General features: G+C 37.6%; 3 protein-coding genes, 1 long non-coding RNA gene and 1 other non-coding gene across 7 annotated transcripts; 2 read left to right on the top strand and 3 right to left on the bottom strand.

The window, feature by feature from the left end:
• Window positions 1-192,718: 192,718 nt before the first annotated feature.
• Window positions 192,719-313,075, bottom strand: LOC138987524 (uncharacterized). Its single transcript, XR_011463883.1, has 3 exons — window positions 312,899-313,075; window positions 301,684-301,762; window positions 192,719-192,821 (listed from the first exon to the last, which is right to left on the bottom strand). It is a non-coding gene; the product is annotated as an uncharacterized lncRNA (long non-coding RNA).
• On the bottom strand, window positions 291,385-291,457 carry TRNAC-ACA (transfer RNA cysteine (anticodon ACA)). Its single transcript has one exon. It is a non-coding gene; the product is annotated as a tRNA-Cys (tRNA).
• A 35,781-nt stretch (window positions 313,076-348,856) lies between the features above and the next one.
• Window positions 348,857-917,411, top strand: KCND2 (potassium voltage-gated channel subfamily D member 2). The gene is made up of 6 exons (XM_070369328.1): window positions 348,857-351,057; window positions 900,133-900,295; window positions 907,488-907,583; window positions 908,947-909,039; window positions 912,629-912,876; window positions 914,767-917,411. Exons 1-6 carry the CDS (start codon window positions 349,943-349,945, stop codon window positions 914,942-914,944), a joined length of 1,893 nt encoding a protein of 630 aa, XP_070225429.1. The 5' UTR covers window positions 348,857-349,942; the 3' UTR covers window positions 914,945-917,411.
• A 35,130-nt stretch (window positions 917,412-952,541) lies between these two features.
• Window positions 952,542-1,019,421, bottom strand: TSPAN12 (tetraspanin 12). 2 transcript variants are annotated; one of them, XM_070369327.1, is made up of 9 exons: window positions 1,019,274-1,019,421; window positions 1,018,857-1,019,031; window positions 1,017,777-1,017,912; window positions 1,002,967-1,003,049; window positions 1,001,729-1,001,864; window positions 979,348-979,422; window positions 974,909-975,016; window positions 970,710-970,853; window positions 952,542-954,172 (listed from the first exon to the last, which is right to left on the bottom strand). In XM_070369327.1, the coding sequence occupies exons 3-9, from the start codon at window positions 1,017,840-1,017,842 to the stop codon at window positions 953,867-953,869; spliced, it is 918 nt and encodes a 305-aa protein (XP_070225428.1). In that variant the 5' UTR covers window positions 1,017,843-1,017,912; window positions 1,018,857-1,019,031; window positions 1,019,274-1,019,421; the 3' UTR covers window positions 952,542-953,866. The 2 variants fall into 2 exon arrangements, with proteins under 2 accessions (XP_070225428.1, XP_005894472.2); XM_005894410.3 differs by lacking the exons at window positions 1,018,857-1,019,031; window positions 1,019,274-1,019,421 and adding an exon at window positions 1,018,389-1,018,526.
• Window positions 1,019,422-1,116,139: 96,718 nt separating this feature from the next.
• On the top strand, window positions 1,116,140-1,144,652 carry ING3 (inhibitor of growth family member 3). 2 transcript variants are annotated; one of them, XM_005894411.2, is made up of 12 exons: window positions 1,116,140-1,116,289; window positions 1,116,535-1,116,606; window positions 1,119,274-1,119,374; window positions 1,121,241-1,121,306; window positions 1,131,662-1,131,758; window positions 1,133,666-1,133,737; window positions 1,134,490-1,134,609; window positions 1,134,873-1,135,030; window positions 1,135,497-1,135,690; window positions 1,137,434-1,137,626; window positions 1,138,636-1,138,674; window positions 1,142,203-1,144,652. In XM_005894411.2, exons 1-12 carry the CDS (start codon window positions 1,116,262-1,116,264, stop codon window positions 1,142,317-1,142,319), a joined length of 1,257 nt encoding a protein of 418 aa, XP_005894473.1. In that variant the 5' UTR covers window positions 1,116,140-1,116,261; the 3' UTR covers window positions 1,142,320-1,144,652. The 2 variants fall into 2 exon arrangements, with proteins under 2 accessions (XP_005894473.1, XP_070225427.1); XM_070369326.1 differs by lacking the exons at window positions 1,131,662-1,131,758; window positions 1,133,666-1,133,737; window positions 1,134,490-1,134,609; ... (3 more) ...; window positions 1,138,636-1,138,674; window positions 1,142,203-1,144,652 and adding an exon at window positions 1,121,861-1,127,245.
• Window positions 1,144,653-1,153,433: the final 8,781 nt, after the last annotated feature.

Below are 1,153,433 nucleotides of genomic sequence, written 5' to 3'. Positions count from 1 at the left end.
CTTCTCCAGGGGATCTTCCCTACCCCGGGACTGAACCTGGGTCTCCTGCATTAAAGGCAGATTCTTTACAGTCTGACCCAGCAGGGAAGCCCACATTGATATACAAAGAACTCTATATGAATATGTACAATTAGAAGAGTATACATAAACACCCAGTGATACCATTACCATGATCAAGGTAAAAGACATATCTAATACGTCCCAAAGTTTCTTTGCCTCCTTTTTTTTTTAATTTTAATTTTTTTTTGTCAGATAAAACTTTCATTTTGAATTCACCCTGAGACTCTTACTGTGTTGAAGGCTCCCCAGAGTTCACAGTTGGCATCACAGAACACAGGGCTTCTCAGATCCTGTGGGTCTCATTATAGAATGGCTTTGCCTTCCTGTCAGTATCAGACTGTGGAATATTGACCCTAAAATCAAAGTGTCAGTCCCACTCAGTGCTTTTCAAGCATCCTAAAAACTCAGTGCTAATGAAAAGTGTTTTATTTTCTATTCCTTCTTTCATAATAGGATGCAAAATGAATGATCCTTAATTAATAACTGCAGGTTTTAAAAGCCAGTATAAATATTGTCCTTATAAGTGCTCTATGTTTAAGGGAAAGATATATAACTTTCCCTACTGGGGAAAAGCTAAAATTTATAGCACAGAGAAAGATAAAATTGAATTGGGTTGACACTTTACAAAGAGAGTATATGGGCATTGTTTGTCAGTTTCTAAATTATTTTTGTCTGGTGCATTCCTTCAAACATTGGACAATAGAAAATAGGTATAATTCATGACACACCCTACGGGACTGGCTATTTTCTACTAAATTAACCACAACAAATGGAAACAACAGACATTCTTCCTACACAGATTCTGGTATAGAATTAATAACACTGACACTCACTAAACATACAAAATAACATGAATAAGAATGAGAATTTTCTATGGAAAATTAGGCTACTACACTCATATTTGCTGAACCACTTAGAGTATTTTCCTAGTGTAATTAGAAACACATTTAATTCATATCATTGAACTGTGAATCCCACCAGCACTTTATATTTTTCCATTTGTTTCTTTATTTTAGACAATTATTCTTTCACATCTATGTTAGTGAACTTAGATTTTAAGTATATTACAAGAATAACAGAAACCACCATTTCAAATGAATCTATCCCATATTCCAATCCTATGTAAAGTAAAACTGTGCTCAGAATAAGGAGACATGCTAAACAGAAGCAATTTGAAAATGAGTATTATTAGGACAGTGCAATTGTCACTCCTTTATTATAGTAACTACCTTCGTTCATGACAGTCTGTCTCCCCTGGGTTTGTTTCTTACAACAATCTCAGTACATTAGTACCCTACATCCTGTCATAAGCAATGTAATAACATACTGAAATTTCTTTAGTCCCAGCCACATATGGTGCCCAGAAGCTTTGTATATATTCAGCAGCACAACTAGCTCTGTGTGTTCCTGAAATTTAATGAATCAAATGCTGCTTTCTCCAATGCCTTAGCATATCTTTGAGCTTTGAAAAAAAATCAGTATTTTTCTTCTCTGTGTATGTGAGGTAAGAGGGAAGGGGAAAGTATTTGAATAAATGAAAGCTATAAAATATTAATTATTTGGATAAAATAAAATTATTTTTCTTTTAATAACAATATAGATTAATTAAAGCTAAATAAGTTGAAATAGGGGCTTTCCTGGTGGCTCAGATGGCAAAGAATCTGCCATGTGAAATGTGAGAGACCTGGGTTCAATCTCTGGGTTGAGAACATTGGAGAAGGGAATGGCTACCTGCTCCTATATTCTTGGGGCTTCCCTGGTGGTTCAGAAGGTAAAAAAAATCTGCCAGCAATGCTGAAGATTGAGACCCAGTTTCAATCCCTAGTCAGGAAGTTCCCCTGGAGAAGGGAATGGCTTACCCACTCCAGTATTCTTGCCTAGGGAATTCCTGGGACAGAGGAGCCTGGCAAGCTACTGTCCGTGGGATCGCACGGTCAGACCTGACAGAATGACTAACACTAACACACTAAGTTTAAGTAAAGGTCCTGTTGGCTGTACATTAGTGGGAAGGATTACTTGTATTTAATATATTAATATGTGTGCATGCTCGGTTGCTTCAGTCATGTCCAACTCTGTGCGACCCTATGGACTGTAGCCTGCCAGACTCCTCTGTCCATGGGATTCTCCAAAGCCAAAATACTGGAATGAGTTGCCATGCCCTCCTCCAGGGGATCTTCCCGACCCAAGAATCAAACCCGTGGCATCTTCTGCATCACAGGTGGATTCTTTACCACTGAGCCACCAGTGAAGCTCCTATCACTATGTAGAGTTATATAAAGGAAAGGTCAAGCGTTTCAATAGTAATATTGTATTTTGTGTACTCTTTTTGCTGCTGCTGCTGTTAAGTCACTTCAGTCGTGTCCAACTCTGTGCGACCCCATAGACAGCAGCCCACCAGGCTCTGCCATCCCTGGGATTCTCCAGGCAAGAACACTGGAGTGGGTTGCCATTTCCTTCTCCTTTGCGTGAAAGTGAAAAGTGAAAGTGAAGGCGCTCAGTCGAGACCGACTCATGGAGACCCCATGGACTGTAGCCCACCAGGCTCCTCCATCCATGGGATTTTCTAGGCAAGAGTACTGGAGTGGCTTGTACTCTTTTTATGATTATATGAATATAGTTTAGTTTGCCCTTAGTAGAATATACACTTCTTCATGTGAAATGAAAATATCTCCTGTCATATTAAACAAGAAATGTCACAGCCGTCAGCAGTTTCTTGCCTCCAAATGTGAATGAGGGCTCCCAAAACTGATCCAGTGGATGCTTCCACTCCCCATGGTGACTGCTCCTGAGCGGGGGATGCAAGAAGCTGCCATCTGCCACTCCTTAAGGTGAACAAGAAAACAAGATTGGCCCCAGATAGCTGAGCTGCATATGAAAGGAATGAATTCAGTGGGCCCAGAGGCTTGCATCTTTCCATACATAGAATGCATATCCCATACATAAATTCCTTAACTTGATACCTGTTCTTTAATGTTCAGACTGCCTGCTCTCTTTGTTGCAAACTTGTATATAGCCTGACTTACTCCTGCCTCCTTGGAGCAGTTTTCTCAGAGCTCTTGAGATGCTGTCACTGGGGGCTCAGGGTCCTAAACATTCCCACCAAATAAAATAACCCTCAACTTTCAGGTTGTGACTATATTTTTTAGTCAACATTCATAACCATGGTTCAATTAATAACAGTTTAAAGACTCTGATCAGTACCTAGTCATTGGAGACAAAAGTTTTGACAAGCATCAGTAAGAAAATGTAGAACACCTACTAAATTAAGAATTAACTTCCTGTAATTTTAGTAAATCTGTAAAAGTTATAGCAGAATTAAACTTGATTCAAATTTTGGTTAAATTTTTAAGGAGTAATAGAATAATATTATTTCATGCCAGAAAACCCTTCCAATAAATTATGTGATAACTCTGAAGGTGACTTATGGAGAATATTAACAGCCTTCTATTTTCTCAGCCAAGTTCATGAGTGCAGAGCAATGTTATATCTGTTTGAATTGTTGAACTTCACCAGTTTAAAATGGCTGGGAAGAGATTTTTAAAATGTGATGACAGTTTAGTCAAGGCAGAGAAATCAGCATGCAGGAAGACATATAGAGAAAAAGAAAGTGAATCATTTACGATCTTTCTAGTCATTCAAGATGGTTATATTGTAGAAGGTGTCACACGAGTGTATGTTCCTCGGTTCTTTGTCTCGTCACAACAAAGATTTGGAGCGACAGACATTAAACCCCCTCAGCGTGTCACAGCTCTCGGGTCTTGGACAGACCTTATTATAGGTCTCAGGTCTCGAATGGACCATGTTATAGCTCTTAGACAAATCAGCGTTACAGTTCAGTGTTACAGCTCTATTTTATTTAGAAGATAGCAGGAAAATCCATCTTCAAGGAGTGAGGGCACGTCGATCCAAAGACGCGAGAAGAGCGCCCCAACGCGCGGGAGAGGGAGAGAGAGAGCTAGCTTTGGCTCCTCTTTTTATATGTTTATCTCTCCCTGGGCCTGTCCTATGTAAATTAGGCCAGCCAGGAGTGTTGTTTTTACCTGAGGTCCTCACTCCGGTCCTTGGACCTTCTTTTGTTCTATTTTTTGGGCTTTTCCCTTCCTTGTCTTTTAGCCACCGCCATTTTGGACTCCTTTTTCCTATTCTACCCACCTAACATAGGCATGGATCATGCTTATAAGAAATGAGCTAGGATTCCAAAAGATCTTAGATGCCTAAAAATCACCACTTTATCAAAGTGCCTTTATCAAAAGACTATGAAGAGACTCAAAGGAATTTAAGCAGAGAAGTAACAGAATTATATTTGCATTTTAGAAATGCTAGTAAGATACCTTGTAGAGAATAGATGCAAGGAGAGATTGCTGGTAGGAAGAGGTAGTTTGCAAGTTTCTATAGGGCAGGCCACTTTTTCTTGAATTCCTTTCCCTCCTTGAAAGAATCTGAACATGGAGTGTTATTGGCAACTGCTTTATACCTTTATCACAGTTGTTCATGGATTGAGTGAATTTTTTGGAGGCTATATTGTAACCCCAGAAGTCTAAAGAAGTACATGGCTCATCCCAGTGTTTGTAATGCATCCAGGAAATATGGTAAGAAGCAGGACTCTACTATTGTCTATGATCCAAACAATACACATATCATCATCAGTTTAATACATTCTAGGAAGAAGCATTCAGTCCAAATGTCTTGAAACAATAAACAAAGAGCATTTGAAGAGACCCACAATTTTGTGACTACCAAAACTCTAAGGGACCCATTGGTAGAGTTTCGGGGACCATTGTCTGTAACCCTCAGGCATGACATCTGTCCACGAGGGGTGCCAAATCAAAGCTTGTCGTGAAGGAGGAAACAGAACAGGCTCCATCTTGAAAGCAGGACTCCATCTTGGGCCGGTCGGTGGATTTAGCTATATGCCCAGTATCTATGGAAACGACAAACCAACAGGAAAACCAGGCCCCCAGAAGGAAGAGCCCCAGGGCTCCCCATCACCTAAAAGAATACCCTAATTTTCTGTGTGACCGAATAGAATCATACATTCTATTATGCTTATCGGGGTATGACCACAAGCCTATTGATAATTGTCCACTGTTAACTACCTAGGCTTAAGGCATATGAATCACTGGTTAACTTTGATTGTATCTTTCTTTTTCCTTTGTTCAGACTAGTTTCAGGGAATTTGGGAGAGGTGGGTTTGGGCACTTACGCTTCAGATTTATAAGGTTTTCACAAAAAACTGGTCGGGGTCCTTGGCTAAGAGGAGACTCTGCTTTGGGCCCACTGGTGTATTAAACTGCACTCCACTATCTGCATTGTTCTTCTGAGTGAGTTTGTTTTCCGGAACGCCTGGCTACAACAGTTGAACTCTGCCATCCTCTCATACCAACACATGCACACACATTTTTATAAATATTAGCTAGATTCTACTTTGGAGTGCAGAAAGAAAGGCTGTAAATTTAGGGTTAGGAAATAGCATTTACTCCAGAAAGAAATTATCTGAAGTCATAAATTCTCATCCAGGTAAGGAATAACAGGAGCAGAGAACAAAGGTGCTCTCTGAGAAACAGGTTATATGCTTTTATTCTACTGTGCTCTTCACATTTTCAATTTCCTAACTATCCTCTTATCTTTTTTTTTTCTTTTTAATCTTTAGTGTTTAAAGATTTTGATTATGAGAGGCTATGCCACAAGTAAATATGCTGGTATCAGGTCTTAGGATGTACACATCACAAATATGTGAAAACTTTTCTTGTAAATTAATAACAAAGAGTTAAAATCTAGTTCTGTAAGAGAGGAGCAAGCCACTTCCTGATCTGTCCATGAAAGAAAGCAGGATGTCAAGAGGCTAGGGTGCAAGATTCTTCTGTTACCCTTGCCTTTCCTCAAGGAGTTGTGTCATGCCACTGGCATGACATACAAAGAAGCTTGAAGCAGGACTAGGTTTAGGAATATATCAGCTTGCATGCAACAATAATGTGAGCAGCAACAGAACATGATTTGTATGTGCTGTGCTAAGGTGCTCAGTCGTGTCCAGCTCTTTGTGATGCCATGGACTGTAGCCCACCAGGCTCCTCTATCCATGGAGATTCTCCAGAAAGAATGCTGGAATAGGTTGCCATGCCCCCTCCAGGGGATCTTCTCAACCCAGGCATCAGACCCAGGTCTCCCACATTGCAGGCAGATTCTTTACCATTTGAGCCACCAGGGAAGTCTTGTAGATGAAATGTTATTTTTTTCTACTTATTTATTTTTTTCTTTCTTTCTTTAAATGAAAAAAGTATCATCTGCCATCATGCAGAACACCAGAGAATATGATCCTGAGCTCATAAGACTTCTCAAAACTACATCCAGTGAAGGCTCACTATGGGCTGAATTGTGACCCCTAAAAATTCATGTTGATACCCTAAATCCCAGTACATCAGAATATGACTTATTTGGATTCTTCAGATGTAATCAAGTTAAGATGAGGTTATTAGCATGAACCCTAATCCAATAACATTTTTGTCTTTGTGTGTGCATGCATGCTATGCTCCTGCAATGCAGGACACCCAGGTTTGATCCCTGAATCAAGAAGATCCCCTTTAGAAAAGAATGGCTACCTATTCCAGTATTCTTTCCTGGAGAATCCCATGGATAGAGCAGCCTTGCAGGCTACAGTCGATACGGTCACAAAACAGTCAGACATGACTAAGCAACTAACACTTTCAAGGTACCTGCTAAGGCGCTTCAGTCCTGTCTGACTCTTTGTGATCCTATAGACCATAGCCCTCAAGGCTGTTCTGTCCATGGGATTCTCCAAGCAAGAATATTGGAGTGAGTTGCCATGCCCTCCTCCAGGGGATCTTCCCAACCCAGGAATCGACCTGTATCTCTTACATCTCCAGCATTGCAAGTGAATTCTTTACCACTAGTGCCACCTGAGAAGTATAAAGAGGGAAAATTTGTGCACAGAGACATATATGAAAGGAAGACAATATGAAGAGATGTAGAGAGAAAATGACCACCAATAAGCAAAGGACAGAAGTGTGGAGCAGATCCTTCCCTCAAAGCCCTCAGAAGAAACCAACCCTGTCATCACCTTGATTTTGGATTTCCAGCCTACAGAAAGGTTAGGATTTTTATTTAAGACACACAGTTTTGTAGTACTTCATTAGAGCAGCACTAGAAAACAAATGTAGTGCCTTTTTTCCTTAGGTTTCATAAATAGACAGTATCTCCTTGCCTTCAAAGGACTCTACTTATCCTCTCCAATGGGTCATGACTTAACCCTTTCCAATGGATCAAATAAAGCTCTACTGTCCACATGCACTTATATATCCTTCTTCATGATCAATTTCTTGGCATGGGTATTAGTAAAGGTCTCAGTCAAAACAGACATGGAGACATAGTTTTAAACTTGAAATAACAGAATTGTCCCTTAGAACAAAGAGAACAGAAAGCTAATCTATTAGCCAGTAGGTTGTCCATGATTATCTACATTTCATGAAATCTTTTATGCTCTACATTCTTTTTGGTAATTATTTTGAATCTTTTTATTTTTATTCATTTACACTTATTTTACATGTTTTATATATTGTACTGAGCCAGGTAAAATTATGGAATTATGCAAATACCTTTGTAGTATACATCTGTATTTTCCAATATGAGATTTTTATTCCAACCAATTCAGCATGTATATTAGCAGCTCAGTGTGTATCAGAAAATATTGTTGGAGATTGGAATACAGCAAATGACAAAATGGATGAAGACCTGCTTCCAAAACAATAAATATAAAAAGAGTTATGCATTGTGTCAGAAACTGAATTGAAAAGAGAAACATGTATTTGTTCCTTTTCACTCTGGAGTTTTTAATATCTGTAGAAAACTTATGGATATTATGAATTCATAGAGTAAAATGCAAATCCATATGGCAACTGTGACCTGCGTGCTGGGATTGCAGACTACCAGGCTGTATTGGGAATTAAGGCCTGGCAGATGATGGATGGTGACAGTGCTGTTTCACTTAATGAAGCCGCTATTGAAGCTTAAAAGGGGAAAGATGACAAGAGGGAACTGAGTGCTTTAGTCTTTGTAAAAAGTAAAAGCTTTGCAAGATTATACCAAGAAGAACTGAACTCACTACTTTTTGAACTTCATTAATCTTTTCCATAAAAATCTATCTCACTGTCAAGTGGCTCAATAGCTACTTTGGGAAAATGCTTTGCTTCTTTGTAATGGAACCAGTGCCTTAATTGTCCTGAGGCCCCAAGGATGTTCCACCTCACAGAAATACTAAAGAGGTGTGCAATGCTCTGGAGAAGCCAGTGTGAAGATGCCAAAATGTTCCAGTCAGGACAGTCAAAACTTGTGACCCATGGGGCAACTTTTCTGTATTAATTTGTTTCTGAATACAATAACACATGGAAGAGGAGATAGTGTTACCAAGAATTTTCATGCAGAGATGTTTATTCTTGAGTTAAGGAAAGAGAAGCTTTTGAAATTGTTCTAGTGAATCTTTTTTGTAGTGTGAGCTTAAGGTTTAATGGAGAAGGCAATGGCAACCCACTCCAGTACTCTTGCCTGGAAAATCCCATGGACGGAGGAGCCTGGTAGGCTGCATTCCATGGGGTCATGAAGAATCGGACACTTACTAAGCAACTTCACTTTCACTTTTCACTTTCATGCATTGGAGAAGGAAATGGCAACCCACTCCAGTGTTCTTGCCTGGAGAATCCCAGGGACAGGGGAGCCTGGTAGGCTGCAGTCTATGGGGTCGCACAGAGTCGGACACGACTGAAGCAACTTAGCAGCAGCAGCAAGGTTTAATAGCACACACTTTAAGTGTAGTCAAAAGGCTAAACTAAATGTCACAACAAAATATATATCATGAAAACTCATACTCCTAAAAGCAGTCAAATCATTTTTCGGCCGCAATCCCCAAAGCTTTGCACCATCCCAATTAATATCTATTTTTATACAAAAGAAGCAGGAAAACAAGGCATGTGAATTACCCAAGTCTCCTTCCTATGGAAAGCATTCAAAATCCAGCACTATTTCCTTCTTTTAATATTAAAATATGGACATTGATTAATACAAGAACATTTTTCAAATAAGAATGTGTAAGCAGTAAAAATAATTTTGAATGAATACTTCGTTATTAACTATTGTTTTTCTTTTGAAAACCATGAGGCAGACAGTTTTCAGTTGTGATATGTGGCCAATTAAATCATCCTGGTATTCTAGCATAGCTCACTTGTATCATACTTTGCCTTCACAGTGCCTGATGTTTTGTCTTTAAGACAACTCTATTTCCTTTCAAATCATAGGTACTTATTTTCAGCTTCTTCTTCCCCCCATTGGTTCCTGCATCTGTGAGGTGGGTGGAACTGGCTCTGTATCAGTTCCAACCCTTTAATGATAGGGATCGCATACTAAAAAAACACAGTCTCGAATGCCAAAGGCAGTGTGGAGGAGGCAGAAAATGAGGACAAAGTCTGCTGCTGGCCTAATAATTCGACTTAAAAAATATAGCATGGTGTTCCTGGGGGTTATTATTCTTCTAGCATTCAAAAGAGAATTTAGAAAATCTGACTTACCAGTTGCCTTTTATCATTTTGATTTAAGCTCATATAAAGAATTGGCCAAAATAGAAACACTACTCACTTCTGATTATAAATGTGAACATACTGAATAAATAAACTAGTGAAATACAATGTTACAAATGAGAAAATAAAAGAGAAAATATGTGTTTTTAAAAAAATTTTAACTGTTAGTCATATTTTTCCCCAAATGTTCTTTCAAATTTAACTGGCAGCAAGATTAATCCAGGATTTAGTTCTTTGGCTATTCATACAAGGAGAACATAAATTATTAATTACAGAATTTCAATTACAAAGTCATTTGAATCTAATTTTTGTTCAGCTTTTCTGGTTTTATTAAATCAGCATGAAAATATAACTAACTATGCTGTTGATCCAAAGATTCAGGGACTTAAATTAAGCAGATCTAATATGGGAATTAGGCAAAAGTAATTCATAAATATTTCCTCTTTTATAACAGTTTTTCTAAGATTTTAATATTAAATTTATAATCTATTTGGGGTTTCAGTTTTCACCTTTCACATGTGAAAATCTTGGAAACTGTACTCCCCTCCTTAAAATTAGAAAAAAACTGGACAGACTAACATCAGTGACTCTTATTGGGCAAAGAACAAGTCTCCATAGATAAATCTAGAGTCACAACTGAGACTTCTTACCTGGAGCAAAATTTCTGGCTCTGGAATACAAACGTGTAGGTCCCTTAAATGGTGATCTTGATGAATTACTGGAGGTTGATTTACTAACATGAGAATGCACAGGTACCCCCAACACATTCCTGGGCTTCACCATCAAGAATCCTACCAGGTTCCCATGGTAAAAATATGAAAAATACCATCAGGTTGGTCTATTAGGAGAATAACTATTGTAAAATACTCAGAGAGTCATCCCTGTGAAGTGATGACTTATTTCTTAAGGAGAAAATCATTATCAGATCCTTGTCCTAGAGCAGTGGAAGTGAAAGTGTTAGTTGCTCAGTCATGTCCAACTCTTTGGGACCCCAGGGACTGTAGCCCAAGAGGCTCCTCTGTCCATGGAATTCTCCAGGCAAGAATACTGGAGCAAGTTGCCATTCCCTTCTCCAGGGGATCTTCCAAACCCAGGGATTAAACCTGGATCTCCTGCATTGCAGGCAGATTTCTTATCATCTGAGCCACCAGGGATGTAGCGGAGCTAAGACATTTTTCTCACTAGCGTTCCTGTTCATGTGACTGTCACAGGTCAGAGACAATAGTCAAGAAAAGAGATATTTAACTGGAAAACTACAGAATGCTTGTCTCAGGCACCTTACCCCTGCACAGACAGTGCTCCAGAATGATAATGAATTATGGAAGAATGAGCTGTAAGAGATAGACTCTTAGAAGTACTTAGGAAAGTCTCAAAACAAAAGAATTGATGAGACAAAAACAATAGAAAAATGTAAAGTCTGTGGAATATGTATAGCTACTGCAAACATTAAAGAGTGCCCAAAGTCCAGACAGATTAACATAAGGTCCTCACACTAATGGCTCATTTACTTCTATTAATACACTTAAAACATATGTGGCTTTCAATAAAACATTAAAAGGTATGCCTAAAGATAGGAAAAGACAAAGTTTGTAAAGTTATACGATAATCAAAACATCTCTATGACATAGATGTTGGAAGTATCAGAAGAGGAATTTAAAACAATGGTCAATATGTTAAGAGTTCTAATGGAAAAAGTAGACAGCATGCAAAAACAGATGAGAAACTGCATGTTAAAAAGCAGAGACATTACTTTGCTGACAAAGGTCTGTCTAGTCAAAGTTATTATTTTTTCCAGTAGTCATGTATGGATGTGGGAGTTGGACTAGAAAGAAAGCTGAGTGCTGAAGAATTGATGCATTTGAACTGTGGTGTTGAAGACTCTTGAGAGTCCTTGGACTGTCAAGGAGATCAACCCAGTCCATCCTAAAAGAAATCAGTCCTGAATATTCATTGGAAGGACTGATACTGAAGCTGAATTTGCCACCTGATTTGAAGAATTGACTCATTGGAAAAGACCCTGGTGCTGGCAAAGATTGAAGGCAGGAGGAGAAGGGGAAGACAGAGGATGAGATGTTTGAATGGTATCACCGACTCAATGGGCATGAATTTGAGTAAGCTCCAGGAGTTGGAGGTGGACAGGGAAGCCTGGCGTGCTGCAGTCCATGGGGTCGCAGGGTCGGACACAACTGAGCGACTGAACTGAACTGAATGTAAGCATAGACATAGAATTTCAAAAAGCAAATCAAAAAGAAATGAGAGAAATAAAAAACATTGTTAATAAAGAAAGGATCCCTTTTATAGGTTCACAAATAGACTTGACTTGACCAAGGAAAACAAAGGTTAAAGATATTGCCAAAGAAATTTCACAAATAGAAATGCAAAGGGGAAAAAAAAAGAACAGAATATACAATATATTTTCAAAAGATAATTTCAAAAGATGTAACTAACATGCATGCCAGTAGAATAATAGTAAGAGAAGAATGAAAGATTTGAGTAGAATAAGTATTTAAAATAATAATGGCTTAAACATTTAAAAAACAATTTATACCAATTTGTTAATCTCTTTCAAAAAATAGCAGAGGGAATACTTCCTAATTCATTCTGTGAGACCAGATTTACACTAATACCAAATCATACAAAGACACTACAAGAAAACTGCAAACCAATATCTCTCATGAATATAGATACAAAAATTTCCAACAAAATACTAGCAAATTTAATCCAACAATTTTTAAAAATATTTACGTGAGGGAATTTCAATGTGCAAGGTAGGATATGTCAAATGAATCTAGGTGTTTATGGTATAAGAAAGGAATCAGTCAGTTTTTTGTTCACCTGAAAATATTTGCTTTACCTTCCATCTTGATACTTTTGGCTAGTCTGAAATTTTAGATTTATTGAAATTTCACAACATTATTTTCTGGTTTTCAACCTAACGTTAGGGATTATATTATCAGCCTAATTTTTAGATGTGTGAACTCTCCTTATTACTGAACGTTAAAATATCTTTTTATTTGGCTTCTGAAATTTTGAGCAATTAGATATTAACATTAAAGTTAATTTCTATAACTAACAATTTGTACTTTGATTAGTTTTGGAAAGTTCTTAGCATTTTATTTTTAGTTATTTGCTCTTGTGCATAGCCTGCACTTTTTCCTCTGGGATCTCAAATAACCTGCATATTGATTTTTCCTCTTTCATCTTTCGGTCAATTGTTCACTTAACTTCTGTTTCATATTTTAAATCTTTGGTTTCCTGTGCTGCATTTGAGTAGGTATTGCAGTTGTGTCTAACTAGAGTGCCAACTATTTAGTAAATATTTAAATTTGGAACTATAAACACACATGTATGTGAAAAATGGAGTATTTCCTGCTATATCAGTAATCAAGGGTGTCACAATCATCAGTGACAAACATCTAGGGAACAGGAAGGAGAGAAATACCTGTGATCTAACAGCCATCAGATTGCAGCCACTCTCCTATGGTGAACCCAAGGCAGCTTAGGATATGAAAAAAAACATATCTAGATATGGCTCTAGATAGCTGACATGCATATGAAAGGAATTATTTCAGTGAACACGGAATCTTGCATCTTCCCATGTATCAGTTCAGTTCAGTTGTTCAGTATGTGTCCAACGCTTTGTGACCCCATTGACTGCAGCACACCAGGCTTCCCTGTCCATGACAAACTCCCAGAGCTTGGTCAGACTCATGTCCATCGAGTCGGTGATGTCATCCAACCATCTCATCCTCTGCCATCCCCTTCTCCTCCTGCCTGCAACCCTTCCCAGAATCAGGGTCTTTTCCAATGGGTCAGTTCTTCACATCAGGTGGTCAGACTGTTGGAGTTTCAGCTTCAGTATCAGTCCTTCCAATGAATATTCAGGACTGATTTCCTTTAGGATGGACTGGTTGGATTTCCTTGCAGTCCAAGGGACCCTCAAGTCTTCTCCAACACTACAGTTCAAAAGTATCAATTCTTTGGTGCTCAACTTTCTTTATGGTCCAACTCTCACATCCATACATGAGTACTGGAAAAACGATAGCTTTGACTAGATGGGCTTTTGTCAGCAAAGCAAAGTCTCTGCTTTTTAATATGCTGTCTAGGTGGGTCATAACTTTCCTTCCAAGGAGCAGGTGTCTTTTAATTTCATGGCTGCAGTCACCATCTTCTGTGATTTCGGAGCCTGAGAAAATAAAGTCTCTCACAGTTTCCATTGTTTCCCCATCTATTTGGCATGAAGTGATGAGACTGGGTGCCATAAACTTAGTTTTTTGAATATTGAGTTTTAAGCCAGCTTTTTCACTCTGTTTCGCTTAATCAAAGAGGCTCTTTAGTTCTTCTTCACTTTCTATCATAAGGGTGGTACCATCTGCATATCTCAGGTTATCGATGTTTCTCCCTGCAGTCTTGTTTCCAGCTTCTGCTTCATCCAGCGCAGCATTTCACACGATGTGATCTGCATGTAAATTAAATAAGCAAGTTGACAATATACAGATCTGACACTCCTTTCCCAATTTGGAGCCAGTCCATTGTTTCATGTCCGGTTCTAACCCTTGCTTCTTGACCTGCATACAGATTTCTCAGGAGGCAGGTAAGGTGGTCTGATATTCCCATCTCTTGAAGAATTTTCCAGTTTGTTGTGATCCACTCAGTCAAAGGTTTTAGTGTAGTCAATGAAGCATAAGTAGAGGTTTTTCTGGAATTCTCTTGCTTTCTCTACAACCCAACAGATGTTGGTAATTTGATCTCTGGTTCCTCTGCCTTTTTTTTTTTTTTTTTTTTTTTTTATGAGTTTGAAATGTTTCTAAATATATATAGCTTTACCTCTATTTTATTGCTAATGTCAAATTAAAACTTTATTGAATAGAGTACTACAGTACCATTAATGGGTCCTTTTATTAAGGAACATTTTGGTTGTTTCAAGAAGTGTGTTTTTTTTTTTTGCTTCTTTTTTACTTTTGCAAACATGTTGTATACATACAAAGATATGAATGTGTATATATAGTAAGCTAACTTATATTTACTAAAATTTTTTTCTATTTTAACTATGTAATCTATTAAAATTTTTGCTGCAGTTTTTAGGAATTTCTATATAAAATAGTTGTGTACATTTTCTTAGTTACAATGAAATAACTGCAGCAGTCTTTGGAAATGGTAAAGCTGATATTTTTATTTAGAGTTCATTACACACCATATATGATTTGACATTTGAAACCACATAGAAAAAGCAACTCAAATGTTTTCATTAGAGCAAGAATTCTACAGCTTCCTAAGCAAAATCTCCCCAAAATGGCACTGGTAATTTATTTATTTATTGAGTGTCTCAGATATATGATTTTCTTTAAAAATGTAAACTATAACAAATTATTTAGAATTTACTTGTTTCTCAGTCATAGTAGTGATTAATTCCTGGTTATCACTTTCCTGATTGTCAATGTGTACAAACTACTGGCCATAAACACTCTTTTTTTTTTTTTTAATTTTTCAGCACTTTATTTATTTTTTATTTGATAAATTTAATGCCTTTTATTGCCATACCTCATTTTACTGTGCTTTGCTTTAGTGAGCTTTATAGATACATGTTTTTTTTTTTTTTTCCTTGTTAATTTTCTGTTTAGTTGATCTATCCATAAGTGTGAGTGGGGTATTAAAGTCTCCCACTATTATTGTGTTATTGTTAATTTCTCCTTTCATACTTGTTAGGATTTGTCTTACATACATGTGGTGCTCCCATGTTGGGTGGATATATATTTATAATTGTTATATCTTCTTCTTGGATTGATCCTTTGATCATTATGTAGTGACCTTCTTTGTTTTTCACAGCCTTTGTTTTAAAGTCTAATTTATCTGATAATGAGTATTGTGACTCCTGCTTTCTTTTGGTCCCTATTTGCATGGAAAATCTTTTCCAGCCCTTCACTTTCAGTCTGTATGTGTCCCCTGTTTTGAGGTGGGTCTCTTGTAGACAACATATGTAAGGGTCTTGTTTTTGTATCTATTCAGCCAGTCTTTGTCTTTTGTTTGGGGCATTCAACCCATTTATGTTTAAGGTAATTACTAATAAGTATGATCCCGTTGCCATTTACTTTATTGTTTTGGGTCTGAGTTTATACACCATTTTTGTGTTTCCTGTCTAGAGAATATCCTTTAGTATTTGTTGAGAGCTGGTTTGGTGGTGCAGAATTCTCTCAGCTTTTGCTTGTCTGAAAAGCTTTTTGATTTCTCCTTCATACTTGAATGAGATCCTTGCTGGGTACAATAATCTGGGCTGTAGGTTATTTTCTTTCATCATTTTAAGTATGTCTTGCCATTCCTCCTGGCTGAAAGAGTTTCTATTGAAAGATCAGCTGTTATCCTTATGGGAATCCCCTTGTGTGTTATTTGTTGTTTTTCCCTTGCTGCTTTTAATATTTGTTCTTTGTGTTTGATCTTTGTTAATTTGATTAATATGTGTCTTGGGGTGTTTCTCCTTGGGTTTATCCTGTTTGGGACTCTCTGGGTTTCTTGGACTTGGGTGATTATTTCCTTCCCCATTTTAGGAAGTTTTCAACTATTATCTCCTCAAGTATTTTCTCATGGTCTTTCTTTTTGTCTTCTTCTTCTGGAACCCCTATGATTGAATGTTGTAGCGTTTAATATTGTCCTGGAGGTCTCTGAGACTGTCCTCATTTCTTTTAATCTGTTTTTCTTTTATCCTCTCTGATTCATTTATTTCTACCATTCTATCTTCTAATTCACTAATCCTATCTTCTGCCTCTGTTATTCTACTATTTGTTGGCTCCAGAGTGTTTTTAATTTCATTTATTGCATTATTCATTATATATTGACTCTTTTATTTCTTCTAGGTCCTTGTTAAACCTTTCTTGCATCTTCTCAATCCTTTTCTCCAGGCTATTTATCTGTGATTCCATTTTAATTTCAAGATTTTGGATCAATTTCACTATCATTATTCGGAATTCTTTATCAGGTAGATTCCCTATCTCCTCCTCTTTTGTTTGGTTTGGTGGGCATTTATCCTGTTCCTTTATCTGCTGGGTATTCCTCTGTCTCTTCATCTTGTTTAAATTGCTGAGTTTGGGAGTCCTTTCTGTATTCTGGCAGTTTGTGGAGTTTCTTTACTGTGGCGTTCCTCGCTGTGTGTGGGTATGTAGAGGTGGCTTGTCAAGGTTTCCTGGTTAGGGAAGCTTGTGTCGGTGTTCTGTGGGTGGAGCTGTATTTCTTCTCTTTGTTCAGTCGGCGCTATTGAGTGCCTCAGCCACACTGGGTCTGCCCCGCTCACGGGCGCGTGTAGCCTCCTGCCCACACTGCTCAGGCTCTAGGTTGTTCCTCCGGGAACAATCCGAGGCTGGCCCTGGGTTGCATGCACCTCCCAGGTCCGAGCCGCTCAGGTTCAGGCACTCAGGTAGTCCTCAGAGGCGCAGACTCAGTTGGGGCTGCGTTTTGTGCTCTTCCCAGGTCCGAGCAGCTCAGGTGATGAGGTGTTTGGCGAGCGCCAATGCTGCGACTTATCGCCTCCCTGCCACTTGGTTATCTGGGTGTAAAACCGGCGCACCTTCTCAGGCAGATGTTGACCGTCCAGACCCCCAATAAGTTTTAGTTAGCAAAGAAGCCAGTTTTATAGATAATGTCTCTCTGGGGCTGAGATTGCCCCCTTCTGGCTCTGGCTGCCTGTCACCGGAGGGGGAAGGTTTGCAGCCGGCTACCTCTGTTTAGTCCTTTGTTTCGGCGCTGGGCTGGCGGTGTCTTAGGTTAGGGCTGGCTTTTCGCATGGTAGATATCCCACAGTCTGGTTTGCTAGCCCAAATTATTTCGCTCAGATAGCGCTCAGGGTATTCAGGCCAGATTCTTACTCTCAGTGATGCAGCCCACGCCGCGCCTCCCTGCCCAGCCCCCGCTTGCTAATGGCGGATGCAGGCGTCTGCGCTGCTTCTCCGCTGGAGGAGTTTTCGTAGGGCTCGCAATCTGCGCAGTTTTAATTGTTTATTTATTTTTCTCCCTGTTATGTTGTCCTCTGTGCTTCCAAAGCTCGCACGGATTCAGCAGTGAGAAGGTTTCCTGGTGTTTGGAAACTTCTCTCTTTTAAGACTCCTTCCCGGACGGAACTCCATCCCTCCCCCTTTTTGTCTCTTTTATTGTCTTTAATATTTTTTCCTACCTCCTTTCGAGGAGTTGGGTTTTTTTCTGGGTGCCTGATGTCCTCTGCCGGCATTCAGAAGTTGTTTTGTGGAATTTACTCGACGTTTAAATGCTCTTTTGATGAATTTGTGGGGAGAAAGTGTTTCCCCGTCCTACTCCCTCCGCCATCTTGGCGCTTCCCCCTGCCTTTTCTAAATCCTGCTTGGAGTTCTTGGTTCAGGTACTGTTTAAGCCTTGCTTGGAGAATTTTGAGCATTACTTTGCTATCCTGTGAGATGAGTGCAATTCTATGGTAGTTTGGATTGCCATTCCTTCTCTAGGGGATCTTACCTATCCAGGAATCAAACCTGAGTCTCCTGCATTGTAGACAGATTCTTTGCCATCTCCTGCATTGCAGCCAGATTCTTTACAGAATGCTTTTACCCATAGAGAAATTTTATTTGCTTCTATTAAGAGCCACTTAATAGCTTCTTTCAAGCATCACTTCCCCAGCTCCCCTTGCATAAAGGCTTAGTGTCCTTTGATACAGGCTTTCATTGGGTTAACCTTGCTGTTTACCTTCCATCTTGCTTACTTTACCCCACTTCCTGCTTCTTGCATAGATGCCATCTCCTTAATTTAATGTTTCCTCCCATCCTTCCTTCCTTCCTTCATCCTTTTCTCCTTCCTTCCTTTCTTTCCTTTTCCTTCCTCTTTTTACTTTTTTGAGTCAGAGAATTCCATTGGTTACTAGTGAGTACAGGAATGCACTAAAATATATATGTATATATATTTTGTGTAATTTTATAGGAGGGCTCCCAGAATATGTAGTTCACCAATAGAATGGTAACCTTTTCTTGACTGATTTTTGTAAAGATTTTTAGGGTTAGTGATATGAGTCTATTTGTACATGGTTTATTTTCTATATATAATCAAGTTAAGTGCAGGAGAAATAGGGGAGGGGAATTTGGGGGAATATATATGGTGAAAAATTTATGATCCTCTCCTAATCCCCCTCTAAACATTTAATGATAGAGGATAAAGTATAATATACAAACAATTACTATTCCTGATGATTAGAAGGTGGTTCAGTTTTCTCCAAACTTTAATTTCTGTGACATCTCTGTAAGGTAAGCATTAATGATGTTTATTACTACTCTATTATGGTTTAAGAAACTGAGTGCAAGAGTAGTTATTTAATTTATTTATTTCCTATTACACAGCTAATGGTGGTGTCAGAATTCAAATCTAAGATAGTCTCTATCAATACTTCATGCTTTATATACCTTGCTGTGTTTAAAAACAAATTAAACATCTAGGTGAACATGCAGAAAGGAAAAGAAGAACAACATGGTGAAATAGGACTGTTGTCAAGGGCACTCTGGGTCAAACCTTGGAAGCAAAGTACGTTAATTAAGATTTTGAATTCTGAAGGATATTGGGGGCTTAAAGTTATTCAGACAGATAATAGACTAGTCAAGAAACTACCTTGGCTGTGTATGAAGGTCACAAATAGTCTGCCCTATTAAAGAGAAATGAATATACCCAATACTGGTATCATATTTCAATATGAAATAGAGCTAAATGGATAAAACCTACAAGTGGAAGCATTACACAGTGTACAAGATAAAGGAGGACCTCATTTATTGTACAGATGCATACTGCAACTGGGCATAGCTAGATAATATGCAGTATGAATTAGCCTCCATGCAAAAGTAATCCCATACCTATAATTCTCAACCAACTTCAAGGGAAGGGAGATAAAGATTCCTTGTGACAGTAACGACTGTTAGGGATTGGGGCTTCTAGAGCAAATGAATTCATATCAGTCTATTTTGAAAGGAGGGATACTGAGGCATACTTCCTTGTTAAGCTGCTGAGAAGGAAGAAGAAATCAGTCAAAGATATTCAGATTTTTCTGTCCTAAAAATAACATCTTGAGTTGAAAGCTTATCACAAGCAGAAAGCCAATGAAGCCAAATAGCATTAGTCTTACAGTTAGCATTCTAGGTAAACCGCTTTAAAACTAGATGTTAGGGACTTCATATATGGATAGGATTTAGAAGAATCCAGACAGGTTTTGCATCTATGGTAACACAAAAATATCCCAAGAGAAAAATTTTGTCAAAATGTTTTATGACCTAACAAAGATCAGGATGCAAAAAATCCATGACCAAGTAAGTTCTAAAGAGAAATAACAATATATATCTAGTGGCAGCCTCCATTCCTGAATAGATTTATCTGGCTTTTTATTTAATTCAGACAAAGGAGCAGCCTGAACAGGTTAGTGGAAATATTCAGTGAATACATTAATGGTAGTATGGTTTGACAGAATATGGAAAAGCATAAAAAGTAAACACGAGTGACCAGGCCTGAATAACCACCCATATAGGGAAGAAGAAAGTGAAAGTGAAACCCCATAGACCATACAGTCCATGGAATTCTCCAGGCCAGAATACTGGAGTGGGTAACCGTTCCCTTCTCTAGGGTATCATCCCAACCCAGGGATTGAACCCAGGTCTCCCTAATTGCAGGCAGATTCTTTACCAGCTGAGCCACAAGGGAGAAGAAAGCACAGAGAAATTGAGGATACTGTACATTTTTTCTGCCCTTGAATTCTTGAATCTTGCTGGAGTTGAATTCTTATGTGTATTAAAAATATCTCAATATTGCAGTTCAGATCTCTGTTGGAATATTAACAAGGTCAAAAGCTATTGAGGGTATAGGACATTGAAAATTGATCTAATCACAGGTGAACTCAATCTAATTATAGCTCTGGGCCATCACCAGCTTAACTCTGTTCTAGGAGGAATCTGAGTAATTAGATCTTCTTTTCAATCACAATAAAGAGTAATGGGCTTTCAATCTTAAGAAAATCAACACAACAAAACCATAGTAATTATAATTCCTTATATTTTATATCCAACATATGGAATAAAATTATGAAAGTGTATAAAATATGCAGAGAAGTATGGTAAAGGAAATCTTCATCAATAAAAGACACTAACAATAGGAATAGATGAACTTTTTTTATCAACTTAAGATTAGCAGACAAGGATTTTAATATACCCATTAAAATGTGTAAAATGAAAGGAGGGAATAATATATGAAGATATGGAAGTTTCAGGAAAGGAAAAGAAATTCTACATAAGAAATAATGGCAATTAAAATTTTAAAATTAAATTTAAACAATCAAAAGTTAATTGAATGGTTTAACAACATATTGAACACAACAAAAGAAAGACCAGCTTAACAAAATGTAACTTATTTCCAAAGGGAGAAGAGAGAGATGATGGGGTAGAGAAGTCATTGGAAATTTAATGACCTATATTTTAAAAATTTGATATTTAACATCAACCATATATCTAAGAACCTCTACCTATCCAAAGTTAAATTAACGCAAAGCAAAAGATGTCCAAGCACATCATATTCAAATAGCTAAAAACCAAAGTTGAACACAACTAGAGAAAAAAATTACATAAAGGTAAGTGATAAGGATGATGACTGAGTTTTCACAAGAAACCATAAAGGTAAACATATGAAAATTTTCAAATGCTATGAGAAGAATAAAAAGATCAAATAAAACTAATTGAAAAATGTCAGTGTTAAGGAAAATGTCTATCAAAAATGTTTTATTCATCAAAATGAGGAAAGTAAATAAAGAATTGGGAAACTGCAGACTAGGAACACTATATTATGAATATTGATAATATTCACATATTATGAGTTTTAATAAATAACAAATATATGGATATCACAAAGAAAATATATTTGAATGTACAAACAATTCTTATAAATTGATGACTAACGGTCAAACAGTTCCCACAGGAGCAAACAACTTGAACAGGCATTTCACAAAGGAAAGTATGAATATGGCCAATAAGCAGAGGAAGTTATGGCCAGTGTCGGTAGAAAAAAATAAAACTATAAGAAGATACCATTATATACTCCATCAGAATTAAAAATATCCCCAAAATGTTAAAAAGCCAAAATATTAAAAGTTTTCATACATAAAATTTTAGCAAGAGTGTAGCACCAAGGAACTCAAACTTTTATCAGTTCAGTTCAGTTCAGTCACTCAGTTGTGTCCAACTCTTTGCATCCCCATGAGCCACAGCACTCCAGGCCTCCCTGTCCATCACCAACTCCCGGAGGCCACTCAAACCCATGTCCATTGAGTCCGTGATGCCATCCAACAATTTCATCCTCTATCATCCCCTTCTCCTCCTGCCCTCAATCTTTCCCAGCATCAGGGTCTTTTCAAATGAGTCCGCTCTTCCCATCAGGTGGCCAAAGTATTGGAGTTTCAGCTTCAACATCAGTCCTTCCAAGGAATACCCAGGACTAATCTCCTTTAAGATGGACTGGTTGGATCTTCTTGCAGTCCAAGGGACTCTCAAGAGTCTTCTCCAACACCACAGTTCAAAAACATCAATTATTCAGTGCTCAGGTTTCTTTATAGTCCAACTCTCACATCCATACTTGACCACTGGAAAAACCATAGCCTTGACTAGACAGACCTTTGTTGGCAAAGTAATGTCTCTGCTTTTGAATATGCTGTCTAGGTTGGTCATAACTTTCCTTCTGAGAAGTAAGCCTCTTTTAATTTCATGGATGTAATCACCATCTGCAGTGATTTTGGAGCCCCCAAAAATAAAGTCTGACACTGTTTCCATTGTTTCCCCATCTATTTGCTTGAAGTGATGGGACTGGATGCCATGATCTTAGCTTTCTGAATGTTGAGCTTTAAGCCAACTTTTTCACTCTCCTCTTTCACTTGCATCAAGGGGCTTTTTAGTTCTTCACTTTCTGCCATAAGGGTGGTGTCATCTGCATATCTGAGGTTATTGATATTTCTCTCGGCAATCTTGATTCCAACTTGTGCTTCTTCCAGCCCAGTGTTTCTCATGATGTACTCTGCATATAAGTTAAATATGCAGGGTGACAATATACAGCCTTGACGTACTACTTTTTCTATTTGGAACCAGTCTGTTGTTCCATGTCCAGTTCTAACTGTTGCTTCCTGACCTGCATACAGGTTTCTCAAGAGGCAGGTCAGGTGGTCTGGTATTCCCATCTCTTCCAGAATTTTCCAGCTTATTGTGATCCCACAGTCAAAGGCTTTGGCATAGTCAATAAAGCAGAAATAGATGTTTTTTTCTGGAACTCTCTTGCTTTTTTGATACCCAGTGGATGTTGGCAATTTGATCTCTGGTTCTTCTGACTTTTCTAAAACCAGCTTGAACATCTGGAAGTTCACAGTTCACGTATTGCTGAAGCCTGGCGTGGAGAATTTTGAGCATTACTTTACTAGCATGTGAGATGAGTACAATTGTGAGGTAGTTTGAGCATTTTTTGGCATTGCCTTTCTTTGGGATTGGAATGAAAAGTGACTTTTTCCAGTCCTGTGGCCACTGCTGAGTTTTCCAAATTTGCTGGCATATTGAGTGCAGCACTTTCACAGCATCATCTTTCAGGATTTGAAATAGCTCCACTGGAATTCCATCACCTCCACTAGCTTTGTTCATAGTGATGCTTTCTAAGGCCCACTTGACTTCACATTACAGGATGTCTGGCTCTAGATGAGTGATCACACCATCATGATTATCTTGGTCGTGAAGATCTTTTTTGTACAGTTATTCTGTGTATTCTTGTCACCTCTTCTTAATATCTTCTGCTTCTGTTGCTGCTGCTGCTGCTAAGTCGCTTCAGTCATGTCCGACTCTGCTTCTGTTATGTCCCTACTATTTCTGTCCTTTATTGAGCCCATCTTTGCATGAAATGTTTCCTTGGTATCTCTAATTTTCTTGAAGAGATCTCTAGTCTTTTCCATTCTATTGCTTTCCTCTATTTCTTTGCATTGATCACTGAGGAAGACTTTATCTCTCCTTGCTATTCTTTGGAACTCTGCATTCAAATGGGTACATCTCTCCTTCACTCCTTTGCTTTTGCTTCTCTTCTTTTCAGAGCTATTTGTAAGGCCTCCTCAGACAGCCATTTTGCTTTTTTTGCATTTCTTTTTCTTAGGGATGCTCTTGATTCCTGTCTCCTGTACAATGTCACGAACCTCTGTCCATAGTTCATCAGGCACTCTGTGTGAATATAAAATAATGTTTGCAACCCATGGGACTGTAGCCCATCAGGCTCCTCTGTCCATGAGATTTTTCATGCAAGGATATTGGAGTGATTGCCATGTTCTTCTCCAGGGGATCTCCCCAACCAAGGGATTGAACCCACATTTCCTGTGTCTCCTGCATTCCTGGAGGATTCTTTACCTGCTGAACCATAGGGGAATATCTACCACTTTGTAAAACAGCAGTTTCTTTGTAAGAGAAAACTTTTTGTATAACATTAAAATAATTACCACTTTCTCACATTAATCTGAACTAATATTTTGTAACAGAATCTTCAAAACAGTTTTTCGCTGGAAAATGACAGTTTTATTTATATGGCACATGAAACAACAATTGCCAATGCCATTTCAAAAAAAAATATTACACACGCTATTACTCAAAGCAAGATATTATATAAAACTCTAATAATTAGGTAATTGTAGCATATTTCATCGGAGAAGGCAATGGCACTGCACTCCAGTACTTTTGCCCAGCAAATCCCATGGACAGAGGAGCCTGGTAGGCTGCAGTCCATGGGGTCGCTGAGGGTCCGACACGACTGAACTACTTCACTTTCACTTTTCACTTTCATGCATTGGAGAAGGAAATGGCAACCCACTCCAGTGTTCTTGCCTGGAGAATCCCAGGGACAAGGAAGCCTGGTAAGAGGCCGTTTATGGGGTCACACAGAGTCAGACATGACGAAGCGATGCAGCAGCAGCAGCAGCAGATTTCACAGGTCAACAAATATTGCTAACAAATACAATAGAAGGTCTAAAAAAACTACTGTGATGAGAAAATTTATACAACAGAGACTGGGGGAGAAACTATAAACTTTCCAATAAATTTTTCTGAGTTAACTGCTTTTTTTATAAGAAATGCATAAATTCTGATTTAGCATTATATACAGTAAGTATTTTCACTTGGCATGTAATTCTCAATTTCAAAAACAAAAATTTAACATTTTTGCAGAAAATCCTATAAATTACCCTTATGACCTAAGTGTTTAAAAACATTTAAAAATAGGACACAAAATATACAAACCACATAGAAAAAGATTAATATATTTAGCTACTGAATACATTAAATATAATAAATCATCATAAATAATAAGCAAACCAAGCAACATACATATGGAAGTTAATTTGCAGTGCATAGTTAACTAATTAAAAGTTATAGCCAGTATATGAATATCTCATACAAATAAATAATGAAAATATGTATGACCCAATTATAAATCAGCTATTCATAGAAGGAAAACAAAGTCAAAATCATTAGATTTTATGATGCTCTCAGTCTTCTTATAATCAGTGGAAAGCAAAACATTTTGAATTAAAAATATTTGCAAAAAATTTGAATATATAACATTAGCAAATGAGGCTTAGGTGTCAAACAGGGGATACTTCACATAGTCATGAAGGAGAGTAATTTGTACAGCCACTTTTGAGAGTGACCTCAACAATAACTAAAGTATGTATTACCCTAAAATTCCACCTGCAGGAATATCACACAAACAAGAAAATACTCTAAGAATGTTTATCACACTATCTTTTATAACAGTAGTCACTTGGAAACACTGAATTTCTGTCAGGAGAAATATGGACAAATGTCCTACTTTTTTTTTTACAGTGAAATGATAAATAGCAATGAATATGAATGAACTTGAACTTCATACACATACGAATATGGATAATCTAATCCAGAATCAAATGTTAATGAAGTAAGTTTTAGAAGGATGACAACGCCACAATACAATATATACATATATATGCTGCTGCTGCTGCGTCGCTTCAGTCGTGTCCGACTCTGTGTGACCCCATAGACTGCAGCTCACCAGGCTCCCCCGTCCCTGGGATTCTCCAGGCAAGAACACTGGAGTGGGTTGCCATTTCCTTCTCCAAATATATATATATATTTTATGGGTATGTACATATACCCATATATATATATATATATAAAGACCCTATTTATTTGCTCACCCCCTTATAAAAATATCAACTTTTCCAAATTTTAATTTTATTATTCCAAAATATTTTTTATATCAGACTATGTACATATACATATATATATATTTATTATATATTTTATACATATATATATATTTATTATATATTTTATGGGTATATGTACATAGTCTGATATAAAAAATATTTTGGAATAATAAAATTAAAATTTGGAAAAGTTGATATTTTTATAAGGGGTGAGCAAGGGTAAACAGGGCTCTTCATATATATCTGTAATACATTAAAAAACTGTCATATATAGGATTAAATTGTTAAAGTCAATAAATCTGGATTGTGGGTCTGAAGTAGTCTGTATTATTTTCTCCAGTAGCTCAATGGTTGATATTTTGGTAGTGAAAGGAAGAGAGACAGAGGGAAAGACAGGGAGAGTGACAGAGGGAAAGAGGGAGAGTGACAGAGGGAAAGAGGGAGAGTGGGAGGGAGGAGGAAAGAGAAATAGGGACAGAGGGGGAAAGAGAGAGAGAACAGAAGAATAAACAGAAGGCAAAACCCATTATGCCACTATACATTTTTAACTTGAATATGAAGTCTGTGACAAATACATTGAACGGCTGTTTTCAAGTGTGGTTTATCCAACCTTTGTTAAAGTTGATATATTGTATTACATATGGGAAATGCCTATTTTATGTCTAGGTAATCAATTCCAATAGAAACCCAGCCATATAGTGTATTGTTCAGGCTACTTAAACCTGAATTCTAGTAATCTTACTTTACTTTCATCTTGAGACTTGTTCCCATTCTGCTTAACACTTATTTTCTTACATTTAACCATAAATGATTTATATCCTTAAGGTTCCCTGAAGTTTGGGGATACAGTGTTCTGTATTTTTGTTAGAACTCAGTTAAATATTATTTAGTTCTCAGAAATTCCATCATTTGGAATTAAGGTCTACATGGCATTTACAATATGTTTGGCTTTTAGACATATGTCTATTTCTTGCGTTAGTGTATGAATTAATGGAGGACAAAAACTTCATGTTTTGATTTTCTGTCCTCTCTTTTTCTTTGCACTATCCTTTGTGGTGGTGTCCTTACTGGCTTAGTGACTAGAGATTAGGTGTCAGTCGTGTCTACCTCTTTGTGACCCCATGGACTGTAGCCTGCCAGGTTCTCCACCCATGGAATTCACCAGGCGAGAATAGTGGAGTGGGTTGCCATTCCCTTCTACAGGGGATCTTCCAGACCCAGGGATTGAACCCAGGTCTCCTTGCATTGCAGGCAGACTCTACTATCTGAGCCACCAGGGATGCCCCATGACAGTATTCTGTGCTACCATAAAGGTTTTTTTTTTTTTTACTTATAGAAAAAAGAAACATGAGAAAACTGCCATTCAGTTTTCACTTGTGCCAAAGTAAAGTGTATGTTTGTTCAAATCTAGAGGAGTAGTTTTCACGGACATTTTTTTTCCCCAGAAATTCTTTGCACTTTTATATCTTCCTTCATCATTCAGGAGGAATTGATAACTTTCTATATTCACTCTTTTATGAGGCAGGGCATATATACTTGAAGCTAAGTAACTGAAACATCTTAAAGGAAATAAAACTTAGAGATAATTGTCTTAAAGGCAAGAACTATTTTTCTCCATTGAGAGAAATTTCTAAGAAGTGTTTCTTAAATCTAGAATTCTCCTCAAAATGTTAAATGCTAAAAAAAAAAAAAAAAAGTTAAATGCTGCTGCTGCTGCTGCTAAGTCATTGCAGTCATGTCCGACTCTGTGCGACCCCATAAACAGCAGCCCACCAGGCTCCTGTCCCTGGGATTCTCCAAGCAAAAACACTGGAGCGGGTTGCCATTTTCTTCTCCAATGCATGAAAGTGAAAAGTGAAAGTGAAGTCACTCAGTCGTGTCCGACTCTTTGTGACCCCATGGACTACAGCCCACCAGGCTCCTAAGTCCATGGGATTTTCCAGGCAAGAGTACTGGAGTGGGGTGCCATTGCCTTCTCCTGTTAAATAGTTTAATAAAACAAAAATTATAGTTTTTTTAATTAAAAAAATAGAGTGGGTAATAGTAGAAAGTGATAGAAGAGCAAGTTTCTGACCACCAAAGGGATATAAATTACCTGTTAAAAGTGAAAACAAGAAACGGGAGATGAGAACCAGGAAGTACAAAAAGATGTGACCTATGTACAGGTGAAGATATTTCAGCAGATTCAGTTCAGATCAGTCGCTCAGTCGTGTCCAACTCTTTGCGACCCCATGAATCATAGCACACCAGGCCTCCCTGTCCATCACCAACTCCCAGAGTTCACTCAGACTCATGTCCATCAAGTAAGTGATGCCATTCAGCCATCTCATCCTCTGTCGTCCCTTTCTCTTCCTGCCCCCAATCCCTCCCAGCATCAGAGTCTTTTCCAATGAGTCAACTCTTCGCATGAGGTGGCCAAAGTACTGGAGTTTCAGCTTTAGCATCATTCCTTCCAAAGAAATCCCAGGGCTGATCTCCTTCAGAATGGACTGGTTGGATCTCCCTGAAGTCCCAGGGACTCTCAAGAGTCTTCTCCAACACCACAGTTCAAAAGCATCACTTCTTCAGTGCTCAGCCTTCTTCACAGTCCAACTCTTACATCCATACATGACCACAGGAAAAACCATAGCCTTGACTAGACGTATCTTTGTTGGCAAAGCAATGTCTCTGCTTTTGAATATGCTATCTAGGTTGGTCATAACTTTCCTTCCAAGGAGTAAGCGTCTTTGAATTTCATGGCTGCAGTCACCATCTGCAGTGATTTTGGAGCCCCCAAAAAATAAAGTCTGACACTGTTTCCACTGTTTCCCCATCTATTTCCCATGAAGTGATGGGACAAGATGCCATGATCTTCATTTTCTGAATGTTGAGCTTTAAGCCAACTTTTTCACTCTCCACTTTCACTTTCATCAAGAGGCTTTTGAGTTCCTCTTCACTTTCTGCCATAAGGGTGGTGACATCTGCATATCTGAGGTTATTGATATTTCTCCCAGCAATCTTGATTCCAGCTTGTTTCTTCCAGTCCAGCGTTTCTCATGATGTACTCTGCATATAAGTTATATAAGCAGGGTTAAAGGCCCCTAAACCTTAATTGGATTAAGGGATCTTAGGAAGGTGTAGAGACATACCCAAGTTCTGGAAGAAGTCATGCAGTGTGAAACACATTTTCATTTTGTTCTAACTTGTGAATTATCAAGATTCTTTCTGCATGTTGCTACCAAACTTCTTCCAGTTTTTGATAACTCACCATACCCACTTTCTCCCAACAAAGAATGCAAATTCAAGCCATTAAGAAAGCAGGGAAGGCTGTAAAATGAATTGAAAATGTGTTGGAAAACATAAACCCCAAACTATTTTTAGAGATTCATCGTGACTGCTTGGCACTTAAAATTTTAAATGCACAAAAATTTAATTCCCAGAAATACATTGAACACTTTGAACATTCTCATAAGACATTAAGAGAAACACATTTTTGATCAATTTGATGAATTTCTTATTTGAAAAATTCAGAAAAAAAGGCATGTTTGCTATATGATGGATTTATGTTTAGTGAAATAATCAGACTGACAATTTATTTTCAGCACATTGACCTGACTTTCCTTGATGGTATGTTTTTACAGTTTAAAAATTAACGTGGAACCTCTGATTGGTGTGAAGTTTAATATAAGCTTTAACATAAATTTCTTTTATTATTAGGTATGTTTGGTATCTTAACAATCTCTTTGCCGTTTGATACATTTAGTTCTTGATATGATAACTAATTTCCAAGTGAAAATATGGACATTTTGAGTATTATAGTAGGGAATGCTTGATGTTACTTAAATATCATTTTAGCTGGTTTGTTTTGACACCAGACTGGCAGAGAGTGGCTGTCAAAATGTACTGTTGAGTGGGGTAGAAATTCAGGTTCCCCATTGGGCCTCCATTGACACTGGACAGGGAAGAACTCGCTCTTACTCCCAACAGGGGAGAGGGCATTCCAGCTACCATTAGGGATCCACTGATACCGCTGGGAAGGAGGTTACCTTGTTACCGTGGGGTACTGGTGAAAGCCCTAGCTGTCCCCTAGGCTTCCTCTGGCACCTGCCCCAGTGTGAAGAAGAGAGGCTTCATTACAGACAGGTGAGGGGAGAGATGCACTCTTGCCTTGAAATCTGTGCTGACGCTTGGCTAAAATTCCTTGAGATGCTGACATCTAATTTGTGCACTTCTCTGTATCTATGTCATACTATAGTAAGATATGCACCTTCTTATCACTTGGTGGGATGAAATTCCTTACTCAGATGTTTAAAACCACCTCACAGGGGTGATTGGTACCCCTCCTGGTGAGAGTTGGAATCCAGGCATCTGTACTGGTTAATTTTATGTGTCAACGTGTCTGGACCATGAAACCCAGATATTTAGCTAAACATCCTGAATGTTTCTGTGAAAGAGTTTCGTTGTTTGTTGTTGTTTTTTGCTGAAGTTAACTTTTAAATGGGTGGACTTTAAATAGATCGCCCCCGCATGGTGTGGGAAAGCCTCCACCAATCTGGCGAGGCCTTACTAGAACCAACCCAATAAAAGCCAGTGTTGTGGCGGCAGCGCTCCTTTGGGTTGCACCTCTTCCTGGAGTCTGCGGTCTGTAGTCCTACTCCGTCAGATTGGGATTCACCAAGCCTCCACAATCATGTGAGTCAATTTCTTAAAATAAATCCTTTTCTTTGTATATGTGTGTATGGATATATACATGTGCAAATACATCCAGTTTGTTGTGTTTCTCTGGAGAACCGTAAGACAGGCCTGCCAGCCCTTGCTGGATTGGACACAAATGGGGCTATCAGGTTTTTTTCTGTGCTATTTGGGTGGAATACAGTGGTTATCTTTGAAAAGCTTTGTGTTGTGTTAGGTTGCTCCTTCAGTGGTCCTTGTAGAGACGGTAGAGCTAGGTGAAGGGAATGGCGTTTTTACCTCTATGGGTAATTAAAAAAAACACAACACACCTGTGTGGTTTCTGGGTTCCTGCTGCCTGGAAATCTGGGATACGGGCATAAAGAAGATAATCCATGGAATTTACCACCACGTGGCTCCTCAGTTCCTCACTATTCTATATTTTGGGTATTCATTGCCTGTAATAATTATGCTTTTCATGCTTATGTGTTCAGACACCTCTGACTCTTTGTAACCCCATGTACTATAGCCCGCCAGGCTCCTCTGTCCATGGAATTTTCTAGGCAAGAATGCTTGAATGGGTTGCCATTTCCTACTCCAAAGCATCTTCCCAACTCAAGGATCGAACCTGCATCTCTTGCGTCTCCTGGATTGGCAGGGGGATTCTTTACCACTGCGCTGTCTGAGCAGCCAAATGAGGCTTTTTACCTTTTTATTTTTTCTACTCCTTAGTCCCTGTTCCCCCTCCCCGCTCTGTTGCATCTTGAAATAGTTTTTAGTATTTGAGTTAAATTTAATCTCTCTTGCACATTTTGTCATTTAATGTTAACTACTGACATGAGTCTTTCTGGTGTTTTTCTCTTCACTTGTTTTAGTAACCCTTTTCATAATTATTTACCTGTTTAGAATCCATTTATATACTGAGCAGAATTTCTGTTTTGAGGTCTGAATATCACTAATGCTTGTTTAAGAATATTATGTTGAGGTTTTGTGCTTTATTAATGATTTGAGAAGATTTTTTCAGCACCTCTAATACTTTATCATATTCTAGTTGCATTTTATGATACTGTGGATTATTTTGAAATTGCTAGTAAGTTCCTAAAACGTCAGTAATAATTATTTCTCTGTAAGCAGTATTAAAGAATTTGAGCAGCTTCTCAGGTTTCTTAAATCAATATTGTAGTATTCCATTGGTACTAGTAAGTGCAATTTCTTTAATGGATGGCATATTTTGAGGGAGAGAGTATTAATTTCTAGGGACTCCTTTGTTTCTATAGAACTTTAAATGATCTCCTTGCTTCCTTTTTCACCTTACCACCTTCCTCTTCAAAAAAGTCTTTCTCTTCCATATAACTAATGTCTTGGACTCCATTTCTGGCCTTTGAGGTCTTCGGATTAAGGCCCTTTTTCTCTTACTAATAGCGCAATACTGCATTTAGTTCCTGGAGACCTGTTTTTGGTCACTGAACCTAGAATTCGCAGTAGTAGCAATCATGCAACAGATTCTTCTGAGGGTTGAATTTGTTGTCAGGGTTCTTCCTGAGTTCCCCGTGGATTTTCTCTTGCTTCCAGCTGGAGGCAGTTCTGTTTCTAAAGGTCAGGCATTATTTGTTCCACCTGGATCATCCAGGCCACTCTTCTTAAGGTCTGTAATGTTAACTATATTTTGTAAATTCTCCTTTGATTTGCAGTGTAATATTCATAAGTTCCAGGAGACATCTTTGGAGACCATCTGCCTACCACGTAATTAATTTCAGATAATACCCATTTAGATAAACATTCCCCAGTTTCACTATTGAAATACTTCAGTATCCTCTATTGGATGCTAATTGATTATACTAAAAATTGCCCAATAAATCATACACTATCTCCCAACAGGCAGTGGATAACTGTATATGGAAAATCCATTAGAAAAGTACTTTTCCCATAAAATCCTCATTTAGCTTGTCTCCCCTTTTTCTGAGCAGTGCATTTGAAAATGTAGCTTTAATAATTATTGAGCTAACTCCTTTATTTATGAAAAAATGTATTTGTGATTTTTAGACTACCATGTGATATTCTTCTGAGTCTTTTCACCTGCCATGTTTCACTTTACACCTAATCAGCTCCAATAACACTTTGTATAGTGCTTTATAGTTCACAGGTGCTTAAAATATACAACCTCATTCCATCCTTAAATAATTGTGCTATATTCAGGTAAAGAATATCAGAGATTCAGAGAACTTAATTTTGACCTGAAACCCTATGACTCTTAACTACAACTGAAACTTAAGCACATGTTTCATTATGCCAAGTTAATTTCTTTAAGTTAATATGTAGTTACCAGAAATATTTTGCTTCGCTGACCACTTAAGCCATATGTCTTTTTTGCAAAACTTTTTTGTGCATACATTTTAGAAAAACTCTGCTTTTACATATATATTTTACTTAAAATTTCAAACAATTTTTATAATTCATTATTTCTATTTTGAGAGTCCTTTTATCACAGCTTTTCTGAAATTAACTATAGGTGAAGCAGTTATTTACATTCTCAATATTATGCACTGTTTATCAACTAAATGAAGTCCAGGACATTTCCCTACTAAGAAGTTTCTCGAACACTTAAAATCTTCTATTAAGTCAGTTTGCTACTGATAAGTCGCTTCAGTCGTGTCCGACTCTGTGTGACCCCATAGACAGCAGCCCACCAGGCTCCCCCGTCCCTGGGATTCTCCAGGCAAGAACACTGGAGTGGGTTGCTGTTTCCTTCTCCAATGCATGAAAGTGAAAAGTGAAAGTGAAATCACTCAGTCGTGTCCGACTCTTAGCGACCCCATGGACCGCAGCCTACCAGGCTCCTCTGCCCATGGGATTTTCCAGGCAAGAGTACTGGAGTGGGGTGCCATTGCCTTCTCCGATTAAGTCAGTTTAAGAGCTATTTATTGACTACCTGTTAAGCTATTTATTGACTATTCTGTTAAGTCTCAGACTAAAAGTTGGAAGAATTAAATATGAGAAAGTCATGATCATTGCTTTCAAAAAATGACCTTTCAAGAAATAGGCAATCCTAATTCTACCTAAACTTTTTCAAATAATAAAGAAGCAATGGACTGGTTCCACAGTTTCTGGCAGTGTTACTGTTTTGTCCTATTAAGAAAGCCTAATTGGAAACAATTTATGACAAGTCAGTTTTCCTCATGAAATACTGATACAAAAGCCCTAAGCAAAATCATAGCATAACAAAACTATTAATACACTGAGTTTGATATATCATGGCTGTAAGATTGATAACAGGAATACAAGTTTGTTTTACATTATAAAATCAATAAGAAAAATATTTTTTAGTATGTAACAAGATTCTCTTCTACTTTCCAATAACATTTTCCTTGCTTCCTTCTGAACCCTAACCAGCAGTATCCTCCAAATTCATATTTCTACCAACTGCCTTTTCAAGGCAGTTTGTATCTGCTCTATCATGCTCCTCAATATCCACCAGCCTCCATCCTATGCATGGTTTAATGGTCACTTTCACATTTTAGGTATTTGTTAGAGTAGCAGCCCCACTTCCTAGTATCAAACTTTGCCTTAGCTTTCTATTGCTGCCTAACAAATTACTACCAGCATAATGGCTTAAAACTATACACCCAATTTATTTGGCCAGTCAGGTGTCCATGCCTAGCTTAGCTGAGATCTTCTGCTTGGGAGTCTCACAGGAATATATTTGAATTGTGTTCTTATTTGGAGGTTTTATTAAGTAAGGATCCATTTTGAAGCTTGCTCAGGTTTTTGGCACAATGAAATTTTTTTTTTTTTTTCTTTTGTGGTTGTAAGACGTAGGGCCACAGCTTCTTGCTGTCTATTCCTAAAGGCCACATGCATTTCCTTGCATGTGTTTACTTTCCTAACATGGTCTCCTAAGCCAGCAGTGAGAGTTTCTAGCCAGTTGGCTAGCAAAATAAAGTCCTATAAAAGGCCGTGTAGCCCTGGCAGGCTACCGTACATAGAGTAGGACATGACTGAAGTGACTGAGCATAGCACAGCCATGGGAATGACAGTCCATCACTATGACCTTATTCTTTTGGTTAGAAACAAGACATAGGTTCTACCTACACTCAAGATAAGGGGATTTCACAATACCTGAAACAGTGGCTGACTTTATTTTTCTGGGCTCCAAAATCACTGTAGATGGTGATTGCAGCCATGAAATCGATTCAGTAAATATACTAAAAGCCTTTGACAAAATTCAACACATCCATTCAAGTTAAAAGACGCTTACTCCTTGGAAGGAGAATTATGACCAGCCTAAACAGCATATTAAAAAGCAGAGACATTACTTTGTCAACAAAGGTCTGTCTAGTCAAGACTATGGTTTTTCCAGTAGTCAGTATGGATGTGAGAGTTGGACTAGAAAGAAAGCTGAGCACCAAAGAATTGATGCTTTTGAACTGTGTTGGTGTTGGAGAAGACTCTTGAGAGTCCCTTGGACTGCAAGGAGATCAAACCAGTCCATCCTAAAGGAGATCAGTCCTGGGTGTTCCTTGGAAGGACTGATGTTGAAGCTAAAACTCCAATACTTTGGCCACCTGATGCAAAGAGCTGACTCATTGGAAAAGACCCTGATGCTGGGAAAGATTGAGGGCAGGAAGAGAAGGGGACAATAGAGGATGAGATGGTTGGATGGCATCACTGACTCAGTGGACAGGGATATGGGTGGACTCCAGGAGTTGTTGATGGACAGGGAGGCCTGGCGTGCTGTGGTTCATGGAGTCACAAAGGGTCGGACACAACTAAGCGACTGAACTGAACTCAGGAATGTTTGGATCACCTTTTGGTCTGACTTCTGCACTCTAAAATGTGATTTTCTGAGAATTTTTAACTTGAATGGATGTGTTGAATTTTGTCAAAGGCTTTTAGTATATTTACTGAATCGATCTTATTTTTCTTACTGTTAAGATGGAAAACTTTACTGATAACATCAGGTTTCTCTTACATCCTAAGATAAACCTCACTTGATCAAGTTGTATTATATTTTTATATATTTTAAGGTCTGATTTGAAAATTTTATGAGGCCTTTTGCATATAAGCTTCTTTGAATTATTTTTTCCTTGTAATATCTCACATTTTAATATCACAGTTAACCCTAGCCTTATAAAATTAGAGTCAGGGTATGTTTCCTTTTTCTCTGTATTTTAAAAAAAACTTACAGGTTTGGCATTAATTCTTATTTTTATTAGTACTGTAATTGGCTACTGAAACAATCCAGCCCTAGAGTTTTCTTGCTGGGAGTTTCCTTAATTAAAAATTGTACACATATTTATTACTATGCAGATTTTTAAAATGCATTTAGTGTCAGTTTCAGAAACGTGCCTTTTAAGGAAAGTTTTCATTTCTTCTGTTGAAATTATTGAGAACGTTTCATAATATTCCCTTATTCTTTTGATATGTGTAAGAATTGGAGTTATAACCTTACTTTCCTTTCAAATACTGCTAATTTGTATCTTGTTTCTATTATGGACTGAATATGCCTTCAAAATTCATGTGTAAAGCCCTATCCCTCAGTGGTATTGGGAGGGGGCCTTTGGAAGGTAATTAGGTTTAGAGGCGGTCTTGAGGGTTGAGCCTCCTGTGGTAGGGTTAGTGCCTTTAAAAGAAAAGGAAGAAGCACCAGAGTTGTCACTTTTATTTATGTGAGGACACAGTGAGAGGCAAGGCAGTCACCTGCAAGCCAAAAGGAGGCTCTTACCAGAATCAAACCATGATAGCATCTGATCTCGGACTTCCAGCCTCAAGAACTGTGAAATACCTGGTATGTGGTATTTTGTTATGGCAGCCCAGGAAGACTATTTCAGTTTCTTCTTTTATGTATTATTTCTGGGTTTTTATCAGTGTTATTAATTGGTTGAGATAACCAATTTATTCTTTGTCTTTCTCTATTGGTTGTCAATTTTATTTTGAATTCTGCTCTCATAATTAATTTTTCTACAACTTTCTTTAGTGTTAGATTTCATTTTCTAGATTAATAGAGTATATAGATTTTTATCCTTTGCAACATTGATATTTAATTCTGTTTTCTTCTATTCACTGCTTTCAAATATTCTTTTGAAACTATTTTAAAGCATTTAAAAATTTCTCTTGTGATTCCTCCTTGACTCATGTTTCTTTGTTGTTCAATTGCTAAGTTGTGTCCAACTCTTTGCAACCCCATGGACTTCAGCATGCCAGACTTCCCTGTCCTTTTCTGTCTCCCAGAGTTTCCTCAGATTTGTTATTTCCCACATGTATTGGAGTCTCCATATGTGTAGGGAATTTTTTTGACATGACTGTTAACTGATTTTTGGTTTTTAAGTTTGATTGTGTCCATGTGAGAAAATAGTCAATCTAAGTGAGCATTCCGCATGTACTTTAAAATGTAGTCAATAGGCATTGAATATAGTAATCCATAAAAGTTAGTTCAAGAGATTGATAGCAGGTTTTTAGATTTTCTATATAGTTATTTTTTTGTTTACTGATCAATTGGCTATTAAGGAAAGCTTGTTAAATCTTCAATATTATTTTAAATTTGTCTTTATGCCTTAGTTCTTTCCATTTATGCTTCATGAATTTTGATACTTTAATATTTCATTTTCCTAGTAAATCGCACCTGATTTTTGTATAATGTTCAAACTTTATTTTGCATTGAGGTCTCATATGCCTGATATTAAAATAGCCAGGCCAGTTCTTTTATGCTTGATGGTGGTTAGGTATTTTATTTTCCATTCAGTTGTTTTCAACATGTCTGTGTTTTCATTTAAAGTTCATTGTATAAATACATCTAATTATATTTTTTAAATCTAGTTCACATCACAAACTCTCTAAAACAGGATGTTAAATCTACTTACTGTTTGGTATTTAGAGTTAACTGTACCATCTTGCTAATTGCTTAATTTTCATTCTATTTTTGGTTTGTCTGTTCGTGATTTCTTACCTTCTTTTGGGTTATTAAATTTTTAGTGTTCCCCCCCTTTTTTTTTATCATGTACAGTTGCCTTAGTTGTACTTTATTGTTTTTAGTTGCTCTAGACTTAATATGTATCCTCATCTTCCCACAGTCTACTTTTGATCAAGTCCTCCAACTTTTAACTCCTCATGTGACATTTCTTTTTTTTTTTTTTTTTTTTTAATTTTAATTTTATTTTATTTTTAAAAATTACATAATTGTATTAGTTTTGCCAAATATCAAAATGAATCCGCCACAGGTATACATGTGTTACCCATGCTGAACCCTCCTCCCTCCTCCCTCCCCATACCATCCCTCTGGGTCATCCCAGTGCACTAGCCCCAAGCATCCATTATCATGCATCGAACCTGGACTGGCAACTCGTTTCTTACATGATATTTTACATGTTTCAATGTCATTCTCCCAAATCGTCCCACCCTCTCTTTCTCCCACAGAGTCCATAAGACTGTTCTATACATCAGTGTCTCTTTTGCTGTCTCGTACACAGGGTTATTGTTACCATCTTTCTAAATTCCATATATATGCGTTAGTATACTGTATTTATGTTTTTACTTCTGGCTTACTTCACTCTGTATAATAGGCTCCAGTTTCATCCACCTCATTAGAACTGATTCAAATGTATTCTTTTTAATGGCTGAGTAATACTCCATTGTGTATATGTACCACAGCTTTCTTATCCATTCATCTGCTGATGGGCATCTAGGTTGCTTCCATGTCCTGGCTATTATAAACAGTGCGATGAACATTGGGGTACACGTGTCTCTTTCCCTTCTGGTTTCCTCAGTGTGTGTGTGCCCAGCAGTGGGATTGCTGGATCATAAGGCAGTTCTATTTCCAGTTTTTAAGGAATCTCCACACTGTTCTCCATAGTGGCTGTACTAGTTTGCATTCCCATCAACAGTGTAAGAGGGTTCCCTTTTCTCCACACCCTCTCCAGCATTTATTATTTGTAGACTTTTGGATCGCAGCCATTCTGACTGGCGTGAAATGGTACTTCATAGTGGTTTTGATTTGCATTTCTCTGATAATGAGTGATGTTGAGCATCTTTTCATGTGTTTGTTAGCCATCTGTATGTCTTCTTTGGAGAAATGTCTATTTAGTTCTTTGGCCCATTTTTTGATTGGGTCGTTTATTTTTCTGGAGTTGAGCTGTAGGAGTTGCTTGTATATTTTTGAGATTAGTTGTTTGTCAGTTGCTTCATTTGCTATTATTTTCTCCCATTCTGAAGGCTGTCTTTTCACTTTGCTAATAGTTTCCTTTGATGTGCAGAAGTTTTTAAGGTTAATTAGGTCCCATTTGTTTAAGGATCTTCTATGACCCACCTCATGTGACATTTCACACTTCTCAATTTTCACTAAACTCTTTGTATTTCCCACTTTTACCTTCCATTTTTTTTGCTTCTAATTTTCCATTTTACAAATGTAATAACCCTTTAAACTCTATAGTAATTCTGTTTACATGTCCTGCATCTTTGTGACTCATGTATTTTTAACTTCCACATATATTTTAATACCATTTTATTGGACTGTTACATTCAAGTAATTATGAGAAAGTATATTCTTATGTAATTGTCCACATATTTATCATGTTTTTCCTTCTTTTTCATGGATGAAATTTTTTTCTGTATCATGTCATTTATCTTCAACCTGAAAGGTACCCTGTAGTTTCCATTATAGTATGTTATCTGTGCTTGCAGGGAATATTATTATGTTATTTGGATATTTGTTTAGTCTCATTTAAAAAAATGTTTATTACTGATATACAATACTAGGATTATATTCTTTTCATTTTTGTTTTGGTCATTTTAAAGATTTTATTCTGTCCCTTTCCCAGGGAAGTCAGCTGTCACTATTATCCTTGTTTCCTAGTAGAGCATGTTTCTTTTATCTCTGACTGCTTTAACTTTTTTCTTTACATTTGGTATCCAGCTGTACGACTCTGATATGCCTAGATATCATTCTGTTTATAAATTTATCTTGTGAGTTAGTGATAGTCATACAGTTTTTCAAGTTATATGTCATTATATGTTATGTATGTTATATTATTAACAGTGTTGTGTTTCTCCTGTACAGAAAGGTGATTCAGTTATACATGTATCTACTCTTTTTCAAAGTTTTTTCCCATTTATGTTATTATAGAATGTTGAGCAGAGTTCCCTGTGCAATATAGTAGGCCCTTTTTGGTTATCTGTTTTAAATATAGCAGTGTGTACATGTGAATCTCAAACTCCCAGTCTATCCCTCCTTTCCCTCCTGCCCCATTGTTAACCATAAATTCATTCTCAAAGCCTGTGAGTCTGTTTCTGTTTTATAAATAAGTTCATTCCTATCATTTCATATCTTAAAGTTATTTTCTAATTTTGTGTTCAGACATTCTGACATCCCAATAGTATGCAGAACAATTTGCCCCACTGTTTACAAAAGTATTGTTAACTAATTGGTATGCCTTCTACTTCTTTGATTTGTCTGTTACTATGCCCAGTTGGATAAGTCCATTCAATACACTTTTGATTTCTGATATTGTACCTTTTGGATATAAAATGTGCTGTTGATTCTTTTTGACAATTTTTATTACTCTGAAGATATTTTATATTGTCTCACTAAGAATCTATTTTTGTTTATCATATTTTATATAGTACTTAAAATATTTAAAATCTTTATCTGCTAAATTCATTGTCATCTGGTTCATCTTAAATTCTGTTTCTATTGCCTATTTTCTTGATTATGATTCATAGTTTTAAATCTATTAATTTTGATGGAATGTTGGACATATGGATAATGTAGGAGCTCTTACTATTTTTCTCTGAAGAATCTTGATTCTTAAAATAGCAGGCAGTTGAAATAGTGGGTGATGAGTTTGGACTTGGATAGTTTTGTTCTTGTACTTTTTTCTTAAGCACCTCTTCCTTGGTTGGGCTCAACTGAGTTTTGTCAGGGCTTCACTGGGTCTTATGAGAGCAGGTCTGAGATACAGTTCTTATTCCGAAGGTGCCTCACAGGGAAGATAGAGATATTAAGAAGATGTAAAAGACACAGGTTTACTATGAGCTGCCCTGGTGGCTCAGACGATAAAGAGTGTGCCTACAATGCAGGATACCTGGATTTGGTCCCTGGGTCGGGAAGATCCCCTGGAGAAAGGAATGGCAACCCACTCCAGTATTCTTGCCTGGGAAATCCCATGGACAGAGGAACACCATCCATGAGATCACGTAGAGTCGGACACAGCTGAGTGACTAACATTTTCCCTTTCGCTTTGTTTACTATAATGCCAAATCCTGATTGCTGCTTCCTCAGTTCACTGGGACAGGGGTGCTGTACTTGGGTTTTGTTTACTTGTGGTCACAGTGGGAAGCTACCTCAAGCCATGAAACTGTGGTGGCGGGCCCACCTCATTGTGTCTCTTCTTTGAGACATCATTCTGATACTGCCTATTGTCCATTAAAAAAAAAAGTTTCATAAATTTTGAATAGTATTATGGCTGTTTATAGTGCATACTGGGCTTCCCAGGTGGCACTAGTTGGTAAAGAACCCACCTGCCAATGCAGGAGACTTAAGAGATGTGGGTTCAATCCCTGGGTTGGGAAGAACCCCTGGAGGAGGGCACAGCAACCTATTCCAGTACTCTTGCTTGGGGAATTCCATGAACAGAGGATCCTGGAGGGCTACAGTCCATAGAGTCACAGAGAGTCAGACATGACTAAGTGACTTAGGGCACACAATATTAGGGCTTCCCTTGTGGCTCAGACAATAAATAGTCTGCCCACAATGCAGAAGACTGCATTTGATCCCTGGGTTGGGAAGATACCCTGGAGAAGGGAATGGCCCACTCCAGTATTCTTGCCTGGAGGATTACATGGACAGAGAGGCCTGGTGGGCTACAGCCCATGCTGTCCAAAGTGTTGGACACAACTGAGCGACTAACATACAGTGCGTATTAACAGTTTTCCCTTTCTGGCTGAAAGCAGAGTTGTTGTTCATCTTTTTTTACTCATTTGCTGAATTTTCTTTTTTTAAAGTATTTTTTTAGCATTGACATAATATTTAAAATTAACCGATGGTAATAATTATTAATATAATTGTCATTTTGTGCCACAGCACATAGGGAATTGCAGTAAAATAGGAAAGATTTTTTAAAATTTTAGTAAGGGCATATTTTCTCTAAGAACTGAAAATTTGCTCCCATGACCTACTAAGGCTAACCCAAACCTTAATTCAGAGAGTAAATTGGTTAAAATGGCAATTAATTGGCAGTACCTGCTGGAGAGTTGTGTTGAGGTCACAGAAGAAATATCCACTGTTATGAGAGGAGTTTATCACTCATTGGCATGCAGCCCCAAAGAATAGTGTTAGTATATTATGTTATCATAATTTTTGCATTGCTCATCTACATAAAATATAGAGACAAATGTCTCAATCATGATAGGAATACTTAGGACATATTTCTTGTATGAAAATGTGCACTATTCTATTACAAGATACTGTGATCCAGTTGTAGAGTACATTATTCTCCTCAAATTACAGAAAATCAACCTTAAAAGACAGAAACTAATCCTTCTTAGATATAAAAAGGCATCTCAATCAGCATTAAATATATGCTAATTTCAGGACTTACAGATTCTGACAAGAGTTGTCACCTCCTCCCAACAAAACCCATTGTGAATTGCAGGAATCTTCTTTGCTTCTTTTGTTTACATCCTGTTAATATCAGTTCATGTTAGCAGTTACTCACTGGTTGGTATGCAGATTAGTTTTGAATGTGGTCAGCTATAAGGAGTTTGAAATGATACTAGGATTAGAAAATACTTCAGGAGTTTTGCAAGTTGCCTAAGATATTTGATTGACCAAGTTTGACAATAAATGTAGCAGTGAACAGAAGAATGCCTGATTTTGTTCAGCTGTCATTTAAAAAAATGTGTCGATACATACTAATATTTGACTTCACATTAAGGATAAGCTGATTAAGAATGATTATTTTCCTTTTGGAATTGAGAAGAGAGGTTAGGTAATTTTCATCAGGTCTCATGGGTGGTTGAATTCACAATCAAGATTTCTGAATCCAAATACAGTGCTTTTTCCTGTCTACTATACTGTCCCTTTATTCTAGCAAACATTTCCTTGCACGGAGAAAGGAAATAATTCCTTTCCTACTCAGGTTTATATGCTTTTTTAACCTTATTCTAGCTGCCAGGTCTTTTTCTATTTTTTTTTTTTCCCTCCAGATTTCTATTTGGATGGCATACTTATGGTCCTACCTTGGTATATTATAGAAAAGTATGCATGTTGCCATATATATCAGATGGTAATCTCTGAAAATTGCTCTTGGCTAAAAATTTCATTATAAATGTAAGATACCATTAGTACAATGTGGAAATATTCAATGGTTAATAACCATTTAAAGTATTCTCTCTCCTTCATGAAGCAGTTATTATTCATAACCTATAAGATATTATCTGGTGAATCAGATGATAAAGAATCCACCTACAGTGCCAGAGACCTGTATTTGATCCCTGGGTTGGGAAGATCCCCTGGAGGAGGTTATGGCAACCCACTCCTGTATTCTTGTCTGGAGAATCCCCATGGATAGAGGAGGCTGGCAGGCTATAGTCCACAGGGTTGCAAAGAGTTGGACACAACTGAACAACTAAGCACAGCACAGCACAACATAAGATATTCAAATAGTAGCTATTCCACTCGGTTTCACATTGCAGAGGAAAGCCCTTCTCATTCAAATATTTTGGTATGTTAGGAAATAAAGGGCTCTGGTTTAGGGAAAAGGCCAGAAAAATAGGATTAATTATTTTTCAATAGGTGGATCTCTGTTATGGGATCTGAGGGTTGATATAATACAGACCTTGTTCATGACTTTAAAAGTTTCAAATAGAATGGCAGTCATGTTTACTTGAAGTCACTTTTACACTTAAAAAGACAAACTTCCCCCAAATGTGTGTGCTTCAGAGTATTTGGAAACCACAATATGAAATTATTCATTATTAAATTACCAGGGCTTCAAATAGAAACTTATTACTGTATAAATTGAAAGTGATAAAATTGCATTTCCTTGAAAAATATATAGCAGATCCATTAATATAGGTCCTCTCATTAGTGTATTTCTATTAGACCTCCTTTAGCATTCACAGCATTGTTTAACTCTCAATAAGAATGTAGACTATTATTAGGGAGAGGGTAAGTAGAAAGTTTAGGGGACATAGATATCCTTGTAAAAATCTCAGCTTTGTATTTAAAATTAGTGTGAGGTGAGATAACTTATTGAATCTCTGAGCCACAATTTGATAATTTTTGTTAAAGAAAAATAAGGTTAATGTTTAAGGGTTTAAAACATGTATCAAAAATACAATATAAGCTAATTACCTCTGATAAAAAGGGCCTTCAATAAAGAGTGGACATTATTACATTTGTCAGTGCTGCCTAGTTGTATGAACTTTGAGAAACAAGGTTACTTTTTCTGTTCAATAGAGTTGAAACAACAACCGCCTCTTTCCTACCTTGAAAGAATGAAAATATCAGACAAAGTTGCTGGCTGGATGCCCAAACCCTTCACTTTAATTCTCTTGGGAATTAACAAACTTGATGTGAAAAGAAAAAAGATTTTTTTTTACTCAGAAAAGAGCACTAAAACACTGAATAGAACCTTATTTTCTTTACCTGCAATCTGCAAGTAGCTTTTTAGCTATAAAAAGTATGCTATGGAGAATTTGTAACACCTATACACAACACAATAAAGAATCTACCTGCAGTGCAGGAGATGAAGGTTTGACCCTGGGGTTAAGAAGATTCCCTAGAGAAAGGAATGCAACATACTCCAGTATTCTTGCCTGGAGAAATCCATGGAGGGAGGAACCTGATGGACTATAGTCCATGGGGTCACAAAGAGTCAGGCATGACTGAATGACTAACACTCCTTACAAAACGCAGACACACACAGACAAAATGACATATTCTGTATGTTGACTTTCCTTGAGTTTTCAAAGCAACTAGAAAGTTATTTTTATATTTTGTGCTAGTGATATATAGCTTTTATATCTTTCTGCTAGCTAAGTTCAGTTCACTTCAATAATTCAGTTGTGTCCGACTCTGTGCAACCCCATGGACTATAGCACGCAAGGCTTCCCTGTCCATCAACAATTCCAGAGCTTGCTCAAATTCATGTCCATCCAGTTGTGATGCCATCCAATCATCTCATCCTCTGTTGTCCCCTTCTTTTCCTGCTTTCAACCCTTCCCAGCATCAGGGTCTTTTCTAATGAGTCAATTCTTTGCATCAGGTTGCCAAAATATTGGAGTTTCAACTTCAGCATCAGTCCTTCCAATGAATATTCGGAACTGATTTCTTTAGGATGGACTGGTTGGATCTCCTTGCAGTCCAAGGGGATCTCAAGAGTCTTCTCCAAAACCACAGTTCAAAAGCATCGATTCTTTGGTGCTCACCTTTCTTTATAGTCCAACTCTCACATCCATACTTGACCACTGGAAAAACCATAGCTTTGACTAGATGGACCTTTGTTGACAAAGTAATGTCTCTGCTTTTGAATATGCCGTTTAGGTTGGTCATAGCTTTTCTCCCAAGGAGCAAGTGTCTTTTGATTTCATGGCTGCAGTCACCATCTGCAGTGATTTTGGAGCCCTCCAAAATAAAGTCTGACACTGTTTCCATTGTCTTCCCATCTATTTGCCATGAAGTGATGGAACCAGATGCCATGATCTTAGTTTTCTGAATGTTGAGCTGTAAGCCAACTTTTTCACTCTTTCACTTTCATCAAGAGGCTCTTTAGAGTTCTTCTCTGCTTACTGCCATAAGGGTGGTTTCATCTGCATATCTGAGGTTATTGATATTTCTCCCGGCAATCTTGATTCCAGCTTTTGCTTCATCCAGCCCGGCATTCACATGATGTACTCTGCATTAAGTTAAATAAGCAGGGTGACAATAAACAACCTTTACATATTCCTTTCCTAATTGGAACCAGTCTGTTGTTTCATGTCCAGTTGTAACTGTTGCTTCTTGACCTGCATATAGATTTCTCAAGAGGCAGGTCAGGTGGTCTGGTATTCCCATCTCTTGAAGAATTTTCCACCATTTGTTGTGATCCACACAGTCAAAGGCTTTGGTGTAGTCAATAAGACAGAAGTAGATGTTTTTCTGGAACTCTTTTGCTTTTTTGATGATCCCATGTATGATGACAATTTGATCTCTGGTTCCTCTGGTTTTCTAAATCCAGCTTGAAATTTTGAGCATTATTTTGCTAGCATGTGAGATGAGTGCAATTGTGTGGTAGTTTGTACATTCATTGGCATTGCCTTTCTTTGGGATTGGAATGAAAACTGACCTTTTCAAGTCCTGTGGCCAACACTGAGTTTTCCAAATTTGCTGGCATATTGAGTGCAGCACTTTAGCAGCAGCATCTTTTAGGATTTGAAATAGCTCCACTGGAATTCCATCACCTCCTTTAGCTTTGTTTGTAGTGATGCTTCTTAAGGCCCACTTGACTTCACATTCCAGGATGTCTGGCTCAAGGTGAGTGATCACACCATTGTGGTTATCTGGATCATAAAGATCTTTTTTGTATAGTTCTTCTGTGTATTCTGCCACCTCTTCTTAATATCTTCTGCTTCAGTTAGGTCCATACCATTTCTGTCCTTTACTGTGCCCATCTTTGTGTGATATGTTCCCTTGGTATCCAATTTGAGGAGATCTCTAATCTTTCCCATTCTATTGTTTCCCTCTATTTCTTTGCATTGATCACCAAGTAAGGCTTTCTTATCTCCTCTTGCTATTTTTTGGAACTCTGCATTCAAATGAGTATATCTTTCCTTTTCTCCTTGGCTTTTATTTCTCCTCTTTTCTCAGCTATTTGTATGGCCTCCTCAGACAACCATTTTTCCTTTTGGCATTTCTTTTTCTTGGGAATGGTCTTGATCACTGCCTCCTGTACAATGTCACGAACCTCCGTCCATAGTTCTTCAGGCACTCTGTCTATCAGATCTAATCCATTGAATCTTTGTCACTTCCACTGTATAATCATAAGGGATTTGATTTAGGTCATACTGAATGGCCTAGTAGTTTGCCCTTCTGATGCTGCTGATGTCACTTCAGTCGTGTCTGACTCTGTGTGACCCCATGGACTGCAGTCTACCAGGCTCCTCCATCCATGGGATTTTCCAGGCAAGAGTACTGGAGTGGGGTGCCATTGCCTTCTCAGGTGGTTTACCCTACTTTTTTCAATTTAAGTCTGAATTTGGTGATAAGGAGTTTGTTATCTGAGCCACAGTCAGCTCCCACTCTTGTTTTTACTGGCTGTATAGAGTTTCTCCATCTTTGGCTGCAAATATAATCAGTCTGATTTCAGTGTTGACCATCTGGTGATGTCCTTGTGCCGTGTCTTGTCTTGTGTTGTTGGAAGTGGGTGTTTGCTATGACCTGTGTGTTCTCTTGGCAAAACCCTGTTAGCCTTTGCCCTACTTCGTTTTGTACACCAAGGCCAAATTTGCCTTTTACTCCAGATATCTCTTGATTTTTGCATTCCAGTCCCTTGAAAAGGAAACCTTTTTTTGATGTTAAATGTAGAAGTTTTTGTAGGTCTTCATAGAACCATTCAACTTCCGCCTTTTCAGCATTACTGATTGGGGCATAGACTTGGATTACTGTGATATTGAATGGTTTGCCTTGGAAATGAACAGAGACCATTCTGTTTTTGAGATTGCATCAAGTACTTCATTTTGGACTCTTTTGTTGACTAGTGTTTCCTCTCTTAGCTAAAAGTTAGCTAACAAAAACCAAGATTCATTTACGAATTCACATGAAATGCCTGGTCAACTATATTTGTTGTCCCATGTTCCCAAGCACTGTTTTATCCAGAATAAAATGTTTCAAAATACCACCTAGTGTTATATATGGATATCTGTGTTTACTGTAGTCTATTCCTTATTAATCATTTATATGAATTGTTTTTAACATTCAACTCATTTTTCCCCTGGCTTTATTGAGACAGAAAAGACAAAAAAAATTGTGTATGTTTAGGGTGTGCAGATTTTTGCATAAGGAAGTAGCAAACCACTCCAGTACTCTTGCCTGGAAAATCCCATGGATGGATGAGCCTGGTAGGCTGTAGTCCATGGGGTCGCTAAGAGTCCGACTTGACTGAGCGACTTCACTTTCACTCTTTACTTTCATGCATTGGAGAAGGAAATGGCAACCCACTGCAGTGTTCTTGCCTGGAGAGTCCCAGGAAGAGGGGAACCTGGTGGGCTGCCATCTGTGGGGTCACACAGAATTGATCATAACTAAAGAGACTTAACAACAGCAGCAATCTTATTCCATTGATCTATGTGCTGGTTTTAATACTAGGGCCATATAGTTTTTATTACTATAGTCTTGTAATATAGTTTGAAATCAGGAAACATAGTGTCTCCAACTTTGTTACTCTTTTTTAAGTTTGCTTTGGCTATTTGGGGCCTTTTGTGGTTCTATACAAATTGTTCTATAGGATTGTTCTATTTTGGTGAAAAATAACATTGAAGTTTTGATGGGGATTGAACCTGTGTATTGCTTTGGGTAGTGTGAATATTTTAATAATATTGTTCCAATCTATGACCATGGAATCTTTCTATTTATTTATGTCTTTAATTTCTTTCATCAACATCTTAGTTTTCAGTGTGCAATTCCCCCCACCCCTTTGGTTATAAATGTTTCCCAGATATTTTATTCTTTTCAATGCAGTTGTGAATGGGATTGCTTTCTTAAGTTCTTTCAGATTATTCATAAGCAGTGGGTAGAAACACAATTTTGTATATTGAATTTTTGTAGCTTGAAACTTCACAGAATTTTAGTTCTAACAGTTTTTCATGGAATCTAATTATATATGTGATGTATATTTTATATATATATATACACATATATGTACATTTGTGTTTATATACATGCACACACCAATTATCTGGGCACTCTGTGGCCCATCACAGATGTTTTCATGATGTTAAAGAATTGGTGATCAAAACAGTTATACCACTTGGGGACCTAAAATGTGAAGTAGACAGCCCATGAGGTGTGTGTGTGTGTGTGTCTGTATGTTCATGTAGGACAAATATATAATAAACACAAAAACAAATATCCAAATAAACAAAATCAACCTTACTCTCACTCTCTTCTCCTTTCCTCTTTCCCCAACCATCCCTTTCTAATAAAGTAGAAAAAATATCAGCACAGATTTGCATAAATTTGAAGGGTTTTTCAAATTTATTACAAAAAAATTTACCTTTTGTTACAAAAAATTACCTTTTGTTACAGAGTTCCTGGTGTGTAAAACAGAAAGTTCTGCAAAAAAATTACCGTTTGTTACAGAGTTCCTGGTGTGTAAAACAAAGTTCAAATGCCTAATGTTTGGGATATGATAGTTGAAATAATCCATGGAGAAGCTAGTTTGGAGGAGGCAGATGAAAATAAGGCATTGTCAAAAATTAGTCACTGGATGAACAGGACCCAGAAATAACAATGAACCTGAAAACCTATGTGGCATAATTCATATCTGAATCCAGTGGAATTCAGACCAGTGGTAAAATATGAAGGATTTTCACAAAATGGTTTTTGTCCAAAAATTATTTTGGCTTCATGGAAAATGTGTAGATGGTACTTAAGGCCTTATGACATTGACCATCAAGGGACTCTTTTTTGGTTCAACTAAACATTAAGATTTACACTATGTTAGACCACATTTGGCACCAGTCTACTCAGAGATCGAGATTAGCTCCCACAGCATGGTCTTCCCCTTCAGTGAATATCCTTGAAGCAGTCCATATGGAACCAGAAGAAGAGTCCCACAGGCAGGAATTGCTTGTTTTGAAATCCTTGTATTATCTAAAAGCCAAAAACCTTGTTATACTTCCAGATGCATTGTTTCTGGGTGCTGTACAAGGGATATGATCGTTTACAAGAGTCACTGAATGTCATTGCATTTAGAGAATCTCAAATCAGATTGTCCAAAGATATTTTATTTCATATATGCTTCCTCCCATTCCTGAAAAAAATTACCAATCAGGCATCATTTTTATGTAAAGTAATATTGCCTAGTAATTTTGTTCATAATGTCATCCTTGTAATGTTAAAAACTAGAGTGGGACACTAAACTGAAAGTCAGGTAGGTTCTCATAAAAAGGAAAAAAGGGGCTTTGCTAAACCTTTGCTCATAGATTCCCTGTAGATCATAACATCTGGGGGAAAAGAGTTCCAATAGAGATAACTGCCAGTGCCAAGAATCTAATTCAGAAATACGTCTGCAATATTTGAACAACAGTCAGGAGCCAAGAAGTCAGACCCTTCATAAAAGGTGGGTAGAGTTAGATGATATTGACCTTTATAGACATTAGAACACTTTGATTTTGACTTAAGTTTAAGAAGATAGCAAGTAGTTTAGAGAATGAGCTTGACAAACTCCAAGTAAGAAGTTTGTCATGAAGGTAAATGTGCAAGAAAAATGTCTGTTTTATTTTGCTTTTACCTTAGTCATTATGTGTTAAAATGTTAGAATTTCTTCATATTCCTTCCTTGATATCTTATTAGTTTTCAAATTTTTTATTGATGTATAGTTGATTTTAAAATATTAGTTTTAAATATGTAACATAGTAATTATTTTTATAGATTATTCTTCTTTAAAGTCATTATAAACAAATGGCTGAATTTCCCTGTGCTGTTATCCTTCTTGCATATTTTATACATAGTTGTTTGTCTCTTAACTTTCATATACCGATCTCTCCCGACCCCACTTCCCTCTCCCTTGTGAGAACCACTCGAATGTACTCTATATCTCTGAATCTGTTTTCTTATAGACAATCATTTGTTTTATTTTTTAGGTTATACGTATGGTAGTAACAGTTTATCTTTTGTCTGACTTAATAGTACTCTATAGAAAGTCCATCCACGTTGTTGTAAATGGCAGAATTTCATTGTTTTTTTGTGGCTGAGTAATATTTCTTTATACAGATATATGCCACATTTTCTTTTTCCATTCATCTGTTCATGGGCGCTTGGGTTGTTTCCATATCTTGGCTGTTGTAAATAATGCTGCTATGAACATTAGGGTGCATTTTGTTCCAAACTAGTGTTTTAATTTTCTGAAGCTATATATCTGGCAGTAGAATTGCTGGATTGTATGGTAGCTCTATTTTTTTGTGTTTTGAAGAACGTCCATACTATTTTTCATATTGGCTGCTCCAATTTACAGTCCCACCAACAGTGTGCTAGAGTTCTCTTTTCCCTAAATCCTTGGAACATTTGTTATTTATAAACTTTTTGAGGATAAATAACTATTTTGACAGGTGTGAAGTAGTATCTCATTGTGGTTTTGCACTTCTCTGATTAGCGGTGTTGAGTATATTTTCATGTGCCTGTCGGATATCTCTGTATCTTCCTTGGGGAAAAAATACCTATTCTGGTCTTCTGGCCAATTTTTTATACTGAGTTGTATGAGCTGTTTATATATTTTGGATATTAACTGCTTATTGATCATAACATTTATATTTTTTTCCCATTCAGTAGGTTATCTTAGGTATCTAAGATAGCCTTTATGTCACTCTTAATGGTTGTTCATATTTGGACCTTGGGGACCCAAGATTGGTGTTTAAGGTACAAACATAAACTTTTAATTTTTGATAAGTAGTTTGGTAATGTAGTGGAACTTAGTAATAGAGTAAATGTGGTAAAAAAAAAAAAAAAAAAAAAAACTAAGTAGGCTCCTGATATATTTTTCTATGAAAATGCACGTAACAGCAACATTGTTCTCATACCTTACTTGTTTTCTCATACCCGTTTCTCCATTTCATTTTAAATATGCCTCTCTGTACAATCTAAGGAGTATAAGCTTGGTAGGAAAGCCATGTTAATATTTTGATCTTTGCTTTAGTTCAGAATAACTTCATCTAGTTGAATAGTCTCCACTGGTCTTATTTGCAGATATTTTCAGTCCTGTTTACACCTGTTTTGGGGCTAGAAGCAGTCAAATTATCCAGATTCATTGTATTATTTTTGCATATCTGCTTATAACCTTGGCAAATTTTTCTTGGTCTTTTTTAGTTGTAATTGCCAAACTCAATGGGGAAGCAATTAACACCCATTAGATTTTTAGATTTTCCCACTTTCACTAGAGATATATGTTCAGGAAGAACTTTAAAGTTATCACAGAAGATAATTTACCAAATATAAGGAAAAGATGAAAATAATAGGTGAACAGATAGGAAATCTAAAGCAAGTGAAGTGAAGTCGCTCAGTCATGTCCAACTCTTGGCGACCCCATGGACTGTAGCCTACCAGGTTCCTCCATCCATGGGATTTCCCAGGCAAGAATACTGGAGTGGGTTGCCATTTCCTTCTCCAGGAGATCTTCCCGACCCAGGGATTGAACCCGGGTCTCCCACATTGTAGGTAGATGCTTTACCGTCTGAGACATCAGGGAAGTTCAAAAAAGCAAGTAAATGAAAATTATTTTTGAATTATTTATGTAATCTTAAATGTTAAATTCAACAGATGGGCTATACTAAAGATTGGAGCAGGTTGAAGCCAACAGAGAAATGTAACAGTGGTAAATGGACATAGCATTCCCTCCAATCTGAGGGAAAGAAAGCAAGGGATGAAAAATAAAGAGAATCAGTGAACTGTGAAATATTATCACATAATCCAAAATATGTTTACTAGCAATTTCTGAAATAGAAAAAATATTTCAGTCTACAGTTTTGAGAAATCTGAAACACAAGCAGGATTGACGGATGGTATATCGAACAACCAAAAACACATATATATACAAAAATATCTTAAGCATTCACAGAAAAAAGATGAGTAGTGAAGAGTTGAGCGGAAGGCAGTACAAATAATGGGAGTATAGCAAAAGGGAGCTGGGAGGTAATGCAATGACAAGTTCAATTCAATTTGCTGAAAGGAACAAAAAAAGTCTTTCAATCCAGATACCTCTGTTGTTTGGTCTTTAAGTTGTGTCCAACTCTTTGTGACCTCAAGGACTGCAGTTTGTCTGGCTCCTCTGTCCATGGGATTTCCCAGGCAAGAATACTAGGGTGGGTTGCCATTTTCTTCTCCAAGGTCTCCTCTCCAGATACCTATAAACACCCAAAACAATTCTTCAAAGAAATGAGAGTAAAATAGATTTATATATAACCAAAAGCTATAAAAATTTAAATAGCAGTGTATCTTTGGTCTATTAAATCCTAAAGATAATACTTCATGCTGAAGGGAAACATCTGAACTATCAGGAAAGAATAAAGATGACACTTCATGCTGAAGGTAAATGATACCACCATAAGGAAACTGGGATCCAGAGTAGGGGAGTAGGGAGGAGTGCACCAGGAATGACAAATATATAATTAAGATAAATGGCTTCCTTTACTAATTTCTACTAAACTGGCCTGCATCTATGATTCATAAAAAACTGCCATCAATAGCACGTTGGATGCATGAAAAATTACATTGTTGAACTATTCTTATATTTTTCACAGTATGGTAAAATATATGACTGGTATCACTCAATATAAAGGTCAAATTCTTTAACCAGTATCAGCAATTTAAATCCAGCAATATATTAAAGTTATGATATAATCAAGGGAAGTATTCCAGATATCTAAGAACTTTTTAAACATTTTGTTTTATATATTTGAAAACAGTTCATCACATTAACAGGATAAATAATAAAATCATGAGTTAATTTCAATACATTAGTAACATTTGAAAAAAAATCTAATACATATCCATGATAACTCTCAAGTGTCTACTAATGGAAGGAAATTTCATCCGTTTAATAAAAACAATTACTAAAATGCTCAGATAGCAGCATACCTAATGGTGAAATACTCAATGCTTTCCCCCATAAATTGAGTTCAAAGCAAGGATGAACACTTGTCTTTCTGTTCAACATTTTATTCAATACTATTGAAATAGTGAAACTTTCCAATAGGATAGAGAATAAGTCAAGGATGTCAGATCTCACTTCTATTTAATTCTATACTTGATTTTTAGCCAGTGAAGTAATTGAAGATAAAATTAATAAGGGGCTATTAATTAGGGTATAAGTCAAATTGTCTTTATATGCTGATAATGATTTTTCCCCTTAGAAACACTAAATTATTTTATATGTATGTGTCTGTAATTTCTATGTATATATATAATTATAACTAAAAAATTTGGTTGCTTGATTCAAGGCCTATATCTATGTGTGTGTGTATATATGTGTGTGTGTATGTGTGTTCATATGGAAACAAACAACTGGCAAATAAAATTATAAATCAATTTCATTTATCAGTTCAGTCACTTAGTTGTGTCCAACTCTTTGTGGCCCCATGGACTGCAGCACACCAGGCTTCCCTGTCATCCACCACCTCTCAAAGCTTGCTCAAACTCATGTGATTGAGTCTGTGATGCCATCTGACCATCTCATCCTCTGTCATCGCCTTCTCTTCCTGCCTTCAATCTTTACCAGCATCAGGGTATTTTCCAATGAGTCAGCTCTTCCCATCAGGTGGCTAAATAGTGGCTAAAACAATTTTCCCTCTTGAACAGTCCAAACTTAAGCCTTGTAGGGATCCTGTGTTGGCTCTGCCTTGTCCAGAATCTAGTGATTCAAGTCTTTCCTTTTGTGATTTCTAGATTATGATGTTTATCCTCATGGTCTGAGATAGACAAATGTCAGCCATCATTTCCATGTTCTAAGAAACTGAAAGGAAGTGAATGAAAATGTTTAATTGAAACAGACTGCTAGATATTTCTCCAGCAAAGATGGATTTATTCAGGGTCTGCAACTATGGTGAGCCTCATAGTAGTCCCTAAATGGCAAGGGAAGAAGAATTCTTACAGAGAGGAAAAAGGAAGCTGTGAGGGTCATAGTAAAGAAAGAGTACTTGGTTTTTCATTGGCTGGGTCCTTGCTAAGAAAGAAGAGGAGTAAGTATGTCTTCTCCTTGTTGGTTTCTGATATGGTTTCAGGGTGTGAGAGCTCCCCTTTCTGGTCTCCCAAATCTATTCAAGCTTTCTGTTTATTAATTTTTTATGAGGTTAAGGGACATGATTTCTTCATTTTCTGTCATGAGATGTTGTAATATCACATTCCTGCACATTTTATTGACCACAGTTAGTTTAAAAAAAAAAAAAGTGTGAAATGTATATGCGAAAGTAAGAATTGGTTGGGCTTCCCTGGTGGCTCAGTGGTAAAGAATCTGCTTGACAATGCAGGAGGTGCAGGTTTGATCCTTGGATCAGGAAGAGCCCCTGGAGAAGGAAATAGCAACCCATTCTAGTATTCTTGCCTGCAGAATCCATGGATAGAGCAGCCTGGCAGGCTACAACCCATAGGGTCACAAAGAATTGGACATGACTTAGAGACTAGACAACAACAAATAATTGGTGAAAGGCTCTATTGCTATAGAATAGAACAAAAAATGTTCAGTTCAGTTCATTTCAGTCGCTCAGTAGTGTCCGACTCTTTGTGACCCCATGAATCGCAGCACGCCAGGCCTCCTTGTCCATCACCAACTCCCAGAGTTCACTCAAACTCACGTCCATTGAGTCAGTGATGCCATCCAGCCATCTCATCCTCTGTCGTCCCCTTCTCCTCCTGCCCCCAATCCCTCCCAGCATCAGGGTCTTTTCCAATGAATCAACTCTTCGCATGAGGTGGCCAAAGTACTGGAGTTTCAGCTTTAGCATCATTCCTTCCAAAGAAATCCCAGGGCTGATCTCCTTCAGAATGGACTGGTTGGATCTCCTTGCAGCCCAAGGAACTCTCAAGACTCTTCTTCAACACCACAGTTCAAAAGCATCAATTCTTTGGCATTCAGCTTTCTTCACAGTCCAACTCTTACATCCATACATGACCACAGGAAAAACCATAGCCTTGACTAGATGGACCTTTGTTGGCAAAGTAATGTCTCTGCTTTTCAATATGCTATCTAGGTTGGTCAAAACTTTTCTTCCAAGGAGTAAGAATCTTTTAATTTCATGGCTACAGTCACCATCTGTAGTGATTTGGGAGCCCAAAAAATAAAGTCTGACACTGTTTCCACTGTTTCCCCATCTATATCCCATGAAGTGGTGGGACCGGATGCCATGATCTTCGTTTTCTGAATGTTGAGCTTTAAGCCAACTTTTTCATTCTCCTCTTTCACTTTCATCAAGAGGCTTTTGAGTTCCTCTTCACTTTCTGCCATAAGGGTGGTGTCATCTGCATATCTGAGGTTATTGACATTTCTCCTGGAAATCTCGATTCCAGCTTGTGTTTCTTCCAGTCCAGCGTTTCTCATGATGTACTCTGCATATAAGTTAAATAAACAGGGTGACAATATACAGCCTTGACGAACTCCTTTTTCGATTTGGAACCAGTCTGTTGTTCCATGTCCAGTTCTAACTGTTGCTTCCTGACCTGCATACAAATTTCTCAAGAGGCAGGTCAGGTAGTCTGGTATTCCATCTCTTTCAGAATTTTCCACAGTTTATTGTGATCCACACAGACAAAGGCTTTGGCATAGTCAATAAAGCAGAAATAGATGTTTTTCTGGAACTCTTGCTTTTTTGATGATCCAGCGGATGTTGGCAATTTGGTCTCCTGTTCATCTGCCTTTTCTAAAACCAGCTTGAACATCTGGAATTTTGCAGTTCACGTATTGCTGAAGCCTGGCTTGGAGAATTTTGAGCATTACTTTACTAGAATGTGAGATGAGTGCAATTTGGGGGTAGTTTGAGCATTCTTTGGCATTGCCTTTCTTTGGGATTGGAATGAAAACTGACCTTTTCCAGTCCTGTGGCTACTGATGAGTTTCCCAAATTTGCTGGCATATTTAGTGCAGCACTTTCACAGCATCATCTTTCAGGATTTGAAATAGCTCAACTGGAATTCCATCACCTCCACTAGCTTTGTTCATAGTGATGCTTTCTAAGGCCCACTTGACTTCACATTCCAGGATGTCTGGCTCTAGGTGAGTGATCACACCATCGTGATTATCTGGGTTGTGAAGATCTTTTTTGTACAGTTCTTCTGTGTATTCTTGCCATGTCTTCTTAATATCTTCTGCTTCTGTTAGGTCCATACCATTTCTGTCCTTTATCGAGCCCATCTTTGCATGAAATGTTCCCTTGGTATCTCTAATTTTCTTGAAGAGATCTCTAGTCTTTCCCATTCTGTTGTTTTCCTCTATTTCTTTGCATTGATCACTGAGGAAGGCTTTCTTATATCTTCTTGCTATTCTTTGGAACTCTGCATTCAGATGTTTATATCTTTCCTTTTCTCCTTTGCTTTTTGCTTCTCTTCTTTTCACAGCTATTTGTAAGGCCTCCCCAGACAGCCATTTTGCTTTTATGCATTTCTTTTCCATGGGGATGGTCTTGATCCCTGTCTTCTGTACAATGTCATGAACCTCAGTCTATAATTTATCAGGCATTCTATCTATCAGATGTAGTCCCTTAAATCTATTTCTCACTTCCACTGTATAATCATAAGGTATATGATTTAGGTCATACCTGAATGGTCTAGTGGTTTTCCCTACTCTCTTCAATTTCAGTCTGAATTTGGTCATAAGGAATTCATGATCTGAGCCACAGTCAGCTCCTGGTCTTGTTTTTGTTGACTGTATCAAGCTTCTCCATTTTTGGCTGCAAAGAATATAATCAGTCTAATTTTGGTGTTGACCATCTGGTAATGTCCATATGTAGAGTCTTCTCTTGTGTTGTTGGAAGAGGGTGTTTGCTATGACCAGTGCATTTTCTTGGCAAAACTCTTTTAGTCTTTGCCCTGCTTCATTCCGTATTCCAAGGCCAAATTTGCCCGTTACTCCCGGTGTTTCTTGACTTCCTACTTTTGCATTCTAGTCCCCTATAATGAAAAGGACATCTTTTTGGGGTGTTAGTTCTAAAAGGTCTTGTAGGTCTTCATAGAGAAATGAAATCTTTAGTTTTTGTCACACAGTTAACTGAAATTAACTTAAATTAAATGAATTAAATTTAATTAAATGAATATAAAAAGTAGCATGTTTTAATCAACTCTATAAAAATTTTTAGAAATAATGGTGAAACTGAACTTCTGATCTTCAGCAAACACAGGTATACCTGTGGCAGATTCATTCGATATTTGGCAAAACTAATACAATATTGTAAAGTTTAAAAATAAAATAAAATAAAAAAAAAAAATAAAATACATAGTAGTCATATGTATTTTCTTGCCCTAGAAATGGAAATTTTGAAAGATAAAAAAGTGTAATAAAGAACACTTTCTATGAATTGGCTGTATTCATAAAGTCTGAACCAATTACAGACTCTCAGTTTGGGTCCACCAGAAGTCTGAATACTTGAGATGGAGTTTAGGTTACAGGATGTTAATTAAGGATCAAGATCTCTGAAGGGTAAGGGGAGGAAGAAGAGTTGAACAGAGGACAAAGTCAAGCTGTGATGCAAACTTGTCAGAGCTTTGACCAATATAATAGGAGATCTGGAACAAGTATTGCCTGGCAGAGTTGCCTGGTGTTGACTTGAAAAGTCAGAACTTCCTAGCTCACTTCTTTCTCTAGATGTTATCAGCCTTGAGTAAGGTATGATTTGGGCAAATCCACTTTTGTAGTTGAGATGTTACTCATCAAATGTGTTCTCCCTACTTCTTTCTCTAGCACCCTGCCGACTGTTTCCTGTGACTCTTCCCAATCAATCTTCTGTGAGCTGAGTTATTGTATGGCACTTCCAAGCTCCTGGAGCAGTGCATTCTTATGTCTGACCCTTCCAAGGTCTTTTTCTTCCCTGTAGCATAGTGGCATAGTGACAGTAATTTTTGAGATAGTGGTTGCTCAGTTCATCTGGGGATCTGAAAGACCATCATGAACAGAGCCCTCCTACAGGAAATGACTAAGTACATTACTCAGTTTAAGGGTTTATTACAACAACATAATTCAGTCCATTCTCACAGATATCCCCTCATGATTTCTTGGGGAGTAGAATTCTTGGGGAGAAAGAATTCATATACTTTCTCCTCAAAGCTTACTTCCAGACTGAAGTCATAGATACATAATACATTTTAAAACACACTTTAAAAATCTAGTCTGATAAACTTGTTCTTTTATGAATATTTTAAATTGAGGTATAATTCACATAATGTATTTTCATATGTACAACATAATTTTTAATATTTGTATATGTATTATGGCATAGTGGTAAAGAATCTGCCTTCCACTGCAGGAGATGCAAGAGACATGGGTTTGATCCCTGGGTCGGAAAGATCCCGTGGAGGAGGAAAGGGCCACCTGCTCCAGTATCCTTGCCTGGAAAATTCCATTGACAGATGAACCTAGTGGACTACAAGTCCATGGAGTCTCAAAGAGTCAGATACGACTGAACACACAGGCACACATTGCCAAATAACCATAATAGGTCTAGTTAACATCCATAACCATACAGAGTTACAAATTTTTTCTTCTGATGCGAACTTTTAGCAACTTTCAAATATGTAAAGCACTATTATGAACTGTAGTCACCACACTGTATGTTACATCCCCATGATTTATTTATTTTATAAGTAGAAGTTTGTACTTTTGACTCTCTTCACCTTTCTTCCTACCCCATCCCCCACTTCTGGCAACAACCTGTCTATTCTCTGTTTATAAATATGGTTTTGCTTTTGAGGGTTACTTTTAGATTCTGCATATAAGTGAGATTATATGGTATTTGACTTTCTTTGACATTTCATTTTGTGTGTGTATATGTGCGAGTGTGTGCACGCACACATGCTCTCAACTGTGTCTGACTTTTTGTGACCCCATGGACTTTAGCTCACCAGGCTCCTCTGTCCATGGAGTCTTCCTGGCAAGAGTACTGGAGTGGGTTGCCATTTCCTCCTCCAGGGTCATTTAGCATAATGACATTCCATTTAGCATATTGCCAAAATGGTAAGATTTCCTTTCTATGGCTGAATAATATTCTTCTGTATATAGATTAGATAGGTAGATAACCACAGTTTCTTTATCCATACATCTGCTGATGGACATTTTGGTGTTTCCATCTCTTGGCTGCTATAATAGTGCTCTAATGAAAATGAGGTACATATATATTTTTGAATTAGTGTTTATATTTCCTTTGGGTAAATGCTCAGAAGTGTTTTCCACTTGTGGTGGATACACTAACTTATATTCCTACCAACAGCGCACAGGGATTCTCTTTGCTTCACATCTTTGCCAATACCTGTTACCGAATATTTCTTGTCCTTTTGTTACTAGCCATTCTGACACATGTCAGGTGATACCTAATCGTGATTTTGATATGTATTTTCCTGATGATTGGTGATGCTTAGCCTCTTTTCATGTGCCTGTTAGCTTGAGTATATCTTCCATCAGAACTGTTTATGTCCTTTGCCCATGTTTAAGTTTGATAGTTTGCTTTTTGTTCTTGAGTTGAATTAGTTATTTATGTTTTGGATATTAACCTTTTATCATATATATCATTTCCAAATATTTTATCCCATTCTGTAGGTTTCCTTTTCATTTTGTAGGTTTCTTTGGCTGTACAGCTTTTCAGTTTGATATAGTTTCATTTGTTTTTGCTTATGTTGACTTTGCTTTTGAAGTCAGGTTAAAAAAATAACAAGACCAATGTCAAGAACCTTACCACCTATGTTTCCTTCTAGGCATTTCTTAGTTTCAGGTTTTATGGTGAAGTTTTTAATCCATTTTTAGTTGATTTTGTGTATGGTATAAGATAGCAGGTTCAGTTTCATTCTTTTGCATGTGACTCTAGTTTCCACAGTGCCATTTATTGAAGAAATTATCCTTCCCTTATTGTATATTCTTGGTGCTTTTGTTATAACTTAGTTGAACCTATTTGTTTAAGTTTATTACTAGGCTCTTTATTCAGTTTCATTGATCTGTGTCTCCTACCAATATCACAGTATCATCCTGTTTTGATTACTATAGCTTTATAATATTTGAAATCGGGGCATATGATGCCTCCAGATTCTTAAGATTGCTTTGTTGGTTTTGTTTTGTTTATTTTGGTATATATGTCTTTGATTTTCTATAAATGTAGAACTATTTGTTCTATTTCTATGAAAAATGCCATTGGAATTTTGACAGGGACTGCACTGAATCTGTAGATTGTTTTGGGTGGTTTGGAAATTTGAACACTATTAATTCTTCCAGTTCACAAGCATGGGACACCTTTCCATTTATTTGTGTGTTCGTTTTTTTTAATCGGTGTCCTATAGATTTCAGTGCATGAGTCTTTATCCTCCTGATTAAATTTATCTTAGGTATTTTATTCTTTTTGATGAGATTGTATATAAGGTCATTTTTGTTAATTCTCTTTGTGATTTTTTAATTAGTGTATCAGTCTGATAAAGCAGTTAAGCCAAATCAAATCCTATGTGATTCAAGTGTCAAAGGATGTTATGAAGCCAAGCAGTGTGATTCTGAATACACAAGATAGTGCACACAGTTCAGCCAATCAGTGACTACATTCATTGTCAAGGAATGTTTCTCAGAGGAAAGGGGGTGGACATTGACACAGGATATGTACAGAAAGAAAAAAAGTCCTGAACCCACTGCACAGTGCATAGTCAAAGTTGAAATCTAAACCAATTCATTTACCTTTCTTTTAGAATCACAGGAAAAGTTGTCAGAGAGGTAGAAGTTATAGCTTATATGAGAAATTAAACCTGGAGAGGGATCTGGAGTGAGTCTATCCAACCTGCCATTCCAATTGTTAGCTGACTTCTGAGAAGCAGGACAAACAGGTTTTTCCCTCATTTAAATTCCCACCATGTACATGGTCTATACCATTCATTTATCAACTGATCCCATGCTGTTTCGTGAGCTTTCATATTATCTTTACATGCCATTTGTAACATGTATTGCACATTTGTTTTTATTATGCTTATCTCTTTTTCCTAAATAGACAGCCATTTAGAAACATAATCTCCGTGGGTTATGTTGCCAAAATGTCCCATATTATATAACACAGAACTTAGTGATATATTAGAAACAAGATAATATTGATAAGTCAATATTTTTTATACATTCAAATATTGCTTGCACTATTTACTCTCTGTTATCAGAAGTTCTAGTCATGTTGACAAACTGCGTAGACAAAAATGGATAAAAGAATGCTTGTCCCAGATGCCTTAACAAATGGTGTAGATATTATCTTTCCATGCATCAGTCTCTGCTAAAAACATGTATTGTCTTTACAAATATAATCAGATGGCCATTATGTCTAAACACTCATCAATACAGGAAACTTGATTCTTAAATTACCACTGACTTGGGTATACTTGGAAAAATCACTTAAACCCTCTGTTTCTTCGATTTGCATTGTAAAATGAGAGGATACAGCGTTTTACATTTGTTTTTTTATCACATACTTCTCCATTGAGTCCTCAGCACAAAGCAAAGAGATAAATACACTTCTTTCATTACTATTTTTGTTTTTGATGAAAAACAAAGGTATTCTAGATTATGTAACTTCTGTAATAAGTGAGGAAAATGGAATTTGAATTTAAGTTAAATCTTAAATGTCTTCAGTCCCTAAGTTAAATTGTTGTAATGAATGGAATCATCTATAAGTATAAATATAAAATGGACTAGAAAATAGAGAAAAGACCAATAGTTAATAATATCAAAAATAGATCCATTATTTCTTTGAAGTTAGGTAAAATCTAAACTTCCTTTTTATAATACCACCAAGAAAACATTTATGTTGGGGTCTAGGGTTGGCTAGACCAAATGTGCCTCAATGGCATATTAATTATTTTGAATTAAAGTTACATAGGAAATGGCCAAGGAAAAGGGACTCTGACCTTCCTTTCTTTCTTCCTGAAAGCAGAGAAGATCTGTCTCATGTGAAAGATACCCTTCTCACAGTTAGAAGTAGAAAGACACCATTGTCATCAAAGATAATGGAATTTGCACCTCGAAGTCCAATTAAACAGACCTGTTACCTCTTTAACTTACCCAAGCCCAAATTCTGTTTAGATTCTTCACTAATTGGGCACCCAAAACCTAAGTTTCTTTGTCCTGTCATTTCTTCACAAGTTTATTGTTTCTTTGTTTAAAAATTATAAAACTGCCTACTCTGGCCACTTCTTAGGTCTTGTTTCTATGGGACTTCATGCATATGAATTAAAATGTTTCTCTCTCTTCTCTTTTTCTTATTAATATGTTTTTATCAATTTTTTATTATTAGTCCTGCCACAGAACTCAAGTGTACTCCTCTTAAGGAAATTTTCCTCCCCTTGACACTTACCATACAAAATAAATATATAACATTATCTGAGTTTTTAATATGAGCTATTTTAAATAAGGTAACATAATCTAGTATAATATTACATATACCAACCACAATTATTTGAAATGAGGTAAGTGATATGATAATCATAAAAATAAATGATTAGGAGTTAAAATAAGCACTAGTATGAATATTTCTAATACTATGTTCCAAAATCTTGAACTACTAGATAATTATAATTATCATCTAACTTGAATTTGTTTGGAGGATTGTTTGTAATTGAGGCTAGGGAATAAGAACAGAGCTCATGTCTTCCATTAGATCAATCAATATTTTAACATGTTCAGTTCAGTCGCTCAGTCGTGTCTGACTCTTTGCAACCCCATGGACTGCAGCACGCCAGGCCTCCCTGTCCATCACCAACTCCTGGAGTCTACCCAAACCCATGTCCATTGAGTCGGTGATGCCATCAAACCATCTCATCCTCTGTCGTCCCCTTCTCCTCCTGCCTTCAATCTTTCCCAGCATCAGGGTCTTTTCAAATGAGTCAGCTCTTTGAATTAGGTGGCCAAAGTATTGGAGTGTCAACTTCAACATAAGTCCTTCCAATGAACACTTATGACTAATCTCCTTTAGGATGGACTGGTTGGATCTTCTTGCAGTCCAAGGGACTCAAGAGTCTTCTCCAACACCATAGTTCAAAAGCATCAATTCTTCAGTGCTCAGCTTTCTTTATGTCCAACTCTCACATCCATACATGACTACTGGAAAAACCATAGCTTTGACTAGATGGACCTTTGTTGGCAAAGTAATGTCTCTGCTTTTTAATATGTTGTCTGGGTTGGTCATAGCTTTTCTTCCACGGAGCAAGCATCTTTTAATTTCATGGCTGCAGTCACCATCTACAGTGATTTTGGAGCCCCCCAAAATAAAGTCTGCCATGTGTTTCCCCATCTATTTGCCATTAAGTGATGGAACTGGATGCCATGATCTTAGTTTTCTGAATGTTGAGTTTTAAGCCAGCTTTTTCACTTTCCTCTTTCACCCGCATCAAGAGGCTCTTTAGTTCTTCTTCACTTTCTGCCAAAAGGGTGGTGTCATCTGCATGTCTGAGGTTATTGATATTTCTCCCAGCAATCTTGATTCTAGCTTGTGCTTCATCCAGCCCAGCGTTTCTCATGATGTACTCTACATATAAGTTAAATAAGCATGGTGACAGCCTTGACATACTCCTTTCCTATTTGGAGCCAGTCTGTTGTTCCATGTCCAGTTGCTTCCTGACCTGCATACAGGTTTCTTAAGAGGCAGGTCAGGTGGTCTGGTATTCCCACCTCTTTTGAATTTTCCACGGTTTATTGTGATCCACACAGTCAAAGGCTTTGGCATAGTCAGTAAAGCAGAAGTAGATGTTTTTCTGGAACTCTCTTGCTTTTTCAATGATCCAGTGGATGTTGGCAATTTGATCTCTGGTTCCTCTGCGTTTTCTAAAACCAGCTTGAACATCTGGAAGTTCATGGTTCACGTATTATTGGAGCATGGCTGGATTTTAAGATGTACTTTTGATTAAAAAAAAAAAAACTTCTCTTCTTTGAGGTAAAAAATCAAATATATTCCACTAACTTTAAAAATTAAATCTTTAGATTACTAATTTGGTGTAGCTAACATGTGTATATAGGTAGCATGCCTAATTTGCATGAAAGTGAGTAAAGGATGGTTCATCTCCTGTCCCATAAAATATGAACTTGTTTTGGTAGTTGTTGTTGTTCTTATGAAATGTGATAAACATGTTTATTTAAAACTTGTTTTTGAACATGTTGTTTTTGAGAAAAGTTAAAAAGTGGAAAACATGTTTTTACCTGAAAAGTGTGTAATATAAATAAGATGCTTGCCTGAGATACAAATTAGAGGGAAGCAGTAACAAGGAGCTATGGTGACCCCTGGCTCCTTTCACCCCTATGTCCCTTACTGAACATTTTAATATTATGGCCTACCCATTCATACTGCTGTTGAGCTTTGAGCACCAAACATTAAACCTCTTTGTCTCTCATGGAAAAATCAAATTTTCTGCAGATGATGACACACTAACTGTGAAGCAACTGCGTTGTCCTTTTAAGGACAAAACAATAAAATCTTGCTGGTACAGTTGTGATTCAGAGGTCACTGTGCCTCAAAGGCAATGAGAGGCTGACCATGTCTGATGATGTAGTGTGTCCCTAATGCCCTTCTTCCTCCTGTGTTCACCGCCTCAGCTGTAAATCTTACATTAAACAGGAGTGTGCTTGTTATCAGTGACATCTCTCCATATTGTCTGTCTTTTTGTTCCCTAAACTTAAGCCTAGTGACCCCATGCAGTGTTCAGTGACAGTTAGGTAGGGTAGAAAAATGTGGTGAAATATAAAAGCTTAACTGTCTACCACATGATAACCCATATGGTCCTAGTTCTACAGGTTGTCTGCCTGGTATAAAAGTTGATTATGATGACGTGTCTCTGATAGCCAGAGCAATGGCTCTGGCTAAAATGGAAGAAGTCGTAGGAACCAGCTCGTACATTAAGGCAGACCTACAAAAGGTAAGAAAAGGATTCTGCCATGAGTCAGAAACATCAAAAGCCCCATGGCTCCTACTTATTTAAAGGAAGAAGATATTGGTTTATGGCAGATCAAGAAGTAGACCCAAAGAGATGGCAGAAAAATTAAAAATCAAAAAAGCAATAGTCATGTGTAAAAATATTACCAAGTCTTTACTAAGGTGGATGTTCAAAGAATGGAAACGTTGATTGTTTGAACCTAATAAAGCCATCAAAACCCATAGTGGCAGCCATGGAATTAGTAACTGTAGTGGTAGAGTTAAATGGATATGTTAGGCACAACCAGAAAGGTATAGTGGACCGCCTTCTATAAGTTGAAGGAACAGAATAAATTAAAAAGATAGTAATGGGATCTGGACCACCAACAGAACAAAACTAAATTTTGTAGCATTAGAGTTGCTATAGGAAAAAAAAAAAAATTGAGGGATCAATAAATGCTTTGAGAATTACTGAGAATGCTCAGTATAAATCTTACTCTTTACAAATTAAATATAAAAAACTATATACACATACTCAAAAATGTGTGTGCACACATATCTAAGCATTTTTTATGAAGAAACAGAAAAATATCTTTAAATTCATAATTGATAGGAACATTGCTAAAGGCAAACATGTTTATTACCTGTAGGTAGCATGAAAGAGATAATGAAAATTATACTTTGGTGGCAAAAGGAAGAATGAAAACAAGAAAACACCCTTAACTGAAAACATTCCTTACCAATAATACATAAACAATGGTATAATCCAGATAATTAGAAAAATCTATGAAAGCCCTGGTAGAAAAACCAAATGTCTTATACTGGAAACAAGAGCTGACTCGTTGGAAAAGACCCTGATGCTGGGAAAGACTGAGGGAGGAGAAGAGGGCAACAGAGGATGAAATGGTTGGATGCTGTCATTGACTCAGTGGACATGAGTTTGAGCAAACTCCGTGAGATAGTGAAGGACAGGGAAGCCTGGTGTGCTGCAGTCTATGGGGTCGCAAAGAGTCAGACATGACTTAGTGTACAACAAATACTAGAACCAAGATTTGGATTAAAAAACAACACAAGAACACAGGGGGAAAAAATAATGTACTCTAGCCTGCAGCACTGTAAGTCCTCTAACCAGATGACAGGAAAGTGAACAATGGAGATGGCTGTTAAAAAAAAAAAAAAAAAAACTATTTCAAGATGGCCATTAAAAAAATACTAAACTGTAAAAGCACCAGCTTATGAATGTAATAGAGATGGGTATTGGGGAAAAAAACTAAGGAAATATGTGAACAAATAAAATTTAACATAGATAAAAATGCATGTAATCTTGTTATACATACTGTCAAACTTCAAATACCCATCTATATAATATCAGAGAAGTATGAAAGATATCATAAAATATCTTAGGAAAAAATTCTGATTAAACAACCAGTACATATACCTCTCCGTTTAGCTAGAAAAGAAAATCTATGGGAAATAGAGGATGGTTTTTTTGGACCATTTTTCTTTTAATTGTCCTCTAAATTTTTATCAAAAAACAAAAAACAATATTGGAAACACGTGATTCACATGTGGAGAAAGGAGATTCATGTTGATCTTAGTAATTAAATAGAAAATATCACTGAAATAGCAGGTTCACTGCACAGCAAAGGTTAATTATTAGACAAAATTTCAAACAGCCCCTAAAAACACATGTCAATTGTACCTTTGAGCAGTGTAGATGTCTCAGTACTCACAAGAAAATCATTCCCACTTTGCACTCACAAAGAAAATTGCCTTATACACAATGACGATTAGCATAATGAAGTAGAAATAGTCTGGCAGTTGCAATCTATATAGAGTTTTGGTTTTTTTTTTTAAAGTCAGATTTAAAAGGAAGGTTTTGGGAGGAAAAGTAATTTTTCCTTGACTCTTCTAGGTTCTTGACTGAGACCCTCTGTAATAAAAAGCTCAATTAATAGGATAAAAACAGAAGTGTGTGTATGTGTATGTATGTGTGGGTTTTGCAGGTGATACTAGTGGTAAAGAACTATGTATGTGTATATACATGTATGTTTATATGCATACATGTATGTTTATAGGTATACATGCATGTTTATAGGTATACATATATGTTTATATGTACGTGTGTGTGTGTACCTCCTCTCTTGCACAGGGAGGGAGACACCCTTCAAATGGAGATTTCACTTATAAATATTAAGTTTCTTTTATGCAAGGGTAACTTCTACTGGTTTTCAGAGCTTTTCCTATGTTTGATGTTTCTTAACAATCAGCCTAAAATCGTTCTTATGCCAAAGATGCCTATTTTAGGGTGGCATATTCTTCCCTTCAAAGGATTAACAGTGGAATGCTAATATATCAAGAGCAAGGGAACTAAGTAATAGGTAATCAAGAAATAATATAATAATTGTGTGGGTACAAAATAGAGAATAATATATACAAGTGTCAGTAGAATTAGCACAAAATATGATTAAATTCTTAAGATAAAGTCTTAGTTAATTTACAACTGGGTGGAGAGAGAATTTGGGAGATTTACTTACCTCTGAGATGTCCATCTTCCCATTTTAGGGAGAAATGACAGCAGAACTTGGACATTTTTAAGTCTTAAAGAGGGGACATGGCCAGGTTTATTTTGTTCTTGGGGAGATGCATTTATATTCTCAAAGCTTAGAGTGACAATCCAGGAGTCTGTCCATTCTGTCCCAGGGGCAAAGAATTTTCTGTCTCTCTACAGGAGGGAGTCAGTGGGAGGTACTTCCTCTTTCTCTTGTAAGCAGAGAAACCCGTTTTCCTCTGTTGCCTATGTTACAGACTTTGTATCAGTAAAATACATGACTTGGTTTTGTTACCCCAGGTATAAAAATAGAGCTATAGGAAAACAGTGTCATTATCTATTGAGTTTACATTACTGAGCACAGTGTAAGAGCTGTAAGTTTGTTTTACTCAGGTCTGGGAAACAGCCTCTCAGTAGCTCTGAGAAAATTACTTTGTGGAGATATGAGAGAAGCCAGTGTATATATGACTTTGGCTAAGGAATGTGTGCAGTCATCTCAGTAAAAGGTTACTGATAGTCCCAAGGAACAGATATCTCAGTTAATGATTATAGTGCTTTGTTTGTGAGTAGAAAGATGCATGAATCAGGGTTCATTACAATTTTTCCTGAGATAAACATCTAACTACCTTAAGAGGCCTGTTTTTCTAAAGTGCAGAGTACCTCATCTTGTTTTTCATTCTGAATTCCTCTCAGGGTGCATGGTTAGTCAACAACTGTGGTAGCTAATGACTTTATCCTTGTGGAACTGGACAGTAAGCTGTGTGCTTTGTTTTACATCATTCAGTTCAGTTCAGTTGCTTAGTCGTGTCCAACTCTCGATGATCTCACAGACCACAGCACACCAGGCTTCCCTGTCTACCACCAACTCAAACTCAAAGCTTGCTCAAACTCATGTCCATTGAGTCAGTGATGCCATCCAACCGTCTCATCCTCTGTCGTCTCCTACTCCTCCTGCCTTCAATCTTTCCCAGCATCAGGGTCATTTCCAGTGAGTCAGTTCTGCAAATCAGGCAGCCAAAATATTGGAGTTTCAGCTTCAGCATCAGTTCTTCCAATGAATATTCAGGATTGATTTTCTTTAGGATTGACTGGTTTAATCTCTTGTAGTCCAAGAGACCCTCGAGTCTTCTCCAACACCACAGTTCAAAACCATCAATTCTTTGATGCTCAGCTTTCTTTATAGTCCAACTCTCACATCCATACATGACTACTGGAAAATCCATAGGTTTGACTAGACGGTTGACAAGTTTGCATCATTACTTGCAGTTTAATTGAATAATGATAATTATTACCACTGATTACTCTTACTAAGATCTCAGTTCAGTTCATCACTCAGTCCTGTCCAACTCTTTGTGACCCCATGGACACTAGCACACCAGGCTTCCCTGTCAATCCCAACTCCTGGACCTTACTCAAACTCATGTCCATTGAGTTGGTGATGCCATCCAGCGATCTCATCCTCTGTCGTCCCCTTCTCCTCCTGCCATCAGTCTTTCCCAGCATCAGGGTCTTTTCCCAATGAGTCAGTTCTTCGCATGAGGTGGCCAAAGTATTGGAGTTTCAGCTTCAACATCAGTCCTTCCAATGAATACTCATGACTGATTTCCTTTAGGATGGACTGGTTGGATCTCCAAGATCTAGGAGAAAACAATATTAATTTTAGTGGATGTCTTCCCAGGACTAGAAATGCCATACTGAAATATCTCAGAATTATTAAATATCTACTTCAAAGTGATTAATTAATAACTTGTAAGTCATCTCTGGATGAAATTGTAGGTTGATAATCACTGAGATCCAGGGATTTATTTCACAGCTAGAGTAGTTCAGAATTGGACTAATAGAAAGGATATTATGTGAAACATGTACCTACTTTCTAACCCTAAAGCAAAAAATAGAGAAGTGGAATAAACTATTAAAAACAGATATAAAGGAAAAAATAGATTCAAAATAGACTAATTAAAAATTGATGTAAATACTGCTAGATTTCCATTAGATAACTAAAAACTATTAAAAGGATAAATTTGCCTTCTTCAATATAGATGGCAATTCCCCATACACTGCTGGAATAACTCTACCTTTGAAAAGTACGTATGTATAGGTATGTATGTATGTATGTATATATATATATATATATGTGCATATATGTGTGTGTGTGTGTGTATACACTTCATAATTGTGGAGTCAGTGACAAAAGTTAATGTGATTTCCATAAAGATGATAACCAAAATAGCCATAGCCACTGTGTATAAGTGGGGTAACAGTGGAAAATATAATTTTCAGAAAATAAAATTCTGAAATACTGCACCAGAATTCATATAGTATGTGAAAATATACTATATTGTTTCCTAGACAGGTATTTTCAGTATACCCATATTTTTTTTTACAGGCAATAATTTAGAGTTTTATGAGGTTAGTTACAATAAAAAAGTGTGCTAATCCCCAATTCTGAACAGTTTTGAGAAATATAAATGATATGTTTAATATGTAATCGCTAATTTCCACTTCTTGTTCTAAAACTGGTTATTAAGCAATCATGCAGAAATAAAATACAATAGATGTTTTATTAGAATGAGTTATTTTTTCAGACCATTTAAAAAATATGGTTATATTTACAGACCAATATGTAGGCAATTATGAAATTTATGAATCTACTGATAATCCTTTAGCATCAACTCATTTATATGTTGATGAAGCTTACTAATGTTTCGGAACAATCAAACTGACAGTTATATTACTTAAAGGAAACAACTTATTTATTACTAAACAGACATCCTAGTAACACTAATTTTTAATCACTTTAGTGATGACTTTAAATGGCTTTAGTCCATGAAAATGTAGTCAAAATACTACATTATTTTAGGTACTATATAGGAATGATTGTTCTCTCCAAGGATTAATTTCAGAAATACTGCCATCTTGTGGTGGTCTTCACAGAACCTCTAAGAATTAGAAGGACTTTAAGGGAAAACAAAATTGTCACCTAATGAGATAAATAGACCCAAGTGAATATCCTGGAAACTGAGGGAGTACAAATACCCTTTATCTTGTCAATGATGAAATATCTCTTTAGTATGCAGCTAGGTGTAAAATTTCAGTGCAGTATTTCAGAAGCAGAAGAAAGGTATTTTATTTGCCTATACTTTTCTTAATAGGAAATAATTCAAGGAGAAATCTAATCAAATACTAATATTTAAAGAGAGAACTTTCTGTTTGTCTCTCTTCAATTTATTTCAGTGTAACAACTCCTTACTGAGTATATGTTATATAAATGTTACGCACTATTTGGCAAGCAGGCATGGGACAGTGGCTACATTTTGATTTCCTTTTGGCTCTGGATGGTGTCCAGTTTCATTTGTACTGTTATTTGGGCTATCAGATTCAAGGGGATACATTCTTATTTTGATACAGTTGGATTGCTTTATGCTCCAAGTATTAAAATTTTCTCCACTCTGTCTAGCCACAGTGTATAGAAATACAACTAACATAGAAAAAACAAGTTTTAGCTTAGGCTACTTCATTTTACCACTGAAATATGATTATTTGAAATATGGAATATGATTATTTTCATTTAATTTTCTCTTATTTACTAGTTTGACTCCAAATTAAACTCAGCTGTTTCCCCAAAGTTACCTCTAACTAAAGGTGGGTAAAAAAATACTAAACATGATTCAAAGACCACTGCAAAACTTTTTCACAGGGGACTTCCCTGGCAACCCAGTGGTTAAGACTCCACACTTCCAATGCAACGGGCATGGATTTGATTCCTGGTGAAAAATAAATAAATAAAAAAAAATTAAACAATAAAATTTTTCATAAGATACTCACAAAATCACAATCTCCATTTCGTCTATAGACTCTAACTTGTTAATTCAGATGATTAATTATGTTAATTTATGGCTTACTTTGTAAAGCTACTTTGTTACATAAATATTAAATAAAAACAATGAGAATATTATGAAAATTTAGTTTGAAGATGGAGAATTTCTGTGGTCTTTTGTACCAAGGGAATGCCTCGACCTGTAATGAGGCACTGAGAGTATTTGATAGATTATGAACACAAGAACGAGGTCCATAAATACTTTCAAGACCAGATCAGATTCAGCTTCCTCTGGTAACTGAAGCAGAAGGAAGCATTTTCAAAGTGATGCCAGGGTAAAATGCCCTAAAGCTTTGAGTATTGAAGCAGTTTTCACACAATAAAAGGAAAACTCCTTATTCGGCAACTTTGCCCTTGCTCTCAAGACACTCTTTTATTTTCTGCCGCGGAAATTAATGTGAGCACTATCAATGAACTCAACCTTGTAATAAGCTCTGCTTATGTCTTTGCCAAATGTTTTGTGTATCTCTGCATCCAATTCCAAAAAATTCAAGTGCTTTTACTTTCCACTATGAAACATTAACGTACGGAGAAAGCTCGGTATTTTCCTTCAAGATTGAACCTTTGACCCTGAAACATAATCAAGAATATTACTGCCCTTACTTTTCATGTCTTCAAATGCTAAAAGTCAGTATTAATAAGAGGAGAAAATTTATTGGTTTTGAATAAGTACTGTTGCTGATAGGGCAAGACCAAAATAATATGTTTTCATGTGAATGACACAGCTTCCACTGATGCTCATTGTTGTTAATATTTTAATTCAAATTAATATTTGAATATAATCCATAATGTGAAAGAAAAGCAATTTTTACAGATAAAAATTCAAGCATGATTGGAAATGACAAAATGAATAAGAATCTTAGCAAAATGCTGCTTATAACAATTTTTCTTCCAGTTTTATTGAGATACAATTGACATACAACACTGTACATGTTTAACATGTACAGCATAATGATTTGACTTACATATATCATGAAATTATTATCCCAGTTTAGTGAACATTCATCATATGATATAGACACAAAATTAAAGAAATAGAAAAAATGCTTTCATTGTGATCAGAACCCATAGGGTTTACTCTTACTGACTTTCATATGTAACATACATCAGTGTTAATTCTGTTTGTCATGTCATAATATTACATTCTTAGTACATTATCCTGTAACTTGAAGTTTGTACTTTTTGACTGCCTTCATCAAATTCACCCTATCTCCATCCCCTGCTTCTGGTAATCATGTATCTTTTTCCTTGACTTTGCTTTGTTTGTGAAGTGTAATTGACCTTCAACACTGTGTTAGTTCCTGTTACACAATGTAGTGATTTGATATTCCTAAACATTTCAAAATTATCACCATGGTAGAGCTAGTAACGGTATGTGACCATTCAAAAACATCATTGTTACTGATTTTATTCCCCATACTGTACATTTCATACTCATGATTTATTTTGCAACTGAAAGTTTTTACCTCTTATTCTCCCTCACCTATTTCTTTTCTCCCCCCTAGCCTCATCCCTTCTGGTAGCTACCTGATTATTCTCTGTATCTATAACTCTGTTTGTTTGTTCATTTATTTTGTTTTTTATATTCCACCTATAAGTGGAACACAGCGTTTCTCTGACTTATTTCACTTAGCACAACTGAAATAGGTTCATCCATGTTGTTGCAGATGGCAATATTTCATTATATTCTGTGCCTGAGTAATATCCCATTGTGTGTGTGTGTGTGTGTGTGTGTATCTGTGTGTGTATACACACACAGGCCCCATCTTTATCCATTTATCTTTTGGTGGGCACTTTGGTTGCTTCCATATCTGGGAATTGTAAATAATGCTCTGAAAATTGTCATGCATATATATCTTTCCTAATTAGTGTTTTTGATATTCTTTGGATAAATACCCAGGAGTGATATTGCTGGATCATGTGTGCATGTGTATCAAGTTGCTTCAGTAGTGTCTGACTCTTGGCAATCCTATGGACTGTAGTCTGCCAGGCCCCTCTGTCCATGGGGATTCTCCAGGCAAGAATATTGGAGTAAGCTGCCATGCCTTCCTCCAGGGCATCCTCCCCACCCAGGGATCAAACCCATGTCTCTTACATCTCATGCATTGGCAGGCAGATTATTTACCACTGATGCCACCTGGGAAGCCCCTGCTGGATCATATGAGAGTTATATTTGTAGTTTTTTGAGCAATCTCCATACTGTTTTTTATAGTGGTGGCACCAACTTACATTCCCACCAATAGTGCACAAGAGTTCCTTTTTCTCCACATCCTCTTGAACATTTATTTATTGTCATTTTGTTAATAGTCATTCTGACATGTGTAGGTGATACCTCATTGTGATTTTGATTTACATTTCCCTGTTTAGCGATGTTGAGCATCTTTTCAAGTGTCTGTTGGTCATCTGTATGTTGTCTTTGGAAAAATGTTTATTCAGGTCCTCTGCCCATTTTTTTTTTTGATGTTGAATTCCATGAATCCTTTATATGTTTTGGATATTCAGTTCAGTTCAGTCACTCAGTCATGCCCAACTCTTTGCAACCCCATGAATTGCAGCACGCCAGGCTTCCCTGTCCATCACCAACCCCCGGAGTCTACCCAAACCCATGTCCATTGAGTCGGTGATGCCATCCAACCATCTCATCCTCTGTCGTCCCCTGCTCCTCCTGCCTTCAAACTTTCCCAGCATCAGGGTCTTTTCCAATGACTCAGTTCTTCCCATCAGGTGGCCATAGTATTGGAGTTTCAACATCAGTCCTTCCAATGAATATTCAGGACTGATTTCTTTTAGGATTGATTGGTTGGATCACCTTGCAGTCCAAGGGACTCTCAAGAGTCTTCTCCAACACCACAGTTCAAAAGCATCAATTTTTCTGCTCTCAGCTTTCTTTATAGTCCAGCTCTCACATCCATACATGACTACTGGAAAAACCATAGCCTTGCCTAGACAGACCTTTGTTGACAAAGTAATGTCTCTGCTTTTTAATATGCTGTCTAGGTTGGTCATAACTTTTCTTACAAGGAACAAGTGTCTTTTAATTTCATGGCTGCAGTCACCATCTGCAGTGATTTGGGAGCCCCCCAAAATGAAATCTATCACTGTTTCCCCATCTATTTGCTATGACGTGATGCGAAAAGCAAAGGAGAAAAGGAAAGATATAAACATCTGAATGCAGAGTTCCAAAGAATGGCAAAAAGAGATAAGAAAGCCTTGTTCAGCGATCAATGCAAAGAAATAGAGGAAAACAACAGAATGGGAAAGACTAGGGATCTCTTCAAGAAAATCAGAGATACCAAAGGAACATTGCATGCAAAGATGAGCTTGATAAAGGACAGAAATGGTATGGGCCTAACAGAAGCAGAAGATATTAAGAAGACATGGCAAGAATACACAGAAGAACTGTACAAAAAAGATCTTCACGACCCAGATAATCACGATGGTGTGATCACTGACCTAGAGCCAGACATCCTGGAATGTGAAGTCAAGTGGGCCTTAGAAAGCATCACTACGAACAAAGCTAGTGGAGGTGATGGAATTCCAGTTGAGCTATTCCAAATCCTGAAAGATGATGCTGTGAAAGTGCTGTACTCAATATGCCAGCAAATTTGGGAAACTCAGCAGTGGCCACAGGACTGGAAAAGGTCAGTTTTCATTTCAATCCCAAAGAAAGGCAATGCCAAAGAATGCTCAAACTACCGCACAATTGCACTCATCTCACATGCTAGTAAAGTAATGCTCAAAATTCTCCAAGCCAGGCTTCAGAAGTATGTGAACCGTGAACTTCCTGATGTTCAAGCTGGTTTTAGAAAAGGCAGAGGAACCAGAGATCAAATTGCCAACATCTGCTGGATCATCAAAAAAGCAAGAGAGTTCCAGAAAAACATCTATTTCTGCTTAATTGACTATGCCAAAGCCTTTGACAGTGTGGATCACAATAAACTGTGGAAAATTCTGAAAGAGATGGGAATACCAGACCACCTGACCTGCCTCTTGAGAAATTTGTATGCAGGTCAGGAAGCAACAGTTAGAACTGGACATGGAACAACAGACTGGTTCCAAATAGGAAAAGGAGTTCGTCAAGGCTGTATATTGTCACCCTGCTTATTTAACTTATATGCAGAGTACATCATGAGAAACACTGGAAGAAAAACAAGCTGGAATCAAGATTGCCGGGAGAAATATCAATAACCTCAGATATGCAGATGACACCACCCTTATGGCAGAAAATGAAGAGGAACTCAAAAGCCTCTTGATGAAGGTGAAAATGGAAAGTGAAAAAGTTGGCTTAAAGCTCAACATTCAGAAAACGAAGATCATGGCATCCGGTCCCACCACTTGATGGGAAATAGATGGGGAAACAGTGGAAACAGTGTCAGACTTTATTTTTCTGGGCTCCAAAATCACTACAGATGGTGACTGCAGCCATGAAATTAAAAGACACTTACTCCTTGGAAGGAAAGTTATGACCAACCTAGATAGCATATTCAAAAGCAGAGACATTACTTTGCCAACAAAGATTCGTCTAGTCAAGGCTATGGTTTTTCCTGTGGTCATGTATGGATATGAGAGTTGGACTATGAAGAAGGCTGAGCACTGAAGAATTGATGCTTTTGAACTGTGGTGTTGGAGAAGACTCTTGAGAGTCCCTTGGACTGCAAGGAGATCCAACCAGTCCATTCTGAAGGAGATCAGCCCTGGGATTTCTTTGGAAGGAATGATGCTAAAGCTGAAACTCCAGTACTTTGGCCACCTCATGGGAAGAGTTGACTCATTGGAAAAGACTCTGATGCTGGGAGGGATTGGGGGCAGGAGGAGAAGGGGATGACAGAGGATGAGATGGCTGGATGGCATCACCAACTCGATGGACGTGAGTCTGAGTGAACTCCGGGAGCTGGTGATGGACAGGGAGGCCTGGCGTGCTGCGATTCATGGGATCACAAAGAGTTGGACATGACTGAGCTACTGAAGTGAACTTGTGTAATATAAAATCACAGTATATGTGCAAATCTGTCTATATTAATTACATTAATATAAAAATATTACAGGTTAGGAGTTAATAATTCTAGAAAGCATGAAATTTTAAAAACTATATCTCTTCAGTGCAAGTTTTTTGGAATAATATATATATATTTCATATAGAGATATTTGGACATATGTTAGAACTTCTTTGAAAGATGCCAATGTATATTTTAAACAAGCATTTTAGAGTTCGTTCTGAATATAAAACCAGGAAAATGCAAAAAATCATATGTATTTAATTTCTAAGCAGAAACTCAAATGTACTCTGTTATAGGTAAACTGAGGCACTTTAACAGTTTTTTTTCAGGAGTTTATCTTTGCGTACGTATGGTGAAATCTCGTATCGTTGAACTAAAGGGGGTCACGGTAGCTCTACAGAAGCTTATCAGGTGGCACCATGGTAAAGAATCTGCCTGCCAATGCAGGAGATGTAAAAAATGCAGGTTCGATCCCTGGGTTGGGAAGATCCCTTGGAGTAGGAAATGTATTCTGCAGTATTCTTGCCTGGAAAATTCCACAGACAGAGGAACCTGACAGGCTGCAGTTCATGGGGTTGCAAAGAGTCAGACACAACTGAGCACACACACAGAAGCTTGGAGAGCAGTTTCTGTGGAGAAGATCAGGAAGCAAAGCAAGGAAATTAATAGGCTGTAGCTCAAACAGGTGGCTTATTTAGTAACGCCTAATTGGTTGGTTGTGATTGTTCTTAAATTTTATTATCTTGGATTCAAGTACATTAAGATTTTGTTTTGCTTATATAGGCTACCAAGGCATTAGAGCCACCTCAGTGTAATGGCCTCTCTGATTAAATACTTTAACAGATCTTAAATAATTAGATTTTGTGTTGTATTTTTTTCAAACAGAATGGAAAAGTTTTGCTGAAATATATCCTCATCACTTTTTGCTGTTTTTTTTCCTTTGTTTTTTTATGTCCCCGTCAACACAACAATGAGAAGGAAAATTCTAGGAATTGTCTTCCTTTGGAATACATAAATCTAAACATGACTTTAAATTGCCCTTTAAGTGTACATACAAAGACATGAAATAATAATTGTTTGCAAACAAGTACCTATAGAAAAATAGTTCATTCTTTCTAAATAACTAGGATTAATCAATCTAAAATACAATGATTTCCGATTATATAATTATGAAGAAAATATCCACAGTATAGACATAGATTGTTCATCTCTAGAGATGTATCTGTATAGATTTGTTCATCTGTATCATGTATTATCAGGGAAAGCATTTGAGACCTGAATGAGTTACTTTGAACCTGAAAACCATTCATTGAGATTCTCTGTTTATGGGAACTTTGTTGAAGTAATCAATTTGGAATTTTTTTAAATAAAAATGTACCTTTGTGAAAATTTCATAAAGATAAGAATTTTTGAAATTTAAGAAATTAGATAAGACTTAGTGAAACTGGCCAACTATTTTAACTTCTGCAGTGTTGTAGCCTCATTTCAAGTTTAAGGTTCAATTCTCTACAACCTCCTCTCTGGACCAGGACATGTGCAGGGACAACCACTTCAAACTGTCCTGGGCAGGGCGGCCCATGTTAAGTGGGCAACAGTGAATAAACAGGATTCTGGAAATGAAAATATAGAATTTTTCCTCTGCTTGGACATTTATTAAGCAAGGATTGAAGATAACGTCCATAAGAAGAGAGAAACAGTGGTGAACTTGGCATTGTTTTGTCCAGTCATTCAGCGTCTATGTGGTGCCCATTGTGTGACATGTGTTCAGCATTTAGAGAGCTGTGGGTCTGGAAGTTAAACTAAATAGCATTTAAATTCTAACTGAAGCTCTTGATTATATTTCCCCTTTGTCAAGAATACAAACACTACATTCAGATGGTCAATATCAACATAATCTTTAATAAGAACCACAAATGTGTCCCTGAAATAGAGCAATAACAACCCTGTTTCCTTATATCTGCTTCCAGTGTCTAACAGAATACAAAGATGGGTACAAATGAGACACTAAATTAATTGAAAAGCCAAACATTTTTCTAAAATTCCCTCTGTACTTCTCCTGGGTCTTTGATTTATGATGTTATTTGAATATTCAAATCCCTTTTGTAGAGTCTAAGAAGCATAAATTAAAAGTGAAGATGGAAGCAAGAGACTTAGTTTTTCATATGTACATATTTTCATTGTTACCTATGCTGATTTTTTTTAAAGAAAAATCAATATGCTTGGATAATTTTCGGCTTTACAGATCATTTTGCTTTATATAAGTTCTAATGTGTCTAATAATAGTGAAGGAGAAGGAATACAACCACTATTAATTTTAAAAATTGAGTACGTCATTTTTCTAAGACCTTTTGATATAACTATCATTTTGCTAAATATTCCATAGTATTTAATAATTGTTTTGTAAAGAAAGTTTTATTTTCAAATGCTCATTTAATCTTGTTAAACTATTCATTTTATTTCATTTAGTATAAAAGACATAGTTGTGGTGGTTTAATTGCTAAGTTGTGTCTGACTCTTGCAACTCTATGGACTATAGCACACCAGGCTTCTCTGTTCATGAGATTTCCTAGGAAAGAATACTAGAATGTGTTGCATTTCCTTCTCCAGGGATCTTCCCAACCCATGGATTGAACCCAGATCTCCTGCATTGCAGGTGGTCTCCTGCATTGCAGGTGGATTCTTCACTGAATGAGCCACCAGAAAAACCCATAAGAGACATACTTAGAACAATTTATTTAAATGTAGTAGTTATTTCCATCAGTTTATGTATTATTGATCCCATCTTGACATTTTTGTCTCCAAGTATTATCAGGAAATAGAGCAGGAATGCATGAGAGAAGGAAACTTTGGGGAAGGCCAGGGAAGACCTTTTGAGATATAATTTTTGATCAGTATATTGTGTTTGTTCCTGGCTTGGTAAATAGGGCTGTTTAAATTTTCTGTGTTATTTCAAGTGTTAGCTTCAATATCTTTTTGCTTTCCCCACCATCCTAATCTACCAAAAATAGTGTTTTTCAAATATTGCTTTGCTTTATAAATCTTTTTTGTACTGTTTATTGTTAGCATTTTGCTTTTTCAGCATAATACTTGTAATATTATTGAACTTGGAAGTATGTTATGTTGTTTCAAATCACAAATATTTTATCAAATGACTTTTTGGCATGTATTATCAGCATAGCATATATTTAACATCATTTATGATAAATTCTATGTTTTATACAGAGAGGGCAATGGCAATCCACTCCAGTACTCTTGCCTGGAAAATCCCATGGAAAGAGGAGCCTGGTAGGCCGCAGTCCATGGGGTCTCGAAGAGTCGGACATGACTGAGCGACTTCACTTTCGCTTTTCACTTTCATGCGTTGGAGAAGGAAATGGCAACCCATTCCAGTGTTCTTGCCTGCAGAGTCCCAGGGATGGGGGAGCCTGGTGGGCTGCCGTCTATGGGGTCGCACAGAGTCGGACACGACTAAAGTGACGTAGTAGTAGTAGTAGTAGTAGGTTTTATAATGACTTTCCATAAGTAAGGAAAAGAGTTTTTGCATGTTCTGATTATTTATGAGAAAACTGGCTAGTAATGCTGTTGATCTATTGATTCAAAATGTTAATCTAATTTTTTTATATAGCATAGATTATATTTCACAAAATAGAAATTCATTCACTCATGAACCTATAAAAATCGCCAGTGAGAATTCATCATTATATTGTCCATAATCCTTGGCTATGATTGGGCATCTAATAAAATTGTTTTTTCACCAATACATTTCATTGCATTTTATGACTTAACAGTAAATATAACAACCTTGCAAACTTAGTTGAATTTTTGAAGATTTAATCAATTTGAGCAAAATCAATTTTTGCCTATTTCTCGTAGTTCTGATTAATTTAAATTTCATTTCCACCCCTTGAGTTATTTTTTTTTATCATGGACAATGGCCTAGTATATGTTAACATTACAATAATTCTATGAATCAATGTGTATGACAAAATGTGGCATGTTTTTACTTTCATTTGCCCCAGCAAGAATGGCTTTTATGAACATGTGTATGTTTTTGTTTGTACTTTGTAGTTTTCTATTTATAAGGTCTCTGGATGAATTAGAATTGGCTGCCAGCATTATTCTTAAGAGTTTCATAAAAACCAAAGTATAGAAAACTTGGGAAGTTATAACAAAAGAATCTTAAGTGGACTTCAGTGTACCTAAAACTTAGACCATTCCTAAAATCATCAGAAGAAAATTAAAAGCTGTAAAACAATACATGACCTTTTTTAAAAAGCTGAGGGGTAATCAGAAGTAAAAAGGAAAATGCATGATAAATTTATGATCTGAAATTCCCTTTTTTTAAACAACAAATGACACATTTTGCATTTTTGAAAACAAAATCAGTATGTTGAATGCAAAACTGAGAATTTCCCAGAATGAAAAGGCAAAGCAAAATTAAAAAGGTGGTAATAGGAAATTTAATACATGAAGGTAATCGGTATGATGAATGATTTGAACTTTATAGAATAAACATCTTTATTTTTCACCTCTTCAAACAAGTTCCCCTAAATATCCATTTCCTGTCTCTTGTTGACACCATGGGCTTATTCTACAGCTGTGTATTCATGTTAATTAATAAGACACTATCCCTGTGGTAATTAAGACTCACTTTGTAATTAAATGAGTTTACTTCATTCTAAGCCATCACTATGGTTGTATACCCAGTGCAATGCTTTGTCCCTCACTTTATTGGAGACATGATTTATGACCAATATACAGCAATAAGAAGGAGAGTTTGTTTCTTCTCTCCATCGTTATTTTTCACTCCATTTTGCATACCCTCTACCTTCTGTTTTTTCATCCACCAAGGAAAAAACAAACTGAATGGACGTTAAAGAGGCTAATTCTTTTTTTCTGGTGGGCATTCCAGTATTGCTACCTCAGGGAACATAGATGTGTTTTAGTCTTGGAGGTTCTGCAGGAGTTTTCCCCACTGAAGAGTGTTCTGATATGAAAGCGCATCCTAGATGTGACAGCTCACTATGCACAGTCTCCAGGTGTCACTCTTCATAGTACGTAAAATAGGCCCTGGCTACATTGGACCTTTTGCCTAGTGACCAGCCTTTTGGGAGCTCAAGCTCAGCTCCGTTCTGTAGCATCCACACAGACCATGGTAAGGTCATACCCATTTGCCTTTCCAAACGGAGTAGTGACTCTGTCTTTGAACCCCCTCTCCACCCTCTGTATTACCCAGTCTTCCAGAGATTATATGTTAGATTCTTTCCAGAAATCTATTCCCACACTGAACTCCCATGGAAACTTCACAGTGGCCCTGTGGGCCTGAGCAAGACACTTGCAATTTTGTGGGCATCCTCAAGATCTATGAACAGTTTTTGTGGACTCCTCATGATGTGGCTTGAGATGGAAAGACTTATTTCTTCACTTCAGGGCAGGAGATGGGTGGCTCAGATAGGAAAGAATCTGTCTGCAGTGCAGAAGACTTGAGTTCAACCCCTGGGTTGGGAAATTCCCCTGGAGAAAGGAATGACAACCCACTCCAGTATTCTTGATTGGAGAATTCCATGGACATAGGAGCCTGGTGGGCTACAGTCCATGGGGTCTCAAAGGAGTTGGACAAAACTGAGCAACACTTTCCCTTTGAGCCCCGGTGGCTCAGCAGTAAAAGAATACATCTGCAATGCAGGAGACTCAGGTTTGATCCCTGGGTGGGGAAGATTCCCTGGAGAAGGAAATGGCAACCCACTCCAGTGTTCTTGCCTAGAAAATCCTATGAACAGAGGAGACTGGTGGAGTACAGTCCACAGGGTCTCAAAAGAGTAGGGCACAACTGAGAGACTAAACAAGGGAAGGGGATGAGAAGGAAAGTAAAAATACAAACAAAAGGGATAGAGGAATAATACTCCCAATTTGAATTACTATTCCTGTCTCAGTATTTGAAGCAGAATCTAAAGGATCAAAAACGTCTGAGAACTTGTGTGTGTTCAGTCACTTCAGATGTATCTAATACTTTGCAATCCTGTGGACTGTAGCCTGTGACGCTCCTCTGTCCATGGGGATTCTCCAGGCAAGAATGCTGAAGTGGGTTGCCATTTCCTCCTCCAGAGAGTCTTCCCAAACCAGAGACTGAACCTGCATCTCTTATGTCTCCTGCATTGGCAGGAAGGTTCTGTACACTAGCACCACCTGGGAATCCCCTCAGCTCAGTTCAGTTCCGTCACTCAGTTGTGTCCAACTCTTTGCAGTCCCATGGGCTGCAGAATGGCAGGCTTCCCTGCACTTCACCAGCTCCCAGAGCTTGCTCAAACTCATGCCCATCAAATCAGTGATGCCATTCAACCATTTCATCCTCTGTCATCCCCTTCTCCTCCTGCCTTCAATCTTTCCCAGCATGAGGGTCTTTCCAGTGAGTCAGGTCTTTGCATCAGGTGGCCAAAGTAGTGGAGCTTCAGCTTCAGCAACAGTCCTTCCAATGAATATTCAGAACTGATTTCCTTTAGGATTGTCTGGTTGGATCTCCTTCCTGTCCAAGGGACCGTCAAGAGTCTTCTCCAACACCACAGCTCAAAAGCATCAACTCGTTGGTGCTTAGTTTTCTTTATGGTCCAACTCTCATTCTCATACATGACTACTGGAAAAACCATAGCTTTGACTAGATGGACCTTTGTCAGCAAAGTGATGTATGTATGTATCTGCATGTGTGTATAGTTAATATTATATTGAAACTCATCTAAATGTGAAAAACTACATTTGAAAATTGTTATTTTATATTAATTTAAAAATAATGTCCTTATTTCAGACAATATTTCAAAAATATCTGTCATTTAAAATTGAAGCCCAGTCATCATAGTTGTACAAATCCCATTCCATTTAATTATATTTAGGGTATTCACAAATACATTTACCAAGTTAATGTTACAAAGAGAAATTCCTCTATATTTTTAAAATTCTCAGATAACTGATAAAATCTATTTAAAACAAAGCAGACATTCAGTTTTTTAAAATTTCTAATGATTATCATCTGGAATGTGTTTGGTGGTTTAGTTGCTAAGTCGTGTCAGACTCTTGAGACCCCATGGATTGTAGCCCACCAGGCTCCTCTGTCCATGGGATTTTCCAGGCAAAAATACTGGAGTGGATTGCCATTTCCTTCTCCAGGGGATCTTCCCAACCTAGGAATCGAACCCAGGTCTCCTGCATTGCAGGAAGATTCTTTACCAACTGAGCTATGAGGGAAGCCCTACGAATTTATCATGTCTTTGTAGATCTCAATGTGAAGTTTTATTTAACTGTCTGCACATAGAAAATTCTACCAGAAATATAAAATCCATTAGATATTGGTTAAGTAAATCTTAGGAAGAAATATTTACTTTGCACTAGAGAAAAAAAAAAGTGCTAAACACACTGTTTACTCTGGCAATCTTTTTTTTTTTTAATCTTTTAAAGTTAGAAGACAGCTGCAATCAAATAGCATATAAATATTTGTCCTTTCATTAAATAGGTCTGTATGCATTTCTCATGCTTCAAAACAAATGTCCTCAAATATTACATGTGTATGTATGTGTGTGTGCATGAACTCTCAGTCGTTTTTGACTCTTTGCAGCCCCAGGACTGTAGCCTGAGAAGCTCCTCTGCCATGGAAATTTCCAGGCAAGAATACTGGAGCAGGTTGCAGTTTCCTGCTCTAGGAGATCTTCCCAACTCAGGGATTGAACCCATGTCATCTTCAATCGCAAGCAGATTCTTCACCACTAGCACCACCTGGGAAGCCCCAAATATTACTTGATAATGCATAATTCTTGACCTCTTGCCTGATGAGTTTCTGAACTAGTTGCCAGAGTAGGACTCTTAGTTTCTCCATGCTGCTGCTGCTGCTGCTAAGTCGATTCAGTCATGTCCGACTCTGTGCGACCCCATAGACAGCAGCCCACCAGGCTCTGACATCCCTGGGATTCTCCAGGCAAGAACACTGGAGTGGGTTGCCATTGCCTTCTCCAATGCGTGAAAGTGAAGTCGCTCAGTTGTGTCCGACTCTTAGTGACCCCATGGACTGCAGCCTACCAGGCTCCTCCATCCATGGGATTTTCCAGGCAAAGTACTGGAGTGGGTTGCCATTGCCTTCTCCATACATATTACTTATTGCCTTGCCAGATTTTCCCGTCAACAGCAGCAACCCTGACCTTGACTTATAAACAGTGTGCTGAGTTTCAATCAAATAAAATAAGGTCCTCACAGTACATCATGAGGAGATGAGTTTTAGTGAAACTGGTAACCATTAAAGTGATAAATTCTTGTAAAACAGTTTGTGTGTGCATGAGTGTGTTAGCAAATGCAGTGGAAGTGCTCAAAAAGCAAAAATCAAATTTATATTCTTCTAGCTTTCCTAGAGAGAAGGTGTCTGAAACAAGCAAGTCATTTAAATTCTTGGATTTTCTCATCCTAGAATTCTATATTCTCTCAAACCATTTCTTATTTAACTAGAGTCCCAGGGACTAGAAGATTGCCAGAAAGTCTAGGATTTCTTGCTCATGGACCTACAATAATTCCTGAAATGTAGAATGTATTGCATGTTGTTTGTTGTAAACATAAAGATATTGAAATTCTGTTCACAGTAGAACAAATTGAAATCTAGTGAGTTTGAAGGTAAGCATTATAGTTTCAGGTGTAGCCATCAACTAGCTGCAGTAGACACAATTGTAATGAGCATGTATCTAAGATAGTTGATTTTGGCGCCTTTTTTTTTTTTTTTTTTTTGGCCTTCAACATTTACTCAACAGAGCCTTCTGTTCTAGTGTAAAACTTAATCATTTGAATACATTGAATACTCAGATAATCACATGATTCTCATAAGCCCTCTGTGAAAATTAAAAATATAAATATAAAAATATAAATCTGCCCTTGTAGATTATCTATTCTTGGTAATAGAATGAAACATCCTTTTTGGCTTTTACAATGTCATTGAGAATTAATACCTTAATTATATAATTTGGGGAACTTTGGTTTTTTTTTTTTTTTTTTACTACTGAAGTGATAGGTGAGACCACAGTTAAATGAGACTATTTTGTAGATTTCTGTAATATATATTGTCCTTTAGAGGTCTTAGTGACTACAGAGATAAATCACCAACAAAGCCAATTAACATACAAAAAAAATCATTTTTCCTGCTCTTTTATTTTTTTTAATAGTTATATCACTCTTGTAGCTAGCAGCAGGACAGCCAATTCACATCAGGTAGATCAATAACAGAATTCATTATCTTGGTTACCTAAGCAATCTAAATGTAATACTGGTTCAAGTAGTGCTGAGTCATTTGCTTAAACTACACTTTATAAGTATTCTTGATGCTTTTACATCTCTGTTCAACTGGATTTGCCCTCAGATTCTATAAGATAGCGTCCATTTCATATTTCTCAGTGCAACCGGTGAAAACAAAGGAAACCTTCAGTTCAGTTCAATTCAGTTCAGTTGCTCAGTCATGTCCCCCTCTTTGTGACCCCATGAATTGCAGCACACCAGGCCTCCCTGTCCATCACCAACTCCCGGAGTTCACCCAAACTCATGTCCATCGAGTCAGTGATGCCAACCAGCCATCTCGTCCTCTGTCGTCCCCTTCTTCTCCTGCCCCCAATCCCTCCCAGCATCAGAGTCTTTTCCAATGAGTCAACTCTTTGCATGAGGTGGCCAAAGTATTGAAGTTTCACCTTCAGCATCAGTCCTTCCAAAGAACATCCAGGACTGATCTCCTTTAAAATGGACTGGTTGGATCTCCTTGCAGTCCAAGGGACTCTCAAGAGTCTTCTCCAAGACCACAGTTCAAAAACATCAATTATTCCGTGCTGAGCTTTCTTCATGGTCCAACTCTCACATTCACACATGACCACTGGAAAAACCATAGCCTTGACTAGACGGACCTTTGTTGGCAAAGTAATGTCTCTGCTTTTGAATATGCTGTCTAGGTTGGTCATAACTTTTCTGCCAAGGATAAAGCATCTTTTAATTTCATGGTTGCAATCAACATCTGCAGTGATTTTGGAGCACAAAAATATAAAGTCTGACACTGTTTCCACTATTTCCCCATCTATTTGCCATGAAGTGAGGGGACCAGATGCCATGATCTTCGTTTTCTGAATGTTGAGCTTTAAGCCAGCTTTTTCACTCTCCACTTTCACTTTCATCAAGAGGCTCATTAGTTCTTCTTCACATTCTGCCATAAGAGTGGTGTCATCTGCATATCTGAGGTTATTGATATTTCTCCCAGCAATCTTGATTCCAGCTTGTTTTCTTTCAGCCCAGCATTTCTCATGATGTACTCTGCATATAAGTTAAATAGTGTGACAATATACAGCCTTGACGAACTCCTTTTCCTATTTGGAACCAGTCTGTTGTTCCATGTCCAGTTCTAACTGTTGCTTCCTGACCTGCATATAGGTTTCTCAAGAGGCAGGTCAGGGGGTCTGGTATTCCCATCTCTTTCAGAATTTTCCACAGTTTATTGTGATCCACACAGTCAAAGGCTTTGGCATAGTCAATTAAGCAGAAATAGATGTTTTTCTGGAACTCTCTTGCTTTTCGATGATCCAGCGTATGTTGGCAAATTGATCTCTGGTTCCTCTGCCTTTTCTAAAACCAGCTTGAACATCTGGAAGTTCACGGTTCACGTACTGCTGAAGCCTGGCTTGGAGAATTTTGAGCATTACTTTACTAGCGTGTGAGATGAGTGCAATTGTGCGGTAGTTTGAGCATTCTTTGGCATTGCCTTTCTTTGGGATTGGAATGAAAACTGACCTTTTCCAGTCCTGTGGCCAATGCTGAGTTTTTGAAATTTGCTGGCATATTGAGTACAGCACTTTCACAGCATCATCTTTCAGGATTTGAAATAGCTCAACTGGAATTCCATCACCTCCACTAGATTTGTTCATAGTGATGCTTTCCAAGGCCCACTTGACTTCACATTCCAGGATGTCTGGCTCTAGGTCAGTGATCACACCATCGTGATTATCTTGGTCATGAAGATCTTTTTTGTACAGTTCTCCTTTGTATTCTTGCCACCTCTTCTTAATATCTTCTGCTTCTGGTAGGTCCATAACATTTCTGTCCTTTATTGAGCCCATTTTTGCATGAAATATTCCCTTGGTATCTCTAATTTCTTGAAGAGATCTCTGGACTTTCCCATTCTCTTATTTTCCTCTATTTCTTTGCATTGATCACTGAAGAAGGCTTTCTTATTTCTTCTTGCTATTCTTTGGAACTCTGCATTCAAGTGAATATATCTTTCCTTTTCTCCTTTGCTTTTCACTTCTCTTCTTTTCACAGCTATTTGTAAGGCCTCCCCAAACAGCCATTTTGCTTTATTGCATTTCTTTTCCATAGGGATGGTCTGGATCCCTGTCTCCTGTACAGTGTCACAAACCTCCGTCCATAGTTCATCAGGCACTCTGTCTATCAGATCTAGTCCCTTAAATCTATTTCTCAGTTCCACTGTATAATCATAAGGCAAAAAGGTTGTAATTCCATTTCTAGAAAGAATGGCTAAATACCAAATTATAAAGCTAACACATAAAGTCTAAAAGATGGCTAAGAGTAGCCATTTATGTTTCTTATTTTTCTTATCAATGCTCCCTTTGATGTTCATCTTCCTCTCTATTCTTGCTGCCTTACAATGTGTTAGGTGTTCTAGCCCTTGATAAGGGAAGTTGAAAAATATGTGATGTATTTTTTTTGTTCTATCATATCACAAACTAAAGTATGTACTCTAAAAGGCAAACTTTTAATGTGATCGTAATAGCTGTCTCTTAAAGTTTATTCTGTATTCTATTATGTTTAAATCTTTATTTCCTTTGACTTAATGAAAGTCTCCTGTTGGTCAATTTGTATTTCAGGCTTTTTCAAGGTTATCGTGAAAATTTGTTATACATGATGGTTGCTTGTATTGGAGTAGTTGAGAGCACAGATGAAAAGGAATTGAAACATTTAAGACTTGGGGAACAGAATTGATAGGACTTTGTAATATAGAAGGTGTGTGAGAGGTGTAAAGAAATTATTTGTTTAAGCTAATTAAGGGAATGACAGTTTTTGTAATTTCCTCTGGTATAATCTTATTCATACACAAGCACAGGTGTGTTCCATTATTTCAATTTTGATTCTAATGTATTTAAGACCAATTAATATAGTTTTGAGTATTTTATATGCAATTATCATGTCCTCTGTTATCACAATGATTTATTAATATTTTTGAAATTTGAATATTTTATAGGTGTTTTTTATAATGGTATTATCCAGTTTGGTTTTTAAAAGTCTTAAGATAATTGGATAAAGACATTAAACCTATAAATTAATACTTGTAAGCAAGATACATGATTTGAGTCTCTAAATTGCTAAACGTGTTTTATATGTCTTAATACTACTTTTAGAGCTGTCTTTTCTCACCTTGAAGTATACTGATTTACAATGTTGTGTTAGTCTCAAGTGTACAGCAAAGTGATTCCATTTTACATATATCCATATATTCTTTTTCAGATTCTTTACTCTTAGGAGCACTATAAAATATCGAGTATAGTTCTCTGTACTATATAGTATGTACTTGTTATTTATTTTATACATAGTAGTGTTTATATATTAATCCCAGATTCCTAATTTATCCCTTGTTCCTTCTCCCCTTTGGTTAACCATACATTTATTTTCTATGTCTGTGAATCTGTTTCTTTTCTGTATTTATTATTTAGGTTCATTTATATCATCTTTTAGATTCCACATATAAGTAATATCATGGTATATACTATATCTGTTTTGGCTTACTTCTCTTAGCATAGTAATCTTTCAGTTCAATTCAGTCGCTCAGTCATGTCCGACTCTTTGTGACCCCATGACGCCAGGCTTCCCTGTCCATCACCAACTCCCGGAGTTTACCCAAACTCATGTCCATTGAGTCGGTGATGCCATCCAGCCATCTCATCCTCTGTCGTCCCCTTCTCCTCCTGCCCCCAATCCCTCCCAACATCGGGGTCTTTTCCAACGAGTCAACTCTTCACATGAGGTGGCCAAAGTATTGGAGTTTCAGCTTCAGTCTCAGTCCTTCCAACACCCAGCACTGATCTCCCTTAGGATGGACTGGTTGGATCTCCTTGCAGTCCAAGGAACTCTCAAGAGTCTTCTCCAACACCACAGTTCAAAAGTATCAATTCTTCGGTGCTCAGCTTTCTTCACAGTCCAACTCTCACATTCATACATGACCACTGGAAAAACCATAGCCTTGACTAGATGGAATCAATAAGAACAGTAGGAGAAACTGAAAAAAAAAGTATCAATTCTTCGGCACTCAGCTTTCTTCACAGTCCAACTGTCACATCCATACATGACCACTAGAAAAACCATAGCCTTGACAAGATGGACTTTTGTTGGCAAAGTAATGTCTTCCTTTTAATATGCTATCTAGGTTGGTCATAACTTTCCTTCCAAGGGGTAAGCGTCTCTTAATTTCATGGCTGCAGTCACCATCTGCAGTGATTTTGGAGCCCCAAAAAATAAAGTCTGACACTGTTTCCATTGTTTCTCAATCTACTTCTCATGAAGTGATGGGACCAGATGGCATGATTTTCGTTTTCTGAATGTTGAGCTTTAAGCCAACTTTTTCACTCTCCTCTTTCACTTTCATCAAGAGGCTTTTTAGTTCCTCTTCACTTTCTGCCATAAGGGTGGTGTCATCTGCATATCTGAGGTTATTGATATTTCTCCCGGCAATCTTAATTCCAGTTTGTGCTTCTTCCAGCCCAGCGTTTCTCATGATGTACTCGGCATATAAGTTAAATAAGCGGGCTAGGTTCATCCGTATTACTGCAAATGACATTATTTCAATCTCTTTTATGACTGAGTAATATTTCTTTATATATATATACACACATGTGTATATATTGATACATGTGTATATGAATACATATGTACCATATCATTTTTATCCATCCATATCCTCAATACTGTTTTAATATATATAAGCCACATACACTGTTGTTTCTCTAAAAACAGATTGGTTGCCAAATATTTTCTCTACTTTTATTATTGCTAGTGTAAGGAAATGTGCTAATTTTATTCATTTATATTTGTATAATTTATTGTGCCTTTATTTTTTCCTCTCCATATATATTTGGTTTTTATCAGAATCATCATTTAAATTTTCGTGGTTCTAGAAAAATTATTAAATTATAACAATATTAATAGTAGGCTTTGTTACCTTGATTTTTATTTGAATGAGAAGAAGTATTTCTCTTATTTTTAACATAATCTCTCCTCATTCATACATGCTCTATACAGTCAGCAAAAAATAGATCGGGAGCTGACTGTGGCTCAGATCATGAACTCCTTGTTGCAAAATTCAGACTTACATTGAGGAAAGTAGGGAAAGCTATTAGACCATCCAGGTATGACCTAAATCAAATCCTTGACAATTATATGGTGGAATTGACAAAAAGATTCAAGGGATTAGATCTGATAGACAGAGTGCCTGATGAACTATGGATGAAGGTTCATGACACTGTACGTGAAGCAGTGATCAACACCATCCCCAAGAGAAAGAAATGCAGAAAGGCAAAATGGTTGTCGATGAGGAGGCCTTAAAAATAGCTGAAAAAATAAGAGAAGTGAAAGGCAAAGGAGAAAAGGAAAGATATACACATTTGAATGCAGAGTTCCAGAGAACAGCAAGGAGAGATAAACAAGCTTTCCTCAGTGATCAATGCAAAGAAATAGAGGAAAACAATAGTATGGGAAAGACTAGAGATCTCTTCAAGAAATTAGAGATACCAAGGGAACATTTCATGCAAAGATGGGAACAATAAAGGACAGAAATGGTATGGACCTAACTGAAGGAGAAGATATTAAGAAGAGGTGGCAAGAATACACAGAAGAACTATACAAAAAAGATCTTTATGATCCAGATAACCATGATAGTGTGATCACTCACCTAGAGCCAGACACTGGAATGTGAAGTCAAGTGGGCCTTAGGAAGCATCACTGTGAACAAAGCTAGTGGAGGTGATAGAAGTCCAGTTGAGCTATTTCAAATCCTGAAAGATGATGCTGTGAAAGTGCTGCACTCAATATGCCAGCAGATTTGGAAAACTCAGCAGTAGCCATAAGACTATAAAAAGTGTTTTCATTCCAATCCCAAAGAAAGGCAATGCCAAAGAATGTACAAACTACTGCACAATTGTACTCATCTCACATGCTAGCAAAGGAATGCTCAAAATTCTCCAAGCCAGGCTTCAACAGTACATGAACTGTGAACTTTCAGATGTTCAAGCTGGATTTAGAAAAGGTAGAGGAACCAGAGCTCAAATTGCCAATATCCATTGGATCATCAAAAAAGCAAGAGAGTTCCAGAAAAACATCTACTTCTGCTTTATTGACTATCCCAAAGCCTTTGACTGTATGGATCACATCAAACTGTGGAAAATTCTTCAAGAGATAAGAATACCAGACCACCTTACCTGCCTCCTGAGAAATCTGTATGCAGGTCAAAAACAATAGTTAGAACTGGAAATAAAACAACAGACTGGTTCCAGATTGGGAAAGGAGTACATTAAGGCTGTATATTGTCTCCCTGCTTAATTAAGTTATATGCATGTGAAATGTACATGCTGGATGAAGGGTACATCATGCAAAATGCTGGGCTGGATGAAGCAAAAGCTGGAATCAAGATTGCTGGGAGAAATACCAATAACAGATACACAGATAACCCCAAGAAATGATAAAGGATGGCAGAAAATAAGAACTAAAGAGTCTCTTGATGAAAGTGAAAGAGGAGAGCAGAAAAGTTGACTTAAAATTCAACATTCAGAATACTAAGATCATGGCATCCAGTCCCATCACTTCATGGCAAATAGATGGGAAAACAATGGAAACAGTGAGAGGCTTTATATTTTGGGGCTCAAAAATCACTACAGGTGGTGACTGCAGCCATGAAATTAAAAAACGCTTACCCCTTGGAAGAAAAGTTATGATCAACCTAGACAGCATATTAAAAAGCAGAGACATTACTTTGCTAACAAAGGTCCATCTAGTCAAAGCTATGGTTTTTCCAGTAGTCATGTATGGATGTGAGAGTTGGAGCATAAGAAAGCTGAGCGCCAAAGAATTGATGCTTTTGAACTGTGGTGTTGGAGAAGACTCTTAAAGAGTCCCTTGGACTGCACAGAGGTCAAACCAGTCTATCCTAAAGGAAATCAATCCTGAATATTCATTGGAAGGACTGATGTTGAAGCTGAAACTCCAGTACTTTGGCCACCTGATGGGAAGAACTGACTCATTGTAAAAGACCCTGATTCTGGCAATGATTGAAGGCAGGAGGAGAAGGGGACAACAGAAGTTGAGATGGTTGGAAGGCATCACCGACTTGATGGACATGAGTTTGAGCAAGCTCGGAATTTAGGGGATTTTCAGGGAAGCCTGCTGTGCTGCAGTCCATGGGGTCGCAATGAGTTGTACACAACTGAGCAACTGAACAGACTCCTCATTCATGACTGCTCTTGAAGTAGCTTTGCAGAAATAATAGACTTCTCCAAAGCATGAACTATTATTTTGAGGAATATCATTCAAATGCAGGTATTTAAAAATGGTGAAAAGTGATAATTTTCAGAAATATTCCCGAGTTTTGCCCAATCTCATTGCAAAGAGTAGTTTGGCTGCTTCTGAAGTCTTTACCACACCAGATTCTATATCTGTTGGTTCCAGAATCATAGAGCAATTTATCTGGAAGCTGAAACCATTTCAGGACACACCAACTTTCAGATTATTGGCTAAGAATTAAAAAATAAAGAGGAGTGAAGTGGGGGATATAAACTAGCCAAGTGTGATAATTTGAGTGATGAAGAGGAGTCTGTTTACAGACTCACTGAGATATATTTTGAGATGTGTTGAAGGAACACAGTTTGGATGAGGGGGTTGAAAGGAGAGCAGTAGAGCAAAGGGAATTATTTATGAGATCCCTCAAAGCTAGTGGTTGTACATTTATAAAGCCCAACACCCTGAAGCAAGTAATACAGAATCTCAGCTATAATAGTACTGAAGCTTTTGAATAGAACAAGAGAAATTTCTGGTGACTGTGCACAGAAATATAAGCTGCAGCATTTATAAAAATCAGCAGGAGTCATTGAAATCAGTCATGAGTTACAATTAATTCTTATGGGATAGATTCTTCCTATATGTGAAGGGGACTAGATACAGAAAAGAGAATTAGTTTTCTGTTTAAGGGCATCATTTTTGTTGTTTAAAAATGATGTGATGAATAGATAAGTATGTTTCTGTATAAATTATGAAGAAATTTCAAGAAAGGACTGATAAAATTCTTGTATGCAATTTCATAAATTTGATAATTTTCATTTTCAAAAGTTTGTGTTAGGCTTATTTTTGTTAACCCTTTTTTATAATAAATATTATTTTTATTTCAAACAAGAGAGTAGTGAAAAGAGGTAATATGTTCACTGTGGAAGAGGACCAGTAACTTGTTCAAGGTCACAGTAAAAGACTTAGAAACAAAAGAAGACATTTTAAAATTTTCTTGAGATTTTTAAATAGAGTAGAAAGAAAGGAGTTAAGTGTGACAATTTTAATTGGGCTTTCCTTGTGGCTCAGGTGGTGAAGAATTTGCCTGCAATGTGGCAGACCTGGGTTCAATTCCTAGGTTGGGAAGATCCCCTGGAGAAGGGAAAGGTGCTCCAGTATTCTGGCCGGGAGAACTCCATGGACTGTATAGTCCAAGCAGTCGCAAAGAGTCAGACATGACTGAGCGACCTTCACTCACTCACTCACTCCGGAAGAGAGGAGTTAAGTGTGACAATTTTAATTGAGCCAAGATACGAAACACAGAAAGCCTTTAAATTGGAATGACTACACATACAAAATTTTCTTTCAGTGTTTGTTTCTATGTTCCAGACAGCGGCAGTGGTGAATCCCAGTTTTGTGAGAGCTTAAACTCAGACAGTCTGCAAGACATCTTTAGGTAAAAAGTAATACAAAATGATTTTCAAAAGTTATATTTGATAAAAGATACATATTTAATGAAAATAGATAATACTAAATTTTAAATAACTGACACATGACACAAACATAGTAAAATTAAGAGAAAAAAAAAACTTTAATTTTGTGACACACTATACTTATTTTGAGGCGGGCATAGCAACCCACTCCAATGTTCTTGCCTGGAGACTCCCCATGGATGAAGGAGCCTGGTAGGCTAATCTCCAATATTCTTAAAGACTTCTCTAGTTTTTCCAATTCTATTGTTTTCCTCTATTTCTTTGCCTTGTTCATTTACAATGGCCTTCTTTTTTCTCTCCTTCCTATTCTTTGGAACACTGCATTCATTCGGGTATTTATTTCCCTTTCTCCCTTGCCTTTCACTTCTTCTCTTTCCTCAGTTATTTGTAAGGCCCCCTAAGACAACAACTTTGCCTCTTTGAATTTCCTTTTCTTTGGAATGGTTTTAGATACTGCCTCGTGTATGATATTACAAACCTCGATCCATCATTTTTCAAGCACACTCTCTACCAGTTCTAATCCTCTGTCACCTCCACCATATAGTCATAAGGGATTATATTTAGATCAAAGCTGATCTAATGATTTTCCCTGCTTTCTTCAATTTAAGCCTGGATTTTACAATAAGGACCTCATGATCTGAGCCACAGTCAGCTGCAAGTCTCCTTAGGCCACAGCAAAAAAATGTGCTGAGTTGTGGAAATAGTTCAGAATTTAGGGAAGCTAAGGTGGCAAGAATTCACAAGAAAGAGTACTAAAGAAAAGAAATCTACACATAGAACTCTGGCTGAGTCTTTTGATTGGTATGAAGCAGTATATGCTTATGAAGAAATCACCTAAAGCCAAGACACACCAACAGCAGGACACAAATCCCAGATGTCATGAGGGTGCAGCGTAGGTAGAGTGGAGAAAACCTACCAAGATACTACAGATCATATAAAATACACAGAAGCATTATGCCTTATTAGTGGGGCCAAGTTTTACCTAGGAAAGGTTACACTAGTTTCTGGGAGATAAAACATGCAAAAAAAAATCACACATTGAAAGGATCAAATCATTTTTAAGTAATGTAACTAAGTCAAAGCTAAAACTATTTCAAAGGATATTACCATCCTTCCCAATATATCTTGCACCAAGTAAAGTTCAAATGTATGCCATTCAATTATTAAACATACCAAAAAACATAAAAATAACAATTATGCACATCAAGAAATAATTCTAGATTTGGAAATTAAAAAATTATTAGACAGTATAATTATCACAGCTATTTAAAAGATTTCAGTGGTGACGGTAGAAACAAAACATACACATGATAAAGATATATCTGAAAGTACCAAAAAGACACATATCAAACTTAGAAGAATAAATATGTAACTTTAGAGAATATCAGCTTATATATCAGCTTAGACATTGCATTCAAATAGAAGCTATCCACAATTTTAAAAAACCTGAGCAAACTAAACTGTGTTCCATCAATGATCTATAAGTCGGCATTAAGCATCTTAATAGTTGTGTAGGGTCCCAGAAAGAGAAGTTAAGTGTGTGAAGACAGCAGAAAAATAAACTAAATCATTGCTTACAATTTTCAAAAATTGACAAAACCCCTAAACAGGAATTTCAAAACCAAGAATTTCAAACACCAGCCACACTAAACGTGGAGAAAATCACACCAATACTCATTATCCTACAAGTGTTCAGTGCTAACAATGAAGAGGAATCATAAAAGTGGCTGAGAAGAAAGACACATTGTCCAGAAGAGAGAGACATGTCCAAAGGAGCAGAGGCTTACAGAACATTTTTTTAAATGAAGTAAGCCATTATGTTGTAAAGCAACATCCTTATGATTTTTAAAGAAACTTTCAAACTTACAACAAATAAAGGGAGAAAAGCCATTGGCTGCAGACCAGGATTTTAAGAAACATGAAGTTCTTCAGGTAGAAGGAAAATGATACCAGATGGAAATTCAGGCCTACAGAAAGGATAATTACTGAAAATGATAGATAATGTGGTAAATATAAAATATATTTTATTTGAAGAATCTTACAGAAATTTCAAAGTTTAAAGCAAAAAAAAAAACAATAATTTTAACAAGTATCGGAGTGTGTAGCATATATAGAAGTAAAACAGTAGGGCAATGATTGTGTGAGCACCAGATTATGCAAAATAGGATACTCTGATACTATTTTACCATAAATGAAATAATATTGAGTGTCGACTCTGATGACTAACACACTATAAGCCCTAATATAACCAATAAAAATTATAACAAAGATACAGCAGTAAGAAAAAGCCAGTGAAATAAAGTGGAATGATATAAAACTCAAGCAAAATAAAAAGAGAACAAAAGTAGATGATGAAAATAGAAAACAGTTACTAATATGGTAGGTTTAAATCCAAATATATTAATAATCACACCTTGTAAATTATTTAAACATCCAAATTAAAAGGCAGAGACTGTCAGTTTAGATTAAAATACTTAAAACAACTACTACAGCAAAAGGCACAACCATTTGAATAACCAACCAGTTTAAGAATGAAAGAAGATACTGTGCTTGTATTAGTGGAAATAAAACCAGCCTGGCTATATTATTATTAAAATAGTTATATATGATTGGTGGGAGCAGAAACTGATACAGTCCCTTTGGAAAATATTTCAACAGTTTCTTTTCAAGCTAAATACATAATTATCATTTGACCCAGAAATTGCACAACTTAGCTATTTACCCAATAGAACTGAAAATATTTTTGCCAAAAAAACTGTAGGTGTTTATACTATCTTTATACATAAACTCCCTCAACTGGAAACAACCAAAATGTCCTTTAAATGATGAATGGACAAGCAGTGTTACCCTCAGACATTAAAATACTGCTCCACAGTAAATACAAAGTCCAGATTCAATTTCAACATGAATTACATCACAAATGCATTATGCATAGTAACGGAAAATACACAGTGTTCAGATGATAATGTGTTACTTCACATGCAGTGTAATTATAAAACAGCATACTTCTACTTCCCCTTATTTTGTGCTTATGTCGTTGTTGAATATTTCACTTCTACATATGCTCACATATCTGTTGTATAAATATATGGGAATGTTATGGCTGAATAATAGCGTAGGTGCACGTCTCCCTTTTTAAGAAACTTCTGTTTTCCCAATGAACTATACCATTTTACATTGTCATCAGAAGTTTGAGAATTCCAATTACTCCAATTTCTACCAGTTTTTGGTATAGTCAGTATTTTTTTAATTTTAGCTTTCTAGTGTGTTAAATGGAATGCCATTATGGCAAAACTTTGAACAATAATAATATATTATTTTAGAAATTATTTGTATATTAATGCAAATGAATAATGATAATATTCATCTTTCCATGTGGCTATGGCCATTAAATATAAACTACTAGGTATAATAGTGAATTTAGCACAGTCACGGACCATATGATTGGTATTAAAAAGTATAATTGCATTTCTATGTATCAACAAAAACACATAGGAAAGAATACTGTATACAGTGCCATCAAAGAAACAAAAATGCAGTGTCAAATAGCTGTAGAATAAGTATAAGGAAATGTACGCAAGATCTCACTGAGAACTGCAAAAATTTGATGAGGGCCAAAATTAGCCAAGGCAATTTGAAGAAAAAGAACAAAGCTGGAAGGATTACATTATCAGATATCAAGCCTAAAGCTATACTTTTACAAGTGTTCAACAGAGCATAGAGAGGAAACAAACATTTAACAATAATCTGATTCTCGACAAAGGGAACACATCAGAGCAGTAGGTGTTTATAAAAATATTTCAGTAAAGTTGCTACATCAATTGGATATACCAGTGAGATAAAAATAAATCTTGGCTTCTACACTATTCACAGGTTTTGCTATTCACACATTGTAAAAAAAAGTTCTAGATAGATTTAATACTTAAATATTATAAGTGAGAAAAAATTAACAGAAAAAATAAGCCTTCATTACCTAAGATAGTAATGAATTTCTTAAGATAAAAACAGTTGGCTATAAAAAAATGTGTTGAAACAACTTAATCTGAAGAATTTCTGTTTATCAAATAATAACCTTGAGAGTGAAATAGAAGCAATAGTGTGAGAGAAGATATTTTAATAATGTGTCTAACATTAATTATATAGTATCTATAATATTACATTAAATTTTTCTACAAATAAATAAGTCAAAGAGAGAAAACCCAATATAAATATGGGCAAAGGATAAGATCTTTTAAAAGCTTTTCACAGGAAAGGATATTTAAGGGGCCAAATAACATGAAAAGATGTTCTACTTCAGAAAAGGAAGTGAAAACTTCATGGTGATACCTCTCCATACTCAAAAAGATGGCTAAATTTTAATTAGTGAAATCCAAATATTGCTGATAAGGAAGAACCAACCAAACTCTCATATACTGCTGGTGGGAGATACATACTCTGGTCAATACTGGTACAGTTGAACCACTTTATATGTATACTTTATAGCCTAGAAGTTCCACTATATGTTTATATACAGAGTACTAAAATAAAAATAGAATAATCCTGTAAATTTATCAAAATCTTCAGAGCAAGACTACCTGTAATAATAAAGGCTATTGACAGCAGACAGAAAATTAAATTCTAGTCATTCCACATAATAGAATGTTATATAGCAAATAGAATGAAAGATCCACTGTGTGTAGGAGTAAAGTTGAATCTCATAAACATAATGTTGAGTGAAAGAAGCCAGGCACAAGACAGTGTCTTATGATTTCATTTATAGGAAGGGCAAAAACAGGCAAAGCTAACCTGTGCTGTTAGAAGTCAGCAGAGTGCTTACCCTTTGAGTGGTAGGAGTGCCTCAGAAAGGAAACACTCAAGGTTTTTCTTGAGCATTAGACATATTCTTTGTGTATATTTTTACAATGCAAGGGATGATTTGCATGGGTATGTTCAGTTGTGAAAATGTGTCTCCTCTTTTCTTTCTCCTCCAACTTTTCTTCTGTTTGCTAAAACAGAACATCGTATGCAGTATAGAATAAAATGCAATTTGACCTCCTACAGAATATTTGGACATGAGGCATATTATCTGGCAGTTGATTAGTTGGGCTGTAGTGGACTATTGGCTGATCCCTTGGGATATCAGCTGTGATTGTCTTATGTAATTCAGTTCATTCTCAGAATCACTGATTAGTGGCTCCACGTTCAAAAATAGATATTAGAGGGAGAGAAGCCATTTTAAAGCTCTCAATTATTATCTGTGATGCCTAGCTCTCTGGGATTAAATTTCTTTGTCATATGCATTGCTTCCAGGTAGTTGGCTGCAAAGTAGCTGTATCATAAAACAATCAAAATTATGACTGAATATATGCAGATATTAAGTCCGAAGCATTCAGGCACTTACAGGCCGGTTATCTGGCACCATTATATTCTTAAATTACTAAGTTTTTAGGGTATATTTTAATTATCATAGGTAATTAAAAATTATGCTATCCAGATAAGATTAAAAAATTGTGGCCTGTATTACATGGAAAACTCCTTGATACTCTGTATTAGGTTTGCAATGATGCACACATTTCAGTATCATCCTTTATTATTCTTTGAAGTGCTCCTAGATATTGATTCGTTTGGGGTGTTCAGTAAATTTAATAAATAAAAAATATTGAGAGACATACTGCTGCGGTAAGGAAATTTCCTATTTATATACGCATTAACTTAAGTTATGGAGTAATGGATTCTAGTTCAGTTCAAAGGCAAATCAATGTCATACAGAATGGGGCAATAAAACCGTGCCCCATAAAACTTTTCCTGAATATCAGCCAAATCATGGAATATTTGGCAGAATTCCTAGAGTTTTCTTGCAGAATACAGCTTTAGAATTTCTTTAAATGCTCATAAGAACATTTAATGTACATGTTGCCAGTAAACTAGAAAGCTTCAATAACTTTTCATTACCCTGATATTCAGAAGCCAGTCATTATTTTCAGCAGCTCCAAACATTTGGATCAGAAAATAAGTTGTATTCTCTTAGAAAACTAGATTTTTTGTGTCATAAGAGTGCGCTACCATAGAGCTCCCATGGTCTGGTCTGAGTAGTCTGAATGAAATGTGGAGATTACTTAAAGCAGTGAGTGGCTGAAACTGAGAAGAGGTGACAAATGAGAATTGAATGGATATAGATTTAGAGCTTTAACCCTAATTTCCCAAATGTATGAGGCAAGGAAATGCAGATGAATAGAAGATTCTCAAACAACATGGAAATCCAGAACATTAAACAAAATACTTTAAAGAATTTTGAAGAGAACTAGGACAGTTGTTGTACCTGTTGGGCTTAGATGCTCTAGTATCCTCAGAGAAAATGATAGGTTTTAAAAATGGAGTCAGGCAGAGTAACCAAATTTCCATGATTGGAAGTGAGAAATTTTAAAACCCTAGACAGGTGTAAAGAGCTGACTCATTGGAAAAGACCCTGATGCTGGGAAAAATTGAGGGTAGGAAGAGAATGGGGCAACCGGAGGATGAGATAGTTGGATGGCATCATCAACTCAATGGACATGAATTTGAGCAAACTGTGGGAGAAAATGAAGAACTGAGAAGCCTGGTATGCTACAGTCCATGGGGCCTAAAGGGTCCGAAGAGACTTAGCAACAACAGACATCCAGAAATATTATCATGGTACCTCTAGATGTTGTGTCTTCATTTATTCATGCTACTATTTATCCAACCCTGATTTCTTTTTTCTTTTTACATTTTGCCAATTTATTTTCAGGAGTTCCTATCTGGAAAAAAATTGGAAATTCTGTATGTTCATTTCAATGCCCTACATTCCAGGGCCTTATCTTCCTTGCATCTATTGACTTTATACTACATGTTAGAAATGGTCTCTTGCCAAGTGGTAAGTAATTCATTCAAAATGCCTCAATCTAAAAAATAATTTTTGAACTCCTCTAAGTGGAAAGTTAAAAGTGAGTACAAAATGGACCTGATACAGTTTCAAAGTCCCAGAATCTGATTCTCAATGTCTCTTGTATCAGCTATAGCATTTTAGTATGTAGTTTTCCTTCTCAGAAAATATTTCTCCTTGTGATCTCAAGAGGGCAGCAGCAACAGCTGCTCCAGACCTCACAGGAGATGGAGGAATTGAGAGTGAAGGAGAGGTGGATTTTCACAAGGAAAAAAAAAAAAAAGATGTCATCATAAGATCTAGAGGGTATGGCTACTGATTAAAAAAAAAAAAAAAAAACACCCTAACAACAGTCATAGAGAGCAACAGTTCAGTTCAGTTCAGTTGCTCAGTCATGTCTGACTCTTTGCGACCCCATGAATTGCAGCACGCCAGGCCTCCCTGTCCATCACCAACTCCTGGAGTTCACTGTAATTCAAATGAATTATTGGACTCGCTAATTTTTCTGTTTTTCCAATTTTGTTAGTAAGCTCATATTCTATGTTAGATCGCACACAACAGTAACTCTTCTCTGGTTTAAGGACCTTCCTCATGCTCCTGGATTTCCTCTACCTCTCAGCCAACTCTTCCCTTGATCTCAAACTCATTGACCCTACTACCCTGCTCACCATCATTAACAAAACATAGATTTGCCTGGCAGATTCTACTCCAGCTCTCCAAAGTTGATCTAATCTTGACTCAGTGGTATCTTTTGCATTAGTCTGTTCCTGTTTGTTTGGAGTTGTGGTTTCCTTTTTTATTCAAATCCATATTTCTTTTCATAAAAATATACCTTTTTTTTTTTTAATGTCTTTCAGTTCATTCTTTGGTTTTAGGCCAAGAAGAAGAGGCTATAGTTCTATCTACTGCTCAGATTTTCACATTTTGATTCTTATCCATAGCCCTGAAAAAAAATACCACATTCCATGATCATCCATTCCTCCTGAATTGTGAATTGTGGATTCTTTCTTTCTTTCCAAAAATACTATGAGTTTTCTTTGTTGAGATGAAACCTCTGTTTTTACTTACTGGTAAGAGACAATGCTACTAATTGTGAAACTATCTTTTCATAACATTCAATTTATTGCTTTAGCATGTTTATTTACCCTTTTGCATATATGTGTTTTACTTTGAAATATGGCTTTCATTTATATTGTGGGCTAAAATTATATCTGTAGGACATTTTAAATTATAGTAAATGTCAAGAAATATTTTTTTTAAATTGAGATATAAGTTTTCAGGAAAGTAGCCATTTTTCAAGGAAAATGTGTTTAGTTATATAAATATAATTAAATTGTTATTATACTTTAGTTATTACCTAAAATATTTGTGTTTTAATTGTCACAGACGCCACTGAATAATGATGTTTAAGATTTTTGGAAAAAGGAGAGATGTGCTTCCATAAGTTCTTTTTTAGCTGGTGTTCTATATTCTTTCCATGTTTGTTCAACTCAGTTCCAGGACAGTTTTTATATCTAGTATTGTGTTCCCACAGCAGGTGGGAGTTCAGCCTACTCATATAGGTGACATTTGTATAGCATTTAAAGCTCAGCTGGTATAATTCACAATATTCTACAGTATAGTTTCTCTTCGTGCAAGTATAGTATAGAAGGTACTTGCCAGAGACACTTAATAATTACCTGAATTTTTAAAAGCACAAGCAGCTAACAATACCATTGCAGCAAGTATACAATTATCACACACTGACTAATCCACTTCTGGCAAATCTTCAAAGACCCCAAAATAAATGAGTAATAAATGGAGGGTCTATTGTACTATTTTCAGTGCAGATAGAAAATTTAGTAAGAATTATTATTAATGACACAGGATCACAACTAAAATGTACAATTATATAATCCTTTTACAGTGTTAAAATTGGATAAATTATTGACCATTTTATTTAATGAAATTTCTAGTTAACTTAGAATAAAAACATTTTGAAAAGTATTTCCTCTAAACATCATGTGGAAACGGAGATTTAGTAGACTCTTTCTGACTATAACTCTAATATCTCTAATAGATTTCAGAGCAGAATATGCCAGGAGTTCATCTGCATGGTTTATTTACTTATAACAACTATAAAATCATGTCAAGTTTTTTCTGCCATGAAGAAAGTAATTTCTATTTCCTGATTTTGTAGGAAGTATGTCCATAGCCCATAGTTCATCTATGGTGGAATGGATACATTGTTCTGCTATAAAAGACATGTGACAATTATAGGTGACTCTTTTAAAAAAAAAAATATTTATTTTTATTTTTGGTTGTGCTGGGTCTTCTCTGCTTTGTGCAGGCTTTCTCTAGTTGCAGCAAGCTGGGGCTATTCTTCATTGCCGTGCGTGGGCTTCTCATTGCTATGGCTTCTCTTGTTGCAGAGCATGGGCCCTGTAGTTGCAGCTTGTGGGCTCTAAAGCACGTTCTCAGTTGTTGTGGCAGCCAGGCTTGGTTGCCCCATGGCATATGGGATCCTCCTGGACCAGGGATTGAACCTATGTACCCTACATTGGCAGGTGGATTCTTACCTGTTACATCACCAAGGAAGTCCAATCATAAGTGTACCTTAATTGTCTTATAAAATTTTACTATTTAAGCTTTTGGGAAGTTGAATATTTGCTAATAAAAATAATTTTATAAGAGTGAGTTTTGAGAGCCTGTTGGCACAAAAACCCCATCTGCCCAGTTGGGACCACCAGACTTTTCTTTTATTCAGCAAGCTTGAATCAGCCCAGCACAGATGCTTACTTGAGGATGAGAATAGCACTCTTCTCCCTGCAGCCCTGTAAGAGGAGTGTCAAAACAAGCAAACTGGACTATGTTAAAATAAAGCACCCATTTAAATTGTGCCTCCCTCAGGTTTATTTTATATATATATATATATATATGGTCCATCAATGTAAAGTGTCAACAACTTAGTCACATCACTATTTTGATACATATCAGGAAATTGCTGGTTTGAATTGCTTAGGTTTTCTTATTCAATTGGTGATTTAGGAGAAGACAACTTAAAAGGAGCAACACATTGACCTGAAATATATTTATTTCTGAAAAGGAAAATGGAAGGCAAGGAAATAAGAAATTGAACAAAAATAAACTTGTGTGAACCCTAATGGGATTTAAAAAAATGAGCCATAGAAGGAAGTACTGGTAAAATATCATGTAAGTAAAAACAGTAATTCGTTCTGCTTGACAAACATCTTAGAGCAGCAGATGAAAATGTCTAAGTATCTAAGTCCGTATGTGTATTTACTCATTTTAGTGAAAGCATATTATTCCCATAGAAACCAGTAGCAGTAGAGTTACTGTTAAATATCATTCTGTGAATAAAGACCAAAGGAATGAAAGAACTATCTGTACCTTTCCAGGATACTTCCAGAACTTTATGGAAAAGAGATGAAAGACATGATAATCTAAAGCCAATTAGACCCTGTTAAAATGCATCTCTTTATTACCGGTTAATGAAAGATAGACAATTATAGCTGATTTGACTATGAAATGGAACCCCTTGCAGTCTTTTTGAAATGTTTGTCAACACTTCAGTGTGAACTCCTCCCAATAAACCATCTGCTTATAATTTACTTGAATCTCATTACCAGCAAGGTGTACCAAATCAGTGGAACAAGCAAGAGGATTTATGTGATCTGCCTACTGAGATACTGTACCTAATATTTCTTAACAAATCACCTCTTAATAGTCACATACCTTAGTTTTATTAATGATGTAGCTGTCTTTTTTATCTAGAAAATAAACAACATGGCACTATGAAATCATGATTTGCCGAATCATGTAGAAATGTACATTCTTTCACGTACATGGTTCCCAAGTACATTTGAGCTGTGTCAGCTGGCCCATTCTGAACTAAAATGTCAACACCCCTACCAATCCCCTTAAAAAAAATTCAATCTTCTGCAGCTAATTGCCATATCAAATGCAATATATCACTGTGTACTGACCTAATTCTCCGATGTTGATTTTTGAAAGCACAATGCTCTTTTGGTTGCAGCCATACTTTAGTTTGTGTCTTCAGTGGAAATCAGTTTCCTTTATCTCCATGAGCCCATTGTTTCTGTATGACTCATGTTACTCATATCATACAAGCTGAGGGCATGGAAAACGGATGATCTCTATATACAGTGATTTGAATTTGGTAGTGCTTGGATTATTAAGAATGGCATAGGCAAGATAGATGAGATGATGAAAGCATAATTGAAGCACAAGCTGGAATCAAGATTGCCGGGAGAAATATCAATAACCTCAGATATGCAGATGACACCACCATTATGGCAGAAAGTGAAGAGGAGCTAAAAAGCCTCTTGATGAAAGTGAAAGATGAGAGTGAAAAGGTTGGCTTAAAGCTCAACATTCAGAAAACAAAGATCAGGGCATCTGGTCCCATCACTTCATTGGAAGTAGATGGGGAAACAGTGGAAACAGTGTCAGACTTTATTTTTTTGGGCTCCAAAATCACTGCAGATGGTGATTGCAGCCATGAAATTAAAAGACGCTTACTCCTTAGAAGGAAAGTTATGACCAAACTAGACAGCATATTCAAAACCAGAGACATTACTTTGCCAACAAAGGTCCGTCTAGTCAAGGCTATGGTTTTTCCTGTGGTCATGTATAGATGTGAGAGTTGGACTGTGAAGAAAGCTGAGCGCCAAAGAATTGATGTTTTTGAACTGTGGTGTTGGAGAAGACTCTTGAGAGTCCCTTGGACTGCAAGGAGATCCAGCCAGTCCATCCTAAAGATCAGTCCTGGGTGTTCATTGGAAGGACTGATGCTGAAGCTGAAACTCCAGTACTTTGGCCACCTCATGCAAAAAGTTGACTCATTGGAAAAGACTCTGATGCTGGGAGGGATTGGGGGCAGGAAGGGAAGGGGAAAACAGAGGATGAGATGGCTGGATGGCATAACCAACTTGATGGACATGAGTTTGAGTAAACTCCGGGAGTTGCTGATGGACAGGGAGGCCTGGCGTGCTGCGATTCATGGGGTCGCAAAGAGTCAGACACGACTGAGCGACTGAACTGAACTGAACTTGGTAGGTAGTTCAGACACAGATTCACACTCCTATGTAAATCAGTGATATAAGTAAATATGAGCATTCTCAGAGATCTTTTAGCCAGAGGTTCTTACATGTATTTATAATTACAACATCTGAAGAGGGTTTTCTTTTTAAAATTTTTATTGTAGTATAATTGATTTACGGTGTTGTGTTAGTTTCAAGTGCACAACAAAGTTAATCAGTTATACAAATATCCACTCTGTTTAGATTCTTTTCCCATATAGGTCATTACAGAGTACTGAGTAGAGTTCCCTGTGCTATACAATAGGTTCTTATTAGAAGAGTCGGACACGACTGAGCGACTTCACTTTCCCTTTTCACTTTCATGCACTGGAGAAGGACATGGCAACCCACTCCAGCGTTCTTGCCTGGAGAATCCCAGGGACGGGGGAGCCTGGTGGGCTGCCGTCTCTGGGGTTGCACAGAGTCGGACACGACTGAAGCGACTTTTCAGCAGCAGCAGATTTCTATTTTATATATAGTAATGTGTATATGTCAATCTCAGTTTTTCAATTTCTCTCTCCTTCCTACTTTCCCTGCTGGTTATTAAAAGGTTTTTATTTATTTATTTATTTTAAGAGTTATTCTGGGGTTGTACCCTTAGAGATCTAGAGATTCTGGATCAATTAACTGTTATAAGGTCTGACTATCTTTATTTCTAAAGCTCCTCAAATGGTCCTTGTGACTGTTTACAATTGGAACCATATTGTAAAGCCAAGTTTTATCTAGTTAACCTAATCCTTTGGTTCATCTAGGATGTGTGTTTGATGTTCAGAATATGCCAGGTTTCTTTGCTCATTTGACAGAAGTTTTCCTACTACATGGGTTTATCATGTTAATTATTCTAACATGAGATGGGAAGATGACTTTAATTTTATACAAACACATGGAAATAAATGTATGTGTGTTTCCCTTCAGTCAATATCTACTTAAAAAATTAATTTCTCAAAAATTTGAAATTGTCACTGGAAGTGGACTTAGAGAAAAAATTTGACCATGTCTAATACAACATTGCCAGACTCTAACTCTTAGTTTTCTGATTAATTCATATTTAGTCAATTGATTTAACTAATAATGTATATAGCATTTACTATCTGCCAACATGTTTCCTAGCACTTTACAAATGCTGTCTAATTAAAGTGCTGTTTTAATTCCTGTTTGCAGATGAGGAAACTGAAGCACATAGAGAGGTTATTAAGTGGTTTTTACAAGTCACAACAGCTGATGAATATTAGAACCAGGGGATATTCTCAGCTCCTGAATTTAAACTCTGTTATATAGCTAAATTTAACTTCAAAACATAGATGGACAACTTTATAACATTGCAAAGATTAATACAGTTTTACTTTGGAATGTCTAAAACATTTGTCTTTAAAAATAAAAATTGTCAACTTGCATTTAATTTATAAATTAATAGAATTTAAATACATATGATGGCCCTAGCAAATGATCAAAGCTGTTTTCATAATTCAGGTGCAGGTATTCAAAATTATAACAAATACTACACAGGGAGTCAATGCAGAAGGATAAGATCCGACTTACAATTTTCATCTCTTTAGAAATTCTAAATGAAAGGTAGATTTTCATTCTCAGTGGTCAGTAATTGATGTCACTATGATCAAACTGCTGTAAGTTAATGGAGACTCAATGATCTTATTCCAGCATCAAAACAAAAGAGCTTTTTATCCTCCAAAATGATACTTCTACTTACTTTGTTATTACTGTTTAGTTGCTAAGTGGTGTCCAAGTCTTTGTAGCCTATCAGGCTGCTCTGTCCCTGGGATTTTCCAGGCAAGAATATTGGAGTGGGTTGCCATTTCCTTCTCCAGGGAATCTTCCTGACCCAGGGACTAAACCCAGGTCTCCTGCTTTGACAGACAGATTTTTTTTTTTTTAACCACTGAGCCACCAGGGAAGCCCACGTAAACTTACACTATGATTTAAATATTTCTCAGAAACCTCTGACATCTAGAATTCTTATTAGTTATTAAAACATATGAGTAAAGAGTATAGTTATTTGAGTAATTCAGGTTCATGATCAGTAGAGTCCAAGTCAAAAATAGATTTTCTTTTCCTTTTCCCAATTCAATTCTATACCCAAATGTATGTATTTTTAATTTAATATATATTTTTCCACAACTGGAATTTTTTCATATAATGATACTGGGCCATTTTCTTTGCCAAAGTGTATATATGTATCTTATTCCACATAACTGGATCTTATATTCCTTTGAAATGTGCCATAAGTTATTACCATGAAAAATAAGTTCTTGTTTTCTAACGTAGTGATGATGTATATAGGTGTTAATATTTTTCAAATGGCCCAGAAGAATATAGAATTCAAAATAAAAGCCTTCATCTATGTAACTGACAAAGACAACCAGTGCTAAAAGTTTCAGTATGCAGGTCAGGAAGCACCAGTTAGAACTGGATATGGAACAATAGACTGGTTCCAAATAGGAAAAGGAGTATGTCTAGGGTGTATATTGTCACCCTACTTATTTAACTTATATGCAGAGTACATCATGAGAAACACTGGGCTGGAGGAAGCACAAGCTGGAGTCAAGATTGCTGGGAGAAATATCAATAACCTCAGATATGCAGATGACACCACCCTTATGGCAGAAAGTGAAGAGGAACTAAAGAGCCGTGGATGAAAGTGAAAGAGGAGAGTGAAAAAGTTGGCTTAAAGCTCAACATTCAGAAAACTAAGATTATGGCATCCAGTCCCATCACTTCCTGGCAAATAGATGGGGAAACAGTGGAAACAGTGGCAGACTTTATTTTGTTAGGCTCCAAAATCATTGCAGATGGTGATTGCAGCCATGAAATTAAAAGACGCTTGCTCCTTGGAAGGAAAGTTATGACCAAACTAGACAGCATATTAAAAACCATAGACATTACTTTGTCAACAAAGGTCCATCTAATCAAGGCTGTGGTTTTTCCAGTAGTCATGTATGGATGTGAGAGTTGGACTATAAAGAAAGCTAAGCACAAAAGAATTGATGCTTTAGAACTGTGGTGTTGGAGAAGACTCTTGAGAGTCCCTTGGACTGCAAGGAGATCCAAGCAGTCCATCCTAAGGGAAATCAGTCCTGGGTGCATTGGAAGGACTGATGTTGAAGCTGAAACTCCAATATTTTGGCCACCTGATGCAAAGAGCTGACTCATTTGAAAAGACCCTGATGTTGGGAAAGATTGAAGACAGGAGGAGAAGGGGACAACAGAGGATGAGATGGTTAGTTGACATCACCGACTTGATGGACATGACTTTGGGTAAGCTCCGGGAGTTGGCGATGGACAGGGAGGCCTGATGTGTTGTGGATCAGCACGTTGCAAAGAGTTGGACACACTGAGTAACTGAATTAAACTGAATGTCCATTATTTTATATATATATGTGTGTGTGTGTGTGTATAGTTTATAGCTACCTTAAAACTGTTTGCTTATCTGTTTTTAAGAGCATTTGTTGATGTACCATCATGAATTAGAATACTTTCATTAATTCATATTTCCTACTCTTTTCACATGTACTATTAGGGGTATTTTTGTAATTACCTCAAGAGTCGGATACAACTGAGCGACTTCACTTTCACTTTTCACTTTCATACATTGGAGAAGGAAATGGCAACCCACCCCAGCATTCTTGCCTGGAGAATCCCAGGGACAGAGGAACCTGGTGGGCTTACCTGTCTATGGAGTCGCACAGAGTCGGACATGACTGATGCGACTTAGCAACAGCAGCAGCATGTTATTTTCATGATTGAACTTTTACATTAAAACATTTCTTGATTTGCAAATTCTAAGCAGGCCTTGATACCTACGTAAAATGTTGCTTTAGCAACTATTCACATTTATTCCTCCATCCTCAATTTTTTCAGTTTTTACTGCATCATTTCCATGAATACATACCTACTATTTATTCTAAAAAAAAAAAAAATAGGTACTGTTCATATCCTCACTATTCTGCTAACTACTGTTATACTTTTTTTCAGTTTTCAGCAAGATTCCTTCAAAATAGGTGATTATAATTTCTCTTTCCACTCAGTTTATTCATACTCATTTTAAAGCATTCAATCTGATTTATTTTTTAAATCAAAAGGAATCAATGCTAAGAGGTCAATATGTTTATATTTTTTAATGATTACTGATTTATTTGAAATTACTTGATAGATTTTTTTTCTTAATCCATAAAAGTCTATGGTTTTTAAGTGAGTGTTGCATCTATTCATATTCATTATGATTGTTGATTTATTTGGAATTATGTACACTGTATCTTTCTGTTTTGTATTTAACATTATTTTTTGTGCTTCCTTCATTAACCTTCCCTGACTTCCCTTAAACTGACTGGATTTCTTTGACTTTCATTTTTCTTGCTCTGTTGGTTTGGATGATATATACATCTACACATTCTTTTAGGTTTTTCCCTTTAAATCTTAACACAAAATACATATATATGCATATTTTCAGTAAATTACAAGGTTGCCTTAATTTTTCAACTTTCTCTTTGCTAATTTAGATATTTCTAATATCTAAACTTAATTTTAAACATATCAAATTGGATTATTCTAATTAAAGTTTTAAAATTATAGTTGTATGGATTAGTAATATACTTTAATGATTTACTTGCTTGTTCTCCTTGGAGGTCATTACTTTTTTTTTCTGTGGTGCTTTTAAATTTTCTTTCTGAAATATATTCATCCTCTGAGAGTTTCTGTACTCTCAGATAAATCAAAATATATTTATTTTCCTAATGAATAACAGGCTGTTATTCCCTTGTAGGGGCTTCCCTGGTGGCTCAGATAGTAAAGAATCTGCCTGAAAGGCAGGAGACCCTGGGTCGGGAATATCCTTTGAAGAAGGGAATGGCAACCCACTCCAGTATTTTTGCCTGGAGAATTCCATGGACAAAGCACCCTGTGCAGTTACAGTCCATGGGGTCACAAAGAGTTGGACATGACTGAGCAACTAATACACACATTCCCTTGTATGTAATGATCCTTAAAGGTTATCTATATTTTCTTTTCTCCCCCTGTGTTTTTGAGTATTTTTGCTCAGAGATCTTTTCTACTCCATGAAGATCTTCCTTCTTGTTTTCAAGATGCAGTCTGGCTTTTATTCAAATATTTAATCATAAGTATTTTTCTTTTTACAGAAATTGTCTTTGCATTTGAAGTCAGCTAAAGTTTTGAGAATATTTCAGTGAAGTATTCTTACATTCATGGTTAGGAAAATATTCAGAGAAGGTAATATTGCATCTTTTACCATGATACAATCTTACATCATCAAAGACACTCAACATACTGAATAAGTTTCCCTGATAATGTACAGCTTATTGAACTGTTTCTTTTTGTACAAAAAGTGCTAGAAAATTTATTTCTTCTGAAGGAGTTAAAGGGCCAGGAACATTTTTTTTTCAGATATCAGTGTCCTTTCTTGAAAGATAACTCTTTTGTCCTCTTCCTCTAAAAAAATAAGCTGAGGAAACTGAATTAAATCACCTCCTATTTCTAGTCTCATTGTCAACACCATTTCTCAGTTTCCTGAGTCTGCAAAAGTCAGTCCGTTAATCACTACCTCTTGTCTACCTAGTTGAACAAATGGAAGAAACTGACCTTGTTTCAATCACTTGAATCACCAATTTATCTTGTATCACCTGGAAATACCTGCAAGTACTCTGAGACTTTTCTTTGGTTTAGGATAAACATGTTACTCAGTTCTTTAACTTCCTTCTCTTATTTCATATGGTATCTTCTGGATTTTCTTCATACTGAGTCTCTATCTATAAGCAGGTATGGCAGAATGTATCAGTGTTCCATAGGATTATATATTTTAGATATATAAATATATACAGAAAATATTGTTTGTATCCTTAAAGTCCCAAACTGTTCCAACTCACAGATTTGCTTATTTATTATCCTTAAGTAGAAATCACCCCCTCTCAGAGAAAGCATGTCACTTGAATTATTAACTATACATTTTCAACTTTGAAATATTCTGATTCTTTAACTTTCCCACCCACTCCTCACTTTTCCCCTACCTCCTTCCTATTGTTTATTTTATTCAAATAATGCTTCTCTTTTTCCTTACATAATGTTTGTATAGGAGACCTGTATACTTACTAATATCTCAACTGCTTTTCCTTTCTTCTTCTGTGGCTAGATTTACCTTTACAGATAATTTTTCAGTATTAGAAAAGATAATAAAGCCATGTGATCCTCCACATCTGTGTTTAAACTATTCTATTTTTACTTAACATAATAAAACCATGTAAAACGTTGTCTAAAAATATTGTAGCAGTGTCTGGGGATGATGCAAAACTCTCCAAATGGGTTTTTTATTGCCATCTTTGTGATAAGGAAAAGATTAAAAATTGAAAAAGGCATCCTTTTAACTTTTGCAAGGAATTATTTAGGCAAAGAGAAATATGTTTATATGCCTGAAGTACAGTGCCCAAAAATAATTATTACAATAATAACTTCATTAAAAATAAAAATGAGCTCATTTAATTGAATTACTTGTAATTACAAATCAATTAGAAACACATCCAGAAAGGTTATGGCATTTTTGGGCTTCAGGTTAGATAACTCTCAGCGGAGAGAAAGCTCATTAACAGTTCCCTATTTAAAGATGAAATAAATTAAGACCTAGGCTTTTAAAGATTTAGATAATTTCTTAAAACATTAAAAAAAATATTTAAAGGAATGAATATGAAACAAATTTCTTCAGGATTCAAGGTTAGAATATAGTTCATATCCGAACAGTATACAGCTATGTAGTATAATTCCTAATAAAATTTATTTTTAAATTTTGCAGTTTTTCTTTTTTTTGGTCAAAATTACATCTTCTGTCAATAATCCCCAGTTGTCCTGCCATTCAGAATTTGCAACAAATTTAAGCCCTCTATGCCTGTTAACACCTCAAATACTGTTTTGCACTTGTGTGACTCTAGTGAACTGACACTGTATGTGTTTCCTGATCTGTAAAATGAGATTTGTAATAGCATTTGTTTCTTGGTTATTTTGAAAATTAAATATGTGCAAAGTTCAAATTGAAGAAAATTTAGTAATTTTAGTGGTTGCTGCTGCTGTTATTACAGTAATAGTTACTAGTTAATAGCAGTTACTAATAATTAGGCAACAGAGGGTGAGATGGTTGGGTGACATCGCCGATGCAATGGATATGAACTTGGGCAAACTCCAGAAGATGACGAGAGAGACAGGGAAGCCTGGCATGCTGAAGTCCCTGGGATCTCAAAGAGTTGGACACAACTTGGTGACTGAACAATAGTAATTACTATTATCTTTCTTAGCTTTCTACTTGTACATTTCCCTTTTTGGTTTGCATATAAAGGACAGTTTATCATCTAGAGCTCCAGTCACAATCCACAATTTCCCTCAGATTCTTCCCATGTATATCTCTCCTCTAATGAGGCTACATCCTCTTGTAACTATTTTATTATCTGCACCTCTGTCATACAATTTTTCCTCTCTTCTACTTCTTTATAGTCCTTTATTTGTGGAGACTGTACAGCTGAGAATTTAAAACTCATTGTTAACTCCTCCCCAACACACACACACACACTTCATTTATCTTCCATGATTTTTTTCTCTCTTCTGAGAATCGCTACCTTTGAATGCATGTGAAAAATGGTAGGTAACTGAAAGGTCAATACTTTGTCTAAAAGAAAAAGCATCAGCAAACGGCCAACGCAGGTTTGGTTTGCTCAGTTTTCATGTCATAAAGACTGATTTTTTAACTCATTGGATTGACTATAAGAAAAATTTAAAGCACCTTCTACCATTTCCCAAGGAGTCTTTTTATAATGAAAAAGAGGGAAAAGAGAAAAAAAAAAAAAAAAACCATGCTGGTTAATAAAGGGAAGCTCAGTAAATTCCTCATAATAAAATTCCTGGGCCTTAGATAGGGAAGCATACAACAATATTCTGACATTATATAGTTCTCTTTATTCTGATTATTTTTAAAATTGGGTTTTCATCATTACGTATGTACTTATTTTAGTGGAGTGGTAGAAGATAAAATATTGGAGGTTGCTTGTTGTCAAATACTGTTTAAATCCTCAAGACTCAGTAATTCTGTGTAATAATAATTCTAATTCTGAACTTTTGAGTCTAAGGAAATGTCTAAGCTTGAAGAGTGCATTCATGGGTGTGTGTTTGTGAGAGAGAGAGACTCTAAGTTTTAAGTTCTGCGTATTCATGTTTAAGAGAGGAATAGGAAATAAAGAATGAAAAATTTTAACAATTTTTGGTTTATTGACTGGATCTCTGTCAGCAGGCCTTTCCCTGCTGATGTATATGTTAATTTTCTCTATTATTTTTATACACTGTACCTCAGTTTAAGATATATATAGCTTGAATCAAATTGTTTTCTGTAAATGAAAGCAACTGTGACTTATTCCAAGCAGAATCTGTGATTTTTATGGATTAAAAAATACCTAAGGCAAGACAAATTTTAGCAGAAACATAATCTTGTTACTCAATTGATAGTACACAGTCCTGCTTTCATTAACATATTAAAATAGCAATGTTGGTGAAGGTATCCATTGTGCAGTGTTAGAAGTATCCCAAAGTGGAAAGGGCCTGGTCCTGTTCATACCATAAACATGCTTGGACAAAAGTAATGCCAACATATTTTAAAAAGCATCTGATAACATGTAGAGTTAAAGTAGTTGCCAATAATCATTAAGTGGATTTATAGGTTAAACAGCTGGATTATCTTAAAGATATTTGAAGAGAAAGTGTTAAAGTAGCTACATGCAACCCTAGGTTCTGAATTCTCAGAAAGCTGCATGTGTGTTTGTGTGTTGTGTGTGCATGCTAAATCACTTCAGAAGTGTCCCACTCTTTGACACCCAGTGGACTGTAGCCTGCCAGGTTCCTCTGCCCTTGGGATTTTCCAGGCAAGAACACTGGAGTGGGTTGCCATGCCCTCCTCCAGAGGAATCTTCCCAACCCGGGGATCAAACCCACATTTCTTACGTCTCCTGCATTGGCAGGCAGGTTCTTTACCACTAGCACCCCCTGGGAAGCCCACAGTACTCTAAGATGCAATTAAATGTTTTAGAAAATAAAATTTTAGCAACATAAACTCAGGAGAACAGCTGTCTACAATATCATGGAATTACTATTTCTAAAGTTGGTCTTTATTAAAAAATACATTTTTATGTAAGTTAAATTCTCTTTATAAAGCATTAATGGAGAAACATTTCTCCAAATATACCACCTAGCTATACCCATCATTAATATTCTTCTAAATAGACTTTATCACTTCATGGGAAATAGATGGGGAAACAGTGGAAACATGGCAGACTTTATTTTGTGGGGCTTCAAAATCAGTGTTGATCGTGATTGCAGCCATGAAATTAAAAGACACTTACTCCTTGGAAGGAAAGTTATGACCAACCTAGATAGCATATTCAAAAGCAGAGACATTACTTTGCCAACAAAGGTCCGTCTAGTCAAGGCTATGGTTTTTCCTGTGGTCAAGTATGGATATGAGAGTTGGACTGTGAAGAAAGCTGAGCACAGAAGAATTGATGCTTTTGAACTGTGGTGTTGAAGAAGACTCTTGAGAGTCCCTTGGACTGCAAGGAGATCAGTCCTGGGTGTTCTTTGGAAGGAATGATGCTAAAGCTGAAACTCCAGTACTTTGGCCACCTCATGCGAAGAGTTGACTCCTTGGAAAAGACTCTGATGCTGGGAGGGATTGAGGGCAGGAGGAGAAGGGGATGACAGAGGCTGAGATGGCTGGATGGCATCACCGACTAGATGGACATGAGTTTGAGTGAACTCCGGGAGTTGGTGATGGACAGGGAGGCCTGGTGTTTTGTGATTCATGGGGTCGCAAAGAGTTGGACATGACTGAGTAACTGAACTGAACTGAAATAGACTTAATTGCTTAGAAGAATTTTAGATTTACAGAAAGAACTGAGACAATATAAAGAGGTTTCTCATATACCCTATTCTTAGTTTCCCACATTATTGGTATGATACACTTATTAAATTTAATAAATTATTAGTAACTAGTCTATCTTACTCAGCTGTCCTTAATTGTTACCTAATGTCCCTTTCCTATTCCAGGATCCCATCTAGGATAACATAATTAGTTGCTATGTCTCCTTAGACTTCTCCTGACTCTGACAACTTCTGAGATTTTCTTTGCTTTTGATGATCTTGCCAGATTTAATGATTAATGATCATATATTTCATATAATATCCTTCTATTGAGATCTGTCTCATTTTACACTATGATTATGATTTTGGGGAGGAAGATCACAGAGGTAAAATGCCATTTTTATTATATCACCTTAAGGGTACATACTATTGATATTAATTATAACTGTTAACGTTGACCTCAGTCACCTTGTTGAGATGGTATATGTTAGTTTTCTCTACTGTTAAGTTATTCTTGAGGGCTTCCCAGGTGGTGCTAGTGGTAAAGAACCCACCTGCTAATTCTGAAGACATAAGAGATGCAGGTTCAATGCCTGGGTGAAGGAGGATCCCCCAGAGGAGGACACAGCAACCCACTCTAGTATTCTTGCCAGGAGAATCCCCATGGACAGAGGAGCCTGGCGGGCTACAGTCCATAGGGTCACAGAGTCAAGACATGACAAAAGTGACTTAGCACACAAGTAAGTTACTCCTGTTCCCTATTACATGCTACATTCTTGAAAAGAAACTCACTCTAGGATGCCCACACTTAAGCTGCAGACAATTATAACTCTTTGAAGATGTAGAGTGGACATAAATTACTTAGAATTCTGCAGGGGAAATTTTTCTCTTCACCATTTTTTACATTAAGTCATTTATGTACATCAGTATGTACTCATGCATATTTATTTTGGAAAACACTTTTCCTGCTTTAATTGATATGATCATATGGTTATTATTCTTTATCCTGTTAAAAAAGGTGGATGGATTACATTATTTCATTTTCAAATGTTGAACTAGTGTTGAGGACCTTCAATAAATCTGACTTGCTTGTAGTATATATGTTTTTGTATATTGATAGATTCAGTTTGCTAATGTTCCATTTTGTTGGGGGCCAGCGTGAGGCACTCCGCCAGTGGCAAAGGTCATGAGAAAGGAGGCTCAACGTACGCAAAGGCGGGATCGAGCCTCAGGAGTCCCCCTGGAAATCCTCGAGCATCTACCCCCATAACCAGAGCCTGCCTACTTTACTACTTTGTGCTCTCACCTACACCTCTGACTTTATGGGGGGCTGTCCCCCACCACCTCTTTCGGAGAAGGCGTTAACTTAGAGCTCCAGTTAATAAAAACTCCTGGGCGTGACAGGAGTGTTTCAACCTACAAACTCCTCTGAAGGTTCTCTAGCCTGCCTGACAGGCTTGTCCAGCCACATGTGATTGCTCACAGCCTCCCAACCGTGAGAGGCACGAGATGCTTTAAACCTTCTAAAAACAAGTTCTTTAGAGAAGTTAGAAAACTATTAGTATAAGTATAATGGGCTGATTAGAAATTGTATTGGTGAAGGGTTTTTCGTTTGTTGAGCCAATGTTTGTTGCTAAGTCTCCACATCCCCTGCCCTTACACACATTAATGAATATACAGAAGAAATAACTATTAACCTTTGATATTAATCACGTTAGACCTTAGGCTAAGTAAATTCTTTCTGGTACCTTCGGAAGGTGGAGTCTTTTTTAAGAATAATCACCCCTGGAGAAATAAGTGTCCTGGTTGACTGACCGCTGTCACAAGGAGAGGGTCATAAATTGTCAGCAGGCCCCCTGGCCAGAAGATGATGTAACACCCCTAAGACCTCTGTATACATTTGTATGAAGCACCTGACTTTGATAAAAGTCAGGACTGCTGACCCCACATGACTTTTGCATAACAACATCTCAGTGTATAAAAGTAGACCATGGAAAATAAAGAATTGGGATCAGTTTCTCGAAATACTGGTCTCCCCATGTCGCTCTCTCAAACTCTGGCTGAGTCTCCATCTGGAGCGCAGAACCCACCAAGCTTACTAATTTTGCCTGGGCTTCTAAGATCCGACCAGGGAGGCTTCAGTGTCTCCTCTCCTTCAGGAGAACGGAAGGACACCTGCGGCCTACGTAAGTGGTGCAAACTTCTTTTCTTGAAGTTTTACTGGTCTCCCACGTAAACCAAGCTACTCAGCCTCTCTTCTCCACTGAATTTTCCTACTGAGCTATCCTCATTCTATTGCTTTTTACATCTCTAATTAATATCTAATTGAAGCTATTGTATCCTGATCCTCGCCGACGCCGTCCCCGCTTCAAACTCCCTAGATCAGCTGGGGCTGGACCTCGGCACCATTTGTTGTTCAGTTGCTAAGTCATGCCCAGCTCCCCTGTTCTCCATCCTACCCACCCCTGCCAAGTTTGCTTAAATTCATATCCATTGAGTTGGTGATACTATCTAACCATTTCACGATCTGCCACCTCTTCTCCTTTTGCCTTCAATCTTACCCAGCATCAGGGTGTTTTCCAATGAGTTGGCTCTTCACATCAGGTGGCCAAGTATTGGAGCTTCAGCATCAATCTTTCCAATGGATGTTCATGGTTGATTTCCTTTAAGATTGACTGGTTTGACCTTCTTGCTGTCCAAGGGACTCTCAAGAGTCTTCTCCAGAACCAGAGTTGGAAAGCATCAATTCTTCAGCACTTAGCCTTCTTTATGGCCCAGCTCTCACATCTATTAATGACTACTGGGAAAACCATAATTCTGACTATATGGACCTTTGTTGGCAAAGTGATGTCTCTGCTTTTTAATATTCAATCTAGGTTTTTCATAGTTTTCCTTACAAGGAGCAAGCAAGCGTTTTTTAGTTTCATGATGGCAGTCATCATCCGCAGTGATTTTGGAGACCAAGAATATAAAATCTGTCACTGCTTCCACTTTTCCCCCTTCTGTTTGCCATGAAGTGATGGGGCAGAATGCCATGATCCTCATTTTTTGAATGTTGAATTTTAAGCCAGATTTTTCACTTGGCTCTTTCATCCTCCTGAAGAGGCTGTTTAGTTCCTCTTCATTTTCTGCCATGAGAGTGGTATCATCTGCATGTCTGAAGTTGTTGATATTTCTCCTGGCAATCTTGATTCCAGCTTGTGATTCATCCAGTAGAGCATTTCACACAATGAACTCTGCATAGAAGTTAAGTAAACAGGACAATATACAGCCTTTTTGTACTCCTTTCCCAATTATAAACCAGTCTGTAGTTTCATGTCCTGTTCTTACTGTTGCTTCTTGACTCACATGCTTCTCAGGAAACAAAGTGGTCTGGTATTCCCGTCTCTTTAAGAATTTTCCACAGTGTTCCATTATTTTTAAAAACATCAGGCCTGGTATACTTTATGCTAGATATTGATCAAAAGATTGATTTATATAAATTGATATTAAAATAGTTCAAGAATCCTATGCTATACTTAAAATCATGTATCTTTAATGTAACATCAGAAAATAAAGTAAAAATAAAAACATTATGGATGTTCTAATTAAAAACACGTTTTGTGGTGAATAAAAAGGTTATTCTATGGATACGAAAAGCAATTATGGAGCACATTAAGACTGGAATCCTTATGTAATGTTTAGCTGTTTATATTTTAAAATCAAGACTTTACTAAGTCCTTAGGAGTCTTACACAGCTTTAAAATTTTTTTCTTTTTAATCTTCAAATTCTTGTTAGTAATATTATTATTACAATGTAACATCTTATAACATCTGTAGTCTGTTAGGTAACCATTTATATTTGTTTATGTTATTGCTGCTGCTGCTGCATGGACTCATATTTGAAGCTTTTTTTCTTCTTGATTTCTTTAATTAGACTATTTCTTAATTGGTTAGAATTTTATCTTCGATATATCAAGGAAGGTTCATGTGTGTTGTCATTCCTGAGTTCTTCGATAGTTGACACTACCTGTTAGCTTATATCCTAAACTTGGTGGTTTAGTTGCTGAATTGTGTTCAACTCTTGCAACCCCATGGACTGTAGCCCACCAGGCTCCTCTGTCCATGGGATTCTCCAAGCAAGAATACTGGAGTGGGTTGCCATTTCCTTCTCCAATCCTAAACTTGGAAACATCTAAATTGCAGTATTCTTAGGGTGCACTTTCCATTATTCGGAGCTTTCCAGCTCTGTTTTTAAGTATTTTATTGTATGAGAAATGTTTAATTCTAGGCTAACTGGTTCTCCTTTATCCAAGATTTTTTCCCATTTGGTGGCTTTCCTCAAACTTGAAGTTCTGTAATGTTTTTCTGTATTATGAAGGATCATAAAGAATGTATGTGATTATGTCATTTTTACCTTGTACAAAAACCTGTTTCTTGCTGTTTTGAATTTTATTCTCCCAAATGCTATTTTTGTCCTTGATCTGACTTAAGTCTGCAAAGCTACATTTATATCCCATTTTTTCCCTTTACATTGTCTTAGAGATACTGTTTTTAATTAAAACATTATTACACTATTTAAGTATTTAAACTATCAGAATTTTTTTTCTATTTCAGCATCATACAAAGTAGTCTGCCTTGTGCATAATATGATCCATTTACATTAATTAATTTTCATTGCTACCATTCTGTTTCTTCTTTTTTTCTCGCTTGGGTAACATTGTCCACATCTTTTCTTTTCTCTTTGACATATCCTCACTGTAATCTCATCATATCTATATTGTTTGTTTCCCTGCTTTCTTACTGTTTAAAACTGTCATTTCCTGTTTTAACCACATATCTGTAGCCTGAGAACATGGCAGGTAAAGGAGAAAGCTCAAGTGAGCCACGTGCCCTCCTTGTTAGAAAATTCAAACTCTGTTTTGGAATCTGCAATGATGTTGAATGCTCATGCGATGTGTCCTCAGTGCCTGCCATGGAATCTGGCACATAGGTGCTCAATAAATGATTGTTGACTGAAAGAAGGAATAAATATCTTAAACCAAAACACCTGTCATGTAACTGAATGGTTATTACCCTTCTGCTACAGATTATTGCCCCATTCATTATATTTGAAATTCACACTTGAATTAGAATTAGGAGGCTCATGCAACGCTATGCAAAACTGGAATTGACACACTGTCACATTCACTCATAATTTATTAGCCCAAGCAAAGCACACGGTTGAGCCTGATACTGGGGAAGAAATATATTTGCCATCCTTAGGGAGGCATTAAAAACACCAGATGGAAGAGGGTGGATATTTCAAAGAAGCAAATAAATATTCAGGAACAAAAATACAATGGATCTTCAATTGTTCCACTCTTTTCATGCAGGCAGCCCTTTCTAGAGCTCACCAGCCTTAATAAATGTAAGGTAAGGACACAGTCTCAGATTTTTATTCTTCTTATTTGAAGCTGGTATTAAGAATTATCTGTCCTCTGATTGCCTGTCCTATGTCCCTCTAGATATTTTAGGCCTCAGTAATCTTGACTGCCAATACTCTTGGCACCTTTTCCAGTTTCTAAAACCATATGTTAGTTTGCTTAGCAGACACTTTTTAAGGGTTTTCTTTATAATGTTTAATTATTTTAATAATTAAAGAAAATGATAACGTGTTATAGTTCACTTCTGCCTTTTGTACATCCATTCAAACTCAAGTTTTGGCCACGGTCTCTAAAGCAATAATATGTAGTCTGGTGTTCTTTCATACTACCATCTCTCAAAATTATGACCTTCAGTGTAATATAGCTTTATCCATGCATAGTTTCAGATACTTAATATATGATACAACACATTATAGATGGTTAGTCTAGTGTTATGGCTCTGTTATTATTTTCTTTATTACCTATCAATATTATTCATATTGAAGATAAAGAATTTTTTAAGAATTTTATTTATACTGTTCTTTTTAATATTGAGAAACAAAGACACTTAATAAAATTTGCCAGTATTTTAAATTTTATATTAATTTCTTCACATTCTATTTTTTGAAAACCATTAAATCTTTTTAAAAAATGTACCCTTCAATTTAAACATATTTAGATATATGGTATTCTTCACATTTTTGCCATGTTCTGTTAAGATCTGTAAGAAAACTGCTAGGTGGTGAGTTATATTTATGCATCAGAGAGTAATCTCAGGACATGTACATAACCAGAGTCTGCACGTTCAGCATCAATTTTTGTCATTTGTCTTTTTGATGGTAGCCTTTCTAAGAGGAAATGTTAGGTTATATCTCATTGTGCTTTTGATTTGCATTTGCCTAGAAATTAAAGATGTTGACCACCTCGTATGTACTTTGTGGCCATTTGAATATCCTTTTTGAAACATTGCCTATTCAAGTCATTTGCCCAGTATTTAATTAGATTGTTTGGTTTTTTGTTATTGACTTGTATGAACTCCTTATATATTTTGGTTGTTAACGCCTAATCAGATATGTGGTTTGCAAATATTTTCTTTTGTTCCACTGATTGCCTTTTCATTTTATGAATGCTGATTGCTAAGTCACTTCAGTCGTGTCCAACTCTGTGAGACCCCATAGACGGCAGCCCACCAGGCTTCCCCATCCCTGGGATTCTCCAGGCAAGAACACTGGAGTGGGTTGCCATTTCCTTCTCCAATGCATGAAAGTGGAAAGTGAAAGGGAAGTCGCTCAGTCGTGTCCGACCCTCAGCGACCCCATGGACTGCAGCCTTCCAGGCTCCTCCATCCATGGAATTTTCCAGGCAAGAGTACTGGAGTGGGGTGCCATTGCCTTCTCCGATGAATGCTGATACTGCTGTGCAGAAGCTTTTAGATTGCTTGTGGCCCTTGTTTGCTTTTTCATGTCTTTCTTAGATGTCATATCAAAAAATAGACTGCCAAGATTCATGTCAAGAAACTTCTCCATTTTCTTCTAGGACCTTTGTAAGTTTCAGGTCTTATGTATTTGTCTTTAATTCATTTTGAGTTCATTTTTGTAAGTGGTATACAACCTTTTCATTCTTTTACATTTTTCTGTCTTTACTGTTACTCTATTTTCATTCTTTTGCATGTTAATATTCCATTTTTTACATTAAAGAGATCACCTTTTCTCCATTGAGTGTTCTCGGCTACTTTGTCAAATATTACTGAATTTTGCCACCTTGACCATTTTTATCTCTATCTCTTTTATGAATACATTACAGGATATGAATATATCCAGTTATTGTTCTTTCTTTCCAATTTAATATATATTTCTTCACCATAAAGTACTTGAATTTTATAATTTATGAAAATGTGGAGGTGTTTGGTAGGTAAAAGTATGTCAGCATTGTTAAAACTAATTGCCTAAAGATTTACAAGGGAAGACACATTTAAAGGCACAATCATTACAGTAATTGCTGCGTTGAATGCTGTGAACTTTCACTATATTATTAAGCAATGCCCTAGAGAGGTGTCATTTCTAACACATGGTTTCTAACATGGCATCTCTTAAACATCTGCCAGTGAATGCCAAATTTATTGAGTATATATTTCTATAATTATGTATTAAATCATTCATAATCAATGAAAACATTATCATTCCAAAATGCAGATCTCATCTACAATCTACTTAAAAGTGTAGAGAATTAGGTTTTAATATCTAGAGCTATAAAATAGCATAAAATAAAATCAAAGAATTTTACTTTGTTGGAAAACAATTTAAAGAGAAAAATAGGGTAAGATTATTAAAAGTACAACAGCCACCTGGTTTTTTAAAGTAAATATAAATGACAGAGATTGCATACTTTTAAAAACCAAATGCAATGCCTTTGTCAACTTAAAAATTAGTCACAATCTGAAAGGTGAGAGTTATTTTATTTGGTGGGAAATTAGGACTTCAAGCCAAGGAGGTAGCATCTCAAGTGGCTCTGAGAGACTGCTCCAAGAAGTCAGGAGAGGAGGGTTATATAGACGTTTCCAACAAAGGGGGCAGATGGCCTGAACATCAAAGATTATTGTTAATTAAGGAAAACCAGCTATCTCAAACTGAGGAATTCTGTTGTTATTGTTTAGTCGCTAAGTCATATCTGACTGTTTATAACCCCATGGACTGCCGCACACCAGGCTTCCCTGTCCTTCACTGTCGCCCAGAGTTTGCTCAAACTCACGTCCATTGAGTCAGTGATGCTATCTAACCATCTCATCCTCTGCTGCCCCCTTCTCCTCTTGCCCTCAATCTTTCCCAGCATCAGGATCTTTTTTTTAATATAAATTTATTTATTTTAATTGGAGGTTAATTACTTTACAATATTGTATTGGTTTTGCCATACATCAACATGAATCCACCACAGGTATTCATGTGTTCCCCATCCTGAACCCCCTCCCACCTCCCTCCCCGTACCATCCCTCTGGGTCATCCCAGTGCACCAGCCCCAAGCATCCAGTAATCATGCATCAAACCTGGACTGGCGACTCGTTTCATATATGATATTATACATGTTTCAATGCCATTCTCCCAAATCATCCCACCCTCACCCTCTCCCACAGAGTCCAAAAGACTGTTCTATACATCTGTGTCTCTTTTGCTGTCTCGCATACAGGGTTATCATTACCATCTTTCTAAATTCCATATATATGCATTGCCTGGAAAATCCCATGGACGGAGGAGCCTGGAAGGCTGCAGTCGATGGGGTCGCTAAGGGTCGGGCACTACTGAGCGACTTCACTTTCACTTTTCACTTTCATGCATTGGAGAAGGAAATGGCAACCCACTCCAGTGTTCTTGCCTGGAGAATCCCAGGGACGGGGGAGCCTGGTGGGCTGCCGTCTATGGGGTCGCACAGAGTCAGACACAACTGAAGTGACTTAGCAGTAGCAGTATACTGAATTGGTGTTTTTCTTTCTGGCTTACTTCTCTGTATAATAGGCTCCTGTTTCATCCACCTCATTAGAACTGATTCAAATGTATTCTTTTTAATGGCTGAGTAATACTCCATTGTGTATATGTACCATAGCTTTCTTATCCATTCATCTGCTGATGGACATCTAGGTTACTTCCATGTCCTGGCTATTACAAACAGTGCTGCGATGAACATTGGGGTACACGTGTCTCTTTCAATTCTGGTTTCCTCGGTATGTATGCCCAGCAGTGGGATTGCTGGATCATAAGGCAGTTCTATTTCCAGTTTTTTAAGGAGTCTCCACACTGTTTTCCATAGTGGCTGGACTAGCTTGCATTCCCACCAACAGTGTAAGAGGGTTCCCTTTTCTCCACACCCTCTCCAGCATTTATTGCTTATAGACTTTTGGATTGCACAGGATCTTTTCCAATGAGTTGGTTCCTCACATCAGGTAGTCAAAGTATTGGACCTCAGCTTTAGCATCAGTCCTTCTAATGAATATTCAGGGTTGATTTCCTTTAGGATTAACTGGTTTGATCTCCTTGCTGTCAAAGGGATTCTCAAGAGTCTTCTCTAGCACTACAGTTTGAAAGCATCAGTTCTTCAGCACTCAGCCGTCTTTATGGTCCAACTCTCACGTCTGTGCATGACTCCTGGAAAAACCACAGATTTGATTACATTGACCTTTGTCAGCAAAGTGATGTTGCTACTTTTTAATATGCTGTCTAGGTTTGTCGTAGCTTTTTTGTCCAAGGAGCAAGCATCTTCCAATTTCATGGCTGCAGTCACCATCTGCAGTGATTTTGGAGCCCAAGAAAATAAAATCTGTCGTTGTTTCCATTTTTTTCCCCATCTATTTGCCATGAAGTGATGGGGCCAGATACCATGATCTTAGTTTTTTGCATGTTGAGTTTTAAGCCAATATTTTCATTCTCCTCTTTCACCTTCCTCAAGACGCTCTTTAGTTCCTCTTTGCTTTCTGTCATTAGGGTGGTGTCATCTGCATATCTGAGGTTATTGATATTTCTCCTGGCAATCTTGATTTCAGCTTGTGAGTTACACAGCCCAGTATTTCACATGATGTCCTCTGCATATAAGTTAAATAAGCAGGGTGACAATATATAGCCTTGATGTACTCCTTTCCCAGTTTGGAACCATTTTGTTGCTCCATGTCCAGTTCTAACTGTTGCTTCTTGACCTGCATACAGGTTTCTCAGAAGGCAGGAAAGGTAGTCTGGTATTCCCATCTCTTTAAGAATTTTCCACAGTTTGCTGTAACCCACACAGTCAAAGGCTGCAGAAGTAGATGTTTTTCTGGAATTCTCTTTTTCTATGATTCAATGGATGTTGACAATTTGATCTCTGGTTCCTCTGCCTTTTCTAAATTCATTTTGTATATCTGAAAGTCCTCAGTTCACATACTTTTGAAGCCTACCTTGGAGGATTTTGAGCATTACCTTGCTGCAAGTGTCTGGGCTTACTGAAATCATTTCTTTTCTTTTTTTTTTAAAATGTCTCCCTTGCTTAGGGAATGTCTGTAGCCTGACAGCAAGTATTCTTCTTGAAATCCCTTAGAACTCACTGGTTCACACTGGAGGGCTGTAATCTTTAAGTTGCTAGTTCACTTTAGGGAGTGGCAGATGGCTGCTCTTTGCAGGCATTGTTCCTCCTGGACTTTAATTCACTTTTTGGAGGGCTGCAACCATGGATAGTTGTGACACACTTGTTTATTAATATGGTAGAAGATATTCTCTTTCATATGTTAATGAAGGATAAATATTTTTTACAGTTTAGTAAAGGATAAACATCATTTAGGATAAACATTAATTTAGGATAAATTATTTATCTTTAGAAGGATAAATTGTTTAGTTGAGAAGGATATATTATGTTTTTACTGTTTAGTATCACACTCTGTGTAAGATGAATTGTAGCAAAATAAATTCACTCAGTCCAAAACATCTATACTCTTCCAATTACTGAGATTCAATATGTGTATCTCTGAATATAGCTCAATCTTAAACATCACTCAGGGATTTGAGTCTCATGCTGAGGTTACAAGTAGCATTATTTGGAAGATCTGCTTTTAGTTTGAAATTTTCAGTTTGTATTGATCACAGTGGCCTTAATGCCCACCCCCCAACCTCCAGCTTCACTAAACTTTAGACAAGCTTCTTACTAACTATAGGCCTCTGACCTCCCTTTACTTATAGCACTTACTTTAGAAGACTTGTAACTGTAAATTCTTCCTCTGCCCTTTTGAGATGTAAAACTTCTTAAAAGCCTCTTGCAAGTTTTACAACCTAGGAATGTTTTTCTCAAGGAATTGAGAGCCATTTATTTGAAATATAATCATCAAAGGTGATAGTACAGGCATGCCTCCCTAGTTTTAGTGTGCTTCACTTTATTGTGCTTTGCAGATACTGTGTTTTTGTTGCTGTTGTTTAACAAATTGACAATTTGAGCAACCCTACATCCAGAAAGCTTATTAACACCATTTGTCCACCACTGTTTGCTCATTTTACTTCAGTGTCACATTTTGGTAATTCCTGCAGTATTTCAATTTTTTTTCATGGCTATTATATTTGTTATGGTGATCAGTGATCTTCGTTGTTACTATTGTAATTATTTTGGGGTGTCATGAACCATGCCTGTATAAGTTGGGAAACTTCAGAAATAAAAATTATGTGTCTTCTGACCTCTCCACCAACCAATAGTTCCTCCTCTCTCTTCCTCTCATTGGGCCTCCCTCTTCCCTGAGACACAGCAGTATTGAAATTAGGCCAGTTAGTAACCCTGCAATGGCCTTTTAGGCATTCAAATGAAAGAGTCCCAAGTCTCTAAATCAAAAGCTAGAAATGATTAAGCTTAGTAAGGCAGGCATATCAAAAGCATAGGCTGGAAAGTAGGCCTCTCGTGCCACTTGGCCAAGTTGTAAATGTAAAGGAAATGTTCTTGAAGGAAATTAAACTTGCCACTCCAGTGAACACAATTATGGCGAAAGGGCCTTATTGCTGTGATATTTAGAAAGTTTTAGTGGTCTGGATAGAAGTTCACACCAGCCAAAACACTCCGTTAAGCCAAAGCACAATCCAGAGCAAAACCCTAACTCTCTTCAATTCAGTGAAGGCTGAATAAGGTGTGAGAAAGTGGCGGAGGAAAAGTTTGGAGCTAGCAGAGGTTAGGTAATGAGACTGAAGGGAAGAAGCCATTTCCATAATATAACGGTGCAAAGGAAAGCAGCAGGTGCTAATGTAGAAGCTTAAACTTATCCCGAAAATCTAGTTAAGGTAATGACGGTGGCTACACTAAACAAGAGTTTTTCAGTGTAGACTCAACAGCCTTCTATTGGAAGAAGATGTCATCTAGGACTTTCACAGCTAGAGAAGCGAAGTCAGTGCCTGGCTTCAAAGAAGATTCTTGCTAGGGGCTAACAGAGCTGGTGACTTTAAGTCAAAGTCAGTGCTCATTTACCGTTCTGAAAATTCTTGAGCCTTTATAAATTATGCTAAATTTACTGTTGTCTGTAAATGGAACAACAAAGCCTTGAAGACAGCGCATCTGTTAATACCACGGTTTACTGAAATAGAAGCCCCTGTTCAGACCTACTTTTCTTTTCATTGGCAATGCACCTTATCACTTAAGAGCTCTGATGGAGAGGTACAATGAGATTAATGTTGGTTTCATGCCTGCTAACAGATCTATTCTGCATGAACCAAGGAGTCATTTCAGCTTTCAAGTCATGACCTAGAGCATCATCCAGTAAATTTCCACTAGCTGATTTCAGCCCAGAGAAAACCTGCCACCCTGTATTTCACTGGAGTTGACTTTAAACTCAGTTTCAGCCCCTGTCCTCTACCATAGTAGTCTAGAATGTCTTCATTGTGTGATTAATTTTGTCCAGTTCAGTGTAGAATCAACGTTCAAATATTTTAGTAACTTTTGAAGGGACCTTTAACTTAGCTTATTTAGTTGCACAGTGGGAAACAGAGCAAAATAAAATATCTGACCTTGAATAACATCATCCGGATTTGAGTCTGTTCCTCTCTTTGTAAATTATTAAAGGATGCAGTTCATTTTTTCCTGTAATCACCAAGTAAGCATTGCCGCCGCTGCTGCTAAGTCGCTTCAGTCGTGTCCGACTCTGTGCGACCCCATAGACAGCAGCCCACCAGACTCCCCCGTCCCTAGGATTCTCCAGGCAAGAACACTGGAGTGGGTTGCCATTTCCTTCTCCAATGCATGAAAGTGAAAAGTGAAAGTGAAGCCGCTCAGTCATGTCCGACTCTTAGTGACCCCATGGACTGGAGCCTACCAGACTCCTTCCTCCACGGGATTTTCCAGGCAAGAACACTGGAGTGGGTTGCCATTAGGACACATTAAAGTAAAGATGGGCTTTAACCTGGCCCAGAGGTTAAAGCGTCTGCCTGAATGCAGGAGACTTGGGTTTGATCCCTGGGTTGGGAAGATCCCCTGGAGAAGGAAATGGCAACCCACTGGAGAATCCCATGGAGGGAGGAGCCTGGTAGGCTCCAGTCCATGGGGTCGCAAAGAGTCAGACACGACTGAGCGACTTCAGGACATGATGACGATGAAAGTAAAGATGGAATACATATTGTTTTACTAGCATTGCTATGTACTTGATGTTTATATCTCCCACAACATCATAGATTGTAACCTAATCTTCGATGTGCTGCTATTTGGAGGGGGGACCTTTGGTGAGTGATTGGGTCATGAGGATGGAGTCTTTTTGTGACTTGGATTAGTGCCTTGGGAAAGAGACCCCATCACTACTAGCACAGCAATAAGAGAGTGTTTATGAACCAGGAAGTGGGCCCTCACTGGATACTGAAACTACTGGTGCCTTACTCTTGGACTTCCCCTCCACCAGAACTGTGAGAAATTAATTTTCATTGTTTGTAAGCCACCCACCCAGTTTTTGCTATTTTTATTTAGCAGCCCAAATGGACTAAACACCTTATACTTACTTACCTTTACCAGATTCATTTTTGTTTTTCTTCTAGTGAATAGACTTAGTGATGGGACAGTGTATGATTAACCAGGAATATGATTAAGTTTGGCCTGAACATTGCTTTTAAATGTTTCTTTAAATCAGTGTCTCTGAGAGTAGTATGATTTTCTTAATGTAGTTTGATGATATTTGGCAAAACTAATATAATTATGTAAAGTTTAAAAATAAAATAAAATTAATTAAAAAATTTTTTTAAATATATCAAAAAATAAATAAATAAAGATGAATCAATTTAAATAAACTGATTTATGTAAAAAGCATATGCTGATCATCATTCTAAATGGTAAAGCAGAGCTGTTATGAGACTTCATAGACATATCAAATGGCAGTGTATGATCAGCAGTGACAACACACCTTTAGTCTATACATCCTTCCAAATTGTCTGAGACGCCTTTGACATAATACTGATGTTACAATAATTATAATCACATTCATTCATTTACAATTGCTTTGTAAAAAATATTCTGAGTTGAACTATTTAATCCAGAGCTCCTGCCACTTGATTTTGGTTAGGAAAAGTGGTAAGATAAAATCAGATGATAGGAAAAAGCCCAGCAGTTTTGCCAACATAAAATGAAAATTTTCTATATTAAAATATCATAAATACTGTCAGTATACAAGCAATATTAAGGGAAATATTCTCAATATAGAAGGCAAAAGATTAATATATAAAGATTTTCTAAAATAAGCATCTTAACCTGCCTCCTGACAAACCTGTATGCAAGTCAAGAAGCAATAGTTAAAACCCTATATGGAACTACTGATTGGTTCAGGATTGGGAAAGGAGTATAACAGGGCTGTCTGTTGTTACCCTGTTTATTTAACTTACATGCTGAGCACATCATGAGAAATGCCAGGTTGGGTGAGTTACAAGCTGAAATCCAGATAGGTGAGAGAAACTTCAACAACCTCAGATACACAAATGATATCACTCCAATGGCAGAAAGCAAAGAGGAAATAAAGAACCTCTTGATGAGAGAGGAGGAGGAGAGTGAAAAAATGGCTTAAAACTAAATATTAAAAAAACTAAGATCATGGCATCTGGCCCCATTACTTCATGGCAAATAGAGGGGTAAAAAGGTGGAAGAAATAACAAACTTCCTCTTCTTGGACTCTAGATCATTGTGGATGGTGACTGCAGCCATGAAGTCAGAAGATGATTTCTTCTTGGTTGGAAGCTATGACAAAGCTAGACAGTGTTTTGAAAAGCAGACATCACTCTGCTGACAAAGGTCCATATAGTCAAGGCTATGGTCTCCCCAGTGATCACACATGTTTGTGAGAGCTGGACCATAAGAAAGGCAAAGCACCAAAGAATTGATGCCTTCAAACTGTGATGCTAAGGAAAATCAACCCTGAATACTCATTGGAAGGACTGATGCTGAAGCTCCAGTATTTTGGTCACCTCATGCAAACACCTACTCATTGGAAAAGTCCCTAATTCTGGGAAAGATGGAGGGCAGAAGGAGAAGAAGGCATCAGAGGATGAAACGGCTGGATGGCATCACCAGTGCAGTGGACATGAACTTGGGCAAACTCCTGGAGATGGTGAGGGACAGGGAGGCCTGATGTGCTGCAGTTCATGAGGTAGCAAAGTGTCAGACACAACTAGGCAACTGAACAACAACAACAAAATAAAGGAAAATGAAGTAATTTATTTTTTAAAAAATAAACTATATTTTTTCAGTAAAACAGAATAAGATATTCAAAGCCATCAGATTTTAATAAAAATCAAAAGGAACTGTCCATCTATCAGATTGAGTCAGACACAACTTAGCGACTGAACAACAAGGATTGTTAATATATAGTACTGTTGATATTAATAATATCATTTTATGTAAAATGTTGATCTCTAAGAAATAATCCAAATATCTTGCATATATATGAATGTTTACTGCAACGTTGTTATAATGACCACATATTACTATTAATATAAATGACTTTTGAGGGAATGATAAACTATGATTCACTCATAAAAAATAAAAACTGTGAAATCATTATATATAGTTACCAAGAGCAAAGAAATCTAAAATAATGTTCTAGGAAAAGAGATTTTAACAAAAGCAAAATAGTTGCAAAATTATGTATAAGAATGTTAAAAACAATTGTTACTGTCTACACACACATAAATGCACATAAATATTCTGTATATTCATATCAAATTTTTCCTGATTGTTACCTATGGGTGGTTAATTTATAAGATTTTAATTTCTATCATGTATGCTGCTTTAGTTCTTTGTTTTTTGTTCTTTTTCCATTGATATGCTGTTTTCTTACATTGTTTTAGTTCTGAAAGAGATAAAATGTAAATAGCTAGACATCAAAATTATTTCAAAATTTGTTTTAGGAAAGTTTTACATGGGATAAAAATTTCCATAAAGCTATGTTTTTAAAATTCACTGATGGTAAATAAAATAATTGAATTATTATTAATATTTAGATATGCCATTTCTCCATGAAATAATAGCTGATTCATGTCAATGTATGGCAAAACCCACTACAATATTGTAAAGTAATTAGTCTCCAATTAAAATAAATAAATTAATTTTAAAAATTTTGGATTCATTTTTATATTTGGCAAAACTAATACAATTATGTAAAGTTTAAAAATAAAATAAAATTTAAAAAAAAGTACAGAGAAAAAAAATAATGTTACACCCTTATAATTGTCATACTATGAATATGTAAATTTCTTAAAATTTATCCTGAATTCATCACTTTAGGTGAAATGATCAAAAGAGATATGAGAGTTTACTATGAATTCTTTTTTTGAAGTATAGTTCATGTACAATATTATGTAAATTATAGGTGTACAGTATAGTAATAATTTGTAAAGCTTCTACTCTATTTGCATTTATTATAAAATATTGGCAATATTCCCTGTGTTATACAGTAAATCTTTGTACTTTTTTTTTAAGATGGAATAGTTCACACCTCTTAACCCCTTACCACTATATTGCTGCTTCCCACTCCTCACTGGTAACCATTAGTCTGTTCTCTATATCTAAGTCTCCTTTTTTGCTATATTCCCTAGTTTGTTGTATTTTCTAGATTTCATATATAAGTTATATCATACAGTATTTCTCTTTCTCTGACTTATTTTACTTAGCATAATGCCCTCTAAGTCCATCCATCTCTGCAAACAGCAAAGCTTCAATTTTTTGTGTGTGTGTGACTGAGTAGTAGTCCATTATCTATATATGCCACATCTTCTTTATCCTCTCACCTGTTGATGAACTCTTAGGTTACTTCTGTATCTTCACAATTGTAAACAATGCTGTAGTGAACACTGAGGTGAATATATCTTTTCAAATTAGTGCTTTTTCTTTTTTTTTTAAATTTTATTTTTTAACTTTACAATATTGATTTTGCCATATATCAATATGAATCTGCCACAGGTATACACATGTTCCCCATCCTGAACCCCCCTCCCTCCTCCCTCCCCTTACCATCATTTTTCCAAATATTTACCTAGGAGTGTCATTGCTGGGTCATAATAGTTCTATTTTTAGTTTTCTTGAGAAACCGATACAGTTTTCCACATTGGCTGAATCAATTTCCCACCAATGGTGTCCAAAGAGTCCTTTGATTTCTATATCCTCACCAACAATTCTTCTTTGTTCTCTTTGGTGATAGCCATTCTAATAGGTGTGAGTTGATGCCTCATTGTGGTTTTGACCTGTATTTTCCTGATTAAGGATGTTGAGCATCTTTTAATGTGCCACTTGGCCATCTGCATTTCCTCTTTGGAAAAATGTCCATTTGAAAATCAGGTTGTTTACTTTTTTGATTTTTAGTTGTATGAGCTGTTTACATATTAGTTCCTATCAATGGTAGTTGATGATGACCCAATGGGATGCCATGATCATTCAGTAGCAAAAACTAAATAAAACTCATAGGTCATTTGTTTTATGAGCAATTATATCATTAACTCCTGGAACTTTAAATTTTCTTAAGTTTATTTTTTCATTGGAAGAGAATTGCTTTATAGTGTTGTGATGGTTTCTATCATACAACAAGGCAAATCAGCCAGTTATACATTTATCCCCTCCCTCGTGAGCCTCCCTCCCTTCCCTCATGCCACCCCTCTAGATCATTACACAGAACCTGTCTGAATTCCCTGGGTTATACAGCAACTTCTCACCAGCTGTTTTACATATATGTTGATGCTTCAATACTGAAATTTTTAAAAATGATCATTGTCAAAGAACTTTAAGGTTTGCTTTGGTTCAGAGAAAAATACTAGATCATTCAGGTATGACATAAATCAAATCCTTTACCATTATAGAGTGGACGTGAGAAATAGATTCAAGGGATTAGATCTGATAGACAGTGCCTGAACAACTATGGACAGAGATTCGTGACATTGTAAGGAGGCAGGGATCAAGAACATCCCCAAGAAAAAGAAATGCAAAAAGGCAAAATGGTTGTCTGAGGAGGTCTTACAAATATCTGTGAAAAGAATAGAAGTGAAAGGCAAAGGAGAAAAGGAAAGATATATTCATTTGAATGCAGAGTTCAAAAAAATATCAAGGAGAGATAAGAAAGCCTTCCTCAGTGATCAATGGAAAGAAATAGAGGAAAACAATAGAATGGGGAAGTCTAGAGATCTCTTCAAGAAAATTAGAGATACCAAGGAAACATTTCATGCAAAGATGGGCTCAATAACAAACAGAAATGGTATGGACCTAACAGAATTAGAAGATATTAAGAAGAAGTGGCAAGAACACACAGAAGAACTGTACAAAAAAGAGCTTCATGACCAAGATAACCACGATGGTGTGATCATTCACCTAGAGCCAGACATCCTGGAATGCAAAGTCAAGTGGGCCTTAGGAAGCATAACTATGAACAAAGCTAGTGGAGGTGATGGAATTCCAGTGGAGCTATTTCAAATCTTAAAAGATGATGCTGTGAAAGTGCTGTACTCAATATGCCAGCAAATTTTTAAAACTCAGCAGTGGCCACAGGACTGGAAAAGGTCAGTTTTCATTCCAATCTCAAAGACATTGGCAAAGAATGCTCAAACTACTGCACACATATCTCACATGCTAGAAAAGTAATTCTCAAAATTCTCCAAGCCAGGCTTCAACAGTAGGTGAACTGTGAACTTCCATATGTTAAAGCTGGATTTAGAAAACCAGAGGAACCAGAGATCAAATTGCCAACATCTGCGGGTTCATCAAAAAAGCAAGAGTGTTCCAGAAAAACATCTACTTCTGCTTTATTGACCATGCCAAAGCCTTTGACTGTGTGGATCACAACAAACTCTGGAAAGTTCTGAAAGAGATGGGAATACCAGACCACCTGACCTGCCTCTTGAGAAATCTGTATGCAGGTCAGGAAATAACAGTTAGAACTGGACATGGAACAACAGACTGGCTCCAAATAGGGAAAGGAGTCCGTCAAGGCTGCATATTGTCATCCTGCTTATTTAACTTATATGCAGAGTACATCATGAGAAATTCTAGGCTGGATGAAGCACAAGGTGGAATCAAGATTGCTGGGAGAAATAACAATAACCTCAGATAAGCAGATGAGGCAGAAAGTGAAAAAGAATTAAAGAGCCTCTTGATGTAAGTGAAAGAGGAGAGTGAAAAGTTGGCTTAAAGCTCAACTTTCAGAAATCTAATAATGTCATGGCATTCGGTCCCATCACTTCATGGCAAATAGATGGGGAAACAGTGGAAACAGTGACAGTGTTTTTTGGGGGTCTCCAAAAAGATGGTGGCTGTAGCCATGAAAATAAAAAATGCCTGCTCCTTGGAAGTAAAGTTATGATCAACCTGGAAAGCATATTAAAAAGCAGAGACATTACTTTGCCAACAAAGTTCCGTCTGATCAAAGCTTTGGTTTTGCCAGTGAGCAAAACTGTATCTCATGTCAAAACTACATGTCTGTATCTACATGTCAAAACTGTATCTACATGTCAAAACTATATCTCACATCACATGTATGGATGTGAGAGTTGGACTATAAAGAAAGTTGAGCGCCGAAGAATTGATGCTTTTGAACTGTGGTGTTGGATAAGACTCTTGAGAGTCCCTTGGACTGCAAGGAGATCCAACCAGTCCATCCTAAAGGAGATCAGTCCTGAATATTCATTGGAAGGACTGATGCTGAAGCTGAAATTCCAATACTTTGGCTCCCTGATGCAAAGAACTGATTCATTTGAAAAGACCCTAATGCTGGGAAAGATTGAAGATGGGAGGAGAAGGGGATGACAGAGGATGAGATGGTTGGATGGCATCACCAAGTCAATGGGCATGAGTTTGAGTAAACTCCAGGAGTAAGTGATGGACAGGGAGGCCTTCCATGCTGCAGTCCATGGTGTCGCAGAGATTTGCACATGACTGAGCAACTGAACTGACTGACTGACTTGGCTCAGACAGTAGAGTCTGCTTGAAATGTGGGAGACCTGGGTTGGATATCTGGGTGGGGAAAAATACTCTGGAGAAGGAAATGACAACCCACTCCAGTACTATAACCTCAAAAATCCTTTGGACAGAGGAGCCTGGCAGGGTATAGTCCATGCAGTCACAAAGAGTCAGACATGACTGAGTGACATCACTTTCTTTCCCTTTCATTCTCAAGTAGAAAGAAAGTATTTCTAGTGGAGGTTGCAGTCCATATTTTTTTTGCAAACCATATGCTAAACTCAAGAAACCCTCAATGAATTGCATCCCCTTCTGTCCCCTGGTTTCTGAACAGACTGAATGGCAATAATAGCTAACACTTTTAGAGTTCTTATAATAGATCAGATAAGAGTCCAAGTTACATTCATCTTTATTCCTCACAACTGCATGAAGTGACCGGAATTTTATTTTCACTTTATAGGTTAGGAAAGTGAGGAAGAAAGAAGTGGAATAAGTCATCCAGGATCATATTTCTGGTAAGTACTGGTGCTCTTACTTGAATCTGTTACTAGCCTTCAAAGTTTTCTTTCTTCCTTTTTATTTGTTGTATTGTGATTATGTCTGCCTTTAGGCTGTACTTCAGATATCAAATTTATAAATGAAGACAATGTTCACAGAGCTGAGATATGAAACCAGGCAGTTTGATTCAGAAGCCAGGTTCTGAACCATTGTTTTCACAGGATCTACATTTATGCTTACATATACCTGTCAATCTGTCTGTACTTACATAGAATGTATATGAATATAGGTGCTTAATTTGTATAGCATCCACAAACACATAAATTATTGTTTTCAGAGAAAATATGTATGTACCTTAAAATTTACATTTTCCCCAAAACTAACTCATTAAGTCAAATGGAGACTGATTCATGGAGTTCATCTTGTTTGTGATGCAGGGCCTATTGTAGGATTGGTTCCTTCACGTTGAACCAGACACTACTTACTATGGCCATCCGGGATCTAAAACCAACAGATCCCTTTTTCCCCAAACAGAAATGGAGAATCTTTTATGAAACAACAGAGTCATCTATACCCCACTTTTAGGGAGTCAAGCGAGAGTTTTGCCTCTAAGAATCTGTGGTACTGAACACAGCATACTTCTGTCTTATCACTCATGGACCTTGGTCATACATGGGTAGGGATTTGTGGTGACAAGAAAGGTGGTATGGACAGTCAACAGTTTTTCAATTTTGCTAAGCTTAAATTTCCCCTGTATAAATAAGGCATCAGGATTAAACACTCTACTGTTTGTAATAAGCTTCTGGTAAATAGTAGAATAGTGAGTCCCACTGAAAACACAGATTACCACAGATTAATAATTACCACCAACTCAATGGTCATGGGTTTGAATCGGTGTGATGGACAGGGAAGCCTGACATGCTGTAGTCCATGGTGTTGCAAAGAGTTGGACACAGCTGAGCAACTGAACTGTACTGATCACCAGTAACATGATCTTTCTTGAAAGGATGATGAATGTGCAAACCTGATAGGTTCAGGGAGAACAGGAGCATAATCTAAGGGCAATGCTGAGGAAGCATATGACTAGGGAGATAAAACTGAAGAACAAGAGCCCAGGGAATCAAAGGGGAACCAACGACCCAGTTCACCCTATCAGCTCAGTTCAGTTGCTCAGTTGTGTCTGACTCTTTGCAACCCCATGAACCACATCACGGCAGGCCTGCCTGTCCATCACCAACTCCTGGAGTCCATCCAAACCCATATCCATTGAGTCGGTGATGCCATCCAACCATCTCATCCTCTGTTGTCCCCTTCTCCTCCTGCCCTCAATCTTTCCAGCATCAAGGTCTTTTCAAATGAGTCAGCTATTTGCAACAGGTGGCCAAAGTGTTGGAGCTTCAGCTTCAACATCAGTCCTTCCAATGAACACCCAGGACTGATCTCCTTTAGGATGGATGGGTTGGATCTCCTTTCAGTCCAAGGGACTCTCAGGAGTATTCCCCAACACCACAGTTCAAAAGCATTAATTCTGAGCTCAGCTTTCTTTATAGTCCAAATCTCACATCCATACTCTCCACTGGAAAAACCACAGCCTTGAGTAGACAGACCTTTGTTGGCAAAGTGATGTCTATGCTTTTTAATATGCTATCTAGGTTGGTCCTAACTTTCCTTCCAAGGAGTAAGCGTCTTTTAATTTCATGGCTACAATCACCATCTGCAGTGATTTTGGAGCACAGAAAAATAAAGTCTGACACTGTTTCCACTGTTTCCCCATCTATTTGCCATGAAGTGATGGGACCAGATGCCATGATCTTAGTTTTCTGAATGTTGAATTTGAAGCCAACTTTTTCACTCTCCTCTTTCACTTTCATCAAGAGGCTCTTTAGTTCTTCTTCACTTTCTGCCATAAGGGTGGTGTCATCTACATATCTGAGGTTATTGATATTTCTCTCAGCAGTCTTGATTCCAGCTTGTGCTTCATCCAGCCCAGCGTTTCTCATGGTGTACTCTGCATATAAGTTAAATAAGTAGGGTGACAATATACACCCTAGACATACTCCTTTTCCTATTTGGAACCAGTCTGTTGTTCCATATCCAGTTCTGTTACCTCCTGACCTGCATACAGGTTTCTCAAGAGGCAGGTCAGGTGGTCTGGTATTCCCATCTCTTTCAGAATTTTCCACAGTTTATTGTGATCCACACAGTCAAAGGCTTTAGCATGGTCAATAAAGCAGAAATAGATGTTTTTCTGGAACTCTCTTGCTTTTCGATGATCCAGTGGATGTTGGCAATTTGATCTCTGGTTCCTCTGCCTTTTCTAAAACCAACTTGAACATCTGAAAGTTCATGGTTCACATATTGCTGAAGCCTAGCTTGGATAATTTTAAGCATCACTTTACTAGTGTGTGAGATGAGTGCAATTTGGGGGTAGTTTGAGCATTCTTTGGCATTGCCTTTTCTTGGGATTGGGATGAAAACTGACCTTTTCCAGGCCTGTGACCACTGTGAGTTTTCCAAATTTGCTGACATATTGAGTTCAGCACTTTCACAGCATTATTTTGCAGGATTTGAAACAGCTCAACTGGAATTCTATCACCTCCACAAGTTTTGTTCATAGTGATGCTTCCTAAGGCCCACTTGACTTCACATTTCAGGATGTCTGGCTCTATGTGAGCTATCACACCATCGTGATTATCTGAGTCATGAAGATCTTTTTTGTATAGTTCTTCTGTGTATTCTTGCCACCTCTTCTTAGTATCTTCTGCTTCTGTTAGGTCCCTAAGTTCACCCTATACTTACCGTTGAAAGAGTGGACACAGATGCTGAGATGTGAAGAACTATTTTCATTTTTAAATTCAGCACTTTTTGGAAAGATGCATGAGAGTTGAGTGACAATTCTCTACAACTATAAAAAACACTCTTAAAAATATTTTTAAAAATTTTGTATAAGAATGCTGCTGCTGCTGCTGCTAAGTCGCTTCAGTCGTGTCCAACTCTGTGCGACCCCAGAGACGTCAGCCCACCAGGCTCCCCCGTCCCTGGGATTCTCCAGGCAAGAACACTGGAGTGGGTTGCCATTTTCTTCTCCAATGCATGAAAGTGAAAAGTGAAAGTGAAGTCGCTCAGTCGTGTCTGACTCTTAGCGACCCATGGACTGTAGCCTACCAGGCTCCTCCATCCATGGGATTTTCCAGGCAAGAGTACTGGAGTGGGGTGCCATTGCCTTCTCCATTATATAAGAATATTTACGTTAAAATCTGGAAATTCTCAGGGCTGAAAGTTTATAATTGGGAAGAGATCATTATCAGCCCTTATGGTGAACTCTGTTATAACTGTTATAATATGTTATAACATAACACCATAACAAGTTATGGTGAACTCTGTTATAACATGGCTATAAAAATATCCATGATATAGACTGGCATTATTATCTAAAATCTCCTCTTGTTGCATTGGCAATAAAAAGTAGAGTGTCCACAGAGGGGTTAGTGTGAGTATTAATGCAAAGTTTAATGCCTTATCTTTTATAAATTGAAAGCAATCAAGACATGAGAAATATGACATATAAAAATAAGCTAAGGATTAGAAACATTGTATACGCAGGTTTTAATAAATTTATAAGTGAATTACTACAAAATCTGTCAAATTTTAAATTGACCAAAGGTTATTAGAAGATTTATATATATGCTTGTTATTGCCCTGTTTTTAATAGGAAAACTGCAATCAAAGTAAAATCAATAGACTTACTGCATTAAGTTGAAAAGATATCAGTTACTAATTGGAGAGGTTAAGGTAGATCTAGGTATATAGGCGTGGCAAAAAAGAGGTCTAAAGTAAAATAAGTAAAAAAGATAAATTACAGATTTGTGTATGTATGTAAGTTTGTTTGTGTATATTTATGTGTGCAACTCAGGCTTCCCCAGTGACTCAGTGGTAAAAGAATCCCACCTGCCAATGCAGGAGATGCAGAAGACATAGGTTTGATCCCTGGGTCAGGAAGGTCCCCTGGAGGAGGAAATGGCAACCCACTCCAGTATTCTTGTAGGAAAACTGCCCTGGACAGAGGAGCCTGGCAGGCTACAGTCCGTAGAGTTGCAAAGAGTAGGATACAACTGAGTGACTGAGCACACACGCATGTCTATAACCGAATATATGGGTTTGTGTGTAAGAATATATGTTAAACTGTATGAAAGGTGTGTATATGTAGATATATGATAACATGCACCTGTTTACATTTAGAATATTCCCGGAAATATACAAGAAAATTTAAAAATAAATGACATAGGGACTTGAATGGTGACAATGAAAAATCAGAAGATTTTAAATTTCATTATTCCTGAGTTTAATACCTTTTGAAGTTTTTGCCATGCATGTACATATTGTATCTTAAGGTTACTTTAAAACTTTGTTGCTGTTGTTTACTTCAAGAACTTTATATACTTGATTCCTCTCTGTCACATACAATAGTAGAATCCTCATTTCTGGTAGAGAAAAGGACTGGATATTAACCTCAGTTCTGTTCAGAGTAGGCTCAATAAACTAGTGAGAATGAAATGGAAAACGGTACACAATGGAAAAACCAGCAATTTAAGTTTAAAACTTCCCAATTCTGACTTCCTGAGGTATATTTGCCGAAACTTCAAAGGACTGCACAGGGGAAAGAGTGATAAGTGTATCTATAAAAGAAAATAATAGAAATGTAACTGGAAAAAAGAGGACAATTATATTGGGTACTAGAGAGAAAGGGATTTTTAAAAGAATAAACTTTTAAAAAAGAAAATAATTATATAAAAATGGCTATCATGGCCCTTAATAGCAGCCCTGGGGAAAGCAGATACCAGTGGCAAAGGCTGTTAAAGTTGATCTCATCAGGTTGATCAGAAAGTTCATGTTTCTAGGAAGAAATGCAACTCACAGCTGTAATTTCTGCTTCCATAACCACTCTACTTCAGACAGAATGGAAAAGTCACTGTTAGGCCTATTCAGGTCATTCCTTCTCTGCCTTAAGGGCCCTATATTGTGCAAAAGGAACATAAAAGAAATTTTGTCTATCTGTCCAGTAGACCATTAACCTTTCAATCAAAATGTTACATTTAAGAAGCAGGGCAAAAAAAATGAAACATATACAAAGCAAAACTACATAATTCTATGCATTCATGTGAATATGAACAAGAGAATACACAGAAAATGATCTAGAAGTTTAGACATTAAATTCCTCATTATTACCTGTTGAGTTGGGAAAATGAGATTGTGTATTAGATATGGAGAGATATTACTTTATCTGTTTTTTGAATTTTAATAAGATTTTATTATGATTTTAGATGGTATTTTTAAAACTGAATAAAAAGGATAGATGAATAAGGCAATGGCACCCCACTCCAGTACTTTTGCCTGGAAAATCCCATGGACGGAGGAGCCTGGTAGGCTGCAGTCTGTGGGGTCGCTAGAGTCAGACACGACTGAGCGACTTCACTTTCACTTTTCACTTTCATGCATTGGAGAAGGAAATGCCAACCACTCCAGTGTTCTTGCCTGGAGAATCCCATGGACGGGGAAGCCTGGTGGGCAGCCGTCTATGGGGTCACAAAGAGTTGGACACAACTGAAGCGACTTAGTAGCAGCAGCAGCAGACAGGCATACTGCAAGAAAGAAAAGTATGATCCACTAAATTTAAGATTTTATCTGGTATTTTTAATCTAGATTTTAAGTTTGAAGAACTCTTACTTTTGAGAAGCTAAATAAAATGTATTATGGTTTTATTTCCAATGCCAATATAGCCACTTTCTTTGATCCTTAAGCCTATAGAAGATAGGTGAGTTTATCTGCTCTGCAAATCACATTCCTTTGTGTTGGGCTACAGTTAATGCTGCAGAGAAAGAATTAGCAACTATCAATAAATCATTACATATATAGTAATTTATATATTTCAATCCAGCCTCTTGTTAATTAAGTTAGTACTTTTTCTCCATCTGTTTTCTGTCTTAGTTCTCAATCGGTTTAAAACTCAGGGAGGAAGAGAGGTGTGGATTAGTGATCCTCTTTCAAATATTTGACATTTAATAAAGTATAATAATGCATATTTTGTCTCCATGGAAAATAAATCACAATTAATAGTATTTTGAATAACAAATATAGCCTCAATGAATTCCCCTAAATAAAATATGTTATTCACATTCTCTAAAATGAAATAACTCTAGAAATTAAGATTGCATTTAAAATTAAAATATACCAAAGAAAATTTGAAAATAAGAATTTTCCTAAATAAGGAAAATATTTTTGAAAAATTAATGTTTGTCATAGCCAAACAAAATTTTGAGTCAGTGAATTAAAAAATCTTGAAACAGCAAACTTTATCATTTTCAGAAAAATTCATGCATCCTAAGTATTCAGAATTGATATTAATATGTTTTTCAGATAAATCACAGAACAATTTATCATAAATTCTGTATCCAAAAGAAGAGAGAGAAGATGGAGTCCTTATCTTAAAGTTATTACTTTTTTAAGGTCTCTTTTCCAAAGTTGTTTGGAATTAGCAAGGCAACAGAATATCAAAAAATTTTTTTAAAGTTAAACTGGCTAAGATTTGTCAAAGCACTTATCTCACCAAATAGTATTCTCATTTCTTTGTTCTTCATTGTACTTCTTTAAACCTAGTTTCTGTTATACAGTGTGAAACCATTTCTGCTTCGAAGTCAAGTCTGTACTCCTAGCGGAAAGCTATAATTGGAAGTGGTCTGTTAAAGTGGTTCTTTAAAGGCAGAGGACTTGTCTTTTGCTTATGTCCATGATTTCTTGAATGTTGGATATTGTATCAGTCAGATTTCCAACATGACCCTCAAACTGAGTAACTGCAGGAAAATTTAATACAGAGACTGTTTTACAGAGATGTGGGCAGGACAAGAAATGAGGAAAACACAGTAGTTGTGGAGTGTCCTAGAGCTAGCCACTGTGGACAAATAACATACTGAGGCTCAAGTGTTGAGCAGAGAATCCCACAGAATCACTCAAAGAGACCTGCCATGCGACATAACATGCCACAGAAGAGACCCAGGGTCCTCCTTATTGTCCTCCCTCTTGGAGCTTCTGCCAGTGCTCTTTACTCTCTAGTCTTAACTGAAGCACGAAGGATCTCCTTGGTGAAGTACGTAGAGGTCAGCCTCCCGGGGCATAAAGCTGAAGAGAGAAGATTGAACATGTATCTAGAGGGACAAATAAAATTAACCTGGCTCAGATCTCATGAAAGAGAGGGAACATGTCACAGGGCATTTGGCATCAACACTAAGCCTCAGAACCAACGGACCTATAATGTTTCATCTTTGGAAGAGCATACCAATTCCTTGGCAAGAAGATAAGGTCATGAGGACACTGATGATATTGAACCAGAGATAAAGTTCAAGGTTTTGCATTATATTTGGTTTTCTCAGTAAGCCATACTGAAAAAAATGTTAGCATCGTAATAAAATAGATTCACAACTGAGTCAGGCAATTTAAGCATGCCTTTCACCTTACCCAAGAGAAAACCTTAAAGAAGCACAATGTGAAAACAAAAATGTGACATCCAAACAAGATCTTACAACACACACCACCGGAGGAGGCAATTGTCTATTTCATGTGCCTCAGGCTAACCTCCTCCCCTGCAGTTCTAGGAATCCCTGTGTCTGTCAGAATGGTGGCACTATGCTTCCTTTTTAAAGGAGAAGTTCCTTATAGATGTCATCAGTTTTGAATTCAGTATGAGGTTGCTTAGATTATGCAATGAATTTCACATTGTATTGTATAAATTGATTTAAGGGATTAAGAAATATGTTCATTGGTAAGTATTAATAGGCTTATGAGTCTAAATAAGATAAGCATTATGACAATAATCATAAAATTCCCTGCTTGTTGGAGTATATCTGGGACCAGAATGAAGACCCATTTCTGATCCAATCAGAGATGTGATCCATTTGAGAGTTGTCCTGCTCTACTAGAGTTGACAGTTTCATCCAAACCAAGAATGACTACAGTCGTATGTTTTGGACAAAATTCAGGGGAAAGCTGTGGGGATAAGGTGAACTAGTGTGGTATACATTTTGTTTGATGAGATGATGTTTGAGATTCAACTGGAAATCCATTATTTTCTACATCATCTACAGTAAACACTGGGAAATGAATATAATTTAAGATGGGTTACCAAGACAGTCAAGTAATAATCCAAGAGAAGACATTAATAATAATATCATATAAAAATAAAAATTAAAAAAAGCTTTTTTTTCATTTTTTACTTAAAAGGATATCTGTTGTGTACTAGACACTGTGTTGCTGCTGCTACTGCTAAGTTGCTTCAGTCGTGTCCGACTCTGTGCAACCCCATAGACAGCAGCCCACCAGGCTCCCCCATCCCTGGGATTCTCCAGGCAAGAGTACTGGAGTGGGGTGCCATTGCCTTCTCCAATGCATGAAAGGAAAAGTGAAAGTGAAGTTGCTCAGTCATTTCCGACTCTTAGCGACCCCATGGTTTGCAGCCTACCAGGCTCCTCCGTCCATGGGATTCTCCAGGCAAGAGTACTGGAGTGAGGTGCCATTGCCTTCTCCAGACACTGTGTTAGGCTCTGAGAATACAAAATAAACAAGACAGACAAGAATCTGACCCCATAGAGTTTACACTCAAGTACCCAAAACAGGTAATGAGTAAATAAAACAGATGGACAATAGAATACAAATAATGACATGTAATATGAAGAAAACTAAAGTAGGATAAGGATATGAACCTTATATCAAAGCTATGGTTTTTCCAGTAGTTATGTATGAATGTGAGAGTTGGACTATAAAGAAAGCTGAGTGCTGAAGAATTGATCCTTTTAAACTGTGGTGTTGGAGAAGACTCTTGAGAGTCCCTTGGACTGCAAGGAGGTCAAACCAGTCAATCCTAAAAGAAATCAGTCCTGAATATTCATTGGAAGGACTGATGCTGAAGCTGAAGCTCCAATAATTTGGCCACCTGATGCGAAGAACTGACTCATTGGAAAAGACACTGATGCTGGGAAAGATTGAAGGTGGGAGGAGAAGGGGACGACAGAGGATGAGATGGTTGGATGGCATCACTGACTCAATGGACATGAGTTTGAATAAGCTCTGGGAGTTGGCAATAGACAGGGAAGCCTGGCGTGCTGCAGTCCATGGGGTGGCAAAGAATCAGACACGACTGAGCGACTGAACTGAACTGCAGGATATAAAGTCATGGGAAATTCTGTTTCAGATAACTTGTCAAGAACCTGACATTTGAACATGAACTTGAATTAAGTCTGAGAGCCAGTTATGCAAATATCTGGGGGAAGACCATCCCAGATAAAGGAAACATTAAGGACAAAGATCTTGAAATAGATTGATAATTGGCATGTTTGATGAACAGCAAGGGGTCCATTGTATCTAGGCATGGGAGAGAAACCAGGACTGATGGAGTAGTAGTCAGGAGCCAAAACATTTAGAACTGTTCAGGCAATAGGATAGGGTTTGAATTTGTTTTCTAAATGTGGAGTGATTTGGAATAAAACAAGGAGATGATCTGAGTGAAAAAAAAAAAAAAAAAAGCAGTAGTCACTCTGTATTGTTTTGAAAGGAAACGGGAGGAAGATTGATTCAGGGAGACCAGTTAGGACATGATTGATGTAGTTTAGATGAGAGATGATGATGATCTTGTATACCCTTAGAACTTGGAGCCTCTCCTATCAGTACCCCTTCCATGTATTAGTTTTATGTCTGTTTTGAAATCAAAAACTCTGTTCCCTTCTATAGTTCTCAAATAATCATACAGCTTTTTCACTTAGACATTAGACAGCCAGTTGAAACACTGGGTATAGAAAACATATATAACCTAAATGTGATTTGACATCTGCAATAAGTCTCTTATTACTTGCCAAAACATTCCCCAATTACTACTTTGCATTTTCTTCATAAGACTCAGCATCATCTTCTGTCATCTCTAGACCAGCTGTTCTGATTGTGAAACTTCAAATAGTTTCTCTAATCACCAACCTCCCATGACTGTGTTTTAAGTTCTGAAAACAACCTGGGATAAATTTAGAAATCAAGAACAAAGCACATATGAGTCTGTAGGTTTAACAGCTTGTGGCTTTTAATGGCATCTGTCCTCCTGTCTTTGAAAAGCTATTTATCACCACAATTCCCTACTGTACTGTTTTGAAATGGTGGCCTTTTTATCTTCTTCACCCAAACATTTCATGTAAGCAAAATCACTAGGATGAGAATAGGAATATCATATTTGTTAAATAACTGATTTCTGTGTGCTTTGGGAAAAAGTAAAGGTTTCTGGCATCAGATGTTCAGATAAAAGTAAACTCGAGATTTCTTCCAATACTTAAAAATATTTACATCCAACATTACCAGGTCACATACCACGTTAGACTTTTTTCAGCTTCACACAAGCATGAACAACACGTGATACATCAGAACAAAGTGGCTGGTGAGATTAAGAGGGTTCATATTAATGGTTTATTCTGTGCCATTGGGTATGAGCATCATCTATATGGGTTATAATTACGTCATTTGAGAAATTAGAAATTTCAGTTAAACATATTTAAGCTTCCTTTGGAGTATGAACACATACATGTTTTTGAGCAATAAGCAAATACACATTTTTGAGCAATAAAGTAGAGATCTATCTTATCAGTATTTCATTGGGTGCTTCCAGGTTTAGTTCCCCAACAAAATGATGGACTGAATCACTAAAGGAAAAGGATAGATTAGATCTTTAGTTCTAGTGATTCAGTACAATCCATTATCAAGACAGATTTTTACTTCTGAAGTGCTTATTAAATTAGTAACACACAATACCAAGTAATTTAGCTTGTAATTTTTAATATTTGCACAATGGGATTCTGTCCTATACTTTTAGAAAAATAAATCATCATTTTTACACATTTTAAGGACACAAGTCTGGCAAGATTTTCTTTATGTGATTTTTTTTCTTTCCCAAATGCATTAATAATACAAGTTTTTCTCTTTTTTTTTTTTCCTAGCATCACCACAGTATTGTTCTCTACAGAGTCAAAGTTAGTTTTGTAGCAGTAGATTATAAAACAAGCTAATGTCATCAACATGAGGTTGTTATTGGGCTCAAAATCTTGCCTGTCTGTGGACACATTTCTTTGTCAGGGTCCTGCCATCTCTTTCTCCACAAACTCTGAAATGAACAAGAGAATTCTGTGAAATGTAACGTCACTTACTACCCTTTCACTTTATATTCACTTTGTAGAAACTACTGGCCACATCAATTTACACTATGAATAAAGTCCATATAGTGAGTAATACAGCAGTAGAACAAGGTATTCTAGTCAACCCTTCAGGCACCTAAACTGGTGAAGGCAAGTATAGATGTGAACACTAGCAGAGAACTGAGTTATTTCTATAATTTTAGAAATAGTGAGCTCAGTTTCTTTTTTACCCAAGGAAAGAATAAATCATCTGTTAGTCATAGGCATAAATGTGTGCAGGTCAAAATTAACTTTCTAAAGCTTCACCCTACATACCCTGGGGGGAGAAAAGTAGAGGACCAATTGAGACAGTGTAAATGATACATGTATTACTATCCATTTCCAATGGCAAGATATATCAATAAGTTATTCAGATAGCAACCTCTCTTCACTTTCTTTTATCTGGTTAAATACAGCACTGGATGCTTTGTTTAAAAAGGTTTTGTTTGGTTTTTCCTTAATCAGGAAGACTTTCTTCTTTTCGTTACACTTGGACACTGTCATGCATTTCCACAAGAATGTGAAAAATACCCTTATTAAATTAGTTCACAGATAAGAGGTATAAAGTAAGAGCATAGAGGGGATATCACCTCTGTAAGTTGCCTTGATTTAGAGTTACCAGATTTTATGGTGATTTCTATGTTAACTTCAGGTTTCAGCTGTCAATTTTACATTGCCTCTCTTCCCTGTACATATTACACCTGTTAGAGCAGAGTGCCAATTATTTTGTACTATAGCTTGTTAGAATTTAGTAAACCTTAAGTATAGATGAAATAGGAGAAATGAGGATTTATGTGATTTATGAATAGGTTTCAAGAAAAACATACCTAGACATTTATTAAAGTAGGTTTATCTGCCTGCATATCTTACTTGAATTGCCATACTGTTTACAGAAACCACTGAAATTAGTTCATTTAGTCCTAAGGCTCATGAAATAATTTGATATAACTTGATTTAGTGAGAAAATGCATGTACTATTTGCTGTCTCTTACTTATTAATGTGTTTGCTTTTATTTGGCTGGGTTTTTTTTTTTTTTTTAACTGAAAACTGTTTGATGTGTATATGTGTTTTATTGATACTTGATGTGGTATTGTCATGTTTCTTTTAATATTTAACCAGAATCATATTTTAATTCTATCAGATAAATATATTTATGCCTTTATTTGTATGGATTATTGATGCATCTATGTGAAATTTTTAAAAAAATTTTCTGTAAGTTTCTTTTGTCTGCCAGCTACTGTACTGCTCCAAATTATTTTTTAGATGCTCATCTTTTTTCAAGGGTAAAATGAGCCTGAAATAAATATCTTAAATATTATGATATTCACTTAGCTCTTCTAATTGTCTAATTGGACAGTCTTAAAATGAAACTCAATCCATTTATCTTAGCAAATATTAATTTCAAAATCAATGATAATCGTTCGATGGCTCAAATCTCAGTGTCCACTACTAAACTGTTAGTTTTTCTAATTTATAAAATGTTTTGAATTTATCTGAATTAAAAGAAGCATTTTTAAAAGAGAAAGATATGTGTACATAAAATGTGTACATAAAATGAAATGTTCAGGGATACATTTTTGAAATGTTCTTTACCTTGGAGTGGCCTCAGGTGTGCCACTCCTATTTTATGCCCCTTGCTCTACATGTTGAACTGCTCACCTTTTCCTCTTTTTATTATACTCTTAGGTGGCCCAGCTCTCTGAAGTTTGCATGATTTATATTCTCCTCAACATTTATCTCTATGGGCGCTGCTATACATAAACCCCCTCATTCCTTAACCATGGTGCCAAACTGCAGATTTATGTTGGATTTAAGTGCAATACTAAAAGCACCTTTATGTATATCTTCATATGACCATAACTTTAGAACCAAACAGCAATATATGTGTTGTCACAAATATAAAGATTTTTTAATAAGTAAAAACATATTTAATATAAGGATTAGTTTGAATAGCCAAAAGAGAAAGGATTTGTGTACTAAACTGAATGTAAATCCCAGGGTCCAATCTGGGTAATATTTAGTTTCTTAATGTAGAAATACAAACTCAATTCTAATGATAATCTTTCATTACATTTTTATATCACTTGGACTCAAAGTGAATTATCAAACATTTAAAAGACTTTTCATTAGAGTAGATTTTTAACTTAATTTTGCTATAGTTTTTTAATGAATCATCAACTTATTTTTTACATCTCATGTTATAACTAGAATCTTTAGAAATAACAATATTCTAAAAATTGATTAGATGCCCTTTACCACCCATGGCCTAGCAGTTCAAGATGGCCATCATTAGATGAATAAGTTTCCCAGTGGCCATAAACCAGAGATAAATTAGAACTCAGAAACCATTTTATTTTTAACATAATTTGATCTCAAAAGGGTAATCTTAATGATAGTATTAAAATGATTCTTAAGACAATTCCAATTAATTTACCATGTGAGCTGAAGGCAAATGAACTATACTAACATGAAGCTAAAAAAAAAAAAATTAGAGTTAATATAGCAAAAATTGTCATACTAAAAGCAATTATTATATTTTCAACAGAAACATATTAGAAAACCTCAAGTGACTTGTTAGTGTGTATAACTATGGAACACATTTTTAATAATCAGAAATATGAGCCAGATTGCTTTTAAAATTAATATTTATTTGAAATAAATGTGTTATTAGATAAAACTGGTTAAAAGACCTATCCCTGAAATTACTATTCTTTAAAAAATTATTTCTTGACAATTTAAGACTTGTCCTATACCTCAAGAGCAAACACATTTAATATTTAGCTATTTTATTTGGTAATTATCTCCACAGGTCAACAGAATATGAATATACTGTTGTATCAGTTTAAACCTTAACTGTCAGCTTCTTTTGTAAGGTTTTATCATTTTGACTCAATTTTACTCTCTATTTTCCTATCAATATAATTATGCCTCAATTTTTATTTAAAAACATTTAGGTTTTCCATCATAACTTTTTAAATAGTGTTCATTGCTGAGTCTAGAAGATTATCTGATTACATTTCCTTCCTCTGCTTTTCTTGTATTTAAACTGGAGTTAAAAATTGCCCTCTTTTGATTTGGTTTACTTTCAACCTATGAATATCACCCCAGAAAAGCTCTATAAAATGCCTCAATAATTTTTTCATATGATCATGATTTTTTTATCTCATTTTCAAGCATATTTTATCTTCTGAACACCTGACTTGCTGAGACATCTGACCTTCTACTAAAACAGAGTCTTTGTGTTCTCTAGGCCTCTTATACAACTATCATATGGATACTTCCTTTTTTGCCATAGTCTTGGGAATTTTTTTCATCTGTCTGCTATATGAGATCTCCTATTTCCTTGGTCACAGTTCTATCTTTGTTCATTTCCTTGTTTTGACAGAAATTATCCTTAGGTAGCTTCCTGCAAAATAGACACCCTAGTCAAATATTCTATACTTTGAAAGTCTAAAAATGCTCTTATTCTTTTCTGCTATGGATTAGGTAGTCTGAAGGGATGAAGCATTTTAGATTGTAAGTAGTTTTTACTCATAATTTGGAAAACATTGTTCAAGACTCTTCTTTCTTCTGCCACATTCGAGAATTAGTGGGAAAGAATCCGCGTTCCAATACAGGAAACTCTGGAGATGCAGATTCCATCCCTGGGTCAAGAAGAACCCCTGGAGAAGGAAATGGCAACCCACTCCAGTATTCCTGCCTGGAAAATTCCATGGACTTAGAAGCGCCATGGTGTCGCAAAGAGTTGGACATGAGTGAGCTATTGAGCAAGTGCGCGCGCCTGCGCGCGCGCACGCACACACGCGCACACACACACACACACACACACACTGATTCACCATCCTTTGTATTGGACCTACCTTTTTCTGAAATAGTTTGGTGTTTGTCTCGTATCAACCCCCTTATTGAGGGATGGTGGCACACTCCAGGGCTACAGAGATGTTTGAATATATGACCCCTGACACTGAGAAGAGATTAACACAGTTCTATTAATTTCATTGCTTACAGTCCCTGAGAGGAAGCTGTTTCTGGGAGTTGCACTTGGGTAAGAAACCAGGGGCTGGGGGAAGCAGGCTTTGTTGTACCAAGAGGTTGGACTGCTCTTCGTTCCTGTGGAAGGATGTGATTGGCTTATTTAAATAATTGCCTGGGCTGACAGGAAACAGAACCTTGGGGATAGGTAGGAACTCTGTCTGATTTCTTATAATGAGGAGGGTTGTTTGGCTAGCGACCCTCATCTGCAGGAGCAGAGCAGGGTGCAGAGCAGCCATTGAGGCAGTCCAGATTTTACAAAATCAAGGCAGTGAATAATATTAAAGTGGGGACTTAAACCCCATTTAGAAACTTCCTCTTTTTATATTCTACAATTTCATGGTTAAAAAAATGTTTTAATAAGAGACTCTTTTTTCATTCCCTGTGCCAAGCATTTTTTGGACCTTGTCTTTCTGAAAATCCATGTACCTATTTCTGAGGTTATTTTAATTATTGCTTTCAGAAGTTTCCATTCCTTTAATTTTACTTTTCTCTGGTTGAAGTTCTTATAGTTAGATTTTGGATTGCTTCCATTTCTCTACTAATTTTCTAATCTATTTTCTCCTATTGAACGTCCTCTTATCTTTTTTGTTTGTTTTCCATGAGAGATAAGACTTTACTTTCCTTACACTTATTTTTCTATATTTGTAGCTATTATATTTAAAATACCAATACCTCTTTTTTCTGTTAATGATTTTTAAGTATATCCTATGGACAGAGGAGCCTGGTAGGGCTAGTCCACGGGGTCATGAAGAGTTGGACCCAACTGAGCGAATTCACTTTCACTTTTCACTTTCCTGCCCTGGAGAAGGAAATGGTAACCCACTCCAGTATTCTTGCCTGGAGAATCCCAGGGACGGGGGAGCCTGGTGGGCTGCCGTCTATGGGGTCGCACAGAGTCAGACACGACTGAAGCGACTTAGCAGCAGTAGCAGCAGCAATACTTCAACAGCTTTAAAGACATTACTACTAATACACATTTTTTCTTTCATTGTTGTCATCATTTCCTTTTTTCTGTTTGCTTGCTTTGTCTAAATCACTCATCCTTAAATGTTGGCAGCTCATTTATATTTACAAATTAGGTACTAAAAATTGATTGGAAGCTCAGTGTACATTGAATTTACTGTAGGGTAGTCAGGTGTCCTGCCTGTGTGCAATAAATCTGGCTGCTGTTTTTCTGGATCTGCTTAGGCAAAAGGGCAGCTAGTCAGATATGAACTTAATACAAAAAAAAAAAAAAACTGCATTCCACATTGTGCACCTACATTGGGTATGAAGCCCAGGGACAAATATAGACTTTTCAAGTGTTCAGTTCCTAAGTCACGTCTGACTCTCTGTGATCCCATGGACTGCACCATGCCAGACTTTCCTGTCCTTCACTGTCTCCAGGAGTTTGCTTAAACTCATGTCCAGTGAGTTGGTGATGATATCTAACTATCTCATCCTCTGCTGCCCTCTTCTCCTTTTGCCTTCAATCTTTCTGAGTATCAGGGTCTTTTACAATAAGTTGACTCTTCTCATCAGGTGGCCAAAGTATTGGAGCTTCAGTATCAGTCCTTGCAGTAAATATACAGGGTTGATTTTCTAGACTTCCCCCATCTATAATCAACTTCCCACCAAGCTCTCATTTTTTGCATCAGTACTCATGCTCACACAATATCAAGTATGTCAGATCCTGAAGCTTTCCAAACGTTATGCTGGGTTTTCCTTTAGCTCACCCATTCCTTCACCTCCACTCCAACTTTAAGGTAGTTAGGTATGACATCTTCCTCTTTGTGCAGTCTTTTATCATTTATTTCTTCTCTCGTGTATGCAAATACTGTGGGGAAGGTTTGGAGATTTATTGTACTTCCACTGAAAATGTGAGTGTACAGACTTGAATTTTTTTCTCCTGTTTTGATTTTCTTATTATTAAGGGAAATATTCTTAAGGTTAAGATCAAAGATCCTAAATTTCAAAAATAGTGAAAGTGAAGTCGCTCCATCGTGTCTGACTCTTTGTGACGCCGTGGACACCAGGCTCCTCTGTCCACGGGATTTTCTAGGCAAGAGTACTGGAGTGGGTTGCCTTTTCCTTCTCCAGGGAACTTCCCAACCCAGGGATCGAACCCAGGTCTGCCGCATTGTAGATAGATGCTTTACTGTCTGAGCCAAATTTCAAAAATAGCTTTCTTTAAAAAAACAACAACAACTTTGTTTTATATTGGAGTATAGCAGATGAACAATGTTGTGATAGTTTCAGGTGGACAGCAAAGGGACTAAACCATACACATATACATGTGTCCATTCTCCCCAAACGCCCCTTCTGTTGGGGCTACCACATAAAATGGCACAGAGTTCCCTATGCCATATGTCGTTGGTTATCCATTTTAAACACAGCAGTATGTACATGTCGATCTCAAACTCCCTAACCCTTCCCCTCATCCTCCCCCCGTGGTGACCAATAAGTTTGTTCTCTAAGTCTGTGAGTCCGTTTCTGTTTTATAAATAAGTTCATTTGTATCATTTCTTTTTGTGCTGTGCTTAGTCACTCTGTTGTGTCCAACTCTTTGCAACCCCATGAACTATAAGCCAGCCAGGCTCCTCTGGCCATTGGGATTCTCCAGGCAAGAATACTGGAGTGGGTTGCCATGCTCTCCTGTAGGGGATCTTCCCAACCGAGGGCTCAAACCTAGGTCTCCCACATTGCAGGCAGATTCTTTACCATCTGAGCCATCAGGGAAACCTTCATTTATTTTTAGATTCTGCATATAAGGAATGTCATACAATATTTCTCCTTCTCTGTCTGACTTACTTCACTCAGTATGACAGTCTCTGAATCCCGATGTCATCCTTTTCTTTAAACTCTCTGGGCATCACTTTCCATATATTTAAGCAACAAAAGGAAAAATTATAATGTAGACATCATATGACGTGTTCTGGGGGTTAAATCGGAAGATCATTGAAAATAACTGGCTGCGTGGTTAGCATATAGCAGAAGTAGAAGCTAAATGTCATACTGTTGTGTCCATTTTAAGCACCAACAACATCATCTGGAACATTTTCATCATCACTTCAAATATCTTTATTCTTCAGTCTTTCTTCCCCATTTACCTTGCTTACCATTTTTCGTAAATGTAGTCTTTCTATAGTAAATGGGAATGACTTTGAATTTCTCTTTATAGTTTCTATGCTTTGAGTGATACTTCCATTGTTTTAATCATTTCCATGTTGTTGATTATTAATACAACCTCACCTCTAGAAATTACCTTTCTAGAAATCCTGTCCTGTAATTGACTTTATTCTACCTAAATTTATCTGTCTTTCATTTGCAATTGAAATTTAAAATGATCCCAAACACCCATGAACCCACTATTTTTAAATAATTTGATTTTAACACTTGTAGCTTGATGACTTGTTCTCCATTCTTTAAAATCCTCAGATCAAAACCTTAGAATAAACCTTAATTTTCTGAAAACTACTTTTTTGTTTTCATTAGCACTGTCCTATCCTATTTCATTCTTAATTTCTACTTGATTAGAAAATAAGTCTTCAAACTAGTTTAGTCATCTCTATATATCTATATATCTCATTCTTGCAGTCATGCAGAAAACATTATTTCTTCTCTTTTCAGTGTCAAACACTATACCAGCCTCTCTAAATGAGTGCATTAATGGTGCTGTGTGAGGTGTATGGATAAAGTGATGAACTCAAATTTAGGAGTCAGGACTCTTTAATCTACATAAAAGCCTTTGAAAAAAAGATGAGTTGGAAAATGGTTCACACAAGTCATTCTATGGACAATTACTAAATTAAGCTGTCTTATTCATGTACATACTTCTTCAATAAGTTTCAGTTTCTTCATTTCCTGTCAAGTTAAATCTTCAGCTTGACATTTAGTCTGTTGACAAAATGAGCCAATCATACTTTCAGCCTTCCTATCCTGGTACATCTTTAGGTGCTTAGACTATTTTCTAATGTACCTGGAACATTAGAAATTTCTTCATACACTATCCCTCTCTCTCTCTTTTTTTTAGGGAGTCATACTGTCTTTTTTATATCCTAATTTTAAGTATCTTCCTCAAGTTTTCTCCTCTGACAATTCTGCTTGTGAAGCTCTATTTATTTCCTCATTGAAGCATTTTCTGATATTTTCTCCATATTATTCCTGCTTCCACAAACTTTCTTCACTGCATATTTTAATGCCTTTTGTAGTATTTATGGTATTCAGCTTTTTATTATGTCTATACTGGATTGTAAACTACTTGAGAGCATTCCCTTTCGTTTATTATGTGTCTCTCATAACAAACTGTGTTGTATTTAATGTGTTCCTATATCTGTTGATTTATGTTTGATTTTTAATGTCAAGTTAATAATACAATCTTTCTTCCCCCAAAACAAAAACTTTTCTGGAAGTTTTTATTTTCATAAATATTGTATCTTCAGCAGTTATGCTGAGTTTAACATCTAATTTTTTTTTTCCCAAGTGAAATGACAATGAAGCTTCTGTGCCAGTATCATTACCTAGTTTCTTCAGAGGTAGGAATTACGATAAGGTATTTGCTATATAAATTTCATCTTAAGCTAAACTGCCAGGAGTCAGAAAAAAAAATTGTCTTCAGAGCTAAGAAGAGTCTCACATTTTTAATACTTCTTAAAATTCATATCTCTAAAAATATATGCTTGGTTTTTGTACTAATTTTGTCCTATTAGACATGTTAAATAATTAATGCAATGCATGGTTTGGTGTATGAGTACATGTGTGTATAACTCATGCACACATTACTATTTTTAAATTACATATAATAACAATACAAAGTGAAAGTGAAAGTGTTAGTCACTCAGTCATGTCTGACTCTCTGTGACCCCATGGACAGTAACCTGTCAATGCTCCTCTGTCCATGGAGTTTTCCAGGCAAGAATACTGGAGTGGGTTGCCATTTCCTTCTCCAGGGGAACCTCCCTGATCCAGGGATCAAACCCAGGTCTCCTGCATTGCAGCCAGATTCTTTACCATCTGAGCCACCAGGGAATACAATACAAAGTCTGTATTAATACAAATCTTAATAAATAATATTCACATTTGTTTCTCTATAACACAATTATGTAGGTAATGGTTAGGAGGTATGTTTTAAAATAACATAATCCATTAAATTTGAAGCTGTTCATAGAGCATTTACATTTATGTACAATTCTCAAGTTCCTCTACTGCATAAATTTAACAAGATGCAAAATACGGTTCTGTTTTTGACATGTACACGCAGTAGTTGTGGTGCTTGGGCTTAATTCCTCCACAGCACGTGGAATCTTCCCGGACCAGGGATTGAACCCATGTCCTCCACACTGGCAGGCAGATTCTTATCCACTGAGCTACCAGGGAAGTCCAAAATGCAAAATGTACTACTTAACTGAACTTCTTAATAGTTATATTTATTATTTCTATATTTGTTACTTTTAAAATGTGTTATTTGCTTTTAATTTATGTCTTTTCCTGTTTCTAACAGAGATTAGTCACGCGTACACACATGTCAGTTCAAGGTCTTCTTTAGGAAACAAATACCTGAATACATATAGAATGGCTTGAGTGAAAAGTCAGGATGCTACAAAAGAAAGGAATGAATGTGTAGTATTTTCTCCCAGTCGGCACCTCTCCTGAGATTAGATTTATGCCATTCCATTTGCCACTTAAGAGGTATTTTAGTCATAAGAATGGACGAATATTGTGTCTTTTTCAGTCTCCATTACAATTTCTGTGATGAGACTATGGTATGGAAATGTTAATGTTTTATATATTTTTGACAGTAGTAATGTACAATTCTATTTTGACCTTTCTAGTGTGATACAGATCGATTAGCTGGGCACTTTATTTCTTCCTTTGTCTACTGCTGTAATAGTCTATTAAGAAAAAAGGGCAAAATGATCAATCAATCAAACTTTCTAATGTTTTAGATAATAGTCCTCCAGTTTTGCCTAGTTAAGATAGACATATATTCATTGTTTAAATATACCCATAAATATATTTATGTCAGCATAGTGTTCTATTATTTTTAATATATCATTAAAATTTTTTTCTTCTGAATTTTAGTTTTATTTAATATCTAATCTCATGGTCTCCACTGCCAGTTATAGAATTTTTTTTTTAAAGCAAGAAAATAGCTTTTAGCTTCTACTTCCTAGGAAGTTGGGTTGCTTTTTTTGACAAAAAGATTTTTCTAGGTATGTTGGACAATGTAGCGGAGTCACGGGTATTATTCAGGATAGTAAAAGATCTTGAGGTTTCTGCACATACAAGCAACATGACTGAACATCTGAATGCATACTTTCAAGTTATTTACTTATGATAATGCAGACAGAGGAAAGAACAATTCAAGTCTCTCCCTTTTGGAGGATCCACATATTACTGTATAGTTTAAACTGGTTCTTATTTGTTTTGTTCAAAGTTTTCTCTGTTGTGAACACCAAACATTCCTCTCTGAAAACTCTATATGCAATGTCAAAATCACTGCATTACAAGTGGGAGAGAGGTTTAATAAGTAGTGTCCTGCTGGGTCTGGCTCACTCTTAAGGAAATCAATTAATAGCAATACAGTGATTAACAGCACTGTAGGCTGGGTTCCCAGAGTCAATAATTTCCATTTTCACCACTGCAGGGATACATAAAAGAAATACAATCTGTTATCCTGAAGTTAAAACTAGTGTTTTTGCCACCTATTTGGCAGCTTTCAAAGCATTGCAAATTATTGAGGGTCACTGCTTATGTAGTCCAGGTGGCTATTATGCTTTTGATTTCAGTAGGAACATATTATTTGAATATTTGGAACTTAAGTATAGTGTCCACCTCTTTCCAAAGTGAATTTAAAAATGTAATACAGTCTCACTATTTTGGGAGGACCCAGCATGGTTTGAGATGCTATAAACAAAAAGAACTGGAATTTCTTATCTTTTCCCCTGATAACCTTTTGACTTTCCCTCGATTTTTCCAACACAAGGTAGATTACACTGTTTTGTTAAAGAAAGGAGAAGAAGAAAAGGAGTTATAAGCTGACATTTATTTGTGTTTATGTGGAAGCAATGAAACCATTAAACACGTTAAACTCATAAACCTGTAACCCTGGAGTGTTCCCTTCCTAAGTTATCTCAAGAGGAATCTAGGCATCAGCATGATAACTTTGTCTCACATACCATCTACACCCAATGGATAGTCAAGGCTGCACTTCCCCTCCTTACCTTCTCTGCTACCACTGCCTCCTCCTACATTCAACTCATATCTGTCCAGTTCTCAATTTGTGACAGGCACTCTGTCTTGAATTTCACCTGGATTTTTATACCTATTTATGGTTGCTCACCGGAGAAGGCAATGGCACCCCACTCCAGTACTCTTGCCTGGAAAATCCCATGGACAGAGGAGCCTGGTAGGCGGCAGGCAGTCCATGGGGTTGCACAGAGTTGGACACGACTGAGAGACTTCACTTTGACTTTTCACTTTATGCATTGGAGAAGGAAATGGCAACCCACTCCAGTATTCTTGCCTGGAGAATCCCAGGGACAGGGGAGCCTATGGGCTGCCGTCTATGGGGTCGCACAGAGTCGGACACGACTGAAGCGACTTAGCAGCAGTATGGTTGCTCATGCCTCTAGGTTAGCCTCATCCATGACCTTCACATCCCTGCTGTTAGATCATCTTAATGTCTCTAGATAGAAAATTTTAAAGGATTCACGTATCTTTTAAAGTTTGGATCCATAATCATATTCCTTAAAGAATTGGCTACTAACTCCCTCTCTGATAGAATCTTTTTTCTGTCACCTAGAGAATATTTAAAATTACCCAACAATACTAAGAAATCAGGTTCTAGACTACATTATTAGCATAAACTAATCTTTATGCTCAGGTTTCATTTAACTGACTTGCCAATCGCTTAATTTCGTTCTACTCAATCTCTTTAACCTACCAATCTCGATTATATATCCCTACTATGTGCCCCCATAACAACTTGTGCTTCCTTTTATTTTAGCACTTATCACTTTGCATTTCTGTTTTATGTTAAAAAATCCCAGGGATGGGGGAGACTAGTGGGAAACCATCTATGGGTTCGCACAGAGTCGGACACGACTGAGCGACTTTACTTTCACTTTCACTAAACCTTTAACTTTGAGATCACTGTAGGTTCATATGTGGTGGTAAGAAAAAATGCAGAGAGATCCATGAGCCCTTTATCCGATTTTCCCCTTTGGTAACATATGCAAAGCATATTACAGCCTGGCTATTGACACTGATATAATCCACTAATCTTACTCAGGTCTACTCAGGTGTATTGGACTGTGTGTGTGTGTGAGCATGCATATTTGTTTATATGCAATTTTAGCACAAGTGTAGGCTTATGTATCATCCCCATGGTCAAAATACAGAACAGCTTCAACACCACAAGGATTCCTCAGTTTCCCTTAATGTTATTCCCCTCTTTGATTTAACTTGTTCTGATTGCATAATAAACTCCATGAGATTGGGCCTATTGCTATTTAATAAATATTGGTTATTTTCTGGTTGGATGCTTTTGTGTGGTGCCTGTGTATGTGCGTGTGTGTGAGTGTTTGGATGGATAGATAAACATATGTATACAAACAAACAAATATAGTTCTTTGAATTTGCTTTTTATTAAGTTGATCTTGATGAAAGTTCTTGTCAATATCTTTGATTTCACATCCAAATGTTTTATTTCTTTTAATATGATAATTGCTATATAATGCTACAGCAGAGCACTTTGTTGGAAAGAGTGTGTGTGTGGTGTGATGCTAGAAATTTGACCCTAAAATGCTTAGTACAAATTGTGGCACACAGAATACAGTGTTTTTGGAAGCTTGGATATCAGGAAATGTGTGATTTAGCACTTCGCATGATTACTGTGATTCACACATATTTGAATTCATGCTAATGCTCTGTGCTAAATTCAGTTAGGTGCCAAGATTTTGAATTTGGGTGCATCCACAATATTTTCCCCTTTTCTGTTTATCTGCTTATTGTGATTGGCGATTACCAGCAGCTGTTGTGCACATTTGCTGATAATAAGAAATGTTTCGAGTTCTGTATCCAGTTTCTCTTGCTTCAAACCTTCTGTGAAAATCAGCTTATCTCCATTTGGCTTTGACTCGGTAAGATTATGTCTTCCCTGTGAGTTTAGTCCTTCCATCATGGGTATAAATCACTGTGGTTGGACACACAGAGATGTTGGCTAGAGAGAACAGGCAAGAACAGGGTTCATTCTGGCTCAGTAATTGGAATCAACCCTCATCTCTTACAATAAAGATTTAGAGTTGGTCATTACACATGTTTATCTGTATATCCTTGCATTGTTAACTGGTCCCTGGGTTAGAAGACTGTTTTTTAACAGTGCTTCTATGAAGAAGATCCAACCAGCAGACAAAATGCTGCAAATGGATGCTCAGAGATTCCTCATATTTGGATGTTAGTGCGAGTATGAGGTTACCAAAGGAAGATTTCAGAGATAGTCCGTAGGCATTCTTCAGTTCCATTTGAACAGTTCAGTCATGATATGTGATCTAGAATGGTATATCTTGAAGCAGAGTCTAAAAACCCACAGTCTCTTATCCACTTCATGTCTCTGTGAGTATATCTGTGCCAGAGTAGATAATACAAGAGTGGCTAATACAGAATGAAACAGATCCATTGATTGAGAGGAAGTGGTAATCTTAATTCATCTTAAGTAACTTCTTTAGCAAAGCTTAAGTTAACATGGAAATTACTTAAGCATTTACTTAGGTTAACATGGAAATATGGTTCCCCACACTCAAGTTTTAACAGATTGTATATTAAACAGTTTATCTGTGTCAGTAGCATCTACTCAGTAATCTGAAATACTTCAAATGCTTTTAAAGCCATTTTTGTTTAACTTTAGGTAAATGAGTTTCATTCTGTTAGCTTCAGCAGAAGAAAGGATATTCATTAGTAATTCCATAATTCTCAGTCTGAGACTTATTAAATAGTTGTAAAATTTTCTGCTTATTAATATTACCTGGGAGGCTTTTAAAACCCTGATATCAGGTAATACCCTAGACCAACTAAGCTGGGCTTATGGGAATGGGACTCAGGCAGCTGTAGTTCTTTCAAAGTTCACAGGAGATTCGAAGCAGCAACCAAGTTTGAAAACCAATGATTAATCAATCATTTTTAGGTAGTCATATCAAAATAGTCATTGCCTCTGCCTTATTGGGGTAGAAGTCTCTAATTTGTTTGCCCATCGCTGTCATATTGATATTTTTCATTTGCTCTGCTTTACCATCATAAGCACCCCCCTTAATGGTGAGGTCTAAATACTGACAAAATATTTTGTAAATAATTTTTTTTACAGAATATCTCAGAGTTCTTATTTCTGCGTCCTAACCCATTTAACAAAACTCATGATGGCTTCTCTGTTAGTTTTAAGTATGAGAGGCATATAGTTACATTTACTAAAATGTAGAGAGAACAGTTTGATCTTTGACAAGTGTATGCAATCATGTTCACCCTTCAGTCAAGATACGCATTTTCACTGTTCTTACTTCCATCTCCATGCAACGTAATTTTTAATGACTGGATAGTTTTGGTTTGTATGAGTACATGTATGTTTGTTGGTGTCATATTGATATACATTTGTGCCATTTCTATTTCCTCCGGTATAAAATTTAAAATCAGTATCTACTTACATATATATCTGTGCATATGTACAAAATTTCTTCAGGGTAGATAGCCAGAAGTAGAAATCTTTAGTCAAAGCACATGTATCTATTTACTTTTAATAATACTTCCAGTTTACGATACAATATATTGTTTTAGATGGCAGGCCAGTTTTCCTTCAGGTTGTGGAACTAAGGATCCAGATGATGACCACTCTGACCATGTAGAGCAGGGCTTTACACTGGACTGTGAATGCTGTAGTGTGTTTCAGCAGAGAAGCTGACTTTCCTTCTTACTTATTGCTCCTCCATATTTATTGTGAAAGTACAGATTTAATTTAAGCTTTGCTACTCTTTCCCCAACCCCAGTAACCATGGAAGAATTTCCCATCACTTTGAGTTTAGAAGTTTATTTAGAGGTAAACATAACAGTCCAGCTATTCTTATAGCCATGAGTGGTTAATCTATTTCTCAAGCAGCTCTTCAATTAAGTACTTATACTCAGCTGACTTTTAGTTGTTTCTGAACTTTGAGTTTCTTAGCAGCTTCTATGGCAAAGCCTGTTCTTACTTATGCAATAGTTCTGTTTTGTGCCTGTTTGGGCTTTTTTTTCTTTTCAAAATATGGTATCATTGGAGAAGGCAATGGCAACCCACTCCAGTACTCTTGCCTGGCAAATCCCATGGACAGAGGAGCCTGGTAGGCTGCCGTCTATCAGACATGACTAAAGCAACTTAGTAGCAGCAGCAGCATGGTATCATTTGTTTTCTATTAAGTTCTGTTACCTTTCCATTTCTTGCTTTATTGCTATTATATATTTAAAATATCCTTCCTGCTAATTCAAAGGGGTTGAATTGAAAGCAGGTAGAAGGAAATAATAAATGCATGTGTCCTGTCTGTCTCCTGCAAACAGAATCCTTATTTTGCCTCTAAGAATCACAACTCACATAATTTCAATAACTGTGATCAACTCATAATATAGCATACTGAATATCTCCTCAAAATTTTATTCTCTTCCTGAAGCTAATAATCACTATATTATGCTGTTCACTCTTCTTAATCTTTAACACACAAAAAAGGAGCCAAATGTAAATATATATATATATATATATATGTATATATATATATATATCATTTGATTTAAACTATTTGCTAATATTGGTATATTCTTGCTGAGCATTTTTGATTGTTTGTATGTGCATGCCTGTATGGATGGATATCTGTTGGAGTTCAGAGGGAACTTCAAACTAAGATAATCCTTGACTCAGAGTCATGGCTGAAGAATGGATAGTGCTTGATTCTATAAGAAGATTATGCAAACCTTTGCTGCCTTCTCTGCTTTTCTGAGATTCCTGTAACTACCTTTTCTGGATAAAAACATAAAATTAAAAAAAAAAAAAAGACTCCAGATTCTCAAAATCTTTAGGCACCAAGGCATTTCTGCTCCTAATCTCATTCAAGGTGTGAGAAGAAATGGGGTGGCATTAAAATTGGCTTAGATGAATTGTAACAAGTCACAGTAAAAACACAAGAAACCACTGACTTAAGAGAAAAGCAATAGAATTTAGTGTGTCGGAAGGCCCATTTCCAATTTTTAAATTGTATGTTAATCCAACTATTGCACAAACGTTTTGCAGGAAAGTGAGCATTAATAAAGGTCTTCTTTAATAGAAGATCCTTCTAGATATTTTAGTATTTTGATCATGGCTAACCAAAAAAGAATTTGGGGGTAGGTTTTTTGCTTTCTTTTGATTTGCTTTTGCTTATTTGTAACAAAAAGTAAGATAATGAAATGGGAAGAAATTTGCCTTGGCTTATTTAGTGGCAACCCACAGGACTCCTTCATATGCATAGCCCTTAGACCAAAGGAAGTCAGGGACTTTGACCTTGAATGTGAGTAGCATAATATATACAGCTTGATAAATCGGAGGTCTCCAGAACATCTTGGGAAATTTTAGTAACTTTAGAATCATGACCCTTATTAATAATTTTCCAGTTAGGTACAAAGATATAGAACTATGGCTTATTTATAGGTTTTACATTTTCTAAATGTTTAAAATTTTATGTAAAAATTTTGATAACTGTGCTTCAAAAGAACACACTAAATTCAGCATACATATATGTGTTGAAATAGAGAAAAGTTCAGGTCCAAATTAGGGTGTTATTATTTTGAACCATTATTGTAAGAGTTATAGAGAAGTATTATAAAAACTTGATTTTCATGTATTTGAAATACATGATTAAGAATATTAGGGCACTTCAACCAAAAAGTGGTACTTTAAAAGAACTCTCCATTAAAATAGAACATTTTTCCTGGGTTAATAATGGTGCTACTAGTACTTTTAGGTTGTTTGCAAAGTATAAAATATTATTAACTATAAAGCAAAAATAAATATACAGTTGGTTAATTTTTGACCTTATCAAATGAATTTATTTGATCAAAAAGTAAGTGAATCATATTAACACTTACAGGCTGTTTACCTGTAATATATACATTTCATAAAAATAGAATGAGAACTTGCAGATTCTGTGCAAGGTAGGGTAGGATAAGCTGCAGTAACAAATATATACAAAATGTTAAACACTTAAGCAAAAAACAATGTATCTAATAATCTAGGACTGATATTCCCAGTCAATGAGAAAAGATGTGTGCATGTGTAATAGTTGTCACGGTGAGATGATCATGGGGGTTCTTGCATTTGAATCCCAGACTATCCGTCTTCAACATGTGGCTTCTCTAAGCAACAGAAACAACAACAATAAAAAAAGAAGGGGAAAGTTTAGCACATCGAAGAGTGCTCATAGGAAATTTTATACGTCTGTCCTAGAGGTAGCACATAGTACTCCCTTCTCATTACTTTGTAATTTAGTTTTGTAGCCACATTTCGCTGCAGTAAAGGTCAGGATGGTAATCTCTGCAATGTGCCCAGGTGAAAAACAAGAGAAATAGTAAAACAAAAACAAGAAAAACAGTATGTATGATTAACTGATTTCTGAATTCAACTTTGCTTTCTTTATGTCCACGGATCTTGAACACTTGAAGAGACTATTTAGTTTCCTCATAAATATGATCTGTTACTTCTTTTTAGAATGCAATATGCCTTTTAGCTCTTACATGTTGCATACATGAATATATGCATGTGGACACACACACACGTACACAGATTGATTTTGTACTTGGAAGAAGCCAAATTTGAAAATTTGAAAGGTAAACTTTCTGACTCTAGGGTACTGGTTTGGTTTCCTCTTGAACAATCAGCTGTGCTGCATCCTGCCAAGGTAAGACATGGAGACAGGGAAGGTCTTAGAAATGGGAGAAGCTGCAGGATGTGGCCCCAGAAAGAAGCAGCCCATTATGTAATCACTTGTGCTCTAAGTACAGTCACAGCTCAGACAGACTTCCCCTTTTATGAAAAAGGGTGCTGCCAAACAGTAGAAACAAGGGACTTCTGAGAAATTAGGAGCCCAAGACAGCACTGCTGCTGCCAAGTCAGAAGCAGGTAAAAGAACCTTTGTCATCTTACACAGCTGTGGTTGCCTCCAGGCCTGTTTCTAAAGCTTCCCTATCCTTTGCAGAAGGAATTATGAAGCACAGAGATTTCTGACTGAGCACAGTTAGATTTCAAGGACTTAACCACCTACTCATGAATCATCTTGCAAGAATCTTCGTACACTTTGAAGACTCTCCCTTCCATTTTCTGTTTTGCAGTCCTTGAAAGTATCATGCCACAAGCTTGGAACATTCTCCTTTTTTCTACCTCTGCCACCCCCTCCAGTCTGTTTAGCTGAAAATTGTTTTCTTCAGATCCCAATAGTCTTGATTCTTTGAACATCCTAGGCTGAATGAGCTCTGCCAAGTCAGAGTTGCTCCTTTAGCATTCTATATTTCACCTTGGAGACAGATGCTGTACTGCCATTGTTCTGTTCAATGCTTACCTTCCCCTATTAAACTGGAAACTTCCTGAGGACAAGGACAATCCACATTACACCACCCAGAGCAGAGCACAGACACCCCTTGGCAATAGTAGGTGCAGTAAATAGGGCAAAAAAAAATGTTTTGTTATATATCTTCCATGCATGCATGCTAAGCCACTTCATTCCTGTCTGACTCTTTGTGCCCCTATGGACTGGAGCCTACCATGCAGCTCCTCTGTCCATTGGATTCTTTAGGCAAGAATACTGGAGTGGGTTGCCATGCCCTGCTCCAGGGGATCTTCCCGATCCAGGGATTGAAACTACGTCTCTTAGCTGCACTGACAGGCGGGTTCTTTACCACTAGCGCCACCTGGGATGTAGCACATATCAGTCAACACCTACCATAGACCATTCACATATCTGAAGCAGTTATTTTAACCTACAATTCCAGGAAATTGTGAGGGCTCAGAATTGGAGGTATCCTGCTTTGTTCTGAAATCAAGTGTTTCCTGTGTATATTTCAGTTGACCAAGTACATGAGTGGCCAAGACTGTAGCATACCTGTAGATTATCTTGCTTGTGTATGTTTATGCCTTAGAAGGTTATAAATATATGAGTGGACATTGCAGTTCCATCCGTATAGCCGAAAACAAAAGGTAATTTAAAACAAATATTCCTTCTATGGATCAGTAGATTCACATGTTAAAAAGAGGTCTGCTGCTGCTGCTGCTGCTAAGTTGCGTCAGTCGTGTCCGACTCTGTGCAACCCCATAGACGGCAGCCTACCAGGCCCCGCTGTCCCTGGGATTCTCCAGGCAAGAACACTGGAGTGGGTTGCCATTTCCTTCTCCAATGCAGGAAAGTGAAAAGTGAAAGTGAAGTCGCTCAGTCGTGTCCGACTCTTAGCGATCCCATGGACTACAGCCTACTAGGCTCCTCTGTCCATGGGATTCTCAAGGTAAGAGTACTGGAGTGGGGTGCCATCGCCTTCTCTGTAAAAAAAGGTCACAGAGCTATAAAGATAAGGTGTTAGGATGGCAGTATGTTCCAAAGTTATAGAAAGGTGACATATCTAAGTATTAATAATTAAGAACATAGATTGTGGAGCCAGATTGTGTGTGTGTGCTAAGTCGCTTCAGTTATGTCCGACTCTTTGCAACCCTGTGGACTGTAGCCCACCAGGCTCCTCTGTCCGTGGGATTCTCCAGGCAAGAATACTGGAGTGGGGTGCCATGTCCTTCTCCAGGGGATCTTCCTGACCTAGGGACTGAACCTGCGTCTCTTATGTCTCCTGCATTGGCAGGCAGGTTCTTTACCATTAGCGCCACTGGGATCTGGATCTCCCAGATCTGGAGTTCAGATCTCAGTCCCACTGCTTGTATAACTTTTAGGGAGTGATATAGCTTCTCTGTGCAACTAGTTCCCCATTGGTGGTAAAAACGAATGAAAATAGTATCTTTTATATAGATTAGATCATACAGATTTTGCTCCTTCCCCAACAACTCATCCTTTTTCATTTGCTTATTAATTTTCAGAAGCATTGTACATAAATATTATTATTTACTTTGGGAAGCATCAACAGAATATGATTTCTGAAATTGTGTAGTAAATCGGCCATTGAAATAAGAACTCTACTGACTTACAAATTCAATATTATTTTTGTTAGATTACAATTGAGTAATGGTTGTATATATTGCAAAACTTAAGCCAATACTATGATTGTATTTTTTTTTTAAGATACCCTATAAAAACTAAAATTTAGGCCTGAGATATTTCATCAAGACTGTGTTCTTACTTTCAGATGGAGAAATGTTGAACAGCACTAATAATATGCAGTAATAGCATTAGCATCTCAAACTAGGAAAACTCTATCACCAAGCAACATTTTGCTTTGTGCAGTTTAGTTTTTTCCTAATAAATGCTGATCCATTCTACTTGAATCAAACCTGTAGATAGTGCTTACAAAGTATAATATTTTTCAGTCTTTTAAAAATGAAAGGGAAAAAATGTAGACAGCACACAAGAAAAGCCATTCTTAGTGCTAGCCGGGAAACGTTAGGTGTTAGGTGTGAAATGATGTGTATAATAGTTAAAAGACTATGTTGCAATCAGAACGAACAAGCTGTGGGCATGGATCATAGCAGAGTGGCTCTGCTCTAATATGCTAAAACATAGACCAGTGACATAATTTGCTCTGATTGTGACAATATTGCCTCTTAGTTTAAAATTTTATGCAGCACTATTCTGTGGAAGCCTTTAATATTATTTTGAATGCTCTAGAGTTTTCCTATAAGCTTCACATGTATTGCTTAGAATTTGGTCATTGTAATTATAACCTGAAAGTCAATTGCAATATCCTTTAAATTAAGCTTGGCATCTGTAGCTTAGCTACACTGTGTAGAATATAATTCTATTTTTTTTAGTCTAGATGGTCAATTATAGTGTTCTACCACATGCAATCATTGTGATCAGTTTATTCAGGTCTGCTTATAAAAGAAATATGCGATCATCTATGGGGGGGGCAAATTTTATACCGTGAATCTGAAAAATGTTCCTTCCTTAGTACATAGGAAGGGAGAGATTTGTTTGGCTTAATAGTGTATAAATAACATTGGAAAATATAATTACTAAGATACAATCTCAGTATTTTGCCCAAGTTTAGCCCAGCCATTTTATAATGCAGACACTATCACCAATGTCTTACAGTCCAGGCCTAAGATTTCCTTATCAAATATTGAAAAACAAAGTCATATTTTCAGTTTCATATTCATTGACTGCAGGGGAGTGGAACTATCCATGGTCCTTAATCTATTCTCATGACTGAAATGCCTCATGGACTCTATTTACTTAGTAAGTACAATCCAGTACTGTGTTCACAATCCAGGTTTGCCACTTAATTGTCTTTTTGGGTAAATTACATTTTTACTTTATACCTATTTCCCAAATGCATACATATATAATGTTAACTATAGTATAATGTCTATACCACAGGATTCTGAGGATTAAATAAGCAGGTACTTAGAAAACATTTACCACATGCCTAATAACTTATTGCTTACTAAATATTAAATGTTAGTATTACTGTTTTAAACAAGAAAAAAATATATTAATTCCTCTTTACTAGTATTCTTTCCACAGAACTCCTCTGCTGGGTAGTAAGTAATATTTCTCAAAATAATCAATATGTGCAAATGTTTTAACTAAATTGATGATGAAATAAGAATGAATATAGGCAAGATAAAATTTCAGGTAAAAGCTTTCAAAAAGAGCAGTTATGTGATGTATCTTAAGTAATTTCACTTTTAAGCAATAATTTATTTTTTTTATTTTTAAGTACAACATGTAAAACATTAACAGTTCTCTTTTCAGAGGATTAGATTAACTCATAATAAGCATTTAGAATTCTCTATAAACTATTTAATTACTATTTAATATAATGATCTTAACTTTATTACATTATAACTAAGGAAACACACACATTTCCAAGAACTCTTAAATTAAGAGTGTGCATCTGTCAAGTATTTTTTGAAAAGGCAATCAAAATAACTGAGAAAGTTATTTTTTATGGATGATATAACCCAAATGCAGATGCAGTAGGACATTCTCTGAATATTCTGGAGTTTAATGACCAATCTCATCTTCATTCACCATTTTTCAACTACTTCTGCTTAAAAGGATAGAAGTAATTCTAAAATCATCTTTCATACAAACACATACACTGCTACAAAATAGAAGAGCTGTAGGAAATGCAAATGTAATACATTTCCTGAGCAAAACATTAGCCCCTTACCTCTGATGTGTCTTCACAGCTTTACCTTTGAAAGGCACTGCCAATTGGAAATCAGCAAACTGTGTGAAATCTTTTTATAGTGAAATTGCACAAAATCCAGCAATTATTAAAGTTAGATAAAATTAAATATAAAAAAACCCTGCATGATAAACAGAATGACACATGATTTTTATATTTATTGGTTGCAGATAACATATTGAAGTTACTTTTTGGCCCTTTCTGTTTGGGATAAAGACCATCATTGACTTTGGGATACTGAAGGATCAGATGTTACCATGCCAAATGGGAAATAGTGATCTTCTTATCCAGAAATTAATTGCCTTTTATAAAACAAATACATTTCACCATAATGAAAAATGTTATATTTCCTGAGCAAATATCTCATAAGTCATTGCAGAAGACCTAGATTTGAGTCATTTTTAGGAGCCATAATGACTGTATTTTTTTTTATTAATTGATCTGTATATGCCTAAATGGCAACCCACTCCAGTATCTTTGCCTGGAAAATCCCATGGACAGAGGAGTATGGTGGGTTCACAAGTCTATGGGTTCACAAGGCAGACACGACTTAGTGGCTAAACAATAACTTCCATCTAGCCATCTCAGTTACAACTATCTTTTTTTTTTTTTTTTAATGAACTAAGATTGAGTTAGGGGCTTTTTTTGTGATTTGAAATCTAGTGCTCTCAGGCAATGGTCAACCAGACAAATCGTTTTAAATTTATTATCACAGAGCATTCATATGTTAAACTAGGTGAAGAAGTGGGAATTTTTACTCCACTCTCAGGATTTAAGGTTTTTTCTGAGGAGTCCCAGCTCATCCCAACCCTTTCCTACTTCTTAGAGTAAGGTAATGAACTGGAAGTATTCAAGTTGGCAGCCTACGCCCTTCTGATTAGTTCAAAATAAATGGGCTCCTCATCATTATTTTTCCTGTTCAACAATCTATTCAATTCCAGGATTGTGATAATGATGTTTTCTCTTATAGAGCTATTGTGCTACTTAATTAATGTTTGTTACATACTTGGAGATCCTTGGATGGTAGATGATATTCTGGTGCCAAGTACATTATTATTTCATTAAAATTAATGCCAAGATGAAACATAATGTGGAAGGTGATGGCCTGGAAATTATTTCCTATTACCAAGTGGAAAGAATATATTTGTTTGGCAGCTTTCTAAGTACAGTATAAGCAGGTGCCCACCAGCAGAATGATACATAGAAGAGAAATATTTGATCCAGATAATTTAAATTTTAATTGAATATTTACAAAGTATACAAAGTCTGGGTTTCATTTGCGAAGTGGAGATTCAGACCAATTACTTTGTGAGAGGACAAATAGAAACCTGTAAAAAACAAAAACAAAGTTTCAAATTAAATCACTAAGAAACACTTACTGTAGTGAAAGAGTGTGAGCCTGTGGTCCAGAAGATGGGCTTGAATCCAGGGTTCATCAGTGTTGATGTTGCTTGACACCCAGAAAATCTGTCTGGTTCACTCTTGCATTTCAGTAGATACAACACTGGGCACATACCAGGAACCCACATCTATATGTAAATGAATAAATGTGTTCATGACTTTGGGCAAGACATGTTATAATGTAAATTTATACTACAAAGCATTACAAAAATCAACTTGGATAATAGATATAAATGCTTTAAAAGTATGAAAGTGAAAGTGTTAAAGTCGGTCAGTCACGTCCAACTCTTCTTGACTTCAAGGACTGTAGCCCACCAAGCTCCTCTGTCCATGGAATTCTCCAAGCCAGAATACTGGAGTAGGTTGCCATTTCCTTCTCCAGGGGATCTTCCTGACCCAAGGACTGAACCTGGGTCTCCTGCATTATAGTCAGATTCCTTACCGTCTATTTAAAACATTCTATTCTAAAACCTTATTATATAAAATCTCCATAAAATTAAAAATAAACTAATTTACTTAGATAAGGATGCTTTCTATTTAGCCTCTCTAGTTTAAATTTCCACTTTTTAGTTTTATGTCATGTACGTTCAGAACAAGCCATACTGTTTCTGACACCACAAAACATAACACAGATTAATTTATAAAATTTTGATTATAAAATTCTGAAATTCACTAACATTTATCTTACAAGACATGGAAAATATAGCCAAGGATAAATAATACATTTTAAATAAACTCTGTTACCACTACTTGGAGAAAATACAGGGGCATTTTCAATGTATTTCTTTCCTCTGCTGCACATATACACACATTCTCACACATATAAATACATAAATACATGCATGCTACATTTTAATTTCATATTCTGAATCAGTAAATATCCTCAAAATATTATTTTGAGTGGTTACTAAATATACTTTATAAAATCATTTATTTAAAAATTAATGGCTTATCTCTCCAGTGTTTAATTAAAATAAATAGTGTGATAAAATGCATATGTGTAAAACTTTCATAACCATTGCTTTTTATTTCCCAATCAATTGATGAGAAATTATTGTTTAAAAGATCATTAATAAAAATTTAATGTTCCTATACAAAATGTATAATAGCTCTCAAGACTGTAAGAATTATACTGCCATCACTAGTTCCTATACTTATGCTTATTGCTAATTTATATTTCATATTTCCTGACATATGTGTCCATATCCTTTGCCCATTTTAGTGTTTTGCTTGATGCCTTTCATTTTGTTCATAATGAATTATATGTAACATAGAGAATGCTTTTTGTGTAATAAAAACATTAATCGTCATATATTTTCACATTTGGAACAAAGTGTCTTAGGCAGGAACATGCCTGGAGTGTTAGAAGGAGAGGAAAGTGGTCACTTGAGTGGAAAGGAATGAAGCAGGTAATTTTAAAAAATGATGTCTGAAGTTGGGGATTGAGGGCATATAGGCCTAGCAGGATATGTAACATCATTAGCATTAACTTGAAGTAATGTTGGAAACTATCGCTGGGTTTTGAGGAGAGAAGTCACTTAGCTTTTTAAAGCATGATTCAACTTTGGCCACTGTCTTTTTACAATAAATTTTTATTGGAATATAGTTGATTTACAATGTTGTATTAGCTTCAGGTGTACAGCAAAGTGAATTAGGGATACATATACATACATCCACTCTTGTGTAGATTTTTTTTCCCATACATCCCATTACAGAGTATCGAGGAAAGTTCCTTGTGCTGTACAGTAGGTCCTCGTTAATTATCTGCTTGGCTACTGTCTTAAGAATAGTCTGTGAAGGAGGCAAAGTGAAAGCAGAAAGACAAGTTAGGAAATACTACAGAAATCAGGGGAGAAATGATGTAGCCTTTACATGATGTAGCCTTTTAAATAGAGAAGCAGTAAAGATGGTAAGAGAAAACCAGGTTCTGGAAATATTTTAAAGATATCGCTAAAAGGATAGTTAATTAGACATTTATTCTGCTGTGATATTGGTGATTATATATACAAGTCTAGATTTCAGGGGAAAAATCTGAATTGGAGATGTAAATCTTAGAATTGCTGGCACAGAAGTAATACTTAAAACTCTGGGAAGGAATGAGATCCCACAAGAAAAATAGGAGAAAAGGAACATGCAGTGAGCTCTGGGCCACTTTAATACTGAGAGGAAAGAAAGGAGGGAAGAGACAGCAAAGGAAGCAGGAAAAAGGGCAGAGGAAATGAGATATGAGGCAAGTCAGGAAAAGTGGAAGGGGAATGGAGAAGAGCATGGGCAGTTGTGACAAACGCTAATCCTCAGTCAAGTGTGCCGATAATTTAACATCTTAGAAGACAGGATCTCCATGTCTGTGGGGCACACACCTAATTGGATTGGGTTTCAGTGAGAATTTGGAGTGGAAGAGAGGAGGAGAGACAAGTCATTCAAGGACTTTTGCTGTAAAATGGGAATAGAACAATGATTAACCAGCAGGCTGGGTAAGTCGGTTCAAGACAAACTCTATATTCTATTTCATACTTATAGTGAGAGAAATACAGTCTACTTGCAAACTAATGAGAATTATCTAGTAAAGAGCTAGGATTTGAATGTGTAAACTAAACAGCAAGAATTACTGTAGCAAAGATCTCAACTAAAAACGACAGTAAGAAACCTAGTGCAGGAGTACAGAGTTTGGTTTTACAAAGAACAGGAACAACCGAGTTTTGAGTCATGAAGTTAGGTGCAAATGAGGAAGGTGTGTAGACATGGTAATGAGAGCCTGTGGAAACTGTTCACAGTGCCTGATCCTTATTCCTTGGTCATGTGTTTCCTTGAGTGAACATCCTTAGTTTTTTTTTTTTTTTTAATTTTATTTTATTTTTAAACTTTACAATATTGTATTAGTTTTGCCAAATATCGAAATGAATCCGCCATAGGTATACCTGTGTTCCCCATCCTGAAACCTCCTCCCCCTTCCCTCCCCATACCCTCCCTCTGGGTCGTCCCAGTGCACCAGCCCCAAGCATCCAGTATTGTGCATCGAACCTGGACTGGCGACTCGTTTCATACATGATATTACACATGTTTCAATGCCATTCTCCCAAATCTCCCCACCCTCTCCCTCTCCCACAGAGTCCATAAGACTGATCTATACATCCGTGTCTCTTTTGCTGTCTCGTACACAGGGTTATTGTTACCATCTTTCTAAATCCCATATATATGCGTTAGTATACTGTATTGGTGTTTTTCTTTCTGGCTTACTTCACTCTGTATAATAGGTTCCAGTTTCATCCATCTCATTAGAACTGATTCAAATGTATTCTTTTTAATGGGTGAGTAATACTCCATTGTGTATATGTACCACAGCTTTCTTATCCATTCATCTGCTGATGGGCATCTAGGTTGTTTCCATGTCCTGGCTATTATAAACAATGCTGCGATGAACATTGGGGTACACGTGTCTCTTTCCCTTCTGGTTTCCTCAGTGTGTATGCCCAGCAGTGGGATGTAGTCAATTTTATTAATCATTTCCTATAGGACTTGTAGTTTTCACATCTTTCATTAAAAGGTCTTCCTTTATTTGATGTGATTAAAATATATTCCTAAACAGTTCACCCTTGAACAACATGGGTTTGAACAGCATGCTGCTGTTGTTCAGTCATGTCTGACTCTTTGCAGTCCCATCGACTGCAGCACGCCAAGCTTCCCTGTCCATCACCACCTCCCGAAGCTTACTCAGACTCATGTCCATTGAGTCAGTGATGCCATCCAATCATCTCAACCTCTGTCGTCCCCTTCTTCTCCTGCCTTCAATCTTTCCCAGCATCAGGGTCTTTTCTAAAGAGTCAGCTCTTCACATCAGGTGGCCAAAGTATTGGAGCTTCAGCACCAGTCCTTCTGAGAGAGCCAATTCCTAGGCAGGTTGATAAGAAGTCTAGGGTCCCTGAGGAGGAGAAAGGGGTCTGGAATTCTCAAGGAAGAAGAAAGGACAAACATCTTTTTTTTCCTGTACATTTCTTAGTCACAGTCACATAAAATGACTTTTTCTTTAAGCCTGGAACTGATGATTACACAACAAACAATTCAGTTTAAACTCTGTACTAAGGATTATATAACACCAATGTATCCTGCTTGAGGACAGTTTCTCCTTCCTGAAAACCTTCTGGCTAATCTTGTTATCTTAAAATGTAAGTTATGGGAGTGGGTCTAGTAAGATCTTTACAACCTGGAGACGTTCTTTTGATTTATTGTAAAAACTAATTGAAAAGTATATAACTCCTTTGCTAACACTAGTGAGGGGGGCACTCTCTGTCCCCTTCTGATGTCTATGCCAGAAGCTTTCCCTGTCCCTTTTTCACTTTAATAAAACTCTGCTACTCAAAAGCTCTTGAGTAATCAAGCCTGGTCCCTGGTCTCGAAGTTAACTCTTCTTCTTCAGAGATCACTTCCAATGAATATTCAGGACTGATTTACTTTAGGATTGACTGGTTTGATCTTGCTGCCCAAGGGACTCTCCAGAGTTTTCTTTAACACCACAGTTTAAAAGCATCAAGTCTTTCATGCTCAGTTTATGGTCCCAGCTCTCACATCCATACATGATTACATCCATACAGCTTTGACTAGAAAGACTTTGTTGGCAAAGTAATGTCTCTACTTTTAATATGCTGTCTAGGTTAGTCATAGCTTTTCTTCCAAGGAGCAAGCATCTTTTAATTTCATGGCGGCAGTCACCATCTGCAGTGATTTTGCTGCTGAGTCGCTTCAGTCGTATCCGACTCTGCAACTCCAGAGATGGCAGCCCACCAGGCTCCCCCGTCCCTGGGATTCTCCAGGCAAGAACACTGGAGTGGGTTGCCATTTCCTTCTCCAATGCATGAAAGTGAAAAGTGAAAGTGAAGTCGCTCAGTCGTGTCCGACTCTTCGAGACCCCATGGACTGCAGCCTACCAGGCTCCTCCATCCATATGATTTTTCCAGGCAAGAGTACTGGAGTGGGTCTAGAGCCCCCCAAAATAAAGTCTGTCACTGTTTCCATTGTTTCCCTATCTATTTGCCAGGAAGTGATGGGACCAGATACCATCTTCACTCTTTGAATGTTGACTTTTAAGTCAGTTTTTTCACTTTCATCAAGAGGCTCTTCACTTTCCGTCATAAGGGTGGCATCATTCATCTGCATATCTGAAGTTATTGATATTTCTCCCAGCAATCTTGATTCCAGCTTGTGCTTCATCCAGCCTGGCATTTTGCATGATGTACTCTGCATATAAGTTAAATAAGCAGGTGGACAATATGCAGCCTTGACGTACTACTTTCCAGATTTGGAACCAGTCTGTTGTTCCATGTCCAGTTCTAACTGTCGCTTCTTGACCTGCATACAGATTTCCTAGGAGGCAGGTCAGGTGGTCTGGTATTCCCATCTCTTAAAGAATTTTCCACCTTTTGTTGTGAGTCACACAGTCAAAGGCTTTGGCATAGTCAATGAAGAAGTAGATGATTTTCTGGAATTCTCTCGCTTTTTCTATGATCCAACGATGTTGGCAATTTGATCTCTGGTTCCTCTTCCTTTTCTACATCCAGCTTGAACATCTGGAAGGTATCAGTTCAATAGCATGGATCTACTTATATGCTGATTTTTTTTTTCTTCTCAGTAAATAGATCCTACAGGACTACACATCTACAAAAAAGTAGGAGTAATCTAATTTACAATCTAATTAGTAATCTAATTTGAATTTTAAATATTAGAAATGTATTTGAGGGAAATTACTAGTACTGTCTCATATGTTTTCATTTATTGTGTTTTTTTCCTTCAGTAAATTCCTACACATACTTTGTTAGAGTTATTTTAGGTACTTAATTGTCTTTTAATACTGTAAGTGGTATGAAGTGAAGTGAAGTCGCTCAGTCGTGTCTGACTCTTTGCGACCCCGTGGACTGTAGCCTACCAGTTTCCTCCGTCCATGGGATTCTCCAGGCAAGAATACTGGAGTGGGTTGCCATTTCCTTCTCCAGGGGATCTTCCTGATCCAGGGATCGAACCCAGGTCTCCCGTATTGCAGGCAGATGCTTTAACCTCTGAGCCCACCAGGGAAGCCCCTTGTAAGTGGTATACTTTTTAAAATTTATTTAAATATCTGCTTAACTTGGAAGAATAATCAGGAAGTCTATATTTATCCAACACCTGCCCCTTGAATAGCTCCTAAGACAGAAGCTATTGCTTTCAAGTCATTGTTCAATATTAAAATGATGGTTCCAGTAGAGTGCAATTGAAAATTTCAATCTGACTCCCAGGTCATAGATTTTTCTCTTTCCCTACCTCTGGGCTGACACATACAATGAAGCCCTGGAGAAGATTCTTTTACTCTTCCTTCCTTGTTCATTACTTTCCCAACTTCTCTGCAACTTCTGGGTTTCCCTTCCTTCTTCAAAGTAAGTTTAGTGTCAAAGCAAAGAATTTTACTGGACAAAGTTAAACAGGTAAGGACAATTTACTCAAGACTATTGTAATAGAGGTGAGAGGCCATAGCTCAGTCTCAAATAAACGGTTGGAGAGTTTTTAAGAACTGGAGTGGGGAAGTGTTAGGCCACCTGTTTCCTATAATTGGCTCTACCCAAGGGATAAGTAGACTTCATAAGAGGAAGCAGGTTTAAAACTTGGAGCAAGGCTCCAATTGAAATCAGCCTCCTATCATCCCACAGAAACTAGAAGATAGATGCTCTATCCTCCGTGATGACTGCATTTTGAAGGTTGGCTCCCAGGTCCTTCAGAAAGAAATTTTAGGTAGTAAAACTGGCAAGAGGCTTTTAAAAAGATTTACATGTCAATGTGGCAGAGGAAGAATTTACAAGTACACTTTTTTCCTAAAGTAAATGTTCTAAGTAAAGGGAGGTCAGAGCCTTGAGTCAGGAAGAAGCTTGTCTAAAATTTAGTCAAAATGAGTGGAAGATTAAGGCCATCTTGATTAGTGAGTGCACGTTTCTTTTCCCTGTCTTGTGCCTTAGCCAAAATTTAGAGACTATAGGAAAATCCCCTTCTTTCATTTGTAACTTTTTCTAATTGTTTATACTGGTGTTTATAAATACAACTGATCTGTGTAAATTTGTGTATCAGTTCAAAAATTATTTTTTATAAATTTATCTTGCTAGCAAATTATGACAGTTTTCCTTTTTTGAGATCAATATTTTTCTTTTTTCCTTAGATGTTTTACTTCCTGTGTTTACCCAAACCTCCCTTATTCAGTATATGCAGGGATAGAAGGCATTCTTTTCTCCTGCCTGACTTTAAAGAGAGTACTACTAACATCTTTAAGAATGGGTAAATTCTGTTAATTAACTATGCCTGTATTATTTCATTCACTCAAATCAACATTATAATATATGATAGTATCTGGCATAATATGTACTCTCACATTATTTTTCTTTTAAAATATGTTCTTGGATGTTCTTATTTATCCTTCATCATTCTGTCAAATTTAAATCACCATTGGGATTTCACATGTATACATTTGAGTCTATCAGTACAATTTTGCGGATAAAAATCATAGATTTCTAGAACCAGATTATTGTTATTAAATATGTTTTGTGCTTTCTAAAGATTTACTTTTGCTCTTTCTCTCTTATATACCCATGTTTATATTACCTTAAATCAACTTTCCTTTTCATTTTCAAGGATGCATGTTATATTTTGTTTCATTTCATTCCGTTTTTCATGTTATTTATTGTCACATTAATACCCTACATTTAAATATATTAATTATATATTGAAGTGAAGTGAAGTCGCTCAGTCGTGTCAGACTCTTCGCGACCCCATGGACTGCAGCCTACCAGGCTCCTCCGTCCATGGGATTTTCCAGGCAAGACTACGGGAGTGGGTTGCCATTTCCTTCTCCAGGGGATCTTCCCAACCCAGGGATGGAACCCAGGTCTCCTGCATTGTAGGCAGACTTTTTACAGTCTGAGCCACCAGGGATGCCCTTCTTAATTATATATTAATATATCTTATATTCTAATTATTTGTCCTTATTCTCTAGATTATAAGAGAGAGTCCTACAGTTTTCATCTGTAATACTGATTCTAATTTACATAGGTTTCTTTCAAAATAGACCGCTTTAGAACTTTTTAGTTTTCCTTATAATATTTTCATATCCCTATGAGATTCCTTTTCTTCTCTGTTTATTTTTATCAAAAATTCTCATTATGTTATCATCTTATCTTTTATCTATTCTCTACGGTCAGCATTTTGAGTTGTGAGTACGCAGTTATATTTTTCATATTTGTCTTCATTGCTATTCACTTTTCATGTTGGCTTTTTATCAGTTTTATTACAAATTCAAGTGCTCTTTGTTTCCCAGTCTTAAATGGAGAGGGCTCCAGCTTGGCTGAGGTTTTGACATAAATAGAATGGGTAAATTATTTCTGCCCTCCTAATTCTCTGAGTCAGAAAGCAATCTGGATTGTAATATATGTGTACCCAACTGTCTGTTGTTTAAAGTTTATATCTGATATTCTACTGAAATTAAAGGGCTTTCATTTTTTCAATGACAAGAATTTATTAGTGGAGTATTTGAAGCAGGATGCAATTCTTTCCTTTTCAGAAACAGCACATGAGCCTCTGAAGCCCCTCACATACCAACACTCCAGCTTTTTCCATCTCTGTCTTGGCTTATGATGGACTTCACATCCTAGGGATAACAGATCACTGAATGTCTAACTCATTCCTGAGATGGAATGAGAACCAGAGCATTTAATGTAGTCACATTTGAGGGGACTAAGAACAGAATATTCCTGTAAGGTGTATTCATGTATATTTTGGGTGGATGAAGGATCAGATATTTCCCCAGTCTAGTCTGGAAAGATTCGTTTTCTTTGTGATTGCATGGAAATCTACCATCATCATCTTAAAGTTTTTCATTTTTTGCTGTAGGTCTTATGATAGCTCAGTTGGTAAAGAATCCAGCTGCAATGCAGGAGACCCCGCTTTGATTTCTGGGTAGGGAAGATCCGCTGGAGAATGGATAGGCTACCCAGTCCAGTATTCTTGGGCTTCCCTTGTGGCTCAGCTGGTAAAGAATCCTCCTGCAATGAGGGAGACCTGGGTTCGGTCCCTGGGTTGGGAAGATCCCCTGGAGAAGGGAAAGGCTACCCACTCCGGTATTCTGGCCTGGAGAATTCCATGAACTATATAGTCCACAGGGTCACAAAGAGTTGGACATGACTGAGTGAGTTTCACTTCCACTATCTCTGTTATGGTTCAGAACTGTTTCTTCAGGGACCTTGCAAATCCTTGTCTGGTGTTCACAGGTTTTATTTAGTATTATAACTTTGTGTCTCTTGCTGTGTTTTCATAGATATTTCAATTGGAGTTCAGTAGCCTCAGCTAGCAGGCATTATTTCAAATTGTACTCAAATTTGGCATTGTTTGTGCTATTTATTTCATCAAATCAATAGGTAGCAGAACATCGTGGAAGATTTTGGCAATAGATTGACTGCTGGCCTTTCCTTGTGAGGCTAAAATTTGGGTATTAGTTTATATTTTTACAGGTATTTGAAATATTTTATGAAAAGTAGGTAATGCAGTGTCTAGTAATAGCTTAAATTCTGAATTTCACAGTTTCATTTTTCTTAATCATATTTTCATTTTTATGATCATCAAATAAGCTAACTCACCTTTCCATATATTTTCAAAGTATTTGGTCACAAAAAAGATGTTTTTAAAATACTGCCACATTTAGTTATACTTTTCAGGAGAGAAGTACTTTATAATTATATTTCAGTAATAACCTGATGGGGCTTCCCAGGGGATGCTAGTGGTAAAGAACCCACCTGCCTATACAGGAGATGTAAGAGACACAGGCTCAATTCATGCCCTTGAGGAGGGCATGGCAACCTACTCCAGTATTGCCTGGAGAATCCCATGGACAGAGGAGACTGGTGGACTATAGTCCATAGGGTCGCAAAAAAGTCAGACCTGACTGAAGCGATTTAGCACACAAAAACCTGATGGATAATGATATGAATGTGCACTGGCTGTCTTATTTTGGTGATGTTTTCCCAGTACAGTGCAGCCACATAATAGAATTCCATACATCTGCAGACCAGGAGACTACATGTTATTAAACTCTTTTGTGAACAGTTGACATCAAGAAAGTCTCACACTTTTCACCTGTTTTAAGTAACTCACAAAGATATTTGTCACCCAGCTTCTCGGTTCCTAGTATTGTTTTTCTGTCTTATTCTTTTAAAAATAATTGACTCTCACGGATCCTTTCATCTTTTTAAAAGCAGAAGGAGGGGCTTTAAAAGCAGCAGACTGGGCCAAAAGAAAGACAGAATAATGCTTCAAAGGAACAGTGAAGTGCAATTTGAAACTGTGTTACAGCACTGGGAGCTGCTCAAACACAGAAAGTGTGCTCAGGCTTATGAGAGCTGCCTGCATGCACCACGACTCCTCCAGTCACTCCTATGGAAAGTTATAAGCAGCGATGCAATCACTAAATCACAGCTTTGAACCCCAAAGAAGTGTCTCTCTTTCAGGGCAGCGCTACTGATATTTGGCATCAACTTGGCTAGCTTTTGACCCTTTCCTCTCTGACAGACCTCTTATTTATATTATGCCCTCCTGTCTTAAGCGTGCTTCTCTCACTAAAATCACAAAGGAAGGGGAAAGAGAAATATATCAGGGGTTTTGATGCAAGAATCCGTTCAGTGCTCTCTCCTCTTTCCTCAACTCAGAGCCACAGGATAGAGATATGAAATGTTATTAACCACCTAGAAAATATACAGTAGCCACATAAATAAGCAGAAGACTACGTAGATTTTTTTTTTCTCATGTCCATAGAGAAAACATGATCTCTTTGTCTGCTGATAAGCAAGAGACACCTGAACACACAGGGCTTTAAATAACCACCACTTGAACATGTCTCACTGTTTTGTGAGGCATAAATATGCACACAGGGATGATTCTTCCATTCCATGCGGCATCAACTCCTTGGTAACTGTATTTTGCTGGCACCTAGACTGATTTCAATGGTCTGTGATTTTACTCATCTGTCTGACAATCTTGGGAAGGAGGAAAAGGCTGAAAGCTGAACTCAGCTAGATCCCCCTGCAATGTAATCTTAGGACTTCTCCAGCTCGTCTCTGCAAATAGCTGGCCATCTTTCATGGTGACTCAGACTTCCAAAGGCTAAGGGTAGCACTTGCTGCATGTTTTAGAGCTTAAACACAGAGTGTCACCAGAGCAGTCTTGAGCCAGGCCACAAGGAGAATAAGAATATACCCAACTCTCAAATGGAAGAACTAAAGGATTTTTGGCATTCTGTTATCCATTTCAGGACACCATGTATTTTTAGGGCTTAGTAATAATATATGGAATAATAAATGTCCTTCACGTTAGTTTCATGCATGCACTGAGCTCAGTAGTGTTTACTAATTCAACATTGCAGGTGGCAAACAGGAATTCACATGTTAATACAGTCATTATGTATTCCCTGTCTTGTGTGTGTGTGTGTTTGTGTATGCAAGCAAGCATGCAAGCCTCCCCTTCTCCACCACTCCCCAAATCATCTGTGTTACAGAATAAATTTGAGGCAGCTAGACTGGATTCCAAAGCATTTTAAAGTGGTCTGTGGTAAGAGTCAAAGAAGATAATTTATCTCTAGGAAACAACATGGCATAAGCACCATACAATCAGCAGTGGGTTAACCAAGTGTTATTTTAAATTATAAGTGAAAAACAAATTGCCAGTGGTTTATGAACCAAGACATAACCTCTCTGAGCTCATCCTCTCTTTTACCCTTAGCCAAAGACATCGGAGGGAAAGGCAGCAAAACAAGAGCTAGTAAAGCTGAAAGCAGCGATAAAAAGAGGGAAATAAGGTACCTGACAATGCTGCTGCTGCTAAGTCACTTCAGTCGTGTCCGAAGCTATGCGACCCCATAGACGGCAGCCCCCCAGGCTCCCCCGTCCCTGGGATTCTCCAGGCAAGAACACTGGAGGGGGTTGCCATTTCCTTCTCCAATGCATGAAAGTGAAGTCACCCAGTCATGTCCGACTCTTAGCGACCCCATGGGCTGCAGCCTACCAAGCTTCTCCGTCCATGGGATTTTCCAGGCAAGAGTACTGGAGTGGGGTGCCATTGCCTTCTCTGGCCTGACAATAATAGAATAGAATTATTCAAAGGAAAGGAAGTGGGAGTAAAACATGAAAGATAAAGATGAAAGCAAGGGGAGGAAAAGAAAAATATAAGGAAAATGGAAAAGAAAACGGAGAGAAAGGAAGCAATACTAGTTACTTTTTTCATCTCCAATACAGATAATTTGTATCCTACCAGGTATCCATCAACACAAAATGTGCTTTATTTCCATGATAGCTATCTTAAGGTAAATTATTAAGCAGTTATTAGCTAAATATTAAGACGGAAGAATTCTTTGTGGGTTTTTTTTGTGTGTGTGTGGCCTTTCAAGTACTTGATATAATGCTAGAAATTGTATCAGTTCAGTTCAGTCGCTCAATCGTGTCCAACTTTTTGTGACCCCATGGACTGCAGCACGCCAGGCTTCCCTGTTCATCATCAACTCCCATAGCTTACTCAAACTCATATCCATTGAGTCAGTGATGCCATCCAACCATCTTATCCTCTGTTGTCCCCTTCTCCTCCACCTTCAAAATTTTCTAGCATCAGGGTCTTTTCCAATGAGTCAGTTCTTCGCATCAGGTGGCCCAAAGTATTGGAGTTTCAGCTTCAGCATCAGTCCTTCCAATGAATATTCAGGACTTATTTCCTTTAGATAGGACTGGTTGGATCTCCTTGCAGTCCAAGGGACTCTCAAGAGTCTTTTCCAACACTGCAGTTCAAAAGCATCAATTCTTCAGCACTCAGCTTTCTTTATAGTCCAACTCTCATGTCCATACATGACTACTGGAAAAACCAAAGCTTCAACTAGATGGACCTTTGTTGGCAAAGTAATATCTCTGCTTTTTAATATGCTGTCTAGGTTGGTCATAATTTTCCTTCTAAGGAGTTAATGTCTTTTAATTTCATGGCTGCAGTCACCATCTACAGTGATTTTGGAGCCCCCAAAATAAAGTCTGTCACTGTTTCCCCTTCTATTTGTCATGAAGTGATGGGACCAGATGCCATGATGTTAGTTTTCTGAATGTTGAGTTTTAAGCCAACTTTTTCACTCTCCTCTTTCATTTTCATCAAGAGGCTCTTTAGTTCCTCTTCCCTTTCTGCCATAAGGATGGTGTCATCTGCATATCTAAGGTTTTGGATATTTCTCCCAGCAATCTTGATTCCAGATTTTGCTTCATCCAGCCCAGCATTTCTCATGATGTACTCTGCATATAAGTTAAATAAGCAGGGTAATAATATACAGCCTTGAGATACTCTTTCCCCGCTTTGGAACCAGTCTTCCATGTCCAGTTCTAACTGTTGCTTCTTGACCTGCATACAGATTTCTCAGGCAGGTCAGGTGGTCTGGTATTCCCATCTCTTTCAAAATTTTCTACAGTTTGTTATGATCCACACAGTCATACTGTATGCTTAACATTAAATCCAGGTTACATGAAAGGAAGATAATTCAATCTAAATATTTGTCCCGCTTAGAATATAATGAATGGATCATAGGTATTGGCTTTTTATATCACCTTTGTAGATATCATCTAAGTAAAGAAATGAAAAAATTAAAATAAGTAGATATTGGTCCTAATTATTAGATAAAAGCCCATAAGGTCATTTTCACTTCCTTGATAAAAACTTGCAACTTGGTTGAGGATATGTCTACAATGAAAAGGTAAGTATTAATATTAACATACATCTAATGAACATCATCCAAAACAAAACAAAAAATGTCTTTTTTTTTCATAATGCACATTTACCATATTCATCACAATGCTTATGACACACACAAAGCCATTATTGCCCTGTGGCATAACACTACCCATAACTGCAGTAACACTGTAACTTGTTTCCAGTCCTTTCTTTTAGGAATCTAAAGTGAGACTGCCATCTTAAGAAAGGCTTTTCTTAGAACCTCAGCTCATTAAAAAAAAAAAAAAGTCTACACAAATTTATTCTGGGATTCTAAGGGCACCTTCAGTTGAACATAAAGAACCTCTTATGAGTCTAGCTTAAGAAATACACCACCTCTAATTATACACTATTTCTCTTTTATAATGTAGTATATAAAGTTTAGGAACATATACATCCAAATTGTATGCAAATCCAAAAATGTAGCTTTACAGGCATTATTATGTATTTGTATGTCTAGTAGAAATGATTCCTGGAATGTAGTTATCTTGTTTATATGACCATGATTTTGTATTTGTTTTGTCAGTTTCTGGAATCAATTATAATGTGTATATAAATATTATAAATAGCTCTCATTTGAAATTATCAAATTATAATGGCTGTGTGTGCATGCTACGTCGCTTCAGTCATATCCAACTATTTGAGACCCCATGTACTGAAGCCCTCCCAGCTCCTCTATCCATGGGATTCTCCAGGCAAGCATACTGGAGTGGGTTGCCTTGCCCTCCTCCAGGGATAATGGCTGTATATAAACATTATAACTACTAGAGAATTTAACTAAAGCCTCTACTTCAAGTGTTTGAGTGTGTGTATACATGTATATGTAGTATATGTAGTAATTTTCTAGGGATGTTTGAAGGTGTATTAGTGCTATAATATTATGTACCTTAGTAGTAGTTTAAAAGTTTATCTAGAGTAATCTACATCAGATATTTCAGAGAAGAAGCAAAACTATAAGAAATACTATACTTATATAGAACAACAACTATATTGTTCTATTAAAGCTCTTCCAGGAAGGAAGGGTCTCCACTATGTATTCAGACATTTCTGATTTTTCATTGTTTCTGGTTCAAATAAAAACAATCAGAAGAAGACAGATACTTCTTTAACTTATTATATATATTTCTCACAAATTTATTTTCTCCAAAATTCCCTGATATTTGTATACAATATATTTTATATAGGACATTTCAGAAATTGTGTTTTGGGCATGCCTGCCCCCTACCAGGGAGAAGTCAATGGCACCCCACTCCAGTACTCTTGCCTAGAAAATCCCATGGACAGAGGAGCCTGGTAGGCTGCAGTCCATGGGGTCGCGAAGAGTCGGACACGACTGAGCGACTTCACTTTCACTTTTCACTTTCATGCATTGGAGAAGGAAATGGCAACCCACTCCAGTGTTCTTGCCTGGAGAATCCCAGGGACAGGAGAGCCTGCTGGGCTGCCGTCTATGGGATTACAGAGTTGGACACGACTGAAGCAACTTAGCAGTAGCAGCCCCCTACCAACCGTCAACTTCAGAAGAAATAGCATTGTATTCAAATCTTTATTACGTAATGACTTTCAATTGCAAAATATTCTCAATTAAATTTTAGAATCAAAATTCCTTTTTCTCGTCTTTAAACTCTGAACTTAATTTCAAAATTTAAATATATGTTGGAGAAAAAATGCATGCATAAATGGCTTGTTGACAAATATGAAAATTTAAATATTAATCTAATACTTTCAAGATATTTAAATTAATGTTTAAGTTCATACATATGTATTTTGGACAGATATTGTAGTGTGTATTGTATATCTGGTATTATTATAGGGGCTAGAAATTTAATAAATATATGCTGTTTACATAGTTTTAAGATATGTCCACCTTGAATCAGAGTATGTCCTTTGATGAGATGAAATATTTCAAATATTATTCTTTAATTCCAAAAGGGGCTAACAATTTTTGCAGCTTAAAGAACCAAAACAAATATTAAAATTAAATCAGTACTCCTCTTAAAGTCAGAAAAGATTTGAATTCTCATTTAATCTAACATCTTATTTAATCTACTAATCATTCTACATTATCCTTGATATATAAAAATTCAACTATTTAAGAGCAATCTGTTTCATCGTTTTCAGGTACCTGTAGGGCAAAACTCTTGCTTAAAATTAATAAAAACCTGCTGTTTGTCATTCCCAGATACATGGAGGTGGGGAAGGGGGATGTAGACAACTTATCTAAATTCTAAATATTTATATACTTAAGAGATATACATAATTAATCATTTACTTTTTATTTTAACATCTTTATTTTCCACTGGAATAGAATTTCCACAAGGATAAGGATTTTATTTTGTTGACTGCTGTCCGTCAAACATTTAGAACAGACCTTGCTCACTAAAAAGAAAGGAAAAAAAGAAAGAGAAGTCGCTCAGTCATGTCTGACTCTTTGCGACCCTATGGACTGTAGCCTACTAGGCTCCTACATCCATGGGATTTTCCAGGCAAGAGTACTGGAGTGAGTTGCCCTTTCCTTCTCCAGCCCACTAAAAGGTGTTCCATAAATAACAGATGAACAGATACAGTGTAATAAGTATAAAGGAGAGCCTGGCAGATGCTGTTGAGGAAGCAGAACATTGCCCTGGGCCACGTGACCCCACCTGTAGCTACAGTCTTTTTCCAACACAGACTGCATCTGTATCCCTTCTCTAACTGAGAGCTTTCTCCAGCACCAAGGACACTTAACTCCCCATGTCAAATACAGTTCTATAATTATGGGATTCATCACTCAAGAGCTGTGCTCCACCAATGCAGGACGAGTGTTAGTAGGTAAATGCTGGAGTCTGTTTTCCTCTGGCAAAACAGTCCTGGGGGTTTGTTCCACTGTATTTTTCAGACCTTCCCCACACCCAGAGAGGATTGAGCCTTAGTGGTCCTTATGAGCGACTCCCTTATTAATATAATTTTTATTAAATTTTCTCTGTCCTATTTCCCCCAGATATTCACCTGTGCCTGTAAGGACTACACTTGGGAGAACCCAAACTGTAGACACTTAAGTCATCAATGATATTTCCTCTTGGCAGTAGTTAGTATTACATCAAGTTGAGTTAATGAGCAAGCACATAGGAATAAATGGCTTGTTTGTCTGAATTAGGAAAAGAGCAAATTTGAGAGTCATCAAAATTATGCATTAAAATAACTTAGTCAATACTTAAAGTACAAATAGATTTCAAATATGTTTTGTACAGCAGTGTGCATTTATATTGTCTTTATGTCAGCGCCTGTCACCCTGCTACTTCTAAGTACCTTTCTAAGTTTAAATTGTAGAGAACTCATCTTATAAATAACAAATAGTTTATCATTTCATATTTAATAATTATCTTTCCTGAAGCTTAAATAATTACATTTCAACACATAGTTAAAAACAACAAAATCTTTAATCTTGTATATTTCTTGTCAACAGGGTTTTCAGACTTTGTGTATAAACATTCCAAATATCATTCTGAATATTATTTGTTTCCAGTAAGTTTTCAACTATGTTTGATTTTTGAAATACCTCTTTTTGAAAATATGAACTTTAAAAAAGTAATATGGAATAATTTATTTTAACCCTAAATGAGGAACAGCAAAACTGACATATGTTTTTACATATATATAACTTAGCAGTGGTACTTTTTGATATTGGGTATGTTTATTTTGTATGATTTTGTAAAGTGATGTAAAATGAGATGTCTTCTCTGTTACCCAAGACATTACCTAATTTATGTGATGAAAAGTGAACAAAAGGGGATTTTACATTTAGTGAGAGATTCTATCTTAACATCTCTCTGTGTATATGCTATTAATATATAAGAAGGTATTATTACAATGACTATGCCTTATTGCTAAGTCAAATGACTATAATGGGTTTGTTGGTGTTAATGTAAAGCACCATAATACAGTGTTTGAAAAAGACAGGCAAGTGTATTTCACTTTTCTGTACTAGTTCTAAATTAATAGTCAGTGTTTACAAGACAATTCTTATAATTCTCTACTTACATTCCACTGACAATCACTTGTGCATTTCACTGCAATGGAAGTGAGACATAGAATCTAATCATGTTACCAGAAAGGAAGACACATTTTGAAGTACGGCTCCCTCTTCCCTAAGGAAATGGTTAGGGCTTAGTCACTTACAGGTATAAAATCATTTCATATAAATTTAGAATTCTTGAGATTGGTATAAGTTTAAAAGACAATATATATTGTATTCATCCCCACTGAGTTTGCTTAGTAAGTTATGTTTGACCAGCTATTATGAACAAAAATAATTAGTAACAGGTTACTAATTAATTACTAATTAATTCTTCTAAAATTCAAAGAAGTTTAGAAGTAGAATGTCTCATGTAGGCATGTATAACTGCTTGAACATATATTTATTTCAGAATTATTACAGAATCACTCTCATTCATAACATTGTTAAATTTTTTTCAAAAGCTAAAATATAGAAATTGCAATTATTGCACATATTCCTCCCTGGTGATAAAATCAGTGGCATTGAGCCCATGCCCAGCAAAGACAGCTTCATTTTTCAGTGAGCTTATGTGTACATTAATAACATAACAAACAAATAAAAATCCCAAACCCTTGCCTACTGCTACTCCTTAGAGAGCTGAAGATATCTAGTAATTTCATCTTTCAACATAACATAATATGTTGAACAAATTGTTTAGCCAAAACATTATCGTTAGAAACATTTACCTGATCTTCATATTGTCATAAACTTTAAATATTCATCACCATGATTATTAATAATAATTGTCTCAGCCTTTAGTTTCAGAAACATCAGGCTTCTTTGCATTGTTCTAATATGTGGAGATAGAAGAATATATAAAATTGATGATTTACAAAAGAGAAAGCCAGAATGAGTCAACTTGATAATAGTTTCATCTAGCTTAGTGAAATATTTTTGAATAGTGCTTATTTTTGAAAGAAAGTAGGCTAGGCAAGGACATAAAAATGCAAGGTATTTATCTAGTTTACTAGGTTTATAAATTGTATTGTTTAACCATGGTTCTTCTTCCTCACTCTTGCAAAGGTTTCATATGGAAAAAAAAAAATATTTCCCACAGACTTTTTCCTTGGCCAGGTAATTTTTTTGACCAATAGAAGGTGGACAGAACAGAGTTTGCCACTATTTCCTTTCACCACCCCAGTTTTTCCATCTTCTACTTTGAGGGCACATCATATGTAAGATACACTCCTTCATACTGGTTCCCAAAGCAAGGAGACATGTGAAGCAATATTGCATCCTGCATCAAAATCTAGCAAAGATAAGCCCAGTAGAGCTCTGAAGAGTCACAACACATTGTTAAACATGAAAGCAAGATAGAAATGCAAGGCATTGTAAATGGCAGTGTTGTCGATTGAAGGTTATGCATGAGTATAATAAAACTTGCCAATACAGACATTGATATCAGATGTAAAATGCTGCCATAACAAAACATAAAGTATGTGGCATTGACATTAGAGATAAATGGTAGTTAGCCATTAGGCTGCTATTATAGACAGAAAAATTCAACCTGTGTATAACAGTGGAACTAAATTTGATAAAATTCTATCCTGAAATAACTTGGGGTAGAAATGTTCTTAATGGATTTCTGAATGAGGGCACAGAAGTCCCTTGAGCTAAAGTGATATGTGCTAGTTCTGAGCAGAAACCTTAAGATGCATGGCATGTTTCTATTTACCCTTCTTGCACTCTTCCTTCCTTCATGAAAACCCCAAGTCCCAGATGAGAGGTGTGTTTTCCTTTCCGCAGGGAGGAGGCATGTGGAACTGACTTACTCCTAATACTTACCCTGTAGCCAATCTCAGCAGAATCTAGCAGAGATAATCTCAAATCCCAGTGCACATATCTACATACTAACATGCCATCCCTGGTTTACTTGTCATTATTAGCTTTGTGAACTTAAAGAAAAATGAACAATGTAAGAGTTCAATTTTATTCAGGGTCATGACAATAGCCAAGGACATAGTCTCTCACTAACTCTGAGAGAACTGCTCTGAAAAGGCAGGGAGAGGACCATTTATGTACGGTTTTTGGCTGAGGAAGACACGCATCCAAGCATATATTCCTAGTAAAAGATTACTGCTAATCTCAAGTTAATGATTTTTAGTGATATTCTGTGTATAGGAAGATGTAGTTATCTGGGTTCATTAAAATTCCTCCTCAAATCCATATCAATCTATCTGTGGAACCTGTTTTTCCAAACTACAGAATGCTTTGTCCTGTTTTTCATCCTGAATTCCTTTAAGGGTGTTCTGTTGATTAGCAACCGCACAGGTTACAACTCAATTTTTGTCGAACTAGGAAGTAAAGTAACGCTCCTTGGTCTTTGCTTATCCCTTAGTCATCACTTTTACTTTATTTTGACCATTTTCTCTTAGAAAATACCTTATTTCCTAACAGTATTTACTCTTCCACAAAAATAACTGCACATACCTTTTATGGACAGTACCTTTCAACATAAGTTAGAAGTATTTGCAAACAGGATAGATTCTGCTTCATATGCATCCATTAAAATTCTTGTTTCTTGGTTTGATCTAAAATGTTAAAGTATAATCTTAAGTAATCTTCAGTGTGCATTAGGTATCCACAGGCGTTCTAACTGTATATTTAAATTTTTAAGTGATTTAATGGATAAATTTAAATACTCAGTCTTTCCAGTTAACTTCTCAAAAAAAAATCAGAAACTTGATTTGGTTTAAAAAGTCATCAAAATATAAAATAATAAGAAAAAGAAACATAGTGTAGAGTTTTTTTTTTCCTAAACTTAATTAGATATCCTAGAACATTAGATAACTTTAGTAAAATCCATGCAATTAGTAATTAACTTGAAATAATCTAAACGTAACCTAAATATAAAGGCTTCCCAGGTGGCACAGTGGTAAAGAACCCACCTACCAATGAAGGAGAGGTAAAAGGCACAGGTTTGATCCCTAGGTCAGAAAGATCCCCTGGAATAGGAAATGGCAACCCACTCCAGTATTCATGCCTGGGAAAATTTCATGGACAGAGGAACCTGGTGGGCTACAAGTCCATGGGGTCACAAAGAGTCAAACACAACTGAGGACACACTCACAACCTATACATTAGAAAACAGCTTGGCACTTTGTTTCTTTGGCAAGCAATTTAACCTTTATCATTCTTGGTTAAACTGAAATCTTTGAATGATCTCACGATCACTTTTGGCTACAAGGAATACAGTGAATTAGACACTGTATAAGAGAAGAGATCTACTACACAACTTTGTAAAGAATCCGAGCACTGTTTCACATACTATTGGGCCATACAGTACACACAAATTTAGGGGGAAAAAACTGAGGTTTTCATCATCTGAAAACTTACCACCATGATAGAAATTTTATTACACAGATATGGCATGACCAATGTAATCAAATAATTAAAATTCATTTTCACTGCCAAATATGTATTTTGTTATTAAAATATTTTGAAAACAAAGTTTTTTCCTTTTCTACAGTAATACTTTTAAATTTATGAAATGATTACACTTGTAATCCATTTAAATATTCATCCTATTATAATTTTGTCTTTATATTGCATGCGTGCTGAATCATGTCCAACTCTTTGCAACCCTATGGACTGTATGTAACCTGGCAGACTCCTCTGTCCATGGGATTTTCCAGGCAAGAATACTCAAGTGGATTGCCAATCCTCCTCCAAGGGATCTTCCAGACCCAGCAATCAAACCCACATCTCCCGCTTCTTTACCTTTACCTAAAGGCAGCTTCTTTACCTCGGAGCCACCTGGGAAGCCCCAGGTTGTCCTGATATTACTGCCCTAAAAAAAAAAAAAAAAATATATATATATATATATTAAAAAAAAAACCTCTGTATTTTAGAGAGCTTTGATATATAAATATTTTTAAGTACTGTTTCAACTAATAGATATATGTCTCTGGGAAATCACTTAAGATTCTTGTAATAAAGAAATTAGTTATTGGTTTCAGTTAGCACTTTCTGCTAAGTTAGCTGGTATTTGAATTGCATATAATATTCTCATTAAAAGCACACATTAATAATTTATCTAGAGATAATATTTTAGCAGGCAGTGTTTAAGAGAGTTTAATGAACTACAAAATGTTTCACAAATCAGTCATCTATAAATGACTCCTTGAATATTTTTCCTGATTTCAGATTTTAGATTAGTATAATAGTTACGGGGTTTTAAAAATCTCTACAATCAGCCATATGCCTCAGAATCTTTCCAAAGTACTGTATACTAAATCACACTTTTCATGATGCTTAAAAAGGTAAATGTTTTTAAAATGCATGTTATAAGTAGCTATTATGCAGTATTTTAATCTAAATTTCAGGCTACAGAAATACTGGTAATGAGATAAAAATATATAGTTGAAATAATAGTTTCAACTCTTTCTTATAAAATGATTCTTAAATAATTTCTGTATCCATTTTGAGTAACCTGATTTTTCTGAAGGTGGTTTTGTTCCTATATCATCTTTATATTGGATCGAATCAGTAACTCTTCCACTCAGAATATTTTAAATCTATTAGATAAATCTCAACCTATTATTATAGTGCAAAGTGAAAGGAATTCATTCTTGTTTCTATTGCCTTAAATGTTAGCAGTATTGTCACTCATTTAATTATTATAAATAAAATTAACACACAGCAGAGTATGTAATATAAGTATTATGTGAATATTTGTGCATTTCCATTTCACTGGGAAATCCTCATTTCATCCCCATTTGATCACCGGCATTGTTTCCAAAAGTCCTATTTATTAGTAAAAGTAATTTTATCTTCATACTTAGCAGTGCGGTAAAGAATCCGCCTGCAATGTAAGAGACCCCAGTTCAATTCCTGGGTTGGGAAGTTCCCCTGGAGAAGGAAGCAGTTACCCACTCCAGTATTCTTGGACTTGGTGGCTCAGATAGTAAAGAATCCACCTGCAATGTGGGCTACTTGGGTCCGATCCCTGAGTTGGGAAGATCCGCTAGAGGACGGCATGACAACCCACTCCAGTATCCTTGCCTGAAGAATCCCCATGGAGAGAGGAGCCTGGTGGGCTACAGTCCATGGGGTCACAAAGTGTCAGACACGACTGACTACACACACACATGAAAAGTAGGCAAAATATTCTGATGCTATGTTGTATAAAGGAGACCAACATATATACATATATATATATATATATATGTACACATATAGGTTACAACAATTCTCAACATGTGTGTGCAGCTGTATTCTTAGAGAAATGTACATGGATGTATGTTTATGTATCAGAATATTATGAAAAAGGGAAAGGACATGCATTTTATTTTTAAATATTAATTGGCTATCCTGGGTCTTAGTTGTAGCTCATGGAATTTTTGATCTTCGGCTGTGGCATACGAACTTTTGGTTGTGGCATGCGGGATCTAGTTCCCTGACTAAGGTAGTCCAGTGTATATGCTTTTTAATAAATAAGGCAGGGTCTATTAGAGTACAAATGATAAACAGCAATAATGTGTAGTTTTGATGTGTGTGTGTATGTTAATCACTCAGTCCTTTCCAACTCTATGACCCTATTCTCCAGGCAAGAAAACTGTAGTGGGATGCCATTTCCTTCTTCAGGGAATCTTTCCAACCCAGGGATCAAACCCAGGTCTCCCACAGATTCTGCAGGCAGATTCTTCACCATCTGAGCCACCGGGGTAGCCCTTGGCCATACCTCAAATGAATATTTCGAAGCATGCCATCTTCAGAATTGTACTACCTTTAAAACTTACTGCTCATGTAAGACTCAGAGTCTAAATGATTCCAAAAGTCAAAGGTGTTTTTAGTTTAGCCTTATAATTTCTTTACTAATAAGAGTCCTTTACACAATTACTGGGCTTCCCTTGTTGTTCAGCTTTTTAAGAATCCACCTGCAATGCAGGAGACCTGGGTTTGATCCCTTGGTTGGGAAGATCCCCTGGAGAAGGGAAAGGCTACCCACTCCAGTATTCTGGCCTGGAGAATTCCATGGACTGTATAGATCATGGGGTCGCAAAGAGTCAGACACGTATGAGCAATTTCGACATTCACACATTTACTCGGCATTGCATTCACCACTAAGCACACCCAAAGTTCTTTCTTAATCATAGATCTCAAATCTGCATTATTTTTCTATCACTTTGCTCCCATGTGTCCCACTTGAGCTCAGTCCTCAGAGTGTTCTCTGCTTCTCCCTCCCTCCACCCCCTTTCTTTCTCACTTTTTTTATCTGAGATATTTTATCAAAAGGTTGGTTCCCATGTCCCATTGTTTGGAGTTAGAACCAGTGGCTTTTCAACCCTGAACTTCTTACCCTTCATCTCTGACTGTAAACTGGCCCGTTTCTTCATGTGTTCACTTATCCCTTACAATGTGTTTTAAAATCTATCTCATAGAAGCCAGCACACCCTAACAAGTTATGTTCTAAGTCCTGCCTTTGAGACGCTTCTCCTCAAGTGGCTGACCCAGCAAATACATGTTTATTTCCTTATTATTTCAGGTGATGATTTATTAACTCTTGTAGCTTAAAACATGGATTGCCATTTTTTAAATCCCCAATATTAATCCCCCACGTGGCTAAGTCAATGCCACATTTTTGGTTTTTGCCAAGGCAAAACCCTGCTTCAGAAAGTCACTTTCTGTATCCGTTGTGTGTGTACACACTCAGTCATGTCTGACTTTGCAGCCCCAAAGACTGTAGCCCACCAGGCTCCTCTGTCCATGGAATTTTCCAGGCAAGAATACTGGAGCTGGTTGCCATTTCCTACTCCAGGGGATCTTCCCAATCCATGGATTGAACCCATGTCTCTTACCCCTCTTCACTGGCAGGCAGACACCACCTGGGAAACCCCTCTATGTTAGTTAGGCACTGTATTTAATAATGGGAAAGAAAAACTATTCATCAAATAGCCTTTTTCCTGGTATTTCAATGACATTAAAAAGAATGTTCAAGAACCAGTTATTTTAGGTAAACATGTAGAAAAAGAAAAATATGAAAGGCTGCTTGAGAAGTAATAAGAATGAAATACAATGACGGTGACATCCCCACCCCCCAAAAAAATACAAGATAAATCATCTCTTTAAAATACTTCCATTGCATTTTTTACAATTGCGAATTAGGGGTTATATTTCCCTAACTAAATCCTCCTCCAGATATCAAAGAAAGATGAAAAAAGATGAAAAAGGAAAGCCTTCAAATAGAACAAAGAAATTGTTTCTTTACTACTGAGCCAACATCTTCACACAATCCTGACTTTTTAGATGAATAATGAATCACAAAGAAGTTTACAAATGAATGATGCCTTTCCCTCTGAATCAAATAAAAATAGAAAACAACTGTAGAATCGAAGTTGTATAAATAACAAGGGGTTAATTAAAAACTAAAGACACCCACAGCATTTTATTCAAGGGTGGAGAGAGTGGCAAGTTTGAGTAAGGATTTCCTAAATGTAAACAGAGGGGGGAAAGGAAACTATTTTGTTGAAATGAGCTTCAAGAAATTGATTTTTACTAATGATAATAAATAGAAATGTTCTCAACGAGGCAAGTTCAAAAGGTAAATGAGTCCAGGAAATCACAGCCTCATTCAGAAATTATTCCAGCTGTTATTTTCTCCATGTATATAAAGAATAGAAAAAAGAACAATAAACCATCTCAACTCAGATCTACATCATAATGTGAAATTTAAATTCACTGACATGGAAATAGGAGAAAAACAATCAGGATAAAGGTATTTCAAAGATATACTTCTAGAATACAAAATAGAGTAACATCCTTTAAACTATACTTTGCATTTATGACCAACTAAAGCATCAACATTTGGCAGTAAATGAAACAGATTAGATACTAATGATAGCAGTTAACATGTACAATTATTTTTAATGTTTTATTTACACATTTATTTTTCCATTGGTAATAGTAATACAATACGTGCAATACAGAAAAACAAACCTGTATGTTACCCCTGCCCTGGGTTCTAACTATCTTTCCAGGGGCCACCACTGTTGTCAGTCCTTGTTCATGCTTTCAAAGATGGTCTCAAAGATATTTCAGGTATGTATAAGCATATATGCATATACAGTTATCCACATATGCATGTTTAGACGGGCAAAATGTAGCCCACTGTGCACAGCATTCTGCATATTTATATATATTTAATTTGCAATATATCTTGAAATTTTTACATATGTAAATATGCAGCTTCTGTATTCTCTTTAATAGCTACATATGTAAGCATATATATGTATACCTGTGTATGACTGTGCTATAGTTATTGTCAGCCTTATAATAATAAAGATCAGATAATACAACTGCCATGTCAGCCGACATGGGATATCTTGATTTCAATTAATATTTCTAACTGCTAAAACATAAAAGGACAACAGTGCCTATTGCCTCACTCTGTCAGAATATATTATCAAAATGTGATTGTGCCTAATGAAACTGTGAAAAATGGCATTTCCTGATTTTAGTTTTTTTTTTTTTTATGAATGAGATCAAATACTCATATGTTTGAAAGCTATTTATATTGACTTTTAGTTGAGTTAACTGTCCATGTTCTTTGTGTTTTCATTACATTAATGGATATATCATGTTGACATTTTGAGTATATTTAAAAATTGGAGAATTTAACCCTTTTTATGTGATATAAGTTGCAAATATATTCTCATTTTTCAACTTGTCATTTTTATGTATTTCTTCTTCATGCAGATATTTTACATGTATTTGAAATTATCAGTTTTCTTTTATGATACCTAGATATTGTATCAATTTGTTCACTCTAATATTATTATAAAATCTGATGTTTTTGAAAGTTAAGATTTAATTTCTCATGTTTAAGTTCCAGATTTATGTAGAAATATGAAATGTGTAAGGTAGTAGAAAAGAATAAAACTTTGATTTTTTAACTATAGTTGCTATACATTATTGTATATGTATACATTATTTTAATGTATATACATTAATGTATCTATTGTATGTATGTAATTACATTATTATTGTAATGTGTATATATACATTATTGTATTACTGTATATTTCTGCTGTACAGCAAAGTAAATCAACTATGCCTATACATATATCCTGTCTTTTTAGATAATTCCCTTCCATTTAGGTTACCACAGAGCACCTAGTAGAGTTCCCTGTGCCATACATGAAACTTCACTTTTTTTAAAAAATGTTTTGTTTTTACTGGGGTATATAACCAGTTCACAATGTTGTGACAGCTTCAGGTGAACAGGAAAGGGACTCAGTCATACATATACATGTATCTATTCTCCTCCCATCCAGGTTGCCACAATGAGTTGGGAACTTGGCTTTTTTATGACGACAATCTGTTGTCCCCGTTGTCTCTCTGGTGGCTCAGATGGTAAAGAATCTGCCTGAAATGTGGAAGACCTGCCTCCAATCCCTGGGTCAGGAAGACTCCCTGGAGAAAGGGAATGGCTACTCATGCCAGTATTCTTCCCTGGAGAATTCCATGGACAGAGGAGTCTGGCAGGCTACAGTCCATGGCATCACAAAGCGTTGGACATGACTGAGTGACTAACACTCAACATATATTGAATAATTTTTACCTACTGATACAGTACATTAAACTCAAATATGTTTTTCTAGATTTTCTATTCAGCAGTGTAACACTTAAACATATTGTACTTTGAGTATCAATTTTATTTCAAACTTTGATAAGCCAACATAATGTCTCTTAAGTTTATATACTGGCTTGACTTTTCATGTTTTTTTGTTTGTAAGTTTCTAAATTGAAAAAGTTGGTTTTGGTGTTAAATCCACAAAAATTTACAAACAAACTTAGGGAAAATTAAAATCAGGAGGTTTAAGAGTTCTATCAAAAAATATGGTATGTTTTTCTGTTAGTTTATATAATTTGTGTTCCAGGGTAGCATTTTCTCTTTCTGATGTTGTTTTTGTAGTTGAGCTCAGATTTATATGCAATTGTAAGAATGCTTCTTTTTTGCCAGTTGATATTATGTTTTTTGATCCTTATCCTATTGATGTGGTAGATTACATTAATTGATTTCTGAATGTTAAGCCTGCCTTCTACACCTAGAATTTTTATTTTAAGTCGCTCAGTCTTGTCCTACTCTCTGCAACCCCATGGACTGTAGCCTGCCAGGCTCTTCTGTCCATGGAATTCTCCAGCCCAGACTGCTGGAGTGGGTAGCTGTTCCATTCTCCAGGGGATCTTCTCAACCCAGGTCTCTTGTGGATTCACCACCCGAGCCATCAGGGAAGCCCAAGAATACTAGAGTGGGTAGCCTATTCCTTCACCAGGGGATCTTCCCAATCCAGGAATCGAACTGGGGTCTTCTTTTGCAGGCAGATTCTTTACCAGCTGAGCTACCAGGGAAGCCCCATACCTAGGAAAAATTCCAGTTAATTGAGTATAACATCTTAATACATTTTTGGATTTCGTTTACTAATATCTTGTTAAGTTTCTGCACGTATATTAAAGAAAAATAATAGTCTGTAGATTTCTTTTTTGTAGTGAATTTATTTGCATAGGTATTCATTATTGAATCAGATTACTTAGTAGATAGAGATAGTCATATCATTGATTTCTCCTTATGTAAGTTTTGGGAGTTTGTGTTTAATTTTGTTTCATCTAAGTTATTACATTTGTAGGCATGGAGCTGTCTGTATTATTCTGTGATAATCTTTTGTGGGATTATAGGTTCATGAGGTCAGAAGTGAGAACCCTCTCTCATTTCTGATACTAGAAGTTTGTCTCCTCTCTTCTGTTTACTTGGTTAGACCAGCTACAAGTTTTTCAATATTTTTCACCTTTTCAAAGAATCAGCTTTTAGTGGTGGTGATTTTCTCTCCAGTGTTTTATTGTTTTCAATATCATGTGTTCTGCAGTATTTATTATATCTTTCTGCTTGCTTTTGACTTAAAATTGCTCTTCCTGCTCTAATTTCCTAAGGTGGAAATGTAGACTATTGATTTTGGATCTTCTTTTGTCATATATGCATTCAATGATATAAATTCCCTCTAAGCACTGCTTTTGCTGCAACCCACAAGTGTTTGTAAGTTGTATTTATATTTCTATTATATTCAAAATATTTTTCTCTTGAGAATTTAAGTCAAATATTAAAATTGTCGCTTAATGTCTAACTGAGGATTTCCCAGCTGTCTTTATGTTATTGATTTCTAGGTTAAATCCATGTGTTCTGAGAAAATTCATTAAGCTGTTTTTTATGGTGCAGGTGGTGGTCTCTCGTGGCAAATGTTCCATATGAACTTGAGAATAATGTGTCCTTTGCTACTGTTGGATCTTGCTTTCCTTAAGTGTTATTTTCAGATAGCAGGAATTTTCTGTAGGAGAGAGTTCCTTTATTCTTTGCTTTCCTCAAACTAGCCAAGAGCAACAACTGTCTGGCTTCTCCCCTGCACTCTGTTTCATCACCCCTGCCTTTCTGCCTCACTGAGGGATTGATTTCCTTCACAATTCCTTGTCTGTGTAATTCCTCAGTAAACATCATCGCCTTTTCTGTAGAATCATCCCAGACCATGCACAGTTATAGCTATTGTTTTATATAACATGAGAATACTCCACTTTTCAGATATGGAAGATCCTGTTGGTTCTATAGGATTACCTAATCCACAATGGTAAGTAGATCAATATACTGTATCAGATACTTCAAAGAGTTTGTTCAGCAGGGCCACTAATTTACATGAGAATTGCTTGATATTACTCTAATAAGAGTAATTTTCTAAAAAGCATTCTAAAATAAAGTACTTGGAAATGGTATTTTTAATAAATAGCCTAACTAGGTGCTAAATATATAAAAGTTTGGGGAAATGTGTTGATAAACTGCAGGGTACAGAATAAGTAATCAGGAAAAGAATTTGTTCAAAATTAAACAAACACTTTGTAATAATATGCTAATTATAAAACCAACATTTGAAATCACCCATTGTATGTTTTGTATGAAATGCTTGTTATAATGAGTCTAATTTAAAAGAAATTGAGATGCTGATGAGGTAATGGAGCTGAAATGATCTCAGTATTCTTTCTCTTAAGGAAATGTGCTCAACAATCATTTATAAAATGCATATCAACCTCCGGTAAGCCAGGACTGTGGAAGAAAACTATAAATGTGGTAGAAATTAAAACAGCTGGTTCAAAAAGATACCTTTAATATTTACATAATTGTCTGGGACTGAAGTGTATATATTTCAAATGGGTGTTATTTACCTAATAATCTATAAAAAGTCATCTGATCTATCATAGATTTTTTCCTTATGCCTTATGCCAAAGCCTATTAGAGTCTTTCCAGCGAAATATTAAACCGTTAGGTTATAAAACTTACAAATGAGCCATTACTGTCTATTAGGTCAGTACAGGTGCTCTGTATGGGCCATCTCTAGGTTAAAATGGCTTATAATATTTCAGAGATAAAAATATCAAGTCTGTATTACAATGATTTACTATAAAAGATGCTATAAAAATGAAATACATTTTCCAAAAAAAATACTTGAGACATTTTTGAAAAATGTGTAATTTCTAAACTTTTTTAAAAACATATTTGAAAGAATTATTATACAGCTGTAAATTTTTTAGAAAAGTCTATATTTATAGATTATTCAGATGCTATTCTAATATATTCCCAGTTATGTGGGAATAAAGCTGGAAGAATTATCCTAAATTATATCTGAGACTGGAATTCAAGACCACAGATGAAGATGGAGAATTAGCCATGTCTGGAAGAGGAAAAAGCACAGAATTTCAGAGTTCAGAGATCTGTGTTACAATCTGAGCTCTGACACTAACTGTAGAGGCATTTTATTGTGTCCTCAGTCTTACTGTTTCTGAAATAGTCTTACTGTTTCTGAAATAAGGAAACAGTATAATTTCAAAGGACAAAATATGGGTTAGTTAAGTATCTTCAAAACTTTCCTAGAACTCTAATTTTTCTAGATGAAAAAAAAAATTCTTGTTTGCCTAGCTAGCTTATCTATTTCATTGAAATTTTCAAAGACCCAGCTTTAGGGTTTGTTAAGGTTTTCGTTTGTTTGTTTGTTTGTTTTACCTTTCATTGATTTCTTTAACCTCCCAAGGTGAAAGCTTATTGATTTTAGATCAACCTTATTTTCCAGTATATTAATTTCATCCTAAAACATTTAACCATTCCTCTGGCTTCATCCCAGATTTTTATACATTGTAATTTCTCAATTACATACTTCAAAATATTTTACATTATACCTTTGTCTCCTATTAGTAGTAGTATGTTGATTAATTCCCAATTATTTGGAGATTTTCCAGTTATCCTCCTGTTTTTTAGCTCTTGTTTAATTCCATTTTGTCCTGAGAACACAATTTGTATAATTTATGTTTAAAATTTGTCCAGGTATGTTTTATCACTTTGATGGTAGTAAATACTAATGAACACCTGGGAACTTAAGAATAATGTGAATACTGTAGATTCTGCTGCTGTTGGATGGAGCATTGTATAAATGTCACTTAGAACAAATACATTTATATTACTGTTTAGGTCAACTATATACTACTGATTTTCTTTTATATTTGACCAATCATTTCCTAAATGAAAGATGCTGAAGACTCCAGCTAAAATAGTAAATTTGCCTATTTTATTTCTATCATTTTTTTCCCTCATGTTTTACATTCTTTTTTGAGTGTATATACATTTCGGGTCATTTATTTTCTTGGCTTTTGAACTGTGGTGTTGGAGAAGACTCTTGAGAGGCCCTTGGACTGCAAGGAGATCCAACCAGTCCATTCTGAAGGAGATCAGCCCTGGGATTTCTTTGGAAGGAATGATGCTAAAGCTGAAACTCCAGTACTTTGGCCACCTCATGCGAAGAGTTGACTCATTGGAAAAGACTCTGATGCTGGGAGGGATTGAGGGCAGGAGGAGAAGGGGACGACAGAGGATGAGATGGCTGGATGGCATCACTGACTCTTGGACGTGAGTCTCAGTGAACTCTGGGAGCTGGTGATGGACAGGGAGGCCTGGCATGCTGTGGTTCATGGGGTCGCAAAGAGTCGGACACAACTGAAAGACTGATCTTCTTGGAGGAGTGAACCCTTATTATTTAACATGCCTCTTTAACTTAATAATCTTTCTTGTTCATAAGTAGGCTTTGTCTGACATTAGCTAATTTAGATTTCATTTTGATTACTGTTAGCATATTTTTCTCCAACCCCTTGCTATCCTTTTGTCTGTTTCTTTGTATTTAAAGTAAGTTACTTTTAGACAAGACACAGATCTCTTGGACCTTTGTATTTTATCAGTTCTAACAATCTGTTGGTGGTGGTGTTTTTAGACCATTCATATCTAAAGTAATTATCATTATGCTTGAATAAATATATGTCATGTGCACAGCTATTTTCTATATGTGACATTTGTTCTTTGTTTCATTTTCCTCTGCTTTTTCTGTTTAACTTATTTTATAAGATTGTCTCAAGTACACTGCTTTTTAAAAAAAATTGTGGTTGCTCTAGAATTTTCAATACAAATTTCTTACTGTTAAAAGTTCACCTTCAGTTAACATTATACTGTTTTATATATTACTTAAGACAGAATTCCCAATTCTTTCCTCTCATTCCTTATAACATCACTGTCATTTCACTTATCCATATGTTATAATCCTCCAAACACTGTCACTGATATTAAAGTAAGCAGGTACCTTTAAGATCAATTCATAATTTAAAAAAATTATCTTTATTTACTCCTTCTTTGTTTTCTTTATATTGATCCAAGTTTCTGATCTATATTCTTTTCTTTCTGCTTTGAGAACATCTAAAATTTGCAAGGTAAGTCTCTTGAGCAAATACCTCAGTTTTTGTTTGTAAGAGAAAAATCTCCATTTTTGAAGGATGGTTTCAATATATGTGGGCATTTTTCAAATCTTTGTCTATATATTTACTCCATTCTACTCTCTCTCAAAATTTCTGATGAGAAATGCACTGTAATGTTAAATTTGTTCATAAATATATAAGTTTTTTTTTCCTTTGGCTGAAGATTTTTGCAGTCTGAAAATAATATTTAGCTGTAGTGAGTTTGGGGGGATTGTTTGTGTTGTTTTCAGTATTACTCTGGTGTTATCTGAGCTTCTTAGTTCTGCGGCTCAGTGTCTGGAATCAGTTTTGAAAACTTCTCACCCATTATTACTTCAAATATTCTTCTGATCTTTTCTCTCCCCTCTACTCTGGCATTCATTAAAAATAGTTTACACATTTGAAATTGTCCCAGAGTTCTTGGATATCCTTTTCTATCTTTCCTTATTCTGTGTGTGTTTCACTTTGTTGTGTTATAAATTGTGAGGAGTAAGCATTCTCTAATATTCCAAATAAATCTTTTATTTTGGTGATGGACAGGGAGGCCTGGCATGCTGCGATTCATGGGGTCGCAAAGAGTCGGACACGACTGAGCGACCGGACTGAACTGGTAGGGAACTATGTTCTGCTAAAGTCCTTTCCCCTGGAAAGTATGCCTTTATTATGGTGAAGGTCTGGACATATTATGTACTGTTACTCCTGTCTTCTCCCTGCCAGCGCCATGAAACATCTTTCTTGGATCCTCAATGTGAGAAATTGGTACATTTTCTAGACATATTGGAGTCTCCCAAAACTGTGATAATGAGGACTTCCTCATTCTCACACTAGTCACATTCAACAATCCATCAAAATTATCTGGTGTTTCTACCACTTTAGGGCTCCAGTATCATGTGCACCAAGTAAGCAGATCCCAATCATTAGAGCTCTCTGGAAACATCTGTTTCTACCGATTGGGGGTATTGCAACCTCAGTTCTGTGATTTCTTAGAAATCACTGATCTTCTCTTTTCCCTATTTTTTTTTTTTTTGATATAAGGATGGGATAATGATTTCCAAGCTCTTTACATGTAAGAAATGAGATGTAAAGTATAACTAAGTGCTTTTAGCATAAAATTCTTAACTAGGGGGTCCCAGGTGGCTGGTCTATTTTTCTTTTATTGGTATGGCTCTCTAAGACCCATTCAGGAAAATTCTTAGAAAAACAGATCTCTAGAGATTTTATCAAGTTTGGGATCTGGACACCATAATATTAAAAACTACCCTTGGTGATTCTTTTGTACAACCAGGTTGTAGAAACTAATGTTCTCAAAAATGTTATTGTTGGCTAGAGCTATCAATTTATTATTCTATATTTTCTAACTTTTAAATGTCTAATATATTTTAAAGCAGTTATTATTATCTTAAATAGTCTATTTTCCATTTTTCTTCAAGAATCTGATCCCACGAATTACTATAATCAAACTGTTGGTTGTCATCAGTGTCGCAAACTTGACTGAAATTGAGGTATGGTATTGAGGTACGGTATAAAGGTATCCATTAAAATTCTAGAAAGCCCTTAAAAATGATACATGGAAGTATTAATCAGTTTCCTTAAATGATAGAGCAATCCATTCAAATCATTAGAAGGAAGGAAATACCCAATGACATATTTAAAATTCTGTAGTAGAAAGTGATTTAAATTAATTAGGAAGATATAATTGGGGGTCTAGAAAATTTGATATGTAAAATGAAGTTGGAGACCACGTTTAATATTAATAAAGGAATTCAGATCCCAGAACACCTTTGACCTGTCTCTAATAGTGCAAAACTGAGCAAATAGAACCTTGGAGTATTTGATAAATTTCTCCCAAAATTGAGGCTCATAATTTTGATACAACTTTTATTTATAGATATAAGCAGTATATGTACGTTTATATGTTGATAAATATATTCTCTCACAAGATTAAAGTTATAGAAGATTAGAGGAGGAGACTGAGTGAACTAGAAAGCATTATTATGTGAGAAGTCTAGATCTGTATTTTCTTCCAAATAAAGTTTCCTGGAAGAGATAAACCTGGAAGATGCTGTTCCTTTGAGCTCTGAAGCTTTCACTCCTGCAGAGCATGTTATCTTTCCCAAAACTTTGATATGAATAAGGGAAAATTTTTAAATCAAAGTTCGGTGCTACCAAAATATTAATATCCCAAAATTCAGAAGCCTGAGCAAGATATGTCGTCACTGGGCCACAAAGTATATTAAAGAACAAAAAAAAATCTTAGCCAATGACTTATTGTTCCAAATAAGAATATAATAGTATCCTTACCTAAAACACTTAAAGACTCATGCCTTATACAGAGTGCCTAAAATGTAAGCAAAGTGTACTGGTGCTAACACATTAAACCATTTCCTAGGCAATATTCCTCAAAATAGAGAGTTAGGCTGAAACATAGCTGAGTGTTTAAAATAGCTAGATAACAGTATTTTTTCCCCTTCCCCAAATTTCAGTTCATATTTTTCTCTCATTGATCTCTGATCCCCTCCACCCAAATTAAATACATTTTTCCACTGCAGGAGAAATGATATAGTAGGCTTTGTGTGGTTTGCTGCCTACCACTTACAGTATTAACCATGAAAGTATAAAATAAGCTGTGAATTCAGTGCATGTTTATGTGTAAACTATCTGCGTTGAGAAGATGCTTCACTTGGTCCCATAGGGTTAGTACAACCTCATTTAAAGTCAGCTTAGCTAGCAAGTAGTCTTCATGTATATAATAAGATTTCTGGTACCCTGGATAAGAATAAGGAGATAAAACTTAAATCATAGTACATGACACTTCAAAAGGTTTTTTATCTCACCTAATTTAAGATTCATAACTAAAGCCAGGCTATGATTTTATTCTGACATTTCATCTGCTTAGCATAAGGAAGAGTCATCATGACCTCAGAATCTGAGCCAGCCACAGCCATCCAGCAATCTAATTTTATACTCAGTAGGCTAGAATATTTTTCATCATTCTGGAAATGTTCTGGTTCATCTAGGAAACACTGGTCTTATATTTTACCTTCTTAAGTAGATAATGGAGTAGTAGTGATCCTCCAGATTAAGTTTATTTAATGGTTTTAAAATGTAGATTCAAAAAATCTTGTCAATGAGAATAATCCTCTTTAGGTGTTTTGCCAGATGCTTGGTAACAACTGTTCTGTAGTGCAATTTACCCTGAGATATTTGCTTCTTGAAGTTTTCCTGATTAAGTGAATCAGAAGTAAACAGAATGCATTTTATACTCCTCTAAGTTTCAGATTGATGTGCAACACAAATTAAATTACTGTTAACTGCTAAAAATGTTCATTTTCATGCTTTAATTTTCAAATTCTTGTGTACATAATACTTTCCCACTGTTAATTCAGCTTTAATCTGATGCAGTTCTATTTAACATATAAAAAACTGGTGACATAAAAACCTATAACTATTTTAAAGAATTATATTTCAAGATTCTGCCTTTTCTGCAGGTAGATGAGTAATACATTTTTGAATGGTGCTATTAATACTACTAAATTCTAAATAAAAATTGAGGCCCATGTATGATTAACGGAAGCATTAGGATACTTTGTGGGCTTTAGGCAGAAGGTGAAAATCAGCAAATTATGTGTTTGTGGGTAAGCTTTCTAAGGAAAAGAGAACTGAGAAAATATTTGATTAAATGAGCATGCTTCTAAGAATTACATAGATCTGAAATCCTATAGTCCTTTTTAAAAATATTTTTAAATTCCCCACCACAAATCTCCAAAAAAGTAGAATGTTACGACTGAAGCAGAAAATCAGGGAGGAATACCTTCCTAGCATTATCTGCTCATTTCCCCTTTAAGAAGCCCCATAAATATCTCCAGATCAACATAGATTCTGAAAAACTACATTTTTTTCACATTTCTATAAGCTTATCTGCAGTTTTCCCAAATTATTTTTTTTTAGTATTATGTCTCTCAGCAATGCTTTTAGAAGTGTCTCTTAAAGATGATGAGGTCAAAGAGAGTTAAGACACTTATTAATAATGTTTAAAAGGTCAAAATCATTGAGCATGTGAAGCATGAAATAAAAGAGCATTCTAGGGGTATATCTATTAATACCTTACAGTTAAGAGCTGAGTTGGCTTGAAGCATGACATCACTGAAAGTACAGGTATAAAAAGACATAGAAGCTAGCTAACAGACATGCCCTGAACAAGATTAATGGTTCTCCAGATGTGATTTACAGGAAACTGACTGTCCTCAAGGACATTGCTGGTTGTCTGCCAGCCCAGGTCTGTTGAATTAATGTTTAAATTATTGAGTTGGCCAAAAAATTGAACATCTTATGGAAAACTCTGAATGAACATTTTTGGCCAACAATATTTACCTACATCCTGCCTAATTCAAAGGTGACTTGGATTTGAACTTCATACTAGAATAAAATTGAGTAAACGAGTAAATTAGCTGAGATTCAAAGTATGATACATCCATAGAGATATCACTACTTAATACAGGAGGTCCAACATCATTGTCAAAATTGATATAAAAACTGAAATGAGTTCACAAATGTCTAACATAAGGAAAAATAATTGTTAACTATAGTGTCCATGACATAGAACCTGTCTTCTCAGTATTTACAGTCCAATCTGTGAAACAAATATGCAGTTTCAATCCACTGCCTTATGGAAGCCTATTAGGTCAAAATATGTGGCCTAGTTTAGTACAGTAAAGGAGGGCATGACACACAATGGGAGTGATGTTCTAGTATCCAGGCAACTAAGGCACTTGTAGTGGGACTAGAGAGATATAGAAGAAGTAGATATTTGCAATATTCAATGATTGCTTTTATATGGAACATGGAAAAATAAGAGAAACCAAGAAAGAATATCTTGGCTGATTGCATATCTTTGGCTGGTGCACTGTTGTCTAAGATTAAGAAACAAGAGGAGGAGTGTGTTCTGAGGAAGGAGAGATGAGTTTCATTTTGGACAAATGGGGTCTGAGGCTGCCCAGAAGAAACAAATCTCTGAAACTAAGGATAGTGAATTTTTCCCTCTGGGTCTTCAAAAGAAGACATATAACAGAGGAAGCAACTTCCTCAAAACAACATTTTTATATAAATAACATACCAAATTTCTTAGGTCATTTCTTATGTATTCCTCTACAATAGTCCAGAAGTAATATTTAAATATAGTTAACTGAGAGCAAATTTAAAGGTTTTTAAAGTATATATCATCCAATGGATGCATGTATATGTATGCCTGAGTCCCTTTACTGTTCACCTGAAACTATCATAATACTGGTAATCAGCTATACCCCAGTATGAAATAAAAATTAAAACAAAAGTATATATCATCCAGGTAGAGACCTTGAAGGGTTAGGCTGTGGATAATTTTCTTCTCAAATTCTTTTAGTTATTATAATGGGAACTTCATCTCTTCGGGGACTAATGGGAAAACTACTTTTGCCTCTGCCTTCATCCTTGTAACTATTTATTCTGATTTCTGATTAGTGGAATGACAAGAATCTCACAGCTACTAGTATTCCTTCCTCTTAGTAAGGATTGAAGTGTTAAAGATGACTGTTTCTATGTTATTTTCACTTTAGGCTAGAAAGAATAGCAAGAAGACATAAGAAAGCCTTCCTCAGCAATCAAAGCAAAGAAATAGAGGAAAACAACAGAATGGGAAAGAATAGAGATCTCTTCAAGAAAATTAGAGATACCAAAAGAACATTTCATGCAAAGATGGGCTCAATAAAGGACAGAAATGGTATGGACCCAACAGAAGCAAAAGATATTAAGAAGAGGTGGCAAGAATACACAGAAGACCTGTACAAAAAAGATCTTCACAACCCAGATAATCACGATGGTGTGATCACTCACCTAGAGCAAGACATCCTGGAATGTAAAGTCAAGTGGGCCTTAGAAAGCATCACTAAGAACAAAGGAGGTGATGGAATTCCAGTTGAGCTATTTCAAATCCTGAAAGATGCTGCTGTGAAGGCGCTACACTCAATATGCCAGCAAATTTGGAAAACTCAGCAGTGGCCACAGGACTGGAAAAAGTCACTTTTCATTCCAATCCCAAAGAAAGGCAATGCCAAAGAATGCTCAAACTGCCGCACAATTGCACTCATCTCACATGCTAGTAAAGTAATGCTCAAAATTCTCCAAGCCAGGCTTCAGCAATATGTGAACCGTGAACTTCCTGATGTTCAAGCTGGTTTTAGAAAAGGCAGAGGAACCAGAGATCAAATTGCCAACATCCACTGGATCATGGAAAAAGCAAGCGAGTTCCAGAAAAACATCTATTTCTTCTTTATTGACTATGCCAAAGCCTTTGACTGTATGGATCACAAACTGTGGAAAATTCTGAAAGAGATGAGAATACCAGACCACCTGACCTGCCTCTTGAGAAACCTATATGCAGGTCAGGAAGCAACAGTTAGAACTGGACATGGAACAACAGACTGGTTCCAAATAGGAAAAGGAGTACGTCCAGGCTGTATATTGTCACCCTGCTTATTTAACTTATATGCAGAGTACATCATGAGAAATGCTGGTCTGGAAGAAACACAAGCTGGAATCAAGATTGCCGGGAGAAATATCAATAACCTCAGATATGCAGATGACACCACCCTTATGGCAGAAAGTGAAGAGGAACTCAAAAGCCTCTTGATTAAAGTGAAAGTGGAGAGTGAAAAAGTTGGCTTAAAGCTCAACATTCAGAAAATGAAGATCATGGCATCCAGTCCCATCATTTCATGGGAATGTCAGACTTTATTTTTCTGGGCTCTAAAAAAGGCAGATGGTGACTGTAGCCATGAAATTAAAAGACACTTACTCCTTGGAAGGAAAGTTATGACCAACCTAGATAGCATATTCAAAAGCAGAGACATTATTTTGCCAACAAAGGTCCGTCTAGTCAAGGCTATGGTTTTTCCTGTGGTCATGTATGGATGTGAGAGTTGGACTGTGAAGAAGGCTGAGCGCTGAAGAATTGATGCTTTTGAACTGTGGTGTTGGAGAAGACTCTTGAGAGTCCCTTGGACTGCAAGGAGATCCAACCAGTCCACTCTGAAGGAGATCAGCCCTGGGATTTCTTTGGAAGGAATGATGCTAAAGCTGAAACTCCAGTACTTTGGCCACCTCATGCGAAGAGTTGACTCATTGGAAAAGACTCTGATGCTGGGAGGGATTGGGGGCAGGAGGAGAAGGGGACGATGGAGGATGAGATGGCTGGATGGCATCACTGACTCGATGGACGTGAGTCTGAGTGAACTCCGGGAGTTGGTGATGGACAGGGAGGCCTGGCGTGCTGTGGTTCATGGGGTCGCAAAGAGTCGGACACGACTGAGTGACTGAACTGAACTGATAACAACAAATCATTCCTCATGGAATTCAGGTTTCATAAAATAAGCACGTCTGGGTCTGCCTTTTAGATGCAGGTTTGAATGGGAGCCTAATTTATCCCAGTCTCAGGACAAGGTAAGTATGAAACTGTGACTTTTTCTTAGGCTGCCTAAGTAACTGTCCAATTGCAGTCCAAATCTCCTTTTGCATAGGTCTCAGATGGATTTTGGAAAAAGTGACAAATCTTTATTTTTGCAGCTTTTTATCTAATCTATTTTTCCCAGAAAGAAAAATTTATATTTTGATGCCAATTTAATGTTTGTGTGTTTTAAGTCTTCAAGAATCTGTAGCAGCTGGGGTACAATTTTACCCTCAAAAGAACACACACAGTCTCTCATTGGGATGATTTTTGGAGTATTCAAATACTGAAGAATGGATGGTATACATTTCACTTAAAGTATAGAACAGCATTTTGGTTAGTGTTTCTAAGTGTTTTGGTACTTAAGATTTACTGGAGAAATAATTAAAATGCATATTTTCCAACACAAACCACAGATTCCAGATAAAACAGATTTGGAGTAGAATCCAGCATGTATTCTGAATGGATCCAGTAGAATCCATTCTTTAACAAGAATGGTAGAATATTCTGATTGAAATGTTCATGAATCTTACTTGTAAGAAACAGTTATCAGTTTAGGAGCAAAACAGCAAATGTCTCAAGTTTTTGTTGAATGTTATCCATCTTGGAATCTAAAACTTTACAAAAGCTACATAAAAAAATAACTTTACTCATTGTTAGTTGAAACAGTGTTGCTTATCTGACAAACTGATGGTGATCCATATTGTAGACTGAATAAGAAAAAAATAAAACCATACTTCCCTTAATAATGAGAATTGGAAAACACAAAAAGAGTATGCTGCAATAGGATCAAAAGCCACAGAGTTGTAAATTATCATCTTTCGACTGAGTTTTGAGGAATCAAAAATCAGAAAACATGCATATACCATTATAAAACTGAGAAAAGATATCAGACCAGAAAATAAGCCAGTTGGTAACAGGATAGAAAGATCCCATGGAGTAATGGAATCATACCCATATTCAGTAATATTCAAAGCAATAGCCAATTTTCACCCTGCAGTTCCTGCTCTAAATCTTTGTCTTTTGTGTGTGTGGTTTGATGCCTATTAATTGTTACATTAAATTCCAAGTTGTTGTTGTTCAGTTGCTAAATCGTGTCTAACTCTTTGTAACCCCATGCACTACAGCACACCAGACTCCTCTGTCCTCCACTATTTTAGATAAATTGTGTTATATTTACTTTTTATAAAAAGAGTTAAAATAGATACCTCTCCTGGGCATTGTTTTATATGGTATCAGAGCGCCAAAGAAGGAAATGGCAACCCACTCCAGTGTTCTTGCTTGGAGAATCCCAGGGACGGGGAAGCCTGGTGGGCTACCATCCATGGGATCGCACAGAGTCAGACACGACTGAAGCAACTTAGCAGCAGAGCGCCGAAGAATTAATGCTTTTGAACTGTGGTGTTGGAGAAGACTCTTGAGAGTCCCTTGGACTGCAAGGACATCCAACCAGTCCATTCTAAAGGAGATCAGCCCTGGGATTTCTTTGGAAGGAATGATGCTAAAGCTGAAGCTCCAGTACTTTGGCCACCTCATGCGAAGAGTTGACTCCTTGGAAAAGACTCTGATGCTGGGAGGGATTGAGGGCAGGAGGAGAAGGGGATGACAAAGGATGAGATGGCTAGATGGCATCACCGACTCAATGGACATGAGTCTGAGTAAACTCCGGGAATTGGTGATGGACAGGGAGGCCTGGCGTTCTGCGATTCGTGGGGTTGCAAAGAGTCAGACATGACTGAGCAACTGAACTGAATCCAGAGACCATGCACTTTATTTTATTCACTTTCTGTTTACCTACAGTGTATATGATATATTAACATGAATACCTTAAAATCACTCAGAATACTTTATTAATATTGAATAAATAATACATAACTCAGTTTTCAAAATATTGCAAGAGAACTTCTGTTAACTGAACTACCACCTAGTCATTTGCTCTCGTGCATCTGCCTCAGGTGTCTGTCACCATCTTATTATACCTTCCACCTTAAATTGTGGCTTCTTTAATTTACCCTATCTGTGGGGTAATTCTGAACCTTTCTAGGCATGTTTTTATATTACTCTTGGTTTTCTTCCTTTAATAGAAATTGGATCAGTTGGGATCTATCTAGAAATTGGAAACCACTGTGGTGGTAAAGAATCTGCCTGCAAAGTAGGAGACCGGGGTTCAATCCCTGAGTGTCAGAAAGATCCCCTGGAGAAGGGAATGGCAACCCACTCCAGTTCTTGCCTGGAAAATCCCATGGGCAGAGGAATCTGGTGGGCTACACTCCACAGGTTGCAAAGAGTCTAACATGACTGAGCAACTGACAATTTCTCCACTTTCTTTACTTTCCTAGTCATTTCTAACAGGAAACTGGTTACGTGGTGGCTGGAAGAGCAAAAATAGGACTTTCTCAAAGAAAATGGAGAATTAATAATGACAAGCAGCAGCTACCACTTTTAAGTCTAAGGGAAAAGAAGAAGAGATAGAGTCGTTAAGAACCTAATAGTTCAGAAGGAGTTGGTCAGAGCGGCTGCTCGGACCTCTGTAAAGTTAACCTGCCTCAGTGCTTCTGCTACCTGGGGTCATACAGTCAGGTTGGCTCTGAAGATGGAAAAAAAAAAAATGGAGATTAAAGTTTGTCACTGCTTCTACAGCAACACTAGGGGAACAGAAGTAGTAAATACGTTCTTTACAACTCCCATATTCCAAGCTTTCTCTGGTTTCTACTGCCTGACCTAAATTAAAGTCAGCTCTCAGTGAAATGAATCCCAGTAACAGAATCAGAGTATAGAGGGTTTAATTTAGTGCTGAGAAACAATAACCTTCACTGAAAAAATTAATCTTTTATATGTGCTTTTTAATGTAACTTATTTTGTACTTCTCATTATAGTAATTAACTTCCCTGTGTGTAATAAACATGTTTTCATTTTAAGACTGTGACAACAAATGTATAAAAATTATAAATAAAATTATGATTCTTGCTCAGAGAATTACCATCCTATGCATTGAATGAGACTCTCAAACATAGAGTATTTTATGACTATTCAACTTGTAGCTCCTTGAAATGTTTCATTCTTTTTTGTCCTGCATATGCATTTAAAGCTGTAAATGTCTCTCTATATAGCTTTGCTTCAGCTGCATCTCCTGTTTTATAAGCCATGTTATTTTTCAGTGCAAAGTATTTTATAATTGTTATTCCAATTTTTTGACCCATTGGTTTTGAAGTTTATGTCTAATTTCCAAACATTTGAGGATTTTCTAATTATTATGTTGTTGCTTTCTAGTTTAATTCCTCTCGGATAAGAAAATATTCTTTGTATTATTTCAATACTTTGCAATTTGTTTATACTTAAGTGTTTAGCATATAGATTCATTTTGGAAAAGTGCCACATTGTTACTAAAAATGATGTACATTTTGCTTCTTTTGAGTGTAGAACTCTGTAAATATCAAACAGAACAGAATGGTTATATATATTCCTTACAGCTTTGTGTTAGCCTTTTCTAACAGTTACTAAGATTTGTGTTCATATAACCAAGTGTGACTGGTAATTTTTCTGTTTATTTCTTTAAATTTTGGCTTTTTGCATTTTTAAGTAAATTAGGATTGTTGTATCTCCATTTTTATAAAGACCATTTATCCACATAAAATGTCTTTCCTTTGCCTCTAATATTTCCTATATCAAAGTTTTTTTTATATTAGTATAGTTATATCAAATTAATTTGATTAGTATTTAAATATTTTTACAGTATACTTTTTTTTTTTGATTCCTAGATATAGAAAAGTGTAAGTATGTCTGTTCTGAACATATCAGATACTAACTACTAGAATGTAACACATCTTCCATTTTCCTGAAGTGCTTTAGGAATAACTTTTTTAAGAGAATACTGTAAGAATGAGCTTCATTTTAATTCAGCTGTATAGTTAAAGTTTCCCTGCTTGCCCATTGCTATATTTCTGAAACTAGTCCATACAAATACTGAAGGTCTTTCAATACTGTTCAAGAATTGGCGTTTGCAGTAAAGTCATTGTTTGGGCTATCATTAGTTTGGAGACATCAGCAGTAGTTCATTTTACTTTTATTTATTTTCAACTTAGTTATAAGGAAACCCGTTCATTGAGCCAGTTTGTCATGTATGCTTGATTCTCAAAATCAACCTAATTAATAAATTATATTCGTTCGTAAATTAGAATAAACCATAACTGTAATCTTCCTAACATCAAATGACTTGTTATTCTTCATTTTATTTTTATTATAGGCTAAGAAGGGTATACTTTACTCTTTTTTTTTTTTTTTAATTTTACTGTGCTTTGCTTTAGTGAACTTTATAGATACATTTTTTTTTTTTCCTTGTTAATTTTCTGTTTAGTTGATCTATCCATAGGTGTGAGTGGGGTATTAAAGTCTCCCACTATTATTGTGTTATTGTTAATTTCTCCTTTCATACTTGTTAGCATTTGTCTTACATATCGGTGCTCCCATGTTGGGTGGATATATATTTATAATTGTTATATCTTCTTCTTGGATTGATCCTTTGATCATTATGTAGTGACCTTCTTTGTCTCTTTTCACAGCCTTTGTTTTAAAGTCTAATTTATCTGATACTGAGTATTGTGACTCCTGCTTTCTTTTGGTCCCTATTTGCATGGAAAATCTTTTCCAGCCCTTCACTTTCAGTCTGTATGTGTCCCCTGTTTTGAGGTGGGTCTCTTGTAGACAACATATGTAGGGGTCTTGTTTTTGTATCCATTCAGCCAGTCTTTGTCTTTTGGTTGGGGCATTCAACCCATTTACGTTTAAGGTAATTACTGATAAGTATGATCCCATTGCCATTTACTTCATTGTTTTGGGTTCGAGTTTATGCACCATTTTTGTGTTTCCTGTCTAGAGAATATCCTTTAGTATTTGTTGGAGAGCTGGTTTGGTGGTGCAGAATTCTCTCATCTTTTGCTTGTCTGAAAAGCTTTTGATTTCTCCTTCATACTTGAATGAGATCCTTGCTGGGTACAATAATCTGGGCTGTAGGTTATTTTCTTTCATCATTTTAAGTATGTCTTGCCATTCCCTCCTGGCTTGAAGAGTTTCTATTGAAAGATCAGCTGTTATCCTTATAGGAATTCCCTTGTGTGTTATTTGTTGTTTTTCCCTTGCTGCTTTTAATATTTGTTCTTTGTGTTTGATCTTTGTTAATTTGATTAATATGTGTCTTGGGGTGTTTCTCCTTGGGTTTATCCTGTTTGGGACTCTCTGGGTTTCTTGGACTTGGGTGATTATTTCCTTCCCCATTTTAGGGAAGTTTTCAACTATTATCTCCTCAAGTATTTTCTCATGGTCTTTCTTTTTGTCTTCTTCTTCTGGAACCCCTATGATTCGAATATTGTAGCGTTTAATATTGTCCTGGAGGTCTCTGAGATTGTCCTCATTTAATTCGTTTTTCTTTTATCCTCTCTGATTCATTTATTTCTACCATTCTATCTTCTAATTCACTAATCCTATCTTCTGCCTCTGTTATTCTACTATTTGTTGCCTCCAGAGTGTTTTTAATTTCATTTATTGCATTATTCATTATATATTGACTTTTTTATTTCTTCTAGGTCCTTGTTAAACCTTTCTTGCATCTTCTCAATCCTTGTCTCCAGGCTATTTATCTGTGATTCCATTTTAATTTCAAGATTTTGGATCAATTTCACTATCATTATTTGGAATTCTTTATCAGGTAGATTCCCTATCTCTTCCTCTTTTGTTTGGTTTGGTGGGCATTTATCCTGTTCCTTTATCTGCTGACTATTCCTCTGTCTCTTCATCTTGTTTAAATTGCTGAGTTTGGGAGTCCTTTCTGTATTCTGGCAGTTTGTGGAGTTCTCTTTATTGTGGCGTTTCCTCGCTGTGTGTGGGTATGTAGAGGTGGCTTGTCAAGGTTTCCTGGTTAGGGAAGCTTGTGTCGGTGTTCTGGTGGGTGGAGCTGTATTTCTTCTCTTTGTTCAGTCACGCTGTGGGGAGGGAGGGAGGGATGCTGCAAACAAATGACACTGGCGCGGCGCTCCTGCAGTACCTCAGCCACACTGGGTCTGCCCCGCTCACGGCGCGTGTAGCCTCCCTGCCCACACTGCTCGGGCTCTAGGTTGTTCCGCCGGGAACAATCCGAGGCTGGCCCTGGGTTGCATGCACCTCCCAGGTCCAAGCCGCTCAGGTTCAGGCACTCAGGTAGTCCTCAGAGGCGCAGACTCAGTTGGGGCTGCGTTTTGTGCTCTTCCCAGGTCCGAGCAGCTCAGGTGATGAGGTGTTTGGTGAGCGCCAATGCTGCGACTTATCGCCTCCCCGCCACTCGGTTATCTGGGTGTAAAACCGGCGCACCTTCTCAGGCAGATGTTGACCGTCCAGACCCCCAATAAGTTTTAGTTAGCAAAGAAGCCAGTTTTATAGATAATGTCTCTCTGGGGCTGCGATTGCCCCCTTCCGGCTCTGGCTGCCTGTCACCGGAGGGGGAAGGTCTGCAGCCGGCTATCTCTGTTTAGTCCTTTGTTCCGTGCACGGGCTGGCGGTGTCTTAGGTTAGGGCTGGCTTTTCGCATGGTAGATATCCCACAGTCTGGTTTGCTAGCCCAAATTATTTCGCTCAGATAGTGCTCAGGGTATTCAGGCCAGATTCTTACTCTCAGCGATGCAGCCCGCGCCGCGCCTCCCTGCCCAGCCCCCGCTTGCTAATGGCGGATGCAGGCGTCTGCGCTGCTTCTCCGCTGGGGGAGTTACCGTAGGGCTCGCAATCTGCGAGTTTTAATTGTTTATTTATTTTTTCTCCCTGTTATGTTGCCCTCTGTGCTTCCAAAGCTCGGCATGGATTCGGCAGTGAGAAGGTTTCCTGGTGTTTGGAAACTTCTCTCTTTTTAAGACTCCCTTCCCTGGACGGAACTCCATCCCTTCCTCTTTTGTCTCTTTTATTGTCTTTAATATTTTTTCCTACCTCCTTTCAAGGAGTTGGGTTGCTTTTCTGGGTGCCTGATGTCCTCTGCCGGCATTCAGAAGTTGTTTTGTGGAATTTACTCGACGTTTAAATGCTCTTTTGATGAATTTGTGGGGGAAAAAGTGTTTTCCCCGTCCTACTCCTCCGCCATCTTGGCGCCTTCCCCTACAGTATACTTTTTAAAAGTCACTTTCTATATTCTCATCTAAAATGTGACTTTCATACAGATAGGATGGCAGAGCAGAAAGACATGAGCTCACCTCTTCTTATAGTAACATGAAAATCACAACTAACTGCCAAACAATCATTGACCAAAAAATTGCTGGAAGAAAGTGAAAGTGAAGTCACTCAGTCGTGTCCGACTCTTTGCGACCCCGTGAACTGTAGCCCACCAGGCTCCTCCGTCCATGTGATTCTCCAGGCAAGAATAATGGAGTGGGTTGCCATTTACCAAAAAAGATACCTTACATACAAAGACAAGCAAAAGCTACAGTGAGATGGTAGGAGGAACACAATCAAGATAAGATCAAATCCCATAAACGCTGGCTGGGCAACTCGCAAACTAGAAAATAATTATACCTCAAAAGTGCACCCACAGGTGTGAGAGTTCTGAGCCCCATGTCAGGCTGCCCAGCCTCAGGGTCTGGCAACAAAAGGAAGAGCCCCTAGAGAATCTGGCTTTGAAGGCCAGGAAGATTTGATCACTGGGATGAGGGAAACAAACTCCACTCTTGGACAGCACCCACAGGGTCTCCTTAGGACCCAGGGCAAAAAGCAGTGATCTCATGAGATGAGGCCAGACTTACCTCCTGTGAAGGAAGGGGCTGGCTGTGGCTCACAGTGGGGACAATGGAACTGGTAGTGGTAGTGCTGGTGAGTACTCCTTGGTGTAAGCTCTCTTGGAGGCTACTTGGTTTTCTAACCAAGACCTGGCCCCACCCGGCAGCCTGTGGGCTCCAGTGTGGGAATGCCTCAGGCCAAACAACCAACAGGGCAGGAACACAGGGCCACCAATCAGCAGGTAGGCTGCTTAAAGTCTTACTGAGTACATGGCTACCTGATAAACATACCCCTGACACAGATTCAATAGCAGAATCTAACAGATAAGGCAGACTAACAGGTAAGTGAGCTGAAAGAGAATGGTGGAGACCACTACTATGGAACATAATAAAGAAAAGAAATGAGTACAGCCTAAGAAATATCTGGGACAACTTTAAATGTACCAATATTCACATTATAGGGGTCCCAAAAGGACAAGAGAATCAGCCTGAGAAAATATTTGAAAAGAAAATAGCTGAAAAATTCCCTACCATGGGAAAGGAAAAACTCACCCAAGTCCAGGGAATAGTCCCACACAGGGTGAACTCAAGGAAAAATATGGCAAGACAAATACTAACCAAACTGACAAACACTAAAGACAAAGAAAATATTAAAAGCACCCAGAGATTATTATACTAAGTGAAGTAAGTTAGACAAATATCATACGATGTCACATATGCAGAATCTAAAAATGATACATATGAACTTACTTACAAAACAGAAACAGACTCAGAGAACAAAGTTCCAAAGGAAAGGCTGGAGGGAGGGACTGATTGGGAGTATGGGATTGACATGTACACTCTATATTTAAAATAGACAACCAGCAAGGACCTACTGTACAGCAAAGGGAACTCTGTTCCATACTCTACAATAACCTAAACGGGAATGTATAACTAAATCACTTTGCTGTATATCCCTGTAACTAACACAACATTATTAATCATCTATACTACAATATAAAGTTAACATTTTTAGATAAAAATTAAAAAACGTGACTTTCATAAAAATAAAATGGCTCTTTAATGTTTTTAGTCCTTTGACAATTTTTGTCATTTAAATAGATTTCTTTTATGTTTACTTTATTCTGATACAGGTAGACTTAGATCACCATCTTGCTATTTATTATCTAATTGTTCCATGTATTTTATTCTTTGCTAACATCCCTTTGAATAATGAATTATCTTTTCCTATTTTATTTCTTTCATGCATATGTTATTTATATTGTTATATATTATTCTTTTTGTGGTTAGCTGCTAGAGATAATTATTTTACCACATCTCAAACAACATGAGAACTTTACAACAGGTCAGCTCCATGTATTGCATTCTAAACTTTGTGCGATTATCATAGGTTATTTGCTTTAAAAATCAAACATTTTCTTCTTTTTCTTTTAAATATAAAAATACTTTTCCAGTTTGCCTACATATTTTTCACATATACTGCTGTTCATTCATTTCTGATTATGAAGTTTCGATCAGAATCTTTTCCTTTCCACATTTTCCCTCACAGGTAATTCCCCAAAAGATTGTCTCAAGTGATAGTTAATTTCCAAAGGAATAGGAAGACCCTACCCAGAAGTTACCTGCAGATCTTGCCTCTCTGTGCATCCCTGCCCACTCCCTTCCTCGTGAAAGATAGGTAGAGTAAAAAAGCATTCACTTGTAGCACCCTAACAAAAGAACTGTGCATACAGACCAAAAGAATATTTAATTTAAAAAATCCCAAATGCAAAGAAGAAAGTACAGTCAATACTCAACAAATATATGAAGAAAGCCAAAAACATAAACATTTTACAGCTGAAACTGAGCAGGACCCTGCAAGTCTTCCTAGCACAAGCCCCTCCGATGTCCCAGACTCTTGTTTGTGGGACAAGCTTTATCTCCCAGGCATCCCTGAGTTCCAAACATAGGCTCAAGCAGTTAACCATTTAAGTAGGGACAGGAATGGGAACAAAGAAGCAACTGAGCAAGGAAGGAGATAGTAATATAAGCAGTAACTTAAACTGTGAGATGGGTTCAGAGGACCTTAACTCTCCTTTAGCAAAATAGATAAGAATGTTCATCAGAAAGTCTTGTGGAGACTAGACTCCCCCACCAAGTGCAAACTGCCGACCTCAAACTTGTAGACTCTGGACTGGTTGGAGTCGGAAGGTTAATAGTCAAGATTTCTAAAACACCACCCTACTACTTCACCACCAACCAATCAGAAAATTATCCATGAGCTGATGACACATTCTGTGACCCTTTTCCCATAACACTGTCTTTAAATACCCTTGCCTGAAAACCATTGGTGGTTTGGGTCTTTTGAGCACTAACTGCTCGTTCTCCTTGCCTGGCACCATGTAGTAAATGTTGTATTGATACTTTCCTTCACCACAGCCCAGTGTGAGTGGATTGGCTTTGCCATGTGTTGAATGAGCAGACTTAAGTCCTGTTCCATTTGGCACCATATTAACAAATGGAAGTATTTACAAGTTCATAAAATATTCTATCATGGGCAAACAGTTAAATCAATCCCTACATATTATAATCTCAAAGTTTCAATTTGGACCTTTTCTGCTGACTCTACCTTAGAACTTTCCTATACTAGTTTTTCTTGTTTCTCCAAATTATACCTACTTCTGTCTTCCAGAACAGAGGTGGAGAATTTTACTTTGCCTCTTAGGGACTTAGATAAGTTTTGATTTTTTGTAAGTGTTCATAACTTTAAAATCTGAAATAAAAGTGATTTGTGATATTTACAATGAATACAGTTTTAAATGAAGTATGACAATAAGACAGAAGAAATAGCCTATCAAAGAAAATATAAACAATTGAAAGTTTTAAATAGTTGTTGAAGTATTTTTGAAATATTAAAAGAGAAGCTGTGCTGCTCTTACATGCTGCTCTTACAGAGTTAAATAGCATATTACTTTTCTAAAAGATCTGTCCAAGGAAATCTATCCAGAGTGTAGCACAGAGGAATTGACAGTGAAAAGTATGGGGAGGAAAGACAAAGGAGGTAGATAAAAAAACTGACATTCTAAATCCTTATAAAGGTGAACAAAGGAGAAAGGAGAAAGGGAAGAAAGCTTCTCCTTAAAGAAATAGAATATACTCCAAATCTGAGGGAAAAGCAGTAGAACAGATTGAAAAGACCAGGAATTGATGGGAAGAAACATACCTACATACAAATAACTATGTGCAGTAGAGCTACTATTAACATAAAAAAGAAGCCTGAACCATCGCCCTCATTAAAACTTCTACAAATGACAAATGATGGGGATGGTGTAGAGAAAAGGGAATCCTCCGACATTGTTGGTATGAATGTAAGTTGGTGCAGCCATTATGGAAAACAGTAAGGGAGTTTCCTCAAAAAACTAAGAATAGAGTTGCCATATGATCCAGCAATATGACTCATGGGCATATATTTGGAGGAAACTATAATTTAAAAAAAATATATATGCACCCTTATGTTCAGAGCAGCACTATTCACAATAACCAAGACATGGAAACAACCTAACAATGTGCATTGATGCATGAATGAAGATGATGTTATGTTTTACATACATACAATGGAATGCCCCTCAGCCATTAAAAAGAAATAACGCCATTTGCAGTGATATAAATGGACCTAGAGATTAGCATACTAAGTGAAGTAAGTCATAAAGAGAAAGACAAATACCATATGATATCATTTATGTGTGGAATATAAACTGACACAAACTTAACTATGAAATAGAAATAGATTCATGTAGAGAACAAATTTGTGGTTGCCAGTGGGGAAGGGGGATGGGAAGGGATAGATTGGGAGTTTGGAATTAGCTGATGCAAATTATCATATTTATAGTGAATAAACAGCAACTTTGTGGCTCAGATGCTAAAGAATCTGCCTACAGTGCAGGAGACCTGGGTTGAATACTGGGTGGCAAACCACTCCAGTATTCTTGCTTGGAGAATTCCATGGACAGAGAAGCCAGGCAGGCTGCAGACCATGGGGTAACAAAGACTTGGACATGACTGAGAGACTAACACTTTTAACACAAACAGTAAGACGCTACTGTATAGCACAGGGACCTATATTCAATACCATCTGATAAACTGCAATGGAAAACAATATAAGAAATAAAATATCATAGGTATAACTGAATCACTTTTCTGTACAGCAGAAATTAACATTAGAAATCAACTATACTTCAATAAAAAATTTTCTGAATGTTTTCAGATAAAAGAACATTAAACTTTTAATAAAGCAGAATCAGGGCTAATTGGAAGACGACTGACTAGAAAGATATGACCTTCTTCCTCTAACAAAAACACCAAAATCACAACTATATAACAAAACACTGGAAGCTACAAAAAAAGATATTCTACAACTAAAGATGAAGAAGCCACAATGAGATGGTAGATAAGAGGGGTGCATGCTAAGTCACTTCAATCATCTTCGACTCTATGTGGCTCTATGGACTGTAGCCTGCCAGGCTCCTCTGTCCATGGGATTCTCCAGGCAAGCATACTGGAATGGGTTGCCATTTCCTCCAGGGGATCTTCCCAACCCAGCGTCTGAACCCTTGTCTCTTTCCTCTCCTGCACTGGAAGATGGGTTCTTTACCACTAGCACTGCCTGGGAAGCCCAAGGAGTGGGTACAGCTGTGTTAAAATCCCATACCAGTGGGCAGTGAATAACCTACAAACTGGAAAATAATTATATCACAGACATTATCCCACAAGAGAGTTCTGAGCCCCATGTCAGGCTCCCCAGCCTGGGGGTCAGGCATCAGGAGGAAGAGCCCCCAGAGCATTTGAATTTGAAGGCCAGTGGGGTGTGATTACAGCAACTCCACAGGACTTGAGGGGAAAGAAACTCCACTGTTAGAAGGCACACAAAACATTTCATGTGCACCACAACCCAGAGAAAAAGAAGTGACTCAGTAAGAGCCTAAGACAGACCTACCTGCTGGTCTTGGAGAATTCCCTGGGGAGGTTGTGGTGGTGGAGTGGGGGACAGCTGTGGCTCACTGTGGGGACAAAGACACTGGTGGTGGTAGTTCTAGGGAGTACTCATTGGCATGAACGCTCCTGGAGGCCACCATTTGAGACCTGGCCCCCACACAATAGCCTGTAGGTTCCACTGCTGGGACACCTCAGACCAAACAGTTGATACGATGAGAACATTGTCCCTAACCTCAGCAGACAGGTGGCCTAAACTCTTCCTGAGCCCACAACCACTTATTAAACACACCATTTACATAGCCATGCCACTTAGAAGACAAGACCCAGCTCTACCCACCAGTGGCCAGGTGCCAATTCCTTCCAATAGGAAGCCTACAGAAGCCTTTTAGACCAGCCTCATCCACCAGGGGCAGACTGCAGAAGCAAGAGGAACCACAGATCTGCAGCCTGCTGAATGGAGATTGCAAATAGAGAGTTAGACAAAATGAGATAGAAAATGTTCCAGATTAAGGAATAAGATAAAACCTCAAAGACCAACTAAGTAAAGTGGAGATAGGCAACCTTCCCAAAAAAATAATTCAGAGTAATAACAGTAAAGATGAAGCAAGATATCAGAAAAAGAATGGAGGCAAAAACAAAAAAGTTAAAAGAGATGTTTAACAAAGAGCTAGAAGCTCTAAAGAACAAACAGATGAAAAATACACCGGGAAGTATCAATAGAAGAATAAACAACAAGAAAAGATAAGTGAGCTGAAAGAGAGAACAGTGGAATCACTGTTGTGGAACAGAAAAGAAAATGAAAAGGAATGAGGACGGTCAAAGAGATCTCTAGGAAAACTTTAAAGGCATTCAGTTCAGTTCAGTTACTCAGTTGTGTCCGACTCTGCGACCCCATGAATTGCAGCACGCCAGGCCTCCCTGTCCATCACCAACTCCCGGAGTTCACTCAAACTCACGTCCATAGAGTCGGTGATGCCATCCAGCCATCTCATCCTCTGTCGTCCCCTTCTCCTCCTGCCCCCAATCCCTCCCAGCATCAGTCTTTTCCAATGAGTCAACTCTTCACATGAGGTGGCCAAAGTACTGGAGTTTCAGCTTTAGCATCAGTCCTTCCAAAGAACACCCAGGGCTGATCTCCTTCAGAATGGACTGGTTGGATCTCCTTGCAGTCCAAGGGACTCTTCAAGAGTCTTCTCCAATACCACAGTTCAAAAGCATCAATTCTTCGGCGCTCAGCCTTCTTCACAGTCCAACTCTCACATCCATACATGACAACTGAAAAAACCATAGCCTTGACTAGACGGACCTTTGTTGGCAAAGTAATGTCTCTGCTTTTCAATATGCTATCTAGGTTGGTCATAACTTTCCTTTCAAGGAGTAAGCGTCTTTTAATTTCATGGCTGCAATCACCATCTGCAGTGATTTTGGAGCCCAAAAAAATAAAGTCTTTTAATTTCATGGCTGCAGTCACCATCTGCAGTGATTTTGGAGCCCAAAAAAATAAAGTCTGACACTGTTTCCACTGTTTCCCCATCTATTTCTCATGAAGTGATGGGACCAGATGCCATGATCTTCATTTTCTGAATGCTGAGCTTTAAGCCAACTTTTTCATTCTCCTCTTAACATTTGCATTATAAGGGTCCCAGAAAGAGGAGGGAGAGAAATAGGGCCTGAGAAACTCCTTAAAGAGATATTAGCTAAAAAAATCTTCCTTAACATGGGAAAGGAAGCAGTCACCCAAGTCCAGGAAACACTGAGAGTTCCAGGCAGGAGATATATTTATATATGTATGAATATATAAAGTGAAAGTGAAAATGAAGTCACTCAGTCATGTCTGACTGCGACCCCATGGACTGTAGCCCACCAGGCTCCTCTGTCTATGAGATTTTTCCAGGCAAGAATACCAGAGTGGGTTGCCATTTCTTTCTCCAGGGGATCTTTCTGACCCAGGGATCAAACCCAAGTCTCCTGCATTACAGGCAGGCACTTTACCCTCTAAGCAACCAAGGAAGCTTTATATATATATATATATCAGATCAGATCTGTCGCTCAGTCGTGTCCGACTCTTTGCGACCCCATGAATAGCAGCACGCCAGGCCTCCCTGTCCATCACCAACTCCCGGAGTTCACCCAGACTCACGTCCATCGAGTCAGTGATGCCATCCAGCCATCTCATCCTCTGTCGGCCCCTTCTCCTCTTGCCCCTAATCCCTCCCAGCATCAGAGTCTTTTCCAATGAGTCAACCCTTCGCATGAGGTGGTCAAAGTACTGGAGTTTCAGCTTTAGCATCATTCCTTCCAAAGAAATCCCAGGGCTGATCTCCTTCAGAATGGACTGGTTGGATCTCCTTACAGTCCAAGGGACTCTCAAGAGTCTTCTCCAACACCACAGTTCAAAAGCATCAATTCTTCGGCACTCAGCCTTCTTCACAGTCCAACTCTCACATCCATACATGACCACAGGAAAAACCATAGCCTTGACTAGACGGACCTTTGTTGGCAAAGTAATGTCTCTGCTTTTGAATATGCTATCTAGGTTGGTCATAACTTTCCTTATAAGGAGTAAGTGTCTTTTAATTTCATGGCTGCAGTCACCATCTGTAGTGATTTTGGAGCCCAGAAGAATAAAGTCTCACACTGTTTCCACTGTTTCCCCATCTATTTCCCATGAAGTGATGGGACCAGATGCCATGATCTTTGTTTTCTGAATATTGAGCTTTAAGCCAACTTTTCACTCTCCACTTTCACCTTCATCAAGAGGCTTTTTAGTTCCTCTTCACTTTCTGGCATATATATATAATGCAACAAATAACATACAAGGGAATTCCCATAGGATTATCAGCTGATTTTTCAGCAGAAACTTTGCAAGCCAGAAATGGCATGATATACTTGAAGTGATGAAAGTGAAGAAAGTACAACCAAGAATACTCTGTCCACAAAGACTCTTTCAGATTTGATGGAAAAATCAAAATCTTAACAGACAAGAAAAATGTAGGGGAATTCACCACCAAACCAGCTTTACAACAAATGTTAATGGAACTTATCTAGGCAGAAAAGGAAAGGCTACAACTAGAAATAAGAAAACTATGAATAGAAAAGCTCACCAATAATATACAGTAAGGTAGGAAATCATTCACACATAGATATGATATCAAAACAATCAATTGTGAAAAGAGGAGAGGACAAATGCAGGATATTGGAAATGCATTTGAAATTAAAAGACCAGCAATTTAAAAGTCTTGTTTATATATAGATGGCTATTTTAAAGCCTCACAGTAACTGCAAACAGAAAATCTACAATCCATAAACACACAAAAAAGAAAAAGAAATCCAAACAAAAACAAAAAAAGAAAAACACCTATAAAACAAATCCAAAAAGATTAACAAAATCACAATTGGAACATACATATCAATAATTAACTTAAATGCAAGAATATCAATGCTGCAACCAAAAGACATAGACTGAATGGATACAAAAATAAGACTGATATACAGGTTGTCTGCAAGAGACTAACTTCAGATCTAGAGATATTTACAGACTGAAAGTAAAGGAGTGGAAAAGGGTATCAAAAGAAAGCTGAAATAGCAATACTTATATCAGATAAAATAGACTTTAAAATAAGGACTACAAGAGACAAGCAAGGATACTACGTAATGATCAATGGATCAATCCAAGAAGAAGATATAATAATTACAAATATTTATGCATCCAACATTGGAACACATCATTACATACACAAGGCAAATAATAACAGAGGAAATTGATAGTGACAATAGTCGGGGACTTTAACACCCCACATAATCCAATAGGGAGATCATGCAAACAAAATTGACAAGGAAACACAACTTTTAAATGACACATTGGACTAGATAAACTTAACTGATATTTATAAAACATTCCAACCCAAAGCATCAGAACACACTTTCTTCTAAAGTGCACATGCAACATTCTCTGTGTGATAGATCACATCTTGGGGCACAAATCAGACCTCATAAAATTTAAGAAAACTGAAATTATGTTAAGCATCATTTCTAACCACAGTACTATGAGATTAGAAATCAATTACAGGAATAAAAGCTGTAAACATACACAAATGCATGGAGGCTCAACAATATGCCACTAAATAACAGATCACTGAAGAAATCAAATCAGAAATCAAAATATACATTGGAAAAAATGACAACAAAAATATGGCAATCCAAAACCTGTGGAATGCAGCAAAATCAGTTCTAAGAAGGAAGTTTATAGCAATAAAATCCTACCTCAAGAAAGAAAAAAAAATCTCAAATGAACAACCTTATCTTACACCTAAAGTAACCAGAGAAAGAGCAACAAACAAACCCCAAAGTTAGTGGAAAGAAAGAAATCACAAAAATTGGGGCAGAAATAAAAGCAACTAAGAAAACAACAGCAGAGATCAGTGAAACTAAAAGCTTGTCCTTTGAGAAGGTTAACAAAATTATTGGTAAAGACTCCTCAACAAAACAAAAGGGAGAGGATAAATTAGAAATGAAAAAGGAGGAGATACAATGGACAAGGCAGAAATACAAAGGATGATAAGACAATACCACAAGCAACTATATGGCAATATATATTCCAATCACAAGTACTGAAATTGAAACTGAGATGTAAAATCTTCCAATAAACAAAACTCCAGAATGAGATGGCTTCACAGGCAAATTCTATCAAAGATTTAGAGGAGAGCTAATACACATACTTTTTAAAGCTTCCAAAAATTTGCAGAGGAATGAACACTCCCAAGCTCATTCTATAAGACCACCATCGCCCTGATACCAGAGCCAAACAAAAATATCACACAAAAAGAGAAAATTACAGACCAATATCACTGATGAACATAGATGCAAAAATTCTCAACAAAATACTAGCAAACAGAATCCAACAACACATTAAAAGGATCATGCACCTTGATCAAGTGGGATTTACCCCAGGGATGCAAGGATTCCTCAATAAATGCAAATCAATAAATCTGCCATATTTTAAAACTGAAGAATAAAAATCATATAATCATTTCAATAGATGCATAAAAACTTATGACAACATTCAACAGCCATTTATGATAAAACCTCTCCGGAAAGTAGGCATAGAGGGAAACTACCTCAACATAATAAAGGTCATATATGGCAAGACCACAGCAAACATCATTCTCAATGATAAAAACAACAAAAAGCATTTCCTTTAAGATCAGGAACCAGTCGAGGATGTCCTCTCTCACTACCATTATTCAACATAGTTATGGAAGTCCTACTAAGTGAGTGAGTGAGTGTTAGTCAGTCATGTCCAACTCTTTGTGACCCCATGGCCTGGAACCTACCTGGTTCCTCTGTCCATGGGATTTCCCAGGCAAGAACACTGGAGTGGGTCACCATACCCTTATCCAGGGGATCTTCCCGACCCAGGGATCAACCCAGATCTCCTGCACTGCAGGTGGATTCTTTACTGTCTGACCCACCTAGCCACTACAGTTAGAAGGGGAAAAAAGAAATAAAAGGATAAAGCAATCCATATTGGAAAAGAAGTAAAAGTGTCACTGTTTTCAGATGACATGATACTATACATAAGAAAATCCTAAAGATGCAACTGGAAAACTACTAGCACTAATCAATGAATTTGGTAAAGTTACAGGATACAAAATTAATACACAGAAATATTGTGCATGCCTATATACTAGCAATGAGACAACAGAAAGAGAAATTAAGGAAACAGTCCCATTTACCACCAGCAAAAAAAAAAAGAATAAAGTATCTAGAAATAAACCTACCTAGGGAAGCAAAAGACCTGTACACAGAAAACTGTAAGATACTGATGAAAGAAATCAAAAAGACACAAACCAATGGAGAGATCTACCATGTTCTTGGAGTGAAACAGTCAATATTGTGAAAATGATTATAGTACCCAAAACAATCAACATTTTCAGTACAATTCCTATCAAATTATCACGGCATTTTTCACAGAACTAGAACAAAAATATTTACAATTTGTGTGGAAACACAAAAGACTCAAATAGCCAAAGCAACCTTGAGAAAGTCAAATGGAGCTAAAGGAATGAGGTGCCTTGAGCTGGAACTATACTACAAAGCTATAGTAATCAAGACAGTATGAAACTGGCACAAAAACAGAACTATAGATCAATGGAACAGAATAGAAAGACCAGAGAAAAACTCATATACCTGTGGTCACCTAATCTATGACAAAAGAGGCAAGAATATACAATGGAAAAAAGTCCCACTCTTCAGTATGTAATGCTGGGGAAACTGGACAGCTCTGTGTAAAAGAATGAACATTCTTTTTACACATCTGTGTAAAAAATTAGAACATTCCCTACCATCATATTCAAAATGGACTAAAGACCTAAATAATATAAGACCAGACACTATAAAACTGTTAGAGGAAAACATAGGCAGAACACTCTTACATAAATCACAGCAAGATCTTTTTTTTACCCAACTCCCAGAGTACTGAAAATTAAAAAAAATCAGTGTACCTTATTCAAAAGTTTTTGCAAAGGAATTTTGTAAAGGTTTTTTACAAAGGTTTGTAAAGGTTTTTGTAAATTTTGTAAAGGAATTTTGCAAAAGCTTTTGTAAAGGAAAGTGAAGTGAAATCCCTCAGTTGTATTCGACTCTGTGCATCCCCATGGACTGCAGCATGCCAGGCTCCTCTGTCCATGGGATTCTCCAGGCAAGAATACTGGAGTGGGTTACTTCTCCAAAAGTAAAGGAAACCATTAAAAAATGAAAAGACAGCCCTTAGAATGGAACAAAATATTTGCAATCAAAGCAACTGACAAGGGATTAATCTTCAAATATACAAACAGCATATGCAGCTCAATGTAAAAGAAAAAAAGTCAATCCAAAACTGGGAAGAACTAAATACATATTTCTCCAAAGAATACATACAGATGGCCAACAGGCACATGAAAAATGCTCAACATCACTAATTATTAGAAAAATACAAACTGAAATTACAGTGAGAATGGCCAGCATCAAAAAGTCTACCAAGAATAAACGCTGGAGAGGGTGTGGAGAAAAACCAATCTTCTTATACTGTTGGTGGGAATGTAAATTGCTACAGCGATTATGGACAAGAGTATGGAGATGCCTTAAAAACTAAAAATGGAACTACCATATGACCCAACAATCTCAATCTCACTCCTGGGCATATATCCAGAGAAAACCATTATTCCAAAAGATACAGGCACCCCAGTATTCATTGCAGCACTATTTACAATAGCCAGGACATGGACACAATTTAAATATCTATCAACAGAGTAATGGATAAAGAAAATATGGTACAAATGTACAATGGAATATTACTCAGTCATATAAAGGAACAAAACTGTGCCAACTGCAAAGACATGGATGGACCTAGAGACAGTTATACAGGGTTAGTAATTCAGAAAGAGAAAAATATAGTATAATAATGAATATATGTGGAATTTAGAAAAATGGTACAGATGAATGTATCTGCAGAGCAAAACAGAGACACAGATGTAGAGAACAAACATATGGACACCAAGGCGGGAAAGGAGGATGGGGTAAATTGGAAGGTTGGGATTGACATGTATACACTACTATGTATAAAATAGATAACAAATGAGAACCTATTGTAAAGCACAGGGAAGTCTACTCAATGGTCTATGATGACCTAAATGGGAAGGAAATCCAAAATATGGGATATATGTATACATACAGCTGATTCACTTTGCTGTAAAGCAGGAACACAACATTGTAAAGCAACTATACTCTTATAAAGAATTTTTAAAAGAAATATTGACATCATACCAGGCATCTTTTCTCACCAGAACCTTTTGAGACTAGAAATCAACTATAAGAGAAAAACTATAAAAAAACACAATGAATGGAGGCTAAATAATATGCTACCAAACAACCAATGAATCATTGAAGACATAAAAGAGTAAATTAAAAAATACCTAAAGACAAAGGAAAACAAAAACACAGTGACCCCAAACCTAAGGGATGCAGCAAAAGCAGGGCTAAGAGGGTGGTTTACAGCAGTACAATCTTACCTCACGAAACAAGAAAAATATAAAACAAGCAACCTTAGTTTTACACCTAAAGCAACTAGAAAAAGAAGAATAAACAAAAGCCAAAGTTAGTAGAAGGGAAGAAATCAGAAAAATCAGTGCAGAAATTGAAAAGATCAATAAAACTAAAAGACGGTTCTCTGAAAGATAACCAAGATTGATAAACCTTTAGCCAGGCTCATCAAGAAAAAAATTGAGTGTTCAAATTAATAAAATTAGAAATGACAAAGGAGAAGTTACAATGGACACCAGAGAAATACATGGAATCATAAGAGGCTACTACCAGCAGCTATATGCCAATAAAATGGACACCCTAGAAGAAATTGGACAAATTCTTAGAAAGGTCCAACTTTCCAAGACTGAACCAGGAAGCAACAGAAAATATGAACAGACCAATCACAAGTAATGAAATTGAAACTGTGATTTAAAAACTCCCAACTGCAATTTTAAAAATCCCCACAAACAGATGGCTTCAGCAGAAAATTCTATCAAACACTTACAGATGAGTTAACACCTATCTTTCTGAAATTATTCCAAAAATTGCAGAGGAAGGAACCCTCCCAAACTCATTCAAATGAGGCCACCATCATCATTATATCAAAACCAGACCAGGGTACCACACAAAAGAAAATTGCAGCCCAATATCACTGTTGAACATTGGAGAATAAAAACCATATGATCATCTCAATAGATGCAGAAAGAACTTTTTATAAACTTCAACATTCATTTATGATAAAATCTCTCCAGAAAGTGGGCATAGAGGAAACGTACCTCAGTATAATAAAGGACATATATGACAAACACACAGCTTACATCATACCCAATGGTGAAAAGCTCAAAGCATTTGCTCTAAGATCAAAAATAAAACAAGGATGCCCACTTCTCACCACTTTTACTGAATACAGTTTGGGAAGTCCTACCCATCACAATAAGAGAAGAGAAAGAAATAAAAACATATCCAAACCAGAAAGGAAGAATTCAAACCATCACTGTTTTAAGATGAAATGATACTACACATAGAAAATCCTAAAGATGCCACCAGAAAACTATTAGATTTCATCAATGAATTCAATAAAGTTGGAGGGTACCAAATGAATGCACAGAAATCTACTGGCTTCTATACACTAACAACAAAAGAGCAGAAAGAGAAATTAAGGAAACAGCCCCATTTACCATCACATCAGAAGGAAAAAATTACCTAGGAATAAAGAAGGCTACCTAACTTCCACAGCAGTTCAGTAGTAAAGAATCCACCTGCAATACAGGAGACGTGGGAGACACAGGTTCGATCTCTGAATCAGGAAGATCCCTTGGAGGAGGAAATGGTAACCCACTCCAATATTCTTGTTTGGAAAACCCCATAGACATAGAAGCCTGGGAGGCTACACTCCATAGGTGCAAACAGTCTGACACAACCGGACATGCATGCATGCATGCATGCAAACCTACCTAAGAAGGCTTGAGAACTATACTCTGAAAATTGTAAGACACTGATGAAAGAAATCAAAGATGTCGTCACAAAAAGGAAGGGCATACCGTGTTCTTAAATTGGAAAAAAATCAACACTGCCAATTGAATTTACTACCCACGGCAATCTACACATTCAATGCACTCCCTATCAAATTACCAATGGCATTTTTCACAGAACTAGAAAAAAAAATTTTTTTAATATGTATGGAGACACAAAAAACTCTGATTAGCCAAAGCAATCTTGAGAAAGAAAAACAGAGCTGGACATAGCAGGCTCCCTGTCTTCAGACTATACAACAAAGCTATGGTCATCAAAACAATATGGTATTGCACAAAGACAGAAATAAAGATCAATGGAAGAGGACAGACAGCCCAGAAATAAACCCATGCATCTATGAACTCTGAACTTAACTGGTCTATGGTCAATTAATCTACAACAAAGGAGGTAAGAATACACAATGTAGAAAAACAGCTTCTTCAATATCTGCTTCTGGGAAAACTCAACAGTTACATGGATGAAATTAGAATATTCTTTAACACCATACACAAAAATAAGCTCAAAATGGATTAAAGACCTAAAGGTAAGCCTGGGTATTATAAAACTCTTAGAGGAAAGCATAGGCAGAACACTGTTTGACATATATCACAGAAATAACTTTTTGGATCCACCTCCTAGAGTAATGAAAAATTGAAAAAAAAAAAAAAAAAACTGGACCTAATTAAACTCAAAAGCTTTTGCACACAAAGGAAACCATAAACAACCCACAGAATGGGACAAAAAAATTGTAAATGACGCAATCAACAAAGGATACAGCTCCAAAGCATAAAATCAGAAATGCAACTCAATATTACAAAAAAAGCAAATGGCAAACAACTCAATCAGAAAAATGAGCAAAAGAACTAAAAGACATTTCTCCAAAGAAGACATCAGGGTCGGATCAGCTCAGTTGCTCTATATGTGTCTGACTCTTTGCAACCCCATGGACTGTAGCACTCCAGGCTTCCCTGTCCATCACCAACTCCCAGAGCTTGATCAAACTTGTGTTCATTGAGTCAGTGATCCCATCCAACCATCTTATCCTCTATCGTCCCCTTTTCCTCCTACCTTCATCTTTTCTAGCATCAGGGTCTTTCCCAATGAGTCACTTCTTCCTATCAGGTGGCCAAAGTACTGGAGTTTCAGCTTCAACATCAGTCCTTCCAATGAACATTCAGGATTGGTTTCCTTCAGGATTGGTTGGATCTCCTTGCAGTCTATGGGACTCTCAAGAGTCTTTTCCAACATCGCAGTTTAAAAGCATCAATTCTTCAGTGCTCAGCTGTTTTTATGGTCCAACTCTCACACCCATATGTGACTACTGGAAAAAACCATAGCTTTGACTAGACAGAATTTGTCAGCAAAGAAATGTCTCTGCTTTTTAATAAGCTATCTAGGTTGGTCATAGCTTTCCTTCCAAGGAGCAAGTGTCTTAATTTCATGGTTACAGTCACCATCTGCAATGATTTTGGAGCCCAAGAAAATAAACTCTCTGTTTCCATTGTTTCCCCATCTATTTGCCATGAAGTGATGGAACCAGATGCCATGATCTTAGTTTTTTGAATGCTGAGTTTTAAGCCAGCTTTTTCACTCTCCTCTTTCACTTTCATCAAGAGGCTCTTAGGTTCTTCTTCACTTTCGCCATAAGGGTGGTGTCATCTACATATCTGAGGTTATTGATGTTTCTCCCAGCAATATTGATTCCAGCTTGTGCTTCTTCCAGCCTAGCATTTTGCATGATGTACTCTGCATATAAGTTAAATAAGCAGGGTGACAATACATAGCTTTGATGTACTCCTTTTCCTATTTGGAACCAGTCTGTTGTTCCATGTCCAGTTCTAACTGTTGCTTCTTGACCTGCATACACATTTCTCAGGAGACAGGTAAGATGGTCTGGTATTCCTATCTCTTGAATTTCCACAGTTTGTTGTGATCTACACAGTCAAAGACTTTGACATAATCAATAAAGCAGAAGTAGATGTTTTTTAGGAACTCTCTTGCTTTTTCAGTGATCCAGTGGATGTTGGCAATTTGATCTCTGGTTCCTCTCCTTTTCTAAATCCAGCTTTAACATCTGGAAGTTCTTGGTTCATGTACTGGTGAAGCCTGGCTTGGAGAATTTTGAGCATTACTTTGCTAGTTAGTGTGTGTGATGAGTGCAATTGTGCTCATTATACACACATAGTTTGAACATTCTTTGGCATTACCTTTCTTTGGGAATGGAATGAAAACTGACTTTTTCCAGTACTGTGGCCACTGCTGAGTTTTCCAAATTTGCTGGTATATTGAGTGCAGCACTTTCACAGCATCATCTTTCAGGATTTGAAATAGCTCAACTGGAATTCCATCATCTCCATTAGCTTTGTTCACTGTGATGCTTTCCAAGGCCCACTTGACTTCGCACTCCAAGATGTCTGGCTCTAGGTGAGTGATCACACCATTATAGTTATCTGGATCATGAAGATCTTTTTTGTATAGTTCTTCTGTGTATTCTTGCCAACTTTTCTTAATATCTTCTGCTTCTGTTAAGTCCATACCATTTCTGTCACTTATTGTACCCATCTTTGCATGAAATGCTTCCTTGGTCTTTCTAATTTTCTTGAATTCCTTCTATTTCCTTGCATTGATCCCTGAGGAAGACTTGTTCTTATATCTCCTTGTTATTCTTTGGAACTCTGCATTCAGATGGGTATATCTTTCCTTTTCTCCTTTGCCTTTAGCTTCTGTTTTGTGAACAAATTCAAGAGAAGCTAAAAGCAAAGAAGACATACATATGGCCAACACATATGTGAAAAGATACTGAACATTGCTATTTATTAGAAGAATGAAAATCAAAACCACAATGAGATATCAGCTCACATGCATCTGAATGGCCATCATCAAAAAGTCTACAAACAATAAATACTGGAGAGGGTGTGGAGAAAAGGTAACTCTCCTACACTGTTGGTGGAATATAAATTGGTATAGCCACTATGGAGAACAGTATGGAGTGTTTCCTAAAGAAACTAAAAATAGAGCTATCATGTGATCCAGCAATCCCACTGCTGGGCATATATCTGAAGAAAACTCTAACTCAAAAAGATACATGCATTCTATTGTTCATAGTAGAACTATTAACAATAGCCAAGACATAGTAGTAACCAAAATGTCCATCAACAGATGAATGGATTAAGATTTCATGTGTATATACAATGGAATACTACTGAGTCATAAAAAAGTGAAATTATGCCATTTGCAGCAACATGATTAGACCTGGAGATTATCATACTAAGTGAAGTAAATTAGACAAAGACAAATATGATATTGCTTATATGCAGAACAAAAAAGTGATACAAATGAACTTGTTTACAAAATGGAAACATATTCATGAATTTAGATAACAAACTTATGGTTAACAAAGGAGAAAGGTGTGGGGGAGGGATAAATTAAGAGCTTGGGATTAACATATACACTACTATATTAAAATAGATAACCAATGAGGACCCACTGTATAGCACAAGGAACTGTACTCAATATTCTCTAATAAATTACATGGGAAAAGAATTTGCAAAGTGATACATGCATATGTATAACTAAATCACCTTGCTGTATACATGGAACTGACAGAACATTGTAAATCAACTACTCTAATGTAAAATTAAAAAACAAAACTGCCAGTGTTCTCATTAAAATAAAATCTTTGGAGACAATGAACAGCATTTTAAAAGAGGAATAACAGATTCTATTTCTAAGTAAATATGAGGTTTGAGTGAAAAAACATTTAAACATGAAAATTCTCAGAAACTATATATAACACCTATAAATTCCCAATGGAAGAAATTCTAGAGGACATACTTCTTTAATTCAAGAGAAAGATAATTAGGTTGCAGGAAGAAAATGTGAGCGATGTAGTTAGGAAGGCTAAATTTTTTGGACTTCCCAGGTGGTGCTAGTGGTAAAGAACCTGTCTGCCAATACAAGAGACATAAGAGATGCGAGTTTGATCCCTGGGTTGGAAAGATCCCCTGGAGAAGGGTAAGGCAACTCACTCCAGTATTCTTGACTGGAGAATCCCATGGACAGAGAAATCTGGTGGGCTATGGTCCATAAGGTTGCAAAGAATCGGGCATGACTGAAGCACGTTTGCACACAGATTTTATGTATTAATATGCATAATGGGACAAATTATAAATCTATAAACAAATTTATGTAATCAATAAGGGAAGTGAAGACTGATGATAAAGATTGATAAAGACTCCCCCTTAGACCAAATTTGACAGAAGATAGCTAAGAGAATGAAAAAAAGTGAAAAGAATGATTAGTCATTTGTTTTTTGAGACACAGACTATAGATGCTGATTAATTCTATTTGTACTTGGAAAACATAAGTTTAAATATGTGTGCTAAATATTGAAAAGAGACTTCTGATTCCTGACCATAATGTATAAAGAAAGATTCTCCTACTAAAATATAAATAGTCTTGAATTGAGACATACTTTGTAAAGCATTTGTGGGCTCATAGGAAAATAAAAATAAAAATCACCAGAAAGAACAAAATAAACAAAAAATAAGCTAAATTCAGACTAGGATAATCACTGCAAGTAATTGTTTTACCTTGGTTTAAATGTCAAAAAGCAAGTTAAGCTATGAAATTAAAGCCTTGAGTCTGTACCAAGGTGTGAGAATATTAGGGTAGAACTATCAAAGGTAATAAAGTTGGTCCAGATAAGTAGAATCCTTGTTTCCTGGCAAAAGTAAAAGTAATTTTCATCTAAGCTGAAACTAAACTTGTCTCCAACTCAACTTCCCTGGGTCCCCAAAAGTCCCAGCAGGCACTACAATGCCGTTTGACAAGAGGGACAGTCTAAAGAAGTAGAAACTAGACTGGGATATTAAGGATCACATATCTTCTATTTGAAATATTGACAGAAAGAGCTGATCAGGAAAACACTGCTAAAATTCCTGTTACTGGGAAAAAACATTTTTCCTGCAGAGGTCCAGTCAGGCCAGGGGTCCTAAAATGTAAGCGTATCTAGCTTCATGGTTAGTCTGTTACCCTGCCTTCATTCCTGCTCCTCACATACGCTTCCCATCCATGTACACTTCAAGTTAGCCTAGCTAGCCTATCATTGCAATGATACTGGAAGGAGACTAAGTGTATTAATCATCAATTTGTCAGAATATGTACAGAGATATTCCAATTCAGATGATGTTTATTGTATTGTCCATGGCTTGTAATTGCTTTGCCCTCTGAAACAGAATAGCAAGATCAAGCTCTGACAAGAACATAAAATGGTAGCATAAAACCCACACTAGGAAAAAAGGAGGCTTAGGTTTTAATGTCATTCTACATACTAGCTTTCTAACAAGTAACTTACCTGACTTTTACTGAGGTTTTTTTTTTTTTTAAACAAAGAAAAGATGCATAAACTGAATGAAGAAAACATTAAGAAACCAAGTATATTTAAAGGGAAAAAAACTCCTATAATGCCAGTTCTTTCAGACATGTTACAAAGAGAGCAAAGGAAGCATGTTATAAGCTCAAATGATAAAGTAGCTGATCTAATAAAAAAAATTTGAAACAGCAAGAAAGAATAGTTATTGCTGAAATCTATATTCTCACTTTAAACACTGAGGAAAGGGACAAAAAGAATAGTGTGATAAGAATGAGATAATAGGTACAAAGAGACTGATGATCCAACAGAAATGTCTTAAAATGGAGACTACATCAACGGAAATCTTAAAAATGAATTCAGAGAAATGACACAGCAGAATTTCCCTGAAATGAAAAATTGCATAAGTAGATTAAAGATGCCAATTATACCAAAATGAATTAAAAGATAAAAATCAACATTGAGTTCTCTACTGGATGTTAAAAAGGTCATATATTTTAAAAGTATATTTTGTCTAGGTAGAAAAAAAGAAAGCCAACCACAAAGGCAAAATCAGAGTAGACTCAGGCTTATTCATAAAACCAGAAACAGAACAGCAAAATTTTGAAAGCACTGAGGAAATATTGTTACCAAGAAAAATATATTCATACTAATTCTCATTCAAGAATAAAAGCCAAAGTAATATATTCTCAAATATGAAGAAACTCAGAGACAGCATTCATAAGCCCTTTGGGGAAAATTACTTATTGAAATTTAGCTAACCGAGAGACAGTCAAAACATACAATTCAGAAATGAGAAGCCATTTAGAAGAACTGGTGGTGTTTATTCAAATCATATAAACTAAAATTTGAAAACACAGAGAACTAAAGAGATAGACCAGAAGTGTAAGCACTGCAAACTTGGACCAGGTCCAGATGTATTCCAAAACACAAAAGTTGTAGAGAGTGAAAGTTATGGTGATAATGACTTCATCTCTGATAGCAGGGAGTTAATAATAAAAAAAATATTATGAAACAGAAATACAATAGAATTATTATAAAGAAATAACAATGCATTATTAGAAAATAGACTTTATGAAGAAATGATTTCAACATCCCCTAGAGCACAACTTTAAAAGTGTTTTTTTTTCCCTCCTGAACCCGATACAATCAGTCCTTCACTCCTCCTATCACATAGAAACTGCTTTTGCTAACATCACCAATGACCGTGTTGTCATACCCCACGACCGTTTCTCAGCCTGCATCTTATCTGCCCCATGTGCAGCATTTGACACTTGAATTACACCCTTCTTCTGAAAAGACTTACTTTCTTCACATAGGATATCAGAGTATGTCCTGATGTTGCTTTGACCTCACGGCCTACAGCTTTTTAACATTTCAATTAATCTTTCTCATACTAGAAGCTGTAAAAGTTACAGAGTTCCTAGGTTATGTCCTTAAACAACTTCTCTGTCCATACTGACTACTTTGGGGATCATATGTAATTTCCTCAAAACACACAATGAATTTTAAATTTCTGTATCTAGCCTAAACATGTCCCTGAGTTCTAGACTCAAGTATTCAACCACTTTCTTGACATCTACATGTAGATATCTAATAGATATCTCAAAGTTAACATGTCAACAGTGAAACTCCTGATACCACATCCTACCCCATTCCCCTTTGGTTCTCATACTGCTCATCCAGTCTTCCCCATGTTAGTAACTGGTAACATTATCTTTTCCATTGGCTCCTTGTTCTCATATCTCATCTCATATCTCATCAAACTCTGATTGTTTTATCTTTAAAAGACATCCATCTTCACTGTAGCTAGTACAAGCCACTATTATCTGCCAACTGTATCATTCCAATGACTCCTTACTGGCTTCCCTGATTTTATCTTTGTTCCTAAAATCTACTCTCAGCAGAGCAGTGTGTGTTAGTGGCTCAGTCGTGTCCAGCTCTTTGTGACTCCATGGACTGTGGCCCACCAGGCTTCTCTGCCCATGGAATTCTTCAGGCAAGAATACTGGAGTGGGTTGCCATTTCCTTCTGCAGGGGATCTTCCCAACCCAAGGACTGAACCTGAGTCTCCTGCTTGGCAGGCAGATTCTTTACCATCTGAGCCACCAGGGAAGCCCCCAGCAGAGCAGTGAGAAGGAGCCTATTAATATTCAATCATTTTATTTCCTTTTGGGCTCAGAAACATTATATTCTTACCTGTCTCAGAGTAAAATACAGTAACACTTTCTTTGGTTTTTTACCAATGTGAATCTGATTTCCATTACATCTCAGCGTCATAGGTAATAACTTTTGGTCAACTGGAAAGAAGGACTTTTGGAAGGCAAGACTTTGAAAGACCAATAAAGCCACTATCGTAGAAAAATATGTAATGGGTAATAAGTAAGCTAAGAAAGTGTTAGTTTGCTGGTTGTTTGTAAACATACTAAATTTTTTTAAGAAAATGAATTATAAATTTGAAGTCCAAAATTCTTGGCTCAAAATCTAACTAGATGAAAGATTTCTCTGATTCTGTTTAAGAATTCAGTGCAGTCATTGCATTATATATATTTTACCAAACTACAGTATCAGCTGAATTCACAGCTTTGAGCAGACTCACATGTGAAAAGAAAGAGCCTGTAAAGAAACATAACAGAGGAGCCAGAGTCTCCCTTAGAAATGGAAAAAACTACTTTATGAGGGTCTTGATACCTTCCCTGAAGACACTGTGATGATGTCTCTAAGGCACTTTATTGGCCAAGGAAAGCACATTTCTTTCTTTACCTACTGCCAAACAACCTCCAGGCTCCTAGAGTCAGAGTCCAGCATTCCTCAAAGGACCAATACAAGTTTAAGCTCCCAAAAAAGTATAAACTCAAATCTCAAGATATCTATCACCTTACATAATTACTACTTTTTGTGGTGAGAAACTTTCAAGTATATATTACTGTTGACTATAGTCATCATGATGTACATTAGATCCCCAGATATGATTCATTTTATAACTTGAAGTTTATATCCACTTGACTATTGTCCCTCCTTTGTACCCATCCCCAACCCTTAACAACCACAATTATTCTCTTGCTTCTATAAGCTGGGCTTTTTTAGATTCCACATATAACAGAGATCATATAATATTTGTCTTTCTCTGACTTATTTCACTTATTACAAAGGCCTCAAGGTCCCTACGTGTCTCAAGGTCCGTACATGTCACAAATGATTTCTTTCTCTGATGGCTGAATAACAAACATCTGTGTGTATTATATATAGACCACATTTTCGTTATCCATTCATCTGTTTATGGTCACTTAGGCCATTTCCAAGCCTTGGCTATTGTGAATTAATACTATTAATACATTGAACACGGGTGTATAGATGTCTTTTCAAGATAGTGATTTCCTTTTCTTCATATATATATACCCAGATGTGGGATTGCTGGAGTATATGGTATTAATAGTTGTATTTGTTATTTTTTGAGAACTCTCCAAATTGTTTTCCATAGTAGCTGAGCCAATTTACAGTGCACCAACAGAGTACAAGGATTCCATTTTTTTTACATCCTTGCCAGCATTTGTTATCTCTTTTAATAACACCCATTTTAATAATAGGTGTGAAATGATGTCATTGTGGTTTTGATTTGCATTTTCCTGATGATTAGTGATGTTGAACATCTTTTCATATGCCTGCAGGTCATTTGAAATATCTTTGGAAAAATGTCTATTCAGTTCCACTGCCAATTTTTCAGGTTTTTTTTTTTTTTTTTTTTGCGATTGAGTTGTGGTTTGTTTACATATTTTGATTAACAACCCTTATCAGATAAATAATTTGCAAATTTTTTTCTCATTCTGTAGGCTGCTTTTTTATTTTGTTGTTTTGTGTGTTTTTTGTTTTTTTTTTTTTTTCCGCTATGTAGAAGCTTTTTATTTGATGCAGTCCCACTTACTTACTTTTGCTTTTGTTGCTTGTGCTTTTAATCTCATATCCAAAAAATTGTTCCCAGGACTGATGTCAAGGAGCTCCTTCTCTATGTTCAAATGGCTGTTTCTGGGAAGGGATGAGTGTTAGAAACTCCTGTATTACCATTTTTCTGACATCACCCTTACAGTAGTCTTTTTGTTATAAATTGTTAAGCAGTTTCTAATATTTACATGAAAATTCACAGGACATAGGATAGGCAAAATAATCTTGAAAAAGAAGAACAAATTTTAAGGATTTGCACTATCTGATCTCAGTACTTCCTATAAAATCAAGATAGGGTGGAAATAGTGTAGATATAGACAAATAGGTGAATGCCAAGAACAGAATCACTAGAAATAGAGCCACAGGTAAACAGTCACTTGCTTTTTGACTCAAAGCAATTTGATAGGGGGAAAAGGTCTTTTCAAGGTGGTGTTGAAATAGATAAGTGTATAGGAAATAAATGAAACCTCATTCCATAATAAAAATTAATATGAGCAGTATCATAGACCCAAATATAAAAGTTAAAATAATGCTTAGGAAGAAAGCAAAGGTTATCTACACCCTGAGTTATACAAAGAATTCTTAGGGACAGCACAAAGGCACTAACCATTAAGTAGTAACTAATAAATATGACCTCATCAAAATTTAAAATTTCTATCAAAATAAATTTTAAGAAATGAACAAGCCATAGATTAAGAGAAAATACCCCTCATGTGTCTAATGACCAACCTGTATGTAGAGTATATTTAAACAACCCTAAAACTTAAGAAAAAGTTTGGTACTTTTTTTTTCTGTGATGACTTATGATTAACTGTAAGCTGAATTATGATCATGAGAGATGTCATAAATATTTCATTACCTTTGGCACTATAACTTGAGAACTCCTCCCATTGAGGGGGGCTGGCACTGTGACTCCCATGGACCAATAAAATCCAGGGTAATCATCATGTGCCATTTCCAAATTCATGCACCAGAAAACCTGCCTGGTTCTTCACTCATGTAATTCTGCCTACTTTCCATATGAACAAGCCCAAGCATACAAGTGGGGGATTAAGAGACCACAAGAGGTGATGCCTTTCACACTTAAGGCTCTCCTAGACCAGCCCAACTTCACTTATTCAGCAGCTGACTACAAATGCATGTGTGAGATCAAGCAAAACCAAAAAGGCACCAAGAGAGCCCATCATAAATTGTTTACTCAAAGAATTATAAGGTAAATAAATGATTGTTTTTAACCATCTTTTTAAAAAATGTCTACTTGTAAGATGTCTACTCATATTTTCTGTTTTTCTTCTTAGAATATTTGCTAGAATCCTCTAATGAAGTCATCTGGGCCTAGATTGTTCTTCATAGGAGCAATCATCCTTATTGACTTGGATCCCCCACCCCCACCCCCACACCATGGGGCTATATTCCCAAGAAGTTAAAGCAGAAATAAGCAATTAAAGCAGAGAAAAGCATCACCATTTCCAAGGCAAACTGTTAAATCTCATATTAATCCAAGTCTAGGCCCTAACCACTAAAGCCAAAGAAGATGAAGCTGAATGGTTCTATGAAGACCTACAAGACTTTCTAGAACTAACAGCAACAAAAGATGTCCTTTTCATCATAGGAGAATGGAATGCTAAAGTGGGAAGTCCAGAGATACCTAAAGTAACAGGCAAGTTTGGCCTCAGAGTACAAAATGAATCAGGCCAAAGGCTAACAGAATTTTGCCAAGAGAAGACACTGGTCATAGTAATCACCCTCTTCCAACAAGAGATGACTCCATTCATGGACATGAGCAGATGGTCAACAACAAAATCAGATTAATTATATTCTTTGCAGCTGCACATGAAGAACCTTTACAGTTAGCAAAATCAAGACTTGGAGCTGACTGTGGCTCAGATCATGAGCTCCTTATTGCAAAATTCAGACTTTAATTGAAGAAAATAGAGGAAACCACTAGGCAATTCAGGTATGACCTAAACCAAATCCCTTATGATTATACAGTTGAAGTGACAAATAGATTCAGGAATTAGATCTGATAGATCTGAATAACTATGAATGGAGGTTTGTAACAGTGTACAGGAGGCAGTGACCAAAACTATCCCCAAGAAAAAGAAATGTAAAAAGGCAAAATAGTTGTCTGAGGAGGCCTTACAAATGGCTGAGAAAAGAAGAGATGCAACAGACAAAGGAGAAAGGGAAGGATATACCCATTTAAAGGGATAGTTCCAAAATATAGTAAGGAGAGATAAGAAGGCCTTAAGTGAACAATGCAATGGAATAGAGGAAAACAGTAGAACAGGAAAGACTAAGAAAATTAGAGATACCGAGGGAACATTGCATGCAAAGATGGACACATAAGGGACAGAAACGGTATGGACCTAACAGTTGTAGAAGATATTAGGAAGTGGCAAGAATATACAAAAGAACTATACAAAAAAGATCTTAATGACCCTGATAACCATGATGGTGTGATCACCCACCTAGAGCCAGACATCCTAGAATGTGAAGTCAAGCGGCCTTAGGAAGCACTACTACAAAAAAAGCTCATGGAGGTGATGGAATTCCAGCTGAACTATTTCAAACCCTAAATGATAATGCTGTTAAAGTGCTGCACTCAAAATGCCAGCAAATTTGGAAAACTCAGCAGTGGTCACAGGACTGGAAAAGGTCAGTTTTCATTCCAATCTCAAAGAAGAGAAATGCCAAACAAAGTTCAAACTCTCACACAACTGCACTCATTTCATATGCTAGCAAATTGATGCTGAAAAATCCTTCAAGCTAGGCCTTCAACAGTATGTGAAATAAGAACTTCCAGATGTACAAGCTGGATTTACAAAAAGCAGAGGAACCAGAAATCAAATTGCCAACATCCGTTAGATCACAGAAAAAGCAAGGGAGTTCCAGAAAAACATCTACTTCAGCTTCACTGACTACACTAAAGCCTTTGACTGTGTGGATTACAACAAACAGTGGAAAACACTTAAACAGATGGGGATATCAGACCATCTTACCTGCCTCCTGAGAAATCTGTACGCAGGTGAAGAAGCAACAGTTAGATCCAGGCATGGAACAACGGACTGGTTCAAAATTGGGAAAGGAGTGCGTCAAGCTATATATTGTCACCCTGCTTATTTAATTTATGTGCAGAGTAAATCATAAGAAATACCAGGCTGGATGAAGCATGAGCTGGAATCAATACTGGGGGTGGTGGCTTAGTCGCTAAATCATGTCTGACTCTTGTGACTCCATGATCTGTGGCCTGCCAGGCTCTGACCATGGGATTTTCCAGGCAAGAATACCAGAGTGGGTTGCCATTTCCTTCTCCAGGGGATCTTCTGAACCAAGGAATCAAACCTGTCTCTCCTGTAGTTCCAACACTGCAGGCAGATTCTTTACTGCTGAACTACGAGGGACATAGCAAGGAGAGATAAGAAAGACTTCCTCAAAGATCAATGCAAAGAAATAGAGGGAAACAACAGAATGAGAAAGACTAGAGATCTCTTCAAGAAAATTAGAGATACCGAGGGAACATTTGATGCAAACATGGGCTTGATAAAGGACAGAAATAGTATGGACCTAACAGAAGCAGAAGATATTAAGAAGAGGTGGCAAGAATACACAGAAGAACTGTACAAAAAAGATCTTCACAACCCAGATAATCATGATAATGTGATCACTCACCCAGAGCCAGACATCCTGGAATGTGAAGTCAAGTGGGCCTTATAAAGCATCACTACAAACAAAGCTAGTGGAGGTGATGGAATGCCAGTTGAGCTATTCAAATCCTGAAAGATGATGCTGTGAAAGTGCTGCACTCAATATGCCAGCAAATTTGGAAACTCAACAGTGGCCACAGGACTGGAAAAGATCAGTTTTCATTCCAATCCCAAAGAAAGGCAATGCCAAAGAATGCTCAAACTACCGCACAATTGCACTCATCTCACACGCTAGTAAAGTAATGCTCAAAATTCTCCAAGCCAGGCTTCAGCAATATGTGAACCATGAACTTCCTGACATTTAAGCTGGTTTTCAAAAAGGCAGAGGAACCAGAGATCAAACTGCCAGCATCCACTGGATCATCAAAAAAGCAAGAGAGTTCCAGAAAACCTCTATTTCTGCTTTATTGACTATGCCAAAGCCTTTGACTGTGTGGATCACAATAAACTGTGGAAAACTCTGAAAGAGATGGGAATACCAGACCACCTGACCAGCCTCTTGAGAAACTGATATGCAGGTCAGGAAGCAACAGTTAGAACTGGACATGGAACAACAGACTGGTTCCAAATAGGAAAAGGAGTATGTCAAGGCTGTATATTGTCACCCTGCTTATTCAACTTATGTGCAGAGTACATCATGAGAAACGCTGGGCTGGAAGAACCACAAGCTGGAATCAAGATTGCTGGGATATGCAGATGACACCACCCTTATGGCAGAAAGTGAAGAGGAACTGAAAGGCCTTTTGATGAAAGTGAAAGAGGAGAGTGAAAAAGTTGGCTTAAAGCTCAACATTCAGAAAACTAGATCACAGCATTGGGTCCCATCACTTCATGGGAAATAGATGGGGAAACAGTAGAAACAGTGTCAGACTTTATTTTTTGGAGCTCCAAAATCACTGCAGATGGTGACTGCAGCCATGAAATTAAAAGACGCTTACTCCTTGGAAGGAAAGTTATGACCAACCTAGATAGCATATTCAAAACAGAGACATTACTTTGCCAACAAAGGTCTGTCTAGTCAAGGCTATGGTTTTTCCAGTGGTCATGTATGGATGTGAGAGTTGGACTGTGAAGAAAGCTGAGCGCCGAAGAATTAATGTTTTGAACTGTGGTGTTGGAGAAGACTCTTGAGAGTCCCTTGGACTGCAAGGAGATCCAACCCATCCATCCTAAAGGAGATCAGTCCTGGGTGTTCATTGGAAGGACTGATGCTGAAGCTGAAACTCCAGTACTTTGGCCACCTCATGCAAAGAGTTGAGTCATCGGAAAAGACCCTGATTCTGGGAGGGATTGGGGGCAGGAGGAGAAGGGGACGACAGAGGATGAGATGGCTGGATGGCATCACCAACTCGATGGACATGAGTTTGGGTAAACTCCAAGAGTTGGTGATGGACAGGGAGGCCTGGTGTGCTGCGCTTCATAGGGTCGCAGAGAGTCAGACACGACTAAGAGACTGAACTGAACTGAACTACAAGGGATATAGCTGAAATCAATATTGCTGAAAGAAATATCAATAACCTCAGATATGCAGAGGATACCACCCTTAGGGCAGAAAGCAAAGGAGACTTCAGAGCCTCTTGATGAAAGTGAAAGAAGAGAGCAAAAAAAACTGGCTTAAAACTCAGTTGCAAAACCTAAGATCATGCATCTGGTCCCACTGTTAAGTCGCTTCAGTCATGTCCAAGTCATTGCAAACCTATGGACTGTGGAGCCCACCAGGCTCCTCTGTCTGTGGGGTTTTCCAGGCAAGAAGGCTGGAGTGAGTTGACATGCCCTTCTCCAGGGGATCTTCCTGACCCAGGGATCAAACCTGTGCCTCCTGTAGCTCCTGCACTGCAGACAGATTCTTTACGACTGAGCCACCTGGGAAGCCCTGGTCCCATTACTTCACGGCAAAAAAATGGAAACTAGGACAAACTTTATTTTCTTGGGCTCCAAAATCACTGTGGACTTTGACTGCAGCCATGAAATTAAAAGGTGCTTGTTCCTTGGAAGAAAAGTTATAAGAAACCTAGATAGCATATTCAAAAACGGAGACATTACTTTGCCAACAAAGGTCCATATCGTCAAAGCTGTCATTTTTCCAGTAGTCATGTATGGATGTGAGAGCTGGACCATAAAGAATGCTGACCTCTGAAGAACTGGTGCTTTCGAACTGTGATGCTGGAGAACTCTTGAGAGTCCCCTGTAATGCAAGGAGATCAAACCAGTGAATCCTAAAGAAAATCCACCCTGAATATTCATTGGAAGGACTCATGCTGAAGTTGAAGCTGTAATGCTTTGGCCACCTGATGCAAAGAGCCAACTCACTGGAAAAGACCCAGATGCTGGGAAAGACTGAGGACAGGAGAAGAAAGGGACGACAGAGGATGAGATGGTTGGATGGTATCACCAATTCAATGGATATGAGTTTGATAAAACTCTGAGAGATAGTGAAGGACAGAGAAACCTGGTATGCTGGAGTCCATGGGGTTTCAAAGAGTCAGACATTACATAGGGAATGAACAATAAGAAACAATTAAAATACTCTTGGATCACTTTCTCAGCAGGAATCAGGTGGCACACACTCAATTTAGGGTAATCAAGGACTGTTGAATGATGGATCAAATGTGATCAGGAGAGAGAGATCACAAGGGACATTTGAGTTCTCTGAGTTTAGCAGTACTAATACTCCAACCCTGATACCCAAAGGATCAGGGAACAGTGATTACTGGAAACTGGCATAAGAGAGGAGGCGTGCTCTCCTTTTAAGGGATGCCCTCAGCCTAAAGAAACCAGAAAGGAAGCCTCAGCTTTACATTCCTCCCTGCCTTAGATCTTTTGTCACATCTCTAAGGTTGAACTCAATTGGAAACCAAAGAGTGAGTAGGCTATTCATGTGGTTAAATAGGTGATCCTCCCGGAACAAAGAACAAGACACAAGAAAAGGTTATATAATGATGTGGGACAGCAAAATGATGTTACAGCATGTAGAGCACTCAAGAAAATATATTTTTAATTTATAGACATATTTTTAATGAATTGATGTATGGATGAATGTTGCTGTGTCAATTGTTGCAGTCACTCTGAAGGCAATTTTGAGGCATTCATTGGCATTTAAAATACTCAATTTTGTATTTCTGAAGTACTAAAAAAGTACAAATGCACCGAGGGCTGAACTCTGGAACAGTAACTAAGAGAAAACTTTGGTCACCATCTGGGATTAATGTAAGCTTTAAGAGAATCTTTACATCTATCTATTGTTTTCTAAACATTAAAAAGCTATTTTGTATATGTACTGCTTTGATAATGGAAAGAATTTAAATTTTAGAAAAACAAATACACTAATTATACAAGAGTCAAGATAAAATAATTCTTGCCATTAATCATTCCACCCTTGTGGCTTTTAGGTTCTTGGTTGCCAAAGGAAAATGAACAAGATTATATAAGATTGTCTAATGAAACATTCTAGTTGAGATGTTTTATTTCTACAAAGCTCCTCCCAGTATTAAATACTGTACCTCTATAAATTCTTCACATAAATTATCATAAATGACAGAAATAGCATTCATGGTACTATCTTATTAGAAGTTTTAATCAAATTGCATAAGCATTCTTCATAAAACATTTTCTTTTACCAAGTAGTTAAAAATATAGACAGTACTATTTGAAGGCTCAGTGAAGAAATTAATGATGTAATCCAAATACATTATATTCAAGTAGTATAATCTTAATAAGAATAAAGATATCATATTTTCCATTATTTTTATATAATGTATTATTTAAAGTGTTTTCATAATGATAAGTATATAAACTTTATCTTTTTAATACAATAATCTCACCAAAAATAGTGATCGTCCAACAATAAACTCACTAGAAAAGACCCTGATGCAGAAAATATTGACGGCAGGAGGAGAAGGGGATGACAGAGGACAAGATGGTTGGATGGCAGCACCAACTCAACAGACATGAGTTTGAGCAAGCTCTGGGAGACGGTGAAAGATAGTGCTGGCGTCCATAGGGTCACAAAGAGTCAGTCACAACAGAGTGACTGAACAACAAACAAAAATATAGATGATCTGTTGCTGTTTTTCAATTATTCATCTTTCATGTATGGTTGGAAAAATTAATAAAGTAACACATGGACCAAAAAACATAATTTATAACAAAATGAGATTATATGATTTTTTAAATGTATGCACCTCTTCTCACCTTTATCAGTTCACATTTAAGCACTCTTTAATATAATGCATTTCTAAAATTTAGAGAAGAGATATTTTATACTCATTATACATATTTTGTAGCCTCACCATGGCCAAACTAGTTTTGGCATAATATACAAAAGCAATTATATTTTGATGCCTTTCAAGGGTTTTATTACTGAAAGCACCAGATGGAATTGTTGTTGTACTTATAACATTACTGAGGCATGACTTTTTGTAAAGGGTTGTATTTGATCTGCTTACAGATACCAGAAACACAAATCAAGTCTAAAAAACACAAATAGGAAAATCTAAAAGGAAATCTGAATAAAAAAGATTATGAATATTTAATCCACAATTCTTGGATTTCCTATAAGAATGATGAGGACTGATTACATTGACAGCCATTTTGGTCAGAATGTGATATTAAAAAAAAAAATACACACACACATATAGATCAAGGAAAAGAATGGATGGATTAATAAGTGTCCCAAGAAGCAAAGCAAGTTTTAGTCCAGTAGGTTGTTACTCCAAGGAGACCTACAAGCAATGGTGAGTCATCCATTAGCAATAACTTTCCGTTTCTTTAAAAATCCCCCTCCAGATCACACTATGTCATTATTCCAGATAAATAAAAAATGAATATTAACTGCATTATTGATGCTTGATTCACCTCTGGATGATGAGGTCATTCTCAGCAGTGGGGAGTTTTAACAGAGTCTTGACAACTTCAAGTCTTAGGCCAATGCTTAGGAGAACAAGACTTTTCTGCATGACATTTGTATTCCCACTCTGAAGGCAGAAATTTTTCCTGAAAAATTATTTTACTCATGTAAAATGTGTTATTTGCATTTTCTGCATATGTGAACCCAGTCCAAATAACTTTACAATGCTGCATTATCTTCTCCAATTTGACACAAAAATCACTTCTTAGTTTCTGGGTAGGTTTGTTATAGCCTCTCTTCCTTTGGAGATACAGAGAAGACAGAGATGGCATGTATTTGCCACTGCTTGGTTTTAAATGAATCACTGTATCTGACATCACTTCAGTTCAGTTCAGTCGCTCAGCTGCGTCTGACTCTGCAACCCCATGGGCTGCAGCATGCCAGGCTTCCCTGTCCATCACCAACTCCCAGAGCTTACTCAAATTCATGTCCATGGAGTAAGTGATGCCATCCAACCATCTCATCCTCTGTTGTCCCCTTCTCCTCGAGATAGTTTTTATCCAGATATTACAAAGGACAGTGGATCACTAACTGGCCCAAGGTCAAAGAGAAGGATGGAGTTTTAACCCAGGTTAAAACTGGTTAAAACTCTGATTCCAAAGTTCTTCTACTACTAAGTTACAATTTCTCCTAAAATAAAGCATTGAATTTAGTATTTCAAGCTATAAATAATGTTTTACTGGATTGAATATCTTCCTATAAAAACCCACATCCACCCAGAATCTCAGACTGTGACCTTCTTTGGAATTAGAGCCTTTGCAGATCTAATTACATCAGATGACAACATTATGGATCAGTGTTGTTCAGTCACTAACATGTGTCTGATTCTTGCATGTCCCAGACTGCAGCACACCTGGCTTTGCTGTCCTTCACTATCTCCCCAAGTTTATTCAAACTCATGTCCATTGAGTCGGTGTTGCTCTCCATCTCATCCTCTATCTCCCCCTTCTCCTTTTGCCTCTAGTCTTTACCAGCATCAGGGTGTTTGCTAATGAGTCAGCTCTTTGTATCAGGTGGCCAAAGTACTGGAGCTTCAGCTTCAGTCTTTCTAATGAATATTCAGGGTTCTCCTTTAGGATTGACTTGTTTGATCTCCTTGCAGTCCAAGCAACCCTCAAAAGTATTCTACAGCACCACAGTTCTAAAGCATCAGTTCTTCAGTGCTCACCCTTCTTTGTGTTCCAACTTTCACCTCTGCACATGACTACTAGAAAAACCATAGCTTTGACTATAGGGACCTTTGTCTGCAAAGTGATGGATCTGTTTTTAAATATGCTGTCTAGGTTCGTCATCACTCTCCTTCCAAGGAAATCTTTTAATTTCTTGGCTGCAGTCACAGTCGGCCCTAAATGATATCCTTATCAGAAGGTCTTGTGAAGACACACAGACATGGACACATGGCACAGAGGGAAGAAGGTCATATGAAAACAGAGGCAGAAACTAGAGTAACGCAGCTACAATTCAGGTACATCAAAGTTTCCCAACAGGCCCCAGAAAGTAGGAAGGAGCAAGGAAGGATTCTTCCCTCGAACTTTCAAAGGAAGCATCGCCTAGCCAGTGCCTTGGTCATAAGTGAATAAAGCGGTTATTTTAAGCCACCAAGTTTGGTGCATTTTGTAAGCAACCCTGGAGAACTAAAACAAAGGCCAGTTAACAAAGAAGGTGTGACATTCTTGTCACAGGGCTACTATAAATAAATGTTATTTAATAACTTAGAAGGGGCTCAGAACCTATTATTTCCTCTAAATCATAATTAAAGACAGTAGCCACCAATTTTCTGGTTTTTGTTTCTTCAGATCAGTCGCTCAGTTGTGTCCGACTCCTTGCGACCCCATGAATTACAGCGTTACTGTCTTATTTGACTACCACATTCCCCCTGTAGAGCCAAACCCAAGCATTCAATATTCTTAGTGCTCAAGAATTTGTTGGAGAAATGATTTAATGAAAGGTTAGCAGAATTCATCATTGAAATGCCCAGAGTAAATGTATGGAAAAGCTGACTAGTTGAAGGCCTTGATAAAGTTTTTGGCAAAACAATCACAGCCAGTATAGGACTTATGTCGTGGACTTTTCCTTTTACATATACAAAAAACATATAAAGATGATGAAATGGCTAAAGAACTAAACTCCATTTTTGCTCACTGCCACTTGAAAGAATACTTGCCAAAGTGGAAGACAACATAAGAATGGAATATATGGTTTGTGAAAAATAATTCAGATTGCCCCATCTTGGTAAAAGAGAAATTACCAGAAATATCTGCACACGGGAGTCATGTCTCCAAAATCCTCAGTAACTATAAAAACTAGAAAACTAAAACTATTCAATACAAGCTGATAAACTTTCTGCACATTAATATCTAAATTTTAAAGAACTGCAAAAAAAATCATTTGCAATGATGAAAATATCCAAGAATCTACCTGGAAAGATGTGAACTGATTTGAGCTGGCTTCTTAGTAAAGAAGCCAATTTCAAGAACAAAGGAAAAGGAGCTCTTGACAGATCCAAGATAGAAGAGGTCTCCATTGTCCTTAATTTGGTAATTTATTTTAACAACCACAACTTTAGATCTATCTACATGCTGTATTTTTTTTTAACTTTTACCTTTATGTTTCAGTCATATGCTTAAGCATTGTGTCTTTCACACCATGTCTTTTCTGTGGTCAGTAAAACATTTTTCTCACCAAGCAAGAGGAAATAAAACCTACAACCTTCGAAACAGGGAGAAGAGATCAGCTGAATCTACTTCTTATGTTTTATTTTCTTGGTTCTGCTCTTTTGTGAAATAAAGAAAGCTCTTCTCCTCCATCCATATATTGAATTTATGCAGTAGCCACGAGCCCTGCACCGTGCAACTGAACACTTTTAATCAAAAGTGAACAAAAAGACTGCGACATAACTGGACATATGATCCAAGAGTCTAAATTGTCTTTGGTTTAGCCCTCTTGTTTCCATAGCTTCTCTGAATCCTGGAAGCTGAGTCTGAGGAGTTGCTAAGCATGGCTGACATTTCGCAGGTGTTCAGAGCATCCTTGATATTAACAACACAGGACAAGAAAGATCCACCCTTGTGCACAATGCTGAATTCCACAGAGACAGCTCATTTCCTTTTGTTTTCTAACTTGCCATAAAACACATTTTTTCTACAACTTGGTTTTTTAAAAAAAAAGATTAAGTTGTCTGCAGTTGAAAATTAACACAAACACTGCTTATAAATTTATTGAACTTGATTAGATCCTCTCAAGAGTCTCAATGTTTTTGACAATTTAAATAAGAATTATTAAGTGGGTGAATTTGCTCATCTGTTTTGGCATACAAATACTTCCATAATGGAAACAAAGCATTGTATATAGACATTTCCAATAAAATATATCTTTATATAGAAACCATATTAAACAAACAACCAAAATCTTAATAGCAATGTATTTAAATAGAATACAAACTCAAAAGATGTTATACTTGCAACACTTATGAACATGTAACCTGAGGCAAGTTATTTAACCTCTTTGAGCCTCAAATTCTTATCTGAAAACTCTGAGTAGGAAGATATGCCCTACCAAACTTCATGGGCTAATAACCATGTTATTAGAATTAAGTAGGATTTTTTAAAGCAATATGAAATAAAGGTATCCTCAAAATTTATAGACTGATACTTTACTTTAAAATTGTTTTATTTTTTAATAATCAAGCAATTACATATTTTTAAAAATTCATCAGTGTTAAAAAATGCTAAAAATAATAATCTCCTTCTCCACACTTCTTTATCCTACTCTCACTTCCCACATCACCAACCTGTGATACTCTTGAGTATTTTGGCTGTTAATTTCTGTATTTCTAAATATGCTTTTATAATTTATTTCCACTTTTATAGTCATAGATTATTGATATTCTGTTATGAATCACTTAGCTTTTGGGAATCCTCTGCTCCCTACTCAGCAGTAAAGAATGCACCTGCAATGCAATAGACATGGGTTTGGTCCTTGGGTCAGGAAGATCCCCTGGAGGAGGGCATGGCAACCCACTCCAGTATTCCTGCCTGGAGAACCCCATAGACAGAGGACCTGGTGGGCTACAGTCCATGGGGTGGCAAAGAGTCAGACATGACTGAAGCAATTTAGCACATGCACACATGATGTAATACACTAGGAGTAAGTTTCCATACTTGTAACATTTTGTCTAGAGTTATTATTCATTTTGTTTATACCCTGTAGCTAATATATAATATGCTTTAATAGATCTGTAAAAGCACAATAATTGTTCCAAATGCCCATGTACCTCAGATTCCTTCCATAGCTGTCTTCAACTCTAAATTCACCTGGACAGTTGTCAATATTGGGAACTGCTTCTATGATTCACCTTTGGGAATCTCTTGTTTCCTGAATGCCATCTTTTTAATGTTTCTTTCTTAGCATATTCTCCTGTCTCTTCTAAAAGAGGAAATTATAAAAAATGTACTGTTTTCTAATTATTTGTGTATTTTACAATGTTATAACGCATCCTGTCGCTTGAGTGAACCTGGCTGACTTTAGATCTCTCCTGCTCTCCAACCTCACTGTGCGGTCTCTCCTAAGAGGCTATCAGCAACATTAGGCTGTTGAGTGCTACAGGCCTGATTCACCTGATAAAAACACCCAAAGGCATAGATTCTAGTGCCTTCCAGCATAAACCCTGTCCTTGCAGTGATACAGATAATGTAGCAGACAATGTGAAATCTGATAACACTGAAAAACATCTCACTCACCAGACTCCATGCCAGTGAAAAAAAAAGTTTACAGTACCCAGAAGTTCCCAAATGCACAGGCTGGAATTTATCTATACAAACCATTCTGTACCAGATTTTGACCTTATCTAATTTTCCATCTAATATCTCTTTCAGGATAGGACACAGATCCTGTTTACTTCTCTCCCCAAGTCAGCCTGCTCAACTATAATGTCAAAATATACCGAGTGAGCTGGGTTTTTAGGCTATATTTTTCACATCTCATCACTTCTTATTATATTATGTATCTCTTTAAAATCTTTGCAGAGAAAGAGCACATCCTTTTCTTAATATCTTATAGACAACAGTTGTATTAAATGGAATCCATCTGTTTTTTTTTCCCCCTATTCTCAATACTTTGGGTTCCATTTTTTAATGCAAACCATTTTAGCCTCTTCAGATTGTTAACATACTTCTAAAATGCTGTTAAGCTGGATTTGCTTAGTAAATTTTATTGTCAATTTTACTCCTCTACAATTTCCTCTCCAAGGTAATGAAATACCTTTAAGGATTTGAAGTCATTATTCCACTGATTTCTAGGACCCAATATTGCTATTCCACTCTGATTCTTAATTTGGATGGCTGCTTGTTGTATCAGCGTGGACTTCACTGAAGCACAGACAGTAAGCAGATCTTTTTTTGAGGGTGTTCAGAAGCTTCAAGGTAAAAGGGTGAAATAAACCATTTAGAAGTAGAAATATCTTTGTAAGAAGACCTGGGGTTTCAATTACTTCCCTATTTTTGCAGTTTTACACTTTAATATTTTATAAGTGTACTAGGAAATAAAATTTATAAACCAAACAAACTGATACAGAGATGCTTATGAGAAAAAATTCTCTTTGGTAGCTAAAGGATTCTGAATTATAACTTAAATACAGAAATGTGATTCCTTAACATAAAACTTACTGTTTATTATTAAAACACAAAATGCCAATCATTCCAGCTGAACTGCAACAAATATGATATCAAGGTCTGCATATTGGCATGCTTTCCTTTCCTGCTTCATGGTAATTACCTCTGCTTATCCATTTCCTTTTCTCATGAATCCAACTCAAATTGTATCTTTGAGCCTAAGACTATTTTAAACAAATGAAGAAAATGTGTAATTGTCAAATTGAACTAAATATAAATATATAATCAAGAAAACTGCCAAATTAAAAAAAATACATAAAAGGACATGTCCAAAATCATATATTGATCATCTGCACAGTTTTACCACACCAGACAACAGGTCAGATTTTAACCTCATTTTCCAACATACTTTCATTGAGTAACAGTGAAGATAAAAGAAATTTCCAAGTTCCTGTCCTTTCTGACCCATTGAGCTGCTCTACGACCTTCCATCTTGACATTGTCGGACCCCAATTTCACAATCTATAAAACCATTCCTGTTAGATTTACTACTAGACCAATCTTCTAGTCTTCAAATACTTTAGAAGAAGAAAAGATGACATATCCATCCTCTCACTTTATAGTATGTGATTCAAAAGAACACATGCTTCTCTGTTACTTATGTCACTCTGTAATCCAAATTTCACAGATTATATTTTTAAATATTTTGATATATTTTATAAAACTTTAACATATTGTGTTAATGTTGATTGAAAAAAGAATCTTCAATCTATAAATTTAAGTAAAGTATAATTAGAAAGTTACAGAAAACATGAAATATATAATGGCCACAATTATATTTCTACAATAAATTTTTCTTCTTTGAAAAAATTTTTATTTTAACAGAACTGAATAAAAAGATAACATCTGGAATTCTCAGTACAAAATACAACATTCATGGACCACTTACATAGACTGGATATACTATTCTCTTTGCAGATATGAGCATTTTTAGTTCTCTAGTAAAATGTATTATAAAGTAAAGAAATTGAAAAGCTTAGTAATAATGAAGATTGGGATTTTACATAACTTTGACACAAAATATATCCAAGTTGAGATGTGCTATCATCTCAACTTCTTTAGTCTTCACGTCTTTAGATGGCCTTTGCAAATACTGTTTTGGAGACTGTTAGCATCTTCTCCAAGCCTTCTTTGCTCACCCTTCTTCAAAAAATATTGTACATGAATATAGCAATATTGTGAGGGGACTTAAAGATTATTTCAATCATATTTCAGGAATGTTAGTCATTAGATCAGTGTAATTGAATGTTTCAGTATTAGCCACTTGATATTGTGATAATGAAAAAGTTGCCTTCAATTTTGTTTAAAAAGTGAAAAATTCACCTTTACATTTATTGTACTTATCAAATTTTTTTCTTTGAATATGAGTCAATATAACCGGATGGCAGGATTGTTAAATTAAGAAGGTCAAAAGGAAGCACATACACCCTCAGTATAACCACCACTCTAAGGGTACTTTTGAGAAAGCCTTCCTCACTAACCAGAGAAATAGGATTAAGGCAGGCTGAATTCAAATTTCCTTACCCCACACCTAAGAATCTGAAATCCTTACTGTAAGTGGGAAGGGAGCTAATATCTCACTTGTCTTCTTCAAATAATTATAGGCCATTTATTAGAAACCAGAAAGAAGACTTAAAGTCAAGACAGTTTGCTGCTGCTGCTGCTGCTAAGTCGCTTCAGTCGTGTCTGACTCTGTGCGACCCCAGAGATGGAAGCCCACCAGGCTCCCCTGTCCTTGGGATTCTCCAGGCAAGAACACTGGAGCGGGTTGCCATTTCCTTCTCCAATGCATGAAAGTGAAAAGTGAAAGTGAAGTCACTCAGTCGTGTCTGACTCTTAGCGACCCCATGGACTGCAGCCTACCAGGCTCCTCCATCCATGGGATTTTCCAGGCAAGAGTGCTGGAGTGGGGTGCCATTGCCTAATGTTAAATATCTTATGTATAATTTAGCAGAAGCTGGATTTCATAAAACAACTGTTGGTTGGGACATTAACTGTACATTAATTTTATGGTTAATGTACAGTGAATAAAATATATTTGTATAGAGTATATTTGTACTAATACAAATGCAACATAATCAGTACAACTGAATCAAACAATTGAAATATAGTACAATGAAATATATAACTAATACAATATATTTAGTAAAATAAATTTGGGGAGCAAAACTTTGCATTGAGGAGAATATCTCTGGGTTTAAAGACCTAGAATTATTTCCTAAAGGGTTCCTCTCAAAACATCTAGTTGCAATTTTGTAACCCTAAGAAATAAACTGTGTGTGTAAAAATCAATTTTAATTATGACCTAAATTTGTGAAATAGATCGCCAGTCCAGGTTTGATACATGAGACAGGGTGCTCAGGGCTGGTGCACTGGGATGACCCTGAGGGATGAGATGGGGAGAGAGGTGGGAGCGGGGTTCAGAATGGGGAACACATGTACACCAATGGCTGATTCATGTTAATGCGTGGCAAAAACCATTACAATATTGTAAAGTAATTAGCCTCCAATTAAAATTAATTAATTTAAACTTCAGTCGTGTCCGACTCTGTGCGACCCCATAGATGGCAGCCCACCAGGCTCCCCTGTCCCTGGGATTCTCCAGGCAAGAACACTGGAGTGGGTTGCCATTTCCTTCTCCAATGCATGAAAGTGAAAAGTGAAAGTGAAGTCGCTCAGTCGTGTCTGACTCTTAGCGACCCCATGGACTGCAGCCTACCAGGCTCCTCTGCCCATGGGATTTTCCAGGCAAGAGTACTGGAGTGGGGTGCCATTGCCTTCTCTGTAAAAGGATTTAGATACAACCATTACACTACCACACACACATACACACACACAAAATATATATATGTAAGCAATGTAAGATTTCATAATTTATTGAGCTAAGATTCACAGCCTTTGATTAAATGATCAGGAATGTCTATCAGTTTAGCAAAATGACTTATACATCAGGTTATTGATTCCTTTATGTTTAACTCATCCAGGCCAAGAATAGGAGTGAAGAGAAGATAGTTCCTGGTAAATGAAATTCCAATCAGCATATTGGTGTTGTTTCAAGATTAGGAGTGAAGAGAAGACAGTTGCTGGTAAATGAAATTCCAATTTCAAATTGTGTAGTTTAAGGCTGAATTATCACTTTGCCGTATTTGACCTTGGTGTCTCAGATGGTAGAGAATCTGCTTGCAATGTGGGAGAGCTGGGTTCAATCCCTTAGTCTGGAAAATCCCCTGGAGAAGGCAATGGCAACCCACTCCAGTATTCTTGCCTAGAGAATCCCATGGACAGAGGTGTCTGGCAGGCTACAATCCATGAGGTCGAAAAGAGTCAGATATGACTGAGCAACTAACACTTTCACTTTATTTGACCAAGCAATTAATACATTAAGATACAATATTTTAAATGTGTTGGATGCTTGCCCTCTTGCCATTACATAAAGAATGTCATCAATGCTGCCTACATGGTTTTATCATTTTAATTGTTAACAGCCTCAGAAAAGAGCCTAGCCATCATCTGTCACCTCTATGCTGTATTTCCATCCTGCCCCTTTGTGAACCCCCATCACATCTGGGACACTTCTGATGGAGGGAACAGCACTGTGGCTTTCTTTTCTAGGCATCTGTCTATGAGCAACTTGACTTGCTATTTAGGCTCTAGTATCCTTGCAGAGTATATTTAGCAAGTACATGAGACAATAAATTGTGAGGATTTCTGTGTATTCCTGCTATATAACAGGGCAACAGAAGGCTAAGAAGATTCCAGTTTTATATGATGTACTGCTAAAAATCAAGATTTTTGGAATTGACATGAATCTACATTAGCTCCAGATTACAATTCATGTTAATTGCATAAGATGGCAATTTTGTTGAAAATTTGGCAATATTGTGTAATTTAATCATTAAGTGTTTTGATTTTGATGAATCTTTATAGATACTTTACAGGGGAAAAAACCACAGAAGCAAAAACCTATTATGGTTAACTAGCTATCAAAAAGGAGTGATTCCTCATCCTTACTGACTGCTGCTGACACCAAGATTAAAGTACTATATTAACATATTATATTAAGTACTATAGTAATATAAAATGGGGTGATAATCTTTAACCTGGGCAAATATTGGGATAGAAAGCTATGTGTTGTCTAGGGTATATTTCTTTGAAAACATTCACATACATACACTCACAACCACACACAATGTCCTATTTAACACACATTACATCTGAAATCTTCATTGACAACAGTAAATAACAAAAGTTTTACTTGAATCAGCAGCTGTCATGAGAAAAAAATTTGTGGATTTCTCCAACATGGAAAGGAAAATGAAAATTAAAATAAATGCAAGTATGCCAAAAAAGATTAATCAAACAAAAAGGTTCCAAATAATTATAGATATATCTCAGGAAGAATCATAATAAATCCCTAGAAATATACAACCTACCCAAACTGAATCATGAAGAAACAGAAAATCTGAAAAAGACTAAGGAGACTGGAATAGTAATCAAACACCTCCCAACAAAGCGAAGCCCAGGACCAAAAGACCTCATTGAGGAAATCTATGAAATATTTAAAGAGAACTGATGTCAATCCTTTTCAAACTCTTCCAAAAATTGAAGGAAACACACCTAAACTCATTTTAGTAGGCCAGCATTATCCTAATACCAAACACAAAGACATTACCAAAAAAAAAAAAAATTACAGACCAATATTCCTGTTGAACTTAAATGCAAAAACCTCAAGAAAGTATCAGCAAACTGAATTTTCCTTCACATTAAGAGGACCATACACCATGACCAAGTGAGATTTATTCCTGAAATCAAAAATGGTTCAACATTTGCAAATGGACTGACCTAATGGTCAACACCGAAATCTGATTGATTATGTTCTTCGCAGCCAAAGATGGAGAAGCTCTATACAGTCAACAAAAACAAGACCAGGAGCTGACTGTGGCTCAGATCATGAACTCCTTATTACCAAATTCAGACTTAAATTGAAGAAAGTAGGGAAAACCACGATACCATTCAGGTATGACCTAAATCAAATCCCTTATGATTATACAGTGGAAGTGAGAAATAGATTTAAGGGCATAGATCTGATAGAGTGCCTGATGAACTATGGAATGAGGTTTGTGACACTGTACAGGAGACAGGGATCAAGACCATCCCCATGGAAAAGAAATGCAAAACAGCAAAATGGCTGTCTGGGGAGGCCTTACGAATAGCTGTGAAAAGAAGAGAAGGGAGAAGCAAAGGAGAAAAGGAAAGATATAAGCATCTGAATGCAGAGTTCCAAAGAATAGCAAGAAGAGATAAGAAAGCCTTCCTCAGCGATCAATGCAAAGAAATAGAGGAAAACAATAGAATGGGAAAGACTAGAGATCTCTTCAAGAAAATTAGAGATACCAAGGGGACATTTCATGCAAAGATGGGCTTGATAAAGAACAGAAATGGCATGGATCTAACAGAAGCAGAAGATATTAAGAAGAGGTGGCAAGAATACACAGAAGAACTGTACAAAAAAGATCTTCACGACCCAGATAATCACGATGGTGTGATCACTGACCTAGAGCCAGACATCCTGGAATGTGAAGTCAAGTGGGCCTTAGGAAGCGTCACTACGAACAAAGCTAGTGGAGGTGATGGAATTCCAGTTGAGCTATTTCAAATCCTGAAAGATGATGCTGTGAAAGTGTTGCACTCAATATGCCAGCAAATTTGGAAAACTCAGCAGTGGCCACAGGACTGGAAAAGATCAGTTTTCATTCCAATCCCAAAGAAAGGCAATGCCAAAGAATGCTCAAACTACCACACAATTGCACTCATCTCACATACTAGTAAAGTAATGCTCAAAATTCTCCAAGCCAGGCTTCAGCAATACGTGAACCATGAACTTCCTGATGTTCAAGCTGTTTTTAGAAAAAGCAGAGGAACCAGAGATCAAATTGTCAATATCTGCTGGATCATTGAAAAAGCAAGAGAGTTCCAGAAAAACATCTATTTCTGCTTTATTGACTATGCCAAAGCCTTTGATGGTGTGGATCACTACAAACTGTGGAAAATTCTGAAAGAGATGGGAATACCAGACCACCTGACCTGCCTCTTGAGAAATCTGTATACAGGTCAGGAAGCAACAGTTAGAACTGGACATGGAACAACAGACTGGTTCCCAATAGGAAAAGGAGTACATCAAGGCTGTATATTGTCACTCTGCTTATTTAACTTCTGTGCAGAGTACATCATGAGAAATGCTGGGCTGGAAGAAGCACAAGCTGGAATCAAGATTGATGGGAGAAATATCAATAACCTCAGATATGCAGATGACACCACCCTTATGGCAGAAAGTGAAGAGGAACTAAAAAGCCTCTTGATGAAAGTGAAAGTGGAGAGTGAAAAAGTTGGCTTAAAGCTCAACATTCAGAAAATGAAGATCATGGCATCCAGTCCCATCACTTCATGGGGAATAGATGGGGAAACAGTGGAAACAGTGTCGGACTTTGTTGTTTTTTGGGGGGGGCTCCGAAATTACTGCAGATGGTGACTGCAGCCATGAAATTAAAAGATACTTACTCCTTGGAAGGAAAGTTATGACCAACCTAGATAGCATATTCAAAAGCAGAGACATTACTTTGCCAACAAAGGTCCGTCTAGTCAAGGCTATGGTTTTTCCAGTGGTCATGTATGGATGTGAGAGTTGGACTGTGAAGAAGGCTGAGCGCCAAAGAATTGATGCTTTTGAACTGTGGTGTTGGAGAAGACTCTTGAGAGTCCCTTGGACTGCAAGGAGATCCAACCAGTCCATTCTGAAGGAGATCAGCCCTGGGATTTCTTTGGAAGGAATGATGCTAAAGCTGAAACTCCAGTACTTTGGCCACCTCATGCGAAGAGTTGACTCATTGGAAAAGACTCTGATGCTGGGAGGGATTGGGGGCAGGAAGAGAAGGGGCGGACAGAGGATGAGATGGCTGGATGGCATCACTGACTCAATGGACGTGTGTCTGGGTGAACTCCCGGAGTTGGTGATGGACAGGGAGGCCTGGCGTGCTGCGATTCATGGGGTCGCAAAGAGTCGGACATGACTGAGCGACTGAACTGAACTGAATACAAGATGGCATGGCAAAGTAAGAAGATCCCTAGTTCACCTCATCTCATAGGTACACAAAGTTACAATTATTTACAGAAAAACTATTGATGAGAAGGACAATCTACCAGAAAAGAACTTCTAAAAACTAGAGATATGAAGAAGGAACCACAAGGAGACAGGAGGAGGAGCAGATTCACAGTATAGTCAAAACCTATACTTTCTGTTGGATGACTTGCAAATGGAAGAGTAATTACAATTCCAATAGGTTTTTCTCAAGGAGTGGGGAGACTGAACCCCACATCAGGCTCCCCAGTCATGGTGTCATGAACCAGTTAGATGAGCTCTGACAATGTTTGGCTTTGAAGGAAGCAGGGCTTACTTAGGGAAGATCCAAAGGGCTATGGAAAGTAGAGATCCCATTCTTAGAGGATGCACACAAAATCTCATATACTCCTGCCCCTATGATAGAAGTAATTTGAAAGGAGCGTGGGTCAAATGAACCTGCTAATATTGTACAGTCTCCCAAAGAGACAGGAGGGAACTGGAACTCATCTGGGGGCAAATACACTAGTTACTGCCATTTTGGAGAGCTCACTCTACAATGTGGACGCTGGACTAGAAAGTGCCATTTTGGAATCCTCCTTTGAACTTATTAATTTCAGGACACAGCCCTGTGCATGCTAAGTCACTCAGTTGTGTCCAACTCTTTGTGAGCCTATGGACCATAGCCCACCAGGCTCTTCTGTCCATGGAATTCTCCAGGCAAGAATTCTAGAGTGGGTTGCCATTTCCTCCTCCAGGGAATCTTCCTGACCCAAGGATCGAACACATGTCTTTCATGTCTCCTGCATTGGGAGGCAGATTTTTTACCACTAAAGTCACCTGGGAACCCAAAATGAAAGAATTAGTCACTCAGTTGTTGTCTGACTCTTTGCAACCGCATGGACTGTAGCCCACCAGGCTCCTCTGTCCATAGAATTCTCCCGGCAAGAATACGGGAGTGGGTAGCTGTTCTCTTCCCCAGGGAATCTTCCCAACTCAGGAATTGAACCTGGTCTCCTGCATTGCAGGCAGATTCCTTACCATCTCAGCCACCAGGGAAACCCACCCCCTACAAACTAACCTGTAGGTTTGTTACTGGGAGGCATCAGGTCAAGCAACTACTGGGCTGGGACACAGCCCCACTCATCAGCAGGAAGGCTGCCTTAGGACCCCATGAGTCCACAGCCACCCACTGACATGTCTGTATCTACCAGTGACAGCAAAAACAAGACCAGGAGCTGACTGTGCCTCAGATCATGAGCTACTTATTGCAAAATTCAAACTTAAACTGAGGAAAGTAGGAAAAAACACTAACTCATTCAGGTTTGACCTAAATCAAATCTTTATGATTATACAGTAGAAATTACAAATAGATTCAAGCATTGTATCTGATAGACAAAATGCCTGAAGAACAATGGACCAAAGTTTGTAACATTATACAGGAGATGGTGACAAAAACCATCCCCCCAAAATAGAAATGCAACAAGACAAATGTCTGAGGAGGCCTTACAATAGCTGAGAAAAGGAAAGACGTGACAGGCAAAGAGGAAAGAAAAGATATATATCCAACGTAATGCAGAGTTCCAAAGAATAGCAAGAAGAGAGAAGAAAACCATCTTAAGTAAATAATGCAAAGAAATAGAGGAAAACAATACAACAGGAAGAACTAGAGATCTCTTCAAGAAAATTAGAGATAACAAGGGAACATTTCGTACAAAGAGGGGCACAGTAAAGGACAGAAACGATATGGACCTAACAGAAGCAGAAGATATTAAGAAGAGGTGGCAAGAATACACAGAAGAACTGTACAAAAAAGATCTTCACGACCCAGATAATCATGATGGTGTGATCACTGACCTAGAGCCAGACATCCTGGAATGTGAAGTCAAGTGGGCCTTAGAAAGCATCACTACGAACAAAGCTAGTGGAGGTGATGGAATTCCAGTTGAGCTATTTCAAATCCTGAAAGACAATGCTGTGAAAGTGCTGCACTCAATACGCCAGCAAATTTGGACAACTCAGCAATGGCCACAGGACTGGAAAAAGTCAGTTTTCATTCCAATCCCAAAGGGCAATGCCAAAGAACGTTCAAACCACTGCACAACTGCACTCATTTCATATGCTAGCAAAGTAATCCTCAAAATTCTCCATGCTAGGATTCAACAGTACATGAACTGAGAACTTCCAGATTTTCAAGCTGGATTTATCCATTGGATCACAGAAAACCAAAGGAATTCCAAAAAAAGCATCTACTTCTGCTTCATTGACTATACTAAAGCTTTTGACTGTGTGGTTCACAATATACTGGGGAAAATTCTGAAAGAGACGGGAGTACCAGACCACCTTACCTGCCTTCTGAGAAACCTGTATGCAAATCAAGAAGCAATAGTTAGAACAGGACATGGAAAAATGGACTGATTCCAAATTGGGAAAGGAGTACATCAAGCTGTATATTGTCACCCTGCTTGCTGTACCATTGTAAATATATATATGTGTGTGTGTGTGTGTGTGTAAGCACTGCACATTGTATTTATATGCAGAGTACATCCTGTGAAATGCCAGGCTGAATGAAGCACAAACTGGAATCAAGATTGCCAGGAGAAATATCAATAACCTCAAATATGCAGATGACACCACCCTCATGACAGAAAGTGAAGAGGAACTAGAGAGCTTCTTGATGAAGTTTAAAGAGGAGAGTGAAAAATTTGGCTTAAAACTCAACATTCAAAAACAAAGATCATGGCATCCAGTCCCATCACTTAATGCAAATAGATAGGGAAAAAATGGAAACAGTGACAGACTTTACTTTCTTGGACTCTGAAATCACTGCTGATGGTGACTGTAGCCACAAAATTAAAAGATACTTGGTCCTTGGAAGAAAAGCTATGACAAAGCCAGACAGCATATTAAAAAGCAGAGACATCAATTTGTCGACAAAGGTCCATCATGTCAAGGCTGTGGTTTTTCCAGGAGTCGTGTATGGATGTGAGAATTGGACCATAAAGAAGGCTCAGCACCGAAGAATTGATGCTTTCAAACTGTGGTGTTGGAGAAGGCTCTTGAGAGTCCCTGGGACCGCAAGGAGATCCAACCAGGCAATCCTAAAGGAAATCAGTCCTGAATATTCATTGGAAGGACTGAGGCTGAAGCTCCAATACTCTGGCCATCTGATGTGAAGAGCCGACTGATTGGAAAATACCATGATGCTGGGAAAGACTGAAGTCAGGAGGAAAGGGAATGACAGAGGACAAGATGGTTGGATGGCATCATCAACTCAATGGCTATGAGTTTGAGCAAACTCCAGGATATAGTGAAGAACAGGGAAGCCTTGTGTGCTGCCATCCACGGATGACTTAGTCATCCGTGGATGGCAACACACAGTTTTATCTGACTTTTGCCATTTTCAAAGAGTCAGATAAAACTGTGTGACTGAACAATAACAACAATCAAAACCTACCAGAGGGCCCAGGAGCAGTCCCCCATAGCAGCATGCAGTTTCCAGACACAGGGTCCACAGGGCCCTACAGCCAGAAACTCTGGGACTCTGTGGTATCCACCAGTGAATAGGCACCAACCACAATACCCCATGGGCCCTGGACCCATTCAGCAACAAACACACACCAGCCACAGAAATATAGCAGCCCTCCAGCCTGCCTTCTCAAGACCCAGTCAACACACCAGCAGGCCAACCAGAGTCCTAGGACTCCCAGACTCCAGCCTGCCCACAAGCATGCCACTTCAGGTCTGAAATACTTCTGATTCACCAGCAGCCAGCCAGCCATCCTGGGATCCAGCCCCACTAGCCAGTGGGCCAGTGCAAGCTTTGGGATGCCCTGGAATCCAAAGCCAGCCATGTCAGAAGCCAGCCGCACATAAGAGCAGGCCAACAACAGATGTGGGAACACTGCCCCCCTCCCCAGTCGCCCACCCCAGAACCCAGCTTTCCCTGCTGGTGAGCCAGTTCTAGTCCTAGGAACCCTCAGGTTCCATACACCTTGTGATTCAGTCCTACCAAACACTGGTCATCAGCCTCTACACAAAGTAGGGCCTGGCAAGTAACTGGACAGGAGCCAGTCAAACCCACCAGATAACCCATAGTAGTCAGACCACAACGACAGACAGACTCACTCAGCCCACATAGGGGCACCACTAGAGAAGAGAGTGTGCTGATTGGACACATATGGCTTCTTCTATAAAAGGCCATTCCTCCAAGGTCAGGAAATATAACCAACCTACATGATACATAGAAATAAAAGCAGCAAATTAGAAAAAATGAGGGGACACAGGAATATGCTTCAATGAATGAACAGGATAAGACACTAGAAGAAAAATTAAGTGAAGTAAAGCTAGGTGATCTACCCAAGAAAGATTTTAAAATAAGAATCATATACGTGGTCAAAGAACTTGAGAGAGGAATGGATGCATAAGACTAGAAGTTAGAAGTTTTCAACAAACAGAAAATATAAACAACCAGAGAGGAATAAAATAACTGAAATGAACAATACACTAGAAGAAATCAACAGTAGATTAAATGGTTAAATGATACAGAGGAATAGAGTGAGCTGGAATATACAGAGTAGGGGGAATCAAAGAAGCTGAACAGAAAAAAAAGAATAAAGAATAAAAATATATGAGGACATTTTAAGAGACCTGTGGGATAATACCAAGCATAATAATATTCTCATTATAGGGTAACCAGCAGCAGAAGAAACAGAAAGGGGCAGAGAACATACTTGAACATAAAATAGCTGAAAACTTCCCTAACCTGGGAAAGGAAACAAACATCCAGACCTGGGATGTGTCTCAGAATCAACCCAAAGAAGAATATTGTCTGCCCTCTGATGGATGAGGATAAGAGGCTTGTGCAAGCTTCCTGATGGGAGGGACAGGCTGTAGGGAAAACTGAGTCTTGCTTTGATGGGCAGGGCCTGCTCAGTAAATCTTTAATCCAATTTTCTGCTAATGGGTGGGCCTGTGTTCCCTCCTTGTTAGTTGTTGGGCCTGAGGCTGCCCAGTCAAAGCCTCTGCAGTCCAAGTACTTATGCCAACACTCCGCATCTCCCAGGACTACTGCTTCTGCCCAGTGCCCCTGTTCCAGCAGCAAGCCACTGCTGACCCAGGCCTCTGCAAAAGACCCTGAAACACTCACAGGCAAGTCTGGCTCAATCTTTGTGGGGAACACTGCTTCTTTCCCCTGGGTCCTGGTTGCACACAAGATTTTGTTTGTGACATCCAAGGGTCTCTGGTGCCTTTCCCACAGTTTCTCCTTTATCTTTGGATGTGGGGTATCTTTTTTTTGGTGGGCTCCAAGATGAGTGCATATCCCTCTACTCTAGCATCTTTTACAAGCCTCTTATCCTCATCCATCAGAGGGCAGACAGAAAAAGCAAGAACTACAATCCCATGGCCTCTAGAACAAAAATCACAATCACAGAAAACTAACAAAAATGATCACATGGATCAAAGCCTTAAGAAATTAATGAAGCTATGAGCCACACTGTGCAGGGCCACCCAAGAGAGATATGTCATGGTGGAGAGTTCTGACAAAATGTGGTCCCCTGGAGAAGGCAATGGCAAACCACTTCAGTATTCCTGCCTTGAAAACCCCATGAACAATATGAAAAGGCAAAAAGGTATGAAACTTGAAGATAAGCCCCCCAGGTCAGGAGGTGTCCAATATGCTACTGTGGAAGAGCAGAAAAAAATGAAGAGGCCGGTCCAAAGCAGAAACTTCACCCATTTGTGGAGAGTCTGGTGGTGAAAGTAAAGTCTGATGCTGTAAAGAACAATATTTCATAGGAACCTAGAATCAAGGCAAACTGGATGTGATTAAGCAGGAAATGGCAATAGTGAACATTAACATTTTAGGAATTAGTGAATGAAAATGGATGGGAATGGGTAGATTTAATTCAGATGACTATTATATCTACTACTACTGTGGACAAAAATCCCTTATAAGGAATGGAGTAGCCCTCATAGTCAACAAGAGAGTCCAAAATGCAGTACTTGGGTACAATCTCAAAAACGACATGATGATTTCAGTTTGTACCCAAGGCAAACCATTCAACATCATGTTAATCAAAATCTATGCCCCAATCATTTATGCTAAAGAAGCTGAAGTAGAACAGTTCTATGAAGACCTATAAGACTTTCTAGAATTAACACCAAAAAAGGTGTCTTTTTCATCATAGGCAACTGGAATGGTAGAGCAGGAAGTCAAGAGATACCTGGAGTAACAGGCAAGTTTGGCCTTGGAGTACAAAATGAAGCAGGGCAAAGACTAACAGAGTTTTTCCAAGACAGTACACTGGCAATAGCAAACACCCACTTCCAACAACACAAGCGAAGACTCTACACGTGGACATCACCAGACTGTCAACGCCGAAATCAGAATGATTGCATTCTTTGCAGTCAAAGATGAAGAAGCTCTATACAGTCAGCATAAATAAGACCGGGAGCTGACTGTGGCTCAGATCATGAACTCCTAGTTGCAAAATTCAGGCTTAAAGGGAAGAAAACTGGGAAAACCACTAGGCCATTCAGGTAATGACCAAAACCAAATCTCTTATGATTATACAATGGAAGTGACAAATAGATTCAAGGGATTAGATCTGGTAGACAGAGTGCCTGAAGAACTATGGATGGAGGTTCATAACACTGTACAGGAGGCAGTAACCAAAAAATCCTCAAGAAAAAGAAATGCAAAAAGGCAAAATGATTGTCTGAGGAGGCTTTACAAATAGCTGAGAAAGGAGAGAAGTAAAAGGCAAAGGAGAAAGGGAATGATATACCCATTTGAATGCAGAATCCCAGAAATAGCAAGGAGAGATTAAGAAAAAAAAAAAAGCTTTCTTAAGAGTATAAAGAAATAGAGGAAAACAATAGAATAGGGAAGACTAGAGATCTCTTCAAGAAAACTGAAGATATCAAGGGAACATTTCAGGAAAAGATAAAGACGAGAACAATAAAGGACAAAAATAGCAAGGACCTTACAGGAGCAGAAGTGATTAAGAAGAGGTTGCAAGAATACACAGAAGAACAATATAAAAAAGATCTTAATGACCTGGATAATCACGATGGTGTGGTCACTTACCTAGAGCCACCCATCCTGGTGTATTAAGTCAAGTGGGCCTTAGGAAGCATTACTATGAACAAATCTAATGTAGGTGATGGAATTCCAGCTGAGCTATTTCAAATCCTAAAAGATGATGCTTTTAAAGTGCTGCGCTCAATATGCCAGCAAATTTGGAAAACTCAGCAATGGCCACAGGCCAGTAAAAGGTCAGTTTTCATTCAAATCCCAAAGAGCCATGCCAAAGAATGTTCAAACTACCATGCAAATGTGGTGATTTCACTTGCTAGCAAAGTAATGCTCAAAATCCTTCAAGCTAGGCTTCAATAGTACATGAACCGAGAACTTCCAGATGTACAAGCGAGATTTAGAAAAGGCAGAGGAACCATAGATCAAATTGCCAACATCTGTTGGATCACAGAAAAAAGAGAATTCCAAAAAGAAATCTGTTCTTTTTCATTGACTACACTAAAGCCTTTGACTGTGTGGATCACAACAAACTGTGGAAAATTCTTAAAGAGAGGGGAATACCAAATCACCTTACCAACCTGAGAAACTTGTTTACAAGTCAACAAGCAACAGACAGAACCTGATATGGAACAATGGACTGGTTCAAAACTGAGAAAGGACTAGTACATCAATGCTGTATATTGTCACCCTGCTTTTTTAACTTATTTGCAGAATAAATCATGAGAAACCCCAGGCTAAATGAAGCACAAGCTGGACTCAAGATTGATAAGAGAAGTATCAACAATGTCAGATGTGTAGGTGATACCACCCTAATGGCAGAAAGCAAAGAGGGGCTAAACAACCTCTTGATAAAGGTGAAAGCTGAGAGTGACAAAGTGATCAAAAAACTAAGATCATGGCATCCAGGCTTATCACTTCATGGCAAGTAGATGGGGAAACAATGGAAACAGTTGCAGATTTTTTTTTTTTTCTTAAGCCCCAAAATCACTATGGATGGTAACTGGAGCCATGAAATTAAAAGATGCCTGCTCCTTGGAAAAAACTATGACAAATGTACACATTGTATTAAAAAGTAGAGACACCACTTTGCTGACAAACGTCCATCTAGTCAAAACTCTGGTCTTTCCAGTAGTCATGTACGGATGTGAGAGTTGGACCATAAAGAAAGCTGACCGCTAAAGAATTGATGCTTTCAAACTGTGGTGCTGGAGAAGACTCTTGAGAGTGCCTTGAACTACAAGGAGATGAAACCAGTCAATCCTAAAGGAAATCAACCCGGAAAATTCAGTGGAAGGACTGATGTTGAAACTGAAGCTCCAATACTTTGGCCACCTGATGCAAAGAACTGACTCCCTGGAAAAGGCCCTAATGCTGGGAAAGACTGAAGCCTGGAAGAGAAGTGGTGACAGAGGATGAGATGGTTGGATGGCATCACCAACTCAGTGGATATGAGTTTGAGCAAGCTCTTGGAGATAAAAAAAGGAAAGAGAAGCCTGGTGTGCTGTAGTCCATGATGTCACAGAGAGTCAGACATGACATAGAGATTGCAAAACAACAAAGTGGACTACACCAAGAAACATACACTTTTATTGTAATGGCAAAAATTAGCGATAAAAGAATATTAAAAGCAGCAAGTAAAATCCATAAGTTACATATATAAGACAATTCACATAAGGCAATCAGCTGACTTTTCAGCAGAACCTTGCAGTACAGAAGACAGCAGCATGATAATGTTTAAAGTGATGAAAGGGAGAAACCTACTACCAAGAATACTCTTCCCAGCAAGCCTTCTATTCAAAATTAATGGAGAGATCAAAGTTTTACTGACAAGCAAAAGTGAAAATGATTCAGCACCACCAAATCAGCTTCACAAAAAATACTAAGAGGACGACTCTAAATGAAAGACAAAAAGGCACACTAGAAACATGAAAATTAGGAAAGGAAAAACCTAACTAATAGAAGCAAATATACATTCAGTTCAGTTTAATTCAGTCGCTCAGTCATGTCTGACTCTTTGAGACCCATGGACTGCAGCACGCCAGGCTTCACAGTCCCTCACCAACTCCCAGAGTTTACTCAAACTCATGTCCATTGAGTTGGTGATGCCATCCAACCATCTCATCCTCTGTCATCCCTTTCTCCTCCCTCCTCCAATCATTCCCAGCATCAGGGTCTTTTCCAATGAGTCAATTCTTCGCATCAGGTGGCCAAAGTACTGGAGTTTCAGCTTCAGCATCAGTCCTTCCAATGAATCTTCAGGACTGATTTCCTTTAGATAGGACTAGTTGGATCTCCTTGCAGTCCAAGGGACTCTCAAGAGTCTTCTCCAACACCACAGTTCAAAAGCATCAATTCTTCAGTGCTCAGCTTTCTTTATAGTCCGACTCTCACATCCATACATGACCACTGGAAAAACCATAGCCTTGACCAGACAGACCTTTGTTGGTAAAGTAATGTCTCTGCTTTTTAATATGCTGTCTAGGTTGGTCATAACTTTTCTTCCAAGGAGTGTGTTTTTATTTCATGACTGCAGTTGCCATCTGCAGTGATTTTAGAGCCCAAAAAATGAAGTCTGCCACTGTTTCCACTGTTTCTCCATCTATTTGCCATGAAGTGATGGGACCGGATGCCATGATCTTTGTTTTCTGAATGTTGAGCTTTAAGCCAACTTTTTCACTCTCCTCTTTCACTTTCTTCAAGAGGCTCTTTAGTTCTTCTTCACTTTCTGCCATAAGGGTGGTGTCATCTGCATATCTGAAGTTATTGATATTTCTCCCAGCAATCTTGATTCCAGCTTGTGCTTCATCCAGCCCAGCGTTTCTCATGATGTACTCTGCATATAAGTTAAATAAGCAGGGTGACAAGATGCAGCCTTGACTGCATCCTTACCCAATTTGGAACCAGTCTGTTGTTCCATGTCCAGTTCTAACTGTTGCTTCCTGACCTGCATACAGATTTCTCAAGAGGCAGGTCAGGTGGTCTTGTATTCCCATCTCTTTCAGAATTTTCAATCGTTTATTGTGATCCACACAGTCAAAGGCTTTGGCATAGTCAATAAAACAGAAATAGATGTTTTTCCAGAACTCTCTTGCTTTTTTGATGATCCAGTGGATGTTGGCAATTTGATCTCTGGTTCCTCTGCCTTTTCTAAATTCAGCTTGGACATCTGGAAGTTCATGGTTCATGTATTGTTGAAACCTGGCTTGGAGAATTTTGAGCATTACTTCACTAGCATGTGAGATGAGTGCAATTGTGTGGTAGTTTGAGCATTCTTTTGCATTGCCTTTCTTAGGAATTATAAGGAAAACTGACCTTTTCCTGGGGTCACTGCTGTGCTTTCCAAATTTGCTGGCATATTGAGTGCAGCACTATCACAGCATCATCTTTTAGGATTTGAAATACCTCAACTTGAATTCCGTCACCTCCACTAGCTTTGTTTGTAGTGATGCTTCCTAATTCTTGCCACCTTTTCTTAATATCTTCTGCTTATGTTAGGTCCATACCATTTCTGTCCTTTATTGAGCCCATCTTTGCATGAAAAGTTCCTTTGGTATACCTAATTTTCTTTAAGAGATCTCTAGTCTTTCCCATTCTATTGTTTTCCTCTATTTCTTTGCACTGATCACTTAGGAAGGCTTTCTTATCTCTCCCTGCTATTGTTTGGAACTCTGCATTCAAATGGGTATATCATTCCTTTTCTCCTTTGCTTTTGGCTTCTCTTCTTTTCACAGCTATTTGCAAGGCCTCCTCAGACAGTCATTTTGCTTTTTTGTATTTCTTTTTCTTGGGGATGGTCTTGTTCCCTGTCTCCTGTACAATGTCCCGAACCTCTGTCCATAGTTCATCAGGTACTCTATCAGATCCAGTCCCTTAAATCCATTACTCACTTCCACTGTATAATTGTTAGGAATTTGATTTAGGTCATACCTGAATGGTCTAGTGGTTTTCCCTACTTTCTTCAATTTAAGTCTGAATTTGGCAATAAGGAGTTCATGATCTGAGCCACTGTAGTGGTAATAAATAAACTACATACAATGCTAGCTGAAATGTTATAAGACTAAAGTAGGAAATATCTGAAATATGTAGTGAGGGATATATGAAGCAAAAATATGCAAAATATGATAACAAAAGCATACACAGGGGTTGGGGGGAGAAATACAAGGTTTTAAAAATGCATTTGAAGTTAAGAGAGGAACAACTTAAATAATCACACACACTGCTATATATAAGCATCATGGCAATCACAGACCAAGTCTATAAAAGATCAACATACAAAAGAAAAATGAATCCAACACTAAAGATAGTCAATAACAAGAGAACAAAAAGAACTACAAAAAGAACTACAATAACAACTGCAAAATTATAAACAAAATGATGATAAATACATATATATTAATTACATTAATTGTAAATTGACTAAATGCTCCAGTCAAAAGACAGAGTGACTGAATAGATACAAAAGCAAAATCCATATACATGGCGCATACAAGAGATTAACTTCAGATCTAAAGAAAGACCAAGAATGAAACTGAGGATGGAAAATGGTATTTCATGGAAATAAAAATGAAAGTAAAGGCAAGGAAGAAATACGTATATAAGTCAACTGACTTTAAAACACAAACTGTAACATGTAACAAAGAAGGACATTACATAATGATCAAGGGATCAATTCAAGAAGATAAACAATTGTAAATACAAATGTACCCAAAATAGGAGTACCTAAATACATAAAGCCTGTCCTAACATCTGGCTCAGTGGTAAAGAATCTGCCTGCCAATGCAGGAGACACAGGCTTAATCCCTGGGTTGGGAGGATGCCCTGGAAGAGGAAAAGGCAATCCACTCCAGTCCTCTTGCCTAGACAATCCCATGGAGAGAGGAGCCTGGCAAGCTGCAGTCCATGGGGTTACAAAGAGTTGGACATGACTGAGCTTGCAGGAGAAGGCAATGGCACCCCACTCCAGTACTCTTGCCTGGAAAATCCCATGGATGGAGGAGCCTGGTAGTCTGCAGTCCATGGGGTCGCAGAGAGTCGGACACGACTGAAGCAACTAGCAGCAGCAGCAGAGCATGCACGCATGCACAATACATAAAGCATATGTTAACAAACATAAATGGAGATAATGGTAACACAATAATAATAAGGAACTTTAAAACCCCTCTTACATCAATGGACAGATCATTCTGACAGAAATAAACATTGGCCTTAAATGATACATTAGATGAAATGAATTTAAGGATATATATAGAAGATTTCAGCTAAAAGCAGTAGAATATACATTCTTTTCAAGTGTATATACAACGTTCTCCAGTACTGTTATATGCTAAGCCACAAAACAAGCACCAATAAAATGTAAGAAAACTGAAATCATATCAAGTGTCTTTTCTGACCACAATGCAATGAGCATTGAAATCAAGTACAAGGAAAAATATGCCCCAAACACAAACACATACAGCCTGAAAACTATGCTACTAATCAATGTATCACTGAATATATCAAAGAAAAAAATAAAGTACCTAGAGACAAATTAAAATTAAAACACAAATGAAAATATACAGGATACAGCAAAAGCAGTTCTATGAAGGAAACTTAGAGCAATCTATGCCTACCTCAGGAAATAAAAAATCTCTGATGAACCTGACCTTACATCAGAGGAACTAGGAAAACAACAGGCAAAACCCAAAATTTGGAGAAGGAAAGAAATAATAAAGATCAGAGCAGAAACAAATGAAATGGGGACCAAAAAAAAAAAAAAAAAACTAGAAAAGATGAATGAAACTAACAGCTGGTTCTTTGAAAAGATCAAACAAAAATTGATAAACCTTGAGCCAGACTCATAACCAAAAGCAGGGCGTGGGGGGGAGTGGGTGCAGATCAATAAAATCAGGAATGAAAAAGAAGTTGCAACTGACAGAGAAATACAGAGTATTGTAAGAGATTACTATGAACCATATGCCAATAAAATGAACAACCTTGAAGAAATGGACAAATTCAGAGAAATGTTCAGTCACCCAAAACTGAACCAGGAAGAGAAAATAAGAACAGACCAATCCTGAGGATGAAAGTGAATCCATACTTCTAAAACTCCTAAAAAACAAAAGTCCAGGACAAGACGGTTTCACAGGTTAATTCTACCAAAAATGTAGAGAAGGGTAACAACTTACCCCTTTCAAACTATTCCAACACTTTGTAGAGAAAAAAATGCTTCCAAATTCATACTATGAGGCCAACAGTGATACCAAAACCAGACAAAGGTATCGCAAAACCAAAAACTACAGGCTAATATCACTGATGAATACAGATGCAAAAATCCTCAACAAAACATTAGCAAATAAATCCGCAATATGTTTAAAGGGTCATACACCATGATCAAGTGGGATTTATCCCAGTTATGCAAGGATGATTCAATATCTGAAAATCAAAGTGATATATCACATTAACAAAATGAATAAAAATCATATGATCATCTCAATATGTACAGAAAAGTCTTTTGATAAAATTCAACATTCTGTTATGGTAAGAACTCTATAAAAAGCTTGTATAGGGGTAACATACCTAAACATAATAAAGGCCATATATGATAAACCAACAGCTACCATCATATTCAAAGGTGAAAGGCTAAAAGCATTTCCTCTAAGATCAGGAACAAGACAAAAATGCCCACTTTTCATCAGTTTTATTCAACATAGTACTAGAAGTCCCAATCACAGCAATCAGATAAGTAAAAGAAAAGGAATGCAAATTGGAAAGGAAAAAATAAAACTGTCACTGTTTGCAGATTACATAATATTATACAAAGAAAATCCTAAAGACATCACCAAAAATACTACTACTAGAACTTAACAAATAAATTTGGTAAAGTTGCTGGATACAAATTAATATACAGAAATCTGCTGTATTTCTATACACTAAAAATGAGTTATTAGAAAGTGAACTTAGGGAAACAACCCTATCCGTATAATCTCATCAAAAAGAATAAACTACCTAAGTATAAATCTGAAGAGATAAAAGACCTGTACTCAGAAAATTCTAAGATGCTGATGAAAGAAACTGAAGATAACATCAACAGATAGACAGACATACCAAGTTTATGGATTAGAAATTAAAATAATCACACTGCCTAAGGCAATCTATAGGGTCAATGAAATCCCTATCAAAATAATCAATAGCATTTTTTTTACAGCAATTGAACAAGTGATTTTAAAATTTCTATGGAGCCACAAAAGGTTCTGAATAGCCAAAACAGTCTTGAAAAAGGAAAACAGAGGTGGAAGTATTGTGCTCCTTGAGTTTAGGCTATACTGCTACTGCTGCTGCTAAGTCACTTCAGTTGTGTCCGACTCTGTGTGACCCCATAGACAGCAGCCCACCAGGCTCCTCTGTCTCTGGGATTCTCCAGGCAAGAACACTGGAGTAGGCTGCCATTTCCTTCTCCAATGCATGAAAGTGACAAGTGAAAGGGAAGTCGCTCAGTCGTGTCCAACTCTTAGCTACCCCATGGACTGCAGCCTACCAGGCCCCTCCGTCCATTGGATTTGCCAGGCAAGAGTACTGGAGTGGGGTTCCATTGCTTTCTCCATTAGGCTATACTAGAAAGCCTCAATAATCAAAACAGTATGGTACTAGAATAAAAGCAGGTATGTAGATGAATGGAACAGTACAGAAAACTCAGAAATAAATCCATGCACTTATGTCTAATTATAACAAAGGAGGCAATAAAAAGCATAAGGAGAGGTGTTTTTGTTTTGTTTTTTCCCCAATAAATGGTACTGGGTAAACTGGGCAGTTACATGTATAAGAACGAAAATAGAACATTTTCTCACACCGTTAACAAACTCAAAATGGATTAATACCTAAATATAAAACTGGAAACCATAAGACCCTTTTAGAATAAAATATAGGCAGAACATACTTTGACATAATCAGAGGATTTTTTTTTTTTTTACTCTTTCCTTACACAAAGGAAACCAGAACAAAAACAACAAAGAGACCTAATTAAACTTAGAAGATGTTGTATCACAAAGGAAACCACCAACAAACAAAAACACAACAAATTGAGTGGGGGAAAATTTGCAAAGGGTATTACTGATGAGGGATTAGTAGCCAACAACTATAAACAGCTCCTACAACTCAACATCAAAAAACAAAAAACCTGATTAAAAATGGGTGGAAGATTTGAATGGACATTTTGTTAAAGACATACAGATGACCAACAGGCATGTGAAAAGATGCTCAACACCATTAATAAGAAAAATAGAAATCAAAAACACAATAAGATACCACCTCATGCATGTCAGAATGACTGTCATCAAAAAGACCACAAGTATTTGTGAGAATCTGGAGAAAAGGGAACCCTTGAATATTGTTGGTAGCAATGCAAATTGGTGCAGCCACTGTGGAAAATAGTATGGAGTTTCCTCAAAAAACTGAAAATAGAACTATCATACAATCCAGCAATTTCACTCCTGGGCATATATACCTGAAAAAAATTAAAACACAAATTTGAAAAGATATATGCATCCCAATGTTCATAGAAGAATTATTTACAATATCCAAAATATGGAAGCAATCTTAGTGTCCATCAACAGATGAATGGATAAAACTCATGATATATATGTATAATGGAATACTGCTTAACCATAAAAAAAGAATGCAACTTTGCTACTTGCAACAACATGGATGAACCTGAACGGTATTATGCTTAGTTAAATAAATCAAAAACAAAACTTACGTTATCACCTATTTATGGAATCTAAAAAATAAACAAATGAATAGAACAAAACAAAAATAGATTCAGATATAGAGAACAAACTAGTTGTTACCAGTGGTGAGAGGTAACAGGGGAGGGGCAAGATAGCAGTACAGGATTAAAAAGCACAAACTATTGCTTATAAAATAAACCACAAGAACATATTATTCAGCACATGGGATATAATTGATATTTTATAATCACTTCCAATGGAGTATATAAGGTAAAAATTTTGAATCACTGTTATAAACTTGAAACTAATAATACTGTAAATCAACTATGCCTCAATGAAACATAATAAAAAAATTTATTCAATTGATATAAAAAGCATTTGCCAATGAGTATTGTCACCCTGCTTATTTAACTTATATGTAGAGTACATCATGAGAAACGCTGGACTGGAAGAAACACAAGCTGGAATCAAGATTTCTGGGAGAATAACCTCAGATATGCAGATGACACCACCCTTATGGCAGAAAGTGAAGAGGAACTAAAAAGCCTCTTGATGTAAGTGAAAGAGGAGAGTGAAAAAGTTGGCTCAAAGCTCAACATTCAGAAAACAAAGATCATAACTCCCAGTCCCATCACTTTGTAGGAAAAAGATGGGGAAACAGTGGAAACAGTGTCAGACTTTATTTTTTTGGGCTCCAAAATCACTGCAGATGGTGATTTCAGCCATGAAATTAAAAGACGCTTACTCCTTGGAAGCAAAGTTATGTCCAACCTAGATAGCATATTGAAAAGCAGAGACATAACTTTGCCAACAAAGGTCCGTCTAGTCAAGGCTATGGTTTTTCCAGTGGTCATATATGGATGTGAGAGTTGGACTGTGAAGAAAGCTGAGTGCCGAAGAATTGATGCTTTTGAACTGTGGTGTTGGAGAAGACTCTTGAGAGTTCTTTGGACTGCAAGGAGATCCAACCAGTCCATCCTAAAGGAGATCAGTCCTGGGTGTTCACTGGAAGGACTGATGCTGAAGCTGAAACTCCAATACTTGGGCCATCTCATGTGAAGTGTTGACTCATTAGAAAAGACTCTAATGCTCGGAGGGATTGGGGGCAGGATAAGAAGCGGACGACAAAGGATGAGATGGCTGAATGGCATCACCGACTCGATGGACATGAGTCTGAGTGAACTCCGGGAGTTGGTGATGGACACGGAGGCCTGGAGTGCTGCGATTCATGGGGTCACAGAGTCGAACATGACTGAGCGACTGAACTGAAATATAATCATCACATTAACAAAAGAATAAAATTACATAATCATCTCAATGTATGCATAAAAATTATTTGACAAAACACCGCTCCTTTCATGATAAAAATTCTCAACCACTTAGGTATAAATGCAATATATTTCAACACAGTAAAGGTCATATATGACAAAACCATAACTATCATCATTCTCAAGGGTGAAAAGCTGTTTTTCCTTTAAGATTAGGAACAAGATAAAGATGCCACTCTGCCACTCTTTTCAATATAATATTAGAAGTTCTAGCCTGAGCAATTAGGAAAGAAAAAAAGATATCCAAATTGAAAAGAAAAAATTAAGATTCCCATATTCAGATGATATAATCTTATATTTAGAAAACCATAAGGACTTCACCAAAAACTGTTAAAAGTAATAAATTCAGTAAAATTGCAGTATACAACTCAATGCAAATCAAAACACAAAAATTTATTACATTTCTACACTTTGAGGATGAAAATGTATCAACCAATTAATTTTGATATCTTTAAATGGGGTGTGATATTGGAAATCTTGAATGGAATAGACTGAAGTCTATGAAAACTGAAAGATTTAAAACCTATGGGATATTCCAAAAGTGTCATTTTGGAAAGGAAAAAAAAATAAGGAAATTCAACAGCATGATAAAAGGCAATTACTGTAGACAAAGAAAACCATTTATTTTTTTGCGGTCCACTGATTAAATAGTCTAATAATTGTTTAAAGTAATAGTTTGATAAGATAAATAATGAAAAAATAGCCTAACAGCACTCATTCCAAAACTTCACCTAATTTCTGCTGCAGTCTAGGAAAGGACTATGCTAAGTAATTTCATTCACATAGGCTAACCTAGGTCTGGGGTGAAGAGATCTCTAGTCTTTCCCATTCTACTGTTTTCCTCTATTTCATTGTATTGTTCGCTTAAGAATGCTTTCTTATCTCTCCATGCTATTCTTTGAACTCTGCTTTCAGATCAGTATATCTTTCCTTTTGTCCTTTGCCTTTCACTTTTCTTTTCTCAGGTAGTTGTAAAGCCTCTTCAGACAACCATTTTGCCTTTTTGCATTTCTTTTTATTGGGATAGTTTTGGTCACTGCCTTCTATACAATGTTATGAACCACTGTCCATAGTTCTTCAAGGCACTCTATCAGATTTAAGACCGTGAATGTATTTGTCACTTCCACTGTGTAATCATAAGGTATTTGGCTTAGGTCATACCTGATGGCCTAGTGGCTTTCCCTACTTTCTTCAATTTAAATCTGAATTTTGCAATAAGGACTTCATGAACTGAGCCTCAGTCAGCTCCTGGAAAGACTAGAGATCTCTTCAAGAAAATAGAGATATCAAGGGAACATGTCATGCAAAGAGGGGTATAATTAAGGACAGAAATAATACGGACCTAACAGAAGCAAAAGATATTAAGAAGAGATGGCAGGAATACACAGAAGATCTATACTAAAAAGATCTTCATGACCCAGATAACCACAATGGTGTGATCACTCACCTAGAGCCAGATATCCTGGAATGCAAAGTCAAGTGGGCTTTAGAAAGCATCACTAAGAACCAAGGTAGTGGAGGTGATGGAATTCCAGTTGAACTATTCTGAATCCTAAAAGATGATGCTGTGAAAGTGCTGCACTCAATATGCTTGTGAATAGGGAAAACTCAGCAGTGGCTATAGGATTGGAAATGATAACAGTTTTCATTCCAATCCCAAAGAAGGGCAATGCCAAAGAATGTTCAATCTACTGCACAACTGCACTCATTTCACAGGCTAGCAAGGTAATGTTCAAAATCCATCAAGCTAGGCTTCAACAGTACATGAACTGATAACTTCCTGGTGTTCAACCTGGATTTAGAAAAGGCAGAAGAACTAGAGATCAAATTGCCAACATCCGTTGGATCATAGAAACAGCGAGAGTTCCAGAAAAACATCTACTTTTGTTTCATTGACTAGGCCTTTGACTGTATGAATCACAACTAACTTGAAAATTCTTAAAGAGAGGGGAATACCAGACCACCTTACTTGCCTCCAGAGAAACCTATATGCAGGTCAAGAAGCAACAGTTAGACCCGACATGGAACAATGAACTGGTTCAAAAATTGGGAAAGGAATATATCAGGACTGTATATTGTCACCCTGCTTATTTAACTGACATGCAGAGTATATCACGTAAAATGCCATGTTGAATGAAGCACAAACTGGAATCAAGATTTCCAGGAGAGGTATCAATAACTTCAGATATGCAGATGACATCACCCTCATGGCAGAAAGTGGAGAGGAACTAAGGAGCCTCTTGATAAAGGTGAAGGAGGAGAGTGATAAAGCTGGCTTAAAACTCAACATTCCAAACACTAAAATCATGGCATTTAGTCACATCACTTGATGGCAAATAGATGAGGAAAAAATGGAAACAGTGGCAGATTTTATTTTCTTAAGCTCCAAAATCAATGCAGATGGTGACTTCAGTCATGAAATTAAAAGATGCTTGCTCCTTGGAAGAAAAACCATGACCAACCTAGATGTTGTATTAAAAAATAGAGACATCACTTTGCCAAGAAAGGTCTGTATAGTTAAAGCTATGGTCTTTCCAGTAGTCATGTATGGATGTGAGAGTTGGACCATAAAGAAGGCTGAGTGCCGAAGAATTGATGCTTTCGAACTATGGTGCTGGAGAAGACTCTTGAGAGTCCCTTGGAAGCAAGGAGATCTAACCAGTCAATCCTAAAGGATATCAACACTGAATATTCATTGGGAGGACTTACGCTGAAGCTCCAATATTTTGGCCACCTGATGTGAAGAGCCAACTCATTAGAAAAGACCCAGATACTGGGAAAGATTAAGGACAGGAGGAGAAGGGGGTGACAGAGAATGAGAAGGTTGGATGGCAGCATCAATGGACATGAGTTTGAGCAAACTCTGGGAAGAACAGGGAAGTCTAGCATGCTGTAGTCCATAGGGTCGCAAAGAGTTGGACACGTCTGAGTAACTGAACAATAACAATGGGAGTGAAACTTTTTACATCTTATATTTCATGATAGGCCCTAAGTTTAATGCCTAATTGATTTCTATTTCAACTGTGACTGCTAATAACTAATACTTGGCTTTAGAATTTTAAATATTAAATTATCTATTCAAACTGTGACATGAAAATTGATGTTTTTCAACTGATTATCCAAATATATATACAGATACTTCTTAGAATAGTTGTGACCTAATCTAGAGACCCCCTTGATATCTTTTTTAGGTTTAGATAATTCTTGAAAGAAAATGCAAATTATGTCTTAATTTTCTTCATTAAAGTAAAGGTATCACCCGGTGGTTAGTAACCAGAATATGAATTTACCTATATCCTACGATCCATGACAGAAGAAAGCACAGAAATCTGAGGCAATGGCTCTAGAGGAAAACCATCAGAGACCAAACTTGAGCTTTGCCTCTTCCTGTTTATGTTACTTTGGGCAAGTTACTTCACAAACCTGTCCCTCAATTTCCTTTTTTTTTTTTTTTTTTTTTTTACATAACTGGCTAATAGCTGTTTTATTTCATAAGATTATTATAAGAGGTAAAAATCAAATAATGTACAAACGTCATCAGAACATTAACATTAACTAACATACTAATTTTGAGTTTGCTACAAGTGGCTCATGTGAAAATCCAAATAAGCATTCTTTGGGACTTCCCTTGTGGTCCAGTGGCTAAGACTCCACACTCCCAGAGCAGGGGGCCCGGGTTCAATCACTGTTCAGGTAACTAAATCCCATACGCCACAACTAAGATCTGGCACATCCAAGTAAGTAAATACTTTTAAGATAGCCATCATTTGAAAAAAATAAGGGGAAAAAGGTAGGTAGACATTGTCCTTCCTTCCCCTAAATTTTATTGTTCTCATCTTCCTGCCTCAAGCACATTATGTTAACACCTTGACATTTTTTCTGGATTATATTTTAATATCCACCTTAGTATAAGAAATGAGTAATAAAGATTGCCTAGCCATGCCCTTTTATAAAAATATACATAAAACATCTATAACTAAATAGCAGCGAAATTATTTTTCTTATCCAAATGAAAGAGTATATACTGCCTTTTAACAAGCAATATAATTATATCCTGTTTTTCAGTTTGTTAAGTGGGAAACAAGATGTATTGATCAGTTCAGGTCAGTCACTCAGTCATGTCCAACTCTTTGCAACCCCACGGACTGCATCACGCCAGGCTTCCCTGTCCATCACCAACTCCCAGAGCTTACTCAAACTCATGTCCATTGAATCAGTGATGCCATACAATCATCTCATCCTCTGTCGTACCCTTCTCTCACCTTCGATCTTTCCCAGCATCAGGGTCTTTTCTAGTGAGTCAGTTCTTTGCATCAGGTGGCCAAAGTATTAGAGTTTCAGCATCAGTCAGTCAGTCAGTTCAGTTGCTCACTCGTGTCCAACTCTTTGTGACCCCATGAACCGCAGCACGCCAGGCCTCGCTGTCTGTCACCAACTCCCGGAGTCCACCCAAATCCATGTCCATTGAATTGGTGATGTCATCCAACCATCACATCCTCTGTCTTCCCCTTCTCCTCCTGCCCTCAATCCTTCCCAGCATCAGGGTCTTTTCAAATGAGTCAGCTCTTCACATCAGGTGGCCAAGGTATTGAAGTTGCAGCTTCAGCATCAGTCCTTCCAATGAACATTCAGGACTGATCTCCTTTAGGATGGACTGGTTGGATCTCCTTGCAGTCCAAGGGACTCTCAAGAGTCTTCTCTAACACCACAGTTCAAAAGCATTAATTCTTCAGCACTCAGTTTTCTTTACACTCCAACTCTCACATCCATATATGACCACTGGAAAAACCATAGCTTTGACTAGACAGATCTTTGTTGGCAAAGTAATGTCTCTGCTTTTTAATATGCTGTCTAAGTTGATCATAGCTTTTCTTCCAAGGAGCAAGTGTCTCTTAATTTCATGGCTGCAGTTGCCATCTGCAGTGATTTTGGAGCCCCCAAAACTAAAGTCTCTCACTGTTTCCATTGTTTCCCCATTTATTTGCCATGAAGTGATTGGACCAGATGCCATGATCTTACTTTTCTGAATGTTGAGTTTTAAGCCAACTTTTTCACTCTCCACTTTCACTTTCATCAAGAGGTCCTTTAATTCTTCTTCAGTTTCTGCCATTAGGGTAGTATTATCTGCATATCTGAAGTTATTGATATTTCTCCCAGCAATCTTCATTCCAAGTTTGTGCTTCATCCAGCCTGGCATTTCACATGATGTACTCTGCTTATAAGTTAAATAAGTAGGGTGACAATATGCAGACTTGACGTACTCCTTTCCCTATTTGGAGCCAGTCTGTTGTTCCATGTCCAGTTCTAACTGTCGCTTCCTGACCTGCATACAGATTTCTCTGGAGGAAAGTCTGATATTCCCATCTCTTTAATAATCTTCCACAGTTTCTTGTGATCTGCACAGTAAAAGGCTTTGGCGTAGTCAATAAAGCAGAAGTAGATGTTTTTCTGGAACTCTCTTGCTTTTTTGATGATCCACCAGATGTTGGCAATTTGATCTCTGGGTCCTCTGCCTTTTCTAAAACCAGCTTGAACACCTGAAAGTTCATGTTTCACATATTGTTGAAGCCTGGCTTGGGGAATTTTGAGCATTCTTTTGCTACCATGTGAGATGGGTGCAATTGTGCGGTAATTTAAACATTCTTTGGCATTGCCTTTCTTTGGGATTGGTATGAAAACCGACCTTTTCCAGTCCTGTGGCCACTGCTGAGTTTTCCAAATTTGCTGGCATATTGAATGCAGCACTTTCACAGCATCATCTTTCAGGATTTGGAATAGCTCAACTGGAATTACATCACCTCCACTAGCTTTGTTTGTAGTGATGCTTTCTAAGGCCCACTTTACTTTGCATTCCCGGATGTCTGACTCTAGGTGAGTGATCACACCATTGTGGTTATCTGGGTCATGAAGATGTTTTTTGTATAGTTCTTCAGTGTATTCTAGACTCCTCTTCTTAATATCTTCTGGTTCTGTTAGGTCCATACTATGGACAGAGGTCCGTGACTTTGTACAGGAGGCAGTGATCAAGACCATCCCCAAGAAAAAGAAATGCAAAAAGGCAAAACAGTTGTCTGAACAGGCCTTACAAATAGCTGAGAAAGGAAGAAAAGCTAAAGGCAAAGGAGAAAAGGAAAGATATAACCCTCTGAATGCAGAATTCCCAAGAATAGCAAGAAGAGATAAGAAAGCCTTCCTCAATGATTAGTGCAAATAAATAGAGGAAAACAACAGATTGGGAAAGACTAGAGATCTCTTCAAGAAAAGTAGAGATTTCAAGGGAACTTGTCATGCAAAGATGGGCACAATAAAGGCTGTATTAATCAGTTGAAATGATATTAAGAGTAGAAGTTTTATAATCTCTACCCTTCTTCAAACACTTTACGTTACTGCAATTATAGAAGTTCAGGTTAACTGTCAATGCAGGAGGAATTTAAATTACAAAATTCAGAGAACTACTATTGAGGTAGACTTTTCCATCCTATAGACCTATCATGTCTACGTACAGTGAAATGTAATCAATTGCATTTACTGCTGCTGGTAAGTCACTTCAGTCATGTCCGACTCTGTGTGACCCCACAGACAGCAGCCTACAGGCTCCTCCATCCATGGGAGTTTCCAGGCAAGAGTACTGGAGTGGGTTGCCATTGCCTTCTCCATAGCATTTACTAGTAATCTATATAAAAATGTGGGTCAATATCTAATACAATTTGATTATGAAAAGAAATCTACCTAACTCCTCTATTTTTGGTAGCCTGAAAGTCAAATAAAATGAAAAGTCCCTCAGTCTCTTTGCAACTCTTTGCAATTCCATGGACTATACAGCCCATGGAATTCTCCAGGCCAGAATACTGGAGTGGGTAGCCTTTCTCTTCTCCAGGGGATCTTCCCAACCCAGGGATTGAACCCAGGTCTCCCGCAGTGCAAGCAGATTCTTTACCAGCTAAGCCACAAAGAAGCCCAAGAATACTGGAGTGAGTAGTCTATCCCTTCTCCAGAGGGTCTTCCCGATCCAGGAATCAAACTGGGGTCTCCTGCAATGCAGGCGGACTCTTAACCAACTGAGCAATCAGGGAAGCCCCAACAGAAACAAAAAAAGACAGACTGAGGGAGAAGAGAGAGGGAAAGGAGGTGTAGTGAGGAAAAGGGGACGGGAGAGGGGTTTAATGATTCTGTGCAAATACTACAGATCACAGATTCACAGTCAGTCATGGGCAAGGGGTTAGTGGGAATAGACTATCTTTGTATCTCATTGCAAACTTTCTCAAGAACACAGCCCTTGGGATTATTTTTAATTGGGAAAATACCACATGATTACACATGATTTGCTTTCCATAAGAAAAACATATTTTTAAAAAGTTAAATACATTAAATATAAGCCCTGAGTGTTATACAACTACTGACTCAATTTCTATTTGTCCTTAGTTGGGAATCAGAAAGAAGATTCACTGGATTCAAAACGTACCCAGTTCACATAAATTCAAAGCACACAAATAAAGTAGTATAGCATTCAGCCAGACAGCAGCTGCATCCAGAGTTCTTGAAACATCTCAGGTGCAAATGTTAGGTCCTCTGCCTCAGGAGGAATATTTCATTACAAGAGATGAAGTTGAAGTGCATGGGGACCACTTCAGTTTAGGATGGAGCCTCCATCATCCCTCACTAAACTTTTATACTATTCCAAATAACCCTTGGAGCATGTGCCAACTCATTATAGCTGAAACCCGCCAATCAGAGGTTTAACAATGCACACTTTTGATTCCTGAGTACAGCTGGCTTGATACAAATGAACAAATCAATACTCTACATTTATCTTCACATATTATTGACTAGAGACATATTAATATATCTTTTGTTATGTAAATGTGATTGACCAGAGATGTATCGATATGTTTTTAGACAGTGATACAATTAACATCACAGTGCAAAGTTGTTAAGAGCTTAATGTTCATTATACAACTTATGATTGTCACTATGTCACATTTTGCTCTGTAAGTTTTCTGTTCCAACCTTGTGTGTATTATTATTGCAAATTTATTATCATAATTTTTTAAATGATGCACTGTGAAATTTCTATTTTCCACAAGCAACTGTGAAAGTGAAAGTCACTCAGTCGTGTCTGACTCTATGCAACCCCTTGGACTATATGTCCATGGAATTCTCCAGGCCAGGATACTGGATTGGGTAGCCTTTCCCTTCTCCTGGTGATCTGTCCAACCCAGGGATCAAACCCATGTGTCCCGCAGTGCAGGTGGATTCTTTACCACTGAGTCACAGGGGAAGCCAAGCCAATAAAATGGACACCCTGAAAGAAATGGACAAATTCTTAGAAAAGTACAACCTTCTGAGACTGAACCAGGAAGAAATAGAAAATATGAACAGATACATCACAAGTAATGAAATTTAAACTGTGATTTAAAATCTTCCAACAAGCAAAAGTCCAGCACCAGATGGCTTCAAAGGCAAATTCCATCAAACATTTAGAGAAGAGCTAACACCTATCCTTCCAAAAAGCTGCAGAGGGAGGAACACTCCCAAACTCACTCTTTGTGGCCACCATCACCCTGATACCAAAACCAGACAAAGAAATCACACATAAAAAAAGAAAATTATAGGCCAGTATCACTGATGAAAGTGAAAGTGAAGTCACTCAGTCGTGTCCAAGTCTTTACGACCCCATAGACTGTAGCCTACCACACTTCTTCATCCATGGGATTTTCCAGGCAAGAGTATTGGAGTGGGTTGCCATTTCCTTCTCCAGAGGATCTTCCTGACCCAGGGATCAAACCTGGGTCTCCTGCATTGTAGGCAGACGCTTTACCGTCTGAGCTACCAGGAACATTGATGCAAAAAACCTCAACAAAATACTAGCAAACCAAATCCAACTATACATTAAAAGGTCTTACACCATGATCAAGGGGGATAAATTCCAGGGATACAAGGATTCTTCAGTATACACGAATCAATCAGATACACTATATTAACAAACTAAAGAATAAAAATTATATGATTATCTTAGTAAATGCAGAAAAAGCTTTCAACAGAATTCAACACTGATTTATAATTTAAAAAACTCTCCAGAAAGTGGGCATAGAGGGACCCTATCTCAACATAATAAAGGGCATATATGGCAAACCCACAGCAAACATTATTTTCAATGATGAAAAACTAAAAGCATTTCCTCTAAGTTTAGGAATAAGACGAGGATGTCCACTCTTGCCACTATTATTCAATATAATTTTGGAAGTCCTACCATGGAAATCAGAGGAAAAAAGAATAAAAGGAATCCAAATTGGAAAAGAAGTAAAATTGTCAGCTGTTTGCAGATGACATACTATATACAGAAAATCATAAAGATGCCACCAGAAAACTACTGGTGCTAACCAATGAATCTGGTAAAGTACCAAGATACAAAATTAATACACAGAAGTCTCTTAAATTCCTATACACTAACAGCAAAAGATCAAAAAGAGATATCAAGCTAACAATCCCATTTACCATTGCAACAAAAAGAAGACCTAGGAATAAACTTTCTTAAGAAGGCAAAAGCAGATGAATGGATAAGAAGGCTGTGGTATATATACACAATGGAGTATTACTCAGCCATTAAAAAGAATACATTTGAATCAGTTCTAATGAGGTGGATGAAACTGGAGCCTATTATACAGAGTGAAATAAGCCAGAAAGAAAAACACCAATACAGTATACTAACGCATATATATGGAATTTAGAAAGATGATAACAATAACCCTGTATATGAGACACTGATGTATAGAACAGTCTTTTGGACTCTGTGGGAGAGGGAGAGGGTGGGATGATTTGGGAGAATGGCACTGAAATATGTATAATATCATATATGAAATGAGTCGCCAGTCCAGGTTCGATGCACGATACTGGATGCTTGGGGCTGATGCACTGGGATGACCCAGAGGGATGGTATGGGGAGGGAGGAAGGAGGAGGGTTCAGGATGGGGAACACATGTATACCTGTGGCAGATTCATTTTGATATATGGCAAAACCAATACAATATTGTAAAGTTAAATAAAATAAAAAAGATTAAAAAAATAAAAAAAAGAAGGCAAAAGACTTGTACACAGAAAACCATAAGATACTAGTGAAAGAAATCAAACATACAAACAGATGGAATATACCATATCCTTGGATTGGAAGAATCAGTATTGTGAAAATGACTATACTACCCAAAGCAATCTACAGATTGAATACAATCCCTAGAAAAGTGCCAATGCCATTTTTCACAGTACTAGAAGAAAAAAATGTTATAGTTTGTACAGAAACACAAATGATTCCAAATAGCCAAAGCAATCTTGAGAAAGAAAAATGGCACTGGAAGAATCAGGCCCCTGACTTAAGACTATACTACAAAGCTACAATAGTCAAGACTATATCAATAGTCAAGACTATATAATAGCAAGACTATAAGATAATTGCACAAAACAGAAATATAGATCAACAGAACAGGATAGAAAGCCCAGAGATAAACCCACACACCTATGGCACTAACCTATGACAAAGGAGGCAAAACATAAATAGAGGAAAGACAGTCCCTCAATAAGTTTCACTGGGAAAACTAGACAATTTCATATTATAAAAGAATGAAATTAGAAACCCCTAATACCATACACAAAACATAAACTCAAAATGGATTAAAGACCTAAATGTAAGACCAGACACTATAAAACTCTTCGAGGAAAACATAGGCAGAACATAAATTGCATCTTTGACATAAATTGCATCAAGATCTTTTGACCCACCTGCTAGAGTAATAAAAATAAAAATGAACAGGACCTCATTAAACTCAAAAGCTTTTGCACAGCAAAGAAAACCATAAACAAAATGAAACGACAGCCCACAGAATGGGACAAAATATTTGCAAATGAAGCAACTGAGAAAGGATTAATCTCCAATACTTACAAACAGCTTATGCAGTTCAAGATTTAAAAACAAAAATAAAAAAACTGGGCAGAAGACCTAGACTTTTTTCCAAATATGACATACAGATGGCCAATTAACACATGAAATGATGCCCAACATCACTAATTATTAGAGAAATGCAAATCAAAACTACAACAAGGTACCACTTCACACTGGTCAGAATGGCCATCATCAAAGTCTACAGACAATAAATGCTGGAGAGGCTATGGAGGAAAGGGAACCTTCTTACACTGCTTGTGAAAAGGTAAATTGATACAGTCACTATGGAGAACAGTATGGAGGTTCCTTAAAAAGCTAAAAATAGAACTATCACATGACCCAGCAATGCCACTACCGGGCATATACCCAGAGAAAGACATAATTCAAAAATACACATGCACCCCAATGTTTATTGCAGTGCTACTTACAACAGCCAAGCATGGAAGCAACCTAAATGTCCATCAACATAGTAATGGATAAAGAAGATATGGTACATACACACAATGGAATATGACTCAGCCATAAAAAGGAATGGCATTGGGTCATTTGAAGAGACATGGGTGGACCTAGAGAGTGTCATAGAGAGTGAAGGGAGTCACAAAGAAGAAAACAAATATCATATATTGATGCATATATGTGGAATCTAGGAAAATGGTATAGATGATCTCATATGCAAAGCAGAAAGAGGCACAGAGGTATAGAACACATGGATACCAAAGAGGAAAGGAGGGTGAGACAAATTGGGAGATTAGGATTGATGTATATACACTATTGATACTATGTATAAAGTAGAGTAATAAAGTATTACTAATGAGATAATAACTCATTGAATTATAACTAATGAGAACCTATTCTGTATCACCAGGGAACTCTACTCAGGGGTCTATAGTGACTGGCTGGCTCAGAAGGTAAAGAATCTGCCTACAATGGGGGAGACCTGGGTTTAATCCCTGGGTCGGGAAGACACCCTGGAGAAGGGAATGGCAACCCACTCCAGTATTCTTGCCTGGAGAATCCCATGGACAGAGAAACCTGGTAGGCTACAGTCCATGGGCTCCGAAAGAGTTGGACACAACTGAGCAACTAACACTTTCACTTTTCATGGTGACTAAATGGGAAGGAAATCCAAAAAAGAGGATATAATATGTATATGTATAGCTGATTCATTTTGCTGTAAGCAAAAACTAACACACTATTGTAAAGCAACTATACTCCAATAAAAATTAGTTTAAAATATGAAAGTGCCCCCCTCCCACAAAGGTCCAACTTTTTTTGACTATCAGGTGAAAGAAAAGAACATATTTTAGAGGAAATAATACCCATAGGACTAAAAAAAAAAAAAAAAAAAAAAAGCGGCCAGTACCTGCAGTCTGCACTTCCAAGACAAAGCACAGTAAAACACAGCATTTTTGTAATAGACCTTCTGTTCCCCTGCACAGAGGTGCCTGCTATCCGCCTATCACACTCTAATATTAGAATGCTTCAGCAAGACATTTAAAAAGTTTCAAATAAATGCCTTAAGTACAAAAAACAAAAAATAGTTGTTGATACTTACTCAAACATGGGTGTTTCAACATTCACTTACATAACAAATCACCAACCACAGGTGTTAATTTCTGCAAAAATCCCCGTCAATAATGTGTTAACTCAATACTTTGCAGAAGACAGAGTTACAAGAAAGCAGACCCAGTCATATTGCCAGGTCCTCCTGGAGTTCATACCAAATGAATGAAACACTGAAAACTAAATTCTTATGTATTTAAGCACTATCTACAGATTTTTATTAATTTAAAATCCCTAGACAAGTTTAACGGAGAAGGCAATGGCACCCCACTCCAGTACTTTTGCCTGGAAAATCCCATGGGCGGAGGAGCCTGGTAGGCTGCAGTCCATGGGGTTGCTAGAGTCAGACACGACTGAGCGACTTCACTTTCACTTTTCACTTTCATGTATTGGAGAAGGAAATGGCAACCCACTCCAGTGTTCTTGCCTGGAGAATCCCAGGGACGGGGAAGCCTGGTGGGCTGCCATCTATGGGGTCGCACAGAGTCGGACACGACTGAAGCGACTTAGCAGCAGCAGCAGCAGACAAGTTTAAACTGAATACAAACTTTTTATTCTGAGTACTTTTTTTTTTTTTTTTTTTTTGATTTAAGAGTTATAGTTTATTCCTTCATGTTCCCCCAAGTCAATTTTATTCCCCAGCTCTGACTCCAACTTGTCTTGCTTCCTCTCTAGAAGGAATTACAGATCATACACTTACCTATTGTCTTCTCAAACTCTGTGTTTCTATTTTTTGCCAGAAATGACCAGACTGGTTGACCATGCCTGGAAACTTTTTTCAAAATGTGTGACTTGACCTAACAATGCCATACAATAGAAATAACATACAATAGGAAACAACTAACCCTAGTTTTGTGCTATGACTACTGAAGAAAAAAATCATTTAATTTATAGTTTCCACAGGTGTAAAATGGTGATCTATTTTTGGATTGTTTTAAAAGTTACAGTGTTCTTATATAAACCCTGGCACAAAATTTACCTGGAAAATTCTTTCTTCATTCAGTACTTATTGGTGATATTCCTTCATCTCTTCTTTCAAACTTTCTCAGAGCTCTTTCATTTTTGGTAGGCAGGACCAAAATTCTTTTTTTTTTTTTTTTTTTTTTATTTTATTTTATTTTATTTTATTTTTATTTTTTTTTTTTTTTTTTTAAACTTTACATAATTGTATTAGTTTTGCCAAATATCATAATGGATCCGCCACAGGTATACATGTGTTCCCCATCCCGAACCCTCCTCCCTCCTCCCTCCCCATACCATCCCTCTGGGCCGTCCAGTGCACCAGCCCCAAGCATCCAGCATCGTGCATCGAACCTGGACTGGCAACTCGTTTCCTACATGATATTTTACACGTTTCAATACTTTTTAACATTTCAAACATCCTAAACAGCAAATAAAACATACTGAATTAACAATACAAAAAAGATTTAAAATATATAATCTACATATAAACACAATGTAAGTGTATGTCTTCATTATATACAAGTAAAGTGAAGTGAAAGTCACATCCAACTCTTTGTGACCCCAAGGACTATACGGTCCATAATTCTCCAGGCCAGAATACTGGAGTGGGTAGTCGTTCCCTTCTCCAGGGGATCTTCCCAATCCAGGGATCAAACCTAGGTCTCCCACATTGCAGGCAGACTCTTAACTATCTGAGCCACAAGGAAAGCCCTAGAATAGTGGAGTGGGTAGCCTATCCCTTCTCCAGTGGATCTTCCCGACCTAGGAATTGAAATGCGGTGTCCAGCATTACAGGCAGATTCTTTACCAACTGAGCTATCAGGGAAGCATATATAATAGTTTATAATTTTGCTTATAGCTTTATTTTAGTATCATTTATGGTTCTAGTAGGGCTTCCCTGGTGGCTCAGTGGTAAAGAACCCACCTGCCAATGCAGGAGATATAGGTTCGATCCCTGGGTCATGAAGATCCCCTGGAGAAGGAAATGGTAACCCACTCTAATATTCTCACCTTGGAAATCCCACAGACAGAGGAGCCTAATAGTCTATAATCCATGAGGCACAAAAGAGTTGGATAAGATTTAGCAACAGCACGGTTCTAGCAATATGAGTTACATACTTTATAAGTTGCTTGCAGTATTTTTACTAGAAGTTAAAAGAATACCAAATCCAACTAGCCAAGGATCTAAATTATCCATCTACTGATTTTTGGCCAAAATACAGAATTAGGATTCTTTTCCTTTGGAGATTCAAACTGAAGACTCTCTTGACATCAGCCTGACATTTATTTTAATGTTTAAATTGATTAAAATGTATGGTGTAGGCACCCATATCCCAAACACAGAGAAGAAAGTCTAAAAATCAGTGAATCTTCAAAAGCAAGTATTTGTTAAATTGTTATTAATAATTACCTTTTGTTCAACAAGTTTTGCTTTTTGAAACCTAGTTTGAATCTCAAAATATACCTATCATCCATTCCCAATTTTGTTTTACCTTTATTTCAAAATCATTGCCCTAATATCATGATATGTTGACCTGTTCTGCTAGCACTATTAAAATTTTACCTCATTAGCATTTTATGATAATTAATAGTATTGAGGCAGGATATAGAAGAGCCCCAAGTTAAGCAGCCAGAATTAGTCCCCTGTGGACAGGTATCCCCAAAATAACAGGAGCGAGAGAGGAGCTTAGTCCTGCCCAGATAAGAGATAAAAGACCACATATTCCTCAAAGTCAAGGAGACCATCCTGACTACACATGTACAGAAAGACTCCTTGAAAGTCAAAAGAGAGGTGGCATCACTTCATAGTAAGTGATGTCAACCTACCCATAAGCCTCTGTGCTAGAATTCATCTTGGCTAAGAAATGAACACGCACACATAGAGGACTCAGAGTAATGCCAAATACGAACTCAGAACCAGGCAGAGCAAGAGGATTGGCCAAACGAAACCTGGGAGAAATGCCCCATAAAAGTGATTCAAACTACAATGAGGGTGTGACTCTCTGAGCCCATCCGGGTGCCCATCCACACACATCCTTTTTCCTCCTAATATATACTTTTCTTGTTTCTCTACTTTCTGTCTCCATGTGGAAATTTATTTCTACACAGCACATAGGCCAGGGCCTTGTCATTGACTACCAGTCCCTCTTGGCTTAGTGGCTAGGACCGAGTGCTCTCACTGCCGCGGCTTGACTTCAGTCTCTGGCTAGGAACCGAAATCCTGCTTCAAGCTGTTGCAGGTCAAGGTCACCGGACATCAGTATCATTTAAAAAACTCATCTCCTAAGAGATGAGGACTTTGTGTCTTATCAGTTTTCCTTTTTTGAAACATTTGACCAAGGAAACACTTTGATCTCAATATTTAAACTTTTTCGTTTTTTCTCACTGTGACAACCAAAGCAATTAACTTTGACTCCAGTATACTTTGTCTTAATTGATATTACCACTACTTAACTGAAACAATTGTTATTGCTTCTGAAATACTGATCCTGTTATACTCAGTTCCCAGTCATTCCTGGTTCCTGCCTATATCCTATGTTTTTTGTATCACAATTGCCTTCTGTAATCACAAGTACTATTACCTCTTTCTATCTGAGTATTATTAGTCAGGTAAGTAATGTTAGCTGTGTAACCAACAACCCTAAAATCTTGGATGATTAACAATATAAATGTTAACTGGTGGCTGTTGGCTTATGCCAAAGTATAAAATGGTCCCCCAAGTGTGGGAAGAAAAGGTTCTAATAAACCTTTGCTTTATAAAGGGTGCAGAATTTCAGAGAGCCTGTATAACTGACGCTTGGCTATTTCTAATATACAGCTTCAAATTCACATCCAGTCAACAGAACAAGGAAAGAACGAGATCATGGAGCAATTCTTAACTGTCTTTTGCCAGAAGTGACACATCATATCTGCTCACATTTCATTGGTGGCAACTAGTCTTACGACTCCACTTATAATCAAAAGAGCTAGAAAACAATTTATACTCAAGAAAAAGGAAAAGCCAAATAAACATCCGGCCAATCTCTGACACAAATTTCACATAAACATGAATCTTATAGACTCAAATTGTTCCAAATAATGATTGTTTTTATCATTATCATCTTAACACAAAAGCTGCCATGACATTTCCAGTGTAAGCTTTCACTTCTTCCTAAAAAAGATGTTGTCTGAAAAAAAATCCTTTTATTGTAGGCAATACAAATACATAAAAGAACCCTACTGATCTTTTCTATACTCAAGACAGGAAGTCAGCTAAGGTACCAATTCCTTTCAAATAGAAAAGAGTAGTAAAATCCAATATAAAGACACTAGGGCTGGAAAGGGGCCAGTTTCTGGGTGAGTTTTAGCAGCAACATAATGGAAAATGTATATGTAAGATTATAAATTGAAATTTATTTTTTAAATTTAATATAATGTTATATTATTAACATATTATGTCACTGTGCTTTTTTCAATATAGAAATGGGGTTTTATTGACAAAACTAGGAATTTCTACAACTTTGACTGTAGTTACTTTGTACTTCAGGTAAAACCTCTCCAGGCTCAGTTGGGAGCCAAATCAAAGTATTTCCAGGTGAACGATGCTTTGGGTCCAGTTATTTCTGAAATACACCTTTCTACTTATGACTATAATTTGAAAATTGGTCTGACTTCAATAGCTAATAGGCAAACTGTGTCAAAATTTCCTTATAAGATAAATGGTAAATTGTACTAAAGACACACTACATTCTCTTATAAGGAGAACTCAGCTTACCATGCTATCACAAATCGTTATAAAAATCTTAAAACTTTATGTAACTAAATTTCAGGTTTCCAATTCCCTTCACACTTTGAGCGGAAAAGCATCATCATTTATTTTTATTACTGACTCCTGAAATTCTAAGTTATTTTGCGTATTTCATTTGCTGGGCCTTTTCTGTTGCAAAATTCATTCATATGCAGAATTACCCATGATATTCTGAAGAAAACAGGATGTCATTCTCTAAATGAAACACTTGGAAGGAGGGTTATTTCTATTTCAAGCCTCCAGTTTATTTTATTTTGCTGATGGAGCCAAGATCTGCAAGAACAGTCCCACATTCTCATGCTGATTCTAAGTGCAAAAGTCTACATCATGACCTTTGTATCAACAGACACAATATATCTTTAAAAATAGAGTATTCCAGCTGTATGTGCCAGGGCCCTAGTGGCTTCAAACCTAAACAGATAACATCACTACAGAAAAGCTTCAATCTTGAGGAGAATGGGTTTCGTACAGTTGAATGAGAATTTTTGTGGTTTTTTTTTGGTTTTTGTTTTTTTAAAGCAAACGCTGAGCTTAAAATACATTGCCAGAGTACCAGCATCCAAAACAGAGTGAAAATGTATGCCTCAACTTAAGCAGTTTTTGTCTGTCACTCATTTCATGGTTTATAATCATTCTCAAGTGAATATTATCAAGAAGGTGCTTTTATCTCCATCTCCCTTGGGTACCCTTCTGTACCTCCATGAATGACCCTCAGAGGAGCTTTAGAGGGAGACTGCATTTGCTATTCACATTTGATTGTGCAAGTTCCTGCTGCTGCTGCTAAGTCGCTTCAGTCGTGTCTGACTCTGTGAGACCCCATAGACGGCAGCCCACCAGGCTCCCCCGTCCCTGAGATTCTCCAGGCAAGAACACTGGAGTGGGTTGCCACTTCCTTCTCCAATGCATGAAAGTGAAAAGTGAAAGTGAAGTCGCTCCCTGGGATGGGGTCAAATCAGTGATTTAGGAGCCTTCGTCTCTGCTGCTCATGCTTTCTCCCTCTTCTAGGACCACAGAAGACGATAAACAGCCACTAGCACGTTTAGAGCAAGCTATATGATGTCAAAATAATCAAATAGCTGATATTTTTTAGGATATATATTGTCACTGATTCATATGTCCTTGGAGGCCAACATAATTATTGTAAAGGAGAAGGAAGTTTTGAAATTGAGAATGTGGTCAATGCGGGCCAGGGTGCCCTTAAAGTACCTAGCAGTTTGGATGTTTTTCTCAAGGTGGGTAAATAGATATCCAATGCAATATCAATTAACACTGTATATAACATTGTAGAGTTTTCTACGGTTGACATCACATTTAATAAATGAACCTTCTAAGTTTGATGGTATAAGTATTATGTATACTTCTCAGCTGAAGAAAGATTTGGAGAATTTATTAATACGTGATTTATTCCATCTCCAAGTTAGTATGTGCTAGAATCAGCATTTTATAAAACTGATCCTTTGATTCCAAATCTTATCCATGCTTATTGTACTACATTAGTGATTTTGTTTCAGATTATATTCTGCAATGATATGGATCTCTATAAAGGAATTTTAAGGATCACTCACCATAAGGGGAAAGCAGAGAATCCAAGCCAGTGGGGCTGCCAGCAGCATCTTTTCTTGCTTCAATCAAAGCAACCCTGTTTCTATTGCTTAAATTGGTATTTGATGTTAAGATTACATTTGAAATTTTTTAAAAACATCATAATTCCAATAAGTAAACAACACAAACAAGTTTCCAATACGAAACATTGTATATGTCATGTACAAAGACTGCTAAAAGTGATTCCTTACATTAAAAGTTCATATATCAAGCTTACCTCCAACTCAAGACTTCTGACTTCAGATTGTGAGATGGATGGAGTGCTGGCTACACCAAGATGGCAGCTCAAGCTTTACCTAGAGAAATAGGAACTATAAGGTTAGAATATTTTTGAAAGGCTACCAAATTTATGTATTTATTATCTCTGCTCATCTTATGTAAAGATCAAGTTGTATGTGTTTTAAATTATTAGATTTAGCAAGTGTCCTTGGCACCTAGGACACCAGTTTTTCTATGAGAAAGGTGACTTATCCTTCTATGACAGGATCCTGAATCCAGGCCACAGCTGACTGAATTAAGGTTAACCTCTAATTCAAGTTGGGCCAATTTCATTATCTTCCACAAAAACAAACAAAAAACACATAACTACAGGTAGGTATCTCAAGCTAAAGGTGAATCATATTAATCGTGTAGCTACAAAAACTACAAAACGTTCCAAGTTTCTTCTCAAACTTTTCTTTAATATTTCCTCTAATTCCTTGACAATTTTTTGTATTGGGGTATAGCCAATTAACAATGTTGTGATAGCTTCAGGTGAACAGGGAAGGGACTCAACAATACATATACATGTATCCACTCTCCCCTACACCTCCCTCACATTCAGGCCACCATATAACATTGAGCAGATTTCCATGTGATATACAGTAGGACTCTGTTGATTATCCATTTTAAATATAGCAGAGTTTTCATGCCCATCCCAAACTCCCTAACTATCCCATCTTTGGCATTTATTTTATTGTTTAAGGTAGTTCAAGCTTTTGTACATTTCATGCAAAGATAGGCTCAATAAAGGACAGAAATGGTATGGATCTAACAGAAGCAGAAGATATTAAGAGGTCGCAAGAATACACAGAAGAACTATACAAAAAGACCCAGATAATCATGATGGTGTGATCACTCACCTAGAGCCAGACATCCTGGAATGTGAAGTCAAGTGGGTCTTAAGAAGCATCACTACAAACAAAGCTAGTGGAGGTGATTGAATTCAAGTTGAGCTATTCCAAATCCTGAAAGATGATGCTGTGAAAGTGCTGCACTCAATATGCCAGCAAATTTGGAAAACTCAGCAGTGGCCACAGGACTGGAAAAGGTCAGTTTTCATTCCAGTCTCAAAGAAAGGCAATGCCAAAGAATGCTCAAGCTACCTCACACACTAGTAAAGTAAGGCTCAAAATTCCCCAAGCCAGGCTTCAACAACACGTGAACCATGAACTTCCGGATGTTCAAACTAGTTTTAGAGGAACCAGAGATCAAATTGCCAACATCCATTGGATCATCAAAAAAAGTAAGAGAGTTCCAGAAAAAACATTTATTTCTGCTTTATTGACTATGCCAAAGCCTTTGACTATGTGGATCACAATAAACTGTGGAAAATTCTGAAAGAGATGGGGATACCAGACCACCTGACCTGCCTCTTGAGAAATCTGTATGCAAGTCAGGAAGCAACAGTTAGATCTGGATGTGGAACAACAGACTGGTTCCAAATTGGGTAAGGAGTATGTCAAGGCTGAATCTTGTCACCCTGCTTATTTAATTTATATGCAGAGTACATTATGAGAAACACTGGGCTAGATGAAGGGTGGTGTCATCTGCATATCTGAGGTTATTGATATTTCTCCCAGCAATTTTGATTCCAGCTTGTGCTTCATCCAGCCCAACACTTCTCATGATGTACTCTGCATATAAGTTAAATAAGCACGGTGACAATATACAGCCTTGACGTACTCCTTTTCCAAAATTATCTCTCTGTAAAGCTTACTAAATAAAATCACAATTAAGTGACAAGGATTTTAGGATATTTCAATTCAGTTTCTCTTTTATTAATTTCTACTTCTAATCCATAAATCCATTTCTGTATTTTAAGACCCTTCAGTTTTTATGGTTATTACTCTAAAACATTTGAAAACAGACTACTTAATTTTATAATCTTGTCTCAGATATGATCATGACTGCATATGGGTTTTTATCTGAGTACATACTCTAAGACTTTTCCTAAATGATCAAATGAAGTAAAATCCCTATTTTACACCACACTCTATTAGCAGAAACGTAGACTCTACAAAATGAGTGGCCATATATAAAGGAAGATTTTACTGAAGTTTAAACTTCTGAAATTGTATTGTATTTTGCAGTGTATTGTTTTATTAACCTGGGGAAAGAGGACACCTTGCAAATCTTTTAGCACCCATCATTATTGAATTAAACAGACTATTTGAAAAATAAAATCCTCATGGTAAACTGCTGAATTGGACCATTCTGAAAGCCTTCTAATCATTTTTATGGTTTGTTCTTAATAGTTGTACATTACTGCCTTATGTTCCCTTGGTTCATGTACCTATCAATTCATAATTGATTACAATAACCTCTCGCCTGTCCTCCATATCTCTGGCTCTTTTCTTTATTGTCACCCCAAACCCAATTCGACCTATACCAAACTTATAAATTAATCCTCATAAACACTGCATTCTCTTCCCAGCTTGTTAAAATGAGATCAAAGTACTTTTTAAAAAATTAATTTTAACACTTTTGGGAGACATTCAAAGATCTCCAAGTTGATACTAGCTTGCTCAATAGAAACTACTTTTATGGAGCCAAGCATTAATAATGTATTTTCTCTAATCTTTATAGTACACTTGGTTATTCCAGTTTTACAACTGAAGACTGAGGCCTAGAGAATGTAACTGATTTTCCAAAGTGATATAGCTAGTAAGTAGAGTCATCTGTTCTTGGACCCAAGTGTGTCTGAATTTCATAAAATATTTCATTAAAAATAACTTCCAATTTCACATAAATTTGGAAAATAATCTATAAGATATCCATCTTTCAAAATCAAAGTTTTTATTAGTACATTCACATGCCTCTTTTCATGGTTTCACTAGGGATTTTTTCCTTTGATGGTCCACAGCTGTGCTTCAATATCTCCTCTTTCCACTGCAATGGGTATATGCACTACTCAGGTTTTTAAATAGAGTACTACACACCGTGGTTACTTCAACACTAGCAAATGACCTAGGCATGGCCAATTCAAATCTTTCCTAGGCATTAGAAAAGTTACATTTACAGAGACATTTTTAAATGTTTATGGGTGCTAAGGTCACTTCAGTCGTGTCCAACTCCATGTGACCATACAGACTGTAGCCTGCCAGGCTCCTCTGTCCATGGGATTCTCTAGGCAAAAATACTGAAGTGGATCACCATGCACTCCTCTAGGGGATCTTCTTGACCCAGGGATCAAACCCTCATCTCTGACATCTCCTTCATTGGTAGGTGGGTAATTTACCACTAGCACCACCTGGGAAGCCCCTTAAATGTGTACTGCTGCTGCTGCTAAGTCGCTTCAGTCCTGTCCGACTCTGTGCCGTCCCCAGATGGCAGCCCACCAGGCTCCCCCGTCCCTGGGATCCTCCAGGCAAGAATATTGGAGTGGGTTGCCATTTCCTTCTCCAATGAATGAAAGTGAACAGTGAAAGTGAAGTCACTCTGTTGTTTCCAACTCCTAGCGACCCCATGGACTGCAGCCTACCAGGCTCCTCTCCAGTACTTTGCCAGGCAAGAGTATTGGAGTGGGTTGCCATTGCCTTCTCCTAAATGTGTACAGAACAAAGCAAATAAAGCCAAAGTAAGTAAGTAAGTAGAAAGTAAGTAATGGAAACCTCTAGGTCCAAATATGTGTAAAGTAAACTTGACCTTTGAATTTCACAGACAGAAATGACAATGAATTTTTTTTTTTTGGACTAAGAAAATTTGAATTGAGGTTCTATACTTGCAATCAAAATAGTCCTGACATAAACTGTAAGATTTATATACCGTCCAATGTACTTTGGCAAAAACTGCACAGTCCATACTAAAAAATAACACTTTTAATTTTCTTCATAACATTGTAGACTTCAATAAGCATTTTTTTTCTGGACTGTGTGGTTTCATTTCTCTGATGTGATACATGTTTAACTACATGTCAAGAAGCTGCTAGGTTTTTTCTTTGTATCATTATATTTGCCCATAAGTTTGATTCATATTAATATTCAGCTAGTTACTACAACCTAATCTTAGATTCTCAAGAAGCTTAGCCCCTGGATGGGATTCTTGATCCAGTAACTAAGATATTCTCAGATGAAACATTTAAGGAGATGAGAAAGACAGGAGAGAGGAAGAAGCCTATAATATGTACATGCAGATGAAATCCACCTTCAGCCTAATCTGATGAGGAATTCTAAGCAGAGGAACATCCACAGGGCCATCTTATCCTGAAGCAAGTTGTCTCCTACACTTTAAGGGGAATTCTAGGGAGAGGAGTTTACCTTCAACTGTTAGTAGCCAACTCTCACAGGACCTGGGAGATGGGTGATCTCAGATCAGGAAAGGAGATCTTAGCAAGGCAACTGCAGTCTACCACAACCACCAACTGCCTCCTAAACTGCACAGTATAATCTAGAAAGAACTCAAGTGTTACAATCAGACTGAATTTTTTTAAGTTAAATCCAGTTCTTGAATTTCTGGGTTAACTTGAACAAGTTAGCTCTCATCTACTGGCCTAGGAAACTCCCTTTGTCATGACTTCGCTGTTCTTGTTCAGTCCCTAAATCTTGTCCAAATCTTTGCAACCCCATTGACTGCAGCATGCCAGGCTTCTCTGTCCTTCACTATCTCCAGGAGTTCGCTCAAACTCATGTCCATTGAGTCAATGATGCCATCCAACCATCTTATCCTCTGTTGTCATCTTCTCCTCCTGCCCTGAATCTTTCCCAGCATCAAGGTCTTTTCCAATGAGTCAGCTCTTTGCATCAGGTGGCCAAAGTATTGGAGCTTCAAGCATCAATCCTTCCAGTGAATATTCAGGACTGATTTCCTTTAGGATTGACTGGCTTGATCTCCTTGCAGTCCAAGGGACTCTCAAGACTTATCCAGTACCACAATTAGAAAGCATCCATTCTTCAGTGATCAGCATTCTTTATGGTCCAACTCTTACATCCATACATGACTACTGGAAAAACCATAGCTTTGACTATATGAACCTTTGTCAGCAAACTGATGCCTCTGCCTTTTAATATGCTATCTAGGTTTGTCATAGCCTTCCTTCCAAAGGGCAAGCATCTTTTAATTTCATGCTGCAGTTATAATCTGCAGTGATTCTGGAGACCAAGAAAATAAAATCTGTCACTGCTTCCACTTTTTCTCCTTCTATTTGTCATGAAACGATGAGATCAGATGCCATGATCTTAGTTTCTTGAATGTTGAGTTTTAAGCCAGCTTTTTCACTCTCCTCTTTCACTTTCATCAAGAGGCTCTTTAGTTTCTCTTCACTTCCTGCCATTAGCATGGTATCAAAGTTGTCATAACTAGAAGTAATGTATTTGAACCTTTTTCATATGATAGGTGCTCAACAGCTAGTAATTGTTAATATGTACATTTGAAAGCAAGCACTTGGTGCCTTTTTCTAATCTCTACCAATTCAGAGAACATTTGATATATACAAATAATTTTAAATAATTTAAAATTTTTGTTATAACTTCTCGCCCCCAAAAAGGTCAGGTGAGGTCATATACATAAGAAATGTCAAACTACCTTACAATCTTCATTCTTACACTCTGTCCTAACTCAAACCACAAGCAGCTTCCCCTAAAGTTGTAGTCATTCTTTCTTCTACAATACTCCAAGCTACCTCCCAGAAATGGCCTTACTTGGCCATTTTGAATTTTTCCTTTTGTATTAGTTTACAAGGTCTACCATAACAGATTCCCACAAGCTGTGTGGCTTAAAATGTATTCTCTCACAATTCTGGAGTCTGGAAATCTGATATAAGACGGCTGTCTTCTATATTTCTTCTCATGGTCTTCCCTGTGAGATGTCTGTATCCTCATCTCCTCTTATTAGGACACCATTCATGTCAGATTAGGGACCACCCTTCTTATCTCGTTTTAACTTAATTACCTTCTTAAAGTCCCTATCTCCAAATAGGGTCACATTCTGAGGTACCAGTGTTAGGACTTCAACATCTGAATGGGGGAGGGTACATGAGTTCAGCCTTAACACATTCACTTGTTTGTAGCTAATATTTACCAGACACACCGTTCTTTCCAGTGTAAATCCTACTGGCCTTTCTGGCTTCCTGACACTGCTTGTTGCTCTTCAAGGTATGTGTCCAGTAACTACTCTGGCAAAGTACTCTATTGAGTACTTTTCGGGCAGGTAAGAGTAATATGAATGGTCATGAATTAACATTTCTATCACATTTTATTTAAAAAATTAGTTAGAAACATATCTTACCATCAAACATATCATTGAGATTCATTATTGATAATAATAATGTTACAGCAGGCAGTGGTCATCTTACCAGAGATGTGAGGGCAAGTTGAAAGAACACTTACTTTGTGAACCTGAGATTATTAGTTGAAGATAATACGACGACTTCACTTTCTCCTCAGTCAAGGTTTTGGTTTTATTTAATTTCAAATTCAGAGTAGAACATAGACTGAACTCTTAGAGAGATGGTATTTACTTTATAAATGTAGAGCTCTTGCAAACAGATATGGTTACTAGAAAGAAAATTACTAGATCAAGATTCTGTTTGCCTGTACATCACACATATCACATCACAGTTTTAGAGAGCTTAGTGTTGTGTTTGCCTCTAACTGCTGTCTGAACACAGTGTCAGGGCTGGACAAACACAGGTCGAGGAGAAGATGGCTGACATTTTTGTAGTAGAGAGTCAGCTGGTGGGCTGCCTACCAGGCAAAAGGAGTCACTTGTCTACTGAGAATCATGTATCCCCCAACTCAGAGGACTGGAAATCACAGTTGAAATAGCCTTAGGTTCAAAGTCAAGAGCCAGATAATGAGGTGATGGGAGGTATAGGCTATAACCTTACAAATTATTTAAAACAGAAAGAGAGAAACTTAAGACCAGTTAAGATTTTTATTTAACTCTCAGTTCTATAAAGAACATATTCATCATATTTTCTTATTATTTAATAAATAATTTTCCAAGATCTGCCTGATTACTGATAAATAACCCAAAGCTTTCCATTCCTTTCTTTTGTTCCAGTATGAATTTTTAAAAATGAGCTCAACAGCTCAGAACCTTCAGAGTCATCATTAACTTACCAGTCTTTATTTATTAATGTTCCTTCCTGACATCTTGTGCTCCCTTCTATCTCAAGTATTTGTAAAATTCTATTCTCTTCAAACCCTTTGGCTACCATGAATTATTTCTGCCTTTTCCTTGTACTGAAGACACAAATAATGTAACATATCTTTAAGTTTCTTTTTTTCCTTTCTCCTATTTTGAATATCAGCTTTTATTAAAACAGAACCACAATCAGATTTTTATAAGATACTAATGCCTAATAGTGCAATTTGTGATAATATATTTTCAGACAACCTGGAAATATGTAAACATAAGACCTATGTAATTTATGATGGATATATCTGTATATATTTATACATAATGGTACATTCACATGTTGGTGACATTATATACTAATACTAGCAATATGCTAGTAATATTTGACAAAGTATTTTAAGACAGATCCTAAGTCAATTTTAAAGTATATTTTCTGTAGGAATTAATCACAGAATATAGGAACTAATCATTATATTTAGTTGGCAACTAAATGTAACATGCCATTCTGAAAGAATATAGAAAAAGGACATTAGAGAAAAACTAGTGAAATCTGAGTAAGTACAGAATTTAGTTAACAGAAATGTACAGTGTCAATTCCTTAGTAGTGACAACCATACCACAGTAACATAAGTTGTAAACAATAAGAACTGGGCAAGGGATAAATGGGAACTTCTGCATTACATTTGCTACTTTTCTGTAAGTCTAGTTATCTTAAAAATTTTTATTAAAAAAGAAAAATATACATATATTTTCTGGAGTGGTGGTGTGTGCCACCTAGATTCCCCTTCTAGCCTAAAGCACACCTTCCTCCAGTTGCTGGGTGGGTTGGCTACTGTCAGGTCTTAGCTGATTCCATCTCAGGTAATTGTTCTCAGCTGAGAAGAATATACTTGTCCAAGTTCCTATCTCCTCCTGAAGGTCAGTGTGCAGCCAACACCTGGTTGATCCTGGGATATTAATAGCTGGTGCCCTTACTTTGAGTTACAGCAAACTAAAATACTGTTCCTTCAGCCTAGAGCTCCCCAAGGATAGACTGAGACCTATGGGTTTACATCACAGTTCAGTTCTTCTCTATTTAATCTTGTTTTCCTTTACTCTTCCACAGATGTTGACCCTGAGGGTAGTCCCTTATAAATTTTTAGCATAAAAATTTTTGCTTCATAATCTATTTTGCAGGCAAACCACCATAAAACTGTTGTTACCAGGAGTGCTCCAAGGAAGCAGGCTCTAAAACAGAATGTTAAAATTGGATCACCCAACAACCAGGTACACAGTGCTATCCCCATCGGTTGCAGGCAGTTGAAATGCAACTGTTAAGCTTTGTCAATAGTTACTGTCTTTTTTTGGTGAGATAAGACATATACACTGGCAGCTATAATATTTAAGTTCCTTGGAAGAGCAAGTTATAAGAACAATCCTACCTTGACAACTCTTACTGGAGGAAGACATTAAAAAGTAGGTGACTAATCACTGAATCAAAGTGGGTGTGCAAGGCAGAAGTCCTCTTTGGTAGCATAAAAAGACTCATTTCCTATAACCAGAGACCAGTAAAGGTAAGGAAGAAACCCACGGCTTAATTATGAAAGGTAGTAGAGTTCCTAGGGAGGAGAGGAAAAAGAAATCTAAAAAATTAGACCAACAATTCAATGTAATTCAATATAAGTAGCAAAGTTCAGGAACAGTTAACTCTTAGCCCCAACTACACACCCCACGTTTGCTATACGGAGCATGCTTGGGACAGATGGAGTAAAACTTGGCTTGAGGAGAGTCCACTGAACTCTGTCTGGACCTGCCAAAGTGGCCCACTCCTTACTGTTAGAGGGTAGAGCTACTAAAGCTACAGCAGAAGCTCTGGTTTTCAAGACAATATGTGTACTCTTTCACACTTCCCCTCATGGCCAACCACTATTACCAAAGCTATGTCACAACATGCTTGGGGATTGGGGAAGTACTGGGCATTCTCCTAAGAAACAAGGTATTATGCTTTGGCAGGGATCTCAGGAAACAGTATTACACATACTGCTCTTGAAGCATGGAGAAAGTAATGGTCCACCCTAAGTTAAACAGAAATACCTGTGGTAGACACTGAAAGGATCAAAACGCTCGGAAACAGGCATGTTAGAGTACACACGCTGTGTAAGGCTGGAAGATCCACTAGTGATGCAAGAACTTGAAGAACCAGAACGGTACAGAATGCACTAGTGAGGGGACACAAGCAAGGCTATAAACCACAAAGGCTGTTGACACTTGTAACAGGCACAATTGTAATACGTCATAGAAATAAGCTCACTGATAGTAACATGGATTGTTCACTCCCTCTCCCTCATACCAGAGACCAGATGGAAGTATTGAACCAGTGAAGCAAACAGAATTACCATTGTCTTAATAAGAGATGAAGTTGGCGTAAAAGCCAAGAAAGCTGATTGCAAAGAGGTATGGATATAGTTAATATTCAGTGTCCCTAGGATCAAAGTTGGACAGGCAATGAGGTCATTGTTCAGTTTATATAATAGATGGGGAAAGAAGGGGAGAGTGGAGAGGGAGGTGGAGGTTGAGGAGATAGAGGGTCCAGATACCCATGGCATTTAGATAGATACCCATGGCATTTAGCACTGTTGCACTCATGGGGGTAGAGTGCAGTCTCTATCACCAGGTGACAGAGGAGGGAAAGTAGTAAGCTTTGTTCAAAAGCTATGATTAAACCATAATCAAAGCTATGGCTTTTCCAATAGTCATGTATGGGTGTGCGAGTTGGAGCATAAAGAAAGCTGAGCACCGAAGAATTGATGTTTTTGAACTGTGATGTTGGAGAAGACTCTTGAAGAGTCCCTTGTACTGCAAGGAAATCAAACCAATCATTCCTCAAGGAAATCAGTCTTGAATATTCATTGGAAGGACTGAAGTTCCAATATTTTGGCCACCTGATGCAAAGAATTGACTCTTTGGAAAAGACCTGATGTTGGGAAAGATTGAAGGCAAGGAGGAGAAGGAGATGACAGAGGATGAGATAGTAGAATGGCATCACTGACTCGGTGGATATAAGTTTGAGTAAGCTCTGGGAGTTGGTGATGGACAGGGAAGCCTGGCGTGCTGCAGTCCACGGAGTCACAAAGAGTCAGACACAACTGAGCTACTGAACTGAACCGAGGTGGGTTCCACATGTGGAAAGTGCTCATGTGCTCAGTTGTGTCTGACTCTTTGTGACCCTGTGGACTGTAGCCCATCAGCCTCCTTTGTCCATGGAATTTTCCAGGCAAGCATACTGGAGTGGTTGCCATTTCCTTCTCCAGGGGATCTTTCCAATTCAGGGATTGATCCAGTATCTCTTGTATCTCCTGTACTGTCAGGCAGATTCTTTTACCACTAGCATCATCTAGGAAGCCCCCCAAAACAGAAGGGTTTTATTTGTTTTTGGTGTGTCGCAAGACCACAGGGCATGTGGGATCTTAGTTCCCTGACCAGGACTAGAAACGAAGCCCCTTGCACTGGAAGGCAGAATTTTAATTACTGGCCCACCTGGGAAGTCCCCGCAAGAGGAGGCAGGCTAAAATGATCTGCTGCTGTACTTCTGCCCTACCCAAGACAGCAGTAAGGGGACCTCTCCTATTGAATAAAGCTTCAGGCAGTATGCTTAGTTGTCATCTTGTGAGGGGACCCAAGATTAAAACACTTAAGACACGCAGTAACAAAAGACGGGTTTTTGGACCATGCCTAGAAAGAGAAAAACCTGAAGGCCAGGGATAAGGAGGTGCCAGGATTAAGCATGTGGAAGGCACCAAAGAAGCGGGAAGAAAGAGTGAGGTTCTTTATATTTCTTATTAACCCCTACCAGAGAGTATCCACTACAAAAGGGGCACTCAACAACCAAGGGGACAGAATTACTTGATCCGTTATTCTGACATGATCACCAACCCGTGACATTGTCTACCCCACGGCAGGCATGTTAGGTTCACAAAAGACTCATGGTGGTAAAAATATGCATGGCTCCAACCGCCTAAGTTCCTGCTCAGCAAAGCTTATGTAGCCACTACAGTTGCTAAACGTCCAACTTTTAGCCAGAAACATCAACCCTATGTACTAATGTGGCATCCTACCTAAAGGAGAAGAATCCGCCGCTTGATGTTATCAAACCAGGTTCCTCTGGCTCCAGCACGGCAAGCCAGCCGAAATGCCAAGACATCGAGGTTTGCTGCAAAGCGCAAGTTTACTCGCAAGGCAATCAAGCCAGAAGACTGGAAAACAAGTCTCAGTTGGAGAAAGGTGCCACGCGATTGTCTTTCTGGGCAGGCGTAACTAAGCTAAAGGTGGGGCTTTTGAAAGGTCAACAAGCACCGACACTTGCGCATGCCCAGTTGAAGAGCCGGTGGTCCTATCCTGTCTTAAGCAGTTCAGCTGAAACTAAACGCAACTGATTTGAAGTTTCTAGAAAACAACTCAGGCGCACATCTTATTATTTAGCCTACCTGCTCTTTGAAAGACGTAAGTCTTCAAAGATGTTTGATTAGTAAAGGCAGGTGAAATGGATTTAACCCATGGTTTCAGTGCCACGTTAATTACACTCAACTCCTTCCACCCCGAAAAAGCCAACAGTTAATTTTGGACAGAAAGAATACGTATCTAGGCATACATTTGCCTTTTTCATACCACTATTTTAAAAAGTAAAAAACTATTTAATCCGCTAATAGACCCAGCATGACACTGCCTCGGACTTGGACTAAGGAACCATTTCATGGCAAAGGGGTGCCATAGTACACACATGACCACTGAATTCCCTGGTCTTATCAGATATCAAGGCCTCCCAGCAGTTCCTGACCTGCTGTGTCCTCAGAGGGTGAAATATGTATATATATCCAGCAGCCATGCATGGGACAGATTAAAAAAACAAAAAACTATAACCTCAAGCACTTACATTATTATTTTAAGAAGGATTAAGTATATTCTCAATGTTGAAAACCTAGAAAGAAGAGGGGCTTCCCAGGTGCCACTAGTGGTACAGAACCTGGCTGCCAATGCAGGAGACATGAGAGGTGGGTTTGATCCCTAGGTCAGGAAGATCCCCTGGAGTAGGGCTTGGCAATCCACTCCAGTATTCTTGCCCAGAGAATCCCATGGACAGAGGAGCCTGCCTGGCTACAGTTCCTAAGGTTGCAATGAGTGGGAATCAACTGAAGCAACTTAGCAGCAGCAGAAAGAGTGATGTTTTTCAACCTTGAACTCTTTAACTTAACCATTTGTCTGTTCACCTTGCATCACTAGCTTTCCATATTTGCATGGAAATCAAAGGACTGAACAAAGAGAAGACAGCACCAAAACAGCACGTACACACCACATAAGACACTTACCATCCTAAACTGGATTTTCTTACTTGAAACACATTGTTGCTTAATCAAACCTGGACTTGTCTTAGAGAGACAGCACTGTGCATCTGTGAGATGGGAACCCATGACTCTAGGTTGACCCAGGAATCGAGAATCTTAAGAATATCAAAGTCAAAGAATACAAATGTTTTCACATGAGCTCTTCACAAACCAAGAAGTCCTTCAATAAGGAAAATCTGGCTTCCAGCAACCTGAATAGCTTGTTTACCATATATGGGTTGATCATTGACTAGCCAATCAACTTCTGCCAAGTTTGAACTTCCCCTAACTCCTTAAATTTTATCCCAACCTTGGATGGAGGAGACAGGGTTGATGATCCCTGCCTCCTGTCTCTTTTTGTCTATCAACCTCACAATAAAGCTATCACTTTTCTCAAAAGCAAGTCCCATAGTATTGGCTTCTAAGGGCTTCAGGGAGCAAGCCTTTGCTAGGAATCCACAGCAGGAAATAGTCTCTTAGGAATAGGTGACTAAGGTTGCATGTTAGAGCCTTATTTATACACAACAATGTTCATATTTGTTTCAATATTGACAAACTGGAGTCAGCCTAAACATCCATCAATAGGGAATTAGTTATATAGGATATGGTATATTTACATGATGGATGTATTCTAAATGTAAACGGCAGTCATTTCAAATTTTTTTTTTCTATTGACTGATTTCCCCAGATTATAGTTACTCGTAGCACCTAGCCTAGAACACAGGACGTTTACTGTCTAATCCAACGAGCTATTGCCCATACAGTATTTGTCTTGATCTCCTTATATAGAACACGCTAGCACCATTGGAGAAGGCAATGGCACCCCACTCCAGTACTCTTGCCTGGAAAACCCCATGGATGGAGGAGCCTGGTGGGCTGCAGTCCATGGGGTCGCGAAGAGTCAGACACAACTGAAGCGACGCAGCAGCAGCAGCAGCAGCAGCAGCACCATCACTCTCCCATCCACAATCCATTACCTGTTCTTCCAAATTATTTACTTTAGGTTGAAAGATGTAATCAAGTCCTGATGTATGTGCCTATAATTCACAAATGTTTAATATATGCCATTGTTAAGAATAAATACATTTTATCTTGCTTTTAAAATATATAATGGCATAATTATCACTTATAACATTTTGTAGAAAATCAGAATAAACATAAAATGTAGCATAGTCTGATTTATAAACATTGGGTATTAACCATAATGGGCTTCCCATTATGGCTCAGTGGTAGAGAATCTGTCTGTGATGCAGGAGACCTGGGTTCAATTCCTGGGTTGGGAAGATCCCCTGGAGAAGGAAATGGTTACCCACTCTAGTATTCTTGCCTGGAGAAGTCCATGGACAGAGGAGCCTTTCAGGCTACAGTTTATGGGGTTGCAAAGAGTCAGACACGACTGAGCAACTAAGATTTTCACTTTCATTAACCATAATATGATAAAACTTGGTGTGTACATTTGTTGGGTACACCCCACAGGCTTTGTAGGGCCCAGCATCAAAACAAGTATCAAGACGGATGGAAGAGTCTGGATTCAGCAAGAGACATCTGTGACTTAATGAATAGGGGACCTTACATATCTGAAGCAGGGTCCTGGAACGACACTCCACTGTATGCAGCAGATGACGGGCAGGATATGGTGTCTGACTTTGCTTGAGGTGGGTGGAGATTACCCGTTACAGGGGAATTGATTTCAAGTGGGCGCATCAATGGGTTTCCCAGGTGGCGCTAGTGGTAAAGAACCTGCCAGCCAATGCAGGAGACACAAGAGACGCAGGTTTGATCTCTGGGTTGGGAAGATCCCTGTAGGATGGCATGGCAACCTGCTCCAGTATTCTTGCCTGGGGAATCCCATGAAGAGAGAAGCCTGGCTAGCTACAGTTCACAAGGTCACAAAGAGTCAGATGCGACTGAAGGGACTTAGCACTCAGGCACTCATGCACTCACACAGGGGCTCATCAGTTGCCAGGGAAACCAGTAGAGGGACATGCCCGCCCATTACCTCCCCTTGATAAGAACAATCACCAGCTAGGGCCCGGGGCAACTACGCAGGATGGTCAGTCCTGTGCTCAGGGTTTAGGTGAAGCAGGCACTCCTCTGCCAGGGGATGTACTGAGGACAGGAGAACAGTCATCCTGAGTGGCCTGACCATACATTATTTCCTTCTTATACTTTTCCATATTTTTCAAATAATTTTACAATTTTATAATCTGAAAATAAGAGCTACATTAAGACAAAATAAAGAAAAGTAAGCAAGAAAGAATGCAAAAAATAAAAAAGTTAAATGATATAAAGCGCTATCCCAAATCTCTTGTGTACCTGATTTGAAACATTTTAGAGGTTTTTAGAAATAGTTTTTCTTTGTTGAGCATATTTCAAAATCTCTAAGTGAATTGAAGTAAATAACATTTAGCCTAAATGAATGCTAGCAACGTTGTTCTCCAGGGAACAAAATTTGCTTGAAGAAAGGCAGGGTCCATTAGGATTTAGAAAGAACACACAAGTTAGTACACTAGGCCAAACAGAGGCAGAAATTGCTTCTAAGGCCTGCTATTGCCTCCTTCAATCTCACTCCTCCTGGTTCTTTGTTAATTTACCCATGAAGTGGATATGAATATTTGTCTTTCTCAACACTCTTTCTCAATTAACAAGAATTAAAAGTCTACCTTGATATATATATAGATATAGATATAGATATATGAAAGAAAGGACTTACATCAGGCAATTTATTACTTAGAAAGCCACTTTAGTTAACACCTTTCTGTGTTCTACCCAAGTGATACAGCTACATTAAAGACAAAGCCATTCCCTCCAAATTTAAACAGTTGGCATAAATAAATAATAAATCTATAACGCATTGGACTTGATGTGTGATAATTATGTGCCTTCTCTTTTCATGCAGCCATATCAAAGAGCCCAGTCATTCCCTGTTTTACCTCACCATTTACATGCAGTAAATTACTTCAATTTCTTTGCTCATTTATATAGTTAACAAATCTTGATATACTAATAAATACTGTCTGTTACCTGAATTGGAGAAGGAAATGGCAACCCACTCCAGTGTTCTTGCCTGGAGAATCCCAGGGAGGGCGGAGCCTGGTAGGCTGCTGTCTATGGGGTCGCACAGAGTTGGACACGACTGAAGCGACATAGCAGCAGCAGTTACCTGAATAGCCACATTAAAGCTCAAAATGGCTTTGAAATTGCTACCTATATTAAAACAAGCCATACAATCAGAAGGCAAGGGAGTGGTTGTTTAATGTCTAATATATTTCATCATATTTTAAATGAGTATATGCCCAACAGAAAGCCATTAGCACACTCAAAACAGGCTATACTTTAAGGACTGTTTATAGAGGGGTTATTTACAAAGCGTGGGAATTGGGAAAGCAAGGCTAGTTCAGTAAACTGGTTAGTAGTAAGCTTGGAGATCAGAGGGAGGAAAAGACTAGTAACTAGAATCTGGGAGGAAAGTGTCCTACAGAATCAATAGCCTTGGGAACAATAGTCATCTTCCACTGAGAGGCAGCCAACTCAAGGCATCCTGGCAGGAGCAAAGCCACGTCACACTCCCTGGTCTCACCCTCCTCCTTCTCTCTAACTTCCTTCTTTGCTTGCCCATGATCAACATCCAATCTGATACAGAAGGTAAGAAAGCTTATAGATACAATCTATAAAGTTCAACTTGCCAAGACAGAGAGATGAGGAAGAGCCTGATATGTGTACCTGGAGGTCAGAAAGAAAACATTCCACATGATCAGTGAACTTTTTCTCCTTCAAATTGAATGTAAAATATAATGATATTAATAATAACAGCTTATATTTGGGTAGATCTTTAGTTAATCTAAACATATGTTATCTAAACAGAGAGTTCAGACTTGCTTTTTATGATCTCTTCATCCACTACAACGTGAAATGATATTCAGGATGGAATTTCATTTTCTAGAGGCTCATCAATTCAAAGCCTCCTAGATTCCCAAGAATAAAGACATAAGATAACTTGTTTTATATGTTCAATCATTTAACCAGTGAAGAAAAGTCGACACATTTTAAGGCTCAGTTTTAATTTCTGTCAAAATTATTCATATTAATAAGTCAGTTATATAAGGTTTGCGGTGAAAAATAGTGGTTCCCACCTCCACACTCGTATTTACAAAAAGTGGGAGTTTTTGTAACTCCCACTCTTCTAGAATTTATCTTCTTTGTTCTACATAACATTCTTGTAAAGTGACTTTTTGATCATTTAATTTCAGGTATTCACTCATTAGTTTGCTGGGGTAGCTGTAACAAAATGTCATAGAGCTGGTGGTTTAAACAACAGAAATTTATTTTGTCATCCAAAGAACAGAGCCTGACTGTCGGGATTCTAGGAGACAAGTCAGGGAAATGAGGGGATGATGACTGCAATTTTTATGCTTTTACTTCCTTAACTCTCTTGCTTTCTGTACAATACAACGACCCTTGCTTATCCTCGTGGGCACCTTCCAAAGGTCCTGCTGTTGTACCTGCTTTTCTCAGGGTCTGGGAAGTCACTCCAGCTATGAAGAGTAGAGGAGGGATCTATGACTCTGACTGCTTGTAAAACAGATTTAAAGGAATTCTCCTTTCAAAATCCTCCCACTTTCAGAGATACCTGGTCATAACAATTTCTGAGATTTTGGGGGTATTATGTGATACAAGTGTGATTATTTCTTGGTATTTAGCATTGCTGGATTAATTCTCACTTTTGACAATATGCTGAGTAATTTACCACTTAACTTTGCATTTCAGCTTTGAAAATTATCCTGCTCAAGTTTTTTTTTTTTTTTTTCCTTTTCTCTTGACTGTGAATTTGTGTTAGCCATTACATACTTTAATTGTTTTAGTGGGTTTTCTAGAGAGAGCAAAATTATATGTGATCAGTCTGCCAACTTTAACTGAATGTCCAATATTTTTTTCTTGCTGTTTTCTTAAGAACTAAATAAATTCATAGTTAGCAAAATGCTAAAGCAATATTGCACTCCATTCAGCAACCATCATCAATGTTATATTTTATTACTAATGCAACTAAGATTTTTTTTAAGAGGGTTAAATTGCTCACAAACTCATTCTGCTTCTTTTCCTTACTTACTTCATTTCTAAAATGCAGCAACTCATATTTTCTGATAACATAACCAAATCATTCAGAATTACTGACCTGAAGCTTAGTAAATATAAACTGTGACTTGGTTCTCTTTTCTAATACTTTTTCATTTTCTTTCCTCAAAAATATACTTCTGCTCTGACATCACTTTCTTGGATCTCAGTTTTTTGGCTTTTTTATAGTTCTTTTTTGAAAATTTGCCACTTCTTTGTGTTTGATTTTCACTTATGTATGGATGATGTCATCACATGTATATCCCTTTCTCTCATTGGTCATTCAACTTTATATTCACAAGACTTACGTGATGTTGCCATATTAAAAATAAGCTATTGAATACATAAGCATGTCCATACATTAACCCTTTTTATCTCCCAGGATATGTATCTTTCCCTATTTCTCAATTGTCCTTTAAGAAACTATCATGTTTCTGATTATTGAGGTTAGACAGTAGACTTCTTCCTGTCTCCTTCATTGTTTTGCCGCATCTAATATGCCAATCAATCCTACCATATCGTTCTTTAAATAACCTCAAGATTTCTACTTCCTCTGCTTTCTTGGTATTGCTATTCTCGTTCATCTGCATGTCATAGAAATCTGTATTCAGTAAATATGAGGCCATTTAATAAATTTGTATTGTATTGTCCAAATGATAGATTTTGCACATACAATAATCCAAAATGAATGCTGGAAATGTTTCAACCCAAATTAAGGTAAAACCTGCTTCTATTAATCTACATAAGTATCACAATATATTGACATCTGAAAGTGAGAGGAGAAAAAACAAAGTGAGTAAATAGTGTTTTATTACTATTACTACATCATCGATTTAATTCATAAGGACTTTGGAAAACACTTTCCCCAATATCTATTAAGGTAAAAGCACATTAATATTTATTCAACATTGATTAGTTTATTTAGTACATACTATGTGTTAGTTGTTGGCTGGGTTTTGGTTTTGCTTGGTTAACAATACAAATTTAAATAACAAAATTAGAATGTGACTTCTCAATGTTCAAGGTGAGCAGGTTGACAAGGTTTTATACAACAGAATATGATAGTGCTAAAATAGAGGTAGGGACAAGGCAGATGGGGATTGAAAGGGTGCGATTTTAAACTACATCCAACTAGGTCTTGGACCTCCCACATGACGCAGTGATAAAGAATCTACCCGCCAAGCAGGAGATGCAGGTTCAATCCCTGGGTGGGGAAGACCCCCTCGAGGAGGAAATGGCAATGCATTCTACTATACTTGCCTGGGAAATCCCATGGACAGAGGAGCCTGTCCTCTGGGCTACCATCCATGGGATCACAGAGTCAGACAACACTGAGCAACTGAGCACGCGTGTAACTAGGTCCTGCTGTTAAGGAAGTCTTCTCAGAGGAAGAAGCGCTTTAAATGAGTATGGATTATTATGAGAGGACCTTCCACAAGAAGACATCAAATAGACAGGATGACATATTTAGGCAGCTGTGTATTAATTATCTTTTTTCACAATTCATCTTTGTATTAGGATAGATCACAGCTCATACTATGCACTGATTAAAATGATTTTGAAAATGCATTGCTTTTTATTAATTTAAATGGATGTACCATACATGTTAATTTAAAAAAAACATATACTACGGGGTAACTAACACCCTTGGTGTTTTGATAGGTATAATTCACCATTGTTCTTGGAACTATGCTTTATATACTGTAGTTCCCTCCTTCTGAATGATGAATATCCCTGTTGAAAATGACTGAGAGTCATGCAAATGGCACATAATAGAACAGTCTGTACAGTATGTATGCAAAGCAGGCGGCTTTGTAGAAAGAGCTCTGAACCAGAAATCAAGAAACCTAAGTTCTGTTTCCAGACTTCTCTCTAATTAGCTGTGTGACCTTTTTAGAATCAATTATCATTTCTGTGTCCTATGTTCTTAATTTAAAGAGTGACTTGCACCAGATAATGACTACGATTCTTTTCGGCAAAGTTATATATGTCAGTAAAATGACAAATGGACAATTCCCCTTGCCTCTCTTCCTTCATAATTGTGTCTGGCAAGGTTTGACCTTTGTTTCTAAGGTCAGCACAGAAGCCAATTTGTCTCTCTTCTCTACTCCCATAGAATTGTATTTCTAGCTTTCGTAAAATTCAGTATAGAATACAATTTAGCATATAGCTTCCGGGGCCAGACGGCTTGTTTTTTTTAACCCAGTTTTGCCACTTACTAGCTATAAGATCTTGGAAAAGTTTTCTTAATCTTTCTGAGAGATTATTTTTATATCATCTATGTATTTGTTAATTTGTTTCTTCAACTATTTATGGGTATTCCAATACTACCTACTTCATAAAGTTGTGAGATTGAAATGGGTGGGTTAAGGCTCTAAAAGTGTTCAGAAGAGGACTTAGCATAGAGTAACTGCTCAATAGATGATAAATTATTATTACTTAAGATATTGACAGTCCCAATAACACTCAGCCTACGCCCTACAAAAAGAGCTGGTAAGAGACAGGACAAGTAAAGAGCTATTCTTTTGCAGGATGAAGTAAAATTTTGTCTTCTTTAGCTCTGTAGCACAGGCTTCCCACATGGTGCTAGTGGTAAAAAACTCACCTGGCAATGCAGGAGGCATCAGGAAAATTCCCTGGAAAAGAGTATGGCAACCCACTCCAATGTTCTTGCCTGGAGAATCCCATGGACAGAGGAGCCTGACAGGCTACAGTACATAGGGTCACAAAGAGTCAGACATGACTGAAGCAGCTTAGTATGCATGCACCCTCTGTAGCACATGTTGTTTATTCTATTAGGTGTTTGATAAAGAAGTGTAGAATCGTTCACCTCTACCATACAAACACACACACACATACACATATACACACACAGAACTGTGAATGCGGCACTGATTTCTTTGTGTCCCTTATAGCATCTAATAAATTGTCTTCATCTCATCCTTCATCCCTATATGTGAGGCAAAGCTGGGAAATATAATTAAGTGAACAGAACCATCTATATAATCTGTGGGCCCTAGTACAAAATGCAAATATAATCTGTGGGCCCTAGTACAAAATGCAAAACCTTTGTTCAAAAACATAAAAAGTTATTAAACAATAAAACTCTTTCTTCTGCCTACTTTCTCTGTTCATGCATATGCACCATGTTGCATCAGATTTCAGTTGAAAAGCACCAGTTGAAAGATAAAATGAAGAATTTCAAAACAGTTACAGGGACAGAATTAAGGCAGAGAATCAAAATCTGCAAATCCATACAGGTGAGATTCCCAGAAGGATGAAGTTTACAGCTGAGAGAGAAGAAGTGAGAAAGACAGAGACAGAGAAAGAGAGAGAGACCAAGAGATGGAAAGAAAGACAGAAGACAGAATGAAGGGAGAGGGAGCTGATTAAGGTATTCCCTACTCCATAATGTAGGGACTAAAAGGGACTTCCCTGGTGGCTCAGATGGTAAAGCGTCTATCTACAATGTGGGAGACCCGGGTTCAATCCCTGGGTTGGGAAGATCCCCTGGAGAAGGAAATGGCAATCCACTTCAGTGCTATTGCCTGGAAAATCCCATGGACAGAGGAGCCTTATAGACTACAGTCCATGGGGTCGCAAAGAGTCGTATGCGACTGAGCGACTTCACTTTCACTCCATAGTGTGAAACCACACCTATCAATCTAGTGCTTTAATATTGCCAGAGTCTTGTGTTATCAATGATAATTCACAGGGGGGAAAGATATAAAATTAAACCTAACCTGTAGCATATTAAGTTCATCATGTAGCTCCTCCATTTTTTAATGGTTCGCCAAACACATTTGGGTAAAACTCTAAGCTTCTGAAATGGTTACAGCACTCTGTTGATCTGAGCCTGTTCTACTACTCTCTCTTGCATCCTACCATTTCTTCCTATTTCACTATATTCCAAGCACACTGGCTTCCGTGCTGTTGCTCTAAAATGTCAATCATCCTCTTGTCTCCCTGTTTAACATTTTATCTTATATCAGCCTGGAATATTTTTCCCAAATGTTCATATGATCCATTCTCTTACTTTTCTCTTATTTCTTAATGTACTCTGATTAACTGGTGCATATTAGAGGGGGCCCTTTTTGATATTCGTAGCCAAAACATCTTTCTTTTTCCCTCTCTGCCTCTTTCTCTGTCACTGTCTGTCTCTCCCCACTCCTTCTTGGTTCATCTCCTTTGTAGCATTTATCACTACCTTTCATGTCTATACTTTTTAATTTATCTATTGCCTTTTCACAGTAGACTATAAGTTCCATGAACCCAGAGATGTTACATTGTTCATTGCTATACCTCCATTACATAGAACCCTGTCTACCATGTAATAGATGGTCAATAAATATTTGGGGGTATGAAAAAAGGTGTGAAGTAATATAGTCTATAGTCACTAGAGCTGTAAAACAAAGAGACAAAGAGGTAAAAAATATTTAGTTAATATTAAGTATCAGATCCTGTGAGAGATATGTATGCCATCTACCTTAATAAAACTTAAAAAAAAAAAAAGTAAACCCAAAATAACCATAAGGAAGGAAATAATAAAAGCAGAAATCAACAAAAATGCAAATGAACAAGTAATAGAAAAAGACAATGGAAAGACATTTCCTTCAAAAATTCAGAGTTTCTAAGCCTGTAGCTAGAATTATCAAGATAAAAAGAGGTAAGACACATTTCAGTATCATAAATGAAGGTTAGATCATTACAGAGCCTACTGCATTGAATGAAATATATATAAACACTTTTATGTCCAACAAACATTTGATTAACTTTAATAATATAATTTCCTTGAACAACATACACTACTATACAGCCAAAGTTTATTCAATATAAGACAGAAGTAACAGCATTATATCTACTTAAAAAGTGAATTTTTAGTTAAATACTTTCTCACAGAGAAAACTCCATACCAAGAAGTCTTCACTGGTGAATTTTATCAACATTTAAAGAAGAAATAATAAAAACCCTATAAAATGATTGTATAACACAGAGGAAGAGAAACTTCATTTTATGAGACCAGCATTATCTTCATAGCAAAGCCAGACACAGTCAGTGTAAGAAAAGAAAACTGAAGATCAATAGCTTTAATGGTCAAGGGTACATAAATCTTTGTTAAAACATTAGCAAATCTTACCCAGAATCATGTAGCAAGGAAAATAAACCATGAAAAAGTATTTTGGTATGGCATGTTGGTTTAATATTCAAAAAATTAAATAGTATATTTTACTATATTATTAGAAGAAGAAGTATATAGTATATTTTACTATATTTATATAGTATATATAATAGTATATTTTACTATATTATTAGAAGGAGAAAAATATTTTTCAAAAGGTACAGAATTTAATTTCAAAAATTGAATATCCATTCATGATAAAAAAAAAAAAAAACAATTCCCAGCCTATTAAGAATAAAAAGAAATTTCTTCAACCTGGTAATGGTAGTCTAGGAAAAATACACTGCTAACATCATATATAGGGGTAAAAGACTGAATGGTTTTTCTCTAAGGCCAGCAACATGGCAAGCTTATCCATTTTTGCCACTTCAATTGAACACTGTGTTAGAGACTTAAACCACTGCTCTAAGAGAAAAAAAATTAAAATTTTACAAGTTGGAAAAGAATTACAGTCATTTTTATATGCAGACCACAGCAACATTGAAAACCTAAATCAGTTAGTCAGTCAAATAAGCAAGCAAGTGATAAAAAAGCTTGTAGACTACTTAGCTTAGCAAGGTTGCATGACACAGATCAATGCAGACTAGGTTGTGTTGGCATATACTCGCAAGGAACAACTGGAAATGAAAAAAAATTTAAAAAACACTTTACACTAGCATTCAAAGACATAAAGTAATTAGGCATGAATTCAAAATATCCTGCAGCTTACAAAACACTGCTGTGAGAAATTAAAGGAAACCTAAGCAATGGAGAGCTATACCACGTTCATTCATCATAAATTGTCAATTTTTGTCAACTGATCTATAAATTCATTGTGGTTTCAACAAAATTTCTATAGTCTTTTATGTAGAAATTAACAGTTTGATTCTAAAATTTATATGGACATATAACAGATCTGCTGTAGACAAAAATGTTTTGAAATTATGAACATGGCGGGAGGACTATGACTACCTGCTTTTGAGGCTTACAAGATTTCTATTATAAAGCTACTACTGTAGTCAAAGAAGCATAGTGCTGATGCAAGGATACAGGTATAGATGAGTGGAATGGGACAGAGAATCCAGAGATGCACTCACACATATGGCTAATTAATTTTCAGAAGTTACCAAGGTGCTTCAATGGGAAAAAAGAAGTCTTCAATAAAAGGTCCATGAACAAACTACATATTCATATAGAAAAGAATAAACTTTGACCTTCATCTCATGTAATACATACAAATTGACTCCAAATGAGCCACAGACCTAAATAAAAAAGCTAAAACTAAAATAAAACTTAAACAAATATAGGAGAAAAACTGTAAGGTTTGGGAATAGGTAGAAATCTGTTAGGACAGAAAAAGCATTAACATGAAAAATAATTAAGTTGAACTTCAACAAATGACAAACTCTTTGAAAGGGTCTATAAAGAAAAGGAAAAGGCAATCAATAGAGTAGGACAGGATATGTGCAATACATGTATCAAACTGAATATGCATAATGAATACTTTTTTAAATGTTACGAGTGAAAAATAAGTAGCTAGCCCAAGCAAAATAGGCAAAAGATTTAAATAGAGGTATTGCAAAAAATTTTATCTAAGTGGACAAAAGGTATATAAAGATAATATACATCATTTGTTATTAGAGAAATGCAAATATATCTATAATTAGATACCAATACATACTCATTAAAATGGCTAAACTGTAAAGATTTACCATCCCAACTGTTGGTGAGGTTGCAGAGCAATTAGAACTGAATGAAGGGAAGATATATTCCACAACCACTTTGTAAAATATTTTTGACAGTTTACTGAATAACTAAGCACATATATCATAAGTGTTAGTCGCTCAGTTGTGTCCAACTCTGTGAATCCATGGACTGTAGCCTACCAGGGGCCTCTGTCCATGGAATTCTCCATGCAAGAATACTGGAGTGGGTAGCCATGCCGGATCAAACCCGGGTCTCCTGCCTTGTAGGCAGATTTTTTACTGTCTGAGCCACAAGGGAAGCCCCCAAATTATATATATCAGTACATGTGTATGTTTAGATGCTCAGTTGTGTCTGACTCCTTGTAACCTTATGCACTGTTGCTCACCAGGTACCTTTGTCCATGGGATTCTCCAAGCAAGAATACTGGAGTGGGTAACCATTAAATCTAGCAATTCCAACATTCTAGGTATTTATGCAAGAGAAACGAAGAGGAAATGAAGCTATATGTCCCCAAAATACTCGTAAACAAAATTTCCTAGGACATTTATTTAGACATCAAGTACATGAATTATGACTGCTTTTATATGAAAATTTGAAAAGAGAAATATAATTTATAATGAAAAGCAGATCAGTGATTTTCTGGGGTTGATTTTAGGGGTTTGAATTGACTGGGAAAGTACATGGGAAACATTTTTGGGTACTGCAAGTATTCCATAGTTTGATCGTGGTTACTCATTAAAATACATATTTATATGGAGAAATTTTATTGTATGTACATCAAACAATTTTATTTCAGAAGAATTTCAGGATGTGTTTTTTGCATATGATCTTTTAAAAATATTTATTTTTATTTATTTGGCTGCAACCAGTCTGCAACAGGCATGTGGGGTCTAGTTCCCTGACTAGGGATTGAACCCTGGGCCCCTTGCATTGGGAACAAAGAGGTTAGCCACTGAACCTTCACGGAAGTCCTGCATATGATCTTAAACGAAGCCAATTAATCATCTCTGAATTTATCACATTCTTTCATATCCTGTGGTGTGAACTCTACCTAGACAAATCCTGAAGCTGAGCTAGTCTTCTGAGCCCTGTTCTCAAGCATCCTTCTCTTTACTAAAATTTCAAGATGCCTCATAATGGAAGCCTCCAACTTGTGGAGGAAAAAAATCCTTGTCCTCACATATAGCAGTTTTTCTGCTATCATTTTCCTCTGGAAATAAATTTGCTGATATCAAAGTTTGTATTTAGAAGATATACTCTGTTTAAGCTAGTCATGCACGCCACTTTCAATGAGAATTATCTGATTGAATATTTTAAAAATGGCAATGCTTAGAACTCTTGAAATGACCTATGATTATATTTTATACAACCTGAAAAATATTTCAAGGGGATTTAGAAAGATTTATATGGAAATTCTATCAAAAATATAAATTTAAACTAGAATTATTTTTAAATGTTTTCCCCTTCTTTCTACTCCCAGAAATTACCTCCTTTGCTGGGTCCATAAACATGGTATTAATCATAGGGCAATATAGTCTAGACAAGTCATATAATTACTAATCAATTTCTTGTATAAAACATTAACTTTCACTTTATTTCCATCAAGCTAAAGATATCATAGTATTTTTTTAAATGATCACATTTGCCCTTATTAGAAGTGCTTGCACTATAAAAGTCAAAACTCGAGTAAGTTTTACTGATACTCCATCAGAAAATGATGTATGGATTAAAATAGAATATATCCAGTTTTATACCCCATAAAAGTGAGAACCACATGATATGTGATGCTGGCTGACTCTACTCTATAGCATGTTATCTAGACAATTTATTGTGATGTCTAGCTGTATGATGCACATGTTAAAGTGACCTTGTTGGACTTTATGGCTTACAATCTTCTGTATTTGTTTACACATCCAATTAAAAATCTTTGGTAAATTAAACATTAATCATGATTTTCTTGTTATATATTTTAAACATTTACATTTATGACTTAGTATAACATCCATTTGTTCAATTATTCAAACTCCAACATTGTCATTTTGGGTATTATAAATTGCAGAATTTTTATTTTATTCAAATAAGTATAAAATTGTATGTAGCTAGAGCTATCCCTATTGGCTATATATATGAATAGGCTCAACAGCTTAATGTAATCCCTCTAAAGACTATAAAACTTTGCCCGGATATAAAAATTCAATAATGAGCATGTTTTATAAACTGAAATTGATGAAATAATAGATCTATGTAGAGTCTAGATACTTTGTAGCTTGTTACTTGAAAGTCAAATCCCTTTCCTTCCATAAAATATATTTCTTGATCACAAGCATCAATCCACTAACAATATTCATGTATATTAGAATAATGTAACCAGAGTAGTGAGGAAAGAGAAGTACATAACAATCTGATGAATTTGGAAAAGTATAGCATCACCATCCCTAATTCCAATTCCAAGTAATATAGCTAATTATACAGCAGAAATTCTATACAAGGAATGTTTAAAAATTAAGCTGGTAAACTATTTTCATAGTGCCATTTAGTTTCCTCAATCAATTCTGAAATCTTCCATTAATATCTATGCCTATAAACATGTCTTTAAAATGATTGATAAAGTCAAAGTTCTTTTAAGACGACATTTTACTACCTTTTTGTAACTTAGCTTGTGTTAAATTATGTTTAGTCACTTAATGATTCTCATGGTTTTCTTTTCTTAAGGAGTGATAAGGAGTGGAGAGCATTAAAAAAAGCTCTCTTTATGGGCAGAAGACAGCACCTACTGTGGGTCTATCAAGTGAGAGGCAAAGATATTAAATAAATTGAATCCTATTCCATCCTTGAAGAATTTAAAACAGGGTAAATACTATCATAGAGATATAAGGTTCTATTGGAATAAAGAGGAGGAAGCTTGCAGCTAATGGTTTTGATGACATACCTGAGTAAGAAATTACCAGATAGAAAAGGAGAGGAATGGCACTTACAGCAGAGGATCCAGAAACAACAACAAAGGAATACAAAGGAAATCTGGAAATGGCAAACATTCTGACAACATATGTCTGTGCTGGTGGTCGTTCAGGGTTATGGGGAGGGACACGCACAGATGTCAGGAAATGAAATGGAACCATTGCCTGGACTATGGTAACTGTATGACCTGGATAATGATCTCTTCAAAGTTCAGCAGACAAGGGAAGTAAATGTCTTGTTTCATTTTTCTAATTTCCAACAGATCACTGTGCACCGCAGACCTTGTGTATGCATGTTCAGTCATGTCCCACTCTTTGTGGCCCCGTGGACTATAGCTCTCCATGCTCCTCTGTCCGTGGAATTTTCCAGGCAAGAATACTGGAGTAGGTTGTCATTTCCTGCTCCAGGGATATTCCCAACTCAGGGATCAAACCTGCATCTTTTGCATCCTCTGTGTTGGCAGGAGGATTCTTTACCACTGCGCAACCTAGGAAGCCACTGTAGACTTTGGGTGGAGGGAAAATTTGTTGGAATCTCCCTGGCGATTCAGTGGTTAAAACTCCATGCCTCCATTACAGGGGGCAAGGGTTCTTTAGGCCAGTTAGGAGACCACGGCCTTGGGCCACACGGAAAAGAAGAGTTTATAGAAAGAATAGCAATGAAATGGAATGCATGCAAGGACTTGAGAGTAATTTTATACTTTGTTATAAGCACTTTACTTTACTTACCAAAGTAGCTAGTAAACTTTTTATTGATTCGATACAGAGACACTATAAGTACTTCAGTTCAGATTCTTACTTTCCCTATTCAATTAAATTTTCTCATACAGCCAAAAGCTACATTCTTACCTCAGGAAGAAATGCTTTTTTTTTTTTTTCTCATCAAAGTTTTCCACCTCATTATCTAAAAATGACTCATCTTGTTAGGGTCACTCACATGCTAATACATCATTATGCTTGTCTTCATTTTCCCACCTAGGACAGAATTTATTTCTCCTTCTTTGCTCTTTTTTGTATTACTTATACCTTTTGTTCTAGTTTTTATTCTTTTTGTTATATTTATTATCACATAGAATCCTCCAGGGTGGGGATCATGCTGTGTTTGACCATCTGTGACACGGATTTCTTTGATCATAAATATGGGATAAATGTATACTGAAAATAACTGAGTCAAACTCAACCTTAATTTTTATAATGTTATCTTTGAGTGATAAACTGCCATGTGATATGTTATAACACAGAATCCCTAGTCTATGATTCGTGTGGGCATATTCACCTTTATTCAATATTATACACAAAAGAGAAGTGTACCTTTGAATTCCATCTATATATGTAAGAGTTAATTTTTGTTCTCAAATATTTGCATGTACACGCTTTCACATTTATTATAATATTATAATGAAGAGTTTTATCATAACATCTAATTTTAGATTGATTTATTCAAGTTATCATTACTACTAACAGCAAACTATTGGTCCCATAGAGTTTTACTACATTTAAACATTATTTCAATGCCTAAAATAGAACACTAGAATGAAGTTTACTCTTGATTGGACCATAGTTTATTGATAAGACTTTGAGTTAGGAGTCCTAACAAGTTATTCTAACTGTACCTCCATTATATAGGCTATTTTGACATAAGACCTTGATTTTTTTTAATTGTCTTTAACATGTCATCCATTATTTCATAAACACAACAATACTTTGTATGTCAAAAATAGGATAATATTTTCCCATACATTACAATTACGATAGATTAGACTTTTCAAAAATGGCTGCAACAATATTTCTAGTCCCACACAATCTTCTAGAATCTTGCCCTTCTTCCATCAAAGGTTGGCGTCTAGGTTCCATTCACTTGACCTTGGAAGAGCCTGTTGAGGAAATAATGAAGTAGACTGGCTCCGTGTGACAGCCAAGTTTAGATATCACAGCAATAAAACTTCTGTCTGGCTCTTGTGTTGGATGCCTGCCCTGGGAATCCAGCCATCATGCTATGAGGAAGACCTGACCACATGGGGAGGTCTGCATGTCTGAGCCCCCACCCAACAACTAGCACCACCTGTCAGCTAAATGAGTGTATGTCACGTGGCTTAGAGATGAGCCGTCCTTGCCAAGCCCTAACCGCATTACAGATTTAGGAGCAAAATAAAATTTTTGTTGTTATTTGAGACTATGAAGGATTGTCAAAAAGGAATAGTCACATGAACAAAGGTAAGTAAAGTGTTTGTAAGAGGTACATTTCGCATTATAGAGCCTTTCCTTGGAATGTGAATGTGACCTCCAGAACAGCAGTGCTTGCTTGTTTGCTTGGCTTCTGTATTCTTGGTGCTTAGAACAGGACTTGGCTCAGAGTATTTAGCACATAAAGTAATAATAAATTTTTGATGAGATCTATATAAATCAAAATAATAAAGGCTTTTGGAAAACATGAAATTAAAAACTTTTGCAAAGTGAAATTTGTCAGAATGTTTTCCAAATTTATGAAAATGTTACTACACTTAAGAATTAGCAAAAAAAAATTTTTGGGTACATTTAGAGCCATAAGAATCTCAAAATATAGCACATACCCTGTTTCTCACATTCAATTCTTGTTTTGTTTCAAATATGCACTTATATTGACCCTCAACAGTATGGCTAATTTGGTATACCAATTTTTTATTTAGTTGTGTGTATTTATTCATTTAACATTTTACTAATACCAGAGATACAGGAATTTATTTAATATATTAATACGTATTTCATATGTTCTTTCAAATATCAGGTAATACCTGTAATTTTGATTCAAAATATGCTATTATTTACCCCAAGGCAACTATTCTTCTGAATTCTTGATTTGTAATATACGTTGGAAGGTAGGTGTGTCTTAAGGTTTTCTCCTAGAGGAAAAGGTTTCTGCAGACATTATCCAGCCAAAGGTCCAGATTCAGCTGTGTGTTTTTCACTTTACTGACTTGATGCAAAGCATATCTTCTCTAAACAACACCAGGCTTTAGGGAAAATTTCCCTAATGTGAAAAAATGTTTTATTATTTCCTCTGCATTGTGATGCAGAACTCATTCCTAGTGTGATCGACAAGCAGGAACATTAACTAAATAGGCAGAAGCACATAAAAATCAGTGTGAGAAAAATTACTGAGTAAAAAGTCACTGAGTATAATATTATTAGGCATTTTACATTTCTGTACTATAAATTTACCTATGATGAATCTTACAAATCTCCCACAAAGATATTCCAGTATGTTCTAAAAAATAGCAAAATTATTCATTGATTCTTGTCATTTATAATCACTGGGCTCAGTAAATTCAGAGGAAATTCTGTAATTTAAGTATTTTTAAACTGAAATTTATTAAAATATCATAAACCATTATTCTATTTATAGAATTTATATATTGACAGAAAGAAATATTTATGAAATAATATAAACTCTTATTAAATAGCTTTGGTTTTTACTTTATTCAAATAATTATCTAGATACAGTCACTACCCTAAAATTTGTCAAATGATGAGATTTGTGTTTTACAAAAACTAGAAATACTCTACAGTAAAGGTTTTAAATTGCAGATTTCATAATGTTTCACTTTGAAACTATATCCTTTGGAAGTCTTTGGAATTAAAAATATAAAATAACAACATCAAAAGCCTGACACAAATGGTTTTAGTTCTAACCCACTGCTCTTTTATATATTTTCCAAAGGTGGCCCAACAAAGAATTAAAATGAAGAGCCCTATTTTTCAAAGACAAATATTTAAGAACCTTACTCATACAGACATTGTATATCACAGATATTATATTTTAAATTGTTAATACAGTATTTCATATTGCATATAATGCATAAGTGATAAATTTCATTTCATAGATATATTATATTTTGAAACACATAGGGTGGGTCTTAAGCTAACAAATACCCAAAAGGATATAAAACAAAATGCTAATATCACTGAGTAAAGAATGACAAATTTATTGCCTCTTCTAATATTTATCTGAATTTATGAAAAGGATAAAAGTAAAAGTGTACCACAGTCTATTATAAGGGACTATTAAATTGAAGAGAATTTCAATGATTCTCTTTTTGAAAATGTAGAATACCAAATAGCTAATGGGTTAGTAGTTTTCCAGACCAATAATTTACAAATAATAACATAAGTAATATTTTACTCAAAAGTGTGAATAAGAAGGATAAAAACATATCCTCTTTCACTTTCCCAAAAGGATTCAACAATTGATTGAATCCTTCAAATTTATTTATTCTCATCTTGAATACTTCCTAAAATATTAATACTAAATAGAAAGGCTTCTGAAATTCACCTTCTGCTTATATTTTCTGACCCTGCTTTCCTTAAACCTTCTGCTTAGGAAATAATCCATGAGTTGTAGATCCCATTTGATTCCCATTTCAATACTTTTATTTGTCTTTTTTGTTGTTGTTGTTGTTATATTTTCTTTCCAAAAATCCTCTCAATGTCATCTTCACTTGAACAAATTTGACTCAGAGACCTTAAAACTAAGTTCAAGGGTGTGCTGGGTGTCCCCAGGGCCACTGCCACTATTTTGGATTGGCTGGAAAGATTCACAGGAGACAGGAGATAGAGATATTCACCGCTAAGATTTATTAGAGCAATGGAGTTAGACTACATGGCTGCATCATATGGTGAAAAGGCACAGTGCCTGAAGGAGTCCAGTTTTTTTCTGTCTCTCAATCCCATGACGTGGCACAGAATGTCCTCTTTTTCAACTAACAAAATGCCCGAACATTTGTGTGTTGTTTCTACTCAGAGAAGCCCATGAGAGACCTAGTTGGGGGACTGGTCATGCAGGCACACTCTGCCTCAGTCCAGTTCAGTTCAGTCACTCAGTCGTGTCCGACTCTTTGCGACCCCATGAATCGCAGCACACAGGGCCTCCCTGTCCATCACTATCTCCCAGAGTTCACTCAAACTCACGTCCATCGAGTCGGTGATACCATCAGGCCACCTCATCCTCTGTCGTCCCCTTTTCCTCCTGCCCCCAATCCCTCCCAGCATCAGAATCTTTTCCAATGAGTCAACTCTTCATGTGAGGTGGCCAAAGTACTGGAGTTTCAGCTTTACCATCATTCCTTCCAAAGAACACCCAGGGCTGATCTCCTTTAGAATGGACTGGTTCGATCTCCTTGCAGTCCAAGGGACTCTCAAGAGTCTTCTCCAACACCACAGTTCAAAAGCACCAATTCTTTGGTGTTCAGCTTTCTTCACAGTCCAACTCTCACATCCATACATGACCACTGGAAAAACCATAGCCTTGATTAGACAGACCTTTGTTGGCAAAGTAATGTCTCTGCTTTTCAATATGCTATCTAGGTTGGTCATAACTTTTCTGCCTAGCATGTATTAATATTTAAGACTCTCAGATAGGAAAAAAAACGTGTTCAGCATAAAGCATATAGTTTGCATAGTCTAGGCAGAATGAACTTTCATTTGTTAGCTACTGACTGGGGGCCAAGTTTCCACATGCCAATCAAGGGCCAGTCTTTTCAATCAGGCCTTTGTAAAGATGACATCTCAGATTTGCTATGATAAGTCTTGTTTGCACATGAAGTAACCCCTGAAGATTTAATTCTGATTCCTGGAGAGGTAGATGCTGATCTTCAGTGCTCTCCCTGGATATCTCAGTATTTCCTACTTTGGAGTACCATTACATCTAGCCGTCTCACCCATTTTACTCCATATACATTTTTACATGAAGCCTCGAAAATACTAAGCACTTAATAAAAGTGCTTAGTAAAGAAAATGTAAATAATTCCTGTTGGCTCAGATGGTAAAGAATCGTCCTGCAATATAGGAGACCTGGCTTCGATCCCTGGATCAGAAAGATCCCCAGGAGAAGGGAATGGCTACCCACTCCAGGATTCTTGACTGGAGAGTTCCATAGACAAAGGAGCCTGGCATGCTGCAGTCCATAGGGTCACACAGAGTTGGGCGCTACTGAGCACCTAACTACTACTAAGTCCCTTTACTTTAATGTCTGTATAGTCCATCCCCTTTCTCTTCTGAACAATTTATCCCTAATATTAAGTAAGGCTGGATAAATATATGTCCATGTGTCAGGTGGAAAGGAGGCTGGCTGAGCTATGGTGCCCTCAAGCAGGGAGTTGGAAGTAAGGAAGGATTCCACAGGGTAGGAAAACTTGCACAAGATGTTGGAGCCCAACCATGATGAGATATTCCTATGGAGAGGTAACCTGACATGTAGTGTCCCAGCCTAGAGCGGTGACTAGGGCAGCCAGGCAAGGCGCGGAACGGTGGGGGTGTGTGGGGGCAGGGTCCAGGAGAGGATTTGACATCTTAGGGCAGGGGTAGAGGGGCCACATGCGGTAGAGGGTGGAGGTAGGCAGTGGCAGCAGTGTCTGGTAGAAACTATTGGAAGATGAATGGGGAAGAGTGGCAGAAAAGAATGATTAGCTCCATAAAGGAGGATCAATAAAACAAATAAACATACCTAGGATAATGAGAGATAGGACTCATGTTCTTTAACCAAATAGTCCACTGATTATTTTGATAAAAACATACTCCTCTGTTAGGGAGAGAGAAGTAAGGAGATAGAATATGAGTACCAGTGAAATGTATTAGGGCTCTTGATTGCTAATAGGTTCTTAAAGTTTTTTATTTTCCCTCTTTCAAGAGTAAGTCACTGCATCTAAGAGAACTAGAAGTGAAATTAGAGATTTGGAAGAGATATTAGTCTCCAAATGTTTAATATCAAAAAATAAACTTGTAGAACCAGAATCATAAACTTGGGTGTTCCATTAAGTCACACTATCTTCTGCATATAAAGCTTACTAGGACATCTGTCTGAACACACCTGTGGGGAGGGTAGCTTCTTTCCCTGAATAAGTTTTCCTTCCCTGTTTTTCATACCTATTCTCCCAATCACTGGTCTCACAGTTGGCAGCACATATCTTTTTCTCCTTAGTTTTCCATATTCAACATTCAAATAATCATATATGTGGTACAATTTTTTTTTCATAATTTGTCTTACGTCCACCATTCACTTACTTTTTATTGTATACTTTATTTGGAGTAGCTAGGTTTTTTTTTTTTTTTCTGTTGGTCTTTTCTAACTTTCTCCTGCATGTAGCTAAAATGAAATAAACATATTTGTTGTTTTATCCTTAAAACAGTCATAGAACTAGACATAGTCAAAAAGTGTTGAAAAATCTTTTCAAACTCCTTTCTCCTCTAATTTCGCAGTTTCTTTTCCATGCAAGCAATATCTACGTCCCACACAGTAACTTCACCTCTCATCATGCATTATCCAAACATTTTCATATTTCATGTTTTAAATGTGTTTATATATCATAAAATATGTTTTAAATATTTATGTAATTCTTCACGCCTCCTTCTTACCATGAAATCGTCTCCTAGGGTAGAAAGCTAAGCTTTCCAAAATGTACTATCTGGAGTAGATTTCATATTTCAAAAAAAATAATACTGAAAATTAGACACCTATAGATGAAAACATAAAAGGAAATTACTTTATAAAGCATTCCAAGCTTGCTACCCTCCCCAAATCTATACTCACAGAACTCTTTAAAGTCAGTAGGAGTTCTGCCCCAACAAAGGCTTCATGCAAGGGGAAAAGAAAAAGAATTTAAACATAAATAAGTAGAACAAACTTTAATAAGCTCTCTCAATAAGTGTTTACCTGAGGGACTGGAACAGCTGCAATGTAGAAACCTGTTTAATAACACTCTATTAAATAGTCTATTTAAATTAAAATCCAATGCAGGCTAAGTTGTAAACAAACAATATTTACATAATATCAATTTCTAAAAGTAGGGTAATATAGTGATCTTCTATTAACCAAATTTTTAAAAATATTGTATTGTTGTGCTTTTCTTTTCATTCTAATACTTTGAATGATTTATTAACACCAACTCTATAATTGTATATAGAAATAATGAAGCAAATATACTTTGTGTAGCAAAGTGGCTTGCTGGAGCATATCAAGTAGTTTTAAAGAAAGTAAACAAATTAATTGCCAATTTTCTCACAGAATGTGGTTTCTTAAATGATGAAAACCTTATAAGACTTTAAGATTTTCAACAGCCATGAACTACTGAAGACTAATTTATCTTCTTTGCCAATGTTAGTAACATATGCAAGAATTTACTTTTTTCCAGTTTCAGAAAAATGAGACTTTTGTTTTTCGGAAACTTCACTGCTTCTTTCTCATTTGTAGTCACAATTCTAAGTTTATGGCACTGGAATTATTCCATAGCAATTAATCCAAAGTTATAAATATGATAATAAGTCCAAGAAGTAAATTTATAGGTTCCTTCTTATCTTCCCTCTTTTCCCATCTTTAACAAACAGTTTCTTAGAATAAAACACTTAGGGAAAATATTCTGAAGTGAAACTAACAAGCAAGGTTATGTTTGAATTGAAAGAGATTTCCATGCTCTTCTTTTTCATCCCAGATATCAAACTTCACCTGAGGGCAGGCTGATCTTGAACAGCTTGGGTCATGCTAATGTCTAACTTGGTGTCTTGCATATCTTAAGTGACCTGTAATAACACCATGCTAAAACTGATTTTTTCCCTCTAATTTGTTCTCTGCTTCTTCAACCATAGGAACAACGTGCGCTTCACCATTCATGAGATCATGAATATTTTAATAACAAAAGTATATTCTGTATATTAAAACAACACCGTGTTCCTTCTTAATGATGGCCATCCCATGAGGCAGGATTGAAGCTGTAATATGAGGGTTAGATTTTGTATATCTATGTTCAAAATCTGCTGCCTTTTTGGAGTGCCAATCACATGGAATGTGACGGAGTCTCAGGGCAGCACTGCAGGAACTTGGAAAGTCTAGTCCATTTTTATCAGATAAAATATATTTAAGATTTTCTGTATCTGAGGAATAAAGCTTCTGAAATGGGTTATTTTTAATGGGAGATGTTCAAAGTCTAAAACCTAAAAAGGGGACAATCCTTTGAAAAGGACTTTGAAAAGGACTTTGATGGTACTAATAAAGGGGAATAGAAGTTAAGCTCAGGTTGCCAACTTATCTTTTTAATAGTGCTCCAAAAAAAGGCACAGGGTCATTGCCCTTTCCTTGATGACCATATTCTAGGGACACTGTGAGGTATTTGAAATCTCAAGTATGTTTTAGACATTTAACTAGCTTTACCTGTGCTGTGACTTTCTCATGTCCCCTGCATCTTCGTAGTGTGTCAGGTTTTATTTCTCTGAGGAATAAAGGCCAGAGAGAGAGAGAGCGTTAAAGAGAGACAGTGGTTTTGTATATCTTCCACTGAATCAAGAATCCGAACAAAATCATCATTGAAAAAGTACCTGGGCTAAACACAAAATAATATGGAGCCCAGAAATTAATACAGATAAACTATGTATTTTATATGGAATCATAATTTTTTGTGAAATTTTGTAATTTCTATCAAATGTTTGAAGGTGAAAACATTTATTTTTTTCCCTAATATTTAACACTAAAACAAATGTGTTGCTTTAGGAAAAATAACATATGTGAAATTTGAAGTTGCTAGACCTTAAGATCTAACTCACAAAATTTCAATTACACACTAAAGGTTTTGCTTATTTTTCCTGTTTATTGAATTTCTTTCTTAATTCAGGACTTTTTTTTTTTTTCTAATAGGAATGCTGCTGCTGCTGCTAAGTCGTTTCAGTCGTTTCCGACTCTGTGCGACACCATAGAAGGCAGCCCACCAGGCTCCCCCATCCCTGGGATTATACTATATTAAAATAATCTAATACAGGGTTATTTGGAAATGGGTAAAGGTGGTCAGAAGGTACAGACTTCCAGTTATAAGATAAATAAGTCTTGGGATGTAATGTACAGCATGATGACGACAGTTAATAATACTGTAACATATATTTAAAGGTTGCAACAATACAAATATTGTATATTTGAGAGTTGAGAGTTGGACTGTGAAGAAGGCTGAGCACCGAAGAATTGATGCTTTTGAACTATGGTGTTGGAGAAGACTCTTGAGAGTCCCTTAGACTGCAAGGAGATCCAACCAGTCCATTCTAAAGGAGATCAGCCCTGGGTGTTCTTTGGAAGGAATGATGCTAAAGCTGAAACTCCAGTACTTTGGCCACCTCATGCGAAGAGTTGACTCATTGGAAAAGACTCTGATGCTGGGAGGGATTGGGGGCAGGAGGATAACGGGCCGACAGAGGATGAGATGGCTGGATGGCATCACGGACTTGATGGACGTGAGTCTGAGTGAACTCCAGGAGTTGGTGATGGACAGGGAGGCCTGGTGTGCTGCGATTCATGGGGTCGCAAGGAGTCGGACACGACTGAGTGACTGATCTGATCTGACCAGAACAAAAAAAAAAAAAAAAACACTAACAACATGTGGTGATGGATACAAACTAAATTGAAAATTTTATTGTGGAGATAATTTTACAATATATACATATATCATATTATATATGTCAATCATGGTGTACACCTAAAACTAATACCATATATACGTCAATTATATGTCAACAAAAACACTGCATGCTCAGTCATTTCAGTCCTGTCGACTCTTTGTGACCCTATGGACTGTGGCCCACCAGGCTCCTCTGTCCATGGAATTCTCCAGGCAAGAATACTGGAGTGGGTTGCCATTTCCTTCTCCAGAGGATCTTCCTGATGCAGGGCTTGAACCTGGGTCTCCTGCATTGCAGGCAGATTCTTTACCATTGAACCACCTGGAAAACAAAACATTAAAATAATCAAATACAAACTCTTACAATGGGTTGTCAGAGAAGAGGTTATAAGAATGTAGTTGGATATACTAATCTAGATATTGCAATTTGTTTACATCTGTGGAAGGTTAGCATAACTGGTTAAAATATGGGATGAACAGATGCAATGCTCCCCTTCTCCATGGTCACAGACGGATTTCCTGTCCTGGCCAGAGACCTCCCAGAGATGTGCCATGGGGGATGAGTAAGGTAGTATGTACCTGTCTGTGCAAATTCATCGTCAGTATGAAAAACAACAACAAACTGGCAAAGAGAATTAATTATTGCAGATATTGTTGTGTTTATAGACTTAAAGGAACATGTGATTTAGGCTTAGCAGACCTGGAAAGGAAAACTGTGATTCAGATGTAGAATATAATCTTTGAAAAATCTTGAGTTTTGTTTCTTTTTGGCTAAAATAAATATAAGAATAGCAAAGCCCTTTTAAGAGTCAACTACAGTATGTACATTGAGAAAGCTTTTTTTTTTTTTAAATAGCCATACACATTTGTCTCATTGTTAATCTGTTTTCCATTTTACATCTTGGTATTAGGTCAGCTTGATTCTCTGACTCTTTTAGAGAGTTATAATAATCTATGGGCTTCCCTGATAGCTCAGTTGGTAAAGAATCTGCCTGCAATGCAGGAGACCCCGGTTTGATTCCTGGATCAGGAAGATCCACTGGAGAAGGATAGGCTACTCACTCCAGTATTCTTGGGCTTTCGCCTGCAGTGCGGGAGACCTGGGTTCAATCCCTGGGTTGGGAAGATCCCTTGGAGAATGGATAGGCTACTCACTCCAGTATTCTTGGGCTTCCCTTGTGGCTTAGCTGGTAAAGAATCCGCCTTCAATGCAGGAGACCTGGGTTTGATCCCTGGGTTGGGAAGATCCCCTGGAGAAGGGAAAGGCTACCCACTCCAGTATTCTGGGCTGGAGAATTCCATGGACTGTGCAGTCCATGGGGTTGCAAAGAGTCGGACACAACTGAGCAACTTTCACTTCACTTCATAATAATCTATAATGGAAAAAAGTACATATTAACTATCAATTACTCATTCATTCACTCAATGAACATTCACTGTATTTCTACTGTGTGCCAAGTTCAATGGAAGATACAGAGGATATAGAGATAAAAAACCACTGCCTTCCCTTAAAGAAGTTACAGTCTAGTGGCTAAGGACAAAAAGGAAAGACACAGACCTTAGCTAAGCTATTACTGCCTTTGATGAGCACTTGAGGTGGACATCATTTTGAAGAGATTAGGAAACAGTTGCTGGAAGGTGTGACACTCAAGGTGAGTTCTTGAGACATGGGAAAGAGATTCATGAATCAAGACCCAAAATCAAGATAAAATACACCCAAGTGTGAAAACTAAAAACAGCTGAGCAAGACCATGACTAAGCTAATATTAAGATAGCATGAGATGAGGCTTAGCAGTAGAAGTTGAGACCTTGAAGGGTTATATTCTCTGCTAAGGTCTGATTACTGAAAAAGATGGAAGACTATTAAAAGGGGTAGTGACATGATTATAACTGCATAAAAAAAAAAAACTAAATAGAAGACAGACAGACTGCAAAGGAAGAAATAATATTGATCCTATCTTCAGGTAACATGATTGTCCACATAGAAAACCCAAGAACTAATAAGGAAGTTCAACAAAATTGCAGCTAGAGATCAATTCACACTAACCAATTGCATTTCTACATACTAACAATGAACATATAGAAACTGAAATTTAAAAAATATACAATACTATTTACAATTGCTCCAAAGAAAATTAAATATTTAGTTATAAACATAATGGAACATCTACAGGATCTGAAAATGCTGATGAAAAAAACTGAAAATAAGAGACCTAAATAAATAGAGAGACATACTGTATTCAAAGATTGAAAGACTCAACATGGTAAACATGTCCATTCTATTAAATTGATTTATAGTTATAATGCAACATCTATTAAAATCCCAGAAAAGTGTTCTGTAAACTTAGACAAGTTAATTCTGAAATTTATATAGAAAGACAAGGACCTGGAATAACTAAATCAATTTTGCAAACGTATAATTAAGTGGAAGGAATAACCTGACTTGAGATTAAGAGTTACGATACAGCTATGGTAATCAGGAAAGGGCTGTGTTAGTGAGGGGATAACACATATCTGTGGAACAAAATAGAGAACCTGAAAATGAACCACAAAAATATACCCAACTGATTTCTGACCAAATAGCAAGAGCAATTTGATACAGAAAGGATACGTTTTTCAAGAAACTGTGTTGAATATGGACCTCTGCTCAATGTTATGTGGCAGCCTGGAAGGGAGGGGAGTTTGGGGGAGAATGGATACATGTATATGTATGTTTGGGTCCCTTTGTTGTTCACTTGAAACTGTCACAACATTGTTAATCTGCTATACCCTGATACAAAATAAAAGGTTAAAAAATTAAAAAAAGAAATGTTGTTGAAGTAACCAACTATCCATAGAAAAAAAAAAAAAAAAAAGAATCTTGCCCTTACACAAAAAATTGACTCAAAAATAGGTGGACTTAAAGTGTAAGTCTATAAAACATTTAGAAAAATATAAGAACATCTTTAGAAACCAGGTGTCAGGTTTAAAAATAATAATAATTTTAAAATCCATAAAAAATATAAAAAGTCATTTATATTGTTCACTCTGTTTTTATGTATATTCACAATTTGCATAATAAGATTTTGCTTGCTTTATAAAAAGGAAAATTTGATAAATTGGACTTCAACAGAATTAAAAAAATCTTTTCCTTTGGGAAACACCTTTTGATGAGGATGAGAAGACAAGCTATGGACTAGGAGAAAATAACATATCTGGACAAAGAACAATTATCAGAATATATAAAGAGCTCTCCTAAGTCAATAGAAAAAAATAAAAAAGACACCAAAACAAACAAGCAATCCAATTAAAAAATGGACCAAAAAAAGGAACATACATCTTGCTGAAGAATATACAGATGGAAAATATGCACATAAAAATATGTTCAACAAAATTAGCCATTAGAGAAATGCAAATTAAAACCACAATCAGATATCATTACCCACTGTCAGAATAGCTAAAAGAAAAATTAGTGATGATGCCAAATATCAGTGAGGATGCTGAGAAACCTTACTGGTGGTGTATAAAATGACACAGTCATTCTGGAAAAGATTATGGAAGCTTCTCACAAAACTAAACATATACCCATTACAGAACCTAGCAGTTGCACTCTTGATTTTCCAAAGAATTGAAAACATGTTCACACAGTGACTTGTACATCAATGTTCATAACAGCTTTATGCTAAGTTGCTTCAGTCACGTCTGAATCTTTGCCATCCCATGAACTATAGCCCAGCAGGTAACTGACCCAAATGTCCTCCAGTAGGTGAATGTTTAATCAGAGTGTGACACTAGTCAGCAATAAAAAGGAATGAGCTATTGACACATGAAGCAACCTGGATGGGTCTCAACATAATGGGACTGGGTAAAAAAGACAATCTCTAAAGTGTACATATTGCATGATTTCCTTCATAGAGGATAAAACTGTATGGACCTAACAGAAGCAGAAGATATTAAGAAGAGGTGGCAAGAATACAAAGAAGAACTATACAAAAAAGATCTTAATGACCCAGATAACCATGATGGCATGATCACTCACCTAGAGCCAGATATCTTGGGGTGTGGAGTCAAATTGGCCTTAGAAGCATCACTATGAACAAAGCTAGTGGACGTGATGGAATTCCAGTTGAGCTATTTCAAATCCTAAAAGATGATGCTGTGAAAGTGCTGCACTCAATATGCCAGCAAATTTGGAAAACTCAGCAGTGGCCACAGGACTAGAAAAGATGTTTTCATTCCAATCCCAAAGAAAGGCAATGCCAAAGAATGTTTAAACTACTGCACAATTGCACTCATCTCACACACTAGTAAAGTAATGATCACAATTCTCCAAGCTAGGCTTCAACTAAACTTTGAACTTCCAGATGTACAAGCTGAATTTAGAAAAGAGATCATAAAAAAAAAAAACAAGAAAATTCCAGAAAAACATCTACTTCTGCTTCATTGATTACACTAAAGTCTTCGATTGTGTGGCTCAAAACAAATTTTGGAAAATTCTTAAAGAGATGGGAATAACAGACCACCCTACCTGCTTCCGGCAAAATCTGTATGCAGGTCAAGAAGCAACATGTAGAACTGGACTTGGAACAACGGACTAGTTCCAAATTTGCAAAGGAGTACGTCAAGGCTGTATAATGTCACCCTGCTTCTTTAACTTACATGCAGAGTACATTATGTTGAAATGCCAGGCTTGATGAAGGACAATATTATTGGGAGAAATGTCAATAACCTCAGATATGCAGATGATACCACCCTTATGGCAGAAAGTGAAGATCAACTACAAAATTGATGTAGGTGAAAGAGGAGAGTGAAAAAGCTGGTTTAAAACTCAACATTCAGAAAACTAAGATCATGGCATCTGGTCCCATCACTGCATGGCAAATAGATGGGGATACAATGGAATGAGTGAAGGACTTTATTTTCTTGGGCTCCAAAATCACTGCAGTGACTACAGCCATAAAATTAAAAGACACGTGCTCCTTGGAAGAAAAGCTAAGGCAAACCCAGATAGCATATTAAAAAGCAGAGACGTTACATTGCTGACAAAGTCCATCTAGTCAAAGCTATACTTTTTCGAGTAGTCATGAATGAATGTGAGAGCTGGACCATAAAGAAGGCTGAGTGTCGAAGAATTGATGCTTTTGAACTGTGGTGCTGGAGAAGATTCTTGAGAGTCCCTTGGACTGCAAGATCAAACCAGTCAATCCTAAATATAATCAACCCTGAATATTCATTGGAAGGACTGTTGCTGAAGCTGAAGCTCAAATATTTTGGCCACCTGATGTGAAGTGCCAACTCACTGGAAAAGAGCCTTGATGCTGGGAAAGGTTGAAGCCAGGAGGAGAAGGGGACGACAGAGGATGAGATGGTTGGGTGGCCTCACTGACTCAGTGGCCATGAGTTTGAGCAAACTCTAGGAGATGGTGAAGGACAGCGAAGCCTGGCGTGCTGCAGTCCATGGGGTCGCAAAGAGCTGGACACAACTGAGTGACTAAACAACAACAGAGGATAATAGATTAGTGATTGACAAGAGATACCAAAGGGGGAGTGAAGGAGATGGTTATGGCTGTGGTTTTGTGGATCCTTGTAATGGAAATCTTCCGTATGTTTGTTGTGATGGTGTTCACATAAATTTACACCTGAGGTAAAATTAGAAAGAACTAAGTATACACACATAAAAATGAATGTATGTAAAGCTGATGAAATCCTTATAAAGTCCATGAATCCTATCAATGTCAACTTCCTGGTTGTGGAATTGTACTATAATATGCAAGAGGTCCGGAGAAGGCGATGGCACCCCACTCCAGTACTCTTGCCTGGAAAATCCCATGGATGAAGGAGCCTGGAAGGCTGCAGTCCATTGGGTCGCTGAGGGTCGGACATGACTGAGCGACTTCACTTTCACTTTTCACTTTCATGCATTGGAGAAGGAAATGGCAACCCACTCCAGTGTTCTTGCCTGGAGAATCCCAGGGATGGGGAGCCTGGTGGGCTGCCGTCTATGGGGTCTCACAGAGTCGGACACGACTGAAGTGACTTAACAGCAGCATGCAAGAGGTCACTTTGGGAAGAAACTATGTAATAGATATAAGGGAAACCTATCATTTCTTACAGCTGCATAAAAATCTATAATTATCTCAAAATAGTTTTACAAAATCAGTCAAGGAGCAGTATAGGAATAGAATGGTAATGAGGGTGGAATACACAAGGGTCACTGGATGAGTGTGCGTGTTTTTAGGAGGGAAGTACTGAAAAACAGGACATGAACTATGATGCCTGTCAGGTTTCTTTCTTGGACTTTACTCACCCAAGGAGAGAAAACAGGAGTAGCTGACTCAAGAAGAAAAGTGATGAATTCAATTTTGATTTCGCTGAGTTTATTTTCTGTCAGCCAAGCACAGTATGTAAAATGTAATACAAGGAGGAAAAACAGGAATTTCTGGAGAAGAGAAAAATATACAGTCTTTTGCTGGAATTTTTTATGTATACTCTTCACATAGCATTTCAACACATGAATGAATATTAAAATATCAGTAACCTGTATATCACAACAGGGGAATTTTTGAACTTAGATGCAAGAGTAAATATATAAAAGTATCTGTGGGGATCTCAAAAGATAGCTGAATAAAATGAATTGCATATCCATTATGCAATAAAATAAAAAGGAACTGAGTTACCCACTATATGCACCAAGTTCCCCATCGATGTTCAGAAGTATTATTCTGCTTAATCCTCATGATAGGCCTCAAAAGTTGTTTTGTTATCTATATTTTCTAAGCAGAGAAGTTAAGTCATTTGCCAAATGAAACAAAGCCAATGAGTTACTTCTCAGGCTAGAATTTGAATCTAGATGTGTTTGACTTCTAAGCCCATTAACTCTCCACTATCTTAAGAAGCTTGTAGAGAGTGAGGGAGAGCAGATCATAAAACCTTAAAAATTGCAGTTGTGTTTAGTTGCTCAATCGTGTACTTCTCTTTGCGATCCCATGACTGTAGCCCACCACTATCCTCTGTCCATGGGACTTCTCCAGGCAAGAAAACTGGAGAGGGTTGCCATGCCCTTCTGTGGATCTTCCCAACCCAGGGATCGAACCCAGGTCTCCCGCATTGCAGGAGGAAAATTGCAGACTCCATATAATGGCTTATTTAGGAGGTTCGTTGGGTTAAACATACACATTTAGATTTGTAAGTTCAGTTTCCTACAGGGAAATTTTAAAGGTTCTATTTAGGTCACCTGCTTCATCTCTAAAGGATGGCATGCTAGTTTGGCATCAATTGGTTATTCATGATTACCCATTCTCTGGATGCACCTGGCATGTCTGGCTTGGAAAGGGGTTAATTTTTGTCCTAAGCCCTAAGTAGTCCTAACAACAACAGCCCCTTCTTTTGATTATTTTCCCATTAACAGGTCAGATGATTGTTGTTTTCAGGTGTGCAGGCTATATAAATTCCTTAACAATCATCTTTCAGCTCAACTAAGGCAAACAGAATAACAGCAGAGGTCTTCAGTTCTGTATTCGCAAATTTACATGCTATGTTAGCTCCGACTTCATTAACTACTAACTAGGGATACCCTAAGCCTCTACAGCAGTAAGCAAGATTGCAATCTTTGCATCTCTACAGAAAACCCTGTGCACTGTGAGGTTTGTTTTTCTTCTTCTCTGGTGATTTTCTATAGACTCTGTTGTTTAGTTCACAACTTTTCTTTGAGGTATTCTGTTTCAAAATTTCAAGATTGAGACATCATGCCTAAGATCTCCAGGGCTTGAAAGGTGATTCAATTTAAGACTATACATCACAGTCCAATCTACTTATTTCACAAATCAAGAACAGTCAAACCAAATCTCGAAAAGGTAATTTTCAGGCAGAAATTGGGCGTCTCTCCTTAATCAACATGTATGAAGCCTCACTGTTTCCAAACACTTTTATTATTGTTATTCCTCAGTTAATCTAGCTTTAATTTTGAAAGGCATTTCAACGGAAACTCTCCACATTCCATCCCATATCCATCAAAATTCAGGGCAGACGTGAGTAGTGTATCTCCTAGAAATACTAAAAAGGTGGGTGGTGGGTGGATTTGAGGATATCAGCGTGATCTGATGCGCTGTTGGGTCAGTTCATTTTGATTCTTCACCTTTCTAAAGCGTCCAAACCTGAGGTGTGGGTTTAACTTCTCGCCATTCCCGCCACCTAGTGGTTGTACACGTTATATGTTTGGTTTTAAGGAAGATGCCTAAATGACTGGGGGGCGGGGTACACGAAAAACACAACGCTTGGCCGCGACAATTTCCTAGTCTCTCACATCACCTACCCCTCACAGGGACAGCTTTAACTACTTTAACCATTTCAGATCTGTACTCAGAGAGGCGCAGAGAGAATGAAGGGGACGCAGACTCGCGGAGACGCATGTCCTTTGACGCTGACATTTAGAAAAGGGTTCTAAATCCTTCCTGTCATTTGCAAAGGACGGGAAAAGGAGTTGTGGCGAGACCTGGACCGAGGTGACTGTCTGACTTTTCAGCAAGTTGGACAGATGACATATTAACTCCTGCAACGTTAACGTCTGGTGTGAACAAATAAAGAGGGGAAAAGCACTTAAAAATTCCGCCGCGGGGCTTTGCAGGTCTTGCTACCCAGTAGCCCTCAGAAGACAGCCAATTCCTGCGCGTTCCGCTCTGCTCACTCTCCTTCCCAGCTTCTCTCTCTCTCTCTCTTTTTTTTTTCCCACGCTCGCTCGCCTTGAACCGGGACCCAGGCAGGCAGAAGCAAGGCGTCGGTCCCCTTGCTCCTCTCCTCCACCAAACCACCGCAGCCGAGCGCGTGAAGCTTCCCTTTGTTCAACGAGGCTCCGCTCTCCTCCCCAGCAGATCCACCTGGACGCTCTCCCTCGGTGACATTTTTGCGCCGGGGCTGGTGGGTGGCTGGGGTGGAGCGAGAGGAGCCCGAGGGGGCGGGGGCGGAGAAAGGTCAAGCCGAGGGAAAGGCAGGAGACGCCTTTCATAACCTGCGTGGCGGGGAGGGCGCGCGGTTATTTATTTATTTTCTCCTTATTTATTGATCGCACGAGCAGAGCGGCGCGGGGAGCCCAGGGGAGATGCCGGACCACCCACTGGCGGGGAAGCAGCGAGCCGCCCTCCCGCGCCCCCGCGCTACCGAGCGCCCCTTGCCTCCGCGCTCCGGCGTTTGCCCGCGCCGGCCGCGGCTCCGCCGCGCCGCCGCCACCCGCCCGGCCGCCCCGCAGCCCAGCCGCCCCGCCGCCCCGCGCCGCGCCGCTCCGGCCCCGGCCACCGCCGCGGCGCAGTAAGTTGGCAGCAGCGAGTCCCCTCCGTTCTCGCCTCCCCCGCACCTTTTGAACTTGTTGCTGCTGCTCGGCTCGCCTGCGCCTGGCTTTTGGAAGGTGAAAAGGAGGAGGGAGGCACGGAGGGATGGGGGAAGGGGAAGAAGAGCTCGCTTGAGCTTTATTTATGCTCCCATCGGCGCGTCGGCTTAGGCTGTTCGCGAGCTGCTTTCTCGGGAGCCCTTTCCGGGTGCACGACGAGGAGAAAGTCTCTATGCAACTCAGCCCCGGCGCGCACTTTACCAGGTATGTACCGCGGGAGAAGCGCGTTCCGCGCGGAAGCAGATGCTGCTGCCGCGGCAGCGGCGGCGCCTGCCAGCTCCCGGGCGCTGTAACTGTCACACTGTACCTGAGCTGAACTTGAAAAGAGAGTAAAGGGGAGATTGGGCGAGCGCTTTCGGCAGAACCCGGGGGGTGCTCGTAGACGCGGGGAAGGAGGATCTATACTAACGGCCCCCCGCAGTCCGGCCCACCGCCCAGCACCTCGTCTCTGCAAATATACGGCCCGAGGAGTCGAGGCGGCCACCGGACTCCCCAGGAGACGTGGGGCAGCGGCTGGGACCGCATCTTGGAGGCTACTACAACAGGTCGCCTTTTTGAGACTCCTTTGGCGGGAAGGGCCACTTGGAAAAGGGAAGGTTTGAAAGAGCTGAAAGGGAGAGTGGAAGGGTTCCCTGATTCTTCAACAGAATACCACTCAGTGACTGTCCTTGTCTCTATTCTACACAATACATACTGACCCCACGTTATCCAGACTGTGTCGGGGAAGAAATCAGAGACACCTGTTTGAAATCAACTGCAGCATCTAAAGTCACCTGTGTACTTATTTGTGCCAAGGCTGGCCCAGTCCAACTGCTGGAAAGGTTTGGTTAGGTTCTGTTGGGCGTGATTATTAGGACATTGTATTTCCCCCTTCCTGTTACTCCAAAAATATTACCTGTCTTTGAGGGAACTTGCCCTTTTGCAAACTGTGACTTCCATCAGGAGCCCTCCCTTGAATAAGGCTGATACGTCTGGACCACGTGTCTCAGTAGTGTTTTCTTTGACGGGCAGAAGTGGGTGATTGTGGCTACACTGAGGGAACCACTGTAGACTTGATTGCCCTTCCGGCATCTGCTTGAAGGAACCATGGCGGCAGGAGTAGCAGCATGGCTGCCCTTTGCAAGGGCAGCTGCCATCGGGTGGATGCCCGTGGCCTCGGGGCCCATGCCAGCTCCCCCAAGGCAGGAGAGGAAAAGGACTCAAGATGCTCTCATTGTGCTAAACGTGAGTGGCACTCGTTTCCAGACATGGCAGGACACCCTGGAACGCTACCCAGATACTCTGCTGGGTAGTTCAGAGAGGGACTTTTTCTACCATCCGGAGACTCAGCAGTATTTTTTTGACCGTGACCCAGACATCTTTCGCCACATCCTGAATTTCTACCGCACTGGAAAGCTCCACTATCCTCGCCATGAGTGCATCTCCGCTTATGATGAAGAATTGGCCTTCTTTGGCCTCATCCCAGAAATTATTGGTGACTGCTGTTACGAGGAGTACAAGGATCGCCGGCGAGAGAACGCCGAGCGTCTCCAGGACGATGCTGACACGGACAACACCGGCGAGAGTGCGCTGCCCACCATGACCGCTCGGCAGAGGGTCTGGCGGGCCTTTGAGAACCCCCACACCAGCACCATGGCCCTGGTGTTCTACTATGTTACCGGGTTCTTCATTGCCGTCTCAGTCATCGCTAATGTAGTAGAAACAGTGCCATGTGGGTCCAGCCCGGGTCACATTAAAGAACTGCCCTGTGGTGAGCGGTACGCCGTGGCCTTCTTTTGCTTGGATACAGCCTGTGTCATGATCTTCACAGTGGAGTACTTGCTTCGCCTGGCGGCAGCTCCTAGCCGTTACCGCTTTGTGCGAAGCGTCATGAGTATCATCGACGTGGTGGCCATCCTACCATATTACATTGGGCTGGTGATGACAGACAATGAGGATGTCAGTGGAGCCTTTGTCACACTCCGCGTCTTCCGGGTCTTCCGCATCTTTAAGTTTTCCCGCCACTCTCAAGGCCTGCGCATTCTGGGGTACACGCTGAAAAGTTGTGCTTCAGAGTTGGGCTTCTTGCTCTTCTCGCTCACCATGGCTATCATCATCTTCGCTACAGTTATGTTCTACGCTGAGAAGGGGTCTTCGGCCAGCAAGTTCACCAGCATCCCTGCTGCTTTCTGGTACACCATCGTCACCATGACAACGCTAGGGTAGGTGCCATCAAGGGAAATGGGATGGAGGTTAAATATGTGATTGTTGTGCAGATACTAAGTTTATATACTTATTCAGAGCAAATAATCTTTCTCTTTCTTAAATGGTTTTAGGAAAATATTCTTTAAATGTTTTTGAAGAACTCTTTTGATCTATGAAATGAGTATGATACAGTGATTGAAGTATTTAGGGAGTTGCTGGCCAGTGTTGAATATTAATGCTTGAAAGTGATAAATACATAAAGTTTAAAATTCCTGAACATAAAGATCATTGATATTATATGTATGAACACATAAAATTACAGTGAAAAACACAAAATTTGTGTCCAAGTAAAGGTATGAAAATACAAACTATGTATTGAAATGCCTAGAAAGTGCTTCGGTGCATTGAAATGAAAAGTTTGCATGTATATTTGAAGTATTATTTTCATATGAATACTTTGGCATACACTTTCCCACTAAGAAATATAATTCTCATTTTACAGCATTTTAAAACATAGATTATAGATATTATCAAAGGATTTTGTGATACATATGCACATATCCATCATATGCATTTTCATCATGGCTGATAACTTATGCAGTGTTTTAGAATATCAGAACTGAAACTGATCAACTCAACAAAATGCAGTGGAATGATATTTGCAACATATTTTAAGATTTTAAGTTCATAGTTTCAAATAAAGAAGCAAATGACTTATCCACACATTTGTAAAGAAACTGCAGATCCCATCAGGCAATGGGCCCATGTCCACACAGAGGGCAAAGCAGTAGCTGATAGATTGATGGTCACCAAGGTCTGGTTGTATAAGGGAATTTAGCGTCCTGATTTCCTTCTAGAATTCTTTTCTTCATTATTTTATTTGGCATTAATAGTGCTTTGCAACCAAAGGGACATATTCTGAATTAATGTTGTTCTTTAAAATAAAATTTAAGCTAGAATTAAGATTTTTAGATGATTGAAGAAAGATACGACATTATTACTCGTGTTAATTAAACTGCAGAACAATAGCAGCATTTATATGTTAGAGAGTATGGTAAAATAAAATGATAAGATCCTTTAACTTTTATGAGTTCTTAGATAAGCCAGGCTGTGATGTTAGTGCCATTTTTTCTTCAGCTCTATGCTGCTTTTCTTGCATAATTAATCAGTTCAATAAGGATTTGGTAATGGCTGTAAGAAAAGAAGTTATTCCCAAGGCTGCTTTTTAAATTTTGTGTTTCAGCCTAATTTAATTGCCTTCTTTAAATGACAGTGTGGTTAAAGTCAACTTGATTTTATTAGACATATTGTATTGAACAGAATTTCTCATGTTGTTCTATAGCTAATGGAATATTTTAGATGTGATGAATTTCTGGCTAAGTTAAGAAATTATGGTAAAGTAAAATATAGTGACTTATGGTTTTGATTTAGTCTCACATATTTTTGAAGACCTACTGGTGGATTTGTAAAAATGAATCAGTGAAAATTCTATATCCAATCGTTTATATTTTCCTTTTATCGTGTTGGTAATTTTGGGACACATTTTGAAGAAGATGCAGAATACCTTAGCACTGTAGGTGCTTAGCTCTAACCCAGAGGTTTGTTGTGTTTATGTCATTTGAAGTCTGTATTAAGGGCAGTTGGATAGTGTAAATTACTGGAAGAACTTCAGATGAGAAGTACACATGAGTAAAAAGAGGACTCTAGGTTAAGAGGAAATGAAAGAAGTATTAAAAGGAAATATATTTTAAAAAATTAGGTGTCTCTGGCAGTGTTTTTCATGAAGTATCAGTAAATCATTTTAATACTAAATGCCCTCTATCTGTTTGAATATAGGCATTATTACAATGAATGTTGATGAGGTGCTAATTTCATCTGGCTGGAAAGTTTTAGTCCAGATATGAAAAGTTAGTATTATTTTAAAGCTTCTTTCCTGAAATGACTTTCAAATTTTTATTTTATTTTGAAATTTATTTTTGTTTTTAGGAAAAGATAAGGAAATGTTAAGCATTAATGACAATTTTTGTTATATAAATAAAGTGCTCAGAAACCTCTAATTTTGAAATGATTTGAGAAACTAAATCAATGTGCCTGAGTAAAATCTATGAAATTGTTTCAGTTTACAGGTTCTTTATGTTACTACATAAGAAAAGTTAAATAAACACACTTTCTCAGAACTTGGAAGCAAAAGGGGAGTCACTTTTTAGATTTAAGTTCCACTCTAGTTGAAAATTTTAATTTTCAGGAAATTAAGGTATTAATGATCCTGATGAAATATAGCACTCTAATTTTTAAGATGTAGAAATGTTGATGCAATGAAGATACAATCCATTTATTGGACAACATATATGAACATTTAACAAAGCATATGCTTTATAATATAGCAAAGTTTCCTCAAAAAATGTCTTCTGTTTCTCATCAAAATAGATTTATAATGTATTGTACTTTCCTGAAGAAATAGATTTAAAAAAAAAACCCTGCCTTTTTGGTGTCTTAACTTTGGTTGCATTGTGACTCAACAGCTTTATTTAAGAGTAGAAAATATTCAACAAAGCCATTACTTGAATTTATTTTTTACGCTGTAGTCTTGTGTGATGAAGTGTAAGATTCAAACTTTTTGGAAAATATGCAGTAGTTGAAGATAAAATCAATCTGTGTCTGATAGATGACCAGGAATTTCCCATTACAGTGTATGAGCTCTTTTACGTGGCTATTATTTTTAATGGAGCTAATGTTCATCAATTAATGATAATAGAAGTGAAAATGGAATCTTAGTGGTTTTCAAAAGTTTAGTTCATGCAAACATTATCTACATAAGAAGAAAGAGCCAAGAATTTGTAATTTGGGACTGGCAAAATTATCTGTTACCCTCTCAGGTCATTTTAGGCAATATTCAGGTGGTTTTTTGGTCTGAAGAAATGAGTGGGGTTTACTATTGTGTATTCAGCTAATCATTTTAATCCTGAAATAGCAAATATCTGATTATTCTATATTTTATCCATGCTCATTATATAAGTAGTTAATTAATTTGCCAGTAAAATCAATACTTTATAATTTTAAGCCTACCTACTTCCTATTAAGTTCAAAATATCAAAAGCACAGTTTTCAAAATGAATGAAAGAATGTCAGAAAAGTTGTGTGTGTGTGTGTTGTTTTTTTTTTTAACAATGTTTAAATCGAATGGCCCTATATGTCTCTTCCTCCATTCCATGGAGGAATTCCATGCTCTTTCTGAGCATACTTGTTGACCTACATGGGGCCCTGATGACCTCTTAACTCTCCTGCCTCCCTGTTTTTCTGTAATGTAATCTCTAGTTCCTACCCTAAACTGCTTTGGGCAAGTAAGAACCTGGAACTCCTCTCTTGTCTTAATGACCTCTGGACTGTAACATACCATTGTCGTTTCTCAGCGGGAACCAGGGATGAACGTCTCCTGCTTTGGTAGGTAGATTCTTTACCACTGCGCCACCTGAAAAACCACACGCATGAATATTGCTAAGTGAAGGTTACTGCTCAGTCACGTCTGACTATTTGCAACCCCGTGGACTGTGCCGGGCTCCTTTGTCCATGGGATTCTGCAGGCAAGAATACTGGAGTGGGTTGCCATTTCTTTCTCTAGGGGATTTTCCCAAACCAGGGCTTGAACCCAGGTCTCCTGCCTTGCAGGCAGATTCTTTGCCATCTGAGCCACCAGGAGAGCTCATAATGTGTTAATCAAATATGTCTTTACAAGGTGCAGGGGAGGGTACCAAAATTTATATCTTTTGGTGAAGAGCTGTGCTGTGAGTAACATCCATTTTTACTTTGGCATACTACAACACATTTTTACAAAGTTCTTTATAGATTATGTTACTTGAGAATTGAAAATGAATTTATAAAGAAATGTAGAAAATGTGATATATATTCCTCTTTTAGCATTATGGGCAACCAAATCTTAAGTGTATACATTTTGTTCTAGTCACCATCTGAATTAGAGGTAATATTTGACATGAGGTATATATTTTTAAAAAGTGTGTATTTACCCATCTTTCTGCATTATTTTCTAAGAGCATTTTTTTGGTTGTTAGACAAAGATATGTCAGGAAGAGATGATATATGTATTCTGGGTGCAGCATCCTAGAAAAGGGATCATTTTCTAATTTTCAGTGGGTCTGATATGATATTCTTTTTTCTTTTCAGGATTTCTTTTTAAAGTACAGATAGACTTGATCTTATACATATTTTGTTTGTTTAGTCACTTCATTTAATTCTGATGTCATGCAGTTTGTTTTTGTGTAAACTTTCCTCCTAATTTTACTCATCTTTGAAGATGAATTAATCAAGTTCAAATTTCTTATTCCCTAGTTTCTGAATTATTGGTGGAAGGAAATTTAGATGTTATCTATTTAAAATTCATCATTTTACACATACAAGATTTTTTTTTTGGCCTGCTCATAATTACACAGTTAATATTAGTGGTACTTTCTGAAATTTCATTTGTTACTCTTTTTATTCTCTCAAGACCTTAAAACATTATCTGCTGCTAAGTCGCTTCATTAGTGTCCGACTCTGTGCGACCCCACAGACAGCAGCCCACCAGGCTCCCCCATCCCTGGGATTCTCCAGGCAAGAACACTGGAGTGGGTTGCCAAACATTATCTAGGAATGTGCAATAATAATTATCTGGGGATTACTGCTGATGCTCAGAGATAAGAAAGGAATAAATTTATTCTTTCCTGCATTATTTTAATGCATTTCTCTCCTAGTGCTACTCTCTATGACTCACGTTTTCCACATCTCTCAGTATCACTGCTAACTCTGCATTTATTCATACTACTACTGCTAAGTCACTTCAGTCGTGTCCGACTCTGTGCGACCCCACAGATGGCAGCCCACCAGGCTCCGCTGTCCCTGGGGTTCTCCAGGCAAGAACACTGGAGTGGGTTGCCATTTCCTTCTCCAATGCATGAAAGTGAAAAGTGAAAGTGAAGTCACTCAGTCATGTCCGACTCTGTGCGACCCCATAGACGGCAGCCCACCAGGCTCCCCCATTCCTGGGATTCTCCAGGCAAGAACACTGGAGTGGGTTGCCATTTCCTTCTCCAGCATTCATTCATACAGTACTGGAATTCATCATGAGGGGCCCAGTTGACACAACACAAGCATGTATTCTCATCTGGTGAACTATTAAACCATTTGAGGAAAACCTACTTAATGGTGAAATTGTACCTGGCCTGATGGATAAGAAAGTAAATCAGTTATTTTGCCTGAGTTATCTAAAAAAGAGTTTGCCTGTGGATTGTTAAACACTGTACAGTTTAACTTCTCTTTCACTGAAAGAAGGGGAATGGTGAAAAGAACTTCCCTGAAAAGGAGGTATTGTTCTTCTGAGCTGTAAGAATAATTTTGCTCTTTTTTCCCCCTACTCTCCATATGTCTTATATTGTCTTCTGAGCATGAGTGTGTGTGTATATATATATGTATATGTATATATATGTGTATATATATATATATATATATATATATATGTAGGCATTGTTTTCCCACTAACTTCAGCTGCTACATTTGATGGTGTGGGGTATGGTCTGGTATTGAAGAGAAACTCAGGGTGAAACTCCATCTCTACATGTCTGTGTACATCTGCCTTTCTCCTTGTGTTAGTAGATTCCATTGGAATTTTTTGTCCTTTAGTTTTCTCCTTTGAGAGCCAGCTTTTACACTGATCTTCTCCTTGAAGTCTTCTCAGCCTCTCAAACTTACATCATCTGTAATTGCAATTACACTTGACAGTAGTAAGTGCTATTTTGGGGGATATAATTTATGGTTTTATACCTTGCTCACCTAACTACATTGAAAGGCTTTTGAGGTTTGGGTCTGTACCTTTTGGAGACTTGTTACCTGTTTACTCTGTTGATGATCATTCTGTGAGAGGATATGTGGACACCATGGAGAGCTCCTTAGTCATAACTCATACCATTGCAGCATTATCAAGAGTCCACTAATCTAATCTTATGCTTTGTTCCATGTTAAAAAAAAAAAAAAACAAACTTGAAATTTGTTATTTGAACACTTTGTCTTTGGATGTACTACAATCCATCCTTTTAATTTTTCTCTTTTAACTAAGGAGGGCTGTAAGTCATTCTTCTCTGCAAAGTTAGAGTTAAAAGCTGTCAATGGCTATTTCCTTAATCAGTTTGGTATCTGGTGAAAGCTGGGTAAATTGCAGATGGCTCCGGGAAGCATATGGAAATATGTTATAATGTACGTGAATCTGTGCAGAGATGTACTGTCTTCTCTTTCAGGCTCAGTCTCTTTCTAAAGATGAGTAACTCAAGGGGCTCATGGGTCAGAAAGATACCTAGATGACAGATACTTAGTCACTAGAAAGGTATTCTCTGTCTTGGTAAACACAAATTGGACTTTTTTTGTTTATTTAGGTTCACTTGTAACATGGAATTGTTTAAAAACAGAGAACTATTGTCTGTAAATGACATATGAGATAAATATATTCTCTATTCAGGAAGAAGTTCTCATTCTAAGTGATTAAAAGGTGGGTTTAAAGAATGTAAATATACGTGTAGATACTTATTCTGGTACGGTACAATCAATGTTGTGCTGAAAAGTTTGACAGATCTGTTATGTAAAGAAGATCCGAATCATAAAAGTGTGGGGAGAGGAGGGAATGAGTTATCAGAAGTTAATAATGAGAAAAACATAACAGAAAAGAGTAGGATGACAGTTGAAATAATGTCAAATAGAATGGGAAAGTTTTGTTCTAAAAGTAAAAGGTCTTGTTCCTTTTGTTCTTACGTGGGCCTCATTCTTCCATCTTTCTTACTTTCTTCACGTTTAAGAACACCAGGAACAGTACTTTTGGAAACTCAAAGTCTTACCAGTTATTTATGCTCTCAGGAGATAAAAATGTGACTCATAGGGTTCAATTACATTTAATAGATTTCTGCTGATCACTTGCTACCTGTCAGTGACCACGGCAGTAAGCATAATAGCCAACTTTCAGACCTTAGGATCTGTGTATTCTAGTAGGAGAAGCAGAAAGTGAATACAAATATATAATATAGTTCCAGGCAGTGGTGGGTGCTATAAAGAAAATAAGGATAGGAAGTATGCTATTGTGGATAGGGTATAGTAAAAGCCTTTCCAAGGGTGATGATGGCTTTTTGAAAGGATGAAGAGGGTCCTCTGAATATCTGGATGAAGAGTTTAGAAGAGAGAAAAGAAGTACCAAGACTGCAAGGCAGAAGGAATCTTGGTGTGTTCTCCCTAAGGCTGTAATTGAAGCAAAGCGAGGGAGGATCTTAGGAACAAATACTATCTGAAAGGTAGTTGGGATGACATGACGTAGGACATCATGGACCATAGTAAAGACTTTTTGGATTTCATTTGAGACATAATCAGGAGATATTGGGCTTCCCAGGTGGCGCTAGAGGTAAAGAACCCACCTGCCCATTCAGAAGACATGGTGATGCAAGTTCTATCTCTCGGTTAGAAAGATCTCCTAGAGAAGGACATGGCAACCCACTCCAGTACTCTTGCCTGGAGAATCCCCATGGACAGAGGATCCTGTGGGCTACAGTCCATAGGGTCTCGATGAGTTGGACACGACTGAAACGACTTATAACCCACGCATGAGGAGACATTAGAGAGTTGTGAGCAGGGTAGGAATGGGATATGGTTTCTGTATTAAAATAAGCCCAAGCCCTGAAACATTTAAAATCTTAAAATACTCATTTTAACATTAATTTATTTCCCATGTATAAATTCTCATTCTTTGCTAGATTCATTATACTTACCTTAACTTAAAATTTATATCCAATTATTCATGAGATTTTCCAGAAAAATGGAGTACTTTATGAGTGCATGATTAAATTCTTCCTAGCTGACAAAAATAAATCTAGTTCAAATGAAAAACTGAAATTCCACATTTTAGCTGAAAAGACAAAACTGGTTCTCAATAGAAATGAAACAATCTGGGAAATGACTGAGGATAATTCTTTATTTTGAATATAGATTTGCAGACTTAGAGTTATCAATGCTAATGTTAGTGTTTAAGAATATCACCTACACTTTGGATTCTATTTAAAGATTTTTCATTTTTTTTCAGTCTTGTATAGGTACCAACCTGAAATACATATATCATCTTCAGGTGTTGTGTTATTTTTGTGAGTTTGAAAGTAAAAATGGTTTACGTGTCTTGAAATCTGTGAAAATTGCCAGAGGATATGTATTTTTAACCCAAGTTAAATTGGAACCAGCTTGTAGCAAATGTATAATGAGAATTAACAGAGGCATTGCTTTGTTGAGAAACACTGTGTTACAGAGTAAAACATAATTATGAATGGATAATTGGAGAGAACTTGGGTTTAGAAGAACAAGAATTGGATTAACAGCATAAAGGTATCTATCTATCTATCTTTCCATCTATTTGTCTATCTCCCCAATAAGCAACTTGTGAAAATACTTCCTGTATCTAAGGGAATTCAGTGTGTCATCTCACTTGGACATGTTCTTTTCATTAAAACATCTGCCCTCCAAATAGTCCTGCATCCTACCCAGAAGTTCTATCCAAGAGATTTGATTCCTGGTGGAACAAACTAGGACTCATGGGGGTATCACAAAGGAAAAAGTCCTGGTATTTACTTTTCTTTGCCTGTGGTGAAAGACAATCACACTCTCATTATTACTATCTTTTGTATATTTTTAATGGAGAACTGGTTTCCTTTCACTGTGCTACAGAAATTAAGCTTTCTAAAGCTGTATCAATATTAATGCATTTTGGAGAAAAATCCTTATGCATATTTTGGATAACACTTTGGGACTTATGAAAATGTTTCCAGTTCTTACCAAATGTGGTGCTTTGGAAATGAAAAATAAGCATATGTATTTGTATTCTTAAATTAGATGGACCTAGTCATTCCATTAGACATTTTGTTGGGTCAGAAAAGAATGTGCTTATGGATTCTCCCTAATGTCTGATTTTCTGCTTTAGTAAAAAGGTACTAAAATCATGGAATTTTGAGGTACAGGGCTCTTTAGAAATCATCTTGTAGATAATTCCTAATTTCCTTGAAGAAAATAGGAAAAATAGAACTAGTTAGTGGAAGAACATAAGCTAGATTTCTGGGGAAACTATTGAGGTCTAATGCTCTTTAGAGCGCAATACACTGGAAGTCTTCTTTCCTCCATATTTCTTTCTCTTTAAATGAAATATTGCAAACAAAATCAGGTAGTATATATGCAGACTTAAAAAGACCTTAGATAATTATGACATTTCATTGTAATATAAATAAAACTTGTTACTTTCAGTGACTTCATATTATATATATGTATGTATATGTTATATGTATATTTCATAGTCCTCCATTAGATTATAAATTATTTATGTAATAATATATATGAAATATATATTTGTATCTATATATGAATGAAGGGACTATGAACTGGTAACACAGATAAACAAATTCATGTAATAAGTCTCATTTTTTCATTCTTATCTTGGTAATTTGCTAAATTACCAATTTGCTAATCTGTTAAATCTTGTTGAAACTAAAAAGAATTCATTATTGAAGTTTCAACTTTGAATTTAGACAGTTATCTAAAGAGATGATTTTGTTGTTTTAACATCAACAATTTTGAAAACAGGCTATGAAATCAGTGTTAAATAATTTGCTTGACTTGTTTTGGTCTAAAGAGCAGGAATTCAAAATTTGAAATATCAGATTCATTTACATTTTGCTCCAAAAATATTAAGGTATGTTTTATTCATTAAATGAAAATACATATTAAGATTCAAATTAAATAATACTTTAAAATGTTTTTCAGTTCAGCATTATATATCATATTTCGAGGTGATGTTCTCAAGCTTATTTAAATAGTACATTTCTATTCTGAAAATCATAATAAAAATTGTGTGTTTTTTTTCCCTAGAATTATTAAGGGGACAACAACTCCTTTAATTTCATCAAATTTTTGACAATTAATATTCTAGAAATTTAGTTAGTAAGCAGATACTTGTAACACTTTACAGAAAATCTTCAAGATGAAGCTAAGTTGATAAATTATAACCAAGGAGCTTACATGTCAATAGAAGAAACATTCAATTGAAGAAAGCTAAATGTTTGATACAAACAGCTTAAAGAACTAGTCCAAGATGCAATGCTTTTATTCTGCTTTAGGTGCACAGAATTTAACTAGTTATTACCCTTTTGCATGACATACTTCTGTCATTCATCCATCATGGTCCTCCTTATTATTTTATTTAATAACTTTTATTCGTGTAATATGCACAGGTGAACATACCACCAAACAAAAGCTATTTCTTTGGTATTTACCTGAATCTAATCATAAGCACCTCTTCTCTCCATTGTGTCCCATTGTCTTTCTGTGCTATAGGTAGTCATTATTTGAAATTATCATTCTGAAAGCTGTATGTTTAGTGGAGGTTTTATTGACTTTATAAAAGAATATCTTTCTATGTGCAGTCTTTTTGGTTCTTTCATGCAATATTTTGTTATTTAGGTTCATCCATGTTGTTGCCATGCATTATAATTCATTTTTGGCTGCTATAAAATATTTTATTCCATTGTGTGAATATACTACAATTTATTCAACCACTCTGTTAATGACATTCAGTTTGATTCTGAGTTTTTCAGAAGGGTGCTCATTTGCAAATTGTTGACATGTACAGTTATCTCTCCTGTGTATATAACTTGGAGTGAAATTGGTAGGTTACAGGTATGAATGTACAACTTTGAGGGATAAATCCAGATTTTCCAAAGTTGCTGCATTGATTGGTACTTCCACTAGCAAAGAGTAAACAAAAAATGTAAATAAGTAAAATTTCCAAAAAGACAATTTCTATGAGGCAGTGGGACCAAGTGAGGAGAGGAAGATACTGGCTAAAATGAAGACATTAAGGATTTTTTTCAATTGATACTTCTGCTTTTACCTTGATCTTTTTAAGATAAGCAATGATTATCATTGTAGCAATTATAACTTGCATTTTATTCAACTCCATGACTTGTGGTTGAATTCTTATTTTTTCAGCCTAAGAAGGTCTACACATTACATTCATATTTTCATAATGTAAAATATTAATTTCTATGTGTTTGAACTCAAGACCAACCATATCCAAGTCAATAATATGAAAAAATGAAACCTGAAAATGTCTGACTAGGCTTTGGTTCACTCATCCTTGTGAAATTAAAAATGAGGATTGAAGTTGATATTCAATTGATTCTTCTGATGTTTCATAGTATTTTATAAAATGTTACATATAACTTTTTACAAATATGTACTGCTAAGAAAGTAGTCAAATCCTCTCTATTCACATTATCCAATTTATCAGAACTTTGCTGTAGTTAGAGAAAATATGCTAATTTCAAGGCTTCTCAGACATTCAGAAGGGGATACATCATTGTGAAATAGGATATAAGAATAAATGTCAAGAGGAAATTACTTCCATTTCAGGAAATTCTTAATTATGGAAATTAAGTGAATATTATTTCCAACCCTTCATAGATAACTTTGCAACTTCTTACATGTTTTAAATGAAAGACAATTGTTTTGAAAAGCTTAATGAATTTACAGTGTATACATGTTGAATTTTTTTTTAATATAGCAATTATGCTTTAGGCTTTAAAAATTACATGAATTTGATATCAAATACCAGAAATACCAGAAGATATCACTGTAAATATGCTAATAATAAAAGAATGTAATTTAGAAAATTACTATAAACTTTTATTTATGAAAATAGGGTACTTTATTAAGGATTGACATAGTCCTAGAGTAAAGTGCCTATTGATTTCTCAAAGAATTTTATTATTTTTGTGTAAAGAGTCCAAATACCTTCAAAATCACCTAAATGAAAAGTAAGATTATTTTATTTCAAAACAGTTGAAAGGAGGTGATTTTTTAAATCAGGTAGCAAATTTTGGCACTATATACTGAACCATTTTAAGCCAAACTTTGCATAAATTAATAAATCACTTTATAGACTATTCTTTTTTTAATTCTGTCTCCTTGTTATTTCCCACATTATTCAGTGCCCAGTTTCAGGATCTATATCCATTGTTTTAAATATTACTAAAAATATGTCTGAATGCAAAATGCTCATATACATTTCAAAAACACAAACATATGCTATGCTATGCTAAGTCACTTCAGTCGTGTCCGACTCTGTGCGACCCCATAGATGGCAGCCCACCAGGCTCCCCTGTCCCTGGGATTCTCCAGGCAAGAACACTGGAGTGGGTTGCCATTTCCTTCTCCAATGCATGAAAGTGAAAAGTGAAAGTGAAGTCGCTCAGTCGTGTCCGACTCTTAGCGACCCCATGGATTGCAGCCTAAGAGGCTCCTCTGTCCATGGGATTTTCCAAGCAAGAGTACTGGAGTGGGCTGCCATTGCCTTCTCCAACACAAACATATATGTCAATACAAAATGTACAGATATGTATATATTATACACATTTGCATATGTTGATGTACACATACCTTCTCCTTTTATTTTTCTGGAAGGACATAAAATGAACTATTGATAGTAAAACTTTTAAGAAGTCTGGACATGTGGGATATAGAAAGAACCATTTTGTATTTCATGGTGTACCATTTTGTATTAAAATTTTTTTTTCATTAGCATATAGAATTTCTCTTAGAAGAGGGCTTTCTAATGATATTTAGGATCTTTTTTTTTTATAATTTTATTTTATTTAACTTTACAATATTGTATTGGTTTTGCCATATATCAAAATGAATCTGCCACAGGTATACATGTGTTCCCCATCCTGAACCCTCCTCCCTCCTCCCTTCCCATACCATCCCTCTGGGTCGTCCCAGTGCACCAGCCCCAAGCATCCAGTATCGTGCATCGAACCTGGACCGGCAACTCGTTTCATATATGATATTATACATATTTCAATGCCATTCTCCCAAATCATCCCACCCTCTCCCTCCCCCACAGAGTCCAAAAGACTGTTCTATACATCACTGTCTCTTTTGCTGTCTCATATACAGGGTTATTGTTACCATTTTTCTAAGTTCCATATATATGAGTTAGTATACTGTACTGGTGTTTTTCTTTCTGGCTTACTTCACTCTGTATAATAGGCTCCAGTTTCATCCACCTCATTAGAACTGATTCAAATGTATTCTTTTTAATGGCTGAGTAATACTCCATTGTGTATATGTACCACAGCTTTCTTATCCATTCATCTGCTGATGGACATATAGGTTGCTTCCATGTCCTGGCTATTATAAACAGTGCTGTGATGAACATTGGGGTACACGTGTTTTCATATGTTTCTATATAAAAACTTTACAAATTTTATTTAAAATTAAATCCCTTCTCTTAAAATAATCATTTGATAATTCACTCAAAAATGGTCTTTAGTATATAGGACGATAGAGTCAAGCCAACATGGATTTAAACACAAGCTTAGTAATGTTGATCAAGTTATGTTAAACTCTACCTGAGATTTCCCATCTACAAAAATAGGTTAGTAATATCTACCTGGTAGGACTTTTATAAAAATTCAATGTAGATATGTAAAGTTCTAAAACATTACCTTCTACATAGATGCTATATGAGGAATTATTATAATATTATTATTAAACATATGATATTAAATGTAATATTACATATATATATTTTTTGCAAAAGAAGAAATAGTAAAGGAGCAGAAGGAAAGTTTGGGAAGGTATGGTATGTCTATGGCTTTGATGATAGTAATGGTTTCATTGGTGTATATTTATCATCCAAATTCATTAGAGTTTGTGTATATTGAGTATGTATAGCTTCAGAGAGAGAGAGAGAGAGAAGGACAGGCAGGAAGAAAAGCAAAGGGAAAAAAAAAAAACTCTTAATGAAATAAAAGAATAAGTCTCTAGTCAGTTATCCAATAAACAATTAGGCAAGAAATGACTACTGGAGATGAGGAGTTATTAATTGAAGACACACATTCAATCAGGAGACATTTCCTATTTAGAAGCTGGAATTTAGATTTACCATATGAAACTTTTTGTCATTGAAAACTCAACAGTTAATACATTTGATTACCAAATAATAAAAATCCTATGTCTCTGGTAAACTTGTTTTGATATTATGTACTTAATTGAGCTCACCTTTATTATTTAATACTCTGCCAACTTTTAAAGAGGATTTGAAACAGTTTACTCTCAAATGGACCAAAAAGATTAAATAAAACAAGTGCCAAGTATTAAAGAAGAAGGGGAAATGATGGAGAACAAAAAGTCCTGTTATATAAAGCTTTACCAAGCATAAATTCAGCTCTGGACTTCCTGGCAGCCAAAGAAAGGAGGGGAAGTGTAGCACATTTTACAGCTCTGTTTAGCCAAGAAAGGAAAGTATCTAACTTCATGATCAGTTGTTTTAGAAGAGTAGAGCCCAAGAAAAATTTATCATGTGATCTTTATAAGCAGGTTATTTAACAACATAATGAACAGTATCTGCACCAATGACTTAACAAAGTATTTAGAACTATGTTTGAACTGACCATATATTATACACATCTTTATAAGAAAAGTATATAATAGTATCTTAAGAATATGAAAGTATTTTCAGAGGAAATATAAACTATATAATAAAGTATATTGCTTCTAGATAATTATAAGATTCATTTGTAAAATTTAGAAAATTCTGAGTGATGGAAGACCGTAAGAATTAGGACCACCTGGGACACTCAGGAAGATCCTCTGGAGAAGAAAATGACACCCTACTTCAGTCTTCTTGTTTAGATAATCCCCATAGACAAGAGGAGTCTGGTGGGCTACAGTCCATAGGGTTGCAAAGAATTGGACATGACTGAAGCAACTTAGCACACATGCATGCACAGGACATTTAGAAAAATGTAGCTCCTTAGCAGTCACCTAAAACAAATAATGTCTGGAGGTGGAAACTGTGACAACTGCATTTTCACTTCTGTCATGAAATATTAACAACCAGTGATCTGGAAGAATGTATGTTGAGGATACCTCCCATAGTTTCATCCACCAATATTACTGACCTTGAGCTGATTTTTGAAAGGAGGTAAAAACACACTGTTTAAAACAATGGATCCATGGGTGAATTCAAGTGTATTTCTAATAGGCAAGTGGATTTAATTTTTAAATAATTTTGTAAATTCTCTGTAAATAAGGGAACACTGAAAAATGACACTTTGGTCCTTGTTTGTTCATTGTACTGGCCTGTCAGGCATCAAGTACTTAATATCCTTTATGCATTGTATGCATACTCTTTCTTTCTTAAGAGAAAAATAGCTTTTCATTGGCCTGAAGAACTTTATTGCATTTCCTTGGTGACAAATAGGTGGCATATATTTGTAAGTATGCAAAGTTCATCATATTCAGTTCAACTCAGTCGTGTCCAACTCTTTGCGACCCCATGAATCACAGCATGCCAGGCCTGTCCATCACCAACTCCGGGAGTTTACCCAAACTCATGCCCATTGAGTCGGTGATGCCATCCAACCATCTCATCCTCTGTCATCCCCTTCTCCTCCTGCCTTCAATCTTTCCCAGCATCAGAGTCTTTTCAAATGACTCAGCTGTTCACATCAGGTGGCCAAAGTATTGGAGTTTCAGCTTCAACATCAGTGCTTCCAATGAACACCCAGGACTGATCTCCTTTAGGATGGACTGGTTGGATCTCCTTGCAGTCCAAGGGACTCTCAAGAGTCTTCTCCAACACCACATTTCAAAATCAACAATTCTTCGGTGCTCAGCTTTCTTTATAATCTCATGTGAATTCTTACTTTCATCTTTTGTCCTTTGTCATTCCTTCCGGTTGGGATTTGGGCTATGGAATTTGCATTAAGAGTAACTTGTAAGAGGACAATAAAAACTAGATTTGGAGGTGAAAAAATCAAAACAAAACCGAAAAATAGTGATCTAGATGAAGAAGCAAAAGTGATAGTTTTCAATATTAGCTAAACTAGCACAACTCAACTTTTAGAAAACTAAGATCATGGCATCTGGTCCCATCATTTCATGGCAAATAGATAGGGAAACAATGGAAACAGTGACAAACTTTATTTTTTGGGGCTCCAAAATCACTGCAGATGGTAACTGCAGCCATGTAATTAAATGACACTTGCTCCTTGGAAGGAAAGTTATGACCAACCTCGACAGCATATTGAAAAGCAGAGGCATTACTTTGCCAACAAAGGTCCATCTAGTTAAAGCTTTGGTTTTTCCAGTAGTCATGTATGGACGTGAGAGTTGGACTACAAAGAAAGCTGAGTGCCGAAGAATTGTTGCTTTTGAACTGTGGTGTTGGAGAAGACTCTTGAGAGTCCCTTGAACTGCAAGGTGATCTAACCAGAAAGAAAATCAGTCCTGAATATTCATTGGAAGGACTTATGCTGAAGCTGAAACTCCAATACTTTGGCCACCTGATTGAAGAACTGACTCATTTGAAAAGACCCTGGTGCTGGGAAAAACTGAAGGAAGGAGGAGAAGGGGACAACAGAGGATGAGATGGTTGGATGGCATCACCGACTCAATGGATATGAGTTTGGGTAAACTCCAGGAGTTGGTGATGGGTAGGGAAGCCTGGCGTACTCTAGTCCCTGGGGTTGCAAAGAATCAGACATGACTGAGCAACTGAACTGAGCTAAAACTAGCAAAAGTAGTAGTTATGTATGTATATATATGCATGCATGCTAAGTTGCTTCACTTGTGTCTGACTCTTTGTGACCCATTGGACTGTAGCCCACCAGGCTCCTCTGTCCATGGGATTCTCCAGGAGTACGTTGTCATGCCCTCCTCCAGGGAATCTTCCTGACCCAGGGATCAAACCCGTGACTCTTACATCTCCTGCATTGGCAGTTGGGTTCTTTATCACTAGCACCACCTAGGAAGCCTATATATATATGTGTGTGTGTGTGTGTATATATATATATATATATATATATATATATATATATATATATAAAATACATGGATAGAAATTTAGTAACCTTCAATGTGGGTAATGAATGGATTCTTTTTTGTAAAAGCCCCATCCTATCTTGTACCAAAGGACAAGATGTTGTGGCTAATGGCCATTAGTCCTAGCGTTCTGCAGAGTAGCTGGAATGAAGACACAACTGCATCCTTTTGGGAGTTTGAGATTGTGAGCTTTTAAAGTTACTGATTTCCTAAACTCTCAGGAGTGGCTGGCCTGATCTTTCCTCAGTGTGGACACAAGTTAACTGACCAGTTGATAATGAACATAAGGAACATGGAGTCTTAGATCTGGGTCTCTGAAGAAGGGAAGAGCTTATGAGAAGCCAAGACAGCACCCAGTATTAAGTCATTCTAAATCTCATGAGACCAGAATTTTCTTTAGGTACTTTTTTCTCCTTTTTATTCTTTTCTTTTTCTTCTATATAAGCAGAAAATTGGTTCAGAGGATTTACTTTCCAAAGAGGATAATTTTTAATCACATGTTAGGAATTTCAACTGTGGAGAACCTAAAGATAGAAAACAAATTACTAGTGCATTCTTAGATTATAATTGAGCATAAGGAAAGTTTTATGTAAAAATTCAGAGAATGACTGATTTGATGTTGAGCTTTTTAATTGGCTTTTCATGGCTGCTGGCCTGTCCAAAATAACTTTATGTTCTTTCCTGGTAAATATAGGAAAGTATGTAATAAACCTTTTCACATGAGGTGTGGATGCAAAGAGAACATACTTATGAAAGATTGATTGAGAATTCCTATGACAAGGAACTGAAATTTTCTTCCTGCCTTGGAGGGTGCTGTCTGATTGGCTATGAATACAGGATTTCTTGTTATTAACTTTAGTTTAAAGAGGAAACTTTTGGTCAAACCTTATGATTCAGTGATAAAAGTCTTGATAATTGTAAACTCATGGAAACTTGAAAGTCACTTTGTCAGGATTAAGAGACTGGCTTGACATTTCAAAATCTTAATTGGAAGTGAGATTAGTTAGATGGTGCAGGTTTATTCCAAGTCAGGTAAATAGGAAAGACAGTCTTATAAACCCTCCATAATGACACTTTTCCTATACAGAATAGATGTGGGAAGAGAGAGAAAGGGAAGGAGAGAGAGGGAGAATATGAATGAATGAATGAATGAGTGTGTAAGGAGATAATTTGATTCCTGTAATGGGGCAAGGGAAAGTCTAGATTTATTGACAGGAATGATAAGTGAAAATAAGTAATTATTTAATTAAGTGTGAGAGAGGAAACCAAAATAAGGCCTGTCCTTTAAAAACATGTTTAATTCAAATGGCTATAACTAGTATCTAAAAAAAAATTAAGCAAATTATTTTAGTTAAAATAGGAAACTGGAACCAAAAACAATAGAATATATTTGAGAAATAGGTCTGAATTTTGATATGAAGTTCTTTTAGGAGAATATCAGAATATATTCAACAGAAATTCATGTTCCGAATCAGGTATCCCAGTAAAAGGATCTTAGGCTTCTATGGAAGATTTGAGCCAGACATAAATATCAACCAAATATCACACATGTCATCCTTCAAAGTTCTGACCTGCTATTGAAATCTGAAATATTTAAAAAAATGAATTTTAAAGTTTTAATCCAGAATATATTTTAATCGGGTCTATAATATTTTCACCTTAGTTTTAGTTGATTTAGAAGAATCTGTTTAATTGAAGAGCTACACATGCAATTTATTCTTAATAATTTGTTTTTGACCTCACATTGTATTTCTGTTTATTTGTGGTGTCCCTAGGAACCAATTAAGAAAATACCCAGGAACCTATAATGCTCTACTTGTAGCCTTGTTGTGTTTAAGGTGCTTCACTATGCCTGCTGACAAAAGTTCTCTCTTCAAAGAACCTCAGACTTTAGTTGAAATCTCCCCTGCAGCTTTTATAACAATGCCTGGAACATTGCTTTGCAAATTGCAGATGCTGAATAAAGATTTTTATTCCTTTTTACTGTAGAGTTAAGTTTCCAACTCACTTTAAGTACTTGTATCACTCACAATACTTTCTAGCTTCTTCTGTCTCAGCTACATATTCTCTGACACACAGATATCTGCATATAGAAATAAAAATCCCACAGATGCAAAAGTTCAACATACATTAAAAAAATTATACTTGAAATAAATGTCTAGAGTTTTGACACTTTTTAATATGATGATTTATTCCTTTGTAAAACTGTTTTCCAAATCCGTATTCACTTTCCTTAACCTTCTAAAGTAATTGTCTACATTTCTATATTATTTTCTCATCTCTATGCTGTTGGCTCCTAGCTATACTTATCTATCCTGGGCCAGTCTTCTGAGCTTCAGACAACAATTTCCAGATTTATGCTATCAGGAAATATTATGGTCTTGGTTTTTATAGACAGCATAAGAAGTGGCCATTAAGAGAATATTTCCAATGTAATGGAAAACCATTAGATATAGTGTATTTTCTAGCTAGCACATTACTCAACATCCCATATACTAACAGCTATAGAAGTGTGTATATATATATATTTTTTTTCTTCTATCCTAACTTGATTAGAGTTTAGATGTTTCCTGTGTGACTGATGAGAAGAATTTTAAGGCACATGCAGGATCACCAGTAATGTATGCCATGGCCAATTAGTGACATTGGCCATAGTGGGGAATTGAGGAGCATTTCTTACCTGGCATAAGCAGCCTCAGTGGCAGAAAAATGCAGAGTATATTCTGGGCACAGCGCATAGATTCCTTTGGCACTCAAATATCTGTTGAATGTTGACTGAACAAAAATCTGGAATCATTTGTCACATTTTAAAGCTTAATAAATTCTGCTGTGAATGAATTTGAAAGTAATTATTGTAACACAAATAACAGTCCCTTCACTTGTAAATTTTATTTGTTCTAATATTTGTACTTTTACTTTTCTCATGTGTTTTGACCCTCATAGGTGATAAATATCCCTGGAATAAATGGAAATGAATAAAAAATGTCTTTATGAATGCATAAAATTCTATTCATATTTGCAAAATTGGAGAAGCAATTCTAGCAGGAGAATGGAATAGAGATTGAATTAGATGGCATTTGAATCTTGTTTTATGGTTGTAACACTTGAGCATCCCAAATAATCTGTGATACATAACATATGACTTTATCTCTCTGTAATGTTATTCTCTGTAACTATCTCTCACCATCACCTTAGCATTGGTATTTATTAATAATCAATTGAAACTGGTGTACATCAAGTTTTGCATACAGTTGAATATGCTGGAACATTATTGTGTAACAGAAACAAATATGGTGCCCAGAAAAACAAATCCATGGTCATATACAAAACGTAGCAAGTAAGCATTAGAATATAGATGTCAGTTAACTCAATTTATTAAGTATCCCTAGGTGCCAGAGAATATACTTGGCACTATGAAGAAAAGATAAGTATGAGAGACTAATTTCTGTGCAGAGCTGGAATTTTAAATCCTGGCTCTTCTCACTGGCTGACTCTACAGAGCCTGGATACAGTTTAAAGATACATTTGTGTTTGCCTGGTATAAGATGTGTGAAGAACTTTTTAATCCTCTGAAATAAGCGATTGTTTGCCTGGGTTGGAAAGAACAAGAGTCAACCCTCAATTCTTGTAGTCAAGTTAGAGACTATGGAGTATATCAAATTGCAAGGATATTTGAACACAGTTATTCTATCATGGTCTCCTTTCCTCCTTTGAGGCCTGTCCTAGTCGATAGGAAAGAATGGCTAGGCTATATTAACGTAACTTTTGAGTTGATTTCTATAGCTGTTGTTTTTCTCTTAATGTTTTTGTTGGTAAAACATAGTTGGTATTTGCAATCTTAAATCCAAATGGACATAAGATTGCCTATGTCCCTTGTAGTTTTAAATAATGCAAAACATAAATTGATAAATAATTCAGTGTGTGCTTGCTAAGTTGCTTCAGTCATATCAGACTCTGTGCAACCCTATGAACCACAGCCTGCCAGTGTCCTCTTTCCATGGGATTCTCCAGGCAAGATTACAAGAGTGGATTGTTGTGCCCTCCTCCAGGAGATCTTCCCAACCCAGGGATTGAACCTGAGTCTGTTCAGTCTCCTGCATTGGCAGGCGGGTTCTTTACTGCTAGCGCCAACTGGGAAGCCACTTAATTCTGTATCACAATGCTAAACACAAATTGATAAATAATTCAGTATCACCATTGAGAATGTTATAATATTTGCTCTCTAAGTATGTTGCTTAAGAGATAAGTATGCTGAAATATATTAAATGTCTTTAAATGTTCTAGTTGTATTTTGAAGGACCCATTTCTTTGATAAGAGGGCAATTCATTTAAATATTACTTCTTGATTTTCTTAGTGCTTTTACTCCCTTGGTTCGAGTTAAGTGAGAGTTGTCGAACAGTACTTATTTATGTTCTTATAGAATCTTGAAGCTAAAAACTTCCTTGTAGGTCATCTGGCTCTAACTTCTACCAGTCGAAAGCCCCTCTTCTTAATATATTCTATTTATATGGACTTCTATGAAATTTTTGGAATATTCTGTGTATTTGGAAGTTTAAGACCACCCGATTCTTTGCAGCACAGCTCATGTTTTATCAAGTTTTAAAAACTGAGCTGACATGGGACACCTTTCTGTATCATCCATTTAGTCAAATTAGGTTTTAGAGATTGAACAGAGTATGTTTTCTTTTTTTTCCCCTTATAATTTATATATTTTTGGTTGCCCTTGGTCTTCCTTGCTGCATGTGGTTTTCCCTAGTTGCAGGAGTGGGGGCTCCTCTCTGGTTGTGGTGCACGAGGTTCTGGCTGCAGTCAGTGGCTCCTCTTGTGGACACAGGCTCTAGGGGCGGGCTCAGTAGTTACGGCGTAGAGGCTTAGTTGCTCTGCAGCGCTTGGAATCTTTCTGGACCAGGGTTACGAACCTGTGTCTCCTGCATTGGCAGTCAGATTCTTATCCACTGTACCATCAGGGAAGTCCCCAGAATATGTTTCTTTTTCACATTCTTTCCAGGGCTATGCTTGATATCACTGAAGAGTGATATCAGTTCCTCCATAGGCTTTTCTCTGCTGGGGTGAACTTTCTTAAGTCATTCAAACTTTGTCATGTTATGTGATTTCTGGACCCTCTCATTGCCTTGATCTCAAATCCTCTAAAGCTGATCTGACTGGAAGAAAGTACATTGAGATCATGACCTGCAGTGACACTAATACTGTGTATCTCTGAAGAGGGCCTTAATGCAATGACTTGTATCGATCTTGTGGTAAAATAACAGGTCTTTTATTTTTACTTGAAATGCTATAAAACCTTTCTTTCTTCTCTTTCCTTATACTATTTACTACTTGAGCATAAATTCTACCAGATTTTTAGAATCCTTGCTAAATTTCATTCTGTGAGCTAATAAAAATGCATTGTTTGAGTGTTACCTAGCTACATGGCTCAAACTTCTCCATGTGTCTGTTTAATTATATTATAAAAATGAAACAGAACACACAATAGACAGTGTTCTTCTGGAAAAGCTATAAAGGAGTCCACCTCCCTGGAAGTGTTTATCCATATCATTGTACCTGAAGGCATCCATCTAGTGCAGATAGATACTTAGAATCCGGTAGGGCTGGGAGAAGAGAAGCAGAGAGTATATTAAAAATCCTAATTGAATTGTTCCAGCACCCACGGGCTATTCTGGTTCTGTTTGACCAGCAGCTGAGGTTCATTCAGATTTCTGGTGATTTTTCCCTTTACTTCCTAGGAAGATCATCAATAATGAGCCTATTAAGTCAACTGAGATAGAAAGAGGAGAAGGGTCAGACACATGCAGCTTTCCTTATTTGATCAGATTCATTCCGAGGGATAAAAAATGGAGACCATCATCATTATCACCATGACAGAAGCTCTCATTTAATGAGTCATTACCCCGGGTCAGGCGCTGCAATCAGTTCTGTTTTACATACATTGTTTCTCATTACATGTGATTCTACAACATAGGCCTTACTTTTATTTCACAGATATACAAAATGTGACTTAGAAAAAATTGATATTAATTCTGTCTCCAGAACATGTACACTAAGCACATTGGTGTGGAAATTATTGACATTTGTCAAATAACTAGTAGTAGGAAGGTAAACTGCTTTCCTAGAGGTAGAGGTGCTGTAGAAAAGGCTTGGTTCAAAGTGCATCAGGGCCAGCAATGACAAAACTGCATTTCCTTCTCTAGAAGTGTATTTACGAAGACTGTTAGAATGTTCCAAGCCTGTGTTTTTTGTGATTTGTAGTGTTCCTAATTGGAGTCACTCAGGATGAAACAATCCTTAGACCACAGCCATTCTAAAATAGTTTACTGAAAAGATGGGTAGGTTGTGGAATCTTGCTTATCTTTTAGCCTAAGGAAAAAGCTTCTAAGATGTTTTCTGACATCTTCTGTTTGAAGTTATCATCCAAGCATCTTTGAAATAATACATTCCTGGCTAAAATATACATTCAGTACAACAGAGAGGATTAACTGTGTCACTACTTTAGAAACAGACTTTATGTTGTCTGTAAGAAGTTAGTTATAGACTCTCATCTGACTTGCTTGTTATTGATAACGTGTTGCTTTAGCTCTAATGAACATATATTAAGTCAGAAAACTATGTCAGCTGACACTCAATAAATGGACAAACAATATTTTCAACAATATTCATCTCTTTTTTTCTTCCTGGAATTAATTTATTACATTCTATCTCATTTGTAAAATCACTAGATTGTTCAGATCAGATCAGATCAGTCACTCAGTCGTGTCCGACTTTTTGCTACCCCATGAATCGCAGCACGCCAGGCCTCCTTGTCCATCACCAGCTCCCGGAGTTCACTGAGACTCACGTCCATTGAGTCAGCGATGCCATCCAGCCATCTCATCCTCTGTCGTCCCCTTCTCCTCTTTCCCCCAATCCCTCCCAGCATCAGAGTCTTTTCCAATGAGTCAACTCTTCACATGAGGTGACCAAAGTACTGGAGTTTCAGCTTTAGCATCATTCCTTCCAAAGAAATCCCAGAGCTGATCTCCTTGAGAATGGACTGGTTGGATCTCCTTGCAGTCCAAGGGACTCTCAAGAGTCTTCTCCAACACCACAGTTCAAAAGCATCAATTCTTCAGCACTCAGCTTTCTTCACAGTCCAACTCTCACATCCATACCTGACCACTGGAAAAACCATAGCCTTGACTAGACGAACCTTTGTTGGCAAAGTAATGTCTCTGCTTTTGAATATGCTATCTAGGTTGGTCATAACTTTCCTTCCAAGGAGTAAGCGTCTTTTAATTTCATGGCTACAGTCACCATCTGCAGTGATTTTGGAGCCCCCAAAAATAAAGTCTGACACTATTTCCACTGTTTCCTCATCTATTTCCTACAAAGTGATGGGACCGGATGCCATGATCTTCGTTTTCTGAATGTTGAGCTTTAAGCCAACATTTTCACTCTCCACTTTCACTTTCATCAAGAGGCTTTTTAGTTCCTCTTCACTTTCTGCCATAAGGGTGGTGTCATCTGCATATCTGAGGTTATTGATATTTTTCCCAGCAATCTTGATTCCAGCTTGTGCTTCTTCCAGTCCAGAGTTTCTCATGACGTACTCTGCATAGAAGTTAAATAAGCAGGGTGACAATATACAGCTTTGACGTACTCCTTTTCCTATTTGGAACCAGTCTGTTGTTCCATGTCCAGTTCTAGCTGTTGCTTCCTGACCTGCATACAAATTTCTCAAGAGGCAGATCAGGTGGTCTGGTATTCCCATCTCTTTCAGAATTTTCCACAGTTTATTGTGATCCACACAGTCAAAGGCTTTGGCATAGTCAATAAAGCAGAAATAGATGCTTTTCTGGAACTCTCTTGTTTTTTCCATGATCCAGCGGATGTTGGCAATTTGATCTCTGGTTCCTCTGCCTTTTCTAAAACCAGCTTGAACATCAGGAAGTTCACGGTTCACGTATTGCTGAAGCCTGGCTTGGAGAATTTTGAGCATTACTTTACTAGCATGTGAGATGAGTGCAATTGTGCAGTAATTTGAGCATTCTTTGGCATTGCCTTTCTTTGGGATTGGAATGAAAACTGGCCTTTTCCAGTCCTGTGGCCACTGCTGAGTTTTCCAAATTTGATGGCATATTAAGTGTAGCACTTTCACAGCATCATCTTTCAAGATTTGAAATAGCTCAACTGGAATTCTATCACCTCCACTAGCTTTGTTCGTAGTGATGCTTTCTAAGGCCCGCTTGACTTCACATTCCAGGATGTCTGGCTCTAGGTCAGTGATCACACCATCGTGATTATCTGGGTCATGAAGATCTTCTTTGTACAGTTCTTCCATGTATTCTTGCCATCTCTTCTTAATATCTTCTGCTTCTGTTAGGTCCATACCATTTCTGTCCTTTATCGAGCCCATCTTTGCATGAAATGTTCCTTTGGTATCCTTGATTTTCTTGAAGAGATCCCTAGTCTTTCCCATTCTGTTGTTTTCCTGTATTTCTTTGCATTGATTGCTGAAGAAGGCTTTCTTATCTCTTCTTGCTATTCTTTGGAACTCTGCATTCAGATGTTTATATCTTTCCTTTTCTCCTTTGCTTTTCACTTCTCTTCTTTTCACAGCTATTTGTAAGGCTCTCCAGACAGCCATTTTGCTTTTTTGAATTTCTTTTCCATGGGGATGGTCTTGATCCCTGTCTCCTGTACAATGTCACGAACCTCATTCCATAGTTCATCAGGCACTCTATCTATCAGATCTAGGCCCTTAAATCTATTTCTCACTTCCACTGTATAATCATAAGGGATTTGATTTAGGTCATACCTGAATGGTCTAGTGGTTTTCCCTACTTTCTTCAATTTAAGTTTGAATTTGGCAATAAGGAGTTCATGATCTAAGCCACAGTCAGCTCCTGGTCTTGTTTTTGCTGACTGTATAGAGCTTCTCTATCTTTGGCTGCAAAGAATATAATCAATCTGATTTCAGTGTTGACCATCTGGTGATGTCCATGTATAGTCTTCTCTTGTGTTGTTGGAAAAGGGTGTTTGTTATGACCAGTGCATTTTCTTGGCAAAACTCTATTAGTCTTTGCCCTGCTTCATTCCATATTCCAAGGCCAAATTTGCCTGTTACTCCAGGTGTTTCTTGACTTCCTACTTTTGCATTCCAGTCTCCTATAATGAAAAGGACATCTTTTTTGGGTGTAAGTTCTAAAAGTTCTTGTAGGTCTTCACAGAACCATTCAACTTCAGCTTCTTAAGTGTTACTGGTTGGGGCATAGAGTTGGATTACTGTGATATTGAATGGCTTGCCTTGGAAATGAACAGAGATCATTCTGTCGTTTTTGAGATGCATCCAAGTACTGCATTTCGGACTCTTTTGTTGACCATGATGGCTACTCCAGTTCTTCTGAGGGATTCCTGCCCACAGTAGTAGATATAATGGTCATCTGAGTTAAATTCACCCTTTCCAGTCCATTTCAGTTTGCTGATAGTGACTTATAAAATAAAAAGGTATGATTACAAAGTATATATTTATAAAGACATTATCATGTGACTTAAAATTTAGAGCAACATACATTTACATTATAATGAGCATCTTAGCATGGTTTCCTAGTTTACTAAAAATTAATTAGGACTTGATTAAATGCCATTCCTATGATAAAAAATTTATAAAAGTCATAAATGCGGTAAAGAATATTTGCAAGGAAAATATACTTGTTAGGTAAACACTGCAGCCTGTGTTGTACATTTAACTTCTTTACATTTCTATTATATATACTGTATCTATGTACATAGATATGTAAACATGCAGACATATATATAAAACATATTTGAAAGGCATTTATGTTTATCTTATGCTTTCTCTTCTGTATTAATAACTTTTAGAGGTCAGGACTTGTATCTAACTTAATTTGATCTAATATGTTCTTTTGCTGATTTTTATGTTGGTTTTGATTAAAATATGCAGTATATTATTTATAAAGGGAAATTATCTCAGTTTGGAGATAATGATTTTCAATATGTAGCACTAAGAATTCATATTGATGCCAAGGAAGCAAACTCAATAAAATATCAGTTTAGTTCAGTGTTGGCTGCAAGAATATTAAAATGTTCTGTTTCAGTAACTATTAGAAAATATCAAGATTCTATTCTTTCCTTTATTCAGCAAGCATTTGAATGCCTACTCTGGACATGCTCTTACTAAGTGTTAAGGATACAAAGATGAATGAGGCATAGGTTCTGCCTTGAAGACATATGCTATAGTGTAATTTGTCTCTCTCACAATACACACACACACACACACACACGTGCTTATATTACAGTGTGAATGGAATAAAGGGAATAACAATAAAGTTATGCCAGGGAATTGTAGGAGACTTGGAGAGGGACAGCTGATCTAGCTGGGAGTCTCAGAGACAGCTGCTTATAGTGAGTTTTGAATAAAATATATAAGAGGGAATATGAACTCTTAAAAGAAATGAGGATGGAGAATGGGAAGATCATTATAGATGATGGGGATAACAAAAGCAAAAGTCTAGGGCATTTTAGCAGTAATACAAATATTAGATATCATAAGTTCAGTAGGAGAAGGCAATGGCACCCCACTCCAGTACTCTTGCCTGGGAAATCCCATGGACAGAGGAGCCTGGTGGGCTGCAGTCCATGGGGTCGCGAAGAGTCGGACACGACTGAGCGACTTCACTTTCACTTTTCACTTTGATGCATTGGAAAAGGAAATGGCAACCCACTCCAGTGTTCTTGCCTGGAGAATCCCAGGGACGGGGGAGCCTGGTGGGCTCCCGTCTATGGGGTCACACAGAGTCGGGCACGACTCAAGCAACTTAGCAGCAGCAGCAGCAGTTACTGTGCTAATGGTTTTACATGGATTCTCTAGTTTTTGTCTTACCATAACTCTATAGAGATTTGCAACTTTTATTACTATTTTTCAGATGAGATAGCACGAACTCAAGAGTCCAAATATAGGAAAGTTAAGATTCAAGTGCAGGCATCCTGACTTCAAAATTCCTGCTGGCAAGCACCTTTATACAATCTTGACTTTGGGGTTGGAACACTTCCAGTGCTATAGAGTGGCTATAAACTGTTTCTTCAAAAATGATTCACAAGTGGGCTGGACCCCATACAGTGAGGGTTTATGGAAATTTTTGAGGTAAACACTGAATACTCAAGTATAAACTAAAACAATTGGACTTTTTCTAATGCACAATACTTAAGATTTAATTCTGTTTTCCACACATTTAAAAGGTTGGCATAACTCTTCTAGTGCTGGAGAATTTATCTGTAGTCATTCAGTCTCCTCTTCGTAGGTCAGGATTATATTCATGTACAGTATTGACAAGTGTGTTGCATTTGAAGTTGACATTTCTTCCAATTTTGGAAAGCTGTGTTTTACAAGCCATGTTCTTCCAACTGAAGTGTTTGAGGTTATAGTTCTAATTGTGACTTTTGTCCCATGAAATTTTCAAAAAGATTCAACAAGCTGGATCTCATTAAGTTGAATTTCTAAGACCATGGAGAAAGGAAATCTCTATTTCTATTTAATCTCTTAAAAATGAATATCTGATTTCAGATAATTCTCCTGAGAAACACTTTGTCCTAATAATTGGCTCCATATTATCCTTCACTTTTACAAAAGCCTAACTCAGTATGTGTCTATAGTGTGATCATGTGGGAATATTAATTTTTTTGAAAAAGTTTCAAAAAGTCTATAGTGAAGTAGTCTAAGAAAGAATTCTTTATAAGCATCCTAATTATCTAAGTGGTGCTCATCACATAAATTTGGAAGAATACTTAAAGTGCAATACTGTGCTATACATAGTTACTGAGAGATGCAGTTTTCCAGTAGTTAGAGAAATGAAGAACCAAACATATGAAGTAGTATTTGGATCTGTTGAACTTCCCTGGTGGCTCAGACGGTAAAGTGTCTGCCTACAATGCAGGAGACCCGGGTTCAATCTCTGGGTCGGGAAGATCTCCTGGAGAAGGAAATGGCAACCGACTCTAGTATTCTTGCCTGGAGAATCCCATGGATGGAGAAGCTTGGTAGGCTACAGTCCATGGGGTCGCAAAGAGTCAGACACAACTGAGCTACTTCACGTGGATCTGTTGGCTAAGGTAGAAAAACCCAGAGCTAGACCTGGAAAAGAGGCATTGTTACCAGGAGCCAAGAAAGAGCAATTAGAATTCCCAAACACTAAACCTTTCATCCAGTTAGTAATTATTTTCTAAGAGTTTTTTAAGCTGTTAATTTTTTAGAAGTATAATTTTGATATGGTAAGGAGACCTGATTTCATTGTTCTTTTTATTAGTGAAAGCTCTTACTTGACATTTATATTTCTGTGATGCCTCTGTTAAATTAGATTAAATAACTTCCCTGCATCAGTGTTAATTTTCAGAGACTATTTTTTAAAATATTTCTATTCATGGCTGTTTTATGAATAGCTATCATTTCCCATGGATTTCAAGCCTGCAGGCCTCTAACTGAAGTGTTTTGGACATTTTTGGAGATATTTTCTCTTTGTTCTATTGAGTAAACATTTCACAATTAATACTCTTTTCAAGTGTGTTGATATACAAAATTTTAGTTCAGTATTGTCCAGTAGAATTTTCGGTGATGATGGAAATATTCTATATCGTTTGTGTTCAAAAGAATAGCCACTCTTTTGAGCACATGCATTATGGCTAACATGACCAGCAGTTGCATTTTAGTTGTTGTTGTTGTTCAGTCACTAAGTTGTGTTAGACTCTTTGCAACCCCATGGACTGCAACACACCAGGCTCCCCCATCCTTCACTATCTATATTTAATTATTTAAAAATTTAAAAGTCACATGTGGCTAATAGCTATCTTGTGTAGAGCACTTCTAGTTACTATATATTAATTGTACATTTAACTGTGACTAGTACATTTTTGTATTTCTAAAGATGTATATTTGAGATATTAATTTAGACAAGCAAATGCATCATAAAAAGATCTATACAAAGGTGGCACAAGCTTCTACAAGGACTATCCTCTCCCTGGATAACTTTCCTGTAAAATTAGAACAATCGCCTAAAAGGGAAACTCATTGAAATAGAGTACTCCAGCCACACCACTGTGCTACGATGTTGTTGAAAACAAAAATAAGTTTTCACATTGAGAACAACCAGAAATATGAACTATAGCAGTCCACTGACTAAAATTTTCTGGCCGCTGATACTTTTCAGTCTAGCTATTTAGTGATTGATGAGTTCGTGATGTTAAATTGAATATTCAGTGTGATTCAGATGATAAATGATTGAGAGTACTTCCTTATCCAGCCATACATTTCTGGTTCCTGCTAATAAACTCTAAAAATAAATGTCGAGAGCCAGCACAGAAAAGGACATTGATTTAAGCGTTTCTTTTAATTTCTGCTTTAATGAATTCAAAACAATAAATGTTAGAGCAGACTAGGAGATGTTTCTCTCAAAGCCTAATCTTGGAGAAACCACACAGAGGATTAAGATCCATTTTTGTTCTGCTCATGTATGTTAATAATAATTGAGCACTGCTATTAGGAAGTGTAACTCTTAAGCTGTGTTTGATATGGCTACTGACTCTTGATCCAAGAGAAAGGGTTGAGGACAGATTCATGTGTTAACGCATCATACATCGTTCAGCCTTACTTGTATTACTGTTTGGTTCTCTTTCATCTGTTTCCTTAGTAAAAGTTTGTACCATCAGTAAAAGAAACAGGTAAATGCCATTCATAAACATAAATAAATGAGTCAAAATATGTGAGTTAAGAGCTTGATAAAGAGTGAGACTGTCATAACTTTTACACTTTCATCCTTCTCTGTGTGTGTGAGAGAGAGAAAGGGAGAGAGAAACTTGCATATGAAAATTCTCCTGGATATGTGAGGTTTTCACTATCTTGTTATATTAATATTTACCCAGTTTTAAACACCAAATTTGTATGGTTTAGACTTAAGTTTAGCTACGAGTAACAGAAAATGAAATGGCTTAAACAAGAGAGACATTTATTTATTTCTCAAATAAAGTCAGTATTCCAGAGCTGTTTTGGCTATTTCTGTATCAGAGACACAGGCTTCTTTTATCAAGTTCTCTATCAAGTTCAATACATGGCTTCTACCTCATGATCAGGTGGCTAACTGAGCTCTTGATATCACATCTGCATTCCAGAGAGTAAAAAGAAAAGGAAAATAAAAATCCTTACATTAGATGCCTTTTAAGAAATTTCTTCCTAGTTTCCATAGGCAGTTTTTCTTTATAGGCCTGATATGACCTGAATGGTCTAGTGGTTTTCCCTACTGTCTTCAATTTAAGTCTGAATTTGGCAATAAGTAGTTCATGATCTGAGCCACAGTCAGCTCCTGGTCTTGTTTTTGCTGACTGTATAGAGCTTCTCCATCTTTGGCTGCAAAGAATATAATCAGTCTGATTTCGTTGTTGACCATCTGGTGATGTCCATGTATAGAGTCTTCTCTTGTGTTGTTGGAAGAGGGTGTTTGTTATGACCAGTGCATTTTCTTGGCAAAACTCTATTAGTCTTTGCCCTGAACGAACAGCGATCATTCTGTCATTTGTGAGATTGCATCCAAGTACTGCATTTCGGACTGTCTTGTTGACCATGATGGCCACTCCATTTCTTCTGAGGGATTCCTGCCCGCAGTAGTAGATATAATGGTCATCTGAGTTAAATTCACCCATTCCAGTCCATTTCAGTTAGCTGATTACTAGAATGTCCACATTCACTCTTGCCATCTCTTGTTTGACCACTTCCAATATGCCTTGATTCATGGACCTGACATTCCAGGTTCCTATGCAATATTGCTCTTTACAGCATCGGACCTTGCTTCTATCACCAGTCACATCCACAGCTGGATATTCTTTTTGCTTGGGCTCCATCCCTTCATTCTTTCTGGAGTTATTTCTCCACTGATCTCCAGTAGCATATTGGGCACCTACTGACCTGGGGAGTTTCTCTTTCAGTATCCTATCATTTTGCCTTTTCGTACTGTTCATGGGGTTCTCAAGGCAAGAATACTGAAGTGGTTTGCCATTCCCTTCTCCAGTGGACCACATTCTGTCAGATCTCTCCACCATGACCTGCCCATCTTCGGTTGCCCCACGGGCATGGCTTAGTTTCATTGAGTTAGATAAGGCTGTGGTCCTAGTGTGATTAGATTGACTAGTTTTCTGTGAGTATGGTTTCAATGTGTTTGCCCTCTGATGCCCTCTTGCAACACCTACTGTCTTACTTGGATTTCTTTTACCTTGAGCGCGGGGTATCTCTTTCATGGCTGCTCCAGCAAAGTGCAGCCACTGCTCCTTAACTTGGACGAGGGTTATCTCCTCACCACTGCCCTTCCTGACCTTCAACATGGGATAGCTCCTCTAGGCCCTCCTGCGCCCGCGCAGCCACCGCTCCTTGGACATGGGGTTGGTCCTCCCGGCCGCCGCCCCTGGCCTTGGGTATGGGGTTCGTCCTCCTGGCCGCCACCCCTGGCCTCGGGCGTGGGGGCTTGGGGTAGCTCCTCCTGGCCACTGCCCCTGACCTCGGATGCAGGGTAGCTCCTCTCAGCCGAGCTTAGTGCACCGAAGTGTGCCGGTTGCAACCGCCTGTGCTTATTGACTATGCCAAAGCCTTTGACTGTGTGGATCACAATAAACTGTGGAAAATTCTGAAAGAGATAGGAATACCATACCACCTGATCTGCCTCTTGAGAAATTTGTATACAGGTCAGGAAGCAACAGTTAGAACTGGACATGGAACAACAGACTGGTTCCAAATAGGAAAAGGAGTACATCAAGGCTGTATATTGTCACCCTGCTTATTTAACTTCTATGCAGAGTACATCATGAGAAACGCTGGACTGGAAGAAACACAAGCTGGAATCAAGATTGCTGGGAGAAATATCAATAACCTCAGATATGCAGATGACACCACCCTTATGGCAGAAAGTGAAGAGGAACTCAAAAGCCTCTTGATGAAAGTGAAAGTGGAGAGTGAAAAAGTTGGCTTAAAGCTCAACATTCAGAAAACGAAGATCGTGGCATCCGGTCCCATCACTTCATGGGAAATAGATGGGGAAACAGTGGAAACAGTGTCAGACTTTATTTTTTTGGGCTCCAAAATCACTGCAGATGGTGACTGTAGCCATGAAATTAAAAGACGCTTACTCCTTGGAAGGAAAGTTATGACCAACCTAGATAGCATATTCAAAAGCAGAGACATTACTTTGCCAACAAAGGTTCGTCTAGTCAAGGCTATGGTTTTTCCAGTGGTCATGTATGGATGTGAGAGTTGGACTGTGAAGAAGGCTGAGCGCCAAAGAATTGATGCTTTTGAACTGTGGTGTTGGAGAAGACTCTTGAGAGTCCCTTGGACTGCAAGGAGATCCAACCAGTGCATTCTCAAGGAGATTAGCCCTGGGATTTCTTTGGAAGAATGATGCTAAAGCTGAAACTCCAGTACTTTGGCCACTTCATGTGAAGAGTTGACTCATTGGAAAAGACTCTGATGCTGGGAGGAATTGGGGGCAGGAGGAGAAGGGGACAACAGAGAATGAGATTGCTGGATGGCATCACTAACTCGATGGATGTGAGTCTGGGTGAACTCTGGGAGTTGGTGATAGACAGGGAGGCCTGGCATGCTGCAATTCATGGGGGTCGCAAAGAGTCAGACACGACTGAGTGACTGAACTGAACTGATATGACCATGCCTCCCTGTGAGGAAGCAGCTTGCTAATCCAGGGGTTTTTGACAAAGGAGATGAAACATTTAGGTTCCAATAATAAGATTTCCTTTTGAAGATTAATGTTGAAGTAGAATAACTTTCCTGCCTAATTGTAGAAATAGACTGTTATTTTGGCACATAGTAGAACTGTTTATGATATGTACAAACCTCTAAATGAAAATCCAGAACTGGCTATCTGTTGTAGCAAAGTTAGCATTAAGAAAAAGCCACAGTAAAAAGTGGCTCAGATGGTAAGGAATATGCTGGCTATGCAGGAGATCTGGATTTGATCCCTGGCTTGGGAAGATCCCCTGAAGAAGTAAAAGGCAACCCACTCCAGTGTTCTAGCCTGGAGAATTCCATGGACAGAGAAGCATGGTGAGTTACAGTCCATGGGGTCACAAAGAGTTGGACTCAATTGAGCGACTAAACATTTTCCGTTTCTTTCTCACACAGTAAAAAGAGTTGGTTCCATTGAGGGAAACAAGTCCAGGTCCTAAGAAACACACTTCTTTTAGACAATTTGGGAAAGATTCACTTCACTAGATTAAATTAACTTAGAATGGACTAAATGGACTAATTCATGTTAGTAGGACATTTATAGTTTTGTAATTCCATTGTATTTTGTCCAGAAAATAAGAGGCAGATGATAAAACTTAAACTAATGATGAACTCCTCAGAGCCAAAACATAAAAGAACTAAATGGGGTTTCCACAACAAGGAATCATAAATTCATATAATATCCTTGAGTTCTGGACTTGCATTCTGATGCTGGCTTAGCAGAAAGAGAATGAACTAACAGCATTTGTATTGCTATTTAATAATACTGGTATAGGTTTTTTTTCATTTAGAAATTATCTGAAGCATAGTGTTTATCCTTAAAGTATACAATGAACATGGATATTACTCAAGAAAAAAAGAACACTAAGTAGTGAACATATACTAAAGGTATATTTTCCTTTTGATCAAATTATTTGTATAGTGACAGGTGCACTGTGAATATTCTCACAAATTTAATGAAACAGATTATTATGTTAAATGAAAGTTTTAATTATCATCCAGGAACTTTAACAGCTAAAATCTATCCTCCCCCATATACTTTAAGTTCACCAACCTTATGATACCAAAAGATCAACTTCACATTAAGCACAATAGATGCAGTTTCTGTGGCCCACATTACTTTCTGAAGGTTCGTGGAATGAGTTCACTTACTTAAAAGAATAAGGAAAAATGAAATTTTAGGTCAAAAATTTTTAGTAATTGATATCAATATTTATATTTATGCCAACACAGTTATAAAATACCACTTTTAATTATTTTAAGGGAGAGTGGGGTTATAATGTCTCCTTGGATAACCACATAAGAATCTGAAGAAATACCTCCATTGGACATGAAAAATTGCATATAACAATCATACAACACATAACAAACAATAACCAAAGTTTCTATAATATTAAGTATGGAACCAATGCTATTATGTTTTATATTAATTAACTCATTGAATCCTTACGGCAAGCTTCTGAGGCAAGTATTGTTGTTATAATCATTCCTATTTTATGTGGTTGATGTTACTCTTTCACAAGATTTAGAAACAGCTGCTTCTGAGCATGTAAACATAAAAATGCACAACCACTACATTAGTATCTGCTCAGTAAAACAATGAAGCAGAAGTAGTCATCAGGTGAATGTTGAATTTCTCCTGCCAGATTTACCAAAGATCTCATTTTTTGGGTGCATTACCATCCAAAAGCTTAGAAGAGGCTTTAAAGGTTTTTTCTCTGCTGCTGCTATTGCTTCTGAGCTAATGAAATTTAATAAATTTAATAAATTTCTGCCAATTTATTAAATCCTGGAATTATTTTCTTTATAAATAAGTGCCACCAAACTACCACCATGTTGGCTCCAATTCTATGGCAGCTCAGTTTCTTCAGAGGAATGTGGTATGGCAACCTCTGAAATTGTATGATTCCACTGTTATTTTTGCTGGCAATAGAATCTGAGTTTTACCAACTTAGAAATTTTGCTTGAATTATGCACATAAAGGTAGCATTTGTATAAGCTAAGATTCAAATAGAGATTATATAAATTGACAATATATTTTAAATTAATTTATTTATTTTAATTGGAGGCTAATTACTTTACAATACTGTAGTGGTTTTTGCCATACTTTGACATGAATCAGACATGGGTGTACATGTGTTCCCCATCCTGAACCCCCCTCCCACCTTCCTCCCCATCCCATCTCTCAGGGTTGTCCCAGTGCACCAGCTTTGAGTGCCCTGTTTCATGCATCAAACTTGAACTGGTGATCTATTTCACATACGGCTCCAAAATCACTGCAGGTGGTGATTGCAGCCATGAAATTAAAAGACGCTTACTCCTTGGAAGGAAAGTTATGACCAACCTAGATAGCATATTCAAAAGCAGAGACATTACTTTGCCAACAAAGGTTTGTCTAGTCAAGGCTATGGTTTTTCCAGTAGTCATGTATGGATGTGAGAGTTGGACTGTGAAGAAAGCTGAGTGCAAAAGAATTGATGCTTTTGAACTGTGGTGTTGGAGAAGACTCTTGCAAGTCCCTTGGACTGCAAGGAGATCCAACCAGTCCATTCTCAAGGAGATCAGTCCTGGGTGTTCTTTGGAAGGAATGATGCTAAGGGTGAAACTCCAGTACTTTGGCCACCTCATGCGAAGAGTTGACTCATTGGAAAAGACTCTGATGCTGGGAGGGATTGGGGGTAGGAGGAAAAGGGGACGACAGAGGTTGAGTTGGCTGGATGGCATCACCGACTCGATGGACATGAGTTTGAGTGAACTCTGGGAGTTGGTGATGGACAGGGAGGCCTGGCATGCTGCAATTCATGGGGTCGCAAAGAGTCAGACACAACTGAGCAACTGAACTGAACTGAACTGAATATATGTGTTTCAATGCTAGTCTCTCAAATCATTCCATCTTCACCTTCTCCCACAGAGTCCAAAAGTCTGTTCTTTACATCTGTGTCTCTTTTGCTGTCTCTCATATAGGGTCATCATTACCATCTTTATAAATTCCATATATATGAGTTAATATACTGTATGGTGTTTTTCTTTCTGGCTTACTTCACTCTGTATAATAGGCTCCAGTTACATCCACCTCATTAGAACTTATTCAAATGTGTTGTTTTTAATAGCTGAGTAATATTCCATTGTGTATATGTACCACAGCTTTCTTATCCATTCATCTGCTGATGAATTTCTAGGTTGCTTCTGTGTCCTAGGTATTGTAAACAGTGCTGCGATGAACATTGGGGTACTCGTGTCTCTTTCAATTCTGGTTTCCTCTGTGTGTATGCCCAGCAGTGGGATTGCTGGGTCATATGGCAGTTCTATTTCCAGGCTTTTAAGGAATCTCCACACTATTCTCCATAGTGGCTGTACTAGTTTTCATTCCCACCAACAGTGTAAGATGGCTCCCTTTTCTCCGCACCCTCTCCAGCATTTATTGTTTGTAGACTTTTTGATCGCAGCCATTCTTACCTGTGTGAGATGGTACCTCCTTGTGGTTTTGATGTTCATTTCTCTGATAATGAGTGATGTTGAGCATCTCTTCATGTGTTTGTTAGCCATCTGTATGTCTTCTTTGGAGAAATGTCTGTTTAGTTCTTTGGCCCATTTTTTGATTGGATCATGTATTTTACTGGTATTGAGCTGCATGAGCTGCTTGTATATTTTTGAGATTAATTCTTTGTCAATTGCCTCATTTGCTATTATTTCCTCCCTTTCTGAAGGCTGTCTTTTCACTTTACTTATAGTTTACTTCACTGTGCAAAAGCTTTTAATTTTAATTATGTCCCATTTGTTTATTTTTGCTTTTATTTCCATTACTCTGGGAGGTGAGTCATAGAGGATCCTTGCTGGGGACCAGCCCCGGCTGATCCAGGGAATTCGAAGCGGGGACGGCGTTGGCGAGGATCAGGAAACAACTGCTTAATTAAACGTTTATTAAGGATATAAAGAGTGGTGAAATAAGGATAGCTCAGCGAAGACATTCAGTGAAGAAAAGAGGCTGAATAAAATTCCAAAGCAGGGAATTTACGTCACCTACGAAGGCCGCAGGTGTCCTCCCGTTCTCCCGAAGGAGAGGAGACACTAAGGCCTCCCCGGTCAGATCTTAGAAGCCCAGGCAAAATTAGTAGGCTTGACGAGCTTCCCTGCCTCAGAGGAAAAGTTCAGCTAGAAGGTGAAAGAAAGAACGACATGGGGAGACCAAATTCCGGTGAACAAAAGGGCATACTTTATTTTCCAAAGCAGTTTTATACCTTAAGTTGTGCATAGAGGATAATGGGGGGAAGGGGTAGAGGCATGCAAAGACAGCAGTTCCTGATCCTTATCGAAGTCAGGCTTTCAAACTTATCATATGCAAAAGTTTAGGTGATTTACATCATCTTCTGGCCAGGAAGCCTGTTAACATTTTAAGAAACTTCTTTTTCTCTAAAGGTGATTATTCTAAAGTCAGGCGCCAGCCTCCAAAAAGCACTGGAGAAAGTTGCATTCCTATAGGGCAAAGGTGAGGTGGGCTCAATCAAGAAAAGAATTAACTCAAGGGTCCAAGATTACAAACATTGAGGCAACTGCTTACATTTCTATACACCCATTATATCAATCAATACACCGCCAAGGACACAGTAGGTAAGGGATATGGAGACTTAGCAGCAAACATTGGCCCAACAAGTGAAAAACCCTTCACCAATACAATTTCTAATCAATCTTTTAACTACTCAAAGGAATCTATGTTTAGACAGTTTAGAACATCTCCTGCCTCTCACAGTTGGGAGGCTCTGAACAATCACATGTTGCCGGAAAAAACCTATTCAGGCAGGCTAGAGGACTTCCAAAGGAGTTTGTAGGTTGAAACACTGTCACACCCAAGAATTATTAACTGGAGCTGTAAGCTAACTCTTTTTTCAGAGAGAGGTAGTGGGGGACAGCCCCCCATAAAGTCAGAGGTGTAGGTGACAGCACAAAGCAGAAAGTAGGCAGACTCTGGTTTTGGGGGTAGATTGCTCGAGAATTTCCAGGGAGACTCCTGAGGCTTGATCCCCCCTTTGCGTATGTCAAGCCTCCTTCCTCATGACCTTTGCCTCGGGCGGAGCTCGCTCCCCACAGATCCTTCTGTGACTTATGTCAGAGAGTGTTTTGCCTATGTTTTTCTCTAGGAGTTTTATGGTTTCTGGTCTCAAATTTAGATATTTAACCCATTTTAAGTTTATTTTTGTGTATGCTGTCAGAGAGTGTTGTAGTTTCTTCTTTTACAAGTGGTTGACCAGTTTTCCCAGCACCACTTGTTAAAGAGACTGTCTTTTCTCCATTGTATGTTCTTGCCTCCTTAGTCAAAGATAAGGTGTCCATAGGTGTGCAGATTTATCTCTGGGCTTTCTGTTTTGTTCCATTGATCTATATTTCTGTCTTTGTGCCAGTACCATACTGTCTTGATGACTGTAGCTTTGTAGCATAGTCTGAAGTCAGGCAGGTTGATTCCTCCAGTTCCATTCTTCTTTCTCAAGATTGCTTTGGCTATTCGAGGTTTTTTGCATTTCCATTCAAATTGTGAAATTATTTGTTGTAGTTCTGTGAAAATTACTGTTGGTAGCTTGATAGGGATTGCATTGAATCTATAGATTGCTTTGGGTAGTATACTCATTTTCACTATATTGATTCTTCTGATCCATAAACATGGTATATTTCTCCATCTATTTGTGTCATCTTTGATTTCTTTCATCAGTGTTTTATAGTGTTTTGTAGTTTTCTATACATAGGTTGTTTGTTTCTCTAGGTAGATTTATTCCTAAATATTTTATTCTTTTTGTCACAATGGTGAATGGAATTGTTTCCTTAATGTCCCTCTCTGTTTCTTCATTGTTAGTATATAGGAATGCAAGGGATTTCTGTGTATTAAGTTTATATCCTGCATCCTATATTTGTTGATTAGCTCTAGTAATTTTCTGATGATGTCTTTAGGGTTTTCTATGTAGAAGATCATGTATCTGCAAACAGTGAGAGTTTTACTTCTTTTACAATTTGTATTCCTTTTATTTCATTTTCTTCTCTGATTGCTGTGGCTAAAACTTCCAAAACTATGTTGAACAGTAGTGGTGAGAGTGGTGTTGTTCCTGACTTGAGGGGAAATTCTTTCAGTTTTTCACCATTGAGGATAATGTTTGCTGTGGGTTTGTCATATATGGCTTTTATTATGTTGAGGTATGTTCCTTCTGTGCCTGCTTTCTGGAGGGTTTTTTTCATAAATGGATGTTGAATTTTTTCAAAGGCTTTTTCTGCATCTATTGAGATAATCATACGGTTTTAATCTTTCAATTTGTTAATGTGGTGTATCACATTGATTGATGTGCAAATATTGAAGAATCCCTGGGATAAAGCCCACTTGGTCATGATGTATGATCTTTTTAATATGTTGTTGGATTCTGTTTGCTAGAATTTTGTTGAGTATTTTTACATCTATGTTCATCAGTGGTATTGGTCTGTAGTTTTCTTTTTTTGTGGCATATTTGTCTGGTTTTGGTATTAGGGTGATGATGGCCTCATAGAATGAGTTTGGCAGTTTACCTTCCTCTACAATTTTCTGGAAGAGTTTGAGTAGGACAGGTATTAACTCTTTAAAATTTGTAAAATTCACCTGTGAAGCCATTTGGTCCTGGGCTTTTGTTTGTTGGAAGATTTATTATTACAGTTTCAATTTCTGTGCTTGTGATGAGTCTGCTAAGATTTTCTGTTTCTTCCTGGCTCAGTTTTGGAAGGTTATACTTTTCTAAGAATTCATCCATTTCTTCCAAGTTGTCCATTTTATTGTCATATAGTTGCTGATAGTAGTCTCTTATGATCCTTTGTATTTCTGTGCTGTCTGTTATGATGTCTCCATTTTCATTTCTAATTTTGTTGATTTGATTCTTCTCCCTTTGTTTCTTGGTGAGTCTGGCTAATGGTTTGTCTATTTTATGTCTCTTCTCAAATAATCAGCTTTTAGTTTTGTTGATTTATGCTATAGTCTCGTTTCTTTTTCATTTATTTCTGCCCTAATTTTTATGATTTATTTCTTTATACTAACTTTGGGGTTCTTCATTTCTTCTTTTTCTAGTTGCTTTAGGTGTAAAGTTAGGTTATTTATTTGGTTTTTCTCTTGTTTCTTGAGGTGAGTTTGTATTGCTATGAACCTTCCCCTTAGCACTGCTTTTACTGAGTCCCATAGGTTTTGGGTTGTCGTGTTTTCATTTGTTTCTGTGCATATTTTGATTTCTTTTTTGATTTCTTCTGTGATTTGTTGGCTTCATTCAGAAGTTGGTTTCATTCACACATTCAGAAGTGTGTTGTTTAGCCTCCATATGTTTTTATTTTTAATTAAAGTTTTTTTCCCTGTAGTTGACATCTAATCTTACCGCACTGTGATCAGAAAAGATGCTTGAAATAATTCAAAGTTTTTGAATTTACCAAGGCTAGATTTATTGCCCAGATGTGATCTATCCTGGAGAATGTTACATTTGCACTTGATAAAAAGTTGAAATTCATTGTTTTGGGGTGAAATGTCCTATAGATATCAATTAGGTCTAACTGGTCCATTGTATCATTTAAAGTTTGTGTTTCCTTGCTAATTTTCTGTTTGGTTGATTTATCCATAGGTGTGAGAGGGATATTAGAGTCTCCCACTATTATTGTGTTACTGTTAATTTCCTCTTTCATACTTGTTAGCATTTGCCTTATATATTGTAGTGCTCCTATGTTGGGTGCATATATATTTATAATTGTTGTATCTTCCTCTTGGATTGATCCTTTGATCATTATGTCGTGTCTTTCTTTTAATTAATCAACAAAAATAACAGAAATTGTGCTGCCATCATATTCTGCCTAACCCCCCTGATGCTTCCTTGAATAAGAGAACAGGGCAAATTGAAATAGGTTACTCAGTGGATATTTCTTACTAAAATACATGTTTGCTAGAATCGTATGTATAATTTCAGTATTACTGTATTATGTTTTTCATCTCTAAATACAGCTTTAAGTTACTCATTGGAAGTTAGAACAAATTCTGCACAGGTAGTATTTCAACACATTGCTATAAGATTCTTTCTATATTATACATTTATATACATATTACAAATATATAACACAGAGAACTATTTACCTAGTTAATTTATCTACAATAGCTAGTGTCATTAGTGAAGACACCCTGAAAGTTCAAAGCTGTTCTCTTACAACTTATCTAGCTGTATTATTACTGTAATAAAATGAATTACTGCATATTCTATGCACTTTAAATAATTTTAATTAATACACTAAGCATACTATTAAAAAGGGTCTTAAAATGTTTTATGTATGTTTGGAATGTTTGGGTCTAAGAGAGTGATATAAAAACAGCTTGTTAATTTTATTCTACCAGAAAATATAATGTCGTCTTGTTAGAACTCTTGCCCAAACTGTATTTAAAAGTGTCTTTCTGAACTAAGAAATATATAATCTTTTAACCAGAAACCATCCCAAGACCATAGACAATTTATCAGAATAAATCATACATTTGAAGAGCTTGAATAGATTTTAGAGGTCATCTCATCTAATGCTCTCATTTTACATATGAGAAAAATGAGATGCCAAAAGGTGAAGTGATCTTTACAAGGTCACTCAGTTGTTTACAGGCAGAGATAGATTAGAAATAAAAACAAGCTGTTAGAACCTCAGTCTCCTCATTCCCATCCTTTATGGCACCTTTTGTTTCCTGTGCTACATGTTGTACAATTCAAAGTTCTTTTTTTAATATACTTTACATTGTTTGGCAAATACATATTATAAAGAAGAGATGAAAGATGGTTATTATGAGTCAAAATGATTTGAGATTTGTCTTTTGGCAATAAACTTTTCATAGATTAAAATGGGAGAGATGAGGAAATTACTTCATAAAAGAGGTATTGTAGTTTCAAAAAAGAGTAGATAATGAGGTTTATTCCACAAGATCAATGATCAAACTCACCTATAGTTGTAAAAAACAAGCTAGTCTTACCTCTGTGGATTATGAAACAACAAAATTAGTGATTTTTTTCCCACAGAAGTTGAAAATTTCTTTTCCAAATAGAGCTACTGTTTACTTATTTGGAACAAGAGGTTTTAGAGGTTAAAGATCAGATCATTAAATACTTGTCCTTGAAAACTCAGAAAAGGCATTTCAATCAGGCTTTCACATCCATGGGTTCCATCACTGACTGTCCTACATTATTTTATTATATATAAGGGACTTGAGCATTCTTGGATTTTGGTATCCCCTGGGTTTTGGAACCAAGTTCCCAAAGGTCCTGAATATAAGTTTGCTTATTGCTTCTGGATATTTGGCCAAGAACAAAATTTTGATTTTGGCAGAATTAGGGGAAATGGCTTTTATGACTTCAACTTCTTTTTGGATGTATCAAGATTTAGAATTATTTTTTGGGTATTCATCTGGAGCAGGAGAAAATAAGTTCAGTCTGTCTTCCTAGGCATCCTAAGGTGGGTGAAATAGAAAATGTACCTTTCTACTTTCATTCTGAATATACACAAACACACACACACACACACACACTCATATCTCTCTTCAGTGTGTCAGTGTCTCTTTTAAAATAACACCTGCACAAATGAATAACTAAAAAATTGATCTGTCCAAGAAAGGGATCCTTTTTTCTCTTAGGAATGTTGGGAGGATTAACTATTGTAATATATGTAAAATAAAGCACTTAGTCAAATGCCTGGAACAGAGTAAGTGCTCAATTACTGTTATTAATTGTGGTTGTGGTATTACCTTTAGCTGTTGAGTTAATAAGGCTTTTTTTGTATGGCACTAAAAGGTATTCTGAAACAACTGGGCCAAATTTTACTTGCACCAGCCATGAATGAGAATGCTCATTTTATCTGTGTTTACCCTATCAGCATAAATGTGTACTACTTTTTTTTATTTTTATTTTTTTGCACCTCTGATACATAGTTAAATATAAAATAAATCCATTTAATCATAGCCAAAATATAAGTAATAATGATTCTATCCTAGGAATAGGTAGGAGAAGTTCAGTGTCTTGAAATGAACATGGCACATAGAAAAAATAATGCCTTTTAGAAAGATGGTTATTGAGACTTTTTTTGTTTGTTTGTTTGTTTTTAATAATGTAAGGAGCAAACTGAATGACACCTGTTTTTTTCTTGGTAAGATTCCACATAGATGGAGGCCTGTTACAGTATTCTCAAAGTGTGGTCCTCAGACCGGCAGCACTGATGCCATCATCCGGGAACTTTTTAGAAATGCAAACTCAGCAGGGCATAGCCTTTAAAAGAATGAGATAGCCATAGGATATAACAAAAACTAGGACCACCTAGGTCCAAGATGGTGGAATATTCGACTTCCAGTTCACCTTGAGCCTTATCAAGCGCTCAGTGTAATACATCAGCATAAGCTATGTGACACACCCACCATGACATGACAGTTCCAAGGCTGATCATCAAAGACCAAAAACTGACCACCAAAGACCAAAGACCTGGAAATCTCTGCCTCTTCCCCAAAATAGTTGGAATAATCCTCCCAGTCATTGGTGGTGGTGGTGGTGGTGGTTTTTAGTCTCTAAATCATGTCCGACTCTTGTGACCCCCGTGGACTGTAGCCCACCAGGCTTCAGTGTCCATGGAATTCTCCATGCAAGAGTACTGGAGTGGGTTGCCATTCCCTTCTCCAGGGACTCTTTCTGACCCAGGGATCAAACCTGGGTCTCCTGCATTGCAGGCAGATTCTTTACCAACTGAGACACTAGGGAAGTCCCACTCATTAGCCTATGAAATTACCTAGCTCATAAAAACTATGCCATATTTTAGAGCCACTCTCACCTTCTGAGATGGCTCACACTCTGTCTGTGGAGTGTGTTTCTCTCTAAATAAATCCACTTCTTACCTTAAAAAAAAAAAAAAAGAGAGAGAGAGAGAGATAAAAGAGAAGAAATGCAAACTCATATGCCCCAGCCCCTCCCCTACCCCCAAGATGATCTACATTAAGAAGTCTGGGGGCAGAACCTATCAATCTATGTTTTAAAAAGCCCTCCAGCTTATTTCGATGCTCCTTAAAGCAAAGGACCACTAATATATAAAAAAGGCCTCTCTCAATTTTTTTCCTTCCATGTCTCACTTTCAGTCTCCTTCCTTTTACCGCCATCTTTTGCTCTCTCTCTCCACCTATCTCCCTTTTTCTCCCTCCATTCTGCCCTTTCTGTTCCTCTGTCCTCTCTACTGTGAATAGGTGGTCGAAAGTAAGCAGTGAATTATTCTGAAACTAGAGAAGAAGACTAATTTAAACTAAATACTCAGCTGATAATTAAACGAGCCTGGATAGAAGTGCCTGTCTCCTTGCATTCAGCCCCACATTCTTTTCACTGTGCCACAGTCTGCTAATAGGTTGAAATGCTCTTGAAGAAACCTCCTTCTATTGTCAATATTATTGTCCTTGGAGACATCGTCTCCCTGAATATAATAGAATTTCAAAGCTTACTGATTTAATCTTTCATGCTTCAGATCCAGACACTGTGCTATATTCTAGGTGAAAGATTGCTATTTCTTTATTATTAAAGGAGGAATTGTGTCTTCCTAGCTATAATTAGTTACATCAGCCTTCACATCAAAAGGGTAGTAATTTTCTGAACCAGAGCTTTGAAAAGTAGCAAGAAAATAATTTTACAAGTGTCTTTTTCAAGAGCATGAAAATTATGAGGCTGTAGGTTCAAACTGTTCAGTTGAAAATGTGTCCAAGTTAAGCCAGACATAAATTTGAATTCTCTTTTTTTCTAGTGGCCCTATGTTCCTATGACATTTTATCTTACCCTGAAGGCTTCATGAGGAGTTGATTAGATAAGTAAAAAAGTAGACAACCTGTAATAAAGGAAATTAAGTAGGTGACATCTTCAACCCAGAGACAATAAGGAATTTTTTCTTAAATCTTAATGAAGCAATGATAAAGCTGTACGTGATTTTCTGCTTCCCACTTTAGTCTCTTTTATTCTCAACCATAAGCTCATTGTTCTCCAAACTGTTCCACTTGCATTTTCCTGCTCGGAATCCTCAGTGGCTTTGCAGAGTCTATGGTTCATAGCTATCCTCAACCCTCCAAGTAGTTCCTCTCTTGATTTCGATCTTCAAGTTCACTTTCCCTAAATGAGACCAGTCTTGTCTGTACCAAGTTTAGCCCAGGTTTTCCTGAAGGCATCCTGTAATAAACTTTCTTACTGCCAGCTTAATTTTGATTTTATGAGCAGGGTATTAAATTCTGAATTTGAATGCTTTTTAAGGGCCTAACAACTGATAGCAGATCAGTTTCTGAGACTACTCAAATTCATCTTTGGCAAGGCTCTTAACATATATAAGAATGGTTCAGTTCAGTTCAGTTCAGTCAGTCATGTCTGACTCTTTGCGACCCCATGAACTACAGCACGCCAGGCCTCCCTGTCCATCACCAACTCCCACAGTTTACCCAAACTCATGTCCATTGAGTCAGTGATGCCATCTAACCATCTCATCCTCTGTCATCCCCTTCTCCTCCTGCCTTCAATCTTTCCCAACATCAGGGTCTTTTCAAATGAGTCAGCTCTTCACATCAGGTGGCCAAAATATGGGAGTTATAGGTTTGAATATTTCCTAACTACATGTTAATACAATTGAATATTTAAGAAAAATCAAAGTGACTATTATTAGTTCACAAATAATATTCAGCATCAGAATTACAAAAATGTATATGTACTGAATATCCCCCAGAGTTTTGTACCCTAGTCTTTCATACAAATTGTGAATCTGAGCCAATACTCTACTCCAGCCCTGGCAAAAAATAAGATATTTTTTCTTAGAGGAAATTAAATTGCTTTTTAAAGAGTAAACAGTATTTCAGACCTAAGCATCATTTGGTCGCTGTAAGGTTTTGATTACAGTCAAAATATATTCATAGGTTCACTTTTAAAACACCTACTGTGTTTAGGATTAGGAGTAAGTTTTCATGTCTTATATATTTCTTCCACTAGATTTTTTTCCCCAAAATTTTATGTCATTAGATAACAAGACATAGATCCTTTGGAGAGCTTCACTTTTTACATGAAAAATAAAATTTCACAGCAAATAAAGGGAGCATAGATTATTGTAACTACTCTTTTCCTTGCACTTATTCCTTTTAACAGTGGAAATTGTCAGCAAAAAGTGAATGTTCTTCAAAAACAGCACATGAGAATTTCTATAATTATTCTTTTACAAGGTGGCAAAAGTATACGAATAGGGGATAGTGATGTACCTACCTACCCTGGTGCATCTCTTACAACTTTTCTATAATGTGTACTGATGCAGTCTTCTCTCTTGAGCATAGTGCATTCATAGTGTCATCACATTTGGGTTAAAACTACAGCACAATATCTTTCTCTTCTTCATCTTGAAAATAGTTTTGAGAACTGACAATTAGACATCTACCTTGTTTCTGAAGTGAGACAGTCTTCCCAGTAGTAGAAGAAGGTTGAACAAGTAGAGAGAAGTGTTTAAACATGCCTGTGCTGTTAGGTATCTGTTGTAGCACAGCATGCATTACTCATGTTGCATGATCTATCCTGGAAGCATGTCTCAGACAACTGAGTGCAGCATATCCATGTGTAAAATATTGGAGTCACTTTATAGAACAGAAGCAAGCTTTAATAGATGCTGCACAAGTTTCTAAGACCAGACACCGTGAAGATTCTCTGGGCTATTTCATTAACAAATTGTATCTCTGCAGCCTGCATTTCTCTACTTATTTATTGAACAGATAATAGGAAGTAACTACTTTCTTTGTGAAGTCATAAATAATATGGCAGAAGGATATTAAATGCACTGAGATGTGACAGAAGAGCTAAAACTTGTGGGTTTTAGAATTTTATGATGCAACCCCCCTTTTTTCCCCCACAAGAACATGTAAAGTAAACAGATATATTTGAGTTGTTTATGTGGGCAATTACCAATTTAACATTTTAGCTGTTGAAATTCAACTCTCTTAAACCCAAAGCTGCTTAAACTTTTTCCTAGAATATCACTTGCTGAAGGACTTTACTAAAGAGAAAAAGAAAGTTATCCCTTAGCATCATCCATAGTTCAGCTTCAAATGGTATAAAACCTTTTATGATTATAAAGGTGGTTTTATGTCCATGCCTCTCATAATCACTGTATGGCTCCCATAAAGGTGATGGGAGGGCACTGGCTCTTCTGGTCTAACATAGCTTTATCCTGTTTACTGAAATAGTTCCAAGCAGTACCATGCCGGGATGATACATTACCATCCTTATTGCTGTCAGCACGAGAGCTCTTTTGGTTTGTCTTTCGAGGGCTTAGTAGGAATGTACAATTATTTTTTAACAGTAAGTGAGCAAAAACTCAAAGGTAAAATTAGAGAATTAAGAGTTCAGGGAGCATAGGCATTATGTTTTTTATTATCAAAATTATCTCAAGTTCTATTGGTCCATATGATTTGTTGGTTCAGACATTGTTTTTATTTGTTACTGATCGCTGAAACATGTCTCAGTGTCCTTATCAAGAAGTCTTAATTGTTTTGTCTAAAGAAGTACAGGGCAAGAGAAAAATGGCCTCGGAGACAGATACATCTCAAGTTAATTTTGTGTTTGACCGGTTATCAGCTGTGTCAATGGCTAATTACTAACTTCTCTGAGACTATTTCCCTACCTGAATATGACAGATAAAGATTTCTAGTTTGCAAATAAACTTGAAAATAATTATCTCTTTTCCTTTCTAAGACCTTATTAAACTGAATATAAAGCCTGGGTGACAACTAATGAATGTTTATCATATGTTTTTAAGGACTGGGAAATGTGTTGTTATTCAATTGCTATGTTGTGTCTACTCCTTGTGGACACTGGTAGATGACCCACTAGATCAGATATGCTGAGAGCTAAACGTTTTCTACAGAGAACACCAACAGAAAACAAGGCAGTGTGGTGCGCTTCAGGAAGCCATGCAGCTCAGGAAGTTGAAATACTCTGTATTTTGGAAGAAATGAGTGGAGAATGAGTTAAAGGTCTTTCCTGAGAATGATTCTTGAGAATCCAAAAAGATGATGCTGTTCAAGTGCTGCACGCAATATGCCAGCAAATTTGGAAAACTCAAGAGTAGCCACATGACTGGAAAAGGTCAGTTTTCATCCCAATACCAAAGAAAGGCAATGCCAAAGAATGCTCAAACTACTGCACGATTGCACTCATCTCACATGCTAGTAAAGTAATGCTCAAAATTCTCCAAGCGAGGCTTCAACAGTACGTGAACCATGAACATCCAGATGTTCAAACTGGATTTCGAAAAGGCAGAAGAACCTGAGGCCAAATTGGCAATGTCCATTGGATGATCAAAAAAACAAGAGTTCCAGAAAAGTATCTACTACTGCTTTATTGACTACACCAAAGCTTTGACTGTGGGGATCACAACAAACTGGAAAGTTCTTAGAGATGAGAACACCAGATCACCTGACCTGCCTCCTGAGAAATGCAGGTCAAGAAGCCACAGTTAGAACTGGACATGGAACAACAGATTGGTTCCAAATTGGGAAAGGGAGTTCATCAAGGCTGTATATTGTCACCCTGCTTATTTAACTTATATGCAGAGTACATCATGAGAAATGCTGGGCTGAATGAAGCACAAGCTGGAATCAAGATTTCTGGGAGAAATATCATTAACCTCAGATGTGCAGATGGCACCACACTTATGGGAGAAAGTGAAGAAGAACTAAAGAGCCTCTTGATGAAAGTGAAAGTGGAGAGTGAAAAAGTTGGGTTAAAACTCAACATTCAGAAAACTAAGACTGGATGCCATGATCTTAGTTTTCTGTGTATTTGAAGAATTTTCTACAATTTCTTCAAATCTTATTTCAATTGTTACTTGTGTAAGTCCTTTTCTGTTTGCAGAGCGTATGAAACATTTCAGGGAAAGGGAGAGAGACAAAATGAGAAAGAGAATAACATGAACAACACACAGTGTTAATTTTAGGATTAAGAAGAGCTTTAAAATGTGTACATAAAGGATAAATGATTTATCTGAAGCTAAGTCACTTGAATTAAGCTAAAATTTTAAAAAATTGTTTATCTTTTATAATAGTAAATATATTAATAGAACTTATAGTTATCTTTTAGTAGCACAGCATATATTATTTACAGTTTCTAAGGACAATGAAGAACAGTTTAACTTGATTTATCCTACATTATATTAATGTTTTCTTTAAAATAAATTTTTCTTATTCATAGATAATTGACCCCTGTCGGTATTATTTGCAAAAAGCTCACTTTGATATCTGGCTTAAAACATACAGAATGAGACAAGCAGAGGATTGAGTTTGTTTTTGTGCCTTTATTTCCCCCCTATAGAGTTTACTGCTAGTATATGTAATTGTCTTTAAATAATGTGGTTAAAGGAAAGCTAGTGTATATTATAGAAAGTTAAAGTATATTTTGCAGTTTGTATTTTGCTTGGTGGATGGGTACCTTAGACTCTTTGTATTCTTACTTTCATAGCATGTATACTTTTTTCTTTTTCCTTTTCTTTATTTAAGTTCCTGGTAAATAAAGCATAGAGGCATCCCAAATCCTCTTGTTAGCAGAACTGTGCTCTTTGGGAATTTTTGCCAACATATCCATAATTCTTAGTTGAAGTTTCAAGAAGCTGAATAAGAATGCCTATTTTAAAGATATTTTAAGTGTTTTATAGATAATTATTCAAGTGGCCTTTGTTATAAGGCAAAATCACAGAGAACAATATAAATATTTAAAATATGTCAGAGTTTCCCATTACAATGATAGTGTGATTTTATTAATTATAGAGTAAATGGGATAGAATGGGATCTTTTAATTTGAATAAGACTTGGTAATAAGCCCAAAGTTCTAAACTGCCTTCTTTTAGTAATAGCAGTGACTGATTTTGGTTGAGTACTACAATATTACAGTAACTATCCTGAATGGATTATTTCCTTATATCCTTAGAACTCTCTCTCTCTCTTTTTTTTTAACTGGAGTATAATTGCTGTACAATGTTGTGATAGTTTCTGCTGTACAACAGAGTGAATCAGCTATGTGCTGTGCTGCGCTTAGTCGCTCAGTCACGTCCAACTCTTTGCGACCCCATGGACTGTAATCCACCAGGCTCCTCTCTCCGTGGGATTCCCTAGGCAAGAATAGTGGAGTGGGTTGCCATGCCCCCCTCCAGGGGATCTTCCCAAACCAGTATCGAACCCAGGTCACCCACATTGCAGGCGGATTTGCTACTGCCTGAGCCATCAGGGAACTATATGTATACATATATCCTCTCCCTCTTGAGCCTCCCTCCCACCACTGCCATGCCTCTAGGTCATCACAGAGCACCGAGCTGAGCTCCCTGCACTATACATCAACTTCCCACTAGCTGTGTGTTTTACACATAGCAGTGTATATATGTTGATGTCACTCTCCGAATTCATCCCACTGTCCCCTTTCCCCACTGTGTCCATGTGTCATTTCTCTACATCTGTCATACAGAGTTAAGTAAATCCTTAGAACTCTTAAGAGACAGTGATTTCTTTTACCCACTATTTTTTAGATAAGTAAATGATACAGAATTGTAAAGCAGTTGCCAAGTTCATACAGGTAGAGCATGATGGTGTAGAAGATATTTAGAATAGATATTTGATTCAGCTGTGGATATTTAAAAATTCCCATTCATGGGCGTGGCAATGAACATCTTAACATACAACCTCAGACAATTACATAGAGGCTTAACTAATTTTCCCAGGTTTTACCTAAATATGAGCATTATCATCATGGGAATTACAGAAAGTAAACTCAAAAGAGTGGATATTGACAGTGGTAAGGATAGTAACCACAGAATAAAGTTGAATAAATGAATATATAAATGGTAAATGAATAGGTGAATGGGTCTTCTTCAACTATTTCAAGAATATCCAAAGGAGCTCTTTTGTTCTTTTTATTTTTTGATCTGATGGGATCCTTCCCAACATTTTCACAAATCTTGGGCTTCCAAGTCTGATGGCATTACCTGATCTAGAAGGATCTAACATGGCACAGGGCAGTTAAAGACATTCTAAGGGCTTTTCCACCGCAGAAATTTGAAAAAGTGAATTTACTGATGGTAGTTTGTTGATCATTTGGAACTTTATTAACCAATGCTGCACTCAGGAAGCCAGTAATTGTCTGCTTACTTACAAATTTCCATTTTTCTTTGTGATCCCATGAAAACTTCACTGAAAATAGAATATCTGGTTCAGCAGAAGATTGGATTGACGGGAACATGCATAAAGATGCTTGTGGATTAGAAATTTAGCCTCAATTACTGCTGACTAGGGCAGTTATCTTACATGAATTAATAAAGATAGTTTTTTTAATCGTATTACTCTGAAAAATAGGATATTTCTGTTGTATATGTGTATACATGTATGCATGAAAATGAGATAGAAGGTGTATAGCTTGTTTCATTATTAATGTAAGGACTTTCAGGGACCAAAGCGAAAGTGAAATTCGCTCAGTCGTGTCCGACGCTTTGTGACCCATGGACTATATAGTCCATGGAATTCCCCAGGTCAAAATACTATAGTGGGTAGCTTTCCCCTCTTCCACGGGATCTTCCCAATGCAGGGATCGAACCCAGGTCCCCTGCATTGCAGGCAGATTCTTTACCAGCTGAACCAAAAGGGAAGGGACTAAAAGCATTTGTCTTAAGTGTTTTCTTGTGAAAAAAAAAAACATTACCAAAATTTAAAAAAATACATTGTTGTAATAGTGACTATAGAAAGCATAGCAATAATTAATTAAACTCCAACCACATTTTCTATCAGTTCTGTTTTTCCTTTCAATAGTAATTACAAGACATGGATGGCAAAGACAGGGAAAATTCCTGAAGCTGTAGCAGCTGGGTCTTTGTTGAATGCCTGTTGGCTTCTAAATTGCTTCTAGGTCTGTCCCTGCTGGTGGAGTGCCTAAGTTTAGTTGTTCTTCAGAAAACTCTGCTCAAGATGTCTACAGGGAATTTTTTGTAAATTTAAAGAACAGTGTCCTTCTTTGGAAACATGCAATAATTTTAGAATCTTGTGATATTATATTGTAAGACATAAGCCAACAGTTTACACATCCCTGTCCAGGAAGCTGAATAATAAGTAATCCTGGGATTTAAACTTCTATTTTAAGCCTCTGTAAAGATACTCTCATTTCTTTTGTATAAATTCAAAAAAAGCAGAGTCTGATCTTTGACTCATTTCAAAAGTATCCCTATACTAGGATAGAAAAATGAACAAGTGCAAGTGGAAAGAGCCCTATTCAGATTGAGTGAACTTATTTCCAGTTTTTTTGTAATTACTTTTGTGGAAGGTTATGGATAACATGGGACATTATTTATTTTCCAAATACATTTTTTGTGTGTGCTACTTGTCAAGCAAATAAGACCGAAGACCATATGGACCTTTTTTTTTTTTCCAACTCTTGGCTTAAAAGGCTAATTAGTAAGATGAATGATTTATAGACAGTATGAAGGAATAAATGCATAATCAAATTATTACTTAGTAATTCTTCGGCATTTCATATATTTTATTCTGATTATTCCACAACAACATAAAGAAGAAATTATAAATCCCATTTATGCATAGGGAACCAGACTTTAGAGGCTTGACTGGTCATTCATTCAGCTAATATGTGTTAGAGCTGGGATAAGCAATGGATGTATAAACAACATAAAGAATGCCAGAATAGTTACAAATTTGTTTCCTGTATTTGTTATAATGCAAACCACTATATAATTATAGCCAAGCACAAAGATATATGATATGTGGTTTGAAATTCATAATAATTTCTACTAAAATACAAGTAATCTATATTAAATATGAAAAATAATGAAATGTTATTATAAAAAGTTGAGTGTGTTAAATTAAAACTGTATCTGTCTATTAGCTACATTGGAAGCTTATGTCATAGAGCTCTTTCTTTTTTTTTTTTAATTTTATTTTATTTTTAAACTTTACAATATTGTATTGGTTTTGCCAAATATTGAAATGAATCCGCCACAGGTATACATGTGTTCCCCATCCTGAACCCTCCTCCCTCCTCCCTCCCCATACCATCCCTCTGGGTCGTCCCAGTGCACCAGCCCCAAGCATCCAGTATCGTGCATTGAACCTGGACTGGCGACTTGTTTCATATATGATATTATACATGTTTCAATGCCATTCTCCCAAATCATCCCACCCTCTCCCTCTCCCACAGAGTCCAAAAGACTGTTCTATACATCAGTGTCTCTTTTGCTGTCTTGTATACAGGGTTATTGTTACCATCTTTCTAAATTCCATATATATGCATTAGTATACTGTATTGGTGTTTTTCTTTCTGGCTTACTTCACTCTGTATATTAGGCTCCAGTTTCATCCACCTCATTAGAACTGATTCAAATGTATTCTTTTTAATGGCTGAGTAATACTCCATTGTGTATATGTACCACAGCTTTCTTATCCATTCATCTGCTGATGGACATCTAGGTTGCTTCCATATCCTGGCTATTATAAACAGTGCTGCAATGAACATTGGGGTACACGTGTCTCTTTCCCTTCTGGTTTCCTCAGTGTGTATGCCCAGCAGTGGGATTGCTGGATCATAAGGCAGTTCTATTTCCAGTTTTTTAAGGAATCTCCACACTGTTCTCCATAGTGGCTGTACTAGTTTGCATTCCCACCAACAGTGTAAGTGGGTTCCCTTTTCTCCACACCCTCTCCAGCATTTATTGCTTGTAGATTTTTGGATCGCAGCCATTCTGACTGGCGTGAAATGGTACCTCATAGTGGTTTTGATTTTCATTTCTCTGATAATGAGTGATGTTGAGCATCTTTTCATATGTTTGTTAGCCATCTGTATGTCTTCTTTGGAGAAATGTCCATTATCATCACTGATAGTCACAAGTTTAAGGGAAACACACACATGATCTGATCTGCAGAGAATATGAAAAGTACAATAATCGAAAGATACATCAAAGTAAATTGTCAATTTATTAATCAATCAAAGCTTACTCCAATGAATTGCCTTGTAAAGGGGGACAAAAGCATTAGTAAGATTTATTTCAGGCCCATGCAAGCCTTAGAGAATTGAACCTTGTTCAGCATTTCATTACAGCTTCTGCTGTTTCCTCTTCTTCCTTCCACCACCACAGATACATGCTTAACTCCCACTCACAAAAGCAGAGTTTGAGCAGACCCAGCATTTTCTGTGGAAATGGATGAATTCACAGGAAACAGTGTTTGAGTTAATAATTATTACACTTTAATCTGAAAACTCCTGATGATGTGTAGTGTGGGAGGCTTCTCAGGGTCTCTAGAAATTTAAACCTTTACAGGTTACTTTCGGGTGACACAGCAAAATGAGAAACAGTGGAAACCTATGGTACTTGAATTTTCTAAAGCAACGTGGAAGACTCAGAAGCAGAATGGTATCTGAAACTGTCCGCTACTACTCCTGCAGTGAAACTCAATGTCCCTTAGCAAGACATGGAAAATAGCACATTTATTGGCTCTGAAATATTTGGCACGTTTTGCTGTCACTCTTCCGTTCTGGAATAGTCCCTTAAGCCCCAGTATGTGGGGGTCACTCTGACTCTGATAGTGACCCCTCGATCACCATGTTGTAGATCACTGTTACAAATGAAAGGAAAGTCAAACAGTGAAATATTGAGGGTCTTGTTTTGTGCTTTTTCCTTGAAAGTAAGTATTTTGGCCTTTTTAAAAAATACTTAGTATTTTTGAATTAGTGATTAGCTTCAATTTGGGGGTAAGCAGATTACTAAGAATCCAATGATAGTATACATTTTAGAACAGACAGATATTTAAGTCAAAGGAAAATACATGCAATAAACTATGGGTCTTTGGTATCTCTTAGCTGTTTGGTTTATATTGAACCAATGGCTTTTGTATATTTGTTATATAAATATTTTATATATATATATATTGTGTTTAATCCTTGAAGAGGTATTTCTAGACAAGAACATCCAGTTATAAGATAATTTTGATGATATTCTAAATACAATGACTGTTAACATAATATTTATAATTTCCTTTTACCTTTATATATTCACATAAATCACCCAGTTAGGTAAATCTTTAGGTAAAATTTAAAATCATATTCACCTTAAACATTAGCTAAATTATTATCTTACTCCCAGTGAAAGTGAAGTCACTCAGTCGTTTCTGACTCTTTGACCCTGTGGACTGTAGCCCACCAGGCTCCTCCGTCCATGGGATTCTCCAGGCAAGAATACTGGAGTGGGTTGCCATTCCCTTCTCCAGGAGATCTTACCGACCCAGGGATCGAACCCAGGTCTCCTGCATTGTAGGCAGACACTTTACCGGAATAAACAAATTTAAGCTACAATCTTTGAGTGAATTTCAAAGACTAAGTGATCTCATCAATGATTGCTTAGAAATTATGTTTCAACAGAGATTAAATAATGAATGAATAGAACCTCAATTTTACTCCAAAGTAATAGTTAAGTTTTATTCTCTTAAGTAACATGTGGGTTATGACAGTGGACAGTTTGGGAAGTATAGCAGTAAGTTCAAAATGCTGAATTATGTGACATAGTACTCAACTGGTAAACAAATGTATTAACCTGTTGAAACTAACTTTAAAAAATTTTCCAGACTCTGAGAGCTCACACATCTAATCTTCTTTGTTTTTCACCGCTGTCAAGTGGCATTTATGACCAACAAGAACCTATTCTAATTTGTAGCTGACTGAGAAATAGCAAATGTTGGTAAAGAGCTACAAAGAAACTTACTGCGTTCCCTATGACCAATGAGTTTCATGGTGCTGTCTCCCGAAATGATGGGAGAAAAAGTCTTAGAATTGTTCATTGTTATCTGGACTTCTCATATCCAAGAAGAGTGAACATGGAGATAGGTAATGCTGATACATATTCTTAGATAGGGCTTCACTGGTGGCTCAGATGGTAAAGAATCCACCTACAATCCGGGAGACCTGGGTTCGATCCCTGGGTTCGGAAGATCCCCTGGAGGAGGGCATGGCAACCCACTCCAGTATTCTTGCCTGGAGAATCCCCATGGAGAAAGGAGCTTGGCAGATTACAGTTCATGGGGCTGCAAAGAGTTGGACACAACTGAGCTACTAAGCACACACTTGCTTAGACTTCTTTCCCTAACAGTACAAATCACTAGGAGAAAGAAGTTATTAGGACAAATACGATTTTAAAAGTAAAACACAGATAAGTTGGTTTCTCTAGATGTTACATCATTGTGTTTCTTTATAATGGCAACAATTCTGATCTATTTTTTGACTTTCATTGTTATAAGAACTGCTTTCAATGGGATTGCAGAAAGTATGTCAGATCTCAAGACATTTTAGCTTTAGTATTTAGATAGACCTACCTAAGTTGAAGACTAACAATTCATTACTGAGAAGTGACCATAGCATAGATGAATTTTTGATCTCTCATAGTTGGAGAAAATGAACTTTGTGAATTAGTGTCATGCTTAAAAAGTTTATATAGCACTTTTCCTCTTAGGGAAACTTTAGCAGTGGTGTTTTCTCAGCTCTGTTTATTAGCGTAAATTTCTGAGGGATAGTAAATGAGCATATGTTGGGATTTTATTATATTTGGCATGGATTTCTGAAGCTTTCCTCAACATGTTAGAAATTAGATGGTTTAACAAGATCTGTAAAGTTAGTAAGAATTAGAATTACCAAATCATTGGTAGGTGAGATGCAGAAAGTCAACTAGAGAAGTCAACAGACTACTTGATAATCAGAGTATGAGAGCACATTAAACATTAAGACTTCCTGACAAGCCATTAATCAGAAGAGAATATGTGCACTCACCCAGTTCTGGGCAGGTTCATCGTAGGAAGTGGGACAGACTAAGTACATAGCACACAATCTGCTAAAACTATCTCCTAGAATAGTTTGGAAGAAATAATAGCAACACAGTGTTTTTTTTCTAAAACTGTCCAGATTTCTGTCTCCTACTTAAATCTTCTAAGACTCAGTCTTTCGGTTCATCGTGCCTGATGCATATGTACTTGATGGCACAAGCCTATCCGATATTTCTAACCAACTGCTCTCTGTGTCTGTTTTTCTTTTGCACTTTCACCTAAGCTCCTATGCATGCCAATTTGTGTGTCTGTGTACTCAGTTGTGTCCGACTCTTTGCAAGCTTGTAGATGGTAGCCAGCCAGGCTCTTTTGTCCATGGGATTCTCCAGGCAATTATGCTGGAGAGGGTTGCCATTTCCTCCTGTAGGGGATCTCCCTTGACCCAGGAGTCGAACCCTGCATCCCCGACTTTGGCAGGTGGATTCTTAACCACTGAGCCACCAGAGAAGCCCATCTATGACAATACTTGATGCTTATAATTAGCTTTCTTCAACTCGAGGAAACCTAGCAGCTGTCACATAGCCTCACTGATATATTTGTTCCCCTTTTTCTCCAGTGCTGTCACAGTTATTATAGTTCATGAACCTTGATGTCCTATCAATTGTGCAGCACCAGACCAAGAAATCTAGCCCCTGCAAACTGATGAAAAATAACTAAATCATTTGTAACATTGTCAAAACACAGTTTTTACAAATGCATCAAAATTCCAAACATCTGAAAGGAGTTGCTGCTGCTGCTGCTGCTAAGTCACTTCAGTCGTGTCTGACTCTGTGTGACCCCATAGACGGCAGCCTACCAGGCTCCCCCGTCCCTGGGATTCTCCAGGCAAGAACACTGGAGTGGGTTGCCATTTCCTTCTCCAATGCATGAAAGTGAAAAGTGAAAGTGAAGTCGCTTAGTCGTGTCCAACTCTTAGCGACCCCATGGACTGTAGCCTACCAGGCTCCTCCGTCCATGGGATTTTCCAGGCAGGAATATTGGAGTGGTTTGCCATTGCCTTCTCTGGGTAAGCGTACCTTGAAACAAAACAAAACAAAGTATAAGATAAATGCATAAATACATCAATAATTGGTGTATGTCTTTCTGAGGGGAGAAAAGTTGGAAATATTATTTGTTTATTCCCAAAGTTTAAATATATCCATGGTTGATAAAGTCATAGTATGTTATAATAGAAAATTAAAAGTATCTTCAGTTTTAGAAATTTAAAAGTTAAAACCATATCCTTTTTCATCTGCCTTAATATGTCTTGCAAGATATGGAAATCCATGTGCTCTGGTTACCATACCACTTTTCCTTGTACCTATTAAAATTCCAATTTTGCTTTGAGAGAAAGAAAAGTGATTCCACTTTTAGGATTATTTAGCTAGCTATGTGATGCAAAGGCAATTTTCAGATTTACATTCTTATCACTGCTTCTGTAAGCTCAATTATTTTAACAAGGTCTTTCCAATTTCCCCTAATGTTTTTCATAACTACCTCAAGCTTATGTTTAAATCAAAACTCATTTTTGAAATAACTTATTTCTCCTAGACTTCTGAAGCTTTCAGCATCGTACTTGTATGAAGTTCCTGTTACTACCTATGAAATACAGTATACAGATTTTCTTTTTCCCCAGTTGGTTTATTTGAGCTATAGCCAAAGTAATTAATGTAAATTTTAGTTTTACATTTAACAGAGTATTTTCAAATCAAGATGATGTATTAGCTTCTTGTTCTGGTTACTATGAAGAAGAACTAATGACATTTTAAAACAATAAAATTTCCATTATATATGATAATATAGCATGTACGGATGTGAGAGTTGGACCATAAAGAAGGCTGAGTGCTGAAGAATTGATACTTTCGAATTGTGGTGCTGGAGAAGACTGTAAAGAGTCTCTTGAACAGCAAAGGAATCAAACCAGTCAATCCTAAAGGAAATCAATCCTGAATATTCATTGGAAGGACTGATGCTGATGCTGAAGCTCCAATACTTTGGCTGCCTGATGTGAAGAGCCAACTCATTGGAAAAGACTCTGATGCTTGGAAAGACTGAAGGCAAAAGGAGAAGCGGTAGCAGAGGATGAGATGATTAGATAGCCTCACTGACTCAGTGTATGTGAATTTGAGCAAACTCCAGGAATTAGTGAAGGACATTGAAGCCTGGCATGCTGCAGTCTGTGGGGTCACAGAGTCAGACTCAACTGACTCTTTAGTGACTGAACAACAACAACAACATGCTAAGCAGATTCGAGGGATCTGCTTTACAATATAGTACTTACAGTTAATTAACAGTACTGTATTGCACACTTCAAAATTCGTTAAAAGAGTAAATCTCATGTTAATTGTTCCTAGCAGGGGAAAAAAAAATAGTCTATGGGTAAAGCCTTATATTTGGCAAAGTAATGATATAGTTTTTTATTGTACTAAATTATTGTACCTTATGTCCAAATTTTAAAAAATCAAATTGTGACATGCTACTTGCAGATCATTTTTGTAAGTCATTTATATATTCAGTGCTTTATTGAGCAGAAATATTCAGTTCAGTTCAGTCTCCCAGTTGTGTCTGACTCTTTGCAGCCCCCATGGACTGCAGCATGTCAGGCCTCCCTGTCCATCGCCAGCTCCCAGTTTAGTCAAACTCATGTCCATTGAGTTGGTGATGCCTTCCAACCATCTCATCCTCTGTCATCCCCTTCTCCTCCTGCCTTCAATCTTTCCCAGCATCAGGGTCTTTTCAAATGAGTCAGTTCTTTGTATCAAGTGGCCAAAGTATTATTATATATCTCAAATTTCTGAAAAAAACAGTTAGGACTACTTTTATATCAATCTGTTTAATGATGAATGGTAGATGTTCTGAGAAAAATAAAGCCATCAAAAATGACATCACAACCTCTAAAAATGCGTTAATTATAAATTAGATTATTTTTACATTATTATTTCATTAACCTTTAAAGTATTTCAACACAATTTATACATGTGGTACCTACCTAACACACAGCAAGTTTGTGTCCTTACTTGTAATTACATCCTTCTCCAAAAAAAGGAATGTGTATGTTATGCTTTCAGCATTCAGCTGTGCACAGCCTGGATTATATATTTTCACTGAGAGCATCTCACTAATTAAAAAAATACTCTTTTACCATATTTGGTCCTAATATGACTTATAAGTTACAAGTTACCAAAGATTTAAAGTTAGGTTTAGGGTTGTGCAAAGTGAGACAGATTGGTTTTCATCTTCAACTTCATCCCAATTTGATTTGTGCAAATCTGTCATTTGGCTGAGATTATAGTACATGGCTTAGAAATTAAACTGCCTTTGGAGATTATTGCTACTGTGCATGTGTAATTAAGTGTTCTCATTATTGTCTATAAAGCTGTACAGACCTGTGGTTTTATGGAAAGAGTGTAAAGCCAATGATTTCAAATCAATCAGTTGGAGAATTCTGAGATGTTCCAACCACTAGTTTTGTGAGAAATTTTAAGAAGCACAATCATCCTACAGTCAGCCCGGAATGACATAAAGTAGTAAAAACTATGCCATATTAATTAAACAAGGATTCATTAAGCACCTGCTATGTCTTTTCCCACTGTGTACTCTAAGGTGTGAGGGCTGTCATGAAAGATGTAGGAGAGCTAGGGAATGTTAGATGTGAGAAGAACTTTAGACAAAATCTTGGTCCAGTTTTCTTACTTTATTGTTGAGACCTAGAAAATGTGAGTGGCTTAAGCTCTCGCATCTAAAATTAGTGTCAGTACTAGAATTAGAACACACAAGAGAAAACACAATTAAAACAAGTGAACCTAAGAACTCAGAGTAGGTGTTGGGTTAACTATAAAGATGTGGTGGTGGTGGTGTGGTAATGCGTGTGTGCTCAACCGTATTTGACTCTTTCTAATCCCATGGACTAGGAGAAGGCAATGGCACCCCACTCCAGTACTCTTGCCTGGAAAATCCCATGGATGAAGGAGCCTGGAAGGCTGCAGTCCATGGGGTCGCTGAGGGTCGGACACGACTGAGCGACTTCACTTTCACTTTTCACTATCATGCATTGGAGAAGGAAATGGCAACCCACTCCAGTGTTCTTGCTTGGAGAATCCCAGGGATGGGGAAGCCTGGTGGGCTGCCATCTATGGGGTCGCACAGAGTCGGACACGACTGAAGTGACTTAGCAATAGCAATCCCAAGGACTATAGCCAGCCAGGCTCCTCTGTCCGTGGAATTCTCCAGACAAGAATACTGGAGAAGGTTGCCATTTCCTTCTCCAGGGGATCTTCCAGAACCAGGGATTGAACCTGTGTCTCCTGCATTGGCAAGCGGGTTCTTTACCGCAGTGCCACCAGGGAAGCACTGACTAAAGATAGTGAAGTGTAACTGTTCAGATTACAGAGTGATGCCATGGAAGGAGCATCAAGGGATGTTTAAATATAGTATTTGGTTTTATTGTTATATCTAGATCATAGTCCTTTTTCAGATGCGATCATTATCACTGATTTCATATGAAAGATGAATTATCTGTTGATTATTTCATAATGACCAAAACATGTGCTGAATTAACACTTTGTAGTACTTTACATCTAACTGTAACAGCAACACAACATTCTCATGTTTCTGCAGCATACCTGTATGCTCTAATGGCTATGCTTGCTGCTCATTTGACTTGGAAATATCTTAAAATAACTTCCCGGTGGTCTAAATCCAGAGGTTGTGGACTGAATAAAAGCTGATGAGAAAGTCTTTCAGTGGTGTATGTAATGTTTTTAGGGCTTCAAGCTCTCTTTTAGGTCTTATATTGAAGAAAATGGAAACACTTTTTATCAATCTACCAAGTAAAATTCATAGTCGATACTAGCATGCCAAATTCAAAAGATGACTTTCAAATATTTGTATTGCTCTTTGTGAAAAATGCTTTAAATGCTTATAAACAGATCATCCTTACTGTATCTCTTAGCAACCTGGAAATTAAATGAAATAACCTTATGTCTACATATGGTAGACTTTAAATTTTGTAACGATCATTGGTGTTTTAAATTATTCACCTATAATTTAGAGACATGATGCTGTTGTTCTCATCCCTGCTAGATAGTTTTCCTTTCACTCACTATTTTTTACTCTTCTCGTTCCCTGTAATGTTACTACATGGACACATCAGAGCATTTAGTTTTTTATTTTCTGAGCTATGGTTCCCTTCCATTAAACTAATTAATAGAGATGATTCTAATACCTTTCTTTCTGAATGAACCTTAAGTTTCTGTTTCATCTTTTTCTTATTTCTTATAAGGCTGTAAATATAATCTCTGGCATTTCTCCAAAATCAGCATGGAAAAACATGGGAAAACCTATATAACTATGTTTTTTTAAAGAATAAATTATAGAATAGTAATACAGTATACCAAGTTTCACTTTTCTTAAAAATCTAAGCCAAAAATAGGACAAAGACCTTACAATTCACTATGCTATTCCATCAACTTCATACATTACAGTAGACTTTCTTATTAACATCAAAAATAATTGGCATGGGCATTTACATTTCTTCATAAGGTGCAAAAGCTTTTCAGAATATTGGTTATGAAACTGAAAGCAAATGGAATATCGAAGCGAGTTCTTACTCTGCTTCTGAAGGTTTGCTTGCTTGCTAAGTTGCTTCAGTCATGTTGACCCTTTGTGATCTCATGGACTGTAGCCCCCCACCAGCCCCTCTGTCCTTGGGATTCTCTAGGCAAGAATAATGGAGTGAGTTGCCATTTCCAATAAATAACACTATAGTTAATTCATCTAAATTTGCCATGTTTTTGTACGTTTTTCTTACTTTAAGCCATTGAAAGAACAAAATGATGTCAAAATCACTTGGGAATTATTTTTAAAATATATTTTAGATAATTGTATTGCTAAATCAACACTTTAAATGTTTCAGGAAACTAGAAATAAGGCTTAATATAATTATATTCTTGATTCCATGAAGTCTTACAGTATAAATATTTTTGCCCTCCATTTTATATAGAAGTCATAGAATCAATATTACAGTGCACGTTTCATGCTATATATTCTAATTAGCATTATGTTATCTTTTAAGTTATGAAGTATTTTCTTAACACTCAGATTATAGTTGGTCAGCATTAAAATGTCCTGACATCAACTCCAATGTGTGGAGAAGGGTGTTCCCCCCACCACCCCAGGTACATCAAGCAGTGCTCCAGACATCATCAGGGTGGCCTACGGACAGATTCCACAGGTTAGGGAGAAATAGTAGAAGACTCTTTCCCCCACTTCTTTTGATGCCAGGTTCACGCTTGGCATCATCTGTATGACCAACTGGCTGTAAATCAGGTTCCCAAGACCCCCTCTTTAGGTATGATTAGTTTGGTAAGTAGCTCGCAGAACTTAGACATTTTTCTTACTAGTTCACCAGTTTATTATAAAAGAATTCAGGAAAAACCAGAGGGAAGAAAGAGATGTTTAGGACAGGTATGGGGATAGGTACCAAGTTTCCATGCCCTCTGCAGGTACACCCCTCTCTCTACATCTCCACGTGCTCACCAACCCAGAAACTCTTCAAACCTAGTCCTTTTGGAGATTTTATGGAGGTTTAATTACAAAGATATGATTGTTCAAATCACTGGCCTTTAGTGATTGAAGTCACTCAGCCTTCAGCCACTCTCCCCTCCCAAGAATTCAGAGGGTGGTACTATAAGCTCCAACCGTCTGATCACAATATCAGTTTCCAAAAGTCATTTCATTAACCTGGCAAACAAAAGACACATTTATCACTCTGAACACTTAGGAGATTCCAAGGGTTTTGGGAGCTGTGAGCTAGGAATCAAAGAAGAAGACTGAATATATATGTATAAGAAATATATTTTGGTCATCTGAATGAGCAAATATATATTTTTCTTGTAAATCACAATATCACAGTATTAAATATTAAAGTACATATGTTGCTTTAGGCTGCTGGTGCTGCTAAGTCGCTTCAGTCGTGTCCGACTCTGTGCAACCCGATAGATGGCAGCCCACCAGGCTCCCCCATCCATGGCATTATCCAGGCAAGAACACTGGAGTGGGTTGCCATTTCTTCTCCAATGCATGAAAGTGAAAAGTGAAAGTGAAGTCGCTCAGCCGTGTCCAACTTTTAGCAACCCCATGGACTGCAGCCCACCAGGCTCTTCTGTCCATGGGATTTTCCAGGCAAGAGTACTAGAGTGGGATGCCATTGCCTTCTCCTTGCTTTAGGCTATGAAAATACAAATGTAAGAAAATACTTTTAAAAAATTTTAACAGGAAATATGCTGAAATTCAAGTTTGTTGAGTCAATCAGCCTGCCTGAGTAATTCTGTCCCACCTAGAGCTCCTTTGCCATTTGGTACTATCTGCATAATAACAAACATTGAATAGTTTTCGAACTGCATGTACCAGGCACTGAAAGTACACAGAAGATGAGTAGCTGACAGACTCATAACATAGTAAGATAGGTGTAATAATGGCCGACTGCACAGACTGTAGCCTACGAAGCTCCTCTATCCACGGGATTTCCCAAGCAAGAACGCTGGAGTGGGTTGCCATTTCCTCCTCCAGGGGACTTTCCTGACCCAAGGATCAAACCTACATTTTCTATGTCTCCTGAGTTGAGGGCGGATTATTTACCTGCTTAGCCATTGGAAAAGCCCCTTATATAGAGATACACAGGTATTGAAAAGAAAAGAGTAATCATATCTGTAGAGAGAACTTAGAATGAATATGACCCTGCTAGGTGTTCGAGATTGGAAAGAATATCCAGGGACTAATAGATGCAAAACCCAGAAGTATGAGAATTTGGTATGTCTGTGGTTCATTGTGTGCATGTGAAGCTTATAATGCAATCAGAGTGAAATCATGTAGCTGCAAATTAGGGAGATGCCTTTCCCTCTACGCAAGGACTTCAAGTCACTCAGGAATTTCAAATCAATGTGCAGTGTCGCTGCACATTGGAAAACTGATTGAAGTGGGTTGAAATTGAAAGCAGAAAAGTTAATTAAGAGTTTATTGTAATGGCTGAAAAGGAAGGAAATGAGTGAAGATTGTAGTAAAGGAGAGAGGCACAATTAGGAAGTAGAAGCAAAGGGATATAGTGACATCCTGAAAATGGGAGTTGGAGGGAGGAAGGTAATCGTTCTGCCTCTGACCTGTGGGGGAGAGCAAGATAAAGAATGCAAGAACAGCAGGTTTGTTGAAGATGAGAAGTTTGGTTTTGGATGTTAAATGGTTTGTGGAAATGTTTGGTACCTATAACACAATATTTTATGAATGAATAAAGGATTGTTCAGTAAGCATATGTTGCTATGCTTAGAATCTATATCTGAAGTGTAGTGTTTGAAAGGGTCCACAGTACCTTCTGTTGATAAGTGCTATCATTTCCATTCACATATGCATACATTCATCAGTTAGTTTGTTCAAGAGATAGTCATAGATTTTTCTGGGTAGCCATGTTTCTGCTTAATCAAAAGCCACAGTCTAGCCTTCTACTATTTTAACTTAGCAGAAAATACTAACAGGTAAACTAACAATTACAGTGCTCTGTGGCTTACTACATTGGGGAATGGTAATTTGTTGTTTAATTTGCATGTATGTGATTATTAGGACAAATATTTAAATAATTATTACCTAGTGCTGTTTCTTCTGTCTGTGGTTTTTCTGTGTGTATCTTTTGACCATCTGTTTGTTGAAAAGCAACAGTTTAAATATCATTTGACTAGGTCCTTTATTTTTGTAATATTAATAAGCTTTGTTTATTGAAAATGTTATTGTCCATATCATATACTTGATTATTATTTGTTGTTTTTTTCTATTATTAAGACCACAAGAATGTGTTTGCACTTTATTTTTTTTAATTAATAATTTATTGTTGGTAAAAAGACTGGTTAGAGGTAGTTTTCAGTAAAAACCTTTATAAGACCTTGCATCACAAATATACAGACACTATAAAAATTGTGTCAGGGAGGTTTTGGTTCTAAACAATTCTGCAGAAGGTCCTAGTTACACTTTCCAATAATGAAAAATGTTTATAATCAGGTATCTCAGAGATGGTGACGACACATGTGACCAACCTTGCATTGTGCCTCGAGAGCATATGCATATCCACCTTTTTTTCTTCCATTCTTTAACTTTTCTTTCTAGTCCATTTCTTCTCATATACATCTACTGTTCTAGTTAAGTCCAACACACTCTCTTTTCCATACCTCAGTAATATGTCTTGGAAAGAGGAAACCAAATTTTGGATATCTTTCTGTGCTCCCTATCACAAATAATCACTCACACAGTAAGTATTTATTTGGTATAGCATTCTGGAGATGTTAAGATATATAAAATATGCTTAAAGTTCATTACAGAAGCTCAGAAGTTCTGTTCAGTTCAGTTGCTCGGTTGTGTCCAGCTCTTTGCAACCCCATGGACTGCAGCATGCCAGGCTTCCCTATCTATCACCAACTCCCGTAGCTTACTCAAACTCATGTCCATTGAGTCGGTGATGCCATCCAACCATCTCATTCTCTGTCATTCCTTTCTCCTCCCACCTTCAATATTTCCCATTCTTTTCCAATGAATCAGTTCTTCACATCAGGTGGCAAAGTATTGGAGTTTCAGCTTCAGCATCAGTCCTCCCAGTGAATGCCGAGTTCCAGAGAACAGCAAGGAGAAATAGGAAAGCCTTCCTCAGTGATCAATACGAAGAAATGGAGAAAAACAATAGAATAGGAAAGACCAGAGATCTCTTCAAGAAAATTAGAGATACCAAGGGAACATTTCATGCAAAGATAGGCACAATAAAGGACAGAAATGGTATGGTCCTAACCATAGCAGAAAAGAAGCAGAAAATAATAAGAGGTGGCAAAAATACACAGAAGAACTATACAAAAAAGATTTTCACGATCCAGATAATCACGATGGTGTGATCACTCACCTAGAGCCAGACATCCTGGAATGTGAAGTCAAGTCGGCTTTAGGAAGCATCACTACAAACAAAGCTAGTGGAGGTGATGGAATTCCAGCTGAGCTATTTCAAATCCTAAAAGATGATGCTGTGATAGTGCTGCACTCAATATGCCAGCAAATTTGTAAGACCCAGCAATGGCCACAGGACTGGAAAAGGTCAGTTTTCATCCCAATCCCAAGAAAGGCAATGCCAAAGAATGTTCAAACTACCACACAATTGCACTCCTCTCACCCACTAGCAAATAAATGCTCAAAATTCTCCAAGCCAGGTTTCAATAGTATATGGACTGAACTAACAGATGTTCAAGCTGATATTCGAAAAGGCAGAGGAACCAGAGATCAAATTGCCAGCATCTGTTGGATCATCAAAAATCAAGAGAGTTCCAGAAAAACATCTACTTCTGCTTTACTGACTATGCCAAAGCCTTTGACTGTGTGGATCACAACAAACTGGAAAATTCTTAAAGAGATGGGAATACCAGACTACCTTACCTGCCTCCTGAGAAATCTGTATGCAGGTCAAGAAGCAATTGTTAGAACCTGACATGGAACAATAGACAGGTTCCAAATTGGAAAAGGAGTATGTCAAGGCTGTATTTTGTCACCCTGCTTATTTAACTTATATGCAGAGTACATCATGAGAAATGCTGGACAGATGAAGCACAGGCTTGAATCAAGATTGCCGGGACAAATATCAATAACCTTAGATATGCAGATGAGTCAACACTTATGGCTGAAAGTGAAGAAGAACTAAAGAGCCTCTAAATGAAATGAAAGAGGAGAATGCAAGAGTTGGCTTAAAACTCAACATTTAGCAAACTAAGACATGGCATCCGGTCCCATCTCTTCATGACAAATAGATGGGGAAACAGTGGAAACAATGACAGACTTTAATTTTTGGGGCTCCAAAATCCCTGCAGATTGTGACTGCAGCCATGAAATATAAAGACACTTGCTCCTTGGAGGAAACGTTATGACCAACCTAGACAGCGTATTAAAAAGCAAAGACATTACTTTGACAACAAAAGTCCATCTAGTCAAAGTTTTGGTTTTTCCAGTAGTCATGTATGGATGTGAAAGATGGACCATAAAGAAACCTAAGCACTGAAGAACTGATGCTTTTGAACTGTGGTGTTGGAGAAGACTCTTGAGAGTCCCTTGGACTTCAAGAGATCCAACCAGTCCATCCTAAAGGAAATCAGTCCTGAAGCTCAGAAAACGTGACATCTGTAGTAATGAGAAAAGATGAGTAGGAAATTGCCACTAAAGTATCCAGAAAAATGTAAATAAGGATATTACAAGTAGAAAGAATAAGTTCATTGTGTATATGTACCATAGCTTTCTTATCCATTCATCTGCTGATGGACATCTAGGTTGCTTCTATGTCCTGGCTATTATAAACAGTTCTGCAATGTTGAATCAGTTCTAATGAGGTGGATGAAACTGGAGCCTATTATACAGAGTGAAGTAAGCCAGAAAGAAAAACACCAATACAGTATACTAACGCATATATATGGAATTTAGAAAGATGATAACAATAACCCTGTATATGAGACACTGATGTATAGAACAGTCTTTTGGACTCTGTGGGAGAGGGAGAGGGTGGGATGATTTGGGAGAATGGCATTGAAACATGTATAATATCATATATGAAACAAGTCGCCAGTCCAGGTTCGATGCATGATACTGGATGCTTGGGGCTGGTGCACTGGGACGACCCAGAGGGATGGTATGGGGAGGGAGGAGGGAGGTGGGTTCAGGATGGGGAACACATGTATACCTGTGGTGGATTCATTTCGATGTTTGGCAAAACCAATACAATATTGTAAAGTTTAAAAATAAAATTAAATTAAAAAAAAAAGAAAGAAGAAATTCATAGATTCCTAAATTAAATGCTAAGTATTGATATATTGCCTGGAGAAGAGAATGGCAGCCCAGTCCAGTATTCTTGCCTGAAGGAGTCCATGGGGTCGCAAAGAGGTGGACACAACTGAGCGACTAACACTTCACTTCATTGATATTTTAGAGGCAGTAGATGATTCTGGTTGGCTGGAGAACTGTACACATAGAAGAATCCATGCAGGGAAAGGAAGGTAACCTGGTCAGATTGTGAAGGGTTTGTTGTGCCTTACGAAGAAATTTTAATGTTCTTTTGGATTTTTGTTTATTAGACATTGAGAGAGGCCAAGCATTTAAATCAGGAGAATGATATGAATAGACATTAAACGTTAAAAGGTGTCTCCTTTTATATGAGAGGGGGTGACTGAAGAAGAGAGATGCTGACATATTAATAATAGTGATTTTACCTCTAGATGGAGTTTTTTAAACTATCTTATTCATGCTGTGTGTTTGTATGTGCTTGTTGTGATTTCTGAAAAATGCATGTTGAGTATGTGTGTTTTGTAGGGAGGATTGGAGGGTGTATCATAAAGATGCAGAACTTTTATAGAAAGTACATCAAACTTAGACAGTTTTAGTGCCTAAGTTTAGTTTAGTGCATTTAGACAGTTTAGTGTCTGTGTTGATGAAACGTGATTGTTGAGTATTGAGATGGGGGCATCTCCTGAAGAGGAACGGGAAGATTAGAGTCATTTTTCAGCTTTAGAATTCTGTTGTTGAGTCCAACAACCATGTTTTATTTACTTACTTTTTTTCATTATTATCAGTACTTTCAAAAGATAATTACTAGTAACAGAGGGAAGTCTGTGTAAAAGGAGTTAACGTAGATGCAGTTGCTGAAATGTAGGTTTTAAAAATTGAAAAAATACTGGAATTAGTAAAGTGTATGCTAGCTATTGATCTGAAAATTAACAATGACTAAGATTAAAATAAGACAGCATGAAAAGCAAGTATTTTTCAAGCAGCACAGTGGTAGGGTTTTGTGTTTTCATTTTGGGCATGCAAACTATGCTTTTTTGTGAAATTTTATATTTTCAGAAATATAAATGATACATTGAGTTTGAACAAATGAGTATAAGAACCATTTTAAGAATATTTTTTGAGCTGAGGAAGATACAGATATCGGATAAGAGATTAAGAAATAGAAAAAGGTAATTTGGACAGTAAAACGAGAAAAATAAGGCTGATGGATTAGTTTAATCCACACTCTAGAGATTTTGAGATCTAATCTATTATATGGCATTTCTAAAAGGTGTTAAAGAGAAACTATCGGACAACATCTTGAATATCTGAACTAATCAGTTACTGGAGAAAGGAACTAGATAATGGTAGGAGGCAGTTCATGGTTAATTGTTCCTGTTTTATTTGGTCATTCTTAAATTTTTCAACTTAATAATTTGGCAAAGAATATTTACTTTTCTAAGAACCAACTCCCAACTTTTATTGTAAACCTGGATGAGAACCAATCTAAATTCTCCATTTTTACCATTAATAAGTTTTTGTTTCTAAGTAAGTTCCAATGAGGTGGATGAAACTGGAACCTATTATACAGAGTGAAGTAAGCCAGAAAGAAAAACACCAATACAGTATACTAACTCATATATATGGAATTTAGAAAGATGGATTTAGAAAGAAATAACCCTGTGTACGAGACAGTAAAAGAGACACTGATGTATAGATCAGTCTTGTGGACTCTGTGGGAGAGGGAGAGGGTGGGGAGATTTGGGAGAATGGCATTGAAACATGTGTAATATCATGTATGAGACAAGTCGCCAGTCCAGGTTCGATGCACGATGCTGGATGCTTGGGGCTGGTGCACTGGGACTGCCCAGAGGGAGGGTATGGGGAGGGAGGAGGGAGGAGGGTTCAGGGTGGGGAGCACGGGTATACCTGTGGTGGATTCATTTCGATGTTGGGCAAAACTAATACAATATTGTAAAGTTTAAAAATAAAAAATAAAAAAAAACTTAATCTTAGGTGAAATGAATCAGTATTGCAGTGAAAAGTCTTTTAAAAAAGGGTAATTGAAATCAATAAAGTATATAAATTAGTCTAGTTAATAACACTTTTTATGTCAAATATAATCTACCTTTATAGGCTTATGAGTTTTAGAACTGTAAGAAAATTCAACATTGAGTCATTCTCGATTATATACTTTCAAGTGGGGAAACTAAGACCCAGGGCTACTACATACCTCACATAAGATAGCATTACCAGTTAGTGACAGAATTAGGAGAAGATCCAGCTTCCGTTGTTTGTGGTTCTTCCTGCCACACAGCAAGGACATGTATGTCATATGTTAAAGTTTAGAGTATTTTAAAGGAAACAGTTCATAAAGCAAACAAAAGTACTTCTAGTTATTATAATGTAACTTTTATCTTGAGATTGTTATTCTAGTTTTGCATAGATTAAATAAGATGCTATTTATACTTCACATAACTTATCCATTTAAGGAATCCTTTTTTTAAAAAAAATTTTGCCACTGACACCATCTAACATTTAGACAATTTCTGTATCTTGTTCTCTGGGTGTTAGGTCACTGTAGGAATGAGAGGTGGGTTCTGTGATGATTTAGACAGGTAGAATGGGGGTGAGTGGGAGGGAGTCTCAAGAGGGAAGGGATATATGTATACATGTAGCTGATTCACATCGTTGTACAGCAGAAACTAACACGACATTGTAAAGCAATTATACTCTCGTTTTAAAAATTAAAAATAAAGTTGATCAAACATACCTAAAAAAAAGCAATAAAAGATGGTACTCTTCTCTTGGTTAGCTAGTTAGTTGTTGTCTGTGATTTGAGCAGAACTCAGTAGTATTATTGGCCCCAAATATATAATGACTTTCTCTTTTAGTAACAGGTAATGTGTTCCAATAAATGAGTTTTATCTGTTGGATCAATGAATACTTGGCTTTTTATCTTGGGCTATTAAACTAAAAGTTTTAAACTAAATCCTGGATGTTACAAAAGTAATTTTTTATATAAAATAACTTTCTGATTTATAATGCAAAAATAAAACTGTTCTGAAACAAAGTCATTGATCAGCACAATGGCTTTGATTAGTAGGTTCAAATAATGACCTGGAAGAAAAACTGTTAGTATTTAAAAATAGAATCAGCCATTTGAAAATAGCAAAGTCAGTGAGTATGAAATCATTGGTGATTAATATTGACATGGCGGTGTTGGCATGTGCTACGATGAGGTGTTGACCTTTGGTCATAATGGAGCCCAATACTCACAGTAGAAAAAGAAAGTGACATCTAAAGGGAAGTGGGAGAATAATAGTTCAATTACCAGTGAAATTAGGAACTCTAGTTTTCAAACTTTTTCTTAATTGCACAAATTGATTTCTTTGAAGATAGGAGTTTGATAAATGACATGGGGTTGGACCCACATAAAAGCTTATAAATGAAACCCTCTCTGGTCACATTCTATTTTCTTATGTTAATATATTATTAAAATATTATCTGTATAAGCATTTAAATATTTATGTTAAGTAAATATATGACTGTTTATTCATATGTTGAATATGCACTTCCTTGATTGGGAAAGACCAACACAGAACACATTCATGCACAGCTGCTGCCTTCTATTCTTTTGAACTGACTGAGAAGAGCACTCTGATAAATTGAATGTATCCTTTTTAGTACAGTTCATTAATAAATGTTTCATTACTTTATGACAGAGTGGAATAGAAAAATGACTCTTGTTTTATACTTTGATCATGGACATCTGGTCAAAAAAAAAAGTGGAAATTTCTGACTTATACCCAAATGTTCACAAGGAAAGTGATTACATATAATATTTACATTAATCTATTTCTTTAAGTGATTTGTTTAGTCACAACAATATGCATAAGTGAACATAAACATCCATGTATATTTATCGATATGGAAGTAAAATCAAGAATAATTGGTGGCCTACTGCTGTAGGAAAAATGGATTTTATTTTGTCTTTAAAATGGAGAATTGGAAGAACTCTTCAAGAATGTTTTACAGATAATTAAAATCATATTCTGCCAGACTCAGAATGTAAAATAATGGATCAGAATAAATATTTATTCATTTTGTTCTTCCACATATTCTGCAAATATGTATTCAGAGCCTATGTGTGTATCTTCTGTCTTGCCTGCAAGAATGTAAACGACAGGAAAACAGTGACATGGTTTGCCTTGATCACTGCATTATACCCTGTACCCTTCACTGTGCCTCAACAGCAAGAGACAGTCAGTAAACACAGATGAATGAGTAAATGCCTGGTACTGAACTGCATGATACGTATATGGTGGTGGTGGTGGTGTAGTCACTAAGTTGTGTCTGACTCTCGCAATCTTATGGACTGCAGCCCGCCAGTCTCTGTCCATGGGATTTCCCTGGCAAGAATACTGGAGTGGGTTGCCATTTCCTTCTCCAGGGGATTTTCTCAACCTAGGGATTGAATCCACGTCTCCTGCATTGTAGGGGGATTACCACTGAGCCACCAGGGAAGCCCTATGATAGGCAGATGCCGATGATCAAAACAGATCTATTCGACTGCCTTAATGTCCAGCTGAGGGACTGAGGTAGATGAAAACATCAAATACTTATATCAATAAGTATTTAGTGGCAATTGTGTTAAACACTATTAAGGGAAAAAAATGACATTTTTTTTTCAGTTTTGTAAATGTTTGTTCAGTCGCTAAGTTTTGTCTGAATCTTAGCAACCCCATGGGCTGCAATACACCAGTCTCCCCTGTCCTTCACTAACTCTCCTGGATTTTGTGTAAATTCATGTCCATTGAATTGGTGATGCTATCTAAACATTTCATCCTTGTCTCTTCCTTCTTCTCCGGCCCTACATCTTTCCCAGCATTAAGGTCTTTTTTAATGAGTCCGCTCTTTGCATCAGGTGGCAGTTTCGGAGCTTCAGCTTCATATATCTTCCAATGAATATTCAGGGTTGATTTCCTTTTGGACTGACTGGTTTGTTCTCCTTGCTGCCCAAGGGAGTCTCAAGAGTCTTCTCCAGCTCTACCAAAAGCATCAATTCTTCCATGCTCAGACTTCTTTATGGTCTAACTCTCACGTCCATTCATTACTACTGGAAAAACCATAGCTTTGATTATATAGACCATTGTCAGCAAAGTGATGTCTCTGCTTTTTAATACGTTGTCTAGGTTTGTCATAGCTTTCCTTCCAAGGAGCAAGTGTCTTTTAATTTCATGGCTGCAGTCACCTTTACTCAATGGCTTTGGAGCCCAAGAAAATAAAATCTGTCACTGGTTCCACTTTTCCCGTTCTATTTGCCACGAAGTTATGAGACCGGATGACATGATGTTAGTTTTTGAGTGTCGAATTTTAAGCCAGTTTTTTCACTTTCCTCTTTCACCCTCATGAAGAGGCTCTTTTGCTCCTCTTCACTTTCTACCATTAGAATGGCATCATCTGCATGTATGAGGTTGTTGACATTTCTTCTGGCAATCCTGATTCCAGCTTGTGATTCATTCAGCCTGGCATTTTGCATGATGTACTCTGCATATAAGTTAAATAAGGAGGGTGACAATATATAGTCTTCTCATACTCCTTTCCCAATTTTGAGCCAGTCTGTTCTTCCACATAACGTTCTAACTGTTGCCTCTTGACCCACCTACAGGTCTTTCAGGAGACAGGTATGGTGGTCTGGTACTCCGAACTCTTTTAAGAATTTTCCAGTTTGTTGTGATCCACACAGTGTAATCCACACTTTAGTGTAATCAGTGAAGCAGAAATAGATGTTTTTTTCTGGAATTCCCTTGTTTTCTCTATGATCCAATGAATGCTTGCAATTTGATCTCTGGTTCCTCTGCCTTTTCTAAACCCAGCTTGTACATCTGTAAGTTCTTTGTTCATGAACTGCTGAAGCCTAGCTTGAAATATGTCACTTTGTTGATAGTTAATTTCTCTTCCATGTTGTCATAAAATATGCATTGTCATAAATCATGCATTCTAAGTTACTTACATTTAGGCTCAAAAGGAGAAGAGATAAAGAATATGGAATCTATGACATGTCTGGCAGTTTATACTCTAGAACTAAGGGTGTGAATTTGAATATTGTCACCTCTGGTGACCTATTGTCATAGAAGGTCTTTTGAGATTGCAAGTGGTGTTACACAGGAGCTGCATCAATCCTTAAAGATACAGATGGCCCTACATGAGTTTTTGCACACCTCAGGAGGGAAGGCTAATGTTCACTAAATTCAGAATGTGTTTGCAACTGTTTTGATCTCCACATTTATCTAAAATATTTCCTGTATAGACTACTTAACATTTAGAATTCCATCTACCTCTCTTCTTGTGTCAAGAATTACTCTCCCCAAACTGTAAATAGGAAGATTTACTATTTTAAGACTAAACTTTGTTTGCTAGAATAAATCCCAAATTATAGCATCTAAATAAATTTATGAACTAATAAAATTATAGGGAATGATCAGTTTTAATATGAGGCACAAAATACACTGTTTGACACTTTATAGCTTTCCTTGTTATTCACTGAGAAAAAATGTGCAACTAAATCTTGAAAAACCTGTATGCAAGTCAGGAAGCAACAGTTGGAACTGGACATGGAAAAACAGACTGGTTCCAAATAGGAAAAGGAGTACGTCAAGGCTGTATATTGTCACCCTGCTTATTTAACTTATATGCAGAGTACATCATGAGAAACACTGGACTGGATGAAGCACAAGCTGGAATAAAGATTGCTGGGAGAAATATCAATAACTTCAGATATGCAGATGATACCACACTTATGGCAGAAAGTAAAGAGGAACTAAACAGCCTCTTGATGAAAGTGAAAGAGCAGAGTGAAAACATTGGCTTAAAGCTCAACATTCAGAAAACGAAGATCATGGCATCTGGTCCCATCACTTCATGGGAAATAGATGGGGAAACAGTGGAAACAGTGTCAGACTTTATTTTTCTGGGCTCCAAAATCACAGCAGATGGTGACTGCAGCCATGAAATTAAAAGACGCTTACTCCTTGGAAGGAAAGTTATGACCAACCTAGATAGCATATTCAAAAGCAGAGACATTACTTTGCCAACAAAGGTCTGTCTAGTCAAGGCTATGGTTTTTCCAGTGGTCGTGTATGGATGTGAGAGTTGGACTGTAAGAAGGCTGAGCACCGAAGAAGTGATGCTTTTGAATTGTGGTGTTGGAGAAGACTCTTGAGAGTCCCTTGGACTGCAAGGAGATCCAACCAGTCCGTTCTGAAGGAGATCAGCCCTGGGATTTCTTTGGAAGGAATGATGCTAAAGCTGAAACTCCAGTACTTTGGCCACCTCATGCGAAGAGTTGACTCATTGGAAAAGACTCTGATGCTGGGAGGGATTGAGGGCAGGAGGAGAAGGGGACGACAGAGGATGAGATGGCTGGATGGCATCACTGACTCGAGGGACGTGAGTCTGAGTGAACTCCGGGAGTTGGTGATGGACAGGGAGGCCTGGCATGCTGCGATTCATGGGGTTGCAAAGAGTCAGACACGACTGAGCCACTGATCTGATCTGAAGATATCTCACATTAATAAATGTAGCACTTTTCTGCATATGGGCTCATTGAAATCATTCATTTGATTTGCATTTTAACTGTCTAGGGCCTATATCCTGTTTTTCTCCATCCTGAATCCCCTCAGGATTCGCAGATGGGTGTGGCTGCAATGGCAGATGGCTTGACTGTTGCAACATCCTTTGTTTACTGATATGACAACATTCTTCATCTACATTGAGTTTATTAAACTCTGTTTATCATAAAAGAATAGAAAATATGCAAACTGAGAGTTTTGAAAAGTACTTTATAGAGATGATCACTCTTCCTATATGAGAATTCTGCTTTTTGAAAGTTTTAAACAAAACCCTTAGGTTTTTTTTTTTCAATTGAAACTTTCTATCCAATAATGTGGTAAAACTCTTATTCAAGTCTTTATTACTCTGAATAAATTTTATAGATTTCATGGGAAAAAAAAGCCAAGAGCTAGGCATGTGTTGTTTTTTCCTAATTATTTATATTTGTTATTATAATGTATGATTTTTAATTGTCTTGTAACTAGAGATATAACCTTTTAAAAAGCAAACTCATCATATTTAAGAATTTGGGGGATTTATTTTTTAATTGAATTTATATGAAATTTGTGAAAATATCAATTATATAACATGGTCAAATTCCCATATAGTCCTTTCTTCCTTAGGTGAGTTTGAGAGCATGCCTCAACAACTGGGTTCCTAAGTCTTCAGATTCAGTGTTATCTCAGATCTCATGGAGCACATCCTAAGATCTGTCACTAATAATCACCCACTAACACATATATCTTCATGTTTCTCAATTACGTCCTCTAATTTTTCTTTCCGCTACAGTTCGTATACTTTATTTGGATTTCATGATTTAATCTCATGGCATTTCCAACTGGACCTCATGGTAACATCTTGCAATAGCTCAGTCTTTATTGATAGAGTCTTCATTGTTTATTTCCAAAGAATACAACACAGATCTTATGAGGTTTTATAAAAATGTTTCTTAAGTGCTTCAGTAGTCATAGTCATTATTCATTTTTTAGTCAACATTTGATGATATTTTTCAGTATTAACTTTGTGCTATGTTCTATACATTATCTCCTTTAATTTTTAGAGCCACTATATTGAGTAGACACTATTATTGTTCTCCCTTTATATGTGAGGATGCTGGTGCTTAGAGCAATTAATTTGCCAACAGCCACACAGTATAGCACAGTGGGTAAGAAGAACAAGGACTGAGGGCAAGCTGCCTGGGTTCAAATCCCAGGTCCACCTCCTTCCTGTTATTTGAGCTTCCCTGGTAGCTCAGGAGGTAAAGAATCACCTGCAGGACAGGTGAACTGGATTCAGTTCCCGGACTGGGAAGATTCTGTGCAGAAGGGAATGGCAACCCACTCCAATATTCTTGGAGAATCCATGGACAGAGGCGCCTGGTGGGCTGTAGTCTATGGGATCCCAAAGAGTTGGACATGACTGAGTGACTAACACTTTCACTTTCACACAAGTTCAGTTCAGTCAGTTCAGTCGCTAAGTCATGTCCGACTTTTTGCAACCCCATGAATTGCAGCACACCAGGCCTCCCTGTCCACCACCAACTCGTGGAGTTCACTCAGATTCATGTCTATCGAGTCAGTGATGCCATCCAGCCGTCTCATCCTCTGTCATCCCCTTCTCCTCCTGCCCCCAATCCCTCCCAGCATCATAGTCTTTTCCAATGAGTCAACTCTTCGCATGAGGTGGCCAAAGTACCGGAGTTTCAGCTTTAGCATCATTCCTTCCAAAGAAATGCCAGGGCTGATCTCCTTCAGAATGGACTGGTTGGATCTCCTTGCAGTCCAAGGGACTCTCAAGAGTCTTCTCCAACACCACAGTTCAAAAGCATCAATTCTTCGGCACTCAGCTTTCTTCACAGTCCAACTCTCACATCCATACATGACCACTGGAAAAATCATAGCCTTGACTAGAGGGACCTTTGTTGGCAAAGTAATGTCTCTTCTTTTGAATATGCTATCTAGGTTGGTCAAAACTTTCCTTCCAAGGAGTGTCTTTTAATTTCATGGCTGCAGTCACCATCTGCAGTGATTTTGGATCCCAAAAAATAAAGTCTGACACTGTTTCCACTGTTTCCCCATCTATTTCCCATGAAGTGATGGGACCAGATGCCATGATCTTCGTTTTCTGAATGTTGAGCTTTAAGCCAACATTTTCACTCTCCACTTGCACTTTCATCAAGAGGCTTTTTCGTTCCTCTTCACTTTCTGCTGTAAGGGTGGTGTCATCTGCATATCTGAGGTTATTGATACTTCTCACAAGTGGTTATTGATATTTCACATGAGTTGTAAATAGCAAGTTGGGAATCTAAGATTATCTGTTTCCTAAGTAAGTATGCTTCAGAACTGTGCTGTGAATAGATGGATCTGTTTGATTATAGCATCAATAACAGACATTTTACCTTAAATAATGAATGTATCAATGAATTTATTGATCAATCAATTGATGGATGAATCAGTGAATCAGTGAGTGAGAGAATTAGTACATAAAATGCATACTTACTGAAATATGTCTCAACAATAAGGAATGACAGGGAATATTATCAAGAAATGTGAAAATTTAATCTATAGTTTGCTTATCTGTCATTTCATATTTTGCTTCTAAACTTAAAAATAAGACAGTAATTTTCTGAGCCTTTGTATTAGATGCATAGACATACTACAATCTTAATTTTCCCTCGAGTATTGAATATACAAATACATTCAAATTTGTTTTAGTTATATGTTCTTTAAATGTGAGTCTTCCCTGGTGGCTTAGATGGTAAAGCATCTGCCTGCAATGCGGGAGACCCAGGTTCGATCCTTGGGTTGGAAAGATCTCCTGGAGAAGGAAACGGCAACCCATTCCAGTACTCTTGCCTGAAGAATCCCATGGATGGAGGAGCCTGGTAGGCTACAGTCCATGGGGTCGCAAAGAGTCGGAAATGACTGAGTGACTTCACTTTCACTTTCTTTAAATGTAAATTATGTAAATTAACAGATGATATTTCAGTAAGTATGCATTTAATATTTGTGAAACTCAGCTTTCAGTACTTTTTAAAACATCATACTTTTATCTCACTAAAGTCATCTGGGAAATACCATAAAAATATCTCACTATAAATTGTTCAGTTGGTTACTTATTTGCCCTGTCATAATTCAGTTATGAATCCCTTTAACCTAGCTAATGGTGACTGCAACCATGAAATTAAAAGATGCTTACAGCCTTGGAAGAAAAGTTATGACCAACCTAAATAGCATATTGAAAAGTAGAGACATTACTTTGCCAACAAAAGTCCCTCTAGTCAAGGCTATGTTTTTTCCAGTGGTCATGTGAGAGTTGGACTGTGAAGAAAGCTGAGCACCGAAGAATTGATGCTTTTGAACTGTGGTGTTGGAGAAGACTTCTGAGAGTCCCTTGGACTGCAAAGAGATCCAACCAGTCCATTCTCAAGGAGATCAGCCCTGGCATTTCTTTGGAAGGAATGATGCTAAGGGTGAAACTCCGGTACTTTGGCCACCTCATGTGAAGAGTTGACTCATTGGAAAAGACTATGATGCTGGGAGGGATTGGGGGCAGGAGGAAAAGGGGACAACAGAGGATGACATGGCTGGATGGCATCACTGACTCGATGGCCATGAGTTTGAGTGAACTCTGGGAGTTGGTGATGGACAGGGAGGCCTGGCGTGCTGAGATTCATGGGGTCGCAAAGAGTTGGACATGACTGAGCGACTGAACTGAACTGAGCTGAACCTAGCTAATGGGCAGCTACTGCAATATATTGTCATGGAAATAAAATAATATCATGTTGTAAGACAAAACTACAAGATAATGAAAAAATAACTAACTTAGTATTTATTTATACCCACACATACTTTCTGATTCAGAACCTTAATGTAAATGTTCCTTGACATTTCAAAATGAAATTTTATCTCCCAAGAATTCATTCTGATGCTATTTTCATGAAAATTTCAAAATTTAATGAATTTTAAGGAAAGAATTCTTGCTTTTTCTGATAGAAAATGATTTTTGTCCAATAAAATGGGAACATATATGTTTGAATCATCATGTTGTCTTTTCTGAACTCATCTCCTGCTTGCTCAGGTCTTTTTTGACAATGAGTGAACTATTCTGAGCTCCAGAATTAGCGATGATTTGACAAAGAATTCTTTCAAATTATTCTTAAGCTGGCCACTTTGGGTTCAAAGTAACTGTTTCTGTATCGAGAGTAAAGGAAGTTTTCTCTGCTGTTACCCACACAACTGTTTTTGTTTTGTTTTGTTTGAGTCCAGTGAATTTCAGAATTTCCAAAACTGTAGAAAATGCTTGCTGATTGTGTTGCAGGTTTGTCCAGGACTCATGTTTCACTATTCACAACTTTAAAATTAGCATATATTGCAATTTATTTTACATCCTAAATGATTAAATAGAACTCTCTGTTAATATTCACTACTGAGTACTGGTGAATTTGTTAGTTTCTTTTGTTTTGCTATAAATAAATCAAGATCTATAGAGAGAGAATATTGAATATTGATCCAATATCTAGAACTATATGACCTGAGTTGAAACCCCAGCTCCTAATTCACTAGATAGGTAAACCTTGGGCAAGTTACTTAAACTTTTTATGTATTAAGTTTCTTCTTTGAAATGAGAATTGCAAAATATGTACAGTTTTTGAAAAAACAGGAGTCCATCTATTTTAAATATGAAAATGAGTGCCTGGCATATTAAAAAAAAATCAGTAGGTATTTGCCAACATTACTATTCTTCATATAGGCTTTTTTTGTCAAACACAAACACGAAAGCTGCTGAAATAAGAAAAAGACACAAGAAACTGTTCATTTACTCATATCAAAAATGATAGATGAGTTCCATTTTATGGTGTGAAAAATGATAGAACAATTACACAGGTGCAGATGAATTAATTTATGTAGATATTTGGCTATTTCATTATTTTTATGCTACTGTTTCTAAATAAAGCATGGTGTTTTTAACACCTTAGAAAGGATTTTAAAAATAGATTATAAAGCATCAATGTTGTTAACTATGTAAAATCCACAGACAAACCTAATTGAAATTAAAATGAGGAATAAAACAGGTTACAAACTGATCTGAAAATAAAAAAAAATATTAAATTGCAAATAATATTTTAATGAAAATTTCACTGTGTTACTTGTAATCAGCTTAATTAATTTTCTTTCTTAATCATTTTTTTAAGATTTCAAAGCAATATAGCTTCCTGTGTTTTAGCTTTTCATACTATGAGAGTTAACAGACATATAGCATGAAACATCTAAGGAAGTAACATTTTTCCAGATTTAAATGTTAACCATATGTCTTATTGGGCTTCTTTTTAGTATTAGAGGTAGCTAGTAATATTCAAATAAATTAATATGTTTTAATTATAATTTAGTTATTTTTTTATGGTTCAGATTTTGTAGTGAAAAGGATCAAGGTAAAGAATATTTGCTTTTCCTCTTTTTACCTTATCCTTTTTAAAAAAAATTCTGTTTTTAATAGTTGAATACTTTTATCTTGATAGTTTTCAAAATTGTTTTGTCCTTGCCCTGGGATCTGAAGAGTGCTTTTTCATTATGAAAAAAAAATATATATATATATATATATATATAGAGAGAGAGAGAGAGAGAAGTATAAAAATATGTGTGTAGTTCAGGGACGGATTAGATAGGTCAGGTAGATTTTGCTGCTATTTTCTCTATTAGAGGAATAACAGAAAACTGTTTTTGCTTTGTTTTAGCTTCTGTAATGCATAAGTTATTTGAATAAATTAACAAAGATTATAAAGTAGTAGCTACACTTATATTTATATTCTGTAAAAACATATAAGAATTTGTCATGTTAAAAGAAAAAATGCCAGCATAATAAATTATCTTGTGGTTCTTCAGAAGTAAGTGAAAGAACCCACAGAACCCAAGAGCCATGCTGATATTTGCCTGCATTTAAGTACCACATTCTGAGATTTTAGAATACCTAGATTTTATACCATTCTTTCTAGCCACAGGCATTTCTTTGCTTTTTTTTTTTTTTTCTTCTTTTAAAATGTCTTTTGTGTCCCATTCTCCTGCCTTATTTTAGTAACTTTACTCCATTATAAGCAATACCTGCTGCAGTGTTATTAGGAAAGTATAAAGTAGTGAACAAGTTAATACCAGAGGCAATTATCTTCCACCAAATTAAAACAAGAATAAAATAATGATAAAATAGTAAAACAATAATAAAAAAATAATGAAATAATAATTTAAAGTATCAGAGAAAGGCAAATATCCACTTGTGGAATCATGTTAAAATGTTCCTAACTTTAAGCCAATTATTACAGCTTATCAAAACTGATTTTTCAGCACTTCCTAATGTGAGACATAAGGCAGTTTGCCAAATATATTTTATTCATGTTTAAAAATCAATGATACATTTACAAAGCAAGTTTGAGGGGACTGATTATGTGGAGTAAGAAAAAGTAGATGTGGCTGACATTTCTTGGAAGGTTCTTTATTAAATGTAAGAAACCCAAATGCAGTTAGCGTTTCATTTAATCAAGTAGTGTTTCCAGTATAAATGAATAGCTATTGAAGCCTTTATATCCCGTACTTTTTCTTAAATGCTTCACTGAATGTTTAATACCCTGACATCCCAGTTTGGAGCTTATTTAAAGGAGTCTTTCATAAAGCTTGGGACAGAAACCTGCCCTAGACGACCACATGGGGAGTTGTACAAAAGAGAAACAAATTATAAAAGCTCAGTGTTACTTGGTGTCTTAAAATTTCTCTCTTCCCTCTTTCTCCCTCTTTTATTTTACCAAAAAAAAAAAAATGGTATTAATTACTGATCTACTTTAGCTTATGGAGCCTAAATTTGACAATTTTACATAAAGTTTCAAATAAAGTCATTTTATAATAAGTGAAAAGAGAACTCGACAAATCTGAAATTAAGCCATCAGAAATTTGTCCAACATAATAAAGATAACTTATTTAGCAGGTTCAAAATCATTTCACTTCACATGCTATTATAAAATTATGTAAATTAATACACACATCCAGATTTGTTGTGAATGGTCTTTGCTGTTTTTGGTATCTTCTAGACTTTATCTTCCTAACAATCACTCCTTATAGTATTGTCTTATAATCAGAAGAGCATGGGACTGGAGAACAAATACCTGAATCTGATTCTGTTTTAGTCACTTACTTACCATGTTATTCTGATATGTTAAGAAAACTGAGGTTCTGCAGGATTGTCTTAAATTCTTCATAGGTTTATTGCAAGAGTTAATGGAAATATCATTTGTTTTCAAATTAGGAAGGGCTTATAGTAATCAGATTATTATAATGATAGATCAATTGATGTAATTATGTTCAAATGTTTTTTCACTACTTGGCTGGGTCTTATGAAGTCTGAGTTTCTTTTTCCACACAGATCAGCCATCCTGCAGATGGTTTCTGTCAATCATCAGAAGAAAAAGATGATAAAAGATGGGCAGATCCTTAGAAAGTCAACCCCATTTGTTGAAAAGCAACCCAAACTTTTCAGTTTGGGTCAGACCAACAGTCTCTATGGAAGCACTTTAGAACCTTTGCCTTAATGGCACAGTTGGCAGGATAAGAAAAAGAAAATTTTAAAGTTGTGGAAAGAATTTATATATTTTTCCAGATTGTAATCCACTCATTACATAATTTTGACTGAAATTTAATCAATTATAATTATTCTTTCATTTTGATCAATACAAATATTTTAACTAGCTAATTCCATTCATAATAACACTTTGGTACTGGATTCAGTAGAATAGCTATTAGCATGAGTAAAAAGAAATTATTATTGCCAAAATTATACTTTATATAATGTATTTGTAGACAGTCTTCAAGGACCATCTTCTAAAGTACTTTTCAAAACATGTCTTGATACCTTAGATCTTTACAATTTGTTAGTTTAAAATTTTTTATTTTTAAATTTCATGTATAGTCATTTTTATCTCATGTAAATTAACTACAGTATTAATTAATGTTATATTAATTTTGTCTACTGACAGAATTCCATGCTATGGTATAAGGGTAGAAGGAAACTAGATAATAGATCTGGTTGACATTTTAAGCTGTTAATACTTTTATTTTGGGATAATAGATCTAGTTGACATTTTAAGCTGATAATAGATCTAGTTGACATTTTAAGCTGTTAATACTTTTATTTTGGTTTTCTGTTGCAATGGACAGTTCTTTAAGAGGAACAGAGGAAAACCTAGGTGTAGAAGAAGAAAGAGGAGGTCATGAATCTATATCACAGGAACATCAAAACAGGTCAAACAGCCATGGCAGATTAGACTAAAGAATAGAATATTTAAGCAACAAAATAGAAATTTTGAAATAGTTGAATAGATGCCATTTTGAAGATTGATGGTAGTTATTCTACCTATTTATAAAGGCTAGAACTAATGGCAGTCAGTGGTGGTTCCAGGATCATTCATTTCATTTTGTGTCTTTGGAAAAACAGAATTTTCTAATCAGTTTAATCACATATCTATAGAATTAGTTGCTTTCTTCTTCTGATCATTCTCATTTTTGGGGGCTAGGTCCACTATGTTTCTGTAGTAACACATATGTGTTCTCACTAGTGGGATGATAATTGTTTCTGACTTGAAGAACGTGCATTTCAATCAAGGCTAGAATAAAAGTTAACCTTCTGAGAACCTGCAAACAAACCAATTGATGATACTCAGTAAAACCATACTTTCCATAATTTAGTGTTTGTCCTAAGAGTCTCGGCAACTTGGTTCATGTGTAAAAAGGTGTGCAAATGTTCCACTTTGAACTTGCCTCTAAGAGGGAAAAAGGATTATGCACCTCTCTTCTTCAAATTCTGTGTCCTGGGGTTAGTAGTAGAAACATTTATTTGTGTCACTTTGAGGACCTACCATGCTAAAATATCGTGACTTCTTCCTAGTATAGGTTTTTTAGGCATACGATTTTAATCTGTGCTTCTGTAAATAAAAACTAGCTTTTCCCTTTTTTCCCAATTCTTTTTGCCAGAGTAAGGATACTGTCACAGTTTAAGACCTATTCTCCAAGGTGAATGTGCCAAGTGCTAGATTGGAGGTGACTCCTTGAAGACTACAGCCTGCCTGTGCTAAAGTGAAATGTGAAAGTCGCTCAGTGGTGTCCGACTCTTTGTGACCCCATGAACTTCCCGATCAAGTCACACCCCTCCTCCCATTGAAGAAGTGAGGGATGGGAGAGTAGGATTGAGTTTCAAGAAGCAATACAAATAGGAGACATTTATAATGACCTTGGTAACAAGTCATGGTGTATCTGTGTCTTTTGTATGTTAGTCACTCAGTTGTGTCTTTGCAACTCCATGGATTGTAGTCCACCAGGCTCCTCTGTCCATGGGATTCTCCAGGCAAAGATACTGGAGTGGGTAGCCATTCCGTTCTCCAGGGGATCTTCCCCGCCCAGGGATCAAATGTGGGTTTCCTGCCCAAATCATTGCAGTTAGATTCTGTACTGTCTGAGCCACTAGGGAAGCCCAAAACATTTGGCCTCGCCCCATAGCATGAGGGATCTTATTTCCTCAACCAGAGATTGAACCCACAGCCTCTGCTTTGGAAGTTTAAGTCAACCACTGGACCACAAGGTGGGTCCCATGTCTTTATTTTACTTTAATTTGTTTTCCCTTCCCTTTCTTGGCAGCAATAATGTGAAGATTGCCTTTTAAAGTAAAACTCCCCCAAAGTTACTGCATTAGAAGCACAATTTAATTGCTACGTTCATTTTAATCATGGGATTTTTCCTATTTGGCTCAAATAATTAATCATACTTAGGGAAGCACAAAGAAGCAATATCTCAACCAATATTGCTAAGAGGTAAAAACTTATCCTAATGTAAACTCAAAACTATCTATTCTGATTATTTTTTTTCCAACCCTATTGTTTAAGATGGGGCTTTCCTGCCAATGCAGGAGACACAGGTTCTATCCCTGGGTCAGGAAGATCCCCTAGAGAAGGAAATGGTAACCCATTCCAGCATTCTTGCCAGGGAAGTCCTATGGGCAGAGGAGCCTGGCGGGCTACAGTCCATGGGGTCACAAAAAAGTGGGAGATGACTTAGCAACTAAACAACAAATTGTTTAAGACAGGATAAACATAGTTATCCAGTATTTTTGCCTGGGAAATTCCATGGACAGAGGAGCCTGGCAGGTAGTCCATAGGGTTGCAGAGGGTTGGGCACGACTGAGCGATATATACACACACACACACAGAGTTACTTTTTTTTTTAAAGTTCCCATCTCATTCATTTGTCACAGGAAGTATTTAATCAGAAACCATCAAGGCTTTGTCAAGAATATTATGTAGTTTCTTTAAGGACAACAACAAGGGTAACTATATTGAATAATGGCTGTATCAATTTCCAAACCTTAGAATATACAATTGTGTTAATAGTAACCCTGCTCTCCCATTCCAGATTCCTAACCTAAAACTTCAAGTAAATTGTGCATATTGACATCCAAAGTAGTTTCACCTCCTGTTTTGTTTGTGTGTGTGTGCATGTGTGTGGCTTATATGTTAGTCTGAGTTCTTTCCAGGCCCCTTAACATAGTCTGTCTTGCCCTTACATGTGTAACTTCTTCCCTAGGAAGATGTTCTTTGAAATCAGGTTCTGTGAATGGTAAATATGTTTATGTCTATCTCCTACAGTTCGGTAGCATAGGGATATACTTAATGGCAATAATATTATTGTAAAAATATGCAAGTAATTATACAAATCATTCATATTCTGAGTTTTGATCAAACCAATATATGCTTCTCTATATGTAGAGGGAGTTAGAGTTATTGCAGTTCTGAAGTTAAGTACTTTTGTGAAACAATCAGTTTACTAAACGTAGAGGGCAGACAGGTGAGAAACTATTTCCCTTAAATGTACAGTTCACCCAGTGCATTATTATCAGGTATGATGCTTATTAAAATCTCCAAGTAGTGGAGGTTGGAATTGGAATGACAGAAGCCTAGATCTGTATTTTTTTAAGGATTATAGGACAATTCTCATGAACACTAAACAGACAAAATAAGCACTGATCTAAGAAATTGTTTTCTCTCCAGCAAGGATTTGTTTACAATCCTAAACTCTGTTTTCCCACATGAACAGGCACGATTAACTATGCCTCACGAGTAATTTTGTTAGCACTGTTTGCTCTGCTTTGTTGTTGTTGTGCTCTTTGTGGAACTTACTAATAAGGAAAAGAAAGAAAAATAGTAGGTGTCCTCAAGAGTGAACATACTTACCATACTGCAGAGTGTGGCCCATATCTTTAAACTAGTATCTTACTTAGCTTTTCAATAATATAATACTATTTTTATTCACCTGACTAATCAATGGTGGTTCTTTTATTTATTTAACTTTTGCAGGTAGGTCATTTAAAACATGAAGGATATTCTGAATGAATTTCCATGCAGGTAGTAATTTTTGCTGAGTTGGGAAGATCCCCTGGAGGAGAGCATGGCAACCCACTCCACTATTCTTGTCTGGAGAATCCCCATGGACAGAGGAGCCTGGTAGGCTACAGTCCATGGGATTGCAAAGAGTTGGATATGACTGAGCAACTAAGCCCAGAATAGTAATTTTTGCAATTGGAGTTGAAGTTATTTTTTAATCTGTTCAAGCCAAGATCGTCAAATCTAATGTGTATATGATATAAAACATTATAATCTACCAAAGATTTGATTTAATGTGGCTCTCTGCACTTTGTGTACATAGTGAAGCAATGCAAAGTACTAGGAAGAACACTGCAGTGAAATTCAGGAGATCTGGGTTCTGTTGGTGAGTTGGTTTCTGAATGTCTTTCACTCTGTTCCTCCATCTGTAAAATCAGGAGGTTGAAATACATTTCAAATAAATTCCCTTCCTGTTCTAAAGTCATATTTCCACTTAACTTTCTAGACCCAAGGAACTAATATGCATTTGTGTATAAATTATATATAAATAAATGCATGTGTATTTTATACACACACACACACATATAAAATGACAAAACAAGAGCACACGTAGGTATAGAGTTTGGAAGAAAAATATTCCAGAGAATCAGTTTATAAAAATTTTAATGAGATGTATTTTTTGTTTTGAAAACAAAATTTTTCAGTTTTCTAACACGGTAACAAGAACTTGCTCCTTCTGATAAATGATTTTTAGACACTGTGTTCTTTTGAAGTTCCTAGAAGTTTTTATTGAGCTGCACAGAATAAAGTCTATTAGAACATGATATGCTGTAACATGATGCATCAAAAGTGTCAAGCTGTTTTACATTTCAGAGTCTCACAGTAATAAAAAGTGTCCTTTTATCCGTTAAATATAACATCTTTACAGAAGAACACTGATAGGAAGAGCTTTAGAAATTTGAACAGCTTAATGATACCACTGAGCACATTGAGCTTGTTATTCACGATGACTGTATTGTCTTTAGGCATCCTAATTATGACTGTTTCATTACCTCTTATAAGTTTATTACTGTATTATTCATTTGTATCATAGTGTGTGACAATGAGCAGAAGTCCAAAACATAATTAAAATATGAAACGCTTGCACAGTTCAGACATAATGTGTGGGTTTTGTTTCTTTTTATACCTCTTTCTACTCACCTTGTAGTAGAATGTATAGTGAAAAGTGATATAGTCAGTCTTTACTTGAATTATTTGGGGAGGGAAACTTTAAAGGTCTTTGTTTTATCTATATTATTTATGTTCTTGCTTTCATTTTTGTCTTCATCTTTCTAATGTAAAGCTGGATTTCTTAGAGTGTTATACAGTGGTGTTTTCAAGTTACCAGTAGAATTATCTACCTCAGATACTTTGTGAATTCTCTTCCCCTAGGCTTAGCATTGCTTGATGGTACTGTCTTATCAACCTTTTTGCCTGATAATGAGAAAACTGACAACATAAGTTCAATTTTAAAATGTGTGTTTTTCAAGTGTGTTTTTTTTTTTTTGAGGTGAGGATTGTCTACATATACAAGTTCTTCATAGTATTTTTAAATTGACTTCAGTTATATAAATATTTTTAAACTGCCAGTTATAAAGAAGCATCTGGTTTATTCAGTAAACATATATTTAAATACACTAAAGGTTTTCTATACAGAGCTGAGTGTGATGAAGGGCTCTAGCCTCGTAGGCAAATGACCTGGTTTCAGATTCTGTCATTCCTACTTTCTTTAATTGCTGTAAAATATTAGGCAACATTAACCTTGAATTTCAATTTTCTCATTGCAAACTATGCAAAAGGTGGACCATTACTGCAGTATTCAGGAATAGACTAGAAAATTATTATGGGGAAACATGTAGAAGAGGCATAAACATCACATGCCTGATTGGATTATAGCTTTAAGGTTGGTCACAATTTGGAAAGTCTGTTATTCTGTATAGAGAATTATTAATTATCATTTAGATGTATATTAGCATCATATTTCAATTCTCAAGGATACATTTCCACTTCTCTGTAGAACTCTGTGTGATGTGTGTATGTCTGTGTCTATTTGTGTGTAGAATGTCAGTTTGACTAAGCTTATACTTCATTATTGGTTCCTCTATAATTTTACATATTTATTGTACACTTGCAATGTGTCTACACTATTCTAGGCACTAGGGTTTCTTTAGGGGAACACGTGTACATATGGACACTCACAAAATATTTAAATAATTGGGAAGTAATAAAGCTATGGAAAACAAAGCAGAGCTAAGGAGAAGGGAGTTGGTTTGCATTTTCACTTAAATGGCCAAAGTCGATGTCATTGAAGAGGTGTTATCTGAAGTGGTTCAGAGGAATAGGCAAGCAAATATCTGGAGAACATCTCAAGAGAAAGGTATACTAGTGCTAACCTGTAGAGCGTAAGTATGTGTTCGGTGTGTTCAGTGAGGAGGTCAGGTGGCTGGAGGTGAATGAGTGAGGGAGCAATTAGCTCAGAAAGGAAGTGAAGCTGTTCTCGTAGTCACTGTAGCGCCTTCTTGACGCTTGTACTGACTTGAGTTTCACTCTAAGAAGAGGAACTAGTAGATGGTTTGGAGCAGAGGAAAGATTTGATCTGATTTAGATTTTACAAGGATCACTGGGTGTTGTGTTGAAATCATTTGCACATAGGTGGATGTAGGAAAACCAGTTGAGAGATGATTTCAGAATCATTGGAATAATAATCATGGCTTGGCATCAGTGTGGTACCAGTGAAAATTTTCAGAAGGGTTCTGGATATATTTTAAGATACTGCAACAGGATTTCCCCCAAATTGAATATGAATGTGAGAAGGGAAAAATCTGGAGTGAGGCCAAGATTTATTTTAGCAACTAAGAGGATGGGTTATCCATTTAAATGAGAGAGAGAGGAAAAAAAAAAAAAGCCTGAGTGGAATAGGTTTACAGGACAAAAGAATGAGAAGTTTAGTTTTGTGCATGTCAGTTGGAGATATCTATTGACAACTCAATTCATCTGACATGTAGGTAGTTGTATATATGAGTTTGAGGTTCAGAAGACATGTCTGAACAAGAAGTATAAATTTGGGTGCTGAAGACTTATTGCTGTTATTAAAATTTATCTGCTGATTGAGGTCATAGTGTAGTGGATGCAGACAGAGAAGAAGAGAGAATAGAAGATTGAAATCTAGGGAACTCTAACATTAAGAGATCTGGGAGAAGAGGAAAAACCAACAAAGATTGAGATGTAAAAATAATATTGTTAGACAAGAACCATGGTAGTGTTATCATGGAAACCAAGTGAAAAAAATATGTCAAGCACAATGTACTTGCTGTTGATTAGTATGATAAGAACTGATTAGTATGATCCTATCTCAAGATATTTTGCTGCAAAAATGAGATGATAATCAGTTATAGCTGTTAGGTGAAATGGGGTTTAAAGGACGATTCTTTTAAAATGGGACAAATAACCTTTTTGTTGGTGGTGATTTTCTATACTACATAAAAAAATTAATAATGCAGAGAAAATGGAATCAATTCCATTGTCCAGTTATTGGATATATGATGGAAATCGCGTTTAGTGCACAAGGGAAGGTTTTAGAGAGGAGTAAATACCATTTATTTATGGAAACTTAAGAGAAAGCAAAGTATATGGGTTCAATTGTGGTGGACCAACCTAGACAGCATATAAAAAGCAGAGACGTTACTTTGCCAACAAAGGCCCGTCTAGTCAAGGCTATGGTTTTTCCGGTAGTCATGTAGGGATGTGAGAGTTGGACTATAAAGAAAGCTGAGCACTGAAGAATTGATGCTTTTGAGCTGTGGTGTTGGAGAAGACTCTTGAGAGTACCCTGGACTGCAAGGAGATCCAACCAGTCCATCCTAAAGGAAATCAGTCCTGGGTGTTCATTAGAGGGACTGATGTTGAAGCTGAAACTCTAATACTTTGGCCACCTGCTGCGAAGAGCTGACCCATTGGAAAAGGCCCTGATGCTGGGAAAGATTGAGGGCAGGAGGAGAAAGGGACGACAGAGGATGAGATGGTTGGATGGCATCACCGACTCAATGGACATGAGTTTGGGTAAACTCTGGGAGTTGGTGATGGGCAGGGAGGCCTGGCATGTTGCAGTCCATGAGGTTACAAAGAGTCAGACGCGACTGAACTGAACTGAACTGACATGTGACTGTGAGGTTTTCTGGAGCTTCTTTCTAGTCATTTCAGTTTTCTCAGTAGAGGCCAAGCAAAGCTAATTAACTGGGAGTATTACAACAGAAGTGCTGGAAATTTAAGAATAAAGGAGAAAGTATGAAGTCCTTCATGGGTGGAGAGTACATGTACTAGTGAAATATGCTATGATTGTGGGCAGCCCTCAGCGTCCTCAAGCACTTTTTCAAATTGAATTTAACGTGAGATCATTTAGAATTGCTGTGTGTTTCTGCAGGCATATTTAGCTGCACAAGTGTAGGTGTTGAAGAGGCAGAGAGTTAAATCCAAATAGGACTGTAATTTTGCCTAGTGAAGGGAGTTGAGGGACATTGAAATGTGTGTCATTCAATTGATTGAAGATCCCAGTGGGCAGATGGCTTGAGATACTGGAGCAAATGAGCTGGAAAGAGGAGATGATGGTCAGAGAACTGGATGCATAAAACAGATTGTGAAAGTATGGGTATTACTTGTAATGAATAGATCTAGAAATGGCCATGGAGTTAATTGGCTGAGATAACAGGGAGGACAAGATATTTAAAAGAAAGAAGATTAAGCAAGCAAGAGGCCACATGTCAGGAAGGATCATATAAGTATATACTGAAATTGTCAATAATTAAATCAAGAGTCATGTTGGAAAGAGTGACCATTAGGCAGGAGCTAAAATAGTTAGGAGACTTGGAGGAGTTAATTGGAAAGTCGTTAAGTGACTGGAACAGTGAAGAAAATGGGCCATATAATCTGATGACAGGAGACTAGAAGCCAGGATTCATAGGGAGAAGAGGAGAAAAATGATATAGAAAGGATCATCATAATGCGAGTGGCCATCTTTCAGTGTGACCTTTCATAAAAGGCAATTTCTTACATGAGTTTTAAACTTTTTTTCTGTCCAGCTTGCGTTGAAACTCACTGAAATAGTTATAACAGTTTGAACTTTGATATTGATATTTAGAATAGAGAAGAATAGTATTTTGAACACAAAGTGTCATGAAAAAGTACATAGGTGAGAGAGGCTGGAGAGAATTCTGTGTTAGAGAGAAGGATGAAGGAATGACGGAGGGGTGGGCTCCGGTCACGCTCTGCCATCGTGAGTGGCGTGCTCTTCATTAGGTGTTTCACCTCTGCAGTGGGGGTAAAAATAACGGCCTCGCAGAGCCCTCGTGAGGGGTAAGTACAATGATTTATGTAAAGCACCTGCCACAGAATAAACCTTCAATTAATATGTGTTCCCTTCTTTAAAGTAGAGATTCAAATATTGAACATATTTACAAGGCACTGGAACAAAGATAGAATTCTGAGGGAAATAATTTCTATTTCTATCACAACTGATAAATGATTCATGAACTCATTCATGTACCAACTGTGTGTTATTTCAGTGACTTGAGAATGTGCTCATGGACTCTTAGAGATTTCCTTTTTTGATTTTCTAGCTTTATATGACTTATTATAACACCTATAGAGAATAACAATCAGAAGAAAATCTGGCCATGATTCTCTTTTCTAGTGAATACTAAACCAAGTGTCCCTTTTTTGTTTTACTTTTTAAAATTATGTGGATATATACTATATATTATGTGATCATGGAACAGTATGTAAATATATACAGTAAACATTTAGTATTTTATAATTAAACAATTAGAATATTTTATGAATAATGGAATGCATATGACTGATAATTTGTTGTTCAGTTGCTAAGTGACTTTTGTGACCTCATGGACTGTAGCATGCCAGGATCTTCTGTCCTCCACTGTCTCCTGGAGTTTGTTCAAATTTATGTCCATTGAGCTGGTGATGCTGTCTAACCATCTCATCCTTTGCCACCCCCTTCTCCTTTGGCCTTCAGTGTTTCCCAGTTTCGAGATCTTTTCCAATTAGTTGGTTCTTCACATCAGCTGAATGAGAATAGTATAACTTTAAAGACAATATGCATTTGTGATTAAAAATATGCTCATGTTGAATCCCATGGACGGAGGAGCCTGGTGGGCTACAGTCCACAGCAAAGAGTTGGACACAACTGAGCGACTTCACTTCACTTCATGTTGAATAAATGCTATAAAATAATTGTAATCGCTTATATACAGAATTTTAAAAAGCTTTGAGATACATTCTCAGTCATTTAAGATCAACAAGGGAAGTAAAATATCACCCAAGAAAAACAAAGATTCCATATAAAGTTGTATATTGTGTCAGAGGGAGGAGCTTCATTCCGTGTCTTCATTCATGGAGGTATTTAGGACCTTTGACATCACCTCAACTGTTATAGTCCTTGTCAGATCCTCTGTGTGTAGCTGGTAGAAAAGTTCAAAGGAAGAAAGCACATGAAAGATTGTAAAAGTCTTTTTATAGGTCAAGCCTCAAAGTAGTTGAACATCATATTTGCTCACATGGCATTGGCCAGAACTAGTCATAAGGTTCACCCCAGTGCAAAGAGGTTGGACAATACAGTCTAAACATGTGGCAAGAAGGAGAATGTGTATTTATGGGTGAACTAGCTGGTCTGCTCTGGAGCTGCTGTATTACTAGATGTTATATTAGAAGTTAGGTATGAACTCTGTGGTTCAGCAAAAATGTAGAAAATGGATAGGTCATTTTAAGCTATCTGAATACTAGGTAGTAGGTAATGCTTCACAGAAGATAAGGACAATCCAGGTAGGCCTTGCAATGCTCAGGAAATTTGGTTTGTTGGGAAAGGGTCCATTCTGTTTTTCAAGGAGAAAATAGCAATGAGAGTAGAAATGAACTTGCAGTACACTTCAGCAGTGAAATTCATCTGAAGGGGAAATTGGCTTCAATTACTAAGGCATAAGAAATCCTCATACATATTTAGATAGGATAGGTAAGTTGACTAGACTAATGTTTATATGGGATACTGAAATGAGAGATGGTGTGATTATTGAGAAGCTGTATTTGTGGTTATGTTATACTGAAGGTAATATACTATTGACAATATGTTTAATAAAGTTCATAGCAAACACAAGTGTAATCCTCAATTCTAAAGCTTTAATTTTGTTTTAATCTGAATAAAGAACTATTTTAACATGATATTCAGGATAGTTTCTTTTTATTGAAATCACTGTATAAGCTGATGAGGATTTATGTTTATTTCCAGGCAAGGGTTTAGCACCTCAGCTATCATTTTAGATACTACTAGATCCATAATTTTAGACTTGGAAAGAACTTTTGAAGTAATCTAGTCTTAAAAAGTCAAATGACCTTTCTAAAGAATCACAGTTCATCCTAAATCTACATCTGGATATAAGTCTCCTAAATTCTGCAGTTTAAGATTATTATGAAGGAAATCATATTTTCTATTGTCTTAATTATAGCAACTGAAGTGTGCACATCTTACGTTGAAAGGGTCTTGACTAGATTGTCCTATTACTTTGAAAAATAGCTTAATTTAGCTGCAGTTTAAGGAAAAATAGAATAACTAATATGGCACACAAGTGGATATACATTAGAAAACAAATTATGGAGAACAGACTATACCGCCTACTCAGAACTGAACCAGACAAGATAAAGCATGTAAGAACAGATATTGCAGTAATGAGAGCACAGCTGTTTAGGATTTGACGGAAATGTGGGAGACATTATTCATGGAACAAAGAAAAGAAACTTAAGAGAACAGCTTTGAAGCAGCACCTTCATATTTAGCCTCATATTGCATATTTTACATATTTTAATCATATCTCACTTCCTTCCAAAATAGATTTGAGATAGTTTATAGGAAAATAACATTATGATAGCTTGAATGCAAGGATATAAGTGGGGTTTGGGGTATTGGGATAATAATACCAGATTTCTTATACTAGGTTACTAATGCCATGGGTAAACTTTTATTAGGACAAACTTTTGGCATTTAGCTTCTTGGCATTCACATCAAAAAAGAAGAGCAAACTTACAATTTTTGGTAAAATAAGATATTATTCAGTAAAAAGAAGGAGCAGCTGGGCTTTTATCCTCCAATAGTTCTGATCTCTAAGAGGAAATTATTTTGTAATTATTTAATAAGGCAGTTTTACAAGAGTTAGCTTCACCATCATCCTGTAAAAGAATACTAAACTTTTATTTTTTGCCTGACTCTCTGTTGAATTCTTTGGACACAGATGAACAGGAAGCATCCTTACCCTTAAGGAGCTCACAGATAGTAAATAGGTAGTAAACTCCATCAATGGGTTATTTGTAAGCCATAATGGGAGCCCACAGGAAGGAGTGGTCGGCTCAGCCAAAAGAAGAAAACCCCATGTGGGAAGAAATATTGAGTTGATCTTAAAGTATGAATAGATCAAATGTTAAAAGAAAAATGAGCAGGACTTTCTCTTATCTGAAAAAATACATAATTTTGTGCAGGTATTTTTGAGAGAATCTTTGGAGAACCAAAACAGTAATATTCAGATGTTTAAACTTTAGGAGAACTGGTTGGATAAAAAGTACTAAAATTTGAGGAATGGGTGTTTGATTGATACCTTTGACCTTATTTAAACATAACTGGTCATATATTTTTCACCCAGTAGTATGATTTTCTGTTATATAAGTTGTAAGATTGAGACGTTTCCTGCTTTTAAAATGAAAGTCTGGATTATTTTTAATTGTGTTAAAATGTATATTACATTGAATTTGCAATTTTAATCACTTTGTGTGTTATTGTTTTGTTCAATATAAATTTAAATTATTGTGCACCAAGTCTCCAGAATTTTTTCATCTTGCAAAACAAACTATATCCACCAAAAAACAACTTTCCATTTTTAACCTCACCATTCCCTGACAACCACCATGATGCTTTCTATGAATCTGACTACTCTAGATCTCTCACATAAGTAGAATCATAAAATAGTTTTTGATTGGCTTATTTCATTTAGCATAATGTCCCCAAAGTTCAGCCCTGTGATCAGAATCTTCTTCCTTTTAAAGGCTGAATGATATTCTAATGTATATATATTTGTTGTTGTTTAGTCACCAAGTCATGTCTGACTGTTTTCTGACTCCATGGATCATAGGCTGCCAGTCTCCTCTGTCCATGGGATTTCCCAGGCAAAACTATTGGAGTGGGTTTCCATTTCCTTCTCCAGAGGATCTTCCTGACTCACGGATAGAACCTGCATCTCCTGCACTGACAGGTAGATTCTTTACCACTGAGCCACCTGGGAAGCCCATTGTATATATATACCACATTTTATTTTATGGATATGGAGAAGGCAATGGCACCCCACTCCAGCACTCTTGCCTGGAAATCCCATGGACGCAGGAGCCTGGTAGGGTACGGTCCATGGGGTTGCTAAGAGTCAGACACGACTGAGCGACTTCACTTTGACTTTTTACTTTCATGCATTGGAGAAGGAAATGGCAACCCACTCCAGTGTTCTTGCCTGGGGAATCCCAGGGACGGGGGAGCCTGGTGGGCTGCCGTCTATGGGGTCGCACAGAGTCGGACACGACTGAAGCGACTTAGCTTAGCTATCCATGGATATATCTACCTTTTAACTGTTATGAATAGTGCTGCTGTGAATATGGGTATACAAATATTTTGTAGAAACCCTATTTTCAGTTCATTTGAATATATACCTAGAAGTGAAATTATTGAATATCTGGTAATTTTAGTTTTAATTTTTTGAAGAATTAGTATACTATTTTCCATAGCAACTGCACCACTAATAGTGCAGAAGAGTCCCACTTTCTCCACATTCTAACATTGATTATTTTATTTTTTCCGATAGTAGCCATCCTGATGAATATAAATGACTTTATAAGTGGTTTTGATTTGCCTTTTCCCAGTAATTAGTGACGCATGTTTTCTTATGCGTCTTGGCATTTGTAATCGTCTATTAAAAAAATGTCTATTCAAGGTCTTTGTTTTAATTGAGTTATTTGGTTTTGTTTTATTGAGTTTTGGTTCTATATTCTAAATATTAATAACTTTTATATCTATGATTTACAAATATTTCCCCCCATTCTTTATGTTGCCTTTTCGTGCTGTTGATTGTGTCACTCAGAAATGTTCTTTGAAGCAACTCAAAGGAAATCCAGTAGTTGAGATGTTCATGGATAGGGAAGGAAAACCTTTGCCCTAGCAGGCAAATGAGAATTTAAGATACTAATTAATTCTGTTTTAAAATATGGGTTGTTAATGCTCATCTTGACAAGGATGAGATTATTGTATTTAAGTCCCTAAATGCAGCACAGATTATGCTGCCCCGTGGCATATTTAATAATAATAAAAAAAGACAGTTTAAACTGCAAAATTTAAATTTTTCCAAGTATGAGAAAAATGTATACTTACTATGAAAGGAAATTGTTTCTTCAAAATTTGCTGCTTTTATCTTTCATCTCTCTCTCTTAGTCTCTCTCCTTCTTTGTTTCCGTATCTCTCTCTCTGTAAATTTCTTTATACTGTTCCTGCCTTACTGGTGCCTTGGTCTCTCTATTATGAAATCTAGAATATGGTCTTGATGAAAATGTGAGAGAAGCTTCCTTTTAGATATTTCACTGACTGCTATGAGCAGTATTAGTGATACAAGCTGTCATTTCTGTAATACATACTAAGAGTGGTCGTATGCTCTGCTCTGAAAAGGAGGATAGAACAGTTTATTTCCCAAATAGTTAGTTCTCTCCAAATATTTAGTTCAATGAGGAAATTTGAGGCAATACAACTGGATGAAATATGTTTATGGCCTTCAGTGTTTACTATTTCTGATTGAAACTATAGGATGAGTGATATTTACCCAAATAGGTAAGTCCAAATCTTTACATTGTTTGAATTTTCCCAAGCCAGGAATTGGACTGGGGACTCCTGAAGTTGTTTCTAAGAGGGTTTAAACTCAAAAATGTTAACTAGCATCTATATGATTTGTAGCTTTGATGATTTTCCAGGTCTTTTTTTTTTTTTTTAACCTTCCAATATATAGTTGTTAAGCTCATAATTTGAGTCTCTAGCCCTTAAATACTCAAGTAATCCTAACAGGTTTGGGGCTATGTACACACAGTTATGAAAACAAAGAGACCTTGTTCTTACCCAGCTATTTAACATCTACATCTGGGCCCTTCACTTATATGGATTTGCAGACTCAGTGGCAACTTCATTAAGGAGCTGAATAACCTCAAGAAGGAAGCCCTTATGTTTGACACTAAAAGGTACATTTTCTAGATGAAGATAAATTGGGAACTATTGAACACTATAATGCTGCCTCTTTGATTTCAAATATGATGATTTCTCTTAGGTATCCCACAAACCACCATTCTACAGAATGAAGTGATTGTTATAGATTAGTCTAACCAGTTTTCTTCCTGTTGTGGACTGAATGTGTCCCCTCAAAGTTTCTTTGTTGAAATCCTAACCTTTCACGGGGATTGGTGTTAGGAGATGAGGGCATTTTGGAGGTAATTAGGCCATGATGGCAGAGCCCTTATACAAGGTACACCAAAGAACTAGCTTGCCCTTTCCACCACATGAGGTTATATCTGCTGCCACTGCTGCTAAGTCACTTCAGTCGTGTCCGACTCTGTGAGACCCCAGAGACGGCAGCCCACCAAGCTCCCCTGTCCCTGGGATTCTCCAGGCAAGAACACTGGAGTGGGTTGCCATTTCCTTCTCCAATGCAGGAAAGTGAGAAGTGAAAGTGAAGTCGCTTAGTCGTGTCTGACTCCTAGCGACCCCATGGACTGCAGCCCACCAGGCTCCTCCATCCACGGGATTTTCCAGGCAAGAGTACTGGAGTGGGGTGCCATTGCCTTCTCCAGAGGTTATATCTAGAAGGTTCTATTTGTGAACCAGAAAGTAGCCTCTCTCCAGACAACAACTGAACTGTGAGAAATAAATTTTCATTGTAATAAGCCACCAGTCCATGGTATTTTGTTATAGCAGCCTGAACAGACTAAAACACCTCCCTAAGAGGGCTAACAGGAAATGCCCACTCCAGTATTCTTGCTGGGAAGTCCCATGGACAGAGGAGCCTGGCAGGCTATAGTCCATGGAGTTTCAAGAGTCAGACATGACTTAGAGACTAAGCCAGAACCAGAAGAAGGCTAACAGAGGCTTGGCTTCTGGAGATGCTGGCATCATTTGAAGTCTTTCTGAATTGAACTTTAAGAAGCCATTGCTGATCCTGTTACTAAAACCTCTCATGATTATTTTGTTGTTCAAATGATGTTAAAAGATTTAAAAGGCTCTCAGTTTAGAACCAAACAAACTAGGCTCATGTGCCTAAACAAAGATAATATATATCTTGCTAGGTAAAACTCCAGTCTTCTTATCTGAGTCAGGAGTTTAGCACTAACCATTTTTGTGCATGCAAAGTAGCTGAGAAATAGTTCCTCTGTTTTGAACAGAGATCAGAACAGCTAGCCTGCTCTGTCCTCAATAAAACTGATCAAAACATACTTGACAACCTCATTGTAAGTTAAAGCAGTCTCCCAGATCCAGCATTCTTTCTAACAAAGAATATGAAAGACCAAAGAGAAAGGGTCCTGTCTTGCTGCACCTTAATAGATGCTGCTTTACCCATTATTAAAGATATGTTTAGACACTTCCTTGGAGGTCCAGTGGTTAACACTCCATGCTTTCAATGCAGGGGATGCAGGTTTGAACACATGCCATGTGGTATGGACAAAAGTTTTAAAAAAGGTATGTTTAGGGATTAACCGTATCTTTATTTTTTGGATATAAGACTGTATATTTCTGAGTTTTTGTGTATTTATTAAACTGTTGTTTCTTAGTTCCTATAGTTTACTAGAGTGTCCTTACAGAGACGGATGTCATGCCTTACTCATCAGTATATCACTGGTGGTAGAGTAGGACTTGAACATAAATAACCTACCTAGAGAGTCCATAATAATATACCAAACACTTGATAAATATTTGTTGAAAATGTGAGTAAACATGTTGGCATATATATTTGTGTTATAGGTTCCAAAGAATAATTTTAATTGACCCACTCTAGAATTGGCATCATTCCACTCTGCTAACATCTCACCATGTGTCCCATTTATGGCAAGTATGCCATAACCTATTTCTCAATTTTCTTAAGAAATTCAATTTTGTTCTTCTACATCCACCTGAAGACGACTCACCATGCTTTCCTGAAATCTCTCATGGATTAATTAGATGAATATCTCACACTGTGTGTGAAATACAAGACCATCACCATCACCACCACCATCATCACCACCACCACCATCACGACCACCATCAGTACCACAATCACCATCACCAACACCACTTCACCATCATGTATGATCTACACCCTATCCACACACATGTGCACACACACACACTCACATACATGATGCTTTCCTAGGGAATGTGAACATTTTAATGGTGTCTTTCTAAATTTAATCCACCTACCTTCAGTGTTTAGGCCAGAGAAGTAAATATGAGTAAAATAGCTGAAAGTGCAACCACTCGTCTCAGGTAATATCTTTGGATGGATGTTCATTGTGGAAATAACTTGATTTTTATGGTCTTTTTTTTTTTTTCTGGAGAGCATAGTTGCTATCCTGGTTATGCAAATTTGCCCTGTCACTAAATCCTTTTCATGGAACTTTACTGTCTATAAAGGGGAGCTTTTAAATTTCTATATTATTGAAGATACCATGCAAATTAATTTATTTGACAAATGTTTTTGAACAGCAATTATAGCCCAGATACTGTTCTGTATACTTTATCACTGAGCAAACACCCTGCAAAGACTGTGACCGTATTGGGGATTTAATTTTAAATTTTGTTTATCAGTTATGTTATTGTTTCTCTATCTTTTACTGTTTTTAGGCTGTAGTTCATTATACACATCATAAAAACAATGAGATCTTAATGTTATATATTATTCTTTCCATCAAGTGCTTTTTTAGTGCCTTTAAAAATGCAATAGACAGTAATTGAATTAATTATATATATGACAGGTAGATACACTATATTGTATATAAATGTGTCTCTGTTATTTAATGGATGAAAAGTTTTTATAACCTGATATAACATTATATAGATAAGATTTTTACAGATTTTGCAGGTATATAAAATAATACTATTTATGATGTAATTTTATCAGTGTTTATAAAAACTACTAAATTATTAAAGTTTTCATCTGTTACCATCAAGTGAGGTTCTCTAAGTGTTCCATACAAGAAAACAGGCATCATTTTTATTGTTAGCATAGTTCATTTTCTCAACCAGTTTATTTTATTTAAATTGCAGAATCTCATGCTAATACAGTGTTAAGATTACAGATTTCAACCTTCAATAAAATGAAAAGTTAGAGTTTTAATAACAGCATTAATTTCCTTATATTTCTTAAGCCTTATAATAAATTGTACATTTAGAACACTAACCAGCAGTACCAGAATTATATATAATCAATGTTGGACAAGTTAATTTTACTAGGAGGATCTAAACTTTCACATTCTCCAATTTGTTTTTAAATTTACAGCTTTATCAGTGCCCTAATGGAAAGATTTTGCATTTAATTTTCTAATTTTTATGAAGCAGACAAGAACAGATAATAAAGGTTGAAAAGTTGATCATGATTATTTCAGCCTGATGACTATTTTATTAGATAATTTAGAGACAACCCTGTGAATTTTTAATCAGTGTGTTTGATTTCAGAATGCTTATGCTTATAACATGTCCATGATAGTTCCACCTTGGTTTCTTAGAAAATTTCAACTTAGAGACAGATTTCAATTCACCTGATAGCCTGTAGCCGAATACCTGTTCTATATTGCAAGTAAAATTAATTGTCAAGTCCTAAATTGGCGTTCCATTCATGCTTTCAATTTGACAGGTACTGATTTAAGCAACATACATTCAGTTCCACTATGTATATTTAATTGTTAAATCACTTATAAACTTCAACAACATAAAATTGAATCCAAACAAATAGCTACCTTAAGCTGGTATATTCCTACAAAATGTTGTCATAAAGTTATTTGAATGTAGTTATTAAAATAAAAATGGCTTTTAATTATCAATCAAATGATATTTTTTATAAAATTCTTGTGAATTATCTACATTAAGTATGCAAATTATTCTATTATGATGGAAAAGCCATAGTTTTTTAGAAAGCATTTCTATGCGTTATGCATTACATATGGTATAAGCTTTATTTTGTATTGCATATTACAGTTTGTATTTTATGTTACCTATGTTGTTATATAGTGTATATTCATGGCTTACTGTGTCCTATGTTATGTATATTATGTATCATAGTTATATTTTTAAAAATTTACTCATTGGTTTAAGTGGGACCACCTAAAAAAATCTGAGAGAATGCGCACACACACACACAAAATCCAAGATTATGATCGTCAAGGACTCTTTCTAGGTGCCCAGCAGTGTTGGCAACAAGCAAACACAAAGTATACTGTAAAGAAAAATTGACAATGTGATTTCATGTTTTTATTTATTGATTCTTGTTCAGAGTTCAGGTGCTTGGCTTCAGGTTTGTGGATTTCATTTTTATTTTCAAAGTTCAGATAAATATAGATCTGGTAGGCAGTTGTCTTTATTGTTTGATTTGGCATATTCCAAAAATTTTATGCTGAAAAATATATCTCCACCTGTCTGCCATGAACACAGCTAACTCCTGGTTCCATATTCTCTGTCATCTTCTGTAACAATGGTTATTAACCTTATCTGGATCACAGACCTCTTTTGAGGACATGAAGAAAGCAATAGACATTCTTTCCATACATGCTATCCAGTGAAAATGACATATATATATAACTTAATGAGTTTTATACATCCACTCTACCCTTCCTCAAGCCAATCAGTGGACATGTGATGACTTGCTTTTACAAGTTTTTAGAAGGAATATGTTTGGATTTTTCCAGTTGGGGCAATCTGTCAGCAGGTTAATCCTAGTATATAATTTAACTTGTATATGTTTATATATTACAGTATATTTATATCCAGTAATTAGGTAGAATCTTCAAGAATTGAGACATATGACAAAAAATTCAAATTCAAAGTCTACATTTGTAGATAATTCAGAGAACACTTTGCAATCATTACTGATAATTATTAAGCAAAGAGTCCCTTGGACAGCAAGGAGATCCAACCAGTCCATCCTAAAGGAAATCAGTCCTGAATATTCTCTGAAAGGACTGATGTTGAAGCTGAAACTCCAATACTTTGGCCACCTGATGAGAAGAACTGACTCATTTGAAAAGACTCTGATGCTGGAAAAGATTGAAGGCGGGAGCAGAAGGGGACGACAGGGGATGAGATGGTTGGATGGCATCACTGACTCGATGGATGTAGGTTTGAGTAAACTCCAGGTGTTGGTTGGTGATGGACAGGGAGGCCTGGTGTGCTGCAGTCCATGGGGTTGCAAAGAATCGGACATGACTGAGTGATTGAACTGAACTGAACTGATGTTTCAGGGGCTTCCCAGGTGGTGCAGTGGTAAAGAATCCGCCTTCCAATGCAGGAGATTCACGTTCAATCCCTGACTCAGGAAGATCCCCTGGAGAAGGAAATGGCAACCACTCCAGTGTTCTTGCTTGGAAAATTCCACGGATGAAGGACTCTGGCAGGTTACAGTCCAAGGGTTTGCAAAGAGTCCGATAGGACTGAGCATGGATGCACACATTCTTCATGTTTCAAATGCAGTTCTACACCCTCGGATAAGTGAAGATAAGTTTCTAACTTCAAGGAAATCATAATCTAGGAGTGAGAAAGACATGTCAGATAATGTTTACAGTAAAGGAAGTATTTTAAGGAGGAAATTGACAAAATAATCATCCTTATCATTTATTAAAAACTCACTAGATGTCAGGCTGTGTGATAATGCTCTCTGTGAACTTACTTAGATAACACTCTATGGGAATTATCTCATTCTGTCTTTGCAACCATGTGTGATAAATACTTTTACTAATTTTGTCTTTCATAAAGGCAAAAGTGAAGTTGCTCAGTCATGTTCAACTCTTTGTGACCCCATGGACTGTAGCCTATCAGGCTCCTCTGTCCATGGGATTTTCCAAACAAGAATACTGGAGTAGGTTGCCATTTCCTTCTCCAGAGGATCGTCCCCACCCAGGGATTGAACTCAGGTCTCCTGCGTTGTAGGCAGATGCTTTACCTCCTGAACCACCAGAGAAGTCTTTCAGAAAGGCAAAAGTATAACAAAAAGAGCCTGAGTAATTTGCCAAGGTCACTCAGCTAGGAGGTGGCAGAGGAAGGAATTGAGCTTGATTTGTTGACACAGAGCCTCTATTTCTCAATATTGCATCATCAAAATTTGTAACTTCAGTAGGAAAGTAGAGGTTGAATAGAAGGAGATTAGGGGAAGAAAACTAGTTTTAGGGCAGGTTTTTTTTTGAGATACTGAAGGCTTGAACTAACTCCATCTTGATAGTGTTAGAAATGATTATATAAGACATTGGACTTGATTTTATATATAAACAGTGAAAGTGTTAGTCACTCAGTTGTGTCTAACTCATTGTGACCTCATGGACTGTAGCCCACCACTCTCCTCTGTCCATGGAATTTTCCAGGCAAGAATACTGGAGTGGGTTTCCGTTTCCTTCTCCAATATGTAATCAGTTAAGGAGAAAAAAATCAAGAGTGACTACCAGGTTTTTAGCTTGAGTGACTTGTGTAATGATGGTGTCAGAGATAGGAAATAAAAGATGAATAGCATGAGGAACAAAGAAGAAATATGACCAGTAATCAATTAAGATTCTTGAAATAGCAGTACCCATAAGACATCTAGTGGACCCTTGAACATACGGGTTAGGAGCTCAAGAAAGGGTTTTGAACTTGTGTAGGGCCCTCAAATTATGCTCCACAGCCACCTAGGGGGTCTCTAAGATCACTCAGGGAATCAATGGGGTCTGACACTCTAAATAATGTCTTAAGTCTATGTCTTTTTTCACTGTCTTGGTATTTGCATCGATGCTGCAATAATAATAATGAATAGAGGTGCCTTAGCACAAATGAAGGCAGGGACATCAAATTTTCACATTCTTCATGCCATATTTTCACTGCTTAAAAATAAAGAGCCAGTTTCACTTAGGAATGTGGAAGCAGTAATTAGCAATATTAATCTTAGTAAATTTCAACCTTTGAGATTTTTAATATTTAAATATTTTGTGTGATTAAATGGTAAATATTCACAGAGCCCTTATGCTTCAAACAAAATAGTCTGCTTGTCTTGAGAAGAAATAGTGCACGTGCTCAAGTGGCAGACTGAAATAGCCACTTTTTTCATGCGATACCATTGGGTTTTTTTGAAAGAACAATTGCTATGCCTCCTGTGATTACTGAGATGTGTGTATTTGGCAGATATTTCTTCAGAAAAGAGTGAAGTGAGCCTGTCATAATCACTACCATTAATTTTCCAGCTTTCTAATACATAAGAGACTTTTATGATAGTGTTGGTGGTGATGTTGACTTGTGGGTTTTTTTTTTTTATATATTTGGTGTATAATGAAATGTGACAACACTTGAAAAATGAATATAACTCAGGGAACTGTGTTTTACAAATGACAAATGTCCAGTGCAGGATGTTACAAAATTATGCATGGGCAAAAGGTGAATTTAAAGCACAAAGTATAGGAATGGATTTTAATGTAAAAGAATATCAAAAGTTCATTGATGGGTTTTCCAATTCCACCTTGGAACTACTTTAAGAAACTGCACTTGTCACGATTTGGTATGGTATCAAAAAAGAATATCCACAATTATCTAAGGATGCTATTAAAATATACCACCTTTTCCCAAATAAATATCTTTTTTAGGCAGAATTGTCTTCATATATTTCAACCAAGAGAACATATTAACAGATTGAATACAAAAGCAGACAGGAAAATCCAGCTCTCTTCTGTTAATCTAGTCAGTAAAGAGATTTGCCAGAATGAAAAACAAAGAGCCACTCTTTTAATTTATTTGAGAAAGTATAGTTATTTTTAATGATAAAGATGTTATTTATGTGAGCAGATAATGAGTTTATTATTGCTTTTTTAAAGTAATAAAAAGTTTAAATTAAAAAGTTAGAGTGTATTGGTTGATTTAGAAGTGGTTTCACTCTCAGTTCTAACAGAAAAGATATAGCTCAGCCACTTGCCATTCCCTGAGGTTTCTTTTAGATAATCTTGTATCCCTTTGCATATGACTTCCATTGCAGAAATGTGTCCATACACATAAAAATCATGTGACTAAGGAGATGCTTATTTGATATAGGCACATATACTTTAAGGGAATTTTTATTTTGCTTTGGTAACTTTAATTAAATATATTGTAGACAGAACTCATAACATTTTATATATTAGATATAAATTTTGTAAACTGCAATACTCTTTAGCTTATATATGTATCCAAAGGAGAAGGCAATGGCACCCCACTCCAGTGTTCTTGCCTGGAGAATCCCAGGGATGGGGGAGCCTGGTGGGCTGCCGTCTATGGGGTCACACAGAGTCGGACATGACTGATGTGACTTAGCAGCAGCATGTATCCAAAATATATTCAAATGAATAATATTGAGCCATATTTTTGGAAGAAATAAAGAAATCTTCAAGTCAGTATCCTGATAAATTTAATCATTCTTATTAAACCTTATCCATCTAAACAACGTCTTCTTTGCTTCATTGTGTATGGAAGCTCACATGTGTCTTCTAATAAGAAATTCATACAGCAGAAGCCATAGCTTTATCAATTTATATAGTTATTTATAATTTTGAGAAACATACTTGATAATATTTCTAAATCCTCCATGAAAATTTTCTTATAATAAATGAAAATATTTCTTATTGCTTGAGAAAATCTGCATAATTAATTTGTACTTAGGTACTTGGAGAACTTGTTTTTGTTTTTTAAATTATTATAGTAAGGAGCTTTTAAAATGTTACATTTTAGAGGTAAGAGCTGCTATATATCAAATAACTCATTTAGATGAGGAAAAGTTATAAGAAAGGACAAACTCGTCTCAATGGGAGTATGAATTCTGTGATTCCTATGTGTTAACCTTGAACTGAGGGAGGGCGCCTAATTCTATATGCCAACTCCAAATCAGTGATACTCTAATGGAAAACTACTGAGATGTTATATGCTCCCTGAGAAGATAGAATGCCATCCCTGGTGATTATATAATTATAACATTTTTTTACAAAGCCATGAAATAATGTGTGCTCCCAGAGGTATGCCATTAATATCATACAAACTATAATTACACTGCTGAGAGTAGCTGCTTTAAGGATAAGAGCAAATAGTAAGCTCTTTCTTTATAAATATAAAATCTTAATACACTGTAATGGAAATTCTATATCATAGGTAAATAATTTCAATGACCACAAGTCCTACAGTAGTGAATAATGACAATAGGTAAGAAATGAGATGATTGTAAAATTGAAATTCTGTTGCCATAATTTAGTTGAAAATAGTTGATCAAAATAGAGGACCCCAGTTTGCCTCACTGTTTGGGTATAACCAAGTGTGGAATGTTGGTAAAATCAAGAAATAACTAAAATGGAAGGAGGAAAAAAATTCACGATTTTTGTTTCCTCCTCCTCCCTTGCTAATGGCTCCTTTTTGGCTTGTCATATTTTCTTCTCCAGCATAGACTAAGAATCTAATATTTCACAGTACTCTCACTGTCTCTGTGTCTTCTTTTATTTTGGCCACTTTCTCCAGACTGCTATCAAGCTCCATGTGAATCCAGTCATTCTCTTTTATTTCCAGGCTAGTTAGCATTGCTGGAAAGAATTACATGCCCCTGTGGATAGATATCTATAAAAAGTTAGGGTAACAGACCACATTGTGCTTTTCAGTACTGCTTTGCCCCTAGTAAGCTCTTTTTTTTTTCCTAGTAAGCTCTTTATTTATTTATTGTTATTGTCTCTCAACTTCATCAACATCTATCAGACTTCTCTTAATACATTTACTGCCTTTTGTCATCTTTATTCTTTCCTTAATTTATTCTTTTTCTAATTGTACTATGTAAAATTGTCAAAATAGCCAACATTTATTAAGCAAGTATCATCAGAAATTAGAGTCAGTGCTTAACAATTTCTTTTAATTCTAACAATAGTTGAAAGTTAAGTGTTATTATCCAATTTTTAAATGATTAAATTGAAGACCACCTACACAGTTGTTAACTAGAGGAGCCAGGATTCAAAGTCAGGGTTTTATGACTCCCAAATCAAAATCATTTCCATTACAGTGCACTCTCCCTGTTTTATACTGGGATTCTTAAGTGATTTTAACACTCCTGGTCTAGCAGTATTTTAAATCTTCCTTAAAGAGAACTTTCCTCTGTAAGAATCTGAAATTCACTCATTTGTGCATATAAACATTTAATCATCTAGTATTATTGCAGTGAATCAAATACCCTGAACAATATAAGAGATTTTTTTAAAAATTGGATAATTTTATTTTCTGCCCTGGAGAGCATCAAAGTCAAATAAGGGAGATAAGAAAAGTATTCATTAAGTACAAGTAGTATGTTAATTTTCCAGGGCTGCCATAACAAAATATCCCAAACTGGATGTATTAAATAAAAGAAATTCCCTCTCACAGTTCTGTAAACTGTCATCCAGGATCAAGGTGTTTGCAGGTTGGTTTCTCTTGAGGCTTCTCCCCTCAGGTGCAGACAACTGCCTCCCTGCCCTACCCTCATTTGGCCTTTCCTTTGTGTGTGTACTCCTGATGTCTCTTACTCTTAAAAGAACACCAGTTCTAGGATTAGAGACCTACCCTTTGACTTCATTTAACTTTAATTACCCCTTTAAATACATTGTAACCCTTTTTGCTACAACAGCAGGAGCTATTCTGTGGCATAGGTAATTAAAAAGAGAGAGAGAGAAAGTGATCCTCACTAGCTACAGGTAGCATTCATTCATTGTTCTTTAGTGTTTCATCTTTCCCATTGTGTGTCATAAGGGATGGTAGTGGTATTTTACAAACTGGAATAAATCAGGTTATGATACTCAGCGCTTTCTATAATGGAACAGATTGAGCTCTGTCCGAAGCCTACTTTATAAATAGCAACTTCGGAAAAGATTTTATATGCTGTGCTTAAATAATTTCATGAATTTTCTGCCAATAAAGGTGCCTCTCCTCTCTTTGTAACAACACATTCTGTACAAGTAAAGTTATCCGACAGTATATGAGAGGATGGGAAATTGTTTTATATTCACCTCTCTGGTGACCTTTTAAACACAGCAGGGCTTATACAATAATCAGTGTAGGCCACGGAATGTTGGACGTCTCTAAGCATTTCAGATATTGTAAGACTTCATGATATTTTAAGATCTTCACAATGTTGAGTACCTGTACAATTAAAAACTATATAATGTTACATCTATTTTGTATAAATGGCAAGGTAAATTTTCATTCTCATTGTTTCCCTTGTCTTTTCCATAAAAATAATGGCCAGTATAAATAAGGAACCAACCTAGACAGCATATTAAAGCAGAGACATTACTTTGTCAACAAACATCCGTCTAGTCAAAACTGTGGTTTTTTCCAGTAGTCATGTGTGGATGTGAGAGTTGGACTTATAAAGAAAGCTGAGCACCAAAAAATTAATGTTTTTGAACTGTGGTGCTGGAGAAGACTCTCAAGAGTCCATTGGACTCCAAAGAGATCCAACCAGTCCATCCTAAAGGAAATCAGTCCTGAATATTCATTGGAAGGACTGATGTTGAAGCTGAAACTCCAATACTTTGGCCACCTGATGCAAAGAATGGACTCATTGGAAGAGACTGATGCTAGGAAAGATTGAAGACAGAAGAAGGGAATGACAGAGGATGAGATGTTTGGATGGCATCACTGACTTGATGGACACGAGGCTGAGCAAGCTCTGGGAGTCGGTTATGGACTAGGAAGGCTGGTGTGCTCCAGTCCATGGGATCGCAAAGAGTCAGACATGACTGAGCGACTTACTGAACTGATAAATAAGGGAAGCAGACTTTAAGAACTTCTCCTTTGATAATGAAAGTGCTTAATTTGGGAACAAGTTCTGCTCAGAAAAGATTTTAACCAGAGAATGTAAGTGTGGAAATTATGTTAATATGGCCTTTTCCTTTGGGGGCAGTATAACTCCCCATGCAGAATTCTGGTTTAGGCTACTGAGGAAGATGGTAATGATTTCTCACACCAGCTAGCTCATTTCCCTGTGTCAGTTCAATACACTATATTTTACTGACCTTTATTATGTATTAGATCTCTGATAGGTCTTGCAGGGAGAGGACAAAGGGGTACCTGTCTTGATTTCAAGAAACTATATAAGGTTGTCTTTAGTCTAATAATTTTTCTGAACAAAGATTTCCAAAGACATTCTAGTAGAGATAAAGTTTATCAAAGTCTTCTCCACCCACCCTTTATTTTACTATATGTTCTACACTCTTGTCACATCATATCATACTTTAATCTCTGATATGGAAGCTTTGGAAGGCTATCAATTTAAATGTTACAGAAATTTAACAGAGTATACCCAAGCTCTGTTAAAAGATGATGCCTTTGTACTAATATTATTTAGCTTTATTTGACATTCACTTTGAAAGTAGACTGAGTGGCTCTAAATAAATTTTTAATTAAGAATCTGATTTAGATAATTTGGGACAGCCTGAAGCTTAATTTCTTTTCCCTGTCTCATTAACTCTTTTTTCCCCATGTCCTTTCTTCATTAAAGGAAATGTGATTTGGTGCTTACACTAAATATTGATGCTGTCATTGCATATATTTCAATTTAACAAGACTTACATTTTGGATACAAGGAAACAATGAATGGGGCATTTAAGTAAATTCACAATTTTCAAAAAATGGAAATCGCTTTTTATCCATTTTACTTCATCGAAGACTTAAAACAATGTGTTCATTTTGCTTTTTCTTTTTCCACTTTGTGTTATTTTTGAGCCTAATCTGTGTAAGCAACAGGTAAGATTTGTTTAAAACATTTGTGCAGACAATATCATATATCTTTGTTTGACCTCGGACCTGGGGTAGCTCCTCTCGGCCACCGCCCCGACCTTGGGAGAGGGGTAGCTTAAATGAATTACTGCTACTGCTACTGCTAAGTCGCTTCAGTCGTGTCCAACTCTGTGCGACCCCATAGACGGCAGCCCACCAGGCTCCCCCGTCCCTGGGATTCTCCAGGCAAGAACACTGGAGTGGGTTGCCATTTCCTTCTCCAGTGCGTGAAAGTGAAAAGTGAAAGTGAAGTCGCTCAGTCGTGTCCGACTCTTAGTGACCCCATGGACTGCAGCCCACCAGGCTTCTCAGTCCATGGGATTTTCCAGGCAAGAGTACTGGAGTGGGGTGCCATTGCCTTCTCCTAAATGAATTAAGTTCAGCTCAAATACCCACTCTCTTTCTATTGACACACATTTATTGGTAGGCCTTTCACTATTGGACATTCATTGTGGCAGGAAAATCCATGCTTGTCTGTGTGACTACATACAGGTTTGGTGGTGCTTACATAATCTCCAGAGTGGTCCCTCTGTTTTGACTGGCACAGTAACCTTTATCCCTACAGGTTGAAAGTTCCCATGTAACCCAAGTGTACACTGAACACCTGAGTTAAACCATGAAACTAAGGGCTGCTTAATGAGTTGCCTTTAGGCCACCCTATCCTAAAAATTTTCCTATCTCACTCTGGAAAATGGAATAAAAAAATCTCTTTTTCACCCCTTGGCATGAGCAGAGCTCAGGCCCTAGAATTAATTTCTTATTGCATTCTAAAGATGAGACCGCTTCTCTTTTTTTTTTCTTAATGAATATAGGTTAGAAATAAAACATAAGTTAATTTCTCAGTAGATTATCTGCCTACATTAAGTTTTCAATAAATCACCTTCCTGTGCTTAAAAGGACAATTTGTAAAAGCCATTGATTCGGGGCTGGAGACTTGGGATTTGAGGCGTTCAGGACAGATAAGAATGAGAAAGACCACTGCACAGTGAGTGAGCTGAATGTTAAGTATGTGTGTGAAAAGCAGAGAGCCATGATCGAAGACCGAAAAGCAGAAAGGCAGAATCAGAAGTGCTGGAAAACACAGCTTCAACAGTTGTACATACTGATTTGCTATAATCTCATTAATCCTTATTTGGTTCATTAATGTAATGAGAGAATCTGGTTGAAAGGAAATGTCAAAGTAAGTTCTAATTCTGTATTAAAGATTTTTGTGTGGCTGTTCAATTACCTTGAAGAAGTCTAGTTTATTTCTATACCATCAGAACTATGTAGAAGGATGTACAGTTCCTGAAAAATCTAGTACTTTCTTTGTGAATTCCATAAACATTATGGCTGTATGAGGATTTCCTAAAAGTGATATGGGAAGTACAGCAGCAAAATGATAACCTCACCAATAGCCTTCCATTTTATGTAACTATGTCTGTACATGCGAAGTCGCTTCAGTTGTGTCTGACTCTTTGTGACTCTATGGACTGTAACCCCCCAGGCTCCTCTGTCCATGGGATTCTCCAGGCAAAAATACTGGAGTGGGTTGCCATGCCCTCCTCCAAGGGATCTTCCGGACCCAGAGATTGAACCCGCCTCTCTTACCTCGCTTGCACTGGCAAACGTGTTCTTTACCAGTAGCACCGCCTGGGAAGCCCTTCTATAACTATAGGAATTTATAACTAAATCTACACAGTGTTGTCTTCCTGGGTGGTATTTAAGATATCATTTATTTTCAATTGATCCTAAATCCTTCCCGATGAAATTATAACTAAATGTGTACTAGAAGAAAGTTGCTGCTTTCTTAAGGAATTTAAGTTCTTAAGAAATTTTTTTTTTCTAGATTATGATCGTCCAGCACTTGCTCCATAAATAATTTTTTTGGAACTATTGTAATGTCATAGTCTTTATATAGCTCAACTCTACTCATTTAAATGTCTTTAAAAGTTAAAAGTTACTTATTTTTTTCCTGGTTTCAATCTGAGACCATCCTACTAGTATAAACCATTTATTTGCTTGATGGTTTACAATCCATCACCCTGTTCATCTTGAGGTTAACTGAAGGTCTCAAAAAGCATTTAATTAGAAAAGGAAGGAAAAGAAAAAGTTTTGTTTTCAAGGCCAGCAAAGTGGTGACCCTATGCTAATGGTCTGGTATTTAATTATATTTCCAAATAAAAATATGTAAATCGACTGTGAATGTTGCAGCATATGAATAATGGCAAAAGCAGGAAAACAACGGAGAAGCTGTGTGCTCTAATAGCTTACAGGATCTCTGGGTTCTAGCTCTAACTCCGTAATAACTAGATGGCTGACCTTTTGAAAGTCATTTATCCTCCCTGGGCTTCAGCTTCCTCAAGTATAAAATAAGAGGTTGCTGTAGATTCTGCATAAGTTTCCTAAAGGTCTTTAATTCTCTGACATAGGCTATATATATTATGGCTTCCTATCAGGACCAGTTCAACAAGGAAATACATCTTATCTTTGAAAACTACACACTATATTTTCTGCCTTTTGATTGAGTACTTCCATAAGTTGGACCAATGGTGTACAGAATCAGGAAACATCCGAGTGGAATATTTTCCCAATAAATTATTAATTGGGACATAGAGGGGGAGGGGTGAAAGGAGGGAAGAGAGTTGTCTTTTAGGGTGACTCTGGTATAAATCCTTGAGTGCCTAGTAAATTTCTTTAACTGCATATGCCCAAACTGAAACTTCTGATATTCTACACAAAATCTCCTTTAGTTGCATCTTAGCTATCTCAGGTGATAGATATCACATCCTTCCAATTTCCAGGTGAAACATCTTGGAGGCATCCTTGATTCCAAGCTTTCTCACATCCCACCGGTTATCTATGACTTTTTGTTCTAAATGTATCCAGAAAACAACCACTTCACATTGCTACCACACTGGTCAGAGCCATTGTCATCATTTATCTCCATCATCACACCAGCCACTTAACCAGAATCTCTGCTCAACCCTTGCCCCATTTTCAGTGGCCAGAGTTCTCTTGTCAAAACCTGAGTTTTGTTTCAGAGATGTACTGTAGCTTCCCATTTGAAGCAGAGTAAAACCCAAAGTCCATATAACAGTTACCACAGCCCTACATGATCTTCTCCCATTCTGACAGTTTTTCCTGACATCTCTTTGCTTTTCTGCCTTTCTGGTATGTCTCTGCAAGCTGTTGCTCTTGATCGGTCTGCCCCAGCCTCATTGGCCTTCTTACTGCCTTTCTTATTCCTAGAGAATATGAAGGACCTTTGTATTAACACTCACTACTCCTTTGACTGGAACACTTTTTCCCAAATGCTAACTGTATCACCTCCTTTAAGATTCTGCATTATTGTGTTATTGAATCCTGCCCCTCAGTTTGGTTTGTTCACTGATGCATCCTGAACCATCTATTGATAGAACAGGTCCTGGCATAGAATAAGGTACTCGGGAAATGTGTGTTGATGTATTAATCTTAACTGCTGTACTTGTACCACTGCAATTTGTCTTACCGTCTTAGTTGCTAATCTCATCCACATCCATGGTGTGCCTAGTTTATAAATCGAACCCTGACATCAGCTCTGTACTTGGTTTTGCCTAAGTCTCTTGGTGGGGGGTGGGGCACTTCACCATTGCCCAAAGTGCCATCCACAGCTATGTACTAAGTGTTCTCCAGAAGAAAAAAGCTTAGTTTAGTAAATGGAGGCCTTTTTGATACTCAGGTTTCTCTGGAGAAACACAGCGAGGAAAAGAGTAGATCAACTTTCAAAATAAAACCATCCTCAGACTAGGAGACACACCTTAAGGCTAGGAAAAGCTGAGATGATGATAGGAGGATAACAGAGATTGTAAGAAGCAAAATAGAAAAGGTACAAAGTACACAAAGAACATATTGGAAAACATAGTTGATATTGTCAACAAAGGAAAAAAAAAGAGAGGCATTTAAAGATGTAACAAGATGGTGATATTATGACAAAGCTAAGGTAAAATTCACAGCTGTTACTCATCTCTTTGTATTTAGCTTTGAGATAGCAAGCCAGGAAGGAGGGAAGGAAGGAAAGAGGTGCTAAATCACGAGTACTAACTGACGTGGCCTGCTTTTGAGATGTGTCCTGAGCCAAGGAATCACTTTTCGACTTGGGGAGCAAGAAGAGTTCAAGGCTAGGTAGACAAGTGAGGACTGGGTATTGTATCAGATCATAGTGATCAGGACTCCAAGGACAAAGAAAACTGAAAGGCCCTGTACCGCACAGGCCGGAAGTCCGTGTGTCAGTTAGAGATCTTGTTCCTTTCTTCTGTCTCTACTTAGTGCAGAAAATGCAGGTGTGTGTTTGTCCTGGGTTTGGTCAGTACCCTTGACAATCCTGTCTTCATCTGAGAAAGGTAAGGGCCGAGGTGCTGGGCCTGTAGGGGATGAATGCAGTGATGAGAAAACTACTGACATGTCAATTGTGCAGTTACTACTTTTTATGCCCTTGGTTAAGGCTGTAGTAAAAGAAGGAAATGGAAAATGCCACCTGCAAGAAAAGAAAAAAATGAGTTTTTTTTTTCAAACTGGGTGCACATGTTCTAAACAGAAGCTCTGTGTACATTATTAATATACATTTCTGTATGTAGGGAAAACACGTGTTTAGGTGAATCATTTGTGTTAAAGACAATTATAAATAAGGCAGCCATGGGGATCCTCACAGTGCTGGTTAACCTCTCCTTCTCAAGGACCTCTGGGACAGCCCAGCCTGGGAGACTTTGCAGACAGCAGACGGAGCATGACACGGTGGCATGGTGAGTGACAAGTCAGGAATCTGAGCAAACAGGGCCAGAAAGGACGGAAGCAACCACTGTTCCTGAGCCTTGGACATGGTAAACTGGTAAACTGCAAAAAGCTGCCTTTGTCTCTATAATCAGTGTGTGTGTGCATACGTGCTCAGTTGTGTCCAACCGTATGTTACCCCGTGGACTGTAACCCCCCAGGCTCCTCTGTCCTGGGATTCTCCAGGCAAGAATACTGGAGTGGGCTGCCATACCCTCCTCCAGGGGATCATCCCTGCCCAGGGATAGAACCTGCATTTCCTCCGTCTCTTAAATTGCAGGCATATTTTTTACCCACTGAGCCACCTGGGGAGCCCCTCTACACCCACAGCTGAAAAGAAATCAAGCAGCAGATCTGAGAGAATTCAGCAGTGGGCCTGTTGTTACAAGAGTTACCACCTGGGCTTCTCCCCTCAGGCTGGTTTGGTCGATTTTCCTGGTGGGTAACTTTGAGTTGAAGAGAATGAGTCGCTGAGGGTGGCTCCACCTGCTTCCACTTTGCAGACCCACACCACTCTGCAGATTCTGAACACCATTCCCAGACTAGTGGAACATAGTCCATAAATACATGCAGATTCTAGAAACTTCCCATAGTAAACAATTGTGTACCCAGGCAGGGCCCCTGTGCTGGGTTTGATACGACATTGTGACTCCATGAAAGAGGAAGAATCAGAGTCCAGAATCACCTCCTGGTCTCTCACATCTTTCAGATTCTAAACTGAGTGAGGGCCAACAGGTGGAGGGGGTAACCCTTAGACATATCGGTAGGTTTAAGGCACATATTAGTGCCTGGGCAGAGCTTCATGAGTTTAATTTCCATGCAAACTGGTTGTCAGACACTTTATTGAGATGGACAGAAGGAACCCTCATGCAACCTTCCTCCTAGGGCTTCCTGCCTTGGCCTATCAACTGCATTCTACCTTGAAGCCCCACTTATTAATAGCTCTTTCCCACTTATTAATAGCTCTTTCTTTCTATATATTCATTATATATATAGTGAATCTCATATATATATATATATATATATAGTGGGAGTCTGTCCCACTACTTTGGCAAGAGTCACATATGCTTTCAAAACAATTATTAAGGCCATTGTTTTTCCTCCTAGTATAACACACTGCACATCGTAGGTGCTCATTAAACATCTGTTGACTGTTGGCCTCTTTTGTTTATGTTTTGAGGAGTATTTTGGGATTTGGCATTAACATTCAAAAATGCCACATTGATTTAGTCCCTCATGTGTCAGAAAATTCAGATGTGGTTTGTGGGATGAAGTGATTGCTATTCAGTACAAATTAGAGCTTTTTATTCTAACTCCAGTAAACTTATGTGTTTAAAAAAATATATTTTTAGTTTGCAATGTGTGATTGCATAATGGAGGCCTAGTAATTTTTTTTCATTAATATTCATTTCACTTAGCAGTTCTTTTTTGTGTCTTTGTTTCTGACTCAAGCTGTGGTTCAGTGTGTTAAAATGACATTCCTTAAAAGGAAGTTCTATAGCAGACTCTTAAATAGGCGATCCCCACCCCTGTACCTCTGACCCGCCTGTGCCTGGGGCTCCTTACTTGTGTGGGGTCAGTGGATTCACCTCCTGTTTTACAGGTGTGTTAACAAAGCTTTGTTATCAAGCAGACCTCCCCACTACCCCCGGGGTCAGCCCTTCGTGGAGAGCCAATCTGGTGCAGAGGAATCAACAGCAGGCTGAGGTGTCTGTGATGTAGGTGTCTACACCAGAACTCAAGGTGTGAACTCAGATCACTTAACCGCCCTGAGCCTCAGTTTCTTCATCTGTAAAGTGGGGATGGTAAGTCTTAGATTTGAAACTGAGCCTGGCACATGGCAGTAAATTATCTTATTGTTCATGGAGCCCACGTGAACGTCATTGGGTGCCTGGCTGCTGCTTCAGCTGATTCATTCTGGGAGTTAAGTTATGTCTACCAAAGCCAGAACTCTCGAGTTCTGAGCAAAGACAACTCCCTGAAATCTGAGTATGGGGCGACACAGCAGGAGCCAGGGCAGTCTACAGAGAGGGAAATGAAAAGCAATAAGAAATGCACCAGAGACAGCACAAAAGATAAAAATGCTGGAAAGAATGCCTGCTGGAGAAATGGTTAATACACTCAGCCATATTTGTGGCCAGGACAATCACACCATAGGAATACATTACCTTGTCCTTAGTAAATGTAGAGCCAAGTACAGCAAGGCACCAGGAGGGCAGGGAAAAGCATAACCAATAACGATCAAGAGCAAGAAATGATAGGGTGGCTAGTTTTCTCCTGGCTAGGGAAGATTTGCCATCTCTCTTCCTGGAGCCATGGCCAAAGCCAGGCTCACACTTTTCTAGTAGATGTGTAATTAGATGAAAAGCTTAATTTAGCAGTTTGATAAATTCCATTAGCAGTTTATCTAGGGCATGTAATTAAGCCATTTTCAAGAAAATTATTTTTGGCTAAAGTCTCCAGTTGAGGATTCTAGTGGAAGATGGTTCATAGAATACATTCCCAAATCCATGAAGATTCTAGAAACCTTCTGGAGCAGACACTAATGTAATAGTCAGGGCTGGCTGTACTAAATTTTGTATGACATTCCGAACTAGATGAAGTGGGTACAATCAGAGAGTCCAGAATCAAATCCTGGCTCTGAAATTACTATGACCTTGGGTATGTTATGTCTGTGTTGCTACTCCCTCATTTAGAAAGAGTGGGTGATAATAACTGCTGTATAGAACCTTTGGGAGAAATGTATGTGGTGCTGTATAAATGGCTTAGCAGAGCACAGCCCAGAAGAGTGAAGTAGAGAATTAAACCAGAAAATAACAAAAAAGAGCAGCAGAAAAACTGCCCAAGTGGAGAGGGCATCTGATAGCAAGACCACTGTGCAGAAGAAGGAAATGGAGACACAGGAATATCATGGGACTCTCTGGAGCCAGGGTTAATACCAAACCCTGTCAGCTGGAAGGATGAAAAAAGTTCCGGTGATGGTGGTGGTAATTGCACAACACTGTGGATGTTCTTAAAATGCCATTGAACTGTACACTTAAACATGGTTCAGTTCAGTTCAGTCGCTCAGTCGTGTCTGACTCTTTGCGACCCCATGGACAACAGCACACCAGGCTTTCCTGTCTATCACCAACTCCCGAAGCTTGCTCAAACTCGTAAATTTTATGCTATGCATATTTTGCTCCAATAAAAAAAGACCAAGTTAAAGAAACCTTGTAAATATAGTTGAAAAAATAAAACATAGCACTTTGTACTAATTTAAATAGGAGTGACCTTGGGTAGTTTATCAACTTTTTTGTCTGTTTCGTCTTCTGTTCAATTAAGTGGAATAATAGTTGTTAGCCTCACTCATCTCTCCCTCCTTCCCTTTTTTCCTTCTTTCTTTCTTTATCCTAAGAAGTGAATGAGACAATACACAGGAAAGCACTTTAAGAATTCAAAATGCGGAGGACTTCCCTGGTGGTCCAGTGGTTAAGATTTAGTGCTTCCAATGCAGGGGGCATGGGTTCGATCCCTGATCAGGGAACTAAGATTCTGCATGCTAAGTGGTGCAGCCAGTTTAAAAAAAAAAAAACTAAAAAAAGAATTCAAACTGGTATATAACCTCAAGGCATGATTTCGGTTTCTAGGGGAAGATAGGTTAACAGCTATTGAATGCGTGTTATGTGGCAAGTATATATTTTGTGTTTATAATACGTCTGTTTATAATATTTCATATTATGATATATAGTTTATAAATACTGTTTCATACATGGTGGTTATTGTATTTTTGCTATCTGGGATCCATGGAAGTAAAGGGATATATTTAAGGTCAAAGCATAAATAGCAGAATTTAGGATTCGTACCCTGGTGTGCCTGATGTCATTCTGCCAGACTTGTTTCCTGTGGTTTTTAGAAAAGCAGATTCATGAGGTGAACCAAAGGGCTCAAGGCAGCTGGGGCTTTCCTGTTCTATTCTGACAGAATATAATGGCTACTCTTCTGTTTTCTTTGAAAAAAAAAGATAAAGGGGGTCTGAATAGCTTCTTCTCTGGGGTAGAGCTGGGAGATAATTTTGGAAATGGTGTTTCTTTTTCCTGATGATATTAGCATTACTGCAGTATCTCATCACGAGGATCCTGAAGTTTTAATAATTGTTCTAAAGTCAGTGTTAAGGAAGTACCTCGATGGGGAATTTCAGGACATGAATAATTTTTAAAAGCCCCACAGATGATTCAAACAGACCTTCCTTGCAATGAGAATGTCTATTCAGTGGTTTAAAGCATTTTTTAAAAAGCGGAGCGTGGGGAGAGACCTTGCAAAATTTTAGAAGTGTCATTCTGATTACTAAATAGCTATGGGTTTGTTTTTCCGAAGAAAGCCCAGAGACTCAGCTTGTAAGGGTCAGTTCATTTCAGAAAATAGTGATCAATTATTTTCATAATAATTTTCAAAGGAACACATAGCAACGAGGACACAGCTGTTAACAGCTAAATCTTTCTCTTTCATTGTCCTGTCAAGGTGACCAGGGAAGGGTCCCATCAATCCTGACAAATACCTGCTTTAAAGGTTGAAGTTCCTTTGGGATCTTTGTTGCCAGAATGTAAAAAGACCTGGGATAGTTGTTTTATCTGATACTAATTCAGCTGGGCAAGCCATAACCAGGCGTGTCACATCCAAATGTCTGAACACACTGCTCATCTCCCGCCGTGATTGGGCTTGGATTGTAGTACTATGTCCAGGTTCATTTGATCCAAAGCATTTCAGCTTTAGCTTTTGCCTTTCACTGGCCCCAGTGCAAGAAATCTCCAGAATGTAAAGGTTAAAGATTTCTTAACCTTTAATAATTTGATTATATTACTCTTCAGGTTCTTCTTGCAGATCCAGAGATTATTTTTCATTGTTAGTGGTGAAACTGCTAATTGTTAGTTGAAAATAGGGTAAAGAATTTTTATTTTTAATGAAACTTCATTGGGTATCAAGGTATTGTTTGACAGTTTAAGTATTTTTTTATGTGGAAGCCTAGTTAACTACACTGAAAGAAACCGAATCATGTATCCTTGATGTAAATTTTAAAAGTCTACTTAAAGTGCTTCTCAGTAAATGTGAAAATGACCAATTATCTTTGTTATTCTAAAGGTTAATTTTGTCTACTAGAGGAATTCTGATTGTAACTTAGGAATATTTGATAGCATTTTTATTTCTAATAAAATGTACAAATTTATCCCAAAGTATATAAAATCTCTATGCACTCCATTTGAATTTTCAAAAGCAATCATTTTTACTAATTCTCCTTTATCACTTTTGTTTTGTTAGTAATATGAAGGTGTTTATAGGAAATTTGACTGCAAGTCAGATCTCTTAGATGTAATTATTAATTTCCATTGAAACCTGAAAGGGGAGAAAACTATAATGGAGACAGAGAATACTTTCCTAGAAGATGAAGGACAGAACTAAATTAAAGAAGGCATTGCAGAGAAATTGAACCACTAAGTTTCTCCTGAAATATTTTTGTTGTTATTTAGTTGCTAAGTTGTGTCAGTCTTTTGCAACTCCCTGAACTACAGCCTGCCAGGCTCCTCTGTCCATGGGATTCTCTAGGCAAGAATACAAGAGTGGGTTGCCATTTCCTTCTCCAGGGGATCTTCTCAGCCCAGGGATCAAACACAATACTCCTGCATTAGCAGGCACGTGTCCTTTACCACTGAGCCACCAGGGAAGCCTCAAATATTTTTACTTCATCAGATTTCAGTTATTCATTGTCCTTAAAAGGTTACACTGAGGACAACCTACAGCTGCTCATTTCCCAATAAAACTGGAGTTCCTGACTGGACACACTTAAGTATGTTGACAGGCACTGCAGCAGAGGCCGTATTTGGTGCTGGTTTTATTATTTTTGCTCCTTCTTTGATCCATGTACTTGAGCTAGAGCTTGAGAGTCAACAGTACTTTGGAGGTTGAGGTAAATTGGTTAAAGCAGAAAGGAATTTTGAAAAATATAACTTCAAGTTAATATTTCATTAGGATCAGTTCAAACTATCCAAATGTGCACCAACCCGCTTTGTTGTTGCTTCAAAAAAAGAAAAAATCCACAAACAACTTGCAAAGCATGTGGCTAATTAGTTATCTCATATTTTGCTTCAGTTTATTTTCAGCTCTGTGAAGTTAGAAAGATGTCACACCAGTGACTTGTTTTATAAGAAAAAAGGCACTATTTTAATCTTCAAAACACAACAGCTTGCGGGGGTCAATCTTTTAAAGTATATGCTTCACTGGTTGCAATTATTAATCAGTTTCCTTCAGGAAATGTATGAAATTAAATATTAAAGTAGAGATCTAAACAGTGCTCCAGTCTCAGGGCTTCTGAGAGCATGATTTTCTTATTAGCCTGAAATAACTGACCTTTCTCAATCTAAATGTAAAATCTGCATGTATATGAAATCCTTATTCTGTCTCTACCTCATCATTTGGCCTTTATTTACCTTTTTGTAGGCACAGTTTCTTAAAAAGTTTACTTTCCATGATGGCATAGTTAACTGCTAAATAAAGATTTTGTTTATAAAAAGGAAGGTTTCACATTATGCTCATTTTGATGTTGTTTCATTCAGCTAACAATATTTATTTACTGCCTATTCTGGGCTTCCCTAGTGGCTCAGATGATAAAGAACCTGCCTGCAATGCAGGAGACCCAGGTGCTATCTCTAGGTCGGGAAGATCCCCTGGAGAAGGAAATGGCAACCCATTCCAGTATTCTTGCCTGGAGAGTCCCATGAACAGAGAAGCCTGGTGGGCTCCAGTCCATAGGGTCACAAAGAGTTGGACATGACTGAATGAGTAACAAACGTAACAAGCATTTACCGTGCCAGTCACTATTGGAATTGCTTGGAATCAGTGAACAAAACAAAGGACCCTACCCTCATGAAACTTACATTTTTATGGAAGATAAAATACATGAATATTAATCGTGCATCATAAGCAAATTACATGGTGTGTTAGAAGGCGATAAGTGCTGTGGCAATAATAAAAAAGAAGATGCAGGCGAGTAAGTGGAGTCATGAGTGCCAAGTGCATGTGGGGATGGAACAGAGAGTTGCATTTTAAAACGGATGATCTGTTTGCCTTATTAGGCAGGTGACCTTTGGACAAAGACTTGAAGGAAGTGACGACCTTAGCAGTGAGAATACTTTTGAGGAAGAACATTCCAGGCAGAGAGAGAAGCTGGAACAAAGACTCAAGAGCAAAAGCTTTTCCTGGAGTGTTTAAGGAGCAGCAGAAGACAGTCTGGCTATAGTAGAGTAAACCAGGGAGTGGTCTCAGGAGATGAGATTAGACAGGGGCCAGAGGGTTGTGGACCTGTGCAGATCCTGGGCATAATTGGTCATGAGAGGAGCTCTGAGAAAAATGAGAAGCTACTGCCACGTTTTGAGCACAGAGTGATGTCATCTGATTTATTTGGATTGTGGATACTGTCCAGAAATTGAGTCAAGAGGAATTTCTACTTGATTAGAATTGAGTTCAAAAAGATGCACACTTATATGTTTTACCTGTGAAAACCACAGATATCTTGGTAAATAATATTGATAGCAAATAATAATAGTAATAGCTATAGTCATAGTAAATATTAATATACAAAGCATTGCTCTATGTCAGATACTTCCTCTGTTTTACATGTGCAAATGCCATAAATTTTCACAACTCTCTTTTGGGTGTAAACTGTTATTCTCATTTTATAGAAAAGAATGTGAGGCATAGAAAATTAAGTTCCTTACCCAAGATCACAGAGCCAAAAAGGGACGAAGTTGAATTTAAATCCAGCATTACAGAATGCCTTGCTCATAACCTGACCTTCTTATGTGTTGATGCAAAGATTATTTATAGGAGAAGCCCCAAATAGGAAAAGGTAAATGAATGCTTTCAAATTGTGGCTGGAGAAGACTCTTGAGAGTCCCTGGGACAGCAAAGACATCAAGCTAGCTGATCCAAAAGGAAGGCAACTTTGAATATTCATTGGAAAGACTGTTGCTGAAGCTGAAGTTCCAATACTTAGGCCACCTGATGCGAAGAGGTGACTCATCAGGGAAAAGACCCTAATGCCGGAAAGATTGAAGCAGAGGGAGAAAGGGATGGCAGAGGACAAGATGGTTAGATGGCCTCATCGACTCAATGGACATGAATTTAAGCAAACTCTAGGAGACAGTAGTGGAGAGGGCAATGGCAATCCACTCCAGTACTCTTGCCTGGAAAATCCCATGGAAAGAGGAGCCTGGAAGGCTGCAGTCCATGGGGTCGCTAAGAGTTGGACATGACTGAGCGACTTCACTTTCACTTTCATGCATTGGAGTAGGAAATGGCAACCCACTCCAGTGTTCTTGCCTGGAGAATCCCAGGGACAGGGGAGCCTGGTGGGATGCCGTCTATGGGGTCGCACAGAGTCGGACATTACTGATGCGACTTAGCAGCAGCAGCAGCAGCAGACAGTGGAGGACAGAGGAGATTGAAGTGATGCAGTCTGTGGGGTTGCAAAGAGTTGGACACAACTTAGGAACTGAACAAAAACAATGAATAGCTCTGAGTGTAGAATGAATCTTATTGAGGGTTCAGGATGGGGAACACGTGTACGTGTGGCAGATTCATTTTGATATTTGGCAAAACTAATACAATTTGTAAAGTTTAAAAATAAAATTAAAAAGAAAAAAAAAGCACACACAAAAAAAGAATGAATCTTATTTTGCTTCTTTACAAGGAAAAAATTACAAAGCTGAGAAGTATTGACAGGGCTGAAGAGGAGTAATTATATTACTAAAGATAGTAATATCTTATGTCTGTGTTGTGGGGACAAGTCTGGTGTTATAAGTCTCAAGAGCCTGCAGCAGTTTTACTCCTTACTATTATCATTCTAAGGAACGATAAGGAACAGCCCTCATTTGGGACATGTCTGTGTTATAAATAATGGCAAAGAGAATATGCCAGGCCATAGGCTGCCTCTTAAGTCTGTTAGGTAACAGACACACATGGCCTCTGCCCACCTTTCATTGGCCATTGCAAGTCACATCACCACTCCTGAGCTCAACAGAGCTGTGCTATATACACATCCCACAGGAACAGGTCCCATAGAATGTGACAAGAAATAGTGAGGAGATTGTAATCTACCACAGTGGCACTGACTTATTTGAATCATGCTTACATACTTTGTAGCTGCTAACCTGCTGGCATTTTCTAAGGCTGGACCAACCTATATATAAAGTAGTACACAGCACAACTAATGGATTCCTTGGGTTAGGAGATCTCTTAGTCTATTTAAATCAGTGCCTAGGCAGAAAACCATTGTGAAGAAGAGCGGAAGTTTTCCTGATCAGGGCTCAGTGGGGGAAAGGATGGGAGACGTGTTCTTCTGGATTTTTCTCAGCAAGTGGATTGTAAGATTCCATGAAATCAGTTTCTTCTAAGGAAAATAAAAATAGCATACTCTAAAAGGTTGGGAGACAGGTAATCTGAGTTGCATCCAGCTGTATATATCTCATGAAGGGAGAGAATTAGTTGGACCTAAAATAAACTTTTATTCACTATCTTATCTTCTGCCTTCATTAGAAGATACATGTAGTATCATAAGTATCAATTTGCACATTTCTTCCATGAAATGTTTGCTCCTAAAAACAAAGCCTTGGTAGTCAGTCAGAATTCATGAAATGAAGAAGTGAATGAATGAATGAAATGACTAACTTGAAGCCAGGTGACTTTATTTGATCAAGGTTGTCCTAAAAGCAAGTGATATGCCAATGGTTCTAATAATTTAATTTTTGCTTTTGATGCTTCACTTCATAGAATCTTTCTAAGATTTTTTTTATAGAATGCAAGATTCTTTAACTTCTGTGGTACTTTACAATTTTCAAAAATTTCATACATGGATTTCATATAATTTTATAATACACCTGTTTACCCTGTCCCTGTGCTGCCCCTCCTGCCTTCCTTCTCTTCACTTGTAACCACTAGTTTGCTCTCTGTATCTGTGAGTCTGCTTCTCTCTTTGGTTTATTCACTAGTTTGTAGTATTTTTTAGATTCCACATGTAAGTGATTATGGTGTTTGTCTTTCTCTGTCGCTACACTTAGTATAATGCCTTTCAAGTCTATCCACATTGCTGCAAATGGAAAAATGCATATCTATCTATATAGATAGATATGCCACATCTTCTTTATTCACTCATGTGTTGATGGACACTTAGGTTGTCTCCCTATCTTGGCAATTGCCGATAGTGCTGTTATGTATGTCGGGCTGCATGTATCTTTTAGAATTCATGTTTTTGGTATTTTTGGGTGTATACCAAGGCGTAGAATTGCCGGGTCATATGGGAGTTCTGGTTTTAGTTTTTCTGAGAAACTTCCGTACCATTTTCCACGGAGGCTGCTCCAGTTTACATTCTCACCAACAGGGGAAGCGGGTTCCATTTTCTCATCCTCATCAACATTTGTCATCTGTGTTCCTTTCGGTGATCACCATTCTGACAGGTGTGAGGTGATATCTCATTGTGGTTTTGATTTTCATTTCCCTGATAGTTAGTGATATTGAACATACAACTCAACATCAAGCAAACAATACAATTAAAAAATGAGAAGGAGAACTGAACAGACATTTTTTCCAAAGAGGACGTGCAGATGGCCTCTCCAGGAAATCATGAATGGATCTATACGATTGATTTTCCTCCACAAAGTTGAACTGTGCACTAGAAGGTCTTTCTTAGGAATGGGACTGCTCAAGGGGACGTAGCCACTCTAGAATGTCATAAAAAATGTGTTCTATATATCAGAGAACATGTGTTTTTTTGTCGGTTAGTTTCGTTTTGTCCTTTCTGAGTCTCTGGTATTATTTTAGATATCAGTTATAAGCTGTGTGATAGGAATTTTCTTGAGAGTTAGGATAATTTTAAGATATTTTTAAGAGAGTAATTTACCCTGTTTATTTCTTGAATTAATTGTTTTGCTAAAGATTCTCCAGTGTTTAAATATTCTACTAATTTTTCTTCAAACATCATGCTCCCTATCCTCTCATTTCTTATGAATCTAGAATTGCTATAAATCAAATTGATCTGAATAGTGGAAAATTTGGAGTTTTCTCATGAACAGTTACTTTGAAAATTTAATATCACTATTTACTATTCTACAATGCAATGAATAAAGGTTAATATTTAAACATCTGAATTCCTTTTTGTAAAATAATTGACTTCTATATACCTATGTATATGTGTATATATATGTATATGAACTACATTGTTTCTCTTTCTTTCTTTTATTTTTTCAGATGAAAATATCCTCCTAGTTTGTAGATCCAGGAGAAAAAGGCACAACATTTGGAATGATCTTCCACTTTTTACAAACAAAAAACTCACTTATTGAGCTGTAAACCCATTTTGTAACACCCCTCATTTCTTTTCCTTTTTTAAAATTTTAATTCTAGAACTTTTGCCCAAATAGTCCAAACTTTGAGTGGGAATTTATCTTTTTCTTTTACTGATAAACTTCTTTTGTGATAGGTGTCCTTTTCCATAGAAGAACAGGACTGCTAAGTTTGGCACTGTCAAATACCCTGGAATCAAAGCCCTCTGCTCAGTCTCCAAAATGGAATAGCTGCCACCAGCCTTTCAGCTTTAAGCCTTTATGAACTTGGACTTCTGGGACACAAGTTAGAAGTCTGTCAATTGAATTCCCTTTATAAAGTTTTACTCTAGTTAGGTGCCCTTAGCTTCATTTCCCCTCAGGGATCCTGTGACTTCACTAGAATATTCTCTGAAAAAATTGATACCTTTCAGTGACTTGTGCCTGAGTCCTGTTGGAATTTTCAAATTAGTTGCCAGTGCTCTGGCACTTCTTTCCTTCCCCTAGTTAATTATTAAATTCAGGCAGTAATTTACTCGATTTTTATAGAGGTTGTTTCTACCCTGGGAGTTTTTCATCTTATTTTTGCCTTCCTCTTATCTCATACTAGGTTTTTTAAAATATAACATTGATTTACTTTACTTCCTTTTTCTCCTATAAAGAAGGTAGAAAAATACAATGATCTGATCCTTTTGCTAGGTGGAGAACAGAACTCACACCTAGGCCCTGGTCTCATTTCTGACTGGTGTTAATCGCACATTTCAATCCAGAATAACCAGTGTACATGTATCATCTCAAGTTAGAAAGCAGGAGATTCTTCTATAAGAAGTGATTCATAATGAAATGTAAAAGCTCTTTACCACCTCCTTATAATTGACTTAGCTTTCACTTGCTTCTTCATTTTTGAAAGTCATAATGCACTTAATTGTTCTTTAGGCCTGTTGGTGCTACTGTAAGGAGGGACCTTTCACAGTTTCTGGGTTTCATCAAGAGCTATCTCCACACTGGGAAGAAATGTTCATGAGTATAAACACTTCAAGCTTTAAATATTTAAGTGAAAGTGAAGTCGCTCAGTCGTGTCCAACTTTTTGCAACCCCATGGATTGTAGCCTACCAGGCTCCTCCGTCCATGGGATTTTCCAGGCAAGAATACTGGAGTGGGTTGCCATTTCCTTCTCCAGGGGGATCTTCCCAAACCAGGGATTGAACCTGAGTCTCCCACATTGTAGGCAGACGCTTTACCAACTGAGCCAGCAATACCTTCTTAATTTTAAACTTTACATCTATTGATAGATTCAGGAATACACAAAATTTAAAATCCTATATGTTAACAAAACTTATTTTACTGACTTTTTCTTTAAACATTTATTTGTGTGGGTATTGTTGGGAAGGAAAATAATTATCTCTCTACTCTTCTAGGTTCTTGGCTGAGACCACACCCTCAGCTCTAAAATACCTTCTCCAACTAAAGACAAGAGAGGATGTTGTGGGGCAGAGAGCCAGTTATGGGAGGTTTTCAGGCGATAGCACAGTAAACAAAGGTATGATTGTTATTTAGATTTAAGTCTATACCTTCTCCATTGATAAGAGTTTCTGGAGATTCAGCCATCTTCATCTTCTGGTCTAGAAGGGAAGACACCTTTACACATGGAACTTTCCCTTATAAATGTAAATGTCTTTTGCAAAAGGGTAACTTTTACTTGGTATCCTGTGTCTTCTCTTTCTTAAAAAATAAATGACCAGCTCAAGATGATCCCTATGCCAAAGAGATATATTTTGAGGTAACAAATTCTGCTGCCCTTCAGTATCAAGTTTCAGCTCAGAAAAATACCATGGAAAATTTGATGACAAGTTTTCCTGTTCACTATTGAAGAATTTGCTGGTGGCTCAGATGGTAAAGAATCTATCTGCAGTGTGGGAGACCCAGGGGGTTCAATCCCTGGGGCAGGAGGATCCCCTGGAGAAGGGAATGGCAATCCACTCCAGTATTCTTGCCTAGAGAATTCCATGGACAGAGGAGCCTGGTGAGCTACAGTCCATCGGGTCATAAAGAGTCGGACACAACTGAATGACTTAACAGTTTTCACAGCATTGAAGAATTAAGGCAGTGCCATTCAAATTAAACAATTCTGTAGTTTCTCTGCCTCAATTATGAAATTTTCAGAGAGATTTGAAATCTCATGAAAATGAAATTCTATAGTTCTAAATTTTCTGACTAGTGTAATAAGGCCAGAAATATACAACAGTTGAAATAGTTCATTCTACTACTAGCTTATTTGTGGTTAAAAAAGTTTTCATAATTAGCATAGTTTTGTTGAAAGAGCAGATTGAAAGTATTTTTAAAAATTGTCTACAATTGCCTTTTTGAGTAGGTTTTTTTCTTTCCTTTTTCCATCTATCCTGGAGGAGAAACCTGTCTGTTTTAGCCTGGGATTACATTTTTTTTTATTAAATGTAATTTTTAGCAATTCTTCATCAATATATAGTTGTTTGACCTGTATATTTGTTTATTATTACTTCAGTGGGTACTCCTTAGTTTATTCAGGTAACAAATATTTAAACAAAATTTTAGAGGGAACTAAAAGGTAAAGTATTTGTGACCAAAGATGTTGTACTGTAAATGAGCATTTTATGATTCTGATTTGGTTATGACCTGGTTTACTTCCTCATACAATATAGTTTAGTGTGTGTACAGTTTAGTGTGTGGGTTGAGAAAGAAGGCAGATTTAGACTAAAGGTTAAGATAATTAATTATATCCCCTATTACTGTTTTAAGATGTTCCTTAGTTGAATTACTGCAAGTTCCTCCATATAGTTCTCTCTCTGCCCTGTGTCAATTTCATCTTCCAAATTGCCAAGAAGTTAAGCTTCTTAATATATACTTTGATCTTAATTAAGAGACTTTCTTTAAAGATCACACATTGCTTTTCAGATAGAATTTAGACTGTGTAATGGGCAACCTGTGTTCTTTCTTATATAGCCTCTGCTTTTCTTTCATCCTCAAGGCCTGTAACACATCTTCTGAATTACTAAAGCACTTCTCCTAAAAGCACTTTGCCCTTTGGCATTTCCATACCATTAGACTTTGTGTTTCTTTTGTCTGGATGAACATCTCCCCCTTCAACTACCCTACTGTATTTTAACAGTCCTTTAAGATAAAAGTCTGCTAGTTGAGTCTGTCTTCTATATCCCCAAACGTGAAACCCACATATAAGTAGGGCCAGCTGTACTGTGCGACTTTATATCAGGGAGTGGAGCATCCATGAATTTTGGTATCTCTGGGGTCCTAGAATACAGCATGAGGATCTAGGAGCCAATTCTTCCCTCCACTGTATTTGTTCTGATGATCTTCACCAATCCTTATCTATTCAGGCCAAAGTACTAGCTCTTTTCAGGATTTGAAGACCTTGCACCTTTCTGAAAAAGAAACGTATCCCTGCCTTTTAATCATTTCTCACATCAGAAACTAAGCTTATTCAGATGAGCAGTCACTTGCCTCACATCTGACGTTGGCAGAGGGCTGGGAACCTATTAGATGCACGACACATGGTTTGGTTTTGTTTTCATTTTTTATTTAGTTGTTTGATGAGTATTCCACAAACTCTGAATTAAAATCTTGAAAGTCTCTTAGACTATAGTATTTATGATTTGTGTAAATACTCTTTGTTTCCAGTGGAACATACATTTTTGAAGGAATAAGTAAAACAGCTATATTTTCTTCACCAAACACTACTAACAATAGCATCTAAGTAAGAATTATTAATTGAGGACTTCTGTCCATACCACTTCTAACCAGAATATCCTTGGCAATTCAGATTCCTTCTGTCTCCTATATGTAAAAGCTGTGTGGCACATTGCTTATCACATACCATGCAAAGTCTTTTTAGAAGAAAGACTCATTGTTCAGTTCTATTCCTTGTCAGTTTAAATGTACCAGAGCAATGGAAATATGCCTTTTCAATATGGTACATGAATTTATACCAAGGCTTGATAACTGTCGGAAATCCTGAATTCATCAGAGACTGCATTATTTTTATGTAGATAAAAAGATATAGTTCTCCACTCTATTACATAAATTGTCATCATAATATTACAGTTAAAATTAATGAACCATTCTCTGGCATTTGAAAAGCCAGTTATCATAGAGTTTTCCTGATGAAGCTCAAGTTTATAAATGAATTAAGTCTGTGTGGTTGTTGCAACAATCATGAACTTATTTTTCAACATTACAAAATAACCCCTTTCTGCCCCCAACAAAGGCTGGCATGACCTAAAAAAAGTAACCAAGTTATATTTAATCAAACTAAGTTATATAGGGCTTTAAGGGAAAAATAATCCTATGAGGAATATTAATTGTTTTAGCAAATATTTCTTACTTAAATGTGAATATTTGCCTTAAAACATACTTTGTTTTTTCTACCTTTTAATCAGTCTCAACCAAGCATACACACTGCCATACCCTTGGTATATATGACTATATGTCGAATTACATCATTTGATATGCCTTTCTTGTCTCTCAAATAAGAAACTATCTTTTACAGTATCAAGCAATATTTTCAGTGACTTTTATATATATTCCATTGCCTCCTTTTGAAATTCCATTAATTTTAGATGAATTTCAAGTATCAAAAAAGGCTGTTGAGTAGGGGGAAGGTCACACAACGTGTGAGCTAAGAACCCAGTTATAAATAAATAATCCTTGCAAAAATCTTTTATCAGCTTTTGAGGAAATGCCAGATTTTCTTTGCCTTATTAAGAGAGTATGTTATTGAAAAACCTCATTTATATTCACTGAATGATAATTGTCATCTCCCTATTGTTATTTTTAAATATTTCTCTTATTTTATATAAAAATAAACATAGTTAAATACAAAATAATTTATAACAGGGATATAAATATAAAACAAGTTGTTATAATTTATATATATATTGATATATGCATTCTATTAGAATCACTAGATCAGAAATATCAGGAACTCTGAAATATTGAGTTTGAGCCTATTGACACCATTTATATCAGTTCATTAGCTAATTCTGTCTGCCTTTCAAGAATCATGAAAAATATTGGTCTCTATCAGTTTTAGCTTAACTGGATGCTAAAATGACAGCATTAAAAAATTCACCAATACTAAGTTTTTAAGAGATTTGTACATGTTTATTGTTCCTTTTAAATGACTTTGATGACTTACTAAATTTTTTATTTTTGTCCAGCTTTTCTGGTAGTATGGGTAGAAACTATAGCTCTCTCACATGTATTCTCTCTCACACAGGAGATGGGCTTTTTAGTGTATGTCTTCTATTCACTGGAGAAGGCAATGGCACCCCACTCCAGTACTCTTGCCTGGAAAATCCCATGGATGGAGGAGCCTGGTAGGCTGCAGTCCATAGGGTCACTAAGAGTCTGACAGGACTGAACGACTTCACTTTCACTTTTCACTTTCATGCATTGGAGAAGGAAATGGCAGCCCACTCCAGTGTTCTTGCCTGGAGAATCCCAGGGACGGGGGAGCCTGGTGGGCTGCCATCTGTGGGGTTGCACAGAAGTCGGAAACGACTGAAGCGACTTAGCAGCTTCTATTCACAGTGTCTCTTAATATTTTGACTTAAGTTGAAGTGAGGATGTTTTCAAATTAGAGTTAGATTTTTTGGCTAACATCAGATGTTGTATTGAGGAAACTGAACTCTGAAAACTTGGGTTCAAATTCTAGCTCAGGTCATACATCAGCTGTGTTTTTAGACAGATCACTTACCTTCTGTAAAAGTTAACTTTGTCCTCCTAAATCTGAAAGTAATCATCTTAACTTAATTCCCCCTGAGAGGTTTTAGAAGGATCAGAGAAATATGGGGTATAGGTTTAATTTTTAAAGCAAATTATATGTAGATGAAGTATTTGTCATAGAATGTTACAGTTCATTCCTTAATTTGGTGCATAGAAAGTACATCCAGAGAAGGCAAACAACTGCAGGTTGATGGACTCAAAATTATAAAGCCAGGAGGGGTTTATGTTAGGATTGGTAAAGTTTGATTTTTCCCATCCCTTGACTAGCTCTTTATCCTCTTTAATTTCCAAAATCAGTGAGCAATATGTTAGTAGTTTTCCTAGACATGACAGTTTTTAAAAATACCAATTTTGTATACCTGGCATTCCCTACTCTCTGACCTTAATAAAGGAAGGAATGTATACGGTCAAGGCAGTGTATTAAGGGGTCAAACATAAGTTTATATTCAGGCTTGCCACTAAGATTCTTAAACTCCCTGTCTTATTTCTATTTGTGAGTGGGGGCCAGTATATTTGTTTTGTATTATTTTTTAAATGGCACATATTTTAGGACTTTATAGTATTCTATTATATTTCCATGGCTTTGCCTATACTATCCTGTCTGGAATGATCTTACCTGATCTGTCCACCTAGAAAACCTCTGTATATCCTTTCCATTTTATCTCAAAAGGTGTGGTGTCCTCAGTTTGCCTTCTGTAATGCAGTCAGACAGCTTAGGTGTCCCTCTCCATATGCTACCCTACATATGAAATGTCACCCCCTCTAGAGCTGTTATTATTGGTTCATTTTTCTTTTATTTTTTGCTTACCCTTTTCCCAACCAGACTGTATACTTTTAGAAGAAAGAGAATGATGCATAGAAAGTACTAGATAATTATTTAGTAAATGAGTGAATATAAGAAACATCTAATATAGTCTGTATCTGTGTGTATATATGTGTGTATATATATATATATATATATATATATAACTTGAATTTTAAAATAAGACTTTAAAAGCATTTATATATGCAATAGTTAAAAATATATCTTATGATTACTACATGCCATGATTTCCATTTTTAGGAATAAAAAGAAGGCTAGTTAAAAGTGCAGAAATACATAAAAAAACACATATTATATTGCTTTTTTTCAATAAGTATGAATTTTGACAAAGATATTAGGAATAGAAACTTTAAACCAGCAATCACAAGTTTGTATATCTCCTTTGATTAAACTAATACCAGCTGAAATGAAAGTTTTTTCCCCATGGAATATTTTGTGGGAATTAGGAATAAACTGCCTTTTAATTAAGGTATCTCAATAAATGGTACATCTATATCAGAAATTTCTTTAGTGGCCCTCTATTGTCACAAATATAGATCTTAAGTAAGTGTATGTGTGTGTGTGTGAGAGAGAGAGAGAGAGAGAGAGAAAAAGAGAGAGAGTTAGTCACTCAGTCATGTCTGACTCTTTGTGACCCTGTGAACGCCAGGCTGCTCTGTTCATGGGATTTTCCCAGGAAGAACACTGGAATGGGTATCTATTCCCTTCTCCAGGATATCTTCCTGACCCAGAGATTGAACCTGGGTCTCCTATATTGCAGATGGATTATTTACCATCTGAGCCCCCAGGGAAGCCCTTTTAAGTAAATACAGTAACTTAACTGAGTACAATATGATGCAGTATAATAATTGTATAAGTCTTGCATTAACTGTAAAAGTTGCTTGAAATAATAGATGTTTTTATTAGGAAAAAACTACATGCAAAGCAGGTTTATAGAAATTTGATTTTTTTACTGCATTACCTAACCCTATAAATCTTTTGGTATAATCTGCTTTCACATAACTGTAAGAGCTCACTATTAAGTAATAGTTCAAAAACGCAAACATCTAAAAAATGTGACACGAAATATAGAAAGTTTCCTTGAATGTTTTGCTTTTTTTTGTTGTTTGACTCTTATTTCATAAAGAATATGTAATGTCATATACTAGAACTATTCTAAGAATCATTACAAGAATGATAAAATCTTAGTTGTAATATTGCTTTTCTCAGTAGCCAATGGCTCATATCTTCTGTAATCTAGGCAGGAAATTTATATCCGTGTTTAAGAGGAGAACTCATTTGTTACTGCAAATATAATAAAACGGAAATAAGGCCAGGAAATTTTAATAGTTATTTAAAAGGAGGTAGATCTCTACCCATGCATATTTTTGATATAAGAAAGGTTTAGTGTGCTTTTTCTTCAAGGTTAACTCTTTCCTAAGAATGGGGGAAGAAAGATGATTCTGACATATAGCATAGTCAAGGAAAGCAAGACAGTGTATTTTCTATGAACCATGGAATTTCCAATGTCAGTAATGTAATTGAGTTTGAAAATGCCACTGATAATATTTTGGTTTTTGGCATGCAGCCATGGAAGAAGTCCTTCACCCATATATAATAACCTGTGTCAGGGAAATAAAAATGATTGCTGAATTATTATTATTACTCTTATTTTGTTGATGAAATAGTGGCACAGAAAAATTAGATAAGGTGTCATACTATAAAGTCACAATTGATCAATTTTAGCTTAAGTTTCATGACCCTAGCTTCCTTGCCAATTGACTATACTGCTTTCAAAAATGATATGTTAAATATTGTTTATTTCAATGAAATAAAATATATTCAAAAGTCTTTGGGTGACTTCCAAAGAAATTTTAAATTGGCCTTTCTTGAAATCATCCTTAAAATACCTGGACACATAATCCATTACTGTCTTGGCCTAGAAGTCTTTCTAAAAGATTTGTTTCTTATTCCTCCTTGTTGAGTACACATGAAAGTGAACTTTCCAAATGTCTTGAGTTAGATTATATGATATTCTGCCCAATAAAATGTAATTGGGGGAAATATGTGTGATGTGTGGGCAGGGGCAGAAAACACTACTAGCCGAGCCTCTTGTCCAAATGGGGGATGCACAAAGTCAAGTTGACCTCATGTGTCACAGGCACAGTAGTCCTAGAGTATTGCAGACATCAAGTCTATATCAATCAAATGTAAATTTTTCATTGACACTAATTATGATGTTATGATACTGAGCTTTGGTGGGGGCGGGGTTTGTTTGTTCCCAGAACATAATGTATACTACCCTGACATATATCTTACTTTCTGAAGGAAATATGATATAGGATAACTGCAATAAATGTGTTTACTATGTGAAAATATGAATTTATGAGAAAAGAACAAGATGGCAAACATCATAATGCCAGTTCAAATTGTAGATAGCTTTTAGAAATAATTATTGCACACAGAAAAGGACATCAGTGGTCATAACTATTTTATATGGGAATATTATAAAATCCTTACTAGAATTGCTTTACCAACATCATCATATACAGTACTATAAACAGGACCAGTAAGTCACATGTAATCATGTGACTAATCTGTGTATTGTGGGACAGTGCTGTCTTTGTTATTCGTATATGTCTTTCCTCTACTCATTTATAAAGTACTGTATTTGTTCTAAGGTGAGTAGAGGATCTTTAGGTCAGGGGAATGTGGGGATGATAAATTGGTGCCTGAAAGCTTAAGGCCTGGCATGGCTTCTGGTGCAGCACAGATTCCTTAGTCATATAACTTTGGGAAATAATTAAAAAAAAAAGCTGAAGAGTATAACACAGGATTTTAGAGCTACAGACTTACTACTGATATTACACTAAATATTTTTGTAAAGAAAATGCCCAGTTTTATATTGGCACTGACTACTTTAGAGATGAATCATGGCCACGGTATATATAAAAAGCTGATAAAGAAAAATAGTATAAGTCCATTCCCCAAATCTAAACTGAGACAGCATTGTGGCCTACAACATATAACCAGATTTGCAGATTTATATATGTGTATATACATTGTTTGGAGAAGGAAATATACATTATTAAAACTGTTTTAGATGCTGCTGCTGCTAAGTCGCTTCAGTCGTGTCCGACTCTGTGCGACCCCATAGACGGCAGCCCTCCAGGCTCCCCCATCCCTGGGATTCTCCAGGCAAGAACACTGGAGTGGGCTGCCATTTCCTTTTCCAATGCATGAAAGTGAAAAGTGAAAGTGAAGTCGTTCAGTCGTGTCCAACTCCTATCGACCCCATGGACTGCAGCCTACCAGGCTTCTCTGTCCATGGGATTTTCCAGGCAAGAGTACTGGAGTGAGGTGCCATTGCCTTCTCCAGTTTTAGATGCAGTTATCTCAAAAGCACTGATTTACCAACAATAGTGGTTTAATTAAATGGATTAAATTGCAAAATGATTTCTCAAGGAATTCTCAAAAGCACCAAAGATTTAAAGGTGTTAAAGAAAGTTTGAAGATATGAAAAATTCCCAGAATATATTGCTAAAGAAATCAGGTAACAAAATATTACACATAATACAATTCTTATTTCTTGAAGGTAATTATATACTATAATTGGTTTTTGCTCATGGGAAATGATTTCAAGTTTCATTGTTAATAATATGATACACAATGAAAATAAAACGTGTCAGATTTATTTGTGGCTACATTCTGCCAAATTCTTTATTATCATTTTAATTTGATATAATGGGAGGGATAAAAGAAAGCCTTTTTTTAAGTGTTAGATGGAAAAGTAAGTAGTAAATTAGTGATGATGGAATAATACTTAGAAATGTTTATAATTTCAGATATATCTGAGGAAGATTCAATTGTTCTCAGAAATAAGATCCTCCCAAATATTAGCCAGAAATATAGGCAAGAATTGGGCTTCCCAGGTGGCGCTAGTGGTAAAGAACAATCCTGCCAATGCAGGAGACCTAAGAGACATATGTTCAATCCCTGGGTCAGGATGATCCCCTGAAGGTGGTCACGGCAAAATTATGAGTAAATGGTTTCTATGATGTATAATTGTAAGGTTTGATTAGATTGAAATTTTCTTTCTGGTAGAAAGAATTCTTAGGTATGTTAAAAAATTATATGTAAATATGACTATGCCATAAAATTTTAAGGAAGAAAAAAAGAAATTAGTACTTTCTTGTTTGGTTTCCCTAAAACTAAACAATGATAAAAGTCTAATGCATAAGTTTAATACTTATAGAAATAAGACTATAGTCAGTGGTTTTATGTGATTTACTTACTTGACTTTATAGTTTGCCTAGAATCCAATCAACTTTGTCATGCTGAACACATTTCATTTTTCCTTAAGTAGTTTGAAGAATATGTATAGCTAATTATGAAGCATATTCCAACTAGGAGAAAGTTTTTTTTCTTTCTATTTTAATTTAAGAAAATAGGGAAATATTTTAAGATCTAAAAATATCCAATATTACTTTCCCCAGATAATCTCATTATCTGAATATGAGTCCAAGACCCTAATTGGTTAAATATTGATTAGGTCATTTAAGAGCACAAATTAAAATTTTATATAGCTAAATTTCCATGCTGGGTACAAAAACATGGTAAATTTGTTAAGCTACTGGAAGACTGCAAGCATAGAAAAGCATTCTATCTATTTTAGAATATTTATAACGCATTTTTTTGTCCCAAATGAAATAACAATGTTTACCACTAATAGAATTCAAATACAAATGTAATAACTTGGTAATTTTTTAAAGTCTAACTGCCACATGTTGTTGAAATTTCACTGTGGAAGAGAAATATCTGCTCTATTATTCCTATAAACATTACTTTTTGCTACTCTGAGTTAATGACTAAAATTAATATGCAGATATACATGAGTATCTTTCCATGAGTATATTTTGTCATCCTTTCTTTTTTTCTTCTACTTTTGTTGAGATATAATGGACATATAGTATTTCATATGAGATATAATGGACATATAGTATAAATTTAAATGGGGCGTCCCTCATAGCTCAGTTGGTAAAGAATCCACCTGAGATGCAAGAGACCCCGGTTTTATTCCTGGGTTGGGACAATCTGCTGGAGAAGGGATAGGTTACCCACTCCAGTATTCTTGGGCTTCCCTTGTGGCTCAACTGGTAAAGAATCCGCCTGCAATGCAGGATACCTGGGTTCGATCTCTGGGTTGGGAAGATCCCCTAGAGAAGGGAAAGGCTACCCACTCCAGTATCCTGGCCTGGAGAACTCCATGGACTGTATAGTCCATGGGGTCCCAAAGAGTTGGCCACGACTGAGCGACTTTCACTTCACTTCATTTCATAAGTTTAAAGTGTATATGATTTAACTTACAAATATCATGAAGTGATTATATGATTCATGAACATTCACCATCTCATATAGATATAAAATCAAAGAAAGAAAAACCTATCTCCTTGTGATGAGAACTTTTAGGATTTATTCTCAATTTTCATATAGTATAACTTACAGCAGTGTTCATTGTATTACTATTTATCACTGTTGTGTATTACAGCTCTGGTACTTATTTATCTTATAAATGGAAGTTTGTACCTTTCAACTACCTTCATCCACTCTCCCCACTCCCATTCCCCTCACACTGGCCTCCGATAACTACAAATTTGATCTCTTTTTTATGAGATTGTGTGTTCATTTGTTTTTGAAGTATAATTGACCTACAACACTATGTTAGTTCTTTGTACACAACATAGTGATTTGAAATTTCTGTACATTTCAAAATGATCACCACGGTAAGTCTAGTTATCATTCATCCTGACTTTCATGTAACCAGAAAGTAGTGGCTAAGTAATAGTCAAATTGAAGTATATTGTAGTATTAAGACTTTGGGGATATTACTAAAAAAACCCCTATGGAAGCATTCCAAGGATTACTCTTGAGTTATGTTTTAGATCATCTTTCTATGTTCCTCAAGAATATTTGGTTTTAATAAATAGTGTATATTATACATAATCTTTCTTTTTTCCCTCATACTCAGAGTTTTCATATTAGCAGAGTCACTCAATGGATGTGTTTGCCAGCCACACCATGGCCATCGTCTCAAATGACATTACCCATTTGCCCATTAGTCACATCTAGGTTTTGTATTTTTTTAATTTTTGAACTTTGGAGCATAGCCTATTAACAGTGTTTTGATGGTTTAAGGTAAACAGTGAAGGGAGTTAGCCGTGCATATACATACATCCGTTCTCCCCCAGACTCCCCTCCCATCCAGGCTCCCACATTGCTTTGAGCAGAGTTACATGAAATCATATCTCAGTTTACGGCTCTGACCTGTGTGATTCTAAGGCATACATGTGGTTTTGTTTCTCTTGAAGAAAATATTTTAAGGGTGTAAAGGTTCAGATGTCATAGAATTGTCCTGAAATTTATTTTGAATAATATCCTACCACTTTTTTTTTTCAGTAAAATCATTTTCCCTTGAATTCTTAATGCATTATTTAAAGCTTATACTTCATTTTCTTTTCCTTTTTTCCTTGTTTTTTTATCAAGATTTTCTTTTTATCTTGTTACTCTGTGTCAGCCAACAGATCTAATATGCAAAGTTTGCTTTTATACTCACATTTATTCCTTACTGAATAAATAAAGAACTTTTCAGCACATTATGGTTATTTTTTGGAACAGTTTACTTGATAAATGTGAAAATATTAAATTTTTTTCTTTTTTGATTATCAAAGAGTGATTATTTAAACTATTAGAGGCTATTAAGTATATATATGAAACCAAATAGTGTTTCATGTATTAAGCACTAAATGCTCTAAAGTTTAGTCAGAAATCATGTATTTGTTGACATATGATGGCAAAATAAGGGACAGGACTTGACTTTAGCAAAACATCATTGAATATGTAAAAACAGACAAGCAACCTTTGGTCCCACATTTGATGTGTCGGTATAGAAAATGTATAAATATATGTACATACACACACATACACACAGATGTGTGTACCATATTACCCTCGTATGTCTCATCTCAGAAGAAAAACTAACAACGCAAAGCTTAATTAAAGAGACATTCTCTGGCAGTATTAAATAACCTTTAATTATTAAGAAGACAGCATTTTACCTTTTCATCTTATATTCCAGATCATCATATATGCTGGCTTATATGTAAATTGAACCATATTAGTAAAACTAGATCTATCTACATTACCAATAGATTAAATTACATGAGGCTAAATGTAACAAAGTTTGTATATACAGATCTTCTTCAACTTATGTTGGAATTATGCTAATGAAAGTTGCTTCAGTTGTGTTGGACTCTTTGCAACCCTGTGGACTGTAGCTGCCACACTTATCTGTCCACGGGGATTCTCCAGGCAGAATACTGCAGTGGGTTGCCATGCCTTCCTCTAGGGGATCTTCCCCACCCAGGAATCGAACCCTCATGCATCCCTTATGTCTCCTACATTGGCAGGCGGGTACTTTACCACCAGAGCCACCTGGGAATCTACTTGTATGTTGTACAAGTATGTTGGAGTTAATACTCAATAAACTCACTGTAAGTTGAAAAATATAAGTAGAAAATGCATTTTAATACACCTAACCTGAACATCATAGCTTAGCCTAGCCTGCCTTGAAAGTGCTCAGAACATTTATATAGCCTACAATTGGGCAAAATCATTTAACACAAAGGATGATTCATAATAGAGTGTTGAATATCTCATGTAATTTATTGAATACTGTTCTGAATGTGAAAAACAGAATGGTTTTCTGGATATAGAATGGTTGTGAGTGCATCCGTTGTTTATCATTATGATTGCCTAGCTGACTTGGAGCTGCAGCTCACTGTTGCTGCCTTGCCTCATGAGAGTATCATACCACATATTGCTAGCCTGGGAAAAGATCAAAATTCAAAATTTGAAGTATGGTTTCTACCTACTTGCTTTCACACCATCATAAAGTTGAAAATTTCCAAGTTAAACCATCATAAGTCAGGGACTATCTGTATTGCATTCTGCTTCTCAGTTATGTATCTATTGATAAGTTTTATAAATCTTATATAAACAGGGAGCAAAAGACTGTCAACAAGTTAATATTTAGATAGTGGTACAGTAGTAGTTGCTGCTAGGTCTCAGTACAAATTGCTCCCCTTCCCTCCATCCATACGCATAATTTCAGTATGTATCTGATACTCCTGTGCCTGCATAACATGCTCTATAGTTTTACAATAAATTTTAGTGATACTATTTTTTGAAACTGGACATGTGTGTCAACTATCTATTGTTGCATAATGAACCACCCCCAAAACTTCATCACTCAAAACAACAAGTCACTCATTTTGCTCATGGGTCTGCTCTTCAGGCAGGATTCAGCAGTTAACAGCTGGTCTATGCCATGGTGCTCACCTAGGGCATCTGCACTGAAGGAGGGGGCTGAAGGAACCATGTCCAAGATGATGCATTCATGTGATTCTTGGGCTGGTTCAAGTATACAGAGTACTACATACCACTGGAAACTGTCCACTAGTTGCTGCTGCTGCTGCTGCTGCTAAATTGCTTCAGTCGTGTCCGACTCTGTGCGACCCCATAGACAGCAGCCCACCAGGCTCCCCCATCCCTGGGATTCTCCAGGCAAGAACACTGGAGTGGGTTGCCATTTCCTTCTCCAATGCATGAAAGTGAAAGTGAAGTCGCTCAGTCATGTCCGACTCCACTAGTTGACTTGACCTAAATCTCTTTTACACAGACATACAAAATCTTTTAAGAACTTTGATTTTCCTGCCTGGAAGGTATTAGGCACAATATAGGTAACAGGCTAAGTGAATCTTTGCTTAAAAATAACACTCCTAGCCATTCTGAGAGCAAAATTCAGAACTGGTTCATATCACTGCTACTCATATTCAGGCAGTCAAATCTTAATCACATGGCCATATCTAGCTTAATAACATGGCCATATCTACCAGACAAGGCTGGTAGTGTAGTCTTGAGCAGGGAGTCCTTATGCCTAGCCAGAACTCTATTCTTGTACAAGAAAGAATGAATTTTTAGTGAAAACTAGCAGTCTTTCATAAATTCCCAGACTAATTACTCTTTCTTTTGTTTATATAAAGTAAGCAAAGATATTTGTACATAATTTCACTTAAAGCATGGATCCTACCATTTTGTAAGGATGAGTTTTTCTAATACAGAAATTCCCTATGTATCTCTGAATATCCCATGCCTAGATCTATGCCTTGAAAGAAAAAAAAAAAAGTGGTTGCTTAATAAACATTAGTTAAATGGCTGAATTTTCCAGCTTTCAAAACATCCACATTATCACCAATTATATTTGTTTACTCCCAAAGTAAGGAGACTTAGTACATAGATGAATACTGAAAAGGGGCAAATTTAACTTCTAATTTGGAATAGAAGAAAGACTACTCAATTCTTCCAAATTCTTAGTCAGTAAAAAAACAGCTATCAAAGCCAGTAACTCTGGCAGAAAAAAAAATGCCCAGTTCCAAGGGATTTGATGTTTTCGTATGTAGACTCATTACTGTTCTAGAAATAGCTGAACTGTGAGCAATGCCTAGCCAAAGACAACATTAAAGGTTTTGAGGAGAGAAAAGTTGTCTTGATATACACAGTTTCATTGGTCCTGTACCAGTATTTTCATATGTTTCTCCTTTCCTTTACAATTATAGCTCAGTTGGCTGGTGCACTGGTTTCCAGTCGTTCTGCATTGAGCTATTTTCATTCTAGCTCATAGTTATTTTCAGTCTCACCTGGAAATGAGTGCAGTGACCACCTGATGATACCGCTTCCATCTAGCCTTCTTTGTATTCCAAGATGGAGCACACGTTATTTTTGGTTTGACACTGCTTTGTATTGATTCTAAGAATTCAGTGCAAGACTTTCCTTTTTTTTTTTTTGTCTAGCCTCAGGAGTCTGTCAGAATGACATAGCCATTAAAATGTAGGTTTGACAGTAGCACAAAGTCAGAAGCATTTGTACATTGTTTATGCCAGGAGTTGCTGCACTCAGATTTCAACTTGGAAGATGACTCTAGAATAGTTCAGGATATAGAAGTATTTCTGAAGAGTTAAGCATATTTATTTTTATGTTTGTTCCACATCCATTTGTGAGATGTTTTATATGGTCACATGTAATTAATGTATCACAGGTTAATAGTTTCTCTTGCCAACACCTTTCTCCTCTGGCCCTGGCTGCCTTCTTGCCTCTCCCTCCTCAGTGGCTCTTCAGAGCACAGAATGATCTAAGATTCTCCCAGTATTTCAGGGTTGACTGAAAACCACAGATGACCCCAAGGAGTTCCATGAGAAGGGCTCAAGTAGAAAGAGTAAATACAGATCCAAATATTCCTTGGTACTTAGTTAGGAATTCTTCTTAAAAAGGCAAAAGAGTTAAAATTAAGGCATCCCTTTCTTTTATATTTAGGAATTCTGAAATCTTTGTGGGATTTAGAATGTTTTTAAATCTAAGAAATGCAAACCATTTACATTTATAGTCTACTGACAAATGCTGACATTTCCAGAAATTTCACTGTTGAACAAAACGGCTGATCACCCTTACCTCCCCATAAAGAAGTGTGCCTTAACATTCTTAACATTATCTTAACATTGCTTGTATTAAGCTGCTTGCTTTCCAGAGATTTCTTTGAAGGAAATGGAGAGGAAGATATTGAGAAATTATACTCTACTTAACATTTCCATAATCCTCAATCAAAGTATGACAGTAATTAAAGTGTATTTCTGTCCTTACCAACTTCAGTTCTTTATTCAATGTAATTTTTCCAGGGAGGCCATTCTAACTAAACTAAATTACTATGCCCATTACTATAGGCTTTATTTTTCTTCTGAGCACATGTCACTGTCTAACACACTATATACTTTATTTGTTGTCTTGTTTGACATCTGCCTTCCCCCACTAGAACATAAGCTCCTTGAAAGTAGTGACTTTTGGTCTTTCTTGACTATTGGCTAGATTCCCAACAGCTAAAGCAGTGTATGCCACATAGCAGACTCTCAATAAATAGTTGTTATATGAATAATTGAATGACATGTTGAATAAATATGTATATTATTTTTACTAAAAATTCCATGTTATTTATAAGATTTTCCAATTTATTGTCAAAGAATTTTGGTATTATTGACATTTATGTTACTTTAGTTTGACTCTTGAAGTAAAGATGATGACATGGGAAAATTGCCAAAAATAATAGAAATTATAATTGTTTTATTTTCTAATGGGCAATTTAATGAAGAGTTTTAATATTTGTAATTATCTTTACATTTGAGTAAGTTATTTTTTTGCCTGTAGGTCATTGCATAAGCCAAATGGGGACTTTTGCACTAAATCTAAGCACATGGTTCTCCTTATAGCTATAGCCCCCTCCCCTGAGTCTTTTCATTATGCAATCTATTAAGATAGCAACATGAAATCCAAGTTTTATTTTATAAATTGATTAGGAAAATAATTCTTCAAAATGTCCTTTTGTGAATGACAAAGATAGGGAGACCTTGATCACAAGAAGTTTGGAGAAAATGAATATTCTCTTTTAACTTGTATCCTTTAACAGTTGAAGATTTCCTTTTTCAGTAAGCTTTGAAACTTCTCTTTGTTTTAACATTATAAACCTCTCCCTGAATTACTGTCTGTCTTTTCTTAATAGGATACTAGTGATAATAGATTATTATTTTTGCAATTATTATTATTACTATCACGAATGATAATTTTGTGATGTTTTTGATCATCATTACAGATGAATAACAGTCATCAACATACATTTATATAATCAAAGAAAATATATGAGATTCTTAGGCTAAAACTGGGCTTGTCTTGTGGCTCAGCTGGTAAAGAATCCACCTGCAATGCTGGAGACCTGAGTTCAATCCCTGGGCTGGGAAGATCCCCTGGAGAAGAGAAAGGCTACCTACTGCCTGGAGAATTCCATGGATAGTATTTTCCATGGAGTCACAAAGAGTCAGACACGACTGGGCGACTGTCACTTTCACTTTAGGCTAAAGTTCTCAAGTAAAATTCTCAACGAAATTAGTGTTAGTTGGCCATTACCTGTTTTCCATAGAACTCGATTATTGTAAATGTGTTTAGATTTTTAAAGTTTTGATATATTTAACTTTTTTAATTGAACAGGTTATCTTTTAAGTGTTTACTAATTATTCTAGGATAAATGGAAGTTTAAAGCACCCAGTATCTATTTCAAATTATTGATAAAGTAGAAACTTTTATGGTGATACAGAAATTAACCCCTGCCCCTGGGAAAAGCATCTTTATATAATTGAATAAAAGCCAACTTTTAAATTCAACTGTGTAGAGTTTTCTAGGATCAGTAAAATATACCTGCTGATGCAAATGAGAGTGTAGGAAGAAATATTTTGGCCTAACATCATCAGTATAATCCATCGCCTATGCCTCAGTGCCAACATGAGGCATTAGTATGCAAAGTAGGTGCCCAATAAGTATATGCTGAATGAATGAATGAGTGTGTGCATAAATCTCCTTTCCTCAGTAAGATAGAGGCCTGGGTCCGTGACTCAGATTGTGGTAAGAAAAGGCTGTGATAAAGGTGGAAGGTAAGACCTGTTTGTAGTTTTAGGGAGGGGACCTAAGGGAACCAAAATTAAAGCCCAAGCCAGGAAATTTGGGAATAAAAGGACAATTGGAAAACTTTAAATCTGTGGGAGCTGATTGAGAACAAAAACCACCCCAGTGAAGGTTCTGCTATAGACGTCAGTCCAGATGGACTAGAGCAAAGCTGTTTATATGGGCTTCCATGGGCGTGTTCTCAGAGATGTGAGTTTGCTATACAGTAATTCTGTTTTTGAATGAGTGATATTTCTTTCTAATCATCTAAAATAAATAAATACAAGCCTATTTCTTGATGAATATATATGTATATATATTCTAGAGTTTATTAGACTTCACTCCTTGCTTTATAATTTTTATGTACAAAATATTGCTTCCATGTTGTTCTATTTAATTATCTAGGGCTACTGAGAAAAGAATACAAGTAGACAACACATAAATAATGCATTTTCAGTAAAGAGAGGCCAATGACCTTAACCCACACAGTAGAAATAAGAATTTACAGTGTCCATTAAGGAAAGTAAGAGGACAATGATCTTCACATAACATGTTCAATAGGGTGGGCTTAGTGGATTCAAAGGTTTAGTGGATTCAAAGGGCTTCCCTGGTAGCTCAGTAGTAAAGAATCTGCCTGCAGTGCAAGGGACACAGGAGGCACAGGTTAGATCCCTGGGTCAGGAAGATCCCCTGGAGAAGGAGTGGCAACCCACCCCAGTATTCTTGCCTGGAGAGTTCCATGGAAAGGAAGCCTGGCGGGCTTCAGTCCACAGGGTCTCAAAGAGTTGGACACAACGGAAGTGACTTAGCACACACAGTCGATTCAAAAGGTATATAAGATAGCAGTTACTTAATTTGCCATGTGCTAAAAATTATTCAGTTTAAAAATCATCCTTTAACCTGTTAATTTCATTTAGAATTAACTTGTATTTGTGTTGGTTTCACAGTTTTGTTTTTAAATTGTAGCATTTTAGTTAAGCTTATGACAATTATAAGCAGAAGGATTGTTTAACATAGATTTATATTTATATAGTTGTGCAGTATAGAAACAAACTTCTCCTGGGTTGTTGAAGCATTAAAATAAAGGTATTTTTCAAGTTTCAGTTTGAGAAGTGGAGTCATGAGAAATTTCTTCAGTCAGCTATTAAGGAGAGAGAGCTGGTTTGGAATTTTAATCTCATTATAAAATTCACAATATATATTAATATTATCTCATTATATATTATTTGATAAATGGATCAAATGTTTATTTCCTATTATAATATTTAAGTTGGCATTAACTAATAAGGTAAAAATGAGCACATTAGCAATTTCTCAAACCAAATATGTATTTTTTATCGATGTATAGTTCATCTACAATGTTGTGTTGGTTTTAGGTATACAGCAGAGTGATTCAGTTATATACACACATGCATCGCCTCTCTTTTAAATTCTATTCCCATATAGGTTATTACAGGGAATTAAGTAGAGTTCCCTGTTCTTCACAGTAGGTCCTTATTAGTTATCTATGTTGTGTATAGTAGTATGTGTATGTGTCAATCCCAATTTCCAAATTTATCCCTCCTCCCAACCATACTTTCTACATTACTTTTCTTTGATTTGATTTCATAAATCTAAGGTGTTATACTATCTACTAATTAAAATATAAAAATATATGATACAGAGTTTCTAAAAATGGCATATTCCTTGTTTCTAGGGATACATTCCTTGCGATGATCATTCTGATCACAATGATGATGATTGCTATAGCTTAAGGGGAATTTACCACCTACTAGTGGTGTGGTTTATGTTATATAATCAGTGCTTATATATTTTACCTAGTTTAATCCCCATGGTAGCCTCATGAGAAAGACATAGTTATCATTCCTGTCTTATAGATAAGAAAAACTGAGTCTTTCAGAGCTTAGATAATTGAGCTAAGGGCACACAGTTTTTGCAAAGTGGAACTGGATGGGATTCAATTTAATCCCTAAGCTATATAATTCCCCTCAAAAGTTATATTAAAGCATCTTTATGTTTAAGATCCAGTATTAAATAATATAATAATGTAAAGATAAGTAACTAGAAGATAGTTATGACTTTTAGTTTTCTTCATTTTGTGTATCAATGAATATGGCTTTGTTCATAATTTTTTACTTGTTCAGTAATAGATACAAATGAAGCCTATTTGTCATTCATTATTCCCTGGGTAATTCACATTTAAAATTTGCATAGATTGGAAGTGGATGATATTGCCAATATCAAATATAAAAAACTTGGTTTTTAGAATGTTTTAAAAGAGGATATTTCTTAAAGTTAGACCTATTAATATTTTCCAGATTTACTATGTGGATATTATGAGTAATTTTTTCCTTATATTTAATTTGTTCTCCAGGCTTTTTTATGTAAAAAGGTATTTATCACAACAAAGCCAGTGATAATGACTTTGAGAATGATTTTCTTTCTGGGATGATTTCTTTTGCAATTCTAGAATTGCTCCTCCAGAACTGTCAAAAGTACCATTACTTCTCTTGTAATGTTTATGTTAATATTAGTTTATAGGTCAGAGGTGATGTTGTCATTTCACATAACTAACTGTATTTGTTATGGTTTAGTTGCTAAGTTGTGTCTGACTCTCTTGCAACCCCATGGACTATAGCCCACCAGTCTCCTCTCTGTTCATGGAATTTCCCAGGCGAGAATACTGGAGTGGGTTGTCATTTTCTTCTCCTGGGGATTCTCCCTACCTAGGGATTGAACTCGTATCTCCTTCATTGGCAGGTGGATTCTTTACCAGTGAGCCACCAGTGAAGCTCTTTAACTACTGGATATAGAATACTAAAATTGATGTATACAAATATCATAGAATTTAGAGATGTTTTATTAAACCTAAACTATTTGCCAATCTGTCCTATGTGGATTCCAGTGGTAAGAATACATATTTAAAGCAAATATCATTTTTATATTAAATTTATGTTTATTACCATACTGTGTTTCATTCAGTTTTTTCTTCCAAACTGTAATGGAGATGTTTGATACTCAGTATGAAAAATGAGTTAATAGGGTGAAGTTTGATAGTCTCAATTTCTCTTATTTTGTTTTCTGAACTGTCCACAGTACCCAGACTTTTTGAATTAATGGACTTTGAATTAATTTCCCATCTAATGAAACTATGTGACCCTGAAAAAGATTTAATTTCTTTGTGCCCTAGGATACATATATATAAAAAATGGGAGATAAGAGTACATAACTATCAGACTTGAGAGAATTAAATCAGATACCAGTATGTTACCATTTCCTTCTCCCACTCCAGTATTCTTGCCTGGAGAATCCCATGGATGGAGAAGCCTGGTAGGCTACAATCCACGGGGTCACAAAGAGTCAGACACGACTGAGCAAATTCACTTACTTACTTACCAGTATGTTAATTGCCTGCCATAATACCAGGCTCATAGAGACTGTGAATATTAGTTACTTTTACCTAATAAGTACTGAAAAATTCATTTAAAATTATTTACTTTTAATCTTAGATACTGTCACAAGGAGAGATTTCTTAGTATCATCTAGAAATTGACTTTCACTTCTCTTTAAGCAGGTAAAATGCACACATGTACTGTTCAAAGTTTTACCTAATGTTTGCAATGTTTAATGTACTTTCTTTCCTCTTTATTTTGTATCAGTATAACCCTGATGACCTGTAGTTTGTTTAAACATCACATATCCTATGAGATTTGATTATGGAAATTTGTGAGAATATAAGATTTTGATATTTCAGACCAATTACTTTGTTTTGGTGCTTAAGTTACTTAAATTTTTTTTTCATGTGATGATTTTGTCAGCACCTCATTGAAATATCTCCAGATAAAGCCATTAAATCACAGGGTGATTAAGGTGTATTCTTTTCTATTTTTAATGCATGCAATTTATTCTTAGAATTTCTTACAATTCCACTGTGTTTAGTAATCCACAGATTATTCCAATAATTTCCAAAATTCTCCAATCACCATAAACTTCAAATGGTGAAATTTCTGGAAGGGAAGCAACTTTTCACGTTACTTGTAAAAATGTATGATTTCATAAGGGAAACAAATATGATAAATTAATATAGGCAGATAATATATTCTGTTTTAGGACATAAATAATCATTCTAAGTATATGCTATAATGAATTTGTAGGAGGAAAAATAACCAGGAATGAAAGAGACTCTAGTGACTATCTGTTAGATCTTCCTGCTGTCAACTCACCACTTAAACCATCTAAATCAAATGAAATGTTCATATATGTCTTACGATTAATGTTGCTTTGACCTGCCTTTGACTGAATGAGAAGGAAAGTAGTTTCTTTTAGCTTTATTGGAAGCAGATAGATTCTTCTTTGGCTACTTGATTGTCAGAAATATGCTATCTTATGTCATTCAAATTAAGGATGCTGTTTATATTCTCCATTAATAAAACTCTCTTACTTCTAAGTCCTCAAACTTTGGTGCTTAGCTATGTGGGATTTTATCCTAAAGATTTCTAGTTTCATATATTACTGCAAGGTCACATTATTTCTGCAAGAATTTGGCTTTGTTTGTATTTTTTTAAATCTTTAATGTATGGTGAACTCAAAAAAATTATTCCGCATTCTTTAGTTACAGTTTTACATTGTACATGGCAAACATATTTGAGACAGTTTTCAGTAACTGTTCTAATATTTAATTTCAAACTCAAGGTTACTCAATATAAGTAAATGTTAACTAGTAAAATGGCTCCAGTTCTTTGACTTCTTATTTAATATTTAAGGTAGAAACTTAACATTGGCTTGGATTATTAAATAATTAGATTTTCCAGTGACATAGAAATTGTATTTTTTTTTCCTCCCTAACCACAGTTGCACAGAATTTGTACTCTATGTATGTAAGTTGCCTATTTTACTTGGGTGTACTTTTTATGTTCACTTACAACTTCCAACAGAGCAAGTTCCAGAAGTTCAGCCATACATTGAGGTAAATAGTTTACCCAGATTTAATAGCTGAACTTCCAAATATAGTCAGATTAATAGGTTCAAGTCCATAGTCTGATCTGGCCACATGCAAGCAATTACTTGTTTAATTTGATCCATGTACATAGCTAAGTTGGTCAGTGTCAAACCCAATATTTACTCTTTGACCTAAATGTACATTCTGTATTGGTCAAATTAATTATAAGATCAATTGGTTTTCCTCCTTATTGTTGAGGATATTATGTGAAGCTCTGTTTAGGGCTTCACAGAGTCGATTGGTATGCCTCAGCTAATAGTTTCCTGATTTATATCCTCAGGGTCAAGAAGTGTTTTTTATGTTAAATGTCCGTGACACTCTGCTGACTTAGCCTGGAACAATTCCAAATGATTTACTCTTTGGGATGGCTGCTGCTGCTGCTGCTGCTGCTGCTAAGTCGCTTCAGTCGTGTTCGACTCTGTGTGACCTCATAGACGGCAGCCAACCAGGCTCCCCCGTCCCTGGGATTCTCCAGGCAAGAACACTGGAGTGGGTTGCCATTTCCTTCTCCAATGCATGAAAGTGAAAGTAAAGTCTCTCAGTCACGACCCCATGGACTGCAGCCCACCAGGCTCCTTGGTCCATGGATTTTCTAGGCAAGAGTACTGGAGTGGGGTGCCATTGCCTTCTCCGTTGGGATGGCTATACCAGTCATATTTTAGCATCCATAATAAGACTTTATTATAGGATTTATTTTTCAATAGAAAATTAGTCATCTAACTTGAATTTATATTTTTCACTGAGTTTATATTTTTAACTAACTAGATTATTATTTGTGAGTTTTTATTAACATCAGGAAATGGTGTAACTTCCAGCCAACTCAGTTAATTAGACGGTAAGTATTCAGTATTCCTGAGTTTAATTTAGGTTTTGTGTGTGTGTGTGTCTTAATATAACACTCTAAATAATTTTTGTGTGTTTAACAAGTGTGAGCCATTAGTCATAGGGTGATTCAGTGGCAAGAGCAAGAAACTTTCAGCTCCATCTCTGACACCCTATGGAATACCATGACCATGTTATAAAACAGACCAGACATTAATGGGATTTTGTTATCGTTATTTTACTGAATGACCTGTCTTGCTAAATTATTTCACTATTCTATTTTATTAGTAGTTAGCATGTCCTCTAGGCTCTGGAAAGTCAAGCTATCCACATTTAATTATTTTTCATTTTCTTTAAGTTAATCTTTCTGAGCTATTCCTGTGTTACTTATCTGATTTTCTTCCTTAGTTTATCTACAGGTTGCTAGGAATGAAGACCCTGTGTCTATGTATGCATTTTATTCTCCATTTGACTTTACTTTGTTGAAAGGTGATATAGCAGTCAATATAAAAGTGCTATTTTAACAGCTAAAATTAGCTAAACTCAAGTTCAATTTGGAGTCTTCTTATTAAAGTCATTCACCAAAGTAGTAAAAATCATTTTAATAAGATTCAAAACATACCCAAGAATATTGCTAAAGACCCTGGTATGTAAGACTAGATATTTTTAACAGATTCCCCACTTATTCAGTCAGTATTTGGTACTTCTTTCCCTTATTCCACTGTTACATGTAAGGTTTTTTGACTACAACTATAATACAAATACTATACAATACAATACAATACAAAGTTAGAACATTCTAACATATGTGTTTCTTTCTCTTGTATCATGGTCCTGTTGGGTGATGGACTTTAAAGTTCTCAGTGGTAGTGCTATAAAAAGTCTCTACGTTTGTCAAGTTTAACAGTGGTCCTCATTTTCTTTAAAATGTGCTAGTTAACAACTAAATCCTAACTTTGGTTAATCTGTTTACTTGGTGACTGAGGTCAAACCTCTAATGAAAGGCAATGGAATGAATATTCAAGTTGTAGTTTTAGCATTTCTGTTGGATGGGTTTACTTAAATAATCCTACTGTCCTGGTAATTTGTATCTGTAAGAGTTTGAAATGAGTATAAGGTGCTCTTAGCTATTGCTTCTTTTTTTGTTTATTTTAACTCTATATGAGCAAATCAAGGTCATTTATGGAAAAACAGAAACAGAGAAAGACATATAGACTCAGTCATTTAAAAACTGCTTTGAAGGCACAGAGGTCATTAAGGATAAAATAATAACCAATTTCAATACTAGAGGCAACTCTATTATTAAAACTGAGTGTGAAAACTTTCTACAAAGGGAAAATTTATTGGCAGAAAAAGACATGCATAGCAAATATCATAATAGTGTGTTCAAATAATCATGGCAATTGATATGACACCCACAGTCTTCAGTATATTCCAGATGGGCAAAGAAGAAAAAATAAACATTATTATCTATGTATTTAATTGATGTTCATAGTGATTTGCATGGTAGTTTTGACCACTTTGGCTTCATTGCTGTGGTTCATCCTTCTATATTTCTGATTGTTTTACTTCCCTAATAGAACCACCAACCAACCAGACAACAACCCAGGAAACCAACCTATCTATCTTCTTATCTACTGCCTCTTGTATAAGCAAACAACAAATAAAAATGTTCTATGGGAAACAAACTAACAAGTGAAAACAGTCTCTAGCTCTTTATTATACAGGATGAAATGAAAATTCGATAGTGTGTTTTGTTCCGTTTTGCTCATTTTTCTTTTCCACAATTATCTCATGTAGTTCTTAGGGTCAATACAAAACCAAATGCAAAGGACTCTTCACTCCTTCCGCCCACGGACTCTGCTGTGCCTCCAGTGCCTCTGCTTTTGCAGCTTCTTTTGGTTTCCTTTGCCATCAGCTCAGCCTAATTCAATTTAAAGTCCAATTCATCTCAGTTCTCTGACCCTTTCCCCTCCTGTGCTGTGCTTAGTCATGTCCAACTCTTTGCAACCCCGTGGAATGTAGCCTGAGAGGCTCCTCTGTCCGTGGGGATTCTCAAGGCAAGAATACTGGAGTGGTTTGCCATGCCCTCCTCCAAGGGACCTTCCTGACCCAGGGATCAAACCTGTGTCTCATTCTCTCTCCTGCTATAGAAGGCAGGTCTTTACCACTTGTGCCACCTGGAGTGAAGTGAAGTGAAAGTTGCTCAGTCATGTCCAACTCTTTGTGACCCCAAGGACTATACTGCTGTTGCTGCTAAGTCACTTCAGTCGTGTCCGACTCTGTGCGACTCCATAGACGGCAGCCCACCAGGCTCCCGCTGTCCCTGGGATTCTCCAGGCAAGAACACTGGAGTGGGTTGCCATTTCCTTCTCCAATGCATGAAAGTGAAAAGTGAAATTGAAGTCACTTAGTTGTTTCTGACTCTTCGAGACCCCATGGACTGCAGCCTACCAGGCTCCTCTGCCCATGGGATTTTCCAGGCAAGAGTACTGGAGTGGGGTGCCATTGCCTTCTCTGATGGAATTCTCCAGGCCAGAATACTGGAGTGGGTAGCCGTTCCCATCTCCAGGAGATCTTCCCAACCCAGGGATCAAACCCAGGTCTCCCGCATTGCAAACAGATTCTTTACCATCTGAGTCACTGGGTAAGCCCAAGAACACTGGAGTGGGTAAGCTATCCCTTCTTCAGGAGATCTTCCAGACCCAGGAATTGAACTAGGATCTCTTGTGTTGCAGGCAGATTCTTTACCAACTGAGCTACCAGGGAAGCCCTTTCCCCTACTACTTCCCTACATTTCCACTGCTGCTGCTAAGTCATTTCAGTCGTGTCCGACTCTGTGCAACCCCAGAGATGGCAGCCCACCAGGCTCCCCCGTCCCTGGGATTCTCCAGGCAAGAACACTGGAGTGGGTTGCCATTTACATTTCCATACTACCTTGTAAATACATATGTTTGTTCTTAGGCACTGCTTAGTGGCTAGAATTTGGAATATGTGGGGGAAGTAAAACATCTTGGTCATTGTGAAATTAGCACAGTATTAACACCTATTGGACTCTTAACCATAGGTTATTTAATGAATAAATGAAAAGAATGAAGGAAGGAATAATATGATATGTGGAAGTCACTCAGTCATATCCAGCTCTTTGTGACCCCATGGCCTATATAGTCCATGGAATTCTCCAGGCCAGAATACTGAAGTGGATAGCCTTTCCCTTCTCCAGGAGATCTTCCCAACCCAGGGATTGAACCCAGCTCTCCCACAATGCAGGCAGATTCTTTACCAGCTGAGCCACAGGGGAAGCCCAAGAATGCTGGAGAGGGTAGCCTATCCCTTCTCCAGCAGATCTTCCCAACCCAGGAATCAAACCAGGTCTCCTGCATTCATTGTATGTTTATTAATAATTTAAAGTTACCTGGGGGCTCTTGTTAAAGTTAGCATTTATCATACATCTATAATTATTTTATGGCATGTGGGGCATATTTTTATTAGTTATATACACATACACATTCTATAGTGCTTGGGAAAATAATAACCAATTTTTAATCTCTTACATTAAAAGATATGATTTGCTTTCCAATATATGAAGAAACATATTTTGGCAAGCATGGGGGCCACTTTAACACCTTCTCAGTAAGAATTCTCTTTATAATATTTCCTAAATATTTGCCATAGTACTTCCATTTACAAAGAGCTAAGTATGTTTGACCTTAAAATAGGATGCATCGGAAGGGATACAATCATTCTTTTACCCTTCATGTTTTTTCTTCTACTAAATTATTCATTTGTGATCAGGGAAAACGTGAAGTGTGACCTGATTTCTAAGAGCATTTTATTTAGTAGAAATTATGTAGTAGGTCTTACACTTCTGAAGATCCTTGCAACATAACATCTACTTTGATGGAAAACTGATTTTATTATCAAACATGAATGCTATTTAACACTTACCATTTTAATTATTTGATATATTATAACTTTAAAATTTTAATTTTTTCTTTTTAAATTCATTCTCCAGCATTTTCTCTTAAATGTCTTCCTGTACTCCACAGTGTATATTTTATACAAATGTCTTTCAAGCTAGTATATACACTGTTTTGTAATTCATTGTCCACCTAACTATATAATAAACACTTTCCCATATGATGAAATATTCTTCTATATTATGCTGGTTAGAAATCTCAGATAGTTCAGTTAAGCTTCTCAGTCATGTCTGACTCCTTGTGACCCCATGGACTACAACATGCCAGGCTTCCCTGTCTGTCATCTACTCAAAATCATGTCCATTGAGTCGGTGATGCCAGCCAACCATCTCATCCTCTGTTGTCCCCTTCTCCTCCTACCTTCAATCTTTTCTAGCATCAGGGTCTTTTCCAGCAAGTCAGTTCTTCGCATCAGGTGGCCAAAGTATTGGAGCTTCAGCTTCAACATCAGTCCTTCCAATGAATATTCAGGACTGATTTCCTTTAGGATTGATTGATTGGATCTCTTTGCCATCCAAGAGACTCTCAAGAGTCTTCTCCAACACCACAGTTCAAAAGCATCAATTCTTTGGTGCTCAGCTTTCTCTACAGTCCAACGCTCTCATCCATACATGACTACTGGAAAAACCATAGTTTTGACTAGATGGACCTTTGTTGGCAAAGTAATGTCTCTGCATTTTAATATGCTGTCCAGGTTGGTCATAACTTTTCTTCCAAGGAGCAAGCATCTTTTAATTTCATGGCTACAGTCACCATCTGCAGTGATTTGGGGCCCAAGAAAATAAAGTTTCTCACTGTTTCCATTGCTTCCCCATCTATTTGCCATGAAGTAATGGGACTGGATGCCATGATCTTAGTTTTCTGAACGTTGAGCTTTAAGCCAACTTTTTCACTCTCCTCTTTCACTTTCATCAAGAAGCTCTTTAGTTTTTCACTTTCTGCCATAAGGGTGGTGTCATCTGAGTATCTGAGGTTATTGATATTTCTCCTGGCAATCTTGATTCCAGCTTGTGCTTCATCCAGCCCACCATTTTGCATGATGTACTCTGCATGTAAGTTAAATAAACAAGGTGGCAATACTTCTTTCCTGATTTGGAGGCATTCAGTAAGTGATAGCAATAATAAACATTTGTTATTATCATTGCATTTAATAAACAACTGTACTAAAACTCATCTCAGTTCTTTCCCCTCCATAAAGTCTTCGTTTATCATTTCCTCTAAAGCCAACCTCACCCTTTCTGAGCTCCTTGCTTATATTTTCTCTTAATATCCACCATTCTTTTACTGAGATGATAATATATATGTCTTTGTCTCATCCAGTATATTGGATATTAGAGCTTTATTTATCTTGTATCCTCTTTAGTGTTGGCTATCATACAGAGTAGAGACACAAAATTTAAATATTTTATATATAACACAATACTTAATATTTTCACAGTGTATGTGGTTCAGTGGAAACTATCAGAGCACTTGTAATACTATATAGTCTCCCTTTCACACAGTGGGTTCTGTGGGCAGAATCTATTGTATATTCATCATGCTTACAGTGTGTTAGAAGGAAAAAAGTTAGATCATGGGCTTCTTGCCCTTGAAAAAAATTGGGTCTTGCTTTCATGATTTAAAAAATAAATATTAGATGTCCTTTCACTTATGTGATATGATAGAAAACCTTAAATCTTTATATAGCCTTGTAAGTGTTATATTAAAATATCCCATATTTTTTAGAACCTCATGTAACTCAAACATCTGGAAAAACCTATTAACAAATAATGTATAGATTTGTCAAACGTGTTTTTTTATACTGTCATTCTTCCCATAACAATTTTTGCATATATCTTTCTAATAGGTAATTTGAGCCTAAACTGATTATGTAAATTAAAATTTCAGGGAGGCTGTGTCTATGAAACACTAACAACTCAATCATATTATCTCAGAGCATCATTAAGCACCTCACTGAGTAGGAGCAAAAACAGAGGTCAAGGCATTTTGGTTGTCTTAATGTGGTGCTTCTGTTTTGATTTTTTTTAAGTTACAGCTGAATACAACTGTTTTTTATATTAACAGTGATGCCTTTGAAAAATATCTAAATGCATCAGGGCTATACAAAAGGAAAAACACAGTGATGTCATTGGAAAAAAATTAAGGAAACATTTTATCATTTTTTTAAGTGTGTAAAGTAGAAGGAAAACAACTGGCACCCAAATAAAGGAAATTCATGTTATGAACACATGCAGCTGTCAAACAGCAACATTCCAGAACATCTAAACCTTCCACATACTTAGAGGGCTCTGTGCTTATTTATCACAGAACCTGTAATGCTCTGTTTCTGTCTTTTATTGACTTTCCCTCTGGAAGACATTTCATCCTTTTCAAACCATCTTTACACTCCCAGAGCCTACCTAGTACCTGGCACATGGAAGGCAATTGTTGTTTATGGATTCAATTAATGAAGTAAATAATTATTTAATTAATTAAAGGATGTCTGTGCTTTCCAAGGATTTTCAGACTTTCAGTGTGGAGAAAAATTATCTGCAAATTTAGTTTTAAAGTGTAATTTGATAACTTCTGCACACATGGATTCTAATTCTATATGTTATATAGCCTAAAAGAGTGCATTTTAACAAGGTCACCAGTGTTTCTGACTCAGGAGCAAGGATCAGCCTTTGAAAACATTGATAGAATATCATTCACCTGATTAAGAACTCTTCCTGATTCAGGTAAGTTTTAGCAAAATCACTGGGCCTTGTTCACTGATTGAGAGGGTCACAGTGAGTGAGGATTGAATATAGTGTAAGAAAAGGCCCGAAGGGCTCATTGGGCACAATGGTGAAAGCCTTTGCTCAAACTTTCCCCAATTCCATGTCTGTTAGATTTGTGGGATTTGAATGAATAGGAAGTAAAGCCAAAGACAAACTTGAGAGTGTGGGCAGACTTCAGGACATCCTAAGTATCCAGACAAAGTCTAGTCTTCCAGTTGAGCTGCACTGGGGTCACTATCCAATGGTTCAAGCCAAGAAATAAGCAAGGAACAAAATCTAGGCCAGATAACTGACAAGCATCTCATCTCAAGATATAGATCATACAAGGATATTGAGACCAGGAAACTCTGAGTATGACTTCTGATTCCTAAACAGACCCTTTCTTCCTCAGTTGCTGTTTTAAGTTCACTTTCTCAGTGTTACCTGATGGGAGCTAGCAAAGTATCTGCTGCTCCCAGCACTGAGTATACTTCTTAGGTATTGGCCATGGTGGAAGGATAGATTGTCTAAGTGTTTATACTATCAATTCATCAGAATCTTTGAAAAATATTGCTCAAATCCTTGGACAGTGAGTCACAACTGATACATCAGCATCTCTGGGGAGCACACAGTAGGAGTTGGCTTCTGAGCGTTCTTTAGGTGGTTGGTTCAGATGGTTGGCCTGGTGTGAGAGCCATTACTTTGAAAAGCCTCCATAGGCATTTCATTAGTGAAGAAAATTTATTGTATCTATTAGGAGTCATATCTCTCTGCCCCCATCTTTAACCACATATTTCTGCCTCTTGCACACAGCTCCTCTCCTTATCTGGCTCTTAGGAGTCTTCTGTTCAAAATTACTTTGTCATGAGTCATTCTTTCTAAACTTCTAACCATAATAATAATTTCCTCTCTTCCTTTTCTAGCAATTTTCAGTCTAAAAATTTATTTTTCTTTCCTTTTATTTCCTCTGCACAATTTATATCCTAAAGCACTTTCAAATTACATGTCATAATGTCATGTACTCTTCCCCCTTCCATTTTTTCATGCATACGCACATAGGTAGCACATTAGCTGACTTACATTTCTAAAAATAATCAGGGGCCAGTGACTCTGTGTGAACAAGTGAGCAAGGTCATTACTAACCTTAAAATGTAAGAATAAAGTTACAAAATAGGAAAGTTGCTTAGAAAATGGAAAATAAGTTCAGAATTTAAGCAGGACATCTAAGATGTTTTATACTCCAACTTGTTTTAACAAGATTCTACTCTTTGTAATTCATTTATAGAATGGTTATGGCCTCCCATTGAGTCTGTGCTCCCATTTATTCAGCAACTGTAAATAATGACCATCAGCACAGCTTTTGAAATCTTCAGATGAAAGGAACTAAATTAAGGCAGCTTCCTGTGTGCATCCCTTTCTCACAAAATGGATGTTGACTGGAATACAGAAAGCAAGGAACAGCAAGCACAGTATAGTGATCTTAGCAACCTAGTGTAGTCTAGCTTTTGAGAGCCATAGATGCTTCTTTTCTATGTACTAACAATTGCTTTTTTTTTTTTTTAAATAAATACTGTTTTTCTTAATTGGAATGTGGTATAGTGGGTTTTATCTAAAGATATGAAAGAGATCAGAAAAGGCAATATCAAATCAATTACATTGTGTGGATTCATGTCACAGTAGTTTCTTCAGTTATTGCAAGCTGGTTTCTATTTTAAGGTTATTAGTCATGTACCGTAGTACCTGAGAGTGAAAACTTTCATTACCATCCAAAGATGCTTCATTTTGTTGCTTAACAGGGAAAATTTTGATAAATAAATTCCAGCATAATTTTTTTCTACATTCCTGGGAACTTAAAATGAACTTATAATTTAAAAAATTATATACAGATTATCTTTTTTGCATAGTTTACTTTTACAATCTACATATTTTAAATTATTAGACCGTTGAGTTTGTAGTGGATGATGTTATAATGTTAATGAAGTGCTTTGTAAAACCTTCTCTTGGTATTATAGTTGAGTTATGGAGATAGTACTTACTACTCAGGGCAAAGGGTGTCTAATTAAGTCAGTGTGATACATACAATTGGAAAAGATTGCTTGAAATATCAGTTGAGCTCAGTTGTTCAGTCATGTCCAACTCTTTGTGACCCCACCATGGACCGCAGCACGCCAGGTTTCCCTGTCCATCACCAACTCCTGCAGCTTGCTCAAACTCATGTCGGTGATGCGATCTAACCATCTCATCCTCTGTCGCCCCTTTCTCCTCCTGCCTTCAGTCTTGAAGTATAGAATATACTTAATGTAGATAACAATGGATTTGCAGTTAAAATGTTATATTAAAGCTCTTTGTCATTTAATCACTCTATTATATCTGATGATGTCAGTATTCAGTACTGTAGAATGCATAGCAAAAAAACAATGTTCCTTACTAAGGTCAAGTTATTGCTGGACATCATATGGGCTATAAGAAAAGGAGACATGTTCTCAACCTTCCAGGACCTCAAAATGCATTTGAGGGATAGATAGATAAAATGATAGGTAAGCTATATGCTTTTGTTTTCAGAAACACACATCTCACACTCCTTATTTTTCATACAACTCAGCTGACAATTATTTATATCTTTTAGGCTCTCCTATTCTGTAGCTTTAAATAGTTATTTAAATTCATGAACTTTTGTACCTCAGAGAAGATGCATTTGCTTGGTTTTTTTGTATTTGTTTTCTATAACAACTTAGGTATTGTGGATAAAGCAAAAATCTATTAAATGCTAAAGTGTTCATTTTATTCCTCATTATCATTTTGTTATTATAGGATGTAAGCATTTTTAAGTGCACTGTTTATTTCCTTGATGTCTTAAAAAAGAATAAATCGAGGTTTTTTTTTTCTTTTTTTTTTTCTGTTTAGAGGTGTCATTATGTGCATCTTGGTTTGTGATCATTTCAAAGTAAAATTGTCACTGTTGAGTGGATATGATGGAAATCTCTTGGTTTCCTGGAAAAATGCATTATTGATCTACCTTTATGTCATTTTTATTTTTTCAACTAAAAATGTGTGAGGCAGTTACGTGATTTCCTGTGCCTTTTCTACTAAATGACTACTAAATTAATAAGTGAATCAAAGGCTAAAGCATACTCCTTCCAAGGGGTAATTTCATTCTGTAGAAAGCTATCAACTTTATTATTGGTATCAATGATTCTTAGTTTGTCAGTATCTTTGAAATGTCATCTCATAGTTCCTCATCACCAATGTGTAAGATCACCTACAACACCGCAGTATTCACCCTATCTTCTATAGCACTTGCTTTGATTTTATTTCCAGTGTAAAAAGGAGAAGTATTTTTAACTTCTGTAGTTTTTGATAGAAAATTATATTTTTAAGAGTGGAGAGCTGGAGTGTTTGCAGAATTTTTGTGACATATTGAAAAGTTAATAAGATTAGAAATTCTATACTTAATAGTATGGCAATAAGAAAATTAATAACTACTTGATAATGTCATTTTACCCTGAAATTTTTTCATTCCTAAATTACATTTGTTTTTTGACCATTCCAGGAGTTAGATTGTTTTAAAAAATGAATTTTCTACAAGATTCATGAAATTCTTTTAAAGCCTCAAGGTTTTGCTTGCTATCTTTGTTTAAATGTCTGATGTAATTATTTCATTTCAAGTGCCAAAGCTTGATTCTGTGACTAATACAACTTAGTAAGCTATATCTGCTGCTGCTGCTGCTAAGTTGCATCAGTCGTGTCCGACTCTGCGACCCCATAGACGGCAGCCCACCAGGTTCCCCCTGGGAATCCCTGGGATTCTCCAGGCAAGAACACTGGAGTGGGTTGCCATTTCCTTCTCCAATGCATGAAAGTGAAAAGTGAAAGTGAAGTCGTTCAGTCGTGTCCAATTCCTAGCGACCCCATGGACTGCAGCCCACCAGGCCCCTGTCCATGGGATTTTCTAGGCAAGAGTACTGGAGTGGGGTGCCGTTGCCTTCTCCGAAGCTATATCTACTTGTTTGCAAAATGAGGTTTTAGTGAATGCGGTAGCAATAGTTATGGTCCCCCCAAAGATGCCTACATTCTGATCCTCAGAATCTATGTGTATGTTGTGTTACATGACAAAGCACTGACCTTAGCATAAGTAGGTTATCTGTATTATCCTGCTGGGCCAACGGTCCTTACAAAAGGAAGAGAGAGTCAGCAGAGTCAGAACTAGAGAGGGGGTCCTGAGAAAGGCTCAAATCATTGCTGGTTTTGATGCTAGAAGGGAGTCATGGCCCAAAGAATAGTGGGAGTCTCCAGAACCTGAAAGTGAAAGAAAATGGTTTCTTTCCTAGAGCCCCACAAAGCAATATCGCCCAGTGAGACCCATTTTCGGTTTCTGACCTCCAAAAGTGTAAGATGATAAATTTGTGTTGTTTTAAGCCATTTGTGTGTGTGTGTGCTTAGTCGTGTCCCACTCTTTGCAACCACATGGACTGTAGCCTCCCAGGCTCCTCTGCCCATGAAATTTTCCAGACAGAAATACTGGGGTAAGTTGCCATTTCCTCTTCCAGGGGATCTTCCCAACCCAGGAACTGAACCTGCATCTCCTGCATCAGCAGGCAGATTCTTTACTACTGAGCCATCTAGAAAGCCCTTAAGCCAACAGGCTTAGGTAATTTGTTACAGCGGCAATAGGAAGCTGTTAAACAGAGTACTGGAGTCAAAGATAGGAGCATTCTCATGATGTTTCATGGAGAGTCAGTCAACCAAAATTGCTGAATTCCCATATCTTGGTGATTGTGTGTAAGGGTACCTTTATGAAATATTGCCTTGTTCAGAATCTTTGTGCAGCGCAAATAGCTACACATGTTGAGGCCTAATGCAGAGACAGGGTAGATGAACGACCGCTGCACTGACACATCAACATTTTCCTGTATTTCTTTTTAAAAGTAAAATTGTAGAAATTCATCTTATTTCCGCTCATGTTGACTTTTCAAGTTACTAGACATCAAGTTAGAAGTTTTGTAAACACTCTCTTCCTGTAATATTCCTGTTATGAAATAGTATAGTCACCTAGCTTAGTGTTTCTGTTCTGCTGCTGCTGCTGCTAAGTCGCTTCAGTCGTGTTTGACTCTGTGCGACCCCATAGACGACAGCCCACCAGGCTCCCCCATCCCTGGGATTCTCCAGGCAAGAATACTGGAGTGGGTTGCCATTTCCTTCTCCAATGCAGGAAAGTAAAAAGTGAAAGTGAAGTCTGTCAGTCGTGCCCAACTCTTAGCGACCCCATGGACTGCAGCCTACCAGGCTCCTCCATCCATGGGATTTTCCAGGCACGAGTACTGGAGTGGGTTCTGGCATGTAATAAAACAGGCCACGCTGCCAACTTTGTGTTGTGGCTTACCGTGTCAGGATGGAAATGCTTTAAGCCTTCAAGGACTACAGTACGGACAAGGCTTTGAAACAACCAAGGTACAATTAAGTTGGATCTACAAATGCAGGCTAGCCATAGGCTGAGAAAAAAATAATATTTAAAAACAACTGCAGCGACTAAAAATGCCAGTTGGGAAGTAGACCTTGACTCAGTTAAGGATAAGCTCCTCTCCCCACAACCCTTCTTTAATATCCCAAAACTAATTTATCTCCACAGATGAGAACCAGGAGAACTCTGAACCTGGAGTTTGGAGATTCACCCTGAAGTATCTAAAGATTCCACTTTGAGTCTATATATTGGTTAAGCAAGGTTTTTCAACCTCAGTCCTACTGAAATCCGAGTCAGATAATTATTGTTGGGGGGCTGTCCTGGGAAGTCAAGGATGTTAAGAATATCCATGGCCTCTGCCCACTAGATGTCACTAATGAACCCCTGTGTCAGTCGCTCAGTTCAGTTCAGTTGCTCAGTCCTGTCCGACTCTTTGCGAGCCCATGAATCACAGCACACCAGGCCTCCCTGTCCATCACCAACTCCCGGAGTTCACTCAGACTCACGTCCATCAAGTCAGTGATGCCATCCAGCCATCTCATCCTCTGTCACCCCCTTCTCCTCCTGCCCCCAATCCCTCCCAGCATCAGAGTCTTTTCCAATGAGTCAGCTCTTCACATGAGGTGGCCAAAGTACTGGAGTTTCAGCTTTAGCATCATTCCTTCCAAAGAAATCCCAGGGCTGATCTCCTTCAGAATGGACTGGTTGGATCTCCTTGCAGTCCAAGGGACTCAATCATGTCCAACTCTTTGCTACCTCATGGACTGTAGTCCACCAGTCTCCTCTGTCCCTGGAATTCTCCAGGAAAGAATCCTGGAGTGGGTTGCCATTTCCTTCTCCAGGGGATCTTCCTGATCCAGGGATCAAACCCAAGTCTCTTGTGTCGCCTGCATTGGCAGGTGGATTCTTTACCACTGTACCAAAAATAAACCCTTACTCTGGTTCTAACAGCCACCATGGTTTCCAGATGTTGCTAGCTATCCCCAAGGGGCATCACCACCTCTGATTGAGAACCATGGGCTTGCAGTTCTTGAGCCATTAACCTTGTTTTCTGCAACGAGACTCCACTTCAGTAGTTGGGCTTTGTCTTAACAGCAGCTTTCTAGGTACCTGTATTTATAGCCAGAAATGGACAGCCCCAAATTTAAATATTGTATTCTCCCTGTGTTGTGGAATATGGAGTCGCAAAACACACCTCAGAGGACACTCAAGACAGTCAAGTACAGTTTATTATGCCAGCAGGTCCAAAGGGAATCAGTTCCCAACAAGGACCCTGATATTCCTGAGAGGCTGTTTTATACCACCTCCCCTCCACTATGTGACTGGTTACATGTTAGCAACCTCTTTGTTGTATGTGATTGACTTTTACAACAAATAGGTGCTAGGAGAACAAACAATTAAGATTAAAGGAGGGGAACAATGATTATACATCAAGGGGGGGATGTCTCAATGGTAAATCTAACAGGAGCAGCCTGACCTCAACTACAGTCTCCGTTTGCCATCTGTAGGGAGGGAAGTCTCCAGGAGACTGGGCTTTCACTAGCAATGGTTTTCTCCCTCTGGGGTAGGGTTCAGGCCCAGTTCACATCCTGCCTTTAAGATGGATGACAGCTTCAAGATGGAGTCTCTCCTGCTTTCCTCACACTGGCCCCAATACCTGAATCTCAGTCACCGTGAAAATCATATTCTCAGCTACAGTATCCTCCATCCCTCCTCTCTGCACATGAACCATGTTTGTGTAAAACCTCTCTGATAAAATATTCTACCTTGCTAGATTTTACTCATTGACTTCTGGAGGCATCTTCCCCAACTGAGCCAGCCTGATGGATACCTATAATTTTTTCATCCTGTTGATCTGTAGTTTGTCCCATTCTACCAGAACTATGCATCTTGCAGTCCAATTTATTTTAAAAAAGCTATCTATCCTCATCTCATTTTCACACAGAGACCACAACCAATAGTTGAGACCAGGATAACAAATAAGACTATTTACAAGAACAGAAACCAAATAGAGAGAGCTTAAGTAGAAAAGCAATGCAAAGCAAAGCAAGACAAAAATGGGGAACTGATAAAATATCAAGTATCTCAGAAAATCAAAACAGGCAGAATGACCTCAGGATTGCATGCAAGAATTGGGAAGTGGTCAGGCATCCTGCTTTTGTCTCCATCTCTTCCACATCTTCTTGAGTTTCTTTTTTCCAGCTGTCTGGCTTTCTCTCATGCACTGTCCTCATGTCAGGATGGTGAGCCAAAGCTCCCAAGAGTTTGTAAGTTCTCCTTTTCGGAGATTAATCCAAACCAAACTCTACATTTGTGACCACACGTGTGTGACAAACACTTCTCACTGCCCGGTAAGAAGATGCCCCAGAGATGACAGCCACAGATCAATTCAGAAACTTACCCAAATTACCTGGTCACCAATGCAGAATAAATTCTCTATTTTTAAATATAACATTTATGATTGAAAACAATTCCTCATGCAGAATTTTAATTGTATGAAAGCAATTAAAATATGAATATGTCCTCTTTGGGAAAAACACACATTAGAATAATTATGTATCAGCACTCATTTCACAGTTTATTTAATCAAAGAGACATTTTAAAGGCAGTTTTGCCTAGATACAAAAAAATGTTTTCTGTTAGGGAAATAGAAATTTAATTTTCTTCTGCATACAAAGAAATAAAAATATTAAGATATTTGAAAAGAATTTATAAGGGTTTTTGCTCAGTGTTCAAACTCATGTGAAAACAGAAATCTATTTCTAAGATAAAAAAGGATAATATAACCTTTGTGTGAAGCTACGATGTTGATTTTTTTCTTTCTGTAAAGCTTGTTTGGTCAGACCATGCTTGAAAATTTATGTTTCAGCAGAGAGCAAAGAAGGAAATTTCAATGTATTAAGACAAAAACCTGGGAAGTTGGGACATTTATGTTTTCTTAGTAAGGAAGCTCTGCTTTATTTTCTGACAAGTTCACTGACAGAGCTTTAGAAGTAACATAACAGTATCTGCACTTACCTGTCAGCCAGGAATGAATCATTCTTGAATTTACTAAAAATGACATGATCAACGTGGCATAGTAACGAACACTGGGGAGGGTTTTAAGATACCATGTGGCACCAGAGCCTCTCATTAGTGCCATGGGTCTGATCACTTATTAGTACATGTCATTTTTCTAACCTTTACAGCATTGCTGGTAGGATACAGCAAACACTTCATATCTCTACATTTGTGACACGTCTTAATGTCACATCTCTTAATAAAAAATACCATTTATAGCTTGTTAAATTTTCTAAACATGTTTTAAAGATGATTAAATGGTGTAAAGCAAGGAAAATGAGAAAAATCGATAGATTTTGTGAAAAATAAGTATGCTAATACACTGAATGGGAAGAAGTGCTTGTTTCCTGTCAGTTCTTCTGTCCTGGTGAGGCAGCATCCGATAGGGGCAAGAGCAGGTGATTCAGGCTAGGATTCGAGACCCAGCTCTGCCAAAAATAACGTTTCTCTTAACTTCTCTTAGATACTTTTTTGATCTAGGATACAGAAAATAGGATATAGGAAAACAGTTATATGAATCTTTTATTATTACACCTGACTTTTTTTTTTTTTAGGGCTTTTTCTGAATGTTTTTTCTAGTATCCCTCTCTCTCCATTGATAAATCAAATAACAAGTGTCAGGCGTGGTGATAGGCACCACAGGTAAAATCAGGGACTTCATTGTATAGGTGTAAAGATAATATTGTGATATGTCAGTGGATTCATTCAGCTCCAAATTCATATTTGACTGTATGAAAACTCTTTGGGGAATGAATTTAACAAAGTTTGAATGCTGTTTATTTGTGGTTAAAAAGATGATAGAGAGAAGGTAATGGATTTGTGATTTAAATGCCTCCACCTGAATTTCATAAGTTAACAGGAGAAAGCGAAGGATCCATGTTTTTTCAAAAGGATCAGAAATAAAAATATCTAGTATAGCTTTAGTATTTTAAAGACCAAAGCATTTTATAAAAATTGTGCAAAAGTAACTGTTGGTGGGAATGCAAACTAGTACAGCCACTATAGAGAACAATGTGGAGATTCCTTAAAAAACTGGAAGTAGAACTGCCTTATGATCCAGCAATCCCACTGCTGGGCATACACACTGAGGAAACCAGAAGGGAAAGAGACACGTGTACCCCAATGTTCATTGCAGCACTGTTTATAATAGCCAGGACATGGAAGCAACCTAGATGTCCATCAGCAGATGAATGGATAAGAAAGCTGTGGTACATATACACAATGGAGTATTACTCAGCCATTAAAAAGAATACATTTGTATCAGTTCTAATGAGGTGGATGAAACTGGAGCCTATTATACAGAGTGAAGTAAGCCAGAAAGAAAAACACCAATACAGTATACTAACGCATATATATGGAATTTAGAAAGATGGTAACAATAACCCTGTATACGAGACAACAAAAGAGACACTGATGTATAGAACAGTCTTTTGGACTCTGTGGGAGAGGGAGAGGGTGGGATGATTTGGGAGAATGGCATTGAAATACGTATAATATCATATACGGAACAAGTCACCAGTCCAGGTTCAATGCACGATACTGGATGCTTGGGGCTGGTGCACTGGGACGACCCAGAGTGATGGTATGGGGAGGGAGGAGGAAGGAGGGTTCAGGATGGGGAACACATGTATACCTGTGGTGGATTCATTTCGATATTTGGCAAAATGAATACAATATTGTAAAGTTTAAAAATAAAATAAAATTAAAAAAAAAAAAAGTAAGTCCTGTACATTATTTGTTACTTGTACTTCTAAAGTTAACATTTACCATGTGCTACATCAAAAGTCTATCACTGCTGATACCTCGTGTGGCAAATCCCAGGGAATCCTGACTATCTTCTGATATTTCCTCAAGGGTGATTTGTAGTTGGGCAGGTCCAGTAGGCTGAGTGGAGCAGATTAATATGAATATAAACAAGGATTAGAAACAAGAGTGATGTAAAATACATCTTACTCAAAGACGGCATCTTATTCTGATGACTTGCCAAAAATGCAGAATAATTTTTAATTTGCAGTTAAAGAAAAAACACATTCTATGTATATTTACATAAATGTTTCAAGTAAAAGGAGTAAACAAGCACTAAAATATATCGGTTACATGCATACCATTATAAGGTTCTATCTGCCAAATTTATAACAATAAATGTCACCTTCAAATCAAAATTAAGAGAACAACAGGCTTTTTTAAAAGTCTGATTTGTCAGGTAGTTACTGAACTACCTGTCATCATATGACTAATTTGTCTTTCTAAAGGCAGAATCATGACAGATATTAAATGTAGAATGAAGGTAGGAGTATTCAGTACTTTTCAAGGTAGTGGTTTAGACCTCAGAAAACTCCTGGGGAAATACCATATGCTAGTGTGGCTATACATTGCATTGAGAGTTTATTGGTTTCTGCCATGGTATGGTAGTTATTGGTTAGTGATGAAAGTGAAGGGAAATTCATTTGTTTGTAGCTTTCGTTTTTCAGTTGTGTGCTCTCTGGTAGATGTATTTGTCTTGCAGAGGCAGAAAGGTGTTACTTTAGAATTCAGTTCTAATCACATAAAAATATCTTAATGTAATTTATTTGTTCTCCAGTGGAACAGGAGAGATATAAAATATCTGGCGAAGTAACTATGACGCATCAATAGTTAGTCATAGTCGTAATGGATGAAATTTGCCTTTACTTCTTGAATACAGTTATTTTTCCCTGTCAAAGAATAATTATTTCAAATAAAATTCAGAGCTCTAGCTTTAAGATATGCATTATTTCTTCTAGGAATCTTAAAGTCAGCCTAGTTTGCACAACATAAAATATGTAAATTCCCCATCATTTGAAATTCTCTTTCACTGCATTAATATAAAAGCTTATGATTTTAGTAAATCCCTTCTGCTGGTTTAGAAGCAGCAACAAAAGATGAGTCATACTTGCCCTGAGTGAATAGGAAGAGAATCCAGGTATAGGTCAAAGTGTTTAAAGAAATTTTTTGAAAAGCAAAACTTACGCATGGTAAACATTTAAATCACTTCTAGTCAACAGCAGAAATATGTGACAAAGTAGTGCATGTTAATCGCAAAAGTTATGACTTAGGCAATAATTGCCAAGGAGTTCACAGGAAAAGATCACTTCATTGAGGAGGTGAGCCGCACATTTAACCACAGGTAGGAACTGAGCTGAGAAATGAAGGATGGGGTCAGGGCCAGAGAGGCCTTCTTGTCAGAAAAAATGCCCAGAGCTCAGGCAGAGAGATGAGAAAGTAACATGTCTTTTTAGATAAGAGTGAGCATGGATATATGAAGAGCTTCTATATGGAATGGAAAGGCTAGAAAATTAGCTTAGAGTCAGAGAATAATATCTTTTGAATGTCTGGTTAAGTGGTTTTGATTTTATCCTTCAAATAAGTATTTTCCAGATCATAGTCATCAAACAGTTTTATGATATGCGATTGTTACTCCTGGGGAAGGAATAAAGATAGGAATGAAGCTTAGAAGTTCAATGTGTTTGGGAACTTCTCAATTAAAAATAAAGTAAGCAACTTTCCATACAACTGATATTCATATAGCCCTTAGTATATTAATGTGCATTGTGAAACTATGAGGATACACCTTCAGATATGCTAGAAATTTAAAAGAATTTGATATTATTGAATAGTACTGTATGAAGACACAAAGGTGAAGGGTGAGGCTAGAAAGTTATACTGAAGAGTTTTCACTTGATCATCCAAGTTCTTGATTATGTAGGTGATGGGGAGTCAAGGGAAGGTTATAGGAAGATTATCATATTCAGATTTATACTTTTGAACGGTCATCCTGGTAACAAGCCAAGAGATTCCTATAATTGCTTATTTAAGTAAGGGGGACCTGAACCAAGGAAATAGAAGCAGAAATGGACAAAAAAGGTCAGTTCAAAAATATTTAAGGAATATAATCTTAAACTCCTGACTATGAAGGTTACAAAGGAGTTAAGAATGAATGTTGAACTTGTAACTCTGGAGATTGAGTGAAAAGCAGTATCAGTAATCAATTCAGGGAACAAAAGAAGAGCTGAATGGGATGAAAGAGAAATAATGCAAGGAGACAAACAGTGAGATATATCTGTGGTGGATGTTGGGTTTGTGGTCCCGGTAGTATAGCCAGAGAAATCTATCAATGAGATAATCAAACTTACATTTCTGGAACCCAAATATGGATTCTCATAGGAAGGAAATCTAATTTAGAGATAAAGATTTGCAAATCACTGCATGCTGTAACACGTGTGAAGACATGGAGGTGATGAGAACACTTAGCAGAACAATAGTGAAGACTGAAGGATCACCAAGGATATCATCTGAGAAAAAAAGAGATTAAGACTAGAATTACCCAAACATGGTATTAGAAATTATTTTATAGTCTACTGCTGTTCAGTTCAAAACCAGACTTCCTCATTATTTCATCAATTAGTTGTGATCATTGCCCTCTCTACCTACACACACATGCACACACACACACAGTTTGATGTTCTTATTCACTGAGGAGCATACTCGGATACAGGGCTTCCCTGGTGGCTCAGATGGTAAAGCATCTGCCTGCGAGGTAGGAGACCTAGGTTTGATCTCTGGGTTGGGAAGATCCCCTGGAGAAGGAAAAGGCAACCCACTCCAGTACTTTTGCCTGGAAAATTCCATGGACAGGGGAGCCTGGTAGGCTACAATCCAAGGGGTCACAAAGAGTCAGACAGGACTGAACGACTTCACTTTATATTCAGATACAGATTGCTTTCTTTTTTCCCCTTCTTTCTTTATTTGAATGATACTGTAATTGTTACAGTGCTGTTTGTTGAGACAACTATCCTTTCTCATTGAATTACCTTGCTTGTTGCTGAAAATCGTCAGACCACATGTGTAAGAGTCAATTTTTAGACACTATATTCTATTCCATTCCATTAATGATTATACCTTCATCCTAGTATTATGTTTGTTTCTATAGCACCACACAATAGCATTATACTGAGTCTTTAAATGAAATAGTGTAATTCCTCCAAATATGTTCATTAGAATGCTTTTGGCTATGAAAGGCCCTTAGTAATTCCATGTAAGTTTAGATTAATTTTGTCACTGTTTACAAAAATTCCTTCTGAAATTTTGATTGATATTTCATTAAATGTGTAAATTAATTTGGCAAATATGCATCTTAATAATATTGTGTCATCTATTTCATGAACATGGTACATCCCAGCACTTACTTATGTCTCTTTTACTTTCTCTCAGCAGTGTTCTGTAGTTTTCAATGTAAATATCCTGAGCATATTTTTTATAAGTTTATTCCTGTGTATTTCATACTTTTAGATATGACTATAAATGGCATTTTTAACTTTAAGTTTTTACTTGTCTATCATCCTTGAAGAATGTTGAGACAGTACGTGTGGGGAAAAGCACACATCTTTTTATTGTTACTTTATACCTGGTTATATGTTAACTAGTTAAAAACAAACAAACAAACAATGTTTTTTACTTCTGTATTTTCATAGTGCACGATTAAGTATTACATAATGTACAGGTTATATTACTTATTATTTACAAAAGAAGAAACTGAAGATTGGAAATATGTGCCATTCTCAGAACTATAGAAAAAATAGTAGCAAATGATGCAGCAGCACCTGGGCCTTGTGAATCCTGTCTCTCTCGATTGTTCTATTTTCCTCTCAGGTTACCTAGTTAGGACTTTTGCAACTTGTGTAACTAATTGCATCTTTCAAGAATTATATATAGATAATTATTTCTGCCTGAATACTATCTAGCAGCCAGTGATCAGTAGGTACAACTGGATTAATGTGTTTTACTTCTAACACTATCATACTACATTTTATTTTTTACTTACGTTTTCCCTGGTCCAAAAGAATATTAAAAACAAGGTTTCTTTATCATTGCTTAGTCAGGAGTCAAGTAAAAATGGATTGATTTATAATTATTTAATTCCATTATTAGTAGACTTTAGAACTGAGTCACTGAGAAGTTACACATTTAACTCATGCAAATAAATAAAAATTAAATTCAGAATTATTGAATTGGCATGAACATAGTTTTAATATCCTACCTCTGTCTAGGTAATCGGTGATGGTGGTCTTTTGATTGGGTTGTTCTCAGTTCTGCTCCTGTGTATTCAAAGCCTTGATGTATCACTTCCTTATATGTATTGTAGGGAGAGCTTAAGAATCTTACTACACTTTACTAGGTTTGTGACTCACCTGTTACCAAGACTTTTTTAGTTGGATTCACTTTTCCTATTCCTTTTGAAAAATTCATGTTTAGTACCTACACTAAACCGCTACTTGTGGTCTCCTACATAGTTTCCTTTTCTGTAATTTCTGTTTTTCTTTTCTGAGCCTGAAAATAACTGTGGCTGATGTCACTCTATTCTGAGCTCACCACTCTGTGTCATAACCAAGGATCTTTTTATGTTGCTAGGCTTTTCTAAGACAATGCATTCATTTTGGAAATACTTCTTTACACCAGATCATGTGTTTTTCATTCACATGTTCAATATAAATTCCCTGCTTTCAGTTAGTTCTGTTGAAATCCTAACCTATGAAAAATCTTGGAAATTTCTTGAAATGATATAGAAAGTGAAAGTTAAGTTGCTCAGTCGTGTCCGACTCTGGGACCCCATGGACTGTAGCCTATCAGGCTCCTCCATCCATGGGATTTTCCAGGCAAGAGTGCTGGAGTGGATTGCCATTTCCTTCTCCAAAGAGTAATAATTGTGACTACTGGCACCATCCTCCCAATTCAGTAATGAAGAAGAATGTTTATTTAAGAAGAAAAACATTTAAAGGAAGACTTAACATTCACATCAATATGGACCATGTTGATAGTGGCTAGTTTATAGAAATCTGCTGAACAATCCAGTGAAATGGTAACATGCTCTTTGAGTAAAGTAAAAGTTTGAAGAGTTATTGAAGACTGGAACATTATCTGCAGCACCAACAGTTTTTCAACTAGGAAATAACTAGAAGTAGAAGAATTTTAAGGTGCTAAACAAACCATAGTTTTTTATAGGTTTGTCCAGATATGTCTACATTTGCAATTTATTAGAAAAATATGTGGTTAATTTTTGACATTTCTTTGATATATAATATCAATAATCGTTCATGTGTATTTATATACACATGTATACATATACACTCATATATCTAGAGAGAGAATAATCTCAAACTATTCAGTACAACATAATGAAATTATATTTCAGTAGCAATTTGATCCTTTTCATGTAAGTTATCCTTGAAATTCTGAAGAAGCATTGTACTACAGTTTATAATAAAACATCAAGAAAAAGTTCTTCAACTTAATAGGAAAAGAGAAATTCATGTTACTGCCTGTTAGTTGGCATTTTCTCTCTGAATATTTTAAATAAATGCTTCATGTTAGGTGATTAACATTAGCTAGCTAGGGGTTTTTCTCTGTGGAAGACTTAGATAAATCAATGCTTCCAGGATGATTTTTTGGCATTATAATATATAGTACTGTTTTATTCCTTAAACTGATTTATTATGTTTCAGATATTTCCTAAGGCAATTTCCTTTTTTTCTGAACATGTACAGTGAGTTAATCTATTAGATTGAAGTTCAATTTTTTCCTCTTGTACTAAATCTGATGATGTTATAATTCTCTCCTGCTAGGGAAAAAAATCTCCTGCTTAAAAAAAAAAAAAAAAAAAAAAAGGCAATATAGGGTGAAATCCTCTGTTTGGAAAGCTTTATCCTTTATCATTCTTAATAATTTTTTAAATTTCATATTGGGAACAGTCTAATCATGCCAAGCTTTAAAAATAACAATAACAAAGTTTCATTCTAATAGTTCATTTATATCAAAAATATGGTTCCAGAGGCAGAAACCAAGACATTGTATTTTAAAGTAGTTTAAACAGATTATTCTACTTTCAGCTAGATCACAAGCCATTTAGGGTTTTTCCAAAAAATTTTCTTCCAATAATTACCAGTTTTCTAGTTAGCATTACCTCCATTTGAGTATTTCATCACTGTGGATCATTTAATTAAATTTATTGAGTCCATTTACTTCCGTTTTCTTCTGCAACCCAGTTCCTGCAGTGATGGTGCAGATTGGTGTGAGTTACCCTCACGATACCCTATTTGGTAGAGTCTATTGCCTCATTTTGACCTCTTCATCTCCCACAAACTTTTCTGCCATGATTCAGGCAATCAGTCTCACAGCTGTGCTCTATATTTATCCCTCAGAACCGTATCACCTCCACTAATTTGAGCATTTTACTTTGGAAGTATACCTTTAATTATTGAAATAACCTCCATATAACCTCCATATGTGGAGAAGGAAATGGCAACCCACTCCAGTATTCTGCCTGGAGAATCCCAGGGACAGAGGAGCCTGGCGGGCTGCCATATATGGGGTTGCACAGTGTCGGACACGACTGACTCAACTTAGCAGCAGCAGCAACCTCCGTATGATGATTTTCCACTTCATCATTACTTCAGTTTCCTTAGTGCTACTGTAATTGTCCTTTCTTCATTCATCAGCTTGGTTGTTGAAGCACCCTCACTTCATCATTCTTCCACCCTATCAGGACATCCAGTACCTTCTTATCACTATCAGATATCTCTCCTTATTGATTACCTGCTCCCACTCTTTCCTTCTATTTTCATTTTTCTTCTTAACCAGCTTGAATTGCATGGATCATAATGTCACTATCCCAAATTCCATTGCCCCACTGGCTTTAACCTTCTGATCATAAAAATCACAAACCCCTGATGAAGGCAACTATTCGTTTTATGTGGCCTGTGTCTGTACATCTGGGCTCAGCCAGATACAATAATAATACATGTCAAATTAGTGCATACATTACTTACACACATGATATGTAGTGTATATGAATTAACTCAACTGGACTATTATTGTCATAAAATCCTACTATATTTTTTTGCTCCTACCTTCTGAAAATATTACTTCAAGCCTGCTCTATTCTATACAAATTAAATCTAAATTTATAGGCTTAGTCTAAGGCCTGCCTTTCCTTTCCATTCTATATTTCATTGTAGGCCAGTTAACCCAGTGAATGGCTTCAGCTCAAAACCAGTTGTTCCTGCCAATGACTCTGATTATATTTCTAACTCATTCCTCTCCTGACCTCCAGAGGAGTGTATCAGATCTCTTCTAGATATCACCTGTTAGATGTTCAAAAGCACATCAAATTCAGCGTGTTCCAGATTATACAGTATTACACCCCTGTGCTCCTTCTGTGTTCCATCCCTTAATGGAATGGACAGTCCTCTTCCTATTTACAAAACTAGAAAATTAGAATCTGGAGAGTCGTTCTGAACATCTTTATTTCTTTCAGTCATTATTCAAATCATTAGCAAACCTTGTCAAATATGTTTGAGTCACTCCCTTTCTGAACATCACCCACATTGTCACACCCAGGTACGTCTTCTCTTGCCTGGATTGCTTCAGTAGTATCCTGTCTGGCCTGCCCATGTCTTTTCTTAGGTGTCTATCATTTTTTCTGTAACAGCCAGAAATTGTTTGAATTATTAATCTTTCTTAAAACTGTTCTACCCCATTTTGTGCTACATCTGCATTGGCTTTTATCAGTTTTTTTCATGTGTCAACCCTCTGTCTGCCTCAGGGCTTTTGCAAATACTCTTGCCTCTATTTCAAAGGTACCCCCTCCCTGTCCCACTTTTCTCCCCCACCCCACCCCCTACCTTTGCCTACTTGTTTTTATGCTCTTGGCTCAAATATCACTTCATAGAAATCTCCTTGACACTCTAGATAATATTAATTTCTTGCAATTGACTTTCACAATAACTTATAATCATTTTCCATAAAATCTGGCTTAATAACTCTAAGTATGTATTAAAATAACAGTCAATTTCATGACAATCAGTTCAATTCATCAAAAGATTTCTTAGTGTCTACTTTAACACCAGACCAAGTCTGTGCTCTTAAAAATCTCATAATCAGAGAAATCACACACATTTTTAAAATTAAGCAAAACAGTACTTTCAAAGAGTAATACAGCCCTTCTTTTGATTGAATGAATGTTTCCTTTGTAGCTTACGCCAGGCACAAAAGAAAAACACAACCTGGCACTAAGGGGACTTAGACTATGAGGGAAAATGTTTTTAAAAATTATAGTGAGCTGTATATCATGCAGATATTAAGAAAGCTTTCTGATAAGGGAAAGGTCAAACATGCTGATAAGTATTTTAAAGTAAATACCTTCCTAATAGGATATCCAGTACCTAAATCCATGCAAATCATAGGAAATGATTGTGGCCCCTCTCCCCATCCCCCACTCCCCCAGGCAAGAAAAAGTTAAGTCTGTGAGAATGAAATCTCAGAGGGACTTATACAAAGTCATGCATTTGCTTTTCTTGGTTGTTGGAATAAATCTGAGCTAATCATAGCCCATCCCCCTCATCCTTCCAAGTTTTTCATTTTTTCAGATGACTGAAAAGATTTATTGAGACCTTCCGGCTGTTCATTCCCTAATAAAGTTCTCCCTCAGTCATCCTGCTAATTTGGTTGACTGGTCTATTTTTAAAAATTAGCAGTTTTCAGAAACAGCCTCCAGTATTGTGGCTATGAAAAATCTGTTGAGAAGAAATAAAAGGCTAAAACAAAATCTAATATGTAAGCAAGTATAAATTTTTTGGAATGATATACGATCCTGTGTTGTGCCACTTTAGTCCCTGAGGCAGGAAAAAAGCAATCTGGTTTTCTGAAACATTCAAATTTCTCACCTAAGCTCAACTAAGAATACATCATTACGGGAAGCAGAGTGGAAAGTCACATTTTATCCTTTAATTTACAGTGTCTCAGTGAGAACAGCACAACACAGAATCCAAAGTTTAAAGAAAGAAGATCTGGCTTATGGTGGATATAAACTTAATTTCTTTGAACCAGGTATCCAGGCCCTGCTGTGTAGATTTAACACTGGGCGTTCTAAGACTTCTTTTACTGGCCTTTTATAAATTTCAGAAATATATGTAATAAATGTTCAGTTAAAAGAAACCACTAAATAGCCACTTGGTAAAAGCTGATCCAAGAAAAGATTTCAGTTGGATTATGAAGTGTTTTACTTGTTTTAAGATAGAACACCTTTTTTTTTTTTTAAGATTGTCTTTCCTCTAATACAAAAGGTCAATTCTACTTTCTACCTCAGTTGTGATATTAATCTCTCCTTTTCTTTCTAAATCCTATTAAGAGATCTTAGAAGCTTGACTTTATCATCTTAATGCCAAGATCTTGGCAAGCATTTATCTAGATATAAACAAGGATGCCTTTCAGAAGGTTATATTCACATTGTGATAACGAAGAAAGGGGCTCATACATAAATTACAATGATATCACAAAGTGTAGTGTTTGGTTAAGATTTATAAAGCACCTTTTATTATTTTCCCAACCCAATAAGCAAGAAAAGTTAAGGAGAATTTATCTTGTGATAAAAAGATACACCTCAAGAACAGACTACTTTCAGCAACCAAAGTCTGCCTTGAACTGGATTTAATTTGTATCCAAAACACCAACTGATCTCTCAACCCATAGAGCTTATCAGAATCACCCTGTACAGGAAAGGGGTGGCTTTTAGAAATACCCATTCCCCAGATGCCTGACATGCAGAGATTCTAATGAAATTGGTTTCTAATGAGACTCTGGGAAAAATTGAAGGCAGGAAGAGAATGGGACAGCAGAGGATGAGATGATTGGATGGCATCATCCGCTCAATGAACATGAGTTTGAGCAAGCTCCAAGAGTTGGTGATGGACAAGGAAGCCTGGTGTGCTGCAGTCCATGGGGTCACAAAGAGTCAGACACAACTGAGCAACTGAACTGATACTGAATGGGACCCTGACATGGGTAATCTTTGATTAGTTTACCACGTGATGCTTCTGTTCATCTAGGCTTGAGAATCACTGGCTTCGCTTGACCTCAACTCACTACTCTCAATTGAGCAGCAGCATTCAGGCTAAAGAAACAACTTTGAGTAACTGAAACTCTGAGAATGCTATCTAGCCTCCCACCCATAAGGGGTTGGACTCTTTTTTTCATTTAATTGTTCCACCAAACGAATCCATTGCTTTACTATCCTAACCATTGCTAAAATAGGCATTAAATTATTCAGGCAGGCAGGTCATTCGGTGGAAAAAGAAATCATGAGTTAAATCACTTGCTTAGCTAATTGACACTTTCTCTCTGCTGAAAATTCAGTCGATTGGCCTTCCCTAAATCCTCTGTTGGTGAAATAATTTATCATTGTATCACTGAATCCCTCTGCCTTTTTAAAATATATAAGTGAATATGAGTGACTCCTGCATTATATTTTCCTCTAAAAAGTCTTGTTCCTGTTGTCAAATTGGAACATATTGTACTTCCTATATATATCACCCACAAGTCATTTTTAAACCTGGATCACTGTCTATCCTGAAATAAAAGGGCTACTACCAGGGAGGGGCAACTTTTTCCTCCTGCAGCTCTTAAAGCTTCAAATTCCCATCTGCTATGCATTGCTGAAGGGGCTGCTAATGAATTTCTCATAGCTTCTGCATTTTTAGGAAGCAAAATTAAAATGACTGGTCAAAGAAAAAAAAAAAGCCCTTTATTTGTAAGTGATGTCTGTTAAATTTCAGCATATTTAGAATGCAGATGAATCCCATTTGTCCTGGCAACATGTTACAGGCATTTGTATATACAAAGGATTCTCCTTTTAATGCAATTGACTAAGCAATAGGATCTAATATGAAGCCTCTCTTGGAGCTGAGCCAAAATATGTTCTTGGCTATTGGAGCACCTTAATTGACAAGGCAGGAAATGGCAGTGGTAGGAGGTTTTATACATGCAATTGACCCTGGAACAACATGGGTTTGAACTGCATGAGTCCATTAATGGGAGGGTTCTTTTTAAACAGTAAACACAACAGTGCTACATGTCTGCCACTGGTTGAATCTCAGGGCTGAACCTCAGTTACAGAGGAAGCACAGCACATGGATCTTCCTCTGTGCAGGGGACGGCTCCCCTAAACCCTTCATTGTTCAAAGGTCAACTGTAAATGTGTGTGCGTGTGCATGCGTGTGTGTGTGTGTATGTCAGGTGGTGTGTTCTTTTCCCTCAGTGTGGTCTCCTCACAGCAAAGATCTGAAATAATGGACCAGTGGTTCAGTTACATCTCAAGGTTTTATTAAGCAGACAGCAAACATTACACCACAAAGAGGGGAGGGCTGGCTGACCCAAAGAAGCGGCCTCAACACTACTGGGCTTCCCTTTTTCTTACTTTCTGTCTCCTCCCACTGGAGCCTGATTGGTTCTGTGTTATGAAGATAGGGCTCATACTTGCCATCAATCAGGGATGTGTTTTTTCCCCAGAAGTTACCACTCTAGTCCTGGAATTTTTCCTATGTTCTCTTTCTCCAGGGCTTTCTTAACCATCATTTTGGACTCACCTTTTTTCTACTGACTACCTAAGATACACACACACACACACACACACACACACACACACACTCTCCCGCCACACACGCACGTGTATTTAAGGATATAGAAAAAGTTAAAAATACTGTAAAAAATTGATGGCTACAACTTATAGTCGGGATCTCAGAGTGAATTCCATTAATCATCAGTGTTTTGACTGATTTAGAAAAAATAAACATGGCTGGCCTAAGTAAACTTCCCTGCCAGAAAAAAAATTTTAGAAAGATACTTTTTCTCTCCCCTTCCCTAACCCCTACTAACTAGACCCTGAGCAAAGAATCAGGAAGTTAAGGTCATTAGTTTTGCATAATGGTAAAAATACAGTTCTCTGAATTTGAGTTCTGGCTTTGTCAGTTTCTTGCAGCTTGGCCTTAAGGAATTTTCTAATTTAAGTTTCTTTTTTAAAACTTACGTTAGGGTTGTTATGAATACTATACAATTAATGCATTTAAAGCCTATAGTTAGTGCCTTGCATAGAATAATTTCTCTGTGATTAGTAATGATAAATATTGCACTGCAAGAAAGATATTTTCATAAGTAGACATTATACCAATTTTATAATATTCAGAGATTTAAAATTACAGAAAACAGAAACAAAGAATTTATTGGAACACAGTACCTCTTTGCAGTTAGGAGGTTAGTAGAGGAGACTTATTATAAGATTGCGTGGTTGGTTTAAAGGGCTCAAGAATTATTTGTAGAATTGATGAAAATAGGTCTTGATAGGATGGGAAGGAAAAAGGAAGACTTTGGCAATGGTGTATCTCAAAAGAGCAGTTTCCCAGGCACTTAATGAGATGAGCTTCACTTAACTAGTTGCAAGCCAATCATACATACACTGCATGCTCAGTAGTCAAGGACAACTTCAGTAGAAGAGATGTGTATCCATCTGGAGTGGAGAGAGAAGTGTCTCAAAAGACATTTGATCAGCCTGCAAGTAGACAGTGAAACAAAATCCATAATCTTGTCATCTGTCTTTTGATGACTAAGGAGGTGGGATACACTTTCATTTTCTGAGTATAGATAAGAAGGAAAAAATAATGTCAAAAAAAATATTATGAAGACCAAAGGAAGAGAACACTGTCCTCAAAATGATTACTGACATGTATATGCCATTGAAAACTATTAACATAGGAATCAAGCATTCATTGTATAATTTGACATATATAAAATCATGAGCTTTGTGAGACAGAAATGTATAAGAGAACAAATTCAAGTGCTGAGTGATTTTGTTACAGCAATAACAATATATTATACTATTATTGTAATTATGGTTAATTTAGTGACAGGTATTTGATCCTATAAAAATAAAATATATCAATAAAATACATAATGGTAAGAATGAGATATGACTAACATATGGAAGAATGAGATATGATTGACACATATTCAGTTATGAGATTGTACTTGACACTACTAGATTTCCTAATCGTAGTATGTGCACTTCAAGGATTTGCCACTTTAGTTAGTGACAGGTGTGGCTAACGGAGGGGTGATGCTTAGCCAACAACAATAATGTCAGTGTCCTTTATGTGTGAATTGAGCACTGTGATCATATTGTCATAATAATTGTAAATATAGATAATTATCTCTCTGTTAGAGATGATGAAACTTTGGGTCAGAGAGCTTAGACAATTTATTTTGCATAGAAGTCCAGGGCAAAGACCTTGTCTCTTGTCTGTGGCCAGGAAACTTTAGCCTTTCCTGTCAAATGACTGCCCACATGACATCCCTGCTGAAAATCAGGTTTCTATTTTGAATATAGAAGAACTGGACATGTTCATCACAGCACTGATTTGTAAGGAAAGCAATGTGAAAGTGTTTAAAACATTTACCATATATTATTGGGTCTGACCTTGATGACACTAAGAGCCTTTTCCCAAAACTCCACTGATGATTGTTCATTTTCAGCCAGGTTTAGAGCTTACTGTTTATAAATGCTATTTGATGAGAACCTGACATGAACCACCTTGATCTTAGTTTACAAAGAATTCCTGTTTTTAGTTAGGACCATATGAATACCAGTCATCATTTCAGGCTGCTCCCTCATTATGGAGGTACCACACTTTGAATTGCTAGGCTGGTCTAATTATAGCCTAGATAGCAAGGTAGAACTCCTCCATGCACAATCTTGGAACCAGCCAGCCCAGCACAAATGCTTCTCCCCAGAAAAGGGGTGGGAGCTCTGGACTTGCACTCACTTTTTAAGGAGTTGTCACGGTGAGGGCACCACCTGTCAGAAGCGGCTTCTGGGAGATTCAGTGTAGAGAAGCAGCAGGATGACTGTGTGGTAGAAGGCTGTTCAGTACATCCTCCCTGCACAATCTTTAGGAAAATTACTAAGTTCAAAGTGCTAAATGTAGAAAAAGAGTGAAGGGGTGGATCCTCTCATCTGGGCTTGGCATATGTAGCATGGTTGGAGTTTTGCATACTCTAATACAGATATGCCAAAATCTGTTCCCTCTTTATGTTCTAAAGTGATCTAAATATCCTCATGAGCCTTGCCATTCTGGCTGGTTGAAAATAAATACAAGGTTCTCAAGCTTTCCTTATTTAAAACCTTTTGTTGTTGTTCTTCAAAACATTTCGAAACAGTCTCAAGAAAATATGGGATCAATTCAAATCCAAAAAATCCCACTCAATGCTGTTTTTCCCTTTTCTCCCTCCTTCATCAGTGCAGTTATCTTTATGAGACTGGAAAAAGGATCTGTTTTCCTAGGGCTAACTTCTGAGTTTGGACTGGTTCTACCCTCATGTGTTATGGTGAATCATGTTGTTGGGGTGCCCTTCTCTGGCCTTGGTGACTGCTGAGGCATTTCTGTCCCTCTTTGCTTTTCATATGTTACCTGTTAGTAGCCTCTAACGCTAAAACTATCCAATGAGGATAACCATAATGTTCTCATTCTTCCAAGCTGGTTCTCTGGACTCTGCTTCTTTAACTAATGCTATAAACCTGAGGCTAAGATCCTTCCTCCATCCAGGCTCCTGTTTTGGGTTCCCTAGTCTGTAGCTTTAGGTCCTTGGTTACTCTGCTTGCTGTGAACGTAGCTACTTGGCAACCCTCTAGTCTTCGACTCAGTTTCTCCCTCCCTGTACCCATTGGGACCCTGTGAGATTTGGGAAATTTTTTCTACTCCAGGAGTCAACATGGAATGCTTAGTTGTTCAGTCATGTCTGACTCTTCGCAGCATCATGGACTGTAGCCCACCAGGCTCCTCTGTCCATGGAATTTTCTAGGCAAGAATACTGGAGTGGGTTGCCGTTTCCTCTTCCAGGGGATCTTCCTGACCCAGGATGGAACCTGCATCTCTTTTGTAGGCAGGCAGATTCTTTACCACCATGCCACCTGGGAAGCCCCAAGACAGTATATCAGAGTCAATTCACCTCACTGCTCAGGGATGTCATTATCCCCAGTATCTGCCCCCCAGTCTTAATCAGAGGTGGAAGAACAGGCTCAGAACAGTTTGTCTCAATTGGCTATTGAATTTTAATAGTAAAGGACTGGTTAATGATAACAATGTATCACAAAATCTTCAGAAGGAAAATTTGTGAACCATTTATTTTGTGTGTAGCCATTCTAAATTATTGGTTTTTCAAACCAGTACTTTTCAGTGGAAACAACTTGACCAAAAATTTGTCATAGACTTCAAGACTCACTGCTCAGGGATGTTTGTAAGAGCACACTGAAGGCATTCTGTCCTAGGACTGATTCTTTGTTGATGCTTCCCACAGACATTTCTGAATTGTTGCTATGTATGTAGCTTGTGGTCTACTGTATACAGGACTCCTCTCAGAAGCGTGCAATCATTGTGGGTTACACCTTTAGAAAAAGATACAAATCTTTTGCCACGGGATTTTCCCAAACTCATCTGGTTAGTCTTCACCACCTTATAGCTTTTAAATGGAGACCTTAGTGTCAGAGCTCTTAATTGACTTCTCTGCCTCCAGCTACCTCCCCTAGACCAGAGGGCACTCAGTTCCTTGATGTCCTCTTTCACAGAAGTCTTCCTGTTAGTCTTGTTGCCTCGTCTAAAAGTAGTGTGGGCCCTTCTTTCTAACCTGAGACCATACATTTGGAAGGGTTTTTGGCAAATATGATTTATTCATTAGCTCAATACTGTTTAAAAGATTTCCCTAGACTCTGAGGGAGGCAGTTCTTTGGAGATATCAGAAGTCCATTGTCAGACTACACCTTCAACTTAACCCCTAAAGTAAGAGCATCCTGCTGTCTTAAATATCAGTCTCACAGATCACATCTAAATTGATATTTGAGTTTGTTGTTTGTTTTTCTCCCAGAAAGCCGCTTACAGAGTCTCCATATGTTCTAAGCACAAGAACCCCATCTAAGATGGAAGACGGTTGAAACTGAACTAACTTGTCTTCCTTTACCCTCCTTGACAGACAGGAAATATTTCTCACTCTCAAAGAACCTGTTACCATGTTGGCTGGCTCTTATAACAAAATGATACATTTTATCACCTTGTTTACTAACCCTTCCTGTTCTGGTACATACCACTGGCATTTTAAATTTTGGCTTTCTATCAAAAGCAAACTGCTTCTTATAGTGATTTTGCTCTTTATTTTCTATCAGAGTATTTGAACTCTACTTGAACACAATAAAATATAATAATTTTGGATATATTAATTCCCACATTCTTTTAAGATAAACTTGCTTGTTTCACACTAAGCTTAACTATAAGGCACTTTTCTTAATTCTTCTCATGGATAAAAATATTTAAATGCTGTGTTTGTGCTCAGTCATGTCTGAGTCTTTGTGACCCCCTGAATTATAGCCCACCAGGCTCCTTTGTCCTTGGGATTTCCCAGGTAAGAACACTGGAGTGTGATGCCATTCTATTTCAGGGGATCTTCCTGACCCAGGAATCAAACCCAAATCACCTGCATCTCCTGCATTAGAGGCAGATTCTTTACCCACTGAGCCACCTGGGTTTGCTTAGTGCTCAGCCATGTCCGACTCTTTGCAACCCCATGGTCTGTCCATGGAATATCTCTAGGCAAGAATAATGGAGTGGGTAGCCATTCTCTTCTCCAGGGATCTTCCCAACCTAGGAATAGAACCCTGGTCTCCTGTATCGCAGGCAGACTCTTTACATCTGTGCTACTAGGGAAGCCACCTGGGAAGCCCATTTAAGTGGTAGGTTATCCTATAGGCTTCTGAGAAAATGGTTAATTACTCTGTGTTTCTGAAGTTCTCACGGTATCTATGCCATTGACAAACTGTAATGTCTTCTGTTGATATCGATGCCAAAGTTAATGTTATTTCAATGGAAACTTGACTCTCAAGTCAGTGGAGCATTGTAACTATGCAGCTTTGGGATCAGAACCTTGGGAATTCAAGCCCTAGCACAGCCACCATTGGGTTTGTAACTCTGTGCATGTTAATAATGTCTCTAAAGTTGTCATTTCCAAATTGTAGATGGTATTAACCTCTTGACGAAACTGAATGAAGCCCACATGAGATAAAACATATGAAGAGTCTGGTTCAACATAAGACCTATAGGAAAAGAGTGAATATGTTATCCAGTGGTTTGTCAGATACAATTCAGAGCAACTAATTAAGATGATGCTATCACATTGCCTTGCAAATCAATAACAAGTAATTAAAGTGGTGGGATATTTTGGTCATAATCTCTTCTGTTAATGGTGGTGACGCCTAACCCTGAAAGCTAAGAACGGATGCCATAGGAAGAAAGATGCATTTGATCTGGAGGCTTTTTTTTTTTTTTTTTTTTGTAATGTCTCTGGAACTAGGTCCCCTCTTTAATAAACAATCCATCCCTACAGATGGATTTGACCTCATCTTTCATTTCATAAGCAGAGACCAGAAATCAGCCCCATATAGGAAATCTGAACCCAGCTACTAAAGAAAATAATTGGAAGTATCAAAGTAAATGGAATTAAAAATAAATTATCAGCTTACTTGGCAATATTTGTGAAGTCAGGTTTAATCTACCACTTAATCTAAAGGCAAATAAGTGAAGGACAGTTTTTTTTCTCCACATCTTTAAGGCTGAGCTAACTATTTTGTCCTTTAGTGTGGCATGCATCTTGCTAGTGTACTTCCACAGTTAATATCTGCTGCTATCACAGATTTGTCTTGAAAAAAAGAAAACATTGCAAGACAAAGTTTACTCAAAGTGGGGACAATTTGATTCAATTTTTCTAGTAAAACTTCACAATTGTTTCTCTCTCCTTATTGTTTTTCAAGGATGGATATAATTAGTTTTCTTTGTATGGCATATTTGTATATTGTTTCCTCTTCTTTATGCTCTTCTCTGCTATGTTTATATTTATGTAACAGGTGCAAACTGAGCATATAATGGAGGGAAAAACACAGTAATAAACAATAATATCTTGGCTCAGCCCCTCCATCTAGGTTGCTAGAAATTTATCTTGCCCTATTCACTCTCATTATAAAGAACATTTTGCAACTTTGCAAAGGGATATTGGAATGAAAATACACACATACATGCACACAGACAGCATTCTCAAGGCCACAGATTTGTAATTCTTGCAGGAGGCAATGTTTCTCAGCATCTATTCAATAAACACCTATCTGTGGGGTAGTTAATATCCAAAGGAATATGGCATACAGTGATGAAAGAGTTGAAGCAAACACTTGAATTCTGCCTTCATGTTGACCCCAGGGCCAACATCACCTATTTAATTTGCACCTACCACTGCTATATGTTCTAGCTACTTTTATACTGAAGACATTTTCTATTTTCTGTCACAGTACTGTCTCAGTAACTTAACTCTCCTAAGATTCTCTCTTTGTTATTTAGCACAGCAAAATCTCACTGTGAGTGTGCTGCAGAGCCCCATCCCGTGATTCTATACTGCACCATTCCCCCAAGTCACACCATCGTTTTCAGAGATATACTGGAAGCACATTAACCCTGACCCTATTGCCTGGCTGTATCATGTTTCCCCCTGGCTTGTGAGGAGCAGGCAAAATGAAGTGATTTTTCTCAATCACTTCATCTGCTACACCATTCTTTTTTATTCCTTTTTAAATTCCCTACTAAATTTCAGTAAACTTCTTTTACATTCTTCTGTCTCTCCCTTATAGTCTTCCTCCCTTCCTGTTTCATTTTCATTTTTTATAACTTGTCAATTTTATTTTGGAAGTAAGAGAATGACCTGCATATAGTACTGACTTTTGTTCAGTCACTCAGTCGTGTCTGACTCTTTGCAACCCCATGGACTGCAGCATGCCAGGCTTCCCTGTCCTTCACTATCTCCCAGAGGTTGCTCAAACTCATGTCCATTGAGTCAGTGATGTCATCCAACTATCTCATTCTCTGTCACCCACTTCTCCTTCTGCCCTCAGTCAGAGTCTTTTCCAATGAGTTAGTTCTTCGCATCAGGTGGCCAAAGTATTGGAGCTTCAGCTTCAGCATCAGTCTTTCCAATGACTAATCAGGGTTGATTTCCTTTAGAATTGACTGGTTTGATCTCCTTGCTGTCCAAAGGACTCTCAAGAGTTTTCTCCAGCACCACAGTTTGAAAGAATCAATTCATCAGCGTTCAGCCTTCTCTATGGTTCTTGTCTCACATCCATTCATGATTACTGGAAAAACTGACTTATCTATTTATATGTAAATTATCTTAGGTGTATCAATAATGGATTGTAGTTTTAAAATTAATAAGAAAGTATCTCCTAGGTCTAAAATGAAAAGAACACATAATTAGGTTTGTATTCAATCATAATGCTTCAATGAATGAAGGGAAGAAAAAAATAAAAATTAAACTCTATTTCTTAAAATATTTACTTAAACTGAAATATATTCTTTACATGTCAACCTACCCAAAATATGAAATCCTATCCAAATTTCATTTTCATAACACTTGTATGTCTTAAAGACAAGGGTATTCATTTAGTAAAAATCAAATGGAAGAAAGAATTTAGAAATTCTTCATGTTCTACAAAACTTCTATAACACTGAAAATTGATTTACATGTTAGCATTTTCAAGATGCTGATGATCGATTTAATTTTGGGCTTGACTCTTAAAACTGAAATTACCAAGCTAAATTTAAATGTTGTAATCATCTTTCCTGCAGCCGTAGAATACACTACTCTCTTTGGAAAATATTGTAAGGGGCAGTGTACTGTTTGTTTACAGGTCTCCCTTGCGTTTATAATATGACTTCTTTTAAGTGGAAAAAGCTCCATGGGAGATACCTTCATTGTCAAGTGTACATGATGAATACAGAAAAGTCCCAGTTTGGCATTTTAAGCTAGTCATGTTCTCTCGTTTGCTTTGATGTAGAGAGTGGCCTCTGAGCAAATCCCCCAGTGTCTCCCAGTGCCTTTGTCACAGTTTGTTTCATGTTTATTTTACCTAAGTCAGTGTCATTGGATGGTTTTGATCATAAACCAGCATCTGCTAATATTTCACACATATTTAAATTACATAAGGACCCCAAATTCCTAGGGTATAGCACATAATTCGCTCAGCCCTTTTCCCACATATTTTGCCACAGTTCAGGAATATCCTGTTGTAAGCAGGGCCTTGTTACTCTGCCCCGTGGGCTGCACTGCACACTCAAACATCATTCAGCGGACCAGAAGTCTTGATGAATTTTAGTCTGAACCTTAGACTGACCACTTTTTGTCTCCAGATGAGAAAACTCTTCAGACCATTAACATCCACAAATGGGAAAGACTGAGCTGGTCAAATCAACATTTCACCCACTATTCTAAGCAATGCCATGTGCTACCCTAGCAATGCCAAGGCTCCAGTATTAAGGATAGTAAATTGTGAACGAATTATTAAAAGCTGGCAATGAATGTGTATTTTTTACATGTGAAACAAATATGAGAGTCTAAGAATAGGAAAATGTGTGAGAAAATCTTTATCCATTTTTGTAAGAACTTTTGTATGAAAGAATTCTTTGAATCTGTTAAAAAGATAATACTGATACATTTTAATTTAAAAAATTCAGATTCTTTTTTTGTTTGCTGCTAGAATAATTTTTACTTCATTGGTGTTGTGTCTCTTTTCTCACATAGTTATAGAGAAATATATATATATGTATATATTTTACCATATTTATAGAGATACCAGTTATCTAATAATGGAAAAAGACACCCATATCTCTCTCTCTCTCTTTTTAGTCTTTGACATGTCTGAAAATCTTTCAAAATTGTACATTTTTGTAACATGTATCCTTCTGTATGATCATACAATCACCCCTGTTTCCATTTTGTATAACAATGAGCTGAATTATAAGGTAAATCTGGCAAGCTCTAGGTACTTCAGTTGGTTTACATCTTATTTGAAAATGTTGGGAATGGAAACAGTAAAAATATTAAGCAATACCTATGAAATTCTCAGAACTATATTTTTGAGTTTGAATGATATACATACTGGAACATAGGGCATTTAAACAAAATGCATTTATCATATTCTAATATGGGTATCAACCCATTCTTTTAAACATCTCTACAATTAAAATTCTATAAAACCAAGTCAACAGGTAACTGCCTTAGTTGATTGTGTGACAACTACTAACAGTATGCTGCTTAATAGCTAACAGGGGCTACATTCTGTGGAGCAATCGATTCCAATATACTGTAATAAATGCTATGATAGAAGAGGTACAGATGCTACTGAAGCAGAATTGAACAATGATGAAGTGTTGAAACAATAGCATTAAACGACAGGAACAGAAAGTGAATATCATGAGAAAAGAAAGAATTTCATTCAAAAAGGATAACATATGTGATGACTAGGAGTCTGGAGAGAAAAAATATGATATTTAAGAAACTGCAGATATGCTTAACTTTATCATGAAGTTTGATGTAGCTGTGGTAAATGACAAAAGAGGAAAAGGTTAAGAGGGTCCAATTAGGAAGAATCAAACTATGAGAAAGCATTTGGGACTTTATATTGAGGGCAATGGAGAACTACTAAAGAACTATAAGTGAATTAACTCTGGCTCTAGGAGGAGTAAATTGGAAGGAGATTGGTGCAGTGCATAACATTCAGGTGCATATTGAAATAATTTGATTGAGAGGTGTTTTCTAAACTAAATAAGAGCATTATTGATGGATTTTCAATCAAAAGAAAAAAATTGAAATTAATTTATAACTTGATTTCTTACCTTTAAATGTAGACTATAAAAAGAGCACAGACACACATGAAACATTTCTTAAAAGTCCTCTGTGTGCTTCTAAATTTGTAACCTCTATTCCTTATGATTCTCCAACACAACCAAACTCAAAGTGAGGTTCATTGACCTCTAGGGTTCCCCCAGGACATTTCTGGGAATTCACAAGATCAAATCTAATTTCATATTATTAAGATGTTATTTTTTCCCTACTGTGTTGGTCTTTTTACTAATGATGCAAAAGCAATGTTTGTAAAACCCTTGATAGTTTTGTTATAGTCACTTGTGGTCATTATATTCCTCACTTGCAAAAGAAACCTTTAAAAGCCAGTAAATTACTAATTTTAATAATTAGTAATTTAATTAGTAATTTCAACCCTTGGGTACTCATCTTTTTAATAATCTTGTGACCAAATGGGAGAAGTGCAAAAAGAACTTGCACTCCATATAAACTGTCTCAGGGAGGGGAGGTAGAAGGGAAAAAAAAACTTCACGTGGTTGTCTTCAGTTGTGAGCTGAACTAGACAATTTTTTCTTTGAGCTTCATCGTTACCTGAAAGAGCAAGACAGACAAATTTGTGATTGTTCAGATTTGGTTGTCTGGCTGACATATCAAAAAATGAATAAAATGAACCCTTCATGTAAAGAAAAACTACTGACAATATTTGTTACCAATAATAAAATTCACATTTTCTGGTGAAAATCAGAAAGTTGGAAAACTCGTGTCTGTCACTATAAGATTGACATCTAATAAAGACATTCTTGATGGGACTGGAATATTTTTTAAGTATGACTTTTTTATTTAGTATAATGAAATATGTCAACATTTGGAAAATCTGTCTCAATGAATTAATGTTTTCCAAATGACCTAGATATGATTTCACAAACTTATGTGTAGATAACAGATCCATTCAAAGTGAAAGCTGAACCAATGGATTTTAATGTTACAGAGTCCATCTCACTGATGGGTGTGTTTATTTGCTAGGGCCGCCATAACATAATATCACAAACAGGATGGCTTAAGCCACAGGAATTTGTTTTCTCAAAGTTCCAACCATTGTGTGTCCAGCCAAGATCAAGGTACCAGCAGATTTGATTTCTCCTGAGCCTTCTTTGCTTGATTGGCAGATGGCCATCCTCTTGCTGCATCCTCATAGGGACTTTTTCATCCCTGTTATCTCTCTCCTTTTTATAAGGTTACTATTCACTTTATAGCAGAGCTTCACCCTTAAAACCCCGTCTAATCTTAGTTGCTTCTTTGAAAGCTCTATGTCCAAAAACAATCACACTGGGATTAGTGCTTCAAACATAAATTTGGAGGGACATGATTCAGTTTATAACAATCTGTTTTTGGATTCCATATTGAAATCAACTTTTAAGCATCTACCACTTCCCAAGTTTTGGTCTAGTACTGAAGCATATCCATAATTATCTGATAAAGCTGTTGAACTATTATTCCCTTTTTCAAATATATATTTTTGTGAAGCCAGATTTTCTTCACATACTTTAAACAAAACAGAGTATAAGAGATTGAACGCATATATCCAGCTGCCTATATTAAGCCACACATTTGCAAAATGTACAACAATGCCTTTCTCCCACTGATTGTTTACTTTTAAAGATATTTATCATAAAAACATGCTCTATAAATATCCAATGGAATTTTTTCTATTATTTTTAATGCATCAATACTTTTTATCTTAATATCTAGCATGATTAATATCTGTAACCACAATGCACATAAACAAAAGCTGTTTTGGGTCCTCATTACTTTCTAAGTGTCTGAAGGGTTATTTGGACCTAAAGGTTTAACATCTACAGCTTTAGAATATCAGCACAGATGTTAGCTATGAGACTTTATAACTTGTGGTTACCCTGAAGATGATTCATCAAAGTCAAAGAACAAGTTAGAAGAAATCGGCAACTGATTTAAAAAAAAAAAAAAAAATATATATATATATATATATATATATTTGCCTGAGAAATACTTGTATTTAAAGGTCAGGTAGAGAAGAATGAGCTGGTAAAGAATGAAAGGAAGACCTACATTTTGTGAGGTGCTATACTGAGATCTAGGTACACTGAAATAAGCAAAACAAATGTGGTCCATGCTTCCACTGAGCTTACAGTTCAATGGAAAAAGGGGGGGAAATTTTGGGGGGAGAGGGGCCAGGAGAGGTTTTAGAAGGGAGAGGTGAGTATTGATTACTGCAGAGAATACATTTAGCTAAGGACAAAAAAGTACTCCCCATGGAGTCAAGGGGGTTGGTCGTGGTGTGCTTGTTGAAAGCAGAGTTAGTGGGAATGGAATGGTTACAACACCCTGAGGATTCTGCCTTTTTAGCATTCAGAAAATGGGTCATCATCCAGTTCTCTCTCAGATGAGAAAGGAGGACTGTCCAGTCTTTGAGGGAAGGAAAGTTTCTGGGTTAATCAGCCTCATCATTAGTGTTTGGTGCCTATCACCCTACGTTTCTCTCACTTTAATCACCGCTCCCTCTCTCTCTCTGTCTTTCATAAACACACACACACACAAGCACACACAATCCTCCATTCACAACTGTTCCTGAGACCTTAGATTAGGATGCAGTGGTAGGAGGGTTATTACTTCATTCAACAACATAAATCCCTGTTGATCAGTTCTAATTCCTAAAGCCCATGGCCTCAGGATGAATCTACATTTAATGCCACTAAATGTATGCTCATTCATCCTAGATGAATCCTAGAAGACATCTCCTGAATCAATCAAAACATTAATATTTTCACTATGACAGATCTTCAAATATTTAAAGACAGTCATTTCTTATCCTTTTAGTATTTTGTTCTTCAATGTAAATATCACCAATTCTTTCAAGCAGTTCTCATTTGACAAGATTTGTATTACTGCATTCATCCTGATAGCTTCCCTCAAGACATATCTTGGTATGTTAATGCCTCTATAAAGATTGCTCAGATTGCATTCTGTATTTCTTCAGGTGTGTTTACAATTATACATGTACATTGGAACTATTACACCTCTTGACATAGAAACTACAGTTTTTTTTAATAACTTAAAGAAACATCATAAATGTACATTTACTTGTCTAGTGTGGCAAGGATAATGCCATGCTAGACAAGGATGATGTTTTGTAGAGACATATAAAATGGAATACCATTCATACCTTATATATATATATATATATATATGTGTGTGTGTGTGTGTGTGAATATAATATACATATACTTGTATATGTGCATACTTAGCATTTTTAGAGAACAATTTCAAAATAGCTTTTAAGAGAAATGAAAATAGTTGTAACATTTTGCCAAGTAACACCATTCCTGATAATTGATTTTATAGGGATAATTTTAAAAAGGATAACCCCTCTGCCATTGCCTGAGCTTGAACATCTTTGTCTCTGTCCTGGAGAATTGTTCGTTTCATCTGCAGTCTCTTCCTTGTTAGTCTGTCTACTGCTTCATTCCCAGACATGTTATTCTAAGTCCCAATTTAGTCATTTCACCTTTCTACTTCAAAACCCTCCAGTGGTTCCCCATCAATTGCAAAGTCAAATTTCCTAACTCGATTTCCATGGCCTTTCACAGTCTGGATCCTGCCTGTTTCCATATCCATCTCCTATTCCCATCTACCCCTCCAGGCTTCAGTCATACGGTGGGTGGGTGGGTCTTATACCTCCAGCTCTGACCTTTTAGAGGATGCAGGAAGGTGACTTGAGGAGGGTGAGAAGAGGATCATAATCAGTATTATCTGAAAGTTTCTCAAACTGTAGAGGTCCCTCTCCCATTTCTCAGAAATACTCATATCCCCCAACCAGAGGTGGGGACCCCTTGTTGAGCATCGTGGCAGTGTTAAGCCATTGTGAACAGAGAGTGTCATGTCCTTTGGTTGAATTAAAATAGATAAAATAGATAAAAGATGGAGCAGTACTGCTCTCCCTGTCTGTGTGCCGTGTAAAATCCAAATCTCTTCAGAATTCTGTTCAAATATACCTTTTCACTGAAGCTCTGTCTGTCTTCTATCACCAGGGGTTCCATACACATTGTATTCATTTGAGCTATATCAGACAGCTATTATTTGGTCATTTTTAGCCCTCAGGACACTCAGTGTAATATGGTTCAATCTACTAGCAGATCTCTGAGCACATCTCTCACTGCATTTAATCCCTTGTTTATAAATAAGTCTGTCTCCCACTTTGGTACCTCTGGAGCATAGAAAACACATTGTATTCCTGATAGCCAGCACTATTACCCGGCTTGTAGTAAATGCTCGAAAAATGAGTATTGGATGAAATGATGATGACTTTAAATATATATATAGACGAATACTCAATGGTAGAAGTAATATGACATTTTATAATCATCAAAATTAGTTCAGTATTGAGACCATGAGCAAACATGCAGTACTACTTGTAGTATAACAACAGGATTAAAACATAAGATGGTTTATGCAAGTAGACAAAGTTTGAAAAAAGCATGAAATGTTAAGATAAGTGATGAGATTATGATAATTTTATAATTGAGAAATTATGTTCTTTTAACTTAATATTTTTAAAAGAAATGCATTTTTAAGTTTTGGTTAAATACAGGTGGGGTTTCCCTGGTGGCTCAGATGCTAAAGAATCTGCCTGCAGTGTGGGAGATCTGGGTTTGGTCTTGGGTTGGGAGGATCTCCTGGAGAAGGGAATGGCAGGCCACTCCAGTATCCTTGCCTGGAGAATTCCATGGACAGAGGAGCCTGTCAGGGTACAGTCCATGGGATCATAAAGAGTTGGACGTGACTGAGCGACTAACACTTTCATTTTTAAATACAGGGTTCAGTTCAGTTCAGTCGCTCAGTCATGTCCAACTCTTTGAGACCCTGTGAACCACAGCACGCCAGGCCTCCCTGTCCATCACCAACTCCCGGAGTTGACTCAGACTCACATCCATCGAGTCGGTGATGCCATCCAGCCATCTCATCCTCTGTCGTCCCCTTCTCCTCCTGCCCCCAATCCTTCCCAGCATCAGAGTCTTTTCCAATGAGTCTGCTCTTCGCATGTGTGGCCAAAGTACTGGAGTTTCAGCTTTAGCATCATTCCTTCCAAAGAACACCCAGGACTTATCTCCTTTAGAATGGACTGGTTGGATGTCCTTGCAGTCCAAGGGACTCTCAAGAGTCTTCTCCAACACCACAGTTCAAAAGCATCAATTCTTCAGCACTCAGCTTTCTTCACAGTCCAACTCTCACATCCATACATGACCACAGGAAAAACCATAGCCTTGACTAGACGAACCTTTGTTGGCAAAGTAATGTCTCTGCTTTTGAATATGCTATCTAGGTTGGTCATAACTTTCCTTCCAAGGAGTAAGCGTCTTTTAATTTCGTGGCTGCAGTCACCATCTGCAGTGATTTTGGAGCCCCCCAAAATAAAGTCTGACACTGTTTCCACTGTTTCCCCATCTATTTCCCATGAAGTGATGGGACCAGATGCCATGATCTTCGTTTTCTGAATGTTGAGCTTTAAGCCAACTTTTTCACTCTCCACTTTCACTTTCATCAAGAGGCTTTTGAGTTCCTCTTCACGTTCTGCCATAAGGGTGGTGTCATCTGCATATCTGAGGTTATTGATATTTCTCCCAGCAATCTTGATTCCAGCTTGTGTTTCTTCCAGCCCAGCATTTCTCATGATGTATTCTGCATAGAAGTTAAATAAGCGGGGTGACAATATACAGGGTAGGCATGTGTCATACCATTTGCTTACTGTTGAGGGCCTAGAATGTTATGTCTTTACATCTCCTTACATTTTCATTATTCAGCTGTGTTATAGATGATCAACAACTGTTTGTTAAACAAATGGAAAATTTAAGTGCCCAAAAGTTTAGGTAAGGGAAAAATAGCTAGAAAGTATTTGTTAAAGGATTCAAGTGAATCAAAGCTAGACTTGCTTCAGTCGCATTTAGAAGAAGCACTGGTGAAACAATTAAAAATGGGTCCAGTGCTGTTGGAGGTCCAACTCCCTCAGATCCCGGACCTGTGTCCTAAAGGTGGTGATGAGGTCAAGCTTCCTAGGAGAGTTTAACTAAACCACAGGAGGGATCTACCAGAGAAAAGATAGCAAGTTCTTATTAGTTTTCCTTTTTTCCTTTTCTCCTTTTGTGCAGTAGGTAAAACTATCAAAAGGAAAAAAAGCAGGAGTGTCCATGCCTGGAATATTCATCTCTTTCAGTGCTGTCAGTGTAGAGTTTTCACTGAAGCCCAGGGAGGCTGACAAATCACACTCCTGAGCCGCGGTTGTTAGCCCTTTCTCTCATAAGCAGGACCTTGTAGCACTTGGGTCTGAGCACAGGCTATGGTTCTAGGAAACACCATTTCTTCTTATTTTTCTTTCCTTTCTTGCATTTTACTTATTTTTCTATCCCAATTTTCTCCTCTGTGAACCATGCAGGAATTCATATGCAGTGAACTGAAGGAGAAACTATACTAAAAAGAGAAATGGTTAAGCCAAGAGCTCCTGTTCTGGTTTGGAGTTTATTGCTTGTTTGCCTTTGGACAGTGGCCTCTTGTGGGGACACAAACTATAGAGATTGTTAAAGCTCATGGGTCCCAATGTGATGCTTTGACCTAATTAGTTTATTTTCACTGCTGTGTAGAAAGATCTTAGAGAAAAAAAATAGACCTTTCCAGGTGTGAGCTATTACCCTGAAATAGCATTTCCCACCTGCGTTCATCTGCGATCATTGTCCATTAGTAGATGTCAGAGGACACATTGTCTTCTACTTAAGACTCACAGGAGTGGCAGAATTTAAGAAAAAAGAAATGAGATGTATTTGCATCATAGGAAACTATTGACATCAAATCTTTAGGAATAAAACATGAATAATGTACTGAATATTAAAAATCATATATATAGACAATAAATTTTAGACTGTCTATCTTCCCATTCCTTGTAGTTTGCATTATGTTTTCAAAAGCTTGTGTTTCTTAAACTTTGAAAGTAACTGGATATACAGGAAGGACAGCATCTCATTTTTACAGAAAATAGTATAAAGCACAAGGTAATGACGGGTGTCACAAATGGAGAAGCTTGGTAAAAAATGAATTGTGCATTCATACAATTTAGAACCAATCTAACCTTAGACTGAACATTAGTAATAATAATATTAATAACAACAACAGAATTCAGGAGAAATCTAAATAATTAAATTGAACTATAGTTCCTTCTGGAATATATAACACTTGTGTATACATTTTGGCTGGCCTCAGTGGAATCCATCATCTCTACCCTTTCCCATTTTTCCCTTTCTCAATTAAGTATGTTGGTTCCATATCTGGGCAATGGAAGTGTTTTCTCAGCTTTCTTTAGCAGACTTTGCTGCCCCATGAAGGTGCTGTGTGCTATATTAAGGAAAATTAAGATCCAGAATTTAGATCTGCAGCCATGTGATACTTGGTCTAACTAGATGGAAATGTTAGGAAATTGGACTTAGAGTATGAGGGCTGAAATGTTGATCATAATAATTTAAAATATGACTACAGACTTGAGAAGTACAGAGCTTAAAAGGAAAAGAGACACACAAACAATAAAAAAAAGGGAAGACCGTCAGATTTTATTATACTTCTGAGATGGATAAACTATTGTTGTTATATATAAAAAGATTACATTATTTCCAGTCAAAATTAGCTGTCATCACTATTGACAAGTTTAAGGGGAGTACAAAAAAAAAAAAGTAGAGAGGAAACCCAGGGTAGAGTAGACAAATATTCTCATGGTAGATATTAATATGTACAGTGATTCAGGAATGAAGGGTAGTCTATAAATAAAATAATGATGATATATAGTTTAGTTAGGAAATATAGAGTAGGAGGTAAATAAAATAATTAAGTAGATTATGTTAATACAATAATTAGAATGCAGTATTTGATTAATAAGAGTTGTCCTATGAGTCATTTACAGACTTGTAACAGAAAGAAATTTCAGTGTATAAGCTCAGGTGTTCAAGTATGCAAGAAACAGTTTTCTATATTTTTCTCTAGCTGAACTTAATTTGTATTCTGGGCCCCAGTTCCATCAAGTGGCAGAAACTCAATCTCAATCAGCTTTCCCCGACTCTCCTCCAGGACTGTGTCTACAAATTGCCAGGTGGGGGGCCATCTGGCCCTCCGTGTCATCAACTGTCCCTGCTGGCACCCGCTGAGACGTCCTTCTTTCAGTCTGGTCTGTGGTCACTGGTCCTTGCAGGTTGCCACTGCAGCCTCCTTGTCCTCATTCCAAGGACACATTCAGTCTGCTGGCTCTCTCTGCATTTTTTGCTGGAGAAATTTTGCTTCTCCTATCCTGCCCTAGGCTAAGGACAACTCTGTGAGCTGCTCTTAGCCTACATGCCTACTCAAGTCTTGCCTTTAGAGAGTCCTGATTCATTTGAAGTTTTTGTCATTATTCTCCCAACACTGGGTTTATTCCGTGGACATTGATAAAGCAATCATCATTTCTCAGCAATGTCTCAGTGATAGCTAGACTCTTCTTTTTTGCCTCTCACTTTCTTTTTCTTCCTAGCCAATGGAATTTTGCCGTGGAGAGGGAGCTAACATAGGAAAACAGCTTTCATCTACACTTTCTGCATTCTTCCAAATTGTTTGGGTTTTGAAACTCAAAATCCTATGGCTATATTTTATCTCATTTTATTTCTAGCATGTTGGTCACTAATTGATACAATGAGAATGAAATATTCTAACTACCTGAATTAGGGGAAGGAGCATAAGATAAAAAAAAAAAAAACCAAGTACCAAAAAGAGAAGTCACGTTGGTAATATGATAATATTCTAACCTTCTAGAGCTAATTTTCAAATAATCAGATAAAATTAATTAAACCTGTATTATGTATTAACATATATGCTACAGAACCATATGGTAATTCATTTCACCTGTTTCTCATCAGATACTGAACAATACAGAGAATATGTTTCTAGATTTGAAACTATTGGTTTTTTGTACTAACCACTGGAAACAAACTGAAGCCATCACATTAGACTGCAGGTCTGTGTTGTCAGATTCTGAATGGCTAACAAATGTGATCCAACTTTATCCAGTAATAAAGTTTGGAGTGCCTTTAGGGATACATACCTCTTAGGTAATATTTCCTAAAAATCACTTCTCTGACTTGATGAATTAGAATTTAAAGAGAAGGGATTATGGATTGTGCTACATAGTGAAAGTCTGGAAGATTTGACTTTTAATGATCATGAAAGGTAAGGTATTTATTTTGAAAGTCAGATGAACAGCTTGGCAACTTATATGAAGCTGAAGGGACTTTATAGAGGACCAGTCCACCTCCAATCAAAAGTGTCCACAGGCAGCCTCATTTTTTCCAGGAACAATTTAGGATTTGTGGCATTAGGGGTCAAGTGCTTAATTTAGTACCCACAATCTTATAGATATTAGTAATAAGTGAAAAATTCAATCTAGATGTTATCATGAGTTGGTCATAGTGGTGGAACAATTTCCTTATGCTCTCCTGGAACATCTTATGCTCATTGTTAGTATTCTTAGTGTATCCACTTGATAACAATGTGTTCAATTTCAGTCAGTTCAGTTGCTCAGTCATGTATGAATATTTGCGATCCCACAGACTGAAGCACACCAGGTTTCCCTGTCCATTACCAACTCCAGGAGCTTGCTCAGCCTCATGTCCATCAAGTTGGTGATGCCATCCAACCATCTCATCCTCTGTTGTCCTCTTCTTCTGTCTTCAATCTTCAAACACTAGCATTAGGGTCTTTTCCAATGAATCAGTTGTTCACATCAGGTGGCCAAAGTATTGGAGCTTCAGCTTCAGCATCAGTCCTTCCAATGAATATTCAGGACTGGTTTCTTTTAGATTTGACTGGTTTAATCTCCTTGCTGTCTAAGGGACTCTCAAGAGTCTTCTCCAACATGACAGTTCAAAAGCATTAATTCTTTGGCACTCAACTTTCCTTAAGGTCCAACTCTCATATCCATACATGACTACTCAAAAGACCATACCTTTGACTATATGGACCTTTGCTGGTAAAGTAATGTCTCTGCTTTTTAATATGCTGTCTTGGTTTGTCATAGCTTTTCTTCCAAAGAGAAAGTGTCTTTTCATTTCATGGCTGCTGTCACCATCTGCAGTTATCTTGGAGCCCCCAAAAACAAAGTCTGTCACTGTTTCCATTGTTTCCCCATCTATTTGCCATGAAGTGATGGGACCAGATGCCATGATCTTTGTTTTTTGAATGTTGAGTTTTAAGCTAGTTTTTTCACTGTCCTCTTTCACTTTAATCAAGAGGCTTTTTAGTTCTTCATCGTTTTCTACTGTAAGAGTAGTGTCATCTGTATATCTGAGGTTATTGATTTTCTCCCAGCAATCTTGATTCCAGCCTGTGGTTCATCCAGCCTGGCATTTTACATAATGTTGAGTTCAATTCAGTTCAGTTGCTCAGTCATGTCCAACTCTTTGTGACCCCATGGACTGTAGCACGCCAGGCTTTCCTGTCCATCACCAACTCCCAAAGCTTGCTCAAACGCATGTCTATCAAGTCAGTGATGCCATCCAAGCATCTCATCCTCTGTTGTCCCCTTCTCTTCCTGCCTTCGATCTTTCCCAGCATCAAAGTCTTTTCCATTGAGTCAGTTCTTCACATCAGGTGGCCAAAGTATTGGAGTTTCAGCTTCTGCATCAGTCCTTCCAATGATATACTCTGCATATAAGTTAAATAAGCAGGGTGACAATATAGTCTTGACGTACTTCTTTCCCAATTTGGAGCCAGTTCATTGTTCCATGTCCGGTTCTAACTGTTGCTTCTTGACTGGCATACAGATTTCTCAGGAGGCAGGTAAGGTGGTCTGGTCTTCCCATCTCTTGAAGAATTTTCCACAGTTTGTTGTGATCCACACTGTCAAAGACTTTAGTGTAGTCAATGAAGAAGAAGTAGATGTTTTTCTGGAATTACCTTTTTTTTTTTAATGATCCAACAGATGTTGGCAGTTTGATATCTGGTTTCTGTGCCTTTTGTAAATCCACCTTGAACATCTGGAATTTCATGGTTCATGTACTGTTGAAGCCTAGCTTGGAGAATTTGAGCATTACTTTGCTAGAGTGTGAGATGAGTGCAACTGTGTGGCAGTTTGAACATTGCCTTTCTTTGGGATTGGAATGAAAACTGACTTTTTTCAGTCCTGTGGCCACTTCTGAATTTTCCAAATTTGCTGGCATATTAAATACAGCACTTTAACAGGATCATCTTTTAGAATTTGAAATAACTCAGCTGAAATTCCATTACCTCCAATAGCTTTGTTCTTAGTGATGCTTCCTAAGGTCCATTTGACTTCACACTCCAGGATGTCTGGCTCTAGATAAGTGATTACACCATCCTGGTAATCTGGGTCATGAAGATCTTTTTTGTATAGTTTTTCTGTGTATTCCTTCCACCTCTTCTTAGTATCTTCTGCTTCTGTTAGGTTCATACCATTTCTGTCCTTTATTGTGCCCATCTTTGCATGAAATGTTCCCTTGATATCTCTAATTTTCTTGAAGAAATCTCTAATCTTTCCCATTCTATTGTTTTCCTCTATTTCTTTGCATTGATCACTTAGGAAGGCTTTCTTAACTCTCTTTGCTATTCTTTGGAACTCTGCATTCAGATGGGTATATCTTTCCTTTTCTCTTTTGCCTTTTGCTTCTCTTATTTTCTCAGCTGTTTGTAAGGCCTCCTCAGACAACCATTTTACCTTTTTGCATTTCTTCTTCTTAGGGATAGTTTTGATCATGGCCTCCTGTACAGTGTATGAACTTCTGTCGATAGTTCTTCAGGCACTCTATCAGGTCACATTCCTTGAATGTATTTATCACTTCCTCTGTATAATTGGAAGGGATTTGATTTAGGTCATACCTGAATGGTTAGTGGTTTTCTATTCTTTCTTCAATTTAAATATGAATTTTGCAAGAAGGAGTTCATGATATGGGCCGCAGTCACCTCTGACCTTATTTTTGCTGACTGTATAGAGCTTCTCCATCTTCAGCTGCAAAAAATATAATCAGTCTGATTCCAGTATTGACCATCTAGTGATGTCCATGTGTAGCATCACCTATTGTATTGTTGGAAGAGGGTGTTTGCTTTGACTAGTGTGTTCTCTTGGCAAAACTCTGTTAGCCTTTGCTCTGCTTCATTTTGTACTCCAAGGCCAAACTCCCCTGTTACTCCAGATATCTCTTGACCTCCTACTTTTACATTCCCTTCCCTTTTGATGAAAAGGATATCTTTTTTTGGTGTTAGTTCTAGAAGTTCTTTTAGGTTTTCATAGAACTGTTTGACTTCAGCTTCTTCAGCTTTAGTGATTGGGGCCTAGACTTGAATTACTGATTTTGAATTGTTGGTCTTGGAAATGAACAGAGATCATTTTGTTGTATTTGAGACTGTACCCAAGTAGTGCATTTCAGACTCTCTCATTGACTATGAGGGCTACTTGATTTCTTCTAAGGGATTCTTGCCCACAGTAACAGAGATAATGGTCATCTGAATTAAATTCGCCCATTCTGGTCCATTTTAGTTCACTGATTCCTAAAATGTGGATGTTTACTCTTGCCATCTCCTCTTGGACCACTTCCAATTTACCTTGATTCATGGACCATTCCAAGTTCCTATGCAATATTGTTCTTTACAGCATCAGACTTTACTTCCATCACCAGTCACATCCACAACTGGGCATTATTTTTGGTTTATTTGGCTTTAAATAAAATCTTTCATATAGATCAATTCAAATAATGTTTGTCAAAGATAAAGACATTAACATAAGGTATAATATTTACATAATATAGATAGATAAGGGAGGAAGGCAAGAAATAAAAGACAGGAGAAGGAAGAAAGGAAGTCATGGAGGACAAAAGAAGGTAGGAAGGAAAGGAAAGAAGGGGTGTGGATGAATGTAGATGAATATTTATATCTTTAGTGAAGAATTTAATAGATACTAAGAGCAGTTTATTTTTATCACGGCCACTTCATGATCAAAATAGTAATAAAACCATGTAAGATGCATTTTAAGAATTACTTAAGTCCAATTAAATCTCAAATACCTTGAAATTGTAAAGTCCTACATTAAAAAATATATTTTGAGACTAAAAAGTGATCTTGTAGAACATCTCTCTGTCTGCCTTGATATGTGTATCATTAAAAATCAGATTTTATTGTGTACATGTAACCTGACATAAATTGTTTTTATTCATTTTCAGTTTATTTATATACAGTTACTGAAATTATAAACCGTATTATATTGTTTTAAGGAGATTTCCCCCCATAATATTCATGCAATATTCAATTCACAGATATTTATTAACCTTCTTATTCAGGTCAGAACCTTGATCTAGAAATTTAAATCTTGTTCAGGGTGTCTGGGTCTTAGTTCAAGAAGGTCAGTGGTGGAATAGCCATGCCTGATGCTGCTTTGTTCTGTATATGAACTGTTGGGCTGAGAGAATCAAGTCTCCACTTAATTAAGAAAGCAAACATAATGTTTTGAAAAACACTGAACTTTGAATTGCCTTTTAGGGAAAATTAGGGTGTACTGTTCTTCAAATATATGTTGTAGGTGCCATATTTAAGGAAATAACTGAAATAGATTTTTCTCAGAATCTAGAGTCAACCAGTTACAATAGGATTTAAATTGGTTTTGAGTCAGAGGATCTTCAGATAGTGTTTTATTTTGAAATATGTAATCAAAATAGTAGTTTTCAGAAGAATAATTGAGTTCCAAATTTAGCTGCATCTTCGCTCTATAAAAGTAAATAGATACATTAATGTGAATTCTAAGAAATACTCAATTTGCCATTCTTCAGCATCAGTTCAATAATCATTTACACATCATTACCAGGTAAATACTAAATATTAATTGAATCCCCATTCTGGGTTGGTCAGCATGGTAGACCTGGGTATAAAATTAATGACAAGGCCTCCTCTTCAGAACTTATAATCTTGGTTTTTATATGCGTCTGTGTTCCCCACAAGCTCTCTCCTGAAATTATACCATAAAAATTTACCTTCCTCATTGGTTCACCAGGTATTTCCTATATACTAATTTTTAGGGAAAACATAAACCTTCTCATGAGATTTGAATGTACTTAGTTCCTGCATAGCCTCTTCTGTGTTCTGTCTTGCTTGCTGCCATGCCAAGAAGGAATGTGTGTGTGATGTCAGGGTGTTTTTGTTCCCTCTTGGAATCTCTACTGAATCCAGAAGTTAGAATGGCACAAATAACATTCATAATTCAAACTCTTTTAAATATAATCCAATCTTTGAAGGTTCAGAAGGCATAGGGATTTTATAGTGATGCCTTCATCATTATGAAACATTATTTTTAAATCTCCTGTAGATGTACTGAGTGTTGGATAGTGAGGAATTCCATTTGATATGTCACCAGATAAATCATACCAAAGTGTAATTGAATTCTAGGATTCCTGAAATCCTATTTACTTTCAATATAGAATTATATTCATCGAGTATAGAAAAAGAAATTCTTAAGCTAGTTCTGTGATTTTGGTCTTTCCTCCTTAAAAAATTGTTGAAAACAAAGATTAAACTTCATATTCATGTTCCAGGGAAGGAAGAATAACAGGAATACAATATAATTTAATCTTTGACTTTTAGATGAGGCTGTTTACAAAATTAAAACAAATGGCTAGTGATTTCAGATGAGAGATGATGAACACTTTTCAGAAATGCAAGAATTTATTTCATTTTATTCATCCAGGTAGAAAACAAGGTTTTCTTTAGTTACTTGTAGGTTTCTGAATTCACTTTGCTATATAGAAACTGAGTGAATAAAAACAGGTAACAAAATACTAACAAAATATTTTGAAAGGAGAGTAGTTAACCTAAAATGTGTACTTTGCATTTCTACCTCTCACTTATTTTCATTCGTATTTTTCCCAGAGAGGGGCACTTCCAGAGTTCCCTGTATAACCAGATCCCTACCTGACTTCTGACACACTGAATTGTGCTCATATAAGCCTCCTCCTGAAATGAGGAAATATTTGTTGAATCTCAGAGTTTCTGTAATCCCAATTAGCTTTAATATGTTTCTGGGTTACATCTTTTTTGGATTTTTCTTCTCTGAAGATATGTCTAATTATTCTGTCTTTGCAAAAAAAAAGAAATATCTTAATGAAGGACAGATTTTCAATAAACAGGTAACCAAAAGTGCTCAAATGTTGAGGGTATCCTTTTCCTGTGACTATAGTAATCCTTCAGTTCAGTGAAAAGTAGGCAGAACATTTATGCTATTGATTCATCTTCCAATACCCACACTGATGGCTGCATGGAAATAAAATAATACAGGAGCACCTCACATTATACTACAGCTAGTGATTTCATGGAAGACAAGGTACATCAAACCATTTGGTACATCAAACTAGTTTTGGAAAGACAGGATTAGTTCATGAGGGAAAGGATAATTTTATAGATATTTTGAAATTAAACAATGTTTCTGCATGTGAATCCTTGAGTCTTTTCTTTGAAATTTTGAAATTGTGTCCAAGCTATTAAACTTTTCTGTTACACAGATTACTCACCTATTTTAATAAAATATGCCTAAAACCTGTTAGAATGAAATTAGTGTGAAATTTAATAATGTGATTAACATCAAAGGTATGTATGTGGCACATGGTAAAAACTTAATACATATTTATTTTATTTGTTGCACAACAAGTGGGCACATCCTATTCACTTTGTTCTTCAGGAAATAGCTCTTTGGTTTTGAGGCTTGTTTATTGAAGTAGGGGTTGACTTTTAATTCTGTGAACAAATGGCAGGATGAGCTTTGTTTACTTTTCCTTTATGTAGAGTGAACATGAACTCTATAATAGTCTGTAAGACAATAAATTACTTGTAAAAATAAATGGGTATCTAACAGGAAACCCAGAGAAGATGGAACAGAAAAATTGTCTTTTATACAACATGTAATTATCCTGCCAGGGGTCTTCAACCTCCAGGCTGCAGACCAGTACCTTCAGTCCCAATAGCAATGGCATTAGATTAGAAATAAAATGCACAACAAATGTTATGTACTTGAATTATCCCGAAACCTACCCCCCACCCCCAGTCCATGGAAAAATTGTCTTCCATGAAATCAGTCCCTGGTGCAAAAAAAGCTGGGGACCTAGATGATTTTCCTACACCTAGTTGGAAAATGAAACTTCTCCATCTTTGACTGCAACCTGTTATCTTAGTTAGACAACAATTAATTGCTAAGTGAGTTTAGTGAGTTTAACAAATGACTAGTTACAGAACTAAAATCAACTAGGGAAATACCATGGTGCTTCAAGGAATAAGCTCATCAGAAAATATATGTGCTCAAAATTTATGGTTACCACACTCTGCCCATGGCTGTAAATTTCTTTCCGGCTATTGATGTAAATTTGTGTAAACTGCCAGCAAGTTGGGGCTTCCTTGGTGGCTCATGGTAAAGATCCACCTTGCCAGGAGACTTGGGTTCGAACCCTGGGTCAGGAAGATACCCTGGAGAAGGAAATGGAAACCCAGACCAGTATTCTTGCTGGGAAATCCCATGGACAGAGGAGGCTGGTGGGGGTTCATGGTCACAAAGAGTTGCACTTAGCAACTAAGCATGCACACACGCACCAGCAGGTTGGCAGTCAGATGATATCCAAGCAAGTTCTTCCTATTTTCCACTTCTTATCTTTTCCCTTTGGTTCACTGAATGGGAAACCCATTTAGAATCAAGGACAAGGCCCAATTCTGGTAAAAAGTACCACAGACCCTGGCATATACTTTCTTCTGATCCAAACAGAGACTGCATACCACAGCTCTTCTCCTGATTCCACAGAGGAAGTTCAGAAGTTCCAGTGTCAAGGGACACTGCCTATCAACAAAGAGACTCTTCCACCCACTGTACTATGTGGAGCCCCCATTAGAACTAAAAGAATTGAAGGAAGGGAGACCTCAGGATTGTAGTCCATGTGTTTAATGCAGCCAGCATTTACACTGTGTACCTCCAGCATGGTCATGGTTAATAACATTGAATGTGAATGCCTGTAGGCTGGTGTGCTCTTCCTAGTCAACTGCAGTCCATTCTGAAACCTGTTATCTTAAATTTGTGGATTTGTCTTTGCAACTCTTGATACAGAACCAAGAGTTACAAACTCAACTCCTTCTTTTATTGCATTAAATAATTAAAACTTTCTTTAATTGAGAAGGAAAGTAAAAGTGGAGACATTACAGAATCTAAAATACCAAATGCTATGCCAAAAAAAAAAAAAAGTGGGAACCTAAAAGTCAGCAGAGTGAAAGAAGAAACTAGCAAATCCATTTTGAAGCAACATGTAATTAACCTATTGAACATCATGGTTTATATAGTTGGAAAGGATTAATTGCTGGGCATTTTTAACATGACACACATCAAGTAATTTTTATAGAGATTTATCTAAGAAGTCGCAGAACATTTTCAAAACAGCTTTGTGACTGGTTCCAGCAGCAGACTGTACATAGCCAGCAGTTCCTCTGTACAGTGCCAGCTGGTGTGGTTGGCCATGCTTGCCCATCATTTCCACCTTTTGTGTCAAAACAGACAGGAACAAACCATCTTAAGCTATGTGAATTTTTAAAGACAAAGTAAAAGAAGTAATTTAAGGTCTATAAATGTTTTCATGATTATTAACTGGTTGCCATTATTTTGTTCTGGGAAAGAAGTAGTGTGTACAAGAGTGTATATGCAGAGATGTGAATGCTTGTGTGTTTATGTGACTCACTCTGTCATATCCAAGTTTTTCTGGGCGAGTGGCTCTTAGTCATGAAGCACTGGAACTGTGTTAGGTCTAACAGACAACCTCAGGTGTGTAGCCCCAGAGGAGCAGCTCCTGTACTTGCTTTTAACTGCTAATCAGGGTAAGGTGTGCTGCTGAAATTGCATTTTTGACGCTTGCTTTCCCACTATCTCCCTCAAGGCAATGTTATTGTGACAGACCAAATAATAGGGGAAAAGAAATTCTGGCTTTGAAAGATTGATAGAATTTTCCTCCCCTTTCAGGTCCTAAGCACTCAGAAAAACTTGAATATCTCACTGGTTAACGATTTCCAAATGGGAAAAAAAAGAGATTTCCTATGGAGGAAAGGGATATGAGTAAGATTAGAACCATAGCCTCTTTCCTTGGAGAAACTGGCTTTGCATCACTTCTCTCCTATCCCTTCTCACTACCTATAAACTCTACCTAACACCTGCCCATGGGCAATTTTTCCCCAACTCACCTCGCCAATAAGGGCCAAAGTCTTCTTGTTGAATTGTGATATTCCTTATTCTCAGTGGGCTTCCCCAGTGGCTCTGCTGGTAAAGAATCCATCTGCAATGAGGGAGACCTGGGTTCTATCCCTGGGTTGGGAAAATCCTCTGGATAAGGGAACGGCTATCCACTCCAGTAATCCAATATTATTCTCAGTACTTACAAAGACTCATCATATCTTTCCTCCATTACAAAGCTTTTAAAAACATCCCATTGTCTACCAGTTGAGGCACACTTATTTCCATGGCATTTGGTGTCCAGTGTGATGTTGGAACCCACTTTCCAATTTTGTCTTTTGTTGCTTATTTTCATAGACTGTATCCTTCAGCTTTTCTCAGATAGATTGCTTTGGTATTCTTGTAGGAGTGTTTTGTTGTGGAGCACTAATTAAATAGCCTTTAACCTCCTTGGGCTTTTAACCTCCTTGGGCTTCCCTGGTAGCTCAGCTGGGAAAGAATCTGCCTGCAATGCAGGAGACCCTGGTTTGACTCCTGGGTTGGGAAGATGCCCTGGAGAAGGGATAGGGTACCCACTCCAGTATTCATGGGCTTCACTGGTGCCTCAGAGGGTAAAGAATCCACCTGCAATGCAGGAGACCTGAGTTCAATCACTGGGTTGGGAAGATCCTTTGAAGGAGGGCATGGCAACCCATGCCAGTATTCTTGCCTAGGGAATCCTCATGGACAGAAGAGCGTGGCAGGCTAAAGTCCTTGGGATCACAAAAAGTCAGACATGATTGAGCAACTATATATATATACACACACACACACACCTGCTTAGCTTTAGTGCTGTTAACACCAACATCACCTCTCAAGTCATAGTGACAAACAAAAATGCCTCACCTATTTCTGAACCTTCAGTAAGAGAGCTTTACTATCCTTCAAGATGAGATATGCTCTTGAACTTCACTTGCCTTCATTCCTTATTCATGCTGTTGCCTTGGTTTGAAATGTCTTCATAGCTAACTCATGATGCCTTAATGAAATCACCTCAATTCTTAGTTCAAAGAGATTTCACCTTCCTTTTGAATTCCCAAGGCAATTCATATTCATTGAATGCCTACACATGCCAGGCAGTCTTGCTACTTGCTTTATATGCATTATTTCCCCTTAACTTTGTTCTTCCTGGTTCACAGTGAGTGATATTGAAACTTACTTCACAAAGGCCATCCCTCCTACCTCTTCCATCTTCTTCTCACCAGAGGGCAAGTTAGAGCTTAAATCTCTAATCTTTTTAGACATCTAACATTCAGCAGTTTCTATCCTAGATATGAAAAACCATTTATTAATTTTCATAAAGGCAATATATTGACTTAGTTCTTGCCTAGACTTGCCATTTTCATATCTTACCCTCTGTAAGGATCCCAGCAGAGTACACTGGGATCTCAAAACAGTCTCATAAAAATGCTTGCTATAAAAATCTGGACTCTAAAAAAATGACTAATGAATTCCAATTTCCAGTGTTTATTTTATAACCCAGGGAAGTTCAAAAGAGTCAAAATCCAGGATATCTGATCATTGGTCTGGGATGAGGAAGATTGGTGAAAACAGCTGAAAAAATTAAAACTAAAGAAACATAATGAAATTAGCTTTACCTTTTCAAACAAATACATAATAACAATGTAATACTCTAAAACCAACATAAAATGCCAGGAAAAATTTGATATTTTGAGGATGTTAATGGGTAACAATTCAGAGCACATTAAGAGGGGCGACTGCACAATTTCCATTACCATCAATGAAACTAATATGGTAAAATTCACACATATTGCAGTGGAAGCATGACCTCAACTGTCACTGGACATGTTACTTTTTGTGGTGTGTGATTTTCTCCTCTAATTTGAGGCAATTTAATTTTCTGCCCACTTCACAGAGAAATGTCAGGCTGAATGACTGGAGCATTGATGTTGAACATCTTTCTTCACACATTGTATTTACAATAAAACTGATTCTGTTATCCTTGATAACACTAAATAAAAAGCAAAAGCCACAGTATTCCTTAATATATACTCACCTTTGAAAATCAGAATTTGGACACACATTTTAGTCATACTTGGAAAATAGTAGGAATTTGAAAATTTAAAAACAAAGTTTTTTGTGAACAAAGAAGAAAATTCATTATTGAAGAACAACAAGACAACAATATATTAATTGTCTGACTGTAAAGTTTTAGGATTAATGATATATTGGAAAAGTTTCAAAACTTTGATTCTATGTTCATTTTAAAATTTTTCATAAATCAAATATGGAATAGTGGTTAAAAGGACAGTCTCTGAAACCAAACTGTTCACAGACTGATTCTACTGATAATCAGCTCTGTCATCTTAGATAAATTATGTAACATTTCTGGGTCTCAGTTTCCTTACTGATTAATTGAAAGTATTAGAATTCCTACCTCTTAAGATCATGAAGTTAAAATGAATTAATACCTTTAAAGCACTTAGCTCCTGGGGATGGCCAGTAAATGTTCATTATCGATATTATTATCATAAATATGAAACATATTATATTGGAAAAAACAAGATAAATTCTCATATTTGTTTTATTTTTATGCTCTTTTAAAATATATTTGATGTGATTATTCTATTTTACTCTATATTAGGGAAAAGGATATCAATGTAAACATGCTATATGAATAATGATTTTAGAGGACTCTTAATTCCTAACAGTCAGTGAATAACAAAGAATGGGACTTATTGACTAATCCAAATACTATTTTTTATCTCTCTCTGCCTCTCTTAATCCAACATAGCTATTCGATCCAATTGCCTGAGTATAGGGACCATTTCTTACTGGATTCTTCATTTTTATCATGTAACTCTGGCTTAGCACATAGTCGGCATTCAGTAAATATTAATCCAATTCTTTTCAAGATAAATATTCCACTTTATTTGTACATTTATTCAACTAGCCAGTTCACCCAACCATCCTTTATCATGGCCTGGGGCTTTTCATCTTTAATCTTTTCCATCAGAGGAGCCATTTGAGCTCCATCACCTCCTGATTCTTATATACTGCTCTTAGTACACCCTGGAGAAGGCACTGGCAACCCACTCCAGTACTCTTGCCTGGAAAATCCCATGGACTGCAGCCGGAGGAGCCTGGTAGGCTGCAGTCCATGGGGTCGTGAAGAGTTGGACAGGACTGAGTGACTTCACTTTCACTTTTCACTTTCATGCATTGGAGAAGGAAATGGCAACCCACTCCAGTGTTCTTGCCTGGAGAATCCCAGGAACGGCGGAGCCTGGTAGGCTGCCGTCTCTGGGGTCGCACAGAGTCGGACACGACTGAAGCGACTTAGCAGCAGCAGCAGCAGCAGTAGCATAAACATATAATATACAAATGCAATATTGCAACTCTTCCTTTAAGATTGGAAGAATTACACTCTAATGAAACTATAAGATGTCACAAAAAAGTATCATATTCATCTCTGCTCTTAAATTGCATATGATCTAGTTGAAGAGTCAAATTTACCATGAAACTAAATAAACAGGGCTAAATACTGTTGCACTGAATATGGTTGTGAGTGTTAAGGAGACAGAGACTAGGGTGAACTGCTGCTGCTGCTAAGTCGCTTCAGTCGTGTCCGACTCTGTGCGACCCCATAGATGGCAGCCCACCAGGCTCCCCTGTCCCTGGGATTCTCCAGGCAAGAACACTGGAATGGGTTGCCATTTCCTTCTCCAATGCATGAAAGTGAAAAGTGAAAGTGAAGTCACTCAGTCATGTCTGACTCTGTGCCACCCCATAGACCCCCCCAGGCTCCTCTGTCCATGGGATTTTCCAGGCAAGAGTACTGGAGTGGGGTGCCATTGCCTTCTCTGATATGTTTATAAATACACACAAATATATTATCATATGAAGTAGAGGAGTTAAGTAAAGATTCTAGCTTCTAACTCAGGGACACTAAATGAATATGTATTTCCCTTTTACCCATGGGCCAACGACAAGTTGGCCCTGTATGTATTCAACTTCTGCTACTATGGGAGATGCAGGATAGCAAATAAAATACTTTAAACTTTACTCTGAGTCTAATACAGCTATTAATCAGTTATAGACACCCTTAACATTGAATTAATGTAATTTTACAGGCCATTCTAATGTGTTCTGCATCTCTCAAAATTTGATGTACCTAGTTCTAAATCTGTAAAGATTCAAAGAAATTCAAAATTATAATGCAGCTAATCAAATAATACAGTGTTTCACTATATAAAGTGTAAGCAAAAATTTTATAAGCAATAACTAAATTAATTAAGGTAGACACTATTTTATCCCCATAAATATAGGGCAAAGAAATTGAACTGCCCACCAGGCTCCTCTGTCCAGGGATTCTCTAAGCAAGAATACTGGAATGGTTTGCCATGTCCTCCTCCAGGGGTTCTTCTCAACCCAAGGACTGGACCCAGGTGTCCCACATTGCAGGCAGACTCTTTACTGTCTGAGCCACCAGGGAGGTCCAAAACTGCAAGAGGTTAAATAATAGTCAAAATCACAGTTTGGAAATGAATGAACCAGAATTCGAACCTAAGAATTTTGGCCCCAGAGCCAACATTGTAACTACCTTGCCATATTGCTGGCAGACCCCGTAGGTTGCCTACACAAAACCTCTGCCCCCCAGATCCTTTCTGAGACCCTTTCTGTGTGATAGTTACTTTCTTGATCTCCCTGAAGGCAAGGATGGATTATGTAACCTAGTTCTGGCCAACAGGATTAGAAGAAATGCCTTCTGGGTCTTTAATTTTCTACACTGGCAAAAAAATAAAAAGACGTGTTAAAAGAGGCCCAGTTTCTTCCCTAATTTTAGATATTGATGTGTGAGGATGTAATGCTTAGAGCTTCTGTAGCCATCTCGCAACTGAAAAGAAGGTCAAGAGAATTACAGTGTCACTCTGTGGTTGTACATATCTAGGCTTGTGTACTAACCCTGGACCTCCTTCCTTATGAATAGCTTATACTGTGAGAGTAGTAATTCTTCTTTTTTTTTGCTAAAGCTACTTTTTGTTGAATATTGTTAGCTACAGTTCATATCGTCCTAGTGATGAAAGTATAAATCGCTGATTTATTCCACTCTTAGATCTTGTCATAAAATATGACATTTTTATTTCTAATCAGCAAGATTAGTATTCCCATATGAGTATTTATGAGCATCTTATGTTCTTTCAGGTTTTCATATAGGTATGATTGTATTTGTAAGACTTTTTTTCCTTTATATACCAATTTTTTATTCTTGGCCAAATATGAAACAAATGCAATAATTTTATTTTTTCCAGTTTACTTTTTACTAATTCTAAAATTAGATCACCAGCTTGATTCACGAATTACTAGCTTGAAAACATGTTTTAAATTCCACTGACAAATTTGACAAAGAAAACTTTAATTTTTAAACTGTGGATTCATTTGAATTATTTGACTTTTTTCATATCATATAATAGTAATAGTTAGCAAAATGAAAGTATAATTCAGTTTCATTTCCTTCTTTATATTTAAGTTGAACTTAAACTTGTGTTATGTTAGCCTCTGTCATATGAACTTCCCCAGGCCCCTCTCACCTAAACAATCAATCAGACAGGAAGAAATATCTTTCCTTCAGATTTAAAAATTTGGTTTTCAAAGGATAGCATACATGTCCACTTTGCCTCACTGCCTCTCCCTGATCAGATTGAAAGTAAGAATTAATCACCATTTTAAAAGATTTTAGATTATCTGTAAAAGAAGGTAATATAGTCTCAGTTTGCTTTAATTTTTTTTGCTTGTTTTTAGAAAACATTGATTCATTAACAGTTAAACATTTTTGATATTTGAAAAATACATCTTTATTTAAGACTAAGAGTTTAATTTTATTGTGATAAGTTAGGGTGTGAAGACAGATTTATTAGCATTAATAGAAGTAGATTCAAAATGTTGTAAACCATTAAGAAAAAAAAAATTATTCCTTAGGGAGTATTTCAACTGAAAGAAGCAAAAAAAAGAGCTTAGAGAAGCCTGCAGTTTACTCTGTAATTTACCTGTAGTGCCTGACAACTATGATGTCAGAGTACATAACACCACAGCTTGTTGGGCTCATTTCAAATCTGCATCTGTAATGAAAAAGTGCCATTTTCAGCCGTTTGTGAATAAGATCATTGAGCAAGACTCAGGTTTACATATATCACTGCAACCACTCTCTATAATATGAAATTTTGAAAAAAACAAATCAGGATTCCTACAGTGGGCTGTCATAATAGTATCCTCTAAAGATTCCATTGCATGTATTGCTTAAATACATGTGTTCAATTTAAGTGAAGAAACTACCATTCTCCACCTAAGTATATAATAGGATTTCAATAAAAGTTGGCTGATACGAATGCATGATCTGATTTTTACATACCAGGAGAAGAGACAGAGGAAGCAAAATTGGTCTGAGATTGAGTATAAAATCACCTAAAGTTACAGGCTCGAGGTCATATTTGAGCTAGAGGACATTTCCTTCATCTCATATTTTCATAAAGAGGTTAAGACTCCCCATCCACTGCCTAGGAGAGAAGATATTAAAGTGAAGGTTTCTGATACCTCTTCCTACTTAGCCTTGCCTGGAGAGGAGATGGAAGGATTTACTTGCAGGTGAGACTGAGGACCTAACATGCATTGGGCCATGCCCCAAGAATGGGTAAAATTTCCTTTAACTAAAAGTTGAAAGCAATCCTCTGTAATTCTCTTCCTTCTCATTCTCTCCTCTTCCTTCTCATTCCCTCTTTGCTTCTCTCTCTTGCCTTTTTCTCAACAGTGCATTTTCCCTCCCCCTTTGCTTCCTATTTGTGTGTATCTCAGAACTTTTCCAGAGACCATTTGGTTTGAGGTCGGAGGCTGTTTTCTATTGTTGTATGTAACAATAGCAAAGCCAGTGCTGTATCAGATTGTCATGTGGCTCTCAGTGTCTGCTCACAGTTGTTTGGAATCTATAGGAGGAAACAGGTCAACTACTTGGCTTACATTAGTGTTCAATAAAGCACTAAGTCCTAGGGAGCATCAGCTCTCAAGAAAAAAGTATGTTTAGACAAAGTCTGTGGACAGAATCGGAAATTTAAGTGACAGGCACTTTTGTGTAAGATATCAGTAAAAGTTTTTTTAGCTTATTTAGGTGTTTCTTACAAAAATTAAATAATAAAAATAATAAGAGGTATCATTGATGATTATATTATTATAGGCCAAGTGCTGTACCATGTGTTATATATTTTTATATCAATTATTCCCTATAACTTCAAACTATAGATTGACAAACTCCTAATAATAATAATGACTAATACTAAATAATAATGACTGCGTTATTATAATGTTTCTATAGACTGGTAAAGTTCAAATGAATAACATAAGAAGATTTATATGAAACAGCTAAGCTCATGGCAAAGGTGATGTCATTTCCCCTTCCAATACCATTTCAGATTTTGCTGATCAATCACAACATAATCAATATGCACTGATACAGAGACATTGAATACATTTGCCGTCTTCATGCTGTCATAACCCCAGATGGGTCTAAACTCTCGATTTCCTATGATTAGTTGCCACTTAGACTCCTATAAATCTCAGTGGCTTAGAAGAATTTTCCAAATAGTAGGTCATAAGTGAGGCCTGTGTGTACTGATGAATCAAGAGAATCATTTTCAGTACTCTCTCTGTTTTATGAACTGTTCAGATAATATCTATATCTGAAATTATCTAAACTACAACAGATAGAACTTTGTGCTCAGTTGTCTGATTCTTTGCAACCCCATGGACTGTAGCCCACTAGGCTCCACTGTCCATGGGATTCTCAGGCCAGAATACTGGAGTGGGTTGACATGCCCTCCTCTAGGGGACCATCCCAACCCAGGGATTGATCCTGTATTGGTATGCAAGTTTTTTACCATTAGCCCCACCTGGGAAACCCTGGCATATGGTAAACACTCACAGATATTTTTCAAATACGTGATTGACTAAAGATCCCAGTTGAAGGATAGAAACACAGACAGATTTCCCTTTGTGCCATAACTTTTTCTCCTTGTGTCTTTTAATTTATTTTCCTAGTAATTTAACTTTAGAATCTTTTATTTGAGTATATTTCCATCTCCACCCTTGTGAACTCATAGTCCAAGAATCTTCCTTGTGTCCCAAATAAATACCATCATTTCTTGTCCTCCAGATAACAGAGATAAAAGATTTAGGAAATAGTGTACTTAATAAACAGGCTGCATCTTCTACTTGTTTGTTTTTCAATGCCTCCTTCCTTTTGCCTCTCTCTGATAATAATTCTCATCCAAGAACTTAATCTAGGCAGAAGAGAATGTTTCCTTGTTCAAACTTGGGTAAGGGAAATTCTTTTCCTAAGTGTGTCCTAGGCCACCAACTTCCTCTATAGCTAAGTGTAACATTACTATCTCTGTGTATACTTGAAGAGGAACAGTTAAAATTTTACATAAGCTCCTGCTCCTTCTGCCTCTGTAACCCAGCTTGCTCCTTGCAAAGTCTAGATCACGTAGGTCTCAGAAAGTGGGAACTCACAATACTTGGAACTGCAGCTTAACTCACTCACCCTTGTCCTGCTCTTTGCAATCACCCTAGTCCCTGCAAACCCACAAACCTGCTTTATCATGCCTGTCTGTGTATAAAAAACTGTGTAACCCCTTTGTTCGGGGTTCAAATCTTGGAGTGTTAACTCCTCTGGGCCCACAGGCATAATAAACCTAAGTTCTCCAGCTCTCCAAGTGTGGTGCTTGGTTTCTCAAGAATACTGGTTTTGTTAGGGGAAGCACACTGATTGAAACCGCCCACCCTGGCCAGGCACCATAGTAATAATTTGCATGAGTTGTTTTACGACAGGAGGTCCTGGTAAGGAATACGGAACTAATAAGCCACCAACAACTGGAAGAGTTCGGGAAAGGTCAAAAGGAGACACCACATGTCCGACCACCTCCCAGAATCCTTCTCTCTGTCTTCCATCTTGGCTGAATAAGGCGTGCACCACCAGGAAGGACTCTGAGTCAGAATAATTGGCTAAAGACAACCTGGAAACTAATCCCATCACCATAAAACTGGAGACTGCGAGCCATGTTGCAGAGCAGTTCTCCAGGGTTCCCTTACCCTGCTGCTCTCCACCTGGGTGCCCTTTCCCAATAAAATCTCTTGCTTTGTCAGCATATGTGTCTCCTTGGACAATTCATTTCCAAGTGTTAGACAAGAGCCCATTTTCGGATCCTGGAAGGGGTCCCCCTTCCTGCAACAGTTTCTGCAGCACACTTAGTTGAGCTCTCCTTAGAAAATTTTATTAAATGAAAACTATAGACCAGGCACCCTTTAGGAGCTTTTAAAGGTGTTATGTAGTTTAATTCCAATAACAATATTAGGGCTGTAAGTTCTTACCACCATACTACAGTTTAGAAAAATGAAGTTGGACAAAAATAGGCAGCGTGCCTACAGTCAGCTATCTAGTGATGGAGCTTACATCCACTCACATCATCCTGACTCCAGCAATGATTCTTTTTCTGCTGCTGCTACTGCTAAGTTGCTTCAGTCGTGTCCGACTTTGTGCGACCCCATGGACGGAAGCCCACCAGGCTCCCCCGGCCTTGGGATTCTCCAGGCAAGAACACTGGAGTGGGTTGCCATTTCCTTCTCCAGTGCATGAAAGTGAAAAGTGAAAGGGAAGTTGCTCAGTCGTGTCTGACTCTTAGCGACCCCATGGACTGCAGCCTACCAGGCTCCTCCATCCACGGGATTTTCCAGGCAAGAGTACTGGAGTGGGGTGCCATTGCCTTCTCTTTGCAAATATTTCTTTGTGTTTCCTATAATTGCAAGTATCTCTTCTTTCATCAAGTGTCTCCTCTTTCATCATTCCAGTTTTATTCTCAGTCCCCAAAGACATCTTTAAGTTACTAAACAGCTTAAGAGAATTTGTTTCATCACCAGGACCTTGTTTTTTTCTTTTTTTTTTTTTTTTCTTTCATTTTAACATTTGTAATTAGAATCTGGAATATAAACCACAGAAGCAGTTATCCATTTTGAATCCATGAAGGGAGGTAAGTTACCAAAAAAGCTAAAAACAGCCTGTGGAAGTATCAGAGGCATTTATATACTGATGCTGATTGTTAGCGCGCTGATACAGTACGCTAACAAGACACTAGAAACAATCACCGTAATTTGAGGGTTCAGCATGCCTTTGACCATTTTCTTTCATTCCAAACAAAAAGCAGCACAAAGAATACAAAAAAAAAAAAAAAAAGATTTAAGAGGCTTGACACTCTTCTTTACAAATTCAACCAAGACAAGTAATTCTTTTTCTTATAGACTATCAGAAAAAATTAATACCTTCCTGGAGAGTTGAGACATGTTTGTTTTACTGCTTTGATACATGACTTGGGGGAAAAACACGTTCTACTCCATGCTTTATTGTTAAACCTAACATCTGACTTTTGTTCTGCAGACACCCAGCACTTTCCCTGTTCCTGGATGCCAGAATACTTAGGAGACAATGTACTGCCCCAAGCCTCCTTGCTGGAGGTTATGGTGTCATTAGCACCTTCTGCTCCAGGCGCCCCTATTTAAAGAACTCCTGCAGCTCCTACAAGGATTCGTACCATTGACAGAATAGCAGCTAATTAGCTTTGGTGGTTTATCAGATGCCACTGAGGTCACTCACTTCTGTCCTCTTTGTGGAAAATATTCACAAAAGCAGGTGCCTTTTTCACTATGGCTCCTAGTGTAAATTCTAATTATGTTTTTTCTCACATTAAAACAATAATAACATTTCTTCCATCGCTGCTGTTACCTTCAAGCTGCTGGATATTTCAGATATATAGCTACTGTGCCTTACCTTTTCCCACCCTTCCTGGTTCATTTTTCAGACACACAGATGCTTTCATCAATGCTCTCTTAAAACCTGCTTGACTCTTTCCTTATCATTCATGTTATTCTTTTCAACACATGTATGGTTCTAGGTATTTCAGAAGGTTACTAAATATTTGAGCTGCTGTTTGAAGTTATATAATTGACAGAGACTTTACTAACTGTCAGAGTTTTCTAAGAGATGCAGGATACTTTTTCAAACAAGACTATAAATATGTATGTAGATTAATGGAGATTGTGTTATTTTTGTAATATAGAATGCTATTTTTTGTTTTTTCGAAAAAATAAAGATTTCTGCCCTCATTTAATTCATCTTTTGTTTACCTTTCTAAAATCATAATCTTCCCACTGCAGTACTTGTAGTTTTCCATTGCAAATTTAACAAATAGTGAGTATGCTTAGTAAATTCATGAAATTTTTAAATGTCCTCAAGAAAGTTGGATCCTTACACACTTTCCTTTTTAAAAATAATCAAAAAGATGATTATTTTCATCCATCTAAATGGAAATTAAGGCACTTAGGATATTAAAAATTTCAGAAATAAAATGGTAAGATTAAGTTCTTCTTACAGTGGAATGGGAGAAGAAACTGGCAACCCACTCCAGTATTCCTGCCTGGAGAATCCAATGGACAGAGGAGCCTGGCAGGCTACAGTTCATGGGGTCGCAAAAGAATCAGACATGACTTAGCAGCTAAACAACAGTTGAATGGAATATGTAAGAAAGTTCTGATAAATTTTTAGTATTGATTCATCTTTCTACAAATAATTTCACTAATGCTGTTTCCTTAGCAGATTTCAAAATGTATTGTACAAGAAAAAAAAAAAATCCCAAGAAAAATGGATTTTTTTTTTTTAGTTTGGTATGCAGTGGTCTACAGAGTTAAAGTCTTTAGCAGATAACTTAAAATTTGTTATCTGAAATGAAATCCTATAAACAAAGATTTTAAACCTGATAAAATTAACACAAACAGAGTATCAACTTTTGAAAAGAGGAAAGTCCAACATGAATACTCACCACTCAACTCTGGTATGGAGTCTAGATTCTGAGATTCATTCAGCTTTGCTTTGTTGAGAATAAATTTGCTGGTAACTGAGCATTTTAGAGCTTAAATAGTGAAAACTCTTAAGTGTAATGAGTCTCTGGCTGGGGAGAAATATCACCATTTCTAATAGTGCTGTTGTAGTAGAATAATACTTAATGATTATGTAAACTCCTAAAATGCTTTTGCAAATGTTTCACTCACTTAAATAAAAGAGTATACACTTTCTACCCTGACTTCTTTCTCTTGTTGGCTTAAATAATCATCTACCTTTTTACTTTATTCTGTATTAAGTAATAACAATCCCTATTTTATCAGGCAATGTGCAGCTCTTTTCCATGAAAAGAAATAACAAGGATATAACCAATAGAAAGGTATAAGAAAGGAAAAAACCAAACTTTTCAAATGAGCACCACAATATAAAACCATACCACTGTAATCGATTTTCATGTTTCCAGTGGAGTGTACAAATATTGAAAGTAAAAATAAATGAGTATACTAGTTGTTTCTTGCTCTGCTTTAATCCTGTTTTTTGTTTATGTATTCACCCATATTTATTTTCTTACCATCTGTATGACAAACTAAGATAGATCGTGCTGCTACTAGTTACAAATCACAAAATCTCAAAATTTAGCACAACACAATCTTATTTGTTATCCTGTGAAGTCTTTTGAAGTTCAGTGAAAGCATATAACTTACTAGTTTTTTCTTGTATCTACTTTTTAAATAGAATCTTTCCCATATAGGCTCATATAATTAAATCATGATTTAATTTTAAATTTTGACAATATATTGTACCCTTCAAGACAGAGGAATTCTGTCTTTTCAACTGTAATGATATAATTTGAAAGATTGTATTAATTAAATCTCTCAGAGTAAATGCAACTGATAATATTATTAAAGGCCTCTTTTTAAAAGTTATTTTAGGATTTTATTTTTTATATTTGTAATCTCTATAAAGTCAGATCCATAGGTGTATAAACAAGCAGTTAGTATTTCTTTTTATTCTTCAAATTACTTTGTATTGCAGAGTATTACAAAGAGCACAGTGTGATAAGCAGAATTCCTCTGTGATTTTGGGTCACTCTGTCTGATTCCTTCCCATTTTGATATGACCTAGTCTAAAATGAGAGACACATTCTTTAAAGTGGCTAATCTGTACAGTTTAAACAAAATCATTCAGCTATCAGTCTTCTCTCTTTACTTTTGGGTTGTAAATTACAGGTTGAATTTACCAGGAGTCACAGTATTTGATTTACAGAAAGAAACAAAGGAGGCCTCTTTGATTGCAACCTCTTTTACCATTTATATCTTGGTTTATCAAAATTGAAGGTGACATTGCTGATTATATTACTCCAAGAAAGGGACCGCTGGTCATGAGTTGAACTTTTTCACCAAGCACATGAAATCTTTGCATATAGAAAATAATGCCTTTCTATTCTTGAAAGGTAAGGAAGGATTGAGGCATAAATATTGTAATAGAATATCCTGACCAAATTCATCTGGATGTTGCAAAGGTTTTTCATTTCTTTCTCTTGCAGTTGAGCCTGTTTTTTCAAGAAGAGCATGTACAGAGCCACCCCCAAGCATATCAGCACTGCCTGGTTTTCCCTTAGCTGTCAATTAGACTACAGTGCTATATCAAATTGAGTTGTCAGAGGTCCTGGCTCTGGCTGAGTCTTGCAAGCTAGTTGGATAGTTTGATTTGCCTAGTTAAGGTTATAAAATGTCCATTTCCACAGAGCCAAACCAATAGTATGACTATTTGTCACATGAAAATTTTTATCTCATTTGCTTATTTATTCCTTAGATATTACATGAATAATACACAATGCCTACCTTTAGGAGACTTCAAAGCTACTGGTTGAGGGAGTAGATACATGTAGTGGTGGTTTAGTAGCTAAGTCATGTCCCACCCTTGTGACCCCTAGGACTATATCTCATCAGGCTCCTCTGTCCATGGGGACTGGACAGAATACTGGAATGGGTTGCCACTTCCTTCTCCATGATACATGTAAGAATCATAATAGCTGTTTGAACTATAGTATAGAATAGGAGTGATTCATTCATTGAGACAAGCTGGAGCTTGCTTAGGATATTAGTTTTGTTTATTGCTGCCTAGCATGTCACAGGAAATTAGCAGGTTAAAACAATAACCATTATTTCACAGTTCTCTGGGCTTGACATTCCAGTGGGTTTGCCTGGATTTCATGTTCTGGGTCTCACAAGGCTGGCATCAAGATGTCAGCTAAGTTCAGCTCTTATCTGATGGATCTGAGGAAGAAGGATCTGCTTCCATGCCAACTCAGGTTGTTGGCTGAACCCAGTTCTCTGTGGTCATAGGTCTAAGCTCCTAGTTTCCTGGCTGGCTGTCAGCCTGGGGGCCACTGATTGCTCCAGAGGCCATCTGCCTTCTTTATCATTGGGTCTCCTTCATCTTCAAATCTGGCAATGGCATTTAAAGTCCTTATGCTACTTACATCTCTGACTTTTCCCTTTTGCTACCAGCCAGAAGAACTCATTGGGCATGACTGAGCGACTTCACTTTCACTTTTCACTTTCATGCATTGGAGAAGGAAATGGCAACCCACTCCAGTGTTCTTGCCTGGAGAATCCCCGCGACAGGGAGCCTGGTGGGCTGCAGTCCATGGGGTAACACAGAGTAGGACATGACTGAAGTGACTTAGCAGCAGCAGCAGCAGCAGAAAAACTCATTACTTTTTAAGAGCTCATATAATTAGATTAAACCTACCTACATGATCTCTTATTTTAAAATGAACTGATTAGTAATCTTAATTATAAGGGCAAAATCCCTTTGGCCACTTAAAGTAACATAATCATTGGAGTAACATCAGGAGGCAAAGGTCATGTGGGCCATTCTAGAATTCTGCACACTAAGTTCAAGAAGTCTTTTTATAGATCTAAGGTTGAACCCAGCATTTGAGAGAGGAAGGACAGAGACAACGGGACATTAAAGTTTATGTCATATTGTGAAGACAACTGGGAAAGTCGAGTGTGCTTGTATCAAAAAAGTCAGGTGATACTCATCTTGGATTCTTATGGGGTAATATTGTGCAGTTTTATAGATTTTGATTCCTGTGCAGCTAAGTGCAAATACCATATGGCAGACTGTGTAATAGATGTATCAAGAGAAGGATACAATAAGACATAGAGAATGAGCACAGAAAAGGGGCATCTTACTCAACTCTCAGCAGATGGAGGTATTCAGAAAGATTTCCATGAAGAAACTTGAACTGAGTTTTTAAAAATAGGCCTATTTTCCAGGTAAGTGGGTGGCGATAATGAATGGACCATGAAGAAAAAACCAAAATATCAAAGAGGGAAGAAAGTGGTATGTGCATAAGAAAGAATATGTTTCAATATTAAACTGAGGAGATCAGTTTGTATATGTTCAATTGGAGGTGTTTGAAATGAATAGAGATGCCGGCAATGGCACCCCACTGCAGTACTCTTGCCTGGAAAATCCCATGGACGGAGGAGCCTGGTAGGCTGCAGTCCATGGGGTCGCACAGAGTCGGACACGACTGAAGCGACTTAGCAGCAGCAGCAGCAGCAGCAGTCACTTAGACTTCTTTGTCTGAAGTTTGGAGGTAGTACTGGCTAAATATAAAGATATGAGCGTCACTTGTATATTGGTAGTATTTAAAGTCAGGGGCTTGAAAGAGTCATCCCAAAGGAGAACGTACAGGTATAGGAGTCAAAATCAACGCACTGTAGTAAAGGATTAATGGGAAGTGATAGAGTAGAAAATATGAGTGGAGACTACTCTTTCAAGAAGCTTGGCTTAGAGGAAAATACGCGCTATAATATTAAAGAATGATGTATCTTCTCAAACAGGGCTTTCTCAACAGCCAGTAGACATTTGGGGAGGCATAACTTTGTTATGGGGGGCTGTTCTGTGCATTGTAAGATATTTAACAGCCATCCCTGAGCTCTGCCCACTGGATGCCAGCAGCATATTTGTGACGATCAGAATATCTCGTGACAATCAGAATATCTCCAAGCACTGCCAAATACCTTTGAGGGCAAATTTATCCCCAGTTGAGAACCATTGCTTTAGAAGGCATTCATTTAAAATAAGCAATCAGTAAGTATAAATGCAATTAGAAGAGGATGAGATTGAATATTAAGAGATCCATTGGGGAAAGAAAAACAGTCTGTTGATGGGTTCGTTGGGAATACAAACATTTAAAGATGGAGGAAAATTTGGAGAGTAACACTGTTTACAGGATTTGGAGGAAAACTGAAAGAAGCTGCCAGCCAATGATATCATAGCCTGTGATATTCTCATTATCAGATATTTTTTTAATGAAAACAATTGTCTCTGTTGCTAGCTGAAGACAGTTCTCCCACTTGAGTCCTGGATTCCCATTGTTCTCACTTCCTTGAGATCATTGCTTTAGCAATACTCTCTTACTCTTCCTCAGCAACAAATTGTCCCTCTCTATGGATTATTTCTGTAATAAAAATAATTCAAGATTCTGTGAAAAAAGCTCTTGAACTCACAGACACAAAAGGTAATGTGCGTTACTTTCTTATTGCTGCTGTAACAAATTACCCCAAATTTAGTGTTTGCTGCTACTGCTAAGCCGCTTCAGTCGTGTCCAACTCTGTGCGACCCCATAGACGGCAGCCCACCAGGCTTCCACGTCCCTCGGATTCTCAGGGCAAGAACACTGGAGTGGGTTGCCATTTCCTTCTCCGATGCATGAAAGTGAAAAGTGAAAGTGAAGTCAGTCATGTCCGACTCTTAGCAACCCCATGGACTACAGCCTACCAGGCTCCTCCGTCCAAGGGATTTTCCAGGCAAAAGTACTGGATTGGGCTGCCATTGCCTTCTCCGAATTTAGTGTTTAAAACAATGCAAATTTACTTTCTTACAGTTTTCAAGGCCTAAAGTCTGAAATGAGCAATATGCGGTTAAAATCAATGTGCTGTGCTCTTCTGAAGGCTCTAGGGCACAATTTGTTCCCTTGTCTTTTCCAGCTTCCAGAGTAGCTGGAAGTAGCTGGCCTACATCTCTTGGCTCATGATCCCTTGTCTGTCTTTAAAGTGCATCACTTCAACCTCTGCTTCCATCATCCCATCTCTTTCTTATGACTTTGACTTTTGTTCCTCTGTCTTAGAGGGATCTTTGTGATTACACTGGGTCCAAGTAGATAATCTAGGATAATCTTCTCATCTCAAGGTCTTTAACTTTATCACATCTCCAAATTCCTTTTTGCCATGTAAGGTAACATACTAAGAGTTGCCAAGTGTTAAGATGTGGACATATTTGGGTGGTCCTACTCTTTAGTGAAAGAAAGACTGTGAAGCTATGATAAGAATTACTGTAGGTTAGATACAGGGAATGGAGGAGGAAGAATTATATTTTCTCTGAAAGTAAATCAAATTGGTCATGATATGTGAAATAAAAGAGATCAGCCTATCCATCTGTTGCTTGACTCTCAAGATTGTTCCAGAATAGGACCCATGCCCTAAAGGAAGGGGTAATAAATCCATGGTGGTAGCTAATGTTCACTCCATTTCATTCTCATTTTTATCAATCTACTAGAAAATTAGCAGTTTCGTTTCTGGTGCATTTGGAGGCCATCAGGTATTTTTTAAATGCAGCCTCTCAAGAAAATGAAGTTTCATCAGAACCATCTGCAAGTCTACATTCCCAAGGAAGCTGGGTGGCAGACCCAACCTGCTTAGGATACACATTCCATGCAAATGTGTTAGGGCCCAAATGCTACTGATCTGAGATGGTCAATGGAGGTTGCATTATGGCTGTGCCTTCTATCATTAGCAATATGAAATTTTCAATCTGTTTACTTTCTCTTGTCACCTGAGATCATTTTCATAATAAGCTACACAGAACACCTTCTACTAAGCACTGACTCTGGAAAGGGAACGATTGTAACCAGAAGTGGGTGTTGATGCCTAATACATGTAAATGTAGCAAAAACCATTAGACAATGAAACTTAGCTCCCAGATGGTACTACCATCTGGAACATAAATCCATGAAGGTACTTCTGTAGTATTTTTGTAATGAAAAATCAGGCCTTACTGAGAATTTTTAATGGCCACTTATGAAGTTCACTGTTAGCGTTAGTGTTGATAAATGACAATTATGCATGTATGTATAAACTTGCATTCATCAAGGTGGGATCTGGAAGCGTTGGGCCTCTGTTAAATAAAGAGTGTGTTCTAAACTAATTGGTCTCCGGGAGAATGCACGCAGCTGGTTTAGTAACCGGGGTGTGAAACATTTTAATTCCATCTAAGTGCAGAAAACAGCATTTGTCTATTAGGACTTTTCTTCTTGTTTTCCATTTAAATCCCTCACAAATATTAACTAAGTACTTTACTTAATTCTCTCTTACATTCTCATTTCACAGCTAGATGAATAAGAGAAAGACAATTAGTGATTTATTTGCAGCTTTAAAGTAAATAACAAATGGAGTCTCCTTGCTGTAATATGATTTTCTCTAAAGCAGATAGGAAAATGAAGATGGCCTTGTCTGAACACTGTTTTAGAAGTGTCCTTCTTAATGTCATTACCTTATCTGTAATATGCATCTGTAACATCCCTCAGACAGTACTGTAATAATGGCTCTTTCCACTGATTATTTTCATGAAAACTCCCCAATATATACTCATAACCTTCCTTTTTGAAAAAAAAAAAAAAAAATCAAGTGACTTCTACATAAAAACTTAATTTTCTGTAGATATTTATAGAAATTGTATTCTTTTATGGATATTTAAAAGGTCACAGCCACAACAAGCCTATCTATATGCTACAACTTTATTTACATATTTATGTACTTTTTAACATTGAATTGGTTCCAGTGTTGCTGTTTTCTACAGGATGAGAGTTGAAGAACTTTAGGGCTGAATTTCAATGTGATCTGCCTGAGAAATGAGCAATAAACAGCAGACAGATTGATTTCCTAGAAACCTGTCATAATGAGATTGCACAGGATATAGGCCCAGCTTCAGGCTTATTCTTCATTGATCCCTGACTGAAAGCTAGAATACAGCTGACCATGAAATCTTACTTGTTTGCATATTAGAGCCCACTTGGGAAACGTGGCCCCTGGATGATAATGACAAATTCTGGAAAAATCTTTATGTTCATGGCATGTATAGATACACACACACATACACACACACAAAATGTGCCTCTTATCTTCAAAGTTCCCCTCCCCACCTTAGGTCCCTATATTTGAAAACTAAATTGAAAACTTACTAACTTTTGATCCATTATGCATTTTATTGGTATAAATTCCTCAAATGCCAAGCCTGAGTAATTCACAAAACAGAGATGAATTGGATTCTCTCATTTGTGAAGCTTGGCACTTCATCTTTGTCATACCTATAATGGAATAGGTTTAGTTATTAGCTGAATATAATCTTATAAAGATGTGTATTTGAAAGTAAAATGGAATTCCTGTTTTCATCCATGAGTGGCATATTTAAATTCTGTTCACAGTGAAGTGCTACATATAATTTCATTTTAGAATTTTAAACGTCTTTAGTTGATGCTTAGCTTTTTAGCATTAAATATGTCCTGCGTGTTCATTCTTAGCTCCCTGGTGCCAGAAAACTTCAACAAAGGGATATGGGAGAGTCTAACAACACTAATATTGTTAGGGAAATCATCATTAGTCAGTGCCCTTTCAGCAGAAGAGGATTGGGAACTCAAGTCCCATTTCCGTTTCTGTCTGTTTTTAACTGCCAGATGCATAGGATATTTCCCCAGAAAGGTTCAGTGGACTATGACAGAGTCAAAAACCAAATTAGCAGCCCTGGACTGTCTCCATGAACTGGTGTGAAATATAGATCAGCACAAATGTCTCCCCTCTTCTCTGTTAGACCAATTGTTTGTATTTTTCTGATAAAAACAATTATAAATCTGATATGAGTCTGCTAAACTGAAAACTACCAAAATAACTGCATGATGCCAGTGTTGGTATTACTTAAATCAGAGGCTGAAAATCTATATTCTGGTTCATAAAAACCAGAAAGTAACAACACTGAATTTTTAGGTCCTATTACTAGTATAAAAATATCACACTTGGCATTTTGGTTCATTATACAGATTAAGAATATTGGTTGAGAATTGCTCTGAAATCTGAAATTATGACCAGTCACTTATCCTTGATGATAGAGGATATTGTAAAGTTTCACTTCATATGCTGACTATTGAGCTTTAGATCCCTAGAGTGACTTACTATCTGAAATGGTTTCCTTTTCATAATAACAAGATTGATACTCCTTCCATAATTGTGTATGATAATTGGTATACATAGTACTTCTCTTCCTAAGAAACACTCATGCAATCACAAAATAATAAAGCTCAGACCTTGCTTTGCACCATTTTACCATTACCACTGTCAGCTATATCTACTCAAAAGAAAGGGATTAAAATGTTATTTGCATTGTTAAGTGAGTTAAATTTTAGCTAACTAAGAATATCCAGAAGTCTGGGACATTTATCCCTGAAGTCTCCAACTTCCTTTTCCACTTAACTAACACGCACTTTAATGTAAGTGCATTCCATGTGCCCTGCCAATCTGTCTTTTCTCTAGGTAAGCTAATGCCAACTTTTAAAATACAGATTAAGAAGGTTTATATCCTAGCTCTAAAAACCTAATAATTTAACATAATTTTGTCAAATTTAACCATGCGAAGGCTATTCTTTCCATCATAGGCTATTCCTTTCACATGTCTCATCAAATTTCCATAAACTTTTAAAATAGAGAGTGTGGTTGTTCTTGGTGATGTTGGTTGTTTGCTTTTGCTTTCAGAATAATGGTAAATAGAAATGAGAAGCAACTCGATGACCTTTACTTCCCTTCCACAGCCTAGTGAGTTTAGAGTTGATGATTCTGTAAGAATTAATAAATTTGTCTAGAAAAGGCATAAAATGGAACTATCATAGTAGACAAGAGGGAATAGAGAAGGATGGATGTCATGGTAACTCAATACATCTGTTATAATATCATAAATATACTATTATATGACTATGTAATATACTATATAATTAATTGATGTAGTTAATTACATACAATTTACTAATTACATACTACATATGTAATATAGAATGTAGTTAAAATGCATCCAACTTTCCTTTTGATTGAATTCATGTTGTTGGTAATGCCTCGAAGTTGCTTAAACTTCAATGCATTACCTCACAATGTATAAGTTGGTCACAGAGTTTAATAATTTCCTGCATATGTTCCATTAACTTAAAAAAAGGAAAATTGTGTGTGTGTGTGTAACATCAAAACCATAAGAAATTATAAGTGAACCATCAATTAATAAACATGGAAGGCATTGGATTTGGTTAATATGCTGATATAATTTTAATGTAAATAACTGCCACAATGAACTACAGGCAAACTGTACTTAATGCTACATGTATGTATACACATTATATATCAATCATGTGAATAAAGTAGTTTTTGATTGTGCTGCTATATTTTAATATGATAGGAAAGACTGTTTTTGATTGTGCTGCTATATTTTAATATGATAGGAAAGACTATGTTTCTTCATCTATTAGCAGTACTCCTTGAGAATCTACTAGGAAGTTAGTATCTTTTTAGCCTCACTATTAACCTATCCTCAAATTAAAGATATCATTCTTTTTCTCATATTATAAATCCTCAAAATAAAGATAAATCACTGGGCAGATGTACAAATAATAATAATGTATTGTGATCTTGACTGGGATTATACATTCCTCCAAATGTTTAATTGGAGGAAAAAATTATTTTTAGAAATCTTCAAATTAAGCCTAAATAAAAAATACATGCTTGGAATATATTGACACCACAGAAATGGAATCACTTTGATACTGCAAGGTATACCTTTTTTGACTTGGGTAGCATTCTAATAATGAGTGTCCAGAAATTTGAGCTCTTTGCTGTCACCATCTGTCCACTTCATTCAGAGTCAAGCTATTTAATCTCTCTGAGACTTTAATTCACTATGACCTCACAATCACCATCCTCAGGGACTATGTCATGAGGAGACTAAGGATGACAAGATAACATTAGTCTTTCAAAAGTTAACCCTATTGGATAGGATACTGAATTTTGCTTTCAATTATAAAATATCAGAGCCCATGTCAAATATTCTTTGCAATACTTTTTAAAATGAGTAAAGTATTAGAGCGAGTTGTAGTAATATGGTAATATTCAGTAAAACAAAGTGTAGGGAAAGAAATCACATACCTTCACCAGGGTGGGCAATCACAAATGGTAAAATCTTCAACAAAGCAACAGTTAGACTAGAAGAATAAATATGTGTCGTGTGCCGAGTATTTCCTCAGTTAACCCTCACTATATTACTATATTTATTACCCTATTTTAGAAATAAGGAAAACTAAATTCAGATAGGTGATATAATTTACATGAGATTGTAGTGCTGCCGGGTGGCAAGTGGGTGGGAGGTCTTGCTAAAAGGAGTATGTCAGTATAGTGTGACCTCAGGGATGAGTGGAAAGCAGGCCAGGGAAAAAGGCCTCTCAGAAGAGAGAGTACCTGGAGTAAAAGAGTCCATTGAGTCACAGTGGAAAGTACATGGATTTTACAATAACACTGTGCTTGTAGCAAATCCCTGTCATCAGCTTGTGATCATGGGCAATTTATTTTATCAGGACTCAAGTTCTTGTAAAATAGCAATAATAACATATTTCTCATAGGATTATTGTGAAGCTTGAAATACATATACGGAGAGACTCACACAGACACTGGTACCGACAGACACACACAGTTTGTTTTTTATTTATTTGATTTTTTTTTTTTCTTAACTTCATGGAGGAAGCTTGGAATCTATTGAAAAGTTCAAGCTTTAGAACAACCATAACTAGACTCTGCAAACTAGACTCCTAAAACTTAGGAATCACAAGGATACAGAATGCTGTGAACAATGGGAAATCCAAAACTGGCTCTAATTTTATAATTATATTGTTTGTGAAGACAAATGGTGACGCAGGAAAGACACTCAGAAAAAGCTACAGCTGTGAACCTGGGAATCAACATAAGGCTGAAATCCACAAGGTTGAAATTACAAAATCCTTTGTAAGAGTTGATGAAGGATTTTTAATAAAACTAAAAATCAAAACCCAAGAGAAATCCATATGTGAAAATGTAGATGATGATAGTTAGGAGTTCCCTGATAGCAAGGATGGCTGGATCCTGACCCGGAAAGCCTTCCAATCACAATCAGCCTGGAGTCCAGCCTGCATGAGGCCAGCATGCAGCCCCCAGGTTTGCATGGAAGCAGTGCTGAGGTTCAGATGAGAGCACCCAGGGATGGAGGAAACTGGGCTCTGAGGTACATGTGAGACCTGGGTATGGAGCATGTGATGGAGCTGGTGGTTCATAGAATGCAATCCTAAGCAACAATCAAGTGAAGTGAAGGTCGCTCAGTTGCGTCCGACTCTTTGGGACCCCACGGACTATATATACAGTCCATGGAATTCTCCAAGCCAGAATACTGGAGTGGGTAGCCTTTCTCTTCTCCAGGGGATCTTCCCAACCCAGGGATCTAACCCAGGTATCCCACATTGCAGGTGGATTCTTTACCAGCTGAGCCACAAGGGAAGCCCAAGCAACAATGGGTTGTGCTTAATTTAAAGGACTGAGCCTTCCATGGCTGCTCTTATGGGGAATAATATATCTGTTGACAGCAATGAAAAGCATCATTTTTGGAAGGCATTCATGTCAGTTTCATGATGCAGGGGAGCTGCAGTTTCTCTGACTGAAAGAGACTCTCCACCATGATGCTTCGGCTGAGTGTTTCTAACCACTCAGCTTGCTGCTCCAGTGCCATCTTCTTTTAAGGGCCTCCTGTGACCAGTATACATAATAGTTCTTCCTCCATGCTCAGTTATTTTTGCGTCAGGATAGCAAATGTCACTCAATACCAACTCATGCTTAGAAGTAATGTAATTTCTGTTTATGTCATAATTAACCTGCTGCTATGTCGCTTCAGTCGTGTCCGACTCTGTGACCCCATAGACGGCAGCCCACGAGGCTGCCCAGTCCCTGGGATTCTCCAGGCAAGAACACTGGAGTGGGTTGCCATTTCCTTCTCCAATGCATGAAAGTGAAAAGTGAAAGTGAAGTTGCTCAGTTGTGGCCAACTCTTCGTGACCCCATGGACTGCAGCCTACCAGGCTCCTCCTCCCTCCAGGGGATTTTCCAGGCAAGAATGCTGGAGTGGGTTGCCATTGCCTTCTCCATAATTAACCTAGCTTCCTTTATGCTTAACCTATGCAGTGGTTAATTAAAAAAAAAAAAAACTTTTAATCTAACCAAAAATATTTTTTGAATTTAGTAATTTTAACAATGTGGAGGGATATTCAGCTTTTATGGCTAGAAGTGCCCAGTCTTCAACTAATTTTCCCTAACTCTGCTTCCCTTCCCTATCCCTGGGTATATTGGGGGAAGGAGGAGGCTTTGTGACCATATCATGAGAAGGAAGATTCAGTATTCCCAGAAGGAGTTCTCAGGTCTTTGGGACCTCAAGGTATTATTCTTTATTTGACAAGTTGATGCCCATCCTGTATTTACACTTGACTGAAAGCTGTAGTCATGTAACTAGTGATGTGGCTTAATGATGCTCTTTGCCATGACCCACTCATCTCAGTGGTCCCTTCACTATGGCACTCCATGGTTTTGTTGCATCTTGTTGTTAACCCTAGCTTGGGTGATGCCCAGTTCTTTCTATGAAGCCACTGTCCCAGCTATTTTTCGTGGTGTCCTCCACCCACAGATTCACTGGCCATTGCTTCTAGGTGGGTGCTATGGATGCCATATGGGAATGGAGGTCTCCCTGTGCCTGACTGTTCTACTCTGCCAAGTTCACATGAGGGCATCAGAGTGCACTGGGGGTCATTTGAGGTTGGCTTCTCTTCAAAGTCCTTAATGAGGAATAGAAACAGGAGAGTTCTGTGCCCTTGCTGCTTCCCCAGCTGTCTGACACCCCCTAACCACTATCTCCCCACCCCAACATTGGTGATCTTTATGTAGTTTCTCCAGGGAAAGAGGGTGGGGGAGTTAAGATCATATGCTTCTCTATACATAGTCTCATTCTAGCCCTTGTCAATCAGGACCTCTGTCATCTGCTCACCTCTGGGCTTTCATTTTTGATCATAAAGGACCTGGCTTTAGCTACCCTAACTGAGCACTGTACATTTCATTCTTTGAGAACTATTGCTATAAGAAATGCCAATTCCTTGTTGACGTTTTTGCTCAGAAAAGTCTTAGGTGCAGAAAGGCAAAGGTGGGACTAAAAGGGATTAAGAGTTTCTAAATATTATGCTCTTAAGAACATGTAGCCTATTCCATAGCAAGCAGTATGTGAGATCTTTATACAGACTCTACTTAAGGGAAGAGGAAATGACAGAGCAGCACCCTGAGTGTATCAGTCCCTTGACAAATGTTAGTTTATCTGTTCCCCTGATACACTAGAATATATTCCTATGTATTTATGTAAGTTTCTAAATATTATGCCCTTAAGATGGAGAAGGAAATGGCAACCCACTCCAGTATTCTTGCCTGGAGAATCCCATGGACGGAGAAGCCTGGTAGGCTACAGTCCATAGGGTCGCAAAGAGTCGGACACGACTGAACGACTTCACTTTCACTTTCACGCCCTTAAGAAGCAAGAGGTAATTACATTTCTATTTTCTTCAATTACACCCAGGGTGCTGCTCTGTCATTTCCTCTTCCCTTAAGTAGAGTCTGCATAAAGATTTCACATACTGCTTGCTATGGAATAGGCTACATGTTATATCCCTTTAAAATTTTATTTGTATCTGAAAATTTGAATAACTTTTAAAAATGTCAAAGCCTTTTAATTTACATTTCCCTATGAGATCCTCACAGTAGCCCTGTTGGTGTGGAAGAAGCTTGTTGGTAGATCTGTTTTAGAAGTAGAAGCTGAGGTTCCCAGAATTTAAATGGCTGGTTCCAATGTCAAATAACAGAGCATGGTGGATGAGAAATAAATTGCAAGGAGGGAATGTCATCTTGCCCTTCTCTTCCAAGCTTCTTCGTGTTCTTATAGCATTAGAGTAAGTGATGGAATGTTTAATGTGCCATTAAAGAATCTGCCTGCAATGTGGGAGACCTGAGTTCAATCCCTGGGTTGAAGGTTTGAACCCTCAACTTTATCCCCTGCAGAAGGGAAAGGCTATCCACTCCAGTATCCTGGCCTGGAGAATTCCATGAACTGTGTAGTCCATGGGGTCACAAAGAGTCGGAGACGACTGAGCAACTTTCACTTTTCACTTTCATTTTTTATCTAAGTTGTGTAGTATTGTGGCAATAATGTTGCCGAATGCTAATCTTAGTACATATCTGACCAATTTACTTAAATTTGGTTAAAATTAAGGACAGAAGAGACAAAATATTATAGAGTTCCCATGAAATCAAATTCTGTTACCTCAAACCATACACTGATAAATGCCATTAAATGGTTTTAGGAGGATGCAAAATGCAATAAGTTTTCAAAGGTGAACATTTATCATCCTAAGAAATGCTCCTTAATTCCACTAGAAAAGAATGTAGTTTTCAGAAAACAGTTGCTTTATGAATGTTAATCTTTATTTCTGTGAGGCCTCAGCTATATGTTGTTGAGTGCATACAACCTAGGGAGAAATTATCTCATCTGTGTTAATAGTTCCTATCGGAGAAGGCAATGGCACCCCACTCCAGCACTCTTGCCTGGAAAAGCCCATGGACGAAGGAGCCTGGTGGACCACAGTCCATGGGGTCGCTAAGAGTCGGACACGACTGAACGACTTCACTTTCACTTTTCACTTTCATGCATTGGAGAAGGAAATGGCAACCCACTCCAGTGTTCTTGCCTGGAGAATCCCAGGGACTGGGCAGCCTCGTGGGCTGCCGTCTATGGGGTCACACAGAGTCGGACACGACTGACGGGACTTAGCAGCAGCATCTGATGAGGTTGTCATGAGATTTAAAAGACATAAGCCAACTTTAACAGTGCCTGGCACAGAGCTGTACTAAACTATAAGCTCTTGAAAGCAGAAATTCTAGTCTGTTTTCTTTACTACTGTAATTCCAGTGTCTATAACAGTACTTAACCTAGAAATATACTTTAATATTTATGTCAATTAATTGAACAATTTTATTTAATCAAATAGGCACTCTAGACAATGTGAAGCTGATCAGCCCATGCCATTGTTTCCTACCATGAATGCTTTAAGTCTATTAGCACTTTAGATTTGACCTGCTCTTCCGCACATTGAATTGTCGTTTTTCTGGTATATGGTGTGTGCATGTGTGTCTGGGTGGGGAGGGTGAGGTAGGAAGTTTAAGTATAAAAGCACTAGGAAATAAGGCTTTTATACATAACCTTACTAATCGCATCCTTATTTCTCCTTTCAAAATTTGTGCCGACTGATGTTAGAGAACAATACAATGTGATAAAACAGAAGGAGGAAAATTTCGTTCAGTAAAAGGAAAAGAAAGAAATAGCTAAACCATACAAGCCATTGCTATTTGAGCATCACAATGGCCTCAACATTTGTACAGCCCTTAAATTTTACAAATGCCATCCAGCAGGGCTAGCCTCATTTCATGGCTAAAGTGGTAAGTGAGTAGCCATTACACAGGACATTTTTGAGTAGTAGTTAGATTGTTCCATAACACCAGCTTATTTCTCCCTCTGTCCTAACATCAGTGTATAAATGTTAAGATACCGATATGTGAGAGAGTAGCTACATGATAGCTTGAATTTGTTTAGAGAAAGAATTGCATGGAAATGTACTAAGGAGGTAGGTCTGAATAAGGCACTGCAGGCAAGCATGCTGGACACATTGGGATGGCATTTATTTAGAGCTGACCAAATTAGAATAATATAGGGCCTACAGAATATTTTAGAAACCTTGTTGGATACTCCTTATTTGGGTTCCACACTTGTAGGGTGAGATCCGCATAAGTATCTTTAATTATTAGAAGACACATAGCTTGAAGTCAAAACTAATAGTAAGAATTGCTTTTTTAAAAACCCATTACCCGGTGTACGAGACAGCAAAAGAGACACTGATGTATAGAACAGTCTTATGGACTCTGTGGGAGAGGGAGAGGGTGGGAAGATTTGAGAGAATGGCAATGAAACATGTAAAATATCATGTAGGAAACGAGTTGCCAGTCCAGGTTCGATGCATGATGCTGGATGCTTGGGGCTGGTGCACTGGGACGGCCCAGAGGGATGGTATGGGGAGGGAGGAGGGAGGAGGGTTCGGGATGGGGAACACATGTATACCTGTGGCGGATTCATTTTGATATTTGGCAAAACTAATACAATTATGTAAAGTTTAAAAATAAAATAAAATTGGAAGAATAAAAAAAAAAAAAAAAAAAGAAAATGCCTCAAACGAAAAAAAAAAAAAAAAAATTCTGGTCACTGTTATCTCCATTGATCTCTCATCACTAGCTTTTCTCTTCAAAATGTTCAGAGTGGAATCTATCCCTTTAAATGAATGCTAAGAATATAATGCTGTTTATTATAATAATTATTTTACATTTATTTGTCATGCATTACACATGAATTCATCAACAATTATTACAGATTAATTCATCAAAAATTTGTAGCAAAAATAACAAGAAATAAACTTTATAAAGTCTGTTACATTTATAATTGCTGTGCTGTTAGGATTGCCATTTCCTTCTTCAGAGAATCTTCGTGATCCAGGGATCACACCCATGTCTCCTGCATTGCAGGTGGATTCTTTACCACTGAGCCTCCAATGAATGTGTTAAAACATACTACTAGTATAAAAGATACTGTGGTATCATATTAAATATGATACTTTTAAAGTGTGCTTTTATCAATTATAAATTTTCACTATGTCATATATTGAAATTTGCCTTACGTCACCTGTAAATTGTCACTTAGTCATTCTAGCAACACAATTGATATCAACAATCAGTTCAGTCACTCAGTCATGTCTGACTCTTTGCGACCCCATGGGCAGCAGTACACCAGGCTACCCTGCCTATCACCAACTCCCTGAGCCTACTCAAACTCACATCCATCACGTCGGTGATGCCATCCAACCATCTCATACTCTGTCGTCCCCTTCCCCTCCTGCCTTCAATCATTCCCAGAATCAGGGTCTTTTCCAATTGGTCGGTTCTTCACATCAGGTGGCCAACAATTGGAGTTTCAGCTTCAGCATCAGTCCTTCCAATGAATATTCAGGACTGATTTCCTTTAGGATGGACTGATTGGATCTCCTTGCCATCCAAGGGATGCTCAAGAGTCTTCTCCAACACAACAGTTCAAAAGCATCAATTGTTTGGTGCCCAGCTTTCTTTATAGTCCAACTGTCACATCCATACTTGACTACAGGTAAAACCAAAGCTTTGACTAGACGGACCTTTGTTGATAAAGTAATGTCTCTGCTTTTTAATATGCTATCTAGGTTGGTCATAGCTTTTCTTTCAGGGAGAAAGCATCTTTTAATTTCATGGCTGCAGTCACCATCTGCAGTGATTTTGGAGCCCCCAAAATAAAGTCTGTCACTGTTTCCTCTGTTTCCCCATCTATTTGCCATGAAGTGATGGGACCAGATGCCATGATCTTCGTTTTCTGAATATTGAGTTTTAAGCCAACTTTTTCACTCTCCTCTTTCACTTTCATCAAGAGGCTCTTTAGTTGTTTTTCATTTTCTTCATAAGGGCGGTGTCATCTGCGTACCTGAGGTTATTGATATTTCTGCCGGCGATCTTGATTCCAGCTTTTGCTTTATCCAGCTCTGCATTTTGCATGATGTACTCTGCATATAAGTTAAATAAGCAGGGTTACAATAAACAGTCTTGACGAACTCCTTTGCTGATTTGGAACCAGTCTGTTGTTCCATATCCAGTTCTAACTGTTGCTTCTTGACCTGCATACAGATTTCTCAGGAGGCAGGTCAGGTGGTCTGGTATTCCCATCTTTTAAAGAATTTTCAGCAGTTTGTTGTGATCCACACAGTCAAAGGCTTTGAGTTAGTCAATAAGGCAAAAGTAGAAGTTTTTCTGGAACTATCTTGCTTTTTCGATGATCCAGCAGATGTTGGCAGTTTGATCTCTGGTTCCTCTGCCTTTTCTAAATCCAGTTTAAACATCTGGAAGTTCACGTATTGTCGAAGCCTGGCTTGTAAAACTTTGAGCATTACTTTGCTAGCATGTGAGATGAATGTGATTGTGCGGTAGTTTGAACATTCTTTGGCATTGCCTTTCTTTGGTTTGGAATGAAAACTTTTCATTCCTGTGGCTACTGCTGAGTTTTCCAGATTTGCTGGCATACTGAGTGCAGCACTTTCACAGCATCATCTTTTAGGATTTGAAATAGCTCAACTGGAATTCCATCACCTCCACTAGCTTTGTTCATAGTGATGCTTCCTAAGACCCACTTGACTCCACATTCCAGGATATCTGGCTCCAGGTGAGTGATCACACCATCATGATTATCTGGGTTGTGAAGATCTTTTTTGTATAGTTCTTGGTATTCTTGCCACCTCTTCTTAAGATCTTCTGCTTCTGTTAGGCCCATACCATTTCTTTTGTTTATTGTGCTCATCTTTGCATGAAATGTTCCATTGGTATCTCTAATTTTCTTGAAAAGATCTCCAGTCTTTCCCATTCTATTATTTGCCTCTATTTCTTTGCACTGATCACTGAGGAATGCTTTCTTATCTCTCCTTGCTGTTCTTTGGAACTCTGCATTCAAATGGGTTTATCTTTCCTTTTCTCCTTTGCCTTTAGCTTCTCTTCTTTTCACAGCTATTTGTAAGGCCTCCTCAGACAACCATTTGCCGTTTTGCATTTCTTTTTCTTGGGGATGGTATCAACAATAAGTTCTACTCATTTTTACACAAGGAAAAAGAAAAACTTGTCAAAGAAGTAACATCTTCAGTTTACTATAGGGATGTGACTGGAACCAAGTTTTGTTACTGTTTTCATTTTTTCTTTATGCCAGAAGCCCATGGAAAAGTGGAAATAATTTATCCTTAACTTGCGTAATGAATCATGAAAAAAGATGTCTCTTTCCTGACGTAATATGAAAAATAAAGAACTTAAATTTAAATATCTGGTGATCTAGGCAAAGGTTTGCTTAAATATTTTTAAATAGTATAATTATAGCTCTAAGAAAAAACTGAATTGGATTAAAAGCCCTACTAACAATTTATATTTCCAACTCTATAACAATTTCTTTTACTGGCCTCTGGCTATAATGTTTTCTACCAGACTCCAGAAACAGGATATTTTATCCCTTTTTTAGACAATCCAGGAAAATAACCATATGAGGATTTTATAATTATATCCAAGTAAAAAAGAAACTTGAGCCTCTCTTATTTAATAATGTATTAAATATTAAACCATTAATATTTTTCTCCCTCATTATGCATTTTCATAGGAAGGATAGTACCTTAGAGGAGTCTTGATTCAAATGATAATATTCATTTGAATTTGATGCTAACCAGGGAAATAAGTATTTTCTGAATTTTTGCTGTAGGGAACAATTGAAACAAATGTATTGAAATTCATGACTCACACTTGACTACAGGCAATATCAACTTAAAATTCAAGGTTGTAGTGTTCCAGATGTGTTGTGAGGCTTCATGCATACAATTTCATCAACAAGAGACAAAAGAAGAGCAAAACCTCATGAATTTTTTCCTAGGAAACTTAAATACATTCTTTTCATGTGCAGCTGTATTGGTATTTGTTTATTAGAAAAAATTTAAATGTATGTTACACATTTGTTTGTTTTCATTTCACATGTAGAACGTAGAGTTAAAGCAGTATTTCAATATTAATTATAGATTTAGTAAATCACTCTTATCTACTCAGATTTACCATTAAATGTATTCTAGTAGAATATCTATCATATATACCTGTATGACAATATGTTAAGATAAAAATTATACTAGATATTCATAAAATTTCAGCTTTTTTGTGTAATAAAATATCCTAATATTTTTAAGAGATATATTATAAATCATTCAAATATATTTTTTATCAACTCACGCATAAAATGGTATTCTCTTCAGCTTGATTTTGAAATACTTTTAATTTAGTGAATTTGTGAACTTTAAAGACAAGAAAGAAGTACAAGTATATAGAGTTACAAAAGAACTAGGAAAAACATATTTAACTACAAATGATTTTTTACCACCTAAAGCAAACCATAATGATCCTCAAAACATATATCATTTTCAAAAAATTACTTTATATATGAGTTATTTCAAAAAAATTTTTTTTTAATATTCTGATTTTTTCAAGGGCTTTCTAAAATGTTTATTCTGATAATTCTGTTTGAATTTTCTATTTGATTTTCATAAACACCATTGTAAAAAGAGAAAGAATCGGAATATAGTACTCAAATACAGAAGGGATATATAAACCATTATTACATGGTAGTGTTGGCATGGTGATGAAGGCTGATATCTGCCCAAAACATAAATTTCTGTGCTCAATTGTCAAGAATTTTATTCATAAAAAGACTTTATGGTTCAAACTGATAATATTACCATATCTTATTGTTGACTATTTTTTTATTTGATCAGTTTTCATGTGGTAATTAAAGGATTACATTTAATATTACTTATAATTAGGTCTGTGCATATGCTAAATTTTCTTTCACCATTCAGAAGGAGGATGTTTTAACACTTAAGATCTGTAGATGACTGCTATACAAGAAAAATACATAATAGAAATTACAAACCATTTGCAGAGTGTTTTTCCTTTTTGATAAATACATCATTTGAAAACTTTACAAATACATTGACAAAACCCCTAGAAGACACATGGTAGAGACACATTGTCAATTAGTGATTGCATACTATTTTTAAAAGCTATTGATATCATTTTAGTAATATGATATGCTATAGGAATTTGTTTTAAAATACCTCAGGAAAATTATAGAGAGAGTAAAGTGAATGGGGCAAAATCATGAAAACTGTTGAATCTGTTTGATGATTTTATGAGAATTTGGCTTATTTTTATCTCTACATTTCTATGGTTAATATATTCAAGAAGTTTATTAAAAATATCTTTTTGACTATGAAAAGTCATAAATTTGTATTATGTAAGCATTTGTCATTTTTGAAATCAGATTTAATTCTCTTATCTCTGTGCTAACTTTAACATTTCTAACTTTAGAAATACATGGGGAAAATATGTCTTGAGTTCTTTTTGGTCATTAAAATAAACTCTTTGTGGCATTTTTTGGACATCTAAAAAAGCATGTCCAGAAAACTCTTAAAAATCTGTAAATTAAAATCTTTTCTTCTTAATTTTTTTAAAATTGGAAGATAATTGCTTTGCAACGTTGTATTGGTTTCTGCCATACAATAACATGAATCAGCCATAATTATAAATCCCCTCCTTTGTGGGCCTATTTCCCCGCTCTTCTTACATTTAAAGGCCAAATTGACTTTTTTCACATTTTCATTTTTTTCCCATTTCAAATAGCATGTAAATTTGCAGTTCATACATTACTCACATTAGTTCTAAATGTGAATCTAAGGAACATTGAAATAATACTCTCATCATATTTCTTGGGTGTAACCTATAAGAAAGTGTGAAAGTGAAAGTCACTCAGTTGTGTCTTACTCTTTGCGACCCCATATAGTCCATGGAATTCTCTAGGTCAGCATACTTCAGTGAGAAGCCTTCCCCTTCTCCAGGGGATCTTACCAGCCTGGGGATCAAACCCAGGTCTCCGGCACTGCAGGCAGACTCTTTAACCAGCTGAGCCACAAGAGAAGCCCAGATATACTGGAGTGAGTAGCCTATCCCTTCTCCAGCAGATCTTCCCAACCCAGGAATCAAACTGGGGTCTCCTGCATTGCAGGCAGGTTCTTTACCAACTCAGCTATCAAGGGAGCCCATATAAACTTATTGTCTTAGGAATAATCACTGGATAACTTAATTGCATTAAGCCACACAGTTGATATAATCAAGTCTATTTGGCTAATCTTGCTAAACTTGAAACTACCATAGTCTTGGGGCAGTGATGTTTAGTTGCTTATCTGAAGCTCTACTCTTTTTTCTCCTTACCTTATTCACAGTAGTCCTCCATTGAACTAAAGAAGCTATTTCACAGGCTCTCTTACAGCTATAGTTTGAGAAACAAAAGTTAGGCAACTTTCAGGAAAATTTTGAAGAGAGAAAACATACCTTTCTCTGTATTATTTCAATGCTTCTCTAAAGATAGATGACGTTCTCTAACTCAAACTGCCATTTGGGAGCATACCCTATACTCTAGTGACTGCGTTGAATTTTTAATAATAATAATTACTGGCATTTATTATTTGTGTTCTGAGAACAGTGATAAATTGCCATGGTTAACAGTGATAATTACTTATAATGAACATTACCTAAATTATTATTAATTTAGTTATATTAATAATAATTGCAATTCTTATGTTATTATCTTCATTTAACATGTGAGAAAACCAAGGCTTTGGAAGGTTAAGTGGTTTGAGAAAGTTCACAGCATTACTATGAGGTATAGCTGAGATGCAAACCCAGGGATATCTAACTTGAAAGTTTAGTTTCTTCAACATTGTGCTGTAGGGATTTTCGAAGTAAAGGCTTTATATTTTATTTAAAAACTGACATTAAAAAAACCTTTCATTAACCTATTTTACTTACATGATCAGAGACTTTAAGAAGACTGTAGTATTTGCATCAGATCTTGAAAAGTATGTGGCTTTCAGCAAGGGGAATATTGAGGAGAGAAAAAAATACAAGAAAAGGAAATGTGATGATTTAGAATTTGTGCAGATTGAGTTTGAGATGCCAGAATGACAGAGGAGGACATAACCAGCAGGCAACTGAAATATGAATCTGGATCCTTCAGTTTTTTTAAAAAGTCAATGCCAGACATACAGGTCAGAGAGTCATTTGCTTAAAAATGATATTTTCAGTAGAAATATCTGGGATTATCTGAAAGGAATAGTAGAAAGCTGAAAGAAATGAACACTAGTGAAGAGTTCTTGAAAACATCTACATTTAGAGAAAGGGAAATAAAGAAGGTAGCAATGGTAACTGAGAAGATTCAGAGACATGAGAGGACTACAGTTATGAACTTGCAGTGTCAAATTAGCCAAGGAGAGAAATAGTGAAAGAAAGAAACAGTGGTAGAAAATGTTATAGATACATTCAGTAGGGCTGGAATTCAAAAGTTGAAAATTAGATATCTGTAACCTTGAAGAAAGGAATTTCAGTCTAGCAAATGATTGTTACTGATGAATAAATTTAGTTAAATAATCAAACACAACAGGTGTAGAATATTGTTTCTAGAAGTTTGATAAAATGGAAGAATGGGTATGATCAGGTCTCTGAGTGGGAAGAAGAATCCAGAGAAGATGCTTTTGTTGTTAAGGTTATATTTTGTTTTGATAATTTTTTATTTTTTTTTGTTTTGTTTTTTTTTTGTTTGTTTGTTTTTTAGGGTTTTTTTTTTGATAATTTTTTAGCATGGAAAATTTAAAATGTGATAGCTGAAAAAATGTTTAAAATGTTGTAATGTACAAGAAGGTTCCTTTTTATCCACATCCTCCCCAGCGGTTATTGTTTGTAGCTGTTTGATGATGGGCATTCTGACTGGTGTGAGGTAATACCTCTTTGCAGTTCTGATTTGCATTGCTCCAATAATTAGTGACGTTGAGCATCTTTTCCTGTATTCATTGGTGATCTGTATGTCTTCTCTGGAAAAGTGTCTGAATAACACAGGGAGCCCAACTTGGTGCTCTGTGATGAGAGAGGTGGGAGAGAGAGGAGGGAGGCTCAAAAGGGAGGTCGTATACATATAATCATGGTTGATTTGCTTTGTTGTATGGCAGAAACATTGTAAAGCAGTTTTCCTCCAATTAAAAACGATAATAAGAAACTGAAAAAAAGTTTTAATGTGAAGATAAAAAAAAGACAAAGTAAGTATTTATGAGGTGCAAGGTAATTCTTGGATATGGAAGTGAGGGCAAGGCTAGTGTAGACAAAGGACACTCTGATGTGACTATTATAAATCTTGATTTCTTTTTGAGATTTTGTTATCAGTTAATCCTTCATTTCTGCTTCTAGATTTGGAAAGGTCTTATACCTATCTTACGACTTCAGGGAGATGGTCAGCTGTCCCTTGTCCTCTTGAGGCCACCAATTGTGGAATTAATTTCCATAATTCTATAAAGGATTCACACCTGCTTTATTTTATGCAGATACATAATGTAGTTTTGGAGAAGGCAATGGCACCCCACTCCAGTACTCTTGCCTGGAAAATCCCATAGACGGAGGAGCCTGGTAGGCTGCAGTCCATGGGGTCGCTAAAAGTCGGACACGACTGAGCAACTTCACTTTCACTTTTCTCTTTCATGCATTGGAGAAGGAAATGACAACCCACTCCAGTATTCTTGCCTGGAGAATCCCAGGGATGGCGGAGCCTGGTGGGCTGCCGTCTATGGGGTCGCACAGAGTCGGACATGACTGAAGCGACTTAGCATAGCATAGCATAGCAATGTAGTTTATTACATAAGAGGAGACGTATACGTCTCTAAAAAGCAACAAATTTCTAATATGGAATGCATTTCTGCTGAAATACATTCCAACAAATACTTTTTTTCCCTAAAATTAAAATGGTCATTTTCAACATTACCAGTTGAAATTGCTTATTATACTTTTAATACTTTTTTCATTTTAAGTGTTTTTTAAAAATTTCTTTTAGATAACATATAATATGCATAATATAAAGTTCTTGCAGGATCTCCAATTAAAAGATGGAATCTAGTATTTATATGACCATTTTATTTTACAAACTTGTCAAAATTTTATAGTTTTGATAAAAGCTAGCAATATGAGAGTTTTATACCTCTGGGTACTTTTTTTCTTCATAGTAAAATGAATTATACACATTATTGAATGAATGAATTATACACCCTATTTCTAAGATCCAGGCCTACCTATATTCTATGTGTATATATATATATATATATATGTATATAGATATACATATATATATGTACATTTTCATGTACATATATGTGTGTTAGTCACTCAGTCACGTCTGACTCTTTGTGACCCCATGGGTACTAACCAGCCAGAGTCCTCTGTCTATGGGGTTCTCCCCAAAGAGAGTGGAGTGGGTTGCCATTCCCTTCTCCAGCAAATCTTCCAAACCCAGGGATCGAACCTGGGTTTCCTGCCCAGGTGGATTCTTTGCCGGCTGAGCCACCAGGGAAACTCTATACATATATGTATAAAGAAAAATTAAAACAAATTTAAAATGTTTTGGAGGCATTTTAGTAAACATTGTGAAAACTTCTAAAGTTTATGCTTTTAGGTTTTGTGTTTTTGTTTTGGATGAAATAGAAAATAATCTTTCATTTCATGTAATACTTGTACCCATTAACATTTGTTACAATAACTGGTGTGTTTAGTATTATATTAATGATGAAATTACTGAGGTTGTATTTTGGATGTTATTTCTCTACCCTATAAAACTTTCATCTAAATCTCAAATCCTAAAATGCCCAGGGTTAATTATCCTAGAGTAACAAAATCTCTGTTGTCCCTTCTAATAATGCCAAGGAGTTGACTCCATGGCAACATGAAATATCAAAGTGTAGAAATGGAAATATGGTTCCTGAATAGGAATCTGGATAATGACATGTGACTATAGCTTTTCATAAAGCACAAAAGAGGAGAAAAGTAGTCCTTGATTTGCTCAGACAGAAGAGTGACCTTAAGGTGTTTCACAGCAGACTTGCCTTGACTGGATTTCCTATGGACAAAAGATGTACTCTATATGCAGAAGACACTAGACAGTTTTTTTAATCAAGTAGGAAATATAGAAAAGAAAATTGATAACAATTGTCACCTCATCAAAGATACTGTTTATTCCGTTTTTTGTAAAATAATCACCTGAAGATCCCTCATGGTGTTCTTCCTAGCATTTGGTATGACTACACGCTGTTCCTTTATTTTTGTATTTTCCATCTCCGTTCTCTAGAAAATAAGCTACACAAGAGGAGGGACCTTGTTTGTGTTGTCCACTGCTTCTTGTGTGTATGAGTGCTCAGTCATTCAGTCATGATGTCCAATTTTTTGTGACCCCATGGACTGAAACCCACCAGGCTCTTCTGTCCATGGAATTTTCCAGTCAAGAATCCTGGAGTGGGTTGCCATTTCCTTCTTCAGGGGATCTTCCTGACCCAAGGATGGAATACACATCTCCCACACTGCAGATGGATTCTTGACCACTGTACCACCTGAGAAGCCCTCACTGCTTATTTACAGCCCGTAACATACATGATGTGTTCAAAATAATTTAAATGCATAAATGAATGAAATGAACAGATCTGAATGATTAGAATTCATTCACCCATGAGTATTTTGATGTATATTTATATTAACATAATAATTTGTGAAAAGCTAAATAATTATAAGCTATATGGTAATGAAAATGAAAACTATACCTAATATGTTTGAATGTTATCAACACAAACCTTTGAAATGTATTTCTAGGGTAAAGCTTTTTTTGTAAAAAAAAACATTAGATATGTTTGTTATTAATGGAAGATATGTGTTTAACTCTTCCCCCCATCAAGGAGGCCTACCATGGTTTTAATAATATAAAATAAAAAGGCACAAAACTAGAGAAGTCAAAGAGAATATGAAGAACAATGATGAATGAGAAATATCATAGAGATTTTGGAAATTCAAGAGTGGAAGAGAGGAATGATAGTTAACAGACCATAAAACATGAAACCTAAGGCTTCAGAAGGAAGCCAAGAGGGTATGAGGTGATTAATGTTGCAGAACTCTAGAAAAAAACACTCAAGAATTGCAGGTACCAAATTCTTCTGAAGGTGGAAAGGTAAGGTAAGACTGATTGATTACAAGTTAAAATGGGGAGGAGTTAGCCAGCCAACAAGGGTATTAGGATTCAGAGGTTTCCATGCCACAAAGTGGAATCAGAGTACCATTAGGTAGATTCATGGACTCCAGATGGAGGTAGAGCTTTGAAATGAACACAAATAAAATGAGTGAAAATGTCCATGCTGAGTGGTGAGAAATAGCAGGCTTCTTTCTGTGACTGGCCCACTTCTTTTTTCTAGTTTGGCTAACTCACAAATTATGTGAATCAGTTACAGTAATTGAAACAATGCAAAAGGAAACTGTAAAATGCTACTACCAATGCTGTCCTTTTAAACATATATATAAGCTCTAAATATATGGGGCTGGAACTTGAGGAATGCTAGACATTAAAAAGTAAAATCAATGTTAACTTTCAATCCCAATTTAAATGAATTGAACTATTAAAAAATCTAAGCTACAAAGGAAACACACTACCACAGAACAATTTCAGTGCTCTTGACTGACATAAGCAAATTGGAACTATATGAAGAATCAGTGCTGCAAACGGCTTTGAAAGCCATAAATTGTAAAATCAATACACTAAGCTACTGGAAGCCAATGTGAAAAGCACAGTGCAGGAACACTCGTGGTCAGCCTCACTCCCACCAGTGCCTGGCATCCATTCTATAAATTACATTTCAACAGGTTTGGCTTTCTTGCCAAAGAGGCCTTCAGCTCTTACTAGAAATAAGGACTGTTTTTTAAGTAAAAGAGAAAAAAGAAACATACCCTTAATATTAGAGCAAGAAACAATTTAGCTCTTAATATCAGAAACTGAGCTAAGTCACTCTTTTTTGTACAACCAAGTGCTGAAGTCCAAATGGGAGAAAAATGAGCAACTTTTTGAAAAGTAGAATATCAGGGAAAATTAAGGAATTGGAAGACATGAGCTAGAATAAGAAAAATAAAGAGGGAAGAAAATTGAATGTCTTTATCTATCTCCAATGTCACTAAATTTCACCAAATCTAAACAATAGATTCGACTGCATGGGTCATGCAGGGTCTCCCTAAGCCTTCTCCATCTACGAGTTCATGTAGAAACTCTCTGGACAGTATCACCATCACTAAACCTGATGGCCTTGAAAAGGCAAGGTAATGAAATACTGAAACCATATCTCACCTCAACTGCCTAGACTTCACCTCAGTTAAGACCTTTTTTCAAGTAATATGGAAAAGGTCTAAAGATTTTACATATCAAATACAAAAACAGAATCAAAATTCATTATCCATTAAGCAGACGAAGAATGCACAGTTAAATAGAGGCCCAAGATAGTACTACCAGTGGCTTTATAGTCACTGAAGGACTAGAAGTATATTGTTTAAAATATTTGTGAAAATTGTATTTAAATATTTTATGTAACTATGTATTAATAGTTTAAAAATATTGTTTGTAGAAGATTATGTTATTTAAACATTAAAATAATATTTGTTAATATACAATAAAGTTAGTTCCTTTATTTGGAAAAACAAATGTTACCCTCATGCTTTTTATTTAAGTTATTTCATGTTTTTTTTTTTTTTTTACTAATTCTATATTCCTTTCATAAATTATCTTTTCAGTCCATTATTCTATATTTGCAAAAAAAATGAATTTAAAAGCATTATGTCCTTTAAATAGAGTAATATTAATTGGAAAGTCAAATTAATTACTTGTGACTTATTTTAGGTATCTAACATGCTAATTAAAGCCAAAGTATATTTTCCAGACTTTTTCAAAAATAAGTACATATTCAATAAGTGACTGTAAATAATCTGTCCAATTTTCCCCAACCATTTGAAAGTGTAGAATGTTAGATCATTAGGATAAATCAACAACTACAGCTAAATGTTAACAAGTATCCTGATTAAAATTACCACTCTGCTAGAAATAAATTCAGCCTTTCTGCATATATATTAATATTCTGTATATTAAACATAAGCCAAAATAATCTTATATTCCCATCTAGAATAGTTTTAATAGCTAATAAATCATATCTGAAACAGCATAAATAGAAATTAATTCATATATAATAAAAATGATCTATATATCTTTAGATTGTTTTATTTTTGTTATAAGTTGTATGTGTATGTTAGTTGCTCAGTTGTGTCTGACTCTATGCGACCCCATGAACCATAGCCTACAAGGCTTCTCTGTCCATGGGATTCTCTAGGCAAGAATACTGGAGTGAATTGCCATACCCTTGTCCAGGGGACCTTCCCTACCCCCAGGTCTGCTGCATTGCAGGTGCACTCTTTACTATCTGAGCTACCAGTGAAGCCCATAATTATAAGTTAGTCTCTTTAACTAATATATGAATGACTCAGATATGGATATAAATCATATATGTTTATATGTTAACATTTGTATGTCAGATGTATACAGTAGTATATACATTAAAGATTAATAACCTAAATAGAATAATAGGTCTATTGTTTTGTTAGTGAATTTATTTCTGGTTTTTCTTTTGAACGATAGACATTTATACAATTAACACAAAGTCATCACATGCTCTAAATAAGTAACTTTCAGAGAAATTCCACATCCACTTCAAAGACCTACTCCTCCTATCCCTGATGGATCATCTGACTTGCTGACAGAGTTCCATACAGTTATTTTTTCATGTTGCATTAATAGCAATTTCAATAGAGACAAAAGTGCTTTTATTTCAGTTATTATTCATTTAATCAGTTATTAGAATCAGTGTTAATCTGAAAAATGGTGGTACTTTATGTAGTTAAAGAAAGCACTAGGCTTCTTGTCCCATCCTAAAAGGACATAGAAGGAGATTTAAAGCAGTAAACACTGTGGATCCTGTAACTTTAGGAAATTAGTGAAGATTACCTAACTCACTCTATGTGTGCTCTATGATACTTTTGGCCTTTTATACAGTTCATGAGGTTCTCATGGCAAGTACACTGGGGTGGTTTGCCATTCCCTCCTCCAGCAGATCGCGTTTTGTCAGAACTCTGTGCTGTGACCCATCCATCTTGGGTGGCCCTGCTCATCATGGCCCATAGCTTCATTGAGTTGTGCAAGCCCCTTCGCCATGACAAGGTAGTGATCCTTGAAGGTGACTGCAGCCATAATATCAGAAGATGATTACTACTTAACAGGAAAGCGATGACAAACCTAGACAGTGCATTGAAAAGCAGAGACATTACTCTGCCGACAAAGATCCCTATAGTCAAAGCTATGGTGTTCCCATGGGTCATGTACGGTTGTGAGAGCTGGACCTTAAAAAGGCAGAAGAATTGATGCCTTCAAACTGTGGTACTGGAGAAGACTCCTGAAAGTCCCTTCGACAGCAGGGAGATCAAACCAGTCAATCTCAAGGGAGATCAACCCTGAATATTCACTGGAAGGACTGATACTGAAGCTGAAGCTCCAGTACTTTCGTCATCTGATACGAACAGATGACTCATTGGAAAAGTCCCTGATGCTGGGAAAGATTGAGGACAGAAGGAGAAGAGGGCATTGGAGGATGAGATGGCTGGACAGTACCACCAATGCAATGAATGCAAACTAGGGCACGTGAATGTGAAGGTTAACTCTGGGAGATGGTGAGGTTCTGGGAGCCCTGGCGTGCTGCAGTGCATGGGGTCATAAAGAGTCGAACACAACTGGGAGACTCAACAAAAGCAATGATAATTTTGTCAGAAATACAGAATATATCTGAAAGCATTTTAGATGGCAACTCAGTTTAACACTCACCATTGTCGATGAACCAGCCAGATGAGCAAAAAAATGGGCAACCAGGCAAGTCATCTTGTCATCCTATAAACAAAGGAGCACCTTTATTAAATTACACTTAAAACCTAGGCTTTTTCAAGGCACCTGGATGAACCCTAGGAAAGCTACCAGAATGCTCTGTCTCCACAGCTTTCCCGGGCAGAGAACAGTTGGGCTTAGAGCATATAACTCCCAGGAATCAGAGATTTCAATAATAATCTAGTGTCTGGAAACTTGGCTGTAAGTAAAATTACAATTTCATTTTCCCCAAAATCTCATTTATACTTAGCACTTCTGTCAAATGTAAATTTAAACAGCATACACGGTAGTATTGCTACCCTTCTGTGTTATATTATATAGCATTATGGTAGTTGTACTCATATAGCATTTAAACTCATTTCTACTTTGTGATCTAGGTACTCAAGAGAACCCAATCCTAGATATTATCTTAGCTAATTTGTTGTTAACAAAGCATACCAGGATTTTAGTTTCTAATACACTTTTAACTGAACTTTGGTATTGATGTTTTTGTTTTAATCCTATATATTTATTTTATGCATTTTAGAACTCTATTCAGAAAAGGAACCCATGTATTTTATAAAAATTCCAAAGGTGTGCATGGCGCATAAATAGTGAAGATGCTCAAAATGCAGACTGCAAGTTAAGTAGCCGCACCAGATCATATCAAGTCTAAGGTGTTGAGTGATTTCTGTGCCGTGCCTCTGTGGCTCTATTCTACCTTAAGCACTCCCTGGAAGATTGCAAAAGTGCTTAATAGCCACAAAGGGATTTGCAGTGATTGGATGAAAGAATTATTTACAAAAAACAAATATGGATAGCTCAGGAAATAATATTTCTCTCCATATTCAGCATTAGTCATCACCATCTGGCATAAAATTGCTAAAGCAAGCAAATCTGTCATCTTGTTGCTGAAGTTATACTGAGGTTTTGAGAATGACTGGGCAAAGTACATAGGCCACATGTACAAACCAGAATGAGGGACTTAGGGAATGCTAAGTTGTTGTTCTTTCGCTAAGTAGTGTCCCACTCTGCGAGCCCATGGACTGCAGCACACCAGGCTCCTCTGTCCTCCGCTATCACCTGGAATTTGCTCAAATTCATGTCCACTGAGTCAGTGATGCTATCTAACCATCTGAGAATCCCTTGGACTGCAAGGAGATTGAACCAGTCAGTCCTAAAGGAAATCAACCCTAAATATTATTGGAAGGACTGATGCCATGTTCATCACAATAAGATTGTGAATCATGTTTAAGAAACACATATCTCATGTTGATGTATGGCAAAACCAATACAATATCGTAAAGTAATTAGCCTCCAATTAAAATAAATAAATTTATATTTAAAAAAAAGAAACACGTATCACATGTCAAGTGTTGAGACAAGTGAGTTGATGATACCATGGGAAGCTTTCTTATTGGGTAAGCCTATGTTCCCTGGAATGAAAATGTTTCAATTTATTATAGGACAAGTAGCATTTGGGTGCCCACAATGGAAAGGCAGTAATGTGTCATTCCTACAGCGATAGGATAGACATATGATTACAGACATTCTAGAAACAAAAGAAAGGTTTTCCAGTATTACAGAAAGGTTTTTCTTTCTTTTGAAGAGATGGAATACTGTGGTTGGTAGCATATAATTCATAATTAAAGGTAACTTCCTTTTATGTTTCATGGAACTATAGTAAAAAGTCTTACCTAATGCATATGGGAATAATAATCTAGATCCTTGGTACATAACAGATCAAGTATTGTGCATATTCACAGTAAATAATTATTATCTTTAAGTATTAAAGGCATAGGAGTAATATCATATCTTAGCAAAATATCTGTGTATTTATTTCAGTCCTATAAACCCTTCAACCGATTTAAAAAATGAATTCTCGGAATTCTGTCATCTCTTCATTTTTAATTTTAGTTTTAGTTCTCATTTCATATATTTAAAAATTTAGAAGCAGCTAGGAAATGTTTCAGAGAAGGCAATGGCATCCTACTCCAGTACTTTTGCCTAGAAAATCCCATGGACAGAGGAGCCTGGTAGGCTGCAGTCCATGGGGTCGCTAGAGTCGGCCACGACTGAGCGACTTCACTTTCACTTTTCACTTTCCTGCATTGGAGAAGGAAATGGCAACCCACTCCAGTGTTCTTGCCTGGAGAATCCCAGGGACAGGAAGCCTGGTGGGCTGCCGTCTATGGGTCGCACAGAGTCGGACACAACTGAAGCGACTTAGCAGCAGCAGCAGGAAATGTTTGAAAACTATTTATGTGATTAGTTCAATTACATAATTAATATAAATAATTAGAACCAGCAATCACAGTTTGTTATGTTTTAATAAGGCTTCCCTGATAGCTCAGTTAGTAAAGAATCCACCTGCAATGAAAGAGACCCTGGTTCAATTCCTGGGTTGGGAAGATCCGCTGGAGAAGGGATAGGCTACCCACTCTAGTAATCTCAGGCTTCCCTTGTGGCTCAACTGGTAAAGAATCTGCCTGCAATGCGGGAGTCCTGGATTTGAACCTGAGTTGGGAAGATACCCTGGAGAAGGGAAAGGCTACCCACTCCAGTATTCTGGCCTGGAGAATTCTACGGACTGTATAGCCTATGAGATCACAAAGAGTCAGACACAACTGAGCAACTTTCACCTCATGTTTTAATAAAATATCTATAATGCTAAGAAATTTCATGTAACAGTAGAAATTTTATTATAAATCTTTGGCCTTTTAAATCACATCTAATCAAATTTTTAAATCTATAGTGCTATGTAAAATAGCTGTTGCAATTTCATGCTCTCAAGCAGGAAACTGTCTTCATTATGCCTTATAGAAGTTGCTTGCAGACATCGGTATTTTCTTGACCACATTATTTCATGGCCATCAATCAAATAAGCAATTCATTTCTCTAGATCTTGGAACATTTCAGTTCCCCACTATACTTATGAGACTCTACTAAAAAGTAAGATATACATGCAGATAGAAAATTATATATTATACATAGTAACTAAATTATGACATAATGTGCGATTTAGAAAGAAAGTCTTAAGGTAGGTGAATTTCTTGAAGTATGTTATAGATAAGCCACATCAAAATTTGATAGCATCTCTCTACTAAAACATTGTTATAAATACACACATATATATGCATATACACATATGTATATAAATGTGCTTAGAAAGAAGCCTGTTCCCTTCCCACAGCTTTCCTATCCCATCATGCTATAAGCATCCTATAGAGTAATTAGTATTTTTCGTAATGATTTAAGAAGAAATTTTAGCAAAAGAAACATGTCCTCTGCAAAAGAGAGAAATATATATTTGAACCACAATGATGATCATTGGGGATTTAACAGTAAAGAAGGAGTAATCCTTCTTTTCAAGGAATTTAAAGTTTAATAGGCAGAGACCGACATCTAAAGAAACAATATGTGATTTCATAAAGAATTAATGCAAATACAAGAGAAAGAAACAAATAGAAAAATTGACAAAAGACATAAACAGGCATTTTCTTTTCACATTAGAACAAACACAGAAACACCGTAAACCTATAAAAAGATTCTCAATACTATTAAAAATAGAATATATATGCAAGGAACAATATAAGTTTTTGAAGGTTTAAAAATCAGCAAACAGTATACTGTTTAGGGAAACACATGTGGGGTAAAAGCTACATCTTAAAGCACTAAAGTCATAAGATAAAGCTTAGCATAGCTGTTTCTTTTGGTGGGAAAGATGGAAGATGCCACTTAGAAGACTCAAGGAGTGTCAAGAAGCAGTACTGTCGAGACATAAGTTAATTGATGAGTTTTCAGGTATACTGTATCATTATAATGTCCTGTAGTATGCAGTACATATGTTGGGTTTTTTCCTACATATTATGACAACATGTTTAAAGGGAAGAATTTAAATAAGGTATTTATGTCACCTTCTGAGGTTGAAGGCAAAAGGAGAAGGGGACAGCCGAGGACTACATGGTTAAATAACATCACCAATTCAATGGACATGAATTTGAGAAAACTCTGGGAGATAGTGGAGAACAGAGAAGCCTGGTGTGCTGCAATCCATGGGGTCACAAAGAGTCCGACACGACTTAGCAACTGAACAATTTATGTCACGTGAAAATGTGTCTTTCAAAGAGCAATATTTAGAAAGCATGGCAGAAGACTTGCCATTGTGAAGGAGAGAGAAATCACCTGGAAAAGCTGTATTTAGATCATGCACTATTATAAAAAATAAAAATTAGGTAAGGCACAGCTCTTTATAAGAAAACATCTCATGGCTTATGCACAGTTTTTGTTTACCTTAAAAATACATTAATGCTCCAAGGAAATGCCAATTTAGACAATTCTAAAAATATCCAAATTCCCTACTAAATAGCCCTGCTGTGGAAGCCAAATGATACTTTAATCTTCTAAAATATGGTTGGGGATGTATTCTGACGCAATTGAAATTCTGCAGAAATTTGTGTGCCTGGCATGCTATTTTATTTTTCAGTGCTTTAGACTAATGCATTCTTAAAAGAAATGATTATATCACTGCATGTTAAAGTGGATAACATGTCTGAAAATAGTCAAAATATATGTAAATCAGTATTTCAAGTAGGACCTAATGGAACCATTTATACAGGCTTGTTGAAGTTTGACCCATAATTGTGATTGTACCAGTGTGTTGTCAATTTGACTTCCCACTGCTAGTTGATCACCAGAGGACATAAATAGCCATGGAGTATATAATTGGTGCTGTGTTGCCATAAGTAGTTATTTAAATTCAGCTTTTCTCTACTCCCCTGAAATCATGTGCATTAGTAATAATAAGTAGATTCTTTGGAAATATAATCAAATCTTTAAAATACATTTGTTTCATTTTTCCTTCTCCCTAATATATTAACCTGGAAACCCCTCATATTTACATTTTATAAAAGCAAACATTCAAACCTATTCTACAAGCAGTGGGAAAATGTGGGTTGTTTTTAAACAAACTATGTTTTGAAAATTAATGAAATCAAACATCCATTTCAAAAACAAAAATACTGGTGACCCACGCTTGGATATTTTAAGACAGGACAGAGTGACAAATGTTTTTTAACCAATTCAATATGACCCAGCTCTTTGATGAGACCTGCTTTATTTTGGTGAGATAAGAAACAAGCCTGTCAAACCAATTTTCCCAGGTCACTGTGTCCCTTTCAATCAGGAAAGTTGGGGCTCTAATGTTACTGACCCAGAACTAGGCAGATTGTTCATTAGCATAATGGCTGATCACCCTAATGCATTTTAATGCCATTAACTTTTCCCTGTTCCCAGGAAGGAAAAGAAAATGTGGATAGTTACAATTTTAGATTTGTCATGGGTAGATTTTTGGTTGAGATTCTCTTTTCCCTGTATTTCATAGACTTAGTCACTCATAAACCTACTGCACTTCTGGATAAGGTCAAGATAGATAGATGAATTACTAGAAAAAATGAAGACAACAGTCCAAACTACTCTGTGTATGCTTAATTGCTATTAGGCATTGCCATTATAGCATACAGCATATGCTCTAATGTCCTTGCTCCACCCGCCTTAGGAGGGATGTCTACCTCAGTTGAGGGAAAAGCAGTCTCAAATCATTAACACTTTCTTTCAGGCAGCAAAAAGAACAAGAATTTCCTAGGCTTTGAGGAAGTAAAATGTTCTACCTGTTTAACAGGCAGTGTACCAGGGACAGGCAGGAGAACTGTGACAGAGACAAAGAAATTCTGGAAGGGGATAAATTCACACAAGAGAGGCCAAAATCAAATTACTAAAAGTTCAATATATACTGGTGGCTTCAGAACTGATTTCAAATAAGAGGGAATCATTTCCAAAGGTTATGGGAATCAAGAAGGCAAGACCCACGGCTTTTAGAAGCAATAATTTAATCAGATGAGGAAAAGGGATCTCTTCTGGTGAGAGCTCCTTGGGCAATAGCCATTCTATAAAGCACCTCACTCTCCCTGAGAAGTTTCCTTGGTAGATAAATGTTGGAGGACTCGGATCTCTCATCTCAGACTTAGTTGATATGGTCACTGCTGGTCCCAGTTGAGGCTACAGGTGGTATCAGATGAGATGACCACGTATTCTAAACTGAATTGCTGCTCTGCAATATGTTGCTGCCACCTGCTTCTTGAAGCTTTTCCTAATCCCTGCCCGCAGGCTTTGACTTTTCTTTTCTCCAAATCTCTGTTGTACTTGATAGCAGATTTCATTCTCTGGTTTCTGTTTTCATTATTTTTGTCTTATCTTACCTATAAGATGTTAACCTCCCTAACAGTGGTGGGAGAAAAAGTGAAAGTGTGAGTCTCTCAGTCCTGTCCAACTCTTTGTGACCTCATGAACTGTAGTCTTCCAGGTCCTTGTGCATGGAATTCTCCAGGCAGGAATACTAGAGTGGGTTGCCATTCTCTTCTCCAGGGGATCTTCCCAACCCAGGGATTGAACCTGGGTCTACTTGCATTACAGGCAGATTCTTTACCATCTGAGCCACAAGGGAAGCCCTAACAGTGGAATTCCAGGTGTAGTACTTAGTGCAATCACTTGTTAGCTGGAAGAAAATGCATGGAAGAAAATGCATTACCCAGCTTCATGAAAAACTATTAATGTAGCATAATGATGTTGATGATGGCATTTGATTTTGTCCTGGTTCTTTTTAAGATAAAGATAATTTACAAGAACTGTCATATATCTGAGACTATAATAATATCCTTTCTCTGTTAATTGTTATGAGTAGCATGTAAAAATACTGATTAATTATTCTCTTTGTTAACCAGACTGAAATGTGAAGTAAAAATAAAGGATGCTGCTAACTTTTAGAGATAAAAATAATAAGCACAGAAGAGCACACAGTTCTATCAAGATCTCTTTAATTGCATTATCATTAATTGCTAGAAAGCTCCCACGGTTTCTTTCAAGTGATGTATATTTTAAGAGATCATCTTGCCCTTAGGGTCCCTTTGAAGAGTCAATATGGCCACAATTGGAAAATGAAATTATTCACAGGGCAGCATACTGCTCAATCTTGGCAAATTTTCTGAAAGAAGTGAATCCTTCAGAATGTTTAAAAGATAAGAGCTAACAACTTGTTTTCCATAAGATTAAGTTCCTGTGTTTATTTAAGTTGTTGTTGTCTAGTCACTGCCATGTCTGACTCTTTTGTGACCCCAGGAACTGTAACCTGCAACATTCCTCTGTCCATGGGATTTCCCAGGCAAGAACACCAGAGTGGGCTGCCATTTCCTTCTCCAGGGGATCTTCCTGACCCAGGGGCCAAACCCCTGTCTCCTGTACTGCAGGCAGTCTTTACCACTGACCACCAGGTTGTGATAATAGGTTTTAAAGAGACAGAGATTTTGATTTCCCTTGTGTCAGGAGGTAAATATGACTCTGCTCCACAAAGTCCTCAGGGACCCAGGCACCTTCCATTCATCCCAGGTGTAACCATCCTCCTCACATTCCAAGGTGGCAGGTGTAGCTCCATTCATACACTCAGTGTCTATGGACAATGGGAAAAGTGGTCAGGGTTGTAGCACTACTGTGTTTTAAGTAATGGTCCCAGAAGCGCAGAAGCACAGGACATTTTTTCCAACTGCATTTTTTTTTATTTTATTTTATTTTTAAACTTTACAATATTGTATTGGTTTTGCCAAATATCGAAATGAATCTGCCACAGGTATACATGTGTTCCCCATCCTGAACCCTCCTCCCTCCTCCCTCCCCATATCATCCCTCTGGGTCGTCCCAGTTCACCAGCCCCAAGCATCCAGTATCATGCATCAAACCTGGACTGGCGACTCGTTACATACATGATAGTATACATGTTTCAATGCCATTCCCCCAAATCTTCCCACCCTCTCCCTCTCCCACAGAGTCCATAAGACTGTTCTATACACCAACTGCATTTTATTGACCAGAATTCATTGCACAGTCAAACTTAATGCAGAAGAACAGGAGAAAGTAGTTTTACTTCAAATATGTCCTCAGGTAAAACTCACGGGTTTGAGTCTGGTGGGAGAAGTGATACAGATGTCAGAAGACCCCTAGCACCACTGCCACAAAACAGTACCCATTAAAAAGAAGGTTTTTAGAGAAATGAATGAATGAAACGAGTAGAAGAAGCAACAAGGTCTTCATGAATTTTGCAATTTGCCATGAAGCTTCTTATTTAATAATCTCTTTGAGGAGATCTCCATTGACCAACGTTTTGTAAGTCTCAGATACCACTTTCCTTGAGGTAGGCCTCTTATAAGGCACAGTAGCTCCCAGGGGCTATTAAAAGAGCATTTAATAAACCAAATAAGAACAATACATTAAAAGGCACCCTGGAAACTCAAGCATGTTAATGTCTACCCACAGGAAATAAATTTTGTCTGAAAGACTTAGGCTGCTCAGTGTGGAAATTTTTTTTTTTTTAATTGCTTGCAAAGAGGTCAAATGGATTGCACTCAGTACTGTTTCCTAGCATGGTCACTTGAAGATATGAGTTAAAAGTATTAATATATTATACTATTCATTTCCTAGGAAAATTTTTCTCTGGGACTAGTGCAAGAAATCTGTGATTTGACTTGCACTCAAAATTATAGGCAGGAAGCAGTTCATTCACATGAGCCATGTATCATAAATTATATTCTAATTGCCTAACCTGTCAAGTTTCTATACTGCTAAATATTCAGCTGAAGCAAAGGGAAGAGAACCTCATTATATGCTGAGCTGTATTTAAATGGATTCTCTGATAAGGGAAATTTTACAAAGCCATTTCCAACAGAGTTATGGAAATTAATGAATGTTCAAAATATATTCATGTATTTTATTATAAGTAGATTGTAACTCAATTAAAAACAAATCATAAATAATCTATATTATCCTTTTATTTTTATTTTATATTTAAAGTTCCAAAATAAAGGGGGAAACCATACCCTTATTTTTATCATCAGTAGCAAAAAGCCATTTTATTTCTGATTTTATATGCTGTATTTGGGGTCTGTACAAAGTACATTTTAAAAAGTATAGTCTTAATTTTAAGAACTAAAGCCATTTTCAAGTAATAATTTTCATCACAGAATTTCTTATAGTGTGGCACTTTTAATCATTCTGTTTTCTTTATCTAGAATGTCCTTCAATTTGCTCCACTCCTCTCTGCCAATGTCCCCTCCTCATCACACACCTTTCTGAGAGAAAATCATACTTTTAGCATCCAGTTTACATGCTATCATGAAAATCTTTTATGCCGTTTCCACCTAAAAGCCATGCCAACCTCTTTTACCCTCCACAAGTACTTGTCTGGTCTATCATACAGCACACACTTTTATGGTATAGAATCCTGACTTAATCTTATCCCTCCTGTTAGATGACTCATTTTTGAGCACCAGATCTGTATCTGATTAATTCTGGTTCCACCACTTGTCCCCAGGTAGCACAGGATACCTGGCACATGTTTAATGCTCAAACAATGAATAGTTGTGGATGTAGAATATAGCAACACTTCAATAAATACTGGATTATATTGTCATTTTCATTACATTATGTTTTCTACATGGACTTTTTTAGTTCCAGAGAGTTGATTCACTCTGTTTGTTATCAGTGTTTTACTAGTTACCGTTCTCCGAGATCAGAGAAGGTCTCTAACCTGCATTTCTAGAATTTTTTGATGTGACTTACAAGGGTGGTACTACTGGTGAAGAATCTGCCTGCCAATGCAGGAGATGCAAGAGACGCAGGTTTGATCCCTGGGTTGGGAAGATCCCCTGGAGGAGGAAATGGCAACTCACTCCAGTATTCTTGCTGGGAATAATCCCATAAACAGAGGAGCCTGATGAGCTACAGTCCATGGGGTTGCAAAAAGCTGCACACGACGGAAGCAACTGAGTATGCATGCACAACAAAGTCCAGAGATGGGAAATGATGATTATTTTATAGTTCACCAAATGCTAGCAAGGAAGGGCCCTGCTAGGGACAGCCTCTATTTAACCCATCATCTCCACAAACCATCTTAAACAAGTCAGTGTTCTTATACTTAAATACTTTGCTTTTCCATAGCTGGATTATCAGTTATAAAACTGATATTGCACTGTATTATCAATTATAAAACAAGCTGTATTACTTGTTATTTCCTTCTCCCATCAAGTAATAAAAGTACAGTATGTTTTCTGAAATATCTGACTTGATACTAAGCCCTCATTCTAGGATGCTGCTGTTGCTTCCTCACTCACTCTTTTGTGACTCTGTGGACTGGAGCCCATGAGGCTCTTCTGTCCATTTAATTTTCCGGGCAAGAATATTGAAACGTTCTTGAAAATTCCATGAAGAATATAACAATGCCCAAGTGTTAGAAATTCTTAGTGCGTGTACTTCTTTGAAAGGCTTCCAAAGAAATGTTGTTCTAAATAAGAGGTTAAAAAACCTTTAAACAACATCCTAGGGTGATTCAATAAAAAAAAATGAACAAAACTGAATAAACCAGAGAGTCTAACAAACAACAATAACAATAGCAAAATAAAACAAAAACTCAAGTTTCTGTAACTTTTCAAATAAGGACAGAATTTCATCATTACATAATTTAAGATTTTGCCTCACTCTGATGCTGGGAGGGATTGGGGGCAAGAGGAGAAGGGGACAACAGAGGATGAGATGGCTGGATGGCATCACTGACTCTATGGACGTGAGTCTGAGTGAACTTCGGGAGTTGGTGATGGACAGGGAGGCCTGGCGTGCTGCGATTCTCAGGGTCGCAAAGAGTCGGACACGACTGAGCAACTGATCTGATCTGATAGATAAACTTCACTTTTTTAAAACATATGCATCTATGAATTATGATGAATATTAGTTTTAAGTATTATTACTAACAGGGTTTTCCTGATGGCTCAGTGGTAAAGAATCTGCCTGTGAAACAGGAGACGTGGGTTCGATCCCTGGGTATGGAAGATACCTTGGAGAAGGAAACGGCAACTGACTCCAGTATTCTTGCCTGGGAAATCCCATGGACAGAGGAGCCTGGTGGCTACAGTCCATGGGGTTGCAAAAGAGTCAGACAGGACTTAGTAACTGAACAACAGTATTACTAAGAACATTCCTCTTTAATACCAAAGCATCTCTTTTCGTTCTCTTGTACCACAAATAATGGTTAAATTTGTATTTGACTTCTGCCTAGAATTTGTTCTTTTTGCATCGAAAATAAATGTAATGCTAAACTCACTTTGTTTTGTAAGAACTCATCAAATTTTAGCTTAAAACCTAAAGTCATGCTTTCAGTATAATTTTCAAGTAAGATTAGTTGCTCCAGAATCTGTTTCTGCATGTTCTTTATTTCTTAGTTGCGCTTGTCTTTATACTTTGACATATGTCATCTAGGGGAACAGACTCACAGCACAGTAATGACCTTGCCAAGGACCAAGAGGTGTGTCTTAAAGAATTACAATCTCTTGTATGTCGATTTATGTGATTACTGTGTAAAACTGAACTTGTTCAGCAATGATGGATGGCAATGCTGCAGGTATTGACTGATCTTTAGAAATATTTATATGACAGGTCCCTTAAGGTTTTGTACATTATGGGAGCAAATAAATGCATACAGAGAAGGAATGAGTTGTGATTCAGGTTCTTAAGCAATGCACTTAATTATCATATTTCTTCCATGCCATCTACAGAGTATTTGCCAGTGTAGTAGAAGCAAGTGGCATGTAAATAAATACCCTCTGCCCTTTCGGAGCATCACCTTTGTAAAAACATATATGATTTTGCAAAAAACAGAATTATTTCTTCGTGTATAGATGAAGAATTTAAAGTAAAAATCTACTTGAATTATTTAGCTTCTAAACTCAGCATGCTCTCTGATACATTTCCAGGCTGGGAATTGCAGACAGACACAGACACACAAACATAAGAAATTCAGTCTATGCTGACAATTCTACTTTGTTTAGGGAATCCCAACTCTAGTATATGAGATCATTTGTTTCCTTCTGTGGCTTTTTGTATTTCCCTAGGTGATTCATATTTTTAAATATCTTCATTTTTAAAATTTAATTTTCCATTAAATATTCAGATGACTAGAAGAAAAATGTCTTGACAAAGTTAAAGTTTTTCAGAACATATATGTTAAAAATGTTTCATTGAATCGATTAAACAAAGGATAGTCACAGAAAAAAATCTGTAAAAATTATAAAATGTTTTTAAACAGGGCTTTGAATGAGCTGGATGAATGCGTTATAATTAAAAAGCATCTTTATTTCTGTACCTGCTATACTTTTAAAATTCACTCAGTGTGCGGAGGTCTCTAGCCAGTGGCTGAAATGTAAGATGCCCCTAACTACTATCTTGGTTAGTAGCAAACTCAGTCCCATGTAACAGTCAGTTCCCTATGACAATCCCAATACTGATTTAAGAGTAAATTGTTTCATCCCCCAAAGCTGAGGCCTGATAATGGTTGACTACTGGATCTGAGAAGGAAATGACAACCCACTCCAGTATTCTTGCCTGGGAAATTCCACGGGCAGAGGAGCCTGGCAGGTTATAGCCCATGGGGTCTCAAGAGTTGGACACGACTGAGCTACTAAATAGCTACTAAATAGCTCCAGTCTATTGGACTGGAGAATATAAGAAATTGCCTTTCCTACTTCCTTCCCCTCTCCCAATCTTTCACTCCTTTTTCCACCCTATGGTGAACTAAAATTTCTGACTTTAGCAGAGTCACAGAAGGATGGAGAGAGGCAGGCAGAGAGCAAAGGTAGAGCACCTGCTAATATGACTGCCCCTTCCCTGAGCCTCACAGGTATTCAGACTTTCTCATGGGCCATTTAACCTGGGGTCTGTCATCCAAAGTACCCTCAGTCTGGGTGAAGGTTTCTCTGTTCTAGCTGGTTGCTTCCTGTTTCAGCAGCAACTAAGACTTCACCAATCCACTTCCAACTTTGGTTGGCTGAGGTGCTTCTATCAAAACAGGACTCTGTCCTCCATTTCTTGAACAAACCATAGGAACTAAAGGTAATTTGAACACAGCAGCCATTCTTCAGTATAGCACCAAAGCAGTGAGCAAGCTTCTTTGCTGTTCGTTCTTCTGGCTGGAAGTTGGACCCTGGTTCTTTGTAATCTCCTGGTAGCTCAGTTGGTAAAGAGTCCACCTGCAATGCAGGAGACCTGGGTTTGATCCCTGGGTTTGATCCCTGAGTTGGGAAGATCCCCTGGAGAAAGGAAAGGCTACCCACTCCAGTATTCTGCCCTGGAGAATTCCATCGATTCTGTAGTCCGTGGAGTCGTGAAGAGTCGGAAGTGACTTTCATTGTCACTCTGCAGGGAAACACATAAAGGTTTTCCAAATGGTCCATTAAATTATTTCTCTCTTGACATGCACCGTCTCTTTTCAGAAAACTCTGCTGTGTAAACATTCCATTTCATGGTCACCTTTCTAACCATGTTACATGCTTAAAGTAGGAAAGGCAAAATTGGTTTTTCAGTTTTAATTTACCTATTTTGAATATTTTGCAGGATACGTCCTCTTACTTATCTGCTACTGATTGCCTGAGGGTCTAGGCTGATATCCATTTTAAAATCTTGTTAATGTAATTTTGGGCTTCCCAGGTGGTTCAGTGGTAAATAATCCACCTGCAACTCAGGAGATGCAGCTTCAATCCCTGGGTTCAGAAGATCCCCTGGAGATGGAAACAGTAATCCACTCAGTATTCTTGCTTGGGAAATCCCATGGACAGAGGAGCCTGGTGTGCTACAGTCCATAGGGTCACAAAAGAGTTAGATGTGTACTGGTGACTAAACAACAACCAATGTAATCTCTTGCACTATAGCCACTTAGCACTTCCTTTGCAAGCATCCTAAAACGAATCAAATTCAGAGAAGAAAGAGAAAAAGAGGGGGTTCCCATGTTCAGTGCATATCTTGAGGTTTTTCTCCAATTCATACTTTATGAAATGGAAATTAAACAGCATATCCATGATTGTTGTTCTTCAGTCACTAAGTCATATCTGATTCTTTTGTGACCCCATGCTGGGAAGCAGGGTCTGCAGCATGCCTACTTCCTCTGCCTTCCCAGTCTCTCCCAGACTTTGCTCAAATTCATGGCCACTGGGTTGTTGATATTATCTAACCATCTTATCCTCTGTCTCCCTCTTCTCATTTTGCCTTCCATCTTTCCCACCATCAGGGTCTTTTCTAATGAGTCAGCTCTTCACATCAGGTGGCAAAAGTATTGGAACTTCAGCATCAGTCCCTCCAATGAATATTCAGGTTGATTTCCTATAGGATTGACTGAGGCTCAGATCATAAACTCCTTATTGCCAAATTCACTTAAATTGAAGAAAGTAGGGAAAGCAACTAGACCATTCAGATCAGTTCAGTCACTCAGTTGTGTCCAACTCTTTGTGACCCCATGGACTGGAGCAAGCCAGGCTTCCCTGTCCATCACTAACTCCCGGAGTTTACTCAAACTCATGTCCATTGAGTTGGTGATAGCATCCAACCATCTCATCCTTTGTCGTCCCCTTCTCCTCCCAGCTTCAATCTTTCCCAGCATCAGGGTCTTTTCCAATGAGTCACTTCTTTACATCAGATGGCCAAAATACTGGAGTTTCATCTTTAGCATCAGTCCTTCCAATGAATATTCAGGACTGATTTCCTTTAGGATGAACTGGTTAGATCTCTTGCAGTCCAAGGGACTCTCAAGAGTCTTCTCCAACACCACAGTTCAAAAGCATCAATTCTTTGGTGCTCAGGTTTCTTTATAGTCCAACTATCACATCCATACATGACTACTGGAAAAACCATAGCTTTGACTAGATGGACTTCTGTTGGCAAAGTAATGTCTCTGATTTTTAATATGCTGTCTAGGTTGATCATAACTTTTCATCTAAGGAGAAAGTGTCTTTTAATTTCATGGCTGCAATCACCATCTGCAGTGATTTTGCAGCCTGAGAAAATAAAGTCTCTCACTGTTTCCATTGCTTCCCTATCTATTTGCCATGAAGTGATGGGACCAGATGCCTTGATCTTAGGTTTCTGAATGTTGAGTTTTAAGCCAACTTTTTTACTCTCCTCTTTCACTTTCACCAAGAGGAGCTTTAGTTCTTGTTCGCTTTCTGCCATAAGGGTGGTGTCATCTGCACATCTGAGGCTATTGATATTTCTCGAGGCAATCTTGATTCCAAGTTGTGCTTTATCCAGTCCAGCATTTTTCATGATGTACTCTGCTTATAAGTTAAATAAGCAGGGAGACAACATACAGCCTTGACTTCCTCCTTTCTCAATTTGGAATGAGTCAGTTGTTCCATGTCAAGTTCTAACTCTTGCTTCTTGACCTGCATACAGATTTCTCAGGAGGCAGATAAGGTGGTCTGGTATTCCCATGTCTTTAAGAATTTTCCACAGTTTGTTGTGATATGCACAAAGGCTTATTTAAGTCTGAATTTGGCCATAAGGAGTTCATGATCTGAGCCACAATCAGCTCCCGGTCTTGTTTTTGCTGACTGTATAGAGCTTCTTCATCTTTTACTGTAAAGAATATAATCAATTTGATTTTGGTATTGACCATCTGGTGATGTCCATGTGTAGAGTCTTCTCTTGTGTTGTTGGAAGAGGGTGTTGGCTATGACCAGTGCATTCTCTTGGCAAAACTCTTATTAGCCTTTGCCCTTCTTCATTCTGTACTCCAAGGCCAAATTTGCTTGTTACTCCAGGTATTTCTTGACTTCCTACTTTTGCATTCAAGTCCCCTATAATGAAAAGGACATTTTTTGAGGGTGTTATTTATAGAAGGTCTTATTGGTCTCCATAGAACAGTTCAACTTCAGCTTCTTCAGCATTACTAGTCAGGGTATAGACTTGGATTACCATGATCTTGAACGATTTGCCTTGAAACGAACAGAGATTATTCTTTCGTTTTTGAGATTGCACCCAAGTACTGCATTTTGGACTCTTTTGTTAACTATGATGGCTACTCCATTTCTTCTAAGTGATTCTTGCCCACAGTAGTAGATATAATGGTCATCTGAGTTAAATTCACCCATTCAAGTCCATTTTAGTTCACTGATTCCTAAAATGTCAATGTTCACTCTTGCCATCTCCTGTTTGACCACTTCCAATTTGCCTTGATTCATGGAGCTAATATTCCAGGTCCTATGCAGTTTTGCTCTTTATAGCATCAGACTTTACTTCCATCACCAGTCATGCCCAGAACTGGGTGTTGTTTTTGCTTTCACTCTGTCTCTTTGTTCTTTCTGGAGTTATTTCTCCACTGATCTCCAGTAGCATATTGGGCTCCTGCTGACCTGGGGAGTTCATCTTTCAGGTATCACCATTTAGGTATGACCTAAATGAAATCCCTTACGATTATACAGTGGAAGTAACAAATAGATTCAAGGGACTAAATCTGATAGACAGTCCCTAAAGAACTATGGATGAAAGTTCGTGACATTGTACAGTAGGGAGTGATCAAGACCATGCCCCAGAAAAATAAAGGCAAAAAAAAAAAGCAAAATGGTTGTCTGAGGAGGCTTTACAAATAGCTGTGAAAAGAAGAGAAGTGAAAGGCAAAGGAGAAAAGGAAAGATATACCCATTTGAATGCAGAGTTCCAAAGAATAGCAAAGAGAGATAAGAAAGCCTTCCTCAGTGATCAATGCAAAGAAATAGAAGAAAACAAGAGAATGGGAAAGACTAGAGATCTTTTCAGGAAATTAGAGATCAAGGGAACATTTCATGCAAAGATGGGCACAATAAAGAACAGAACAGTATAGACCTAACAGAAGCAGAAGATATCAAGAAGACATGGCAAGAATACACAGAAGAACTATACAATAAAAGATCTTCCTGACCCAGATAATCATGATGGTGTGATCACTCACCTAGAGCCGGACATGTTGGAATGTGAAGTCAAATGGCCCTTAGGAAGCATCACTATGAACATAGCTAGTAGAGATGATGGAATTCCAGTTGAGCTATTTCAAATCCTAAAAGATGATGCTATGAAAGTGCTGCACTCAATATGCCAGAAAATTTGAAAAACTCAGCAGTGGCCACAGGACTGGAAAAGGTCAGTTTTTATTCCAATCCCAAAGAAAGGCAATGCCAAAGAATGCTCAAACTACTGCACAATTTCACTCATCTCACGTGGTAGAAAAGTAATGCTCAAAATTCTCCAAGCCAGGCTTCAACAGTATGTGAACCATGAACTTCCAGATGTTCAACCTGGATTTAGAAAAGGCAGAGGAACCAGAGATCAAATTACCAACATCCATTGATTCATTGAAAAAATAAGAGTTCCAGAAAAACATCTATTTCTACTTTATTGACTAACTCAAAGCCTTTGACTGTGTGGATCACAACAAACTGTGAAAAATTCTTCAAGAGATGGGAATACCAGACCACCTTATCTGCCTCCTGAGAAATCTGTATGCAGGTCAAGAAGCAACAGTTAGAACTTGACATGGAACAACTGACTCATTCCAAATCAGGAAAGGAGGAAGTCAAGGCTGTATATTGTCTCCCCACTTATTTAACTTATATGCAGAGTACATCATGAAAAATGCTGGACTGGATTAAAGCACAATTTGGAATCAAGATTGCCTCAAGAAATATCAATAACCTCAGGTATGCAGATGACACCCCCTTATGGCAGAAAGTGAAGAAGAACTAAAGAGCCTCTTGGTGAAAGTGAAAGAGGAGAGTGAAAAAGTTGACTTAAAACTCAGCATTCAGAAATCTAAGATCATGGCATCTGGTCCCATCACTTCATGGCAGATAGATAGGGAAGCAATGGAAACAGTGTCAGACTTTATTTTCTTAGGCTCTAAATCACTGCAGATGGTGATTGCAGCCATGAAATTAAAAGATACTTTCTTCTTAGATGAAAAGTTATGACCAACCTAGACAGCATATTAAAAGCAGAGACATTGCTTTGCCAACAAAAGTCCGTCTAGTCAAAGCTATGGTTTTTCCAGTAGTCATGTATGGATGTGAGAGTTGAACTATAAAGAAAGCTGAGTGCCAAAGAATTGATGCTTTTGAACTGTGTTGTTGAGGAAGACTCTTAAGAGTCCCTTGGATGACAAGAAGATCCAACCAGTCCATCCCAAAAGAAATCAGTCCTGAATAGTCATTGGAAGGACTGATGTTCAAGCTGAAACTCAATACTTTGGTCATCTGATGCAAAGAAATGACTCATTGGAAAAGACCCTGATGCTGGGAAAGATTGTGGGCAGGAGAAGAAGGGGACAACAGAGGATGAGGTGGTTGGATGGCATCACTGATTGATGGATATGAGTTTGAGTAGGCTCTGAGAGTTGGTGATGGACGGGGAAGCCTGTCATGCTGCAGTCCATGGGGTCGCAAAGAGTCTGACAAGACTGAGTGACTGAAATGAACTGACCTGAACTGAAGTGAGAATTGACTGATTTGAACTCCTTGCTGCTCAAGAGATTCTCAAGAGTCTTCTCCAACAACACAGTTCAAAGCATCAGTTCTTCAGTGCTCAGCCTTCTTTGTGGTCCAATTCTTATATCTGTACATGATTCCAGGAATAAACATAGTTTAGGCTACACTGAACTTTGAAGTCAGAGTGATGTCTCTGCAATATTTGTATGGCCTAGATCCAAGATGAAAGAAACAATAATCCAGACAAATACTACAGAGTTGATGTTTTAAAACTTGAGATTACAAATTCATTTCTAAAGTAGAGAGTGGAAAGCTGTGGCCAAGAATACACATGAGACTCATGTGTCCTCTTTCAATCCCTAAGACTCGAGAGATTTTCTACGTACGTTTTTTAAGCTTCGGCTCTTTTTTCCACATCCCTTCCTTTACCTCTACGTTTCCTCCTCTGTTCACCTTTCTGCCTGCTGTCCTTTGCTTCTCTTTTTTATTTCCTTCTGAAGATGATGCAAACTTTTCTGCAGTTTGGCTCGTAATCCTTCAGTTTCCTCTACTAAATAGTCCCTTCTTGATTCTGAGGTCCCCAGCTATTTAAAACTGAAAAGACATCCAGATGGTCACACTTCCACACAGGGTATCCGTTTTGTATGCAGGTTTATACAATTTGGGGTGGGGAGCAAACCACAGTAAGCAGTAGAAATAAAATACAAAATAAAGAATGTAAAATTAAGTTCGAGACCTTGGAAAGGACCCCTGCAAGAGAGGGGCCGTGAAGCTTCATTAGCTTTGCAGCAAGTCCGCCTCTGCATCCAAATATAAAAAGCCTTGAAAAATCTTTTGCTCTTTCCTTCTGTCTTTCTAAAACAGTCATAATTAGTTAGCTGCTTCCCTATGTCTTTCCCCTAGGTTATATAAGAATAAATAATGAAGAAACTTGTTCGTTCAGATCTTCAAGATCTGATTCGTACGTGGGTGTTAAATATAAAAGCTACATCACAGTAATTAAGTAACTCTTTTTGGAATGTGCAAATATATTGTAGTGTACAAAAACATAATTTTGGCTCATTCAACACCCTCACACTTATATAACTAGTAATGATGCCAAAGTAATATTACTATGTCTCTTAAAATAATTCTTTAGTTCAAAACATGCAATAAATAGAATATGTTTTTGAGTTCTTAGACAGTTCCTTATTATACTAACAAAAGTATTTCAACATAGTAAAATATGGAAAGTGTTAGCTTTCTCTTGTTTCATTATTATTTTACATAAACCTTAAAATATAACCTCAAGAATATAAACCTATTTTTATCATCCATTGAAAAAAGCCTTTATGTCGCTTCTTATTGTAAATAACTAAATTTACAATGCTTGTCCCTTGTGTTATATTTGATGGCAGTTAATTGTTAGTTGGTTTTAATTATACATCATAGTCTTTGTTCTGGAGACAATCCAAAGAGTAGATCATCTTGGTGTGTAATTTACTGAAACAGTTTCTAGGCAGGCTGCCATACTAAAGACCATGTGGTACAATTGTCATTAAAATTAGAAAAATATTGTTATACATGTTTGAATTAAGGATTAGGGGGTGGTTCTATAAATTATGGAAAACTCAGCAAAGTATTATGAAGGTTTGAGTTCAGCCAAAGGCCTAATTTCTAAGTATCATTACAATACACAGGTATACTTTTTCTACTTGTGGTAAGACTTTGATGATCACTGTTTCTGCTGGTAGAATTTTGCATCACTCATGGATATTGATATACACTTTTTTAGCAGGTGAGTAGGTGGGTAAATATTGTTGGCATCTGGATATTGGATAAGACACTAAGAAATACTATCCTGTTATAAAATATAGGACACTCTAGCTTTTTAAAATAAAGGGCCCAGATTCTGGTTAATATTTGTTAAAGGTAACATTTTTCCCAATTTAAAAAATAGTAAAAGTGCTCAGGCATTATTTAATGTCATAAATTTATTCTCACAAAGTGTAAAACAGCTACTCTGCTAGCTACCATTGAATAACATCATTAAATGATATTTTATTGTTATTATTTTATTTTTTGAAACTCAGTAAAAATATGTCAGGCAGAGACTAGCATAAGCTAGCTGAAGATAAAAACACTAGACGCTCTTTTGAAATAAAAGACGTGTCTTCTCATTCCTTCTTCCTTTTGACATCTATCTTAGGAATCTTCAAAAACAAATCTCAGAGCAGAGAGCGAGAGAAACAAAATAAGACACAGAAACAGAAGTTGGGTTTGCTGAAGTAAAGCACTGAGCTGCAAATACAAATACAGAAGCAGTGAGCTACAAACTTAGGAAAATATAGAGAAACTTCATGCTTGTAATAAAATAACAAAAAATGCATTTTGGGTTTTTTTTTTTTTTTTTTCTAAAGTGGGATTTTATCATATCAATGAAAAATCTAAGTTTCAGTTAAGTCTCTTGCCCCTGACCCTGTGTCAGCGCACATCCTCTCCAGCTCTGACCGTTCCTCCACCAGGTCAACCTAAACCCAGGGAGCTATTTGCATGATGTATGAACAGCCAGCAGAGTGGTAAGCATTCTGGACTCAGTCAGTGTAATAGATAAATGAGAAAAGCATACTGATGAAGCAGGGTCGTAAGGACCAAACTGCTTTCTCATATCTAATTTTACCCACCATTCAGTGTCTGGGTGCTACTCATCCTTTTAACACATCTAATTCCTTGTTTAACCTTGTATGGAAAAAAACACATTTGTCATTAAAACCTATTTTCTCATCAAGAAAAGTAAATACCTTATTTCCTTTTGAAGTTTTTATTATTTGAATTTAATAAAAGAATTTTTAAAGTCACTTCTACATTATATTTGCTACCAATACTTTAAGCTGTTGTTTTTTTTTTTTTTTTAATTGGAGGATAATTGCTTCACAATATTGTGTTGGTTTTTGCCATACATCAGTATGAATCGGCCTTATATATATGTGTTTCCTCCATCCAAAGAGGAAGAATGACTATCTTGCCTTCTCTTTCAAAATTCTATTTTTTAATTGTTTATTTTCCCACAAAATTTGGAAGTAAATAGAAATACATTTTAAAAAAGTATCTATATTTTAAGTGAAAAGTATGGGGCTATTGTTTTATTCAATAAATATTAAGCTCAATTCATGTGCTGGGACATGTGCTGGATGCTGGGTACACAAAAATAAATACAATTCCTGCCCTTGAATAGCATATAGGCAAGGGCAATGGCTGGTTAATTGGATTAGAACAGCATACTAAATGATGCCAAGATCATAGATTCCACTTATGGACCAATTAGCTTGTCTTTGTTCTATGGCCATAGATTGCATACAGATAAGATGTTTTCATGGGTTTGTGCATTTGTACTCTATCTCTTGCCAAAAAGAACTTGAAAGAGCATCCAGCAAAGATATATAGAGTACAGAAACTTGGTGAAAGATAATAGAAAAGGTTTTTTGAGACTGTATTTCATAAGGCTATTCAAACTTACAAAAAGATGTATTTCAATTTTAGCCTATGAAACACATTGAAACTGAAATGTATTGATTAATTCAGCGATCTGGAAAATACTTAAAAATGTAAGGTGGTTTTAATAGAGTAAAGAAATTCAACAGTTCCCTCAAGGAGATCAAACCAGCCCTTATAAAGGAAATAAATCCTGAATATTTACTGGAAGGACTGATGTTGAAGCTGATGCTCCAGGACTTTGCCCACCATTGATGCTAAAGCCACTCACTGGAAAAGACCCTGACACTGGGACAGATTGAAGGCAAAAGAAGAATGGGGCAGCAGAGGACGAGATGGTTAGATAGTATCACCAACTCAATGGATATGAGTTTGAACAAACTCTGGGAGACAGTGAAGGACAGAGGAGCCTGGCATGTTGCAGTCCTTCGGGTCGCAGAGTTGGACATGACTTAGCAACTGAACAACAACAAATTCGTTTATTAGAAACCAAACCTTAAATATAGACTCTAAATTTAGGATAACAGATACAAATATCCAAAGATAATAATTTGAAGAATGAGAGATTTCTTAGTTATAGCTAGACTATCTATAAACAAATTTTCCTCACTAGAGTTATTAAGTCCTTTTTAATTTTCTTATTTAATTACTATCTGCATTATTTTCCTGTCTTTAATTATTGTGGAAATCATAATAATCATAAGTTTATATATTCATTTGCTGAGGAATCCCACAAAGAAGAAACTAAGGATGGAATTTCTGATAAATAATCAGAGGCTGGTATCTCTGCATTTCTGTATATGTTATATATTACATAATCATTGTTTTATAAATTGGTTCAGTTAAATTTATCTATTCAAACTGGTTATTCAACAGTATTTAGTAAAACCATACATGATTACAGACCTTATTTTTTCATCTTTTAATAAAATGCATTAAACATTTATGAAAATCATTTTTCTTAGTCTTGTTCTTCCAGAGCAGGAACGTGGAAAGGAGAGGGAGATTTAGATGTCAGATAAATAAGAGATCCTTTTATGAACAGGATTTCTACTTATTTATCAAATTTGTATTGTATGGTAATATCTGTTGATTTTTCTGTACCCACATACATGGCAAAGACTTCTGATTATCCTGCATATCAGAAGTTCTGGCTAATGGGTTGTAAGCAGAAGTCGTAAGTGTGCAGCTTTCCTTATGTCCATTCCCCTTCCTCCTCTCTCTTGAGTGAAACGCATTTCTGATGACGGCTTCTTCAAAAGTTATCTGAAATATGAGGAAGCCTTGAGAAGGGGAGCCTACATGTTATAGAGTATCAAGGAAGAATGTGTCTGTATCCTTTTTATCAGGGGCTTCTGTCAGTCCTACATCTCTTAATTGTGGACTTTCAGGTGAGAAAGAAATACGTTCTTATCTTACATAAGACACTGGATTTTTCTTTAAATATTTTTTTACTAGCATTTCAAGTGTTGTTAGTGGTAGAGAACCTGCCTGCCAACACAGGAGACGCAAGAGACATGGGCTTGATCCCTGGGTTGGGAAGATCCCCTGGAGGAGGAAATGGCAACCCACTCTAGTATTCTTGCCTAGAGAATCCCATGGACAGAGGAGCCTGCAGTCCATAAAGTCATAAAGACACAACTGAAGTGACTTAGCACACAGGCAGGCATGCACTAGCATTTCAAACTAATTATACCTAACATATAAAAAAAGCATTTTTGACATAACATTGCAGTATTACATGATATGTTTAAGTTGATTTTCATAAAAATAAGATCATTGGGAGTAAATGTCAAATATGTAAAAGTTTATCTTGAAGCTTTGATTTAACAGTAAACTTTTTCTTTTTAGCATTAAGAGGCTGAATCTAGATTGGTACTGTAATTATTTTAAAGAAATTCAGAGTTTTGCTTCCTTATTAACCACAATGCAAATTAAGGCACATTTCTAAGATTTTTAATTAGTCTTTTATTTAAGAAAACAAAAATCATAAACAGATTTGGTTACTTTTTCCTCTTTTTTTAAAAAATTCTTAATAGTTTATAGAACAAATAAAAATTGTTTTTCATAATTAGAAAGATCCCTTCTCTTATGTTTATATATTTTGCTGATATCCACAGTTTTACATTATATCAGAAAGCTAACTTTAAAAAATCGATTGTAATATATTTCTGTTCTCTGGGTATATGAGATTTCCAATCAGAAATGAGTATTTAACATTATCTGAAACTCTAAACAAGAACTCTATTTTTTTTTATAACATCCAAAATGAAGTGATAGATTTTGAAGAGTTCCCACTCAAAGGAAGTTGCCAGAAAGATGGTTTCAAGGAAGGTAGCAGTAGATATAATTCTTGCATTCATTCAGCCCTCTGGCTGCCATATACTACATATTCACAGTAAGGCAGAAAGAAAGAATGTAGTGTTTAAAAAATTAAATTCTATGTTTCAAATGATTACTCTAGCAGTCTTTTCCTAGTGGTCTTTCAGAAATGTTCTAAAAGGAAGCCATGGTGGTGGATGTTATCTACACTCACTGTGGTGATCATTTTATAATGTATACAAATATTGACTCATTATGCTATACACCTCAAATATGTTACATGTCAATTAAACCTCAATAAAAAATAAATTAAAAAATAAAAGGAAGCTGAAGTAAAAATAAATATGAAAAAACACAGATGCCTCAAGTTCCACAACTGCCTATTTTATCTGTTTTGTCAATTGCTTTAAAAATTGTTCCCAGTGGTCTATAAAATCAGTGATCCAAACTATAGAAAGCTTGTGTGCCACAGGAATTGTATATGTGTTATGCCAACTTTGTGGCATCCAGCAATACTAACACCAAACCTAACTAGATGAATCCAGTTTTATCCTCTTCCAAATACATACTTTCAGGTTGTAAGTTACCGTCTATGATTTATTTTTTTCTTCCAATAGTCTCTTCCAAGCTCAAACTGTTTTTGCCCTTCTGTTTCCAGAGAATGGCAGTAATTAACTATTAGGTGAAATATAGGATATTGATAAAATACTAAACATTGATAAAATATTAGAAATAAGACGTATATATGATTTGCATGTGATGAAGTGGGAAAACATGAAAGAGATGTTTCTGTCAAGAAGTTTTCAAATCAGCCCAAGTATGTATTAATTAACTTTTCATTTTACTTGTCATTATATTTATAATGTAAAAATATTATAATCACTGTCAGCACCAAGATGAATCCCAAGAAAAATGGCTACTAAATGTAATGTGGTAACCTAAATGGGATCCTGGAACGGAAAAGAGCATTAGGTAAAAACGAAGGAAAACTGAATAAATTATGAGCTTTAGTTAATAACAATGTATGAATAGCTATTTTATTAATTTTAACAAATATACAACACTAATGAAAGATACTAATAATAAGGGAAATTGTGGAATATATGTGGGAACTCTCTATATGCTGCTTTTCTTATGTTAATGTAAAGTGGTTCTAAAATAAAAAGTGCATTTTAAAAATATATTAAAATATTATGTTATCTAGAGATAGGCATTCAAAAAGAATCTCTTGTTTAGGGTTGGATTCTCAATTCAATTTAAAAGTGTCACAAATATTGAACGTTTTAGTTCTTTTGGCAACCTGGAGAGGTTGTATAGCTTGTTGATGTTCAAATGGCACCTTAATTTTATGTCGTTTACTGAACGACAGGCAGGTTGGCAGGTTCACCCAACATATTACTGAGTTACCTCAATGCCACTTTTTATATTGTGTCAGTGTAATGCAAAGCAATTTCCAGCTTCAAAATTACTTGCGAACTTATATTCATTTACTTAAAATGGATTTTGCCTCTTTCTCAGGAAATAATTCCTATCATTCTTTCAATAAGATAAACAATACCTACCTGGGACTTAGTATGTGACACCATCTGGGATGACCTTTGGTTCTTTGTTCTAGCCAAACATTTGCCAAGACCAGGAGCAGCAGGATAGGTGTTGTGGTGTGAATGCTCTCTCTCTCTTAATCCCTTACATACTTTATGGCCAGGAGAAGGCAATGGCCACCCACTCCAGTGCTCTTGTGCCGGGGTCCATGCCAGGTGGATCCAGGGAATTCGAAGTGGGGACGGCGTCGGCGAGGATCAGGAAACAACTGCTTAATTAAACATTAATTAAGGATATAAAGAGTAATAGAATGAGGATAGCTCAGTAGGAAATTCAGTGGAGAAAAGAGACTGAAATAAGGATAGCTCAGTGAGGAAATTCAGTGGAGAAAAGAGGCTGAATAATTCAGCCAGAAGGTGAGAGAAAGAACGACATGGGGAGACCAAGTTTCGGTGAACAAGGCCCGCACTTTATTTTCCCAAGTAGTTTTTATACCTTAAATTATGCATAGAGGATAATGGGGGAAGGGGTAGAGTCATGCAGTAAGCCAGGCTTTCTTCCTGCAGACTTATCATATGCAAAAGTTCAGGTGATTTGCATCATCTTCTGGCCTGGAGGCCTGTTAACATTTTAAGACCCTTTCTTCAGAAAACTTATTTTTCTTTAAAGGTGATTAGTCAGGCGCCACCCTCCAAAAGCATTAGATAAAGTTGCATTCCTACAGAGCAAAGGTGTGGTGGGCTGTAACAAGAAAAAGAATTAACTCAAGGGTCCCAGGTTACAAACATTAAAGCTACTACTTACACCAATTATATTAATCAATACACTGCCAGGGACACAGCAGGTAAGGGATATGGAAATTTAGCAGCAAACATTGGCCCAACAAGTGAAAATCCCTTCACCAATACAATTTCTAATCAATCTTTTAACTGCTCAAAGGAATCTGTATTTAGACAGTTTAGAACATCTCATGCCTCTCACAGTTGGGAGGCTCTGAGCAATCACATGTGGCCGGAAAAACCTATTCAGGCAGGCTAGAGGACTTCCAAAGGAGTTTGTAGGTTGAAATACTGTCACACCCAGGAATTATTAACTGGAGCTGTAAGCTAACTCTTTTTTCAGAGAGAGGTAGTGGGGGACAGCCCCCCGTAAAGTCAGAGGTGTAGGTGAAAGCACAAAGCAGAAAGTAGGCAGACTCTGGTTTTGGGGGTAGATGCTCGAGAATTTTCAGGGGGACTCCTGAGGCTCGATCCCGCCTTTGCGTATGCCAAGCCTCCTTCCTCATGACCTTTGTCATGGGTGGAGCTCCTCACGCTGGCTCCTGGCAGTGATAGAATTCCAGTTGAGCTATTCCAGATCCTGAAAGATTATGCTGTGAAAGTGCTGCACTCAATATGCAATATGCACTCAATATGCAACATGCCGGCTCCTGGCACTATTGCCTGGAAAATCCCATGGACGGAGGAGCCTGGTGGGCTGCAGTCCATGGGGTCGCTAAGAGTTGGACTCGACTGAGCGACTTAACTTTCACTTTTCACTTTCATGCACTGGAGAAGGAAATGGCAACCCTCTCCAGTGTTCTTGCCTGGAGAATCCCAGGGATGGGAGCCTGGTGGGCTGCCGTCTATAGGGTCGCACAGAGTTGGACAGGACTGACATGACTTAGTAGTAGCAGTCATAAAACCCTAGAGACAGTCAGTCTCTTTCTCCTCCATCATTCTTTGTGCTTCAGTGTTTGAAGTTTAATGTTTATGTTTTCCTATGTGACAAAAAATTCCCTTGTATACACATCCCTAGCGCTAACATTCAGGCTAAGCAGCCTTGAGTCTTTTCTGGCTTCAAAGAATCCCCCAGTCAGCAAAATAGGTTGATATTAGCATATGAAATACTGCATGTTCTAGCTGTCCCAGACAACCAGGCAGGTCTAAGCACTCCACATGTATTAAAATTCACGTTTAACAAACTTTTTGAGGTTGGCACTGTTCTTAATTTTACAGGAAGAGGAAGATGAGGCCAGAAGTTTTTAATTCACTTGCCCAAGATCACAAACCATTAAGTACTGGAACCCGATTTTCAATCCACAGTACCCTAGATCCTGGGACTTTCCTGGTGGCTCACACGGTAAAGCATCTGCCTACAATGCAGGCAGACCCGGCTTTGATCCCTGGGTCAGGAAGATTCTCTGGAGAAGGAAATGGCAACCCAGTTCAGTACTCTTACCTGTAAAATCCCATGGATGGAGGAGCCTGGTGGGCTACAGTCCATGGGGTCGCAGAGTCAGACACGACTGAGCGACTTCACTTTCACTTTCACCCCAGATCCAAATTCTCCACTGTACACCACCTTTCAGAATCGTGTCAGTGCTTGAAACTATCAAAAGAAGCCTTGTTGGGGAATGTAAAGACATAAATCCAAGCCAAACCTTAGCTGGAAGTACTTAAAACACTTTATCTCAGTTTATTCATTGATAAATATATGTGATTTAAGTAAATGCCAGTTTCCCAAAGGTTGGTTGGAGGAAGGGACTATTTGACACCCCATCTTTTAACAACCCTCTCCATGACTTTTGAAAATTCTCTACTCAATAAGCACTAAATTCTTTCCCACATTCAAAATTAGTTGACAACTAATTAAATGTATTAATTTTTAGAACATTTTAAGATGTTGGGCATAATGTTCACAAATTACAGATTTAGCCATCCTAAACAGGTTTTCCTACTTTATCCTCTGTCCCCTATAGCAGTTATCCACACAGCAGCTAGGAAGTCTTTGCAAACCTTAATCACACCCCTATCCACACTTTCTAAAAGCTTCCCATTTTCAGAAAGAAAGAAAAAAAAAAAAAAAAACACCAAAATCCTAAAATGCTCTATAATCCTAAAATGCCTCACCTAGTGCATCACCTGCCCCCATCTCACACACATACACACACACTTCCCGGAGCTTCTTCTAACTACTGACTCCCTTGCACACTCTTTCCTTACCACTCTTGGTGGTGGTTTAGCCGCTAAGTCGTGTCCGACTCTTGCAACCCCATGGACTGTACCCTGACAGGCTCCTCTGTCCATGGGATTCTCCAGGCAAGAATACTGGAGTGGGTTGCCATTTCCTTCTCCAGGGGATCTTCCCAACCTAAGAGTCAAACCTGGGTTTCCTGCATTGCAAGCAGATTCTTTACCTACTGAGCTATGAGGGAAGCTATGAGATAAGCCTTACCACTCTTATCCCCTCATTATTTTTTTACACGTCAAGAATACTCCAACTCAGGGCATCATATTTCTTCTCTGAAGAGTGTTTCTTCACCTGGAAAGCTCTATGGCTCATTCTCACTTTTTTCACATCTCTTCTAAAAAAATCACCTATATAAAAGAGCATTTCCCAAATCCGACTCGCCCCATGCATGCAAATCATTGTTACCATGCTCTGCTCCCCCCCGCCAAAAAAAAACTTATCACCATCCAACACCCTTATACACTATTTTATTTTATTTTTAATTTATCCTGTCCCCCAAGTATGTAATCTTCTTGAGGGCAGAGATTACTTTTGTTTACTGAATATCTCCAGCACTTGGTCCCTCATAGGTGTAAACTACATATTTGTTGTGTGACTAAATGAATGAATGAATCTAAAAAGTATGATATGCCTTATGCAGTATGTAGTGGGATACACTTATCAATCTATTTTCTTTTCTTCCTTGGCGATTTATACATCCTAAGAATGATTTCTACACTATTTGAATACAATAAGCTGTTACTATCTCAATTTCAGCACAGGAGAGACATATGACAAGTTTTTTTACCTTTTTGAGTTTGTGTCCTCAACTGTAATATGGGAATAATAACAGCTATCTTGCAGATTTCAGTGAGGAGACAATACCTAGAAGATACTAATTTAGAGTTTTATGGAAATGTCAGGCTAATATACAGCTGTTCATCATGGAGAACATTTGTGACCATGACAGAAGAGGAGCCCAGACCAGCCTGTTTGTATTATGATAACAGCGCCACCTCCCCACTGCTTTCCCAAACATGGCACCTACGGAATTTCTTTAATTATGCTTGCTTTTCATTCAGATGATGGGAGCAACCTGAGATAAATTGCCTTCGCCCTAACCTAGGTGTGTGAATTACCCACCACAATTATTTATTCATACCAATGCCTCCCTTCATTGACATTGAATAATTGAGTGTTGATTGTATTCAGGAGGATCAACAATCCCATAGTACAGTTCACTTTTCAAAACAGAATTCACAACCTCCAAATTAATAAAGAAGAATTAATGCATTTCAAAACAATGCAAGTGCAAAATTTTTATCTACATTGAAATTTGATAATGATATTGATAAAAATTATAGATTAAAGATAAATATTGATAGAAAACTAGGAAAGATTTTTGATGTATGTAGTTGCTTATTTTGTTATAAATATTAGATACTAGAGATTAAAGCATTAAAATTTTAGTATGTATTATGGTTAGTTTTTAAATTTTTAAAGTTTGTTAATAAACAAAAAATTTATTGTATCTGTTCAGCTACATTAGCATCCTATTAACTTCTTCTAACCTTCAGAAATTAGGAAAAGGTAGCAATTATACTCTTATCAATTCGCTTTAAAAGAATCAACCAATTAATCATTCATTGCCCATGGCACTAATAAGTTATTAGTCTTGTGGGGACTCATTATAAGGAGCAATATGTAGACAGGTTCATTTAGATAATCTTTTCTGAATGTTGATGAGGTTATTTGTAGATGATACATGCATGTTAGGATCAATTTTAACAAATTACTGAAGGTTTTCTTTCTCCTTTTTTAAAAAAGCAGAAAGGACAGAGACTGTCTAAATCAACGAACAATTACAGTTTTGAGATATCTTTGAAGTTTCTTTAAAGTATGAATGGAGCAATTTCCTAGTGAAACCCAGTTTTTGTATCTTAGTCTATTAACCTGAGCAGCTCACAAAATTCTAATGATTGTGTACACACATTCTGAATCAGGTGTTGTGAGATGCGTATTTGGAAGGTTTTAACTATAGAAGACTTTGAAGCCAACCAAGACAGGTAATCAGTAGTGACATTGCTTTACTATTTTTCTACCTACTATTTTTCTACCCCCCCACACGCTCACACACACATTTATTTTTATTATCTTAATTCATTTCACTTTTAAATTCTTTTTGCCACTTACAATTCAGATTTAGGTTGTATCCATGTGAGGTTAAATAATTTAACATTTTTATAGACTCAGGTACTCCATTCTTAAAAAACAAGTTATTGGACTAATTTATTTCACTGAACTAGCCTTCCAGTTTCATTAACTTAATGGAATTAGCCAGTGGCTTTGGTTGGTGAACACAAGGTAAGTAGTTCAATATAAAGATATAGAGAAACCAGATTGTAGTTTAAATAGTTTTAGCACTTGGGAGTTATTTTTTACTAATTGCCAGCTCTTTGTCAACCCGTTTGCACATGTGAATATAGAAAAATGCATCCTTAAGGTAAAAATCACATTTAATGTAGACATTTTTATTTTAAGAAGGCAATAAAGGGATTTAAAATATCCATCCAAAGGTCTTACAAGCTAAACTTACTGTATACTTCAGGAATTGTTTTGAAGACAACTTGATTTAAACCATACCATTACTCTAGCAAAACACCAAGGCTGACATTTAATGCATTGTTACTAACAATTTAAACTCACTAATGAGTATTAAATGTGAATTCATTAGTAATAGTGGCCTAGACTTGTCCTTGAATGCTCACATGTTGCTTCCTTTGAGGTCAGTGGAATATATGCTAGAAGGATTAAGCAGCTGATAAAAGGATTTATTTTTTCTGTATAGCATACTCATGGAATAGAACTTCTTAGAAAATATGTTGCAAATATAAACAATATAAGCTAGATCTGATTTTCACAGCCAAACCTGGTATGATTGACGGTTTTGCTTATGACCAATGACCTGCTCATATTCTTACCTGTCCATACCAAAAACCCAAAAGGCAAAGAATGCTTTGTAACTGTCAAAAATATGAAAAAACTGTCAAAAGAACATGAAATCAGCTGTGAAGCAAAAGTCGTGGTTCAGTTTTCTCAAAGACAATATATAAATTGCAAATGTCCAAATTATAAGCACTCCACTAATGCATGTCACACTGTGCCCAGGAAACTGAGACCTCACTCATAAGATTTAAATCAAGCATTACTTAAGTATAATTGATAGTCCCATCTAATATAACTATTTATTAAGTATGTTTAAATAGGACATTCTAGTACCCAATCATGTAAAAAAAAATTAACTTACAATTTACTCTTATTGCAACCAGTTAGATAGTGAATGTATACTTCCACATAAGTTATTGAAGTCAGGAAGTTCACTTCTTTTTAAAATGTATTCTTTTGTTCAATTTTTAAATCTGTTGTTCTCTTGTTACATTATTTTATGAGATCAAAAGGCCTCCAACCAGTACTTTGTGTTTTTTTGCACAAAGAGACAGGTAGTTTTGAGTTGTTCTCACTCTTTCTATTTGCTGATGCTCTTGCCGCCCCCTCCCCCTCCCCGGGCCCCAGTCAAAATGACCAGCTCATTTCCCCCTGATTGGCTCCTCCTGCTTTCCTATCTGCCACTTCCTCTTCTATCTTCCTGACCATCAATCCCAATTCATGTCAGACTTCTCATTCACAGTGCAGTGGAAATACATGTGTTTTGTGGAGCCTCCCCTGATCACTGCATCTGGAAGTATTTATTCCTTTCTCTAAGTTTTTATTGCTCTGTTAGTCAGGATCCAGTCAGAAAAACAATCCATTCCATTTATTTTGCCAGAGAGAATTTAATTAAGAATTTGTTTAAACAGGTATAGGAGGGCAAAAGGAGAAGGGAACCCTGACTTTACAAAGAGACAGTAACTGTAGGAAAAGATACCACCCCTAGAGCTGGGAGAACCTAGCCCTAGAGGTTATGGTTATGAGAACCTAGAATTTTAGAGGAAGTCCCCCTGGGGCTGGGCCCCACATCTTCCGGAGGGGACATCTTCTGCCATGGCTGGTGCCTCAGAAACTCAGAGGAACTCCCCCCACAGAATGAGGACTGAATTCTGAGAATGAGGTATCACAGCTGGCTTCACAGATTGAGGGGAAAATGGAATATGGAACGAATTAATACTCTGAGTCAACTGCTGAGATGATGTTGATAGGTGTGCTTAGTCACTCAGTTGTGTCTGTGTCCGACTCTTTGTGACCCCTTGGACTGTAGCCCACCAGGCTCTTCTGTCCATGGGATTCTCCAGGCAAGAATACTAGAGTGGGTTGCCATGCCCTCCTGCAGGGGATCTTCCCAACTCAGGGAACGAACCCAGGTATCCTGCGTTGAAGGTGGATTCTTTACCATCTGAGCCACCAGAGAATCCCATGTTGATGTTGATAGGGAAAGGAAGGAAGAAGGTAAAGTGCCATCTCTCTTCTCCCTTCTTCAATCGTCTACTCTTTTGATTGAAGAAAACTAACAGAGAGCCAGCTGGCAAAGGAGAAGCTAACTTCAGCATAACAAAATAGAGCAGAAGGGCAGATTTGAAACTGAGACATAGTAACTAAGTAACCAGCACTTTAGCATTTTAATTATACCTCTTTCAAATACTTAGCATTAGCATTCCTTCTAATATAGTGTTCTAGATTATCTTATCTCCTCTCAGTGTCTAAGGATCCTTGAGAATGGTATGATTCATATCTTGATCTTTCAGATTTCAATTAATAGTGTTGGATAAGTGAACTCTCCCAAATCAAAGCCTTTTCCTTTTCAATTGTAAGTACTGAATGTTTCTTTATAAAGGAAGATCATAGAAAATTAGTTTTTCTTTTCTTTGACGCTTCAAATAATTTTTCTAGGATTTAATTGAGTATTCGTATGATAATACATATATCCAAACAAAAGCAGACAAGAGTCTTCTTTTTAAAATTAATCTTTTAGCAGTCTGTATATAAATTAGGCAAATATTGCTTCAATTTCACAAGAGATGAATTGTTTCTCAGTTCAACCTTGCCGCGTTCTCCTGTCTCTACTAAGAGAGAGAGCAGAACCCAAGAAAGAGACACTGACAGTGTTCCCGAAGATGAGCCAAATGAAGAAGGAGCTGTTAGGATAGGGCATCAAAAAGTTGGAGAAGAAACTGGGGTTCAAGATGAAGATCTTTATGCTACTCTCATCCAGAAATGATTTACTGGTGAAAGTGAAAGTCAATCACAGAGTGAGTGTGACTCTTCATGATCCTATGGACTGTAGCCTACCAGGCTCTTCTGTTCATGGAATTCTCTAGGCAAGAGTACTGGGGTGGGTTGCCATTCCCTCCTCAAGTTTACATATGTATTGCTTGACTCTCCAAGTACTGCAGAGTTAGCTCACAAAGGGGAATCAGCTGAACTCTGTTAATTTAAATGGTCTGTATTTAACTTGACAGAAAATGGGAACTCTGCTATTGACCCACAAATGCATATCTACTTATACAAAATACACATACACAGACTCAAACCTACGGATCATTACATGTTATACTTCAGAGATTCAGGAAGGCTTCTTAATGCATAGAAAGATTTTACAATGAGATATTTCCTCATCAACTGAAGAAGTGTTGCATAAAGTTCTATATAAAACTCTAGAAGTCCTGATGTTATTCTGAGAGGTATGAAATCAGCCTTATAACTTCTTGTCAAAATTTTATTCACTTGAAAGGAAACCGTTTGTTCCAGTGTAACAATTTTATGTATGGTATGTCAAGTTCTGACCTACAGAACAATGGCAAACTAGGAATTGATTGTTCATTTTACAAATTATTGACTCTACAATTACTTTTATTAATGGGACCTCATTGCATATACAAAAAGCAATTCCATTTATCACAACTGGATTTGCACACAATTTTTCAGATAATGATTTTTTTGTGTGAGTTGATCTGTGCAGCAGGAGGCACAGTCATATAGTTAAATCTGATGAGAGTTAGACCCTGTTAATGATATACTCAATATTCTTTTTTTGAAGAAAATAAGGAAACTATTATTCTCCATATAGTTGTCGAGTCAGAATTGCATCTTCTAGAACTGTTTCTGTAACTGTTGCTCACAAATACTATCCATAGCTGAAGTTCAAGTTATAATTAATGTTAGTAAGCTGTGAAGTGTCAGCAAAATCAGTTTATTATCTGATTGCTTAAAGAAGCAGTGTAGCATAACAGTAAAAAAGCAGAGGATTTGTGTTAAAATACAGCCTCCTTCACTTACTAGCATGTGATCTTAGCAAATTATTTCATTTATTCGAACCTCTCAATGTTTCTTAGGTTTGTTATGCAGATTTAAAAAATTTTGGAGCTCAGGTATTTAGCACACAACTTCAATACAGGATGGCTATTATAAAAACACTGCTATTGTCAAATTTAACCATTTTTTGTACGTCTTCATTATGTGTTTATGCATGAACAACTTATAAGATACTCATTTCAGGAGTGCATTTAAATATAAATCCTCTTGTATTTCATAATGATTTTCAATATTATTAAGCTCTCCTTACCCGTAACCTTAACGTCCTGGTCAAATAGCTCATTTAAAAAAAATCTGTGCTAGTATTGGCTAGGGCTTCCCACATGGCTCAGTGGTAAAGAATCATCCGCCAGTGCAGGAGTCACTAAATTGTGTCTGACGCTTGGCCACCACATGAACTGCAGTAGTCCAGGCTTCCCTATCCTCCACTATCTCCCATAATTTGCTCAAACTCATGTCTATTGAGTCAGTGATGCCATCCAACCATCTCATCCTCTGTTGTCCCCTTCTCCTCTTGCCCTCAATCTTTCCCAGTATCATGGTCTTTTCCAGTGAGTCAGCTCTTTGCATCAGGTGGCCAAGAATTGGAGCCTCAGTTTCAACGTCAGTTCTTCCAATGAACATTCAGGATTGATTTCATGTAGGGTTGACTGGTTTGATCTCCTTGCTGTCCAAGGGACTCTCAAGAGTCTTCGCCAGCACCACAGTTCGAAAGCATCAATTCTTTGGCGCTCAGCCTTCTTTATGGCCCAGCTCTAATATCCATCCATGACTACTGGAAAAATTATGGCTTTGACTGTTAGGCTTCTTTCAAAGATACTATGTTAAATCAGCAATTTTGTATAGTTTTTCTCCTTGTATCATCTGGAGAATTTTTACAGTTCTTAACTTCATTTCAGTTCAGTAGAGTTCCCCTAAAAATTGTCACTACACTAAACCATCTGCTAGAATAAAGTTCAGGAATGAAGTTACATATACAGACTATTTTCATTCACTCTACAAACATGTGGATATGATGTAGGAAAATATCATTATAGTGAGTTTCTTGTATTTGTTATATGGGTAAGAAGTGTGGAAACTGAGGTAAATAAATAAAAGCTGAAGAACTGAAACAACTCTTTGTTTTCTGTGATAGTACTCTGCCATAGATAGATCATGACTTCCAAAGATTCCTACATTCTAATTTTGGACCTTGTGGATATGATACTTCATGTCACAAAAGAGACTATAGATGCCGTTAAAATTAAGGATATTATTAATTATCCAGGGAGTCTCAATATAATCACATGAGCTTTTAGAAGCAGAGTACTTTCTCTGGCTGGAAGAAGAAGCAATGCCACAGAAGAGGAAGACTGAGAGCTTGGAAGCTTGAGACAGACTGGACAAGCTGTTGCTAGTCTGTAAAGGGAGGGGCCAACATGGCAAGGAATGCAAGTGGCCTTAAGAATCTGAGTGACTCTTGGCTAACAGCTATCAAGGCAAGAGGGACCTCAGCCCTTCTACAAGGAACTGATATTCGCTCATAACCTGGATGAGCTTGGAAATAGATTCTTCTCCAGAATTATACCTCACCTGGACTTCTAACCTTAGGGAACTGAGATAATAAATTTATATTATTTTAAACCACTAACTTTATGGTAATTGTTAAAGTAACAGTAGAAAATTAGTATATATATTTCCCCAGTTGTCTTTAATATGAAAAGTGTTATTTCTATAACAGAGCAATCAGACAAACTAAAGCTTTTTTAAATACTAAAATCTATTCTTATGTACTTGGAGTTTTACCCTCAAGCCTGATTTATTACTTCATATTTATTTAAAATAGTTTCTAAAATCCTTATGTGATTGAAGTTAATGTAATATTTATGCAATCAGAGTTAATGTTAAGACATGTAATGACTTTATCAGGTAAGCCATGAATATAAATTACAAATTATCATAATTATTTAAGATCATAATATTTTCTTGGTGAAAATATTTTTTCAAAAGTAATGGTTGCTCTTATTAATTTTGCAAGTATACTTTCACAATGAATTTGTTAACAATAGTTCTTTATAATAAATAAGTAATAATAGTCATTTAAGAATAAAAATAATTCCAACATAGGTAGAAAATCCTTGTTTAAATGGTTTAGCCTGCCATTTATGCATAATACAAGTTAGCAGAGGGTATAGTATTTAACAAATATTGCCATTTCGGTAATCCCAATTCTAAGAATCTATTTTAATGAAATACTTCTAAATATGAAAAAGTTATGCATAAGGATAGTCATTACAGTGTCATTTATGATAACAAAAATACTTAAGTGAACTAGGTGATAGGGAAATGTTTACCCAAATTCTGGGATATAAATGCAATGAAAAATGATGCACTTATATAAAAGACAGCTATGAGTATATAGAAACTCATAAGATTATGGTTTTAAGTGAATACATTAAAAAATATGTTATTAAGATTATAATTACTTAAAACTTTTAATATTTGCAAAGGAAGACAATATGCACACATATTAATACTTTTATGAATAATGGAATCATGGTAGTAGCTCTTTCATTTGTATTTTCAAACAATTTATGGTTACATAATTTGTGCAATTTTATTTACATGTGTTAAAAATAAACATCATACTTATTTCTTGAATCCTATGAGTCTGATTGAAGCCTTTCTTCTCATATAATTCCATAGCTTGATGGAGTCTGAGCTTGAATAGGAATGAATATTGCATATTCTTACAATAAAGTATCAAAAAAAAAATCTTGAAAATGAAGGAGAGAAAAACTGACCCTTTACATTTTGCTCATAGAAATCAGTAGGAGAGCCATTCTCTCCAGTTCATCTTCACCAGTCCAGGTCCAGGCTACAGCACCAGGCACCTTGTCTTCCTTCAGTCCATTTCTCACAGCCCAGTGCAGTCAGAATGATGGATTTCAGCAGGAAATCTGCTCACATTACCTTGCTTAAATTTTCTAATAGCTCTTCTTAGCTCTGAGGCTAAAGGATAAAATTCTTTGCTAACAAAGTTGAGCATGGCCTTCCCCCACCAGACTTTCCAACTGCTTCCCAAGCCCTCACATTCTCACACTCTTCTCTTTGGCTACATCATCCTTCAGACATTGTCCCATACACCGCAGTCCTTTACGCAGGCTCTTCCTTCTGCACCACTTTGTAATCTGTTTGCGATATTAATACCAAATTATCCTTCAGATATCAGCTCTAACATGTGCATTACAGCTCAGAATCTATTGTTATGGTATATGCCCTTATCTAAGGCTCATTTCTATGGACTGCTTATTTAATCAGTTTGTAATTATACTTTCATTTTTTAAATGATTTGATTACCTGTCTCCATTAACATTTTGGAATCACTAGGAAGATTAGGTCTATCTTTGTTACTTTGTTACTGGGGTGCTAAGAACAGTGACATATAATAGGTGCTCAATGAACATTTTTCAGTGAATAAATGAGTGAGTGAGTAATGGGAAGTGACATTATAAATTAGTTCACAAATAAAATAAAAGGCACCTTTAAATAAAAATCAAATTGCCAGTACAGTATGGCAAATGAAGGTGCCAATGGACTTCGAGAATTATAGTTTCATTGGCAAAGAGCATTAATGCATAAATGAGTCCATCAATCTGGCTTAGTCTAATTCATTAAACATTTGAATCAACAGGTTAAGTCTTCATGTTGTTTTTCAAATAAATCAAAATAAACCTTTTGATTCCAAGTTGGCTTTTGAAGTGATTAGGTTTACAGGAAGAAATGTGATGGCAATAAAACATGAATGTGCTAGCTCAGTTGTCAGTTGTGCTCATGTAAATCAGTAAGTTAATATTCTGATTTATGTAAAATTTTTCATATGTAACCCTGGCCCAAGGAAGTAGGGCTCTTTCAACATGAGGACCCTATTAAGTTTGGGGATTTGCTGGATTTCACTCTAATCCTGAACTGCGAAAGGTCTACCTAACAAAGTTACCTTATAATTTTTTATTGCATATGGTCAACCAGCCTTTCCCAAACCATGTGTGGTCATTTATAATATATTTTAATTTAATATGCCAATATCCATTGGCTTCTGCACAAGATGAGAAAAAAAATGCATATATATGTATATGAAAATAGAAATATTTGTTTAACAAACACTTCCTAAAGGTGATAGAGAGATGAAGAGAGTTCTTGCCTTGAGAAAGTTAGAGGCAATAAACATGAATCACTGAAATAAAAGAAAATGCAGTAAAATAAACTACAACTGTGTATGTGCTCAAGGAAGCTTATGAAAAATAATAGAGAATATATAATTTCTGAATGAAGACGTGTGATAGTAACTAGATTATGTGACAGACATGAGGCTAAAGTTATTTTATTTTACTGGACAAATGATGAACTAAACCAACTACACATTTAATTTTTTATTGGTGATAAAATGCCAGCAAATGAAGGAAAGATGAAAATGTAGAATTTAGAGCATTCTTTTTTAAAAAGCAGGATGAGAGAGAGAGAGTTTGGATATGTATACTAGATAAGATAACTGTAAGTGCTATTACAAATAATCTCCAGCTTTTAATGGATACACATATAGAGGTTTTTTGGCCCTCATGTCAAGGTTTCCTCCATGTGGTGATTCAGGAACTCATGTTCCATCCATCTAATTTTACCATCCTCTTCTGCATTTAAGTAGTTGAAGAGAAAAGAGAACGGAGAAGGTATGCCCACTTCGTGAATACTCTGTCCATATCCCATTACTAGAATCTAGTCATAGGATCAAGCTTGGATGCAAGGTAGGATGACTGGGAAACGTAATCTACAGATGACACTATGGAAAGAACGTCATTAAATGACAGTAGTTTTCTACCAGTTAAGCTCTGTGAAGTTTACATTGATGCACATGAAAGCAAAATTTATAATCTCAACACCCTCACATACAGAATACTATAGAACACATATAGAATACTATAAAGTCAGTGAAAGGAAAATAAATATTTTCTACTTTAAAAAACTGCACCCCCAAATGTGCAATTTTCAGTTTCTAGAAAGCATGAAACCTAACAGCTTTACTCTTAGGGTGCAATATAAGGTGGTCAATTTCAGGAAATCATTTCTATGGTTATATTCCAAATGTTGCCTTTAATTTTCACTTGTAATTATGAATTACAGAATGACAGAATGATTACTAAAGCAACTGAGCATGCTTCTTTTACTATATCATATTTACTTTATAAGCATGATTAGATAATCTTAAATTTGTAGAATATTTTTTCCTCCTTGGACTTTCAAAAATTTTAATGCATTGTTTTTTATTAAATAGTATAAGTATTTAAACACTGAGTCACATGCAGCAAAGGAATAGGTAAAACAGAATTTTTAAATATATTTAATTAGTGTTTTGTGACACTGATTTCCCAGTATCTAAATTGAGCATAATAACATATACCTCAAATTCTCCAAGCCAGGCTTCAGTAATACGTGAACCATGAACTTTCAGATGTTCAAGCTGGTTTTAGAAAAGGCAGAGGAACAAGAGATCAAATTGCCAACATCTGCTGGATCACGGAAAAAGCAAGAGAGTTCCAGAAAAACATCTATTTCTGCTTTACTGACTATGCCAAAGCCTTTGACTGTGTGGATCACAATAAACTGTGGAAAATTCTGAAAGAGATGGGAATACCAGACCACCTGACCTGCCTCTTGAGAAACCTGTATGCAGGTCAGGAAGCAACAGTTAGAACTGAACATGGAACAACAGACTGGTTCCAAATTGGGAAAGAAATACATCCAGGCTGTATATTGTCACCCTGCTTATTTAACTTATATGGATAGTACATTATGAGATACACTGGGCTGGAGGAAGCACAAGCTGGAATCAAGATTGCTGGGAGAAATATCAATAACCTCAGATATGCAGATGACACCACCCTTATGGCAGAAAGTGAAGAAGAACGAAAGAGCCGCTTGATGAAAGTGAAAGAGGAGAGTGAAAAAGTTGGCTTAAAGCTCAGCATGCAGAAAACTAAGATCATGACATCTGGTTGCATCACTTCATGGCAAATAGATGGGGAAACAGTGGAAACAGTGCAGAGTTTATTTTTGGGGGCTCCAAAATCACTGCAGATGGTGACTGTGGCCATGAAATTAAAAGATGCTTACTCCTTGGAAGGAAAGTTATGACCAACTTAGAGAGCATATTAAAAAGCATAGACATTACTTTGCCAACAAAAGTCCATCTAGTCAAGGCCATGGTTTTTCCAGTGATCATGTATGGATGTCAGAGTTGGACTGTGAAGAAAGCTGAGTTCCAAAGAATTGATGCTTTTGAACTGTGGTGTTGGAGAAGACTCTTGAGAGTCCCTTGGACTGCAAGGAGATCAAACCAGTCCATCCTAAAGAAGATCAGTCCTGGGTGTTCATGGGAAGGACTGATGTTGAAGCTGAAACTGCAATATTTTGGCCACCTGACGCAAAGAGCTGACTCATTGGAATAGACCCTGATGCTGGGAAAGATTGAAGGCAGGAGGAGAAGGGGACGGCAGAGGATGAGATGGCTGGATGGCATCACCAACTTGATGGACATGGGTTTTGGTAGACTCCGAGAGTTGGTGAAGGACAGGGAGACCTGGTGTGCTGTGGTTCATGGGGTCGCAAAGAGTCGGACACGACTGAGTGACTGAACTGAACTGAACTGAACAGATACCTCAGAGGACTGTTACAAGATTCAAATGAAAAGAACATTAAAAGTACTTTATAAATACAGTATCTAGCTCTACCTGTTTATGTGTGTGTAGGTAAGTAGTTTGTTTATGTATGCACACATACACTTATCAGATCAGATCAGATCAGATCAGTCGCTCAGTCGTGTCCGACTCTTTGTGACCCCATGAATCGCAGCACGCCAGGCCTCCCTGTCCATCACCAACTCCCGGAGTTCACTCAGACTCACGTCCATCGAGGCAGTGATGCCATCCAGCCATCTCATCCTCTGTCTTCCCCTTCTCCTCCTGCCCCCAATCCCTCCCAGCATCAGAGTCTTTTCCAATGAGTCAACTCTTCGCATGAGGTGGCCAAAGTACTGGAGTTTCAGCTTTAGCATCAGTCCTTCCAAAGAAATCCCAGGGCTGATCTCCTTGAGAATGGACTGGTTGGATCTCCTTGCAGTCCAAGGGACTCTCAAGAGTCTTCTCCAACACCGCAGTTCAAAAGCATCAATTCTTCGGTGCTCAGCCTTCTTCACAGTCCAAACCTAGATAGCATATTCAAAAGCAGAGACATACACTATAGGCACAGCTAAAATGTAATGGGGGATTAGAACAGCAGAATAACCAATTACTTCCAATTAAGTAAATTAGAAGAAAGGCCTATTTTCTTAGATGTATCTTGATATCCCTCTGCCCGTATCATCAGCCAATTAGTGCCTGAAGGCAAATATTGCACCCAACAGACTCTTGGGGTGCCATCCGCCTCTATTATTTTATGAAAAAGTAATATCATAATAATGTGGAATTACATTTCACACACAGAGTTACAATTCACTATTTCCAATCTCAGCTTCCACTTTTTTTTTTTTTTTTTTTTTTCCCAGCTTCCTTCTGGGACTCCACCTCTCACTCTTCGTAATCTCTCTTCTGTAGCTTTATTTGCCCTCTTGTTCTCAGCCTGTTGTTAGGAAGTGAAATTATTTTCCACTCTAGTCCTCTGTGTTGGCTTTCACTTGGACTTTTCTGAAAAGATCTTGTGTAAGCACTATTCAAAAGTCCAAGTTAATCTACCCAGTTGGACACAGGGTACAGAATTAGAACAGAATGCACAGACTGATTCCTGAAACCCAGGATTTATGGCATGACCATGAGTGAATCACTTAATCTCATCAGGCTTAGGCTAAAGGAATTACCTTAGTTACTCATTCCAGGATAGAGAAATTGAAAGATCAGTGGGATAAAATATGTAAAGTGGTTTTTGGAAAGAAGCAGAGGGGTAAACAAGAATTCTTTGCATCCTCTCCTGCTTTTCTAAATGAATTGCTCTAATGTCTTTTTGTTATGATTGCCTTGTAGGTGGTTCACTTTCATATACTGCTGCAAATCCTAGGAAAAGTGGTCATTCAGTGTAAGTTAGAATAACAGTACTAAAAATTACCCCTGCTGGACCAGAGAGGGTAAATAAAAGTCATGAATATTCAGGTTTTCTATGTTCTAAATACCAATTTGATAGAAATGTTTGGTAAGGTTAGAAAAATCACATTGTGATAAGTCTCAGGTTCTGTGTCTCTAAAATCTGATAAATTTAGTGCTGGTTTCAATAATAATAAAACAAATCTCTATAAAGTGCTCTTTTATGGATATACTAAATAATAAAGGGACTCCTTGTATTCTGCTATTTTCAGTAATGCTTCTTGGCTTCAATACTTAGATATACATGTCTTTTTTATTTTTATTCTGAATTCATACTGTTTTTCAATAGACTGTGCCTAAATTGGAGCACTAGAGAGAGAAAAACCCCAGAGCCTATGTAGGTGAATCATTCAGATGAGGAGGAAAAAAGAGTCTCCAATCCGTTGGATTCTGGAGTACCAGGAAATGCCTTTTTTTTTTTTTTTTTGGATTTGCCAGTTTTTATTGCAATAATGCTGTGTAACAAACAACCTCAAGTTCTTTTTTTTTTTTTTTTTAGCAGGCATGTATTTTTATTTTATTTTTAAACTTTACATAATTGTATTAGTTTTGCAAAATATCAAAATGAATCCGCCACAGGCATACATGTGTTCCCCATCCTGAACCCTCCTCCCTCCTCCCTCCCCACACCATCCCTCTGGGTCCTCCCAGTGCACCAGCCCCAAGCATCCAGTATCGTGGAAATGCCTTTTAAATGCAGGCTTTTGTAGTTCAGTTCAGTTCAGTTGCTCAGTCATGTCTGACTCTTTGTGACCCCATGGACCACAGCATCCTAGGCCTCCCTGTCCATCAACAACTCCCAGAGTTTACCCAAACTCCTGTCCATTGAGTTGGTGATGCCATCCAACCATCTCATCCTCTGTCGTCCCCTTTTCCTCCTGCCCCCATTCCCTTCCAGCATTGGGGTCTTTTCCAATGAGTCAGCTCTTCACATCAGGTGGCCAAATTACTAGAGTTTCAGCTTCAACATCAGTCCTTCCAATGAACACTCAGGACTGATCTCCTTTAGGAGGGACTGGTTGGACCTCCTTGCAATCCAAGAGACTCACAAGAGTCTTCTCCAACACCACAGTTCAAAAGAATCAACTCTTCAGTGCTCAGGTTTCCTTATAGTCCAACTCTTACATCCGTACATGACCACTGGAAAAACCATAGCCTTGACTAGATGGACCTTTGTTGGCAAAGTAATGTCTCTGCTTTTTAATATGCTGACTAGGTTGGTCATAACTTTCCTTCCAAGGAGTAAATGTCTTTTAATTTCATGGCTGCAGTCACCATCTGCAGTGATTTTGGAGCCAAAAAAAATAAAGTCAGCCACTGTGTCCACTGTTTCCCCATCTATTTCCCATGAAGTGATATGACCGGATGCCATGATCTTTGTTTTCTGAATGTTGATCTTTAAGCCAAATTCTTCACTCTCCTCTTTCACTTTCATCAAGAGGCTCTTTAGTTTTTCTTCACTTTCTGCCGTAAGGGTGGTGTCATCTGCATATCTGAGGTTATTGATATTTCTCCCAGCAATCTTGATTCCAGCTTGTGCTTCCTCCGGCCCAGCATTTCTCATGATGTACCCTGCCTATAAGTTAAATAAGCAGGGTGACAATATACAGCCTTGACGTACTCCTTTTCCTATTTGGAACCATTCTGTTGATCTATGTCCAGTTCTAACTGTTGCTTCCTGACCTGCATACAGGTTTCTCAAGAGGCAGGTCAGGTGGTCTGCTATTCCCATCTCTTTCAGAATTTTCCACAGTTTATCGTGATCGGCATACAGTCAAAGGCTTTGGCGTAGTCAATAAAGCAGAAATAGATGTTTTTCTGGAACTCTCTTGCTTTTTTGATGATCCAGAGGATATTGGCAATTTGATCTCTGGTTCCTCTGCCTCTTCTAAAACCGGCTTGAACATCAGGAAGTTCACAGTTCACGTACTGCTGAAGCCTGGCTTGGAGAATTTTGAGCATTACTTTACTAGTGTGTGAGATGAGTGCAATTGTGTGGTAGTTTGAGCATTCTTTGGCATTGCCTTTCTTTGGGATTGGAAGGAAAACTGACCCTTTCCAGTCCTGTAACCACTGCTGAGTTTTCTAAATTTGCTGGCATATTGAATGCAGCACTTTCACAGCATCATCTTTTATGGATTTGAAATAGCTCAACTGGAATTCCATCACCTCCACTAGCTTTGTTCATAGTGATGCTTCCTAAGGCCCACTTGACTTCACACTCCAGGATGTCTGGCTCTAGGTGAGTGATCACACCATCATGATTATCTAGGTCATGAAGATCTTTTTTGTACAGTTCTGTGTATTCTTGCCACCTCTTCTTAATACCTTCTTCTTCTGTTAGGTTCATACCATTTCTGTCCTTTATTGAGCCCATCTTTGCATGAAATGTTCCCTTGGTATCTCTAATTTCTTGAAGAGATCTCTAGTCTTTCCCATTCTGTTGTTTTCCTCTATTTCTTTGCACTGATCACTGAGGAAGGCTTTCTTGTCTCTTCTTGCTATTCTTTGGAACTCTGCATTCAGATGGCTGTATCTTTCCTTTTCTCCTTTGCTTTTCACTTCTCTTCTTTTCAGAGCTATTTGTAAGGCCTCCTCAGACAGACATTTTGCTTTTTTGTATTTCTTTTTCTTCGGGATGTTCTTGATCCCTGTCTCCTGTACAATGTCATGAACCTCCATCCATAATTCATCAGGCACTCTGTCTATCAGGTCTAGTCCCTTAAATATATTTCTCACCTTCACTGTATAATCATAAGGGATTTGATTTAGGTCATATCTGAATGATCTAGTGGTTTCCCCCACTTTCGTCAATTTAAGTCTGAATTTGGCAATAAAGTGTTCATGATCTGAGCCACAGTCAGCTCCCAGTTTTGTTTTTGCTGACTGTAAAATATATTTAAAACACAGAGCCACATGCAAAGCTGAGGGAAGCCAAATATTCCCTACCCCAATCTGGCAAGGTTTAGAGTCATGGTTCTACAAACCATCAGCTAGAGCTGAAACATTTTCACAAATGACTATATTAGACTGGACCATAAAAAATAATATATTGGTAGGGACAATTCAATGGGTGGAGAACAACCCTGATTGCAAGGAACACTTGTAAATCTTGCAACAGATACACAGTTCAGGTTTACTACTGTCTGTTTCCCCCCTCCTCATCAGCTAGGTCGGTAGGATCATAAACCTAATCACTGATGTTAATTCACTTTGCCTGCCGACACAGCTGCATTTTTCTAAGACTTGACACAGGAAGTGATTTGAGTATGTATGGATTTTACCAATCTGCCTGTCTAATTCTGTGGTGTAAACTGTAACTTTAAAGTTTCCTTGAATCATCATTTTCAGCACTTACATCTTTAAAGGCACCAATTTATTATGTGCTTCCTAATATTACTGGTTTTTAAATTCTTACAATAGGCTTCCCAGGGGCGCTAGTGATAAAGAACTTGCCTGCCAATGAAAGAGATGTTAAGAGACGTGGGTTCAATCCCTAGGTCGGGAAGAGGGAGGAGGGAGGCATGGAGGCGGGCATGGCAACCCACTCCAGTATTCTTACCTGGAGAATCCCATGGACAGAGGAGCCTGGAGGGCTACAGTCCATAGGGTCGCACAGAGTCAGACGTGACTGAAGCAACTTAGCACAATAGTTAAGTATAATTCGTATGATAGTTAACCAGATTGGTGCATTATTCCTATATGTAAATTTGAGCTGCCTAGACCACTAGATATAAAACAAATGTAGGTCCGGTCCCTAGCTTTCATTCAGGGTCTCCTCAAATGCCACGTCTTCCGCAGAGATTTCCCTGGTTCATGCAGAGGGAAGATATAGCTAGCCTGAAATTACCATACTTCTCCTATGAAGCCGGTTACTTCTCATCTCATATTATAGATATGTGTACGTCTCTTCTACTTGTCTATAAAGTTCTGAAAGTTCAAGACTATGGTTTATTAATTCTTTAGAGAAAACAGAATGTTGCTTCCTACTGCCTATAGGATAACCACCAAACCTTTATTGTAGTTTATAAGTAGAGTGGGCATAGCATACATCTCATCTCTTAAAGTGAAAGGAGGCATTGCTACTAATTACTTCTGTGATAATAAGTATAAACTGCTATTGTTCTGAGAAAATTGGGGTGTATATCTGCTATACTTCCATGAGTTCTTCATGATTTGGATGGACATTGCCTTGATTTCCAGACTGATTCTCCATCATGCTCTCACATCCACTCTGAATGACAGCCATGCTAAATTATGTGCAGCACACCACAGGTGCAGGGTTCTCTCTCCCATCTAAACCTCTGCAGAAGACTCAGCTGAAATGGCAGTTCTCTGTAATCTTTTCTCAAATCTCAGAAAGAGCTTCAGCCTTGTAGGACTGTGTGCAGATTCTGATCATCTTTTCTTTTTTTAATACTTTAAAATAGTTTTGATTTATTTTCAGTACATCATTAATTATGTGTTTAGAGAATTATTTCTTTTTAAAAATTAATTGTAATCCAAACAGGGCCCAAATAATTACATTCTGGTCGGAACATAAAACTAGAACATAACATCAGTTCAGTTCAATCGCTCAGTCATGTCCGACTCTTTGTGACCCCATGAATTGCAGCACGCCAGGCCTCCTTGTCCATCACCAACTCCTGGAGTTCACTCAGACTCACGTCCATTGAGTCGGTGATGCCATCCAGCCATCTCATCCTCTGTCGTCCCCTTCTTCTCCTGCCCCCAATCCCTCCCAGCATCAGAGTCTTTTCCAATGAGTCAACTCTTCGCATGAGGTGGCCAAAGTACTGGAGTTTCAGCTTCAGCATCATTCCCTCCAAAGAAATCCCAGGGCTGATCTCCTTCAGAATGGACTGGTTGGATCTCCTTGCAGTCCAAGGGACTCTCAAGAGTCTTCCAACACCACAGTTCAAAAGCATCAATTCTTCGACACTCAGCCTTCTTCACAGTCCAACTCTCACATCCATACATGACCACAGGAAAAACCATAGCCTTGACTAGATGGACCTTTGTTGACAAAGTAATGCCTCTGCTTTTCAATATGCTATCTAGGTTGGTCATAACTTTCCTTCCAAGGAGTAAGCATCTTTTAATTTCATGGCTGCAGTCACCATCTGCAGTGATTTTGGAGCCCCCAAAAATAAAGTCTGACACTGTTTCCACTATTTCCGCATCTATTTCCCATGAAGTGATGGGACCAGATGCCATGATCTTTGTTTTCTGAATGTTGAGTTTTAAGCCAACTTCTTCACCCTCCTCTTTCACTTTCATCAACGGCTCTGTAGTTCCTCTTCACTTTCTGCCATAAAGGTGGTGTCATCTGTGTATCAGGTTATTGATATTTCTCCCAGCAATCTTGATTACAGCTTGTGTTTCTTCCAGTCTAGCGTTTCTCATGATGTACTCTGCATATAAGTTAAATAAGCAGGGTGACATATACAGCTTGACGTACTCCTTTTCCTATTTGGAACCAGACTGTTGTTCCATGTTCAGTTCTACCTGTTGCTTCCTGACCTGCATACAGATTTCTCAAGAGGCAGGTCACGTGGTCTGGTATTCCCATCTCTTTCAGAATTTTCCACAGTTTATTGTGATCTGCACACAGTCAAAGGCTTTGGCTTAGTCAATAAAGCAGAAATAGATGTTTTTCTGGAACTCTCTTGCTTTTTCCATGATCCAGCATATATTGGCAATTTGATCTCTGGTTCCTCTGCCTTTTCTAAAACCAGCTTCAACATCAGAAAGTTTACGGTTCATGTATTACTGAAGCCTGGCTTGGAGAATTTTGAGCATTACTTTACTAGCATGTGAGATGAGTGCAATTGTGCGGTAGTTTGAGCATTCTTTGGCATTGCCTTTCTTTGGGATTGGAATGAAAACTGGCCTTTTCCAGTCCTGTGGCCACTGCTGAGTTTTCCAAATTTGCTGGCATATTGAACATAAAATCACATGGCATCAAATCCGACTTTGAATTTTATATCTGAAACTCCAATACTTTGGCCACCTCATGCGAAAAGTTGACTCATTGAAAAAGACCCTGATGCAGGGAAGGATTGGGGGCAGGAGGAGAAGGGGAGAACAGAGGATGAGATGGCTGGATGGCATCACTGACTCGATGGACGTGAGTCTGAGTGAACTCCGGGAGTTGGTGGTGGACAGGGAGGCCTGGTGTGCTGTGATTCATGGGGTCGCAAAGAGTCGGACACAACTGAGTGACTGAACTGAACTGAACTGAAAGTGACCAATGCATGACGTTTTTACCCTGACTCACCTAATAATCTTTAATACAGTGTTAAAAGATAAGCAGTGAAATATTGGGTTGGCCAAAAAGTTTGTTTGGATTTTTCCCTACAATCATAAAGAAAAACCCAAATGAACTTTTTGGCCAACTGAATACTTGTAGATGGTCACCATCTGCCCTTTAAATTGAAGCCCTAACATTTCAGATGTGGAAAACTGTGTTTGTTATTGTGCTATCCCTACTATCTATATTATGTATTAACTTTGGTTAACAAAAGCTGTGTTCTTTAACACTGAGTACTCAGTCGCTCCATCGTGTCTGACTCTTTGGGACTCCACGGCCTGTAACCTGCTAGCCTCCTCTGTCCATGGAATTTTCCAGGCAAAACTGGAATGGTTTGCCATTTCCTACTCCAGGGGATCTTATCAACCCAGGGGTAGGGCACACATCTTTTGTGTCTCCTGCACTGGCAGGTGGATTCTTTACCAACTGTGACAACTGGGAAGCCTTTAAGGTTAACTTCGATGTTATGGCTCTATTATAACTGTGCTTGGTTTCTGCCATTAAAGAGTATTGTGCAGAAATCCAAGGAGACAAAATTTTATGTGTGTTTTGAATAATGAAACAGATTTCCAGATATCTCAGAACAAATTAGTCTTACTTTGTTGAGTAAATAAATATTTAAAATACTAATGACTTTCTCTTGGTAGGTAGTAATCTGTATATGTATGTTTATGTATCTTTACATGGACAAACAGTTTAAGATATATAGAGATTTTTTTAAGCTGACATGATTTTTACATAAAAATTATCATATGCCAGATTATACCAATTCAACATTCTGAGACATATCAACAGGAAGCAGACACTGATATTCTTGGTAAGCCCCCAAAAAAGAAAAAGATATTGTTGTATCAAGAGCCCTGAAATAGAAAAAATATAGAAATTTAATTTAAAAATTGTTGAAAATCAATATTTTTGAAATTATAAAAATTAAAGTGTCAGCTAATGTCCAGAAGGGCAAAATCAGAGGGAACTAACAAAATGTACTAAAACAATAAGACAGTAGGAGCTGAGAAACAGGAGTTGAGCCTGATAGTAAATAATAAAACATGTAAAAATTACATTGCTTTTTCAGTTTTTGTTTCAGTACCATACTAGCTTTTAAAATATTTTCTAAAATGCTTTTACTTTGAAGCTTAGTCTTCAGGCTTTACTAAATATGAATATAACCTCCATTTATTTAGAAATGTAACTTCATTTTCCATAATTACCATCCTAACTGCTATTCCAGTAGGGCTTTGTTAATTCAAACTAATGACAGGGAGACAATTGCTGAATTTTTGCAAATTACTAAGTATATGAACAAATATAATAAAAGTCATGGGTACTTCATCTGAGGATGTACTTTATTCATTTAGCTTGACAAGTTTAGTATAGCTCTTAATTATTCTGATAATACTGTGCATATGCGTGTGTGCTCAGTCGTGTCCAACTCTGCAACCCCATGGACTATATATAGCCACCAGATTCGTCTGTCCATGGTTTCTCCAGGCAAGAATATTGAAGTGGGTTGCCATTTCCTAATCCAGGAGATATTTCTGACCCAAGGGTCAAACCCACATCTCCTGTGTCTCCTGCATTGGCAGGTGGATTCTTTGCCACTGTGCCACCTGGAAAGCCCTCTAATATTACTGGGACCAGCCAATATCCTGATGAGTATTCTTAAAATATAAGAGATGCTTTCTTGCCAACAAATTGCTTCGGTTTAGCTAGCCTAGGATTTCAAATTATGCTGCTGCTGCAGCTAAGTCATTTCAGTCATGTCCGACTCTTAGGGATCCCGTGGACTGCAGCCTACCAGGCTCCTCCATCCATGGGATTTTCCAGGCAAGAGTACTGGAGTGGGTTGCCATTGCCTTCTCCGCAAATTATGCTAAGAGATAAATAATAGTATTTTCTTGGGAGTGTATTCAACATTAGGATAGCAAAGCTGTTACATACTATAACCTGTCTTTGAGGACCTCACAGTCTAGTATGACTTAGAACTTGCATTTTTTTAAAAATACCTAACACTTCATTTATTTCTGAACCCTTCTTTGGTCATTCTAACTTAATGAGGTATACTTATAATTCATCTTGAACTGTGTTTTAGGCTAAAGGGCATTTATCTTTTGTTACTTACCATTGGTATTAGCATTAGTTTTATAGGATAAATTCCCAGAATTTGGGATACTTCCTAAATATTTCCCTAAATGTTTATCTGCTCTTCTGTACAAATTCAAGCTATCACTTGAAGAAAACCTTAAAATTATATCTATAAACTATGATTTGGGGAATAAGTTTTAAAGTTTAGACATCCAGAATGGAAACTGAGATTTTTAGATTCCAAACCTAAGTCATAAAATGTACCCAGGCATGAGACTTACCCACTTTGAGTCCCCAGAATTTTAATTAGTTTCTGAATTACCTTACTTTCTGGGAATGTTTTTTTATTTTATTTTTAGGGCACTAGCTTGTATTTGAATGCTATGACTGTTTAGTCTTAAATCAGCATAATAGAAGCTGGTGTAAGTTAAATAACTTCAAAATTCCTGCTTCCAATTCTGAGGGCACAATTAAGTATCTGGCAGGAAATCCTAGTCTTTTTCCCAGGGGGGCACACACACACTTGGAGAGTTTAAGATTTTGCAACATTTGAATTGACTCACAAATCTCTCTACACCCTTTATATTAATCTTGCAACATTAACATTATACAGTCTTTACTCACGAATGCAAGTAAACACCATGGGCCTTGTGTAAAGCCATTTATCCATTCAGTAATCATTTTGTAAATTAATGAGTGAAAAAATGAAAACCTATCATAAGTGCCCTATTGACCCATACTACCTCAGCAAAGCCAAACTGAGACTTCTTATATTCATTTCTGTGCACATGATCCTGTCTGATTTCTCCTTTAGAAATGTTTTCAGCTTTCCCATGTTAATAACCTCATTATAGCATAATCGTGTTTACTGTGTTATTCTAATACTCATAGTCTAGACAAGCATGTTTGCTTCCTCTTCTCCGTCCTTTCTACTCTCCTAACAGATAATCGCCTCTAATAATCCTGGGATTTCCCAAGGTCTCTAAAGCCTTACCCACAGGAAAATAAAAGTCCCTGCCTTTTTCTTGAGCCAGCACATTCTCACTAGATCATGCTTCTTATCATGCTGACATATGAGTGTAATCTATACACTGTCTTTTATGAATGTTTATGAATAATTCAACCAAGGTACTTTCTGATTCTGATCCATTTCAGAATTCAACTAATCAATATTGATTGCATATTATAGAAACACGGTAGAGTGTAGAACAAGAAATGGATCCCAACTATGAAATCTATGTAGCTTTGAGGGAAAATAATTCCATTAAACTCTCCTGAAGTTGTCTTTCCATGTACAAAAGGAAGGTTATACTCGAAGGTAAAAATGAAGGATGTAGATGTTACCTTACAATAAAATTTTTAAGGAAGTATCTTATTCTTTGTTCTGATTGTACCTAACAAAGAACTCTAAATAGAGTGCTCATTACCCCCACACACCCCCAAAGAAAATAGATTTTAATTCATTTTAGAAATTTGACAAAATCAGTATCATATTTTGATTTTTTTCAACTTTTGAAAATATCATGTGTCCAATAGACCAATCAAATAAATGACTTAGAAATGAAACTTATTGTAGAGGGGAAATATTTAATTAAATCCTTAAATATTAAGGTTTGATAATTATTCATTATAGAAAATGGATATTTAAATTGATAATTGTCCCGATTCTTAGCTTTTAAATGCCAACATATTCATGCTGGACATGCTGCTGCTTCTTAATTTTTTTTTTTTGGAAAATTTTTTTTCCATATTTTTTAATTTAAATTTTCTTAAAATTTTTTGCTTCTTTTTTTTTTTCAAAAAAGGGATCTGATTTTTTTCAGTCTTCCTATTTCTACTGACATCTTATTGACTCTCAGAAGGACAATAAGCTGAACCCCCAGGTAATGCTCCAGAAACAATTTTGAGAAGGTAAAATCTATTTCCTATACCTAAGAGCACATAAATAGTTGACTTTTATTCAATAATAACAGCAACAGACCATTTCAACTTTCATAACCAATAGAGCCCATGCTAATATAATGAAGTACATCAGATTCACTGAGTAATTATGATGGCACTTTATCAGCTCTGAACAAGGTGCTGGCAGAGGAGTCCCATCGATATATTTACCCTGATATACATTGTTATGCAGTATGCAATAAATTCTCTATTTTATAGTCTTCTGGGAACTGAGGGAAATGATTCAATTAGCAAGAACACGTGAACTGGGGGAAATTAAATCAACTTTAATAAAAACATCTATAAAACATGTTGCAAGCAAAGTATAGTGGTCATTAGGGGCCTCATTCCTGGAAATCAATAAAACATTTCAAGGGTCATATTTTTATAACATCTTCTTGCCTGTTAGTTGGACTCAGTTCAAGGGCATCCTGAAAACTGCCAAAAACCTGAAGGCTCCTGACTTCAGGGACCCTGCATCTCTAAAGGGGTTGCTAGGTATGCATTCGCCCTATGCATGGAGCTGAGCCTGAGAGAGCACCACAGCAAGTGATCTGTGAATTTAACTTAACGTCAGCTGGAAACTCTTGCAAGAAAAGTGAAATTCGTGAGATTGTTTTGTTTTTCCCTTAAAACCCAAGGATTCCTTGACCAGAAATGGTTTTCATCTATTTTCCCCTATTCAGATCCTACTCCTTCATGATTGTGGGAATGTCCGTGCTTTCTATGGCCTCGTTATACATATATGTATTTTTGCAACTTTTCTAAAATGACTGTGTATTTGTAATTGCCATTACAAAATAAATAAATAAAATAAAGCATATTTGAAAGATAGCAAAAGTTCAAATATGTACATGTCTTCTTCACCACTTCCTGCTTCCCCCATCTCCATTTTCAACTACTAGCCTCTCGGGTAATTGCTGTTTTCAGCCTAGTATGTATTCTTCTAGAAATAAGTTATACATATATGTATGTATGTATACACACACACACATATACATATGTGTGCTAAGTTGCTTCAGTCATGTCTGACTCTTTGCGACCCTATAGACTGTAGCCCACCAGGTTCCTCTGTCCATGGGATTCTCCAGGCAAGAATACTGGAGTGGGTTGCCATTTCCTACTGCAGGGGATCTTTCCTACCCAGCATTGAACTAATATCTCTTCTGTCTCCTGCATTGGCACGTGGATTCTTTACCACTAGTGTCATCTTGAAAGCCCCATATGTGTGTGTGTGTGTGTGTGTGTGTATTCCTGCCATCACATATATATTCTCTATAACTGATGTAACATTTTATGTATTATTCTGATATTTTTTCACTAATAGTATATATACCACATTCTTTTAACAACTCCATTTTATTATCTATAATGTATATACTATATTTAACCACTGTTTTGGGTGAATGATTTGACTTTTTTCTGACCCCAAGATTGTACATGTTTCTCTAAAATTATCTAGTATATTTATATATTTTTCTTTTCAGTTAATATTTTTTAATAATCAGACTTTTTTGTATGTAATGAGATTGCCTTGATATAAGCCTAGTTTATTATTCCAATACATTCTACTAATAATTCAGTCAAAAGCCCATGATCCTTTCCCTTTTTCTCTTTCAACTGCCCCCACCTCCTTCCTCCAGGCTATAGACTTTGAGCATTGAGATTTCTTCAAGGAAACTGAGTAATGTTGGGAGCCATGTCCCTCTTCCATGTTGAGACACAGATTTTTAACTCTGGTGGAACTTGTACTCAGTGTCTTCCAAGCTGAGTGATATCTTCTAGAAACCCTTCACAGTCTGCTTTGTTGAAGGCACATCCTCCCCATTCTCAGAAAAATTAGGAAGAAATTGGCTAGCCCAATAGATATAAACCAAAACAGTCCGTTCATAGACATATTCTATTTCTTCTGCCGCTTCAGATATTTTGAGAGGTAAAATAGTCAATCAACCATCTTAAGCCAGTAGCTTGTATTACCTTTATAATCAGTGCAAGTTATAAAAAAAAATAAAAGCTCTATGCTTCTTTCAGGGCCAATTCAGGGGGCCATCTGTCCCTAAAGCATTTTTTTATCCTACTTCTGTTCAGATTGACTTCTTTTTTAGTGGTTTCTAAAGTTTTTTCTTAAACTTCTACTGCAGCATTAATTGTATTCTTTATTGTCTTATGTCTTTCACTTGGGACCCTTGATTAATTAAAAATCAGGACAATGACTAAAATATCTTTACATTAGCAGCCACACTCATAGAAAATATCAGGATATGTTTATTAAGTGAATACATGGAGGACCATATGGCATATCTCAGAAATAGGATAAGTAATGCATGCTAAGGAGCAGATAGGTTTGTAGAACAGGGGTATTTATCCATCTGATTTGATCACAGAGAATTTCTGTGACCTAATTGTGGGAAATAATAAAATAAATACATTTTAAAATGTAGCTGTGGTTTTTATTATTGTGCTACACAATAACATATTACAACAATTCAGATATACTTACTTTTCTCTGTGATTTTATTACTTTTCTGCTACAAAGACAAACATTGTTCCAATACTTTCAGACCCTCAGGGAAGGAAGAATGATTTTCAAAGTAGTTTATACAAACATGACTCTTTAAACTGGATCAGGAAAGCTTCCTTATAAATGACAGCAGTCATAGAATTTAGACTCTTCGACTGCAATATTAAATTAAATTTTCAATTCTTCCTAGCTGTGAAGAATGATTTAGAGGTTAGATTGGAAAGGAGAACTTGTTATATATGTAGAAGAGGTTTTAAAAGTGATTCATTATTGAAAAAAATAAATTGATGACATTTTATTGAATAGAAGGTCACTTAGCAATGAGCTCTTTCAGTTTGGGCTCCTTGAGTCAATCTAAATATACAGTTTGGGCAAAACATTAATTCACTGTCATGTAAGGTATTGTATGTCATTTAAAAAGAAACAAAATTGTGATAGGAGTAAATATCTTCTTTTATTATTCTTTGGACTCTATCCATCTTAATACACTAAGACTAGCCAGCACCTTCCAGAACACGGAACAGAAATTGGCTCGCCTTAATGAGATAAACCCACAAGAAAATGAAACAGAAAGATGACGCAAACTTCCCTGAAATGATACCACTCTTCTTCTATGCAACCATGGCTACAGTATTACAAAATGTTTCCACTCCATGCTGTTGTCAGCTGTTTCGTACTAATACATAATGGTAACCCTTGCTCCAATTTGACTGCCATTCACAAGTTCACTGTTCCTTAGCATTGACCTATGTGGCAAACAAGAGTATAAAGTTGTGGGATTTGTGGGAACCTTCAAATTGACAAACATCTGTATATTTTTTAAGATTTTTCTTTATGTGGGCCACTGTTTTAAAGTCTATTGAATTTGTTACAATATTGCTTCTGTTTTATGGTTTTTTAGCTGCAAAGCATGCAGGACCTTAGCTCCCTGATCAGAAATCAAACTGGTACCCCCTGCACTGGATGTTGAATCTTAACCACTGGACTGGCAGGGAATCCCCAACCAATATCTTTATAAACCTCTTTAGCTAATTATCTCCTATAATTTTTTTTTTTTTCCTGTTAGCAACTAATATCGAGCTTCCCAGATGCGACAGTGGTAAAGAACCCGCTTGCCACTGGAGGAGCCACAAGAGACATGGGTTCTATCTCTGAGTTGGGAAGATCCCCTGGAGGAGGAAATGGCAACCCACTCCAGTATTCTTGCCTGAGAAATCCCATGGGCAGAGGAGCCTAGTGGACTCTAATCCCTGGAGTTGCAAAGAGTCGGACGAGACTGAGCACACACAGCAACTAACACAGAAGTCAGCGCCATAAAGATAGATATTGTGAGTTGACATCTCCTAAAGTCAGTACTTAGATTCTCTGCTGAGTATTTTTCCTCCTTGGCTGTTGGCAGCTTTCACAAACAAGGGACTCCAGTGAAGGTGGTGTCCAGCAAACGTGCAGTGAATGCATATCTGGGAGCCCACGAACCCATTTGGAAACTACGTCTGGGCCGTGCTCTCAGTCTTCTTTCATATCTTCCCTTCTTACCTTCCCACAAGTGTCAGTTGTACTAAAATTTGAGACTAGACAGTGTCTACATTAGAGCTTAAGTGAGCAAGATGTTCTCGTAGTGGCTTATTCAGCAATGAAACTGAGTCTCTGAATTATTGGAATGTAAAAGATGAGGAGCTATTTCACCTTCACCCTGTTCTCTTCTAGAAAGCTTTTCATGGCAACCCTCCAGCTGCTTTTCTTCTAGTGGAATTTGAAATGCTCTATTACCTTGGCTAAGTTTCAACTATGTCAGTAAAATCCCAGATAGCAAATCAAGCTTAGCAGCTAAAGTGCCTTTCCTAAGTAAATATACCCTGACCCCCAAATATGAGAAGAAACACCTACCAGTAGGATTATTCCACAGTCAATTTTAATAAAGGCAGCCATTTTCTTGTGCAGGGCATTCCACTGTTGAACTCGGTTTAAAGGAGCCGCCAGTCTCCCTAAACTGAACTCAGCTCACGGCAATACTTGAGGAGTGTACTTCTTGAGCTGCAGGTATGACCACCACTACACCAGTCACCAGTGTAAAATGCCAGAAACATGCCTGAAAAGGGAGCTCATCTGTGTTCCCCTAAGAAGCCATCGGGACCAGTCAGTTCACCATATCATACATCTTGGATAACTTCAGCCTCTGTAAACAGCCCCTTCCTTTCTCTTCTGAAACAAACTACTCAAAGCATGTGGCTTCTGATGGTTACATCCGCCACTTTTCTTAGTAGTGCTAAGTAACATTGTCTTCACTCTCAAAGTCATCATTGACATTACCTGCTTTGTATTTCATCACTTTGGGGGATTTCATGAAGGTCTTCCATCTAACATTCACATCCTAACAAGTTGTGTTTTTATCCCATCTTATGAGCCCGTTTCCAGGGTCTCCCTAGAGCTGGTCAGTATCAGTCATTGGAGGCAACATCTCTAAAATCTCATTTTTAAATATTTCACAGTCTGACCACCACTCACCACCTCTCCACCTCACTTCTATTAGCCAAGCTTTAGCCATTATTCAATCCCATAGGAACCTGCAATTCATTGACACTACTCAGGTTTTACTGTCCCTCACCCCCACTTAACCTTCCTCACTGCCCTTGTACGTATCTTAGATTACATGACTCACCATTATAATTGTCATTCCTTTGCCTACCCTCTCTTGTTCTTTGCGTGTTTTTTTTTTCTTTTTTACCTTATCAAACTCACCTGTCAGACTTGAGCTTTTGTTAAAAATCCATTTCTCCTCCTACTGCCAGCCTACACTGTGCAGTGAACATGGTTGAAGAAACTGACAGTTGTACTGACAGATGTTAAATTTATGGCCACAGATTTATGACTCAGCATTGCCCAGAAATCCTCCTGCATTTCTCTAGTCAATCCATGCTCCCACACTCTGAAATAGCTATTTGATGCCTTCTCTTCTCTCCTCAAACCTCAAGTGCCTCCTCCCTCATCCTAACTTTTTCAGCTGATTACCTTTATTTTTATATCCTTTGAAGAGAAGCAATCAGATGATAACTTTCTAATTGGCCCACCACAAATCTACCAACCTTCTTTATTTACCTATATATCAGTACTTCTGTTTACTCCTACTTTAGTGGCTGAACTGTCCCTGACACCATTGAAATCCAGCAATCCAAACTGTATCCTCCTCTTCTCATGCACTCAAAGTCTTGCTCTTATAAATAATTTCACTTTTTTCCTGCACCAGTTAACTGATTGTTCTCATCAGCATACAAATGTTCTGAAATATTCCCACCTTAGGGAGAAAACTCCTTTGATCAAATATCCCTCTCCAGCTGTCACCCTTTATAGAAAAACTCCTCAAAAGGTTTGTTTCTATTACTTTCTCTCTTGATATTTTTATAGATGTGCTTTTAAGCCCACTTTGCTTCTGAGTTCTCTTTCCTGGGTCACCAGGAACATCAACCCTGCTTACTTCAGTGGTCGGTTCTCAGGTTTCGTTTTATTTGATAGCTGCTTTGATGTAGTTAATTTACTCCCTCCTTTGCAAAAGACTTTCTATACTTGGTTTCCATGCCACAACACTTTTCTGGTTTCTATCCTATTTGACTAGCTCCTCTTCTAATCACATTTCTTGGTTCTTTATTCCCTTCCTAATAAATGTTGGAGTTTTGCAGCTATCTGACCTTGGGCCTCATCTCTCTTTAATCCACATTCACTCTCCAGATGATCTTATCCAGTCTTATGGTTTTAAATATTGCAAAACCTCTCAGGCCTCAAGCTTCATATTCTCCTGAGTTCTGCTTGCCTGTCCAACAGGCATATCAAACAGAACCCTTGATGTATGTGATGTGTGAATGGAGTCATACTTTTTAAGTTTATTTCTAAAAACTGGAGGGAAGACAAAGAAAAGTGGTGATTCTTGCTAAATCTATGCAATGATTGTATCAATATCAATTATGTTTCAAATTTTCCCTATAGTTTCAATGCATCATTTTTTATTAAAAATAAAAACTATTTTCACATTCTTTAAAAATATCAAATATCAATACCTGTCAACATGTGACATGGCTACAGAAAAAATATATCAAACAAATAGGCTCACATCTAACCAAGTTATAAAGTATAGGCAATAAACCTTTAAATCACTGAAACCTGAGCTAGATTATTATTTTTAATATCCTAATACAATGGATGATATAACATTAAAATTGTTACAGTATTCTAGTTCTAAAATCTTGTATTCTTTTAATGAAAAAAGCAGATGTCACAAAGATAGTTGTGACCTATCAGTTTGAGTAAAGCAGGGTTAAGTACTGACAACAAAACTTGTAAGTGCCCCCTAGCTGAGATACAAAGATAATGTATTCCTTTCAGATTATTACAAAAACAAAAGATATGCAAGATTACTGAACTTTAGTGGCAGGATGATGTAGAAAAGAAGCATAAAACAATAGTAAAAACATGATTAAAATTTGAGATGAAATATATTAGTTGTGAAAATCTACAAATAGAACAAAAGACTCATTAAATGCAAACACAACTCACACGCACATACATTCCCCTGGAAAGATACGACGTGCATGTTTATAGTAGTTTACAGATGAAAAGTTGACTCATGATATTGCTGTCTTCTTTTTACTACCCTGTATTTTATATTTTTGTTGGTAAATATTCATTATTTTCATATCAGCAAAGGTTAATAACAGTACATTATTTAAATAAATTACAGCCCATCTTTAAAACCTTAATCTCCATATATTTACAAAGTATTTCACCTTTAATTAAAGGACTTTCAAAGTCTACTGCACTTAGCAACTTTCTAGTCATTTTTATGGTTTATAATGTGAAAAATGCTCCAACTAAAGAGATCTGCCTTCTGATCTTCAGGCATTGTGCAGGTTTTCACCTTTAGCTAAACTTGTAATGCCTTCAAGGTCCAGCTCACATTTCATTTCCTCCATGAACCCTTTGAGACCATTATAACCTTTAGAGATTATTCTCACTCTAGATTCTAAGAGCATTTTCTATATACTGTTCATCTTGTCAGAAGACAAAGGACTTCTGACAGTTCTTAAAATTTAAGTAATTGTGTTCCCTAAGTATTTGACATTACTAAAGAAACAAAGTAAGTAACCTGCATCAAGCTGAGAGCTCTACCTACAAAGATCCTTAACAAATGTTGGTATTATTCTAAAGGATGATATGCAAGCTAACATAAATCTGTTACTAATGTTTTAAAATAATTTATATTAAACGAAGACATGTATTTGTTTAACCGAAGATAAATTTAAAATATGTTAGTTTTATGAAAAATGGGTCATATAACTAGGTAAGTTGATCTTCAACATCCCATTGTTACTGCTTCTTGTCCAGATCTATTCACAGTCCCTTCCATCCTGACATATAAATGTTTCTACAGCTCTCTTTGCAGTCCTTTATCCACTGTAAGTATGGGGAGTTAATAGCTTGATATCAATTACATAATATAACTCTTGTTAAATGATAACTGATGCAGAATAATTAAGGGTCTTCTTTGAAACTGACTAGTTTGAAAAGGATTGAAAATTCCAGTCATAAAAATGGAGTGGTAAGGCCAAGAAAAATTCTTCATCTGCTTGATGCATTGTCATTCCTAGCTCAAACATTTTGAAAAAAAAAATTGTTTTGTTTGACAACATTCCACAGTAGTATAGAAAACAAATATTAAAATGTCTCTTGTATGAATCTGTTGTACAGAAGATGTCCAAATAATTTATGTACATACACCCCACTCAAGGAAGTGAAGTATAGTAATTCCACCCCCTTGAAGGTGGCATTAGGACTTACTTCTTAATAGTAGAATATGGAAGGAGCAGGGCGTAACTTATATTGGAGTAATGTGTAAAGCAGGACCTCATCTATGTGATCAAGGCTCACATCTTCAATGTTAGACCTACTGATAGCATGTACCATTATAGGATTTAATAAGAAGGGCATTTTACTTTTGTGGTTTTCCTCTCCCAAACCCTAACTTCAGTCTAACCACAAGAAAAACAACAGACAAACCCAAATTGAGGAACCCTAAAAAATACCAAGTGATATTCCTCAAAACTGTCAAGGTCATCTAAACACAGAAAATCTGAGAAACCACTCCTGTATAGAGGAGCCTAAGGATACATTATGGCTAAATGTAAGGTGGTATCTTAGATTGCATACTGGAACAGAACAAAAAAGGGAAAAAAGCAGTTAAATCTGAGCATAGTGTGGGCTTTAGTTAATAACAATTAACCAATGTGGGTTTCTTAAGTGAGGCGATTCACTATAGTAACGCAAGATGTTAGCAATAGTCAAAACTGGGATAGGTATAAATGGGATTTCTATCTTTGCAACTTTTCTATAAATCCAAATCTATTCTAAAATAAAAGTATTATTTAAATTATAAAATGTCTTTTGTACTATCCACTATGAAGTAACATTTAATGTTTACAGGAACATACCACATCAAGTACAGTGATACAAGAAATAATTTTTGATCTTTGGTGTGTAATACTCTTTAAATGAAAATGGTGCTGGTTAAAGAAGAATTGTTCTAGAATGTCATTCTATGTCTCCAGCAAGATTGTGTTTTATGTATAGTCTTTGGTTTTAAAGAGTTATAACTACTACAAACAGTTGAAATACATGTCTCAATAAATAAGAGGGAAAATGGATGAATCCTAGTAAAACCTGACTGTTACAGTAATCTTCTGGAGAATTATGGGCCGTTCTATATCCTTTGGATGTCTCCATTCTTCTGTAGCTAAAGCATGACTTAGTTCCATCATTATTCCCCTTCACAAATAACAATATATATACATTCTGTGTGCTTGTCTAATCTGGCGTATGTAGTTCAAGAATGAAGACTCATTCTGCTGATTTGTATACTTTGAGCCATAAAGGGTTTAATAGTATTTTCTCTCTGCACTTCCATTCCAGTTTCTGGTTTCTTTGAGAAAAGGTAATTATTGGGAGTCTCTCACAAAAACCTTTACTTAATAGGTGTTTTGTGCAACAATTAGATGAGGCGGTGTTGTTTATTTCTAGTAGTTTATTTTGGAGCTGGGAGGTAACAGAGTTCACTTGCCATAGAACCTTTATTATTTAAAGGAAGAAACTGTGGCAAAAAGGGGTAGATGATTTACCTAAGGGTACATAGTACATAACACACATATGCATAGTTCATTGCAAAGCATGTACTGTACATCTTATTCCTACTATTGTTCTAACATACTTCCCACAAACTAATATTCACAGCTGTTTTTTCCCCAGTGTTCTGGATTTTAATAAAGTTATTTAAATGTGTAGTTATCACAGTTTCTTACAGAATATGTTGATACATTTCTGACAAGTGAAGTAACCATTTAAAACTGTACTGTATCATTCGTGGATGATAATAGGATATACATTCATTTATATTCTATATATTAACCCACAGCAGGATGAAGGATCCAACTGGAGACAGTCTGTGATCCTCAGAAGATCTTCAGCATTACTTGTATTTTTTGTGTGTGTGAGTGTGTATGCATGTGTATGTAACACAGCTGAAAGGTAATTGAAAAATATACAGTCTAGTAATTTTGTATTTTGCTCATTTTTGTGCTAGAGATCCCCAGGCAATGTGGCCACTAGTTAAGCTAGTCACCCTTTAAAATTATTTTGTAAAACAAACAATTGTTATATGTAATATAAGTAATGTATATCAATTATATAAATTATAGGTAAGAAATCCATACATATAGGTAAGAACAAAGATGAAGATTATTATAAAAAGTCAAATAAATATTTAGATTATCAATTGATAGCTAGTATTACAGGATGCATATACACATATCTTTAAATTCATCTTTTCTTATAAACAGTTCATTTGCATATTTGCCTTAGGAATTCAGGGACATCTATGGAAACTATCTGGATTTGGTTGGCAAAAGCCTCTAGCCGCGTGAAACCAAAGTCGCCTCTAAAGAAAGCTTTATGGCTTATGATCAGTTTGCTGATTCCTTGTGCTGTACTAAGTAACTTCAGTTGTGTCCAGCTCCTTATGAACCCATGGACTGTAGCCCACCAGACTCCTCTCTGTTCATGGGATTCTCCAGGCAAGAATACTAGAGTGGGTTGCCATGCCTTCCTCCACGGCATCTTCCCAACCCAGAGATCGAACCCACATCTCTTACATCTCCTGCATTAGCAGGCAAGTTCTTTACCACTAGCGCCATCTGGGAAGCCCTGCAAAGGTTTGCTGATTCCTTACAAGGGTATTGATGTCTGGGTTCCATTTGATAGAAATTCTTGCCAAGGAACAGTGAGCACAGGTGTAGAACCAAGGAAGGAAGATGGGGAGATGAGATTCTTAGAGACACGGACTGGCATCCCCCGTATAGTTCCCAAGGCTATGACTCGGGTATCATCCAAAATGGAACTTGATGATGGGAACCCAGAAACAAACTTTGGCTATGAAGCCTTGACTTGAGCTGGTGGATAGCATAGTGAGACATCCCTATTAACTCTGGACTCCTAATAGCACAACTCAAAGACATGTGGCACATCCAGAGGTGAAAATAATCGAATGTCTTCAACTAGAAGAACAAGGTTCCACCATAGTGAACCCAACAGAAAGGGACTTAGAAATCAAACTAGCAAAGGCATCAAATGAAATTATATTCTTGTAAAATGTTTCAGCAGTAGATGTTATATAACAAGTTAAAATGCTGTTTAAGCTTACCTTATGATTTAAAACTGTCAAAACCTCTTTAAGACTATTTTTATAAATTGTGCTGTTTTAATATGAGTGCATAAGCATTGATAGATCTACGCATTAATGATGTACTTTTTGTATAGGCTTTAAGCTTCATGTCCTAATATAGTTATTTAAATATTCTCCAGCTGGTGTGAGAAGCACCATTTATAGCAACTTTTTGTCATACCTTGTTGATATATATTAGTTTTGACTGTGTTTTTAAAACATGTCAAAATTTGGGAGTGACATTACATTTTTTTCTTAATTAGAGCCTCAGACATTTGGATGATGCCAAAGTCTTAGATAAATATTCATATATGGAGTAATGCTCAAATTTTACACACTTTGTTAGCAGGCCAACTACAAGAGAATTTGTACCCAAGAAAGCTGCTTCCTGGGAGGATATCTGTGTCTACACAGGCAACTTTTGACCACTATAGTAGATAAGTTGATCAAAATATAATCAAATTCATCAAAATAATATGTTGACTTTTTTGACTGACTTTCTTGAATGGGATTGACTCTGCTTCACTAAATACAGAAATGATAACAGCTTTCATTGGTCAGTGACTGAATTGGCTAGTATCTCTCTACATAGCTAAAACATATTTTATGTGCAAAATAGTTAACATACTGACTTGATAGTTTCAAAATCACTTGAAATTATTTTATTGTTTTTATAAAAATTCATTCAATATGGTAGAACTCAGGACAATATCGCTCGTGTATCCTTTCTCCACCCCAGCCTATGCTCTATTTTTACTTTTTCCCAATACATCTTTCAAATGCAGTTAAAAAGATTAATGGAAAAATAAAGAACCATAAAGTGCTACCTATTATTAGATTCAAAAGTTATACAAGTACTCATCAAATTGCTGTTAAATTTCTAAATCTGTACTCTCAATTTCTGTCCTTATCTCAACTTAACGTTGGAGGAAGCGGAGAACCCTAGCTCCTTTGAGTACCTCTGTTTTAGAATAGATCTGTTGTTCCCCAATCTGGCTAATGATTAGAGCTACCACTGGGAAAGCTTTATAAACGAGAGATATCCTCATTGAATGCATTTATTCAGATGATGGAGGAAGTGGGAGCACTTCCCATTTAGATAGGAGTATAAAGTGCATCATCTACGCACACAAAAAACAGCTACCACAGAACCTCATGAAACAGAGAAAAACTGGAGAGCTTCCAAGTTCAAATTTCAGAATTCTCAGTCTGGAGGAGGATTTTCTGAGCTCACGCGTGAAGCTTGCATGCTGTAAGCACATAAGGCCCATCAGTTGGCAGCCACCAGGATAGGCCATAGTCCTGGATCTGGCCTTTCCAGTTGCTCCTGGTGACAAGCCTGGAAGCACCAGATGACCTGAGAGTAGGAAGAGGAACTTGGCCTCAGTGGTTTGCACAAACACTGGGACGACCCAGAGGGATGGTATGGGGAGGGGGGAGGGAAGAGGGTTCAGGATGGGGAACACATGTATACCTGTGGCGGATTCATTTTGATACATGGCAAATCCAATACAATATTGTAAAGTTAAAAAATAAAATAAAATTTAAAAAAATTTTTTTTTTTTTTTGTGATAAATCTTCTGGTCAGGAGGAAAGAGAAATGGGCCAGATTATGTCATTAATCATCAAAATTGTATCTACATGTATATATTTGATGATAAATTTACAGGCATCTAGGGCAATTCATTTGAAGGTATTTTATAACCAATGTCATATTGGCTCTTCTATTTAGCATTTTTCTGTATGAGGAAGGAAGACATCATTATAACACTCTGAATGTTCACCTTAAATACATGTACCATTTTATAATCGTTTATTGGTTTAAAAAGATGTTTTTTGTGACTTAATTTTGATTAAATATTTCAGATATTTTGATATTGGGAAAGTGAACGTTACTCAGTCATGTCCAACTCTTTGTGACCCCATGGACTATACAGTCCATAGAATTCTCCAGGCCAGAATACTGGAGTGGGTAGCCTTTCTCTTCTCCATGGGATCTTTCCAAATCTGGGATTGAACCCAGGTCTCCTGCATTGCAGGCAGATTCTTGACCAGCTGAGTCATATATCAGGAACATGGGTCAATTATTTGTTCACTCATGCTTGTGCTTAGTCGTTTAGTAGTGTCCAACTCTTTGCAACCCTATGGATGCGACCCTATGGACTGTAGCCTGCCAGGCTCCTCTGCCCATGGATTCTCTAGGCAAGAATACTGGAGTGGGTTGCAGTGTCCTCCTCCAGGGCATCTTCCCATCCCAGGGACTGAACCCATGTCTCCTGCATCTCCTGCATTGGCAGGCAGATTATTTACCACTGAGCCACCTGGGAAGCCCCTATTTGCTTACTGCTACTTGATAAATTAATGGAGTTAAAAATATAACCCGAAATTTCAGATTCTCAAGACTCAGTGCTCTGTTTGAAAAGCAGTAAATAAATCAAAGACAGTGTCAGCATCAGCCATCAAACAATAATATCAATATATTGGATTACATTCCAATTCATTACAGTAAGCACTTATCATACATTGGGTAATTTTATTTCATTTTCAAATGTCAGCACCTTTTAAGAAATTTTTAAAGTCAGTTTTATAACTGGTTTTGGGAGAAAGAGTCACAACACTTGACACTGTTCACTTGTATAATTATTTTATATTATGAGAGTGAAGCAGTTTTGAAAGAAGTTGATCATTCCTCTCTAAATAGCACAGGATTTCTAATGTATTGATTCTCCATAACTGTGAGAAAAATAATAAAACTACCCCAGTAAGTGTCCTAATTTCTAGCACAGCAACAACATCATGTTATTAAAACCTAATGTGACATTGTTTTAAGTAAAATGCCCTAACCATCCACCATCTTTTTTTCAGTTCACTTCAGCATATTTCCACATTGTTTAATGAAATGTGTCCTGTTAGTGGAATACTTTTATTCCTAAATATAGACAGATATTTACCTTTCCCAGTAATCTGTTGATAGCATCTAATACAATTTGGAGGCCAGAGCACGTGGAAAGCATGACTTAATGTTGAAAAGTTGTCTGTTGTAACAATATTTTGCATTAGGATACAGTGAATGGCTTCTATTTATTGCTCACTTGCTATGTGTCAGGCAATGTAATAAATAATTCTAGCTGTTATAGCAGTCCAGCAAGGCGAGGATTGTCCCTGTTAACCCAGGCATTTGACCCTACTTTTTCATGACCAAAGTCAATTTTGATAAATTTGCATCCAGAAAAAGATAACACACAGGGGCGCACACGTACATACACACACACACACACACACACAAACGCTGCACTCAAGAATTTAAAGTGAATAGGTTTCTAAATTTATTTTTTTCACTGCATAGTGCTGTTTATTGTAGAAATTATGTCCAAACATATGAACTTTAAAAACCAAAGATAGTTGTCTAGTATACAGGATGCATCCTTTATATGTGCTTCCTACTGATTCTCAAAAATCTGCCAGTTCCTTTTATTTTATCTCTCTTTCTAAGCCAAGGTTGCATAGTCCATTTAAGTGTCTAATTTGAAAAGAAGCCTGGGAATTTTTTCTCACCCAGCCTGCCTTCTGAATGATAGACATCATCAAATGCAACTGACATTCATTTCTGATAAGAACCTACATTTTAGACAATTATTATCTCCTAAAAAGGTGTCCCTTTGTATGAGCTTTTTGGTGGCATGTGTAGTTGGGATAGACCATCATTCTAACTAACTAATCTGAAAAACTGAGTCAATAGAGAAGGAAGTGATGATCCCATGACTCACAAGAAAGCAAATATTGGTGATCGCTGTCTACCTTATCAATTTGAGTTGTGGATTTCCATAGCTAAAAGCATTAGCATTCACATGGAAATGTTTACTCCCCTCTGAACTGGCTACCTTCAAAAATAGGTTTTGACTGAGACAGGAGCATATTGTGAAAAATAAATTTCTTAAGGAATAATATTCTATGTTAACGCAAATTATAATAGGTTAGGAGCAGTAGGAAACAGGAAAGCAAAAAAAAAACAAAAAACAAAAAACTGCAACTGAGAAGATTAACAGAAATTCTAAGGAATGGCTCATGCTTGGATGCCATCCCATAATAGACACAGCCTTATCTTTTACACAATTTTGAGCAAGGATGTCATTTACTTTATAGGTACTCTTTAATATTTTCACAACAATGGAAATACAAAAATACAATATCATCATTAAAACATCTTTTTCATTTTATCCTAAATAAATTTTATTTAAGGAACTGTTTTTAAATTAATAACCATTATAAATTAAGAATCCCTATGCAACCACAAGATACTGGAAATGTTTTCATAGACAATACATATCAATCTAAAATTAGCAGTGGCCTCTTGACCTTGGCTTTGTAATTGGTTAATCCTTAGGAAAAAATCTATGAATCATGGCTCCATCTACAACATCATTTTAACTATGTCAGGATCAAATTCTCAGCACAAATTTTGTTCTCTTGCATTTCTGTCCTTGATAATAATTACACGTGTTCCCACAAACTCATCCTCAATAGCTTTTGCTCATTTCTTAATTCCTCAGTGACTGAAAAAGTTGAAGTTCAAAAATCACCTGATTTTCTCGGGAAGTCAAATGATAAGCAATGATAAGTGCTGTTATGTGTAAGTCTGCTGAGAATTCCCTAAGTTATCTTAGAAATAAGAACAAGTCTGAATATCAAAAAATAGAGATAACTCCTACTTATAGAAAGCCTTTGAGGATACTCAATACTCTTAGTTCCTTCATGGTTCTGAAAACTACTTTAGAGACCTTTTCCCTCTCTCCTATCCAAGCAAACATGGCCATGGATGTAAACTGAATATTTAGATTCCAATCTGAGACATGTCTTTGAAAGGAAAAATGTCTTGCAAAAGTAACTTGATTCAGGCTGTCATTCTGTGCAGAAATTACTTCTACCTCCCACCCATCAATCTCTGTATTTCTATGTGCCTACCCTGAAGTAGTCGGGCACCAAGAATGAGAGAGTAGAATTGAACAAGGCAGATATCCATCTTCCTAGTCTGCCCTCATTGAAGTTCAGTCAGAACTAAGAGAAAAGATTGGAGAACTTTGACTTATGCAGAATTATTTGAACATTTGAGTATTCAACTATGTCTTACAGGTGTTAAGAAATAACAAAATGGGGATTAAATACCCAAAGAAAGATTTTCATTGTGTAAATTACAGGCAAATGTCTTCCCTGAGTCTATAAAGTTTTATTCTTTAAGACAAACTATTTGCCAAGTTAAAGTTAAATAGAAAGAATCAGAATAATTCCTATATAAATTACCTTTAAACAGAAGTATCTCTTTCAGTTTGTTTGTTTTTTTTCCATTGACCTGATTTAAATTTCAAGTATAATCTGTGTAGAGTCTCTTTGCATCTCCAGTTTGCAGATAGTAGGTCAGCCAGCACAGGACTAATACACTAGTAAATGAAATGTAGGGTTTAGTAAGCATGACTTTGAAAACAAGGTAGAAGTTATTGGTGTTGAAGCAGTTTAAAAAAGTACTCAGGGTTATAGAAAAAAATGTCATTCAGAAAATAAATGAATAGCATGTTCTAACCTCTCATTTTACAACTGCTGTTACCAAGAAAACAATCAAATTTGGAATAAATCATCCTTTGACTAGCAAACCATTAGAGCTCAAAAATCATTGTTTTTAGAATTCAGCATTATTAGCTTCTTGACTCTCTGAACTGACCATATACTGACAAATATACTTAAAGTATGGGAAAAAACATAATCTACAAGGAGAGATTGCACAAGAAATTTAAATAAAACATCCAGAACTAAAATATACAATAACGTATTCACAATATATATACATGTTTAATTTTCTTCCCCAAATTTTGGCAAGATAAACATCAAATAGCAGTCTTCTGACCTCTATCTCTGCCTCCCAGTAGAACCTGACAATTCAGGAAAGTAATGATCTCTACTTTGAAAATCAAATTTGTTAGTAGGCCCCAATACAAGTTTATTGAACACCAGTTAACCCCGTTAATGCAACAGTGCAAAAGGGTTGGAAGAAGGACATGAGTAAAATGGAGGCATCAGCAGTAAATACTCTTTTGTTTCCTTGAATTTGGGAGACAGATCTATTGAAACTTAGCAATGTATGTGAGAGAAATCATTTTATATGTACTTTTCAAAGTAATCCACACCCATTATTTCACTTGATTCCCTTAATAACACTGTGAATTAAGGAAGGTTTACCTATTTCTGTATTTGAAATTGGAAATCCAGAATTCAAAACATTTATTTTCCCCAAATCTCATGACTACTAAGTCATAGATGCAAAAGTAGAAGTCACCAGGTTCATCTGACTGTAAGTTCAGGTCCTTTTCTTTTAAATCCTCTGACACCTGGAAAACATCTCCTTCCACAAGTTCACCCTGACAGTATCAAAATTGGAAGCTGGACAGTTAGCTTGTTAAACTCTTGGGCAATAAATAGTTCATTGAGTACTCAAAAAGATTATTGTCTACATGGATAAGAATGCAATACAGGATACAGATTTAAGTTAACATTTAGCACAGTAAGAGAAATTATCCATTTTACATCAGTGTCTAGTATAATATGTACTTCATGCTATCTACAATGCAATGTTAAAAACAAATCTTACATCCTTGAACATTGTTTATGCTCTCATGTTGTGGCTTCTCAGTCAATATGAAATGATATTTATATTTTTCCCATTTTCATCTTCTATTTCACTCTTCCCATGAAATCTAGATCTGTTGTCAAAATCTGAAATGACAACAGCCATGTTATAACCAATGTTCTTCAGTAATTATAAACTGTTAAGCACTGGTACCAGAGTCAGAATCATTATTTGAAAACAAAATATGTAATATGCATGAATTTATGAGAAATTCACCTGAGTGCTCAATAGTTATGTACAATTTAAATCTTCCTTCCATTCAAATAAAACGAGAGCTAAAAGGCCCAAGACAGATAGGCAAATTGTGAATCAGTCAATAGCCAGCCTCAGAGTTGCCAAAATCCCTCGGACTTTCACCATGAACCTCAATAAGAGCTCAATGACTGAAATCATTGTCCATTCTGCTCTAATAGTATCTGAAGAACCTCTGCTTCTGATTTCACTTTCTAAGAAAATGGGTTTTTGTGGGTCATGTTGTCCCCGAGCCTCCATTTTCTTTTCAGTTTTTACAGCAAAAAAAAAATCTTCCCTTTTTCTTATTTCTCTGGCAAAATGACAAAGAAAGACTCAGAGATATGGTTGTTGCAGTCCTGTAGAAGCTATTAGAACTCTCAGTTGCCTCTGCTTTTTCTTTCTGTTGTTGCTATTAAAGAGTCCAGTACATCTAGGGGTGATATGGATTTCAAAGTCAGCCTGAGGATGTGGATAAATTATTCACTCATCTTAAAAAAGTACTTTACTTAAAATAACTCTAGGCAACTAAGAATTATGCTGTTCTTCTATATTTAATTTTAAATACAAAAAAAAAAGACTAACAGGTGCTTCCTGAATGTTCTTTGTATCGTCAATAGTATAGAATGTCATCACATGATTGATGAAACGTGAATACTGACTTGAGACTTGAGTAATACATTAAGAATGTGAGGCAGTCAGCTTTGTTCACCTTTATGCGTCCTACGGATTTTTAGATACAGCCTTTTCAAGGATGGAAGGAGGCAGCAGTATTTCAAACAGAGCTCTGGCCTCAGATTCTGTCACAAATAAGTGTGACAGTGACCAAGAGGCCTAAATTCTTGGGGACTCAGTTTCCACATTTCTGTATTGAAGCAGCTGTTCCAATGTTATGACCTTAAAAATGCTTCCTCGGTGCTATAAAGAAAAGATGCCTCCTCTAGTCAGCACCTGGGTGCTTCCGAGAAACTGCTGAGAGAAATGACCGGTAGGATTTCCAATAGAGCATGTGTTTACCTGGGTAATTGCCCCCTAGTTCAGGAACCAGAGGAGGAGTCTGGAGACTCATTCAGAATAATCAAGCTTTCTCTTCTGTGGAAGTCTACTTTACTTGTGACTTTTTCATAGTGTGAAATTTTGTGTCAGAATGAAACTGTCCCAAATCACAGTGTTAGGTGGAGGGGAAGGTATGGAAGGAGAAGGTAGAAACTTATTCCTGACTGGATGAACTAATTAGAAGCACTGCTACTAGGGAGGTGAGCAGGAGTCTTCCTCAGTTTAAAATGGTGTGATCAGTTTCTATGTGGGGTGAGTTAGGAGAATCTGAAAGCCCAGCATCCTCCAGAATGGCCCCCCTTCCAGCCTGCCTTTATATTCCTACCCAGCACACCTTCCCCAGAGAGACTTATTTCTTTGAGATCAAACAAGGGAAGTCTTGCCTCCACAAAGCTCTTAGTGGGAAAGCAAGGTTCCACATCAGTACCTTAGCAGTATATGCTCATTAAATATTTGTTGAATGAATGAATTAAAAAGAAATGAAGGAATGGGGCTCTTGTAGCTTTCCCTTGGGAAGTATACTGTCAGATTCAGTCATTTTAGCAGAGCCTGCTGAAGGGGAACTGGAATAGAAGTTATATTTCTGTGAGAAAGAGAGGGGGTTGTTACTGGTGGTGGTCAAGTTCCATGGCTACATGGTGCTAATGAAGACTGTATAAAGGGCTGGACCAGAGAGGCTGCCAAGGGAGGTGGAGAGCCCTGGACAGGAGGCAGAGTGAGGGACGCACCTTGGAGAACTGACCACAGATGAACATCTAGCTCAGTGACAGTGTGACAGATTTTGTTCCTATCACCATTTCTGTTTGGTTGTGGCATTCAGATGTCATCTTTTTTTTTTTTTTTTTATTAACTAGACTTTGAATTCAAATGAAGCACTCAGTTTCAGGAATTGCATTTTAACAGGGTTGGTATCTCAGGGAAATCTGACCCTATATCCATTAAGATGCCAAAAGCCACAGAGACAAGGCTGACCCTTTTGAAGTGAAAGCAGAAGCAGCGTGTCAGCATTAGACATGGAGATCCTAAAGGGAAGGTACATTCATACTGCATTATATTTGAGCCATGTTGGAAATAAAAGGCATGCCATTTTTAAGAGGACCTCTATCCCATCTCTTTCTGTTCTGTAGATCAGTCATCATTTATAGAAATTAGCCATTTTCTAGCGAGGACACAGGGGGGAATATATAGGAAATTGAATGGGAAGAGGACAGAGAGAAAGCAGACAAATGAGAAGAGTCATTCTCTGCAAGCCTCACAGCACACTCCTGCCACCAAGGCTGTGTCTTTGCACACTTGGCATTTGTGAGTTGACTAACACTGCTCTAGTGTATCTATTATGACTTAACTGACATGTTGCTGCCAATTACAGCTAGAACCCTGTAGTGGGTTATAGATACAAATAACATTTAAGATAATTTCTTTCCTTGATACCTGGAGGAATTGTGAACTCAACAGCAGGTTTTCCCTTTACTCTAAAAGCATTCATCCTGCTAACTGAGTAAAATAGCTATTTTTCAGTTCATGCTGAGTTTTAAATGTAATGTGTTATAAGATGTTTATTCTCTCACCGATTAGCTCCCATTATCATTAATGGGAGTTGCCTGAACAAGTGCTCCATGAAGAAGTGAAAATATTATCTTCTTAGGCTGCTTTTTAGGGAGATGCTTTCTTTGAGTGAATTCTTTTCTTCACCTCAGCTCTCCTAAGTGTGACATCCTTTGTTGGCCTGTCAGATTTTTGTTTTTTTTTTTTTTTTTTCTATAGTATTGGCAGATAGCACAGAGAGAGCCATAGCAAAAACGATTATAATAAAGGACATAGAGATAATAAAGATGAGATGGAAGAGAAGATGGAAGCATGGATAATTCAGCAATCTTCCCCGAGTGCACAGCCAGCCTCACACAGAGCTGGAATTAGAAGCTGCCTCTGCAGAAGAATGTTTTAGGATTGCAAGGTACCTGTCTTCTCATCCCCCACCCCATTACCAATTCTCATGGGTTCTGCCTGTTCTCTTGCCTTTGCGGGGAATGATACTAAAATTGGAGTTACTTTCCTTTTCTTTTTTAAAGTTTAAATGCCCTAAAAAGCAAAGTATATTATCAGCTGATTTAGTAAGGTAGGCGGTGAGTAGGATTACTATCCCCATTTTACAAACTGAGAAAAATGAAGTAAACACAAGATTCAATGCCATTTCAGAAATTGGTCAGAGATGATTATCTCTTAGCAGGATGATCAGAAACAAAATGGTTAGAATTATCCCCATCACTTCGTTACCTATTTTGCTTGAAGCAGAGAGACCCGCAAGGTGTGGCCAAATGAAAGCAACAGAATGAATGATACTCAACTGGTCAGACCTCACTGCAGGCTGATGGATCTGCAGATTTGCCAAATGGTATTTGACTGTACTTGATTCCATTTCATGTTAAGAAATAGGAAATGGTTTTGCAACCAAGCACTTTGTAGTCAACCACAGGAAGCGCCACTGTTTTGTATTCACACATGCTCATCAGGGTCTCCAGGGAGCTGTTTCAGGATAAAACATGCCTTGATAACTCTCTGCCTCTAGAGTAGGAACAATTTGCCTTTATGTTTGTGGAATCTCCCGATGAGTCTGAGAGAAAGCAAATTCTGAGGAAGGAAGCAAAGCAATAAGTCACTTTCCTATGGACTTTCCCACACATGAATGGAGTTGGAAAGACAACCTTGAAATAGCACTTCTCAAATGGAAATACCTCAATTTATAAGATTAAATTGGGGTGTTATAATCAGCAGCAGACCAGCTCTAAGGAAGGGTAGTGTTGTGTTGAAATCCCATGAGGAGCAAAGAATAAAGATAATTTGCAATTATTTATTGTAGAGAACTAAAGATTGATAAATGCCAATCAATATTCAAGTACAATAAAAGGTTTTCTATTCATTAAGATATTTTAATAAACTGGCAGGACTCTAATAAAGTTATTCTTTATGCTATGCTTAAGTGAAAGACTCTAAGAAAGAAAGGAGATGGAATAGTTACTTGGAAATATTTGAATGATTTCCACTATCAGTGGGCATATAAAAATTTCTTCTAAAATAAATCTATATAATTATGAACCATTCCTATCTATCAAAAATAGATCCCTAAGAACCTCTAGTAGTGAAAAGCTCAGCACATAGCTTCCTATCTATCAGTTCCTTTTTTTGTTCATATATATTTACTCATTCATTGATCAGTTTTGCCAGGCCCTGAACTAGGTATTGGAGATATAAAATTGAATCACACAAGGTATGTGGAGAAAATTTGAAATTGAATTCTATCTGGTGATAAGATTGTACCTGTGAATCAGGGCTTTTTATGGAATATAACTCATCAGATTTTCTCAGTGCACAGGAAGACACACCATCACATTTGTTTCATTGTGAGTTAGCTTTCACACTTAAAAATATTGCCACAGAATACTATTGTAAAAGCTGCATGACTTCTCTTTAGCTAAACTAGGAGAGGTCTAGATTTTTTAAGGCACTCTTGCTTTTCCTCTTATCAAACTGTGTCTGTGCTATAAAGGATAGATAGCAGCGTCTAATCACCGTGGCCTGTAATCTGTATATCCAGTCATTCATTCATCTAATATTCATTAGATGTTTATTATGTGCCAGACACTCACTGTACTCAGGTACTGAAGAAATGAAGATGAATGAAACAAAATCCTTGCCCTCAAGTAGCCTCTGGAGTTAAAGCACCTCCAAGAGGACGTCTGATAACCAGGAGATAGAATGATAGTACTGGGTACAGAGCATTTCTCTTTGACCTTTTTCAGGCATCATAACAACTCAGGTTGACACAAGATACAAGAAACCCAATGAGAAAGAGATTCCAAGAAAATGGACTGCAATCACTTTCTACCCTCAAGGGAGATAAAAATCTTATATAAGTATATGCAAATCCTAGAATGCAACATTTCCTTATAATCCTATATATGTGAATTATGATAAGCTCCAAATGTATTAAAATTTCAGTTTTACTACACTGAAAGAATTCATAAAAGTCACTTTCTATTAGCTTAAGAGAATGGGCAGTGTTTTTGTTTATTGGATATAAAGGACTAATTGTGAAAGAATTTTAAAATCCATACTTTTTATACCTCGTCTTACCTATTCCTGCCATTAGCCACCCCTCTCAACACCTTATCCTTTTGTCTGTCATTTTTTGAACCTCTGCTTTGCCTTTACAACTGGGTGTAGGTTCCTTGACTGTGTGGCTCCTGTACCTACTACAGTATACTCTGTGCACTGGGTACTCAATATGCTGTTTCTGCTACTGCAGCTGCTGATGAGGTTGATAAATTAACATCTCAATCCATCTCTAAATAGAGAAATGGCCTGCATCTGTTGGGGATGATTTTAGACCATCCTGTAGCACAGAGATTAGATCACTCAGCAAAGGAAAATGATTCTCATAGTACTTATTGACTGAGGGGAGATGTTTAAAGAGATGGGCTGAAATTAAGTACAGGAGAAAAGGAGATTCTAGCAGCTTTTATGGCTCAGAGAATGGTGTGAATGTCAGGTGGGGAGTAGGGGGGGCATCCTCGATGTTGCAAATTTTCCTTCTCTTCCTTAATAAAAGTTTATTATGCAGATTGCTTAGGGAAAAACTGGAGCTCTTCTGGGTCATCTCCTCTTGTGACTTACTGACCTTGATAAGCAGCTCATACCCTATGGGCCTTTTCTTTTCATGTGCTTCGAGTGGGAATTACTGGTATTTTGTTATTACTCCCTACAGAGTTAGCCTACTTTCCTGCTGAGCTGGAGAGGATTCAAAAATTAGTTTTGGCCACAAGTACACACCAAAGAGTAAAGAGTAGCTAAGGACCCAAGAGGCAGTAACTGGAGTTCAGAGAATTAACTCAATTATATATTTTAGAGTAAATACAATATGTCCTTCTGCTACTGTTATTGAACCATACTTGAATCCATTCACCCATACACAGTAAAGCCAATTTGCTGATGCTGTGTTTTGGTAAAGGGAAGTATAGTGTTTGTTGTAGGTACTGAACAAGGGGTATGAGACAACTAATCTCAAAAAATCCAAACTCTTCAGTGGCTTTTATAGAAGAGTTTTTAAGGGCAGAATGAGAGAGAGGCGTCTCAGAGTGTGTGATCAGCTTGTGTACAAGTCTCTGATTGGTTGATGGTGGGGAAACAGGGCAGTGTGGCAGAGGTTATTATCAATTCTCTGGCTCTAGCTAATCTTGTGGCCATATACTCATAGTCATTATGTAGTTAACTTCTTACGTTTAGTGGGGGGTTAACATCCATAAAACAACTTGGGAATGAACATTAGATATTTTCATCTATGTACCTCAGGGAGGAACTGAGGATTCTGTGACTCCATATGACTGATTTACTATTTCAATTGTTACCAGTCTTCCTGGCCCCATTGCTACTTTTGTCACTATGTGTTCATATCCTTTCAATCATTAATTCTTGAGCCAGGCTTTTGTGACTTGCGGGAGGCCCAGGAGACTATAGATTTTCTACAAACAATAGGTAGGCAGAGACCGTAGCAGGGGTGGGAAGGCTCCTTAGGGTCCTGCTCAATAACAGTAATCCTGGCCAGTTTCACATCATCTCCAATATCAGTCAGAGCCATGGTTCTCAAACATTAACTGGCATTGATATCATCTGAAAGGTTTATAAAAGACTGCTGGCATTTATCTCCAGAGTTCCTGGTTTAGTAGTTCTGGAATGAAGCCAAGAATTTACATTTCTAACATTCCCAGGAGATGCTGAGTCTTAAGACACATTGAGAAACCCCCTGCGATACAGAAAGAAGAGAGGACATTCTCATGGATCTTTGGAGTTAAACACAGAATGAAACCTGGCTAGCTATGCTTCTTACATGACGTGTTTTACCCTCTCTTCTTCATGGAAGAAGACTTCCTTCATTTCTCTTAATCTCTTTCCTCCATTTATTTACATAATTAAAGGCAACAGTGGGGCTAAGAAGGAAACACCAGGAATCTACAAAGTCCTGATTGATCCCACACCTAAATATATGGTGCTTTTCTTTCATTATAATGTGAATTTAAATGTAAATGTGTGCCAGGGAACCACAGTGTTGTACAGCTACCCAGAGATCTGCAGGTCCTTCATCCTCCCATTCTCTCACAGGGACAATGATGCCACACATTCCAGGTGTCTGCTGACCCCTGGTGGTTGGTGATGCCATCCCCTATTTCTACACTGAGTTTTAGAAAATAACCTACGGGAGGATTATGGTTCAGGGTCATGATATACCATAATGATATTGACCAATCACTTTCAATTTGGGGAAAAAACATGGACAGGTTAATTATTTTTTCCTGCTTTACATTTTCTTAGTAGAAAGTAACAATGATTGGCAAAATCTTCTACTCCATGAAAATCAAATCTGTCAGGTCAACATCTTACAAATTCAAGACAGTGAGCTTTCTACAAAATCCAACTGTTTGCTCAGGATTTAGCTTCTTAAAAGGTAGAGATTAAAATCTGAGTGTAAAGGAGGCTTTGTGTGGTTTCAAAGAAATGTAATTTAAAGGCAAATTTAAACAGGTGTACGATGTAAATCAAGTGTGAAGATAATGACACTTGTTTCAGGGGACATTTAAGTTGGATTGTTTCCAATTGAGTTGCTCAATATTCCAAAATATGAGCATATCTGCTAGAAAATTCACCATGTTTAGTACATAGTTGTTAAGTGAGTGTACCTATAAACAAGATAAAGAGATGTTTTTTTCTATAGATAAAGAAAATAGCTTAAAGTGCATTTAAAATACCATGTTGTTAGCATTAAAGAATTATAACTTGTAATATTTTAAAGGGGGGAGTTTAAAACTGAAAAGGAGAGCATTGGAAATGACTGACACTTGAGCAGTTCTTGAATTAAAGGCAGACATGAATAGACACATGAATTACATGAGTGCTTAATCGTTCAGTCACGTCTGACTCTTTGGGACCCCATGGACTGGAGCCTACCAGGCTCTTCTGTTCATAGGATTCTCCAGGCAAGAACACCAGAGTGGGTAGCCGTTCCCTTCTCCAGGGGATCTTCCCAACCCAGGGATCAAACCTGGATCTCCTGCATTGCAGGCAGACTTTACAGTCTGAGCCTCCAGGCAAGCCCCATGTGAAGTACAAGAGAGTGCTGATTCCTTATACACACACTTTATACCATCATCTTGTATGTGACTTTAAAGAGATCAATAGTAAGTAGAAAATATAGTAAATCCTCTACATACAAACAAGTTTCATTGTGAGAGGGAGTTTGTAAGTCCAATTTAAGTTCTACAAATTTAGCTCAGGGACCCAACTAACACAACTGACTATTTAGTCTGTCAGTCAATTGAGTCCCTCAGTCCTGTCCAATTCTTTGGAACCCCATGGACTGCAGCACGCCAGGCCTCCCTGTCCATCACCAACTCCCAGCGTTTACCTAAACTCATGTCCATTGAGTCAGTGATGCCATCCAACCATCTGTTGTCCCCTTCTCCTCCCGCCTTCAATCTTTCCCAGTATCAGGGACTTTTCACGTGAGTCAGCTCTTCGCATCAGGTGGCCAAAGTGTTGGAGTTTCAGCTTCAACATCAGTCCTTCCAATGAATATTCAGGACTGATTTCCTTTAGGATGGACTGGTTGGGTCACCTTGCAGTCCAAGGGACTCTCAAGAGTCTTCTCCAACACCACAGTTCAAAAGCATCAATTCTTCAGCGCTTTCTTTATAGTCCAACTGTCACATCCATACATGACTACTGGAAAAACCATAGCCTTGACTAGACGGACCTTTGTTGGCAATGTCTCTGGTTTTTAATATGCTGTCTAGGTTGGTCATAGCTTTCCTTCCAAGGAGTAAGTGACTTTTCATTTCATGGCTGCAGTCACCATCTACAGTAATTTTGGAGCCCAAAAAACAAAGTCAGCCACTGTTTCCACTGTTTCCCCATCTATTTGCCATGAAGTGACAGGACCTGATGACATGATCTTCGTTTTCTGAATGTTGAGCTTTAAGCCAACTTTTTTACTCTCCTCTTCCACTTTCATCGAGAGGCTCTTTAATTCTTTTTCACTTTCTGCCATAAGTGTGGTGTCATCTGCATATCCGAGGTTACTGATATTTCCCCCAGCAATCTTGATTCCAGCTTGTGCTTCATCCAGCCCAGCATTTCTCATGATGTAGTCTGTATATAATTTAATATGCAGTACTGTACTGTAACAGGTTTATAATACTTTTCACACAAATAATACATAATAAGCAAACACAAAAAATTAATAAAACATTTTTCACCTTACAGTATAGTGCCTTGAAAAGTACAGGAGTACAGTACCACGGCTGGCACACAGGGGCACACTCGCATCTTTGAAAGTTCGCAACCTGAAGGTTCGTATGTAGGAAACTTACTGTAGTGATCCCCCTAAAAATCTTCCAACACTATTTGTTGTCCTTCCATTCCTCCACACTTTAAAAGGGAAAGACATAATGAACACTAAATTGAATATATTTTCCTGGTGAGCCACAGAGAAGGAATCTTTACAATGAATAATCTTTAAATCAAGGACTGGCTTGATGCCCCCAAGCCCACTACACACAGAGAGCCTCCTATTTCAAGCAGCTTAAGGCGACCCATTATTCTGCTGATAACATTAGGAAGGAGAAAACAACAGAAGCTGTGAGGAGGCTTGCCTCAAGGAGCACGGAGACGTGTGCTGGGGGGAACAGAAGGGCCTAACTATGTGGACACCTTTGCCACCTAGAAGGCTCTCCCTTCTTCAGAAAAGCTTAATCCTTAGCCAGGAATTTGATTCTGTTTTATCACTATTTCAAAGTCTTTTTCTGGGAAGGTTCTTTTAGGATCTCATCAGATACGTGGCCATTTTGCTGTATTCACTATGACATTTTATTTTATTGGGATGCAAAATGAGGACTTGCTACTAAAGCACAGATTTGTAAGAGAGAAGATTTATTGCACACATGCACAGAGAACAGTATTACCTGAAAAAACATGTGCTGGCAAACGTCCTAGACTTACAATATTAATAAAACAGATTTACCTATATAATAGACATGAAATATAAATCGCTCTACGGAATTTGTGGCATATTAACATTGCATAAAACCAAGTTTCCTTGTGTAGAGGTCTATTGTTTTCGTCCCAGTTGGAGATTTTACACTGTTGTTCACTAACATTTTTACAGAGGTTGCTGTGCATATTGTTAAATTGATGAGTGTGTTAATCTGTGTTGTTTCTGTTGTTGTTTAGTTGCTAAGTCCTGTCTGAACTCTTTTGAGACCCCATGCTGTAGAGGGGGCAGGCTCCCCTACAGCTCTATAGCCCACCAGGCTCCTCTGTCCATAGGATTGCTCAGGCAAGAATATTGGAGTGGATTGCATTTCCTACTCTAAGGGATCTTCCCAACCCAGGGATCAAAGCCACGTCTCTGGTGTTGCAGGTGGATTCTTTACCACAGAGCCACCTGGGAAGCCTGTGTTAATCTATAAAAGTCCCCAGTTCTTGAAGTTTGCAACCTAGGATTTCATTTCTGAATCTTGCAAGTTGGCAGCTAGTGTTTCATTTTTCCTGTGTGTGAGACAGCACATCACTTGTTCCTATCAATGAGAAATACTTTCCAGAATATTTTATGTCATTTTTAATTGTATATAGATATCTTTAAAACCATGTGTAAAGTGATGATATAAAACAATTCATATAAGTAGTAACTAAGATTCTCTTCCATGTCTTTAATCATTCTGTTGGTATTGCTTGCACCATCATTTCCCTCTTCCAACACAAAAGCTCATGTTCTCCAAGAAATACTCCTAAATCTTTCAATGCCTACATTTTTTTTTGTTTTTATTCCTAATAACCTTCTTACTGTACTAATAACATACAACTTTCCTACCAAAATATATTATACTTTTCATTGATTTGCATGTCTCTCTACCAATAGCCTAGGTTCTTTGAGAGGTTCAGAACTGTGTTTTCTGTTATTCCTGAATTCCAACTCCAGAACATTAACACTTAATAAATACCCAGTAAAAATCCTTTGCATAAAATTTCAAGTTAACACCCAGAGTAATCCTAGTTTCTATGACAGTTGTAGAGGCAACTGAGAAATAATGAGCAATTAAAAGAGACTAATTCTTATTCTGTGGTATATAAGTACCACAATCCTGAAGAAATATAAGATTTGAATATCTGCAATTGTCCTAATTGGCTAACTTTCTGTGACCTGGGTTAGAAAATTAACAGTATAGGCCTCTTAAAATTGTTATTAATGTTTCCCCCTGATACTTTTACTACTACTATTTTTCTATAGCACTACAAAATATTCAGAGGCCTTTAGAAAATCATCACATAGATCTTCATGGGATGTTTCATTATGTTTTCATATAGTTGGGAACTCAACAAAACGGTATACATATCTAAAAAATCATGATCTGATTATTATAAGCTAAGATTTTATTCCAGAATTAAATAATAAAATAACCAGAAAACCGTGCAAGGGAGAGACTATAAATGGCCTTGATGAATCACAAAAGGAGAGGCGCTGCAATCATAGGTAGGGGGGTAAGACATTGGAAGGACAACTATCACACCCTTAAATTACAGCATGCTTGGTGACATTCACAGCTCTGAAAACCTTTTCCTCCTACACACAGGCACTCCCTCATCCTAACTGTTCACCCCTAGACTGGAAGGGGACATTAACACCTTATTTTCAGCTCAGAATTAAATTAATTTTATCTATCTGTACATCACTTGGAATTCTAGGAAAAACTAAACAGGAGCTGTAGGATATATGTGAACAACTAATTAGCTGCTCTGTTTCTTACAATATCTTCACTTGAATGATTCTCTCATTGAAAATAATGGTCTATGTCCTATGGTGAAACAGATTGAGTCAGCTGTTCCCTGAGTTTTTCAAGGGATAAACTGATGAATTTGTTCTTTATTTGCAGGATAATTTGGGCCTTAAATTTCTATTTTTCTATAATTGTCTTTTCCCTCAAAAGCTCTACCCTGTTTGTCTATGTAGACTCAGCCTCATCGGGTGAGAAGCAGAAGCAAATATTACAGAGATCATTATATCCAACAGGGCACAATAACGTAAAGGTGGGAGGTAGTCCAAAACATCATGTCATCAGGTCTTGGACTACCTCCAAGATAATATAAATTATCCGAATAGATAGATAAGTGAATGATAAGTCATATAGCCAGAGTTCACAGAGTAATTTTTGTTTCTTTGAATTACTAACATGTAGAACTAAATAAGGACTTCCCAGGTGGCACCAGTGGTAAAGAACCTGCCTGCCGATGCAAGAGATGTAAGAGATGTGGGTTTGATCCCTGGGTCGGGAAGATCCCCTGGAGGAGGGCATGGCAACCCTTTCCAGTATTCTTGCCTGGAGAGTGGGACGGAGAAGATCGGCGGGCTACAGTCCATAGAATCACAAAGAACCAGACACAACTGAAGTGACTTAGCACAGCACAGACCCAAATATTGGTTAAAAACATTGAAAATGTTGCTACATTCCTCAGAAGTTGAGTCACAAGAATGCAGTTAGCCTTCAGTGTATAACTTTATTCCTTGATAAGTGATGAGTACTCTTTTCCTTTTACAGCTGAGAAACCAAAGGCTCAGGCAAACTAGAAAATCTCAACATTGTGCAGGCAAAAGGAGAAGATCTGACTACCTTGAAATAGTACTGAAGAATTTATTTACAGGGCAACAATGGAGAAACAAACATAGAGAATAGACCTATGGACATGCGGAGAGGGGAGGAGGGGATAAGAGGTATGGAAAGAGTGACATGGAAACTTACATTCAGTTCAGTTCAGTTCAGTCACTCAGTCGTGTCCTATTCTTTGCGACCCCATGGACTGCAGCACACCAGGCCTCCCTGTCCATCACCAACTCCTGGAGTTTACTTAAACTCATGTCCATTGAGTCGGTGATGCCATCCAAACATCTCACCCTCTGTTGTCCCCCCTTCTCCTCCTGCCCTCAATCTTTCCCAGCATCAGGGTCTTTTCAAATGAGTCAGTATCAAGTGGAGTATTGGAGTTTCAGCTTCAACATCAGTCCTTCCAATGAATATTCAGGACTGATTTCCTTTAGGGTAGACTGGTTGGGTCGCCTTGCCATCCAAGGGAGTCTCTAGAGTCTTCTCCAACACCACAGTTCAAAAGCATCAATTCTTCAGTGCTCAGCTTTTTTTATAGTCCAATTCTCACATCCATACATGACTACTGGAAAAACTATAGCCTTGATTAGATGGACCTTTGTTGGCAAAGTAATATCTCTGCTTTTTTAATATGCTGTCTAGGTTGGTTTTAACTTTTCTCCCAAGGAACAAGCGTCTTTTAATTTCATGGCTGCAATCACCATCTGCAATGATTTTGGAACCCCTCAAAATAAAGTCTGCCACTGTTTCCCCATCTATTTCCCATGAAGTGATGGGACCGGATGACATGATCTTCATTTTCTGAATGTTGAGCTTTAAGCCAACTTTTTCACTCTCCACTTTCACTTTCATCAAGAGGCTTTTGAGTTCCTCTTCACTTTCTGCTGTAAGTGTGGTGTCATCTACATATCTGAAGTTATTGATATTTCTCCCAGCAGTCTTGATTCCAGCTTGTGCTTCTTCCAGCCCAGCATTTCTCATGATGTACTCTGCATATAAGTTAAATAAGCAGGGTGACATTATACAGCCTTAACGTACTTCTTTCCCAATTTGGAACCAGTCTGTTGTTCTATATCCAGTTCTAAGTGTTGCTTCCTGACCTGCATACAGATTTCTCAAGAGGCAGTTCAGGTGGTCTAGTATTCCCATCTCTTTCAGAATTTTCCACAGTTTGTAGTGATCCACACAGTCAAAGGCTTTGGCAAAGTCAATAAAGCAGATGTTTTTCTGGAACTCTTTTGCTTTCTCGATAATCTAAAGGATTTTGGCAATTTTATCTCTGGTTCCTCTGCCTTTTTTAAATCCAGCTTGACCATCTGGAAGTTCACAGGTCACATATTGTTGAAGCCTGGCTTGGAGAATTTTGAGCATTACTAGCGTGTGAGATGAGTGCAATTGTGTGGTAGTTTGATCATTCTTTGGTATTGCCTTTCTTTGGGATTGGAATGAAAACTGACCTTTTCCAGTCCTGTGGCCACTGCTCATTTTTCCAAACTTGCTGGCATATTGAGTGCAGCCCTTTCACAGCATCATCTTACACCATAAGTAAAATAGATAGGCAATGGGAATTTTCTGTATCGCTCAGGAAACTCAAATAGGAGCTTTGTATCAACCTAGAGGAGTGGGATGAGTAGGGAAATGGGAGGGAGGTTCAAAACAAAGGGGATATGTGTATACCTATGGCTGATTCATGTTGAGGTTTGACAGAAAACAGTAAAATTCTGGAAAGCAATTATCCTTCAATAAAAAATTAATTATTATTTTTTTTAAAAGGAAAATACCTGGACTCAGGATTAAATATCAGCCACCACTCTTAAAAAAAGATTTACCTTAGGGACTACCGCCTTTGTTATTTTATCTCCAGTTAAGGACTGTGCTTTCTAAATGAACAAATTTATGCAAATGATCTGATAGGAAAGGAAAAGGATCCTCATGAGAAAGTGGGATAATTTGCTTGAAATTGAGACTCTGTTGGATAGTCATGGCTGTGAAATAAGTGTGCTATGGAGCACAGGGTAGAATCCAGTCTGTGATATCATGAGTTGCTCTATGCTAGCATTTGATTAGTCACTTCCCTGGTGGCTCAGATGGTAAAGAATTTGCCTGCAATGCAGGAAATCTGGGTTTGATCCCTGGGTTGGAAAGATCCCCTGGAGAAGGGAATGTGTACCCACTCCAGTCTTCTTGTCTAGAGAATCCAATGGACAGAGGAGGCTGGTGGCTTATAGTCCATGGGGTCGCAAAGAGTCAGACATGGCAAAAAGCATTTAATTTTAGTTAACTGTGATCCTTGAAACTTGATTTGCTAATCTTCCACATCCAAATTTGAGTTTATGAATTAATTTTCTAGTGACATCAATCAGAAGATTAATCAATACCTTAATACATTGTAACTCTGATCACCTAAGGAGGTATTGCAAAATATCCACAGTCCTTGGAATAAAAAGTTCTCAGATAAAGGGCAATACTAACATAAAATAAACAATTTAATACTGCATTCAAAAGAGCTTTCCATGGACCATGATAGAGCTGGAATGACTTTCCTATTCATCTATTGAAATCATAAGGTGACTGTCTTTCATAAAAAATAATTTTAAGCAAACGGTGCATGTGGGCCAAAATTGTTGAGTCGTTCTCAGTTAAAATTTAGCATTAATATGGCTGACTCATAAATAATTCAACATTGATATAAACCCTCCTGATTTTCACAGGAAAGTCTTTTTCCCAGGTCCCCAAAATCATTTTTGCAGTCCATTTTTATTACACAAAACCTTGCCATAGATTAATCAGCAGAAAGAAATTCTAGGTATTCAGTAGTTTTAAAAGGCTACATTTAAAAGACTTGCTACTTGAAGTAGAATGATGAATAAAATTTGATTTAAAATATTTGCCTTTTAAAAAACCTCCAGTCAAATAACCAGTGGGAAAAGTGACAGGAAATTATTGGAACTAGTCATTTTTTAAAAGCTACTATCATCTTAAATTATAAGAATTCAGTTTCTATAGATTATTTCCTACGCTCAAGGTCAAAACAGTGTGGTAAAGGGCTTAAGCTAAAATCTTTTGCCTTTTGGGGAGAGAAAGGTGCAACTGAATGCTAAGACAGGGGAAATCTTACAGAATTGCATTTAAAAAGCTGTCTTTTAGAAAATTCTTTCTACCGGCTTGTCTCAATGAACAAATAAGCAGCAGGCTGAGAAATCAAGATCATTAGTTTGATATCCCCCTGCCTGAAATTTTCCACATGATGTGTTTCTCTCAATGTCTCATATTTGAAATGCTGAATAATTGCTCAAATCTGTTAAAGCCATAAATGTTAAAAGGATCATTGGATAATTCTTGTCCAACTTACCAATTTTAGTAGAGAAGAAAGTGCATCAGAGAAGCTGTATATGATCTGCCCAATGCTACAAAAATAACAGGACACATTGTGGTCAGTTATTACACTAAATGTTGATTAGCCTGTAAACCAGCCATGGTGGTGGTGGTGGTTTGGTGGTTTAGTTGCTAAGTCATGTCCAACTCTTGCAACCCCGTGGACTGTAGCCCGCCAGACTCCTCTATCCATGGGATTCTCCAGGCAAGAATACTGATGTGGGTTGCCATTTCCTTCTCCAGGGGATCTTCTAGACCCAGTAATCTAACTGGAGTCTCTTTGCACTGCAGGCAGATTCTTTGCCAACTGAGCTACTAGGGAAACCAACCAGAAGTACTGTCAAATTGCAGCAGCTTTACAAAGAGTAAAACTGATTAACAAACACACCAGGACCTCCCTGGTGGTCTAGAGGTTAAAACTTCACCTTCCAATGCAAGGGGTGCAAGTTTGATCCCTATTCGGGGAGCTAAGATCCCACATGCCTTGTGGCCAAAACAACAAAACATAAATCAGAAGCAATATTGTAACAAACTCAGTAAAAGCTTTAAAAATGGTCCACATCAAAATATCTTTAAAATTAAACAAACAGAAATATACCAACTTGTGCACAAATATACATGCTTGTGCACAAATGATCAATCTTTCAAAACAATTACTTTAAGAGGATACACAAACATTCCAATGATTGCAAAAAAAAAAAAAAAAGAGTTTTGGAGACCTCATTTGGAGCCAGATCTTCCAACATTTACACATGTGTTTAGTTATTTCTTAACAGTGATTGAGAGTCTACTACACACTGAGTATCTCAAATAAAGATATAAAAGCCATTATTTCCTTGTTCTTAAGGATAGCAGTAGAAGTAAAGATGGACACAAGGAGAATGAGTAGGAAACACTGTCAATCAAACTGGAAGATTGATACGATTCAAGGCACACAAGAAAGGTGGAAAGAGTGAAGGTAAATAATAAATTGCATTCACTGTATCAGGAACTGATTCAAGGATTTATGAAAATTAATCCTCAAGCCAACATATGAAGTATAACTGTTTTCATCTTTATTTTACAGATGAGGAAACCAAGACTCAGATATAATGAACTTGGAATTTCCCAAAGTCACAGAGCTGGAGTATGAACCCAGGCAGTTCAGCTATAGAGCCCACAATTTTCATTACTAAACTTTTACAGAATGGTTTTGACGGCTTAAGTAGCTAAGCAGATGGAAGTATTTCTGAAGTATACTAGGTGTGAAGAAGTCCAAACAGAATTATGAGGAAGGGAGAAAGATAATGTGTTTTTTTTTTTTCCAAGTTTGGACAGACTCAGGAAACTGTTATTGAGTCAGGCATTTTTACAGTGGTCAGGGCTGCATTTTTCTCTAGGAGTTATCAACACAAAGGTAGCCACCTAATGGCCAACGTTGTTCAGACAGGTTATACTGAGTGATAAATGAAGTTCTCTGAAGTTCAAACACCCACACTTAAGGAAACAGAGCAGAAAATAAACTAGCAAAATTGAATGAGATGGAAACATCAGAAAGAAAAAGAATAAAACATGAGAATACTGTATTAAAAATTTAAAGATTAGAACATGTTCCACAGTGTCAGCTTCAAAGGCAAGTCAAGAAGTTGAAGGATGAAAATATAGCCACTGAAATTGAAAACAGGAGGTATTGAGCAAAAGAGTAAAAAAACTGTTGTATTGCATGTTGAACCATGAGTTTGCGGTGGTCAGGAATTAGTTGTGAGATGGACTTCTTGTTGAAAAATATTTATTGTGAAGAGAAGAAATAGTTGGGGTTGAGGGAAGCAAAAATGGATTTTTTGCCCTGAATAATAATGTCCTGATTTTTATATAAAAAGATGTAAGGTGTTCTCTCACATAAAAAACAGGCTTTTAATTATATTCAAAATAAAACAGTCTCTTAAAGAACAATTATTTGGCATTATTTGAGACATTAAAAAAATAAATTGCAAACTCTAAGATTAATGCCATAAAATAAAACAGATAAATTTTACAAATGTACATAGCAGAAACTGCACTAAAGATCTATCATGAGCAAATACAGGCAGAATCAGAAATGATATGAGGAACAAAAGTAAAGATGTCAATTTCAAGATAATGAAAGATACTATATGCCAGTAATAGAGTCCATGAGATGAAGTTCCATTGTGAAAATGTATTTGGGAGCTATACTAATATTCAGGAAAAAACTTCAGCCTATCAGCAACATGAAAAAATCTGAAAAGTCAGGCAGTATGAAATGTGTATATTCTAGTTTACCTGAGACCCCAATCTAGCTGTTTATTATTCACCACCATTAGAGGTTCTAATATTACAAGTGGTTCTCTAAAATAGAACCCTAGCATATCTGTTAGAGGAAAGCTCAATATAATTATTTTCCCTGGTAATCAAAGAATTATCCTTTGAGAAAATGCTGTCTCTTAAAAGTTGAGAAAATGGTACATGAACCTATTTCTAGGGCAAGAAAAGAGACACAGACGTAGAGAATGGACGTGTGGACACAGGGTTGGGAGGAGAGGGAAGGACAAATTGGGAAAGTAGCATTGATATATATATATATACTACTATAAGTAAAATACAGCTGGTGGGAACATGCAGTATAGCGCAAGGAGCTCAGCTTGCTGCTCTATGATAACCTAGGTGGGTGAGATAGAGTGGCGGGTGGGAGGGATGTCCAGGAGAGAGGGGATATACGTTTATATACAGCTGATTCACTTCATTGTAAACAGAAACTGACACAGCAAACGTTCTTGCCTTTCCACTGTTAGGAAGGATATGCACTTAATAAACTTAAAAATAATTTAGAAGAAAAATACTTACGTAGTGACAGGCTTTTCTCTTAAGGAAAAAGCCTTTCCTCCTGAATTTCCTACCTCAGATTACAACACTGTTCCCTCAATTGCCCAGCATGTGAGATATCCTTCTCGACTCTATTTCCCTGTCACCCACATCCTTTCCATTCTATTCCCTTTTTGTAGGCTACATCAATCTATCATCTGTTACTCCAGTGTCCCTACTTAGACTTGAATTATCATTTTTTAAGCCTTCAAACTGGTCATACTGCCTTCATTTCTGCTCCTTCCCAATCCATTCTTCGCATAGGGAGGGATCATTTTAAATGTAAATGTAATTTCCTCAGTGTCTCGCCATCACCAAAAGACTGAAATCCGAATTTGTCAGCATGATGTACCAAATCTTTAATGATCTGATTCATGTTTTCTTTTACCTCTACATTCAGGCCACACTTAACCACTTGTACTCTTTCAAATAGTCCAGACATACTCCTAACTGCAAGGCTTTGTAGAAACTCTTCCCTCTGCCTGGAATTCCTTAACTGTAGCTTTCCCGCTTCTTTACCTGGCTAACCCTCCACCTTTCCATTTGTCTACATAGCTGTGTTCCCTTTCAGGAATCCTCCCCCTCCCCCTTATCTCCCGAAGGTGAATTAAGTATCTCTTATATACTCTCCATGCAGCCCATAATTAGCCCCTTGGAACATTTGTAAAACCACATTAAAATTGCCTGTTTATATATTTATGTTTCTACTTGTAGCTAACTTAAGGATAGACAGCATTTCTTCTATACTTTTAGATATATATTACCAGGAAAAAAGTGAGTAAATGAAAATTTTCTAAAACCCTCATTTTTGTGTAATATGAAAATATGTGAACAAGTAACTTTCTCTCTGTAAGCCTCTGTTTTGCTTATCCATAAAAGCACAGGATCACTGAAAAGATCAAAAGGGATACTTAAGCGAGAACTCATTAATAATAATAAGGCAGATATCTAATGTGTGCTATATTATTGCATTTTGTTGTTGTTGTTCTTGTTACTGGTCCTCTGTGAAACTGATGCCATGGATACAGCTGCTTTTATGATCGCCTTGAGACAGCACTCTATATTCTTCTCCATTTGCAGATCTGGGCTCTCCCATCCACATTTTGACAGCCCATCCATCAAAGGATTCCTTGGAGAAAACCACAACAGTAGCCCATGGATTAATAACTGGTTACTAAGAGTTTGCATCAATAAATTAGAGCTGTTTGATTAATAAAGATGTTATTCAACAAGGATATAAATGCATATACTTCTGCCATACAGTTCTTAATAGAGTATAATAGAATTAGATTTAACCTCAAACTCATCAGAATTAATTTAACTCTTTGGGGTTTTCTCTATAGAATTGCTTGTGGTTGAAATTTTTAACTCAGGAAGTTTTACATGCATTTAGGAAAACATGTAAAAATCAAAGGAACAAATGTATTTTTTATAAAGCATGAGAAATGTCAAGCTTATCTCTAGTAGTCCTTTTGTAGTTGTGTAAGGCCTAAAACATCTGATTCTCAATTTTCAGTGTCTAATTATTATCTAACCTAAGATTTATAATAAAATATATAATTAATACTCCTACTGCTAGAAATTCTGATTCAGTACTGTAGTTCAGGGCTGAGGAATTTGCATTTTAATGAGAACCTCAGATGATTTTGATACAGGTTTTAATCAGTTTATCCTTTAGAATCCTCTCTACAAAATGTGCCCAACTTTGTTCTTATTTTTAATCGTACTTAATATATTATTGAACATGCCTGTTCACACAGAGTGATGTTTGTAGATGCTTGCAGTGGGGATGAGTTCTCATTTTCAAGATTCATATTCACTCATGCTCAATTAAATTTCAATACCAGGCGGCTCAGTGGTAAAGATGGAGAAGGCAATGGCACCCCACTCCAATACTCTTGCCTGGAAAATCCCATGGACAGAGGAGCCTGGTGGACTGCAGTCCATGGGGTCTCGAAGAGTCGGACACAATTGAGCTACTTCACTCTCATTTTTCACTTTCCTGCATTGAAGAAGGAAATGGCAACCCACTCCAGTGTTCTTGCCTGGAGAATCCCAGGGATGGCGGAGCCTGGTGGGCTGCTGTCTATAGGGTTGCACAGTGTCGGACATGACTGAAGCGACTTAGCAGCAGCAGTGGTAAAGAATCTACCTGCCAATGCAGGAGCCACAGGAGAGGCAAGTTCGACCCCTGGTTCAGGAAGATCCTCTGGAGTAGGAAATGGCAACCCACTTCAGTATTCTTGCCAGGATAATCTCATGAACAGAGGAGCGTGGCAGGCTACAGTCCATAGTGTCACAAAGAGTGGGATGAAATCGAGCTCTTATGCAGGATAAATAATGCATTTTTCTTACATTTTAATGGAATGCTATATATTATGATATAACTATTATCATGTAACTATTATCCTGTTACTGGGATTGTATTAAAAAAAAAACAGAATGGAAAGGCCTGAACTGGACACAAGAAGATCTGCCTTGTCACTGCTTCTGTGAGCTTAATCAAGGCACCTCATGGCTGTAGACTTCAAAGTCCATATCTGAGCAAGGAGTTTGTACTAAATGCTCTTGAAAATGCTTTTCAGATTGAAGGCTATAACATTCACATTTTAATTTACAAGTAAAAGATGTTTATATCTGACAATAGCTCTTAATCTGAGTTGAGTGAGAAATAAATATGGGATATTTTCAAAAGCATCATGGCATTATGTATCTTATGTTTCACTTATAGTCTGCCCATCACAGAAAAGAAGGAATAAGACTTAATAAAAATAGACATTCTAGGACTGTAACAGCCCCTCTGGTTGCCTCTTCAGTTAAGGGACTGGTATCAAGGCCATATTGAATATCCATCCAATGAATAAAATTATCAGCTCATAATATAGTTGTGTTGACAGCTTTTCTGTGAAAAGCCTATTTAGGATCCAGTAAGTTCTAACACAGTTGGTTTAGGGACTTTTGTTTGTAAGACTCTTTCTGCCTAGGTGTGAAGTCATGGATCATTTTCTAGACAAGAATGAGAGTTCCTGAGATTCCATAATTTTTAAGATGAAATGCATGCTTGTCTGTTAAATCAGGGGGAAAAAGAGGCCTGGGATTCTCTTCTTATAGTGTTCCTTCTTTGAATAATAAAAATATGACTCTGTATTCTTACAGAATACCTGAGAAGGAATTTGCAAGACTGCTTCTGTTCTATTTAGAAAATCAAAGTCTGCATTGTTGACAAATATTTTTTAACTTTCGGAAGTTCTGTCAAGGTGAGCATGATTAGTCGATTTTCCAGTGATCCACAAGGATTACAGAATTATTCTCTAATTCCTAAGTACACAAGCCATCCTATTCATCAAAGGAAACTTAAGGGTCTTAATATTGAGGGCTCCCAGACCACAAGAGTTGTATCCAGGGGTTAGCTGATGGTTGTCATGGACAGAAAGAGCCCCTGGGAACTTTTAATACTAAAATGGTTGCTTTTGCTCAGGAATATGTAACCTTTTTTTTTTTTTTTAATCTTACTGACATGTGTATGCTGAGGGTACTACTTTGTCATTTGTATTCATCTACTCTGAAATAGCAGAACACTGTATGGCTGAGGGGAAAGGGAAAGAATTAATTGGGAAAAGACACATTGTTTTCCTTATTGTCACAAGTTACTTGGTGTAATGTAACCTAGAAATTTATATGTCTTTTAAAATATTTCTGTCACTTCTTTAGCAAGAATTTCTATTACTATTTTATAAGACCTCCTGAGGCTCAGGGACATTTAACAAATCAACAGAACAGAATATATATATACACACACATATATATAAACACATAAAATTGTGGTTTCCAAACTTCATTTCCATATATATATTTTTTGTTCTTAAGACATTGCTCCTTCTTAATATTTAAGTTATTCATCTTTTCCCACATGATTTTCATAAAGAACTTTATACAAATAAATTTAAATACATTTACATTTATGCCTAAACCTCTAGCACTTGGCTAAGATGTTGGCTCACTTATGAAGCTTATGATTGTATTTTACTAATGAGTGCATTGAAAAACACTAAACAGTTTGTTTGTGTGTAAGCCTGTTTTGCATTTTTAGAAACAGGAATTTCTTTTTCATCAGTGCATCTATTATCCAACATGTCTCTGAGGAAAAAAATCCTGTAAAATAATACCCATGTTCTTGTTTTTGTTGTGCTGCTTGTCTATGTTCAAAGACCATTGGAACCAACCCTTTTATTATCTCTTCAGCAGTCACAGTGATTGCTATCCTTCTACATAGAATATGAAGGTTCTTCTTTACAAAAGCTCTGTAATAGATATAACCATAGTCTGATCTGTGAAGAGCCATATATAATTGCATATACTTAATATAATTCCTTAGTAATCCAGAATTTCAATAGAAATAATATCCAGTTTATCCACTTGATACAAACGACTGCCTCAGATATAGATGTTTTGAAATCCATGTATCTTTCATCTGAAAAAGTAGCCAGAGATCTAAGAAGAAAATAAATCTGTCACAATTTTGAGCTCAGAAGTTGATTTTCTTTCAGGTATACTTACAAAGCTCGAGCTCTAGTCTTCTACTTTAGATGGGAGTATGGTAGAGCCCTCCCAGAATTTCAGCTGCCATGGTGAGGACATCCCATAAATTTCTGCAATCCCTTGTCTTTATATGCAGATATTTTCAGAGAAACACCAATACTGAAAATGAGTAAATGCTTTTCTCCTCTCAGTATAAAGTATCACTTATAATTGCTTCTTGACACAATAATTATGCAGTATAACATTTTCATTAAGATTTATATTGCTGCCTGCAAAGCTGGTTGCAGATATTAAATCTTGCACACCGACATCATGTGTGCCATCATGCTGGTAAAGAAAACCAATGCTTAGGGAATCAAATGAGATATCTATAGGTCAGATCACAATCTGTAGGATCAAACCAGGTTAGCACTCATTTCTTTCATCTTTCCAGTTACACATAGGTTGCACCAATGATGCATGTGGTGCTCCTGGAGCACTACAGGAGCATATACATGCTCCTGCATATAGGATTAATTTAGCGTTTCCCTATGTATGTTCTTGGTAATAAACCTACATAAAAAATGGTCAATACAGATCAGTTTCCAATTTAATGCATTGCAAAAATATCCAGGAACATTTACACAAGCCTTTCCAACATAAGTGGAGGAGCTAAGTTTAATGACTTTGAGGCAGGAAACAAATAAACACTTTTCTAATCCTGAAGATTAATACTGTAGAAAATTCAGTGGGGTTACATGAAGATTGCTCTGTATTAAACTAAAAATCACAGACTTTAAGCTCCATAAGTATTTTGTGATGAATTAAAAATAATTTGACTCTAGAACTACTGAGTTTCTAAAGAGACTGACTAGATTCCAATTTATCCTTAGCAAAATGTAAATTCCCATTATTAGGATAAAGACTAATCAAGTAAAAAGTCTTATTGAACCTCAGATAATTCAAATGACTATAAAAGAATTAGAAATTAAGTGATTACAATTTCTCTCAAAACACAAGTGTATCTTACTTTGGGGCAAGTGAAAAAAGTGAAAGTTAAAGTCACTTGGTCCTGTCCAGCTCTTTGTGACCCTCATGGACTATACAGTTCATGGAATTCTCTAGGCCAGAATACTGGAGTGGGTAGCCTTTTCCTTCTCCAGGGGATCTTCCCAACTCAGGGATCGAACCTAGGTCTCCTGCATTGCAGGCAGATTCTTTACCAACTGAGCTAGCCAAGAAGCCCACTTTTAGGTAAAGGTTTTCTTAAAATCAAACCCCAAGACTTCCAAAGAGTTACTTAAGAAATGTGACAGATGTCCAATCATGGAACTCTGGCTTTAAAGTACAATTAACAATCAAGATTAGAACACCTAGATGAGTGTTGTGAGATGAATTAGCACTTGAATTCTGGGCCAGGCTATCTGATCTCTAACATTCCTTTATTTTTTATCTTCAAGTTACTAAGCTTCTCTGTGTCCTCAAGCCCCTTACCAATAAAATGGCGACAATGAGATCTACCTCTTGAAGTTATTATGAAGATAGTAGTATAGTGTGTTAGTCGCTCAGTCATGTCCAGCTCTTTGTGACCCCATGGACTGTAGTCTGCCAGGCTTCTCTGTCTGTGAAATTCTCCAGGCAAGAACAGTGGAGTGGGTTGCCATTCCCTTCTCCAGGGGACCTTCCCAAACCAGGGATCGAACCCAGGTATCCTGCATTGCAGGCAGATTCTTTACCATCTGAGCCATGAAACAAGTTAATTTAGTAAGTGCTGTGTAAGTATTTGCTATGGTAAATGTCATGAGGATTGTTATGAATGATTTGATATTTTGGAATTGATTATTCATCCAATATGTTATAAAAGCAGGACATGTCTGGTTTTTCTTAATTTTTTGTGTCCCCTGGCACTTCCTGGATAAATGCTCCATAACTTTGGCTGAATGAATGAATGTATCTTTCACTTCTGGTCACTCTATTTCTCACTAGCACCACCAAAAGATAAAAAGAGGAAGTGAATAGGAATAGAGTAAAAAACAAAATGTTAATTTGGGGGCATAGTTCTGACTTTAAGTTCATCCAGGAGGACATCTGTATTAAGTATACTTATTTCTCAATTTATTCATGCTATGCTCATCTCTTTCATATAAAAATATTTTTGAAGTGACCACGCTGTATGCTCTAGTTACCATCTTCCTTATCTATAATAATACTGAAGAATCTTCACACATAAGAGGAACCTCTAATTTCAGACTTGATTCCTTGATTGCTTTAGTTCCTGGATTAATGATAAGAGAAGCAGAATACCCTCCAGTGCTGTGTTCTACAATTTCTAATTGTTAATTATTGCCTCTGAAAATTATTTATCTAATTATTTCCTGATTGCATCCCCTTATTTATAAATAAAGCTTAATAATCCAAATCACTTACTTCACTTTGGGCGATGTCATTATTAGTACAAATCAAAATTAAGAACCCAGACTGGAATATGAAGCCTGAGCCTTCTGCTTGTTTACCACCTTTGGCCAACACCCTCATCACACACACACACGCACACGCACGCACAATGCTCCTGCATCAGCATAAAGAAACACAATCCATATTTTAAAAAAACAAACTAACTTTGCATTAGTAAATACAAAATTATGCTATAAGGGAAAATTTTCTTGTTTTCCAGTCATATACCTAGCAGGTGTTACTTAAAGTTTACTTTGGGGAATAGCAAAACATTTTTTTTAGCTTAAGTAATCTTCCTGGTAAACAGTATAATATCTCACCAAGGTGATTTTGTAAACTCTTGTTTATAAATTGAGATTCTGTGATAGAGGACAGTGGAGGTGGATGTGTAATTGGAGAGCTTCTGTGCTGGGCCACAAGACTGACAGGTTGATTGAGCTGTAATGGAGGCAAGGGACCTTTCAGCCGGGGGATTGATTTTTATTTGACAAATGCTAATGATGGTTGAAAAAAGATCACTGAAACACTCCCAGCACTGTCTCTGTTAGGTAATAAATTAAGGATGTTTAGAGAAGTGCCAGTCTCCCTCTTTGTGTAAATACTTATTTTAATTGATGTTCTCCCTACCTCTTAACCTTTGTGTAAATAATTTGTGTTTGTTAGAACATAATTTTAGAATATCTGCATGATATAAGGAAATAAAATTTTTAGAAATTAGCAATTGATTTCGAGTGATAGTTGTTTTCCATTTTCTTCAATTTTTCTTTATTTCAGATAATCTTTGTATGATCTTTTCTCTTGTGTTCTCTCAAAACAATTTATTGCTAAATCCCATAATATCCTCTTTTATACCAATGTATAAATAATATATTATTTTTCTCACTAAAGATGCTTCTCAGTTAAAGATTTGACCATTCTTGGATTCATTATAGTTTTATCTCTATTATAGTTTCCTCACATTTTTACCTTCATCTTCAGATTTCTTAAAATTCCAATCACCAAGCAACATTTCTTTCAAAAATATAACACCACCAGTCCTGTTGTTTTTTAAAAATTTTATTTACTTATTTTAATTGGGGCTAATTACTTTACAACATTATAGTGGTTTTTGCTATACATTGACATGAATCAGCCATGGGTGTTCATGTGTTCCCCATCCTGAACCCGCCTCCCACCTCCCTCCCCATCCCATCCTTCAGTTCTTAACACCAAGTAACATTTCCTGTCCTGGCTAATATCCAAAGTGTCATAAACAGTTGGTATTTCCTAAATATGTCTTGTGTTAGTAATGTTAAAAGGGTTTGAAAAATAAAAGTGCCACTGTGAGACAAATACTGCTGTAACTGCAGATTCTAAGGACTTACACTCCATTGCTCCTACACCCTGTTGCTCTTATCTTGGCTTCCTTAACATTTCTGTGACCACATTCATCCACACCCTTTCCTCCACCACCCACATCTCACCCCACCTCACAGCTTCGCCAGAGCAGAGCCTATAACTTCCTCTCCATTGCCACTCACATTCAGATATTTATGACGTGGTTGATGTATGGACTGTTTGTCCCCAGGCATCTATGCTTCACTCAGCCTTTCCTATATTTAGCCCTTGTTTGTGACTAATACATCTATCTAGTTTTACAGCTTTGAATTGAACAGAGAAGCTGAAATATGAATAAAATAGAGAAAAGGATTTAGAAGGACATTTTTAGCTTTAATAAATGAATTAAATTGAAATCAGATAAATAATATGGAATCCTGCCTCCACTTGGGCACAGTTTTTAAAACTCTGTGCAAGGCATAGAGCAGTGACGCAGTATGGGTTTGAGCGAGGGAAGGAAGAAGATAAGGAAAAAGCAGAAGGTAAGGCAGCTTGGCGGTTCTTTGAATCAGTTTCTGGATTGAGGGCAGACTAGCTTTTTATGCCCCTCTTGCTCCACCCTAGAAAAATGGACAGGAAACAATTTCGGTTGAGGTTTTTATTTTATGTAAAGTATCATAGCAAGAAATGACTCCTTAGGGTTCCTTTGCATGTTCAACATCTGCCTTCTCTTTAGAAGCTACATAACTCTTTCTCAATGAACCATCTTCCACAATATGTAGTACCTAAACATCTGGCTAAGTAAAACCAATTACACTATTAAAAATAAACCAGGATTTGCCAACAGCATGATCCATTAGCCTACCCTTCCTCAAAGGCAGACACTAGTACTCCAAGGACAATCATATGAATTTGCTGGTTATGTTTTTCACGTAGAATATTTCTCTTTGTTTTCTCTGATGCCAATGCACTCAATCTCTTCTCTCAGAAACCTGTTTAGAGTGGTAAAACTAGGGAATACTGACTGAAAGGGAAACAATAGTAACAGAAATGCTTAGCTTCCTAACCAGGATTTTCCAGCTCTGTCTTCATGACCAGTTCCTTATTGGTGATGTTTTTCTGCTTTATCTTCATCCATTTGTCACTTAAGTAAATGAAAAGAATAATTTCCCTAATTCTTATCATACAGGCTTAGGTTGAGGATGGATCTGTTGCTTGATTTTTCCCACCAGTACTATGTCTGCGTTTTTGTTTTTTTCAGGTAGATTAAAATACAGTTCATTGATTGCTTAAGAAATGTACAAAGACCATTTGATCAAATATGTTTTTACATTAATATGAGAGTGGTTAATGTGTAGGTGCATACGCTGTGGGATTGGACTGGAGAATGGATTTTCAATGCAATCTCTTCTGTCACTATGTGCAAAGACAGTGCAGAGGTGTACAGATCCTCTTCACCTTCTCCTTGTGATTGCACGAGAGCAAGTGAGAGAAGATCTTATTGCACATCACTAGCCTGGTAAAAGTTCAAAATTCAAAAAAGTTCAGTTACGACTAAATTTGTATTACTTTTGTACCATTGCAGAGTTGAAAAAAATCATAAGTCAAAACCTCATAAGTCTAGGAACATCTTTTTTATTAATTTTTATTGGAGTATAGATGATTTACAATGTTGTGTTAGTTTCTGCTGTGCAGAAAAGTGAATCAGTTATACATATACATACATGTACCTACTCTTTTCTTATATTCCTTTCCTATCGAGGTCATTAAAGAGTACTGAGTAGAGTTCCCTGTGCTACACAGCAGGTTGATATTAGTTGCCTATTTTATATATAGTAGTGTGTATGTGTCAATCCCAGTCTCTCAATATATCACTCCCCCCTTTCACCCTTGGTAACCATAAGCTTGTTTTCTACATCTGTGACTCCATTTATGTTCTGTAAATAGGGTCATTGGTATTAATAACATTGTTTAGTTTCCCCATATAAGCAATATAATATGATGTATGTCTCCTCTTACCTCACTCAGTATGCAGTCTCTAGGTCCATCCGTGTTGCTGCAAATGGCATTATTTCATGTTTAATGGCCGAGTAATATTCCATTGTACATATCTACTACATTTTCTTTATTCATTCCCCTGTTGATGGACATTTAGGTTGCTTCCACGTCCCGGCTATTGTAAACAGTGCTGCAGTGAACATTGAGGTACTTTTATCTTTTGAAATTATGGTTTTCTCCAGATATATAAGTGGGATTGCTGGATCATATGGTAGCTCTATTTTTAGTTTTTTCTGTACTACCATAGAAACAAAGCACTGCTGTTTAGGAGTGTGTTTATATGGTTTGTATGTGGTTCATTACTCATACAAATGCTTATGTATACATCAGAGAATGCATTGACTTATTCAGTGTGACAAACTACTATAAGTTCTATTTAAAACCTCTGATAAAAACAGTAAAACTTGATTACTTTAATCTCTCACAACAGGTAAATTTACATATACAAGAAAATTGGGTCACTTATGTTGCAATGCTCAACTTTTTTCACTAGTTTTTTGTTTTATATTATGTATTTCTAATCATATTTCAGGTTCAATTGTAAAGTAGTCGTTGGGAAAGGTAGCCTCAAGTACCATCTTCAAAGTTAGACTGAAATGTTGGAAGTCTATCAGAAATGCAGAAAGAAACAAACTTCCAATCTTAGCTCATCTGAAGTCCCCATAGCACTGCAAATTTAAGTGACGACTTTTCCTGAAACAGTTGTTCTGCCACTTGGAATTTTCCCCCCTTAAATTTATTTGACAATTACTGTTCTTACTCACATAACATGGGCTGCTTCTCCTAGTAGTCCAGTGTACCTAAAGACTTTTTCATAACAAATGAAGGGAAAGGGTTTGGAAAATACATCTTCAGTTTGACATTTGGAGAGAGGTTTCATTCATATAAAAAAAGGCTTTGGGATTCTATCAACTAGAGAGTAATGGAAATGCAAGCCTAGAATAGTAAATAAATATCTCTGTCAGAAAAAGAAAGAGACTTTTGCATAGCTGGTACAATCACAAGGCCAAAACTTTATATATAGTCAAGTGACATACCAAACAAACCCTCAGCAAGATACCAATTCTGTAAAAGTCCACTTTGATAAATTACTTAGAAGTTGTTCTGAAATTAAATCAAGAAAACAAAATTTAGGATCCTGTGAGAAATCCTTTCTTCACTTTCCTGTATAATGTTATCATTTTAAATAACTTAAATTTGGACATTAAAAATATTTGTACCTTGCACCAGTGTTTTGATCTCTGTGATTTTGCCTCTGTGTTAGGCATTTTAAGAGAGATGAAGTGAAAGATCCTCTTAGAATGAGAAAAAAATAAAACTAATTAAAGTAAATCCTAGGAAATATTGAGGTTTAAGATCCTTGACTTTTTCTTGTTCTTTCATGGGTTACAACTACCACTAAGTCACTTCAGTCGTGTCCGACTCTGTGCGACCCCAGAGACGGCAGCCCACCAGGCTCCCCCGTCCCTGGGATTCTCCAGGCAAGAACACTGGAGTAGGTTGCCATTTCCTTCTCCAATGCATGAAAGTGAAAAGTGAAAGGGAAGTTGCTCAGTCATGTCCGACTCTTTGCAACCCCACGGACTGCAACCTACCAGTCTCCTCCATCCATGGGATTTTCCAGGCAAGAGTACTGGAGTGGAGTGCCATTGCCTTCTCCATTCATGGGTTAGAGAACAATATTTATATTTTTCCATCACAGAATTTAAAATGTGAACAAAAATAACACTGTTGATAGATGTTTATAATGATGTTAAATGTATTCGGTTTTCAAATCTGAAGGACTTTCTTTTAATTGCCTCCAAAAGAATTGACTTTAGGTGTACATCGACCAAGGTAGCGAGAACTCAATCAGTCAAGTGTGTTGTGACTGTGCAAATGAACACTTGAATTCTTGACAGCAGCCAGGTTCTACATACCATGCTGCTGTTGCTGCTAAGTCGCTTCAGTCATGTCTGACTCTGTGTGACCCCATAGACGGCAGCCCACCAGGCTGCCCCATCCCTGGGATTCTCTAGGCAAGAACACTGGAGTGGGTTGCCATTTCCTTCTCCAATGCATGAAAGTGAAAAGTCAGAGTGAAGTCGCTTAGTCGTGTCCGACTCTTAGCGACCCCATGGACTGCAGCCTACCAGACTCCTCCATCCATGGGATTTTCCAGGCAAGAGTACTGGAGTTGGGTACCATTGCCTTCTCTGTCTACATACCATACATGAAAATAAAAATGAAAGGTGATTAAAAATAGTAATGGCAATACTTGAGAGGGAACAAATGATAGCAAAAATGCCACTCAGTAAGGCCTTTGGTTACAATATATGATAAATGACCCAACCATTTAAAAGGAAGAGAGAACCTGGGTGTTAAGTAAATGGCTATTGTAGCAAAAGGACGAAGTATCAAGGAACTAAAATCAATTCTCAAAAACTTCTAGACGAATGGCTCTCAAACTTGGCTGCACATTTCAATCACATGAGGAGTATTAAAAAATACCAACTACCAAAGCCTGGGTCCTTCTCTCAGAGAACTTATAATGCTGGGAGATGGCCTGTGCTTGGGGATTTTTATGGTTTCTAAGTGATTCTAATGTGGCACCAGATTACAATCCACTGCTCTAGACTGTCTCTCAACTGTGTTCAATCACTGCCTCTCTCCCTCATTCTTGCTCTTTCTGTCCAAATCAACTTTTGCAATACAAATAATAATAATTCCATCTTTGAAGGGGCTAGGAATGATGGTTTTCTGGAGCTGTTTTTCTTTGAAGTATCCAAAATTTCCTTACTTAGAGTCAGATCAGATCAGATCAGTCGCTCAGTCATGTCCAACTCTTTGTGACCCCATGAATCGCAGCACGCCAGGCCTCCCTGTCCATCACCAACTCCCGGAGTTCACTCAGACTCACGTCCATCGAGTCAGTGGTGCCATCCAGCCATCTCATCCTCTGTCGTCCCCTTCTCCTCCTGCCCCCAATCCCTCCCAGCATCAGAGTCTTTTCCAATGAGTCAACTCTTCACATGAGGTGGCCAAAGTACTGGAGTTTCAGCTTCAGCATCATTCCTTCCAAGGAAATCCCAGGACTGATCTCCTTCAGAATGGACTGGTTGGATCTCCTTGCAGTCCAAGGGACTCTCAAGAGTCTTTTCCAACACCACAGTTCAAAAGCATCAATTCTTCGGCTCTCAGCCTTCTTCACAGTCCAACTCTCACATCCATACATGACCACAGGAAAAACCATAGCCTTGACTAGACGGACCTTTGTTGGCAAAGTAATGTCTCTGCTTTTGAATATGCTATCTAGGTTAGTCATAACTTTCCTTCCAAGGAGTAAGCGGCTTTTAACTTCATGGCTGCAGTCACCATCTGCAGTGATTTTGGAGCCCAAAAAAATAAAGTCTGACACTGTTTCCACTGTTTCCCCATCTATTTCCCATGAAGTGGTGGGACCGGATGCCATGATCTTCGTTTTCTGAATGTTGAGCTTTAAGCCAACTTTTTCACTCTTCACTTTCACCTTCATCAAGAGGCTTTTTAGTTCCTCTTCACTTTCTGCCATAAGGGTGGTGTCATCTGCATATCTGAGGTTATTGATATTTCTCCTGGCAATCTTGATTCCAGCTTGTGTTTCTTCCAGTCTAGCGTTTCTCATGATGTACTCTGCATAGAAGTTAAATAAACAGGGTGACAATATACAGCCTTGACGAACTCCTTTCCCGATTTGGAACCAGTCTGTTGTTCCATGTCCAGTTCTAACTGTTGCTGCCTGACCTGCATACAAATTTCTCAAGAGGCAGATCAGGTGCTCTGATATTCCCATCTCTTTCAGAATTTTCCACAGTTGATTGTGATCCACACAGTCAAAGGCTTTGGCATAGTCAATAAAGCAGAAATAGATGTTTTTCTGGAACTCTCTTGCTTTTTCCATGATCCAGCGGATGTTGGCAATTTGATCTCTGGTTCCTCTGCCTTTTCTAAAACCAGCTTGAACATCAGGAAGTTCACGGTTCACATATTGCTGAAGCCTGGCTTGGAGAATTTTGAGCATTACTTTACTAGCGTGTTTGATGAGTGCAATTGTGCGGTAGTTTGAGCATTCTTTTGCATTTCTTTGGGAGAGTCAGTCCTTACTATAAGATGGATCCCATTCTTCACTCTTATAAAGAGATATTAGTATTAATAAGTAACTACTTATCAAGAGTCTCCTAATAAAATGATTCTGATGGTTTAAAATCTGTACACCTTGCCATATGGTACTCAGAGTTTGGGGAACCTTCAATCAGGAGAATATGCTTTTATTCATCCCTGAATCTCAAGCTGCATTTGAACAGAAGCAAGCTGATGACTTGGTATCAACACATTATGGATAAGTATACCCCTAACTCTCATACCGTTGGAAAAATCTTTCCCCGTCTCTTAACCCAACTTTCTCATTTCTAAAATAAATGAGTTTGACAGGGTCATCTAAAGTTCTTAACAATTCTCATATTGTAGATTTCATTTCTTTTCACATCTTGGTGAATTTTTTTCCTTTGTATAAAATTATAGACACACGTGTATTGCTATACTACTCAACTAGGATCATGATATATATAAAGTTTTGTATCCTAATTCTCTCAGAACTTTGTATCATGCCTGATTAGACTCTGTCATGCTTATTGTGGCAAACAGCAAAAGTTTAGAATAAAAATATTTTCAAATATCATGCAGTTTTAAACAGTGTTATGTCTTACAAATGCTACTGTTAAACATTTAGGTTGACTCCACTGTTTTTGTATTCATAAATAATGTTAAGAGGAAAAACTCTGTGCCTTTGATTACTTCTAATTATTTCCTTGGGCTAGGTTCTCTGAGATAGCAATTTCAAAGAGTATGAATACTTCTGGAGTTCTTTATTCAAATTGGCAAACTGCATGTCAAAAAAATTTGTTTGCAAATGTAAAATCTTCTAGCAGCATGAGAAAGAGCACCCGACACCATACTGTCACAGAAATGAATTGTCTTTTTTTGTCAGTTGTATAAGTAAATGGAAGATTTACCTCTAAACCTGTTTTCTTCATTCTCCCAAAAATAGACCACTCTATCCATAGGCCAGTAGTAGAAAGTGAGAAGAATCCACAGATGATGACAGCCTGATAAAGACTGATGTGTTTACTATATAATGTCTTACTGTTCAAAAAAAAAAAAGGGATCTTGGTGCCAATATCCAATATATGAAAATGCAATGATGACTTTTTTTAATGTTAACATTTGGAGATTTTAAATGATCTGTTTCATATTTTAAGAGAAGCTAAATGTTAAATCTGAGAAGAGAGGAAATAACAATAATAGTATAGTTGAAAGGTCATTTTGATTTTTTCCTTTTAATTTTTGTCCATAATTTATTATGAATGTGCAATTGTAAAATATGTTTTTCCTGGAACATAAGTCATTCCTACTATTCTGCAAATTGGCTTTCTCTTGGCTGCAGAAATAAGAATAAAGAGCTACTTGCCTTCCATTTCAGCCCATGCTGACCAACACTTACTTAACTATGCCTTCCTGGACTCTTTAAAAAAAAAGCATTTTTCAGAAAAACGTCTTTCAAATAAGTTTTATTCATTCAGGAAAAATCCTCTTGTGAAGCAATGAAACACCAACTTAAAATTCAACCCATTTTATATTGCCATAAAAAATGCTAATTCAGCACGTTAAATCTTATTACTTATGGTTGCTCCACAAACCTACAGTTAGCCAATAATTGCTTTGTAATTATTTTCTATCCTCAGCAAGGTGAGATATACCATTCAAGAAATAAACTTTATGAAATCTACATTTGTTCTTATAAAATGAAAACTATCCCTAGAGATCCACTCCAAAATGGGCAATTTAATAAAGATGTTTTTCCAAAGATGTACAGAGTCCATATATTTCTAATTTTGTTTTGAGTTAAATAAAGAACATTTATTTTAACTATAATAGACCAGAAATAAACTATAGAAGGAGTATAGTATAAAATTGGGCAATTTCCCTCTGTGCTAAATATGCTAGAGTGGAAGAAAAGTTAAGCATTGAGACAATGGCAGAGGGGACCTAGACTTGAGTTATGGTAACAGATCTGGGAATGCCCTCAGTGGCCCAGGACTGGACATCTTGACTTCATCTTTGAGAAGCATTTGGTTAAGAAAGAGTCTTAGAAGTCCTCAATGTTCCCTTGAATATACCCATACCCATATATAGCATTTCACATGACAACCCCACTGCCTCCATCCCATTTCTTACAGATATTAAGCAATCCTTCTGTTACTGTCCAAGTTTGCATATCAGTAGACCATAACCATTATCAGTAGGGCAGTGAAACCTAAAGGAAAAGAATAAGAGAAAGCTACTCCAGTGTACTCTCGCCTGGAAAATCCCATGGATGGAAGAGCCTGGTAGGCTGCAGTCCATGGGGATGCTAAGAGTTGGACTCGACTGAGCGACTTCACTTTCACTTTTCACTTTCATGCATTGGAGAAGGAAATGGCAACCGACTCCAGTGTTCTTGCCTGGAGAATCCCAGGGACGGGGGAGCCTGGTGGGCTGCCGTCTCTGGGGTCACACAGAGTCGGACACGACTGAAGTGATTTAGCCGCAGCAGCAGGTGGTACAGAAAACAAGTGAACTGTCCCTCCTCTTCTCAATTCTCTCCCCTCCTCCTACCTTTGTTCCTTCCTCTTTCCCAGCTCCCTCCTCCTTCTCCTCCCCAGGCCAACAGATAGCAAAACAGATTTGAAACTTGAGAACCAGCAGAACCCACTGATCAGAATTAGGACAAGGAATCTTCTAAGTGATCATTATTCAGACAGTCTCTCATTGTTTACAAATGCCTGCCCCTGTTCCAAATGTCTAATGTTTTCTTTTGATTCCTGAACACATTTGCAATTCACCTTTTCTTAGAACTTGTATTCTATTAATAAGAAAGACATAGTTTTCTTTTAAATTATAAGAAGCCATATTTTATTTTTGACAAGCTACTTTAATATCTTACGCTGTCTGTTTTGTAATTTGCAACCTGAATCTGAAAATAACTTCCATATAACTTCAGTGTAAGGGCTTGTTTTAATTCTGACACAATGATCAACTTGAAAAGTACTCAAAGGAAGATCAAATAATAAGGATAGCTCTGCAAAGAATCTTAAATTCAATAGAAGACTGGCCTAAACAACTTTTATATTATATATCCACTGTAAAAATTTATATATTGTTTGAGATGACATATAGTAAAATATACTCTGTAAGTCTCCTAAATTGAAACTTGAAACTAAAGCTTCTGAGAACTCAAGATAAATGGTTCCTAATGTAATACCTTATTGAAGTCGTGAAGTTGTGTCCGACTCTTTGTGACCCCGTGGACTGCAGCCCACCAGGCTCCTCCATCCATGGAATTTTCTAGGCAAGAGTACTGGAGTGGGTTGCCATTTCCTTCTCCTCACAAGGCAGTTTTCTAAGCTTATTCATACTGTTCTAAACAAATTTGCTAAGTGTGACAGTGTCAGCAGATCATAGTTTTTAGAGTCAGTTTAAGTAAAAGTAAATTTATAGTTTGTTTCTCACTTGCTTGTAGAAGCCCTATGGAAAATATTTTCTGAGTGTGATAAAGTTTATATCGCAGGTGGCCCTTGAAACAAACAGAGCCTTGCCCCCAGTTGTGCTGATATAAAGATGTTTGGATTTAACAGAAGAGCCTAGGACAGAAAGATCTTATCCATTTCTACCTTAAATCATCTTATCTCTCAAGAAAGAGAAATATATATCCTGATGGGGATATAATTAGAGTATAAAAGAGGAATGAAATACAATAAAAGGAGCCAAAATAGCAATGCTTCAGTTTCTATCGATGGGGAGAGAAGCAATACTCCACCTACATTTTTTCATCACAGAAGAAAAATGTGGCTTGTAACTTTAGTATTCTGTTCAGAAAAGTAGGCATGATGAACAAGCAGGAGGCTATTTGCCTGGAATACAAAATTGACAGATCTTAACAATTTACCAAAATGGAAAAGCAAAAGAAAAGAAAACTCTGGGTTCCCTTAATGTTTAAGGGTAATACATATCACTCTTCATCAAGAAAAGCAGTATAATTGCTTCCTGCCTTTCTCTGTGGACTTTTCAGAACCTGGTCCATGGCCTCTCCTAGCCCCAATTCTGCAGCAAAGTTCATCACTCCCTTAGTGCTGCCCCTCCGATATCCAGACGCTTCTCCATCATAATAAAACCAATACAATATTGTAAAGTAATTAGCCTCAAAAAATAAATAAATAAATTTTAAAAAATTTAAAAATTAAATAAATTTAAAAAAATCATGTAACCCTTCTACTAGCTCCTGTTCAATTTTTAAACATTATTTCTAGCAAGTTTAACCTTTTCAATGAAGGGTTTTGTTTTACCATCATATTTACCCTCATCATTCTAATATTCTGCAGTGAAGCTTCTGTCTTCATCCTGTACTGAGATTGTTATAAGGATACAAAAACGGTCATCTGCTCCTTAAATTAGTCTGTGTTTTCCTGCACTGTTCTACTGCCTTTTCTGTTATTGGCCACTCCCTGCTTCTGTCACATGTTAGATTCTGTCACACTGCAAGGACTTGAGTCTGTTCCAATCCCTCTGACCACTACTCCTCCACCTCTTTTGCTGGTCTTTCTCCATCCATCCTTTCTATAAAATGGGCTTTTCCCTCAAGATATGTACCATTTCTCTCTCTCTCTCTTTTTTTTTTTTTTTGCATTTTCTTCCTTAGAGATCTTATCCCTTATCCACTCCTAAACTTCCAAGGATTAAATCAATGTCTCTGAAAATTTTTAAAGGATAATAAAAATATGAATTTAATTAATTAATTAAACCTGAAAGCATCTCTTCATATTCTCATCAATTTTGGGCTTATCCTTGGCCTCAATCTTAACCTATAGGGAATTTTATTTTTACATAGTTTATTTTCTTTCTTTCTAGCCTCACATTCAGCTCCTATATAACCCATAGAACTTTCAAAATGACTTCAAACAGTTTTCTTAGCTTTTAACTTACTCTCTTGTCTCTTGTTCCATCTGGTTTACATTCTGTCAATCTCTTTGTATGTGAGTATGTGTTCTGTGTGTGCCTATCTATTCTTCCCCAACGTCGCTGTAAGCTCCTGAAGGGCAGAAATCATATTATGTATTTGCAGTATAACCTATAAAACTAGCATATTATTCATGGTTCATGTTGAATAGATACTTGTAACCATGATGATAATTGATAAGAATTTAGTCATTGGTGGGGCTTCCCTAACAGCTCAGTTGGTAAAGAATCTGCCTGCAATGCAGGAGGTCATGGTTCGATTCCTGAGTCGGGAAGATGCGCTGCAGAAGGGATAGGCTACCCACGCCAGAAATCTCAGACTTTCTTTGTGGTTCAACAGGTAATGGTTCCGCCCGCAATGCGGGAGACCCTGGTTCGATCCCTGGGTTGGGAAGTACCCCTGGGGAAGGGAAGGGCTACTCACTCCAGTATTCTGGCCTGGAGAATTTCATGGTCTGTATAGTCCTTGGGGTTGCAAAGAGCTGGACATGACTCAGCGACTTTCACTTTTATTAGTCATTGTTTCGGAGAGTGGATAAGGAATATCCTGTACCCTTTCCTTCCTTACTTCAGACCTCTACTCTGATCAATATACTCCGCACCATAGGACCACTCCAAGTTCATCACCATTTCCTCTAATTCTTCTTTTATTTTTCTTTTTATTTTATTGAAGTATAGTTGATTGACAATGTTGTAATAATTTCAGGTGCACAGCACGATTCAGCTATATATGTGTGTGTGTGTGCATATATATAAATATTCTTTTTCAGAGCCTTTTGCCTTATCAATTCAGTTCAGTCGCTTAGTCATGTCCGACTCTTTGCGACCCCGTGAATCGCAGCACGCCAGGCCTCCCTGTCCATCACCAACTCCCGGAGTTCACTCAGACTCACGTCCATCGAGTCAGTGATGCCATCCAGCCATCTCATCCTCTGTCGTCCCCTTCTCCTCCTGCCCCCAATCCCTCCCAGCATCAGAGTCTTTTCGAACGAGTCAACTCTTCGCATGAAGTGGCCAAAGTACTGGAGTTTCAGCTTTAGCATCAGTCCTTCCAAGGAAATCCCAGGGCTGATCTCCTTCAGAATGGACTGGTTGGATCTCCTTGCAGTCCAAGGGACTCTCAAGAGTAACATTGAGTATAGTTCCCTGTGCTATATAGTAGGACATTTTTGGTTATCTATTTATATGTAGTAGTGTGTATATGTGGAGAAGGAAATGGCAACCCACTCCAGTGTTCTTGCCTGGAGAATCCCAGGGACGGGGGAGCCTAGTGGGCTGCCGTCTATGGGGTCGCACAGAGTCGGACACAACTGAAGTGACTTAGCAGCAGCAGCAGTGTGTATATGTGGAGAAGGCAATGGCACGCCACTCCAGTACTCTTGCCTGGAAAATCCTATGGACGGAGGCGTCTGGTAGGCTGCCGTCTATGGGGTCGCACAGAGTCGGACACGACCGAGTGCCTTCACTTTCACTTTTCACTTTCATGCATTGGAGAAGGAAATGGCAACCCACTCCAGTGTTCTTTGCCTGGAGAATCCCAGGGATGGGGGAGCCTGGTGAGCTGCCATCTATGGGGTCACAGAGAGTCGGACACGACTGAAGCGACTTAGCAGCAGCAGCAGCAGCAGTGTGTATATGTTAATCCTAACCTCCTAATTTATCCCTCACCCCCTTTCCCCTTTGGTAAATATAAGTTTATTTTCTGTGTCTGTGAATCTGTTTATGTTTTGTAAGTAAGTTCAATTGTATCTTTTTTAATTCTACATAAAGCAGTATCATATGATATTTGTCTTTGTCTGGCTTACTTCCCTTAGTATGGTAATCTCTAGCTCCTTCCATGTTGCTGTGAATTACATTATTTTATTCTTTTTTTATGGCTGAGTTATATTCTGTTGTATATATGTATATAATATATAAATACCTGTTGTATATATATACGTATACTGAACATTCATCTTTCAGTGGACATTTAGGTTGCTTCCATATCTTGGCTATTATAAATAGTGTCACAGTGAACACTGAGGTGCGTTCTTCTTGATGACTATTTTATTTCCCAAATTTATATTTAAAAATATGAATTTTTTTTTTTATAATGTGCTTTATATTATTGATATTGTGTTATTCAGTTTTTTAAAATTGAACTATGAACTGTTGAACTAGAGAAAATATGTATATATACACACAGTTATGTTTATACATGCAGACACAAAGATATATGTATATGTGTAAATGTGTGTATATTATATTTTGTATCAATATTATTTTGCTAGTGCTGCCATAATAAAGAACTACAGACTGAGTGTGTCTTAAATACCAGAAATTTATTTTCTCCCAGTTCTGGAGGCTGGAAGTCTAAGACCAAGGTGTCAGCAATTTTGATGGCTTGTAGACGACAGTCTTCTCCACGCTTTCCATGGCCTTCCCTCTGTATCTCGTTGTGTCCAGATTTCCTCTTCTCATACGGACAATAGTCATATTAGATTAGAGTCTACCAAAATGACTTTATTTTAACTTAGTTGCTTTTTTAAGGATTCTTATCTCCAAATAGTCACATTCTGAAATACTGGGGATTAGGACTTTAACATATGAATTTGGGGATAACAAATTTCAGCCATGTGTGTGTGTGTGTGTGTGAGGGGTGTGTGTGTGTGTGTACAGTGATGTAAACCCAAATTAAAAAAAAAATTGAGACAAGGATGTATAGGAAGACATTAAGCTTTGAAGAAAAAAAAAATCACACAAGAATTTAATTAGCCAACCAGACTGATGTCTAAAGAATTCAGCTGGGAAGTTGTCAACCACAGGGCATCAGGGAGGTTATCAGATTCAACAGTCTCATCTCAGAAAGAGAAGGAAGTGGCTAATAGATCCAGTGGAATTTCAGAGGGTGTTAGTCATTTCAGTTTTTATTCCCTTGAGAAATTCTCATGAAACTGAGGTAAATATCTGGAATGCACAATTGACAGAGACATATGGAGTGCATGCTTTATTCATATAAATAAGCTTCCTATCCTCTTCGGGGGCATACATTACATTCTGAATTACCTCACAGCACATATGCTGCCCTTGTGTATCAACAGCTTAGCCTCCCATGCAGATCCATTTCCTAAAACTGTCCCCAGACATGGGTCATTTATTGATTGTGTTTGGTCGTGGCTTTTACTGATCAGTTTTAGTTTCACATTCAGGAGGCTCTTACAGCACATTTGAAAGTTTCCTTGCTGAAATCCCTGTTGTTATTTCTTAGGTGACTCATGTTGTAATTTTCCAACCTGACTCTCTTAACAGAAGAAACGCTTTCACTCAGCGAAAATGGATTTTATGTTCAATGTCATTCTAAACTATCAGTGAAAAGGTTGAACATGTTAGTATTTGAAATTGGGACACATTGGGAACAATATAAAGGGATCCTGTTTGGGAATTAGCTCCCTGAAGAACATTCTTGTGCAGCAAAGACTCCCTCCAATACCCCACAAACTCTCATAGAAACACAATACAACTCTCGACAGTCCCTACTGGTTATCCTCAGGACATGAACCCACTTTCTTCCACATCTCCATGCAAGACATTCTGCACTGTGCAGGCACACTTTGCGTGAAAGATGAAATATTTGCCAACACAAAATAAAGGCTGAAACTGTGCCATTGTGTTGAGCTTGTTAAAAATACCTTATTAGTTCTCATGGTCAGCCCTGAAATAAAGAAAGCAATCGATGACAGAAAAAGAAAGGAACCACAGGTAGGATTTTCTTGGGATATTTGTGTGAGTTAAAGCTGACTTTTTTCATCTGGCTCAGCATAGCCTTTGCAGGATGGCAGCATTTGGGTTGGCAGGACTTTTTTCAAACTACGTGTACCTCAGTGTTCCTGATACATACGTAGTGTGCCGGTTCTTCGGAATGACCAAGTATGATAGCGGCATTATTAATGATTGCTTTTTGTACACATGAAGAGCTGGGAAATTTTAAAGTTATGTAAATTCACCTCAGTGGAGACATGTCTAGCTCTTAGATGACTCACAAGGAAACATGGAGGGAAGAACATAGAAAAAAGGGGGAAAGATGGGGAAAGTAAGAAATGTACTATAGTTGACAAAGGCTTAATGTGGTCCAATTTGAAATTCTTAAAATATATGCAAAAGGGGAGAACTGCGAATGTACTCACTACACAGGCACAGTGTGGGTAGACAGAATAAATAGAGGAAAGATGCCAGAGCTTTCTAGAGGAAGCTAGGGTCTGAAATTAAGGTAGAGTGGAAGAGGGTCGGATTGTAACATATATTTAAGGAGATAAGAGATCATTCTCCAGGCAAGTAGGGGAGAAAGGAAGGTAGGAAAGTAGAAGGCAAGTGCCGTTCATATAAGCAAGTAAAGAATAAATTCCAGGGAGCAAGGCAGGGAATCAAGAAGCTGGGCCAGGGAACTAAAGACAAGATTGGTTAGTGATACTGCAACTGGGAGTGGGGTCTGGCTTGCCCGAGCCTCAAAAGCCAATAAAGAGGCAAGATTGATGGAAAGGAAACTTTGATTTATTTTGGATACCAGTAACTGTGCAACGGGTGGAGGAGGGGAAAGAATCTAAAGGCTGACTCCTCCCCGACTCCTCTGAAAATCATTATGCAAGAGATTTATAGGTGAAGGGAGGGGGGCTACATGTAGAAACACCACAGTCAGTGCTGACAGTCATCTTTAAGTTGGTTATGTGGTGGTCTGACTAGTGTTTATCTTTATTGTTTTAAGTATAGTTAAGCTTCAGTTTCAGAGTTGGTTTGACTCCATTTCTTCAATACAAATTCTCAGAATTGTGGCGGCTTCTGCTATGGCTAAGGCCTGGTCAGTATGAGTTAACTTCTTCCATCCTGTGGGGGTTTTCATATCTACGAGACAGCTCACAGGATATAGTTATCTATAGCTCATGAAGAGGAACTACAGGTCCTTGACTGAACTATTATTATTTAGTCATGTTGGACTATTTTCTCTTGTTTCTGCATTTTCTCACTTCTCTGATTAAGCTTATTCTTTGGCTAACATTTTTCCACAGACAAAAGGCAGGTGGAGGACATGGGGTGGGGACATAGGGTCTTGCTCCATTTTGATACAGATAAATGCTTAGCTGTTGGAACCAGGGACCTCTACCAAAAGCGATATTTGATAGCAATGGCAATGAAACTTAATCTATTAAATGTTCATTTCTAGTAAATTAGACAATTTTCCCTGATGTCTTTGAGCCATCACTGCCTATTCATGGAGTCCACATTAATGAGAAAATTCCCAGATTCCACTGGGTTGAATTGGCAGCTTTTAAAGATTGATTTTTTAATAGTCATATTGCTCAGTCCAGGTCAATGTATAAATTCTGAGCTCATTTGTGTAATCTTTTCTCAAGAAATATACCACAGTCTACTCTCCTTGATATCTATATGGGCTTTTTTTCCCCAGTATAACTATTATATAGTCAGATTCCTAAATATATTAGCTAGCGTACAGTATAAAACATACAGTGGTTATCAACACACAAAAGTGTGCACATAGTAGCTTCGTCTTACAATATAATGACATTATACCTTCTTATGAAAATCACACTTACATATTCCAAAGTTAGACTAGTGATATTGGCTCTTATTTATTTTTTTGCTGAAGACTTTTTCCATTATTATTTTCTCTATTTAAATACTGAAATGCTCATCATTATTGTATTTTTTCTTTGTTTCTGTCAAAGGAAAAAGCAGTCTTTGGTTACACTTAACGTTCACCAAAATCTTTTAGAAGATATGGTGTTGTTATCAAAATTACTATAAATTGAAGTATCAGAAATTGTCAGGTACAAGTAAAAAATGTTCTGTCACTTTTAAGCAGTTGATTCTCTCTTTTCTGTGCTGTTATAATTCTGTACAACTGTACATTTTGTAGACTAACTGTCAAAGAGCTGAAGATGTATTATTAGCGATTTGCAGTATTTTATTGTTAAGATGTTCACTGCTTTCTCAATGGTTTCCTGACTTTCAGAGGATTTTTTTTCTTCTTCTTCTTCTCATTTCCTACCAGAGTAGCATTTTAAGTAGATGTTATAAATCTCTGCCAAAGGCACATTCATAGCCCTGCTTGAATGGTTTCATTTAGGCTAAGACTACCCTTACTTTTCAAGTCTCTTCAAGATCTTTATCATGATGAAATAACACTTTGTTTTCATTCAGTAATCAAGCACAACTTCCTAAGCCCCCCAAATAAATATAGATGACTTCTTTGATTTTGGAATAGATCCAATACTATACCACATTATTAAATTAACTTCAATTTTCTATTTGAAATCCATCATGGGTTTTTAGTGTTTTTTTTTTCTCTTAAGGCTAGAAGAGTAAAATCTCTGAATATATATTTTTAATATGTCCACTGTTTTAGCTCTATAAATCAAATACCCTTGATGCCCCAATGTTGTAAACATTTTTCTGTAAAGGCAAACAGTTCTGGTATCTTGTTTTGCAATTTAAGTCAAACGTTTTGTAGAATGCTAGTGATGAGTGCGGCATGTTTTTTTTAAAGCTCCCAACACCTCTAATTTACCCCACAGTTATTTCTCTTCTTTGTATTAAAAATTTGTATGTATTAGCATTGTGACACAGGGCAAAGAATCTTCAGGTGTTTGCTTTTAATACTCAAGGTAGTATACCAAATCTAGCAGAGACCTGTGTTGAATCAGATTCAAAATGGAAAGTGGAAAATAGAAATCTTTCCCAAATTCTATTTCTAACCTAGCCAGACAGACACCAAGAATACAATTTATTTGAAAGATGTCAAGATTTTTCAAAATTTTAGCCTCAAGACAGTTATATACTATTCTTCTTGATCTAGGTTTCACAGTCAGTAAGAATGGTTTATTCATGTGGTCATAAGTGACAGGAGAATGCATATCATAATGAGTTACAGGATTTTTTTTTCCAAGTGAATAGAACTTCTAACAGATATGTCTATCTTCTGGGAAAGAAAAAAAGTCAAGTGAATCATAGGTGATATAACCTGTCTCGTCAACGTTTCTTTTGTAACATCAGTCACTCTTTTCTCTCCATATAATGATGAAGAACAACCACTTTCAGGTTTATAAAATCTCCTATCTTCATGATATATCAGTCTCATGAAGTATTACTTTGCCTTTATAATAATGCATGAGGTCCATATTACAGCTCCTCCTGTGTGCTGTCACATATCTTCTTGTAACTTTAACTTTTTAGTGTTTCAAACAGATTAAAAAAGAATTTAGTAGTATCACAAATGCTAATCTATAGGCAGCTCTGATAGATTTTGTAGTAGACTCAAAGGTTCTCTAAAGTCTGAGACCTGTGTTTAGAAGCCAAGGGTATTTCACATGGACTTTATTGTACTTTGTTTTTAATTAATTTTTATGGGAATATGCATGCTTAGTCACTCAGTTGCATACAACTGTTTGCAACCCCTTCAACTGTAGCCCTCCAGGCTCCTCTGTCCATGGAGTTTCCCAGGCAAGAATACTGGAGTGGGTTGCCATTTCCTTCTCCAAGGGATCTTCCTGACCCAGGGATTGAACCCATGTCTCCAGCTTGGCAAGTAGATTCTTTACCACTGAGCCACCTGGGAAGTCCCCTATTTTATTTATAGTAGTAGTGTTAATCGCTCAGTCATGTCCATATGTATATGTCAATTTTAATCTCCAAATTTATCCCTCCTTTCCTTTCCTCCATGGTAACCATACGATTGTTTTCTACATCTGTAATTCTATTTCTGTTTTGTAAATAAGTTCATTTGTACCAGTTTTTTAGGTTTCACATATAGTTCAGTTCAGTTCAGTCGCGCAGTTGTGTCCGACTCTTTGTGACCCCATGAATTGCAGCACGCCAGGCCTCCCTGTCCATCACCAACTCCTGGAGTTCACTCAAACTCACATCCATCGAGTCTGTGATGCCATCCAGCTATCTCATCCTCTGTCGTCCCCTTTTCCTCCTGCCCCCAATCCCTCCCAGAATCAGGGTCTTTTTCCAATGAGTCAACTCTTCGCATGAGGTGGCCAAAGTATTGGAGCTTCAGCTTTAGCATCATACCTTCCAAAGAACACCCAGGACTGATCTCCTTTAGAATGGACTGGTTGGATCTCCTTGCATTCCAAGGGACTCTCAAGAGTCTTCTCCAACACCACAGTTCAAAAGCATCAATTCTTTGGTGATCAGCTTTCTTCACAGTCCAACTCTCACATCCATACATGACCAGTGGAAAAACCAAAGCCTTAACTAGATGGACCTTTGTTAGCAAAGTAATGTCTCTGCTTTTGAATATGCTATCTAGGTTGCTCATAACTTTCCTTCCAAGGAGTAAGCGTCTTTTAATTTCATGGCTGCAATCACCATCTGCCGTGATATAAGCAGTATTTAAATGGCAACCCACTCTAGTACTCTTGCCTGGAAAATTCCATGGATGGAGAAGCCTGGTAGGCTCCAGTCCATGGGGTCACAAAGAGTCAGACATGACTGAGAGACTTAACTTTCTCTTTCTTTCACATGTACTTTAAAAATATGTTTGTATTCATATTCATTTCTGAGTAGTAGAATATCAGTCAGAGAAAGGATATTCTCTTTGTCTAATATATAACAAATCTGCTTTTAACATGTGTGCTCCTCTCCTTAGCTGAATGTTTATAGTTATAATTTGGACATGATTCTTTGGTCCTTACTGTAATAAAAACTCACATGAAATTTAATGAGATTTTACCAAAGTAAGGAATTAATGACATTTCTGATTTTAAGTGCTTTTCTTATTATTTCATTATATATTAAAAGGTGTATGGAAGGTAATTTAGAAGTCCATATCTCACTATAACTTGCATTTTGTAATCCTGATTCCAGAATTAAAGTGATGGAAATGACAGTGTGTCCCTTTGAAGGGCATAGACAGTAATCATTGGCAAAAATAATCAGATCAGATCAGATCAGATCAGTCGCTCAGTCACGTCCGACTCTTTGCGACCCCATGAATTGCAGCACGCCAGGCCTCCTTGTCCATCACCAACTCCCAGAGTTCACTCAAACTCACGTCCATCGAGTCCGTGATGCCATCCAGCCATCTCATCCTCTGTCATCCCCTTCTCCTCCTGCCCCCAATCCCTCCCAGCATCAGTCTTTTCCAATGAGTCAACTCTTCGCATGAGGTGGCCAAAGTACTGGAGTTTCAGCTTTAGCATCATTCCTTCCAAAGAAATCCCAGGGCTGATCTCCTTCAGAATGGACTGGTTGGATCTCCTTGCAGTCCAAGGGACTCTCAAGAGTCTTCTCCAACACTACAGTTCAAAAGCATCAATTCTTCGGCACTCAGCCTTCTTCACAGTCCAACTCTCACATCCATACATGACCACAGGAAAAACCATAGCCTTGACTAGACGGACCTTTGTTGGCAAAGTAATGTCTCTGCTTTTGAATATGCTATCTAGGTTGGTCATAACTTTCCTTCCAAGGAGTACGCGGCTTTTAATTTCATGGCTACAGTCACCATCTGCAGTGATTTTGGAGCCCAAAAAAATAAAGTCTGACACTGTTTCCACTGTTTCCCCATCTATTTCCCATGAAGTGGTGGGACCGGATGCCATGATCTTCGTTTTCTGAATGTTGAGCTTTAAGCCAACTTTTTCGCTCTCCACTTTCACTTTCATCAAGAGGCTTTTGAGGTCCTCTTCACTTTCTGCCATAAGGGTGGTGTCATCTGCATATCTGAGGTTATTGATATTTCTCCTGGCAATCTTGATTCCAGCTTGTGTTTCTTCCAGTCTAGCGTTTCTCATGATGTACTCTGCATATAAGTTAAATAAGCAGGATGACAATATACAGCCTTGATGAACTCCTTTTCCTATTTGGAACCAGTCTGTTGTTCCATGTCCAGTTCTAACTGTTGCTTCCTGACCTGCATACAAATTTCTCAAGAGGCAGATCAGGTGTTCTGGTATTCCCATCTCTTTCAGAATTTTCCACAGTTGATTGTGATGCACACAGTCAAAGGCTTTGGCATAGTCAATAAAGCAGAAATAGATGTTTTTCTGGAACTCTCTTGCTTTTAATAGAGGAAAGTAAGTATGTAAAATTTACGTATATATGTACGGATGTGACAGTTGGACTGTGAAAAAAGCTGATCACTAAAGAATTGATGCTTTTGAACTGTGGTGTTGGAGAAGACTCTTGAGAGTCCCTTGGACTGCAAGGAGATCCAACCAGTCCATTCTGAAGGAAATCAGCCCTAGGATTTCTTTGGAAGGAATGATGCTAAAGCTGAAATTCCAGTACTCTGGCCACCTCATGTGAAGAGCTGACTCATTGGAAAAGACTGATGCTGGGAGGGATTGGGGGCAGGAGGAGAAGAGGACGACAGAGGATGAGATAGCTGGATGGCATCACGGACTCGATGGACGTGAGTTTGAGTGAACTCTGGGAGTTGGTGATGGACAGGGAGGCCTGTCATGCTGTAATTCATGGGATTGCAAAGAGTCGAACATGACTAAGCAACTGAACTGAACTGAACTCAATATGTAAATATACATAAACCTTAATATATATAATTTATATGTATACATATGTATGTAATAAATACACACACACACACACACACACACACAGAGGACTCCTTAACTCTGTCAATATGTCACAAGTGAAGTGGTCCAGATGAAGCCATTGGCAGGAGACTGAGTTCTGCCATCAGGGGCAAAGGCCCTCAGGAGCTGGTTTAGTTCTAGGCTATCTCAGGATTTGCACCCAAGGCTCTTGAGGAAACAGTAATGAGCATGTTGTTCCTGAATGGGTCCCTCAAAATAGAATCTGGGTCCCTTAGGCTAGAATCTAGGATCAGAACCTCAGAGACCAGTTAGTTTGGAATCATCTTAAAACTGAATCTAATAGGAAGTTACCAATAGAAAACAAAGCAGAGCACTGCTCACCCCCCTATTTACTGGAAAGGATGATTCTCTTTCACACCTGCAGTCACTCACCGCCCTCCTCTTGACATCTGTGGGCTTCGGAAATACAAGCTTGTGAAGAAAATTACATTAACTCACCAATTAAGATGAAAACTTTAAAAGGGGTTGTAGGATGGCATAGCAAAATAGAAACAGGAAGAGGACTGAATTAATTTTGTACCATCGTCTAATGTATATTTTTAAATTATCCTTATCTAATTTCTTTAAGTTTGGAACCTAATTATCCATGTGCCTATCCATGTGCCTATCTGGCAGTATTTTTTTCAATAATGTTTCACGTAGCAATATTGTGGGGTTTTACAGTATTATCTCTTGTAGCAAGTTTGAAAGACCCAAATTAAAATGTCATAAAACAAAATAAAGTATGTGTGATCATAAAGCAAGGTCACAACACATTCATCAAAAACACCTTCTCCTCAACTAGCCCAGAAGCATTCTTCAGAGGACACAGAGTGAAACCAGCAAATATTTAACCCTACAATTAGGAGCTAGGCTCTAATTTATTTGGGCCTATTATATAGCTCACATTCCTAGGCCTTATTTATTTGCACAGTGCTGAATTCAGGCATGCAGTAACTCAAGAATCTTCTTTCCTTCTAAAATGAGAACTTACGTTAACATAAATGATGGACAATAGATTTTCAGTGTACATTAGACTCTGGACTAGGATATGGTAAATTGATGGTGTGATATAAATACCTGAGGTGAATGATGACTATGCATGCTGCTACTGCTGCTAAGTTGCTTCAGTCGTGTCCGACTCTGTGCGACCCCACAGATGGCAGCCCATAAGGCTCCCCTGTCCCTGGGATTCTCCAGGCAAGAATACTGGAGTGGGTTGCCATTTCCTTCTCCAGTGACTATGACTATGCATAACACAAGAATAAATAGAAATTTTGACTTTAAAACATAACTGTTAGTATGTTTTAGTGTATAATATACTAAATATGTTTAGTATATAATATACATAAGCATGCTTTGAACTGTGGTGTTGGAGAAGACTCTTAAGAGTCCCTTGGACTGCAAGGAGATCCAACCAGTCCATCCTAAAGGAGGTCAGTCCTGGGTGTTCATTGGAAGGACTGATGTTGAAACTGAAACTCCAATATTTTGGCCACCTGATGCAAAGAGCTGACTCATTGGAATATACCCTGATGTTGGGAAAGACTTAAGGCGGAAGGAGAAGGGGATGACAGAGGATGAGATGGTTGGATGGCATCACTGACTCAGTGGACATGAGTTTGGGTAAACTCCAGGAGTTGGTGATGGACAGGAAGGCCTGGCGTGCTGCAATTCCTGGGGTTGCACAGAGTTCGACACGACTGAGCAACTGAACTGAACTGAACACATAAACATATTGAAGAATTTAGTGGACTATTTTGGGAGGTGACACTGTAGACTTTTTAAGCCATAGAACCAATAACATTTAACAACCATTTTCTACAAGCGAAAGCATTTGCAAGGGGACAGTGACTATTGAAGTGCTTTCCAGTTCACTAAGCCTAAAATCCTCGAATGCTAGGACAAGGTAGCAGGCAATAAAATAAAGTTTATGATTGTTACTTTTGTATTTTAGCACCCATTTTAATACAAAAAGTTTGCCTTTTATGAGTTCAATTTCTTTTAAAATAACTTATTCTCTTGGAAAAACAAAAGCCACCATTTCTCCCCTCAGTGGAGAACTGGAAACTTTACAAGTGAATTCTATTAATTCAGCTGTCTTTTCTGGGGTCAGAACTTGGGCACATTACTTGATCTCACTGTGCCTCAGTTTGTTCCTGTGTAGAATGGAGATTGTAATAGTAGTAGCTTCCTAGAGTTGACTGGAAGCTTGAGTGGAAGGATCTAAGTACTCAATATACAGTTTTATTATTATTACCGTTATTATTATTATTGCCATTTTATATATTACTTTTAGTCAGAGAGAGGCCTCTGAAGTTTACCTCTTGGTTGTGTTCCTTAGTTTTCATAAAGGTTCTTACCTTCTTCCTCTTCACAATGGGTTGTTTCTCTCTTGGATCAGTCACCAAAAATACACAGATTCTTGTCAGAGACTTCAGCCTTCAAATCCTTGCTGTCAGTTCTTATCAAAAGCCTGATTGTGGTGAATATGAATGGGACGTTAAAGCTATGTGTTCCTTTATTGGAGGGATTCTGAATGTGAGGAATATAGGATGCTGCCAGGTCTTTAATTTTATAGATTTTTCATTATGGATATTGCAACTGTAATTTTGTGTCTATATTTTTGGAGGGAGACATCCCAATCAAAGCTTTCATCTGATTCTCAAAAGGATAGGTGGCCTCAAAGACACAATTTTTGTGAGATTTTCTGAATATTCTGATTCTATCTTTGTATCAATGCAGGTCCTTATAAAATTATATATATAGACTATATAATTGATAGTTTGGTCTTTCATAGAACTTTTTACTGAATTAGATTTTGGTGTTATGTCATTGTCATCTGGTTTCAATGACATTTATTCTGTAGATCTTCATTTTGCTTGACCTTTATAATAACTTTCACAATAATCTTGTTATGGGGACTTGATAAGAGAAATATCACTTATGCCTCAGTGTCAGAAAAAAATCTGAAAAGCTGTCTGTGTTTATCTTACAAGAAAAGTAAATATTTTTTTTTCTTGGACTGTTAGAAAATCTCCACTGCAATTTATACACAGGTTTCCCATGTTAAATTAATCTTATTTACCTGCCATTATTCTGCTTCCTCTGACTTTCCCACTCATTTTCTTTGAAAAAGTAAAACATGAGTAGCGCTTTTCCTAGTATATATCACCAACCATTTTTGAGGCCTTTCAGTAAAGTTATGCCTCAGATTTCCACCCATACGGTTGTGATTATAAATGAAACCCTTTTTTACAAATTCAGTGACTGCTCAGAAGATATTTGGGGATTTTAGGTTAAAAACCTGTCACAATATTAAAGTGTACTCTTTTGTAGCTTGATTTATCCTGAGTTATTGCTAGGTGAATGTCAAAGTAGCAAAAGAATGGATTGGCCTACAAAGGAAGACAGCATATTTCAGTAGGCAGGGCCCTACTCCTGGAGTTGGAAAACTGATTCTAGTCTAGGCTCTAGGACTTCAGGGAGAAGTTTATCCTCTCCAGGAGTAGAAGACATTACCACTACATTTATACACCTCATGAGATTGTGTTAAGATAAACAAAATAATACAGCAGAATGCGTTGTGGAAAATACTATAGAAATACAAAGTACTGACACAAACTATAATTTGAGGAGGTAGATTTATTCAACTTTCTTGCCTAATGAAGAATCACAACCACACTCCACCCTACCTCTTTTTTAAGATTTTTTTTTTTAATGTGGACCATTTTTAAAGTCTTTACTGAATTTGTTACAATCTTGCTTCTGTTTTATGTTTTGGATTTTTGGCCCTGAGGATTGCGGGAGCTTAGCTCCCCCATCAGGGATTGAATCTGCACCGCCACTGGACCGCCAGCAAGTTCCTCAACCTTATCTTTGAACCTGTGGTTAAAGAACTCTCAAACAATATAAATTTAGTTAGTCTTTCATTTAGTCTGCCTTCATCATCTATTATTTATCAGATCTTGGGCAATTTTCTGAGCCTGCCTGTCCCTCAGTCTTCTCACAGCTTTTTGAGAGGATTAAATGAGATAATGCCCTCTGGAATAAATGGAACACTCTCTGCGTAGTCTTTTCCTTTGTGGGGAAGTTTGAGAAATCTTAGCAATTGTTACTAATACGTAATTCCTTTGCCTTGTCCTTAGAGTTAATGGGCTTCCCTGGTGGCTCAGAGGGTAAAGCGTCTGCCCGCAATGCTGGAGACCCGGGTTCAATCCCTGGGTTGGGAAGATCCCCTGGAGAAGGACATGGTAACCCCACTCCAGTATTCCTGCCTGGAGAATTTCATGGACAGATGAGTCTGGTGGGCTCCTTTGCCTTGTCCTTAGAGTTCATAGGCATTTCAAAATGAAAGCCCATTTCATTAAGCTGAAATATAATATATACACTAAAGTTAAATGGTTGCCAATACTAGCAACTGGTGGCTGACAAGATTTTATAAACAATAATTAATGAGATCCTAGGCACTGATTAAAATTTAGTGGAAAAATGTGTAAATTTAAAAATTGCTGTTCAAAGTGTCCTTTTATTTTAACAGCAGTGGATGCAGCTGAGGGTCTTTAACAAGGCAGCTGTTACGTGTTTATGATGTCAGGTGTGTTCATTCACCAAGTACACAGTCCAGGTGTAAACACAACTCCAACAAAATACAGTCCTGTAACAACAGAGCCATGGTCCCCTTCCTCCGTAACAATTGTTACGGAAGGGGTGGAAGGATTTATTGTAGTTTTAATTACATACAAAGTTTTAGAGAAAGTGAACCAAGTTTCTTGTAAAATCATAAATTATCATCTTCAGTATGCATGCCACAGCCTTTTTTCACAATCTCTTTATTGCAGCTGTAATATAGTTGGAACAATTATATAAATTGTAAAGACCAGAAAACATTAGTGTGTCTAGGTCTAATAAAAGTAATTTCATTTTGATCTGAAGAAAATTAAGATGCATAGTCATTAAAGTGCTTCTACTGCAACTCAAAATTTCTTCAAGTATTAATTTCTTATAAATGTCTTTTATGAAGATATTTATGGATTTTAAAAGGAGATGGGAATGATTAGTGGAATTGCAACATGATCTTGACAAACACTCTTGATACTAATATTTTCTGGGAGGCCGATGAGTTACCTGTTGTCAGTATGTATTGAGAAATATCAAATATTACAAGCAAACATTTTTTGTTAAAGTGTTCACAGGAAACAGCCATTTCAAATACCAGCAAAAACAGTTAGTCTATATAGGAATAAATATAAAATGCTTTCAAAAACATTTTGTGCAAACCTTGTTTAGTTTAGCTAAGCAGCAAGATGAAATGAAAAGCTCCTACCTATCAAATATTCCTTCCCAGAGCAGAATTGGAACCCAAATAAGATGCAATATGTGACAGCTGATCCAATCACAAGCTAATTTAGCTCTTCATTGTTGCTAAAGAATTCTTGATTTGGAATAGAATAGCCTCTTGATTGATTCTCCAAACAGAATTAACTTCAAAATGCACAAACAAGTAGCTAAGTAAATTTCTCTACTGGATGAGGTCCATAGGCATTGTCCTTTTATATGCTGGAGGAGAATGTCACAGAAGTCTTTCAAATGTAGACTCCCTGTCACTTTCCACTGTTATTAAGACCAGGTCAAATGGTTAATTTGATAGGAAAGCCACTTCCTAGCCACAAATATCCTCAACGATAGTAGCCAGGTATGAAAAATTCATCCAAACAATTTCGTCAGCTAGGAACTTACCTACCACAGGACCTATTACTGATGTTCTATGACCAGAGATCTATTAAATCACAAAATGGAAGGACATTGTTATATATATATATATTCTTTTTTTTCTTTTAAATCAGACATAAATAAGCAAAAGATGTAACCAGACCATTACCTACACCCAAAGTACAAATATGATACCACAGAAACCAAACGTTTCTTCTCCAGTTCTTTCCCCACTTCATTAGAAGTGTAATCAAGACTTTTGCCTGCAGTCTTCCTCTCCACCCAGTTATTCTATGAGGAGGGCAAAGGGAGGTTTGCTCGCATATCACAGAGCAGCATCTCTGCTTGAATGCCCACAGACCACTGTTGCCTCTGGACAGCTGCCCACACCAGAACCAGCCTCCACCAAATGGCCAGCTTTGTCACTCATCTCTGTAACTCATGGGGGTCTGCCACTTTTCATAACCAAGTAATTCACAGGGCAGAGATTTTGGAACAGTAATACATGAGGGTATTTTCACAGGAGGCTCCAAACCTCATTGAACATCAGAATCATCTTATATATGCTTTTAAAAATAGATTTGGGAATCTCACCCCCAACCAACCTAACATGAAACTCTAGAAGCAGATCTCATGACGATGGAATTTGGAACAAGTTCCCCGCAATAAAGGCATTTAGTCAGGGTGCAAAAAATAGTTGTTAATTAATAGGCAGATAGTACAACCTCAGTATACAGATTGGCTTTTGGAAATTAACAGTTTGTACCACAGCCTGTTTCTTTCTGCAGTGGAACACCTACTTCAAAGCCCCAAACATACAGGGAGAGTTAAAGAAGTCCTCAAACATTTAATGACTATCTGGTGGTTGGTGTATCAGAAGTCCACACTCTACCTCTGGAGAGAGATGTTGCCTAAGACTCCCAAACACCAAGCAGAATAATCTCACTTCTGTTCCCATGAAATCTATAGTAGAAATCAGTAATTTAAAAATCCCCTTTAAAGAAATTGTTATGTCATTGCTAATACCTCAAAGATACATTGGGGCTTAGAGATTGCCAAGCCAAAACAATCTCAATGATATTATTTAATCCCCTTCTTTAGAACCCATAGAATAAAAACAATTAAACTTTTAAATGATCAAGTGAATTTCCCTTGAAACTACAATGTGAATTTCTCTAAAGGTAGAGTTTGTACCTGTGAAAGTGAAAGTCACTTAGTCGTGTCAGACTCTTTGCAACCCCATAGACTATACAGGCCAGAATACTGGAGTGGGTATCCTTTCCCTTCTCCAGGGGATCTTCCCAACCCAGGGATCAAACCCAGGTCTTCCACATTGCAGGTGGATTCTTTACCAGCTGAGCCACAAGGGAAGCCCTTGTACCTGTAGCACCCAGCAGATATAAGGCTCTGAAATAATATGATCTGAAAGGAAGGAAGTGAGGGAGGAAGGGAGGAAGCAGAAAAAAGAAAGGGAGTGAAAAAGAAAGAGAATCTAAGGGACAGAGTGAGGGATCACTGAGTGAATGAATGAATGCCTTGTTAACACTGACCTTATGTCTGCCTTTTTGGTAATCTTTATGAAATCAGAAGATAAAGATTCTCACCCTCTTCATTATAATGACATTAAGTGAATTTTTCCAGATAACCTTTGATAAGTGCGACCTTGTCTCTATTAATTGTATTTCTCAACAGTGTAAGGCAGGCTGGATCTAATTTTCCCTGAAGAATTCTTTTATAATTATGTAAACTTTGAGGCTTTTTAATGAATTAAATATTAGCCAAACTATTACCAGATTGTTATTCATGTATGAAAAGTATCAGCCAATATATGCTTAGAAAGTAACAAAGCAGAGATATGGTTCCAAAAATATGAAGGATCAATATGCATATTAGCAGTAGGAAGTTTTATGTTAATGGAGACACTAACATTTTATGTTAGCAAAAATTACACAAATGCTGTGTTGTAGATCCTGTCATGCAAGTTTTTCAGGTAAAGAAAGGCACAGAAAGGGTCAAAATCTCCATCAAGTCCAACCCACCAATCACATGTGTCAAAACCCTATTTTGAACTCAGTGTGTTTGACTTCAAAGCTTATGTTCTTTGGAGGTAAATATTATTAGGAATCTGGATGAGGATTGAAACTGTAAATAATACTACCAAATAAATATTTACTGCATCACATTCTGTTTGCTATGTGTTAGTTCCTGTGTAATCGCTACCTAATCAAAAACCGGTTAGATTTTATGTCTACCCTAAAGAATTCTACAGTCTCCACAGAAGGATAAAACGATGCTTATGTGACTAACCTACATGTTGTTAAGCCCTGAGAAGTTAACATATATTTAGAAATTCTGTATGCCAAGCACTGTACTGACCACTCTATGACAACCTCATAGGAAATTCAGAAAACTGAGACTGAGAGACAGGAAGTAATTTGTCCAAGACTGAAGTTCAAACTTAGACTATTTCTGGTCCTCTTGCCCTTAACTGTTGTATTTCTTCCCAGGTTAGAAAGTAAAGAGAGACTGAAAGAAGGGAGATCGGTTAGGTTACTGCAATAATCCACATGAAAGATGATGAAGACCTGAACTAGAACGGCAGCAGTGGAATTGGAAAGGAATTAGGTGAGAGACACTTGAGAGAGAAGAATGAGAGCCCTCGATGCCTAATTGGATGTGGAAGAGGCAGTGAGAGGTATTGATAAGAGACAGGGAGGAGTCACAGATCAAGGGCTTTAGACCAAATGAAGAGACGAATGGTATGTCCTTAACAAAAATAGAAAATAAAGGATCGAGAGAGGTTTGGAGGGAGGAGAAATGGGTTTAACTTTTAAAAACTTTTTTGGAATGATTCTTTAAGTTCTGTAGTGCTTCACAGTTTTTAAAAGTTTCACACACATAATTTCATATAATCCCATAATAACCTTTTTTCCCCCTAATCCCTCACCCCTGTATTGCCCTTCCTCCCTTCCTTCTCCCCACAGGTAACCACTCGTTTGTCCTCTCCATCTGTTAATCTGCTTTTTCATTTTCTTCACTAGTGTGTTGTATGTATTCAATTCCACACACAAGTGATATATAGTATCTGTCTTTCTCTGGATTTAACTTTTGACATGTTTAGTTCAATTAAAAAATGTGTCCTAGATGCAATGATTTCTAATCTTTTAAGACACAGAAATAAAAATGTCCACAAATATAGATTGAGCAGGAAAGTCTGCTGTTAAAGATCTGCTATCTATCCTATTTGCAGTGAAGGAATGGAGATGCAGATATGGACAAAGGACTTGTAGACACAGTGGGGGGGGGGGGAGAGTGGGACGGATGGAGAAAGTAGCATCTACATATGTACACCACCATGTATAAAATAGATAGCTGGTGAGAAGTTGCTATATAACACAGGGAGGACAGCCTGGCTCTCTGTGATGACCTAAATAAGTGGGATGGGGAAAAGGGAGGGATACCCAAGAGGGAGGTGACATATGTATAATTATGACTGATTTGCAATGTTGTATGGCAGAAACCAGCACAACATTGCAAAGCAATTTTCCTCCAATTAAAAAGATGCTATCTATCACATATGGAAGGGCACACATATTGTTTAGCTTCCTTTCATGAAACTCTATCACCAAATAAAGGGTATTCCTCATTAGAGTCTTATATTTCTGGGAGGTACAGCACTTCCTGGATCTTAACAGTCTCTGCAAGTCTCATTACATGATGACTGACAAGAACCTCAGTTCAGTTCAGTTGTTCAGTTGTGTCCAACTCTTTGTGACCCCATGGATGGAGCATGCCAGGCTTCCCTGTCCATCACCAACTCCTGGAGCTTGCTCAGACTCATGTCCGTCAAGTCGGTGATGCCATTCAACCATCTCATCTTCTGTCATCCCCTTCTCCTCCTGCCTTCAATCTTTTCCAGCATCAGGGTCTTTTCCAGGGAGTTGGTTCTTTGCATCAGGTGGTCAAAGGATTGGAGTTTCAGCATCAGTCCTTCCTGGGGACTACCATTTGGGAAAGTGAAATAAACTAAAACATTTCCACCCTGAAGGTCCTGGGAGAGTATCCCCACACTTAACCATTGTTTTTATTTTAAATTCTCAGGCTAAAGATTATTTGGGAACTATAAATACTTTTCAGTTTGATGAAGTTGAGCTGGTCAGTCTAGTTTCGAGTTACTGTGTTCTTCTTAGAAGACAGCCTGTACTAAACTGCTAGAAGCTATGATTTAGATATAGAACATCATCCTCTGTCCCTCAGGGACTCTTCTTTCAGTCAAGAGGACCATCTGGGTTTGGTTTTGTAGATTTGTTCACAGATACTAAAAACTGCCTCCCCAAAAGCATTTGGCCTCCTGGGAACAACATTTTTTCTCCAGAGAGAGTACTTCAACCCCAAACCATTGGTACTTCTGGTTTTGCAGTAAAAGGTTTTATTTATATTTCTTTTTTATTCATAACTATCTAAATGAAGTAGTTTCGTTGAGGGGGGAAAAAAAGGTTAGTCTTTCCTCTATGACTTAAATTTTAATATGATTGAATTTTGTGTAAATACTCAGGAACATTGATGGAAATACTTATTAACTCTAACCCTAAAACATATCAGTAGTTCCTTTTATTACTGAATAGTTATCTTTGTGCTCGACAAGTTTAATGCATTTATGTGATAGCTCCATATTTATTGTTAAATTACCATTTCATACAGGGAAGACACATGGATTATGTAGTTTTTTATATGGGATTGCTAAGTTATTTGGTAGTTATATGTTTAAGAATCTGACAAGCTTTTCCAAAATTTGTCATGCTGACAAACCATGGATGAGTGTTTCAGTTGCTTCACTCTCTATCAGTACTTGGTATTGTCAGGTTTCTTTCACATGGGTGGGGAGAAAGTGGGGGTTATTTTCATCTTAATTTTATTTTCACATTAGTCAAATAGTTGTTCAGAACTTTTGCTCATTTTTTACAGTTGGGTTGGGTGTTTTCTAATTATTGAGAATTGAGAGTTCTCTGTATGTTCTGGATAAAATTCTTCTATAGTGTTCTTTTCCTGCAAATATTTTCTCCAAGGCTCTTGCTTACGTCTTTCTTTTCTTAAATGTCTTTTACAGAGAAGAGCTTTTAATTTTTATGAACACCAACTTATGTGTTTTTATTCCATTTATGATCATGTTTTTAGTGTCAATGTAATGAAATTGTTCATTTACCCAAGGTTATGAAGGTTTTTTTTCCTTTGTTTTGTTTTACATATTTTGTTGTTTTGTGTTTTAAATTTTAGGTCTCTGACCCATTTGAGTTAATTTTTTATATGGCATGAGGTATAGATCAAGGATAATTTTCTTTTAATCTGGGTGTCATTGTTCCAGCAGTTTGTTCCATTTATTTTTCCATTAAATTGCCTTTGAGTCTCCATAAAAGATAAATTGTCAATGTATGTGTGAGTCTATTTCTAAACTCACTATTTGGCTTTATTGATATATTTGTCTATCCTTTTGCAAATACTACAGTCTTGATTACTGTAGCTTCATAGTAGGTCTTAAAATCAGATAGTGAGTCCCCTAAATTTGCTTTTCTTCTTCAAAATTATTTTGACTATTCTGGATTCTTTGCATATCCACATAAATTTTGGAATACACTTATACCTTTCCATAAAATATTCTGCAGAAATGTTACTGAATCTCCAGACAAGTTCTGAGAAGAACTGACATTTTAACAATATTGCATCTTCCTCAGTGTATTTCCCCACTTACTTAGGTCTTGATTTCTTTCATCAATGTTTTTTGGTTATTAGCATTCAAATCTTGCACATTAAGTGAAATTTGCAGTTATATACTTCATGCTTTTGAAGTAAATGGTGCTTTGTTTCAATTTCCAGTTGCTAGTATATAGAAATGAAATTAATTTTTGTATGTTGACTTTGCATCTGGCCACACTGCCAAACTCAAATATCAGTTCTAGTAGGTTTTATGAAGATTCATTGATATCTATATAGATAATCATAACCCTGTGAATAGAAATTTTATCTCTTTGTCTCTGATCTGTGTGCCATTTTTGCTTGCTTCATTCACTGGCCTTCTACAAAATGATGAATTGGAATGATAGGAGCAGACATTTTTACCCTGTTTTTGATTATAATGGAAAAGCATGCTGCTGCTGCTGCTAAGTCGCTTCAGTCATGTCCGACTCTGTGCGACCCCATAGACGGCAGCCCATAAGGCTCCCCTGTTCATGGGATTCTCTAGGCAAGAACACTGGAGTGGGTTGTCATTTCCTTCTCCAATGTATGAAAGTGAAAAGTGAAAGTGAAGTCGCTCAGTCCTTACCGACCTCGTGGACTGCAGCCTACCAGGCTCCTCTGTCCATAGGATTTTCCAAGCAAGAGTACTGGAGTGGGTTGCCATTGCCTTCTCCAGAAAAGCATATAGCCTTTCCCAATTAAATATGGTGTTTCACCTAGATTTTCAGTAGATGCCTTTTCCTAGGTTGAGATAATTATCTTCTATTTATACATTGAACGTGAACGTGAAGTCACTCAGTTGTGTCCGACTCTTTGTGACCCCATGGACACCAGGCTCCTCTGTCCATGGGATTTTCTAGGCAAGAGTACTGGAGTGGGTTGCCATTTCCTTCTCCATGGAATCTTCCCAAACCAGGGATCAAACCCAGTTTGCCCGCATTGTAGACAGACGCTTTACCATCTGAGCCACCAGGGAATTTATACATTAAGAATTTTTGTTATGGAATGATGTGATTTGTGTCAGCTTTTTTTCCTGCATCCATTGAGATTATCATATGGTTTTCATTTTTCTTCTTTAGTGTATTAATACTGTGCTTCTTTACTTAAAGAACTTTGTAAGGGTCCACATTGGATAATCACAAGATGAAAACATTATGTCAGAGGATGGAGTTTCTTTCCTGAAGTTTACACAGTGCATATTTATGAGGTTAAATCAGACTTCAAACATTCAATACCACTTCACCCTTCTGTGTATGCTGAACAGATAGATACTGAAAAGCCTTCTTGGTCTCATTAAATCCTAAAGAAATTATCCAAATATTAATTTTTAATAATTCAGTTCTCTTTTAAGTTAAAGTTTAGAATATCTAAAATTATTATTCTGGCTAAGATTAACAGAATTAAATGTAATTCTATTAACTCAGAGGTTTATTGGATGTGTAACATATTCAAATTTATCTCATTGGAGTGAGTTCTATTGAAACCTTCTATTAACAGAGAATAGATATTTAAGAATGTCAGCATTTCCAAATGGATCTCAAACTTCATTAGCTTTTAATTTCAGATAATCTACTAACTGTTCATTCAAAAGAAAACTAGCAGACTGTGCAAGTAAATTGTAAATTGAATTTTCAAAATAGAGGGGACTAACAATGATGTGTCTAATTACCAGATGAGCATCATTGCTTATATTAAGACATCATCTGCCATTACTTATTAGAGATTTGGGAAAATTGATTATAAATTTCCTTTATTCCTAATTCTAAGTAACTTTATATATGATTTTCAAGTTTAGCATAATATGCAGAAATTGAAAATATCTTAATGTGGTTCATGAATTATTTCAATGAAAGTTTGTTAAATTGAACAGTTAGATAAATCAATGAATCATGTATCATTTTACTGAAAAATGTAAATATTCCATTATGAATAATTCCATAATCTCTGTCCAATTTTAGTTTTAAATTTTTGTATTTATATATTTTTATTGAGTCACCCTTTATCTGGTAAATCAGATACATTTTTTTAGTACTACATAGTCAATCAGTAAGTACTTAAATAGATTTTTTTTCCTATGCAAATTCTTCTGCTAGGTGCTACAAATGCAAAGATAAATGAAGGCTAGCATGTGCCTTCTTGGAATGAATTTATGTGCTATTCGACTGAGTAAATTAGATTCATAAGTAATAGTTAAAATATTATAAATACTTTCAGAGTAGGGAATGCATTATATTTATGCATGCCTGTAGCTATTGTGCTAAAACTGAATGTTGCATTACATGCACTCACAGGCCTGATGCTGCAATAGTAGGACTCTAAACAAATATGGAGACAACACAGAGGCTCTAAAGACCAATTCTTCTCTAAACAACAAAAAATAATCTGTTTAGAGGAGATGATATTTGAACAGAATCCCATGAGTGGGAGAAAGAAAGTCGAATAGTAGAATGGCATAAGCAAAAGTCTCTTCATGCTTGTAAAGTAGTGTCCAAGACTCAGCTGACTCTACCATGTAAGACAGTGGTTGCAGAAACTGGCTTTTAACAAGAGCTAACCTGTGGACAGGGAATGGAGATTTAGTCTTTTTGCTTCAGTTCAATTGAGTCACTCAGTCGTTTCCAACTCTTTGTGACCCCATGAATCGCAGCACACCAGGCCTCCCTGTCCATCACCAACTCCCAGATTGACCCAGACTCACGTCCTCGAGTCAGTGATGCCATCCAGCCATCTCATCCTCTGTCGTCCCCTTCTCCTTCTGCCCCAATCCCTCCCAGCATCAGAGTCTCTTCCAATGAGTCAACTCTTCGCATGAGGTGGCCAAAGTACTGGAGTTTCAGCTTTAGCATCATTCCTTCCAAAGAAATCCCAGGGCTGATCTCCTTCAGAATGGACTGGTTGGATCTCCTTGCAGTCCAAGGGACTCTCAAGAGTCTTCTCCAACACCACAGTTCAAAAGCATCACTTCTTCGGCGCTCAGCCTTCTTCACAGTCCAACTCTCACATCCATATATGACCACAGGAAAAACCATAGCCTTGACTAGACGGACCTTTGTTGGCAAAGTAATGTCTCTGCTTTTGAACATGCTATCTAGGTTGGTCATAACTTTCCTTCCAAGGAGTAAGCGGCTTTTAATTTCAGGGCTGCAGTCACCATCCAGTGATTTTGGAGCCCAAAAAAATGAAGTCTGACACTGTTTCCACTGTTTCCCCATCTATTTCCCATGAAGTGGTGGGACCAGATGCCATGATCTTCGTTTTCTGAATGTTGAGCTTTAAGCCAACTTTTTCACTCTCCACTTTCACCTTCATCAAGAGGCTTTTGAGGTCCTCTTCACTTTCTGCCATAAGGGTGGTGTCATCTGCATATCTGAGGTTATTGATATTTCTCCCGGCAATCTTGATTCCAGTTTGTGTTTCTTCCAGTCCAGCGTTTCTTATGATGTACTCTGCATATAAGTTAAATAAGCAGGGTGACAATATACAGCCTTGACGTACTCCTTTTCCTATTTGGAACCAGTCTGTTGTTCCATGTCCAGTTCTAACTGTTGCTGCCTGACCTGCATACAGATTTCTCAAGAGGCAGATCAGGTGGTCTGGTATTCCCATCTCTTTCAGAATTTTCCACAGTTTATTGTGATCCACACAGTCAAAGGCTTTGGCATAGTCAATAAAGCAGAAATAGATGCTTTTCTGGAACTCTCTTGCTTTTTCTATGATCCAGCAGATGTTGGTAATTTGATCTCTGGTTCCTCTGCCTTTTCTAAAACCAGCTTGATCATCAGGAAGTTCATGGTTCACATATTGCTGAAGCCTGGCTTGGAGAATTTTGAGCATTACTTTACTAGCATGTGAGATGAGTGCAATTGTGTGGTAGTTTGAGCATTCTTTGGCATTGCGTTTCTTTGGGATTGGAATGAAAACTGACCTTTTCCAGTCCTGTGGCCACTGCTGAGTTTTCCAAATTTGCTGGCATATTGAGTGCAGCACTTTGACAGCCTCATCTTTCAGGATTTGGAATAGCTCAACTGGAATTCCATCACCTCCACTAGCTTTGTTCATAGTGATGCTTTCTAAGGCCCACTTGACTTCACATTCCAGGATGTCTGGCTCTAGGTCAGTGATCACACCATCATGATTATCTGGGTTGTGAAGATCTTTTTTATACAGTTTTCTGTGTATTCTTGCCATCTCTTCTTAATATCTTCTGCTTCTGTTAGGTCCATACCATTTCTGTCCTTTATTGTGCCCATCTTTGCATGAAATGTTCCCTTGGTATCTCTAATTTTCTTGAAGAGATCTATAGTCTTTCCCGTTCTGTTGTTTTCCTCTATTTCTTTGCATTGATCGCTGAAGAAGGCTTTCTTATCTCTTCTTGCTATTCTTTGGAACTCTGCATTCTGATGCTTATATCTTTCCTTTGCTCCTTTGCTTTTTGCTTCTCTTCTTTTCACAGCTATTTGTAAGGCCTCCCCAGTCAGGCATTTTTCTTTTTTGCATTTCTTTTCCATGGGGATGGTCTTGATCCCTGTCTCCTGTACAATGTCGTGAACCTCATTCCATAGTTCATCAGGCACTCTATCTATCAGATCTAGGCCTTTAAATCTGTTTCTCACTTCCACTGTATAATCATAAGTCTTTTTGCTTAGGATCCACTTCTCTGCATAAATGCAAATGGCAGCTAAAGAAATCTAACTATATATTAAGTTGTATATTATAGGACATATTAAGTTAGCAACAAAGTGTGTTATTTATTACAACAGATTCTTAGCACTGCAAAGTCACCCTGATCCATCCTTTCTGCCTCCTTCTCTCAAAAAGCCCCTGTAATAGACCACTACTCAGAACATTAAAACTTCTCACCAACAGTGAACCACAGTATCCCTTGGAACACATAACCCCTTCTCACTTAGCTAATTTACAGGTTCACCTGTTCACATGTAAGGCCAGTATAGAAATCCATTTGGTGATTTTTGCAATTTGATCACCTTTAAGAAGTAAATAAGAAATTTTCCAATATAAAACTGTCTAGTGAAGATAAGAGCATATAATTTAGGACACTCAGCAGCAGACAGTGTTAGTTATTGCTGTTCCCTGTGTGCTGAACAAAGGCTGCAGAGCTCTGTTCCTACTGACGGAATTATGGCCTCCACTTCAAGCTTTTTGTGGTACAGATGTAAATAATGAAGTCATATAAACAACAATAATGGAAAATTTCAACTTCCTCTACATTTTTGAAATTTCCTCACTGTAGAGAATTCATGGATGTTAAATGGCTTATCATGGAAAAAGATTCAACCTCAGTGATTCTCTAAATGGATCAAAATTCCTGGTTTTGGAATGCATCTGTCCACTCTTTTTTCCTTCAAATACACCACTAAGCTTTCATGCACTTTTTTCTTGTTTGTTTTCTTCTTGGTCCTCCTGCTTCAGCTGCAGGTAATCTATCCAGTATGCCCGGACCCCATGACCCAACCTCAACATGAGGAAGTTATGGAGATGCTGAGCAGAGCAAAGAATTGATGCAGGTAACACAGAGGAGGGTGCCCCTCTTAAACTACAGTAATGGAACTTGAATTCTTTTCCAGTCTTTGAACTGTTTTATTATGTGATAGATTACGAATTTCAAACCTAAAACTCACAGGGGATGTGTGAACAGAATCCCCTTTAGAAATTTGTCCTGCCCCCCAAAACAACCATCTCAAATCTTCTGAGGAATGAATGTCCAAAATTCAGAAAGACATCCCTGAGAATGTTACATAGCTCATCATTTTCTTCTCCAGTTGTTTCTATGGAAACAGTTCAGAGGAATTCTTGAAATAAAGTAGAGCAGATCAAAATAAAGACTCAGATTCTTAAACAGTTTGTGTGAGTATTACTCTAGAAAGCTATTAAAATGCTCCCTTCCACCCGTGAGAGAAAGATGAGCAGAAACTCAACACAAATTATGTGAGGCATTCAATTATTATTAACCTCAAAGAAGTATTTAATAGAGCAAAACAATTCCTGGAAAAAATTATGTAGTCTACATATAAGTTTGATGTAATAGAGAGAACATTCCCTACACATGGAACCAGAAGACATACACTTTCCCACTCAATGACATATGACCTGCTTGATTTTGTGTAAATTCTTTGAATCACCATCTCTTCATTTGTAAAATTAGAGCTTAATAGAGTATGGATTTCCTATTTAATGGGTTCGTATGAAGTTCAAATATAATAGCAAAAGTGGAAACACCATTTATAGCTCCTCAACTCAGAAGGAGCCTATGATAGGTGTTCCTATTTTAAAATTTTTTGGCCTATGGCACATGTGACCTTAGTTCCCCAACCAGGGATCAAACTGGCACCCCCTTCATTAGAAAACAGAATCTTAACCACTGGACCACCAGGAAAGTCCTTCTAAGAACAACTTCTCAAATATCCAAGTGGACTGCTCATGTGTCAAACCCCAGACCAGACAATTCCCAGGAATCAGGTTGTCTTCTTTTCTGAGGGTGAATGTGATTCTGAATTCATTAACATACTCTGAGTACACAGTTAAGGTTTTGGGCTGGTGTCCAGTCCTGCATTTGATATATCTTATCTGTTTTGCAGGACTGTGATGAGTGGCACAATACTATAGAAAAAGCAGGTGGTCATTAGTGAGACAAGCATAGGCCCACTCATGACCCCACACCTATTAACCCTCTGTGGCTTTCACCTCCTATTCTTTTTGGGTAGAGCCAGACATCATATCCTGACTTTCTCCAGACCCACCACAAATCCCGGTGTTCAAAGTTTCTCTGTTCCTTGTCCTGTGAAAACTTATTTGCAAAATGTTCATCATAGTGAATTTTATCTCTGGTGGCAAAGTTGGAGTTGCAGATTCACCTGCCTATAATAAGAAATACAATGAATCTTAAGATTTAAGAACTAAAAAAAAAAATTATGGGAAGTGGTATATTATATGGGCTTTGTAATTAAGTAAGCCTGAATTCAGGACCCCATCTTATCATTTTTTCACCCATTTGTCCTGAATCTTAATAAACCTCAGTTTCCATAGCTATAAAATGGGAGTGACCCTTGAGCCATACCTAACAGGATCATGTAGTTAAATGCAATATAAAAAAAGGCATTGTAAGACCTGATGCCTTTAATGAATCAGATCAGATCAGTCGCTCAGTTGTGTCCGACTCTTTGCGACCCCATGAATCGCAGCACACCAGGACTCCCTGTCCAACACCAACTCCCGGAGTTCACTGAGACTCACATCCATCGAGTCGGTGATGCCATCCAGCCATCTCATCCTCTGTCGGCCCCTTCTCCTCCTGCCCTCAATCCCTCCCAGCATCAGAGTCTCTTCCAATGAGTCAACTCTTCGCATGAGGTGGCCAAAGTACTGGAGCTTCAGCTTTAGCATCATTCCTTCCAAAGAAATCCCAGGGCTGATCTCCTTCAGAATGGACTGGTTGGATCTCCTTGCAGTCCAAGGGACTCTCAAGAGTCTTCTCCAACACCACAGTTCAAAAGCATCAATTCTGGAGGCGCCAAGATGGCGGAGGAGTAGGACGGGGAAAACACTTTCTCCCCCACAAATTCATCAAAAGAGCATTTAAACGTCGAGTAAATTCCACAAAACAACTTCTGAATGCCGGCAGAGGACATCAGGCACCCAGAAAAGCAACCCAACTCTTCGAAAGGAGGTAGGAAAAAATATTAAAGACAATAAAAGAGACAAAAGAGGGAGGGACGGAGTTCCGTCCCAGGAAGGGAGTCTTAAAAAGAGAGAGGTTTCCAAACACCAGGAAACCTTCTCACTGCCGAATCCGTGCCGAGCTTTGGAAGCACAGAGGGCAACATAACAGGGAGAAAAAATAAACAATTAAAACTCGCAGATTGCGAGCCCTACGGTAACTCCACCAGCGGAGAAGCAGCGCAGACGCCTGCATCCGCCATTAACAAGCGGGGGCTGGGCAGGGAGGCGCGGCGCGGGCTGCATCGCTGAGAGTAAGAATCTGGCCTGAATACCCTGAGCACTATCTGAGCGAAATAATTTGGGCTAGCAAACCAGACTGTGGGATATCTACCATGCGAAAAGCCAGCCCTAACCTAAGACACCGCCAGCCCGTGCACGGAACAAAGGACTAAACAGAGATAGCCGGCTGCAGACCTTCCCCCTCCGGTGACAGGCAGCCAGAGCCGGAAGGGGGCAATCGCAGCCTCAGAGAGACATTATCTATAAAACTGGCTTCTTTGCTAACTAAAACTTATTGGGGTTCTGGACGGTCAACATCTGCCTGAGAAGGTGCGCCGGTTTTACACCCAGATAACCGAGTGGCGGGGAGGCGATAAGTCGCAGCATTGGCGCTCGCCAAACACCTCATCACCTGAGCTGCTCGGACCTGGGAAGAGCACAAAACGCAGGCCCAACTGAGTCTCCGCCTCTGAGGACTACCTGAGTGCCTGAACCTGAGTGGCTTGGACCTGGGAGGTGCATGCAACCCAGGGCCAGCCTCGGATTGCTCCCGGCGGAACAACCTAGAGCCCGAGCAGTGTGGGCAGGGAGGCTACACGCGCCGTGAGCGGGGGCAGACCCAGTGTGGCTGAGGCACTGCGAGCGCACGCCAGTGTCATTTGTTTGCAGCATCCCTCCCTCCCTCCCCACAGCGCGACTGAACAAAGAGAAGAAATACAGCTCCACCCACCAGAACACCGACACAAGCTTCCCTAACCAGGAAACCTTGACAAGTCACCTGTACAAACCCACACACAGTGAGGAAATGCCACAATAAAGAGAACTCCACAAACTGCCAGAATACAGAAAGGACTCCCAAACTCAGCAATTTAAACAAGATGAAGAGACAGAGGAATACCCAGCAGATAAAGGAACGGGATAAATGCCCACCAAACCAAACAAAAGAGGAAGAGATAGGGAATCTACCTGATAAAGAATTCCAAATAATGATAGTGAAATTGATCCAAAATCTTGAAATTAAAATGGAATCACAGATAAATAGCCTGGAGACAAGGATTGAGAAGATGCAAGAAAGGTTTAACAAGGACCTAGAAGAAATAAAAAGAGTCAATATATAATGAATAATGCAATAAATGAAATTAAAAACACTCTGGAGGCAACAAATAGTAGAATAACAGAGGCAGAAGATAGGATTAGTGAATTAGAAGATAGAATGGTAGAAATAAATGAATCAGAGAAGATAAAAGAAAAACGAATTAAAAGAAATGAGGACAATCTCAGAGACCTCCAGGACAATATTAAACGCTACAACATTCGAATCATAGGGGTTCCAGAAGAAGAAGACAAAAAGAAAGACCATGAGAAAATACTTGAGGAGATAATAGTGGAAAACTTCCCTAAAATGGGGAAAGAAATAATCACTCAAGTCCAAGAAACCCAGAGAGTCCCAAACAGGATAAACCCAAGGAGAAACACCCCAAGACACATATTAATCAAATTAACAAAGATCAAACACAAAGAACAAATATTAAAAGCAGCAAGGCAAAAACAACAAATAACACACAAGGGAATTCCCATAAGGATAACAGCTGATCTTTCAATAGAAACTCTTCAAGCCAGGAGGGAATGGCAAGACATACTTAAAATGATGAAAGAAAATAACCTACAGCCCAGATTATTGTACCCAGCAAGGATCTCATTCAAGTATGAAGGAGAAATCAAAAGCTTTTCAGACAAGCAAAAGATGAGAGAATTCTGCACCACCAAACCAGCTCTCCAACAAATACTAAAGGATATTCTCTAGACAGGAAACACAAAAACACTGTATAAACTCGAACCCAAAACAATAAAGTAAATGGCAACGGAATCATACTTATCAGTAATTACCTTAAACGTAAATGGGTTGAATGCCCCAACCAAAAGACAAAGACTGGCTGAATGGATACAAAAACAAGACCCTACATATGTTGTCTACAAGAGACCCACCTCAAAACAGGGGACACATACAGACTGAAAGTGAAGGGCTGGAAAAAGATTTTCCATGCAAATAGGGACCAAAAGAAAGCAGGAGTCACAATACTCGTATCAGATAAATTAGACTTTAAAACAAAGGCTGTGAAAAGAGACAAAGAAGGTCACTACATAATGATCAAAGGATCAATCCAAGAAGAAGATATAACAATTATAAATATATATGCACCCAACATGGGAGCACCGCAGTATGTAAGACAAATGCTAACAAGTATGAAAGGAGAAATTAACAATAACACAATAATAGTGGGAGACTTTAATACCCCACTCACACCTATGGATAGATCAACTAAACAGAAAATTAACAAGGAAACACAAACTTTAAACGATACAATAGACCAGTTAGACCTAATTGATAGCTATAGGACATTTCATCCCCAAAAAAAAGACTGCTCACTATGGCAATTATTGAAGCTGACTTAGGGTGACATAGAGGCTTATTTCCCTTTACCCTTTTGAGTTCTTAGCTGAGGATCTCTGTAAGAAATGACAGAATAGCAGGACAAAATCAAACAGAAGTTTATTAACATAAAAAAATAAAAATAAAATAAAATAAAATAAAAAAGAAACCGAGAGAAACTCAAAATGTCTCACCTGTAAAGTCTGGTCATTAAAAACCTTATATATTTCAGAGGAAACATCAGTAATTTAGTGAAAATACTAAAAAAAGATTCTAGTTGACAATTAAAGAATTTTGATTATTTATACGTGTTTTATTCTGAAAACCAAGGTAAAAATATTGTTCTGATTAATTTAGTTACATTCATAAAAGCAGGTTATTGAAGTATTTATTAGAATTAGGTTTCAGTAAAACATTTATTGGAAACAGTATAAAGCTCACTGTACAAACATGTGGCTAGGAACAGAACAGTGTGCAGGCTTATTCTGCTGTGTCAAATGGCTATGTTGAAAATCAGATGAAGAGTATCTATAGAACATTTATTGAAATATTAAAAAAAAAAAAGAAAGTAAGACCAATAAAATTTTCAAGACAGAAATTTGTATCACCTTTGTACAGCTTTATATTAATAAACAGCAACCAAATAAAATGAAAAAAAAAAAAAGCATCAATTCTTCGGCTCTCAGCCTTCTTCACAGTCTAACTCTCACATCCATACATGACCACAGGAAAAACCATAGCCTTGACTAGACGAACCTTTGTTGGCAAAGTAATGTCTCTGCTTTTCAATATGCTATCTAGGTTGGTCAAAACTTTCCTTCCAAGGAGTAAGCGTCTTTTAATTTCATGGCTGCAGTCACCATCTGCAGTGATTTTGGAGCCCCAAAAAATAAAGTCTGACACTGTTTCCACTGTTTCCCCATCTATTTCCCATGAAGTGGTGGGACCGGATGCCATAATCTTCGTCTTCTGAATGTTGAGCTTTAAGCCAACTTTTTCACTCTCCACTTTCACTTTCATCAAGAGGATTTTGAGTTCCTCTTCACTTTCTGCCATAGGGTGGTGTCATCTGCATATCTGAGGTTATTGATATTTCTCCCGGCAATCTTGATTCCAGTTTGTGTTTCTTCCAGCCCAGCGTTTCTCATGATGTACTCTGCATATAAGTTAAATAAGCAGGGTGACAATATACAGCCTTGACGTACTCCTTTTCCTATTTGGAACCAGTCTGTTGTTCCATGTCCAGTTCTAACTGTTGCTTCCTGACCTGCATACAAATTTCTCAAGAGGCAGATCAGGTGTTCTGGTATTCCCATCTCTTTCAGAATTGTCCACAGTTGATTGTGATCCACACAGTCAAAGGCTTTGGCGTAGTCAATCAAGCAGAAATAGATGTTTTTCTGGAATTCTCTTGCTTTTTCTATGATCCAGCAGATGTTGGCAATTTGATCTCTGGTTCCTCTGCCTTTTCTAAAACCAGCTTGATCATCAGGAAGTTCACGGTTCACATATTGCTGAAGCCTGGCTTGGAGAATTTTGAGCATTACTTTACTAGCGTGTGAGATGAGTGCAATTGTGCAGTAGTTTGAGCATTCTTTGGCATTGCCTTTTTTGGGGTTGGAATGAAAACTGACCTTTTCCAGTCCTGTGGTCATTGCTGTTTTCCAAATTTGCTGGCATATTGAGTGCAGCACTTTGACAGCATCATCTTTCAGGATTTGGAATAGCTCAACTGGAATTCCGTCACCTCCACTAGCTTTGTTCGTAGTGATGCTTTCTAAGGCCTACTTGACTTCACATTCCAAGATGTCTGGCTCTTGGTCAGTGATCACACCATCGTGATTATTTGGGTTGTGAAGATCTTTTTTGTACAGTTCTTCTGTGTATTCTTGCCATCTCTTCTTATTATCTTCTGCTTCTGTTAGGTCCATACCATTTCTGTCCTTTATCGAGCTTATCTTTGCATGAAATTTTCCTTTGGTATCTCTGATTATCTTGAAGAGATCCCTAGTGTTTCCCATTCTGTTGTTTTCCTCTATTTCTTTGCATTGATCACTGAAGAAGGCTTTCTTATCTCTTCTTGCTATTCTTTGGAACTCTGCATTCAAATGTTTATATCTTTCCTTTTCTCCTTTGCTTTTCACTTCTCTTCTTTTCACAGCTATTTGTAAGGCCTCCCCAGACAGCCATTTTGCTTTTTTGCATTTCTTTTCTATGGGAATGGTCTTGATCCCTGTCTCCTGTACAATGTCACGAGCCTCATTCCATAGTTTATCAGGCACTCTATCTGTCAGATCTAGGCCTTTAAATCTATTTCTCACTTCCACTGTATAATCATAAGGGATTTGATGTAGGTCATACCTGAATGGTCTCGTGGTTTTCCCTACTTTCTTCAATTTAAGTCTGAATTTGGCAATAAGGAATTCATGGTCTGAGCCACAGTCAGCTCCTGGTCTGGTTTTTGCTGACTGTATAGAGCTTCTCCATCTTTGGCTACAAAGAATATAATCATTCTGATTTCGGTGTTGACCATCTGGTGATATCCATGTATAGAATCTTCTCTTATGTTGTTGAAAGAGGGTGTTTGTTATGACCATTTACTATTATTCTGTATTATGTACTATTATTCTGTTAGTGATTGCTGCTATTCTTTTTAAGTGAGCCTTGACAAGGATGGTTTACATTTTCTGTCTTTTTAGTTTGGTATTTTTAAACTAAGGTGGTACTCTCTTCTTTCAGAGGATCCAATTTAGATTCAGTGTTCTCCCTGGCAATTAAAGTAGAAGCAGGTGCTCCTTGCATTCTCTTGTCTGGAATATGCCAAAGTTTGATTTATTTTTATTTAGATAATTATGCTTTAATCATTGTGGAAAGCAGACTGCATACTTTTCAGTACTGTATTAAGTACAGAATATAACAGAAAGAATATCTTTTATGGTGCATCATTTTTCAGCTAACAATTATAAAAAGAATGACATTGATAAATGTGACCTCTTAATCATTCCAACATACCTTTGACATAGGTAGAACATTACTGCTTATAATACATATAAGAAAATTATTGTGCAGATTATTCCTACTCTACCCATTTGAAATTTACTCCTCTCCTGAATTTCAGGCAATTTTTGAAATGGCATCAATGCAAATTTTGGTTCTGTTTTTTATTATTACAATCATTGATCTCTCCACATTGATACATATAGGTGTACATCAGTAGTCTTCAGCAGGCAACTTTGACCTCTGAGTGACAGTTGTCAATGGCTGAAACAGTTGCACAACCATCATCTAATTCCAGAACATCTTTTTCATCGCAAAGGAAACTATACCCATTAATTGTCACTAAGGCCCTCTCTCAAATCCCTGGCAACCTGTACTCTATTTTATTTTGTCCCTATGAATTTGCCTCTTCTGGATATTTCATGTAAATGGGGTCATACCATATGTGGCCTTTTGTATCTAGTATCTTTCACCTAATGTAATGTTTTCAAGATTTATCCATGTTGCAGCATATATTGGTACATCATTCAGTTTTATGGCTGAATAATATTTCATTATATAGTTATACCACATTTTGTTTATCCATTCATCAATTGAGAGACATTTGGCTTGTTTCCACTTTTTGGATTTTATGATTAATTCTAGTATTAACATTCATATACAGGATTTTCTGTGGGCGTATCTTTTCTGTTCTCCTGGGTATATAATTAAGAGTGGAATTGATGTGTCATATAGTAACTCAATGTCAGAATTTGCAGAGACTGCCAAAGTGTTTTTCAAACTGTCTGCAACATTTTACATTTCTACCAGTAAGGATAAGGGTTCCAATTCCCCAAACTCAACCAAGACATTATTTATCATTTTTTAGAGCCATCATACTAGCTGTGAAGTGATGTTGATTTTAATTTTCTTTATGGTTAATGATGTTAAGCATCTTTTCCTGTGCTTATTGGCCATTTGTATATCTTCTTTGGAAAAATGACTATTCAAATCCTTTGCCTATTTTTAATTGAGGTTTTTTTTTTTTTTTTGTCTTTACATTATTGCATTGTGAGCATTATTTACATATTTTATATACAAGTTCCTTATCAGATATATGATTTGCAAATATTTTCTTCCATTCCATAGACTCTCTTTTCACTTCCTTGATAGGGTCTTTTGAAGTGCAAAATTTTTAATTTTGATGAATCCAATTTATCTATCTTTTTCTTTTGTTGTCTATGATTTTGCTGTTATATCTAAGAAACCACTGCTTGATCAAAGATTGTAAAGATTTTCTCCTATATTTTCTTCAGTGAGTTGTACTGTTTTAATTCATCTATTTAGATATTTGATCTACATTAATTTTTTTATATAATGAGCATAGAAATCCAGCTTCATTCTTTATCTGCACATGGATATACAGCCGTCCCGCTACTCACTGAAAAGACCATAATTTCCCAGTTGAATTGACATGGCATTCTTGTGGAAAAATCAATTGACTATAAATATGAGAGTTTATTTCTGGACTTTTCATTCTGTTCCATTGATCTGCATCTATCTTTATGCCTGTGGCTCACTGTCTTGATAACTGTAGATTTGTAGTAAGCTTTAAAATCATAAAGTGTGAGTCTTACAATTTGTTCTTCATTTTCAAGATTGTTTTGATTATCTTAGGTCTCTTGCATTTCTGTATGAATCTTAGGACAGATTGTCAATTTCTACAAAGCAGCCTGCTGGGATTCTGATAGGGATTGTGTTGAATCTGTAGATTAACTTGGAGAATTTTGCCACTTTAGCCGTGAAAACACAGGATGTCTTTCCATTCACTAGGCGTTTAATTTCTTTCTATGAGGTTTTGGAATTTTCAGTGTATAAGCCTTATGCTTCTTTTGTTAGATCTAGTCCTAAATATTTTATTCTTTTTGAAGCCTCTTATAAATGAAATTGTTTTCCTCATTTTGTTTTTGGTTTGTTTATTGCTAGTGTATAGAAACACAGTTGACTTTCACATATTAATTTTATTTCCTTCAGTCATCAGAACTCATTGTTTGGTTCTTTGTTTATGTGTGTGTCTATGTATGCATGCCTGTGTGTATTCCTTAGGGTTTTCTATTACAGGATCATGTCATCTGCAAACAGAGATAGATTTACTTCTTCCTTTCCAGTTTATATATCATTTATTTTTTTTTTCTTATCTAATTGTCCTGATTATAAACTCCAGTAAAATGTCTTTTTCTTAATCTTGGGGAGAAGCATTCAGTATTTCACCATTAAAGACAATGTTGCTGCTGCTCCTGCTAAATCACGTCAGTCGTGTCCAACTCTGTGCGACCCCATAGACGGCAGCCCACCAGGCTCCCCCGTCCCTGGGATTCTCCAGGCAAGAATACTGGAGTGGGTTGCCATTTCCTTCTCCAAAGCATGAAAGTGAGAAGTGAAAGTGAAGTCGCTCAGTCGTGTCCGACTCTCTGTGACGCCATGGACTGCAGCCTACCAGCCTCCGCCATCCATGGGATTTTCCAGGCAAGAGTACTGGAGTGGGGTGCCATCGCCTTCTCCAAAGACAATGTTAGCTGTAGATTTTTCATAAATCCCCATTATTAGGTTGAACAAGTTCCCTTCTATTCCTGCTCCTGCTGCTGCTAAGTCGCTTCAGTCGTGTCCAACTCTGTGCGACCCCATAGACAGCAGCCCACCAGGCTCCCCCGTCCCTGGGATTCTCCAGACAAGAATACTGGAGTGGGTTGCCATTTCCTTCTCCAATGCATGAAAGTAAAAAGTCAAAGTGAAGTCACTCAGTAGTGTCTGACTCTTAGCAACCTCATGGACTGTAGCCTACCAGGCTCCTCCATCCATGGGATTTTCCAGGCAAGAGTATTGGAGTGGGGTCCCATTGCCTTCTCTGCTTCTATTCCTAGTTGGAGACATATTTTTATCATGAAAGAGTGTTGGATTTTGTCACATAGTTTTCCTCCTCTATTGAGACAATCATGTGTTCTGCTCCCTTAGTTATTGATGTTTTGTATTACAGTAATTACTTTTCAAATGTGAAACTAACCATGCATTCTTGTCAAACTGCTTGCTTTCACTGTAATTATAGGGCTAATGGTTCTAAAGGCTCCTATGAAGCTGGGAAGAATAGACTGGAAATATGTGAATTTAAAACATGTAAAGCTCACCTATGGAGATTCAGCCATTCTTTTCTTAGAATAAATGCTTTCTAGATTATTACAAGCCTTTGGTTATTTTCCAGACTTTTGTAAAAGTCTATTTTGACAACTTTTGTCAGCATTGTCATTGTTCTTATGAAGGTGAGGTTTTCAGAGGTTCTACCTTATCATTCCCACTTCCACCACTCCATTAATGCAATCTTTTACAGAAAAGTTTTTTCTTCCAGTTTTATTGAGACATTAATGTAATCTTAAGGATAGCATTGAATATTTCTGAATATTCCATTTAAAATATCTGTAGGGTAAGACACCTACAGACTCTCAATTTTACTTTCTGGTTCTATCTACTCTCTCATAAACCATGTTATTACTTATCTCTGTTAGTCCCTTTATCCCAGGTAAACATTCATCCATTATATTAATTTTTTCATTATTTATTCAGTAAATTCTATGCTTAAGGCACTGTGATAGACTGTTTAGTGTATACAAGATTATTCTCAGTGTGATAAATAAGACCTGTGTAACTAAAATATAAGTCAAACATGATAAATGTTTTAAAGGGATACAGGTAATGGGATTTAAAATAAGGGTTAAAAGATACTGCTCTCACCTTGGAGAATAAATAGGAGTGGTTCCGCAGAGGCTGTGCTGCTTGTTTTAGACAGTGTGTGAATAGAGGTGAAATGTGCAAGATGGGGCAAGATGATTTCAGACAAAGGAAGCAGTAGAAACAGGGGCATGGACTTTAAGAAAACACTAGTCCCAGCCAGGAAAACGGAAGTAGGTCTGCTTGAGTGTTGCTTAGAGTCTGAAAGAAAATAGTGACAATTAAGGTTAAAGAAAGATTAAGCCTAGACTAACTAAGCAGTGCATTTAATCAGTCTAAGGAATGTGGATTCTTTTTTCTGTAGGAGGCATAGTGCTGTTAAAGATTACATGATTAGATCTGTACTCCAAAAATCTCATTATTTATACATCTGTAATAATTGAGAAATTTAATTGAAGGATATACTATGATCAAATATAATTTAGCATCAAGATAAAAGCAGTATAAAAAGATGGAAATTATTTTTAAAAATCTTATGTATGGATGTGAGAGTTGGACTGTGAAGAAAGCTGAGCACAGAAGAATTGATGCTTTTGAACTGTGGTGTTGGAGAAGACTCTTGAGAGTCCCTTGGACTGCAAGGAGATCCAACCAGTCCATTCTAAGGAGATCAACCCTGGGTGTTCTTTGGAAGGAATGATGCTAAAGCTGAAACTCCAGTACTTTGGCCACCTCATGCGAAGAGTTGACTCATTGGAAAAGACTCTGATGCTGGGAGGGATTGGGGGCAGGAGGAGAGGGGGACGACAGAGGATGAGATGGCTGGATGGCATCACTGACTCGATGGACATGAGTTTGAGTGAACTCTGGGAGTTGGTGATGGACAGGGAGGCCTGGCGTACTGCAATTCATGGGGTCGCAAAGAGTCAGACACGACTGAGTGACTGAACTGAACTGAACTGAAAATAGCATAGAATGCAAGATAAAGAGGGGATGGAGACACTAGCTTCCTGATTATTTTGTAACTTACTTGTTTTAGATCTGTTTGCTTTATAGAGGTTCTTAGAACCAGTAATCTTTCATTACATGTATAAGCACAACTAAAAGTCCCAGAAACAGGATACCACATACAAATAACATTATCCAGGCATTCCTTCCATTTGCAAGTATATGGAAAGGTTTTTAATGGTGTTGCCACATTTTCTATTCACAAGACACTTTTAGTTTTTCCAGCCTAATTTATGGTACCTCTGATCCCAGCACAATAGATTATTTGCTGATCATCTTTTGTTTGACAGAGTCCAAAACTGAGCTCCAGTATAGTCTTCAAAGTCCCATTTTAAATTTTCTTCTGTCATTTCACTTCTGCTGGTTGGGCTTCCAGCAATTTTCTATTCTTTACTCCCAGCCCTTCGGAGTTAGATGGTTTCCAGTAGTTTATTCAATCAGCTACATCATCAGGAAGACTAGTAGTCTTTTAACAGTTAATGTCAAGTATTACCAGCAACTCCTCCAAATGCCTAAGTTGAAAATTTTTTTCACTGTTTGGTCTAGTAGCTGATACCATCAATATTTCAGACTTCCAAAGGCCTTTTCAGCTTTCATGATTAAATTCCTTTGTAAAAACAACAAAAACAAGTAATTTACTAATTATATAGTGTGCCCTCTGACAAGTTACCTGTACACAGACTAGTTGTCTATTACACAAAGAAAATTTTACTCTTTATTGAAACTTTCCCTACATATGCTCAGGTATGACCTTGGTTTTCAGCAGGTTTTAATCATCTCAAAACACTATGCTGATCATGCAAAGAGATTCATAATATTCCGAATATTTTTCTTACTCAGTTAAGACTGCAGTAGTACAAAAGCTACTGAATCACTCTCTTAAGGACTTTGATAACATCCATAGAATATTAAGTTGAGGGAAATATATTCTATAATAAAGCTTCCATTTCCCTCATGATGTTTTAGAGCATATTAGATTGACTGAAATTGCTAGCCAACATTTTTCACTTTCATTGATGAGGAGAGGGTTGAACAGCACTCAGTCAACCCTGACATAACTGTGCACACGATTTGCAGTAGCTTTGGGAACTCACTCAATATTTCTTGGCAGTCAGATCTACTGAGGCCTTGCAGGAATCTGATACACCAATATGGTCAAACCAACACTGGGAAAGACTAATGCCTATATTGTGTACCGGTAGTATGGATATCTTGACGTCACCCGCTATTTTTCTATAATTGCTGTACAAAAAGAAAAATTGAGTTTGAGTTTTGTGAACTTTTGAAGTTTAAAGTCACTGACAATTTTGTAGCACAAGCCATTTCTGAAGACTCCTCCAACCTGTTGTGTTTACAATGGGAAAAGTTAAGGCCAAGACTTCTGATTAAAGTTTAAGGGATCTCCTTACCACTAGATCTCTTCCATACAGGTCCAGCTACATAATTTTCAAAATAAAAATGCCAAGCCTCTTGTATAGAAATTATTTTTGAATTTCAAGACATTTACCTGAACTTTAAAACAAGTGTGGTGGCGGTGGTGGTTTAGTTGCTAAGTCATGTCCAGTTCTCACAACCCCATAGACTGTAGCCTACCAGGCTCCTCTGCCCATGCAATTTTCAGGCAAGAATACTGGAGTGGGTAGGGCTGTTCTAATTCTAGGACCCTGTTTGATGGCACAGGTCACATGCTCCTAGAACTGCCCTTCCTCCTTTTGACTATGAATGCAGAACAATATAAAAACATTCTGCCTTGGATTTACGTTCACATTCTACTCATAGAAATGCTAAATGTTTAAATATACAGTGCTGTTTTGTAACAATTTGGAAAGAGTATAGTAATTATCCCATAAATAAACACACAGCTATTTGAGTGCCTGGGTTTCAGGTGGCTCAGTGGTAAAGAATCCACCTGCCAATACAGGAGACACAGGAGATGTGGATTTGATTGCTGGGTCAGGAAGATCCCCTGGAGGAGGAAATGGCAATCCACTCCAGTATTCTTGCCTGGATAATCCCATAGACAGAGAAGCCTGGCAGTCTACAGTCTATGGGGTCACAAAGAGTCGGACATGACTGAGCAACTGAGCACACACAGATATGTTATCATACTTACTTAATACATAACCCCAGATACTCAATGGAATGGGTGACTAAACTGCTGAAGATGTCCAACTGTATTACAGAAAAGATAATGAAAGTATGAGGCAGGTTTCGATAGCACCTCTTAGCCACATCAGCTATACTTCTTGGTCTCCCTGAGAATTATGGAATCATCTTTGAAACATTTCAAGAATAAGAAGCCAGATTCCTCCTCAGAAACTGAAAACATCACAGCACTAGAACCAGGTGTTTCATGCAGGGTAGCTGGGTTTAACAACCTCCATCCCCAAAAGCAAGAGAAATGAATTTCCTGGACTAGTGATTGTTCCATTCTAATATGCACGTGAATCACTGGGGATATTGGTAAAATGCAGAGTCTGAGTTATGGTGAAGGGGGACCAAGATTCTGAATTTCCTACCAGGTGTCCAGAGATGCCTGTCCTGCTGCTCTGCGGACTATACTTGAAAGGCAGGGCCCTGGAGGAATCAAACAATCACCTGCCCAGAAATAAACCCAGGACAGCTGTGCCACTATGCAGTCACTCTTCATGAGGAAACTACTTTCAGGGCTTTGTATAGTCTTTCTGTGGTTATATCATTTTTAAGGAAGCTGTTTCTCTCATTTTTAAAAAAATATGTCTTCATACTAAAGGGGAACATAATAGGATGCTCTTCATCTGCTCGTCTTGTTTCTATTGCTTTTTTATGTAGATACATGTGTATTTTCAGGAGTGTGAAGCAGCCTGCCCTTTTATCCTTTCCACCGACTCAGCCCTTATTCTTAGAACTCTAAGCTCCCACCTATCAAAAGCTTCTTCCAGTATCAGTTTCTGAAAACCCCCATCTTGCTACCCAAAGAAATCACACAAGATCTGTGTGCTTTAGTTTGCGTTTCAGTTCTATCATTGTTGTTTCATTGCTGAGTTGTGTCCTACTCTCTGTGACCCCATGGATGGTAGCCCTCCAGACTCCTCTGTCCATGGGGTTTTCCATGGCAAGAATAATGAAACATGTTGCCACTTCTTCCTCCAGGCCATCTTCTCGATCCATAGATTGAACGGCATCTCCTGCATGGCAGGTGGATTCATTACCACTGAGCCACCAAGGAAGCCCAGTTCTATCCTTAAGGGAGGATAAGGTCCTGCAGCCATCTGGAAGTAGAGAAAGGTGCCATTAAATGAAAGCCAGTGGGAGACAAGATTGCTCTGATGATGAATATCTGGGCTCCGCTATGCTTTGTTGGTTTCCCAGGTGATGCACTGGTAAAGAATCTGCCTGCCAATGCAGGAGATGCAAGAGATGTGGTTCACCCCCTGGGTCAGAAAGATCCCCTGAAGGAGGAAATGGCAACCCACTCCAGTATCCTTGCTTGGAGAATCCCATGGACAGAGGAGGCTATAGTCCATGGGGTTGCAAAGAGTCAAAAATGCCTGACCAACTAAGCATACACACATGTGCTTTATTACTTAATAAATTCCAAATAGTTTCAGAGGATGTTTCATGATTATACACATAATTTGCATAATTTCTGTGCGTTTCTACAACATGAGGCTACAAAGAGTTTTTATCAATTCAGAACTTCATGTTAATAAGAAACAGAATCTTAAAGAAAACAGGGGTGGCCAACCATGACCTTTCAAGGCCATTTGCATCAGTTCATAGACCTCCTCTGGCCCAGTCATGAAAGACTTGTAACTTGGTGCTTCCCTGGTGGCTCAGAGGTTAAAGCGTCTGCCTGCAATGTGGGAGACCCGGGTTAGATCCCTGGGTCGGGAAGATCCCCTGGAGAAGGAAATGCCAACCCACTCCAGTATTCTTGCCTGGAGAATCCCATGGACAGAGGAGCCTGGTGGGCTACAGTCCACCAGGTTGCAAGGAGTCGGACATGACTGAGCGACTTCACTTCACTTCACCTCACCCTATATTTTCAGGGGATGTCAGTTAGCATTGAAATGAGTTTTTACCGAGAGGATGTGAATGGGTTTGGGATATTTATTTGGTTAGATTTGGGGTGAAAAGCACTGGGGAAAATTGTTCTCAAAACTCCTGTCTGTGTCCAGAAGACCATCATTGAATTGTTCAGATTGGAAAGGAACTGATGAATAAAGTTGCAGAGATTAAAACCTGAGAGAGAGAATTAAAAAAAAAAAAATTCTGTTCTCCACAATAAAGTGAAAAACAGACTTTGTTCCAAGATGAGTCACCTAATAAGATGACCTTGTAAGACTTCCTTTTAATGATATTTGAAACATCCCCACAGGTTACAAAACCCTGGACTCATCACAGGGCTCTTGCCTATGCTTGCTTGAGAAAACCACTAACATAAGTTAGAAGAGAAAAGGATATTTCATAGGAAGAAATCTTTGGCCCATACTGTTTATTTTTTTCCTCTTTTAAAATATTTTTTTATGCAGACCATATTTAAACTCTTTGTTGAATTTGTTACAATATTGTTTCTGTTTTATGTTTTGTTTTTTTGGCCTCAAGGCATGTGGGATCTTAGCTTCCCAAGCAGTAATCGAACCCACACCCTCTGCTTTGGAAGGTGAAGTCTTAAACTACTAGACTACCACGGAAGTCCTGGCCCATGGTACTTAGACCACACAGGTGCGGCCGTGTACTAACAACTCTGTTGAATTTACTCTTACCAAAAAAGACAGCATACAACCAATCTGGGTTCTCCAACCACTGAAATGCGCCTGATCCAAAATGAATGCAGCAAGTTGGTTCTTAAAGCTTTCCGAATCTCCCCTATAGAACATTTAGCCGAGAGCTCTCTGTACACAAAATATGTCTTTTGTGAATTGTTGCCTACTAATGAGCAGATAGAGAGCTGTTGTGCCATTGCTAATTTGTCCCTGAATTAGGATATAAAGAATTGATAAACAACTCAGGCTGAATTTAAACAAGCAACTATATCAGAACAAAACACCGCAATTCATCTTTCAAATCCCCTCTGCCCTAACACTTAAACTTATAGTTCATGAAATAAAGAGGTAATTTACACTTTAGTTCCATCACCCTGTCTCCTCATGACACTCATTTTGTGTACACTAGTGTTTCCCATTAAATAAAGTAATTAAGAGTCATTCAGCAGTGAAGGAAATACATAAGATGTTCTGCTAAGGAACTGAATTATGAAAGAATATGTAGAAAAATAAAACAGCCCTGTCTGTTTTACTGCACTGTATGAGACGCATATTTATTTTGCAAAGTCTTTCATACTATTCCTCAAATAATTAAATTTTACCCCTTTTCGACTGTTGCATTGAATACTCAGTTATTGCATGCACACATTAAGATCCCAGGTCTTCATGACTCACTGAGTAAAATGTAAGTCCTAAGAAACATGCATTTCAATCATGGAGGTTAGTTCTAGAAAGAATGAGCCCCTTCTTATTGGATGTGTAATGAGTTTTGGTTACTAGCCTTTATAACTTTTTAATCTATCAGAAACTTGATAAACTCATGAACATTGTAATCACATGTGTCTCATTCAGTTACTTCTTTAGGCATTTGAAGAAGGATGTTAAAATTGAATTTCCACTGATAAATTGGAAGAGGGTTGCATGTTATTCTCAGACCTTGTTTCACAAATCATTTCATAAATTCAAATTGTATTTTTTTAAACTTGTTCATAATTAAATTGTAAAATAAATGAAATTTCAAATAAATTGTTCTTTACAGAATAGTATGCATATGAGTTTAGGAAAAGCAAAAAGACAGCCATAGAAATTGAGAGGAAATTCAATGCTTTGTATAGTAGAAGACCGAATGTTTACCTTAATTTTCAGGTCCTTTTGGGAGGCCATAATCTGGGTTTGAGGGACATATATAAGCTATTACACAATGACTCAAAACAAACAAACAAACAAAAAATGGCACACCACAGTACCACCAAAGGTCAATTGGTCTGCTCCATGCTTGCAGGTACCCGGAAAATGAAAACCTCAAGAAAGGAAACTTGCAACTATTTACACAATTAAAGACAGTCATGATTTAGCATTTTTTGCTTTTTATTTTCCCTCCATAATGAACAAATTCCTTTTCCTTGAATTGCTCCTTACATTATACCGTGATGTAGGAGGGGAAATTCTGGCTGGGGAGGCAGGTATTTAATTTTACTTATGAGATGTTTTGTCATTTTTAGGAGTAGAATTACAGCCATTTCTATATCTTCTTGATTGTTAAAATCCCTAAAAGGCAGCTCCTTCTTCACAAAGTTGAATTCCATATTTCATATCCCAATACCTTTAAATTATGTATACTCCTATTGTTGTTGGAGTCTAAAATTTATTTGTATATAACATGCTTTTTAGGTAGACAAATCTCTAATAAAGCATTTTAACCTTTGGAGTAATTTTTTTTAAAGATTGTACTCAAAGCTAAGTGCCTCAAACAGATGGCACAAACTGTTTCAATGGAGACTCATTTTTAGATTTGCTTGATTTGAACCTCAGGACCCTTTCGTCTATAATAAAGTCTATAGAAGTAAAAATCCACCTCATCTAGTTTTATTTGCAGTTGTAGACTCTGCTGTTTCATTCAATTCCTTTGCCAGAACTCTTCCAGATTTTACCTCCCAATATCCTTTCCCCATACACACATATTCTTTCCCACTTATATTTATATGTTCCCCAGCTAAACTCAATTAAAATGTGATGAACATTGGATTAAAACTTCATTTAGTAAGCTAATGTGTGCCAGGAGATAGTCAACATCACAGGATAAGTATGGTAAAAATGTTTTTAGTGTATTGATTTTTTTCTAATGTTAAGTAATTATATTCAGCACTTTGTACTAAAATGCACAAGAATACCTTATGGAGAAAATGTTTTAAAAAACATTGGCATAGTTTTTAAAATAAAACAAGATACTTCAAAGAAACTTCCAGAGGGAGGTATTTACCATTTTCTGCCTATGAGAAAATGTGGTAGAAAAGTTTAATGAGTACAATATTAGGCATACTATGTTATACCTTGACCTTTCCTTTTCAAACAATATACACTAGCAATTTAACTGCATTCATCATAGAGTTTATTATAGAATTCACAGTAAGAGGAGATAAATAAAATCATTTTAATAAACCTTCATGGACAGATGAAGAAATGAAGTCCCTGAAAACTTGAATGATCTTTTAAATCAAATTCACACAGCTAGATATCTACAATAACCACGTGAGGATTTATAACCCTGACCCTAGCTCATGTTTTCCCAACTACTCCATAATGCTTCATAGACATGTTTGTTATACTCTGCTATTGCTTCAGAAATCCAGAAAAGAAGGATGACTTGGCCAAGTCATCAGTGACAGAAAGTGGCCTTACCATTGAAGTCCTTCACTGAAATCTGACTCCAAGATAATTTATAAACAGAATTTGGATTGGCAGATAAGTTTGTAAACCCCACTGAGAGGGGCACCATTTCTGAGGGCCAGTGGTCTATTCTAATGATCAAGATATTCTCTTGTAGAAAGTGTTTGTTAGGCTAGCCCAGGGAAATAATAATAGAGAAGAGGGCCAGTGGTCTAATTATTCTAACGGTCAAGATATTCTCTTGTAGAAAGTGTTTGCTAAGCTAGCCCGGGGAAATAATAATAGCGAAGAAGGCCAATGAATGTTTTATTGTCCAAAGGAGAAATACTCTCCCTTTCAAAGCAGTATGCCCATTGTCTTCCTGGAGGCTGACACTTGTCACTTTCCTGGATGTATCCTTATCTGATAAGGGGCAACTGCAGCTCAGAGTGACAGAATGCTAAAGTGCTGCTGTTTCCTCCCAACAGCCAAAATCTTCTCAATGTTGTTTATTGTTGTTGCTTTAGCATTTCCCCTATAATTCCTGCCTGTGATTACCAGAATTTAGTTCTATATAAATCACCTTTTTAACCATTCTGCTATTGTAGTAGAAAATAGGAAAGAGTAAAATGTAGAAAATAATTGCTTCTGCAGGGCCTAGGTTTCCTAGAATGATAGCTTCATAGCATGATCTGAAGTTGTGAATTTTTCAGTGAGTTAAAGTAAATAAATTTTCAGAGATAATGGTGAGAAATACCCGAGATGTTATTACACTGGATATCAAGTTGGTTCAATAGATCAGCATGACTGAAACACAATAAACATTATTGTTGAAGAGTTGTGACAGAACAGAGATATTCCTGTGTAATTTTGGAAGATTTTGAGTGTCATTCTCATCTGAGTCCCTCTGACTTTATTCAGTAGGTTAAGGGAAACATAAACAGTTTGGAAGAAATAAAACGATAATATGCTCTAGGAAGATAAACCTGGTAACAGAAAGAGGGTGGGAAGGTAGCGATAACCCAGAAGAGTGGCACATTTGTGTTTATGCTTGGTCTCTCAGTTGTGTCTGACTCCTTGTGACACCATGGATTGTAGCCCGCCAGGCTCCTCTGTCCATGAATTTCCCAGGAAAGAATATTGGAGTGGGTTGTGATTTCCTACTCCAGGAGATCTTCCTGACCCAGGGATCGAACCTGCATCTCTTGTATCTCCTACATTGGCAGGCACATTCTTTACCACCTGAGAAAGCCCAGGGAGGCATTTACCCTTTGCAATAATATAGATAAAAAACAATGATACTCATTCAACAAATATGTGCGTATTTTCATGCTCCAGATTCTGTGTTTTGGTACTATGATGGGAAAATAGACTAATATGACTGTTGTCTTTATGGAGTTTACTTTTCAGTATCCAGGAATAGACAAAAAGAAAATCTAATTAATGCTGGGGAAAATAAACAAATACACAAAATATAAGGTGACCTAGGACAATATACTATAATATGCTGAACAATGGGGGTTCTAAGAAGTTGGTATGTCAGCTAATGTGATCAGCAGGAATCTCAACACAACCACTGCAAAGAAGATATTCAGAGGAATAAGGAAAAAGTTTTGCTTGTCCAAAGTACTCAGAGGGGATCAGGGCAATTGAAACTTAAATGATTCTGGAGAGACCAACAAGGACAGGAGGGAAGTAATCATTAAGAGCCACTAGTGAGTGAAGTGAAGTCGCTCAGTCGTGTCTGACTCTTTGCGACCCCATGGACTGTAGCCCACCAGGCACCTCCATCCATGGGATTCTCCAAGCAAGAATACTGGAGTGGGTTGCCATTTCCTTCTCCAGGGGATCTTCCCGATCCAGGGATCGAACCCAGGTCTCCCGCATTGCAGGCAGACGCTTTAACCTCTGAGCCACCAGGGAAGCCACAGGAGGTGGCAAAGACAGGATTTCATTCTAAGTGAAATAAACTGCAATTGAAAGGATAAGTACAAGAGAACCTCATGCTTAAATTAAGATTTACTTGGTAAAAAGGATCACTTTGCTGCTGTGTTAATACTGGTTTGTGGGAAGGAGGTAGAAAAGAAGACGTGAGATGGTAACTGTTGGAATGATGTGAAGGAGGCTTAATAAAAATAGACAGGAAAGAAGTTGTTGGATTTGAGATTTCATTTTGTGGATAAATTGCTGATGATTCAGAGTTGTATGTTTAGAAAAAGGGAGTAATACCAGATATCTGGCTTCAGAAACTGAATATATTTATTGAGAAAAATGGGAAGGACAAGTTGATTATATTTTGGTTGTATTAAGCTTGAGATGTCTGGAAACATCCTCAGAATGAGAGAAGTATCATCACACATGTGATGGTCAAGGGACCAGGAGATGTCATCCCAATTTCAGTGGTTATAGAGCCTCATCAAACCCTACACTCAGGCAGTTCTCTCTGTCCCCCTGTTTGTAGGACAGAAACACTCACGTGGAGACCCCTGAGGAGGTTCAGACACTCTTTTTTAAGTCACATCAACTATGCTGAAATGAACATTATAGCAGCATTAAGAGTATATCCCAAAGGAGATGAAGGGCTTTTTTGTCTCATTTGCCTATTGTTAAATGCTTTACAATGCAATGTTGTCATAGAAGAAATTTTATCAACATTATCAGAGCTTACATACCAAACAAGTTCTTTCCCTTCAAAGCAACCCCTTTAGGAGGCTTCATGACATTATTTCTGGAAACTTCCTTTGAACTTGCCTTAAAAGGAAAGAATACTTTTAAATAACAACAAGTTTTTTTCTCTATCAGATCAGATCAGTCGCTCAGTCATGTCCGACTCTTTGAACTAATTTTCAGAAACAACCAACATTTCAATAAGCAAAGTATGGTATATAAATTGAGGATAAAAATTAGACAAAGGTTATAAAGAGACTATAAATTAAATAGACGTATTTTCCCACATGGCTAATAACTGACTGAAAAAGACAATTACAAAAGAAGAATTACACAATAATTGAAAGTAGTTGTAGCTTCCCATATTGACCCTTGGTTTCTACATAATTGTTTGACATTTTCTTGAAACCTTAATACTTCAAAATCATACCAAACATTTCAACAGATAACACTAACTAGAGTCTATTCCTCTGAGATGCTTCACCTTCATTCCACATATTCCTAATAATTACAACCAGCATTAGCCACCATCTATTGCAAAGATGTTTCTATTTAAATTTATATGAAATGCAAAGGAACGTAAATGAAAGTTGCTCAGTCATGTCAGATTCTTTGTGACCCCATGGACTATACAGTCCTTGGAATTCTCCAGGCCAGAATACTGGAGTGAGTAGCCGTTCCTTCTCCAGGGGATCTTCCCAACCTAGGGATCAAATCCAGGTCTCCTGCATTGTAGGTGGATTCTTTACCAGCTGAGTCACAAGGACAATACTAGAGTGGGTAGCCTGTCCCTTCTCCAGGGGATCTTCCCAACCCAGGAATCAAACTGGGGTTTCCTGCATTGCAGGCAGATTCTTTACCAACTGAGCTATCAGGGAAGCCAAGGAATATAAACCCTTATCTAATAGGTTGAGTTCTGCTAGCCATTGTAAAAAGGCAATTTAGCCTTGAGTGACTCTTTGTAAAGGGTTCTCTGTTTCGCTGTAATTCTGAATCTTTTTCATACATATTGTCAGGGAAATTGACAGGCACATTGTGAATTTCATGAATTACACCCAGACCTGGAGAATTTGACCTTTACTAAAATTAGTTTTACAGTAAAGAATTCTGCTCTGTACCACCTGAGCCTTTTTCCCACAATGGAGACACTACTAATGACTCTGAAGATTTCTCAATGGGTTGCAGCAACCAGCATTTAATCTTATTACAGCAAACAGCACCCTAGAGTTAACATGTGAAAATTCAAGGGAGTACATCTTAGTTCCAATCAAGGATCCTCCAGGGTGACCCAGTGTGTAGTATACCAGTCCACTACTAAGAATTCAAGATATGCTCAATGTGGCAGATTCCTAGATTACAGGTTTTGAACCAGCCAACTCCAGGTTGTTTCCTGTTCAATGATGAAATTTACAAAAGAGTTACTGTCTAAAGAAGTTGCCATAGTTTCAAGGTCAAGTTGTATCTATTTTTGCTTTTCTGATTCTTATTGTTGTTTTGAAATTTCCCTCAGCCTTGACTTCTGTTTATCCTTCACTGGATTATATAGAGTATCAGGGCAGTCTTTGTTACATTTGTTTTCAGTGTATGGTAGAGAGCAGATTATGAATAAACATTTTTGTGGGAGGGAGGAAGGGAGCAGGGGAGGAAGTTAAGTTTACTGGATTTCAGAGGCTTGAAAAAAATTGTGACCTGGAATCAAAAGGCCTGTATTAAAAATCCTATTTGCCATTTAAAAACTAAGTACTCTAAGGGAAAAATTATTTTCTCTCATTACACACTAATTTCTGCAACTAAAATTTTTGAATACAGTTTGTACCAATCTATAAAGGCTGTTGTAAGGATTAAATGAGATAAAGCATATAAAGTTGTTAGTATAATGTGCTGTGCTTAGTTTCTCAGTTGTGTCCAACTCTTTGTGACCCCATAGACTGAAGCTCGCCAGGGTCCTCTGTCCATGGGATTCTCCAGGCAAGAATACTGGAGTTCGTTGACATGCCCTCCTCCCGGGATCTTCCCAACCCAGAGATCAAACCCAGATATCCCTCATTGCAGGTGTATTCTTTACCAACTGAGCCACCAGGGAAGCCCTGTTAATATAATAACTGTGTGCCATTATAATTGAAAATAGTTCTATATATTTTAGCTTTTATCTTGAGGGAATATTACGAATTCATTCCAGAATCTGATGGATATGGACCATCTCCTCAAATAATTTTCTGGCTTTAACAAGCTCTTCAAAACTGTCCATGTGTAAGAACTGTTCATTAAATTTTAGTCACTTTCTTCAGCTCCACATCATGACTCAGTGAAGTAAAATCTACCTATTTTATAAGGACCAGTCACATTTTTAAGGAGGAGAATAGAATAAAATATAAAATAGGATGTATCTTACATCTTATTTAAATATGAAAAACAAAGGTAAAAGTTTCATGAAACTTTGTTTCAGGTATTTGTTGTGTGTGTGTGTGTGTGTGTTAGGTTTTTCTATAACTTGCATTTTTCAAGGTGGGTTACACTAGAGCATCCTTCAGACTCTAATGCCTAATTATCTTCTTAGCCCTTCTTGTTCTTAGCTTCTCCCAGTGTCCTTGATTCTCAGCCCTTTCTGTTTATCATTCTATCTTGTCTCTTTGCAAACATTTGAGTGCAATGTGCACATGAAAGTGACCAGAGGGTTAATCATTTTAAAAATGAATTAACTAACTGCAATGATCATTGTATATTAACCACATCAGCCGCATAAATGTCGTGTTCAGAAGATAAGATGTATGATGTAAATTCCAGGAGTGCCATGTAGATGACTTATTCTAGTTTCCCTGTAATACTGCACTTAGGCTTTGACCTGGGAGCGTGTTATACCTGAAATGGATATAACAAGATGCTTCTAGCAACTATGTTCTTCTAGATAACATCCAAATCACCGATTATATTCCACAGCTTGACATGTTACAGTCAAATTTTGCTATGGCGTGATACCTTATAACGAAGCTGTAATGAACGTGTGCTCTAGATGTTTGGAATGAAATTGCTTTAAGCTGATTTGTCCACTTTCCAATCTTGGAACCAGAATCAAACAATGAGTCAAGTGACTCTTCTGTAAAACGTAATTCCATTTCTACATTTAAAATATTTTCTATTTAAATTTTATACAATCATAGAAGCCTTAAAGTTTTGTAGATGATGTAGACATCATCTAAACTCTTTGTCTCAGTGGTCATTAATCTAATTGTCTTCTTCCTAAAAAATTACCTCATAAAAGAGGATAGTTTCTCACTGAGTCTAAACTGAATTATAGCTACATTAACTTTATGGTCCTTAATTATAAACATGTATTATTTGGTGCAGAAGTTTATCAATTATTAATATATAACATTTAGTATTTGTAAGAATGTCATTGTTTCATAAGGAAAGACATAAAAATATTTCAGAAGAAAGTGCAAGCTTTTGTGTCTTCCTCTTAACCTATATTTTCTCTAATTATCACATTAGTCATTGATTTATAGTGAACTAGGATTGGCCTTTTTAGTTACAGTTTAGTTTAGTCTAAATGAACTTCAGTCGGCAACATTTTGCTGTGTTTCAGGCTAGAGACATCAGGTAAGAAACACATAAAGTATTTCTTTCTGATATCCTCTGTGCTCACATTGAAGATTTTAGGAAGATTTGCTAAAAGAATTCCAGAAGTTGAAGGTCATTATTTACTGACTACCTCTTATCTTAGATGTTTTTTCTATGACTAAAGAATGAAATAGGTGTCATATGATGAAATGAAAACATGACTAAACTTTGTACTCTAACATCACCTGCCTTTTGTACTAAGGATATGGATGTGTCTTGAGGGTAAACAGCTTCAGTAAGCTTCAAAACATTAATGTTCCAGATGTGTGACTTCATATATTAATACACTATATGAATAGTTGAAACAAAACAGCAGCCTGTTCATACATGAATTCAAGAAATCAGAAAACCAACCAGTGGTGCAATAAATATTATTTTGTGCATGCAAACTTAGAAAATATAATTTACAGGCATGAAATAGAATTTGTAACAATGGCAACAGAAACTAAACAACCAGAATATAGTCACATGAGATGGTTCCTTAAAGAGCATTAACTCAACAGTCAGGAAGCCTTAATTTTATTTTTCTTATTGTCATGACGATTCTTGGCTTGTTGTAATCTTTTGAAAACTGAACATCAAATTATGAATTTGTGGAACAGAAATACAAAAGCAGGATTCATATTGGTCCTATTCAAGATCATATGTGGGAGCCAAGAGGCTAAAAAGGATTTGTTTTGCAAAAATTTCAAGCTGTGGATTTATTCATAAAACTAGTATTTAGGCCACATAACTATCCTTCTTTTAATATCTTAAAATTGAACAATTCTAATTATGTGAAGAAAATTATTAAGTCACCTCAAATGATGAGATTCTTGAAAATATTTTTTCAGAACAAAAATAGTAATATGAATTAGGAAAACAAAATGATAATTAAGTAGCCTTTAAAAATTAGTATCTTGAGTTTTTCACTTAAATACTATCATTCATCCTCTCATATGAAAAACTGTCAGAATTCTAACTGCAAAAAAAAAAAAAAAAAAAAGCTCTGTTACTGTTAAGAGGAATTCAGACATTTCCATTTCTTTACAATCTATAAGTCCTCATCCATGAAAGAATATAATCTGAAGATCAGACTCAACATTGAGAGCCGACACCATGCTTATCTTGCTCACTTCTGTGTCTCTAGCACAGTTCCTAGTAGTCAGTTCAGTTAATATATTTTATCCCTGTATTTTGAATAAATGAAAGAAAAATACTAACTCTAGGAAAACTGAACATGATTTTAAAAGTGTTTGTGGTTTTAATACAGAAGAAAAACATTTCTCCTCCGTATTTTTCCCCAAAACATTCTATTACAAAAGACAATTTCTTGGGAAAACTAAGTGAATGTGTTTCAATTTTAGCCCAGGAATTTGTAAAAACTCATGATTTTAAGAATTAGGCTTCTTCTCTCCTCTGATAGGAAAAGGGATAATTGATATCCTAAATCATAAAGTCTTGATCCAAATAAGTTAACCAATACTGAACAAGAAAACACCATCTTTGCAAAGGTCTAGATCCTGGGCAAAGCCAGGCTCATCTTGGGTAAAGTTAAAAAAGGAATTTTAACATACCTGTATGGGTTTCCCAGATGAGTCAGTGGTAAAGACTCTGCCTGCAATGCAAGAGACCCGGGTTCAATCCCTGGGTTGGGAAGATGTGCTGAAGAAGGAAATGGCAGCCCACTCCAGTATTCTTGCCTGGGAAATCCCATGGACAGAGGAACCTGGCAGACTACAGTTCAGAAGGTTTCAAAAGAGTCGGACACAGCTTAGTGACTAAACAACAACAATGGTTTCTTGTCACCTTCAGCCTCTCTGATTCTGCCTCGTTATCCTTAATCTTTCACATTTGCTTCTGTTAAACACATTGAAGGATGAAGTGCCAATTTTTGCAGTGATTCTGGAGACAGTGCACCTGCCTGTTTGCTTAACCCAGAGACTCTCAAATACGGGTTAATACATTCTGAAGTCTGTGATAAATATTTTTAGTTATCATAGTAGCAAAATTAAACAACATGGACAGTAAATAAGCTTTTCATTAAAGTATTTTTTTTTATTTTAAGATCTGCTCTTTATTACAAAATAGTTTCTTTGATAAAATACCAAGAATACTGGAGTGGGTAGCCTATCCCTCAGATGAGGTGATGGCACCCCTCTCCAGCGCTCTTGCATGGAAAATCCCATGGACGGAGGAGCCTGGTAGGCTGCAGTTCATGGGGTCACTAAGAGTCGGACACGACTGAGCGATTTCACTTTGACTTTTCACTTTCATGCATTGGAGAAGGAAATGGCAACCCACTCCAGTGTTCTTGCCTGGAGAATCCCAAGGATGGGGGAGCCTGGTGGGCTGCCGACTACGGGGTCGCACAAAGTCGGACACGACTGAAGCGACTTAGCAGCAGCAGCAGCAGCAGCCTATCCCTTCTCCAGGGGATCTTCCCGACCCAGGAATCAAACCAGGGTCTCCTGCATTGAAGGCAGATTCTTTACCAACTGGGCTATCAGGGAAGCCATTTATAAAGTAATGCTGATATTAAATGTTAGGTTGTTTTTTACTAAAAAAAAATTAATAAAGTTGGAAAAATTTGTTGTCACCAAGAACAAATAATTCAAAACATGTAGGCAGCTGGTAATATTCAATAGAAAAACACATTCTGAGACTGAATAAAAAGAAGAAAAAGAGAAAATGTTACATAGTTTAATGCAAGAAGGAAATAAGATTAAAGGGGTGAATTTCAGTATCTCCAATTATAACTGTCATTGACTGTTGAAGGCAGAAGGTCTAGAAGTGCTATGAATGCAATCATTTCCTTTTTTGTTCATCTCTTCTGAAAGTCCTGCTGTCTCTGATACTTCTGTTATGAATAGAATTCAATTATATAAAAAAAATGAAGGAATTTATTTTGGAGAATGAAACTAGCCTTCTTTATCAAATACTTGTTTCTTTATTTGACTAACCTGTTTAGACCTGACCAAGTTATAAAGAAAACTCTTACAGTATACTCTATATGCTGTACTAGACTATAAGAAAAAGAAAATGCCACTTATTCCAAAATAAATAATCCTCTATTTAAGTCAAGTGCTTATTGCCATCTTATATTGGATTTTAAGCAACTTAGAACTGATGTTCTAAGTTTCTAAGCTCTAAGTTCTAAGTGTCTGAGTTTGTTTTAAGAGCACTCAACATATGTTAAGCCTCTCTAGAAGAATGGTTTAATTATTAATACATAAACTTAAAAGTTTAGAGTTCATGAAAACTAATAAATTTGCAGTTACAGGATTCTTTTTTAAGAGAGGGAGCCTGATGCTACTTCAAAATAGATATGATAATTTCTCTATGGGATAATTGAATGGGAGTTTTTACCCAAAGATTATTTACCAAGGATTATTAGGTAATTGAATTAACTAATTAATTAATTCATGTAAAATCATTATGTATAGTATTATCATTTCCGTTAATAAGTAAGCAAATACATTAATAAAATATATTCTACTTTTCCACTGTATTCAAGAGATTATAGTGGAATCATGTAATACTCAGGCTAATTTTATTATTTTATTCTCTCAGGTTTTCAACTTATCTTAACTAACCTAACTCTTCTATTTCCAGGCATACGTACACACACACACACACACACACATGCACACACACTTTAGGCCCCCTTTCTTTATATTGAGACATTTGTGGCTAAACCAAACCAGTGTATGCCTATGTTGTCAAAATTGAAAAAAATAATCTCCTTTGGACATTGTTAATTTTCAGATACTAATGTAATATTTATTTTGTACCTGCAATCAGTCCTAGAGCAGAATCAAAGAGAAATAAATGTAAAAACTTGAAAAGTCTTTGAAATCAAGTTTAAGAAAAATAGAATATTCAACAGAAAACTAGTGTGTGAGTAATGATATAAATGACAAGTTTAGGGAGAGGAGTGTCAAAAGGAAAGAATTGAGAAAATAGACATGGATTTAAATCCTGACCTGGACAGTAGCTAGTAATCTTTTAAAATCCCTCCATTTTTCATGCATGAAATGAGGATACTAATAACTACAGAGCATGATCATTATGGTGATTGGAAACGAGGCACCTTAAACGTCTAGCACTGGACCAAGCATATGCACAGAGTCAGCAAATAAGTGTTTATTATTAGTAATGATACTTCTAAGAATGTGTGTGCTTAGTGGCTCAGTTGTGTCTGACTCTTTTACAACCCCATGGACCCATCAGGCTCTCTATCCATAGGGATTCTCCAGGCAAGACTACTGGAGTGGGTTGCCATGCCCTCCTTCAGGACATCTTCCCAACACAGGGATCACACTCAGGTCTCCCCCATGGCAGGCAGATTACTAACTGAGCCACCAGGGAAGCCTAAGGATACTGAAGTGGATAGCCTATCCCTTCTCTAGGGTATCTTCCCAACCCAGACATCAACAAACCGGAGTCTCCTGCATTACAGGCAGATTCTTTACCAGCTAAGCCACCAGGGAAGCCCACTTCATAGCATAAAGAGTTGGATTTGTATTTGGTTGTGATCTTTCTCCCTTCAAACTATCCCTACTCTGGATACTTTGTTTAACTTCTCTTGTGACCCTTATGTTCACTCTGCCTTGATTATTTTAATGCTCCATAATTAGTCAGTGATCTGTATGAGGGCAGGTATGATTTGCTCATGTTTGCATCCTCCACTGTGGAGTTCCTCCAACTTTAATCTAGTGAGAGATCTAATTAATCTTGCCATGAAGACTCAATCCTGGCTCAGTAGGTCACGGTAGGATTCTGGGATTCTGCACTGTCAGCAATGCTTCTGGTTCCTGTGACCTCTCTTTTGAGTATCGTGACCCTACAGCACTTATACCACTACTTTGTATGTGGAAGACATTCAATAATGTTTCTTGAAATAAAAAGATACTTTGAAACACACAATTTAAATTGTCAAGTTAATTACAGAAACAATCATTTGGAAGATGTTCAGAGGAATGAACTGCAGGAAATTTTATGAGTATTTGCCCAGGTTGTAAAGAAATATAGAAATACGAATGGTCAGAGTGAACAGCAAGCAATTCTAGGCTTGAAGAAGAACATGAGCCAAATTGTGGAGAGGGCAAAGCACAAACAGGGTTCCTAGATTAGTACAGCCAGTGTGCCCGAAGTGTAAGGTTTAGTTTAGAATGAAAAGAAGTTGGAGCATGTCAGTTGATGCAAATGTTTGACTAATAAGCAATGAACAAATGTAGAGTTTTTGAGCTGCCTGTAAAGTGATCATTATGTTTTTAGGAAAGTTATTCTTGGTGGTGATGTGTAAAATGGTTCAAGAGAAAATGGAAGATGGAAGGTTCAATGATTCTTAACTCAAGCTTCTAACTATAAAATTCAATTAAGCTTCCAAGATTTAAATTTGACATCAAATAAGACATCCTTACATAGCATTCCTTTTGCTATGTTAAATCACATTTTAACTAACCCCAAACAAAATTAGAAGAATCAGTATAATTCAGTCTCAAGATAAAATTGTTTCATGGATCCTTCTACCAAATAGAACACATTAATTATGATGCAACTTTCCTGAATTTGAGCACCTGCAGACTTTTTAGATCTTCAACAACTTTACCACCAAGAAGAAAAACTACAAAAATAACTTATGGCATTTGATTGGGAGACTCATATTTTGGCACATATTGTTATTATTCTCTTATATTTAATAATGTTATTAAACAGCTAATACATGGAATTACTAATAATCCATGGGAGAGTAAGCCAGTCAGATATTTTCCATAAAAAATTAAAACATAAAAAGAGAACATGGCATTATCTAATAATATATTTAATGAAAGGAGTAGTCATATTCGAGATAGCAGTTTTATTATATTGTAAAAGAATCAACTCAAGTGTTGATCAAATTTATAAAGTTCACAGTTGAGAAAATCACTCACTAATGTATATCTAAAAGCATCTAATTTCAATTTTGCCCATTATGTGATTCATTTCCCTGGGGGGGAACTAAAATGAAACTTGGCCTATATTGTATTGTTTTAACATCTAACTATAGTATATAGCTGCCATAAAATTAACTGAACAGTAGCCCTCATAAGTAATTCTAAGATCAAGTGATTTAGCGTATTGCATCACTTAGAACCAATGAAGCAGAGTAAGTAATTGGCAGAAAAGAATTTTAAAAAACATAGTAAAATAGCGAAGCAAGACTGCTGCCATTAACAGAAAAATGTAATGATCTCATTAAAGACAATGCATGCAGTCTCCATTCCAATTTTCCCATCTCTGGATTTTTCTTAAGCTTTGCAAAGATACTATCTACTATCACATAATTTTTAACTTAATGTAAATGTAAAATAATATATTTTAGAACTTTATTATAGGTTTCTTATTTATGTTGCAGTGTTCCATATACAGTATAGATATTTCAATTGATTTCTTGCTCCCCTCTTTCCCAATCTAAGATAGAATCATTCATTTAATTCAAAAAGAAAACTTCTCAAGGTAAGAATCCATTAATTCATATACTATATGAGGGAGAAAAATTTATTTTACTTGTAGAGAACTCAATAGAAGTCATGAAATGTAAAGATTATTGGAATGAGACATATCCAGAAGCATATCTATGCTTTACAAACTGTGAAATATGACTTGGAAAATCATGTTAATTACTTTCTTCTGAGAAAGTTGGGGGAACTGTGAATGTGTTAGACAAAAGCAAGAACAAATACAAGAAACAAAAATTTTGGATTCATTGCTGATTTCACTTTTGCATTTTATCACTGATTATGATAAATCCTCAATATTTTGTCCTAACTGCAAATTGAAAGAGACGTTTTAAACTACCTTTATAAAATTTCTCTGGGAGAATATGATTTTAAATATGAAGGAAATGGCAAGCCACTCCACTATTCTTGCCTGGAGATTTCCATGGACAGTGGAGCCTGGCAGGCTACAATCCGTGGGGTTGCAAAGAGTCAGACATAACTGAGTGACTAAAAATAAAAAAAAAAAAGAAAGGATATGCTAAGGGACAAAGAGACACTTCAAATTTTGTGACTTTTTAATCTAAATCAGGAACTTATTTTCAATTTTTGTAACAATGCTTATACTTATAGCTTTGCTTTAAGTTTAATATCACTATTAAGAATGTGTGTTCTACACTAATATTTAATCTTTTCTTGCATTTTCTGTTTTATTGCCTTATAAGTAGTTAATAAATTTGTCTGATCTACTTTTATTTCTACATAAAAAACCAAACTCTAAGAAGAATATTTGTGTGCTAGATATATAATGAAAAATTTATTGAAACCTTCCTTGCCATTAAGCATGATAGTGGGGAATCCATAGAAAAAGGGTATGACCTCTTTTTTTCAACTATCATTTAATCCTTTTGAGATGTAACAAGGATTCATAAAAGTAAATGCCAATTATCATTCTGTGTATTTCTAATGAAATGTAGGTTAAAAGAGTAATCATAGCTAGGTGGTACTAACCAAGGTGATCCTGAGGTTAATGAGTTTTGTGAAGAGTTCATGGGTGGATAGTTGTAGTATGAGTACCATCGTCAGTCAACACTATTTATTTCCAATGATAGTATCAAAAACCGGCATATCTCTAAATCAGTCCATATTTAATGGCACCACTCTTTTTTTTTGAATACTGGAATTTATTTAAAAATAAGTGTTACTGTAGCTTCCTCTGTACATTAATATTTAACCGTCTTTAAGATTCAAAAGCTGATTAATTGTGTGACCTTGGGCAAATCATTGCCTTTCTGTTTGTAAGATTTTCTTCCCATTTTTCAAAATGAAATTATAGTTTTTGCCCTATGCAACCCATAATGTTCTTTGAAAGTCCAAATGAAGCTCACAGTAAATATGTTTTAAAAAGTGTGGTACACAAAAGAAATATATCACTGTGAGAATCTCTTATGGAAAACCTCATGCTTGTTTGTTCATGATCCTCAAGTTCCCATCTGGTCCTGTGATACACGCTAAACAAAGCCTCTGTCTTTTTGAGTTTGTCTAATATTCTATCTAGAGCTGGCCAACATTGACTCCCATCTGTACACAGAACAATTTTCATTATATATACCACAAAGCTATTATATTCTGATATAACTTTGAGTAAGCATTTGGTACAGTAGTGACCTAAACAGAACTGGAAATTGAAGGCACTGTTTCCACAAATCCTTATTAAGTATCTGCAGTGTGTCCAGCTTCACAATTGTCATGGGGATACAGAAAAGACTATGCCTATCTTTCTGGGTCTTTTCAAATAGTTGAAGAGAAAAACAAATGAACATAGGTTAACATCCTATTTTCAATATGATTATTTAAAAAATGACTAAAGGAGAAATATTTATATATTTTAGCAAAGAGGTATTTGATTTAAAAGGTTATAGTAGGATTAGTGAGGTTGATTTATGTCAGTTTTTCAAAAAATGTCTATTTTAGAAGTAAAATTCCTATTAAATATTACCCACTATAGTTTATTTCAGCTCTAAAAGAATTGTTCTTTAATTCGATTCACTTGACTATGCCCTTCTATCAGTCATATTAATAAGCTTTTCAGAGAGCTTAACTCTTCTATGGAATTAAGGTAATATGGTTGGTCTATGCTGTAGTTTAAGGTGGAACGTTAATGGCAATGTCCCAAATAGTTTAATCAAAGATTTTCATGCATATAGAATTATATATACCCAGTGTGTATGTACATTTATAACCAATTACATATAATATTAAAATCACCTATAAGTGTGTTAGAAATAGGTGAGGAAACCATCCACTTATTTGCAGACACCTAATAATTGCTGTTTCCTTTATGCCTTTGGTGGAGAAGTCTTAAGGAATCCAAAGTCAAAACTTGAATCTACAACAGTTGGCAATTTGAGAAATTAAAGAAAAATATTTGTTAGTCCTGAAAGTTTGATATAAAAAATACACACTGGTTCCAGAAATCTTTGACCCTGTAGATATAATGGCATATATACATACATACATGTATACATATGCTTCCCCTATGGCTCCTCAGATAAATAATATGTTTGCAGTGCAGGATATACAGGAGACACGTGTGCAATCCCTGGGTCAGGAAGTTCCCCTGGAGAAGGAAATGGAAGCCCAGTCCAATATTCTTGCCTGGGAATTCCCATGGACAGAGGAGCCTGGCAGGCTACAGTCCATTGGGTAGCATAGAGTCGGACATGACTAAGCTACAGTTACATAAAACCATTTTATCTATATGTAGATATAGATATTTTAATCTAAGAAGCACTGATGGCAACAAATGTTCAAATATATGGAAAGGAGAAAAGCCAGATTATAAGACATCAATCCATTATAAAGCAGTAACTACCTCAAATTATTAAGACAGAGGTTTCAATCACTTCTTTTCATGAGTTGAGAACAAGGTGGGGAAGCTAAATGTATAAAACCAAACAAATGCACAAGCCAAAAATCCATGCTATTTTCTGAACACAGAGTGGGAACCCAGGCACTCTTAGAGTTACTGCATCAAACACAAAGAGAGAAAATCAGTGCAGACATTCCCCAAGCTCAAGGGAATGTGCACATTACCAGACACTGAGGCAATGTTAGCTATGGTGCTGCCAACCAACTGTGACTGTCCCCATAGGAAATCCCTTCTTAGGTAATTTCAAGTTTTTAATAACTGTTTTTCCAGATGAATAAGTCAGACTTTGAAGCAAGGTACATCTACATACTTATAATTGAAAGGACTAAGAATGTCATTTCCCTTGGCACCTACCTGTCATAAATAAGAATACCACTAATGAAATCAGAACTAACAATCTCCCTGTTGGGGAAAAATGTTTCCCTAATATGCCTAGGAATTCTAGAGGCTATATAAGGAGCATATTCCACAAGCTCAAGTACCCAGTTCCAGCCACTACATAAATGGATATCACCCCAAGGAACTTCTATAATTAAATATGTATTTACCACAGTCTCTACACCATCACTCTGTGCAACTTTTCTGAATTAATTCAATAAATTTTTGTTGTGCTCCTACTTTGTGCCCGGCATTGTTCTTATGTGCAGGTAAAACTACAGTGATAAACCAAAGTCTCAGAATTCAGGGACTTCTATTCTAGATAATGGGTGAGGATTATGTGATGAATATGATGACACTATTAAGAAAAATGGGTGGGATAAGAGAACAAGTGATACAGGAGCTCATGGAAGAGTGTCTGATAAAGTATTATTTCAGGAATAATTTAAATTAACTAAAAGAAAGAGCCATGTGCATATCTGTGAGAAGAATTTTCAGAACAGAAGTTGTTCAAGGGCCCAGGAGCAAGAAACTGCTCAACCTATATGAATATGAGAAAGAAGGCTCAGGTTCGTCTAGAGAAAGAAAAGAGGACAGGATGAATTAGGGTTGGAGAAGACAGTGCAAAGTAAATGATGTAGAAATTGTAAAAACCATGCACAGAACTTTTGATTTTACTTTGAGCAAGGTCAAAATTAATCAGATGTATATTTTAAGTGAATTACTCTGCTCATTGAATGATAAATGTATGTAAGGAGCCAAGATGGAAGTTGTGCATTAGTTGGAAAACTATGACAATAAATAGTACAGGTGAGAGCTGGATGGCTTCCATTGGTATGGTAGCTGACGTGGTTAGACTAAAGCAAGATTCTAGATATATTTGAAGGCTGTTAGATGAACTGTGGTATGTGTGTGACAGAAAGACTAAATAATGATTCTAAAGTTTTTAGTCTGAACAACTGGGATAGTGGAACTATGTTGGAATAGATGGGTGGAAACGAAGTTTGGTTTTCAACGTAGAAAGTTTGAGATGTCAACTGAGCATCTAAAGGGAAATGTTAACGAGGCTGTTGGATATAGGAGTCTGGAGTTCAGAGGAGAAGTTGGGGCTGAAGTTTTAACTGTGGGAGTCATCAGTGTACATAAAATAATTAACAAAGAGGGAGTGCACCAAAGGAAACAAGTGCCAGCACTGACATTTAAAGAAGGTAAGACAGTGAGCCAATGAGCATATGATCTTGGTATTTCCCTCACTGAAGGAGAAGTTCTCAAAGAACAATAAATCAGTTGTTGTGCTGTGTGCAGCATTAGTAGATAGACATGTAGATAGGCAATTAGCAAGTCACTTTCATAATGACGGGGCAGACCCACGCATTATTGATCCCAATACACTGAGACAGTTACTCTTTGGCCAATGCAAAATCATTAACATTTGGGAGATTATCAAGGCAGTGTAGTGTCTTATAAAAAGAAACATGATTCAGAATCTAGGTGTTATAGACAGTGATGTAAAGAATCACAGTTGCTGTTGCATTTGTTTAATGTACAAAAAGTTTTTTTTTTTTTTCTCATGCTATCCAAAATTTTAGATGTCAGTTTCCATTGCTCTAGTTATAGAAATGAATATTTCTGTATTATTCAAGCAAGTCTATCTATTCTGACATGAATGGCAGAGAAACTGTTATACCGAGAGTTCAGGTCAGTTTTTCCCAACAACTTGTTTTAAATGCAAGGAGATCCAACCAGTCCATTCTAAAGGAGATCAGTCCTGGGTGTTCATTGGAAGGACTGATGCTGAAGGTGAAACTCCAGTACTTTGGCCACCTCATGCGAAGAGTTGACTCATTGGAAAAGACTCTGATGCTGGGAGGGATTGGGGGCAGGAGGAGAAGGGGACGACAGAGGATGAGATGGCTGGATGGCATCACCGACGCAATGGAGGTGAGTTTGAGTGAACTCTGGGAGTTGGTGATGGACAGGGAGGCCTGGCGTGCTGCGATTCATGGGGTCGCAAAGAGTCAGACACGACTGAACAACTGAACTGACTGAGTGACTGACTGTTTTAAGTATTTTTATAAAGGCACTGTTAGGAAGCATAGTAAATAAAAATATCCATATAATACTAGTTAAATTGTTTCCTACTGCTTGTATCATTGCTTATATCTTATTGCAGAATCATTAGGGAAATCTCAAACTACTTCAATGATAATTACGGTATCTCTCTTAAAGGGTATTGACTCATACGTATTTTTCACGATATGGTCTTCTAGGATAAATGACATGAGTTTTTAAATATTTAGGTTAAACTTTTGCATTTTCATTTGTTGTCCTGTTAATATGAAAATTATTCTTGCCAGAAGCAGACTACAATGATATTTTAAGGAAGAAATTGAAATGAGGTATATGTGCCTGCTAATGCTATGAGAATAGTGCTAACTACGTCTGCTAACTAAATCTGCAAATTAGAAAATCTTTGGTTTAGTGATCACAGCAGCCTTAAGGATCTGCAGTTTAAAAGAGATTAGATGTATTTCTAACAACTGTTTCCAAAGCTGTTGATAGAAAAGGAAATGAATGCCTATTATCTTGAAAAATGTCTGAAAATTATTTCATGGTAATATTTTGATCCTTTTTTCATTTGGATGACATTGAATCAAACATAGGGTATCATAAAATATCACTTTTGCAAGCTTAAATAATATATTCTTACAATCTATCAACTGAATCATTATCTATCCAACTGTTTTTTTCCTGAGATCCTGACATACTTGTCTAGAACTAAAACCATGAATATACTAAAAAGTAGCCTTGCATTTAGATAGTTTTAACATTTCCATTTGAGGCCCAGTGATTTTTTTAAATCAAAACTAGAGTCTAAAGTTATTGAAGCTCATTACTTTGGAAAGGCTTAAAATAATGTAAATGTGAAAGACCACATTAAAAATGTAAGCTTTTATATTTTTTTTCACTTTTTAGGAAGATACACAGAGAAATCAACATTAGAGTTTTCCTCTAGCAGGAAATACAATTGCATAGTCTACTGGATACAATGCTTTCTAAAACACTTATTTAACTATTTTTTGGAGTTGGAATTCTGGACAATATTTGAAAGGAATGACTATTGTTTGGACATAGATTACCTTCTATAGCTATACATAGAAAATATTAAAAAGTAACTTTATGTGTGCATAATTCATTTTATCAGTTTCTAATAAAAGCATCAAGTACCAATTAATTAACCTAGAAAAGGAGATTATAAATCCTTCATTATACAAATGTATAAATTCTCTTTTAAAAAACTCTTACAAAGGAACAGAGAAAGATTAAAATGATAGATACCCTTTGTGGTCAATATTGTCCTCATTTTATTCATGTCTTCACTATGTTGTGGATTTGGAAAATCTAGCCATTAGGGCATCATCTCAATTTATGACGTCAGGGCTTCCAATTTGATTGCAGGTTCTTGTCATTACTCTAAGACCTCCATTTTCTTGGAGGATAAATGGATTCCTATATATTTTTGAGATCTCTCTGGGACATAACGTGATTTCTGGATGATTAGAGAAAAGCAGTTCCAGTAAATTGTATTCATGATGCACCATCTGCTATTAAAGTCTCCCGACTTTCTATTTCTTAAAAAAAAAAGGTACAGAATATCTCATAATTCTGCAATTTGCTATCATTAGGATGTAATTTTAGCAATATATATGCACACATGCTGAACAGTGAGAAACAAGGGCATACTTCCAGAAAACAAATAATTCTGTCTTGCATTTGTATATACTTTGCATCTAAGAAACTGAAAGTGGTTAAAATAAATGCAAATTTAAAGCCAGAGATAACAACCTGTAGCTTACAGTTACTGCTTTCTTTAGAGAGGTGAAGTACATCACATACAGAACAAGTAACTGGCTCTGTCTAGAATTATTTGAAGAGTGAGTTGAACATTCTGAATATATATATATGCCTTCCCTGGTAGCTCAGTCAGTAAGAATCTGCCTATAACACAGGAGACAGGTTTAATCCCTGGGTCCAAAAGATCCCCTTGAGAAGGGAATGGCAACCCACTCTAGTATTCTTGCCTGGAGAATCCCATGGACAGAGAAGTCTGGTGGGCTACAGTCCATGCGGTCGCAAATAGTCAGACATGACTAAACCACTAACACACACACACACACACACACACACATTTACTACTGAAATATGGAAGTGTTTCCCTTTCATTACAAAGTGAGAAAAAATATTATTTGACCAAAAATTCCCATACCACCCCTGTTTTATTTATTTGATTTTACTAAATAATAATAACCATGACTTATTTATTGCCTTCTTTATAATATATGTCTACATAAATTAACCCATTAAATCATTACACCATCACTAAGTGTTGTTATTTACCATCTCACAGATAAGGAAATAGGTATGGAAATTTAGGTAGCATGCCATAGATCACACAGTGAGGATCTGAGGTTAATATTCTGCTCTACTACCTTTATTTTTTTTTTGAATAATTATTTTATTTTTATTTTTTAATATAAATTTATTAATTTTAATTGAGGCTAATTACTTTACAATATTGTATTGGTTTTGCCATACATTGACATGAATTGGCCATGGGTGAACATGTGTTCCCTATCCTGTACCTCCCTCCCACTCCCTCCCCATCCCATCCCTCTGGGTCATCCCAGTGCACCAGCCCCGAGCATCCTGTATCATGCATCGAACCTGGACTGGCAATTCATTTCACATATGCTAATATACCTGTTTCAATGCCATTCTCCCAAATAATCCCACCATCGCCCTCTCCCACAGAGTCCAAAAGACTGTTCTATTCATCTGTGTCTCTTTTGCTGTCTTACATACAGGGTTATCGTTACCATCTTTCTAAATATATGCGTTAGTATACTGTATTGGTGTTTTTCTTTCTGGCTTACTTCACTCTGTATAATAGGCTTCAGTTTCATCTACCTCATTAGAACTGATTCAAATGTATTCTTTTTAATGACTGAATAATACTCCATTGTGTATATGTACCACTGCTTTCTTATCCATTCGTCTTCTGATGGACATCTAGGTTGCTTCCATGTATAGAAAACTATAAAACACTGGTGAAAGAAATCAAAGAGGACACTAATAGATGGAGAAATATACCGTGTCATGGATCGGAAGAATCAATATAGTGAAAATGAGTATACTATCCAAAGCAATCTATAGATTCAATGCAGTCCCTATCAAGCTACCAATGGTATTTTTCACAGAGCTAGAACAAATAATTTCAAAATTTGTATGGAAATACAAAAAACCTTGAATAGCCAAAGCAATCTTGAGAAAGAAGAATGGAACTGGAGGAATCAACCTGCTTGACTTCAGGCTGTACTACAAAGCCACAATCATCAAGACAGTATGGTACTGGCACAAAGACAGAAATATAGATCAATGGAACAAATTAGAAAGCCCAGAGATAAATCCACACAACTATGGACACCTTATCTTTGACAAAGGAGGCAAGAATATACAATGGAGAAAAGATAATCTCTTTAACAAGTGGTGCTAGGAAAACTGGTCAACCACTTGTAAAAGAATGAAACTAAAACACTTTCTAACCCCATACACAAAAATAAACTCAAAATGGATTAAAGATCTCAATGTAAGACCAGAAACTATAAAACTCCTAGAGGAGAACATAGGCAAAACACTCTCCAACATAAATCACAGCAGGATCTTCTATGACCCACCTCCCAGAATATTGGAAATAAAAGCAAAAATAAATGGGACCTAATTCAAATTAAAACCTTCTGCACAACAAAGGAAACTTAAACCAAGGTGAAAAGACAGCCTTCAGAATAGGAGAAAATAATAGCAAATGAAGCAACTGACAAAGAATTAATCTCAAAAATATACAAGCATATCCTGCAGCTCAATTCCAGAAAAATAAATGACCCAATCAAAAAATGGGCCAAAGAACTAAACAGACATTTCTCCAAAGAAGACATACAGATGGCTAACAAACACATGAAAAGATGCTCAACGTCACTCATTATCAGAGAAATGCAAATCAAAACCACAATGAGGTACCATTTCATGCCAGTCAGAATGGCTGCTATCCAAAAGTCTACACACACCTGGAGAGGGTGTGGAGAAAAGGGAACCCTCTTACACTGTTGGTGAGAATGCAAACTAGTACAGCCACTATGGAGAACAGTGTGGAGATTCCTTTTTTTTTTTTTTTTTTAGATTCCTTTAAAAACTGGAAATAGAACTGCCATACGACCCAGCAATCCCAATGCTGGGCATACACACTGAGGAAACCAGAATTGAAAGAGATATGTGTACCCCAATGTTCATCTGATACCTTTAGAGGTAGCCTTTGAACTAAGAAGGACTCTCCTTCTGGAAGTCTGCTGATTAGCTGCTGTCTACTGATTGGCTGTCTATAGTCTGTTTGCAAAGAGACACCAGGATTACCCCATCACTGACCAGGACTCATTTTATTTCACTACATTAATGTGAATCTCCAATCTTTGTATAAGGAGGGACTTTAAAACCTGCAGAAAATCTTAAACTGTTAGTCAAGCTACAAGAAAAATAATTCCATTTGTAACAGCACACTTACAGGCTTGATTATCCAATGTAAATCACATAGATAAAATTTTGATTTATTGTCATTTCAAGTATTGAGAGATATGTCTTTTTTCCTTCTCAGAGAAAAGAGAAATTGAGAGGCTGTAGGGTTAAGAATGTCTCTCTCTCATTTTAAATTAATTGGCAATTTTCTCTTAGAACTAGTTGCTCTTTCACTGGAGCTGTGAAAAGAAGGGTTATCAAATTTCTGTTTTTTGGCAAACTTGGCAGGTAGATCTGAAGAGACTAGTCTGTTAATCTGTTTGACTAGACTAGACTGTTAGAGGAAGCTATTTATCGATGCAGAGAAAATCATTTTTCAAGCACATTAAAGCCCAACCTGAATCTGCAATGTATTTATATAAAGAGAAACCAACTCTAATGCTAGAATTTAATGGGTGGTCAAGAAAGAGCAATAAACATGCTGTTTCCTATGGCATGCTGTAATATTAGAGTCAAACTTAAGTAAGCACAGGGTTATTGGAATTATCTCATTTAATTCTCCCCTAGAACTCATGAGGGTTATTATTTCTCCTTTTACAGATGAAGAAATTGAAGTTAAGAAAATTTAAGTGCTTTATCAAAATTACCTGAAGACTGTGGGCCCAAGACTGGAACCCAGAGAATTTAATTCTATAGCCCATGTTCTCAACCATTTTACTACTCTGAATTTATCATATGGTATAAATAAGAAAACTAAGTAGTCTCTTCTGACAAAATAGCAACTTTCACATTATGGTCAAGAAAATCTATAGCCTGAACTTCCATCAGCCTTATTAGAGAATATGTTAAGTTTTATATTGAGTAACATAGCAAGGATTTCAATCTGAGCATTGGGCATGCATTTTGAAGCTATTTAACATAAGGAAAATAAATTATCATATATGCATGAAAATATATAGTTATAAAGATAAAGTAAACTTTCTAAATAGTACCTAATATTGCCATATCCTTGACATTTGTAGAATCTTTTTATTTTAGACAATGTAATATTGATCTAATAGATAGGCTACAAAATTTAAAGCTACAAATTCTAGACTTGTAATCCAGCCTTCGGTAAGAAACGCTTTTCAACTCTTTGAGCCTCGGTTTCTTTGTTCATAAAAAGAGGGTATTACACAAGCCATAACAAACATTAATTGAATAACAATACTTATTATAATGCCTTTTTACATCAAGATTTTGTTTATAAGTTTAAGTGAGAAAGCATGCTGTAAACACACTAAAATTTGATCCAAACATTGGAGAGTATTACTTTTCAATTCTGTCCCTACTCGAATGTCTCAAACACATTTCTTACTTAGTAAGACCAATACTGAACTGCTCCATTCACCATGTTTCCTGACACAGGGATTGGTACTATATACACCGGCTACTCAATCCAGAACCCTGGGTGTTATGCTCATGATAGACCTCAGCTTATTTGCCACATCCTGTTCTTCACCTCATCTGTTAAATGAACCCCAGAGAGCTCCCAGAGCTATCCACCATAACTTACTGCCACCATCATTCCTCATCTGACACTTCTGGTAATTCCTAAGAGACTCCTCACATTTTTCTCTTGCTCGCCTCCTGTCTACTCACTTTGCAGCCAAAGTGAAACTTTAAAATTACAAAAGTGACCATGTTACCACACCAGCCATAGGGTGAAGTCCGTCCATGTTAAGATCTCACGACTCTCGATTCCCCCCAGTCCATCCTCACCTCAGGCTGCTCCCCAACCTCCAGATCTGGATATCAGCAATTTTGGAATTTGCTGCAAAAGTACCTCATAGCACCTCTTCCTCACATCTTGGCCACATTATGCTACTGTCTTATCCTGAAATAGACTTACCTATTCTTTACTTGTATTATCCTTGTTGACCCTCAGAATCTATTTATTGACATCATTCCTTAACAGGGAATTTCCCAACCCCTCAAACCAGGTTAGATCCTCCTGCTAGCCGGACTCTAATACCTTCTACTTCCCTGGTAAAAATACTCATGACATTTAAGTTTCTTGTTTCATAAACTTGCCTGTCTTGTTCACATCTGTAGCCCTAGATTCTAGAGCAGATCATTCATAAATATATTAATATTTAAAAACTGTGTGATATAACAGAGAAATGAATGGATAAAATAATACTAAACATTTGGTTGGCTAGGATAAGAATCAGCATATCTCATCTTGAGACACATTGGAAGGACTAAGTACTGGCTGTGGGTGTTACCTTGACTTGTCAAGATTATTAGTGTCTCATTATAAAGTTTGAGGGCAAAGAGAGTATCTTATTCTCTTTATCTTGAGAACCAGAAGATGTTATGAACATTATAAGAACTACAGAAACATTCATAGATGTAAGGGATGAGGTGAGCTTCTTTGTTAAAATACGAAAGAATGAAAATGCAACAGAGGTAACATAATGAGATGAGTGTTTGTTACTTTCCTCAGAATAGACAATAGGAGCATATATGCTTATTCCAGGGATGCCTCCATTTTCATGATACTTGAGATTATTTTTTTAATTATATTTGGGTTAATAAAAATTTTCTTCATAATATCTTTAACAATTTTAAGTATTTGAGCTTCAATTATATTTTTGAATTTTTAAACCATGCAAATTTAAGAGCTGTGAATGGTGAGTATAATTGCAAAGGTAAAATATTGTTTTTGAGTTTAAGGAAAAAAGAAAAATAATGAAACTGAATTTCTTGGATGACTCTTAAACTAGGCTCTCCAAGAAAAATTCTTAGAGTTTCAAAAACATTTAAAACAATGGAACATGAAGGCTTCAAATGACAATATTTTTTTGCTTACCCAGGGATGGGTATATTTATTTAAAAATAAATTTCTGGACTAAAGGCATTTATTATTAAGCTTGAAAACACAGCTGTGGTCTTTCTATTTCAGAAGTCACTATCTTCTGTTTGAGTAAAGTGGTTTCTAGGCCTCATTTCTAATTCTACAGCTATTCTCTTGATTGATGGATTTATTTATTCACTGATATATTTAGCAAATACACAGTGATCAGAAATTATCTGTTAGAGATGGGATATGCAACAATGCCCTAAAAAAATAATCTTACTTTGGGTAGTGGGAATTTGGACAAGATCCAAGATTATAACGACTGACAACAGAAGTCAAGGCACATAATATCATTATGGAAGTTTAGTGAAAGGAAGAGCTCAAGCTAGCTGCAAAATCTTCATTACTGTTATATAATAAGCATTCTTCCTCATTATGAAATATTTATGCTTATGCTAAAGAGTCTAGACCATGTTTCTTTGTATTTTAATAATGCTTCATGGGCTATGTTTGCTGTGGATGCTATTATTTCTTGCATAATTAAGTAATGAAGCAATTAGCACAGCAGGCACATGTCAACTAGATAGTGGTTAAAATTTGTGATTAACTAGATTTTTTTGCTGTGTTTGCCAATATCCTCCTTCTTATCAAATGAAGCTGCACTTTTCTCACTGTGAAAAGACTGAGTTCCCACACAGTTGAAGCTTTGCCTGGATAAAAATGCAGCTAGATGAGATTTAGCAAAATGTCTTGATGACATGAAAGAGAATATGAAAGAGCTCTCTGAATATCTGTGAAGGAAAATACTAAGAACATCGTTTAGGTTAAAAAAAATAACATAATAAGCATTTCGCAAGATAGCTCAATTGGTGGCTCACTCCTCTGTAATCCACCTGGTAGTAACACAGTTCTTCATTTCTTTTACATGATGCCTAAACACCCTCTGGCAAGTTGACATCCAAATACTCTACTGTTAAGGACTTTAGAAAAGGCAGAGGAACCAGAGATCAAATTGCCAACATCTCCTGAATCATCAAAAAAGCAAAAGTTCCAAAAAAAAATCTATTCCTTCTTTATTGACTATGCCAAAGCCTTTGACTGTGTGGATCATAATAAACTGTGGAAAATTCTGAAAGAGATGGGAATACCAGACCACCTGACCTGCCTCTTGAGAAATCTGTATGCAGGTCAGGAAACAATGGTTAGAACTGGACATGGAACAACAGACTGGTTCCAAATAGGAAAAGGAGTTCATCAAGGCTGTATATTGTCACCCTGTTTATTTAACTTATATGCAGAGAACGTTATGAGACACGCCTGGCTGGAAGAAGCACAAGCTGGAATCAAGATTGCTGGGAGAAATATCAATAACCTCAGATATGCAGACGACACCACCTTTATGGCAGAAAGTGAAGAGGAACTAAAGAGCCGTTGATGAAAGTGAAAGAGGAGAATGAAAAAGTTGGCTTAAAGCTCAACATTCAGAAAACAAAGATCATGGCATCCAGTCCCATCACTTCATGGCAAATAGATGGGGAAAGAGTGGAAACAGTGGCTGAATTTATTTTGGGGGGCTCCAAAATCACTGCAGATGATGACTGCAGCCATGAAATTAAAAGATGCGTATTCCTTTGCAGGAAAGTTATGACCAACCTAGATAGCATATTAAAAAGCAAAGACATTACTTTGCCAACAAAGGTCCATCTAGTCAAGGCTATGGTTTTTCCAGTGGTCATGTATGGATGTGAGAGTTGGACTATAAAGAAAGCTGAGCACAGAAGAATTCATGCTTTTGAACTGTGGTCTTGGAGAAGACTCTTGAGTCCCTTGAACTGCAAGGAGATCCAACGAGTCCATCCTAAAGGAGATCAGTCCTGAGTATTCATTGGAAGGACTGATGTTGAAGCTGAAACTCCAATACTTTGGCCACCTGATGTGAAGAGCTGACTCATTTGAAAAGACTCTGATGCTGGGAAAGATTGAAGGCAGGAGAAGAAGGGGATGACAAAGGATGAGATGGTTGGATGGCATCACCCACTCAATGGACATGAGTTTGGGTAAACTCCCGGAGTTGGTAATGGACAAGGAGGCCTGGCATGCTGCAGTCCATGGGGTTGCAAAGAGTTAGACACAACTGAGCAACTAAACTGAACTGAATTGAAGGACTTGCCGAACTATGAACAGGAAACCTGGTACTTACAAATTCTATTTTTGTGGCCCCTTTATGTAAACTTGCAGGAAAGAGAACACGGTTTATCCAGAATCAAGATCTGCCCTATAATTTCATTCAACAGGCATTCCTTATGAACCATTCCATGTGAGCACTTTACTCTCGGAGCCAAAGATTAGTAAGAAGTTGTATCTGCCCTTGAAGAACATACAGTTTAGGCAAAGTAAGTAATTAGATTTGCTTCAGAGTTAAGTCATGTTTCAAAACACGTGTCATAACTGCCAAAACATGTTTGCTAAATTTTGATGAGTCCCAGTTCTTGAATTGGGATGAGATGGCTGGATGGCATTACTGACTCAATGAACATGAGTTTGAGCTAACTCCAGGAGATGATAAAGGACAGGAAGTCTGGCATGCTGCAGTCCATGGGATTACAAAGAGTCAGACAAGACTGTGCAACTGAACAACACCACCAACAGTTCTTGAATTGAGTCTTCATAACTTGCTATCTGGCTTATTTTTTCTTTCCATAGACTTCAAAAGAGTCAAATTAAAAAAGAAATTGGAAAGGATAGTATAAAGGGTTCAGACATGAAGGCTGAAAATCAAGCTCCTCCTCTGCTTCTTACTTGTTGGATTAATCCAAAACTTCATTGAGTCCAAAATACATGGATGATAATGCTAACTGTGCTGCCAAAGTACAGCGGGTTGTAACCAAACTCAAAATAGATAAAGAATTTAAAATGGATACTGTTTTTCTTCTAGTTTTATTGAGATATAATTGACACGACTGAGTGAGCGAAAGTCACTCAGTCGTGTCTGACTCTTTTCAACCCCACGGACTATACAGTCCATGGAATTCTCCAGGCCAGAATACTGGTGGGTAGACTTGCCCTTCTCCAGGGGATTTTCTCAACCCAGGGGTCAAACCCAGGTCTCCCACATTGCAGGATTCTTTACCAGTTGAGTCACAAGGGAGCCCCAAGAATACTGGACTGGGTAGCCTATCCCTTCCTCAGCAGATCCTCCCAACCCCAGAATCAAACCGAGGTTTCCTGCATAGCAGGCAGATTCTTTACCAATTTAGCCATCACAGAAGGCCTATAATTGACATGGAGCGCTATATAAGTTTAAGGTGTACAACATACTTATTCAACTCACATACATCATGAAATGATGACCACAAGAGGTGAGCATCCACCATCTCATATAGACACAATTTTAAAGAAATAAATTACTTTCCCTCATGATGAGAACTCTTAGAATTTGTTCTCAATAACTTTCATGTATAACATATAGCACTGGTAATTATCACATTGAACATTCATGACTGGTACTTATTTATCTTAAAATTGGAAGTTTGTACTTTTCAATTATCTTCATCTAATTCCCCTTCCCCCAAACCCAGCCTATGATAACCACATGTCTGATCTCTTTCTGTGATTTTTGTCTGTCTCGGAGAGCTTACCTCATAGCTCAGTTGGTAAAGAATCGCCTGCAATGCAGGAAACCCTGGACCGATTCCTGGGTCGGGAAGATCTGCTAGAGAAGGGATAGGCCACCCACTCCAGTATTCTTGGACTTCCCTTGTGGCTCAGCTGGTAAAGAAACTGCCCACAATGCAGGAGACCTGGGTTTGATCCCTGAGTTGGGAAGATTCCCTGGAGGAGAGAAAGGCTCCCCACTCCAGTATTCTGGCCTAGAGAATTCCATGGACTATATAGTCCATGGGATCTCAAAAAGTCATGACTGAGAGACTTTCACTTGTCTGTTTTTTAAGTATAATTGACCTACAATACTATGATAGCTCCTGGTATACAATATAGTGAATTAATATTTCTATACATTTCAGAATGATCATCATGATAAATCTAGTTGTCATCTGTCACCATAAAAAGGTTGTTGTTGTTGTTGTTCGGTCCCTAAGTCATGTCCCACTCTGCTACCCCATGGATTATAACATGCCAGTCTCCTCTGTTCTCCACTATCTCCCAGAGTTTGCTCAAATATATGTTCACTGAGTCAGTGATGCTACCTAACCATCTCATCCTCTGTTGCCCCCTTCTCCTCCTGCCTTCAATCTTCCCCAGCATCACAGTCTTTTCCAATGAATCATCTCTGCATCAGGTGGCCAAGTATTAGAGCTTCAGCTTCAGCAACAGTCCTTCCAGTGAATATTCACAGTTGATATTTTAGGATTGACTGGTTTGATCTCCTTGCTGTCCAAAGGACTCTCAAGGGTCTTCTCCAATGCTACAATTCTAAAGCATCAATGCTTCAGCACTCAGCCTTCTCTATGGTCCAACTCTCATATCTATAACATGACTACTGGAAAAACCATAGCCTGACAATATGTACCTTTGTTGGCAAAGTGATGTATTTGCTTTTTAATATGCTGTCTCAGTTTGTCTTAGCTTTTCTTCCAAGGAGCAAGCGTCTTTTAATTTCATGACTGCAATTACTGTCCACAGTGATTTTGGAGCCCAAGAAAATAAAATCTGTCACTGCTTCCACTTTTTCCTCTTCTACTTTCCATGAAGTAATGGGACTGGGGGGTTCCCTGGTAGCTCAGCTGTAAAGATTACACCTGAAATGCAGAAAACCCTGGTTCAAACCCTGGGTCACAAAGATCCCCTGGAGAAAGGGTAGGCTACCTACTCCAGTATTCTTGGGCTCCCCTGGTGACTCAGATGGTTAAGAATCTGCCTACAATGCAGGGTTCGATCCCTGGAGTAGGAAGATTCTCTGGAGCAGGGTATGCAACCCACTCCATTATTCTTGCCTGGAGAATGCGAATAGACAGAGGAGCCTGGCAGGCTACAGTCCATGGGGTCACAAAGAGTTGGACACAACTGAGCGACTCAGCACACACACACACACACAATGAGACCAGATGCCATAATTTTAGTTTTTTGAATGTTGAATTTTAAGTCAGTTTTTTTCACTCTCCTCTTTCACCCTCATCAAGAGGCTCTTTAGTTCTTATTTTCTTTCTGCCATTAGAGTGATATTATCTGCATACCTGAGGTTGCTTCATATTTCTGCCAGTAATCTGAATGCTAGCTTGTGAGTCATCCAGGCTGGCATTTTTCGTGCTGTATTCTACATGTAATCTGGGTAACAATATACAGCCTTGAAGTATTCCTTTCCTATTTTTGAATCAGTCCATTGTTCCATGTCTGGTTCTAACTGTTGCTTCATGACCCATGTACAGGTTTCTGAGGAGACAGGCAAGGAGGTCTGGTATTCCCATTTCTTTAAGAATTTTCCACAGTTTGTTGTGATCCACGCTCAAAGGCTTTAGCATAGTCAGCGAAGCAGAAGTAGATGTTTTTCTGGAACCCCTGGCTTTCTCTACAATCCAACAAATGTTGGCAATTTTATATCTGTTTATTCTGCCTCTTCAAAACCCATGCTGCTGTATATTTCATACCTGTGACTTATTTATTTTGTAACTGAAAGTCTTTACCTCTTAATCACCTTCACCTAGGTCTCTTTCTTTGAAAAATATTATTCTTATTCAAAGTTTTTCTTTACGATTTTTGCATTTCTCAACTATTTCTAGGCAACTGTCCACTAAAGGAGTAAGAAGCAACTCCGGTTTGATTCTTTCATTGGGCGTCAACAATAGCATACAAACACAGAAAAGATTTTGTTTCTGTCCATTTCTGACGTAAGCATTAACCCAGAACCACAATTTATTTAGCTGTTTCAATGCCCATTTTATAATATAGATAAATAGATTAACTTGATGTAATCACTATTTAGGTGAAAAAGTCTTTGCTTTTGGTAACTTGGGGCTTCCAAGATGGCCCTAGTGGTAAAGAATCCACCTGCCAATGCAGGAGACATAAGAAACACAGGCAGGTTTGATCCCTGGGTCGTCAAGATTCCTTGGAGGAGGGTATAGCAACCCACTCCAGTATTCTTGCCTGGAGAATCCCATAGACAGAGGAGGCTGGCAGGTTACAGACCATAGGGTCGCAAAGAGTTACACTGAAGGACGTGTACAAAGGACACAGCTAAGCGATTAAGCACACGTAGACACACGCATGGTGACTTTTTACTAAGTCACAGTTAGAAAATATGTCTTCCAAATTTCTTAACATAATTAAAATGCTTGAAGTGTCTTTATACCTTAGTCTGGAGAGTTTGATAGCCAACACAGAGTTCTGGAATCTATTCGGAAGAGATTAGCTCCTGGGTGGCTTTTGCTGAGAGTTTGAAAATAAAGACCCAGTGGTATGCCTGCCTGCCTCAAAGCTAAAATAAATATAAAGAGGCAGATATTGGAAGATAACCATTCTTTAAAAATATAAACACAACTGATACAGGAAACAGTAAAACTGAGATATCAGGTCATATTGGCTTAAGTGACAGAGGAGAAATAAGTGTCTGCAGTGAAGTTAAGATCAGAGCAAAATTTTGACAGGTTCATTTTGGATTAGGGCCTTCCCTCAGAATTTCTGGGTTGTGTGCTGCTAAAGAGCCTACATGCTCTCAAGCTTTTTTATGTTGCTGATTACATCCAAAACAAAGCAATGGGAAGCTATAAAATATCTGCAATGTGGACTCTCCATGACTGCCTCTTTACCTGACCTTTCAGAGACTTAAATCTGTAAGATACACTCAACCACAAGCCAAATGAATGGCAGACATGGTCAGGATAGTAGATTTAAGATGACTTCTAAGTGTACCTCTAGAGCCTCTTGATGAAAGTGAAAGAGGAGAGTGAAAAATTTGGCTTAAAATTCAATATTCAGAAAACTAAGATCATGGCCTCTGGTCCCATCACTTCATGGCAAATAGATGGGGAAACATTGGAAACGGTGACAGACGTTATTCTTTTGGGCTCCAAAATCACTGCAGATGGTAACTGCACCCATGAAATTAAAAGACGCTTCCTCCTTGGAAGAAAAGTTATGACCAACCTAGACAACATATTAAAAAGCAGAGACATTACTTTGCCAACAAAGGTCTGTCTAGTCAAAGCTCTGGTTTTTCCAGTAGTCATGTATGGATGTGAGAGTTGGACTAAAAAGAAAGCTGAGCGCCGAAGAATTGATGCTTTTGAACTGTGGTGTTGGAGAAGACTCTTGAGAGTCCCTTGGACTGCAATCAGTCCATTGTAAAGGAAATCAGTCCTGAATATTCATTGGAAGGACTGATGCTGAAGCTGAAAGTCCAATACTTTGGCCACCTGATGTGAAGAACTGACTCATTTGATAAGACCCTGATGTTGGGAAAGATTGAAAGCAGGAGGAGAAGGGGATGACAGAGGATGAGATGGTTGGACGGCATACCGAATCGATGGACGTGAGTTTGAGTAAGTGTTGGTGATGGACAAGGAAGCCTGGTGTGCTGCAGTCCTTGAGGTCACAAAGAGTTGGACACGACTGAGCGACTAAATTGACTGAACTGAGGGGTATGTCAGTTCCATAATAGATGCAGTTAGGAAACTAATTTGCAGGGAGTTCCCTGGTAGTCCAGTGGATAGGAGTACATCTTCCAATGCAGGGGAAGCATGTTCAATCCCTGGTTGGAGAACTAAGATCTTCCATGCCACGAAGCAACTAAATCTGCAACTGGAGAGCCCACACACCACAAGTAAGATGATACAGCCAAAAATAAATAAATATTTTAAAATACTAATTTGCAAAAAGGAGAACTTTCCCTGACATTTGGGGAGAGATGTGGATTCTCTGCATAATTAATAACTGGACATTTACTTTGTAAACTTTCAAGTTTATTTTCTTGAGTGTTCTATTTCATGTAAATCCTAAAAGGGCCCTTTGGACAGAATATGATATTAGCCCTTAGGAGAGGGATAGAGGTGATGTATGTATAGTTCTCAGTGTGATGGCGAATCATTTCCTCCTGAGAGTTTGAGAATAATAGGTCCTATTTGGAAACAGTGCTTTCACACTGAGGAGGCTCATGTACCTCCCTCTACTTCAAAATGGAAAGTGCTGTCTGGAAATCAAAAGAGTCCTTGCACCCAACAGGTGCTTCATGCATCCTTTAGGCTTGTATAACAATGAAAGATACCATTAAAAGTGCTAGGTATAGATTATCTACAATCATGCCCCACCCCCCACCCCAACCCCACCCCCACCTTGAGAGAGAGGGCTTGTAGTATTCATGTGTGTGCCTGTGTTTGTGTGTGAGTGTCTGGAGGGAAGGGGGAGACAGAAATTGATTTATGAATATGAAAAACAAAAATATGTAGGTTATCACTTTGCCAGATTCCTCTGTAGAGATATTCTGCTGCAAATGTTTTTTAAGCTTATTTTCCTAGAATGAATTTTATAGAACAGTTTTCCTTTGGTGCCTCATTTATACTTGAAAGAACTTCAAATACTAGCGTGCACACAGGATTACTGAATAAGGCCTAGAGAAAGAGATAACGGCAGCAACTTTGATGGCATTGATTTGGGGAAGAGATCTCCTTCTTGGCAGCAGAGGACAGAGAAAATTCTATCATTTTTTCTGACTTTATTCAGAGAACAAATACAAGTGAAAAAGAGTAATTCTGAAACAGCACAGAATCAGGAGGCCTGCTTTTGTGGTGGGATCTTAGGAAACTTCTCCTTTCAGTATGATACATTTTTAAGTAAAAGAGAACAAAGCTTAAAAAAAAATAATGCTGGTCTTTTTATAATGGATGAAATTATTCCTTCCAAGAAGAGGCCGGACTATGGACCTCTGTCCCTTTGCTTTAAAATATGCTACCATCAGCTCTGGCAAGGAACAGTACAAACTCTGAATTCTCGCATTCTTCTCGTGAACGCTGGTCATTTACAATAACATGGGCATAGTGGCTTTTTAAGGATGCCTGCCTGTAATGCTGAAATACTAGACACATGAATCAGTTCCAACTCAGGATAGGAGAGGTATAAGCAAACTTCACTCCAGTCTTCAGTAGCAGATACAAGTAAAGAATGCATCTAATTCAACTCACCCATCCTTAAAACTGAACAGTGTGTCTGCCTGCTTTGTTATGTGTTTGAGTTAACCAGAGTGAGCATTGAAAACTAAAAAATACTTCACACAAAGAAATTTTTCTACCTCCTGGGTGGAGTTTGTTTCAATAGCTTAACATTATTAATATCCCATTGTATATTTAAATATATTTTGTTTACCTAATAATCTTAATTCTAAAAATATAAAAAGGTAAATGTTCTGTAGAATTCTCATGCACATGCGTATGCATTGCACCACCTCTGCCACATTCATTTTTCAGACTTATGGATATTTTAAATGTAGCTTTTTTAATAACATTGAATGCTTTCAAAGATTGATTATTCAGCAGTATTTCTTCCTTCCCTCTGTGGTTTTAGCCTACCCTGTGGAGTGTGTTGATGAAAAGTCTTGTAATATATTGAGCCTTCACTGGAATTTATTGTCCTTTTTAGATGACACATATAAATATCCTAAATGAAATGTTGGCGCCACCATCAAAGTACTAAAATATGTCATCATTCCTCTCCAGCAATTTCATATTTTACGTGTATTTGATGTTAATGTGAATGTTATATTCGGGCTTAATAAATATATGGTAAGAAGAAAAGTAAATGTCAATAGGATCCTTGAACTCTTTTCATTAAATGGTTGTATTGCATAAAAATACATCATAAACATAAGAGGCATCATAAATCTTATTTATCAACGGTTTATAGTTCCATATATTTAAGTGATTTATATTTGTATAAATGTATATTTCCATAGAGAAAAGTCTAAAGTTATAATGCAAATATATAAAAACATGTCTCACAAAAGAAAAAAGTTTTATGTTCATTGCTTTGTGAATTTGGTTATTACTAACAGCTCATGGTATAAATCCTTCATTTGGCTTCTTGCTCTGAAAGATATAGCCCAGTCATTGGAGCCATCTAGCTGAGGGCCAGGTTGGTGATATGATTTGCATTTTTTCTGTGTGGGCTATGTTTCTCATAGGAGGATTACAGAGTGAAGGCAAGGGAAAGAAAGAGAGTTGAGAAATGCCCCTTCTACAACCAATATAGAATATCTAATTACCTAGAGAATTAAAATGGAATCTGATTGAGGTGCTCAGGGCTTCATCTAGGCCAACTGCTTAGTTAACCTGGCAGATCCAATTACCTTGACTCTGTAGATCTGGCATCAGCTCATTAGGGGCTGTCATTTAGCAGCCCCCAGCAAATCCTAAACTGTTGAACCCAAGGAGAAAACATGAGGAAAATAAGATGGTCTTTCTGGGACGGCTGTTCCAAAAGGCCCTGTGCCCTCCCAGTTCCCTAGAGCAAGCAGGAAAGATTTCCAAGCAAGCTTTTCCCTTTTAGAGACCAAACTAATCTGTGACCTTGTGTAAATCACATTGATCATGGACATTTTTCTCCATGTTATCTGCCTCTCTTTTCCACTGGGTACCTGAATCCCACTGACTTTAATAGGATTTGTGAGTGGGTATCCCAGGAGAAAGGACCACCAGATGCAATGGGCTGATAGAAATATCAGTGTCACTGCTTCATATCCATGCAATGACATGAAATGAAAGAAGACATTATTAATGTCATTATTATATCACTGAATTGGATATTCCTTGTAAAATAAAAGCTCCACCCAGCCCAGTGACTCAGTAGGTAAAAAGAATCTGCCTGCAATGCAGGAGACCTGGGTTTGATCCCTGGGTTAGGAAGGTCCCCTGGAGAAGAAAATGGCAACCCACTCCAGTATTCTTGCCTGGAGATTTCATGGACAGAGGAGCCTAGCTGACTACAGTCCATGGGTTCACAAAGAGTCAGACACGGCTGAGCGACTGAGCAAATAATAATGTCATTATTATATTACTGCATTGGATATTCCTTGTAAAATAAAACTTTCCTGAGAATTTTTTCTTATTTTATCCATTTGATTGATACTTAAAAATCCAATTGCAAAAATTTCTTGGAAAGTATGACCAGTGTTCTGCATTATGAAGTATAAAAATGAAAGATAATGGTAGGGGGCGGAAAGAAAATGTTCACCTACTAACATGTAGCCTGAAAAATCAGTCATTGTCATTCACTAAGAAGATTAGCGTTTGTAGAACTTCCCTGTCCTGATCGTTGCTGGGATTTTGATGCCTAATTTAACTTCATATAACACAAATATTACTGAATCAGAATTTATTAAAGTACTTCTGAATGTTTGCTCTGGAAAGTGTCTTTCTAAGGGGCTTCGTTTTTTTTTTTTTCCATATCTTTTCGACAATTGGCTATTTCCAGGTGTTTTTGTTTTTTGAATCCTTTCCCTATTTGTATCACAAAAAGATCCCAAGATCAAAGATACTGATCTTACGCTCAAAGAGAAATCTACAACCAGATCTGTCCATTCATCTAATAAAAAAAATGCAATTTTTATTGTGTAAAAATTTTAATATATGGATGTCTCAGTGGTAAACAACCTGCCTACCAATGCAGGAGACGCAGATTCAATCCCTGGGTCAGGAAGATCTCCTGGAAAAGGAAGCAGCAACCCACTTCAGTATTCTTGCCTGGGAAATCCCATGGACAGAGGACCCTGATGGCTACAGTTGATGGGATCACAAAAGAGTTGGGCATGACTTAGTGACTAAACAACAGCAACAACATAAAATACACATAATTTATATACACTATTTTGTATATTAAATGTTTGTATTTTATAAAATATCTTTATATAAATTTTATTATATAAAATACTATGTGGCTTTCATTAAATACTTTCAAGAGAAATAAAGATACTTTGATGCATTTTAACAGCCTTTTTTCTTTTCTGTTAGATATTCCACCTTTAAGTCAGGAACCATGTTTTATTATAATAATGAACATTTACAAACCACCTCAGAATTTACAAAGTATTTTCATATATATTATCTTTTTAAATATAACTATCTGTGTATGAAACAGTCATTGTAGGTTAAAAAACTGGTTCTCAAAGAGGTTGAGTGTTTTGCCAAGGTTATATATCTAGAAAATAAAATGCTAAGACTTTAAACATGTTTTGTGATTCCAAAATTGCATGTGTTTTTTTCCATACTATACATCAGAAATTCTATAATAAAACTTTCACTCTTTGAAAATGATAACTTTCGTTCTATGGCATGCTGCAGGTTTCAGAGGACAATATTCCATAATATCTGTCATAAAAATCCTTCCAAACACAACTAGCTTAACCTTTGCACAGTAAGTGTGAAACAAAGTTTGATAATTAAAGGAATAATAGATTGAGTAGTATATATCAGAATTTTTTACCGAATAAGGCATCATCCTCAAAAGCCTTTCTGTATTTCACTTATGCTTTTTTGTGCCTAAGTAAGGAACTAAGAATATTAGCCATGGGAAATGCAGTTTTAATCTCATGAATTATATTAACATAAAAAGAAAATGTAAAAGTAGGCTTAATATGATAGGCTGTGATTTCTGAACATGATCATAGAATAAGAAATATACTGATTTGTAAAGTTAACTTCATCATATAGTATTAAAACTTCCATATATTTGTCAAAACTATTAACTTAGAACATCAAGCTCTGTTTCAGTGTGTATGACTTGATCAAAGTAGTATTTATATCTTTAACTGTGCAATGTTTTATTTTAAATGTCTATGAGGGCTATTTGGGAAATAGAACACTACATCAGGATCAGGGTTTGGGCTTCTCAACAAATGAGAAACCAAAGTCCTTTTTAACACCAAACATAATTGGAAGACTGACAATAATAATCACAATTTTTTTTTCAAAAACTGATGTCAAATATACTTCCTATTTTATATTACACACATGGAACACTACAAAATAATCATACAAAATACTTTATAGAGAAATTTTAAATACTGTTAGGAATTTCCTGGTTGGCCAGTGGTTAGGACTCTGTGCTTTCACTGCTGGATCCCAGATTCAATCCGTGGCCAGGAAATGAAGATCCTGCAAGCTGCAGAATATGGCCAAGAAAAACTTTAGCCATGAGTGAAACAGAAAAACATTTACTACCTACTCTCAGAAATAGAGCAAATTTACACATTTGCATATGTAATTATGCAAATATTTACATATTTGTAAAATATTTACATATATGTAAAATAGTACATATTTGCATATTCATTTTTTAGTGATAGAAATCCAAGGAATCTTTAAAATAACAATTTTATAATACAATGCTAGTATAATACTGTTAGTTTTCTATGTTATTATTAGCTATTTTCAGGGCATATTACTGGGGAAAACATAAGTAATCTAGGCTATTTCCTCATGTTATCTTACTCAAAACCATCTCAAAATTAACTGGTGAAAGTATATATGTTTCTAAAGTGAGATATATTTAAATGTTGACTAACGCATATCCTAGTTTTTAAGAAACTGAATGAAATCTCCTTAGGGACACAATTATGATGTCTGAGAGTTTAGAGTAATATTTAAAGGGTAAGACAGGAATTTCAGAATATTATATACTGAGAAAGATAATATGGTAAGTGTTAGATGACTATTAAATACGGGAAAACCATTCATTTCAGGGACATTCCTGTTTTTAGCTCTCCTGGAAAATATATTAGTCACACACAGAACTTAGTTCCATTTCTGAAGCCCAGAGATTCTAGCCAGGCTCTATAAACAAATAAAATTTGATGATTCGAGAACGGTAGATGCTGTAAATGATAAACCTGTTAGCTTTTCAAAGGAAACTGCTTGGATAAATGATTTAAAAATCAATTTCCAAACCCCTAAAAAAGAACAAAGTGCCAGGAAATGGCTGTATTTAATTTCTATATTAATTTGATGTAATATACATCAAAGCAAAGAAATCATTGGCAAAGATTTTATTTCTGGTCAAAATGACAGCATCCAGTTTTGTCTCAACTAAATAAAGTGTTCCTTATAGGCAGAAAATGTTTGTCTTTCCCACAAAGATAGAGATATACACATCACAAATACTCACATCATAATTTCAGGATGGCTTTCGGTTTTGTTTACTGATAAATGCTCATTACTATCTGCCTGGAGAGGCCAATGGACAGAGAAGCCTGGTGGGCTACAGTCCATAGGGTTGCAAAGAGTCGGACATACTGACATGACTTAGCACACACATGCACACATTAGAAGCCAGGTCCTATCTTTGGAATTAATTAAGAGCAATTTTACTTATGAGTAAGAACTACAGAAATTATTTGTGCATCTAATATATAGTCCCTCTCCTAATACACATGAAACTGCAAATAACTTTTGTTGAGAATTCTTATAAACCCCCTTCAGTCAGTTCAGTAGCTCACTCATGTCGGACTCTTGCGACCCCATGGACCGTAGCATGCCAGGCCTCTCTATCCATCACCAACTCCCAGAGTTTACCCAAACTCATGTCCAGTGAGTCGGTGATGCCATCCAACTATCTTATCCTCTGTCATCTCCTTCTCCTCTTTTTCCAGCATCAGGGTTTTTCCAATGAGTCAGCTCTTTGCATCAGGTGGCCAACGTGTTGGAGTTTCAGCTTCAACATCAGTCCTTCCAATGAACACTCAGGATGGACTGGTTAGATCTCCTTGCAGTCCAAGGGACTCTCAAGAGTCTTCTCCAACACCACAACTCAAAAGCATCAATTATTTGGCACTCAGCTTTCTTTATAGTCCAACTCTCACATTCATGCATGACTACTGGAAAAACCATAGCCTTGGCTAGACGAACCTTTGTTGGCAAAGTAATGTCTCTGCTTTTTAATATGCTATCTAGATTGGTCATAACTTTCCTTCCAAGGAGTAAACATCTTTTAATTTCATGGCTGCAGTCACATCGGCATTGATTTTGGAGCCCAAGAAAATAAAGTCTGTCACTGTTTCCATTGTTTCCCCATCTATTTGCCATAAGGTGATGGGACCAGATGCCATGATCTTTGTTTTCTGAATGTTGAGCTCTAAGCCAACTTTTTCATTCTCCTCTTTCACTTTCATCAAGAGGCTCTTTAGTTCTTCTTTACTTTCTGCCATAAGGGCGGTGTCATCTGCATATCTGAGGTTATTGATATTTCTCCCAGCAATCTTGATTCCAGCTTGTGTTTCTTCCAGCCCAGTGTTTCTCATGATGTACTCTGCATATAAGTTAAATAAACAGGATGACAATATACAGCCTTTACGTGCGCCTTTTCCTATTTGGAACCAGTCTGCTGTTCCATGTCCAGTTCTAACTGTTGCTTCCTGACCTGCATACAGATTTCTCAAGAGGCAGGTCAGGTGGTCTGCTATTCCCATCTTTTGAAGAATTTTTCACAGTTTATTGTGACCCACACAGTCAAAGGCTTTGGCATAGTCAATAAAGCAAAAATAGATGTTTTTTTTTCTGGAACTCTCTTGCTTTTTCGATGATCCAGTGGATGTTGGCAATTTGATCTCTGGTTCCTCTGCCTTTTCTAAAACCAGCTTGAACACCTGGAAGTTCACAGTTCACATATTGCTGAAGCCTGGCTTGGAGAATTTTGAGCATTACTTTGCTAGCATGTGTGATGAGTTCAATTGTGTGGTAGTTTGAGCATTCTTTGGCACTTCCTTTCTTGGGATTGGAATGAAAACTGACCTTTCCAGTCCTTTGGCCACTGCCGAGTTTTCCAAATTTGCTGGCATATTGAGTGCAGCACTTTCACAGCATCATCTTTCAGGATTTGGAATAGCTCAACTGGAATTCCATCACCTCCACTAGATTTGTTCGTAGTGATGCTTTCTAAGGCCCACTTGACTTCACATTCCAGGATGTCTGGCTTTAGGTGAGTGATCACACCATCATGATTATCTGGGTCGTGAATCTTTTTTGTACAGTTCTTCTGTGTATTCTTGCCATCTCTTCTTAATATCTTCTGCTTCTCTTAGGTCCATACCATTTCTGTCCTTTATCGAGCCCATCTTTACATGAAATGTTCCCTTGGTATCTCTAATTTTCTTGAAGAGATCTCTAGTCTTTCCCATTCTATTGTTTTCCTCTATTTATTTGCATTGATCTCTGAGGAAGGCTTTCTTATCTCTCCTTGCTATTCTTTGGAACTCTGCATTCAAATGGGTATATCTTTCCTTTTCTCCTTTGCTTTTTGCTTCTCTTCATTTCACAGCTATTTGTAAGGCCTCCTCAGACAGCCATTTTTCTTTTTTGCATTTCCTTTTCTTGGGGATGGTCTTGATTCCTGTCTCCTGTACAATGTCATGAACCTCCGTCCATAGTTCATCAGGCACTCTGTCTATCAGATCTAGTCCCTTGAATCCATTTCTCACTTCCACTGTATAATCGTAAGGGATTTGATTTAGGTCATACCTGAATGGTCTAGTGGTTTTCCCCGCTTTCTTCAATTTAAATCTGTTTGGCAATAAGGAGTTCATGATCTGAACCATAGTCAGCTCCCAGTCTTGTTTTTGCTGACTATATAGAGCTTTTCCATCTTTGGCTGCAAAGAATATAATCAATCTGATTTTGGTGTTGGCTATCTGGTGATGTCAACAGATGTAGAGTCTTCTCTTGTGTTTTTGGAAGAGGGTGTTTGCTATGGCCAGTGCATTCTCTTGGCAAAACTCTATTAGCCTTTGCCCTCATTCATTCTGCACTGCAAGGCCAAATTTGTCTTAGTGGTTGTGTTTACTAGCTGGAATTTGATCCTAAGTATATAGAGTAGGATCAGAATCTATTTTGGCCACATTTGTTTTGACAGTTAACAGTATCTGGACCATGATAGACAATGAATATTTGTTGAATGGATTTACAGTTACTCTAGTTTATGTGTTGCTGTGTCTATGTGTATTAGTCACTCAGTCACATTTGGCTCTGTGACCCCACGGATTTAGTCTGCCAGGCTTCTCTGTCCATGAATTCTCTAGGCAAGAATACTGGAGTGGATTGCCATTCCCTTCTCCAGAAGTTGCTAGTTTGCATTTTTCGGCTTCTCTGGTGGCTCAGTGATAAAGAACCCACCTGCCAATGCAAGAGACGTGGGTTCAATCCCTGTGTGGGGAAGATGCCCTAGAGGAGGAAATGGCAACCCACTCCAGTATTCTTGCCTGGGAAATCCCATGGACAGAGGAGCCTGGTGGGCTCTAGTCTATGGAGTCTCGAAAGAGTCAAACATGACTTAGAGACTAAACAACAGCAACAACAGTTTGCTTTTTCCTTGTGAAGTTGTTCTAATTCTCTGTAAGCTATGTATATGTCCTATATCTGCCTTGAATCTCTGTGCCTACTGCAGTGATATGCATTCAGGAGGGCACTTGTGATATGTTGTTAAATGACTCAGGAAATTGGTTTAGTAAAACAAATATAAGTTCAGAAGTAGTTCCAGTCCTCACAACTAAATGAAGAGATTGAACGGAACTGTAGCCCTGGGCCCCATTGCTATAAAAGTCTGCCTGTCAGCTGGCCACGTGAAAAAGGTCATGCTGATATATGGTTTTGTGTCCCATGGCTGAATATTTTACATTCATTTGTATAAAGCTATAAACTCAAGGGACACTTAGCAAGGCCCATTTTCCTCCTCTTTTAGGAAGAACTGGAAGCTCTCACATTTAGTGAGAAGAAAATAGATCCCATCATGTAAGCATCCACCACCAGGATGTGGCTTTGTCACCTCTGTGCAGATCTGGACCATGAGATTACTTCTGTAACAATAGGATATTAAACTGAGATCTGCTGGAATTATTTTACAATCCAGACATTTTCCTATGACAATCTGACCCAAGATTGTCTTCCTATAACCACATGTGACATATTTAACAGAGCCCAGTAAGTGACTTTTTTCAAATGATGAAAAGAAACTTAAAAATTATTCACTCCACAACAACCACCCTATATCACTGGCATTCTTGATGGTCTGACTCCTGCCTGGTTCATGCCTGCCACCATGATAGCTCCTGAGTGTGAGTGAGAGAAGTCACTCAGTCGTGTCCAACTCTTTGCGACCCGATGGACTGTGGCCCACCAGGCTGCTTTGTCCATGGATTCTCCAGCCAAGAATACTGGAGTGAGTTGCCATTTCCTTCTCCAAGGAAGGAGCTCCTTCCTAGTACCTACTTTTCCTGTTTTCCAAGAGCTCAGACTTGTTTGCTGTGAGATGCAATCATGGCCAAAGACGTCTTTTAAAAAATTAGTTCTTTATTAATGACTTTGTTGATTGTGATTTGAAATTAGACATTTGACTCTCAGTTTTGATTATTGTATATTAAGTCAAATCTTTCATTAACCTTTCTTTCTGATTTCTGTCCATGCCAACATATAATAACATTTTTCACTCCAATACTCTGTGAATAGTTGCATAGCTTCCTTTTTATGGAGTGGTGGGGTTGGGGGCGGGGGGCGGTGAGAAAGGAAGAAACTAGAGCTCAGTTTCTAAATAAGGAAGCTATTTAAAGCAAAATACAAGGGAATATATAGATATTCTACCGGTGGGGAAAAGAATTAAATAATTTTGTTTTCATCTCAGTAAAAAATTAAAAACCAAATTACTACAAACCATATCCCTTTAGACAACAGTAAGAAAAGTGCATAGTTTTGCAAATCAAAATATAAGTCTCGCTGTGATTTTTGAACTTCCCTTCTTGATTTTATTTATTCGTGTGTGTTCAATCTTATAGAAAGACAGCTCACAGAACCATTTTATTAAACTTTCAGATTCATTTTTCAGATATACAGAGTTTTAAGAAACAGCCTAAATGATAAAGTATTCATTGAAAATATTAGGCCAAGAGTATTGCTTTTATCTGAGGCATTTGAAGTAATAATCTCTATACTACCAGGTCTTGAACTTGACTTCCCCTACAAGTTATATGTTTTCCATTTTTAGCTCTACCCTTACACAGTGATGTGCCCACTTTATTGAACATATCTGAATTCAAAGGTTTGTGATCTTAATTTGCCCTCAGTTAAGCATCATATCAAGCTTTAGGGCATAGAGTTTGCTTTCGGTGTATCAGCCCTAGGCTGCCTGACTGCCGTGACTGCCACTGAACTGAGCTCTCTGTGGCTAGCTACACAGGTGAGGATAGTACCTTTAGTTTTCAATACTTAAATCATAACATCCATGGCTTTTAGGAAAGCAGGAGGATATCATCACCATAGGCAGTCCCTGCCTATACCACTGTTCCTCAACAACCCATGGACCATGTGCCATCATTTTTATTTCACTCCTGATAAAACTGTTTGCCTTCTGTGTGTCCTACACATCAAAATTTCTCTCACCTTTCCCACTCCCTTTACAAACACATGAATGATTTGTTAGGAAAGCAGTCTAATTAAATGTTTGTTATCGTATTGAAAATAAAGCTCTTTTTATTTCTAGTTAAGAAAGCAAGAGTTTGTGGAAACATTTGGGTGTGGGGGAAAAAGAGGTTAATTCTTTTCATTTACATGAATTATTTACCATTAAATCCTAATTGTCTTTCAGTATAATACTATTAATATACTTCATTAAATATTTGTCAGATTAACTTTGTTGTAAGTTTCCTTCTGTTTTAATATTCAGTTCTGACTATATGTGTATGTTTGTGTATGTACCATCTGGTTTTATACTTTTATGTTCACCTAGCATGGAAGACTAGTTCCAACTTTTAATTAATTTAGTGGAAACATTGACCAGAATGTATAGATTTTTATTCACATACATATGCTACATATAGACTTAGGTATGATCATGAATATGGCTATGGTTCTTTTGTGTATATGAATAGAGATGCATACAGAAATGTTGCCTTCTTTAAGCAGTCATGTATAAGTACAGGAATATTATCAATGGCATATAAACTAATTAGCCATTAGTTACATTTTATTTTTTATTGAATGCCTAAGTGGGTGAATGATTTCATACTTCTAACAAAAAATATGATTAAAGTATCATTTTCTTCTCACCTAAATTATCATCTGTTTATCTAATGTTTTGTCACCAAGGAGAGAGAGAGAAAACCTGATGGCCCATAGTAGAGGCTCAATAAATATTTACAATTAAAATAATGAATAAGTAAAGATATTCCAAAGTGGCACAGTGGTGAAGAATCCACCTTCCAATGCCGGAGAAGCCAGAGATGCAGGTTCAATCTCTGAGTTGGGTAGATCCCCTGGAGAAGGGAATGGCAACCCTCTCCAGTATTCTTGCTTGGAGAAGTCCATGAACAGAGGAGCCACACAGGCTGTATCCATGAGGTTGCAAGGAGTCAGATGCGACTGGAAATGCGTGTACACACACACACACACACACACACACACACACAAACACACAGTAATGATCACAGATTGGGATGAGTTTGTATGAAGTAAAGTGAAGTGAAGTCGCTCAGTCGTGTCCGACTCTTTGTGACCCCATAGACTGAAGCCTACAGGCTCCTCCGTCCATGGGATTTTCATAGTGCAGATCAAAAACAAAAAAAGCAGAAGAGGGACTAAAAAGATAATAAAGAGAAATGGGTGCTCAACTATGGAGTACCATGGAAATGGAAGCAAAAACTAAATGCAGAGTAGAAGTAGAAGGAAGAAAGAGAAAAAAGTTAAGGAATATATTTTACTAGAAGGACATGGAAATAGAGAAGAATGAGGAGACAGACAAGAAGTGAAAAAGCAAGAGCACAGTTACTGAAGGATGGAGGGAGAAAGAAGAAGGATCTGGAAAGGAGCAGAGAAGGCCCAGCAACACATGTGAGCAAACACAAGCAGAGTGGAATTCAGACAGTGCAGAAATGCAAAGGATAGCTTGATATAAGACAAAAGGAACTAGGCCGCTGAGTTAACTCTTGAGCTTCCAGTATGTATTTATGACTTTGGGTTGCTTTTAAATTACAAATTTGGCATCTTCCTCATACTTTAAAAATAACAAAAATTGATGAAGATTAACAGGCCTAAAAGCCCTGAAGAATTAGGCTTCCATATGTGCTATGTATACAGTTTACTACGGCAACCCTAAGACATAACTCGCCTATGTATTTCAACTGGAATAGCATTTTCTGTTTATGGCTACTGTGGTTTTTATCACTTAACTTACATCTCTTAGTAATACTACAAAGTTATTGAAATTGTATTTTAATTTCTTAAAAGCAAATTCTTCCTGGAGATGACATTCATGTAATTAAAAATTAATAATCACATTAATGAAATTTTGTTTAGAAAATTGAAATGCAACTCATAAAAACAAGAAGTTTCATGGACCTGTTGACCCTGGAAGGAAAGGTCTTAAAGATAGACTTATCTTAACCCCTCATTTAAATGTTGAAGACAGTGAGCTACAGTTGTTAAAGGGATACTCCCCGAAGGCATGTAACTAATTAGACATAGAATTGAGTAGAACTCAAAATTAGACTTATTTTCTTTGTTATAATCAAGATACATACTCCTGTGATTTTTTTTATATAGTTCTATATAATGGTGCATAGTAATGCACCATTACTCACACATTAGCATTGATAAGATTTTTTTAATCCTATGACATTTTTTTTTTTTTTTGTACTATGGAGACAGTAAAAAATTGGAATACATTACAGAGAAGAAAACAATCTTCTAAGATAAGTAAGACATAATGTTCAATGGATAAATAATAGGATATTCCAAGAATGTTTATTTTATGTAAATAGTTGGAGAGAAACAGAGAGGGCCAGGGAAGGAGAAAGAGACCTAACAAAGTATCTTTTCTCAGAAAGACAAAGGTATTTCATTGAGGAATAAAGGAAATTAATCAACATTGCACTTAGATTGAATTGTTTGATATTTGTGTTCATAAAAATAAAATAAAGAAAAATGGATCATCAAAATTCCATTTGACTAAGGTTTCACATATGGAGTGTGACCTTTTAAAAGAGTAATGAAAACCATCAGAATTTGGGGGAAGGGGTCATAAATATTTTTAAAACTTTCCTGGTCTATAGAGATTATTCAAGACTTCTGTGATAGTCTTGCCTAGTTTGCCTAACCGTGTCATACTCTTATGGGGCAAAGGGGAATACCAATATACTTCATACTGGAGTTGGCTTTTTGGTTATATTGATGGTCACACAACTGGAGACTGTGACTAATTGTGTTATCATGGTTTATTAGTGTGGGTAAGAATTCAGAATTAACAGTTAATTCAAAAATCTCATTGAGCTGTGACTTACAGACCTATAATGAATAATACAAAATGAATAGCATCTTGTTATTTTGACAACAAGCCTATCAACAAAGCTTGATAGGCTTTGTATAGTGCTTTTATATTCACAATTTTTATAACACTGTTTAAGACAAGTAGGAAAAATCTCAGTTTGAAAATGAGGTTAGACATAGATGAATTTATTTGAAATGTGGTGTTGGAGAAGACTCTTGATGCCTTTGACTGCACGGAAATCATACCAGTCCATCTTAAAGGAAATCAGTCTTGAATATTCATTGGAAGGACTGATGCTGAAGCTGAAACTTCAACATTTTGGCCACCTGATGCAAAGAACTGACTCATTTGAAAAGACCCTGGTGCTGGGAAAGATTGAAGGCAGGAGGAGAAGGGGACGACAGAGGATGAGATGGTTGGATGGCATCACCAACTCGATGGACATGAGTTTGAGTAAACCCTGGGAGTTAGTGATGGACAGGGAGTCCTGGTGTGCTGCAGTCCATAGGGTTGAAAGAGTCGGACACGACTGAGCAACTGAACTGAACTGAACTGAAATTAATATAGGAAGTCTGTTTTGAAGTTAGGATTAGAATCCATTTCACTTAATTCCTAGCTTAGAGCCTCTTCCATCCAGCAGAAGATGAGCCCCAAGAAGGCAGGAATTTTTTTTAAGATTTATTTACTGCTGTATCTCCACCAAACTGCTGGGCACATTGTGGGAATTCAAAAAGTTCATGTTGAATTAATGATAAGTCTACATCATTCTGCTTCTCTTTGGTATCTTGGTTGCTTTTCCTAAATTTTAAGTTTGAGGTCATAAATCATTTTAAGACAAATGATTTATTCTGGACACCTTTACTTCCACCTTAACATTAATATCATTTTTGAGTCTTTCTGAAAGGAAAACATTTGGTCCCCATGAGCACCTTACACATTTCTGATTTTATCAATCTTCTAATGACTCTGCTGATTTCTGGTGAATCATATAGTTCAATTCAGTTTTCAAAGCTGTTGGAAATCTGTTAGTTTTAATGTAAGATACATTATCTCTTTACCTCCCAAATTATCCAAAGCCCTCCCATGACAAATAATGTAATCTATGAGAAATGTATCGGAGCAGGAAAAATAAACAACTAAAAGGGTAGAAAGAATGTTCAGTTCCAGATGCCCTCATGCCTCTTGACTTTAGCTGTCTGTATTTCTCAGTGATTACAAAAACAGAACCAAAAAACTTGGGGCAAAAAAACCATTGTTAACTCATAATTTAGAGACTGTGGTAGTAGAGATAACTAATCAGAAGTCCAGATTCCCTCATGTAGTCCAAGAGAATGGAACTTGAGAACTAAGAAGACATTTTTAAAAATGATCTTAATTGAATCACATTTGGGATAAATGGAGATGTATCATCTCTATGTGGTTCCATGAAGTGAAGTGAAGTGAAAGTCGTTCAGTCATGTCCGACTCTTTGCAACCCCATGGATCATACAGTCCATGGAATTATCCAGGTCAAAATGCTAGAGTGGGTAGCTGTTCCCTTCTCCAGGGGATCTTCCCAACCCAGGGACTGAACCCAGGTCTCCCACATTTCAGGCAGATTCTTTACCAGCTGAGCCAAAGGGAGGCCCAGGTGGTTCCACAAGCTACCTCTTAAGGTTGGTGTTTGGAAGGCTCACCACTTCAAAATCATTCCCATTTTGACAATGATTTCAGTTCTTTCTGCTAAAATAGGAAACTAGGCATAACTTGAGTTTGGAGAGAGGAAAAGACTAAGATACCATACCACAAAAGAAAAACAACTTTGCAGTTTGCCAGAACGTTTTAAATTTCCTCATCTTGTTATAATTTTTACCTCTTCTTCTTTCTCCTACTGATTAGCAGGAAAATTTAGTGTATGAAAGATGTATTTTTGGTGACAGCAAGAACAGAGATGATTGGAGAAACTTACTCTCTCTATAATCATTGTTCATGGAGAAGAACCACCAGGGAGAGTGTAATAGTCAAAGCTCAATAAGGGAAAGATTTGAGATCAAATCTCAGTAATTCTGCAGAACTTGGATAAAGGGCCACTTGGTGATCTCAGTAGGGCCTGAGAGATATCTTCCATAGTTCATTTATTCCCCAGAAGCAGTATCTTGTCTTTCATCCAAAGCTTGGATTTGGTGTCTGAATGTCTTAAGACGTGAACTCTGCCTTTACAACTAACTAGCCATGTCACCTAGAATGAGCTTTCTCTTAAAGATGTCAATTAGTTTATCTAAAATGATAATATTATTTACATCATATATTTATTGTGAGGATGAAAGGAGATATTGCTCAGCATCTATTAATTCATAATACTCGATTGGTCAAAAGGTTCATTTGGATTTTTCTGTAAGATTTTATGGAAAAACCCAAATGAACTTTTTGGCCAACCCAATATAAGCAATAGTTAACACATTTACTATGTAGCAAGTGGTATGCTAACTACTGAGGATACACAAAGTCTTGAGTTCCTGACGTGAAGGTCTCACAGCTCAGCAAAGTTGCTGAGAGGTCAGCAGATAAACACAATGAGAAGGGCACACAGTGAGAAGGGGCACAATATAAATAGAGCACTGTGGGAATTGTCTGTGGGAAGGAAGAATCATTAACTTTGCTTGGGGAAAGTTAACAAGCAAGAGACTTGAAAAAAGGTGTGTTTTTGTGTATATTCCATCTACCCAGCTTTAAACTGTGCCTTAAATGCAGTCAGAGCTTTTCCAATTCCGAGTTCTCTGTACTTTAGAGACATATGCTTCATATATGGTTTGTGCTCAAAAATGTTTCTGATCAGCAATTATTTTAATGCCCTTTCCCATTAAGTTGTATTGTATTATTACAGGGGAGGCAGGGGTGATTGAAATCTCTCACATGGTTCTACAGCCAGTTTTAGTAGCAAATTGTGCTTGATTCTTTCTTCAAATCCTAGGATGACTAAAGAATGCAGTTATTTCCTACTTTCAATGAGAAAAAAAATTTTTAACAGAATGAAAAATATATTTATATTTAATTAAGCAGATGTTGACTAGAGATATAGTACTTTCTATAGAATACCCTATGAATGTGAGGAATAATAGATACTGTATCCATTGCTGGTCGGCATGTTAAATGGTACAGTTTATATGCAGAGTGACTTGGAAATATCAACCATTATTTATAATTCACAGAATATTTGATTCAACAATACTAATTCTAAAAATGTATTATACAGACATATTGGCCATCAGTGAAGTAACGTATGTATAAAGATATTCATTGTAGTGGTTTTAACAGCAAAAAGTATGAAATGACATAAACGTTCAATTGGTAGTGAATGGGGTTTTTTAATTATTAGATAAATTTGAGCATTGTATGAATGTACATTCAAACAGTTACATAGAATGTAATTCTATGCAGTGGTTAAAAACAATCAGATGACACAATAGGTACTGATACAATGTCAAGCAAAATGCAAAGTGCACAATAGTGTGTATAGTATAAAATAATTAATGCAGAAAGATATAACTAGGTTTATAGATAGTTTTGAATATCACTCCAGATAAATACATTACATTTGTAGATTCTTGTATATTAGTAACTATCCCTAAAATGATAGACAAAAAATAGTCACAATGGTTACAAGGGAAGGAGAGAAAACTGAAATATCCACATATCATTATATATACTTTTGTTCCCTTTGGACATGATGTGTATATATTACCTATTCAAAAAGCACTAAATGAGTTAACAAAAAAAATACATAAAACACAGAATGTGTTCCCAACCATATTTATAAAAATTTTCATGGAGGTAAGTTTTTCTGTAAATTCATGAGCTATACATGTTAATTCATTTTTATATTTATGTAGAAGAAAGTTTGAACTTTTTTGTAGTGGAAGAATATTTTTAAAATTCTCTAGGTTACTTTCTCCCCCAGGAAGTCAATAAACTTCAATTACTTTACTCCACAACAAGCAGCGTCAGCTATAAAAAAAGGAATGAATCCTATATTTGATAGTATAAATGAGGCATAATAATCAAAGGGAAAATACTTTTGAAAAGAAGAATGTGTAAGCTAGTGGATCCTTGGGACACCAGCCGTAATTTACACACCATTACTTATTCAGGGTTGCATTCCTAATTACTCCTTGAAAAAAAAAAAGATAATTATTATACTGTGGTGATTACTGCTTCAATCACATAAAAGAAACAATGCTGATATAGGCACATCTTAAAGAACTATAACTCTAGTCTGTTGATAAAATTATTTATGTACAATATTTTAAGGGGAATATGTTAATAGAAAAAAACACATTTCTTAAAGGAGCATTGAGTTTTCAGTAAACTCTTGTGCTCAAGTTTTTCCAGAAAAAGTACGTAAAGTCAGTTTAATACTAGATTCTAATTGTTCATGACCTACTAGATTTCTCACTGACATTTGTTAAAGAAACATTATTGAACCATGTACTTGAAGATTATTAAGATGATAAAATTTATGTTTTTTTTTTACCACAATACTAAAAAACAAAATTAATGTAAGATTGGAAAAATGGAAAAGGAGAGAAAAAATTTGCCTTTTTCTTGTGAATAATTATCTATATTCTAGTTAGAAAAAGTCTAAACACAAACATTAATATTTGCCTAAAATTATAATTGCAATTTTATATCTCTATGTATGTATATCTAATCTAATCAATCTAATTATATAAAGCAAAGCTAAAAAAAGAAAGACTATTGCCTTGATGGCACACATTCAAATCACAAACTCTTCTGGGGTTTTAGCTGTTTAAAATTACATTTAATTCATAATTTGCAGAAGTATTTTAATAAAATGGAGGGAATTTAGTATTGCATCAACTCTATTCAGTTACAGATCATCTATAACACATATTTAATACTTAATGTTGTTCTATACTAGCATGTATTTCTTCCATGACTGATCTGGCTTTCCTGGTCATCAGTTGGGATATATTTATAAATACTTTTTTTTTAAGTTGAGAGTTAAGTTTTATTCAGCAGGCAGAGAAATGGGGTATCAGTAAACAAAGTGTGATACTGCCATATCAGTAAACAAAGTATCAGGCGAGTGTATGCTCCTCGGTTCTGTCTCCTCGCAACAAAAATTTGGGGTGACAGACATTAAAGCCCTCAGCGTGTCACAGCTCTCGGGTCTTGGACAGACCGTGTTATAGCTCTCAGGTCTTGAGCGGACCCTGTTATAGCTCTTAGACAAATCAGTGTTACAGCTCAGTGTTACAGCTCTATTTTATTTAGATAATAGCACGAAAATCTCGGAGAAGGCAATGGCAACCCACTCCAGTATTCTTGCCAGGAAAATCCCATGGACAGAGAAGTCTGGTAGGCCGCAGTCCATGTGGTCGCGAAGAGTCAGACGTGACTGAGCGACTTCACTTTCACTTTTCACTTTCATGCATTGGAGAAGGAAATGGCAACCCACTCCAGTGTTCTTGCCTGGAGAACCCCAGGGACGGGGGAGCCTGGTCAGCTGCCGTCTATGGGGTTGCACAGAGTCAGACACGACTGAAGCGACTTAGCAGCAGCAGCAGCAGCAGAAAAATCTATCTTCAAGGCGTCAAGGCATGTCAACCCAAAGACTTGAAGAGAAGAGCGCCCCAGCTTGCGGGAGAGAGTGTGTGAGAGAGAGAGAGAGAGCGAGAGAGAGAGAGCCCTTTGGCTCCTCTTTTTATGTTTTTTTCATCCCCCTGGGCCTGCCCTATGCAAATTGGGCTTAGCCAGGAGTGCTGTTCTACCTGAAGTCCTCACTCTGGTCCTCAGACCTTATTTTGACCTTCCTTTGTTCTGTTTTCGCGGGCTTTTCCCTTCCTCGTCTTTTAGCCACCGCCATTTTGGACTCCTGTTTTCTATTCTATCTACCTAACAAAAGGATGTCACAGTCATCAGGGTTTGCAGCCATCACCGATGGTGAGCTGGTGAGCCCTGAGAGAACACAGGAAGTAAAGAATATTTGCCATCTAGCAACCATCAGACTGCAGTCACTCCCTACAGTGACTCTCTGAGAAGCTCAGAGTGTGCAAACAGGATAATGGCCCCAGATAGCTGAGGTACACATCAAAGGAATGATTTCAGTGAGCCCAGACTCTTGCATCTTCCCATTCATAGAAAAGCACTAAATTCCTTAACTTGAGATAGCTGGTATTCCTTTAACTCATAATAATCTTTCAACATTCAGACTACCTGCCCTTTATTGTAAAACTTTTGTATAACCTGCTCCCCACCTTCATGTCCTTGGAGCAGTTCTCTCAGGGTTACTTAAGATGCTACCCTGTGGGCTCAAAGTCCTAAAAATTCCTGCCAAATTAAACATAACTCTCAATTTTTAGGCTATGAATATTTTTAAGTTCCACAGACATACTGAGAACTTCAAGACTGGGAAATAGCATCTTGAGTAATCCTGAGAAAACTGCTCCAAGGAGGCAAGGGGCGGAACTAGGACATACAGGAGTTTTCTAACAAAGGGAAGGTAGTAAGAACAAAAGATTACTGTTAATAAAAGAAAATTAGATATCTCAAGCTAAAGTATTTAGCATTTTTCAATATATGGGAAGATTCAAGAGTCTGGGCTCACTGAAATCATTCCTTTGATATTCACCTTAGCTATCTGGGGCCAGGATCCTGTATTTTCACATCCTGAGTTCCCTCAGAGCTCACCAGCTTACCTGGTGGCTGGAGGCGGCTGTAGTTGCTGATAACTATGACAACCTTTGTTTACTGATATTGCAAGCAATGTTTCATTTCTCAGTTCCCCCTCTTGGTCTGAAATTTGATCAATGTTTGGGAGACATTTCATGACCAGTTTTTGTCCCATGTTATAAATACAATTTTTCATTAATATCCTAAGTCAAACAAAATTCAGAAGGTGAACATGAGGAAAATACTTACTTTTATATTCTAGAGGCCAAAGAACGTTCGTGCTTTTTAGATTATGCACATGACTGCATCTATACATTCGGAGAAGGCACTGGCGACCCACTCCAGTACTCTTGCCTCGAAAATCCCATGGTAGGCTGCAGTCCAAGGGGTCACTAAGAGTCAAACACGACTGAATGACTTCACTTTCACTTTTCACTTTCATGCATTGGAGAAGGAAATGGCAACCCACTCCAGTATTCTTGCCTGGAGAATCCCAGGGACGGGGAGCCTGGTGGGCTACCGTCTGTGGGGTCGCACAGAGTCAGACACGACTGATGCAACCTAGCAGCAGCAGCAGCCACATCTTTACATTACTGTGGACTAGACTTGACTTATAGATATTTAACCAAATGAACCATAGAAAACTATTTCCTTTCACCATTTGTCACTGTAAAGTGAATGTCTAAATCTGAAATGGTAGAAATGGAGCTTTCCTTACATTTTTAAATACACAGGGCTGAGATTAAATATTTAGAATTCATATCCAACGGTATCTATGATGTATTTTAATAAGGTCATGAATAATGAAGTAATTTGATACAATGTGAGAAAAGCTGTGAAGTGTAGCATTCAAGTGATATTTATCTATAAGCTGTATCCATTTTATGATTCTCTTTTCATAAATTTTACTTCCACTTGTGGTGTTGTGTGGCACACTGGCTAATTAATATGACTTATCCTGTGGCTAAGCAGGAATGTTTTTCACTTTTCCTTTATCCTTTACCTTGTGCAAAATTATTATTCCCCTCAGCACCTCATCTATCTCTCCCATTCACCCTAGGGAGTCCCCCGTGCAGAACAACTAGGAGGTGTATATGGAGGAGTAACAATCTGGCAGCCTCATCATAAAATGTGATATGTTAGCTATTTCCCTTTCCAAGGGACCTATCCAGCTGAGACTGTATGAGGCCTCGGGGCCATACATGCAAATACAGCAAACTCACATCCCAAGAAAACTTTTTGGCAAAAAGCAGAGAGAAATGCCTCTTCAACCGTGCTTTCACAGAGGGGAAAGCATTCTGTTTTCTGGAAGTTTGTCGTGTCAGAGAAATAAACAGCTATAGCCACGTGGAAAGAGGAGATATTTTTACTGGACCAGATATGCATAGAAATGGAATTCAGTTCCATGCATTCTTACTGCTGATTCTGGGAAGATTTTTCATCTCTAATACACAAAGTCCATTTTGAAAAATTGAATAGGGTACTGTCAAAACAGTAAAAAATAATTTGAGCATATGTTATTAGAGATAGATTGTTTTTGCCCATAACAGATGTGAAAACAAGCATTGATATACAACATATCAAATTTTCTCTTTCATGTTATGGTACTGGCCCTCATTTGGGCCCATAGCTGGTTCTTGGTAGACAGGAGGATTTTACTGTTAGTTTATATTCATTATGCATGTGCTTTACCTTGTGACTGATTTTCACTATTTGATAGACTTACATAGGTTTATATAACCTGATTTTACTCTTGACCAGTAAAACACATTCTGAAGGATCTTACTAATATTCATGCTTAAGCTTGTTATAGAACCAAGAGAAGCTAACTGGCCTGGACATTGGTTAACCTAATACCAAATCCATTTTCCACCAAAATTTGATCAGTACCCCTAATCAAGCTCATGTGATATTATAGACAAAAGGCATTTTTTTCAAGGAGAAGAGCTATCAGTAGTATTAGTTGTAAGTCCTAGACAAGCAAGAAATTGAATCTGCTTGGTTCCTACTCTATCCCCAATGTCATAAACTGTTCAAATATTTATATTCTTTCATGGTTCAGATGCCAGACCTCTATGCCAAATCATCCCCAATACATGAAATCATATGAGTGATTTCACTATTTTAATCAAACAAAATTATTCTGGCAAATATTTATGATATACATAATGTCTACCGGGTGACTTGTCATTTAGGCATAAATGACATCATGTAAGTGATCAAAGTTAGCATTATTTAAAGTAACCAAATCAGTTGTCTTTTATGTTATTCTCCCTTCATTGATCAGTTTTCCCAGGTTTATTTTCAGCCGTGGCTATCTTCCCTGATATTATGTGAAATTAAGTCATTATCTACATCAGCAGCACCATCCAACATTCAAACCTTAAGAGAAAAAAGTCCTGACTCTTGACCTTCAAACACCCAGGGGTTACTTCTCAGAGTTCTAGCCCCAGCACAGCAAGGTGTTTTCTTTGTTCCAGGATTCAGCCTGAATAATTATTATAATCCTCTCATTGCCTCACATTAAGGTACTATATGAAAGTAAAAGTGTTAGTTGCCCACTTGTGTCTGACCCATGGACTACAGACCACTGGGTTCCTCTGTCCATGGATTCTCCAGGCAAGAATACTGGAGTGGGCCCTTCTCCAGGGAATCTTCCCAACCCAGGGATCGAACCTGGGTCTCCTTCACTGAAGGCAGATTCTTTACCACTAGTGCCACTTGGGAAGGTACTATATGACAATATATTAAAATGCTTTAAATGAAGGTGTGCTCTTTCCACATGCATTCACTCAACAGTTGTCCAGTATAGTACATGATAAGCATTGTGGGATGGCTCTACAGCAGCAGGAATATATTAAGTAGTGAAAAATTACGAAGATGAATAAAACTGAATCCTTCCTTCAAACTTAAATACCAGTAAGAGAGGTGAAATATGTGCAGGGATTGGAACCTTCCTGACATTGTATGAAATAATCCTCAATATATAACTAATGGAATGAGTAATGACTTCGCCTGTTTTGACTGCTAATAATAAAAATACAATAAACTGGGTGGCCTATAAACGAGAGACATGCATTCCTCATAGTTTTGGAGGCTGAGAAGTCCCAGGTCAAGGCATTAACAGATGCAGTGTCCGATGAGGGCTCCTTCCTGGTCATAGATGACCATCTTTTCCTTGTGTCTTCACATGGCAGAAGGGGCAAGGGAACTCGCTGGAACCTCCTATAAAGGCACTAACCCCACTCATGAGGGTTCTGTCTGCATGACCTAATCACCCCCTCCCCAAAGCTCCATTTCCAAATACTGTTACATTGGATCAATATATAAATTTTTTTAAGAGAAAGCCAACATAAACATTCAGTCAATAGAGGTAATTTTTGCTAAGATAGGGATTTATAAAAACAGGATACCTAAAGGTAAATGCTGGAAAGGGAGAGGTATTCTACTACGTTTTTTGGAGAGATGGGAGCAAAGAAGAGTATTACAACTTGTGAGACTTCCCAGTACTCCTCTGGCCCTGCCGTGTTTTCATTTGTGGAAAAGTATGCAGAAGGTTTGTGTATAGCTCTAAGATGAGGGGATCTGAGCCTCCACATGTCCTACAACTAAGCCGATGGGAGACCACTCTCTCAAACGCTTTACTAACTCAGCTCTGAGTTATAACTACAGCTGTAAGATGATACAATCACATGGACTCCCTGATCAGAGACCTTAATCCAACAAGCATGTCAATAAAGGCACCACCTGCAAAGCAGTATTTCTGTGTGGAATTATGTGACGTATTTAAATTCTGTCTATGCAAGGGTGGAAAATGACTGCCAAATGCATGGTTGCCTCCTACATTTAAATTGCAATTGTGAAACTTTTCTTTGATTAAGATGTTGTAGTGTTGATTACATACCATGAAGAGAATATAGTAAGTAAATTTGCGACTGTCCTTGTACGTCAATCCAATGAGTCATTGAAAGAGAAAGCTAATTTCGACAAGGCAAATATAGCAAAAGAAAGATTACTGTTGGATTTTCTTGTTGCTTCGGAGATCTGTAGGAAAGATTATCACCCCCTAGAGATTCTGTAGGTTCCTTGTAGGTGAGATATTATGAGTGGCTGTGGTTGATACAGTATGTTCACAAGGTAAGTAACTTCTTGTTGTAGACATTTCCTCCTACTACAACACATGGGTAAGGCATACGTAAAGTCATGTTATTCAGATTCTATTTTTTTTTTTTTTTTTGAGTTGGTAACTGGTATCCAGGAGGAAAGCACGTTTTGACTCTCATTGCCCCTGAAGTTTTCCTTCCAATTAAAAGCAGTGAGCATTGTACAGAAAGTCTTTTGATTAAAATGCATACATGCTTTTCTTTTAATTTTCAAAAGAGAAACAATGACTGATCATGTGAAGAAAGCTTCTTAACCAAGAAGAATGTCTTTTCTCTAAATAAAACAAAAGTAGATATGAAAAGGAATCTTCAATTAAGAACAGATCATTTCTTTCCTGTGTGTATCATGATCTCCTATTTCTTTCCAGTTGGTTGGATTTCAATAGAAATAACTTTTATGTTAAGTTTGCTTAGCCTTAATTTACTATAGAAACTCAAACCATGCCATTATTATTGGTTAGGATAGGGCTGTCAGTGTGGCCTTGAAAAACCATTATATGCAAATGTGCAAACACAGATCATTATAATATGAACTGAGGCTTGCTTGCATACAAAAGTATCAATGGTATTAGCATAGCCAAGGATATCTTGTAAAGGTTCTGTAGTTTCTATTAAGAATACAGAATTCTTGGATTCTATTGAATGATGAATTTATTTTAAAAATGTGTTCATGCCATATAGCTTTTTCCTACCCACCATATAAAAATGAAACATCCAAGAGACTTTTTTCCAAAAAATGAGGAGGTAAAAGAAGGAGGGTTTAGTATCACAGTCTTCCAATCCTATTTTATATGGGAAACATTCTCAAATATTTAGACGAGGTTTTTAAAAATCAATACAGTTTATAAAGCAAGTGGACTCAAAAGGTCTGAACCTAAATGATAATTTTGGAGGAGTGGAGAGCAAAGAGGACTGATCCTCCTAACTCTCAGAATGACTGATCTGTACCACTCCTAGAAGCAGAGACAAAAAGCTCTATTTATTTAAAAAATGATTATGAAGAAGCAGGATTTTTTTTAACACAAAACATGCAACGGTGCTTCTCGTCATGATACTTATGGCCACATGATACTTACTTTAAGCCTCCTGAGGCTTAAGTGTGTGCATCCTCAAGTCGTGTCCGACTCTGTGACCCTGTGGGCTGTAGCCTGCTATACTCAGGGTACGATTTCTATAATAACTTATTGAAGGAAGAAGGGGAGAAAAATGGGAAGGAAGGAGGGAAGAAAAGACAAGAAGAAAGAGGAAGATGTACGTCATAAAAAAATACAGGCTTGGCATCAGCATTTGTAAGTCGTCTCTATAGGTTTTCAAGTAGTACTACAATCATTGTGTGCCAAGGACAATTTTGTTGATGAGAAAATGGAACTCATGAACCCCTTGTTCTAGCCCTAAAACTTTGATTCCATTTAATCTATGACTTTTCAGAAGCCTTAGGTATCACATTAGTGATTCGGTGATTATTCTAAGTCAGAGAACACTGTAGGAGAGATATTTGGAGGTAGGTAAACTCCACAGGACTTCCCTGGTGGCTCAGATGGTAAAACGTCTGTCTACAATGTGAGAGACCTGGGTTCAATCCCTGGGTTGGGAAGATTCCCTGGAGAAGGAAATGGCAACCCACTCCAGTACTCTTGCCTTGAAAATCCCATGGACGGAGGAGCTTGGTGCAGGCTACTTATCCATGGGGTCGCAAAGAGTCGGGCATGACTGAGCGACTTCACTTTCACTTTTCACTTTCTAAACTCCACAGTGGGCTTCTAGTGGCTCAGCGGTAAAGAATCTGCCTGCAATTCAGGAGACTCAGGTTCGGTCCCTGGGTCAGAAAGATTCCTTGAAGGAGGACATGGCAACCCACCCTAGTACTCTTGCCTAAAGAATCCCATGGACAGAGGATCCTCGAAGGCTGCAGTCCATAGGGTCACACAGATTCGGAAACAAGTGAAATGACTAAGAAGCAACAGCAGCAAACTCTGCAATAATTTTCCAATCAAATAGTAACAGAATAGTTAGTTCTCATACTCTGGAAAAATATAAGAATATCTATCTTCAGAGATACTGAATATTATATTTAATTATCATTTGTTCCAGATTACTGCTTTTTCTTGAAAAGATCCTTGAAGCCATGTTTTAATTAGTCAAAGTTTAAAGCTCAGGGACCCCAAATGCTGATGTTTCCAGAAAAGTTGAGTTTTGTGTGGATGGCAGTGACACTGCCATTTAAGTTCATAAACTTAAATCCTTTTTCTATTCAGATTTTAGAGCAAACAAGTGGATATTTAAGGGGATGATGGAGTGGAAAGAAATAAGTTTTGTGTGTCACGATAATCAAATAATTTATTGAGTAATTACTGAAATAATCTAATTTTTTTTGAGTTGGTTGGTTAATGAGTTGATATTTATTTGTCTTTCTGTAGTTCTACATAAAAAAAACAAACAAACAGATATTTCAGTTGAACATGACAACGTCTACCTCTCTCCAAGGCAATACCCACACTCAATTTGTTTTACACTTACAACTTTACTTGATATGTCAATGCACTTTCCATTATCTTAAATTGAGTTAATTCCTCATTAACCATTTTACTGAGTTGCATGCCTATATAGCACAAAAACAGATTCAAGACCCCTATTTTCTTTCAAATATTGCCAACAGCTTTTATTCCTTCAGGATATGGAGGAAAGGTGTTGTGTTTGTCTGTGGACTTGCTAGCAATAAAGCCAACATAAAATTACGTAAGGAGGAAGAAGGAAGATTGGGAGGCTTTTCTGTGCTGCTTTTACTAATCTAAACGGAATCACTGGAGTCATTTACTTTCCATTCTCTTTATGATAATTGACTCACACAGCCCATCTCTTTTTCTTCAAATAGCTCTGAGATGATCAAACTAGATTAGATGTTTCTGTGGTTGTGTCTTATTTTATAAGCACCATTATTCAAATAACAAATGGGAAAATCATCCAGAAGCTTGCATACCCAATCAAGTATAAAGTTGCAATTGCTCTATTAGTAATTACAGATAGTATTTCAAATATTGGCCACATTTTTGCAAATAACTGAATATGCTAAATATTAAGTTCTTGATTAAACAAATAAAATTTCAAATCAACCAGAAAATAATAGTGGAGGGGAGGACAGAATTATTAAGAAAACTATTACAGAATACAAGTAATTTGAACAAGAAATTTGAAAGGATTGTATTTTAAAAGATCAAACAGGTTTGACGGTTATTCATAAGTGACTGCATAATGCTGGTCTAGCATTACATCACAAAATATTTTTAATATTGGATCAATGTGATCATTGTTAGTCATACATCTAAATATGCCATTTGGCAAGGTGCGGGGGGGTGGTGCAGGAAAGGAATATTAAAGAACATTGTGACCTGTGACATTAAAAGGCAGAAATTACTTAAAAGGACCATGATCAACAAGAAAAAAAAAATATGAATTCCTACAATATAGGATGGACAACTGTAGTTGGTCAATTTTGAATATGCACTATGTGCCAGGTACCCAACTAGTGTCTAAAAAGTGCTAAGATAAAAGATTCAGTTAATTTGCTTGAGGAATGAATGTGCAATCTAGTACTTATTAGAACAGTGCAATTCTGATAAAACAGGGCCACGAAATGTAAATGATAGTTTAGGTCACAGGTGGGAATTTCAGATTAGAGTTTTACTTCTCTATTTACTCAAGGGTAAATTAGAATATGTGCAAGTGAGAATGTCCCCATTTTCCTGGTTGTAGTCCAGTGTGACATATTTGTAAGCCCTTACGGAATCATCTCTAATGCCTACCATCTGGCCCAACCCAATCTTGCTAAGCTAAATCAGCACAGTTAGTCTAACTCTTGACCACTAGGTCCCTCCACTTTATCTAAGAGCAAGCTCCAACAAAGGATAATCCTTCAATATGTCTGTTTTTATTTACCATTTACATGTAGTTCTCTGGGTATTTAATAATTCAAGACAACAAAAAAGCACCAATACTTAGGAAATTAACAGTAAAGAAATTTTAGGGTCAAATTTACTCAATAGCTGTCTAATGTTCTTTTTAGCTACACAGAGGGAGAGACAAAAATTGGGAAAAGAGTAGAAGGAAGAAAGAAATAGAGAAAAAAGACTAACTGAATCCTGCAGAAGACTTCATAAGAAGAAAATATATAACAAGCTGAATTCCCATCAACTATCTTTTACTTAGGCATAAGGTGACAGGCTAATTTTAAGCTTAGCTTCTTTTTCCCCTAGTAGAATACGACTCTTGCTATAGCAAAGACCATAGGCTTTGATTTCTCATTTTTAATTTGATAAGGAAAACCTTTATGGTGGCTAGTTATAGGAATGTGGTCTAGTAACAAAGATGCCTAACTTTGAAGGACTTCTAGATTCTACTAAAAACTGTGGATCTCCCCAGAAAAGTGCAGATACACATCCTATATATCTTCAAAGTGGTCTCAGAATTCTTGCAACCATCAGTGAATATAGTTTATCTATTTTAAGTGCATTTCCAATCAATTAATTTACAGTAATGAGAAAGAAAATAATGAACTTTATTTTGGATAAAGGGATAGATAGATAATAGATAGATAAATAGCTATTGGGTTGGCCAAAAACTTCCTTTGGGTTTTTCTGTAAGATGTAATATATATATATGCATATATACATATATACAAAGTAACATAGTAAATCCTGGGTCAGGTGAATGCATGCATATAATAAAAACCCTAAGAAACATCATATTGGATGAGATTAATGGGTCTTCAGCCCCATACTCAGTTTCTAAGAGTGATGTTAAGAAAAAATTGGACATCATGAGAGTTACCTCATGATTCCCAATTTATGTAAAATGTTAAAATCCTCTCTAATCTAAATATCTCTAACCTTTTCACAGTTACCCAGTTTCTGTCTCTGGGCTTACCTGGTGACTTATTTGGTAAAGAATCCACTTGCAATGCAGGAGACCTGGGTTCAGTCCCTGGATTGGGAAGATAGCAACCCACTCCAGTATTCTTGCCTGGAGAATCCCCATGGACAAAGGAGCGTGGCGGGCTACAGTCTGTGGGGTCGCAAAGAGTTGGACACGACTGAGCAATGAAGCACAATTTCTGTCTCTACAGATGTTCATGCAGCAGACATGAACATGTCTGAGCTTCTCTTTATTGAACTTCAGAAAAAGGAGAAAGAAATAAAAAGGAAACAAAGAAACAGCTGGGCCAGACACATCACTCCACTTTGACCTCAGCTTCTTTCCCTGACAAAAAGCACAAATACTCTTCTCAGATATGAGATGATGACACAGAATACCAAAGATGACATGTGGTGCCAAAGTAAACTTATTGTATACCGACAGCCCCAAATAGAAGCAGAAAGTGCCTTTAAATATGTCAGTAACTAGGAAGTTTTTTTTTTTAACTATGCCCAAATGACCCAGAGGAAGAATATATATATTAAAATATGTGTCTCTTATGTCACAAAATAGAATCAAAATTCACTGAAGCACTCTTATATAATGGCTTACTAAGGGGAAAATGTGTTAAAAATAAATTTCTCGTGGGACAAAGTTGCACATTTAACCAGTGTTCCTATATTATCAAAATGAATGGATTTTCTTCCTTGAAAAATTTCATACATCAATAGTAACATAGAGTTCAGTAATTATCTTCTGTCTTTCTCCTTCTAACATGGTGTGGTGCAGTAATTCTTCTCCGTCAAGATGTAAAGTCACTGGGACTAGAACCGAAATTAACATACATTTCACATAGGTCATGATCTGAGAATATCTTTTTTTTGAAAAAGTGAAAAGAAATAGGGGCAGGGGGGTGGAGGAGGGAAGAGGAAAGATTTCCTGAGAAAGGAAAGTCATTATTTCAATAGGCCTTTAAAATAATTATCTCTGCATTAAAAAATGCCAAAACCAAATTCTAATGGATTCTAATAGTCCTTTTAGAAAGTGTTTCTGATTTTTAAAATGTTTCTTAACATAAAGCAATCAGGTACCTAGTTGAATAGTAAAATTACATTGTATCGGTTTCAGGATATTAGTTCAAGTCTAATAAAATTTTAATAGAAATATGTTTGATGACTTTAACTTACTGCTGAATGAATAGCACTCTGCAGGATTTGATAGTATATGACTCGAGAAAAGATTATTAAGAAGATGTATAATGTACTTTTATAAAAGATATTTGCAGGAAACCATTAGATGATACAGAAAATCAATAATGCCCTAGTGCCAATTTCAGCAACATTAAAATTACAGAGCTCGTTGATATTTATGATGATAGAGCTACCAAATCATTTCATTTTTATCTTTCACTACATTGGCATTTCTCTTTATTATCTAAGACCAGTTGCAAAATTTGATCAGTTCTTTTTAAAAGTGTTTTATAGATGATCCTGTTTCTAAACAGCTCTTCTCAAAGAACTTGAGCAGTCCATTCTTTCTAGTTCAGCCTGTAAATAGATTAGTAAAGCTCTTTCCTTTTAGGGAAGCCATAATAATTATAAAATATTAAGACATTTAAAATGGATCTTAGCAGAACTAACTAAATAGAATTTAATAAACGGAGTTACTCAGCTTTCTTTATTTGCCAGAGGAAAAAAATAATGAGAGTCTAACATTATTGTCTCCCATGTGTAAAACTGAGGTGATAGTAATAATAATGAATTTTCCAAGAGGAGAATTCTATTTAGGCTACAAATAAATCTTTTGAGTTTCATCCATGCCCTTCCCTAAGGTCGCTCAAATTATCATACAAACAGGATATGTCATACAAACAGGAGCTTCCATTTACTTGGCGTCTGAAGTTACTCTGAGTTTCTCTAAACTGCTAGAACGTTATCACCAGTGGAATTTACATAAATTTATAGAACTAGGAGAGAAAATAATGGATATGGTGAAATACTATTTTGGTCATTTGCTAACTTGGTGCTCTGGCCATAGGAAAATAGAAACTATTTGACTACATATCTCAGTTACTGAGCTTCTCCATAAGTAAGAAGGCACAAAGAGATAACCCACTGAAAGGCTGTCTTGTAACAAAAAGGACAAGAAACACTTTAATGATTTTCCAAACTCTGAGCCTTTCTAGTTGTAGAATATAGAAATAGCAACTGCCAGAGGCAAAATCTTCACACAGGTGGCTTTCATGAATTGTGAAGTCCGTGACACTTATAAGAAACTGGGAGAAACCTTTCAGATCTTATCTGTACTAAAATTCTCATGAATCATCCTTTTCCATAGTAATCAGTCTGGTATAGTCAAAGTAATACAACCTCTTTTTGTTCAACTCCAGATCCACAAACATACAGCATTCCAGTTACCTCAAACTGGATATCTTATAACTTCCCCAATATCAACATGTTCAAAATTAAATTCACTGTATTTCCCACAAAATCTGCTTCTCTTGTTTTATTCCCATTCTGATGGTAAGTATCTACATTTAACCAGTTGCCCAGCCAGAACTCTGAGAGTTGTCATGTACACTGAGTTTCTTCAGCCACTATTCCTATTTGTGTTACATCTACGGAGCTCGAAGTCATCCTCCACATCATTATTTCACACTCAAGTGCTTCATCAACCTCCAGACCAGTCCCCTGTCATGTCTCACCCTGCTCTAATCAACTCTTTGCTCCGCAGCTGGAAAGGGCTTCAGTTCAGTTCAGTTCAGTTGCTCAGTTGTGTCCAACTCTTTGTGACCCCATGGACTGCAGCAAGCCAGGCCTCCCTGTCCATCACCAACTTCCCGGAGCGTACTCAAACTCTTGTTCCTTGGGTCGGTGATGCCATCTAACCATCTCATCCTCTGTCATCCCCTTCTTCTCCCACCTTCAATCTTTCCCAGCATCAGGGTCTTTTCAAATGAGTCAGTTCTTCACATCAGGTGGCCGAAATATTGGAGTTTCAGCTTCAGCATCAGTCCTTCCAATGAATATTCAGGGTTGATTTCCTTTAAGATGAACTGGTTGGATATCCTTGCTGTCCAAGGGACTCTCAAGAATCTTCTCCAACACCACAGTTCAAAAGCATCAGTTCTTCAGCGCTCAGCTTTCTTTATAGTCCAACTCTCACATCCATACATGACTACTGGAAAAACCAAAGCTTTGACTAGATGGACATTTGTTGGCAAAGTAATGTCTCTGCTTTTTAATATGCTGTCTAGGTTGGAATGGGCTTACCAAAATGTAAATCTTATGATATCATTCCCTCGTTGTAAATCTCTCAATGTTCCTGACAGCCTACAGAATAAAATACATCTTCATAATGGCATAAAATGTCCTCCATGACCTAGACACAACATCCAACATCATCTGCATTTCCCGATCTATATTCTAGGCATCCTGAATTGCATGTTTTTGAACATTTCTTTCTCCTTCCTCCTCCCCTTATATAGCCTTCCCTTCTTTACCTGCCTAACTCTGATTTTCCTTTCGGAGCCAACACAGATAACACATGCAAAATGCCTTACTTAAATGACCTGCCATTGGCCAGCCTAATCTAGGTGTCCCTCTGCTGACATCCAAAAGTATTTTATTTATATTTGTCCTATAACAGACTCTACCTGAAAATCTAAGGCACTCGATATAAAGTCTGAAAAAAACCTTGAATTTGTATCATAGGGTTTCATATGAGTTCAATCAATATAATTTGATAGAATAATAAATCAAGGAATGAGTATATGAGTGCAGGTTTAGGCATGTTAAAGTTTATCTAGAATTTCCTGAGGGAAAACCATCAGTAGGCCTGGTTATAGTTTATGTGTTTGAGAATTTTTTAGACAAATATTTTCAGATAAACAACCTAATCCAGCCAATTATTAAGTTTTCCTTTCTCCTATTAAAAAAATATAGCCACATCCTAAAGGTAATTTGTTGGTGTATCTTCCTAGTTCTATAATTGCATAAACTTGTAGTTTCTTAGCCATCCACATGTGCCCACAAGGCTCAAGGCCCTCAAATGCAATGTTAGTGCAGTTTACTTGTAGTCTACCAGAGGTATGTGTATGGGAGGAGGGCTTTTCTTTTCTCAAAAAAGTAAAATAGTAAAGTGCATCTTTATAATAAATTAAATTCAAAATAAATGCATCTTCAATATACATCACTTTCAAAAACAAATTCTTTATTTTTATAGAAGTTTGATGCCTGTTTACTAACTTGATCTTATTCCAGCCTTGATTAGAATTTCTAAAAAAGAAAACTTTCCCTACCTGTAGTTTTTTTTTTTTTTTTGAAATTTGAATTTATTTCCTCCTTTTCTTACAAGTCTTTCATCAAATCACATTTCATCTATCTAGTTAATTAGAATCAATACAAAATTTTAACTCCATTCACACTACTGAAGCCTGCTAACTCCTAGAATTTTTAACCTGATGATTCTTGAGTTGCTAGTTTTTTTCTGTAGTGAACGCATGCTTTCGTGCAACGTATGTTTGAATCTCTGGAATATTGGAATATATATAGGAATGAATCATAGAGAGTTCCCATATGCCACAGACCTGTTTCCATCTCAGACCCCTGTGCCTGCAGCCGGAACTGTAGATGTCAGGAATGAGAACAGCCTCAAAGTCATTGTGTTCTCATAATGCTTTGCTTATTCCTCAATGATTTCATTTATCATGGTATTATAATGAGCTATATAGCTGCTGTCCCCTTGACTACTCTGTAGATTATCTGAGTGTAGCATCCATTTACTCACTTTTCTATTCTCAGCACCAAAACAACATAGCATTTAAGGATGCTCAATAGGTAGTTGTTGTATTGAATTCTTTTGGCCAGTTGCTTTTTTTATTGCCAATGTTGAAACGATTTTATTTTATTTTTTCGTGAAGTCTTGTGTTTAAATGCTTCCCTCTCTTTTTGCCATTAAATGGACTCTTATCATTAGCTGAAACATAGTTTGGATGTATTTCACTTTGTTTAATTGCCGTTTGGGTATTGCTTAGTCTCACCGTGCTCAGCTCTGCATCATTGAATTTAACACATTGACTTAGTTTCTAGACGTCTTTAAATTGTATGGATTGTTAGTCTTTCTCAGTAGTAGAGTTACCTGTAGCATTTTCTTATTTGGTTTAACACTCGGTTCATTCATTTCAGATTATAGGAATTCTAAATACATTGACCACAAACTCATATTTCTTTAATAACGTCTTGAATATTATCATCAGATTCATTTGAAGATAAATGTTTCAAGATATAACGATGAGTTAAGAAGTGAGCAAAATTCCTGATCAATTATTTACATTTCTCTTGGGAAATACTGTATGTATATTTGCCACAGTAACCAGACTTATTTTCTAGTTTTCTTCCAACATTTACTTCCCTGTGTCTCTTGCTATTTCAAAATGCAATACTAAAATGCTTATAAAATCAACTGTTTGGTGATGTAGGATAGAAAGTAGAAAAGATATATCTGGATGACCACAATCAACATTAGAATTAAAAACGGTACCTTCTTTTAGTGATGGACAGGGAATCCTGGCGTGCTGCATTCCATGGGGTCACAGAGTCGGACACAACTGAGTGACTGAACAAAACTGAACTGAACCTTCTTTTAGAGGACTTATCTGTAGTAATCAAATCTGTTCTATTTTTGAAGGACAGAAACCTGAAATCATGAAGTCATAACTAATTGAGTCCTGATTAAATAAGCATTTTGTTAATCCAGTGGGTAATCACTATGGAAAAATCAAGCAATACATGATCAGAGTAAGTTGAAAACTGCTATTCTTATCTTGCAGACCCTGACAGTGATCAAGCTGCCAGGATTTAAGAGCACAGCGTGACTATCTAGCAGTGTTTGAAACTGAATAAAAGCAGAAATCATAGCTACTGGACCTAACAAAAAATGTTTTTCCAGACTTGATATTTAGTGACAATAGAGACAGTGCTACCAAGACAACATCTGTGAGTAAATGGAAATGTACTTCATTTATTAATACATGTCTGATATCAGAAGGCAGCCAGTCACCTTGGAAAAAATCATTCCCAGGGAAGGATTAGCCAATAAGCCAAGAACTGATAAGATCCAGGGAAGGATGATGAAACAGACCATCTGTGAGTCCCAAAGACTCTCTATCCAGCTAGTTGTTGTGAAATAGTTAAGGACAGAGGTGGACCTGCTATTGAGTGTTTATGACCATATATAATCTGTGGTTAAAACTCAAGTACATATAAAGTATCCAATGTTGATCTGAATGTTACTTTAAATTATAGAAATTTGAATAGCCAGAAGATAGAATATAGGAACTCCCACGTCCAGAGACATCAAAACTATCAATGAGATGAGGTCTGTCAGTCTTTGGGATATCATCTCCAGTTGTTATATGTGATTTCAGTTTTTTCATTTTCATTTTCAAAATGCTAAGTTATTGCAAAGACTAGCCTCTGAAGAAAAGATTGTAGTCTAAGTTGACTAATGTAGGCTTGTGTTTTAAAAGGCAATTCAAGCTTGTTTCTAGGTGAGTAAGACTATGTATAGAAAGTGTTATTTTAGGGTTCATGAAACTAATAGGTAGTCCATATGCTTTAATCAGTGTTCCATCTATATATTTTATCAGAAATATAATCATTAATTTGTGAACCATTTTGTTGAATTGTCAGTGAAATAGATGACTTTAATGAATTGAGACCAAGGCTGATCCTTCTCTCCATTTATTGAAAATAGGCATTTTCTGAACAGAACAGAACACATGTACTGTGTTAGTATGGGTTATATTTAAACTTCATTGTGGTTCATGAATATTAAATCTAAGATGGTTAGGGGGATCTGACCTTAGTAAGAACATTACTTACATTTATACCAGCAGCTAAATAAGTATTGTGCATTTCCAATTCCCTGTTCATTTGATTGCATAGGACTTAGTTTTATAGTTTTTAATTCTCTAGAACTCTTCTACCATTGATACATATGATACATAATACAAACATATATGTGTATATATATATGCATTTTAAGATTTTATATTTATAGTCATTGATATGTATATATATTCCCTCTCAATAAGGGCATACTGTGAATATAAAAGCCCAGTTGTGTGTGTGTGTGTGTGTGTTAGTTCAAAACACCTTTCGGGACTTGATCCAGTTGTCCTTGGCTTTAGAACTAAACGTGTAAGGTAACAATACTTTCTAAAAGAATTTTAATACTTTTAAACCTTAAGTCTTTCTAAAGTACTAAATCTTGTAGAGAATATACACAGATGACATGACTAGGCAGTTACAAAGCTTTTACAAACAGTGAAGTTTCCCTACTTGTATGTATTTCCATCCTGTATGTATTATTCCATCTGGTGGTCTACCCTGAAGCTTCGTTTTATCACCCTACTTGTCCTGTAAAGTTTCTTGAGATTTTTATTGAAAGAAACAATGCAAATGCTAATTAGTTATATTTTTCATCATAATCTCTTTTTTTATATACTAAAGGAGTCCTCTCCCTTTTCTGTGCCTGCTTCTATACTCTACTTCCACTGAGTTTCACAGCCCCAGAGCTATCATTTTTAGGCTTCTAATATTGTTTTCTGTTCACAGGGCTTAATAACTACTTTTTAATGGATTTTGTTTACCTTAGAGGCAGGCGTTTTGGGAAATTCTGCTTACAATAGGGCAGCATTAAAAACTTCTATGTGGCTTTGGGGGCTTCTTCCCTCAGAAAATTAAAATGGTTTACTCTTTTGACTGCAAGAGGAATGGAAAGAATTCCTTTTAAAATAAGACACTTGGAATTTGAAAGGGATCACAAAAGAAGACAACCCTGCATTCATTTAAATATAGAGACAGCACATTTTGTGCACATAATTAATTTAGTTCCTTTATTATTTTTTTTTTTTTTTTTTACCTACTAAAAGAGAGGGGCTTCCTTCCTGGCTTGTTAAGATTCTGCCTGCCCATGCAGGAAATGCAGTTGAATCCCTGGGTCAGGAAAGTTCCCTGGAGAAGGAAATGGCAACCTACTCCAGTATTCTTGCCTGGGAAATCCCATGGACAGAGACCCTGGTGGGCTACAGTCCATGGGGTCTCAAAGAGTTGAACATGATTAGTTCCTTTATTTTTTTTCACCTGCTTGAAGAAATTGCAGCCTAACCAAGCACTAGAAGTGAAAGCTCCATTGTTCCACTATGAATAACCATGGAGTCCAAGCTGTACATCCTTTTAAAATCTTTTCATTTTAAACTTAAAATTCTCATCATTTTTGTCCTTCATTTTAAGGACAGCAGTTACTAACCCATAGAAGAAAAAGTATTGAGAGGATATGCTATGCTATGCTAAATCACCTCAGTGTGTCCGACTCTGTGCGACCCCATAGACGGCAGCCCACCAGGCTCCCCCGTCCCTGGGATTCTCCAGGCAAGAACACTGGAGTGGGCTGCCATTTCTTTCTCCAATGCATGAAAGTGAAAAGTGAAAGTGAAGTCCCTCAGTCGTGTCCAACTCTTAGCGACCCCATGGATTGCAGCCTAACAGGCTCCTCCATCCATGGGATTTTCCAAGCAAGAATACTGGAGTGGGGTGCCATTGCCTTCTCCAATTGAGAGGATAGTTATCATCTATAGCAAGATTTCATAGTACAAACAAGGCCCAAACAGGAAAGACACTGTTAGAGAAAGTTGAAATACAAAGAAAAAATATATTTCCCCACCTCCTTAATATGTGTTTGGAAAGATAAGATTAATAGAAATGAGCATTGTCTTCATTTTCTTTCCATCCTCTGAACTCCTGGACACATTACCAATATTTCTTTACCACATTTACTATCTGCCTTGTTTTAGTTCAGAGAAGGCAATGGCACCCCACTCCAGTACTCTTGCCTGGGAAATCCCATGGATGGAGGAGCCTGGTGGGCTGCAGTCCATGGGGTCGCTAAGGGTTGGACACAACTGAGCGACTTCACTTTCACTTTTCACTTTCATGCATTGGAGAAGGAAATGGCAGCCCACTCCAGTGTGCTTGCCTGGAGAATCCCAGGGATGGGGGAGGCTGGTGGGCTACCGTCTATGGGGTTTTACAGAGTCGGACACGACTGAAGCAACTTAACACTTAGCACTTGTTTTAGTTACTACTATGTATACATGTTATATCTCTGATTCTAGACTGTGAGGCCATGAGGGCAATGGTTTGTGCCTATTTCATCCAGATATGATACCAGGCAGCATGCTTTACAACAAAAGGCACATAGCAAATACTCAATGAATGACTAAAACAAATTACAAGGCAAAATAACTCATACTCAGTGCCACACACATGGGATCTCTGACCAAATGTCATATTACAGAGTTTTTCTCTGGCCACCAGTCTGTATTTTTCTCCAGGCATGATCTCTCTCTCTCTCTCTCACCATTCAATTTTAAAAGTTATTACTGCTGCCTTTCACTCTATTAAATATTAATTTATTTTCAGTCAAATCCAATACTGAGTAAGCTCCTTGGAAGAAAGAAATTTTCTATCCACTGTTGTGAAAATAGTTTCCTTTTAGAGCATTCAGTAAATATTTGTTGAATAGATAAATGAAGAGATAAAGTTATAGTAGAAAATTATAAGTTTAATTTTAGATAAAATGGATTTAAGGCACTGACCAGATATTTTTAGTAAACTCTGAAACATGAGATCAAAAAGAGCAAGTCTTTCCCATGGTCTTGAGGTCCCTGACCATGTCAATGTTGTACTACTGTTATCAAGTCCAAATTCACTGTACTCACAGCATGACATGTGGATGAACCTGAGAGACAAGGTGTTGAGGCAAGGAATACAACTTTACTGGGAAAGGTGGCTGACAGAGAAGATGGCAGACTAATGTCTCAAAGTAACCACCTTGTTGTGGTCTGGAAGCAAGGTTCTTTTAAAGAGTAAGAGCGAGAAGGAACGAAGAATTAAAGTCAAAAGGCAGAATGGAGAAGGAGAGGCAGTGAGGAAGTAAAGTAAAAAAGATCTTCAGTCTTGCAAAACATCTCCAGGGAGGACCAGTCTTTGGAAGGGATGTGTTAATCTCTTCTTTTTTGTAGCCATTTACAGGTGGGCAGGGTCAGATTATCTCTTTAAGAGCTGAACAGGCACTTTAGTTTAAACAGTCAGTTAGGGCTTCCCTGGTAGCTCAGCTTGTAAAGAATCCATCTGCAATGCAGGAGACCCAGATTTGGTTCCTGGCTGGGGAAGATCTGATACCCACTTCAGTATTCTTGGGCTTCCCTGGTGGCTCAGATAGTAAAGAATCCACCTACAGTGCAGGAGACTCAGGTTCAATCCCTGGGTTGGGACGATCCCCTGGAGAAGGGAATGGATACCCACTCCAGAATTCTGACCTGGAGAATTCTATGGACTGTATAGTGCATGAGATCACAAAGAGCTGGACACCACTGAGTGACTTTCACTTTCATTGTCAGAGGGGAAATGTCCTTTGATGAAAGCAATCATATGTATATGATTATAATAATAGCAATGAAAAGCAGGTCAAAGAAACAGTTTCCAACATGCAGTCAGAATTGGTTTTTCTCTGTAACGCTATGTGTTGGCACAGCTGTTGGACATCAGTAATGGTATACTTTGCTTGTTAGTGCTTTAAGGTGAAACAGCTACTTCACATTAGAGGACTGAGATTAGTTTCACATTTTGAATGAAGTATTCATGGCTAGTGTGTGTGGATCACAACAAACTGGAAAATTTTTCAAGAGGTGGGAATACCAGACCACCTGACCTGCCTCTTGAGAAACCTGTATGCAGGTCAGGAAGCAACAGTTACAATGGGACATGGAACAACAGACTGGTTCCAAATAGGAAAGGAGTTCGACAAGGCTGTATATTGTCACCCTGCTTATTTAACTTATATGCAGAGTACATCATGAGAAACACTGGGCTGGAGGGAGCACAAGCTGGAATCAAGACTGCTGGGAGAAATATCAATAACCTCAGATATGCAGATGACACCACCTTATGGCAGAAAGCAAAGAGGAGCTAAAGAGCCTCTTGATGAAAGTGAAAGAGGACAGTGAAAAACCTGCCTTAAAACTCAACATTCAAAAACCAAAGATCATGGCATCTTGTCCCATCACTTCATGGCAAATAGATAGGGAAACAATGGAAACAGTGACAGACTTAGTTTTGGGGGGGGACTCCAAAATCACTGAAGATGGTGACTGCAGTCATGAAATTAAAAGACATTTGCTCCCTGAAAGAAAAGCTATGACCAACCTACTACTACTACTACTACTACTACTACTACTACTACTACTAGATGGTCACCAAGTCTCTGTCCATTCTCAGGCAAGAACACTATAGATGGCCTCCAATGCAGGAAAGTGCTCCTCTCTGTCCCTGGGATTCTCCAGGCAAGAACACTGGAGTGGGGTGCCATTGCCTTCTCCATGACCAACCTAGACAGCGTATTCAAAAGCAGAGACATTACTTTGCAAACAAAGGTCTGCCTAGTCAAAGCTATGATTTTTCCAGTAGTCATGTATGGATGTAAGAGTTGGACCATAAAGAAAGCCGAGTGCCAAAGAATTGATGCTTTTGAACTGTGGTATTGGAGAAGACTCTTGAGAGTCCCTTGGACTCCAAAGAGATCAAACAAGTCCATTCTGAAGGAAATCAATCCTGAATATTCGTTGGAAGGACTGATTCTGAAGCTGAGGCTCCAATACTTGGGCCACCTGATGTGAAGAGCTGACTTTGGAAAGTACCCTGATGCTGGGAAAGATTGAAGGCATGAGGAGAAAGGGACACCAGAGGATGAGATGGTTAGATGGCATCACTGACTCAATAGACATGAGTTTGAGCAAGCTCCTGGAGTTGATGATGGACAGGGAAGTCTGGCATGCTGCAGTCCATGGAGTCGCAGAGTCGGACACAACGGAGCAAATGAACTGAACTGAACTGATTCATGGCTAGTGTATCTCAGGCTATGTAAACAAGCAGTTCCCCCAAAGTGGCTTATTTCAAAGTGGCATTTGGATGGCAATATGGCCCCTAATGAGTTCACTGCCTAGGACTATTATTTCAGAGCACTGGACTGAAATTAGGAGTTCCAGGACCTTCATTGCTACTAAATAATTGTGGAACCACAGATTTCTGTGGAACCTTAGATTTCAGTTCTCTCTTCTCTGGATAGAGATATGGAGGGTGTAGAGATAGCATACTTGGATTTAAAATTCTTTCCAGTTGTACTGCTTCTAAATTCTTTTCTCATTGAGGAAGGTTTGGATAGAGTAATGGGGAAGATGAGGGAAAAAAGCAGACTGATCATGTTCTTACTAAGCACATTTATTCAGCAACTACAATTTTTCACCTGTGCTTACATCTGGTGACATTTCTGTTAGAATGATTTAAAATGTATCAGTAACAAATAATTTCTATATCCGACTATAAAATGAAGGCACAATCATTATAACCTGTGCCTTCTACTAAATTTTTTTATCAAGAAGTTACTTCTATTCAATTTTTCTTATCAAACTATCCTATGCATATAAATGAGTTTGGGGCTACATAATTCCTCTCTATCTTTTGGGTATCACTGTTTACATTTTTATTGTTGACTGTCAAGAAACCTATTTGTAAGCAGTATTGGTTAAAAATAAACAGGTAGGGTATGTAAATGCTGGTTTTATATCAGAAATTGGGGATCATTCTTAATACCATATGGTAAATACCCTTTACTGAATGTCTGTATCAGTTCAGTCCAGTTCAGTCGCTCAGTCGTGTCCGACTCTTTGCGACCCCATGAATCGAAGCACGCCAGGCCTCCCTGTCCATCACCAACTCCCAGAGTTCACTCAGACTCACGTCCATCGAGTCAGTGATGCCATCCAGCCATCTCATCATCTGTCGTCCCCTTCTCCTCCTGCCCCCAATCCCTCCCAGCATCAGAGTCTTTTCCAATGAGTCAACTCTTCGCATAAGGTGGCCAAAGTATTGGAGTTTCAGCTTTAGCATCAGTCCTTCCAAAGAAATCGCAGGGCTGATCTCCTTCAGAATGGACTGGTTGGATCTCCTTGCAGTCCAAGGGACTCTCAAGAGTCTTCTCCAACACCACAGTTCAAAAGCATCATTTTATTTATCTCAATAACATAATTAGGCTAACTAAGCAACTAATATTAACTTAAAAATAATTAAATGAAACTCCCCAAAAGGCACAGTGTAACTTTTTAGGTAGATAATTGTACAATGGACAAGATACTGGTTTTTAAAAAATTATAAAATCCTACATAATGTAATGAGTATAACTTAGCTTTGATTGCAGTTTGTTGTATCATTTTCAAAAATATAGTCTCAAAACCTGCTAGAACATAAGCTATCATAACTTGAAACAATTCATTTCATCAATGCAATAGTTACCTTTCCTTACTTTCCTTGATCTAAATTAAGAAACATAAACATAATTTTACAAGATTTCTAAATGTTTTCTTCAAGTGCAGTTTGTTTTCATTGCCTCAGTTATTTATCTCAGAGATATGTGGAGGAATAGAAGATAATATTAACAAATATGAGATCCATAATACATATGTTGTTGCAGATAACAAATTAAATTATCAGGACACTTAAAAATTTTAAATTAGCAATCTTTCAGATACATTTTTAGTAATGGTCACTTTTCCTAATTAATAGACTGCAAAGTAAAATAAAATCTAGGACAGTGAATTGGAATAACATATTGGGACTTCCCTGGCAGTCCAGTGGTTAAGACTTTGTCTTTCAATGTAAGGAGTGCTGATTCAGCCCCTGGTCAGGGAGCTAAGATCCTACATACCTCATGGCCAAAAAAACAGAACATAAACAACAGAAGCAATATTCTAATAAATTCAATAAAGACTTTTACAAAATGACATGTAAAATGGGTTAAGATTCCTGTGAGGTGCTTTTCCTTCTATGAAGCATGAATATATACAAAAAGCACAAAGATTCCATGGAAGCAACCAAAAATCATCCCAACTATCCACTCATGGTAAAAAAACTGTTCCTACTGATTAGCCATTTTAATGATTATTAAAAGATACAGCATTCTCTTTTATAACAACACCATACAGCTAAAGCTGAGAAAGGGCTTCAGGAATGAAGCTGTGGCTCAGAATTATGTGAATGGGGAACATGGTTGTATCAGTTAAGATTATTTTTTTAGCTATATGCTACACAATGCCTAGATAGAGTACTTTAAGAAATAGTCAATTATTGTCTCTCTCTTAACAAGAACTCTGGGGTTAGGCTGTTCTGTGTTTGACTTAGCTTAATAATGTCTGTTCCACTTTTCTGCTCTGTCTTCATTTGGTGTGCTGGTGATTTCCCTACTTAGGGTTTTAAGGTCCCTAATAGCTCAGTTGGTAAACAATCCATCTGAAATGCAGGAGACCCTGGTTTGGAATAAGCAACCCACTCCAGTATTCTTGGGCTTCCCTTGTGGCTCAGCTGGTAAAGAATCCGCCTGCAATGTGGGAGACCTGGGTTAGATCCCAGGGGTTGGAAAGATCCCCTGGAGAAGGGAAAGGCTACCCATTCCAGCATTTTGGCCTAGAGAATTCCATGAAATATATAGTAATGGGGTGGCAAAGAGTTGGACATGACTGAGCAACTTTAACTCACTCACTCAGTAGCAGCTATAAGCACCATGTCTCCATAGAACAACTTCCAAATGAATAGAAGGGCCAGTCTTCCCAAGTTTTGGAGCTTCTAGCAGACTCTCCAACTCTCCTGTTGGCCAAAACTGCTTCACTTGCTTATCTCAAAGCCAATTATTGGCAAAGACAAATGGGCTTGCCATGGCTTACTTAGACAAGCTATTGGTTTATCCCATGAAACCTGGTTGGATGCCTCTTCTTCAGAGAAAAACATTATCTCATATGTGAGCAAAATTGGACTTCTTTAAGGAAGAAGAAAGACATATGGCTGCAGAAAAAGAAAATATCGATATCTGCCACAAAAATTGAATATGAGTGCAATTTTTCAAATGAAAAATATAATTAAATTCTGACTTTCAGTCAGTCCTGAAAGTAGAGACACTGACGAGATTACTTCCTCCCCCTAGCAATTGGAGTCAAGTTTTATATCAAACACCAAGCATGGTGTCTTTCGTTCAGCACATGTTTGATGAATAAATGAAAAAGTCCTATGGTTTGTTGAATTGCTTTCTCTGATGATGACACTGCAAATGGAGATGAACGAGGAACTTTAGTCTACTATCGACATACTAGTTGGCATTTCTTCAACAAGTCAGCAAGAGGACACACTAATAATGATGAGTGCCCTAGAAACTCTGTAGGATATGGGGTTGAAAGATGTCCATGGAACTCAGAAGTGCTTTATCCTCTGTGCAAAGGGATAACATCAAGAGAACTAATTGGAAAGATACTGGTAGCATTTTCATAGTTGGTGAAAGAAGCAGATGCTCAAATGTGAAAAGTTCTATTTTCTAAGATACTTCATAAAAGGGATGATGATTTAAACTATTTAAATAATATTATAACTGGCATGTAATATATGCACACTTTGAACATGTATAGCACAATCAGGACATTCTGTACTCAAAGAAAAAAGATGACTGAGGAGATTGAAAATTTGAGAATAACAGTGTAATCAATGACAGGATCCAATGAGTAGAGGTACGACAAAAGCGAGTTCTTGTACAGAAACTTCAGTAAAATAGAGGATGAGAACTCTGAATAAAAGTTAAATCCCTTTGATATTTGTTTAAGAAGAAAAAGAAATTAGAAGTGGAAATAACGCTTTAAACATTCAGCTGACTTGAGAGTTGAGACTTTAAATGCAGATGGAGTAATGGTAGGAATAGTGAAGTAAACACAGATGATTCCATTGCAGCTTGTATAAAATTATTTTGTAATTTTTTTTAATGTTTCTATGGCTTCTTACTTGGGCCATTGGGATAATAGGAGCCATTTCCAAATAGAACCTTTATTTAGTAAAACAGTTGTAATAAGAAAATGGAGTGCTTTATCATTACCTAAAAGCAAAAGGGATATTGCTCATTAACTAGAAAGCCTCTGTCAAGACAAAGCCTAAGTTTGTACAAAGGCTGAACTCTGTGTGCACGCTAGCGTGGAGTCGTCTTACACCTGGGGCCTTCAAATATAGCAAGTTCTTCTTTGCTAACATATGTCACATGAAGTTCAAGTTAGCACACTGCATTTCAGTCCCTCGGGCTTTGTGGCTTATATAACTCCATATAAGTAGAAGTCATTTTTAAGGAGCTATAGATTAATAAAAAAATTATAAGAAGCACTCCTAGAATATCCCAATAGAGTATCTGAATTTGCCTCTTGATGATGAGATCTAGCAGACTGGCTAGTAGTTTTCATCCTGTTCCCATTAAGAAATTAAGAGGTTTTGCAATTCTAGCCAACTTTCAGCTACACAGGAACATACATACTCTGTGTAGACTCTGGTTAGTTAGTTTGATGGACTTCCCTGGTGGCTCAGCAGCAAAGACTCCACCTGCAATGCAAGAGACGAAGGTTGGATCCCTGGTCTGGAATATACCCTGGAGAAGGAAGCTGCAACCCATTACGGATTTCTTGCCTGGGAAATCCCATGCACAGAGGAGCCTGGCAGGCAACAGTTCCTGGGGTTGCAGAGTTGGACATGACTTAGCGACTGAACAACAGCAACAGTTACTTTGGTAGATCTTCTCATAGATCTTAAGTCTCAGAAGCAATTTACAGTAAGGCCCAGAGGCAGCAACACAGATGAAGGCTGGGAAGGGGGGAGTCCCTGTGTGTGTCTAAACTAAGACGAGGGCAAAGGTGAGACTCTGTCACTCCACTGCAGGGAATGTCACCTTTAACAATTTCGTTGTTAAAAATTGAGCAGCTGACTCAGCACTGAGAATGTGTACACTCTGAGGGTTCTTCAGCATCATGAGACCTTTCATGGTCCAATATAGACACTGATGCAAGAGCTTGTCCAAGTTCTCACAAACATTTCTTAATATCAGATTATGTGTCTAGGGACAATTATCTGACAATATATGTGGAACACTAGGAAGTAGCTATGATGATATCACATGCCACAGTGTCAGTTGGCAGAATTTGGAGGTCTGAGATAAATGCACGATCATACAGCTGAACACAGAAATTTCCAAATTCAAGGGTTGCCAACTCTTGCTTTACAATCTATTTGTCACTGCCGAATCTGGTCTTCATCAGCATTGCAATGTCAACTCCGTATCTGCTGTCACAAAAGCAGCTACATTTCTACTCCACAGCTTTATTTGAATCCTGATAAAGTATGTTTTATTCTACATAAGGAAGAGAGCTCTTAGAAAAAGCAGTTTCTGAGGAACATTGTGACAAGCCAATTGTTTGTTGTTTTTTTTTCTTTTAGATTTCTTTCCTCCTAAGATGAAGGAAAAAGGGCTGCCTATCTGATTGGAAGAGAACCTTTCTTCCCCACTCCCTTGGTAGTCAGATGTTGTCCTATTAGAACCTGTTTCTACCTTTCCTCTGAGTCCTTTATAAGGAAAAGAAGCAGGAATCCCTGGGTCTCAGAGAACATATGCAAGACACTGCAAAGATTAACGATTCATCTTCTCATCACACATGCTCTGGTATTCAGCAGAAAGCAGAATTTAAAAACTTTCTCTCTAGCAAAGGTCAAGATATTAGTCTCTGAGGGATATATCCGAGAGGATCTTTACATCAAGCATTTTGCATTTCTGGAGTCCCACATAAGAATATCTGGATTCCGAATAAGATTCAATGATCAGATCAGATCAGTCACTCAGTCGTGTCCGACTCTTTGCGACCCCATGATTCGCAGCACGCCAGGCCTCCCTGTCCATTACCAACTCCCGGAGTTCACTCAGACTCACGTCCATCGAGTCAGTGATGCCATCCAGCCATCTCATTCAATGATAAATCATAATAAACAATATTCTAATCAAGGCACACAAATACATAACCCTTACAGTCAGTGAAACTGGAATTGACGTTTACCTTTTAAAATACTTCACCTTTTTGTAACAGTTTCAGTTCAGTTCAGTCGCTCAGTCGTGTCCAACTCTTTGCGACCCCATGGATTGCAGCATGCAAGACTTCCTTGTCCATCACCAGCTTACTCACTCATGTCCATCAAGTTGGTGATGCCATCCAAGTTCTCAAACTCTGTCATCCCCTTCTCCTCCTGCCTTCAATCTTTCCCATCATGAGGGTCTTTTCAAATGAGTCAGCTCTTCACATCAGGTGGCCAAAGTATTGGAGCTTCAGCTTCAACATCAGTCCTTCCAATGAATATTCAGGACTGATTTCCTTTAGGATGGACTGGTTGGATATCCTTGCAGTGCAAGGGACTCTCAAGAGTCTTCTCCAGCACCATAGTTCAAAAGCTTCAATTCTTTGGCACTCAGCTTTCTTTATAGTCCAACTCTCACATCCATACATGACTACTGGAAAAACCATAGCCAGTTGTAACAGTTTACTTCTTTCAAAAGTATCTCTTTTGTTATTGAGGTTCAGCTATTTAATTGTACTTTTAATAATAAAATAAGGGTAGACAAATCAATATTGCAGGTAATGGAAAGCATTTAGCATTTATTTCAGAGTGAGTAGGCTGAATACCTACTGAGACTTGGAAAAAGCATTCTTGAATCTCAGCTTCAGATAAGTCCAATGATGAATGTGACTTTCTCAAAACTTAGGGCCGCAAAAACTAAAGCTTTACCATGTAACAGATATAGTTATCCCTGATTTATATTTAACATAAGAAATTGCAATTGATTTATATGTCATTTTAGGTAAGAGTTGCTTAAAGTATACCAAGAGTTCACACACTTTTTCTATAAGATCCCAGGGAATAAATACTTCCAGTTTAAAGACCTCACACACTCTGTGGAAACTACTCAACTCTGCTGTAGTAGCATGAAATAAATCACAGAAAACAGACAAACAATTGAACATGCATGAATTCTGGTAGCACTTTATAGGCCTTGAAATTTGAATTCCATGCCATTTTCTTGTATTATGAGTTGTTGTTTTTTTTTCAGCCATTTAAAATTTTAAGAACCATTTCTAGCTTGCAGGCTGTACAAGAACATGAGGTAGATGGAATTCATCCATGGGCTATAATTTGCCAAACTGTGCTCTATAGATGGAGATCTTCCCAGGCCCTGAAGGTCTGCCATAGAGCAATGAGAATTCATTGCCCTCATCTCTGGGCTTCTGAAAAGTTTGTCATTCTCAGTCTTTGTTTCATTTTGAGACTCCATCTTCATTACATAACATAATTTTTGAAGAAAAAAATTTTAAGAGTAGTATTCAAGGCTGGTTATGATTTTTAAAAAAGAACTACCTGCACCTCTGTGAACATGCTTTGTCTGCATTTCCTGATGTTAATGCTCTCAAAAAAGAAAGATCTTTTATAAGACATAGCATGAGGAAGGGAAGTCTTACCTCCTGTATGGCAATAGTCACATCTTGAATATAAAGGAAGAAGCAGGGAAGTGGTTTGCAGACGGGATAACTCAGTGATGTATCCAAAGGCAGACCCTACATAGTCAATCTTCTCTTCCAACTGGTGCCCTCTCTGCTTTGCCATTCCTCCAGAAGCTAGAGAGAACCTTATTAAGGTTACTATCCACACACAGTGTCATTATATTACAGTCTTATTTTTATGAAAAATGGAACTGTGAGTTGAAACATGCATAGTGGTGAACCTAACTCAGATATTGTCATTGCATTTTCCCTTCTGGACAAGAAAAATACAAGATGGGACACAAAATGAAAAATTCAACAAGTACCATACAGAATACCATGAGACATTGGTACTATTTTCCTTTTCTTTGTCACCAATTTTGAATCATAGTGATAATACTTCAAGAAGTTCAGTTCTCCTTTTTTAAACATTTGCCCTTTAGACACATACATTGAAATAGGTGTTTTGTTTTGTCTCTGGACTAAAATAGCCTCAGCTCAATAATCTCATTTTGTAGTTTGCTCTATTTTTGTTTATAAAGAGTGTGAGTCTAAAATCACCATCTGTATAATTTGGACCTAATACTTACCTGAAATATATATAATAAATATCCAGTCATCAAATTTATGATGCAGGTTGCCCCTCATTTTATTTTTAGATCAATATTCTGGTTTAGTAATTATGATTTATATGAAAATTTGTTCATAAATCATCACTATCCTTCTCTCTAAAATTACCTGGATAATATACTTGAAGATTGCAGTAAGCTGCTTCATTGTAACATGAAATTTATGTAAGTTGACTTCATTTTGCAGCCCCCTACCCCTTTTTTTCTCCTTAGAGAAATAAATGAGAGTAGGAGACTAACGTCTTTTTTATCTTGGGATTATTCTCCATTAAGTAAATTCCCCAGAGCAGCCTTCAGATAAGTAGCAGAATTCCTGGTCCTTTGTACCAGTGGAAAGGATTGGAAGAGTTTGAAGGTTATATACTAGTGGCCAGCTCTTGAACCCTTTTACCGTTAGCCAAAGGGTGTGTAGTAGTTCTATTCAAATCAACAATGCTTCTAGATACTTCCTGATCTTCACCTTCAAAGTACAAATTTTTTTACCTAATTCTGACTTTGGAAAATATTTCCTTCTTAATAGTAATTTTTTATCAAAAATGAAAATTATTTCTTTTTAGTGACAGACATCCAGTAGACAAGTATATTCCCTGGTACTTGTCCATGAAGAGCTAGTATATTATGCGAGTATGAGACATGCAGAAAAATACCTTCTTTAGAATGACTTTTAAGTTGGCCTTCTTCTTTTTTAAATAAAAACACTTACATATGAATATGATTATATTACCTTTTCATGTAATACTTCTTAAGAAGGAAAGGAAATCCACAAATAACTCCCAGTAGGTCTTGATGACATTTAAGTAAAGACCTAAAGGCCTTGAAATCCCATGGACAGAGGAGCCTGATGGGCTATAGTCCATGGGGTTGCAAAGAATCAGGCACAACTGAGCAACTAACACTTAACTTAAAGGCCTTGAAGAGAATTTCAGGAAAGTACAAAAGCTCAGAAACAGTAGCATGTCTGGGATTGGTGAAGAATAACATGGAGGCCAATGGGCAGCACTAGTACAGGGAGTGGGAAGGGCAGGGAATTAAGTGGGTGTCAGATAATGTATGTCTTGTAGACCATCCCAATGATGGTCTACCCCATGATTTGGTTTCATCCTCAGTGAAGTTGGAAGACAATGCAGACACTATTGATACTATGTATAAAATAGATAACTAATGGGAGCCTACTGTATAGCTCAGGGAATCCTACTCAGTTCTCTGCAGTGACCTAAATGGGAAGGAAATCCCAGAAAGAGGGGGTATATGTATATGTGTAACAACCACTTTGCTGTACAACAGAAACTAACATAATATTGTAAAGCAACTATCAGATCAGATCAGATCAGATCAGTCACTCAGTCGTGTCCGACTCTTCGTGACCCCATGAATCGCAGCACGCCAGGCCTCCCTGTCCATCACCAACTCCCGGAGTTCACTCAGACTCACGTCCATCGAGTCAGTGATGCCATCCAGCCATCTCATCCTCTGTCGTCCCCTTCTCCTCTTGCCCCCAATCCCTCCCAGCATCAGAGTCTTTTCCGATGAGTCAACTCTTTTCACGAGGTGGCCAAAGTACTGGAATTTCAGCTTTAGCATCATTCCTTCCAAAGAAATCCCAGGGCTGATCTCCTTCAGAATGGACTGGTGGGATCTCCTTGCAGTCCAAGGGACTCTCAAGAGTCTTCTCCAACACCACAGTTCAAAAACATCAATTCTTCAGCGCTCAGCCTTATTCACAGTCCAACTCTCACATCCATACATGACCACAGGAAAAACCATAGCCTTGACTAGACGAACCTTTGTTGGCAAAGTAATGTCTCTGCTTTTGAATATGCTATCTAGGTTGGTCATAACTTTCCTTCCAAGGAGTAAGCGTCTTTTAATTTCATGGCTGCAGTCATCATCTGTAGTGATTACTCCAATAAAAATTTACTTAAAAAAAGAGACAATAAAGGATTTTAAACAGAGCAGTAAAAGCCATCAGACATTTCTAACATCAGGGTATCTCTGGCTACTAGACTAAACTTGACTGTGAGGGACAAAGTATAAGCAGAGAGACTGATAAAGAGGCTATAATGATAATCCTGGAGACAGAAGATGGTGACTTGAGCCAGGGTGTTGTCAGAGGACATGTAAAGAAGAGAGTGGACAGTAAGTATATTTCAGATGTTGAGCTGACATTGTTTGCTGGTAGACTGCACACTGAGTGAAAGAGAAAGAAGTCTAGGATTACTCTGAGATTTGGGGCCTGAGCAACTAGAGGAGTGATGCTGCCTTTATACTGAGAGAGACAGAGAGCAATAGAACCAGAGGAGAGAATTAGGAGTGGAGGTTGGGACATGTTCATGTTGAGATGCTTACTGGACATCAAATGGACATGACGTATGGGATGTTGGATATGTGAGTCTGGAATGCGAGGACAAGATCTAGTTTGGGCATCACCTGAGTATTAATGTTAGAAAGCCACTCATATGATCATCAATATAATATGAATATAGAAAAGAAGTGCTGCTGGGGCTACAGCTGAGTGATTCCAGTCCAAAGGGGTCCATGCAACATGGAGGCTAAGAAGCAGAGCTCAGTTAGGAGGAGAATCAGCAGAACTTAAGGTCCTGAGCCAAGTGAAGAAAGTGTTGCCAGGAGGAGCATGTGTTCACTGTGTGAAATGCTGTGACTGGACCCAGGGAGACCAACACTGTGAATTGACCTTCAGCTCTAGCAATTTAGAGGACATTCAAAGGAGCGATTTTGGTGAAGTAGTGGGGAAGAAAGTTTAATAATGAAAGGAGATACACAATGGGTGGCAATTCTTTCAACGAATGTTGTTATAAAGGGAAGGAGGCAGCCAGAGAGGGAAGTGGAGTCAAGAGAGGTTTTTCTTTTGTTTGATTATGGGGAATTAGAGGAGAGAGAATGTGTGTGTGTGTGGTGTATTATTACAGGAAAGCCACCTCCTAGAGCAACAAAGATCACCACAGCTCAATAATCTACTCCAGGGACTTCCCTAGCGATCCTGTGGTTAACACTCTGTGCTTCCAAGGCAGGGGCATGGGTTTGAGCCCAGGTTGGGAAACTAAGATCCCACATGCTGTGTGGCCTGGCCAAAAAATAAAATTATAAACAACAGCAACAACAGAAAACACTTCCTTAAAAAAGTAATAATCTACTCCAACGATGACTTCTGAAATGATGACCCTTGTGATCATCATTGATGATCATTGATGGCCCTATGATGCTTTGTGAATCATTTAACTCCAAATTTTCTATTAAAGATCCTCGGAAACTAACTTTTCTTTCCTCTCCCAGTTTTGGCCATAAAAATAGTCCCTTACTATAATTAGAGTAAAAGTTATACTAGATTATGTTTCTCTTAGTGACTGGACCCACGTTCCCCAGCCTTGACAGACAAGGACAAGTGAGGAAAAGAGATTTCCCAGGTGCTGTCCTTTAATAAAAAGTTAATTTTATCCCAGACTGCAAGACCTCCTGCAAGGAACCCATCCCTTCTAGGATTAACTCAAAGAGAATTATTATCCAATAAGAGAGAGCCTTGCTGCTTGGGACTGCTGACTTTTGTCACTTCCTGGCAGGAGGTTTTATGTAGATGGGGACTTTGAGTTCTCTATTCTGTTCAAGCCACAGGGCTTGGGAGAGAATTCAGCCCCTACAGGCATTCCATACTGTGAAGCTGCCTCAGCTCTATTCATTACGATGGAACTCCTACAAGCGAAGAAGCTTTATTTCCTATTGAGTGGTTGTAATGTGATTGAACACAGAGTTTCTGGGCAGCTGACTGTTTTGAACTCCGAAGTACATTTTCCCCTCAAAGGAACAAAGGAATGTCTATTCATTTAATCAAAGGAAGAGTAAACCTATAAAAGTCTACTAAAACAACTACTATCCTGGAAAAATGAACCAAACAAGCATAAGATACAAACATAGAATAGAAGTGTGTTTGGTTGTTATGTCTCTTATACATCTTCCTGATTCCAGAACTTCAAAATACTGAAGTATCAGCATTCATACATTTTTCAAGATCAGTTCACCAACACAGATGCATTTACATTTTCTATCAGCTTTTTGAGTTCTATTCTAGCATAGTCTGTTTTTCTGTTTATACTTACAGAAAGGGGAAAAGGAAAAGATACTAGTAGCCCTGTTATTCACTCTCATAATGCCATCCACCTCTGCTTTGTACTTAATAGTCATAATTCTTTATGATCACCATGTCCTACTTTGATTAAAGTTTGTCTTTTTGGTTTATTGGGACTTCCCTCATAGCTCAGTTGGTAAAGAATCTGCCTGCAATGCAGGAGACCCTGGTTCGATTCCTGTATCAGGAAGAACCCCTGGAGAAGGGATAGGCTACTCACTCCAGTATTCGTGGACTTCCCTGGTGGCTCAGCTGGTAAAGAACGCCTGCAATGCAAGAGACTTGGGTTCAATCGCTGGTTTGGAAAGATCCCCTGGAGAAGGGAAAGGCTACCCACTCCAATATTCTGGCATGGAGAATTCCATCGACTCTATGGTCCATGGGATTGCAAAGAGTCAGACATGACTGAGAGACCTTCACTTTCTTTCTTTTGGTTTATTAGATAGTGAATAGGTAAGGGCAGGGATCACATTGAGGCACCAACTTATCCTCAGTGATAAACATCATACTTAGCAAATGGGAAGTGGTTTAAAAATATTTTCAATAGATAATGAAAAAAGAATGAGAGAAAGGAAGGAGAGGAAGAAGGAGAGATAAAAAGGGGAGAAGAGAGAAAGGAAAGAAGTAGGGAAGTAAAATGTTGGGTTGGCTAAAAAGTTCATTTGGGTTTTTCCATAGCATCTTCTGGAATAGCTTCCAAGAGCTTCCCATGTGTGATTATTGCATGTCTAGCTCAGCATTAGCTATTCTATATACACCATCTCAAAAATCAACCCTCACAAAAAAGAATTATCGTTCCCATTTCACAGAAGGAAAAACTGAGACTCAGAGAAGCTAAGGTCTCACAACCGGCAAGTGGCAGCTAGAACAGTATCCTATCTACTTCTCCAATGCATTTATCCACCTCTTTCCATTCTGCTCTCCCGGGACAATGGGGAAGCAATATGACAGAGAAAGGCCAGAAAGGAGATAAAACATCAAAACATATGAAAATGGACAAACATGATCTTTTCTGTCTACTTTCTAGGAATTAGACTCAGAACCAACTCTGGGCAACCCATGTTGATGCCTCCTTTCCCAAACCCGTTTGCACTGGTGCCTCCAGCTTGATGCAGTTATCATCTACATTTCCCCAAACTTTAAAACTTGGTCTCTGTGTCCTCTCCACATTTTGGTAGAGCAAGCCCATGCCAACTTGATATTTTAGAGGCTAGCCCTTCATGTTGGACACCTAGACCTGGGTATAGTCCTCACAGGTGGGCTTTACAAAGTATTTTATGTTCATAAGAACAGTATGGTCCAGTGCCTGGAATTCATTAAGTCAGACACAATCTATAAATAAATGACTTGTAAATGGTTTCTATTGGAGATGACCATATATACATTCAAGTTGGAGGACAGCTATCTTTTCTTTTATGAGCCAGGCCAGAGATAATGTCAAGTCCAAATTCAGCTGCCCTCTGTTCCAGTAGGCAATAGACAGATTTTCCATAATAATTTCCTATGGCCTCCAATGATTGGAAAAGACTAGGACTAAAGTGAATGAGAAGGACCACTGCAATTCTAGTACTTGTTGATGTTACTACCCATCATAATGCCTAGGTTGCTCAGATGTTTGCCCTTGTCCTGTGCTGGTTAATATATGCTTATGAAGTTAAAAGCTCAGCATTTGGGCAAGTTCAGAAGTCATGACTTATTGTTCCAAGGAAGAAAGTCTCTGTAAAATTTCTGTTGTTGTTTTCTGTTGTGTTATATGAGTTCTTTGTATAGTTTGGATACTAACCCCTTATCAGAGGTGTGGTTTGCAATTTTATTTTCTCCCATCCCATAGGTTGCCATTTCATTTTGTTGATTGTTTCTTTCGCTATGTAGAAGCATTTTAATTTGACGTAGTCTCATTTATTCTTTATTTAGGCATCATATGCAAGAAGTTACTGTCAAGACCTATGTCAAGGAGGCTTTTGCCTATGTCTTCTCCTAGGATTTTTATGGTTTCAGGCCTTGCATTTGAGTTCTGAATTCATTTTGTGTTAGTTTTTGTGAGTGGTATAAGGTAGGGGTCTCATTTCATTCTCTTGCATGAAATATCTGATTTTGCCTATACTGTTTATTGATGAAACTATCTGAATTAGCATTTTTTAAATAATCACCAAGTGTGTGTGCCTTCAAGTGAAACTATAATTAAGAAAAAACAGAAAGTGCCGTGTACATGTGTGAACCTAACAAATGCATTTATTGATGATAATGATAAGAACAGTGAAAATGGAAATTTCATCTTCTTAGGCTTATTCATGGAGCACTGCATTTAAAACTCTTTATTTATTTTTGATAACATTTGAGATCAAAATACATATAAACTATTTCAGGGTAGAAGTTTACTAGTTTATAAATGGAAGTTGATTGACCACAAGACCATAAGTTGATTTCAAAAAGAGGTGTAAAATGAAATGCCAAAGTAAATCAAAGAGTCAACTAATCCTCATACAAGAAGTACCACTTACTGAAGTCCCATATCATATCAATCCTTTTACTTAATAGTCTCAGTGGAAACCACTTCTGGGGGCATCAAACAAGGCAACCAGCCGGAAATGTCATTATCCCAAGCAACATTTCTATTTCATAAAGCTAGCTAACTCAAACTGTAATTTATCTTTAGAAAAATCTGGTTTTATCTTTCCTAGACAACCCAATATGATGCTGTTTTCCATATGGGTTGCAGACATTCTTGGTTAGAACTGAATGAGTAACAGGAAATCATTTCACCATATATATATTTTTTTTTTTTTTTCCTCAGCAGAAAAAAGTTTGGCTAGGCTGAAGGATAAATTACAATTTTATTAAGGGTTCCAGGGCCAAGTTTAATCATTCTCATTGCTAATTAGGAGCAGCCAACAAAGACCCCACCCAACATGTAATACTTTAATGGAAGTATGTGGTGACCTCCTGGGTCATTTTTCCATATTAAAGTTGGTCATGTTGCAAAACTGTGAACTGAACTGAAACTTTAAATTGTCTTGTTTGATCCATAAGTGAAATACTCCTAGATTCTCAAGCAAATATAATTACTTAAATATTTGAAAAATACATTTATATTCATTTGCAAACATTGACATTGTCCCTTTTTTAAATGTTGAGCATATCCTGTTTTGTAGAGTCTTGAACTGCTGATTCAGAGGAAATGTTATCATTTTCACATAGGGCGAGAGAGTATTGAGGGGATAAATCTTCCCTAAGTGCTGATAAATGAGTGAGTTTGCATTCTAATTACAGATATAGTTTATGTGTTTCCTCCTTTCAAATCTCCAGATTACCACAAGATAAAGTAATCAGAGGAAAACTTTTTATACTGCACCCAATAATTTTTTCATTACTTAACTAAGCATCTTTCCCGTGTTGATTTTGAGAATGCCAGCCTCTAAAAATTAATAATTTTTCCACCTAGATGAATAAAATAATCCCCCTTTAGATTTATCTCTGTGTGAGAGGAATTTTTATTATAATTATTTGTTTCAGAAGCTGCAAAGCGCTCCAGGATATTTTAAAAGAGCACAGAGATACCTCATAATGAAGAGTCCCTAGTCTTATATGCTAAACAGGTTTTAACAGCTTTTGCAGAGTATAAATTTTTCCTATAGACTCTAATATGTAAGTCATGCATGCGGTGATATACAGATGATCCTTTAGAGGGATTTCATAAAAACGTGAGAGCATGTAAAATGCAAAAGAGTAAGGAAGCAACAGATTTATCCCCATAGACCAACTGCAAGAGAATGAAAAGTAAAAGCTGAGAGGCTCTTGACAGGCTAATGATAAGAACAATGATCAACAAAGCTGTGAAATATAGTTAAAGTGTAAGTAGCCTGCCTCTAAACAGTAAAATATAGTTAGCAGGGCCTGAGACTGATGAAATATTTTCAGCATCATGTATCAACTGCTCTCAAGTAAAATTACTGGACATTTTATAAAATAATAAAGAGCTTTTGTTTATAGTCCATCCAGTTGTGGTTGTGGGTTTTTAAATATCACTGTATTTACACTCTGAAAACACATCAAAGAGTAATTATTTAGGTTACCCACAACTCTCATATTTTAGGGAAGAATATCTGTCTATGTAAATTGACTTTAAAAATATATTTAGAATCAGTTTGTTTATCACAGAGCAACTATTGCAGGTTACTTGAGAGCATGCAGGCTTCAGCTACACCATCCTGCTGGACGTAAGTTTCAGCCCTCCTGCCTGCTAGTGGAAGCAGTGACAGATTTTTCTTGGGCTTCAAAATCACTGCAGATGGTGACTGCAGCTGTGAAATTAAAAGATACTTGCTCCTTGGAAAGACAGCTATGACAAACCTAGACAGCATATTAAAAAGCAGAGACATCACTTTGCTGACAAAGGTCCGTATAGTCAAAGATGTAGTTTTTCCAGTAGTCATGTATGGATGTGAAAGTTGGATCATAAAGCAGGCTGAGCACCAAAGAACTGATGCTTTTGAATTGTGGTGCTGGAGAAGATTCTTGAGAATCCCTTGGACTCCAGGGAGATCAAACCAATCAATCCTAAAGAAAATCAACCCTGAATATTCATTGGAGGGATCGATACTGAAGTTGAGGTTCCATTAATTTGGCCACCTGCTGCAAATATCTGACTCATTGGAAAAGACCCTGATTCTGGGAAAGACTGAAGACAGAAGGAGAAGGAGGCAGCAGAGGATGAGATGGTTAGATAGCATCACCGACTCAATGGACATAAATTTGAGCAATCTCCGAGAGATAGTGGAGGACAGAGGAGCCTGGCGTGCTGCAGTCCATGAGGATGCAAAGAGTCAGACACAACTCAGGGACTGAAGGACAACAAATGATGATATCCTAGACAATTTCCTAAACCTCTCTGTGACTCAGTTTCCCAATTTGTTAAATGATATTCATCATCATCTACCTTATAAGGTTGTTATGAGGATTAAATGAGACTATACATATAAAACTGTAAGTAACAGTGCCTGGCATGCCTTCAGTAAATGTCAGCTATTCATGACTACCATGAGTTATGAACTAGTCCACATACTATCTCAGCTTGAAATAATGGATGAAGTCATTCGTGTAGAAAGTCATTCAACAAATATTTAGTGAGTGCCTACTGGTACCAGGCTGTAGATTAATTGGCTAACTTTAGAATAAGTCCAAATGTCAGACCCAATAAGTGGGCTAGGTTTCTAATCACGGTTACTCTATGATAGGAATTTGGTATTGGAATCTGGCATGTATGTCTTCCTCCTCCCCAAGAAAACAATTGTGTTTTGGGTTCAAAATAGAGAGAAACAGGAAAATACTACTATCATTCTTCTGTAGTTCTTTCCTCTGTGTGTGTGTATGCTTGGTCACTTGGTTATATCCAACTCTTTGTGACCCCATGGACTGTAGCCCACTGGATTCCTCTGTCCATGGGATTTTTTAGGCAAGAATACTGGAGTGGGTTGCCATTTCCCCTTCCAGTGAATCGTCCCAACCCTATAGAGGCAAAGAACAGCAGTGCAGGAGAAGGAAAATCCCCCAGTAAGGTGAGAAATATTTCCAGGCAGAAATAAAACTTGAAATCAGTCTTAGAGGATGAATGAGTTTTTCAAGGTAAAGAGGGATAGGAAAACAAGAAAGATATCACCCAAAAGAGAAAACACTGGTGGAGGGAGAGGTGGAGGCAACAGCTTGACATTTAGGTGGGTGAGCTGAGTCTTAGATTTGTAGATTTTTTCACGATTACAGAAATACAACTCTAAACTTCAGGAAATAGAATGTACAATTATGAGTCATCAGAAAATAGGTAGCATGTGCAGTGACAGAGAAAGAAACTCAGGATAGAATCCTAAGAAAACCAACATTTCAAGCATGGTGGGAGAGAAAAGACACAGCAAATTGAGAATAAGGGGTGGCTACTAAATTGGGAGATTCAGGACCAGAACTCCCACAGAAGCTGGGAGTTAAAAGTGCTTCCCAGGATGATGTTCAAAAGAGAGGCAAATGCCAAAGGTTGGTCCATAAAATTTATGTTAGAAAAGTCTCGTCAAAGTGAGGATAAAGAGTGAGTTTACACTAATCTTTCATTAAGTTTATCGCTAAAGGAAAAGACAGTAAAGTAGATGGATACTGAGTGGTGAGAAATGGTGTGTTTTGTTTTGTTTTTCCATTATGTGTATTTACTGCAAATAATGAGCCAGTAGAAAGGGAGAAGCTTCACATGGCTAATTCATATCAGCCTAACTACACTTCAGAAAAGAGCACTTTCCTTTAAAAAGAACACTCAAAGTTATCTGTACCCATAGTAACTCTTTCCCACTAGGTAGCAACATGCCTTGTGGAAGTAGTGGGAGACATGATCCCAGAGTGATAGCCTGTTCAATTGACAAAGTCGCATTTTTATTTATGGCCATCATATGAAATTATGACATGATAAATATGCTACGTCTTAGTTTTTTTGTTTGTTTGAAGTCAATATTCCATTTTGATATGATCTTACAACCATGATATAGATCATAATTAGGCCCCTGTCAACATGCAAACTTTTAAGCACTTAAAAAATACCAAAAAGAAATGGTAGTTGTGTGATGTGATGGAGGTGTGAGCTAATGCTATGGTGGTAGTCTTTTTACAACATAAAAATTTATCAAATCAACATGTACACCTTAAACTTATGTTTAAGTTTAATACATAACATGACAATGTTATGTGTCAATTATATCTCAATGAAGCTGGGGAAAAAGTACATAGTGAAAAAAGTTATTTTGTATTGCTTTAGAATATAGTCTTGTGATTGTACACTCTTAGTTGCTATACTGATATACTCAAGGCACAGTAGGGCTACACAGAATATTAAAATACGTTTTGAAAGTCTTACTATTTTTAATAATATTGGAATTTTAAAAGTACTATATAGGAAAATAAAGCAAGTTAATATGTTATATTTATATTGTTAAGGTCCAAGATTTTTCAATGTAAAAGAAGAGAGATACTATTATGAAATCAAGAGATTAAATAAAATCCATATAATGATAAAAAAAATACAAAAATTAATTTTCCAAAGTTGACAACAATTTTAATTAGATTGGCAAGGTCCTCAGTGAATCAAACAAATCAATATTTTCAGTTCTGTAGGTGTAGCACAAAACTATCTTAGGATGGTTAAGACTAATCTGCTTTATTAAATGTTTACTGAATGCAAAAATACATGGTTCCGCAGAGTCATAAAGGAAGAGACAATACTTAATAAAAGTTAAAAAAAAAATTCAGGTAACATCCATTATGTTATGTATCAAGACAACAAACAAGATAAGCATGCAACTTAAACAAGATAGAAGTATTTTTGACCCTTACATAAAGGAATAAAAGAAGGATGTAGAAGGCTGATATAGACTCCACAAAGTCTAGAGACAGCCTCCTAGATCACTGCTCCCCCATCCTTACGATGTGTTCTTATCCTCACAGCCAAAGAAGGCTGTGAGAGTTCCATCTATTATATTTATATTCTGGGCAGTAGAAGGTAGAAAGGGGAAAAATAAAGATATTTCCTTTCCTATTTAAGGAAAGTTCCCCTGAAGTTCTTTCTAGCATATGTGCATTTATTTCACTGCTCAGAACTTAGTCACATGATAAAACCTAGCTGAATTATTGCCTAGTTGAAACACTGCAATGCATAGCAAAAAAATTAGGGTCCTGCCCTCCTACATTGTTGGTGGGAGTGTAAATTGTTGTGACTACCTATGGAAAACAGTATAGAGATTTCTTAACAAACTAAAAATAGAGTTGGCATGTGATCCAGCAATTCCACTCTTGGGCATATAACCAAAGAAAAGTCTAGTTCAAAAAGATACATGCATCTCACTTTTCATAGCAACACTATTTACAATAACCAAGACATGGAAGCAACCTAAATATCCATGGGCAGATGAATGGATAAAAAAGATATGGTACATATATATAGTGAAATACTACTCAGCCATAAAAAAGAATGAAATAGTGTCACTTGCAGCAACATGGGTGGGCTTAGAGATTATCGTACTACAGGAAGTAAGTCAGAAAGAGAGACAAATATATGATATCATTTATAGGTGGAATCTAAAATATGATACAAATGAAATTATTTCAGAAATGAAAACAGGGTCATAGACATAGAGAACAAATTTACGATTACCAAAGGGAAAAACAACAGGTGGAGGGATAAATTAGGAGTTTGGGATTATCAGAAACAAACTACTGTATATAAAATAGATAAATAAGAAGCACAGGGAACTATATTCAGTATAAAGAAATAAAACATATATCACTGAATTACTTTGCTGCACATAGAAACAAACACAACATTGTAAATCAAGTTTGCATGCGTGCACGTGTGCTAAGTTGATTCAGTCATTTCTGACTCTTTGCAACCCTATGGATTATAGCCTGCCAGGCTCCTCTGTTCATGGGGAGTCTCCAGGCAATAAAACTGGAGTGGTTGCCATGCTCTCCTCCAGGGGATCTTCCTGACCCAGCAATCAAATCCACATCTCTTATGTCTCCTGCGTTGGCAGACAGGTTCTTTACCACTAGCATCACCTGAGAAGCCCATAAACTATACTTCAATTAAAAAAAAAAATAGTGTACCAGTTCTATTAGTGATTAGCTATATTGGCTCTATAGAAATCTCTGCCATACTGTTCTACCTGCAGTGAAGCTTCCAAAAGATCCCTCCTTGCCCAGCAGGGAATGAGATGAGAAGCAAAGTAGGCTCTAGAAGAGTTTAGGGTAGAAATCAGGATGGCGAATAGGTCATGTTCTAAGAGAGCTCATATTCCTAAGTCAATTGCCTGGAAAGTTTTGGTAGTCCACTTTGTGATTGTTCTCTGTCTTAGCTCAGTTAATTCTAATATATCCATGAAAAGAATGGAAAACTTGGCCTCAAACATGGAATGGCAAATTTCAATGTCCTAATTGGTCCAATGATTAGGGGGCTAAGTTGACATTCTTGAGAAACTCTGGAATGGCTGCTATAAAAGAGAAAAAGCATCTGAACATGTAAAAAAAATCTGAAATTTTCACACATGCCACTTTTCACTGGAACGTGAGCTGGATACAACCATCAGGGCCATCCACTGAATTGAAGGGGCAATTCAGTGATAGCTGCCTCTGCTGCACATATGGAAAAGGAAATGGCAACCCACTCCAGTATTCTTGCCTGGAGAATTCCATGGACAGAGGAGTCTGGCGGGCTACAGTCCATAGGGTCACAAAGAGTGGGACATGACTGAGCCACTAAGCATGCACTGCTCATCAGCAACTTCCTTCAGGAATTATCCAAGGTCAGTGTTCTTCCTTTCTTACTACTGCATGACAGGAGTCAGCATTTAGCCATCAGCATCCAGATGGTGATATTTGGCAAACTCCCTTTCAAAGGTTGTCATCCCTCGTGAAGTTGCTCAGTCATGTCCGACTCCTTGTGACCCCATGGACTGTAGCCCACCAGGCTCCTCCATCCATGGAATGTTCTAGGCAAGAATACTGGAGTGGATTGCCTAGCTGAGTATTGAACTCATTTTTTTTCCACTTTTTACAGTTAAAATTATTTGGAACAATGTGGCTATGTTGACAGAATATTTGGCTGCCAATTTTTTCTTTCAGATAGCTACAACTGAAAAAAGACCTGAGCCTGCTCATTGTAACATTCAGAAGGACAGTGATCACACAGCACTAGAACCTAAATGGGGCCCTAAGTACAAGAAAGAGAAAAGAAAGTGTATCCTCAGGGTGAGAAATTGGATATTTGTTAGAGGTACATGGGACTTGCAGAAAAGTGCTGATACATTGCAGGTGGCACTGGTCGCACTGTGGTGTCAGCAGCGTCACATCGGCAGGTCAGATCGAACTTGCACGGTAATCGACAAGGGCTCGGACATGGATGGCAAAAAGCCAGGAGCAAACCATTTCCCAGAAATCCCACCTTGTAGCTACACAAAGTCGCTTTATTTCACCACTAGCCTAGCACACTTGTCTTATGAAGCTTTTGACAAAATACTATGTGCATTTTGGGGAAGCATCCACATCTTTGGTGATTTCCCTGGCATCTTTCTGTAGCCAATAGTAAAAATAGCAATAGCTAAACACTTATTGAGTTTTTACTGTATGCCAGGCACTGTGCTAAATTTATATTCATTTCATCTCATGTAATAATGGCTGTTGGCCAAATACTATCCAGACCTGTCTACTTTCCTTCTAATAGAATCCTGAATGAAAAAGTCTAGGTAAGGAATATTACCTTTCATAACCTCTATCTGTTTATTTGAGAAGAACAAAAATCAATATCAAGTATAATCAACCATAACATATCCAAGTAGCAATTTTTAGAAAAAGGCACTTCTAAAATATCAGAATTTCATAATAAATTCTGGTTTGTTTTTGGATGATGCATTATTCAGGATGATAGAATTCCCAAGATGATCTTTTTCCTAAAGGCTTACATATGCCTTATAAATCCTTCAACTTCAGCTTGAAATGCAGAAGTGATTCTTAAATCTTAAAGCCCGGGTCAGGTGTGTTATTTTTATAATGTATAATGTATCTCTTCTTCAAAGGCTATTCCTGCTCAATGAGAAAATTCACAGTCTTGAGTATTTATTTACCAAGGTTTCTGTTCAAGGAATATTTAAAAGCTGTTGACCAGGTCGTTGATTTCAATGCAAGTCATAATCATTTCACAGTAAGAAAAGAAGCACAAAAAGATAAGGGCATAACACAAGCCATGTTTAAATGCCCACATTTTGAATCTTATATATATACAAACTTCAACAAAATTCATAGAGTATTTGCTATTTGTAGTCAACCAAGATCTGTGTTAAGTACTATTTTGCCCCTTATCACTTGAGTGACCACATGTAAGTTACCTAATTTACCTAATTTATCTAATTTTATTGTCCCTATGCATATCATACTACACTATGCATGGATTAGAATTAATATATGTAAAACACAGCAGGTGCTATTGATAGCAAGTATTACTCTCATTTTCCAGTTTTTAAATAATCTAAATGACATAAAGAGTAAACCCTTTAAAATGAATAAACATGTGGAATAAAATTTAAGATACTTTTTAAAGGAATTTAAATATTTAAATGTCTTTAATACTGCCTATTGATATTTTCTTTTGGAATGAAACTGTAAAATATTAGATGTGAATTTACCAGAGGTAGATAGTACCTCTGGTGGTAAAGAGCCTGCCTGCCAATGCAAGAGACATAAAAGACAAAGGTCTGATCCCTGGGTTGGAAAGATCTCCTAGAGGAGGAAATGGGAACCCAATCCAGTATTTTTGCCTGGAGAGTCCAATGGGCAGAGGAGCTGGTGGGCTTCAGTCCATGAGGTTGCAAAGAGTCAGACATAATTGCAGCAACTTAGCATACACAATAGTTTTTATTCAAGGGAAAACGATTCTGAGCTATGACTGGGATTCTTGTACACTATCAAAATAGGCAAAATTTAATAGAAGGAAACCAGGCTCTGCTTCAACACTTATTTAGGAACTTTGAGCTGTACCACTTGTAAGAAATCAATGACCTTAATGTAAAAATGAGGGGTTGAATTATACAATCTCTATGGCTTCTAACATCCAAATGTCATATGTTCGAAAGCACATAAAATTTCACCAGCAGAAATTAATTCCTTTGACTTTAGACACTGGTAGGTAGTGTGATATAACAGATAGAGGTTAGTTTGAAGTCAGCAAAGCTGAATTCCAGCCCAGCTTTGCTTTCCAGTTACATGGTCTTAGCAAGTTATTATCAACTCTAAGGCTATTTTATCCCTTTTAAAATGTGGATGATAGCTACCTGCTGAGGATGTTGTGAACATTAGAAATGATGTTGATATTCAATAATTTACAGTATTCTATAGTCCATGGAATTCTATACAGTCCATGGAATTCTCTAGGCCAGAATACTGGAGTGGGTAGACGTTCCTTTCTCCAGGGGATCTTCCCAACCCAGGGACTGAACCCTGATCTCCCACATTGCAGGCAGATTCTTTACCAGCTGAGCCACCAGGGAAGCCCATTCAATAATTGTGGTGGCAATTCAATTAATCACAGCTATTATTTTCCAGAGTCCTCCAGTAAAATGCAAATTCATTGAGAAGGATGATTTTTTTAGGACTTTTTTTTTTATCTACCTGGAAACAAGAAGCCACTCAAGTCCCAATAAATGAGAGATGTGAAGCAGGGGTGTCAGGATGTTTCAGAGAGACCCATGGATCTCAAGATGGAGTATCTTGGAATGGAAGACTGAAAAGGAATAAAGGTCTTACTCTCTGCCCTTCTTTATCTCTGCTCACATGATATTTCCCCTTCTGCAATATCTCTCTTCTTTTCTTTACCCTTTCCTGCCTTAGTATCCACAGCTCCTTGGAGCCCTCTTCTATCTCTTTTATCCCCATGTATGTATGTGAGTATGTGTGTGCTCAGTTGTGTCTGAATCTTTGTGACCCCATGGACTGTAGCCCTTGGGGCTCCTCTGTCCATGGAATTTTCTAGGCAAGAATACTGGAGTGGGTTGCCATTTTCTATTCCAGGGAACCTTCCCCACCCAAGGATCGAACCTGCATCTCTTGTGTCTTCTGCATTAGGCAGCAGATTCTTTACCACTGTACCACCTGGGAAGCCCTTTATCCCCATAAAAATTTCCTTATTGAATAACCTGTATTTCACGTCCAGCTGAGGAATAGAATGTAAAACCAGTAGGTGGTGTTGTGCAGTTCACAGTTCAATCTATGGAGTGTAAGAAGACCCTTTAGAATGGGGATGTAGTAGAGGGTAGTACTCCATCATAAAACTAAAGGTAACATTAAATGCTTGTCACCATAACATTAATTTTCTAATAAGATGTATACAGTTGAAGTAAGGATGGATACAGTTTAGGGGGGGTGCTGAAGCAGGTAATTTTGAGGACCCTTTTAAGGCAAACATGCAAAACGAATGAAAAATTTCATAGAAAAATATTTGTTTAGAATTATGAAGATATAGCAAATTATATACTTTAAGAAAGTCAAAAAAACATAAATATTACAAAATCCAGAAAATATATCTATGAATTAATCTTTTAACACACATCTGTTAATATTTTCCCCCATATTTTTAGGTTGCATACTTACTGCACACCTCCTTGCTTAATAATAGTATTTGTAGTATTTTCTCTTTTTATTAGCCATGCCTCAGGGCATTGTGTGTGGGATCTTAGTTCCTCAACCAGGGTTTGAACCCATGCCTGCCATATTGGAAATACAAAGACTTAACCACTGGATGACCAGAGAAGTCCCTGTAGTATTTTCTACAGAGAGAATATAAACAGAATTTAGTTTTTGCTACAGCATGGATGATCAATGGAGAAGGCAATGGCAACCCACTCCAGTACTCTTCCCTGGAAAATCCCAGGGACGGGGGAGCCTAGTGGGCTACTGTCTATGGGGTCGCACAGACTTGGTCACGACTGAAGCGACTTAGCAGCAGCAGCAGCAGGGATGGTCAAAGTTAGGCTTTATTTCATTGATAGGTGGTATGCATAAAAGGCTTCCCTAGTGGCCCAGATGGTAAAGAATCTGTCTGCAATGTGGAAGACCTGGGTTGGATCCCTGGGTCAGGAAGATCCTCTGGAGAAGGGAATGGTTACCCACTCCAGTATTCTTGCCTGGAGAATTTCATGAACAGAGGAGGCTGGTGGGCTACGGTACATGGGTTCGCAAAGAGTCGGACACTATTGAGTGACTAACACACACACATTTATGCATCAGTTCAGTTCAGCCTCTCAGTCATGTCCAACTCTGTGACACCATGGACTGTACCACGCAGCACAACAGGCCTCCCTGTCCATCACCAACTCCCAGAGCTTACTCAAACTCATGTCCATCGAGTCAGTGATGCCATCCAACCATCTCATCCTCCATCGACCCCTTCTCCTCCCGCCTTCAATCTTTCTTAGCATCAGGGTCTTTTCAAATGAGTCAGTTCTTCACATTAGATAGCCAAAGTATTGGAGTTTCAGCTTTAGCATCAATCCTTCCAATAACTATTCAGAACTGATTTCCTTTAGAATGGACTGGTTGGATCTCCTTGCAGTCCAAAGGACTCTCAAGAGTCTTCTCCAACAGCACAGTTCAAAAGCATCAATTCTTCTGCACTCAGTTTTCTTTATAGTCCAACTCTCACAACCATACATGACTATTGGGAAAAAGGTAGCTTTGACTAGACAGACCTTTGTTGGCAAAGTAAAGTCTCTGCTTTTTAATATGCTATCTGGGTTAGTCATTGCTTTTCCTCCAAGGAGCAAGTATCTTTTAATTTTATGGCTGTAGTCACCATCTGCGGTGATTTTGGAGCCCCCCCAAATAAAGTCTCTCATTGTTTCCCCATATGTTTGCCGTGAAGTAATGGGACCAGATGCCACGGTCTTAGTTTTCTGAATGTTGAGTTTTAAGACAACTTTTTAACTCTATTCTCACTTTCATCAAGAGGCTCTCAGGTTCTTCGCTTCCTGCCGTAAGGCTGGTGTCATCTGCATATCTGAGGTTAGTGATATTTCTCCCAGCAATCTTGATTCCAGCTTGTGTTTCCTCCAGGCTGGCATTTAGCATGATGTACCCTGGATATAAGTTAAATAAGCAGGGTGACAATACACAGCCTTAATGTACTCCTTTCCCAATTTGGAACCAGTCTGTTGTTCTATGTCCAGTTCTAACTGTTGTTTCCTGACCTGCATAGAGATTTCTCAGGAGGCAGATCAGGTGGTCTGGTATTCCCATCTCTTTAAGAATTGTCCACAGTGTGTTGTGATCCACACAGTCCAAGGCTTTGGCATAGTCAGTAAAGAAAAAAAATAGATGTTTTTCTGGAACTCTCTTGCTCTTATGCCCAAAGGGATGATCCAACAGATGTTGGCGATTATCTGTGGTTCCTCTGCCTTTTCTAAATCCAGCTTGAAATCTGAATGTTCATGGTTCATGTACTGTTGAAGCCTGACTTGGGGAATTTTGAGAATTACTTTACTAGCATGTAAGATGAGTGTGATTGTGTAGTAGTTTGAACATTCTTTGGCATTGCCTTTCTTTGGGAAAACTGACCTTTTCCAGCCCTGTGGCCACTGCTGAGTTTTCCAAATTTGCTGGCATATTGAGTGCAGCACTTTAACAGCATCATTATTAGGATTTTTAGGACACTTATGAATAAAACCTATTTATTGCTTATAGTACTATTACAGGCTTGTTTAGTAAAAAGGCAAGAATTCTGTCTTTCCAGAAGTGTAGCTGAGTACAATTCTGCTTTAAGATTCCTATTAAAAATGTATGATGCAGTGTACCCTGCATTATCAATTCTATCCCCAGCAGGAGAGAACTTGTCTTTCACTTTGCATTAATGGGAACTGAATCTTTCGCTTCTTAGTTTACACATGTGATGACTGACAGAATTTTCCTTAGACTAGTTCTGGCTAGTCTAGGAGAAATACACCTATTTCTGTTCCCAGATGATGCAGAATATATTTCTATATTGATAAAGATTGTAGCCTTGTACCTGTGGGTGAGGTACCGGATGACTGACACAGAGGGTGGTAGGTATATACCTGCAAATAATCCCTACACCAAGACAGCGATGACAATAGTAACTATTCTCGGGAGTGGCTATGAATCCCATAAATGTAGCCCACTAAACTCAAACTAAATGTATACCCAGTTTAATCCTTTAGTCAGATCCTAACGTGCTCCAACACTCTCTGACCATAGGGGAAATATGAAGGCAGGAAAGTAGAAGTAGAAAGAGACAGCAGCACTAGTCTATAGACATACAATAATTGACTCTATAAAATTAAACAAATATATACTTGACACTGTGGACACATTGGTAGGCCCCTTCCCAGAGCCCTGAAGTTCATTTGCCTTTGGTGGGGGTGAGCAAGGGGTTGTCGAGCACCAAGGATGCGGCTGAGGGACAAGGCAGGCTGCAATAGGACACCTTTCCATCAGCTGAGGGCTCTGGATGATCGAGGGAGGAAGCGGTAAGAGAGCTAGTGATGAGGGGCACAGTGACAGCAAAGACCACCTTCCCCATCACAGGATTTTGCCCGGGGACAGTTCTATACTTGCCAGCCTTTCCCAGATGTTTCTGCTTTGGCATGAAGCTAGCTAAGTTGACCTCAGACCTGGGATTCCACCAGGGAAGGTGACAGGGAAGAGCCTGTTTTCAAATAAAAGAGGCATATGGGAGATGATAATTCCATGATTGGCAGAAAGGGAGACACAAAAGTGACAACCCAAAGAGAAGAAAGGCACTTTTTCTTTTTTTCATTTTCATAACAGTTGCTAAAATCAATGACATGTAAAAGAAAACTAAAGACAGGAAGGAGAGACCTTCGCTAGCTTTCTTTAATTGAAATGCTCTTATGCCCAAAGGGAAGTGTGCTATCACAATTATAATGAAACAAAACTGAGTCCGACAGCGTATAGATTCAGACCATGAACTACAGCCTCCCAAGTAAATTCATTAGAAACTGATATGCATGTATAAGAAAGAGCTTGGAAACGAAGACAGAATGAACAAAATGGAATCCTATTCCATACTTAAAGTGAAAGTGAAGTTGCTCAGTCGTGTCCGACTCTTTTCGACCCCGTGGACTGTAGCCTACCAGGTTCCTCCCTCCATGGGATTCTCCAGGCAAGAGTACTGGAGTGGGGTGCCATTTCCTTCTCCAGGGGATCTTCCCAACTCAGGGATCAAACCCGGGTCTCCTGCATTCCAGGCAGACGCTCTAACCTCTGAGCCACCAGGGAAGCCCATTCCATACTTAAAGTTCAGCTAAATATCATTAAAGGAGTGACTATGTCCATAATGACAGAGAAGGCAATGGCATCCCACTCCAGTACTCTTGCCTGGAAAACCCCATGGATGGAGGAGCCTGGTAGGCTGCAGTCCATGGGGTTGTGAAGAGTCGGACACGACTGAGTGACTTCACTTTCACTTTCCACTTTCATGCATTGGAGAAGGAAATGGCAACCCACTCCAGTGTTCTTGCCTGGAGAATCCCAGGGAGGGGGGAGCCTGATGGGCTGCCGTCTACGGGGTCGCACAGAGTCAGACACGACTGAAGTGACTTAGCAGTAGCAGCAGTATGTCAATAATGAACCTTCTAGAAAAATATTTACACACATACTGCCTAATATGAATGGATAATGAGGATAAGGCAAAAAAAATCAACTTTTAGACAGGCTAGTGTCAGCCTTCTAATAATGATAAAGCTCTCTTGTGTTCACTGTGGACTATTATCAGGACTGTCCTGATGTTTTTATGTGTATCAGATAGTCTTCATAAATGCCTTATGAGAGAGGTATTTTCATTTCTTCCTTTGATCAATTCTTTTCCCAATTATCTCCTCCTCATGTCTCAACTTAAGTATTTACTACCCAAAATAAATTGGGTCTCAATACCCTCCGGAAAAGGCAATGGCACCCCACTCCAGTACTCTTGCCTGGAAAATCCCATGGATGGAGGAGCCTGGTAGGCTGCAGTCCATGGGGTCACAAAGAGTTGGACATGACTGAGCGACTTCCCTTTCACTTTTCACTTTCATGCATTGGAGAAGGAAATGGCAACCCACTCCAGTGTTCTTGCCTGGAGAATCCCAGGGATGGCGGAGCCTGGTGGGCTGCCGTCTATGGGGTAGCACAGAGTCGGACACGACTGAAGCGACATAGCAGCAGCAGCAGCAGCAGCAATACCCTCCCCAGTTTTCTTTTTCAAAATATCTTCATATTTTTTAATAGCCCTTATCCGAATGTGTAATTATGCACTTATTTTTTATCAGTTTAATTTCTGTCTTCCTCTCTACCATGTAAGTCCCATGAGGGTAAAGAAAGTTACTTGTGTGCCTCACAGAAGCACAGTATGTTCAATAAATATAGGTTAATTAAATAAGCTCAATAAAGGTTAATTAAATAATTAAATGATGAGAAAACTGGAGCTTAGAAAAGTGAAGCCATATCCAAGTGGCAGAACATGATTTAAATCAAGCTCTGGGTGACTTCAAAACGTTTGAAATTAACCACTGTTATACCCTGCTCATGCCAGCTAGGCTACATAATTTGCAGAACTGAGTGCAGAATAAAAATTTGAGCCTCTGTTCAAAAAGCAAGGGAAAAAGTCCCTTAAAAACATTAAAATGCAAAGCTTTGTCCCTTCTTCCATAGTTTATCTTCACTTGTAATTCTTTGCTACTTATTGTGATTCTAAGTAAAGAAAACTTACAACTTTAAATTACTACCATGAATTTTATTTTTCATCTTTACACTGGGCAATATCAGTGTGAAATGCAAATATGAATATTCCCCTTATATGCAGAAACAGCAAAATTACATAGTTCATATTTCATAATTCAAATACATATGCATATTTTGGTTTTATAAGAATAGTAGAGATGCTAAACAAAATTAACTCAGTTGTTTTTATGTACCTTCATGATTATGTTCTCATTATACCCACATTGTCTACCGAGCTTGCTGATGAGTGAGGAAGCCCTGAGGGAAAAGCTTTGGGTTGCTCCGGATTGCCCTGTCTTTCCCCTTTCCTTCTGGTTATCTTCCCCATAAGTGGTCAGCGAAGGAGGAAAAGAACAGGAGTAAAAAGGGGTGTATGTGGTGAAGGTTCTTTGCTTGTTCATGTTTCTTAGGATGCCATTCCTTCTTTCTATATTAGAACCACATTCTGGTTCAAGAGGAAAGCGTGACTTTGCAGGGCTGTGAGCACCCCTACTTCCTCAGGCGGGGATGTAACGCTCAGAGCAAGATGTACTTGCTCTGCCTTGCTGAACTCCCACATAGTGTGTGTGGATCCCCCAGGAGCCTATGCCCATGGGACGTGTTATATGCAAATAGAGCAGCAAGAACAGCTGACTCCCAGGCTGTGTGCAGCTCCTCTGCTCTTGCGTGTGCTCCAGCATCCCACAGGATTGCACTTACAAAACACGATCTCAGATGGAATTAAGAAGAATTTCAAGATGGCAGCAGCAGACATTAAACCCAGCAGGGGGCCTTTGTGAGCACATGACCTTGTGCTCATGCAAGGTCACACACCTGTGAAGCCGGCCCTGTGCACTCCGTGTGTCTACTGTGTTTTGCTGCTTAGTACCTGATGGCACTTTAATCACACTCCAGATTCACAATAACGAATCATTATAATAAAGATCCGGAATTTCAATATACTATGAGGACAAGGAAGAATGACAAATATTTCCTAAGCCTCTTTTCAAACTCCTATTGTAACTGATAAGGAAAGCACATGCATATGTTTGCACACCAGGAATAAGGAATTATTTTTATTTGCAGACATTTATAATTGCTTTGCCATTGACTGAGCTATTAAATATTCAAATCTGAGCAGGGAGCAGGTAATTTAGTGCAGCAATATTTTCTCCTCTGTCTCATTATAAAAGTTGAATAAAAGTTAAATTATACAATAATGCAATTGCAAATATTTTAGCCAGGAGGGCATTGTACACTTCAGTCCCTTTGAAAAGAGAGACAATGATAAACAAAGTTAATTATCATCTCAGTCCTTTTAACCTGAGTTGATTTTGCATTTTGCCTTCAGTGTCCCCTGATATGAATCCCAGTTCTGAAGGCAAGTGCTCCAAACAACAAGTTTTCTTATTTACCATTGTAACTTGTGACTGTCTTGGCTTAAGCAGCCATAATAAGATTGGTACTCAGACTGTATCAAGAAAATTAACAAACTGAGGATTTTAGCTCTGTTTGACAGATGGGAAAATTTAATCTCATCGAGGTTAATTCACACCAAGGCTACACGGCAGCAGTAGCATTTGCACTCAAGTCTGGCAAAACATGCATCCTTACCTGATCATTCTTACTGCACTCACTAAAGCAAGGGAGATGGCAATGATAATATCTGTATGGTTTTACAAAACTAGAGATATTGTGCACTTTTCCCCCCTCAGTCTGAGTTTTTAATTTACATTAATCAGTTAACCATGTTCTTAGGTAAGTTTTTTGTCTGTCTACACTGTTTCTCACATACTTTCTGCTTTTCTGCCACTACTTTCCTGAAGATATAAATAAATTGAATATTTCCTTAAAGTGAAACTGAAAATCGCTTAGTCGTGTCAGACTCTCTACGACCCCATAGACTATACTGTCCATGGAATTCTCCAGGCCAGAATACTGGAGTAGCCTTTCCCTTCTCCAGGGATCTTCCCAACCCCGGGATCCAACCCAGTTCTCCCGCATTGCAGGTGGATTCTTTACCAGCTGAGCCACAAGGGAAGCCCAAGAACACTGAAGTGGGTAGCCTATCCCTTCTCCAGTGCATCTTCCCAACCCAGGAATCGAACCAGGGTCTCCTGCATTGCAGGCAGATTCTTTACCAATTGAGCTATCAGGGAAGCCCATATTACCTTAAAGTGAAAGTGAAAAGTGAAAGTGAAGTCTCTCAGTCATGTCCGACTCTTTGCAACCCCAACTAGGCTCCTCTGTCCATGGGATTTTCCAGGCAATAGTACTGGAGTGGATTGCCATTTCCTTCTCCAAACTATACCACAATTAGAAAATTTTGTACCAAACATTTTCCTAGTTCATATATATGACACAAAAATATAAAATGTAGATTAAATATTATATTTATATACTTTTATATATTGTATGTCACATTCAATGCTTATATAAAAATGATAAATTATCAGTTGTCTAAAGTTCAATCCCTGGGTTGGGAAGATCCCCTGGAGAAGGAAATGGCAACCCACTCCAGTACTCTTGCCCAGAAAATTCCATGGATGGAGGAGTCTGGTGGGCTACAGTCCATGGGGGTCTCAAAGAGTCGGACACGACTGAGTGACTTCACTTTCACTTTAAGAGATATCATATCTTCTCATCAAAGATACTGATTTTAGCATTTGATAACAGATTCAAAATACTGATTTCATCAATATAGTGCATATGTACATTTAGATCGCTGTTTATATTCCACATGTTCTGTAACATTTATTATTTATTCAGTAAAACTGAAGGTCAGTATATGTTAAGCAATGAATTTAACATTGGATTTAAATGACTTGTATATACTTTTCCAGGAAGCCTAAAATAGTTCAATGTCTGTTAGCTATAAAGATATTCTTGTCCAAACTTAATTTAAGGAGCACCAAAGAAATTGAAAGAAATTATATTTTCTTATGAAAACGACTAGTACCAGATAGGCCATGGAGAGGGTCATGCCACCAGCAGGGACCCAGTAGGATTCCCTAAATTAAATTACATAAGAAAGTAGCCTTTCTTGTCACTGAGGATTTGACACAACTCCCCTGGATTTCCTTAGGAATAAGTAAAAAATGTTAAATGCTTTTCGTGTTTTATACAAGTTTTGTTCAGATTCAACTAAGAGAATATTCTGGTTCTCATACTTAAGGGTTTAGTTTCTGGGCAAAAGGAGTTCATAACAGATTTTTCAGAATGAGTTCATTTTTTATTTTGGTTCATTTTAATATGAAGGATCACCAAGATCTGTATTTAAAGTTAGGAGCACAACTAATTTTATTTAGTCTCAGGCCATACTCAGACAACACAAGAGACAAAAAATAAAAATATATAAGCTAAAGTGGACAGCAAAAGAGCTGATTGTGTAACAAAGACTCTAAATAAGGTTAGGGAAAATTAAGAAGACTGAGTGCTTGCGCTCCAGAGTTGGCAGCTGATGTCCCAGGTGCTTCCTCCCAATTGAAATGATTAAAAGTCGATGTGATCAGGCAGAACCAAGGCTTTTTGCTCTACAGTTTGTCAGCATGGACGTTAAAAGGACTGAGATTAAAAGCACTTACTCTTTGGTTTGTTGTTGTTGTTCAGATGCTAAGTCGTGTTGACTCTTTGCAACCAAGGGACTGCAGCACAACAGGCTCCTCTGTTCTTCACTGTCTCCTGGAATTTGCTCAGACTCATGTCCACTGAGTCAGTGATGCTAGCTAACCATTTCATCTTCTGCCACTTTGCCTTCAATCTTCCCCAGCATCATGGTCTTTTCAGTGAGTCAGCTCTTCATATCAGGTGGCCAAAGTATTGGAGCTTCAGCATCAGTCCTTCCAATGAATATTCAGGGTGGATTTCCCTTCCTTGCAGTCCAAGAGACTCTAAAGAGTCTTCTCCAACACCACAGTTTGAAAGCATCAATTCTTCTGTGCTCAACCTTCTTTGTGGTCCAACTCTCACATCTGTACATAATTACTGGGTAAACCATAGGTTTGACTATATGGACCCTTGTCAGCAAAGTGATGTCTCTACTTTTAAATACATTTCCTAGGTTTGTCATAGCTTTCCTTCCAAAGAACAAGTGTCTTTAATTTCAGGGCTGCAATCACCATCCACAGTGATTTTGGAGACCACGAAAACAAAATCTGAAACTGTTTTGACTTTTTTCCAGTCTCTTAGCCATGAAGTGATGGGACCAGATGCCATGATCTTCGGTTTTTAAATGTTGAGTTTTAAGCCAACTTTTTCCACTCTCTTCTTTCACCTTCAAGAGGCTCTTTAGTTGTTCTTCACTTTCTGCCATTACAGTGGTATTATCTACATTTCTCAGATTGTTGATATTTCTCCTGGCAATCTTCATTCCAGCTTGTGCTTCATCCACCCTGGCATTTCTCATGATGTTCTCTGCATATAAGTTAAATAAGCAGGATGACAATAAAAACCTTTCTGTACCCCTTTTCCAGTTTTGAACCAGTCTGTTGTTCCATGTCTGATTCTAACTGTTGCTTCTTGACCTGCATACTGGTTTCTCAGGAGACAGGTAAAGTGGTCTGGTATTCCCATCTCTTTAAGAAGTTTCCACAGTTTCTTATGACTCATACAGTCAGAGGCTTTAGCGTAGTCAATGAAGCAGTAGATGTTTTTTCTGGAATTCCCTTGCTTTCTTTATGATCCAGTGAATATCTGAAATTTGATCTCTGGTTCCTCTGCTTTTTCTAAACTCAGCTTATACATCTGGAAGTTCTCAGTTCACATATTGCTAAAGCCTAGCTTGAAGGATTTTGAGCACAACCTTTCTATTGGGCTTCCCTTGTAGCTCAGTTGGTAAAGAATCTGCCCGCAGTACAGGAAACCCGGTTTGATCCCTGGGTTGGGAAGATCCCCTGGAGAAGGAAATGGCAACCCACTCCAGTATCCTTGCCTGGAAAATCTCATGGGCAGAGGAGCCTGGTGGGCTGCAGTCCACCAGGGGTCACAAAGAGTCAGGCACGACTGAGCAACTAACACTTACTTACTTACTTTCTATTAATAGTATGTGAAATAACCTCAATTTTGCAGTAGTTTGAACATTCTTTGGCATTGCCTTTCTTTGGGACTGAAATGAAAACTGATCTTTTCCAGTCTGTGGCCACTGCTGAATTTTCTAAATTTACTGACATATTGAATGCAGCACTTTAACAGTATCATCATTTAGGATTTGAAATAGCTCAACTAGAATTCCATTATCTCCACTAGCTTTGTTCATAGCAGTGCTTTCTAAGGCCCACTTGACTTCACACACTAGATTGTCTGGCTCTAGGTGAATGGCAACACCATTGTGGTTATCTGGGTCAATAAGAGCTTTTTTGTATAGTTCTTCTATGTATTCTTGCCACCTCTTCTTAATCTGTTCTGCTTCTGATAGGTCCTTACTGTTTCTACCCTTTATCATGCTCATCCTTGGATGAAATGTTCCCTTGATATCCCCAGTTTTCTTGAGGAGATCTCTAATTGTTCCCATTCTATTGTTTTCCTCTATTTCTTTGCCTTGTTCATTTAAGAAGGCCTTCTTATCTCCCCTTGATATTCTCTGCAACTCTGCATTCAGTGGTGTATATCTTTTCCTTTCTCCCTTTCCTTTCAGTTCCCTTCTTTCCTCAGCTATTTGTAAAACCTCCTCAGACAACCACTTTGCCTTCTTGCATTTCTTTTTCTTTGGGATGATTTTTTTTCACTGTCTCCTCTACAGTGTTACATGACTCTGTCCATAGTTCCTCAGGCTCTCCATCTACTAGATCAAATCCCTTGAATAAATTCATCACCTGCACTGTATAATCATAAAGGATTTGATTTAGGCCATATCTGAATGGCCTAGTGGTTTTCCCTACTATCTTCAATTTAAGCTGAATTTTGCAATAAGGAGCTCATTATCTGAGCTATAGCTTCAGGTCTTGTTTTTGCTGACTGTATAGAGCTTCTCCATCTTCTGCTGCAAAGTATAATCAATCTGATTTCAGTATTGACCATCTGGTGATGTGCGTGTATAGAGTCATCTTGTGTTTTGGGAAAAGATTGTTTGATATGGCCAGAGTGTTCTCTTAAAAAAGATTCTATTAGCCTTTGCCCTGCTTCATTTTGTACTCCAAGGCCAAACTTCCCTGTTACTCCGGTTTCTCTTGACTCCTTAGTTTTGCATTCCAATCCCCTATGATGAAAAGAACAACTGTTTTTTTGTTTGTTTGTTTTTTGGGTGTTAGTTCTAGAAGGTCTTGTAGGTCTTCATAGAACCATTCAATTTCAGTCTCTTCAGCATTAGTTGGGGCATAGACTTGGATTACTGTGATGTTGAATGGTTTGCCTTGGAAATGAATGGAGATCATGCTGTCATTTTTGAGGCTGCATGCAAGTACTGAATTTTGGACTCTTATTGACTATGAGGGCTACTTCACTGAATCTGATTCATACTTGTATCCATGGATTCTATTTAATTTTTTTAAATATTTCTTTTGTTTTCCTTTGAAGTTTGAATTTCTGAATTGTATTTTTTTCAACTTAGTTTTATAGTCTAGGAAAAATATAAATGAACAAAAGAATATTAGGTAAGGAGAGCAAACAGAAGTCCATAATGAAAAGTGCAAAACATTTTCACCCAAGAAAATAAATTTTATTTGATTTTAAAATAGAAGGAAATTAAAAAAATAAATACAATAAAATAGAAGGTAATCAAAAGAAATGGTTCTCTTAAACTGAAAGTTCAAAAACCAGCTACAGGTCCCTGAAGTGATGGCTGAACCTAAATTTCCTGAAGGGTACAGATTCAGGATATACCTCCATTTGCTTCTTGAAAGACATTTATTCCACCGGCAAGGTCCAGAGTACTGGGTTCAGATTTTAGCTCTGCCATTGATAAGCATACATGGCATCTGCTTGCAACTGGCATCATTTGTAAAAAGAGTCAAAAGACCACATGTAAGCCCCTGGAAGAGTGTGAGGTCAGGCCCACCTACACCTCACTTCTTTTGTGATTGTCCCTGCAGATACTTAGCCCTTTTAATCCTACTTTCCTTTATCTGCAAAATAAGGGTAGTAATAATACCTCCCCAATGATGGGATTATGTACTTTTTAGAAATATGATTTGTAAAATGCACCAACTCTTCTCCAACAGCAGAGTCCACCTGGATGAGATGATTTAGAATATAACCCCCATCACAAATTGGAAAGTAGAAAGAGTGAATATGCTTATCCCCACATTTTGCAGAGGAGTGGTCTCAGGTTCGGAGAAGGCAATGGCACCCTACTCCAGTACTGTTGCCTGGAAAATCCCATGGACAGAGGAGCCTGGTAGGCTGCAGTCCATGGGGTCACTCAGAGTCGGATACTACTGAACAACTTCACTTTCACTTTTCACTTTCACACATTGGAGAAGGAAATGGCAACCCACTCCAGTGTTCTTGCCTGGAGAATCCCAGGGACCGGGGAGCCTGGTGGGCTGCCATCTATGGGGTCACACAGAGTCGGACATGACTGCAGCAATTTAGCAGCAGCAGCAGCAGCAGTCTCAGGTTAGATTATTCACTCCATGTCCACAAATCTGGAAGGAGACAGGTCTGAACTTGACTGCAGGTGTTCTGACTCCCTGTCTTGTCAAGATTAAAATAAAATATCTCACAATCTTGTTGCTTCAAATAAAATTCTGTCAACTGGGAAACACTAATAAGGGGCATATTATGCTAGTGTTTGATAATCAGCAATGGTGGATTCTTATTTTTAGCAAAATCCATGCAGATTTCACCCCTTGGCAAATGTATGCTCAGAGATGGCCATGACTCCTGACAAGAGTCACCAGAATAAACCCTTATTCAAATGTTCCTGTCATCTCTCACTAATCTGAAATTTAACTGCATCTGTTTTTTCCTGAAATGAACTAAAGTGCCAGCTGGGACTCAAAGACCTTATTGTCATTGGGAGATTCTGCTATAAGGTTATTAGTTATGTGAACTGCACAGCTAAACTGTGAGGGAAAGGACTTTAAAAAGCCTGGATAGTGGTGATGTACTCCTCTTGGTTTGGTTAGGTTTAGTTTTTCTGGAATATGTATGTATGTGTATGTGCTCAGCCATAGGGACTCTGTGACCCCATGGACTATAGCCTGCCAGGGTCCTCTGTCCATAAGATTCTCCAGGCAAGAATACTGGAGTGAGTTTCCAGTTCCTCCTTCGGGGTCTTCTTAACCCAGGGATTGAACCCATGTCTCCTGTGTCCCCTGCAATGCAAGCAGATGCTTTACCACTGAGCCACCAGGGAAGCTCTAATCCAATAACAATATTAGCTTGATAGCAAGCATTTTTTCTGTATGATAGCTTATTCCAGGAAAGCTCTAGAATTAAAATAGGTTTTTACTCATATCCGGAGAGTAGTAGATCTTTTACTGTGCTTTCTTGAATACTTAGATTATTATTTAATCTCTAATGCTAAGAGATAGTGAATACAAGAAAATCAAAAATTTGATACATAATTCTGAATCCTATAGTCATAGGACTATAAGCTAAAGGACTTATAAAGGACTACTAAACAAGCTCACATGTTTTTTTCCTAAAAATTGTCCTTTCCTTCCTTCATGCCTCCCTTGAGAATGGTACTAATATGTTCAATCCTCGAGAATTTTAATTTACCACCTAAAGTTAATCAGATAAAGCTTCTTTTATATGATAAGGAAGTTCTGACAAAGAAAGCAAATTACTATTTCTATCTGATTATGTAAGTAAAAACATGTGTTGTTATAAATACAATGCAATTAACATGTAAAAAATGTTCAGTTATAATTCATAGATTCATTTTGTTATAACCCAGGATGAGCCAACATTGTGCCTGCAAACAGCTATCCATGGAAACAATTAATTACATTGATTTGGTTTGCCAGTTGCTATTTCTCATCTTTAAACTCTTTTTACCCCCAGAATTGTATACTAATTTGTAATCACACAAATTTAGCAATATTCAGATGCATTTTGTCTGCTCCTTCTGTATTATCAGTTTTCTCACATTTAATATTTATGGTACTTACCTTCCCCTCAGAGGTATGTTCTCATATGAAATAGAAGATAAAAATGGAAAATCTCATCACAATAGCCATTTATAACTTTTGGGAATTGAGACATCTTTCTGTTAAGATTTTGAGTTTATAACAAGCACCCATTTTTAATTAGAGAGCAGAATGCCATATATTAATTTTTCATGTGAATTAAATATAAATTAAATCACAGAAAAACTTTTTGGAAACACCAAATAGCTCTTAGGATAATTAAAGACTTACTGGGATACTAGGAATCAATGATTGTAAATCAAGAACTTAGAGCATGAAGATGATGCAGACCAAATATACCAAATAGACCTCTCATTCAGCTCTCTGGCTTTCTTTGGCATTCACCTTTGGGGCATTAGAGATGGAGCACTGCCATAACTGAGCAAACGACTAAAGAAAGAGGATCTTGACTGATAGAGGTCGTACTGTGGACTCATGTCTCTCTGCTTACTAATAGCAGGGATTTGGCAGAGTATTTAAAGTAAGATTCTCTATCTTGTCCCAAAGTTAGTTCTACCTTGCTTTTTGGTTTGTTTTGTTTTATGTGTGTGTGTGTGTGTGTGTTTAAATATAATTGTTAAGGTTAGCTTAAAAAAAAAAAGAAAATTGGTAGTTGTGTAGCCTGGTAAAGTGAGATTTTTAAGGTTTGTTGTACTTCTCTGCAATTACTTGTACTTTTCACATCCAATTATGAAAGAATAGAAACTATTGCTACACTTAACTCTCTGCTTCCAGTTAATAAATCATAACTGCTGGCTGCTGAATGATTTTTCAAAAAAGATATAAATAATGTCATTTCGATCCCTGGGTTAGGAAGATCCTCTGGAGAAGGAAATGGCAACCCACTTCAGTATTCTTACCTGGAGAATCCCATGGACAGAGGATCCTGGCAGGCTACAGTCCATGGGGTCACAAAGAGTCAGACACAACTGAAGCAACTTAGCACGTACTTTTGTTTCTTAGTAGAAAAGTTGTACAGTTCAGTTCAGTCACTCAGTCATGTCTGACTCTTGCGACCCCATGGGCCACAGAACCCCAGGCCTCTCTGACCATCACCAACTCCAGGAGTTCACTCAAACTCATGTCCATTGAGTCAGTGATGCCATCCAACCATCTCATCCTCTGCCATCCCCTTCTCCTCCTTCCTTCAATCTTTCCCAGCATCAGGGTTCTTTCAAATGAGTCAGTTCTTCTCATCAGGTGGCCAAAGTATTAGGGTTTCAGCTTCAGCATCAGTCCTTCCAATGAACATTCAGGACTGATTTCCTTTAGGATGGACTGGTTAGATCTCCTTGCAGTCCAAGGGACTCTCAAGAGTCTTCTCCAACACCACAGTTCAAAAGCATCAATTCTTAGGCACTCAGCTTTATTCATAGTCCAACTCTCACATCCATATATGACCACTGGAAAAACCATAGCCCTGACTAGATGGACCTTTGTTGGCAAAGTAATGTCTCTGCTTTTTAATATGCTGTCAAGGTTGGTCATAATTTTCCTTCCAAGGAGCAAGCATCCTTTAATTTCATGGCTGCAGTCACCATCTGCAGTGATTTTGGAGACCCCAAAAATAAAGTCTCTCACTGTTTCCATTGTCTCCCTATCTATTTGCCAGATGCCATGATCTTAGTTTTCTGAATATTGAGCTCTAAGCCAACTTTTTCACTCACCTATTTCACTTTTATCAAGAGGCTCTTTAGTTCTTCTTCACTTTCTGCCATAAGGGTGGTGTCATCTGCGTATCTGAGGTTATAGATATTTCTCCCTGCATTCTTGATTCCAGCTTGTGTTTCATCCGGCCCAGCCTTTCTCATGATGTACTCTGCATATAAGTTAAATCAGCAGGATGACAATGTACGGCCTTGATGTACTCCCTTTCCTATTTGGAACCAGTCTGTTGTTCCATGTCCAACTCTAACTGTTGCTTCCTGACCTGCATACAGATTTCTCAAGAGGCAGGTCAAGTGGTCTGGTATTCCCATCTCTTTCAGAATTTTCCACAGTTTATAGTGATCCACACAGTCAAAGACTTTGGCATAGTCAATAAAGCAGAATTAGATGTTTTTCTGGAACTCTTTTGTTTTTTCAGTGATCTAGCAGATGTTGGCAATTTGATCTCTGATTCCTCTGCCTTTTCTAAAACCAGCTTGAACATCTGGAAATTCAAGGTTCACGTATTGCTGAAGCCTGGCTTGGAGAATTTTGAGCATTACTTTACTAGCGTGTGAGATGAGTGCAATTGTGCAGTAGTTTGAGCATCCTTTGGCATTGCCTTTCTTTGGGATTGGAATGAAAACTGACCTTTTCCAGAAAAGTTGAAAAGAGGTTAAAAGAGCACCTCACGTGCATCATAAGAAAGATTGTAGAGCTTAACATTAACACATGGTTCCGTAGCTCCACATCTTTAGTTAATGGTACCATGTTTTAGTGGGGCTTCCCAGGTGGCACTAGTGGTAAAGAACCTGTCTGCCAGTGCAAGAGACATAAGAAGACATGGGTTTGATCCCTGGGTCCAGAAGATCCCCTGGAGGAGGGCATGGCAACCCACTCCAATATTCTTACCTCAGGATCCATTGGGCAGAGGAGCCTGGTGGGCTACAGTCCATGGGGTTGCAAAGAGTCGGACTGGGCCAAAGCTACTTAGTATGCACGCACACCATATTTCAGTAGGTACATAGTGATGAGTCCTCATAGGCACCAAAATGTTCCCTGATTACATTAAAACCAACATGTAGCTGTCTGTGTGTTTCTTTTTCTCACTTGCTAGCTTTCCTGAAAGCCACCTGTCTTGTGTGAGTTTTGTCATTAATTAATAATTACGGAGTTAAACTTATATCTTAGCTAATCAGTTTGGTTTTTGAAAAACTATTTTGTTTTAAATGTGAAATTTGTTTGATAAATAATTAGCCAAGAGAACTTTCCTACTTCCCTACTCACTTAGTAAGCCTAGGCAAAATTCCACACAAAATTATATTTCCAGGCTAGCAGGAGCTCATAATTACCTAGATTCACCCTTATTTCAAATCTTCTGTAATCTCTGGGTGTTTCAACAAGAAAGTGTCATTCAGATGATAAAAACTTGTTTCCATATCTTATTCCTTCTAAAATATAAAATAATTAGCATCAAACTGTGTATAAACAGTAAATTAAAAACCATGAATAGAGTTAGAAAATTATATTAAAACTTGTTTTTTCTGGTTTCATTTAATCAAATTTCATTTAAGGAAAATGAAACATGTTGGCCACATTCCTTTTTTTGGCTTCCCTAGTTTAATTTGCTTATTGGGTTCTTCACTCTCTTCTTTGCACAGAGCAAGGTTTCATAAATGCATATTGACATGCCCACTGTAGGCTTATACGGAAGGGCAAATTAATCCTCCATTGTGTAGCAGTCAAGTCCTATTTAGTGGTTTGTCTACAAAGATCAATACAGGGTCTCTAAGGCATAATGGCTGGCTCCATTCACTCCTGCTAGACAAACAAATGCCCTTTTAAAAGTCAGTTCACGAAAAAAGCTTTTTCTAGGCACAACCAGCCCTAGGTAAAACTTTCAAACAGTCCAAGTTTGGATTTCAGTGCTGCAGGCTTCATTGCTGGGCCTGATTTCCATATTTGAACCATTTTTTCCCCATTACAAGTGCCTTTAAGAAGCGGTTTGATACATAAATTTAATCCCAAAGAGATACAAATGAGTTCAAAGGCTTAATGTGTTAGCACTCTCAAGAATAGTTGTATTTCAGCCAAGAGAAGAGTTCTTAGGCAGAATAAGTCTCTATGGTGGAATTCAAGTAATTCAAAGAGCATGAGAGACAGGAAGTAGCCAGGAAGGTATCTGAGCATGGTCATAGGCAGGGACTTACTCCACCTGCTTATAAGACCATTCCTGCTGCTAACACTTGTCGGAAAGCCTCTCATTATTAACATATTCTTTCTCTTTATTGTTTGGCTCACTCTTTTTTTAGCCTTCTAGACTCAATTCCAATCGACCTACTTTCCAAATACTTGTGGGAGTATTTCTCAAGTATGCTCAACTCCTGATGAATCCCAGAATTCTTCTTGTTACAGTGGTAATCATTGCATTATTATTTCCTATGTAGCCTCTCTCCCTACTAGAAGTCACCTAGAACAAGGTCTGCCTCTTTTAGTCTCCCTCTGCCTTCCCAGACTTAGCAAAGTGCTTGGAACACAATAAATTTTCCTCCTACCCACTGTACCCCAAATTAGATAAAGAGTTGGCTGCCACCAGACAATCAATCCATTTCCCCTTTGATCTGCTGCACACTCATTGACACCAGGCTTCCAGTCGTGGGTAGAGTGGGCTATGATGGGAAGGGCAGATGAGCTGGGAAAACAGGGGCTCCTCTATTCTTCCCTCCTAGAAGGTACATTTCCTAAAGTCAAGAATTACAAAATATGTCAAGAAATATGTATGACAGTATTGAGGAAATATTTCCTTGAATGATTTCAAGCTCTTCCACAGGAAAACAACACTTAACATTTCCAAAGTGAGTTGATGACACAAAGAATGGCCCCTCTAAGTCAGAGGTTGATAAGATACCACCCACAAGTCCAACACAGCCTATCTCCTGTTTTTGTACCACTTGTGATTTTAGAAGACTATTTACGTATTTAAATAGTTGGTGATGGGTTTAGTCACTAAGTCATGTCTGACTCTTTATGACCCCATGGACTATAGCCCACCAGGCTCCTCTGTCTACAGGATTCTTCAGGAAAGAATATGGGTTGCCATTTCCTTCTCCAGGGGATCTTCCCGACCCAGGGATTGAACCTGGGTCTCCTGCACTGCAGGCAGATTATTTACCGACTGAAACACCAGGGAAGCCCATTTATTTAAATTGTTAGGGAGAAAAATCAAAAGAAGAATATTTACTGGCACAGAATTATATGAAATTCAAATTTCAAGGTCCATAAATTAAGTTTTTATTTATTTATTTATGAACACAAATTTTTATTGGATTATAGTTAGCCTATTCATTTATGGATTCTCTAGGGCTGTGTTTGCACTTTGAACAGTTGTTATAGAAGCCACATGTCCTGCAAGGTGTAAAATATCATCATCTTGTCCTTTACACGAAGAGGGCTCTAAATGAGCATATAAGGAATAACGTGTGTGTGTGTGTGTGTGTTTCCATGCACACGTGTGCTCAGTCACTCAGTCATGTCCAACTCTTTGCCATCCCATGGACTGTAGCCCACCAGGCTCCTCTGTCCATGGAACTTTCCAGGCAAGAATACTGGAGTGGGTTGCCATTTCCTACTACAGGGAATCTTCCCCACCCAGGGATCAAAATGACATTATTTACATCTCTTTTGAAAAATAGTTCAGACACAGTTGCCTATGAGGAAAAGAGATTCTTTACGGTTGAATAGAGAAAACCATTGGGACATCCCTTCTTAGTGTGAATAGTAGAGGTATAAACAAGATAATTAATGACATTTCCAGTAGAAGTTAGATAAAATAAAACATTGCAAACAATAACCTCAGGCATCTTGGAGGTAAGAGAAAAAAATACACAAGTATTTAGAAACCTGAAATAGCAAGAGTTCAGTTGTTTATTTATTACTCTAACTTTCTTCCTCAGCTATAAGATCTTTGGGGAAGAAAAAAGAACCAAGTATTGAATTTATTATCAGTACCTCACTCATTATAGGAACTTTATAAATTTTTGAGTAAGAAAGGGAGAGAGAAAAGAAAGGAAGAAAATAGATTTAAGAGGAGCATTTGCTTTTAGCTTTTATCATTCACTTTAACTTATTTTTTTCTTTTTTATATGTGGAAGTTCACTACCTTAAGTGCTTTTATCCAAGCAGACAATTTTATTTGTATGCATAAAACCACTAGCAAATGTATTAAAGAATATTTCAAGGAATGTTACTCATGCTGTTTCAAGTTTCAGCCTCATTTTCTCAAAGTGAAAAATCAAGCACTGTTGATCACATAGTGACTGCTCTTTGAGGTTAAGGCCCTGTGTTATAAAGGCTTTAACTCTACAACTGTAAATAGAGTTATCTTAAACACTCATTAGTGGTAGAAACAGCAAGCTGTCAAACAAATTTTAAGAGACTATTCTAGCTATCCATGTTAATGACATCTATAATGGAACCACTATATTCTTTCTTGTTTTTAATTTAAAGCACACATTGTATATTATCATTTTATTGCCAAAACCCACACCCACAATCTTATATTCACTTTTAAACATAAGAATATTTTTTCTGTACTCAAATTTATAACTAACAGCCAGGCTCTATCATGTTTAGCTGTAGACTTTCATTACTATAATAAACAACAACAACAAAAATAACAACAACCAAAGCAGATGCTTCTGCTACAAACAGCCTCACAAACAACTAAATTGTGGAACTCTCTTCATCTGGGAAGGCAATTTGTTTTTACATCTCTTCACCTGCCTTTAAAATATGCTTTAATTTATTACTAATGGCATTCCCGATGATCTGCTGAAGGATGCAACTCTGAAATGATTTATTCTAATGAAGAGCCTCTTGTCAGCACTTACTTACCACGAGGCTTGGAAGGCCCAAGGGACCAGATATTATTACATACTGTGCCCAGTATCATACAAGTAGAGCATTTTACAATCATCAGATCTAATTGGACATCTTTATGAGATTGCTTTATGCTTGGCATTTTTTTCCCCTCACTCTGTCCAAACGGACATTTTGGTTCTTTAGTTTACAGTGGGTTGAAACACACACCTTTGATAGAAACTGAAAAGCCTCAAGCCTGCCTTAGCAGGAGGTCCGACTGCCCCTTATTCCTTAAGGTAGGAAGCCTGATGTGCTTATGACATTTCCAAAAGCAGGATGACATGACATGACACGTGGCACTGCTATGCAGAGAGGTTCTATCAGTCTGACTACCAGGATTCTAATTCTGGTCAAATGTAATTTGCTGCTTTTAGGGGAGTTCTGGAGTCAGTCAACCAAAAAACAGGTCTGTGTTTGGGTCATAATAACTTGAAATCAGGATGGACCTTAGCAGTGTGCTGTGGTGAATGCACAGAGACCTGTTTGGAGGGGAAAAGCCCTAGCTTCAAGTTGGATTTTGCCTTTTATTAGCTAGACCCTGTGTGTGCATGCTAAGTCTCTTCAGTTGTGTCCAACTCTCTGCAGCCCTATGGACTGTAGCCCACCAGGCTCTTCTGTCCATGGGATTCTCCAGCCAAGAATACTGGAATGGATTACCATGCCCTCCTCCAGGGGATCTTCCTGACCCAGCGATCGAACCTGTATCTCTTATGTCTCCTGCATTGACAGGAGGGTTCGTTACCACTAGCATCACCTGGGAAGTCCTAGCTAGACCCCATTGTTGTTCAGTTGCCAAGTTGCGTCTGACTCTTCACAACCCCATGGACTGCAGCACACCAGGATCCTTTGTCCCTCACCATCTCCCCGAGTTTGCTCAAGTTCACTTCCAGTGCATTGGTGATGCCATCCAACCATCTCATCCTCTATTGCCCTCTTCTTCTGCCTTCAATCTTTCCCAGAACCTAGAGGGCTTCATTTCCCAGGCTGGCTTGTGATCTGATGTTCTGCAGGGTTGTCCAATGGGAGATTGGAAGGGGATAGGAGAGGAGTCAGGTTTCCTTCTTTGCATCTTCTAAGGCAGAAGCTAACCCTCTTCAGTGGCTCTTTCTTCTCAGAGGCTCTAAGGACCCAGCTTCCATCAGGAATTTGCTCTTGAGGTCAGCAAGCTTTCTCTTCCTTTGCCCCTGGATCAGGAAGATCCCCTGGAAAAGGAATGCCTTCCTTTTCCTGCTACCACCCCCTGGGTTAACCTTTAGTCCTGTCTCTGCAAATCCACCACCCCACCCCAACCTACCCCCATTGTCTGCTCCCCCACCATGAAAATAATTCCGTTCATTAAGTCCTTTCTCTTGTAAATACTTGAGGTGGCTTCTGCTTTCCTGCGTAGACCTTGAATATAAACAGTAGTATTTTAAAAGTAAGATATTGTGCCTATAATCTAATCTCATTTCCAGAAGATTAACTAGATAGGAAAATCCAAAGAGATGTAAGAAAAGTATTAATATGCTTGGAATGTGGGATATATTCTGGAATTTTTTAAACTTTAATTTCTAGTTTTAACTTATTTTTACATAATTTGTTTCCTCTTTTCCTTAAAATGAAACCTCAGGCAAATAATATTTTATAGAATTTCTTCTTAGTTGGTTTATGTTTTAACAGGTGCACCTTTTTGTTTCATTTTAAATTGTTTAAGCTAGATCCTATCAGAATGCAAACACAGGTGAATTTTCATACTGAAATCTGACCAGTTAGGACTATAGGGATAGAGACCTGTGTTTATTTAAGACCCTTCATTTGTGTTTATTCAGAATAGGCCTTAACTTACATAAGTAGTAGAAAAAAAATGATCATTTATACAAATGAGCTTACATACAAAACAGAAAGAGACTCACAGACTTAGAGATGAACTTATGATTCCTGAGGGGGAGAAAGGATGGGGTAAAAAATAGAGAGTTTGGGATGGACATGTACACCCTGCTATATTTGAAATGGATAACCAACAAGGACCTACTTTATAACACGTGGAACTCTGCTCAATATTATGTGGCAGCCTAGATGGGAGAGGGGTTTGGGAGAGAATGAACACATGTATATGTATGGCTGAGTCCCTTCCCTGTTCACCTGAAACTGTTACCACATTGTTAATTGGCTGTACTCCAATACAAAATACAAAATTTTAAAAAAGGTCTAAGTTATATTACTGGATACAAGCTTTTTTCCCCTCTGCCTATTATATAGATAAAACATAAAAAGTTTTAACATGTAGCATTGTGCCAGTGGGGGAGAAGGCAATGGCACCCCACTCCAGTACTCTTGCCTGGGAAATCCATGGACAGAGGAGCCTGGTAGGCTGCAGTCCATGGGGTCGCTAAGAGTCAGACACGACTGAGCGACTTCACTTTCACTTTTTCACTTTCATGCATTGGAGAAAGAAATGGCAACCCACTCCAGTGTTCTTGCCTAGAGAATCCCAGGGACGGCGGAGCCTGGTGGGCTGCCGTCTATGGGGTCGCACAGGGTTGGACACGACTGAAGCGACTTAGCAGCAGCAGCAGCAGCAGTGTGCCAGCGGACTTGATTAGACTTGAAACATGTCTAATAATTAATTTATAGCAATTTTTCACCATCTAAGTTTTTTAAAAGGATGATTGTGTAATGAGGGGTGGGTGTTTAGTATTTTGGGGAAACATGTAACTATTATATCCTTATCAAGGTCATTAAATAACATAAAGCAGAACTTCCTTAAATTTGCTATACATACAATTTAGGCAATTAATTATAAATTTTAAAATTTACTGTTAAATTATAAAATTTAAAATTTGCTGTACATACAACTTAGGCAATTAATTATAAATTTTAAAATTTACTGTTTCTTACTGTTAAAGAAAAAAGGATGATTTCATCAATGCTTTACTATCCTGAGAAGAGGTGAAAGAATCTAAACACAAAATGAATATAGTATCTTCATTCAATTGTAGGAAATAACTTTGCCGCACATTGAACAGAATAGAATTGTTCTCCAAAAGCATCTCTAATGTAAATATAGGTCTTTGGAGTCTCATCAAAATCAAAGTTTGTTTAAGGATATAGAAACTTTCTAGGTTAAATTGAAGACCAGAAATGCCTGGCTGTCTTTGGGAGGTTAAATCACAGCTCCTCCAGTCTCACTTCCTTTTGTATTTAAACAGCTGTGACTATTTACATGAGGCATAATTGTATTAAATAATTTATACTTAAAGAATATTGAAACTTTTAACAGGAAAGAAGTAGCTTTCCTGGTCAGTGACCAGGCTGAGTGATGCATAGATAGAGAAGTTACAAGGCAGGCATCCAACCTGGCTGTATGACTTGGAGAAACTACTCCATGTTGATGAGCTCCAAACTGAATTCTCACCTTCCCTACAAGACAAGAGAAGCCCAGCCTCTGCCCATGGTCAGCTGAGTGAGGGGTGCCAGGCCATTCCTGGGATTACCTTTAGATAATACAGACAGAATGTGCCCCTCCTCCCCAAATTCACTTGTTAAATCCTAACACCCAGTGGGATGGTATTTGGAGGTGGGGCCTTTGAGAGGTGATTAGGTCATGAGGGCAGAGCCCTCATGAACAGGATTAGTGCCCCAAAGAGCTCCTTCCCTCCTGCTGCCTGGTCCTCACAAAAGGCAAAAGAACAGCCATCAGTGACCGAGGAGGTGGGTTCTCACCAGACACTAGAGGTGTCAGCATCTTGACCTTGGACTTCCCAGCCTCTAGATGGCAGCAGTGACACAACTTGTGTTTGCAGCATCACCATTTCCTGAGACGCTGCAGCTGCCAAAGCAGAACCTGACTCCCTAAGCACATCTTATCTCCAGTATAATTAGAACTGTGTGCCTTCTTTTCTGTAAAATTTAAGAACTAGATAATATGTGGCAAAATTATTAAGCCTTCCTGGGCAGAATTAGAAACAAAAGATGTGTTAGGTCATTATTGGATAATCTATAAGTAATTTTTAAAGTAAGGCTCAAAATAAAATATGTAAATACTTGAAGACATCTCAAAGGTACCTTGAGGCCTATAACAGCTAACAGGTCTTAGACTATAAATTCAGGTGGAAAAAAATAAAAACTTTCACAATAAACATCTTCACTTCATGCTTTTATTTTGCCCAACTGAATTCTCCTCTAAGACTTAGGCTTCAAGCAAACTCCTGGAGACCAACTCCTCCTTCTTCCCATGACAAAGGCACTTAGGAGTCTGAATGGATTGTAAATAGTGAATAATTTTGGTGGTGTTAGATATCAGTGGCTGGTTATAAGAAAACAGACTTAACGAGCAGAACTGTCAAAATGGCTTTGGGATTTGTCTCTTTGGGTGGCAGCCTGCAGTGTAGCAGCAGTGACTTGGAAACAGGAACAGTGGGGCACTTCCTCCAACAGATTTACCTTTCAAAGGACAGGAAGAGATGGAAGCAACAGCAGGAGGTAACTGAAGAAAGTTCCCGGTGTGAGAGTACCTCTGACAGTGTTAAAGATGAAACCCCTTGGGATGCACAACCAGAACACACAAAACTATGAAAACTGGTGACATCAGCCCACAGCCAAAATGATCAGGTATTTGCTGGGACCTTGACTTTGCTTGAAGTATTAACTATCTTCTGATGGAAGACAAGCCTATCTGCTCCAATATACTCCCAGGGCATAAGCAGATAGACCTTGTTAAGAAAAATGGGCACCAAACAATGACATTTTCAGAGAACTGATAATGCTCACTATCTAAGATTAGCAGCATCCTCAAGTAGAATACAGAGATGTGGAAAGACTCAGCCATCTCCTAGGATGACATGTGAGATTCAGAGAAGCATGAGTCATATTTGTTCAACTTGTTGGGCACTTGAGGATTGCAAAATCTGTCAAATTTGAGGGGGTTTGTATTTTGAAACTCTGGCTGGATATACGTTGGTTAAGCATGTGACAATGGAAAGTGGGTAGGAACTGAAAAGTGTCAGGTCTCTTGACTTCTCTGTTCATGTAAAATCATGTAGGTTAAAAATAATTCCTCTGGGTATAAAAAGTAAGGTTAATTGACAGGGTAGAACTAGGTTATTCTGGGCACATCATATAAGTATCTGAAGTGGAATTTAGACAAATTGAGGAGATGAGTTGGTGCTGGGTCTGGAGAAGAAAAGGAAATCTGGTTAAGAGAAAATAAGAGCAGGAGATGTATACTCACCTTCACTCCCTCCCATTATTTATTGTTTACCATCAGGCTCTCCCTGGAGGATTTATTTAAACCATAAACATTTATTGAGTTTCAACTACTTGCTCAGCTCTCGGACAAGGTCTGTGCTAAACTGGGTTTATAATGATGACATGATCCTTGACCTACAGGACCTCCTAGTTTAGTGAGAGAAAAAAGACCTGTACAAAACTAATTGTGCTTTATTAATTGCAAGCAACATGGGAGGCATCTGAGACAGAGGATATTACTTTTATTGGACAGATAAACTTGTCAAGAAATTCTTCAAATAAGAATTGATGCTAGAGCTTTATCACTGAAAATTAGGAGTTCACCCAAAGGATTTATGCAAAGGGGAGTATTCTAGAAATAACAATATATACAAAGGATAGAAGAATGGAAGGATTCCTCTAGTACATTCCTAGTACATTTCAGTAATACAAAGTTATTTGCTCCGATTACAATATAAGGTTTGTGGGGTGAGCTGTGGAGGATGGGATGGGAGAGTCATGAAGAACTGGGTGTATCATGCTAAGAAGCTGGAGCTTTTTCCTGCAGGTGATGGAGAGACAATGAAGGCTTTCATGCAGGAGAATGACATGATCAGACTCTAAGATATGTGAGAGTGAAAGGATAGCTCCAGGCAACAAAGACTAGGCTCCAAAAGCAGGGGAAAGTATTTCCGGTGGTCCCACAGCTGGGCAAGCCAGCTCCAGGTGTTTGGTTTTGTTTTGTTTTTCTATATGCATGCTCACAATAATCAATGGTACATGTATTTTCATAGCTTTTTAAAAAAGAAAGAATACAGTATGAGAAAGTGGGCTCTGACAAGAATTCTTTCAAAGTTAAAAAAATTTTCTTTAAAGATTTGTAAAGGCTTTTACTAATGATACTCACTTGGGTAACATGTTTTATCAGTATACTGGGTCATAATCATATGCTTTATTTGTAGCCTTTAAAGTATCATTTGATCATATAGTAGGCTAAAAACAAGAGAAAACGAAAGAAGTCAGAAAAAAAAATTGTGTTTGAAAGAGGCACAAGCTGGAGAAAGGGTTAGTAAGCCCTACTGAAATCTCATGTTGAGAGCTTAGTGCATAAACGGGAATAAATGTGCTAAAAGAATCTCCCTCATCTCCTCAGTTTTCCCCTTTAATTTCCAAACCTGGTCCTTTAATTTCCCCTATTTTTTTCACTAAAAGTCTTGGCTAAAGGGCTTCTTATTGAAAATAATACTTTAGTGATATCTCACATTACAGAAATTTACTTCTCTTTCTACAAGAAATAGAACATGCTGTCAGAATTCTGGTCCCTCTTTTTGGAAGCACCTTAAAAATAGATAATCAATGAAACTGGTAAGGTTTTTGTCTTGTTCAACTATTTCCAGAGGAATAAAATGCCCAAGATATATCCTAAATATTGAATGTGTGTAGGCAAAGATAAGGAATCGGTGCAGGCAATTTACTGGAAATACTTCTCTCTTTCCTTCAGTTTGTGAAAACCAAAAAAGAACCTGGTTTCTACTTTCATTTAGGCTTTTATGCCCCCTAGTGGATATATGGTATTTCTGCAGCTATAAAATAATGCTGTGATTTTTACAGCATTTCCTTTGTGCAGTGTGTGTTCAAATTGCTTACACTGACAATTGATATGCCCTTAAATAATCAAATTATAAATTTTGAACATTATTTGGAAACTCCACTTGTGATAATTCAATAAAAGCTTCAAAAATTTTCAGTAAAATGCCTATGAAGACTGAGACTATCATGGAGTTCCCTGACTCATCTGAATTTTATCCATGAGTTCCTTAAGAATCCATGGACTCCTGGCTAGGAACGTCCAATAAAGGGAGTGTGGGGTTATGCTAAGATTATTAATGTTGTAAACAGTAGAAAAAGAAAAAAAGAAAGATACGCTTTTTAAAAATAGCTCAAATTTTTGGCTTCAATTTAAAGAAACAAGAGAGTACACAGATTACTTGAAATAACTATATATGTTAGATAATCCAAAAAAATATCAAACTTTCTACACAGCCAGGATAGTATAGTGATTGATCCTACAGGAAGAGAGGTGGAAGCAAAATCAAGGCAGCTCTTTTTAGGCAAACATTGATTTTAACATGTCAAAGAGAAATCTGTCTATTGTCAAAGTAATAGCAGGACCCCTCTGGCAAACAAGTTCTGTACCATAAGCAGGTGTTATATAGTAACACTTTTTTTAAGCTGTTTTTTATTTGCAAACATTGCAGCTACCATAAAAATTATCCATCAAACTGTGATCCTTATAGAATAATAAGTTGATGGCAGAAAAATTCATGAATAACATAGCTACTGAGACCCTAAGGGGTTGAATTATTAGTTAAGAAGTGATCCAGCTTCCAGGTTAGAAGAAATTATTTCTCAGTCTAACTCAGAAGAGCAGTCAGATCTAGGAGAAAAATTCAGACACAAAATCAGTAATTACAACACACACAGACACACACACACACACACACACACACACACACCTATGCACATACACACACATAGCTAACTGCTTTCACAAGGAAGTTGTTATACATATTACTTATATTCCTCTAATTATTTTGTTACACATCTTAATCCATTTGGGCTGTTATAACAAAATATCACAGATTAGGTAGTTTATAAGCAACAGAGTTCTGGAGGCTGAGAAATCCAAGGTTATGGTGCCAGCAGATTCTTTGTGATGGTCGGTGAGCTCAATTTCCTGGTTCACAGACAGCCCTTCTTTCTGTATCGTCACAAATCGGTGGGACTAGGGAGCTTTGTGGGGTCTCTTTTTATAAAAGTATGAAGCCCATTCATGAGAGCCTCACCCTCATGACCTAATTATCTCTCAAATGCCCCCCTCTTAACATCATCACAAGGGACATTAAGATGTCAACTTATGAATTGTGTGTGGGGATAGTGAGGCATTCAAATATATCATAATCATAGCAGGTATCTATTTTTCAGATGCTTCCCTGATGGCTCACTGGTAAAAAAAATCTGCCTGCCAGTGCAGAAAATTCAGTCAGGAAGATTCCCTGGAGAAGGAAATGGCAACCCACTCCAATATTCTTACCAGAGAAATCCCATGGACAGAGGAGCCTGGCAGGCTACAGTACATGGGGTTGCAAAAGAGTTGGACATGACTTAGCAACAAAATTTTTCAGATACTTGTATCCCCAAATCTTGGTTTATGTCTGATATGAAAATGTCGGGGTTTTTTACTCTAACATAGTAAAATACAGTCTTTATTGAACCAGCACCTGCCCTATACAACGTACAGGATGTTCTGGACTTCAATGCAGCTGCACAGAGTCCATTCACTCTGTCTCTGATAACTAGCAATTTAAGACTTTTTCATTATAAGAAAGAAAAAAGGAGAGTGAGTTTGAATTACAGTAAGCATCAAGGTTTATTTTCAAATCAGCATTTCCTTCCTGTTATACGAAGATCTGTTCTACCTTTATAATTATTCACAGAATTCCTGGGTTTTGTTTTCTTTCTTGTTATCCATGGGAAAGAGTTTCACAGATGGAAAGTCATGCCTTTGCTGGGGAGGTTTGCCTTATATAACATTTCTTCTTTATCCAATGAGCCTACATTTATGCTCTCCAAACGAAAAGAGAAGAAAAAAATAGAAGCTATATGAATAGGACTAGGAAGCTAGCAGTATTGTGTTCGCACTGTGTAAAAAAAATTCAAGGAAATTGTTCTCCATTTGAGATCTAAATGTATTTAGTCATCTGATTTCTGGAGAAATGCCAACAATGGAAAGTTTGAGTAGATATTAGTAAAATTTGGTTTGCAATGTATTACGCTTGAAAATTATCCACGTTCGCATCTATTTCAGTATTACTTGATAAATTGGAAAGATAAATGGACAAAGGATAGATGATATATTCATTTGATTGTCTTAGTTAACAAGATTTACCACTGTTTGATTGTCTATGTTAACAAGATTTACCACTTTTTTGGCATTGAGTGCATTCCAGAATTCAAGTACTTAGCATGAAAGTTTTGGATAATATTTGAGATTAAAATCTTCAAGAACCAATGACTGAAACTATTCTTGAGAAATTGGTCCTCCACTCAATATGATCTTTCACATATGGCAAAATATTTCATTTTAACCAAGTATTTTAGGGGGCTGTAAGTACATATTTAGAATTAACATTTTATGTGAATAATACCCCTATATTGTACCTTTTAACTGATATAAGGAGGAAAGGGAGCAATAAACATAAAGTTTGGGGGATGCTCAGGGTGAAAAAGGAGCAGAAAGAACCTACGGTGACTCTCTGTGGTAAATGTAGGAGAAAGAAGGGAAAGTTAGAAGAAAGAGAGGAAAGCAGATGTATCGGGAAAGCGTCCCTTCCATTAATAAAGTTCAAGTCTGCTCATTTTTCATTGTGTAAAATTTATTGATAGTTTTTCTTTTATATGATGCTATTCTCTCCACTGTTTTCTTCTTTCTTACTTGACCTTAGAGGCCTCTTATAGTCTTTGAATCAGTTTTATTTACATATAGAAAAAAAAATGTCTCTGTGGAAACAAAAACACATCTTTGTAATGTTCTAATGTAACTGTTTTAGGAAAATGGATTTTTGAAGACTTGAGACCTAATATAAAAATCTGAAGAAGACAGAAAGAATAGACTATATAATACTTTTGGGCTTAGCATAAATGTAAACATCAGGAGTTGGGCAAAGTGAGATGTGTTTTTATATGATAAAAAATAAAATACCAACCATTATACAAGTTGCCTAGGATAAGAATAATCATTAAAAGATGGGCAGTATTGTAGGCAATATATAAATTTTAAAATGATCATTTAGCCACTATAAGTGTCACCTCTCATGAGGAAGCTTTCTCTGCTAAGCCTTTCTTCCACTGGATTTCAAAGAGATTACTCCTGAGGTCTGTAATGCTGTTTAGCTTCTTAGTAAGAATTGGAGTTTGAATACTCCAGTAGGAATAGGAATAGAAACAAAGGAAAGCAGCTGGTTTTGCTAGCAAACTGTTTCCCTTCCCTACCAGATTCTATGCCCAATTACAAGTTTGCAATAAAAATTACCTGTTTCAATTCTCAAGGTCATTCCCAAACAAGCATGCATGCTAAGTCACTTCAGTCATGTCCAACTCTTTGCGACCCTATGGACTATAGCCCACCAGGCTCCTCTGACCATGGGAGTCTCCAGGCAAGAATACCAGAGTGGGTTACCATGCCCTCCTCCAGAAGATCAGCCCAACCCAGGATCAAACCCAGGTCTCTTAGGTCTCCTGCACTGGCAGATGGGTTCTTTACCAATAACACCACCTGGGAACCCCTTCCCAAGTGAGAAGAGAAACCAAATGGACAATATAAGAACATATACAAATCATACTGTGCCTTTTCCATGATTCTCCAACACAGTCAAGCTAATGAAAGGTGCTTTGAATATTAAAGATATCAATAGCAGTTTAATTGTAAAAAGGAGAGAGGGGTAGGGAGTAGAACTGACAGAAAAGTACATTTAGTGCCAAAGGGCGTGTGGACGGAGGCAGCAGGTGTTCCTTTGGGATCACCCAAGCCTTGGGCTGCCCTTACACACATAATCACAAGGCTGCTTGGTCTTAATATCCTGCCCCTTCTGCTTCCTTGTGCTTTCGCCATCTTCCATGGCCTTGAGGATCATCTTACTTTTCTTTGTTTTCATTGATTTTTGGTTCCCCTGGGTCTTCGTTGCTGCTAGCGGGCTTTCTCTGGTTGCGGCAACTGGGGGCTACCATTTGCTGTGGCACATGCGCTTCTCACTGTGGCGGCTTCTCTTGGAGCACGGGCTGTAAAGGACTGTTGGGCTCAGTAGTTGAGCACATGAGCTTAGTTGCCCTCAGCATATGGAATCTTCCCAGTCCAGGGACTGAACCCATGTCCCCTGCATTGCCAAGCAGATTATTAACCCTTGGACCACCAGGGAGGTTCCATCCTAATTTTCTATTATGTGGGAAAGATCTGTGGAACCCAGGAGTAAAACATTGAGAGGTGTTCCCACCAATGAGGATTTTGTTCTCCCTGCTTCTTCCCACATAATCATAGCACACTGGCCAGTCGTCTCAAGCATTCGCTTATGCTTTCTTGACTATAAAGTAAATTCGGATTTAAAAACAAATATGACAAAGGCAAATAATAGATACAATTGTATTTGATGCAGATTAGCAGAGCTTTATGGCATTAAACCACCCCTTTTTTTGTCTATTACCTCTTTTCCCTTATGCATCCTTCTAGATGGGAATTTGCTAACTTTCAGCAAGCTGGTTCATACCCTTACGTTTCCCCCTTTTGTTACAGTACAAACAAGATATTTCATTTTACCCGTCTTTTCCCTCTGAGTAGTAAGTTCACTTTCTGCTTTATTTATTCAAATTATAATCTCTGCTGCTAAGTTGCTTCAGTCGTGTCTGACTCTGTGTGATGCCACAGACGGCAGCCCACCAGGCTCCTGTCCCTGGGATTCTCCAGGCAAGAACGCTGGAGTGGGTTGCCATTTCCTTCTCCAATGCATGAAAGTGAAAAGTGAAAGTGAAGTCGCTCAGTCGTGTCTGACTTAGCGACCCCATGGACTGCAGCCTACCAGGCTCCTCCATCCATGGGGTTTTCCAGGCAAGAGTACTGGAGTGGGGTGCCATTGCCTTCTCCGAAATTATAATCTCTATTTATATTCAAAAAGGATTTGCAGTGATTATTTTTCTAGTTGAATCCCAGACACCTCATCAAAAATTTCTTTCCCATGGAAACCTGCTTTATCAATTGACCCAGCATCTCTTTGACTGAATCCCGTAGAATCTATTTTCTCCCTTCTTTTAGGTGCAGCCTTTCTGATAGCATGATTACCCCCACCCCATCACCACCATCAGCTGCCAACTGAGTTTACTAGTCCCGACTCTTCTTAACATCTTACTGAGCTTTGGGTTCAGTCAGCCCTTTATTTTTTCTAATAATCACAAGTATGCTGGCCCTGCCTGCAGGATGATATAATGAGCCTAAAATTTTAAAAACTAGTTAAGAAATAGTAATTTTAAAAAATCTCAGAGAGGCAGGACAAAGTATATGATGGATTCATTTAGTTATTTTACTTATATTTTTAAAGGTTTACTTTAATTACATGGACTTAATCTGTATCTTCTCTGGCTATAACAAATAGTTAGGTTTTTATTTACTTTCTCTTCTGAGAGACTTTTGAGATCTTAATTGCTAAACATTAAAATCAAATCTCTGTTTTGAAAAGCAGCTTTTATGTATGCATGTACATATGAAGGGGACGTGTGTTAAAGACTTCTTCAGAGCCCACGCATAGTCAGTGCAAAAGGAAAGAAGACATTTATAAACCACGGCTGGGTACTCAGTGTGATCTGTGGCAAACACGGTGTAAAAAGTTGATCTTCCACTGATATCTCCTTATGGCAAGAAAGACCCCAAGCCTTTTATGCTCACCATCTATATTCGTTTAGTTTTGATTGTTTCCTTACTAACATCATTTTCAGATTCTGATTTAGCTTCCCTGATGGACTATGGAAAGAGGTCCTGTTTCACATGGATGCAGTCTGTTTCAAGTTCTTGGGCTGGGTTGTTTTGTTTTGTTTTAATGTAAATCAATTCTGTCATATTGATGCCAAAACCGTGTATGAATTTCAGTTATAGTGAATTAGCTCAACTACTGATCAAATACGGACAAGAGTGAATCACTGGGCCTTCAAAGCAAAAGACCAGAGCCTGGAATAGGGTCAGCAAATGTGGTGCTGGTTAGTACAGCCTGTGGTCACTCTCAGCAGCCTGTCCTGAGCCAGTTCTGCAATTTCCATCTCCGCGTGTATATGTGTTAGTCACTCAGTCGTGTCCGACTCTTTGCAATCCATGGACTGTAGCCCCTCAGACTCCTCCATCCATGGAATTCTCAGGGAAGAATAATGGAATGGGTTGCCATTCCCTTCTCCAAGGTATCTTCCTGGCCAAAGGATTGAACCCAGGTCTCCTGCATTGCAGGCAGATTCTTTATCATCTGAGCTACCATATTGACATATAAATGCCCAAAAAACAGTGTTAATTAGAATGACATGTCCTAGATCACTCTTCAAGTTAGAGTATCCCCAAGTACTCCCAAATTCCTTGAGTCTGGATTCCAATATCTGTGCCTTGTTTCTAAGGACTAAACTCTCAGTGCACTGAGCACCCCAAAGCCCTGAAGCAAACAGGGAGTAGTTGGCACTTCAAAGGTGCAGCCCAGTAACTTGTGCAATGCTATAACAGATCTCCTTCTTGAAACTAATAGAATGTTTTGTGTCACTTATATCTCAATAAAACTGCGCATATTAAATCGATAGGTTGTACACCTGAAACTAATATAGTGTTGCATATCACCTGAAAGTGAAAGTGAATCAAAGTCACTCAGTCGTGTCTGACTATTTGCAACCCCATGGACTGTAGCCTGCCAGGCTCCTCCGGCCATGGGCTTTTCCAGGCAAGAATACTGGAGTGGGTTGCCATTGCCTTCTCTAGGGGATTTTCCCAACCCAGGGTTTGAACCCGTGTCTCCCTCATTGCAGGCAGACTCTTTATCATCTGACCCACCAAAGAATCCCTAATACCAGGCGTATCACCTATATTTCAATTAAAAAAAAAAAAAAAAAAAAAACTCCTCCTTGTCCCCTTCCCCAACAATGAACTGTTAGAAGAACTCTGTATCAATAAGGTAGTGAAAACATATTCATTTAAGTAATATTTAGGAAGAACTTTCTGTGTGCTAGTGAGATACAAAATAGAATAACTGCAGTTCATCAAGGTTATAATCTCATGGCAGCAGAGTATGTGGGGAGCCAAGGAAACTGTTTCACATTAACAAATTAGAAAGTTTCATGTGTTAATAACTCCTTTAAAGGTAATCAAATGGGAATATGTTTTAGGGAAAGACTTGTGTGAAAAAATAATACCGCTATGGGGAATGTGGCTAGAAAATAACTTCTGGAAGAGAGACATTTAAGTCTCAACCTGCATAATGATGATCTAGGGGCTTCCCATGTGATAGGAAATCAGATGGTCAATGTGGCTGGAAGACGGGGAGCTGGATGGAAGACAGTGTGAAATATAGCCAGAAACTAACTGAAGGATGTAGGCCTTTGGAGACAAAAGTAGGAACCTGGGTTTGTTCTAGTTTCAAGTTTATTAGAAGGTTTAAATAAAGTAGCAGTAGCCCAAACTCCATTTTTAAAGCCATAACCCTCGCTGCTATGGTGGTGTGAATTGTAACTTGTAATGGGGCTAATGTAGAAAAGAGAATTCAAGTGAGAAGTGGTATCCCTGGCTCTGGTTGAGGAAAGAGACCCAAATGGAATATAATTTGGTTTGGTCAGAGTCAACAAGGCTAGCTGAGTAGTGAGATGCATGGACTGAGGATAGGGTGGCTTTTTCAGTGTTGATATGAGCTACTGGATGGTTTGTGGTTCCATTTAACTAGAAATGGTAGATTGCAAGAGGAACAGATTTGAAGGGGCTAGAGGAAGCTAGGGAGAAGGCAACGGCACCCCACTCCAGTACTCTTGCCTAGAAAATCCCATGGATGGAGGAGCTTGGTAAGCTGCAGTCCATGGGATCTCTAAGAGTTGGACACGACTGAGCTACTTCACTTTCACTTTTCACTTTCATGCATTGGAGAAGGAAATGGCAACCCACTCCAGTGTTCTTGCCTGGAGAATCCCAGGGACGGGCAAGCCTGGTGGGCTGCCGTCTATGGGGTCGCACAGAGTCGGATGCGACTGAAGCGACTTAGCAGCAGCAGCAGCAGCAGCAGCAGCAGAGGAAGCTAGGGAAATAAGAGTTCCTTTTTGGCTAATTTAAGCCTTAATAGGCTCTTAAACATCTAGTGGTAGGAATAATCAGAGCAGAAACGACTGAAGAGATGAGTCTGATTTTCAAGACCAACATTAGAGATATCAATGTAAATTAGTGTGTCAGTAGCATATAGACAACAAATATGATTCCAGGAAATCCTGGAATCTGCCTGCAATGCAGAAGATCCCAGTTCAATTCCTGGATCAGGAAGGGATAGGTTACCCACTCCAGTATTCTGGCCTGGAGAATTCCATGGACTGTATAGTCCATGGGGTCACAGAGTCGGACCCAACTGAGTGACTTTCACTTTCAAAGTACAGATAGTTCAAGCTATGGGATTGGATAAAATCACATAGGAAGAGGGTTAACACTGAGATGATAAGAGCCTGAGACTGACATTACTCTAAGATTTAGAAATCAGATAAGAGAAAAGGAGGAGCCAGAAAAGAAGATGGAAAAGTAGCAGCCAATGAGGTAGAAGATCACTAAGGGAATGTGCTAACCCTGAAGATGATAGAAAGTATTTTAACTAAAGAGAAAACCAACCAAACATAAATAAGAGATTAAGTAAGAATAATCATGGAGAAATGGCCATTGTATTTCATAAATGAAGATTAATGGGACCTTGGAGAGTTCAAGTTTTTAAGACATTATATCTGATGAAAGGAATGTGATGTACCACTTTTTCTATTTAAATGTCATAACCACTCCATTGTAGAAAAAAAATTAAGTGGAAAAGAGTGTTATCTAGACTATAACATTCAGCATGGAAATAGTGACTATAAATAAATGTAAAGAACAATGCCATGTAATGTAAAGGACAAATCGAATAGCTCTCATTACATCATCTGGCTTAAAATATTTTAAGAATTTAAAATAAATTTCTAATTTATTATAAATTAAAGCAATCTCTAAATGTTAGAATCCACTTCTGCAAGGACAAAAGGTAATTTTTATATTCAGATATTCATGATGCCTGGATTATTGAAGTCTTAAACCATGTATGTTTTAGCCATGAAGTAGAGATGCGTGCATGCCTGCTAAGTCGCTTCAGTCTTGTCTGCTTCTTTGTGACCTGATGGACTGTAACCTGCCAGCCTCCTCTGTCCATGGGATTTCCAGGCAAGCATACTGGAGTGATTGCCATGTCCTCCTCCAGGGGATCTTCATGACCCAGGGATTGTACCCATGTCTCTTATGTCTCCTGCATTGGCAGGCGGGTTCTTTACCACTATTACCACCTAGGAAGCATGAAGTAGAGATAGATTGGTCCAAAAAATCACTTGACTGGAAGCTAAAAACTATTTGTAGAAGATGGAAATAACTTTCTGTGACTTAAAACAATTTTTTTTTTCTATTCCAAGGTATGGTGACATGGTACCGAAAACCATAGCAGGGAAGATTTTTGGTTCCATCTGTTCACTGAGTGGAGTCTTGGTCATCGCTCTACCTGTCCCAGTGATCGTATCCAACTTCAGTCGGATCTACCACCAGAATCAACGAGCAGACAAACGAAGAGCGCAAAAGGTGAGTATTCAGTTCTGTGCAACCATGATTTAGCATCTCCCACTCTGTAAAGTGAGCTTTAAAATCCCTTACTGGCTATTCAGTGTTCTGGTTTGGGTCGATAGTTGCATCAGTCAGCACAAGCTAAATTATACTACAGTAAAAAAGAAGCTTAATATCTTAGTGACTTAAAGACAAAGAGTATTTCTTAATCATGCTACAGATTACTCTGGTGATAGAAACTCCATCTTAACAATGTACATCTGCAGTCATCAAGCAGAGGTAAAAGGACATGATGAATCACAGCCTGACCCAAAAGCTTCCTCTTGGAAGTGGGCCAAGTCACTTCCATCTCTATTGCATTAACCCAAGTAAGTCGCTTGGTCACGTGTAACTTTAGAACTGGCAGAACAAGATAATCCTACTATGCAACCACAGATGAGAAGAAAGAAATATTTGGTGAGTAGCACTAATGACAACAGTAAAACCAATGATAGATTCTTGGTAAATTTTATTAGAATCAGATTTGTAGATCTGATTCATTTAGTCTCTGTCCATCAGAGATCAAGCTGGTTCCAGTAGACTGGGGCTATTAAAGGGCGCCAAAATATGTCTCAGATGTCCACCATAGTTGACACAGGAAGTAGGAGAAATCTGATCATTAGTAGCTGAGTCTTATTTTTGGCCCAGCACCTTACTGTTTCTTTGAACTTCACATCAATGACCTCATCCATCTCAGAGGAAACAGGTTGCATATGCATCCGTGAAATGGAGAAAACAACACCTACCTCACAATAAGATTAAGATTATATGCAAATGTATATAAATCTACATAAGCATAATATAATGCTATTTATTGGTGGCTTCCCATGTGCGAGGTATTGGCTAGATGTTTTAAAAATCATGTAGTCTTCATAGCAAGTCTAGGAGTTACTTACTATTACTATTTGTACTCATAGATGAGAATTCTAAACTACCCAAAATTTGAGAAATTCCAAGATTACATACCTTACAAATTGGAAATCTCTCATTCAATCCAAGGCACTTGGCTCCCAGGTTCATACACTTAAACACTATAATAGATATCTCCCAAAAAAAGTTAACTAAAGGTGAGCACATAGCCTCTCCCCATTCTTTGTTAAAATAATCACCTTGAGAGTCAGAGCCCTTGTTGCTTAGAAATAATTATGGAAATCTTTTATAATTTCCTTAAGGCTACGGAGCTAGATTTCCAGGATTCTTCATGGATACTGTATCATGTCCTTTAAGAATAGGTTTGTTTTTTTAAATATCCATAAACTGTGACTAAAGTGGATGCACAATCTAGATAGTGTGGTGTAACTATAAAATACCATGAGAGATTCTCGTGCAGTTCGTAACTAGCTTTGTAGGTAATTCTAGAACAAGGTTTTAAACATGTTTTTAGACAGTGTTGATGCCTTTAGCAAAATAAAAAGTATACTTTATACTTCATACAGTATACAGTATTGTTGTTGTTGTTGTTTAGTCACTAAGTCATGTCTGCCTCTTGCAACACCATGGACTGTAGCCTGCCAGGCTCTTCTATCCATGGCATTTCTCTGAAAAGAATACTGGAGTGGGTTGCCATTTCCTTCTCCAGGGAATCATCCTGACCCCACAGAATGGAACCTGTGTCTCCTGCATTGTCAGGTGGATTCTTTACCACTGAGCCACCAGGGAAGCCCCATATAAAGTATAAAAATCTCATATAAAGTAACTCTTTGGAAATGCAAGTTAATCAGTGTGGCCACACAGCATGTTGTCCGGAGAATTTGTTTTTGTCCATTGTCAGAGATCTGCTCTCTTTAGCAAGAATCACTCTTTCTGCCTTGTACTTTCTTCCTTTACAGAATCCCCCATTTTTTGGACAAGCATCTAGTCTTTAGTTATTGTAGAGAATGATGACAAATAAAACTGGCAATCCAATAAACAAGGAGGAGTAGAAAAAGGTACCCTCTTGGGCACTTGTAGTCTCCTGTGGGTCACACTGTTCACAAACAGAGATGGTGAAATTTTGTCCACAATCAGCCTCCGTCATGCCTTGTCACATACCACAGCTTTGTCTCTGCCCACACACTACAATCCCTCTACTGGACACACAAGTGCATTGTTTAAAATAACAGAAGTCTGGGCTTTCCTGGTGGTTCAGTGGTAAAGAGTCCTCCTGCCAATGCAGGAAGATCCCACATGTTATGCAGCAACTAAGCCCGTGGGCCACAACTACTGAGCCTATGCTCTAGAGCCCAGGAGCCGCAACTATTGAAGCCCGGGTGTCTTAGAGCCCGTGCTCAGCAACAAGAGAAGCCACCACAATGAGAAGCCCCAGAACGGCAACCAGAGAGTAGCCCCCACTCTCCGCAACTATAGAAAAGCCCACATGCAGCAACAAAGACCCAGAACAGCTAAAAATAAATGAATAAATAAAAATTATTTAAAAACAATAACAGAAATCCTGCAAAAGCTTAGCTCTCCAGCATCCATCCATCTCCCTTCTAGAAATTTCTTCTTTAGTATGAGCTATCTATCATTCATCTTCTGAACACCAAAAAAAGAGCTACCTGCATGAAAACTGTAGGAAATACAAATATGATTTTCAAATAAACCAACATTCAAAATATATGTATTTTTTAAATTTTGTCATCTGCAACAAGCAAATCGATAAAGAAAATCTTAGAATATTTGAGAAGCTTTTCTATCTAAATAAATTTAAAATGCATAAATAAATATGGTATTTAAAAAGAACACTAAATTGAAAAGTATGTTGTATGAATTTTTTAATCTTTAAAGTATCTCTATATTCTAAGTTTCTGCCATAATGAGTGAATTTTACATACTGTAACTACTAGAATAATTGGCTTAATAAAGTCAAATATAATAACTTAAAGTGACAAGTTCAGTAAATAGTCTGTGACCAATAAACTGAACATAGTTATCCAAGAAAGAAAGATAAATATGGAACTAAATAAGTCACCAAAGGGTATTTTCTATTTTCCTTCCCAAGAAATGTCTTAAAAAATAATAAACATTTATTAGGCTAAAATAATTTAGATTTATCTGAAACTGGGTGATTTGACAAATATCAAAGTTATGCAGAAATAACCAGCTAAATTCAGTCAACTAAGATGTCCATTCAGTAAAAAGTAGCAGTCAAGCTGAATAATAAATAACAAAATGCTTTTGAGGCCAAAATTTTTTATATGTAATCCCACTGCCAGCACCAAGCTCAAGCAAAAACTTATACAAAATAAAAAATAGGTATGCAAACAATACTGTACTCAAAGTTTTAACCACTTTGTGGAGGGTTTAAGTAAAAAATGAGAATCTTGCATACCTGCACTTGCCATTTTCAATTATAATAGCAAATGTTCAGTATCTCAAGAGAAATCCTCTTCTACACACACACACCCCAGGATAGAATGACAGAATATGAAGAGACACTTAATCTCTTTTCTTACTCTCTTCAGATTTCTGAATCTTACTGTCCCAAGTCCTACATTCTCAGTGAAACCTTCCCTTAGCAGTCATTTCTCTCTTTCTCCCAAATCTTATGTCACTTGCTATCTCTAGTCTCCATTTGACAATTCTATTTGACTCTATTTTTTTAATTAATTTATTTTTTATTGATGGATAATTGCTTTACAAAATTTTGGTTGTTTTCTGCAAACCTCAACATGAATCAGCCATCAGTTCAGTCAGTTCAGTCGCTCAGTCGTGTCCGACTCTTTGTGACCCCATGAATCGCAGCACGCCAGGTCTCCCTGTCTATCACCAACTCCCGGAATTCACTCAAACTCATGTCCATTGAGTCGGTGATGCCATCCAGCCATCTCATCCTCTGTTGTCCCCTTTTCCTCCTACCTCCAACCCCTCCCAGCATCAGAGTCTTTTCCAATGAGTCAACTCTTCGCATGAGGTGGCCAAAGTACTGGAGTTTCAGCTTTAGCATCATTCCTTCCAAAGAACACCCAGGGCTGATCTCTTTCAGAATGGACTGGTTGGATCTCCTTGCAGAATCAGCCTACATATACACATATCCCCTCCCTTTTGAACTTCCCTCCCATCTCCCTCCACATCCCGCCCCTCTAGGTTGATACAGAGCCCCAGTTTGAGTTTCCTTAGCCATACAGCAAATTCCTTTTGGCTATCTATTTTACATATGGCAGTATAAGTTTCCATGTTACTCTTTCCATACATCTCACTTTATTTTTGACTTTTATCTTTTCATGAATAGTATCTTCCTAGCCGAAGTTTAATATGTCTTGAGAGCAGGTACCATGTCTTGCATTGTGATGCCTTATACTTATTTCCATTTATCAATCTCCTATTTCTGATCTTCTGGTTGAAGGCTAGCATTCAACAGACATTTAGCATGGTGCTCCACAAGACTGAGTAAACCAATTAACTTGTAGTATTGTATGTAGTAAACCAAAAGAAAAGTCGTGAATGAAACCAGTTCTTTTTCTAACACAGTACCTGACTATTGTGGCTATTCAGTCACTAAATGGCTATTCAGTCACTAAAACTCAACTGTTTCTTTTTTCCTCAACTTAGAACTACTTCTGCAGTAGTGGTTTCTGTAACATGTAGGTTTTCTGTTATGGAAAATATGTCATTTTCCTTTGTCGGAGGGTATCTTTGAGTAGTGTGTGTGTCTCATTCATGAAAGAAAGTAATACTTCTTAATACTGAGCCTAATGCTTGGAGAAAGACATAGGTGAGACTAGTAACTATGATATAGGTAATATAATTACATGCAGTGGTTGCAAAAAAAAGGGTGGGGAAGAGGAAGGTCAAGGGATGAAGGGAAGCAAAAAAGGCATTGAACGTTCCAGGACACCAGTGAGACTTTAGGATTGATGTTTCAACCATAACCCCTTTCTGGAAACCTAATGTATATTTCTATTACTTATTTCTGAATTATTACATCAATTCTAAATCATTTCCAAACGTGCTTGTCACTTCCTGTTGTTTTATTGTCTGTCCTGAAATCCTGGCTGCACACCACAGCTTTTCAAATTAAACATTTTCTACCTTCCAATTTCATTCTCGAGCATTGTCTCAGTATTTTGAGTCATCTAAACGCTGTCGTGCCAACAAACAGTGAAATTTGTCAGTTTTCGCATCACTTATAAAATGATTTTTGTACAGAGTATTATTTTAACCTGGAATTGGCACACAGGAAGAAGAAATTCACAGAGGAAGAGAGAGGGGTTAGGTTGAAGCCAGATGCTATCTTAATGCTTTTTTGAGAGCTTCAAACATCTCAGTGTTACTGTCAAATTCTGTGGGTGTTGGTAAAAAGGCACCTTGGTACCACTTTGGAGGGAAGTTTGGTAAAACCTAGCAAACGAAACACATGCACGCATACCCTTTGACCTAGGAATAGTTCTACTTCTCGAAATTGCAGATCAGCTCATCATGACGTTCCAAGAAGGCAGCATTGCTGGTAGTAGCAAAAAAAAAAAAATGCCTTGAAAATTCATTGTGATTGGTTTGCTACCTAAAGGATGCTTCATTCCTACAGCGGTATATTATACAAGCATAAATAAATGAGGTGGCTCTATATGTGGAGATATGGGAGGAGTCCAACCTGTACTAAATGAAAACAGTTGCGTGCAGAAGGCTGTGTGGCAAATCATCCCAAATGAATAAAAATGTATGGATGCATACTTATGAATATATATATATATATATATATATATATTTACTTTTATTTGCCTAGTATATTTCTGGTAAATGTCTCTAGAAATTTTGCCAGTAGTTGACTCTGAACGACAGGAGTAGGTAAGCCCAGAGAGACTTTTGTTTTTCACGTACTTTTGTAGTGTCAAAATTTGTATCATGCGGACATGTTCATTTTCCATTTAAAATATCTAGATCATTAAAATTGTTTTGTTAAAAAGAAGATTCCAGGATTAGAGACTGAGATGGTCTCCCTCTGGTTGTTTAGAAAAAGCAAAAGAGTCATTGTAGGGTAATTGTACAAGTTCTTACCCAGGTCATTCCAGTCGCTTCCTGAATACACTTGCTAGACATGTTTAGTATGGACATAACGGTCACCAAATAGTGCTCCCCAGGAAGCAAAAACCAGACCCTTACCATGAAAGTCTGGGACATATATAGAACAGCAGATTTAAAGTAGAATGAACTATCAAAGTCCAACCAGTAAACAAAGATAAATTAGAGGATTTTTTTTTAAGAGAGCCCTTGTTTTTTGGTACAGGGACTTCATTGGCCAATTGAATAAAAATAATTGCAAAAACAAATTTGAAATTCAAGGATGCAGATTCAACTGAATAGCCTTTTTTTTTTTTTTTTTTTTAAGAGGGACTGAAGGAAGGAAGGAGAGAGGGAGGGAGGAAGGCAAGAAACAGAGAGGAGAAGGGAAGGAAGGACTGGGGAGGAAAGGAAGAAAGAGAACGGCAGTAGGTTCCTGGAACTTAATTACTAAATTTAAAAAGAACATTAGTTTAAATGAAAAGAAGTTGGCAGCTAGTTTGCTGGGTCTTCATTTCACTAAGTTACTCAGATTGGGATAAGTGAAAATATAAGTAAGACTGCTATTTTTCTTGGTGCAATTGACCAGAAACAACACTAAAATAACTTGAAATTGAAGTGCAAGTCCCTCAGTCATGTCTGACTCTTTGGGACTCCATGCACTGTCCATGGCATTCTCCAGGCCAGTATAGTGGGATGGGTAGTCTTTCCCTTCTCCAGGAGATCTTCCCAACCCAGAGAGCAAACCCAGGTCTCCCACATTGCAAGCAGATTCTTTTCCAGCTGAGCCACAAGGGAAGCCCAAGAATACTGGAGTGGGTAGCCTATCCCTTCTGCAGGGGAATTTCCCAACCCAGGGATTAAACCAGGGTCTCCTGCATTGCAAGCGGACTCTTTACCAACTGAGCTATCAGGGAAGCCCTGAAATAACTTAATCTTACTGTAAAACCTTAATTACCTTAATTACCTAAATTCTTACCTCTAAACTCCAAAATAAGTCATCAATCTCAGTGATAAATGTTAGCCAAAATCAAACACTCAAATGTTGAAAGTCTATTTTTCAGTAGTTAGTGTGAAAAGCTGGTATGCTTTTTTAAATATGTGTGCTGACAACAGGATTATATAAGCGTGCAATCAGTGTTTTAAGAAAACCAATCATAGATCTTAGGAGGATATTGTTTTTTCGCTCTTACAGAAAGCCAGACTGGCCAGGATCCGGGCAGCCAAAAGCGGAAGTGCAAATGCTTACATGCAGAGCAAACGGAACGGCTTACTCAGTAACCAACTGCAGGTATAGTCAAGAATTTCTCTTCTTTTAATGTTCAACTTATTGGTGCAATATTGATTTAGTTCTACTTAACCGTGTAATTTTATTGTGAACAATTATGAAAATGGCTCCGAAACAACAAAAGTGTCATTTGTTAATGTAACCTCGCCCTGTACCATCTTATTGGCTGTAGGCTAGAAGCTGGGATATGTCATACTGCCAGTGAGTCATGATTCCCATTCATGATCAGGCAGTATTTGGCACTATCTCGTGTACACATGGGGAAAATTCTCAACAGTTCAAATACTTAGGTTTTTTTATTTCAAACTTAGGTGTGTTCCTTAAAGTTCATTTGGGTGTCGATAGGAGGGGTGATGTGATATCTTGTTTTACAGTAAGTCCCCTATATACCAACAAGCTCTGTTCTGAGAGTGCATTCATAAGTCCAATGTGTTCATAAGTCCAACAGGGTTAGCCTGGATACCCAACTAACACAATCGCCTGTATAGTACTGTACTTTAATAAGTTTATAATCCTTTACACAAATAATAAAAAACAAACACAAAAAATAAAGAAAACATTTTTAATCTTACAGTATAGCTAGCACCTTGAAAACGTATACAGTTGTACAGTACCAGAGCTCGCACACAGGGACTGCATTGAGTGAACAGGCGAGAGTTTTGACTGGAGGAGGGAGAGGCATGGGAGATGGTAGAGCTAAAGAATCATCAGTAATAGGAGTTGGAAGGCAAGCTGCAATTTCACTCACACCTGGATTTGATGGCACAAGTTCTGGTTCCTTGCTGGAACCAGATGTACATTTGAATCTTTGAAAGTTCACAACTTGAAGGTTTGTATACAACCAACTTACTGTACTTCTTACTGAAGAGGGAACATCATTCAGTGTTATGAAAGTCACATAGTATAAAATGTAATTTGAGAAACTTAATTTTCACCTTAAAACTTTCTTTTAATATTTAGGATCCCAATCATCTTTACTTGCATAATAGCTTTTGTGTAGGTGAGCGTGATGTGGTTTCAGGATTATGTAAGTACTAGGCTAAAAATTATTATCCAAAAATAATGGCTCTCAGACTTTCAAAGGTAACTGGGAGATGAATGAGTAAAAGAGAATTACATTTTCAATTCAGGGAGGCAAGTCTAAAAGCCAAGACCACTAATTTGATGAAAATGTAAATGATGATTATCAAACTCAAAAGGAACTCTACATTTGATCCTTTTCGGTTTAAAAAAAAAAAAAGTAAAAATAAAATACTGCCATTTAATCTCAGAAAATAGGCCAGATCTCTCAGTAGAAATATGTAGCTGAGATTCTCATTGTTTGCAAATAAAAGAGAAAGCCCTTCTGTCTTCTCTCTGTTAACAGTCCTCTGAGGATGAGCAGGCCTTTGTTAGCAAATCTGGCTCCAGCTTTGAAACCCAGCACCACCACCTGCTTCACTGCCTAGAAAAAACCACGGTAAGGAAAAGGCAGGACTGCCTGCCCCTGCAACTCAGACAGTAATCCCATTGGTTTCTGTGAATATTTAAGGTTTCCAAGTGTGATTGCACTGTCCACGGTAAGGAAAAGGCAGGACTGCCTGCCCCTGCAACTCAGACAGTAATCCCATTGGTTTCTGTGAATATTTAAGGTTTCCAAGTGTGATTTCAATGTCTGCATTACTGCAAAACATACTAAGCGTCCCCCCCCAAAAAAAATCCACAATAATTGAAATTACTTTGAAAGGCTCTAGTGACATTTCAACATAGAAAGTATTTTATAGACATTTAAAATGTTATTAACTTTAGGCTAAAACATCAGTTGAATGTAGATAGAAAGTTGTGTTCTAATAGCTGACTGCAAGTTCTATAAAATATCTTTTCCTGCTTCTTAAAATGCTGATTAAACAGAAAAAAATAATGAAGTTTAAGTGTTCCCGACATCTGGGAAAAGGGAATAGCAATAACAAAATAGAGAATAACTGAAAATAAACGTTTCTTTCATTCACAGGTATAATGAACAGATAGACAATAAAAACTATCTATTCTCTTAAGAAAAATGACACGTTTAGTTACTGGTATACCCCTAGGGCCTGAGGATTGAGTCTGCATTTCTTCCCTTATAAGCTCCCAGTTGGACCTCCTCTTTAACAAAGGCATCTGTTTCTTAGATAGGTTGTCAAAAGGGATCACAGTCTGTGACCACAGAGCAGAATAAAATTTTCACTGTATTTGAATCAAGTCTGCTTGTCCATTCACCAGAGACACATATTTGTAGTCAATTCTGACATATTGTTCATCCATGTATTCATTTACCTATATAATCTTTCAACCAATATGTATTTCTTGCCTATAATGTATCAGACAGTCAGCCAGACCCAAGATACACCATGAAGTCAAGTATGACCTCTGGCCTACTTGAGCCTCCAGGTTTGGGACAAAATATGGATGTTACTAGAGAAGGACAATAAGCAAGGAAAGAAACAATGAGGCCCCAGTGGACTAGGGGCGAAGAAGGGGCAGCCAGAAGGTACAGGATCGGGCAAGGCTTCCTGGAGAAAATTGAGTTGAGACCCACAGGACGGTTATGAGTTAGTTAAGCAAAGAGATGAAGGGGCTAAAAGCAGGTGTAAGTGCCTGGAGAAGACTGGAACTTGGCCTAAGAGGAAGGAAAGGAAATTGAGGGTTGTCAGAAGGAAAGAGGGTACTACGTTGCAAGTATTATCGAGTCCAAGTTCACTCTGCTCACGACATGACAGGCCTATAAATTGGAGACGAGGTGCTGAGGCAAGAAATAACAACTTTATTCAGAAAGTGGGCAGACCAAGAAGATGGCCAACTAATGTCTCAAAATAACCATCTTATCAAAGTCTGAATGCCAGATTCTTTTATAGAACAGAGTGGAGGGAGATGAGGAAGTAAAATAAAAAGGCTATTAATCTTGCAAATATCTCCTGGAATGGTCAGCTTCAGGGAGGGGATATGTTAATTTCTTCCTTCCTGTACCAGATGGACAGGGTCAAGATGTCTCCCTCAACAAAAGCACATTGGTTTAACATTCAGGCAGAGGGGCAGGGTTCCCCAAGTCAGGCCATTATGTATAGACAGTATCATTTTGTAAACAAAAGCAACAGGAAGCAAAGGTTAAAGAAGTAGATCCAACATGGAGTCAGATTTTGACCTTTCTTATAACACAAGGGAGGAACAGAGGAAGTCAGTGGGCAGATAACCTTGGGTTTTGGAGGCACGTAAAGAACTTTGATCTTTATCTCATAATAAATGGAAAAATATTAGAAAGTTTTAAACAAATATTACTGGTTACTGATTATATTAGTATCTTAAATAAAGTTCTATATTAGGATAACTTTGAAAGTTAAATGACAACACTAATCAAATTTATTTACCCTTACCATTTTTTTTCTTTTTATTTTCATTTTTTGACTATTTTACTTTTTGTGAAAGTGTTAGTTGCTCAGTCGTGTCCAACACTTTGTGACCCCATGAACTTGCATTGCAGGCAAATTCTTTACCATCACAGCCACCAGGGAAGCTTTTTAGGGCTATTTTAATCATAAATTATGTAACACTAAATTATTATTAACACTAAACTGAATTACTAATATAGTTTACATGGAGCTACCTACTCCAGAATATGTGGTAACCTGTCACAGAATGGCTTCTTCCCTTCCAATCACTGATGAGATAAATTAGAATGTCATGCCTTATAACTTGTATATTGTGTGTGAAATGTGCATGTAAGAGAAGAAAACAGAGTGTGAACAATCTGTTCCTTTGTAAGCAATAGTTTTTTCTATAAAAATTAATATTTAACATGAAATTCTGTCTTAGATGATCATAGTATCCTCTGGACTTTAGAATGTTAAATTTCATTTACTGCAAAATGCTTATTTTAGCAAAGAAGTGGCAAAATGAATAACTAAAGCAATCTATTTCCTATTAGCCAGCAATTTCCTTCCATTGTTTTACTAATATTTTTGGATGAGAGGTGGTTAAGTGAAATTTGGCATGAGCAAAACGTTCCATTATAAGACTATTCCCACCCACACAAAGAAAAAAAAATAATAGTAGTTGAAAACATTCTTAGTAGTTCAAACCAAAAATGTTTTGTCGTTTATTTCTGAGGTTAAAGTCTTCCATACACAATTTATGGGCCAATTCTTTATTAAATATTTTAAAATTAAATTTTACACTGTGTTTCTGTATGATGTGCTATGTGAAATGATGTCCATCACTGATGACTTCTGGGTTATAAGAACATAGGTACAGATCATGGGTCCAGCCAGTAATATATTACAAAGATAAGAATGGAGACCTCAGAAGTTCAGTGTTAACCACTTCTAGGTCCAATATAAAGTAATACATTTTGATAAATATATTTTACTTATTTAATAAGTCATAGTTTTCTGTACACTGGGAATTTTAGAGGAGCATCTAAAGAAATGGGAAATGTCTTCGTTATCTCATTTTTCTGATTAAAAAATATTTTCAATCCCATGTGAAAGTATTTGCTAATATATAACAGACAATCTTACTTGGAACATTCTATTAAAAGAGTCTCTCTATCATAACTTCAGTCTGTCAATTTGTTTAAAAAATAACATACATGTAAATTTGCACATTCCCTATGGGTTTTATCTATACTCATTTTTGAGTATTTTAATATTTAGTTTATAACTTCCAGATTGTATGTTTAAATTAGTAAATGATATTTCAAATAAAGTTAGTCTATAACGGATGCTAAATCAGCCTGTGTATATCAATCTCAGATTCTAACTGGAGAGATATTATTTTCATACAAACGACAACATGAAGCTTTGCTATTCTAATTATTATGAAAATGGTACTTTTTTTACCCATTAGATAGTCTAAATGTACTGTGGGCATATTTGAGTTCTAAAAAGAAAGCTATTCAAATCTTTTTTTTTTTTTAAGGTAAAATGTGATAATATTGTAAGTCAACTATACTTCACTAAAAATAATAAAGAATTTTTTTAAAAGTTAAACTGTGTTTCTGTGCTTTCTCCACATTTCTTACCGCTACGAAATAGAATCACGAATTTGTGGATGAACAAGTCTTTGAAGAAAGCTGCATGGAAGTTGCAACAGTTAATCGTCCTTCAAGTCACAGTCCCTCTCTTTCTTCACAACAAGGAATCACCAGCACTTGCTGTTCAAGACGACACAAAAAAACCTTCCGCATTCCAAATGCCAACGTATCAGGAAGCCACCGAGGGAGCGTGCAAGAACTCAGCACGATTCAGATTAGATGTGTGGAGAGAACCCCACTGTCTAACAGGTACCTGAGATTAGTTTGTGTGCGTCCACACACCTGTGCTGTTTTTCAGAGCACATCTGCACCAGCTGTCATGCTGTTACATCTGTGACATCTAAATCCTAACTCCTTGGGTTTAGAATGAGACAAAACTGATCTGAAACAAGTAGGAAAATTGATGTACTGTAATATTCATGTAGAGGCAAAGACAGTAGCTAAATCAGTACTAAAAGAGTAGAAAGAAGATAAGAAGGTCAGGCATTCACAAATATATTTCTACCTCTTCAACCTCACAACTTTGTCTTAAGCAGATACCTCTCCACTTAGGAGTCCCCTAAGTAAACATGAATGACCTGAAATTTAGGCAACACAACCACAAGTGACAAATTAACATTGATATGATTGTAAGGTATTCAATACATGCCAAAATATATCCACACAGTCATTGTCACAGTGAAAAATAAAACTATGCCAGAAGGATCTTTTGAATCAGTATACGGTTTTGATCATGAAGGTATTTTGGGCCTCAACAAACACAAAAACCAATCCAATACCAAAAAAAGGTAAGTGAAACGTTCAAATGGTTTACCTCTGGTGAGTTTATGGACAATTTAAGTGTATTTTTCTATTGGCATTTTCCCTTTGCTTCTCTTTATATGCCACTTGTTTTGACCATAATCATGCATGTGTAATAATAAGTAGTACATTTCAACCACGTAAGTCATTAAAAATATCAATTTCTGCCCAAATGATTTTCCTTTGCTCTTCGAATTAAAAAGCTTACCATTTCAGATTAACAATCCATTAATTCAGTCCAACTTCTTTGTTGACATCCAACCATCTTTGGAAAGTCTAGACAAGATTCTGAATTCAGGCTCTGTCAATTTTATGTAATCAGATGTTTCTGGGATCAGAATGTTAAATGTTGGAGCAATGAAGATTTCTGTCTCTAAGATAGTCTACCTGTATGTTGCTTTACATTTATTCCAGAACAAGGTAGGAAATGGAGTAGTGTTCAGGAAAAAAAAAGAAAATCTTGGGACACAAAAATCTTGTTTCCTATGAAAAAGAATAGTTTAAAGCTCCTACGTCTACACTCCTTATCCCTTTCCCTTACACCCCACCCCCGCCTCCCCACACAGAGTATATAACTCATGCAAAAATAGCACTGGGGAAAACTTTTAAGTATTGATAATGACTAACTTGAGTTCTTAATGTTTGCTGTCACTAAGTTGAGAGCTTTAAGGGCATCCTGTATCCCAAAGAGACAAGATAGTAAAGTGACTCTGGTCCAAAGAATTAAGATATATCCACAGGGTATGTCCCCTTCATTATCATTGTTGTTTAATCACCATGTCGTGTCCAACTCTTTTGCAACCCCACAGACTATAGCCCACCAGGTTCCTCTGTCCATGAGATTTTCCAGGCAGGAATACTGGAGTAGGCTGCCATTTCCTTCTCCAGAGGATCTTCCCAATCCAAGGATGGAACCCGCATCTCCTGCATTGGCAGGAGGATTCTTCACCACTAGTACCATCTGGGAGGCCCATCCCTTTCACTATGGCATCTCAGACTTCTCAGAGATCCTGTCTTAAAGAAAACTCTTTTACTTTGCTCAGCCTAGGTTTTCTAAAACTCACCTGATCCTCTTTTTTGCATTCTCAAAGCAGGAAACACTTTGAGAAACACTAATTGAACCACACTGAGCTGGCTTTTAGACATTTATTTGATGTTAATGCCCTAATGTTCACGTTAATTTATCTTAAGCTTTGGTGTTTCATTTTTCTTAATTATGGTGATTGTTTTTAACCTTTTAAAATGTTACTGATAAACATGAAAACATATATTCTTTAGTTGTAAGAAAAAAAATTTAAGTAAACAACCTTCTTTCTTAAATCTTTTCTTCCTCATCAGCCGATCCAGTTTAAATGCCAAAATGGAAGAGTGTGTTAAACTGAACTGTGAACAACCTTATGTGACTACAGCAATAATAAGCATCCCAACACCTCCAGTCACCACCCCCGAAGGAGATGACAGGCCAGAGTCTCCTGAGTACTCAGGAGGCAATATCGTCAGAGTGTCTGCTCTGTAAGACAATTGCAATCAGGTTCAAGAGAATTTGAGCCCTGGCTGTGGAAAGAGTCCCAATGTGGAAGAAAGAAGAAATAATAAACACTCTGCAGATGAAAATGACAAAGCAAGGAGGTTGGTAATGAAACAAACACAAAGCTTTCAACCTTGTGGATGGAAATAAAACCACCAAATGGCATTTCTGGACAGAGTTTGACCTGTTATACAGAGAAATAAAATAGTCTGTGGCCCTTTGACTGTGAATGAGCACAAATGAAATGCCGCCTATTGATGCTTCTTATGACCAGAACTCTTTTTTTAATAAAATAAATCTTTGAACATAATGTTCCAGTTGAATGCAAAACAAAAAATATGGAAAACATTTTGATAAAAATTTTTCCTGTTAAAACCATGAACATTGGCGATGATGAAGATGATTACACATTAAAAAACACAAACACACAACACATTTGTATTGACTGAAGGAAACCATCATAATGCATGCTAGAATTCTTTGGAGCCGTTATCTCAGTTTCCTTATGTTGTCTTCAGAATAGGCATGATAAACTATACTAGTAGAAAGAGGGAATTTCTGTGCACTTACAACAAGCTGATTGTTCATGTTCCATGGTGGGCTGTGCAAATAAACTCCTTTTAGAACTGCAGTATTTCTCACGGGGATGCTCACTAGTACATCTAAAGTGTTCAGATAGTTCAGTACGAATCATTGTTTTACCTTGCACCTAGATACTGTTACAACTGCAATAATTAATTGTACACTTGTTGTATCAGGAATCAGGATATTTTTGTTGTTGTATTTCCAGATCTTCAGAGATACATTAAGAGCCACATTCCATAGAAAAACTTCTGGTGTGGCCAGGTTTTAGATAACCTTTTAATCCAAAACCCTTGTGCCATAAACGTTTTTCTGTAATATTGTTTGGTCCACTGTATTCCTGTGACAGTGAATGATTTGTTCCTGTATTTCTATAGCACCTTTCTATTGGGTTTATCGTCATCTACTAGACTAACGTTTTGTAGTTCAAAGGAATTTCCTACTTTTGTATTCCCCGACAAATTATCTTATCAGCAGATCACCATCATCTTCAATCCATTTGTCAAGAATTAGGAAAAAAAAGGAGTTGACATCTGTGAATTATCTCTGACTTTTTGCTGTTATGGAAAAGCCCAGATACTGTATACATCATTGTATGTTTCATGAAAAGAATTAGCTGGGACTAATATCACAGAACCAGTAATCCCAGACTCTCACATGATGTATTATTTATTTAGCTTTAGATCTCAAATACGTTTTGAGAATAACTAATGTGAATTGAAATGCAGAGATAAACTGGAGTGCTTTATGTAGCAGTATTTGATGAAAGCATGCTTTCTATGCCATTGAGGAAGGCAGCACAGATTTGTCTCAGAAAGGTTCCTGTTTATTGCAAGGAGCAATTTTTCTCCTCTAAATCAGGAGGACAGGATTTTGATGATGCAAAATTGATCTCTATGTACATTTAAGTGAAAAGTCTTGATATCTTTTCACCTTTAAAATATATCAGCAGACATGTCTGCACGTGACAATGTAAAAAAGTTTTATGTCCAATGAAAAGTTTTGTTCATTCCAAACCACCACTGTAAGGAATGAAGTTTAGCTTCAACACATGGAAAGAGTAAATAATTATCCCTCTACTATAGAGATTTTAAAATGCTTAATCCTAATTTATCATAAAAAGGAATTAACCCAACCATTTTCAAGTAAAGCCAGAAATTCTTGCTTCCCATTTCTAGACTAGCTTCTAGAACAAAGCTGTGCACACAGTAGATTTATAAACACTTGCTGAGTGAAAGTCAAATAAACTCTACTATCTCTAGGGAAAAACTGGCTTTATACCTAGTATGTCTTTTTAAAAGTCACTAATCTTCCTGAAGTGTGAATATTAACAATTATATTAACACCTGCCTCATGTCACTTTATGCTTCTAGAGCAAATATATAGTGAAACTTCTTTGATGGCATTTGTTGAAAAACTTTTTAAAAAGTAGGTTAAACAAAACACAATCAGGAATACTTAGGTCTTTATTCCCAATAAAAAGTTCTATTTTCATGTTCTTAATATTACATTTTAAAATGCAGTTAGATTACTTCCGTTGACAATTCTGCCTCCTTTTCAAGTTATCATTTATCCAAAACTATTAATTTCTTTAGACTTTTGGAAAAGAAAAAAAAACTTTTTGGTGTTTTAGGTGATTTAAAAATATACTGTGTTGGTGGTGAATGACTATTGATGACTGTGTTAAGTGCATCTGTATTGTAAGTGAAATGTAATTATTTCTGTGTACCATATGGAGTAACCAAGGTCATTGTTTTTGACAATTTTGTTTGAAATTCATATATCTTATTTCAAAGGATAGCATAATATCTGCATTATGCTGGAAAAAAATAGACCTTTGGAGAATACTCAAATAAAACATGTGCATGCTTGAACAGGACAACATGGTTGACTGTTGCCCTTTTTTTTAAGACTTCCTTCTTTTCCAAAATCTAGTATGTACTGCACTCTTCATACATATTTTGGGAAACCTGTAACGTGGACACACTCAAAGAACCCATCGATTGTGAGTGAAACAAATCTACTCTAAATGGTGGAGATAATAATTTTCTGCCCGCATTGGGAATTTAGGCAGAGGCTTCAGTAGAAAAGTTACTATCATTTAAAGATAAAAGAGTGCCACTATTTTAAATGGTCACTTTTGGAAATATCTTGGCAACTACACCTCCATAGCTGGAGAAGGGAATGGCAACCCACTCCAGGATTCTTACCTAGAGAATTCCATGGAGTGAGGAGTCTGGTGAACTACAGTCCACGAGGTCACAAAGAGTCAGAGACAACTGAGCGACTCTCTCTCTCTCTCTCTCACACACACACACACACTCCTCCATAGCTACTAACTATGATAATATAAGTATATTGCTTGGTTTTACTAGTTATTAAGAAAAAAGTAGGGTTGAAATCCGTTGATTTTTTTGTATAGGATATTTTCAAGTAGAATGCTTTCTTCAGTGTGTGACCCCACAGTTATTAGTCTGTACCCTAAATGCCACTTGCCGCTTAGAGAGTGTGGATCAGAGAGAAGACTGATGCCTGAACTTTATGTACTTCTTGATCATCACTGCCTGAGTTAAGCAACGAGAAGCTCTGGGGTAATAACTTTGGTCAAAACCCAGTTAGATTTTTTCCCCCAAATATTTATTTTATTTATTTGGCTGTCCCAGCTCTCAGTTATGGTACCGGGGATCTCTGACTTCATTCTGGCATGGGGAATCTTAATTTGCGGCATACAAACTGTTAGTTTCAGTATGTGGGATCTAGTTCCCTGGTGGAACATCAAACCCCAAGCCCCTGCATTGGGAGCCTAGGATCTTAGCCACTAGACCATGTAGATTCTTAGTCAGACACTTTTCTATCTATGGAAAGAGGTGATTTATTTGTATGGTTATATGTGCATGTGTTTGTGTATTTATATTTCTATATATACATACAGATTTTTTAATTCTCCCTTTATTTTTTTTTAAATTTTATTTTATTTTTAAACTTTACATAATTGTATTAGTTTTGCCAAATATCAAAATGAATCCGCCACAGGTATACATGTGTTCCCCATCCTGAACCCTCCTCCCTCCTCCCTCCCCATACCATCCCTCTGGGTCGTCCCAGTGCACTAGCCCCAAGCATCCTGTATCGTGTATCGAACCTGGACTGGCAACTCGTTTCTTACATGATATTTTACCTGTTTCAATGTCATTCTCCCAAATCTTCCCACCTTTAATTCTCCCTTTAAAAATACACATATACCAATGGTTTCTGTTCAATAGGGGACCAAAAGCAAAAAAATGTTAAGAGATTATTAGAAGGACAAAGAGTAAATCATCGAGTACCCAGAGAGCAACTAGTGATTCTCTTGATAGGTAATCTCCATTTTTCTCTTATTATTTTCCTTTACACCCTTTGATTTATTGAGATGCTAATCTTTCATTAAAAAGATTTAACATGCCTCCCTATTCCTTCAACTCAGTTACAGAGTTGGCCTGGAAACAGCCTCCAGGGAATTATACCAATGTCAGTCAACCACATTGCTTAAAAAAATAAAAAAGGTTCTTGATTGATGCCTCTTGAGTTTTACAAGAAAGGCAACTCCTCTTCCCTAGCATGTTATTAAAGTGTTTGTTTGATTAACTCATGTGTTCAAGAATGGTTGTTGGTCAGCACTGTGTAAACTTCATCAGAACTGTCAACACAATCATGTAGGCACACTATAATTTTTTTTAAAAAATAAGAGTTTAAATTATCCACTGGAGGTGGCTGTGTTTAGGGTGGTAAAACAGTCTCCAAAAAGTAAGTTTATACTTAAAAGGAATTTTGACTTTTGAATACCACATTTGCTTAAGACAATTATAAAATATATGTTGTGTCTAATTCTTTACAACCCCACAGACTGCCCCCTGCCAGGCTCCTCTGTCCATGGGATTCTCCAGGTAAGAATACTGGAGCGAGTAGCCTATCCCTCCTCCAGTTGATCATCCTGGACCAGGAATCGAACCAGGGTCTCCTGCATTGCAGACAGATTATTCACCAACTGAGTTATCAGGGAAGACCCCTCCTACTCCAGAGGATCTTCCCAATCCAGGAACTGAACCCACATCTTTTTGCATCTCCTACATTGGCAAGTGGATTCTTTATCACTGCACCGCCTTAGAAGCCCTATAAGATATATCGGTTTGGTTCAGTTCAGTCGCTCAGTCGTGTCTGATTCTTTACAACACCATTGCCTACAGCACACCAGGCTTCCCTGTCCTTCACCAAGTCCTGGAGCTTGCTCAAAATCATGTCCATCAAGTCAGTGATGCCATCCAACCATCTCATCCTCTGTCATCCCCTTCTCCTCCTGCCTTTAATCTTTCTCAGCATCAGGGTCTTTTCCAAGGAGTCAGTTCTTCTCATCAGGTGGCCAAAGTATTGGAGTTTCAGCTTCAGCATCCATCCTTCCAATATATAAGATATATATGTAAGCCATTTATACATATATATATATAGAGAGAGAGAGAGAGAGGAGGAGAAGACCCAGGTTCAACCCCTGGGTCAGGAAGATTCCCTGAAGAAAGGATTGACTACCCACTCCAGTATTCTTGCCTGGAGAATCCCATGGACAGAAAAGCCTGGCAGTCTACAGTCCATGGGATCACAAAGAGTAGGGCACAACTGAGTGACTTTCACTTTACTTTTTATATATATATATATATATATATATATATATATATATAGTGAAATACCTTTAGTGAAAATATTAGATCCATACTGTACATTCTAATCCTATGATCTTTACTGCCTGCCATATCTTTTCCCTTCTTTCTCTTCCAGCACTAATCATTCTTTAACTAGATTATTCTCCCTCTTCCCCTAATCACTTTCTTTTCTCTGTTTTCTATGAAAATCCACTATGTAAGTACTATTCATTCTGTTTATCACACAAGTCACTGGGTACACAGGATGGACTACACATTGTGATAGATGCTGGACAAATAATGATTAGGAATCCAAACCAAATAAGTATTCTCCTTCCTGCCACATTGACAGTCATTTTCCTACTTAACCTCCTGACAATATCTCTCCAACAGAGTTTACATCAGATAGTGTTCTTTGAAGTATTTTCTAAAATCTTCACATCACATTATTAAAATCCTTATTCTGTAGGCCATGGTCCTCTTTCTATGGAGGAATTGAGGAGCAGAAAAAGAGCACATGTGTATTTCTGAAGAATGGAAAGCAAGACAAGGCAAAGCAAACAGAAAAGGAGGCAAAACTTCACCTTTATGATTTAAGCATTGTAAAAATACAGTCTTTTCCAAGTATACACTCTGCTCTTCCTTCCATAGTTTCAAAAGATGTGAAGAAAACTATTAAATGATGTATAATTTTTAATTAAACCATGGAGATCTATTTTATAGAAATATTGAGGCAACTATCTCTTCTCTCCAAGTAAAACAGAGTTTATTTTAAAAATGGGGGGTAGGAGGAAGCCTAATTATATCCCTGCTCTAATGGCTGCAATTTCATTATCAAAGAGGATCAATGTTTCCTTCCACTTTCTTTGATCTAAATTTTTTTTCTTATCTTGCAAAATGTGCTATGAATTACTATTCCTGATTGACTATTGGCAAATTAAAATAAAGATGGAACCTAGCTGGGAAATACAGTACTGTCCTAGTTGACAAAGATTTTCTAACAAGGCCATATCAGCACAGCAAACACACTGAGTTAATTTTCCAGGAACAGAGAGAATTATGTGTTGGAGCGTGCATCATCTCTCACTCGTCCCCCTTTTTGAACAAGGCCTGCCAACATTCTCAAGGTTGCTGATCAGGGCTGTAGTCACATGTACAGCAACTAACTGGCCCATAGTCCACATCCTAGAGGCTTATAATAACACAACAGCAACGTTTTGGAATTAAGGTCAAACCCACAATTCCCACCCTTCATTATCTTTTGCAGCTTCTTCAAATTCCTGCAGGCAAAACTTCTGGAGGATGATAATGAAATGCCTATTGGCATTTAGTTCCACATGCAAAATAAGGCACTGAAAGATTCACTCAGATAGGCAAAGAGATGGCATAATTCAGTATTCCAAGTAAATATAATACAATTAAAATATTCTTGGATTTTTCCATCCTCATAAAGAAGTCCAACATTTTTCTGCAGGTAGTTGATAGCTTTTATTTTCTCCGAATAAAATAGAAAGCTTCAATAAAGGTGTAAACATGGGCATTTGATTTATATGGAACTGTAGAAAATTTAATGTACCTTTTAAAATGGTACTTGGGATATAACTGCTTGTCATAAAACTTCTTTGAGTTTCATCGTTTGCGTGTTTTATGTTCCAAAATAACAGTGGCCTATTAATAATCTCTTTACCTTCCACCTCAATCTTTCCTTCCCTGTTTCTCAAAAGGTGAATGTGTTATTTCTTTAAAGTATTAATATTGTGTCCAAAACTTCCTTTATATGAAAAATTAAAGTGCAATATGATTAAAAAGAAATGTATAGAAAAAATAATATTATATATGGCTGTTGTTTTCAAATCCTAACATGATAAATTATAAAAATTTGCTTCAATGAAATAGTAAAACTTCTCCAAATTGTCTTACAGGAGAGAAATTTTCATTTCTGTCTTTTTCCAATGTAGGAATACACAGTAGATAAAGTCTGATATAAAAATCAAGCTATATTTTGAACAGGAGACATATATAATATCAGACAGCTCTGCTAGCATCTGAAACAAAATGCATTTATTCATCCAAGTGTGCAGGAGCCAACTAATGAGAGACTAAGAAAGAAATGGGGCTATGAGTGACTGGAGGAACCTGAAACTATATGGGGTTTGAAAGATACAAAATTTGAAGAAGCCAAAGAATTCAAAATCACGTCAATTCCTTTTACTACCTTACCTAGAATTCAGGTCATTGGCAAAGATTCTGGGAATTTAGTTCAATTACACTGCAACTGTTTACTATGAGATATAGAGGATCAATTTTGTATGATTATCTGAAATTAATGCAAGGTATTTCACTCACTATCTATAGCCTCAAGTTGTAATAAGTGTCTCAACAGAAATTTAGAATGAACAGTAAAATGATTATAATAAACTCAATTTAGGAGAATAATGTTAAGGCAGTAAGACAAAAAAGTGAGATTACAAATGCTTCAGTTTTTGGTGTCTGAGTATCTCTGATTCTGACTAAATGTGTTTCTATAATAATCCCTGAACATAGTCAACATTTAAACACAAATGAACTTTAGCATGACTATCGTTCATTTTTAATTAGCTGTATTTCCCTTCTCTATTCCTTCTCATAATGGAGTAAAATATCTTTAATGACCAAAATACTTTCAGAACACAGCCTCAACAGTTTTTCACAATATAAGAGAAAGTCAAAGGGCCAGCAGATGTGGATTTGCTCTCTGGTTTGGGAAGTTCCCCCCGAGAAAGACATAGCAACTGACTCCAGTATTCTTGTCGGGAAATCCCAGGACAGAGAAGCCTGGCAGGCTATACTCCATGGGGTCGCAAAGGGTCAGACACGACTTAGCAACTAAACAACAACAAAGAGAAAGTCGAACAAGTTCCCTTAAGCATCCAGTGCATTTATCATAATAGAAACATGTAAAGCAATATAAAATATTACTATGAAAACATAAGTTTTTAGGACATTTCTTGTATATACATTTCTATTTTTAATCACAGGTTACTATAGAATTTATGCAGTGGTTTCCTTATGAAATCTTTTGCGTCTCAGATAAAACTCAGGAGACAAAATGTGGCAGGGAGAAGACTGAAAATACACACACATACACTAAACCTTATGGCAGAAAGTGAAGAACTAAAGAGCCTCTTGATGAAAGTGAAAGAGGAGAGTGAAAAAGTTGACTTAAAGCTCAACATTCAGAAAACTAAGATCATGGCCTATGGTCCGATCACTTCATGGCAAATAGATGGGGAAAGAGAGGAAACAGTGGCTGACTTTATTTTGGGGGGCTCCAAAATCACTGCAGATGGTCATTGCAGCCATGAAATTAAAAGACACTTACTCCTTGGAAGGAAAGTTATGACCAACCTGGACAGCATACTAAAAAGCAGAGACATTACTTTGTCAACAAAGGTCCATCTAGTCAAGGCTATGGTTTTTCCAGTAGGCATGTATGGATGTGAGAGCTGGACTATAAAGAAAGCTAAGTGCAGAAGAGTTGATACTTTTGAACTGTGGTGTTGGAGAAGACTCTTGAGAGTCCCTTGGACTGCAAGGAGATCCAACCAGTCCATCCTAAAGGAGATCAGTCCTGGGTGTTCATTGGAAGGACTGATGTTGAAGCTGAAACTCCAATACTTTGGTCACCTGATACGAAGAGCTGACTCATTTGAAAAGACCTTGATGCTGGGAAAGATTGAAGGCGGGAGGAGAAGGGGATGACAGAGGATAAGATGGTTGGATGGCATCACCGACTCAATGGACATGGGTTTGGGTGGACTTCGGGAGTTGGTGATGGACAGGGAAGCTTGGCGTGCTGCCGTTCATGGGGTCGCAAAGAGATGGACACAACAGAGAGACTGAACTGAACACACACACAGAGGCGGAATGTAGAGTTCCATTCATTTTATTGCCTGATATGTTTTAATGAAATGTGAAAGGAAAGTTTTTCTTGCCAGTAGTCATATCTTCGGGCATTTTTTTTAAATCTTTGTTGATTGTAGAAATTATAATGTGGTAATGTCTAGGCTTTTTAAACAAATCTTCTTGAAAAGAACCATCACGGTTAGCATTCTTAGGATTACTAGACAACATTGTCTCTTTTCCAAACTTCAAAGCTTAGAATGCCTGAAACTGCAGGTTAGCTGGAACAGGGGGAAAATAAAACAGCAACAATTTTTAGTATACACATGTAAAGAGGAAACTCATTGCTTTTTAACTTGCAAATGTGTTGAGAATCTGTCTCTTTTAGGATAGTTTGAAGTAAAGCAATAGATAGGTTTCCAAAATTTTTAATTCATTTCTTGGCTAAATTTGTTTTCAATTTTAAAGTAATTTTATCTGATATTAAAATTGTGAAAACCAAGCTATCCCTGTATTCTATTACCATGAAGTTAAAAAGAACACTAACAACTTCAAATCCTCACTTACAAAATGTATCTATGAACTTCTGCCCTATTCTCCCTACTTTTCAAGTGACTAAACCACTTTGTTTGGACTTTATAATTTATAAGATTCACAGAGGTATACACATGCCCACATTCTCCAGTCCATGTTAATCACTGTATATGACACTATTGTGGAGAACTGGGGACACCCCAGAGGATGGAAGCAAGTCCCCTTACTCAAAGGGCACATTAGATGCATCCTGAATATTAAACAGTGAAGATGCAACTCAAGAAAGTTGTTTTCAGCTCCTTTAATTGATAGTATAATGCAGCTTAAAACTGTGTAAATTTCAAGAGGTTTTTCTAAAAAGGAAGTGGATTTTTTTTTTAAGAGATGAATCTTGCATTAAACTCCAGCTATAACAAAAATAGTTCTGCAGAAGGGCATAATGGCTCTCAGGCTGTACAGGTAGCCATTCTATTCATTCCTTTTCTTTGTGAGCACATCTTATGTTCCATGCAGTGTGTTAGTACCTGGGATAAATCAGTAACAAGATCCTACCCTTGTTGGCACTGTAAGGGAGGAAAAATCATTTTCCCTCTACCCTTGTGAATTCTTGGCTCAGATCCTTTGATACAAAACACAGATTAACAAGAGAAAAACAATCAAAGAAAAATAAAGAAGTTTATTAACCTATATGTTGTTTTTATTTTTTTGTTCAGTCACTAAGTCATGTCCAATCTTTGCGACCCCATGGACTGAAGCATGCCAGTCTCCTCTGTCCATGGGATTCTCCAGGCAAAAATACTGGAGTGGGTTGCCATGTCCTTTTCCAGGGGATCTTCCTGATCCAGGGATCGATCTGTGTCTCCTAGGGCTTCTGCATTGCAGGCAGATTCTTTACCCCTGAGCCACCAGAGAAGCCCCGGGATCTCTTAGGAGAGAGTGAATGATTTTTAGAAAAGGTAATTGGGCCCTTAGAAGAACAGATAGAAAGTATAATTGTTTATGACAAAGTGTGTCTGGGTATGGTGTTAACTGCAAGTCTTCTCTCCTATAGCAACAGTCAGTCCACCTTGGTTGACAAAATGCCTGGGGAGAATTGATGACAAAGGAGTTGCTTTTGGAGCTCTATCTTTAAGCAGATGAGATCAGTTCAGAGCACATCTCTCCCTGCCTTTACTGTTTTTCAAGTGCCTACAAAAAGTTCCCAAAGTCACTCAGTCATGCCCCAGTACATGAGACCCCATGGAATGTAGCCCACCAGGCTCCTCTGTCCATGGACTTCTCCAGGCAATAATACTGGAGTGGGTTGCCATTTCCTTCTCCAGGGGATCTTCCCAACCCAGGAATTGAACTCAGGTCTCCAGCATTGCAGGCAAATTCTTTACCAACTGAGCTATCAGGGAAGCTAAATGTCTAATACTTTGTGATCCTATGGACCATAGCCCATCAGGCTCCTCTGTCTACAGATTTCTCTAGGCAAGAATACTGGAGTGGGTTGCCATTTCCTCCCCAGGGGATCTTCCCAAACCAGAGGATCAAACCTGCGTCTCCTGGATTGGCAGGTGGGTTCTTTACCACCAGTGCCACCTGGGGAGCCCATAAAATGTTCATATCAGCCATGAAATGGTACGGTGGGGAGAAGTTGAGGGAGACTTAACATGGTGCTAAAGAAAAGGCCTCTAGGAAAAAGCATGTGGGACATGCAGAGGGAAGAACCAGACACACACAGAACATTCCAGGCCTAGGAAGCACATATACCTTTGTCTTTGGAATTTTAAGAATCAATCTATTTGATTTCAGTAAAGTTCATGGGTTTTTATTTTTCCCTTCTACTATGTCTTATTTCAGGCCTTTATAGGATCTAAAAGTTGGAGGCCAACTTTTTCTGGATATTTTAAACAAGTCAACAGTTTATCATTTTTGGTTCCTATGTCTTTCCCTTTTATATTTAAGTACTAACACAAAGGTCTTCCAGTAAAAATGACAGCTAATATTTATTTATAAAGCAATCAACTTGAGCCATCCATCTCAAGTCTCTGCAACAACTCTGGAGTTAGAAAAACCATTTTCCAGGCTAGGAAATGGACTTTACCTGGGTCACACCACCAGCAAATGATTAAGATGTTATTAAACCTGAATCTGCTACAAAACCCATGCACTTCCCCCTCGACCACAGTCTCTCCTTATGTTAATTGTAAAACTAAATAGTATCAAATCTGCATGTAATACACAATTCTGAATTTCATCATTTAAAGGCAATAAATCTAGGCACATCTTGTGACTTGCTCATCATACTTGTACTACTATGTTTCCATCAATGAAATGACTAAGGACTTGCACCAACCACAATTCTTTCCTTCACTTCATTAATTCAATAAATGTTGATTAAGCATTACCCTGCTCAATGCTTGAAATAAAACAAGGGACAAGACAAATGATTTCCATCATCATAGTATTTTCATCCCGTTGAAAAGACTATCACTACGCAAATCAATACACGGATAATATATAATTTCAAATTGCTAAGATTCAAGGTCCAGAAAAGTTCTTGAGGAAATGACATTTACTGGGGCTCAAAAGAGGGAAGTGGGAATTATCTCAAAAAGGGGGATAAGAACATTCCAGGCAGCCCCTAGAAGCAAAATTGAAATTCACAGGTAGAAAAGCCCTTAAAACGTTTGAAAACCTGTTAGAATGGCTGTGTGGATGAGCCACAGTGAGTGATGGGGGACTGAACACAGCTTGGAAGTAGACATGGCAGAAGGTGTCTAAATTTATAGGCCCTTCCACTTAAGGATCTTGGACTTTGTCCTCAGTCCACTGGGAAATCAGGAAGAGTTTTGAGCAGAGGAGTGACAGGAACCAGTTTGTGCTTTTTAAAGATCACTCTAGTTGCTGTGTGCTGAAGAATCAGTCAGAGAAGCAGGCAGCAAAGGAGGCAGGAAGTCTAATTAAGAACCCATTTCAGTAACTGAAGTGAGAGATGAGGTGTGGCTGATGTAGAGTGGTGTCTGAGAGAACTGGATGACTTAAGAAATAGTCTGGAGTTAAAGTCAAGGAGACTTGGTAGTGATGAGTGTCAGCATGAGAAAATTCTAAGAAAACTACCAATTTCTGATTTCAATAGCTGAGTGGAAATGTCATTTGCTGAGACAATCAGAAGTGTTGCTTTGAACATGTAAAGAAAGGGGATAAATAATAAGAAGGAGAATTGATAAATATTTATTAAATGTTTACTATATGTTAGGCACAATTTTTAAGTGTTTTAAATGTATTCATTTAATTGTCATCAGAAAAACCCTACAAAGCTGTGGAATTAAAACATATTCACAACCCAAAAGTTGAGAGTTATGCTTTATTTGGTGAGAATTTTTAGGACTTCAAGCCTGGGAAACAGCATCTCAAGTAATCCTGAGAGAACTTTCTGAGGAGGTGAAGAGAGGATCCAGGTTATATACAAGGTTTGCAACAAAGGGCAGGAAGTCTGAACATCAAAATCATTGTTAATTAAAGAAAACCAGATAACCCAAGTTAAGAAATTTAGTGTTCTATGCATGGGAAGTTATATAGAACTTGAGTCTTTCTGACTCAAGAGTCTGGGTTCACTGAAATCATTTCTTTGATATGCACCTCAGCTATATGGGGCCAGTATCCTGTGTTTTCACATCCTGAATTTCCTCAGGGCTCATGGTGGGAAGTTGCTACAGTCTGATGGCCGCTAGATGTTCTAGCCATCTAGGGAAGGTGTTCCTTCCCTCCTGAGTTCCCTCACGGCTCACCAGCTCACCATCCATCATGGCTGCAATTGCTGGTGACTGACATCTTTGTTTACTATGACAGGACTAACATTCCAGTTCTCAAAATACATACCAGTACTTTCTTCTAATTTATAGACAAAAAAGCAGAATTTTTGCAAACTTACATAAAGTCACACAGCTTTTTGACTCGGACTCTGAATCCTGAATACCTAATAACTCTAAGGTCCATCTAGTCAAAGCTATGGTTTTTCCAGTAGTCATGTTTGGACATGAGAGTTGGACTATAAAGAAAGCTGAGCGCAGAATTGATGCTTTTGAACTGTGGTGTTGGAGAAGACTCTTGAAAGTCCCTTGGACTGCAAAGAGATCCAACCTGTCCATTCTAAATGAAATCAGTCTCGAATATTCATTGGAAGGACAGATGCTGAAGCTGAAACTCCAATACTATGGCCACCTGATGCGAAGAACTGACTCATTGGAAAAGACCCTGATGCTGGGAAAGATTGAAGGCGGGAGGAGAAGGGGATGACAGAGGATGAGATGGTTAGATGGCATCACTGACTCAATGGACATGAGTTTGAGTGAACTCCAGGAGTTGGTAATGGACAGGGAGGCCTGGCGTGCTGCAGTCCATGGGGTTGCAGAGTCGAACACGACTGAGCTGAGGACTGAACTGAACTGAACTGAACAACTCTAGGGATCTCTCTCTTTGATCTTTAAGTAAGCAGTCAGATACAGGAGGGAAGTTACAGCACAAAAGAGGATTCATTGCACTTATTCACCAGGGAATCAGCATCACAGAAGAGGTATTTAAATTCAAGAGTATGCAACAGAGTGTAACATAAGAGAAGGATCCCTGCAATGATCTAGGAAGAGCTAGAAAGTAGTCTGAGAAAAAATAATCAGTGAACAAGAGGAAGCAGGGTGAGTGTGGAGGATTTCAAGACAAAGAGAAGGGGCAACTCACTGAACACTGCTAACATGCCTAGTAAGGTATGAAGTGCAGGTGTTTGGACGATGTGGCACCGGAGTGGGCATTATTCAATTAAACCAAAGCCCATGATGTGACATGAGGAAAACAAAAGCTACACTGTATTAGACACTTGAACTGGAGAAAACATTCTGGAACTCCTTCCCTCCAAAGCACAGCTCAAAGATGAAGAGATTTCTGAGAAGAAATGGGATAAAAGGGAAAGTGTGTGTGTGTGTGTGTGTGTGTGTGTTTTCATTTTCTCAACTTAATGGGATATAAGATGACATGTTCCAATATTGGTAAGAAAGATCTAGTAGATAGAAAAATAAAGGTTGAAGTTTCAGGGAAGGGAAGAGAAATATGGAGAGTGAAGAAAGAGTGGCATGGAATCAGAGTGCAGGAGAAGGACAAGACACTGCAAGGGAGGATGGGAGGAGGTGGCTTCCTGTGGGGCACCTCTCTAATGGTGGTACTCTTGTAGTCGTGTTGTAACAGACACGGAATAGTTGCTGAATGTGCTACATTGCTGTCCTCTGTTTGTGCTCCCCAAGGAATTACTGTGTCTCATGGGAAAAAGCATGCCCTTACACTGCTCTGAATAAAAGGAGGAATGACTTTACTCTGAAGAGCACCCAGAAATCTCTGAAGCAGAAAGTCATACCAGGCATGGATGGCACTCATATATACTTGGGGAAAACGGACTTTTTCATGTTTCTTTTTTCCCCTTACACTTCTTCTCTGTGCTGTCTCTCATTCCCCAGTGTTGCCCAGTCCTGAAGATGAGAAGGAATCTTTGTGATCCAGGGAGATCATTCAGGAAGTGGCACCTGAGTCAGCAAGCTGCTACCCTACCACCCAAGGGGCCGTGGGTCTCATTTTCTGAGCTCCCTACACTCGGTCTTATCTCTGGCTGTCTTCACCAAGTGCTGGGAGGAATATAATCTAATTATCACAACTCACAAAAAGATACAGATGATGGATGCAACTCCCAGGAGATTTGCAATTGAAAAGAAACCACTTAAACTTAATGCATCTCTAGAGAAATATTAATATTGAGAGAGAAGATATCTGTGGTCCCTGAGTTTTCTCAAGGGAGCAGTCTATTCTGCCTAATAATCTACAGGGTCGATCAAGATGGCCCTGTATATACCAGACACACCAGATACACATGGAAAGGCACACACACACACACACACATGCATACACTCAGACACATTTCCAGACACACACTAACAACACATTGAGACACACATACATTATACACACCCACACAGCATGCACACAAACACACATACACACAGATACAAGTGCCCACACAGTGTATGCTGACATACCTAAGTACTGTGTACAGTGACGATCAGTGTCACTGGTCAGTGAGCAGGGACAAGAAAGTGTACAAAATTCTAAGTCAGAGCAAAGAGTTTGGGTTTATTATTCTAAGTGGCTTTCTAACTATAGAAAGTCGTTATGTTTTAAATGCAGGTGTGATAAAAACTGAATTTATTTTCAAAGTGCCATCATGGCTGGGCTATGGAGAATACTTACAAGGACCACAGAATAAACAGGGAAAACTTTTAGGAGGCAATTGCCATGGTCCAGGTGAGAGGAGAGCTGACTTGGACTAGAGTGAGAACAGTAGAGATGGAGACAGTGGTAGACCCAGAAAAGACACTGAGCAAAGTGCCAACAGAACTTGCTGAGGGATTAGACAGGAGGTGGGGAAGAGCTTAAACAACTGGGTGGATTTACTGAAAATGGGGAGGCTGGGAGAATACTCTGGAAGCAAGAGTTCTGTGAGCCATGGTACATTTTAAATTCTTGTGATCCTTCCGGAAATGTCAAGGAGAAGCTGGATGTACAAAACCAGAACTACAAGGAGAGATCAAGGCTGAAGACAGAAATATAAGAATTGTGAGAAATAGGGGTGGAGTTTGGAGATGGTGCGAGAGGGTGTTGGGAAGGTAAGTGTGTGCATAAAGAAGAGCTCTGAGCAGCGAGGGACCCTCCAACATTTCAAGGCAAATGAAGAAGTTGGGACAGCAAAGAATATAGAAGAAACTGTTTAGTAAAGGATGACAAATACCATGAGTTTCCCCGGTGACTCAGGGATAAAGAATCTGCCTGCAATGCAAGAGCTGCAAAAGACACAGTTTCAATCCCTGAGTCGGGAAGATCCCCTGGAGGAGGAAATGGCAAACCATTCTGGTATTCTTGCCCAGAGAATCCCATGGACAGAGAAGCCTGGTGAGCTACAGTCCATGGGGTCACAAAGAGTCAGACATGACTAAAGTGACTTAGCAGCCTCAGAAATATGTGAACCAGCTGAAAAAGAATCTGTCTACTTTATGTGCTTTCTCCTGCAAAGCTAATTTGAGCAAGGCATTGTTGTGGTTCTAAGGATATGTCCAAGAACTCTTTGATACTCCCCCTTCCAAGAAGTAGAGCTGAATTTCCCTCCCCTGTGTGTGAGCTGCATGTAACTTCTAATTTATTGGATCTGGCAAAGTGATGGGCTATGATTTCAAGATCAGCTTATAAAAAGATGGCAGCTTCCATTTTGGGTGAGCGTTCTTGCTCCTTATCACTTTCTCTCTCTCGGATCACTTGATCTGAGGTGGGTGTGCTCCGAGGTGACTGACGTACAGAAGACCTGAGGGCTCCGGTGGACAGCTCATCTCAACTTGCCAGCCATTTAAGTGAACCAGCTTGGAACTGGATCCTTTGTTCCCAGGCGAACCTCCAGATAACGGTTGCCTCATCCAATGTCTTCATGAGAAAACCTGAGCTAGAGCCATCCAATCCAGCAGCTCTCAGAAATTATGAGATAAGTATTTGCTGTTTTAAGTCATTAAGTATCTTTTATTAAATTGAGATATAGTTGTTTTACAATCTGGTGTTAGTTTCAGGTGTATAGCAAAATGATTCAGATATATGTCTATAGACATGGATATAGAATTATATATTTTTTCATGTTCTTTTTCCTTTTGTGGGCATGCGAAGTATCTTTAGTCGTGTCTGACTCTTTGTGACTCCATAGACTGTAGCCTTCCAGGCTTCTCTGTTCATGGGATTCTCCAGGCAAGAATACTGGAGTGGGTTGCCATGCCCTCCTCCAGGGAATCTTCCCAACCCAGGAATGGAACCCACATCTCTTGCATCTCCTGCTTTGGCAGGTGGGTTCTTTACCACTAGCACCACCTGGGAAGCCCTTTATCCTTATAGGTTATTACAAAATATTGAATATAGTTCCTTGTGCTATACAGTAGGTCTTTGCTGATTATCTGTTTTATATATAGTAGTGTATGTATGTTATCCCAAACTCCTAATTTATCACTACGCTTCTTTCCCCTTTGGTAAATAAGCCATTAAGTTTTAGGCTTAGCATGTTAAAAGCAATAGATGACTAATGACTCATCATAGAGGACAGATATGCTGTGTAACTGGTGCTGCTGCTAAGTCGCCTCAGTTGTATCTGACTTTGTGCGACCCCATAGACAGCAGCCCACCAGGCTCCCCCATCCCTGGGATTCTCCAGGCAAGAACACTGGAGTGGGTTGCCATTTCCTTCTCCAATGCAGGAAAGTGAAAAGTGAAAGTGAAGTCGCTCAGTCGTGTCCAACTCTTAGCAACCCCATGGACTGCAGCCTACCAGGCTGCTTCATCCATGGGATTTTCCAGGCAAGAGTACTGGAGTGTGGTGCCATTGTGTAACAACTGTGTGTTATAAGCTTCCCCTCTACTGCTTTACTCCTAAGAGGAAAAAAAAGTCAAACATGCTAAGTGTATTTGCTGCTGCTGCTGCTAAGTCTCGTCAGTCGTGTCCGACTCTGTGTGACCCCATAGATGGCAGCCCACCAGGCTCCCCCGTCCCTGGGATTCTCCAGGCAAGAACACTGGAGTGGGTTGCCATTTCCTTCTCCAATGCATGAAAGTGAAAAGTGAAAGTGAAGTCGCTCAGTCGTGTCCGACTCTAGCAACCCCATGGACTACAGCCTACCAGGCTCTTCTGTCCATGGGATTCTCCAGGCAAAAGTACTGGAGTGGGGTGCCATTGCCTTCTCCGAAGTGTATTTGGAGAGACCAAAATTGATCGCATTTTTTGTCAGCACAGAAATGAGCCCTTGTGGCATGCATCTATGTGTGGGTAACATCTTCCGCCTTCAACTATTTTGGTCAAAGTACTACCTACCTGAATCAGTATTCCTGGTGATGAAACACTATCCCTTAGAGTCAATACACTGTGTGTTTCATAAAGGATTTCCAAAAAGAAGTTGCTATAAACATTCTCAATCTCCCTAAAACTGGAAAGTCAAGACCAAGAGAACACGGAGAGAGCAAGGAGAATGAGGAGTCAGTGAGATGTAAAGCAAAATCCCAGAAGCCTGGTCTCTACCATCACCTGGCTGTGAGACTGGGAATATGTATTCAGTCTTGTTCCTCAATGTCTCCATCTCTGAAATGAAGTTCTGCTCATCTCCCATAGTGATGAGAGGGTTAAATAAAAGATGTGAAAAGTCCTTTTAAATGACAAGGTTTTGGGATAATCCTATCTACTCCCTCTGCTAGTGGTGTGTGGATAGAAATAGCTAGATAGAGGTCAATGGTTTGTTTGAGGAGGGAATACATTTATTCAGGTGACCCTAAATGTTCCTCTTTCAAATTGTTCATATATTGCATGAGCTCAGCACATTTTACTCCAAAGTACACGTTTCTCCCCAAGTGTCTCAGTGTAGCTTCATACTCCTGATTCAGCTATTCTTCTATTTCACTTTTATAAGTGGTTATTAGAAGCTTGCTTTTACTCCTCTTTGAGAATTCTCAGTCCAAGCTATTTTATTGAATTAAAGACACAGAAAATCTCAGGGAAGTGCTGTCAGTTCTGGTTGGGTTAGCTAGTGTTTTCAGCATCAGTTTCTATTCTCCTTTCTCTCTGTTAAAATCATTAAAAAGAATCAGTCATCACAGCAGTCAGTGGTAAGCAGATGATAGTGTTAAAGGCCACGTACACATAAAACCCACACTTCGAGATGAAATGTGTATAAACAAAATATATGTGCTCTTGCTTGGCTATTGCAATAACTGTGGCATCAGACTTAAATTTTTCTTTTTTATTAGCTTCTTCCTCTCCTAACCTCTAGTATAAAGGAGAAGGGCATTCCTAGGAGAAGTGCCTGGTCTCCAGGAATGAATGAATAAAACGATCATAATGGCAAGATTGACGCATCTAACTACTCAAAGAAACATGCAGAATTATCATCTCTTCATAAAAAATTTTGAATTAGAGCATCAATTTCATCTACTTCTGTCTTTGTCTTCTTAGAGGTTAATTTTTTGGTGATCAATTCTTTTTAAGGGCTTTTATGTTGAGAATTACTTTTCCAAACACCTGCAATGTGATCTGTGCTTACAAACATATTTACTTTCAACCATTGGCTTCATTTTGATTGTTTGAGAGTTTAGAATATTTTTAATATGAAATATTTTGGAAATACTGAAGAATAGAAAGAATAAACAAACAGTTGTGTTCTCACTACTGAGATGCAACAAATGTTAATGTTTTGCTTTGTTTGGTTCAGATATTTTTATTGTTTTAAAGAAAAAAAGCATTAAAATGGCAGGTGAAGACTTCCAGCTTCCAGTTTCCTTCTTCGCTTTTCAGATACAAACCTAAAATTTGTATGTTACACTGACAATTTACTTTTCAATAGTTGTTATATCTGTATCTATATATGTGTGTGTGTTTATAGGTATGTATAGTATTATATATGCAATTTAAATGAAGTTGAGATACCAGATGTCTTTGGTATATTGTAGAAGGACACATTCAAAGATTTAGGAAGTCAGGAATTTGGAGTGAATTTATCATGTGTGTCCCATTCACCAAACCAGTAAGTCTAATCCAAGGGAGTGTTTAGAAATTACTACATTTACCAATGCATTGAGAAATATACTATCTGCCTGCCAATACAGGAGATGCAGGAGGCACAGGTTTGATTCCTGGGTCAGGAAGATCACCTGGAGGAGGAAATAGCAACCCACTCCAGTATTCTTACCTGGAAAATCCTGTGGACAGAGGAGCCTGGTGGGTTACAGTCCATGGGGTTGCAAAGAGTCCCCCAAAACAACCAAGCAACTAAGCATCAACAACAACCAAGAAAATGACAGACCTCCTAAAAAGCTCAGGGTGCTTCAAGCCAGTGTTGATGTTGAGAGATGCTCCCTTTGAATTGCACTCACTGACTCACACATTAAGCAACAGCAGGAGGTGATGAAACACATAGCAGGATTCGAGCAGTAATCAAAAGTGTTTAATCCACGAAAATCTTTGTGAGTGGCTCATTGATTATGGTGTTCCTAGAACAAATATATTTGAGCACTGGATAATATAAGAAAGCCATTTTTAATCTTTAATTCTTGTGAACAGAGTCTTGACTTTGACATCACACAGAGTCACAACTTGTCACTCAATTTCTAAACTTGAGCCAGCTTGTAAACGTGCCCTATAAATGAAAGGAGAACCAGATTCCCTTAAGGATCTCCCTTGCCACACCACCACAAGAAGTTCATGTAAATCTTCTGCCTTTAGTTTCCTAAAGCAACCTGATGTCATTTACTATTGTGACTGTGCCATGGGGAAAGAGGAATACTCTTCAGACATTATTGAACTGGCTCAGAACTAACACTAATTCTGGAAGTGTGGCCCTACTCAGGGGAGGGACTTAAGGAAGTCAGTTCAGTTCAGTCGCTCAGTCATGTCCGACTCTTTGCGACCCCATGAATCACAGCACGCCAGGCTTCCCTGTCCATCACCAACTCCCAGAGTTCACTCAGACTCACGTCCATCGAGTCAGTGATGCCATCCAGCCATCTCATCCTCTGTCGTCCCCTTCTCCTCCTGCCCCCAATCCTTCCCAGCATCAGAGTCTTTTCCAATGAGTCAACTCTTCGCATGAGGTGGCCAAAGTACTGGAGTTTCAGCTTTAGCATCATTCCTTCCAAAGAAATCCCAGGGCTGATCTCCTTCAGAATGGACTGGTTGGATCTCCTTGCAGTCCAAGGGACTCTCAAGAGTCTTCTCCAACACCACAGTTCAAAAGCATCAATTCTTCAGTGCTCAGCCTTCTTCACAGTCCAACTCTCACATCTATACATGACCAGAGGAAAAACCATAGCCTTGACTAGACGGATCTTAGTTGGCAAAGTAATGTCTCTGCTTTTGAATATGGTATCTAGATTGGTCATAACTGTTCTTCCAAGGAGTAAGCGTCTTTTAATTTCATGGCTGCAGTCACCATCTGCAGTGATTTTGGAGCCCAAAAAAATAAAGTCTGACACTGTTTCCACTGTTTCCCCATCTGTTTCCCATGAAGTGGTGGGACCTGATGCCATGATCTTCGTTTTCTGATCAACGACCTACACTAAATGGAGCTGAGAAGCCAGAAAGCCTTTATTATAATACAGAGAAAGAATGCAAAAATTAGACCTCATGGGTGTGAACTCATCTGTGCAGTTTCTGAATATAAATCATGCTTCAACAACAGAAAATATATCCACTTCAGCTGTTTGATCTATGGAGTAAGGACTATAAAGCAGGAAGGATCAAATGAAAGTGATTGGAATAGCCCCCTCCCTTCAAAAATCACCAGGAATATGTCAGAAACAGGTGCCAGTATCAAATTTGAAAAGTAAGTGGTGGAGATTTCCACCCAATCCATTTAATTCACCTACATGGTTTATGCCAAAGACACATGGATCTTGTACACTTACATGGACTCTCATAAAAATAATCAGGTAGTGTTGCCTCTTGCACTGTTGGTCAAAATGTGATTAATAGCATGCCACTATAAAATGTGCCAAATGCTTTTCCTCTAGACCAATTAGTAAAGACCAGAGAAGCAGTTTGCTTTTATGTGGCAGGGCAATACTAGACATTCCATTTATTAATTCAGGGCTTTCAAGACTTTGTCTCCTCTGTGGTAACCAAGTTCCAGGGAGCTTGATCATCTGATCATCCCACCAAACATTATGGATGCTATTTTGGTGATATCATTCTAACTGACCCTGTAATTCAATGTGTGTGAATAACAATACATGGGAACTAAATTCCTGCAAGTTGTCCTTCACCTTGACGAATATGACACCATTTTCTCAGCAAGCAGTACTCTTTAATTTTTTAACTTTAACAAATGTTGGGGGGTATAGTTGCTTTATAATGTTGTGTTAGTTTCTTCTGTACAGTGAAGTGAATCAGCCATATGTATACATATATCCCCTCCCTCTGGGACCTCCCTCCATCCTTCCCCATCTCACCCCTCTAGGTCACCACAGAGCAATGAGCTGAGCTCCCTGCGATATGCAAGAGGTTTCTACTATCTGCTTTATACATGGTGTGTATATATCTCAGTCCCAATCTCCCAATTCATCCCATTTTCCTTTCCTTACCAATACCCACACATCCATCTCTATGTCTGCTTCTCTATTCCTCCCCTGCAAACAGGTTCATCTGCATCATGTTTTTAGATTCCATATATATGATATATGATAATATATAATATTTGTTTTTCTCTTTCTGACTTACTTCACACCATATGATAGATTCTAGGTTCATCCATGTCTCTACAGATTCTTTATTTTGTCCCTTTAACTGAATTTTTAAAAAAATGTTTCTCCTCAAAAACCTCCCTTAAGTAGCCTCTCTTTCATGACGTGCTCAGTTTTTTCTTAATTTTCATGCCATTTCTTCTCTGCGTCTTTCACTAGTTGTACTTCTCCAACACACACGCACAAAATTATCACTCAGTCTCTGTCATCGCTCATCATGTCTTCACAGGGAATGTGCTTTTGTGTCAGAATCCATGAGGAAAGAGGACTCCAGTCTAGAAATTTTGAGTAGAAAGGGATTTAATACAGGGAATTAGAAGCATGCCCAACTTAAGGGCTGAAGGAAGCAAAAGTCCAGAAGGTGCCCAGAAGTCTAGAAACAATTGCTCAATTACCATGAGGCTCTCAGTAAGAAGTCAGATTACAGCTGCCTCAGGAACAAATGAAGACGGGGCCTTCTGAACATCATAAAAATGGCTCTTATTGGAATAAGCTACCCTGAAACCACATAAGAAGGAAATTTTGAGGAATGAGCACCATATTTCTTTCCTATGAAAGATAGGAGAAGGAAGAAACAGAGGCACTGCTGAGTTAACAGAAGACAATCCCATTGTTTTCAAGGCTCTAAGCTCATCACTATTAAACATCTTGTCCTTTAAGAACCTGACTTGGTCATGACAATCTCAAACTTGAATCAAAAACAAAATCTTTACCACAATTCCGCCTTTTCTTTTCCTCTTCTGTATCTGGGACTCTATTGTCCTAAATTTTGAGTTCCAAATCAGGAAGTCAAAATGTGTTTGTTCTTCACAATTTGTGAGATTCATGATTTTCTACTTTCCATAATTGGCTTTTCTTTTCTCAACCATGTTGCAAACATAATACTTCAACTTATCATTACCCAGTTTCTATTGTCCTACACTCAGGTCTCCTAGCCTTCAGATACTTTTCTTTCAGACTATCCTGCATGTTACACAAATGTAAATTTCAAAAATAGGGCTCTGCTGATAAAAATACTTGTGGGGTTCTCCAATGCCCTCAGAAGCCTCAGAATTAAGTCCAAAATTCATATAAGGCCCTCCATTATCTGACCCAACCTACATCTATGTTTCCATCTTCTCTAATCATAAAGGGCTTCTCTCTGCAGGAGACACACACGATGCTGACACCCATCTCTTTGATTTTCATAATGGCCCTGACCTGAAATATCCTTCTCATTAAAACTTGCTTCACCACAAATACAATTTTTCCATGATGCACCAAAACTTCAGCCTACTTTGATGTCTTGCTATTTCTGAAATCCTATATCTGTACCACACACATTGCATCTAGCCTTACACTCTTTTTCAGGGTTTTAAATCCAATTCACAGATTAATGAGTACCTTCAGTTGCCAGAAACTACCAGGCACCAGTTAACAAGTCCATGTCCATTTGCGTGATCTCTCAATTACACTGTGAGTTCCTTGAGGCAGGGATTATAACATATATATATATATATATTTATATATATTCTGATCTTCACAGTGTCCAGCCCAACTTATTCTACATAGCAGATGTTCAATGGGTCTCACTAAACTGAACTGAATTGGTCTCAAACTTGGCAAGAGAAAAATAAGAAGATGAATTCCACAGAAAATGAGGAAAGATTAGAAGGGAATTAGGAACCATCATTAGACATCTGATTGTCAGATTGATTCATATTGAACCTCAGCAGAATAATGGCACATTATACCTTCATCACAGCAATTTTCGTCTCCAATTTTGTCAGAGGACAGCTTTCCAGAGGGAAATAGATTTTCAAGCTATGCATGTATGGAGAACTTAACAACACAAGAGCAGTTAAATTCTCACACACCTCATCCATAATATATAAAAGGTAATAGCCCAAGGCTTAATTTTTAATTCTATGCATCTATTTTTTCTCCCATTTAACTGTTCGCGTTACCAGACCCTGCCCTTTGATAAGCATTTAAACAATGAATTCTACAACAGGGGTAAACTTTCTCCTGCCTCAGTAAGTAACAGATGCTGTCTGTATTTCTTTACTAGATCAATCAAAGACCATTATTTATAGGCCTATCTTGTTAAACCTTCTTTTAAGAATAAGGAGAAGAATACATTCTGAGAGTATGGTAGAGATATTCTGGGTTGGAGCAGAATGAAATCCCTGAGGAGTGGAAGAGAGGCTACATCTGATTGCTTAGCTTGTTGCTGAATCATTGCAAGGTCCCAACCTATCAGGCTTAATAGCTGGCTCAGTATTTGATTTATTCAGTTCTGATGAGGCAAAATTATCTTAAAGTATAACAGGAGAGGGACTTCCTTTGCAGTTGAGTGGTTAAAACTTCACCTTCCGATGCAGGGGGTGTGGGTTTGATACCTGGTCAGGGAGCTAAAATCCCACATGCCCTGCAACCAAAATACAGGACATAAAACAGAAGCAATATTGTAACACATTCAAAAAAGACTTTTAAAATCATCCACATCAAAAAAAATCTAAAAAAAAAAAATTAAAGCAGGAGAAATTATTCCAAGTTCTAATAAACGATTAATGACTAGACACGAGGGTTCAAAAATTGCTCAAGTGGTTAATGAAGAAAATGTCAGCGAAGCTCAGGGCATGACTGCGAACATACAGTTCAAGTAGGAGCAAGGTAGGAAGTGAACCACAGCCCAAACAGGCCAGTAGGGACCTAGCCTATAGGAAATGGGGTTCAAGCACTGTCAGAGCTTGAGATATCTCTTAAATTTCCTAGCATCCCCATGACAGTCTCCTCATGCCCATGTATTTTCCCTCCCTCCATGTCCTCCCCAAAGCAACCACTGATCTGCTTTTGTCACTATAGATTAATTTGCATTTTCTAGAGCTCTGTATAAACTGAATCACATAGTATGCACTATATTTATAGTTTGGCCTCTTTCATTCAGCTTAATTCTTGTGATTTTTACTAATGTTGCTTTGAATATCCATGCATACACAAAGGGAAAAGGAATATGTTTTGGTACCATATCTAGGAAATTACCTGATCTGAGGTTACAAATCTTTTCCTATGTTTTTATAGAAGTATTGTTTTTCAGTTGTATATTTATGTGTTTTTTTTTTTTGCATAAGTGATTACTTTTATTCTTTTTTTTTTAATTTTATTTTATTTTTAAACTTTACATAATTGTATTAGTTTTGCCAAATATCAAAATGAATCCGCCACAGGTGTTTGTGACCAGTTTTTAATTATTTTGTTCATGGTCTGAGGCATGGAACAAAGTTGAAGGGGGAAGTTTTATTTGTTTTTGTGTATGGATACCCAATTTGTCCAGTGCTGTTTGTTGAAAGTAAAGACTATCCTTTTACCACTAAATTGTCTTTGCCACTGAATTGTCTTTGTACTTATGCTCAAAATCAATTGTTCTTATATATGTAGGGTTCATTGCTAGACTTTTTACTCTGTTTCATGACTCTATTTGTCTATTTTGATATCAGTACCACATAGTCTTGATAGCATTATAATATTCTTCAAAATTCTGCAGTATTTATCCTTAAAATTTGTTCTTCTGGTACAAATTTTTAAAAATATTTTAGTTCTTTTGCATTTTCATATGAATTTGAGAATTAGCTTGTCAATTTCTACATGAACACTTTCTGGGATACTGATGGAAATTATATTGAATCAAAAGATCAACTGAGGACAAATTATCATGTTAACAGTAATAATCTTTCTGATTCAGGAACATGCTATATATCTTCATTTACTTACGTGTTACTTAATTTCTCTCAAAAATGCTTTTGAGCTTTCAATGTATAGGTCTTTCATATCTTTTTCATTCCAAGAAATATCTTTTAGTATCAAAGTGACTGAATTGAAATGAACTGAAAGTGAAAGTTGCTCAGTCATTTCTGACTCTTTGTGACCCTATGGACCATAGCCTGCCAGGTTCCTCTCTGTCCATGGAATTCTCCAGGCCAGAATACTGGACTGGGTAGCTGTTCCCTTCTCCAGGGGATTTTCTCAACCCAGGGATCAAACCCAGGTCTCCCACGTTGCAGGCAGATTCTTTACCAGCTGAGCCATCAGGGAGGCCGAAGAATACTGAAGAGGATAGCCTATTACTTCTCCAGTGGATCTTTCCAACCCAGAAACTGAACGAGGGTCTCCTGCATTGCAGGTGGATTCTTTACCAGCTGAGCTACAAGGGAAGCCCTTTAGTATCTTAATGTGATTATAAATCCATGCTCAGTTAATCATGTCTGATCCTTTGTGACCCCATGGACTGTAGCCTGCCCAGCTCCTCTGTCCATGGGATTCTCCAGGCAAGAATACTGGAGAGGGTTGCCGTTTCTTCTCCAGGGGATCTTCCCTACCCAGGGATTGAACCTGTGTCTTCTGCATTTCTTGAATTGGCAGGTGGATTCATTAACCTACTGAGCCACCTGGGAAGTCCATAATTATAAACGGCACTTTTCAATTTCAATTTCTGGTTATTTCATGGGGTCGCAAAGAGTTGGACACGACTGAGCAACTGAACTGAACTGAACCGAATATATAGGAAATAATTTAGTTTTTCATTTTGACTTTGTATTTTGCATTCTTCCTAAAATATCTTCTTAATTCGAATAGTACTTTTGTAGATTTCAATGGATTTTCTATAGAGACAATCATGTGGTATACAAATAAAGAAAATCTGAATCCTTTTTCATTCTTTTTCTTGCCTTGTAGAATAAGAAAAAAGTCTCATGTATTTACTCATGTAGTAGCCCCTCTATTATCCTTTGACATCTCACGTATGGTCTGTTGACAATGGATTTTTTTTCAGCTTTTGTATGTCTGAAAAAGTTTTCACTTTATCTCATTGAAAAGATTTTTCTATGGGTAGAGAGCTCTAATTTGACAATTTTTTATTTCCACACAAGATATACATTATTCCACTGTCCTCTTGAATACATTGTTTTGTCATGAAGATGCTTGTTCGTCTCTACATAAAGACTGTTTTCCTCTGACCTCTTTCAAGATTTGATTATATCATGCCTTGATGTAATTTTCCTTCATGTTTTTGTGGTTGGAGTCCTTTTATATTCTTGGATATTTTAAAATCAAACTTGGAAATTTTTTCTAACATTTATTCCAGTCCTTCTTTTGCCCCTTCCCTTTGAGGACACAGGGTACGTGTATGTTAGATCATTTGAACTTGTCACAGTTCAGTGATGCACTTTTCAGTGTTTCTGATTTTTTTCTATCACTGGTTTCTTTTTTGCATCATTTATATTGCTATGTCTTGAAATGCATTAGTCTCTTCTTCCTCAGTGACTAGTGTTCTGTTAGTTCTATCCAGCATATCTTTCACGTCACACTTTATAGTTTTCATCTCTAAAAATTTCTTTATTAAAAATATCTTCCCATCTCTGCTTCATTTTTTTAACACATGGAACACCACAATAATTATTCCTTTAATACCTTTGCTAACTTTAACATGTATTCTGGATCTAATTCAATTTATGTTTTTCTCTTCACTTAGGATCATAGTTTCTTGCTTTTTAGCTAATCATCTTTGACTGATTATCAAATTTTATAAATGTTCTCTTTATGCTCCAGCAAGGAGACCTTTGTATTTCCTTAAATAGTCTTGAGCTTTGTTCCAGATGTACTTATAGTATGTGGAAACAGTATGATAATCTAGGGTCTTACTTTTATGATGTATTTGGTGCCAGTAGAGTCATATTAATTTGAAGGCTAGCTATTCTCCACTACTGAGGTGAGCCTTTCTGAGTACTCTACCCACTACGCTGTGAATTATGAGATTTTGTAGTCTGGCTGGTGAAACAGCACTATTCCCAGCCGTATGTGGGCACCAGGCATTGCTCTAATTCTTTTGAATATGTTGAACACTCAAAGGGGACAGTCTACATATCCATCAGGCTTTTTGTCTGTGCATCTCTCTCTTCCATTACTCAGTCCTCCAAACTCATAATGCCCTACTCTGCCTGTATTCTGAGCTCCATTTCTTCTCATTGTGGAGTCCCTAGGCTCTACTTAGATTCTCCATCCTTTTGCCACATCCTGGAAGCTCTCTCAAGGCAATGAGTTGGGAAAACTGTAGGACTCACCTCTTTTGTCACCAGCCTCATAGATCACTATCCTTTCTTGTCTGATATTCAGTGTTTTAAAATCCATGTTTCAAATATTTTGTTCAGTTCAGTTCAGTTCATTCACTCAGTCGTGTCCAACTCTTTGCAACCCCATGAATCGCAGCACGCCAGGCCTCCCTGTCCCTCACCAACTCCTGGAGTTCACTCAGACTCACATCCATCAAGTCAGTGATGCCATCCAGCCATCTCATCCTCTGTCGTCCCCTTCTCCTCCTGCCCCCAATCCCTCCCAGTATCAGAGTCTTTTCCAATGAGTCAACTCTTCGCATGAGGTGGCCAAAGTACTGGAGTTGCAGCTTCAGCATCACTATTGTTGCTTATATCAGGCAGGAGGGTGAATTTGGTTCCTGTTATTCCATCTTGGCTGGAAGCAGAAATCCTATTTTACATTTTCAATGTTGATAGCAATAGACTAAAGAATTTCTTTTCTTATACAAACAACGACAGTATGCATACCTTCCACATATTTAAACCAAAATAAAGTTTTAATTAAATATATTTAAAGGACTCTAACTTGTCCTTTTGATAATATCTATCAAAAGTGAATGTGTCACACATATATGAAACAAATGAATGTAACTTTTGAATATATACACACAAAATCAGGAAAAAGTACAAGTTAGTAAAATTTAGCAATATATTAAATTGACAATATACCATGACCAATAAATTAAAAATAACTTAGGAAATTTGTTACCACAATGTGCTCAGTTGCTGTCATGTCTGACTCTTTGGAATCCCATGGACTGTAGCCCACAAGGCTCCTCTGTCCATGTAATTTTTCAGGCAAGAATACTGCATAGGGTTACCATTTTCTACTCCAGGGGATCTTCCTGACCCAGAGATTGAACCAGGGATTAAACCTCTTACATCTCCTACATTGGCAGGTATATTCTTTACCACTGAGTCACCAGGAAAGCCCCCATTCCACACTTGATCTTAGTCAAAACAGCAAGAAGCCATAGCCCTCTTATAATGCAGTTAAGAGCATAGACCTTGAGTTTTAAAAAAATCTGTTAAAATCCCAACCCTATCATTTACTGGCCATATAATTCTGGGCATGTTTTTTAACGTCACTGATCCATACTTACCTTAGCTTTATAAAACTGACCTCATTGAGATTACGAGAAGAATAAATCAAACACTCTGATGTACTTAGCAAAAAATTTTGGATTACCACATTTATTTTTTAAGTTGCTTTCTGGAATTTGCATGGAAATTGCAACATTAGTAGTGATCCGCTCCAACCTCCAGCTCTCCAGAGATTTCTTCAAGGATGTGCACTCAGCTTTTACTCTGTACACTCCCAGTTAAATAAATGTAGATTTAAAAGTTAAAGGATTGAAAGTTAGGCATAAAAGCATTTTATAAATCTAAGATGCTGTTATATGATTAGACCACAAATACAATTTGATAGTTCACTCAGACATTAGTAAGACTTGGCTAAGCTCTAAACACATTCTGCAGATCCAATCTACATCCATTTATAGCTAAATAAGTATTTAGCCTTTGATAACCCAGTGTCCCATCTCACTCAAGAAGAGACGATATCCTTTAGAGCAGTTTCTCCTTCTTGGAATCATTTAGGACAATAGCTTTTGATTCATTTAACCGACTCACAGTTCATGCATATATTAATTCACATACATAGTGATTTATAACATACATAAGAAACAGTATCTAGGCTTATGCAAAATGCTGAGTGGGATACAAAATGGCATAATATTTTCTCTCGTGAGACCAGAAATATAAAGAAAAAATACTATCAATGAAAAATAATATTATAAAATGGAAAATGCAAGGAGCAGAGTAGCAACAAATAAATACTGAGCTCAGAGAAGGAAGGATGGCTAAGGGGTGGAGTGGTCAGGGAAAGCTTCAGAGAGGGAGTGGCTGCTGCACTGGGACCTGAAGGTTGAGAGCAAGGTGAACTATGGCGATGATGGCATGTCAGGGAAACACCATAAGGTGAGCAAAGACAAGGCCAGGATGTGTGGGATGGTGGAGGCAATGAGGGAACCGTGGTTGACCCATCTGGTGGTATACAGGGACAAGTGGGAAACGTTTAGGGGATAGGTTTGGAAAAAGAAGTTTAAGTGGAAGATTTTATTCTGTAGACACTTAGACATGCAGCAGAGATGGCTGCTGCTGCCGCTGCCGCCAAGTCACTTCAGTCGTGTCCGACTCTGCGACCCCATAGACGGCAGCCCACCAGGCCCCCCCGTCCCTGGGATTCTCCAGGCAAGAACACTGGAGTGGGTTGCCATTTCCTTCTCCAATGCGTGAAAGTGAAGTCACTCAGTCATGTCCGACCCTCAGCGACCCCATGGACTGCGGCCTTCCAGGCTCCTCTGTCCATAGGATTTTCCAGACAAGAGTACTTGAGTGGGGTGCCATTGCCTTCTAGTGGACTCAAATACCCACTTGCCTCTCCTTCTATGGTCATCAAACTTCCTGGCTTAGCTGGATACATGGGTCTCCAGAACAAAGACTGTTTCCCACTCACCCCTCCAGCCATGATATGTGAATGAAAGCAGTGTGGGCTTCTGCGCATGTCCTCAAAGGAAAGAGGCGAGCCTCCTCCCCTTTCACTTTTCACTTTCCCCAGCCTGCCACTTGAATTGTGGAAGTCGAGTGTGTCATTTGGGACCCGGTGAATAAGGGGAGCATGGCACAGCACGGTAGCAGGAGAGGAGTCTGACACTCTGACATCCTCAGGCAGCAAGCCTCGGGCTACTCACACACGTGTTTATAAAGTCACTTCTACTTTGTGTAGGCCACTGTGTATTACACCTATAGTGTGTGCTGAGCTATTGCTTCCCTGCAGTCCTCACTTAGCCAGGCAAGCCCTACGATGGCCAGTCGCCTCTGAGGCTCGTTGACCCAGTGTGCTATAGAAATGACTTACACACTACCGAACTGGGAAGTTCTGTCTTAGTTTAAACAGGGAATCCCTGGAAGTTTGTAAGGAAGTGACATGCTAAAATTGTGTTTTATAAGAATTTGAGCAACACATCAGTGTTACCTGGAGCTAGAATTGGGGAATGGGAGAATTTATAGCAAAGGGACATGATAAAACTCTTTGAGATGATGAAATATTCTAGATTGTGATTGTGGTTTTGATGATGAGTGTGTGTGTGCATAAGTATGTATAATATATATATGTATGTTTGTCAAAACTAATACTTGTATGTGTGTGTGTGTGTGTGTACCGTGCTTAGTTGCTCAGTCATGTCTGACTCTTTGTGACCCCATGGACTGCAGCACGCCAGGCCTCTGTCCCTCACAATCTCCCGAAGTTTGCCCAAGTTCATGTTCATTGCATCGGTGATGCCATCTAGCCATCTCATCCTCTGACACCCTCTTCTCCTTCTGCCTTCAATCTTTCCCAGCATCAGGGACTTTTCCAATGAGTCAGCTGTTCACATTAGATAACCAAAATACTGGAGTTTCAGCTTCAGCATCAGTCCTTCCAATGAGTATTCAGAGTTGATTTCCCTTAAAATTGACTGGTTTGATCTCGTCCTTGAGTGTGTGTGTGTGTGTGTGTGTGTATGTAAATATATATATTTATATATATATATATCCTCAGTAAAACTGAGTAAAGAAATTAAGTTGGCTGTGTGTGCAAAACAGATCAGTGGGAGGAGACAAGGGGTGGGGAGAACAGTTTATGACTTCAAACAAAACTTTAGATCATTTGAACTTGTTCTGGGAATATAGTGGGAAGAAGGAAATCATTAGACAAAAAAGTCATTTTGAGGGAAGAAGTAACAGAATTTGGAGACAAACTGGTCCTGGAGATACTGATTCACATGTGAGAGGATCTGCCTTTTCTATGTGAAGCATGAGCTAAGCTTCCCCACAGGCTGGTGAAGATGCCACATCACAAAACTGAGAGCGAGGAAGATGGAGGGCCACACTTACCACTTAAATATATTTTCCAGTCTCTCCTAGTCCTTTTTCATATGTAAAATGAGGTTAACGATGATATGGATTTTGGAAAAGTTGTGAACAGCAGAGAGAAAAAAAATGTGCAAAACACCTAGCAGCTTCTGGCCTGTCACCTGCTAGGCACCCATGAGTGCATGAGACTGAGAATAGCTGTAATAATCACATATTATAATAGAAAATAGGTGAGCTTGCAAGATGATATTGAAGACTATCCATACGTGTTTCTAGGAGGTGGTTGAACACTGTCAATGTTTGTGCACATGAGGAAATAAGACCTTGGCTATTAGGAGAGACAAAGTCACTGGTAAATCACAGAAAGATAGGAAGTGGGGTCAGGTAAGGCAACATGGCAGTTGGCAGTATTGTTTCAAAAGGAGGCGGCTCCATTTGCCACAGAAGATTCAGTGGTGTGTTCATTTCTCTTTTCTTTACCTCCCTTGACTCACACGCAGATGTGGGAGTTGAAACAAAAAGATCTTGTAGCATGCTGCTTAAGATTCCCGTCATACAAGATTTGGTTCTCAGCCCATTTTCTGTCAGGCTTCCTGAGATAGGAAAGCAGTGCATAAAAATTCTCAGGCTTGAAGTGAACTCTCCTGAGCTCCAGACGGGAATTTACAGCTGCCTGTAGACACTTCCATCTGCATGTCCTGCAGGCATGTCCAACCCAGCATATTCCAAACCAAATTAATTACCTTCCCACACACTGGTTCCCCCCTCCAGTGTTCTGTCTAGGTTAATGCCGTAGCCAATTTCCCAGGTACAAAATCTAGACATTTCAGTCCGTTCACTTCTCGTCTCATAACCTGCAAGATCAGTCTGCTGTCATCTTTGTGGATTCGCCCTTTTGTCGTTTGTGCCCTGCACTCCGTTGTTTGACTTCCATTGCCCTAGTGAGGTTTCTGCTGTCTCCTGGAGTACGACATCAGCAATTAGCCTGGCCCTCTCCAGAGGCTTCATGTCCAACTCTTTGCGGCCCCGTGGACTGTAGCCTGCCGGGCTCCTCTGTCCATAGAAGTTTCCAGACAAGAATACTGGAGTGGGTTGCCATTTCCTATTCCAGGGGATCTTCCTGACCCAGGGATCAAAATTGCAACTATTGTGTCTCCTGCCTTGGCAGGGAGATTCTTTACCACTGCTCCATCTGGTGGCAGATGAGTTCTTTACCACTTTGTGTCATCTGGGAAGCCCTTCAAGAGACATTAGGCTCCTGCAACTCCAAAGCACTCCTTAATGGATACCAGCGAAATGATGGCCCACCCCACAGAGCTGTGTAATGGATGTACCTGTGCCCCTGTTCCCAGCTTCTCAAGTGGCTAATCCAGTTAAATTCCCCAAGCACAAATCACTTCTCTTTCCAAAAATATTTCGGTAACTTACCACTGAGTTCACAGAACGAAGTCCCCAAACCCAAATTTCTTCCATTTCCTTTTCCCACGGACTTCCCTCGTAGCTCAGTTGGTAAAGAATCTGCCTGTAGTGCAGGAAACCTGGGTTCGATTCAGGATTGGGAAGATCCCTTGGAGAAGGAAATGGCAACCCATTCTGGTATTCTTGCCTGGGAAATTCCATGGACAGAGGAGCCTGGCGGGCTACAGTCCATGGGATCACAAGAATTGGACACAACTTGGCATCTAAACCACCACCACCTTTCCCATGGTATCTCTTCAAGCTTTCTATGCTCCATCTATGTACCTTGAATGGCAGGCCCTGTCCTTCAAGCAGTGTAACTAGTTTCTCCCAACACTTTCAACACCATTTCCACCTCTTAGAATTTTGTATGACCTGGACATCTTTTCTTACCTTCTGTATTGGAGTATAGCTAATTAACAAGGTTGTGATCATTTCGGGTGGACAGCAAAGGGTTTCAGCCATGCGTATACATATATCCTGCTGCTGCTGCTGCTAAGTCGCTTCATTCGTGTCCGACTTTGTTGCGACCCCATGGACTGCAGCCTACCAGGCTTCTCTGTCCATGGGATTCTCCAGGCAAGAACACTGGCTGCTGCTGCTGCTGCTAAGTCGCTTCAGTTGTGTCCGACTCTGTGCAACCCCATAGACGGAAGCCCACCAGTGGGTTGCCATTTCCTTCTCCAATGCATGAAAGTGGAAAGTGAAAGTGAAGTCGCTCAGTCATGTCTGACTCTTAGCGACCCCATGGACTGCAGCTTACCAGGCTCCTCCATCCATGGGATTTTCCAGGCAAGAGTACTGGAGTGGGGTGCCATTGCCTTCTCCTACATGTATCCACTCTCCCCCAAACTTGCCTCTCATCCAGGCTGTCACAAACATTGAACAGAGTTTCATATGCTATATAATAGGTCCTTGTTTGTTATCTGTTTCAAATATAGCAGTGTGTACATGTTGATTTCAGTCTCCCCAACCATCCCTTTATCCCACCCTTCCCCCTGCTCCATAGTAACCATAACTTTGTTCTCTAAGTCTGTGAGTCCAAATAATGTAAATTTTTAACCTCAGAGTTAGTGGCTCCTGGAATATTCTGCTCGAGCTAGCTAAGCTCCTGTCTTCCTTCCTGACTCAGGTTGCAGGCCACCTTCTTCATCTCATATTCTTAAGCAGGGCCGCATTAGCTGCGTATTCTTCTATTATTCTCATTGGTGGCTATTACAACCAGATTTTACAATGCAAGAGGACAGATACCATCTCTTATTGTCATCTCTGAATCTCCAGGACATTTTGAATTGACTATTCACCAGTCTGAAAATAATCTTCTTAATTTCTTACTATAAGAAATAGTTTTTTTTTTTTTTAAATAAAGCTTTTACAAATAGCAAAGAAACAGCTATTTGTTTGCAATGTGCCCAGTGAATTCCCTCAGCTCCACTGTATTAAATACACTTTTTAAAGTCCCTTGCAGTTTTATTATTCCAGGTGCACTGCAACCATAAGAAGCCTTTGTGGTCTACTGCTATAAATGTCATTTGGCCCCATTAAGCAGTGTATAAGTGCATGAGGTGATTGTCTAAATTTATGTCGAGTATTCTTAGACTATTAAGTCAGGTAATACATCAAAACTTTAGAAATTAATTTTATATATTTTGTTGTTGTTGTTGTTTTTAACTGAGCTCAACATAACATATGCTTGTTCTTTCTGTGACTGTAAGATATTTCAAAAGAGAAGTAGCTAAATTAGACTAATAATAAAATTTAGTAGCTAAATTATCCAAATAATTCAAATAATACAGCTGTCTTAATTACTTGGCATTTTAGGTGAAATTATAGGAAGCTGAGGTGTTGAAGAAATTAGAAAAAGGGATACTTATGTTTTTGTTTAATTTTTTAATATTTTGGACCACACTATGCAGTATGTCGGAGAAGGCAATGGCACCCCACTCCAGTACTCTTGCCTGGAAAATCCATGGATGGAGGAGCCTGGTAGGCTGTAGTCCATGGGGTCGCTAAGAGTCAGACACGACTGAGCGACTTCACTTTCACTTTTTACTTTCATGCATTGGAGAAGGAAATGGCAAGCCATTCCAGTGTTCTTGCCTGGAGAATCCCAGGGATGAGGAGGCCTGGTGGGCTGCCGTCTATGGGGTCGCACAGAGTTGGACACGACTGAAGCGACTTCACTTTCACTTTTCACTTTCATGCATTGGAGAAGGAAATGGCACCCCACTCCAGTGTTCTTGCCTGGAGAATCCCAGGGACGGGGGAGCCTGGTGGGCTGCCGTCTCTGGGGTCACACAGAGTCGGACATGACTGAAGCGACTTAGCAGCAGCAGCAGCATGCAGTATGTGTGCTTCCCAGGTGGCACCAGTGGTAAAGAACCTGCCAGCTAAGAGACGTAGGAGATGAAGGTTCAATCCCTGTGTTGGGAAGATCCCCTGGAGGAGGACATGGCAACCCACTCCAGTGTTCTTGCTTGAAGAATGCCATGGACAGAGGAGCCTGGTGGGCTACCGTCCATGGGGTCGCAGAGTCAGACACGACTGAATCGACTTAGCACACATGAAGTATGTGTCATCTCAGTTCCCTGACCCATAGTTCAAACCCATGTCTCCTGCAGTAGAAGTGTGAGTCTTAACCACTGTACGATCAGGGAAGTCCTGGGGATGCTTATGGTTCTGATTGAGCAAGTTATCTACTCAATTTTTATTTAAGTTATGGTAAACATTATATTTAGCAGTTGATTTCATATATTGTATTCCTTAGGCTCCTTTTCTTCAGAAAATCACTTTAAGAAACTGGGATATGAAAACACTGAGAAGATAAATTGACATAAATGGGCATATTTTGTATTATATCAGACAACTACATTATTTATCATTTAGCTCAAAAAGAAAACTTGAAAAGTAAATGGGCATCTTTTTGTCATTTTTCAGTGAAGATACATATTCTTACAGAGTAGCTTTGGGTTTTAGAGATAGTTATTATTACTTTATTCAATCATGTTGTCTCAGATTTTCCCCCTTGCTAATATTTTGAATGGTGAAAGTGATTATAAAGTATAAAAATTAGACACAGGCAAATTTTTACTCTCTAGAAAATATTTATTGACACATTTTAATTTCCTTTCTATTTTCTGAGAAATAAACATAATACACAAAATACAGTAAAATGCACTTTTCCCATTTCAAATAAATATAGTTTACTCTTGTAAAAAATTTAATAATCTGTGTAATTCACCACAGTATCTTAATCAGTGAAATAAGGCAAAGAAAACCTCTAGCTAAACTGTCACTTACTTTAAGATTCTCTTGGCTTTTTGCTAGAGAAAAGGAAAACTATTCTCTGTAGAATTATATTGAGACTTGGAGACTGCTGCTTCTAGTTTGGAGAAGACAAAGATAAGTTCCTTTATAAAGTGTTTAGTGTCAAAATGAGTCTCAGTTTGGCAGAAGGATAATATCCAGGTCTTTGCTGAATGAACTAAAGTTATATGTAAACTTTTTCTGTTAATACTTCCTAGAAACTAGACTGCATTCTGAATTATAATGATTCCTTTGTATCACATGAGTAATTTTTCAAAATTAGTGGTTAAGTATTTAAGTTAACACTTATGTATGTAATATAAACCCAAGACAGAATGTTAAATTTAGCTCTATTAACAGGAAAGGTTAAAATAATGGTGCTATACACTATGGATTTATCCTTTTCACAATTGTTATTCTTCATGTTATAAGAACTGAAATCTACTGAATTATACAGAATTAACACAGACTCAACACAGACTCATATACACATATATCCCTGATCAGTTTGAGACAATGTTATAGTTTGCTCTTGTAAGTAGTAAGAATACTTTTAGTAACCAGCAAAAATCACATTTAGGTAGTCACCAATCTTCAGAGTGTACTTATGTATAATCTATTTCTCCTCAAAAGAATATATCACCAAGTAATAAAAGTCATTAGTACTGTCTAACTTCCTATGTTAGCAGTTATTTGGAACTTTATATACTAGTAAGCTTATGGAAGTAAATCAAACTTTACTGTAGCTCCAACTCCACCCTAGCATGTTTCGGCACATTTACATGGATGCAGAAATGTTGGTCAAACTCTGCCAAAGCATAAACCTCAAAGCATAACTGTGTTCAGTAAAAATCTTACACAGGCTATAAAGTGGGTATTAGATCTGTCCTCAGCATTACAAAAGGTATCAACTATTGTCCAGGTGGTGCTTTATCATATATGGAACTTTTCCCACTTCCTTTCAAAGAGTGGAACGTTATGTGCTTGGGTATCCTTTTATGGCAACATTTTCATTTCTACACATTTCTGAAACAGTTAAGTGTGTGTTCAAAAAATTCACAAGTCCAGTAAAATAAATTTGTGGTTTCCTTCTTTGACAGTCTCTATAATTCCTCCATCTCAAAATGTGTGTTAAAGCTGTTCGCCATGGATGTGTGTTCAAAGATCCTCGACAGGCTTGGTTTCAACAGTTCCACTGAATGACAAGGCAGATGCTGAGTGGTGTCATTCTTCAGAGCCATCATTTGGTCTGTCCCAGGCTCCCGCCTGTCATAGTAGAGAGCCCAGAGCAGAGTAATGGTGAGAATCATGGCCAGGATCTGTGTCACTCCAATAGAGATCCCCAGAAACCTCAGCACCTGCAGCTGTTTGGTTCCTCTCAAAAAGGAATACATTTTCTTCCCACAACCCTGTAAAAGAAATAATATGGTCAATACTCCTCTCACTGTGTTACAGAGGATCAAAATAGTGAAAAATAAAATCATCCATCAGTTAGTGGAACCAAACAACTTGAATTACAAACTTTTAAGATAGTGACTCTCAAGAGGGAACCCCTGTGAGCTGCTGGATTGGAGACAGAGGTGTGCATTCTCTGAAAATAAATTTTAATTATTAAAATAACTGCCTTCTTGTCTCCTTCCCCAGCTTCTATAAATAACTCAACTAAATCAAGGAAACCAAGGCTACTGAACCAGCCTATTGTTAATTTGTGGATTATAGTAGAGGAGAGGAATACATAATACATAACTCTTAAATTTCCAAAGATACTTATAAGTAACTATACCCTAATAAGTCATTACTCTTAAGAAATAAAAATCATGTAAAACTAGTCACAGACACATTTCAGTAACTACCTTTTCTGGTATACCATGTAATGCAAATTAACAGCAAAACATTAGCAGTTTTATCAATTTCACCAAAAGTGAAGTTAAAATATTTATAAGTAATACTATTGATACTTAATACTGCTTTAATAAAATAACTTCTCTATTCATCTTACCTAGTTAATACACACACACACACACACACTGAGAAACCAAAATAGATGACACAAAGACAATCACCGACATTCAGGTATTTTTCAAAGAGTTCCACTCAGGTAATTCATCAGAACCCACTCGCACTTATGCTTATATGTAATTCTAACATCCTTATATGACACCATATAGATCATGAACTTCAGAGCCAGAATTCTGAATTCAAATTCCTGCTCTGCTATTTATAAGCTTTGTGACTTTTTTCATGTTACTTAATCTCTCTGTGATTCAGTTTTCTTGTATGAAAACATGAATGATAATAGGGCTGGCCTGTTTGTGATCTTGGGGAAATTAAATGAACAAGCACAATTAAACACCTAGAATGTGATCTCATATATAGTAAGAGCTCAGTAGGGATCAGATTTATCTGATATATCAGCCCACAGAAGATTAGAAAGCACAAATTAAAAGAGCTGCAAAATCTATGAAAAGCAGGTATTAATGGACAAGTATGAGTACAAAACTTTTTTAGAGAATAAAACACCAAAAGCATGGCATTGTGTTCCCACTGAGTACTGATGAAATAATCCTTGCCCACCTGTAACAGCGAAGGTGGGGGCCACTGTTTCTCAAGACAGTGAAGTAACTATCCAAAATGATGTTTGCCACTGAGACTTTAGATCATGACTCTCCTCATGATGCAAAAAAATCTTTAACATAGTTTGGAAAGAGGCACATCAAAACTACTTAAAAAGGTTTAGCTTCAGACATTTGGAAATTAACATCATTGCGAGTAATGCAGCACAGATCATCATATCCATCTCCAAAGAAATTGATATAAAATGGCTTTGCATGGTTTAGTTGACTCCTCAACTGTTTTCAGTACTTAGTACAAAAGTGGATCTTTAATGAATGAAGAACAATTAAAATAAAATCTACAATTAAAGGTAAACTACTCAAGAAGTGCATATGCTAATGATACAACCCTGTGAAATAAGTCAATTATTATTTGATGTTTACCTTTTCAGCAGTCTCTGGTGCTTAAATTTTACCCATATAGTTCTTCCCATTGGCATGTAAAGATCTCCCATCCCTTTAGACTAACTCACTCTAAGCTGAATAACTATGCAGAAAAGGTAAGACTTTTTAATTTGTGATTAATACTTTTTAATTTGTGATTAAAACAAAGCAGAAATCGACTGTGCTTCATACTCTGGCATCCAGTAAAGTCTGTTTCAATTTTATTTTAAACAGCCACATATACCAAAACAAAGATACAGTAAATTATATTATCTAGGATATTTGGCAATGTGATATATTAGATAACAGTGAATGTTCCAGAGTGGGAGGGGAACTTAGAAGTCAAAAAGTTCAGCTTTTTAATTTGTAAAAATACGGCTAAAAAGCACTTCTAGAGTAACATCCACAAAACTGGCAGAAAAAGGACCTCTGAATAGCCTGTCCCCCATATAAGCACTACAGAAAATTGTCAGAATCAACTTTTTTTTGAACTCTGGAAATTAACCAAATGCTTGCAGCAATCTGAGGAGCATTTATTCAAGAGAAGCACCTGAATCTCAGTAAGAACAGCAAGCTTTGTGGCATTTTAATGTGCTTTACTCCCATACCCCTTCCCCAGCTCTGCAGGAGCCTTGAAAATAAACAGCCCACAATTATGGTAAAAATCAGTTGTCTGGCAGCCACCAAAGGCAACAGAAAAGGGTTGGAGCTCCTTCAAAGACCCACTGTCAGAGAACTGTCATTATTTGTCCTATCTGGTGGTTCCCTGAAAGAGCTCACTAGCAAAGCTGTCTTTATTTGACTTGACTTGCAGTTCAACCTGGGCAACAGAATTTTCCCTCTGGGGAGTATTTGTCAAAAGCATTCACAGGTAACTGCTCAACACCGAGGCTGCCTGAGGCAGTGGATAATAGTTGCACACAATGGGCTAGTCAAAAGCCGAAGGGGAAAAACTGGAGAATGTGAAGTCCTTTGTGGTTTTGGCAAAGCTCTGACATATTTGCAGGGATCTAGAAAGTTACACACGTGAGTAAGGTTATGCTCAATCCCAGGACTGTGCACATGTTCAAGAAAGAACTAAGAAGACCCTAAGATCTCACCTCTGGCTCATATTAATTGAGGCTCTATGCTTCCTCAGCAAAGTCTGGAAGACTTATTGGTTCTGGGAATCTAAGGAAACCTCAGTGGCCACACAAGAAAATGCAATAAAATATTAAGACAATCCAGGCTGTCATGAATGGGTTTGGATCCCAGTGAAAAAAGGGTTTGGATCCCAGTTCCGCCCAAAAAAGTGGACATAGGATTGTATTGTTATGGCTCATAGTCAGGACCTGGCCTCCTTAGAGGTCACTGGACTGGAAGATTATCTCCATGTCAAGGAGGGTAAAGGTGGTTTATTCAAAGCAAAGGCCCTAGTTAGACTCCTCAATTTTTTTTTTAAATTTTATTTTATTTTTAAACTTTACAATATTGTATTGGTTTTGCCAAATATCAATTTTTAATAAATAAATCAGCCCTATTACTTCTTCATTTAGTTTACAAAGATAACTCCCAAACTAGACAGAATGTAAGTATTTAGTTTAGTACTAAGTTTGTCATCAGAATTTATTAAATTACAGTTTGTCCTTCTCTATCAAAAACCCCTCAAAAAGAGATGTTATCTATAGACTCTTTAAAATAAATAAAACCAATTGCCATCTCTAGGTACTTCAACTTATATCTAAATACCACACCAGACTACCAAATTCTGCCATTCTGCAATATATTAACCTGTGCCCTTACGTTTTATTTTCCACTGAAGTGTATTTCAATGATATTGAAGAACACCATAAGAAATTACTCTATAAAAATTTTGAAAAATAATATTGAAGGTATTTTCCTAGGTATTTTAGAGTGGTAGATATAAAACTGCACTTGAGCAAATACTTTAGAATTTTGCTCCCTTTGAAAAACTAGAATACATGCCCTCCAAACATTAAAATGATCCAGACGATTATGTGTCGTTTCACCTGGGCTTTCAGAAAGCTCAAGGACAAATATGAAACTAAACCACAGTAATCCCATTTGCCTTCACATCAAGCATGTCCAATTACTCTTTCTTTAATCCTGGCTTTCTACTGCTATTTATGTATTTTTCCCTTCCAGTTTTATTGAGTTATAATTCACACAGCACTGTGTAAGTTTAGGGCATACAACATAATAATTTGACTTACATATATCATGAAATGATTATCACAATAAGTTTACTGAATATCCATCATCTCATATAGATACAAAAGAAAAGAAAAAGAAGAAACATTTTTACATTTAAGAGTTGTAATGAGAACTCTTAGGATTTACTCTCTTAACAACTTTTATATATAACACACAGCAATGTTAATTATATTAATCATGTTCTACATTACTTCTCTAGGACTTATTTAGCTTTATCCAATAAATAAATTTTATTTTTATTATTCATCCATTGTGCCTTTTTGTTGTATGTTGCATTAAATCATTTAATAAAAATATACAAAGTGTAAACATATAAATAAAGCACAAATCCCTCTACATTGTGTATAATTTAATATTTCTTTAGTAATTCAGGAGGCACTGTAAAAACTTGCAGCCTATTAGGTATCACGCTGAATTTCAGAGAATTGCTTACACTATTACTTAAAGTTAAGGATTAACTTTCCAAATGAATATTCTTCTTCTTGGAAAGAGAGTATTTTTTTCAGATTTCTGTGTACAATATGATTGTCTGCCTCAGCCACTCTCTGAATTCTTCATAGAAACAGCTCCGGGTTTATGGCCTATTCTGCAACACCCTCTTCAAAGTAGTTCAGTCTGAATACAAGTTGTGAGCTTATTTTGAGCCAGTCAAATAATCATGAATAAGATTCACACTTTTCAGTGTAAACTTGGATTTTTTTGTTGAAAAGCAAGACACTAAGTCTAGAGAATAAAAAATATAAATGTGTCTCTATATAATCTATTCAACTATTCACAGATATTTAGTTGCACAAATAAACACTGTTGAGTATTTGCTGTTGAGTGAGACAAAAAAGGAAACAGAAATGTTAGAGTTCAAAACTGCATTCCATTTCACAAAGACTCTTTTACTCACAATAGGAAAGAACTAAATTGCATTTATTTGCTTTTCTCAAAATAAAATACTGAGTTGATTTACCTTGAATATGTTTTCTTCCTAAATAAAGCCATGTTAGCACTGCATTAATAACCTCAGATAATTCAAAGGTATGGAATAAGACAAGCTGGCTAACCTACTTTGCTTGCTGCAATGTTAAAATTCTGGTCAACTGTAAATAACAACACTACCTTTTTATCAGAGAGAAATCACTAATCCCTGTATTTCCTGGAATCTATCTGAAGGCATGTCAAGATGCCTTACTTCACTTGAGGAAATTATACACTTGAAATTATTCTCTGATCAAGCTCCAAGATGAGTTTCTAAAATTAGAAGAACTCCTGTGGCTTTTCAGTACTCAATATTCACAGGCCACATCAAAAAATTAGACAGACTTCCAATGTGCTTATGAAGATAAAGTATAAATAAAATCTAGGTGCCAATACATGCCAGTATTGATATCTTCATAACCTATTTTTCATAATAAACATAACTCCCAAGTTTGAGATGACAGTATTAATTATCAAGTACAAATAAATAACATTCAGTCCTATTTATTTTAAAATTGAAAAACTGAGTGATAGCAGTTAATGAGTTCATGAGCTTTAAAGAGGTTGGAGCAAAAGTTCTCTACTGATAAGCATAAGCTCTGCAGGAAAATAAACCCGTCCTTAAAAAAAATTAAACAGCAAGTAATAAAATTCACTACCAGATTTTCTGTTTTGTTAAGAGTAAAGTTACTCACACCCATACACAGGAAAAGCAGTAGAAAAAGTCTTCATGTATCTCAAAAAAACCCACAGACACTTGTATCTTATTTCATCTTCACAAGATCCCTATTAGAGATGAAGAATCCCAAGTTTAAAAGACTACATTTATTGAACATCTGTCATTTTTACCAAAAATATGAGGGTGAAAGAGGAGAGTGAAAAAGCTATCTTAAAGCTCAACATTATAAAAACTCAGATTATGGCATCCAGTCCCATCACTTCATGGCTAATAGAAGGGGGAAAGTGAAAGCCGTGACAGATTTTATTTTCTCGGGCTCCAAAATCACCGTAGATGGTGACTGCAGCCATGAAATTAAAAGATGCTTGCTCCTTGGAAGGAAAGCTATGAAAAGCTAGACAGCATGTTAAAAAGCAGAGACATCAGTTTGTGACAAAGATCAGTATAGTCAAAATTATGGTTTTTCCAATATTCATGTACAGATGTGAGAGTTGAACCATAAAAATGGCTGAGTGCTGAAGAATGGATGCTTTTGAATTGTGGTACTGGAGAAGACTCTTGACAGTCCCTTGGACAGCAAGGAGATCAAACCAGTCAATCCTAAAGGATATCAACCCTGAATATTTATTGGAAGGACTGATGCTGAAGCTGAAGTTCCAGTACTTTGGCCACCTGATGTGAAGACCCGCTCACTGGAAAAAGACCCTGATGCTGGGAAAGGCTGAAGACAAAAGGAAAAGGGAACTGCAGAGGATGAGATGGGTAGACAGCATCACTGACTCAATGCACATGATTCCAGCAAACTCCAGGAGACAGTGAAGGACAGAGGAGCCTGGTGTGCTATAGTCCATGGGGTTGCAAAGAGTCAGACATGACTTAGTGACTGAACAACAAGTGTTAGAAAACCCAGAAGGTAGTATTCTCCCTAGGAAGGTGAGGTGCAGGGGCAGACGTTCACTGTCTAAGCAGAAAATGTATAAATACAAATTGCTCATTAGACGTCATCTCTCACTGGGCGCTTTTGTCCACCTAAATGTTTGTCCTTAAGAACTGGAAAAATGTGAAAACGAAATGAGAAACCACATGAAGTCCCCAAAACCTTGATCTAAAATCTACCTTCAGCCAACACAAATAGAACTAGAAAATGCATATTTTCCTGCCATTACTAGCAAAATTTAGGGCAATTTGGTTAGTTAAAAATCTAATCATGGGTCACTATTTTTTCTATTTACCCTAATAAATGTTAATAAATTCCTGTTATTATTGTCATTTGCTACCACCATGCATTGAAGATTTGTGTTTATTTCGTGTCAAGTGGTTTGCTAAGGGTTTCTTATTAAGTAGCTTAATTTATTTTTTTTAATTATAATGAGGCAGATACTACTATTATCTCATTTGATGGATAAGGAAATTGAGGTTTAGAAGTGAAAAAATCTACAAACACTCAGCTTCCTCCTCACCATGTACTCCACGTCTTGAAATTTTAGTGACTAATACAAGTATGGGCTTTGGAATCAAATAGATCTGAGTCCAGTCACTGACTAGCTCTATAAAACTGGACTAGGGCACTGAACCTCTCTGTGCCTCACCTTTCTTATCTGTAAAATGGAGATAATGATACAGCACCTTCAAATAAATGTTATAGGGCTTATATATACATTTATATGACATACATAAAATGCTTGCTCAGAGAGTTCTATATGTGACTCATTTGAAAAACCCTATGTGTCCTTTTCAATCCCTAATTTACTTTAAGTCTCAGCTATTACTGTAGTATATATTACAAACAGGAATTATTTGAAGGGTTGTAAACATGCTAATTCACTCACATGAGATGGGTATTTGTTATCTTCATTTTAAAGGCAATAAAAATGAAGCACAGAGAGGTTAACCCAAAGAGTCTAGTTTGGAGCCTATGTCTAGTATGGAGTCTAGTAAGGGGTCTAGTTGGAGTCTACTTTGGAACCTCTGAACCATGATTCCTCACGAAGGAAAACTCATTCCTAGAATCCTCTCCTCCCTTGGCCTTTAGGACACTGCTTTCCATTTCTTCTCTACCTACAACAGGTGTCTTCTCTGTCTTTAAGTATTGCCATTCTCCAACTTCTGTCCTTTGCTGCATATATTATGTCATCTCTTTGTGTAGTTTTACCTCCTCCTATGAATGTATTGCTTCCTACATATTGATAACACCTGAAAACTGTTAAGACATCCCACTTGCCCCAGTGTGTTCTCCACTCTTCCTAGCATAGCATTTTCTACAGGAACACAGCCTCCTATCCAGAGACCACACTTACCAGCCTTCCTTGCTGCTAAGCACAGTCTTGTAAGCCCAGGGAATGTGTGCAGAGGTGCGGAGGGCGGAGCTTCATGCATTGGATGCTCCCCATCCTACTTCCTCCTCCTCCCCACTACTGCAACTTAAGGAAAAGAGGAGCAATTGTGGAAGACAAATGTTTAAAAAAGTGACTGTCTAACCACCTAAGACCCCTGGGTAAACCTGTACAATAGGGCTGCCTGGCAGCCTGGACCAGCTGGCTGATCTATGAGAGAGAAACAGAGTTCTACCTTATGCAAGCCATTGTATTTGGAGCTAGCACTTTCCTAAATAGGGCACACAAAACCCAGATCTCTGGCTGAATTCTGTCTCCTGAGCTTCATACTTCCTAGTGGGTTTCTGCACATGGAAGCCCTGATAGGAACCTTAAGCTCAGCATTTCCAAAATGGAGCTAATCAAATCCTACTGCTCCCCTCAACAAATGACTTCTTCATCTCTCCAGAGCCCAAGTCAATGTCAAGCATCCTGTCCTTGCAGCTCCCCTGTCACTCACTCCCCACACCCACCCCAGTCATCCTTCTATTCATTCTCCCCCTTTAAATGTCTTTCACATTCATTCCCTCCTTGCCCTCCTCAATGGCACACCTGAATTCCAGCCCTTATAATCACTCATGTGAATTACTTGCACAGTTCCCTACCTGATTCCCTTCTCATCCCATCAAGACATAATTCTCACCTCCACTCAGACTTCACAAAGCCAACCTAATGATTTTTTTAAAGCATAAATTTAAAATTGTTACTCTGTGAGGTACTTTCTCAGGTCAAAATATTATTATGGCTTTCTATATCGGTACCTTCTAAAGGCAAAATTTGCAAGTCTCTACTAATAAAGCACAGGAGGAAAAATAAGTTGTTTGAATAGTGAATAGGTAACAGGAAACTCGCCAGTGACTATATTGAGACAGAGAGAGAAAGGAAAGAAGGCATTTGTATACCCGAAGCAAAACCGGCAGAACAGTTCAAGACCTGATTAGATCAAGCAAAGCTTGAAGATAAAAGGAATTTCCACCCCCACCAAGCCCAAACTGGTCCTGCAAGGCTTGGATGATAAGACAGCTATCACCCCAGGTCCCAGTCAACCCCGATCCCTGCCAGCAGTTAACGGAGGAGATAATGAAGTCAGCAGAGAAGCACGAGGGAGTGTCTTTGCCTTTATATAAAGGAGCCCTGAGAATGGAACTTCTTGGGGATATTCCATCTAAATAACCACGGAACTTGAAAAGCTTCCTACCGTTCACCGTTCAGGCAATTCTATGTATGTTTATCTGAAAATGGCGCTTCATTATTAATAAATCAGCATCCCATAACTACTCTGTCCTCAGCTTTACTTTCCTAACAATGCCTCAAATTGGTGAACTTGTTTGTCTTTTCATCTGGCAACTACTCACAGACTTCAGGATAAAATACACGCATTAGCAGGACATACAGGGCTTTTCATAAGTCAGCACCTGCCCTGTTCAGCCCTTCCCATGCCCCCTGCACCCACTGGGCTGTCCTGCTTCTAGCTCTAATTCTGCACCATTGCCTCTGCCTGAAAAGTCCTTTAGGGACCCAAGCCACCCACATGTTTTTCAGCACCTGGCTAACATTCACTTAGCCTTTAATAAGACTGGAGACCCAGTATCTACTACCTGCTCTGTGTGTTCTCACCACACAACTCCATTATAAAGACAGTGGCATGAAGAACCGCCCACCCAGTGTCAGGCTTCTTCCCATGCCCCAGGTCAGGATCATCTCCTTCCCACCTCTTTTCCTAGTCACTGACGGGAGGATCATTCCTTCACAGATTTAACCAATTTCACAGTAGTGCAACTGGATGGTACCTGGCCAAGGTTCTAAGGAAGAGGTTCTACCTCTTCCTTCCTGCCTTGGGCTCCTTTTTTCAACACTTTCCCCTAATTTTGTTTGTTTGGGGCATGGCAATTTACCTGGTCCCGAGAAGAATCCTACTAGCAGCACAACAGCAGGATGAGCTAGGAAAAAAATAATCCATCCCATACCTAGGTAGAGCTTGCCAGAAGGCCACACCCCCATTCCCCACCCCGTCCTTCTGTACCCACAACACTCTGTCATCTTTCTTCCTCTGGTTCAGAAGTGCTGACATAATATTTATGTGTGTAGGATGCTGTGTGTGAAAATCATAAAATTAAACTTCTATTAGTCAAAGCAGACACAGAGGACTGACTCACCTTTCTAATTCTAACAAAAACGTTGGCAGGAGAAGAGTATTAACAAAGAGAGTTGAGGGCTGAGATTACTGCCCCTCCCCAGAAAAAATGTACATAGATTATAAAATGAATATCATTTTCAAGGACAGCAGGGTGCAAAGAAGATGGGTGGGGCCAGGACCTCCAATCCCAGGAAGGCTGAATTCCTGACTCTCAACTCACTGAAAGGTTAACACACAACTGGGAGAAAAGCCTCAAAACAAGCCATCTCACATGATCACCATGGCTGCCCCCACCTTCAACTTAGGGGAGCATCTCTGCATGTCCGTTTGCTTTCTGAGAGGACTGCAGACCTAGACACATCGTTATCATCTCCGTTCTTTTTCCTGCAAGTCTGGACTGAGAGAGAAAGACACATCCCCTTCATATCCATACCCCTCAGGCTGGTGCTTAGTCGTGTCCGACTCTGCAACCCCATGAACTGTAACCCAGCCAGACTCTTCTGTCCATGGGATTCTCCAGGCCAGAATACTGGAGTGGGTTGCCATTTCCTCCTCCAGGGGATCTTTCTGACCCAGGGATCGAACCCAAGACTCCTGCATCTCCTGCATTGCAGGCAGATTCTTTTACTGCTAAGCCAGCGGGGAAGCCCTGCCCTCCTCTCTCTCTCTATTTATATAGAGAGGTTTTCTGTTACTCAGAAAAGAAACAAACAACCATCTAGAAAGGAAGAAATGGTTTAGGGCAAAATTATTTGCCATAAAGGAAAGTATTAAGAATATTTGATATTCAAACCCAATACCACAGGGAACTTGTTAAGATTAAAGGTCTAAAGAAAAAGTGTCTAAATGGCACACAGCTTCGTGGAAACCAGCTCACCGTCTGGCCCTTGCATAACCTCTGTGAATAACTAATTTTCTGAAGAAGCAGTCCATCTCTGAACAGTTGTCTTTCTCCTAACTACAAAACAAAGGATTGTGTCTTTGGACATATACTTTACTTGACTCTCTCTCCCTCTTGCTTGTACATTTGAGTTGGTCCTTTTGAAGTAGGGCCTGTTGTTAGCATGTTTAGCTCCATTTCTTTTTCTTGAGGTGGCACACAGAGGATAAACATGCTTTTTCAATTTTTTTTGAGGAGATGTTTTTTCTTCATTTTCTGTCTGAGATAGCAAGCACTGTAACTATTCCCTACAACTGTGTTTCTTCACACTTTTAGGTATATTGTCTCTTCCCGAGAAAAGCTGATGAAAGCTATGGATACGGGTCACTGAAAAAATGCATGCAAAATATCAAAAATAATTACAATAGTATCACTTTTCTCTTGAAGCCCATCCAAGAGTTGGGCTTGGGGTAAGGTCCCTGGGCAAGGAGTAAGAAGTCCCTATTTTACCCAAACTTTTAACTCTACCAGCCTTCTTTAGTCTTCTTTCTCTCTTCTTATTCTCCAGTCAAGTCTAGAGCTCTAGTAGCTGACAGGATGGAAAACTCAGCAAGGGAGAGAAGGAAGAGATGCATCTTAGTCCTGTATTTTACCAACTTAAACTCTGATGTTTCATTGAAGCCAAGTCTCACACCTAATATTTAGAGAGTGTGATTACATTAAAAATCAAATTAGAGGGTAGGAAGTAGTCAGGAATCTGTGGTCCAGCCACCTCCAGGTTGAAGGAAGGGTAGCTTTTACACTTGCAGTTTTATGGGTGAAAAGATACTCTTCAAAAGATCTTTGCCAGGCCAAATCCTTGCCACCAACTGGGCTAGGTTCAAATGTCATCTCCTAAGAGAACCTGTTCCTAAACAGCCTGTCTTAAGTAATCCCTTCATAGGGCTTCCCTGATAGTTCAGTTGGTAAAGAATCCACCTGCAATGCAGGAGACCCTGGTTTAATTCCTGGGTCAGGAAGATCCACTGGAGAAGGGATAGGCTACCCACTCCAGTATTCTTGGCCTTCCCTTCTGGCTCAGCTTGTAAAAAATCTGCCTGAAATGCAGGCAGCTGGGTTCAATCCCTGGGTTGGGGAGATCCCCTGGAGAAGGGAAAGGCTACCCATTCCACTATAGTCCATGGGGTCACAAAGAGTTGGACACGACTGAGTGACTTTCACTTCACTTTCACCAAGAAAGTCATTCTTTAGCACATGGCCCTGTTGAGAGTCTTCAAAGTGCTTTTCACCACTTGAAATGATCTTTTACTGCTATTTTTTTCTTGTTAAATGTCTAACTAGAATATATGTTATACTGCAGGAGAACTTTTTGTCTCCAACATTCTCCACTATATCTTCAGCATTCACAACAGCACTTGGAAACCAGTAAGCAAAACTTTTGAATGAATGAATGGGACAGAACCAAATTGATGTTCAGAGATATTTTCATCTGTGAATTTTTGAATGTATACTTTTATACAAGTGGATAGCTCATTACGGATATTTGAGGAGCTGTGTGCCAAACCAAACAATACCTCTGATAAAAATGTTTTTAAAATGTGTGATTACTGCTCTATTTCCACTCTGTCATTTTTCACAGATTTCAAATATGTCATAAAATATTATTGGGTCAGGGACCATGCAGGCCACCAGATGGTTCAGAATGATTTATTTCCTTGATTTCAGACTGCTGAAGAAAGATTGCAGGAAGAAAGTCAGTTCTTATCTCTAAGCTTACAGAATATGAAAGATAAAAGGGACCTTGAAGTTCATCTAGTCCAGATTCACTCTTAATTTAAAAATCCATTCTACCCACCAATGACATAGTTATCTGACCTTGACTTTAATATTTTTAGTGATGAGACACTCACTGTTTTACAAGAGAACCTTTATCACAATTGGACGGATTTTGATGAGCAAGGTCTTCCTTCTATTGATTCAAAATTTCCTTCCTGTAACTTCTGGCCCTTGGAGCAACAATGAATAAGTCTAGTTCCTGTTCAGAATGATGAACTTTGAAATATTAGGAGACATCAAAATATCTCTTTTTAGTACTTACTATTTCAGAATAAATTTCCTGAATACCAATAGCTGTTCCTCACTTGTTTACCCTTTTAGACCCCTCATGGTTCAGGTGGATGATCTCTGGGCACACTGCAATTTGGAAACGTTCTCCAGGGCAGAGAGGAATTAACTCTTATCTTTAATGATGGATTTAATTGTATTTGTGCCATAAAGCTACTAAGTTATCCACTTTTGTAAGTCAGCTATACATATAATTATGTGCTATATCATTATCAATATCAGCATCTGTTATTAATTATAAAATGCAAATGCAAATTACTCTGATATAATGAACCTCTATCTCTGCTGGAAGTCTGTCTCAGACTTCCAGAGAACATCTCAGAACTGATAATGTCAGCTTGCTTTTGAAAGTCTTTGATGAAAATATGAAAAAAACTTTTAAAATAATATGGATCATCAATTGGCCCATGCACAATAGTGTAGCTCTTTTTAATCTTAAAATTCATGTAACAGCAATTATAGACATCCTGAAGTAAAGCACCATTAAAATACTACCAGCAAAAGCGAATTGCCTTTTTAAACCAAAAATTTTCATTAAATATTTAATTAATTGCTTCTCAACTAAGTAACAAAATTGAAGTGAATCTGTCCATATTCAGATTTTGTGGGAAGATATGGCAAATTCATCCATGTTCTGTCATTCTCAAGGGTCAATATTGGTTATAATCATATTACTAGTATTAATCACCAAAGAAGGTAGAAATTATTATATATGTAGCCCAATAATTTCCCATATTGACTTCCTACTCCTAAGAATTAACAAATGGATTAGACTAAGTTCACACTAGGAACACTGATAGGTTTCAACTCATATGTCTACATTCACATCTATTCTGTAATCATCTGGGGCTTTTTATGGATTTTGGTTTTGGATTTTATTCTGAAATTTTTTTTTTTTTTATCCCAGGAGGCAGCACTCCCTGGGGCTCACATTTCAATAAGTAAATGTTTGTCTATAGTCATCTGTTTTGCTTTTTTTTTAAACCTAGTGGTGAGTTATAATGTCTTTGAATATCCACAATTATGTCTGCATTTACTATTATCTTAGAAATATTTAGCACAACCTCCTGTTTTATGAAATCAACAAGACTTTAACTATTGAACTTAGGTGACCATCCCTACTACAGATACCAACCAATATTCAGCTTTCACCCCCCAAAAAAGATGTAGGATATCACTGAGGAACTCAAGAGACACTGAACAAATAATTCTTTGTTCAATATATCTTGTATATTCTTTTCATTCAAAGCCAAAATGCTACTAAGCATAATATGCTTAAAATGATTAACATCTAAACACAGTACTTCCCAGTAGTGTGGGGCATGACTATAAGTATTTTGATTATTCTTTAAAATAAACAACCTGAGTTATTCAGCTGCTTCAAAAATTCTCGGCCCCTCCAAATTCATATGTTAAGGCCCTAATCCCCAGAACCTCAGAATGTGATCTTATTTGAGAATAGAGTCTCTGCAGATAGAGTTAGTTAAGATGAGGTCATAGCAGGGAAGGATGGGCCCCTGGTCCAGTGTGACTGGTGTCCTTATGAAAAAGGGAAACTTGGAGACAAATGCAAACAGGGAGACTGCCATGTAAAGATAAAGGCAGAGACGTGGGTGATGCTTCTACAAGCCAAGGAATGCCAGTGATGGACAGCAAACCACCAGAAACTGAGGGAGAGGCACAGAACAGCTGTTTCCTCACAGGCATCAGAAAGAACGGACCTTGCTGACACCTTCGTCTCAGACATACAGCCTTTAGAACTGTGAGTCAATAAATATGTTTTGTCTAAGCTACTCACACTGTGGTACTCTCCTACCTTAGGAAGACTAACACAATTCTGAATCTCTTAAAAATATTTGGCACTTCTCTCTGTGGCATGTCTTCAGAGCCCAAAGAACTTTATTTTGGATATCTTAAATGTGACATAGCCTTGTCCTCTCATATGAATTTTTTAACAGCCAAAAGTTACTCATATTTAAGATATGTATGAGATGAAGCATTGGTATGGGTAATCCAGCATCTTTTTCAAATTTGTTAATTTACACTATAAATTAATAAAACTGATTTTCTCTTTGTGTATCTTTACAACTGACTTTAGCAAATGGCCTAAAAGGTGTTTGGAACAATAATAGTATTTCCAGGGAAAAACAGATGTGTGTTGTGTGTATATATTATATTATGAATGGTGTCAATTGTTATTTTTATGTTAAGATGATTTGTGGTACCCAGATGCTTGACTGGTGAGGTATCTAGGAAATGATCCCAGCCCATCAGCTGGAGCAGCTTCCCAGCATCTGATTTACGTTTTGAGCCTCCATTCTAGATCAAGACTATAAAACCTTCTGTAAAGATGTTTATATCTGTGTGGTCCTACATAGGAACTGCTAGCCCCAAGTAGCTGTGGAGCACTTAAAATGTGGCTAATGCAACTGAGCAAATGCAATTTTTATTTGGTTTAATTTTAATTGAAATAAGAACATGTAGCTATTGGTTGGTAAAGAATCCACCTGCAATGCAGGAGACCTGGGTTCAATCACTGGGTCGGGAAGATCCCCTGGAGACGGAATAGACTACCCACTGCAGTATCCTTGGGCTTCCCAGGTGGCTCAGATGGTAAAGAATCCACCTGCAATGTGGGAGACCTGGGTCCAATCCCTAGGTTGGGAACATTCCCTGGAGGAGGGCATGAAAGCCCACTTCAGTATTCTTGCCTAGAGAATCCCCATGGACAAGGAGCCTGGCAGGCTACAGTCCATGGGGTCTTGAAGAGTCAGACATGACTGAGCGACTAAGCACAGCACAGCTATACTAAGCACAGCACAACTATACTGGAATGATGTAGTTCTAATTTTAACTTGAAAATAGGATTCCCTTAATGAAGTTTGAAAGTCACCATTAAAAATGAAGGAATAAGAGCGATTCTGCTAACAAATGAATAACTGATGATTCCAATAAATTCTCCCAGAAAACGTAACTATGAAAGTTTCTTGGCCACTTGATAACTGATTTGAATCCTAGTGAGCATCTGTCATTAAACCAGCTAAAACTAACATCACTGATCATTAACCAGCAGGGGGACCTGAAGACTTGAGGATAGCATTTTCTCTGGGGAGTGGAGAGAAACACACAATTTTGTGTGTATGTGTGTGTGTGTGTGTTTTGTCATTTTGTTTTGTTTTGTTTGTTTTCTTCCTCTCCCCCACTCCCATGTTTTAGTATATACGGAAGCCCTAAATACCTATTCTGCTCAGGAACTCCAAACCTTGTCTTCCTGAAAATCCAGAGTTAGTCACACACTCTGCATGTCTATTTTAAAAGCACCCTTAGGAGACGGCAATGGAGCTTGGTTCTAGATAACACAGTTCAAACTCCAATTAATTCTAAAACCTAATCTTTCCCAATTTTCTCTGTTAAAATGTGATCAGTATTCAGACTTTTACTTTTAGCTTGGTTCCCTTTCTTCACATTTCAGAGGAAAAAATATTTCAAGTTCTTCATATTTAGATAGAGGAGGAAAATTGCACTGGCCCGTTGTTGGTTCTTTACTTCCATGATAAGTGAATGACACAGGGCCCTACCTCTTGGTAGAGGTCACTGAGATCTTCCTGGTGGGCCTGTCTGGAACATCCTGGGAATTCCCTAACACAGCAGGAATCCGGGGGCCAGTCCATCTCTGTCATTTCCAGCCAGTCGGTGAAATAGACAACGCCACAGCACTTGAACTGCAAAAGAATGACTGGTCAGGCTCAGAAACAACAAAAATATTTTCTTAACTTTTGGGAGATTAAACGTTAGATTTCTTAAATTTTTGCACCCAGAGCTGAAGTCACTTCTGTCATCACCTAATGATATGTGCACATTCTATACTGGCAACAGAAATGTAGAAGAGGACTTCATAATGGAACAATTCTGAACAATAACGCCCATAATGCACGAAGACAGATCAGGCATGACTGAGACTCATTCCCCAAGTGTAAGCTCCTCTACAAGTGATCATAGAGCGATAGTATTAATATGCATACTAACAAAACAAATAGCTGAAATCATGCATTTAACATTAAGCCTCTAGCTACTAGGGAATAGTTGATCAATCTGTTTGCATATTGCCTAGTTACCGACTTAACTGCTTCACAAATTCAAATATTATACTAAATGTTTCTGCAATCTCTGTAGAAAGATTTTTGGCCAACAGCCCACATCACAAATATTACCCAACTTGAGTTCATTAACCACTAAATTTCCAAAAGTTTCTGAGATATAAACATAGGTTTGGCCGACAAAATTTTATTCAACTGAGTGAGAATCTTGAAAAAAGCTGTCATATCCTATCACCATAATCTCAGAAAAAATGATGTGCTTTTAGCTTGAATAAAGTTGGGTTTAAGACAAACTAAATTGTCTTTTTTTTTTAAGTCTCATTTCACCAAGTATTAACAAAAACTTTCTCTGGCCAAGGTTTAGAAACACTGCTTAAGGACTGCTTAATTTAGATTAGATTCAGAGTAATTAACTATGAAAACTTTCTGCCCTTGGGTAGAGGAGGATTACTCTTCCATACAGTCAGAAAGAAGGACTATACATGAGCAGTCACTGAGAAGAATTCTGCCAAGAGCAGCTGGCTTTGAAAATCATGTGGACCAACTGATCAATCTGTGTTCAGGATTAACTCTGCATCATAAAATATCACAACCCACCATTTCAAAATTTATCTAAAACAAACTTTAAAGAATTCTGAACTTCTTTTGTGAAATGAAACAAGAGATGATTTAACATGTTTTCAGTTGTTTAAACATCTATTTTGAAACAGAAAAAAAATCATCTTGAATACTATAAATGATGAATCACTGATGCTATGAGTAATATTAAATTTTCCAAGAAACTTGAGAAATAATTTTAGTATTTTCATTTTATATATTTTTGTCTAAAAGATACAATTATGCCACAAATATCAGAAATTAAGGCAAACATAATTTAATACCATATATTCCACCTGTCATTAAGTATCCATAAAAACACACACATAGCAGAAATGACCACTTTCTCAAAATCATAAACTACTACATTTCCAGGTTAGTCTTTTTACATCCCTGCATGCAGAGGAAACCTACTTCTCATTTCCTAACATCGTGTGTTTTTCTGTGTGATGACAGGAGGACAGTTCTGGGAACACTCTGACTCCATCCACAATGGAACAGTCCATTTATCTGGCCTTGTCATGAAGTGAGGGGCTGCACAGAAATGACTTTTCCAAATAATTTAAGCATTTCATGTTTTGGACCAAACACTTTTTTATTTTAATAAGTCACTGAGATATTGTTTCTTTTTACATAATTGTTTTTCTTCATCAATAGAAGATACTGAATTGATACTGAAATTCTTCCTGAGAACTCCCTTATGACACAAACCCATTCTTAAACCATACATGACTATGGACTACATCTCCTTAGACTATTCCTGCCTCCTGTAGAGTCACATTGTGAGATGGAATCACTCCTCTAACATGTTGTCAACTGGAAAATCCCACCACCATTTCACATAAGCAGAACCAGATGAACAGGTCAAGTAAGTTACCAAGATCACCAATCAGTGAGTGATGGAGCCTATTCATTCCTAAGCCTGTACTCCCACCTCTATGTTAAAAAAAAAAAAATACATTTTTAGCATCAGTTTTTTTAAAAAATATTGAATAAACATCACTAGGTCTCAAGTGAGTTTCCACTAAAGTGAGATGCATGCCTAAACCACACTGAATGAAAAGTCAGGAAAACTGCTGCCTGACAAGGTTGCTCTCAGCTCTACAATTTATTTTGGGAGAAGAGTGTTATCAGCTGAACTGTGTCCTCCCGACCCTACCAGCAAAATTCATGGGGTGAGGTTCTAACCTCCAGAATGTGACCATATTTGGGAAGAAATATCCTTACAGAAGTAATTTAATTAATCTAAGGTCACAAGGGTGGGACCTAGTCCCATATGCTGCTGTTTAGTAACTCAGATGTGTCTGACTCTTTGTAACTCCATGGACTGTAGCCCACCAGGCTCCTCTGTCCATGGGATTCTTCAGGCAAGAATACTGGAGTGGGTTGAAATTTCCTCCTCCAGGGAATCCCATAGGACTGATGTCTTTATAAGAAGGGGAAATTTAAACACAGAGGGAAGATGACACAAAAGAAGACACAAGGAGATGACTTTGGCCATCTACAAGCCCAGGACAGAGGTCTCAAAAAAAAAAAGCAATCCTGCTGATGCCTTGATCTCAGACTTCCAGCCTCCAGAATTGTGAGACAATAAATTTCTGATGTTTAAGCCACCCAGTCTGTGGTACTTTGTCATGGATGCAGCTCTAGCGAATTAATACAAGGGCCTTTGAAAAACTCTTCCAGGAGGCCCAGAGGTCTTCCCCACCTCCTTTTGGGTGAAATAGGCCTACGAGATGGAGGAGAGAACTTAATATACAACAAATCCAAACACAGGAGTGCTATTGTTTGCAGTGCTATACAGTCTACCTAAGTTGGATCCCTCTTTGTACCATTAGGGGGAAAAAAAAAACAAAACCTCACTTTATTTTTTGACTTGGAATATCATGGTCTACAACACAAATCTCAGAAAATAAAGAGCTCTGGGAAGCTCCCATTCAGGGCAGTAGCTGAACAGAGCTTACTATAAATTCCCCACATGCTTCATTTATTTTCCCTTCACATTGCTTTTAATACAGAGGAAAAATAAACAAACAAAGTCAGGAAGCATTAAAATAAACAGGAAATCTGTGCTGCAATGATAATTTTCACCATCTCAACAACTGTAACACAAAGAGCCAGATTTGGAGTTTACCCTGGACTTGAACCTCTGCCCATATCCAAGACAGAGTGACTGAGCAGAGAGCAGGACACCTATTGTGCAAGACACTGATCCTCAAACACTCGGAGCCCAGGGTTAAATGACATGAACAGAAAGAGATATACTTGGTCACCTGAGAATCTCACTCCAATCACGAGGAAACTGCTTGGGAGAAGAACTTAGCTTGAATCAATGGTTAAAGTAACCAGATTTTAAGCAACTAAATATAGTCCCTCTTTGAGAAGATAATGGAATGAGGTGCTATATGCAAAGTAAGTACAAAAACCTAAAAGCACCTAACTTTGTAATGTTATTATTAACAATCATAAGCTAAATGAGATCAAACTCAGGATCCCATTTAATTTTCTCAACACCCAGAAGAGACAGGTGCTTTTATTATCCCCATTTTGCAGATGAGGAGACTGAGGCTTAAAGAAGTTAAGAAAATTACAGAAGCTCATGTAATAGTAAGCAGCAGAGCTAGAATTTGAAGGAAGGTCTTTGTTTCTAAAAAGCTATGCTTTTAATGATATACTGAGTCCTAATTCCCCAATGAGACCCATTATTTTAAATTTCTTAATGGTGTTTAAATTATAGGAGAGCTCTAAAAATCATGAAAAATGATCCATTCAAATACAGCTTGGGTAGTTATCAAGGAATTCTCATTAAAAAGGGAAAATTTACAGTAGTTTAGCAAAAGAGCTTTAAAAAACTCTAAAATATATGTGAACCATGTGAAATGAAGGGGAAATGATGTATATGGGAAGAAAAGCAGGGCATAGAGCTACTTCAAGTACTTCTTGATAAAGAACTACACCAGTGGTAACTAAATCATGGGCTTAACTGCTCAGCACAGAGAAAATGACCAAAGCCAAAGCTCTGCATACTCATGAACATGTGCCATTTATTCCATAACCTCTACCTTAGAAAATGTAGCACTTACCTCTCTCTGAAAAAAATTCCAAGCATGAGTAAGCCACCGGTATCTCGGTAAGCCATAATTTGTCATTCTGGCTTTCAAAGTGATCATGTCTGACCACTGAACTGGAACCTAGAAATTAAAAGAAACAAAATATCAACAACTCTAACATTCAAACAGCCACATTCAGACACATATATGTTTACATATTCACAAACACAATCACTCATAGACTCATCCACATATACTTACTTGGAATATACTGCAGTTGACAGATACTATCTTAAATTTATATTTGTTTGTGGTTTAAATTAACTCAGGGTTATTAAAAACTTAGTGAATAATCTCTACATGTGCTAAATGAGGAGTTACTTCATACTAAGCAAAATAATGTGAAATCACTTAATGCCAATATCAAGTTTAAGGAAATCACAAACAAATAAGCTATGTGATCTATGGGCTTCCCTGGTGGCACAAACAGTAAAGAATCTGCCTGCAATGTGTTCTATAGATACACCTGAAGAGCTCCTAATAACAAACGATCCCTGCTGAAAAATGCCCTTTGATTTGAGTATATAATGCTATGAAATTGTTCTTTGAAGTGACTGCAGATTATGATACTAAAATAAACAGAGAAGAATTAAGAACAGAAAGAGTTTAGCTCAAGTCAAGCCTCATTCCAGAATAACCTTGTAAATACATTTTCAAGAATTGGATTTTAGAGGCAATTAACAGAGTTTAATCACAACAGAGCTTCAGGTACACAATACAACAGCTGGCAAGAAATTTAGTTTCAGCATATCATGCTGTGATTTTCTTATAGCTGGAATTTGATTTATTAAAACATTGTTTTGAATTTTTATATCTGTCATGAGAGACATTAATCTATAGTTTTCTTTTAATCTCTTTGTCTAGTTTTCGTCATCATGATAATGCTGGCTACATAGAATGAGTTGAAAGGTATTTCCTCCTCTTCAACCTTTTTGGAAGGGTTTGTATAGATTTATCTACAGTGTCACAGGAGAAATGGGGTCACACAAATCGTAGTCTCTCCACACCTGTGGTATTAAAGTAACTCTTAGGAGACTAGACAGACGTCCACATCTGATCTATAGGGCAATATGAACTGGGCTTAGTTGAGCAAATTTGACACTAATTCAAGATTCATATCTTTTTGAAATCTTATTTTTAACAATAGTAATATCAACAGTAGTTTAAAAATTCCTGGCCACAAAAAATCTTCATTTTGTTCCTTTGTTAATTTTCATTTTTATTACTTGGAAATGCACAATACAAAAGAAAACACCCCAACATCTAGGCACACAACTTTGTTCCCTAAATAATGAGTTGATTGGGTATTCTTTGTGTTCATATGGTTTGAACAAAGTTCAGAGAACTAACCAAAGTTCAAGCTACTTCCTATAAATTCTTATTATTTCATATCCTTTGAACATAAAATAAATGGAAGTGAAATACATTCTCTAGAAATGTATGATCGGAAGCAGTTAGTATTATTGACAGATTTTATCTAGAGAAGGAATGATGAATGGGAAGTGAATATGTATAAAAAACAGAAATAATGGGGAAATAGGCTGTCTGACCCCAAATATCTTGATTCGGTTATTGCTATTGTTCAGTCACTAAGTTGTGTCTGACTCTTTGCAGCCCCATGGACTGCAGCACGCCAGGCTTCCCTGTCCTTCATTGCCTCCCAGAGTTTGCTCAAAGTCATGTTCATTGTGTCGATTGCCATGTTCATTGCCATGTTCACTGCCATCCGACCATCTCATCCTCTATTGCCCCCCTTCTCCTCTCGCCCTCAGTCTTTCCCAGGATCAGGATCTTTTTGGTTATTAGATCTGGTTATTAGAACAGTCTTATTTTTAATTTATTTTCCAAAATAAATATAAGTTGTTTCCCTCTTGTGACCACAATCCATCTGAGACTAAATATAGCAAGAAACAGAGGAGGTCATTGAGGTTCTGGCACAAAATGCAGTGATCTGGCCATGAAGGAAAACACACACGTATATTGGCTTCTTGCGTGGAACAGCTAAGAGCACAAAGCCCATTCTATGTAAAGGCTGGGTTCTGCAAAATTTGGCAGCTAATAAACCTTAATGGCACTTTTCATTCACACTGCTATTAGTGCAAAAGCAATAAAAAAAATTCTGACAAACTTTTTTCCTAAAGGACTACTTTCCACATTTCTCTTTTAAACAGCCCTTATTTTATCCTGGTGACTTAATGGAGGGGGGAGGAGATTTACACAAGCAAAACAGTGATGTATGCTTCAGCTGGCACAGCAGTGTACACCCATGCAGCACCACTGTGATACTAAGAAAATATTTGCCAATGACCCCTTCATAGAATAGAAGAAAGTACCTAAAATACATACATTCCTTTCTGTCTCCTCAAGTTCCTTAGAATTACATTAGAGTCCAAAGATTTCCTTTCAAATACTTAAATTAATTCATTTCAAACTCATTGTAACTTAGGAAATTAATCAAATATTAATGTGACATACACACTATATAAACCATTTTTAAAATCCACTAGAAAGTAAACTCACTTTGAAAACCTTTTAATTACCAAAAAAGAACAAAAATGTTGAAATGAGGCCATCAAGAATTATATAGTTAAGTTCAGTCACTCAGTCGTGTCCGACTCTGCAACCCCATGGACCGCAGCACACCAGGCTTCCCTGTCCATCACCAACTTCTGGAGCTTGCTCAAACTCATGTCTGTCGAGTTGGTGATGCCATCCAACCATCTCATCCTCTGTCCTCCCCTTCTCCTCCTGCCTTCAATCTTTCCCAGCACCAATATACTGTATAATTACTGTATAATTTATGAGAATTATATAATTTACTATCTATTCTTAAATGTTAAGGAGATCCATGTGTTTTTTGAAATCAGAAACAATTAATGACACCAAAACTGAGTCCCTGGACCCAATTACCACTTCACTTCCTTAACAAACCAAGTTTCTAGGGATAGTGTGAAAATATGATTTTCAAAGACAGCAAGAGCCTTTCTATTTTAATGGGACATTTTGTTTTGAAGATAGTGTTTAACTTTATATTAAACTAGCTAGAACCTGCCCTGACTTTTCAATTTTTAACAGAGAAGAAAATAACGATAAATTCCCTCTTCTTCCTAAGAGTTGTCACATATTGAAAGCGTGAGTATTTTCAGAGGGGTTCAGAGGTGTGGCAGTGCCAAAGGGCAGCCTACGTGTAAGCTGAATTATGTAGAGTAGCCACTAGGCTGTAATTATCACTTAGTATTAAAACAGAGTCACAGTACAGTTGCAGATTCAACATAGAACCTTTAAAAACTGCATCAGTACCAGAAATGTCTTCAATTTTCTTACACAGCTCCCAAAATGCCTCTCAGAAACGTAAAAGAATTTTCTCTTCTCAAGAGCTCTTAGGGGCTTCCCTGGTGATCTGGAGGTTAAGACTCCACGCTTCCACTGCAGTGGGCAAGGGTTTGATCCCTGGTCAAGGAACTAAGATCTCATATGCCACGCAGACAAATAAATACATAGTAAAAAATCAAACAAACAAACAAAAAAGATCACTCTTAAGTTTTTAAATGTTGAAGACTCATCTGGAGAACTTGCCACAAATACAAATACCCAGTCCCCGCCTTTCCCTCTATTTCAATTTAGCAGGTCTGGCCTACAGACTTATACTGTGCATTTTAAAGAATCACTCTGATGGACTCCTGCTATACACAACCCAAAGACTACATGTTGAAAAAAGCATCATCTTCCTGAAATAGAATTCTTCTATGAGGCTCAGAGTAGGCAGCCTTCACAGACATACAAAGGTGCTCAACCTCACTGATAATCAATGCACCAATTTTTACCAATGGAGTGAGCAAACATTAAAGAAGTGATAATGCCCAGTGGAGCAAAGGTGTGAGTGGTAAACCAAACATGGCTGGTAAAACCTTAAGGTTAAGAAACTCTCATTCTCATTCATTCTTAACGCACACTTCTTAATTTGGAAGAAAACACTTCAGCTTGCTGTAAACAGAAGGGTGTGTTTCCTAGACATCAGCCTACAGCTGAAGTCAGCATTTTACAAGGTTTTCAAGTAGCTTTTCAAGATTTCTTAAGACCTGTTGCAAATGTGAACATTTCCTATTATTCACTCAGAACTTCATAAAATTGTTCAAGAACATATATTATTTTGGTTTATTATATCCATATCTAAGCAATCTGTGGAATTAAAGACATGTATTGGAGTACAGGAAATGAAATATTACAAATTACACTTTGGAACTAACTGTGATGTAGAGACAGGAGAGAAAACATTACATTTTAGAAGTATTGGGAGTATGCATTGTGACAGAAAGCATAAACATTCAAATTAATAACCATGTACCTAACAAATCCAGAGTATCTGAACGAATACTGTTTCAGAGTGTGGTTATATTCCATTTTGAACTCACCATTATTTCTTGTTCATATGTCCAAACACCACAAGCCAGTTCTACACAGAAAATGACAAGTAAACTTCCAAAATACTGTAGGAGAACAGAAAATGAATGCTGTTAGGATAGAATCAAAGTTAAATACAGTCATCAGAGACAAGCTAAGTATTATTCAGTGTTGTTCACCCAAAGAACAAGAAACCAGAGACACATATTCAAGAAGCTCCCTCCCTAGGGAGCAGATGGGGAAAATTTCAGCAAATTTTGAGGCATCGGCAGACAACATTCAATACTTACCTAAGTGGGTCGTTTGGATAGTACTCCATTTATCAAATGCTTTTATAATTAATTCTCTCAACAGATAACACTACCTTATTTTACAAATGAAGAAATTAATGAGAAAGTATACAATATGACTTGCTCAAGAACATGCATAATAAATTTTAGAGACCTAGACCACTGCACGTGTTCTGTGTGCTGTTCCTTGCCACTTCTCCAGTCAAGCGGGTCACTTTACAGAGTAAATAGTAAAAGGGTGAGAAAGAATGGGCTTTCTGAAAGTTCACTAATTCCAGCAGAATTAAAACAACTCCACTGGACTTTCTAGTGGTGCAGTGGATAAGGATCCGCCTGCCACTGCAGGGGACATGGGTTCAATCCCTGGTCTGGGATGATTCCACATGCCTCGGAGCACCTAAGCCCATGTGCCCCAACTACTGAGTTCAAGCTCCAAAGCCTGCAAGCCACAACTACTGAGCCTGTGTGCTGCAACTACCGAAGCCCACATACCCTACAGCCAGCAAGCCACAACTGCTGAGCCCACGTACGGCAACCACAGAAGCTCGTGCGCCTAGAGTTTGTGCTCTGCAACCAGAGAAGCCAGACCAGTCATGGAAAATTTGTCTTCTCTGGTGCCAAAAATGTTGGGGACCATTGCTATGCAAAAGATAAAGTAATATTTTCTTAAAGAGATTCCATTTTATAAGTCCTTTTATTTTCAGCCTATGTAGTATTTCTGGTCAGTTTCAATCTACTCAGATCTCATTTCCAAGTACTGCCTTACTTTGAAGATTTTAGCCTTAATTAGAAGAAAATTCGTGAACACAGTACTCCAAGTCAGTTTTTCTCCAAATTTACCTTAATACTTAAGAAATGTCTGCTGCTGCTGCTGCTGCTGCTGCTGCTGCTAAGTCACTTCAGTCATGTCCGACTCTATGCGACCCTATAGACAGCAGCCTACCAGGCTCCCCTGTCCCTGGGATTCTCCAGGCAAGAACACTGGAGTGGGTTGCCATTTCCTTCTCCAATGTGTGAAAGTGAAAGTGAAGTCGCTCAGTCGTGTCCGACTCTTAGCGACCCCATGGACTGCAGCCCACCAGGCTCCTCCATCCGTGGGATTTTCCAGGCAAGAGTACTGGAGTGTCTAGACATGAACAATATCATATCTTCACTTTATATTACAAAACAACAACAACAAATGTTCAATAACTATTTTCTAGGTAAATGTTCTTATCTTTAATAAGACCCTAGGAGAAAGTGAGACTCCAGAAAAAAAAAAAAATTACACTATGATATACTTTTGCTTTCTCAGATCTCCAACCTAAGTTTTGTCCAAAACTGACTTCCGGTTAGGGTTAGGATGAGATAAAACCATCCTCATATTGATCATTGCACAGAGAATCACTCAGTCACTTTTAGTTTAAGGGCTGGATCTAAGAGCAGCATTTATAAAACCTGGTGTTAATCCATAGTTTACACAGAACAAAACCAGCAAAGAATTCAGCAACAGCTCCTGCTGAGCTTTGTTATGGTAGGAAGTGTACATACGTATCACATTTCACTACAAAACCGTCTGTTGTCCTCAATATTATTGGAACATTAGTGGATCTCTCCTAATGATGTCAACCTGTGTCTCTCCAGCTCTTACTCTCCCCCACACACATGCTGTGCTGAGATGATCTGTACCAATCACATTTGTTTCCTTGGTGGCTCAGACAGTAAAGAATCTGCCTGTGATGTGGGAGACCTGGGTTCAATCCCTGGGTCTAGAGGATCCCCTGGGGAAGGGCATGGCAATCCACTCCATTATTTTTGCCTGGAAAATTCCCATGGACAGAGGAACCTGGAGAACTACAGTCCATGGTGTCACAAAGAGCTGGACACAACTAAGCGACTAAGCGCACAATCGCATTTGCAGAGTAACTCTTGCCCTCTTCCTCCACAAATGCTGTCCTAGAAGGGTGGGAAAAGCTCTGAATTTGGAGTCAGCCGATAGCAGTTCAAACTCAGCTCTGAAACACTCTGATCTCTGGAAAATCATTCAACTGCCCTGAGTTCAGTCTGCTCATCTGTCTCATGAAGATAAAAAGAAAGTCTTCTTTACTGTTATGATCTGATTTGACACATGGGAAAGCGGTTGGGAAATTTTAAAATTTTGAGTTTGTAAAGCATTATACAAATGCTATTCTGAAGTAGTTTTTGAAATACAATCCCATATGGACTTGTCCTTTCCTCCTGGATTTGCCGTTAATTCCCTGCAGTGTGCTGCAGTTTCTTTCTCATCATTGTTTTCCAGTATTTCATCTCTTGTTCTTTATCATTTTATGTTTCTCCTCCCCCTTGTGTAGCAGAGCTCCTGTACATCAGCTCTCAGCGGCTTCAGCTTTTAAAGCAGTTGGCTGCCTCACCCACAAGTCACTGTGCTCACTAACCCGCCAGACCATGGGTTCTGGCTGGCAGGGATCTTGTTCATAAACATTATTTTATCCTCAGTGCCTAAGGAGCACCTGTCACACAGCAGGTATTTAATAAATGTCAGTGGGAATAATGATCAGCTTACTAACTGAGAAAAAAAAAAAACAATTTCAGATTTCCTTGAATTTCTCTGGCTAATTTAAGCTCTGAGTTTCTTGTTAACATTTGACTCCCCTTGACTTCTGCTTACACATTTCTATTCTAAATATTGCCTCTCTGTTTTACTACTTGTCTTTTTGGAGGATTATCCTATGATAGTTCAGTACACCTTTAAACATTTAAGACAATTTACATAGTTAAAGAAAAAGGAACCATATGCAGACTCTCCTCATCTTTCCTGAGCTTCTATCAACTGGATATTTTAAATAAATAAAGTCTGAAGAAGTATATTTATACAAGGGACTTAGAATACAATTATTTGCATTAACAAACTATTTTATTTGCTTTAAAAATGATTTGATATGACTTTCTTAAAAGAGCTAAGTTCTACTGCAAGCTAAATTTGTGTTCTATGAATAAGTTTTATCCCTAAACACATATTCATGAAAAAACTGCATCAAGTAAAGCAGCTAATAATAAGATACACCTTCAAAATTATGCAATTAATTAATGATTTTTTTCACTAAATCTCTAAAGCTGAGACTAACTACCTTTCAGTTAAAAAATAAGCGTCCTCAACTGAGTTAGATAATAGAAGATTAGGTAAAACACTATAGATGAAATTGCTTTGTTGACTTTTTTCAACTCTACAAATGTAAGAACATGAGCTTCGAGATAAAATAGACTGGCTTCAGATTCTGGCTCCTTTACATACCAGTTGGTTGACCTTGGGCAAACCACTAAGCCTCAATTTCCTCATCTGGAAAATGAGAATATTAAAATTACCTTGCAGTGCTTCACTAAGGATTTGGCCAGGTAAAGAACTGCCCCATAGGACTCATCACCTAAAGGGTAGCTATTATTAACCATATCCTGGTATCTATTAGAAAATAAACTCCAGGAGTACAAGAAGTACCATTATGTTTTAAATACTTAACACACTGCCTGGCACAGAACACATACTCCATGAATATTTCTTTAATAGATGTAACTATGATTGGAGGATGACAGCAAGTAAAACTGCTTGTTTCATCCTAAAGACAACCAGCCACTTCCACTAGAGAACAGCTAATCCCCCAAGTTATTTGGTGAAATCTTTAGCAAAAATCCCTGTCCACTGAGAATATAGCTGGTATTTTTCAAAACATCTTTATTAGGAAACTAAAGAAGGAAGGGTGTGGAGGGTGGGGAACTCGATTTCTTTTTTCAAAATACTGAAATCAATTCTTCTGTTATTTTAAACAAAGGTTGGCCACAGAAGGGCAAGAATGGCACAGTTTACTAGTCCCTTTGTCTCTTGGAAGTATTTGAGGAGGAAGGTAAAGGCATGGAATCCTGCCTTCCTATTTAACCCTTCATGACTTGTAAATAAACACATCCTCCAAAAGAAATAAAGGGGATTCATTTCCCTTATTAAAGATTATTTCATCTTATTACATGTGTACAGACAAGAGAGTAAAATCTCAAGGAGGTCTTTTCTTAAACAAATATTGATTTATAAAAATAAGCTGGTCCCCTGACACTTCCCCCACTCCCCAGAATTTCCCCCTAAAGAAAGTAGGTTAAATACACGCCTTTATCCCTTTTCTCTCTTGAAACTTCACTTCAACAACAGTAAAGGGATATTTTTAAAAGACTTAAACCCAGAGATAAAGGAAAAGAAGACAATAGCAAGCATATTTTGGAAGGTACAAAGCAAATAGATGAATAGCAAGTTTCTCAGCAGTCCCCCAAAGCTGAACGCTTAATCGTCAGTGGAGAAAGCTGGGAATAACCTGATTCATATACAGAGCCCCCCAGATGCTCATGTGCTGGCAGCCCTGGTATGGGCATCCACTTGTGGAAGTGGACGAAGGTAGAGCTAAAAAGAGGATGATGTGTTGAAAACTTGTTTAGGAAGAAATTAGAGCCCTCTGGTCCCCTTCTCTACTATGTAGCTGAGTGACTACCCACCCCTACCAGTACAGAAGTTAAAAGATGGGGTGTTATTCTGTGGAAACAGTAAAACAGAGTCTCAAAATTGGGGACACTAGGTATAGCCGAGGATAAAGGAGAATACTAGAAACAGAATAGTTCATATTTAAATACTTTTCCCACAAAGGTTCAAAACCAAAATAGCACTGGACTTCTCAGTAAAATATTGGAAGCCTGAGGCAGCAGAAGAATGTCTTCAAAATTCAGAGGGAAAAATTATTTCCAACCTTTAATTCTATAGCCATCAGAATTAACATATAAGGGTAGCAACACGGACGGACATGGAGATTATTGTACTAAGTGAAGTAAGTCGGACAGAGAAAGACATATATCTTATCACTCATATGCGGAGTCTAATTTTTTTTAAAAATGACATAAATGAACTTATTTACTAAACAAAAACAGACTTACAGGTATCGAAAACAAACTTACAGTTACCAAAGGGAAAACGTGGGGAGGAAGGATAAATCAGGAGCTTGGGATTAATACACACATACTACTATATACAACAGATAACCAACAAGGACCTACTACACAGGGAACTCTACTCAATATTCTGTGATAACCAACATGAGAAAAGAATCTAAAAAAGAATGAATATATGTATACGTATAACTGAATCACACTTTGTTGTGCATCTGAAACTAACACAACATTGTAAATCAACTGTACTCCAACAAAAAAAAAAAAATTTTTTTTTTTAAAAGAACATGTAAGGGTATATAAAGCCATTTTTTAGGCAGGCAGTTTTTTAAAAACTGTATTTCCTATGTATGTTTTTTCAGGAAATTACTGGAAGGTATGCTCCCTAAAATGAGAGACTAAACAGAGCAGGACAATGACCTGGATTCCAGGAAACAAGGGATCTAAAACAAAAGCGAGGCAAAGGAAATCTCAGAATGGTGGTCAAGGGATATCCCATGACGGCAATAGCTCCAACAGTCTAGACTGGGTCTAAGACACACTGAGATTTCTTTAAAAATAATCATTGATAGACTACCCCAAATATTTGAATATACAAGGAGAAAACATACACCAGAAGAAGTTTAGAGTTAGAAATATTAATACATGAAAAACAAGGAGAGTTATTAATCCCCCCCCAAAATCCAAAGTATTATTCCAGAAAGAAAAGGTAAACCCAATAATTTACCTTGCCCAACTGTGAATAACATTTACATAGTCATGATCATGTAAACACTGTTCTAACCAAAATGATATGTCTGTGTTGAGGGGAGACAGGAAGTATCCATGGTGGGGGAAGGGGTTTGCTGAGGGCAGGAAAGGATACCAGTTCCTCCTATTCCATAGATGTCAATGGATAGACCCTTAAAACTAGAAGAATGAAAAGAGTTACATTAAAATGTGATGTAAAGACATGGATGAAAATTTCAAGGGAATCTGCTAAAACAAAAACTGAAAGTCGTTGCTTCTTTCTTTGGAGTGTAAAATGATAAAGGTGGAGGACTACTATTTTTCATAAGAAGCATTTTAGAATTAAATTTACATTTTGTGTATGAAGCACTCTGATAAAAGTAAAAATAAAATTAAACAATAGCCCTGCCCCTGACAACCTGGAGATCAAGATAAAAAGGCTGGTAGCTGGAGGATTTAATATGTTTTGTACAGAAAAGGTTATTCAAAAAGGCTGCAAATTTTAAGTAGCTCAATTATACTTCATGCTTATTGGGAGTAAAGGGGGTGATTGACAGAAACTTATGCTCAGGTGATGAAACACCTTATGCTAAATGTACCTTCACTAATTGAAAATAGGGATGCTATACAAAATACAAAAGGTGTATATTTAAATGTAATTTGGGCTTCCCAGGTGGTACTAGTGGTAAAGAGCCCATCTGCCAATGCAGGAGACATAAGAGATGCAGGTTCCATCCCTGCGTTGGGAAGATCCCCTGAAGGAGGGCACGGCAACCCACTCCAGTGTTCTTGCCTATGAAATTCCATGGACAGAGGGGCCTGACAGGCTATGGTCCACAGTGTCACAAAGAGTCGGACACTACTGAAATGACTTAGCATATATGCACACAAATGTGATTTACAAACTCCCAGACGTCTCTTTCACTAGACCCTATTTGGAAATTTGAATCTCTCCTGTGATACTGCTTATTAAAACCACACATACAGTCTATTTAAATCAGTGTGAGCTGGATTATTTTCTATTCTATATTTTTTTCTATTTCTATTTTTTCTATTCTATATATTTTAAATAAAGTGAATATATGTCTATATTCACTTTAGTCACAAAATTTTGAAGCTTAGAACTCTATGTTAGGGGCAATTTTGTTCCATGAGAGAGAGGCTTGGATTTAGTTTATTTGCTCAAGAAACATTTATGTCTGTACATATAATCAAGTACTATAAATATATAAAGTTAAAAGTATATAGAAGTAGGTAAAAATCAAGTATTCTTACACATATATGCATATATACAAATGTATGTGTGCTTATTATGCCAAGGATGTATGTACATTATATGTTATTCTTCAATAAGTATTGCAAAAATATAATTAGCTGTACCTTTGAAAGAGAGAATGGAACTAGATTCACTGAGAGACAACAGAATGCTCACAGCACAGTTACTGCAGCCAAGCATCCTGAATTCAGATACTGACTTGACCACTTAATAGTTGGGCATATCACTTAACTTTTCTGTGTTTCTGTGTCCCCATGTACAAAAAGGAAATAACAACAATGGGAACCTTATAGTACAGTTGAGAGAATTTAATGAGCTGATACATGTAAAGCACGTACAATAATGGTTGGCAAATAGTACATGTTATATCAGTCATGTTGATGGTGATGTTAACAATACCTTACAACCCATCACCTATAGATCCCAACTACTGAACACACATACATACAAGTACATGCTCCCACGGGTGTTTACAAATGCTTTCTTGTCTTTGAACTAAAACACCATACTCTCATCTTTGAACTTATCCAGTAGGGGAAAAAAAGACTACCAATAATATCAAAATTTTAAGGATAGCAAAAATATTCCTTTTTCCCTCCACCTAATAGAATGGAAACAGTGTCAGACTTTATTTTGGGGGACTCCAAAATCGCTGCAGATGGTGATTGAAGCCATGAAATTAAAAGATGCTTACTCCTTGGAAGGAAAGTTATGACCAACCTAGATAGCATATTCAAAAGCAGAGACATTACTTTGCCAACAAAGGTCCGTCTAGTCAAGGTTATGGTTTTTCCAGTAGTCATGTATGGATGTGAGAGTTGGACTATGAAGAAAGCTGAGCGCCGAAGAATTGATGCTTTTGAACTGTGGTGTTGGAGAAGACTCTTGAGAGTCCCTTGGACTGCAAGGGGATTCAACCAGTCCACTCTAAAGGAGATCAGTCCTGGGTGTTCTTTGGAAGGAATGATGCTAAAGCTGAAACTCCAGTACTTAGGCCACCTCATGTAAAGAGTTGACTCATTGGAAAAGAACCTGATGCTGGGAGGGACTAGGGGCATGAGGAGAAGGGGATGACAGAGGATGAGATGGCTGGATGGCGTCACTGACTCAATGGACATGAGTTTGAGTAAACTCCTGGAGTTGGTGATGGACAGGGAGGCCTGACGTGCTGCAATTCATGGGATCGCAAAGAGTCAGACACGACTGAGCGACTGAACTGAACTGAACTGAATAATGCCTAGTTAAAGGCACAAATGCTGCCTTAACTGCTGTGTCAAGTTCCTGGACAAGTTACATCAAAAATTCCACCTCCTCTTTTCATGTTTTGAACTTACATTAAGTCAGTCAGATCAGCTTTTTTTAAATTAATAGTAAAATTAATTTTTGTTCTTATTCATATTTTGCAATTTTTATAATGAAATACAGTGCCATATGGCCAATGACTGCTTAACAGTTCTTTCATTGAACTTTCATAAAAACACTAATAAATGAAATAAGCATTACTTAAGCTTTTATATAAAATATTTCAAATACTTTTTACTTTGGAGAAAACAGACTCATTTAATTTTCTCATTTCTAACTTCTTTCAATCTAATGAAAACAAGAAAGCAATCTGCCTTAACAAAGCCAATCAATTTAATGAGTGGTAATATTTATTGAGGATATTAAACTTTATAAGCAGTTGAGAAATATAGGAAAAGATACATTCATTACGAAGAGCCTTTTTATAAGAAATATGCTCTATTAATATAAAACTTGGCCTCATCCTATCCAGTTTTATGGACAGAGGACTCTGAGATATATACTATCTAAAGGAAACAAAGAATCCTATATCCAATGTACCATAAATAGTGTGTGCATGTGTGTGTGTGTGTGCACTCAGTCATGTCTGACTCTTTGCAACCCCATAGACTGTAGCTCACCAGGCTCTTGTGTCCACAGAATTTCCCAGTCAAGAATACTGGAGCCTACTCAGGAAGAATACCATTTCCTACTCCAGAGGATCTTCCCCACCCCAGAAGTGAAACTGTGTCTCTTGCGTCTCTGGCACTGGCAGGCGGATTCTTTACCACTGGTGCCACCTGGGAAGCCCTACCATAAATAGACAAAATAGTTATTCTCCAAACTGTTTTCCTGGAAAAGAATTTTTACATTAAAGCAAAACTGTATGTCTTTCTCATAAGTTTTTCTGTGCCGGCAAGCAGATAATCAACTACATATCACAGAACTCCTCAGTGAGGATATATTTCACTAAGCAAAAAGTAAAAATTATAAACATTGTAAAAGTTACTTTAATCTGCTATCCTCTTAATTTATAAGTAAAGACTCAGGTTTTTTTCTTAAGTAACATTCAACACAATTTAAAACCACCAAAGTCAGATTTGCTTATCTTGGAAAATGAATACAACCTGAGACTCACCTCTCTGCAAATAAAAATTATTTTAAAATATAACATACTTGACCAGACATTTGAATATTTTAAAAACATGGTGCCTTTGGACTCCTACTTACATACTACGTAACCAACAGTTTTAATAAACAAAAAGTTTGATGAAAGCCTGAATTCACTAAATGATAAATGATAAACTCCAGTCTCTACCCTGTCAAATGCTAAACTCTGCAAGCTTTCAGTGTTAAGTATCTCTGTGTCAGTTGTTTATTTTTCCTTTCCCAGTGATTGGAGGTTTAAAAATATTATATTACTTATAGTTAGTAAATAAGAGAATTCCACTGCCAAATATTTGTACAAGATAATGGAACAGCCGACATTCTGTTAAGAATCCACCCGGATGAAACTAACAGTCCAAGAGCACTTGTGCTTAGAATACGTCCCTACACAAAGCCTTTGTTTTAGCCAAGTCTCAAAACGATGTCATAGCAGACATAGGCTGGGTACTTTCTGAAGGCCAATTATTCACCACGCTTCATGTGTCTTTACAAAAATTTCCCAAAAAAAGGCAACATTAAATTTCCTTTCTTTAAAGAATCATAAGTGAGATGAGTTCAATCTAGTTGAGAAAAAGCTAGAACCATACACCAGTTTTTGAAGAAATAAAGTCTTGTCATTCTTGAGCCCATGCAGAAAAGTGAGCTAAAGTAAGAAAGTGATTGGTAAGCTGTGGTCCTTTGCGCATGTTTACACTTGAGTAAAAATATAGAAAACTTTTTGTAATAATGTATCTTAATTTACCCTCCTTTCCATCTTATTGACACTGGTAATTGATGAGCTAGTTTCTCTATCAGAGATGCTAGTGAAGTTCAGATTAGTAGGTGTTTGCTTCACACGCAGTTCAAACCGCGAGACAGAGAAATGCGTTATGCCAGGATCAGAGGGACTCGGCCAAGGGCTATGGGTTCTCAGGGTCAGTGATGTATATCGTGACAGGTAAACCATTAAGGGTGAGACAATAAAGCAACTGGTCTCGCTAGACGGGTCACCACATATATAGTTTCTGCTGCTTTGTAAGCCAGGTCAGCTAAAGTCTACAAGCTTGGCCCCATTGCAAATGATTTACAGGGTGTTACTGGTCTTAGAAGAAGCTGTCTCTATGCATTACTGGGCTGTTCCTCACAATGCGAGACAGGGGTCTCCATCACCAGAGCCTGGAGGGAAAGTACAGAGGAAGTATCCCAAGCAACCAAAGGACGCTAGGCTTGATTCAATCCCAGTCACGCCTCTCACTCAGACCCAAACATGGTCAGATCCCCTGCAAACACCAGAGGGCCAGGAGTCATTACCACAGGCATCTTTAAGACAACATCAGTTAGAGTAGGATAAGAGATTGGAAATTCTAAGAGACTTATTAGATAAAAAGAGAATACATACTTTACTATCCATAATAACTTTTAAGTTGATCTATATTTGCAAAATTATATTCTAAATCACATTCTTTGGCTTTACCTTTATTTTCAAACAAGATACACATTTTAACTTATCTTTGCACATTTTTCGGAAAATCTCAAGCCAACTTGTTAAAAGAGTTTTAACAGAATTCCCTGGTGGTTCAGTGGTTAGGGCTCCACGCTTCCACTGAAGAGGTGACAGGGTCAGTCCCTGCTCAGGGAACTGGGGTTTTCGCAGACTGCATGGCAAGGCCAAAAAAATTTTTTAAGAATATTAAAGGGGAATGTATTCTTTAAATTTTATAAATTCATGAATACAAATATTTATTACAAGTGAAGAAGTTTATTGTTTTTTGGTTTTTTTTTTTGATAAATCTACTCGAGTAAAAGTACTTTGTTCCTGAACCAAAAATATGTATTTTCCTTTTTAAAATAATAAAATGTAAGAACACAAGCCTGTCTGTCCACAGTCATGCTTAAAGTTCAGGGAAAGAAAATCATATGTGAATAATGATATAATTACAAAATTTTCACCAAAGTGCCCAAACACCAGTAATAGAATCTAATTGGTGAAAGACACAATTTAATAGCACAAATTACAGATGAATTTTTTTAATGCATGTTTGTTACAACAAATATTTTAGTTATAAGAATGTTAAAAACTTGAGATCCTTGAAGACCTGCTTTTATAGACAGACTAATAATAATTTGAAAGGTCCCTATCCATTATCATTAGATAAGTGCTTCTAACGTGCTTAAAAATTTTGTTCTCAAACAAGTTAAGCAGTTCTGTAACAATCCTCTGCTACTAGTCAACTGTTTATGGAACGTTTTTTCCCCTGAGTCTGGGAAACTGTGGCAGCATTCCAAAGAACTACTGTTCTGACCATTCCACAAGAGCCCTTGTCTGGCTGGTCTCCCTGAGAGCACCCTTGCTGCACACCCAGTTTCCTGGTGCCTACTTTAGCTTGATATGACTATAACTTTGCTATTAAACCTGAACTCAAAACATCCAGAATAATAAAATTTTTATTTCTGATGTACATCTGTGAAAAATTTCTAAAACCTTAGCTAGACTGCCCCACCTGAAAACCTTTATTCCTTCATTAGTAAAGGCACATTGATAGAAGAAAAATACATCTTCCATTCTCTCTTCTATCATTAAAAAAGTTTCTCTAAATGCCAAGTCTGCTTAGCCCAGAGCGGCAGGATTGGGTAGCGATCCCCCGCCAGGTAAATGAGATAAGAGCCCAGAAGAAAGTAAGAAGGGATACTGCTTCAGGGTTATGTGGCAAAAGATAGAGCAGATCACATCACTCTTCAGCTCCCCAAACTTCACACTGCAGAGTATATGCACAGGATATTCAAGACATCCCCATGATTTGGCTTAAGTCACACAGTCAAGTCTTAGCCCTGCATGCCTGGCACACATCTCTCCAATGACCTACACATGCCCTTTGCCAAGCACTCCATGAACTTCTGAATCTTATCACAATTACTCTCTCCACTAGCCTTTCAATTCCTCAAAGTCCCTTGCTTCCCCAGCAAAGGTCTTTCTATCAACCTTTGCCCACCTCTGCCCATGATTCACCGGAATTCTGCCTTCCCCCTCAGATCTCAGTTCAAACGCTTCCTCTTGTCGCTATTAAATACTTCCCATAGAAGAAGCTATCTATCCTTCCTCATAGTGGTTGTTGTTGTTTTTAAGTACTTTAACAACACAAAAAAGAGCTTTTAGAATTAAAGTATTTTAATTACAAAACAAAAACTTCTCAGGGTCTCCTTAAAAGTTATCAGTCCGTGTCTTCAACTCAGCTGTGTAAATTCTGCACAGAAACTGGAAAATTTATATTTTAAATGGTTGTTTCCTAGAAGAGTCACTGAACAGATTCATATTTTTACTTAATTAGAAACAATTTTGACATTGGATATATAATCTAATAAAATTCCAGTATTCTAAAAGATGTTTCTGAAATGTCTTCACAGCTGTGACCATACTGAGAAAATGCATAGCTTCCAAATTATAAAGTTTTACAGGAAAGCCTGGTGTGCTGCAGTCCATGGGCTTGCAAAGAGTCAGACACGACTTAGCGACTGAACAACAGCATCAAAAACTGAAATAATATGGTAATCTAAAGAAAATTCAGGGATAATCGCTTATTTCTGAATAATTCAAATATATTGCTTAAGAGGAATACTAAGTGATACAACTACAGTGCTTATATACTTAAAATTAGTGTTTCTGTAATGTGAGCTGAGAAGATTCATCTTAATTTGAGCACATCATCAGAGCCTGTAATCACCCTATATCTGAATAAAGAAGGAAATGGGCTCTTCCCTGGTGGTTCCCAGTGGTTAAGACTCCAAGCTTCCACTGCAGGGAGCACAGATTCCATACATGGTCAGGAAACTTCCCTGGTAGCTCAGCAGTAAAGAATTTGCCTGTCAATACAGGAGATGCAGGTTTGATCCCTGGGTTGGGAAGATTCCCTAAAGAAGGAAATGACAACCCACTCCAGTATTTTAGCCTTGGAAATCCCATGGACAGAGGAGCCATGGAGTCACAAAAGAGTCGGATGAAACTAAGTGACTAAACCACCATCACCTACTGGCAACTAAGCCCCTGCATGCCACACAGCATGGCCAAAAAGAAAAAAAAAGAAAGAAAGAAAGAAAAGAAAAATTCACATTTTTCAGATATTGCATACAAGTAAATATTAAACTTCATTTTTCCAGAAAGTCTTTCTAAAAGTTATTTTCCTCATTATAGCTTCAACAATTCTTAATTCTCTCATCTTTTCTGTCATTTGCTTGACTATTGATTTAACTCTATTGCCTAAGTCTTCTAGACACTGATATGATTTCAAATGAATAGTTACTGCTCCACCCAGGCCAAAGGAAGTCAATAGCAAACGTGAAAGCAGAAACTCTACACAATTGCTGAATTAGCCTCAAGGGAGCATTTGCTGAAATCACCCTTTTAAGAGCATGTGCTGCCAGAGAAATATCTGTCACTGAACTCCACACAGACTGGGGACATTCACCAAATCGATGGGTATAGATTTATATCCCTTACATTTAGCCAAAGCTATCGCAAATGTATATATTAAGAAACAATATATAACAAAGCTTAAAATGCTTACTATGACAGAGTATACCTAAATTATACCAAAGTCAGAAATACAAAACCTTGAGCCATTCATACTTCAAACCCTAAAGTAAGCAAAAAGTCCAAAGAACACTCCAGATCCTGTCACAAAGACCCACCACTAAGGGCAGGAATATCATGACATTTCCTTTCAAATACATTTGCTTATGTGCTTTCCTGGGGTATAATTAGAGGCAATACGGCCAGCTTCATTTAAGAAACCAAGATGTGCAAACTGAGCCTCTGGATGCAGAAATGCCTGCATCATCTTTGGTTTCCTCTGACTGAAATTTTTGTGAGTTTAACAACTAAATTTTAAAACTACAACTTTAAAAGAATTCTAGTTAACATGTCAAAATAAAATGCCTATATTGAATGGGATATGTGTCTATTAGATTAGAAACACATAGATACTGAATAATATCCTGTTTCCTGATGTCAAGTAATACAAACATTACTATCATGTGCAAAAATACTATCTCAGCAAGATATGCTGAATTCAGCTGTCTTCCATCCAGTCCCCAAAGTCTTGGTCCAGACCCCATCCATGCTTCCAAGGACTAGGGGTTGTGCTCAGTCGATCAGTCATGTCCAGCTCTTTTGTGACCCCATGGACTGCAGCCTGCCAGGCTCCTCTGTCCATGGGATTTCCCAGGCATGAACACTGGATTGGGTTGCCATTTCCTTCTCCAGGGGATCTTCCTGACCCAGGGATCAAACCCAGCTCTCCTACTTGTGTATAACCACTAACCATCCTTCCCAAAGCCTCCATTCCTAAATGTTATCATTTCATCAAATGCTAGACACACTCACTGACCACAGTCCAAGGGAAAACATTAGACTCTCCTACAAAGATCTTCATGGTCTTCAGACTACTTCAACCACTTTTCACTGACACCATAGCCACCAGAATTTCTAAGTTTTGCCTAAACTTGCCATGTTCTTTCACAGTTCTTTTTTTTTTTTATATAAGAAATGCTTGTTTAATGTGGTTTGTTTTCTTCTTTTTTTAATTAATATATTTATTTTAATTGGAGGCTAATTACTTTACAGTATTGTAGTGGGTTTTGCCATACATTGACATGGATCAGTTGACCCTGAGGGATGGGATGGGGAGGGATGTGGGAGGGGGGTTCAGGATGGGGAACACATGTACACGGTTCTGTATCTTTGCACACAGTCTGCATGTAACTTCCCTCCTCCGCCAGAAAACTCTTATACACTTTCAACATCCAGCTCAAACAAAGACTCTCCTGCAAAATCTCCTGGAAACCTCCAGCTGCTCCTTATTCAGGGTTCCCACACTAATTTATTTATAACTTTAATGGTCTATTTTGCTTTTTTATTTTTTGCAGTCTCCCATTTCATCTCTGTATCTCGTGTTTATCACAGACTGGGTACTCAATATATGTTTACAGAGGGGAAAAGGAAAGACAGGGGCAGAAAAGAGGCAAGAAAGGAAAAGAGAAGCTGTCTGATTCTTTGATAGGATAAGGGAGAACTAAGGTTGGATTTTTAGAATTCCTTTTGTAATAAGAACATTAAAATATTATATACCTTTAAAAGTTGAATGACTACTGAATACGTTAGAATAATAGATGAAGCATATTTAAGTCTTATAGAAGTTATGCCAGCAATTAATTAAATATATTCCAGTCATTGGGTGGTGGAGTGAAACATGTACAGACTTTGAATGTAATTTGTATCTAAATGCTGATGAAAGCAACTAGCAGCTGTGTGTCTTTGGGCATCTTACTTTCCCTCAGTTATAAAATACATCTAACCATATAAAGTTGCTATAAGTATTTTCTGAGAAAACAGAGCGAAACTCTGGGCAGATGCTGAACATGTAATCAATGATATGATGGACCTTGACTTAGAAATAAAGGTACTAGGCTATCAACCAAAACTATTAGCAGATAATAAAGATACTTAATTTAATAGTTTAATTTTAACTTAATAGGTTATCAGTAGCATTATCACTATTAAATGTGTAACTACTTGAAAGAAGAACTTTGAGTCTGTAGGAAATTAACTCCAATTTAAAGATATTCCAGTTTTGCATTATGATTTTAAACAACAGAACACTGAGGATGGTTTATTTCTCCATGGCCATTAAAAATGTACTTGATTTCCATCAAGAGAATCATTTCAAATCTGGTGCAACCACTGGATATTTTAAGAAAGTTTAAAAGTGCTTCCACATAATCACTAGCTATGTGAAAATTCTCTGGGATAATAAGGGTGAAAAAAAATAAAACCTTTCCATTTATATATAAGGTACTGATCTTACACATGTGAGATGCATGCAACTTAATTTCTGACCAGGGCCTGACAAGTTGTGGGTTGCTGGCAGTCGAGTACATATTAACATCACACTCTGACAAATGACAATCTCCTGATGGTGACATTCAGCTGCTGTCGATATTGTAAACACGTCTGTTCAACCTGTTTACATTTCCCTTGTGCTGGCACCGCTTTCCTAATGCCTATGTTAATAGCAAGGTAGAACTGCAATAACAAATGAATTACACTTAGTCTACAGCTAAAAGCCTTGGGAAGTACCCATCTAAAGCTTAAAACCAATTTCCATTTAGCTTCAGTTTCTCTCTAAAATAGAAAAGAAGTTCTGCTACTGAAATTACTTTGAAAGTCATGGCACATTCAAGTTTATCTTCTTAGTCATTTTGGCTTGTCTTCCCAATATAATTGGGATTTAATTACTCATAATCTCTTCCTACAAATACATGGAAGTTTCTGTTCTGTGACAGTTTCACATTTTTAAGAACAAATCTGGTTACAGTAGGGTTGCTAACTTCAGGAAATAAAAATACAAGATGCTCATTTAAATTTGACTTTCAGATAAGAAAATGTTTTAGTAGATGTATATCCTAAATGTTGCAAGGAAAATACTTATACGAAAATATTATTCGTTGTCTAGCTGAAATGCAAATTTAATTGTATGTTTAGGAAACTTAAATTAGGCTGTTTTAACAATTTGTACCTATAATTCAATAGAAGGGTCAAATTCTTGATCACGATTCTCAATAAATCTTTTCCTACAGATGGCCTCCTAGCCTGCAGTTGTTTCTTTGGGGGGTGGGGGTAGGAGTCGGGTAGAGGGTAGGGGAGTTGTAAAGCTTCTTCTTGACCAGTCAGATGAATAATGGCATTTTGACTTTGACTTATGGTTAAGTAGCACCATCGCCCAGTTGTCAGCTCTTTTTTTAGTAATCATTCAAGAGATACGGCAGCTCTCAGAGATACAAGTTGTCTTTAAAAAAAGAAAAATGTTTCCTCCTCTAAGATAGTTTATGGGTCTTAAAAGTGAAGCATGATTTTGAATACAAGGAAGTGCACAATTTGGATTGAACGTATTGGGCTTTCTTAAAATTTACAACTACAATTAAGGAACCTTCCAAAGTTTTTTTTTAATTAGGATAAAAAGCTAAAGGACACAAAAGAAGAAACCATGAGAGTTGCCTTGCAAATATTTGCCAAAGACCTAATAACCCATCATAACCTGCATGAGTGCTGCCCCACTTTAACAAGCCACTATTGTCTGAACCTATCTAACAGCCAGGTTCCTGCCTGAAAATCTCATCCATCATTGTCTTCCAGACACCATCCTTCATGTGATGTGCTGACCACTTCTACTCACACTGTTCTAATTTTCTGGTTATTATTTGAGTTCATAAAAAAATTATTAAAGCAATAGGCAAGATGAATGGTTCATATTATCAAGCTGTTTGTAGTCTGATAATCTGGGCTAGTTATAAAAAAGGAAATTTATAATAAGAGAAAAGCACTGAACTTCAAACGTTGAAACATGTCTGTTGGAGACCCTGGTAAAAGCCCAATGAGAATGGACTTGGCAGTCAGAAACATGGAGGTGTGAATCAAAGCTTTACCTGTTAGTGCTGAGTGACCTTGGACATATTAATAAACCTCTCTGAACTTCGTTTATAATTATCTATCTTAGATGATTGTTGAGTTTAAGATGAAAGATTTATAGAAAACATTTTATACAATGTAAGATACATAATCCATATTAAACTAAGATACTTAAGTATTTAGGAAAAGGAAGCAATTAAAGAGCAAAATCCCTGGAGAAGGAAATGGCAACCCACTCCAGTATTCTTGCCTGGAGATTCCCATGGACAGAGGAGCTTGGCAGGCTACAGTTCATGGGGTCGCAAAGAGTCGGACATGACTGAGTGACTAACACACACACAAAGAGTAAAACAGTGTCGTGAAGGTGCTACACATATGTTGTTAGAACTAGACTGTGATGGTCTGAATACCATATACTCCATTTATTAGCTATGCAAACTTAGGCAAATAATTAAACCAATCTGTGCCTCATTCCCTTACCTACAATATGGGAATAATTATCTATCTCAGGCTCAGACGGTAAAGAATCCATCTGCAATGCACGAGACCTGGGTCCGATCCCTGGGTTGGGAAGACCCACTGGAGGAGGGCATAGCAACCCACTCCAGTATTCTTACCTAGAGAATCCCCATGGACAGAGGAGCCTGGTGGGCTACAGTCCATGGGGTCGAAAAGAGTCAGACATGACTGAGTGACTAAGCACAGTACATCTCATTAGAATTGTGGAGAGGACAAAACTGTTTAATTAATATAAAACTCTTTATGTAAATCTATACAGCCTGTAAGCCTTACGTTTTGTCAGTACTTGAGAAAAGTCAATTACTTTTGATTATCATCATCATCTTCATCATTATTACAATTTCAGGAGGCACTATTTCAGACAAACTGTAACAGGCTGTTAGTACTGAAACAGAAGTATTAGAAGAAATCCCTAGCTAAGAGAACAGCAAGAATAAGGGCAGGAAAGAACACAGCCAGAAAAGTTCGTTCACGGGTCAGAAAATTCAGTTGGACCAGAAAATAATGAAGTAAGAAAGCTAGAAGTGACAGATGAAAGTTTGATTGCAGAAGAGTTTGATGCAAGATTAAGGTGTCTCTAAACACTTCATTACCCCATTAAGAGTCTTTCAGGGTTTTGGAAAACAGGAGTAATGTGATCACTGTAGCATTATACTAACCTTGCAGCACTGACTTGGGGTAAATTAGAAAGAGAGAACAGAGGCAGGAAGTTTAGTTAGGGGGCTATGAAGTGTTTCAGTAAGAAGTCAGAAGAACCTGATCCTGGGCATTCCAAATGAGAATAGAAAAGAAGGCACACAGGATCCGAAAGTTGTAGAACTAGAACCTTAAGGGACTTGGCAACTGTTTAGAGAAAGAGGCTATGGAAAGAAAGCCAGAGGGGAAGAAAAAAACTGTCTGAGAAGCAGGTTAGTTATGAGCAACAGGTAACTGGGACCTAAGACTGCAGATCATTCTTCAAGCAAAGGATAGGTTGTGCTGGGTCTAGACAGGAAACTTCCTAGGAGGAGAGAAGCAGCCTGATGTGAATGGGGGAAAAACCGCCACAGATAGTCAAGGGGAAGAAACGACCAACGTGCGGATGGCAGCCATGGACATGGGGAACAGCGATGCACCAAAAGCTGCTTTATGGAAAAGAGTACATCCACTTTTGAACTGTGGTGTTGGAGAAGACTCTTGAGAGACCCGTGGGCAGCAAGGAGATCAAACCTGTCAATTCTAAAGGAAATCAACTCTGAATATTCATTGGAAGAACTGATGCTGAAGCTGAAGCTCCAATACTTTGGCAACCTGTGAAAAGAGCCGACTCATTGGAAAAGATCCTGATACTGGGAAAGACTGAGGGTAGGAGGAGATGGGGGCGACAGAGGATGAGATGGTTGGGTAGCATCATCGACTCAATGGACATGATAGAGTCATGTCAATGGACACTATCTTCTTCTCCAGAAGATAGTGAAGGACAGGGAAGCCTGGCATGTTGCAGTCCATGGGGTTGCAAAGAGTTGGACACGACTGAGCGACTAACAACAACAACCAGGCAAAAGGACAGGGGATGGGATACAGCATCATCAAACTACTCCAGTCATCCTCCTGAAGGGTGGGCTGATCCCTTGGGATTGAGCTTGGAGCTCTTCTCTAGCCTCAGTACTCATAGTAAATCTTACTAGAGGTCTCTTCAGACAGTAGTGAAACTGTCTATCCACTGTGTATAACCTGGTCTGATGGCAAAGGTTAGTAGTGCCTATATTCTCTGAAGTGTTTGAAGAATGAATGAATGAACAAATTACCGTCCCTTAGAACCTCAGCCCTCCACGCCACCTTTGCATCATAAGGTTCTTTCAGCATCACAAACTAGCTCCTATGCACAAGTCTCTATGATTCATCCTGCCCCAAGGAGAGCCCAAATTACCTTATTTGTCAAATTGTTTTACTTTCATTCAAATAACCTAAAGGAATGCATAGATGGTTTTCAAAATATGTTCCTAAAAGTCTTTGAGATTCTATGAAATATGTTATCCTACCCCTCCCCATCCCACAGTCCAGGAACCATCCAGAATCATACAAGTTGGGAGGAGGAAGAATCATATTAATAGTAGCCAGACCTAATGACTGTATACATGGGACATCATTGTAAGACTGTGGTTTTAGAAAATGATTCTGAGATTTTAAGTTTCGATACTTTATCCATCCTTTAAACTATGTTTTATATAAGTCCTTTATTTTATGTTTAAATTATTCTCCAAATTTCTTAAATTGCAACATAAGATTCCAAACCCTTCCACCTCCTTTCCCCTGAAAGAACAATGACATATTATAAATAAAATATAATCAAGATCATTGTATACCAAAGTGGACAGAAATGAGGAAATGGGCATGTACCCCTTCTCTGAGGGTAGTTTATTTTCTGCAGCATTTTCTGTTTTCCAGTCACGCGACCTGAAGAGTCATCATCCATGAAGCCAAGTAATACATTAACACAGGTTGTTCCTGTGAAATGCAAAGCTTTAGTTTAGCTTCACGCTAAGATTCTGTTTTAATGGGCTTGGGACGGAAGCCAGGCGAGCCCTGGTGTGCAGGAGCTGGCTCCGGAATGAGAATTTGTGCTCATCTCTCCCCAGCTCTGCATTCAGCAACACTGTGTTGGTAACCTAAAATTGACCATGCTGGGAGTATTTACACCACAGAAATCTTCAAATGCTACAAATCAGGGCTTTTTTCTGCTCAGGTATCTAGCATATCAGCACACCACTAAAAAAAATTTTTTTAAGTTCCCTATAAGAAATGAGTGCACAGATACCATTGAGAACTACTGCAAAGAAAGGGATATACTCAATAAATTGCTTTTGTAGGAGTCTGAAGTTTCCGCAATTACATGTTAGCAGTCTCAACTACCTGGTGCCACTAACATATTTTATACACTCAATGAGCTTCAAAAATCTATGTGTAAACTGTATTTTAAATGTTTCATATTAAAGGGGGGGTTGCTCATTTCTAAGCTAAAAATCTAATCATAGATTTTGGAATCATAGAAATGGAGTACTAAAGGGAATTTAAGAAGTAATTTAGTCCAATTCTTCCCAAATTAAAAAAAAAAAAAAAAACTAAGATTATGGAAACTGAGGCTTACTTCTTTTCACTAACCTAGGTAAAGGTGCTTGGTGCTTAGTCACTCAGTCGTGTCCGACTCTTTGTGACCCCATGGACTGTGGCCCACCAGCTTCACTGTCCATAGGGATTCTCCAGGCAAGAAAACTGGAGTGGGTTGCCATATGTAAAGGTAGCACTAGGATTATTATGCCTTTCTCTCTGTTACCTCCCCACCTGAATTCCATATGCGTTTAAGTGGTGGGTTTGTTTACAACAAGAAAGGAGAGAAAGAAACAGAATTCCATGATGACATCTCAGTTCAAGTCCCAAAAGGCTTATTGGAGCAGTAATAAGGTCCCTGACACTAGAAAAAAAACTCATACTTTCAAATGAAAATGTCAACATGTGGCCTGAGTGAAATAATTAGTGTACATATTTCTACACCTCATCTTCTGAGTACAGCAAACACTTGTACTGACATCATTTCTCATGGAAAGAACACTTCCCTTCTCACAGGATGTTGAACAATGACCACAGATTAGGGAACTGCTCTCACGGTTCCCTACGTATATAATCTCCTGCACTGATGAACCAATAATACAATACCGGTTGGTCTCTTTAACCACAATAAAGATGAGATATAAACACCATACCCATGCAAGTAGTAACAGATTTCTTTTCACTGTTCCACAGTATCCTAACATCCCCACGATGATTAGGAAACAGCAAACGGCAATCATGACCGGATGAACCACAGGAAAGTAAGTCAAAATGACAGCCTCCTCTACCCTGAAAGAAGAACAGAAAAGATGGTCGAATAGCAATATCCCATCTCGCTTTCTGCACACACAAACAGATATTCTTCTATGATACTTTCATTAAGTCTTTATATTATAAATAGAATAAAAAGGCACCCAAGACATAGCACAAGACACAACTGACTTGTGCACTGTGCTGTCACCAACTTGCTTGTTTGTTTCATGTTTTATCTTGTTTGGTTTAGTTTTTTATACAAGTGGTACAAAAAAAAAAGAAAAAAACTTCCCATCTCAGCTCATTTAAAATATATTATAAGATAGGGACCTACAGTTTAAAAAGTCCATTTAATATTAGCGCCGAAGCCTTAACTTTCATGAGGAAACCACATGAAACTTCAGTATTTCCCAGCTGAGAAGACTCTCTTCTCTGATCTGGGACTCCGCATGCAGTGTGCACTTTTCCAAAAATATGAAACACTGCTACGGAAAGGGAAATTGGTCTATATTATAAAGAAGGGAGGGAGATTCGTTCTCTGCTCAAAAACCATGAAAAATGATTAGCTAGAGCCTTAACAGTAAGAGTAATAACTAGGATAACAGAAAAAAGACCATTACTAAGTGCTTACTAAGCTCCATCCTGTTAAGGACTTTACAGAAATCCTTAGGAAAATTCAAAGAGGTATATAATTCCTATTCAGAGATGAAGAAAATGAGGCTCAGAGACATTAAGTAGTTTGCCATTTGTGATGTTAGTGGATTAATCCTTGAAATTGGGTAAGAAAATGACATGCAGGGTTTGGTTTTCATTAGCTCAGGAATATGAAGGCAAGAAAAAGTTGGCAATTATTTTCTTAAGGAAAAGTAGCTGTGCTGTCCATTGTAACAAATATGGCTTGGTTCAAACACTTCCAGGACAGGCAGGTGGTATTACCATAACCAGAGGTGTCCTCTACAAACAGCAGTATACCTTAATGAAAATTCTAGAAAATCCAAGTGTTACCATGGGCAGGAAAAACTTTCCAAATGATCGGGGGTGAGCACTACCATCTAAACAGCTGAGGGCAAAGTTTCTTAGAAATTAGTGTCTGAGGAAACCCTGATGAAAGAATTCAATCATTAATTATAAAACCTACCTTGTTTCTGCAGTTAAAGTCAGAACATTATTTAGGTAGTCCCTCATCCAAGCAGACACAGCCAACACGCTGATGGACATTAACTGTGGGTAAAAAATTACAAATTGGTGACCAAGAAGTTATTCATCATGCTCTGCAGGACTTATAACAAAATATTGAGGATTTTATTTACATAATTATTACGATTTTTCCTAATGACCATTTACCACCTGTTGAAATTTACTTTTACTATAAATATCTGCCATTCTGTTTTGTAATTACATCATAGCCACTAAATAGAATGTCACTAAATAGGACACGGAGAGCTGAACTATTAGAAAGACCAGGACAGGAATTTCACAGAACAACTAAATTATCAAATGTACAAGATGAGCCTAAAATACATCATACGTAAAAGCAAGGAAGCAATAAAATACTACTGATGTCCAAAAAGTTACAGGCACTAACTTCAAAGGACTTCCACTGGCTAAAGTTAAACAATTTGGCCATCAAAATAATACATAATAATAACAACTGCAATGGTTAAAACATCCAATACACTAAAGTCTACGAATTCACAAAAATATTTAAACAAAACTCACTAAACAGCTTTGGAGGATATTAGATATTCAACTCATCATTCAGAAAACTGATAAGAATCCAATGTTTATTCAATTTTTCCCATACAAACTAGAGAAAGAATCAAAGACTTAATGAAAGTTTTTACAGAAGAATATCAGCTAATACGTACAGAAAGCAAGATAGAATATCACTATTTGACAAGCTTTTCTGAAATAATGGCTCTCTTGGCAAAGATCCTCAATGACTGCCAAAATTATCAGGTCAGTAGCTCTCAGTCCTGTCTGTACATCAGAATCACCCAGGACACTTAAAAAAATTGCTGAGCCCAAGTCAACCCTGAATAAATTCTTGGAAGTGGAGCCTGTGCATCAGAAGTGTGTAAAGGCTGCACAGATGTTCTAATAGGTAGTACAGGGCTGAGAGCTACTGCATTAAGTGAAAAGGGACTGATGGGGACTTTTTAAAAAATATTCATTGAATTTATTTATTGGCTGCGCCAGGTCTTAGTTGTGGCACACAGGATCTTCAGCTGTGGCTTGTAGGATCTAGTTCCCTGACCACAGATGGAACTCCATCTGTGTTAGTCTTAGCCACTGGACCACCAGCTGATGGGGACTTTTAGAATGGGGACATAAAATACCAGATGCCCTGATCAATCTTAACATCACAGAAAGAGACAACAGAGATAACATCTCCCAATGTGATGCAATCAGAAGTACTCAAAGATACTTTTGAGGTATTTTTACCAAAAAGTCAAACGTGAATCTAATCAAGCCTCAAGCTCTAACTATCAGTTTACAGGAAATACAAAGAACAGATTTAAACTTGTTAAATGCCACCATGGGCATGCAATCAACAAAATAAAAAATGTAAGAAATTTTACAGAACAAATGATCTGGTTTCTTTAATTAAAAAAGCTGGGTCATTTGTAGAGATGTGGACAGACCTTGAGTCTGTCATACAGAGTGAAATAAGTCAGAAAGAGAAAAACAAATAGCATATATTAATGCATATATATAGAAAAATAGTACATTTGAACCTAGTTCCAGGGCAGGAACAGAGACAGATGTTGAGAATGGACATGTGGACACAACAAGGGAAGGGGAGGGCAGGATGAATTGGGAGATCAGGTTTGACATAAATACACCACCATGTGTAAAACAGATAGCTAATGGGAAGCTGCCGTATAGCACAGGGAGCTCAGCTCAGTGCTCTGTGATGACCTAGAGGGGTAGGATGGTGGGGTGTGGAAGGCAGGCTCAAGAGGAAGGGGATATATGTATACTTACAGCTGATTCACTTTATTCTATAGCAGAAACTAATACAATATTGCAAAGCAATTATACTCCAATTAAAAAAAAAAGCTGGCAAGTGGAATAAAAAGATGGAAGGTGAAACTGTTTTAACTTAAAAGAGATTGTCCAAGGCCATGTTGACCTGGTTTGGATCCTGATTTAAATGAACCAACCACAAAGAACCATTTATGAGATGATGGGGGATATTTTAACATGACTGGGTATTTGAAAATATTAGGAAATTATTATTTAGTATTGTAGATATGACAATGGTATTACTTTTTTAAAAGAATCTTTATGTTTTAGAGATACATGATGAATGGTTTAAAAAATAATCATGATGCATGGGAGTTAAGTGGGAAGTGGAGATTGTGTGCATAAATGGGGATTAATTATACTGTGCTCTCTACTTCTGTGTGTTTTAAATTGTCCATAATTAAAAAAACAAAATTAAACAGCTACTATCTAGAATATGTTCAAAATGAGTCTTCCTGGGAGGTTTTTCTAAGAGCTGAAGGTTAAACCTAAGTTCTAAAGGTCTTTCAGAAAATTTTCTCAAATGTGCCTTACCTTAAGTGCAATACAGTGAATTTCAGCTTAATTTGATTTTTAATAGTTTCTGGCATCTTAATGAACATTAAGTACCATTATGTTAGAAGTTTTCTTTAAATGCTGAAATAATGAACATACAAGACAGGAATGAGTCTTTACTGACTCAAAGAGTGGCCATAAAACATGCTTTCTCAAAAAAGGCTCCCAGGTAAGCACGACACCTGGAGCTCTGCGACCTCTTGTTCAGTGAAACATAGTCACCTGCCTGGAAAATCAACTGGTAACCTTATGTTGTCTTCATTTAGCTGCAAATACAGTAGATTCCCCCCTTATCCAAAGAGGATATCTTCTAAGAAATCCAGTGGGTGCCTGAAACCACAGAGTGTCTCAAATCCTGTATGTACTAATGGGCGAGTAGCAAATGCAACACGGCTACAGTAGACAAAGGGATGAGCCACATCCTAGACCTGACAGTGGGAGGTTTCATCCTGCTTCTCAGAACCACATAAAACTTATGAATTGTTGATTTCTGGAATTTTCCATCTAATATTTTAGGACCACGGTTGACCATGTCTGACTGAAACTACAGAAAATGAAACCGAGGGTAAGGGGAACTACTTCATTTACCTAGCACCAACCATCTGCCTTGTATTCTCTGTATCAGAGTCTCAGACCCAAAAAATGTATAAAAGTAGCAAGATCCCAGCCTCTGTGGAGCTTCTAGATAATTATAGTGTAAAATGTGACATGAAAACCTGTTCAAGGTCTTACAGATTCTGAATGGTAGAGCTGGATTCAAATCCAGGCCTTCATCTCTGAAGCTTCAGAGTTAGTCACTAACTACCTTCCAAATGCAGAAAGAAGCATTATGCTCCATAAACGGGAGGAGCTTCAGCAGCATGGAGGGTTTCTTTTTCAAAGGGGGTGGGGAGCATGGAGTAGCACGAGGATCATCTGTCTGTCGTGGCCAGGCTCAGTCTGAGCATCCGAACAACATTCTTTGCTGAATGAAGGCTCAGGGTTCAATGGCCTAAAACAGGTTAAGAACCTCTGGACCACAGCTCAGAGGAGAATGAGGCCAGTTATTACCATCCTCAAAAATGCCTTGTATGGGTTTCCCAGGTGGCTCAGTGGTAAAGAATCCACGTGCCAATGCAGGAGACACAAGAGACTCGGGTTCAAGCCCTGCATTGGGAAGATCCCCTGGAGTAGGAAATGGCAACCCACTCGAGTATTCTTGTCTGGAGGAGCCTGGCAGGCTATAGTCCAGGCTGTCACAATGAGTGGAACATGACTGAGTGACTGAGCACACACAGGCACACTTGTGAGCACACACACATTACCACCCTCATCCCTGTTGGGAGTGAAGAACAGATTGTAAACCTAATAAAAGTTCCCCAGGGGCTCTGTCACAGTGTATTAACTGTGCTTATAGCTCCTGCAAACTTGATGCTTTAACATCTGTTCTACATGCTCATGCTGGACACACCTTTGTCTGGACAAACCGATAATATGCCTGAGTCACCTTGCCTTGGCCACCTTCTACCTAACCTTAGGAGGAGTCCTTCTCCAAGGGACATAGCTTTCATTTTTAAATACAAATCAACCAATCCAGAGTGCACACTCCCAACCACTCCTTTATTGAGCTCTTTCATTCCAGGCCACTCTACACCTGCCCAAATCACCACAAGGTCCACGTGCCAGACAACTAGGGAGAGAGGCTGCTGAAAGAATTCAAATTAGCCAATCCAAAACCTATTTACCCTGCCTTGCCAGTTCCTTCTTGAAGAAGCCCCAGTAAAAGTACTTGCCCAGTGCCCTTCTCTCCCTGCCTCGTGATGGACCCCATGCTTCCCCTCTTGGCCCACCAGGATGAGAACTGTACTCTGTCACTTGGGATCTTCGAGTATAACACACAACGCTTTCAATGACAGTTATCTTCTGATCTGTTGACCCTGAAGTGAAGTAAAATGAAGTGAAAGTCTCTCAGTCATGTCTGACTCTTTGCAACCTCATAGACTGTAGCCTGCCAGGCTCCACTGTTCATGAAATCCTCCAGGCCAGAATACTGGAGTGGGTAGCCGTTCCCTTCTCCAGGGGATCTTCCCAGCCCAGGGATCAAATCCAAGTCTTCTGCATTACAGGTGGATTCTTTACCAGCTGAGCTACCAGAGAAGCCATTTTCAATGACAGTTATCTTCTGATCTATTGGCTTTACCAGTCCTCAATAATCACAGAACCTATTACAACACACAGAGCTAGCAGGGGACCATAAACCATTTGATTAAATCTGAGGCTAAATGGTCTTCCTCTACTTGGCTATATGTGGGTGTTCAAATAACTTATATGTTTAAGGAGGTCAGGAAATTCTACCATTGTGCCATTTTATTTATTCACCTTAATTCTTTGGCAGTTATTAATAATCCTCTCTTCTACCATCTTCAGAATAATAACTGATACTGATTTCTCCATGTTTTAATTTCTCACAGTCTATTGAGCCAATTTTCAATTATCATAGCTCTAAGACAGCTATTAGGGCTTGTGGCTCAGACAGTAAAGAATCTGCCTACAATTCAAGAGACCTGGGTTTGATCCCTGGTCAGGAAAATCCCCTAGAGAAGGGAATGGATACCCACTCTATTATTCTTGCCTGGAGAATTCCATGTACAGAGACCACAGTCCGTGGGGTCACAAAGAATAGGACATGACTAAGCAACTAACACTTTTACTTTCAAGACAAGTAGCAATAAATTATCAGATTTTTCATTTTGTATAATATAGTATCAGTGGCTGTCATTATATAAACAGTACTTCCATTCATAACTTCCTTGGAGAAGGGAATGGCAACCCACTCCAGTATCCTTGCCTGGAAAATCACATGGACAGGAGCCTGGTGGGCTGCAGTCCATGTGGTTGCAAAGAGTCGTGCATGACTGAGTGACTAACATCCATTCATAACAAAAATGTTTTTTCTAAAAACAGCATATTCAAAAACATTTCTAATATGGTAGAATGGTTAAAAGCATGGTTCTGAAGTGATTCTTTCTTTCAAAAAATATATATTGATCAGCTGCTCTCTGTCAGGCACCATGCAATGAACTGGAGATATGTTGATTGGCAATAGCAGGCACCCTCTCAAATCTATGTTGAAATTTTATACTAAGTGAAGAGTTCACATGTTAGTCAACTCATGAGAGACATAAATGTGTAACTGTAAACTGTAATTAAGTAAGAGGAAGGAATAATATGAGTTACTGTAGGAACTCATTTTAGGGTGGCTGACCTAGTCCATGGGGTCAAAGGGCCTTCTCCAGACAGCTAAGATCTAAAGGATAATTATCAAGTTCATTAGGGAAAGGGAGGCTGAAAAGAACATTCCAGTCAGAAAGAACAGCAAGAGTCCCAGAGTGGAAGGCAGCAGGATATGTTCAAGGAAGGGAGACCGGCACAGGGCAGGCATGAAAAGCCAGACAGGGGCCAGATCACGGGTCCTAGAGGTCACTGTTTGTACGTCATGTGATGACAATGACCATGTGATGCCATTGAATCCAAAAGTCTTGGTTTGAATTTGAGTTCAGCTCTGCTCCTTTCCATCTTCATGACTTTGGGTGTGTCACTTAACCTTTCCTAAGCTTCAGTTTCCTCCCATATAAAACATTATAATAGCAAGTCCGACTTCATAAAGGATTCCAGGGATGAAAAAAAAGCAGGATTCTTTTACATACTATCTATTACTATCTCAAGCCACTTTTGACCTCAGGGCTTTCTCTTAATCTTTCTCAGTTTAGGAGACAACTCCTCAGTTCAGTTCAGTTCAGTCACTCAGTCATGTCCGACTCTTTGCGACCCATGAATCGCAGCACGCCAGGCCTCCCTGTCCATCACCAACTCCTGGAGTTCACTCAGACTCACATCCATCAAGTCAGTGATGCCATCCAGCCATCTCATCCTCTGTCGTCCCCTTCTCCTCCTGCCCCCAATCCCTCCCAGCATCAGAGTCTTTTCCAATGAGTCAACTCTTCGCATGAGGTGGCCAAAGTACTGGAGTTTCAGCTTTAGCATCCTAAATCAGTTCAAAAATGGAATCTTCCGCTATGTGAAGGTCTAACAAATGGAGGAAAAAGGCAGACTTTTCCATCTACTGAACTAGAACCATCTACTGAAATAGAACCATCTACTGAACTTCCACAGCCATTCTTGGTTCTGACATCTCTAAAACTGAACTCGTCTTCATTCTTCTGGAAACCTGTATGTCCCTCCCACTGTTCTTCCTTTCTCAGTAAATGGTATGATCAATGCTTCAATCACAGTCACTGGCACCTTGGCAGGCAGCCTGAACCTCTCCCTCTTCCTCAGTCTACATCTCATTACTTTCAAGTCCTGCAGATTGTTCCTGCAACACGCCTTGTGAATTCCTCCCCCTTTCCTGCCACTTCCGGCTAGTCCAGGCCCTCAACCTCTTGCCAGGCAATTATAATCCTCTTACAATAGGACTCTCCAGTTCATGGATTTCACCTCAAATTCACCCTTCAGTTAGCTTTATAAAATGCAAATCAAGTTCTTCTGCTTATAAACCTCTAATAGCTGCCCCTTATGGCTCCTTGCCATCGCTCACTTCTACTTCCTCCAGCTCTCTCCTAGAGAATAAGTTTAAATTCTGCAGCAGACACACGGGGCCCTCTCCAGTTACCCTTTGACCTCTTCCTTCAACTTATTTCCTGCCAGCTCCTTCCCACACACATTCTGTCCTCGTATGACCAAAGTCCAGCTTCTGCTTCTCTGATATGTACCGCTGCAGACCTCCTGAACCTATGTCTTTGTCCCTGTCGTTTCTTCTGCCTAAAATACAATTCTGCTCCAGCCTGTCCATCTCAGGAGCAGAACAACCTTATCCTTAAAGACCAACTCAAACATGAAGCTTTTCTCCCAGCTCCCTCCTTACCCAGAGTCAGTGTTCTTGTCTAGACTTCAGAGCACTGATCTACTGTTGCCTTACCCACCCATCTCATCCACTAGAGGTCACAGACCACTGCCTCTAGCTTCCTCTCACAACAGAGTACCAGGCCCAGTAGTGAGACCTGCTACATGTTAGATGAATGAATGAGAACATAATTAAAGGAAGATGATTTCAACTTGTCAGATAAGCTAACTAATGGAGAAGCTCAGCAAAATCAGGAGATGCTTTAAGTAGAACCGAGCTTTCTATCACTGGAAGTTTTCCAGTAGAGAGACGCTTGCCACATTACATGATCAAAGATTTATATATCAGGTCAGAAGCTGGCTTAAGTGTTCTCAAAAGTCCTTTAAACTGCAAACGTCATATTCTACTTGGCTCAACTGCTTTCTATCACTGTAGTTATCCAAGTGTCACAACTGTGCATAGAGTTATCAGGCAAAATAAATAATACCAGCACAAGCTTGATCTCATAGCAAGCAAGCAATTCTGAAAAGAAGCTGCTTTTTATTGACATTATTTCCAGCCATGTTAAGTGTATGAGAACAGTTCAATTCTCGGAACGATTTTACTCACTAGGGTTGAGAAAATAATAATGGTAACAATGAATACAGTACATATTATAGCAAGAAACCAAGCTAAAATGAGATTCGGTCACCTCAGTATCTAATCCTGATGTTATTAAATCCAGAAGGACAAATTATGCAAGTAATTTAGGACTCCTTACTAATAATGCTATTGTCCACTAATTTTCCAACTTAAAATAATTCTTCAACTGCCATTCATGATGACTAAATTATTAGTGCATTGTAGTTATCACATGTAGCAAGGTTCATAGCTCGTTACATCTTCTCCAATATAGAAAAATATTACCTGTAGTTCAAGGAATATTTAGAAAATAACACGAATATTACTTTTTTAAGATTTTTTTTATGTGAATAATTTTCACAGTCTTTATTGAATTTGTTACCATATTGCTTCTGTTTTCTGTTTTGTTTTTTTTTGGCCACAATGCATGTGGGAGTTAGCTCCCTGACCAAGGATCCAGCCTGCACCCTGTACATCGAAGGCAAAGTCTTAACCATTGGACCGCCAGGAAAGTCCTCACAAATATTACTCTAAAGAAATATATTTAATGTACTACTTGGCAGGTCCTTTGCCACCTTCTGTCTTGCAAAAACATTTAGAAAATGCGAGCTCTCAACAAATATTTATAAAAATGAAATGTGCTATGTTGCTGATACATTCTGGCTTTGCTTGAATCTAATCATGTAAAAAACGAAAATCAGGTTTTCTAAATCAGAATTTATTATGAAATGTATATGTATAGTTTCCACCAAATAGTAAGGTCACAGTCAAAAAACAGCCATTTTCATCCTTCAGCTGTCTGACACACGTAATATATAATCTCATATAAGGTGACAGTAACACCAGTCATTTCTGCTCCAGGCTGACAGATGTCTAAAGCCTCCTACCTAAACTTCTCTTTTTATGTCAAATCTGTTAGCAGAGAGCAGAATGGGGAATAGAGTCCGGGAACTTAGTTACATTTCTGTCTCTACAGAGAACTTGGACAAGTAATTCAAACTTTTAGAAACTCTGTTCACTCATGTTGAAAATGAAGAAATTGAACTAGGTGCTCTTAAAATTCCCTTTTTTTCTTAAAAAACAAAGACTTTAACTGTTATTTATTAAAATGTAAAGGTAAATCAATTTTTGATAATTTGGAAGCTGGTAGCCCAAGGCAAGGACTTCCCAGGAACATGCCCATTTCATGTTTCCAGGCCTGCTCCCCTCTGCTTTTTAATCAGTTCACGCCTCAACCAGCTTCCCTTCTAGTGCTGGGGGCAGCAGCAGAAAAGAGCAAACAGATAAGACTGTTGGTAAATGCTGTGAAAGAGTAGGCATTGTAAATGATGGCTGAAATGAGTTCCGGAGATTACTTGTGGGCATCATTTAAGCATGAACATCTGCTAATTAGGCCTGAATAAATCAATAGCACCTTGGAACTGTGCTGACTAATAGTTTCTATAGATCATGTTGCCCTGCAGACAGGTGACCATACATCCTGCTCTGACCAGGATGGCTCCGCTTTGAATCCCTGTTATCCTGGCATCATTATCAAGAGAGACGGTCCCTTTAACTTAACTATCAAACTTGGCCTGATTTCCACAATAAGTGAACCGGTTACTCCATAGACACTGCAGGTCAAAGAAAGGGGAATGGCCTCGTTCTACACCATGGTTTCTTCAGAGACATGACTGTGACTGTTCTGAGTGGAGATGATGAGTGAGGGGCCTATGAGTCCAGTTGGCAGCAAGACTGTGCCCCAAAGAAACCTCCACGCCCTTCTCCTTGAAACGCTTCCTTAAGAAGCATGCAGTGGCCTGTCTTTGCTCAGCTGAGCCAACTGCATTAAAAAAAATTGTATTAGCTTTGCCCCTGAGACTAAAGTTTATTTAATGTTTATTTTTAAAAAGCACTGACATTTCTTGGAGGGCTCCCCACTATTCCTTAGGAAGAGTTAAAGTAAACTGGAATGCCTTTCATAGTATAAAGCTGGGCGGACGGCGAGGGGGATGGCATCAATTTTAAAAGTAGTATTTTCATATGACCATATAAATGCTGTCTGAATGCAAACACCCACTTGCCAAGAACCTCTTTAGGGTCTTCATGGGTCAAACACCTAAGATTCACTACAGAGAGCTGGAGAAAAAGAAACCAAACATAAAGCCTTCTGTTTTTTTCGTCTAGCTTGTATGGATCCCAAAAGTGTGAACCAGATTTCCTGTCTACTTTTTAGGCTTTCTTTTATAAGCTTTTTTTCATATTTCACCAAGAGTAGTTCCTCTCTCTTGCTACTATCTTTGGTAATGGTAACAATGGCTCCTATCTGCTGGTGAGAAAAGAGACTTTAATACAGATGGGATATTATACTTATAGAAAATAATAAACAAACGTGTGAGGAATGCTGTGTTCACCAATTTCAGGAATTTCCAAAAAGAACATATGCATTCATATTTCCAATAGCAGAAAATTATCATCTAAGAATGGCAAACACTCATATGATAAAGCCACAGAACTTGTCTTTAAAATGGAGGAAAGCTTTCATTTATGAAATAATATGTCATTTAGAAAGGAAAAGTGTGATACATTTGAGGTAAAAATAACCCATTTCCTTGCTCCATCGTGGCCAGAACGTGAATCATGGTCTCAAAAGAGCTCTTCGGGCAGTTTGTTCACATTCCCTCTGTCTCATGTGCCCTTCCCCATTACAAACCCACAAAACTCATGACAAACCTCAGGGGCCCAGATCTTTCTGCCCACCCCAATACAGCGGAACCAGTCTCATGCTTCTTTAAGTAAAAGAGCCACTCAACAGATGGTAAATCAAGGTGACTGGATACATAGCAATGAATGAATGTGGTGCAATTGTGATCCTGAATACTCTGTGAATTGCTTCCTCTTAGACGGGTCTATCTATACCTCCCACTTAACAATTAAATATGCAAGATATAATTTTACTGAAACGAATCAGCTTGATATCCAACTCCCGGAACACAAAACCAAAATTGTATAGGTCCTCAGTGTTTTTCCAAATAAATTTATTTTTCTTTCCTTAAAATTCTTGTTTGGTAGAGAAGGGGAGAAGATATCAGTATAGTAGAAGTGAATAGCGGAAAAGTCTACATTAAGTGCTAGTCTATGTTTATTGCTTCCCTGGCGGCTCAGCAGTAAAGAATCTGCCTGCCAATGCAGGAGACTTGGGTTTGATGCCTGAGTTGGGAAGATCCTCTGGAGAAGGAAATGGCAACCCACTCCAGTATTCTTGCCTGGGAGATCCCATGGACAGAGGAACCTGGTGGGCTATAGTCCATACGGTCGCAAAAAGTCGGGCACAACTTAGCGACCAAAACAAGAAATGCTATGTGAAAAGTAAAAGGATATAGCTTTTGATCCCAAAGGTAACAACAGCAGTTATCTCAATCCCACAAAACCAGACACCAGAACAATCATTCTCTCTATCCTCATGATAAACTCAAGTTCATGCCACACTGGTTTGTTCTGCTTTTAATTTCAAAAGAACTAAAAGCAAGGATTAAAGCCTTGCTTGTCCAAGTTCGGCACTCAGACCAGAGGCAATGGCATCACAGAGGGGCTTTTAGGAATGCAGGCTCTCAGGCCCAACCCCAGAGGTACCATATCAGAATCTGCATTTTAATAAGATGCCCAGGTGATTTGTAGGCACGTGGAGGTTGAGAAGCACTGCTGTGGAGGACTTGGAATGAGCAGGTGGACAGCTAATCCCTTCCTACTGAAGATGTTTACTTCTCTGCTGCAAATAAATTCACCACCAATCCCAACAGTAAAACTTTTGCTGCGCTTAAAGGAAAAAAAAAAGACTTTGAATCTGCTCTGCTAACTTACTAACAAGTGAATGAACTTCTCTGAGTAACATCTCTTTACTACTCCCTCCACTTCCATTTTTCATGGCTATTATGAGAATTAGATGAGAAATTAGCCTCAGGATGTCCAGGAATGTGCCCGGCACAAGGAATAAAACTGCTTCTCATTCAATAAAGAAATATAGGATCTGCAAACATTGCTTTATCATTGAAAGAATGACATCAATGTTCCCAAAGTTAGTGTATATGTTTCATACAGCTCCAACAAAACTCCCAACAGATATTTTTAATTGTACAAAACAATCTTAAAGTCCATATGGAAAAAGAAACCTTAACCAAGATAAGAAAGGCAGGTGCTTTAAGAGAACACAAGAACAATATATATATATATATATATATATATATATATATATATTTATATAATTCAAGAGAAAAATTCTACTGAAAACATACAAAACTCTGTTTATATAAAATGATTTGTTTATATAAAGTGATGCTCAAGCTTACTGCTAGTGGAGGAGGAAAAACAATAAAGTAATAGTGAAATAACATTTTAAACTTTTCAGATTGGTGGAAGTCAAAAGGTGTCATAATACCAACAAGATGGCAGCAAATAGTTGTGTACCTATAATGGAGTATATGGGTACTTTTATTTCTAGGAGATGGATTCCCAGGACAGAATGACTAGATCAAAGGAATGCAGGAGTGGTAGAAACAGTAGTAGTATTAATCATAACAATAACAGTTACTACTATTACTACTACAATGACTATTACTAATACAATGATTCCTTTGACTCAACTGGTAATCTTATTACAGTAGACTATTACGGAGCATCATTATGTAGTAGTAGTAACAACTGCAGGTACTACAACTATTATTGCTACTGCTACTACATCGATGGCTCTTATTAAGTAGCACCGTCCAAGTACTTTATGTATATCAACTCTAATCCTTCCAACAACTCTAAAATATAGGAACTACCATTCCTATTTCACTGACTAGGAAACTGAGACACTAAATATGCCTGGCAAACATAGTAAGAACTACATAAATATCAGCTATTTGGTTGTCATCATTACATATCCTCTCACATAGCAATCCCACTCCTGCAACTCTAGCCAAATGAGAAAAAAACAGCCTAATAAAAAATAGCAAATATGTACCTGAATGGGTATATGTGGACAGGTATGAGAAAAGATATTTTCTCATGAAATAAAGAAAAATACTGAAGGATGCACACTAGGCAATTAGCACATATTATTCTGGTGGCAGAGAGATGATATTTGGAGAAGAGAAGGGCTAGAGAAAGGGGGAAGCAATTTCAATAAATCAAAACATGCACAAGAAAAGTGAGAGTGTTGAAGGACCAGATAACAACAAAGAAATAACATTCTACATTCTTTGGGGACACAAAGAGCCGTTGAGGAGTTTAAGGAATAGGTGTTTTAAATTTCATTACTCAGAAGGGCAATATTTTTGTTAAATGATTTGAATCTCCCCAACACATACACAAGATACAAATTATTGAGAAAATTGCCAAAAAAATTATTCTTTGTTGAATAAAAAACGCCCTAGTAATTCCAAGGTTCAAACACAGTGCTCATCCAAGTAAAGGCCCTGTCTAGGGGCAAGAGAGCCAAGTTCTGCTCCTGGCACTGTCACCAATGGGCTATTTGACCTTTGGCAAGTCACTAACCTACATTTATTTTTCTCATACCCAAAGTAAGGAAGTTCAACAGATCATCTTTAAATTCCCTTTTAGTTATAAAAATGTGATGATTCTGTAATTAAAAATCATAAAGTAGAAAAGTGAAAAACTAGTAAACAGAAGTAACCGTTATTGCACATTTTAGAGACACAGTGTTAGAGATCTTAATACTTTATAGGTAAGCAGATAATTTAATGACCCACTTAAATATGTACATTTTTAGAATTAAAAACTGCAATAAGATCAATTAGGTATTTTACATTTCCAGGTAGCAAATATGCTTTAATTTTCATATTGAGAAAAAAAAGTTACCTGTTTTGATATCTTTCCGATTACTTGCAGAATTAAGGCTTAATTTGTCACCTTAAAATGGAACCATCCATAAGTTCAACCAAAATGTCATCCTCTAGAGACCATATGTCATAACCGAATGCAAAAAAGCTGCTCAAGCCCAGCAGGTCAGCCAAATAAACACATTACTCATTAAAAATTCCAACAGAACATTCTGAATATAAATTACTAATAGAATACAAATTTGGCACACACAAAAAAGTATCTGCTTAAGCATGACAGCTTCTGAAATCAACACTTTTAATTTTTATAGTTTCCTCATAAGTTTTGTAAATAACAATGTGATTATTAATAACACTTAATGAACATTTACGCCTGGCTGCAAAGCATAAAAAGTCACTAACTCAAAAGGCATAAAGATTTCCATGAGCTTGTTAAATTTTATGTATTTTATTTCCTTAAATGGTTATGGGATTTTCCAAAAGCATACACAAAATTCCTTAAAACTTTGCCAACTTAGAAACAGTTACATGAAAACCACCTTTTCAGACTATAAGGAATCTCCTAGAAAACTCTACGCAGTCTCTTAATAGGATATCTGGGTATGAATTCCTACAACCGAAAAAAATAGTAAGACTTCTTGCTCCAACCAAATTTTATAGGATGACGTAAGGAAACAATTTATGGCTTGCACGGTTATCTGAAATTCCTGAAAACAAGCAGTTCCCTAAGTAGTATGTCAAAATTTTCTTATCTACAAGCACAAGCACGTGCATTTATTTATATCCCTAGATTAACTTCAAGTCTAATTTTACTGCCACTAGTATCCAGGGGTGGATTTCTTTTTTCTAATTACAAATGGAACTTGAGCTAGATCAAAGGCATTTAAAGGTCAAAATATACTTCTGCGAAAAATACAGGGTGTGATCGCATGTAATTAATTAATGCTTAGCCATGCCCTTTGGCGCTTTATGTGGTGGCTGCAGGAAGCCGAGTCCAGCCGTCCCCACCTGTTGGTGCAAGTGGGCTGCTTGACTTACCCAGAAGAGCAGATTGAGCGCGTAGAGCAGGCAGCGCAAGCACTTCACAGAATCTTCTCTCGCCATCGTGAGCCCCAAGAGAGAGAAGCCCCATCCTTTCAACACATCCTACCCCGACGGGCTAAACAGCAGCGATCTGCAGAGGGCGGGGGAGAACAGGAGACTCCTAACCACCGCGCTCCCCAACCCCCGCCCATCTCTCCTCTGTCAGCCCTCAGCCCGGTCCAGGGTCTGGTCCGAAGCCTATCTCATTCTAGACATCGTTTCATGGCAAATCACTTGTTAAAGTTATAATAGTAACCTAAACTTCCCAAAGTTCCAAACTGGCTTCAGATAACACCTGCTGGGGAAGAGAAAAGATCGTCTCCCTAGATGAATGAATGCGCGCACTACATTTGCGTTCTCAGGAGACACGCGGCGGTGTCCTCTGCATTCTGATGAGACGCTCTTTAAAATCTCCCTCAATCCACACCGCTCCTCTGGGACAGCTCTGCTCCGAGCGGTCCCGAAGGTTGGAAAGCACACCACCACCCCCGGAGATGTCACAAATGCCGCCCGAGACATCGAAGGTGCGAGTGCCCCTCTCACTGGGACAGTTCCTGCGCCCCCCACCTCCGCAGCCCCTTCCGCATCCCGCAGCTCCGGTGTGAACACGGGCCACTGGAGGGGGCGCAGCGCTGAGCTGGGATTCCGCCCGGCGACTAGGGTTTCTCTGGGAGAATGTGAGAAATGATGTTTCGGCCCCGGAATGATGGATTAGTCGGGGGCGGGGGGCGGGGAGGGGCGCAGGGGAATTAGGGCCGGTGCAGCTGTGCAGACGCCGGCTTAGTCATTCATGTCCCCCCCTCCCCCGGCCCCGACCCGGGTCCCGGCCGCGACCCCGCGCTCCCAGCCGCCGGAGGAGCACAAAGCCCAGCGCGGTCAGCGGCCCCACCACCCCGGCGCGCGCCCCCGGTAGGGCGCGCGGGGAAGCGCGGGCGGCTGGGAGCCCCGGAGCCAGCCTCTAAGTAGTTTAGCACACAGCGCCCGCGGGCTGGCGGGACAGCGGGCAGGAAGGACGAGAGACGCGCGGCCACTCACCGTCCGCGCTGGGCTCCGCGCCCCGATCCCGCCGGGGGACAGTCTGGGAAGCGCGGCGGGGGCTCATCGGGGCAGGGGTGCTCCTCCCGGACAGCCGCAGGGCTGCATTGGCTCAAACTGGAGACGCTTCCTTCTCTTCCTCTCCCCCCGTACCCCCCGCCGCCGTCGCCGCCTCCTGGGAAAAAGGAAAAAAAAAAAAGTCCTGGGCAGCAGTTGCTGGAAAGTCTCTGCTAAGCCACCTCCCAGCGCCGCTGTCCCTCCCAAGTCCACGCCAAGTCCGGACGAGGCAGCGGCGGCGGCCAGGGCCAGCTGCACGCACTCTCGGCGCATGCTCGGGCCGCCGGCCGCCCGGCCGCGAGCCTAGTGGCTGTTTCTTGTCCCCTAGCCAGTCGCGAGCCCCTCGAAGGGACGCCTCACCTTTACGCGGGCCAGAGAAAGCTAAAGCCTAGGCGCTTTGAAAACGTTCGCGCAGCAAGCCCCTTTAAAATGGTGGTGTCGGAGGAGGGGAGGCTGGGTTATAGCCATAGGGAAACAGGCTTTTATTATATGAAAATATTTGTGTTTGAGAAGGGGGGTGGAGTGGCCCAGCTTAGTTCCTGCAATGAGAAACTAGTTTTCACAACCTTTCGAGAGCCACCTCCTGTGATTTGTCACTAAGGTGGTGCCCTCTACTCCTTCTTATTGCTTTGTTGCCCTCCCTGAGTTTAAAAAAAAAAAAAAGAAAGAAAACAGTTCTTTCCCACTTGCATAATGCACTCAGAGCATTTACTTACACCCCAGGGTAGGCATGTGGAGGTCTGACACCCGGAATAGGAAGAATGCCTTTAACCCTTTCACAAGTAGCCCAAATTTTCCAAAGGTTTCTTGCAATAAGATTGAGTTTTAACTGGGTGGTTTATCTTGAATTGTGTACAGTAGTGATGGGTTTTGAGTTTTTTTTTAACTAGAAATTTAGGAAATCTTACTAGGGGAAACTGTACTTCCAAACGTGCCTTCTCCTTTGAAAGTTAAGAAATTTCACATGTAAAATACTATCTAATTTTGATGTTTTATGCTTTGTAGTTCACATTTCTGATGACTTCTGTGCACATTGTGTGGCAAATAAAGTTTCACTAACAAATATGAATTACCTAAAAATATAAGCAGTATCTTTGAAGAAACCTAATAATAGGAGTCCTCCTTAAATTTTCTTCAGAGTAGACATGGAGTAAAATGGAGTCCTACGTCCCTCATTGCCTGTCTAGCATCAATTGCTACATGACCAGGGTAATGAAGAGACACACATTGTCATTTGGATAGAAGTAAAATTAAGACCCAAAGAGAATTTGAGTGTCCTGGGTTATGGGAGGAAAAGTCTTGGCAAGCAAGTGGCTAAGCTGAGTGTAAGGCAGCAAGCTTCAAAGAGCACAAAGACAGCCATACACTCCAAACACCAAGAAAATGTCCAGTCACCCATCAGATGAGGCTAAGTCTGGCCACAAAGTATCTTCTGGAATCACAGCGAGGAGCAAAGCAACCCTCTTTGATCCTCAGTTACTGCTCAAATTGGGATGTATACAAGTTCCAAGCAGAAGGCCTGGAACCACCCGCCATCTGAATGCTGTTGATGCCACGCATTCCTCTGAGTGACAGAAATATCCCCACCACGAGGGGAGTCTATGACTGCCACTAAAAATGATGGAAAGAGTGCCAGTCACTCCCAAGTCCCTGAACAGAGATACTCTTCTCTTTCTAGAAAGCAGGAAAAGTATCTTTCAGATTCATCAATCTGGGCTTCCCTGGTGGTCCAGTTGTTAAGAATCTGCCTGCCAATGCAGAGGACAGGGGTTTGATCTCTGGTTCTGGAACTAAGGACTTCCCTGGTGGCTCAGATGGTAAAGCGTGTTGCTTACAATGCAGGAGACCTGGGTTTGATCCCTGGGTCGGGAAGATCCTCTGGAGAAGGAAATGGCAACCCACTCCAGTACTCTTGCCTGGAAAATCCCATGGACAGAGGAGCATGGTGGGCTACAGTCCACTGAGTTGCAGAGTTGGACATAACTGAGCAACTTCACTTCACTTCACTTCACTTCTGGAACTAAGATCCCACATGCCCCAGAGCAACTAAGCCTAAGCACTATAACTACTGAGGCCGCTGTCTGGAGCCCACACACCACAGCTAGAGAGTAGCCCCCCTTCTCCTCAACCGGAGAAAGCCTAAGTGCAGAAACGAAGACCCACCACAGCCAAAAAACAAAATAAATAAAATCTTTTAAAAAAAATCTTAAACCTATAAAGGGCTCCAGAATAATAAAATTTTAGAGGAAGATGATTTAGAAGTACATATCCCACCCTCACCTCCACCTGCTTTTAGTAAATGAGGAATATAGAGCCACGAGAAGCTTTAAAAGTTACACCTCTAATGAATCAGATTCCAAGCTAAAATCCAGAATCATATGCTCTAAGTAGTTCAGTGAGTCTCAAAATCGCTGTGTATTAGAACCACTGAGGTAGTTTTGGACAAACCCAAATACTCAGACTATAACCCACACTAATTAATTTGGAATCTCTGCAGATGTGGCCTGGTCATCCAGATTTTTCAAAGTTTGCAAGGTAATTTTAATCTGTAGCAAAGTTTGAAAACCCCTGAAGCTAACACTCTACAGATGCCTAAAAACTAGCAAAGGAGTTTCTTCAGGTTCAGCTGGATCAAATCCCTCACCATGAAATGATACCTGGGATTATTTCTATAAATTAAGAAGAAGACAGAGCTGCAATTCCTGTTCTAATATTCCTGAAGAATGGTTTATACAAGTCTATGGATCAACATCTCAGTAGAGGAGCCCTCACCATATTTGAGGCATTGCAGAACTGGTTAGTTTTAATAGCTTAAGTCTGACCATACCTGCCTATAACTGGTACCACTCAACTCTCATTCTGCCTTTTGGAATCCACAGCACAAGCAATCCTTCTCCCATCTGACAGCCGTTCGACTCCTTGAGGGCAGCTGCTAGGCCCTCCCACTCCAAGTATTCTCTTCTCTGGGATCATAGAAGCACAGTAAGACTTGACAGCTGTGAAGCTGTCATTCTGTCAGCTCTACATTTTTCTCCGTGAGAATAGCTACAAGGGTAGAATAGAAAAATCCCCAGTGGGCATGATGGTTTGAACATAGAATAACACACGAATAAAGAGGTATGATCTGTTTCTTGCCCACCTGTGAAGTAGGAACCCAGTTTAATGGTTGCGTACGCTTCACTCAGTACCTTTGAGTGAAGGTACATATGGCACTTACAGTGCCATATGCTGAAGAGACTGAGGATAAGATGGGTCCCTGTACTTCCCCCTGGTAGCTCAGATGGCAAAGAATCTTCCTGTAATGCAGGAGACGCAAGTTTGATCCCCTAGAAAAGGAAAGGGCCACCCACTCTAGTATTCTTGCCTGGAGAACTCCATGGACAGAGGAACCTGGTGGGCCACAGTCTATGGGGTTGCAAAGAGTCAGACACAAATGAGTGACTAACTGTTTCACTGTCTGCCCTTCGAGAAAAGACAAAACTCTTCAGTGTGGAAAGCAATAGCAGTCACTATTTACAAGCAATCATATGTGTGTTGTTCCTAGCTCAGTTCAGTTCAGTTTAGTTGCTCGGTCATGTCCAACTCTTTGCGACACCATGGACTGCAGCACGCCAGGCTTCCCTGTCCATCATCAACTCCCAAAGCTTGTTCAAACTCACGTCCATAGAACTGATGATGCCATCAAACCATCTCATCTCGGAGGTGTCATCTCCTTCTCCTCCTGCCTTCAATCTTTCCCAGCATCGGGGTCTTTTCCAATGAGTCAGTTCTTTGCATTAGGTGGCCAAAGTATTGGAGCTTCAACATCAGTCCTTCCAATGAATATTCAGAACTGATTTCCTTTAGGATTGACTGGTTGGGTCTCCTTGCAGTTCAAGGGACTCTCAAAAGTCTCCTCCAACAACCAAAAGCGTCAATTCTTCAGCACTCAGACTTCTTTATGATCCAATTCTCATATCCATCCATTACTACAGGAAAAACCATAGCTTTGACTAGATGAACCTTTGTTGGCAAAGTAGTGTCTCTGCTTTTTAATATGCTATCTAGGTTTGTCACAGCTTTTCTTCCAAGGAGCAAGTGTCTTTTAATTTCACGGCTGCAGTCACCATCTGCAGTGATTTTGGAGCCCAAGAAAATAAAGTCTGTCACCGTTTCCATTGTTTTCCCATCTATTTGCATGAAATGATGGGACCAGGTGCAGTTATCTTGAGTCCTAGAATTTTCTTAACAGTGCGAGAATTTCTTTGGTATAATTGTTCTGCAGTTTATGGGTCATCTGCTTGGCAGCTCTATGGTGGGGCTAATGGCGATCTCCTCCAAGGGGGTTTTGCCACATGCTACATGGGTCCTTGTGCACACAATGTTTTTTTTGTTTTTTTTTTTTTTGAGCCCTCTTAAGCATCTCTGGTGGGTATGGGGTTTGATTCTAAACATGATTTCACCCCTCCTACCATTTTGTTGGGGCTTCTCCTGTGCCCTTGGATGTGGATATCCTTTATTTGGTGGGATCCAACATTCTCCTATTGATGGTTGTTCAGCTGCTGCTGCTGCTGCTAAGTAGCAGCAGTCATGTCCAACTCTGTGCGACCCCATAGATGGCGACCCCATAGATGGCTCTTCTGTCCCTGGGATTCTCCAGGCAAGAACACTGGAGTGGGTTGCCATTTCCTTCTCCAATGCATAAAAATGAAAAGTGAAAGTGAAATTGCTCAGTTGTGTCAGACTCTTAGCGACCCCATGGACTGTAGCCTTCCAGGCTCCTCTGTCCATGGGATTCTCCAGGCAAGAGTACTGGAGTGGGGTGCCATTGCCTTTTCTGGTTGTTCAGCAGTGAGTTGCAATTTTGGAGTTCTCACGGAGAAAATGAGCACATGTCCTTCTATTCTGCCATCCTGGTTACCTCTTGTGTTGCTTCTAGAACTGGAACAAAACTCACTAGCTAAGCAGTAAGGTAATACAAGTTCTTCACTCCACAAGGCAACTCATTTGTCCATATCTTATTGTGCTCTTTCTGCTCAGATTGTGCAGAGGGAAGGAACTGCATAGGTATTTTGGTAGGGTGAGTGAGTTTCTATTGCTTCTTGGTATAAAACCCTCACAGTATTCCTTTGATGGTTCTTCACAATTAATACAGGAAAGAGATCTAATATGTTTTGAGAAGTATTATGTGTCTGATGTTCTCCCCAGGTGGCTCAAAGGTAAAGAATCTACCTGCCAGTGTGGGAGACACAAGAGATGCAAGTTTGATCCCTGCGTCAGAAAGATCCACTGGAGCAGAAAACGGAAACCCACTCCAGTATTCTTACCTGGAAAACTCCATGGACAGAGAAGCCTGGTGAGCTACAGTCCATGGGGTCACAAAGAGTCGGACACAACTGAGTGTGCACGTGCACACACACACATGCACACAGGTGCCTGACATAATAAGTGTTTCTCATAAACTATCTTATTAATGCCTTGTAATGACATAGTTGGATACTGAGACTATGAGAGCTGATTTCCCCAGGGCCATACAGGTAGTAAGTAAAGAAAGTGAGGTTCTAAGATGGGTCTGATTCTTCCCAGTGTTACCCTTCATTACAATACTATTTCAAATTTGGGTGGAAATTCACTGATGATCCTCAAGAAGAAAAATATTCTAGACGTTTTATTAGTTCTTGAGCATATGAAGCTGTTTCAAATATGTATACTTAAACTATGACTGGAGAATCTACTTTCACTGTTTACTTCTGAAAGAGTATACTCAGTTGGACCCGAGAATAGCCTTTCAGCACTGAATTAAGTAGACTTCGCTCAACTATAAGCTTGACAAATAAAATGAAGGATTTGCATTTCAGATCAACAATAAAAAAATTTTGGCATAAAGATGTCCCAAATATTACATGGGTCAAGTATCACACTGGACATACACATACTAAAAAAGTATTCATTGCCTATCTGAAATTTAAATTTAACTGTGCATCCTGCATCTTTATTTGATAATTCTGGCAATCCTATGCAAACTAAATATTCAATTCAAAGTGCCACAACAATAAGGATATACATAAATATATTATTTCACAAATCCAAAAATAACCATCCATCACATTAGCAATGACATCAAGCAATCAACTCTTTTACCACCGAATTCTTTGATACACACAGTGTGTCAACTAACATTCTTGGGCTTCATCTTCTCATACTCACATGCTGCTGCTGCTGCTGCTGCTAAGTCGCTTCAGTCGTCTCTGACTCTGTGCGACCCCATAGATGGCAGCCCGCCAGGCTCCGCCATCCCTGGAATTCTCCAGGCAAGAACACTGGAGTGAGTTGCCATTTCCTTCTGCAATGCATGAAAGTGAAAAGTGAAAGTGAAGTCGCTCAGTTATGTCCGACTCCTAGCGACCCCATGGACTGCAGCCCACCAGGCTCCTCCGTCCATGGGATTTTCCAGGCAAGAGTACTGGAGTGGGTTGCCATTGCCTTACAAGATAACTGTGCAAATCCAGGCATTATGTACAGGTTTACTTTTACAGAGGGCATAAGCTATTCCCACCTATGGCTCTCCCTTATACTCAAGGAGCCCTCTCCCAGAAGTTTTGCAACAGGTTATTCCTTATGATTCATCAACTAGAACCCTATCACATACTGATGCATGCACAGATTATTGGTGAGGATATGGGTCTTGACTTGTTTAAAGAAATCTAGATGCCTTTCCTCTGCCTGGGGCAATTCTCTGAAGCACATGGTCAAATGGAAGAGGGTAGATAACTGAAAATAATCAGATTTTTGAACTGCAAGGTGGAGAAAAAAATGGGTGCTGCCATTTTTTCTCCTGTTCACTGCTGAAATCCCAGCTCTCAGCCAAAAATGTCTGCGGTCCTACTCAGCAAAGATGCTTAGTTCCTGAAGCAGGAACATCCTGGCAACCGCAAAGAACCCTAAGAAAATTCAGATCACATCATTTCCATCCCATGCCATCAGCTTCTATCCTGTATCCACATTTACCTTTGTAAACCATATGACTGGATAAAGAATGGTCCAAATTAGTACCCTGGTATAAACTCCTAGAAGAATTTCCTCAGAGTTTATCCAAACCTCATCCTCTGTACACAGTTCAGGATTTGGACTCATTTCACCAGCTGTCATTGGTACAAATAATCGAATCCTATTCAATAAATATTTATTTAATTGTTAGTACAAACTCAGAATTGTGCCAGGAGATACCAAAAGTTCTAACATAATTTTGAGTCTCAAAGAACTTGTAACATCATTAGCCTACTTTCTCTTCAGAAGGTCAAACTTACAGAACTTAAGAATTCTTTCCCTTTGTAAAAAGTCTTAATTGACAGTTCTTTAAAACAAGCTATAAAGAAAAGGAAGGAATGTAGGTTCCATTTACAAACAGGCGCCAAGCGCTATTTTTCTTAGAAAGATCCCTAAGGAATAATTCCATTATCTTGTGACATCAGTTTCTTTTCACATCCACAATACAACTAGAAGAAAGATAAACAAATATTTATCATGAATACTAGACATCTGTCTTCATCTGCTACCCCTTCAATTCACTTATTGTTTTTTAAAACATTTAGGTTCCTCCAACAGTACATTCATAAAACATTTATTTATTTACACCAGATACAAATATTTAAGTTTTAAAATTATTTTCAGTTAGCTAATCCAAACTCTTGAATGTCCTCAGCTTTCATATATAAACTATTTTATGCAACAAAAAGAATTGTGGTTTTGTGATTATAATTCAGCCTTTATGAAAGTTTTATCATTGAAATTTAGACTTTCTATTTTTATGTTATTATTTGTGTGCATATATATTAGCCATAACCATGTGTGGCAAATTAGAGATGTAATAAATTTTCATTTCATGTTTCATGGTATGAATGTGTGAATGATTGACTGAAAAATAAGGGGGGGAAAAGTGCATTCCTGCTTTATTTCAGTGATGATACTGCTTTTTTTTAATTGCCAAGAACTAACAATTGCCATTATGTTTTACTATCTTTGTATCGTTTGTATTCTTTCTTAGAAAGTAGTCTCAAATGATTACTATTCATAGTAATAAAGGAAAAGATATCATGTCAGGGACATAAGTCATCCATACATAACTCATATAGGTAGTTTTAATAAATTACAAGAGTTTTTACTATTAATATATTTCTTAGCTTTATCAGGAATATTACTAACTAAAGCTGGAAAGAAAAAAAAAAAGACTTAGGGTATAATATGTTTGTTTTAGAAAACTCACACATATTTTCCAGAATGACTACTAGGAATTAAATTCTGTGTTTTCTATTGCGAGTTTTATATTGATGGTGTTTTATAAGTCTCTGCCACCTTAGCACTGGGTCATAGAAAGGAACCTTGTAAGTCTGCCAGTGTGAAGATGAGTTGGTTCTCCCTTCAGAGAAAGTGGCTTCAAACGTAGCAGCAGCCAGCTTGGGCTGCAAGGCTGACCAATATTTTAATTTAATTAATCAATATGTTAATTTAACTAACTTTCCTTAGATGGGGCATGAAAATGAGACTGTAACAACCAAAAACTTATGCTATTTAAGTTTATTCTCTGTCTTGAAGCTTCCCTGTTAGCTCAGTTGGTAAAGAATCCACCTGCAATGCAGGGGACCTGGGTTTTATTCCTGGGTGGGGAAAATCCCCTGGAGAAGGGAACCCAATCCAATATTCTTGCCTGGAAAATTCCGTGGACAGAGAAGCCTAGCAGGCTATACAGTCCATGGGGTCATGGAGAGTTGGACGTGACTCCGTCTTGCACTTTTCTTTCTTTTATGATCCCCAACTTCCATGTACACTAAGAACACTAGAAATCATTTCTCATCATCCTTCCTCCACACCCCTCACTGTATTCAGGCCAGTGTTGCCAACTCTCCCATGAATGGATCCCGTTTGTTGCCCATCCAGAGTTTCACAGCTCCTTGTTCAGTTATGGGAGCAGACGGGGATGGCCAGAACCTAAAAACTAGACCAATCAATTAGGGTGTGACTGGAACTGGAGTGAAGACCCATCAAAGGGCAATGTGAATTCAGGCAGCCAAGCGGAACCAAGTATGAAGGGAATGTGTTGGTGGGGGCGAAGTGGAAATCTCAGCAGGAAGACAGATGGCAGCATCAGAGAGGCTCAGCAAATGGTCCCAGGCAGGTGCCCTGGCAGACAGACAGAATTCAGTGGCACAGGAGTTGGGCAACAAAAACATGGAAATGTTCCCCAAAGGCAGGAAGAGGACCCCCCACTTCCACCGCACGTATGTCAAGGTGATAGAGCCCCTCTCTGCCAAGACTCCATCAGGTAAGCCTGGTCCACGGAGATGAATGCAGTTTCCTAGAAAAACATGATTCAAGCACAAGAACCACAGTCCGAGAGAAATTCCTCTAGTTTCTACTTTTAAGAGTCACAATGTTAAGATTAGAAAAGCTTGTGGTTTCTGGATTAAGGGCTGAGGAGTTGGCCCATTATTCAGAGGCAATGACAGCCACTGAAGGGTTCCATGTTATCAGAAGCATTAACATAACCAACAACAGCAGGGGTTTAAAGTCAGACCTGGATCAGAATGCTGGCTTCTCTCTTGCTGGTAATGTGATAATGAGCAAATGACCTCACCTCCATAAGCCTCAGTTTCCTTATCTGTATACCTACCTCCTAAAGTGGTCATCAGTATTATTCATATGTGAGGGGCCTAAATTTAGCTGGGGTTACACTGTCCTTTGAGGTTTAAATAGAATAAGATAAGCCTCTTTCCCGCAAGCAGTGGGTAAACTTGTTTTCCCTTTGCCATTTCTTGGGAGATTGCAAAATGGCTGTCTGGGGAGGCCTTACAAATAGCTGTGAAAAGAAGAGAAGCGAAAAGCAAAGGAGAAAAGGAAAGATATAAGCATCTGAATGCAGAGTTCCAAAGAATAGCAAGGAGACACAAGAAAGCCTTCCTCAGTGATCAATGCAAAGAAATAGAGGAAAACAACAGAATGGGAAAGACTAGAGATCTCTCCAAGAAAATTAGAGATACCAAGGGAACATTTCATGCAAAGATGGGCTTAATAAAGGACAGAAATGGTATGGACCTAAAAGAAGCAGAAGATATTAAAAAGAGGTGGCAAGAATACACAGAAGAACTGTACAAAAAAGATCTTAACTACCCAGACAATCACAATGGTGTGATCACTCACCTAGAGCCTGACATCCTGGAATGCCAAATCAAGTGGGCCTTAGAAAGCATCACTATGAGCAAAGCTAGTGGAGGTGATGGAATTCCAGTTGAGCTATTTCAAATCCTGAAGGATGATGCTGTGAAAGTGCTGCACTCAATATGCCAGCAAATTTGGAAAACTCAGCAGTTGCCACAGGACTGGAAAAGATCAGTTTCCATTCCAATCCCAAAGAAAGGCAATGCCAAAGAATGCTCAAACTACTGCACAATTGCACGCATCTCACACGCTAGTAAAGTAGTTCTCAAAATTCTCCAAGCCAGGATTCAGCAGTACGTGAACCGTGAACTTCCAGATGTTCAAGCTGGTTTTAGAAAAGTCAGAGGAACCAGAGACCAAATTGCCAACATCCCTGGATCATCGAAAAAGCAAGAGAATTCCAGAAAAACATCTATTTCTGCTTTATTGACTATGCCAAAGCCTTTGACTGTGTGGATCACAATAAACTGTGAAAAATTCTGAAAGAGATGGGAATACCAGACCACCTGAACTGCCTCTTGAGAAACCTATATGCAGGTCAGGAAGCAACAGTTAGAACTGGACATGGAACAACAGACTGGTTCCAAATAGGAAAAGGAATACGTCAAGGCTGTATATTGTCACCCTGCTTATTTAACTTCTATGCAGAGTACATCATGAGAAACACTGGGCTGGAAGAAGCACAAGCTGGAATCAAGACTGCCAGGGGAAATATCAATAACCTCAGATATGCAGATGACACCACCCTTATGGCAGAAAATGAAGAGGAACTAAAAAGCCTCTTGATGAAAGTGAAAGAAGAGAATAAAAAGTTGGCTTAAAGCTCAACATTCAGAAAACGAAGATCATGGCATCTGGTCCCATCACTTCATGGGAAATAGATGTGGATACAGTGGAAACAGTGTCAGACTTTATTTTTCTGGGCTCCAAAATCACTGCAGGTGTTGATTGCAGCCAGGAAATTAAAAGACGCTTACTCCTTGGAAGGAAAGTTATGACCAGCCTAGATAGCATATTCAAAAGCAGAGACATGAGTTTGCCAACAAATATTCATCTTGTCAAGGCTATGGTTTTTCCAGTGGTCATGTATGATGTGAGAGTTGGACTGTGAAGAAAGCTGATCACTGAAGAATTGATGCTTTTGAACTGTGATGTTGGAGAAGACTCTTGAGAGTCCCTTGGACTGCAAGGAGATCCAACCAGTCCATTCTGAAGGAGATCAGTCCTGGGTGTTCTTTGGAAGGACTGATGCTAAAGCTAAAACTCCAATAATTTGACCACCTCAGGCGAAGAGTTGACTCATTGGAAAAGACCTTGATGCTGGGAGGGATTGGGGGCAGGAGAAAAAGGGGACGACAAAGGATGAGATGGCTGGATGGCATCACCGACTTGATGGACATGAGTTTGAGTGGACCTCAGGAGTTGGTGATGGACAGGGAGGCCCAGCGTGCTGTGATTCATGGGGTGGCAAAGAGTCGGACACAACTGAGTGACTGAACTGAACTGGGAGATTCTTGGGATGTGAGAAGAAGGAGAAACAGTCTTTCCAGAGTTCTGTATATAGAAGGTCACCTTCTAGAAGGTTCTGAAGGTCATCTTCTCATCCTGTGCGTGCTTTTGTCTTCTCTAAAGGACAATAAGGTTAAAACGTCTGCCAGCAATACGGGAGACCTGGGTTCGATCCCTGGGTCAGGAAGATCCCCTGGAGAAGGAAATGGCAACCCACCCCAGTATTCTTGCCTGGAGAATCCTATGGATGGAGGAGCCTGGTGGGCTACAGTCCACAGGGTAGCAAAGAGTCGGACACGACTGAGCGACCTCACTTCACTAAAGGGCAATAATCTTCAGAAAAAGAACCTTTCCCCCTCAAAATATTACCAGCACAACCGTCTGTTCGTAGCTGTCTTTGACTGAAATCCCAAAGAATCTGAGAGGACTTCTGCAGCAGCATCACATAGATGGCAAAAACAAATATTAGAAATCTTGTGCTATTCTGGCACTGCTCATTTTTTCCTAGTTGTCTTTACCTGGAGTTTCCGTGTTGACTGACCCCACCTTCTCTGTACTGTTCTCCCACTGTTTACATTCCAACCCCAAATTCCTGGTCACTTCTCATGCAAATGACATAGCTATCTTTTTTATTTTATTGTCTTCTGTCACATATTTTTTTTTTCAAGTATAACAGAATTTTATGACATCAATTTGCATTACATGATTATCTATTTGTAATCTTTTTTTTTTTTTTATTCCTTTATTTCTCATGTGTTCCCCATCCTGAACCCTCCTCCCTCCTCCCTCCCCATACCATCCCTCTGGGTCGTCCCAGTGCACCAGCCCCAAGCATCCAGCATCGTGCATTGAACCTGGACTGGCATCTCGTTTCATACATGACATTTCACATGTTTCAATGCCATTCTCCCAAATCTTCCCACCCTCTCCCTCTCCCACAGAGTCCATAAGCCTGTTCTATACATCAGTGTCTCTTTTGCTGTCTCGTATACAGGGTTATCGTTACCATCTTTCTAAATTCCATATATATGCGTTAGTATACTGTATTGGTGTTTTTCCTTCTGGCTTACTTCACTCTGTATAATAGGCTCCAGTTTCATCCACCTCATTAGAACTGATTCAAATGTATTCTTTTTAATGGCTGAGTAATACTCCATTGTGTATATATACCACAGCTTTCTTATCCATTCATCTGCTGATGGATGGTTTTAAGAACTGGGCCATTTAAAGAAGGCAGAATGCTGAAGAATTGGTGCAAACTTCAGGAGATGGGGAGAGACAGGGAAGCCTGGTGTGCTTCTGTTCATGGGGTCCTGAAGAGTCAGACAGGACCTGAAAAACAGCAGTCTTCTGTCAAACTATGCTCTAGAGATCTCAGCTTTCAGACAGTTTTCTTCCTAAGGGACATTCTGGTGCAAGGCAATCAGCAAGAGATTCACAGCCCATGTAGCAGGTAGATAGCTTTCAGAAGAGAACATGGAATTAAGAGAACATGGAATTAAGATAGCTGGGAGGAGTCATTCTGGAATCAGAAAAAAAAAGCAAACCCTGACCCTGGAAACATCCTTCCAAGAAGCCACATTTTGATTGGATTAGGTTGTAGAGGAATATATTCCTGGTTGTTGTTGTTCTTTAGTTGCTCAGTCGTATCCAGCTCTTTGCAACTCCAGGGACTGCAGCACGCCAGGCATCCCTCTCCTTCACTATCTCCCAGAGTTTGCTCAAGCTCATGTCCATTGACTCAATGATGCCATACAACTATCTCATCCTGGGATTCTTCAAGCAAAAATACTGGAGTGAGTTGCCATGCCCTCCTCCAGGGGATCTTCTTGACCCAGGGAGCGAACCAGCATTTCTTAGGTCTCCTACGTTGGCAGGTAGGTTCTTTACCACTAGCCACCTGGGAAACCTGTATATGCCTGGCAGCATTATTGAAAACCATATAAGAAACAGTGAGGACTTCTACAGTGGTCCAGTGGTTAAGACTTCGCCTCCCAATACAGGGCTTGCAGGTTCCAACCCTGTTTAGAGTGCTAAGATCCCACATGCTTCATGGCCAAAAAGCCAAAACATAAAACAGGGGTTTGTTATAAAACCCCCGAAGCAGTTTTATAACAAATTCAATTAAGACTTTAAAAAAATGGTCCACATAAAAAAAAAAAAAAAAAGAAAGAAAGAAAGGGAAGCAACAACAGGCAATTAGTGGACTTTATCAGCTGGTGGTGTCAAGAACGGAGTAGAAGAGAACCCAACGAGCCCCACTGCCAGGCTGGTGGGGGCACCCAGAGCTGTGTCTCCCTGAGCAGCAATATGAGAGGCTTAACACCATGGAGGAAGATAGACTTCTCTCAAATAAAAGATCCAGCCAGTCGCTCAACAAACAAACAAGCAAATAACAGTCACAAGCCCCAATGTGGGAGGAAGTGACCAGTACCTAGAGTTGTTACAGTGAATTATCTAAAATACCTAGTTTCCAACAAAAAATGTGGAGGCCTGAAAAGAAACAGGAAATTGTGACTCATATACCAGGGGGAAGAAGCAGACAACAGAAACAGCCTGTGACACTGACCTGATGTTGGGGCTAACAAAAAAAGATGTCAAAGTAGCCATTATAAATATGTTCACAGCACAAAAGGAAGTATGACTAGAGAAGCACAGGAAGGTATGACGGCAGTGTCACATCATGGAGATAATATCAGTAAAAAATAACGAAATGGTAAGTGTTCTAGACTCAATGACACACTTTATATTTATACATATAAATAGATCATATATAAACAAAATATGTATAAACAATACATGATATCCATGAAATGTGTCCTATTACATATAGGAATACAATTGTAAAAAATTGCCAATAATAGCACAAAAGAGGTGGGTAGGAGCAAAACTATAATGGACTAGGCCAAAGACTGTTGTGATAAGGTAATAATTTTTAAAAAACAATTTTACTGGAATAAAGTTGCTTTACGATGTTGTTTTATTTTATGTTCTACAGCAAAGTGAATCAACCATACGCATAAATATATCCCCTCTTTTTTGGATTTCCTTCCCATTTAGGTCACTATAGAGCCCCAGACAGGGATCCCTGTGCTATACAGTAGGTTCTCATTAGCTATCTTTATACACAGCTGTATATACATGTCAATCCCAGTCTCCCAATTCATCTCACGCTCACCCTTCCCCTCCTTGGAATCCATTCATTTGTTCTCTAGGCCTGAGTCTCTATTTCTGCTTTGCAAATAGGTCCATCTGTACCATTGTTTCTAGATTCCACATATAAACGATATTATTCAATATTTGTATTTCTCTTTCTGTCTTCATTCTGTATAACAGTCGCTAGGTCCATCCATGTCTCTGCAAATGGTACCATTTCATTCGTTTTTATGGCTGAGTAATATTCTGTTATATATATGTGCCACATCTTCTTTATCCTTGCTGGACACTTACATTGTTTCCATGTCCTGGCTATTGTAAATACTACTGCAATGAACATTGCCGTGTGTGTATCTTTTGGGATTATGGTTTTCTCTGGGTATATACCCAGGAGTATGATTGCTGGATCATAGATAAAGTAATAATTTTTAAAATATAGAAAGGAAAGATGGAAGGATGGGAAGAAGAGCAGAGCGAAGAAGGGATTCCTCTGTTCTGCCTCATCAGAGATCTTGACACCAGCCCTTATCTTCCTTAGCAGTTACTTGTTAAGTTCCTGATCCCCACTCTGGTGCTAAAACAAGCTGGAAGGAAGGCCAAGTCTATTTGCTACCAGAGCTTTTGAGCTTCCCTTTGACCCTAGCTGTGGCCTATCTCTATTGGCCTGACACTTGATCCAGAACTAACTATGGGCCCCTGCCTTCTTTCCCTACCTGACATTCCAATTTCAATTCTTAGTTAGAATCAGAAATTCTCCCATAAAGCCTGTCTTCTTGCCTAGGCCCTAATACTATTCTTAATCTCTTTCTCAAGAAGCTAGATCTAGCTCCCTATATTTCATTTGCATTCTTACTTTTCTAGGACCCTTTGAGAATGGACCCTTAAACTACTACAGTGCTCTGACTTACTCAACTTGGAATTTTCTTGATGTTCTTCAACTCTCTCCAACCCTATCAGCCCCCCACGACTCTAACCACACTCCAAGCACATGCATACACACATTTACTCACATGCATACACACATTTACTCACCCATATTGCTGGACTTTCTTGGATACTAAAACCTGCAAGAAGCAAGTCTGGGTCTGCCTTGACCATTCAGACATACACCTCAAACCCCAGAGCTGGGGCACTGTCCCTGGCTCTTTCCTAGATTGACCTGTAAATATTTGATGGCTTTTGTGTCTTTGTGTTTGTTTGCTTAAACTTGCATGAGTTTAACAGTTTAACAGTGAATATTTTAAAGTGTCTTTTCAGGGTGGCTCTCATAGCTTTTAAAAATGAGCAAGTTATTAGCTTCACTCCTGAGTGAATCTGTGACAAAACCGTCTTCCTAACTGTCAGGCTGTTTTTGTTGGTTTGTTTGTTATTTTAGTCACAGTGAGCCTGCAACATAGCTCTTACCTGTACCTTGCTCTCTTTATTGTCAGAAGCAAAGGAAGAATCTTCTACTCTACTCTGGGCAGAAAAAATCACAAGAAGCAAGATGACAGAATGGAACTTAAAGTAAGAAGAAATACACCCTAATAAGGATCTAGAAAAATGCATGAGCTTTAGTGTAAGGATTTCATGATATCTGTTTTTGCATAAGATGTGTGTGTACATGTGTGTGCTTTTACCCATTTATGTTCTGTGTCATTAAAGTTCGAAGATCAGTAACTCCAGTCATAGAAGTGTTACTGAACTAACCTTTTGAAAAAAGTCTGTGAGAAAATATTTGAAGGAAAACTTGCTTCTTGCAGATTATAATATTTCCAAATCTTCAAGCCTATCGGGTGAGTGAAATGACCAGGGCACTAGGAAACCCAAGATGAGGTTCTCATCCAGATTTTTCCTGAGCCAGGAAACCTAGGGCTGTTTAATGGCTCTCTGTCTGGACAGACAGAGTTTTTCATCCCTCAGTTCAGTCGCTCAGTCGTGTCTGACTCTTTGCAACCCCATGAATCGCAGCACGCCAGGCCTCCCTGTCCATCACCAACTCCCGGAGTTCACTCAGAACTCACATCCATCAAGTCAGTGATGCCATCCAGCTATCTCATCCTCTGTTGTCCCCTTCTCCTCTTGCCCCCAATCCCTCCCAACATCAGAGTCTTTTCCAATGAGTCAACTCTTCACATGAGGTGGTCAAAGTATTGGAGTTTCAGCTTTAGCATCATTCCTTCCAAAGAACACCCAGGGCTGATCTCCCTCAGAATGGACTGGTTGGATCTCCTTGCAGTCCAAGGGACTCTCAAGAGTCTTCTCCAGAGGCATTGAGGCAGCGAGTGCAGAGACGGCTTTAGGGGTGGAGATGCTGCTTGAGGAGCCCGCAGATAAGTTTTTCTATTAAAAAAGATAGGCATTAGTGTATTTCTTTAGGGATTATAAGTAGTGAGAATAAGGAGATACTGCTTTGCATTAAGTTCTTAGATAAATTTTAGGGAAAATATGAAGACTTAAAGAGTAGTTGGAGAAAGGAAGAGGGAAGAAAAAAGATAATTTTAGAACCTGATGGAGGTTAAGAGCTGAAATTTTTTCATGGAGTGAAAAATTTAAGAGAATTGATGAGCTAGGACTGCAAAGTCTGGATTTTTTTTTTTTTAAAAGCCTTAACTTGAAGGGCAACCTTTTACCTTAACATTAAAACATTGGGTTACGTAAATCGAACCTAAATGTTTTAAAAGGTTGAGTTGTAGATGATTAAAATACTATAAAGGCCATCTTAAGATTTAACTGAAGGTGGTTTCAGAAATAATGCCTTCAAATTCACGGCGCAGTAAAAATGGCGTCATTTGAAGCCTGCTTGATATTAAGGCTTTGTTTGGCTGAAGTTGACGGAAATATTAGGAATGGTAGGAAAGAAAATTGGAAGTTTGAAGTGGAAAATTCGGAAGACAGAAGTACAGGAAGGTGAAGAAAAAACTAGAGAAGATAGAGATACACATTTTAGAAGACAGAAAACCTGAGCCTAGTAAGTAGGCAGAAAAAAAGACAAATCTAGGAGAAAATTGAAAATACGGGCGAGTGCTTAAGATAGAATGAAAAGAAAGCTATTGGACGCAAACATACAAGATAGACGTCCAAAAATTTAGATAGTTCAAAATCAATAATGTTGGATAAATTACAGGAACAAAAACTAAGGAAATTTTTATAGCCAATAAGAATTTATTGTAAAAGCCCATCAACTTATTTCTGGTGGTGCAAAAGTTAGATCTCAGAAGATGAGGGTTTTTTTAAAACTACTGTAGACCAGGACCAACTTAGAAGAAAATCCGGAAACTAGGAGAGTCAGTTTAAAATCTCAGCAAAAAGTTACTGAAGGGGACTGAAGTAACTTAAAAGTTAAGAATGTATTTGGAAGAGTTAAACATCTGAAAGGCCTTAAATGCGGTAGCGTAGTTTCCTTTGGAAAATGTAAAGGACTTTATAAGTGAATTAAATTGAAGAGCAAGAATAACCATCGAGTTATTGGACTTTGAGCTAAGATGAATGTTTAAATCCTGAGGACTAGGCGCTAAATAACAGCTGACGCAGGTGCTACGCAGAAGTGGATTCAGTGAAGCTAGGAAGACAGGAGCGGCAGACAGGATTCGGAGTCAGCGTTGGTGAAAACTAGGACTGAGGGGCCAGCGGCAGTTCGTGAAGATAGGAAAGAGAAGCCCGGGAGCCAGTGCGACTTGGTGAAGGAAGCTAGGAAGAAGGAGCGAGTCCTAACGATTTGGAGGTGAAGCTAGGAGAGGATTCCAGGAAGGAGGAAGCCAGTGCGGTGTGGTGAAGCTAGCGTGCGGCTTGGCTTGGCAACCACGCGGAGGCGGCGAGCAGGCGGAGTGGAGGATAGATAGAGGATCCTAGAGCAGCAGCCCAGTGTACGAGCCCCGCAGGGAGAGCCAGTGGTGTGGTAAAAATCCGTGAAGTCGGCACTATCGTGGGTTTTTTTTCTCCTGTAACTCAGTATGGTAATATCTCTTATTAAATTTTCCTAATAGTAATGGGGGAGTTGTGTACTTAAGCATAAAGGGGATTTTATTACGGGGATGTAGGCCGGTTTTCGGGTGTCGTAGGTTTCTCTTTTTCAGGCCTATTTTCTCATGCATCTTGTCTGGAGCTTTTGAGGGCAGACTTCAAGGCCCGGAGGAATGGTAGATGGCAAGTGTTCTTGTTTTTAACCAATATGAGGGATATCCTGAATTTGGTAGAACAACTGTGAGACAACTTCAGCAAGCTTTGTAAACAGGTTTTATATTCAGTTTGGGGGTAATGAAGCATTTCAGTTTTGTGAGTAGAGGGCCTACCTTTATTTTCTCACCCTGTATTTTTAAAGTCTTCTAAATATGTAGTTTCGGTGTATAATTCTGGGCGGGGGGAGTTTTTTTTGGGGGGGAGCAAACTATGTTTTGAGTTCTTTTCCCTTTAGGTCTGTCTAGAATTCCAAAGGCAAATGACTCGAGGTAACAGGCGAAAAGAAAATCCAATATCAGGATAATCAGAACACTGCAGGTTTACAGTTATAGAAACTCTAGCACAAGCAGCTTTCACTTTGAGGTCTGTGGCGCAGCTGTCCATTGGAGTAATGGCTGGTAGTTTATTCTTTTTTTCCCCACCCCTTTATTAAATATTTTTATAAAGTACGTAACTGGTTATTTTTACTTAAATATTTTGGGGGTGGTGTGAACAGGGAAGAGGGTGGGGGAGAAACTTTTTTTTTCTAAGATTTTCCACAGATTCTATAGTACTATTGACAAACTGAGTTAGAGAAGGATTGTACTGCTACGCTGTTTGGCACCAACACCTTCAGGGATTGGAGCAGCTTTTTTCCTTGAAAGAGTATTCCCAGTGAAGCTGAAATGTACAGCCCAGTGCAGCTTTGGTTCATATTCAGTCATCTCAGGAGAACTTCAGAAGAGCTTGACTAGGCCAAATGTTGAAGTTAAGTTTTCAAATAACGACTTTTAAGATACCTTTATTAAAGGGGAGGGGCAAATTTTGGCGATTTATAGTTGGCAGTGGCTTGTGATGATTGGGATGGGCGGGGCGTGGGTTTAGGTAATTGTTTAGTTTTTGATTACAGATAAACTCATGCCAGAGAACTTAAATACTTAAGGTGGAAAAACTAAAGAAATTTCAACTTCCAAGTTGGCAAGTAACTCGAAATCCTCTGGTTCTGTTTTGCCCCAATTTTTGAATTTAACAGATGGGAAAGTTGATGAAGATTCACTGGATTTAAAAGAGTAGGGCTTGGGAAAGGAAAATGACTGGGGGTTGGTCTGGCCCTCTGCGCTGACTTAGATAAAAACTTGGGGAATTTTTTTTAAATAGTAAAGTTCGGATATAGTAGTGTGTGGTTCTCTCTTGGAATATTTTTCAGGTGATTTAATAAAACTTAATACTACTATAGGAGCTTCAGAGCAAAGGACATGGCTTAATGATCCTGAAGGGATTTCTTCTGGTGGTAGCTTTTGTATTATCAAGTAAGATTCTTTTTTCGGCTGTATATAAGCAAGATTGTTTGGTTTATTCTTTTCTTTTTTAGCGTAGGAAAAGTTTGTTGTTAAGGTATGCTTCAAAATTATTGTTAATTGTATTTTGAATTTACATCTAAGCCTTGTAAATCATAACTGATAAGAGGGGGTGGGCTTTTGTTGATGAGGGAGGGGAAACCTTTTTTTTTCTGTAGACTTTTTTCAGAAAGAAAAAGACAAAACGAAAATTAAAAAAAAAAGAAGAGTCTTCTCCAACACCACAGTTCAAAAAGGCGCTCGGCCTTCTTCACAGTCCAACTCTCACATCATATATGACCATTGGAAAAACCATAGCCTTGACTAGACGGACCTTTGTTGGCAAAGTAATGTCTCTTCTTTTGAATATGCTATCTAGGTTGGTCATAACTTTCCTTCCAAGGACTAAGCGTCTTTTAATTTCATGGCTGCAGTCACCATCTGCAGTGATTTTGGAGCCCAGAAAAATAAAGTCTGACACTGTTTCCACTGTTTCCCCATCTATTTCCCATGAAGTGATGGGACTAGATGCCATGATCTTTGTTTTCTGAATGTTGAGCTTTAAGCCAACTTTTTCACTCTCCTCTTTCACTTTCATCAAGAGGCTTTTGAGTTCCTCTTCACTTTCTGCCATAAGGGTGGTGTCATCTGCATATCTGAGGTTATTGATATTTCTCCCGGCAATCTTGATTCCAGCTTGTGTTTCTTCCAGTCCAGTGTTTCTCATGATGTACTCTGCATAGAAGTTAAATAAGCAGGGTGACAATATACAGCCTTGACGTATTCCTTTTCCTATTTGGAACCATTCTGTTGTTCCATGTCCAGTTCTAACTGTTGCTTCCTGACCTGCATACAGATTTCTCAAGAGGCAGATCAGGTGGTCTGGTATTCCCTTCTCTTGAAGAATTTTCCACAGTTTATTGTGATCCACACAGTCAAAGGCTTTGGCATAGTCAATAAAGCAGATATTTTTCTGGAACTCTCTTGCTTTTTTGATGATCCAGCAGATGTTGGCAATTTGATCTCTGGTTCCTCTGCCTTTTCTAAAACCAGCTTGAACATCAGGAAGTTCACGGTTCATGTATTGCTGAAGCCTGGCTTGGAGAATTTTGAGCATTACTTTACTAGCATGTGAGATGAGTGCAATTTTGCAGAGTTTGAGCATTCTTTGGCATTGCCTTTCTTTGGGATTGGAATGAAAACTGACCTTTTCCAGTCCTGTGGCCACTGCTGAGTTTTCCACAGCATTCTATAAACTTCTTCCATTTTAATATTATAGTTCCAACATTGAACAACTGGATCACATATTTTAAAATTCTGTCCTTTTGAGTTTTGACAAAAATTACTATCCATGGTAGGTTTTTTAGAAGCAAAATATTCATAACCTGTCATCCTTTACTTAAGTTTAAACATTAAGTGCTGATATGGGGAAAGTCCTTCAACTCTATTGATAACAATAGTTTGGTGTTTTGGTATTACAACAAACCACTTATTGTTCCATTTTGGACCAATTATTGGACTTATTTGTTTAAGTCCAAAGTTAGGTACATAATATTAATTTACATGTTATCTTTGGGCTTCCCTGGTGGCTCAGATGGTAAAGAGTGTGCTGCAGGGCCGGAGACCCTGGTTCGATCCCTGGGTCAGGAAGATCCCCCCGAGAAGGAAATGGCAATCCACTCCAGTATTCTTATCTGAAAAATCCCATGGATGGAGGAGCCTGGCAGGCTACAGTCCATGAGGTTGCAAAGAGTCAGACACAACTGAGTGACTTTACTTGCTTTCTATTGGTTAACAACAATCTCCTGCTTCTAAGAGGGTTTGGAAATTGTGCTTGTGTTACATAAATCAAATACGTATACTTCCTCTAGGTGTATCTGGCATTATAAGTGTTAAATTTGCTTTCTTTCTTATTCTTCTTTTATCTTTCAAGTCTGAAGATGGCTGTGAATTAAAACATGCAATTGTATTATGCATACTCATTCATACTTAGTGCTATAATTTTTTAACTTTGGACATTCATAGAAGGTATAATTGTAGTTTATTAATCTGTGCTAATTAATAGTTACTAATTTTCTCCGTTCATTCAGATTCAAGACCATCAATCATAATGCATTTAACCCACTACTATTCAAGATAAAAATGGCAATATTATATGATTTTTGTGATTTAACAGTCATCACAAATAATTAGTACATCAGTAATCATTCATAGCTCAGTATAAGTACATTTGAAATTCTCAGTTGAAGAGAACGAGAGAAAGTTCTAATTTTCAAAAGATATGTTTTCTGTTAAACGGTAGTACCAAGTGTTCTGGAATTTTCTTTTACCACACAGATAATAAAACTGCAATCATTTGGACTAGAAATATCAAACTCATTTCAATAACTGGTTCATTAAGGCACACTTCCCACTTTGCATGTTGCATCCCCTACTTGAATACTGAAAAAGAAACAAAATGCACTCTGATGAAAACAACAATTATAATACAAAAGAAATCAGTAATGCATCAGAACAGAAAAGCATGGTTAAAAGTAGGCTTTGGCTGCAATTATCCTCCATTTGAGAAATTTTCTTAATGTAAAAATGATAAGGCAAATCATGAGTGTTCATGATTAGTTTAATTAGTTAGCAGCACTAAGGCACATTTAATTTTATCTGTACCCTTTTTATATACTCTAGTCTAAAGACCTTAACTATAGAAAGTCTGAATATTTTACCACTTTAAACCTTTTACAGTATCCACATCATAAAATCCTTCTTATATACCCTTAGCTCGAAATCCCACAAAACTCCCCCGGACCAGTTTCCCAGATTATGCTTGGTTGTTTGTGCTGAAACATTACAAGAGGAGGAGAGCATTAAGGAAGCTGGTGTGACTGGAGTTGGAACAGAAAAGGAATGAGGGAGGGAAGGAAACAGGAAAAAGGAGCAGAGGAAGAGATCTCAGGGGAAGAAAGGGGAGGAGGTTGAAATAAGAAAGAAAGAAGAACCAGAAAAGGAAGAGTTAATGAGATGGTTGAACAGGAGAAAAGCAGGAATACAAAGATGGTTTTACACTCATATCACTCATTGCTGAGCCAAGCCTATTTTTACCTATATATCTATGATCCTGGCATTAGATTTTTTTTTTTTAAATCATCCTTTTCCCTCTGGGATAAAGCATCTGAAGATAGGACTATGATTCTCCAAAAGAGAAAAATTTCCAAGTTCCCTAATACTCTAATAATTTTTTTCCATCCTCCGATAACCAGGGAAATTCTGAACAACTCAACAAGACTGAGAGTCTATCCTCTTTCCCAGGATCCTGTGTTCTTGCTTCTCTCGGGAAAGTGTATGCATAATCATTCAGTCGTATCTGACTTGTCGAAACCCAATGACTGTAGCCTGCCAGGCTCTTCTACCCATGGGGATTCTCCAGGCAAGATTACTGGAGTGGGTTGCCATGCCCTCCTCCAGGGGATCTTCCCAACCCAGGGATTGAACCCAGGTCTCCCACATTGCAGGTGGATTCTTTACCTTCTGAGTCACCAGGGAAGCCCATGAATTCTGGAACGGGCAGCTTATCCCTTCTCCAGGGAATTTTTCTGACCCAGGAATCGAACTGGAGTCTCCTGCATTTCAGGCAGATTCTTTACCAGCTGAGCTACCAGTAAAGCCCTCTGAAAATGTGGCCCTTAATCAACAGAGAGCTAAAGGATGCTAAGAATAGCCTGGGCTGGAAAGCAACTTAATGTGTGTATTTTTTTGGATGGTCGGGACATCCACTCTGTTTAGACATGCTAACACAATAGATTTGCCTCTGAATCAGTTTCTTCCCCTGTTTGCATCAATGGCAAAAAAAAAAAAAAAAAAAAAAATCAATCTTTCCTATTAGTAATTTTAAAAGTAATTTATGATCAGTAGTTTATTTGCTATTCTGACTAGCTTTTTAAAAACTATGCTTAGAAAGGCTGTGCTAAATGAGCTCTTCTCAAATCTTTATGTATAAAGATTCAGATATTTCAAGTGCAGCTGTACATTAAAACGTTGTTTATATATATGAATGAAATCTTGATTTGTGACCTGTAAAAGCCATTTGATAATAATTCAATTTTGGTAAGAGATCTGAAGTAGAAATTCTCAAAAGAAGTAGTTTTAAAAGCTTGTCTATCACCAAAATTAATGTGTAGTAAAATAAATGTGCAATGAATGATCAAGGAAGCAAGCTCAGATTCATTATTGAACCGAAATATTAAAAAAAAAAAAAAAAGCTGCACAACCTTGTCAAGTTTTCAAGAGGGAGGGAACATTTGGGAACTCATGTATAATTTCATCAGAGTTTATATTCATCTGGCAAGCATGGATATGGCTCTACTGGTCATTAAAATATTAAATGCTTCTGAAATCACTGCTGCTCTGAGTTTTGACTCCCCAACCATCCGGCCCACTCTCCCACAAGCTTGGCACCATCTAGAAAATAAAGCATTAAATTTGGGGCAGCGTTTGCCTGCCAGGATCTATGGAACATCCATTCCAGTTTGTTGTTGTCTGGACCATAATGGTATTAAGTATTTCAAGTGCAACCTCAATGCTTGCTGCCGTTTTTCATGGATATGAAAGGATATATTTGCAGTGGGAAGGAATGATAACCATAGTCTTCTGTTTGTTTTTAAACTGCAAACTTTTATACACTTCTTTCTTTCAGTGAGGTCCAGCCTATCTCCGTCAGTCCCTGGTGAGAACTTATTGTATATACAGGCTCCAATGTGGTGAATCAACTTCCATTGTCAATTTTGTGCTGCATTTAAGTGAGCTGCTGCTCCTGATGATGTAAAGCATGACTGCACTGCCCTTGTGTCTCCCTTCTTCTTATGTTTTTTTCCCCTCTCCTCTCTTGGTTGAAGTAGAAGAAGGTGTGCTTGTGGAAAGTTGAGCTAGTCCTCCTCCAGCCAGTGTAACAATGTATTTACTAGGTTCATGATCACAGCAATTTGTGATCACAGTATTTTCCTGTGCAAATTTTCATGTGAATTTTTGAGTTAGTTTCCTGCTGCAAGCTTCCTTTGGATCTGGATTGAAGATAGTACTTCTAACAGAGATCATCTCTCCTCACTAACAATTACGTGGACAAGTCTAAAATGAAACAGCTTTCGGCTTCCCTGGTGGCTCAGTGGTAAGAATCTGCCTGTCAATGCAGAAGACCTGGGTTCAACCCCTGGTCCAGGAAGATCCCACATGCCACAGAGCACCTAAGCCTGTGTGCCACAACTACTGAGCCTGTGCTCTAGGGCCCAGGAATCACAACTACTGAGTCCATGTGCTGGAACTACTGAATCCCAAGGGCCCTAGAGCCCGTACTCCATAACAAAAGAAGCCACAGCAATGAGAAGCCTTTGCACTGCAGCAGAGAGTAGTCTTCTCTCTCAGTAACTAGAGAAAAGCCCTGAAAGCAATGAAAATCGAGCATAGCCAAAAATAAATATAGAAATAAAAATGATAAAAAAATAAAATGAAACAGCTTTCTCTCCCCTTTTCAAACTGAGTTCCCTAGGATGAGGACCACCATGGAGAGAAACCCCTTCCTCCTCCAGAGACATATCTCAAAGGCCTTGGTTAAGTTGCATTGTGTCCAGGTGTATCACCTCACTTCTAGAAGTTAAATACAGCCTTCTTGGCACCATCTAGGTTTGAGATGGTGTTCATTTTGATCTCCATCACATACACACAATGTGAAGTGTTAGTCGCTCAGTCATATCTGACTCTTTGCAACCCCATGGAATGTGGCCTGCCAGGCTCCTCTGTTCATGGGGATTCTCCAGGCAAGAATACTGGAGTGGGTTGCCATGCCCTCCTCCAGGGGTTCCCTGGGATCTTCCCAGGGGATCTTCCCAACCCAAGGATCAAACCCAGGTCTCCTGCATTGCAGGCAGATTCTTTACCTTCTGAGCCACCAGGGAAGCCCCATTCACACAATCGGATGGGCTATAGGAACCTACTTCCTTTCTCTATCTTCCTTACTACATTGAGCGTCTTCTCAGTTATTCTTAATTGTTCCATCCTAATCAAAAACATCGCCCCCCAAACTGAGTTTCTAATTTAACTGAAAAAGCCCTGAGGTACTGAATAAAATAGTACCATTTCTTCTTTCTGCATTTAGTGGAAAAGTATTTTTTTTTTTTTTTTTTGGCTGATGTAAACTCTCATTTCTAATTCCTCATTTTGTTTTGTCCCTCTTCTCTGAGGTGAAATGACTTGGGGTAAGAAGCGACTGAACATTGAAGTGTCACATGAAACTCTCCCTTTTCCACTCAACACTAATGAAAATATTTGCCTTCTACTTAACTAACAGGTCTTTTCTTTAAAACTTGCTGAACTTGTTTTTTAACTTAGTGACTTCAGTGCAGAGTGTAACAGGGACGCTTTAGATTTTCATCTCTTTCATTCCTGAGAGAAGAAAGAAAGGGGAAAAAAGTTCCCAAACTTACAGGCCAAATCAGAAGATTGAAAAAAATTTCTTAGTTCATAAAATAAACATTCAAACCTCTCATTGGCTCATGAAATTATTGCTTTCCACTATTTACCAAAAAAAGCACTTACTATCACAGATATAATAGATGCAAATTGCCAATATAGCTTTATTTTATTTTATAATAATATGGAAAGCACAAATAGGAATGATCATTCATCATGAACATAAATATAGCACTTTGGAATATTAACAGAAATATTTATTTATTTCTAGCTCAAATTGAACATATAGAATACCCAACTTTTTTTAACTCTAAAAATATCTCAATTCTACCTGGAAATGCCCTTCTGTAAGTCTAACCATGCAGTTGTAAAATATTGGTAAGACATAAAGGCATATAGTGTCAGCATAAGATTATTTTAAAATGTTTCATCTATTCCACAAAATTATTCTGCTAAAGCTAAATAAATAGTCATCAAATTACTACTCAGAAGAGTCAGCAGCTGCTTCTATTTAAGGCTTTCAAATATGTCTCTACTGTCCCCTTCTTACTCTGCTAAATTAACCCTGGAAAGAGACAGTGGGATCAGTTTCAAGAGTCCTTTCTCCCTGCAGGGCACTGGGGGGATGATGGAATGGGGAGCAGCTGTATTTCCTGAGCCCACTCTGGTCCTTCTCGTTATTTTTCTTCTTTTTCTTTTCCTCCAGTCTCCCCACCACACCCTTGTACCATCTCAATTAGTTCTCAAGCTTTAAACTGCATTGATATCTTGATGACTCCTATAAGTACATCTCTAGCCCAGAACACTTCTACTGGGAACTCCAGTTTCTAGCATCCAACCAGCTACAGGTTATGTCAAGTTCATATGTGCATAATGGAGTTCTTAGCGATGGAACGCTACATCACTTCTGAACAAGCGGTAAGTGGGATCACCATTCATTTCCACTCTAATGGAAAGTTCTGTCAATTCTACTGTAAAACACACTGCAAATCTGTCTCATTTCCTGCACTCAATGCTACCCACCTAGTCAAAAAAACTGCAGTTTCTCAAGTGGGATACTTCCTCAGCCTTTGCCACACTGATATTTGCTCCATTCAATCTACTCTCCAGAAAAAAAAAAAAAAAAGTAGAAATCACTGTCTTATTATTACAGAAAAGAGAAGTGAGGTTCCTGACAGTAAATAAATTTGTCCAAGGCTACATGGCAATAAAGGATAGAACTAGAATTTTAAGCTAGGTGAATCACCTCAGAGGTTCAACAATTTATCCCATTTCATAAACCACAAAACTGGTCCAGCTAGTTCAAATTTTGAGTTATTTTTACTAAATTATACTGCTATTCTATATTTAAAGGAATAAGGACCAGAGGAACACTTTTTTTGTCTTCAAAATTAAAATAGACCAGAAAACTCACACATGCATACTGTGTGTCTATGTTTATATATATACATGTTCTTCCATTTAAAAGGTGACTTTAGGGACTCCCCTGGCTGTCCAATGGTTGAGCGTCTGTGCTCCCAAAGCAGGGGGCACAGTTCCATCCCTGGTCGGGAAACTAGGACACTGCATGCACACCTTGAAGTCTGAAAAAAAATTTCCTAATAAAAGGTGGCTTTAGACAAAGACTTAATTGAAAAATAGTGGATTTCAGTAAGATTGTTAATGGAAGAGCTCTTTTCCCTTTCATATAGCTTTCTTTAAAAACCTTGCTTTTTTTGCATCCAAATATTCTCAGCAGCTTTGATCTCTTTCTATCTCTCTCTGCCTCCTGGATCATTCTATTTGATTCTTTTAACATTGTTTACAGTTGGAGACTGATATAAAATGCCCCTTTCAGAATTTCAGCAACCACAACAGTATGTAGAAGACAGCATTTTTTATGATTTCCATAAGAGTTTTAAAGTATAACATTTTGCCTGGAATAATCATGGTTGGGGACAGGATTTTAAAAAAAAACACAAACATCAACTGGTTATAGGAAAAAAACTAACACTAGGGCATGTGACTGGTGAATGAAGGAGACCTTAAGGAATTAAGTAGGCAGCCAAAAATCTATGGGGACAATTGCTAGGCTTAGGGATTTTTCTCACTCCAATGGTGTATGGGATATGTGATCTCTGGGAGATTGTGTGAGGCCAGAGCTCCAACCCCATGAAGTCTGAAGTTCGAGTTTTTGCAGGGTATCATTTACACCCTGCAGATCATCGCCTAACATTGCACAGGGGTCTTTGGAGCCTCCGTTTGGCAGCCAGCCATGATTCACTGCAGCAGCATATTGTCAAGGCAGCTGGCCCTTCATCTGCACACACACAACACACACACATATTCAACCCACTGCTGAAATTAACCCTTTCTCACCTAACAACACATACACTCCCTCGTTTTTACACTACTTATAAAAATCACATGTATTATTCCATTGAAGACCAGTTGTCTACTGCCTCTTTTCATATAATATCTCTAAGCTTTCTAACAACCATGGAAAGTGGATATTATCATTTTCAATTTACAGATGAGAAGACTAAGAGATTGAATACCTGGTCCAAGGTCTCAGACCTAGTATGCAGATGAACTCTAATTCATACTAACATCTGTCTGGTTCCAAAACTCTCCTGCCATTGATAACCAGTGATCTATTCATGCTTCACACAACAAGACCTAGAGAAGAGGCAAAAGCTCTTTTGAAGTGCAAAGTCATGAAACTCATTAGGAAGTTAGGTAAATTACATTATTAAAGTTTCAAGTCTGTCTCCATTATTACCAGAGCTTACTTGCTTGAGAACCATAAGAATCAATGATTACCCAAAGTGTGTGCTTTAATCATTAGGATACGTCATACTTTAAGTACTCAGTACTTCAAAGAAACAACTTATTTTAATAAGGCACTAAATAATGTTGTAGAAGTCCCAGAAAAGGAAAGGACTTGGCCATAATGTGGTCAGAATGTAGTAGATTCAAAGTTAGCTGCCTAACTTTCAAAGGGCCATCCTAAGTTGGCATCCTCTAGTGAATTTACCTAATCTAGACATTGACCTCAGGAGAAGGCAAAGGCACCCCCCTCCAGTACTCTTGCCTGGAAAATCCCATGGACGGAGGAGCCTGGTAGGCTGGAGTCCATGGGGTCGCGAAGAGTCGGACAGGACTGAGTGGCTTCACTTTCACTTTTCACTTTCATGAATTGGAGAAGGAAATGGCAACCCACTCCAGTGTTCTTGCTTGGAGAATCCCAGGGACGGGGGAGCCTGGTGGGCTGCCGTCTATGGGGTTGCACAGAATTGGACACAACTGAAGCGACTTAGCAGCAGCAGCAGCAGCAGACATTGACCTCAACTTTTTGATAGCAGGATTTTGATCTGTGTCTGACACTAAAAGTGATTCCTACTGAATGAGAATCTGCGTTCTTCCAGATTGGGTCCCAGGTGGAAAAAATCATTAATAGACTGTTAGTTAAAAAGTAATCAATTTAGTATACTTAAATGTAAAAGATGCTTACTCCTTGGAAGAAAAGTTATGACCAACCTCGATAGCATATTGAAAAGCAGAGACATTACTTTGCCAACTAAGGTCCGTCTAGTCAGGGCTATGGTTTTTCCAGTGGTCATGTATGGATGTGAGAGTTGGACTGTGAGGAAGGCTGAGTGCCGAAGAATTGATGCTTTTGAACTGTGGTGTTGGAGAAGACTCTTGAGAGTCCCTTGGACTGCAAGGAGATCCAACCAGTCCATTCTGAAGGAGATCAGCCCTGGGCTTTCTTTGGAAGGAATGATGCTAAAGCTGAAACTCCAGTACTTTGGCCACCTCATGCGAAGAGTTGACTCATTGGAAAAGACTCTGATGCTGGGAGGGATTGGGGGCAGGAGGAGAAGGGGATGACAGAGGATGAGATGGCTGGATGGCATCACTGACTCGATGGACGTGAGTCTGAGTGAACTCCGGGAGTTGGTGATGGACAGGGAGGCCTGGCATGCTTTGATTCATGGGGTCGCAAAGAGTCGGACATGACTGAGCAACTGAACTGAACTGAACTGAAATGTAAAAAGGGGCTTCCCTGGTGGCTCAGGTGGTAAAGAATCTACCTGCAATGCAGGAGACCTAAGTTCAGCCCTTGGGTAGGGAAGATCCTCTGGAGAAAGGAATAGCTACCCACTCCAATATTCTTGCCTGGAGAAGGCTATGGTCAGAGGAGCCTGGCGGGCTACAGTCCATGGGGTTGCAAAGAGTTGGACACAACTGAGCAATTAACTTTATATGTAAAAAGGGATTTGTTCTTCTTTGCAGTTTTCAGTTCATTTTATAAACCTTATAAAAAACCATGTAGAAAGATAACATTTTCACAGTCCCTTTAAAGGAGGTCTTTAGTTGCTATCTGGACCAGTTATAAATCTTGTTAATTTAACTCCTTTTAAACATTTTAAGCTGCCCTAGTGCATTTAATATGCTCATTTTTTTTCCTATGCATACATAAATTATCTAACAAACTTGCTCAAGTATTTAAGCAATACTTAGAAAATCAATAAATGAATGTTAAAACTGGTTTCAAGTTTTTTAAATCTTCAAATACTTTTATAAAATTAATTATATTCAGTCTAGACACATGATCCTCTATCACTTCTCAGTTAGGCATTTTAAAACAATGTTACAAGGTTGACCTGTTTTTCTAACAGGTTAAAGCCTCTTATGCATTACATCTACTTAATATAGCAAGTATGCACACTTTAATTAATATAAAGTATTAATATTACATTTTGGTTCTTTTCAACATTTCTACAGTTAATTCTACACCTCCCAGGTATGAAAACTTTACCACAAAGGAAACATACCATCTCACACAATTTTGAGGGTTACATCCCCATAGCATTTTTGGAGCTGCCTACTCATCTGCTCAGTGACCTCAAACAAGTCCTGGGATAAACCTGGATCCTGTCTATGACAGGGCTAGAATGTACTGAGCTTGGTAGATTACAGAAGTTTATAATAAGGACTTCCACAGTGAAAGAAAAAAACTTCATGTGGCTCATATCCATTAGAAGTGAATCACATTCAAGTCAGGTTAGAGTCTCTAACTTCTGCAGGTGGCCTTGCTTCTCAGTTGGATTTTGCTTCCCTGAGTTCTAAGACAAGTAAAGGTATTCACATCTAGGTATAAAAACATTGGATTGTAAGAAAGAGGCGAGGGCGAAGAAAGACATCTCTCTCTTCCATCTTCTCTTACTAGATAAGACATTTCTCCTCCTGTGGGAAGAAGGAAACAAGGAAAAGAAAAAACAACAGGATGTCTCTTCAGGAATCCTTCTCAGTTCTACCTACACAAGAGGGAATAAGTGCCCTGTGAGCCCTGGCAACAACCATCTTCACATGAGGAATTGCTCTGCTCTGTGAAAGGGCTGCAAAAGGTTAGATCAGGACAGCATCTACCCTGATGAAGTCAGGATGGTACAGCCCATGACAAAGATTCTCATTTTCCCACATTTCTATTGAAGATCAATCACTTTTCTCACCTGTAGTTGTTTTGTTTTTTATGTTCTGTTAACATAAAAAATCTACTTGATGTCAAATCTCATGGGCCTGAAAGCTTTCTGCCTTTCAAAACACTCTACGTGTCTCTATTCTCATCCATTATTATATCTCAATCTTAATTCCCTCAATTCCAAATCCATGAAGGATAACACAGTCCCACCAGAATCATAAGAGAAGTACTGAATAGACTCCATGGAGATAAAACCCCACCACAAGGCAGACAGGTTCTTTTCTGTTACATTCTCCTGGGAACTTTCATTTAATAGTAGTAATTGCTTTCTTTTTATAGATATGTCTAGCTTGCAGTTTAATTTTTTAAAATTAAAAAAATAATTGTTTAGTAATAAATACATGAGTGCTGAGCTTATTTTTAAGCAGTTCAGAACAGTCACTCAGTCATGTCCAACTCTTTGTGACCCTGTGGACAGCAGCACACAAGGCTTCCCTGTACATCAAGGAAAGGTTAAAATAAAAGTCAAAAAACTGGTTAATTCTGGGAGTAGAGGTGGGGAAATGAAACTGGTATGGAGCACAGGGGACTTTCCAAGTACAGTTAATCTGCATTGTTGGGTACAGAGGTGTTTCTTGTTATTATGCATACACTAGTTATATATTTTAATATATATGAATAGTACATTTCAAAAATAAAAAATAGCTTATTCATGATAAAAATGGCAAGTGTGATGATTCCATTTATGTAAAATTTTATGTATAGAGTTTATGTTTAAAAATAGAGATGTTTAAAATAGCAGCCATCAAAAAATCAATAGATGATCTCTCCAGATGGGGAGATTTCAGATGGGTTTTGGTTTGTTTATATTTGGAAGTTTTTTGCTGAATTGTTCTCATAATATTCATATAATTAGAAAAACCAATAAAATACCATTTTCATTGTGAACCAAAAAGAAGCATGTCTTACACACAAAAAATTATTCAAAAATTGTACATGTAGCATTGCTTTTTCATATTTATTTTTAAATTGTATTTGGAAGCATTTTTTTCCTCCAGTTGAAGAAACAGTAATATCTGGTATATTGTGTGTTCAGTTCAGTTCAGTTCAGTCGCTCAGTCGTGTCTGACTCTTTGCAACCCCATGAATCGCAGCACGCCAGGCCTCCCTGTCCATCACCAACTCCCAGAGTTCACTCAGACTCATGTCCATCGAGTCAGTGATGCCATCCAGCCATCTCATCCTCTGTCATCCCCTTCTCCTCCTGCCCCCAATCCCTCCCAGCATCAGAGTCTTTTCCAATGAGTCAACTCTTCGCATGAGGTGGCCAAAGTTTTGGAGTTTCAGCTTCAGCATCATTCCTTCCAAAGAAATCCCAGGGCTGATCTCCTTCAGAATGGACTGGTTGGATCTCCTTGCAGTCCAAGGGACTCTCAAGAGTCTTCTCCAACACCACAGTTCAAAAGCATCAATTCTTTGGCGCTCAGCTTTCTTCACAGTCCAACTCTCACATCCATACATGACCACTGGAAAAACCATAGCCTTGATTAGACAGACCTTTGTTGGCAAAGTAACATCTCTGCTTTTGAATATGCTATCTAGGTTGGTCATAACTTTCCTTCCAAGGAGTAAGCGTCTTTTAATTTCATGGCGGCAGTCATCATCTGCAGTGATTTTGGAGCCCAGAAAAATAAAGTCTGACACTGTTTCCACTGTTTCCCCATCTATTTCCCATGAAGTGATGGGACCAGATGCCATGATCTTTGGTTTTTGAATGTTGAGTTTCAAGCCAACTTTTTCACTCTCCTCTTTCACCTTCATCAAGAGGCTTTTTAGTTCCTCTTCACTTTCTGCCATAAGGGTGGTGTCATCTGCATATCTGAGGTTATTGATATTTCTCCCGGCAATCTTGATTCCAACTTGTGCTTCTTCCAGCCCAGCATTTCTCATGATGTACTCTGCATATAAGTTAAATAAACAGGGTGACAATATACAGCCTTGACGTACTCCTTTTCCTATTTGGAACCAGTCTGTTGTTCCATGTCCAGTTCTAACTGTTGCTTCCTGACCTGCATACAAATTTCTCAAGAGGCAGGTCAGGTGGTCTGTTTATATGGGTTCAAATCTCACTTCTGGTACTAAAATCTGTATTATTTTTCTATTGCTGCTGTAACAAATGACTGTGAACTAAATGACTTAAAACAGCACCAATTTATTGTCTTACAATTCTAGAACTCAGAAGTCTAACACAGATCTCCTAGGTTGCAATCAGGATTTTTGCAAGGCTGCATGCCTTTCTTGAGTTCTACAAGATCATACATTTCTTTGTGTTTTTCAGCTTCTAAAGACTATACATACTTGGTGGTTTATAGCTCACTTCCTCCATCTCTCTAACCATCCTTCCTTCCAATTCTCTGCTTAGCCTGAGAGGTTCTTAAAAGGACTCAGATGATTGGGTTGGACCCACTTGGATAATCCAGTTGTCCCCATCTCAAGGTCCTTAAGATTAACTGTATCTTCAAAGTAGCTTTATCCATGTAAGATACAGATAGTAACAAGCCCCAGGAATTAGACAGGAACATGTTTGGGTGGCCATCATTCTGCCTAAGGTAGTTGGCTTTGCAGATACAGAAATGTAATTCTGCTAATTCTCTGTTTATCCATATATAATTTCCCTCTAATTTAAAAAAGATACATAGAGAAAGTTCTTTTATTCATCAGAAAACATATAATCAAATGTGAGCATAAGCTGAATTTATTAAAAATAACTTCTAAACGAAAAATGGAAACCATTGTTTACACTTGAAAGTGTGAAAGACTCAGTCGTGTCTGACTCTTTGCAACCCCACGGACTGGAGCTCACCAGGCTCCTCTTTCCGGGGAATTCTCCTGGCAAGAATACTGGAGTGGGTAGCCATTTCCCTCTCCAGGGGATCTTCCCACCCCAGGGATTGAAGCTGGGTCTCCTGCATTGCTGACAGGTTTTTTACCATCTGAGCCACCTTATGACAGTCAAAAACTAGGTAATTTTTTTAAATGTCAAATAAAGTAAAATCACATAAATCCTGAAAGCCCAAACTTTATAATTTAGGGATTTAATAAAATAAATTTTCTCCAATAAACTTTTAAGAAGACAATATAATCAGACTGCCACAAAGCCAGGGTAAGAATTATTGTACATATTATATATATATACCTCAGCCAGGGTTAGCTTTCCAAATGGTGACTGGAATGCCAGTGGGAGCTCATCACTGCACCCTATTCAGACCACCCCTTACACTCCATCCATCACTTGTGTTGAAAATTCCTCCAAGAGAGATTCATTCCTTTGGGTTCAAAACCTCTATTAAAATGCCAGTACTTAGAATATAAGCTAAATATTAGCAAAAACCCTGGCCTGGATTTGTTAAAAACTAGCATAAAACTTGACATTTGAGAAGAGAAGTGCACCAGAGAAAATCTACCAGAAGGTTGGAGTGGTTTATTAAAATGGAAACTACAACATCTAATTTTCCTTATTTTTCTAATTTTTAATGCACCATCCTTTATTGATAATAAGAAAATCATGTCAAAAAAATTTAAAAATAGATTAAAAATTAAAATTAAAATTTCTATAGAAATATAGAAAATTTTATTAAATTTTAAAATTTATATATAGAGAAAATTTTATTAAATTAAAAAATAAAATTAAAAATTTTATGTATATAGACATTTTTATTAAATTAAAAATATAAATGTCCTGACCAAAGAGGACAGTGATAAGGGATTCTTGATGAGACAATAGGAAATCTAGATGCTACTTTGAAGAAATGGAAACAAATGTATGCAGCCTTTCATAAATCATTGATCATATTTATGCCTAATGTTCTGTAACATTTTCCCTATAGTGTCAGTTTATTCATTTTAATAAGAAAATAACTGAAATTAACACCAAATGCCCTATGAAAATACTGCAAACAAGGACATTACAAGATTACTTCTGCTTCTCCTCAAGAGTTTGAAAGCTTTATATCACTCAGTAGCATATTTCATTTTAAGCAGCCTCGTCTACTTTCATCTCTGTGCTATGTATAGCACGCAGGACTATCTTCATAAGATCAAAGGGAAACTCACTGTACTTTATTTACAAAGGCAAATTTAATGGGTAGCCAAGGTACTTATTTTACTAAACTGACTAGTCCCTTTGAACTACTATCTCCACTGATCCTCAGACTATGCTCAAATGTGGAGAAGGCTTCCTTGAATCTGGAAAATGTTCTTAGCCTAATTGGTGCAATTTCTTTGAACTGCATGCCATGGATCTTACTAGGCTGTAAGTGTACAAGAGAGGTTCCTTCAGGACACACAAGTGCTAAAATCCTTTCAAAAACAAAAACCAAAACAAATGAAAAACACAGAGACACTGCAAGATCAAAACTTTTTGATCTTAGAATCAATAGCAGACAAGAATAACTCCTTCCAAAGTCCATGATTATGATATTAGTAGTTTTCACAATAATTGGCACAGTTCTCTATGTGATTTAGCTATGGGATAACTTATAATGCTTACTTTTACATTAAGTAGAAAATATGTTTGTTCTGTGTGTAACATTGATATCAATGCAATAGTGAATATATGTCAAACAAAACATTACAATAGTAAATAATATAGATTTAGGAGTTTTACATTCCAATATACCAAACAGAAAGAGTGATTTTGCCTAAGTTGCGAGTGTCTCTGAATGTCAGGTTTTTTACCTTCAAAACAGGAAGTCCCTTTTTGTGATAGACATCTGCTCACCAGAATTTCTGAGTCTCCTGCTTTGGGGTACATGAGGAAATTGCTTTCTGTTCCCCATTGAAGTGACACAGACTGATGTAATTCACTTTGGCCAATGAAATGTGAATGCAAGTATATATAGTATGTCATTTCTGGGAAGACGCATTAAGTGGCATTATGAAACTTTACAAAGTGTCTTTCTTTTCAATTTAGAAGAATGTATCGATATGATATGGAATGGCAAATATGAGTCATCATGTGGAAAAGGCTGCCTTTCAGAATTACCAAACCTAGAATCTTGCTGCATTTAAGCCGCTGAGAGCTGTTATCACAGGATAACCTACCCTATCCTGACTAAGCATCTTTGTGAGATTAATGAAATGATGAAGTCAATGCTATATGTATATACAAACCACCTACCTGAGTGCTTAGCACATTTTAGTTGATTAACAAGCACTCCTTCTTTTCCTTCACTTTTTCTTCAATCTTGGGCATTTTTTAAAATGAGACTGCTTTTATAAGCTTACAATAATACAAAATTAATAGTTTCCCTCTCACTTTTTACTTTTTTTTCCCTTTTCCCTTTTCACCTCTCTTGCATCTTTTTGATGATTCATAGCAACCATCTATTAGGGGCAGAGGTAAAAAAAGTACTTCGTAAAACCACTTTCTCACTCCTCATAGTGGCAGTTTCAAGAAAGAAAATTTGAAGATTGGTTAAAATCACCTGCAACTGCTATTTCTGTCTTCCAGAAGCTTCAAGCGGATTCCTCTCTGGTTATTTTCCTTTGATGCTCTCTCCTTTGACTACTTCTTAAGAACCATGGCAGTTCAGAAGCGCATTTCCCATTATGTTTCCTTCAGAATCAGAAGTTTTCTTGGTCTAATTGGTCTGAGATTAGCTATACTTTTGTTTAAATTATCTTGGTCTTAAATTGATTTTTTTGAATGTGGACCTAGAAAATGAAAGCAAAAACAAACAAAAAAAAGAACAAAACAATTTTTCTAGCTCAGTGGATTCAAAAATGAGCTTAAACATACTTTATATCATTAATGGTCAACATATGCAGACCACTGATTTTGTGCCAGGCCCTTTGCTTGAGTACTTTGCAAGCCACCCTTTATGTAATCTCCTTCACAACCCTATGAAGTAGGCACCGCAATCAAGAATGATGAAGCTGAGCTTACAGAAACTAACTCATCAACATCTCTGCATAGAAATGAGAGGAGAAGAGGCAGGTGTCCATGTGATTAGAGTCTCCCATCAGGCCATTCTGTAAGTTACCAGAGCCTACGCTGTAGACACACAGGAGCAGATCTTCCTAAATTGATTTCTTACATACCAAGCACCACTTGATAACTGCATCACATCCCACCTTCTTCCATAATAAATGGAATGCCTACAATTATATATAGGAATATAACATGCAGAGAATATTTGTATCTCTAAATTTCCTGGAAAGCAAAGGAAGGAAGAAGACAAGGTACTTTCATTTTCTCTCTGTCACCCAAGGTTGCAGTAGCAATTATTTGCTTATTATACTTGGGTTATTTACAGAAAACATTTACAAGGAGATTTTTAAATCTACATCTATCGAATTACTGAATATGGTTGGATAGATGATATTTATGAATGAAAGTTTATAAATTCGTGAAGATCATGAATATTTATGAAACATGGAAGTCTGATCCTTGTCTCTCAAAGTTCAGTTTCAGAAGGGAAAATCTTTGAAATATATACTAGATTTTGTTGTAATTGCGTAGTTGTGGTCACTTGGTGTGATGAGGAAGAGAATAACACAGCTCTACTTTTCCTTGCAGAATACTTCCATTTCATTCCATGGTTAATTTAAGATGCTATAGAAAATCATCTCTAATGCCTTCTACTTCCTAACCTCAACCTTCATTTTTACTGTAAGAAGGTGGCTTACAGTGCTTCAAAAGTTTTGATATAGGAAGAAAATATTACATATAACAAATCAAGCGAGCATGACAAAAATCAAGAAGCAATTGAAAAGTTATAAACGTAATTTTCAGATTAGCAAATAGTATTGCCTTTAAAATGGCAACTAGCTTCTTTATTTTCCCATATCATCTTTATTTCTATTGCAATTTGTAAATCTCAATTTGTGCGTATATATATACACACATATATATGTATTTGTGCATATATATATTTGTGCATATATATATATATATATATATATATATATTGAGAAGGAAATGGCAACCCACTCCAGTTTTCTTGCCTGAAGAATCCCATGGACAGAGGAGCCTGGTGAGCTGCAGTTCATGGAGTCACAAAGAGTTGGATACGACTGTAAGTGACTTAGCACTAGCATCATATATATATATATATTCATGGAAATTTTATAGATGTAAACTTCTTGAAAGTCCACCATTCACTTGATTCAATTTAAAAATACTAATTCTACAGAGATCAACAGATTAAATGGGAGAAAAATATTTGGGGCTAAAATGTGCCATATAGTTTCATGTCATTTAATATAGATGAATAAATGTTCATTTGAATCTAAGTTTATGTGCCAAATCAGAAGGAACTTGGGAGGACATCTTGTTCAGCCTCTAGGCAGGGGAGTCTTTAAATTACCAAAAGCAGTTAGTTATTAAGAACTCTTGCTTGATTAGCCATAAATTTGCTGTAGGGAAAAGAGGTCTAGATGAAATGAGGAGAAAGCTGCTGTTTGCTCAAATAGCAATTTTAAATTTTAATTTTGCTAACTGTCGGTAAATTATAACAGGAACACGTGTTTATTATAGCAACTGAGCCAAGCAAAAGTTATACAAAAATAGAGGAAGATACACTACCTCATGTTTTAAATACCTTTCTGCCCACATACCTTCTGCAGAGGTAACCTGCATTTCCACATGATCACACAAACCAGTGCAAAATCACAGCCGCTCTCTCCTTCTCTTCTCTTTCTCTGTCTCTCTCTCTTTCTGTTTCTGTCTTTCTCCTTCTCTCTCTCTCATTGACACATACTCACAGGTTTTGTGAATTGTTTTAAAAAAATAGAGTAACACTATATTCATTAAATGCAGTCGGATGTTTTCCTTTAAAAATGCATCACATACAGCAAAGAAAACAATAAACAGAATAAAAAGACAACCTACAGATTGGGAGAAAATATTTGCAAATGATGTGACCATAAGAGATTAGTCTCCAAAAGTTACAAACACTTTATGACGCTTAACAGCATCAAAACAAACAACCCACTCAAAATATGGGTGGAAGACCTGAATAGACATTTCTCTAAAAAGGGCATACATAGAGCCAATAAGCACATGAAAAGATGTTCAACATCATTGGTTATTAGAAAAATGCAAATCAAAACTACAATGGGATATCACCTCACACCCGTCAGAATGTCTATCATCAAAAATCCCATAAACAACAAATGCTGGAGAGGGTGTCAAGAGAAGCGAACCCTCCTACACTGTTGGTGGGAATGTAAACTGGTACAGCCACTCTGGAGAACAGTATGGAGTTTCCTTAAAAAACTAAAAATAGAATTACCATATGACCCTACAATCCCACTTCTGGGCATATACCCAGAGGAAAACATGATCCAAAAGGATATGTGCACCCCAATGATCATTGCAGCACTGTTCACAATAGCCAAGTCATGGAACCAACCTAATTGCCCACCTAAAGAGGAATGGATAAAGAAGATGTGGTGTATATAAACAATGGAATATTACTTAGCCATTAAAAAGAATGAAATAGTGCCATTTTCAGCAACATGGATGAACTTAAAGAGTGTCATACTGAACGAAGTAAGTCAGACAGAGAAGGGGAAATATTGTATAATGTCCCTTATATGTGGAATGTAAAAGAAATGATACAAATGAACTTACAGAAAGAGACACACAGACTTCAAAAACAAACTTATGGTTGTTAGGGAGAAGGGATAGTTAGGGACTCCGGGAAGGTCATGTACACACTGCTGTATTTAAAATGGATAATCAGCAAGGACCTATTGTATAGTACATGGAGCTTCGCTCAGTGCTGTGTGCCAGCCTGGATGGGAAGGGGTTTGGGGAGAGAATGGATACATGTATCTGTCTGGCTGAGTCTCTTCACTGTTCACCTGAAACTACCACAACATTGTTAATTGGCTATACCCAATACAAAATAAAAAGTTTAAAGTTTGAAAAAAATACATCATATATGTGCCTCTGAGTCGATAAATACAAATAGAATTCATACTTCTGAGTAGCTGTGTTGTGTGGAAGTACTAAAATTAATTACCCATTCTTCTAGTAATAACACTCAAATTGGTATAGTTTTAGACCATTAAAATCTTTCAATAAATATTCTCATGTGCAAATATTTACAAACTGATAATATTTATTTCTATATAATAAGTTCTTCAAAGTGATTTCAGCCTAATTACTATTTTTTGCAATAAAGATTTCAGGTATTAATCCCAGATCTGTGAAATCCATGGCTTTCTAAGCAACTCACCTACAGCTAGTTTGGTTATAAGTATTTCCCTTAATGACCAATTTGTCTAAAACAAATTCATGGTAGACCAAGTAAGCTCTTCATTTTACTCTCTTTCTTTAAATATATGCTCAATATTAACTTTGTGGGAGAAAATAGTTTTCAACCAACCTTAGCTTCAAAAGAAAAAATTTGTATTATATATCCTGAATATCACAAAACTCCTATTTTTTTGTAATTGACTTTCATTTATAAATCCTATTCCCATAATTTTTAAATTTATATATTTTTTCACCATGAAAGAATTTCTCCAAAAGAACTCATCAGGAGGCATGTTAAAAGTTTGTAAGCTTAGTTAATAAAATACATCCTTTTATTTTCCTGGACTTGCTATGTATTTATAGAGTTAGAGCATGGAGATTTAAAACAGAAAGAAGAAGTTAGAAAGATATTTACTATGTCAAAAAGTGTGATTTCTTAATGTGGGAAATGTAGTGGAGTGAAGTATAATATGGTATATTGGTGTTTCTTCCTTGGGGTCTCTATATATGTACACATATTGATGCACTATTTTTTTCATTTACTGAAACCGTTATGCACAAAGCACTGGATGATATGGTGTACTACACAGCTGAGAAGACATAGACCCCATCCCATTAACACATAGAGATTAATCTCTCCCATTCCTCTCCATTGCCTCATATAGAGCTGATTGAATTTGGTCTTGGCCAACAGCTGTTAGAAAAAGCATAAACTGTCCTTCTTTTATTTTATGCATCTTGATCACTTTGTCATTAAGCTGTCTTTCACCTAGCTAAAGATCTTCTGATTCCTATCATATTATTTGATTTTTTTAAAGAGCAAAGATAGAATGATTTTAATAAATTATATACATACTATATATACATACTGAGGCAATTGAGTCCCAAATGTATCAGACCTAAGTCACCGTGGTAAAGAATTCTTAGATGACAAAGATATTAGATAAGAAATATTTACCTATACCTTGATCATAGGTAATACATTGCATGTTAAGGAAAATATCTCCAAGGAAACTATACTGTAGTGCTTTGATAGGAGTTTCTTGTTATACCATTGTCATTTCTATGAATTCATCCTCACTCAATTTGATATTTAAGAAGACAAAAAGAATAAACTAACTGTTTAGAACAGTTTTCTATAATTACCAAAAATTGGAAACAAGTGATATCACCTTCAACTGATGAATGAGTTAACAAACCATGGTATACCCATCAATGGAATACCACTCAGCTATTCAAAGGAATACACTTCTGATAAACACAAAAACATCAATGAATCTAAATCTATTATGATAAGTTAAAAAAAGATCTGACTCAAAAAGCTGCGTAATGTCTGATTCTGTTTACATGGCATTCTGAAAATGGCAAAACTACAGGGACAGAAAACACATTAGTCACGGGTTTTGTATACCAGGGACTCAGTCTGAGACAAAAGGATAATGACATAAGGTGCATAAGTGAATTTGGAATGAGGACGGAACTGTACTCTATCTTGATTGCAGTGCATTTTTCAAAATGCAAAAAGAATGATTTGCATTATATGCAAATTATACCTCAATATAAACCAAATACCACCACCATCAAAAAAGAAAAATATTTTCTAGTAACTGCAAAATATTCTCTCATTAAGTGGAACATACTAACTCTACAAAAACCTAATGTATTAATTTATATGGATTGCCCTAAGGTGAAAGATATAGTTATAATTTGAGACAGAACATTTTTTGAATTTAATTCACAAATGCCTACATAAACATGATCTAAAGCCCATATGTCTGCCTGTTTAAAATTGTATGTTTTGTACAGCATAAGCAGAAAGTTGATGGCTTGGCAGCTGTTAGCATTTGTTCGGTTTTCACTATTTGATAAAATGGTAAAAATTTTTTGTCAGAAGTAGCAAAAAGGTTCTAATTTTATTAAATAATTAGTTTTTAAAATAATTTTTCAAATTGAAATTGACCAAACAATCTTATGTCATAGTTTTTAAAATAAGGGAATTAATAATAGTATTTAAATCAAACATATATGACAATTTTAGTAACAGAAAAATAGACTCTTTCAGGAGAAACTAATATAAAATATATATAATTTTTGTATATTGTACATGTGATTGTATATGTGATACAAAAGACATGTACCAAAAAGGTACTTGTTTTATAAATCTGTTAGGAAAATAGAAATATCACTTTAGAAAGAAATATGTCACTCAAATGACTCGTCAATGCCATGTTAACCACAGAGGAGAGAAGTAGTCTCTCACTCAGTGGTGACCGATATAACCCGAGTAACTTATAGATCCCTTATACTGGTGGACTCTGTAGAAGGTCTCAGTCTCTCAGGGCTTGCAAGTCCTAATCCTTCACTGAGAATCTAAAGCCCTTTACCTCAGAATGGGAGCTGAGAAGATCCCCATCCATCAGATTAAACCCTCGTACTCAAACCTATCTCAGCCTAAATAGAATGTCACAGCCTTGTATCCTCACAAGAAGTGGAAAATACTGATGTAAGCCAGAAAAACTCAGTGTAAGAAAATACTATGGATTTGAGAATGGCCTGGCTCCCTACTGAATAGAGATATAGAGGTCATAATCAAGTGTCATGGTGGCATTTATTCTTTCCAGAAAAATCATGTACAGAAGGAAATTGGAAATGGGAGAAATAGAAAGACTAACGGAAAAGTAAGTTGCCTTGAAAAGCAAAACTAGAGACAAACAGACACGGTCTTAGTAAAAGAATGACCAGAGTGAGAGATTATGCTTCTAGTTCAGCTGAACAAAGGTGTCTCCTACCCACAAGTGTTCTGTTTGGAGAACCTAAAGCCTCTGGGGTTTGAACTGCTTGCTCTCAGGAATAAAAGGATAACTTGTGACTATATCTCTCCCTTAACAAGGGTTCCTAAAGTTGTGATGGTGCTGTAGTGGTGCCTTAACCAAAAGGCAGGGGTCAGAGCTCTGCACCTGCCCAAGACTGAGAAAAGACCAAGAACTCTCTGTAAAGCTATTCCACAAACTCCTAACTGTCAAGGTAGAAAGTCATCTTGCTAAAAGTGATTTTTAATTAAAATCAAGACTGAGGCAAACGATTGTATTTTTGAAGGTGTGTGATGAGTAACTTGTGGAGCATACCTCAGGGAAAATTTCTGATGGGGCTACTGTGGAACTTCCCAGGAGAATTAGGAATTTGAGTGTAAAGAAACTCTTGTCAGAGAGAGTAGTTGACTAGTTGGGTTGACTAGTCTACAATCGTGGAAAAGCAAAAACTTGGGGGAACACGGTTTTTTGTTTTTTAGTATTTCTCATATGCAGATAAATTGGTCTTACCATCTTCGGAAGGGTTTAGTTGTGTAAAAGAATTGAAAGGAGAAGAAATTTCCAATAACAAATTATGTGTTTATAAAATACATTACAGACAAAACTGGAGGAAATTTTATATCCATTATCAAAAGCCCAAAGAAAACAATAGAGGTTGACTTTGTGTTTGGAACTAATGGAAAGGGTAAACTCAGGAACAGCTCAGTGTTCACCCTTTGGAACCAGACAGTTGGGTCACAGAACATGGGTTCAGATAACTTGTCCAATTTTTACTGACAAAGATTCCCTCCATGACTGAAATTTAGTCAGGCTCTTCTTCACCTAGACCTTGAGTTTTGGGCTTCAGTGTTCATCCTTTAATTTCTAATTTTAGCAAGAATCCTGCTAAATGGGTTTAGGCAGAATTCCCCTTCCTGCATATCTGATCACCCTTAACATCAAGTTCCTCATCCTTCACCATTCCCCAAGTTCTGTCAGATCGCCCTGGCCTGACTTTCCCCAAGAATCCTATTAAATCAGTGTAGCTAGAATTCCCCCTTACTCCTGATAGTTCCCCACAGTAATTTTCCATCCACCAATCCCCAGGCTGCTCCCTGGAAAAAATTCTCATTTTTCCAGGTTATATTCAAAATTCAGCCAGTTCTGTGCTAAGGTCTTTTTCACCAATTGCAATAGCTTTTTTTTTTTAAAGCTATTTAATTGCAATCTGTTTTTATAGCCTTAACTACCATCCAGCTCTGGTTTTTCTTTGACACCTAGCTAATGGGAAGGGTACTCTACACTAGATGTTGCTGTTGGAGAACAGAGTTTGCAAAACTCTCTGGGCTGGGCCTGATCAGGCACTTCTCTGAATAACTGCTTCTCCAGCAGGGCTCACCTGATACTTATTCAATGCTGTGGTTCCCCTACAGCATTTATGGCATTAAAAGTCATTACAAATTTGAGATTAGCACAGTGGTAAAGAATTCACCTGCCAAAACAGAAGATGCAAGAGAGATCAGGAAGATCCCCTGGAGGAAATGGCAACCCACTTCAATATTCTTGACTGGAAAATCCTGTGGACAGAGGAGCCTGACAGGCTACAGTCCACGGGATTGCAAAGAGTCAGACGTGACAGAGCATGCAGACATACATAGATACACACTATTATAATAAGTTATAAATACAGACACTGGAAGCTAGGCTCTTTCACTGTGGCTAGATCTCTTATCAAACTTACTCAGTTCAGACTGCGGCAGTATTCAAGGTACATTTTGCTTGAGCATCCAGGCCTTCACTAATTATTTTTAAATTACAGTATCTTTTCATACAGTTTCAGACTGAAACTGCAAGGCTCAAATAGGAAGTGCCATCAACTCTTTGTATTTAGCAGAGGGAAATGTGTTATAAAAGTATCTTATTGTCACCTTTTTTGTTATGCCATTAGTGTGTGTGTGTGTGTGTGTGTGTGTGTGTGTGTGTGTAATAGAAAGAGAAAAACAGAGACAGGGGAAGACAGAGAAGAGCACAGGACAGGCAGTCACATCTTCATATAGGTCTAGTTAATTGTAGGTTGATGTGTCTGTGTGTTTGAAATCTAAGTGTGGAAGGAGAGACCAAACTCTGGTTGAGATGAACAATAAAATTTATGAAAAATAAAATTTTCAAAAACTACAAAGTAGCTCCCTATCCATAGAGGCCATGTCTTTGAAAATTCCTGTCTAGAAGAATGTAGAGTTGAGAAAAATAGAGTAAGTGAAGTCAGAAATTAACCAATTAAAGCTGTTAGACTTTTATATTCAAGACACAAAGCAGAAAATAAACTATTATCATGAAGGATATGATCAATGACAATTGATGAAAACAAGTTAATAATTTGATCTGTACTGTGCTTTGTTGTTCACAACCCAAGCCTCTATGAAGACTCCATCTCTTCGCTGCAGCTTCAGCAAGATACATGCACAGCTGTTGGATTAAACTGAGGATGTTTGTACAGGCGAATGAACTGTTTATAGAGTCATAGTCCACAAGGTTCAGACCCAGATCAGTAATGGAGTCACAACCAAAGAGATCATTTTAAAGTAATTTAAACTCTTCACATACATTTCTTAAAGTCCATGAAGGCAGCATATTTCTACTGCAATGCTTAAAATTCTCCTTCCCCATTTCATCAGCATCATTCTCATATCGTAGTTTCCATGCCCCTCCTTCCAAAATTCCTCTGAAAGTCCTCCATGAAAGTTTTAATCCTCAAGCCACTCTAGTACTCAAATTGTTCTCTTTGGGCCCACATTTCTTCTTTTAATAGTTCATCATGAAAGTTCCAAAGACAAGAGAAACAAGACAGGACCTCTTTTGGAGATCAGTAGAACTGTGGTGGTGGGTCCAGAGGGATAGGGAACTGACTAGATAAAGCTAGAATTTATTTTCATAGATAAAAGGGGGGAGAAAGGCCAGTATCATCCATTGTTTAAGAAATTAGCCATCTTTGGTCTTCCCTGGCAATCCAGGGGTTAAGATTTCACCTTCCAATGCAAGCGGTGCACATTTGATACTTGATTGGGGAGGTGGAAGATAGATGGGAAAACAGTGGAAACAGTGTCAGACTTTGTTTTGGGGGGCTCCAAAATCACTGCAGATGGTGATTGCAGCCATGAAATCAAAAGATGCTTACTCCTTGGAAGGAAAGTTATGACCAACCTAGATAGCATATTAAAAGGCAGAGATATTACTTTGCCAACAAAGGTCCATCTAGTCAAGGCTATGGTGTTTCCAGTGGTCATGTATGGATGTGAGAGTTGGACTGTGAAGAAAGCTGAGTGCCAAAGAATTGATGCTTTTGAACTGTGATGTTGGAGAAGACTCTTGAGAGTCCCTTGGACTGCAGGGAGATCCAACCAGTCCATCCTAAAGGAGATCAGTCCAGGGTGTTCATTAGAAGGAGTGATGCTAAAGCTGAAACTCCAATACTTTGACCACCTCATGCGAAGAGTTGACTCATTGGAAAAGATCCTGATGCTGGGAGGGATTGGGGGCAGAAGGAGAAGGGGACAACAGAGGATGAGATGGCTGGATGGCATCACCGACTCGATGGACATGGGTTTGAGTAAACTCCGGGAGTTGGTGATGGACAGGGAGGCCTGGTGTGCTGCAATTCATGGGGTTGCAAAGAGTCGGACACGACTGAGCGACTTCACTTTCACTTTTCACTTTCATGCATTGGAGAAGGAAATGGCAACCCACTCCAGTGTTCTTGCCTGGAGAATCCCAGGGACAGTGGAGCCTGGTGGGAGGCCATCTATGCAGTTGCACAGAGTCGGGACACGACTGAAGCGACTTAGCAGCAGCAGCAGCAGCAGCAGCAGGGAGGCCTGGTGTGCTGCAATTCATGGGGTCGTAAAGAGTCTAACACGACTGAGCGACTGAACTGAACTGGACTGAACTGAACTGAACTGGGGAGGTAAGACCCCACATGCCCTGTGGCCAAAAAACCAAAACATAACACAGAAGCAATATTTGTAACAAATTCAATGAAGATTTTAAAAAAATTGCCATCTCACATTGAGAAATCTTTTTTGTTTTCTTATGCAAATGTTTAATGATTTCCTGGCTTAGGGATGTTGTCATTTACATGACAATCCCCGGCTTATACTTTCATGTCCTGGTATTGTATCTCTGATTCATCTCCACCAGCTTTTTTTTGTCTATGACCCAGTTCACTCACACCTCTTCTAAGGACTAAGTTTTCTTCTCTTTAACATTCAGTATCTTTTCCAAGCCTGAATTGCAAAAGAAAGTGCACTTACTCTTCTATTTGACCTCTTTTTCACTTCATTGATTTATTATCTATTCTTTTGTATTTTCTATTTTTATTGAAGTATAGTTGATTTATAAAATTATATTAGTTGCAAGTATACAACCTAGTATTTCTATGTTTTTATAGATTACACTCCATTTAAAATTACTTCAAAATAGTTATTCTATTTACCTGTGCCCTACAATATGTCCTTGTTGCTTATTTAATTTATGCATAGCAGTCCGTGTCTCTTAATCCCAAACCCTTATCTCCCGGCTCCCTGCTTCCATCTCCACTAACCACTAGTTTGTTCTTTATATCTGTGAGTCTGTTTAAGTTTTGTCATATGCATGCATTTGTTCTATTTTTTCGATTCCACATATAAGTGAGAACATAGAGTGTTTGTCTTTGTCTAACTTATTTCAATAACATGATACACTCAATATAATGAAATATTACTCAGCCTATAAGCTTATTCTTTAATTATCAAAAGAGTAATTTGAAAAATCACATATTGGCTAATTTACATGAATATATAAATAAATTTTAAATGCTTAAGTTTTGCCGAAGGAGAATTTTTACTGGGAAATGACTGCTGTATTTCTGCCTTCATTTATTCAAGTAAACTCTCAACCCAGAAGATCATGTTTTGTTCAAGGCATTATTGCATGACTTGACCTTGGCTTGTACAGTTTGCTATGTGTTTCTTCTGCTCGCTGATTGCAAATGTCCCCTTTCAGCTTACTGCAACAGCTGCTTCAACATCCTGTTCACAGCGGTGTTAGATTGCATCAAGGATCACTGAAATGCCAGAGGACTGGCTGTGGTCCAGAATCTTGGTAGTGGTGATATTATCTGGTCATTTTAGATAAAGTATGGCTTCAATTGATGGTGATGAAATGTATTAAGTACAAGATAACAGTAATTATGACAAATGAGATCTTAAAAAAAAATGTAACAAGTCACAATCCGCTGCTGTTCTTTAGACCTTTAGTTTGGTTAGGAATCCGAAGCCAGGGTCACAGATTACACTGCCGTCCAGCCCAGCTGATTCTGATGAACTGTTTCACTTAGTGCACCAATTAACAGTGCATTCTGTCTGAGTCTGTATGTAGTGATAGCCTGAATTCTAATTTGGCTGATACAAATGTAGAATGCATGCAGTGTAGCAGTGATCCAATGCATGCTACATCAACCTTCAAAGTAGTTGTTTAATGTTCAATAAAATATCCTGAACCAGTTTTTCCATAATTGCTTCCATGCTTGGTGTCATATGCCCCTGGAAACCTGGCCAAAACATTGCATTTTGTATTTATCAATGCCTGGCCTGGCAACTTCTAAGAACTCTGCCAGTCAGAGAAGCTATAGTTTGGATAGACACTAATTGTGATCATCTGACTCCCGTTTTGAGAATGTGAATGCAACAAGAAGGCTGCAGCTAGTAAAAAAAAGAAAACAACAGAAGTAGACATTGGTACAATAGAAGCAGTGGAGACAAAGCTTTGGGAGAATGGGACTGCACAGTCCATGTCCAAATAAAGACTGTCATTTACTAATGCTTCATGCAGGAAGGAACAAGGAGGCAGCTGAAGCTGAAGTTCCTTGACTGGCCTTCCTAGGGATTATGGCTTATATTCATCAAAAAGTTGATGAATTTTCTTTTACAAAGCACCTTGATCACAGCAACATCTGTGATGCTGACTTTTGAAAACCTTTTTCCAAATAATAAAGAAATTGGGAAAATGTCTAAAACATTGTAAATGAAATAGTTACATGTTATTTCTTAATTTTTGTGGTAAATACACATAACCTAAATTTACCATTTTAAACAGTTTAAAGTGTACAGTTCAGTAGCATTAAGTGCATTAATAACGTTGAGAAAACTAAGGAGGAGCAAGGCAGAGATGGGTAAGGTTAGTTTGAATAACTTCCTGCCCACAATTTTTATTGTTTTACAACCAGGGCTTTTGCTACTAAGCAAGACTTAAAACTCAGCAACCTCAGATATGCCGATGATACCATTCAAATGGCTGAAAGTGAAGAGGAACTAGAGAGCCTCTTGATGAGAGTGAAAAAGCTGGCTTGAAACTCAGCATTCAAAAAACTAAGGTCATGGCATCCAATCCCATCACTTCATGGCAAATAGAAGGGGAATAACTGAAAGCAGTGACAGATTTTATTTCCTTGGGCCCAAAATCCACTGTGGACTGTGACTGCAGCCATAAAATTAAAAGACACTTGCTCCTTAGAAGAAAAGCTATGACAACCCTGCTACTGCTGCTAAGTCGCTTCAGTTGTGTCTGACTCTGTGCAACCCCATAGACAGCAGCCCACCAGGCTCCCCCATCCCTGGGATTCTCCAGGCAAGAACGCTGGAGTGGGTTGCCATTTCCTTCTCCAATGCATGAAAGTGAAAAGTAAAAGTGAAGTCGCTCAGTCGTGTCTGACTCTTAGCGACCCCATGGACTGCAGCCTACCAGGCTCCTCCATCCATGGGATTCTCCAGGCAAGAGTACTGGAGTGCGGTGCCATTGCCTTCTCCAATGACAACCCTAGACAGCATATTAAAAAGCAGAGATATCACTTTGCTGACAAAGGTCCATATAATCAAAGCTATGGTTTTTCCAGTAGTCATGTACAGATGTGAGAGTTGGACCATAAAGACGGCTGACCACCAAAGAATTGATACTTTCAAACTGTGGGACTGAGGAAGACTTGAGAATCTCTTGAGCTGAAAGGAGATCAAATCAGTCAATCCTAAAGAAATCAACCCTGAATATTCATTGGAAGGACTGATGCTAAAATTGAAGCTCCAATACTTTGGCCGCCTCATGCGAAGAGCCAACTCCTTAGAAAAGACCCTGATGCTGGGGAAGATTGAAGGCAAAAGGAGGAGCGGGTGGCAGAGGGTGAGATGGTTAGATAGCATCACCAACTCAATGGACATGAATTTGAGTGAACTCCAGGTTATAGTGAAGGACAGAGGAGCCTGGCATGCTGCAGTTCATGGGATCTCAAAGAGTCGGACACGACTTAGTGACTGAAAAACAACAAAGACTTAAAACTGCCATTTAAGAAATATACTTGTGATAATTAAACTACTTATTACTTGACTTGTGGCCTGTTCTTATCAAACTAAAGACTAAATGTAATTTTGAACCCAAGACTGTGCTGAAAAATATAGTTCTTGATCAAACCCACTTGGTTCATATATATTTTAACTACATACAAATGCATATATATAGTCATTCAGGAAAAAAAATCAAACTCAAATATTTTCTATTTTTCCAATAAGTGCTTCATTTTGTAAAATTAAGTGCTTTTTATTTATTTGATGGGAAAGCACTTATTCAAACAATCATAATTAGGGAATTAGAGATTTTTTAAACTATCCTTTTAATTGTAAAAATTATGTTTTTAAGTCATAGTGCTAAAGGGTTCTTTTGAGAGCATATGTCCTGCATCCATAAAGCAAAGATAACTCCCTGTATTAGAACTGTGAACATTTATACATATTCAAATTTCATGTCTATTCAAACACATTTTTAAGGGTGGGTGATACTGAAGCATTTGCAGTTTTGAGGCTTAGTCTTCCTTTAATCTGGAATAGCGCCCCTGCAGTTTTTTGATTTGTCATGTTTTGTTTTGTCTTGCATGATCCTGACAATGTTTAAAGACTCTAGCTAAGTTACTTTGTAGAATATTCTCAGTTTGGGCTTGTCTGATGTTCTTCCACAATTAGATTCAGGTTCTACATTTTTGGCACAAATACTACAAAAGCAATGTTGGGTTTTTCCAAAGCATCGTGTCAGGAGGCATATGCTATTAATTTGCCTCATTTCTCTTAATATTAGCATTCGTTATGAGTTTAGGTAGTATCTGCCAGATTTCTCAAAATTATTTCTCTTTTAACAAATACCAAAGTATTTGAGAGGAGATACTTTGAGACTGCTTAGATGTCCTATTTCTCATCACACTGGTATCCATTTGTTCTTGTATCCACTCATGATTTTGGCCTGAACTGATGGGTGCCAAACGGTTACTTTCAAACTTTACTATTGCTTCAGCATTTCACAGTTGAGATTTCTAGTTAAGTTTTGCCTCCTCAGTCTTTTGTCATTCCCAGATTTGGTTAGTGGGAGCCCCTTTAAACTGGTTCCTAAGGACAACTCAACTCTTTATTTTGTCTAATAGGAAAGACATGAGATGGATAGATGTGGTATAATAAAAAATATATTTGATCTTTGTCCTTAGTTTCTGACACAGAGATTCTAAAATTCTTGGACTGAGTGATGTGAGTATCTTTTGTTATTTATAACAAGCTTTTTTCCACCATACCTGTCTTCTGCTGAGATGACTTGGCAGGCCCATAGATGGCTTCCAAATAAGGACTAATCACAAGAAAATGCAAACAGGTAATGAGAGAATAGGGCTTCCCTTGCTTCCCTTGTGATTCAGCTGGTAAAGAATCCACCTGCAATGTGGAAGACCTGGGTTCAATCCCTGGGTTGGGAAGATTGTCTGGAGAAGGAAAAGCTACCTACTCCAGTATTCTGGCCTAGAGAATTCCATGGACTGCATAGTCCATGGAGTTGCAAAGAGTGGGACACGACTGAGCGATTTTCATTTCCACTTTCAATGAGAGGATAAGGACCTTCAGCATCAACCTTCAACTTCCAGGCAAGGGAGAGGGGCTGGAGACTGAGTTTAATCATCAATGGCCAATAATTTAATCAGTCACATTTAAGTAATTAAATCTCAACTATTCAAAAAAAAAAAAAAAAACACACAACTAAACAACAGAGTTTGGAGAGCTTCCAGGTTGGTGAACAAACTGAGGTGCTGGGAGGGTGATGTGCCTGAGAAGGCATGGACAACCCCTGCCACACCTAACTCTTGCATCTTGCCTAATGGAGCCCTTCCACGTGGATGTTCTTCTGTCATATCACTTATCAGTTCAGTTCAGTTCAGTCGCTCAGTCGTGTCCGACTCTTTGCGACCCCATGAATTGCATATCACTTATAATAAGCCTTTAAGTGTAAAAACGGTCTATTCCTGAGTTCTGAGAATTCTAGTTCATTCTAGTGAATTCTTGAGCCTGAATGAGGTGGGGAGTTGTGAAAGTTTCACAATTTGCAGCCATGTGAGACAAAATTGTAGTTAGCTTGTGTCCATGAGACTTGGGACTGGTGTCTGAGGTGAGAGCAGTCTTGTGGAAATCAATCCTCATGTCTGTAGCTTGCTATGTATTCTAAGTCACTGCAGTTAGGTTCAATTCTTTGTGACACTATGGACTATAGCTTGCCAGGCTCCCCTGTCCACGGGATTCTCCAGGCCAGAATAAGGAGTGGGTTGCCATGGGGCTTCCCTGGTGGCTCAGACTGTAAAAAGTCTGCCTGCAGTGCAATCCAGGTTCTATGCCTGGATTGGGAAGATCCCCTGGAGAAGGGAATGGCTACCCACTCCAGTATTCTTGCTTGGGAAATCCTCATGGACAGAGGAGCCTGATGGGCTATAGTCTATGGGGCCGCAAAGAGTCAGACACAGCTGAGTGACTAAATCTGTAGAGTCTGATGGTAACTCTGGGTAGTTAACACGAGAATAGGATTGAATTGTAAGACACCCAGTTGGTGTCAGAGAATTGCAGAATTGCTTGATGTCTGAAAGACCATGGACCCGGTGTCCTAAGAGCTGGATACATAACATTAGTTTCTAATATTTATCTTAAATAACAAAACTTCTGGATAAAAAACAGGTCTAGCATGAAAATAACCTCATTATTTTCATTCCTTTCTCCTTGTTCCCTGTTACTGTTCAGGGTTGTTGAGGAACAGTAACAGGGAAACAACGAGAAAGAAATGAAAAGGAAGACAGTAGGGAGCTTCACTTTTCACATCTGGTCCTCTGATGTCCTGATGTCTCTTCGGCTGTTCTCAGGATCTGATGATCCTCCCACGTCTTCACCAAATTGTCATGGAAAATTAGATGACAGAGTCCAATTTTATAGCTGGATTTCGTCAATCACAAGTATGTAAAAATGAGAGAGACACTCACAAGCTGGATGTGACTCCTGGCCAAACCTCATTTCCTTAATTGGACTTGCTAGAAGTGCAATTTATATTCAAAAATGAGTCAAGGGATTTTCTTTAGGTACATTAAGTCATAAAGCAAACTGTTCATGGCATTTAGACTAACTTATGATAAGTTAGCAAACTTGGAGAGTTACATAAAAGAGTGCTGATAATGTGTTTTAAAAGTGGCCACAGTATGTTTGTCCAGGGGAAATGAAACACAAGGATTTCATCAGTTCATTGAGCTCATAACTACATATACGATTATGTAGTTTTGACTATTATGGAGATTGATTTCTTCTTCTAGAGAAGAGAGGAGCCTGAGTCCTACAATGAACAAGACATTACACAAAACAGAGCTACTTTTAAGGGTCGGGTAAAATTGCTGTGGTTGTTATTAAAACATAATGGCCTCTAAAGAAAGTGTCCTGGAATGGAAAGGACAGAGTTTCCCTAATCATCCCCAAATTTTCTGCTCCTAGAGTGATTGTCGCACTCCTGCTCATTTACAGAAAGCTGTTGGATTAGCAGAAGATTAAATGATGCCACTTTGGTTAATCAAATTTAAGTATATGTGATTGGTTTTCCATACCAAGCTCCTCTTGTTCCTATAATACACCAGACAAGCTCTTCCCTAGGACTTTTTACTCTCTGTTGCCTTTACGTAGAACATTCTTCCTAGAGGTATCTGCCTAGATTAGTCACCTTGGGCTGTTATACATATAAAATGCCATATGCTGCTGCTGCTGCTAAGTCGCTTCAGTCATGTCTGACTCTGTGCTACCCCATAGACGGCAGCCCACCAGGCTCCCCCATCCCTGGGATTCTCCAGGCAAGAACACTGGAGTGGGTTGCCATTTCCTTTTCCAATGCATGAAAGTGAAAAGTGAAAGTGAAGTCGCTCAGTCATGTCCAACTCTTAGCGACCCCATGGACTGCAGCCTACCAGGCTCCTCCATCTATGGGATTTTCCAGGCAAGAGTACTGGAGTGGGGTGCCATTGCCTTCTCCGAAAATGCCATATACTGGGGGCTTAAGCAACAGATATTTTTATTTTTCACAGTTCTGGAATCTGGAATGTCTGAAATCAGGTGCAGATTCAGTGTCTGCTATGAATCCCTTTCCTGATATGCACATAGCTACTTTCTCATGTTGGGAGAGAGAGAGAAAGAGAGGCCTTTGGTCTCCTCTTCTTTTATAAAGGCACTAATTCCAACATGCAGTCTCCACACTCATGACCTTATCTTAACCTAGTTAACCTCCCCAAAGCCCTACCTCCAAATCCCATCACACTGGGGATTAGGGACTTCAACATATGAAGCCCCATTTGGGCAGACACATTAAGTCTATAGCATAATTTCTAAGCAAGTTTTAATGGCTCCAGGTGAGCCTACTTCCTTCTTCTTCTTCACTTCTTATTGTCCACATCTTCATATGATCTTTCTTTGATTATCCCTTCCTAACTCTGAAGGGCAAATGGGTAAAAGACCAGCTGGATTCAGACTGTGAGCTTAGGACTAATGGAAAGGAAAGGGAAAATATTTCAGTTCCTTTCTCCCAGCCTTTTCAATTTTTAATTCTATGGGCTTTGAGAACACTGCACTAGAAATTACCAGAAGTAAACTCATGTAGCTTGCCCAACGAGCTGTTACAGGAATTTTTAATGAGAAATGTTATCTCCTGTGAATTTCACTGAACCACTGAAATACAGTCTAATACTATCTTCTAAGGATATCAACTTTAAAGCAGGGAACTACTTCTTAAGAAAATGTCTTTTGCTATGTTTTAATGTATATTAACGTATAATATGTTTAACATACTTAATGTATGTTAATGCAATTAAAATTACAGCAAATAAAATTAGTCACAAGATTTACACTACCTATTGTCCATTTATTCTAAAATATGCATTTAGGGTAATTTTAGGTCATTAATTATTGTTTATTCAGGTTTTGAAATTTAATATCTGCTCAATAATTCTGCAAATCAACATACAACATATTTCATTTACATAATCTGCCTTTTATTTGTAATTTCTGTTTTAGAGAATTAATAAACAATATTTTGTTCTAAAAGTAACAGATGAATTATCATATTCCTTGTATATCTGCTTATAGAATTCTATCATTAATCATGACACTCTGGTTCAATCAGTTATATAATTATCATTTTACCACATTCTTGTATAAGTATCCTGGCTTACAGATTTCTGTGCCATTGATTATTTCACTGTTATATAAATTCTTTTATACCAAGGAAAACCCAAACTTCAATAAATAAGAGTACAAGAAACCCATACTTCAATAAACTAAGAGTACTTATTATAACAAATGCAAACAATAACCTCCTACATGTAAAACTTTTCTGTTAAAGTAAACCTGGAGTAGAGAGTCCCAATCTATGGCCAAGTAAAAATAACCTTAAGGAAAACAAGTGGAAAAGTACAGCTTGGAAAACAAGAATTTTCATAATTATTGTTAACCATATAATATACATTTCCATGAAGTTAATGTTTTTCTCCTATTTCCACACATATTTTATCCAAGAGAAGTGTATAAAACTCCTACTGACTTTGAAAAGGCTTACACTGACAAGTGTAATGTTATTAAACTTCAAAGTGAAAGTTGCTCAGCTGTGTCGGACTCTTTGTGACTCCATGGACTGTAGTCCATGGAATTCTCCAGGCAGGATACTAGAGTGGGTAGCCTTTCCCTTCTCCAGGGGATCTTCCCAACCCAGGGACTGAACCCAGGTCTCCCACATTGCAGGCTTATTCTTTACCAGCTGAGCCACAAGAGAAGCCCAAGAATACTGGAGGGGGTAGCCTATCCCTTCTCCAGCGGATCTTCCTGACCCCCCCAGGAATTGAACCGGGGTCTCCTGCATTGCAGGTGGATTCTTTACCAACTGAGCTATGAGGGAAGCCCTCATTAAACTTCAAAAGGGGCAAGCAATCCTCTAAGTTCACAAACAATTCACTGAGAATAAAACTGTTTACTAACTCCTTGATGATTTAACTGAGAAGTATATTTTAGTTGTACTTGCATCTTTTGGGTTCTTGTCTCACTGAATGGTGAAGACTAGGAGTGGCCAGAACCAGAATTTATAATAAATCACTGAAGCCAAAAAGACAGGCACAGGCTCATCTAGTTGTTGGAAAATAGAGAAGCCCAGTTCAGGAGACATATGATAGTGTCTAGTATTGGACAACAGATCGTATCCTTTTACTGTGTGGTAGGCAGACCCTAGAGCTTCCCAGGTGGCACAGTGGTAAAGAATCTGCTTGCCAGTGCTAGAGATGCAAGAGATGGAAGTTCAATCCTTGGGTCAGGAATATCCCCTGGAGAAGGAAATGGCAACCTACTCTCATACTCTTGCCTGAAAAATCTCATGGACAGAGGAGACTGGTGGGCTACATTGTTGGACACGACTGAGCAACTGAGCACACACACCCCCAAGGATTCTCATCTCCTGACAGTCAGTCCCTTGTATATTCTCCTCCCACACTGAATCAGGGCTGCTATGAATGACAGAGGACAGAGGTGACAGTGTGGGACTTCTGAGGTTGGTTTATAAAGGGCCCTGAGGCTTCTGCTTTGTTCTCTTGTATTGCTTATGCTGAGGGTAACCAGCCATTATGCAGTTAGGAACACTCTAGATCCACGGATCTTGGAAAGGTCCATGTGGAGCAAAACCAAGATTTGCTACCAAAAATTGGTACCAATTTACCATCCACGGGAGACAACCTTCTTGGAAGCAGGTCTCCCAGCCTCAAACAAGCCTTCAGATGACTGAAGGCAGATATTCTGACAACCTCCTGAGAGACCCTGAAACAGAATTGCTGCCTGTCAAGAATCCCTTGGACTGCAAGGAGATCCAACCAGTCCATCCTGGAAAGGAAATCAGTCCTGAATATTCATTCATCAAGGACTGATGCTGCAACTTCAATACTTTGGCCAACTGATGCAAAGAGCTGATTCATTTGAAAAGCCCCAGATGCTGGGAAAGATTGAAGGCGGAGAAGAAGGGGACAAGACAGGATGAGATGGTTGGATGGCATCACTGACTGAATGGGCTTGAGTTTGAGTCAACTCTGGGAGTTGGTGATGGACAGGGAGGCTGGGCGTGCTGCAGTCCATGGAGTCACAGAGAGTCGGACATGACTGAGCAACTGAACTAAACTGAACTGACTGAACTGAAGCAGCTCTTCAATTCCTGACAAAGAAACTGTGAGAGACAGCAACTATTTACCAGTGTTTGAATTGATGCTTTTGAACTGTGATGTTGGAGAAGACTCTTGAGAGTCCCTTGGATTGCAAGGCGATCATTCCAGTCAATCCTAAGGAAATCAGTCCTGAATATTCATTCGAAGGACTGTTACTGAAGCTAAAGCTCCAATACTTTGGCCACCTGATGCAAAGAACTGACTCACGGGAAAAGACCCGGATGTTGGGCAAGATTGAAAGCAGGAGGAAAAGGGGATGACAGAGGATGTGATGTTTGGATGTCATTGCTGACTCCATGGACATGAGTTTGAGGAAGCTCTGGGAGTTGGTGATGGACAGGGAAGCCTGGTATGCTATAGTCCATGGGGTACCAGAGTCAGACGTGACTGAGCAACTGAACTGAACTGAAGTCACTAAGTTTTAATTTGTTGTTAAACAATAAATAATGCATATTCTAATCGTTATAAGACAATAAAGAGGAAATCAGGACAGTAACAATCAATTAACAATTCAGCTTGGTTCAGTCACTCAGTCATGTCCAACTCTTTGCAACCCCATGAATCACAGCACGCCAGGCCTCCCTGTCCATCACCAACTCCTGAAGTCCGCCCAAACCCATGTCCATCGAGTCGGTAATGCCATCCAGCCATCTCATCCTCTGTCATCACCTTTTCCTCCTGCCCCCAATCCTTCCCAGCATTAGGGTCTTTTCCAATAAGTCAACTCTTTGCATGAGGTGGCCAAAGTATTGGAGTTTCAGCTTCAGCATCAGTCCTTCCAATGAACACCCAGGACTGATCTCCTTTAGAATGGACCGGTTGGATCTCCTTGCAGTCCAAGAGACTCTCAAGAGTTTTCTCCAACACCACAGTTCAAAAGCATCAATTCTTTGGCACTCAGCTTTCTTCATAGTCTAACTCTCACATCCATACATGACCACTGAAAAACCATAGCCTTGACTAGACGGACCTTTGCTGGCAAAGTAATGTCTCTGCTTTTAAATACACTATCTAGGTTGGTCATAACTTTCCTTCCAAGGAGTAAGCGTCTTTTAATTTCATGGCTGCAATCACCATCTGCAGTGATTTTGAAGCCCCCAAAAATAAAGTCTGACACTGTTTTCCACTGTTTCCCCATCTATTTCCCATGAAGTGATGGGACCAGATGCCATGATCTTTGTTTTCTGAATGTTGAGCTGTTAGCCAACTTTTTCACTCTCCACTTTCACTTTCATCAGGAGGCTTTTTAGTTCCTCTTCACTTTCTGCCATAAGGGTGGTGTCATCTGCATATCTGAGGTTATTGACATTTTTCCCGGCAATCTTGATTCCAGCTTGTGCTTCTTCCAGCCCACTGTTTGTCATGATGTACTCTGCATATAAGTTAAATAAGCAGGGTGACAATATACAGCCTTGACGAACTCCTTTTCCTATTTGGAACCAGTCTGTTGTTCCATGTCCAGTTCTAACTGTTGCTTCCTGACCTGCATACAGGTTTCTCAAGAGACAGGTGAGGTGGTCTGATATTCCCATCTCTTGAAGAATTTTCCACAGTTTATTGTGATCCACACAGTCAAAGGCTTTGGCATAGTCAATAAAGCCAAAATAGATGTTTTTCTGGAACTCTCTTGCTTTTTCAATGATCCAACAGATGTTGGCAATTTGATCTCTGGTTCCTCTGCCTTTTCTAAAATCAGCTTGAACATCGGGAAGTTCAGGGTTCAAGTATTGCTGAAGCCTGGCTTGGAGAATTTTGAGAACTACTTTGCTAACATGTGAGATGAGTGCAATTGTGTGGTATTTTGAGCATTCTTTAGCATTGCCTTTCTTTGAGATTGGAATGAAAACTGACCTTTTCCAGTCCTGTGGCCACTGCTGAGTTTTCCACATTTGCTGGCATATTGAGTGCAGCACTTTCACAGCATCATCTTTCAGGATTTGAAATAGCTCAACTGAATTCCATCACCTCCACTATGTTCATAGTGGTGCTTTGTAAGGCCCACTTGACTTCACATTCCAGGATGTCTGGCTTTATGTGAGTGATCACACCATCATGATTATCTTGGTCGTGAAAATCTTTTTTGTACAGTTGTTCTGTGTATTCTTGCCACCTCTTCTTAATATCTTCTGCTTCTGTTAGGTCCATACCATTTCTGTCCTTTATCGAGCCCATCTTTGCATGAAATATTCCCTTGGTATCTCTAATTTTCTTGAAGAGATCTCTAGTCTTTCCCATTCTGTTGTTTTCCTCTATTTCTTTGCATTGATCGCTGAGGAAGGCTTTCTTATCTCTCCTTGCTGTTCTTTGGAACTCTGCATTCAGATGGGAATATCTTTCATTGAAAGCACAAGGGTCACTGTGAAAGTGACTGAGATCTGTGGCACGAGCTCACGGTTACATTAGCAGCAAGGACTTTAAGAAAGAAATGCCTAAATACATCCTATTGAAAATGTGCTTTGACCACAATAGTATGGGGGAGGGAAAGTGCAGATGAGAGACTAGCAATTTATGGAGAGAAATATAAGCCTAAGGCTCTGAATTAGTCATAATAATAAGAACTCTTCTAACATCTGTATAGTATAAATATAAATAAAAATTATTTCACTTGCTGTTTCAGATGGAACTTTAATACAATTTCTATGAGTCATGCTCCTCTTTTTCCTGACCTCTAGTCCTGAGTTTGGGCTTTTTTTCCAAGAGTTTATTTTAAGTCATTGTAAAACAGGAACTATTTTAAAGTCACAATTTCTTGATCTGTAAATTAACAAAAATTTACAATAAGAGTGTTTGATTCTTTTAATTCCTGCTGTGTTTATAAAATAGAAGTATTTACAAAAACAATATATTCCTTTTGTGTTTTAAGTTTCAAGGAAATTAGTTGTTACTTTCTGAGCTTCCCAGGACCTGCTAAATGGATTGCACTCTCCAAAAATCACCTGGATTTTTAAAATACTCTTTACTCTGTTTCTCATTCGAACATCATAGTGTCCTATTCTCACTTAGCTGTTAAGAAATAATGAATAAATCCATTCTTAAAATACACTCATTTCTAACATCTCCCAAGGGATAGGTATTTTTATAAGTATAAGAACACATTTAATGGTGGTTTGTTTATGAAAAAACAACTTTTGGAAGGAAAGCCTTCCCATGTAGACATTTTCCAAACCCTGCATGAACTCAGGCCTAGGTGTAAGTGAGGATCAGCAGGGAATTAATATTTGAACAAATGAGGACATTTAGATCAGTTAAGCTTTGGAATAAGGAAAGAGTGACACAGAGTTGTGTTAATTCAAGTCATAGAAATTTTCATTCCTGCCTACCTTTCTCCACAGACCAGCACTTAAGGAAATTATACTCTTTATACACCTAAAAATACAATGGAATATAAACTAACTTCCTCTTCTCTCCCTCCCTTCCTCTTTCTTTTTCTCTTTCTTTCTTTTTTTTTTTTTTTTTTGCCTACCTTCACTTTAATATACAAACTTGCTCTTTGGTTTCTGTCAAAAAATATTTAAAAGGCTGTTTAAAACATATTTGGAGTTTCTGGTTACCATTAATAGAGTGTTTACCACATGGTAGGTATTATGCTAAAATTTTCATCTAAGGTAGTCAAGTATGTATTATCACCCTCACTTAACAAATAGCGAAATAAGAGTTTGGAAGAGAGAGCAAAGAAATGACTTGTCAGTGTCACAGTGACAGTGTAAGTTACTCCTGGGATTGGTTCCCAGGTCTGCGCAGTTCCAATGTCCATGATTTTCATGACTACACTATAAGCTTGGGGGAATGTAGCTGTTGTAGTGCTTACAGATGTCAGGCCTTCCTCTGAGAACTTTATATTTAGCTACTCTTTTATTCTTCACAATAACCTTATGAAGTAGCAACTATTAACCCCATTTGACAGACAAATAAACTGAGGCAAAGAGAGACTAGTAATAGTCAATAAGTTGTGGAGAAGATATTTGATCCCATGCTGTCGAATTCCTAAGCACATACTACAAATCAATACATCAACAAAAGTTAAAAGATAAAAAAAAAAGCACAATATACTTTGAAGACACTTCAAAACATTTTAAGAAAAATTAAAGTTAAAATTTGTCTCTAAATCTATTGTCATAGCAATAAAAGCAATAAACAATGTCTTATCAACAGCTTCGAATAAGAATCAGAAGGGACTTCAATTCTTTAGAGGGACTGATGGTTCAGTGACTAAGACTCCCTTTGTACTCTCAATGCAGAGTGCCTGTGTTTGAAACCTGGTCAAGGAACTAGAGTTTGCATGCTGCAACAAAGATTGAAGCTTGCTTATGGCACCACTAAGACCCAGTGCAGCCAAATAAATTTTAAACCAAAGCAAAAGAATCAGGCCTTGGAGACATTTCATTATTTTAATAATTCAAAAGTAAGCTTTCAAAATTGGATTATATTTTTTGAAAGGTTCAAATGCTTTTTATTTTTTTAAGATTTTATTTATTTTTATTTTATATTGGAATATAGTTGATTAACAGTGTTGTCTTAGTTTCAGAGGTACTGCAGAGTAATTCAGTTACACATAGATATGCATTTATTCTTTTTCAAAATCTTTTCTCATTTTAAGTTACTAGAGAATGTTAAGCAGAGTTCCCTGTGCTATTTATAAGTACTTATTGGTTATCTCCTTTAAATATAGCAATGTATACATTTCAATCCCAAACTCTCAATCTGTCCCTCTCCTCCATCCATCCCTCTGGTAACCATAAGTTTGTTCTCTAAGTCAAGTTTGTAAGTCTGTTTCTGTTTTGTATGTAAGTTCTCTATCATTTTTTAGATTTCACATACAAGTAATAGTGTATATTTATCTTTCTCTGACTTACTTCCTTAGTATGGTAGCCTCCAGGTTCATTCACGTTGCTGCAAGTGGCATTGTTTAATTTTTTTTAAATGGCTGACAGTATATGTATGTGCTACATTTTTATTCACTCATCTGTTGATAGATATTTAGATTGCTTCCATGTCTTGTCTATTGTAAATAGTGCTGCAGTAAACCTTGGGGTACATGTATCCTTTCAACCAGATTTTTCTCCATATACATATCTTGGAGTGGGATTCAAAGTTGCATTGTATTTTAATTCATTTAAAACAATTGCAAAGATGAGTCTTCAAAACTTGTGTCTTTCACTGCACACACAAATAAAACATTAAGTTAAAACTGATCTTTTCAACTTTCACTTGTCTAAGGGTTGATCATTGTTAAAGACCTTTATGCTAACAAGAGTAGATAATGATAATGTAAGTTAATTCAAACAAATTTTTGAAAAATGGAAATTAAATGGTTAAAAGCTGGTAATGGCTTTGCAGACTATAAGAAAACAAAAAGGAAATTATGACTAATTCAGCTGTAAATTAAATGAACTAAAAGAGAAAGTCTGTATTTCTTTAAATCTGGGCTAAAAGTCAAGTTTGAAGATACATGGAAATTCCATTTTCCTGTTGGTGAACCAAGTAATGAGTAATTTTGATTTTGAAATGGATAAGTTGACACCCACAATTTATTTCTTTGCTTAAAAGTAGATGCATTATTTAAAGTAAATTTTTCCATAAGAAAGACATATTCATGATAAAGAACTACTTAATCAATATTAATCATCATCAAATTGCATATATTGATATGGCTGTCTTTAAGAGTCTGCAATGAAGATGGTTAACATGCTTACTATTGAGAAAAGAATGTATGACTGCATAACGCTAAAAAGCAGATTGTGTGTCATTGTGTGTTTATAATGTAGGCAGGGAAGGGAAGGAAGGAGGAGAGAGGAGAGGCACGGGTCCTACTGGAGCTAAGTTTATGTAACTGGTTAAGATTTTAAGAGAAGTTAAAAGATTTTCTTTACTGACCTTGATTTTAAAGCTCTGAGTTTTAAAGGAATGAGAAGGAGAATCCATTTGAACAAATAACTCTTCAAGAAAGAAAAAAAAAAAACTGAAAAGATAACTTGAAACGTTATGGATAGACATAGGTCATCATGAACTCTTATTCTACTAGATTATACTTCATGGTGTGAATGGGAGAGAGAAAGAAAGCAGTTCCTTCTATGCAGAAAAGTTAATTGGGAGCACTCATAAGGGAAAATCATGTCTTATGTTTGATATATCAGCTGAAATATATCCAAAATACTAAATCAAGAGCTGGAGTTAAGAAATCGGGGAGATTATACTTGACTCTGGAGATTTGAAACTAAGAAAGGTTCATGGTCAGTGATCTCCTTTAATGTAAATGAGAAGGAGTTAAATAGAAATTATTGCTGCTAGGGAGAAAACAATTTTTTCAATATCTTGTGCTTCTTAAAACTATGCTCTAAGTCTAGTTTTCTTGGCAAATCACTTAAAAAAAAAAAAGAGGAAACACTAAAAACAGAAAACAAAAATGTGATCAGAACTAAATGTCAACATGCTTTTCAAATCATGAGTGAAGTAGAATACATTATTCTTTAGATTAGCTGTAAAATAATAACCAACTAGATACACGAGGCATAGTTAAAATTATTCAATAAAGGCTGAAAGAAAAAAAGCAAACAAATATTAATCATGTGGGGAAAAGTGAGTTTTATGATATTAATATTGGGCAATTACTAAGTCAAAGCAAAAAGCATTAAAGAAAAAATATACTTTAAAATAATAAAAAATACAATTATAGTAAATATCTCTAAAGGATCTTTATGCACCAAAAAACAGCTTCAAAATTTAAAAAGCCAAAGCTGTACCACAGTGATGCCAAATTACCACAACTTTTCAAAAATTCCTTTAAGCATTTACAAAAATTTACCATTTGTTAAGCTACAAAAATTCAATAAATTCTAAAGTGTAGAAACAAACACGGGGCAAATTGTTGTTGTTGCTCAATCACTAAGTCGTGTCTGACTCCATGTGACGACATGGACTGCAGCACGCCAGGCTTCCTCATCTTTTGCCATCTCCCAGAGTTTGCTCAAACTCATATCCATTGAGTCAGGGATGCCATCCAACCACCTTGTCCTCTGCTGTCCCCTTCTCCTCCTGCCTTCAGTCTTCCCCAGCATCAGGGTCTCTTCCCATAAGTCAGCTCTTCACATCAGGTGGCCAAAGTATTGGAGCTTCAGTTTCAGCATCCGTCCTTCCAGGGAATATTCAGGGTTGATTTCCTTTAGGATTGACTGGTTTGATCTCCTTGTACAAATTATATGATCACAAAGTAGTAAAATTAGAAGTCAACAAAAATAGAAAACAACAGCAATATCTGGAAATTCGAAATCTTCTGGTAAAACAATATCAAAATCAAAATTTTATAATGTTTGCAATGTATAGTAATAAGAATGAAAAATAAAGCACTGCTTAAAGGAAATGCTAGCATTATGCACATGCATTGCTACACAAGAATGAATAAAAATAAATGTTTTAATCTTGAGAATTTAGAAAGGAGCAATCAAATACAATGAAAAAGAAAAATTGTTCAGTAAGATTTTTGGTTGAAACAATATATATGAAGTCTGATAAATTTAGATAATTAATGAATTTTTCAGAGGAAACCTTAAGTAGTTCACCAGCTCTCTGGCAGGACCTATGAACCAAGCTTAGAAGCTAAGACCAATATAGAACATCACAGCACTGAACTGAACATACAGTCACCACTGCTAAGTATGGGAAGTGGAGACTGTACCACTGGCTCTGCAAGTTGCAAGCGTTGGATGTGGACACCACCACCCTTATCAGAATGAATCCCTCATAGAGTTGGCGTCATCATTAACTTCTAATTTCTGATTTGGTCCACTATGGGTTCATCTTATGGGCAGAGCTGAGATCACATACTGAAAGGAAATCTGGGAAAGCAATCATCTACATGGCTTTTATTCTCGTAAGATAAAGAATTCCCTAAACATAGGCAATACATTCAAGACAAATCAAAAATATGACAAATATCACCACAGCCCCCAATGCATTAGCTTCCCAACATTGCACACTCTTTTTCCAAAGCTGAACTTCTGAAAATAACATCAATAAGAGCAACCTAGGGCTTCCCTGGTGGCTCAGTGGTAAAGAATCCGCCTGCCAATGCAAGAGACTTGGGTTGGATCCTTGGGTCAGGAAGATCCCCTGGAGAAGGAAATGGCAAACAGCTCCAGTATTTCTTGCTTGGGAAATTCCTTGGACAGAGGAGCCTGGCGGGCTACAGTCCATGGGGTCACAAAAGAGTCAGACATAACTTAGTGACTAAACAACAAAAAGCACAACCTAAGATAATGCAACACAATTACATTATCTCCTTCTATCACTGAAAACAAATTCACCCTCTACTTAAAAAGAGAGCCTCTAAAATCTTATAAATGACTACATCTAAACCAGCAGATGGGCTTCCCTAGTCAGATGGTAAAGAATCTGCCTGCAATGTGTGAGACTTGGCTTCAATCCCTGAGTCAGGAAGATCCCTTGGAGAAGGGAATGGCTACCCACTCCAGTATTCTTGCCTGGAAAATTCCGTGGACAGAAAGGCCTGGCTGGGTATAGTCCATGGAGTCACAGAATCAGACACAACAGAGCGACTAACACTTTCACTTTTCAAGCCAGCAGAGTCAGGCTAGAGGTCAAATATTTGGGAAGAGGGTCACTCCCACTTGAATTACATTCCAGGGCTCACATATTGGAGAAGCAGCACTATAAATGGGTCCCCGGTTTAGAGCAAATAGTGTATCCTGTAAGATAGTACAAGAGATCTGAATCTTCAACTGGCCATTATACTAATCCACAGGGACGAATTCTTTTAGAATTGTTCTTAAGACGTGTGAATCCCATGATTCAAAACTGACTTTATTCCCTAAGGAAAAACTCACTACCATTCTAACTTGGAAGATTTCCAGTATACTCACTCTATCACAAAGTTGGCTGTTGCTGTCAAATTTGACACATAGTTGTGGCAGTGACCAACTCAGTCTTGATGAGAAAAGTTCTTGTGGTTGAGCTTAGGCAAAATCTCTGTCCTTGCCACAGTGCTCACTGATATCCACAAAACTGAGTATCTTGCTCATCTAATTATGGAAAGTTTACTTTGCCACGGAGGTCTTTTGTGAACGTTCATACGAGACACAAGTATTCTCACGTGTTGGATCATTACCCCAAACCCTTTATTACCTACCTCCCCAACCATCTTTTTCCGAGTTCCAGATCATTTAGTCAAACCATTAGGCATATCTGTAAACTGACATATCTAACTACCTTACCTTCAGTGTTCCCAAGCCACAGTTTTTTAATTAGCATTACTTCCATTCTGTTCAGTCTCCCCAGCCACAGCCTGTCACAATGTTTCATCTTTCATTTGACTTTATCACAGGAGGAATTCTCAGTAGCATGATGATATCACAAATAGATTTAACACCACCCCACTTATCACTCTCTGACCAGTTAATAACCAATTTCAAAATTCTATTTTCAGAAGATGTTCTTTAGGGTTGCTTCTGGTACCAACAGTTTCAGCTTGGGTTTTCCAGAAAGCAGAGCCTATGGTTAAATGGAATTATACTATTCCTATACCATTAAGAAACTAACATACGTGCTAAGTCGTTGCAGTCATGTCCAACTCTTTGCAACCCTATGGACTGTAGCCTGCCAGGCTCCTCTATCCATGGAATTCTCCAAGCAATGGAGTGGGTTGTCACGCCCTACTCCTGGGAATCTTCTTGACCAAAGGATTAAACACACGTTTCTTACGACTCCTGCATTAGCAGTTGGATTCTTTACCACTAGTGCCACCTGGGAAGCCCATTAAGGAATTATTCTGTTATACTATTCCATTTATTAAGGAATAAAATCTGAGGGAGTAGAGATAAGAGAAAAAAGGCAATGTGGGAAGGAAGGAGAGGGGATAGGAGAATGAAATTTTTGACCTGGCCACTGCTTTTAGTCAAGAAGTGTAAAAAAAAATACATTCCCAGATAATCATTTGGTGGTTGGGAGGTGAAAAAATCCATTAGTTGCTGTCTTTCAGTGGTCAAAGATTTTCCCCATAGTTCATTAAGTGCTCTGAAATTCTAGGGTGTGCATGCAGAGGCGTGATCATAGAGCAGAAGCAGGAACTAAGAGGCATGCAGCATGGGCTGGAGATAAGAACTGCACAGTATAGGTGAAAGGGATGAAGCACATTGTGTGAACACCATGCACAACCACCTGTCTGGTTGTGCAATGGTGAGGTCAGCCAATGCTCAGGCAGCTTAGAACAGATGACATCAAGGGCTCTGAAGTTGTTTATACACAGTGTCTGATACGCAAGGACCCTAAAATATCTGTAAGTTCTTGATATTCAGGTCTTGGCAATGAAGCGTTAGCCACTCAAAAGTGTCCAACTCTTTGTGACCCCATGTGCTGTAGCCTGCCAGTTTCCTCTATCCATGGGCTTCTCCAGGCAAGAATTCTGGTAGATAGCCATTGTCTTCTCCAGGGGATCTTCCCAATCCAGGGACTGAACCTGGGTCTCCTGGATTACCATTTCTTTACGGTCTGAGCCCACCAGCGAAGCCCATCTTGGCAATATTATTTCACTAATATAGTGAGCCAAGATAATTTCTAGTAATATGTTGAGATAGTCACTGTCTCTATGGATCATATTGTGGCATGGAGCTAAAGTAAGAAAGGTGCACTGTTATCCCTTCTAGATGAAAGGTAACTTCTGATGTACTCACTTGAGATATAGAAAAAAGCATTCACAGATTCAGTAGCTGCATACCAGGTGCTGAGAGATGGACTGACTGTCTCCTGGAAATAGACCACATCTGAAACAACAGTAGCAATTAGTATTACCACTGAATTAAACTTACCCAAATCTGTTTTCATTCTTGCAAACAAATTTTTCTTTGGCTAAGTGACAGTTTGACAAGAATCACAAGCACTAAGCATCCAACTGCTGCTGCTACAAAGTCGCTTCAGTCATGTCTCTGTGCGACCCCATAAATGGGAGCCCACCAGGCTCCCCTGTCCCTGGGGCAAGTGAAAAGTGAAAGGGAAGTTGCTCAGTCGTGTCCAACCCTTAGTGACCCCATGGACTGCAGCCCACCAGGCTCCTCATCCCTGGGATTCTCCAGGCAAGAACACTGGAGTGGGTTGCCATTTCCTTCTCCAATGCATGAAAGTGAAAAGTGAAAGTGAAGTCGCTCAGTCATGTCCAACTCTTTGAGACCCCATGGACTGCAGCCTACCAGGCTCCTCTGCCCATGGGATTTTCCAGGCAAGAGTACTGGAGTGGAGTGCCGTTGCCTTCTCCGAAGCACCTACATACTCCTTAATAAATAATTATGAAACTATTCCTAGGTGTCAGGTACTTTTTTGAGCAATGGGAGTAAAACAATGAGCAAAACAGGCAAATATCTTGACTTTACCGAGTTTATGTACTTGAGAGAATGAAGGCAGAAATCAAAATGAATAAATAAAATAATATACTTCATATATAAGATTGTATATTTCATGTATACATATATGAAAAAAAGAGAGGGAGAACTTGGTTGGGGAAGGAGTTGGGAAGCGGGGGGTGGGGTTGACATTTTATATCCAGTGGCCAAAGAAAAAGTATCCCTGCGAGGGATGTAATTTGACTGACGTTCACAGAGTTGGAGGAAACAATAAATAGAAAGACCATTAGATAGAAGCATGACTGGCATGTGTAAAGAACAGTAAGGAAGTCTTCATGACTGCAGTGTAGTGAGCGAAGTGAGAAGACAGAGCAAAATGACAATGGAAAGGCAATAGGACCAGTCACTTTGGTCTGAAACAACAGTAGCAATTAGTATTACCACGGAATTAAACTTACCCAAATCTGTTTTCATTCTTGCAAACAAATTTTTCTTTGGCTAAGTGACAGTTTGACAAGAATCACAAGCACTAAGCATCTAACTGCTGCTGCTACAAAGTCGCTTCAGTCATGTCCGACTCTGTGCGACCCCATAGATGGGAGCCCACCAGGCTCCCCTGTCCCTGGGACAAGTGAAAAGTGAAAGGGAAGTTGCTCAGTCGTGTCCAACCCTTAGTGACCCCATGGGCTGCAGCCCACCATCTGGGTCCACTTGTGGATCATTGTTAATTCTTGTCTCATTGGAGGGTTCTGAGCAGAGGAGAAAAATCATTTGCCTTATCATAAAGATAATTCTGCCAGTTGCATAGAGAATGGACCCTAGAGAGGAAGGGGGTGGGGAGAAGCATGGAGCCAGTTCTCATTCTATTACAGTCACACAGAGAGATGATGGTAAATTTTCCCAGGCAGACATCTTTCCACTTTTAATGGTAGAATTCATCTTTCTGACATTCCTGAAATGTATATAATTTTTGATAACTGTAAATTTTAGGGGGAGAGAGAGAGTTTCCACTTGACCCTTCCTACTACTGTTACAAAATGGATATCTTCCCAGTTGCTCAATAGATCTATTTCAACATTATATTATGGAACAAGGGTAATTATCCTAGACTGAGTTCAGAGCACCACTGGGCCCACTGGGAGGCAAAGTCAGTTGAAAACTCTACTAATTACATGAATTCTATAAGCACTTACTTTCACTTGTGGATCATGAAAATTCTTCGTACCCAAGAATTGACAATTAGTTGAGAGAACTATCCACTAGCCTCATAATAGTTAAGTGTATTCCCTTAAGTGCCTGTTGTTTCTTTGGGAAGGTTAGTAATAAAAGTGATGTCACTGGTTCACAATGATGTGAGGTCTCTTCTCCACTGTTCCAGTCTCCTCTTCACTAAAGGGATTCTAGGTATTCTAAACTGACTGAGGTCTTGGAACCTAATGAATGCATGCTGAGTCCCTTCGGTCGTGTCCAATTCTTTGAGACATATAGACTGTAGACTGCCAGGCTCCTCTGTCCATGGGATTCTCCAGGCAATAATACTGGAGTGGGTTGCCAGGCTCTTCTCCAGGGGATCTTCCCAACCCAGGGATCGAACCCAGGTCTCATTATGTCTCCTGCATTGCAGGCAGGTTCTTTACCACTAGTGCCACCCAGGAAGCCCCTTGGAATGTAATACAGGGCTTCCAATCAAGCTCCTGTTCTCTAGACCTTGAGTTTAAGGTTATAGAGAATAAATAGTACCTTCAGGTGCGTGCTGCCCATCTATTTAATATACCAGGACCTAACCAACAATTAGCCATCACCAAAGATCTTTGCAGGTTAGATCATTCAGATTACCATTCAAACCCTGGTGGTTATTAACATCAAACCCATTCTGCCCCTAGTAGTTAAATGCCCTATTTGAATGCTCATGCTGCTTTGGATTCCAGCATCCCCATTGTAATCAAAGAACTCAGGCCAACTGCATCATTTATACCAGCATTCCAGGTTTACAGAATATTTTTCTAGAGTATTTTTCAAAGTTAGTGGTGCTCTCCTCATAAATATGTTTCTCCGTGTCTTGGTAAAAGGGAGATCTTCTGGTCCACAAAGCAGACAAGATTAAGGGGACAAAATCACATTTGGTAAGTCCATTCCAGCCTTCCTGTTTAGATTCTTCTCATAAAGGAACAGTGACATTTCAACTTCATTAAATCTAGGTTACTGTTAAATACATAGTCAACCAGTCAGAGAACTACTCCCAACTGCTTATCTACATGAACCCATATACAGAAATCCAGCCTTACCTAAAATTGTTTCTCCCTTTCTACTTTAGTATCTTCACACTCTCTTTGAAATTCTATTCTCCCATTTTCTATATAAATTAGCACAATGTTGCAAATGTGGGCAAGTTAGCCTTTTCTTCAGTTTAACTTGATTTAGTCTCTGAGTCAGGCTGGAATTTGATCCTACACGTCCTTTTGAAGACAATCAGAGGAAATGCCAGTGAGAGATGAGCAGACTAGCTTCCCTTGAGAGGTAACTGTCTCAGGAATGGTCAGTAAGGGATTTTCAACTAAGGCAAGAATGTCCTCACTTTACCACAAAAGGAGGATTTGTTTTTTCTGGCAGCGGAAGCTAAGAAAGATTCAGGAATTGAGGACCTCTGAGTCATCAGAAACTTCCCACAAGACCCCATTCCTATTCTTCCTACCCTACTCATTTTTAAACAACAACAAAAAAAATCATTTTACTCACACAAGATCTGGTAGGATTGTGAATTTCCCTGATGCCACAATCCTATAATTTGTAGAATCATATTTGGAGTTTATTGATTACAAAAATAAAATTATTTTATCACAGTCACAAATTCGTTAGAATTCCTTGAGAAAATAATTTAGGAGTTTTATATATTTTTTAACTTCTCCAGCACAGTGGTGAAGCAAAGAGCATATTATTTTAGAATTCCTCATGACTTCCAGGCTGGAGACGAACATAATCCTAATATCAAAACATACATGCAAAAGACTAGAAAAGAAAACTAGAAACCAATAATCCTCATGACCTGAGACACAAAAGGTCCTCAAAATATTAAAAAATCAATTCCATCAAAATATAGAAAATATTTCTGTAGTATAATCAGGTGGGGTTTATCCCAGGGATGCAAAGTTGGTTTAATCTTCAAAAATCAATCAATGAGGGAATTCCATGGTTGTCCAGGAATTAGGATCCCATGCTTCCCTTGCCAGGAGCATGGGTTGGATCCCTGGTGGAGGAACAAAGATACTGCAAAAAAAAAAAAAAAAGAGCGAGAGAGAGAGAAAAAAAAAACTCAATTAATGACATTCACTATGTTATCTCAGCAAAGGGGGGAAATTATATATAATATGACTGGATTTACAGAAAGTATTTGACAAAATTCAACACCGATTCACAGTTTTGTAAAACAGTTGTCAACACTACTAGGAATAGAAAGGAAGAACTTCTTCAGTTGGATAAATGCTACCTTCAAAACTCCTACTGTCATCATAATTGTCATCACATTTGGGCTTCCTTGGTGGTTCAGATGGTAAAGAATCCACCTGCAAAGCAGGAGATCTTGGTTCAATCTCTGGGTTGGGAAGATCCCCTGGAGGAGGCCATGGCAATCCACTTCAGTATTCTTACCTGGAGAATCTCCATGGAGAGAGGAGCCTGGTGGGCTATAGTCCATGGGATCCCAAAGAGTTGGAAAGTGCTGAGTGACTAAGCACAGCACAGCACAGCACCATCATGTTTAATATGAGCAATTGATCACACAGGGAATGGCAAACGACTTCAGTATTCTTGCCTTGAGAACCCCATGAGCAGTATGAAAAGGCAAAAAGATAGGACACTGAAAGGTTAACTCCCCAGGTTTGTAGGTACCCAATATGCTACTGGAGATCAGTGGAGAAATAACTCCAGAAAGAATGAAGAGATGGAGCCAAAGCAAAAACAACACCCAGTCATGGATGTGACTGGTGATGGAAGTAAAGTCTGATGCTGTAAGAGCAATATTGCATAGGAACCTGGAATGTTAGGTCCACAAATCAAGGCAAATTGGAAGTGGTCAAACAGGAGATGGCAAGAGTGAATATCTACATTTTAGGCATCAGCAAACTAAAATGGACTGGAATGAGTGAATTTAACTCAGATGACCATTATATCTACTACTGTGGGCAAGAATCCCTTAGAAGAAATGCAGTACTCATCATAGTCAACGAAAAAGTCCAAAATGCAGTACTTGGATGCAATCTCAAAATGACAGAATGATCTCTGTTCGTTTCCAAGGCAAACCATTCAGTATCATGCCCTGACCAGTAACACTGAAGAAGCTGAAGTGAACAGTTCTATGAAGACTGACAAGATCTTCTAGAACTAGCACCCCATAAAGATGTCCTTTTCATCATAGGGGACTGGAATGCAAAAGTAGGAAGTCAAGAAATACCTGGAGTAACAGGCAAATTTGGCCTTGGAGTACAGAATGAAGCAGAGCAAAGGCTAGTAGAGTTTTGCCAAGAGAATTCACTGGTCATAGCAAACACTCTTCCAACAATGTAAGAGAAAACTCTACAATGGACATCACCAGATGGTCAACACCAAAATCAGATTCATTATATTCTTTGGAGTCAAAGATGGAGAAGCGCTATACAGTCAGCAAAAACAAGACAGGAGCTGACTGTAGCTCAGATCATGAACTCCTTATTGCCAAATCTAGACTTAATTGAATAAAGTAGGGAAAACCACTAGACCATTCAGGTATGACCTAAATCAAATCCCTTATGATTATAGAGGGGGAGTAAGAAATGGATTCAAGGGATTAGATCTGATAGAGTGCCTGGTGAACTATGGATGGAGGTTTGTAACATTGTAGAGGAGGCAGGGATCAAGACCATCGCCAAGAAAAAGAAATGCAAAAAGGCAAAATGGTTTTCTGAGCAGGCCTTAAAAATAGCTGTGAAAAGAAGAGAAGCTAAAGGCAAAGGAGAAAAGGAAAGATAAACTAATTTGAATGCAGAGTTCCAAAGGATATCAAGGAGGGATTAAAAAAAAAAAAAAAAAGCCTTCCTCAGCGATCAATGCAAAGAAATAGAGGAAAACAACAGAATGGGAAAGACTAGAGATCTCTTCAAGAAGATTAGAGATACCAAGGGAACATTTCATGCAAAGATGGGCTCGATAAAGGACAGAAATGGTATGGACCTAACAGAAGCAGAAGATATTAAGAAGAGATGGCAACAATACACAGAAGAACTGTACAAAAAAGATCTTCACGGACCAGATAATCATGATAGTGTGATCACTCACCTAGAGCCAGACATCCTGGAATGTGAAGTCAAGTGGGCCTTAGGAAGCATCACTATGAACAAAGCTAGTGGAGGTGATGGAATTCCAGTTGAGCTATTTCAAATCCTGAAGGATGATGCTGTGAAAGTGCTGCATTCAATATGCCAGCAAATTTGGAAAACTCGGCAGTGGCCACAGGACTGGAAAAGGTCAGTTTTCATTCCAATCCCAAAGAAAGACAATGCCAAAGAATGTTCAAAGTACCTCACAATTGCAATCATCTCACAACATTAGCAAAGTAATGGTCAAAATTCTCCAAGCCAGGCTTCAATAGTACGTGAACTGTGAACCTCCAGATGTTCAGGCTGGTTTTAGAAAAGGCAGAGGAACCAGAGATCAAATTGCCAACATCCGCTGGATCTTGAAAAAGCAAGAGAGTTCCAGAAAAATATCTGCTTTATTGACTATGCCAAAGCCTTTGACTGTGTGGATTGCAACAAACTGGGAAATTTTTAAAGAGATGGGACTATCAGACCACCTTACCTGCCTCCTGAGAAATCTGTATGCAGGTCAGGAAGCAACAGTTAGAACTGGGCATGGAACAACAGACTGGTTCCAAAAGGAAAAGGAGTAAGTCAAGGCTGTATATTGTCACCCTGTTTATTTAACTTATACACAGAGTACATCATGAGAAACACTGGGCTGGAAGAAGCACAAGCTGGAATCAAGATTGCCGGGAGAAATATCGATGGACATGAGTTTGAGTAAACTCCGGGAGTTGGTGATAGACAGGGAGGCCTGGTGTGCTGCAGTCCATGGGGTCTCGCAAAGAGTCGGACACGACTGAGCGACTGAACTGAACTGATTGCTTAGCCTTTACAACTAGAAATAAGGCAGGAACATTTTCCTTACTAATACTTTTGACATTCTAGGGATTCTACTCAGTGTGAAAGAAAGTGAAAGTCGCTCAGTTGTTTCCGACCCTCTACGACCCCATGGACTGTAGTCCACCAGCCTCTTCTGTCTGTGGAATTCTCCAGGCAAGGATATTGGTATGGGTGGTTGTTCTCTTCTCCAGGAGATTATTCCAACCCAGGTACTGAACCCAGTTCTTCCGCATCACAGGCAGATTCTTTACCATCTGAGCCACCCAAGAATACTGCAAATGGGTAGACTATCCCTTTTCCGGGGATCTTCCTGACCCAGGAATCACATCGGGGTCCACTGCATTGCAGGCATCTGCCCAGTGAAATTGAGGACAAAATAGAAAAGACAACTTAAATAGTCTACATTAATTTTCTAGGGCTTCTATAACAAAGTTCCAAAGACTGGGTGGCTGAAATGACAGAAATTTGTTTTCTCCTGTTTCTTTAGTCTACAAGACCAAAGTCAAGGTGCAATAAGTCTGGTTACTTTTGGGGGTGGTCTGCTCTTTGTGTGTCTGAGTCTAAATTTCCAGTCATATTTGATTAGAACCCACCTTAATTCAGTTCAGTTCAGTCGTTCAGTCGTGTACGACCCTTTGCCACCCCATGAATCGCAGCGCGCCAGGCCTCCCTGTCCATCACCAACTCTCGGAGTTTACTCAAACTCGTGTCCATCGAATTGGAGATGCCATCCAGCCATCTCATCCTCTGTCATCCCCTTCTCCTCCTGCCCCCAATCCCTCCCAGCATCAGGATCTTTTCCAATGAGTCAACTCTTCGCATGAGGTGGCCAAAGTATTGGAGCTTCAGCATCAGCATCAGTCCTTCCAATGAACACCCAGGACTGATCTCCTTTAGGATGGATTGTTGGATTTCCTTGTAGTCCAAGGGATTCTCAAGAGTTTTCTCCAACACCACAGTTCAAAAGCATCAATTCTTCGGCACTCAGCTTTCTTCACAGTCCAACTCTCACATCCATACATGACCACTGGAAAAACCATAGCCTTGACTAGACAGACCTTTGTTGGCAAAGTAATGTCTTTGCTTTTTAATATGCTATCTAGGCTGGTCATAAATTTCCTTCCAAAGAGTAAGTGTCTTTTAATTTCATGGCTGCAATCACCATCTGCAGTGATTTTGGAGCCCAGAAAAATAAAGTCTGACACTGTTTCCACTGTTTCCCCATCTATTTCCCATGAAGTAGTGGGACCGGATGCCATGATCTTCGTTTTCTGAATGTTGAGCTTTAAGCCAACTTTTTCACTCTCCACTTTCACTTTCATCAAGAGGCTTTTGAGTTCCTCCTCACTTTCTGCCATAAGGGTGGTGTCATCTGCATATCTGAGGTTATTGATATTTCTCCCAGCAATCTTGATTCCAGCTTGTGCTTCTTCCAGCCCAGCGTCTCTCATGATGTACTCTGCATATAAGTTAAATAAACAGGGTGACAATATACAGCCTTGACGTACTCTTTTTCCTATTTGGAACCAGTCTGTTGTTCCATGCCGAGTTCTAACTGTTGCTTCCTGACCTGCATACAAATTTCTCAAGAGGCAGGTTAAGTGGTCTGGTATTCCCATTTCTTGAAGAATTTTCCACAGTGTATTATGATCCACACAGTCAAAGGCTTTGGCATAGTCAATAAAGCAGAAATAGATGTTTTTCTGTACCTCTCTTGCTTTTTTCATGATCCAGCGGATGTTGGCAATTTGATCTCTGGTTCCTCTGCCTTTTCTAAAACCAGCTTGAACATCTGGAAGTTCACGGTTCACTTACTGCTGAAGCCTGGCTTGGAGAATTTTCAGCATTACTTTACTAGCATGTGAGATGAGTGCAATTGTGCAGTAGTTTGAGCATTCTTTGGCATTACCTTTCTTTGGGATTGGAATGAAAACTGGCCTGTTCCAGTCCTATGGCCACTGACGAGTTTTCCAAATTTGCTGGCATATTGAGTGCAGCACTTTCACAGCATCATCCTTCAGGATTTGAAATAGCTCAACTGGAATTCCATCACCTCCACTAGCTTTGTTCGTAGTGATGCTTTCTAAGGCCCACTTGACTTCACATTCCAGGATGTCTGGCTCTAGGTGAGTAATCACACCATCGTGATTATCTGGTCATGAAGATCTTTCTTGTACAGTTCTTCTGTGTAATTTTGCCACCTTTTCTTACTATCTTCTGCTTCTGTTAGGTCCATACCACTTCTGTTCTTTATCCAGCCCATCTTTGCATGAAATATTCCCTTGGTATCTCTAATCTTCTTGAAGAGATCTCTAGTCTTTCCCATTCTGTTGTTTTCCTCTATTTCTTTGCATTGAGGAAAGGCTTTTACCTCAATTTAAATGAATTACGTCTGTAAAGACCCTATTTGCAAGTGGAGGCACATTCTCAGGGGATTAGGACTTGGGAATTTGGGGGAGATAATTCAGGCCACAATATTTCTTTTGTTCACAAATGATATGATTATCTATACAGGAAATATTAAGACACTTACAAGAAAAAAAACAAAAACAAACTTATTACAGCTAAGTAAATTTAGCAAGGTAACAGGATATAAAGGATATATAGTCAGTATTTTAAAGTTAATTATATTTCATATACCAGTTTAAAAGAAAGGCATATTCTAGGATGACAACTGTGTAGGAAGCTCAGACAACAATCAGTACCAGTTAGTGGAGTGAAATGAAATGAAGTCGCTCAGTCGTTTCCGACTCTTTGCAGCCCCATGGACTGTAGCCCACCAGGCTTCTTGGTCCATTGGATTTTCCAGGCATGAATACTGGAGTGGGTTGCCATTTCCTTCTCCAGGGGATCTTCCCAACCCAGGGATCGAACCCAGGTCTCCCACATTGTAGGCAGACGCTTTACCGTCTGAGCTACCAGGAAAGCCCAATTAGAGTAGAATATAAAAAGAGAGAGATAGTATGATTGTGAATTAAAGGTGGTTGAAGATTTCATATAAGAAAAATAGAGAAATAATTAGAAACTACAGGGATAGGGGTTGGCGAGGGGGAAAGGGCTATAAATAACAATCTATGGTCCAAATATAAAACTAAGCCAAAAATGGTATGATTTTGAGCACTTTGTGATAGTCGGTCAGTCGTATCTGACTCTGGCACCCCATTGACTTGGTGAAGTGTTATAAACTGGTAATAAAAACACTTTTGATTGTCCCCACAGTTGCAACGTTGGACCTCTAAGGAAGAAAAGCTTCTTTGCCTAAGAACTAAAACAGACTTTTATTGTCCTAATGATTTAAATGTTGTTTATTTTTAATCTTTTAGTGTCATCCTAGAGACATCGGAGAAGGCAATGGCACCCCACTCCAGTACTCTTGCCTGGAAACGCCCATGGACGGAAGAGCCTGGTAGGCTGCAGTCCATGGGGTTGCTAAGGGTAGGACACGACTGAGTGACTTCACTTTCACTTTTCACCATGCACTGGAGAAGGAAATGGCAACCCACTCCAGTGTTCTTGCCTGGAGAATCCCAGGGACGGCGGAACCTGGTGGGCTGCCGTCTCTGGGGTCGCACAGAGTCAAACACGACTGAAGCAACTTAGCAGCAGCAGCAGCAGATACAATGGAAGGAAGATTAGTCTGTGGTTACAAGACAAAACATATTAACAAATATGACAATTTAACAATACACCTGCAGAAGGTGGGAAACTGAAGGGGAGGAGTCAAGACAGAAAACAAGGTGGGCACACTAGTGACTCCTTCTTCCAAGGGAAAAGTCCAGAGATGCTTGCACAAGATGTTGGAGTTAGGATTAGGGTTGTACACTTTTAGTGTATATCTAATTAACATTACAAACATAGCCAATGAAAGAACAATTATTTATCAAACCCTGAAAGTAAGGAGGGAGTGTAAGTGTTCTAAATTTTCATCTTTTGTATTGAAAAGACAATATATCTTACCCAAAATTAATAATTTAAGAACTTTATAAACATGAAATTTTGAGTTCCCAAGGCAACTACTAGAAGAACTAAAAACAGAAAGAGTATTTACCTCCAGAGAAAGGAAGAAATCTGAGGAAGGACAGGGCAGAAGTCTGTTGCACTGTATTCTAAGCTACTTTATACCATTAAATTGTTACCACATACAGGTGTTACTCTGAAAAAAATCTACATGCAACTATCAACTATTCCCTTCATTTCTATCTACAAAATTTGGGGACAACTGAATGATCATTTAAAAAAGAGTTATTTTAGATTGCCTCTCTCATTTAATAATTCGAAGCCAAACTTCAGATTGTTTAAGCATATTAATAAAGAAATCTTAAGATAGCTAGAAGAAAATGGAGTGAACATTAAAAATCTTAAAATGGAAATGCTTTTATTGCCACATAACGTAGAATTCTGAAACCATAGTGAAATATTGATAGATTTGATGAAGACTGGGAAGATTCCTAGTCTTTTATTATATCATAATTTTTATTACAATGAAATTAATAAGAGTAAGTAATATTATTATTAATTTTTCTAAGGGGAAGTATGATGTTGAGTACAAAAAAATGGACTATCTCAAACCCTCTTTGATTTTCTGGGTTTTTTGATGACTATTTATTAATTTGGAAAAAATAAATATATATTTTAAAAGTTCCTTGAATATATACAGTCCAGTGAGAAGAGAATAAATGTGTCTGAATTTCACTAAATCAACTGCAGAAGAACATATGCTTTGGTAAAATGTGATGGGCTTGGCAGTTCCCAGAAATAAGTTATTAAATACTGGAATAGTCTACCAAAAAAGTATCATCAATTATACATTCGTATAATATATGAAATACATTTCATTTTCTTAATATTTAGATGCCATTGATCATTTTTTTGTTTGTTTTTGTTTTTTTTAGTGAGTAAAGAGTTGCAAGTGTCAGTACTCAAGATATACACTAAGAAGTCATGGGTTCTACATTTTTGGATCTTTTATTCTAAAATTTCTACTACAATTTTGCATAAAATGTGATGATATTTTCATTAAAAATGTAAAGTTATTTATTTTTATTGATCTGCTTCTGCTATCACTTTTGTTTTAGGGACTAGAGAAGTAGAAAAAGGAAGAAAACTATGGAGGACGAATGGTAATATAATATAAAACTTTGTTTATCACTGCCCTCTACTGTACAACTTTCTCAAACCAACACTGTTTGGTTAAGGAGACAATAATGTTACTGACAAGCATGGAACATTGACCCAAGAAGTCTGGGAATTCAATGACAACATCAGTCTGCAGCAGGTTTTCTCAAGCTTGACATTTGGGACCTGCTCACTATTTGTTACCTGATATCTCAGACAGTAAAGAATCGACCTGCAATGCAGGAGACCTGGGTTCGATCCCTGGGTTGAGAAGATCCCCTGGAGGAGGGTATGGTAACCCGCTGCAATATTCTTGCCTGGAGAATCGCCATGGACAGAGGAGCCTGGCGGGCTACAGGCCATGGGGTCACAAAGAGTCAGACGAGACTGAGGGACTAAGTGCAGCACACTATTTGTTGCAGGTGGCTCTTCTGTGCACTGCAGAAAGTTTAGCAGTAGCCCTGGCCTCTACCTACTAGATGCCAGTAGTACTACCCCAAGTCATGACAATTAAAATGTCTCCAGACATTACCAACTGTCCCCCAGGGCACAAAATCACTTCTGGTTGAGAACCACTGGTCTGCAGTTTAGCAATCATATCTGTAACATAGTCTTGTTATGAATCAAGGCCCTAGGCATCCAACAATGTTATGTGTTCCAAGGATCCACTTATAATCTATATGACATAGAAACTTCCTTGTTTACACCATTAGTTCAGCCCTAAAATCACACTTGTTGAGCTAGATGAGGAGGCAACTCAAGTGGTAGCATACGGCTAATCGCGCCCTTCCTCTCAGCATCACGGCCTCCCGTTATTAGCACACAATCCGCACAGTGTGAGAATTCTATCATTAATTAGTCCTGAAGCCTGAACAATGTTTTTGCTACCTTAGCCGAACTTAGCATTTTGCATGTTGCCCAGTGTTCCAGGATTTCACTTGGCAAATAATCCTTTCCTCCTTGTGTTCTTGACCTCATTTCCTATTTGTGTATCTGCTTCCCCCAGATCCTGACCTCTATGTGTCTGACCCGAGGCTGATAAAGAGACTAGGTAACGAGACCAAGAATCCTGACTGTTTCCTTTACTTAATGACTTGGCTTGGTATTTTGACTCCTGGATACCACTTTGACACTGTAGGCAGCACAATTCAGCGTGAAGCTTTTTAGAGAAAAAAACTGATGATTTAAAAAAATAGTTGGCAGATATGTGCTCAGTTTTATAGATCTTGGGAAAAACTGGGGAGGCAGACACAACACACTACATAGGTTACCCATCTGATCGCTTTTATTTCCCTCTCATTCTGTCTCTTCATATATATTTTTGATTACAAAATAATTTTAAAACTTTGGAAAATGTATAAATATATGTAGAAAATACAGTCACTTCTATTTTCACTTTTGCTCAGAAATAATTACTAACTAAAGTAAATTCAAGTCTAAATCTACATATATCTCTGAGTGTGTATGGATCCATCCACATACACTTTTTTTTTAATTAAAGGTACTATCATATTTCTGCTTTATTGACTATTCCAAAGACTTTGACTGTGTGGATCACAATAAACTGTGGAAAATTCTTAAAGAGATAGGAATACCAGACCACCTGATCTGCCTCTTGAGAAATCAAATGCAGGTCAGGCAACAACAGTTAGAACTGGACATGGAACAACAGACTGGTTCCAAATAGGAAAAGGAGTACGTCAAGGTTGTATATTGTCACCCTGTTTATTTAACTTATATGCAGAATACATCATGAGAAACGCTGGACTGGAAGAAACACAAACTGGAATCAAGATTGCCCTGAGAAATATCAATAACCTCAGATATGCAGATGACACCACCCTTATGGCAGAAAGTGAAGAGGAACTCAAAAGCCTCTTGATGAAAGTGAAAGTGGAGAGTGAAAAAGTTGACTTAAAGCTCAACATTCAGAAAACAAAGATCATGGCATCCGGTCCCACCACTTCATGGGAAATAGATGGGGAAACAGTGGAAACAGTGTCAGACTTTATTTTTCTGGGCTCCAAAATCACTACAGATGGTGATTGCAGCCATGAAATTAAAAGACGCTTACTCCTTGGAAGGAAAGTTATGAGCAACCTAGATAGCATATTCAAAAGCAGAGACGTTACTTTGCCAACAAATGTTCATCTAGTCAAAGCTATGGTTTTTCCAGTGGTCATGTATGGATGTGAGAGTTGGACTGTGAAGAAGGCTGAGCGCCGAAGAATTGATGCTTTTGAACTGTGGTGTTGGAGAAGACTCTTGAGAGTCCCTTGGACTGCAAGGAGATCCAACCAGTCCATTCTGAAGGAGATCAGCCCTGGGATTTCTTTGGAAGGAATGATGCTAAAGCTGAAACTCCAGTACTTTGGCCACCTCATGAGAAGAGTTGACTCATCGGAAAAGACTCTGATGCTGGGAGGGATTGGGGGCAAGAGGAGAAGGGGATGACAGAGGATGAGATGGCTGGATGGCATCACTGACTCGATGGACGTGAGTTTGAGTGAGCTCCGGGAGTTGGTGATGGACAGGGAGGCCTGGTGTGCTGCGATTCATGGGGTCGCAAAGAGTCAGACACGACTGAGCGACTGATCTGATCTGATCTGATCTGACTATCATATTTCACACAGTATTTGTAACCCATTTTTAAATTAATACTTTATAGTGTATCAGGTGCATGCATTCTAAGTCCCTTCAGTGGTACCTGACTCTGTGACCCTGTGGACTGTAGCTCAAAAGCCTCCCGTGTGTATGTGATTCTCCAGGCAAGAATACTGGAGCAGGTTGCCATGCCCTCCTCCAGGGGATCTTCCCGACTCTGGGATTGAACCTCAGTCCCTTATGTCTCCTGCACTGGCGAGTGGTTTCTTTACCACTAGCGCCCCCTGAGAAACCCAATGTATCAGGCGTGATCACCAAAATAATTAACAGCCCATAGAACAGAGGTTGGTCTCACCTGAGTGAGATTATTCATTCATAACTACATAATAAGTGAGGCTCAGAGAGTCTAGTAGGAAGGGCCAGGGCAGCTGGGGTGGTATGGAACACTCTGGTGGCTCCAAGCAGGTGCTCTTTTCCAAGCAGTAGAAATATATCAATTATTTATTATTTTAATTAAGAGTTCTACTTTTTTTTTTTTTTTACAACAGTGTTAGGTTCACAACAAAATGAGGGGAAGGTACAGAGATTTCCCACATACTCCTTGCCTCCACTTGTGCACATCCTCTCCCAATATCAACATGCCCCACCAAAATGATGTTTGTCACAACTGATTAATCTATACTGACACATCTATACTGACTGAGCGAGTAGTCACTCAGTCATGTCTGACTCTTTGCAACCCCATGGACTATACAGTCCATGGAATTCTCCAGCCCAGAATACTGAAGTGGGTAGCCTTTCCCTTCTCCAGGGGATCTTCCCAACCCAGGGATTAAACCCATGTCTCCCGCATTGCAGGCAGATTCTTTACCAGCTGAGCCACAAGGGAAGCCCATACTGACACATTGTAATCACCCAAAGTACATATTTTGGAGAAGGCAATGGCACCCCACTCCAGTACTCTTGCCTGGAGAATCCCATGGATGGAGGAGCCTGGTAGGCTGCAGTCCATGGGTTGCTAAGAGTCGGACGCGACTGAGCGACTTCCCTTTCACTTTTCACTTTCATGCATTGGAGGAGGAAACGGCAACCCACTCCAGTGTTCTTGCCCAGAGAATCCCAGGGACCGGGGAGCCTGATGGCTTGCCATCTATGGGGTCGCACAGAGTCGGACACGACTGAAGTGACTTAGCAGCAGCAGCAGCAGCAACAGCAAAGTACGTATTTAAAAAAATATGGTTCACAACTTTTGATGTTGTACGTTCTAAGGATTTGGAAAGATGTATAATGACCTGTAATGACACGTTTCCATCATTATATTATACAGAGTATCTTCACTGCCCTAGAAATCCACCTATTTACCCTTCCAGTCCCCCCCTGTAATCCCTGGCACCCACCAGGCTTCTTAACGTTGTCATACTTTTGCCTTTCCCAGAATGTCGTAGTTGGAACCATGCTGTGTGTAGCCGTTGCGTGCTGGCTTCTTTCACTTAGTAATATGCCTTACCTCCTCCACATCTTTTCATGGCTTGATAGCTCATTTCTTTTTAGCACTGAATACTACTCCATTTTCTGAATGTGCCACAGTTTATAAGCCATTCACTTATTGAAAGACATCTTCGTTGCTTCCAACTTTTGGCGACTCTGAATAAAACTGCTATAAACAACCACGTGCACATTTTTTTGTGTGGATATAAATGTTTGACTCAGGGATCAAACCCTCATTTCTTACATTGGCAGGTGGATTCTTTATCATTGAACTGCCTGGGAAGCCCCTTGTTAGCTACCTATATAGCAATAAAAACATGATATATGATGGCTAGAAAGTACCTGAATATTTGGATATCTTATCCACTACATCTTTATTTTGGTCTCCAGCACTTTTTCCTTCCACTAAATCTAGACCTTCACCATTCTTCAAAGGACCTTCAGTTCTCAATCAAACTTGTGTAAATTCCTCTTGCTGAATAACCTAGTAGCATCTCCCAAATTTGACCATTTGGGACCTGAACCACTTCAGTTCAGTTCAGTTCAGTCGCTCAGTCATGTTCGACTCTGCTACCCCATGAATCGCAGCACGCCAGGCCTCCCTGTCCATCACCATCTCCCTGAGTTCACTCAAACCCACGTCCATCGAGTCAGTGATGCCATCCAGCCATCTCATCCTCTGTCGTCCCCTTTTCCTCTTGCCCCCAATCCCTCCCAGCATCAGGGTCTTTTCCAGTGAGTCAACTCTTCGCATGAGGTGGCCAAAGTACTGGAATTTCAGCTTTAGCATCAGTCCTTCCAAAGAAATCCCAGGGCTGATCTCCTTTAGAATGGACTGGTTGGATCTCCTTGCAGTCCAAGGGACTCTCAAGAGTCTTCTCCAACATCACAGTTCAAAAGCATCAATTCTTTGGCACTCAGCTTTCTTCACAGTCCAACTCTCACATCCATACATGACCACTGGAAAAACCATGGCCTTGACTAGACGGACCTTTGTTGGCAAAGTAATGTCTCTACTTTTCAATATGCTATCTAGGTTGGTCATAACTGTTCTTCCAAGGAGTAAGCGTCTTTTAATTTCATGGCTGCAATCACCATCTGCAGTTATTTTGGAGCCCCAAAAAATAAAGTCTGACACTGTTTCTACTGTTTCCCCTTCTATTTCCCATGAAGTGATGGGGCCAGATGCCATGATCTTTGTTTTCTGAATGTTGAGCTTTAAGCCAACTTTTTCACTGTCCTCTTTCACTCTCATCAAGAGGCTTTTGAGTTCCTCTTCACTTTCTGCCATAAGGGTGGTGTCATCTGCATATCTGAGGTTATTGATATTTCTCCCAGCAATCTTGATTCCAGCTTGTGCTTCTTCCAGCCCACTGTTTCTCATGATGTACTCTGCATAGAAGTTAAGTAAGCAAGGTGACAATATACAGGCTTGACGTACTCCTTTTCCTATTTGGAACCAGTCTGCTGTTCCATGTCCACTTCTAACTGTTGTTTCCTGACCTGCATATAGGTTTCTCAAGAGGCAGATCAGGTGGTCTGGGATTCCCATCTCTTGAAGAATTTTCTACAGTTTATTGTGATCCACACAGTCAAAGGCTTTGGCATAGTCAATAAAGCAGAAATAGATGTTTTTCTGTACCTCTCTTGCTTTTTCCATGATCCAGCGGATGTTGGCAATTTGATCTCTGGTTCCTCTGCCTTTTCTAAAACCAGTTTGAACATCTGGAAGTTCACGGTTCACGTATTGCTGAAGCCTGGCTTGGAGAATTTTGAGCATGACTTTACTAGCGTGTGAGATGAGTGCAATTGTGCGGTAGTTTGAACATTCTTTGGCATTGCCTTTCTTTGGGCCACTTACCAGACTGTATTTATAGGATTTCCCTAACTATCTGCTTCTCTTATCAAGATGTACATTCTGTAAAAGCAAAAACAGTGTTATAGCCATATTTTGTATCAGTGGTATTTGCTGTTTGATAAATGTTCACAAAAATGAACTAAATATTATTCTTTCTCAGGTTCTCTAGGAGCCTTATTTATTGATCACATTAATATTTAGGACTCCAAATGATTTTTTTTAAATACAGAGCATCATGAATTACCATATTACTTTCAGTTTCCCTCTGCCTACTCTTCTGTGCTAAGTTTCGTCAGTTGTGCCTGATTCTTTGCGACCCTTTGGACTTTGCCCACCAGGCTCCTCTGTCCATGGTATTCTCCAGGCAAGAATACTGGCATGGGTTGCCATGCCCTCCTCCAGGAGATCTTCCCAATGAACCTGCATCTCCTGTGGCTTCTGCATTGCAGGCAGATTATTTACCACTGAACCATAGAGGAAGCCCCTGTTCTTCTAGGCAACTCTAATTAAAAGCCACTTTGGAAGTCAATCAACTCTTGTATCTGAGAGTTTTTGAAAATGTTCTTTTTAGAAAATTCTCATCAGCATTCCATTCTAGTTATTTAAATGACCGCTGGAATCCTATTTTCTTCACAGAGCTTAGTAGTTAGCAATAATGATAACTTCATCTTGCTGTCTCTGGTTGAACTTGGAAACTTATGAACTTGTGCTTGATACTCATGAATTCATTTATTCAATAATTCATTACATCTTTATTAAACTCATATTACCTTCAGATCTGTGGATCAACAGATGAATAAAACATGGTCTTTGCCCTTGAGGAATTCCAAATTAATAGGGAGGCAGGCTCTATACTACAGTGTAGTGAGTTTCATAAGATATTTATGTACAGAGTGTATAAAAAAAAGCACTGTATTGTCATGTTTCCATATTCAATTTCTTCAGAGGTAGGAATATCCTAAGTTTAGAAAAATGTTTTGCCCCTAGTAGCAAAATAAGACTTCCTAAGTCTTTAATGATTAAAAACAAGATTTATATTAAAATAAGAAAAAAAAACTTGACTTCTCCAAACACTGCTTCTTGTCAATATCATAAAGCTACTTTGTGATAAACAAGAAAAGAAAAGGAAAAGGAAAATATTTTAAGGTTTTCCAGCACTGTTAAATATCCATACAGTCACTGAAATGTTTTCATGTTGTAACATAAAGAGAAGATGCTTGATAATTTATCTTTATATTACCAGTCTCACAAAAATGAATATTAGTGCACCTAAGGCTTTCAAAATCAAACACAGAAAAGTAGTTATAGACCATGATGTCATTGTGCATAATTACATTTATATCCTACTGTAAGAAGCCTCTAAGTAAGTGTTCCAGCATACCTAACACCTGGAGCAGATAATTTTCTTAATATACTCCCCTTTCTTAATAATTTAAGAAAATTACTTTCAAAAATAATAATTAAATGAAATAAATAATGATAATGTCCAGAAAAGAAATCCAGACAGTATACGTTCTTTTATTAAATTTCATTATATAGTCATGCTCGTAATGAATAATTAATTTTACAGTGAAAAGGAAAGAAGTAATGGCTTAATCCCTTTTAATTACATTTAAGAAATTTTTGAAAAGGGAAAACATACTGGTGTGTTGCACGAATAAAGAACTACATTAAAATGTAATAGCACTGAAATATCAAACAAGAAAGCTAACAATTTTAAAAGAATACATTTCAATTTTCAAGATATTATTTAAATTCAGGAATGTTTCATGTATGAGCTAAAATTTGCATTTTACAAACAGAAATATTACCCCAGCAGTTCACAATTTCACTGTTTTACATTTAAAATACAAATGAAAACTTCAAGTGATCATATAGAATTACATAACTGAATAATTCAAGTTCTGCATCTTTGTGTTTATAAACCAGCATGCTTTCAATGTTTATTTCCGACCCAGTATTTAACAGGAGTATGTAATGCCAATTGTAAAAATTCAACCATAACTTCAGAGATTGTTTAGAACTTACACCAACAAAATATTTTTTCAGGGAGAAATGTTTTATCACTGACATTGTTTAGACTCACTGGCACATTGTGACAATAAAAGCAGATTGCAAAAGTCAGTTTTATTATTTTTAATCCTCCAAAGACAATGCTCCCTCTTATTTGCCGGCTCCTGTTGTAATGCCCTTGGAATAGAACTTACTGGACCATTTACTTTATGGTACTGTCAATTCTACAAATAATAGTGTTTCATGGTTATACTTCTGTACTAGACTCCGTGCTAGGTACTCTTATATGTTACTCTTGAGCCTCACCACAGTGTAATAGGGCAAAATACCCTTCCTTATTCTTATTTCAAGGGTGAAGTAACAGTCTTAGGAATATTGAGTAACTTGGCTCAGGTCATAAGAGCAAATAACAGAGACAATGTTCAAACACAAGTCTGTCTGATTGAAAAGCCGTTACACCTAATAGTGCTTCCGTTTATTCATCAAAAAGTAGGAATTGAGTGACCCTGGGAATAGAGCAGTGCTTAAGAAACAGACATGGTCAGTAACATGTTCTGATTAGTTAAGCACCTCACTTTCCACAGCGGTGGCCACTCTCCTGTGTCTTATCGCCCTATATTAGTTTTACCTATTCAGAAACTTCACCTCCATGAGTATGAGTCATAGAGTATGTACACTTTAGTGTTTCCGTTTTTTCCTATTCTTTCTGGAACTTTTAGCGATCAGGTATTGACACTTCAAGACTGATCCTCAAATTTTCATATCTTTTTCTCTTTTTCTTGTTTGTTCTGCTTTCTGTATTGATTTCATCAATCCTGATTTCCAAGACTTACATTTTTAGAATTCCCCTGCTTATTTCATCTGGTATCAATCTCTCAGAGTCCTCATTTCCTTAAGTGAGTTGTTACATTTGAACCTGAGCCCATTTCCAACAGTTCTTCTTTGTGTCTGAGGAGCAACCCTATTGGGTACTAGTGTATCTGTCTCCATATGAACTCTCTCACTTTTCAGTGGGCCAGACCCATGCTTACTACCTTGTTAAAGGGTGCCTGCATTTTGTGGAGAGTCTCAATTTGGACTCTACCCTCATGCACGGGTGTAGGTCTGGGGTCTGTTCTTGCCTGGAGAGTCCTGGGGACGGGGGAGCCTGGTGGGCTGCCGTCTATGGGGTCGCAGAGTCGGATACGACTGAAGCAACTTAGCAGCAGTAGCACAGCCTTTTCACTTATGATTTCAGGTGGATGGTTGGCAACCTTCTTTGCAGTTTGACACCCAGGAACCAGGTCAGGAAAGTAGAACCTTCTTTAACGACATCTCTTTAGTAAGTATTGAGAGTGGGAATGGCTGGAAACATCCATAGGTATGGAATGTAAGACTATTGCCCTACTGCTTGGACTTCCCTGCTGGCTCAGCAGTAGGGAATCCCTCTGTGGGACTTCCCTGATGGTTCCTGGATAAGAACAAACTGTCAGTTTCACAGAAGCAACAGCCCTTTGAGGTCACCGGCTTTTTGCAAGATGGTTAGTTTTCAGTCAGCTCAGTCACTCAATCCTGTCCAACTCTTTGCGACCCCACAGACTGCAGCACACCAGGCTTCCCTATCCATCACCAACTCCTGGAGCTTGCTCAAAGTCATGTCCATCGAGTTGGTGATGCCATCCAACCATCTCATCCTCTGTTGTCCCCTTCTCCTCCTGCCTTCAATCTTTTCCAGCATCAAGGTCTTTTCCAGTGAGTCAGCTCTTCGCATCAGGTGGCCAAAGTATTGGAGCTTCAGCTTCAGCATCAGTCCTTTCAATGAATTTCCAGGACTGATTTCCTTTAGGATTGATTAGATTTATCTCCCTACAATCTATGAGCTGAAGCCTGTTTTTAAAAAATGATAATGAAGACAATTTAGGTGATGTAAGAAAATGTTATTTAACACTTTTTGAAGTGGACCGTCTCCATTTGGAGAACTGCATAATGAGGTTGAAGGCAGGAAGCTTTTGTAAAGTGAAGAATAAAGAACAAGGAAGAGGTTAAATATCAGTAAAAATATCTAATCTGCTGGGGCCACATAGTCAAGCTTGCTTGGTTGAAGGAAATACATATAGAGCCCACAATGGGCTTGGGTTTTGGGGATTGGCTGACTGGATACACTGTGTTTATGGTCAAGCAGAACATTTACAGGGACATGAAATATGTCTATATTTTAGTTTGCAGATACGGCACCCATGGAAGGAGTGGCTCCATCTTTCAACTAGAAATTTCATTTTCACTCTGCTATAGTCAGAACTCCACCACCCATCAATTAAGGCAATAAACTCTCTAGTTCTTTCTGTTCCAACTTTTGCTCACTATTCTGAGTTGATGCTTCATTTCCAGCACGTGAGGGTTTCAAGCTTTTTATCCAGAATTTCCAGTTGTCTTGAAGAAATGATCTTGTGACAGCTTCATAACCAATTATCCAACATTCTGTTCAGTATTTTCCCTCTCCCATGCACTGAACCCTCACTTAGCAATCCTCTCTGCAGTGTCTTCTTAATTCTGCTCCCATTAGTCACCTGCCATCTTCTTCCTCTCCTCTTCCCCAGATTCTTCCATCACAAACACCCAGGAACCAGGTCAGGAAAGTACAGCCTTCTTTAACGACATCTCTTTAGTGAGTATTGAGAGTGGGAATGGCTGGAAACATCCTCAGATATGGAAAGTAAGACTATTGCCCTACTGCTTGGACTTCCCTGCTGGCTCAGCAGTAGGGAATCCCTCTGTGGGACTTCCCTGATGGTTCCTGGATAAGAATCGCCTGCTAACGCAGGAGAGACGGGTTCAATCCCTGATCCAGGAAGATCCCACGTTCCACAGGACAACTGAACCATGTGCCACAAGTAGAGAGTGGCCCTCTTCTCACCACAACTAGAGAAAGCCTGTGTACAGCAACAAAGACCCAGAGCAATAAAAAATAAATACATAATAAACTAAAAATTTTAAAAAGAGGAAAAAATGTTAAAGAAAAAAAGAGTCTGCCTGCAATGCAGGAGACATGGGTTCAATCCCTGGGTTGGGAAGGGTTCAATCCCCTGGAGTAGGAAACGGCAGTCCACTCCAGTAGTCATGCCTGGAAAACCCCATGGACAGACAAGCCTGGTGGGCTACAGTTCATGGGGTCCCAAGAGTAGGACATGGCTTTGAGACTAAATCATCACCTTATTCTCTGCTTATAACTGATCTAGTAAATGGCTCAATGGATTTTAAAGATGTAAAATTAGAGAAGTCTTATAAAGATAGCATTTTACTCTATTATAGAGGTCTGTCAGGGAGCATATATTGATTGGCACAAAGTGAAGAAAATATCTCATTTCAAAGTTTTACTAGCAAGTTTTCAAGATGATAGTTTTCTTTGTAAGACAGGGAAGCAGCAGAACCTTAAGCCATAGGCAAAGCTTCCCCTGAGGACATGCTATATGAAGAATTTAAATTTTCCTTTGTCTTGGACTCCTGTCCAAGACGGTCATGTTGCATCTGCTTTGAACCTCTTCTGATTCCTTCTACTTAGCCTTCAGTGCAGTCTTCTCACGTAGCCTCTCTTGAACCAATTCTCTGAATTTAGTATGACACTAGCAACACAACAGGTGAGTTCTAGGTGGTGTCCAGACGCAAAATCAGCAGGGATCTAACGCAAAGCTAAGAGTAGAACAAAGGGGCATCTGCATATGGATAACTTACAAGGAGTCTTAACAGTCTTAATGATGATGATAAAGAAGCTGTCATTTATTGTATAATATTTCTCAGGCATTAACCTAAGTGCTTTGCATGGATGGTATTATTTCAATCTAACACTCCTATAACTTTGTTACTATTGCTATTTCTGGTTTACAGATCAGGAAACAGAGGCACAGAGTGTTAAAATAACTTTCTCAAGATCACACAACTCATGTTATCAAAAGTGACAGAGAAAAGGAGAAAAAGGCAAGGAAAAAAACAGAGTTTCTCTGGAGAATCTTGGCAACAGGAGTTTGTGGACCACCTATTTATTGTGTTGAAATTAATGCAATTCTGTCACTCTGACATCAGTTTTCAAGCTTCTTCATTCCCAATTTAAAATCCCAAGAGAATGCATCTGACAGGTCCAGCTTTGGTCTGTTCTTGGTAAGTTAATAAGCTCTAATCAGCTGTACAGTAATGTAATACAGATATGGTCATCCCTATATAGAAGGGGCCCTTCCTAGAAATGCAGTAGTGGTTGTTAAGTGGGCAGCTACTCCAAGTAGTATTTGCTATATGAGTTAATGATGTAAGAAGCTATAACATCTGTGTACAATTTTCTGCAGCTGATACATGGTCCAAGAATAATAATTACAGTCATTACATACTCTTGGTATAAGATAGGCTCAAGGATGTATTGTACAATATAAGCAATATAACCAATATTTTGTAATAAATATAAATGGAAAAAACTTTATTTTATAATAAACTATAAGTGGAAAGCAACCTTTAAAATTGCATGAAAATAAAACATTAAAAAAACAAATATCAAATCATACATTGTACTCTTGAAAGTAATATAAGTCACTTATGCTTCAATAAAAAAAGAAACAAAGAAAAAAACCAACAAAAATCACATCCATTAAATAAAATACATAGGGTGTAAGTGCTATAATTTTTTTATTTCTCTGGAGTGGTGGATATATATTGACTGAATTGCAAATGATATATTATCTCTGTTTCCTTAATATGGAAAACTCCCTGAAGAAGCTCAAATTAACCTGAAATGATGGACTTCTATTTCTTCAATTTTTGACAGCATGTTCTTTCAGCTAATTGTGAATGAACCACCTGCTGAAAACAACCAAAAATGCTGGGTTAAAAAATCAAATAAATTGATGTACTAGTAACAAGTGAAGAAATTCTCACAGGGGATAAAAAGAAAGGCAGCCAGAAAAATGAAAGCATACTGAGAAGTAAGTGAGGGCCAGTGGGCTTCATGCCTGTCTTGATCAGGGGACTCCAGAAGAAAAAGTCTCCCTTGACAATCTATAATAAGCCACTTTGATTTGAGGCCCAAATTCATTCAATCTGTACAATCCAATAAACCTCAAGTGGATAATTTAATCTGGTACTAGAATTGATGGTGCCTCCAAGAAATTTACAGAAGCAAATTCTAATAATCTCTAGGAAAACTTAGTTTTAACTATGCTGCTGCTGCTGCTAAGTCGCTTCAGTCGTGTCCGACTCTGTGAGACCCCATAGACGGCAGCCCACCAGGCTCCCCGGTCCCTGGGATTCTCCAGGCAAAAACACTGGAGTGGGTTGCCATTTCCTTCTCCAATGCATGAAAGTGAAAAGTGAAAGTGAAGTCGCTCAGTCGTGTCCGACTCAAGCAGCCTACCAGGCTCCTCCGCCCATGGGATTTTCTAGGCAAAAGTACCGGAGTGGGGTGCCATTGCTTTCTCCGAGTTTTAACTATGGCCTGTAAGAATTTCCAGTTACAATCCCAGAAACACACCACAGAGTCACAGATAATAACCCACAAGGAGGCAGACACCATGTGCAAAAGTTAGGAGACACAGCAGACAGCACAAAAGACCCATAACATTTTCAGTACTGGATTTAACAGAGTACTGCTGCTGCTGCTGCTAAATCACTTCAGTCGTGTCCGACTCTGTGCGACCCCATAGACGGCAGCCCACCAGGCTCCCCAGTCCCTAGGATTCTCCAGGCAAGAACACTGGAGTGGGTTGCCATTTCCTTCTCCAATGCATGAAAGTGAAAAGTGAAAGTGAAGTCGCTCAGTCATGTCCAACTCTTAGCGACCCCATGGACTGTAGCCTACCAGGAACCGCAGTCCATGGGGTTTTCCAGGCAAGAGTACTAGAGTGGGGTGCCATCACCTTCTCCATTAACAGAATACAGACTATTCTTAATTTGTATAGGAAATTAGAAAATGGCAGAAAAAGAGAAGCAAACAGAACTTATAAAACTAAAAAGTGTTTGAAAAATTTGAGATGGACCATATAAAAGAAAGGCTAAGAGAAATGGAGGATAAAGTGAGAAATTCTTACCAATGTCCTATAGATGTTCTAAGATATAATGGAGAAAAATAAGAAATAACACTAAAAAGATAAAGGGTGGGAATTTTCTATAATTGTTGCAGGACATTATTCCTGAGATTCAGAAATCCTCTTAAATCCTAAGCATGGTTAAAAAAAGTTTGTGTGTGTGTGTGTGTGTGTGCTTTCAAGGCAAGAGAAAGGGAGGAAGGAAGGAATTCAAACCTAGATTCACCACCGTGAATTGCAAAAATATCAAAAATGTCTTAAAAACAGCCAGAAGAAGGAAGGGAGGGAGGAAGATTTAAGTCGCTAAATCCTGTCCGACTCTTGCAACCTCATGGACTGTAGCCCGCCCAGCTCCTGTGTCCATGGGATTTTCCAGGCAAGAATACTGGAGTGGATTGCCATTTCCTTCTCCAGGGGATCTTCCTGACCTAGGAATCGAACCCAAGTCTCCTGCATTGCAGGCAGATTCTTTACCAACTGAGCTATGAGGGAAGCCCCAGATTTTAGATAAAAGTACAGAAAATAAACTAGGTAATTCTCATTGAGACTCAGGTAAATTTCCTTCGCGATTCATCAATCTGACAGGTAACTCTCCTGATTAAGAACTGTGGAAAAGTCTAGTGTATAAGAAAAAGGAGGGAGAAAAGAAATGCAAATACATAACGTGTTTCAGCTCCAATATGAAAAACAGAAATAGAATATTAAATTATGAACTAAAGACACATTTCCCTGGGGGGAAAAAAAGTTAAGTAAAGACAGGTGAAAAATAACAATACCCAATCTCTATTGAGTGTTAACGTTTTTAAGAAAAAGGAAACAAACTCAGCAGTGAAGGGCTAAATATAACACGGTTGAACAAACGCGGGAAGTAATCGAAAGAAAAAGACAACGTCCGGGGTGACAGACGTTTAATACAGTTTATTTATTCAACCTTATATAGTTATTGCAAAAATAACCCATTAGATACTAAGACATCATCCGTTATTCCTGGTTGCTCACTTTTTTTCCCGTGAAGGTGTACGTATATGTCAATTACACTAGAATGAAGACGAGACGGACCTCAAAATACAGTGTATAACAGGCTATCGAGAACTATTGATGCATCTTTCAATACAGGAAATATTTATTCTATGTTCTAAGTGTAAACTATTTTAGTTATACGGTAGCCAACCAGACGTCCCATTTGTGTATTTGGGACTGTTTACTGAGGATACATTCCAGCAATGAGCTCTGTTTTAAACAATCCCAATTGCCCGAACTTTGCTGATTATTCTAGCGTTAGAACCTTCGCCGTCTGCCTAGCACTACTTGAAATCCATGACTCACAAACGTCGGGGCATGGAATCACAGCAAGAAAGAACAGGTGAAAAGTTCTTCCCAGTTGTGTTCTGCAGGAGCATACAACTCCCGTCATCCCCCGTGAAAAAATCAACAAATAAATAGCGGCACCGCATTTCAGATTCTGCTGCGCACGGCTCGCACCGGCGCCTGGTTTTTGTAGTTTCCACGTGGAGAACTGCCAGCAAGTTCAAGCTTGTTGGGGAGGGACTAAAACTACACTTCCCACAAGGGCGCGGGGGCGGGGTCCAGTCGGTTACGTCATTGATTCAGCCAGCCAATGACCGCTCCGGGCGGCGGTGAGGCAAGCGCCGTCAGGCGCCAAAGTGCCTTTTTTTTTTTTTTTTTTTCCGCCGGAGCCGAGCGGGTGCTGCTAGCGGAGGCGCCATATTGGAAGAGACAAAACTCCGGCGACAGCGAGTGACACAAATAAACCCCTGGACCCCCTCGCTCCCCCAGCTCTAAGGGCCACGATGTTGTACCTAGAGGACTATCTGGAAAGTGAGTGGGCGGCGCTGGCTGGCCCGTCCGGGGTACCTGCGGGCGGGTGAGGGCGGGAGTAGACCGGCTGGCGGGATGGCGAGAGGGAGGGGGAGGCGGGGGATGTTTCTTTCTCACGGTAACTGGCAGCCTCGTTGTGGGCTGCGGGCTCTCTCGACCCCCCTCTACGCACGCACACACGCAGTGACGTAAACGCGTACTTTCGCCGTTGGCCTCGCCCCTCTGACGGAATCTCCCTTTGACAGTGATTGAGCAGCTTCCAATGGACCTGAGGGATCGCTTCACTGAGATGCGCGAGATGGACCTGCAGGTGCAGAGTAAGTCGGCGCGTTTGCCCTTGTTCGCTGCGCGCGTTCAGTGACAGACTTACGTGCCATCGACGTCAGCGGCTCTGGTGTTTGGCTCTCCTCCGGCTCATTCGCTAGTACAGAAGGAGTTGTCAAAAAGAACTGGCAATGCCAAATCTTGCCTCTTCTGTCTACCACACTACTTTTCTCCTGACTTACAAGAGAAGGTGGCATTAGAGCATGTATGCTCCTTTCTCGAATTTGGGACTGTGCAATAAAAGTTTCTGTACTTTCTTTGAGAATGTAGATACGATTTAGTGCACATCGGCATAGATGTTGCGAAGATTTTGACTTGAGACTTTATGTGTAGAACATAGATTTCAGCATTTATATTTTTGTTAAAGTTGATGCTAGGCAAAATTCAAGAGCGGACAACACATAGAAGCAGAGGTTGTATGTAGTTATTTAGAGACTGTGGTGAACTTGGAATGTCCCATTTGAAAAGTTACACGATAAAGGATGCATTCTCAACTGTCAAACAGTATGATAGTTTGTCAGTCAAAATGGGAAAGGAAATAAAATTTTACAGTAAAGCTTCTTGTCTGCTGTAGCAAAATTTTTTATTTTTCTTTTGGTTATAGCTTGGTGGTCAGGATACTTTTTCCCTAAAATAACCTTGCTGTTTCACAGAGCAGTATTTAGTGTATATGGTCATGTTTTTGATTTAGAGAGGGTAGAGAATAAATAACTTTATAGGTAACAAGGCAAAATTTTGAAATAAGAAAACAGCGCTCAGTACGCTTGGAGTCCATCATGCTCTGAAAGAACCTCACACACCTTCCCCCTTTGTGAAATGAGTATAATATAGCTGATCCAGCTGTCTTGTAGAGATACTATATTAAAAATTAAGAATGTGAAATGAATGATGTGATACGTAATTAAAGTGTATAACCCAGTGTACTTTGTTGGCTGCGTGTCACTCCTTTGGTTCGGAAAAGTGTAAGTACTCCTTAACTGTTTAAGGGCTATTCCTGCAGAAGACATTTTTTGATCCCCTGTGTTCTAGCTGTATTTAGACTATACATAGAATTAGGTTTGAGGTAAATTTCTTGTGCTGACAGATTTTCTTAGAAAAGTATAGTTAGGGGAAGATCTGGATTTTGGGGTGTGATAAGGAGGAAAGGAGTATCACGGAAAGCAATCAGAGAACAGAACGTTCCAGAGTGGGAATCTTGAGGTAGCTAAGAACCTGTCCCCCCACTTCTCTACCACCGCTGCACACACTTCCATACCCATTGATCATGACTTTTCTTTTCTCAGCCTCCTGTTGGTTTTATGTGGTACATAATGCAAGGTGATACATCATGGAAGTCACCTTTTGTTCACATTATAGTGTAAAAGTCTGAATTCTGTATTTCTTCACCTTGCTCACAAAATTCATTTTAACTTTAATGTAATTGAAATGCTAAACATTTGCTAAAGTGGTATTTTCTACAGGATGGAGCATAGTCATCAGATAGATCTGAGTTCATTTTAGGGCTTAACTGACTTAATTCATTGGCCTTAACCACATTACCACTTCTGAGGGATTTTTATGGTCTTGAGGATTAAAAGAAATACACATAAATTAGAATGTTTAGTACCTGATACAAAAGTGGGCATTCAATAAAGGGTAGTTGTTATTTTGTACTTTATATCACAAATGTTAAGTTCTCTAACAATTTCGACTTGATTATATAAATCAGAGGTTTTTTTAAACTAGCATTTTTTACAATAATTAGAATTGTCTAAATTTAATAGGTATTACGAATTAACAAGAGATACCTCTTTGTAAGGTAAGAGATGCACTATTGAGCACTGCAAATCTCCCAAACAATATAGTAAAAAGTTTTCCTTAGTTTACCCAGCAACAAAATCCCTTTACTTTTTTCTCTTTTGGCATAGAAATGACTGTTCTTAGCACACATTTCAGAAAAAAACTTATCTCAGATAAATAATATTGTATATGTGGTGCTTAATGGTATATAACAAAAGGTTAAAACCTTTTTATCACATTTTCTTATTGAAAGAAAAATGAGGATTATCTAGTAGTGCTTTCAATAAGAAATTGTGTTTGGGCACATCTGCCTGACTTAATACCATTAGTTTGTGACCCCAAGCCTGTACTAGCCAACAACTGTGGGATGGAATCTATATTTGGTGACTGCTTTGACTATCAGAAACAGTTTTGAAGTAACAAAAATAAATTTTCACTAGGGGAAAATTATAACTTTTACTAAGGTAATTAGTAAATTATATATATATATTACACTTATAAATATATTTATAAAGTACACTTATTAGAGTATATATTTACAGTATATTTATATTAGAGTATAATATATATTTATTATTGCATAAAGCATATTTATATTATTATTACATGACATATTTAAATTACAGACCAAGTAAAAATGTATGTGATCAGATATTTTACAAAATAAATTGTCAGTAGGGAAAGTTATAATTTTTCTTTACTAAGATAATTAAGATATATTTATTAATTTTATTAGAATGTGACATATTTAAGTTATAGACCAAGTAAAAGAGTGTATGTAGTCAGATATTTTCACATCACATCTTTCTTCACATCAAAGCATGTATATTCAGTGTATGAGTTTGGTCATCTAAATATGAAATGTTTTTATTATGTCCTAGATGCAATGGATCAGCTAGAACAAAGAGTCAGTGAATTCTTCATGAATGCAAAGAAAAATAAGCCAGAGTGGCGAGAAGAACAAATGGCATCCATCAAAAAGGTGTGTTCAACACTCTGGATGATTTATCTGTAAATTCTGGAACTCTCCGAGGAAGATAGGGGATTCCCAGGAGTCACAATGGTAAAGAATCCACCTGCCAGGAGACCTAAGAGACTCGGATTTCATCCCTGGGTCAGGAAGATCCCCTGCAATAGGAAATGGCAACCTGCTCCAGTATTCTAGCCTGAAAAATTTCATGGACGGAGGAGCCTGGCAGGCTACAGTCCATGGGGTCACAAAAGACTGAACACGACTTTCAGCAGTTGAAAATTGGACATGACTGAGCAACTGAGCACAGCACAGCTGAGGAAGATATTTTAATATTAAATAGTTTGGGGGATATCAAAGTGAGGGAAAGTTATCAATAGCTCTTTAGAATTTTAAAATGATGTACAAAATTAAAAATGATTCATTACATTTTAGAGCTTCAGGTGTAGGAACTTTTAAACATTGAAGCATTTTGGTAATTTAGATCTATTGGGTCGGCCAAAAAGCTCATTCAGCGCATAAAATGTTATGGAAAAACTCGAATGACATTTTTGACCAACTCAATGTAGTATCTTCCAATTTGGGCAACAGACTGGGATGAAAATTAGCAATCTTGAAGCATATTTCATATATTGCTAAGTACCTACGTTGGCGGAATCACAGGAGAACAGAATCCTGACAAGTTTTGTAGTACTTAGAGCTCCCTTCCAGATTAGAATGAGTAGCAGCTCTCCCCTCAAGGTTTGCTTTAAAGATACGATCTAGTTAATTTGGGGACATATTGGAAGAACTATCTACAAGCCCTGGATTTACTCATGACTCTGCAGTTTGACTTTGTGATGTGGGACATGTCCTTTAATATCTCTGAGTAATAATGGCTCTCTTACCCTTAACCTTCATAGAATTGTTCAAGTATCAGCTGAGAAAGAAATTTGGAAACTACTGGTGTTATTTATTTTACCACGTGGAGGGAATATTACTCTGTTAGGAACAAAAACTTGAGAATCTTTTATAGAATTAACCCTGACTTGCAGGATACCTGGAGGCCCAAGTGTGTGTGAGTAGAGACATCACACATATACATCGTAAGTCATTCATCATCCCTTTTTCCTACTAGGTTTTTGGTGTAGCACAGCTTGGATATACCCTAAAAACTCTTGACACTTCATGGAAATTCATAGAATTTAAGAAAAAATAGTTTGCTTTATACTGGGGAGAATTGATTCCTAGCTTAAAATGAGAGTTATAGAACAACTGCATAATGGATGTGCAGGTCAGAAGCCTTTCAGTAGTTGTTTGTAATAAGTTTTAAAAATGGAGAACGTAAATACTCTTTACAAATTAGATGAATCCTAAATAACATTTATTTTTAAAGAAAAATAATTACTCTTTGGCTCACATAATTTTTACTAGTATAGCTAGACTTGGATGGTGTTTATTTGTTATCTCTTCTCTCTTCCTTTAATCCTTGGTTGTTGTCTAAAATTTCTAATACTATCTCATCCCCACCCTATCCCTAACTGGATTTTTATGGCTCATGTATAATGTGTGTTCCTGAGTGCTTAGTCACTTAGTCATGTCTGACTCTTTGCAACCCCATGGACTGTAGTCCACCAGGTTCCTCTGTCCATGGGATTCTCCAGGCAAGAATACTGGAGTAGATAACCATTCTCTTTTCCAGGGGATCGTCCCAACACAAGGATTGAACCTGGGTCTCCCTCATTGCAGGTTGATTCTTTACCATCTGAGCCACCAGGGAAGCCCTGTAATGACTGACAGTGATAACAAGCCACGATAATGAAAATGCAGTTATAGGTCCTGGATACACAGATTTTTAAATTATTAATTTGTTCCTGAAACATGAATGTTTTTATTCAGGATTACTATAAAGCTTTGGAAGATGCAGACGAGAAGGTTCAGTTGGCAAACCAGATATATGACTTGGTAAGTAAAAATTAATAGCCATAAGTATTTGAATTATGGATTATGTTTTAAATGATGTTGACTTAAATGTAATAGGAAGGACAGACTAAACTGAATTACTGCTCTTTTGATTGCATTTAACTTCAGAGTTCACTGTCCACTTTTTGGTTTCTTTGTGGAAGAGAGAGAGTCCACAGTCAGTCAGTTAAAAACCTTACATTTAGCCATATCTACGTCACTGTAAGATTGTAGCTGATGTTAGGGTTTTTTTGTATTAAAATAGATGTTTAACTTTATTTTACTAATTTTTATCTTCTTAAGGTAGTGTGTTTACTTGTCTGATAAATCATCTTGAGATTGTTTCTGTGGCAGAACACACCTAAGGGGATTGTGCTGACAGTTCTTTGTAGTCTGATTAAAATGAAAAAGGGACTTATTTGAATCTCTTAATAGATAGTACTCAGCTGTCTATTAAGTGATATTCAGTAGATAGTACTCCAGCAACTGGCACATGTGGCAAAACTGGGAAATACAAGATTAAATAAACTTAAAATTGTTTTTCTTTTTTTTAACAGTAGCAGCAGCACTTCTTAACGATTGAAATCACTAAGAAGATATATATATGCAATATTTCTCAGGCTGTTATAGTCTTTTTTTTTTTTTTTTAATGTATAGTATCTCCCAAAGTTTATGTTTTAGGAAATACTCTTTTTTGGTTCTGCCTCAAAGCAAGTTAAAGCTGGAGACAAATGCTTCCTTTTGATTTGCTTTAGCATATTGATTCATATCTTATTTTTGTCTTGTCTGGGTACAGTTTTTTTATTGAACGGGTACATGTTAATATAGGTGTCATTGGTGAGCAAGACACAGATAAAAGGTGCATACCCCGTACGCTGTGCATTGTGAGTGCTATACTAAACTAGAAAATATATGTTGTGTAAAACCACAGAAATGGCTAATTGCTTTGATATAGTGAAAATATTTTAATGGCTATAACAACCTAGGCTCTTTTGTTCGTACAGTTACTCTAAAAACAGTTTCATAAAAGACGCTGCCTAAAGACGGGTAGAGTGGGCTGGTGGCTTGATTTATGGTGGAATAAACCCAAATAAAGTTCTTAATTGTTTTGGTCTTGAATTAAGTCTATAAACATAGAGAAAGACATTATATTTGAATACAAGGCTAATTTGTTTGGTATCATTCTTCCTCACATATAGTGACTAGTTGTCAATCTTTATTTAAAAACTACGTGCTTTTTAAACCATGTAGCTCTTTGATTCTAATCTTTCATTTCTATTTTATTTTACTACTTTTACATCTTTATTAAAAGTATTTCATGCATTTAGAAAAAGAATATATAACAAACATATGCTTTTTAAATGGGTGTATGTATCCGTCTCTTGTTTACAAATCGCACTGTTCATCGACTCTGTACTTGGTGTAATGGAGTTTTATGTAGGTACAGTGGAGGAATGAAGAGTAAATGTTATAAATGCTCCTGACCTCAAGTTACCTAGTTGGGAAGATGCCCACAGTAAAATGGAGAGCCTGTTACAGAAACATGTTAACAAATAAAGATGAATACATTTGGATATTAAAGGGATCTGGTAAAGATTGAACTAAATCAAGCAGAGTTACTGTTGGTTTCTTAGAGGTATGAGATGAATTTTGAACAGAATTTATTTAGAGCCTCAGGCACCTGGATTCAGCATAGTATTGAGGGGAAAGCATTTCACTAAGAGGTCATGGAAAAACATAGAGTGAAAATAAAAATTAGGAGTTTTATGAGGGAGATGGATTATTTAGGCTAGAGATTGAAGTAATAAAAAATGATGTAACAAAGTGAATGCAATGTAATGAATGGGTTAAAAACCAAGGACCCATAATGGACTCATGCAAATGTGAATTCAGCCACTTCACTGACAGCAGGAATTTGGAAAATTGATATAATCCTGGAACTTCAGTTTCCTTATCTGTAAAATCACAGAATTGATTTGTGCCTTCCAGTGCTCTCTGGGTCTCTTTGTCTCTTTCAACAGAGAGAGATAGAAATAGACAAATATAGGTACATCTGTATACATATATACACATATCTACATCTGTCTCTGTATCTCTTACCTACATCTGTCTACACACACACACACCCACACCCACCCACCTCATAGTTTGGCAGATAGTAGATCCTCACTCTTTAATAAACTCACTTCATCTCATTTCTCTAACAAGTTTTCTACTTTCCTGAAGCCACTGCATCCCTTTGAGCTCTGCCAAATTAAACCTGTTTTTTTTCCCCCCATTCCCTCATGATTTATTTCTAAGACTGCCTTTTGCTTTTTCTCTACTCTTTCCTGTCTCTGTCCCGTCCTTTCCCTCCCCTTTCCTTTCTTTTACTCTCCCCCCACCCCTTTCTCCTTATGTCTCATTAAATACTCATTCCATGTGACCATGATATCCTTATTATATAATCCATCCTTCTTGAGATTTTATGTTAATTCATCATCCTCCCACCCTCATGGCCTTTCTCAGTCTCCTTGGGTATCGCTCAGAGTGGTTGGTGTTTGAAAGGGTTCTGTCCTTGACCTTTATTGCTTGTTACTCTGTCCTCTTGGTTCTCTTGTAGAGGTAATTTCCTCTCATCTTCATCCCCAGCTCCAGAGGCTGATGAGACCAAACGCCACACGGTAAAGCGTTGTTCTGTCAAATGCCAGTTTTCCTCTCGTTCCCACTCCCCACTCACCACCCAAGCTGAGAAACATGTTTCCATTACTTTTCCACGTGAACACTTAGCTTTAGCAATTATACCATAATTATTCTTCAAGTTCAGACTTCTCCTCTGAGTATATTCATCTTTATCTGAGAATTGCTAGGCCCTGGAAGTCATCGTGTTAACTCTTAGCTTCTTGTTTTACTTCTCTAACATCATTTCTCATGAATAAATAATTGTTAAAATGTTAAAAATCAATTATGCACCCTCATTAAATTCCTATCACATTTAACATATGGAAGGTTAGAGTGCTTTGTGCTGCAGAGGTGAGTGGACAGGATATAGTGTAAGTGTCAAAATACAATAATTTTTATTTACAGATCTTTTACCAAATAAACAGTGATACTTCTGTCTGTACAGTTCTACATAGTGGGAGGGTATAACTTTCATTCATTCAGCAAATATTCATAGATATCCAGATATGAGTGGTGCTGGTGCAAAATGGGCAGTAATGATATAGCTGGACAGTGAATAGGGCAAACTATTAAATAAAGATTATTGGAGACTTTGCTAAGGGCTATGAAGGAAATAAACATTGTGGAAAGAGGGGGAAAGAGTGAATAACCAGTGGAGGCTATGAAGAGTCTGCTTATCAGGATAAGCATAGTCCTAAGGAGGTGACCTCTGAGGTAGTTCTTGGAAGGTGAGAAAGAGCCAGCTATGTGACAAGCTTAAGGAAGAACATTTCAAGCAGATGATGGACCAAGTGCAGTGTTTTAGGTGGAAAAGGGTCTGACAGATTAAACCGGGAGAGAGGCCAGTGTGGTTGGTGTGTCATGAAAAAGAAGAAGAGAGGTATGAGAGGGACATGCGAACCCAACACTTGCAGGGCTTGAAAGCCAGTGCAGCAGTGTTCTTAGTTTCAGAGCTTGAAAGCCAGTGCAGCAGTGTTCTTAGTTTCAGAGCAGCGGGAGGCCAGTGAAGGATTTTAAACTGAGGCATGGAATACACTTTAGAGAAGACTGTATGTATGGCTTTGCCTAAGCATATTACTATGACAGTGTAAAGTAAGCAGGTATTATTTTTACAGCTTTTAAGATACAGCATCTGAGTATAATTAATTGTGTTTGATTCTGCCTCTCAGTGTTTTCTATAGCACAGTATTTAATTGTATTCTTCGTTATTAAAATAGCTTATTTACTTTTAAAACTGGTAGTAAATTTTTTTATTTCTGTGACCAGCACCGTACTACTTCATTTATTAAGGGAAAACAAGAGACCACATAAATATCCACAAATGAAGAAATTTTGAAATTAGACGTTTATTGAAACAAACGAATACTTTAAGTAGGCTTAGTGGAATTTGACTAACAGACTGAAAAAAAAAAAAAAAACAAAACCTATCTTATTAAAATAATTTCCTTCTAGAATCCTGATACTCATAGTCATTAAACACTTTTTTGTGTTCCTCAGCCAGATGTCACTGTCATAAAGCCATATTAGATTACAATACCTAATAAAGGTGATTTATATATACTGTGATAAAGCTTGAGCTTTTTGTGAATGCCTGAATGGTTTTAGCAGCCTCTTACATTGCTAAATACCCTTGAACTTGCTCCTTTTTTATATCCTGGTTTATTCCTCAGATGATTATATTTCAGGCCCACATCTTACCTATAAATTTGAGAATTCCTCATCTGATACTCTAATTAAGGAAATATATGAGCTTGACCTTTTGATTTGTCTCCTATCCTTATTGTGTTTTAGGAGAATGATTAGATGTAGTTTATGTGCTAAGGCCTAAGTATTTGATTCACCCTAAAGGTAGATCAAATTTTTATCCAGTTTAAATATAATTCAGAATGTGAAGAATCATTTTCATGATAGATCATCAGAGAAATAATTTGCCATCATTCCTTTCTTCTGCAGTTTACCCTCTCTATTCGCTGTTACTCCATCTCTTCATGAATAGAAATTTATCGCTTATTGCCATGGTTTTTAACTTAGAACATTGTAGACTGAGTGCTCATTGGGAAAGGGCAACTCAACATCTAACTTTCACAATTTGTCAGTGTTGGAAACCATAAAATCATGGGAAAACTTTTAAGAAGCTATATTTAGTTCAGTTTGAGTCCATCAGGTAACACATTTTGAAATTTGAATATTGGAAAACGGGGAGAGACAAGAGAGAAAGGCTAAAGGATTACAGCTCTATGCAAAAATAATTAAAGGCTGAGGATTTATTTGTTTTATTCAGAGGCCAAGTGTGACTTAAATGTTTTTGTGATCTTAAATATGTTGAAAAATAATCTTGACAGAATTCCCTTTGTCTCTGAAAAGCTCAGAAGGATAGTACATTTAAAGTGGTTATGCTTTGGGGTTGTAAGATATGATTTAGGGTTGTAGAATAAGGAAACATCTGTGGCTGGCATTTATTGACATTAACTGGGGAACAAATCAATAATTAGGCTTTGTGGTCAGCCTTGTGTTAGAAACCTATAGTTAATGGAAAGTTTCTCAATTGGCTCAGTACCCTGTTTACTACTATAAATCAATCTTAGCCATCTTATAGGGTCAGGTGGAGGGATGGAATAACTTAGATTCTTGATTTACCTTATACCTGTGGGGCTGTTATGGTGATCAGCTAGGATTGGTGCTTTACCTGTTCAGCATTAAACATTGTGGGGTTGACCACAATGTTTGTTTGGATTTTTCCAAACGGTGATATAGGAAAACCTGAAACAAACTTTTTGACCAACCCAATAGATAGTAATAGCTTTCAGACATGTTCAGCTCAGCTCTTGCTATGACTGTTTAATACTGTTTTAAATATTCTGGTGCTTTATAGCTAAAGTTAAATCTTGTGATCTGCTTCCTTTCCAGCTTCAAATTTGATTTAGTACAGTAATGGTGAATTGAATAAAAAGAATTCTCATTGTCTGATAGTTGCTTATAATAGTAGTCAGTTCGTAATCTTTTTTAATCTACCAGGAGGTAGGACTGATTGGAAGCTATCTTACAAAACTCCCCGCCACGGTGTGATTGAGGCTTTTCTGTCTTTGTTTATTTTAATTATGAATTTGGTTTTTTGAGTTATTAATTCTTTGGGTCCCATTGCTTTTTCTGAGCTATCTAATACTGGGAATTCCATTGTTATTTCCATATTTTCAAGTATCAGTTCAGTTCAGTTCATTTGCTCAGTCGTGTCCAACTCTTTGTGACCCCATGAATCACAGACGCCAGGCCTCCCTGTCCATCACCAACTCCCAGAGTTCACTCAAACTCATGTTCATTGAGTCGGTGATGCCATCCAGCCATCTCATTCTCTGTCGTCCCCTTCTCCTCCTGCCCTCAATCCCTCCCAGCATCAGAGTCTTTTCCAACGAGTCAATCCTTCGCATGAGGTGGCCAAAGTACTGGAGTTTCAGCTTTAGCATCATTCCTTCCAAAGAAATCCCAGAGCTGATCTCCTTCAGAATGGACTGGTTGGATCTCCTTGCAGTCCAAGGGACTCTCAAGAGTCTTCTCCAACACCACAGTTCAAAAGCATCAATTCTTCGGTGCTCAGCCTTCTTCACAGTCCAACTCTCACATCTGTACATGACCACAGGAAAAACCATAGCCTTGACTAGACGGACCTTAGTTGGCAAAGTAATGTCTCTGCTTTTGAATATGTTATCTAGGTTGGTCATAACTGTTCTTCCAAGGAGTAAGCGTCTTTTAATTTCATGGCTGCAATCACCATCTGCAGTGATTTTGGAGCCCCCAAAAATTAAGTCTGACACTGTTTCCACTGTTTCCCCATCTATTTCCCATGAAGTGATGGGACCAGATGCCATGATCTTCGTTTTCTGAATGTTGAGCTTTAAGCCAACTTTTTCACTCTCCTCTTTCACTCTCATCAAGAGGCTTTTGAGTTCCTCTTCACTTTCTGCCATAAGGGTGGTGTCATCTGCATATCTGAGATTATTGATATTTCTCCCGGCAATCTTGATTCCAACTTGTGCTTCTTCCAGTCCAGCGTTTCTCATGATGTACTCTGCATAGAAGTTAAATAAGCAGAGTGACAATATACAGCCTTGACGTACTCCTTTTCCTATTTGGAACCAGTCTGTTGTTCCATGTCCAATATAATAAACGTTATTAGTACTGTCTTTAATATAATTAAGTGGCTCTTAAATGCAGAGATGGAATGGGTTAGGGAGGTATGTGTTAGGGAGGTATTCTTCATTTCACCCAACCCCTCCCTCCCAACTGAAATTCTAACACTTGTCTTCTGTACTGTCTACACCTATGCAGGCATCACCTCTTTATACCGTCTACATCTGTGACAAAAATGCTTTTTTGTTTTTGTGTCTCTATACATTCTTTAGTTCCTTATTACTCCTTCTTTCCATCTATTTGAAGACAGTCCATTATTCACTAACTTATTCATAGCTCCTTTATGCTTACAAGACCCCAATATTATGTTTTTTCTTTATGTGTGACTTCTGACCCTTTTTCTTTTTGTTAGGTCTAGGAGACTATTTGTTTATACTGTTATGTTAAAAATCTTGTATAAATCTTGATTTGTTAGTTAAGTGTTAATTCCTGTGAAGGCAGGGATTCTCTCATTCTTCGGTATTGTCCATTTACCCAGCGCCATGCAACTAAAAAGCCTCTTGATTAAAATGAAAGAGGAGAGTGAAAAAGCTGGCTTAAAGCTCAACATTCAGAAAACGAAGATCATGGCATCTGGTCCCATCACTTCATGGGAAATAGATGGGAAAACAGTGGAAACAGTGTCAGACTTTATTTTTTTGGGCTCCAAAATCACTGCAGATGGTGATTGCAGCCATGAAATTAAAACACTCTTACTCCTTGGAAGAAAAGTTATGACCAACCTAGATAGCATATTAAAGAGCAGAGACATTACTTTGCCAACAAAGGTCCATCTAGTCAAGGCTATGGTTTTTCCAGTGGTCATGTATGGATGTGAGAGTTGGACTGTGAAGAAAACTGAGTGCCAAAGAATTGATGCTTTTGAACTGTGATGTTGGAGAAGACTCTTGAGAGTCCCTTGGACTGCAAGGAGATCCAACCAGTCCATTCTAAAGGAGATGGGTCCTGGGTGTTCTTTGGAAGGAATGATGCTAAAGCTGAAACTCCAGTACTTTGGCCACCTCATGCGAAGAGTTGACTCATTGGAAAAGACTGATGCTGGGAGGGATTGAGGGCAGGAGGAGAAGGGGACGACAGAGGATGAGATGGCTGGATGGCATCACCGACTCGATGGACGTGAGTTTGAGTGAACTCCGGGAGTTGGTGATGGACAGGGAGGCCTGGCATGCTGCAGTTCATGGGGTTGCAAAGAGTCGGGCATGACTGAGTGACTGAACTGAACGGAACTGATGCACACAATAGGAACTCAGTATTTATTAGTAATATAGTTGTAGGTAAGAAAGGTGGTGGAGTATTTTCATTGCATTAAGTAGACTTGGAATTTAAGCATGAGTATTTTTTCTGATTTCCCTTGAGATTAAATTTTGACAGTGTAAGAGATATTCTTGAATAAGAGGTCTGTGTTCATACTTTATTATTGAAAGGCGGTTCCATTAAAGGATGCTCAGTTACCTGCAGGTTCTTTGAATAGGAGCGTGTGTCTACAATATAGATGTGACCCTGCTGCTGCTGCTAAGTCGCTTCAGTCGTGTCCAACTCTGTGCGACCCCATAGAAGGCAGCCCACCAGGCTCCCTCGTCCCTGGGATTCTCCAGGCAAGAACATGAGTGGGTTGCCATTTCCTTCTCCAATGCATGAAAGTGAAAAGTGAAAGTGAAGTCGCTCAGTCGTGTCCAACTCTAAGCGACCCCATGGACTGCAGCCTACCAGGGTCTTCCATCCATGGGATTTTCCAGGCAAGAGTACTGGAGTGGGGTGCCATTGCCTTTTCCGAGCCTATAGGATTTTAAATATTGTAGAGCTTTTACAAAGCTCTGAAAAATAACACGTGTGTGAAGATGGAAGGAAAATTGGGCTTTGAATTAATTGAAAAGTCACAAACCAACATCTCAATGATTGCTGTTTATATATAAAATATAAATAATAATACAGTATTTTTATGTTTTTTCAATTTGAATTATATTACTTTCAGTTAAGAAATTGGCTCCTGCATGTGGAAATTCAGAAGGCAATGTTAGGTATAAACAGTGAAGCACAATTTGTTACAAACAGATCAGAGTTAAGTCTTGTTTCTGTAATGCATTAGCTATTGAATTTGCAGGTGTTGCTTAACCTTTCTGAGCCTAGTTTCTTCACTTATGAAATGGAGACAGTACTAGCCTACCTCAAGAGGTTTGAGCAAGGACTAGAAAACATAGTCCTTTTAATGCACCAAACACATTTCCTGGCCTCTAACACCCACAGATTGTCTTTTGGTACTCTTCTTCCCTACCCCCTCACTTACATACACATTATTTCATTGACAGTCTTACTTAATTTTTTGCCTTCTGATGTATGGGAGACATTTTGATATTTGTAAGAAAGTTACTCTTAATTATGACAGTGATTAAGAGGGACATTAGAATTTGAAAAAAGGTATTGCTAATAATATGACATGAATATTTTTCAAGACTTTGTTTTTTTGTTTTTTTTTTTTGGTTTGACTTCAAAGCAGTAAATTTGAAAAAGTATCGAGATATTTAATATTGCTGCTGCTGCTAAGTCACTTCAGTCGTGTCCAACTCTGTGCGTCCTCATGGACTGCAGCCTACCAGGCTTCTCTGTCCCTGGGGTTCTCCAGGCAAGAACACTAGAGTGGGTTGCCATTTCCTTCTCCAATGCATGAAAATGGAAAGTGAAAGTGAAGTCGCTCAGTCGTGTCCAGCTCTTAGTGACCCCATGGACTGCAGCCTACCAGGCTCCTCCATCCATGGGATTTTCCAGGCAACAGTACTGGAGTGGGGTGCCATTGCCTTCTCCATATTTAATATTAAGCTTAAAAAAATAAATGAAGACTTGTTGTTAGTTTGAGGTATTATAAAATTTTCAGAAGTCAGTCCAAACATCTCTAGGTGAATGAGAATATACAATTTTGCCACCTTAACCAAGTGCGACAGTATTTCAAGAAAACCATTTTGACCAAGCTTTTTGTAGAATGGAACTTTCTGGCTAAAAGCCCTTTTTGTTTCAACTCTTTACATAAATGTTTACAAGTATAATGGTATGCTTTTCTGCCTTAGAGAAATGTATGTGTAAAGTATAGGAGGCTCTTTGTTTGTAGACTGAGGATCTTTCATTCCTTACTGTAAGTAATAGTTACTATGGTCTGGCAGTGTGGATGGTCTTGTTATAAGGAGGAGGAGATTAGGCTGAAAGTAATCCCAAGGCATATATGAAAAGTTTCCTATGCCACCCACCCCTCATCTTTGCTTATGTTTCATAGCCTACTTCCTCCAAACATTTTCTGACAAATTGCAATTCTGGTTTCTTAAAATGTATTCAAGGAGACTTGGGAGATATTTAGCCTAGCAACCTCATTTTATAGAATAAAAACCTATAGTGTAGGTTAATTGACTTGCTCAAGGATCCAGAGCAGATGCACTAAAAGAAGTAAAATTTAGGTTTCCTCATTAAACTGACACTTTAATAGTGTCCCAAATTGTGGTGGTTATCTTTGATCTTCTTTGAAACAGGTAGATCGACACTTGAGAAAGCTGGATCAGGAACTGGCTAAATTTAAAATGGAGCTGGAAGCTGATAATGCTGGGATTACAGAGATACTAGAGAGGCGTAAGTAAAATTTACAATTTTCCATCACCATTGGGCAATACATGTGCACATCACCGAGGAGACACTGGTTCTGCAGAGACTTCTCAGATCCTGCTTCTAGGTGGATGGTGGCACCTGGGTGGGATCACTTGGTCCCCAGCAGTTGGACTGTTTGGGTTGTGGATACTTGGAGAAATTATATATCATCCACTCACTCTGTATGACGATAACATATTAAGTCATTTTCTTTTTTTAATAATGTACATATGCCAGTAAGATGAATGGTAGGAACAAAGATTTAAAGAAATGCAAGCATCATAGAAACAAGTCAATCATCTGGCATTACATGGTTTGTTTAGGCACTTATGTGTTGAGGAAAGTGGTTATTTTTTGTTAAGAACTTCCTTAAAGCTTTCCCTCAGTTGTGCTACTGAGAAAGATTTTAATGAGTTCTTCAGCATCTCCTCTTTTTCTCAAAGAAGTCTTTCCTAAACTTCTCTTCTCAGTAAGAAGCCATTTTCATGTTTCTCTGCAATGCATGTGCAGGTCACCGAGGAGACACTGGTTCCGTAGACACTTCTCAGATCCTGCTCCTTGGTGGACAGAGGCACCTGGTGGGATCATTTGGTCCCCAGCAGTTGGACTGTTTGGACTTGATCTCCTGCTATAATTTACTCTTATCATTCCTAGGGTTTAACTCAGGAGATTTCCCCAAAATGGAGACATGAGCTCTGTTTCTTGAACGAATTTAGCTCTTCAGCCTAAATAGACAGTGTCCATAAAAGCGGATGGTGCCATGGTAAGCCCTGAGTAGGCACTCACTAAATGTTAGTTGAATCAAGTCAGTATTATGGCCGATTTCTAATATAATATAACTAAAGGTTCAGGCATCTTTTTTCTTGGTGCATATCAGTAGCAAGAACATATACCTGTTTCTACACATGGATGAAAGGTTTCTTTAGAGTGTTAGGTTACATATATCTCTATTCATATACTCTCTACAGGTCAGCTAGGGCACAACCACACATGAATCCTTGGTACAATAGTTGCATTTTTGTGTTCAAAAATAGGTCCATCACTTTAGATGATTATCTAATTTATTTGTGATACTTCATTCCAAGGGAATCCTATCTGAGGATGATAAGTATCTTGAGACAAAATAAAATGTTTTGTTTTCTTGAAATGCTGATAATAGCTGTGAGTAGCAGTAAATCCATGCCTATTCAATACCTCAGGGAGGTTAATGAAGCATCCTCTGTAAGGACACAAGCATATGAAAGTCATCAGATCAAGTTATGAAAACTGCTCCACCCTGTGCCCTGCCATAATTTCATCTCAAGGGACCAAGATAAACTGAGGACATTCTTTAAAAGTATTTTAAAACTTGGAGGTAGAGATCTATGCATCACTTTTCACAAGCAAAATCCCTAACTTCCCTTAGAAGTCTTTACATTCACATATCATTTTAATGATCAAAGAATTTTCTTTCCTATAGTAATGTCCCATCACCTGATACTTTAGGATCTCCCATTAAAAGGTCTTCAACTCAGTTAACACTAGGTTGAGTTTTTCAGGTCTCATCAGTAATGAAATTATAACATCCATTCATCCACTTATGTGGTACCAAATGTGGTGAATTCCTTAGCCAGACATTAGCATGCCTTGACCCATTTTGTACTTAAAGGTGAATATTAAAAAATGGATTACTTACTGTTTAGAAAGAGGATAAGATTGGCGCAGGGTAAAATAGGCAGTGATGACCCTCTATTGTGTTTGACTAAAATGGTACAGGCATAGACATCAGAGCTTGCTGGTCCTCTGCTGGTTAAGGGTCCACAGTCCTGTAGCTGATTGATGTGTAAAGTTCTCTGGTGACATCTCATGGCAGTGTATCTCTGTGCTTATCTCTCTTTTTTTTGGTTTTTTAGGATCTCTGGAATTAGACACTCCTTCACAGCCAGTGAACAATCACCATGCTCACTCACATACTCCAGTGGAGAGTAAGTTTGATTTAGGAGAGCTAAAATCTTAAAAACAATTAAAAATTCATTGTATCATCTATATATTCTCTTTCATTAGCTCTGCACAACCGATTGAGAAACAGATATCCTCCTGTTTCTTTTATCTTGTGAGATACAGTTTTTCATTGCAACTACTGGCAGATTTATCTTCTTCATTTGGGAAGAGCATATTTGATTTGGGAACAGGTAGTCTGTTTTCCCTGGCATTCTCAAAGGAAGAATGTGTGGTAATAACAGCAGGGTATACTCTCTAGATACAAATAACCTGTTTCTCTCTAGGGAGTGTTCTTTTTCATCCTTTCTCAAGTGCTTAGCCTACTGTTGGCATATAATAAAGTCTCAAATGGTTGAGTTAGTGAGTAAATGAATGGTTTAGTCAGATGCTAGCTGACTAGATTGACTGTATTGATGCCTTTTTTTGACAAATCAATTTGATATGAAAAGTTGATTGAAAAATATTTTAAATTGTAGGTAATGTTTAAAAAAAAAAAATCTCTCATGTTATATATGAAACCAGTATGCATCATGGCTTACTTCGCTGCTTTGCTACTGAAGTTTTTTAAATGTCTGAGCAGTCAGCTGTTAATAAGACATGTGGCACAAAGAGTTCTATTTCTCTTGTCTTCTCAGAAAACATAATGTTGTTTTGGTTTATAATCAGATGAATGTATTATGCCTTGCCCATAGTTCTCTAAAATTTAAAAACACATGAATTCTTTATTTATATTCAGAAAGGAAATATAACCCAACCTCTCACCATACGACAACAGATCATTTACCTGAAAAGAAGTTTAAATCTGAAGCTCTTTTATCTACCTTAACATCAGATGCCTCTAAGGAAAATACTCTAGGTAAGTTTATTATCTTAAATGTGATTGTTTTCTTTTTTGGTTTTTATTAAAATAAAGGGGAATGACAGCATTTAAGGTTAATTATACAGATTCTTTACCTGGTTAGAGTCTACCGTAAGAAGAAGAAGAAAAAAAAAAAAGAAAATTTGTGACATGAAATTTTTAATTTAATCATTGTATCTGTGCTGAGAAATAATATATTTTAAGCTCACTGACATTTTGTTCTGTCTAACCATTTTCATTCCTTCTTTAATTCTACACAGGTTGTCGAAATAATAATTCCACGGCGGCTTCCAACAACGCTTACAATGTGAATTCCTCCCAACCTCTGGCATCCTATAATATTGGCTCCTTATCTTCAGGAACTGGTGCGGGGGCAATTACCATGGCAGCAGCTCAAGCAGTTCAAGCTACAGCTCAGGTAAAAAAGAAAAGGTTTAGAAACGGAATGTTAAGTTTTGTCTGAATCCTTGGCAGACTCTAGCAGAAATAACTTGATGTGAACAAAAAGAGTTTTCTTGCATTGTATAGTTTCATTTTTAATCCTAGTTTTATGATAGCTAATGTTTAAAGCTGGGACAATACTTTATTCTTTCTTCCCGTTCCAGGGCTTTCTCTGTAGCCTTGGAACTTAGGTTGCCTTGAGTTTGTTCATTTCTGTGCTGGCTATCATCTATATTCCGAATTAAGTTACCCATCCTGTAGTTACCTCGTAACTGGGTAAAAACTGATCCTAAATCTTTATGTAAAATAACTTAAATTACAATGATGAACATAATGGTTTAAAACAAAATAATATTAGATAAGCCAAAATAATGCTGTAAATAGACAAAAGAAAATGTGCATATTTATATGTATTAATAATATCAATGACTGCCTTTTTTAAGATGAAAGAGGGACGAAGGACATCAAGTTTAAAGGCCAGTTATGAAGCATTTAAGAATAATGACTTTCAGCTGGGAAAAGAGTTTTCCATGCCCCGGGAAACAGCTGGCTATTCATCATCATCTGCGCTCATGACTACATTAACACAGAACGCCAGCTCATCAACAGCCGACTCAAGGAGTGGGAGAAAGAGCAAGTAAGTTTTATTGTTATAGTAGCTCATACCTTTACTGAGTGTGCAGACTACCTAGCATCCAGCTGGGCTTCCGTGTAGTAAACAGAGGCAGCTTCCCAAATGGCTCAGTGGTAAAGAATCCACCTGCCAAACAGGAGACTCGGGTTCAATCCCTGGGTCGGGAGGAAGATCCCCTGGAGTCATAAATGGCAGCCCACTCCAGTATTCTTGCCGGGGAAATCCCATGGACAGAGGAGCTTGGCAGAATATAGCTGCTGGAGTCACAAAGAGTAAGGCACGACTCAGCGCACAGACACACACACACATGCATGTATATATATAATGGGTCAGGGTGAACTCTGGGGAGGTGGGAAGACATGACATTTACTTCACAATGACTTACCTAGAAAGAGGTAAAGTCCTTAAAAAGTTCTAAGAAACCTTGATTTTTCTAAAGTCCTGAATTGGGGTTATTAATAGATGACCTCTCATTGCTTTCTTTTGTTCATTAAGATAAACCATTAATGAAACCTTTTCTAACTTATAACCCCTTGTTCTGCCATGTGTTTTCTGGTCTTCATTTTAATTAAGAACAAATTGTCTTAGTCCTTGATATTATGTCTCCTAAATTGAAATTATGAAAATATCCCTAGATTTTGTAGATACGATTCTTAGGATGATTGTATGAACGCATACATGTGAAAGGGGCTTTGCAGGTGGCGCTAGTGGTAAAGAACCTGCCTGCCGGTGTAAGAGACATGAGAGACGTGGGTTCAATCCCTGGTTCCAGAAGACCCCCTGGAGGAGGGCATGGCAGTCCACTCCAGTGTTCTTGCCTGGAGAATCCCATGGACAGAGGAGCCTGATGGGCTACAGTCCATAGGATCATAAAGAATGAGACATGACTGAAGCGACTTAGCACACATATGAAAACTTAATAGCATTTGGCACCATCTTTCCAAAGTACCTGCATGTGTTAGGTGTTCATACATAATGAGAGTTCAGTTGCTAGTCCAAAAGAATTATATCATAATTGTATCAGTTTATTTTTAAATATATTTTCTGTCAGTAAGTGTTATATTTTCTGTGTTCCTCTGCTTCCTGTGGATGAATCTCTAAAAGAATGATCAATGTAGAGTTACCACAAAAGTGCTAAATATCTAAAAATTCATTTAGTGACCCAAATTTATTATAACCGCTGATGATAAAGTTTCATATTTTTAAAATTTGTTAGCATATGTATAATGGTAAATTTCTTGTGGATTTTAACACACTCTGCTTCATGTTCTACATAGGTGAGTATTCCCATGTCAGATGATGGTTATCATTTTCATCAAATGCTTCCATGTGTTTGTATTTTTGATTCTAATCAAGAGTATTCAGTTTGCTTAAAAATACAAAGAATGTCTGTACGGAAGCCATAACTAATACTAATTCTTAAAAGGATGGCCTACTCTTTAAACAGTGGTAAGAAGTAACAGATTAAAAGTTTATTCTAAAAACTTTGAAATATTTTAAAAGAATTTCCTTTGAATATCTTTGTTTTCCAGAAAACAAAATCTGAAACAAAAATAAGCTATTATGAAAAATGTTGCTCTTTTTGCTCTAAACACTTGTGCTTTTACATCCATTTATCAGATGGCTTGAGTGTTAAAGAGTATTTTGTATATTTACTGTTATTTCATTTCATGCCATTAATTAGAAGTTACTCTCAATTAAGTTCTTCTGGATGCTGAGCAAATAAAACTGATACTGCTTTTTCAGAAACAACAACAAGTCTTCAAGCCAACAGTCATCATCTTCTTCCTCCTCTTCTTCCTTGTCATCATGTTCTTCATCATCAACTGTTGTACAGGAAATTTCCCAACAAGCAACAGTGGTACCAGAATCTGATTCCAACAGTCAGGTTGATTGGACTTATGACCCCAATGAACCACGATACTGCATTTGTAATCAGGTAAGAGTCTGATGTCTATAGAAGCATAATCTGAATAAAATAGGAAAAGAGCTGTTTCATTTTTTTAGTGTTCTTTTTACTCCAGTAAAATACCTTTGGTTTTTTATTATATCCTCTTCCTGCTTCTGATAAAAAGACATGTTCATGATGACTGCAAAACCGTCTCAAGAAGACCATTGTAAACTGTCTTCTGGGATGCTTGGTGGAAATGATGAATGAGATTTCTATGAATACTGTGTCACACTCTCTCTGATCCCTCTCATTTTGTGCTCTTCGGAGTGCTAAGATTTTCTGTCAGAGTATAGAGCCACTTAATATATTGCACAGTGGAATTCTTTTCTGCTGCATATCTAGAAATAGATAAATACCAAAAAAGGAAAGCCAGGGAAATCCTTATGTCTTTAATTATAGGTAGGTTGTTCCACTTTATGAGGAAATAAATAAGGCTGAATATTAAACAAAATCTTTAAAATACATTTAACTACTATGTTAGAGACCCATCTTCTTGTCCTTGTGTGTTGGTATCCACATACTCTCCAGCTAGTGATGAAAAGCAAAAAGAAAAATGAGAAATGACATGTAATAAACAGATAATTTAGAAGTTTCAGTAAAATAGACTACTGACTGCAAAAATATATATGACCGAACATGACCCAAGAAAAAGTAAAAAAAAACTTTATGTTGATAACCAAGAAAGAAACTTAAAATCTTTATTAAAGGAGCCACTCAAAAAATTGACTCTTTTGTCAAGGTAGTTTATAGAACAAGTTTTTATAGACTTTCAAAGAGCATGTAATTTCTCTGTTATCCTGCTGTACACCCCTGCCCCCAAAAATCCTTCAGAAAAAAAAACCCATAAACTGTATAAGGCTACATGCCCTGTTTCTTAACTCAGTTGTATATTCTGTGTATTTCCCTCTATTTTCTTTACAGTATCATAAACAGTTATTTGAATTTAGGTGCTTGTTAATATAGTCATAATAAAAATATTTAATTTTCTTTTAACTAGGTATCCTATGGTGAGATGGTGGGCTGTGATAACCAAGATGTAAGTATTAAATTTTTCTACTTAGGAATGAAAAAACAGGTCTCACCTTATTGTTACTGGAATGTATATTTTTTGTTTAGTGTGTCTCTCAGTCTAAGGAAACAGGTTTGCAGTAATGTTAATTATATTAAGGCTGGAATATTCCTCCGCCAAATAAGATAGTGTCCCTTAATGTGTTCCCTATTTTAACTTTTTTAAAGCTAATTTTATGGTTTTATGTGCAGATTACATTTCTCAAAAGGCATCAGGTTGTATGAAAATTAGAAACACCCTTTTTCCCTTTTGCCAAAGAATTCTGTGTTTGCTAGGATTTGGTTCTCTTATCACAATGAAGAATTGGAACTTTAGAGCAATACTTTCAGGAAAAATGATGCAAAGGTGAGGCTTCTGATGTGGGTTATTGTCCTCCCATTAGAGTGTATTTCCTGCTGTGTTCTGCAGGTGTCAGCCAGTAAGAGCCATTTCTGATATTAAAAAATAAGGTTTGGAAGAAAAGAATTCCTGTTTACTTTCCTTGAAGCTTATTTTGAGTTAGAGATATGTTTTTCTTGAATGCTGAGAATATTTTTGTCTAGTAATTTCCACTCCCTTCTTACTGTCACACTGCTTAGCTCCCTTTTGTCCATGTTTTCCTCCAGGGAAGTGACAGAAGCCTGAATTCTAATAAAGGGCTAATCAATAATGTCAGGCTGCTAAGGTTGATAATAAGAGTTTAAAATTTTAAAGCAATTTGAAGATTGATCAGAGTTGACACACAGAAGTGTGTACTTCCCTGACCTGCCAGGCTCCCCATAACACGGTTCACATAGAAAAGGCTCTCCTTCCACCTCCCTCTGCAGACCCACTTGTGGGCTGTTCATGATGACTGCAAAACCGTCCCAAGAAGACATTGTAAACTGTCTTTTGGGATGCTTGGTGGAAAAGATGAATGATATTTCTATAAATACCGCATCACACTCTCTCTGATCCCTCTCATTTTGTGCTCTTTGGAGTGCTAAGATTTTCTGTCAGAGTATAGAACCGCTTAATATATTACACAGTGGAATTCTTTTCCTCTGCATATCTAGAAATAGATAAATGCCAAAAAAGGAAAGCCAGGGAGATCCTTACATCTTTAATTACAAATAGATTGTTCTACTTTATGAGGAAATAAATCAGCCAGGGAGATCCTTACATCTTTAATTACAAATAGATTGTTCTACTTTATGAGGAAATAGATCAGATCAGATCAGTCGCTCAGTCGTGTCTGACTCTTTGCGACCCCATGAATCACAGCATGCCAGGCCTCCATGTCCATCACCAACTCCCGGAGTTCACTCAGACTCACGTCCATCGAGTCAGTGATGCCATCCAGCCATCTCATCCTCTGTCGTCCCCTTCTCCTCTTGCCCCCAATCCCTCCCAGCATCAGAGTCTTTTCCAATGAGTCAACTCTTCGCATGAGGTGGCCAAAGTACTGGAGTTTCAGCTTTAGCATCATTCCTTCCAAAGAAATCGCAGGGCTGATCTCCTTCAGAATGGACTGGTTGGATCTCCTTGCAGTCCAAGGGACTCTCAAGAGTCTTCTCCAACATCACAGTTCAAAAGCATCAATTCTACGGCACTCAGCCTTCTTCACAGTCCAACTCTCACATCCATACATGACCACTGGAAAAACCATAGCCTTGACTAGACGAACCTTTGTTGGCAAAGTAATGTCTGCTTTTGAATGTGCTATCTAGATTGGTCAGAACTTTCCTTCCAAGGAGTAAGCGTCTTTTAATTTCATGGCTGCAGTCACCATCTGCAGTGATTTTGGAGCCCAGAAAAATAAAGTCTGACACTGTTTCCACTGTTTCCCCATCTATTTCCCATGAAGTGATGGCACCGGATGCCATGATTTTCATTTTCTGAATGTTGAGCTTTAAGCCAACTTTTTAACTCTCCACTTTCACCTTCATCAAGAAGCTTTTTAGTTCCTCTTCACTTTCTGCCATAAGGGTGGTGTCATCTGCATATCTGAGGTTATTGATATTTCTCCCAGCAATCTTGATTCCAGCTTGTGTGTCTTCCAGTCTAGCGTTTCTCATGATGTACTCTGCATAGAAGTTAAATAAGCAGGGTGACAATATACAGCCTTGACGAACTCCTTTTCCTATTTGGAACCATTCTGTTGTTCCATGTCCAGTTCTAACTGTTGCTTCCTGACCTGCATACAAATTTCTCAAGAGGCAGATCAGGTGGTCTGGTATTCCCATCTCCTTCAGAATTTTCCACAATTTATTGTGATCCACACAGTCAAAGGCTTTGGCATAGTCAATAAAGCAGAAATAGATGCTTTTCTGGAACTCTCTTGCTTTTTCCATGATCCAGCAGATGTTGGCAATTTGATCTCTGGTTCCTCTGCCTTTTCTAAAACCAGCTTGAACACCAGGAAGTTCACGGTTCACATATTGCTGAAGCCTGGCTTGGAGAATTTTGAGCATTACTTCACTAGCGTGTGAGATGAATGCAATTGCGCGGTAGTTTGAGCATTCTTTGGCATTGCCTTTCTTTGGGATTGGAATGAAAACTGACCTTTTCCATTCCTGTGGCCACTGCTGAGTTTTCCAAATTTGCTGGCATATTGAGTGTAGCACTTTCACAGCATCATCTTTCAGGATTTGGAATAGCTCAACTGGAATTCTATCACCTCCAATAGCTTTGTTCATAGTGATGCTTTCTAAGGCCCACTTGACTTCACATTCCAGGATGTCTGGCTCTAGGTCAGTGATCACAACATCATGATTATCTGGGTCATGAAAATCTTTTTTGTAGAGTTCTTCTGTGTATTCTTGCCATCTCTTCTTAATATCTTCTGCTTCTGTTAGGTCCATACCATTTCTGTCCTTTATCGAGCCCATCTTTGCATGAAATGTTCCTTTGGTATCTCTGATTTTCTTGAAGAGATCCCTAGTCTTTCCAATTTGTTGTTTTCCTCTATTTCTTTGCATTGATCGCTGAAGAAGGCTTTCTTATCTCTCCTTGCTATTCTTTGGAACTCTGCATTCAGATGTTTATATCTTTCCTTTGCTCCCTTGCTTTTCACTTCTCTTCTTTTCACAGCTATTTGTAAGGCCTCCCCAGACAGCCATTTTGCTTTTTTGCACATCTTTTCCATGGAAATAAATAAGGCTGAATATTAAACAAAATCTTTAAAATACATTTACCTGCTATGTGAGAGACCCATCTTACTTCTTGTCCTTGTGAGTTGGTATCCACATACTCTCCAGCTTAACAAAAATTAATGATTTGTGTTCATTATTTTAAGATTATGGGAGTAGATTACATGAAGCTCAGAGTTAACAAAGATGCATATAACTTTTTGTGTCTCCATTTCCTCATCTCTGAACCCGACCAGTTGGACTAAATGATCTATAAAGCCATCTCCTAGATGTCTAAGTTCTGTCTCCATCAATCTAATTATGAATATTTAATCTGCTGGGCGGGCATGTTTTAACATACTTCCTGATCTTTTACTAAAAACTACTTGGCGTTTTTGCATTCTAGTGCCCCATAGAATGGTTCCATTATGGATGTGTTGGATTGACAGAAGCCCCCAAAGGAAAATGGTACTGTCCACAGTGCACCGCTGCCATGAAGAGGAGAGGCAGTCGGCACAAATAAGGGAGGCCATTTCGTTTGTGGAAGAAAAAAGCTTCAACATTTTATATAGGACTTTAAAAAAAGAAGAAGCAGTGCATTTGCAGGCAACCACTTAAAGGATTTACATAGACAATCCTATAAGATCTTGAACTTAAATTTTATGGGTTGTATTTTAATAATGTAAGTAAATTATTTATGCACTCCTGGTGTGCTCCAAATATTACTCCAGTTAGCCTTGGATTATTTCAGTGGCCAACGTATGCAGACATTTGTACTCCTCAACCATTTTCTCCAAGTAATGGGCATTCTATAATGTAGACTTCAAAGAATTCCAACGATGAAGATTTTAAGAAAAGTATTTTATATTCAACAGGTATGTTCTGCTGCATGTACTGTACTCCAGAGCTGTTATGTAACACTGTATATAAATGGTTGCAAAAAAAAGTGCTTCTAAAAGATAATGGTTTTTTAAATGCCTTTATAATAAGCTTTGTTTCTTTGTGAAACTAAATTCAGCGGGCTGAAGCAAATGGTTCATGTGATAAAGTGGGCTGATGTCCTCTAGAGTACCTGGGTACATAAACAGAAACTCCTGTAGGTAAAAACGAATCTGGGCCATTAGTCTTTATATGTTTCTGCATCCAGACAGAGTGCAGTTCATGAGGGTGGGGTGGGAGGGCTGAGGGGAAAGGGTGTTAAAGTGATAACATTTTTATACCAAATGTGTTTATTTTTTTGTGCAAGTAATCCTTAAAATTGGAATTGTATTAGGTGTTAAAATAAAGTTTTTAAAAAATTACTTGTATTTATACTTTACACACTTAATAATGAAAATTTCTTAATTCCAACTAACTTCCAATTTTCATAATCTCAAAAGGACAGAGGCCCAGGACACAGAATGCTGCGTAATCTGTTATGTCTTTAATAATGCTTGGAATTTGTGATACAAAAATAAGGAAAAGACATTTTTATGTAAATGTGAAATGCAAATGTATTTTTCTAGAAGATCCCCCTGGCTTTTCCTTCAGTCTAAGGGACATGAAAGAAGTCTAATTACAGCAGACGAACGGAAATAATCATTATAGTTGTTTTGACTTGAGGCACTGTGGCCAAACTGAAGTAGAGAGACCCCTTGGATTGGAGCTTAAAATTCAGTTCTCTTTTTGCTTTTACCACATGTTGGTATGCCAGTTAATTCACTTCTTTAGTCACTCTGGCCCTTATTAAACCAGGGTGATGCCAGCTTCAGGATGTCTGTAAGCAATCCTGAAAGTTTTATTCTACAGGTGCTATTTAAACTAGAAATTTTGCATAGTGGAAGTTTTATTTAAGGTATAATATTGAGTCTGGTCGGTAGAAAAATCCTTAAAACTTTAGAAATACTTATTATGTCATATTTCTTTTATATTGAAATGTACTGGGCCCATCAGATTTATGTTTTAATCAAAACCACTTATGAGCCTCTTAGAACTTATATAGAAAACTGTAAAATCTATGCAATGCTACCCAAAAGGGTATGGATTAGATAGGGGATTTTCAAGGTCTCTTCCAGCTTCGAGATTCCACAGTTCTGAGCTGCTGCAGTCTAATTTTATAACTGGACAGCCCATATAACTAAGTTAGGTTCATTTGTGGGTACTCATGATTTCATGATACTCAGTATTTTCTTGGAGATTTTATAAACCCTAAAGAAATAATATATAATGTAGTATTCAATTAGCTTATTAGCATGTTGCCTGGGGATGCTCAATGGTATTGTTTAATCTTATACATAATGACTTTTCTAAACTCACTGTTTTATAGGAATTGGTTCAAGGAAAAAGCCTTATGTACAGCCTTATTTTAAGAGAAAGTTCTTGTCAGAGTCAGGAACATCCCTGTTTCCAGCTGCTATAGCTAGTCCCTTTCAGTGTGTGAATTCCACTATTTAACCAAATCACTCAGAAAAACATTTTGACAAATTTTAAGCTCAAACGTTGAATATTTTGAAGTGTGTATAAAGACGTAAACAAAAATTTTGTGCAATTATTTAGTAATGGGTGGAACCTGTTAATATCTGAGATCTATATAATGGGCCAAACATGGAACTACCTCATCGAAAAAAAAATGTGGCCAACTATTAATAATTCTTTGTGACATTTACATCAAGGGGTATATGAGCATTTTTGGTATTATACACATTCAAAATCTTTGTTGTACAAAACTCGTGTAACAGTTGGTGGCATAAGAAAAATCCGAATGTGGGTTCACAGTTTATAGGTGGTGAAAATTGAGGCCTTACTGCTGTGGAGTGTATATTAAAATGTTCATGGTGACACATTTGAAGCAATAAATGGCTTAATGAAATGCCTAAACGAAGCTGAGTGTTTGATAAACGTACAATCATTCTTTTTTAGGGCAGTTCATTTTTTTTAGTCTTTTATCCTTCAAAGCAAATTCCACATATTTTAGATTTTTAACCGTCTTTGTTTTGTACAATGTTAGTGCCCTTTGTCCTTAGACCTCAGCAATAGTCTTCTTGACATAATGAATTATTTTAGACTTAGAAAAACAAATGTCTAATATACCATAAGGGGTAAGATTCTCTTTGAATGTGTAGACATTGCAGTGTTTGCCTTCAGCTTTCACATTAAAAAAAAAAAGTCTTTCAACAGGAGGGTTTTAAGAGAAAAAAGAATATCCTCAAAAATGTTCATTTTTATAATCAAACGTTAAGCATTTAGATGTTGAGATTACACAGATGAAGGTATTTGTGTGTGTGAGGGGTGGGCGGAAGAAGTGGGAAGGGATGGACATGTTAATGAGTAATTGTTGTATTTTAGTAAGTGCTATCAATGGATGTACTCATTGTTCTAGGAACTGTGAGAAATTTAACTTAAGAGCTATTATTTAAATAAATGATGCCTAAAAACAGATGGTTTTCCAGGCAGGTGAAATGGTTTTAGAGTCATGGACATTCTGGGAATTTAAAAGTCGTCTGAAATGAGTAGATGTGGTATAGGGAAATGTGCTGACAGAGGAGGAACCTAGAAGCTGAGTGAAAGTCTGTTCATGAGCCATGAATTCATGAGAGTCTGTTCACTGTGCCATACAGTTGTTTGTCAGTGGGAGTAGTGATAGCAGTTACATATTGTCAGTTGAATACTTTCTGATTATTTAAGTTTAAATCATGGCACTTTTCTTACTGAGATTATAAGCTAGAGATGACAAAATTAAGACTAAGTCTTGCAAATGGCTGTAAAATTCTAAATTTAAGGTGAATCTTTTCTCCCAATTTTTGAATCTACAAATCAGAATTGTTCATCAATTCATCAAATCATCAAGATTTTTAGATTTCCTTATTTAGATGGTAAAATATAAATTATTAAAACAGATTGTAATTTCTGACCCAGGATCTTAATATTTCATGTTTTGATTTAGCTACAACAGAAAAAATTTAAAGTGAATTAAAGATGAAATGACTTCAGAATTGTTTTATGTTTAATTGAAGTTTGATAAAAGAGAGATAACCTCTTCTGGCCATTTCCATTTTAAAGTAGTCAGTCATGTATACCTTATAAGTCAGTATTTTAACTTAATAAATAACTTTAGTAACACATTATTAGAAGTCTAGACATTAAAATGTTTATTTGAAATAAATTTAATAATTAATAAAATTTTCAGAGCCTTTTACTTTTGTCACTCCTGGCAAAGGAGACTGTAAAGAGAACATTACAAGATTTCAAGGTGATCCAGTGGTTAAGACTCCGGGCTCCCAATATAGAGGGCCTGGGTTCCATCCCTGGTGGGGAAACTAAAAGCCATCATTCCACCTGGTGCGACCAAAAAAAAAAAAAACAGAATATATATATATATATAGTCATTTTTCTGCGGCTCATTATAAATTCAGAAGCCAATGTGAGAAGTGAGCTTGAGGAATGTGTATAGTGTGTGTGTAGCTTATTCTCATCCCTCACTTCTACTGGCCTGTTAATGACTAAGAGTAATTTTTCACAGGAAGGTGTATACTTGCTAGTCTTTAATGATGAACTATTGTAAAAGCATTCATAAGTTTAATATTGCTTGTAGGAAAAAACAATAACCGTATTTTAATTATTTTTGCACCGTTAAACCTACTCTACTATAGGGACCTTCCATGCTAACATATTAAAACAAGAACAATTATAATTGGTACTAGGTAACTTTAAAAAGCTATCTAGGTCAAATGGAATACAAGGGACCAGGTGGAAATATTTCTAAATAACCCTGAATATAAATAGGAGTCAGTTCATTAGAATGGTTTTGCCTATCTTATAACTAGCCTAATAGAAGCTTTTAATGTGACCTCCCTAGTATGTTCCACTAGAACTTATCGATTTTTTATTTGTATCCTTGATGAATTTGTATATTTATCTTTAATATGACAAATAATTATTTTCTTGAATAGTTGGAGGCATTGATTCTAAAGATAATTTTTTCATGGGTTTCCAAGTGTACCAAAAGATTTTTTCACTTTTCCAATGGTTGTCATTTGTAAGTGTTTGAAAAAGAATCCCCTTATGTGTTGAAAATAAAACAAAAAATAGGCTTATATATAACAGAAAATATGATTTAAATATAGATGTAATCTTTTGACTTTGTGTGGTATACATGTAACCAAAGAACCATACTCTGTCAAAGAACATTTCCTTCTTAGTCACTTAGATTGGCTAAATGAATGCCAGCCTTCACTGGAGTAATAAGACCAAACCTATCCCCTCCCATCCCCCATTACACACATCAGTCTTTCAGGGAACAAACAGCCCTGGAAAATTTTTAATACTTTTCATTTTCTGAAAACAAAAATGGATGATTGAACTGTGGTTACATTTTAAAAAAGAAAACAAGCTAGTTATGTAGTTATCTTGAGATAATTTATCATGATTTCCAAGGAATATTATGCTGTAAATCAGCAGAAAAGAGGAATGAAATTTTTAATTAACGTAATTTGATTGTATGATATTTGTTCATGTTTTATGTATTAATTGATAAAAGCTTGGGAATTCTGGCTGTATGCCAAAATGTAAGTTTATATCCAAAGGAGAGTAAAACACTGGAGAGATACAATTCTTTGCTTTAAATATTTACCATTCTACCTATGTAGAGGATGTGAATCTTAAAAGCAAACGTCGAAGGCTGCAAGGAAATGATGTGCCCAAATTACATTTGTTTGGAGGAGCAGTATAATTACACATTCAAGAAATGGTTAAAATCCCAATGGAGCTAATTGTGTGATTGCCACAGGGACTATTCTAAATGAGGTAACAGACCATTTTTGGCAGCCACATGGAAAAGTTGTGTAACAAAGCCTTCCTTTGGTAAGTTTTAGTCTCCCAATCGTAGCGCTACTGACATTTTTAACCAGATGATTGTTTGTTGTGGCGTGCTGTCACGCGCATTGTGGGATGTTCAGCACATTCCTGGCATCTGCATAGGAGATGTCAGTAGCATCTCCCCTGGGTCCACAAGTTGTGACCACCAGAAAAGTCTCTAGACAATGCCAAATGCCCCTTGGGGGACAAAATTACCCCCACTGGGTTATATGTTACCAAGATGTGAAATATTTCTTGTGGGAAAATGGCAATGATATGGAAAAATATGGGAATTTATGATGTATAAACCTTATGAAATGGGAATTTTTTAATTATTCACAAAAAGATGCTGATAGATGCTACAATAATAGGAAAGTGAGTTAAATAGTTTCAGTCAGCAGTTTCTACTGTAAAGAGATATAAGTATACTAGTAGTTAGAAGGCAGAACAGAATATGATTAAAAAAAAGTCATCTTGGATACTGGTGCAAGCATATTCAAAATGCCTATGGTGACAGAAACTTGTGAAAAATAGAGTGATGGGTCAATAACTACGGAGAGCTGGAGAGAGTACATCCCATGGAACATCCCATTTCAAAAGGGCACCTGCAAGTGTGGTCATATGGAATATCCAGGAGATTTATATGCTCAGAAACACTGGTCCGGTGGACAATTTAAAATGATAAGCCCTTACTCTGGAGGGTGAAGTCTATCTGGACTGTTTTGTTCATCTAGGAATTTAGAGACTATAGAATGTGTCTGTTCAAACAAACATGAATCAAGGAAAAGATAGAAGGAAAATGAAGATTTTCACTCTAGTATTTTATTTCCATGTGTAAATTGAACAAATGCTGTGCCTGAGGGAAGCCTCTTCTACCCTAATGCAATTCCCGGATATCTGCAAACCCTGAGCTCACCATTCAGCGGCCTAGAGTGGTTTTAGCCTGTAGTGGTTTTAACCACTACAAAGGAAGAATTTTTTTTTTTTTTTTTAATGCACAAAAAGTCCCATAAAGTTTCAGTGGTCTTAAGCTGAAATCCATAGATTTGTACGAAAAAGTGACTTCATATAATCATTAGGAGAGAGTCAATGGAACTGAGTTAAAAGGAAAAGGCTTGATGCTGGGAAAGACTGAGGGCAGGAGGAGAAAGGAGTGACATGGCACAAGGTTGGATGGCATCGTCAACTCAATGGACATGAGTTTGAGCAAGTGGGGAGATAGTGAAGGACAGAGGATCCTGGAGTGCTGCAGTCCATGGGATTGCAAAGAGCTGGACACTACTTAGCCTCAGTACAACAAAAAAATTTTTAATGTTGACTGCATTAGAAATTGCAGAAAAATTGTAAGTCTGTTTTAGGATTTCTGTTCATAGTCCTCCAGCATATCAAGAACCAGACCTCAGCCTAATTGCAGACTGAACTTTCGGTTTTTCATTATCATGAGCGGTAGATGGAAAGTTCTAAAGACAGGTGAAAGGACGCATGATCCTAAACCTGATGTAAATTAGTGCTCTGTGTTTATGTGGCTCTGGGAGATAACACATGATCAGGTGTCTCTGCACAGACCTTAAACCAGTGCAGCATTTTCCTGCACAAGGACAGTGAGGGCACTAAGGCAAGAATATGACATTGCACATGGACTTTTCTGTTCAGTCTTGCATTTTGCACCTCTGAGAGTAACCCCATAAACTTGACCCACGTTATTGTCCCCATGGACTATAGCCCACCAACCTACTCTATAGTGATTCTCCAGGCAAGAACGCTGGAGTGGGCTGCTATGCCCTCCTCCAGGGGATCTTCCTAACCCAGGGATTGAACCCAGGTCCCCCGCATTGCAGGCAGGTTCTTAACCATCTGAGCCACTAGGAAAGCCTGTTATTGTCCTTATCCTTCCTAAAAAAAAAAAAATATTTTGCTTTGTGAGTTTACAACTAAAGATAGTGGTAATATAACAGTATATTCAGATAATCATAAATAATGGGCTTCCTAGTCTGACAGTTACCATAATACCTTCATTAAAAAAAATTGGGGGAAGGAACTTTCTGGATTCCTGTCTACAGATGGCTAAATAAACCCTTTAACTTAGAAATTATAGCCATCCTTGATCAGAACCAAACTCTCCAGTTTTATCCTTAGTGTGTGCATGCATGTTTTGTCACTTCAGTCTTGTCTGACTCTTGGCAATGCTATGGGCTTTAGCCCACCGGGCTCCTCTGTCCATGGGAGTCTCCAGACAAGAATCCTGGAGTGGGCTGCCATGCCCTCCTCCAGGGGATCTCCCCAACCCAGGGATTGAACCCATGTCTCTTATGTCTCCTAAATGCCACCTGGGAAACCCTTTATCCTTAGTGGTCTCCCACTAAAACCTAAAACCTTCAGCAGTTGAAATATTTGTGACTTTTCAAGGTCAAGTTGAGAAACTGCCACTTTCCTGAAGCTTTCCTTATCACCTCTCAAAAGAGGCGAGCTCCTATAAAGCAATTATCCTTCGGTAAAAAGTAATTAAAAAAAAGAGGTGAACTCCTGATTATGATTCTTCATGGCACTTGACTTATCTCCACCTTAGTTGTGGCTGGGATTGTCATATGTGCACCAGCCTCTTTTCCTTTTCCTCATATTCCACCTCAGATTCAGTTAGATGGGTGCATATGAGCGGGCTCAGAGCAACAGCATGTGGGCCAAAGTATATATGCCAATTTGAAGCTTGGTCCCAAAAGACCTGTCACATAATTCTCCATGCCTTTATCATTTTTCATCTGCTAGTATGATTCAGAGGATCTCAGTGGGTATCCAAGATTCTAGAATATGGAAAGTCACTGGGTGGAAGGACCTTTGGTACAAAATGTCTTAATAGAAACTGACACTGGAAAATGATATAAGTGCAAAATGAGCTCCTGTTATGTCAAGCCACTGAGATTTCATGGTTACTTTTTATAGAAGTTACCCTATCCTGACCAATTTGCCTTTGTGTTTATTATATTTTAGTCATTTATGGTATTTGTCAAATGTTTTGTGTTTTCCACATCACCTGGAATGATGTTTTTACATAGTAAAGATTAAATATGTAGTTCATGATTTAAAAGCATCCTGTTACATTTGGAGCTTATGGGGCAAGTTCCATAGTCAGTATTAGAAGAGAGGTGGTAGGAGCTAGGAAGAGGTCAGACAAATCCTCTAGGGAGGAGGTACTGGAAAGTGAGTACCCAGGCGTGGCTGACAGAAACCCCAGAACTTAACTCACAGCATCACCACTAGTATGTATACCTGGATTTTACATCATAATAGTCAGGAGCCTTCTTGAACGAGAAAGCCTTGCAGGAAACCAAGAGGGCCCAGAATCTGAAGATTTCCTCTTCTTATCAGGATACAACAGAGAGGAAATCCATGTCAAAAATATATCCCTATGAGCACAACCTTGGAGCCTTAGGTGATCTTTGAGCTTGGCAATCACTGAAGTCCATATTTTATGACTAAGCTGACACTCAAAGAGAGAAATGACTTTCCCAAAGTTCCTGATCAGATACTGAAAACTTCTCTATTAGAGATAGCTTTATTCCTCTAGTTTACAAAATAAAGCAATTTTTAAAGTAACTTTTTCAAACAACAGCTATTAAATTCAATCTCCCCGTTCACCTCCATTTCATACCCAAATCAAAATGAAACATATGTTTGATAGAAGAGTATCTTTTGTGTTGGAGAATTTTAAAGAGGAAGACTGCTGGTCCAACCTTGAATTTATAGAATTCTAAAAGACCTGCCACTCTATTGGCCCAGGTTAATGCTGCTTAAATACAGGCCCTTGAATACTGAAATGATTTAGGAGAAGAGGTACTTTATGAAATTGTATGCACAAAAACATTCACTCTGAAACACTGCCAGAATCCACAGGTTCATATACAGTTTCTGCTTCTACTGCTCTCACTGAACCAATTTACTCTCTGTCTTCACTGTTCCCTGTTCTGATGCTTCCAAACTCTAACACATGCTACTTCACCTTCCATCACAACTAGGGCATCAATACCTCCCACCTGTAGCCTCCACCTTCTACTCACTCCCATCTCATACTTGCTCTCATTTTCCCAAACCAGCATCGACCACCCAACCCCACTTCACAGAATAAAGGAAAGATGACTAAAACCAAGTGCTCATGTTTGCTTTGGAGGCTTATCCAAGAGGCCCATTATTTGATAATTATCTGTTCATGTATCTGCCACCAAGACAGATCCTGAGCTCAGCCCCAGGATCAAAGACATAACAGCATGCATTCTTCCAACACATGTGTACAGAACTCTTATACATTCTGTCATCTAGTCACTCCAACAACACTTCAAAGGAAGCACTAATATTATCTTCATTTCACAAAACACTTGTTTAAAACCAGTGATAAGAGGCAGTGCCATGATTCTACCTAGATTAGGGCTACCTCGAATGTTGTCAATGTCTATGTGTGTCATTTTTTCCACCTCTTCTTCCTACCATCCCACTCTTAACTATCTCTTTTCTCACTTCTGCAGATACTGTTTTATTTACTGTCTTCTCTCACTCCCTCAGACTCAGTGGTTAAAATGGAAAATTGGGTTTTTCAATCTGCTGGTATCATTTCTAAAACACGAATTTGCCATCTTCTTTTTGATTCCTGTTATTTGAAGTTTAGCTGTAAAATTAACTATGCTGTTGTCTTTCACTTCTCCCAGCTCAAAGACAATATGATTTTAGCATCTGGTTTGTGCTTTCTCTCATAGCCTGTACTCAACAATTTAATGATGCCCCAAAATAACAGTGTTCTTGCCTGGAGAATCCCAGGGACAGGGGAGCCTGGTGGGCTGCGGTCTATGGGGTCGCACACAGTCGGACACGACTGAAGCGACTTAGCAGCAGCAACAGCAGCAAAATAACACTTCAGGTTTCTCATACTCAGTCTTCAGACTTTTTGCCTTGATAGAAATACATGTCCATTCCTTTTCATCTACTGAAGAACTTGGTGTCAGCTTGGATCACATCAACACAGGGACAATTCCAATTTAGAGATCTCATAACTCCTACTGTCTGTCAAATTACATTGCATGTACCAAAACTATATCTTCCAATACTGCTGTTTAGCTGTTTCCTCTTCATACTCTCTTGGCTTCTAAAAGTCGACTGCCCCTTCATTTTCCTCTGTGCCTTCATTTGTCATGGGATTGAGGACTCTGAATCTATAAATCAAGCAATATTAAACACACTGGAGGGGATATATGCAAGGGTTTGAGGTAAATCTAGCTTTAGTGTGAATGCTTATTCTCTGAAGCTTTAACGTGTTCAAGTATTGGTGGTCTCTTAAGCTAGAAGAGGAGACGCCCCAGTCTCTGAATCTATAATAGCGAGGCACCCGTAGGGGGCGCTCCGTCTCACAAAATATAAGTGACAGGAGCGTGCCTAAAGGGATAGGATCACTTAAGGGGTGTGGCCTTACAGGAGAAGCTCAGCTCACAGGACCAAGTTTGGGTCAGAAACAGGTCACAAAAACCTATTTAGAGGAGCCATGGAAGAATTGTCTGCTATGAGCCTAAGCCAGTCCTGGGTATCCAGAGAGGTGAGCAACAGGCACTAGCCAGTTTGCTTTCTCCGTGGCATGTCCTCAGCTGACTCTGCACAAGTGGATGGAGTCTGCAGACTTGCCCTGCTAAAGGTTCCTTGTGGCACTCTTTATAGCATTAGACTGAGTTGACTTCTAGACAAAGCCCGCTGTGTACCCCTTTCTGCTGAGCAAAAGTTACCAATGTCAGCTACAATCCAGTCCTTAGGGGAACCCAGTGTCAGGCAATT

The sequence above is a fragment of the Bos mutus genome, chromosome 4 (genome assembly GCF_027580195.1).
Source record: "Bos mutus isolate GX-2022 chromosome 4, NWIPB_WYAK_1.1, whole genome shotgun sequence".
Lineage (NCBI taxonomy): Eukaryota > Metazoa > Chordata > Mammalia > Artiodactyla > Bovidae > Bos > Bos mutus.
Note: the sequence above shows the minus strand (reverse complement) of the source record. Positions and strands in the feature narration are given on the sequence as shown.

What these genes read in the sequence shown, in the direction of transcription:
- ING3 (XM_005894411.2), top strand. Translation starts at nt 1,116,262, where the DNA reads ATGTTGTACCTAGAGGACTATCTGGAAA. An exon ending in CCTAGAGGACTATCTGGAAA is followed by an intron (nt 1,116,290 to 1,116,534) that starts GTGAGTGGGCGG and finishes TCCCTTTGACAG; the next exon opens with TGATTGAGCAGCTTCCAATG. An exon ending in GATGGACCTGCAGGTGCAGA is followed by an intron (nt 1,116,607 to 1,119,273) that starts GTAAGTCGGCGC and finishes ATTATGTCCTAG; the next exon opens with ATGCAATGGATCAGCTAGAA.
- KCND2 (XM_070369328.1), top strand. Translation starts at nt 349,943, where the DNA reads ATGGCGGCAGGAGTAGCAGCATGGCTGCCCTTTGCAAGGGCAGCTGCC. An exon ending in GTCACCATGACAACGCTAGG is followed by an intron (nt 351,058 to 900,132) that starts GTAGGTGCCATC and finishes TTCTATTCCAAG; the next exon opens with GTATGGTGACATGGTACCGA. An exon ending in AGAACCCCACTGTCTAACAG is followed by an intron (nt 912,877 to 914,766) that starts GTACCTGAGATT and finishes CTTCCTCATCAG; the next exon opens with CCGATCCAGTTTAAATGCCA.
- TSPAN12 (XM_070369327.1), bottom strand. Translation starts at nt 1,017,842, where the DNA reads ATGGCGAGAGAAGATTCTGTGAAGTGCTTGCGCTGCCTGCTCTACGCG. An exon ending in CGCTCAATCTGCTCTTCTGG is followed by an intron (nt 1,003,050 to 1,017,776) that starts GTAAGTCAAGCA and finishes TTTTACCCACAG; the next exon opens with TTAATGTCCATCAGCGTGTT. An exon ending in GGAATTTTTTTCAGAGAGAG is followed by an intron (nt 970,854 to 974,908) that starts GTAAGTGCTACA and finishes ATTCTTTTGCAG; the next exon opens with TTCAAGTGCTGTGGCGTTGT.